The following is a 1130860-nucleotide window of genomic DNA, read 5'->3' as shown; positions in this document are numbered from 1 at the left end:
TGTTACGTAGGTGTTTCGTAGAAACAGCAGTATCAGCTGATATTAACGGTTGCTTATCATTTATGGCAAAACACAACAGTCATAGCAATAAAACAATAAAACTCAATACTCGGTAGTAAGTCATAGAATTGGTTACATTTCGTGAATCGATTAAGAATTTCACAGCGGGTACAGAATTTTTTTTCGTTAATATTCAGTGAAAATTTTTGAATTTTGACTTAGGACAGGTTGTTTCGGAGAACTTGAACAATTCTTCAAATTTCAAAGTTAATTTTCAAGTTCTGTGAAAGATATTTTTAAGTTCTGTTTTTATTTCAGTTCTGTCAAGCAACTAGCCTATACTGATATAATAACAGAATTTGAATTGGACTTTCACAGAACCCGTAAATCAACGTTGAAATTTGATGATTTGTTCAAATTCTCCGAAACAACCCGTCCTTAGGATATTAGTACAATTATTTGAATATCTATTTATGGAACAAGTGCTGCCTTTAAATACTTAAACAAATAAATTTTTTTTATGAACAGTTTAAGCCTACTACGTGCATGATTCAAATAAAATAAAATTTAAAATTATGCTGTATATATATAATCGACAAGCAAATATTTTTTAATGATATGAACTAAATACAGAATTGTAAATATTTGTTATTTCATGTTTGTTTCAGTGGATACAGTCATATCCAAGTCAAACATTAATTGCATCTACCGTTTCTGTTGATACATTCTTCCTACTAAGTGGTCTACTTCTCTCGTACATTTTTTTCCGTAGAACTGACGACAGTAAGTCTTTTTAATGCTTTAATTATTTAGATATAATGAAATTAAATAAAACTTATCAGAAAATACGCGTGCGGCGTTCTATGCTAAATGCTTTCGTGCAAAGAGAAAGAGTGTAATTACTTTATTCAAGAACATACGCGTGCGGCGTTCTATGCCATATGCTTAATCATGTAAAGAGAAAGAGTGTTATTACTTTATTCAAGGCTGATAACCGAAAACTATCAGTGATAATATAAAATATAATACCGAATGATTCCAGAATCACTTAGCAGTATTCCCATGATGTATCTCCACCGCGTGTTGAGGCTGACTCCAGTGTTGGTGATGGTGCTGCTTCTGCAAATTACACTCTTCGCCAAAGTAGGACGAGGTCCATTTTGGAAAACGATGAATTTGCCAACTGACAATTGCAGACCTTACTGGTGGAGTACCATCCTATATGTTCAAATCTACGTCAATCCCGTTAATATGGTTAGTAAAAAAAAACATCAAAAGTATAGCTAATTTTGTTTGTAGTTGTGTAGTTGGAATGAAATGTATTTTGTGTATTTTAGTGTTTGGGGCACACCTGGTACCTGAATGTAGACATGCAGCTCTACATTTTATCACCACTACTTCTCTTTCCCATCCTGAAGAGTGCCAAGTTTGGCTTGATCTGGGTTTGGGCGTGGATTGTGGCTGCTCTCGTCACCGGTTTTACGGTCTCTTATCTCAATGAATGGAGAGCAGCTACTGCAAGGTAATATTGTTTATTTATGCTACCGTTTTCTACAATCCATCTCCTCCTCTTTTGTTGTAGATTTAATGTTTATATGCAATTACACGGACCCCGCACTTTGTGATTATTATTATTTTGTGAGCATTTTGTGAATATAAATACCATAGTTTAGGTAACTGTAACAGTCTGAAAATGTACGTGATTCTCTGAATGTTTTATTATACTTTATTAAAACAAAGGTTCCACCAAATAATAATTGAAAAAATTGATAATTTTACTATTTTATAAATATAATTCGTGGGTATTGTGGAAAAAACTTTAACTCTGAAATCACTGCTTTGAGAAAACAAGTATTAATTTTTCTACTCACTTACGTCTTTTATCAAAATATATTAATAATAATATTAATTTATAAGGCGTCGTTTTTTGGGAAAAATCACTTCAAGGGCGCTGTACAAATATGACTCACATCATAGGAACTATCTGATAATTTACAAACAGACACAGAAAACATACTTATCTGGCAGGTCAATTCAGATACGAGTAAACATACTTATATAAGAAAGTTTAAGCTTGGCAAAGAAACGACTTTACACACAGAGTATGATATTTATTTAGTAATCCTGATAAAAGTTCAGGCTGAAATGAAATCTGCGGTTTACATGTTGTTTACTGCGGTTTCAATAGTGGTATTTAAAAAATATTTTTATTCAAATTACAATTAATTGTAATATATACTTTATTTTTATTTCAGTGATGATCAGTTATCTCGTCAGAGTGGCAACTACTTCCCAATATACATGAGAGCCTCCCCGTGGCTGATAGGAATAGTGGCTGGATACTACCTGCGAATCTGGAACCTTAAGGAAATCAACATTAATAAGGCAATAATAAGTCATTTATTACAAACAATACTTCAACTGGTCCATGAGTGCTTGTATGTGTCGTTGAATCTCCTCATTTGTGGTGTATTATATAATATTGTCGTGGAAAAGAATAGAAGAAGGAACACATTGAGAGACTGATTGGAGGCTGATGGATATAATCACAAATTTGGGATAAAGGAATGGGATTGGATAGGATGTTAAAACAAAACAAAATATGTTATTTAGCCAAGAAACATCTTTCGCACCACAACCATTTAGATGTTGGTAAATATTTAACTAGTCGAGCTTCCACCTAATTAGAAATGGAAAAGTAATAAAATAATGATATTTTAATGATTTGTATGGCCCCTTTTTTGTGCAAAATCTCTTCAAGGCGCTAATATTACAGCTATGTCAAATTCAAATTCATTGTGATGGAAATTACACCACCGCCCCATGAACCATTTATTGGATAACCGACACCCCTGCCATAGGTAACCTCCTAGTAGTCCGCTAAGTTTGGAGACTTAGCAGGGTTGCCCTGGTTCACGAGGTGAGGTTTGTATAATAGATGATATTTTATAATATACATTGTATATGTAATAATATTATAAAAGCATTGAGCGGAACACCGGTCTAGCTGCAGAACTTTGACATGGGTCCTGTTAACTTAAATTGCGCAACTTTTATAAATGAATTATTTTGGCATTCACAGAAACTTTTAAAAAATCTACGTTCAATTTGACGTATTTTTAGCTGAATACTCTCCTCTTGTAATTTTTTCCAGTAAAGTCGCTTTACTTCAAGATTAATATTTATTTCTTAATAATCTATTGTCTTAATGTCCTACAATGTAGCGTGCATGTTACTTTAAAATTTAATATATTTTTTTTTATTACTTTATTTATTTTAATTTCTTTACACATATTATACATATTAATAGATAGTATATAATAACACAATATATAATACCAAATAGTATACACAAGAAATAAGAACCCACTAAGACACTGCCTGAGTGTGGGTAATATAAAATGATTACTATATTTCAAGTACCTAAAGTATAATATACATTAGTAGAAAGGTTTTTTTTGTTTATAGTTATTATAAAAAGTAAAGAGAAAACATTATGTACAATAGTTTATAATGTTTCAGCAAGTGAGTTGTAGAAAGGATCAATAAATTTATAGTAAAAGCGTTTCAATATCTGCCTCATTTAGCCATAATTTTACCTCTTTAATATATTCTATCTTTTTATTTATCATTTGAGTTTGTAGTGGTAGAAGGTTAAATGTACGAGGACCAATGAAACTGCTATGTGTCTGCATTAATTTAGTATTTGTTTGGGGGGTGTAAAATATATTATTTGTTATTTTGCTCATTCTGTTTTCATTTATTTTGAAATTATTTTTGTTTTTAAATAAATATTTCATAGTTTGTAATATAAATACTTTACGAATGTTAAATAATTTAGATTCCTTGTATAATATTATAATTAGTGTTTGTAGTTATTCACTACTTAACATTTATCTTTGTCAATTTCACTAATATAATATATAACATGTATTAATCTTTTAATTAGCATAAAAAAAATGATGCACAAGAGTAATTAAATCCAAAAGTTTTAAAAAATCTTTTTTTTTCTCAGTAGATACTGGCTTACCACGTGGACAAAGAATTTCTAAATTTCTATTTTTCAGATGGTGGTAGCTTTCTTATGGATAGCGAGTTTGGCAGTAATGGCAGCTGTGCTATTTGGCATGAAGCCCCTGCAAGACTTCTCTCACGAATTTTCCCACCTGGAGGATACTACGTACCTGGCCTTCAGCCGGCCAGCCTGGGCCTTGGCTGTGCTTTGGGTCATCTGCGCCTGTGCTTTTGGATATGGAGGTAAGGAAATCATGGTGTTAATGAGACACTATTAAATCAACATTCCTTTAACGTAGATAACTAGAAGTCTACAATCCATCCTAAACTAACCTTACCTAGACCAAACTCACCTCACCTTAACCGTGTCTAACCTGATTAGTCTTTTTTTTTAACTTAGAGAAAAACAAATTGATTGATTTTTAATTTTAACAATATTAATTTTTAAATAATATTGTCTGTAGTATTTGGGTTCCAAATCCGGCAATCAATAATTCTGCGATCCCAGAAAAATTGATATCTTGGATCTGCGGAATCACCCAATTTTATCCCGCAATCCCACAAAATTTTACAAAGTTTGGGGATTTGCAAACCCCACATAGTACATACAACATTTATAAGTAAATGTGCCAAATATATAGATATAGCTAATCTCAAATGCTCTTAACGTCGCACATTTTATCAACTCTGCAAATGGCCTGTATCAAGTTTGACTTGAGCGGATTGTAGTACCTCATCGTAGATTTAGTTGATCAACGTGGTACTTAGGTATTGCACCATCATTAATTTGACTTCCAGGTCCTATCAATTGGATCCTCAGTCTGAGGATATGGGAGTTCCTGGCTCGTCTCTCCTACTCCATGTATCTGATACATTATTCGATTATAACCTATTTTGTGACAACTGCTAAAACAGTTCCCTACTTTGACAGCATATCATTGGTAAGAATTTTTTTTATGTAAGTCATGAAATTTTAGCTGTAAAATTTTGTAGATCATTTGTTTAGGTTTAGTTTTATTGCCGTATAAAACTTTACAAAATGCGTTATTCAATCAAATTTGTTTGAGAATATGACGTAGTGACTCATAAAGAGTTTAAAAAAATTACTAAATAAAACAATCTTTGCTTTATATCAGGCAGTTATTATTAAAAATATCATAGCATTATGCATAGTGCAGTGTATTATGCATAGGATATGCTTACTGTGTTCACATGCTCCACGCATGTGAACACAGTAAGGTGACTTTTCACGAGTCACTCGTTGCATTACATTTTAGTATCGACGATTAACTTACTAACGATAGAATAGATGGCAAGTTGCTTGTCATGTTCTTGATGTTAATGCCAATGTGTATTTTGAGGCTTTCAATTAAAAAGGTATTAATACTTTTCAAGTTAGGTTTCAAATAAAGTAAGGCCAGTCGCGCACGGGTAATTTTTGTCATGGCAACAGTTTCGTCAATGTTTCTAAATCCATAAAAAGTTACCCTAGTGTTACGTTGCCAGTTGCCACGTGGGCTCAACTCAATAATTATTTATTTCAACCGATTTTGAAAAGTCACACGTATGCGCCGGGTTTTCGGCAACGTTTTACAAACAGAACTACATTCTGTTTGTGAACATTTCACATTTCCACAGAAGCTGTCAAATGATTTATCTGTAGTAAAAAATCAAATTGATAATTGATTATTTGTCTAAATCTTTTGCAACCAATTCCTTAAAGTGCAAATTGTGTTTTTATTTTATGAGCAATAGCGATATTTTTTAACTTTTTGTTTCAGGTGCATTTATTCTTCGCTGATTTATTGATTACGACCGTCGTTTCATATTTCATGGTGTTGGCATTTGAATCTCCTATTACAGTTCTAGAAAAGGCTATCTTTAAAACAGGTAATAATCCACAGAAAAAAATAATCATAAACTTTTTTATCCTTAAAATCAACTACTACCTAATATTTTGTTTGTATGTTATGCAGATAAAAAGAAGAACTCTTATCGAGATAAGTTGGTGCTCGATCCAGAAGTGATGAACAGTTCATAAGATCATAACATATATATTTCTTAGACTGGAACTCATTTAACATCAACCGAACCAGATTATTCATCGATGTTATTATAAGACAGGCAACAAAGTACCATCAAATATTATTACACACTTAAATTATCATTTTTTTGTTTGAAACAAGTTTTCTTTAATAACTTTTGAAGGTTAAGCCAACAATATGATATATCATCAAAGAAGAAGATAATACTAACAAATCTAAACGAAACATGAAACAGAACAAGAACCAGACAAAATAAAAAAATCAACGGTTTCAACTGGGAATCAAACTTAGGATTTATATCTTACCAGGACAACGCCTTAAACCGCTCAACTATCTAATTATTCAACGTCATTATTAACGAATTGTGTTTTTAAATTGCAGACCTCGTTACTTAACAAGGTAAATTCGTTTGGAAACAGACAATTTTTTTTTCCCCAAGATATTTGATTTCAGTTGTTAAGGAACTAGATGTTTTAAATAAAACATAGGTTTATCGGTCTCTTTAGCAGCATGCTATTACCGTTTTATAATATGTCATATTATCTGTATACTGTTTAAATTATTTTCAAAATAATTGCAAATATAAAAAAAGAACAAAACAAAAATAAACAAAGAACGTAACAAAACTAATAAAAACAAGAAACAAAAAATATGATTTTTTTGTTCAATAAATTTTGATAATTTAAGATAGTATTAGCGATTTTTAAAAGAAAATTTTGAAAAAAATACAAAAATAAATCAAATTTATAATAGCATATAAGTAGCAAAGGTTATAAAATATCACAGCAGTGTGTAAAATATATGTTTTATTTTTTATTTATTCTATATAACCATGCTTCTAAAAAAACTACTCAAATAATGTGAGCGACCAGGCAGCGTTAGTTGGCGTGTTCAGTAGACGCAATTAGGTACCATCCCAAAATCAGTACGGGTTTGTGAAAACTATGTTTTTTGACGCCCAGTGTTCGCTGTGCCATTGACAATATATTTAATATTAAAAAATATTAATGTTATGTTAATAACAAAAAAAAATATGGTCATTTACAAAAAAAAAATTTCATTTACCAAATAATATTGTTTTGTCATTTACAAAAAATGTTATATTATTTACGAAGAAATTTGTCACAATGTAAAATAATTTGATATATTCTTTGTTTTGTGTTTAATTCATAGAATTTTTTTTTTTTAAACAGTGAAATTAAATTGAATAATATTAAGTTCTGCAAGTATTTTAGTTTTTTATTATTGTTAACAGCTGTTTCAGCTTTTTCAAACTATGGTTCAGTGGTTAGACTAGGTTTCATACTGTGGATGCTTAACCTAACCTAACCACAGTTTGAAAATGGCCTTGATCGCCAAAATAGTTGTCATAAGTGTCATAAATGTAATGTAATAATAAAAAAAATACTTGCAGAATTTAATAAAACCATTATGAAATTTTATTTATAACAAATAACATAAAAAAATTGTTATAAATTTGTATTGTATATTATATAAGTTGTACTCCATGATTAATTATGGGAGTGTGTCATTATTTTACCTAAACTAACCTATATTATTTTAATTATTCGATTTCAGTTCATATTGAACAAAACATTAATGTTATATAAATTTAAAAAAAAAAACCTAAAAAATATTCCATAAAGAAAAGAAAATTGCACGGCGCCCAATTTCTCTCATAAAAGGCGCTATACTATTATACAAACATTTTATAAGTATTATTACTTGATTTCACGCAAAATTGTTCCAACGATTGAAAATAGCACAGCAAACAATGTACCTTAAAATACGTACTGCAAACCCGTTTTAATTTTAGGATGGCGTAGTGCTTGTACTGAACACGCAAAGTAACGCTTTTGGCCGTACAAATTGAATGTACCTTGAATTATTGGCTTTCAATTGGAAACAGTTTCGTCGGGGATAGCGCTACAACATTTTTGTTGATTTAGGGATGGCAGATGCACATCTGTTGCCTGCACTCTTCGAAAGATAACATCAGCTCAAATGAACGATGTATCTATTATTATGTTGGGAGAAATGTACTCACATAGGAACGTTACAAAGGAATATACTGACATCGATCAATCAATGCAACATCTGAAACAAGTCTTATCTTTAAAAAATGCACTAAATAAAACGTTATTTTTATCGGACTACAAGATAATTTTTTTTTATCAAACATATCAATGTAATGAGTACAATACTTGTTATCTCAATTTCGATGGTTGGATTGGTGTGGGAGTGATTCGCAATTCTCATATATTATGATTACATCTTTATGATTTTATTTTTATTTTAACGCAAATTAAATAATGTTATCGTGTTTTATTTTTTTTAATTTTAATTTTAATAAGAGTCCTAAGTTCTCCCAACTGCCCGGAGCCAGTAGGACTATGGCATCCCCAATTGCAGATTTTTTGGCTTTTCAGATCTGGTCACCAAAAACGTCTGATGCCATTTCAGGCAATGTTTTGATTCTTAATTTTGGTATTTTAATAGGTGACGTTGAGAAATTTTACTTTCTGAATATTAATAGAGCTGGGTATGAGCGTAAATTACTAGGAATATAAATGAATAATTAGTTTCGGGCAGAAATAGAAGAGTAATGCCTTTCTGAAGATTTTTTCGAATTCATGTTTTTTATCAGGCAAAAAATGAAAAAAGTCTTTTAAGCCTGTAGTTATCTTAGTGTACAACATAAAAATCTAGTTTATTATTCACAATAAAATGCTAGCGATATTTAGGTCAACTAGACTGGCGGTTTGGAGACGGAATACTAGCGAGTTCCTTCACGCTGCCGCTTTTATAAGTTAAAGCTTCTAGAACAATTTGGTTGCTATGTATAATTTGCCAAACAAAAAATGAAAAATAATAAAAGAACATCCAAGAATCTTGTTTGGAAAATATCGAAACTTCTGGAATTCCGTTCAAATGAAGTAGTGGCGTACCGCTACAGTACTCCCCTTCCAGCGGCATGGTTGAGGGCCGCGATAGAAAGAAAAGCTGAGTCAGATCTTGCTTATTGATGGTCTTAAGAAGGGTTGGTCCTGGGGTTGTTGCATTTATCTTGGGTTCAAGTCCACTTAACGGTTGTTGTAGTATTCTCTCACATTAAAATAAAATGGTTAGAAAAAAAAAAAAGAACATCCAAGAATCTTGTTTGGAAAATATCGAAACTTCTGGAATTCCGTTCAAATGAAGTAGTGGCGTACCGCTACAAGCCTAATAAATCTCCCTTACACGAAGAATAATTAGCAGTTCCAATTATTTAAAAATTTCTTCAAATTTTAGGTAATCCGGTTAAAAACAGGATTTGTAGGCATTTAACGAATGAATTAACAGCATTCCTGATAAATTTTTAGTAAACTGAGAATATATAATCACCATGTCGGAACACGTGTTCAAGCACGTGTTTGAGTATTCTAAATTTACTAAAAGTTTATCAGGAAACATGTTAATTCATTCGATCAAGGCCTGCAATCTCGTTTTTAACCTTTTTACCAATAATATTTAGAGAACATTAATATATTACCCATACTGATTTTTCTCCCTGTATTGCAATTTATTATTCTTATATGCTGCATTTCTACTTTTCACGTTTTAATATCAGTTTTTCACTTAACCTTCAAAGGGGTGAAATAAGTACGCTAAAATAAAATTGTATAAAAAAGTAAAGCTAAGGATCGTAAAAAATGTGTTCTTTCTAGTCTAGATGATATTGAAAAATGACATTGTTAAAAAACCTTTTACTCAAAAAGGCTTAAAAACACCCAAAGTTCAAAAACGGTTACATATCTAAAACTTTACTTTTTTTTTTTTTTTTTTTTATAAATTTAATTTAGATTAAATTTGATAATATTATTATTAAGTTCTGCAAGTGTTTTAGTTTTTTATTATTGTGACAGCTGTTTCGGCTTACAAGGCCATTTTCAAACTGTGGTTAGTCCACATTGAGACGACGTTTTTATACTATTTCAAATGTAAATTTTGAAGGTGCATACATTGATTTATTACTGGTTACACCGATCTATTGTTGGTTAAACCAATCTATGTTTTCCCCTCAGTAAATGGTAATGGGTTCTTAATTATTTACTAATGACTTTATTGCTATGAATTATTTGGGTGCATTATACTGCTTGGGTTTTGTGAAAATACTGAGAAGTGGTGAGTAAATTATTTTCCGTACTTTATTAATTAGTGTTAAATTTGGGTCATTCGTTCGTTTATTGATTTCTAATTGTTCAAGTAAATTTAATCTAATGCCCTTTTTTTCTATATGCAATGGTTTAGGACCCTTGTTGTTAAGTGGGGTATGATTATTCACCAAGAGATGTTCTGCGAATTTTGAGGATGTGTTTTTATTATTATAACATCGTATATGTTCGTTGAATCTAGTTGAGAATGCCCTCCCCGTTTGTCCGATGTAAGTGGCGTTACAATCGGCGTGGTCACATTTTAATTCATATATGCCACTGTTATTGAGTATAGGGATTTTACTTTTAGAGTTTTTAAGGCTTGTTCCTAAATTATTGTTTGTTCGAAAAGCTATATTTAAACCACATTTTTTAATTTCTTTTGCAATTTTTTTGCAATAATTAAGAACCCATTACCATTTACTGAGGGGAAAACATAGATTGGTTTAACCAACAATAGATCGGTGTAACCAGTAATAAATCAATGTATGCACCTTCAAAATTTACATTTGAAATAGTATAAAAACGTCGTCTCAATGTGGACTAACCACAGTTTGAAAATGGCCTTGTAAGCCGAAACAGCTGTCACAATAATAAAAAACTAAAACACTTGCAGAACTTAATAATAATATTATCAAATTTAATCTAAATTAAATTTATAAAAAAATTAAATGGAGTTCTACGAATTAAACACAAAAACAATAAATAAAACTTTACTGTTTTAAAAAAGTATTAACCATATCATTTATTTAGTTTTATCTTTATTTGTATTTCCAATATGGTTTCTATATGCATTTTTATTTTTTTGTTTTACGATAATTTTTTTTCCATTATGTTTTATATTGTTATTCTTACATAATCATGTACGATTACCAAAATACGGGCATGAGCCTAGTATGGTAGTTGAAAAAATCACCAAAAATGTAATGTTTTTAAATTTATAAAATAATTATTAAAAAAGTACTTCTTCAATTCAAACTTCCTATTGCCTCTTCCCAAATGGATTTTTTTTCGTGTAAGGTAGATTTTATTTATTTCTGTATAAGACATAGTCAAGTGTTACAATTAATAATTCAGCCAATAGTTCATTAATAAAATAGATCAACAACAGATCTGTAAGCGCGATAACAAATCTATTGTAAATAATTTCCCTGGTACAAGCAAATAACATAATTGGCGTATTAAAGTGAAAAAAATACTAAATTATTCTGTCTATTTGTTTCATTCTCACATTTTCTCTGGAGAAAATAACTGACCATGATTTTTATAGTGATTTGTTTTTGGGGTATTATGCCAATTATGTTGGTTAAAGAAGGAGGTAGCGCAACACGTCATAATACCCCAAAAACAAATCACTATAATAATTTTGGCCGTAAGAATCTCAAATCATACCTGATTATGATCTGTTGAAAAAGTATCCGATATAGAAATCAATGCACCTCAATGACAAAAAACATGGAGCATTTATTTAAGAATATGTTAGAAATTTATATTAATAAAAAAATTTACGTCACCTAGTTGTAGGCGAAATTTATGCAATTTTGTAAGTGACAACAATTACAAAAACATCAACTGGCTTTGTTAGATTTCATAGCAGACAACGTCAAGCATTTTTACGCTCGACATTCGGTAGCGACCGCTTTCCCCCTAACTATATCCAGTATATCCACTCCCGAAAGACAAAATAACGTAAGCAACAATTTAGTCAAAAATGCGTTAGTGATTAGAATTTAAAAATTTAAGATTATTTTTGTCTGATGAAAATTGTAAATTTATAGCATTTTTGAGTAAATTGTCGCTTAACCTCCTCTGCCTTTCCGGCGTCAAGATTATGCTGCACATTGTTTAAAAATGTAATTTAATACATAGTATCACCGTTATTTGAAAAAATAATGTTTTTTTAACAGTAAGAATTAGATTAGTGCTAAGCTTAATGCTAAATCACTATTTTGATTAATCTTCATAACGAATTGGTGTACCTACATTATGAATACCAAAAAATATAGATAAATTGAAGGTTTTCCTATCGTTTCGCTTAAGGAGAATACAAATAAAAAAATTAACCACTCAATGAAAAATATAAATGTAAACTACTAAAATTTTTTTTGCAATATAAATGTGTGAACGCGTAAATGAAACAACTAAAAAAATACAGAATCATGTCTAAGATTATCTGTGACAGTTTCACTTGATTAACTTTTTTGTTTTCTTATAAAATTATTTACAAAATAAATGAAAACCAGTTTTGTGCTTGAAATCGAACGTTTCTAGACTTAGTTTGTCAAGCGATTTTAATGCCTATTACCTACAATATAAGGTATACCAAGAATAAAAACATTTTGGCTTGTAGTTTCCTCTTAATATAAGGGTATGAAGCCATATTTGAATTAGGAAGAACCCAAAAATGGGACGTGGGCGTGTTTAGTTACAGAACTCCGTTATATCGTAATTATGAAATTGTTTTTTTGATCAAATGGAATTTTTTTTTTCAGATGTTTTATTTATAAAACTTTTGAACATAATATAACATTTCAAGTTTTACATTGTAATAATATTTAATAGGTAGGTACTGCTCTTCCATTAGAAGAGATTTCTTTCCATAGATTTAATTCCGGAGTCAAAGATACTGTCAGCATAGCCCTGGTTTAAGATCACCATTCAGTATTGAAACGTTGTTTGTAATGGCTTTTGCCATATTTGGTTAACAGATCTGAATAGCCAAGTACTTCTCTACCTTCCTCTTCCCCACCTACTTCCTCCGTCCACTACCTTCAGCCTCACAATATACTACTAATGAGTATGCTATAGTCTCAATGGCTCCAGACGGTTGACAGTGGGGAACTCTTGTGTGGTATTCACACAAAAAAATAATATTATGGAATTTTGTTTTAATTAAAGATTTTTAAAATTTAAATTTTTGTTGTATTTTTATTTTTTGGTGATACTATGTCAAACAAATGTAAGAGAGACATGGGCAAGAACTAAAAAGTACTCAGTCAGTGGTGACATTTCTGCGTTCAATTCTACATGAAAGGCATTCCTAGTTAACTATCTATTTTGTGTAGACAATGTATGAATGAATTTTGTGGTCTATTTATGTACTGTCTGATGGATCCCAAATGATTCTGTCACATGATATTGAAGGAACCCGTGGACCACAACAAGATAATATACAATTCTCAAAATCAGTAGATTAAATAAGTGGCGAACTTGGGCTGGTTAAACTGGGTGCGTAGATAAGTTTGAAGGTATTAATATGTTAAATTATGACATATATATAATTAACCTGTAAATAATTCACTCAATAGGCGAAACGGCTGTCATGCGTAAACATGATGACGTCATCGAAAGACACTATATCGCATAAAAAAAAGTTTTATGTCGGGAAATACAACCACTAAGTATACCCATTTAGTTTTTACCCATCTCTTAGCATCATCAGATCTGTCGATTAGCAATACTCGCGAGTAAAGTACCTATATTAATATACGCTACCCATCTAATAAATGTCTGGTGTTTCAGATATCTAAACCTTAAAATGAAATTTACTTGACGAGTCGTCGCCATTATTCTTAATTGTCTACACGACCAATTAGCAAATTGTTTAATCTGCATTTTAAAACTATAAATAAAGTAACAAAATGGATAATTAGTCACTTCAAAAATAGCTGCATCGTTAACATCTACTGTTATGTTTTATTAAAATAAACTTTTACTGTAAAATTAACAATTTTCAAAATGTGAATATCTGAAGTCAGTGAAACTAAGGCATCCCTAATTGGAGAATGTTGTAAGGCTGAAGGTAGTGGGGTGTGAATGAGTTGGGTTGGAGGAAGGTGGGGTTGTTCAGATCTGGTCACCGAACTCGGCTAAAGCCGTCTCAAGCTACCTTTCAATTCTGAATGGTGGTCGATACTGAATGTATCTTCCACGGAGCGTGCCGCAAGCATACTGTATGTATATTATAGGTAGTAGGAGATTTTCAAATATTGTCAGGTTATTCGTAACCCAGGAATGTTTGTCTTTCTTTTTAAAAAAAAATTGTTTTATTTGAATAAATTGTGAAATAAAACAAATAATTAAACAAATAAAATTTACTTGGTCGTTTGGACAAATAAGAACTAGGCAACGGAGTATGAAATTAAATGGTGGCGAAATATCCTCCCCCCCCCCAACTCTTGTAAAATAGTCAACCAACAATATTTTTTCCAATTATTAACAATCATAATTTTTCATAAATTATAAAGTAGGTAAATTGTATGCTAATTAATATCTGTAGAACGTTTTAATAAAACTTATTTAATTCTAATAATGATTTTTTTCTGTCACCCTGTCATACCGACTATGTTTCATTTAGAATTTATGTGCAACACGTGTTATCCGGCCACTTTGGAACTTTTGAAATTCTTTGGTTCATGACTTCTAGTTTCGATGCCGGGGCAAACGCCCCTAGACATTTTCATATTCCCGGTACAACACAATGTATTCCAACGACAAATGCCGAAGCATTTGAAATTAAATATTCCAAGAGGCCTTTGACTTTTCACCAGATGCTCGCGAAGGTTCTTGTTTATTTTTGCACTTTCAAATTTACTCTCTAGGAAAAGGAGTGAAAATTTAACAAACAAACAAATTTTCGTTGTAACTTTTCAACCATTGAACGGTTGGTTTTTTAATTAATTTTTTTATTCTTCATTATAAGCATCCAAAGCAGTTTTTCAGCAGGTTAATTTCACAATATTAAATATAGCACCATTACAAACATATGACGAGATGCGACAATGTAGAAAATAGATGGAGAAGAATAACAATTCTAGTTTTATAATACAAAGGCACAAAATACATAGGCAGATAGTATAACACGGTTTACATAATCATAGGCAGACAATATACTTAAACACCATCATAGGAATATTCATTAATTCACCATCATAGGAATATTCATAAAATAATTAAAAATTCTTTATAACTAATCACTGTCGTAATTTTACTATTAGCCTTGGTTGGTATGTATAAGTCATATTAAAATTTATTTAAAATTTCTGGCACCATTTTTTAGAAATTAATTTGTCCTATTTGTTTGGGGAAAAATATTTTTAATGCGCCTTAGGGGAAAATTTGAATCCCGAATAAAGATGAGTATAAGATTAAATTTAAAATACACGCCTTTGGCGTTAGTATTATTTATAATTTACCTAATGCTTTCAAAATACAATTTATAATCATAATTAAGCACTGAAATTCCATCATGGATGAACACTTCTGAAAACGGTTTCAACAATTTCGAAACGAAAGTCAACTCCCCCCAGTACCATCAAAATACCTAATTGGATAATGTTCTTTCTAATTTTGATTCGTGTTAGACTTCCATTAAAAAAATCAACTTACTTTTTATGCTCAAAAACTATTAATGCAAATAGACAAAAGTTTTCAAGGTTTTTAATCAATAAAAGTAACATGGATAATGTTCCTTGTAGAATAGTAGAGATCTTAGCTAGCAGGTGATTGAACTGTGGGTGGAAACCCGTCGCTTTGGACCACTCGGCCGCTAACTGGTATATCAAATCAACTGTTAATATTTACCACAAATTAATGATTTAAATGTAGGTATATTTTTTCATACACGGAATAATAGTTGTTTTTAATAAAATATTATTTAATTGGAGTTTACCGTTCTTTATTAATTATTTTATAAGCAATAATTATTCGCCTGAAACACTCATTCACATTGAAAAATCTCCTGATTAAAGATACATGACGCCAACGGGACTCAAACCCGTATCCCTTCGATTTCCGGTCGACAGCTCTGACTACTGAGCTATGGCGGCTTATCTCTTATCCGCGAAATAATTCTATATATACTAGTGTTTCATTCAAAAATTACTGCTTGTATCGAACGTCATCAGCATCATCAATATAAAATGTACATCAATTATAAAAAAACACAACAAAATGCCATCATATTTACCACTGTCGAAAACTATGTAAAACCTTCCATAAAACTAATGTTGATAAACCTGCCTTACATATAGGTAACTCATGTTTAAAAACCTGCCCTGCCGTTTAACGGTAAATTTTATCGCTCGGACCTAAAAGGCAGTTGTCTCGCTTCAACTCAAGCAACCATCTTACTCTGGCTAGGCAGCCGCTGATTGGCTAAGCACAAAACCTGCTTGAGCGACCCACGTGTATCCAAGAGATTTGTAAAAAAAATACAAATTTGCAAGCCCTTCCTGTAATAATAGGAAACAATGTTAACTAAATAATTATATACAAAGATACTTATATGTTAATTAAATAAGCTCGAATAGAAATAAAATATGTTACACGTAAGATAATTATGTAATCAGCGAAACTCTGAAAATGTTACAGAGATTTGACCACTTATCTTGTAGAATATGTCTTATTATAACTAAATAAACAATATTGCGACGATGTGGTTTTGGCAGGGCGACAGAGGCAGATAAGGTCTAATATTATAAAATATTCCTATATTTCTGAGATAAACAGATTTAATCCTACAAGCGTGGCGAGCTTCATAGCAAGAAAAAAGCAAGCTCGTTACGGGAATTTCATAATACAATCAAGGGTCGGAGGCGCGGTCCTATAGAATCTTATAAAGGCGCCGCAAAAACCGGTCCCTTCACCATTCCGCCATACGCCCTGGACCGAGCAACATCTACCGCTGTCCGCTCTGCCTGACCCGCTTCGCTACCTGAGACCAACACGCTGTGTTTGATTTCAACCCGGTTCCCCCCCCCGCTCCACTTCTGCTGTCTACTGCAACTGCCTGCTGCTGAGCTCGCTGCTCACCGACAAGCCAACGACGCCCCGACGTCGCGGCGCCTCTGCCTCGGGCTTCACTGAGCCTTCCCAACAGCCAGCCTCGGAGAGGGGATCTGCCATTGCCTACTGAACCAGCCAGCGCCCCGCAGAGCCGTTACCGACTGAGCCTGGAGGGATACAAGAAGTTGCACCCGCAATAAAAACCAACCGCTTTTATAAAAGCGTTCTTTTCAATATGCAAATTACAAATGTCGAATATATCGTCTTTCTCAAGACGCATTCATTTATGCAAACATACAAGAGTCGATATTCCCTGGATCGAGGGGACTGAACGTTGCCGACTGAGACAGCCCGCCTGCCAGCCCGCCTGCCAGCCAGTCCCGGAGAGCCTTCCCTCCAGCGTGCGGTCCTGCTCACTGGCCCCGATGTCACAGAGCCGTTACTGACTGACCTTGGACGAATACAAGGAGTTTTATCCGCAATAAAAACAACCGCCTTTATAAAGGCGTTCTTTTCAAAAGCAAATTACAAATTTCGAATATATCGTCTTTCTCAAGACGCATTCATTGAGGCAAACATATTACAATAGTCGATATTCCCTGCATTTTTATGATATTTTAAATAACTCTGTAATGGTTCAAATGAAATACCTCAAGTGCTTTATTTGAATCATTACACAGGACAAAGGTAAATGTGTGCCGGTGCTTATATTTTATAGTTTTTTCTTGTGCAGGAGAACACGTCCCGTACAAAGTGGTCCATTCGAGCCGGAACCACACATCACGCCTTCAGTCCTGCCCCGGTGGAGATGTCATCACCTTGCAGTGGCTGAGAGACCCGGAAGTCATCTAAGATGCCGGTTTCCCGCCCTGAATGCAGACACACGCCGGCTCCCGACCGCCTTCCCGCCAGCGTGCGGTTCTGCTCGCTGGAACACCAGCCGATGTCAGAGCAGTCCAGGGGCACCCCCCTCCCACCGAGCCCTGAGCCCTCTCGGCTCGGGCTCCCTCATGCCCTGAGCCCTCTTGGCTCGGGCTCCACCGACAGGCCAACGACGCCCTGACGTCGCGGCGCCTCTACCCCCGGGCTTCTCTGAGCTTGCCGGTGACCGACGCCCCAACGTCGCGGCGCCTCTTCACCGGGCTTGCCGGACACCAAGGCCCCGTTGTCGCAGCGCCTCTTCCCCGGGCCCACGTGCTTTCCTGTGCTCGCTGCTCCCGATGTCGCAGCACCTCGGCCCCGGGCCCCACATGGCTCGGGTTTATTTGAGCTTGCTGTCGCTTACCGAGATATATAGAGCAGAGGCCTGCGCAACCAGTGACATCCCGGCGGCGGTGATTACACACAGTCACCGCTCCAGTGAGCAAACAACGCCCACACGGCTTGCCACTGCCTGTCAAACTCTACATTGGACAGCCAGCCAGTATACCAACTCAGCCAATGTATAACGCGCACGAGGCCTGCGCAACCAGTGACGTTGCCGGTGACAACCTGTACAACACCGGTGACGACCAGTGACATTGCCGGTGACATCCCGGATGCAATGTCTTACATACTCAGAGCCACACGATGAGCCACTGCCTGTCAAACTCTACAGTGGACAGCCCAACAGCCAGCCAGTATACAAACTCAGCCAATGTATAATTTACAATTAAACTGATTGATCAGTTTTGTAAGATCTAAGTAAGAGAAAATAATGTACAAATAAAAAAAAAACTGAATAAACACATATAAAAAAAAAAATAAAAAAATAACGCGCACGAGGCCTGCGCAACCAGTGACGCCGCCGGTGACAACCAGTACATCGCCGGTGACAACCAGTGACATTGCCGGTGACATCCCGGATGCAGTGTCTTACATACTCAGAGCGGCACGATGAGCCACTGCCTGTCAAAATCTACATCGGACAGCCAACCAGTATACATAAACAGCCGAGATATAATGCGCACGAGTCCTGCGTAGCCGGTGACAACCATCCATCGCCGGTGACAACCAGTACATCACCAGTGACATTGCCGGTGACATCCCGGATGCGGTGCCTTACATACTAAAACTCTACAGTAGACAGCCCGACAGCCAACCAGTATACCTAAATAGCCGAGCTACAATGCGAACGAGTCCTGTGCGCCGGTGACAAACAGTACATCGCCGGTGACAACCAGTACATCGCCAGTGCCAACCAGTGACATTGCCGGTGATATCCCGGATGCGGTGTCGTACCTACTCAAATTCTACAGTGGACAGCCCGACAGCCAACCAGTATATCTAACCAGCCGCGGTACAATGCGCATGGGTCCTGCGCAACCGGTGACACTGCCGGTGATAATCAGTAACATTGCCGGTGACATTGCCCGGGTGAGCAACCAAACAACGCTCACACTGCATGCACTAGCCCGCAGAGCCGTGAGAGGTGTCAGCCTGCCCGCCAGACAGCCAGAATATCTACTCAGCCGGGGTATAACATGCACCCCGAGCGCGCTGGCGGCCAGAAACCTATGCAACCAGTGACACCGCCTACAGACGGAGTACCCTACTACCTTATACGATGTGCCAGCCGTACAGTGACCCGCACCCCCAGGACTCCGATAAGATGACGACAATACAATTCGAGTACACTGGGGATCATTACGTGCGCTTTGCCGGGGGATGAATGCTAACTGGCACGCAAAACAGATTTCAGACCTATAAAAATAAACATCTCGCCGCCAAGCTGCCGAGTTCGCAGTACCGCAGCCCGCCTTGTTGGATAGGCCCCCTACTACACTGGGCCACCATCACCAGCCAGAGCCCCCTGATGCGCGTATGATGGCTACGTCTACCCACGAGCTTGAAGCGACCGGCCCGACCTCGAATGCCGGCCCCCCGGATACGTAACATCTCGAAAGCCGACACCATCCGGAGCGCAGCCCGATTCGACTGCGGCCAGCCAGTCACCTACGTGTTTGCTGCGACCGTCCCGGCCTCGAATGCCGGTCCCGGATATGCAGCAAACCGCAACTATATAATGGTCACTCACAAGTTTGCGGCGACCGTCCCGGCCTCGAATCGTTGCGGATATGCTGCAAACTGTGACTAAATGTTGGCCATCCTGTCAATCACGTGTTTGCTGCGACCGTCCCGGCCTCGAATGCCGGTCCCGGATATGCAGTGAACCGTGACTACATGATGGCTAGCCTGTCACCCACAAGTTTGTAGTGACCGTACCGGCTTCGAATGCCGGCTCTGGATATGCCGCAAAGTAATCCCCGTGACTACATGATGTCCGGCTTGTCATCAAAATTGTAGCAGCAAGCTAGCCGGATTCAACTCTGGCCCCTTCACAGTTCCAGCGCGCACCTAAGCGCACATCCGGCCTGAAATGCCCCCCTCCCCCGAATACGCAACAACTCAAAAATGCACGACCGATACCCCGACACAAAAGGATACCATTTCACCGCCATTCAAAACCTGCGAGCGCGCCCAAATCCCACGCGCGTCACCCTGCAGCCGCTCCCCGGAACCGAGAACTAACAAGCAAGCCCCAAGAGTAATCACCACTGCCAGATGGGAGGAGTGACCACGCACTCAATCACTGGATTTGGATGCATCAACCACCACCGAAGACTGACACGTTCGAAAAAATAGCTCGGTGCAGCCACTACTGCACGGGAAGGAGTGTATCGAACGTCATCAGCATCATCAATATAAAATGTACATCAATTATAAAAAAACACAACAAAATGCCATCATATTTACCACTGTCGAAAACTATGTAAAACCTTCCATAAAACTAATGTTGATAAACCTGCCTTACATATAGGTAACTCATGTTTAAAAACCTGCCCTGCCGTTTAACGGTAAATTTTATCGCTCGGACCTAAAAGGCAGTTGTCTCGCTTCAACTCAAGCAACCATCTTACTCTGGCTAGGCAGCCGCTGATTGGCTAAGCACAAAACCTGCTTGAGCGACCCACGTGTATCCAAGAGATTTGTAAAAAAAATACAAATTTGCAAGCCCTTCCTGTAATAATAGGAAACAATGTTAACTAAATAATTATATACAAAGATACTTATATGTTAATTAAATAAGCTCGAATAGAAATAAAATATGTTACACGTAAGATAATTATGTAATCAGCGAAACTCTGAAAATGTTACAGAGATTTGACCACTTATCTTGTAGAATATGTCTTATTATAACTAAATAAACAATATTGCGACGATGTGGTTTTAGCAGGGCGACAGAGGCAGATAAGGTCTAATATTATAAAATATTCCTATATTTCTGAGATAAACAGATTTAATCCTACAAGCGTGGCGAGCTTCATAGCAAGAAAAAAGCAAGCTCGTTACGGGAATTTCATAATACAATCAAGGGTCGGAGGCGCGGTCCTATAGAATCTTATAAAGGCGCCGCAAAAACCGGTCCCTTCACCATTCCGCCATAAGCCCTGGACCGAGCAACATCTACCGCTGTCCGCTCTGCCTGACCCGCTTCGCTACCTGAGACCAACACGCTGTGTTTGATTTCAACCCGGTTCCCCCCCCCGCTCCACTTCCGCTGTCTACTGCAACTGCCTGCTGCTGAGCTCGCTGCTCACCGACAAGCCAACGACGCCCCGACGTCGCGGCGCCTCTGCCTCGGGCTTCACTGAGCCTTCCCAACAGCCAGCCTCGGAGAGGGGATCTGCCATTGCCTACTGAACCAGCCAGCGCCCCGCAGAGCCGTTACCGACTGAGCCTGGAGGGATACAAGAAGTTGCACCCGCAATAAAAACCAACCGCTTTTATAAAAGCGTTCTTTTCAATATGCAAATTACAAATGTCGAATATATCGTCTTTCTCAAGACGCATTCATTTATGCAAACATACAAGAGTCGATATTCCCTGGATCGAGGGGACTGAACGTTGCCGACTGAGACAGCCCGCCTGCCAGCCCGCCTGCCAGCCAGTCCCGGAGAGCCTTCCCTCCAGCGTGCGGTCCTGCTCACTGGCCCCGATGTCACAGAGCCGTTACTGACTGACCTTGGACGAATACAAGGAGTTTTATCCGCAATAAAAACAACCGCCTTTATAAAGGCGTTCTTTTCAAAAGCAAATTACAAATTTCGAATATATCGTCTTTCTCAAGACGCATTCATTGAGGCAAACATATTACAATAGTCGATATTCCCTGCATTTTTATGATATTTTAAATAACTCTGTAATGGTTCAAATGAAATACCTCAAGTGCTTTATTTGAATCATTACACAGGACAAAGGTAAATGTGTGCCGGTGCTTATATTTTATAGTTTTTTCTTGTGCAGGAGAACACGTCCCGTACACTGCTTGTTACATTTTTTCACCTGAAAACAACCAACTTTATTTTATATGAGAAAGGCATTGTAAGTGCTAACTCTCTCACTAGATGGCGTCGAGACAAATTGTTTACATTTTTAGGTAAAATACTAGAACTTGTCAAATATTTCTTATTATTTTTTTGGTAAAGTAATGTTTAAGACAAGATTTTTTATGCATAGCACAAAGGGTAACAATTATTTTACAAGCAATAATTATTCGCCTGAAACACATTGAAAAATTTCCTGATAAAAGATACATGACGCCAACGGGACTTGAACCCGTGTCCTTTCGATTTCCGGTCGACAGCTCTGACTACTGAGCTATGGCGGCTTATCTCTTATCCGTTCCTTATTACTACCTCCTTTAATTAATTGCATATATAAAGCGAATCAAATTGCACGACTGAACTGAAAATTATTTAACTGAACAATTTTTTTTATATTGATATTGTTTGTAAATAAATTATTATCCATTGATTGTAGGTATGCATGTAATAGTATAAATTTTCCCATTAGTATGTTATGTACATTGAGTGTGCACGGAGAAAAATGATCCTGTCAAAAATGTGACAGCATGACAATTTCCTGACAAAATATTAGTCATTCAAAATATATCAAGAACACGTGTTTTTTCCTAATAAAACCATTCCGTCCTCTTAAACACATAAAAAAGCTTTAACTGATACTTTATTGGGAACTCAGTCAATCCACTTATTAAAGGCCTGCCTGCCTAAAACAGTATTTATATATCAGTTTTTTTTCTCATTGTATGAGCATATTGACTGTGTTATATCTATCTGTCTTATTATTCTGCATCTATTTTTCTATACCGTGGCTTCTAATTAAATATGTGCTTAGTTTTATGGATAATATTGTAAAATTGACCTGCTTTGGCAGTTTAGCAGGTGCTTATAATAGAGTAATCTGGGAGTATGTTTCCTGTTGTAGGCTGATGATGCGGTGCTGATTTCTAACATGATGGAAGATCTACAGTCTCTCGTGTCTAGGCTGAACGAATTATGTATGAAAAGAGTATTAATGATGAATAAATTCATAAAGTCTGAAGCCATGACAGGGACGCTTAGATGGCTTGGGTATGTAGAGCAAATGAGCGAAGAAAGGAGTGTAAGGAGAATATACGATGCAAATGTGAATGGTAGCAGAAGTCGGGGACGCTCGAGGAAGACATGGTACGACCAAGTGAATCAGATACTTGAGTCGGGCTATGTCAAGAGTAATAGAAGAGTATGTATAAGACGATGTATGAATGTGAATGAGGCAAAGAGTGTGAGCCAAGACTGCCTACCCTGCGGGGAAACGGTGTGATGTTTAGTCAGTTGGTTAGTTATAATAAAGAATTAAAAATATATATCTGTGTGATAGAACCGGTACATGTAATGTGCTACAAAGTCTAGAATTAGGTTTTTGTTAGTGACAACATGTGAAAAGAATTAAGAATTTAGATTTTGATTGAAAAAAGACGTCACTGGAGTGACAATCCACAATTCACAATTCAAATCATAATTCACAGGTTTTACAACTAATAATGAGCTCTAAAATAATGCTGGATTTTTGTCGGGTACATCTTGATACACCCTCGAATGATTCTTTCCTAACTTTAATGGTTGCGGATTTAGATAAGGTAACTCACAAAATATTTTTAATTTATTTTTATCTTTATGTGACATCTCACAAGAGCGCCCTTGTCTGTGCAGTGTACAGACAGGGGAACTATGTCGCTACCCGGTTGGGCAGCGATATTAGGCTGGTTAAGGTAGGGACTCGGGGAAGTGATTTATCAATGCGGGTCTTGAAAAGACCCGGATTATATCAAGGAGGAAATACAAACGCCGCGCCGGTAGTACGTTCCACACACGAGCCGACTTACTTCAAGTTTTACTGAGGATCAATGCTGCTAGGTCCATAGAACAGGTTCCATTAAAATACCCGTAGAAAAGACAAAGCATGCCCACATTGCGTCCATTCATTAGAAATGGCAATCGGTCTGTCAACAATGGTTTGTCAATCAGAAGGACACCCCTTCTTTGCTCAGAATCGAGTAGTTTCATAAATTAATTTGGGGCATTAGCCCAGAGGTGGCTCCCAAAATTCAAATTTTGGGAGAACTAACTATTTACACAGCGTTAGCCGCTGATCACTATTGAAGAATTTGCTAACCCCATAGAATACAATTATTAAACAGCAATTTTTATATAACTTGTTTTTTTTGTGAATACTGCCCAAGAGTCCCAGCTGCTCTCAACCGTATGGAGCCAATGACTATGGCTTTCCCAAATGTGGTATGTTGTGAGGCTGAAGTTAGTGGGGAGTAGAAGAAAATGGATAAGAGGAAGTACCTGGCTATTCAGCTAGGTACTTCCAAATTGATCTGGTCACCAAACACGGCTAAAGCCATTTAGAGCAAAGTTTCAATTCTGAATGGTGGTCTTACACCTGAAAATATCTTCCACTCTGCAAATATAATTAAGAAATTTTTAAATAACATAAACCAAATATATATAGGTAATTTACTTTTGAACACGCGACCTCTGAATTGCTAGTGAAGAACCTTACCCCTTGAGAACGGAGGCTGGCAATGTAATAATTATGTAATGGTTAAAACTGAACCGGTCGGTGGCCGAGTTGACATCGCGTTTGGGTCCCACCAAGGCGTAGTGTGTTCAATTCCTCGGCTGGCTAAGTCCTCCATCACAAAACAAGCAACATTTTCAGCTTACTGTGGTGGTAGTAGGAGCTTTTCAAATATTGTCAGATTATTCGTAACCCGGGAATGTTTGTCTTTCTTTTAAAAAAAATAAATAAATATGAATGTTACCTACCTAATAGAAATTTTGAAGCACATGATTTGTTGATACAACCAACTCGACTTAACTACTAACAACGCTTATGTGCTCCCAAAATCAAAGTGACTGCATTTTACCCAGCTAAGAAAATTCCAATAATTTTCAAAGTTTGGGAATTTATTCCCCGTAAAGTAAAACGGTGTTGGTAAAAAAGAACTGGGAAACGCGACAACGCGGCAGTACGTACAAAGAAAATACCGTATGGTATTGTGTGCTGACATATTATTTGATATATTAAATGTTTTAGAATTCAATTATAACCTTTTGTAGATTATTATGTCATTTATCATTTTCATTTTGTTTGAGGTTGAGTTGTTCCAAACACTCATCACATCACAAGATCAAATGGATAAACCGTTTCAGGTTTTGAACAAGTTTTGATTCGCTGTCAACCTTAACGATCATGATAACTTTAATATTATAAAATGCATTCGGAATCGACGTAAGTTGTTCTTTTTGAACATGTCTTGGAGTGAAAATATTTATCTTCGAAGTTATTTAATTTATTATTTTCAATTTGTCGTGTCTTGCCAAAATGGTTTCAAAAATACATAACAAACAGAATTTTATATTCAAAATTAACTTTCTAAAAAATTAAAAAAACTTTCTACTAAAGTAAATTTCTAATGCATGTTAAGTTATTCCATTTATTTTGCGATATCATTATCGTAAAGATAATTTATGATTGTTAGTACGAACTACTAATACTGAAGATATGATGCACGAACTATTTCATGAAACCTAACTTGTGGCCGACACTTTGGTGTTTTCAAAAATAGTATTTTAATTGAGGAGTATAAAAAACAAAACCACTACTAGCCACTAATACAAAATTATAACCATTTAAAAAAAAACGATTATGGTTTTTTTTTAAGTGCATGTTTTTTAAGAATCGCATTTTCGAATTAATCATTTAAGATTTGTTTCTGCTCTCAAAACAAAAACAAAAAGTATTTTGAATAGTGGGGCTTTTCAACCTAAACATAAGATTACCTATGAATAGTGGAGGTTTTGCTTTTATACCCCTCAATTATTTTAATGAAACATGTTATTTTATTTTAATAATTTCTGTATGCGTATCACATATGGTATATGCTATATGGTATATAGTATATGGTAAATGGTATAATATGGTATATTGTATAAGGTAGAAGGTATAATTATGGTATATGGTACATGGTACACGGTATATGGTATATGGTATAGGGCAGAGGTCGGCAAAGTGCGGCTCCGGAGCCGCATGCGGCTCTTTAGCCTCTTAAGTGCGGCTCCCGCGCTAAAGTTCACGGAAAGGCGCGCAAGACGCGCCGATGGTATCGGCGGGTGACGACTGTGGGGTGCGCGGTGCGAGGGAGACTCTTCTCGCGTTTCAATAAGTCTGGTTGGCGTTGGATAGCAGTCACCTCGCCAGTCGCGTTTGTCGCGCACGTGTTACATGGGTTTTTTTCCATCCAGCTGCACATTCTTCAGGTATTTACATCATTAATCTAATATTTATTTGATATATGTATATGATAATCATTTATATTATAATGTTATTTATTTAGTGTTGGTGTCGGAAAAAAATTATATTATAATATGATAGTTATTTAGTATTGGTGACGGAAAAAAATATTTTTGGGATTTTTTTATAGGTCCCTTATTTCACATGGCTACCAAAAAGAAGCAAAGAAAAACGGAGGATGAAAACCGTGAATTTAGAGTTGAGTGGACCGAGACTTTTGCGTTTATTCAAAACTTAGATGGCCTTCCGACATGTCTTATTTGTAAGGAAAAATTGGCGCATAACAAGAAGTGAAATTTGGAGAGACATTTAAAAATAAACACACTTCATTTAGCAATAAATATCCTGTCGGTAATGCAAGGAAAAAAGCAGTTGAGGAACTCCGGAAGACTCAAGAGACATTAACATCTGTATTCAATAACTGAATGCAATCTTTCAGTAATGTTAATATGGCAAGTTTTGTTGTTAGTCGAGAGATTGCTAAGAGAAGGAAACCGTACACAGACGGCGAATACATTAAAAGTTGTTTTGTAAAGGCATCCGAAGAACTATTTCGGGATTTTAAGAACAAGGCAGAAATTTAAAAAAAAAATTAGAGAGTTACCGTTATCTGCCAAAACAATGAAAGATAAAACACTTAAAATGTCTTCGAATATAACCATCCAGCAAATCGAAGATCTACAATTGGTTTAGGCTTTATCAATAGTAGTTGACGAGTCTTGTGACATAAATGATACAGCGCAAGTTTCGCTTTTTGTAAGATTTATTTCTCATACGGGTCCTAAAGAAGAACTTTTAGGATTATTGCCACTCAAAGGTCAGACGCGTAGAGAGGATATTGCAAACGCTGTAATTGGATGTATGGATAAACATCAAATTTCTCTCGAAAATTTTTTGTCGATTTCAACAGACAGGGCCGTACGACCGGCCACAAAAAGGGGTTTGTTGCTCTTTTGAAATAAAAAAATAATCACCAGATACTTGCTTACCATTACATCATTCATCAAGAAGCGCTTTGTGCGCAGACATTTCCAAAAGAAATTTGTAAAGTTATGGAATTGGGGATTACGATTGTTAACTCCATTTTAGCTAAAGCTCTTAATCACAGCCAATTCAAAGAATTTTTAGTTGAAATGGAGAGTGAGTACGGTGATCTTCTGATTCATAACAAGGTACGTTGGTTATCAAGAGGGAACGTAGCGTTTCGAATTGCTGTTTCTAGAAATCAAAGCATTTCTCCTTGAGAAGGGTGTTAAATATCCAGAACTAACAGACGATAAGTGGATTCAAAACTTTTATTTCATGGTAGACGTTACGTCTCATCTAAATAAACTTAATCATAAACTACAAGGGAAAGGAAATACAATTTTTTCGATGTTAGAAGATTTCGTTTCATTTGAAAACAAATTATCCCTCTTTGCTGAAGATTTTGCAAGGGAAACATTGTTTCACTTTCCGAGTCTGCTGAAGCATCGCCAAGAAAATAATTCTTTCATTGACAAGCACTACTAAATATGGAGCTCTAAATTTGAACGTCTTTGTGTTGATTTATAAATACTGGAGAAGAAAAAATGTGAGCTTAGTTCACAACACAAGTGGTCTACCTTAAAAGACCTTGAGAAGGAAGACATGATCATATTCAACGCTTGGAATAGTATTCCCAACTCTTATGACCAGCTGAAAAAACTCGCTTTTTCTGTACTATCCCTTTTCGGTTCTACATATTGCTAACATATGGTTAAACCGGGAATCGAACCTGGTTATTAAATTGGCTAAGCTCAGATAAAATGGTAGAGCAGGCGACTCGTGTACTATCAGGGGCGGGCAGCTTCTTTGGTCATCAGGCTCGTCCATCGGTTAGGAGGTCAAATGGTTAGGTTTATCACATAATAATAACACATGGGTAGTAAGGCACAAGGTATATTAAATGTCTCGAGAAATACAGGTTGACATAGATCTCCCTACTAACTCTCTCTACTAATTTATGACGACCGGATCAAGCGTGGATTCTACATGAATTTACGAGAATTGAACACAAGAAAAGGGGATAGGTTGAAAGCTTACGATTCGTCTTGAGGAGTGGTATGGGGCATCATGTTGAGCCAGACGTTCCCGCGCTCACAGGCGGCGGGACAGTTGAGGCAGAGATATGCACTCGGGGTTTTACACGGGAACGGGACTCCATTGAGTTAGCTCGAGCCGTAATAGTAAACATGATTGTAAGTCGATTAGCAAAATGCCTCTAGTTTGGAAACTGTTACGAGATCGCGTTCGTTATTGCGTAATTTATGCAAGTCATTGGCGGGTAGATCGTTTCCGCGAGCGACCATGCGGTCAAGGCCGAGGTCGGGGCTAGACTGTCGAAGCGCGGCGAGGCGATTAGCTTGTGCCGCGGCGCTGCGTGTGGTCTGTGCCGGTCACGTATTTTGACCATCTGCTGGCGTGTTCGACACACGCGGTGAGGGGAAGTTGGGGCAACCATGCCCTATTTAACAATAGGGAGACTGTATTACGTAACACATTCCCCCTCCGCCAGTAAAAGGCGACGTGGTAATGAAGCTTTAGGCGCTAAAAATCCTCTTCATCTTGTCGTGAGGTGAGTAGAGAGAGAAAAAAAAGTTGATTTACAAAAAAACAAAGAAGAAAGAGTACATGGTTATGCAATGGTGAAAAGACAACATACAAGGTTATGCAGTGATGAAAAGACAAACATACAAGGTTATGCAGTGATGAAAAGACAAACATACAAGGTTATGCAGTGATGAAAAGACAAACATACAAGGTTATGCAGTGATGAAAAGACAAACATATAAGGTTATGCAGTGATGAAAAGACAACAACCTGACTCTAAAATTTCATTGGTCTGTAAGCTAAGTTTGAAGAGCGTAGTGTTCGTTGATTACCAAGTAGACGTAATTTCACTGAAGTTATTTAAGTTACACTTTCACTGTAACTTGACCCATTTGAGATTGCACTCAAGTATCACTAGGGCCATAGAAATTGAACTGTGCTTCTTGGTTGTGGTTGAGAGATGGTGATGCTGAGGGCCGGAAGTGTCCGGGTTCTGATGTTGTACCAGCGTGAATTCCATTATGCTGATGTGGTGGGGCAGTGGTTGTCAAGGTGAAATGAAGTTGGTAAAGACATGGAGTAATACCAGTAAGTTGATTGATGATTGATGCGTGTGATGGCTATTATGTTGAGTTTGCGCATCGGCAAGTGGTTGATTTGTACAATGGCCCGTAGTTGATTGTACGACGGCAAGTAGTTGATCTGTACAAATGGCAAGTATTTGATTTGTACAAACGGTAGGTAGTTGATTGCACAATGGCAAGTGGTTGATTTGTACAACCGGCAGGTAGTTGATTGCACAATGGCAAGTGGTTGATTGCACAACGGCAAATGGTTGATTGCAGGAACATAGCTAACCTTGAGCTGGCATGCTCTAAGGTTGGTTCTTTTTTTAATGTGTTTTGAATGATGAGACAACTTGATTTGCAACTGCACGTTCGACTTACACCTAATTTGGGTGCGGTCGGGTGTTTTTGGTACGCAGAGATTAGAGAGAAGTGAGTGATGGAAGTGAAGGCGGCAAAGAAGTGAAGCTCAGCTTGCAGGTGATGAGGAGGGCTGCTGGTCTTCTTTTTAATCCGGGAATTGGTTATTATTAGAGCCAAAATTCTTGAAGTTTACCTGCCTGGTAGACCAATGATGAAAAAACGTTTGGAGAGAAACAAATTGTGTTCAAGAGAAAAGACAAAAAGACAAAAAAAACGTTGTTGGTTAGAGAGGAGAGAGTAGAGAGAGATCTATTATGCTGACTATACCATGAGTATCCCGAGATTGGGGAGACAAAAAAACTATCACGACTGGCGTGAGGTTACCTATTTGATTTACAAGGTACAGGTAGGTGGTTGTGCCGTAGTGACACCAAGTTTCTGAAAGAAGTTGGCCTTCCATGGCCGGTGTTAGCGCTTGAGCGATAACAACTTACGACTTTCAAAATTACAAGAAATGTGTTGATTACCTAGGAATGGGGTGAAGAGGAAGTTTTTGAAGCAGATTTCATGGATAAAGATTGTCTTAAAGACAGACGATACGCTATGTGCGTAGGGTACACCTTCCAGATTCATGAAATTAACCTCAAGAATAATGAGGGATGAGGAAAAAATGGCGTTGAGCGAGAAGGTCTGCTGGTGATGGAGCTGATTCTCCGTTCGATCTTTTTCAGAGAACGAAATGTGGTCAACCAGCAGATTTCTTAGCTCTTTACAAATATACATGAGTTTGATGGAAGGGTGAAGGATGGAGGGTTTGAGCAGCGAAAATTGATAGTGACTGAGCTAATTCTCAATTCGATCTCCATGTGAGGACGAAATATATCAACCAGCAAATTTCCTAACTCTTTACACATATACATGAATTTGATGAAAAGGTGAAGGAGAATACACAGTAATAACAATCTAATCTTTCACGTGTATTTGGTGAAAGATGAGGGGTCGTTTTTAATCTTCTACAGTTTGTGAGAACATGACAGACCCTTGCTCAAGCTTCACCAACCTGGGAGTTTTTCTTATTCGTCTCCCAGACAACGAGTAAGGTGGTTTTGTGTCACTGTCTCAATTAACTCCCACGACACGATACCTCATAACCAACAGTGAAGCTGATGGCTAGTCCATGGTCAATGGATAGTGGATGGTTCTTGGGTCCGCTTGACAAGAAGTCCACAGGTATCAGTTAGCGTAAAAAAATTGCTGAATGCACAGCTTCATGTTTGTTTGAAGAGAACAAAAAATTCTCACTACAGTGAAGGACATTTCCCTCAGTGTCATGAGTAATACAAAAGGGTCCCAATTAAGGGCGACAAGTCAGGGTAAAATGATCTACGTCTGGTAGAACAAGTACATAGTGTCAACTTATTTAAAGAAAACAACAACAAGATATTGTATCGTTCGCACGAATCATGGTAAATATTATAACGTTTCCACGTCTCATGTAGAAATTGAACGAATTACGAAAGAACCCTAGTATTGAAAGGACGGTACAACATAGATATTTATAACCATTTATGGAACAAATTATCTCTTTGGCCACAGTGTATGTGAGCCAGTAAAAAAGTAAATATAACGAACTTCTCGTATCACGGTAGATATTATAACATTCTCATGTATAGTGTTAGATTTTATAACGATCCCTCGTCTCATGGTGGATATTGTAACATTCTCATGTATCATGAAAATAACATATCAACGTTCAATAATAAAAAAAGTACCATTTCAATACCGGAAAAAAGATACATACACAATGTCAAAAACAATCAAGTAGTGGCTATTGGTATTATCAAAAAGACGATGGCATAACCTTTGGTTGGGTTTATGCTTTAGTTGGCAATAATACAAGACATATGCCTAAAGATGTCTTACACAAGACACACGGTATAGCAGAAGAGACCTATTTGGTTTTACTAACTCTTTGCTTACAAAAAGGTTTGTAGTGGTTTATTTAAGACCTTTTAGGGTTTTACTTACTTAAAATGACCAAACACAAAACGGGGAACACACTTGGTGTTGCCAAAATTGCCACAAACACGAATGTTGTGAACTTTATGATACAAATTGATACAAGTGGCACCTAGAGACACAGGATGACTTAATATAAGTGACCTGGCTCGGTGTATTTGACAAGGCAAATTAATGTCATTTAAGTCAAAATATAGTACATAATATAACAAATTGGGGTCAGAAAGTTGAGATCTTAAGACTTTACATACTCGATGTGACCGAAAGGTGTTATTGTTATTGATGAGGAGGACAAAACGGCGTTTGTTCTCCTTTACAACAACCTTTTTCAGAATTGACGTGTCAATATCAAATTCTGAAAAAACAACAAATTAGAGCAAATGGGAATATTGAGCGCCATTCAATTTTTTAGACAAAACTGAAAAAACTTTAAAAAAGGTAATTGTAACTTTTATTTGTTACACCTTTGTAAACATGAATCAAATGACGATACCAAACTGGAATTTACACACGCATTATGATTACAAGTTACAGGGGTAGAAAATTCACCTCAATTGGGTGTATGTTGCAAAGGGTCATTGTTTTATGTACGATGGAGCCCAATGGAACAAATGTGACGAACAAATGTGAAAGAACAATGTGAAAAAACAATGTGAATAACAGATAACATGAGAGAATTAAAAAACATTTACATACAATGTTGTACGTGACTTTTTGTGGTAGTTATGACAAAAAATAGTTATGTATTTAGTGTCGTAAGTGTCAGAATGGTGACGACTGACAACTGATGTCCAGGGTCATGACTCCGGGAGCATCAATCGTTTTGGAGGTGGAAAAAGTCTCTTGACTGGAATGATCAGTTCCAGAGAAGAATATGTACAAAATATGAGTACAATTTATATACATTACACGGCGAGGTGTGACAAAGAAACAAAAATAACAAAAGGTTTATACAAAAGAGCATAGTAGTACATGTATGGGTGAGAAATGATTAAAAGCCACAGTTGACACTTCTGTGTTTTTAGAAAAAATGAGAAGGTTACCTTGCAGAGGTCGAAATGCGAGTTTTTATATGAAACTAACGCGATAAGACATGCTGTTTGTCTGCACGAGGGCCAAATCTCGTGGGACAAAGGTAGAGCCAAAAGTTTGTTAGCTATGTGTGTGTGACCTAGTGAAGGTGATGTCCAATGTGTCCACGCTTCCTAGTTTGACAATATCTTTCACGTGGTAGTTACCGATGTGTTTACCAGAGGCGTCCGATAGGGTATACACTACATCTGAGATTTTTCTCAGCACTTTTGCTTTAACAAAGCGAGGAGCCAGTTTTGCAGAGAAGTACAAAGCACCTTGTGAGAGTGTGTTGTTGCGTCTCCAAACTGTGTCGTTTTCCTTAAAGGTAACATGTTTCCTGCGTAGATTGTATCTGTTTGCACTATTTTTGTGGGCAAGTATCAACGCATCTGTGACTTCGCTGTAAATAGCGGAAAGTTCTTCAAGACGGTGAGCGTAGTTCTCTGATGGGTTATCAGTAGAAAGGGAAGATGATGGGAGGCTAGCGTCCCAATGCAAGGATCCATGTACAATTTGTTCCATACCATGTTTCAGGAAGAAAGGGGTGTATCCAGTAGTGAGGTTCACCGTATTGTTTAGTGCAGCTTGAATTTTTTCCAGATTTTTGCACCATGTTCGTTGATCTTTGTCAACCAGGATTGCCAGAGCCGTGTTGATGGTCTGGTTGTAACGCTCTACTGTATTATTTTGAGGCGTGTAAAGTGTATTATAGAAAATATCCTTTATGCCGTATTTGGCCAGAAATTCCTTGAATTCCAGAGCTATGAATTGTTTTCCGTTGTCGCAAATGATGGTGCGCGGAGTGCCGTAGGGGATAAAAATGTTTTTTTCTAACAAGTTTATGATTGCAGATGCTGTGGCTCTTTTTAATGGGAAGATCCAACAGAACTTGGTGAATATATCCACTATGCTAAGTATATGCATGTTTCCGGCGTAGCTTCTGGGGAAGGGGCCGATGAGATCCATAGAGAGTGATTGTAGTGGCCTGTCCGCTCGTTTGGGGTTATTCATGAGACCAGATGGGGGTGCAGTACTATGTTTGTATGCTTTGCAAATGTCGCATTTAGAGATATAGTTGCGAACTTGTTTAAACAGGCCTGGCCAGTAATACCTTAAGGCTATTTTCTTATAGGTTTTGAAAGTTCCTGGGTGTATGGATCCGGGGCCGCTGTGATTGTCGATGATAATTTTTTGTGTGTCCTCTGAGGGAATGACTAGCTTCCAAGCATAGTCTTCGAGTATAGACAGTGGTGGTTTGCAGTTACGATATAACCGACCTTCCTTTATAATAAAGTTGGCAAATTTTTGCGGGTTGTTCCTGCATTCCTCGTAGGTTTTTAAATACCAAGTGTCTTTGGTGGTAGGAGTTGGTGTTGCTTCTTCGGAGGTCAGAGTGGCGAGTTCTATTCTTGAGAGGGCGTCTGGGACAATATTGTCTGCGCCTTTACGATGGATGACATCAAAGGTGTATTGAGATAGGCGAGACGACCAGCGGGCCAATCTGCCAGAAGGGTTGCTTAATGAAATCAACCATTTTAGGCTGCTGTGATCGGTGATGACTGAGAACTTACTGCCTTCGATATAGCCGCGGAAATGGTGGATAGAGTCCATGACTGCGAGAAGTTCTTTTTCCGTTATCCCATAGTTTTTTTCGTGTTTATTTAGACTACGAGAGAAGTATGCCACTGGGTGTTCGCCGTCGGGGAATTCTTGTGTTAGGACTCCGCCGATTCCAACATTGGAGGCGTCTGTATGCAAGGTGAAAGGCAGATTGAAATCTGGACAGTTTAGTACTGGTGCAGATTGCAGTGCTGTTTTTAGAGAGGTGAAAGCCTTTTCAGTTTCAGTAGACCAAACGAAGTTACTGACACCTTTTCGGGTACCGGTAATTTTATTAAGAGGGGCAGCTATTGTGGAGAAATCCCTTATGAATCTTCTGTAGTATCCGGCGAGACCAAGGAAACCTTTAACTTCTTTAGCGTTCTTTGGCCTGGGAAAGTTTGTCATGGCTTCGACTTTGGCAGGGTCGGTCCTTAGACCTTTTTCGTCTATTACAAAGCCGAGGTAGCGTAGGCGTGATTTTCAAAATTCGGATTTCTTAAGGTTGATTGTTAATCCGGCAAACTTGAGTTGTTGGAATACTTTTTCTAGGGTGGTGATGTGTTTTTCAAACGTGTCGCTGATGATTATTAGGTCGTCCAGGTAGCAGAACAAATTATTGTCGGATTCGGGGCCGACCAGTCTGTCCATCAATCTCTGTAGCTCAGCAGGGCTGTTTTTTAAACCGAAGGGGAGTCTCTTAAAGTGGAACATTCCTCTGCCGGGCACTACAAATGCTGTTTTTTCACATGAAACATCATCCAGAGGTATCTGCCAGAATGCTTTGGACAGATCTATTGAAGAGATGAATTTTGCGTTGCGTAGTTTGTCCAGGATTGCGTGTACAAGAGGAAGTGGGTACGCGTCCGCCTCAGTGCAGGCATTAAGTCTTCTACTGTCGAGGCAGAATCGGGCGGAACCGTCTTTTTTGGATACCAGAAGTGTGGGGTTGGTCCAGGCGCTTCTGCTGGGAACCACGATGCCCATATTTAGCATGTCGTCCAGTTCTTTTTCTAACAGTTTTAGTTTCTGGGGAGCCAAATTGTAGTATCTTTGTTTGATAGGAGGTCCATTTGTCTTGATGTGATGTTTGACTAAATTTGTCAAACCAAGTCCACACTTTTCGAACGAGATTGATTCAAATTTCTTGATCATGTCTTCCAGTTGTTCGGCCTGCGGTGGGTGAAGGTTCTCGTACGGAATTATTGTACGGATTTCGTTGATTGAGGTGGTGGGTGTGGTGTTGTTGCAAGGGTTGAAAACCTGAGGTGCAATGTTGAATGCTTTCCAAAAATCCACTCCAAGAATAAATTTCTGGGTGATGGTTGGTACGATTAGGAAATTTATTGGAAATGATTTGCTTCCACACTTGACAGGTAGGACAATAGCTCCTGTGACTTTTTGAGTGTTGTTGTCTGCGGTGGTGACGAAAGCGGGGTGTTTGTTGATTGTGAATCCGTTGTTGACAAAGGGAATGTGGGCGTTACCGCCGAGGCAGCTAACTGAAGCTCCACTATCCAGTAGTCCAGAGAAGACGACGTCATTAACAGAAAAATGCGCGTATGGGCGACCATCTTTAGCTTGAGTGCAGCTCACCGTAGAAAATTGTAAGGCCTCTTTGAAATATGCAACGTGTTTCAACCACTCGGTCCATTCAGTAGGCCTGGATATTGAATGGATTTGCGAGGGGTTGGATCTTAGTTTTTTGGAGTTCTCTTGGACCAATTCGGCGGAGGTTTGGAGAAATCTGTAGGTGGTCTTGCAATTAAGTTGTTGGAAGGATGTATTCTTTCAAGATTGTTTCTTGATCTCTTGAAAATTTCTCTCAAGTTGTCCTGTTGAGGAGAATGGTCACGGGGGCGCTTTTGATGGCCTCTGTTGTCTTGGGTATACGAAAGTTTTGCTTTTTTGTAGCAAGTTGATTGTGAATGTCCGGTTCTTTTGCAAAAGGTGCAAAACTTCTTCTCGTTAAACTCTGGTTTGATTTGATTGGTTGACCGAGAGGCGAGGCTTGGTAGAAGGGGCTCGTTAGAAGGCTTGGTGTTTCTTCTTTTATCTTGGTAGTTTTCCAATAGTAGACAGACATCTTTGAGTTGTTCTACTGAAGATATTTTTTGAGAGGTTATTATGTTCTCGTATCTTGCTAGGAGGCCATCAGTCAAGATAGGAACTAGCTCTGTTTCAGGGACTGGAGTTGTCAGTTTGATGTTTAGAAGATCTGCTCTCTGGGCGTATTGTGCTACCGTTTCGTTGGAGAATTGTTTGATGGAAAACAGAGTAGACTTAATCCTATGCTGTGTTTCTTTTAGTGCGAAACTTTTCAGGAGAGCAGCTTTGAGTTCGGGCCAGGAGTTTACTTTTTTCTTGTGGATTCTATGCCAGGAGAGTAGCTCGTGCGAGATGAGATCTATGAAGTTACGGTGTAGTATCTCAGTAGGAATGTTGCGTATCGCGGCTGTTTCTTCAATTCGGTCGATGAAATCTTCTACGTTAGTATTACCGTTGTACTTAATTTTCCATCCAGTTAGGTCGAAGGGTTTTGTAGTTTCCTTGATGGGTATAACTGGTGGTTTAATTTCTGTGCAAGCAGGTATGTTTGTGTCGGAGATTGTTATACTGCCGGGTTGAAATTGCAGTCTCCTAATATATTTCCTGTTGTAGAATGTTGCGTACTTAATCAGGACGTTTTCGGTTTTGATGAAAGGAGAAATATTCCTGTCTTTTAATTCCTTTTCTAAACTTTGAGTACTTTGAGAGCAGATGTTGGCTATTATGCCTAAGGTGTTGTTTTGAGGATTCATTTTGTGGAAGTTGATTTAGACTTTGTGAGAAGAAAAAGAATTGTCTGAGTGTGTGGCTGGTTGTTTTTCAAAAAAAATACCAGGGGTTTGCTTGTGATGGTTGGTGGAGAATTTTGTGAAATTTTTCAAAGTCCCAGTATGGAAAAAAAATGGCCAGCGGTTTCCTTGTGTTTTTGATGGAAAAGTCCCTGAGATTGTGCGTTTTTGAAAAATTTCCGAAAAATTTCCAAAGTTCCAATTATGGAAAAAAAAATGGCCAGCGGTTTCCCTGTGTTTTTGATGGAAAAGTCCCTGAGATTGTGCGTTTTTGAAAAATTTCCGAAAAATTTTCAGTTTCAATTATGGAAAAAAAATGGCCAGCGGTTTCCTTGTGTTTTTGATGGAAAAGTCCCTGAGATTGTGTGTTTTTGAAAAATTTCCGAAAAATTTCCAAAGTTTCAATTATGGAAAAAAAATTGCCAGCGGTTTCCTTGTGTTTTTGATGGAAAAGTCCCTGAGATGTGTGTTTTTTGAAAAATTTCCGAAAAAATTTTCAAAGTTCCAATTATGGAAAAAAAATGGCCAGCGGTTTCCTTGTGTTTTTGATGGAAAAGTCCCTGAGATGTGTGTTTTTTGAAAAATTTCCGAAAAATTTCAAAGTCCTAGATGAGTGAAGAAAATTTTTGAAAAAAATTTCCGAGTCTTTGATTTGTGAAAAAAAAATGGCCAGGGGTTTCCTTGCAATTTTAGTGGAAAAGTCCCTGAGATTGTGCGTTTTGAAAAATTTCCGAAAAATTTCAAAGTCCTAGATGAGTGAAGAAAATTTTTGAAAAAAATTTCCAAGTCTTTGATTTGTGAAAACAAAGCGGCCAGGGGTTTCCTTGCAATTTTAGTGGAAAAGTCCCTGAGATGTGTGTTTTGAAAAAAATTTCCGAAAAAAAATTCAAAGTCCTAGTGAAGAAAATTTTTGAAAAAAATTTCTTCCGAAAAAAACAAAAATTCAAAGTGCAGATTTCGAGAGAGTATTGTTTGTTTTTTCAACAATTATTGGAGGGTTTGTTTGTGATTCGTGACAAATTGTCTGAATTTAAGCAGAACCAGTGTTTGGTTATTTACTCGTAAAATTCCCTTTCCCTTGGACAATCGACAGGCCATTGCGGAGAAGCGCCGAGAGTCCGGGTTTACGTCAATCGCGAATCTCAATTATATGTAAAGGGTAAGTCGGCTTTCAAGACTTTTCTTTCAAAAAGGATACTCTACCCACCTTTATTACATATAAAGCGGAATTATCAAATGACAGAAGGGCGTTAGTTTTCCTTGTCTATGTATTTTGCAGAACGATGCTGGCTTATGGCTCCACTAACAAGGAATTTATTTTGTATCATGAACAAGATTTGAAACTGTTGAATTGTATTTTTATTGTGGCTCATTCTCTCTAATAGTTGCACTTGGAAAGTAAACCATTGTGGTTTTGGATCACTATGTGATGTTTGTGAAGGAGTACAAGATTATTTCCAATTTGACCTCCCGATGGACGATTAATTACCAAAAAAAACCCACGTTGCGCCAGTGCTAACATATGGTTAAACCGGGAATCGAACCTGGTTATTAAATTGGCTAAGCTCAGATAAAATGGTAGAGCAGGCGACTCGTGTACTATCAGGGGCGGGCAGCTTCTTTGGTCATCAGGCTCGTCCATCGGTTAGGAGGTCAAATGGTTAGGTTTATCACATAATAATAACACATGGGTAGTAAGGCACAAGGTATATTAAATGTCTCGAGAAAAACAGGTTGACATAGATCTCCCTACTAACTCTCTCTACTAATTTATGACGACCGGATCAAGCGTGGATTCTACATGAATTTACGAGAATTGAACACAAGAAAAGGGGATAGGTTGAAAGCTTACGATTCGTCTTGAGGAGTGGTATGGGGCATCATGTTGAGCCAGACGTTCCCGCGCTCACAGGCGGCGGGACAGTTGAGGCAGAGATATGCACTCGGGGTTTTACACGGGAACGGGACTCCATTGAGTTAGCTCGAGCCGTAATAGTAAACATGATTGTAAGTCGATTAGCGAAATGCCTCTAGTTTGGAAACTGTTACGAGATCGCGTTCGTTATTGCGTAATTTATGCAAGTCATTGGCGGGTAGATCGTTTCCGCGAGCGACCATGCGGTCAAGGCCGAGGTCGGGGCTAGACTGTCGGAGCGCGGCGAGGCGATTAGCTTGTGCCGCGGCGCTGCGTGTGGTCTGTGCCGGTCACGTATTTTGACCATCTGCTGGCGTGTTCGACACACGCGGTGAGGGGAAGTTGGGGCAACCATGCCCTATTTAACAATAGGGAGACTGTATTACGTAACAATATTCATGCGAACAATCTTTTCAAGCATGAACTTTATCATGAGTAAACTGAGAAGTCGTCTTATTGATGACAACCTGGAATCGTGCCTAAAATTAGAACAACAACCTGCAAACCTGACTTACTCAAACTTTCAAAAGAGATTCAAGGAAAAGGTTCGCATTAAGTACTTATTATGATTGTCATTGTCGGCTTAATATATAATATTTTTAATTTTTTTTTTTTAAATTTTTCTTTGTTCAATATTTTACGTTACTTAAATCTTACAAAACTGATCAATCAGTTTGATTGTAAGAAATTTCTCATTTTTCCTGTTTATTTGTTTGAAATAAAATAATTATATCTCAACTTAATATTTGAATAGGTAATACATCATAATTACGTAATAGTGTAGTACTTATTATTAAAATACTTAACTGAGTATTATAATGCTTTTATAATTGGCTCTTATTTTTTTTTAAATCGTTGTAATGTACATATTTGGCTCTTTGGCAAATAAGTTTGCCGACCTCTGGTATAGGGTATACGGTATATGATATATGGTATATGGTATATGGTATATGGTATATGGTATATGGTATATGGTATATGGTATATGGTATATGGTATATGGTATATGGTATATGGTATATGGTATATGGTATATGGTATATGGTATATGGTATATGGTATATGGTATATATTAAAATATTCTGGGCATCGCGGTTTTTTTTTCAATACCTTTTATATAGGTTGGGTACCTAGCTTGTAAAAATGATTAATAAAGGAATAGAGAGATGATAAATATATTGTGATATTTTTGTGGAGTATCACGTCAAGGGCCCTAAAAAGCTACAATTATCCCCAAACTGAAAACAAATGAAATACCTGTAGTTAAATTACAAATGATATTTTAACGGGAATATTTAATAAATGCACAATTTTAACGGTGAACATAATTAGTTATTATTTTGGTATTAGTTATTATTTACAAGTATGACACGTATTTATAGCAGTTCATCAATAGTAAGACATGGGGGGAGGGGTACAATAGATGTATTTTTGTGAAATAACACAAATAAAACCAATAAATTCTACTAGTCAAGAGCCTCACTCCTCGATCACGGAGGCTGTGTAATGGAACAGATTATGTATATTGTAATATGGCGGCACATTAGACGGCTTTTTTTGATACCCTGCCAGTTATTGGAGCCCTGCCAGGTTTTGGGTAAGAACATGTATAAATATGTTAAAAAAATATATAAATTTCTTGCATGTTTGTCATCCATAGAAATATGTGAATGATTTATTTTAAATGAAAACTTACCAAAATAGCAAAATAGGTATTATATGTTATAAATTAAAACTTACTGAAATAGGAAAATGGGTACTTATAATACCACGCATAGTTTAAGTTTCTTTTTGCGTGGATGTAAATTTAAGAATTTTTACTATATCATGTTTTAGAACATCGCAAAAAAACATAATTCTACTTCAATTGGGTGTACGAGTGGAAAGTAGTGACATAAGTAAAAGGTTACTTAATTTTTTTATTCAGACGATCAAACTAACTCCAACCAGAAACGGATAGAAAATGCATGGAATAAATAGTGAGTCGAAAAAACTGAATTATTTATTTCATTTTCTCTCTGAATATTAATTTACCTCCTTCACGTTTGTGTATGACTGCGCAAGCGAGAGGCGTGAAATGTTCAGGGTGACATATTTAATGCTATGTAAATAATTTTGCCGTCGGAAATCCCACGAGAAAATGGGAGAGTGAAAACATCCATGTTTCTGGTTATGAGATTCCCGACGAATCAACACGCCTTAATATTAATTCAGCGATTTTAATGTAATTGAAATAGGAATTCAAAACGAATAAGGTATACCTACTCCTCTCAAAACGAAAAAGGTTGTAAACCTTCTCCACTGAAACTCACCCTGATTCCTTGCAACCCTAAGTGTAAGCTTAATATAATGATAACAAATGTTACTTGTAGAATTGTAGGTTTTAGATATAAAATGATAATACAGTATTATACAGCCCTGACGAAGCTGCGGTTGTACCGAAACCCGGTCGGCATTAAGTATAAAAAGTATTTTTACCAAGTTATTGTAATATTTTATATTATAATTTCATATAACAAAGTATCTGCTTCATACGAACAAAAAAAAATATGATTTTTGTGTCCATTTCTGTTTTTAAATGTCTAAGTTATCGAAGCTTTTTTCAAAATACCAGGCCACTTTTATCTTGCGGTAATGGAGCTATGAAATTTTTATTCATCGTTAAATAACATAGCAAAAGCAACTCTTTTAATGTTATAGAACTAAAAATTATTTCTAAGTTCTTCCTTGCTAACCTTTTTGTTCTTCCTAGGTTGTACTTTAGTATAGCCGGATATAAGTGTTCGAACTAATCACTAAATGCCATTTATTTGTGGAGGTCTTGTTTTCTGTTTTCATTCTATACCTTCTGAAAAACAATGGTAAATAAGAAAGGTAAAAAGTTATTTGTCATATAATTTAAAGAATCGAATTCTCACAAAAATGAGTAAATATTAAAATAACAAAATAAGCGCAGCGTCTGTACTACATTTAATTCACTACAGAACGCCGGTACTATATTTAAATCAGTACAGAGTGTCGGTACTATATTTAAATCAGTTCAGAGTGTTGATACTAAATTTAAATAATATTTTAATGCTTTTTGAGATATCACACAAATTACAACTGAAACCATCTCGTATTCCAAGATTCAACCGTAAATTTACTGAACACTTAACTAAAACTGTTCCTTAAAGCGTAACTGCAAATTTGTTGTTGTTTTACATCTCTCCGTGAAAATCCTGACGATGAAGCAAATGAAAAACATTAAATAAATTATGATACGTCACAATTTTGTGGCGGAAATTCCGTGGAATATCCCATTTTCCAGTGAAGGATCTTAAAAAGCGCCGAGCGGAAGACCCTGTCGGAAAAGTTGTGCCGGAAATTACACTTAGCTAATTTGAATTCAAATGTGCATTTAAACCGCTAGAAGGTTTAACCGGATCTTCAAAGCGATGCGCGATGAGAGCTTAATAACTTCAAACCGTCGTTTATTTAATGTGTGTAGACTTGGATCTAAGAGGCTAAATCATCAGGATTCATCACTGGTATGCCATTTTCTTGTCATAACATAATGCTGCGTTTGCGAACCAAAACGCGAACCGAGTAAATGGACAAAACAACCGCAAGCGGCGTTTCGCGCCATTTGCTTTTGCCTCGTTCCTTTCCCATAATTCGTGGGTCAAATTCGAGGGTTTGCAAATTTACACGCAGCAAAATATGGGAATATAACTAACTAACTAATCATCACGCCATTTCCCAGCAGGTGTAGGCAAAGAGGACGGACCAAGACGAACAACTCGGTCTTGGCATATACTCCTTGCCTCATTCAAATTTATACATTGTCTCATACATACTCTTCCATTATTCAGCCTCTTCATATGGCCCGACTTATGTATCTGATTCACTTGGTCGTGCCATGTCTTCCTCGGGCGTCCCCGATTTCTGCTACCATTCACATTTACATCGTATATTCTCCTTACACTCCTTTCTTCGCTCATTCGCTCCATATGCCTAAACCATCTAAGCATCCCTTTCTTGATCTTACACATTACCCTTACATCATCCTTCCACTCTTTGTGGATCTCCACATTTCTCACACGATCATACTTAGTTTTACCACATATACGCCTCAGGGATCTCATTTCAGTTCTTAAGTTCCGAAAAATGTTATTTTTGGAGATAATATCTATACAATTGTAATGCAAAACGTTACTTACATGAAATTTCCTCGATAGAAAAAATCGCAAAGTAAGCTCCGAAAATTATTAAAAACATGTTTTATTCTGTTATTTTATGTTATAAGCATGAAAGTATTCACAGTGCATCTTTAAATGCAACAAATGTATTTATCGAGAGGTTTTTGCTCTATTTCAAACGAGTCATTTTTATCAAACTTTTTCACCATTTTCGCATCATCATTGTCATTTTTTTAATATTAGCGCTCTCCTTGTATTCACATATCTCTCTTTCAAATCATCTTTGAACGCGTTCGATGGGGCCTTAAATCAATAATTTATTTATAATACAGTTCAAACCAGAACTTCCAATTGCTTTAGAAATCTATGCGGGTCTTTTGATTGGGAGCCTATCTAGCGAGAAGGTCTTCATTTCGATTGGGTTTATATCAATAGTCATAAAACAACTTGAATTTTTACGAACAATCAATCTGACTAAGGAGACATGTCGAATGTTTGTCGCAAAACGATGGTACTATTTATCCAATGGTTTATTTAGTGCAGAGTTCACACGAGAATTTCCCATTGCTTCTGACTGGTCGTATAATTGGAATACATCTATAGGATTATCTAGCGAGAAGGTCTTCTTTTTGATTGGGTTTATATTAATATTCATAAAACAACTTGAAATATTACAAACAGTCAACCTGACTAGAGACTAGTATTAATTGATTTCCGATTAAGAATCAATAAAATGTAATAGAAAAAAGCGATTCGGACACTGCTACTGTCTACTCAATTAGAACCTTTTAATTACCAAGTACTTTTTTGTTAAGACGAGAAAATACTCTAAAATAAGGCCAGAATCTTAAAGACGTAAGAGAAGCAGACGTGTACAAAAATATACGACGCACGGCCCTGGTGTATTGGACTGACCTACGGTTGAATTTTCCAAACCAAATCTCTAAAATAAAGTGAGAATCTTAGCCACACAATCATTTATGCTAAATACTCAAACGTGGGCGGACCTACGGTCGACTTTGCCCTGACAGGTCTGGAAAATTGATCTTTCCGTGGGGCTTATTTTAATTATTTGTGATGAACGTACTACCAGAATCTCAAATGTTTCTAAAGGGATCCCTCGGGATGTTACTAATTCATAGTTTAAAAAATGAAATCTGGTGCTTACTGCTGATTTTATAGTTACATAATAAACGTTTTATAAAAATTTCAAACCGTTTTACATAAAATATCTTAATGGTAAGGTTATGTTTTTATTAATCTGAAATATAAATAACGTACATCCGTAGGAATCTCTCTAGAAACATTTGGGGTTTTAGTAATAAGTTATTATTAATTAGTCTTATGTAGCCTAAAATGAAATTAATTGATCAAAATAAAAGGTTTCTCTCTAAGATTAACGAAATCTAGATAAATGTGTAATTTTTTCGAGGTTAGAAATAAAAATAATAATTGTTTCCAATTTATATTTATACTGGATGCCACGAATAAAATTCAAAAAAATTGCCAATGTGCATAATAATTCATGACTTAACATTCGGTTAAACTGTGAAAATTATTTTTTCTTTTTTTATTATAACATGTCAAAAAGTGAAGTTACAGTTTTCTTAAAAATTCCCTAAACATGAATATATTTTCAAAATATCGAGTTCTTTCAATTTTTCTACGTTTTGAGTAAAAAATGTGGTGATCGTTTATATATTTTTCATCAAATCAGTTTGTCAGCAGATAGTTATGTTTATTTTTAAAATACATACCGGAATGATAATATGTATCTTGTTTTTAGAACATATTTTTTAAGTAAAATAAAAAAAAATATAATATTATATTGCACATTTGAAATACGTAGAAAACATTGCTAACTGAACAAAATCGAAAAGAACTGAAGCGAATCTGCAAAAATAAAAATTAAGGTGGAATTTTTGTATTTATTTAAAATTCCTCTTTTAAAAGTTGTCGGAACTTAATAAGAACGTGGAAACCCGAAAACATTTTTATTATATTTCCACAAAAAAATCACAAAAATAAAAAAAGTTCGAAAGAAATCCGAAAAAGACACTGCACATATAATATTTCAGTGCATATTATGGCCCTTGAGGTGATTTCTCACGAAAACGGCGCTATATAAATTAGCCAAATATTATTAAATATTATTATTAGACAAAACACTGCACATATAATAAATACTTCGGTGCATATTATAGTTAGTTGGTTATCTTAATAATTTCTAAGTAATGTTAAATAGAGTGGTAATACTTGATCAACATTGTCTAGGCTAGGCGAGTTGTAGTTAGAGAACTAGATGAGTTGTAGTTAAAATACGTGTAAAAACATATTTACCTTCTACTCTTGTTGCGTTGAGCATTGTGGCTTAGAACAATGATAAATATTATCATAGTGTAGAAGCCTCAAAACAAGAGACATTGAAAATTTTGAGAAGGTCGAGGGTTCTGTGATCTAAAAAAATATAATTTAGAAAAATATTTTACACGCACGCAAAATGATGCGCTTAAACGCTGGCTACTAGAAAACTAAGAAGTATGTTCATGTGGTAATAATATCAACAATCTACCAACGTATTAACTCATCAGTACTACCAAAAATAGGCTGTGTCGGATATCCTTGAAAGTAGACATTTTAAAAGGCTTTCTACCCTAATCCACATTTAAAAAAATGAAAACCGACAACACTTGGAATCAGTGGTAGGAATTATGTAACTATTCAAAAATTGACCTATTCATGTACTTACTAAGGAAAATTACGAAGAAATGAGGTATAAAAAGCAATTCAAGAAAAGAAATAACCAATAAATAATGAAGTTATTTTTTTCATTATTTAACCCTAGAAGCCTAATCTATTTTATAGGAACATAAAGCCTTAACATACGTCTCAGAGGCGTGCACATGTAAATGACAGCCTGTTGGCCAAAATATACTTACTTATGACCTATTCTTTGATGGAAAGTTAAGGTTGGTATATAAACTAATAATAAAACACAGTTTTATCAATGAAAACTACTATCACGGGTATTTAATACAACGAATCAAATCATTATGCTTATATTCAAACAAAAAAATCATCTTCTTAAAAATCAACTTAAACATATGTTTTTTTTTAATAAATTTATATTTTTTTAACATTAATTTCTTATTCACAGGGCAAACATCAAAAGTAATCATGCTTTTAATTACTAGCTTTACTTTTAGAGCAATCTACATAGACATCAACTTTGTGCTCAGAAAATACTGACTTTTTGCACTTACAGCACACTAATTTCGACATTCTATTTTTTTAGCAGCAAAAAACTCAGTATTTATGTTTGTTTGGGCTCTGGTTCTCGTGCCTGAAGTTTATTACCTGAATCAGTAGGTTTTGCGAGAATTTGGCTTATATTTTGTCTTTTGTCTATATAAGTCGGAGTTTCAAGTCTCATCTCCATCCAAGGCTTAACCGAATCTGTGCTGAGTTGTTTAATGAATTCTCTTTTGTTTGATGGTTTATTTGATCATTTTGTAGCAATAAATTACAGCAGAATTGACAAAAGCTATGTTCAAGATGCCATAAAATACAGTCATAGACCATCTATTAGTTTTGCGGCTGCACCACATTGAGGAGCACATTTGATCAAATTTATCTACTCCTCCTTTTGTTTGGTTCTAGAAATAAATCATGTCTGGTTTGCCACTTGAATTATTAATTATTGCATTTTCATCACAAGATAAAAGGTAAATCATATTTGCAGGTGGTTTGTACGATATAAGTGTCAGAGGGCCATCAAAACAAAATGTAGAATTGCCAACAGGTCGAGATATCGAGTTATTTAATTTTTTTGTGAATTTCCCGCTTATTTGATCGAATATTGACCAGTAGATTTAATTTGTAATTTGAGCTGGTCCTCGAGAGGTGCGGACTATATTCATAGCTGAAGTTCTGTGCGATGATTGACCCCTATTTGTTGACCAAACATCCCGCGTCCATTCTTACCGCGAAGAGTATTTCTAGGAACACGATAATTTTGCCCTGAGTTGGCAGATTGCAAAGCATGAGCAGCATCAAATGCTAGGTCAGCTTTTGAAATTTTGAGTCGGCTTCTTCAGTGGGAGCAGATTCTTGTAAAGAGAAAGCTTCTTCAGTTACATAGTTATTCTCATCTTCGCTTTGAATGTCGTCCAAACAGGCTGTCCTCGTCTTCAGGAGCTGATTCTCCCAGAGAAAGACTATCTTCTAAGTGTAAGATTTTCAAAATATTGTTACTGTTTAATATATTAGACCATGACATATTGGTATCTGAAACAATTCCAAAATAAACATAAAATGGATGAAAAATTAACGAAAGTAAAAACATATAATCTTTTTTTTTTTTTTTTTTTTTTTTTATATATTCAATAATATTATTATTGGGTTTATAAAAACAGTTTATTTTTAAACAAGTTCTGCTGTGTAATTATTATTACGCGTGACAGCTGTTTCGCCCTCTGAAGGCATTATCAAACTGTGGGTAGCCCACTTACAGAAGATACATTTATATTATTTCTAGGTAGGTATTTTAATTTCAATTACTGATTTCTTAATTGATTTTTGAGTAAGATATTAGAAATTATTAATGGTTATTACCCCAGCAAAGTTTCCCCAATTAGTGTAATGTTAAAAATTTGACTGAATGTCTTAATGTTAGTTATTCCCAAACGATGACTCATAGGGTTATTTTAATAGCATAATTAAGTACTTCATAGTGCACTCATATTTGAACTAGGTTTGAAGATATCTAGTAGGGGTGAACGAATTATATTTGTTTGTTCATTAATTAGAATAGCTTTCGGATTATTAGAGTTTTTGTTAATTTCTAACTGTTCTAAAAGGTTCAGTTTACGGCCTTTATTTTGTACGTGTAACGGAGTTGGTTTATTATTATCATGAAGTGAGTGATTTTCATCTAGGAGATGTTTGGCAAATTGAGATTGCATTTTATTATTATTTTTAAAAGATCTTATATGTTCTTTGAACCTAGTGTTAAAGGACCGGCCCGTTTGTCCAACATAAACAGCGTTGCATTCGTCACACTGGAGTTTATAAATGCCACTATTTTGTAATTTGAGTACCTTACTTTTTGAGTTTTTAAGAGATGATCCTAAGTTGTTATTTGTGCGGAAGGCAATATCTAAGCCACACTTTTTGAGGACTTTTGCAATTTTATTAGATGTCTGTCCGATGAATTCTAAACACCCGAATTTATTATTCGTCTTATTATTAGTCACTGGGTAAATTAATTTAAGGTTATTTTTGTGTTTGTTATTATTAATTATTTTTTCAATGTCTCTACCCTTGAAGCCATTATTTTTAGCGATAGTTAGGATTGTATTTTTTTCCTTCTCGTATGCTTTCTTGTCGAGTGGGATGTTATTAAGCCTATGTACCATTGAGTGGTAGGCAGATAATTTATGTGACCATGGGTGTAAGGATTTATAATTAATGGTCGTATCTGTAAACGTAGGCTTACGGAAAATTTCAAACGTATGTTTATTATTTTCTCTACCGATTGTTAGGTCTAAAAAATTGATTTTATTATTACACTCTCTTTCAACCGTAAAGCAGATTTTACGGTTGATGGAGTTAGCAAATGTGACAAAAAGATCTAATTGTCTGTTGGTACCTTTCCAACAGACCAAAATGTCGTCAACATAACGAACATAGTAAATGATGTGTTTGTTAAAGATTGAATTTAAAATTTGTTTTTCAATGTAATCCATAAATATTTCTGCAAGAAGTGGACTGAGGGGCGATCCCATTGGTAATCCGTCGTTTTGTTGATAGAATTTATTGTTAAACTCAAAGTAGTTAGTTTCCACGCAAATTTTAAATAAATCGAATAAGTCTTTTTTAGTAACTGGGTTTATATTAGATTCGTCTAAAATATCTTCAATGATTTTAAGGCATTCTTGAATAGGGATATTGCTAAAGAGACTGATCACGTCTAAAGATATGAACTGGCAATTGTGCGGTAGATTTATGTTTTTTATTCTATTTACTAGTTCGAGAGAATTTTTAACGCTATGTATTGGGTAGAATTTAGTATGTTGTTTGAAAAGAAAGTTAAGTTTTTTGGCGAGTATTGTCGTTGGGGCGTTTATAAAAGAAACAACGGGACGTATGGGGATATTATCCTTGTGAATTTTTGGTTGTCCGTATAATGCAGGAGCCCTTGGATTCATCACCATTGCACTTTTTCTAGCGTATTTATTTGGGAATATTGATTGGCAATTATTTATTAGGTTGCGCACGTTTATTGAAATTTTGTCCGTTGGGTCCTTTTTTAAGATTTCAAAGTCTTCTGGCTTTAGGAATGCTTCTACTTTATTTAAGTTATCAATTTTGTTTAATATAACGACGGAATTCCCCTTATCCGCCTTAGTAATTGTGAGGTCGCTATTTTTAATTTTGGCTTTAATATGATTTAAAATTTCCGTTTCTTTTATATTGAATTTATTTTTATTTTTACTGGTTGATTTCAGAGTTTTTCTCAAGATATCCGCTGTTATTTGTTTAGGTAAGCCGTTATTTTTTATTTTAGACAGAGAAATTTCTGTGTCGATTGCCAAACATTCAATTTGTTTTTTAGTGATATCTGAATTTATTTTATATTTGAAGCCTTTATCTAGTAAATTTATTTCATCTTCTTCAAAAGTTTCACCTGATAGGTTAATAGTTTTTATATAAAACTCCGTATTTGTATTACTTTGATATTCATTGACTTTTACATTTTTATTTTTAGATTCGACAAGTTTTTTAAGTTTATTTTCCTGAGTTTTGAATTTATCATATATAATTCCGCTGATGTGTTCACGAGTATCGTAATCTAGGGTATCAAATTCCCATGTATGCAGTTTAAAAGTTAATTCCGAATGCAATACCTTGATGTAGTGAAGTATTGTGTCCCTTTTCCGACAACATTCCTTAGTCTCCTCCTTTAGCCATATCCTCTGCGCTCGATGCACAGTTTTTATGGCTGCCGAGGATTTGCTTTTGGTAGAAATATGCACGTACTTGGGGATCACGTTTAACTTCAAACACTCTTGGTTAAACCAAAGGTTTTGCACTATTTTCCGATGTTTTAATTTTAATCGTCTGTAAAAAATCACTTGGGTAGCTATATCAGCAACCTTCAATTTATTTATTGTTATTAAGTTTAATTTGTAGAACTCCATTTTATTTTTTATTTTTTATATATTCAATAATATTATTATTGGGTTTATAAAAACAGTTTATTTTTAAACAAGTTCTGCTGTGTAATTATTATTACGCGTGACAGCTGTTTCGCCCTCTGAAGGCATTATCAAACTGTGGGTAGCCCACTTACAGACGATACATTTATATTATTTCTAGGTAGGTATTTTAATTTCAATTACTGATTTCTTAATTGATTTTTGAGTAAGATATTAGAAATTATTAATGGTTATTACCCCAGCAAAGTTTCCCCAATTAGTGTAATGTTAAAAATTTGACTGAATGTCTTAATGTTAGTTTTTCCCAAACGATGACTCATAGGGTTATTTTAATAGCATAATTAAGTACTTCATAGTGCACTCATATTTGAACTAGGTTTGAAGATATCTAGTAGGGGTGAACGAATTATATTTATTTGTTCATTAATTAGAATAGCTTTCGGATTATTAGAGTTTTTGTTAATTTCTAACTGTTCTAAAAGGTTCAGTTTACGGCCTTTATTTTGTACGTGTAACGGAGTTGGTTTATTATTATCATTAAGTGAGTGATTTTCATCTAGGAGATGTTTGGCAAATTGAGATTGCATTTTATTATTATTTTTAAAAGATCTTATATGTTCTTTGAACCTAGTGTTAAAGGACCGGCCCGTTTGTCCAACATAAACAGCGTTGCATTCGTCACACTGGAGTTTATAAATGCCACTATTTTGTAATTTGAGTACCTTACTTTTTGAGTTTTTAAGAGATGATCCTAAGTTGTTATTTGTGCGGAAGGCAATATCTAAGCCACACTTTTTGAGGACTTTTGCAATTTTATTAGATGTCTGTCCGATGAATTCTAAACACCCGAATTTATTATTCGTCTTATTATTAGTCACTGGGTAAATTAATTTAAGGTTATTTTTGTGTTTGTTATTATTAATTATTTTTTCAATGTCTCTACCCTTGAAGCCATTATTTTTAGCGATAGTTAGGATTGTATTTTTTTCCTTCTCGTATGCTTTCTTGTCGAGTGGGATGTTATTAAGCCTATGTACCATTGAGTGGTAGGCAGATAATTTATGTGACCATGGATGTAAGGATTTATAATTAATGGTCGTATCTGTAAACGTAGGCTTACGGAAAATTTCAAACGTATGTTTATTATTTTCTCTACCGATTGTTAGGTCTAAAAAATTGATTTTATTATTACACTCTCTTTCAACCGTAAAGCAGATTTTACGGTTGATGGAGTTAGCAAATGTGACAAAAAGATCTAATTGTCTGTTGGTACCTTTCCAACAGACCAAAATGTCGTCAACATAACGAACATAGTAAATGATGTGTTTGTTAAAGATTGAATTTAAAATTTGTTTTTCAATGTAATCCATAAATATTTCTGCAAGAAGTGGACTGAGGGGCGATCCCATTGGTAATCCGTCGTTTTGTTGATAGAATTTATTGTTAAACTCAAAGTAGTTAGTTTCCACGCAAATTTTAAATAAATCGAATAAGTCTTTTTTAGTAACTGGGTTTATATTAGATTCGTCTAAAATATCTTCAATGATTTTAAGGCATTCTTGAATAGGGATATTGCTAAAGAGACTGATCACGTCTAAAGATATGAACTGGCAATTGTGCGGTAGATTTATGTTTTTTATTCTATTTACTAGTTCGAGAGAATTTTTAACGCTATGTATTGGGTAGAATTTAGTATGTTGTTTGAAAAGAAAGTTAAGTTTTTTGGCGAGTATTGTCGTTGGGGCGTTTATAAAAGAAACAACGGGACGTATGGGGATATTATCCTTGTGAATTTTTGGTTGTCCGTATAATGCAGGAGCCCTTGGATTCATCACCATTGCACTTTTTCTAGCGTATTTATTTGGGAATATTGATTGGCAATTATTTATTAGGTTGCGCACGTTTATTGAAATTTTGTCCGTTGGGTCCTTTTTTAAGATTTCAAAGTCTTCTGGCTTTAGGAATGCTTCTACTTTATTTAAGTTATCAATTTTGTTTAATATAACGACGGAATTCCCCTTATCCGCCTTAGTAATTGTGAGGTCGCTATTTTTAATTTTGGCTTTAATATGATTTAAAATTTCCGTTTCTTTTATATTGAATTTATTTTTATTTTTACTGGTTGATTTCAGAGTTTTTCTCAAGATATCCGCTGTTATTTGTTTAGGTAAGCCGTTATTTTTTATTTTAGACAGAGAAATTTCTGTGTCGATTGCCAAACATTCAATTTGTTTTTTAGTGATATCTGAATTTATTTTATATTTGAAGCCTTTATCTAGTAAATTTATTTCATCTTCTTCAAAAGTTTCACCTGATAGGTTAATAGTTTTTATATAAAACTCCGTATTTGTATTACTTTGATATTCATTGACTTTTACATTTTTATTTTTAGATTCGACAAGTTTTTTAAGTTTATTTTCCTGAGTTTTGAATTTATCATATATAATTCCGCTGATGTGTTCACGAGTATCGTAATCTAGGGTATCATATTCCCATGGATGCAGTTTAAAAGTTAATTCCGAATGCAATACCTTGATGTAGTGAAGTATTGTGTCCCTTTTCCGACAACATTCCTTAGTCTCCTCCTTTAGCCATATCCTCTGCGCTCGATGCACAGTTTTTATGGCTGCCGAGGATTTGCTTTTGGTAGAAATATGCACGTACTTGGGGATCACGTTTAACTTCAAACACTCTTGGTTAAACCAAAGGTTTTGCACTATTTTCCGATGTTTTAATTTTAATCGTCTGTAAAAAATCACTTGGGTAGCTATATCAGCAACCTTCAATTTATTTATTGTTATTAAGTTTAATTTGTAGAACTCCATTTTATTTTTTATTTTTTATATATTCAATAATATTATTATTGGGTTTATAAAAACAGTTTATTTTTAAACAAGTTCTGCTGTGTAATTATTATTACGCGTGACAGCTGTTTCGCCCTCTGAAGGCATTATCAAACTGTGGGTAGCCCACTTACAGACGATACATTTATATTATTTCTAGGTAGGTATTTTAATTTCAATTACTGATTTCTTAATTGATTTTTGAGTAAGATATTAGAAATTATTAATGGTTATTACCCCAGCAAAGTTTCCCCAATTAGTGTAATGTTAAAAATTTGACTGAATGTCTTAATGTTAGTTTTTCCCAAACGATGACTCATAGGGTTATTTTAATAGCATAATTAAGTACTTCATAGTGCACTCATATTTGAACTAGGTTTGAAGATATCTAGTAGGGGTGAACGAATTATATTTATTTGTTCATTAATTAGAATAGCTTTCGGATTATTAGAGTTTTTGTTAATTTCTAACTGTTCTAAAAGGTTCAGTTTACGGCCTTTATTTTGTACGTGTAACGGAGTTGGTTTATTATTATCATTAAGTGAGTGATTTTCATCTAGGAGATGTTTGGCAAATTGAGATTGCATTTTATTATTATTTTTAAAAGATCTTATATGTTCTTTGAACCTAGTGTTAAAGGACCGGCCCGTTTGTCCAACATAAACAGCGTTGCATTCGTCACACTGGAGTTTATAAATGCCACTATTTTGTAATTTGAGTACCTTACTTTTTGAGTTTTTAAGAGATGATCCTAAGTTGTTATTTGTGCGGAAGGCAATATCTAAGCCACACTTTTTGAGGACTTTTGCAATTTTATTAGATGTCTGTCCGATGAATTCTAAACACCCGAATTTATTATTCGTCTTATTATTAGTCACTGGGTAAATTAATTTAAGGTTATTTTTGTGTTTGTTATTATTAATTATTTTTTCAATGTCTCTACCCTTGAAGCCATTATTTTTAGCGATAGTTAGGATTGTATTTTTTTCCTTCTCGTATGCTTTCTTGTCGAGTGGGATGTTATTAAGCCTATGTACCATTGAGTGGTAGGCAGATAATTTATGTGACCATGGGTGTAAGGATTTATAATTAATGGTCGTATCTGTAAACGTAGGCTTACGGAAAATTTCAAACGTATGTTTATTATTTTCTCTACCGATTGTTAGGTCTAAAAAATTGATTTTATTATTACACTCTCTTTCAACCGTAAAGCAGATTTTACGGTTGATGGAGTTAGCAAATGTGACAAAAAGATCTAATTGTCTGTTGGTACCTTTCCAACAGACCAAAATGTCGTCAACATAACGAACATAGTAAATGATGTGTTTGTTAAAGATTGAATTTAAAATTTGTTTTTCAATGTAATCCATAAATATTTCTGCAAGAAGTGGACTGAGGGGCGATCCCATTGGTAATCCGTCGTTTTGTTGATAGAATTTATTGTTAAACTCAAAGTAGTTAGTTTCCACGCAAATTTTAAATAAATCGAATAAGTCTTTTTTAGTAACTGGGTTTATATTAGATTCGTCTAAAATATCTTCAATGATTTTAAGGCATTCTTGAATAGGGATATTGCTAAAGAGACTGATCACGTCTAAAGATATGAACTGGCAATTGTGCGGTAGATTTATGTTTTTTATTCTATTTACTAGTTCGAGAGAATTTTTAACGCTATGTATTGGGTAGAATTTAGTATGTTGTTTGAAAAGAAAGTTAAGTTTTTTGGCGAGTATTGTCGTTGGGGCGTTTATAAAAGAAACAACGGGACGTATGGGGATATTATCCTTGTGAATTTTTGGTTGTCCGTATAATGCAGGAGCCCTTGGATTCATCACCATTGCACTTTTTCTAGCGTATTTATTTGGGAATATTGATTGGCAATTATTTATTAGGTTGCGCACGTTTATTGAAATTTTGTCCGTTGGGTCCTTTTTTAAGATTTCAAAGTCTTCTGGCTTTAGGAATGCTTCTACTTTATTTAAGTTATCAATTTTGTTTAATATAACGACGGAATTCCCCTTATCCGCCTTAGTAATTGTGAGGTCGCTATTTTTAATTTTGGCTTTAATATGATTTAAAATTTCCGTTTCTTTATATTGAATTTATTTTTATTTTTACTGGTTGATTTCAGAATTTTTCTCAAGATATCCGCTGTTATTTGTTTAGGTAAGCCGTTATTTTTTATTTTAGACAGAGAAATTTCTGTGTCGATTGCCAAACATTCAATTTGTTTTTTAGTGATATCTGAATTTATTTTATATTTGAAGCCTTTATCTAGTAAATTTATTTCATCTTCTTCAAAAGTTTCACCTGATAGGTTAATAGTTTTTATATAAAACTCCGTATTTGTATTACTTTGATATTCATTGACTTTTACATTTTTATTTTTAGATTCGACAAGTTTTTTAAGTTTATTTTCCTGAGTTTTGAATTTATCATATATAATTCCGCTGATGTGTTCACGAGTATCGTAATCTAGGGTATCATATTCCCATGGATGCAGTTTAAAAGTTAATTCCGAATGCAATACCTTGATGTAGTGAAGTATTGTGTCCCTTTTCCGACAACATTCCTTAGTCTCCTCCTTTAGCCATATCCTCTGCGCTCGATGCACAGTTTTTATGGCTGCCGAGGATTTGCTTTTGGTAGAAATATGCACGTACTTGGGGATCACGTTTAACTTCAAACACTCTTGGTTAAACCAAAGGTTTTGCACTATTTTCCGATGTTTTAATTTTAATCGTCTGTAAAAAATCACTTGGGTAGCTATATCAGCAACCTTCAATTTATTTATTGTTATTAAGTTTAATTTGTAGAACTCCATTTTATTTTTTATTTTTTATATATTCAATAATATTATTATTGGGTTTATAAAAACAGTTTATTTTTAAACAAGTTCTGCTGTGTAATTATTATTACGCGTGACAGCTGTTTCGCCCTCTGAAGGCATTATCAAACTGTGGGTAGCCCACTTACAGACGATACATTTATATTATTTCTAGGTAGGTATTTTAATTTCAATTACTGATTTCTTAATTGATTTTTGAGTAAGATATTAGAAATTATTAATGGTTATTACCCCAGCAAAGTTTCCCCAATTAGTGTAATGTTAAAAATTTGACTGAATGTCTTAATGTTAGTTTTTCCCAAACGATGACTCATAGGGTTATTTTAATAGCATAATTAAGTACTTCATAGTGCACTCATATTTGAACTAGGTTTGAAGATATCTAGTAGGGGTGAACGAATTATATTTATTTGTTCATTAATTAGAATAGCTTTCGGATTATTAGAGTTTTTGTTAATTTCTAACTGTTCTAAAAGGTTCAGTTTACGGCCTTTATTTTGTACGTGTAACGGAGTTGGTTTATTATTATCATTAAGTGAGTGATTTTCATCTAGGAGATGTTTGGCAAATTGAGATTGCATTTTATTATTATTTTTAAAAGATCTTATATGTTCTTTGAACCTAGTGTTAAAGGACCGGCCCGTTTGTCCAACATAAACAGCGTTGCATTCGTCACACTGGAGTTTATAAATGCCACTATTTTGTAATTTGAGTACCTTACTTTTTGAGTTTTTAAGAGATGATCCTAAGTTGTTATTTGTGCGGAAGGCAATATCTAAGCCACACTTTTTGAGGACTTTTGCAATTTTATTAGATGTCTGTCCGATGAATTCTAAACACCCGAATTTATTATTCGTCTTATTATTAGTCACTGGGTAAATTAATTTAAGGTTATTTTTGTGTTTGTTATTATTAATTATTTTTTCAATGTCTCTACCCTTGAAGCCATTATTTTTAGCGATAGTTAGGATTGTATTTTTTTCCTTCTCGTATGCTTTCTTGTCGAGTGGGATGTTATTAAGCCTATGTACCATTGAGTGGTAGGCAGATAATTTATGTGACCATGGATGTAAGGATTTATAATTAATGGTCGTATCTGTAAACGTAGGCTTACGGAAAATTTCAAACGTATGTTTATTATTTTCTCTCCGATTGTTAGGTCTAAAAAATTGATTTTATTATTACACTCTCTTTCAACCGTAAAGCAGATTTTACGGTTGATGGAGTTAGCAAATGTGACAAAAAGATCTAATTGTCTGTTGGTACCTTTCCAACAGACCAAAATGTCGTCAACATAACGAACATAGTAAATGATGTGTTTGTTAAAGATTGAATTTAAAATTTGTTTTTCAATGTAATCCATAAATATTTCTGCAAGAAGTGGACTGAGGGGCGATCCCATTGGTAATCCGTCGTTTTGTTGATAGAATTTATTGTTAAACTCAAAGTAGTTAGTTTCCACGCAAATTTTAAATAAATCGAATAAGTCTTTTTTAGTAACTGGGTTTATATTAGATTCGTCTAAAATATCTTCAATGATTTTAAGGCATTCTTGAATAGGGATATTGCTAAAGAGACTGATCACGTCTAAAGATATGAACTGGCAATTGTGCGGTAGATTTATGTTTTTTATTCTATTTACTAGTTCGAGAGAATTTTTAACGCTATGTATTGGGTAGAATTTAGTATGTTGTTTGAAAAGAAAGTTAAGTTTTTTGGCGAGTATTGTCGTTGGGGCGTTTATAAAAGAAACAACGGGACGTATGGGGATATTATCCTTGTGAATTTTTGGTTGTCCGTATAATGCAGGAGCCCTTGGATTCATCACCATTGCACTTTTTCTAGCGTATTTATTTGGGAATATTGATTGGCAATTATTTATTAGGTTGCGCACGTTTATTGAAATTTTGTCCGTTGGGTCCTTTTTTAAGATTTCAAAGTCTTCTGGCTTTAGGAATGCTTCTACTTTATTTAAGTTATCAATTTTGTTTAATATAACGACGGAATTCCCCTTATCCGCCTTAGTAATTGTGAGGTCGCTATTTTTAATTTTGGCTTTAATATGATTTAAAATTTCCGTTTCTTTTATATTGAATTTATTTTTATTTTTACTGGTTGATTTCAGAGTTTTTCTCAAGATATCCGCTGTTATTTGTTTAGGTAAGCCGTTATTTTTTATTTTAGACAGAGAAATTTCTGTGTCGATTGCCAAACATTCAATTTGTTTTTTAGTGATATCTGAATTTATTTTATATTTGAAGCCTTTATCTAGTAAATTTATTTCATCTTCTTCAAAAGTTTCACCTGATAGGTTAATAGTTTTTATATAAAACTCCGTATTTGTATTACTTTGATATTCATTGACTTTTACATTTTTATTTTTAGATTCGACAAGTTTTTTAAGTTTATTTTCCTGAGTTTTGAATTTATCATATATAATTCCGCTGATGTGTTCACGAGTATCGTAATCTAGGGTATCATATTCCCATGGATGCAGTTTAAAAGTTAATTCCGAATGCAATACCTTGATGTAGTGAAGTATTGTGTCCCTTTTCCGACAACATTCCTTAGTCTCCTCCTTTAGCCATATCCTCTGCGCTCGATGCACAGTTTTTATGGCTGCCGAGGATTTGCTTTTGGTAGAAATATGCACGTACTTGGGGATCACGTTTAACTTCAAACACTCTTGGTTAAACCAAAGGTTTTGCACTATTTTCCGATGTTTTAATTTTAATCGTCTGTAAAAAATCACTTGGGTAGCTATATCAGCAACCTTCAATTTATTTATTGTTATTAAGTTTAATTTGTAGAACTCCATTTTATTTTTTATTTTTTATATATTCAATAATATTATTATTGGGTTTATAAAAACAGTTTATTTTTAAACAAGTTCTGCTGTGTAATTATTATTACGCGTGACAGCTGTTTCGCCCTCTGAAGGCATTATCAAACTGTGGGTAGCCCACTTACAGACGATACATTTATATTATTTCTAGGTAGGTATTTTAATTTCAATTACTGATTTCTTAATTGATTTTTGAGTAAGATATTAGAAATTATTAATGGTTATTACCCCAGCAAAGTTTCCCCAATTAGTGTAATGTTAAAAATTTGACTGAATGTCTTAATGTTAGTTTTTCCCAAACGATGACTCATAGGGTTATTTTAATAGCATAATTAAGTACTTCATAGTGCACTCATATTTGAACTAGGTTTGAAGATATCTAGTAGGGGTGAACGAATTATATTTATTTGTTCATTAATTAGAATAGCTTTCGGATTATTAGAGTTTTTGTTAATTTCTAACTGTTCTAAAAGGTTCAGTTTACGGCCTTTATTTTGTACGTGTAACGGAGTTGGTTTATTATTATCATTAAGTGAGTGATTTTCATCTAGGAGATGTTTGGCAAATTGAGATTGCATTTTATTATTATTTTTAAAAGATCTTATATGTTCTTTGAACCTAGTGTTAAAGGACCGGCCCGTTTGTCCAACATAAACAGCGTTGCATTCGTCACACTGGAGTTTATAAATGCCACTATTTTGTAATTTGAGTACCTTACTTTTTGAGTTTTTAAGAGATGATCCTAAGTTGTTATTTGTGCGGAAGGCAATATCTAAGCCACACTTTTTGAGGACTTTTGCAATTTTATTAGATGTCTGTCCGATGAATTCTAAACACCCGAATTTATTATTCGTCTTATTATTAGTCACTGGGTAAATTAATTTAAGGTTATTTTTGTGTTTGTTATTATTAATTATTTTTTCAATGTCTCTACCCTTGAAGCCATTATTTTTAGCGATAGTTAGGATTGTATTTTTTTCCTTCTCGTATGCTTTCTTGTTGAGTGGGATGTTATTAAGCCTATGTACCATTGAGTGGTAGGCAGATAATTTATGTGACCATGGGTGTAAGGATTTATAATTAATGGTCGTATCTGTAAACGTAGGCTTACGGAAAATTTCAAACGTATGTTTATTATTTTCTCTACCGATTGTTAGGTCTAAAAAATTGATTTTATTATTACACTCTCTTTCAACCGTAAAGCAGATTTTACGGTTGATGGAGTTAGCAAATGTGACAAAAAGATCTAATTGTCTGTTGGTACCTTTCCAACAGACCAAAATGTCGTCAACATAACGAACATAGTAAATGATGTGTTTGTTAAAGATTGAATTTAAAATTTGTTTTTCAATGTAATCCATAAATATTTCTGCAAGAAGTGGACTGAGGGGCGATCCCATTGGTAATCCGTCGTTTTGTTGATAGAATTTATTGTTAAACTCAAAGTAGTTAGTTTCCACGCAAATTTTAAATAAATCGAATAAGTCTTTTTTAGTAACTGGGTTTATATTAGATTCGTCTAAAATATCTTCAATGATTTTAAGGCATTCTTGAATAGGGATATTGCTAAAGAGACTGATCACGTCTAAAGATATGAACTGGCAATTGTGCGGTAGATTTATGTTTTTTATTCTATTTACAAGTTCGAGAGAATTTTTAACGCTATGTATTGGGTAGAATTTAGTATGTTGTTTGAAAAGAAAGTTAAGTTTTTTGGCGAGTATTGTCGTTGGGGCGTTTATAAAAGAAACAACGGGACGTATGGGGATATTATCCTTGTGAATTTTTGGTGGTCCGTATAATGCAGGAGCCCTTGGATTCATCACCATTGCACTTTTTCTAGCGTATTTATTTGGGAATATTGATTGGCAATTATTTATTAGGTTGCGCACGTTTATTGAAATTTTGTCCGTTGGGTCCTTTTTTAAGATTTCAAAGTCTTCTGGCTTTAGGAATGCTTCTACTTTATTTAAGTAATCAATTTTGTTTAATATAACGACGGAATTCCCCTTATCCGCCTTAGTAATTGTGAGGTCGCTATTTTTAATTTTGGCTTTAATATGATTTAAAATTTCCGTTTCTTAATATTGAATTTATTTTTATTTTTACTGGTTGATTTCAGAATTTTTCTCAAGATATCCGCTGTTATTTGTTTAGGTAAGCCGTTATTTTTTATTTTTTTGACAGAGAAATTTCTGTGTCGATTGCCAAACATTCAATTTGTTTTTTAGTGATATCTGAATTTATTTTATATTTGAAGCCTTTATCTAGTAAATTTATTTCATCTTCTTCAAAAGTTTCACCTGATAGGTTAATAGTTTTTATATAAAACTCCGTATTTGTATTACTTTGATATTCATTGACTTTTACATTTTTATTTTTAGATTCGACAAGTTTTTTTAAGTTTATTTTCCTGAGTTTTGAATTTATCATATATAATTCCGCTGATGTGTTCACGAGTATCGTAATCTAGGGTATCAAATTCCCATGGATGCAGTTTAAAAGTTAATTCCAAATTCCTAGATTACGATACTCGTGAACACATCAGCGGAATTATATATGATAAATTCAAAACTCAGGAAAATAAACTTAAAAAACTTGTCGAATCTAAAAATAAAAATGTAAAAGTCAATGAATATCAAAGTAATACAAATACGGAGTTTTATATAAAAACTATTAACCTATCAGGTGAAACTTTTGAAGAAGATGAAATAAATTTACTAGATAAAGGCTTCAAATATAAAATAAATTCAGATATCACTAAAAAACAAATTGAATGTTTGGCAATCGACACAGAAATTTCTCTGTCTAAAATAAAAAATAACGGCTTACCTAAACAAATAACAGCGGATATCTTGAGAAAAACTCTGAAATCAACCAGTAAAAATAAAAATAAATTCATTATAAAAGAAACGGAAATTTTAAATCATATTAAAGCCAAAATTAAAAATAGCGACCTCACAATTACTAAGGCGGATAAGGGGAATTCCGTCGTTATATTAAACAAAATTGATTACTTATATAAAGTAGAAGCATTCCTAAAGCCAGAAGACTTTGAAATCTTAAAAAAGGACCCAACGGACAAAATTTCAATAAACGTGCGCAACCTAATAAATAATTGCCAATCAATATTCCCAAATAAATACGCTAGAAAAAGTGCAATGGTGATGAATCCAAGGGCTCCTGCATTATACGGACAACCAAAAATTCACAAGGATAATATCCCCATACGTCCCGTTGTTTCTTTTATAAACGCCCCAACGACAATACTCGCCAAAAAACTTAACTTTCTTTTCAAACAACATACTAAATTCTACCCAATACATAGCGTTAAAAATTCTCTCGAACTTGTAAATAGAATAAAAAACATAAATCTACCGCACAATTGCCAGTTCATATCTTTAGACGTGATCAGTCTCTTTAGCAATATCCCTATTCAAGAATGCCTTAAAATCATTGAAGATATTTTAGACGAATCTAATATAAACCCAGTTACTAAAAAAGACTTATTCGATTTATTTAAAATTTGCGTGGAAACTAACTACTTTGAGTTTAACAATAAATTCTATCAACAAAACGACGGATTACCAATGGGATCGCCCCTCAGTCCACTTCTTGCAGAAATATTTATGGATTACATTGAAAAACAAATTTTAAATTCAATCTTTAACAAACACATCATTTACTATGTTCGTTATGTTGACGACATTTTGGTCTGTTGGAAAGGTACCAACAGACAATTAGATCTTTTTGTCACATTTGCTAACTCCATCAACCGTAAAATCTGCTTTACGGTTGAAAGAGAGTGTAATAATAAAATCAATTTTTTAGACCTAACAATCGGTAGAGAAAATAATAAACATACGTTTGAAATTTTCCGTAAGCCTACGTTTACAGATACGACCATTAATTATAAATCCTTACACCCATGGTCACATAAATTATCTGCCTACCACTCAATGGTACATAGGCTTAATAACATCCCACTCGACAAGAAAGCATACGAGAAGGAAAAAAATACAATCCTAACTATCGCTAAAAATAATGGCTTCAAGGGTAGAGACATTGAAAAAATAATTAATAATAACAAACACAAAAATAACCTTAAATTAATTTACCCAGTGACTAAAAATAAGACGAATAATAAATTCGGGTGTTTAGAATTCATCGGACAGACATCTAATAAAATTGCAAAAGTCCTCAAAAAGTGTGGCTTAGATATTGCCTTCCGCACAAATAACAACTTAGGATCATCTCTTAAAAACTCAAAAAGTAAGGTACTCAAATTACAAAATAGTGGCATTTATAAACTCCAGTGTGACGAATGCAACGCTGTTTATGTTGGACAAACGGGCCGGTCCTTTAACACTAGGTTCAAAGAACATATAAGATCTTTTAAAAATAATAATAAAATGCAATCTCAATTTGCCAAACATCTCCTAGATGAAAATCACTCACTTCATGATAATAATAAACCAACTCCGTTACACGTACAAAATAAAGGCCGTAAACTGAACCTTTTAGAACAGTTAGAAATTAACAAAAACTCTAATAATCCGAAAGCTATTCTAATTAATGAACAAATAAATATAATTCGTTCACCCCTACTAGATATCTTCAAACCTAGTTCAAATATGAGTGCACTATGAAGTACTTAATTATGCTATTAAAATAACCCTATGAGTCATCGTTTGGGAATAACTAACATTAAGACATTCAGTCAAATTTTTAACATTACACTAATTGGGGAAACTTTGCTGGGGTAATAACCATTAATAATTTCTAATATCTTACTCAAAAATCAATTAAGAAATCAGTAATTGAAATTAAAATACCTACCTAGAAATAATATAAATGTATCGTCTGTAAGTGGGCTACCCACAGTTTGATAATGCCTTCAGAGGGCGAAACAGCTGTCACGCGTAATAATAATTACACAGCAGAACTTGTTTAAAAATAAACTGTTTTTATAAACCCAATAATAATATTATTGAATATATAAAAAATAAAATGGAGTTCTACAAATTAAACTTAATAACAATAAATACATATAATCTTAGTTAAAAGTTACACAAAGCCTAAACATACGTCACGCAGGCGTACTATACCTCAAAAACTCAAAAATGGCTGGACTTACCTTAGTGATGCAGGTACCATCGGCGAGCTTCTGTCGGCCACTGAGTTGGTTAAAGACCACGAGTCGCTAACTTCAACCGTTAGAAAGAGAAATAGAATTTAAGATTGTGTGTACGCCTCGCAGGCGTAGATAAGGCTTCTAGGGTTAAAATGCCAAAAATTTTTTCAAGTTTGCTTTCTTCGATGCTAAAAAATAAATTCGATAATAATAACAATTTTCAATTAGAGAGGTAAACTTGGAAACCGCCGCCCCCGGTACAATTTAACCAATACCTCTGCCATGACTATTGATCAGTTTTCAGATAATAGTTAGCAGAGTAAAAAAATGTTATACTTGATTTTTTTTTTATATTTTTTTTTTATAGTGAATACCTCACAAGAGTCCCAACTGCTCCCGTCTGGAGCCAGTGAGACTATGGCATTCCCAATTGGGGGATGTTGTGAGGCTGAAGGTAAGTGGGGAAGGGAAAGAGGAAGGTGGGGAAGTACCTGGCTATTCAGATCTAGTCACTAAACACGGCTAAAGCCATTTGGAGCAACGTTTCAATTCTGAATGGTGGTCTTACACCAGGGCGATACTGGTAGTATCTTCCACTCTGGAGATTATTTTGGTTGTCAGTGCATGGGAGCGTGATTTGAAATGGGCCGTGTAAGGCGGTCCTCCTGTCATGAATTTGGGTGGGATATCTATGGAATATGTCATTTCGATTCATTTATTTACCGCCCAGACGCATTTTTTGATTGTTGTTTTCTTCTTCAAAAATAAAATGAACAAGAATATAATAATACAGAACCATCTGAAATATTCTTTTCTGAGAAATATTTTACGGCGACACAAAATATTGAGAGGCATTCACAGTGACAATTTTACTGTGCATACTACGAAAAATGTGTCTTAATGTTTTCTGTTTTTTAGTATAATTTTACACTTTTTATTTATACTAGAAGTTCAGTTATGAGAAACTAAAATGTACTAAAAATAACGAATAGTTCCTTTATTCATCGAATTCTATCCCCTTTAAAGTTTGATGAATATCTGATAATATTAATACTCCAGCGTCTGGACGGTGTAGGCCCTCTGATTGGTCAAATTCAAATGGTCTGTTTCGGTTAAATTCCGCTAACTTGAAAATTAAGACACGATTTCATACTAAAATAGGATCGCCTCATAATAATACGAGATTTCTTCAAAAGCAACGTTTCTGCTCATATAATTTTTGGATAATATCGAAGAAAATTATTTTAGAAAGTTCATAATCCATTGGATTAATTACATTACAATGAAAATTATCCACAGTTACGTGATTATGCTTGACGTTTATAAAAAAAATCACGCGTCCCTTCAATGGCCGATACGCACGGCTATAGATGGCCGACAGAGAGCGCACCTCTGGTGGTTTAAAAACGAACCAAATGAATGGCGCGAATATTTAAATATGCAGCTCACAATATTTGACTACTTACGATTAACAAGCGTTTACTAAGAAGATTTCTTCTGGAAGCTTATTACTTTGTAATGGCATTTTTCATTATTATTTATATTTTTTTTGTTCATTAATTATAACTGATTTTATATTGACATGTTTTCTATTTTCTAAAATTTCAAAATTATTTATTTGCGGTGCTTTATATCCTGAGTGAAGTATTTTAAGACCTGATTTTTTTTATCGAAAGTGTGATCATTATTCAAAAGATGATTTGCAAACTCAGATTCACTATTTCAAAGACCGTTTGAAGAGAATATGTTTAATTTTTTTATTTAGTATTTCAACTATCAATTTATTAGAATAACCGTTATTAAATGCTATTTGTCTTATGAATATATTGTTTTATGGTTATATGCTATTTGTTTTTGTCAGGTCTTAAAATACTTCACTATAAATAATTTTGAAATTTAGAAATTAGGAAACATGTTAATATAAAAGCAGATATAATTAACAAGAATTTTTTTATAAACTCTCTTTTAAATATTTTCCCACTCAACTGGTCTTTCCCGTCTAACGATATTGTAATTCCTAATTATTATAAACCCAGCCTACTGTTACCCCTCCCCCTCCTTCCACTGCTTCATTCCCAATTGCAATCTATATTTAATTTTTGACTTCGGTGTATACACAATAAAATGTAAACATTATATTTTTTCATTTATTGGACAATTTGCATAGCGCCGCTTTTGTGAGATATCACCTCAGGGGCGCTATATTGTAATAATCTACCTTTATATATAATTTTTTACTCTCCTGATGATGTTGTATATATAATCTAACTTTAAACTTTATTAGATACAGTAACAGTTGTAGGTAAAGAATTACCACCAGTTGGAGTAAAATTAACACCTTTTAATTAAACCGACTGCTAATCTCATCGCACAGTTACCCTCCTTTTATTCATAAACACGGGTACAATTAATAAATATGTAATAATCTATTATTTAAGTCAACTTTTTTATAACTATCTTTAATGGTGACAAACTAAACGATATTGATTCAACTTATAGACATTGACGGTTGTAACACACATTTAAGCACTGCAAGTCTCCTATGAGCTAATTATATTAGGTACCTAAGATAACAGTTAATATCAGTTGTAGACATGTAGTGAATAATAGTGTTTCATTTGAAATAATCCATCACAAATACGTAAAATTTCATTTATTCAAACAACTGTCATTCTTATTATGCGTAAATTTAGCATGTTATTATTAATTAACTCCTTCCTGTTCCGTGTTTTAACAATATATATACTCACCCTCTCTATGTGAATGTCCTTATATCTATCTATTAAATGTAACTGTTGTTAATATCACTTAAAATGGGCCAATCCCAACCAAGTGCCGCCCGCAGGGCCTAGCAGAAAAAAACCCACGGAGCGAGTTTTTAACTGCTTGTAATCTATTATTTCGCTTTCAAATATTTATCTTTTAACACTTGTCCACTCCCATTTTTAAACTTTGGAACGCTACAAAAAGTTGACAGTATTATTATGATATTAAGAAATTAACTTAAAACTGTAGAAATATGTGTAATCTGACAGTTCTCCGATTCTGATGAGACTGGCTTTCAGATGCTGCCACTTAAAATTAAATGAATTTGCCATGGCAAAAATATTGCGAAAACAACCCATTGTATTCCTACGTAGGAATTGCTTATGATTATTTTGGTTAAATGAACTTTTAACTTCCAAAATTGGAAGAAATATTTTTTGTTTAGTTTAAGTTTTTGACAGTCAAATCAGATGAACACGGTGTTAATAGAATGTTTAGGCATGGAAAAACACTACAAATTGCATGATTTGATTTTTTTCCTCCATTAGATACTATTGGTTTTATTACGTTAATAAGATCTCGGTAATTTTTCAATTAACAAACATTTAATCACAATATAAAGGAAATTCCCATTACCAGATTCCCAAATTCAATGATTATAATTATTATCGGCTCTACGCTAGTTCAATCAATGCCGATTAACTGTGTTGGGGTGGGACTGATGGACACGAGAAGACTTATATTATTTTTTACTTCTAGAAAACACTTTGCGGGTATTTATAATTATAATAATTAAAATAAAATGATTTTGTTTGAATACCACTTTATTATATAAATACATATTTCTAACCAACCGGTTTCAGTTCAACCCGAACCTTCATCAGGGTTTATAAAAACATACTATAATACTGCAAAAACATACTATGCAAATAGTTGGTTAGAAATATATATTATAAAGCGGTATTCAAACAAAATTATTTTATTTTGATTATTATACTAATATTATTATTTTCCACTCAATCACAAAACTTCTAAACTTTTGTGTTCATTTAATTTTTTCTGGCACAGGAATATTTCGCAAATGACCGATAATTAAAAATCAACCATCAATTAAAAAATGTTGTAATTTTTTTTATCTCACTTTGAAAAATTGCAAATAAGGTTTTTAAATATGAAAATAATATAGTAGGTACAATAAAAAGTAATAGTTTGGTAGCATTGTTCTTATAAATTATTAATTAATTTTAAAAGAACTGTACAAATGATGTATGATTTGAGATTTTCACGTCTAAAAGTATTAAAATGATTGATGATGGGTTGGGGTATTACGGCCCTTTTCAAAATCTGGCCTCTTGTCGTACGTCCTCTGCTGTCATCTCTGGAATTTTATAAACTTCCATCATTGTATCTAGGACTGTCTCTACCCCACATACGATTGATTCTACACATCTGCCCTGATTATTGACACTGCAATGCTGTCCGCAAAGTTGGCTAAAAAAAGAGGTAGCGCAAAACGGCATAATACCCCAAAAATAATTCACTATAACTGTAAAAATGATGATGGTAAAAAATGTTTGGTAATAGATGTCTCTATTGTTACTTCGATTTATCATTAGAAAGATGATAGTAGTAACTTCAGGTTTCACTATTGGAAGCATTTTATATTTTTTCTCCATAGAATCAAAGTTTTTCTCTTTTAATTTTTAACTATCGTCGCACAACAGCATGAGACCAAGGGGTCCTTCTGTATTATTAAATTACATAGGGACGAATTATGGAATTGATTGAAATAATAAAGTAATTGACCTATTATTTAAAAAAACATAGTACATTAAAAAATATCTATTAATAAAATCAAAACAATTTTAAGAAATGGTGCTTAGGAGCGATTTTAATTTTAACAATATAAGGAAAACAGAGACTTACTTTTTATCATATTTCCCAAAGACAAGGAAAGTGCTTACTTGTAATAATTAGCGTAATCTTCTCTTATTTACTTTTTAAGCTAAGCGAGTGTGTTCACACCTGCTCCCAACAAGAATACATTATCTGATAACTCAACGCAAACACTTAGCTTAAGTTGTTTTTATTTTATTTAAGATTATTTAAAACGATTAAAAAAACATTTCCGGGTCTTAGAATCTTTAGATGAAAAAAAAATTATGTTGATTTTTGTACGCACAATTCACTGTAGTCTGAACTATCCGGATCCATTCTGATTATGGCATCGACATCAGTCACGTGTTGTGAGGTTGAAGGAGATGAAGAGGATGGAGGTTGGGATACCATAGTGCGCGGTTAAGAATTTTGCGATGTATTCCCATAAAAAAACTGTATATGTGCACGAATTTATTAGGCGATAACATCCTGAAATTCATATAACGTATACCTAGTATTACATATATCTTATATCACCTCCATACTAGGTTACGTACTCAAACTAGGCTTAGTTTTATATTATGTCGTAGTGTAACAATATAATAAAGGCTTTGTTAATTTTATTCCCTAATTGGTTATAAATGCTATGAAAATGTAACTGCAAGTTACTAGTTATATGTTTTACTAATAGGTTAGTTACATTTTTATCTTATTTTACTGAAATTAGTAATCAAAAGAGAAAATATTCCCTTTAAACGATTTTTAGTAATTCATCATCGGGCCATGTCAAGAGTCAGAATAATAGAAGAGTATGTATGAGACGATGTATGAATGTGAATGAGGCAAGAAGTGTGTGCCAAGACCGAGTTGTTTGGCGGTCCGTCCTCTCTGCCTACCCCTGCGGGGAAACGGCGTGATGGTTAGTTAGTTAGTTAGTTATCAAAAGGTGGCAATGCTGTGAAGAGCTTGTCTGTGATTTTATTACAACAACAATGCTGTAAAAACTTTTCAGAATGTACCAAATTATAAAAAAATATTTAAGATCTAACGGTATAAGGGAGGGTTATTTCAACGAATAGAGGTTTATTTTAAACAAAGAATCGATCCAAGATCGATTTCACCTTAGAATATCTCCTCACTGACGTGAAATATGCCGGTGTCAGAATCGATTCTATTCAGCAACAATTTACCCTCCCATAGAAGATCCATTGGCATTGGTTGAATATACAGGCAAGAAGATAAGATAATCTTTGCTGTCGTCGATAGTTTTCGAAACATGGATTTATTCTGCTCGATATCTAAGGTTTCGAAACAATCTCGTAGCAGTCTTAAAAAGATGGTGGTGACAAACCCATCCCTTCTGAGCGCCAGGGAGTGAAAAATGTTAGTTTATATTATTATGAAAACTTTTTTTAAATTTTTTTATTACTTTATTTATTTTCATTTCTTTACCATATTATGCATATTAATAGATAGTATATAATAACACAATATATAATACCAAATAGTATACACAAGAAAAGAAAACCCACTAAGGCACTGCCTGAGTGTGGGTAATATAAAACGATTACTATATTTCAAGTACCTAAATTATAATATACATTAGTAGAAAAAGTTTTTTTTTGTTTATAGTTATTATAAAAAGTAAAGAGAAGACATTATGCACAATAGTTTATAAAGTTTCAGCAAGTGAGTTGTAGAAAGGATCAGTAAATTTATAGTAAAAGCGTTTCAATATCTGCCTCACTTAGCCATAATTTTACCTCTCTATCTTTTTTTTTATCATTTGAGTTTGTAGTGGTAGAAGGTTAAATGTACGAGGACCAATGAAACTGCTATGTGTCTGCCTTAATTAAGTATTGGTTTGGGGGGTGTAAAATATGTTATTTGTTCTTTTGCTCATTCTGTTTTCATTAATTTTGAAATTATTTTTGTTTTTAAATAAATATTTCATAGTTTGTAATATAAATAATTTACGAATGTTAAATAATTTAGATTCCTTGTATAAAAGGTCGGTCGAGAATGTTTTATATTCGTTATATAAGACTTTAATTATGTGTTTTTGAATTATTTGTAGAGGCTTAATAAATTTATCAGATGCACCACCCCATCCTATTATGCCATAAGTGATTGCAGATTGCACCAGAAAGAAGTAGATCATTTTCAATTTTTCAGCGTTTAAAATTTCCTTGAGTCTATAAAATATGTAGGTCAGATATCTTAGTTTAGAAGTGGTTTGATTAATATGTGATTTCCAATAAAGATTAATATCTTTTGATACTCCTAAATATTTTATATTTTGTGACATTAGCGAGTTCGTTGCACAGGAAGCACAATTCTTGATTGCAAGTTGTATTATGGATTCTAATTTTAAGGTTGTCTTTTGGTTTGTTTTTCATGTTTTTATAAAAAGGTAAGTAAAATGTTTTGCTGCAGTTTAAGACAAGTTTGTTGTATTTTAACCATTTTGAAACGAGTGAAATACATACAGTTGCTTTCGAAAAAGTTTCTGTCCAATTATTACCATCCACTATTATTGCCGTGTCATCGGCGTAAGAAACAATTTTACCAGGGATTACAAAATTACATAAATCATTAATATAAATTAAGAATAAAATCGGGCCAAGAACAGTTTCCTGCGGAACTCCGTTTTTTATCTGTGTCTCTGAGCTATAATTATTCCCAATTTTTGTTTTTTGTGTTCTGTCTTTAAGATAGTTTGATAGTAATTTTAGTGTGTCTTTTTTGAAGCCCAGTTGAATTATTTTTTTAATGAGTAAATTATGATTAACGGTGTCGAAAGCTTTTCTTTAATCTAGGAATATGGCAAGACATTTCTTTTTTTTATCGATAGATGTATAAAATTTTTTTTTTCATTTTATATATGGCATCCTCAGTGCTTAGATCTTTACGAAAGCCGTATTGGTTTTTAGATAGAATTTTATATTTTTCTAAGTGTTCAATGACTCTAAATTTAATGCATTTTTCGAATATGTTTGATAGGTTTGAAACAAGGGATATTGGTCTATAATTGTCTAATTTATGCGTATCCCCAGATTTATAAATAGGTATTATAGTGGAGATTTTAAATTGTTCTGGAAAATGACCATCTTTGGGACATATATTAAAAATATGTTGTAATGGCGTTAATACATGTTGTTTTATTTTTTTTAATGTATCACATGATAGTCCATCATTTCCCTTAGAGTTGGATGGTTTTAGGTTATCAATATATTTTTCAATTTCATTAAATGTAATAGGAGAAAAATATTCTATAGAGTTAATTGAATCGTTATTAGAATCTAATTGAGGAGATTTCTCCATATAATCATGATTAACATTAATGCCGGAATATTCAAGTACCTCGTCTACTATATTTGTAAAAAAGTTATTAAAACATTCTGCAATGGTCGATTTGTTAGTTATTATTTCATTATTTATTTTAACCCCATTTACAATATTTGAAGAAATAATTTTTTTGTTGGCAATTTCATTTATAATATTCCAAGTTTTTTTAGTATTATTTTTAGCATTTTCAATTTGTTCACAATAGTATTTCTTTTTGCAGTTTCGTATCAGTCTATTTAGTAAGTTTCGGTACATTAGATATTTTGTTTTCAGAGAAGGCATTGTTCTGAGATTATTATTTAGGCAATCCATTTGATATTTTATAATTTCTCTATATAATTTATCCCTTTGTTTAATTGATATAATTAATCCAACTGTAATCCAAGGTTTAATTTTTTTATATTTTCTGTTAGTGACAACTATTTTACTTTCACTTTTTAGAATTTAATCTTTAAGAGTATTTTAGAAATTCTCTAATGCTAAATGTGGATTTTCTATTGATACAACATTTTCCCAGTTTTCTGACTGAAATAAAGAATTTAAAGTTTTATAATCAATGTCTACTTTTTCTAGAGTTACAGAATTTTGGTTTAAATGTGTATTTTTGAAATGGTGTCCATAAAAGGTCGGGTAATGAATGATCTGTGATATTAGTTTCAAGAATTGAAGAGATGATATTGGTCGCCTTGTGCGACTTGACAAATATGTGGTCTAAACGTTCAGAGTTACTTAAGGTTACTCTAGTTGGTGAGCTAATATATGACATATATCCAGAGCTTGATAAACAATCTAGATATTCATTTTGACAATTTACATTTATATTGTTATCATTTATATTTATATTAATGTCACCTGTCAAAATGGAAAAAGTAAAATTGTCTCTGTCAAGATTTCTAACAAAAAAATTTAATTCTTTTACAAATAAAAAATCATTTAATGATGGGGATCTGTATATGGCTAGTACATGATATTTATAGTTGTTTTGAAAAAAGGTTAATTTTATTGCATTGGCTGACTTAAATTCAATAAATTCAGTGGCAATATTTTTCAGAGTATTATATTACTTACTTGTATGTTTTAGAAAGGTTGATAGTAGATGCCAATTACTAAAGAAAATACCCTAAGAGAGGACTTGGCATACCAATATAAAAATTCTGTCCAAACGGTAGTATTAAAATGTCTGCCCAGGCGGCGGCAACGCCAGACCGATTCCATGGTTATTAGTTATTATTCAGTGGCTTGACACTTTATTGATATTTGGGGTAAACAACAATAATTTCTTACTGCTCATTATCCATTTCATTTAATACTGCATTGAAGTAAAATATTTTTTCTGGCAATCCTAGAACCCTGTCAGGGAAATCATAATAATAAATATTTTTTAAAACGTAGATACATAATTTTTCGCACTATTTATTTTTTTACTCCACAACCTAATAAATATAATTATACCGATATATAATGTTGTAGGTACTGCTTCATCCGTCGAGTTAGATTGAAGGTTCTTTAGACGAAACGTTCTACCAAATATTTTGAACACAGAAAATTTATGAATATCTTCCAACCCTGAAGTCGCTTTGAAGCACCTTTTTTCGATGCTATAGGCTTGAAAAGTTAACTTATGTCACAAATATTTTTTTACATATCACCAACAGTTGGAATAGTGATTTCCTAATGTTCCATTCTTAAAGTGTAACAAAGAAAAGAATATAATTTCCTTTGTGTAGCTTAGGTCTTAAATATTAATTGCCGGTATATGATGAATCATTGAATGGTGCTTTATTAATGTTTCTATGGAAATAAATATCAAGCTTTTTTAATATATAAAAATAAATTGTTAAACCAAAATACATTTCAGGCCGCGCCGCATTTTCGCTGAGCCTCTGTATTTTAACTGTTCACTGCAAATATCTGTATGACGGTTACCTCTTTAATTGATTAAATATAAAATTTGGCCAGTTTTTTTGTCATAAAATAATCAAAGATATTTTTTTCCTCTTTTAAGTGTATTCATAATCATAGTCCGAGTAATGTCTAGGGTAGGGTAGGTGGTTTGAAATAGCAGTGTCAGTGTGTTTGTAATTCATTAATATTTCAGTACTTAGAATATGATGCAATAACACTTCGAATTTAGAATATTTTTTAATTTGATTTGTTTGAAAAATATGTCTTGAAAATATTACTGAATTAATATGAATAAATATAAAACGGAGCACCTGATTTTTAGAATTGTTTAAAGTAATTTATATTGAAAAGAGATTTTGAATCAATGAGGTGAAAAAAGAGCGATACCAAAAAAGGAGTTACGAAAGTAGGTAAGATAGAGTACCTAACGCAAACTATTTAATTAGAGGTAACTTAGATTTGTCTGTGCGTAATTTTGATCAAGGAATTTTTAAAAATATTTAAGGATATTTTATTATTTAATCATATATTGAAGGCCTTTGCATGCATACAAAGTACATAGTACATAATATAATAGGCTGAAAATGAACAATATAAGCAGGTACAAATGGATATCATTGAAAGTTATATGTTACAAAGAAGTTCAATAATTGTATATAATTACTAGAGAAAAAATAAGTACTTAAGTTACTATTAACGTAGTTACAGAGAAATATGTAGTTACTTTGTTGATATTCATAAAAATAAACATGAATTTTTTGAAAAACCTTCTCGTATCCTTTTGGACTGTCCCCCACATCCAGATATCGCCTTTATAAGAAATATAACACAACATATTAATTAATAATTAAATACAGGGTTTTCCAATAAGAGGTGTTATTTTGATCAATCGTAAAAGATCAATGGTTTTGTTGCTTGTGTGGCACGTAGCGCCGTTTTGTTGAAAGTAAACGTTGTCCAGATCAATACCATCTAATTCCGGCTATAAAAAAATATTAATCATCTCTCGATAGTGCAATTCATAGTAAGGTCCAATGACTCCGCCGGACGATAAACCGCACCAAACAGCCACACGTTGAGAATAAAAAGGTTTTTTAACAATAATTCTTGGGTTTTTCGATTCCGAGATGCGACAATTTTGCTTGTTGATGAAGCCACCGAGGTGGAAACGGGCCTCATCACTCAAGATGATTTGCACTTGATTCACTCAAGTGAATTTTAATAATTTCAATGCGTTGTTGAAGCGTGTATCGTTCCATTTTTATTAAAGGTGTAAATTCTACTTGTCAAATGTTAAAAAATGACAGCTTCAAAAGTAACATCTACCGAAATAGCAGGCTATTTAAAATAACACCTCTTATTGGAAAACCCTGTAATATATAATGATTCAAATTAGTGTCATAACATTAAATAGTTCAAAATTTCTCGTATTCAAAGTTTTTAATTAGATAACTCTCATTATTGCAAAAGTTAAAAACATGCCACCATAAAATTTCGAGCAACTAATTTGCATAGTGTGTAAAGTTTCCGTAGCTACTACTAGGTAGAATCACTTTCCCGGAGTACTGAAACTGTTGCGGTAATTATAATTAAAAATGCAACTTTGCAGAGATTTTTTTTGCGTATTCGAGTCACGTTTTTGAAATTGTTGAAACACTTCGGAAGAGGATTAATGTTATGTCACTCGGTTTAAACTAGCGCATGGTTACATCAAAATATTACAGTATATGCTCGCGTTGAAATCTTTTACGTGGTCACATCCTGAAGAGCACGAGGTTCTGAAAAAAAAAACTTTTTTGAATTATAGTTAATTCTTAAAGGAATAAAGGTAATTTGTTTTCACGTAGGCAAATATCAGAGATGGGTAGAAACATAGAGGTTATTTTAAGAGGAACGGCTACCCGGCCTTTTTCGTATAACATATTGATTCGGATTTGAGGACAAAATACTATTTGTATTTATTGTGGAATAATTATTTGAAAAAAACCCTTTTGCCATAACTTATTTGTAAATATAAAAACATGTATTTAATAAAAATATAAATTATTAAATTCGATTCAATTGGCTTAAATTTAACTTCTAAATGAACATTTTAAACCTGGCGGGAAGGACAATTGACTGGAGGTCGAATAGGCCAATGTTGATGCACATTGTACAAAGAGAATTACTGACTTAGTCTATATTTAAGTAGAGTATTGAGTTATTTGAACAAATTAATCAAAATAAATATTGGCTAAGAGCTTCAACTAAATAGTGGAGGATAATAGGTACTTAAAGAAATAATTAATTATGAAGAAAATAATTTCTTTACCGGTCTACGTCATGTTTTGGGATGCTGTGTGGAAGGTTTTTTCAAGACAAGGAAGGAGAGGAAGTTCTGGTAAGGTAAAGGTATGAGGATCAGGTAGGATCTAGGGATTAGTGTGTCCAGGAGTGATAAACATAGGAATATATCCCTTCCACTGTAGTGCAAGATGATAGGTCGAGAGACCAGTTGCATAGATCAAAAGGTCTCCCCAAACCAGCCTCTCCCGATCTGGATCTGGATCCACGAAGCTGGTGGGCAGACGCATTCTGAACACACCTAAACTGATGAACCCGGGCACCCCTGCTAAACCACTAAACGTAGCGAACCACTTGAGGTAACCTATAGCAGAGGTGTTGGTTATCCAATAAATGTTTCCCGGGGCGGCGGTACCAAAACCCGCCTCCCTTATAATAACAACTGATTGTTTTTTTGTATTTTTACATCTGTATGACAATAATTGGAAAATTTTGTATTAAAGTTCTATTTTACAAACTCTCAAAACCTTCTACAAAAAACAATTATTGATCTTTGCCGAAATTCTATAAATTTCTTTGCATGACTTTCCTCATCTAAGAATGACTAGTATCTGTGTTTCCTCACTCCTAAAACATGGGTCTCTTCAAGACCCATGTTCACTCCTTTTCGGCTCAAATAGACCCTCCACACAGCCTACCCAAAGATGACATAGGCTATGAAGAAAATTATTTTTTCTCAATACCTCCTGTTTGGAGTTAAAATAAAATGAAATCCAATATCAAGACATTTCACCGCAGAGTGGTACGCGGACAACGCAGCAAAACTTTCAAACTTACTCTTACTTACATCACTTACTCTAGACATCTACCTACTCAATACTTATAGACAACCAGCCTCAAAATTTTGTTGCTAGGCACTGTGATATTAGGTAGTCCCATATATGTGGAAAAAATATTACAGTTAACGTCCTATATACTTTATTTAACGTTCAACTAAAAGCCCACGTGAATTATTTTAATCATAACTTAAAATTATGTAATTAACATCGACGTAACTTATTGTGATTCAGGTTTGCGTAACGAGAATTTATATTTAAAATTTCTAATCCCACATGAATATCTAGCAATTATTACAAAATTATCTTACAAAGGAGATCGCAGAAGCAAAAAATGGTCTAAAATCGAATACGAAAGTAGCGATTTCACAAAGCCATTTTTTGCTTACATTATTTATTTGCCCATAGTAAATAATATTGGCACATTGGTGAATATTCTGTTAAAGGTGAAATATTATCAAAGCGAATTTTCTTTGAGAGCAATGAACCATACGTACTTACGAAGAAAGTTGTTCATTAAATAATGATTTGTTTACGTTCAATTAATGAAATAAATATCTTATAATAAAAACACATAAATTTGTTTTTGACCACGATAGTTTTATTTTCACTCTACCGGTTTCGGAAGATCCCTTCCTTCGTCAGGAGAATATTTAAAACTGATCTACTACACAAAATATTGACATATAAATACAAAAATGTTAAGTGTTTGAGGGAGATGTGGACAAAGTGGAAGGGGTAATTACGGGAATTCCAGGAAGAACAGAGCGGTTAACTGGAAATATGTCAAGAATAGGACTATAAGACAAATTAATTTGGTTATTTATTATACTGGAGTTATTATTGAGGGATTTTCTGATTTCAAGTGCTTCTAAATTATCTAATTTTTTGCCTTTATTACTACGGTGAAGAATTTTAACCCCTGTATCTTTACTAAAAGTATGATCAGTGGAAATGAGATGATTGGCAAACTCCGAAAAATTATTGTTATTTAAACATCTTAAATGTTCCAAAATGTACAAAAAATTTGCCTACCCACATTAAACCCGCGTTCTATACTGATAACAACTTGGGAAAGTTACTTAAAAATACTAAAGATAAAGATCACAAATTTAGCCACTCAGGCATTTACCAACTATGTTGCAATGATTGTCCATCGTTCTACATAGGTAAGACAACTAGAAATATAAATATTAGAATCACGGAACATTTAAGATGTTTAAATAACAATCATTATAAATATCACCTAAAAGAAACGATATTACTTTGTAAGATACGCCCATAATAGGCTAATGATGAAAATATTTTTGGTACAGACATAATGTAAGTTTTCAATGATACACAAAACGCGATTGTCATCTAGGTAGCATAAATAAAACGATATGAAATTTAAAAAATATATTAATTTTACGTTTTTTTTAAATAGGTCGTATAATACATAATTATATGAATATGATTTTTTATTTGTCAATTTCGTACGTTTTAAGTATAAGTAAATCTAATACCAGATATATTCATGTATGTACTCTAGGAAATATTCGCATGCACGGGCATAGTTGTTGGTCTCCAACTCATTACCTCAAAACAGTAGATACCCATATAATATAAGGTTGAGGCTATAACAGAATCTATAATTGACCCAATTACCAAACTTAATAAAAAGCCGTTTGCGACAAAAATAATAGAGCGTTAATCAACAAACCAAACTACAGTCTTAGCTTAGTAGTATCTACACGAGACGCGGCCGACGAACTTGAAGTGAAAAAAAACAGGGCTAATAATTTTATCATACACGAGGCCCATTTAAGTTATTTTGAGAAATTCGTCTGAAGAAATGAATATTTTCCGTAAAAAACCTTTATTTAACCAACTTCCTTGTCATATATTTTTTAATCAGACACCAAACCAAAGGAAATACGTAAAAAAAACAGTGGAATGTTGGCGTTGGGGAAGTGAAGTTGGGCTAGCAATCAAATTTATCAACAACAAGCCGACAATAGTAATTTCAAGATATGTAGTATGAAATACATTTTTATTATGATGAATTGCTTAACGAAATTTGACTTGAGCAACCTAACAGTATTCGATAATATAATTCGACTAATATTTCGTTGCCAAAGTTAAAATTTATATTATTTTCTGGAATTTCATAGGATTGGATAAATGACATTTACTTACACTTATTTACTATATTTTTATGTACTCGTATCTCCTTCTACAGCTTTTATTCATTTTATTCTTTCTTTCATATTTTTCAAACTTTGTCATTTTACAATCAAATGTCACATTCAATCGTTATTTTTATTTAAATTATTTCTAGTATTTGTTTATGATTCTAAAAAAAACCTTTAAAAAGCATCCCAAATAGGCCATTAGAGGAATTTTTATCCTCGGGGCTTCTGTGTTGAGCTAATGTAAAACAAATTACAAAATTTTTCAGTACTCAAAATTGCTGATTCATCACATTGCATCACATTTTAATCAGGGTTAGAGTTTTATGACGTTTGAGCAACACAACATTTGGATGTACAATGATGGTGAAAAACGCTGGTGTAAATATAAATTACATGTTTGATTTGTTGTTACCAAAAGTCAAAATTATGTGGGTAGTTAAAGACAGCATATAATATCACATTATGGTGTTTTTTTAAATTTGAATCTTTTCTATTTTTATAGTGCTTAATGGTGAAGGACTTCAACCTTACCGCCTACTGAAAGGAAACATCAATAGCTTCGGTCAGTATGACGAGTGTGTTGCCATTAGTTACAAAAAAGAAGACTCCTCCCAAACCATCAACGAAAAGTACTGCCTTGCCTGAATTTTAGTACCTTCGGGGATTATTAGCACCGAAGGTTTCTCTGTCAAACCCAATATTCACGAAGTTCCCAATCAACGGTAAGCTATTAAGCTACTAATTGATATTAATTAGTTAGAGCTTTCTTCCGACTTGTCCAATTTGTGTCATTGTCTTGGACACTCTCTTTGAAGTAGGTACTTCTTAGTTTTCTTATATTTTTTCACGGCCTCGTTATCTTGGTTTATTATTGATCATAATGTTATGAGACTTCAATAATTTGTTACTAATTATTATGAGTGTTTGTCATGTTAATTCTTCTTATGTGTTACACCTTGTTAAAAGCAGAAAATAACCCCGTGGAAGAGTTCAGATTACGAATTTAATGAAAAAAAGCATTTTTTTACAGGCATGATGGCACAAACATCTTGCCAAAGGTAAAAAAATAACACTAATTAACTAAATTGTATTTTTAAACCTATAATATACATTAAATTTGGTCACAAATATTTTTCATTGTTGCCATGGATTTGTGTTATGGTTGTCATTACCTGGTAAAAGACGGCTGGCCTCTTTTTCACTCCCAAAGGAAACAATGCTTCACACTACCTCTTTAACATAATAAGGTGTTGTATAGAGCTATATCTGTACTTGGCAGCAGAAAATAACTGCTTAAGACTTTAAAAAAAATAATTGAGAGTTCTACCGATAGTTGATTCCCCGACAGGTAATCCCCTGGACAGATCTCTTTCAAACGTTATAAGGGCATCGGTTGATGTTAGACAGCCATACATCCACTCTACATACGTTATTAATGATGAAGTACAACTGAAATAATCCTTTGGGGATACAATGTTCAAGGGATCAACCGTCGGGGGATCAAGAGTCGGGTCACCTTAACTTCTACGCCAACTGCTTATAGCTTTGCATTCACTGCTTGAAGCTGTCGATTTAGACTACTCGTAGCGAAGTAGCAAATTCTGTCTCTTATGTTATTGTAGTCCACGGATTTTTAATCTCTCAAACCGGCTTCTCAGCAAGAATTTATTATCGAGGCTTTTGCTGATTCTAATATCAATTCATGTTCCTATCTTTTTTAGGAACATCTTATAATATATAACTATCTTATCTAATGAATGCGACCTCTGGATTCCTAGTGGAGAGTTATATACGTATATTTATTTATATATATGTATAGAGCACATTTAAAAAACCTCGGAAGCATTCCGAAATTTCATGAAATTTCACCGTGCATTAACTAAAATATTTATAAAAATGGAAAGTTAACTGAACATAATGTTTTCAATGGGACGCCAATGTTTCAGACACTAGGAACAAGCATGTTTTCCCATTTATGAGCTTTTCATACAAATTCGTTCTAAATTAATGAATGAAAAATTCATAAGACAACGAAAAAGCCTTTCTGTGTTTCTTTTGCTTTCGTAAAATAAATATTATGCTAGATGGTATGAAGATATGCAAGAAATCTGGCATTTCTTTTAGGCTCAGTTATTTTATCAAAGGTAATTTAGGTGTCTAAAATACCTCCAAAATAACCTGAGAAACATCTTGAAAATTTTCTCAATAAAAAGAAAAAGATTTTTCACCTTTTTAAACAACTCTGAAAACTACCAACATTTTTATATTTTGAGACGGTTGATTACTCGTCAAACAAGCAGATGTAGCATAAAAGTTTTAGTTCGGTGTAAGTGAAGTTACATTAAATAGTTAATTTAAATTAGTATTCACCTTAAGATTCTCCATTCACTTAGAATAACAAGGTTCTATCTGCCATTTGTGGGAAACTGAGATATTGCGGTTCAATGTTTGAATCCCGAATAAAATGTAAGATTTAAATATAAGAACTTTGATAGAATAACTATAAGAAATATAAGAACTATGCAATAAAAACTTGGCGTTTAGCCAAACAACTAAGTTAAAAAATAAAACCTCGTTGCTTTGGTCGCAATAGAACTCTCTCTGGATATTGGAATTTGTTTGATTTTTTTCTAGATGTTTTTATAGATTGTTCTTAACAATATATAGTTGAATTGCAAAGCGTTCTGCGTATTCACGTTTTCATAAATGTCATAATACAATGCTTTTAACAACAGGGTATTTTAATAAGAAATTTGCTGCTGAGACTTACACACACGAAAGACGATATATTTAAAATAGTATTTTCAAGGGAAAAAATTCTAAAAAACCTTGCCCAAAGAAAATCAATTTGGACAAAAATATCAGTTAGAACGTTGTTGTTCCAAAGAAATGACTTATTGGGTTTAGTTAAGGTAAGCAGGTTATTTATTTTTTATTGATTGTTTGTTTTTAAAAAAATGCGCATACTAGCATTTACAGCATAATTACGATGGAGAGACACTGTAAATAAAGAATTTCAACGATTTAAACAACGTAATTTTGTTTACTTTCTCCACCATTTTTATCCATCGAATCCAGTCAAGGAGAGCAAATAACTTAATAATTTTTTTTTTCTCTTGTTTTTCTCAGAATTTTGGTTAGAAGATCAACACCATTTTGGTTTACGTCTTAGTTTTCTCTTTCATGCATTTTTCTTTATTCTGTACAATATACGTTATCTAACCCGACATAATAATGAAATTGAAGACTTCTTCAATAAAAATTTAAGTCATTTTGTAACACATTGTACAAAGACTGTACAATTTTTATTACGAATTTTTAATAATAAATAATGTCTCGTAATATCGCATTTTGTGTGACGCATGTCTCTTTTGTGTGACTGGCACATTTTCCCGGCAATATGAGAAACAATTTTGGTTTGCGGCTTGAGATGTGTGATTCAGTATGTTTTTGTTCATAATTTAGATTATATTGACTAATTCTCCATAACATTTATATAATTCAAAATATTTACAATTATTTGTCAGTTTAATCTACAAATTAAGTCATCTTGTTTATTTAGTTTCAACTAGGTTATTTCGGACATCCTATTTCTAAATTGGAAACCGCGTGAATTTTATAAAAAAATTATGAAAGTGATGTTTTTAATAACATAAATACTTTACGTATTTGTAGGTAAAGATAATTCTAAGAAATTTACCTTTATATTGTTTAAATGTGAATGCACAATGTCATATTTGTGTGGCTATCTTTGGGAATTACTATTGGGAAGAGACATGTTTTTTGCAAATTCTTTAAATAAAAGAACTATGTTTTTTATAAATTTTGATTTCTTTTAAATTTTACGACGTTTTTATCAAAGGTCTTTGTGGTAAGCTTTTTTTCAACTTTTTTCATGTGTGAAATTAAAATTTTGCATTTTTTAAATATTTTATTATTTTTGAAATACAAAATTCTGAAGGGTAATTCTATCTATTTTCGAAAAAAATTCGTTTGCGTCATCTTTGAAATGAAGAAATATATCGAACATTTAGGACGGGTTGTTTCGGAGAATTTGAACAATTCATCAAATTTCAACGTTCGTTTTCCAGTTCTGTGAAAGATTTTTTAAAGTTCTGTTTTAATTTCAGTTTTGTCAAGCAACTAGCCTATAATTATATAATAACAGAACTCGAATTGGACTTTCACAGATCCCAGAAATGAACGTTGAAATTTGATGAATTGTTCAAATACTCCGAAACAACCCGTCCTTAAAATACCTTGGAAAAATTCCGAAATTCGGTGAGAAATTTATTCAACTGAAAACAACCGTTTTTGACTGGATAAGCAATGTAATAAGTGTCTTTCCATAAACTATTTTATGTCAGTTTCTATTTTACGTTCCAATTAGTTATATTTTCACATACATGGTCGTTCATTAATTGAATAAAATTTTACGTTGTTTTTTATTGTGAGACCGATAAATTAAATACAAAATTACGATGATGGACACTGCAATGCTGTCCGAAACGTTGGCTAAAAATAGTTTAATATTTAAGAAAATAGGTTTTCGTGAATTAAAATTTTTGGATAAACCTTTTGGAGCACCGTTTGCAACTCATAATTTAAATAATTACGATATTAGATTAGTTGATTAGTATCTCATCACTTACTGAAATATTAATCAGCTTTGATCAAAATTTCATGATTTCTGTGAATTTTATCAAAGCTATCAATGAATCACAAATCAAGCAATACATGTTAACATGTTAGTTCTTTGTTAACAAAAACTTAAGATAATATATTATATTTATTCTTATAAATGTTAAATAATAATTTATTGATATAATTTTGATGTAGTTAAACATCAACTGATAACATTTTTAATCTCTGTACTAGGTAGTAGGTACTCGTATTATCATGTTTCGTATTTTTTTATGTCGCACTGAAACTCCCCAGCGATAAGTTTTTTTCGTTTTTAAAGATTAAATCATCCCAAGTGTTGCATTATTATTTCCACATGTATAGCATATTTCATTTTGTTTTCAAGAAGACTTATTTTTTCAAAATCAACTTTCGATTAATTCTAAATATTAAAAAATAAAATTAAAATATACCCAATAAATTTTGAAAAAAGAAAAGTTTTGTATGGAGAATCTAGACAAGCAATAAAATACCCACATATAAAATTAGTATTTCTATGAATAGTTTGTAGACCTCTCACCAAAAAAGTATGTGTCTTATTTTTACTTATTTTATAAAGAAAAAAACAAAATTTCTATTGAAATCATAAGATTTGTAGCAGGTAAGTATTTAAATATCCGCCCACTTAATTATAAAGCACAAATATTTTATGTAAAATTTTATGCAAAGAAATGGCATCATCTCAATGCCAATTCTTTTTTAAACTTTTTCCAGGCCGGTAGATACCAAAATATTGATTATTCTGATTTGACAGCTCGTAGTAGGAACTACGATCGTTTAAAATTTGACGGGATATATATGCAGTATCCAGTACGGCCACAGTTTTGAACCGGAAGCGGAACGTAACAAACAAATATAAAGACAGGTAAATATCATATAGTCGAGTTAAAACAGGACTTACTGCCTCGACTGCCGTTTTCAAAATTGGAACTGATTTGACACCGAACGACTCCGAATCCGGTCGCACTGCTACTCGTGTGATAATATTGGAAAACATTTCGATTTTATATTAGTACACAATAGCACCTCTACCACTGACCTGTTTTTTATCACGGGTCTGCGACAGTAGAACTATAATTTTTGTGGTAGTACGTTAGAAAATAATTCATCCGAATGGTCAGTCCAGAGCAGGATTATGTTTGGACAATTTTGGTTAGTATACAAAGGTATTCATCATGGTAATTTATTTGAAGCAAACTGCTTTTGCAATAATTATTCTACGTTTTCGGGATGACACAGGTTACAGCCTCGTATCCGAGGACAGAACACGGCCCAAGACATTATTTAGGGAGACGGTATGACAGAAGGTACAGTAGTAAATTTGTTTCAAGGGTTGTCCTCAATCCTTTTGAATATAATTTCCTTTGCCTGCTCGTAATAACGTTTGTTTTGAGTTATAATTGCCTACGGAAGTAAGCCATATACCAAACCGCGAAATAAACGTAATATAACATAATTCCTCTAGCCAACATGATTGTGAGGTCCTTTAAAAATTCACCCAGTGTAAAAAAGCCTGATTCATTTGTAGGAAAGTGTTTATGAATTAAAGATATGTCATTGGAAGTTCTATTGAATAATAATCCCTTTATTATCTAAGCAAATCCACTTTTTTCTTTATTTAGGTATGTAATAATAATAATAGGATATGTTAGCTAAATAGATTTTCCCAATAAATTTTATATAATAATGTAATTGTTTTTCCCCTATTCCATGGCGATCGTCGACATGTGTTTATGATTAATCGAACATTTTGAGTTGCACAAATCCTACCCTTTCATAACTTTTTGCAGAGTCACATCAACCACCAGGAAATATTTTATGTGTGAAAAACGTTCAATAACTTCTACCTACTTAGGTATAACAATGAGGAAAGATGAGTGTGCGAAAAAAATGGCTAATGTTTTTACCTTCAAAAACACATTCGTATTAATTGTATTTTAGAACTCATCTCTTAGACGGGCAGTGTGCATGCCAGCTTCCTGCAAGTCATCAGACATACAAGGTGCTTTGGAGTACATTTCAAAATCCTTTAACATATCTATCGAACTGCCTTGGGCCTACTGTAACACAAACAAATATATACAATGGAGAGAAGGCTAAATCATTGCATCGATAATCTAACTTGCCCATCTCATTGTACCCTTTTGTTGTTATTGATTTATTTGGGTATGCCTATGAGTATGTTTCAGTATGTATATGCCGATGCTTAAGTATGTTGCCAATGTTGTCTAGCTATAAACAATATAAACATGAGTTATTCTCAATTACGGAAGTCTTAATTCACATCAGGAAATATGAATTATATTATTGTTGTTTGTTTTTGGGGTGTTATGCCGTGTTGCGCTAACTCCTTCTTTAGCTGACGTTTCGGACAGCGTTGCAGTGTCCATCATCAGGGCAGATCCGGTAGATCCGAAGATGTGTAAATTTTAGTTGTCGAGTTTGTGCTTATTTATTTGTGGCCTGGGCCCGTCCAAGTGCGAAATGCCAACGGAAGTGGCGACATCTTGTGGCGAATTCTGAAAGCACAGTATTTATGTTAGCCTGGGGCCCATCCAAGTGCAAAATGCCAACGGAACTGTGCTTTCAGAATTCGCCACAAGATGTCGCCACTTCCGTAAATACTAATTAAGTAAATCGTAAAACTAATTAAGTAAATCGTAAAACTAATTAAGTAAATCGGCATTTATAATGATATATGTGTTTGTGCGTGTTGCGTGTTTTATATATTTTTTTTTGTGTTGCGTGTATATGTTTTATTCTTTTATGTTATAGTATTTTGGTAATATTGTCTTTTTGTTCTTTAATCCATTTTTTTATTTTGTGTTTGAATTTATTTTTATTTTCCTCAATTTTTGTTTCAAGTGGAAGACTGTTGAATGCTTTAATAGCATGGTATTTATGGTGTCTTTGTCCAAAGGTAGTGTTTACCGTCGGAGTTTTTATGTTTTCTTTGTACGCTTGTCTGACCGGTCTATTAGTGATATTTTGTGTTTGTTGGGGTTTGTTTTTTTGGTCGAAAATGTAGTTTATAATAATAACGCATACGTTAAGCACATATAAAATACTATAGAAAACTGACGTCTTTAAAATGAGAAATAAGATTAGCAAGTTAAATTAAATAATGTAAAGTATAAGAAAGATATCAAAAAAACAATATTAAAATAAGAAACATATAAAAAAATACACATTTAATTTGGGGTGGTACACTTATACAATTTGAAAAAGTAATTATGAATGCTGCGCAAGAGTCTCAACTGCCCGTAGTCAGTGGGACACCCCAAGCAGAGGCCAACGGGAACAAGTGTGGTAAAAAGGGTTATTGAAATATGATCTGTATGGGGTTAGAAAGAAAAATATGCACGCTTTATATTCAAATCTAAAAGTTAATCACAGAAAATAATATATAATGTACACCTCTATAAAACCGAAGTTTCCGACCGCAATTTGAATAAAGATGATAAAATTTTGTGAATTTTTAACTAATTACTTTTGCATGAAGTGAGATGAAAGCCACGTTTTTATAATAAATTTGTTTAATAAAATATATAAGTGTAACATAAATTTAATACATGTTTACCTCTGGAACATTTATCCACCAGACTAGGAGAATTGACTGTTTGTTTATCGTTGAAAGGCTAATAATTTATGATCGCTTATTAAAAACGTATTCAAGCATGTGGATTCTTTCATCTTCTGTTGCCGTCGATACCTTTTCTTCTTGGCGTACTGCTCCTCTCATATATTTTTTTCAATAATCCAGAAAAAATTACGACACCGCCTTTATTTTGTTTCCCAGTAAAATACTTTAATTTAAATCTGTTCACAATTTCATTCCATTCCAATAAATTGGATACACCCCTGGTATACGTTTCGTTTGTTTTATCGCATAAAATAATATTTTTTTATAAATAAGTTGAGCTACATATTATTGGTTATTTCTCTATTTTTTATTATTTTGTAAGTTACTTCTGAGGCTGCATGAAATGAATCCCTTGGTACGTCATTTTGGTGGACCTCACTCTAAAAATGAGCATTATCCCTTATCGATGTCTTGATCAAATAAATTGCTTCTAAATTATGCACAACCGAGTACATCATAGATTCAAAGCCTTTGAGAAGTATTTAGGAAACGTATCAAATTCAGCCGGGTGCTCTGTTCCTCCAATTCATGATATCCTTACTAGTTGTGACTAGAGATACAATCTCATGCGCTACGGCGCGGGCGTATTGATATCTCGTCGAAAATTGTTCCGGATTAGATAGTTATAGTTAGAGCATTGGGAGAGTTGGAAGTCAGTTGGAGGTAAAAAAGCGGAATCTATGTTTTCGCTTCATGTCTCATCTAAATATAATACATCAATAACTAGTCCGAACTTCTCTTCATTCGGCCACCTAATTTCAGGCATTCCAACATTCCTTTTGAAATTTTACGCGATGATTGTTTCGTCAAGATTCCATATGGTTAGTATTTTTATGTAGTTTCATGTAGCTTCATGTAGTTTCATGTTGTTTTAAACAGTTTCACATAGTTTCGTGTAGTTTTTAATAGTTTCATGTAGTTTATTGTAGTTTTATATAGCTTTATTTAGTTTCATCTAGTTTCAAATAGTTGCATGCAGTTTCATGTAGTTCCATATAGTTTCGTGTAGTTTAAAATAGTTTTATTTAGTTTCAAGTAGTTTCGTGTAGTTTCAAATAGTTTCTGGATCTAGTTTAGGATAAAAAAAGACGTTTTATATTTTAGAACCAATTTTCATACAGCTTAAAATACAACATTTTTTATATCTGTTGTTATATGTTTGCTTATTAACGATTGCGAAGGTCTATTACTGTTCCGTATTGTGATTTTCTTGTGGATCTTTTAATATTTGTTGAAAGCAACTGTAAATGACAGATGTGGTTATGTTCAAAGTGTTAAAATTTTTTTTACGATTAAATGTCGTCTCAACATGTCTCTTATGGCAACTATCTGTACGAAATCAAAAGTATGAAATTAATTATCGTTTAAACTGGTCCGATAAAGTTAGTTTATGGGGATCGGTATGAAAAAGCATCCTGTAGATACATTCAAGAGAAGCATCTTTTGCTCTACTATTCTCCAATGACCCTTCGAGACATCCCTGTATTCTACGCCAACCGAATCTTACGCTTAACCCATGTAATTGGAGTGATGATCCTCCTGCAAACCAATCTCCTGTGCAGGGTGGGCAGCGACCCACTATGGAGGCAATTATTTGACTGGGTCAGTATTGAGTCTTGAAAAATTAAAATTACTGGTGGCTTACACTTTTTACTGTTTACTGTACGTTCAGAACTTTCGATTATTTGAACGGATTAATAATGGTAAGCTGAGAAATTAATATTTTGAAAGCAAAAAGATTTCCTTCAACGAAATTGAAGTAGTCAAAAAGTCTACTATATATTTATGTGGATAGAACTGAAAATATTTTCCACAGAATTGAACCTGTGCATTTTCAGTTACGACTTCGTGGAAAAAGTTGCTAATTTTTCATTTAATATTGACAACTTTTAACAATTATATATGAACACGTTATACGATAAAAAAACATTGAAGGATATGCTGCATGGCTTTGTTACAGGATATTCCTATTAGATGATATCTACCTATGTGATAAAAAGGGTCACATTCTTATTTTATTTTTTTTCCTTCCTTTTTGTAAATTTATTTATTCAAAAAATAGTTTTTAACATAAAAAAACTTATTTTTGTTATTTGTTTTTGGGGTGTTATGCTGTGTTGCGCTAACTCCTTCTTTAATCAACGTTTCGGACAACATTGCAGTGTCCATCATCAGGGCAGATGTGTTATTTAACACCAAATAACACATCTGCCCTGATGATGGACACTGCAATGTTGTCCGAAACGTTGTCTAAAGAAGGAGTTAGCGCAACACGGCATAACACCCCAAAAACAAATAACAAAAATACTTTTGGCCGTGAAAATCTTAAATCATATAAAAAACTTACTCTGGAAAAATTACATTAATTAAAAAAATTACATTTTTTAAAAATTACATAAATGTAAACTTAATATAATAATAACATTAAATTTAAACCCAAAAAAGAAAATTCTAATTCTTGATTTTTAACTGTATGATGATACTAGCAAGAAAGAATTATTAAGATAACAAAGATTGGTTAAAGGCCAGGCTGTGATGTTTAAGTGGGGGCTGGCCTTGACACTGGACAGGCGCGTGGACCGTGACATCACTCGTGTGGACGTTTATCATATACCAAAAGGATTTGTGCTTCTAAAGTAGTGTTTCCCAAGATGCAGATGCAAATCATAATATTTAACCATCCTTCAAAAAACGAATTGTTAAAAACTTAACCCAAATCATGTTCCTGCCGCATTAAAGATGATGTTAGAAAAAATAAGAAATTAACGAAGAAGAAAAATCGTTTTTATGTTTTCGCAGACCGATATATACTCCTAAGATTTAAATAATTTGAAAGATGTTTCATATATTTAATTTTTTTAAAAACCTTTTAGAACACTTACGGGTTGTTTCGGAGGATTTGAACCATTCATCAAATTACAACGTCGAGAGTTGGACTACCTTTCTCATATTTATTTTTTCTTCTTGTTTTAAAAATTAGAATGCACAAACCTGTATCAATCTATACCATGAAGACACTCATACTAGAGCATCACCCTGACTTATAAGTGTACTTACAGGGTACTTACTGCGCGTTTATAACCTCAAGGACATAACAATGAATAAGGTAATTAGCAAGAGCAGCATTGGTTTGGTGGAGTTAAATTCTGTAATCTTATTTTTATCTGACCTCTGGTTGTAAAACGATGTGTTTTGGAACCCGGTCAGAAGAGCCACGATATTACCAAACATATTCTTCTCCACACAATTCTTTTCCACATTTCTCGCAGACTTAAAACAAAGGGTTGACACTTCTGACCACAATGAGGTGAAAACAAATAAAGTAATTAGTATTCGAAGCAATCTTCACGTAAAGAAATAACGTTATTCCTGCCCGATCTGCGATGTAAGAACGTACTCAAATAACAAGAAGATTAAACACACACTTCCAGGATTATCGCTGGCACTTTACAAAATCACATAATCCAGAAAGAGCACAGTGTTTAGCACTGAATATATAAACCGAGAGAATATTGTTGTGTGCGTTTCGGTGTGACGGAAGTAAGTTCAATTTCATCGAAAAGATAAAAGTTTTTATCAATGATTTTGTTTATAAGTCAACATTTGCTAGCAAAATCCCAGATCGGCAACGATATGTAAAAGTTCACATCGGCTAAAATTAGTTTAATTTGGCTCTGTTTTTTAGTCCCTCGATGAACAAATCAACATGTTAGACAAAAATCCAAAAAAATGCACGAAAGTCAAAATAATTGGCTGCTTTTTAATGAACGGATATTTGAAGGTGGGAAACAGAGAGTTTTTCAGGACATCACGGGTTATGGCAATAATTAACAACTATTCATTAGTCAGCAAATAATTATCAGATTCCTTATATAATTATTACAAGCTTAGCAAAACAAGTAAGTTGAATTCAACGATTAAAAATGGCGAAAACTATGTGTTGAAAAGATTAAGTGTCTGTTTTGCCATATTTTTTCCATAACTGATTAATACTAATAGTTAAATTCCTAATTATAGAGTGGTTTCCCGTGGTTTATTATGCATTATTTAACTAAATATTTCTTATTTACAAGTAACTTTATTTTTTTCCTGTCATTAGATCGGCAATATTAGAAATTAATTTATCGATATACGAGTGAGGCGTGATAGCGAAATTGATAAACTGAAATTGATTTTGTCAATTATTCTATTGATTCTGCTTAGTTATCGATGTGGCTGTATCTACCAGGGCTCCTTTTAAATTGGTATATATAAAGCTTCTACGGTTTAACTATTCAGTGGTATTTAGCCTGTTCTACTTTGATGCCGACCTTTTAGCCGTTGAGCCCCGCCCCAAGAAAAACAACTTTAACCTGTCGCGGCAGAAAGTTTTGAATGAGTTAGGCGGGAGTTTTTCTCGCTAAAAGAATACTTGTAATGTAATAGGGAATCCCACTTTCCCTTGTTACAAGTTAAATTTCTCTCGGAAGCACTTGAATTCTTTGCTAACTTTTACACAAAAGAACCGGCGAAGGACTAAATATCATTATTTGATATGGTTTTCTTTGAACAACAAAAAATAGCAGTAAAAGCGAGAAATAAATTACTGTTAAAAGCTCAAATTATACAATATAAGGCTTTGGATTTTATTACGTTTTCCAATAGTTATTCATTTTGATTTGATTTGGAGTTATTTTATATTTTTTTTCACAACTCTTCCCAACCTTCTAGAGCCAGTGAGATAATGGCATCCCCAATTGGGGTTTTTTGTGTGGCTGATTGTAGTGGGGAAAGGATATGGGGAAGTGGAAGGTAGGGACGTACGTGGATATTCAGATCTCGTCACCAAAGATGGCTAAAGCCATTTCAAGCAACGTTTCAATACTGAATGTTAATCTTACATCAGGGCGATATGGGAGTATCTTCCACTCTGGAACGTGCTGCAAATACATTACATATTATTTAAAATGATCAATTTGTGAAATGACACAAATTGTTCAAATGAAATTCACTTGCGCACGCCGGGATTTGAAACCGCGACCTCCAGCTTGCTAGTCGAGTGCCTTACCCCTCGACCACGAAAGTCTTCAATCGTAAATGATTTGTTTGCGTGAATTCCATTATCATGTGACCAAAATTAATTTGCATTTATATGAGGATCATAACTTTAATTGCATTTCAACACAATAGTGAAATTATTTGAAACTTTTTCTTTTAGTACTAATTATTAAAAGGAAACTCTCATTATTTTTGGTGCTTGGAATTTGGTAATGGACTGAATTCAGTCAAACTTATGTTTTTAGTCAATGTATTTTGAAACTACTGCGTACGAGTATATTATTTACATGCAGATGTTTGAAAAAATGTGAAATATTTTGTTTTTACACAAAACACGTCATTCCCACAAGAAAACCTCTGAAATCATATTTTAGTCTGGGCATGTTCGTTTAGAATTTGCCATTTGAAAATCTCTCAATGTTTTCTGGTTTTTCTTTTTCAAGAAAATGAGAGAAAACTAAATTATTTTTGTTGAATTTACAAACTGATAAACGAAATAGGTATATATTTTTGCGTATTTTTTATTGTTGTTTACTGTACAAGATTTCAAAACTCCTGGAGTCACGCTATTCCACCCTCAAATCCACTATTTTTTATTATTTTTTTTCCATTTTGTAATTAAAAAACCACCAAACATTTTTTTTATTTATCTTATTGCCGAAATTTAAGCCCACAACCTTTTATTACAAATCAAAGACATTGCAGATCTTCCAGTGAACAGGAATAATTTTTTTTTAAATATTCGCTAATATTAAAATTAGAGTGACTAAATAAGAGAAAAAATTATAAAATATATACATATACATTGAAACAATTAGTTTGTGTTAAATTTTGCACTTTCGTAGATGTTTACTAATCTTTCAATTAAATTGAGAATTAAACAGTGTAGTCAGGTAAATGGAATAAAGTTCTTATAAACTGACATATTTGAATAATACTGAATTCTGGTATACCACAGAAAAGCTTATCATCATTATTGATGAATGATTCTCATAAGAACCGTAACGTCATACAGTAAATTAGATTTCAGGTACACCATGTATTTTTGAGATATCTCCAGCTAAGCTTTTTTTACATACTGTCAAAGTTTGCAAAGAAGAATCTATGAAAAAATGTAATAAATTTGAGCATCGATAATAATATTCCAGAAAGACAGATCGTCTTTTGATCGATCGAGTATTTCCTTCCTTCCTTCCTATCAGCATGGCAAAACCCACATGCCTGACATAAAATCGATCGATGAAGTAATTTGAAAAAGTTTGATATCGTTTTATAATATTATAGATGATTAATTATGTACTTTGCACTGATAAATCGGGTTAAACAGACAATATTCAAATTTAATCCCGAGATACCCCCGTGATCTATGCCCTTGGCTGAGAATATATAAATTCAAGAATAAAAGATTTTTGAAAGAAAAAATTTTTTGGAAATAATCCGATCGGTTAGCAGTTGATCAATCATGTGCTAGGTAAGCCCTCTATTATAGAACATCAATATGTTCCACTTGTTATGGTGGCAGTAGGAGAAATTCAAATATTGTATTCGTAACCTGGAAATGTTTGAATTTCGTCAAACAAACAAAAAATATTGTATCAACTTTTCATATTTCTATATTATCCATATCATACAAAGGGGAAGGTAACATTAAACCCGTGTTCTATATTTATAATAACTATAAACATACTGAAGATAGAGATCATAAATTAAGTCACTCACGCATGTTGACCGGTCTCACTCAGGCGTAGTGTGTTCAATTCCTCGGCTGGCTAAGTCCTCCATCACAACACAAGCAACATTTTCAGCTTACTGTGGTGGTAGTAGGATATTTTCAAATATTGTCAGGTTATTCGTAATCCGGGAATGTTTGTCTTTCTTTTAAAAAAAAAAAAAAAATATATAAAAAAAACAAAAAATAATAAAAAAATAAAAAAAATGTGTTGCAATGACTATTCATTTTTCCACATAGGCAAAATAATGAGAAGTGTAAATATTAGAATAACGGAAAAATTAGATGGTTAAATATTAATATTATTCAGTTTGCTAATTTGAGAGGCGGATTTGGGTACAGACGCCCCGTAAACGATTTATTGGATAATCAACACTTCTGCCATAGATCACCCCAAGTGTTACGTTTGGTGACTAAGCAGGGGTTCCCAGGTTTGTTGGTTGAGTTAACGTACTGGATCAAGAGAGGCTGGTTTAAGGAGACCTTTTGACCTCTTCAACTGATCTCTCGACCCATCGCCTTGCGCCGCAGTGGGAGAGATATATTCACATTCACTTCTGGTCACACTGATCCCAAGATTACCGTACTCTCATACTTTTTACCTTCCCAGAACTTCCTCTCATTCTTTTCCTTATAAAACCCTCCACACAGCATCCCAAAAGATAACATAGGACCTAAGTGAAATTAGTTTCCTATAATATGTTTAAGATTTTCACGGCCAAAAGTATTTTTGTTATTTGTTTTTGGGGTTTTATGCCGTGTTGCGCTAACTCCTCCTTTAGACAACGTTTCGGACAGCATTGCAGTGTCCATCATCAGGGCAGATGTGTTGTTTTGATTAAATAACACATCTGCCCTGATGATGGACACTGTAACGTTGTCCAAAACGTTGGCTAAAGAAGGAGTTAGCGCAACACGGCATAACACCCCAAAAACAAATAACAAAAAAAATAAATTAGTTTCCTCTGTTGGAGTTATTCTCCTCTACTGGACCGACACTACTTACCTGGCCTTGGACGTGTGATTTGGATTTCAGAATAAATCTGCTCTTATGTTTCAAAATCAATAACTTTGCGAATATATTGAGGTTTATGTAGATAGTTAAGGGACGCTAGAAAAAACCAATTATTTTGAGATTTCCAATTGTAGTAGATACATTGGTACCATTGGTAATGATAAAATTTAAAAGTTCCCATTTATTTGGTTTTTATTGCGTAGCGGGAAAACACACAAATTCTCTGTCTTTCTGAGAGCATCTTAAAGAAATATAATGGTCAATATGCCAGGGGCTTGAGGGGTAAATAAGAACACATGGAGGCTAAATTAAAACTAAATCAATAATATAAATTATTATTTTTCTGTTTTATGGGGGCTATAACTTACCTTTACAGCGCCGACCATTTAATGTGTGTTGTGTAGATTGTGGTAAAGTAAAAAGATGTAGTCTAATAATTAAAGTTTATTGGAAGTACGTTACACTATAACACGAAATTAATATCAGAAGAATTTTTTAGGAGCCAAAAAATGTCAACTACCAAGTCGGATTCGAGAACCAGGAATGGCGGCCGTAGACCGAAACTTGCGAGACCTCTGTTTTCGGGTGGCGATCCCTAAAAATATGTTTCCATATAAAAATATTATTTAAAGTTGTTTGCCAGTTCTTGACTCCACAGTTTAATCAATTAATCTGGTAGGTAGGTATTCAAATCCCACGTGTTACATCATAATATTAATTGCATTGATAATCAATAGTAGGTACAAAATTAAATAACACATTCGCAAATTTGTTACTAAAAACCTAAATACAAATAAAACGATTATAATTTCGTTTATTGTATTTCCGATATCGGTCAAATGATAAAACACTAATAAAAAATTAAAATGAACAAACGGTGATGCCGTTATTCTGATTCCGGTGATTAAAAACGCAACATTTATTCTAAATTCAAATACATTTCTGCAACAACCTGCTAAAGTAGACTTTATCAAAACGCTATCAAACGATACAATTTGCAATCAAGACTACATGTTGTAGAAAAGCTGGAATTCTACGTGAAAACCGCGATCGTTCCTGTACGAAAATTGCTATTCAACTTCAAGCTTTTCACTGTAAAACATTTTCGCAGAATGCGCATTGAAATTTGTAGATTGAAAATGCAATTTATTTCAGTTTGTTTGTTTTGTGTAAGCAATATTTAATGCGCATCGTTGCTAACTGCAAACCATTCTTGGAAATACGAGTATGTATGTATTTATTATATCGGTTGGAAATAAATGTAATATTGAGAAACTCGGTTTATTAAAGTTTAATAATTGCATGACTGGGTTGAAACCATGTGCATAAACGACTTGTACAAGCTCAAAAAAAACATGTTGAAGTGTTTAAAATTATATTAATATTTGTATTTTTGAAACTGACAATTCATGGTGGAATCCATTTTAATATATTATAGTAAAATAAATATGATACTTTTTTTCCAAACTAATTTTACTGACCGTTACCGGTTTTTCAGCTCGTTAAAGCCATCTGTCTGAAGATCTGTCTTTTTAATAAACGCAGGATTTATAATTTTATATAAAAAACTAGGATTTTTATTATTTCCCGACAGAAGGAAGTATTTTTTTATAAGCTTGAAAAGTATGGAATAAAGAATGAGATTTTTTTAAATTGAACTGGTTCTTGTGCAAAATCGGGTACATAAATGAGAAGCTGGGCAGTGATATAAAAAAGCAGTTTTTTTTGCAGCAATCTATCTTATTCTGTATTCAGTGTGGGTAGTATTCATCTCAGAATTCATATCACTGATAAATTGATTTTCTCTTGTTTTATAATTGTTTACTAATAATACTTATCTGAAGCTGATAGTTCTTTTTATCTTCGGCCACTTCCCATCAGGTTGTAGAAAACCTCAGAATCTTTTACCAAACCATAAACAAAGCTCAAAGATACTTACTCCATTACACTAATAAACGGGTTTTAAAATTTACACAACTGGTAAACAACCTATTATAAGCAATAATAAGTATCCTGAAACACAATATAAATTGAAAAAAATCTTCCGAGATAAAATAAATGCCGCTGACGGGTTTTTTAAAACTTTTAATTTTTCTAAAAAGAAGGACAAACATTCCCAGGTTACAACTTTTAATTTTTAAAATTTTTCTAAAAAGAATCACAAACATTCCGAGCTACAAATAAACTTACAATATTTAAAAATCTCCCACTACCAAAAAAGTAAGCGAAAAATGTTGCTGGTGTTGTGATGGAGGACCCAAACGCGATGTGTCCACATTTAAATTAGACGAATTGGCAAATCATATAAAGATGAACAGAATATAAGTGAATTTTGAATTTTAATAAGAACCTTACAAAGAAACGTGTTTTAATTTTTACACAACTGATTAACTTCCACTTACCATACATAAATGGGCGTTTATCATTTTTTTTATTAAAGGTAAGCATGTTTATAAAACAAGGTTTGATGCAAAGCACAAAGGATAACAAATTATTATAAGCAATAATTATTAGCATTTCGCTTCGATTTCCAGTAAATTTTATTGGAATAACTTTTTTTATAACTTTGAAAGTTATTCCCATCAATGTAATTATAAAATTTAAGAAGAAGATATTACATTTTAATCTAAACGAAACATGAAACAGAACAAGACACGGAAACATAAAAATGTGACGGTTAGAGGCGTTGACCGTCGCCTTTATGTTTTTCCGAGTCTTATTCTGTTTCATGGTACGTTTAAATTTATATGCTTAATGATATATAACATTGATGGATGTAACCTTCAAAAGTTATTCCAATATAATTGAATTATTGTTTCCTTCAATTAATATTATTTAATTTGCAGGCCCTAAACTGTTTCCTTATCTTGATTTTTTGGGAATTTCTGGCTTCTGACGACGATTAATATTTTAATCTCAATCATGAAAACCGTAGGAAATTTAACCAACTCTTTAGTCGTAAGTATTATAAACAAAATTCCTTTATTCACAAAATTCCAAGAAGCTTTCGAAATCCATCTCTTTGCATAGACACCACAACTATGTATAAACTTATTTTGGATATTAAACGATCCATTGTCTGGGCAACACTTCAGAAGCGTGCAGATTAAATTGTTTCCACCTCGATGGGTCGATGACACTCGCCTTGATGTATTGATAGTACCCTTGGCAAGAGCTGTTTTGAGAGAAAGCTGAATTATTTTGGATGCCCTCTACGACAGAGATAACATGTATAATATTGTAGGTTTATTTGAAAATCATTGTGTCTGGATCATTCATTCTTCGCATACACATACAATTATTGTTTAAATAATTATTACATGTATACTTATCTCGGTACATGTTTGCGCGATTTGAAATTGCATTCTTCCGTTATGCGTAAAACGATATAATCATATCAGACAAGCGATGAAGTTTATACCAAAAAATTTTTTTTTTTGAAAATTTTATTTCTTTTGTTTACATGTTGACAGATGCCCAAATGAATAATATTGAAGTGAAAATATGTTACTGATACAACGCGCGTGGTTTCACTACATAGAACTACGTGGGTCTAGTGGACATACTTTAGCGGGCCGTTCATATAGCTATTTCATTCCTACTCACATATTCTTTTCGCAAGCGGAGCTACATTTTTTCTTTGACTAGTAAAACTATAACGTGTTTTGTATTTTTATTATGTAATTAGATAGATGCCGTGGTTTTTCTAGTTTACAAACATTCTGAAGGTATTTTTTTTCTTTTGAAAGGCAATGATGATCCAGATGTAAATATTTTGTTGTAAAACTTCACAAATTCTACAATAATTATAATATTACTATTTTAATTAAAAATATTTATAATTTTTGCAATTAAAAATTGAGTTAAGTTATGTTTTACAGATTTTTAACAAAAAAAACGTTTTACCGCATTCTTTGTTATTTATACTTGTATACCTTATCATAGAAGAATGCTACTAGTGTCTGTTAGGAGAGCCATGATTCTCACTGTATTTCATACATTATATTTCTTTTGCTTCGATTTATGAAAATATTTTTAAGAAAAATTGTCAAATTCGGGTTATATTAAATACACATATTACTAAACATTAAGGTTTTCACAAAAGCATGGCACATGAAATACTAATTTGTTTGCCGTTGTTCGAATGTTGTCTATTGTATGTTCACAATAGGAGAAAGATACAAGACCTTAAAATGTACTGTTATATCACTCAATATTTTCTTAAGGCGATGCCATACGTAGTAATGCAAAATCATGTGTTTTTGGTTTGAAAATTTGGTCGCCTAGAAATGTTTCAGATGCTTTAAATAAATACTGCGAGTAGAATACATCTTGGCTTTTGAAATAATCGAGTATTTTTTAGACAAGTCTTTTTATAAGCCCAGAAAAAAATAATCTAAAGGCCTATGAAAACTGCTTTAAAGTTCAAAATCTCCTACTCACGAACCCATTTTGGGTTATGATTTTATTGTATAATGTGGCAAATTAAGTTATTTATAAAATTATCGAAAAAAATTAAATAATGAACATCCACAAAATAAAATAAAAGGCAATTTTTGGCAATGTTTTTTTCTTGCATAAATCAAAACAGGCGGATGGTGTTAAGCGGGAATTTAAACCTTATCGCCATCTACGTAAGGGTTGTTATTGATAGCGGCTCAATTTAAAATATTAAACGACGTAGTGCATCGCCTTAAGAAAGAATTGCGATATGTGAAAACGTTTGCTCAATTTTAAACGAACACGCCCACAGTACATTAAGATTCAACTGGTTTATCTCTTTAGTAGTGTCATAATATTACTTTTAGAATCTAAACCAGGCATAAACAGACCACAATTTACAATAACGTGCTGACAACTTGATCATTGCTAAATGTACAGGTAATGTGGTTTTTGTTGTAAAAACATTAATAGTGTCATATTAGAAATGGTGTAATACCCAACAACAACAAAAAGCTATTATTAAACTCCATTTACAATTCGTATTAACTAAGTAGCTATCACTTTAATCCACGGCACTAAAACTAAGCGGGTTAGAGCTCCGTATTCGGCTAACGTATATTATTTAGTGCAATCAACTCTCAATCTCAAAGTTGAACAACTAATCCCGGGGGAAAGTTTCCCGAACAAAGTTCCTTCTGCTGTGCGACTAAGGCATCTCAGAAGCTTCAGCAAACACGTACCAAACAACTACCTTTTCCAATAAGGCGTGTTTGTAAACATATACCGTATTCATCGAATCTTCCTTTGATGCTTCAAGACGGAAAAATAACGGTATTCTGAGCTCGTTGGCTGATTCAGGAATAGTTGAAACTCTTTTATATATTATATGATATGCTTCCGTAGGAGCAAAGAGTAATGCAAAATCTTTGCAATTTATTTAGGGATTTGAGTAAACCAACATGGTGTTGGGAAACTAATAAAAATTGATGAATATAAATAAATAATCCTGTAACTGAATACGGAGTGAGGTCTGGAAACTTGTTTAAACAAATCTGCCATAATAATTATTATTTATGTACTATTATTTTATATTATTATTTTTTCCACATCGCTTTTATCTTGAAATTGTCTCCAAAGATACAATGATTTATAAAAACAACAAAAATAGAGCTATTTTAGAGAAAGATTGTTATTTTTTTAATTATTGTAGACGATATTAGCGATTCTTAAACAAAAATCTGAAGCAGAAAAATCATAAAAAGATACGGTCGCATCTTTTTCTGAATTTTAATTAGCTGCTTAAGAATGGAACCTGGATATAGAATAATAATTATTTTTGTTGTTATTGTGTTCCTTCTACTATTACTATAAGTTTTACTACGTACATTTATTGTAATAATATTATTCCCACGTACCTATTTATTTATTTGTAGAAGTTTCCTTAAAACTGTTATTTACCAAAATGTTACGGTGATTAGAAATTCAGAACACATAATGGAAGTCTTCATCTGCGGTTTACATAGAATCCAGCCTTTCAACATGTGATTAGAGAGGGCCGTACAAGTCACTCCTCCGCGCCTCTATCTTTCCCATAGACGTGTTTTATATTATTGTATCATTAATCATTATGGCACCATAGCAAGGGAATTCGCCGGGTTTCATGGGTGTATTTTAAAATTAAAATAATGAAATTTAAATTAATTTTGTTAATTTTGTTTCATAATTGAAAATTATTTTTTTTAGAAATTTTTTTAAATTTATTTTCAATTTCAGCAAATTTCATGGTTTTGGCTTTTGAATCGCCGGTAACAATTTTAAAAAAGATTTAAAATAGGTACCGGTTTGAAATTCTCACACACTGTTATTTTCGTAAATAATGTTAACAAAAACAAACACAAAAAATACTTGTCTTTGCTGTCAGAAAAAAAGAATAATGTTCCTGAAGAAAATTTAGTATTAGACCCACAACACTATAAAGCGTCTTAAGATGGCGTGAGTTGATAACATACACAATCAATGCATCTAAATACTCGTATAATTCATCATTTGTTCATCAATTATATAAATTAATAAAATATAGCTCATGGTTAAGGTATGAGATGGATTATTTTCGAGGATCTTATTTCACTTTACTCTATGCCTTACTATACCGTAGTGCTAAAAGATAGCAGGATTGTAGACATGAATGATGATGGAAAATTGTTTGGTAATTGAATGTTTTTATTCAAAAACTCAAGATGAACGTGCGATATAAAATGATCAGGGGGTGAACGCGGGAAGAAGTTTAGCAGAACCTACGGCTGCTTGGATTGGAATAATCTTCGGGTTCGTTGCGATAGCCCATGGGGGAAACGCATCGCTTCAGTGTGGCAAGCTGATAAATCTTTCTAGTCACCAAATATAAAATAAACGAGAGCAGTTTCCTATACTATTGATAAATCCGACAGTCTTTTTGAATTTCTGATAGTACTGTCATTTAATTTACCGACAGTAAAATTTGCAAGACCTACAACTGTAAATCTTTTGATTTTTTTATTTTTATTATTTTGACGTTTACTTACTTTTAAAGCATAAATAAATCTTGTAGCTACATAAATTATTTAAAGAATTCAGATAAAAGTGCCGTTCGTCATATCCCAATCCATTAATACTTATCCAAAGACGTTAACAAATAACACGATTCACTTAAAAAATACAATGTTAACATTACAACGGGGAGTTACAAGACAGCACTTATAAGCTTGACCAAAAAAGGATTCCTTTTTCGGACAGGGAAAGATGTGTACCTGTGTAGGTAATTAGTTCTGACAGGTTTGGGTGAGAATCATAATGTATGGAAATTAAAAAGCACAAGAAAAATAAACTAACTAACTAACTATCACGTTGTTTCTCGGCAGGGGTAGACAAAGACGACGGACTGCCAAACAACTTGGTCTTGGCCTGTAAACATTGTCTCATTCACTCATACTCATATATTATTCTGACTCTTGACATGGCCCGAATCAAATATCTGATTCACTTGATTGTGCCATGTCTTCTTCGGGCGCCCCCGACGTCTACTACCATTCACATTTGGGCCATATATTCTCCTTACACTCTTTTACTCGATTATTTGCTATACATGCCTAAATCTTTCTCAGTACGCTTGCATTATTTGCGGATCTCCACATTTCTCACACGATCATAAATAGTTTTACTCCTCAGGGATCTCATTTCTATAGCATTCAGTCTACTTTCATCCTTCCTCTGCCAGATCCATGCCTCTCTGCCATACTTTAGGGTAGGTACCAGCACGCCAGTATGGACTACTACCTACGCATCTTTGGGAGTTTTTTGCTAGCGCCAACCGCGTTAATTCCTCCATTAATAGAGTTATTCACATTTACCTTTCTTTAAATATCTCGGTCAGCCTTCTCTCGTAAACATACTTCCCAAATACACAATTTAAAGAATAATATTGAAATTCAAGCTTAATGCAAAAAATACACTGTCGACATTTATTACAATTATGTAATAAATTTGCAAATTGTTTCTGAAACACACTACAGAAGTATATATTTTGTACATTTAAAAATGAATAAATGTTCTTCTACTTGCACGAAACATTCGTTCTGACTTCATTAAAAAGTATTGGATTTTAGTGATCGTTTCAAAAAAGAAAATGTTGTATGGAATGTACAAGGTTTGTATGAGCCTTCCCTTCTCTTAAACTGAATGCTTTGAATGAATGCCTGCTGTACGGGGCTTAGGATACGTGATTTTTCATTGTACTTTTGTTTGTTGAAAACCATTTGAATCCTTTGTTTGTTACAAGGTGCACTCTCTTTTCCATTCAGGGATTATGAGAATAGTCTGGAGCTGCATTTTTCAAATGATATGAAAATAATGTATTTAGACATTGAATAGATAAAACCTAGAAGTCTGATCTACAATTGCATAAGAGTGTACAAGACAATGGAAAATATTTTCTGTTCAGGAAAAAACTTCGAAATTTGAATATTTCTATATATTATAGAATTATGTAAGATAGATTTATTTTTTTAACTCCGGGCATACAAATAGGTCCACAGCTTTTTTCATAAGAATAAATTATTTTCGAACTAATAAAAATACGTGGGTTGGCAATTCTTAATTCTATCTTTGGTATTTTTCATGCTTAAAATTATTTCACTACAAAATAGAATTTTTTTAATCTTGTAATATTCTCAACATGAAATACATTTAAACTATTGTACACCCACCCTTACTTATCTACTATGTACCTCATCTTTATGTTAAGTTAGTTACAAATTATATTATTTTTTATTTATTTACCTATATGCCCATTGGGCTTTAACGTACATAGTTCATAAAAAAATATTCTGAAGATTGTAAGTTCACAATAGTAACAGTAATAATACATATAACCATATCCATTTGACATATTATAAAAGCAAGTAAATAGTAAATGCATACAATAATTATTTGTAGGTATAAAGCTGTTAAATTAGTTAAAAAAAAATGTCAAGTTTATATGTACGTACTAGGTAGTGGCAGCAGTAACATGATATCATAAGACACATAGTGTATGAGGCCTTTGAATTAGAAAGTTAACGAAATAATCATTGGCGGTATTGTTAACAAAAATTATGTAAATATATTTGTATATATTTTTATCATAGCAATTGTAGTATAGGATCTCACTGTTAGTTTTGTAATTATATTTAGTTCATGTTATCGAATACATTTGAAATATGTTTTGTGTGTCCAACTGCGAGAAATTCCTGTTTTAAGGTTAAACGCAACGCTCGTTGTATTCTACGTGTTCACAGATGGCGTTAATTAATTAATTTTGTTTAAATACGCTTTTGCAAGGTATTGCTTTACAATATTAAGACAAATCATTTGTTTGCGCCCGTATATACGCAATATGAATATGAATCAATAGTTTTGTTCGTTTAAAGACTTAATTCTTTCGAGAAAGGCACACAAATACAATATTTTACCGATGATTCAATCCAATATTGTATTTGTATGCCTTTCTCGATAGAATTGAGTTTTTATATGGACAAAACTATTTATTCATATTCATATTGCGTATATGAGGGCGCAAACAAATAATTTGTCTTAATACTGTAAAGCAATACCTTGCAAAAAGCGAATTTTGATCAAATTAATTAATTAACGCCATCTGTGAACACCTAGAATACAACGAGCGTTGCGTGATAGGGAAAATTTAAGTAAGTTTTCTTACATATTTTGTGCAACTAAAGAAAAAAAATAAGAAAAGAAAAGAAATAAAAATAACAGGAGATAAAGAATAAAATAAAAGAAAGAGAGAAAAAATGAGAAATAGTGTTGATGTTTGATTATATACTTATATTATGAACTTATAAATTTACATTTATTATGTTCTTAACTTTCATTTTCTCTCTTTTACTGTTATACAGGCCCATGAGAGCTGTTTATTAATCATTTTCACACGATTCTCATTTAGAAAACTTTTCAATTTGAAATATAGGTACTTATTATGCACCCGTCTGTAAGCATTTTCTGTGTGCCTCATCTTTCTGTTAGTCACATAATATGTTCTTGCATTTCAATATTGTATTATTTAAACAGGATCTCAATTTGCTTTGTTATTTATTCATGTTCTTTACTATCCTTTGATGTTTTACACGTTCAGCTAATTCTAATTTCATATTATAGTTCATGTTTTATGCAAAAGTTATGTTAAAGCCAAAAGGATTTAATTATATAAAGTTAGGTATAAAAAATATTTTTGTCAATAATAAGAAATTTTCGCAATTCAGTGTAAGATATTTATTTATTATTCATTATATACGTATGGATAACGGATGAAACAAATGTTTTAAGTGAAGTGTTCAAAATTTAGAAAAGAACAAATTTTCAAAAACAAAACTTAACTTCAAATTAGGGGGCATTTGTTTCTTAAATCTATTTTGACATTACAGTACAATAATTAAGACGTTGCCTAATTACGTTGAGTATTCTCAGTATTACCAGCGCCCGGTCTTAGTACCTAGTCCCTAGCCCCTACGTATGCCTACGCACGTTACGCAGCACACAACAAACAACACATTACCGTGACAAACATGGCTTGTCTCATTATTTGACATTTCTCATGTGAGACCCAACATTTAGCTGCCACCACATATCTAACTACCCCTATTTTACACGAGAAAGCCTCTGCTTACGACGTTTATAGCGGCATATTGGGAAACTAAGGAAAATTGATTATAGGTATTTAGACTTCCTTACCGAAAAATGTTGTTAACAAGATAATACGTAATGTAAGACTCTTAGGTGCACTAGACTATTTTAAAAATTTTGTAATAAAAAAAACATACTGAAAATTTTTATTGTATTATTATATCTCGAGCAAGTTCATAGGGAAAGCTTCTGTAAATCCCTTTTAATTATTATATTTAAATTTATTAAGTTCTAACTTGATGTGTATTTTTGTACTTACAACGGAATTTAGTAAGTTTTAGCATTTTTAATGAGAATATCTGAATGACAAGGTACTTTTAGAAATTTTTGTGCAAGTAAGAGGCAAATAGTTCATGATCGAAAAATAACAAAAATATTATATGCGATGATGAGACCGGCACAAGAAAAAAACTGCAAATAATAGCACCAGCACAAAGTGACGCCCGACTTTTGTAATGATTTAAATAAAAGAAAGGCTCGAAAAAAGCGATTGTTTAGTTTTATTTAAAAAGGAACGTTTTAAGAAAGGCGATCGGTTTCGAAATGAGTAATATTTAAAAAGGAACGCTTTAAGAAAGGCGATTGATTTTTGCTTGAGTAATATTTCAAAATTAACGCTTTAAGATGAAGCTACAACCCAAAAATGTGTACATTCTTGGCATACCTTATGTATATTATAGGCATTAAAATCGCTTGAAAAACGGAGTCTAGAATCGTTCGATTTTAAGCACAAAACTGGTTTTTATTTATTTTGTAAATAATTTTATAAGAAAGCAAAAAAGTTTATCAAGTAAAACTGTCACAAATAATTTGAGCTATAATATTGAATTTTTTAAAGTTGTTTTCTTTACCCGTTTATATATAAGTATTGAAAAAAAAATTATTAAGTAGTTTACATTTATATTTTTTATTGAGTAATTTATTTTTCAATACGTATTTTACTCAAGCGAAACGATAGGAAAAATGTTTATTTATCTAAAGAATATTTTTTGGTATTCATAATTTACACCAATTATTTATAAAGATTAATCAAAATAGTGATTTAGCATTTAGCTTCGCCTCACGAAAAGCGATTGGTTTCGACACGAGTAATATTTAAAAAGGAAGGCTTTAAGAAAAGCGATTGATTTTGGCTTGAGTAAATATTTAAAAAGGAAAGCTTTAAGAAAAGGGATTTGTTTCGACATGAGTAATATTTAAAAAGGAACGCTTTTAGAAAGGCGATTGGTTTTGACTTGAGTAATATTTAAAAAAGGAACGTTTTAAAAAAGGCGATTGGTTTCGAATTTTGCAATTACTTGGAAGTGCTTTTAGAAATATATTTGGTTTCTCTCTGCGTGGGTGGTCTTGATAGAGAGGTTGACGCTTCGATAGCTGTTGAGTTAAGAAGTGGGGAGCGGAGTAGAAAACAAAATCAAAAAGCAGCAAGTCGAGTCAAAAGGCAAGGTGGTCAGGCAGAACGACACCAGGAGATGGTGTTTACACCAGTACGTGATGCAAAGTACTTACCATTTGGACTTGGATATTATTTATGTTCATAGTTCCTAAAACAATAAGTTTAATTACTCTAACACAATGGCGAAATAAAATAATTTAGTAATACTTTACACTGAAATGTTTATTTTTTATACTATGGGGTTTTGGTAAATAAGACTTAAAATTGTGGGATTATCTTATCCGTCTAGGCCAACAAAGAGTTTCAGAAGAATGTTTGTGTCGTTGTGAACCCTGATCCACTTGATTCATCGCCTCGGGGACTCGTGTTATATCTAGTATGTCTGGCACGTTCAATACGCACATAAAGCCTTATAACGGAAAACGCGAAATAACAAAATAACACAGAAAACTTTGTTTGTGGTATGTGTGTCAAATTTATTATCACTATTTCACTGTTGAAACAAGCAAGATCAGTTCGAAGCCCAAGGCAAATATCACATTCTAGTTACATTTGCCAAGAAAACAGTTGTAGTGAAGTGATTAGCTGAAGTTCTGAAGTTCAGGAATTTCCACCGAAGATTCGCGAGATGATTATATTACCATTATTTGGTTGAAGGTGATACGGCTGCCACTTAAATTCGATATCTTCTTCTTCTCTTCTCTTCTTCTTCGATGGCGCTACAGCCCATATCGAGCTTTGGCCTCCTGCAACAGTCGCCTCCAACTCCTCCTGTCCTCAGCGGCTGACTTCCAGTTTGTCACCTGGAGAAGCTGTGCTGCATCCCCTCTTACCTCATCTTCCCACCTCAGTCTGGGTCTTCCCACTTTTCTCTTTCCACCTGGGTGACCAGTCAGAATTCTTTTTGGGACGCGTGTATCCGGCATTCTCTGTACATGCCCAGCCCATCTCAGCCTGAGGAGTCTCATGTGTGCAGAGATGCTAGGGGCCTTATATATATCGTACAATTCTATATTGTGCCGGATACGCCACTGTTCGCCCTCTTTCACGGGTCCACATATTCTTCTCAGCACCTTTCTTTCAAAAGTATCCAGCATTTCAGCCATCTTTACTGTCTTAAATTCGATATCACTAGTTTGTTATTACAGAACATCACTGTTCCCTATCTACTTACTTAATATTGTATTTATGTCCACAACTGCTTTGTTGAAACACTTTAGGTAGGAAAAATTCTTTGATTGTTTTTGGGCTACTAATAACCAGTCACTATTTGAAAATCTTTTACTACCATCATTGTGGATTGCAATGTGTGAAAATGAAACAATGGAGAACTGGTACCAGCAGAATACTAAACCTGTGACACGCGACGCCTCGGTGGGAACATTGCACTTCGGACCAGTGCATGTATAGTTTAGAGTGTAAGTAATCCCATTTAATATTTCAACGCGCCTATTAACAATTTTTTTCGAAATCTTTTTTCTTACACAATATTATTTAAAAATAAATTGGAGAAAACAATAACGACGTTTTACATCAGATATTTAATAACATGCAATCAATGGGATTTAGAGCTCATAATTGTCAAGTCGACATAGAAATTCCCGACGTAAAAAAAATGAAAATTTCATGACGCCAGAGCTAAATTCATGATGTCCGGCAATTATTAACAAACCCATTGTTTTTTTTAAAGATTGGTCGGTAGGGTACACAGTATGTGTATACAAAGATGTAATAAAACAATTTTTTTAAATATGTTTTCCGTAAAAAAACAAACTGTTTAACTGCTTCAGTAAAATAGTGGTTTGTTTTGGGGTATTATGCCGTGTTGCGCTACCTCCTTCTTTAGCCAACGTTTCCATTCGGGCAGCATTGCAGTATCCATCACCAGGGCAGATGTGTAATCTAAGGTTGACGTGAAATGTGTGTTTATGTATGAAGATGCGATACCTGCCCTGATAATGGACACTGAAATGCCAAAACGTTGGCTAAAGATGGAGGTAGCGCAACACGGCATAATACCCCAAAAACATATCACTATAATCCGTCTTTTGGCCCTGAAAATCTCAAATCATACCTGCTTCAGTAAAAGATCGGCTTGATTTATAACTATGATAAAATGGCATCACAATAAATATTAATCTTTGTTGACGGTAATTAAGATATTTTTAGCGAACAAAAACGAGTTGAGAAAATAAATCTTTATGAGCCTGATTAATTACAATAATCGATATCTTTAATTAAATCAATAATCAGGCAATAAAACAGACTTAATGTTATTTTCATTTCACACCCCTCTGCCTGGGGGTTTTTTTTTTTTTTTTTTTATAGTGAATACCTCACAAGAGTCCCAACTGCTCCCGTCTGGAGCCAGTGAGACTATGGCATCCCCAATTGGGGGATGTTGTGAGGCTGAAGGTAAGTGGGGAAGGGAAAGAGGAAGGTGGGGAAGTACCTGGATATTCAGATCTAGTCACTAAACACGGCTAAAGCCATTTGGAGCAACGTTTCAATTCTGAATGGTGGTCTTACACCAGGGCGATACTGGTAGTATCTTCCACTCTGGAACGTGCCGCAAATATACTATATATTATTTTAATTAATTAATTGTGAAATAACACAAATTAATCAAATAAAATTTATTTGCGCACGCCGGGTTCGAACCCGCGACCTTCGGAATGGCAGTCCAATGCGTTACCACTGGACTATGCCGGCCGTCATAGGGGTAGGGGTAGATATCCATATATCTTTATATATATATATATATATATATATATATATATATATATATATATATATATATATATATATATATATATATATATATATATATATATATATATATATATATATATATATATATATGTGGGAAGCATAGAATGAGGACAGTTTTTCGAGCGCGCCCATACTTCGGGGACATTTGTATAGTTTGGGGACAGGCCCAAAGTATCTGTCCCCAAACTAACACTTTGCATTATATACGCAACGCATAGATTGAAGCCAATTTTAAAATTATGCAGAAGGCATGCTTTGAGCCATACATTACTAAAATATCCATAGATGCCACTATCGTATCGTTCTCAGATTTTTGAAATTTTCTATTGTGAATTTTCGAATTAGCAAAGGCTCGGTACCTATTTACCTAATTTATGTTTGTATTCTTTTTCGCTTGCTTTTGTCGGAGAATGTCGCATTTTTAAACCCGGTGTCCGCATTGTTGGTATTATTTTTTCTCATTAGATAATAATAAAATTAATATGCTCGTACATAATTTGATGGTGTATTAAAAACTGATTTTAAAATAATCTAATAAAAATAATTACACATATTACGTTTGTGCAAACATTAAAAAAAAAAGTTTTTTTTTTGGTTTTAGGCATTCCACCCTGAAAAGAGTGCTTTGTGAAAAAAAAAATACTTCCATAATTTTTAATCATATTACAGATACCTGTATTTTCAAAATAAATTTATTTTCATACTTTGACAATGTGGGCTTCACTACCCGTACTGAGTTTTATACTTTTTATTTTTATAGTTTTTTTTCTTCTAGGTACCTATTCAAAAGTATAAATGTATGAAAAATAATAATGAGAGGTACATACTTCCTACTCTCATGTTACGTGAATAATGCAATAATAATATAACTATAAAAAAAGAATTCAGAAATCGCGGGTTCAAATTACGGCGTGCAATTTGCATAATTTCACAATATTTATTTGTTGAAATAATACGTTAGTACCTACCTATATGGTATAGGTATTTGCGGCAAATTCAAGAATGGTAGATAGGTACTTTCAGTATCGCCATGTTACTTGAATAATGCAATATTTTAAATAACTACAAAATAGTTGTTCATTGTTTCGCCGTTGAGATTGAGATTACGATCCTTGGCTACGAATTCGGAGGTCGCGGGTTCAAATTACGTCGTGCGCAAGTAAATTTTATTTGATAAATTTCTATAATTTCACAATACTTATTAGTTTTAAATAATTCGTTCGTACCTATATGGTATATTTGCGGCAAGTTCAAGAATGGTGGATAGGTACTTTCAGTATCGCTATGTTACGTGAATAATGCAATATTTTAAATAACTACAAAATAGTTGTTCATTGTTTCGCCGTTGAGATTGAGATTACGATCCTTGGCTATGAATTCGGAGGTCGCGGGTACAAATTACGTTGTGCGCAAGTAAATTTTATCTGATAAATTTGTATAATTTCACAATATTTATTTGTTTAAATAATCCGTTAGTACCTACCTACATGGTATATTTGCGGCAATTTCAACAATGGTGGATAGGTACTTTCAGTATCGCCCTGTTACTTGAATAATGCAATATTTTTAATAACTAGAAAATAGTTAATAACTACAAATAACTACAAAATAGTTGTTCATTGTTTCGCCGTTGAGATTGAGATTACGATCCTTGGCTACGAATTCGGAGGTCGCGGGTTCAAATTACGTTGTGCGCAAGTAAATTTTATTTGATGAAATTGTATAATTTCACAATACTTATTAGTTTTAAATAATTCGTTCGTACCTATATGGTATATTTGCGGCAAGTTTAAGAATGGTGGATAGGTACTTTCAGTATCGCTATGTTACGTGAATAATGCAATATTTTAAATAACTACAAAATAGTTGTTCATTGTTTCGCCGTTGAGATTGAGATTACGATCCTTGGCTATGAATTCGGAGGTCGCGGGTTCATATTACGTCGTGCGCAAGTAAATTTTATTTGATAAATTTCTATAATTTCACAATACTTATTAGTTTTAAATAATTCGTTCGTACCTATATGGTATATTTGCGGCAAGTTCAAGAATGGTAGATAGGTACTTTCAGTATCGCCATGTTACGTGAATAATGCAATATTTTAAATAACTACAAAATAGTTGTTAAATTTTTCGCCGTTGAGATTGAGATTACGATCCTTGGCTACGAATTCGCAGGTCGCGGGTTCAAATTACGTTGTGCGCAAGTAAATTTTATCTGATAAATTTGTATAATTTCACAACATTCATTTGTTTAAATAATACGTTAGTACCTACATGGTATATTTGCGGCAATTTCAAGAATGGTGGATGGGTACTTTCAGTATCGCCCTGTTACTTGAATAATGCAATATTTTTAATAACTAGAAAATAGTTAATAACTACAAATAACTACAAAATAGTTGTTCATTGTTTCGCCGTTGAGATTGAGATTACGATCCTTGGCTATGAATTCGGAGGTCGCGGGTTCAAATTACGTCGTGCGCAAGTAAATTTTATTTGATAAATTTGTATAATTTCACAATATTTATTTGTTTAAATAATACGTTACTACCTATATGGTATATTTGCGGCAATTTCAAGAATGGTAGATAGGTACTTTCAGTATCGCCATGTTACGTAAAAAATGCAATATTTTAAATAACTACAAAATAGTTGTTAAATTTTTCGCCGTTGAGATTGAGATGACGATCCTTGACTACGAATTAGGAGGTCGCAGGTTCAAATTAGGGCGTGCGCAAGTAAATTTTATTTGATAAATTATACCAAATAATTCGTTCGTACCTATATGGTATATTTGCGGCAAGTTCAAGAATGGTAGATAGGTACTTTCAGTATCGCCATGTTACGTGAATAATGCAATATTTTAAATAACTAGAAAATAGTTGTTCATTGTTTCGCCGTTGAGATTGAGATTACGATTCTTGGCTATGAATTCGGAGGTCGCGGGTTCAAATTACGGCGTGCGCAAGAAAAAAATATTTATTATTTTTTTGGTAAACTATCTTGTATATCTTATATCTTGCGTCATGTATCTTTTATCAGGAGATTTTTCAATGTGGATGAGTGTTTCAGGCGAATAATTATTGCTTGTAAAATAAAAAAAATATTTGATAAATAGGTGTAATTAACAGTTTATTAAGTTTACTTAATACGTTGGTACCTATACTATAGTATATTTTCGGCACTTTCACTTTGCATTGGCACTTTCGGAACATTTGTAAATGTGTACTTTCACTGTCGCCAGACGGTTAGGAGCAGACTCTTGAGTGATGGTAGTGGTGTTGATGTAATGGTAGATACTGCTACCCGGCTCAGAACATTAAAATCCTAGACCTCTTTAAAATCGAAAAACTTTTAATTTCATTAATTTTGTCTAAATAAATTGATTACATTTTTCAGAAAACTTATTGTTCATAGATATGTACCTAGGTACCTAGGTAACTGGGCTAAATATTGGTCGGTTACAAGATTAATTTTAATTTAATTGAAAAACATCATAGGTAGGTGGTTAATAAGTTCAAAACTTAATTCATAACAAAGTTCTCAAACGATTAGCTACGAATTCACTCCGCGATCACGTGAACATTTTAACACGTGTTACTGACGTGCTCCTGCCACCGCGCAGAAAAGAGACAGCTACCCAACAGTTTGTTCCGTAATTTGATTGAACCCTTTCCACATATTCTCGACCGGATATATCCCAGACAGCTATCGGATTACATTGAACAAATATATTTCTTTTAGGAAAGGGTTGTCACAACCAATGATAATTAAAATACATTTTTAATATTATTTTCAGTTAGTGGCCATATAAGATTATCGGTATTATCATTCTGTGAACCATCATTTCTATTTGTTGTATTTTACGGAAATCAACAGGCATAAACCAGTTTTAAAATGAAAATGTTATCCTTATCAAAACCGTAATAATTACTAGTGTTTAATTTTTTATCAAATCCTGTATTATAAAATTCTAAATAATGGCCGAGACTCGCCAGAGCTTACCAATTTAATAAAAATTCCAATTCCATCAAGATCAACCCGCCAATCCAATTTATTCCATTTGCCCACATGTAGAACAAACATTAGAAAAAAAAATCCCAATTCCTGGAATATGTACGCAATATAACAAAAAAATTCACAGCATAGACATTTTTAAAAAAATCTTCAGAAATATCGAATAGAAGAAACGCGTACGATAAATTAATACGAAAGTATGAAATGTATCGGGAGCATCTTATATCCTTATCCTATATTCCTCTCCTTTTTCTCTAACCAAACATTAATTTTAAGATATAATAAAACTCCATCTCCAAACCAATATTAGCATAAGAAACTTTTTTGGCTTGACTGCAATTCACTTGTGTGAATGGATTGCAGTCGTATTGTAGGTATTTATCTCTGTATTATATATTATGTATACTGTAAGCTGTTTGTTTCTTACAAATAAATACATATTAATTCCTTATCTCACTTATTTAAGTATCGAATAAAATAGTTAATATTTATTCAGTTGTTAGATTTGAAGAGGTTTTAATTAGGACGTTTACACAGTAATTAACTAGGTTTGAACAGCTAGGATTCGATTGTATTCTCTTTACACTCTTTTCTCCATTAATCCGTGCAATATGCCTAATCCATATAAAGCGTCCACTTCTTTATCGTGTTCATTATAATAACTTTAGTCTTGCTTGGTGACCAGATATAAATACCTAGTCAGGAACCTTTACCGCTCCATTTCCTTCTCTTCGTACCTACAGTACCTAGTACGAGTAATCGTTCGTTTCGGGACACCGACTGGATTCTGATTTGGTAGGTACCTAGATAAACAAAATACACCAGAGATTTTTCCGAAAGGCGAAATAGCGAACCTAATTGTATTGTAAGAACTGTGGTAGGTATGCGGTCTATCTTCTTTGATCTTACGAATTCGAATCAATTTACAGAATGCAACATAATTATATTCCTACCTACTTTGTACATATCTTTTCATAAATTATCGTAAAGTCCAAGTAAGTAGTGACCTAGGTAGGTACCTGCCTACCGAAGTCTAAAACATCAAGATTTGATTTAACTATCGATATCAAGCATGAAACTAAATTGTTTGTTTTGTGTAGCCCTTGCCGCTGTATCTTTCTTGTGGCGTGATACATTTTAGCTATCATTGGTTAGTGGTGTTATGTGTTATGTCACACTATCGCGTAGGGATATATAATAGTGCTATTCCATGTGAGTTCGATTTATATGCAACACTTCAAAATTTTCAACACTCCTGATGGAGAAAATTAATAATGTTTGTGGTAAGGTTTGGTCGAGGGGTAAGGCTCTCAACTAGCAATCCGGAGTTGCGAGTAAATTTTATTCAATTAATTTGTCTTATTTCACAATCAATTCATTTAAATAATCTTTTGTGCACTTGCGGCGCATCGCATAGTGAAAGGCGCTCTGAGTAAAACCACCGCTCAAAATTGAAACGTTGCTTTAAATAGTTTTAGCTATATTTAGTAACAAGATCTGAATAGCCAGTTATTTTTTTTTAAGTTTTCTTGAGAAACTGTTTTTTACCTTCCATACAAATTAAATTGGTGTGGCATGGAGTTATCAAAATCACAAATAGTTATCACAAATAAATATATTTTCTTTTAAGCTATAATATAATAAAGCATTTTATTGGGTTTTGGACATTTTGAAGTCCGTTTCTACATTAAAAAATATATTATGTTGCCCTACGAAAAGTTCCGGTTTCGGAATTCGGTTTTGTTACCGAAATATACGAACATTCTTATAATATCATATCGATTGTAACATTTCGATATTTATGATATTGTGATATTTCTACAAACCATAAAAAGTGTTTTAAGGGGCGCCCACATACTTGTCTCGGCTCGGCAAGCGTCCGCAAGCGTTTGGCTTGGCTTGAATAGGCTTGCGATAGCTTGCTGCCGATCAGGCCGGGGTCCGGTTGGTATTCTGTCCACAAGGCGCGGCAAGCGTTGCTAACTTGCGCCTTGTATATGGCAATTAACCCTGAGAAGAGTGCAACTCCGAGCTGTTTAGTAAATATCGTAAAAATGTATAACTGGACAAACGATAATCATTTTTTTTAAATTATATCAAGCAGGGTCCTATGTATGGATTTATTAATTTAAAAACATATATAATTAATTCAAGTAAATTAGTTAATTTTTATATGAAAAGGAACAAGTCACAGAAAAATAAATAAAGTAACGGTTGAAACTGGGTCTCTCGTATATCCGGGACGAATGCATTATACCACTCTTTTTGTGTGTGAATACCGCACAAGAGTCTCAACAGCTCCAAGCCATCTGGAGCCAGTGAGACTATGGCATCCCCAATTGGGGTATGTTGTGATGCTGGAGGTAGTGGAGGAGGGGAAATAAATGAGGAAGAGGAAGGTAGGGAAGTACATAGCTATTTAGATCTGATCACTAATCACGGCTACAGCCATTTCAAGCAACTTTTCTGCTAGCGAGAGCACTTATTTTTAAGTTGTTTCTGACGATTTCAAATTTCAAAATTAACAATATTATCTTCAACTATTTTTTCCCATAGTTTTGGCAGCAATCTTTTTACATTATTTTCAAATTTCTTCTCAAATTATTAATAAAATTAATTTGTCTTTTTTTTGGGCAATTTCTTCGTTTAGCTTTTAAATAGAAATAGGAAAAATGACATCTGACACAGCTGATGTAGTTGCCTCGACGTCCGCCAAGAGCGTAGATGCCAACGTTTGGCTTGCCTACGCTTACCTAGGCTTGCGTTGCCACAAGTGTCAAGTGGCAAGTGTCTGGGCGTAGCATTCACTTTTCGTCGGGACAGTTTTTTTTTCGAGCTTGTTGCCGTGAATTCAAGGTAAAATACTTTATTATTTTAGGTGATTTTTAAATTACTAAGAAAGCGGTGTAAGTGGTGTAAACAAAGTGATTTGTTTTTATTTAATTTGTTATTATTATTAGAAGTGAGTGCATATAATAAAGGCTTCGCATTTATCGTTCTCGATGGTAGTCAACGCGCATGGACTTGGCACGCGTGAATCGAATGTTACCTACAGGCTGTTTCAAAGTTCGTTCGTCGCTCAACAATATTAAAATATTTAGGTACTACTTTTTCGGATTTTCGTCGCTCAACAATATTAAAATATTTAGGTACTACTATTTCGGATTTCTTTCGGAAACTGCTTCCTTGAACCCATTATTAGAACCATTTAGCGCCCTTGAGGTGATCTTTCACAAAAACGGCGCTCTACAAATTATCCAATTATTATTTTTTTTTTTATTTGCCTGTGATTAATTAAGATCGTTAATTAAGCTAGTGTGTGTCGGAGTAATGTAAGCTTAATCGATAAATACTGAAAGCATGTCTTCCGTTCGATGTTTCCTGCTTTAATTAAGACAGTTACTATTGGCAAACTGCGTTAATTGTATCATTTTGTGGAACAATAAAAGGAATCAGTTTTAATCGAATACTAAATGTTGTTTTATTAATTTAAAACCAGGAATATTTCTGTATCATTTATGAAAATGAGATGTAGTATATGCAGTTCTATTATAAAAGGTAAACAAAGTGTTTTTATTTTATTTAATGGTGTTACTAAGGTTAGGTAAAGAGATGCAACTCGGTAAAAAAACTTAAGTATTTAGAAAATAAAATTGGTATAAATAGGTATTCATCAAAATTAAAAAGTAATTATGGGAATAGAGGTAAAATCTTTTTTGTTATTTGTTTTTGGGGTGCTATGCCGTGTTGCGCTAACTCATTCTTTAGCCAACGTTTCGGACAGCATTGCAGTGTCCATCATCAGGGCAGAACCAAGAATCAAGGGCAATGAATAACACATCTGCCCTGATGATGGACACTACAATGCTGTCCGAAACGTTGGCTAAAGAAGGAGTTAGCGCAACACGGCATAACACCCCAAAAGCAAATAACAAAAATACTTTTGGCCGTGAAAATCTTAAATCATATTTGAGGTATAATCTGATTACTATAACATGACGGCCACTTTTGTCTAAATATTGACGTAAATAAACTAACGTGAAGTTGACAACACGCCGAAAATGTTAAATGCTAATGAGTATTGCCACGCTAAAAAAATCGTCACCAATATAATTCGTCAAATCTTCTTGTAAAAAATTTACAATCCGGCAGGATCAGTCCCCTCCCCAGAATAGCTAGTACGATGTTGAAGCGTCGTTTTAGGGAATATTTATGAGTAGGGCCGTAGATATATTTATTTTCAAATGTATTGACTTAATATTTAATAAACGTAATAAGTGTGCAAGGACATTTTGAGAAATAAAGGAAGTGAGAAATTAACTTTATATCTCCTAATGGAGAATTGTGATAAAAATTATTCATCTAAATGTTACACATTTAAAATTTAATGTGTTTTTGTTGCTGAAGGTAAATGCTTAATTTTTTTCTGAATGTTTAGTCGAATTACACATTTTTTGTCGAAATCATAAAAATATATATTTTCAATTCATAAACGTTTCCACTTCTTTAGTAAATCCTTTTTTGGTTTGCGAAGGATTACCACGCACAAGTTTCATCATGAAAAAGATTTACGCAAAAAAATTACTTTGCGAACTCCATATATTATACTTTTGCATCAAATATGCACTCACTCATTCAAGGCTTCGGCCAATAGTGTTATACGAAAGAACTCACACAATCACAGACCAAGTTTTACTCCCCACACAATTGGGGTATGTTTTTATATACATATATGTGACACCTCACAAGAGCGTCCCTGCCTGTGCAGTGTACCGACAGGGGAACTATGTCACCACCCGGTTGGGCGGCGTTGTGAGGCGGATTAAGGTAGGGGCTGTAGGAAGGGATTTATTAATGCAGGCCTTGAAGAGGCTCGGATTATAGGAGGGAGGAAAAACAGATGCCGGTAGCTCAAAATTGCTCGTTGTTAAGCTAAAAGTATTGGAGAGAGGAAGGAGATGTGGAAGAGAAAGGTGGGGAAGTACCTGGTCACCAAACACGGCTAAAGCCATTTCAATCAAATTTTCAATTCTGGATGATGGTATTACACCAGGGCAATACTGAGAGTACCCTCCAATCTGGAACGTATCGCAAATATACCTTATATTATTTTTAAAGATAAATTGTGAAATAATACAATGCCATATCTGCTTTGTTTCTATTATCTATGGGTAAAACCATGTAGGTGCCTACCTAACACAAAAATTTAAATTTGTAACGGAACAAGGAAGATAGGCCATTAATCGTTGTTAGTTTGTGTGTAGTGTCGCCAACATCATTTAACCTAACAATGCCCTGCATCTACACTCCTACATAGTCACCAAACGTACAACCCGTGCAGTATGGTCTAAGCTCGATGACAGTTGGCAAACTTCCATGCCATATCCGCTTTGTTTCTATTATCTATGGGTAAAACCATCTAGGTACCTACCTAACACATAAGTTAAAATGTGTACCGGAACAGGGAAGATAGGCCATTAATTGTTTTTAGTTTGTGTGTAGTGTCGCCAACATCATATAAACTTACAATGCCCTGCATCTACACTCCTACATAGTCACCAAACGTACAACCCGTGCAGTATGGTCTAAGCTCGATGACAGTTGGCACGCTTCCATGCCATATCCGCTTTGTTTCTATTATCTATGGGTAAAAGTTTGTTGGTACCTATAAAAAAGCTAAAATTAACAATAAGTATTAAAAATGTTTTTTTTCGAGATGGATGAAATTTTTCACTCTTACCTTTCGAAAAACTCAACGAAAAAGTTTCATAAAGGATTGGACTTGAAGACGAAACATTACTTTATCATAATGTACCAAATTCACAGCGCGTAAATATCTACATATTTGATATTATTATTTGTGCCATCTGGCGTCAAAAATATTAATAATTACACATTATTCCAATGGAAGTTTCCTACTTACCATAGGTCGAAAGTATGCTTTATGTACACGAAACACCTCTCTGTGAAAAGCATTGTTTGAGACCACGACGGGAAATTATATATAACGCATACATTGAGGACTGTCTTCAAACTATCGTCTGTACAGAATAAAAATATGTCTTCAAAGTATGCTCTAGATGTATGTATCGATATATATATTAAACGGTACATCATAGACGTATATAGCTGTGAGGGGGTAGTTTTTAAGGGTTGATTAAACAAAATGGCATTAAAAAAAAAGTGTATATAATGTGGCTCAAAGTATGCTTTATACAAATATATATATATATATATATATATATATATATTGACCTCTTCCCGTAGTATGTTGATCCAGTAAGAAGTTGTTAGACTATGTTGATCCACCTTTAACACCATATAACTTGGCTATTGTGGAATACATCTGAATGAATTGACAACAGTGGTACAATAATTATCAATGTTGCCAGTTTGCCAGAAAAACCATTTGATATACTGTTCATAAAATTTTCTAAATTTGTATGGAAATCGGATGCATAATTTATGTTGATCTACCTAAATTGGCATACTTATGTTGATCTCATATATATTGATCTATTCCCGTAGTATGTTGATCCAGGTAAGAAGTTATTGGACAAAGTTGATCTGTGTCCCTATATATGGTTTTACTAAATGAACCAATCAAGAGCAATCGGTGGACTGTTCATCACAAGGTTTTATCTGATTCCGTAATCTTTTGTGATATTGAACTCAAAGTATTAGTCTCTAGAGTCGGATATCGCATGAAATGACTGTGAGATGGTACCGTTTCAAATCAAAATGACGTGTTCATTCGACTGTTTGTTGCTTGAATTGTTTATAAGAAATGTATGCGTATTTAGATTGAAACGAAACTTTCGCAAAAATCAAATCCATTAAAAAAATACCTACTGCGTGGCGGGCCGGATCGAAAGAGACTGGTTGAGGGATACCTTTTGACCATCAAAATCCAAAATGGCGGCAAAAGGCATAATGTTATATGGGAAATATTGAACTTGCATCTATTACCATCTCTCCTGATTACGCTTCGTGACTTAGTAGGGGTGGCCGGGTTCTTGGTTATAATGGGTAATTAATGGATGATTGGACGAGGTTGGAGCTAAGAAAAAACTGTCCAAAGAAGCGAAGCTAGCAGTCCACAATGGAGTGCTGGTACCTACCCTAATATATGGAAGTGAGGCATGGAACTGGCAGAAGAAGGCTGAAAGTAGACTGAATACTGTAGAAATGAGATCCCTGAGGCATATGTACGGTAAAATCATGTATGACGAAATGTGCGTATGCTGTGTCTATTCTACAGATATTTTATTAGAGCCTGTTAAAAGGAGCTAGCAGCATTGATCCCCAGTGCACCGTGCACGTGCTTGATACTCGACAACTGCTTGATACTCGACAACTCGACGGACACGAGCGGATTGATGTTATCGATACATATATGAACGGGTCGTTTCTCCGACTCGTTTTATCGTAAGTCGGCTCGTATGTGGAACGAGCTATCGGCATCTGTTTTTCTTCCTCAATATAATCCGGGCCTCTTTAAGACCCGCATTAATAAATTCATTCCTACAGACCCTATCTTAATCCGCCCCATAACGCTGCCCAACTGGGTGGAGACATAGTTTCTATGTATTTAACGTATAAAGACAAGGGCACTCTTGTGAGAGGTGTCACATAAAAAAGTCATACCTCCGAATTTGAATATAGAGACATACAAAATGATCTATATTATAAGCAATGAATCCACCCATCTTTTATCGATTATCACATTATTTTAGAATTTAAAAAAACTCGTAAGCTTAATAATCGCAGAACTCAACTCAACTTCAAATATTAATATTCTGTATAAACGATTGTTACATCTTACCGGAGATGACCAGATAAATCATCAAAATGATAATTCATCACATCTTAAAAAAGTTATGTAAAGTCATGGAAAGTGATGAAACAAAAACATTATTAACTGGGTTAAGTAGGTTAGGTTCGGTTAGGTTTAAATTTTGTATTCATCGTTTCTAATGACTTTACATCACTTTTTAAAGGTGTGTTGAATTGTCACTGTGTTGAGTTATCATGGAACCCTTACCGGAAATGTTTATATTTTAAAGTTCTCTAAATAAAATGAAATGCTCTTAAAAGAAACATCTCATATTTAATATTATACAACAATATGACCGGAAGTCGGCATCTTTCTTTGAAATAAATAAATCATAAACTAAAAAACAGCTGCAACTATATTTAATCAATTTGTTCGATTATATTTTATATGAAGTTTTTTTTACAGTGGGCCAAATGAATTCTATATGTGGCCAATTGAACCAATTCAACCAAAGTTGTCCAATTTTAATAACTTCGACGAGGAAAAGAAGTTTTTTAATTAGTTGAATAATAATTTTTCAAAATTTCAATTATGTTTAACGTAATACACTATCTGGCATCAAGAAAATCAGTCTAGTCACGAACCGTAACTATTTAGTGTAATAAAATAAAAAAATAAAATTATGTTTATATCATAGTTTGCTTTAATCTCAATAAAAAAGAAGGAAAAAAGTTTTTTTTTTATGAATGAGATAAAACTTTCCCCCAAACAACGTGTATATTTAACTAACTAACTAATTAACGATCACGCCGTTTCCCCGCAGGGGTAGACAGAGAGGACGGACCGCCAAACAACTCGGTCTTGGCACACACTTCTTGCCTCATTCACATTCATACATCGTCTCATAATACTCTTCTATTATTCTGACTCTTGACATGACCCGACTCGAGTATCTGATTCACTTGATCGTGCCATGTCTTCCTCGGGCTTCCCCGACTTCTGCTACCATTCACATTTGCATCATATATCCTCTTTACACACTCCTATCTTCGCTCATTCGCTCTACATGCCCAAACCATCTAAGCGTCCCTTTCTTAATCTTAACCACACATACGCCTCAGGGATCTCATTTATGAATTAAAATTAAAATAGCAACTTCACATTAGGAACGAACAAATAAGTACATTGACTAAGTGTTACGGACGGACATGCACTTGAGCAAGACTTGGGAGCTGTATTCACAGAAACTTTAAAAAAATAACTGACGTTTAGTTGTAGTACTGGGTCAATTGTACTGGTATCCCCCGAAAACATAAAAACATAAACAATATAAACTAATTTTTGAAAAGAAAGACAAACATTCCCGGGTTAAGAATAACCTGGAAATATTTGAAAATCTCCTACTACCACCACAGTCAGCTGAAAATGTTGCTTGTGTTGTGATGGGGGACTTAGCCAGCCCAGGAATTGAACACACTATGCCTGGGTGGGACCCAAACGCGATGTCAACTCGGCCACCGACCGGTCTAAAATATGGCAGAAATCGCTCCAGTGGATAAATAATAAAATGTAGTTTATAGGCACTTTATAAAAAAAAATCGTCTAAAGAAACAGAAAATTTTTTAAAACAGTAATAAATAAAATACATTCTGGAATCGTTAATAAGTCGTTATGAAATATTTAGCCGTGTTAAGTAATCAATAGTATCGCGGTGGCAAAACGTGGAATTCCATAGCCGTTTTTAATTTATTAAAAATATTTATGATATCAAAGACAAAACAATTAAATGTATTCTAATCAGGGTGTCGTTATATCCCGGCCGGCGGCTAGAGACGGACGCTTCGAGTCCTTTGACTCGGGCGCATTTACCGACAACAATCGGAAGTCGGGCGACGCGAAGCGAAGATGCCCGAAGCGAAGCGAAGTTCGTGCCCACACTATCGTATTAGGTCAACTTCGATCAATTGTTTATAAGAAATGTATGCGTATTTAGATTGAAACGAAAATTTCGCAAAAACAAAATCCATAAAAAAATCATAACTTAGCAGGGGTACACGGGTTCATATGGTGAGGTTTGTCTAGGTCCTGGCGGCGGATGCGTTTGCCCATCTACTGCGTGGCGGGCCGGATCGAAAGAAACTGGTTGAGGGATACCTTTCGACCATAAAAATCCGAAATGGCGGCAAAAGGAATAATGTTATGTAGGAAATTTTGAACCTGTATCTTTTACCATCTCCCCTGATTACGCTTCGTGACTTAGTAGGGGAGGCCGGGTTCTTGATTATAATGGGTAATTAATGGATGATTGGACGCGGATGGAGCTAACTAAAAACTGTCCAAAGAAGCGAAGCTAGCAGTCCACAATGTAGTGCTGGTACATACCCTAATATATGGAAATGAGGCATGGAATTGGCAGAAGAAGGCTGAAAGTAGACAGAATACTGTAGAAATGAAATCCCTGAGGCATATGTGCAGTAAAATCATGTATGACGAAATGTGCGTATGCTGTGTCTATTCTACAGATATTTTATTAGAGCCTGTTAAAAGGAGCTAGCAGCATTGATCCCCGTTGCACTGTGCACGTGCTTGATACTCGACGGTCCGAGCGGAATACACGTTCACAGTTAAGTTGATGTTATCTATACATATATGAACGGGTCGTTTCTCCGACTCGTTTTACCGTAAGTCGGCTCGCATGTGGAACGAGCTATCAGCATCTGTTTTTCCTCCTCCATATAATTCGCGCCTATTTAAGACCAGCATTAATAAATTCATTCCTACAGCCCCTACCTTAACCCGCCTCATAACGCTGCCCAACCGGTTGGCGACATAGTTTCTCTGTATTTAACGTGTAAAGATAGGGGCGCTCTATCGAGAGGTGTCACATAAAAAAATCATACCGCCGAATTTGAATATGGAATAATTTCCTTTTGCCGCCATTTTAGATTTTTATGGCCAAAAGGTATCCCTCAACCAGTCTCTTTCGATCCGGCCCGCCACGTAGTAGCTGAGCAAACGCAACAGTGTACCCCTGCTAAGTTATGATTTTTTTATGGATTTGATTTTTGCGAATGTTTCGAATAGCTCTAAAGATGATTCTTTTAAAATCATCCCATATTTAATATTATAAAACAATATGACCGGAAATCAGCTGAACTAAAAAAACAGCTACAAGGTGGTTACAAATACTATTATATTAAATCAATTTTGTCATTTAATTCCCAAACAATGTGTATATATATATTCCTTTAAATTAAAATAGCAACTTCACATTAGAAAAGAGAGGACAACGAACAAATAAGTACATTGACTAAGTGTTACGGACGGACATGCACTTGAGTTTATAAAACTTGGGAGCTGTACTCACAGAAACTGGAGTTTAGTTGTAATACGGGGTCAATTGTACCGGTATAATCATCCCCCAAAAACATTAACACAGAAACCATATAAACTACTAAATGCGGTTTAAAGCTAACGAATCCACCTAGATTTAATCAATAATCCCATATTTCTATATTCCATAAGTACCCACTCTATTGTGTACCTAGAGGTAAAACTAAGATATTGCACAATATTGGCAAAATATGGCAGAAATCGCTCCAGTGGATAAGTAATAAAACGAAGTTTATAGGCACTTTATAAAAAAAAATGTCTAAAGAAACAGATAAATTTTTAAAACAATTATGAATAAAGTACATTCTGGAATCGTTAATAAGTCATTTTGAAATATTTCGCCGTGTTTAGTAATCAATAGTATCGGGAAACGCGGTGGCAAGACGTAGAATTCCATAGCCGTTGATTATCAAAGACAAAACAATTAAATATATGAAATTCTCTGTATGAAATTAGTTTTCATACAGAGAATATCCAAATAACCCTTTTTTGTGTATAAAAACATATCGGCTTTTTGGTTAAGATGTGGTGTGATATGATTTGTATTTTTTTATGAAACACTAATATGAGGCATGAAGGAATTACAAAATTTAAATAAAATATATTGAAGTGCTTTTAGTTGGTATTACTATAAACTGCACGTGTTAGTTCATCTTCTGCCATGTTTGTGCTAAAAATACTTTATTCAACTTCTCGAAGCAAGCTGTAGCTTTTTGTAGGAAATATGATATCTGATTATAATATTGTCAATATTTCTTTTTTCATTTTTTACAAATAAAAACTTGTGTGAATACCGCACCAGAGTCATACAGTCCTAACCGCTCCCGTCTGGAGCCAGTGAGACTATGGCATCCTCAAAGGAGACCTCAAAGGAGACCTCAAAGGAGATGACGAGGAGGAAGGTGGGAGAGTACCTAGCTATTCAGATATAACCAAACACTAATTGTAAAATAGTGCAAATTAATTTTAGTAAAATTTATTTGAACCCGCGACCTTCGGATTGCTAGTCGAGAGCCACCTCAAGTAGTTTGATATGTTTGGTGACTTAGCAGGAGTGCCCGGGTTTATGGGGTGAGGTTTGTTCGGTTCTTGGCGGCGGATGCGCTTGCCTACCAAATGCGTGGTGGGCCGGATCGATTAATCCTCTTTCAACGCATCGCCTTGCAACGCAGTAGGAGACTTGGATTCTTATGTTTATCACTCGAACACACTGACCCCCAGATTACTACCCACCCATCATACCTATTTCCTTCCCAGAACTCACTCTCATTCCTTTCTTTCAAAATACCCCCAACACAGCATTCACAAAGATGACATAGGCCTTGAGGGTTACGATTTTCCTTAGGGCCTCCTGTGTGGAGACGATGTAAAAAAATACAAAAAATAAACAACTTTCTCGCTAAATCGTTGGCGGTGACTAATGGTAGGGGTATTGGTTATCTAATAAATGGTTCCCGGGGCGGCGGTACACATAATTGTAATAGTTCTCGAGGGCTCTGATGTACAGACATTATGGCTCCTGTTGATTGACGAATATATACTAAAACATCGTTGGTTGGAATCGGTGCTTGAAATGACTTTAGCCATGTTTAGTAAAAAACAAATTGGAATTAATTTTTCAGCAATTTCAATTTAAAATTTGAAAGATTAAATTCTCACCAATCTAATCGCCGCAATTTTAATAGGCACATATTATGGATATTACGCTTTGTTTCAACTTAATCATTACAAGAAACTTACGTCGGGAGAGATGGTAAAAGATACATTATAATAAAATTTGATTCAATCAATGTTCAAAACTTCTCTTATAAAATGACTTACACAAATCTCACCCCATGAACCCGGGCACCCCTGCTAAGTCACGAAACGTAGTAAATGATGCATTAAAGTTACATTTTTGTTTAATCAAGTTCAAAAGGTTTTTTAAGCATGGATTTGACGTTTGCGAAAGTTCCATTTCAATATAAATACGCGTGAGGCAGTCTATCCTCTTTAAGTACAGAGTCATTTTCATAGAATATGGATGTTCTAACGGAATCTAAAAAGTACCACAACGCGCGCGAAATTGGCGGTTACAAGTTACAACACATACAAGCGGTCAAGTTTGTCTGAAATATATAGATCAACAAAATAAATCGTGTAAAATGTATATGCGACCGAAAAATGGGCGTGGCTTACAGCTAAATCTCGATGACACAAGTTGATCTGTAGGGATTTACATATGTATGCCAGCTTGGGTAATGGATCAACATATCCGGGGTGGATCAACAAATGCAAACGGATCAACATATACCTGGCGTACCGTCGCGCGAGATCAACATAGTACGAGAGGGGATAAATATATATATATATATATATATAAAGATATCCATATATCTTTATATATATATATATATATATATATATATATATATATATATATAGGTCCCACAACATTTATTGCGTCCGTGCGTAAATCCGTCTTCGGGCGTCCAGCACTTCTAGTTCTTTTTTTTAGATTGTTTTTGTGAATATTGCACTATGTTTTACTCACAGTAATCGCTAATATCATATTTTTTTAATATTCATAATAATGCAGGTTTTGATGTTTATTACACTTTCATACATTTCTAGCGTCACGTACATACTCACGTCCGTGTGTATATTTTTTATATATTGAAGGTTCCTTTTAATAAAGGTTTCACGTCCGTTCACTCCAATTCAATTGTTACGTCTTCCGTATATTGCTGACTATTCTAATAAAGGTTTCACGTCCATACTGAATAATTTATTTTGGCGTCCGAGTGTATATTATTTGTTTGTTACATGGCATTTTGAAGGTCGATTTCATTTTTACGTCTTCCGTATATAAGGCCCTTAAGACTCTTGGATTTGTTTTGAGAGTTTCAAAAGGCACATTTAGGCCGTTGTTATGCCCCTTAAAAACCCTTAGAATTGCATGACGTATTCTGATATGGGAGATATATTTCACCTTAAAAATAATCAATATAAATATTGTTTATTTTAATTCTTTTATAAATCGAGACAAATAGACATCTTTAATTTTTGCAATCTTTTGTTTATTTTGAAAATCTACTTATGTGAAACTTCTTATCATTTTTACCGATGTATCTTATTTTATTATACGCTTTTGTTGTAACATTTTTTTTTCATTGTACTTTGTTTTCTCTATTGTTTTAAGTTTGACGAATTTATAATAACTGCAATACTCAACTATTAAACTAGAATGTAAAAGTCTATTAGGTGTAATAAATAAATTAACAAATAAATAAACAACACAAAATATTTCTTACTCTTCAAGTGAAGTTTTCATGTTCATAGTGAATTAATTAATTAATTACAGTATCTGTGGTTGAGAGGTAAGACTCTCGACTCGCAATCCGAAACACGTAATCTGACAGACAGGCAAACCCGACATGCGCAAATAATTTTTTATTTGTTTGTGTTATTTCACAATAAATACATTAAACATAATATAAAGTGTGTTTGCAACACGTTCCAGAGTGAAATATACTCTCAGTATCGCCTGGGTGTGAGACCACCATTCCGAATGGAAACGTTATTTCTAAGCTTTTGCCGTGTTTGGTGACCAGGTACTTTTCTACATTTCTCCATTTTCTTCCCCTCCCCAATACCGTCACCCTAGTACTCAGATTGGGGATGCCACAGTCTCACTGTTCCAGACGGGAGCGGTTGAGACTCTTGTGCGGTATATAAAAAAATATATGTATATATATATGTTTTATTTTTTTGGCATCTAGAAACACACCAGAAATGACAACAAACTGTCTATTGGTAGTAAGAAGTTTGAATGAATAGCTTGTTGCATCTTGTATACTAAAGTACCTACTGGGCGCAGGCGTGCATCATTTTTGCAACGATATCCTTAGTAAAAATGTATCATTTCATAACGCCCCAGTTCGCTTTATTGCAGAGGGCGGTCGGACCTTTTTAGGTCGGGACATCAATTTACCGTCTACTGTAAACTATCTTACAAAAATGTCCACCCGCGCAGGGCGCTTTTTAGTTCTGAGTTCTACGTGGCATCGTTGTAAATGAGCTAAATGTTGCCAAATCTAGCGTTTTGCTTCACCAAGGGCTCAAACAATACATAAAAATGTACAAATTCGCAAACACCCATGGGGACGCAATACTATCGACGTAATGCGTGGACGCAGCACGGCCGTCGTTATGTATACAAAATGATATCTACTCGTGATCGGTCACGAGGATACAATACCATCGACGCAGCACTTCCGTCGTTACGTATTCAATATAATAAATCTGTTTTTATATTTTTATTTTATTTATATTTCTTTACATCTTTAGTGTTACAATATTTACAACATAATATTTCAATCACTTTTCTGATAAATCAGATGCTTGTGCTTAGGAGAAGACAACTATATATTTTACATATATTTATATTGCAAATATTATTACAAAAACTATTAATAACCTTACAAGAAAATACAATAAACGTAATAAAAACAGGTTATTTATACATAATACCTAGGAATGATAAGCAAAAACATAATATGTGGAGTTTATTAAACAGATTTGAAAAGTACCTACACGGCACACACGTTCAAGTAATCTATTTAAAGAAAAGCACTGTTAAACCATTTCAAATAAAAATTATTGTCTTAAAAGAATATGTTCAACATATGTTTAATAACATTCTCTCTGATTCTTTCTTCAATGTAACCAAAATAAATATAAAAACTCAATTAAAATGTATTAAACGTGTACCAAACTGCATAAAATGTAATGACATATATTATGTAGCATTATGTTATAATAATCTTCTGTTTTAATAATCTCCTGTTATAATAATCTCATGTTATAATAATCTCTGGGAAGAGAACTGGGAAACCTTGGAAAAGATGTATTGTTGGATAGTAATATGGCTTGTTTAAGATAATTTTTATTAATATTTTTTGAATTGTCACGAATGGAAGTAGGCATGATTTATATGCATCCCCCCACAAGCCACGATTCCATATATTGTAGTAGTGTAGAATGTGCAAGTGCAAAATAAATATCTTTATGTATTTTTAATGATACAGTATTTCTAAGTCTAAAAAATATAAAGATGAGTTTTGTCATTCTGTCTACTGTGGAGTTTATTTGACTTTACCATTTGATGTTATTATCGATAATTATTCCAAGATGTTCACACCCTAAGCACCCTGATCAAGTTTCTGAAGGAATCGCTTAGGTACCTGCTCACGCATTTAGTTCGAGTTGAATCCTGCAATCATACATAAATATAGCAGCCAATAAAAATATGCGTTAGGAAAATTAAGATTATGTTTTATTTTTATTTTTATAGTGAATTCCTCACAAGAATCCCAACTCCTCCAGTCTGGAGGAGTTGGGACTCATCCCCAATTGGGGTATATTGTGAGACTGTAGGTAAGTGGGGAAGGGGAAGCGATGGGGAAGAGAAAGGTGGTAAAGTACCTGACTATTCAGATATAGTCACTAAACACGGCTAAAGCCACTTGGAGCAAAGTTTCAATTCTGAATGGTGGTCTTACACCAGGGCGATACTGGGAGTAACTTCCACTCTGTTGATAATTCTCAGTCGAAGTATATTACAGTAAATATGACCGAATCGGATAGGGACACATTATCTCAGTTGGTAGAGTCACGGCCTGGAAAACCAAAGGTCCTGGGTTCGAGTCCCAAATGTGACAGTGCCTTTTTCAGATTTTTCCGTTTCAGATGTTCGATTGAGTTTCGCTAGTATTGTTTTCATTAATTAAAAATAATACCTGATCTAGATCGGCCACGGGTACGAGATACTATCGATGTAATTATGTATATATATCGATGTAATGTCGATTTATTACGCCAATCTTTAAAACAACGCAAATGCAAAACCATTATATTTACCAAGCCATAAAAAACTACAATAATCTCCCTTCCGAATTGCGCTGTATTACGAACCAACAAGAACAAATAAATAAAATCAAACTTTTTTTCCAAAAAAACTTATATTAACAAAAAAAAAAAATATATATTATTATACATTTTACACAAAACATAATATTATAACATTGAATCTAAGTAAGAATCGTGGCTCCCTTATCAGGCGCAAGAGCTCCTCTTTTCTGATAAGGTATACATGACCAATTATGATCCTAAATATTATATTTTGCAAAATATGTATGTATTAATGTAACTCATATTATCTATATTAAAATAATAAAAAAAATAAAAAAGTAATGCGGGGATACAGCCCTACCATCGATATGTACCATTACCGATATGGACCATTACTATTTAATATCTATATCAATGATATAGGCCACTGCTTTTTATACTCGCAGACCATTCTATTCATATTATCTATATTAAAATAATAAAAAAAATAAAAAAAGTAATGCGTGTATACAGCACTACCATCAATATGTACCATTACCGATATGGACCATTACTATTTAATATCTATATCAATGATATAGGCCACTGCTTTTTATACTCGCAGACCATTCTATGCAGATGACATGAAAATCTTCTCACCTATAAACTCAATCGAAGACTGTCACAAGCTGCAAAAGGACTTACAACGTTTAAACGCGTATGTTAATGCCCATTCTCTGGAATTAAATATATCCAAATGCTTCATCGTACGCTTTACTATAAACAAAAACATATTTATACACGAATACTCAATTAATCATCAACCTTTATCTACCAAATCAGAAATTAAGGACCTTGGGGTTATACTTGATAGTAAACTGAATTTCAATAAACATATTGACCACGTAGTCACTAACGCATCTTCTATGCTGGGTTTCATAATCCGTTCCTGTAAACAATTCAAAGATATTACTACCTTCAAAACACTGTATTTCTCATACGTTCGTAGTATCCTTGAATACGCATCACAAGTGTGGAACCCAGGCTATGCAATACATAAAAATAGAATTGAAAGTGTTCAAAATAGATTTCTAAGATACCTTAATTTCCGCTCTTTTCGATCTCATATTAGTAATGAAGACTCTGCAAAGTTCTTCAATATGCAGACGTTAACTTTCCGAAGAAATATAGCAGATTCGGTAATGTTATTTAAAATTACACACAATTTAATCGATAGTCCTGATCTTCTTCAACGCCTATTATTCCATGTTCCCAATCGCAACAGCAGACAGTCGCTTACTTTTAATCTCCCTCACTGTAAGACTGATTCCAAACAAAACTCATTTATCTACAGATCCACACATTCATTCAACTTAAATTATTACCATATTGACATTTTTAACTCTACTTTACGCGACATAAAACAAAAACTCAATAATCAACAAAACTCAAACTAGAAGTTCAATTCCTATATATTTCCGTCCTTAATCCTTATCCTATATTTCCTCCTCCTCACCCCTCACCCTACTTTATTTTTATATTTTCTAACTAAAGAAGAAATTAATTTAAGAGAACATCTCTATGACATTGTACACCTTACCATTAACTATTCATCAGTGGAAAGTTCATAATTGGCATAATTAACTATATTATTATTGTATCATTGTATAATTAAAGATTTGCTGTCAACTTTTCCTAAAATGTATAAATAAATAAAAAAAATGTATCAAAAATAATATCTATTCGTTAACGGACGCAATACTACCAACGTAATGCGTAAACGCAGCACGATCGTCGTTATGCATTAAAAACCACGCAGGATGCTTCTTAGTTCTGAGTGTCAAGCGGCATCGTTGTAAATTAACCCAATGTTGCCAAATCTGATGATTTACTCAACCAAACGCTCAAATAATACATAACAATGCACTCGCGAATGGCCACGGGGACGCAGTACTATCGAAGTAATGCGTGGACGCAGCAAAACCGTCGTTATGTATTCGTAATAATATTTCAGCGTGATCGGCTATGGGGACGCAATACTATCGACGTAATGCCTAGACGCAGTACGATCGTCGTTATGTATCGAAAATTATATCGACCGTCGTTGTATATTCAAAATAATATCTACTCGTGATCGTTCACTGGGACGCAATACTATCGACGTGATGCATGGAAGCAGCACGATTGTCATTTTGTGTTAAAAATAGTATATTCTCATGAGCTGCTACGGGGACGCAGTACTATCGACGTAATGCGTGGACGCAATACTATCGACGTAATGTGTGGATGCAGTACGACCGTCGATATGTATATAAAATAATATCTACTCGTAATCGGTCTCGAGGACGCAATACTATCGACGTAATGCGTAGACGCAGCATGATCGTCGTTATGCATCGAAAATTATATTACTTCGTGGACGCGGCAAGATCGTAGAAATGAATAAAAGCATACACTGCTCAATATATACATCGTGTAGCGAACCTGTCGGCAAAATATCAAACGTTCAATATTCGTTTTCAGACATTCTGAGAGATTTTTTGCTTCCACAAAAATTTTTGCCATACGATTCTACATGGGGTAAGCATCGTTCTGGCCAATTTTGACGTCAAAACATTGCAGCGTCCGTATATCGGACGCTGTAAGTCGGTGGACGCTACAATGCTATGGAGTTTTTAGGGGTCGGACGCAACAAATGTAGCGGGATATATATATATATATATATATATATATATATATATATATATATATATGTAGTTAGTAGTCACCCCACTGAACGCAGAATTCCAAGAAATGTGATCAAAACCATTTTAAAAGTACACCTACTGATTTCGTGCGTTTATAGACCAATGATAAACCAATATGTGTCGAAAATTTTTCAAATACATATTATTAAACCTTACTAAATTTTCAAAATTTTATAAAGGTTAAGTTAAGGAAACTCCGGGCACAAAGACACGCTCACAACTCACTTCTATGAATTATCTCTTTAGTGAGTTACCCCAACACAATATAATAATAAATATATGATATGATATGACATTTGAGAATTTTGACTTTTTTCAAGTTCAACGTTTCAGGTGAAAGAAACGTGTGACAAGCATATTTTTGCGCCCCGAGTTTAAACTGTCATATTAATTTATGAAGTTGTCACACGCTACCAGTAACCGTAAGCATTTTCGACAACACGCGTCTCGGTACCTACGTCGGGGTTTTGACACGTACATATAAATAAATAATTTCAGACACAAAGTAAGGTAGTCTCTGACAGCGTGAATGACATACAATTATCCACCAGAGATTTTTATACTAAATTGTCTTCATTTGTCAATGTGGCAAGAAGATAATTCAAGCAGCTCTATTAGTATTTATGGATCATTTTCCTGATGTACGAAAAATATTCTGTTTTCTAGAACTAATTAGTAAGTAAGTCTTCAGTAATTGTACCAAAATATTTCAAATAAATCATTATTTACATTTATTGACATAAATACAAAAACGCATTATGTTTGCGATTCTAGATTGAAATTGAATAACGAAATGCACAATAAAAAAATAGCCACAACGAATATGTGTGAATCAATAAATTGGCTACAATTAACATCATTCATAGCTAAATGGAACGGAACGCATTTCAATGAAAACCTCTCGTTTCTGTACGCGTTCCTCGCGACGTCAGTTGCGGCCCACTGACGGGCGAGCATGTCCGCGGCAAGCATGACGTCACAGGTGAGCGACGGACATTTATATATGAATGTCCACCGAATAAATCACGTGACGTCATGGCTAGACTGCTCGCCTCCTAATCAGTCAGTTACTCCTACTCGATAAACAGACATACCTTAGTCTTACATTAGATCAATATCTTAAGTGGAATACTCATTGCCTACTTATCACGAATAAATTTAGAAAACATATTTATTTCTTCAAAAACATTAGAAACATACTAGACTCTACTATCAGCTATAGATTGATTTTCGAAGGCTCAAAAATTAATTACGAAAGTTATTCTTAAAGTTCCCTTAGAAACAAGTACTGCAGATATTTTCTACAAATTCCATCTATTAGATATTCGACAAATTTACACAAAAAATATCATAACTCATCTGTTTAAAAATAAAACACATACTTTTTATGAAAATACCCAAAATATTGTAAAAACGAGGCACAAAACCAAAGAACTCATTCGAACACCTAAAACAAACACAACATTTCGTCAAAGAAATTTAAAATACATTGCGTCTAAAATATACAATAACCTACCTGAAAAAACAAGAAAATCGAATAATATTAACAAATATAAAATCCTGATCAAATAATGGATCATCGAAAAAGGTTGTGCAATTATTAGTAACCTCACCCAAATATAATCCTCTATCTCATTGTTGTTACCACTACCTACTAACCTGAAAATTTTTGTCAAATATTTTTGCTTCATTGAAAAATGTACTTTTTTTAATATTATAAAATATTTGTAAACTAGTTCGTCTCGGCACAGGATTTCCTAGTAAGACAGGCAAAGCCAACCAAATATATTTCAACCTTTTTATATAGATGCACATAATAAATAAAATAAAACAAACGAGCGAGCACAGTAGAAGAATACGACGTACGTACTGTAGCTTGGTTGACCTTCATGCGCTTATATGTTTCTGCGTGCGCTGTCTCACTTTATTTTATTTAACGTTTAACATTTTCGGGTAGCGAAATGAATTGTGAATAATTGTATTTATTGAAATAATAAGTGTAGTAATTTTGCTACTGGGCCCTGTAGGCGGCTTTTTGATGGATACCGCCCAATTTAATCAAATTCCCTGAAAGTTAGGTTTACAATATTCTTTTATTTAGGAACTTTTCTGCGCAGTTTATGTCGATTGTTTACCAAAATTGTACATTACGACAGCAAAATTTAACCAAATCGGAGCCATAAAATTTCAAGATTACCATTTAAATACTCATCATATTAGATACATTTTTTTGTTCATCGGCACAGCTCAAATTTTAGAATTTTATAAAAGCCGAAAATAACCGGTTCCTTGGACAAATATCTTTATATATATTCCTGTAATTTTTTATCACGAACTTGCTGCCACTGACTGAATCCATATATAGATTCAGTCAGTGGCAGCAAGTTCGTGATAAAAAATTACAGGAATATCGTCGTACGTGAAATTAGGTTTATTAGTTAAATATTTTATTTTGAATATTTATTTTTGACATTTGAAATTTTAAATATTTGCTTGATAAGACATTTATATTTTTTGATTTTTTTTATCAAAAATCTTTCTACGATAATAAGACGGAAAAGAAAATTGGAAAAAAATAGTCGGAAAATGTATGGGTAAATAAATTTTATAAAAACATTTATCTTTTCGATAATGTTACATGTTGTAAATTTTTTTTACTGAAACAAGTTGGTCCGAGAAAATTTGAAATAAATCTGATACGAATGGAAAGAAACTCCAGATTTGGTTTTTTCTCCAGAATGATTTGTGAACATGTCAAATGTTAGCCCAAAAAAGCATTTTTTCACAAAAAAGGACCAAGTGTGATCTAAGCAGCCGGTGACAGCTTGTCTGACCGACTGACTTATTTGCGATACTAAACGCCGTAAATCACAAGTTTGTCCACTGGACGCAGTAAAAACGCGTTGTCTCAGTAACATATCTTCCCTTTTAATTCATCTAAGGTTACATGCCACTAACTTATACAGACGCAATATTCAATGTAAAAGGGCAGTGAAAAATTCATAAAAAAAAGTTTTTTCTGTGAACCACATGCTTGCCTTAATATTGTGTATGGATCTCTTAACGAAAAAGAAGAGGAACGGTGACGTTTTCGGATGAGGTAAAGTAAATTTGAGAAAGGTTTTAGAGTCTGTTTTGACTTCCGTAGTATAATGTGAAAGAGACAAAAGATGATGAAGCACCACAAGGGTTATATACCCAGTGTAGTAGGTGGTTAGGCTCTCTCTGTCCACGGCACGAGTTAGATACTATACTCTGAAAAAAAATCGTTGTTACAATATAACATTATAAGAATCAAACTGTGGACCATTATTACAAATATCTGTGACTCTTGGCTTGAATATTAACAGTAAATATGTATAAATATAAACATTTAAAATGCGATCATAAGCAAGTCGATTCAGACACGCAAAAAAGTTGGAAGTTTAATTTTCGATTGTATTTTAGGTCTCTCTCTTTATTTATCCTCCCTTGTTCTATTCGGGTCGGACAAATCACCTTGAAAAGACGCTTTAAGGCTTCTCCGTACTGGACTACATTAGCGGTCTCCGATCATAGCAGGTTTAGCCCCTCCTAGCATAGAATTTAAAGTTGATTTTTCTTCTTCTGTTCAAAGTAGGTTATTCTATTAAAAAACCTTTTGGAGTTCCCTGTGTTCCATGTTTCATCCAGTTTTGTTCAGCAAAATACGTGAATTATTATTTTACCTTCGCCACGTAAAACTGCTTTGCGGGATGTTTTGGCTAAAATTTTAATTAAAACTTTATTTCAGGTGCGCAGGCTCGTATATTTAAAAATTTGCCCATCACGTGCGACAGCTTTCATAAGAGATATGAAAACAGTTGTTTTAAAACGAACAGAGAAAAATATATGCATTTTATGTGGTCTCAGTATTCAGTTTCTCTTATATTTTAAAACAACCTAATAGTAGGTAAGTTTTTAGATTCTCACGGCCAAAAGCATTTTTGTTGTTTGTTTTTGGGGTGTTATGCCGTGTTGCGCTAACTCCTTCTTTAGCCGACGTTTCGGACAGCGTTGCAGTGTCCATCATCAGGGCAGATCCGGTAGATCCGAAGATGTGTGATCTACCGGATCTGCCCTGATGATGGACACTGCAACGCTGTCCGAAACGTCGGCTAAAGAAGGAGTTAGCGCAACACGGCATAACACCCCAAAAACAAACAACAAAAAAAAACTTAATAGTAGCCATTTTCCATCAAGTTTTCCCCTTTGTCGTTCCTTGTTTTATCATAAAATATAAAAAGCGTACATAAATAAAAACACAAATAAATGATGAATAAAAAGCGTACATAAAAAAACACGACAGTATAATATATACCTACATAATACATAAGCACAATTTTTAGATAAATATACAACAAATAGAAGCATTCAACAATCATACACTCGACACAGAAATGAAGCAAACAAAAAACATTTACAAACAAAATTTAGATATGGATTAAATAACAAAAACTAAATTTTGTTAGAAAACAAAATATGTTTTAAAAGAAGCTATTTTACAAATATGTATATCTTAAAAAAATTTATAAAATAACACAATTTAAATACAGTCCATTTTACTAACATACAAAATTTTAAAATGGAGGCCTCAGCACAGGTAAGCACCCAGTGAGGCTCACATTATCAAATAATATTTTGAAAAAAAAAAACACTTCTTAATGAATCAATAATTTTATTATTTTTAAATGACTATGTTTCGATTATATTTACCATATTTGATAAATATAATAGGACGATAAATGACGAAATTCTGATTATATTTATAATACTATTATTTGACCAAGCACAAATATACTATACCGGATGACCCCTGTTAACCCCTACGGTTTCTACCCATCCATCATAACTTTTTCCTTCACAGATCTTCCTCACTCTTTCCTTTCCCTAAAAAAAATCCTTCACACAGCATCCGTAAAGATTACTGGAGCTAATTAAAAAAAGGGTAAATGATTTTAGGCTACGATTTTAAAAACATTTTTAATTTCATTTCTTACGCCCTAGAAATATCATTGAAAAATGTATGTAAAAACTATTTGCAATGATTTTTTTAAATATTAGGTAAAATGAAAATATTAACGAATGTCGGTATGTCAGACCGCTAAAATACAACCAACCAGCAAACAAGAACTTAAATCCAACCTCATTGGGAAAAATTGTGTTTTCGTAAATAGAGTGATAAATAAAAAATAGACGGTCTCAGATTAGACCGCTTCGTGTATAAGCTTAGCAGGGAGTTAGTTACTTGAGAATACCTCGGACGGTGAGATGGTAGGGCAAAGGACGTCAGTGTAGCTGCTTTAAAAAACCATAGCGGTATTTGAGACCGATGTTCTCCGTTAAGGGTTAATATTCCATGGACCAAAGTTAAGGTCATGGTGGCTGGCAAACTAATGAAATATTTAATGAATCAAGGCTGGACGTTTACCTGCATCACACGTCTGGTATTTTATTAACGGCTCTGCGGTGGCTCTGATTTACTGTATACAGAAATCTTACATAAAATTTCAGAGGAACTCAACCGAGGGACTTTATCATATTTAATGATGTTCGTAATCGATTATTTCAGTATGATGCGATGAATGCGAAATTAAAGGAAGAATGCCTATGCGCTGAGCTAGTCAAATACTCAAAAATTACACTGTAACATGTCAATAATTTGGAATGTGAATAATTTGGTTGAATATTTAATTTTAGAACTGTGTGTAAAAAGGTGAATTTCTTTGGAGTTTCTCAATTGACCAACTGATCAGTAGTTAGGTCTTTTTGGTACATTACTCCGACTGAACTACTCTCTCTCGTTCACATACTTTAGGCCAAATTGCACCTGCTTTGTTACTCGTCCGATCAACTTATTGGATAGTAGAGTAGTTAGGTGATCACATGTAGAAGAGGCAGTGGGCGAGTTAGTTTACTGAGACTAGTGTATCCACTCTCCTTTTGAGGATGGAGGAAAAAGAGCGAAATTAACAGAGTTTTACAACAAAAAACGTCAAACACTTCACTGACGAGTCAGCTGATTGCACTGACCGAGTGGAGACAAAACCTCCTAGATCACAAGGCCGGGACACTGAAACAAATCAGCCTCAAATGAGTGTAACGGCCTTGTGATCTTGAGGTTTTGGTGAAGAGCGAGTGAAGCCCCAAGTAGAACATGCAGGTGGAAGGGGTACATACTCGACTGAGTCATTGGGCTATCCACTGACTCCTCTGTATCACTGGCCCACTATCAGGCCGAGTACTGACTGTACTGATCACATTAGCCGAGTCTCAATGAATCAGGCATTAGTTATTCCTATAAAATATTCTTCAACATTATTTTACAGTGTAATTCATACTAAAAGATAATCCTTTACAGGGGAGCAACGGAATGAAAAAAGCATCGAATAATAGTAGTAAGTTATTCAGATTAGTGCATAGGTACCTACCTACGAATCTAATCAAAAGATTAAAAAAAATGTTAATAGAAAAAGTTTATACGAGTAACTGTGCATTATTTAAAAAAAAAAACACAAAGTAAGGTTCAGAAAAACTAACTAACAAACTAACCATAATGCCGTTCCCCGCAGGGGTAGGCAGAGAGGACGGACCGCTAAACAGCTCGGTCATGGCACACACTCCTTGCCTCATTCAAATTCGTACATACTCTTCTATTATTCTGACTCTTGACATGGCCCGACTCGAGTATCTGATTCACTTGATCGTGCCATGTCTTTCTCGGGCGTCCCCGACTTCTGCTGCCATTCGCATACGCTTCATATATCCTCCTTACACTTCTTTCTTCGCTCATTAGGTCTATATTGCCCAAGCTATCTAAGCGTCCCTTTCTTTGCCTTGCACTCTTTGCGGATCTCCACATTCCTCTCACGATCCTACATGGTTCTACCGCACATACGCCTCAGGGATCTCATTTCAACAGCATTCAATCTACTTTCTTTTCCAGTTCCAAGCCTCACTTCCATACATCAGGGTAGGTACCAGCACTCCATTGTGGACTCCTAATTTCGCTTCTTTGGACAATGTTTTGTTAACGCCAAATGCCTTCAATCTCCATGCATTTACCCTTCTTTCAATATCTCTGTCAGCCTTCCCATCTCTCGTAAAAATACTTCCTAATTATACAAACTTATACACCTGCTCCAAGTATTCCTCACTGACAACTATAAGTTCAGCAGAATGTACAAATAAATCCACTCGGAACATAGTACGTACATAGATTATAGGGTATTCTGTTATAATCTACCCGTAGATGGAGCTAATTTAATTATTTCAGGAATAAACACTTGTTGCAAGTTGTTTGTTTGCGCTTGTGCGCGCACGAATATTTTTTTTAAAACACAATGCTTTCAAAAAAAGAATACTTATACAATATTGGATTAAATCGCAGATTATATGTTGGAAAAACATTTATTTTCCTAAAATAATGAAATTAACGTAACTATAAACGTACAGATTTTAACGTTTGTTCCGTTTTCTCTTAATTATTACCTATTGTTAAATGCTTCGGGTGCAATATAATTGTTGTAACACGTGTGTAATTCATTAATGCATCGTTGCTTTTTGATGTCCGCATCTTGATTGTATCCGTAATTGTTTCGCATTGCAGCTGCGCATAGTGTATATCCTAGATTGTATCTGTGAACGCCTCAATAGACGTAGTTAATTAACAATCGGGAATGATGTGGTGAGTCAAAATGTCAAGAGATGTCTAATTATTCGAGCAAATAGCGTCCATGGTCGGAATAATTAGCGTCATTGAGAAATTGTCTTTTAACATAATGCAGGTACAATGACATTGTCGTTAAAAGCATTTACATTCTGTTTCAAAATTATTATAAAGGGTTTTCCAATAAGAGGTGTTATTTTAAATAGCCCGCTATTTCGGTAGATGTTACTTTTGAAGCTGTAATTTTTTGACATTTGACAAGTTAAAACTACGCCATTATTAAAAATGGAACTATACACGCTTCAACATTGAAATTATTAAAATTCACTTGAGTGAATCAAATGCAAATCATTTTGAGTGATAAGGCCCAATTCTACCTAGGTGGCTTCGTCAACAAGAAAAATTGTCGCATCTGGGGCTCGGAAAACCCAAGAGTTATTGTTGAAAAGCCTTCTTATCCTCAACGTTTGACTAATTCGTGCGGTTTATGGTCCGGCGGAGTCATTGGAAATAACTTTTTCGAAAATGAGGCTGGAGCAACAGTTACGGTGAATGGATTGCGCTATCCAGAGATAATTAATGATTTTTTATGGCCGGAATTGGATGTTATTGATCTAGACAACGTTTACTTTCAACAAGACGGGGCTACGTGCCACACAAACAACGAAACCATTGATCTTTTATGATTGAATATCAAAATAACACCTCTTATTGGAAAACCCTATATATATCACTGAATATATTTTTTATAAAAATTATGACTATTTTGTAAAAAAATGGTCTTGTGGTCAGGTATTATTCAAAAGCTTTGTGAATAAAATGTAAAAAAAATTCTTTTTGTTTTCCGCAGAAAGATTTTTTTTCCTTCCCGCTTCACAATATTATTTTTTTTGCTTTTAAAGGTTTTAGCCACACCCACCTGCAAACATGTCTGCATTATGGTACTGTCTACCTGTGTGACGTTTAAGTGATTGACGATAGTGAAGAATCGAATTCAAACAGATTTATGTGAAACATTTTAATAATAATAATAATAATAATTGGATAATTTGTAGAGCGCCGTTTTTGTGAAAAATCACCTCAAGGGCGCATTTTCATTTTAAACATTAAAAAAAACCAAAAATTCACCAAAAACCAATATTCATAAAAAAGGAAATGAAGTTTTTTTAACTACACCTGTGTTTTTAATAACTAAGGACTGGTTGTTTCAGAAAATTTTTTATATTTTTCAAATTTCAAGGTCAACTTTCAAGTTTTGTGAAAGTTTTTTTCAAGTTCGATGAAAACACAATATATTCGAACGTGTAAGTATACACGCAGTAATTTCAACGCAGAAAATGTGTATTTATTTAGAGAAACAAGAATATTGCATCTTTACCTACCAAGAGAGGTAATATTTGTGATAACATAATAAAAAATATCATATTTTTTGCTACAAAAAACGAAATATTAAAAATCGATTAGGATGGTTTGAAAGAATTTGGGCAATTCTTCAAATTTCAAAGTAAATTTTCAAGTTCTGTGAAAATTCTAATCAGGTTCTGTTATTATTTCAGTTCTGTCAAGTAACCAGCCTATAATGATCTTAAAACAGAACTTCAACAACACTTTCACAGAATCCGAAAATGAACGTTGAAAGTTGATGAATTGTTAAAATTCTATGAAATTACCGATCCTCACTGTTGTTCCACCTAAAAAAATGTTCCATAAATAATAGAATGTTTGCATTGTTTAAGCAAACACAGCTGACAAATGAAAAATACCAGAAAAAAATTATCAGGAATCTCATGGTCGTAATGAAACCACTAGCAAAAGAGTGTTCTAACTCCAAATTTCAACAATAAGACGATTAATTCGATTGAATATCGTTATTTTCAGCATTAGTAAAACAATACATAATTTCAAGGTAATAGTCGAATGTTGTGGTTGTCAAGTAAGAAAAGTCAACTCTTTAACTTTTATAGTACACACCGCTTTCACGTCCTGGTGTAAGTAACAAATGGTTACTCCTTCAGGGCTCTCACAAGGACTCTTTTTTGTAAATGAAGATACACATAATATAAGTACTTCAGATTCTTAGTATCCCTGCACAGCAGAGATAATTTAGAGTAATGAGTTACCAAAGTATACTTATTATCATAAAAGTTATAAAATTAATTAACGAAAGAAAGGCTAGTCTGTTAAATAAAGACAACACAATGAAAACAAAAGATTATTTGCGAATACATAAATCAAAACAAAATAATAGTTAAATGGGGTAAAACAGAAATTCCTGTTCGTACGCAGGGGCAATGGTCTAACCAACCCCAAAGAGGGGAGGTCGACGGCACAATACATATAAGTTCTAAATAAACTGTCACAACCAGGATAACAAAGCCTAAGGATTGCCTAATAACAATTAAAATTTTAAAACCTACATAATACTTAACTATTTATAAGAAAAAGCATAATGACTCTCTTGGATAACTCGATATTTGATAACTCCTACAATGCAAAAGTCTCAAATAAATTCAAAAGAAAGCGAGAGGTGATTCTATTAACGAGTATATTACTGTGCAAGTCTTAAGCGGCTCTCCTCGCATTAGATTATCAGTCAGTTCAGATGTACATATTTAGCAGTATCCGTTTCCTTACATTGCGTGTTCCAATAATTGAGTGTTTTGTTAATCCCTATGAGCGTATCCCTTAATTTAGGTAATAGTAACAAACATTATTAATATTCCAACAGAACTATTCTGGCTGCGCCAGTTCTATTCCAATTCCATTGTTATATTATTGATGCAGCCGGTGGGACAAAATAGTAGTTTACCTTGATTTTTTTGTGGATGCCATTAGAAAAGCATTTCAAAATTATATGCTTATTGCATTGTTTATGGTGATATATCGTTTTTGTGATTGAAAACAGGATATATATTATTTTACACTTATATCATTGGAAAATATGCTTAAAATATATTATAATCAATGGCTCCATACCTCGAAAATCGAGTGGCAGTCTTCTCTTTTTCTGGTTGTCTCCTAAAGCGATAGAAATTGAATTCAATGATAATGTTTATTTCTAAAATGTAATAGTGTTACATGTGTTTATTTTTAAATTCTCTAAGAATGGTTTGTTTATTTATCGAATTTCAACGTTCATTTGCGAGTTCTGTGAATGTCTTATTCAAGTTCTGTTATTATATCATTTTAGGCGAGTTACCTGACAGTACTGAAATAACTAACAGAACTTGAAAAAAACTATCAAAACTTGAAATTTAAATTTTCTTAGAATTGTTCAAATTCTCTGAATCAATCCGTCCTAAAAGTTACTTTAAACAACCAGGTTTTACCTGACACAGCACTGTTTTAATGTGATGAGTTCTTAAGTAGGTCTCTCAAGAACTCATTATTTCAAGAGGCCTTAGTGCTTAGTGAAAACATGTTCTAAAATTCAAAGTAACGTAAATATGTACATAACGCTCATCCAAACACTTAAGTTCTAAGTGATTTGATTCGCTCCCAAAAATAGCCAGACATTTCTTACTTCTTTCCAACACCGTACCTTTTAGGTATATCTCTGAAAGGCTTAGTTTATTAGTATACGTAATTGGAAGAAAATAAACTAATCAAGAAAAATATTAAAAATAAAACTCTGTTTTCATACATTACGATTTCAAAAACTTGTTTTTAAAAGTTTCATTATTGTCTATAACATGGTGAATTGAACAGGTAGGCTCTGTTGAGCAGGACGTGCAGCAAGGATGTATGACAACAGACTACCAAAGAGTCTGCAAACGAATGAGACCTTTAACTAACTAACCAAATAATTAAAGTGCAGACAAATTGTATCTTTAGAACCTAAGGAACCGGAGTGAGGCAGCAGGAGACCGACAGAAATGGTGGCGTTTCGTGGAGATTTTCAAAAGAAACGCCAATAACTTGTAGCGCATTCAAGCGCACTGACTCTTTGTTCTGAATCTATAATTTAACGCCCAATTGACCAGAAATTTTAATCACAAAACACGTCAAAATCTCAATTTTTATGTTTTTTAAACTTAAATTTCGTTATAACCTTGTGATGAACTTGCCCTGGGATAATTTTTTTTCCGTTTATTGTAGGAAATAACTAATTCTGGTTTCTCCAATCAAAACGTGGTCAGAAGTGACATCTAGAATGAAGCTGGGAACTAGAGGGAACCGGGGCGTGTCCTTTTTTTATCTACGCCAAAAGATAAGATGCAACCAATCAGAGAGGCCTAATGAAAGGCAACACCTACTTTATTGATTTATTATGGTGAGAAAGAATTTTTCAGTTGATTTCACGAAATAAATACTTACCAGATGTTGGCGTTAAAGCTATTTAAAAAAACAAGTGCTTGAATTTATGATGATTGGAAGAAAATAGGAACATGCACTGCATTGTCAGAGACCTCCGTGATGGTACTTTGAATTCTCAGACTTATTCCAGTGCAGTAGCAATGAATTTGGCAGGTTGGAGCGTATAGAAAAAAGACCCTAACAAAGCCAATAAGAAACAATTAAACTCCGCTAGGCAATGCTACTAAATGACTTATTAAGTAGAAAATACGCCATTAAATAAAGTTACGTAATTTTTCTAAGGATTTGGACGAATTATAATTATAACGAGCGACGAAAATAACATTTTAACAGGATGAGTTTGGAAGTTTTTTTTCCATTATTTCTGGCTTTCACCCTTCAAGGGTGTTCTTGGCCATCATTTAAAATTATTGAGAAATGAAAGGTGAATTTAAATATTAATTTTATTTAAATTGGCAAATTTCAAAATTATAATGAAAATTGGAGTCGAGTTCAGACTTAGAAGAGATGAGATGTTGAATGGAGGGGAGGCAATTTTAGATAAGACTTGATAGAAGAGAGGATATTTGTTTAGAGAGGGACAGTCAAAAAATATGTGATCTAAAGTTCCCACTTCTAGACCACAGAATGGAAAATCTAGGGAGTCGACGACGTGAATTTTAAAAAGATGGGAAGGAACGGAACAATGTCCGATTCTCATTCGAATGAGTGAAGAAATTTCTTTTTTGGAAAAATGAGGGAATTGCTGAAACCACGGTTTTGATGGGATAGTCCTTTGTATTGAGGCATAGCAGGCTCCCTTGGATTGACTAGCAATGTGCCAATACTCCGACCAAACATTGAGGGATCTATCTTTGATGATGGAAAAAATGTAAGATAGGGGAATGTGGTTTACGAGGGTAACAACAGGGTTGGACGCTCCTTGTTTTGCTAAAGCATCCGCAATATCATTACCCATGATCCAACATGTCCAGGAATTCAAATCAGAGTTACAGTTTTAGCAGAGCTTTGAATGGAGGCTATCATCTCTCAAATAAGGCATACAAAGTGATCATCAGGATGAAGAAGAGGACTGGATTTAAGTTATTGGAGGGAACTGAGAGAGTCAGAGAGAACGAGGGAATGTTCAAAATTATTTTTGATTATATATTTGAGAGATTCTATTATTGCAATGCACTCGGCTGAAAATATTGAAAATTGATTTGAAATTGAATGAAATATTCTGTCATTAGAATTATTATTGTAAACGTTAATACCTATACCACAGTTAGGAGAGTCGGGAGATTTGGATCCATCAGTAAATAAAAGAGAAAAGTTGGGCCATTTAGATAAAATAATGTCATTGATCATATTATTGACAGTTCGGGCCGGTAGATTGGAATGACTTTTAAGGATTCCGATCCCTTCTATTATTGTTGGGGATAGGGTGACGTGACTATATTTTAATTTGTATAAGGGAAGTAAATCATTTTGGATGATGTGGAGCTCTGAGAGAGACTTAAAATTTTTACAGATGTCAGGAATAGGTTTAGTTGAAGCTCTGATTGTAGATGAATGGGTTGAGTCAATGAACAACGAGACGCTGGGGATAACCTGATGACATTTAGAATTTAAACATTTAAGAACAAATTTGTCAGCAAATAGTTGACGCCTTAAATAAAGAGGAGGATCAGAACATTCCACTTGAAGGGAATTGATGGGTGACGATTGCATCGCTCCAGTTATTATTCGCAAAGATTTAGATTGAATTTTGTCTAATTTATCAAGTAAATTTTTTGAGGCAGTACTAAAAAGTGGGCAGGCATAGTCGAGATGGCTTCGAATAAGTGCGTTGTAAAGCAACTTAATGCAAGTAGGGTGAACTCCCCACCAAACGCCCGATAATGATCTGATGATATTTAATTTTTTTTTCGCATTTTGTAACTAAATTATTAATATGGGAAGACCATTAAAGTTTCCTATCAAATATTACTCCCAAAAATTTTACTTCATAAGCGTTGGAGATTGGAGAATTTTTAAATAAAATTTGAACGGGGGGGTTTTTATTGCGGTTTGAGAAGGTGACACACTGAGTCTTTTGGATTGAAAGTTCAAGACTATTTAACGTGAGCCATGTGTAAAGGGCATTCATGGCTTCGTTAAGATATTTGACGGCGAGAGGGATGATTTTGGATGATAAGAAGAAAGCTGTGTCATCTGCGAACTCAATAACTTTTATTTGTGGGGGAATAATGACATACAAATCATATGTGTATATATTATACAGTAAGGGGGACAATACATCGCCTTGTGGTAAACCCTTCCAAATAGACCTACTTTGAGGAAAAATATCTGGAAGTTCAATGAAAATTTTTCTATCTAGAAATAGATTAATAATAGATTGGACAAACATGGGGGGAAGGCCAAGGCCTAGAAGTTTTTTTTTCAAGATTGGGATGGAAAAATTGTCAAAGGCGCCTTCTATATCTATAAAGACGGCAAGACAAACTTCCTGTTTAGAAATTGATAAATTAATATCAGTGCTGATGATGGCAAGGTTATCCTGAGTGGATTTTTTTTCCTAAATCCAAATTGAGATGGAGAAAGAAGCTGTTTACTCTCAACAAAAAATTCTAGTCGGTTTTTAATTAATTTTTCATAAAGTTTACTGAGGGTGGATGAAAGAGCGATTGGCCTGTAGTTGGATCCAGAATTTGGTGATTTGTTTGTTTTTAAAATAGGGATGATTATTTGAGAACTCCAGTCATCAGGCATTATACCAGTCTGGAAGATTTTATTTAAGATGCTTGAGAAGTGGTTTAGAACATTCTCATTACTAATTTTGTTTATTATTTTGTAAGGTATACCATCTCTGCCTGGAGATGAGTCCTTGACTGTTGATAAACAATTTTTTAGCTCAATCAAGGTGAATGGAGAGTCTAGCCAATGATTAGATATAAGAGTATTATAGATAGGCGTTATTTCGTCTAAGTTAGGTACAGAAAGGGGGGCAATTTTGTCCAAGAATTCTTCTATCCATTAAGAATGAGACGCTCGAGGAGATGGTGAACTGAAGGAGGAACGAAATCTTCGGATCATAGATCAAACTTCTGAAATTGGAGTGTTCGGAGATACTGAACTGCAAAAGTTGTACCGTCCGGATCTTTTTATGACCTCAATACCCTTTTGGCATTGGATTCAGCGTTTTTGTATTTAAGATAGTTCTCCACAGTCATATTGTAACGATAGGAAAGAGATTTAGCTTTCCGAATTCTAACTACTTTGGAACATTCCTCATCCCACCAGGGAGTTGGAGGAAGTTTTTTGAGAGATTAAGTTTAAGGGGGAGGATTTGATTTATTTATTGCAGTTATGAGCATTGATTTGAAGTTATTATAATCACTTTTGACGGAAAATGTATCGGTGGCGGGTAAATTGAGTAGGAACTGGTCCATATGAGAGTTAAATTCATCCCATTTGGTTTGTTTTGTTTTAATCTTTGTCGAAATATGAGACTTGTCTGATTGGAAAGAAGTTTGATAAGTAATGGTGAGCGGGAAATGATCACTGGAACAAGGGTCGGGGGACACCACTCACGAGGTGAGAGAAGCTAGACTAGTAGAGCATATCGAGAGATCCACTGCACTGGGGTTTTTGCTGGGGCGTGAGATCCTAGTAAGAGATCCGTTATTCAAAAGGAAAAGGTTGGATTGATCTAGGAAATCTACACTTCAACCATCTTGGTCGGAGAAAGCAGAACCCCAGACGGGGGAATGGGCATTAAAATCGCCTAATATAAAGAAAGGAGGGCTTAGTTGACTTACGATTTGCAATCAAATTTGTTTATTGAAGTGGGCTGTTGGGGAAAGATAGACTGAAATAAAGGATGTATCCTTTATTTTAGCTGCAACCATTTGGAAGTCAGCATTGGGGGGTTTGATATTATTTATTGGGGAAAATGATATTGATTTTTTAATAAAAAGGGCAGCACCGCCGCCCGTACCTTCTGGGTGGTCGTCGCGAAGACAGGAATACCCTTCCACATTAAAGCGGGTGGATGGAGTTAACCAAGTCTCCGAGATAGCAGCCAAATAAATAAAGTTGGAATTTAATAGGTTAAGGAGATCAGATTTTTTAGAAATAGCACTTTGGCTATTCCACTGAAGTATTCTGACATCCTGAAGAGTCATTTTGAATAAATGATTTCAATGTGGAAATAATAGTAGCAGCGTTGGACGGTAGATTAGTTTGAGAAGAAATGAGGTCAATTAGAAGCATAATAAGAGTTTGGATAAATGAAGAATTGTCTTGGGAGAGTTTTTCAGAAAGTTTATGAGAGTTCATTGAGGAGGGGTTATAATTATTTGCACACCCATTTGTGGCATTTGAAAGAGATGAACCATTGGGATTTAAAAGCAGTGAGTTGTGTTGTTGCTGATCATATCCAGGAGCCGGTATAGAGATAGCATTTTTGTATGTGAATTTAGTTGAACGAGAAGAAATGGTTGTAGAGGAGGGAAGAGGGTTGGATTAGGAGTTGCTGGATAAAGCCTCAGCAAATGATTTTTTGACAGGCGGGAATAATTTAGAAGCCTGCAGAAAAGACAAGTTCTGAGAGGCCATAGAAATTTTAATATTTTTTTGGCGAGATTGTTCTGGGCAAGAAGTGTTGATGGCTGTATGTGAGCCTGAGCAGTTAAAATATTTAGGTGGGGAGAAAGAAGGACATTGGTCAGCTGCATGGTTTTTTCCACATTTAAAACATCTGGGTTGAGATCTGCATGCAGCTTTGGTATGACCAAAACGGCAGCAATTGAAGCTTTGAGTGGTGGGATAAGTATACATTTCAACTGGTAATGAGTTGAAGAATAAATATATATGGGAGGGAAGAGATTGACCTTCAAAGGTGATAACGACAGATTGGGAAGGCTTTCAAGAAATTATACCCTCAGAGAAGTCCTTGTAATTTAGCCTCCTGGCTTTTATGGGATTGCCAATGTGTTGGGGGGTTGAAAGTGAAGACAGAATTTCTGCGATGGACAGATCGGTCGAGATACCTCTGACCAGGCCCATGCGAGTGACATTGAAAGTAGGGATATATGCCTTGAACTTTGAATTAGATGAAATGAAAATATTTTTGATGAAACTGTTTGCAGCTGACCCTGAGAGGGATTCGACGGAGATTCGGAAGCGACCCCCGGTTTTTACACCTCCAGGCTTGATTGAAAGATTCTTGCTATTTGATAGGAATTTGCCAAATTCAAGAGGGTGGATGGTTTTTCCTTGCTCAGTTTTTTGGGCGTATACTATGAATGGGCCACGGGAATGAGGAGAATAAAAGTTTGTTGGAGGAAGTTGAGAAAGTGCTGGTGGGGACTGTGAAGTCGAAGGCGAGTCAAGTTTTATTGGGGAAGAAGGAGTAAATTTCCTTTTTTTGGTAGAAGTCAAAATGACAGAATCATTGTCAGAAATTTCTACATTTTCCCCGTCTGGGGGGTCCGGAGAGGGATCTGGGGGCTTTGTAGGGAGTCCAGGAGGGAAATCTTCCTCCATTATTCACAACAGTAAACAACTACAATAATAGTATGAAAAATGACAGAAGTAAAAAAGTTTATAAATATCTGGAAATCAGCAGCGAAAAGTGACTCCTGGAAGATCAGAAAGGAGAAAAAACCTCAAGGCACAACACACTTCACTTTTTTTTTGGCCAGAAAACAAAAAATAATGGTAAAAAATTAATTTAAGATAGAGCAAAACAAAACAACTGATGACAGCCAAATGTTATTGTTGCAAATCCAAGAGTTTGGAAGTTGCTTAATTAAATTAAAATCCTGCAAGAAGATTTAAAAATAAAACTTATAAATAAAAGATATTTTATACATCCTAGACCGTGAAGGTAATTGTAAGCCGGGCTAAGAAACTGGTAGGCCGACACGCCACTGAACTGAAGGGATCAAGTTTCATTCCTTGGGACTAAGAAGTTGACAGGTTATTTAAGAAGCAAAAATTTATTGGTTTTGACACAATTGAAATTAATGTGACGGATTCTTGGACATTCAGTATGTGTGGTCTTTTTAGTGCAATTCTGTCTTTGAACACACGCAATTTTGAGAATTCGGAATCATAAATTAGGGTGATTAGGGCGGGGTTGATTTGGGGTAGGAGACGAGGGGGTGGGGGGAGATGAAGGAAGTCGGGGAGTGTGAGGGTTTGAGAGAGATAGTCTAGATTGGGTAACGAGAGGAGATAGTCTAGATTGAGGAGCGCAAGGAGACGGTCAGATAGTCAGTTTTGTAAGCGTCGGGAGAGGGGCAAATAGAGTCAAGATAGTCAGTTTTTGAAAGCGTTGCGGGACGGTCAAATAAAGTCAAGCAGAATAGAATCAAGGGAGTCAGAGATTCAAGGTTTGGGAGACGGTCGAGGATAATCAGGATCGGTCAGCGTTGTAATATAGTCAAGGCGATTAAAGGTTGGTAGACGCGTCAACAGAGAATTCATTGCCGGAACGCGAACGCGGCTAAAGTCATTTAGTGTAGAAAGGGTGATTTTTCTAACAGCATGGGTATTTTGCTGCTTGTGACTGTGTTTGTTTCTAATAATTATTTGGAATGCACTAAGATGATGAATCGGTAAGTCTTATTATAAACTAATTACTAACCCTTATTTCACTTATTTAAACAAAATAATACAATCGTGTTTTGAAGTAAGGGTATTTAACTTGAATACTATAGGTAATTATGTTGAAATCTTCAACAGAAGGATTTTAAGTCCGGACCCTTCTACAATAAGGGGTCATAAATCACATATTGTGTTGGAGCCGACCGGGTTTCGGCCATTGCAAAAGGGACGACGAGCGGGTTATTTTTAAACACGGTAGATAATTGAACAATAAACATTAGTTGTGTTACGAGTTAGTGTATGTTTTGTAAATTTAATATGATTTAATGATGCTTCAAAAGTAATATTTAACGTCTGAAATTCATAAAATATAAACCATTATATTTATGCGATGTCTAATATGATATGAACAATCGATTCGGGAAGCCGGCTAACGGTTAATTATATGCTTTAGTACCTGTTATTTAAAAATAAGTTCTCGTATTTTTCTTGGATATTCAATATATTTGGTATTACCAAAAATATTCACTGAATTAACACAGCGGATTGAAGGTAGTCGCCGAGAGAATGCATTTGTCTAGCATCCCTATTCTATCAAGTGAGATTTTCATTCACATAAGTTTGGCTTGGGACGAAGTGTAAGACTTTTTCGTAGGCTATCCTATCTTATCAATGCGACAAAAGCAAAGGAATCAAAATTGGTAATTGGCTTGCCTAATAGGAACTTTGGTGTGTTAGCAAATTCGGAACCCTGAATACCAGAATATCGTCTATTTCAGTAGGGCAGCGCCGGCCTTTCCCGTGCTCTTGATGTGGTTGAGTTATCACGTAAAAGTATCGGTTTCTGTCGAAGGTGTTGGAAGACCAGCCTAAGATGGTTACCCTGGATAGACCCCTGTTCTGAGTATTTTCAGCTGGTGAGAGGACGCTTTCACGGAGTTCCAATCGAAGGGAACGAAGATTGCCAATGGGATTTCCTACTTGAGTTATCTTGGTAGACGAAGGAACAAAGCGGATAGTGGCTATGCTATTCTTTTCTGACGTAGGGGGGAGATTTTTTCGTTGACAGAACAAAAGGATCGTGACAAATATGAAGTTGTTTCGACGATCTTCCAACAGCCTTCCTGTCACATCCAATAAATATTTACCCCACTATAGGAGGAAAAGTCATCTAGAATAAGTTGGGAATTGACTTTGACTGAAACCGTTGGGGTGACGGAGATCGGATGATTTCAGATTCACGACCTGATAATTCCTGTATCTCTGATTCTTAGCGCCGGAAGTCAAGCATACCATTCTTTGATATTTGAAGCGGATGGAAGGTAACAAACGATAGAGTGAGTTACCATTACCTGAAAGTGGAGTAAGACCTCCCGTCCCGGAAACATTCGTTATGTCGGATGGGGGCCTTCATCCAAATTAAATATTGATATGACTATTTTGAGTGTGGACGAAAGACTTGAAGTATGTTCTGTATTGCACATATGATAAACATGTGTCATTACCTCTACTGGAACGAGAAGCTGTATGGACTGAAGCCATGAGCTATTTGGAGTAACGTGACTGCAGAGGCGAAGGCGAACAAACTGGAGCTGGATCTAACTTATTCTTACAAGCGCAAACCAGAGGGGTGTTCACGGGACTCCCAAACTCCTGAAGTTGCTGATGCAAACCAATTCAGTATATGTTTATATTTGAGGTTAGTAGAGTGGACTCCTAACTTTCGGCATGCTGGCGGAGCTTAACTCATCATTGATTTGGGGGAGGTTGACGCGACCTAAACCTCGCGCCACCCACGTACCTCGAATGGTTCCTGACACCAGGCTATCATGGCCACTGAACCCAAGCAGCTCCTTGTACCTAACGGTATAAGATGAATCTACATCAATCATCATCATCATCAACATCACCATAAACAATTACCACCAAGGACCCACATATCAGAATTCAAAGAAATCCCACCTTCATCACCCTCCGGCGGGAGGGAAAACATGTCATTATTTCACCTGTCGCTGAGCGATATTCAATTAATTTCTGGAGGAGTTGGGGTTGGACCGGGAACTCGACTGCTCTCGAGCTGGTCACGTTAACGGATGGGATTTGGACGGAGACCAACCGAAAACAACACATGTTTTGTCTCTAGCCATTCCAAAAAAAACCTACTCGTAGAAATAACTCACAAAATTAACAATCCATAGTCAAATCATTAACCTAGAATCTTGTGCATCTTGAATTTAATTTGTCCATAGAGAATTTCATGTACTTGCATTTAATTGTCCCCTTTGTATTAGCACATCATCGACTTCAGCAACCGAAAACGTTTTGGCGAGCAAACAAAGTAGGAAACAGGTAGTTAAAATCAGGTTAGTCGGTCATTGTCTTATTTTAAAACCATACAGAATGTAACACGCCTCATCTAAAAAGAACCAAAGTTACCTCAACCAATTAAAAGGATCCTTCAATGAATTAATCACTGTCGAAACAAAAAATTGACACAACGTGACATATTTGACATAAAGGGTTGATGTACCTCGAGAAGTTGCAAATCAGACGGGAGAAATCATTACTTTTCACGAAGTGAGAAGGTAGAATCAGCGATTCGTTTTGCGCGGGAGAGGAGATTTACCAAAATATATACCCGATAGATACATAGGGAAAACATTAAAATCATTACAACCTACGCGTTCATAGATGGCGTTTTTCAAAATTATTTTAGTAAGAAACCCTTTTTGCAAGTTATGCTTTAAAATATTAAAATAAATCATTTGTTTGCGCCCGTTCATCCGCAATACGAATATGGGTAAAAGGTTTTGTCTATATAAATATTGTATCAATGATTCAATCCAATATTTTATTTGTATGACTTTCTTGAAAGAATTCAATTTTTCTTTTCAGAAATAATTAAATTAGCCCCATCAATGAAAGAGTTGATTATGAATTATTTTAAGTTTAACCTTAATGCTCCGAATTTGCATCTATTTAAAAAAAAACATTTCAACTGGATACAGGAATAGAGGCAAACTTGATGAAACTAGATTATGAGTTAATAGCTGTAGTTAGTCTGAAAATGATTAGCTTTGGTCAAAGACTAAACCATAAAATCAGATAATATATTATATCAATCGGAAGTTCATTCCATTACACAGAGCAATGAATTCTAATAAACGAACATATATTTCACAATCGATTATTTTCACTATCGTTACATCAAGAAAATTAAGAAAAATCTATAAATTATTTAATTAACTTAAGCCTTTAATACATAGTGTCTTGTTGAAAGAATCTTGGATGATTTGTTTGTATAGAATAATAAATATACTTCGATGAAAAAACATTAATGTTTCGGAAATTATGTGGAAATTCGAAACCAAAATTATTTGTCGTTTTATTTTATTTTTATTTTTTTTTTTAAAAAGAAAGACATACATTTTCCGGTTACAAATAACCTGACAATAATTGAAAATCTCCTACTACCACCACAGTAAGCTGAAAATGTTGCTTGTGTTGTGATGGAGGACTTAGCCAGCCGAGGAATTGAACACACTACTCCTGGGTGGGACCCAAACGCGATGTTAACTCGGCCACCAACCGGTCTTTATTTTTACTACATGTAGAATCATTAATCCCAATCCCAAACACTCTGTTAATATATATTACATAACGTACTTTAAAGTGCAACGACATAATGAATAACGAAATTAACTTTTTAAAGTAAACTTTCTTGGAAAAGCTTGATGATTAAAAACTTACGGTGAAGTTTTTTCATTTTTTTTTACTTCACATACATACTTATTTCTTTTTTTCAGTAAATGGGGCCATACCTTGGAGGAGTTCGCTACTTACCTTGGATGTATTGAATTTTATAATTCCGAGAAAGACAGGACCGCATATTTATATTAATAATATATATTATCAGTAGTCTAGTTACAATAATGAGTATATAATAATAATTTGCAACTATTTACCAATTTAAAATGCTTCACAATCAATTAAAAACAATTTCTTAATTCATAGTTTTTATTATATTTGGTTTTTCGTAATATTATATAACTTAACATACAGAAAGGTTAAACTTGGATTATGATATAAATAACATGATTATTATTATACATTGTCCTATAATACAAACAACAAAATTTATCTACACACAATTTAATTACCAAAATGGTATATATTTTAACTTTTTTAATATTTATATTTATATATTTTAACAAAAAATGTTTTTTTACTTAATATACTACTTGTTAATTGGTAATATGTAAATTATAAATATATTAAAAACCATATTAATATACATTTCAATATACATATTATATAACGACATCGTAAGTATCACAAGGGCTCGTTGTGACGCATACAATAATTCTGAACCATAATTAGTATATTTTGTATAAAATAATGTTAAATTTAAAACATAGGTGCTTAATATACATATGGTAGGTATAAGAATGTAATAAATACGAATCTAAATATTTAAAAAAAAAAATTAAGAATAAACAAGGATTATTTAATTTAATAATAAATACTATACATATTAATATTAAAAGAAATAAAATTTAATTTCTTTTTATATGAAATGTTTAAATTTTGGTGAGGTGTACAGATGAGAGGTTATCATTGATACTGCATTATTCAATTAATATTATAATATGATATAAAAAAAGATCTCATTTTTATGTGAGATTCTAAAGATAAAGAATTAATAATACAATAAATTTAAAAAAAAAGAAAAATATCTTTATTCTGAAATATTTTCAATAATTAAGATTAAAATTTTAGATTGAGGATTTCCAGTCATGATATTTAAACGGCGTTAGATTTTTATGGAAAAAAACAAAGGTGAATTAATAAAAACGTAAATTTACTGATATTTAAATTTTATTCGATTTGTCATGAAAAAATTATACATTTACTTATCGATGTTATAATAATATAAATAGATAGGTACATACAGTTTAAAAAAAAATCAGAATGATATCTTAACTATACTTGAAAAAAGTATTGTAATAAACACGAAGAGTGAATTCGTTACATCAATTTATTGAATATTACGTAGATTACAACTATTATGGTTACAGAATAAAGTTATTAATAGTTTATAGTAATCCATTTTAAATTCGTCACAATGAAAAAAATACCTATTGAAAGCCATTTTTACTCAGCTTATTCTTACCCTTAGAGAACTATTTGTTTACGGATATATTTTTATAATTTATTTTATTATTATTTATAAATGAAAACACATAAGATCATAATATATTATGGTAGCATGCATTTAATTCATCTTACGAATAATCTTTCCCTGTATAGTACTTATGGATATCTAAGAATCGGAATATTGTATTTAACAAAGATTAATTTTTTATATAGTGACACATTCAAAAGTATACGACGAGTCTGCATAAAAACATCAACTGTATTAAATGTTTTTTTTTAATATAATTTCACATTCAAAAGTATACGACGAGCTTCATAAAAAACATCAACTTTATTTAATATTTTTTACATGAAATATCAACATGAAACGATGCCACCAATAAACTATCGCATTCATAAATATATCAAGATCACAGACACATAATAAAATTATTAAGATGTAAAATTATTTAAAATTTTCATTATATCACAACAATAAACTACCTACTCTTCAACAAACTCCATAAAATAATTTTAAAAAAACATATTTAAAAGAAAAACTTTCTAAAGACTGCTTTTAACGAGTGCTCCATGAATTCTTTGAGTTAAAGATTAAAAGATTTCATAATAAAGGTGGAAATAGAATAAAATCACCGTAGCCATACCAAAAGTACAGAATAACTACCAATGACAAATATATAATGAAAGAACGATTTAAAAAATCGTTACCTGATTGGGAATAAGTCAAAACATTACATTTTGGTTTGCTATTTCACTACAAAGTTCGTATGACAAAAATAAATCTGATATTGCAATTATTCGTCATTTGTTAATTTATCAAGGTATTTTATTACGTATCAAGGTATCAAAGAGTAATGAACTAAAATAAAATACGTTAATACAGAATTTGTCAACATGTTACTTTATGTATTTTGTGGGATTGGTTAAAATTGTTTTTTTTTTTAACATTTTTTATAGTTCAATCGTTGCTGTATAGGGACGACCGTTTTTCAGAAATATCAACGAGTTTAAACAGTTTAAACAACAACAGGTAATCTCTTTTTAATTTTAGTAGTTAAAGTCTTCGAAGCTTGTGTCGAGTTACTCGTAGCAGTGTTAGTGTTCCCTTTACCAGCGCGCAGCTTCCCGGAGAGACGTGCAGTCTTTTGCTATAACGCAATATCCCTGATCGTGGAGTCTGTTATATTTGTAGGGAGAGCTGGCCCATTAATTATCGTACAAGCGGGGTTAGGTGGGTTGACTAATACATTATTCATGCTATTCCCTAGGACCTGCGGTGAGTTGGGAAAGACAGACGTTTTACTAACTAAATTTTCTGTCTCTATTTGCGATTTGTCGTCTGAATTATTGTTCACTACCGTGTTTGATTTATTTGACAGCATCGTGTCGCATACAGGAGTGGCTTTATATTCCTCGTCGTCCACAAAAGATACAGTTTTCATTGGCTCTGATACATTCCTTTCTCCAAGTATTCTCTTTGTTCCTATTGTATTTCTATCCCCTTGGTTTCTCTTCTCTCCTGGTATTATATTATTCCCTTCGACGGTGTTCCTTTCCCCCGGTATAAGGACGGGAGATGTAAGAGGAGGCGATACTGCAACCGCTTGAGCTACTTTGGTAACAGCTGCACACATATTTCCATTTGTTGTTCTGGAAATCAGAGTCTGCGGTGTAGGAAACTCTGGAGACAGAAAGGAGTTCCTGCGCTGATGTCTCGCTATCGTTTGGAGATCGTTTGAATTAATCAAAGGCAAAGATGTTAGCATCGGTAGATTATTTCCAATTACTTGATTTCCTATATAGTTACTTATTGTATCAGTTTGTGATCCTCTGTCTTCAACTTTGACTTTTTTCTTCTCGAGCTCCAAATCTAAACAAAAAAATAATAATTATTGATTTAATTTTAATATAATAAGATCAATATTCTAACCCAAGTTACGTCTAAGCAAAGTGCTTAAGTAGGTTTTGTACGGTAGTTTTAATTTCCCACCCATTTGTTCGACAAAGGCAAAAGCAGATGTGGTATACGTTGGAAAATTCAAATGCTAATTAGAAACTTCCACAATTTTAATACCTTACCACAATCCGCTCCAAGCTTTGGTATAAAATCATTATGGGATAATTGCATGGAAAATGATTCGATTTGTCGCAAAATTATCAAATGTTTACTCCACATTTTAAAAATGTTAATATAAACAAGTTTAAAGTAGTTCGATTTGAAAAATTTAGGTAAACAGATAAAAAAGAACAGACAAAAAAGAAAATTACAGAATAGGTTAGGTTAGGTGAATTTAGGTTTGTTCTTTTTTTACATTAATAGTCTGTTTGTCACTGTTCTGTGTTGTTCCATATCAAGTGTCAATTTTAATCACCAACTTATTCCAGAGAGTTATGTTATTTTAATAACAAAATCTGAATTCAGGCGATTTGAAAATTACATATATTGGTTTAGAAGCAATGCACACAATTCCAAAACCCAACAAAAAAACAACATCACACCTCACACGTCACTTGTCATACGTCACACGACACACGTCACACATCACAAGTCACACGTCACATGTCACCCTGGTTTGCTTACCGGGGTCGGGCGAGGGCTGCATCTTGTTGCCCAACTTCTCCTTCTGGTTGCAAGTGGCAGCGGTGACCACCACGGCGGCCATCATGCTGCCCACGCCGGAGTTGGCTGTCCCTGACGACTTGTTGATGGCCGAATAGCGCACGGGCATCATGGACTGCCGCACGTTGCGCTCCGGCCGTATCAGTATTATGTAGAGCTACGAACAAAATGAATTAGTTTATTATCAATGTAAGCACCTTAAGTATATCTTATATGTGTGATGCTGTCGATCCAGAATAGTTAACGTTGGTCAAAATGACGAGCATCAAATGAGAGCATAGCCGTCACGTAGCTTAGTGGCTGGAATCATTCGCCATTGCTTTGAAACATGTTAAATATTATGAGTAAGAGGAAAGGAAAATATTGCCAAATAATTTGGTAACTTTCTCTCTGTTGAAACTTAAGAAGCTGCAGAAAAATATCTCAATATAAATTTTAGTTTGAAAACCGAACGTAATATTTCCACTAACAGCATTACTCCACGTTTGGTCGAAAGAGCTGCAACAGAAATGGCAACAGAAAAAGTCACAGGACACGACTTAATACCTTTTGAGCACATTAAGTATGCTAGACCAGCGATTCATATTATCCTAGCAAAACTATTTTCAAATATTGTGCGTTATAGATTCATCCCGAATGAAATGACATAGACGATAATTATTCTAATAATTAAATCAACAAAACTTGATCTATCCATGATCAATAACTACCGACCAATTTCACTTTCGACAGCCGTGTGTCAACATTATTTGAAAAAAAAAATATCGACGGTCGTAACAGACCATCTTAAGACGGGATAACTAGTTCGGATTTAAATCTGCACCGTCAACATCTATGGCAATATATTCCTTAAAAAAACTAACATAAAAGCTATTATAAACTAAGGAAAACTCCAATCTATACCCGCTTTCTAAATCTAAGCAAAGGGTTTGATCGTGTTTGTCACCATAAACTATGGAAAAAACTTAAGAAAAGAGTTGTTTCGGAAGATATAATAGAATTTTTTTCAATTTGAAACTGTTATTAGTTGCCCATATCCTCCATTAATCAAGTATCCCTACGACTACAAATCATAGACGATACACCATCAAATCGATAACGCAATATAGCGTAAAACATGCCTTGGTCACGTGCAATCATACGTCACACGTCACACGTCACACGTCACACGTCACACGTCACACGTCACACGTCACACGTCACACGTCACACGTCACACGTCACACGTCACACTTCACACGTCACACGTCACACGTCACACTTCACACGTCACAAGTCGCACATCACACGTCACACGTTACACGTCACACGTCACACGTCATCCGTCACCTGTCACGCGTCACCTTATATGGTGATCCTTCCCCCTGATGGCCCTCTGAAGACGGGATATGGTCAAATACCCTCCATAAACCGCTGCTTGCATAGGTTTTTGTGTTTAATATTCTTCACTTCTTTTCAGCATTTTTTGTGCCCGTATTGTTATTGTGTCTAATTTGTTTTTCTAATTATTTGTCAGATTGTTTTTGTTATTTCAAAATATGATAACATTCTTGAATAAACTATTGTAATTATTATTGATTAAAAGTGTTGTGTAAAAAGTATTTGACTGTCATATAAATATAATTATCTAATTATTTCATGATATAGTCATCATTGACCACCCGTCATTCAATATAGCCAACTTTCCCTCTTATTTTCATCTTGTATATATTTATAAATATATCATATAAATATTTATACTCTCGTAACTATTTCCTGTAACTGTCTACAACATTTGGAAACCAAACGTCAAATTGTTAGGTACACTGACTGTAAATAATATTATATGATAATAATTTTCGGATGATAAATAATTCATTATTTTTGTATTTGTAACCAAATTCAGCCGTTTGTGAGGTTTACAGTAATTTGAAATAAAAAAATATTTTAATTGCAATTTTTTGTAAACGGTAGGCGAACATGTATTTGGGAACAGACTTCTATTATTGAAATCACAATCCATTATTATTTCAAGAAGACCACAATAACAAAAACCCTAACTATTATAATATTATTATCACATTTTATTACTCGCATGAACAGGGCTAAGAAAAACAACAACAAGATATTCGTAGGATTTATTATTATTATTTACTAAATGTACCCCGCCACGCGTTGCTATGCTCAGTCTGTCTTTACAGATAGAGAAACAATAGCGCGTTTTTCTTTTATATCCAACAGCTGGCGCTGTATTTAAAAAAATGTTTTTAACTGTTACAGGTGACATCTATATAATTTAGATATATACAAATGCGTATTCGAATGTTAAGTTGTGTAAAAAATTCAAAGCAATGGGTGAAAAACTTTCAGAGACTTAAGATTTTGAACGAACGAACATTTACATTTTTATTTATATAGTATTTCCATATTTTTTAGCTATTTCCCAATTTGATAACGTATCAAAAACTGCTTTTAAAAACTAATGCCAGATTGAATAAATCTGGTGAAAATTTTCAAAGAGAAATATTAATACAGACTACAGTGACATCGTTTCCTTAAGTTTACATGATTATTACCATTTCTTAAATTGAAACACGGAATACCAAACTAAAGGCATTAATAACGCGGTGTTACTTAAATCATTTGCTAACGTGAAACAACTTGTTTCGTGCTTATTATGCAAACAGTAATAAAATAAAAACAATTTCCGATTTTGACGGCTGAAACATGAAAGCTGAAAAAAAAAGTTTTGAGAGCGGAAACACCCAACCGCGCGCCGTTTTCAAAGATAAAGTTGATTTTTTATATCACTTAATAATAAGATGCGTGACGAACATACTGTTTCGACAGGCAGTTTATTTTTGACAAAGCGCAAAAGCGTGACATAAATGTGAATAAAAAACAAGGAAAACTGGCAAAAACTACACCTGTTTTATTTTTAAATAACGGGGAGGGAAGAGAAATGATAATACAAGAAATAGCTATTTATTGGACGGGAGACGGTAGAAAATGTATTATAGTTCCATTTTTTTCTCAATGAAAGTTTAGTTTGATTTTAGGAAATGCGCAAAAATTATTAAAATATGCAAAACCCATAAAATGCACACCATAAAAAAATATTTTGTACATGTTTACTTATACCCTGACTTAAATAGTTGTGTTTTGTATTGAAACAGTTTGGGATAATACTAACTATCATTTCCCATCATATACTATCATACCTACTATCCATTTCCTTCCTTAAAAGAATTTTACCCACATTGGAAAGAAGAAGATGATTTTGTGGCACTGTAAATTGTCGCAAGTCAATTACATTCCCATTCGTGTCGTGTCGCAAGCAGGTGCAATCGTTGTGTCGTCGTGAATTGGAGTCGTATATTCACATGCTTTGTGCTCTGTTTGCAAATTATCATCTCGTTTTGGAGGAAATTTTCACCCTATGTACAGTGCCAGTTCGTCGAGAGCCATACTGCAGGGATTCATGGGAATTCGGGATAGGCTGTTTCCATCATTCCACATTTCCCATGATTTTCAAACCCAATTGAATATGCTTCATATTTTCGCATCCTTGTTGATTTGGTTTACAGTCCATTCCGTGTAGGTAATAGAATACGGTACAAATTGTCTCCATTAAATATTTAAGTTCAAATTAATTGTTGTTTTTTTAAAGAGAACCACATTTTTAATGCAACCGAATTCGACAAGTTTACCTATTACCGTGTTGCTTTTAAAGATTTCCACTCAAAATACTAATGTGCCCACTAGGTGAGTGTAATCTCTGGCTTCCACCATTGTAGTAATAATCATGTATTGTTTTATAGTGATATTACACGAACAAAATAATGAATTCCGTAATTCTAAACTTAAGATTTAGGGTGCAAAGTTTACACCCGCGCTGTGCAAGCGGGTTTCCTACAGAGCATCAGACCATCAGATATTATTACATATGTTTACATATTGTTTTTACAGAATCAATTCAAAACATCACATACCGTTTTGATTGAAATTTCAAAGGGGATTGGAGCAGATCGACTTAATAATTTGATTTTATAAAATTTGTTTTCAGTTCATCAGTATTGTGTTTATTTTGTCAAAGAGGTACCTAATTAATTTTTTTGACATTTCACTTAGGTAAACATTTTTTAAAAATTTTATCTAATTTTTATATGCAAAAACGGTTAGTTTACAAAGATTTTTCCATATTTTTTTAAAACGTACTATGCTATTTTGGCCATAACTACAAATATTACTTATTTTCTAACGAGTATATACGTCACTTTATTGAAAAATTTTCAAAGTTAAAAATTCATGCGAAAAGTGAGTTTTAGAAAATGGCAAGCACCCAACTAAAAAAATAATCAAAATTCAATTCGATGTCATGCTATCTTAAGAATTTTGGGTAATTTATTGGAGAACACACGAAAAGTTTTAATTAATGTGATGTTAAGTAAATAGTTTAAGAACTTGTAGACAGCCAAATTATAAATAACTATTTATAAAGCTTAAAAAAATTGACATACATTTATTTTTTATTCCGCTAGAGCAAAGTTCAATTTTCAGAGCAACAGTAACGTTTTTTTCTGTGGACAACTCGCGTGTCGCTTAGTCATAGAGCAGTACATATATTTGAGGCACACTAGTCTTCTTACAACACTTGTTTCTAGTTAGTAAAGAATACTGTAAATTTAAAGTTTCATTTTAATTTAAAAAAAATGAAAAGTAATTTTTTATTTCCATTTATTTTTTACTCATGGCATTTTGATGTGCTTTAAATCATTTGCAAGAGTAACGGAAAATAATTTTATTTTATAATTCTGATATTAAATGTAATCTTGTGAAGTAAATGTAATGCACTTTTTAAAGAATAGCTCATTCTGGACATTAGTTAATTATACAATAGAAAAAATAATAATATATGTACACATAAATTACGTTACATCTTCCCATCTATCAAACAGGCTCATGAAAAAGCATTCACGGAGAAATCCAATTGTATAAATGATAAACAAAAATTTTCTCGGGCAAAAACTGTTTTCATCAGGTCCTAAATTACACAACACTTTACATGTTATTTGAGAAAAATATGGCCAAGCATTTGTCGTAAATTGGTAAGTGATTGTCTTTAAGAATTGTGAAGAAATGAGAGAGAAATATTTCTTTATTATTTAATCAAAATTCTAAAAAATGTCAAATACAATACAAGCAAGTAAACTGCTCTACCTATTTAATTATATCTTGATTGTATGTGTACATTTAGTTCTAAAATAAACAATTTACTTGAATACTAAGATAGATTGATAACATATATTTTTTAATTATTCATAAAACTAACTTTTCTAATATATATTTTTTTAAATACGTATCTGGGTAAACTCTTGGTGTTTTTTTTTGTATTTTTTTTATAATATTGAATATTTAAACATTGTACATACAAAATATGATATTAAGTATTTGTATGGTAAATTGTATTTCTTAGTCCTCTTCACTGGGGTAAGCTGTGCTGAGGCGAACTAATGTGATTGATTTCAGATTTATTAATTTTCTATGACGTTTTTTTTGTCATTAATCTCTTTCAGCCTGAATTTTATTCACGATTTGCAATCATTCAAATTTTCTATTCGCTTTATATCAGGGGGGAGGATGTTGTGGAGTTTCTTCGCAAAATATATATTTTTTTTTGTTCGAATTTGGTTTTATGACCGGGAATATGTTTTGTAATTAAGATTTGACCTTGTTTGATGAATTCGCGGTATTGTAGAGGATTCAGTATATTTGAATAGTTTCCATAGTATATTTTTAGCATATATTTGTTGTACATTTGGTACATCAAAACTATTGAAAATTTCAATCGAAGGCTTTCTTATGGGTACTTTCAGTATGGTCTTCATGATTCCTTTTTGAATTGTTTTCAGGTTACGTATATACTCAGATACAGCAGATTCCCATCCTATAATTCTATATTCAATACGAGAGTGACATAAATCATAATAGATTTTTTTCATGTCCTTTTTATTTACAATTGGTTATAAATTATGTAGGTAGGTACTACGTTTTAACTAAGTAATAAAAATGAATAAAGAGTACCTAAATATGAACAAAACCGTAATATGATCTTTAATTTGTTGATGGGCCTTCGAAACATTTCTCAAAAAAAAATCGACAATAATTTGTGAAACAGAAAAGTCAGAAAAAGATTCGGTCATATCTAGCAACTAAACCTAGGGCCTTACCCTTGCCAGGGATTTGCTCAATCACTGAGCTAATTGGACCCTATCCTTTTCGGTCATATTTAAATGTATCTACTTCAACTAAGAACTAGCTACCAAAATAATCTTCATTTTCTTTAAGAATTTTTTATTGACTGCATTCTATAATGATTAAATATTTCAATTTGAGGTTTTACTGACCAAGTTATTCCAAAAATAAAATGAACTGATAATTTTTAAACCTCGTGTATTAATTTGCCATTGTGTTGGCTTTTTATTGTGGTGTACCTATATTGTAAATTTATTTATTTATTTATTTCTTATTTGACCATAAAAGCTTTAACAAACATTAGATAATATGAACATAAAAATTCAGTGAAACAGTAATCAATATTAAAATTTGCATTTAAACTTATACAGAACCCATACAGAAGAATGGTATTATGCTAAACTTAATTGTTATTATTACTGAGGTATGTTATTATAACCTTCTTGTAACTATATTCTGTGCAGTTTAACACTGCATCTATAATTTCTGAGAAAACATCGCCAACTGCATGATATCTAGGTACAAGCGAGTATCTAAATGACTCAGTCCTGATATTTTTATTGCAATTAAAAAGAGTTTTGGATCGACTTGTTTTATAGGTATATGGAAGGTAATTAGACTTAATAAATCAGGGCTGTCTATAATACCATTAACAATTTTATAAATAAAAATCAAGTTGAAAACAAGTCTTCTATCTGAGAGTTTTAATAAGTTTATTTATGAAGCAATATTGACAATTTTACTGCCATAAAACAATAATTTCCTATTGGGACACTTAAAGTGTTATTTTTCCTACTTATGAACAGAAATAAATAAAAATACACTAGCTTCAGTACTAACTCTTGTAAGGTTTATATTCTCGATACTTTCTGACTATCATTAACTCATGAACGGAACTTACAATCTAGCGTCCGAATGTTAACCATATGATGTATCGGTCATTGATATATTTATGTGTTACAATGTTTGATATAGTAAATAATATTAATGCCAGTGAGAAATATACTTTGCTAATGTAATGTAAACAACAACAGTGAGTATAATTTTCGGTGTGAAGGGCATGTCTGAAGACGTTACCTGAGTTAAAAGAAAGTAATTATCGAACGCTGTACTTAACCGCACTTGGGATAAATTATAAAGTTGCTCTGTAGGTAAAAATCAATTAATTTTACTCTCCTTCCATTGAATTGTAGATATCGTTCAACCATAAACTGAGTGATAGATACATACTACTAACTTATATGTTTTTAACTGAGTTGCTGTAACTGGATAGTTCTCACGTAAGAACATCTGTGAAAACCCAGTATAAATAAATAAATAATATTCCATTCAACCAATAAATAATAGACGCACCGAGTTTCATTGGATTTAGTTGCTAGAAGGCTATAATTACACACCTCATAAATAACAATCAATGCTAGCTTTCATGCAATACTAATTATCATGTAACCGCTATATCTATATTCAATTGTCACAAAATTTAATTTACTTTTATCTATGTTACATAGGCAATCTTCTCATGGAATGTAACTAATAAAAAAAATAAAAATAAAAAAAATAAAAAATAAAAAAATAAATAAAGTATGTATGTAAATATTTAATATACCACCACATAATTGTATCTTTTTGTCTTTTTACATACATATATATATATATTTTTTTTAAATACATACATTTCTTTTGGAACAAATATAATATGTGATTTACCCGCCTCGGAACAGACTTTGTCTAGTGAGGCGGGTAAAAGAAAAGAAAACAATGTAAACAACCATGAAATTAAATAAACGCCCGGGTTGCCGGCACTGAAACTGAACTGAACTGAATTATTCTTTTCGGTGTGTTCAATTTTATAATTTCTTTAACAAATTATACATCTTGAATAATGTTCCACTAAATTATTATACATATAACATGTTTGTAAAAGCTCGTACAAGAGTTCCAACAGCTCCAAATCTGGAGCCAGTGAGACTATGGCATCCCAATTTGAAAAAAAATGTGAGGCTGAAGGTAGTGGGAAGGGGAAAAATATGGGGAAGAGGAAGGTGGGGGAGTACCTGGCTATTCAGATCTGGTCACCAAACATACGAAGCCATTACAAACATCGCTTAATTCTGAATGATGGTCTTACACCAGGGCGATACTTAGAGTGTATTCCACTCGCAACGTGCCGCGAATCAATGATTTTTTTTAAATGAGTAATTTGTGAAATAAAACTAATAAATCAAATAAATTTTACTTGCCACGCCGGTATTTGAACCCTTACAGCTTGATAGTTAAAGTCCTTACCAGTCAATCACGGAGGCCGAAAATGGTTAAAATTTTATTTTCCACCATTATAAGGTATTTATTTGGTCGTTGCGTTATAAATGGTTTATTTGATAAATTAATTATTTTTAATAACAATAATTAAACTAATAGAAACAATCAATGAATGGAAGGAGTTTTAAAATTACGCAATTATAAATTGAAATGTATATATAATAATAATTGTATCGAAATGCTTCGAAATTATTAACGATTTTCAGAAGATACAGAATTTGAGGCACCTTTTTTTATTAAAAAACATGTGTTTCAAATTATGTATGTAATAATAAAGACATTAATAAATAGTATCAGATTCTATATATATTATTCCAAATTCCTGTAATATTAAAAAATCTGCTAATGAAAACATAAGAAAATAGGAAATTTAGGAAATGAAATAAAAAGAATTTGGCATTCTCAGACTATAAAAATATAACCATTTGTTATTTCGGCTACTGGCATTATACCTAGCTCTCATTACAAATTTAGGCGTATTAGATCTATCAAAAAATTTATGTATAAAGATGCAAAAGTCGGTCATTTTGAATACATGTAGGATAACGAAAATTTTTTAAAATATTTATGTTGAGGGATCAGTAGGTTTTATAGGCCCTGTTAGAAGTTCTACCGAACCGAACCCTCTGATATGAAAATATCTGGAGTCGGTGAATTATTTTCCCATTTGATCTCCGGTGACTTGACGGGTTGTTCTTGTATTGTTTTGTATTTATTTTGCTTATATAATGCACTTGCATAGTGTTGATAGACTAGATGATCATTTGTGGAAAAGTGAGAGGAAGGGTTTAATTTTTCCTATGAGGAAAATTTAACCCGGACATAAAATCGGAAGTACCTATAAAAAAATAAAAAAAAGAATTAGTAAATTAATTTTTCTTCTTTTTTTTATTTCGAAAGAGTTAATGAATTTTTGAAAACTGGTACCAAAAGAGTTAAAACTTTATTTTTTTTATTTATTACATTTCATTAGATACATTTTTATAGCAAATATGACAAAATAATAATATTGCAATAACTGTATGAGTATATTAAAATTAAGTACAAGTGTTATTGTGAATTTTAGATCGATATTAGTTTCTAGCTAAGCAGATTGCCCGTTCTAAGGAACCAAAGCTAAAATACTACAAGCTGGGTCATCATGAAAACCTATAAATATTGTCTTCATAAATATAAATATATGTTAAATAAAACAGGTTTTCATGGTGACTCAGAAGGATGGAGTTTATTACCCTCACCTAATTGTAAACACTTTTGATATGAAATTCCCCACTTCCGTGGAATAAAGTTTTTAATCCTACAGTAATATTGGCCGGGCTTGTTAGGTGAAACGAATTTTATTTTTTTCTCCACATATTCTCTTTTTCTGCTCTCGAGTACTTTTTACAATATTTCTAAAGAAGCTTCAACAAAGCCATTTTCCTGTTTGATATGTAAATACAAAGAAGACTTTTCAGGGTGAAAAATGTTACCGCCACGATGTAAGCAAATTGTCTTTACCGTCAATTTCTTTTCATCTCTCCAAAAGCTAAATCTTGCTGATCTTCTACCCAACGACCTTTAAATATTCATACTAAGGACCCAAAATGTTTGAGGGTAAACTATATTCCCGGTGGAAGAGGCTTTATCGCCGATCCGACGGATATTCTTCAAAGAAAATGATCTTATAAGGAAGGTATTAAACATTGTTTGAATTGACGAAACGATAAGTAGATATCCGAATCCCTTTTATGTGGAAAGTGTTTGAAGAACTACACGCACGTGAGTTGCGATAATAAAAGGATTTCTGGATAAAGGATATCTTGGCTCGTTAAGTACATTGACAAACCAATATTTTTCGATAATAATACCTTGCGGTACTCATTTATCATAACAAAGCCATGTAAATAATATAATATTGTTTTTGTCCAATCGAGCGATAGCCATCCAAATATTGTGATTTTTATGAATTAAAATGTATTCATTTTTATCTTCCCGCTAATATCTGCTAATATGTTCAATCACTTGCTTGATAAGCTATCATATTCAAGTGGGTACATTAGAACATTGGCAATGTTCTAAGTGGGTATATTAGAACATTGCCTCCTTCCCGCTCCTCGCAACTTGAATTGCAATGAACAGGAAGGGGGTAATGTTCTAAGTGGGTACATTAGAATATTGCCCCCTTCCCGCTCATCGCAACTTGAATTGCTATGAGCGGGAAAGGGACAATGTTCTAAGTGGGTACATTAGAACATTTCCTCCTTCCCGCTCCTTGCAACTTAAATTGTTCCTCTTTCCCTGATGGGCTAGTCTATCAATTTGGATGTCCATGGCTCGCCTCAACTCTCGTTGATCGACTTATATGTAATACAACTGCGCTTACCTTGGGGGAGATTAAGCAGACAGAGGTTAACTGAACCGGGTAAAAACAGTAAATTAACGGATGTTGTCAAAGTAAAGTGAACGACGAGATGGAATTTACCTTTGGGGAGAAGAGGCAGGCGACGGTGACACTGGCGCTGAGAGAAATGGTGACGGACATGCTGGTGATTCGCAGAGGAACGTGGTTGCCAGTTCCAAAATAGAGAGGAACGAACGCCAACCAAATTACGCAGGTCGTGTACATCGTGAAACCTGTGAAAAAAAAAACAAATCATTAAAAAATCGTATCTGACTGATCAGCAAAAAAATTTTACAGACCGAAGAAAGAAGAAACCCGGCACACTCAACATTGGGGAAAAATAACAGGGCGATACTGAGAGAATAATCTGATTTTATATTTGGAGACAATTTAACGCCGCAGCTTCGTACTTATTATATTTAAATACAATATAATAATAAAGGAATAATTTATAATTATAAGGAACAGAAAATATAAATAACACAACAACAGGTTATCTGTTTATATCCACCAAATCAACGATATAAATAAAAATTAAAAAGGTGTAAAATCATGTGTTTCTGATTTAAATTTTTTATCGCTTAGAAATATTTGAGATGCTTTGAAGATAATTAACCCTTCAGGCCTTTGGCAAATTGACCGTTATTTTTTATAAAGATGCTGAATAAATCCAAATACCTAAATAGGATATTTCTGAATGTATCTGAAAACAACAAAAAAAACTGTTTTTGAAATAAATTAAACACGCTTTTATATTTTACTATTGAAATATTTTATGAGTGAAATCAAACGTCAAAAGTTTTCAAATTGGCTCACCTTACGTTTTTTCGTCTAAAAACTTAACTTAAATTACCGAAAACGAAAAGAAAACACATATTTTACTAGACAAATTTATTAAAAAACATTTTCGCCACCTCTTTTTTGTCGAATAAAAAAATCACAAATTTCATAATTTTTTCTCAATTTGTTGTCGGTACCTTTGGTTTTATAGAGGTGTAAATTTATATAAGTCTGTGGTTAACTTCTACATGTAGTTATTAAGTACTAGCAGTTAAAAACCCGCTCCGCGGGTTTTTTTCTGCTAGGCCCTGCGGGCGGCTCTTCGTTGAGCTTCGCCCATTTTAAGTGATATTAACAACAGTTACATTTAATAGATAGATATTAGGACATTCACAAAGAGAGGGTGAGTATATATTGTTAAAACACGGAACAGGAAGGAGTTAATTAATAATAACATTCTAAATTTACGCATAATAAGAATGACAGTTGTTTGAATAAATGAAATTTTACGTATTTGTGATGGATTATTTCAAATGAAACACTATTATTGACTACATGTCTACAACTGATATTAACTGTTATCGTACCTAATATAATTAGCTCATAGGAGTCTTGCAGTGCTTAAATATGTGTTACAACCGTCAATGTCTATAAGTTGAATCCAAATCGTTTAGTTTGTCACAATTAAAGATAGTTATAACAAATTTGACTTAATAATAGATTATTACATATTGATTAATTGTACCCGTGTTTATGAATAAAAGGAGGGTAATTGTGCGATGAGATTAGCAGTCGGTTTAATTAAAAGGTGTTAATTTTACTCCAATTGGTGGTAATTCTTTACCTACAACTGTTACTGTATCTAATAAAGTTTAAAGTTAGATTATATATACAACATCATCAGGAGAGTAAATATCTATATATAAAGGAAGATTATTACAATAAAGCGCCCCTGAGGGGATATCTCACAAAAGCGGCGCTATGCAAATTGTCCAATAAATAAATAAATTTAATGTTTACATTTTATTGTGTATACACCGAAGTCAAAAATTAAATATAGATTGCAATTGGGAAAGAAGAAGTGGAAGGAGGGGGAGGGGTAAGAGTAGGCTGGGTTTATAATAATTAGGAATTACAATATCGTTAGACGGGAAAGACCAGTTGAGTGGGAAAATATTTATAAGAGAGTTTATAAAAAAATCTTGTTAGTTATATCTGCTTTTATATTAACATGTTTCCTAATTTCTAAATTTCAAAATTATTTATAGTGAAGTATTTTAAGACCTGAAAAAAACAAATAGCATATAACCATAAAACAATATATTCATAAGACAAATAGCATTTAATAACGGTTATTCTAATAAATTGATAGTTGAAATACTAAATAAAAAAATTCTCTTCAAACGGTCTTTCTAAAGATAGAAATAAACAATGGCGTAGAATTCTGTTTGTGGATAACGATACTTCTAAAATTATATATAAAAACAATCCTGGTAGTATTCAACTGGCGTTTTACACTAATAACAATGAAGAAATATATTCTTAATAATAAAGATAGCGAAATTCAAACAAAAAAATCAGGAGTTTAAAAACTCAATTGGGATGATTGTAATTTCTTTTACAAAGGTAGAACCAATAGAAACTTTGAAGTCAGAACTAAAGAATATCGCAGGGCTCTAAATGGAAATAGTGAATCTGAGTTTGCTAATCATCTTTTGAATAATGATCACACTTTCGATAAAAAAAATCAGGTCTTAAAATACTTCACTCAGGATATAAAGCATCGCAAATAAATAATTTAGAAATTTTAGAAATTAGAAAACATGAAAATATAAAATCAGATATAATTAATAAACAAAAACAATATAAATAATAATGAAAAATGCCATTACAAAGTGATAAGTTTCCAGAAGAAATCTTATTATTAAACGCTTGTTAATCGTCAGTAGTCAAATATTGTGAGCTGCATTTTTAAATATTCACGCCATTCATTTGGTTCGTTTTTAAAGCGCCAGAGGTGCGCTCTGTCGGCCATCTATAGCTGTGCGTATCGGCCATTGAAGGAACGCGTGATTTTTTTATAAACGTCAAACATAATCACGTAACTGTGGATAATTTTCATTGTAATTTAATTAATCCAATAGATTATGAACTTTTTAAAACATATTTTCTTCGATATTTTCCAAAAATTATATGAGCAGAAACGATGCTTTTGAAGAAATCTCGTATTATTATGAGGCGATCCTATTTTAGTATGAAATCGTGTCTTAATTTTCAAGTTAGCTGAATTTACCCGAAACAGACAATTTTAATTTGACCAATCAGAGGGCCTACATCGTCCAGACGCTAGGACATTAATAATTATCAGATGGTGTTTTTTTCTTTCTAACACCGTTTGGTAACATCTGTTTGTTCTCAAAACCGAATAAATTAGCCTGAGGAGTAAGGACAATAGACATTTTCTATGGCGTTGGTACCTAGCATCGTAATGCTTTACACCTTTCCTTTTGATTTCCTTGATAAATATTATTGTTGTCCACCTACCTAATTTCCACCTCCCTGTGCCGACTAGAACGTGCGGGCAGTTCAGTTAAAAATCACAAGTGATCCTGTCAACGCCCAAACTCTGTCTGATTACGAAGCCCCTCCCTGTTCGACCGTGTCGATACTGAAATGCTATCATGAGCTCACGAGTTTATGGTGGTAAATAAAGTGCATTTTATTTAAACCAGCGCAATTGAGAAAAGCGGAAAAATAACAGAAACGGTAAGTGGGCATTCCTAATTTCTCTTCTATTCAGATCTAAATATTACAGATCTAAATATTAAGGTAATTCGCAAACTATCTCTACCTCTTCACAATCTCCTTACCCTCCCACTTTCAGTTTCATAACATGCCCAGAGTGCATACGCCATAGTCCCACTGGCTCCGAGTAGTTTGAACTCTTGGACAGTATTCACATAATACACAATCTTTCGTTTGTTAACGGCTTTTGCTTTGTGCGACATCTCAAAAGATCCCTTGTTTGTATTTTGCGAGGCAAAACAAACTATATTGCCATCATAGAGCTACATACGAGTATATATTTACAATTGCCACCTAGCTTAGCGAAAATCTGACCTTGGAGATAGATGTCTAGTTTAAATGAAGGAATACACTATTGCCTTTTACTTTTCCAAGTATACTGCTAAACCTGTATTGATTGTGAATTAATTTATCCAATATTGCGCAGGGTGAGAATGATATATTATTTCATTTTGTCTCGCATGATATGAGCGCAGGTAGTGTGACACGAGGTGAGCATGTTACCATGCGCTTGTTTCACGCCCCAAGGGATCCCATTATTGATGAATGTTGCTTTGTTGCTTAGTGAAGTACAAAGTTAATTTACAGAATCGTATATTAAGAAGAATACAATGTCGCATCTAAATACTGAAATGCTTACTTTCAGGTGCTGTAGAGTTGGATGTTATTACAGGAAACCGCAAAGTATACTTTTTTTCGAAACTAATTTCACATTTTAACTTTTTAATTGTAAAAAGAAATGTGCAACGATCGGACAAATAGAGGTTTTTAAGAAATTAAATTAACTACTCACAACTTAAGATCAGATTTTTTTGCACCAACTGAACAATTTTTCTACGTAAAATGATGATTTCAAGAGTAATTTTTATAACTCTGTAATTTGGTTTCAAGATTTGGATATTTCAAAAATACGTTAAAAAATATCACAATAAAAAGAGAGAATGTGAAGAGAGTGGATTGAAAATTAAAACTCTATTTTTATTTCGTAAAGCAACCAGAAGAGAGATTTTAAATAATAAATAGTGAAGCAAGATAGAAAATGATGTGCACTATGTAAAATCTCCTTATGATTATTTTAGGCGGAGTTAGTACACCACTGTTTGACAAACTAATACAATAAACTAGAAAAAGTACCTACTGCAATTAAACGCTATAGATCTCAGACCTGTCTTATACCGAGGGACGAATATGAACGGAAAGTCCAATTATGTCCTGTGCGTGAGAACCGTATCTTAATTTCTCTAATAAACAATAAACAGTGTAAATCTCAAGTGACCTACCAGGTAAGTAGTATAGTACTGTGTATTATCTGCCTGTACAAAATATAAATAAATAAGAATAATAACATATATATATATATACATTCGAGCATCACGTTCATCAATCAAATGCATTGTACACATGACTTTATAGTAGTGATCGACGAACCGGTAGATGCAGTCTGTTAGCCATGAATTAAATAGTTTGACTAGTCTATAGTTAATAATAACACATATTATTATAGGAATGTATTATACATATATTTGTACAGCGCATTTGAGATGATTTTGCACAAACACGGTGCTATACATCGAAATATTATTAAATACAACATTTTATTTTCGATAATTTTGTCCTCTTTGGTTATGATTATAATATCACTAGCGCCGATCCGCAAAAATCACGGGATAGTTTTAATTCTTGGCAAATTTTTCATTTTCAAATTTAAAAGTATGAAGTATTTATAAAATAATTTTCTTTTCAAATATTATGATATGGAAGGTACCTCCTTTATAACTTGTCTGAATTCTACGGTGACCGGATAAATCATCACAATGATAGTTCATCACATCTTTAAAAAGTTATATAAAGTCATGGAAAGTGATGAAACAAAAATTTTATTAACTTGGCTAAGTAGGTTAGGTTAGGTTAGGTCAAAAAAAAATTTTCATCGTTTCTAATGACTTTATATCATTTTTTAAAAGTGTGTTGAATTGTCACTGTGTTGAGTTATCATGGAACCTTATTAACTGAACGTTGGACTTCGAATATCAATTCGACTTTTTGTGACACGACTGTTTTATTTTCTTTATCGAACAACAACTGAAAACGTGATAAAAGAATTATCATCCTTCGTTCCAAAAAAAAGCAAAATGTTAATTAGATTTAGGCAGGACAGATTCGGAAATATTAAAAAAAATGTCATCTGAAAATTTATTACGCGCGCCAAGTTGTATCTTCGCTTTTAATTATTTTCTGTTAAATTTAATTTTCTTTTCCTTTTTTTCTTTCTCTTCGCCTTTTGTGTATTAGTAATACAAATAAATTAATTTAATATATATACACATTTAAAAAAAAAATTGATTCTACGTATTAAACAACAAAAATTAATGTCATGATTAGTTTCTTCAAACAGGCACTGTCTAGTTAGAAACTAATGTTTAATGTGCCATAATTTATTGACGCTTGTATTGCAGCTCATCCCCGACGTACATTGTATTTGTCATATTACTACATGTCATGCACATATCCAATATCTATGAATACATTATTTGGTCTACAACGTTACTTATATTTTTTATGTTTCAAATATACAATAAAAAATAAATGTCAAATCATATCAAATGCATGACACATCATTTTGAGCACTTGCCTTTCATCGCAAGGAAATTTTTCAGGTGGTTAGAAGATCTAAGTGGCAATAAAATAAAATCAACAACTGGTATTTTATAAATATAATATTGTTAAATTCACAGTGGTAAACACAAGGTTAACTATATAATATCATCGCTGCCGATTGCCACCGAAATGAACTTGTGTTACAAAACCACAATTTTACCAAACTCTCAAATGCACTCTAATGCTGGTTTGTATTATGTCGCTGTAACTACTGACCCGGAACTATAATACAGGAATTTGCATGGTCGGCGGTTAATGCCAGTTCCAAATTCACTACATTATGTGTTATTTTGTGAACTTTATTATTATTGGCAGCTTTGTGCAACCTTTTTCTCACGTTTTTATTTGTCTAAAAGGCATGAAATTCACGTAAGTATTAATTCGCTTTTGGAACAGATCATATAGGTCTGATAAAAATCGTTGTTCCTACCTCCTTTTCCATAATTTTGAGAAATATTATCTAAACAATTTTAGAAAGAGAAAACACTACTTTTGAGAAGTATATATATAATATTAATAATTTTATAATATAATAAATACTACGTAACTAACTAACTAACTAACCATCACGCCGTTTCCCCGCAGGGATAGGCAGAGAGGACGGACCGCCAAACAACTCGGTCAAGGCATACACTCTTAGGCAAAAAGCTCCTCCTAAAAAACTCCTAGGCCTCCTTGGCAAACACTTATTGTTTATTGTTTATTGTTTATTGTGGTATTTTAAGTAGGTACATAGTTATCTATGTCCTAATACAATCCTTATATACATATAATTATGGTAACACATTTAAAATGAATCAATCACATATTTTCTTAATTTAATTTTAAATGTTTTTATGTTTTCTTCTGATTTTATTTCTTCTGGTAGCTCTCCAAATATCTTCAACGCTCCGTACATCAATGACTTTTGACTCTGTGTTTTTTTTCCTGAAGGGGAGTCTCAATTCATTTCTTTTCCTTGTCTCATGTGTGTGTTTGTTCTGCAATTTATCAATTTTTCTCAGGAATTCACTAGACGTATGACCATTGATTATCTTGTAGATTAAAAATATGGTATTAAAGTAAATAATTTGTTTAAATGACAAGATATTTAACTCCTTCAACATGTTCTTAATTTTTGTGTATCTATTTTTCTTCAATATGGTTCTCATTGCTCTATTTTGTAGAATTGTCATTTGTTTCATTAAACCGTCGTTGGATAAGAATAGAATGCTGCTACAGTAATTTATGTGTGGTACAATAATTGCGTTGTACACATTTTTACTGGAAACTGTGTTAAGGAATCTTCTTATTCTTCCCAACAGTGAGATTTTTTTGGCAATCTTTTTAATAATTTGTTTTGTATTTTGAGCAAAAGTTAATTTGGAGTCAATTATTACCCCCAAATATTTCATTTCAAATACTTCTTTCAATACTTCACCGTCTATCAATATGTCTTTTTTTGTTTGCGTTACTCGTTTTCCAATGTTCATGAATTTTGTTTTGTTTACATTCAATTTAAGTTTATTTTTCTTCAGCCATATTGATATATTATGTAGGTCTTCATTGAGATGGTTCATTATGAGTTCATAATCTTCTCCTGTTATATAAATCAGTGCGTCGTCTGCAAATAATCTTATTTTACAATGTTTCAATACTTTCACCATATCATTAATGTACATTATAAAAAGAATAGGTCCGAGAACCGACCCTTGTGGTACTCCTAATGTAATCTTTACTGGTTCGGATATTGTCTCACCCACTTTTGTGGTTTGATATCTATTACTTAAATAATCCTTGAACCATTTCAATGCCTTTCCTTTTATTCCATTTTTAGATAGTTTTTTAATAATTATATCTCTATCTATCGTTTCAAAAGCTCTCTGAAAGTCCAGGAAAACTGCGATCACATATTTATTTTTATCTGAGTCTTGTTTCCAGTCCTCCAGAACTAGATTGAGAGCCATTTTACAAGATTGGTTATTTCTAAATCCACACTGTTCTTCACATAATATATTCCATTTTTCTATAAAATCAACAAGTTGTTTTTTTTATTATATGTTCAAGTATTTGTTCATACTTAGGGAGCGTGTTCACTGGTCTATATTCTTCACATTTTTTTGTATTTTTTATTTTCGGTATTGGGATGACTCTTGATATTTTCCATGATTGAGGGAACTTTCCTAAGGTGATAGATTCATTTATAAAATTAAGTAAGTAATTCTCAATGATTGGTAATGATTGAATTATTAATTGTATTGTTATTCCATCAGGACTGGGTTTTGATTTCATTTGTTTCAGAATTACTTTTAATTCCTCCTTTGTTATTTTTTTAATTTCCAATTCTATATTTCTTTCTTCAATTTCATCATGAACATTATAAACAATTTTCGGAATACTCTCGTTAATATTTTCAATACTTTTTATAAAATAATTGTTGAATTTATTGGCTATATTTAACCCATCTGTTCCAGGGGGGAATATTATGTCTTCATATGCAATACTGTTATTTTCATTTTTCAGTAACGATTTTATTGTTTTCCACATTTTCTTCTGATCTCCCCTTTCTTCCTCTATTTTAATTCTGTAGTATTCATTTTTTACACTTTTTAATTGAGTGGTATACCTGTTTCTATAGATTTTGAAGTTTTCCCAGTTGTCCGAGCTCCTCGTTTTAACACTACGTTTTATATTCAAATCCAAAAAAATTGCCCCTATGAAAGCAAAGTTTCCGATAGCGAATTGAAAAGTATACATGAAGCTTTGTGTATTTTTACACAAAACGAAAAAAAAAACGTTTATAGTACATTTATCTAATAAAAAGTGTGTGCGTTTTTTTTTCTCAGTTTCTTTAATTTTATTTGAAAATATGAGGCGAGCCATTTTTAAAACTTTTTTTATGTTTGAATTAAAACTGTATACATTATTATAAATTTATTTCAAATAGTAAAACTTGATAGCGTATTTTACCACCTTTCAAAAAAAGTTTTCAGTTTTCGGATACGTTCAGAAATGTTTTGTTTATTTGGATTGTATTGCAAAGTGGAAATAGTCTGACCTTCTGAATATGCAATAGGCCTGGGGATAGAATTACGAAACTGACGAAATTAAATAAGGAAGAATTTATATGTGGAGGTAAAACTTTTTACTTTTCATTATAGGTATCGAAAATGTCAAAAAAAATAACCTTACCTTATTTTTCCAAAGTGAAAATTATTTAGCGCTCACTTAAAAACTCATATTACAAACAAAATATTACAATTTTTTTTATGTGTATTGGTAATAATTTTGGTAGGTGTAACTTATTCTCTCTACGTGTAATTTCTTCCAAGTGTAATTCCATCCGTTTTTGTGGTAAGTAAAATTCTCGCCTGTGTAATTTAGCATTGACGCCGGAAAGTTCTACCCTCGTCCCTAATCTGTGGAAAATGGAAATGAAACCACACTTTTTTTCTTCTTCGATTGGATTCTGCGGCAGATGGCCAAATTGTGGACCGGTCTTGAAGATTATGTTTTGCATATCGGGAATGAACGGTTTTCATCACCATTTTTCGTATTTGTTTAGTCAAAAGGGGTTAAATATAGCTTTTCACTAATGTTGTATTTAACAAAACATACAAATTTTTGAAAATAAAAATTTTTAAATAAAAATTGTACAGGGTTTTCCAATAAGAGGTGTTATTTTAAATAGCCCGCTATTTCGGTAGATGTTACTTTTGAAACTGTCATTGTTTGACATTTCACAAGTAGAAACTACGCCATTAATAAAAATGGAACGATACACGCTTCAACAACGCATTGAAATGATTAAAATTCACTTGAGTGAATCAAATGCAAATCATCTTGAGTGATGAGGCCCATTTCCACCTCGGTGGCTTCGTCAACAAGCAAAATTGTCACATTTTGGGCTCGGAAAACCCAAAAATTATTGTTGAAAAGCCTCTCTATCCTCAACGTGTAACTGTTTGGAGTGGTTTATGGTCCAGCAGAGTCATTGGACCTTAATTTTTCGAAAATGAGGCTGGAACAACCGTTACGGTGATTGGATTACGCTGTTGAGAGATTATTAATAATTTTTCATGGCTGGAATTAGATAGTATTGATCTGGACATCGTTTACTTTCAACAAAACGGCGCTACGTGCCACACAAGCAACGAAACCATTGATATTTTACGATTGAATATCAAAATAACACCTCTTATTGGAAAACCCTGTATGTATCTACTGTGTATTGTCGTCACCCATAGAATAAAAAATTATATTACAAGAAGTGACTTGTAGACATGTTTCGTGATGCAAATGTAAGCTTAATCGGGGCCTTTCATTTAAGTACAAAACTTCATTTTAGAAATTCAAATGTAATTAAGTATATTTAATACAATTTATTTTTATGAATTTATTTATTAGTAAGCAATTTGGTAAACGAGACACTTATTATCGTATTATATTCTTTACTACCATTTCTTAACATTTACAGTTAAAAACCTACAAACTAGTACATTAATTATATCAGTTGCGATGAAGCCTCGTGTTAAAAAAATGTTGTAATTAACATCTTGAATTCACTGAGGTTTGACTGAAAAATGTGATTTAAAAGCGTAGTCATTCTCCCAGAGGTATGATCATTGGGGGGTTGGTCCTGCCTCTTGGAAAAATAGAAAGCCTGTAGTACTTAAATCTGGTGAAGTTTTTGGGGACATAAAAGGTATTACGTTCCAGAACATCAAGATTACAAATGTGTCCACTGTGCAGCTTATTTACTACTTAAACTGTGAAATTAATGTGAAAAAAAAACTCAAAATGCAATAATTGTTGAATAAAATACTATTATTTATTGAATTATTTGTCGGTTAAAAATAATCTGACGTAGCACAGTGGTTATGTGCACCTGACCGGCAATCAGAAAGTACGGTTCAATTCCCGTCCACTGCATATTTTCCTCGGAAGATTTTTTCAATTTATATTTCTGTTTCAGGCTAATAATTATTGCTTATTTGTTACCCTTTGTGCTTTGCATAAAAACCTTGTCTTCTAAAAACATAATTTTATCTATAGTAAAAAATTAAATTTTATTCATTTGATAAAGGATCGCATGTGAAACCTTTACTAATATGGAAACTGGCATAAAATAATATATCAGAAATCATCTCACTTTTTCTTGACGGGAAACAGTCCACCAAAAAGCAACGTTGCCAGTTCTTTTGGAGCCCAATTAAAACATTTTTATTAGTATCAAATCGAATATGAGCTTTCCCAGTCTTTATTCAAGGTTTAACGCACCGTTTAACGGTTGGAGAGTATTTTTTTATTAATCAGGCTGTTCATGTTTTTATTTATGTCTCACATTCTTGTAGATATAAATATATTTTTATAGCTTCTTATATTGAAAAAATTAAATGATGTTTTGTTGATAATAATGTTTCATTGTATTACACACGGAGAAAAATGACTAATATTACAACGAATTAATTTATAGGTTTCCCAACAAACTTTTAGTAAAATACGACCATATTATCACGATGTCGGATTACATATTTATTAAATCTTAATATTTCCGCATTTTATCAATGCATATAATCAAGACAGAGGCAGGTGCATGAACACGTGTTCCGATACATTGGGAATTTACTATTTATCAGGAAATGGCCTGAAATCCTGTTTTGAACCAGATTACTAATAATTTAAAGAGGTTATTAATAAATAAGCAGTCCGAATTTTTTTCTAACAAACTAACCAGCACGCCGTCTCTCCGCAGGGATAGGCAGAGAGGATGGACCGCTAAACAACTCGTCTTGACACACACTTCTTGCCTCATTCATATTCATACATCGTCTCGTAAATACTCTTCTATTATTCTGACTCTTGATATGGCCTGACTCAAGTTTCTGATTCATTGATCGTGCCATGTCTTCCTCGGGCGTCCCTGACTTCTGCTACCATTCACATTTGCGTCATATATTTTTCTTACACTCCTTTCTTTGCTCATTCGCTCCACATGCCCAAAAAATCTAAGCGTCCCTTAATCTTACTCATTATGCTTACACCAGCCTAGCATTCTTAGCGGATCGTCACATTTTTCACACGATCATAAATGGTTTTACCACACATACGTCTCAGGGATTTCATTTTCTAGAGTATTTAGTCTCATTTTACAGTAAACTATACGTAAATAATAAGATTTTGGAAAACTATCATTAGTCAAGCTAAACCCGACTTTTTTGTCTAATTGTGTAAATTTGCTTACTTCAAAGTAAATGAAAATCAATGTTTTCAGTATAGACGCAACCTCCAAAACATCATGCCTCGGCAAAAGGCAATTACTGTATGACTGTACAGTGTGTAATTAACTTTTTCTCTTATCAAGTCCTCCGTACTCCGTATCGTGTTCGACAAAAACGCCATTGGGGATTATGAGAACAATTTAATTTACGCCGAATATGAATGAGTTTACTTTTCGAAGTGCCAACCTACCCACTTCACGGTAAAAAAGTAAAGTGAAGGGATCCACGCGAAATTTAAATAAATTATCATTTAATGCAATTATATTAGTTTTAATAAGAGTTTCTCAAGCTTGAATCACTGCCCCCGTCTTAAATGAATCGTCGTTTTGCAAAATCCGCACTGGAAATTTCTGTCGGTTCTGATGCATTCACAAAAATTGCTTAAAATAAATAAGTCATTAATATGTTTCGCTAATGTATAATTATTTTGATATTTAACATAAAAAGTATATTCTTTTTATATTCAAAATGTTTCAAACAGTTTTTTGGTTTTCAAACAGGTTTATGTGCTAGTCAACGACTCAAATAACCCTTACGTTTTTCTTCGAAGTCACCTCCCCCTCTCCTCCTGTTACCGAGAATACTTGATTGCTTCTTCGTCTGATAATTACGAGAACGCGTGAAAAAATATTGATAAGGTATTCGAATCCACTTTTTCCCCCTTTTTTTTCCTTTGCTTTCTTTCTACCACCCATCAATATTCCCTTATATTCCTTTAAACTAGTCTGGGCTTCAACGGTGGGGGTTGGTTAATCACTAGTTCGGTTAAAATGAATCAAAATTTTCACAGAAAACGATAAATTTAGAATAAATGTGCCACTTGCGAAGCCCAGTTTTTTTAGTTCGTGACAAATTATAGGATGTTACAGACTCAAATCATTTCATAAAGATATTAACATTATAAATCTTAGCAGAATTTTATTAATTATTACTGTTCAGCCTTGAACCTGTTCAGGCTATAATTAAAGCCATGTTGGAGGTCTTGTCGCGTTAATGAGGATAGATCCTTTAATGAGTTGATATTATTATGACGACTTACACTGACTTATCTTATAGTGACTCTCGACATGACCGGACTCATGTATTTAACTTAACTGACGGTGTCATGTCATCTACAGTTCAGCGTTTAGATGTTATGTAAATTGGATTATTTTTGGTCTCATCATTATAAGATTATTAAAACTTTCAAAATGGTCGGTATCAAATAAATTAGGTCTAGTCTAAATCAGTCTAGGTTAGAACCCTATATGAATTATAACTACATAAAAACTATGTCTATAAGACATGCGATATAGATATTAGGTATTTTTCTGATCTTTCATCACCACCTCTAGCGTTCCATACTTATTTTTTATATATTATTTTATATATATTTGGACGGCTATCCAATTCGAAAACACTTGCTACACAAAGTGATAAAAATAAAATATACTTAAAAGGAAACTGCACAAAAATTAATAATTAATAATTTAATAAAGCAAAGACAAAATTAGGACAACATATAAACAGGGAGAATGTTCAAGTCAAAGTCTGAACAAGGTTTTGAGTACATGATTATTCCGTAAAGACCTTCACAAATCATTTAGACTGGTACCAAAAATTTCAAGACCCGAAGGTATCCATAATTAATAGCGTATTGATTGAGGAACATCAATCCATTAATAATTTCAATTATCCCATTCAATTCAATTTGGAACTATCAATACAAATTGAACAAATTAATTTAATGAAAACACCGGATTTAACCGACTTATCTTGCAGAAGAACCACGAGCATTTTGATAATCAATCGCACAATGGATGAATCTGACTTAATAAAGCTAATAACGTAACACAAAACTTGAAGAGTTGTTCTTTGTTTATTTTTCGAAGACGAACTGTTTCATTCATTTCCCAGTCCAAACGCTAAATAAATTTAGACATTTGCTTTTATTCTATATGACAAATTGAAATCACATATCCAAATTTTTTTTCATTAATAAAATATATAAGAAAAAATAATTTAAACACTTTTAACCGTAACTTAATTTTAATTTTGGATCTTACCTAAATCTTACGTCTTTTTTTATTTTAAAATTGATTATTTTATAGGCAGTCACCACGCGCGCATTTTGTAGCCATAATTTTATTTTTCCCGTATGGTATCCCCAACGACAGCAGCGTTCTACTTACCCGCTGAACGGAGTTTTGACCGCCGATCATTCACTACTGGGAACTGATTCGGCTACCTGCTTGCAACATGACACCCCAATAGTATGCAACGATGAGGTAAGCGTCGATCTCTACATCCTATACTTTCTATTAATCCTATACTATCTGTATATTTTAATACTTTTTTATTTGTTGTACCTACGAAAAGGTATTACGTTGATTTTGTTTCTTTCTTATATCTTATCTCTTTATAGTTCCAATAAGGATAAATTGAATGGTATATCCTATTCATGTAGCTGGCAATGAAACTAGTTATAATGTATTTTTAATACACTAATGCAATTAAAACTACTTGTTTCATGTAAAAGCACTTGGACGCGAATAAAATGTTTTTGAGTTACGGCAACAAAATTTGAACTGGTTGAGCTGAAAAAAGGTAAAACAATAACTTAAAGTATGAAAATGAGATCAAAGTCTTTCCTAATTTTGTGTAAAGAAAAAATATTTAAATTGTGTTCAATTTCACCTCGTAATCTTCCTATTGTGCGATTCTACGTAGGAAGCGATGTTGTATGAATCCATTATGATAAACATGAATAATAGGTACTCAAAGGCGACCAAATGAATGGCATAATATATTTAAGATTAAAGAAAATTAACGAGAAGTAAAGAGTTTTAAATGTATTTATGTTCTTAGTCAGTGGAAATTGTATTGATGAATATGGATGTGATTTATTTTCAACATTATTAATGTGGTCACGAAAAGAAAGTTTATAGTCTTAAGAGAAACCGAGATATTTAAAAGAGCTGACGGTAGAAAGAGATTCACTATTTATTTAACAATAAAAAATAATCTGTTTACTCTAGAAAAATACATAATTTTGCATTTATTGATATTTCGATCTAAGCAGTGAGTTTTACACGAAGCATTGAATGAGTCAACATCGAATCGATGAAAAAGTGCAAATTTAAGGACTTTTTTATATTAACTCCACACAGGAGACTCCCGAAAAAAATTATTTCTCTCAGGGTCATCTTGTCATCTTTGAAAAGGCTACGAGAAGGATCTTTTTAGGAGAAGAAGGAGTGAACTTGAGTCTTGAAGCGATCCATGTTGTAGGAGGGATGAAACGTGTCATAAAAAACATAAATTATGTCGTCTGGAAAAACATAAGCAGAAAAAGGGCATATCGGAAAAAAAATGTTAATTTCGTTGATAAATTTTGTTTTAAGGAAAGGAGGCAGATGGACACCTAGAGACACCCAGACTATCCTTTTTTCCCTTTTACATCTTTTTAGTCGAATTGCAAGGTGATTTGCCTTGTTAATTCATCACGACGAAATCCAATAATATTCGGATTTTTATGTAGGTACACGTGTTTCGATATCATGATAATAAATTCGTTATGTACTGAAACTTTATAACTAAACCTGCACCTTTATTAGTCAGGCATGCATTCTCTTTTGTAACTGGAATCGCCAATAATTTGATGAGATTCTTAATAAATTATCAATTGTCAATTTACTCCGTGCATTCGTATCATAGCATCATATTCTCTACTGTTGTATCATATTCTCTACTGACACTTCATCACCTTTCCTTAGAAACCTTCCCTTCCCTTAGCATCGCTTTTTAGTATTTTTCACTACGTATATACGTCTCCCATATTCTCTACTGACACTTCATCACCATTCCTTAGAAACCTTCCCTTCCCTAAGCATCGCTTTTTTGTATTTTTCACTACGTATATACGTCTCCCATATTCTCTACTGACACTTCATCACCATTCCTTAGAAACTTTCCCTTCCCTAAGCATCGCTTTTTTGTATTTTTCACTACGTATATACGTCTCCCATATTCTCTATTGACACTTCAACACCTTTCCTTAGAAACCTTCCCTTCCTTCCTTAGCATCCCGTTTTCGCATTTTTCACTAAGCATATACGTCTCCCAATCTCTTCTGAAAATATAAGGTACAGCAGAATGAAGCTAGAAATCCAGTTCATTTTTTGCTTGGTTATTTTGGGTATCTATAGCAACGAGCAGTAGACTTCACCGCATTATTATTTATTACGAGTGTCGCGTCGTTGTGTTGGTAATTCACTTTTCCCGGAAGGGTGGGCTAGTGCGTAATTAGGTTTGTCCCCTCCATCTTCTATATATACGGCCATACTCCGCTCTTTACGTGGCCTGAGACGTAACGAAGGAATAATTCGACACGGCTCTATTACAGTGGTGGCTGGCAATTTTTTCATAAGAGAGAAAAAAACATTGTTTTTAATAACTTTTAACTCTCTCTTTTCGTGAATTTTTGGTCTTAACTTTGTGCAAAAGTAAGCTGCTTTTGCATGGCAAAATAAATCACCGGTTCTTAAAATGATCCATCATAATATAACATACCCATGTGATACTATTCCATTCGAAAATTCATATATAATTTATATTATAAATGTATTATACACATTTTATAAATATCTTTTATTGTTTTTGCAATACAAAAAAATCTGTTGTCTTACACTACCTTATTTGAAAAATTTGAAAAATCACTATCATATAATGCAGAATATCTGCACTTTGCTTTGAAATAATACAATTATCTTTTCACATCCACTATGGAAAAAACAACATTTTTTAATCTCCAGTATCTCGTTTCCAGGACAATACTATTTATTACCTTTTCTATTTTAAAGCAGTGAAAGGGTTTTTTTCTCAAAAGAAGGCTGAGTATAAATAACGTATTTTATGAAATCTCGCAGTACGGCAACCACGAATGGAGGCAGCGAAGCGTTTCTGAGATAAATCCCATAAAGGTTAACGTTAGCCACTCAGGCATTTATTTAAAATTTGTTTGGGCACCAACGGATCGTAAAACGATGTAAGAATAATAAGAGATATGTGTGGTATGTAAAATAGGTTCTCTAAAAACATTTACCATAAAAACATAATACGAAATATGTTTAAAAATGTATTATAAAATAAAGAAACATATAAATACCATAATACGGACTTCGACTGTCATAATACAAATAAGTGTCTAGTGTGGTACTCGAAAAGCATTAAAAAAACTGTATTCAAATATATTTTACGAATAATGGAAAGAAAAAAAAACCCAAACACTTATAAACTTGAAGAGATCGGTATTATAGATAGCAATATATGTAGGTACCTACCTGAAAAGGCAAAACGATGCTGTGTGATGAATAGACAATAAGAAGGCTAAAGAATTATAGAGACAGATTGTTAATATTGTGAGTTTAATTAGGCTCTGAATGAAACAGCTTGCTCGGCTAGGCTGACAAAACCGAAGTTGATTTTATTATTTTCTAATGAAAAACTAATGTTTATAAGACGAGGTTTTTACGCATAGCACAAAGGATAACAAATAATTATAAGCATTAATTAATATCTATAATATATTCTCTATAATAATATAAGATCTAATTATTTGTGCTATGCATAAAAACCTTGTCTTATAAACATTATTTTATCATTAAGAGTCAAAATTTTTCACCAATAAATGTAGATATGAGATATCTAGCCGCTATCTAGTGGGAAATTCAGCACTAACTAAGCCATTCCTACAAACATAAATTTGGTTGTTTGCATGTGGAAAAAATATAATAAGCAGTAATTGTCGATTGAAGTACTTGTACATATTGAATTATTTGGCGGGTTGGGAATAAGCCGACGTAGCTCAGTGGTCCAGAGCACCTGACCACCGGACGGAGTAGGTTCAATTCATTTTATTTTTTAAATAATTTGTAAGATTTTATTACTTTTAATAGACACTACAAGTTTACACCTCTACATTATAGGTGTGTTAGCGACAAGTAAGGACATGGTATTTTGAGATTATTTCAATACCCCCCACTTTCGAAATAGAGATATTTTACTCATTAAAATACTAAAGTTACGATGCTAACCATTTTTACAAACTTATAATGTTTCACTGAAGCTAAATTTTAGTAAGCATGTCTGCTGGCATATCATCAAATGGCAAATAATTAATTTTACCAATTTTATTTCTAATTATTTCTCTACAATAATAATAGCGCACATCAACATGTTTTTTTCGGAATGGAATACGCGATAATTTTAGAGCATTTTGATAATCATTATAATAATAATAATTTATTCCAGGATTTGGGGAGGTTAGATAGATTCCATATCTAATTATTTAGATTTAATGGCGTACATTGCCATAGACAATCCCAAATATTCTATGGCCATATTCATAAGGTATTTTTTTCCGTTGACCCAGCAAGCTATACCGAACCAATGCATTCGTCGTGAAATTTTGAGTCCAGTTCCCGCAAATCTTTGACCAGTTTCCACCAATCGAATAACATAGAATTTCATGGAGATACAATTTTGAAGTCTAATTGAAATGAGGTTTTTCAACAGACTTATCCTTCCGGTAAATTCTTAATCATCATTCAACGATTTTAATTTATCCCATAGTTTCTTTTATGTTTTTACTTGTTTGATATGTACGTAAATAGAGGAATCTATTGTCAATATCAACTAAGCTCTTGGCATGTTCTGCAGCTGCAATTTGTGCTTGACCTTCCTCTGGCTTGATGCATCCCAGCGTTCCTTCGAACACTAAGAAGTTTTCTGCCCCAAAGCAGCACTCACTATAATTTTAGCGCCCGTGAGTTTGGGTACGCTCATGACATAGCTAGAGTTAGACGCCAAAACGTTTTTTCATAGATCAACTGCACAAAAAAAACACAGCGAACTGTTCTTTTACTGAAACTAATTATCGATGTCCATTACTTTTCATAGACATTACAAGTTGACTCCTCCACATTTTAGGTGGCATTAGTGACAAGGAAAGCCATGGTATTTTTAGCATATTACAACACATACAAATACCTAATGACTAATGAACTTGAAGAGATCGGTATTGTAGATTGCAATGTACTTACCTGAAAAGACAACAATTCTTCATGAACGAATAGATAAAGATATATTAAAACCTAATGACCAATGAACTTTAAGATACCGGTATTATAGATTGCAATGTATATAGGTACCTACTTGAAAAAGCAACAATGCTATAAGAACGAATGTATAATAACCACACGAGTGATATTCGGCATACTATGTCAAGTTTGCAAAACGACATGAGTGATCGAACGTCATAATTTGCCATTTTTCTTTACCTCTTGTTAAACATTTAATTGATATTTTTTTTAAATTACCGTATACTACAATTATCATTTGTACAAACCTGATATAAATTCTATTTTATCAAAAGATGTATTAAGCTTAAGATCACCATGAAATTCTGAAGTAAACTGTTCTACATAATTCTTTCTGTACAGATTTTTTTTTCGATTGCGGTGCTGTCAAAATGATGCAAGTGTTTATTTTATTCCATGTTCATGACATATTTACACATCAGTGCATTTGTATTTGAACGAACTATTTAAGGTATTTTTAAATCATTTTAAGTAGTTTTTATTCAATATTTATCTAATCAAAGTGTGAATTCTCTACCACGTGTCTTTTACGGCATCAAATGTCCTTTTAATATTTTTAATTATCTTTATAAAACATTTTTTGAAGTAAATAAAGCCATATTCAAAATTATCCTTATTGATACTTGTATACAGTGAACGCGTGTATTTAAACCAATACAAGTTTTTTGTGATAAAAGTATTTAATATCCTAATTTAGTGAATTCAGTTTTGCCAGTTCGCGAACCCAAATTCACACAAATTCTATAAAATATTGTTTCATTAAAAACTTTCGGAATAGCGGTTTACTATTGAAAATAAAGTTTTGTTATATATCTTTGATTATCAAGTTGACCATAAACAATATACAGAAATAGAAAATAATAACTCTAGACTCAAAGAAGTGTTACGTACGGCGTTTTTAAAAGAACTAAACACACATTATTGATAACACACTCGAGTGAATAAGAAGGCTAAAAACATGGGGAAGATGATATTAAATGAGCCACATCACTAACAATTTGTCACATTATTCAAATAATGCCAGTCATGCCAATGTAGGTACATATATTTTTTTGACAAATGCTTTCATTCTTTTTTTTCAAACTAGAAAAGAAAAAAAAATCGATATGAACAGATTTTATAAATTATATTTGAAGGAAGAGAATAAAAAGGTAGAGAATAATCATAAACTGGAACTGCGGTTATTCGTAATCATAAAACATTTTAAGTACAGCCACTATTATTTTCTCTTTCACTCACAAATGATATAACTTACTTTTTTAGGGGACTTTAAAAGTAAGGTCGGTTCGTTTATCTGTTCTCTATAATCTTTGTCGAAATTAATAGAAAAATGATTGAAAGGAATAAACATATTTTTGGTACAATGATAGTCTTGTCTCGGTGAGCCAAATATTTTAGCAAAGTTCTACATCGTGATCCACCTAAGTTGGAGAAAAAAGTTTGGGAAAATACATGTTGCATAACTTGCTGTTAAAACTTTTTGTTTATTAACGCAATAGCATAAAACATACCTCCACCAGTTCCAACTAAATTGTTTCATTAATTTATAGAAATATTATAGTCAGTTTTCTGGATAAGATCGAATCATTCAATTGGGAGTGTTTGTTGACCAAAGATTTAACGGTAGAAAAGTTCACTTATAAATAATACAGACGTAAAAGACACATTAGTTTGTAGGCTTTAGCACAACAAAAAAATGTTAGTGGTATATATTTCTGCTGATTTTAATCACGTAAAGATGAAAAAGAACAGAAGATGAGCTTATTGGTAAATGTAACAATACTAATGTCGTAAATTGTAATACAGAAGTACAGATTGAATAACTAAATGGATCTCTTAGTTTTTACATTAAATCTTTTGAAGTAAAGGAAGGATAGTTCTGAGAAGAAAACAGATATGAGAGGTTTGTAGGAATCACTGTATCCAGGAATGATTTATGAATCCCATCATCCTACTACTGTGCAATGCGTTGGTTTGAGAGTCTGTTTGGATAGATCTAAGGATTCGTCACAACAGTCAAAACCAGCCTCTTCTGATCCGGTTTGCCATGCAGCTGGTGGATGCTGGTGATCAATCCGTGAATCGATGATCCGCAACCAAAACCTTGACAAACCTCACCCGTAAGCCCGGGAACCCTTGCGACCAACGTGACGATACATTTGGGGTGACATATGGAAGAGGTGTTGGTTATCAAATGAATGTTTTCCAGGGCAGCAGTAACCATACCCGCCTTCCAAATTGGAATATTTAGATTATTAAAATGTTGTATTTTGAATGATTTATTTTACAACCAATTTTAAAATCGCATGATTTTAATAATGCTACATAATATAACTTTTATTGATTTTGCATGAATTGAAAACATCTTATTTGAAAATGATTTTTATTACTAGTTTTTTTGTAATTTGTTTTTGGTATGTTATGCCGTGTTGTGCTAAATCTTTATTTAGCCAACGTTTTGGAAAATGTTACAGAGTCCATCATCAGGGCAGATGTGTGTACACATCTACACATCTGCCCTGTATAACACATCTGCCCTGTATAACACATCTGCCCTGTATCGTCTACACATCTGCTCAGATGATGGACACTGTAACGTTATCCGAAAAGTTGGCTAAAGAAGTAGTTAACGCAACATGGCATAACATCCCAAAAACAAATAAAAATAATTTTGGCCGTGAAAATCTTAAATCATATTTATTACTAGTTATTTCCACCCCAACTTTTGGACGAAAATACCTTTAAATCAGTTGTCAAGTTGTCATAACAAATATTCATATTTTTTTACTGGATCATCAAACTCGTCAGTTTATTTGATATCTCCGAAGACTTCCAGCACTCCATAAACTTGTGATGCTTCTGCTGCGGCCATAGTCGAAACGGCCCTCGGAACTTTTCCCTCGGTGAAATATCATCCCCATTAAATTTATCACCCTATCCGAAATACGTGACAACTTTTGTAATGTCCTTTCCACGTATAACCTGCAAAAAAGGATCACGATCATCGGATTAGGGTTCTATACGACGTGAAGGTAACTGTCGAGTGAGAAAACATACCCTCTGCTCTATTTTAAATTGGCTAAGTGAATTTGAGTGATAAGGCAGAACAAGGGGATGCTTCTCGTAGCTAACAGAATAGAATTTATGCGATTGGTTGATTTTGTCAATAAATCATTACTCTCACCCTCGAATGCTTTCTTATTTTAAAGAAATTGTCCTTTGATGTAAGACTTTTAAACCTAAATAAAAAATCTTAATGATCACAGACTATATAGGTATTTTAGTAGTCTGGGTACGTCAAATTTAGTAGGACTCCGGTATGAGTGGGTGTTTTTAAATAGTATCACACACTTATAGAACTTCTGTAGCAAATTTATTTTGTTTATTTAGGAAAACCAACAGATTTTTTACATTATTAAATAATCAACTTATAAAAAATACATATAATATCTAATGATAGGTTTTCAATAATGTTATTTGTATACGCTTTTGATAAAAATATACTTGTTTTCCCATGTTTCCAATATGTTCCATGTTTTCAAAATAAAGGAAAAAATAATAATTATACTTTAAAAAACATACATTTTGCGCACTTCAAACCAAACACTAAAAAACCACCGACAAAATACGTTTACGTCATGAATCAAAAAAGCCCCGAACGGAGCTATTCAAGAACAATTTAATGCCGCGGGGTGAAAGGGGAGATGGATGAAAAATGTCAAAACCTACTTAATTCATTTCTTATTCCTTGTCTCACAATTTATTATCATAAGCCGTTAAAAAATACACATGAAATTATAATAGTTCATTATGCACCATTTTGCATATAAACAATTTCAAAACTTTGTCTTACAAGATGGCTGCCAATTTACCAGGTAATTTCTCCTCACCCTAGATGCAATGCTGTTCATATAAAATTGCACAAATGTTCTGTCCAGGATTTTTAGGTCCATGGTTTACGTACCTGCATCACATTATTATGAGTACATACAGGTCTACCGAAACATTGTTCTAGCGTAAAGTAAACCCACTTCTATTTTGTCACACAGACTCTCTATTCATTTTTTATCTAAATCATTTGATTTTGAAGAGATTCTTTTAGACACACCCGAATTATGGAAAATATCAAAAAGTCCTTAGGTTTTCCGTTCAATCTGAAATCTGATTTTGTCGAACCCTTTTGCGACAAAAACTGATAAACGTCTAAAATTAAATAGAATTCGTTGAACAAAAATCATTTTATACCTCCCAACCAAATGTGATTATTTACCCAAAGCACGGCCATGAATATGTTTTATATTTACATCAGATATAAAGTAACGCAGAATCTATGCTATTCCCAAATTAGGTAAATCAGAAAAGGTGAACTGTGATTGAATAAAACGGAGGTCCTTCGGTTTGAAGGGAAGATTTCAAAATTGCGTTCCGAATTATTATTCTAGGAAGGTAAACATGCCGAAAGATGGCATTAATAATTTGCCAATTTCAATATCGTCTTGCCAAAAATTTTTGTTGCTATTGAATAAAATCGTATCAATTAATAAAAGCATCACGTACTGTGTGCGTTGTGGGAATCTCGAAAAGCTTTTCGGAGAAAGCTGTTTTTATTGATACAAATTAGGGTTTGCATAAAGCTGCCCTGAAATTTCGGGCACCGCTTTTGTATTGTGTTATTTATCACTTATCCCAGATATCCATTGGAAAGTGGGAGGAGATCACGAGAGGCACACAAGTCACGGATTCTAAACCGGCTGAAGGTGTGAATAGAAACCTAATCGATTTGTGTGGATAAGTCTATTTTAAAACTAGCTATTGTAAAAGCAAATTTTGAATATTATTGTATTAGAAATAAGTTTATTCAAATAGCTTAGTACGAGAGTAGTCAATTACAAAATTTTCATTTTAATCAAATTTAATGGCGATATATCTTTCCGTTCAATTTATTGTACATTGAAGGCATTTCTAGTGTGTATTATATATCAGTGGTTGAAACAGTTACACCATGATTGCAATGAAGGCATGTTACTATTTTTTCTTGTTATGTTGAATTCTTTTTACAGAACTTTGCTTATTTAATAATCACTCGATGGTTTTAGCATTCACTTTTTATACTGAATGAAATGTAAGAAATAGTGTACACAAAAACATCTTCTTGAAGACATAAAATACCCCAAGAATCCTGAATACATACGTCTCATAGAACCATGGCCGACAAGTTTCCATTACAGAAAAATGTCAGTGTAACTTTGTTTTTCCCTAAGGAAGAAGTTTATTTTCGCAATATCAAGTATTCTCCCTACTCGATTTTTCAATTTTTAGGTCAAGAAAATCTATTGGTCAAAGAAAAACATTGGCTTTGGAAAGTTGTACGCCTTTTCAAGAGATGCTAAAGACTGAAATTGGTTTCTGAATGAATGCACGCATATTGTAAAGTTTACATTACATCGGAGTTTCCATTTTTATTAAATCTTTGTTATTCTCGTATAAACATTCACAAACAGCGAAGATTCTGCTACAAAGGGTATTTCTAAAATACATTTAAAATGTGAATTTTAAACATCATGTTTGGACAGAAAAAATGAAAAAAATTGTTATTGTTATTATTGTCCCACATTACAAAATTATGTTTGAAAATACATAATGTTGATCTATCATAATAATAAAAAAAGTTTAGGAGATAACCTCAAAATTTCTATTACATTATTCGTAGTAGTTCCAAATACGATTCTGAAAACTAAAATGGCGGTGAATTAGGAAATTATATGTGAGCGATTGAAAGAAGAATGTGTAGTTTTAAAAAGGAATTAAGGTAATACACATGTCTGCCACTATCATTAACGTTAATTCTGTATGAGTTATCGACCTCGTCCAATCTGTAGTAATTGAATATTATAGGTACTGTATTTGTTTTTTATTAAAAATATGTTTGTAAAAAAAAGTCAAATATTTCACAAATATGTATATTTATGTTTGTAAATTGTTGGCACACACGATGATGATGTGAGCTTACAGATAAATATATAATACACAAATTCTTCAAAAAGTCGGCCTCAACGTAAAATATACTATATTTTGAATGCTCGGTGAAAGAAAAAACTCTCCACGGTAGTCAAAATATATAAAAATATTTTAACTTCAAGAACTCATTTCCATCGTTTCTTGAAATAAACATATTGATTTTTTATATAACTAGAATCCATAATATTTCTAGCTTCACATAAAAAAATTGAATAAAACGATACGTCTAAGACGATAAGTTTAGACGATAAGTCTAAGACGATACGTCTAAGATGATAAGTCTAAGACGATAAGTCTAAGACGATATGACTAAGACGATAATTCTAAGACAATAAGTCTAAGACGATATGACTAAGATGATAATTCTAAGACGATATGACTAAGATGATAATTCTAAGACGATAAGAAGACGATAAGTATAAGACGATAAGTATAAGACGATAAGTATAAGACGATAAGTATAAGACGATAAGTATAAGACGATAAGTATAAGACGATAAGTATAAGACGATAAGTATAAGACGATAAGTATAAGACGATAAGTATAAGACGATAAGTATACGACGATAAGTATAAGACGATAAGTATAAGACGATAAGTCGGAGACTGTTGGGGACGGAAAAGCACCGTCGTCGGACCGCGGAATGCAATAGGAATGGAAACTTCGGATATCCCGACTTACCATTTTTTTCTATCCTTTGCGCTGGTTCATACACAATACACTAATTTTCACCAAAATGCGCGAGCTCACGATGGCTTTTCAAGTTTCGACACGGTCGAAAAATGGGGCTCCATAATCAGACACCGATTATGTGTTGACAGGACGATTTTTTCAACTGAACTAACTTTATACTAAGTCGGCATAGGAGAGGAAGGAATTGGGTTGGTAGGCAACAATAATATTCATAAAGAAGATCAAAAAGAAAGGTGTAGTTAATAAGATGCTAGGTACCAACAGAAACAATAAATCTAAGACGATAAGACGATAAGTCTTACAGTACTAGATAAAGTCCTAAAAACCTGGAATGTGGATTATGTAGAACAAGTGTGAAAAATATTTTTAATCGTTCTCTTTAATGTATGCATGTATTACCACTTTTTTTTACATTTGAAATTCACCCATGTCTGTTCAACAAATTCCAGTTTTATGATCGAGGAGAAAACACACCTGCTTCATTTAATAATTAGGAAATAAACTACGCCATTGTTTGCACATCAAACATGATAAATTTAATGTTTCGTCAAATCTTGTTCAGAACAGGCTACAAAGTGTACAACACTAGCGATAACTCAAACGTTTTCCAGGAAATAGCAAAACAATTAAACTTACATACATTGTATGCTAACTAGTATTTTGTTATTTGGGTCGGATATAGTAAGATTTTGTAATGGAAAAAAATAGAATGGTGAAAGAAAGTGTATGGAGAAAATGTGACACGCAAGTAGATGGAATCATATTGGTGGTTATGCGTTAAGAAGAGTCAGGTTATCTTTTGATAAGTTTAAACATTTGTTTACCGTTTATTTAATATGTCTAAACGAATGTGTTTAGTTCTAATAAACAAAAGTTCTAGCTTTCGGAGCAAAAAAATTTCCCACGATTATAATTTTTAAAATCGTATAAAATAACCTCTTTTAACATTGGTGGATTACGCGTAATTTTGTTTAATCAAAAAATGTTAAGATAAAAAAAAATTAATAAAAATATTTTTTTTCGGGCTTATAAGGAGTTAAAAGCCAGTAATTCTGTAAAGAACAAGGATGGTTATAGGATTTGATAGGAAATTGATAGATGTTTTTAACACTTTTTTCAAGATATCCCATTGTTGCTTTGGGATGAAGATATATTCGATACCACTTGAGTAATCCGTTTTTTAATAATTGTAACATTTTATTATCAGTTAATTAATAAAATGTTACAATTAACAATAATATTCATAGTTAACAGCGTAACCGTTATATATAAAATAATTGTATCATAACATGATCTTAATTTTCATAGAATTTTTTTGTCAACTTTGAAAACACGCCATGGCTCAAATTGTTTTCTAGTAATATATTAAGGAGGTTCTTAAAAAAATATGATACAAAAGGAAAAAAAAACATCGTAAATTTGATTTTACTTGAATAGTATTTTTGACAATTCTAACAAAACAATCAGTGTGAAAATACAAAAAATAATTTATGGTTTCACTCCACATAAATGGTAATTTAAAAATTTATTGATATTTTTTGTGGGTGTTATCTTTACCTGAAAATGATTATTATTAAGTTGTTTTTTATAAGACGAGACGAGTTAATACAATTTTATATCATAAAACTTTTTTCGGATTTTACATTCTTTACAAAGAACAAACTTCGTAGACATATTGGACTATATTAAATCTTATTAATTATTTTCGAAATCACTTTAAATATATTGATCTTAGTACATACCTACTCGAGTACACTTTTCTAAATTCTTTAAAATATTTTAATGAAAATGATTAAATTCGTAATATAATACGTCAATATGTTTATACTTAGTGGAATAACTTATTGAATATAACCTCAAATTGTAATTTGTAATCTTTTAAGATATTATTGAAAACTCCCAAACGAAAAATGTGAAAAAGAAAAGTTTCGGTTGCATCTTATAGTAATAATATTTGGATAATTTATATACCGCCTTTTTGTGAAAAATCACATCATCTAGTATCAGTATTATCTAAGTCATTCCTAGGTGCGACCGAATTATTTTAAATATATATATATATATATATATATATATATATATATATATATATATATATACATATACATTAGGTCCAAGTCCATATATGTCATGTTTGGGGATGCTGGGTTTATCATCAATGAAATAAAGATTTAATATAATATATCAGTTTAATTTGTTGCAAACGTAAGATTTGAAACAAAATCTTAACGACAGCAAGAGACAACATTTTTTCTTACAATAATAATAGTTTTATACCTTTGTATTAAAAGGGCGAAGAAATGCGGACAATCAACACTTCGATATAAACTATTCCGAAGCTTTTCAGAATGAGCAAGAGAGCAAAAAATATAACAATATAAGATACGAACTAGAAAAAAAGAAACAAAGATATATTGAGATTTATTATATAATGTTACAATTTACATTTGAACTTTGTATAATTTGTTACTGATCTTATATTAAGTTTAATTGGAAACCATTTCACTCCAATAGATTTGTAAAATTGGTGAGCTGTGATAGTGTTGTGTTGTGATTGTGCAATGTGAGGTGTTACAGGGTAGTTATAGAGCTAAGAATATTTGGTATATTGCTGTTTGAAAAAAGTGTTAAGTTTTCTTTGTTGAAACAGTCTTTGTACTGGGATAATACCTATCCAAAACTGGTAATAATATCCAAAACGACTTTAAATAAACAATAAATATTAAGGATATGGAGAGATAGAGAAACAAATAAGGATGTCAGTTAGAGAAGGTAAGCAATCAATACGATTTCACTTTTGCAACTCAAAATTCAGTGTTATATAATAGGCAGTATTTACAGTTCAATGTACTAGAACCAGAACCGTGGGTCAAGTATACATATTTATACAGCGTATTGCGCAAAAGCATGAACTATAGATGATATATTATTATTATTAAAATTCTATCGTGAGCTTATTTGGCTCCCGAGATATTGCAGCGCACCGATAAAAAAAATCCAGAAACGACGAGTATTCTTCAACCGTTTGAGAATTTTGTAAATATGCCAATTCAACAGCAATTTTCATAAACATCATGGCTTCTTGTAATTCCTTTTTATAGTCTTCATCCTATGGCTTATATCTGTGGCGTATTGCATAAGTATCCTTGGATATTATCCGGAATTAATTATTCAGACAGTTCGATAAGAAATAATTATAAACTGTCCCTCGCAATGCACAGCTTTCCACCCACTTCAAACCTGCTGCAGGTTTTGATCGTTCATAGTAAAATATTTACGAGATAGAAATTTCTGCTTGGAAAATTATCCTGACAAAAGCAGATAATTTTCCTTTAACGCAATTTTTGTCAACGTAAAGGTCTTAATATTTTATTTTCCGAGAGCGGTTAGTTTTACCGTCTGCTTCTCGCCATTGTGACGTAAGCTCTCTAGTTATGAAAAAATTAAGAAACCCTTTGAGATTTTATCTATATTTATTAGATTCTTTGTCAATGTTTTCAATAATTTCAATAAAAAAATAATTCTATCATTACTTTTTTCCCACTCTTTTAGCAAGCTTTCATATAAACAGAAACAGAATTAGAAAAAATATGTCTAGTCTTATTATCTAATTTCCTATGTCATTTTTACAAGTTTCCTTCTTTATATCCTTAAAAAGTCCGAACGTAAAGCAGACTCCCAATGTAAAGATAAACCTCAGGTCTCCTATATAATATATTATTTTTAAAAAACTTACCAATATGTTTGCTCTCGTTAAACGCCTCCGGTATCTTCCTCGTCAAAACCGCGTACACCGTGCATACAACTATTAGGACAATAGGGTAGCTGAATGCAATCATGTAGGATGCGTCTACGTAGCTATCACAGACGAGGAGATTGTCCTCCCTCGTAGGATAATGATGCATGGCGTGGGCAGGAGATATTATCATCCAAACTCCGTTTATCACCACCTTTAAAAATAGATAATATTAGAAAATATCTGACTAATCTTGAGCAATTACAATAAAATGGAAGCGGTGTATAAAAAATATTCTGTTTAAAATTGGTTAAATATGCGGAGTGTAAAAAACCGTTCATACTACAAAAGTACTTAAATAATTATCAAATAGGAAGGAACGATCAAACAAAACAGAATGGTTTGGTTATGTTTTAAAATAAATTTAAGCATAATTCCAACTTGGTTTTGAAACCTTTAACTCAATCAAAGCTTTTATTTTAATTTATTTTCAATTTGATACATATTTTTAAGAATTCATTGAATTCACATATCTTTTATGATATCAATATGTAAAACTATATTTCTTTATGTTCTCCATAAAACGCTCATGCACCAATATGTTACGGAGAAGATTAAACATCTGAGATAAATCTAAGTATAAAAGGTCACGGGGGGGCAGTTTTACTATTTTGTGACGTGAATCAAAAGTTAGTTGCTGAACTGTCAATGCAGAATCGTTATATGGGACGTGTGGGATTGTACGATGTACTTAACTCCCCACATACTGGAAAACAGATTATTATTATTTCATTTGAGAAGAAGAAAAAAACCAATAAATCTAAATGAAACACGAAACAGAACAAGACACAGAAAAACAAAAAGATAACGGTCTCAACGGGGAATCAAAACTATGATCTCTGTCTTACCGCGACAATGCTTAACTAACTAACTGCAGAATTTTTAAGAATTTTATTTTAATTTTTCTTCACTCCTTTTATTATGTTTAACTCAGTGTCATTTTAAATTCTTTAAAATGTAGCACAATACCCCTTTAATAATTAGGAGACCAAATTTGGTCCCAAACATCATATTAATTTGGTTTCTTAATATTAAATGGGTAATAATAACAACAACTTCTTAGATTAAGAAATCATCACAATTAAACCTCTAACTTAACCCCTTCAGTGTTCTAGAGTCATATATGACCCTAAAACGCTGGAAAATATTATAAAAGTATTTTTTATCTTTTTTTCTATAATGCGCGAAAACGTAATTTTTAACGATTGAAACAAAAATAATAATTCTTTCCAGTTCGCCTCATATATTTACACTGGATGCCATATATAAAATCCTAAAAATAGCCAAAATAAATAATTAATATTTCGCGTTGCTATCATAACAATCGGTAATAATAATATTGGCTGTTATGATAATCGGCAACTTCAAACATTATTTTTTATTAAATGAACGAGATAAAAGTTAAGTTAGAGTTTTCTTAAGAATTCCTCAACAAAACGAATGTATTTTCGAAATATCGAGTTCTCTCTTTTTTTCTACGATTAGAGTAAAATGTGGTTGACGTTATTGACAATTTTTTTATGTTTGCTATTAAAATTTTATTATTTAGAAATAATAATTTTTTTTTAAATTTCTACACCGGAAAGATAATTTAACCTTTTTTCTAAAACAGTATTTGTTTTTTGGCAAAATTAAAATAAGAGATGTATGCTGTGCGTTAGAAATTCACGGAAAACATTGCAAACGGAACAAATGTGTTATAAGTACTGAAGGATATAGAAAATAGATGAGGTGGCTTGGACAATATTGGACTTATCGTACATATAGAGGACCTGTGTACTTCAGCGTAAGATACTAGTGGCAATTATTTCACAGCGAAGATGTCCAGTTAGCAAGTTAACTCTGAAGAGTTTAACTCTGTAAGAGGCAGTAAGAGGAGAGTTTTAATTGGACATAGAACGCTGAAGTAGCATAGGATAGAGACACCAACAGGCACCCCCTGGAAGCGATGGGTCCTCAAACTTGAGTAGAACTTGGAGAATAAGATGAGATGAGAAGATTGTCTTAAATCCAGGGTGGTATTTATGTGTTTACCTGAACCCCGATAAATCCCGAGCAGATAATGAGCTGAGACCTAGGAGAGATGAGGCTGGGTCTCTTGGCGGACTGCTTGCCGGCGTTGAAGATGCGGGAGATCCTGTTCGTCTTGGTTAGTAAGGCAGCATACACCACCGTGAAGCAAAAACCCGCTCCAAACCTGTGGGAGAAAAAACATTTAAAAATAATATTATTTCGGATGTGATGTACAGACATACAAATTGTGACATTTAATAATTATAATTCTAAGATAGAGCTACAATTTATTAGAGGAGCTACTTCGTGTTAATATCTCGTTGAAACTTGTTCCTCTATTAGAACGCGATAAGCGGTGCATGTAGACAGGATCCGGAAGTTTCAGTTAGAGGGTTGGGAGAGTTGGACGACAGTTGTAGGTAAAAAAGCCAAACCTATGTTTTCGCTTCATGTCTCATCTAAATAAAATACATCAATGAATTCTTATCATTTTCAGTAGGTAATAAAATTCAAATTTCAAATAAGCCACCGTTTTTAAAACAACAGGTGTTGCAATAATTGGTTAGCATAGTTTCCTTCAAAGTAGTTTATCGGGATTCGATTCAGTATTGTATAATTTATAATTATTTTTTTAAATTTCCAGTCTTTTGCACGGGTCTGTGCTAGTTGTGTAATAAAAACGGATGCGTTATAAATCACTAATACCTTCATCCTACAGTGATAGTTAACTATCTTCTTAACGGATTTTGTCGAAATTGTATGGAACCTGGGCTCACCCTCAAAAATATTGGGTGAATTTTATTATTAAAAAAAAAAAACTAAATGTTTATTGTTCTTTAAAGTTAACAGGATGTACATGTTCAATTACAATGAAAATATGGATACGTAATATTATTACTAAATAAAAATATACAAAATATTTTTACTCCTCATAAGATATTCAAATTAATATTATTGGCACACATAATCTAAAATAACACTGTAGCTATATGCTAATAAATAACAGCTATTGATTGATAGTGATGACTAGTACGAAGTATTTATATTTTTGAGCCATGTTTTAAACGTACATCTGAATCTATCTGGAAATTTGTTGAACATTTTGGGTACGTAATATTCTAGGGTTAGCTCTCCGTAATTATTGATATATTTTGGAACAAGCATGTCTTCATTTTTTGCGAACCTAGTGATGTGTTGACTTTCCGATTTATTTTTATATTCAGAGTCAGATAAATGCTGAATCAATATTTTGTCCCATAGTAAGGCCTGCACTGGCAAAATATTTAAGTTTCGATACAACAATGAAATATTACGCCTCTGTTAAAAAATAATTTTAGAAATTATAAATTTACTATAGATACTAGATTCATATAGTGGTATTAGTTGATACGCTTCTGGAATGGTTATAAAAAATTTAAAAAAATTGTTATCATTACGACTAATTTTTTCAAAATGTATCTCCGTTCGGAGCATGTAATAAAGAAAAAAATTAGAAGGGCTTTCCGCATAAATTTGAAGGGAAACAAATGTGCCACTAAATAATTACCTTTTGGTTCATGACCATTTTGCACACGGCCCGTCATTATTACACTTGCTTAAAAGTGTGTGTCACAATATCCAAGTACATAAAAGTGTATGTCGCAATTTGAATTTCGTTATCATGATGAAACATAATTTTGTATTGGCCCAAATTGGGCTGATATTTGGTTAAGTTACACGCCCATAAGGCGCTTCATGTGTTATTCGTTATTATATGGCTTGGATTTAAATTGACTTGAAAATGATCTTCATTTTATATCCACTTTCAAAATAATAAGCCATAATAGTGGCATGTTCTTCTTTAAAATAGTTATCCATTAGTTTGTTTGTTTGTTTATTAATTGTATTGAGGCGCGAGTCCTCCCATTCTCCTATTTTGCGATAACTCTTATATTACAAATTAATAATTTGTATAACTCTATTTTACGATAACTCTTATTTTACAAATAAATAATTTGTATAAAAATAGATATCCGTTTCATTTTAAATTTTCATCACAAACACCACAGCGTCCAAGTAGATTCATGCTAACAGTGTTTCATATTTACCACAGCAAATTCAATTAAACCATCGAGTAGTGCAGCAATTCGCAATGCAGATAATAATAACTCACTGTCGATTATTGGCAAACAGAGTAAGTTGAGAGCAGATGCTAATTTAATTGAAGCAATTACTGAACCAATGGCCGAACCCAACCACAACCGAAGTCGGCAACAATCAACGGATCAAGCAGCCATACTAATTTGCATCTTGGTTATGACAGGTTTGCTATCAAAGTTAGAACAACGGACTTGTTTCCTATGGGTGTATGATGTTGTGCAGAATCTTCAAATAATATTAAAAAATAGCGGCTGAAAGTATTAAAAAAGAATTTTTTCACGAAAAAGAAATATATGTATAAATATTGTCATCGATATTCGAGAAAAAAAAGATTTAAGAAAAATCCTCAGCCAATTTATCATCCCAAGCTTGGGTGAACATTTTTGCCAAAAATCTGTAATAAACAAAATATGTAGTTATCTCTTTAACATAATATCATCGTAGTGATTTGTTTTCGGAGTATTATGCCGTGTTGCGATACCTCCTTTTATAGCCTAAGGTTTCTCACCATGGTGGTTCACTAATCTGGTTGGTAGGTATATAAAAAGGTTTTTCTATAAATGATATTTTAAGTATAATATAATAGCTTTAGATATTACCAACAAGTTATGAGTATTTATTATACATTAATAATAAACCTACTGTTATAATTCTCGTCACATTTCCACGTCTTATGAGTTATGCAAAAATATATATGAATATATATATATATTTTTTTTTTTTTTTGCTAGAGCAATCCCGATGAGTTACAAAACTCATTGTAGGACAAAAGTAACTTACAATACATAGATGAGAATTAATGGCTACAATTTTACATTTGTATTTTGATATCAAAATTATAAGTTTCACGTATGAAACAGTACAAAAATTTAAAAAGGGAGGTCAATTGGAACAAACAAGAAGAAACAAAAAAAGGAAACAGACGGGGATAAATAATTCGTTACTTTTTATCGAACGCCACTGGTTATATTGGTACGTAATAAAGGAAGCATTTATTTTAAATGTCCATAAAACAGTACAAAAACAAGGCATATTGATGGCCAAAATTTAACGGTCATAATTTTATTACGTTTCCAATAAGGCTTATTTACTCTTGGGAGAAATTTGGTCATAAAAGAAAAATTTCACACCGCAAGATGACGTTTATCAAATCGTAAAACATTTCCAATTTAGTGCCGAGACACAAGCCACCAAACACTTACGACATGAACTTTTCAAGGATGGTGAAAAGATATTGGATTTTTGAACATGACTCCCGCCGGGTTTCCCTTGTTTTGTGAGAGTACAAGTGTTGTCGTTCAGAGAAATTTGTTCTGGACTATTACGCTCCTTTTCTTTCCACCACAGCCCTCATCCGTGCTGCTGGAGAGGGAATCCTGTAGCGACATGTTACTACGATACTGCAAGCCATCAACAATAGCCTAGAATCTTCGAGACTTGCGGCGTAAACGGACAGCACTGCTGCCACCACACACTCCTGAATTAAACACCGTTTATCTCCACCATCAATGGTGTTTGGAATCAGCCTGGAGAGTTAAGCATTTTACTGGTGTATCAGGAAGATCCGTGATGACCTTCAGCTGACCAAAATATCAGAAGCCTCCACCCACATGGCGTCGAGAACAAATCTGATGTGGCCTACGTGATATGAATCGCATCGTAATACGTAGGTACTCACAATTACCTAAACGTAATAAGTTGCAGTGATACAACATCAACATCTTTCATTGTCTCTACCTACCGTTACCCAAATATGTATTATTATTATTACATTATCTATATCATTGCACATACTCGTATATTACGTTTAGTTCAGTAAAGACACTAACTTTAAAAATACTTAGAGCGTAATACAGCTTCGACTGAATGAGAGTATTGGAAAACTAAAAATAGTGGTTTCTTGTTTTGTATAAAAAAAATTATCTCACGGTGACAGCGAAAATGTTTGCGTTGACCTTATAAATCAGACTTATACGCCTAAAAGGGTTTTTTAGATAAAAGTTATATTTGACGCGGTGTACATAAGAGAATATCTTATTACATAAGAAATAAGAACAGTATGTGAATGTAATGCAATTTAGTAGGTACAAAGTACATCTCAATATTTTAATTTTTTTTATTAAATTAACAACGAAATATGATACAATAATAGTAACACGTAACACTAACATAACGTATAGAAACAAGAACATTACTACATATAAGACAAATAAAAAAACTTCATTACGAACGTTATTTAATAATTTGTATATTCACTACTATACTATTGGTTATGAGTGTGTTTGATAGTTGTTTGTGTATGTATTAGTGAAGTATTTAACATTTTGTCGTGTGTTCCTATTCAGTACATGGAATTTTATAATGGCCACTATGGCAGGGCTGTAAATTAACTTATTAATGACTCTTTGTTATACAACCAGATCTGACATCATTCTCCTATGTGACATATAAAAAGTGCACATTTCATGACCCCAGACCTCACTGTTTCTTAATGACTTTATAAACAGATTGTCTGCTCAATGGTTAAGAAAAAACATTGCTGTTTCGATTATTATTGCGAATATGTAAATAATTTTGAACCTTGCCTATTTGTGTGATTAAGTGAAAAAAAACTTCCAGTGGAAATATAAAAACAGCAAAATATCTTTTAAACCACGTGGGACTGACAGAAATTATTGGTTTAGATGTAAAAAATGGCTCCTTCAATCTTGTATTTCTGCTTTGTAGTAAAGATACACGCTACCCATTACTAACGATTTAAAATATATATTGTTTCCAGGAGTAAAATGTCGATATCAGAGGCAAGGTTATTCAGTGAAACGATCATTCTTTCGACAGGCGTTACCAATAGCCGATTAGTTCTACATTTCCGAACAATGAAAGCCTGCTCCCACGCGGGCGCCCGAACGTAACAGGAATATAAAGGTATTTTTTTCCCCATGTAACTGTTCAATAGGTTGTAGGTGTGAATTAAGAAAGAAATTTTTCGCATGTTGAAGGCTATTATTACACAGTAATCTAGACATAAGGTTGATGGATAAATCCAGGGATGGTTAATGAAGTCAAAGTCTGTAATACGTAACAAGTGTGGTGATTGCTTGTTTTAGAAAATGGTAATCGATAACAGAGATTGAGTCTGGCAATACTGAGTGGTCTATGGACAGTCGAAATTCTCTCACATAGCAAACGTTTTCTAGTAAAGACGTTTCCGCAATCCTTGTATTCGGTCTAGTAAATATGTTACTATCCACATCGGAAAATAATTGGAGCTACCTGATCATCTACATACAGAAAATAATGAAAATGGTAGTAATAATTAAGACTGTGGGTAAATTATAAATTGTAATCGCTAAATAAGTAACAAACTCGGAGCGTTATGTGGTAAAGCCAGGAACATAGCAGTCACAAGTTTATTCATTACAAAGATAAATTATTAATTTATACTGCAACCTATTTAGTTTCATCTTTCCTCTGAAAGTTTAATACCACACTGTCATAAATTAATCAGGGTTGGAACAACAACTCCAAGGTGAATGTCTATGCATGTAAATAATATACATTTTGAAAAACATCATTGGCTTGATATCGTAATTTCCCGAATTTGAACAGCGATGTTCAAACTTTTCAATTACAATAAACAATTAAAAATCATCTTATTTATAATAAAACAGCCTTTATCGTGTCTTTAATTTGTTTTCATATATACTAAGTAGAACTTTTTGAATCGTCATACTAAACTTAGTAAAATAACTAATGTAAAAGTAATTAAATTTATAATTTTCCTGGAGGGACGAGTACACTCTGTGACGATGTAAACCATAATCTTTTCCTAATAAATTTCCTCTCACTAATGTAAATCAGTCATACGTAGAATTCGTTCAATGCAAGAAAAGTGCCTACTTATTTCCTTTATATTATTATTTTTGTCGATTTTTGTAAGCGAGTTCCCTGGCAGATAGTTTAACGGGAACAAAGGATGTTGAAAAATAAAGGAAATTGATGTTTATTGCGGAACGTAAAATAACTATCCCCTTAACGAAAATGGCTACTTAATAATTTAATACGGCATCTTTGGGTACGGTAAAATAATCGACTGGATACCACAGCGTGGGAAGGAAGAAGAGTGCCAGATCGAGTTACCAGAAGAACAAAGCAAAAAGATGACAAACTATTGTTGAGAAATAAGGACGGATGGCACACTGCCAAATTTAATAAGGAGAAAGACATTCAGAAAGCAGAATTATTAAAACATTTTTTAAATTGATTAATTTAATTGGTTTCATTGGCCTCACTGGGTATTTACCCTTGCCGAGGCCCTCAATTATATTATTTCGATATGTTTTTGCACCTTCAATAAGTAACTGCTAAAATGAAAGCATAACATTTTTGAGCGATTAATTCTAGAGAAGAATATTTTCAATATTCCAGTTTCCTAATTCTAAGATTTTCAGAACGTCCGTCAAAACATGGTGAAGGATTTAATTTTTAGTGAAACGTTTTTCTTAATGCATCATAATCATAAAAAAAATCAAAATCTGCAAAAGATTTCAATAATTTAGGAACATTTTTTATGTTATATAAAATTTTTGTCACATGCCAACTTGAGTATAAATCTACTTTATGGTCTCCATTTTTCAATATTCATTCAGATAACATTGAAAAGATTCAACGGAATTTTCTCAGGTTTATAAATTATAACTTGCATATTCCTATACAAAACATAAATAAAAATTACCTCTTGGATAAAATGTCTCTATTGAAACTTTCAGAAAGAAGAATAAGCACAGATTTAATACTGTTACAAAGAATACTACATTTTAAAATTGATTGTCCCGAATTACTTCAATGTATCAATATCCATGTTCCCAAAAAATCATGCTGACATTTCTTACCTTTTTACTTCAATAACACCAGGACATTAGCTTACCAAAATTCTCCGATTCCGAAACTTCACAATCTCGGAAACAAATATTCTGATCTGGGTGATATATTTCATTTGAAAACTAATCAGTATAAATGTTGTATATTCTATCACTTTTATTCTTCTAGACACAAATAGACCTATGTACCCATATAACTTCTCCGCTTCTACTATTTTGTTTTGTTGAATCTTTTAAATTCAATTATATGCATGAGGATTCATTTTTGCCATTATGCTTACATTCTTCTTTAATGCATTAATTTTTAAGTGTTTACTCTGATACAAAATGCTTATTTTAAAAAAAAAGCCCACTAGGGCGTGTAATAAATAAATTTAAAAATTCCGATAGGCAAAATAATAATGATAATATTAATAATAATAATATCTGGAGTCGGTGAATTATTTTCCCATTTGATCTCTGGTGAGTTGACGTGTTGTTCTTGTATTGTTTTGTATTTATTTTGCTTATATAATGCATTTGCATAATGTTGATTGACTAGATCATCATTTGTGGAAAAGTGAGTGGAAGGGTTTAGTTTCTCCTATGGGGAAGATATAACCCGGACAACAAAATCGGAAGCATAAAAAATAATAACAGGTTTCAAAAACAACTACGCAGTATATAAACATAAGAAGATTGGTTTCTGGGAAGAATTTGTAAAACAAATCCAGGAAAACTACAATCACTATACAGAACTAAAACTTCGGGAGGTGATTCTGTATGATGGTAGGAGTCAAAAAGATAAATAAATTTTATCTGAGAGTTTGACGTTTACAATTAAGCTACAATATGGTACGTTTTAAACCGAATTCAAATAGAAATGTACTAAAATTAACAAAATGTAGAAACACTTTTAACGATAACATTAGTTAACATTAATCATTAATGTCATTGCTTTGACTAATTTAACGATTTTTCAAAATGTTCACATGTGTATTTGCATCATGTAGCCCGTAAACCTAATGAATGTCTGCCCATTTTTCGTGGGTGAAGCCAGACATTGTCACAGTAATTAAAACTACGTACCAATGTTCAAAGTAAGTCTTTGGAGAAAACACGCACTGAATAAAGATGTTCTTTTAATTAAGTCTTAATAAATGCACACTGGAAGACATACTGCATAAACAAGTTTTGATTAAAACAATCAAGTTTTTTAATTTAAATACTGCTAGATACATTGAATTATCAGATCATTTGCGAATAAAATGAAAGTTATTGAAACGAAGTGCAGCAATTAATTGAACTGACGGAGATTTGGCAACTCAGCGAAATACTAATGCCAGTCCACACGGTGGACCAATTTAACGTTTTCACCTGAAAAGAATCCCTAAAAGTTGTAATTTCGAAAAAAGTTATTTTTTTTTTATTTGTGATATCACCTAGAATCAACTCCCGAAGTTGGACGGCCTGTAAGCAACTCCATTAATGTTCCACATTTCCAAAATGTGTTTCATACTATCCAAAATAGAGCAGAGAAAATAATTAATAAGAAAATGAACTTTGGCTAAAAAGGAACGCGGCATAATACAACAAAAATAATTAACGATTTAGTTTTTGGTTTAATTTAAAAAGAGGACTTGTTTTCCTTCAGATACCATGTTACGGTCTTGGGCAGTAGGAATGTGTAGGGTAAATTAAAGGGGAGTTTTACATCTCCTGAAAATAATAACAACGTTTACTTTTACCTACATTTAATTTAGCCTCGTATCATTGTAAACTCGCGCGCGATACTTCGCGCGGCAAATATTTAGTTCTCTCTCCAGTGGTTTCAGCCGCCGGTTTAGCCCTAAATTACCTCTAACGTACGCGATCTACTTGTGTTTATTAAATTACTGTAAAGTGAGTTAGTTAAAATAAAATAATGATTTTGCACACCGAGAGTGTAACCACGCAACCTTGGGTTCTGTGGATTGGAGAACCACAGAACATCCAGCCAACAATCCATTTAAATTAGCGATAATTCACAATCCTCCAAAAACGTTTTTATTGATGTAGGCACCCACCAAAGCTTACAAAATTTCTTGCGAGAAGCTATTTCAATGGATGCAATTTTTTCGTCACGAATTGTTGATAAACTTTGAGTCGACGTAAAACCACATTTTATTAGTAATATATTAATTTCGGTTATCTGTGTGTTAGTCCTGCGTTAAATACGGCTCATTAAACTCAAATTTGTTTTGAATTTAATTGTCGTTTTTAGAATTGAAATTGATTTTAAGAATTATTCAGATTAGCGATATTGTAGGTATATATTATATAATATTTTTAACACATTTTCAAAATCGGAACTGATTTGTCAAGATTTCGGAATATCCTCTGATTTTTTCGGGTCTTTGCTAATAATATAATAAGTTGTGACCATATTTCTCTTAGAAAGACCTCCTTTAGAATATTCCAAATAATTTTTTTCATTATTTGAATTAATTTATGAAACCATGTTTTTATTTGTCTTATATTTCCCAGAAGTTTCGATTAATAAATATGTTTTATTTTATTAATTTTATATTTATTTTATGTACCTCTGTTTTAATTATTTTCCTTACATATTTGAAATTAGATATTCTTCAAAATCTTTCACCAATATTACCAAAGCGGCAGGAATTCTTAGAAGATAAAACATTTTTAATTTATGTGAAATAGAACCGTTTTTTTCGTAAAAAGGAATATCGAATATCTTATTAAACTGAATTCTCTGATTGAATAGCCAAATGAAAAATATAATGAACCGTAGTGGTAGAAAAGATAAAAAGTAGATTTCAGAAGATAAAACAGCTGAATGTCAAAACTCTAAACCGCACGGAAAGTGAATATTGATGTAGCAGAAAAACAAATTAGTATAACTGTTTTATGTGACCAAATTCGAACCACATTTATAAGGAAAAATAGAAGCAATTATTGGTTCTAAAAAAAAATATTTTATTTTTATTTTTAAGTGAAACCGCTATAAGGTCACAACTGCTCCCAACGGTCTGTAGCCAGTGAGACTATGGTATCCCAAATTGAAGTATATTGTAATGCTAGGTAGTGGGGAGGGGAAGGATATGGGGAAGATGAAGGTAGGGGAGTGAAGGCACGGCCAAAGCCATTTCATGCAACGTTTCAATTCTGAATGGTGATCTTACACGATGACGTTAATGACAGTATCTTCCACTCCGAAATGTTCCACAAATAAAGTATATATTATGTAAATGAGTAATTAGTGAAATCACACAAATTAATCAAATAAAATTTAAATTATCGAAGGAAGCAAACACTTTGTGGTTTGACATTATTACACAAATGAAAGAATATCTTTGTTTTAAACCACTTTATTTGGTTTAAAACAAAGATATTCTTTCATTTGTGAAATAAAATTTAGTTGCCCAAACCGGGATTTGAACCTAGACTACGAAAGCAGCCAACAAAAAAGTTTTAAGAATAACACAAATAATAATATATAAATGAAGAATCAGTTTTTATGTAATAAATTTTATAAATCTGATTTTGATTTTAACTATTGAAAAATACTTAAAATAGTATGGAGTCTTGCTTCATTTAGAAGTGGAATGGTTATTTTAAAACTCGAGTTGGTATTTATAATAATATAATAATATTTTTGCCGACCAAGGAACCCAAGTGTGTAATTTAAAACAGCTATTTTTATGATGCCAGTATTTTTTTAACATTATCTCCACACGAGGCCACGAAGAAAATGATTCTCCACAGGGCCTAAGACATCTTAAGAGATGTTGTGTCTTTTTAGGAAAGGAAGAAGAGGGAGTTCCGGGAAGGAAAAAGGTATAAGAGATGGGTAGGTAAAATATTAATCTTATTTTGAAACCGGTCCAGTAGGCGCCATCTTAATTTAATCCCCGTTCGCCATTTTGATTTGATTCTTCCTCACCAATGAATCGACGCGCGTCGGAGGACGGACAAAAAGCCTGGTTGTGCTTCTTGCAACAGTATTTATATCACGAGCAGAGAGCCATTTTACCGTCAATGTCAAATCGCAATTCTCTGGGAACATTATTAAAACGTTTACAAACAAGTTCTGAGATTCGTAATAATTATTGAAAGATTGAAGATTCGAAAAGATGGAACAGAAAACTTAAGTTGTGATGGTAGATGAATTTTTGTATCGTCCGGATTCAGATACTTTACTAAACGGAACTCTCAAATAATAAGAATTAATGAATTAAGAAAACTTCACAACTTAGTTCGACTTATTTTATTTTAATCCAAACCGGTTTTACTTACAAGATTCACTACATACGTCTTTAGACTGGTCACATATTTAGTTACTCTAGGTTAAGAAAAAAATGCTATTCATTTTTTCTTATCGATAACAACATAATAAATTAATTAATTTTGACTATAAAATGTACCCTTAAGAAGTTTGTTGCAATCAAAGTGAGATTGACTATATTTATTAAAGTGATGAACTGAAAGGATTTTTTTTTTTAATATTACGAGTATATTTATTATTGCATAATTATATTCATTTATTATTGCATAACTATAAGTAAAATTGATAGTTTAATATTTGTTATTGCATAAATTTAAGTAAGATTGAATAATACTTTTTTGTTTTAAGTGTTATTTATTTAATGAAACAAATATGGTAAGTTCATTTAAAATGGTATTTACGTTAGGTTTCCACAAATTTCGAGATTTTAAAACAGTTGTCCATACAAACGTTAGTTTGTTGTTGGAAGAGGAGTGTACGGTAGTGTGTACAGTATATTATTGTTGTTATATCGGTAATTTAAATTATTATAGGTGTATGTATTATGTGCTGTAGTAAATACATTGTAGTGAGAAAATAAAAAAGAATTATATTGCATGTTTGGTATATGCGATATAATAAAAATAAGATTTGGATGATTTGTACAGCGCCGTTTTGTGCAAAATTACATCAACGACGCAAATGTAAGTAGCGAACTGCCAATTGTTAAAAAATATCTAAAATAATATAGTTTTTTAATAATTTGTCACTTATGAATAATAAATGAGATAAAGCGTTTTTTAGGATCAATTCAAGTGGATACAGTTTTTTTGATAAGATTGTCTTAAAAGGTTTTTTTTTCACAGTGGTTGTTTTTATTGTTTCTAATTTTTCTGAGGGTTGATTAAAAAAAGTTTTTCCTTTGCAAGTATAATAATTTTTTCCAAATGAAGTATTTATTTTTGGTCAAAGAAAAGTCGATTACGGTTTTCAGTTAAAAATTTGGAACTATTTTTTTGCAACTTGGTTGTAATGGGTCATTATTGGCCCTTCAATTTCAGATTTTCATCAATAATTTCTTATAGATATTTGATTGAGTTTGTTGTTTTTAATATTGTGCTGTTTGAGATAGGTTAAAAAAAAAATTATTCGAGTTATGGAATTATTTATTATATCGTCATGATAATGTCCAAATTTTTAAGGGTACCGTTTGTATCGCAAATGAATCTACAAATGTATTTTTCACTATTTAATGATAGTAAATTAATGCCGTAGAAAAAAAAATCTTTTGTCTTATTACGTTTTCTCAAGTATTTTTGTTTACTGTTAGTACTATGTCGTCGTTTATTATTAGTACTTTGAAGTGATTTGTACATGTAAAGATTCATAAAAAAAACGTAGTTAAGATAATATAAAGGGTAAAAAGAAATGGACCAAGCACTGTACCTTAAGGGGTTACAACGTCTGACATTTTTTATCACTATCAACCAACTTTGCCGACGAATTTCACGACTTCGATATGTAAGTTATTGCAACTGTCATTTATTTTATCAATGAAACAAGCTTGCATATTTGCCTGAAAACCTTTATGTGAATTTTGTAAAAGTAAATAAAGATAGTAGGTACCTATACCAGTTTTAGTAAACAGCTGTGGCCGAGTCTCTACTTTTGCTCTTTTTAAAACATAATTCCATATTGAAAAATAAAACAATACGGAAAATAGTATAGGGTTGTTTATTCTTTAATCTCTTTACTATTAATGTATTCCAACTTGCTATCTGCTTATTAACATTATGTTCTTTTCACACAAACTCTAAATATTATTAATGGACATTAAATAGGTGATAAGTGCCCAAACATGCAATAAAAATATACTTACAATATAAAAAATGTTTTATGTGCCACAGCCGATACCCAATTATTTCAAAAAGGTCTTCGAAATTTCATGCTTATCTGAACACTAAAATTGCTATAAACTTTTATTTTTTCTCAGAAAATGATTTATTATTTTGTCCTGTATATTTTCTTTACTATAGAGGCTGAGTTATTTTTTTTTAATAAAGTTTCCCACTATTTTTTTACTAAACTGTAAAATAATGAAAACATCTAATTTAGCAAACACGATATTATTCTTTTTGCGCGTTAAAATAACTGAAATATTTCTAAAATCATTGATTAGAGTTTTTTCAATAAGTTTTACATTTAAAATAAATGTAACTTCTGTAAAGGGAAAATTAAAAACAATGATCAACGATTTTTTAAGAATAGAATACAATAACCTTAAAATTTTTATCGTGAATCAAAGTCGATCTAAATATTATTATTATTGCTCTGATTCAGCACAGAAGTCTCTACAGGCATTCTTTTAGACCAAAAAAAAGGTTGGATATAAATAAAAAAAAATTTCAGACTAAATCGTTTTGTTTTTTAAAGTCGTCAATATTTCCAGTATTGTTCAAAAGTCGGCTAAATTATAATATAACAAAGTAAAATTGATAAAACTACATAGCAAAATGTCAGGTTCGACCATCTACCGACAATTCAAAGAAGGCTAAGTTTTATTTCTAAAGCCGCCCTTACCAAATATTGATAAAGATTTTCTTGTCCTTAATTTAAAGGCAGTTAAATGATTAATGAAGGCTCGCTACTAAAAAACCTTTCAGGAGGTTTCGTGAATATCAACTGACAAGAGGATGCGGCGTTCGACCTTAAACCTCAGCCGCTTTGAGTGAGGAAAGTAAATGCCTACTGGAGTACACGAATTCGATAAAAATTCCTAGAATATTTCAAGTACTTTTAAATCTTTTCAAGGTGTAAAAAGTATGAATAAAAAATAAATAACTCAATAATGGCAATCAATATATTTTTGGCCAAAAATGCTTATTTTTGATTAAGATAACCAAATTTTCCTTGTACAAGCAACATTTTGTTGATTCTATGTGGTGCAAGAACATACGATCAAAATAATTATAATTATCATTTTTATTATTCTATGGAATACGATAAAATCTAATTTTGTTGCTAAAATGGTAATCTTACATACATACATGAATTACATGCCTACTTGAATTACAGACACATATTTAGTAATTAATTGAAGCATATTTAAGTAAGTATGTTCAGGTCGGTTCCATGACAACTCAACACAGTGACAATTCAGCACATCTTGAAAAAGTAATAGGTATAGTCGTTAAAAGCGATGAGAAAAATATATAACTATATCCAACATGATCTACTTTTCGTTTCTTCACTTTTTATGACTTTATATCAATTTTAACAGGTGTGTTCATTTATCACTTTTTGGGTAATCCTGTCACCGTTCAGGTCTGCAGGGAGAAGATTGTCCAGATGATAACCAATCTCAGATAGCAAACCTTCAGAAGAAGTAAAAAGGTTTGTGGAGAATCAATATATTTGAATACTGAAGACCCTAGCGTTATCCTAGCTTTACACAAACAGTTTTTAGAAATCAGATACAGACAGTGGTTTTCATCTTGTTTTAAATGTCAAGTGCGCAAATGTTCATCAACCTCATAAGAAAAAGATTTCGTAAGAAAATTCAGGAAATTTATGATTAAAGCGTTTTTGTTTGCACGCCATCTTGTGATGTTTTGTTGTTTTAATTTAATATTCAATTGGTATACTTCCACTTCACAGCCCTTCTGTGTCTCCTGGGACCTGAAAATTATTTATAAAAGGAAGACTCACCCACGTCAAGGTATTTCCGGTCGGGTAGTACACAACAACCTTGATGAAGAAATCCTACCTAATTAATTGTATTTTTCAACTAATTTCAAAATAAATCTTTTCGACTATTTATTCCTATTTAATATTTTATTCTCGCTTGAATCGTATAAATTAGCTGATATTTAATTTTTCTTCCGAACGAAATCCTAATCCAGAAAACCCGTTGATTTAATAACACCTTTCTAGTTTAGGCTTTTGAATGATAGCTGTTTCAAATTCTTTTTCGAAATGATAGACTGATGATTAAAATTCCGGTTAAAACGACAAACACTTTTAACACTGTCGCTATACGCACGATGGATTTTAATTGAACAATTTATTAATTCTAAATTTCTTTTTATATATTTTTATAAGAAATTTTATTCCGAATTGTGCAAACTTTTAATTAACTTCTTAATAAATTAAATTTTTTTCCTCTTACTATTAATTTTAGAACAAAGGTTTAACGTTTATTATTATCGAATCCTTTTTTTTTGTTTTTGTGTTTCTTTTAACCTAAGATGGAGTATTTACTATTAATAATTTTAAACAAAATTATAATCTATTTTTAAATATCAATTCACGAGCACATCCACTTTAATTTAACGATAACAAACTCTTAAATTTAATTTGAATGTTTTCACTTTGAATGAAATAATTATTTTTAAATTTTAATTAAATTCTTAATTCCGTAATCACTTTCTGCACTTCACTTAACACTTTTAAGCACTGAGTTTAAATTATATTTATTTTCACTGTTTAACCAAATTAAACTGATTTAACAAAACTTCACTGGTGGGGTTTTCAGAATTTAGAAACTGAATTTAAGACTTTTTACAAAACTTTCTAAGTCCAGGTACTTGTTCAGAATTTAACACTTAGATTATTTCACTAGAATTTTACCAATAGACGTAGTACTGCCACGTAACAACTTTTCAAATCCTCGGCGCGACTGTCTCCTGACTGATGTGTTCCATCTTTTATACCCCTCTCAGGTTCCAAAAGACGTATCTGAATTTCTCTTGATGCTTAATTCTATCTCCTATCAACTCGTAAGTCCAAACACCCCTTCCATCAATATCGATTGTGCTTCCATAAGATGTTCTGCTTTCCGGCTCAAGGCGGTGGTCAGTTTCCATCTCACAAATCTAAGTCGATAGGGTCCGAATCGGGTAAGTCTGTGTTAATCGCCCAAGCTCCTTTTGTCCTCTGTTCATACAAAAATGTAGTTAAAATCTCATGATTTTGCGTTCCTTTTTTTTCTCAATTCGCGATAGGTCCGTCCTCAATAACATATATACAGATCTCAATTTTATGCATCTCGTGCGAAATTGTTTAAATCCATGTCGAAATCTTTACTACGCATTTTTGAATTTCGATTTGTTTAAATTCTACTTAATTTTATTGTTACTTATATGAGCTTTTCCATTTCCACCCGTACTTTCTATCTTAATGCCGCAGATTTGAATTTTTCCTTATCTTTTGGATTTTCTTTTATCCGCGACGTTTTCTTGCACAATTTTCTTCTTTATTCTTATGTCATTTCTCATAACTCTTTAACTAGTTATTTTCCAAGTCGTATTTATTTATTTCACGGATAAATTTGAATTGTATCACTTTTCTCCACTTGGATTATTCTTTATCTCCGTTCTTTACCCTTTCTTTTATCTTTTCTCCACTTTTCCCGATGTGTGTGGTCTCCAGGAAAATTTCATACTTCATCTATTATTAATTAATATATAGTTTTCCACACTTCTACGGGAGATATACCTAATTTGACTCTGGGATATCTGTCACTTTTATTGCCTGATCCAATCTCCGCCCCATTCTCCATCCCTCACTTACAAGATTTCACATAAATTATATGTCTGGACACCTGTTTACGTTTAAAATTTTGGTACTAGACTCGTAAATTTAATTTAATTTCAAACCTATTAATTTTAATCTCTTTTGTCTAATCTAAATACTTCCATAAGGTCCACGTTAAAGTTAATCGCTTTTCTAATCGTTTATTACCTTAACGTAAATAAAAATCATGTTCGGATTTTGATTGTTTATCCTTCGAAATATACATGAGACCGCCAACCTTTTATCTTGTTTCGATCCCTCCGTAATATTGGGTAACTCTAATATCTATCTAACCTAATAATCATGTAAAATGTCTACTTTTCCTGAATCTAATCTATCGCTATATGTTTAGTTTTACTGTCTTCTTCTGATACTCGATTTTCACGTCCCTAGGTCCTTCGTAGCAATTCAAAATCTCTGTATTATCCTTCCATTCGATCGCCGCACTTTTCTAAAATGTGTATTTTTTTTGCGAGATTTTTCGTTCAAAATTGATTTACCAATATGTCCGTTTCATCTTAAATTGATAACGATTAATTTCCATTGTTTCCAGCACTCACTCCTCTCTTTAGTACGATTTTTATCAAACATGACACCCTCCTTCTATCATAAATAATTGTACTACAGTTGAAAATTCTGCCAGTGATTTTCCTTCGCTTTTCCCGTCTTTTTTTATACTATCACGTTTATAATTTTTTTCATTGCATTTTTGTGTGTGCGCTTTACAACTTGTAAAACTTCCAAGCACCCGATTTCAATGGTTCGATACCCCATAAACGTCTCAGTTATTGTAAACATTTCCAGGAGTTTGTCACCTTGAAAGTCGATGTTGACCCTAAAGTGCGTTCACCTCTAATTTCTGTGGGAAAGAAGAAGCCATTAATTATCTATTTCATTGCCCGATCCAAAGTTTATTCCTTTGTCCGTCGTAGACACACCCCCCTCCGCTCACTGATTGGTTACTCAAAATTTTATAGCTCTTTGTTCAGATCTATTGGTTGACAAAATTCAATTTTTATTTATAGGCCTAGGAAAGGGGAAGTACCAGTCGTCCTAGACGATTTTACGACCTCTCTGCTTAAGTCCCGGAACCTTGATTTAATTTCAACTATTACAGGTGTCTACTGCAAGCAAGCTGGATCAATTCTTTCTCCGCCAGATGTCGTTAGCATGTCCGTTTTCATAAATAATTTGCATATTTTTTTGCAGCTATGGTTTATCTGTTTTTTTTTTCACTGTGATTTAAAGCCTTTCATCACAGTTCCCCCCTCTGAACTCAATTTGCTGTGGCTAACGTTGTATACTACTTTAGACATCGAAATTGTGTTCAAAATGTAGTCTAGCTTTTCTCCCCCCTTCGTTCTGTTATTCCTTTTCCTACATCACTTCCTGTTATTTCCTTTCTCTACCTCACTCTATCATTCCCTATCTCTCTCTCCATTCTGTTATTTCCTTTCTCCCCCCCCCTCATTCTGTTATTCCCTATCTCTCTTTCCATTCTGTTATTTCCTTTCTCCCCCCCCCCTCATTCTGTTACTCCCTATCTCTCTTTCCATTCTGTTATTTCCTTTCTCCCCCCCCCTCATTCTGCTATTCCCTATCTCTCTTTCCATCCTGTTATTTCCTTTCTCCCCCCCCCTCATTCTGCTATTCCCTATCTCTCTTTCCATCCTGTTATTTCCTATCTCTCTTTCCATTCTGTTATTTCCTATCTCTCCCCCCCTCATTCTGTTTGGATTGTTAGCAACCTTGACTCTGAATCACATTGTATTTTCTATTTTCTTTTCGCGTAGATTTTATTTTATGGAATTTTCTCTAATTTTGATAAACTCAAAATTAGGTGGGACCAGCCTCCCTTTAGTTCTAAGCCCAGCGGGTAATCTCGCTTCCTCGTGTTAGTCGATGGGATTAGAAATAACTATAGGTAATTTACGTTTCTCGAATACCTCTGTATTTATTTTTTATTTTTATTTTAATTTTTATTTTAATTCTTCCAAAATGTTGAGCGCCCCTGTTCTTCGTTTCTAACCTAGCATCTGTTTATTTTTTGGTTCCCGTGATTATCGGCTTGTTCTACTGGTGAGTTTTTTTCCGCCCTCAGCTTTTTCAAGTGGTTTTGTGTCTCTATGGGTAGAAATTCAATATGTCATGTCACACTTGTTTATTTTCGAATTTTAAACTCTGAGTTAATTGTTTAAACAGTGTTGTTTCATCTCAATACGTTATTTGTATTATGTTCGAGTGTTATTTATTTCCATGTTGATTTGTTTTTATTTTGTGTCCTCGGCTGTGATCCGATGGTTTTTTGTCCGTCTGTGTTATTTATGACTTAAACATTCTCTGCCTTTTAGATCTGGAATAAACAATAATTGTTTACAGTTATTCTAATTCTTGTGTTATAATTAATCCGATTTCGATGTTTGTTTATCCTTTGGCTTCGTTGTTTATGAACATTTTAGATGTTTTTTGTCGTCACAATGAATTCAATGTTTTCGGGTCTGTCTGTTTATTCTATTTTGCCTTTGAAGTACGATGTCTCTGTTATCATTTTTGACGATAGGTACCATTTCTTTTGCTGTTAGTGTGAATTAATAAGGTTTATGAAATCCATTTTTCCCTCAACAACAGTAATGAACTCAAGCCAGCTTTTAAATCTATCTCTCCTGGTCAAGGCACCAGATGTAATGATCTGCCCTTTTTACTTCAAACTTTTCCTTCAGTCCCGTAGGTAACTTTTCCATAAGGCTTTGGTTATATATATATCCGGGGTAGGAAGGTCCTCCCTGCCGTCTTTTCTTTATTACACACCCCTTCAAGTGTGTACATCCTAGTTTGTCTACGTGACGTACGACCTTGAACGTACTCATTTCACGTGACGGTTCAGTATAAAAAGGCTTCACCGAACGTTGTGTTGGGTTTTTGTTTCTCGGTTTAGAAACCTAGTTATTTATGTATGTGTGGTATCCCTTGGTTCTTTTGAGATAGAGTGAGTTGAATCCATTACCGCTGTGTTTTAAAACCATTTTATAAACCTTATCTTCTACGTCGCCTGCTCCCCCCCCACTAGCTACTCGATTCTACCTATCGTAGGGTAATGTGAATATAATAAAGTGTTAGATTTTATATATGTGATATACATACGATAAATTTATGGTGTTAGTTGTCGGCGCCATCCATGTATATATTTTGGGAGGGGAAGGAGAGGAAAGGAAATGAATTTTTTTCAAGCTAAGATTGACTCCTCCTCTTACCAAACAAAACTGATGGATGATAATTTAAGCAAGGCGATCGATATCTGCGTGTCTGGATATCACAACCGGTCGGGTCTCCCCTTGTTCCAAATCGGCAACCTTCACGCCAGAATAAAGAAAACCAGGTCTCATCACCAATTTCAGAATTGCCCCAATCTCAAACACCTCCAGGAAAATCTACTTTACTGAGTGTAGAAGGGGAAAACCATGACATCCCTTGTCACGAATCTAGTCGCGAAAATGTGACACGCAAGGTCCTAAGTTACGTGCCACCTCCAGAAAACGTTGTAACTCCCACGCCGTCGGGGATTTACATCCCTTTCTAGGTCAATACATAGATAACACACGACAATCTTGTCGACATTTTGCCTGCTTATTAACGATAGGTTGTGTGCCTACCCATTCAGCCAATTATCATGTGAGATATATGTAAGGTCTACTCGAAATGCCAAATTTGGGATGAGGACTGTCTGTATTTTAATATTTGGTTCCAGTATTTATTTTATGAGGTTACTAGCATCCTCGTGTATTAGGTATGGGTAACTTCTACTGAATACCTATCCTCTCAGGTAAGGTATAAACGGATAATTGGTTTGATTTTTTGCATTTAATTTAAAGAGGCTGCCTACCTCTCGAAAGATACCTGTTGAGAAAAGTTGTTCGGTTGGTAGTTTTATTTCGGAGATTACCATCTCCCTCTTTCGACTTTAGATTTGTTTTTGTGCATCCCAATTCGTAACTTAGAAAGTCAAATAATAGATGAAAAGTATTAAATTAGAAAGTCAAATAACAGAAGAAAAGTTTTCATTTTGTTCCGTCTGGTTGCATCCGATCGCTTTCAATTTGGGACGGCATACGCTAGCAAAACTTCCCCTTTGACTGACTGTACTCCGCGCCTCTCGGCCTATATATGAAAAGGTCGTTGACTCGTCTCTCGCTCACAGCTGATTGACAATGCGTCTAGCGTATCCCTTCTTATGGGAAGATTATTTGGGTTGCAGGCGTTGCAAACTCGGTTCCTGTACCTCGGTTGTATCCTATTATTAAAAGGGTCCTCTGAAATTTAATAAATAATATTAAAAAACTCACCCTGTTAGTCACCTCCAAATCCTCGTGTGAAACTTACCTGGTTACACTATATAGCTAAATCACTTTAATTTTCGACCTCCTCCCTACGCTTATAAAAGGGTAATTAAATATTCCTGTAAATAAAATTGTACCTCCCTAATCTGTTAGGATTCGAACCCACAGTTAATAATCTATTTGATTCTCTGGTTTTCGGTCTCCGTGGATAGAATGCCATCTCGCCAAATCAATAACTTAGCCCGATTAAACACTTCCTGCCTTTAAGTACATTCACTCTTTTTTAAAACGCAATCAATATTTTTATTATTTTCATGTTTTTAAGACAAGCAATCTAGTTCAAACTGTATACGAAATCACGTTTAAATCAACACAACTTTATAACACAATCGCGATTGCACAACACCTGGCGCCCCTGAGGTGGGTTTTTACAAAACGGCGCTCTACAAATTATCCAATTATTATTATTGTCATTATTATTAATTGTTTTCCCACTGAGTCGAACCACTTTCACTTCACACAAACACCGGATCAATAATCTTTCACTTTAATTCAATATTCCGCAATATTCTCTAATACCATTTGAATTCAATAATTAACTGCAATTTCAAACAACACTTCTGATTTGTATCCCTTTCTCGGGGCTGTCAATCCACCCAAGTTCAAAACTCGACTGTCACTCCGGTCTCTCCTTTCCCGTGGGAATCTGTTTACTCCAGGCCTGTCTGTCAATAAATCTTCCGTCGTTGTTTAAACAAAAATTTTTTTGAGCACGTTCGTTTATTATTTATCGTTTATTTTTGTAGATATTCAAAACATCACAATCTTTCGACCATTCCAAAATATTTTCCTCACCTACTTGTATGTACGTTTGTACTTTTTAATGTGATTCTATACAGTCACAATAGAAAGTTTGAAAAATTCATCCTGATATGATATCTTAAAACTTTCTCTTAAAAAATAAAAGTTGAGAGATTTCGGAGTAGATAACTAAGAAGAATTTATATATAAATAATAAAATATATATTCATCCACTGGAGAGATTGATGTCATATATATGCCTTAACGATATTATATAATTTCTCAAAATATTAATATAAAAACATATAAAACTGCTTATTGCGATTTAAAACCAATAAATCCACCTACATTTCGCCGTTTATTCCATATTTAAGGTTCTTTTAGCGATCTCTCAAAACGTTTTAGCAAAATGGCAAAATATGCCAAAAAATCACACTAGTGGATAAATAAATCTCATATAGGTAACTAATCCAGACTCAGTCAAGTGACCGAGCACTTGACTTATAGTAAAGATTCCTAACGGTTAATTTTTTTAAAGTTTTTTGAGACCCCCCACTTCGATTTCCAACTCCATTCCAATTTTCTACGATTAGTGGATATTTTTACTATGTAAAATATTAAAATTTTCGATAGTACTATGAAAATTTTTGCCTTGTAATGCAAATCATAATGTCAGTTTAAAATGTTAAAAAAAATAAAAAATTGTGCTAAAACTAGTAAAACTACTTATAATTTCATAAATCCTGATACGAGATCATAATAATTAATACAAAATAGATGGTAATTTAATTATGACCTAGATATACAAAAGTCTTTTGGACTAGCGAAAGTCTAGAGTCTAGAAAATCTTTTATTCAAAGGTAATTTTTCACTTATTTAATATATAATTTCATAGTGCTTTTACACAAATAATGAAGTATTGAATTCCGAAGTCCAAACTTAAACTTGAACTTTATGAATTGAGGCTTAAATTTATCACCCATTTGAGCAAGAAAGCTGCTGTCAAATAAATTTATAATGGAGTATGTAGATCTCACTATATATTTTCTAAAATATTACAGAGGGAATTCAAAGCCTCCCTTCTTTAAAAGCAAAGAACTTATTTTAAATTGCAATAAATGATAACCTCATTATATTCTTAAGAATGAGAAAATGTTCCCTTTACATGATGTGTGAGCCAACCCATCATCTTTTTACGAGGCCGATCAAAATAAATCTCATCTGAAAATAGATTCAAAAGCTTTCATTTTGAGCTTTCGCTCCAAATTTTATCACGAAAAAGGACTTTATCCATAATGAAGAATGTGTTCACTTTGGTTTTAAGTGTAAAATATTACTGCTTCTCTTATTAGAAACTTAAGCTCAGATAACTTAAACGATTATGTTAAATTTAATATAAATATTATTATAGTTCAGAATTCTAAACATTTTATCTACCTACATAGGTGGGTATAAAAAAATCGTTGTAACAATATTGAAAATATCTTAATGCCGGGTAAAATTTTGAATTGGGCAGCAAAAATTACACTTCTTAAGAAGATGGCAATAAGGTTTAAATTCCCGTAACGCCAGCTGCCTGTTTCAATTTACGCAAGAAAAAAACTTCGCCAAAAAGTGTGTTTTATTTTATTTTGCGAAGTTCGGGCACAAATATTTAAATGTTTGAAGATCATTTTCTAAAGAACTTAATTTTCCATTTAATACAAAAAACCCATAACCGAAAAGCGGTTCAAGTAGGAGATTTTGAACAGCAGTTTTTACAGGCCTAGGGATTTTTATTCTGGGCTTATAAAATTAAAAAAAAATCAACAGTATAAGAAACCAAGATATGTTCTACTCGCAGTATTTAATTGGAACACCTAAAATATTTCTAAGCGATAAAATTTTCAAAGCAAAAACACATGACTTTTCATTAGTTGGAAGTAGGGCTTTGCCTTAACCCCTCCAGCGTTATAGGGCCATATATGACCGGGCGTTCATATTTCATAAATTATTTTTTCTATCATGTGAATTTTTTCCAGAATGCTCCAATTTATACTGGAATCCATTAATAAAATCCCTAAATGAATAATTCATATTTCGCACCGTTGTCGTAACAATCTTTTTTAATTCTAAAAATTATTTCTTTTAACGGGAGTGAAGATACAGTTTTCTTACAAATTTCCCAAACTAAATGAATGTATTTCCAAAATATCGAGTTTTTTAAATTTTTCTATGATTGGAGGAAAAAATTTAGTAAAAATGTGGTTAGCGTTTTTGACAAAATTTTTCACGCTTATATTAAAATTTTACTATTTTGAAATTGAAATGTTTATTTAAATGCATACACCGAACAGATAATTTTATCTAGTTTATTTTTTTCGGAAATAAGATGTATAAAGCACATTTGAATTCCCAACAGGAATTGTCCAGCCTCTATATTGTCAGCATCCGTGGTTAATTCAGTCGGTAGCTAGTAAGAATTGGAAGCCTCTAGGTTATGAGTATCAATGGTTAATTCAGTTGGTAGCTAGGAATAATTGGCCAGCCTATAGATTGTCAGCATCAGTGTCTAATTCAGTTGGTAGCCAGGAATAATTGGCCAGCCTCAAGGTTATCAGAATCAATGGCTAATTCAGTCGGTAGACAGTAATAATTGGCCAGCCTTTAGGTTGTCAGCATCTGTGGCTAATTCAGTTGGTAGCCAGGAAGAATTTGCCGGTCTCTAGGTTTTCAGCATCAATGGCTAATTCAGTTGGTAGCCAGGAAGAATTGGTCAGCTTCTATGTTGTCAGCATCAATGACTTATTTAGTCGACAGCTAGGAAGAATTAGCCCGCCTCTAGGTTGTCAGCATCAGTCGCTAATTCAGTTGGTAGCCAGGAAGAATTAACTGGCCTCTAGGTTGTCAGCATCAATGGCTAATTCAGTCGGTAGCCAGGAAGAATTGGCCAGCATCTAGGTTATTAGCAGCATTGGTTAATTTAGTTGGTAGCCAGCGGGTATTCGTCAGCCTTTAGGTTGTCAGCATCTGTGGCTGGTTCAGTCGCAGGAATTCAGCGGCGGCATGGTCATTTGATTATAAGGGCCACACGGAGACGCCCCATTGTTGTAATGATGACAGATGCGTCTGGCTCGGCTGATAGAGTGCCGGCAGTAAACAGCTCGTTGCATACCTATAGTTGTAATCTTTAAAATGATTGTGCCGTGATGGAGGAATAGAAGCAAATACAGATTTCAGTTGACACTCAGAAATTGCAAGAACAGATCGCGTTGTTACCGACGTTGTCACTACTTCTAGTCTTAAAACTTGAATCCGCCAATATTTTATTTTAATTCGGCTATTTATAATATCTCCTTCAAGCGTTTGTGTGACGTCAGCTTGCAAAGACATGCTTACGTTTTCAAAAAGCAGGTATTGTGGATAATATTTCACCCAACAACTGGCTTTATCAATATTTTAATTTTGTTTTAGAAAATAGGGTTATCGAACTGTTTCATGTTCGATCCTGTCTTTTTGCCGCCTGGTAACAGATTGATGCATTTTTCAACTGGTTAAAATTATGATTTGGAAAAAGGGGTCATCAAACTTGCAGGTGTGCAACTTTAGCCGCAATTGATATTAAATGCAATAAATTAATTGTTCATGTTCGATACAGTATTGATTTATCAAAAAGTCAGAAACTGGAAGGGTTTGAATAATGTACATACATCTTCTCAAATTATTTATAGTATTTACTTAAATGCCTTCTTTGTGATCATTGATAATTCTGTCAGAGCCACCAAACCAGTAGAATTCTAACCGTGCGGATCATTTATTAAATGTCTTTACTCTTGCAAACAGATTAAGTATTCTTGGCAAGTTGTTCATAATTCGGAAGGCTTATGTGATACGGAGGCCCACAGGGGCATCAAGGTGGAACTTCTGACCCCGGTGACGTAGCACTTCTGGGAGAGATACAGGGTGTGTGTTGTATTATAGTATTCAATTTATTTACAACAACCTACTGATATTTAGTGCAAGGTATGAACTATATATTAAAGACGTAACAAGACAATCGGGAGTGTACATGCAAAAATGATTTGAACACCAAAACGAGCCAAAAAACTACTAGAAATGGATCGAAAATAAAATTAGCATTCTTTCATGGCAAAATTCTTTGGATCTTCGCTAAAAAACGGAACTATAAAAATTTAGTTGAATCTGAAACCTGTTTTTGAAAGTTGTTACGGCTACCAGAAGACATAAAAATTGTTTGAAAAATCCCGGCAGGGAAGGGGTCATGGGTTTGATTCCCAGATGCGACCGAATCTTTTTCTTTCCTTTTACGTTTTTCGTTTTAAAGTTGTTATTATTCGGGTTTGGAGAGTTCGGATACTTCTCTCTGTTATATCTTTCGGATTTTTTCGCTGAAATGTTAATACTAGATTGTTTAGACGTTAGAAGAAAAATTGTAATGGTGTTAGTTGCAATCCTGATGTTACATTTATTTTAATACAATATTTAAACATATTGTAATGTTAAAAACCTTTTTTTTAATATTACAGAACCACATATTTAGTATTTTTTTTAACTTTTTGTTTATTAATTGTTTAATTATTGTTGTTAAATTGTTACAATAGTACATAATAAATGCTATAAGAACAAATAGTTAAATATATTTTTTTAAATATTGAATGTAATAATGTAAATATGGTTGCTAATAAAGTTAGTGCACTTTGTAAATGATATTATGAGTATTAACTTTTGACGGAATTTGTATTTCTTGAATAATACAAATTACGTCTTTCTTACTTCTTCGAAAAGACTGTCAATACCTACATTTCATCCCTTTTTAAATGTAAATACCTACTATGAATTTTTTGTGAAGAAAAGATAGACATTTAAATTTTTATGTCTAAATAATGAATTAAGTTTTAATTGAAATTAATAAAATACTTCGTTTTTACCACTTTTATTGTTTATTACCAACATGTTTCATGAGCAACGCTCACTTCTTCAGGGTTTTTAATAAAACTAATTATAAATAATAGACATAAACAATGGTGTCAATAGAAAATAATAGACATACACAATGGTGTCATTAAAAAATATAATCATTAAAAATAATGACACCATTGTCTATGTCTATTATTTTCTATTGACACCATTGTTTATGTCTATTATTTATAATTAGTTTTATTAAAAACCCTGAAGAAGTGAGCGTTGCTCATGAAACATGTTAGTAAAAAACAATAAAAGTGGTAAAAACAAAGTATTTTATTAATTTCAATTAAAATGGTGCCACAAAATAAGTTTGCTGTATTAGAAGAAGTAAGTTTTAATTGTTTTAACTTACTGATGTAACTCTTGTGAAATGTGGTTGTATTTTTCTATTCTTTACAATAAACAAGTACGTAAATAAATGGGCATTGTATTTTTTTTCCGTTAACCTCACATAGGAGGCCTCGAGGAAAATAATTTTGTAATTAGAGTCTATGTGACCTGGGATGCTGTGCGGAGAGTCTTTTTTTAAGAAAGGAAAATAAATTTACCTTTCAAAAAGTTTTTGAAAGGTAAAAGGTATGATGGTTGAGAAGGAATCTAGAGATCATTGTCTCCAGGAGTGACAGATACATAAATTTATGCTTTTTAAGTGGCGTAAGGCGATGGGTCGAAAGACCAGATAGAGAGGTCAAAGAATCTCCCCAAACCAGCCTCTCTTGATCTGACCCGCCACGCAGCTGTTGGGCATGCGCATCCTAAATACACCTCACCCGATGAATCCAGGCACCCCTGCTAGATCACCAAAACGCAGCAAACCACTTGGGGTGACCTGTGGCAGAGGTGTTGGTTATCCAATAAATGGTTTCCAGAGCGGCGGACGCCTTCCAAATTGTAAATTAGTGATTAAATTGATTAATTATTTTGTGTGATGAATGATAATGCAGAAACTTATGTGGTTGTAAAAGAAACGGGTAAAAGGAATATAAAAAGCAGAAGTAATATTTCACCAGATGATACTGATAATAATATATTACCAATATTTGAAATTAGAACTTAAAACTATTTATATCTAATATGATTTAAGATTTTCACGGCCAAAAGTATTTTTGTTACTTGTTTTGGAGTGTTATGCCGTGTTGCGCTAACTCCTTCTTTAGCCAACTATTTATATCTGCTTACCAGTCTCTTAAGCAATAATATTTTTACGTCACCACACGACACGTTTGTATTTTGACAAAGATGATACGTTCCTTTATATATGGTATGTTTCTTTTTGATTCGGTAAGCACTTAACAGCATTCTTCTCAGATCGTATGATGCTTAAACGGCTCTAGACGAAACCGTATGGCGTTTTTCCGATTGTTACGACCTATATAACCTACGTACATACTTATGCAATACATGGAAATTCAAAATAAAACTGTTAAATTTGGTATCGTTATTTACGTGAAATTTGTGTAGTTTAAACCAATAATAAATTTATTAATCTTTTTTGAAATGTAATCAATTTTTTTTATTTCCACTGTTAATTAGTTACAATTGCCTCTTTTATTACAATAATTTCTATCGGGCTCTCCATATACAGTATATTTACACTAAAATAAAAGTAAGTACCTTCCATGCTTAGCAAAAAAATTAAATGTCACACGGACAATTTAAATCCCATTTCAAATGGACGATTGCTGGGGTCGATATCTAATCTAGGAGAATATGGATCGGTTGGTTAAAAGGGTTACCTAAACCAATTGTTGTTTCACAACTGACTGCTGAAAACCAGATTAATAAGCATTAACGACGATATCACGTTATTACATACTTCTACAAAAATAAACACAACTTAACTATGCTCTACCCTAAAGATATACAAAACGTCCCATTACTAGGAAAACTACTCATCGAAAAAATAAAGTTTTTCTTTAAAATTATTCAATGGCTTTGGTAAAACTCAGGTTTTTATAGTTTCAAATAAAATAATTGTCTCGATAAAAGCATCCTGTACGTTAACTCTTTTAGAAATATTTGGTAGTAGGATCACGTCACGACTTTGTGGGGAGAGAGGAAAGAATCCTTCACCCTTCTATAACCTCCGAAGGCAGGTACGGGGTACTCAACACTACCTACCTGTGTAGGCAAACAGAATTTTCTTTGAGCTTCATCCCTTAAATTCCATTTTCCAACTTCGTTGGACGCACAGAAACTCTCCTTGCGTCCTCATTCAATATCAAATTTGCGAAATCGGCAGTTTGTTTGTGAAAATTTGTACGGCTATATTAAATTACCGTTTTTTTATTTAATATGGAGTAACTGAAAAAATCTCAAATTGTGAGCTCTGGGGGCATGAAATTTATACATTTTCTTACAAACTAGAAAATCTGGGTTTTATTTTTAATTGCTTATAAATACATATAATAATGTACACTCTTCTTCCAAACACAAGCTAACGCATCTATAGAAGAGTAGTGTTCAAATCTTATTATTTGTTGAAACCCAATATAAATACTAATTTGTATGTAATATATTCGTATGTAGTTCCCTCTATCATTGCACAAGCAATATTACGCTTGCAACATTGGAATAAGGAGACAATCAAAAGAATTTCCGGTTATTCTTAACTCGATAATGTTTGCGTTTCTTTAAAAAACAAACTAATGATTATGATTTTGTAGTGAGTTATAGTGCATTGAAAGGTATTTTAAAAGCTTGTTTATTAGGTTTAGCGACAAGTATTTTTGCAACCTCATCTTAATAACGATTTTGTACATTTTTAAATTGGAATTGGTCTTAACAGCAATTTGAAAAAACTCAGTAACGATTTTAATTCCAAATTATTATGAAAATAATTGGTAACTTACCGTTGTTCGTGTGGTGAAATTTTTTTACAGTGTTGCCACAGATAGAGGTCAAATTTAAAAAAAAAGTCTATCCATAAGCACCCTTAATTTTTTTATTCTCAAAGTTGAATTCTAGCAGGTTTCCCCGTATAAGAAAATTGCGGAAAAAAGTTTTAGTGCATTTAGGTTAAGAAGTAGTTAAAGTGCTTTATAAAAATTTAAGTGGAAACTTTTTCGCTGAATTAGGGAATAGCAAGTTGGCTGCAGTGTGCTCGATTTTTATTCTGTGAGTTTTTTAAATGAATAATCTGCTTCGGCTTTTGAAATCGTTCTAAGTCAAGCAATGAACACACATACATTTATTTCTAAGGATTCTAACTGCCCGAAGCCAGTGAGACCATATCCCCAAGTGAAATGAGTTGTGAGACTGCAAGTTGTAGGTAGGAAAAAGAGATGAGATAAAAGAAAACACGGGCAAGTTAGAACTGGCCACCAAACATGGCTAAAGTCAACGTATTGATTCAGAATATTAGTATTTTAACAGAGAGTATGTACCACTGTTATCGGTTTTATAATATGAAATGAAAGTATCTAATGAGATAAAGTGACTCGATACTATTTTCAATGACAACTCTTTCTAAACTTTTTAACGAACTTTTCAGAAAAAAGTTAGTTCCCTCTTTATATTTTAATTTTTATTTTAAAATTAAAACAGGGTTGTGCTTTAAGCTTGAGCAAGATAACACAAATTTGTATAATTTTGAAAACCACATTTTACAAATCTTTGTTTGAATTCTTGTCGCAAAACGTATTTCAGATAAACGAAGCTCAGTATTTTTGGTTAGCTAATATTTAAAAAGAGCATAATATTAACCTGTTAGGCCTCAGGCATTTTGACCATTATATTTCAAAGACCCTGTCAGACGGTTGGAGAATTCGATCGTATTTTTACTTTGCAAAACAGTCCAATTAAACGAAATATTTCTTAAAATTTTCGAAAACTAAATATTATTTTGAAAGGTGATAAATTTAGCTTTTAAATTGTTTTGTCAGAAACAAACGTATAATTTTAAAAAATTTAATGGAAATATACAAAAATAGCAGTACTTACGTTTTTCGTTTAAATATTGAACTAAAATTACGAATATGAAAAAACACACACATTTTATTAGACAAATTGATAATAAATATTACTGTTACCTAACTTTGATGTTGTTTTATATTAAAAAAATTGTAAAAAGTTTCAAAATTTGTGGTCGGAATCTTTGATTTCATAGAGGTGAACATTTTAATTCTCCTATAGCTGACTTTAAAATTTTAATAGCGTTCAATGTTTTTCTTTCTAACACAGTATAAATCATAATTTACAAGACTAACGGAAACGCAACGATTATTCTTTGAGACCATATGACCTGTTCTCAAAAGCAAATAAATTGACTCTAAGGTTCAAGCTTTTATGTTCGCAAAATCGAAAAACTTAGCCTAAGGGGCAACGATTGCAAGACTGCAAACAAACTTCTTGAAGAAATAAACTAACTTTAACTAATGCAATTCAAATAACTAAACGGATATCATGGAATCGTGATTCCGTCTCAACTATCGTCAAAACCACAACACAGTTCAGAGAATAAAATGATCGACAAAAGGACACAAAACAAAAAGTTCAGCAAAATCGTACCTAACCTATAAGTGACGAAAACACTTGCATAACCTGTCTTGAATTCAATTGAAATCTTAATTTTAGATTGTTAATATTTATTTTACAAGTTCACAATACCTATCCGGTAACTCAAGATCTTGTAGAGTTGAGTCAATTCCAATTCTATCATAAACGATGTCCCAAAATATTCTCTGGAATATTTCAGATATTTTATTTTTTGTAACCGAATTATATAACTGTCACGATATCGTATTGTCCGGTACAGGAGGAAAGTGGACACGTCCAGTGTCAAGTCCACGCGGCGCTACGAAGCTTGGGGCGCTTTATACTTTTTGGTGTCCGACACCCTTTGTTTGTTCTACGCCACGGGCAGATCTATGCCAAACAGATAATATAATTGAAGTAAAAAATTGAAACACGGCTTTGGTCCGTAGACTTCATTTAGCTCTGAATGGAAAATCAACCGAGATATTATTATCAATTTATAGCAATTTGAAAGAAAACCTTGAAAACGTTAAATTGTATGTGAATACGGTATAAGAGTCGCAATTTCTCCCAACTATCTGGAGCCAGTAAGACTATGGTATCCCCAATTGGGGTATTTTGTAAGGCTAGAGATAGAAGTGAAGGGAAGGAGATGTGAAAGATGATGATTGGGATTACTTGGCTATTTAGATCTGGTCTCCAAGCACGGCTAAATCCATTTCAAGCAACGTTTCAATTCTGATCGGTGGTCTGTGACCTGAGCGATACGGAGAGTATCTTTTCGCCTGGAACGTGCCGGAAATATATCTCATATAATTTTAATGATTAAATTGTGAAATAACACAAATTCTTCAAATAAAATTTACTTGCGCACGCTGAGATTTGAGCCCCCGACCTTCGGATCGCTAGTCGAGAGCCTTACTCCTCGACCATGAGTCCGTCGTTATCAGTTTAAGAAAGTATTTTGGTGTTTGAAAAAGCTTTGTCATTTTTATGCGAATTATGCTAAAATTTCCCATGGATAAAATAATTTCTGGCACGCTGACACACACAAAGCCCACTGAAAGAAGTTTATATATTCAGTCATATTATTTTCCGTCGGTTTAATGTGCGTATACTTATTTCTATGACTGTCCTAAATGTAATTTATTAATTTTAAGACTCTCTTATAACTAATCTATCATTAACAGATTTTTATAATCAACATAATACCTTTATTTAAAGATGTCAAATTCATAATTTCGACAACCGAAGTAACATACACCAAAAAACTGTTTATATTTTTTTGTGAAAAGTCGACAATGTATCCTCAAGTTTAATTAGCTTTAAAAGATCTAGTACTAAGCGAAACTATTTTTTTAGTGTACTCGTGGATACAAAATTATTAACCGTGAAATACAATTTTTAACAAAAGCTTAGTAATTAGACATTCTTTCAGTAGACAAATATTCATCTTTTCAGTAAAAATATATATATATATATATATATATATATATATATTAATAAAGTTGCATTCAGTACATGTACTATCAAGCATAAAATATACTAATTTTAATTTATTGAGCAATAGTCTTGCATGAAATCAATTTAAGTCATTTTCAAAATTGGAACTAATTATGAGAAGAATTCTAGTTCATCGATGAAGTGGGTACCTACCTATAAAATATTATTTTAAAACATCATTGGAATTATAATATCCCTCGATTTTTCATAGGTCTGCGCTAGTCCGTAACTAAAAGTAGAAGCTCGAATTAAAAATAAGGATTTATTCCCTATTAAGGTATGCATTTTTTTTTAAATTTTTTTTTATTACTTTCCTCTCTGTAGAAGAGTAAGAGATATTAATACTAAAAAATACATATTTTCAAGAAATCCAATACATTTTGAATAAATAGCTTTCTGATCTATATTTTGGTTCAAAAGCGTTAGTTAGTTACCTACGATTTGTAAATGTCACTTATCTTCTAATCTGAATTAATTTCGATGCATTTGGAATAATTTTGCTGATGTATTATGGAATTTGACTTCTGTAATGTTGATGACTTTAAGCGACAACGTATTTTATCAGTAAAATAATAATTCATATTACTACGGGAAAATCAAATAGACAGAAAATCTGTTTTCATGACATCGGAGTGAAAAAAAGATCACATACTGTGGTGTAAAAAACCTCAGATGTCATATATCTGAGAATCACTAGATAAAGTACATATAAATAAATTTAAGGAACATGTAGATAACTGTGTAGAAATAATACAAAAAACTCACTTATATATTTCTACGATTACGAAATATTCTAAAACCTTCAAATATTGTTTTGTACAGAAGGTGTTGCAGTATGGTGTAATTCTATGGGAAAGTATATATCAGGCCAACTTTCATTCCATATCCAAAATAAAGAGATTTTCCAACCAGTGAACTCTTCGATAAATTTAAAGTCCTACCGGCTACAGTCCTTTCAAACAATCATGTGTTGTTTTGTAGTGCTTTCACAACAAAGGAAGTATATAATTCCGTAAGTCTAACCTTAAACTTTAGGGCACACTGTTTACATACGCGCTGTGCAAGCTGGTTCCCTACAGAGCATCGGACCATCCCATGATTTTTTAAGTCATGAAACTTTTAGAAAAAAATACCATATTGAAAGTTTTTAAAGAATCCAAACTGTCCTCAACCCGATGTGTGAGGCCTAGAACACCAGGGAATATAAATATATTTGTACCTTACCATTATCGAATACCTTGGCCCAAAGCTATTTAATGATTTACCCGGTGAACTATAACATGAGAAAAGCCATTCCCAATTAAAAAAATAAAATGTTTCTTTTTTGTCGAAAACCTGATTAGATATTTAATCAGTGATTTTCAGAAAAATTCTTTTGCTGTTCTGTAACGATTTTCCATGTATTTTTACTGTTTTATTTACTGTCATATACTTATAATACAAGAAAATTTTACTTTTATACTGTTAAAATAAATAATATTTATTTATTGGTAGAATTTTGATTAAAATGGTAAGAAAGGAAACAAAGGATAAAATATGGGAGGTGCAAGGTGTTTTTTATGAGTGGAAGGGGTGCATAGACCAGATTTTCTCATTGCGTATGCTCACTGAGAAGTTTCTGGCAAAAATCTATAAACTTTTCTGTGCTTTTGAAGATCTACAAAAAACATATGACCGAGTAGACAGGAAAAAAGTTATGGAAGGTGTTGTCCAAGTATGGAGTGAATACGAATCTGACTCGCAATTGCGTCTCTGTATGAGGGAAGCGTTGCATGTGTTAGGGTGAACGGTGGTTTTACGGGTTGGTTTGATATCACAAACGGTGTTTAATAAGGCTGCGTAATGTCACCGTGGTTATTCAATCTATACATGGATAATTGTATGCAAGAATTGAAAGATGTGAGATTGATGAGAGAAATGATGTTGATGATGCGGAGCTGATTGCTAACAGTATGGAAAATCTACAGTCTCTCGTGTCTAGGATGAACGAATTATGCATGAAGAATGAGTAAATGATGAATGTGAGTAAGTCTAAAGTAATGGTGTTTGAAAGAGAGAGTATGAAAACAGTTTGCAATATAGTTGTGATTGAGGAATGTATGGAGCAGGTGGATGAGTTTGGCTGACAGAGATATGTAAATGCAGGTAACTCCATTTAGAGGACTAAACGCAGTCAGTGCTAGCAAAAAAATATCAAAAAAGCAAAGTTAGCAGTCCACAATGGAGTGGTAGTACCTACCCTAATTTATGAAAGTAAGGCATGCAACTGGCAGAGAAAGGATGAAAGTAGATTGAATGCTTTTGAAATGAAATCCCTGAGCCAGATGTGTTGTAAAACGAAGAAATGTGGAGATTCGCAGAGAGTGCAAGGCTGATGTAAGCATAATGAGTAAGATTAAGAAAGGGACGCTTAGTAGGTTTGGGCATGTAGAGCAAATGAGCGAAGAAAGGAGTGTAAGGAGGATATATATATATGCGAATGGTAGCAGAAGTCAAGTACGCCCGAGGAAGACATGGCACGATCAAGTGAATCAGATAATCGAGTCGGGCCATGTCAAGAGTCAGAATAATAGAAGAGTATGAGACGATGTATGAATGTGAATGAAGCAAGAAGTGTGTGCCAAGACCGAGTTTTTTGGCGGTCCGTCCTATCTGCCCATTCCTGCGGGGAAACGGCGTAATAGTTAGTTTAAATAGAATCCCCGGTTCAAAGAGAATACTTCTCTAGTAATTTGGTAAATAGTTAATTGACAATGCAATGAAACATATTATTAATATGTAACTTTTCTTTATAGTAAAAATAGCGGAAATTAATTTTAATACTTTTATTTTTCCTTTTTTAAATATGAAAAAAGAATTGAAATATTTAAATTAATTTTGGCGAAAACGTAATTTTCGATATTTAAAGGTCAATGCAACAATTTGTAATTCATATGTTTTTTTTTCCATTAGAGCTATGGGAAGTTTTAAATTATCAATTTACCTTAATGAGTAGAATATTTATTATAAACTTACAGTTTATAATAAATAGTACCTGTGTTTTATATTCAATTATAAGAAAGATTTCATGTTTTTATCATAACATATTAAAAAATCTAGTTTATAATAATATTATGTTAAAAAAAAGTCTGATCCAGATCGACATTGATTTAGAAGTAGCTTTCAAACATTCAAAGCGATTAGACAGCATTTCTCATAGACTGTTGAGAATTCAATATAAATTGCAAATCTGAAACAAAGTAAATTTAATCTAAAAGTGACTCTCTTCTGAGAATATACAAACAAAACGAGAACGTTGCGAAGTAATTGAAGAAAACAAACGTCAAAAACATATTTTCGTTTGGAAATTTGGGCTGCCAATCGTTCCAAGTCAGTTGTAATTATTTCGAACTAATCTCTTTAATTTCAAGTTCAAAATAATGTAATAAATAAACATACTAATAGTAGTAAGACTTGTATCATTATTTAAAATTTGATTCAAGATTTGTTTCTACGTAGTTTAGAATATACTAATGTATAAATAATTGAGAATTAAGCATGATACTTTACTGATGCGTGATCACCATTATCATTGTATAATATGTACGTAGCAAAACTTAATTTAGTAAGATATAGCGGCAAGCTACTTCTAGTATGTTCTAAATCATCAAAACATGCATCGCGTGTGTCATTTGGAGACTTCGAGATGAGCGGCGTAAGTGCGGCGCACCTACCTTCTCGCGATTTCCAAAATGTTCTCGAACGAGTGTTTTCTATATAAAGCCGAGGAAACATCGCGGTACCAAGTCAGTCTTACGAGTATAAGTGAGTCAATCTATTCAAGTGCCTAACTGCAATGCCACGACCACTCCGCCATCTTTCATATCGGCTTCATATGATGTTGACCATCGACCAGGAGTATTCTCCGTCGACTACATCCTCCGACGCCGTATCGATCTTTGACCTAGGGAATTTGCCACCGATCAAGTCCACCACTTCAGCGTCGGGGAGTATTATCAGTATGGAGGATTATTTATGTGAAACTTGTTCCACTATTAGAACGCGATAAACGGTGCGCGTAGAACGCATTAGGTAGTTTTAATTAGAGTGTTGGGAGAGTTGGAGGCAAGCTTTTGATTCATGTTTTATCTTCATATAATACATCAATGGCTGCAACGAAAATTCTAAGCCTGGTAATAAAATAAAAAAGTACTACAATATTTTTATTCGTAATAAAACTAAGGCTAAAACTAACCTTTCAAAATTAATCCCAATTTCTTTTATTTCAAAATCCTTTCAAAATTAATCCCAATTTCTTTTGTTTATATGACCGCTTTGTTCGTCATTTATTTTATTTGTATTAATGTTAACGATGTTTTTTTTATCTTCGTATGTTTTAATTTAAATAAGAGATATTTTCAGTATCTAGAGTGCGTTTCGGCTAGAGATGATAGTATCGTTGATGTAAAATGTATATATATATACATTTTACATACATATACGCTTTTTTAAGGAAAGGAAGTAGAGAAGGTTCTAGGAATGTAAAAGGTATGGGGGTTGGGTAGGAATCTAGGGATCAGTGAATCCGGGAGTGACGGACACATGAACATATCTCGTCTCCTCAAACTAGCCTCTTCACAGGCGCATCCTGAACACTCCTCACCCGATGAACCCGGGCACCCCTGCTAAATCGCCAAACGTATTTAACCAACGGTCGTGGAAATCATAAGTATGAGTATATATGTAGCTAAATACTAAGGGGAGTTACACACTTGTTCATACCTTTGGCGTGCCAAGATTCAAAACAAAACTTCGGATGCCATTCGGTATGACTCTGTGTCATCTATAATTATCATAAAATTATAGTTACTCTAGTACTGTTACATTGGTAACATGGGATTTTTTAATTGTTAATTGTACATGTTAACAAGAACATAATAATATTAGCAATAGACACCTACTGTAATTAGGTGAAAACTATTAAACTAAGTTATTCCCTAAATAAATAGCAAATGAATCTTAAGAACTGAGGTAATTAGGCCTTTTTAACAATCAAATATTTTGTAAGTTTGTTTGTGAAACACCACAAAGCAACAAAGATGTTAAAATCCTTATAATTATAATAAAATCATTGTACACCGTTCCTATTGATCTCCACCCCTTCACCCAAATGTAATGTATATATTCCATAGTTAAGGAAATAATTACAAGTCTGAAGATGGCTATAATAAGCTGAAACCGGTCACGATCAAAAAATAATATAATTGGAAAAGATTAAATTTATTTCAATATATCATTATAATGGAATTCCACCACGAATTGTCATTCTGGTTCCCTCTCACGTCGGAATTGGGCTATAAACATAGCAATCATCAATATATTTAAGGATATATCTACGTTACCTCTGTATCCCGCAGACCAGGTCACTAGGGCGGATGACCAAGGCGAAGGTAACGCAGTAGCACATAAGGATACCAGCCAGCAGCACATAGCTCAACTCTCTCCCAGAAGCTCGCACCACCGGCGTGTCGTTGTGCCGGAGGAATACCCCCGCCACGAAGCTGAAACAAAATAAACCATCAATTAAAACTAGTAAGAACAAGGCCGGGAGTTGGTAAGCAGAAGATAAATGGGAAATGATTAATCACCAGGGCTTAAAGGACCCTATTATGACCCTAATATTATGTAGGAACATGAAATTTCAGTTTTCAAAGTTTCTCGATTTTCAAATAGCAGGGGCGTGCAATCTATAAAGGCTTTAAAGATGTGCATATACTGCATAACTCCCATAAATGGAAAACTGGATTTCTTTCTATTCTTCTTTTCTAAGGGCTTACTTGGCTTTACAGATTCTAAGGGTTGCACGAATCTGCCGTTGTTGAGAATGAATCAAACAGGCTGAAAGCCTAATAAATATTACCAGATGATCATTGGTTCAATACATTTAATAATCAACCTCACATCTCCCACATTCAAGTCAATGTTATCAAAGTGATTTATTGTTAAGGTATTATGCCGCGTCACGCTACCTCCTTTGGCCAACGTTTTGGACAGCATCAGGGAAGATGAATTCATATGTTTTTGGCCGTGAAAATTTCAAATGTCAAAGTTATGATTACATATATGATTGACACATAAATGCCCTAGTGAGATATTCAGATTATGTGTTTTATGTTAAAAAACCATTTTTTGAATAAATATATACATTATTTTTGAGCCAATCTAGCTCAAAACCTTCCTGTGGTATGAAGGACTTGTTTTTGAAATTTGACAAGAATCATTTTTTAATGAGCATACATACTTTAAATTGCAGGAATACTGGCGATATGAAAATTAGTGAAAAGTATCATAACTTTTTTTTACGATTTTAGTATTATTCTAATGTGTTTTTGTGACATTTAATTAGATTAACTGCTTTCGAAATAAATAAATAAAAAATATAAAAGACATGTATAGCAGTAAAAGGTTTCACGTGCACATGACACGTTTCACAAATCAATATATGACTAAAAGCTCAAATTGACCAAAAAGCCAATTTGTCGAAATTAAAGATAAAAATTTCGGTTGTGAATCTGTCTGTAACTCCGTTTAAATTAACTCTAGAAATTTTGCTTTAAATTGTGACACCAATTCCATATTTTTTAGTCTTGACTTTGGAGAATTTTCGAAGAGTAATATATATATATTATTTTGTAAATGTGTTCAATTGATTTATAAAATATATTTATATTATGGATTATTCATTGATTTTTTTTTAATCTCGGTCCCGAAGCCATTTGATTTGTGTTTTAAAACTGTACGTTATTTATGGATTTGTTAATCGCACTAATAAGTCATTCTTTATTTTCATTATGTACTACCTCAGGCCAGTGAAAAATCACGGATAGTCTGAATGTTCGTGAAATCAGTTCCAAATTTTAAAATGGCAATTAAAATAATTGTCTTTTCAATAACTCTCTCTCTTCGAAAATTCTCCAAAGTCAAGATTAAATATATATTTAATATCTTCATACAATTCATTTTTTAGGAAAAACGATTTTTAACGAAAATATTAAAAGTCATTTTATACGAAATTGGGCCAAAAATATCGCCCTGGTTTAAGACCACCATTTAGAATTGAAAAGTTGCTTAAAATGGCTTTAGCCGTGTTTGTCAGCCAGATCTGTATAGCTAGGTACGTCACCATCTTCCTCTCCCCCATTTCCTCCCGACCCCTACTACATTCAGCTTCAAAACATACCCTTACTGAGGATGGAATTGTTTCACTGGGTCAAGAGAGTTGGGAACCCTTGAGACTCTTGTGCGATATTCACATAAACATAATCGTACAAATAAAAATAGGTTAGAGGTAAATGTTAATCGTAAAAATAACTCGCATCAATGTGGTCTAATCATAGTTTGACAAGCGTTGAACGCCAAAACAGCTATAGATCTGTCGGTGGCTGAGTTGACATCGCGTTTGGATCCCACCCAGGTGTAGTGTGTTCAATTTATCGACTGGCTAATTCCTCCCTCACAACACAAGCAACATTTTCCGCCTATTGCGGTTGTAGTAGGAGGTTTTCAAATATTGTCAGGTTATTCGTAACCCGGGAATTTTTGTCTTTCTTTAAAAAAAAAACACTCATATTTAAAGTTGTCACAATATAAAAACTAAAACATTTGCAGACGAATTAGCTGTATCAGATCACATGGCACAGTTAATGCACACAAAAACAGATCATAATATAAAACAAACATTGTATACAAAAAAACAATTATTTAACAAAGAAAATACTCAAATGTTTGACAATTACTTATCATGTGTATGTTGGGAAACACTGAAATCATTTGAATCCATTGATGACAGTTACGAACACTTCATTAATGAAATAAATGATGGGATGAAACTTTGTTTCCCCTTCAAACAATTTAAACATCCTGAAAAACGCCAAATAAATTGGATAACACAAGGTATTAAAATATCTATTAAACAAAAAAAGCAACTGTACATAAAACAAAAACAAACAAATGACATGTCAATCATAAACCACTACAAACAATACAAAAAAATTCTTAGTAAAGTAAAACATATAGCTAAACGAAATTACAATAGTCAACGTATTCAGAATGCGCGGAATCAAAGTATATGGAACATAATAAAAGAAAACTTAAGCAGTTCAAAATCTAAAATTAAACCAAAAATCTGTCTTAAAATAAATGATAACATGGTATCAAAACCAGAAAACATTGCAAATGAATTTAACACTTTCTTTGCACCACCGCCACCACAGCAAAATACATCACAGCGTCCAAAATCTGCTAAAACAGTCACAAATAAACATTCTTTTTTTATAAAACCGGCACTGACAAAATCCCTATTAAAATTATAAAAACATGTGCAGAAGCTTTAAATTACCCATTAGAAATACTAATAAATAAATCATTTGAATCTGGAACTTTCCCAGAACACTTACAACAATCCGTTATTGTGCCGCTGTATAAAAAGGGCCCTAAACAAGAAATTTCAAACTATAGGCCAATATCCTTATTACAAAATTTTTCTAAAATATTTGAAAGAGCCATGTACAATCGCATTTATAACTACCTCGAAAAATTCGAGATAATTTGTCCACAACAATTTGGATTTCGTTAAGGTCGTTCAACAACACAGGTAGTCTTAAAATTTATAAACAAAATTCTAGATAGTATAAATGTTAGCAAAAAAACCGTAGGCATTTTTCTCGACCTCTCAAAAGCATTTGATAATGTTGACCATAAGCTTCTTCTAATTAAACTTGAACACATCGGTATAAGGGGCTTAGCCTTAAAATGGTTTGAATCATACCTCAAAAATCGTAAGCAGAAAGTTCAAATTTCAAATATTGACGAAAAAATGATGCAACACATGGTAGAATCACAATGGAGAACCATAAACAAGGGCGTGCCACAAGGAAGCATTCTTGGGCCTCTCTTCTTCCTTGTGTACATAAACGAACTTCCAATAATTGCTGGCACAGATTGTTCAATGCTTGCTGATGACACTGCTCTGTTATTTGAATGTACTGGAGATGTTGACGAGTTTAATAAACATGTTAACGAGACTTGTCAATTGATAGCAAACTGGCTGTTATCACGAAATCTGTCGCTTAACACAAACAAAACTGAACTTCTAAAATTTTGTAAATATTAACTGGAAAGAACATGTATCTAAAGTTGTTGCAAAAATCAGTAGCTTTTCTTTTGTTCTAGGCACTCTTAAAAATATCTTCAACATCGATTCAGTAATCACCGCATACTATGGATACGTATAATCAATAATAAAATACGGAATAGTTTTTTGGGGAAACTCAGTAAACGCCAAAGATGTTTTTATTATCCAAAAGAGGTGCCTACTAAAAATTACAAACTCTGATCACCGGGATTCATGTAGACCAATTTTTAAAAATCTTTTACTTCTGACAGTGACGGACATATATATATATAATGGAGTTATGCCTGTTTGTACAATCATCTCCAGAAAAGTTCCCACAAAAAAACTCAACACATAAACACGCTACAAGGTTCATAGAAAACCTATTAATCCCAAAAGCAAACAAAACTATTTTTCAAAAAGGACCACACTACATGGCCATTAAAATATATAACAACCTTCATGTAGCATAAAACAAATAACCGACACACTTAAATTTAAGTCAACACTAAAAACATTTCTTTTAAACAAATGTCACTACACCTTGAATGAAAACTTTACATGAATTAAATACCTCTGTTTTTTTATTTACTGTTATTTATTTGTTAACATGTAATTGTTGGGTTATGTGATATAATGTGTATTTGTTGGGTTAGCTGGAAGAAATAGGATGTAATCTATAAGTTATACCCTTTGTACTCTTTTTGTGCAATAAATATTTTTTTTAATTTTGAATTTTGATTAATATTACTAAATTTCATTTAGGTAAGTACCTAACTGACATTTATTACCGCAAGTAAGTAGAAACTTGAAGATAAAATAATTTTAAAAATCTGAGAATTAAACACAACACCAATAAAAAGAGAATTACATTAAACATATTGTCTATTTTTGACCTGTTCATAAATATATTTTTAATACATTTGATAATTGAATATGCAAAAATAACAATGCCTTTTATCCAATTGTTCCGCTCGTAAACTAGGGCTGCACAAAGTTATGAGGGTAGCGGGTGAATTTTTGTAGAAAAAAAAAATCAGACCAAGGGTTAAATGCTAAATGGATTTCGTGGACACAATGTAACAATGAGAATGGGAACAAAAATACGAATGGTGCCAGATGAAGGGATATTTATAATATTACATATATTTGTACGATTCATTATATTTATAGGACTAATTATTATCATAAATACTGTTATGTTTATGTTATTATTTATTTTTATGTTCAATATTAGCACCGTACGAGTATACATTTAGGCACAATCAAGTTTTAAAAATAATTCACCAAAATTTGGTAATTAAACATAACTTGATTGACTGCCGTAATATAATACCATATTATGAATACAAACCAAAATCATTTTTAGAAAACGAATTTTATAAAATATATTATGATAAAACTATACTAACAGACCGAACGATTAGTCATAATAGACCCGATATAGTTTTACATGACAAAATTAAAAAAAATAACTTATATCATTGATGTCGCTATTCCAAATTCCTGTAAAATTCAAAAATTTGTTCATGAAAAAAGAAGAAAATAGAATTTGGCATTCTCAGACTATAAAAATATTACCATTCGTTATTTCGGCTACTGGCATTATACCTAGCTCTCTCATTAAAAATTTAGGCGTATTAGATCTATCAAAAAATTTATATATAAAGATGCAAAAGTCGGTCATTTTGAATACATGTAGGATAACGAAAGATTTTTTAAATATTTATGTTGAGGGATCAGTAGGATTTATAGGCCCTGTTAGAAGTTCTACCGAGCCGAACCCTCTGATATGAAAATATCTGGAGTCGGTGAATTTTTTTCCTATTTGATATCTGGTGAGTTGACGAGTTGTTGTTCTTGTATTGTTTTGTATTTATTTTACTTATATAATGCACTTGCATAATGTTGATTGACTAGCTGATCATTTGTGGAAAAGTGAGTGGAAGGGTTTAGTTTTTCCTATGGGGAAGATTTAACCCGGACAACAAAATCGAAGCATAAAAAAAAAAGAATTATTCCAAAGCAGTGTTATATTATACTATATACTAACGACACAAAATCAATATATTCATTGAGAAGAGTAGTCCTTTTCTCCATTATTTGTATTCCTCATCGTCTGTGTTTGCCCAAAATAAACAAACCCCTTGTAATATTATTCATTATTCATTCAGCAATTCAGAAATAAGGTTTATGAGGTCAGCTAATATTTTTTGATTTGATTTAGAATCATTGCTTGAAAGAAGGAAATTCAACATTCGAAAAATATTTGAAGGGAAGGAAAATTACTTAGGACGGGTTGTTTCGGAGAATTTGAACAATTCATCAAATTTCAACGTTCATTTTCAAGTTCTGTGAAAGATTTTTTCAAGTTCTGTTTTTATTTCAGTTTTGTCAAGCAACTAGCCTACAATGATATAATAACAGAACTTGAATAAATCTTTCACAGAACCCGAAAATGAACGTTAAAATTTGATGAATTGTTCAAATTCTCAAAAACAACCCGTCCTTAGTGTTCGACGTTCAGTGATAAATAAATAAATATTCAATTGAAAACTGTTCTACGTTCAGCAACGATAGGTAAATAGCAAATTAAACAATATTATATCTCCAGCAACGTAACATTTTTAACTTAATAATATTCTACGTTCAGCAACTAAAGGTCAATAACAAAATAAGGAGTATTCAACGTTTCGCAACATTGTAAAATTATACACTAAATAGTATTATATATTCAGCAAATAAAATAGTATTCTACGTTCAGCAACGTTAGGTCATCAAGAAATTAAACAGTATTCTACATTCCGCGACGTAAAATTATAAACTAAATCGCATTAAAGGTTCAGCAGCGAAAAGTCAATAACAAATTAAATATTTTTCTGCATTCAGCATTGATAGGTCATTACCAAAATAAAGAGTGCTCAGTATTGAGCAACTATGTTTCAAAAACAAATTAAACAGCATTCTATGTTCTTCGCAACTAAAAACCATAAATTTAAAAAGTCGACGATAAATTACAAATTGAATAGGTATTTTAAATAAGAAAGTACATTATTTCTACCTGATCCGCTTGCATAATAATTTTGTTAATTCACACTCACTTCTTATGTCGCGTTTTTTTATTACGACCCGCTACGCAACGAAGGAACATTGTGGACTCTTCACTCCACGTATGAATGATGTAATTCCATGGTGTCATGAGAATTTCTAAATATACTGCTGTTTTAGTAGCGCCAAATATTACATGTTTTTATTTTATTTAGGTTACAAGAATGTAATCTTACTACCAAAATTTAAATAAACCTTTATTTAAACATTATAACAATTTCGACCCGACCAATTTAGGACAATCAACCCGACCATTTTACAAATAAATGTAATTGTCCAAAAGTGAAATATCGTTTTAAAGACTGGTTCTATTTTTTTGTCAATATTCCACTCTCGTTTGGTTCGGTGAATAAACAAAGGCTTTCACATATTTTCCCGTCGGTCATTTAAATAGGCGATTAGTTGCAACCGAGATTTGCTTTACAAGTGAATAATAAATAATAGCCACCCACCCTAATATAAAATACACTTAGTAAATTTTCGCAAAGTAAACGTTATACATATTAGATATTCCTTATTTAAAAAGTTTAACAAAAAAAAACGAAATCACTTGAAAGAAAATCAGTGAAAATTTAAAATCGGGGAACATCTCAGATACCTTTTAACACCCCTGCCCCTAACGCCACCCTCATTCGTCACAGTTAACTGGCAAAGTAGTTAAGTCGGCAATCCCTTCACGAACTTTTCGTCATTTTTTCATCCAAAAACTTTAGCCATTTTGTAAGTCTCTACGCAGGTGTTCAAAATGTATGGAAAACAATATGTCCGCATATAAAATATTATTTTGGTTTGTTTGAACAAGTAACTTTAATTATTTCAATTTTATTTTTTTGGAAGACAAAGGTATTTTTTTCTGATTCGTGTTTTTGAATGTGGATTCAAAAAACCTTTTCAACTTTTTGTATTCATGAAATTGCTTACAAAAAAAAAGCTTTGAATATTTTCAAAAATTGAAATATATGTATTATCAATAGCTTTTAAATTGTTATTAGTGACCCCATAAAACCTTTGATACTGATTCCAATTTGGCATTAATCCAAAACACCGTTCCGAAATATCCAATATCTGCGGAATTTAGAGAGAAACTAAGCACCATTTAAGGCATTGTTTTGTCGAACTTTGCTTAAACTTTGTGACCTTCCTTTAGACCCAAAAAGGGTAATAAATTTTCCTTAAACCAAATATTATCTTGCACCTGACTTCTTCGCAAAGCTGTAAGCGTACGCTTCCCTCGGAACCACTCTTCGTAAAGAGGGAAAATTTTAAATCTTTTGGATCAGGAAAGCTTACTCTTTTTAAAATATGGTGAAAAGCTTTAACGCTTTTTTGTAGGCCGGTATTGTTGGTTTCGATTTCAGTTAAAATATTTTATTTATTTATTTAAGATAAATAAGTGAGTACAGTGATGTTATATAAATTACATATTGTTACAAAATATATTTATAATCGCAATCTCACGAAATAAGAAACTGGTTTTGTACTGGTGAGGGATTACACTAATTATAAGGAAAATAGAACAACATTATGCAATAGGTAAGTATTTTTATAATAGAAACAATTGCAATTTCCTGATATTGAAGATGATACCTTTAATATTCGTACTCGTTAGTAAATGCAAAAAAAAACAGATTTCTCTATGATTATTGCAAATTTATTAAGAAACTCTAAAAATTATTGGAATTCGAATTTAAAACGGGATTGAGGCCCTTAAAAAACGAATTAAAAGGGTTATTGATAAACATTTAGTAAATTACAGTTATATTATCGAGATGTTGGCAATTGCATGTGTTCCGAAATCAAATAACAGGAAATCCGTAAATTCATTTGTTAAGCCCTGTTATCGTAATTTTAGCCGGATTACCGATATTTTAAAGAGATTTTTAATAAATTAGCAATGCTCATAATACTCCGTGTACCTTGGTTGGGTTAGGTAAGGTTAGGTAGAGATTAGTACTTATGCTAGTGTTAGTGAGAAAGCCCGAAGAGAGCCGGAAAAAACCGAAGCAGCCCGAAGCAGTTCACTGTCAAACGCGTCAAACGTAAACAATGGTTTTACGGTTGTTATGAATAAACATCGCAAGAAGCGATTCTTAAATAATCGTGGAACAGGAAGTAATGAAGGAAATTTAAAAATAGCAAACCTTTCAATAGGGCTATATGTATCTCGTTTCGCACTTGAAACAAACACAGAAGATGTAAAATTATTTTGCGAAAATAAAGGTTTAAAAGTAATTAATGTTGAAATCCTAAAACCTTTCAAAGAAACTCCATTCAGGACATTTAAAATCATGATCCAGCAAAGCGACATTAAAACTGTGATGAATCACGATTTCTGGCCCCAAGGCATCGTATTTAGAAGATACAGAGAAGCTATCGAGCGAACCACGAAAGGAACAAAACAAAATGAATAAGTTAAACATCACTTCGATCAATTGCCGATCTGTAAAAAGAGTAGAAAAATTTATTTCTGATCTGTGTATTACAAACGACATCATTCTGTTGCAAGAGACATGGCTTATACCAACTGATTTAGATTTTCTTAGCGAAATTCACCCTGAATTCATGAGCTATGGTACCTCAGCGGTAGACGTCTCTAATGGCCCACTACGAGGACGACCATATGGCGGACTAGCTATACTATGGAGGAAATCATTCAAGGCAGTGACAATCGACTGTGAAACTCCCAGGATAATAGCGATTGATATCACACTTAACACTGGAACATTACTTGTCATGAGTGTATACATGCCAGTGGACAACACTGATAATTTACCGGAATATTTATCCTGTCTATCAAAAATGCACACGATAATTGAGGAAAGAGACAACCCTAATTGTATTATTCTGGGAGACTTTAATGCCGACATGAATTCGCCATTTGGACGTGAGCTTAAATCATTCTGCTCCGAATATAACCTACAAATTGCGGATGTTGACATACTCCCGCTTGACTCCTACACATACGTAAGCGATGCACATAATACCACGAAGTGGCTCGACCACTGTCTAGTGACTCAGGCAGTACTCAATACAATAGAAAATATGTATATTGACTACAAGTCCGACTGGTCTGATCATAGACCAATGCACACCACTCTAAGAACTAATGGGTTACCCACATATACCGCAAGTCACACAAAAGTAGAGGATCCGTGTTGATGGCGGCCCAAAAGTCATGTAGAAGTGCAGTCCTACTCCAGGTATGCCCAATTTGCAATAGGTCAACTTCAGATAATTTATGGAACCAACACAGAAACTTATGACAGCACCACGATGAATGTAGCCCAAATCGATGACCTATACAAAAACATTGTACAAGCATTGAGTAACTCAGCTATATCTGCGTTTAACACAGGGAGAAGGCCAAAAAATGGGAGAAAATGGAAGGCTACAGCGGGTTGGAATGAGCAGGTTGCCTTATATTATGAAGCGTCTAGAAATGCACACATAAATTGGCTGCAGAATGGACGACCTACTGAAGGTCCCATCATGGAAGCTAGAAAAGAAACCAGATTGCTTTTTAAGAAAAAATATAAGAATTGTCAAAGAAGCTTTGAGCAGAACAAAATGGACAAAATAGCGAACAGCTTTGAATGCAAGAATTTTTCATCTTTCTGGAATAAAACCAATGCCGTATTGAAAGCGAAATACACCGCACCGAGCCAGATTGATGGAAAATCTGTAAATAAAGATATTGCTGAAGTTTTCAGAAATACATTCTGCTCCGCACCAGATCAACCGCAAATAATGGTTGAAGAGATTGAGACAAAAACGCATCAACCAGAACAACAGCCGTCCATCGTCATATTACCTGAGATGATCCAGCGAGCAATACGCAACATGGCAGGAGGTAAATCTGCAGGTCACGATGGACTAGTGATAGAACATGTAAAGCATGCGGGGGAGTATTTAACAATACTGCTTGCCTCTCTCTTCACTGCCATGATCGGCCTCGGACACATTCCGAAAGAGCTGTCCAAAACAATAATAATACCGATCCCAAAAAGCCGCCAGTTGAACTTGACATCATCTGTTAATTACAGACCCATATCTCTTGCCACAATAATTGCAAGAATCTTCGAAAAGGTCATCTTAAATTTAACGGAAGACAAGCTCAATACAGAGGACTCTCAAATGGGCTTCAAAGCTGGATGCTCTACTGATACGGCCATATATAGCATGAAACAAACAATCGAATACTATAAAGCCAGAAAAACAACGGTGTACGCATGCTTCCTAGACTTAAGCAAAGCCTTTGACAGGGTTTGTCATAATGCGTTGTGGAAAAAACTGACCGAACGACAAGTTCCACCACAAATTGTTAATATATTGAGAACATGGTACAACCAACAGGAAAACTTTGTCAGATGGAATGAAAGCCTATCAGAAGCAGCCAAATTAAAGTGCGGCGTTAGACAAGGAGGCTCAATGTCCCCAGTGCTTTTCAACGTGTATATGGATGAACTTAGTAAAACACTAAATACGACAAGAATCGGATGCCATATTGCCGGGGTATGTATGAACAATATTAGCTATGCAGACGACATGGTCATACTAGCTCCATCGATAAGAGCGATGAGAAAACTTCTGGCAATATGCGAAGCTTACGTTGACAGTCATGGGCTGATGTACAATGCTAAAAAGTCATCCCTGCTGATATTTAAAGCAAATACTGGTCCCACTGTCATTCCATCCATACGTCTCGGCGGGGCCAACCTGACAATTTGCAGCGAAATCAAATATTTGGGGCATGTCATCACCGATGACCTAAATGATAAAAAAGACATAGAACGTCAAAGAAGAGTACTGAGTGTGAGAGCTAACATGCTTGCCAGGAGATTCAACAAATGCAGTCCTCCGGTGAAGGAGCAACTTTTCCAAACATTTTGTATGAGCTTCTACACTAGCGAGCTATGGACGACATACACACAAGGCGTCATGAACACACTCCGAATACAGTACAACCACGCATACAGAGCCCTATTTGGCCTCCCCTGGCGATGCAGCGCTTCACAGATGTTCACCGAAGGAAGGGTGCATGGGTTCGCTGCTTTGATGCGCCACAGAATAGCCGGGACGAGTCAGCGCTACCAGAGATCGGACAACACTCTTGTCCAGGCCGTTGCCCAGTGGCAGGGAGCGCCTCTACACCGGAGATGGAGAATTTCACTCAAGCCACCATAAAGTCCGAATGTGCACATCAATGTATTGATTTTTTATTTATTATTTTTATTTATATCTTTATTCATTTTATTTTTATGTATTAACTTAAATGTAAACTTTTATGGCAGGCAGAGCATTGCACACACCGCTCTGTCCAGCTGAAATAAACATTATTATTATTATTATTATTATTATTATTAATTCCTCTGGAGAAAGTTTAAATACTAAATAACAAGCCGTTTTGTTGAATAATCTACAAAAATAACACTAGTAAAACGTGCACATCTTTTAAGTTCACTTTAGTGGGGTCTTCATTATAACTAGCATTTATCTGTAATATTTACTTAATACTACTCCTGCATTCCCGGGACAGCGTGCACCAAACCTTTCCTTTACTATGTGACTATTTAGAAGCCTGTTAAAGACGTCTGCCAGACGAAGCCAATATAAAAAATAGGTTTGTTCAATTCAATCAGCCAGGATTAATTTAGGATGTATATTGTGTGACCTTTTGTGTTATTTTATTTATTTATTTATTTGTTTGTTCACGCCTTGACGGCTTTTACATGCAAGGTAAATTATACAGGAGCATTATAACAAGTACCTATATAGCATCATAAGAAGTATAACATAGTATTTATGATAATAAGCTGAGCATGAAAGACAAGTTGGCACAACACAGGTAAGTATTAGTATACGATAAGTAAATTGTATATTGTATAGAGGAGTTCAACCAGCAAATACTTATTTGGGCTCAGGCTACAGTACATTCAGCAATTATAATTGTCACAATATTACACAAAACATAATTACAAACAAACTCGAAACATAACTGTTGGCAGTGGTGCAAAACATTTTCTAGCGATTTATAAAAGTAAGTAATATTCTTGTAATTTAAAATATATATATATATATAGGTCCCACAACATTTATTGCGTCCGTGCGTAAATCCGTCTTTGGGCGTCCAGCACTTCTAGTTCTTTTTTTTAGATTGTTTTTGTGAATATTGCACTATGTTTTACTCACAATAATCGCTAATATCATATTTTTTTAATATTCATAATAATGCAGGTTTTGATGTTTATTACACTTTCATACATTTCTAGCGTCACGTACATACTCACGTCCGGGTGTATATTTTTTATATATTGAAGGTTCCTTTAATATAGGTTTCACGTCCGTTCACTCTAATTCAATTGTTACGTCTTCCGTATATTGCTGACTATTCTAATAAAGGTTTCACGTCCATACTGAATAATTTATTCTAGCGTCCGAGTGTATATTATTTGTTTGTTACATGGCGTTTTGAAGGTCGATTTCATTTTTACGTCTTCCGTATATAAGGCCCTTAAGACTCTTGGATTTGTTTTGAGAGTTTCAAAAGGTACATTTAGGCCGTTGTTATGCCCCTTATATTATAAAACCCCTTAGGATTGCATGACTTATTCTGATATGGGAGATATATTTCACCTTAAAAATAATCAATATAAATATTGTTTATTTTAATTCTTTTATATATCTAGACAAATCGACATCTATATTTTTTGCAATCTTTTGTTCATTTTGAATATCTACATATGTGAGACTTCTTATCGTTTTTACCAATGTATCTTTTTTTATTATACGCTTTTTTGTAACATTTTTTTTTCATTCTATTTTGTTTTCTCTATTGTTTTAATTTTTAAGAATTTATAATAACTGCGATACTCAACTATTAAACTAGAATGTAAAAGTCTATTAGGTGTAATAAATAAATTAACAAATAAATAAACAACACAAAATATTTCTTACTCTTCTAGTGAACTTTTCACGTTCATAGTGAATTAATTAATTAAATACAGCATCTGTGGTTGAGAGGTAAGACTCTCAACTCGCAATCCGAATCCCGTAATCTGACGGTCAAACCCGGCGTGCCCAAATAATTTTTTATTTGTTTGTGTTATTTCACAATTAATACATTAAACATAATATAAAGTGTGTTTGCAGCACGTTCCAGAGTGAAATATACTCTCAGTATCGCCCTGATGTGAGACCACCATTCCGAATGGAAACGTTATTTCTAAGCTTTTGCCGTGTTTGGTGACCAGATATAAATAGCCAGGTACTTTTCTACATTTCTCTTCCCCATCTTCTTCCCCCCCCCCAATACCTTCACCCTAGTACTCAGATTGGGGATGCCACAGTCTCGCTGTTCCAGACGGGAGCGGTTGAGACTCTTGTGCGGTATATAAAAAAATATATGTATATATATATATTTTATTTTTTTGACATCCAGAAACACACCAGACCTGACAAAAAACTGTCTATTGATAGTGAGAATTTTGAATGAATATCTTGTTGCATCTTGTATACAAAAGTATCTACTGGGCGCAGGCGTGCGACAATCATTTTTACAACGATATCCTGAATAAAAATGTATCATTTCATAATTCGCCAGTTCGCTCCATTGCAGAAGGCGGTCGGACCTTTTTAGGTCGGGATATCAATTTACCGTCTACTCTAAACCATTATACAAAAATGTCCACCCGCGCTGGGTGATTTTTAATTCTGAGTGCTACGTGGCATCGTTGTAAATGAACTGAATGTTGCCAAATCTACCGTTTTGCTTCACCAAAGGCTCAAACAATACATAAAAATGTATATATTCGCAAACTGACACGAGGACGCAATACTATCGACGTAATGCGTGGACGCAGCACGGCCGTCGTTATGTATACAAAATAATATCTACTCGTGATCGGTCACGAGGATACAATACCATCGACGAAGCACTTCCACCGTTACGTATTCAATATAATAATATCTGTTTTTTATATCTAACTTAATTAGTTCAACCTCGAATTGTAATATTTTAATTAATGAGTTAAACTTATTACTATCATTAAGTTAAAAATAAAAATATATATATTTTTTAATATCTATTTCTTAACATCTTTAGCGTTAGAATATTTACTACATAATATTATGTAATATTTATGTAAGTGGCATCGTTGTAAATGAACTGAATGTTGCCAAATCTGGCGTTTTGCTTCACCAAGGACTCAAACGATACATAAAAATGTACGAATTCGCCAACGGCCATGGGGACGCAATACTATCGACGTAATGCGTGGACGCAGCACGGCCGTCGTTATGTATACAAAATAATATCTATTCGTGATTGATCACGAGGATACAATACCATCGACGCAGCACTTCTGTCGTTTCGTATTCAATATAATAATATCTGTTTTTATATTTAACTTAATTAGTTCAACCTCAAATTGCAATATTTCAATTAAGGATTTAAACTTATTAATACCATAAAGTTAAAAATAAAAATATATATATTTTTTTATTTCTTAACATCTTTGGTGTTACAATATTAAACAACATAATATTATATAATATTTCAATCACTTTTCTGATAAATCAGATGCTTGTGCTTAGGAGAGGACAACTATATATTTTTACATATATTTATATTGCAAATATTATTACAAAAACTCTTAATAACCTTACAAGAAAATACAATAAAAGTAATAAAAACAGGTTAGATATAAATAATACCAAGAAATGATACGCAGAAATATAATATGTGGAGTTTATTAAGCAGAATTGATTTGAAAGTACCTACACGGCACACATGCTCATGTAATCTATTTAAAGAAAAACACTGTAAAACCAATTCAAATAAAAATGCTTGTCTTAGAAGAATATGTTCAACATATGTATAGTAACATTCTCTCTGATTCTATCTTCAATGTAACCAAAATAAATTAAAAAACTCAATTTAAAATGTATTAAACGTGTACCAAACTGCATAAAATGTAATTATATTATGTAATGACTAATGACATATATTATGTTATAATAAGCTCCCTCTTGAATAACGTTATATTTTTTACAAAATAAAACCGTACTTTGTTTTAAACCACTTTATATTTATTTATCACAATATTTGTGTTCAATCCAAACCGGTCAACGAAATATAAATTAAAATAAAGTCTTTTAAAACAAAGTATTTGTTTCATTTTGTATAATGTCAAGCTACAAAGTGTTTGTTTTCTTCGATAAATTTAGTATTTTTTAGTTCTTGTAAGTATAGTGTTTAAATTTTTAGATACATAATAGAATAGTATATTGAGGAAATCTGTAATTGGTTTCTTAGTTAGGTAAATTACACATGTATTAATGAACCACATTGTAAACTGTTGATTTCCCTGAAATAAAATAAATAATATGAAACAATAAGAAAAATTATGAGGTGGTATTAGAGAATTTTAAGTCGATTTTCTTTGCAATTAAATAATAATTTAACAATAACTTTGTAAACACCACTTTTATTTTTTATATTTTGTTTCGACCGGGTTTCGCTACCACCGAATGTTCTTCAAAAAACAATATTGTTTCGTTCTTCGTTCGATAATGATTTCAATGTAAAATAGTGTGTTTGTGTAAACTCCGCTCATACGAGTTTTGAAAGCATAGTGTAGAGATATAATATAAAATAATAATCATCCTAGACATGAAGAAAAGTCAATAGGTGTTGCATATTAATTAAAAATTGATAAATGTATCCAAGACACTATCCAGATAGCATTTAGTTCGAGTTGAATCCTGCAATGATACATAAAGATAGCAGCCAATAAAAATATGCGTTAAGAAAATTAAGATTAAGTATGTTTTATTTTTATAGTGAATATCTCACAAGAGTCCCAACTGCTCCCGTCTGGAGCTAGTGAGACTATGGCATCCCCAATTGGGGTATATTGAAGGGGAAGAGTTGGGGAAGAGAAAGGTGGGGAAGTACCTGGCTATTCAGATCTAGTTACTAAACACGGCTAAAGCCACTTGGAGCAACGTTTCAATTCTGAATGGTGGTTTTACACCAGGGCGATACTGGGAGTAACTTCCACTCTGTTGGTAATTCTTAGTCGAAGTATATTACAGTAAATATGACCGAATCAGATAGGGACACATTATCTCAGTTGGTAGGGTCACGGCTCGGAAACCCAAAGGTCCTGGGTTCGAGTCCCAAATGTGACAGTGCCTTTTTCAGATTTTTCCGTTTCAGATGTTCGATTGAATTTCGCTAATATTGTCTTCATTAATTAAAAATAATACCTAATCTAGATCGGCCACTGGTACGCAATACTATCGATGTAATGCGTGGATATAGAGCACTACCATCGATATGTATTAAAAATAATATCTATTCGTGAACGGACGCAATACTACCAACGTAATGCGTAGACGCAGCACGATCGTCGTTATGCATTAAAAACCACGCATGATGCTTCTTAGTTCTGAGCATCAAGCGGCATCGTTGTAAATTAACCCAATGTTGCCAAATCTGATGATTTACCCAACCAAACGCTCAAATAATATACAACAATGTACTCGTGAATGGCCACGGGGACGCAGTACTATCGAAGTAATGCGTGGACGCAGCACGATCGTCGTTATGCATTAAAAACCACGCAGGACGCTTCTTAGTTCTGAATGTCAAGCGGCATCGTTGTAAATTAACCCAATGTTGCCAAATCTCATAATCATAATAATATATCAGCGTGATCGGCCATGGGGACGCAATACTATCAAAGTAATGCGTGGATGCAGCACGACCGTCGTTATGTATATTAAATAATATCTACTCGTAATCGGTTTCGAGGACGCAATACTATCGACGTAATGCGTAGACGCAGTACGATCGTCGTTATGTATTGAAAATTATTTCGACCGTCGTCGTATATTCAAAATAATATCTACTCGTGATCGTTCACTGGGACGCAATACTATCGACGTGATGCATGGAAGCAGCACGATTGTCATTATGTGTTAAAAATAGTATATTCTCATGAGCAGCTACGGGGACGCAGTACTATCGACGTAATGCGTGGACGCAGCAAGACTGTCGTAATGTATTCAAAATAATATCTACTCGCGAACGGCCATGGGGACGCAATACTATCGACGTAATGTGTGGATGCAGTACGACCGTCGATATGTATATAAAATAATATCTACTCGTAATCGGTCTCGAGGACGCAATACTATCGACGTAATGCGTAGACGCAGCAAGATCGTCGTTATGTATCGAAAATTATATTACTTCGTGGACGCGGCAAGATCGTAGAAATGAATAAAAACATACACTGCTCGATATATACATTGTGTAGCGAACCTGTCGGCAAAATGTCAAACGTTCAATATTCGTTTTCAGACATTCCGAGAGATTTTTTGCTTCCACAAAAATTTTTGCCATACGATTCTACATGGGGTAAGCATCGTTCTGGCCAATTTTGACGTCAAAACATTGCAGCGTCCGTATATCGGACGCTGTAAGTCGGTGGACGCTACAATGCTATGGAGTTTTTAGGGGTCGGACGCAACAAATGTAGCGGGATATATATATATATATATATATATATATATATATTTTTTTTTTTGCTATTATAAATGTACGTAAGTTTTTTTATTATTATGACAAAAATAAAAGGTACACAACAATTACATACAAAAAGAAGTAGGTATTATGAAAGTAGTTACAGAGTATTAAGTTTATTATTATTAACAATCAACAGGATTTTTGCTTAATATCTGCATACATATACGCTTTTTAAAGGAGGCGATGTTTTTATTAAAAAATATATCAACAGAGCATGTTTCATTCCCCACACGATGCAATCTCTGAAGACAAGAGTTGATCATAAAATTAGTGCGAGAAGCAACTATATTGAATGGAGCATGAAGTCTAGTGTTGTACTTATTGGGAACTTGATAATTTATCAAATTCACTAGTTCGGGGCTGTCCAAATAACCGTTGATAATTTTAAATAATAATAAAGCATCACAGATTTTTCTTCGCTGTGATAATTCAGGTAGTTTAAGCAAGTGCATTAAATAATTATAATTTAAATTTTCTAATGGAATATGTAATTTGTAATTTATATGCCTTAAAAATTTGTGTTGTATTCTTTCAATTTTGTGTGAGTGTACATTGTATAGAGGTGACCAGAGAGAGGAATTATACTCAAGAATGCTTCTGACAAGTGTAATGTACAATGTTTTGAGTGTATTAGTATACATTAGATCTTTGGACGTTCTTAATACAAATCCGAGACATTTAAGTGCTTTATTCGTGATTGCATCGATGTGGGGGACGAATGTCATCTTGTTATCAAAAACGACACCCAGATCTTTTATTAATGTTACTGTAGAAAGATTTACATTGTTAATATGATATTGAAAGAGTATTGGATTTTTATTTCGAGAAAAACTTATAGAATGACATTTATTAATGTTTAAAAATAAATCATTAATGTTACACCAGTTATATAATCGATCCAAGTTTTTTTGCAATACAAGACAGTCCATTAAATTTCTTATAATAGTGTAAATTTTCAGGTCATCAGCAAACAATAGGAAATGGATACCTTCAAATATTGTAACAATGTCATTGATAAATAACAAAAAAAGAATCGGACCTAGATGAGAACCTTGAGGCACCCCACTTGAAGCTTCAATTTCGTGTGAAATATGGTTAGATAGTTTAACGTACAGTTTTCTAGATGTCAAATAGGTCTCAAGCCATTTTAGTAGATTTCCTTTTATCCCATATACTTCTAGTTTTTTTAATAAGATTTTTATAGAAACTTTATCGAACGCTCTGCTGAAATCTGTGTAAACTGCATCCGTTTGCAATTTTGAATTTAGATTATCAGATATATATTTTTCGTATATAATTAAATTTGTAAGTGTAGATCTACCGGATATAAATCCATGTTGGTGAGGGGAAATGATTTTGCGAGCCTGCAACATAAATTTTGATAAAAATACGGATTCAAACAATTTAGGTATTACTGATTGTATGCAAATAGGTCTGTAATTAGAAGCATCCGTTTTGTCGCCTTTTTTATAGATGGGACTAAGGAAACTGGTCTTCCATTTTTGTGGGAAAAGGCCAGATGCTAATGATAGATTAAATATTTTGGTTAGGTGACCTTTTAAGTTAGATACACAGTTTTTTAAATAAATTGCGGGTATGGTGTCCGGGCCAGCGGATTTCTGAGTATCTAATAATGTAATTTTACGCTGAACATCGATTACATCAATAACAAGGTCGTTAAAATCAATAGAAATATTGGAGTTGAATTGAGGTATCTGGTTATTGGATGAGTTTGCTACATATACTTCGCCAAAGCATTCGGCAAATAAGTCAGTAATTCCTTGAGGTGTATCAGCAATTTTACCATTGTAGTATATGATAGACGGAATACCAGATTCATTACTATTAAGATTATTTGCGAATTTGAATAAATTTTGAGGTTTATTTTGTAACGATTGCTCAATATTTTCCAGGTATTCTTTGTAGCAGGAGATCGACATGTTTTTCACCCTGTTGCGTAATTTAGAAAAAAGTAGATAGTCATTTGGAGCTCGAGATATTTTGAATGTTTTATGTGCAAGTTTTTTTGCCTGGATAGTACAAATTAGCTCTTTTTTAAACCATTTGGGGTAATTAGATGTCCTATATTTTGTAATAGGGACGTAAAGTTCAATTGATTTCTTAATTATGCAGTAAAAAGATTCTATTATATCATTAATATTATTACATTTACTAATGAAGTTCCAGTCTGATTTGGCGAGAAACTCGTTTATCTTGGGATAATCGGCTTTATAAAAATTTAATTTCTCTTTATAAGACTCTAAATTTAAAATTTGTGTAGATATATGCTTAACAAAAAGTGGTGGGTGGTATTTATCAATTGTTGAAACGTTATCATTTGCATGTTGTACACTTATGTTGTTGGAGTTGCTAAAAATTAAGTCTAATAGATTATTATTACAGTTATATATAAAGTTCACTTGTCTAAGATTTAGGAAACACGACATTTCTATAAGTTCACGAGAACCATTATTGGACGTGGAATTTGTGCAGGTATTATTGTTGTCAATGTCCCATTGAACAGTGGGTTGATTAAAGTCACCCGTAAGAATAAATTTAGCGTCTGGGTATTTTCTTCGCAATATTTCTACTTCTTGACAGTAACTAGTATAAAGCTGGTCATCAGATGAGGGTGGAATGTACGCACAACCAACTATTATTTTTTCACTTTTGTATGTCACTAAAACAAATAGTTGTTCCACGTTGATATTTGCACATTTGAGTTTTCTTGAGGTTAATTTAGTATTAATAGAAATTAGACAACCACCTCCCCTACTTTTGTTGCTAGTATTATTATCACGGTCCATTCGATAGGTGTTATTAGAGTGAAATCCTAACTCGCCATTTTTAATATCTGGGGTCAACCATGTCTCAGTGAAGCAGTAAACATCATATTCAAGGGTTGGTAGTTTAATTCTTAAATCATTTAGTTTAGTTTTCAGTCCTCTTACATTTTGGTAGTAAATATTGATAGATCGTAATGTGGATTTTTGGTTATGGGTCAGTTTTTTGGAGATAATTTGACAATTGTTGGGATGTTGTTAATATATTTAATTGTGATATCTTGCTCACCTGATGATTGCCTATTTTGGAGTTCCGTTCTTAAATCATTTAACTGAGTCCTTTGCGCAAATGATAGATCCGGGTACATTCGGATGTTATTTTTTAGTGAGTGTTTTTTGCTGAGTAAGATTTTAGGCCATTTTGACTCGGGAAACTCAACTTTGATTCCCCTCGGTTTATTTATATCCTTTTTCCCTATTCTGTATATTTTGAGACCGAGAGAATTTGTAGAGTTGTCCAAGTCAGAAATAATTTTTTTAATGCTGGTGATATCACTATTCATATTCTCTGTTTGAGTTAATGCTTCACTTTCAGGTACATTACAAATTATTATATTTTTTTCTCTATAATTTTGTTCATTTATCTCGGCAATAATTTCACAAACGTTTTTTGTTTGTAATTGTGAGGGAACAGTAGTGGTTGTCGTGGGAGGCATATTTTTATAAACAGACAATTCGCCTTCTAGACTGGCCATTCTCGCTGCCATTTGGCCGATGGAGCTAAGAATGTTATTTGTTTTAGGCATAATTTTTCCAATATGCTCCTTAGTAAATTTATTGTTCGGATCCATTACGATGTTGGTCAATGCATTAATGGCGTCTTTAGCCAGGGAAATGTATGCTTGCGCATCCATAATTACTTCTGGTATTTTGACAAAATAATTTAATTAAATAAATGAATGGTTGGTTGGACTTCCCTGGTTACTGGCTTGCAGTCTGGTATGTCGTTCACTAAGTTGGTAGTGGTGGACGGACACTAGGCGTGTAGAGTGCAAGTTACCTGCGCCGATGGTGCACAACAATAATTTTAAATATGGATATGTGAAATTTGTTTGTCAAATTTAAGCGAGTTCACTGTTTGTTTTCTTGGTACTTAGACTGTGCTGCTATCGTGCAGTCACTAAAGATGCTAGTTGATTAGAAAAAAGCGCCAAAAACAGATTTTAATTGATGTTTATTGTTATTTTACTTTGGACGAAAAAAAGTGCGTGCTCACTGTGTTTACGTATTACTGTATTTATACTATGTGTATGCTTGTTGACCTGTAAATACACTCATTAATCATTCCCATTTAGGTGTTTCATTGGACGAGATAATGGAGTCTTAAATTGTTGAATGTCACCCGTGTAAATGCATTATTTGCCGACCCTATCTGAGTTTATAACTAGAGTCCCATGATTCTACCTCTGAAGCTGTACAGCCGGCTCCAAACCTTACGAGGCTCCGTCCATAACACTGGCGCATAACGTGGGGCTCCAAACCATTTCAATAAGACAAGTTTTTTTTATGCATAACACAAATAATAATAAATTATTATAGGCAATAATTAGTCGCCTATAATATCAATTCAAATTGAAAATATTTCCCGAGTAAAAATAAATGCCGCCGACAGGAATTCAACCCACGCCTCTCAGATGCCCGGTCAGACGCTCTGGACCACTGAGCCACGTCGGCTTATTTCAAACCGGAAAATAATTCAATATGTACTAGTACTTCACTATTCAATATTCTATAATAATAAATAATTCAAAATGTTAATACTAATTCAATAATTTGAATTTAATAATCTATAATCTGACAAAAGTGAATCATAAATTACACAGAAATTTTCTTTTTTTTCTGTGGCATGACATTAAAAGACAATTCTTGAAGAAAATAAGCATTTTATAATGCATATACATATATGTATCTATAGCTGATGGTTGTTTTAAGTTGAAACTTCAAGAATTATTTCTCCGGACAAAAAAACCTTTACCATAAAAAAATTGGCTGAGTATGTATCAATCTACATGTACAGGATCTTAAGGGACGTACTTTACTTACTTTGACCAGTGATTCTTGGTATTATTTGGAATAATAAATTTAAAACATAATTTTGGTCACCAGTGCAATTATTGTTTTTTTTTCCATTTAAAACCTCGAAAAATTGTAGGTTTTCGACAGTTAGGGTCGGGGTAAGGGGTTGAGCCTTTACTCGGCTTAGTAACTAGTGACGACATGTGAATGAAAAAAATGTTTGATTTAAAAAAAAAAACACAACCGATAAAAAGGCATCGGAGACCAAAACTTCATTTAAGGCGATGCCATACGTAGTAATGCAAAATCATGTGTTTTTGGTTTGAAAATTTGGTCGCCTAGAAATGTTTCAGATGCTTTAGTTAAATACTGCGAGTTGAATACATCTTGAAATAATCCAGTATTTTTTGGATAAATCTTTTTATAAGCCCAGAAAAAAATAATGTATAAGGCCTATGAAAACTGCTTTAAAGTTCGAAATCTCCTACTTACTAACCCATTTTCGGTTATGATTTTATTGTATAATGTGGCCAATTAAGTTATTTATAAAATGGTCGAAAAAAAATTAAATATTTATGCCTGAACATCCACAAAATAAAATAAAAGGCACTTTTTGGCTATGTTTTTTTCTTGCATAAATATAAACAGGTGGATGGTGTTAAGCGGGAATTTAAACCTTATCGCCATCTACGTAAGGGTTGTTTTTGATAGCGGTTCAATTTAAAATATTACACGTCGTAGTGCATCGCCTTAAATGTTTTACTCCAAATAATGTCAGGAATCAATTGTTAAAGTAACTCAAGCACGTCCGTTCACACCATGTACATTAAACAATTGTACATGTTAAAATATATATTGTAAGAGTTTTCCGTACGAAAATTTTGATTCACATTACTACTAATAGTCAACATAAACCAATTGTGTTGTTTCTGGTATGTTTATGTGTGTAAATATTATTTAGTATTAGATGGTAAAATATACAGCCCAATGTGATTTTCGATTCATAAATGCACGACGCTCCTTGCGCATCCTTTTCCCCATTTCCTACCCCTCCCCACTCCTCATCAGTCTCACAATATACCCGAGTTGGAGATGCCATAGTCTCACTGGCTCCAGACGGCTGGAAGCAATTGAGGCTCTTGTCACATAAAAAAAATAGAGTAAAAAGAACACGTAGCTATATTAAACGTAAGTTGGACCATTCAAAGCATTCTTCTTCATCCACTCGTTTCGCGCCGGAAATGTATTTATCTTGTTCACGAAACTAGTACCAACCAGCCACCACTACATAGCGCAGCGCACCACCCAGAATTATTATGATTATCCATCTACTGGCTTCAGAGCAAGGTATACCTTTTAAACGAGTAATAATTTTCACAAATAAAAAAAGGAAATTCATATTCCAAATCATTGAGAGTTCAACATTAAAGCGATTCAAAAGAGGAGAGAAAAAAATTTTCTTCGTCGAATATGTTGTCACTTCATTTTAAAAAACTGCATATCTAGAAGACCGTTTTGAAAAGAATCAGCATTATTATTTGCTAATGAAATATCAATTAATAAGTACCTACTACACCAGCGACTTAAAAATACGTCAATTGACTAATACATTTATGGCTTGGGAATATGTATAGTAAGTGGCATTATATAAAGTGATTGTAAATACGAAAATAAAAGTTAATCTATTTAAAATCGCTGCATCCAATAATTGTTGAAATGCAGAAAAAAGTAAATAAAACTTCATCTACTTGATAAAAATAAAGCAAATATAAAAATGTGCGTAGTATTATTGTATGGGTAAATTATCCATCTGCAAAAATATTTGAATCGCCTAAACGCAGAACAGATATTTATGTCACCCGAATGCGTTCGGTACTGTTCGATTCCGAGCCCAACATGGCTATCGCGGCGCACACTAATAACGAATGTTGGGCCTTAGATACCGTCTAGCATCGTTCGAAACAGACTTTATGTTTTATGAAATATACCTACCATTGGATTTTTAGCTTCCTTGTGCGGTCTAGAATCCGCGCTGGGTCAGATTCCTATTTGTGGATTTCTTACCACGGAGTTTTGACGGGATGTTCATTCGTAAGTAGTGGCGCGCACAGTTTAAATTGTGGTGCTATTATAATCCAAGTGAGTCTTTCTTGGTGCAGTTATTCTGTGAGGGTAGGATATATAGTTAGCAGTACTAACGTAGTTGTATCGCCACAAGACAGAGACAACATGTCAGCTATACCAGAATGGTTACGAGTACAGCCGATGCGAGCCGATCTCCAGACCGGCAGCTCAGTACGAGTCCCATACGTCGACAGAACAATGAATCTCCGATAAAACGGACGTATGTCCTGCTAGATATTCATTTTAATTATCTCACAACTATTTATATACATGAATATCAAGTGTATTCCTGTTAAATAAGAGATTTAACTTGTGTTTGTGTTTCTATTGAAATACGCCTGGGTGGGATCCAAACGTGATGTCAATTCAGCCACTGGTTTTTCGCTTAACCATTGAATTGTTGAATATATCAACAAATAAATATATGAAATCATGAAATCAGCGCTGTCTTATTATTAATAATTAAATTTTGATAAAAAATATACTTGTAATTAGATCATATCGCATTTTAACGTTATATTAGCCAAACACTCGTAATTTACACAGCTTAAAATAAAAATAATAATTAATGACTTTTCCTAGATTTTCCTACATTTCCTAGAAAAATATTAGTCATTCAGAATACATCTGAACACGCGTTCATGCGTTCGGTCTTGTCCCGATAAATATAATGGACGAGATGCGAAAATATAATTATTTTTAAAAACACTGTGTTTCGACTTCCTCATAACGTCAATTCATTCGTCCTATAGTCTCCAGTCCCATTTTAAAGAGGAAAACGAATAATTTGACCACAATTCATTTCATAATATGAATTTCAGTGTACCAAATCAGAAAAAAAATACCTAAATTCATTCAAATTAACCGAAATTTATAACCTTTTATTGAACACATGGTAAAAAATGCCTTGCAAATGGGAAAAACTAATCACCCATATTATTCAAAATCCGTTTCACATTACTTAATTCATCTGTCTTTGCGTTCTCATTTATTTTTTTAGTTCATAAATATAGCCTTAAATAAATTGCTTTTGGCGTAAAAAGCGTATTTCAATTTGGCAACCATTCTTCAACATGAATTATTGTAAATGCGGCCCCCAAGTTTAAATGCTTACCCAGACCATTCGCTGGACTAGGGATATATTTTTAAGTTTCTACATATTAAAAAATTATGTATGTACGTTTATGTTAAAAAACGTATCCATTCTCTGCATTTAATTACATTAACGTGTCGAACGGCTTTACAAATGTTCGCGGTCAGGAACTTAGCCTCGGAGACTTTCCCTCCTAGAAAAAAAAAAAAATATTTTAAGCGAATATTACCGACACTCAAACGAAAATTTGAAACAGAAAACTCTGGAAAAGATACGGTATCATCTAAAAAATTATCCCAGAACCTTGCCCTTGGATCCCAGGGCCTTGCCAGAGCGCTGCCTATCTTTCTAGATGCAACCATACCGTATTCTGATTTTTCTGTTTCAAAGTTTATCAACCAGTTTCCTCACTCTGTATACTGTGTGAAACGGAGAGCATAACACTTTGCAAAGTGCCAATCAGTGTAATTGAGGAAAAAAAAATATTTACTGGAAACATAATAAGTCATAATATATTAAAAAAATGCCGTTGTTCAGAACAATTTTTGTTGTTGGTTAATTATTGAGAAAACCTCAATTCTACATTTCTAAAAACATTCAATAGGCTTCCGAAAAGGTTATTTGTTTTTTGGACATAATATCATTTGCGTTTTTAAGTTTAAAATTTTTTGAAATTTCATATGCATTTTGCGAATTCCAAACATTAGTATTTTCAATTTGGTAGGCGAGAATGGGTACCGCCACCCTGGGAACCATTTATTGGATGACCAACACCTCTGCCACAGGTCACCCCAAGTGGTTCGCTACGTTTGGTGACTTAGCAGGGGTGCCCGGGTTCATGGGTTAAGGTTTGTCCGGGTCTTGGTGGCGGGTGCGTCGGCCCACCTTCTGCGTGGCGGGCCGGTTGGGAGATGCTGGTTGAGGGAGACCCTTTACAACCGGTTACCGCTGTCCGGGCCGCTCGATAGTACAGGGGCCCGACCCTCAGGCTCACGACTAAGGGTGGGCTGCCCCATCAGCGAGTGAAAAAACCCCGCCACTGCTGTTGTGCCGGTTCGTGATCGGAGGGGACCCAGCAGCAGCGTTTGGGGCGCATTGGATGCCTTCTCCAGCCGGACTCTCCCAGCCTATCGCCTAGCACCGCAGTGGGTGGGCTGAAACCAAACGCTCATCACTCCTGGACAGCCTGAACACCAGATTCCTACCCACCCCTCATACCTTTCCTTTCCAGACCTTTCCTTTCACCTCCTACCCTTACAAAAAAAAAATTACAATTCATGAACATACAACACAAAAATTATAACATCGTTACAGCGGCGAGTAGCAGGCGTCCCCGGTGCGGGCCAAAACTGTTGGTAAATTTTGCCAACATTCGCGGCCTGCACACAAATTTAAATTCCGTCCATCACCATCTTTTGTCCCAACGTCCCAACCTTCTTTTCCTATCCGAAACTCAGATAGCCGAGCCGCCAGACTCCTCCTATCTGGACTGCCCGGGCTTTAACCACGCAAGCAAATTCCGACTCAAAAGAGGAGTCTGCCTCTATAGTCGAGCTGACGTCAACTGTGTACGACTATTGAGTCTGGAAAACTCCAGATTCGACGTAATGTGGGTGCGCGTCAATTTTGCCAGTACGGCAAGATTCTACGCATGTCTATACCGCTCACCGAACCATAGCGAATCAGACACTTCCGAAATCTTCAAACATTTGAGCGACACTATTGATGATCTCTTGCCTCGCTACCCTTCGGCCGAGTTTGTTGTTCTGGGGGACTTCAATGTTCATAACAAACCATGGTTGAAGTTCTCAGTCCCAACGGACTCGGCTGGCCGACAGGCGGAATCCTTTGCCGTTTGCTACGGATTAGAGCAATTGGTTCAGGAGCCTACAAGGGTTCCTGATGTCCAGACTCACTGCTCCAATCTGTTAGACCTATTCTTAACTACTGTGCCACACGGTTATAAGATTGACGTCACAGCGCCTCTGGGATCATCCGACCACTGCCTAATGACGACATCAATCCCCGTTAGTCTCAGACCAACCAATGAGAGGCTGAGGAGAAAAGTGTGGCACTATAGGTCAGCAGATTGGTTCGGTATGCGGGCCCATTTCAACGCTTTTCCGTGGTCAGCTGTTTGTTTTCGGACTTCGGACCCTTCAAAATGTGCCCAGGAGATTGGTGAAGTCATCAGATCGGCGATGGATGGCTTCATACAATCGACTACTAAAGAAACTGGTGTGGGCTCAAAGCCGTGGTTCAGTCGACAATGCTCCGAAGCAGTTTGACGAAAAAACGCGGCTTACCGAGCCTACAACACATCTCAAACGCCCGAAAGCAGATCAGCATACAACAAATCGGCAAAGGAATGCAAGAGAATCATTAAAAGGTCAAAATTCGAACACGACCTGCAGATCAGCAAAAAGCTGGCTGCCTGCCCGCATGGCAGCAGAATATTTTGGTCGCTTGCGGGCTCAATAGGTCGAAATTTTTGCAAACCCAGTTTGCCACCTCTTACCAGACCTGACGGCTCACTAGCAAACACCGCCACCGAAAAGGCTAACCTATTAGGTAAAATGTTTGCGGAAAACTCGACCCTCGACGACGGAGGTGCTGTTCCGCCGTCGGTTCCTCACTGCGGCTTCTACATGAAAAAGCTGAGGATCCGGCATCGGGATGTACTCCACGTCATACGGGGGCTCGATGTTAACAAAGCTAGTGGACCTGATGGAATACCTGCCCTGGTATTGCAGAGGTGTGCTGCGGAAATAGTTACAGTTTTGACAAAGCTCTTCAAAATGTCCCTAAAGTGTGGCACTGTGCCCTCTAGTTGGAAAAAAGCGGTCATTCACCCTATTCCCAAGAAAGGTGACCGCTCCAACCCGGCCAACTACCGCCCCATAGCGATCACATCAGTTCTGTCCAAAGTGATGGAACGTGTCATCAACGACATCAACTGCTCACATACCTCGAGAAGAACAAAATTATCAACGACCGTCAATATGGATTCCGGCGGAACTGCTCGTGCGGTGATCTTCTCGCGTATGTGACGCATGTTTGGGGACGGTGCCTGGAACGTCACGGTGAGACCCAAACGGTTGCACTAGACATATCCAAGGCCTTTGACCGGGTCTGGCACCGAGGACTTGTCAACAAATTGCATTCTTACGGACTTCTCGCATCCCTGTGTACGTGGATTGCTGACTTTTTAAGGGATAGGTCGATTCAGGCGGTTGCTGACGGTTTCACCTCTTCCTCGCACTCCATAAATGCTGGCGTCCCACAGGGATCGGTTCTGTCTCCGACTTTTTTTTTGTTGCACATCAATGACCTTTTAACATGTGCACCGATTCATTGTTACGCGGATGATAGTACAGTTCATGATAGATTTTTGTTTGACAAGCCCCTAAAGGGCACACAAATTCCAACGGCTCGAAGGGCTTTGAAGCAGAGAATGGACGGTTATCTCGAGAGTATTTCCTCCTGGGGTAAAAATAATCTCGTCGAATAATGTTTCAAAGACCCAATCTTGTCTGATTATGTCTAAAAGGGATCCAAATGATAATCTAGTCTCCTTCAACGGAAGCAATCTTCCGAACAGGCCTTCCATTGATATGCTTGGTATAACTATAAGTGACCAGCTCAGGTACGGGGGCTCCATCGAAGCCAGAGTAAAGTTGGCCTCTCAGAAGCTGGGCGTACTGTACAGGGCCCACAGATACTTTAATAATACACAACTGCTGACCCTGTACAAATCGCAAGTGCGCCCTACTGTCGAATTTGGCAGCTATCTCTGGTCCGGAGCCCCTAAATACCTGAAAAAAACCCTTGAATCTGTGCAAAAACGGGCGGTCCGTTTGATAGATTCCCCAATCTTAACAAACGGACTGCAATCTTTAGAGCACAGGCGTCAGGTAGGTATGCTGTCCTTGTTCTATCGGTATTACAATGGAAGATGCTCTGAGGAACTAGCGTCATTGATCCCTTCGGCACCGGTGAGTAGTCGGGATACACGCCAAACGCGCGCCCAACATTTGTACACAGTTGACACTTGTCACATGAGAACGGGTCGCTTCTACGATTCGTTCTTAAGTTCAACAGCTCGGCTGTGGAACGAACTGCCGGCCTCTGTGTTTTCTCCCTCCTACAACATTGGACTCTTCAAGACCCATGTTCACTCCTTCCTCTCCACAAAAAGACCCTCCACACAGCATCCCCAAAGATGACATAGGCCCTGAGGGAAATTATTTTCTTCAGGGCCTCCTGTGTTGAGTTAATATAAAAAAAATAAAAATAAAACTTTCATATCATTTGATAATTTCACGGTCATTGTTGCGCTTCCTACTTATCTAGCCAACGTTTGCCCTGATGATGAACACTGTAACGCTGTCCGAAACTTTTCTGAACAAGGAAGAAGTGCACCACGGCATAATACAACAAAAATAAATCACGATAATTAGAAAACTTTGGTAAACCTTTATGGGACGTGTAAAATTTCGATTATATCTAAAAGCCAAATATAATATTGAAAATTAGATTTAAAATTCTAGTTAAGGTTCTAATAAATCAACAATTTTACTTTGCAATTTACATGGATAGTAACAAAATGTGTTCAAAACTTCTAAAACCTAGATCTTCACAGTCCATATACTGCACATTTCATACTGCACTGCATATCAATCTAGTCATAATTTCACTGGACTACAAATGCAGTGACAATGGGCATGAGAGTTGAGAGTGTGACTTATGACGGTAGGATATGGAAAACGAGCAAGGAGATGTAAAATCAGCTTACTGTATACTTACCGTCGTACGTGTGATACTGTGTAAATCATGATAAAAATTCCAGAAAGGTTTCAAATTGAATCAAAAGCTCACCACATAAAATTTCACATACATTTCGATACATAAATATCAAGAAATTTACATTAAAGGCTGGCATTTCTATTTTCAAAGGGCTGCCAATTTCAAGTTGTCATCGTGTCAAACAAAAATGTAGAAAGGGGATATTGCAAAAGCCTGGCATCGAGCAACTACTTCTGGTATTTGCACGAATCGATGTTGTGTGCAATACCTTTTGAGAGATGCAATATTAATATCACAGGAAATAGAATTTCATAACCGACAGGACTTTGCGTGATACCCGGAAAATGGAATCATGTTTTATGCATTTAAAAGCAAACATTCTCACGTTGCACATGCATGAGCCTAATGGTAAGAAGTCTTGCTAACTTTCGGAGAAAACTTACTGATATGAAATATTGTTAATGTATTAGAAAATCTGGTCAAATTATTTGTTTTCCTGTTAAACAAAGGGACTGTAGCACTATAACTAATGATTCGACAAATTTCATAACAAACTATCAGTAAAGCACGAATATGTTTAGAAGAAGTCGGAACACTTGTTCTTCATAATAATAACACTGGTCGACATTTATTTTTTTAAATGCAGTCCCTTAAGCATAGCCAATTTTTTATATGTATTTAGTATCCATAAACACGAAATGAAACAAAAAAAAAATTTTATAGGTCAGGTTTTTTTATTATTTAACAATGTTTTTTTGCATAATTCTTCCATAGTATGACGGGTACTTACTTAACAAAATTTCAAAACTAATTCAATTTAATTTTTTTTGCTCCTGATTTGCGCTTGTGAGTATCTTGGGAGTCTCTCTGCAGGGTCCAGCAATAGTCTGCTAGCATAGATGGACTCCACTTTCCTTGGTATCACTTTTCCATAGCCGCAATGTCCTGGTGAAATCGTTCGCCGTGCTCGTCACTGACATCTCCCTTATTTTCGGGGAAAAAAATTAAATGAGAGTGAAGGAAGTGCATTTTTAGTGACATGTTACATCCCATATTTTATAGGCCATGAGCATTTCAGACACAATGCTGATATAGTCTTCACTTTCATGACTTCCAAGAAAGTTCTCGACAACATTCTTGAAGGCTGACCAAGCGGCTAGCTCGACTGTTCTCAACAGTGTTATAAAATTCGGATCAGTCAAGATCTCCCTTATTTGTGATCCCACGAATATTCCTTCTTTAATTTTTGCGTCGCTGATCTTAGGAAACTTTTTCTTTAAGTAAATCATGCCATTTCCATCCTTAGACAAGCCTTTAAAAAAAATTCATCAAACCCAATTTGATGTGTAAGGGTGAAAGTAATATATCTTTATATTTTACTAAGGGAGAATGTTGAACATTCTTCGTGCCAGTTTCAAGGTGCTTTCTAGTAGGCCAGTACTTGGTCTTTCCTGTCAGAAAACAACAATACTTTGTGTATCCCGCTTGCAGTCCTAGTAGGAGCACTATTACTTTTATATCACCACATATTTTCCATTCGTATTTTACATATTTCATTTTTGTTAACAGCAGCTTCATGTTGTCATAGTTCTCTTTCATGTTTGTGATATTCAAATGACATTCGAGCCTAGTGTTGCCATATTATAAAAAAAAATCAATGATAACTCACGAATAAATATGAATTAATACACATTTTAGTAAGACTTAAAACCCATAAAAACCTGACGTGATAGAAAAAACTAATCACATATATGAAATCAGCGTAACATTTCCTGTCAGATTTGGCTACTTTCGTTAAAGGGACAAAAATGTGTTGACCAGTGTAATAGTTGTGCATCTCGTCCATTATATTTATTCCGACAAGGGAACCTGCGTGAACACGTGTTCTGATATATTCTGAATGTCTTATATGAATGGTGAATTGATCGTGCAGTCACTTTTTCAACAGGATCTTGATAAAAAAGGCCGTAATTATTTTTCTTCGTGTAATAACAACATACAAAAAATATTTAACTATAGCAAAATATAATAATTTCACAAAAGTATAATACATTATCAAAACATAATATTTTACTAATGATAGCGAACAAATCCAGATTAATGAAAAGTTTTTTAGTTGCTTATTTTTATGTAGATAGTTATTTTTCATTCATATAGATACATTCCCCGGGGTCAAGAATGTAGTAACATCTGGAGTATAAGTATTATAGCACAAGTGAATAAGATAAATAATGTAATAGTTTAAAAAAATATTAATAGTTTTTTTCCATACAAAAATGTGTCTCTGTATTTACTGAGATTTTTTTGTTATTTTCACTTATCTTGTCTTTTAGATTATATATAAGACTCACCTCCCGAAGCTACAGAACTTGATTTATTGTAGTAGGTAAGGGTTATTCAATAATTAACTTTTCATATTCAGCACTATAAAATAAATACTTCGCGTTTATATGTAACCTTTATTACGTAAGATAAGATCCAAATTAATTTTTAGTATGTCAAGAAAATTCAATTCAATAATTAACAATAAGCTAATTTTATTCTAAATAATTTCAGAGAACTTCCATTCAAATACCAGTAGAACCATATACTCGTAGCATTCTCACCCGATGCCTGTAAACTAATGATTACAATCCGTTGTTTACAACAGAGGAATCGTTTAATAGAGTAAAAAATCATTAAAGTATATAAAAACCTTTCACGTAGCATCAAACAAATAACCGACATACTTAAATTTAAATCATCACCAAAATCGTTTCTTTTAAACAAATGTCACTTCTCCTTAAATGAATACCTTACATAAATTAAATACCTCTGTTTTTTTTATTTTTTATTTACATACATTTGTTAACATGTAATTGTTGGGTTATGTAATATAATGTATATTTGTTGGGTTAGCTGGAAGAAATAGGATGTTACCTATAAGCTATACCATTTTTACTCTTTATTTTTGTGCAGTAAATATTTTTTTGATTTTTTTTTAAATGGTATTCTTGGGCTCCAGACCTGACATGGCTATCAAATTCAACCGTGGGGCGCAATTGCGACTTGTAAAGGGGCAGCAGTTGTGTACCTTCAGGCCCTGTACGAGAGGCTAACTTGATTCTGATTTCAGTGGAGCACCCGTGCCTAAACTAGTCACTTTGACTACACCAAGCATAAAAATGGAAGGCTTGTTGGGAAGATTGCTTCCAACGAAGGAGATTAGATTGTCATTTTTTTTCAAATATTTCCAGAAAAAATTTCCTGTTATGTTAATATTTTCAAACTCCTTGCACAGATTATCATTTTTCCGTCTCCTAACAAAGCTGTGCAGATCATTCATCTAATAATTATAATAAAACAATGAAAACGGATACCGACTAAAAATAAGAAAAGAAAATAATTTCTTTGTTAAGACATTTTTAAGGGACCGATGATTAAGGAAAATTTTGGCGTGGTTTTTTGTTCCCATTGTTCAAAATATATTATCACTAGTACGGGATACTGTTTCAAATATGCATCAACTATTGGAAACTAAAAGCGAGCAGGTAAAAAACTAAAAGGGAGTTTGTGCAAAAAGTATCAGAGATAGGCGGCTCAGTAAAAAAGAGAAAGGTTCAAGCCGGCTGGCGCAGCATTGCCATCAGAGAAATATTATACGACACGATATAAATTATATTGTACCTTTATTTTACGTAAGTAAATTTGAGAAGATTTATAGACTTGGACATGCTATTCTGAAAGCAATAACAGGCCTTATGTTTTTGCTAACTGAGATTTAGTGGCGTTTTATCATCTCTAGCTTACTTTCAAAAGAAACAACATCATTGCGAGTTCTTATACCAACTTACTAACTAGCCGCTTCTCATAGTGGTAGGCATAAAGTACTACACAACTACCAACTAACAAAGTCCTTGCTTTATTCACAACTATATATATAAGAGTTTCCGTGGTCGAGGGGTAAGGATCTCAATTGGATTGATTTGTGTATTTTACATATAATTCGAAGTAATACATAATTCCTAGAGTAGAAGATACTCTCAGTACCGCCACGCTGAAAGACCACCATTCAGAATTGAAACTTTGATTAAAATAACAACCGTGTTTGATGATCACATGAAAAGCCATGCACTTTCTTTCTTAGTATTGTTTTTTTGTTTTTTGTTTTATTTGGAAAACCAAAAGTTATAATATTTATAAAGTGTAGCAGTATAAGTAATATAAAATACAACCAATAATAGGTTTCCACTGATGGATCTTAATTATTAAGTGAATATAAGAGAAAAAAGTTACATTGGCTTATGGGGATGGGATGGGATGGAGGAAGGGAGGGGTATGGGATGGATCTAGTCTATGTTATGAGTAACATGCTAATGTAAATGTTATTTTATGATTTTAGATTTAAAAGATTGAATGTATTTTGTTTTGAATTAGTATAACAATGAGGGATCTTTAGTATGTGGTTTTGTCTGGTTTGTCTGATGGGTACCCTTAATTGATTTTTTTCTAGTAATTCTGGGCAATCTATCACGGAGGTAGTTATTTTTTGTAATAATAGTACATCTGCGGAGTTTCTATGACTTTCTAGTGACGAAATCTTGAAAAACGCGGCTGACTCCTTATGATTCAGACGAGGACGACAGCCATGAAAATCGAGGTATCGTAGAAAACGATTTTGGACTTTCTCAATCCTTTCTATGTGTGATATATACCTGGGATTCCAGACTTGAGAGGTGTACTCCAGAGAACTGCGTACATACGCAAAGTACAGCATTTTTATGGTATTTGTTTGTTAAAATTCTTGCAGGTTCTGAGTACTAAGCCAAGTACCTTGAAAGCTTTTGAAACCACGGATTCGATATGGCGGTCAAAACCTTATTTCGGATCTAACACTACTCCCAAATCTTTGGCCTCCGTCATTTTTATCAGAGTTGTACCGTTAAGGGTATAATTAAAAGAAATGGGGTTTTTATTTCGGGTGAATCAAACATAGTCTTGCCCTCCCCACGTCTGCCAGCCTCACGACATACCTTATACAATAGGGGATGATATAGTATAAATAGTTTCAAACGGTTAGGAGAAGTTGAAGTGAGACTTTGTGCGGAATTCACATAAAAAAAATATATCGTCTCAGACATATTCTTCTTTTAATGAGTTGAAATGGTCAAACCAAAGTATTTAATTCACTTGATAGTTTCATGTGTTTTTCTGGCTTCAAATAAATTTCATAATAGATCTGGCTTTGCTGCGTTAAATATTATCCTTACCTCCTTTTCTTAATCCATCTGTTCTACACGCCCAAATGATCTAATTTATGACTGTTCCTTTCTTAATTTTATTTATTCTTGAATTTTACCTCACATATACTCCACGAATCACATTTCAACAGCATTCCGTGTATTTTTATTCTTCCGTTGCCAGTTCTGTGCCATAATGCATCAAGGCTAGTAAAACTATATAATACAACAATAGCATGCATTGACAGCTGTGGAGTTTAAATATCGATCAGATTTTTTTTAAAAAAGAAAGTCAATAAAATATTTATTTTTGAATCAACTTTCAAATTTTAATATCTTATTGTTGAAGTTGAATACAATATCAGCAATTCTAAGACAAAAATTTTAAACAACAAATCAGAAAAAAAGTACGGTCGCCTCTCTGAACCCAGGACCCTCGTCTTGCCGGGTTAAATGTTGGTATATAACAAGTAATAATAATGACGATACGGACTGCAAATATTGCAGATAATTTTCTCCTCCAATTGCTTGAAAAGAAGTTTGAAAAATTCATAATATAATTTCTCAAAATCGTCACAAAAGAGTACAAAGATGAAATTGACACAGATTTTTTTTTAATCTGGAGAAATAAATTGACACAAAAAAGAATACCCTTGGAAAACCTATAAAGTAAAAATTATATCACAATCAAAAATGAATTTCATAAAAGTTAGATTCCAATGTGCATCCCTGAAAAAACGCTATAGAAACCACTGGAATTCCGAAAAATAAACAAAGACAGTTGACTGACATCAAAAATAAATAGTAAACCCTAAATAAATAGAGTGCGCCACCCCCTAGGGAGAATATTTAAGGAAGAGAACGGAATATTAGGGTGAAACTTAATTGCCGATGGGAAAAACTTGAAAAGTGGTTGCAATCTGAACGAAGGGGGCCTTGCAGATGAAGACTTGAAATGAAAACTTATGGATTTCTAAAAAAAAGCCGCCTTACAGAAAGATCGAAGATTTACTAAATTAAATACATACTTATAATTAAATTTAAGTGATACTTAATGAAAAAAAAACATTTTTGCATAAACTCTCATCTTTTAAAACTAAAGAAATACAATATTTCTATCAACAACGCTTATAACATAATAATGACAACATAATATTTTTAAACGTAGTCGTTATGGTACTATCAGATTTTAAGAGGTCTGAGAACTAAAACGAATACCTTTCTACAAAATGCACTGTTAAATAAATAAAAATAAAACATAAATAGTATAAAATACAGTCGCTATCCGCGGCTGTCTGTTTGGGGGCTTAGTTTTTCTAACCAATGCATCGGATTTCAATAGGTTTTTTAGAATCCTTTAGAAAATTTCTTCCGAAAGGTTTACATATAGAAAACACACAAGAAAGTAGAGAAAAATCGATGTTTTATAATCAGGACGTAAAAATATATTTTCAGGGACTACATTGCTATGGCTGGTAAAACCTCATGAGATATATCAAAATAATGTACTATAGAATTTTATGTATTGAAAAGACCTACAGAAAAGTCCACAATGATATCTCTTAAAGATAACCCCCAGCAACACCGGGTACTCGTCAGCTAGTGACATTATATAATATTTCTCGCTGAAACGTAACCGAACCATTCAATTTGGTGAGAAACTTTTCCATCCACCAAATCATATTTACAAACAAGATACAGATTATTCTAACCTCAATCGCGGTGGAGGAGTTTCATATCGCAAGCAAAAATGAATTAATTTCGAATCAAAAAATAGAATGGCGGTCTGAAGCAGAAAATATATAGGTAAGCATTTCACTTTCTGGAAAAAATAAATATCACATTACACCTTACATTGTGGTTGTTTTATATAATTCTGAATTGAACTTTTAAAGTTATATTTTGTCTTATTTTAATAATATGATATCTTGTCTTAATATGATATCTTGTCTTAATATGATATCTTCAGTTACCCCCATAATAAGTTGCAAAAAAAATAAAGGTTTCTCTTGCTGTTAACGAGTGAAATCACAGTTCTTTGAATAATCCACGATTATTGCTAACTTTGTAGGCACATTATTTAAATCGAACGATAAATTCGTGCGCATTAAGCAAACCGGAAGCACCCGCGAGAACCCGGAAGATATCCGAACCCGGAAGCACGATAGACTCGGAAAACCCGGATTCGGGAAATTTAATGGGGATTAAAGTCATACATTATTTAACAAAGTCATCTCAACTTTTTTAAGGTTATTTTTTATATTTAAGATGCCTTTTGGTTATTGGTTTGCGTTTTGAAACTTTTTTGCAATTAATTTATTTAAGAATGTCTTTTCACTGTTCCATGAATAATATAAATACTTGACATGAATTCACGAGAGTTTTTTGAAGTGAAACTTCTTTAGGCGCGTAATGAATTTTCTGGGACGGAGTAAAACCGAGTCAGGATCGACACGAAAATGCGGGTACCCCCACCACCGCTCACCGTTCACTGTCCCTCTCTCACCATATGCGCTTGTTGAGGTGGGGGAGCCGCTCACGAACGTTCTCTCCCGACACGGGACAACAATCGATGCAGTTTTTGCACGATTCATTTAGGATTTAAGTGCTCATGTATATATCTCGCACTTTAGTTACCATAACCCAATTATCACGACATTAGGAAATGATATTCATGAAATTGACAATGAAAATGGCACATGATTGGTAAATTGTCATTGTAATTTCTTTGTAATTTTTAATTGTAATATTGTTATTTATGTAATATTGTATACTTGTGAATAAATTGAAAATTTTTGGAACTATACATTAATCGAACGTCATTCATCTATAAGAAAATATTAGAAAAAGCAAATCCATGCTTCGTCGTTGAATTATTTAACCTCTAATTTTCAAACTAACCTAAGAGAGAAAATAGAGATGATGAAATGAAAATAGAGAGAGAGGAATACTAGAAGTTTCACTTCTGTCTTGCGTAGGCTTGACACACCCACTTTTTGATTTTATTATAAAACTATTATTATCAGGTCTGTTTTTTGCATTTATTTTGGCACTCCGTTAAATAAATGGCATTAAAAAAGGTAAAATATAATGTTTTTAAATTTATTACGTTTCTGTTGTTTATTTAAAATGCCAACCAATAACTATGGAATATTTCCGATAAATTCAGAGTGTATTGAGTTATTCGCATATTGAGCGCGATTTAATCCAACCATTGAAGAACCAGTCGGTGAATGCAATCTGTTAGCCATACGTTGGTTTGATAGATTATCTAGTTTTTAGTTCTTATTAAGAAGTATTATTTAGGTACCTATTTTTATTTGCAAATTATCTTTTTCCCTTGTTCACCGTTGAGGTGATTTTTCACAAAACGATCATTTGTACAAATCATCCTCATACTATTATTATCACTTTTCATAAATAGGTTTATTATTAAAAAAACACATTATTTTCAGGACGTTCCAGAGAAAATCTATTCCAGAAAGGTGACTAGATCTCAATAGCGTGGTTCTTACAAACCAACATAATTCCCATCTCCTTTCGCACTCCCTCCAGCCTCCGAACATATCCCAATACGGAATGCCAGTGTCCCCGGACTATATTGAGTAGTTAGTACTCGCAGCATTCACTTCAAAAAGTTACACTCGTAATATGAGATTGTTAATTCAGAAAGGATTAAGGAACAGCATTTATTTAAAAAAATAATAGCAATACAAAATGCCAGAATAATGTAGCTCTCTAAAGGTACAAATGCGGAAAAAATCATAAATAATAAAACTGGAGAAATAATTCTTACTGTTCGGAATTCAATTTCATTCATAAACGAATGCAATTTACAAAATACTAACTAATTAACTAAATAACGAAGGTAGGTGTAGAGAAGACGAGCCGCCAAACAACTCGGTCTTGGCACGCACTCCTTGTTTAAGTGACATTCATGCGTCGTCTCATACATACCTTTTATTATTCTGACTATTGATATGATCCGATCAAAGTATTTGATTCACTTGATCGTGCCACCTCCTCCTCGGGCGTTCCTGACTTTTTCCACCATTTACATGTTTTATTTTTACACTTCTTTAATCCATTCTACGTGCCCAGTATATCTAAGCATCATTTTCTTAATCATACTTAGTATAGTCACATCCATCTTGCATTCATTGCGAATCTCCACATTTTGGACACAGTCATGGTGTACATGGTTTTATTGCACAGAGATCTCATTTCTAGAACATTCCATCAAATTGCATCTTTATTCTGTTGCGTGCTTCATAGCCACACACCAGGTTTGGTATGTGCACTCCATTGTTGACTGTTAGCTTCTAAACGTCGGACAATTACTCAACACTATTTTCATCATCGATTCCACGGTGACGAGTCCACGTTTAACTTTCCGAATTAAAAAGCTTTCAGTGAGTGAAATATAGCTTCGGAACGCAACAGGAATGGAGGAAATAATAATAATGTTCAAGCGAGGGCATATAGCAGTACCGTTGCCTGAGAACTACTTTGTATTGGGAGTCATATCAGGCTTTTCCTTCGTATAGTCACGCGAGAACCTGAAAGCTTTCTTACGTTCACTTTTTATCCCTTATTCAAACACGTATTTTATTTGGGTTAACACGTTAAAATGTTGACAATAGTTTTTTCCACATTTCAAAGGCACAGGTTAATATTTTGTAGAAAAAACGGTACCCAGGTGGCGATTTCGTGTATTTTTTCGCTGATAACAATTGTTCGTATATTTTCCATTGAGACTTTCGAGTCTCTAGTCTTCTGAAACTTTAGGAGTAACAGCTAATAATTTCTGTTTTTTCAACTTTTTATAATTCTGGACACTAAAACGAGTTTCTTAATGCAATGCAGACATATACTATATGATTTCTAATTTAACAAATAATTTGTGGTGGAAAACCGTTTTAACAGTGGCGGCTCTACGGATATAGGCGGGGTAGGTCATTTGAAAAAAATGTGGGACTAATCTTAGTTTTGAAATCATGAAAAATGTCCATACATTATTATCTATATCAATTTGTAAGTCCGCGACTGTAAATAAATATTATATTAATATGGTAAATTGGAAATAACTCCACAATCCACGGCAAATTATTCTTAAAAAATACGTTTTAATGTAGTTGTGCACAACATTAAAGTAAATAAAATAAGAGTTTGAAACGCCCATCCGCAGTATCTAAAGATATTGGATGCGAAGTATTTGAAAAACAACCAATGTTCCACATGTGCTTACAAGCGTGTAAAATAAAAAAATATATACGACTTATGTTTATGTCACCATCTCTTTAATACATATAATATTCATCATGCTGTCCCCCTCACGGCCATGACCTAAGCGTCCCTAAGCTCTCTTTGGTACTTCGACGAAAGATATAGTGCCATCTTGTTTATTCTATGGCGCGCATTGGGACAGAAGATGCCAAAAGAGACATTCTTTAAATTGACCCACCGAATCGTGTGGACTTGTGAATGAAAGCTTCTATTAGAGGCAACAAATGTCACTCGCCGCCACTCGTCACTCGCTGCCGCCGCTCGCAGCTTTGCTGTTTCGCGGTACATTTCAAATAAATTAAGAATAATACCAATTTTTTTGATGCACATAATTTTTTATTGTTGTCTTATAATTTTGGAGGGTCAAACACCAATTGTCCCAAGGGAAGAACCGCCACTGCGTTTTAATATGAATTGATGATTAAAAAACCTTTGACTTATAAATCGGTGGTAAAAAGATATAAATTCGTATTATTTAGAATTTTAGATAATACACGACAATAATTATTGGAAGTAATCGGCTATAGAGATCGGCTCATAAAAGCTAATAACCTTCAGAATTGTAGTAATTCATCAAAGCTATATTATAAAAGCACATTTATAATAACAATTAATGGAAAATTTTCTATAAATTATCTTGATTACGATGATTACATTAATTTTAACTTTTTTTCTTTTTAGGTTTTTCTATAAGGTTAGTATTTAACATAATGTTTTTGTTTGATGTGTTTACATCAGCTTAGTATTAAACAGTATATTTGTTGTTTTGAGGTGTTTCCATAAAATTAATATTTAACAGTATATTTTTGTATTTTATCCGGTTCAAGAGTGTTAACTTTATCATTTATTCAACTCTTTATTTACGAGAACAGAGAAAGAGCCTTTAAAAATGTGATATTGCAAAAGTACGTTTCAGCAATTTATTGAGTCAAGAAAATAAAACATAGGTAAACAAAGGGTTCAAATATTGAGTTAAGGATTGATCTAGGTTGGAAAGATAAATTTGTTTGCCTTTTACGATGTTTAGCTAGAAGACCAATTTATAACCATGCAATGCTACGGAACAATCCTGGAGCATATTTAAAATGGTTTGAAACCTTTCTCGACCTCACAAAAACCTATATTTATATAATTTTTAATACGCATCGATTTAAATTTCGAAAACCTTCGTAACGTAACGCTCAATGCATTTATCGCCAAGTCGGGTATTAACAGGTTTAGTTACAAAGAACAGAAAAAAAAACTTCCTCTACCCCACACCACTCCCTTTAGCGCAAAAACATATTTCCTCTGGCGCGGTGCAGTTGGGGTGCAGGGGCATTTGGCTCCAGTGCGGTGTCTAGTAATAGTCTGCTTTATTTCGATCTGAGAAGAAACATGCGGTTTTTAAATTTGATGGAAATTAAAAAAAATGCTGTTGAAGTCAATAAAATGTAAATTGAAAATTGTATGCGATTTTCCCTGTACGAACAACGCATTTATTACATAATATTTCAGTTTATCTTTAAATAGCTTAGATATTTCATGAAATTACGTTTCCAGATAATAAAACATTCTTTCGGTTTATTTCGTTTCAACGCATTCTTGAATCCAATATTTTCGTCCTTTTAAAGCTGTTCCAGAAAAAAAAAAACCTTTTATTTATTATTACGCAGCATTTCTAGCGTATATACAAGTATTAAATGCGTTATTTAAAAATGAAGCTGATTTGTTCAAAAGTAGATTATTATTAATTTAATCTTGAGATAGAACTCAATTTTCACCAATAAATCATTATTATTAAGGCTGTGGTGTTCGGTCTTAAACTTGAACAATATCTATCAGAGAACATCTGCGCCACTAATTTACTTAAAAACAAAATTCCAGTGGTTTAAGTTTGCGGAGAACTTTTAAAAGCTGAGATCAGGCCAATGGGACTATTTAGTAAATTATTAGAATGCTTGTTTAGATCAAAACAGCTTCTTGAACTCGGTTCGAGGAGATAACATGATAACAACAAAACAACTTCTTTAACTAGCTTCAATAATGCTTCCTCTATGAGAAAAAACTTGATAGTATCGAGATGCTTTTTAGATGTAAGGATTCCGAGCTGCAGTGCTATGAAGGTGGCCTTTTGATTTGCACTGTTCTTTACGAATATTATATCATTTTTTTATTGTTTTTAGTTGCTAAGTCATTTTAATATGCTTGGATTATAGAAATACAACACCAATAATGTGTCATGTGTATTTTCATTAAAAAAAATAGTGAAAAAGTTTTTCATTAATGACATAGTATTTTTAAGAAATTGTTTTCTATATTTTACATAATCAACCGATTTTGCTCGTTCCAGAGTGGAAGAAACTATCAGTATCGCTTTGATAAAAGACCACCATTCAAAATAGAAATGTTGTTTGAAATGGCTTTAGTCTTGTTTGGTGATCAAATCTGAATAGCCAGGTAATTTCCCAACTTTATCTTCCCCACAAACTTCCTTTCCCGCTACCCCCAGCCTCAAAACATCTCCCAATTAGGGATACACTACTCAAAACGGTTGGGAGCATTTGGGACAATATTTATATGTTTATATATTTTTTTAATTGCTCCTATTTGAACGGAAAATTTTCGTTGTTTTCGTTCTCATATAACTCGCAATTTCATCCTTTTGGTATACCTACGGTCAGGCGTTTGACAGTTAGTACTACCTACTTAAACATAAAGCGCCCCATCATTAACAACCCATATTTTAAAATTGCGAAAAAACTTAAAAAGAAGTGTTACGTAACACTCTCACTCGTAACAAATAAAATCCATTAAAACCTGTCCCATATCGCCATGAAATAAATCAGCAAACAGCTGTCATATTTCGCCGTCGCCAAACGGTGATTACGCGGCGCCGCGAGCCTCATATTAGCATTCATCACCCGCTGAGCGTTTCGTGTGCAGTCAACGGAAAACGCTAGTCATGTCGGCAATTTTTGCAGAGCGACCTAGTGCCATTACCTTAAGGAATTGAACAAATGGGTGTGAACTCATATTTATTGCTGGGCTGGATAAACAGAAATTATTGCGACAAAATGGTACGGTTATTAATGTATTTAACCTGCTCCTTTCTACGTAAAAATAACTCTGTTAAGTGTAACGGAGTCACTTAGTCTGAAAATTAGCCAACAGGTATTACTAACGATAGGAGTGAACATGTAGTATTTTATTGATGGATTGGATAAACAGAAGCTCATGGAATTAATACAACAAAATATAAAAATAATTCTGTCAAGGGTAACAGAGTTTTTTACCGTGGGATTAAGTGGCAACAAATGAATGTAAGGATGGGTTTATTATATAGAAATAAAAAAGTATTTAAAAATACTAAAACGTATAACAACGAAAAATACATAATAAAAAAGAAATTAATTAGCATCCAACTATTAAATATGTCTGGCAAAGGGCTTGCATAGGTAAAATGAAGGTGTGATACCAGTTCGTTCTTGATGCGAAGTATTCCGGTTCTTCACAGTAACTGTCCCAGTTTATTTTTTATCCAAAAAATAATGCTGTAGTCCATTGCAATAGCCTCGCACTGCTGGTCTCCAAAAAGGTCCCTCTTAAACACTCAGGATCGGCAGATGTCATCCAATTCCATCAATCCAATGGTCAATGCTCCATATGCAAAAGCTGATGCTCACAAAGTTGGCGAACGTGTTCGTTGAACCTCAGCCAAGAGGAATGCTCGCTGCTCTGGGCTGGTGATCAAAAAATACCACTGCTTCCAATGCAAATCACAGATTCTAGCTCCCTCAGGTTTTGCAACTCTCCAAATCAAACTTCCAGGGCTGTCAATTTGACCAATAGCAAAATGTCAATGTTTAGGTCATTTAGCATGCTAGGCATAAAGAGTTTAAGTAAACACCTTCATGTTGTATCAAAATTATACAAAAAAATATATTTATAAATATATACATATTTCTTTCTTAATTTTTTTTTATTTGTTTGACTTGTAATTTTTCATGGCAGTTCATGGAATTACCGAAATAAAATGGCAATGTTGTTATAATATTACATTCAAAACATCTCCGTTAAAATAATTATGGATTTTTGGCAGGTGACACCGCATTTAAATAAACTTAATCAATGGCTATCGATTACTCAACGACGGGTGTGAATTAATGTATTTATTGGTGAACAGAATAAACTGTGTGTGAAATGAATGGGACAAAAATTTCCCAGTTGTCAATGTTTTCGATCATTTTTTAGGAACAAAAACTACATCGCAATTGATTCATCCAGTTGTTTTATTACACGAAAATAACTGTAATTCATGGGTATGATTCAATGACAGGGTGTGATGTAAAATTTAATAGTGGATTAAATAAATAGCACCTGTTAAAGTTTCCGAAGCAAAAATAGCACGGGATAAATTATTATTTATTTTAAAAATCATTTTCCTTTTAGAATTATACGGGTTGTCCGGGAGTAAAGTGCAACCTCGAAAGGTGATTTTACATAATGGTAAAAGTAATAAATAAATATTTGAAAATTTACATTGGTGTTGATTTTTCATTTCACAAATGAGTGCTGCCAGTTGGGATTTTGTGAAATCGACTGATAAATTCATTGGACTTTACAAAAAATGTCCAAAATCTTTTAATAAGTTTATTTTTTTGTTGAATTTCACCTCGACTAAAAGTAAAAATTTAGTGACCGCAGTGGGCTTTATATTATTTTTAAAAAAATATATGAAGAGTACTGAATAAGCAATTTAAAAAAAATATTTTCTCTTTCCTTTGTTCGTAAAATATATTTTTATACAGTTTATTACACGGATTTTGACTACCACACTAGCCACATGTCCGTATTATGGTAGTAGAATATCTTCATGTTTTTAATTATCGTTTGACCTATTTGACCCACAAACGTTTTTGTATTTTTTTTTATATCATAAGCTTCGTATTTGGTGAAACTCCCAGTACCGCCCTAATAAAATACAAAAATTCAGCATATTAAGCGTCAAAACCTTCCCTTTTCCCATCATCTTATTCTCCACACTTCTTTAATAATATAAAAAATTAAGGGTTTGGAAGTTTCACTGGCTTAAGCAGTTGGTCAGTTTGTATTCAATTTGGAAGCGGGTATGGTTACAGCCGCCCCATAAATCATGCATTGTACAATAAACGCCCATGATATAGGTCACCTCAAGTAGTTTGCCACATTTGGTGACTTAGCAGAGGTGCCTGGGTTCGTGAGGTGGGGATTGTCTTGGTCTTGACGGCAGATACATCTGTCCACCCACTTTGTGGCGGCCCGGAATTGGAGAGAGTTTTTGATGAATATCTGTTTACCTCTCCAGCAGAACTCTCTCAATCCGTCGCTTTACACCACAGTGTGGGATTTTGACCCACCCCTAAAACATTTTCCCTTCCCAGAATTTCCTATCATTACTTTCCCTAAAAGACCCTTCACACAGCATCCCTTAAGATTAGATAGGCCTTGAGGGATATATTCTCTAGCACCTCCAGTTTAAAGATAATCTGAAAAAAAAACTCATAAAAACATCAAGTATTTTATGTTAGAAAAGAGACACAAAAGAATGCACAAAAACTGATAAAATTTCCTAAAGACTCCACGATTACATTTTCTTATATCAAACTGTTTTCTGGATTTATCCATCCAGAGAACCAATAGAAAGTAATTACTGGTATTAATATTATTAGCACCTTACAATAATTACCTACAATATTTACTAACCATAATTGATTAAGATTTTTTAACCATAATTAGTTAGGCTACTTTGTCCTAAAGCGTCTTTCGGCAAATTCGACTTGAATGCGGCTCAATTGTGGCGTCAATATTTTATGAATTAATTACACTAAACCGTTGATTTTGATTAATTCCAATTAATTTCGTTTGACGTCAACAAATGTCTGTGCGTATGACAAGAGGTGTAAGGTCTTACTATGGTGTAAATAAATTTATTTAATATACTCGAGGTGTATGTGGTAAAACAAAGGTCATAGACATTTCACATTTACATCAGTTTTTTTTGACGAAACCTAAATTAACAATACAACTAATTTATTCAGATTTAAAAATTATTAACCATTTCAAAAAACATTTCCGAATAAAAAACAATACTTTGCTACATCACCAAGATGCAAAAATATAATCATTTTATCGCGTCGGTTTACTGACTTACCACACGCATGTTATCTTTATTATTAGGTTTAATAGGTTTTTAGGAATATTGAAAATAAAAACAAAAAATTATTATAAATAATTTGAAAAAGAAAAATCACAAAAATGATTGAAAACAGTGTTTAACTTATTCGAAAAAAAATCATCGCAGACTTATAGAAAAGTGAATAGATGTCGCATATTTAAATAAATTCAAAATGTGTATGCTTATCCAAGACACTATCTTGATTGCATTTAATTCGGGAAAAATATTGCAATTATACATAAAGAGAGCAGCCAATAAAAATATGCGTTACGAAAATGAAGATATTGTTGGTAGTTCTTAGAAGAAAAGTATGACACAGTTAAATATGCACTAAGTGGATTGGGTCGTTTTATTTTAGTTGCAGAGCAAAGGCTGAGGTCCTGCTTCTTTTGATGTTTCAAATTTTCATTTAAGAGTCGCTAATGTTGATTTCAATGATTAAAAATTATAATTTGATGTTATGTTTATTAAGTTATTACAAAAAAAAATTAAAAAAAATGGAAACCAAAAATTATCTAATTATTGAAGACAATATTAGCGATTTCTAAACGAAAATCTGAAACAGAAAAATCACCGCTCTACCAACTGAACTAATGGGCTCCTATCCCCCTCGGTCACTTTTAACTGTATCATACTTTGAATAAGAACTACCAACATTGTCTTCATTTTTTCACCGCACATTTTTATTAGCAACTATCTTTATGTATGATGTATGTATGATGTTTATATATGTGTCCCGGAAAGACAAGGGTCCTGGGTTCGAGTCCTAGATGTGACCGTATCCTTTTCTGATTTTTCTGTTTTAGATTATCGTTTAGAAATTGCTAATATTGTCTTCAATAATTAAATATTACAATTTGAGGTTTTACTCAATAAAGTTATTCCGAAAAATAAACAAGAATTATCTATTTTAGCAGATACATGAAGAATGGAGAATGTAAAGTAGATTATGAATTCCCATGCAGGCAACGGGAAGGTTAAATACACTGTTCCTAGATTGACATTTTTTTACAGCTTTTGCACAAAAGTGTGAAAGTGTGTGCTTTTGTGTTGAATGCTATAACAAAAGCTCTTCTTTTATTACAAACAAAAACGTTAAAACGTTTTTGTGGTTATAAGTTATAATTAATAAAGGTTGATGTTTTATGTTTGTATTTATTTTGTGAGTGGGATATGGAAGAAATGCGAGAAATAAAAATACATGAAAAAACCTTTTACGAGGCGAGTGGGGCCTTCTTGGCTACAAAAGTATCCTTTTGTAATGATAAAGTATCACGCTAAAAGGATGCAATATTACTTAGTTTCGTGGATGAATATTTTTGATGAAAATCATAAAAATGTAATATAGATGACATTGGGCCATATATAATATTATTTTAATTAAAAAGTTTTTACTCATTTCATGCCGTTTATTATTTTCATTTCATAATAAAAAATTCTACTGCTTCCTAAAAATGGCACCGGGACGCTGCAAATATTAATCTTGTTTTTTTGTTATAATGGTTCAGATTTTTTCTTTCTTTTTTCCATATTTTTATGCTCCCCACTAAATTTAGACTCACAACATACCCAAATCTATGGTGCCAAAGTCTCACTGGGCTCCACACGGTTAGGAGCAGTTGAAATTCTTGTTCGATTTTGCGTTGAAAACATAATACAATGATTTCACAGAAATTGAAATACATTTTGTCATTTCCGTAAGTACCTAGTAGGTATTGGGTATAATCGAGATATCCATTAAAGATAATTATCTATTTAAATAAAAATGTATATGTTCGAAAGTTATTCATCGATTGCTTTGAAATTTTAATACAATGTTGCATTTGTATACGCGTGTGTTTTTTACATCCTATATGATATAGATGTCAGGTTAAAAACATGCTTTTTTGAAAAACAACGCTGTTGGACGTAAGAGCAACACGAGCTATTGTTTCCCTATATACACAGACAGACTGAATAACAGTAACGCGTGGTGGGATCCAGTAAGTACGAAGAATAAAAATGTTTCAAATAATCAAACAATGGATAAATACTCATTCCAGCAGGTGATGTACCGTAAGAATGAATGTAATTTTTAAATACATTCATTTGAATTTCACTTTTGTTTTCGGTAATGAGTCAATGCTAATTTTAGAAGCGGAAAGGAACCCACTTCCCGACATTTGATCGAGCTCAAACTCGGCAAATAACTCGTATCGATGACAATGCATTATATCAACTTATGGTGGCAATTACGCACACACGAAATAAAAAATTTAAAAGACTTCTTAAAATAGATTAATATTAATAATAAATCTTTGTTTTTACGTGTTTATTTTTTGTTGGCGAAATAATCAAGTCATATTTAAAATTAAATGCTCAAATGCGACATATTTTAGTGGGCAGTTTTCTTACGATTTTTACAAAATTAGTCAAATAAATTATAAAAATATGATCAAAGACAAAATTTTCGGTTTATGAAAAAAAAAATATAGGTAGTGTTCAAACATCTCCATTATATACTTTTTTCGACGTAATTCTTCAGTGGCACTTACATAAATATAAGTATAATTTTTATTATATATTTATTTATAATTTTTTTACATGTTATAGTATTTGTGTTTTCTCGACCACCGTAATAGGCTCACGCCTGTATCGTGGTAGTCGTAGGTACATAGATTATAATATTAAATTATAATACTTACATACCTTATACTTGAACACAGAGAAAAATGAACATTGCTAATTTATTAAGAATCTCTTCAAATTATAGGTAATCCATGTAAAAATGTGATTGAAGGCCGTTTCCTGATAAACTTTTAGTAAATTCTTAACACGTGTTCATGCACCTCCATTAGCTTTGATAATATATTAGGACGAAATGCGAAAATATTATGATGTTTATGAACACGCGTTTCGATATCGTGATAATATACTATTCATATTTTACTAAAAGTTTTTCACGAAACCTACAAATTCATTCGTTAAGGGCCTGCAATCCCGCTTTTAACCAAAAAACGAATAATTTAAAAGTTTCTTAATAAATTAGCAATACTCGTTTTTCTCCGTGCATCATGTACATACTATGCCGTAGAAACAAATCAAAAAAATAATTGTGTAAATAAAAAAAATTAAAAAAATCTCCATAAAAAAAATCGATGAAATAAACTATAATAAAATTTTTAAATGATTAAATATGGTATCCTTGCAGGACTTGCAGAGGATGGACTGGACTTAGCACACACTGCTTGCTTCAGACACATTCATACATCGTCACATAAATACCCTTCTGTTATGCCGACTCTTGGCATGACCCGACTCAATGATATGGTTCACTTTTACCGGAAAAAGAACTTACTAGCATATTTAAAACATCGTCGTAGAAGTTTCTGGAAACCCTTACCCAAAACATGAAGTCGAACCATAGAAGTCGCTGAAAAATTATTCAAAACCTAGTCCCCCTCAGCACAGGATCTCCTAGTGAGGAGGACTATAAAAATCTATATCAATTAATCATATAAATATATATAATTCTTATAAAAATGTTTAAAAAAATGCAATATAGTAACTAAATAAAAAAAAACTTCTTCACCCGACTTCTAAGTAATATTCACCTTATTATTATTCTCTCTTCGTTCTTCCGTTCTACATGTCCAAACCATTTTTTATCTTACTCATTACTCTTACGTCAGTATTGCATTATTTGCGGATCTCAACATTTTTCACACGTTCAGGCGTAGTTTTATCACTCATTCGCCTCATTTCTTCATTCATTCGCTCTACATGCCCAAACCTTATAAGCGTCCCTTTCTAAATCTTACACATTTATTTTTTTATGTGAATATCGCACACGAGTCCCAACTGCTCCCAACCGTCTGGAGCTAGACAATTGTGGTATGTTGTGAGTCTAAAGTTAGTGGTGAGGGAAGTAAATGGGGAAGTTCTGTTATCACACATTTTACGACGCCGAATCCTTTATTAGGCTTATCATGGGACACGTATCATTTGTCAAATGGGATTTAACCGTAGTAATTAAATTTCAGTTATTTTTCTTGGTTCCTTAATGCTCCCATGCTTCCTGTTTAGAGATAATTGCTGCACATTAACACGTGTATAAACAGTTGAATTTTAACTCAATAAATATGCAAACAACTGGCCTAATCAGTCAATTGTCCGACGACATTCGTGAAGTTGTGTTTCAATTGCAAATCCTTCCTTAAGGTATCCCGAGTAGAAACCCGAATTTAATAGACAATGTCACTTGCGTAGGTGTCCAGTATAATCCTCAAATCAGCCTGGATTCTTTGCCAATCTTCACATTTGTCAAAAAATACGTCTCAGGAATCTTATTTCTACAGCATTCAGTCTACTTTAATCCTTTCTCTACCAGATCCATGCCTTAACTGCCATGCATTGGTATCAGCACTCAATTTCGGACTGTTAGCTTCACCCCCCATACACCATACAACCATGTATTCAATTATTTTTAATGTTATTACGCCATCGTAAAAACCCTTGTATATTATGATAATTCGGTGACTTCTTTCGGGGGTTTGTTCATTGTACTGGCCGTTAGAACCGAGATCCCTGTGTTATCTTTGAGCCCCGCGGAGGATTGGTTTAATTCCGTGATGCCCCGAGCAAATAAGGGTGTGTTTGCAATATTATCAAGGGAAGATGTGCCTAACGCAATTTTGTGAAATATCCCTAAATCGCTGAAATAACATTTTATTTAAGTTAACTTGACTTTATTATGTAGTTAATGGCTACTCGTACCCACACGCGTTCTCTATGGGCCGGGTTCATTATCAACAACTCAAACGAAAATGGAATTATCTGGGATGTTTTAATACTGGAAAGATCAGGTACTGATCTAACTAAAAATTATAATGACTGTTTTATTACCTTTTTTGTAACACATAGATAAATCGATATCCTCACAGGGATTTCCCGTGTTCAGGAATTCATTTACATTTTATTAAAATGCAATAGTATGGATAATATAAAGTATATATAAATATATTGAATAGTGTTTTTTCTAGACAAGCGATAAAATAGGAACCAAAATTGTTTCATTAATAATATTTATATATTTGAATTGTTTTTTTCTTTTGTTTAAAGGTTTGGCAGATCTTTTATGGCCTCCATGATTGAGGGGTAACTCTCGACTAGCAAGCTAGAGGTCGCAGGTTCATATCCTGGCGTGCACAAGAAAATTTTATGTGATTAATTTGTGTTATTTTACAATACACTAATTTAAAAAAATATCTTGTATCAATATACTACATGTTGCGGCACGTTCCAGAGCGGAGAAACTGCCCAGGTGTAAGACCACCATTCAGAATTGAAATGTTGCTTGCCATAGCCATGGCCGTGTTTGGAAACTTTCCTCTCCCCATCTCCTTTTTATCCCTACTACTTTCAACTTTACAAGATACCCCAATTAGGGATGTCATAGTCTCACTGGCTCCAGATGATTGGAAGAAGCTGGGATTCTCGCGCGGTTTCACATTAAAATAATTGAAATCTATTAAAAATTGACAGATCTAAATCTGAATCACTGATTTTCTTTATAATTTTCAAAGTATACTTATGATATTCACTCGAAAAACAATTTCTGTTTGTCTCTCTAATTACATGTCAACATAAAATATTTACAGTATTTGCTTCTAATAAGTAATGATCCTGAGGCAAATATTTTATAAATACTTTTAATGTCACAAATCCTACAATGAAACGTTTAATATCCCGTGATTGTTTATCCTCTGTGCAAATTCAAACCATAAAGATGTCTCTACCTCATTCTGGTACATAACGTTTCTAGAGTCAAAACAATTTATCAGAATTCTTCCTTTGTATTTCATTCACATACTGTTCTGAACTAATTTCTACTGCCTCAGTCTTTTTCTTCTCAATTCTGTCTGCCTTAGTCAAACCTTTGCCAATTCCATGCCTCACAGCCATAACTTATCAGTGATGGTATAATCTCTTACTTGTGACTAATATATAATATATTATATTAAGTCCTCCATTAATGGTATTGCTTGCATTCACCCCTATAACTTATAACTACACCCTTTTCAGTTTTCCCGTATCTCACAGATCTAGTAGTTATTGTAATGAACCCCAACACACCATAAATTAAGTTGTACCTATACAGTTATCTACGTCCGTTAAATGTGTCTATTTAAAAATAGTGCTTCGCCTGCTACCAGATTTTCAAGTGAAAAAAACGTTTGAAGTGTTTGTGGAATACATCCCTACATTTTATAAGGCTTTTAACTTCTCATACCATGCTAAGAAAAGAAGTAAAACCAGAACAATCTTACAAAAAAAGACCTGCCGTTAAAAGGTTGTGAAAAAGAAAGAAAATATTTAAAAACTTTATTCACTTTAATACCGCCTTGATTTTTTCCTTTGCACGTGCGGTAGATTTAAGTTCTCTAGAGAACGCCGACACATCCTACAGCAAACGAGTACGCAGAATATCATTACTTGGCTTTGAAGATCTTGGTTTAATCGGCACTCGGTTTGTAGGGTGGGATGAGAAGCGTCGAGCTTTCACGGTATGGAATGAGGTTGTGCGGGGATATGTGGGAATACGCCGGTTTTCAACGGATTCTACTGAACTGCCACTTCTTATGCTTCCGAAGTCTTGCGAGCTTAAGTGTGAGAAAAGCACACGCGAAACAAAGCTAAGCTCCAAACAAATAAAAACACGAAATGTTTGTAAGAGTAATGACTTATTTGAACGGTTTATTTCTGATAGGATGGATTCCGTCAAATATATTGTTATATTTGATTTATGGAAGTGCAATTTAAACTGAAATTATAACTTACATTATTTGGAAAATGATGCCCTGATGATGAACATATTAATGCTGTCTGAAATGTTGGCTGAAGAGGAATGTAGCGCAACACGGCATAATACCCCAATAATAAATTACTATAGTACCGTTAAAATCTCAAATCATATCCAGCGTAAAAATACATAAAAATATACAAATATTAAGTATGTAAAAATATTTTTGTAATCAAAAGTGTGCACTCAAATGTATTAAACTTATTACATCGCACATCATTGGAAAATTAAATTTTATCACAAAAAATAATTTCAATTCCTGCTTTGTTATTATGTCACAACCCAAACCGCAATTCTTTTCAAATGAGTAACTTTCTCTTACTGGAAATCTTTTTCTCATCGCAAGAAAACTGTAAAAAATATATGAACATTGTGTAGGTACACACTATTTTTTTGCATTTATGATACCCATTTTAATCACTTAAATCGAAATATGAACATGCACGAAAAAATGTTTTTTTTCAAATACAAACTTCGCCCTGGAGGTTAATACATTCGAATTATTTTTATAAATTTATCAATAAAAAAATCACTTCATTTGCTAAATGGTATCAAAATATAGTTGTGTGGAGGAATTCCCTATGCAGCACATAAGATAAGAAACGGAAAGTCGAACAAAGCCCATGTAAAAGATAAATGGTGATGTTGGGATAAATTTAGGTCAGTGCCATAAACGCTGGCATGAGCATGTTGGATTTGTGTAAATAAGATTACAGTTGAACGTTCTTGGAGAAGAGATAAATCAAATAAGGATCAAAATAATTATATTATTATTCATGTAGACTTCATAAATTATATTGGGTTGTATTAATATGGGGTGACTTTCATCCATGGGGTAATTTTCAACCATGAAACTTATTTTTGAAGCATTATTATAATATCTATGTTTCCCGAAAAAAACATAAAAAAGACGCTAGTCATCTCGAATGGTTGTGTTTAAAAGTTATTTGGGACTATTCCATATCACAAGGTTTTGTCTAATATTGTCATTTCATTGCCTTTCTTTCCTTTATAGTCTTACCTAATATCAAGAAATAAGAAGAAGATGTCGAAAAACTACCAACTCGGCATCAAGATGGCAAATGTTCAACATTAATTCTCTCGTCCTTGTTAATGATGGTTCATCTTATTTTACTACCTACGGATTATTATTCTCGAAAATTGGGTAAGTATAATCTCCAAATTCAATGTCCACATGTGGTAAAATTAAACATAATCGTTTGTGGAAAAACAAATAGTTCGTGAGATGTAAATTTGAGAACAACATCTGTTGTGATTTTCACCAGAAAGCATTAGCAATGCAAGACACTCCATCTCTCGTCGTTTTCCCCGTTTTAACCAGATCGAATGCTTTCAAATCTCGATAAAAATTTACATTACACTTTTAAATATTGTCTCTAAACCACCACTCGGGAGTAAACTGCTTGTGAGAATTATTCACATATCAGCTATTGTGAAAGTCCCCCCCGATTCAAAAGTAACCCTATATTACGGTACAGAGTTGATAAAATTATCTGCGTTGCTAATTAAAAATGTGAAATTTTGTATGATAGGCGTGTTTTTATTTTAAAAATTGAAAGTTTTAATTTTATATAAAGATTGAATATTCGACGGAAATAAATTTAAGATATAATAAAACCTAGTATCGTATATACATTTGGTGTTTTTTGTCTTCAGAATGTAGAACTTTTCTCAGGTTTTTATTTTTTGGGTTTTTTTTTAGTTTTCTTCAGCAGGTGCAGACTATAAATTTTCTTTTCAAAGATCACCCGTCCCGTGAGATTTTCTATTCAAGAAGAATAAAAATACATTTTTTAGAACATTCGTTATCTTCAACCAAATCAATTAAATTTTAAGCTGGAAGTTTTGCTGGAGAGAACTCATGTTATTGAAATTTTTCTATAACCGAAAAATTAATTTATTTGAGTTCAATACAGAGATTAATAAAAAAAATGTTATACGTACTATATAAGAAGAAAAAATAATTTATTACGTATCATATCAAACATATGTTGAAAGCGATACATTTTCCTTAACATATGTAAATTAAACAAATATTATAATAAAACAATATAATATGCACTGCGTCAATACATAACAGAACACGGTCTGATTGTTTGGGGAAGAGCAACAAACGCAGCTGTCGATCATATGAAAATTGCACATAAAAAATCTTAAGAGAAAAACCTGGAACGACTGACACTGAACAAATATTCAATATGTTTGACGTACTATAAATTCGCAAAATTCACAAAAAACACTACTAAATTACATTTTGATTAAAAATCTAAATTTGCACAACCATGAACTAAAATTAATTAGACCAGTTTGACGAGCGTGTACATGCAACACATAGAAACTCCATTAATTAAACACAAAAACAACAAATAAAAAAAAAGATTGAACCATGTAAAAAAATAAAATAATAATAAATTTATATATCTCGAAAGAATAACCAATATATATATAATACATATTATACACAACCGTATCGATAATTTTATTTGTTTTTCGTTCAAATTTTATTTATTAATAATACTTGGTAGATAATACAGTGTTATGTTTTAATATAATTTTTATCGCTGCCCTTTATATTTTATTTTTATAACATTATTTTATTTATTTTATTTTATTTAAGTTTGTTTAATTTCACTACAGTCCAATGTATTTACATACATATTTTTGACCTTTTACTTGAATTTGTAATGGGGACCTAGTGAGGCTCACAATACCAAATTAATTTTTCAGAAAAAATACTGTTTCTGTATCAATATCGTAAAGAATAGTCAAAATGTACTTATAGAAAGATAAATGTAAATGGCAAACTACGAAAAACGTTAAAAAATCAAAGTTTTTGCAATATTATGACTAACATAGATAAAAACAGCTGGGATATTGAAAGGCGGATAGGCGGCAATCCTTTGCAAAGCTTGATGGAACGGGAGAAAGGGAAAGGAAAGGAAAATATGTCTTGAGTGGTAAAAAAACGATGTGTTGAACGAACAAAATAAAATAATTTCTTTTAAAAATTTATTGGATTGTATTTCAAAGCTCCATGTTCATTTTGGAAATTTATTTGGGCTGAAAATTTAACACGAAAAAAGCTTTGCATATTTCATGACGCAAGACCTCACCATTTGATAGTTTTTTCTTGCCTCATACACAGAGTTTTTCGACTTCACATAATAATTTGATGGATCAATGTTGAAGACAAGAAGAATAGAGAAAATAGTTAAAATGTTCCAATAATACCAATGAAGCAGTTCAAACGTGTTTTGAATAAAAATGAACCAAACATCATAACATATTATTGTGATATGACAAACCTCCTGTTTAAAATTTCGAAATGAACGTATAAAAATAAAAGGTTTTTATCCATAAAAACGTAGCTTTCAAAAGCCCCGATTTCCTCATTGAAATGCTGATTTACTACGAGAAACTGAATTATGCTTTCCGTAGCTCGAGCGCTGATACTTTTTATTACATTTTAATCAATTTCTCGATTTGAATTTTAAACGGTTAAATGTTAGGGATATTAATTGCGGTATTCAACCATTTACTTTGGATACATTTCAATGACTAGATTGTTTGCAATAAGTATCTTTTTATGAAGTTATAGTGATAAAACATATTGCCACTAACAAAATTGTCTCTCAAATTGTTATAACTACTTACCGATTCTAAATAATTTTACTGCTTTTTACTTGCATTATAAACATTCAAGGTATCGTCTCATATACACAAATGCTCTTCTTTTTCAGATTTTAAAAAGGAAGCATTTAATATGATCTCTCATCATATTCGTATTTTATGTGAAATATTGTGCAAAAATATGTTTCATTTTATAAGTTACATAAAAAAATTACTTGAAATAAACGTTATATTATTTTAAGTTTTTTATGCATACCCGTCAACGAAGGATAACAATTTCAATACCCGTCGGCGGCATGTATTTTTTCTCGAAAGATTTTTTGAATTTATAAAGGTGATAAATATTGCTTAAATATAATATTTTTAATTATGTATTCATTTCTCTCATTTTTATTAGGTCTTCATTGTAAATAAGATCATTCTTATTTTTTTCCTCGTTGCATTTGAGAGAATCGGTTAGTAGTTACGTATATAAATATATAATATTTTGTATTGTGTTGCTGTCAGCTACCAGATTGCTTCGGGCTTCGTAGCTCAGAACAGATGTGCCCTCTGGGAAATGTTGGAGTGTAAAATATTAGGCAAAGTGTTCTGCAGTAGCTTATACGCATCACACATTTCAGCATCCACCACCTCGAGGCCCCATTTGCTCATCATGTGCACACAGCTGTCGTGACTTCACCGTACTGTGCTTTCTGTGGACCACGCTTACTAAAAAGAGGAATCTCTGGAAGTACTCAATCGAAACAAATCAGGTATTCTGTATTCAGATCAAAAGACTGCCTGTGGGTTGACTACGAATATTTCAGACTGTTTTCTTATGTACGTTGATTTGGGCCTATATCACATGATAGCTATGTGGATGCAATGTCAAAAGCTCGATAAATTTCAATGTCAATCGCGAATAACAGCTAAAAGCTTTTTAATTGAAAAGTTACAAGCCTGAAGTTCAAAGCCAAAAAACTCCAGAAAACAAAGGATTTTATTTGAAGGGGATTCACTTCACCAAAAATAAAAACACATTTACTTATATATTAATTATAACGTTCGAATGAAATGTGATTTTTTTAAAAGTAGGCTTATGCATAAATTTTTTGAAGGGCTTAAAAATGATTTATTATTTTTAACACATTTTTTCGTGTTAACTATTTAATTGTATAAATTACAATTATTAGATAACTTTTAAGCTTGTATAACCCCCACATAAATGACCTAACGGTTCTCTTGGTACCTTGAAAAAAAATCAAATTATATAATGCGACAGGTTGGTAGCCGAGTTGACATCGCGTTTGGGTCCCACCCAGGCGTAGTGTGTTCTTCTTCTGGCTCGGCTGGCTAAGTTCTCCATCACAACACAAGCAACATTTTCAGCTTACTGTGGTGGTAGTAGAAGATTTTCAAATATTGTCAGGTTATTCGTAACCTGGGAATGTTTGACTTTCTTTTAAAAAAAAAAAAAAATATGGCGATGATTCTTAGCATCATGAAATTTGCTCAGATAAAAAAATAACAAACTAGAACTAAACAATCCACTAAAATATCTACGTGAAAGGAACTTCTCACCTTTTATATATTCAAAAAAATCGTTAAAAAATAAAGCAGGACACAAATTTTCTAAAAAACAGTATTGATTTGAGGCAAAAGTGTAAAATAAAATTAAAAAGGCAGGTATGAACAAAATTTTAAATGCTTTAAAATATATTACAGACGTTGGACGATGTATAAATCTAAATACATTTATACCTACATAAATTCGCAAAATAAACGAGATTTCTTCACAACTTTCCGCATTAGAATTCAATACGCAAGACGTGACGTTCCTCGTTAGTTTTCGGAGGACGAATGTGGAAATGCTGACGAGATTATTTTAAAAATTTAATGAAAAGTTGGCAGGAAGGCTCGGCAATTCGTTAGCGAGATGTCGCAGAACTTGTAGCAAGGAGAGGCAATTGGTTTTCTTGAGGAGATTTTTCACAAAAATCTCTTTGAAATTAAAGAATAACTTAGTTGAATCATTTTTTTTATATTCAAAGTTATTTCATTGTCTGTAAGTCATTATGGTTAAAGCTAAGTCGAAGCTGAAGTAGTAAATGAAGCTGAAGTCCTCGGCGTTACGTTTAGTTTTTCAAAATAAGATAAAGACACTAATTTTCATCTTATTTTGAAGGTCAAGTTGTAAAATTTCATCAATCTGGAATAAATCTGTAAATTTGTATGAAATTCAATTTCATTCAATAATATGCCTACAAAGATTGTAAAAATACAAGTATTAATGTGTTAATTAATGTATAATATATTTTAAAAATTAATAACTATCTAATTAACCATCACACTGGTTCCCCGCAGGCGTAGTCAGAGAGGAAGGACCGCACAAACACACGCTTCTTGCCTCATTCACATTAATACATACTATTCTGTTAGTTTTACTGAAGACGTGGCCCGACTCAAGTATTTGGTTTCCTTGATCATGCAAATTCTTGGTCGGGCGTCCCGGACTTTTTCTGCAATTCACATTCTCGTCATTTATTCTCCATACAATCTTTTCTTATTAAAAGGATTATATGGAGACTCTCCATGTCCAAACCGTCTAAGCGTCCATTTCTTAATCTTACTCCTCAACGCTTATGCATTATTGTGAATATGATTTAAGATTTTCACGGCCAAAAGTATTTTTGTTATTTGTTTTTGGGGTATTATGCCGTGTTGCGCTAACTCCTTCTTTAGCCAACGTTTCGGACAGCATTGCAGTGTCCATCATCAGGGCAGATGTCTTATTTATAATGTCTTATTCTTACTTATAAATAAGACATCTGCCCTGATGATGGACACTGCAATGCTGTCCGAAACGTTGGCTAAAGAAGGAGTTAGCGCAACACGGCAAAATACCCCAAAAACAAATAACAAAAATTATTGTGAATCTTTATATTTCTCACACGATTATGCATGTTTTTTTATCATATAACTATAACAAAATAGGTTTTTGAAATATGGCATAGTGTTTTTGTTTTCTATGTAATTAAATTAATGATCAACCAAGCTAGTATTATTTAATGAAGATGACATATTTAAGATACCTAAATATATTTAAATATTTCGTAATAATATTCAATTTGCCGAAACCCGATAGTATTATTAATTGCGTACTAATTAATGCTGTCTAATTTTCAGCTTACAACCAATCTTCCAACCAAAATCTATATTGGTTATATTGTAAGGATTAACGAAGTTACAGCAAAAACAGGTCGTCTGCTATAATTTTATGTAGTTAATGTATGACAAGTAAAATATAATATTTTACTGATAAATGATGTTAAGTTAAGTGAAATAATAATTTATAATTTTTTTTAAAGATTTATTTATTTATTTTTTGGCTCGCTAACAGAATATATCAAATAATTTTTACATTAATTTACAATTATACATGGTTATAATGATGTTTCTTACTATAGGTTGTGATGGACTCGCCCTGGGATAAATTTTTTTTATTGTTGATTTATTATGGTGGGAAAGAAATTTTCAGTTGGTCTCACGACATAGGAGATTACCAGATGTTGGACAACTGATTTTAAAACAAGTGTTTAGATTTATTAGGGTAGAGAAAAAAAAATAGGAACATGCACTGTATCGGCAGAGACCTCCGTGATGGTGGTTAATAATAGTAAGCCGAGCTAAAATGCTGGTGGGCCAACACGCCACTGGACTGGGGGTAGTCAAGTTTCATCCTTTGAACGAAGAATTAGACATTTTACTGGAGAAGTAACAATTTATTGGTTTTGAAACGATTTAAAATTAATGTGACAGGTTCTAGGGCCATAATTGATGTGTTCCTTTAGTGCATTTCTGTCTTTTGAAAACAAAAAGCATTCAGAATTCAAAAGAACATAAATTAGAAATCGCATATGGTGATTTGGGGGGTTGGTTTGAGAAGGGGGAGTCTGGATTTGAAAGCGCGGGGAGACGGTCAAGGCAGTTAGCGTTGAAGATCGGAAGGAGGAAGTCGATAGTCGTGGTTAGAAAAAGCGGTTCAAGACAGTGAGCGTTGAAGATCGGAAGGAGGAAGTCGATAGTCGTGGTTAGAAAAAGCGGTTCAAGACAGTCAGCGTTGAAGAACGGAAGAAGAAAGTCGATAGTCGAGGGTGAAAAAAGCGGTTCAAGAGAGTCAGGTTTTGAAAACGTTGGGAGGCGGGAAATAAAGTCAAGGGGGTCAGAGTTTCAAGGTCTGGGAGACGGTCAGGAATAATCAGGATCGGTCAGCGTTTTAAGATAGTCGAGTTAGTAAAAACTAGGAAGCGCGTCAACAAGAATTAATCGTCGGGACGCGAACACGGCTAAAATCATTTAGTGTAGAAGGTGCGGTTTTCTAACAGCATGAGTTTTCTGCATGTGACTGTGTTTGTTTTTTTATAATTATTTGGATTGTTGACACTAAGATGTATCGGTAAGTCTATTATAATCTAATTATTAACACTTATTTCCTTAATGTAAACCAAATAATCCAATTGTATTTTGAAGTAAGGGTATTCAACTTGAGCACTATAGGTACCCGTTAGCGAAGGAGGTCATTAATTACGAGACCTGGCCATTAAAAAAGGGACGAAGAACGGTTACCCTGAAACCGCTTTAGATCATCCAACAATAGACATTGTTTATGAGTTTAAAATGATTTAATAATTCTCTAGTAGTTATATTTAGCGCCAAAATTTATAGAACACAAACCATTGTATTTATGCAGTGTTTTTATAGTAACGGATAGAACGGTAAATTAAATGCTTCAATGCCTGTTATTTGAAAATGAGTTGTCGTATCCTCCTTGGGAATTCAACTTATTCTATACGGAATTCATAAAATATATTTAATTAAATATAATTAATTCAAACATCGCTCTTTTAATTCATTTTTGAATCGGAATAACGCAGCGGATCGAGGCTAGTCGCCGAGAGAGTGCATCTGTCTGGCATTCCTATTCTATCAAGCGAGATTTTAATTTTTCATAGGTTTGACGGGGACGAAGTATACGAATTTTCCGTAGGCTGTCCTATCTTACCAAAGCGACAAAAGCGAAGGGAACGAAATTTGTAATTTGGCTTGCCTAATAGGGACTTTTGTGTTAGCAAAGTCGATAACCCTGGATACCGAGATAACGTCTATTTTAGTATAGCAGCGCCGGCTTTTTCCCCTGCTATTGGTGTGGTTGAGTTATTCCCGTAAAAGCACCGGTTTCTGTCGAAGGTGTTGGCGGACCAGCCTTAGATAGTCACCCGGAATAGACCCCTGTTTCGAGTATTTTCAGCTGGTGAGAGGACGCTTTCACTGAGTTCAGATCGAAGGGAACGAAAATTGCTAATGGGCTTTCCTACTTGAGTTAGCTGGTAGACGAAGGAACAAAGCGGATAAGGGCTATGCTATTCTTGGCTGGCGTGTGAGGAGGATTTTCTCGCTGACAGAACGAAGGGATCGTGACGAATATGAAGTTGTTTCGGCGCTTTCTGACGTCCTTCCTGTTAAATTCAATAAGTACTTACCCCACTATAGGAGGAGAAGTTATCCAGAATTAGGTTGGAAATTGGCTCCGACTGAAACCGTTTGAGCTGACGGAGATCGGATGATTTCAGATTCACGACCTGATGATTCCAGTATCCCTGATCCTTAGCGCCGGAAGTCGAGGATATCAATTTCTACCATTCTTTGATATTTGAAGCGAACGGAGGGTAACAAACGATAGAGCGAATGACCATGACTTTGAAGTGGGGTAAAATCTCCCGTCTAGGAAACATTCGTTATGTCGGATGGACGCCCTCATCCAAATTAAATATTGACATGACTATTTTGAGTGTGGACGAAAGACTTGAAGTATGTTCTGTATTGTACATATGATAAATATGTGTCATTACCTCTACTGGAACGAGAAGCTGTATAGACTGGAGCCAGGAGCTATTTGGAGTAGCGTGACTGCAGAGGCGAAGTCGAACAAACTGAAGCTGAATTCATCATTATTTTTACGAGCGTAAACCAGAGGGGTGTTCACGGGACTCCCGAACTCCTGACGTTGCTGATGCAAACCACTTCAGTATATGTTTATGTTTGAGGTTAGTAGAGTGGACTCCTAATTTTCGGCATGCTGGCGAAGCTCAACTCATCATCGATTTGGGGGAGGTTGACGCGACCTAAACCTCGCGCTACCCACGTGACCCAAATGGTTCCTGACACCAGGCTATCATGCCACCGGACCGGAGCAGCCCCTTGTACCTAACGGTATAAGATGAATCTTCATCATTCATCATCAACATCAACATCAACAGTTACCACCAAGGACCCACATTCCACCTTCATCACCCTCCGGCAGGAGGCAAAACATGTCATTATTTCATCTGTCGCTGAGCGATATTCAATTCATTTCTGGAGGTGTTGGGATTGGACCATCAACTTGGCTGCTCTCGAGCTGGTCACGTTGATGGATGGGATTTGGACGGAGACCAATCGAAAGCAACAGATGTTTTGTCTCTAGCTATTCCCGAAAATACCTACTCATAGAAATAACTCACAAAACTAACAATCCATAGTCAAATCATTAACTTAGAATCTTGTGCATCTTGAATCGAATTGTCTATAGTGAATTTCATGTACTTAATTTGTAATTAATTGTCTCATTATATTAGCACATTATCAACTGCAGCAACCGGAAACGTTTGGGCGAGCAAACAAGGTAGGAAAAGGTAGTTAAAATCAGGGTAGTCGGCCATTGTCTTATTTTCAAACCATACAGAATGTAACACGCCTCATCTAAAAAGAACCAAAGTTACCACAACCAATTAAAAGGATCCTTCAATGAATTAATCCCTGTCGAAACAAAAAATTGACACAACGTGACATATTAATTCGTTAAGATTGAAGGGTTGATAAACCGCGAGAAGAGCCAAATCAAACGAACGAAAGATTAATCCGTTAATAAGAAACTTGGGGGAGGCGGAAAACATTACAAGGTGAGCACAAAATCCATCTCAATATTATTTATGTAATAGTAATTGGTAAGTTACAGTAATTATAAATTTAATTACAAGAATGTACATAAAACAAGGAGGATCGAAATCAATTATTAGGAAGAAAGATGCATACATACTTACAAATATATTAAACATATATATATACGCATGCATGCACACATCTAAATACTCATATACGAGTACACACATATATATACACATATATATATATATATATATATATATATATATATGTGTACACTCGGTTTCATGATAACTCAACACAGTGACAATTCAAAACACATTTAAAAAGTGATATAAAGTCATTAGAAACGATGGAACATTTTAAAGATGTGATGAATTATAATTTTGATGATTTATCCGGTCACCGTACACACATACATAGATACATACATACATACAGTCAACCTACCGTCATTGATTACACAGATAGTGAATACGCTCCACATTAAAACTTCCAAAACATTAGAAAATTGCAAGTAAACACAACATAAAGTGTCGAAGTAGTTAAATCACTTCATCTTCGAAATATTCAATCAGTTAGATTTTTAAATTATCGTGTGTGCTGTGCAGTGCTGTGTTTTAAAAATATTAAAATAACAATTTTCAACTGGTAAACATACCAAACGCGCAGGCGCATTATCAGTCCGTCATTACTATCGCCATTGGTCGAAAGTGTCGTCACTTTTGAATAGTGCTAAACAGTTTGCGGGAAACAGGCGTTTGTGTATAAACTAATTACGAATAAAGTTAACATATTTTTAACTCTTTTTAAATAAATTTTAATATGGATTTAAACGAGAACTCTCTTAACTATATGACCAAGGCCAAGGATCTACTCTGTTCGCTGATAAAAATTATTAATGACCCCGGCAACAAATTTACGAAGGAGCAAATGGGTAAAATTACCCCGATAACAACGGATCTGTTAGGAACCACAGGATTGATGGCTGTTCGTATGGGAATGTTGGAAGGAGAATTGTCAACATTAAAAAGTGTAACGGATACTCAGTCTATTGTTACTAACCCGACAAATACTTCATCTTCAATAAATGATTTGCTCGCAGAGGCCGAGGAAAGAAAAACCCGGTCAAAGAACATTATTTTATTTAATGTTCCCGAAAGTATTTCAGAATCAACAACAACAATTATTAAAATGGACAGCGATAAAGTAGTTTCAGCGATTAGTGATATAAATAATGAATTAATACCGAGTGTGGTTAAGTCGTACAGACTTGGTGTAAAAAAGTCCAACAAAATTAGACCGATTAAGGTCGAATTCAATGACTCTGTCTCGGCTCGTGAGGTTTTGACCAGGAACGCAAAACTGAAAAACGGTATAAAGGCCAGTAACGACCAAACACCATTGCAGAGGACTCAACTTCTAGATTTACGCCAACAACTCGAGACGAGGAAGAACAACGGTGAAACCAATATAACTATCAAATATGTGAACTCTGTACCTAAAATTATTGAATGTGCGCCAAAAAACTGAAACAACAAAAAATAAAATGCTACTACCAAAATGTGAGAGGGATCCGCACTAAACTTCCCATGTTGCTGACTTCGGCGGCAACTATCAGCAGTGATATCTTCATTTTAACCGAAACATGGCTCGACTCAGGAATCAATTCCGCCGAATTAGGCTTCCCTAATTTCAACATCTACCGTATGGATAGGAATTCTAAAACAAGTGCCAAAACGAGAGGAGGTGGTGTAGCCATTGCTATCTCAAAAAATCTCAGTTCTTCAAAAATATCCACAAAAAACACATCCATCGAGCAACTATTTGTCAATGTGAACACTTCTAGAGGTAAAATAATAGTGGGATGTGCATACTTACCTCCGAATTCTGATGTCCAAAGCTACAGCAATCACTGCGACGAGGTTGAATCAATTTGTGCTAAATATCCTAATACTAAACTACTTCTAGTTGGTGATTACAATCTGCCACATTATGATTGGTGTAATATGAATTCTGTCAATTCTTGTTCTAATGTTAATATTCGTGTTATTAGAGATATGGCACTGTTCTTAGGTCTAACACAGTGTAATAATGTTCTTAATATAGGAGGTCGTACGTTGGATTTGGCACTGTCAAATGTGTCTGACATCTGTGTTGTGAGAAGTACCGAAATTCTATTACCTGTCGATGTTTACCATCCACCACTAGAAATATGCATGTCCAATCTTAAACCAATTCCTATCGTAAAAAAGGTAGTAGAAACTCGAAATTTCAAAAAAGCTGACTATGTTAAAATTTCAAATTTCCTTAAACAGACTGACTGGTCATTCTTTGATAGCGACGATGATATTAACCTTTCCTCATCTGTGGTGTGTATTTACTACACATTGCTTCTAATATCTTTAATAACTCTATAAATATAATAAATTCTGGGTTCAGATTTTAGGTATTCCTCCGTTATACATTTATGCACTGAATTAAAAAATAATATTTAACATAGTTTTCAAATTCAATTAAAAATCAGAGTTTTTTGTAAGAAATCGGGAGCAAATATACCAATACAATCAACCGTGTGCCATTGCTACGCGAAGAGTGTGCGAGGAAATGACACGCTATTGATGTCCCGCTTTACTTCGCTATGCGTGCACATGAGAAATCCACTTGTCCCCAGTTCTATTTTTCTATTTAGACCATCGATACCTACGGCCGCATTGTGTAGCTTCGTCTCGTGACCAACTTGTGCAGGGGTACTAAAGTGAATAATTATTTCCGTTCGATAATTAAATTAATATTTTTTTGTAAGTACTTTTTCATTTATTTCCGAATACTGTGTTATACTATTACCTTATATTATAGTATTGAAAAGTGTGTATTACGTAAGTATTTATTCGTGCGCTTTCGTCATTTAATCATTGATCTAAGATTTATTTTTGAATATTTATTTCACATTTTAGATTTTTTTCTTATTCGTTATAATATTCAGTTACGCAATACTGCGTTTTACATTATTTACAAAAACCCTTCCATTTTCAGGAAGAATAATGACTGACAGAAATTTAACAGAAGAAAAGATAGCGCAAGAACTTGATTATGATAGTGATATTGAGTTTGAAATGAACAATGACATATCAGATACTGTAGGTTTGGTTGAACATTTAGAAGAATCGGACTCGGAATCGACTAGTGAAAATGAAGACGAGGGAGAAATACTAGTTTCAAAACACGGATTCGAATGGAGTGTATTACCACCATCATCATCGAGACGTCGGCAATTCAATATTGTCAATGAAACTTCCGGCCTGAAAAATTGTAGTTTATTAGCTAACACAATAAGAGAAATGTTTGCTTTATTTATAAACGAAGATATGGTGACAGAAATATGCCAAGAAACGAATCGTCAATTGAGGCGTTTACCCGGGAATATGATTGAGCAATTATCCGAAGATGAATTATATGCTTTCATCGGTATAATGCTTGCTTCCGGCAGAAGCGCACCCGAAAACTAAGTTTGAATGAGTTGTGGACAAGTGAAAGTCCATTTTGTCAGCCGTTTTTCACGGCAGCTATGTCTCGAGACAGGTTCATAAATATTTATAGTCAGATCCGTTTTGATTTATTTAATATAAACGGTATATATATACCATAAACATATATATATTGATAATAGAGATACAAGACGAGAGAGATTTGAAGCTTCTTCAGACAAGCTAGAGCCAATTAAGTCGATTTTCAGTAAATTGGTAGATGCGTGTAAATCAAATTACTCTCCATCGCTTGATATAACCGTGGATGAGCGTTTGGCGGCGTTTAGAGGTAAATGTCCATTTCGGGTATATATGAAGTCAAAGCCAGCCAGGTATGGCTTCAAAATATGGATCGCTGCAGATGCTAAAACCGCATATATATGTAACATGCAAATATACAGCGGTATGATAAATAATAAAAGAGAAATAAATCAAGGCAATCGTGTCGTTATGGAATTGGTGGAAACTCAATATGGCACCAATAGAGGCATAACCACAGATAATTTTTTTACGTCAGTACCACTGGCGGACAATCTTTTGTCTAAAAATCTGACCATAACTGGAACTCTTCGCAAAAATAAGAGGGAAATCCCTAAAGAGTTTTTGCCATCAAAAGAAAGGCCATTGTTTAGTAGCCAGTTTGGTTTTACATCAAATAAAACACTTGTATCATGTGTGCCTCAGCAAAATAAAGCAGTTTTGCTCTTATCAACTCAATTCTTTGGAAATGAAATAAGCCAAACCGATACAAAAAAACCAGATATTATTTTACATTACAATAAAACCAAAGGTGCTGTTGACACAGGGGACAAAATGACCTCCGAGTATTCGTGTGTAAGGTCGACAAGAAGATGGCCGTTTCGCTTGTTCATGGAAATGTTAGACATGGCTGCACTGAACACATATTTATTATGGATTCAAAAGTATCCGGAGTGGAAAAAAAATAATAGAAGTAAAAGGAAATTATTCATAAGACAGCTAGGTTTAGAGTTGGCTAAGCCCAATGTAATGAAAAAAAAAACAGCACGGTCAAATTTCACAAACAACAACAAGATGCTTTCGAGACAGTTTTGTCATATTATCAAGAAACACCACCCGCAACTGCTGTTACGAATGATATTACGAGTGATTCAAGCAATGTACTAGTGTCCCGAGCACCGTCGAAAATTTGCAGATTTTGCCCATACAACACAAAAAAAAAAGTGGGTGTGTCAAGCCTACGCAAGACAGAAGTGAAACTTCTAGTTTCAGCTGATGCTTGGCGTGGCGCAGTTCGCTGGTGTCTGAGAGAGAGGAAAGAAGAGAAGAGAGAGAACGTTCGTGAGCGGCTCCCCCACCTCAACAAGGTTTCACTTCAAAAATGCCACAGCCGAGAATCGAACCTCGCTTAACTGATTGAAAGCCAACCACGCTGAGCACCAACTGTAAGCAAAGCCGCATAAATTGATTATATTATGTAGGTTCTGAAAATATGAGAGCTTGTTATGTTTTATAATGTTACCTACATCACACCCAAAATATAATATATTTTTAAAAATAATGTACAATGTACAGAAATAGAATCCCACACAAGATCGCGTAGTGCGCTCTAGCGAACGGATATTTTATCAGAGGGAGATAGTTTTAATTTTTTTTTCTGTAAATTATTACATATTATCAAAATAAATAAATTAATTAAATAAATGTAATAAAATTATCATAATATACGGATTAGATAATAATTTTAATCCAACACAATAACGCAAAGCGCGCTCTAGCGGAGTAATGTTTTATCACAGTGAGATAAGTGTTTTTATTATTTTGCAATATTATTTTCTTTTAAAAAATGTTCTGACCTACTAAAAAATAAGATATTGAATGAAAAAGGCGTTAAAAACAAAAAAATAATGTGCGATGGCCGAGAATCGAACTCGGATCAACTGCTTGGAAGTCAACTATGCTGACCATTACACCACCAACGCCAGTTGTCGAGATGAGCTAAGAAGCATTTATATGTTACTTCAAAACTTTGACTAGATCAAATGAACTTTAATCGGTGGTGGGGGTACCCGCATTTTCGTTTCGGTCATGAGTCGGTTTTACTCCGGTCCTAGAAATTGCATGACGCGCGTAAAGAAGTTTCACTTCAAAAAGAAGCACCATAGTTTGTCATATTTGTCAAAAATCTGTATGCAAAAGCCACAGAAAAGAAAAAATATATATTTCCTGTCACAATTGCGATGCAATTTAGATTAACAATTTTATATATTTGGTTTTAAATTTTTATTATTTTTAATTTCGCTGTAATGTTTTGTTCTTACATAATTTTGCTGTTATATTTAAATATAATGCATGTGGAATTTTTAATGTTTAGTTTCTCAATATAATATTTCTTTTTACACATTTGTTTATTTCATTTAAAAAAAAAAATTAAGTTTGAAACCCCTGCAAGACTGGCAGCGTAAACACGCAAAGCTGTGTGCGTATAGTCCAGCGCCCATCAGCGGAATCAGCCGCCATTCGGTCACGGACCGTCGTTAGATAAGCACTCCTCGCACGTTTTTTTAGCATCTGCCGATGGTTTTTTCATGTTTTCAGCTATTAAATTACAATTATTATCACTTTTGACATAAAATATAATAAACATAAGCGATTGGCTATGAATATTCATATTTTTCCGATTTAAAATCGCTTATTTTAAGATGTGTATTGACTACACAGCACCGTAACGGGTGTATTTTTTTAGGACAGTAAGGGAAAGGTTAATAATAATAATAATAATAATAATATTTGGCTAATTTATATAGCGCCGTTTTCGTGAGAAATCACCTCAAGGGCGCTGTACAAATATATTTCTTAAATATTTAATACTAGAACTACTGACTTATCTCTAAGACTTATATCTAGTGACTTACGACTAAGGCCTATAACTACTATCTTAACGACATATACACCAGTATTTACATATTTGGCAACTTACAACTAAAATTAAAATTAACAATTTAATCTTACTAACGCCAGAAGAAGAAGGAAGTTCTATTATATTAGGGTGGATTTATTGTTAGCTGGATATATTATATGTTAAATGAATTAAATTAATGAATAAAATCAATCAATCGCCAATCTTAAACGCATTTAGATGATTCATCTGCCAACAATTAAACCGATTAACTTGTTATGTTCCCGCTGATATTGTCCATTGTCCACTGGTAGGCAAGTCAATAGCAAAATTGAATGAACGGAATCGCTAGATAATGTAACAATTACGGTATAAAAAAAAGAAAAAAAAGAAATATTTGGATAGAATGACGGATTTATGGAAATGAGTGTCTGAAAAAGTAAGTTTTTAGTTTGGATCTAAATTCTGTTGGGCTGGTTATACATCTCAATTCCACAGGAAGTTTATTCCAAGCCTTGGGGCCGGATACTCCGAATGCACGATCACCAAACTTAGTGTTCGGATTTCGCTTAGGCTCTTTCAACCTTCCAATTGCAGATGATGTCGCTGATCTAAGAGTTGACTGCCTTAGACCAGTATTTTCCGGAATGCATAGCTCAGTAATATACGGTGGCGCCATTTCGTTGATAGCTTTAAACACCATCCAGCATAGCTTGTACTGGATCCTTTCAGGACACTTCAGCCAGTGAAGATTTCGGAGGTGTTCCGAAATGTGCGAAAACTTGGGTACCCCGGTGATAAGCCTTGCTGCGGCGTTGAACACTGATTGTAGTTTATCAGTTTCGCATTTAGGAAGATTTGCATAAATGCCGTTGCAATAGTCAAGACGTGATACTATATATGAGTTCACAAGTAATTTAGTTGCCTCTGTTGAAAGGTTTCTACGAACTGACTTAAGTTGTCTAAGGTAGAAGAACCCCGTGCTAACGGTCTTATTTACCTGACTTTTTAAAGAAAGGTCTGAATCCAGATAAACTCCCAGAAGTTTGACGGTTGTTTTAGCAGTTACGTCGTTGCCGGAAATAGCGATTGGTGAGTTTTCTATTAAATGTTGGCGTCTATGTGTGGCTGCCCAGAGAAACTCCGTTTTTGAAGGATTTAGCTTAAGTTTATTTGAGGACATCCAGAGATTGATTGCTTCTAGACACTCAGCTGTGCGAATTTTTAGGCCGTCGATCTCATTTGGTGAGCAGTAAAAGTATATTTGCTGATCGTCAGCATAACAGTGAGATAAAAGGCCAAATGACTCGATAATTTTTGCGACGTCATTTGTAAAAAGAATGAAGAGAAGTGGACCCAAAACGGATCCCTGGGGTACCCCTGAAGAGAGTTTTGAGAAGTTGGACTGTTTATTTCCAACCTTTACTGCTTGCGAGCGATTGGATAGATAGGATTCTAGCCAATATTTGATGTTAGAATGTAAGCCAAACGTTACTTCTAGTCTCTTAATGAGAAAGTCGTGGTCAATGGTATCAAATGCAGCGCTCATATCCAAAAGTGAAATAAGTGCTAACTTACCTGACTCTATGGCAAGGGTTATATCTGACAGGACACGAAGTAATCCGGTTTCTGTTGAGTGGAACCTCCTATATGCAGATTGATGATTTGTGATTAATTTATTAAGATTTAAGTGGGAGATTATTTGAGAAGCCACAATTTTTTCTAGTAGTTTAGCTACGAAAGGCAGATTTGATACAGGTCGATAATTACCCAGGTTGTCGGCATCAAGCTGTGGTTTTTTAATAATTGGGGTAACTACAGCAGACTTAAGTGGCTCCGGGAAGTCACCTGTGCTTAGGGACTTATTAAACACGTGAACCAGGAAAGGGGATAACACGTTGCAACATTTCTTGAGAAGCCACGTTGGGATAGGGTCAAGAGTACATTGTTTGTTTGGCGAACTAAGGATCAACTTTCCTACTTCTTCCAGCGTTGTAGGTTCAAAAGATGACAGTATCCTTGTGGAATTGGCTGTAAATCTTGGCGGAGGGGCAGAAGATGTGGAGGCGCGTATGGTTTCTATTTTTTCACAGAAAAACTTAGAAAAGGCCTGCGGTGTAATTTCTGTAGCAGTTGGAACAGTATTACCAGCGATGATAGTTTTGACCGAGTTCCAGAGACGTCGTGGATTTTTTCGCTCAGAGTCAATTTTATTGATCCAATAATCGGATCTTTTGGCACTTATTTTGCTTCTGTACTCATTTTGAGCATTTATCCACTGATCTCGTGTAGTAACATCTGGGTTTCTTCTATATGACCTCTCTAGTTTCCTCATTCGCCTTTTCTGGCTTCGGCACTCTTCGTCGAACCAGCCGTCAGACTTTCGAACTTTCCGCGTTTTCGAGGTGGTTGGAGCATATTTTATTAATAAGTTTGAAAGAGTGGTGTTATACTCCTCGATTAGATCTGTCGTCGTCTTAATTTCCCAGTTGCTTTCTATGCATAGAGAAGAATTTTTGAGATCTTCAAGGAAATTTTCGAAATTAAATTTACGCCATTCCCTCGATTCTATTGTTTTATAGGACACTTTTGGCGGGTTGAAATGAATTTCGGTGCGGACAAGTCGATGATCTGATAAGCCTATATCACAGACTTTAGCGGTCAGTGGTGGGCTACTACACATGGATACAAAAATGTCTATAATTCCACCAGCATCATGAGTTGGTTCGTTGACCCATTGCCGGAGTCCAAAACTATCCAGTAGGTCAATGAATTTGATAGCGTTGGGTGATGTCTCGCGCTCGAGGTGAATATTTATATCACCCGTGATGATGAGAGTTTCGGAAAGACCCACTGCCCATTCCAAAAAACGCAAAAACTCCTTAAAAAATTCTACACAGATCGTTTTCGAACCGGGTCGGTACATGTACACCTTAAAAAATTTTACTTCATCGTTAATTCTGCAATTGAACAATTTGTTCCTTTAACGACTTACAGAGAAACTCTATACCCAAAATGGTTCTCAAAAGACCTGATAGACTTAATTTACCTCAAAAAATTATCTCATAAGAGATTCAAACAAAGTCGCCTGGCCATCGATTATACTGCGTTTCAAAAATTGAGGGCAGAGTGCAATAAGCTCTCCGCAAAATGTTACAAAAATTACATTAGTGATGTCGAAGGCTCTATCATGGACGACTCAAATTTCTTTTGGAAATATGTTAAATCCCAAAAAGAAAATGGTACTTACATACCTAGTAGTGTGTCATTCGATTCTAAATTATCCCAAAATCTTCAGGAAACTGTTAATCTTTTTGCTGATTTTTTTAGCGGCGTTTACATTAATGCAAGTGAAGACAGCAATATTTCGTGCTTTGATTTGGTTGAAACTCTTGATATATCTGACTGTAATGTAACCATAGACGATATTATATCTAAGCTGAAGAGTCTTGATTCCCGAAAATCCGCAGAACCTGATAATGTTCCGCCCAGGTTTTTAGTAAATTGTATGCATACATTGTCATATCCTATTCATAAGTTATTTACAAAGTCACTCTCATCAGGTGTATTCCCGGACGTTTGGAAGTTTAGTCTTTTAACGCCCATTTTCAAAAAAGGTAATAAGAGCGAAGTAACAAATTATAGGCCAATATGTATAATGTCTACTTTACCCAAACTTTTTGAAAGCCTAGTACTAGATAAGTTGATATCCCGAATCAATCGAACCATCTCTCCCCTTCAACATGGATTCATTAAAGGTAGATCTACTCTTACCAATTTGATATTGTACACGAATGATATTGTTAATGCCCTTAATGCATCACATCAAACTGATTCCATATATACTGACTTCAGTAAGGCATTTGATATAGTAAACCACAAAATATTATTACGTAAACTAAAATTGTTGGGAATAAGAGGGAGCATGTTGGAATGGTTTAAGAGTTATCTATTAGGAAGGTACTTAGCAGTCAAGATAGATTCGTTTACTTCTTATACATTTGCTGCCTCGAGCGGAGTACCACAGGGATCTCACTTGGGCCCAATATTATTTTGTTTGTTTATCAATGATATTGTTAATATTTTTACTAATGTTAAAGTCCTGTTATTTGCCGACGATCTGAAGATATACAGAATAATCAAAGACGATGACGATCGCGCAATTTTGCAGTTGAACCTTAATAAACTATGTGCGTGGTGTTCTGTCAATGATTTGCAACTAAATTTAGGTAAATGCCAGATTATCAGTTTTTACAAAGGCAAAAATCCACTTAATTTTTCCTATTTTATGAATGGTGCTAATCTTCTTCGTGTATCACAGATTCGTGATCTTGGTGTTATATTCCACGAGAGTCTACAGTTTAACGAACACATCGATGAAATAACAAGCGATGCGATGAGAATACTAGGTTTTATTTTGAGAATGGGAGCAAATTTTAAAAGTATGTCAACATTAAAACATCTGTATTGCTCGTTAGTACGAAGCAAATTAGAATACAATTCCACCGTATGGTCACCGTACTACAAGGTCCATTCTCAATCATTAGAAAAGGTACAAAATAAATTCCTTCGGTACATTAATTTTAAAATGAAAATTCCAATCGAATTTATAAATTACAATAACTTGCTTGCTGAAACTAAACTTCTTAAATTATCTGATAGAAGAGTGTTAATTGATTTGCTATTTTTATTCAAAATTATTAAATCTTTAATTGACAGCCCTAATTTGTTGGAACTTATTTGCATTAATGTTCCTGCTAGGCAAACTCGCAGTAAAGATACTTTTAAATTTAACAAGAACCTCAACACTAATTATTCTATTTTTTCACCAATTCCTAGAATTCACAACCTTGCGAATAAATACTGTGAACTTATAGATATGTTTGGTTTTGACAATTTTGTGAGCTTTAAAAGGCAACTTATTTCGATTCTATCGGCTAATAATGAACTTTTATAGCTTTAATAATTTTATTACATCTTCTCCCATTCGAAACCTTTCAAGTAAATTATATCCATATTTGTTTGTTTTTTATTTGCTCTACTATACACTTATAATTGTATGCATATACCTACTAACTACTTTTTATACATAACACTATGTTCCATCTCAGATCTTATTATTTCTTATTCATGTCGATATTGCTAAATTCTATTAGTTTTTGCTTTTTACAGGTGCAACTCTTATTTTGTTATTTTTTTTTTTTTTTTTTAAATCTCTGTTATAATGTTCTTTACCTCACGAGTAAGTTACACTCTAATTTATATTGGTTTATCGATTTGTTAAACTCACAATTAATACTGGGTTTAAACACACCCACTTACTTACTTTTTATGTTGAACTTTCTTTTACTTACTATTTCATGCTTGGGTATATTTTATATTGAATCCATCTTATTAGTGTTTTGCTAATTTGCACAAAATTTTATTATATGTGTTGCTTTCTTACAATTAACTCCATTTATCTTCTTATGTTCAATTATTGTAATCAATGTAAATGTATATTTTCATGTAAAAGCCCATTAGGGCGTAAATAAAATAATAAATAAATAAATAAATAATACAAACACATACAAAATTTAATCAAAATTTATTTCAAAAAGAAAATTTATTATGTACAACTTTGTACCATCGGGTGGCGTGTGGTTACCACTGTTACCGGGCGTCTTCTAATAAAGCTATAAACTTCATGTTAGTCACGTCCAATAATTAAATACGTTTCCATTACGTTGCTGCTTCTCTCCATTCAGAAAATTTTTCATAAAATTTTGTACGATTTTTAGGATTTATTACATTTTAGAAATGAATAAAGTTTTCGTCGCACTTTTCTAACATAGTTCACTGCAGCTCTGTAAAAGCTCGGAGTAAAATTGCATGGAACGTCACACGAATTTGAATAGTTTTACCATTTCTAAAATTTTCTAGTCAAATTCACGAAAAGGTGATACAGAAACGTGTTACGATGAAAATATTTTAGAAGATTCTTGTTTCTAGCCATATGAAATATAAGGCCTTCGCTGTTTCGTGCAAAAGTTGTCCCACTTTGTAAATGGCCTTAGGTTTATTTTAAAACACAATAATAAAAAAAGCTGTAAGCTATCCCGATTTTGAAGAAGCCATTTTATATTAAATTAGGTACCGACAAAACTTTTTGACTCCCAGGAACCCGACAATCCAATGAAATTGTTTGTTTTTTTTTCAAAGATTTTTTCGTCCAGACTCCGAGAGATTAGCGACGAATGTTAACCCAATACGAAAAGTATCAAGTAATAGTTGTAAATGTCTGAATATATTTTTAGAGCCATAAAATCCAACTGTTTTTCCTACTCATATAATCCAAATATGGACCCTACCCTAATCCGCCTCACAACGCTGCTCAACCACATGGCGATATAGTTCACTTGACTTTGTCTACACTGTGCAGACAGTGATTTTATTTTGCCCTTCGAACGGTTAACTATGTATTGCTGTTATATTTATGGATTTGAACCAATATTTAAACACTATACATGAAAATGTACGAATATATTTTTACAGTCTCAAATGATTTCATGCGCTTTAGTTTGCCCCTTATACGGCTTAATTATTTATTTACTATAGTGAATACCTCACAAGAGTCTCAACTGCTCCCGTCTAGAGCCAGTTAGACTATGGCATTCCCAATTGGGGGATGTTGTGAGGCTGAAGGTAAGTGGGGAAGGGAAAGAGGAAGGTGGGGAAGTACCTGGCTATTCAGATCTAGTCACTAAACACGGCTAAAGCCATTTGGAGCAACGTTTCAATTCTGAATGGTGGTCTTACACCAGGGCGATACTGGTAGTATCTTCCACTCTGGAAAGGTTTAATTAGTTAAATTTACTAGCTGGGAATGTGCGTTGTAATTTTTCCGAACTATCTAGACGAAGCCAAGTCAAGTGCATGAAATCAATTGTGACTAAACAAATACATCTAGGCCGTTCTATTATCAATGTTCAACTCTTGACTGGTCAGTGGCTGAGTTTGAATTCGTTTGGATCACACCCAGGCGTCATATGTTCAACTCCTCAGCCGACTTAGTTCTACATCATAACACAAGCAACATTTTCCGCTAATCTTGAAGCAGGAGATTTTCAAATATTTTCAGTTTATTCGTTACCCGGGAATGTTTGTCCTTCTTTAAGAAAAAATAATATTTGTAAGTTCGAACTAATTTTGTCTGAAAAAATATATATACATACAGGGTTGTTAAGGGACGTACTTGACTTACTTTAACCAGTGATTCCTCAGATTATTTGAAGTAAAAAATGCAAAGGAAAATTTGGTATCAGGTATAAATTTAAAAAAAAAACTCAACACCCTGCCAATGTGTCCGAACAAAATTTTGTTCCACTTAGTAAGAAATTGATCAAACATTTTCAAAGATCAAAATTTCATCAGAATCGTCCTGACTACCAAAGGCGACGTATGAGCTAGATGAGTGCGAATAAAGATACTTTCATATAAATATATTTATATAAGTTTATTTTATTGAACATACGATGTTCGACGAACATGCTCACAACTTATATTGGCTTATCTCTACACTGACAAAATAAAATTTTGTTGTCAATTGGTTTATTTTCTTATTGGTACCAACTTAACGATTCTACACTGACCATCAACTTTTTCAACGTCTCTTACAAACAGTTTAGAAACTATCTTTTGACGCTTGTCACAAAATATGTCGTAAAACTGCCCTTGTAATGGAAACTCACGACTGTAAATGATGATTTCATTTTGAGGATACCTTGGGTAAAGATTCGCCAATTAAATACAGACTTTACAAATGTCATCGGACAAGTGACTTAATGGGCTAAAATTAAACCAGTGGTAAAGTGCAGTAATTATTATTTTCTCTAAACAGAATGCATGAGAACATTGAGTAAGCAAGAAAATTAATCGAAATTTAATTACTACGGTTAAATCCCATTTGGCATATTATGATACATTTCTGGTGATAAACCTCATAATGGATTTGCCATCTTAAAATGTGTGGTAACAGATAAATATATTCATTTTCTTAGTTGTTTCAACTGTATTTTAGGTACATCCATCTGCTCTCCGATACAGCCCCCATGACATATTGTATAATTTTATGAACCTCAAATATGTTATCTTCCCCATGATAAATTGGTGTATCACAGTTTTATGGAAAGCACAAAAATAAATAAAATACAATTCAGTAATTGGTCAAAAGTGGTTACTGCATAGAGCAAAATCACCACTCGTAGCAATTTGTTGAAAACAATCAAATATCGAGTAATATTATTGAGAGCATGTATGTTTTAAAGTGGTAAAACAAGCATTCTTAATTTATAACATTTCAATTCAAAAATAAAATACTATATTGGAAGTATTTATATCGAACGTTTCATTCTATCAGTGAGTAGATCAAGTAGTCATATTTTCTTTTATTGAAGGAAATGGCAGTAGAATATCCGTAGGAAGGTCCATATAAATATTTAGGTAAGTATAATAAGGTTACAACTCTTATTTTTGCCACAAAAATCATTAAGACCCCGAAGCAAATGTTCAAAAAGAAGAAGGCGGTTTGAAAGGGAGATATTTAGAGATGAATTTTAGAAGGAGCGTGTTAATAAAAAAATAAAAAAAGATGATAAAATAGAGTAAAAATCTTTCCACTATTCTTTTAAGTACCATTTAAATAAATACTGGGAATTTTTCATACCTACATCATTTTTAATAACATTACCAGATTTTTTTTTCTTATTTTCGGAGCATATTTTTCTATAAGGGGAATTTCTTACAATTATTTTTTCAGCTCGGTAAATATATAGAGATTGTTTTAAAAAGAACTTTTTTTAAGTGCGAACTTTTTCTTAGGAAGTATATTATAAAATAATTTGAATTCAGAGTAACATTTTTTCATCGTTTCATAAAACTGAATTATATTATTAAATATTATGTTCTAACAAATGAACAATCAATATAATAAATTTTCAGTGTTGAAAAATCTTAAGAAAATACTTATTTACAATATACTATAAAATCTTCTTTTTATGGCACGTAGTGGTTTATGTAAATTTTAAAATGTATACATTATATACTATAAAGAAATAAAAAAAAAGAAATCTATAACATAAACACAAAACTCGTTTTTTTTATTTATTTTTTTTAAATTTATTTTTTATTTTTTATTAATAAATTTAAAATGAAAGTAATATCTCGTCCAAACTTGTTCCACTATTAAATAATGATTTATTGCATAAACCTACCTACCTAGATAAATAAACATTTAACAACTTAACTATTAGAACGCATTAAACGGTGCGCGCAGACCAGGATTCGTAGTTTTGGCTATAGAGAGGGGATGAAGGTAAAAAAGCGGAACCTATTTTTTTCGCTTCATGTCTCATCTAAATATAATACATCAATGTGAATGCCAGATTAATAGATTTTTAGAGTGATCATCAAAATAATAAAAATAAATCTTGAAGTAATTATATCAGTAACAGAGAAGTAAGTAACCGAATTCTCGGAAACTCTGAAGGCAAGTGGTTTGCTAAGCCCAGGGTAATTTACTATCCCGTCGTTTTTTATTGCGGGCAGAATGCACCACTTCAACAATCACCAGGAACAGGATTACATGGAGATGAATGATGGACTCGCCAAACGTCACAGCAGTGCTGCCAGGGTCTCTGATCTATCTGAGATGTCAGCGCTTTATTAGCAACAGACACATACCTGGACGGATGACGAACCTCGTGCTGGCACTGTTGGTGGATGCGGTGGACTCTTTCGCTGCAGCAGCTGGTCCAGTTTCTTCACCACCAAAGATTCTTGCTGCAGAGTCTCCATTTTCTATCTTCGTCGAACGTCACAGCGGTGCTGCCAAGGTTTGGTATCTGTGAGAGGATATTGTGTCAGCGCTTTGTTAGCAGCAGACACATACCTGAACGGATGACGAACCTCGTGCTGGCACTGTTGTTGGACGCGGTGGACTCTCTCGCTGCAGCAGCTGGACCAGTTTCCTCACCACCTGGGATTCTTGCTGTAGAGTCTCCATCTTCTATCTTCGTGTCACCTGTTTTTGTACTTCATTTTACTTAACTTAAATTCAGTTTATTTTTGTAATATTTATATTTTTGTAATACCTGCATCAACTGTAAAGCGCCCCTGAGGTGATATCTCACAAAAGCAGCGCTATACAAATTGTCCAATAAATAAATAAATATCAGCAGATACAAAATGGAAAGATAATATAATCGAATGAAGGGAAGAAATCAGAGAGTTTACCTTATTCATAATACGTGTGGGGCGTGGGACTAGTTGCTCAATAATTATTCTCCTTTTGACGATAAGCGCCCTTGAGGTAAGTTTTCACGAAAACGCCGCATTATAGATTAGCCAAATATTATTATCAATATTAACTGGAGCTTTCCATTTGGGTGGTATATTATAATTTTAATAAGATTTGTAAAGACACTATACAACCCACTTGAGCCGTTTCTAATTAGCAAGTAAGTCAACAAGTATTTTAACTTTAATGGAAAGGCCAAAATACATTATGACTGTCACAATTGATTTTATATGCTTTATTTTGCCGTTTAAATTGATTAATTAATTAATTAATTAAAAAAAAACTTTATTGACAACCAAAAAAATTGTTTAATTTTTAAGACCGACAGGTTTTGCTTATCATCAGTGTACAAATTATACTAATCAAAAAATAAATTCCATGCGTTTTAAGGAGGATCTGAACGAAACTACTGATTCGTTTGTTGCAATATCCAATTGTTAGCAAAACCAGATAAAATACCTTATTTTACATACAAATATTAAAATATTCAAAATTCTTTACTCAGGCGTATCTGCAAAACATACAATTCCCTTAGAGATATTGATATTTTAAAAATAAATTAACCTAAATCAAAACAATTTTTTTTTATTTTTCGTGTATATTTTTCACCTTTTTTTCTTTCGCTTATAACTTCAAAAATATACTTTCTTCCTATCCTGTAACCATATAAAATATTGTAAATGGAACTTAACTGGTTTATTCTATATACTCAACATCTGAAATGCAAAAATAATTAACTATATGTTTCCTAAATATACTTTAAATTGAACAAATATCCTAAATATTCGTATTTTACTAATATAAAATTAAAATTCTTTAAATGGGACTATATTATATTCTTTGATTCTAAACTAAATTATACGAACTGAATTTAAACAGATCTAGAAAATAATAAACCATTGGTACATGCTTACATAAAACAGCTAGTCATGTCAAATTATGTAGAAATATTTCCGAATCCGCCTTATAGGAATACTCTTCAACCAGAATCTACCATTAAAAATACTATCACGTAAGTAAATTCAATTAAGCAATATGGCAATGAAGCCTCCTGTACAGTTCCTGAGGGAGACTCCCTCGCAGATCGCGTTATATTCTCTGAATGTACAATGTGCTGAGTATCATGTGTTGGATTCTGTTCGCATTCCCATCAGAAAATTCTTGAGAAATTCACTGCCAGGTTTTAAAGTTAATATAATTTCAACAAGAAAAGTCAAAGAGAAACTTCAAGTATTTTTCAGTTTTCAGTACCTTACATTAACCCTCCGATAAGCAATGTGGACACATTCCTAACGCGGGTGGCTTGCATGAACTGAATATTGCTGATTCATTACCGCACCAATCATATTTTTTTCACTTCCGCGAAGATTTTTGAATAATTAATTAGCGCTTAAAATATGTCGTTGATGGAAATTTTATTTCAGATGTTGAAATATCGTGTGGTTATAGTTCGTTTTCTTAAATATTAAATAAATTTGACTCAATTTGGTTAGAGCGGTTTACAATGATGCATCCAAAAATAGACGTAGAAACACAAGCAGAACGTTTTGCAAAGGAAAGATCGAGATATAATTTCACGCGCCTAACGTAGGCAATTAACTCGGTATCGGTGTCAAGGTTGCTGGTACTGTACTGTGTACTGGTCCGCGACGGGTAATACGCGACGGGTATAACTCGGCTGACGACGATGGAAGGTTCGCGAGACTACCGGTAAATCGACGATTCCTCGCATAATCCAGATTGTTCGGCGGCGCTGTAATCATGCATAAGCGATAGACTAGATCCTTCTGGAGAACGCCGCCGAATCCAAACACACGCAGAGTACTAGCATAGGTACTTTGACGGGCGCCGCTGTAAGCAGGTAGGTACTATTCGACACATTGTTATGAATTGGGCATCACATATGTATATATGGAATTAGCGGCCGCCTTAATCCTAACAATCGTAAAAGATTTTTATCGTGTCAAAAAGCAGCCGCGCTGCATAACACACGGTAAGATAGCAACATGTTTTTTTATCCTCCAATGAGCAATATGGCCTAGTCAAGTCATTTTGATTTTCAAAAATTATTTTCTGTTTTTTTTTTTCATTTACTTTTTGGTAAGCGGTATCAATAAACTGTAATTGGCAATTGCCAATAAGTTTGATTTTTGTTTGTAGAGTAAAAAAACGATTAAGACAAAAACTTTAAGGACTGTTCTATATGACCTGGACAGGCCATCGCATTTAGTATCAAGGTCTTCCACTTCTAGATACTGATGGTGAAACAAATATATATTTTTTAATGTCTCTATATTTTTTTGAATGACTTATTTGTGAAACAACACAAATAAATCAATTAAAATTTTCTTGCGCACGCCGGGATTTGAACCTGTGACTACCATCTTACTAGTCGAGAGCCACACCCTTCGACTACAGAGGTCGCCAGTTAATAAGTTTTAAAATATAAAAGTAGAGTAGAACTTGGTTGCATTCGGATAGAAATTCTTGACTGTACAAGCTCACAAATCACAGTGTTTTTTTATGGGACGCACATATTTTTTTTACATACTTAAGGTTATTAATTAAGCAATTAAGTCGTTTATGGAAGAAATCAACGGACCATTACCGTTGTACCAGTTTGATTGTGATTTTGCGGAATTTCATATAATGAATTGATCTCCTGCTCGCTAGGAGGTAAATATAATGTGAACAATTTGAATTAATAATCGATACAGCTTTTCTATATCGAAACCAATTTCATATGTTTTATTTACACAAATTAGTTCAATAAAAAAAATTATCTCAAACTAATGCAGTTATCAATAATAACGGGAACAAACGCACTTCATTTCCATAACTTTCATGTTTTAACGAATTTTTGCATTCACGTTTCAATGCTTGAAGATTTATTTATTTGTTCCAGAGACGAAATAATGTACTATAAAGTGATAAATAGAATCAATAGAAATCACTTTATTGGAAAAATCTGTATTCTGTTCGGTGTCTGGAGGCTTTATAGTGACGCATGCCTCTGAAATAAAATATTGGCTTAAATGTACTTTAGAGATTTTCAGTCAGTGAGAGCTTTGGTTTGATTTTTTCTTACAATAGTGGGGAATTCATTATTTTGAATAAAATATTCAAAATAATAAATTCCCCACGAAGCTACTGTTAGTACTATTTATGTATATCTATAAATTTTTATGTCATTTCCTTGAATATTTAAAATTCACTGTAAAAATATACTCAATGCCAGTATAATATAATATATTGTCTATTTAGCAGAATAAAAAATACGAAATTCTCCGAAAATATTATAAGTAAATAGAAAATATTGCAAGGTAAATAGAAAATATTGCAAAGTAAATATAAAAATAAAACATTTAAAAAAATTATATTAATATTTTGTTTAGTTAAAGGTTATGTTAGCCAATATTACAACCCAACTTTTCTAAATCTCGATATTGGTAACCCTCGGACTGCTAGGGTTAAATGCCAATTGCCTGCCTGTATGTTTTTTTTTTGCAAAATTACATTTTTGTAATTTTTGTAGTCTTAAGTTTCATTATGTTTTCCTCCTAAATAAGCGTTATTCACAGAAGAAATAATAGATGTAAGAATTTCCAGTAAATAAATATAGTACCTACTTATTGAACATCGAAATTATGGTATTTGAAATAAAAATATGAGACGCACTTTTTCACAGAAAAAATAAAAATATTTGAAAGTGACGAAACGACAAGCTAGAACAATATTTAAATAAATTATTTCCTTGCCAAACGAATAAAACATATATTTAAGTACGCTAGGAGCATTTTTCAAGGTTCAAAATACCGTGAAATCGAGGTAATGATTAATTATTGTATCATATGACAAATTAATCATACTTTAACGTAGAAGAATATAACAAGTTTATTGATCTTTCTGTTCGGTTATTTGATAATGAGAGCAAAAAACCATAAAAACTTAAATTTATTATTTAATTACCATTTAGTGATCTAGGCTTCAAAATAAATTTCATAAAAACGTTCAACGTACATGATTATAACTGCTTGTTGATTTTAACTCTACTTTGGCAATGATTTTTTGGTTTTTGGATTTGAGAACAGATTTTTTGATTTTGCAAACATTCCGAAGCAAACAATATAATACTTCACATCTTCGGATCTACCGGATCTGCCCTGATGATGGACACTGCAACGCTGTCCGAAACGTCGGCTAAAGAAGGAGTTAGCGCAACACGGTATAACACACCAAAAACAAACAACAAAAAATATAATACTCGTATGTTAAAAAACGCTAAAATTATGAGTTTTGGCTTCAGGAAACTAATTAGATTTTCCTGTCTGAACGCATAAAATAACGTTATCTCGCAATAACATCTTTACAATAAGCTATGAAGTTTTGCGATTCCCGTTTTACTGTAAACACAAAAACCAGACGTCATATTTTTTATTCCAAATATTTTAATGTATTATAATTTCAAATAAATGTTTTGAAACTGCCGGATATTAAGCCTAGTAGGCATTTGAGTTAAAAATATTTTTTAAGAGTTTTCAAACATTCCTTTTGGTTTTAAGACATAACTCTAATTTAAAAATATGTAAATATATATATATATATAAAATATAAAATCAATGTTTGAATGACAGTAGTGGGATTGCAGACAAAGTACTTTATATAGGTCGCGTTAACTCAATTCAACTCAAAAATAAATTGATTTGGTTGAATTTAAGGGTCGTCTATATTAACAATATCGGATGCTGGGAATGAAATGAAATTGGTTGACGATATAACAAGTGTTTTTGTGCCACTGGACTGTAATGACCGGGGGTGAAATCGCAAAATATTACGACCCTCTCTAACATTTTACTTTACTTCTCCCTATCACGTTTGATCAAGTTAAGTTTTAATTTGAAATCACTGTTTGTTGGCAGCAAATAGTACCAATCGCCAATTTTCGATAATTTCATTTTGTAATCATTACGACACGCAACGACTTTATTTACGTAATAAAGCAGTTTTGTTAATCAACTACGGTGCCAATATATTACCACGTGTTTAATTATCACGAATCGATATTTTTGGTTAGTCATAAATATTAATTATTATTTATGAAAAAACGTATTTTTATATAATTTTTTTACATTAACTCCACACAAGATAGGTCCTGAAGGCCTATATCAGTTTAAGGGATACTGTGTGGAGGGTATTTTCGAGGAAAACAGTGAATCTAAATCTTTCATTTAAATGCCAGTAGAACAAGATTCCCACACGACGCCTATGAGCTGAAAATTGCTATCCGTTAGTTAGGATAGAACGGACCAACGGACAGGCCGTTATGAGCAATGATTCAAGGATTTCTGAGTCAAGGATATTTTCCGGTATTTTGAGGCTCCAGACCAGAGGTGGCTGCCGAATTCAATAGTGGGGTGGACGTTTAAATATTCTTTACAGTACGCCCAGGTCCAGAGAGGTTAACTTAACTCAGGCTTCGATGGAGCTCTCAGAGAGTGCCTGATCTGGTCACATCGTCACTGGTGCTCAATATATCGTCATTTGAAATCACCATAGATTTGTGTTTACCAGATCTAAATAGCCAGGTATGGACCTACTTCCCAATCGTTCTCTTTTTTTATTTTCTCAGTTGCTTATTTTATTTTGGCCTCCTAAGTTTTCTCAAATTGGGGTCTCGATAGATTCACAGGTTCCGAGTAAAGGAAACATTTATTCTATGTTGCACTTAAATAATATTAATGATTTTCTATGGTTTAAATTTTAAGTATCTTAATGAAAAAACCATGTCCGAAAACTATGAAATTCTTAACTTTATTATGGCTGATGAAATTTTTAGAATGGATATCAATTTTAAAGAACTTCACACAAAGCAAATTTTGTTTATTTTAACATTAACTTCGATAAAAAAGCATACTTGAAAAATTCTTTCTCTCTTCGATAAAAAAATTTTCATCATGAATAATAATATTTAAAGAATTTTCTTTTGACAAAAAGAAGATAGAGTTGCCTCGGGAAAAATAATTCCATTTTCTCAAGCTGCAAGAAGGTGATTGTTTCAGCCGCGGGGGTAATTTTATGTAATACATTCCGGATAAGTTGGAATATATTATAATATTCAAGGGAAGATAGCTTCCCGGCTTCCTCGGCTCGATTTGAAAATGATCTTTTCCTTAGATCGATGTGAGGCACTTTTGCATGATGAAATTTGAGCTGAACAATATCAAATTGTTATCGTTTTGTCGAAACCAACGTTGATTAAAAAAAATTTGTGACACTGAAAAATAAAATGTTTTAAATAAAAAAAGAATTTTTTTTCTTCGTTGTATACTTTTTCTTTATGTTTGCATATTTTCCTCGTTGTTCAGTAAATAAAACATGATTATAATACTACATATTACGCAGTTGCTGTAGAGCTTCATCACTGATAAAGTATTTATTTACAACTTAATTCACAACGTGTGTTTGTGGTTTTAACCATATAGTAAAGAAGAAACTGTACAAGCCTCACTTACTTATTTCTTTACTAACAGACAATGTCCAATTTCGACACATTACATATATTACACCAAGTAAATACAAGGAGAAATATTACACTACTGGATACTTAAAAAAAATACTGCTATGACTAAAATAGGTCACATAAACACTAAAAATAATGTCAAGTCGAAACAGGAACAAGGTTTTGATGGAGCTCACGACTTTTGCCACATTTTTATATTAGTATATAAAATATATAAATATATACTATAAATTTTAATGGAAACAAATCCATTTAGACCGAGAACCCAGCATTCCGTTTGACTTACACTCACTTTCAGATCTCCATCCCATTTGAATTTCGTAAACACGGTTTTGTATTGGATATTTAAATAATATCGATTGAGCAAATATTTGATCACAAAATACGCCCACAAGGAACTTAGTTAACTATGTCATTCTTTATTCTCATTGAGGTATACAATATATAGTCAACGTTAATTCTGCGGTTTTTAACAAATTAACTGCAACTGGTAGATGCATATGTCATGGGGCAGCACGTTTGATTTTGGGCAATGGATCAAACATCCAAAGGATTTTTCAGCACTCGGGCAGAGAAATAAATTTTCAAAAATTAAAATGAACATATTCATATATTTAATAAGGTGAGATGAAATATATATTTATATAAACATATCATTACGAGTGAAAGAAAATTTTATGTCTTACGTCGTGTTTTGATATATATATAACCGATAATATAAATTGATATATAACCGTGTAAATTATAACCTTAACATTGAAATGTAAAATAGAAACGGGCATGAAATGGTTCATGGAAAGATATATACGGTAATAAACATTGCATATCCAGTCAAAGGGGGTTGTTTTTCTGTTTTAAAATAGTACTTCAAATAATAGTAACTTTTATCGAATTTTAGAATTTTTCTAAGGTATGTTAATTTATTTTTCTTCATTTTAAAGATGTCCTGTAAACAAATATTATTTTGGAAAAGAGATAAAATTAGCTTTTAGATTTTTGTGTTAGAAATAATTTTAAACATGAAAAAAGTTGAAAAACATAAATATTCAAAGAAATCTGTCCTTTTATTTTTTGCAAGATTACTGTCACTTCACTTTTTATCTGATTAACACAATTAAAAATTATCAAATATTATAATAACATTTACCAGAGAATAACCAAAAAATCTGACATTTCGGATCCATTTTGTCATCAATATAAACGTAGATTTTTTTATTACTTTGTTTTTACCTACGAATGCATAAGACATTTATGTTATTAAACAACACCACTTTCATGGAATTTGTATTAAATTCAAGCGGTAAAAGTCATTAAAAAAATAATAATTTGGAAATAACCTTGCTTTTTTGATAAGATTATTCACAATTTGACATATGAAATGAGGAGAGTAGAAAACATTATTAAAACATGATTTTATTCACACATGTCAAAACCAAAACAGTCATTCGCGGGGAAATTGACGTGCGTGGTGCACATACGCTCAAAGAAGCGCATTCAGGTAGGTCTGAAAATTGCAATCTTTGTACAATGTATAACTAAAACACCGTTTAACGAATGTGAAGTGGTTTTTATTTAGTAAGGTTTTTAGTATATTTAAAAACAAACCTATTCAATGAGAAATCAAGAGGCACTGAGTGGTTTTATCTAACCTACTGTAAATTCAACTTTTTAACATTGGCGCAGGAGGCTAACTTTATTTATGTAAATTATGTTTGGGGATGCTGTGTGGGCAGACTTTTTGGGGAAAGGAAGCAGAAAAGACCCTCGTTGTAGGAGCCAGGAAGTATGGATGCCAAATAATCACTCAACAGCAGAGTTATTGAACTCAATACACCGACACCGAAGGAATCAGAGGCTAGTTCTCTAGACAGAGCACTTCCATTTAAATACTTAAATATACTTGAAGCCTGTAATACATTACCCGATGGATACGAGCTTGTACGTAAAAAGTTCTTCCCCTATCTCCATCCCATCTTTCCTTTCGCTTGTTTACACTCAATTTAGTATTTTGATTACTAGGCATTATAAATATTATGATAAACATTAAATGTTACAATGTTTAAGTTCAAAAAACCTTTTTATTTACCTCGCGATTGTTAACTTTAATGGTGTGGATTCTAAAATAAAAATAATTTCAGCAATAACATCCCTATGATTCCTCATAGCAAAAGAAAATCGTTTTTTTATTTTATTTCAAAAGCCGCTGCTTTTTTAGCAAGGTATCAGATAAGCTGTTAATGTGCACAAATTTTTTGAAAATAACAAAATAACTGGCTTATTAATGAGCAAGTGAACTAACTAAGATCATAGAATTGAAAAAAATTGTTTACACGTTCCTTAGAATTAATTAATTAATCTAAGACGCGATCAATTTTAAATTAATAATGGATATATACATACAACAAACAAACACATTTTTAAAGTTCGTCTTATTTTAATTGTAGATTTATTGAGCATCTGCAGATTTTAAAAACTATATATTATATTCTGAGTACTACGTTACCGACCACTGCCCTGGGCAAACAAAACTTTATAAGAAGTTACATGTTATTCGGAAATAATTTTAACACAACCTTTCGAATAATGAACCAACTGAATACTATAGTACGAAAAATAAATACAGAATAAATAAGAAACAAATCCATTCGCATAAAATTTTATCTGACCTGGAATGGAAAAATATTTATTTTACCATCTTAGTGATAAGAATTACTCATAATCATGCGCATGCATACTATGTATGTATACTGGCCGTAATACCGCATTAGGTACTAGTAGACGACAGATTTTTAAACCACCCGACACCCAGGATTAGGGAGGTATTACTATCGTGTTAAGATGGAGATTGCGGACTTTGTTAACAATCAGGTAGCTTTGATAAATATCGTTCGGTCGCAAAATAAAAATGTTAAAAAACAGTAATACCCATTGGCAGCACTATCAGAGGAATGTTTTAAATTGATTTACCAAAGCAAACATGAAACGCATGATCGAATATCGAAGCAATTCAAAGAAGACCGGGTCAATAAATTCGCAAATGTCATCCGAAGAAAAGTAAAGTTAGCAACTAAACGCGAAGTTCGACCATGACCGTGTTTTTGAGGATTGGAACAAAGTGGTCAGTCTAAAAAAATATTCCTTGAATATTATTATTAGTAAATATTTTAACCCGACCAGTACATGAGCCTCTTCACAGTATAGCTCTACCAGTGCTGCAGCGGAATATTAGAGAATCTTTACAAGTAAGACTAATGTTCGGATATAGTATTACAGTGCAGTCAAATTTACAATGTGTGTTATTTTTCAACTTTTTTTACGATGAAAACCATGAAACAATGATTTTTAGATATTATTTTAATTTTAACGCATAAAGAGCTTTTACATGCAATGCATAACTTTTTTTATTAAATTCAAATGAAAATATTATATACTGTTTTCTTTTTCAATTAGATTAAAATTTATTGATTTAACGATTGGTTTAAAATCAACTGCTCGGAACTAAATTTTGAAAGATGCAAAATTATGTAACTTTATCAAGTGAAAAAACCAATTTTTTTAAATTATATTTTGCGTATCTACTGTGAAGACTATCAAAGACCTTGGTGTCACTGTGGATTACAAGCTGTATTTTCTTGAACACATTAATAACGTGGTTAATAAATCTCCTACTTGGTGTAATCAATAAAATTACCTCTGACTTCAATTATATAATTACCCTAAAAACAATTTACCGTAAAAACATTTCGCCTTAATCTAGAATATTACTGCATTGTTTGGTGTCCATTCTAAGATGTTCACATGAATCAGCATCGTTTCTTAAGGAGGATTGCTTGGAGGTTAGGGCTAAAAGGAGGCGATTACTCATACGAAGAACTTGAAGTAAAAATAATCATTTATTCTCTTAGAAAAACAAAAAAAAGCTTTGGTCTCACACTGTTAATCTTTTAAAAATGACTAACAGCATGATTTACTCATTTACTTTGTTGCAACTCATCCCTTTCAATATCCCTTATTTTTTTTTTTTAAACATTATTTCTGGCTTTCACCCTTCAAGGGTGTTCTTGGCCATCATTCAAAATTATTGAGAAATGAAAGGTGAATTTAAATATTAATTTTATTTAAATAGGCAAATTTCAAAATTATAATGAAAATTGGAGTCGAGTTCAGACTTAGAAGAGACGAGATGTTGAATGGAGGGGAGGCAATTTTAGATAAGGCTTGATAGAAGAGAGGATATTTGTTTAGAGAGGGACAACCAAAAAATATGTGATCTAAAGTTCCCACTTCTAGACCACAGAATGTACAATCTGGGGAGTCAACAACGTGAATTTTAAAAAGATGGGAAGGAACGGAACAATGTCCGATCCTCATTCGAATGAGTGAAGAAATTTCTTTTTTGGAAAAATGAGGGAATTGCTGAAACCACGGTTTTGATGGAATAGTCCTTTGTATTGAGGCATAGCAGGCTCCCTTGGATTGACTAGCAATGTGCCAATACTCCGACCAAACATTGCGGGATCTATCTTTGATGATGGAAAAAATGTCAGATAGGGGAATGTGGTTTACGAGGGTAACAACAGGGTTGGACGCTCCTTGTTTTGCCAAGGCATCCGCAATATCATTACCCATGATACCAACATGTCCAGGAATCCAAATCAGAGTTACAGTTTTACCATAGCTTTGAATGGAGGCTATCATCTCTCGAATAAGGCATACAAAGTGATCATCAGGATGAAGAAGAGGACTGGATTTAAGTTTTTGGAGGGAACTGAGAGAGTCAGAGAGAACGAGGGAATGTTCAAAATTATTTTTGATTATATATTTGAGAGATTCTATTATAGCAATGCACTCGGCTGAAAATATTGAAAATTGATTTGAAATTGAATGAAATATTCTGTCATTAGAATTATTGTGGTAAACGTTAATACCTATACCACAGTTAGGAGAGTCGGGAGATTTGGATCCATCAGTAAATAAAAGAGAAAAGTTGGGCCATTTAGATGAAATAATGTCATTGAACATATTATTGACAGTTCGGGCCGGGAGATTGGAATGACTTTTAAGGATTCCGATCCCTTCTATTATTGTTGGGGATAGGGTGACGTGACTATATTTTAATTTGTATAAGGGTAGTAGATCATTTTGGATGATGTGAAGCTCTGAGAGAGACTTAAAATTTTTACAGATGTCAGGAAGAGGTTTAGTTGAAGCTCTGTTTGTAGATGAATGGGTTGAGTCAATGAACAACGAGACGCTGGGGATAACCTGATGACATTTAGAATTTAAACATTTAAGAACAAATTTGTCAGCAAATAGTTGACGCCTTAAATAAAGAGGAGGATCAGAACATTCTACTTGAAGGGAATTGATGGGTGACGATTGCATCGCTCCAGTTATTATTCGCAAAGATTAAGATTGAATTTTGTCTAATTTATCAAGCACATTTTTTGAGGCAGTACTAAAAAGTGGGCAGGCATAATCGAGATGGCTTCGAATAAGTGCGTTGTAAAGCAACTTAATGCAAGTAGGGTGAGCACCCCACCAAACGCCAGATAATGATCTGATGATATTTAAATTTTTTTCGCATTTAGTAACTAAATTATTAATATGTGAAGACCATTTAAGTTTCCTATCAAATGTTACTCCCAAAAATTTTACTTCAGAAGCGTTGGGGATTGGAGAATTTTTAAATAAAATTTGAACGGGGGGGTTTTTATGGCGGTTTGAGAAGGTGACACACTGAGTCTTTTGGATTGAAAGTTCAAGACCATTTAACGTGAGCCATGTGCAAAGGGCATTCATGGCTTCGTTAAGATATTTGACGGCGAGAGGGATGATTTTGGATGATAAGAAGAAAGCTATGTCATCTGCGAACTCAATAACTTTTACTTGTGGGGGAATAGCGACATGCATATCATATGTGTATATATTATACAGTAAGGGGGACAATACATCGCCTTGTGGTAAACCCTTCCAAATAGACCTACTTTGAGGAAAAATATCTGGAAGTTCAATGAAAATTTTTCTATCTAGAAATAGATTAATAATAGATTGGACAAACATGGGGGGAAGGCCAAGGCCTAGAAGTTTTTTTTTCAAGATTGGGATGGAAACATTGTCAAAGGCGCCTTCTATATCTATAAAGACGGCAAGACAAACTTCCTGTTTAGAAATTGATAAATTAATATCAGTACTGATGATGGCAAGGTTATCTTGAGTGGATTTTTTTTTCCTAAATCCAAATTGAGATGGAGAGAGAAGCTGTTTACTCTCGACAAAAAATTCTAATCGGTTTTTAATTAATTTTTCATAAAGTTTACTGAGGGTGGATGAAAGAGCGATTGGCCTGTAGTTGGATCCAGAATTTGGTGATTTGTTTGTTTTTAAAATAGGGATGATTATTTGACAACTCCAGTCATCAGGCATTATACCAGTCTGGAAGATTTTATTTAAGATGCTTAAGAAGTGGTTTAGAACATTATCATTACTATTTTTGATTATGCTGTAAGGTATACCATCTCTGCCTGGAGATGAGTCCTTGACTGTTGATAAACAATTTTTTAGCTCAATTAAGGTGAACGGAGAGTCTAGCCAATGATTAGACATAGGAGTATTATAGATGGGCGTTATTTCATCTAAGTTAGGTACAGAAGGGGGGGCAATTTTGTCCAAAAATTCATCAATCCATTTAGAATAAGACGCTCGAGGAGATGGTGAACTGAAGGAAGATCTAAATCTTCGGATCATAGACCAAACTTCCGAAATTGGAGTGTTCGGAGATACTGAACTGCAGAAGTTGTACCATCCGGATCTTTTTTTTGACCTCAATACCCTTTTAGCATTGGATTCAGCGTTTTTGTATATAAGATAGTTCTCCATAGTCATATTGTAACGATAGGAAAGAGATTTAGCTTTCCGAATTCTTACTACTTTGGAACATTCCTCATCCCACCAGGGAGTTGGAGGGAGTTTTTTGAGAGATTTAGTTTTAGGGGGAGGATTTGATTTATTTATTGCAGTTATGAGCATTGATTTGAAGTTATTATAATCATCTTTGACGGAAAATATATCGGTGGCGGGTGAATTTAATAGGAACTTGTCCATATGAGAGTTAAATTCATCCCATTTGGTGTGTTTCGTTTTAATTTTTGTCGAAATATGAGACTTGTCTGATTGGAAAGAAGTTTGATAAGTAATGGTGATCGGGAAATGATCACTGGAGCAAGGGTCGGGGGACACCACCCACGAGGAGAGAGAAGCCAGACTAGTAGAACATATCGATAGATCCACTGCACTGGGGTTTGTGCTGGGGCGTGAGATCCTAGTAGGAGATCCGTCATTCAAAAGGAAAAGGTTGGATTGATCTAGGAAATCCATCACACTTCGACCATCTCGGTCGGAGAAAGCAGAACCCCAGACGGGGGAATGGGCATTAAAATCGCCTAATATAAAGAAAGGAGGGCTTAGTTGACTTACAATTTGTAACCAAGTTTGTTTATTGAAGTGGGCTGTTGGGGGAAGATAGACTGAAATAAAGGATGTGTCCTTTATTTTAGCTGCAACCATTTGGAAGTCAGCATTGGGGGGTTTGATATTATTTATTGGGGAAAATGATATGGATTTTTTAATAAAAAGGGCAGCACCGCCGCCCGAACCTTCCGGGCGGTCGTCGCGGAGACAGGAATACCCTCCCACATTAAAGTGGGTGGATGGAGTAAACCAAGTCTCCGAGATAGCAGCCAAAGAAATAATGTTGGAATTTAATAGGATAAGGAGATCAGATTTGTTAGAAATAGCACTTCGGCTATTCCACTGAAGTATTCTGACATCCTGAAGAGTCATTTTGAATAAATGATTTTAATGTGGAAATAATAGTAGCAGCGTTGGACGGTAGATTAGTTTGAGAAGAAATAAGGTCAATTAGAAGCATAATAAGAGTTTGGATAAATGAAGAATTGTCTTGGGAGAGTTTTTCAGAAAGTTTAAGAGAGTTCATTGAGGACGGATTATAATTATTTGCACACCCATTTGTGGCATTTGAAAGAGGTGAACCATTGGGATTTAAGAGCAGTGAGTTGTGTTGTTGCTGATCATATCCAGGAGCCGGTTTAGAAATAGCGTTTTTGTATGTGAATTTAGTTGAACGAGAAGAAGTTGTTGTAGTGGAGGGAAGAGGGTTGGATGAGGAGTTGCTGGATAAAGCCTCAGCAAATGATTTTTTGACAGGCGGGAATAGTTTAGAAGCCTGCAGAAAAGACAAGTTCTGAGAGGCCATAGAAATTTTAATATTTTTTTGGCGAGATTGTTCTGGGCAAGATGTGTTGATAGCTGTATGTGAGCCTGAGCAGTTAAAACATTTAGGTGAGGAGGAAGAAGGACATTGGTCAGCTGCGTGGTTTTCTCCACATTTAAAACATCTGGGTTGAGATCTGCATGCAGCTTTGGTATGACCATAACGGCAGCAATTGAAACACTGAGTGGTGGGATAAGTATACATTTCAACTGGTAATGAGTTGAAGTATAAATATATATGGGAGGGAAGAGATTGACCTTCAAAGGTGATAACGACAGATTGGGAGGGCTTCCAGGAAATTATACCCTCAGAGGAGTCCTTGTAATTTAGCCTCCTGGCTTTTATGGGATTGCCAATGTGTTGGGGGGTTGAAAGTGAAGACAGAATTTCTTGGATGGACAGATCGGTCGAGATACCTCTGACCAGGCCCATGCGAGTGACATTGAAAGTAGGGATATATGCCTTGAACTTTGAATTAGATGAAATGAAGATATTTTTGATGAAACTGTTGGCAGCTGGCCCTGAGAGGAATTCGACGGAGATTCGGAAGCGACCCTCGGCTTTTACACCTCCAGGTTTGATTGAAAGATTCTTGCTATTTGATAGGAATTTGCCAAATTCAAGAGGGTGGATGGTTTTTCCTTGCTCAGTTTTTTGGGCGTATGCTATGAATGGGCCACGGGAATGAAGAGAATAAAAGTTTGTTGGAGGAAGTTGAGAAAGTGCTGGTGGGGACTGTGAAGTCGAAGGCGAGTCAAGTTTTATTGGGGAAGAAGGAGTAAATTTCCTTTTTTTGGTAGAAGTCAAAATGACAGAATCACTGTCAGAAATTTCTACATTTTCCCCGTCTGGGGGGTCCGGAGAGGGATCTGGGGGCTTTGTAGGGGGTCCAGGAGGGAAATCTTCCTCCATTATTCACAACAGTAAACAACTACAATAATAGTATGAAAAATGACAGAAGTAAAAAAGTTTATAAATATCTGGAAATCAGCAGCGAAAAGTGACTCCTGGAAGATCAAAAGGGAGGAGAAACCTCAAGGCACAACACACTACACTTTTTTTTGCCCAGAAAACAAAATAGAATGGAAAAAAATTAATTTTAGATAGAGCAAAACAAAACAACTGATGACAGCCAAATGTTATTGTTGCATATCCCAATATCCCTTCCAATAGACTAAAAAATAATGATTTTCTTTTTTCCTCAATCAACTCTCCACAAATTATGGATAAAATTTTCGGTTCCGTGATAGCTCAACAAAGTAACAATTCAACAAACCTTTAAATGACATAAAGTCAGTATGACATAAAGTCATTTAAAGCGACGACAAAAAACCAACACATACTTATAATCTACGTAACCTATTTAAACTGGTTTTTTTTTCATCACCTTTCATGACTGGTGTGTCGAGTGGTCATTTTTGTGAGTATGTTTTCTAAAGTTATCCGTTTGTTTGCAAATGTACCACGTAATTTATTAAATCTATAACTAAAGAGATATGCGTGGGTCTACTTTGAGCCCCATGGGAATAGCCAGTTGAAACGAAAATCATCTTATTGAGACATACTAGTTATGTTAGGTAACATAAAAAAAATTCGTTAACGTTAAAAACTTAATCTAAAAACTATCTACGTGGTTTCCCGCTTTAAGATTATTAAATTCACATTTTTACACCGACTTTTTAAGACGCAACAAGTGGAAGTCATCAGTCCTTGTCAGTATCATTTTTCGCCTCGATTCGACCTCTTAACTGGTACAAGAAGGAAAAGAGGAGGCGATAATTTTATATATTGGAGAAAATATTATTTATCGGGTGTCAACCGCGGTATGGACTATAGACGGATAGATTGGACTCTTTTGTGGGAGGTGTAAAAGCGAAGGGAGGTTTTCAAAGGGTGATAGAGGAGAAGTGGGGGGGGGTGGTTTTCTAAGACGTAAAGCTATCCCGAGTGAATATCATTTAAGGCAGTACCATGCCCCTGTATTAACATGGTAACTCGATGGTGTTTTTATGCGCAAAATAAATTTTATAAAATGTTAAAAGAGGTAGCGTGAAAGCAATTTTCTTCATAAAAATGTCATAAAATTAACTCTCAAACATGAATTTCTAAATTAATTAAAATAAAGTATCAAAATTGCCGTGACAAAAATAGCGATTGAAATAGTATCTATAATAAAAAAGTGTGTTTCATGAAAATAATAATTATGCAAACTTTCGATAAATGACTAATAATTTTATAAATAAACTTATGTGTTATGCAGTGAACTATTATTGTTTGTAAATATCTTTAAATTTATTCAATTATTGAGTTAGACCATTTTGTTATGATAATATAATTATTGAAATTTGATATTTATTCAATTATTGAGAGTTGCAACAAATATTTTTCCTGCTTTTGATAATGTTCTCGCTTAGAAAGTTATAAGTGAAACCTATACACGTGATAACCAGTCTAAGCCTGCTTGCATCTCTCAATCAGAAAACAGATAGTAGAAGATTAAAAAAAATGTAATTCACTGTCTCCGGAAAAAGAATGTGGTTTTTGGATTTGGAGCGGAAGTTTGAATACACCTCAGTGCCATATCAAAACTTTGGGTCCCCAAAGCTTCTAGGAAACAGGTTAAAATCGTCAAAAAACGTGAATAATTAAATAAAATAGTTTGAATGATAAAATTAAAACTTTTCGTCTCTTGCTTTCAGATTTAAATAGACATTCTTGTATATTATTTGATAAATATTTGAACTCGCAATATACCCACTCTATCGATGTAGACAACATATTGAAACGATGTTCATACTTTTCAGTAGGTACCAAACAAAAGACAACTAGATCAATTAGAAAATTATCTATGAAAAATTTTCCGGATAAATCCTGAAACCGTTAATAATTTAACAATTAAAAAAATACATATTTGTATGTTTATAATAAATTTTTACGAAAAAAATCATCGAAGTTTTGACAATATTTATTTTCACAATATTTGTTTTGAACCGTTGATCTCTGAGATCGCAGAGATCAAAACTCCACACAGCATCCCGAAAATTTAGAAAGTTAATCAAGAAAGAAGTTAATCATTCAACGAAGGAAGTGACCATGTGCTTATGTTTTAATATTTATCCAGTTTCTTTAGTGTTATTTAAAATTTATTTTTATTTTTTTTATATTAAAAGTTTTATTTTATTTGTAAATAGGAAACAAATTGTTTTCTGTTTTTCCAAAAACGTTTTTAACTATTTTTATACGCATATTATATTCTGTTTTAACAATTTGTTACCACCGAAAGTTTCCAGAGAGTTAAAACTAAAGGCAAAATGCAGATTAAAAATAACAAAATTATAATTTAAATAAAGGCAAGGGTAGGACATTTTAACCATAAGCAAAACACTGTGTCTTAATTTACTAAAAACTCTTTTAATCAGAAACGAGTACGTAGGACAGCCTGGAGCCAATCTCATCTCTATATTTACTATAAGTCTGGATTTATTTCTGCACAGAAATCCTGGTACTAGCTTCTATATGTATTCCTCATTGCCCAGAATACTTATGGAGGGAAATAATTATAACGAGTCAGCGGACATATTTAATTGATCACTGAACAAGACAAAATATTGTTACTGAGGCAGTTTAGTTATGTGTAGTAAATAGGTGCTGTATTAATATTTAGTTTTTACTATTTATATGTAAAAAGCCCTAGAAAGAGCGTTAGTAAAGTTGTAAATATAGCTGTCAAATCTCGCTGATCGTCCAAACCACTGAATTTTGGTAACCACCGTGGAGGGGCGATCCTATTCCTATCGGATAACTCTGTAACCTCTACGGTCTAACTACACTAGAGTCATCTATGTCTTTTGGCACAAATTGTTGCTTGTGCAATGATGGATGGTTTATATAACAGAGTTTTGAACCCGCAAAGCCTGGGTGGAAACCATGCACTTTGGAGCGCTCAATCAACAAACCGTTCAATATATTTTTTTTACCTGCTCAAGAAAATGTTTCACTAAATGTAAGGGAAATGAAACAATTCGGACACACGAACACGCCCACAACACATTTAAATCAGTTAATTTATCTCTTCAGTATTCCAATAGCTAACATGGAAAAGTTACCCCTAACGCCGTTATTTCATATCATCGTCGGTAATGTGGGAGGCTGCGTGCGTCATCTCAGAAGAGGTGCCTTCCGATTCATTTCGCGTTGATTGCTTTTTTATCACGCTCTTGCAAGGTTGGGTAGGAGAAGGGACTTAAGTGATGACATTTAAGCCACGGGCGAGATACTCCTCGCTTTATCCTTCTTGCCTCATGCCTCCTTCCTCTTGCCTTGCCGCTCCCCAAGGGCGGATGAAAGAAAATACTAACTGAGACAAAAAACTTGTATTTTTCGTAGCATTCCTGTAAGGGTAAGTTAAAGGTTCTGAAGAAACATAATTCCTTTTATGACCATGTCCATTTGTGTTATTTGCTTCGGAAATTAAACCTTTTATTTTTTAACAATCAATTCATTTAAATGCGTCGCAAAAACTATGATCCAATCGAATATTTAACCAATATTTGGTAAAAATCGTATCAACCAACAAAAATACATTTTTATCGATTTTCATGATCCGTATTTAAATTTTTTACAATAAAACGTAATAAAACATGGGTATGGAACAAATAAAATACCAAACCCAAAAGCATTAATAATTCATAAATATTTAAAAATTATTCATAAAAGAGCGTTGTTTTCGAATTTAATTACATAAGGTTAATAGAAAACTTAATTGTTGATTAATTTTCTTAAAAATATGCTACTGTGCTACTTATCACTAAACATCGAGAGTAGTATTATGAGTTAATCAATTGTTAAATTAAAAATTTAAATAACTGGATAAGATTTTGCTTTCATAGATAGTATAGACAGACACAATCCAGATTCTAATAAATATAATGAAGAAGATCAGCCATGTGGAAAATCCGAGAGATAGCCGCAACGAGAAGGAAATCGGAAATGACGATGAAAATTGCAATGAAGCAGCTAATTGGCAATGAATCGAATATGAAAGAGATTTTGAAGAGTTTTTACTCTAGAATTACTAAAACTGTAAGACCATAATAATTATAAAATTTTTCTAAAGCTTTGAAACCAAGCATCATTGATCATAATACGTTTCAGAGGTGATTAAAATAATTCAATATTTATTAGTACTTAACTCAATAATTATTGCTTATCACATTTTTTCACCTGTAAACAACCAAATTTATTTTTGTAGTACAAGCTTTGTTAGTGCTGAATTTGCCACTAGACTTCCCGTCAGCCGCATTTATGTTTTCTCAATTTTCATAGATATTATCAATTTGTATGAGTATTTGGGGCAAATAATATATACTTTTAATCATTTGTTTTCCTTATTTATTTTAAACATTAATCTTCTTTTATGTGTTCTCTCAATATCTACTATTTCAATCGAAGATACAAGACCTATCTTAGTATGTATATTTCCAAACTAATCCTTCTAAACTTCTGCAAAATCTAACCCACGCAAGATAGCAGCGTGTTTCGTCATTTGCTTTTTTATTAATAATATGCCATCAAATAATTTTTAAAAAATCACGATTTCTTGAACTTGCTACGAACAATTTAGTGGTCACCTAATCATTAATCTTCCTCCGTGCTCGAGGAGTAAGGCTCTCGACTAACGAGCCAAAGGCACATAAAGGTCGGTTCAAATAGCGGGTTGCCCAAGTAAATTTTATTGATTAATTTGTGTTATTTCATAAATTACTCATTTAAAAACAGCGTATAGTATATTTGCGTTACGTTCCTAAATGGACTACTCTCATTATTGCACTGGTGTAAGATCACCATTCAGAATAGAAACGTTGCTTGTAACGGGTTTGGTCATGTTTTGTGACTGGATCTGAATATCCAGGAACTATCCCACATTCCTCTTCTCCATCTCCTTTCTCTCTTCACTACCTTCAGCCTTACAAAATATCTCAATTAGTCTCACTAGTTCTAGACGGTTGGGAGCAGTTGAGGCACTTGTGCGGTTTTGCATTATGTTTTATTTTAATTTTAAAAGATCTACCGATTGTGGTGCCGACGTTATTAACCCAATATAAGAACTTTTCATCCCATTTTTTTCTATTTATTAACAGTTACAATTTGTGGTCAGCGTCCACTCAATAAATTCATTAAAATGACAGAAGGTACCAACAAAACTTTAATCATGGTTTTAAAAAACATCACGAAAATTAATTAATCAACGATAAATTAATGTAAACTAAATGCGTACCTAACGTAAAACGTAAAACATGTAAGAGAGTACGTTTAATCTATTAATTTTGAAAAAGCATGAAAGTTATTGTTGTTGGTAGCAAACATGGAATTAACAATGAAATAATCATCGAAACAATTGAGTTTTCTTAAAATTTTGTAATAAATTTGTTCGGGGTTATAAAGCTTTTAAAGGTGTATAAAAGCTTATTTTACTTTGTAATTATTGACAAATTCTGAACAAAGAATGTTTTTGTATATTATTATTATGTATCCCGTAGAATTAATTTATCATATTTAAATATTTAGGTAAGCTATTCACTTTACCTACATCGGTTAAAAACAGTTACTAACACAAAACACACAGCAGTTGACACTTGCCAAACAAATGCGAAAACAGTGTTGAAATCATGCTCTAACGGAGCATAAAACTTTCAACTCGCCAAATGCGCTAAAATCAATGCTTTTAAAATTTTGCTAAATATTATAACATCCGACAGAATAAAACGGATCGTTCGAAATTGGATGGTTTTCAGATAAAATTGTCCAATTGCATAAAAATAACTGTTCATTTTCGTTAATTAATTTATGTTATTGCATGTCAGGAAGCGTGAATATATTTAATTCAATAAATCCAGGGTCCATCTGTGCTCTCTACGAAATTAATTAACATTTTCAATTGAAATATTTGATGTGTTCATTTCACACAATGTTGTTGACATTTTCGTTTAAAATATCGCCCTTAGTTTAGTTTATTACTTAGTAAAATTAAAATAATAGAAAGGATTACATATCCGTATTAAAAACACAATACTTACAAGGGGTTACACTTCTGTCCACCACACTCAATAAAACAAATGGTTCCATGATAACTCAACACAGTGACGATTCAATACACTTTGTAAAAGTGAAATAAAGTAATTAGAAACGATGAAAAAAAATTTAAACCTAACCTAACCTAACCTACTTAACCCAGTTAATAAAGTTTTTGTTTCATTATTTTCCATGACTTTATATAACTTTTTAAAGATGTGATGATTTATCCGGTCACTGAAACAAATACATACTCATTATGGCATTTACTGACTTGAATGAATAATTCAGTGGGCCAAAGGAACATCGGAATTAGTCGATAAATAATGAGTTGTTCCATTAATATACAATTGAATATGCCTCAGCCTCTCCTTAGATAACTGTGAGGATTAATTATCATTCATGAGAATGGTTTTTCTTCCCCATGGACCTCCTTGCATTATTGAGAATGCATGGAGGTACAATAATTGTTGATTTTTTTTTACTTCCCCATACACAAGGCCTTGTGGAAAATAATATTCTATATCATCTTTAGGGATACTGTGGAGGGCATTAGTTTTTAAGTTACGGAAGGAGAGGACGATCTCGCATGTAAAAGTGTATGAAGGGAAGGTATGAATCTAAGAATCAGTGTGTCCAGAAGTGACGGACGAATGAATATATCACTCTCACTGTGGCGCAGGGCGATGTATCAACATATTCAAATTGGAAAGGTCATAAGGTCTCCCCAACCCAGCCTCTCCTGATCCAGCACGCCACACAGCTGGGGTATCCTGAATACACCTCACCCGATGAACCAGGGCGCCCCTGCTAAATCAACAAACATAGCGAATCACTTGGGGTAACGTATAGCGGAGGTGTTGGTTATCTAATAAATGGACCCGGGGCGGCGGTACCCAAACCCGCCTCCCAATTTAAATACTGTGAACTAGTCAGGCATAACGGTACGTAATTAAAAATGACCTATTATAAATTAAAACTTGTACTCCTAATATTAGGCAATATTCACTTGTATTGTTGTAACTGTTAATACAAACCTAATAGCTTCTTGGATATTATTTTATGTATGACCATAAAAAGCAGTGAGGTATTTTGAAGAATACATGAATTTTGCATTAAATCCATTCAAATGTATAAAATAAACCAACCCGCACAACTACTCGCACCGATGTACTAGTGTAGAGTATTGGCATCAGAATGTATGGGAAACGTCAGAAGTTGGATGTATTATTTACAACTGTATAGTATTTGGTAGAAGTAACAATAGGTATGTTGTTGTTATCTCCATCGGGTCCATATTATTGCACGCAAAGCTATGCATATTAAGGAAAATACACCATAAGTGCGGATTCCGTAGTGTCGAGTTATCTATCTCCCGATAGCCAGCGGAAACCATACTACAAAATTAGGCTTCGTGAGTTTTTGTGCGATAAATGTGATCCCACCCAAAAACTACATATTTTTATAATGTAACCAAGATAACCGTTGATTATAATATTCAAATGATTTTTTTTTATTAATAGTTAGTTCCTACTTTCTGATGGGAGCTGAGAGTTGAGTATTATGTCGTATTTATTAAAAAAAATAGATATTAAATTTGTCACCTACAAAATTTAAAAATTCAGAATTCATACTACATAAAATAATGGCACTAAACACGATATATTTTTCAAATAGCTTTCCAAATTAACAAATTTTATTTAAATGGTAATTATTCCACGGAACAAGAAAATAGTTTTAACATTTTACAGATATTTGAATCAATTTACAAAAAATACGTTTCCCAAAGAACAATATCTTTAACGTTTGTACAGTGACTTTTAATGAAAAATTTGAACAACAATAAACATGTATCATTTTTATTTAATATTTTTCTGACAAATAATGACTGTTTGAAATCAAATTATGTTTATCAATAAAATTAAGGTAGTTTTTGTGTTTTGTAAGCGTATTTGTATTCGATTTGTTATTTTTTGCTGATTGAATATTATTTGTTGTCAATTGAGCATGTTTAGCCATTGAATATGAACATGAAATCATTTAATCGTCAGAATCATGACAATATTATTTGGTTGACGATTCACTGAAAGAAATCATAAAGCTTTTTTTGGTCGATTGACATGCGGCAGCCGTTGTTATTTTTGATGACAGTGATCTGATGTGAAACAAAAAACCCTATTGGGTTCCGAGGCAAAAATATTTTTTTGACATAGGAAAATATAAATTTTGATAAAGGAACAAACTATATTCCGAATAGTTACTGAGCGCTTTACCACATGATTACATTATCAGGGCACAATTCTCTTTAATAAAAATACTGAGAATGTCTTCAATTACGCAACTAATTTATAAAAAAACTGCACTAAAAGTGTTTATGAAAACAAAAAACAAAATTTAAATATAGTTTTTTTATTTGCCCATGCCACTTGAATCACTTTTCGACACTTCGTAATTTTTTTATGGATTTGGAAATTCATAGTTACCCATTTAAAAAAAAATCTCAAAATATCTTTGGATAACAATAGCAGTGTCATTCTGCATCTTTCATAAAGAAATTAATCGACCATCGAATATTTAATTTGTGGAGCGCTAATTACTTCCCTGTCAGAAATCATCGGTGATTGATGACGTTAAATTCATCCGGGAATGTATTGGCCCAGTGTGCAGTGTACTGACAGCCTGGTAAACTGACAGATTGGCATAGATATATATTTATATCGGAAAACACTTAGCTGTCAGTAGATTCTATATATTATCAGTGTTGCAAATACGTAAATGCATGCATAATCCATGACAATCTCTAATAGAAGTTGATGGACAGATATGTGTGCGGCCATTGATGAAATAATGAAATTATCAAAGGGAAACTGGACGCTGAGGTATTAGCGATGTGCTTGTTTATATGATTATGATATAAAATGTCATGTGTGTAAGAGGCGGTGTTTCTGCTATCGTGGTACGAGAACACGCCGTCAGATGGAATGCAGGAAAACACTTCTTCTTCTTGACATATAAATTTATTAAGTCACAATATAATTGCAGAGGATCTTATTTTCCTCTGCTCAAACTTAAACTGAAAGAAATAAAGGTCTAGTTTCCTTTATTTTTCAGTTTTCCCTAGGTTTACATAAACCTAGTAATTATATCACGACTGACTGCGTAGGTACGCATGTACCTACCAGTTATATCAATACTAGCTCCTGCGTAGGTACGCCTGTACCTACCAGTTATATGAATACTATCCTTTTTCTGGGAGGTATCTGTATTTAAACTATATTCTGAAGGACATATTACAAAAATAAAGTTGTTCCACAAAAAACATTCTTAAACATAAAAGATAATGCACTTAACTATCCTAAATGATACAAACGTGACTTAAACAATAAAAATATTTTAAGGGAGATGAAACTTTATTTGGGGTTTTTACTACTATGGGACAGGGGTGGGAAAGATATTGGAAAATATTTTTAGGCATAATGGTTTAACTAGAGTGATCATAAAATAGAGAGCGTACAGCTATGTTTAAAAGCTGTCGCCGCTTGAAGTAAAATGTCACGAATTCTTAAATCATAAATGATACACAAACAAGACAATATTTTTGTAAAAATACCAGGCCATTGAATTGTTTTATTGTAGGGTCGAATCTGCAAATGTGGGAAACTACACTAACTTTGAAAATACGAACTGTGGAAACTGGCTTGAAGGCTAAATTTTATTGAGCAATATGTTATAGTCGCATTCTGGAAGATCCAGGTGGTTAAATTGTAGTTTGCTTTCTTGAAATTAATCAAATAGGTAGTTATCGACTTTTACGTAGAACCTTTCTTTCATTAGTACGAAACAAGCCATTTAATTTACAGTCGTACTATATAATAAATATTCAGAGAAAATATGTGTTAACATATGTTTAAATTAAAATAAAAAAATGTTATTTAATATGGGTACGTTACCATATACGGGTACAGCATTCCACTTTCAATGACATACGAAGAATTTTAATTAGTGAATTTCTAATATTAAATGAAACGCATCTTATTTAACAGTAGTTTCAAAAGTCCAAATAACACCACAACCTCAATTTTAAACTACTAAAAAGTTCTAAAAATGTCAGAAAAGATTACTATTAAAGTAAATACGTTCTAAAGTTGGCAAACACAAGATCTACATAAATAAAAATGTTAATTTTCCTTGGTTCAAAAGTATCCAAAAGTTTTTCACCGATCGCTTTGAAATTTTGACACAAAGTTCATTCGAATACGCGTTTGTTTTTTAAATACCTGTATAACATAGTGACAAAATAGCGTCATCTTTTAGACGTAGAGGCAACACGCGCTATTGTTTCTCTATCGGCACAGATAGACTGAACCATAGCAACGCCTGGCGGGGATGGCTAGTATGTAATAATTATCTTAATTTTAATAACATTTCCAGAAAACTCGCTGGAATTTTTTGTAAGTTTGACGCTTGCTGGGCTTTTGCAATAATATTATAAAAAATATAGCCATTCCATGTTGAAATTAAAAAGAATTGTGTATTGAATAAAAAAATACCAACCTTAAGGTGGGGATACAGCAATACGACAAGAGTATTGCTGTATTTTCTGAATGAGCGCGGTATAAAAAAAATAAATTTTACTTACGTTTCGATTAATTAACTAAACACGTAATTGTTATTTTTTTTAATAACCCAATTTAGTTTTTACCAGTTTCATTAATTTTAAAGACCGAGTTAGCGATAGGAACTTCGGTAGTGACATACGGCAGAAGGACATATTTGCACTTTTTTCGTTTTCAAGATTTCTTCTACAAAAGTTTTATAATGTTCTTATCTTGGATAAATCATTCATCATTAGCCTACAATAAAAGCTCTAACAGATCTAACTGTAATTGACTGAATTATAACTGTGGTACAAAAACCAAGTACAGATTTCAACTTATATCATCGAAATAGATTCTTATTTTTTTCTTATAAAAGTTGATAGGTGCCAGTTGTTCACATGTATATCATAATATTATGCACAATAAATCACATTTAGTATGTCTTACAATTGAAAATACTATGCAGGATAGTTCGGATCTCTAACTATCTTCACATTGTTCAGGATTGTCTATTGTTCTGATTGCCAATGGCAGTAGCAGTAGTTTTTGTCGGGGCTTGTAAGTTTGTTTAAATAATGAACTTTAAATTATTTTCAAAAACACAATTGTTGTTATTTTAGAGTCCAGCTTGCAGCTGAGATCTAAGATCTAATCAATTTATGTTGGAAAACCAACGATTCAAAACACCTATCATCTTTATTCAAAATTAGTTACGTAATAATCCATTGTAAAGGTTGGCGCTGAGGTACAAGTTTGCTGGTAACTTTCGATAGCCACATTTGGTAGGTATTAAAAAGAAAAAGAATAGATTTTGCACAATTACCACATCTGGTATGCGTGGATGGCGTACTCGTGTTATCGTGTTTTATTTGATTTTTTATTTTATCTTAATAATATCGTGTTGTAAAATATAGGACACATTAAATTCTATGTCTTAAGTAAAATAAATATCGCTACACTGATGTGAATAAAACATAATAGTTTATAATGAAAGCCTAATAGACAAAACATTGGGGGCTTTATAGATATTTGTTTAGTTGCCAAATATGTCATATAGAGGTCTTTGCAATATTGCTACCGACATTTTTTGCTGAAAAAGTTGCTTTAAAATATGCAAATATATTCATGAAGGATCGTACTGTTTCAGAACCGAAGATAAATTGACCCATCGCACGAAACGGGCCATCTTGTCGAATCATCTTTAGTTCTTACCCTGTACCCTGTACTCCCCCGATCACTTGTCTTCCTGGCTTAGTCATTGCAAGACTGACTGCGAATGTGTTTTGTATCTTATATTTCATTTTAAAGATTCCTTCACTCTAACAGTGAAAGTCACTGAAAAAATAACACCCTAGTAAAGTGTAAAATATACCTATTTGAAAGAAAATCTTTCGTTCGTAAGCAACAGATAAGCATACGAAATCTTTTCTAAAATGAATTAAAAAAAATTAAAATATTGGATCAATTTCGCAGAAGACCCCATTTGGGAGACTTAGACATCTACACAATACATTTAACGGCCATATTCAAAACGTGATGGAAATGTTATTCAATTGATAAACGACCGTGTATATAAAAACCTAACTAATTAAAGATATTTAAGCAATATTTATTGCTTACCCAGTCAAAGAGGGTTGTTCATCTGTTGTATAAACTTGAGAGAATAATAATTTCTCCTCGAATTTTGGAATTTTTCCGAGGTATTTAAATATTCTATATATTTCTTAATTTTAAAGATACCCTTAAAACATATATTATTTTGGAAAAAAAGATAAAATAAGCTTTTAGATTTTGTATTTGTAATATACTTTAATGTTTAAAAAATGCAATATTTTAAATTCAAACATGAAAAAGTTATGAAAAATTTTACACGAATATTTTTAGAAAAAAAATATGTAAAATTTTCGGAGAATTAAAAATTCAAAGAAAACAGTCCTTTTATTTAAAGATTTTCATCACCATTTTAGAAACAAGACCTTTCAAATTTCAAACACAAAAGTTTAAAAAAAGGTTACTGCAAACATTTCTAATGAAAAACATTGAAAAAAAATTCAAAATTAAAAAAACAAACTCATTTGAAATCTAAAACTTCACACCCGATATCAAAAGTTGAAGTTTTTTATTAGTACCAACTTTACTCTAAACTTACACAAGGTTACAATTTACATAAAGATCAAATAACAGTTGTGGAGTATTTTTTATAAGTAATGCTGTTATTGCCGATTAAAAAGAAAACTAATTCCGCCAATTTACATCTTTAAATGAATTAAAACATTTTTCCTGCCACAAATAATGCGGGCATACAAAATTGTTTATCTTCTCTAAAAAGAATAACGATATTAAAATTTTTTTTTAATCAATTTCGCAGAAATAAGAAAAAACTGAGCTTACTTTAGCTATACGAACAATCCCACAACACAAATAAACCTCGGTTACACGTAGCGATTTTGACGCTGCTGTTTAAATAGTAGCGTTGATATCACATTACACTTCCATTGTTTCATCTCTTCAGTGGTGAAAAGGGTGCAGAATATTATAGAAGGACAGAGAAATGGGTCGCGGGAAGCATAGAAGGCATGATTTAATGGCGTAACGTATATTCATTGTAGTGTTCATCCGTGTTTAATTTAAATAATATAGGCCATTACGTTCATAAACCATAATACAAATTCTACAAATCTACTTTGGAACTTGGCTTTAAGTTAAAAGTTATAATATTGTTTCTAACTCAAATAACATGGAGGAAGGAACGCTATTTGGGCTATGAATTGGATTTGTTCCCCCATTCAGAGAAAATATTATTTGACACAGGGTTTGCAACCGTTGAGTTGAGATTATGCTCCTCAATATCATTATTTTAGATTTGATTGTGTTGTGCAAGTAAAATCAATCATATGCCAGAAGGGCAGAGTATTTACGCTTTGCAATAAAATCCAGACTCTAGACTAGCAAGCTGGAGGTCGCGGGTTCAAAAGTTAATTTTATTTGATTATATTTGTTATTTCACAAATTATTAATTTAATATAATATATAGTGTACTTGTGGCACGTTCCAGAAAGGAAAATACTCTCAGTATCACTCTGGTGTAAAACCATCATTCAGAACTGAAACGTTTTTTGAAATGGCTTGGGCCGTGTTTGGTGACCAGATCTGAATAGTCAGGTACTTCCCCACCGTCTCCTTCCCCATGTTCCGTAATTCACCACTACATTATACCCTCACAACATACCTCAATTGAGGTACGTTGTGAGGGAACAGTTAGAACTCTTGTGCGGTTTCACATTTTAAAAAAAATACAGCTCTGAGAGCGGGAGCACACAGAGAGCGGTCAGGAGTTCCGAGTTCCGCGTTCGGCGTTCATTTAAATGTACTGATACTATAAAGCGGCCGCTACACTACTCGCTTCGACGCTTCGACGAAGTTAGCTGAAATTCGAAGTGCGTGCCCACACACTCGTGCAACTTCGCGAGTAATGCTTCGAGTCCTTTGACTCGGGCGCATTTACCGACAACAATCGGAAGTCGGGCGAAGCGAAGCGAAGTTGCCCGAAGCGAAGTGAAGTTCGTGCCCACACTATCGTATTCGGTCAATTTCGATCAACTTCGCGAGTAGTGTAGCTGAGCTATAACAACAACGCACACAGCGGGCAGTCAGACCGCGGCGGTCAAAACGGAACGTCGCGTTCTAAGAGTTCTTTTCCCGCCGAGGCAGAGAACGCCAGAACGCCGCGATGTCTGAGGTCACAAACACGGAAAAGTTAATTGAATTGGTTAGGAAAAGGAGTTTATTATACGATTTAAGTGATGTAAATTATAAAAATATAGAATCGTTGTTCATCTTTAAGTAAATCCTGAAAAATCCTAGTAAATTCGCCTTGTTCTTCTCGCGTTGTGTTGATTGGGTGCACCCAATACTTTTTAGAAGCTGCTAAGCTCTACAAGAGCAATAATTCTTCATCGGATGATGAACTTTCTAGTGACATGTTGCATATGCAAAGACCCAAACGAAACTAGAACGCGAGAATTTGAATGCCGCTTGTGTGCTTTGAAACTCTTGAGCGGTCAACGGTCACTAGAACGCAGAACTCTGACCGCTCTCTGTGTGCTGCCGCTCTGACTATTGCACGATAAGGCGGTAAAATAAATTTTATTCAGGACAAAACTATGGGATAAAAATAATATTTTATCGTTTCATTGTTCCGAAATGTTTTTGAACGTTTTCGCTGGAATCATATAAACGTCATGACCCTACTGGACGCTTGTGATTCCATTACCAAAGTTATGTTTTATCCGTGCATAAAATATTTCTTTATTTGATTATTTGTGCAGTTAAAAACATGTTGCTGTCTTACTGTTGCCTTCTGACACGCTAAAAAAAAGCTTTTACGATATTAACCAACGTCTGTATGTTTCATTTTTCAAATTTTTCAAAAATTAAATTTCCATCAATTGCATATTTTCAGTTCCGCATGGGAACCACTCTAGTTAGGATTGTGCAGTTGCACATTGTGTGATGTTAACAATCAACAACCAAACTGATGACACCCCCACTTATTCAATAACACTTGTGATTCATTGATAAAAACTCATCTGGGAATAACCAATTGGTAAAGTACGTATAAGTTAAATCATCTAAGCCAATTGTGAATTTTGCCATCCCGCATATTGTATTCGAATATTAATTGCTTGCGTAAAATGTATGATTTTACTTTTAAATGAAGCCACCCCTGGTTCCTGAAATAGAATAAATAATGCTTTGCCACCATTCAGTGAAAATAGAATTTATTGTATTTATAACCTACCAAGAGTCCCGAAACCCCGGAGCTAAAGGGACTATTGCATCCCCTATTTTAGAATATAATATATGTGGTGTGGCTGCGGGGAAGAAAAATGAAGGTAGTGATGAATATCTAAGTAACTGAACATGTCTAAAACCTCCTATACTAAGGTATACTAAGATCCTGAAGATGGCTGGGATGACCTTGTCGAATAATTAGTAAAATCTTTTATAATATTCAATGAAATGGCCGAAAAATTGACGGTCTCCGTAGTCGAGAGGTAAGGCTTTCGACTTGCAAGACGGGGGGCGCAGGTTCAAATTCCAGCGTGCGCAAGTTGACTTTATTTCAAAATAATTTATAGTATATTTGCGGAACGCTCCAGAGTTGGAAGATACTCTCAGTATCGCCCTGGTGTAGGACCACAAATCAGAATTGAAACGTTGCATGAAATGGCTTTAAATAGCCAGGTACTCCCCCACCTTGCTCTGTCCATCTCATTACCATCCCCACTCCCTTCAGTCTCATAACATACCCTAATTGGAGGATGCCATATTCTTACTGGCTCCAGACGGTCGGAAGCAGTTGGGACTCTTGTGGTATACTGAACGTTTTAATAAAGATAATTTTAAAGAACTACAAAAAAAAATCTACATAAAAAGGTACCAAAGAACTTTAAAAATACATTTTTGAACTTATTAGATTTTAGTGCCGTTACTACCTCTAACCATTAATTAAAGAAAGAGACATACTCAATTTTACACAACCGATAAACAACCATGAATGGTAAATAGTTGTATATCAGTTGTGTAAAAAGAAAATCACTCTATTAGTGAAGCGCATAATATTTATGGGCAGTTTCATTTTATCGGGAAAAAGTGTCCTACAGGGACATTACAACATTGGGTAACAAATTAAAGTGTTTTACTACACAAAAAACATATCTATTACATAGCCCTGAGAGCAAAATGATCACTACCGACAAATCCCTTTAACGATCCGGAAAATTGGAAAACCTTCGTCTTATTTTATTCCGTTCTTGGAATTCTAGTAATTATATGTCAATGAAGGGAATTGTGTTCATTAGATACATTTTGTGAATTCGTGCCAGGAATGGGTTCGTATTTTATAATGTAATTTTGTAATCTAATATCGACAAACTCCTTTTACATCTCTGAAATATCAGTTACCTCGATAGCTTTGGCAGTATCCTTTAATCTTGGCCGAGTTGTTAAGGGAATAATTATTCTGACCAAAACTTGTTAGAAACTGTTTTTATCGTGAATTTAGAATTAAGTGAGAAAATCTCGACTGGAAAACTTGACTTCTTTACGTTTTTTTTTTAAATTGACGGTTATTAGGTGGTTACAGGATTTAATTTATTTTTACCGAAGGAAAACAATGTTTTAACAAAATTGCTGTTTTTTAAAAGGTTTTTCATTATTTATGAGAAAACTTTTAAAACTTAAGTCTCTATATTTGGGGCTCGAGAGGATCACTCTTTTTTGTCAAATGCGCTCAAGGGAATGGCAAAGATTTGGCGTTATTTTCTTACAATATTTCTTTTGTGAGGCCGATAGAAGTGTCGCACGAAAGGAATGCCCGTAGGCGCCATGCTGAAACAATGGATTTTATAACCCGACTGGGAGAATAAAGCAAACCTGGTGATGATCAATACATCGACTGCATATCGTCGATTTGGAGTTTACAAAATACATTTTAAAAATGAAACAGTTCTCAAAGATAACAGAAGATTTCAAAAAGTACAACAATATTATGTAATAAGACCCTTAATGTCATGGTAATGATAATGCGAAAATCTGTTTTTGCTATTTGAAGTGAGCTTTGGCGTCATTTTGTCTGAAATGTCACCGTCGTACATAAAGATAGTTGCCAATAAAAATGTGCGGTGAAAAAATGAAGACAACGTTGGTAGTTCTTATTCGAAGTATGATACAGTTAAAAGTGACCGAATAGGATAGGGTCCCATTAGCGCAGTTGGTAGAGCATTGTCCCGGAAAGACAAGGGTCCTGGGTTCGAGTCCCAGATGTGACCGTTTCCTTTTCTGATTTTTCTGTTTCAGATTTTCGTTTGAAAAAATCACTAATATTGTCTTCAGTATTTAAAAAAAGTAAATATTTTCATCGTGCAAAGTCTTCATTATGAGGTATGTAGTATAGATTTCTCACAGACGCAACGCGGTAAGATTCTGTCTCCAGACGGTAGGGAGCAGTTTGGACTCTTGTGCGGTTTCACATAAAAAAATTAAATATGAGTAAAAAAGACTTTAAAAATTAGCAAGATTTACGTTTCAAAAATATAAGTATACAATATTCTTATTTTTTTGTTAGTTCCTTATTGCGAGTTTGATAGTTTTCCATTACTTAGTGTTAAAAAAACGATTTAATTAAAGTTTTTTTTAAATCATTACTGTAATAATTGAAAGATCTAAAACTCTCAACTGAGGACCTCTGTCAACATGAAAATCGACTCTCTTTTTTCTATGCTAACGCAAGTATTTTCACCTAACCTCTTTGTTAAAACAAAATCAAATTATTTGTCACAAGGTTTCTATGATTTCCATTTCTACAAGTCCAAATATATATTTGATAAAGTGTTTAATCAAGCGTTCAATCGGACAGGTAAAATAGCTTTATGAAAACCAAATTAATTAATTAAGTTTGCTTTCAAAAATCGCGTATTATTATGTTTAATAAGAAAATGAGCCATTTATCGCACACTTCATAATATTTTTTTTAGCAAAACGCAGTACAATAAATTTGAAAGCAGTATCTTTTATTTTCTATGGGATATAATAGTAAGTAATTTTCCTCACATAAGTGATATTGATAACTTCAAAAAAGCTACGTAAATATTGGATTTTGGTATTGGTAGCAATATGGAAGCTTTCAAATATTTATATCATGAATGAAAACGTTACAAGTTAAAACAAAAAAATATTACAGATTAAGAACTGCGTTTTAGTTTAAGCATTTCACAAAACAACACGATTTAATGTTGACCGGTCGGTGGCCGAGTTGACAGCGCGCTTGGGTCCCACTCGGGCGTAGTGTGTTCAATTCCTCGGCTGGCTAAGTCCTCCATCACAACACAAGCAACATTTTCAGCTTACTGTGGTGGTAGTAGGAGATTTTTAAATATTGTCAGGTTATTCGTAACCCGGGAATGTTTGTCTTTCTTTAAAAAATAAAAAAATTGTTTATTCAATGTAAGAGTCCGAATACAGACCACTTTAACTTGAAAACTTAAATAAATTATTATCAGATCCTTATTTATCGTCATTTCATCACGATCAATATGATGCCCTTTTAAGTAATAATTATAAAAGTTAAACAATTCGATCAAATTCGTAGACCAATTCACCTATTCTATCGATAATACGAGTCATTTATCCTAATGGTGGCCATCGATCAATTAGTAAAAATAACAAAACTGCTCAAAGTTCGTAAATAGGTACAATTTTTTTTAGATAAGCCTTCAATTCCCAATTCATATTTCAAACTGGTCATATTATATACACACGAGTGTATTGTTATAAATACAGTTTTAAAAGGATTATAAACCTGGAAAAACCAATACAGTAATACAGTTAATTATTACAAATGACGCATGTGATAAATCAAATTAAATAGACTTACAGCGTGACGAGGATGCCCGTTGAGCTGAACGCCATAGCGCCTATGGCCCACGCTGATCCGGGTCTCAGAAACACCTCGGGAATGTCTCTACAGCGCATGCGTGCCTCATCGGGAACTGTACCCCGCGGGCACAGCAGACACTGTGTCTCGTCCGTCGGGTGACGGATCTGGGAAGAGAAAGGGAAACATTAATTATGTGTTCTTACCCGCACACATTTACAATAAATTGACTTGTCATAAGACGTTCAAATGACGAGCTCCAAACTACCTTTTTTTTGTTCTATGACGCACTTCCGAATTATTTTCTCCAGAAAAGAGAAAAGCTGAACTGGAATCTTAATGATGTAAAAATACAAAATCTCGGCCAAAATCTTAAGTTCTACAGTTTTGCACCTATTTAATTCAAAATCAATGTAGGGGTAAGCGGAACTAGAATCATGGTAGTGATCAAATTGAATTTCCAATGAAAATTTTCTGCAACCTTTTTTTTCTGATATAAAATTATAATGCATTAAAACATTCAACATTGAGAACAGGTTACTTCGCAGAATTTAAACTATCCACCAAATTTCAAATAAAAATTCAAGTTCTGTAAAGTGCAAATATCTCTGTAGTAATAATAGCAATAATAATTATAATAATAAGATGATGATGATGATAATAATAATAGTAAAAATAAAATCAATCAATATAAAACATTATACCTAGCTCTGTCATTAAAATTTAGATCTGTCAAAGAATTTACATATAAAATGCAAAAATCAGTCATTTTAAATACATGTACGATTACGAAAGATTTAAAAAATATTTATATTTAGGGATAAGTAGGATTTATAGATCCAGTTAAAAGTTCTACCGAGTCGAACCCTCTGATATAAAAATATCTAGAGTCTATGATTATTTTCCCATTTGATCTCTGTTGAGTTGACGTGTTGTTCTTGTATTGTTTTGTATTTATTATGCTTATATAATGCACTTGCATAATGTGGATTGACTAGTTGATCGTTTATGGAAAAGTGTGTGGAAGGGTTTGAGTTTTTCCTGTGGGGAAGATTTAACCCGGACATAAAGTCGGAAAATTATTAAAAATATTTGTAATCTTACTTTTTTGTAACAAATAGAGTTCTGTTATTATCGTCGGCCGGTTATTTCACAGTTCTTTGATAGTAACAAAACTTGATTATGACTTTCACAGAACTTGTATAATATCTTTTAAAGTTGATGAATTTTTCAAATTCTCTGAAATAACCTGCAAAAAAAGATATATATTGTAACTACTTATTAATTATTTTGGGTTTTTGTTCCGTTAGTTAAATGCAAATACCATTATAAATTGAATTACTAATAAATTATCGTTGGCCAAAGCATCTGAAGGATTCCACGAATTACACTTTATGTACGGGTCCGGAAGGACTGAGACCTCAGTAATATAGCGAATAAGATACCAACTTAAATTAGACCTTTATATTTAATACCAACGGGTACCTTCACAGCTGAACAGATTTGATTGAAACTTGATTGAACCAACTAAGTTATTAACTAAAAACGAAAGTCTATTAGTTCTTGCTGAAATTATTTTATGGGTCAAGATTTTGAATACCAGGTTAAAGTAATCTAGTTTAAATGTAATCCAATAATCTGGATATTGATTTTCTTCAATCAATTATAACGGTATTGGCAAAGTGTTTGAGATAACCTAGACGAATTCTAGGCTTTATATTAAACGCGTTTCAATTACACATTCACCGCAAAACTGTAATTATGAAAAGAATCAATTTTTTTATTTTTTTTTGTTCTAGTTTAATTTGTTTTTTATTTCTTTTATATACTTAATAATATTATTATTCAATTAATAAAAACAGTTTATTTATAAACAAGTTCTGCTATGTAATTATTATTACTTGTGAAAGCTGTTTCGCCCTCTGAAGGTATTATCAAACTGTGGCATTACCACTTACAGACGATGCATTCATATTTATAGTTTTATTTTTAATTATTTTATATTAATTATTAGGGGAAATCAGTAGATAGTTTTTATAGTTTGAATAAAAATATTATTGAGTATATAAAATAAATAAAATGTAAAGAATTTACAAATTCACAAAAAGTTTTTACAAATTCACGAAATAAAAACCAAAAATACGATTCCATACACTCACGTAAAATTGCAATGGAAACAACCAATTATCATAATAGGTACAAATTATTGATTTTAAAATTTCTTTGTCTTTGTTTCGAACACCCAAAATATACCATAATGATGCAATCCATAATGTTATTCAATGAATAGATGAGGTTTTCTTGGCATCTGTCAGCGAACAGTTGTCAAGGTGTGTAGGAGCAGTTTTTTCTAATGGAAGATGCTCTTGATGAACTAGAGGCATTGACTACTTTGACACCGGTACATAGTCATGAAGCGTACCGAACGCCCGCCCAACACTTGTACACGGTTCGCATGTTTTTTCACACTAGAACGGCTCGTTTCTACGACTCTTTTTTTATCTTCAACTGCTGTGGAATCATTTTCCGGCATCTGTGTTTCTCACATTCTACAGCAAGGTTAACTTGAAGATCCAGGATCACTCCTTCTTATCCTTAAAAAGAGTTTCTAGTATGATCCCCGAAGATGACATAGGCAATGACAAAAAAAATTTCCTGTGAACACACTCCTGCATGGAGTTAATTAGTTATTCTAAACTTTGTGAGAGTGATCCAAAGAAAGACAAAGAAAGAGGTGATAGACTTTTTGGACGGAGGTGAAGATAAGAGAGCGTAGTCAGAAGAGACTGTCAGTAAATCTCGCCTCGCGCTATGGCACCTGTACCTGGAAGAGCAGTGTAATTTGAATATCGGTTCTTACTTGGTATTGTGTGCAGTTGAAGCAGTGCCAGCAACAGCTTTCACCTTCGACGTATTGCTTCCCCTGGCCCTGCTCACAAGGGAGGCTACAGACGGACTCTGGTGGCTTTGGCTGGCTCAGCTTGAATTGGATCTCTGTGGGGATAAGCATAGATATTTTAATATTATATAAACATATTCTATGTTCCAGCCAGTCTTATTTTTATTTATTGTTTTGAAAAATTTTCATGGTATTAACGTGATTATATTCGTAATATCCTTGATTTATTAGGATAAAGTAATTATAAACGCAGCTTTATAATATATAATCTAGCTGAATTTCCTGACATTGCCAGAGCTTTACGTAGAGTGTTTTGAGATTTCATTTAGACAGTGTTCTTTCGATTATTTTGAAGGTCAAGTGTGCAAATTTTCATCAAACTAGGATAAAACTGTAGATTTGTATAAATTTAAAATCCACCCCGCCCGCCCGCCACAAATACTCTGGTACTCCTCTTTATATAAATAGATAGATATATAGATTTATGACGAGTCACGTTTCAAAATGTAAGGCTTTGATGAAGGACACACACCATACCTGTCACTCGTAACCCCAGAATACAATGAAGCACGATACTATCTTTACCAACCTTGCAATCACACAAACACATATTTACATACATACACGCACCCATATACATTGGGAAGTGTTAACAATCTAGCTAAACATTTTCATAGAATGCTTAGTATATGGTAGATATCTAAGTACACATATCTTTACTTCAGTTCGAGTATATCTCTATACCACTAGATAGAGGTGTTAAACAATGAAGGTAAATAAATTTATAGTTAATGAATACTACCAACGTTAATATACAAGGTGTCCGGGGATAAAGTACGCTTACTTCAGGAGGTGATTCTATGTGATGGTAAAAGTTAATAACTTTTTCGAAATTCCAATGTTTATTTTCCCAAACTAAAATATTTTCCATAGAAAAATATTTATTTTCCCATGCAAAAAATTCAAATTTCTTGTCTAAAAATTATTTTAAAACGTTGGAATTTCAAATTTTTATTTTTTTTTTAATTGCACTATCATGTTGAATCATCCCAAGTTGGCATACTTTACCCCCGGACACCCTGTAAACAATGAGAAAAATACCGAAACTTTTTGTTTTATTTTTTTTTCAAATAAGAAAGTTCTTGCGCCGCATCCTGTATAAAGCAATGTAGACATTTTCTTTCTAATAACAATACTATACTCCGTTATATGTTAGACTAAGTCTAATTTAATATAAACAATTTGCGAGTCTGTTTGCATAGATGTTTTTAAATATAGTTTGACATTCAAAAGCATTATACAAACGATACATTGTGGACAGGGGATTGAAGAAGGGAATTTTGTCATTCATAATATGACTCGTTAAATTACGTCTATTAGGAACTACGATCTGAATGTTGCTCAGACAATGAGTGGTTTTAAATTATCACAATAATTTGAAATGTAACCGTGGTTAAAATATATCTTGAATTTCCATCGTGTGAATTAAATTGTCAAAACATTACCAAACAACAAAATGTTACATACCGTGATACAAAGCAAATACAAAACCTCTTCAAAATTTCCCTTAAAAGTTAAGATAAATATCTCTAGACAATGGATATTATCAGTTGTGAAGATATTGTGCTTACAAAATATGATCATTGTAAACATTCAAAACAGTCAAAATATTATTATCGACATGTCATGTCACCATTGTAAAGATCGTTAAAATCAACGATAAAATGTTCTCAAAAATTTCTACCGTCGAAATAATTTCAATTTCGTGTTAACAAATGCTTTCTGAAAAAATAAGCCAACAATCCAATTTTATATAATAACGAAATAAGATAACATAAAAAATAACTATTTTTGAAAAAAAATTATTATTACAAACCCTATCTCGATGAACAAACTAGTTTGCATGAGTGGCATGGTTTGGCAAATTTTAATAAACTGCAGAATTAGTGAAGCTGAAAGAATTCATTAAAAAATATTTGCATTAGGATCATGGCCTTTCAAAAAAAGAAAAATTACCCATCGAATGAAACTGAATAAACTATTCAATGAAATTATACAAATGCAAGTTCATCATACATGTTATATGAACTAACAGGAAAATAAAAAGATAATGGTCTCTACGGAGAATCGAATTCAGGATCTTTGTCTTACCGGGACAACGTTTTTAACCACTCGACCATTGAAATACGTCATTTTTGTCGATCTCACATTTTAAATCAAGAATTCTTGCAACATTTTTTTCCCATATTTTTGGCAATTACTTTTTTGAATGATTATAAATTTCTTAACATTAAGTTTGAGTATTTTTTCATTCTTTTATTCCCTGTTGAGACCGTTATTTTTTTTTGTATCTTGTCACATTTCAATTTTTGCTTAGATTAACATTGATGGGCATAAATTTCACACGTTATTAAAGAAAAATTATTAATTCATTGAATAATTTTTGATGGCACTTTTTCGCTTGTCTGATATGATAAGTAATTCTAATTTTGAACCTATAATTAATTGAAATTTAATAATATTACACATTACTCAGACATATTTCACATTACTTATCAACTTAACTATGCACCAACAACCAAAATGAATAATATGTTTAATTATTTATTCACTTCTCACACCCTGGTGGAGGTAGTAGCTAGAATGAATTGTGGTCAGGGAACGTGAACAAGTTTTGCTCCCTGATGGGAGGAACACTTAAAAACCGAACAATTCAGCATTAATGAAGCACTATCACGCGATTTCAGCGTTACGAGTTTTTCAACGTCGAAATAACTGGAAATCCCACGAAGCAATTTCGTACCTTTTTATGTAAATATTTTTCACACCTGAATTTTAGTTGCATTAGGTAGGTAATATTATGAAAGTTTAAACAGGTTAGTATTTAATAACATCCAGTAAATATAATTTTGAAATACTTTTTAAAAGATTTATTGAAAATTAATTTAAATAAAACATCATGTCATAACGAGGCAATGATCACGGTGGCACTTGGAGAGTGATATATCAAGAGGATTCTCATTGACGATATTGAGTGAGAACAAGTTTTTAGTAAAAAATCTTACTTTGTGTAATTATTATTGATACACAGAGAGAAATGAGTATTACTAATTTAGTAAGAATCTCTTCAAATTATTCATAATCGTGCTAAAACGGGATTTCAGGCCCTTAACGAATGAATCGATTGGTTTCCTCATAAACTTTTAGTAAGATACGAATGTTTTATATCACGATGTTGGAACACGTGTTCATAAAAATCCAAATATTTCGCATCGCATTTCGTCACTATACAGGGTGTCCTAGGGTAAAGAGCGCTAACTTCGAAAATCTGACTTCTAAAATCTTTACCATTTAAAGAATTAAGAAAGATGAATATTTATTCCCACACAAAAATTCAATGTTTTTACATATAAACTACCGTTTTTACAGGTTCCATGATAACTTAACACAGTGACAATTCAACACACTTTTAAAAAGTGATATAAAGTCATTAGAAACGATGAAATTTTTTTTTAACCTTACCTAACCTACTTAACGCAGTTAATAAGGTTTTTGTTTCATCACTTTCCGTGACTTTATATAATTTTTTAAAGATGTTATGAATTATCATTGTTATGATTTATCCGGTCATCGTTTTTACTAGTACTAACATATAGAATCACCCCCCGAATTTAGCTTCACTTTACCCTGTATATTACCAATGCAAATGCAGGTGCATGTACACGTGTTCCCATATATTGAGATTTTCTAAAAGTTTATCAGGAAATGGCCGGCTATCCCTTTTTTAGCCTGATTATGAATAATTAGCAATACTCATTTTTCTTGGTGTACAAGTGACGTGATTCTTAAGTTACGTAAAATATGTATATTGTAAGTTTTATCATCAGCAGGTCACTTTTAAAAATTGTGTAAGAATATAATTTAGTATTGAATTTTAAATACCTACTCCACACAGGAGGCTCTGAGAAAAAAAATTCCCTGCAGAACTATTACTGAGTTTTGAAGACATCCAATTTGTTAAAGTGAGGACTCAAGGAGGCCAAGTCATGAAATCAATAAATTGTATTAATAATAATACACTGCATTTTAATCACTTCGTAAAAGCTTTGTGCAGCTGAAAAATAAATTAAATTATTATTATATTATCTAATGAATTGTTTGCAATTCAAATAGGTAGTAATCTTTTTTTAACTACTCGTAATGTAATTGTTGAAGGTAAAATCAGTTTTTGGTCGACGGGTATTGCTGCATCAAGAAATAATAATACTTATTATTTAAAAAACTACATTTTATTATATTTTTATCTAAAATAAAATAAATTTTCTTGCAATAAATAGTTCAGAAGACTATATTAAGAACGTCCAATTAAAAGAAAGCAAATCTTCTGCTTGTCGTTCCCAGATAATCGCATTTATATCAAAGTCGATTATGGCAGAAATTCACAGAATCTTCTGAGAACGTATAAAAATAATGGGCGAATTTCTCCAAGGGCAGAATGTGCGATTGCTCGTATCGGATATCTGATATTAGTATTAGATACGTTTCTTGTAATCTAGCCGTTAGAAGAACGTGCTTAAGGGGTGGCTATCATGCTTAATATGAGATAACACGTCTAGCGATATAAATAATCTTAAGCTGACTGGGAAGGGGTTTATAATACCTACTGATTTTTTATGTGTGCACTGAGAAAACTTAATGCTATAACATACTGTTCATTTGTTAAAAATTTGGTCAAATTATTCGTTTTCCTGTTAAAAATAGGATTGCAGGCCAGTAATGAATGAGTTGAGTTCTTAATAATGTATCAGTCAAAAGCGAAATATTTATGAGAACAGTGGAATACGTTTTCATACAAATATCGATAATGATACAGACACACTGATATTATCGCATTCCGTCATGATATATATTAGGAAAAGAAGACGTGTTCTCGATAAATTCTAATTTTTTATAATTTTTTTTAATACACCTAACTAGGCAAATGCCAGTATCATGGTGATAACATAGAACAAATAAGAACATATCAAATAATTAAATAATAGGCATATATGTAGTGATACTAATACTATAAAAATATATTTTTATTTAAGTATTAAAGCAAAATTAATATAAAAAAAAACAGAAATAACAGATTTGGGTGCCTTTGATGATTGACAAATCCGAAGAAATCATGTCGTATAACAGCAGACTCCAAATCTGGTTCTCCAGTCCTATCCAGTCTAGTCAAGTCTACTTTTATACTCAGTCAGACCATGATTTTAATCAGGAGGTTTTCCGGTTCTGCAACTTTCTATCAGCAATACTGTAATTCAGTTTTTAAGAAGACTTTTTATTGGCTAATAATTTATCAGGAAGTAGGCATGATGTTATTTTTTTGGCATTTTTCTCCGTGTGATACTATATCTAACTCATTAATTAATAAGCACCCAATTTCTCTGAAACATTAACATTCTGAAACAACTCTTTTTTGGATAATGCTCATTATTTCAATCACATACAAAACTTTTTACTTGCTGCATTTTGTTATATTGATTCTTGACATAAGCCTACTGAATAATTTTATGCAACTGATAGCGCCATGTCTACCATTTACTTGTGGGACACAATGTACCTGACCTAAGTACCGGCCTCCGTGGTCGAGTGGTCGAAGTGTAAGACTCTCGACTAGCAAGCATGAGGTCGCGGGTTCGAATCCCGTCGTGCGAAAGTAATTTTTATTAGATTAATTTGATAATTTCACGACTTACTCATTGAAATAATACATAGTATATTTGCGGCACTTTCCAGAGTGGAAGATACTCTAAATATCGCCCTGGTGTAAGGCGACCAATCAGAATTGAAACGTTGCTTGAAATAGCTTTGGCCGTGTTTAGTGACCAGATCTGAATAGCCAGGTACTTCCCCACCCCTCTACCATCAGCCTCACAACATACACTAATGATTGGGACTCTTGTGCGGTTTTCCACAAAAAATTAAATTCCATTCTGATACTCTATATTTAAATCAAAACCTTCGTAGCTTCCATTTCCTCCATTTGATAGATATCAATCTAGTTTTATATGTGTAAGTTTATTTGCTATACCTTATTAAAAAAAACTAATTAATATTATGTGATTTTAAAGTATGTTCCTGCGTTATGCGTAAAATTATTCAAGTCCAATGGACTATTAATTTTAAAAATTCATACTTAATGTAGGAACCAACAATATTTTACTAACTAATAATTCTTCAAATATGATTTAAGATTTTCACGGCCAAAGGTATTTTTGCCATTTGTTTTTGGGGTGTTATGCTGTGTTGCGCTATTTCCTTCTTTAACCAACGTTTCGGACAGCATTGCAGTGTCCATCATCAGCGCAGATGTGTTATTTAAAATAAATAAATAAAATAACATAATTTTAAATAACACATCTGCCCTGATGATGGACACTGCAATGCTGTCCGAAACGTTGGCTAAAGAAGAAGTTAGCGCAACACGGCATAACACCCTAAAAACAAATAACAAAAATAATAATTCTTCATTTGAAATGTTTTCTTTCGTTTAATGTTTGACAGATTTACCTGGCAGGTCAATCAAATCAGATAAAAAAAACTTTTATTAGAAAGTTTAATTTTAGATGAGATACGACTTTGTACGCAGAAGTCACATATTTATAATCACACAAAAATACCGCAAATCGCAATATTTACTGTTTTTATTTATGTAGGTAAATTAAAAATAATTATGGTAAGTTGTAAAAAATATTATTTTAAGATTCTTACAAATTATAATGCAAAGTGGATTATCTGTGAGCTCCTCGGATTAGAATCCCATTGAAGTTATTTTTCACATAATGGCAAGGAAGGAGATGAAGGTAAAAGGTATGAAGGTTGGGTAAGAATCTAGGGATCAGTGGGACCTGAAGTGATGATGGGTCGAGAGACCATATGCAGAGATTAAACAGTATCTCCTAGCTGCTGGTGGGTAAACGCATCCTGTACACACCCCACCCGATGAACCCAGACAACCCTACTAAATCACAAAATGTAGCGAAGCACTTGGGGGGACCAATGGCAGTGGTGTTGGTTATCCAATAAATGGTTCCACAAGCAGAGGTACCCAAACCCGCCTCCTAAATTAAAAACATTTTATACTTAAAATCACTTTTACTACCATTTATTACGGTACTAGAAGTAATTTTCGATATTATTTGTTGGTCGTTTGTGTATTACCATTAATTAAAAAAATCTCTTTTTACTTCGAAAAAATAATCCGCCTTCGAAAGAAAAATGATTTTGAGTTGGAATAATAGTCACCTGTCATATTCAGCTTGAGCTCTCCCTCCAAGTACTCCCCCACTTTGATCCAGCGGTGTTTCCCCGGGGAAACCTGCTTGAAGTGGATGATGTTGTATCTGGCTGGACCGTCCCCGTTCTGGTCGAACTTGAAGTGGTCCCCGCTTAGTCCTAGAAAAAAACATAAAAAATGGGAAAGGCAAGTAAATGTGACATCCTGGACATTACACTAAGCATTATCACATAAAATAGAAGACTCTGAAATGTCTAATTCTAAATAAATAAATAAATAGGTTCGTTCTCGAAATACCCTGAACGGGTCGGCACCCTAATTAATTAATTTTAATTATTGAACACAATATTAGTGATTTGTAAACGTTTTTTCAGAGAACATAAAAATCAGAAAAGGATAGAAATCAAAGATAAAGTCATTTGTTATTCGAAGTATGATGCAGTTTAATATGACCGAAGGAGATAGGGTCCCACCAGCTCAGTTGATAGATCGGTGCCCCGGCAAGGCAAGGCTCCTGGGTTCATGTCCTAGATGTTACCTTATATTTTTGTAAAAAGGTATGTTTATTAACTGGCCATGGAATCATTTCTTTCAAAATAAATTACATGGCTTCCTACAAGACCGATTATTTTTGGAAAATCTGACTCTAAAGTCGACTTGTTTCCTTCAATATTTACGAACATTTTGTATACACTGAGTAGGTATTTAATGTACTGATAATGTCTCTTCTTTATCCACAACGTCAAATTTAACTTTTAAAAATCTTTTACAAAGGGATTTTCTGATGGTATTTTTGTGAACCAAATTTTTAATTCCGCATAAATGGTGCCCCACATAGTTCCGCACACACATGCCCTGGGATCTTATTTCTGCTGCTTTCAACAATTTAATGTTTCAACCCTTTCCCTAGAAGACCCTAACCCTAACGCAATATCTTCTTGGACATAAATTTTCGGTTAGTATTTCAAATCATTATTAATAATAATTTTACTGCTTCACCTCAAATTGCAGATTGAAGCCACGATTGTGGAGTTACTTTACGACACATATAATATTATACATGACACCTGTCACAAAATTATAATTTGTGGAAATATTTTCTTATCGCTTTCGTGCCTTCATTCACACATAATATTCTACTTCTAACTGGATTAAATTATTATTTGGTTAAATAATGACGCGTATGACTGGGTTTCCTACTGTTTTAGAGAAAATACAACGTTTTAGCAGACGGTGTCATTGTGAAGATTGTAACAGATTTTTCTCCATCACAAAATGAGAGTGTCATATTGTTTTGAAAATTACAATTTCAGTATAAATAATGCATGGTTAAATGTCGCATTAGCTTTAATTACGTTATCGGTAATGGCCTTGTTCTTCAAAATTAAAACGAATTCGTAATAAGTGACAGTGTAAGTAAATATTTTTTGTTGTTTGCTGACAATAAAGCATAATAATACCGTCTCAGTTTTTATTTGTTTCAACTCTTTCAAGATTGTTGGAAAATTCTCTGTACCAACTTGAAGACGTTCCGCGTTTTAGATACTTATTTTCGAGAACACATTTTGTTAAATGGCGTATGTTTACTCAACACCACAGACATAGGAATTAATAGACGAGAAGATAATGGCGAGGGGTAAAATCAACTGTTGAAGAACGAAGGGAGTGAAGCTGACTGTGATTCGTCAATAAATCAATCTGGCAGTAAATATGCATCTCGCATTATAATATCACCATTTACTTCTTAAAAGTAAAATCTGCTTTTGAATGAATAGACATTTTTACATGGGAGCGCAAATTACTCGCCACGTTATGAACAAATTTGCGAAGTCCAAATTCGGCAAAAAAATTCGGTTCTATTTTCAGAGTCGAATATTTCGTTTAAGTATTTAGTTAAGACACTTTTATAAATGTTCATAATTTACTTCCCAGCAACCAACCAGCTTTGTGTTTCGCGTCCAGACGTTTCTCGATGTGATAGTAACAACTGATTCATATTATACGATGTGAATATGCTTAAAATAAAGTAAAATAATGCTTATATATGGAATGTAATACGACAGTTGGGTTTATTCTCTTTTTCACATCTATTTTTACAAGTTTTCATAGTACAAATCAACATTTTGCCGTGTTATTTTGTAAAATGAACCGATGATGCCTCGACCATAGTTCGCACAAGAATGATGACGTCACGTTTTCAAATTTCACTTGAGGCCATACGCGAGCACAGCCGGCTCCAATGGAACCGGTATGGGGAGTGGGGATAATACGCTTTTAATCACTTAGGGCAGGTCTACTAATATTCATATGTCTATGCTCAACACATATTCAACAATACGGCACTGAACTGGGGGTTGCGAGTACATCTTCTGCAACGTTTTATTACAATATTGTAATTATTTGATTAATTAATTAAACAAAATTTTAAATTGATTTAATTAATTTTATTGCCACAGCAACCGATCATTATGTATATTTATTGTTTTCAATTAATCCTTTTTTTTAATGACTGCTCTGTTGCGGTATTCCAAATAAGCATTTATTATAAAATAGCGTTCTGCTTTAGATCTTTTGAAACACATGCCATCAACATCCAATACCCAATTAAGATGATTATGATTATGATTGCTAAATGAGTAATAATAATTATTTCTGGAAGGGTAGAAGGGTATTGGAAAACAGAATTATTATTATGAGCATCAGTTCTTCGATGAAAATCAATACTACGGTAGGGTTATATAATCGGGAGAGGCGGACAATACTTGTACGTGTACGCACGTTTCTTGAAGTTTATTATTGTTTGAACGATTCTCCTCTTTGTTACATAATCTATCTATAAATATAAATAAAAATGGTGTTCGTTTATTCAAAATCTTAAATCCTCCCAAAGTTTTACACCGATTGCTTTGAAATTTTGAAAACTTTGTATTTGAATACTCGTGTTATACCTATATTATAAAGATGTCATCTGTCATAGGTAAAAACATGCTTTTTCTTTAAAAAACGCCGTATGTCGGGCAAAAATACTTTTTTGAAAAACAGCGCCATCTGTTGGACTTATAAGCAACATGCGCTTTTGTTTCTCTATCTGTACAGGCAGACTGAGCCACAGCAACGTGTAGCGGGGTACATTTAGTATTATAATATAATATTGTTGTCGCTTATATTTTATTTACGTAATCTATTCAAAAGTGATTTTCATTTGTGTGGAATGCAGTTTGTGTGTACCCTAGGGAGGAACGTATATTTCAAACACCTTTTTGTCGTCAGTTCAGTTGGTGAGATGCTTGACTCTCAGTCAGATGGATCGAGTTCGATGCTCTCAGTTTGTAACAACTTGTTCACTTTTAAGATCAAGCTATGTAGGTATAAATTTTTTCTTACTTTCTACAAATTATGGTTCTATACAAAATTTTTGAAATGTATTCATTTCTTCCTCAAAGCTTATGAATGGAGTTGATAACTAACAAGTATGAAAGGAACGCTGATATAATTCCAACGTTGAGAAGATTGTTTTAGACTTGTTCAGATTATGAGTGAGACGTACTCCCCACGTGACACACAAATATAGTGGTATCACAAGATGTCGTTCCATCTATTTTTGCCAACGTTTTTATGTTTAATTATTATCATTTATTTATTGTTTCTGTTTGTTAATTGCATGTACCAGACAACAACGCTGAAAAAACTGATATTTTGAAATAAGTTGATGTTATTATCCGTGTCGTGTAAATAATATAAATGAATTTTAAGATGTTATCAAATAATTTTAGGCATCATCATTTATCAGTGCTGCAAATGAGCCGCCTTTGGTCATAATATTATTGTGTCAAAAAAAACTTGGCTCTAGCGATTGTCAATATAATCGTCAATAGTTCATAAATACTCTGTCAATACTTTACCAGTACTTCACCAATACTTTGTCAATACTCTACCAATACTTTGTCAATACATTTCTAATTCTTTGTCAATACTTCCCCATCACTTTGTGCATACTTCACCAATACTTTGTCCAGTCGCAATGAACAATCTAGATAAATGTGAAAAAGTATTAAAGAACGGCTAAATACTACAAAAAATATTCATAGTCGCCATAGATGATTTTGGACACTTTATTTAGACCTTTGGACAGCTCAATTATTTATTTGCTAGATGGGAATGTATGTTTTCCAATTGAACGGCCATGAAGAAGTATTGACCATAATATTGAGTGACGTGACCACACTGGCCACAATAAACAATAATAAATTTCTGCTCGCAACTTTTCGTATTTCATTAATCTGTATGTCAATAAAATTTGTATGAATGTGTAGGCCCTAAGGGGATTATGAACGAAAATCCTGCTGATACATTGCGGAAAAAGCAGAGTCACTTTACAATACATTATAATTTGTAGTCACAAAAGTTTGATTTTACGGAATATTGTTCAAAAGGTTTTCTGATGACCTTTTATTGTCAATAACTTACTTAACTATGTTCGAAAATAATACAGGTAGATGTTATTAAAAAAAATAAAAACAAACAAAACAATCATCACCTATGGAAATAGCCTTCAACTCTTTTTTTTAATAAGCCCAAATAAGAAATAAATATGACCACGAATACCATCATGACCCTAGTAAGGTGGTTGATGGATCATAGAGCTCAAAGGTTATTTGATGTGATCAAAAAATCAATGTTTAAAGTGATCTTAAAAATATATTTATAAAAAAGTACGTTAAAACGATTCCAATGAACGACTTTTGTACAGCCGGGAAGCGATGAGTCATTGAAAACTTAATACATTTTGCCGAAATAGATTATGAAATTAAATTTTTCGATGAAAAGGATAATAAATTATTGAAAAAACTCTCAACTCATCTTTATGTCCAGTCCCCTAAAATAACAATTGTCAGAAGTCAGTGGAACTTTGGCACCAATTTTTGATAAATGTCATGAGGAGAAGCGGACTAATGGATAGCCTTTTCAAGCATATTTATTTCCAAAATGATTATATTGCAGTAATTTTGGGTAACATTAGTATTCAACATAACATTGGACCAAACCTGAGTAAGTGTGTTTTATTTTTTTCCTGCTGGCTGGGTAATATGTAACATTATGCTTATTGATGTACATGACACACAAATATATCTCTTTTTGATGGTGAATATAACAAGTTGAATTGAAATGTCATTTTTTTTGTTTTCACAGTACGCCAAAAAGGTGAGTTATCTTCAAAACTAGTATTTTATACTTCAATCTTAGTTTTCAAGCAAAAATATTACCCTGTCTCAAATTATGGGCGAAATCTTGCATTCTTGTAAATAGGGTATGATAAAACCTAATTCAATGTAACTTTGGATATGTACTGTCATCTTATATTAATAGAAATCAATTGATCCACAACCATGATATTATATATAATGAACTTTGACATATTTTTTTCAATTGAACAAAGTTTTTTTTTTACTATTTCTAAAAGTAAAAAGAAACTAGAAATAGTAAAAAGCCGCGGCGTGGCGAAAACCTTTGCACAGAAAATGTGGCGAGTCGGCACCAAAGGGTTTTCGCCCGTTAAGCCCTGCGATTGGGACCCATAGATTGGAAATCCATGCTTTAAAGCACAGGTGTTAGGTGTGAATGCTGCCTTTGTTCCACCAGTATTTAAACGGAAGTTGCTCCGAGAAACAAACGTGATTGATCCTTTCAGACCCGGTACTAGGAAAACACATCAAGCACGCGTATAAAAGTTGTAAACAGTTTAGATTAGTTACATGAATAGAATGGATCGTGTCTACGACTGACCACCAGTCATTAAAGTTATTATCCAATAACTACCGAATCATGCTGGTTTATTTCACAATCTTACATTATATCGGGATTCATATTATCGGTATTCCCCACTAAAGAGTGTATGTATCTGATGTCGTGAAACTTACACTGCATTTCATATGTGACCTTTTTAAAGGATAACGCTTTAAATTGAAGACAAATTAAAATCAAAATGACAATTTGCAATATTGTGTTCATCATTCATATTCAAGAACAACGATTTTATTGAAGTATTGTTGAAACTCGGCAAGACGGTAAAAGTTGCACATAAACATCTTAAAAATCACTAGTTTTATAAAATTATTCTTATACATTTGGCTCTAATATTATTTGGATATTATTTTAAAAAAATATATATATATATTTATTTTAACCGTTGACATACCACATAATATTGATATTTTATTATCAGAATTAAAATAATAATGATGGCAAGATAGCATGTTGACCGTTGCCAAACTACGACTAGTTTGCACGGACCGTAGGTAGAAACAAAGACGGGGTGCCGCTCTGCGCATATCCAATTTGCATTAGAATTGGTGAACGATATTGGTCACACTTTTACTTGAAACTAATAATGGTTAACAACCCTTCACCATTGTTTTTATTACCTGTGATCAGAATCAAACCAATTCGAAATACTAACATTTGACATGAAATAACAAGTTGTCGAAATAATCACAACGTTATAAAAGAGATCTGTAGGTTTAATCGTTTGGTTGCCGACCACGTATAAATAAAAAAACCCCTAAACCACCCTCTGTGGAAAGACATTTTTTATGGAATTCAGCGGAAAATCGAATTTAGCTCATCAAGAAGAGTATAAGCGGTATACTGTTTCCACTCGATGTAGCTCACAGCGTAAAATAAGCTACATAGTTTGTATAAAAAATTGCCCATCTCCATCACTTGTCTAAGCTTCTTGCCTTGGGATTTACTTATTTTTTCTTCTGATATCGCTCAACTTACATTATTTTATGATACCTACAAAGTGATTTTATTAATAAATATCAAAGTCAGCAAATAATAAGCTATCATATATATAAGCAAACTTCATAACGCCAAACATATTTCCTGACTTTAAATTAGTTTCTGACCCAAACAATATATATTTTTTAAATTTATATTGATAAAACAAGCGTGAAATGCATTTTTTAAATGGCCGAAATGTAATAGTAATAATTTTTGCAATTTACAGTAGACAAAAACTAATAAAAGCTTAACAGGTCAATCGTCGTTTTTCCATCTATTTTCAGATCTTTTAAAATATGTTTTGAGCTTTTTCCCTGGGTCGTTTTTTCAGAAGGACTGGTTTGCAGTTAACTACTATTTACGGATTACTTCAGAGTTACTATTGAAAAAAAAAGTATTGAATGCGTGTCACTTCTCATTACCTTGTCGATATTTTGTGTATCCAATTTGTCATGTTGCATGACTGTCAATTTTATCTGTATATAAAGGCGTGACGTGAACCTATCACAGATTTGGATGTAGATACAAAATAATATTTTTTCATAATGTTCGTTGTGAGTGCTTCGAATATATTTGACTTTGTATATAAATTTTAAGTTAATAATTTATTGCATGTTTTAGATTGAATAATTATTCATTGTGAAAATAATAAAAAAATATATTTTGCATGAATGCATTCATTCTTAACGGAGCTAGAAAATAAGTTTAAACTTAAGTAAAATTACTAATATTCATAACCGTTATTAACCCTTTAGACACAATGTGCCTGGCAGGCACTAATTTGAAAATGGCCGTTCTGAACTAATTTTATTAATATCTGCTCTTCAAAAGAAATCACTGATGTTTATAGAAATTTATATTCCAGTATAAATTAAATTTGAATAAAAAAAATCTATTACTCAATGATAAGGAAAATTAAAGTTCAAGTAATATAACAAAAAGTAATCTAATTTGTATCACGCGTAAACATATTCACTTCCAAACATAAGATTTCATGAAAAAAAGTATTATTTCCCATAATCTAACAGCTTTACCCCAAATACTCTCCGTATGCACATTTTTTTAACGATAATTTCTGTCTTATATTAACACGTTTGACTGTGTACCTTTCACCAGATTTTTTTTTCCTATACTATTATTTGTTGAGAGAAATTGTAGATATTTTGGATAGTATTATATCAAAGCGCTTCATTCGACCCGACTGAAATATTGAACATTATGTAAATTTTAGGTATTTGACATAATTCTTAAAACCAACAAAAAAATCTTTGAAGCTTTTAATTAATTATTTTGACATTGACTTGAAGACATTTATTACCAAGGGAAAAATATTTGCTAATCGTTTGATAACATGAATGGGAAGATTGTTTCCTAAAATAATTTGCTTGGAAATATGAAATGGATTTAATGGAATGTTTTTAAGTCGCCGCTCGTACAAAGAAATAATTTTGCTGAAATTAACACTTTAAGTTCAGATTACTCATCTTAAACCATCAACCAGCTCGAGACGTAACTCGTTTATATAAAATCATATATTCAATAATTGATGGCCCTTAACTATTAACTCAATTTCTTTCCATGTACAATACACCTCTGCCATAAGTCACCTCAAGTGGTTTGCTACGTTTGGTCACCAAGCAGGGGTGCCTGGGTAAGGTGTGTTCGGAATGTGCCTAATTTCATTTATTAACATACTATTCCCAACTATTTTTCCATCTTGCACGGTGAGTAATTTGTTTTGTTTTTATGATTTCATGCTTATTAAGATGTTTCTTATCTTTAAAAATAAAACTTTTGAGGCCGAACTGGCGTAAAATTTGGTAAATAGGCCTATTTATTTATTTTATTTTTTTTTTAAATTAGTTTGACCCGAAAATTGCTAATAAAGCATGGTAAATGTATCGTGGCCAGTAGGTAACCTTACCCTGATGTAGTATGTATAGGGTTATTTTATTGTTTTAAAATAAAGAAAAAATATATTTCACACATTTTTCGCAGTCCAAATTCAACCGTGCAGAAAGGAAATGGATGCATGTTCAACCATACGGAATGGAAGTAGATTATCACAATGTGGGTACACATGTTCGAACATCAAGCTTATCAAGAAACCTGTAAATACATTTGGTAAAGGCCTGCATTCCCGTTTTTAACCGGATTACCAATGATTTAAATAAATTCTTAAGCCCTCCCATACCCAATTTCTACCGATTTTCTCTACAGCGACAACTGTTATTGGAGAAGGTTTTTCGCGCAATTAAAAACGAGATACGACGGCGCCAATTTATCTAAAAGATATCGAAATTTCAAGAACTATTATTCTTACCAATGAATGATTTAATATTTTCACGGTCGTTATCAATTTATCTAAAAGAAAAAAAAATCGAAATGTCAAGAACTATTATTCTTACCAATGAATTTTTTTTTTTTTGTTTTTTTTGTTTTTAATTTTTTTTTATTTTTAACAATATGTTTACATGGTACATAATTCATTTTACATCTTGGGTTTTTTTGACTACTCTTCCATGTGATGAATGATTTAATATTTTCACGGTCGTTATCAATTTATCTAAAAGATATCGAAATGTCAAGAACTATTATTCTTACCAATGAATGATTTAATATTTTCACGGTCGTTGTCAATTTATTTAAAAGATATCGAAATGTCAAGAACTATTATTCTTATCAATGAATGATTAAATATTTTCACGGTCGTTATCAATTTGAAAACATTGATTCTACAGGTATAAGTATTCATTGAAGTAGCCTTCACAGTAGCATGTGATGGGAAATTAAATAGATAAATAATTAAGCCTCCGCAAAACCAATTTCTACCGATTTATAACTAGCTCCTCGTTAATTCTTTAAGTTTTTAAGTTCCAAAAAATAAATTCGTTATTTTTGAAGATAAAATGTTATATTTTTTAAGCCAAAACGTTAATTATATGAAATCGTCTCGTCAAAGGCATAAAAAAGGTAGTATGGCTACTACCCGTGGCTCTATCCTACTGAATTTATCTTGGGCATGCTTGGTATGAACCATCTACGGGTCAGAAGAGATGTGCATATTGTATCACACTTCTTCAAACTGATTCGAGGATGGTTTGAAAATCCGATTATCATGGAGAGTATTAGTCTCTATGTTCCTGATGGTTATCTCCGTCACCGACAGCATAGACTGTTTTATCTCCCAGCCTGCAGGACTAACTTGCCAATGGTCATGCCGGTGGGGAGAGCAGTCTTGCTGTTGAACAGAATCAATTCGAATATCGACATGTTTAGCATCGGTGAAGCTGCCTTTAAAAGGCAAGCTCTATTGATGCTGGTACAGTTGATACACCGCTTACTTATTATGTTATACCATTTTACAAAATAAAATTTAATTTTGTAATGTTTTTAAAGAAATAAAGAAATTGAATTGAATTGAAAAAAAAATCACAGTGCGTCTTTAAATGCAACCAAGCATTTGTCAAGAAATTTTTGCTCTATTTCAAATGAGTCGTGTTTTATTAAATATTTTCATCATCTTTGCTGAATTATTTTTGTTTTTTTTTATACAAGCGTGCTCCCTTCAACATTTGTATTTATGTATCTCCCTTTCAAACCATCTTTGAACGCTTACTACGGGGCCTTAACAAATCAGCAAAACTAATTTTTCAGGATGTAAAACATTTATATTTTAAACATTTTTCGCAGTCCAAATATAACCGTATGGAAATGGATGCATGAAAGTACACCCAATACAGATGAAATATATGTTGAGGCGTATGTGAGTATGTAAGATTCCAAAGATAGTTCAATGTCAATCCGAGCAAAACAAAGAAGATTGAAATGGAGAAAGTCCGAGACATTCCAAATAAATAATGAATTGCGCAAACGAGTGAATCGATCCCAATAAACAACCAGATGATGAATTGCGCAAACTAGTTAATCGAATACAGGTTATTTAAAGATCCCAAAAACCGGACAGTTTTTTTTAGACTAAGACTATGTATGAATTTGACTGAAGCAAAGATTGTGTGAAAATATGGAATTTTAATTCCGTTGAGCTTGCCTACTGTTGGATGGAAAAGGCGTAATGGTTAGGTGGTAAGTAAGTAAAATTTAATTAATACTTTAAAACGATGCTATTAATTTACTTCCCGCTTTTTATATAAAAATTCCTTAGCTTTTGTAGAATATCCGTCCTTTAAAATCAGTACGAAGGAAACGAACAATTTAAATTATTGTCGCAATCGGATGTCAGATGGGATTTAAGATGATTTTAGATCTTTAATCTAAAATTTAGACATAATGATTATTTGAAAGGGAAATCTAAACCAATTTCTCAGCTGAAATATTTTTAAATGGTCTGTACAATAAATTTAGTGTGATCGTTATTACATTAAAAAACTTACCTGCGGTTCTTCTAAAATATGGTTAAGTACATTGCTTTGCAAGTTAATTATCAAATTTTGTGGATAATAACAAATTGAATTTAACATTAACTTTAAATTTGGTATCATTAGCTTTTTGGATGTGATCGTATTTTTTACAACAGCTTGTTCTATTAAACATTATAAGGTAGTCTAAAATCGATCAATGTGGTGGAACATGCAATTTTTTGTGGTTTTTTGGAATAAAGGGTTCAATTCGAGTTTATCGGGAAATATATTTGGTCATCAGCTTGATTGCTATTCCCGGTGAGCGTGAAAAACGGATGCAGACAAATATTAGTACTGTTGTTTAAAGTTAAAAAAAAAATAGAAAAAAAATGAAACCAACAGACGGAAATTGAAAATTGCAAAAATATAAGATATTCAGAACACGTCACATGATTTTTTTCATATCAGTAATAGTAATAAATACCTACGCAAGAAAATGAAGTGAGACGACAAAAATGTGAAATAGAGAGGGATGAGGAAATAAGATTCCATGTAACTATTCCTAGAATAAAATTTAATAAAAGCATCTAAGCCAAAATAAAATATTACATGACTAGCTTACGTTTACCGTGTACCCGGCGTTGCTCAGGGTTAAAAATGATTTGGAGTAAAGGATTGTGAATTCCAGATAAACAAAGACTTTTATCTACTTTATATAAATATAATATGCATTTATTACATATAAAAATCTTTCGGAAGAAATTCTCTAAAACACTATAAAAATCAACTGCGTAGTCTAGAAGAACTAAGCGCACAAACAAACAGACGCGGATAGTAACTTTATAACTTTTTAAAGATTTGTATTTTTCAAATAATTTTACTATGGCCATCTTGAAGGAAAGAAAAAAACTAGTAATTGATTTGGATAACGTTTCACATAAATAATGTTAGTTGCTTAAGAGAGGTAAGATAGATCAAGTTTAAAAACTTACTACCTGGTCTACGCGCAAAGTAGACCAGGTAAAGCGTAAAATAATCCAAGTATCCAGATATTAGCTTTTCAGTTTTCCACGAGAAAGTAGATTGTCGACAGGGTGTCACTTAGGCAGTATTGTTTGTTCGCCAACAATACTGTGAAACGGCTTCTTGTGGAAAATTAATACTTAAGTTAATTCATAAATATTTTATCCCCATCTTTTCATAAAAATGCGCAAATGCCAGTAATTTGCGGCCTTTAGAAAAAGTGTAGTTGAATATTTTATAATATTTTTACGTTTCGTATATTCTCCTCGTTTTTAATTGTTCCAGTTTTATTATTCATTATTATTTGTGCGACATGAATACTACCAATTAAAAATGCAATGTTGGAAATCCATAATACTTTTAGCGGTTCAATAAACAAGCCAGTAAACGAAATCTTTACAACCCAACGATAATCGCAATGAAGTATTCCTTTCTTATTGGATTTATTTATAATATATTTTATTCATTTACCGATGAATGAAAAGAAGAAAACAACTTATTTTGACTTTTTATTTTCATACGGTACAAAAATGAATAAAATGTATCATGTGTGTGCTACATTTACCAGGGCTCTCAATAGTTTCGCGTGTCAAAACTAATAAAGATAAAAACACAACAGGAAGTGACAAATAATAATTTAAATTTTGTTTAAAACTCCGTGTCATATTGTATTTAAATTACTTCTATCACAATTATAGCTCCTGAAAGAGCTTTCATGAATTATTTAACTGTAGAAACGAATTAAATTTTTTGGTCACATGCTTAAAGTAAATTCATAATAAATATATTTTAATATTTTTTGCTCTGTAATGTATAATAAGTGTTGATATTTTATATGATTTATTATTTATGTATAAAGTATTTTTCGTGACGTTTACAGATTTCCGAAAAATTTTAGAGAATATTTTGCAGTTAGATGACCCAAATTTTGAATAATCTCTTTAGGTCAAAAAGTTTTTTTTAATCAAAGGTTATATTAATCCAAAATATTTACATATTTTATAAAAGGTCAAACTTTTGGTAATAATTTATTTCACGCAACAGTAAAATTTACCACAACAGATCAGAGTTTCTATGTAAACAGACATGAAAACATGATTTATGGCTAGGTACGTACTACAAAGTGTAATTTGTACAATTGCGTGCTTGACGGTACTTATAAAAATGGCCCGCTATATATTATCTGCATTTATAAAGTCTGAAAAACGGCATTCATTTTTATATTTTATATTTACTATCGTGACAAAATTTACAAATGATTTTTCGATTTCTGACTCACTGAGAAATACCTGTGTCTAGATAAACATTCATTATATTTGTATATTATTCTTTAAATTATTAAAAAATATATAAAAGGCAGCATTTATTCAGATACAAAATAGCAACGTTAAAACATATAAAACACAGCGCCCTTGAGGTGATCTTTCACAAAAACGGCGTCATTTAAATAATTATTATTATTATATTGCGAGAAATTTAGAATGTAGGTTTTCAAAAACCACTTTATCACGATCCCAAAATAACATTTTTAATTCATTGTAACGAAATCCCAACAGTAAAAAATACGTTACACACATTACAGTTTGTAGTTTCTGCGTAAGTACTATTAACACCTTAAATAATTATTTAAAAAAAAATTAAGGTATATTTTTTGTTTGATGTTTTGTTTACTAATTAGATTTTTTTTAAATTTTTTTTTATTTTTTATGCCTCAAGAGTTATTTTTTATTAACACGGAAAATTTCTACGACACAAAAAATTGAGACGGGGTCTATCATTATATTAACAGAATTTGGCGCTGGAATAAAGATTAAGCCTAGCAGTAAAAATAGACACCTATAAAACTCACACACAACCTCTTTAATTTGCGCAAAAACTAATAATTAAAATAATACTAAAGAAATCACTTTCTGTTGTGTATAAAGCTTCGAGCTTTTAGACACAGATGGCAGTGCTCTTAGTTTTAGCCTCCGACGAGAGAGGGCGTCTCAGCTTCAGGTTAGGTTTCATTTGGAATCCCTCTGGCAGACCGAATCTAGCTAGGACCGATAAAGGTTGACCAACGCGGTTATATTGTACACGCGTTATTCTAAATAAACCAGTTAATAACAAGTAACCTATCTTATTATATCTTCCATCCAAGGAGTGTTGGAAGTCTGTGGCAAGAAGTCCCCGGCTGACTACCCTGAAGGGTAGAACATTACACTTTCATTTTCATCTGAACTCATATTCAAAGAATTTAAAGTCAGAAAATTAAATACTCTATTCCTGTATCACTCAACCTTACAACTTTACGAAGAATATATCCTAAACAAAACAGTAACATTCGAAAACACAGCAAATCTCAGGCAAAAATACATGTTACCAATTCCGATTTGTAAAAAAACTTTGGGTCAGCAAAATTACAAATACTTAGGAACAAATTTCTTAAATAAATTGACAGAAAATATAAGATTAATGATAAATCAAAAGAATTCAAAACACAATTAAAAAAATGTACTGAAAACCTTAACTTAAAAATATATTATAATAATAATAAAAAAAAATAATCTAAAAAAACTAAACAAATAATACCTCATCCCATACACACAAGCAATTGCTTATTATGGGAAAACATAATAAAAAAATCATGGTATGAAGTGGTTAAATTTTAATTTTAATCGATTTTTATTCCTACCTTTACATATTAATTAAATATTTTTTGTATTTATACTTACACCTTTTTAGTTATTTTATACTTTTTTATAGTTTTATTTGCATATTAAAACATTGTATATCTAACCAAGTAAAACGCTTCATAATTTTGTCTGTATTATAATATGCGCTATGGTGTAAATAAAATTCAAAAAGCTTTGTAACTGATAAGTATCAGAAATAAGAAAAGGGTAAATTGAAATGTCACGTGAAGTGGAAATATTTCAAATTTAATAAATTAATAAAAAAAAATTAAAAAAAATAAAAAATAAAAAATGACACGTGTTTTATAACTAGGTGCCAATGGTCGAGTGGTTAAAACGCTGTCCCGGTGAGAAAGGAGATCCTGGGTTCGATTCCTAGTCATGATCTTTATCTTTTTCCGTTTCATGTTTCATTTAAATTTGTTAGCATCATTTTCTTCTTTAATGATTTTTACATTATTGGCAGAAAGAGAATCAGTGACGTGTAATTAAGACATAAGCTATGCTATAATTAAAATTTACTAAGTCTTCGTATCTGATACAAACCTTCTGTTTTTCAACTGACTCCTATTGTACATACAGAAATACGATAGCGTAGAAACGTTATTTATATATAGGCGTGTAAGTATAGAAGTAGGTGGTAGTCCTGTTTATTATTATTTAGCATGCCTGAAGAGAATTCGATACCTGAGGCACACCTTGTTACGGTTCAGTGATAAATTAATCCACAATCGCGACACCGATATTCTTGTTGTTAATCTGGTAATTAGTTAATTAAACGTGAAATATAATACGTTAAATTAGAATAAGTACTAGAAGTTTGCAAAATAATAACTACAGCCAAAATAACTCCTGACGCTATAATGATGATTAACATTTTGTCTTTTAGAAAAACACTAAACGCTCATGCGAGAATCAGGATTAGTGTACGTCCGACAAGCAACGCCATCGTCTGGGACAATCAAATAATTTTAAATGCTATATTTTCATTATAAAAATCTTCAAGTCGAGAAAATTGTTCTGATTAGTTGTTGATTGGATTGATTCACCGGAAGGCACACCATTACAATATTGGATTGATTCACCCAAAAGATATTGTATTTGTATCTAATATAATATCTCGATATTTTAAAGCGTAAAATGCAAAAAGCTTATTTTTATAAAATAATTAAAATATCGTCATCTATGAACGCGTAAATTATAACGTTATTTACTTTTATCTACTGTCCATATTTATAGGAATTAGACGCGACTGAATCTTGTCTGTCTTTTCTGTTTTACATCTATCGTTTATTTTCTTCAATGATTAAATTTTTCAATTAGAGATTTTATTTTAAAAAAAAATTTCGCTTTTTATATCGGCAAAATATCGGAGATAATAACACTTTTTCAGAATTTGCAAACCGCCTTATAGAAAAGAATGACTTTTCATTACTTCACACCTCAGGAACTAACATATTCCATTAAAATGGAATAAGTGTTATTAGATTAAACAATTTAAAAGCTCTCAAAATCAAGGAAACCGTTAATAACATAAAATAAAAAAATAATAATGTTTCAATAGGATTAATAAAGATAAACCATTGAAGCCCACTTTTCAGGAAAAATATACATTAATGTATTTAAATCTCTTTTTTACTACTCTTATGAATTTTATAATATAATTAATTTTTGGCCACAGCTTAGATACACAAGTAAATTTATGAATATTAAACAAATAAATGGACTCCGTGTTGTGGCTGTAAGTGAGAGCACGCACTGCGTTTAATTGCAGTGCATACACCCACTCACACATTCACGAAAGACATTTTATTTAGATAAAACACGGTAGTTCATTTAAGCATATTGTATATTTTCTTAAAACCACACATTATTTTAAAATCAAAAAATATTTAATTAATGTAACCCACCAACTTTAAAATGTATAGTCATAGTCATAGCTGAAACTTTTCTCTCTTCCCTTACCTAATAAATTGTCTCTCTCTACTCAACTTCAACTCTCTTTAATTTCATTATTTTCTTATATAATTATAATTTCGTGTTTGTAATTTTACACTAGTTGTAAAAGGCCCGTATTGAGATGAGAGTTTACAGAGTAATTGTTAGCTAGGTTTTTGTTTACACAATATTATGAAACTTAGAGATAAAATAAAAACAGATTTTATTTTTTTATAAATTATATAATTCAAGTATGAATGTTTAAGATTAAAACAAAGCGAGAATTATTTTTGATAATTAAACTTCAGTTCAAAAAAAGGCAAATAATAATAATTACTTGACATATATAATTTCAGACGAAGCGATTTTAATTGAATAAAGTGGTGAACTACAAATTGTGTTTTTAATTTAATACACAGATTATATATTTTTAATTAAACTCATACCCCCGTACTAATAAACGTATTTTAAAAGTTACACAATTGATAAACAACTTTTTAAGATACATTACCTACTGGTTTTCTATTAGTTGTGTAAAAATTAAAACAAGGCCCAGCATGATTTTTCTCGAAAGTGCGATAGTTATTCACTTAAAACTTTGCTAATAAAAAAATATTTCTTAATCATAAAACGGTGTTTTGTTACACATTGGGAAAAGACTGCACAAGCTTATATTCAAAATGGTAATAGAAAAAAATGTCCTCAACTGTGCTCCAAAAAAGCTGGCAACGTCGCATTCGGCAAAATAACATACGAAATTTCTGTCTTAAAAATGTGAGAGAATTTCGGAAATTTTATTTTTTAATCGACTGCGTGAATTTAATAAGAATTCTTTGAAAATGATATTTTTTCATACACTAAAAAATATCTTATGCATTTATAGGTAAATACAAATACTTTAAATCGACGTTTATATTGGGCAAGCAATTATTCAAAAATTTCGTTTCAATTTATTCTCTGTGAATTATTATTATAATCTTGTAGATTTCCTATACATCCTATATAAATACACGCCTTTTATTTTTCGTCATCTTTTTTCATGTTTGAAATTGAAATAATACACGTTAAAATTGTAAAGCTTAATGCATGTATAGATTAATTAATTCTGAGTAAAATGCGAAAACTGCAAATGAATTGGAATAATTAAATAAAATTACCATGTTTGCAATATTCGGTAGTTCTGGTAATTTGATTCTCCTTGTGTCAGGAAGACTAATAATATGTAAAATAAGAATTCATAAAGGGCGAGTAATTTAATATTCCGTTGGTAGGAACATTGAAAACTGACTGAAAACTTTGCAATTAGTTACCTGCCTTGCCATATAATTTATTCATAGACTAGAAGGTATTACCTACATTAAATATAAGACAGAAGTCTGTTTCTATGTATGTTGTTTGCTAAAGCACTTGAAATCTCCAGCGTTGTGAAATTTGTTTTTTTTCCAGTTTTTCTGTCTGCAATGTACAATGCACCTTTTTTCAGCAAACATTTTACTGGTGAGTAAAGAACAAACAATTTTAAGAAAATTCAATAAACTTTTTGGTATGGCAAGATACGAACTGTTAAAAAAAATGAGTGTCTACATGCATTTTAACAATTCATTGTTATTTATTCATAATTTTTTTTTTCAATTATTCTTATGACTTACAATGTAACGCGTGTTTATGAAATAATTATCATAGTATCGTAATTGTTGTAAAAAGCCTCTTCATTCATCGACGAATGTGGCCTACGGCAGATGGCCGGATTGTATTGACTTACTACGTGCATTAGCTCCACACGGGAGGCCATGAGGAAAATTCTAATTAACTGTGTATCAACACTAGCCAAGCCACTATGTGAAATATTTAATCAACCACAGAATTCCGGCTGTTTTCCTGATCTATTGAAAAACTGTTATTGTTACCTGTATTTAAAAAGGGCTATATTTATGATGTCACAAATTATTGACCCATGTGCATGCTCTCTACAATCCCTAAATTGTTTGAAAAAATTATACTTGATAGAATACGTACAGACATATTTATAACATAATTCTATCAAATATAAATCTCTCTTTATACGAACAATTTATGTCATGCTCAATTCAAGTCAACTCGATATATACTGACTCCGTAAAAGCATTGGATAAAGTAAACAATAAAATTCTTCATTATAAACTTAGCAAATTTGAAACAGAGAGTGGATAATTGAATTGGAAAAAGAGCTACCTAGATAAGATACAATTCTTAAAATAACAAATAATTTTTAACTTTTATACAAAATATGCGTACAATAGGTGTACCTCAAGGGACGTATTTAGTACCGATACTCTTTTTACTTTTTATTAACAATATCGTAACTGTATTTGATAATATTGTTAGAGTGTTGTTTTTCGCCAACGATCTAAAGCTCTATAAACTTATAAAGAACTATAAATGATTGTGTATAGTCACCCTCACCTTAGAGAAATTATTTTCGATTCTAAATTGAATTTTGTTTATTACATCAACACGATAACAAAATAAATGGTTAAAAATTCTTGTTTTCATTCTCCGTAATGGCAGAGATTTTATAAACACATCATTTTAAAAAATCTTGTATTCTTCTTTAGTTTGTAGTCAAGACGAATATTATTCTTCTATCTGATCCCCAATTTTTGAGATATATAAACTTTAAACTGGGTCTACTAATAGAAACTATAAATTACGACGACGATGAAACAATTAAAATTCTCAGATAGAAGACTTGTTTCTGGCTTGAATTTATAAGCAGCCCTGATTTATTTTTCACTTGTTTTAATACCGTATAGCCTTACGCAGCTCTGGTCATTAAGATGAAGTAGTAAAATAATGAGATGGTGGCCATCACACACTGTTGGGTGTATGGTTTCAGCTGTGAGTATGGTTCCAGTGCACAATAAATATTACTGTTTGTGACAAGGAATGATACCTAGATAATATTTACAGAATAATTTTTCAGTTTTAATTTAACACTTAACCTATCTGTTCATATATACCTATGTAGGTATTATGGGAATAAAAAAAATACCAACCATAAGGTCACCTTTAAAAATGTATAAAAAGGATAGAATTTTTGGAGATTTTGAATTCTTCTGTCAACAACGGGGAGGTTAAACAAAATAAATTTAAAAATTGCAAAAATTCGAGTAATATGGTTCATACACACTCTAAACCATGCTAGTATAAGAGATCGCACGTAGAATAATTGCACGTAAACTTGTATCTTAATTATCATTTTCATAACTTAAAATTCCATAAATTCCACGGGTAGCTAACAATCGAAACCAGTGTTTCAGTGCTTAGTTCGTGGGCTGCATGTCTTGTGTACATAATATAAGAGTTCACACACGGTATTACACAGGGCTGCTGATTCTGGGAATACAGATATATATTTAAAACGGCCAGCTATGAACATTTTGGGTTCATGTTATTTATTGCCTTTCTCCTCGGAACCGTATTATTTGAAAGGGTTTGAATATGATAATTAATTATATATGCCAGGGGTACAGAAGGTAAGCATAGGCCAATTGACTACGATCGGACAGTATTTTTAGCGTTTAGTTGATACAATATGTAAAAGCTGCAGGGAAAAATTGGGAAATTTTATAAACTCATTACAAAATTTCGATGTCTTTTGTTATCAAAGAAACCGAAAGTAATTATAATAAAAATAAATATTTGTGATCGTTGTTCGTAACAAAAAGGTAAAATGTAAATGAAATCCGTGCTTAGGATTTCATTTACATATGATTAAAATTTAGTTGTACGAACATATAAAGTAATTATAAACTTTTTGAATAGTGTTTTTTCTGCAACAATTATTAATATATTACAAGGTGTTTTTTTATTCAGTGATTGGTTTCGGTTTTAAATCTGTATTTGGTGTCAGTATACTATCTATTTCTGATCTTCCTATGTTTTTTTTCCAGCCTTGTATTTGAGATTTAAATGTCAAAAGCTTGTTGTGAGTTTTGAATGAGAGTGGGATTTTGCTGTAGAGTTAAACATAAAGTTATAGGAAGCTTTGTTGTAAAAATTTTGCATTTGTAGTTGCTTGTTGGAAATTTTTTCGACCCCTGTAGTGTTTCTAATAATAGTATTATTATGTGTGTTTGTTGTTTTTCTTGTGTTTTATAACCGAGTATTGTTTTAGAGTAGAGTTGTTTAAGTAACATGATGTTTGTTGAAGTTTTAGTCAGTGGTAGTTCTTACAGGGACTTTCAGAATAATTTTCACTATGCCTTTTTGAGTTTTAATGAGTGATTTTAGGATATTGTCATTTGCAGTTCCCCATCCGACAGTATCGCATTTCGAGAATAATTGGTAAAGAACCATGTAGTTAAGTATTTTTACTAAGGACATTCCAGATGGTTTTGAAAAAATAATCTAGTTTTTGATTTTATTTATTAAATAGTTAATGTGCTCAGTCTATTTTAAATTTTGATCAATTTTTATACCTAGATTAGTTACATGGTCAACGTTGCTCAATTAGAGACAAATATTACAATGTCCAAGTATTATGTGAGACATCTAATCAGCTTTATTTGTAATTCATTCGATACCAAATCCGAGTTAATTAATTTGCTCTGTTCCGAAAAAAACATTTTATTAATTTATAAAAAATCAAGGAATGCATGAAAATAAAGAAATATAAATTGCCAATGATTTTCAGTAATGAAAAATACTTTTAAAGTATAAAAGGTACTTACATTTTTAATTGGAAAAATAATATCTATTCAACACCTGAATAAGGTTTTGATCGAGTTCATGAGTAAGGACGGGTTGTTTCGGAGAATTTTGTACAATTCTTCAAATTTAAAAGTTAATTTTACAGTTTTGTGAAAGATTTTTTCAAGTTCTGTTATTATTTTAGTTCTTTCATGCAACTAGCCTATAATAATATAATAACAGAACTTGAATAAGACTTTCACATTACCCAGAAATGAACGTTGAAATTTGATGAATTGTTCAAATTCTCCGAAACAACCCGTCCTTGTCACATCAAATCATAGCAAAGAAAGCATCGAAAAAAAATGCTTTGGTGGAAGGTACATTATGTACTTACTAAAGAATAAGTATTTAATATGATTTATATTTAAATTAAAACATCTGTTGACAGTAAAAGTGGAATAGAACTACTGACACGCGTATAGGGTATCGATTCTCCAGTACAGTTCGCTCGCAATCACCGCCGAAAGTACTTTCATTGGTCAGCATTCTTATTCTTGAGTCACTTTGAAGGTAGATACATACACACGCCAAACGTTAAAAGTCATTCCACTTGAAAAAGTAAGGGGTCATGATGTCAAGAATCGAGGCCCTGGCCTTTTACATCCTACGTTCGCGTCGCACATGCATCAGAGACTTTCATAATCATTCATTATAATTCCATAATCTTCGACCCACATTCACTACAAATATGTATTTGGCTTTACCATTTTCAAATAATTTAGGGCTTGCCAAAATTCACACGTTAAAAAAACACACTCAGTTAGAGGAAATACAATTATATCGTAGCTGTATCGGCGCTCTTCATAATTGTCAATTACGTAGAGAGATAAAAAAAACAAATAAACAAAAAACTCTATCTGAAAAAAAGCTATCGTTCATATAGAAATAACACAGGAAAACATATTTAAGATAATACTGACAAAACATATAATGACAAAAACCAAATATTCAACATATTTGTCGTACTAGATACACCAAATACACCAAAAAACTACTAAAATTTTACACAAAAAAAATAAATTTCAACAAACACGAACTATCATTAGAGAAACTATCAGTTAAAGAATCGACAAAAAATATTAATTCACAAAATAATTAAACAAACACGCAATACACAAACAATACCATCACAATACACACATAATATACAACCTCATAATATTTGCCTTTTTTTAAATTACCGCTTTTATCACTGTATTTTATATTATTTCGTTTCATTTTTCTTTATTTTATTTCTAATTAATATTTCACAATATTTATTTTTTGTTTTATTTTATTAAAATTGTAAAGTTGTAAAGCCTCAGCAGAAGCAAAACACTCAGTGAGGTCCACTTATCAAATAGTGTTTGAAAATATATAATGTTATTGTGTCAATAATAAAAAGGCAATAATATTAGTGGTTTGCATTTTCACAATGGATAATTTTCATTTTCTCCCCGGTTTGAGAGATAAAAAATTTCATCTAAGCGGGAATAAATAATAAATTTTATATCACCAAGAAAATATACCTTTATATTCTGGATTAAAAAATATTGAGAGATACTTTTTGCTCAAAGAAATCAAAAAAATTGAAATAAAATTTACGGCATGCTACTGCCATAATAATCTACAATACTAAAATGATGTTTTAAGTGGGATAAAGTTAATTTTGTATTCACCATCATAAATATTAAGTTTACTTCCAGGTTGTGATGCCTGCAACTAGAAGATGCTCTATGTTTATCGCGCTAATGGGAGAGGGAGTGCTTCAAATAAACGGGTTTCAAAGGAAGCACTTTCCGGACAGCAGTGCTTTGATAATACCAGCAAATTACTCTGTACTATTTATTAACTGCTCTGACGTAAACTTTTTTTAGTTTTTGTCTTTATTTTGTCACCGTCAACGTCTAGCTACTTTCGTTGTGCACAATCTAACGAGCAAAAGCTATAACAACAAAACACTGGTTTAAATTTAAATTTTAAATTTTTCTCCTTGTATTGTCATTTTAACAGAAACGCAAATGAAAGAAGTAATTCCCTATAACTTGCCAGGATATATAACTATTTCATCCGAATGTTAACATACTGGTCACGATGGAATCACTTTATTTATAAAAAATTGTCTTATAAAACCTGCCTTCGAAATTCTAGACCTTAAAACAGCTAACGCAATCAAATTAACATTTACCCATAGTAATTGTACGTATTTGCTATTAGCTATCTATAGATCACCTTCCTTAAATGAATCTCTATTCAATAATGAACTTAATTCACTTATAAAAATGACTAACAGAAATAACTTTAACTTTGCAATATTAACTGGTTATATTTATATAAACATTAATGAAAAGAACAAAATGTATAAATGAATACTTAGATTGTTTGTCATATGCAGGATATCAATCATACATAAATTCACCAACAAGAGAAAATCTGAATAATTCCACGACTCTAGATCACATATTTATCAAAACACACAAACACGTTATAACTAAATCTTCAACTCTAAAAACAAACATTACTGACCACTACCCAACATTCTACGGACACAACATCTTAACCACAAATTCAAAAGAATACTCTCACACTGTTGAAATAAATGAAATTAATTACATCACATTAAACAATTTACTTCATTCAGAAAAATGGGACAACATACTATCAATAGCTAACCCAAATTCAGCATTAGAATTATTTTATAAAACTCTAGAAGCTTATATTTCGAAGAGTACAAATAAAATTGTCATCGCCTTTAAGAGAAATTCATCTTTACACTTAGACTCATCTTTACACTTAGTCTCAACTAACGATTCAATTAACTCCTTAGAATATTTTTCACCCATCACAACAGATGAAATTGATAAACACATTGACGGTCTAAAATCAACAAATTCTACAGGAATTGATGGTTTATCAGGTAACACACTAAAAAAAATAAAACATTACATTTTAACTCCATTGCTACATATTTTTAATATATCCTTAAGAGAGAGACATTTTCCCGAACAATTAAAAACCTCTATCATAATACCAATTCACAAATCAGGATAAACGCACATATTAGACAACTACAGACCTATTTCCTTGGTCTCAAACCTCTCAAAAATATTTGAAAAATGTATTAAAAATAGAATAATGAATTACCTAGAACAAAACAAAATTCTGTCCCAAAATCAATATGGCTTCAGAACAAAACTAAGCACTGAAGATGCAATATTCGATCTGACTAAAAAATTATACACATCTGTTGATCAAAATAAAAAGAGTTTAGCTATATTCCTAGACTAAAGAAAAGCTTTTGATACGGTAAATCACAATCTACTTATAAAAAAATGAATCAAATAGGTTTAAAAAATGATACACTAAAAATTCTTACTAGCTATCTCAAAGACAGAAAACAAAAAACAAAAATAGGGGATTTTTATAGTACTGAAACAGGAATAAAAAATAGAGTACCATAGGGAACTGTGCTAGGCCCAATTCTCTTTCTAATATACATAAACAATTTATGTGATGTTATAATCCCTGGTAAAATTGTATCTTACGCAGATGATACAGTAATAATAGTGAATGGAAAATCCTGGCCTGAAACTTTTTTGAAGGCAACAAAATGTATTACATATGTATCATCATGGCTAAAAAGTAATAGACTCTTCTTAAACTATAATAAAACATTTTACCTAACCTTTTCTAAAAATAGTAAAAATAAACCTCCTAATAACCTTAAAATTCGAATAACGTTAACTGTAATCAAGAAATATGCTTATCTTGCTTTGAACTCGGAAAAGTTGAAAAGATTAAATTTTTAGGTATTGTTATTGATACAAAATTAAATTAGCAGTCACAAATTAATAATACCGTCTGTAAATTAAGATATCTTGCATACACATTTTACAGACTAAAATAAGTGCTCAATGTTGAAAAACTGAAAATTATTTATTTTTCTTTGGTGCAATTTTCACTCATATACGGAATAATAGGATGGGGCGGTGCGCTTAATGCACATATCAAACCTTTACAAATAATTCAAAATTATATCATCAAAGTTATGTATAGTCGGAAAAGAACATTTTCAACGGATGAGTTATACAAAAAATCTAAACTATTCTGTCTCCGTAAACTATTTATTTTGCAAACTATGAAATACATCTTTAAAAACAAAAATAAATTCGAAATAAATGAAAACAGAACCAACATTAGAAATAATAATGTATTTCATACTCCCCAAACAAACACAAAACAAATGCAAACACACTGCAGTTTCATTGGACCTCGTACTTTCAATCTTTTACCGAAAAATTATGGCTTTTCGATACAGCAGTTGATACTTTTTTATTTAATTTGTATCAATTTATGTTTCTCATAAAATATTCACCATTTATTACACTAAACACTTATAACTTCACTATACACTATTATAAACACTTTTTATACAAAACGCTTATACAAAATGTAATCTTGTTTTTATTTTATATGCCCACAATTTGTTTATTTCTAGGTACAATAAAATAATAACTTAAATATATAACCCACGCACAGGCTGCGCCTTAATGGGTTCCCATTATTCTTATTGATTTATATAATATTGTATGTAATTAATGTAAAAATTGGGAAAAATAAAGGAATTAAAAATATATATATATATATACTTCTCAGAAAGTTGGTGTATTTTAATTTCACTTCAGATATTATACATTAATCCATTGCAATTTATTTTAACTATTGAGTTGTGAGCAGTGAGAATGCACAAATGAAGTACGCCTAACGAATTTGATAGCTGAAGACTAAAGAGGCTTCTTCGTATATATAATATTGGCTTATGGAACGACAGAATTTCAAAATGCTTTTTGCAGTTAATTGGACTGTGTAGAAGCGAACATCAAAAACTTGGGAAATATTAAGCATCAAAAACTGCAGAGACCGGTAAGAGTTGAGACGTTTTTGAGAGGTCTCTAAGGGATGATGATGATTGATAAATGTATGTTTATTATTGACAACTTATAAGGATTTTTCAACATATGTATCAGATGGAAGGAAAATAGAATGTCCAGAGAATAATAAATGACGCATTAGTGAACAGAAATAATGGTCTGGGATTTCTGATAAAGATAAAGCATGATCGGGTTAATCAATTTTTAGATTCGGACATGTAAAAAGACAGGTGAAATAGAATGTATAAGACAGGGTTAAGAAGATTAATGTGAACGAAGCAAGCGATGTTTGCCAAGAGTTATTTGGCGGCCCAACACAACTGCCCACGCCTTCAGAAACTGGCATTAAGACTAGTTTATTATATGTTGTAACTTATTTTTTTACATTTCTAACTTTGAAAAGGAATATCTGAATTATTGTTCTATAATTAGTTCGTTTAGCCACTGCATGACTGCTTCCAATATAAGTACCAAAAAAAAATTGAATGACAAACATAGATACTTTTGATTGAGTTAAGTACCAAACTGGTAGTACATAATTTTCCATAGAGAGCTCTGGGTAGCAAATTTCAAGTGCCCGGGCACGTAGAATTTCAATGGAATTACTGTCAGAGGGTTGACCGCCTGTGTACAGCGATTAATGTGTACTTTATAATCTACTCACATCCTTTCAACCCTTTAATTACATTTACCTTTTACGCTTTCCCTGGTAACCATGAAAAGATTATTCATCTCTGCCTGGATTCAGCGGCGGCTAGTGCCCTTTAATGCGCTAAAGGGTTAAGCTTAGTTTAAACTTGACTTAACTTTTCTAATCTCTAAATAAAACTGTAGATTGGTATGAAAACAAAGCCACCCACAGTCACCCTTCTTTGTGCATTATAAAATTAAAGGTCTTTCAATGAATATAATCAATTTACACTTGAAAAAAGGCGACATTTTTTCGTGTTGAAATTGTTATTGTTTAAAGAATTTTTTAGACTTTTACGAATAAAATATTTACCCTTGATAAAATCTTAATGACATTTGCTGTCCACTTTTGTATTTTTATTTATTTTACTGTAAATAGTTTTTATCTATCTTGTTTTCTTCTTCTAGTCTTCCACAAAACTCAATCAAATTACTCATGAAAAGTGGACCTTATCATATAATGTTTCCGTAAATAAACAAAATGTTTAAATGAAAACTTTTTTTTAAGTTTTCCAACTGTCCGCAGAGATTTTTTTTAAAGATTTTTTAAAATATTATTGAAGAAGAAGAATAATTCAAATACTAGAAAGTATGTGGTTTTCCCAACATGGTAGTAAACCGAGCCATAGCCATTTAAAGCAATGCTACGTTTTGATTCTGAATTTTGAGCTGTCGGTAAGAGATTTCGCTTATCACGACATTAATCACTCCGAAAAGGAAACAAACGTTATTTCATACCTCGTTGTCGACATAATTTCGGCGGTTGTTGTCATAACTTGTATGTCGCACTCTTTATAACTATTTACGTTGTGATTGTTAAATTTCTCGGGAAAATTTCATGTGCTCCGAATGAACGTACAGCTGATGCTTTTCCGATTGTGTGATAAGTTTTATTTTAAATATATATTTATTTTATTAATTGTTTTATTTACCTAAGAACATCAAAAACAACTTGAAGTTGTCGATTGTACGTTAATGCATGTCTTAATTTACTGGAGACTGAATCGGTGATGTCTTAGTGAGAAGCCAATACAATGCACTCAGCTTCAAAAAGTAAAATTTTTCAAAAAATATATTTGCTTAAGATGTTGAAAATTTGTCGTGGCATTACACTAATGATTTACTAAAACAATTTTAATCTTTTAACCATTTTTATGCTGGTAATATACAAGCAATTGAAAATTCAGTTGTCAAACCAGACATAGCAACAACTAAAATGGGAAAAACCAACAATAAACTCATAATCAATTCTGAATTCACCAAACTCGAATATTATAAGCTCTGTTACTGTGGTTCTAATGTTTGAAATTCGGTTGAATTTCAGTGATGGAAAATAATACGTTCTGTACCACCAGTATTTTCACGTAAATAGGCAGAATAGTTAAGAGAATTTCATCCCGAATTATGATAGGTATACGCCATTTAAAATGAAAATTTCGTTTTACGCTCTAAAATTGTTGTTTAAAAAATATATATTTTTTAAAATTAGCTATTTTAATAACATTCAAGTTGACTTTAAGCTTGAGTGTTCAGTGAGTGATTAATTCAAATAAATATTGCCGATTGTTTAGGCTACTCCGTGGGATTTAGTGAGATTATTGTTGAACAACAAATAATCGTAGTTGATTTTACTTACATCAACATAATATTTCAATAACAGAATGAGGAAATTTATCAAATATTTTAAGCACAGTTTGAAAATGTTCTTATTAGGAGAATCACTTCAAACAATTCGCTAAATAACATAGATTCAGTGTTGTACGCTTCTGGTATTATTTTGATATTATTTTTGTTTCCATAAATAATATTTATTTATATTTTTCTTAAATCTCGTAGAAAAAATTTAACTAACTCTTGTGAATTATTCCAGTTACTTGATGTGGAAAGTTGTGACAGTTGTAAATACCGCACAAGAGTCCCAACTGCTCCCAATCGTTTGGAGCGAGTGAGACTATGGCATCCCCAAATAAAGGATATGTTATGAGACTGAAGGTAGTAGGATGAGGAAAATAATGGAGAAGAGAAATATCGAATACTTAGCTATTCAGACCTGGTGAACAAATACGGCTTAAGCCATTTAAAGAGACGTTTCAATTTTCAACGGTAATTTTTAACCAGGACGAGTCTGAGAGTATCTTTGACTCTGAAAAGTGCCGCACATATAGGTGATCAATATATTAATTTTAGTGAATTAATTTATTTGTGAAAAATTAATTAAATAACATTTTATTTTTGGGCTCGGGCATTATTAATAATAATATTAGCCATAGAAGCTTATCGCCGATTTTATTTAACGTCTATTCGAATGAGTTAAGCGTTAAACTCACCTCGGCAAATGTAGGTTGTTACCTGGGAAAAATTTGCGTAAATAACACTGCGTACGCAGATGACATGGTTATTTTATTTCCAAGCATTAAAGCATTGAAAAAGTTGTCAAAGATGTGCGAAGAACAAACCGCTGAACATAACATGGTCTACAACCCAACTAAATCTGTATTAATAGTATTGAAGTCAGACGCAGGCCCTACTCGTAAGTACTACCCGTCAGCCTAAACGGAACAAAAATAACTTAAAAACTGTAGGTCAAACATACTTAGGACACATCGTAACAGCGGAGTTTAATGATAATATGGATATTGAGCGACAGAGAATATCACTGTGCATCAGAGCAAATATGATTTATCGACGATTTAATAAGTGTAGCCCAAAAGCAAAAAGGCAACTTTTTAACACATACTGCACGAGCCTATATACCTCGGAGCTGTGGACCAACTTCAAGAAAGCATCTCTAAAAATAATGGAAGTACGGTACAACAATTCATACCGAATAAATTTTCAGCTGTCCTCGTACTGTAGTGCCACTGAGATGTTTTTAGAAGGGCGTGCTCCCGGATTCCGAGTACTAATAAAAAAACGGATCACCAGCTTTCAAATGCGACTAGCCACGAACGAAAACGGTTTTGTGATAGCAGCACTGCACTTCTGGCAGGGATCTATTTACAAGCGATGGAGCCAATTCCTGATGTCAAAGTTTTGTCATAATGCCGTAACTTAAATATTGTAACCGTTAAACAGTAAATGGTAATATAAATGAAACTAAAAAACAAACAGATATACTAGAAAACCAAAAAAAAAAGATTTTTTTAGTGTTTCTTTATTCATAAAAATTTAAATGATTATAAGACTTTTGGTGGCTTAAAACACAGTTTATTGTTTAGGTTACACAGATTACAATAGCAAAATAGTCACAGTTTACAATTTACACGAATACACTTTGAAAATAACATTTATCGACTAGGCAAGGATTTATATAGGGTCCTTGCGGGATAGTAATTGGGAACAACAAAATAGAATCGAGTCGCGGCACAACTGTTCGGGACTAGCCTAGGTTTGCTTGGGGCGGATTACTGTCTCTCAAGGGCTGCGCGCAGCACAGGTAGCCAAGAAGAGGAGCGCGCCTTTAGCGAGTCTAGTAGTCTTCAAGTCGGTTGCTTAGCAATGGTAGTAGATAGCTGTCCTCAGAGGGCCGTGCGGAGCACGGGTAGCCAGCTGAGGGAGGGTACTAGCCAAAGCGAGCAGACAGAAGAACTGTACTGCGCTTGGCAATGGTAGTAGATAGCTGTCCTCAGAGGGCCGTGCGGAGCACGGGTAGCCAGCTGAGGGAGGGTACTAGCCAAAGCGAGCAGACAGAAGAACTGTACTGTGCTTGGCAATGGTAGTAGATAGCTGTCCTCAGAGGGCCGTGCGGAGCACGGGTAGCCAGCTGAGGGAGGGTACTAGCCAAAGCGAGCAGACAGAAGAACTGTACTGTGTAAGGGTGAGTTGCTGCTTTTAAGGGCTTCATCCCGTGTCAGCAGCGTAGGGGATGGTCGACCGCGTGGGGGGGGGGATGCGTAGAAAGCATTCTGCGCATCTCGTCGCCGGCGTGCAGCAAGACAGGGACAATGCCATATGGGGAGAGAGAGATGGTGTATTGGCAGTAATATTCCGCGCGCTACATCCTCCCCCTCTGGATCGAGGAGCGTCTCGCTGAAGATCCAGATTTGTAGTAAGCGAGATTTCTTATTTATTCTTCTTAGGGCGGCCCCGTTTGCGCAGGGGAACCACTGGAGCTGGTAGTGGTCTGACAAACCCTTGGTATGGAGTCAGCACCGATGTATGGTAAGTGCCAAGCGAAACATCCGGGGCTGTCATGGCAGCTATTTCGTAGCTTGTTGGTCCATGTTTTTGCAGTACTAGGTATGGGCCATCTCGCCGTGGATTGGCTTTGGCACTAAACCTCCTTGCAGCCTTGCTAAGAGCGTGTGATTGGACAAGGACATGATCCCCGGGCTGGTACTGAGGATCCTCTCTTCTTTGTGACTGCCCATACCACTGCTAGAGCTTCTCTTTCTGTCGTGGAATAATTTCTTTCTGCTTGTAAGAGTAGGCGGTTTGCATACTCTACCGGATGCTCATCGGGGCCCTCCCCCTGGACCAGAACTGCTCCCGATGCGTAGTTACTTGCATCTGTTTGCGTTCGCTTTATTGAGTTCAGGAATTCTGCGAATTGCTCCTGAGTAAAGCTGATGATAGCGCCTTCCCCATTGGCTTGCATCTTGAAGCGAGGGCTGCGGCGCAGACGCGAAATTTTCACTGATTTTAACACTTTTGCACAATGTATCTGGCCACTTAGTTGGGCGCCAGTTTATAAGACTTTTGGTGGCTTAAAACACAGTTTATTGTTTAGGTTACACAGATTACAATAGCAAAATAGTCACAGTTTACAATTTACACGAATACACTTTGAAAATAACATTTATCGACTAGGCAAGGATTTATATAGGGTCCTTGCGGGATAGTAATTGGGAACAACAAAATAGAATCGAGTCGCGGCACAACTGTTCGGGACTAGCCTAGGTTTGCTTGGGGCGGATTACTGTCTCTCAAGGGCTGCGCGCAGCACAGGTAGCCAAGAAGAGGAGCGCGCCTTTAGCGAGTCTAGTAGTCTTCAAGTCGGTTGCTTAGCAATGGTAGTAGATAGCTGTCCTCAGAGGGCCGTGCGGAGCACGGGTAGCCAGCTGAGGGAGGGTACTAGCCAAAGCGAGCAGACAGAAGAACTGTACTGCGCTTGGCAATGGTAGTAGATAGCTGTCCTCAGAGGGCCGTGCGGAGCACGGGTAGCCAGCTGAGGGAGGGTACTAGCCAAAGCGAGCAGACAGAAGAACTGTACTGTGCTTGGCAATGGTAGTAGATAGCTGTCCTCAGAGGGCCGTGCGGAGCACGGGTAGCCAGCTGAGGGAGGGTACTAGCCAAAGCGAGCAGACAGAAGAACTGTACTGTGTAAGGGTGAGTTGCTGCTTTTAAGGGCTTCATCCCGTGTCAGCAGCGTAGGGGATGGTCGACCGCGTGGGGGGGGGGATGCGTAGAAAGCATTCTGCGCATCTCGTCGCCGGCGTGCAGCAAGACAGGGACAATGCCATATGGGGAGAGAGAGATGGTGTATTGGCAGTAATATTCCGCGCGCTACATGATTACATTTTTTTGTTTTCTACAGCCACCATACTAGGCACAAGCCCGTATTATGGTAGCCAAGTGTTGACAAAACATCCCACAAAGCAAAACCTGTGCGTGGGCATAATAATATTTCTAATATACTTCTATATTCTTATGTCTTTTCTTATACCACAGATCAGAAGTAGTAAAAAGGTATCATAAAATAATAAAATCACGGCTACTGGGCGTATTACTTTTTTTATTTGACATGAAACACAACTTCCCATGAACAAAGCTAGTGGGAGTGCGGGATTCCCAATGTTTTACTATAGTGTACATAATATTGTTAAGCAGAAAAGAAGAATATAACTTTTTAGGTAAGAGGAACGTAAGGAAGACTTTTCTTATAGACGTTCCCGACTGTTCAGATCAGGTCAATAAACAAGTCTAATTTTTTTCTTTGAATACAAAAACACAATTTCTTCTCTTAAATCAAATGTATTTTCGGGGAGGACTTATACAATACAAAAAGCTCTAATATACCTAGTCAATATATTTATAACTAAAACGTATTCCCCACAGCTCTCAAAACAGCTTTTGTTGTAAAATATAACAAGGATGTAAAATTGACATAAACAACTATCGAACAATAAGCCTACTCAATACATGTTTTAAAATATTGGAGAGAACAAAACAAAACTTTATATGCTACTTAGAAAGTATTAAAATATTATTTGAATCACAGTATGGTTTTAGGAATAACTTAAGAACTGGTGAAGCCATGAAAACTATTACAGACATGATCACAAAAAGTTTAGACAGTGGAGAAAAAACATTGGAAATCTTCATAGACTCACAAAAGGCTTTTCATTCAACCACAACATCCCTTTTTAAATTGAAAAAACATATCTGAATACTTCACTGCCCAACTACTTAACAAGAGCAATAAGCCAAAATATATTGGTTACTCATAGATTTAAGACATCTTTTGGACAGAGAAACATTAAATTTCATGCTACGAAACAATATACTCGTATAATGCTCCACATAATCAAACAAAATAAAAAATAACGGTTTTGACTAAATTTCAAGTTAATGTAAGAACATGGTTGAAAGAACCTAGTGAAAATCAACTTGCAAACGTTATCAAGACAATTTGAAACTAAATACATAAATAAATGACATTAAAATTAAAACTACAGGCCTCCTCGGAACAGAACCCTAGTGAAGACTGTGAAAACGTTGAATTTGTACTTATATTCTGCTTTATACTTACATCATGTACAAACTTTGCCTAAGAAATAAAATTTAAAAAAATGTTGTTTAACTCTCCAAGCATTTTAGTATTAATTATTGTGACAACTGTTTTGACATTAAAGTAACTATCAAACTGTGGTTAAGCCACATTGAGACAATTAATTTGCCTATTTTTTTCTCTTGATCTATTTTTATTTGTATGATTTTTAAAATTCACTTCAATATTACATACACACATATATATACCGTAACTTCAACATCAATACTTGCCTGTATTTGTAATTTTTTTAAACATTATACCATCAAATAATATGTTTCACTTTTTCACAATAGTATTACGCACATATTCTATATCATACCGTTAACTTCAAAATGTATATCATGTGCTTAATTGTTGGCGTATTTTAGTGAATATTTTATGTTAATTTTTTGGTTTTATTTTTGAATATTTATTCACGAATTCTAAATATAACGTATCTACACATAAATGTGCGTAATTTATGTTTTAACCTAGCTTAATACTCTAAATAAAAAAAATACAAAGATAGATACGAATATTTTAAATTATTTGTGCATTATAACATATAAACATATACAAAATAAAATTACATTAAGGACATTAATTTGGTTATAATACATACAAAATACATAATTTAAAAAAATAGAAACCCAAAATGAACATTTTCACAAGCTCTGCGCAAATACGCACATTTAAACGTTAACGGTGACTCGAGTATTTCCTACATCCTTATTTCTTGCCATAAATTTCTCCGAGTTCCTTTTCCACCGTTAAGTGAACATTTCCTCTGCATTGAATCTAATTTCATCTTTCCCTTGACATTTCCAGTAGGGACCTAGTTGCTTGAATATTTGAGCTTGCGAAGCCACTGATGCGATTTTCCAACTAAGTTTTCCTGGCGGTGACATGATTAAAGAACCATCAGTGTGCAGTTTTCAAAAATCTCATTATATTTAACTTTGTATTTTGTAATGTAGTCACTTTTAATTATGGTGTGTTTTTATATTGCTCAAAAGCGATGAAGTTGGCAGTGCTGCTTGTTATGTTTGCACATAAGCTTGCAAGAGCTTACTGTATAGTTATGTATGTCAATCACGCGCGGCCGGAAATCAAACATGCACCCAGAGCGTGTAAACACACTAATACATACGCAGGAGCTCGCGACATCACCGCCTGATATTGGTCACGTAGGCTTACAAGTACCTATCAACCAATCATATGGCTAAATGCAAAACGTGTCCTTATAAGGGCATGGGACGACACGCCAAAAGGCAGAGAAGAAGGGACAAGCTTCCCCCCGCAAGCCAGCCCACGCCTCAGTTCACCGACAGACGCGTAGCAACCAACATGTTCGAGACGAGTCCGTAATTAGCAGTTTTACCGCCGACCTCGCATGAGCTCCACACGATGTAGAGTTCAAAGTTAACATTACCGCCAAATAAGTGTCGCCATAAATATGGACCTGCGGGCATTCATTTTATAATGTGCCGAGTCTCTAGATTCAGTTTACCAATGTCGGGACAACCTTCCGCCGACTACACCGTCATGGATATGAGTGTGTCATATCCCTGGGCCGCGGCCGTGCACCCGCCGCCGCCCACCGGGTTCAAACCCAGACCGCCCACCCCCGCTCGAGGCCGCTTCTATGCCGCCCTTCGCCATGAGCCGCCCACCACTGCTCCAGGCTGCTTCCGTGCCGCCCTGTAGGAGTCGTATTCCTGCTCTTCATCAGCCTAGGCATTCCGCCTACAGCACCTGCCGACCGTCTCACCGCATCCGCCGTAATCTACACGTGAGCTAATATTATACCTTTGCCAATCAGAGCCCTTAGAGTCCATAGATTGCCTAAGTATCACGTCAGGCCTTAAACAGCTATGTACCTTTTGTAGAACTGTTTGATAACCTGTATTACCTGTACAATAAACACTCATATCAAGAGACTTGTTTCATTTGGGAAATTGACTATATATTAATCCACACCTTGAAGATTGGAGTGCAAGCTCAGCTTGTGTACTCACCTATAGTATATTACTTGGCTTGAATGCTAATGTAACCACTTATAACTATAAGTTACGTTAACAAGCCCTAATGTAACACTGGCGCAAACGTGGGTTTTTGTTATTAACCCGGTTCGATCCCGGTTTTAACCCTAATGTAACACTGGACGCTCAACGTGGATAGTCAATTGCCCGATGGAATGTGTCTTTTCTTGTTATGTGTTACTGTAGTATTCTTGTGTATTAATGTTTTTATCCACAGCTGTGTGTTATAATTCATTTCTGATTCGGGAGTGTTTGTTCCGTCGACCGGTACACATACGTAGTAATACGCGCTTGTCCGCCGGGTTACGCATGTACGTAATGCGCAGTTCCAATTTCTAAATACGCAATAAACCAACGAGAAATTACGGCGTGATAAATGTTAAATGTGGATGTTTCTGAGAGATAGATGTGTTATTTCAATTTTGGAGTGCAATTAATTGTTTCGTTATGGAAATAATTTTTTTTGTCAGGTTAAGCTTTGCTTATCTGTTTCATTATAATAAGTTGAAATAATTCAAATACTATAAAGAACTTCCAAGTGTCAATTTGCGATAGGATTAAATTCAGTTATTGTTTTAATTCACGTTCTTTAATAAATATCGTATTGGTTGTTTTTAAATTAAGATCCATAGACTTTACCGGTCGTTCCCATTATTAAATTATGGATCCTCCAAATATTGGTAGAATTTTAAATTTTGAAAAGGCAACGGCGGTCATTACAATTACAATCACTTTGCTCATCCGGTCTGAGAATAAATATCGTTAACAATGTCACTTAATACGTGTCACTAATCGGGTTGAATGTGTTGTTATATTACAAAAAATAAATCATTGATCAGAATAAAAACTCGCAACAGAAAAATATTACACAGAAAATAAATGTTTGGTCAAAAATAAAACACGCTACGAGCAGTAACTTGATATATCTTAATATTCACGACTATTAAAATACCGACAAGGATCCATTCCCGCGTCGCAACAGACAGTATTTACGCATAATAATAATAAATATGAATTCATCAAAGGTCGCCGCGTTCATGTTGATACGTATATTTGTTTATTCTCGCACACAGTTTAATGCGATATAATATGTAAACTATAATACATATTTCGTGCATTTCTAATAATATTATTTAAATAAACAAGGTGCTATGTGTCATTCAATGTTTATAACTCAAAGACGTCATGAATCTTTGAGTGCATTTATTTTGGCTGACATAGTAGCCACTCTGTTTATTTTATTATGTTTCTGTGAGATTCTGACTAGCTAGCAGACATCTTATAGAAATACAATATATAATTTTTTTTCTCTGTTTTCACCTCTCTCTTCCATAACTATAACTCGTTTTAAAGTAATAATAACAATAAATCAAAACTCAGACACTTTTATCACAATAAGTGAGTATTGTGATATAGAAGATATAAGTTGTAGTTATGAAGTAACTACATAAGTTATATAGAAATATATTAAAAAATATACATTTTTGTATATATTTCGTTACGAAACACGACACGTTACATTGATTGAGGGTTAAATTCAAGAACCTTAAGTTTTAGTGGAATTTTTTTTATTATAGTAAGGAAAAAACCGCCTTAAGCATTCAATATCCTGCCCGGGACCGAAAAATAAACTTAATTTATATTTCGTGGAATTATTGTACTAAGAATATATACCAATTTTTAGTACAAATTAAGGTTATATTTGTATATATAATCTTCTTTTCGTTGACAGGAAACGGCGTAAGAAATGTCCTGTACTTTTGAAGTGATGATTTCGTTCTTCATCACTTAAAGTTATCAGTGGTAGATTAGGAACCAATTTTGTAAATATAACTCAAATATCTTGTGTTATAAATTGTATAGTTCAAATGAGAAACCCCGTATGTGGTTTTTGTTCAGACATTCTCTTGTATAGAAAATTATGTCAAATATTTTTGTATTTAATTGGTTAACTACCAATTATTTATTTTTTCTGGAATTTTTTTTTCTCTCTTCTTGCGTAGTGAATACGTGTCGTTTCTTTAAGGAAGTCAAACTCTAGAAATCGGATTATGTAGTTCTCGGTTATTGAATTAAAAAGACTCGAATAAGTCTTATATAACAGAGATTGAATTATCACACACAGTAGTTGTTGAGTGGTATGTAATATGTTGTAAATTATAATTGTATAAATTGTTCCCTAACTAATTATTAATTAGTTATGGGTTGTGTATTGTAATTTGTTGTAAACACGTAATTGATTGCTTCGGTATCAATATGGAAAAAAAAAACCAGCGTGTAAAGTCCTTCATAAAGTTGAGACGAAATAAAATTGTGTAATTGTATTATATGTTATGCCATGTCAATTATGGTGTTAATTTTTTTTAGTTGTAAACACGTATTTAATTGCCTCGGTATCAATAAAAAGAAATAACGTGTAAAGTCCTTCATAAAGTCGAGACGAAATAAAATTGTGTAATTGTAATATGTGTTACGCCATGTCAAGTGTGGTGTGTATGTTCTCATAGGAAGATGAATTTTAGTATATACCCGGTAAGAAGAAATAGTTTTTGTAAAGATAACGTAATTATGTCTTAGATTTGGAAATCTAAAATTGTTGGTCATTAAGGACAAATGGTGGTTGCATATTTATGTCATTTTGGGACATTATTGAATCTTAACCAAAGAATTGGGTTGATAATTGCACTTAAGGTCATTTTGGGTTTTGTCTGGTCATTTGGTGAGAACACTTTATGAGTGTTCTGAAAATTTTGTCGAACGTTTTCGTTACGACGTGCTGGTGTTTCTTGTTAACACCTGGTACAGCGCTGTACGGTTTATAGGAAATAAATCGTTAAATGTTATAGGATGATATTAGCCTTATAATTAATTACATGGGAGGTCTTGGTAGCGTTGACCTGTATAATCAATATGCGATACGAGAGGATTGGTCTATATGCCTAAGAATTATTAGCAACCAGACAAACCATGACTAAATGAGAATATATTGTTAAAATCTTGAGTAGAATTTTTGTTGTTTTCCGTTTTTCAAAATTATCAATGGATAATAAGAAATAACATAACATGTGTATTGATACTTGTGTTGTATAGTATCAAGAATTTCATTGTTAAAGACGCAAATATGGGTTGATTTCGGTCAATCGCATGATATAATCAGCGTACACATTCCATAACAGGAATTTTGTGTATAAAAAAAAAAACATGTCTAGTTTAAGAATTTCATTGTAAAAAACGCGAAATATGGGTTGATTTTGGTCAATCGCATAAGCGTATAATATTCTCTAACCAGAATATCATTTTGTATAACATTGTACAATTGTGAACATTGTTAATTGTTCTTCTTTTGTGGTTTGATGGAAAGTGTAAGCCTGGTGGTAAATTGTGTACATCCATTCGGAATTACCACATTGTATGCTACATTTGTTGTGTTGGTATGGTCTAAAAAAAAAAAAAAAGGAAGGCCATGTGTAGTCCTTTCTGTTTGGAAAAATCGTATGTATTCTTTTCTGTTTGGAAGGAAGGCCAGGTATATTCTTTTTGTTTGGAAAGAAGGTGATGAGTATTCTTTTCTGTTTGGGAAGAAGGCCATGTGTATTCTTTTGTTTGGAAAAAAGTTGTGTATGTAAATCATAGCGTGTTTTGTATCGCGCCTTGGAGATTATTTCTGCAATTATTTTTGAAAGAGGTTTGGCAACCCTTGTTCAGTGTACTTGTTAGGATTGTTCAACTTGGCTCTCAGGTAGTTAAATTTTTGTTTTGGCTCGTTAGGGAGTGTTTAAATCTTTGTGAAATGAGGTAGCTCTGTACCTCTCTTACGGCAAACAGGAGGACGTTGCCCTGCTTCAGCTACGTTGCCTGGGATCTTCTTTCATCGACAAGGAGGGTAGTGTTATGTTTGCACATAAGCTTGCAAGAGCTTACTGTATAGTTATGTATGTCAATCACGCGCGGCCGGAAATCAAACATGCACCCAGAGCGTGTAAACACACTAATACATACGCAGGAGCTCGCGACATCACCGCCTGATATTGGTCACGTAGGCTTACAAGTACCTATCAACCAATCATATGGCTAAATGCAAAACGTGTCCTTATAAGGGCATGGGACGACATGCCAAAAGGCAGAGAAGAAGGGACAAGCTTCCCCCCGCAAGCCAGCCCACGCCTCAGTTCACCGACAGACGCGTAGCAACCAACATGTTCGAGACGAGTCCGTAATTAGCAGTTTTACCGCCGACCTCGCATGAGCTCCACACGATGTAGAGTTCAAAGTTAACATTACCGCCAAATAAGTGTCGCCATAAATATGGACCTGCGGGCATTCATTTTATAATGTGCCGAGTCTCTAGATTCAGTTTACCAATGTCGGGACAACCTTCCGCCGACTACACCGTCATGGATATGAGTGTGTCATATCCCTGGGCCGCGGCCGTGCACCCGCCGCCGCCCACCGGGTTCAAACCCAGACCGCCCACCCCCGCTCGAGGCCGCTTCTATGCCGCCCTTCGCCATGAGCCGCCCACCACTGCTCCAGGCTGCTTCCGTGCCGCCCTGTAGGAGTCGTATTCCTGCTCTTCATCAGCCTAGGCATTCCGCCTACGGCACCTGCCGACCGTCTCACCGCATCCGCCGTAATCTACACGTGAGCTAATATTATACTTTTGCCAATCAGAGCCCTTAGAGTCCATAGATTGCCTAAGTATCACGTCAGGCCTTAAACAGCTATGTACCTTTTGTAGAACTGTTTGATAACCTGTATTACCTGTACAATAAACACTCATATCAAGAGACTTGTTTCATTTGGGAAATTGACTATATATTAATCCACACCTTGAAGATTGGAGTGCAAGCTCAGCTTGTGTACTCACCTATAGTATATTACTTGGCTTGAATGCTAATGTAACCACTTATAACTATAAGTTACGTTAACAAGCCCTAATGTAACATGCTGAAAGCGACAAGCGAGGGCGGACAAGAAGGAAAGATGGCAAAAGACGTGAATTTACTGACGGGTTGTTGGGAGGTGTTTTTTTTATTTCGATCTTGTTGGAAGTAGCGTTTTGAAAGTTATGTAGCGACAATGTTGAGTTTGATCCGTTCGGTTTGTTTTGGCATTTAGACCTGCGAGGTCTATTTTTTTACGCGCGATGTCATTACGACTGATTGCAATCAGATCCGCTCCGTTTATTTCATGATGGTCGCGGAAGGGAGTCCAAACATAGAAAAACAGAAAGGGACCACGAAATTCATTCCTTGAGAAAATATGCTGTTGGGGGCGCCATGTGGGGATCTCAGAAGGAAGTCGATGCTGCCTACAAATTTGCAGAACGTGCTTTGAAACTCTATTTCACTTGCCTAAGCCTTGCCAAGATATTATGGGTATTTATTATTCACTTTATTTTGTGTTGTGATTGGTACACATCTGAGTAACCAGGATTCCACTTTGGGAATTATTTTTGTTTTTCATGTTTATTATAATTGTTGATTTCTATTAGAATTTTTGATTTTATTTTTATTCTTAGAATACTAAACTTCTGAACATTCTCCATACCACTGTAAGCCTAGAAGAGAGTATCTGGAGACATATGTCGGTTGAGATAAAAAAAAACACCCTCACAGTGTGTCCTGACTTAAAATTAAATTAAATGACTGCGCATTACTAGCAGAATGTTATGCTTCGTACAAACATAAGATTTTGTTAGGAAAGGATTTATGATGAATGACCTGAATTTTAATATTGTTTTACGAGCTTTGAACCTAATATGAACGATTTGGTGCTTGATATTATTCAACATACCATTGATATTAAGTACCTACCAATATTTACCACTCTTAATTAATTGTTTTACTCCTGTTATACTAACCGATATTAATCTATTCAGGTATTTTATATAATTCTCATAAGATTACACCATATCCCCAAAGATTTTGAAATTTTTTTATGTAATTAAAATTTATTAATACATTTTACGATTTTTTTAATACAAATTTTATATAAAACAATTTATTTGTATTGTCTCGATTTCCATTAGGTTCATACCTGTATTATGGTAGTCGTACATGTATTAAAATGATGAATTCATACTTCGCATGTATTTGATGAATATTGTGTACTTGAAGATTGACAGATATTTTTGGAAAGAAAACAATGTTGGGGTTTTTGTGGTTTTTAGGGTATATTATTTTCCTTCCCCTATTGTACCCACCTACTTCAGTCTCTGAGAAATGTTATGTCAAAAACAGAAAAGTGCTGTACATTTTGGTTCTATTTAAAAAGAAACCATAACAGGAACATTTTTTCTTCATATATTCTGAAGGAGTGTTGTTATTTTTATAACATCTTTCAAGATGTTATAAAAAAATCTGCGAAATTACTCTCGGAGATTTACAAGAAGGAACGTAAATTTAAGACTGAAAATTTGAATTTTTAAACAATCTTTGAAGTTTGGCGTTTTCAATATTTCATTTACTTTTGTGTTCCGGATCTTTCATACTTTCATATCGTTGCTGAGGGAAACAAATAAAAAATAATCCTTTGAAGATTGCAGCGAGATTGAAAAGTGGAGGGTGAATACCTACTTCAGTCGTATAGTACCAAACATTTAGAATTCAAATATTATTAATGTTCATTTTAAAGTAATTTGCTGAATGCTGAACTTCTCAAAAATGATGTTGTTATTTTATTACTCAGTGAGATAACTTCATTAAATTGTAGTTTTTTTTAAATACAATAACTTATAACAACCATCAATGAGAAACTATGAAATAAGTGTATTTGTCACATATTCCAATGATGAAATTATTATTCAGATTCAAATCAGAAAAAACACTATGAGCCGTAAAGTGACTAGGTCTTAATAGCCAGGCACTATCCAAACCACCACTTCCTTCTTCTCTCACCTCTTTCCCCTCCTCATTATCTTCAACCTCACAAACATTATCGTTTTTATGTGAAGAGCCTACAAGTATCCCAAGTGCTCCTCACCGTTTGAAGCCAGTGAGGTTATGGCATCCCAAATTGTGGTACGTTGTGACACTGGAAGTAGTGGGAAGGAGATAAAGACGGGAAAGGTGAAGATGAAGTTTTACCCGGCTATTCAGATTTGGACACAAATAAGGCTAAGGCCATTTCAAGCAACTTTTCAGTTCTAAATAGTTGTATTTCACTACAGTGACACTGAAAGTATCTTTCACTATGGAACGTGACGCAAATACAGTAAATGTTATTTTTTAGTACATCTATTTCAATTTCACTTTTGTTTTTGTGAATGAATGAACGGCAATCATTTCTTGACGTCCGATCGTGCTGAATCTCGGGAAAAAGACTCGTTGTCGATGACAATACGTTATTTTCTGGCAATCACGAACTCACTTGCGAACATATACGCATTACTTGAAATAAATGTCAGTCCTACCCGATCGGCATTTGGCGAAGTTGGTAGAGTTGTCGACTACAGTTTCTGGATAGGAAGGTTCAATCCTTATACAAACAAAAATAAAAAAAATAAAAGTTTTAAAAGACATTTTAAAATAGATGCATTATTATTCCTCATACATATTAATTATCTCTGTAACATACCCATAGCCAGAAAACTAATATTTTTTGCAGGGTGACCGGAAAACTCATCAAAATGATAATTAAACACACCTTTAAAGAGTGATATAATGTTATGAAAAATGATTGAACCAAAACTAGGTTAAATAGGTTACGTGGGAAACTATTCAACCAAGTTTTTGTTCTCTACACTTTTAATGGTTTTATATCACTTTTAAAGGTGTGTTGAATTGTCATTGTGTTGAGTTATAATAGAACACTTTTGCAGATGATAATGTGCTTGAAAAGAAAGTTCGACATGGCTCAAAATGACATAGGCCTTGGAAATATATATGCTTGAAAAACTATTTTTTTTACCTTGAGTCTGTCCTCTGCTACCCAACCTGCTAACAAAAAAAATAAAATTCACTCCTGCCCAAGACCTGTAATTGCCCTAACTTGGCACAACTTACCAAATATAAAATATCTGGAGGTGATTGTTCAACATCAACGTTGGGATCAGCACGTAGCAAGCCTATCTCCCCGCATTCGCAAGCTTAGAAATATTCTTACTCATACAACACTTAAATCAGTATACTATGCTTTCTGCAAATCCATATTAGCATACGGCATCATCATTTGGGTGGTTGCTCAAACTATTATTTACTGAAATTAATGAATTTACTGAAATCAAACACAGACTAAAACAGAATCAACTGAACTATACCAAAAAACAGTACCTTACTTATTTTAAAATTACTTAAAAAATATATATATACTACATTATACTTTGTTGTAATATTAATTTCTTATAATTAAATTATAATATGTAAATGACATCCTCAGCACGGGAGATCCCAGTGAGGATATCATTATATCTATGTGTTAATAAGAAAAGAAGACAATAAATCATTATTATTATTATTATTATTATTATTGATCTTCTGCAAAAAGCACAAAAAATGATAATACGTGTTATCAACAAGCGACCGACAAGATATTCATCAATCTAGGTACTACATTTACAATGTATGCTAAGACATTTATAAGATTTAAGAAGTTTATAAGATTAAGACATTTACTCCATTTTATAAGATTCACCAACTAAAAATATAAAGAGTGCGGCGTAAGTTCCTGAGATACATTAATTTTAAATTAGGAATTCCAACCAAAAATCTTGATTATACTATTTTAATGAACTTGCTTAACTTAACCAACTTATCATTAAGGCGCGCAGTGACTAATATGGTATGTCTATTCAAAATATCGAATGGCCGACTGGACGCCATAGATTTAAAAACCGTTATATCGTACATACACGGGACACTCGATTGAATGCCTTGTATAATGCTCCAAAATCTGCTGACAATTATTTCGTAAACTCGCTTATTCAAAGATTACACAAACTTGGTAATAAGTATAGTTCAATCGATTTTTAACGCTGCCAATCAGTATCAAAATGAAATGTGTAACTCAGTTTAATAGAATGTTAACATTGATATAAATGTTTTTTTTTTCTATTAGACCTTTTGACGATTCCTATCCTAATCTTGCCTATTAGAGATTATTAATGTGGAAAAACAATCATTATTTTTTTTAATTGATTTGGAGATATTGGCAGATCATCTATTTTTATTTCATTTACTTAAATTCCATGTTACCTACGTTTCGTAAACTATTATGTTTCATGTTACTTATATTTTGTTAACCTATGCTTTGTAAAATCTTATGTTTTATGTAATCTGTATATTCGTATATTTTATGAAAAAAAAATTTTTTATTGTATTTAAAAAAATGCATTGTATGTAAAAGCCCTACAGGCGTTAAGCTGAGATAAATAAATCTCTTGTACAAATACAAAAAAAAAACTTTTACAATACAATCATAACAGAAATATAGCCAAACGACACTACAATGTACCTGAACTTCATACTACGGCAACACAGAGATAATTCACCTACCTAGCTCCTAAAACCTTCAACCTTCTCCCTGATATCCTTAAAACTGGAAATCAACTCCATACTTTCAAAATACAAATAACTCTATGTATCCTTACATCTGCAATACATTTCAATCACAACACCCATACACTCTATACTTTAACCTCCTGTTCCCCCTTTAAAAATCATTCCCCATGTGTCTTAATTCATATAAAATATTACACTTATTAATCTTTAATTAATTCCTAATTAGTTGTTAGATAAAATATTGACTAAATCAGAATTGCATAATTCACTAACTGTTATTATGCATAATATATGAAAATCTTGGATCTCTAAACTTCACCCTCCGTAACACAGGGGCATCCCTACATACCTAAATGAATGAATGAATGAATAAATTATAAATTGCAAAAAAAAATTAAGTTTGATTTTCAAAGGGAATTTCGCGAATCAACACAACCTAAAGTAAAAATGCCACTGTCCAACTACTACTAGAGGGGATTTTTAAAAAAGAAAACGGCACCGTAAAAATCATTCAAATGTTATTTTTAACTGGCTCCAGTTTTCGGAATTCTTGTACTGTGGTTAAATAAAAATCAATTTTATTTACTACCAACTGATTAAAAAACATTTATTATTTAATAATTAACCTGTATATAACTTTCATCATAAGTTTAAATACTGATACTGCGTTGGTGTAGGTATTAATTAACTTGCATGTTGATTTTCTAAAGATTTGCTTTCGTTGTTTTAACTAGTAAATTTATGTTCCATAAAGCAATTGTTTTTAATCATAACATCTATTATTTATAATCCAAACAAAAGCTTTCCAAAATCCCTTTGTTTCTATACTTATTCATAACACTTTTGCGTAGTTGCTAATTAATTAATACATATTGTTGATAGGTTTCATGCTGATGATGAGTTTACAATGATTTTATTTTAAAATTACTTGGAAAACGTCTTAAAATATGTTTTTCACGTGAGACACAAACATTCTTGTGTCTCACGTGTGTTCACAAAGATTTTACAAAGATTTTTAAACCATAATACGGACAGTACCAAGTTGATAAACGGTAGTTGATATATATCTATATATCAACTACCGTTTATCAACTTGGTACTGTCCGTATTATGGTTTAAAAATCTTTGTAAAATCTTTGTGAACACACGTAAGACACAAGAATGTTTGTGTCTCACGTGAAAAACATATTTTAAGACGTTTTCCAAGTAATTTTAAAATAAATTATATTTATATTATATATATATATCAACTAACATACCTTCCGAAATTTTAGTAAATTAAATAATCTCTGAAATAAGTGCTTTTAAATGTTCTCAACTAAAATCAACACTTTTTTTATAAAAGTTAATATCCGATCGATTCGACCAAAATTCTGTATGTATAGAATTGGGGCGACATCTCTTTTTGTTAGTTTCGGCACCTGTGTTTTGCTGTACCTTGCTGAACCGTCTTAGCCTTATCAAAGTATCAACTGTACTGTTTTTCAGCAATACGTTGAGGTGTATTGCTTCGGTGTTGAATGGTGATATCTCGCATGCTGCATTTATTATCGACGATTAATCTCGATTCTCAGCTATAGCTGATAAAATAAATCTGAAACTGACCGTGTGAAAAGCATGATTCCATCAAATTAATGCCGCAATATTTAAACATTTTTTGTTCTTGATGGTCATGCTACAAGCCAATTTGAATAAAATGGTAGTTCAGAATTAGAGGGAATCTGGTATGAAAGCTGTTTCTTCTTTGTTCTTTCCAGTCATTATTTTCGTCTCTATGATGTTGTTTTGCAATTGTTTCACATATAGTCGTGTACCATTGCATAATTTAAGGGAGTTTAGGTTTCGTAACAGCATGATTGGCGTGCCTACTTTTCAGGCATTTCAGGTACATTCAATGAATTCAGAAACTCCGTTGGAACATATAATGCTTTCGTTTTCATTTTTCATAATGTCGATTGAATTGCAGGTTTTTTCTTGGCCGGGAATCATGTATTTAATCATTTTGTTGATGGGAAGGCTGACAGAGATATCGAAAGAAGGGTAAATGCAGGTAATTCCGTTAATGGAGGACTAAACGCCGTAGGCGCTAACAAAAAATTGTCCAAAGAAGCGAAGTTAGCAGTCCACAACGGAGTGCTGGTACCTACCTTGATGTATGGAAGTGAGGCATGGAACTGGCAAAGAAAGGATGAAAGTAGATTAAATGCTGTTGAAATGAGATCCCTGAGGCGTATGTGTGGTAAAACCATGTTTGATCGTGTGAGGAATGTGGAGATCCGCAAAGAGTGCAAGGCTGATGTAAGCGTAATGAGTAAGATTAAGAAAGGGACGCTTAGATGGTTTGGGCATGTAGAGCGAATGAGCGAAGATAGGAGTGTAAGGAGGATATATGATGCAAATGTGAATGGTAGCAGAAGTCGGGGACGCCCGAGGAAGACATGGCACGATCAAGTGAATCAGATACTCGAGTCGGGCCATGTCAAGAGTCAGAATAATAGAAGAGTATGTATGAGACGATGTATGAATGTGAATGAGGCAAGGAGTGTGTGCCAAGACCGAGTTGTTTGGCGGTCCGTCCTCTCTGCCTACCCCTGCGGGGAAACGGCGTGATGGTTAGTTAGTTAGTTAGTTAGTTTTTTGTTGATGTTGTTGATGATCTCGTTTTTGGTCGCTAATATGGGTAACTCTAAAACCCATTCTGAGCTAATATAATTTTGTATGATTTGAGATTTTCACGGCCAAAAGTATTATAGTGATTTTTTTCCGGATATAATGCCGTGTTGCGCCACCTCCATCTTTAGCCTACGTTTCGGACAGCATTGCAGTGTCCATTATCAGGTCAGATGTGTTATTAATTTCGAGCAACGTTTCAATTCTTAATCGTGGTCATATACCAGACCGATATTTAGAGTATCTTCCACTATGGGACGTGTGTACACTATAAATTATTATTAATTAGTCATTTGTGAAATAACATAAATAAATCAAATAAAATTTACTCGCGCCCTCCGGGATTTGAACTCACGATCTCCAGATAAGACGAGGCTTTGCTAGTCGAAAGTTTTATCCCTCTACCACGGAGGCTGACTGGATGTTCTCAGAACACAATTTTAATTGAAAGTTCTAACGTAATCTTACACTTCATAAAAATTAAAAAAGTTTTTTTACAAACAGCGAGAGATTTTTAAAATGACTCGGTTTCATAATATTACACCACCTTAATACTTTTACGAATTTTTTACTCATTTCCAATTCAAATGGGCAAATCTACAAAAGAATTGCATTCACACCCATAAGCACAATGCAATTGCAAAGTATTACGCAACGAAAAATAATAGGGGTTAAATCTAGAACAAAACCAATAACAAATACCAATTTCAAATCACTCCTTCAAAATATTCAGCGAATCCAGAATTTACTTACATTATAGATTTAAATTGATGGCGTGGTTTTAATCTTTTATATCTTTCAGCACGCTGGCTCTCGAACAAGGAGCCAGAAGGTGGGAGGCGTCGTTATTTAGTTATCCCGGATTCTGAGCTCGGGGGCTCGGGGCTCAGGGCTCGGGGCTCAAAACCTGACCAGACGGAAGGTCCATTCCAAGACAACGCTTCAAAGCCTATCCGAACTTTATCGCCCGGAAAATTCTTGATAAAGCCTTATATATAATGCTGAAAGTTTTCTCGTTCCAAACTGACAGATAAACGCAAGCGGTGGGGCGTAGTACTAATGAAAATAGTGAAGACTTATGAAAATTGGCTGATCGGCAACCAGTCATTTGAAATTCCAGCAGTTTGAATAAAATATTATGGATTAGGTATTTGTCATTAATGTATTCACTTAATTAACAATATGCATAAATGTAAATATAGCAAGGATTATCCCGAGACAAATGGCGGTAAATCATCTCTTCCTTCTCCTGTGGCGGAAACGGTATTATGGTTAGTTTATCACTTCTCCAATAATTGAAATTCATTTTCTTATAGATTGTTTATCGCCTAGTTTAAGATTTGTCTTTTTTATTTTGGAAAGTCTAACCTGAGACATGTTTAATATTGTCATATTTAATTTTCTTTGGCTGCTCCAATCCATTATCAACCTCTTTGTATACTCTACAAACATCAATAAGCAATAGTGCAAATGAAACTAAGTATGTAGTATGTAAGAACACATTTTTCTAAAAGTAACGCAGAAAATCACCATTTTGATAATATCCTTAACCAAACAAACAACAACTTGAACCTTAGAATACGTATTATGTAGAATTCTATGAAGTAATCACGGCTTAAGATCTTCAGCGCATAAACTATGAGAGCCATTTTACACTGTCTATAAATAAACCGAATATTTTGACAAGGAAAGCAATTTAAAAATCTAAACATTGTGATTATAGCTCATTCATACAAAGTTAATAATTAAAACATTTTTTTAACTCAATAATCCAGGGGCATTATTTATCCAGGATAAGCGAGGTGCGCCGAAATTTGTATTCACAGGGTATCATTTCTCATCATGAGTAAATATATCAATATCAGTGATCGTGATCAATATCAGTGATCGTTGTGATCCCAGGTTGATTTCAACGGATCGAAAAAAATGTCAACAAAATTTGTGTTATTGTTAGGAAAACTAAAACCGTTGAAGATTTTAAAGCGATTGCGTTGGCTCAGTAAGAAATTGCTAGTCCTCCCCTGAACGTGTAAATAATGACAGAATACGGTTGAGATATCCTATTGAAATAGTCACAATAGAACATCTATATTAGTACTAAGTGGTCGGGTTGAGGTTGTTCTCAGGGATTGAGCTTTTAGTTCCCGAGAAGCCTTCAGGGTACATCGGAATAGCGAGCAGCATATTTACTCGTGAATCTTGAACCGAGGTTGAAGAAGATGTAAATAACTTGGAAAAACGTTCTTTGAAAAAAAGACTTGAAAAATTATTCTTCAGAAATAACACGAATGTTTTTGAGAAGTCACTTTGGAGTAGGAACTATAAAATAATGTTTTTATTATTTTGAAATTAAAAATATTCTACTCTTAAATATTTCAATAGCCAAACAAACCTTGTATTTGCAAACACGTTGACTAATTCTTGTATTTTTTATGCGGAAACTGCACAAGAATTTCAACTGTTCCCAACCATCTAGAGCCAGAGATTTGATATCGGATTTAACGCATGTACGCACGCTTGTGGTAGAAGAAAATATTTATTCTTAATTTTCATTTAATTCTTTTGGCTTCTTCGTAGTCAGATTTGAGTTCTACCATTGCGAAGAAATTTTTAACAATGTATAGGTTATGTTTTGGTATTATTATTCCATTATTACTCAGAGTTGGCTCAATGGTACCACTAGTGGTGTTATAAGTCATACCAGTACGATTTGAGTTTATTTAGGAAACTTGGGACGGGTTGTTTCGGAGAATTTGAATAATTCTTCAAATTTCAAAGTTAATTTTCAAGTTTTGTAAAATTTTTTAAAGTTATGTTATTATTTCAGTTTTTTTAAGCAATTCGCCAATAATGATATCATAACAAAACTTGAATAGGACATTCATAGAACCTTAAAATTTAATGATCTTTGATATCTTATGAATTGTTGAATGTATATATAGAGTTAAACATGTAAATTAATTTTTGGTTTAAGTTGAATATAAAATAAGCCAGTTAAGTTCAATTTAAAATATTTTTTATGGTAACAGGTTAAAAAGAATGTAGAAACTTAAAGCTATTGGTAAAAATAATGAAAAGAATAGTCAAAAGTAAAAATGAATCGTTTGATTTAGGCACGTAAGGTGAGTTTGTTTTTAATTTTTTTTGGTACAGTAGAAAATATCAATATCTCTTAGGGTATTGTATGTTTTCATATACGTCTAAATAAAGAGTTTTGGGAGTATTTTGATTTGAAATATTATATTTAAAATAAGGTTTTTGATCTGGTGTTGCGTTTACGGCAACCAAATGCAATCTATTCTAATAATATATAATAGCAGGCGAGTAAATAAGGCATATCATGGTCTTATACAAAACAGTATGTTAAAAATGTTCATTCGTTTGTAAAGGGTAATAGGGTTACATTGGTGATTTTCAAAGAAAGATATAAAAAATTTTAGAATACAGATTTCATTTTTTTTTCAATATTTTCTATTTGTTGGGGACTACAGGTGACAGATGCAAATTCGAGAAAAAAATCTTACGCATGTCAGTGTAGAAGGGTAACTGAATTAGTTTATTGAATTTTGAAAGAAGTCCATCTGTTTGTAGGCTTACAATCAAAATAGCTGATGACATGTTTGACGTCATTAAAATACAAAGTAAAGAGTAGGAGCCCAAAATGGGAACCTTGAGGTACCCTACGGGAATGCTAATTATCTGTGATGTGTTACCAGCTTGACTTCAATTTTTGATGTAAGATGAGAACCATCTGACAAGATTATCACACATACAATTTTTTTTTGAGTTTACTTAAGAGTATATCATGATCGACCTTGTCGAAAGCTTTACAAAAACCAGTAAAGATAGAGTCAACCATTTTTTTATTCATGTAATTATAAACAAAATTGGTGAACTGCTCTAAATTCAATTAAACAAATCTGCCTTTAAAAAAATGTTGTTGAGGATTGATAATTGTGTTTTTACATAAATTAAAGAGTTGGTCATAAATGACTTTTTTCAGATACAAAAATTTCGTCGAAAAATGAAAACACACGCCACCTATACGTGGGTAATTACTTCTATAAAACTGGACACAAGGGTGACTGGATCGAGTGCGTGCATTTCCATGGATGGATGCACGAAACTTGCACAAGTAATCCGGATAAATATCATTCATATGGTTCTTAAAAACGTGCAGATTTCCTTGATTTTAAGTTTGAATGATGGTCTAGGTACAATTTAAGTAGAGATGGTACGATTTATCACAACAATTCGTAAAATTGTACTGAAGGACAGGTCATAAAATTTGTAATATATGATGCGTTTCATTTGATTGTAAAATTTGTTTTTATTTGATATTATGTGCCCTTAAACAAGTGTCAAAGCGTAAGGCTCTAGACTTGCAATTTGGAGGTCGCGGGTTATTAGTGGTATTTAAAGATTTTTTGTTTAAAATAATATATACCGCAAGTATATTAAAGAATACTTGCGGTACCTTTCGGTAGAGTAGAAGATACTCTCAGTACAACCCTGGTGTGAGACCACACGCCTCTCAAGTTGAATTAAAATTAAAATATTTGTTCTATTTATTTATAACAATCCTTTATTACGGTGATATGATAAGTCAATAATGACTGCAGCGGTGTAAAATACTAAGCATACCGAGATGGCTGTGGACTAAGGAGCTAAACAAAAACACCCTTCGTGGAAAGGTTATAAATCTCCTCCTAATGGGGGGTATAAATACATATATTTTATTAACAATGGGATCAAAATATTCACACATCGTAAAATGGATATAATATTATTAAGTTCTTCGTCATAATTTTTTTAATTAATCTCACTTCGGGGCCAGTGAGACTATATCATCCAATGTTGTGATGCTGAAGATAGTGGAGAGGGGAAGGAGATTCGAAAGAGAAAGATGGGGGAGTATCTGGCTATTCATAACTGGTCTTAAAACACACGCCCAAAGTCGTTTTTAAGCAACGTTTCAATTTTGAATGGTCATCTTACACCAGGGCGATACTTAGAGTATCTCTGGAAAGTGCCGCAAATTTACTACATATTATTTTTAATTAATAAATTGTGAAATAACACTAAATAATCAAATAAAATATTTCAACCTTCGACTTGCTAGTCGAGAGCATTACCTTTCAACCACAGAGGTCGTGAAAAAAGTTCACATTTTAATTCTTCTGTGGTTAACTTCTGGATTCGAATATATACCGTGCCGTTTTTTTATTCTTTCTATAGCCGTTTAGATAAAATTTTTCACCATTTCAATTAGGGACAAAAAATTCTATTAAACCTTATGAGTTGTTCCCAACTAACTAACTAACTAAATAACCTTCACGCCGTTTCCCCGCAGGGGTAGGCAGAGAGGACGGACCGCTAAACAACTCGGTCTTGGCACACACTTCTTGCCTCATTCACATTCATACATCGTCTCATTCATACAGCATCCCCAAAGATGACATGAACTCTGAAGGATATTATTTCGTGTGGAGTAAAAGTCTGTTTAGGTATATTAAAAAAAATTATAAATATTAATTTAGTAGCTTACCAACCATCATGCCGTTTCCCCGCGGGGGTAGGCAGAGAGGACGGACCGCCAAACAACTCGATCTTGGCACACGCTCCTTATCTCATTCACATTCATACATAGTCTCATAAATACTCTTCTATTATTCTGACTCTTGACATGGCCCGACTCGAGTATCTGATTCACTTGATCGTGCCATGTCTTCTTCGGGCGTCCGCGACTTCTGCTACAATTCACATTTGCATTATTTATCCTCCTTACACCCCTATCTTCGTTCATTCGCTCTACATGCCCAAACCATCTAAGCGTCCCTTTCTTAATCTTACTCATTACGCTTACATCAGCCTTGCGCTCTTTGCGGATCTCCACATTCCTCACACGATCAAACATGGCTTTACCACACATAAGCCTCAGGGATCTCATTTCAACAGCATTCAACCTACTTTCATCGTTTCTTTGCCAGTTCCATGCCTCACTTCCATACATCAAGGTAGGTACCAGCACTCCGTTGTGGACTGCTACCTTCGCTTCTTTGGAGATTTTTTGTTAGAGCCAACTGTGTTTAGTCACTCACTAACGGAATTAGGTACCTGAATTTACCCTTCTTTCAATATTTCTTTCAGCCTTCCCATCTCTCGAAAACATACTTCCTAAATACACAAACTCATCCACCTGCTCCAAGTATTCCTCATTCATAACTATATTGCAAACTGTTTTCGTACTCTCTCTTTCAAACACCATTACTTTAGACTTACTTACATTCATCATTAACTTCTTCGTACATACTTCGTTCATTCTAGACACGAAAGACTGTAGATAGTGTAGATCGTCCATAGTATTAGCAATCAGCACCGTATCATCAGCATACAACTGGCAACATACTTTCAGATTACTCAAATTCTCGCTCAATCCCACCTCTTTCAATTCTTGCATACAATTATCCATGTATAGATTGAATAACCACGGTGACATTGACCTGAGTCAGATTTGTATTCACTCCATACTTGGACAACACCTTCCATAGCTTTTTCCTGTCGACTCGATCGTATGATTTTTATAGATCTACAAAGGCACAGAAAAGTTTCAGGTTTTTTGACAAAAACTTTTCAGTAGTTATTTCCAAAAGCGAAAAAATTATGAGAAAAATGTGAGACAAATACATGGAATGACGAAAAGTGTGCCAAGACCGATTTGTTTGGCGAACCAAAAAAAAACGGCGTGATGGTTAGTTAGTTAATATAATCGGAAGGGTTGTTTGTGCATTTGTGTAATCGTAGCAAACCTAACTAGCAGTGGATTAAACCCCATAAGGCTTTGTGAGGACCCAACGCTTCGGATGGCTCACCTTCAAACGGTTAATGAGAAACAATCGTTGATATCCTGGAGTACTTTTGTCAGCTCCAAACTTCTAAGTCTATTTTTTATTACCTTTCCAACTGATACGTTTTTAATATACGAATCACGACTTCTGACTTTGATAATGAGTTCTTCTCACTGGAGTCAGTGGGTTTATGGAAAAATATTGTAGTGTCACAAGAATTGATAGAAGAAAAGAAAAAGAAAAGACTTAATAAACCTTTTATTAAAATCCTTAAAAAATAGCCCAATAATGCTAGTAGGTATTTTCTGTTCTGGGAAGAGATGAAAAACACAATATATTTTTTTTATAACAAATTCGATGTTGCACAATTTTTTGTATCAACTCAATCCCAAAGCCGGCAAAGCTGAAATTCTTCGATGTTTTCATTAAAAGTGTTTGCAGAACGCTTTTTTTCATTTTCTCATTATTTGAAATAATTTTTTTTAAATTATTAAATATAAAAGTTTATTTCAAAAACAAAAATAAAATAGGTAATTTTATGTCCTTTCTTTAATGGTATTTTTTACGACACATAAAATACAATGGAAAACATCCGAAACTCTATGAGAAATTTTATTAACAGTTTATACAACAAATAAACAACCCTATTTGGCAGGATAAGAAATGCATATATCTTTCGATGAAATATTTTATGTCAGTTTTTATTTAACGTTTCAGTTAGTAAGGTTTTCCATTACACGATAACTAAAATAACACATATTTTTTGTGAGATATTCCGTATTAGTTATTAAATCACCTACTTTAGAATGGGAAACTTATTTATTTATTTATGAATTTATTAATAAATGCCCTTTTTTGGGGCTTTTACGTATGAATATTAAGAGAAATATACATTATTCATTGTAAATAAATGAATTCCTTCATTAAAAACATTTTATATTTGTTTAAACATAAATTGAAGATGTCTACTGACTTGGTATAATTGTTTCCCTCCATTAGTATTCTGGGCAAGGAGGAATACATGGTAGTTAGTCCCAAATTTTTTTCGCTAAAATAAATCCTGACTTCTAGTATTACGTTGTGGAATCCGGAAGCTTATCAATTCTAGAAATACCGGACTATCAACTAAATCATTTAGAAATTTATATAGAAATACCAAGTCAGTGAAAATTCTTCTGTCTGACATTTTGAGCATATTCATATAATTAAACAGAGTGTTGAAGTTCAACATATTATATTAACATATTTAGTATATTTTTTATGCGAATTTTCGCAGAGAGTATTTATGAAATCTCAACATAAAACATCAAACCCATAACGTTCTGTTGTCATGCATGGTACGAACAAAATAAAATTCGACGAACAAAGAAAAAATTAACAATATTTAAAACTTCCAAGGCAAATAAATGAATTTATTAAAAATTTTAATTGCTAGGTTCTTTAATCTAAACATTGCTTTATGCAAAAAAAACTTTATTGAATGTTGCCAGAGGTGGCTATTAAAATGTATAACTCCATTTAATGACCGGACATAAACACGCATAGGCCCTGGGCAATAATTAGAAAAGGACGATAAGCTTTTGGATAGTTACATCTGAAATTTTAATTAAAACATGAACCGGCTTAAAAAACACTCAATCTAAGGAATTTAATTACCACTTTAACACGAGCTATGAGCTGGTTATCGAGTGAGAGAATTTTTATATAATTTTGGGAAGGTAGCCGTAAAACTATTTCACCAATGCGGGTGTATTCCACCCTTAACTATAAAATATTTATAAAAATCATTATTTATTTTAAATTTTTACGGGAATAACTTTTAAATATTATATTTATTTCGTGTAGATTTATTTGTATTATATTCTTCTTAAGTTATACAATATTTAATATTTTCTGGACGTATTCGCGGTTTTATAGACATTATTGACTCATTTTAAAATTTATTTGTGTTCGAAAATGTACTTTTGTGCAATACATGTAATAGGGGTCACATTTATATGAATGGATAATGTGAATGGAGCCCGGTATGTGAACAATTACTCCAAGCATGTCTGGTTCAAATTGACATTATTTTTATGCACTATGATAATCATATTTTAATAATGATAGAAAACAGTTGCATAATACGCTGTTTTAATGATCATGAAATATATGAAATAATGTACAACGATTTGTTTAAAAATGTAGACTAGCATAATCAGATACTGTACAAGGCTAGAATTAGTATAATCAGAGAGTGAACAAGGTGCAAACCAGTATAATCAGATGGTAAACATGGCTGAAACCAGAATAATCAGAAATTAAACAAGGCTGGATACACTATAATCTGGTATTGAATAAGATTAGAACAGGTATTATCAGATGAGTGAACAAAGTTAGAACCAGTATTATCAGATAGTGAACAAGGCTGGAATCAGTATAATCAAGGAGTAAACAACGTTGGAACCAGTATGATCAGATAGTGAACTAGGTATGAACCATTATTATCAGATAGTGAACATGGCTGTAACTTGTATAAACTGATAATGAACAAGATTGTAAACGTTAAAAGTTATTTCATTTGAGTGATTCGAAAACAGAAGTAATTATGTCAATATTTAGCTGCTTATTTGTGGCGAATGAATTAAAATAAGACAACAAATTTCAAATATCTGTAAAATTCTGTGTCGTTTCTTGCGTAAATGCAAAAAACGCGTAGTTTTTTGTATTTTTTTTAAAATTCAAGGTTCTTTATTTTCTTTACTTTAATGTCATCTATTCTTTATTTTCTGTTAAAAAAATGCTTTTGAGATAAATAATGACGAATGAGATGAAAATACGCCTAAAAAAATAAAACTTCAGTGGCATAAAAACTCGATTTAAACGATCTCAACAAAAATCTCACGGAATCCCTTTACGTGCTGCCTACGAACTGAGAGATAAATTAAACAATATCATTGTATCATTATAAAACCGAGATTCTTCTCCATTGTATCTTGAGAGAAGTGGCTTCACCGTAATTTTCTGAACTTTACAATGGCTTTGTTTAAAGAAATTGCCTCGATTGAATTAAACGAAGAGTTACAAAGAAAATCCTCTTAATTCTTCCATGACCAAGTTTTTCGCAAATACCTTCAAAGATTCGATTATTTCACGAACTTCCAAATCTTGGTTATTTTGATTGAAAGTAGACAACCGCTTTTATCGAGCGTGAAAACGCTTCTAAATAAATAACTTCATGAACATTTTCAGATTATTTATGCGTTGTAATGAAATAATTAATTATTCCAAAAGAACAGATAACAGAGAAAGTTTTGATATTCGGGAATTTAATTGATGGCTAACATTATTATAATGATCATTTTTTTAATGTCAAATAACTTAACTTCATATCCTTGGATGCTTTTATAATTGTGAAGAATATTAAATGGGAAAGGCAGTAGAGAAAATCTTATTATGAGAACACACATGCTTATAAGATTTATATGGATAGAGGGAGTACTGATACCAACCCTGATGTATGGCAGTGAGGTATTGAACTAGCATAAAAAGTATGAAAATAGACTGATTGCTGTAAATGAGATCCTTGAAACTTCTATTTGTAAAGCCATGCAAACCGTAGAAAAATAAATTGTTTTGGAAAAGTCTAATAGAAAGTGAATTTAAATCAAATCAATCACGTAAATAAAATTAATCAATTTATGCGAAGGAAAAAGTATGTTCCAAACATATTTGTGTACCAGTCGAAGGGAACGGCACAATGATAAGTTATTAGTTAGTCAAGTTATAGCCTTGTGCCTGGAGGCTAGCCTCCGTGGTTGAGGGATAAAGCTCTCGACTAGCAAGTCGAAGATCGCGGGTTCAAATCCGATGGTAAATTATTTTTGATTATTTTGTGTTATTTCACAATTATTCATTAAAAATGATATACTTGCGTCACGTTCCAAAATGGAAGGTATTGTCATAGATATAAGACCACTATTCAGAAATGTAACTTTTCTTGAAATGGATTTATCCATGTTTGGTGAATAGCCAGGTACTTCCCCACCTATCTCTACTCCTTCCCCTCCGCAAAATCTCCAACCTCACTGTATACTCCAATCGGGGATACCATAGTCTCACTGGTTTCAGATAGTTGGGAGCAGTCGGGACTATTGTACGGTATTCATATAAAAAATGAAGTTTTAATACTTTGGCAAAAAAATAATGAGCACAACGTTATTTCGGATTAAACATTGAAAACGGTAAAGGCCATCAGGATAAAATAAAACATAAAAATACACTTATATATCGCTTCACTTTATACTGATAACAATGATCTTTTTACTAGGTACATATCCAAACATATTTTATATGAATACGCTGTTAAAATATTTACTTTCGTCAGGTATTTATTTACGCAAAAAATATCCCTCCATTTATTTATCTGAAGGACATTCTTTTACCTAGTCTTACTAAAATGTCTAATAATACGGGTGGACAGAGAAATCACAAGATGACATATTGGATAATAATGTGACCTGACGAGGGAATAAAATATGACAAAAATAATGTTTTGCTTTCATCTAAACTTGAACAAGAAAACTATAAAAAAGTAAAAGTAAAAGGAAAAATGCGGGAAAATGTACTACAGGAGAACACAAAAATACTATTATTTTTATCTCTGGAGCATTGGTTAACTTTATCAGATGTAATGCGAATTTATATAAGTTCAGATTATAAAAAAAAAATTAAATAAGGATATTGTTTTGGACTTTATATATATCCACATTTTCTGGGGTCATACATTTCCTTTCATCGAAGATAAATGTGAAAACCAAAATTTGAGCGTCTCAATAAGAAATACGCAGAAGATTAGAAAAAAATTGGAATATCTAATGTTTAGCCTTTGAGTTTATTGGTTTTTGTTTTGATGTAATAAGTTTCTTAAATTTTGAGTTGTTATTGAAATCAGTGCTTTACCAATCTCAATTAATCATGTGCAATATTCCACTTCCCATGTAATATTATTGAAGCAAAATATGAATTATCATTTTACGTGCATTTCAAATACACACGCGCGAAAACGTTATTTCTGCGAACGGTGTTTAAGCTTTGCGATCTAACCTGGTGTCTGCTCTTACCGCCGTGATCATAAAATAAAATGTAGATGTTAACCCTTCGCATGCCTGGCAGGGTCTGACAGGCCCAGGGCATCTTAAAACAGCTGTAACTATTTAAAATTTTGCGTGCAAATGTCAAGCATTTTAATAGCTTCCGCTATTAATGCACGCTAGCATCACATGAAGTGAAGTTTGTACTTCCCACCATTCTCTTGGAAACATGCGTCGTGGAAGTCAGCACGTGTACCCTACCAGGTGTACGCATCTTTTTTTCTCTGTAAGCAGTTGTTTTGTAAGAAGTATCATTTTTTATTTCGTTTTCTTTCAGCAGTCTTTACCGTTTTCTCATTTTTTTTTAATGAATTACAATATCCTCATTGTTTTGGGAACTAACCGCAGAGGAGCGCACAAAACACTATTAATTGAACAAAAACATGATTTCGAATAAAATTGGCTACCATAACACATGCATTAGCCTAGTATGGTAGTTGAAAATTGTAATCTTTAAAAATCTACACATAAAAGAAATTTAAATTTAAAAAACAAAAAATTAATTAAAAAAAGTTTCATCCACTTACATTCCGATATCATTTTTTTGTTCGTTTTTAAATCTTGTCTTGGTGATTGTCAACCACCACCTTGATATAAAGTATTGGTGTAAAACATAGAAAATCAACCTAACTAAATCCTAACATAGAAAATTGCAAGAAAAAGTATATTTGCCACTCTTGCCGTACTCATATTTATTTGGAGCACTTAATTTTTCTCCTGCCAAAAATGTACCATTTTGCAAGCCAAAAATACTAACGAAGCTTAATCACAAATATTATTTTCCAAGTCCAATATCAAAGATGAGAAAAATGCTTCATTTTTTTTCATCGTGATTTTATTGAATTTTAAAATTTACGCAATTACAAAACAAGCGTTACTTTTTTTGTTAGATGAAAATTCGGGGATTTTCTATGGCTATTCAAAGGTATTATATTATTTCTGAAATAATAATTAACACAAATTACATAAATAAATAATCGCCATGTTGCACAGACTCTACCTAGCAAAACAAGTTGAATAATTTGACCAGGCATGCGGGGGTTAAAAAAAAATTACATATTTTCATTTCAGTTGTGGCAAGCCGAGTCAGTTCAGTTTCGAATTTCGTCGTGTTTATCGAAATACTTTCAGTGTATAAGAGTTTCTTTGGTAATACGTAACTATTTGTATTTTCTAATAGTTATCATTATGTTTCTTAAGACCAGCAAAAATGTAAGCCCAAGATTGTCATGCATAATACAGGCTTTTACAAATTATTTTTTATTTTAATACTTTGGACTGAATTTAACTTTGACGGTCCAAAATAACAATCAGAATTTGCGGAGCCAAGTGGTGTAATTAAGTTACCTGACGTATAATATTATTATTTCAAGAACATTAAATTAATTTTAAAAATTTAAAAATCCATTTTTATTGTTCTATCGTAACATACAGAATAAGGAAAAACTCTCTCGTAGAGCTAGCTCGAGTAGGTAGGTACATTTTCATTGTGTTATGGTAACATACAGAATAAGTATATGCTCTCTCGTAGAGCTAGTTCAAGTAGGTAGGTATATTTTCGTGCATGATATGAAAACCGTCACTTCATACTACGTTTTATAATTTTGTAGAAAGGCAGTAGGTATTAATTATTTCAGGAGAAATCCGAAGGACAATCGTGGGGAAACTCAGTTTCCGCTGGTAGGTTAAAAGTGTTTTAGTGCAATCTGAGAAGACTTCCGCTTATTCTATTTAATGCTTAAAAATCATATTTTTAATCAGCAGTGAAAACAGTTTTTAGCACGACTAATTTGGCATTGATTTTTTTAAAGTGAATAACGTACAAAAGTCCCAACTGCTCCCAACCGTCTGCAGCCAGTGAGACCGTGGAATCCCAAATTGGGTTATGTTGTGAGAATAGAGATAGTGTGGAAAAAAAAAAAGATGTATAAGAGGAAGGTGGGAGAGTATCTGGAACTTCTGATCTGGTTACCAAACATGGCTACAGCCATTTAAAGTAACGTTTCAATTCTAAATGTTAGTCTTATACAAGTCGTCAATTAGTCGATACTGAGAGTATTTTCTACACTGGAACGTGCCGCAAGTATTTTGTGTATTATTTTTCAATAATAAATTGTGAAATAAAACAAATTCATCAAATAATACATGCGCACGCCGGGTTTGAACCCGCAATCTTCGGATTGCTAGCCGAGGCTTTCGACTCGACAACCTTACCCCTCAACCATAGCGGCCGAATAATTTCGAGGGGAAGTAGGGGAACACTTCTGGTTTTTTTTTGTCGGTTTTTTTTTGAGTAAGCTCAGTGAAGATTTTCTCCGAAACAGATCTGTCATGCTTTTGCAGTTAGCATTAAAACTTTAACATTTTTTGGACTCTTTTAAATGTTGTACAAATGTCGGAATTATTTTTTCGTTAAATAATAACATGACATATTGATGTATTTATAATGTGATTTACTAAAATATCACGTTACCAAAAAACAACGTCATGATGATAACGATTTGTTCTAAAAAGTAGATGTTTTAAAGGGAGATATGTAAATACGAATGTTGGAGGGAAATAGCTTATATAAAAAAAGTAATGTGATTAATAGGCTCAAGTGAAAATATTTTATTAGACCTGGGCAAATATGTTTTGCAGCGCTTAAAGAAACATTGCCATTTTTTTCATACCTATAAATTGCAAATTAAATTCCGCTTTTAAAATTGTACAAATATGTGATGCTAGACAGCTTGACATTTGGGAGATAATACTGCACCAAAAAAAAAATAATTAAACTGACTGTCATAATTATGCGATGTTGATGACCTAACCATTCGTTACGTTGACAATAAGTTGAGTAAATCAAAAAATAAATAATTGCTAGAATGGCGATACTCTTTACATTATGTTTAAATAAAATAAATGGTCTATGCCACTTCTAACCTGCCAACATATTATGAAGGAGTCAAACGGTTTGTCACAACTTCACAACCAAGTTGAAGAAAGAGAGATGCACGAAAAATGGGATATTAGCACTTCGGCAGTCTTTATTTATGAATATCCAAATATTACACAGTTGACGATTATATTATATAGTTGACGGTCGTTGGTCTCAGCCCAGTTAATATCCGGGATATTTTCTTTGAAATCTTCATATCAAAGGGTATAATATCCCCTTCCCTAATTTTGATTGAATATAATTTGTTTCCCATCTTTTGGTGTGCACATAAAAGATAATTGACTTCATCATTGTGATGAAGATGATATACATACTATCATGTCATTACAAATCACCCGGAGAAAAATGATGTGGTTTTAATTTTTGGTACGGGTCAATTAAGTTGCTAATGACTATCTGTAACACAACCAGGTCTGACATAATTTTCCTGTCAGACAGCGTTATTAGAAACAATTGATGTATCAAAGTGACATTATTAATGTATTCAATTGGAATTTTGAGCTTAAAATTTGTGGTTGTGAACGTATTATGTACGATGTAGAAAATACCTACTTACTTAGAGAGTAAGTTTGAATAACTCAGTGAGGGTTTGTGAAAACAAACCAAGAACAACGGTGGCAGAAGGCATAAATATAAAAAAATAGTGATTAATTGCTCGACAAACGTGTTTTTGTACGTCCTTTGCAAGAATTAATTAGTTTTTTTCCCCAAGGCCCGACAATTCCGAAAAGTTTTTAAGTTTTGCGCATAAGATCCAAAATCTGAAATAATATTTAATAAAAATGGAGTGTAGTCAAAATTTTGCTGGAATACATATATGTAACGTTTAGATAAACACTATTTAACAAAGTAAATTATTATAAGCATTAGTCGCCTTTAATAACGGGTTCAATTCCCGTCGGCGGCATTTATTTTTACTCTGGGGATATTTTCAATTTGTATTGATATTGCAGGCGACTAATTATTGCTTTTAATAATTTATTATCCTTTGTGCTATGCATAAAAACCTTATCTTGTAAACATGAGATAATCATAAAAAAATAATACTATTTACCATGATACTGATTTAAGAAAAGCAGTAAAGCACGAAAACAGCAAGTCTTAATTAAACGAAATGCACACGTCACGCACACTTCCATCGTCTAGGTAAAGGTGAAGCTAAAAAATACAAAATACAGCAAAAATCTTAGGTAGCTTGTAATTAAATGCTTGTATCACAAGGAGAAGGGGTAAGTGTAGGTTGATTGGAAGAAGCAGTGCTATTCACAGTTAAAGTACTAACAATTATTTTCAGTTTTATTGGTTGGTTTTTATTGTTTTTTTTTGATTTGTGGGTTTTTAATTCAGTTAGTTAAAAATAAATTTCAAATTATTTTAATGTCGGTAAAGATACTAATAAAAATCATTGATTTAAAAACAATTTCCGTCATGAAGCATAAATTGTTTAAAAGTTTTAGAATGTTTGAAATGATCCCTACCCAGGTAGAATATTTTCACCCAAAAATGTTTCAATTAATTTTGGTTTTACGTTTATGTGTACAAAACACGAAAAAAACTGTTTTATTGGACAGTAAAGGATTGCTCACTGTTTTCGAGAACATAAAAATGCCGTTAATGGAAATTGTCAAGCAGGTTGCATCATTTATGAAAATGTTTTTGTATTAGTTTTTATATCGAAGTAAAGCAGACTTTCACGATTAGAGAGAGTAGGCACGGGTTATTAATGTCAATTTTTTCATCCATTATAGCTTAATACCTACTTAATGTAAGCCTCTAATCTTGATAACAATGTTTTTTTACACCTACGTCTAACTAATTAGATTCTTATACGCCAGTTCATCCTTAGTATGGTATAGTCGGCCTTCATAATATTCGGAGATAATTAAAAATATATAAATATGTAATTACTTGTCTTGCAATAACTCGTTTACATATTTAAAAAGTATTTACGAAATACAAAAGCACTGCACGTAAAAAACATTTTGTCTAAAATCGTATAAACCCATAAAAATTAAGCCGAAGATCCCATTATCCGTTTTACAACAAAAACCAGCAACCATTTTATTTATTCATACAAGAAATTTTTTGGATTTTCCACCCTTTCCATTTTGTTGTAAATTTGTAATTACTTTAAAATAGAATAATCCTATAAAAATGTTGTACGGTTGCAAAGGACATTTTTGGTTTTTATCATTCTCTGTTATTTCCTGATTGAAAACGATTTCAAATTAAATTTCTCATTTCGCCGGCTTACAGGATTTGGAATTTAAATGCGAGATTTATACTGTCATACGTTTGCATTGTTCAAATGGCAATTTGAATAATAAAATCAATACGACCTACGCTTTTAAAAATATATTTTACGATTTATAAACGTATTGCTGCTATTGAACTATTGAAGATATTACCAAATTGGGCAATGTGTGGGAAACAGAAAGAAGTGGTGGACGGTTAGTAGTTGTAGAGAGGAGAGTAAAGAAGTATCTACGTGGCTTTGCGGATCTGGACACTTAACAAAGCTAAAGCTGTCTCGAACAATGTTTCGATTGCAAATGGACGTCTCTGCTGTAAATAGTTTGACAGTGGCAAACTCAATTATCGTGAATGCTCCGATTACAATAATATAATAATAATAATCCGAATACACTTTTGTTTTTATATTTATATGTTCCTTAATACATATTTAGCTTTCCGCAATCCACAATATTAATTTGAATTTACCTTAATTTAATCAAAAATCATATTTTATTGTAAACTATGTAACACAACTGTATTACTTGTTAACTACTTTTGTAAAAGCCCATTAGGGCGTAAATAAATAAATAAATAAATTACGGAGAAGGACAATTATTTATAAGGGACGTGGAAAGTTTTTTAAGTTGTTGAAGTGGCTATACCCATTTGTTTACTAAACTAAGCTAAAAACATTTATGTTGACATTTTATTTCTGAAAGGTGGTCTCTCTCTAGGACAATCAGACATAGAGTTATAATTGCACATTTTTTAGCAGTGTTATTATTTTTTAATTTATTTAAAAAATATATGTGCAAACCTCATTTATTCAGATGTAAAACCAAAAGCTAAAACTGTGCCACTGATTTTATTTAAAGAAAAATGGTACAGCATATCTATTCATCTCTTTTTATTTTATATCTGATTATCTTTTTAAATGAATAATTTTAACGTGATAGTGATTTCTGTTATTCTCCAAAAAAGAGAGAGAATTAATTCAAAACGATCTTAAACAAATAAAAACAATATTTCGATCATAATGTTTGCATTTCGATGTGTGTGAAGGTCTCACAGTTTGATGATATAAACAACTGTCACAATAAAGAAATAAAAATACTTTAAGAAACTTAAAAGCTTAATCCCACTTCGGTAAAATCAAAGCTTAATCCGCCGTAAGGCTCTGGACTAGCAAGCCGAAGGTCGCGGGTTTATTCGTGCGCAAGTTAATTTTATTTAATCAATCTGTGTTTTTGCACAATTAACTAACTAAAAATAATATTTAGTATATTTGTGGCACATCCCAGAGTGGAAGATACTCTCAGTATCGCCTTGGTGTAAGACCACCAATTAAAATAAAAACGCTGCTTATAAACGATTTGGCCGTGTTTGGTGACCAGATCTGAATAGCCAAGTATTTCACCCCCTTTATTTTTCCAATCTCCATCCCCTCCTTACAGCCTTCAATACTCCAACTGGGGATGCTACGGTCTCCAGATGGTTTGGAGTAATGGGGACTTTTGTGCGGTATCACAAAAAAAGATTTATTTTATACAAGAAAAAAGACAGATGACTTTTTTCTTAGAAATTTAAACATTTTAATGCAGTTTTCAAGTTCCAAAATTGAATTGTTTGTTTGCAGAATATAATGTTCTTCTATGGAAAATGTGTTTGTGTGGGAAAAAAAACCGGAATTTTGAAAAAGTTATTGATATTTTTTACTTCTACCATCATCACCTCCCGAAGTTTGTGCGCTTAATCCCCAGACACCCTGTTTTTAAAAAAATAATTGAATGTAGTTCTAAGCACTATTACACAATAACAATACATAAGTTAAGGATGTTTTTATGATCTAACATAACGGGATTCTAGGAGAACATATTCTAATATAAGTGACAAGTTGATGTAAAAAAATAATGCGAATTATTGACAACTGTTATTCCATGCAAGTTATTCATAATTTCCGAATAGTATATATTTCAGTTTTACCCTATATAATAACAAATTAAATAAAATTATAAAAGGTCCCTCACCGAGTAGTTTCAATTTTGCAGCTTAAAGGTTGAGTTGAGAGGCGATCAAGCGATTTTCGATACCCCTTATCCTTGACGCGGGCGTTTGGCTGCCGTCTACTCAACTAACCTACTACTAAAGTACCCGGGTACCCACCCAACTGCTATGCTACCAAGTACCCAAGTGCCAAATAGGTACCCACATAATCTGTGCTCTTGTTGGAAACCCCATTCACGGTGTCCTTGGACACCTAACCCACCTGAGATGCTGGTGAAGCGGTTTCCATTGACGGAATGAAACGATTATCCCGAGATTGAGGTGAATAATGGCTTTGTTGCGAGCAATAACAATTTCATTTAACAATCTATCATGTTATATTACATTTTTTATGTTTTTCACGTTTCGTTTAGAGACACTTCAAGGGGCAAAGAAATGATAATCTAAGAAAAAAATCCTTGGTTATGTTTTTCGAACAGATCAATACGAGCACGATTGTTTTATGTTGTTAAATTTTGGGTATATCTAACTTTTTATCAGTGTTCACATACCGTAGAATGAGGTGACTCCTGAGTTCAATTCATGAAAACTGGCCATAAATTAACAACGCACAATAACAATTTGGTCTGCAACTACAACACCAACCTACAATTAAAATGAGTTTTGAACAAAGAAATTTGAAAAGTTCTCTAAAAAATTATTAGACGTCCCTCTAACTACAAAAACCATTAAAAAAATAACCCACTTCAAAAAAGTATCAATTTATGGATTATGGACCTGACAAAGAATAACGCTATGTTATGTTTTTCTTCTTGATACTACTTTTTCCTCTTGTAAACAAAAAAACTTTCTGAAGAACTTAATTTTCCACATTATACAATAAAAACATCATCATAAAATATGGGATTTCGAAAGTTGAAGCAGTTTTTATAGATATTTTATTTTTTCTGGGTTTAAAATACTTTAAAATTTTAAAACAAAAACACATAATTTTGCTTAACTACGTTGTTTTCTTCGCTTAGTTAGTTTTTAAGGCTTAGACATCACCTATAGGAGTAAACCCGTTACTTTGCGTATATAAAGGTAAACAATATTCTCAAACTCCAATAAAGTTCAAAGCTCTTGAAAGACAATATCCGACTTTTACCTTGAACAAAAACAGGATAATATTTCTAGCCCACTTATAACACTTCTAATGAAAATCTCTTGTAAAATGTTACATATTGTTGAGGCGATATTTTCTGGCAGATTATGTGTTTCTAACAATTCATGATGTTCGATTGTTGAACGCTTGTCCATTACAAAGAATTTGTTCTATTGAACCTTTTAACACCAGTGTTCTTCCTCAGGAACATAAAGAACAAAATTAATATCTCTTTATATTTATTGTGAAACAAATAGCTCCTATTTTGCGGAATGCTTGTAAGCTATATTCCTCTTGGAGTATTTTTTTCTGCTAGGTTGCAATCTGGGATTTGTTATAATTTTTTTAATGTTTTTATGTTGTATATTTATAAAATTTATGTTGTATATGTATAAAATCATACTACAATTAGACACACTTCCAACTATCATTGCTCCACCAAAAGAAATTTATCGGTATGATAAAGCTGATTATGATTTACTAAACCAACACCTGTCTAAAACTGACTGTTTTTTTACTCACGATAATGCTGATGTTGACGAAGCAATTTATACTTTTTATGACATTTTAAATAACACCATTAACCAGTTTGCCCCTAAACGTTTCATAAAAAAGAAAAATTTTCCCAAATGCTACTCACCTCCCCTAATCAAAATCATAAATGAGAAACAAAGACCACACAAAAAATGTAAATCAAATAATAATCCAGTAGATTACATAGAGTTTTCTATCAAACGCATACAACAAAAACACTTACAGAAACATTGTTACACCCAATATATAAATTCAGTTGAGTCTAGTATTCCAACTAATAATAAAAGTCTCTGGAATTACGCTAAAAAGAAAAATAGGACATATGGCATACCACAAATCATTAACCTAAAAGACGAGTCAGGCACCGGTGCTCATCAAGTGTGCCAACTGTTCTGTAAACACTTTCAATCTACTTACGTAAGCGATGAGAGCAAGGATGATCCCAGTAATATAGATAATTCTACCTGCGTTAATAATAATAACCCGATCGGGAACGTACAAATAAACAATTCATTGGTCAATAAATACTTGAATGAATTGTATGTTACAAAGGGTGCGGGCAGCGATGGTATCTCGCCATATTTTATCTCAAAATGTGCCGAAAATCTTGCATTTTCTTTAACTAACTTATTTAACATGTCCTTAAAAAAAGGAAAATTTCCTACAAAATTCAAAGAAGCCATTATAATCCCCATCCATAAAACTGGTTCAAAAAGTAACATTGCAAACTATCACCCAATTTCAATACTCACAGTATAAAGTAAACTCTTTGAACGTATTGTGTACGATCAAATTTATATAACTATTGTCCACAGCATACAAAATCAACAACATGGTTTTTTACAAAAAAGGTCAGTAATAACAAACTTAGTCAACTTTACTGAATTCTTAACAAGCAATTTGGATAATGGACACCGAGTAGATGCTATCTACACAGATTACTCGAAAGCTTTCGATAAAGTTAACCACTCTATCCTCATTAAAAATTACACCAATTAGGAATCCATGGTGACTTACTTAGGTGGCTAACTTCATATCTGCAGAAAAGACTACAGTGCGTATCAGTTGTGGGAACTAAGTCTAGTTTTTTTATTGTGCCCTCTGGCGTACCGCAAGGTTCTCATCTGGGACCATTATTGTTTAATGTATATATATATATTTGATATTTATAAATGTTTTTTACATGCTAACTACCTTGCATATGCAGATGACAAAAAAATATACTTAGTAATCAAATCTATCAATGACTGCATAAAACTTCAAGAAGACCTAAATCGTCTATTTGACTACTGTAAATTAAACAAATTAATCATAAACATTTCTAAGTGCAAAAAATTATCTTTTACGCGTAACAAAAATAAAATTTCTTTGAATTATAACTTTCATGATACACATATCAATGAAATAGAATTAATCCGTGACCTTGGGGTAGTACTGGATGTAAAACTAAATTTTATCAAACACATTAACAAAGTAATCAACAAAGTCAATAAAATGTTGGGATTTATAATTCTCATATCTAAACCTTTTCGCAATATTAAAACTATGTATTCCCTTTACACCACGTATATCCGCCCCCAATTAGAATACTGCACACTTATTTGGGAATCGTTCTACCAATGCCATATTGACAGAATCGAAAGTGTGCAAAACAAATTTTTTAAACACATAAATTATAAATTCAATTTACTCTTTGCAAATAACACCGAATCCTTAAAATTTCACAACTTTACTCCACTTCAAACACGTAGATTAATATCTGATCAAATATTTTTATTCAAAATTCTGAATAACGGCATGGACTCTCCTGAACTCGTAAATTATTTAAGAATTCACATACCTACAAGGCCAACCAGACAGAACCATTTTTTTCATTTGCCCGCGTGCAGTACCAACCTTAGAAAAAATTCTTCAATCCCCCGTATATGCGCGCAATATAACACGCAATTTAACAATATCGATATTCTTAATAATACTCTTGTGAAATACCGAAACGAAGTCAAGCGTACGACCACAAATGTTAATTAAATTAATGCACAGTTATAGAAAAGGTACAACGTGAGCATCTCCTGTCCCCATCCCATCTTCCTCTGCCTCATGCCCTTTCCTATTCCTTCTTCCTCCTTATATATTTATATGATTTTTTTCTCTTCTTTTTTGTTAATTTAATTTTCAGTTAATGGTTATAACCAATTACAATTTTGTATTATATGATATTAACCAACATTAGCATAAGAAACTATTTTGGCTAACCTCATATTTTACCTCTTGTATAACTCATCCTGTATAAAATTGCTGTTTGTTTCTTACAATAAATAAATAAATAAAAGTATTCATAGCTATGCAAGCTATATGCAAACTTCGTTTGAACGTAGGTTAGTCGTCTTTAGTGATTATATCTGTATTGCCAGATTCTTCACAGGCCATCTCTTCACTACTTTAAACCTTAAACCATTTTCCAATTGGGTTGCCATAGTTCCACTACCTCTGTATGATTGTACAAAATATCTTGTCATATTCCTGAAAGTCGATTTAAGAACATTTATGTACATTTCTCGAATAAGTACCTATACATACTCATCCCAAAATAATGATGAAGTATCAACCAGTTTACAAGCCAAACACAATAAAAATATTATTTCGATGTCAAAAGTCTTCCACACGAATATGTGAATGCAAATCTCTTGGGAGACGACTTCTACATCGAATCCGTGATTTAATTTACTTGGGGAATTATTTGTTCATGTCATGCTGCTTGATCTTTTCGAATTTCTTCACATTTTTCGGAAAATGTTGACATTTTTCAGCAAGATTTTGTTTTTCTTCAGAACCTTGTGTTTCTTCAAATATATTTTATTAAAAAAATGTTTATTTCATTATTTGTCTCTTCGGCGTTTTTTGTTTTTGTTTTTATTTTCGTTCACTCTTAATATTAAAAAAAGTGAGAAGGTATTTTCGGTTTTCAAATCAGCAGTAAGGGAATTTAATAAGGACTATTATTGACACTCTGTCTCTCTTACACTTCCTTACATATTACATAGTATATTACATTCCATTAGATATGACAAGGAAATCTGCTTAGCTAAAAACTAATATAGACCTAAAAAGACATAATAACACTTTTAAACATTTAATTTAAATAAAATACAACTCGTTTTGCACGATGTTGAAAATTGTTGTTTTGAATAGAAAATTTGAAAGATAAATAAATATCTACTTCTGCGTTCTGTTAATATTCATAAAAGCTGGAATAGACTAAAACTGAAAAATCATATCATATTGCATACAAGTTTTTCATAAAAAAAATGTTCAGACGTCATAAAAGTAATGATGTAAGTTTTTAAGCAATTTGTCATTAATTGATTCAGATGAATCTAATTTTTGGCAAGGTTCCTACCAATTTCTTCATTCAATTGTTATGTTTTTCAGTTTGTATTATATGGTCTCTATTGTGTTATTATTGGATTATTATCAGTAAACAAATATTATTAAAAAAGGTAATGTAATGTACAGATAAATAGTACCTAATAGTTTAAGATTTTTTCGATACTCTGTTCAACTGAGTAGATTCCTCCTAATATGCGTTATATTCTGAACTCTTCGGGAATAACAAAATATTATTATAAATAGTGTAACATATTATTTTATTAATTTGAATTTTAGAATAATGCTAAAAATTTGTATAACAAATCTTTTTTTTTAAATTTGTAAGCACTATTATTCTAGAATCATAATATTATTTTCTTGTGTTTATATTGTATTACCAGTGTATCAAACGAGACGGACAGAATACAATATAACCTGACAAAACGCCATTATATTTACCGATTAAAGTTGTGCGAAAATTTCCGTGTATTATTGTAGGTTCCCCGAGGCAATAGTAATTAAATATCACTACTCAACTTCCCACCGACCTGTCAATTTGTTTTTACCCGGCGGCGGCGTTTAGCAAGACGAATATTTGCGTGTGAATTCTAATTTGGCTGTCAAATATATTTGGTTGTCAAATAACTTACCGATGAAATGAGATTTCGCCTTTCTTTAAATTCACATGCGTGCTACGATTTGTGCAAAAAATCACTGAACTACGCGGCATTTTCAAAAAATGCTCCTAGTAAAAATTCAATTTCTCTTAAACCGATTTCCATATATGAAATATGGGCTCCGTTTATGCAAATATTTGGATCAAGAAACACGCCCACTAAACACTTCTTGGGTTATTCTTTATTCTATGATTTAAAATCTGATTGTATTATCTGATAGTATTATTATGCTAGCGTCTGAATGGTTTCGGCCCTCTGATTGGTCGAATTCAAATGTTATGTTTCGGGTAAAATTCACGTAGCCTTCGCGCAAAATAAATAAATCATGTGTCTGCAGGTAAAAAATGACCAGTCTGCCCCTCAATTTTAACCGACCGAGATTTCTTCAAAAACATGGTTTCTTCTCATATCGTTGTTGGATAATGTTGAAGAAAATATGTTTTAGAAAGTTATTAATCAATTAGATCAATTACATTACAGTAAAAACTATTCACAATTACGTTTTAAATATTTGACGTTTTTCAAGAATCACGCATTCTAAGGTTCCTTGAAAATGCCAATCCCTCCTTAACCGGCCGCTGGATTAGTTTCCCTATTGGCCGATTGAGCGCACCTCTGGAGGCATAATAGCGAATAAAAGAGTTTAATTTGAAATTATCCATAGCAAATACGTACAATTTCATTTATTCAAACAACGGTTATTCTTTACGTACAACTATCGTTACGTTATCGTTATCGTTAAAAATAAAACAAACGTTTGATTCAACTTAATGACAATAAAAAACAATTCTCCGTATTTACGATTTTTAAAAATAATGATGTTTAATATTATTTACGTAAATAATAATTACGCACCATTTTGACAGAACACCAATATAAAGTTCGCGCAAAATACGCGTTTGTTTTTAGGAAGTGTGGGCACTGCCAACCCAATAAAAAACATGAAAAACAATCGGAAGCTAGAAACGTTGCGTTGATTTTAAAATTAGCAAACAAGTCTCTAATTTGACGTGTACTTATTTGTATAATAAAACGATTATTTTATAATATATGTATGTTAATTTACCTTACCCATTTAGGAAATTATTTGGGATCTGGCCACCCTTAAATACGATTTTTATTTAGAAAGCGTTTTTTTTATTTTAAGTTAGGTTAGGTTAGGTTATTATAGGTTAGGTTAGGATAAGTTAGGTTACAATACCTTAGGTAAGGAAAGATTAGGTTTCAATATGTTAGGTTAGGTTGGGTTGTTATAGGTTAGGTTATGTTGGGTTATTATAGGTTATATTAGGATAGGTTGGGTTAATATAGGTTACGATAGGTTAGGATAGGTTAGGCTGAGTTATTATAGGTTAGGTTAGGTTAGTTTAGGTCATTATAGGTTAGGTTAGGTTGGGTAAATATAGGTGAGATTAGGATAGGTTAGGATAGGTGTGGTTGGGTTAAGTTAGGATAGGTTATGTTAGGTTAAGTTGGGTTTTTTTTAAATACAAACATATTTTAAAAAACTTGCCTTAATACACTTATTTTAATAAATAACGGGTATCTTAACACATAATATTATTAACGTTAATAATAATTACGCACCATTTTGACAGAACACCAGTACAGTAAAATTAGCCAATAAATCTCTAATCTGACATGTACTTATATGTATAATAAAATGATAGGTGAGGTTAGGTTAGGTATGGTTATTATAGGTTTATTGTTGTTAGTATCAGTTAAATTGGGCGAAGCCCAACTAAGTGCCGCACGCAGGGCTTGAAAGTTAAAAACCCGCGTAGCGGGTTTTTAACTGCTAGTTTTCTTAGTTACTGAACAGCTTAGGATCGTTGTAAATGGAAGTTGCACCCTCTATAATTTTCAAAAAGAACCGTTAACGTTTTCAAAATGCAGCAGCGGGTTTTTATCTGCTGGTTTTAATAAATACTTAAATCACGATCATGACGTAGACTGCAGGCGAAGAGTTTGTATGCAGCACTATAAATTTGCGGACGATGGGCTTTGATAGTTAAGCACATATAGCTTTTTTAGAATGGAAATTGGCAGTCAGATTTTGAGCTAACTATATTATTTCCATCAAAACATGAGACAAGACATTAAGTTATTTGATTACACATTCGATTAAAGATTTCAGAAAAAAATATATTTAAAATGAAGCATTACTACTAGTTAATCAACTTCGTGGTAAGGACACAAGTTTATTACTCAATCATTAATAAATTAGTCTTAAGCATTTAGAAAATATTAAATAATCATTCTTCTTGTTGTATTTCAAATTATACTTGTTTTATCTGCTGTTTGGAATATTGTGCACAAGGCATAACTTTGAACAGAATACAGTATACATGTTTTCATTACGTGTTATTAATATGGATGCCAGTTAAAGCAAATGTGCAAACTTCAACAAAATTTGGTTAAGCTTTAGAATAATTTGTTTGCTGGTATAAATTTACAGCAGTTAACTTGCCAGCAATCCTATTATGGTTGCGCACTTGATTCGAATAATTAAGTACTCAGCTGTGTATCGTCACTAAATAAGTTTGCAATTTAAAGTGGTCTTGTCGTCCCTACAGTCAAACATAAGAAGATAATTGCATAAGCGTCAAAGCCTTACCTTCGAATTGGACTTTCCTCAGGTATCTGAGAAGTTCTGGTCCTTTGGTTGGTTTCATTGCTTCGCAGAGTCCCGCTTTGCCTTTACAAAGCTCCTTATGCATATCCCTGTAGACAGTAATGAAAATTTAAATACTTACAATGCAGTCATACAAATGTTATTTCATTGGACAAATGGTAGCCTTGAACAAAGCTCGGAACTGTTGAAACAATGGGTTCGCAGGCTTAACTTTTGTTATAAGTTGACATTTACAACTGAATAAATGCAAACTAAAATTCACATTTTCACAATTTCATCAATTTTCAAAAAAGAAAAAATGTTTGCCTTTATTAAAGTTTTTTAATTAATGCAAAAAAAAATATAAATGAAATGTTTTACTATAACCACAAAAAAAATAATGAAAATAGAGCAATCATAATTTGGGTAAACTGAATAATACCAAAGAAGTGCTTGGGGTCAAAATAATCATGTTATTTTCTTTTAAATAGTTTGTTTTCCCGCTACCCCCTTTTTCTTATATTTCCTTGTGATATTTTAAACTTTTTTTTTACATTAGCTCCACATAGATGGACTTGAGGAAAAAAATCCCTCAGGGCCTATGTCATCTTTGGGGACGCTGTGAGGAGGGTATTTTTTAGGAAAGTAAGGAGAGAAATTTCTGGGAAGGAAAAACGAATGAATGACTGACGTTTGGACGATGGTTGAGAGAGAGTTTGGCTGGAGAGGTAAAAAGTCTTCCTCAACCAGTCTCTACCGATCCGACTCTCCATGCAGTAGGTGGGCAACGTTTTCGCCGCCAAAACCTAGACAAATCTTACCCCACAAACCCGGGCACCCCTGCTAAGTCACCAAACGTAACGAACCAAATTTCAAACTTTAAAGCATTATGCTTCAATAATTTTTTTTAATGATAAACTGATGTTTATTAGACAAGGTTTTTATGCATAGCACAAAGGATAATAAATTATTACAAGCAATAATTAGTCACCTGTAATATCTTAATCAAGCAGTAATTTATTCAAGATTGAAGTACTAGTAAATATTGAATTATTTGGCGGGTTGGAAATAAGCTGACGTGGCTCAGTGGTCCAGAGCGTCTGACCAAACATCAGATGGCGCGGGTTCAATTCCCGTCGGCATTTATTTTTCCTCGTGAGATATTTTCAATTTGTATTGATTTAAGGGCGACTGATTATTGCTTATAATAATTTATTATGCTTCAAGTTTATTATTTCTTATTTCAATATTAGTTTAACCTTTTTCCCTGACTAAGCAAGAGTTATTACAAAATATACAAGTTTTTACATTCCATAAAAAATGCTTTAGTGACGTTTCAAAATGAATCTAAAATTATAAATAAAAAACTGCCCTTTTCGAGTAAGTCACCAAAATGAATCAATTTACTGATCGCAAAAGATCAGAATTTATTTCGAAATCAGTATGAATTCTATTTATTAGGTTAAGACATATTATTAAAATGATACTTCGTCCACTTGAGGAAACAAATAATCCCAAAAATGATTTGTCTTTGGTTACGAGCATTAGGCTCTAAATGAGATCCAATTATTATCATAAGGCACACATTCTCGATGTGGTCTATATCGAACCCCAGTTGATTTCGACCTGCAGGAGATTCAAATCAATGAAAAAAAAGAGGGTACATGAAATGTAAATGGGGGTTCACGAGATTTGAACTTGCACAGTTGATACCAGTAATCTCAATAGCCAAGTTTGATAAAACTTGTACGACTTGTTTAATTCTATATTTATATATACGAATGTCAGAGATAAACACTATTTCAGTGGTGGGATGAATAAGTTTTTTTTTAATCGGAAATGCATTAAAAAGGATATGAAAATATTGTGGGGAATTATTATTCTCGAAATATCCTAGCCCCTTCCCCCCTCCCCTCTATACAGTACTAAAGATTTTAATATTTTAGGGAATGCAGTATTGGGCAATCAAGAATACTTCATACACCTATTCTTAAATCTAGGGAAATTTGGCAAAAATAGAGAAATAAAAATTTTAGGCATACCATCAATCACAGGGTTCTAACAGAAACAGAAAAAATTGGCAGGAAAAAAAGTCTAGAGACCTCTTTCAACAATTAAATTCAAACAACATTACCCAAAAATATCCTTTGGAGTATGTAGTTAACATAATATAATATTTTTTCTCCTGATTATATAGGTACAAATATAATATTTTACTACAGCTACTTTGTAAAGGAGATTCTCTGGAAGGTAGGAATAGACTTTATGTTTTTTCTGGAACTGAATAAATCATAACAAATGTTTTCGTCGAAATAAAAAAAATCTATTAAATAACAGAATAGTTTATTTTACTCCTCCTACTAAATGTCTACACAGATTTAGAAGTAGTGAAACAAAATTAAAATATGATATAATTAAATTTCATCATATTTTAATTCATAGAAACGTAAAAATTAATTCAGTTAACACTAAGTACAGTATCATAACCAGAGATGTGCTTTATTTCAAATAAATCCATTTCAAATGGAAATGCAAAATGCAAAATGGGTATTTTCCATTTTGCATTTTAAATGCTTTTCTAAATGTCATTTTGCATTTTGAATTTTAAATGCTTTTCTCAGTGCATTTTCCGTTTTAAATGCTTTTTTGCAACATTCTTCCTACTATCTCCACTCATCTTTTTTTCATGAGCCCCAAATATCAGTCGGTCCTCAACCTCGCTATGAGAGATAATTTATATTTATCAAGTTGCTCCATTACAAAAAATACTAATTCAAATAGGTACTGAACATGGGGCCATGACGCTGTAATATTAAATGTTAGATAAAAGTTTCTATGTTTTTACGTTGGCAACCTTAGTCCCGCACAAATTTTTTGTGGTTTCATAATCTGTAGTCGTAGTGTTTTAGGATTTACCATCATGTAATATGTTTGTTCTCCATTGATGTCCATTATTAAATGACAAAATTGTTTAAATATTCTATAATTATTTTAATTTTTTGACCTGAGAAACCATTTTGCATTTTCAATGCATTTTGAAAATAGGTATTTTGCATTTTGCATTTGAAATGCTTTTCTAAAACCCATTTTTCATTTTGCATTTTCAAATGGAAAATTTTTGACCCATTTCCATTTTGCATTTCAAATGGTTTTGGGTACCCATTTTGCACATCTCTGATAATAACGTGTTTTTTTAGGAAAAAAGTAATACATTGGTTAACATGAATTAAGATACCAAGAAAAACATAATTAAGTTTTATCGGATTCATAAAAATAGAGGAACAATATAGTAGGTTTAAAATGACGTTTGTCTTCTTTTTTCTATTTAATGATACTGCATTGAAAATGTTCAGAACTTACAACACCGGTAAGTATTAAAAGATTTGATTTGAGATCTCCTCAGCCATTTTTATATCTGATTTATTCTTATTTATGATTTATTTATTATCTGCCCTGATAATGGACACTGTACCGCTGTTGGGTAGTGAAAAAGTAAGTAAATCACGGCATTATACCCCAAAAATTAAACGTAATGGTTAGTGGAATTATTATTACAATATTTTGGGACAAGTGAAAAATCACATAAAATTAAATAAAAGTACCTTCATAAAAAATTTTAAAAAAATATTTTTTTAAATTACCACGACAGGGAATCGAATCACGGACAACTGCTTAAAAGACAATTACAAAAACCACTACTATACAAATTTAAGAATGGCGGCATAAATCCATCATAATTACTTTAAATAAGAATAGTATATTTTCTAATAAGTACTCTGTTTTTCTATGAATTTTAGAAAGTTCTTACAAACAACAGGATTAATATTGCTTAATCAATAATACTAATATCGGTTGGTTGTGTATCTTGCGTAACTGTAGATAAATGAACTAAAACTTCAAAAAATGCCATGATTTTTCCAAGATAATAATATCCTACCTTGTCACAGATAGATCAATTATAAAACAGAGCTTTCTCCAATCAAAAATACGGAAATGTAATATAAAGAAAATATATTCGTGACTCACCTAATGGCATAAGCAAATGCCATAACCGCATCGGAGACGAATTGGAGCTGATCCTCGAAGTCGGTGTTTTGTTTGGTGAGTTTTTCCCTCCCCGTGCAGGGGGTGGTGTATTTCAGGTTGTAAGGGGTGCGCGAGCTGTTGAGGTACCGACAGTGGAAGTGGTCCTCCCAAAATTCTATGGAAAAATAAAAACAAATTTTAATTACTAGCTCAAAATATAATGAAAGAGCAAAATCTGAATGGGGTAACGAAATGTAAATGGGGTACCAAAATATAAATGGGGTAACAAAATGTAAACAGGGTAGCAAAATTTAAATGGGGTAGCAAAATTTAAATGGTTTAACAAAATATAAATGGGGTAAGAATGTGTAAATGGGTTAGCAAAATATAGAAATGGGTTAATAAAATGTAAATGGGGTTGCAAAATATAAATGGTGTAGTAAATTTTAAATGGGGTAGCAAAATATAAATGAGGTATCAAAATATGTATGTACGAGAAAAAAAAGGATTGTGGTTGTGAATACCTCAGTAATATCATGTTTAAGTTTTACATGATCGTAAGCGGTATGTAAAATACAATATTTTCATTAAATTTAAAACGGTCGTCTACACAAGATTTGTGATTTTACAGTACGGCTGGCTGGTTGTACGTCGCCATATGCTGAATTTGTTTTGTGAATTCATACTAAATATTTTTCTGTGTCATCGTAAATACAACTCTCAAATATGTTTGAATTTTTTTTAAACTTATTCAGCTGTAAAATTAGCAGTGAAAACAAGATTTTATTTTTCCAGATGATGAATTTGTAAATTTTCCAAGAGATTAAGTCAAAAATATCTAACATTTTACGACTACGTTCATCAGAATTAATTAAAATATACCCCGCTAAAACTTATATTGTCTAGGCCTGCTAGGGCTGATTTGACCTTAAGTCCGTCCAATAAACCTTCCTTACTTAGGTCATTAAGATAACGATTTTATTTTATTGTATCATGTAGTCTGTCGTTTGTGTTAATTCAAAGAACGATAATATTTTTTTTATTAATGGAAAATCGTTTATTTTAGGGTAACTGGGCTGTATTTTGAATTTTACAATAAAAACTCCGAGAGTTTACTTTTGCAAGAATTTTGTTACCGTGGTAGTTCCAGATAGAGGTCGTACCTGAGTCGACTAAAAAACTTCATTCTCACACATTTTGCATGAGAACGAAAAACACAGAAGATACATATGACATAACCAACATCGTGTAGACGACTGTTAAGATTAATGAATCTTTAGTTATGGGGCTGACAGATTCCGCTATACGCATCATGGTTTGGCCTATTTCAACATGTCACTCGCCATACAATCCCAAAGGGAATATACGGCCAACGATATGCTAATATAGGCAAAGCCACGAGAATATGACGCGCTTATAGCGTGGTCTATCACAGGCTTAATCTTTCCTCGGCAAGTATATAACTGAGATAAAGAAGACGGGGATTTAATTTACACTACAACTTTAATTTTTGTAATTACGTTTATAAATCGTGAAACAAAGATATATTTTTTTTATATTAGCTCCCCACAAGGGAACCCCACTCATCATTGGGGATGCTGTGTGGAGGGTTTTTTTAGGAAAAGGAAGGAGAGAAAGTTCTGGGAAGGAAAAAGGTATGAGGGGAAGGTAGGAATCTGAGGGTCAGTGTGCCCATGGGTGACGGACGTATGAATCCATCCCTCTTCTGTGGTGCAAGGCGATGGGTCGAGAGAGAGTCCGGCTGGAGAGGTCAAAATGTCTTCCTCCACCAGTCTCTCCCGACCCGACCCGCCACGCATTAGGTGGGAAGATACATCACATGCTATATCCCTAAACCTAGCGAACCACTTGCGGTGACCTATATCAGAGGTGTTGGTTATTCAATAATTGGTTCCCGGGACGGCGGTACCATCACCCACCTGCCAAATAGAAAAAAATCTGTGTTGATTTCAAGAAGTTATGATTCACTAAATTAATTAAAAAAAAAAGAAAAAATTCTAGGACAGAGCAAGCGAAACATTAAATAAAAAAAATATATTTATCCTTTTTCCTATAACAAAAAATACTTAAAAATTAAATACATTTTCCGACAGAATACGTTCAAGGATATGCAAAGTGGCCAACTAAACAGTTTCATCGTGATGATAAGCGATAAAAATACTCCTACAATAATATTTTTTTGAAGAGGTTCTTTAAATTTAATTACATCGTTAAAAGTGCTTCAATCAATTTCATTCTATTTTGAGCAGTGCTGTGCTCGTAAAAGAATTGAAGCAGGACAGCAAAGAGCGCTTTAAAATGTTAAAAAAAATTCACTCTGAATCTATACGCTTTTATTCAAGGCCGTAACGAATCATAAAATAATAATTTTATGGTTGGAATTTGAACCCTTTTAATATTTTGAATACTAATGGTTTTCGTATTTTTAATTCCAATCCATTTATGTCTTATATTTATATGAGTGAATAGCCAAAAAAAATGCCACAACGAAACTTCAACTCTCCCAAAACTCTAACTAAAACGATCGAGTCCGGTCCACGCGCACCGTTTATCGCATTCTGACGGTGGAAGAAGTTTCGACAAGCTATTAGTACGCAGTAGTGTCTCTAATTAAAAGTAAAAGCCCAATGGGCGTATAAATAAATAAATAAATAATTGTATCTCCATGTACCAATCTAGCGTTTTATAATTATTGTTTTTGGGTGAAACCCCACAAAATTCCCGATTGTTCCCAACCGTCTGTTGCCAGTAAAACTATAGCATTCACATTTGGGGTTGGAAGGCTGATTGAAGTGCTAACTTACTGTAAGCTTCTGTTAAGTTCTGCTTACAGTCAACTCCCAAAGATGGGGAGTGTGATCAAATGCGGTGACGCAAGTGGTATATGAAATTTATTTGTATTATCGTTAAAAAGAATTTAATCAAATAAAATGTATGTTTACATCATGAAATATATATTTTACTTAAATATTGAACTAAAATAAATAGTTGCAATACGTGATTTGTTAGATGCTACGTAATTTGTTAGATGCTGTGCGCAGTGTATGTACATTTTGAGCTAACACAAATTAATATTTCACAGGTCTCTGTACGGTTGGATGTAAGCACTTATGCGATTATTTGTTTAAGATATTTGGCACGTACCGTATACATATATTGTTGTGGTTGGTGGCATGGTGGTTGTCTGGTAATGCCAAGTTCACAAATAAAGGTATTGGTACACCTGTGGATCCACTTCTCTTCAAGGAAAAAAAATACTTGGGTCTGTAACCTAATTTTCGGTTTTGATGGTTTTATTCACTTACTTATTCCCAATGATACCATGAAACCATGGGGCAATGAGTAAACTGTCCAGGAAAGGTACATAGTATGTTTGCAGTAAACACAGTTCATATTTTAGTATAATTTTTCTATTAGTTTTCTACTATTTACACCGTAATTTTTGGTTCCAATTTTAAAATAGTTATAAACGAAATAAAAAAATATATAATTTTATGTAAAGATCTAAAATCAATTCAAAATCCAAAAATGTCAGCAAAATAAATAATCACAGAAAATGAACGGTCCATCAAATTTAAAAATCAAAGTTAAAATTCAAGTTCTGTGAAAGTTCTAGTCAATTTATTTTATTATGTACCTAATATCAATCAACCAGCCTATGATGAAATAATAACATAACTTTCACAGTCCTTGCAATTTATCTTTGAAATTTGTTGAATTTAAATTCTTTAAAACAACCCATCCTTATCATTGTTCGTTCAAACATAGATTCTATGCAAGGCGTCCAATTTTTTGGACGGGATTTTTTGAAAAACTCTTCAAAGTTATGTTTTAGTGGTTTCAAAGGAATATGAAGAAAAAATGTTACATTCAACTTTATGTTAATAGTGAATTATCAGTATGTGATGTTAATGATACAAAATAATCGTTTTTATGAAAATATGTAGAGCTTTAGTGATATCGATACGTTTGTATGAAACCTACATTATCAATAAATTTGTGGTTCTTACGAAGTTATGTTTTATTCCACAATTATTTATTTAGAATTTGTGTTTGTTCTTTTTGTATGCGGTAATTTAAAACTGTTCTTAGATTTGTTAAGGATAATTATCATTATTAAATTTTCGAAAAAAAAATTATATTTTTAAAATAATAATCGCGCTGAAACAATATCACACTATCAAAAATCAAAAGTAAGGAGAAAGTTAGGAGAAAACAAGATGTTCATTCCCAACGAAATTTAATGTTTTTTTTATCCACCCAATTTTGTTCAAAAGTATATTATCAAGCGTCGGGAATTTATTATCTGTATGGCTTATCGGATATATTGAAGCTAGCGGTACATCAGATTGAGGCCTGGTATCAATTGAAACAAATACAGATCTCAAAAGACCCTTCTTTTCTCTCTTTTAATATTTGACTACCCTTTTCTAGGAAAACTGAGCCTTTTTGTCTCAAAAGCAAACAGAGAACGCTTAATATAGAAAGAGAAATAGGAATTTGAATTTATACAGCCTATACGGAATAACATTTTCAAAATTTGATAGAATGTTATATTGCACATTTCGAGAAAATTCTTTTCGTTCTTTCGGGATCATAAAAATAGACGTGTGATGAATATGTATTTTATATAATATGGCCCATAATAAATATTCGTGTAATAAATAACATTTTTTTATATAAAACTAAAGTAGACATTCCTGGTATATTAGATAAGAATATCAAAGATAAGCTTAAGTCAATTTGGTTACTGAAATACTATGCTCGACCCACATCATTTTTATAAAGGAGAATTGTAGAACAGAAAAGATTTACTGGGTCGGCTGTTGCGTCATTTTGTAAAAAAAATATTCAATAAACTTCTTTACCTTGTACAATAGAACTGCTTTGAACAACTTTATTGTTGTTTTGGATTTCAAATGATTTTTCTGTTAATTTGACCATCAGATGTTATTCAGTTTTGAAGAAAAATGAGAGAAAACGTAAACAATTTTCAAAACTAATTTTGGTTCTTTATTTACGGGATGAATATCTTATTTATTGTCTTAGTTTTTTGTTGTTGTATTTTTTTAAATATTTTCAATTATAACCTTTTTCTTATTATTCTCTTAAATGCCAATTCAAGTAAAGGAATGTAAAGCATCTCCAACAATGAAACATAAATATCTGAAGTTTTAAAAAGCTTTATCAACATACAATAATACACCCAATACACGCAGAAAATATAAAATTTATGAATAAAATGCCCCAACTATATTTATTTCTAGAATTTATATAAACAATCTAACCTTTCGTATCAAGTATTTCTCTGTTTGTGACACGGATATATAATTGTTTGGTTACCATGAAAAATAGCCAGTGTCAAAAAACGTTACTAAAATACTTATGTTAAACAAAAAATGAGTAGTCAGTTTCAAGTATGATTTTATTTTAAGCAAATTTATGCAAATGAATTAATTAACAACTCCAAAGGAATACGTGGTTTGCCTTTACAAATTCGCCTTTACTAACAAAAATATATTCAAAAATTTAAAAAGAAAGCGTTCCAATGCATTTAAAATGTGTCTACATTGTTTGCCATGTATGTTGAATGGTCAATTTGAATTAAACACAAAAATATGCTTCAGAAAACTAAACTAAAATACTAAAATAATATTCGTGAGAAAATAATCACATTTTGTTGATTGGGTTCAACCATGCATAATTCACACTTGAGAAAAACTAAGCTTAGAAGAGAGTGCTGGAAAAAAAAAAGTATTAATCATTTAATCCCAACTATTTTTAGAGATCCGCTAAGCCATAAAAAATATGATAGAATGTCTTGACCGGTCAGTGGTTGAGTGGGCATAGTGCTTGGGTCTCACCCGAGCGTCGCGTGTTCGATTCATCGGCTGGCTAAGTCCTCCATCACAACACAAGCAACATTTTCGGCTTTCTGTGGTGGTAGTAGGAGATTTTCAAATATTGTTGGGTTATTCGTAACCCGGGAATGTTTGTCTTTCTTTAAAAAAAAAAAATAAAAATAAAATGTTGGAGAATTGCCAGTTATGTACAATACAAGTCAAATTTAATATAATTCACTATTCTTTTTTGGTGGTATTAGAAACAATGTGAAAATATTTTTTATTTTATACACAACGATTTATACAAATAATGTCTACTGTACTTTTACCTAAAATGAATGCATAAGTTGACCCAAACTATGCGTATCCAGGTTTTTTTAAATGTGAAATCTCACAAGAGTCCCAACTGCTCCCAATCATCTGGAGCCAGTGAGACTTTGGCATCCGTATTTGGGGTATGTTGTGAGGCTAATGGTAGTAGGGAGGGAAAGGAGATTGGGAATAGGACGATGGGGAAGTACCTGGATATTCAGATCTGGTCACCATGTCATCAAACATGATCATAGCCATTTCAAGCATGGTTGCAAATCTGAATGATGATATTGCACCTTGAATAGTAAACTTAATATTTTTTTAAATGAGTAAATCGTTAAACAGTACAAATTAATGCAATGAATTTTTTTTGCGCACTCTTGATACCAGCTTGATAGTTGAGAGATTTACCCCGCAACCATGAAGGACGTCATAATCATATTGCGAACATACGATCAAAAGATTTTAATTTACAAAATGTTTTCATTGTTACGGCGATTTCCTTACATTATTTAAAATAAATACTTTTTTTTATTTTCTCGAGAGTTTTATTTAAGTCAAAAACCAAGATCGAAATGAGATGTATGCAAGCAATCGAACAATGTGAGTAAATACGTGTTTTAATCAACTTTGGTTGCCATTCCTGTAGCACTGAAATCGGCAGAAATATCAATATTGGACCCTTTGAAATAAATAAATGGAGGCGGCAATATTTGCTGTGGGCGGGCTCGTATATCCTTCGTGCTGCGGACGACAGTGAGACTTTTCAAATTGTTGTTGCCTTTGTCATAAGATGGCATAAAAAAGGAGTAAGTATCTTGTTATTTCTTTAGCAGGAAAATAACTATAGCCAAATACTAAGTCTTTCTCTTTCAATCCTTTTCCCTTTTCCTTCTCATTCAGCCACACAACATAGAAACCCTAATAATTGGAGATGCCAAAGTCCTACTGACTCTGGAAAAATGGAAGCAGTGGGGATACTAAATGAAGCTACCAAAATGAAGTAACCAAACGCCTTTATTCTAATATAACCAGTTTACTGTAACTTTTCTTTCTGTCTTAATAACTTGTCATTTATCGCTTTCACACTTTCTTTACTAATGAATAATGACTTCCAAGTATTTTCAACTCCTCGGTTCTCCCACTCATCTCAAATGGGAGGTCCCTCATAACGATCGTCAAATTCTTTTTGATTAATGAAATCATTCGGTACCTGAGATGAATTATTACGAACAGTATCAGTTTCAGTGAGCAGAAAGAGGGGCAGGGAGGGAAATATCATAGTTAACTTCCCCTCTTCGTAGGTATTTATAAAAGATACGCGTTGTATTGGAAGAGTGAGATATTCAGGAAACTCGAGCTCACTTGGAAAAATACTGCGATCAATCAAAAATAACGAATTCATTCATCTTAATCAAGGTAGGTATTTTTTTTGTTGAAGTTTGATAAAAAAATTACGCAATTCACTTTTGTTGAAAGTTGCTAGAAAATAACTCACACTTGACGAATCGTTTTTAGGCCTCATTACATTCTGTGAGGTAAAAAATATATTTTAATAAGTACGAGGGTAATCCAAAAAGTAAAGTCTCCAAAGCGCTGCGGTTATTGCGATATCTTTCATGCGGCTATTGGTAACGCTGTTATGTCTGTTGCTTCCCCCACTCCCAAGCAAGCCTACGCGCACCTCCTTGGAAAGATTAGTCTTGGTTGTGATGGGGCTCCCAAAGTTAACGCAGTGATTCACTTTTTTTAATTAAAAGGTATGAAATCGATTTAAATTTACTACCAATTGACGGAAGTGTATGGCAAGTTGTGGGTGGATGCCAAAAACGTTTGAAGTGGTATTGGACATATTGAAATTCACGACAAATTTTAAACACACCATACGTGAATATCATTGGATCATTATCAACAAATCAAACAATACCAATATGATTTAATTCAGTCAAATATTTTTTCTTCGAACTTATTAAGAAAACAAGCTTATTTTTACACAGGATATCTCTAATGATATGAACAAAAAAAAATATTTGTAAAACAATGCATAGATGTACCCAAAAATGAAAGTTTAAAATTATCTCTGAATTTTGGTTCCAGAGTTTCAGTAGCAGCATTATTAGAATTTTGATAAAAAAATTCCAAAATTGAAAGGTGAGCGAAAGATGAAATTCCATTAAGTACTCACAGAAGACTTCAAACCCACATCAGCAACGACGACAAGTTGAAAGATTAGGTTGAACGGTTCATCAATGACATGGCGGCGAGCTGCTATGACATGGATACACAAAAATTGCCACAGCGCTTACAAACCGCATCGACTGACATGGCGAACATGTAGAAAAAAAAATTATCTTTATAAAAAAGTATTTCCAAATTTACACAGAAAAAATGCATTCTATGTAATACTACAGCTTCCCCGAGAATAAGATAGACCCCGAGCGAAAATATTTCTCTCTGAACCTTCTGAATGGAGTTAATATAATATTATATTTAAAAAACATTCATTGAAAATATTTATTATGATAATGATTAAACAATATTTATATTATATTGGTATGCGGTTCAATATTAAATATCTCAATGGAACTAGCTAGCTAACTCAAGAGGTTTTTCTCTTCATTGGTGAAGAAATACTAAAAAACACATTTTTTCACTATTTTGGTTAAATACCATTTACTTATTTTTAAAATATTTATTATGTATTTAAAAAAAGTAGATTTGATAAAAAAATATTTCAACAATTAATTTCACAGTAAAACATTTTAAATTAAATTAAAACCTTCGTCCCACAGGTCGGTAAGTAATCGACATATACCAAATGTTGTAAGACCCTAGGCAGAAAAGTTCCACACTGAACGGCGCTGCAGACCGTTACCGTTACTTTAGCGAACTTAAGAGGAAGCTACAAGCCAAACATGTATATATTCTTGTTATACCTTATATTGTAGGTAATAAGCATTAAAATCGCTTGACAAACAGAGTCAAGAAACGTTCTATTTCAAGCACAAAACTGGTTTTTATTTATTTTGTAAATAATTTTATAAGAAAGCAAAAAAGTTAATCAAATGAAACTGTCACAGATAATCTTAGCTAAAATAATGTATTTTTATAAGTTGTTTCCTTTATGCGTTCATACATTTCTATTGAAAAATATTGTTTTGGTAGTATACATTTTTATTTTTGACTGAGTATTTTTTTTAATTTTATTTGTCTACTCAAGCGAAACGATAGGAAAACCTTAAATTTATCTAAAGCACTTTTATAATGTACACCGATTCGCTATAAAGATTAATCAAAATAGTGACTTAGCATTAAGCTTCGCCTTAAGCGTCTTTCAGCATTCGGATTTTGTTGATTGCTTACCGACTCGCGGACCAACGGGATAAATATTTTTTTTCTATCTAACCCGATTAGCGTTCTTTTTCACTAGGATAGAAAAGATCAACACCATCTCAAGTGACTACCAAATTAAAAGAGAGAAGAAATGGAATTTTTTTCAATTTAAAAATTAAACACACATTTTTTTCGATTTATCAACTTTCCTTATAAACATGAGCTTTCTAGGCAAAGAGATATAACATAAAATGTAACTATCGTATCATTTTATTGAACTTACATTTCCTAGTCAGTTTCGTAGGAATCTCAGGGGAGATTCGATAAAAAGAACGATACGATCTTCGGCGAAAAATATGGAAAACTTTGATTTCACAAAAAGATAAGAAAATATTTGGTATTTCAATATTCTCCTTTCACGAACAGTGTTGATACGTACCTACCATCCACCACTACGTTAATGTTACCTACATTATATACACAGGATAAAGCAAAGCGATATAAATTAAGTCACATTAAAGTAATGTGTGACCGAAAAGCCATATCAACTTTTGAATATTTTAAAAAACATGTTGTGTTTATTTCTAATAAGAAAATTTGAAAGCGTATTTAAAACTTTCTAAAACAATACATTTCGTTTTCGGATACGTTCAAAAATATTACATTTATTTAGATTTTATTGAGATGCGGCTGATGCGACCAAAATATTATAAGGAACATCGTGAAGCCGTCACAGTTAGGAGTATAAAAATTAAGGGAGTTATTATCCATACTGCCAGCAGCCACTGTTGAGCCACCTAGACCAACTGTTGTAACCAGTTCCAACATATTGAGTGCCCGACTTCATGTAAATAGCCACCCAAGAGTAATATTTTTGATCGTGCCGACGTGAACTATCTGTTGAAGGCACTCTCTGGAATCTCTGAAGCTGATGACGTTAAAGAATGTGTTTCCAAGTTCAGATTGAGTCATATGGCTGGAGCACGAACCGGACCTTACCTCACCACAGAGTGTACTCGGTGCCCGCTAACATTTGTCATGTGCTTGTGCAATAAGAAAGGGTATTCGTAGACTGGACCGTTTGTGGTGTGCGTGACTTTGTGGGACTCACCGTGCATCTAAATTGCCAAATAGTTGGATATTCCCATAAGTTCTGTAAAGAAACAAAGAGATCTTCCCTTCAGTTGCTGCAACAGCACCCAATTGTACCACATGAACACGTATCGGAAAGCCCGCAGCTTCCTGTGCCCATCCCACCAGAGACAAGGATTATCCGGCCTACAAGGCTGCTTTACCAAGGGACCTCTGCAATGGAGTCTAATCGTTTTACAAGCAAGGTACTTACTGTCGATTCATTCAGAACATTTTTTTATTTATTTGTACGAAGACCACAAGTGTACGCAATGAAATTGTAATTAATAATTAATTTGTTATTCCGAAACATGGTTGAACTCAACAGTATTTAGAAAGAAACTGTTTTTATGACAGATACGTAATATTTAGAAGTTATCGCGATTCACAAATCTGTGTCAAAATAAGGTGGTGGAGTTCTACGCCGTTTCTAAAACAGTGCTAAAACTTTCTGTGTCAAGAAAAACTGAGTGGGAGAGTGACAATATAGATTTGTGGCTCGTGATCAAGTCAAGTTCTCATTCCATCTCACTCATTTTTATTTGCGTTCTCTATATAACCTCCAAGTGTAACTGTTGAAAATTCAGATACAATTACAGGTTATGTATTTAAAGCAATAAAATTCCAAATCGAAGTTTATTATTATTGGTGATTTTAATTTACCCGAATTTAAATAGTTACCTGAGACTTTATACAAAAACAATCTTCTTTCCCCTTTTAATAAAAGTATAAAATAAATCTTATAAAAGACAGAAAGTCAGAAATTATGTACTGAATACAAATGAAATTTTATTACACTTTCTTTTATCTGATATAGTAACATAAATAAATATATAGCAATAGGCTTCACCAAGTTAGATCATTATCACCCTTCATTCGAAATTAAAGTAAAACAAAAAATAAAAATCAATTTTTAGAAATTTATAAAAATGTTTCAAAATATAACTTCAGGAAGGAAAACTACGTAGAATGTCAACAGGATCTATTGTCCGTTAATTGGATAGTAAAGTTTAAGTTTAGACTTACGGAATGAAATACATCGTTTTTGGAAAGCAATATGAAACAATACATAACTTGTTTAAAAAGTGGGTGTGTCAAGCCTACGCAAGACAGAAGTGAAACTTCTAGTTTCAGCTGATGCTTGGCGTGGCGCAGTTCGCTGGTGTCTGAGAGAGAGGAAAGAAGAGAAGAGAGAGAACGTTCGTGAGCGGCTCCCCCACCTCAACAAGGTTTCACTTCAAAAATGCCACAGCCGAGAATCGAACCTCGCTTAACTGATTGAAAGCCAACCACGCTGAGCACCAACTGTAAGCAAAGCCGCATAAATTGATTATATTATGTAGGTTCTGAAAATATGAGAGCTTGTTATGTTTTATAATGTTACCTACATCACACCCAAAATATAATATATTTTTAAAAATAATGTACAATGTACAGAAATAGAATCCCACACAAGATCGCGTAGTGCGCTCTAGCGAACGGATATTTTATCAGAGGGAGATAGTTTTAATTTTTTTTTCTGTAAATTATTACATATTATCAAAATAAATAAATTAATTAAATAAATGTAATACAATTATCATAATATACGGATTAGATAATAATTTTAATCCAACACAATAACGCAAAGCGCGCTCTAGCGGAGTAATGTTTTATCACAGTGAGATAAGTGTTTTTATTATTTTGCAATATTATTTTCTTTTAAAAAATGTTCTGACCTACTAAAAAATAAGATATTGAATGAAAAAGGCGTTAAAAACAAAAAAATAATGTGCGATGGCCGAGAATCGAACTCGGATCAACTGCTTGGAAGGCAACTATGCTGACCATTACACCACCAACGCCAGTTGTCGGGATGAGCTAAGAAGCATTTATATGTTACTTCAAAACTTTGACTAGATCAAATGAACTTTAATCGGTGGTGGGGGTACCCGCATTTTCGTTTCGGTCATGAGTCGGTTTTACTCCGGTCCTCGAAATTGCATGACGCGCGTAAAGAAGTTTCACTTCAAAAATAGAAATGTAGAGCACGATTGTTTTAGTAAAAAAAATGTTGGAAATAATTATCAAAAATTTAAAAAAATGTTTTACTAAATAATCTTTTTCTTCTGCCACCATGTACAATTATCTTCCGGAATAAGTGCACTTTACCCCCGAATACCCTGTACAATAAGATAGAGTTTGCTAAAGTTGAAATTGAAATTGCTCAAAAATATGTTGCGCTGATTATATTATGTATTATTATTTACTTCTCTATTTGTGTCTTTTTTGTCTCTTAATTTCTGTATTTGTCTTTCGTATAATTTTGTACTTTTATTTATTTATTATTAAACTAACTAAGTAACCATCACGACGTTTTCCCGCAGGGTAGGCAGAGAGGACAAACCGCCAAACAACTCGGTCTTGGCACACATTCCTTGCCTCATTCACATTCGTACATCGTCTCATACATACATATTATTGTTCTGACTCTTGACATGGTCCAACTCAAGTATCTGACTCACTTGATCGTGCTTTAGAAAGGTTATTTGTCATCAGAGAGGTTGGAATATAAAATATTGTCAAGCAAAAACATTTTTAATGGAAATTAAAGCAGTCTTCCTACATTGACATGTCTTCCTCGGGCGTCCCGGCTTCTGCTACCATTGACATTTGCGTAATGTATTCTCCTTATACTCCTTTCTTTGCTCATTCACTAAACATGCCCGAACCATTTAAGCGCCCATTTCTTAATCTTACTCACAGCCTTTATTTTTTTTTCTTTGCGGATCTTCACATTTCTCACACAATCATAAATGGTCTTATCATAAATGGCATCTCATTTATATGGCATTCAGTCCACTTTCATCCTTCCTCCGCATGTTTTCTTCATTCCTCACTGACATACCAGCACTTCATTGTGGACTGCTAGCTTCGCCTCTTTGGATATTTAGTGCTAGCGCCAAGTGCTTCAGTCCTCCATTGATGGAGTAACTTGCATTTACCCTTCTAGTATCCATCAGTCAGCCATCCCATCTCTCGTAAACATACTTCCTAAACACACAAACCCATCCACCTGCTCCAAGCATTACACATTCACAACTATATTGCACACTGTTTTCGTAATCTTTCAAAAACCATGACTTTAGACTTACTTAAATTCATTATTAACTCATTCTACATACATACTTTATTCATCCTAGAGTCTTGCATTCTGTTAGCAATCAGCACCGCATCATCACCATACAACAGGAAATATACTTTCAGATTACTTAAATTCGCGATTCAAGATCATTATTAAGATTATTGTAGAAAGCAATCACTTTGTGGATTGAAATATTCAATAAAAATAAAACAGTTATCTTGTTGAAAACCGCGATTTTTAATAATTTACTGACCGATCGGTTTCGTTTAGCTCAAACACCATCAGGGTGCAAATTAATACTACAGGGTGATTTTTAAGAAACTAGCTGTTTTATTTTTATTCTTTATTTATATGTATGAAAATGTAGTAGATTTTTGTAATTGTTTTACTGTTCACTAAATGAGTTTTTATAACTGGATTGTTCTCACGTAAGTGAAATCGTCTGTTAAAACCCAGTATAAGCAAATAAATCTTTAAGAAATATAACAGTCAATATGTTAGAGGCCTGAAAGGTTAACTTGTATCACCCAGCGAGTGATGGTGGAGGGAATGGGAAGACCTTTGATTGAACCCCTTTGAGAATGACCACGAATAATAATATTTTATTTTCTAGGGTAGCAAGGATGTTCTCTAATCTTCTATTTTTAGACGTTTTGGATACGAAATAACCCAAACAAATATCAATCACCCAGTTTGATCAAAAGTCTCCTGTCAATTTTATTTGAACAGTCCATTCATTATACCGGCCTATCTATTTAATTAAAAACTTACTCATTGACTAATAATTAATAAAGCATCACCGTCCCATTAGCTCTGAGGCTTAAGACTAAAGCCAACTGCATTCAACGTGATTTAAAACCACCGGAAGTTTGACAAAGAATTACAGCAATGGAAAAGGGAGGCTGTTGGTCTGATGGGGACTGATTAATCTATGCAATACCGATAAAATGCACAGGATAAACATAAATAGCCAACAAGTTGTTGAAGATACCATACAATTTTGTGTGGATAATATATGTCATCTTCCATTTCATTTCTCCATCTATAGATCTTTCGTAATTTTATAAAGATAATATATTATTCTTTATTTTAAAATGCTGCATTAAGCCGCGTACAGATATAAATTGTAACAAATTACCTTATATTTCTTGCACAGATCGGACATGAACATTATGGTAATCAGGAACCTTTGTTGAATTGCATGTTTTAATGCTAAAATCTGTATTTTTGGTTCTGTGCAGAGATGCGTGACATTGTCCCAACAGACATACGAGCAAGCTAGTGTCTACAGGACAGTGTCTTACCAAACTTGCCCGGCAACAACAGGGTCCGGAAGCGTTGTCCGCGTGTCAAAGCGTTTTGACCATACAGTATGACAATAGCCATTAAAGTGTGTAAATGGAACACTGTAATAAATCTCGCGCGTCGTCGTGTTGTATTGTTCCATTGCCCTGCTCTGCGCGGTAGAGGATATTCATGGATTGTATTGTCTTAATTATTAATTTTGTATTGTCTTCAGTATTGTCCTCGTGTGATCCGGCATCTGCCCAGTATTTATAGTAAGAACGGTACGGTACATAAAACGTGGTACAAGCGTGGAAATATTGGATTTTATGAGGAGACAAGCAAAAGAAATAAAGATTTTTTATTTATAATTGAAAAAAATTAGAAAGACAAATCCTTTGGGGATTGCTTTGTAAAATCTTTTGATGTACCTTGAAGTGTGTAATACTTTACTGTTCTCAATGTTAAATTAAACAAAAAAGATTAGATAACAGCTTCTAACACCGTCGAGGGAAATCCAGAAAGAGATAATAATGAACAACCAACAAAGGGAATAAAGGAAAAGCCTATTTAAACAGCTATTATGATATATTTTGTAACAAAAGATAATTCTCTATTTAAACACTTTGTGCAAACAGAACATATATCACATAAACGTTCTGAATTCAAATAAAGAATTAATACAGAAATTACTTATGTTTTGAACAAACATGAGTGTTTATTGTAGGAGTACCCAATATCATAAAATATCTTCTAAACTTTTTTACTTTAACAATTTTACACTTTCTGCTTATATAAAAGATTAGTAATAAGGTGTGTGGTTCCTTTAAAATGATTCATATCTATGGTTTCGGAGTATGGAACCTCCAGTATTTATGCAATTAACCATTGTTAATTGGTTAGATTGCCAAGGCTGCAATATTTTTGACACATCGGTTGCTACACCTGCGCTGTGAAGACAACACTTGGGCAGTTCAAAAATCGAGCACGGGCATCCCTTGATCGACAGCCGAGAGCGGGGGGATATTACTCTAGTCGAAAATCGGAACCGTGGAAAGACATGGAAATCTCCTCGTGTCATGCAAGGTAGAATTCGATTGTTCTACCTTATTGATAAATGATTTAAACACTATCTATATTTAATTGTCTTTCTGAAATATAAACGCTTAGCATGTAATTTTGACATGTTTATTTTTAAAATATTTGAGGCTAGTAAAAAGCTCCGAATGAGAATTATTATGTCTATGGTCCCGCAATTTTTTGAGTTTCCTCTATCCTCGTCGATGGTGTGTGACGTAGTATTATCGCATGCATAAAAGTTATCATACTAAACGCCCGAAGATATCGATCTAGTGAGTGGTTTATTTACGGCCGAGAATATTGGACCACCTCTGGACTGACAAACAAATGTATTATTTCTGTTGGAAAAAAAACATCCGTTTTCAGAGCGGTAGTGAAAAATTACACATTTGAGTATATTTTATTTGTTGCCAACTAATTCCGTGGTAACATGCTTCGTAGTGACGTACAAACGACCTCTGATTGGGACCACATCATGAAAACAATTACTCCCGGTTTTCGAATAATCTGGCAATATTTGAATGTCTCCTATTATGTTCCATCATAATAGACGGGAATTGAACGACTATAATGGACTTAGTTAGGAAGAAGATCGAACCGGTGACGTTTTGGATCATTATATCAACTAATCGTTCAACAATTACATGTAAAAATATTAATATTTTTTACCCACAGGCCTTCTAAAAATAGATAGTTAAGCGTCTCTGGCAATTGTTCCGGTTTATTGCTAACGATGCCAACAAATACAGTTTCAGTGAAAAAGTCAATGGGGCATGAAATTATTATCTCTATAATGTTTATTTATTAGAGGAAAGAGGATTGGACTGATTGGCAATGGAAGGTTATATCGATATAAAATATACTAACTTGAAATTTGTATTAGACACTGCATAAATCAGCAGATATAGCTAAACATTATTGACTTTTATTTTATTTTTATTTTTTTTATTTTTTTTTATTTTTTTTATTTAAACGCCCATTGGGCTTTTACATACATTGTTATTAGTTTTATTACATTAACTATGTGACATTTAAAAGTTTACGTACATATATAAATAAAATAGTTATTATATCTGTAGTACATAAATGTTTTACAAATAATACAGAATACCATTATGGAGAACAGTTTTTTTTTTTTTTTTACTTAGAAAAATAAATGGATTGAAATTAATCAGCATTTATAGGGACTTAAAATCATATTCGAACCACAGATGATAGACAGAAGCATATTCACACACTGTTCAATTCCTCGGCTGGCTAAGTCCTTCATCACAACACAAGCAACATTTTCAGCTTACTGTGGTTGTAGTAGGAGATTTTCAAATATTGTCATGTTATTCGTAACCCGGTAATGTTTGTCTTTCTTTAAAAAAAAAAAACTTTTTTCAAACGATTAATTAATTTCAAAGAATATCGTATCCCTGTTGTTTAAAATTTGTCTTAACCCCTCCAGCGTTTTATGGTCACATATGACCGGGCGTCCATATTTTATAAGATTATTTTTATCTTTTTTTCTATCCTGCGGATAAGCTCATATTTTTGACGCTAGAAAGAAATAATAAATAAGAACAAATTTTCTTTCCAGTTTTCTTCAAATATTAATACCTACGACTTTTAAAAGCTGAAATAAATAATTCATATTTTGGGTCGCTGTTGTGACAATCTTAACTTTAAAAATAATTTTCTTTTTTATTACTTATTTCAACTATATATCACCAACAAGTCTAGTGTTGACGTATTTCTATGTCTACATAAAATTATTAAAAATTACCTAACAAAACAATAGTAAACTAAGTTTAAAGTGCTCTTTTCTTCTAAATCGTAGACCGCGCGTTTAACCAGCTAATTCTTATTACGTGGAGTGGCTTGTTTTAGTGTTTTTTTTTACCTACTTTCCAAAACTGCCACAAAGTGTCAAACTCTACCTACTGGAAAAAAAAATCAACATTATTTTTCTCTTATTCCGCTTCACGTGACGCAATAGTGATTACCGATTACTATCTTATCCACTTAAAAATAACTCTTTGTACGTAAAGTTCGCATTAAATAACATAATCATGAATACAAAGTGCATTGTATGCGAAAAAAACATTGACACTCCGTCAGACTTTATATGCTGTAGTGTCTGTGAGATGAACTACCATCTTGGCTGTGCGGATATTACTGAAACCACACGCCGTAGTGCAAGAAGTTTACAATGGAAATGCAAGAAATGTAATAGTAAAAATGCTAAAAATACCAAACCAAAACAGGCTAATAACGACATATTATTGAACAACGAGCAAGAACCGCCATCTATCATCAAACAAGCAAAACAGTCTACTCAACTGCCGAAATCTGCAAACCAACCAAACGACACGGACAACTTAACAACCACAAATATAGATGGCGCTAATGGTCCTTTAACTTCTCAGCTGTTTATTAAAGAGCTGACTGATTTCAAAACATCCATAATGAAATTCGTGGAAGACAAATTTGATTCATATGTACACAAATATGAAGCTCTCATCTCACAAAATAACGAAATAATAAAATCTATCCAATTTATGTCAGATCAGCAAGATGACCTAAGAAAACGTATAAATGTTATCGAAAAAACTCAAGAAATAGCCAATGAGGAATTAATTACACAAAAAAATCATAATAATATACTACTAAGTACTATCTCTAAACAAGATGAAAAAATCGATAAATTGGAGTATTTAAGCCAAATCTGTAATATCGAGATAAGAGGTGTTCCGGAGTCCGACATTGAAAATAATGCAGAAGTACTCAAAAAAATTTCTAAAATTATCAACTACGAAAATACCGGCGTGCATTCTGTATTTACAAAAATCTACAGGCTGGGACCGAAGTTCTCCGACAAAAATCCAAGACCCATCGTAGCGACGTTCAACACCACAACATCGCGGGATGACTTCTTATCCAAATTCAAAACTTACAAAAAATCCACAACCACTATGACAAATAAAATAAATACAAGGGATCTAGGATTATCACAAGCCGCCAAACACATCTACGTATCCGATCAATTAACCCAAAAAGGAAAATTTTTGCTATCTCAAACAAAAAAATTTGCCAGAGACAATAATTACAAACACTCTTGGTCCACTGGAGGGCGAATTCTTTTGAGGCAAACGGATACTTCCAAGATAATTTCTATAAATAATATTGCTGATCTGGACCGTGTTAAACGTCAATTACTGTGACTGACGATACAAGGTACTATGCTGCTATATCACTCCATTATACCAGACATTCATGATTGTATTATAAAATGCTTCTACCCGATATTCTATTATACTCAATGTGTATTCTTACTGTCCCTAATGGATATTAGTATGTTTTCTAATATTATATTACATTGCTTTCGAACATATATATATATCTCATCTATTGCGAAAATACATAAAGAGATTCCAATAGCATTTAAAACTCATAAACAATCTTATTGCAAAATCATATGCATCTTTTCATTCGCATTGTGGTATGTTTCGCTTGTTAATTTAGCTGCATCCTCGATGATAAATTATTTTCCTCACCAAACTAGGTCCAACAAAAACAAAAATATTTACCTTACTATTATTCAGTATATTGTTTATATATATTTTAATATTGTTAATTCTGTAAACATAACTTTTTTCTCTGATTCTTTCATGAGCCATACCACGAATTTCGACAAACTAATACATTCTCAAAATACTGTACTCTCCTTCTTCTTAGTATTATTATTATTTAAATCGATTGTTTTTTGTTTTTGTTTTATGAATCACACCACCACCAGGATACCCTACATGAGATATAATGTATTTTTCTTTAATCTATCAAGCTCATCCATTTTTAACACAATTAGTGAGTTTATATTATGTAATCCCATTCTTACGGAAAAACTATATCTAACCAATATAAAACATGTTATCATCCAGCTTACTTATGTTGTAATTAGTATATATAACATCACTAGTGCTCTACTTATCACCAACAATTTTTTTTTTTTTGTAACTTTTAACAAAAAGAAATTGAAATATATTTACTTTAAATATTTCCATCAATATACTAACTATACTAATTATTGCTCTCCTAGTTCTATCATAAAAACAACTAAAATATGTATTAAATATCTTATCTTACAGCTAAACCATTCTGAAACACACACAATTACTACCATCCTTATTCCAATCTCAAGTCTTTTAATATCTTTTGAGAATCAAGTATATAATCTAATTATCACTACTTTCCTGGCAACTTTTTATATGAGTCATAGCAATAATAATTATATGTGTACTCAAGATAAATTCTTACACTCCGAACTAGATTCCTCTGCTTCTATCATAATAACCTTAAAAAATGTCTTATTTCATATTGTATTGCTCAATATTATCACCATACAAAAAAATAAGAAAACAATTTTTGTCATAAAAAATGAGTGATATTAATATACAAATCGAAAACCATGGTAACATAATAACCTCTGAAACTAATGTTGCATCAAATTGTATAGATATATTAAAGCCATATACACGATTAAAATTACTTTCTACAAACATTCGCAGCATAGATAAAAACTTTAATAATCTACTTATAACGCTTGCCGGTTTGAATAATATGTTTGACATAATAATTTTAACTGAATGTTGGATCAAATCAAATTACACTCACAAACAAATTACAGGATTTACAGTTTCCAATACACTAAATAACAAGACACAGTCGGATGGAGTAATCGTCTATGTTAAAACCGAGTTAGACCCGACTATATCTGAACTATCCATCGAAAATGCCAACTGCCTTAAAATTAAAATAAACCAAACCACCATTCTTGCACTATACAGGTCACCTAAACAACAAAATATTTCAACCTTCCTAAAATCTTTAGACGTGGCCTTATTGAACTGTACATCAAATGAAGAACTAATGGTAATCGGTGACATTAACATAGACTTACTCAAGCCCATGTCAATACAGACACTCGATTATATAAACCTGATGACTCAGCACGGGCTTGTTTCTCACATTAATGCCCCAACTAGAGTAACCGACATGACTAAATCATGTATTGACCACATATTCCTAAGAACAAAAAAAAATGCGAAAGGAATTGTATATCAATCAACCATAACTGACCACTTCTCAATAGTAATTGGCCTCATGAATAAAAAATCCATTTCCATTTCCTCATGTGAAAATATAATAAAGACTAAGATCAATTTCGAGGAATTCACCTCCAAAATTAAATTGGAAAATTGGCTCTCTACCCTTAATTCGTCAGACGTAAATGTTGCATTTAATACATTTTCTGAAACACTATTAAAACATATTGAGGCTGTTACAGTTGAATCCCCTTCGAATAACTTAAATAATAAAAAACTGAAACCATGGATCACAGATGGCCTAATTTTTTGTATTAAAAAACGGGACAAGATCCACAAAAATTTACTTAAAAATCCAGATACACAAGCTCAAATATTTTATAAAAAATACAGAAACATATGTAACAATCTCATTAAAATCACTAAAGAAAACTATTATAAACAAAAATTGTCCAGAGCCGGCAATAACAATAAAAAAATTTGGCAAATTATTAAAGAAATATCTGACACTAACCAATCAATACCACCAATCAATAAATTAAATATCAACGGACTAGACACCTCCCTAAAAGACGACCCTGACACTGTGACCAATCATATAAATGAATATTTTTGTAATATCGGAAAAAATTTAGCATCACAAATCTTAAATAAGACATCAACCGATGAAAATTCTCTTGCCGACAAAATCAAAAACTCTGCTTGTGAAACAAATAATTCACTCACACTTAACCCCACTAACTCTACTGAAATTACGCAAACTATCAAACAATTAAAGCCCTCCCATTCATGTAATCATGACAAAATATCCTCAAACATACTCAAAATTATTGAACCTTTTATAAATCAACCACTAGTACATATCATTAACCTCAGTCTCAATAAAGGCGTATTTCCGAATAAACTCAAATTTGCTCTGGTTCAACCAATTTTTAAGGCTGGAACTCCAACTGATATTTCAAACTATAGACCTATCTCCATTTTATCATCACTGTCCAAAATTATAGAAAAAATTGTAAAAAAAAGACTTATTGACCATCTTACAAAATACAACATTCTCTCGCCAAACCAGCATGGGTTCAGAGAAGGGCTTAGCACAGACTCAGCTATTCTAGAATTAACATCACACATAACACAAGCCCTAGATAAAGGTGATAAATGTCTGGCAATATTTCTGGACTTAGCTAAGGCATTTGACACAGTCTCTCGTCCAATCCTTCTAGCTAAACTACAGAAAATCGGAATAAAGAATAAGGCATTTGAATGGTTTACATCATACCTGACAGACAGAAAGCAATGTATTAAGCTACCATCACAAAAATCGTCTCAACCTACCAGAATTAATTTTGGTGTACCACAGGGCAGCGTACTCGGTCCTATACTTTTTCTCATATACATTAATGACTTATGTAGATTACAAATTGATGGCAATATAATCACTTTTGCCGATGATACTGCCTTAGTAATAAAAAGTAAAACATGGGAAGAAACTTTTCATAGAGCAGAACTAATGTTGAAAATTACTAAACAATGGCTGGATAATAATTTACTCACATTAAATATAAGTAAAACAAAATACCTAACATTTAGCACAAATAATCCAAATCAACCCTCAATTAATCATGTACTAAAAATACATTCCTGTAGGGATATATCTAGCTGTCTATGCAACGCACTGGAACGAGTAAATTCAATTAGATACTTGGGCGTAATAATCGACAATAAACTTCGATGGGAAGATCATGTAATTAATGCCACGAGCCGTATAAGGAAACTGGCATATATTTTCAGAGCATTGCGAAATATACTAAACAAAAACACACTAAAAACAGTATACTTTTCCCTTTGTCAATCAATTTTATCGTACGGTATAATTGTCTGGGGAGGATGCTCTAAAACTGTACTAGATCCACTAATAAAAGCCCAAAAATTGATAATACGGACTATCTACAAAGCACATTATATACAACCCACGAAGGACTTATTTAAAGACTTTAAAGTTCTTAATATAAAATCCTTATATGTAAAAAAAGTTACCTCTTATTTTAAATTCAAATTTACAAAAAAATATATATCCGATTCAAATTATAACACAAGATACTCGAACCAATACAACTATATTATTCCGGCAACAAAAACTTCAATGGCACAGTCCCAGTTTAACTTTCTTGCCCCTAAAATATTTAACAATTTATCAATTGAAATAAAGTCAATAACCAAATATCTCACTTTCAAAAAGGCGCTTGATGACTTTTTGATTAATGATTGTGACAGTGTTAATCACTTGTTTCTCATTCTCAGATAGTGAATAAACAACTATGTACAAGTAGGCATGTGTATATGTGTGTATGTATGTATGCATACATATATATATATATGTGTATGTATGTATGTATACATATATATATTTGTATACTTTGTATGAATATGTATGCATCTATAAATATGAATAAGTGTGTGTGTGGATGTATGCGTGTACACGCGTATTTACGCGCTCATACATGCATGTACACTTACACAACCAGAAAAGAGAGTTATGTATTTGATCTTTTCCTGCATAATAGCATGTCTTAGACTTCAACAAAAATTTTTTTTTGTTTTTCTTTTATTTTTATTTCTTCTTTATTCTTTTTATTTTTCTTTTTGTCTTCTGCTTTCTACTTTAACATTTTTATATTTTCTATTTCCATTATAATTCATTCTAATATAATCTTTCATACTTTAAACATGTATAAATATTTAATTCATATGTTAACACTAGACCTCACATACTAACTATATACCATTGGTCGCCACGAGACAGGCAGTCGCCTAGTGTGGTGATTTAATGTATCACATGTAAGAAAATGTATTATTGTATTATCATGTATTCTATAAATAAAATAAATAAATAAATTTTATGAACGAGACAATAATGAAGTTATAGTTTTCGTGCAAATTCCCCAAACAAAAAAATCACGTGGTTTATTAAAATTCAACTATTTTGAAATAGTAATGTTTATTTTAAATGCGTACACCGAACGAAAGTTTTATCAAGTTGTGTATTTTTTTACGGAAAATTAAAAATTCATATGTATATACACAGAAAACATTGCAAACTGAACAAAAGTTTTGAAAGTACCTTAAGAGTTTTCTCCGTGGAAATCTGTCGACAGATGTCAGCTCTTGGGTATTTAATGTAGGTTGGCTAAAGATTGAAAATAAAAGTGTGGATGGTAGATAATCATAACAACTTTCTTATAATAAAAAAAAATTATAATCCTCAATATTTTTTTATGTTAAAAAGTAAAGATTTTTAGTAGCTATATTACGTTTATTATTTTTGACTACCTTAACATTTAGGTAAAGCAGATTTATTTGATGAAAATATTGACAATGTTTTATTTACGTGATCGGCAGTAAAAAGCCAAATACTACTCAAACCACGCTGTTTTCTGCTAAAAGAAATCGAATGAAAAGTTAGCGCTCAGAGAAAAAGTTTTCAGAAACATCCCTTAAAATCAATTACATCTATATACATTTGCACAAACAATTTGTAATCAGGAAAAATGTAAGAATTGTAACTGAAAAGTTTGTCTTACGTTTTTCAATAAATGGATTGTTTTACAAGCTTTGTAATTTCGAAAAAAACGGTTGAAATTTAATTTTGCCGACTTCGTTTCATTACATTTGATTCTGGTTTATTCAAATAAACGTTTTAACGGAAAAAAATTAGGAAACTTTCATAAGTTTTAATATGTAATATTTCAAAGAGTTTTAAAATAATATATGTTGTGTCGAATATGAGAAAATGACGGAGAACAATCCAAAAGTTCTATTTATTTATATCATTACAATCTCTGGACAACTATATTTATAATATTGACATCTCTGGACAACTTTATTTTTACTAATGCAATCTAAAAACAACTTTATTTATACTATTGCAATCTCAGGACAACGTTATTTTAACTATTGCAATCTCCGGACAACTTTATTTATCGAGTAATACGGATCCAAGACTTAAAAACTACTGGACAGATTTCGCTGAAAATCTTAAAGTTTGTTGTTATTAGTGTCGGGAGTGTTTTGAATAGTAAAAGAAGTCGGGGACGCTTGTGGAAGAATAAACACATTATCTCTGCACTGAGATGAGATATGCAGTCGATTTAAAGTCGAAATAATGTAGTTTTTTGAACAGTAACAATATGGTTTACATTGATGAAAAGAGTCGGAGACGCCCGAAGAAGAGATGAATCAAATAATAATTGTCGTTAAATAAGACGTGAGTAATGTACAAAGAAAGGGGTCTAAGGAGAGTTTGTAACATGCAAGTTATGGTTGAAGAGATCGGGAACGCAACATGCCACGATCGAATGAATCAAACTATGTGTGTAGAATGTGGTGTTTGCGATGAACAAAGAAAGGGGTGTAAGTAAAATTACGTGAAAGCGAATGGAAGGAGAAATCGGGGATGCCCGAGGAAGACATAGCATGTTCAAGTGAAACAAATACTTATTACAATAAAATAATATTATTTCCACACTTGAAATTCCCCAGTTTTCATGTACACTAGATTTCACAACCTCAAAACTTTACTCCAAACTATTCATTACCCCGATCATCGCCGGGAATACATCGACTAGTATTATATATACTCGTACATATAAATGAAAGTTTCTTTGTTTTTCCCCTATAAACTTAAACACTACTCGACCGATTACGCAAAAAAATTCAAAGTTTGTCCTTATTAGTGTCGAGAGTGTTTAGAGAGTGGTAAGAAAAAGTGGAGGGCACCCGAGGAAGACTAAACACATTATTTGTGCACTGTTATAAGATACAGATAAAGTCGATACAATGGAGTTTTTTTTAATAGTTACAATGTGGTATGCAGTAGTGAATGATGGGAAGTCAGGGACACACGAGGAAGACATGGCACGATCAAGTGAAACAAAAACGCAGTAAACTCTTTAATCCTTTAGAATTATTTATTTATTGCATCTCACTATAGGTACATAAAATACTTTTTTTTCACATAAAAATCAACCTCACTTGGACTGAGCCTGTATTGTTCTCACCTTAAAATAGACATAGTTTTCAGCTACACTAGAATTCACAACTTCAAAACTTTATTATTAACCATTCATAACCCCAAGAAACGGTGAAGGGTACACTTCAGATAGTATATAATAATAAAAAGAAGCAAACAGCGCGTTACCGTGAATATTAACTACATTTTCAACAACATAAAAACTTTTTTTTTAAATATTGATAGTCATGGACGCGCGTTACAGAATAAAGAATTAGGCACCATATTTAGTTATTTTTATTCAATACACGCACCAGTTTGCTTTCGCTGTTTTCTCATATAAATATAAAAGTTTTTAAAACTTCGGCAATACTTATGATTAATAGGTGATGGATAGCCCGGTGATTAGAATTCTTGATGAGATTGGGGTTGGAGCATAATAACCGTAGCGGGTACCGAATTGACAGTGGAGTAATTCATTCGTAATAACCTTTAATCTGATTTTTGAAACAGGTGATGGGTTTTTAAAGAACCATTAAAAGAAACAATATAATTTGTATTAGTTCTATGAAAGCTTGAGACATCTTGGAAATCAACATCGCATTTTGTATAATATTTAGCTGAAATATTTTATGACCCGAGTTTTCATTTGAAAAATAATATGGAACAAACAAAATATATTGTGATTCATTTTTAGGGTATTACGTATTGTACTTCCTCCTCCTTTAGCCAACATTTGGACAGCCTCACAGTACCCATTACAATGTTCATCTGTCCTGATGATTGATATTGTAACTGTCTCCGAAATGTTGGCTTAAGGAGGAAGAAACGCAACGCGGCATAATACTCCAAAAAATAATGACTATGAAAATATGACTTGGAGGGTATTATGATTATTTTGCAGCGCCGTTGAACAAATATATTATGATAATGAATGAATCGATCTAAAAATTGCAGGCCGAAAATTGTATGATTATATTGAGTTCATTGAAGAAGAGTTTTTGAAATTTTAGACGAGCAATTTTCCCGCAATGGTAACTAACTAACTGCCAACTTATATAAAATCTAAATATCTGCAATGAAAAACATCTTCAATGGTTTTTTTAACAAGTTTAACGATAGTACAAATAAACCAAGCGGAGTATCACCCATTTCACTTATGGCTTCTCAAAAAAACTTTTACATTTGACCCTTCAGGTCAAACAAAAAAGTTATAATAATTTATTGTGTTTTCTGTAAGTACGGGTAAAGCTGGCAGAACCATAAAACACTTTTGTTATTGTTCAAGCAAAAAAGTAGTGTTATAACAAAACCTCATTTGATAAAGATGTTCGTTCAACAAAACGTGTTTGCGCAAGAGGAAAACCCATTTCCAAATAATGCCGACCTTTTGGGGGCTGGAAAATATCTCCTGACTCCTGTTCAAACTAAGTGTGTGTATAAATCCTTACCAGGCATCCTTACTGGCAATTGGCTTACATGGATACGGTAAGGTATGAAATGTCCTTATTGTAACCGATTTCAGGTAGTTATAATCAGAGGCGGCTCTAGGGATTCAGTCGTGGTAGGTCATTTGAAAAAAATGTGTGACTAATCTTTATTTGATATTGTGAAAAATGCCCATATATTATTAACTATATCAATTTGTTATAGAGTTTTAGAGTCGCGGACTCTAAATAAATATTATGTTAATATAATAAATTGGAAATAAATACACAATCCATGTACTTACGGCAAATTATTTTTAAGATATTAAGTTTTAATGTAGTTGTCCACAACATTAAAATAAATAAAATCAGTGTTTGATTCTATTTGACAATGATTTTTTACGTTTTTTGTTTTGTTTCATTCTAAATCGATAACAACATAAATAATTATTCTAATCCTTTCCCGAACTATGCAATTGAAAAACAACCATTGTTCCACACACTACAAGCGTGTAAAATGAAAAAACGACATTTGTTTATGTCACCATCTCTGTAAAACATATAATATTCACCGTGTTGTCTCCCCCACGGTCATGACCTAAGCGTCCCTAAACTTTCTTCGGAAGCTAATTTTTACTTCGACGAAAAATATAGTGCCATCTCGTTTATTCTATGGCGCGGGTAGGGACAGAAGATGCCAAATTGGACATTCTTTAAATTGACCCAGCGAATCGTGTGGACTTGTGAATGAAAGCTTCTATTAGAGACAACAGATGTCACTGCTAGTCACTCGCCGCCGCCGCTGTTTCGCGTTACATTTTAAATGTTTTGATGCACATAATTGATTATTATATTTATTATTGTTGTCTTATAATTTTGGGGGGTCAAACACCAATTGACCTAAGGGAAGAACCGCCACTGGTTATAATATTATATTGTTATAATAATATAAAACGTGCGCTTTTTTCTTTGAAAGTTCGCGAATAAACGCCACCATTTTATTTATTAAAAAAAACAAGCTTCGATCATGCTCTAGATTAACTAATAAACTAATTATATTTTCTATTTGATTGCTTTTAGATCTTAGACCATTAAAATGTTATGATGGTCACCGCAAAGCCAATGGTGGTACGCGGTCGAACAAAATTTGTTTTGTGTATTTATATAAATACGTATTTAATATGGCGATAATTTTGTTTACAATAAATATATTTTTTTGTCAAATAATGTTAAAACATAATATAAAAGGTTTGTTTGTATTATTTAGTTTTAGAAAATAAAATAAACCACTCTAAAAAAAATCCCTCATTTTTTCACCACCCGCTGACTACCCCTGACCCCATAAGTGAGAATATCTCTAAGAACCTAGTCTAAATAAAAAAAATCAATAGGTCAAACACCGAAAGAATGCCATATAAATAAATGTATGTATTGACTCACCGACAAACCAGGGGTTCCTCTCATTGTTATCCACAGTCAGGCCCAAGAAGTACTCCTGGAAGCCCTTGACTGGGTTGGCTTGCGGCTGCACGGACAGGGTCCCCTCGACTTCGGGCTCGTTCCCGTCGCTGACGAGGTTGCGTGCGCTCCACCCGTCGGATCCAATCCACGAGAAAGCTCCGGTGGCGTTGGAGCGGCGTACGGCTCGCATCACGCCGGCCACTTCTTGGTCCGACCCGAAGATGATCACACCTGGAACAAATACAAAATACGTTAAATAGTGATGTAGTTTTCAAAACCTTGGTTTCCGCAGCCCTCCTTACAGTGCAGCAGGACCGTGAGGAGTAGAGGAGCTCCATGGAGTCTTAGAAATTAGAGTAAGAGGCACATTCCTCAGCAATGAAAACCGACTAAATGATTTTGAGATTTTCACTGCCAAAAAAGCTATCCGTATTTATTTTTTGTGGTACTATTCCGTATTGCTTTACCTCCATATTGAGCAAAGGTTTTGGAGAGCATTACAGTGTCCATCATCAGGGCACATATCTGTTCAAAAATTAATCGATATAAAGTTACAAAAGTTAACTTTTTGTTTTACTTTAAAATGATTTCACTCAAAGCCTTTTTTTCTTATGCAAGTATCGTACGAGAGTCCCAACTGCTCCCAATCGTCTGGAGCTAATGAGACTACGGCATCCCCGATTGGGGTATGTTGTGAAGAATGTCTCTTTTATAGAGAGAGTAAAGACAGTGGGGAGGTTACGGAGATGGGGAATATAATGGTGAGAAGATATTGACCGGTCAGTGGTTGAGTGGGCATAGCGCTTGGGTCTCACCCGAGCGTCGCGTGTTCGATTCCTCGGCTGGCTAAGTCCTCCATCACAACACAAGCAACATTTTCGGCTTTCTGTGGTGGTAGTAGGAGATTTTCAAACATTGTTGGGTTATTCGTAACCTGGGAATGTTTGTCTTTCTTTAAAAAAAAAAAAAAAAAAAAAAAAAAAAAATATAGCTATTCAGATCTGATAACCAAATATGGCTAACGCCATTTCAAGCAAAGTTTCGATTCTGAATGTTGGTCTTTCACGACAATTATACAAAAATGATCTGCCACAATGTCGTGTTTGAGGATGCTCTGTGAAGGGTCTTTTTGAGAAGATAAAGGAGTATTTAGGTCTTGAATAGACTTATGCTGTGGAGGAAGGATACGTATAATTCCACAGCCGAGTTTCTATAAATCAAGAACGAGTTATATAAACGACACGTTATAAGAAAGAAAAAAGGTTTCATATCGTGTACTGTAATTAACTACAGAATAATAGGGGTTACAAAATGGGTTCGACGATCCGAGATGGGCTATCGATGCCTGCTTCAATTCATAGAAATATCACAAATAATGTGGCTAGGTCGATATTTAGAATAAAGAATTCCAACGAGAATACTGAGTGTGATTCAAGAAGAAAGATGTCTAATGGGTCGCCCTAAGCAAAGCTGGGAGAATCAACTCCAAAGATTGTTGCAGGGTTGGTTGGACAGACTTTGGACGAAGGCCGCCGAAGTAGCGCAGGACAGACATGCTTAAAGGCTTTCTATCAAGGATATATATTGATATCCCTGACCCGAATATGTCATAGGGAAAAAGATGAAAGAGATGCAAGTAAATAATTTCACAAATTTTTAATATCTTTTGATACAATTTTCTGAAAAAGGCTGCTTAACATAGTTATTTTGTAGAGGTGGGTTTTAGGCACATGGGCTTGCCTTCTTTTTTTTCTTGCCGGCTTTTCTCGAAAAATCATTCAAGAACGTGTCACGTAGGTACTTACTGAACTCACAATAAGTTCTTGAACTTGCTACCGGTATGTCAGATGACTGGGAATATTTTTATTTCCAAATATGTGTCATTACAAAAAATCAATTCCGAATAATTGTTAAACTTCAAGTTTGATGTTGGTGGGTGACAAATAAAACTCACCATGGCAAAAATTAATTTTACTCAAATTTTTGCTAATAATATTCGAGTAAAAACATGATTTGTTTATCACACGCCTAAGTGGGGTTTTAAATTATATGTTAGAAGTTGTTTGTATACTGAATTATTGTAAATACCTAAAGAATTAAAACAATTAGAAAATATAAACATAAATGAAACAAAGTAAAGAGTTTTAGTTTTCCTCAGGGCCTTCCGTGTAGAATTCATGTAAAAAAATATATTTATAGATATAGAACAATAGTGAACAGAAACTAAGAATAAAAATAAAATCTACTAGTCCAAGCTGAATTATGTCACCTTTGACATAAACATTATCAAATTTAAATTACTCGATAACTCAGCGGTTCTGATGTTAAATCGAATATATTGATAAGTTTTAAGGTAAAATACATCTTCCAGATCAGAATATTTCTTTCCGAGACTGTGAAGTCTCGGAACAGGGTTCTTTGAATTCCGAATTCGAATTTTGATAAGCAAGTGTCCTGGCGTTGTTATAATTATTCTTTTGATCTGAGAGATATATTTAAGGTGAAATATACCACCCAGATCAAAATAATACGGTTCTTCAAAGTCCGAATTCGAATTTTGATAAGCGCCCTGGCGTTGTTATAGGAAAAGGGTAATAAATTTCGATAAAATATTTTGGGAACGTAGAAATGAATTAAATGAAGCAATTGAAGATAAACAATTTTTAAATTCAGTATTTTATTTACTATAAATCTGTGCTTAATCTTCTTTCTGAAAGTTTCAATAGTGACATTATGTCTATGAGGTAATTATGATACATGTTTTGTATAGGAATACTTTTGCAACCTAGAGTGTATATACCGTTGGAACTTATGTTGAATCTTTTCAATGTTGTCGGAATAAATATTGAAAAATGGGGATCATAACGTAGAGTTATACTCTGACGCGTCTGACAAGGTTTTTATAAAATATGATAAATGTGCCTAAATTTCTTTTACTGTTCTTAGAACAAAGTCAATAGTTTTAAGGCCTTGTTAATAATATTAAGCACAAAGGTTGGTTTGCTATCGATTTAAATATGAATGTCAATAATTCAAGTAACGCATTTTTAAAAATAATTTAATGCATTGAAAAATAAAAGAATTATTTATGCTTGAAAAACGAATGAACTGACATTTATTTACGTTCAATGCTAATTTGTTGATAGAGTACCCTTCAAAAAGATAATTCAAGTTAGTTTTTAATGTTATGCAATCATTAATGTGATAAATTTTTTGAAAAGTTTCTTATCAGCAACAAAAAGTAACATGTTTACCTTAATAAATACATCCACAATCTTATTTATAAATACATTAAACAAAATTGGTCCTAGATGGGTGCCTTGCGGCACTCTTCTTGTCTATGCGGATTTATATGAAGTTGTGCCATTTATTTTCACAAAATGACTTATTTTGAACAAATATAACCAACAAACGAATTTAGTAAATTGATAGTTATTTACTTTATCACTTGTTTGAATTTGAGGTGATTTTTCACAAAAAGGCGCTATTTAAATTAGCCAAATATTGTTATTATTATTATATGTTCCAATTTATTTAATTACAATAAAAATAATTTTTATTAATTAATTTCATGACTAAAAACATTGTGACTGTTCTATTTAAAACTATTTTCAATTAAAATACAAAACCACCAACCAGCAACCATCTAAAGAAATAGATTTCTTGGTACTCTAATGTCTGTATGAAAATAAACAGATTGTTTTTCTCGTATATTATATTTCCGAAAGCGTATTGGAAATAAGACGTGACATTTTCGTATGACTTCCCAAATAATGTACTAAGAAAAAAACAATGATATTTTCGCAAAAGTTAAGTAAAACAAATATTCCAAAAACTACTTTTTGAAACATATTTTCATAAATTCTAGTGAAGTCTTTGAAGGGATCAACTAAATAACGTCTAAGATGTTTCCATTTCGGAAATCAAAAATATTAATCTCCGGTATCTTCGAGTTCTCTGCGAATGAGTATATTAAAACTTTTATTTCGGGTTTTCATACAATGTCCAACTCTTCAAATAAAATCGATTGGACCGTCTTTAACCGGGGTATCCGCTTTTATATCTGTTTATCATGTGAGGGTAAGGTATTTTGAAAAAAAAACGTCTCAAGTACTCAACGGAGAAACTAGTTTCTGATCCAGTTTAATAACCAAAGATAACTTTTGTTAATGGCATAGAGGAAAATGTTGAGGTCAGAGAAGTTCAAAACTTTATGATTTATGACGCAAATTGTCCCGTTCAGAGGTTTCGTTTCAGACATTTTGCAAATTAGTTTTAGTAATGGTTTTCTAGGGTTAACAAAAAATGTCAGTAGTTATTACAAAATAATGGCACTCCCAAGTAACAATCCACGTTTTTATTGGGTTAAATCGTTAACATCACAAAAGCTAGGTTGACATAACTGATAATACAAGTTAGAAGTATGTTAATTTTATCTTTCCTTTTGGTTCAGTCCATTTAGCAAGCGCTATGTCTCATTTGCTTGACATTATATAATATCACTATTCCATTTCATCTAAATGAAATTTTATAAGATACCATTCTGCATTTGAAATTTACGCGCATCGCATTTCTCGTGATATTCTATGATTGAAATGTTAATGTTTGATAAAGTAGTATGTACATCGCGTTTATGTTTATAATTAATCATACTAATTTGGATTATCGGTACATGGGTGCATGCATGAAGTGATTCCTGCGTAATGCTTAAAATTTATATGAAAACTTTTAATTTTTCAAAATTGGCATAATTATCAGGCAAGCAATAAAATAATTACGAAAGTTTATTTATGAATAAAATTAATGATTTCAATTTGAAATGTGAATTTATTTTGTAAAAATGTTTGACAGATGTCGTAAGTTTTTAGTATCACTGGCTCCAGGTGGCTGGGAGCATCTGGGATACTTTTTCGGTATTCACATAAAAAAATGACATGACTTAAAAAGCAAATGAATTGATTTCAGGAAAAGTAAATAGATACATATTCTCTTTTAAAAAAAAAACATTCATGAAGATATAAAAAATAAAAACAACACACGCTTTTGAAAAATCCTTTCAAACCTCACATTTTTAACCCTAGAAGCCTTATCTACGCCTGCGAGGCGAACACACAATTTTAAATTCTATTTCTCTTTCTAACGGTTGAAGTTAGCGCCTCGTGCTCTTCAACCAACCCAGTGGCCGACGGGAACTCGCCGATGGTACCTGTATCACTAAGGTAAGTTCAGTCATTTTTGAGTTTTTGAGGTATAGTACGCCTGCGAGACGTATGTTTAGGTTTTTTGTAACTTTTAACCAAGATTATGTGTTTTTACTTTCGTTATTTTTTCGTCCATTTTATGTTTATTTTCGCTTTGTTTCAGATGCCAACATGTCATGGTCTAATAGATTAAACAGTAACGATATTTTGAAAATTTTAGACCAAGAAAATAGTCTTTCTCTGGGAGAATCAGCTTCTGAAGACGAGGACAGACTGTTTGGACGACATTCAAAGCGAAGATGAGAATAACTATGTAACTGAACAGGCTTTCCCTTTACGAGAATCTGCTCCCACTGAATAAGCCGATTCAAAATTTCTAAAGCTGACCTAGTATATTATTCTGCTCATGCTCCGCAATTTGCCAACTCGGGGCGAATTTATCGTGTTCCTGGAAATACTCTACGCGGTAAGAATGGACGGGGGATGTTTGGTCAACAAATAAGGGTCAATCATCTCACAGAACTTCAGCTTTGAATAAAGTCCACACCTCTCGAGGACCAGCTCAAATTACAAATTAAATCTGGTGGGCAGTATTCGATCAAATAAGCGGGAAATGCACGAAAAATTGAAGAACTCGAGATCTCGACCTGTTAGCAGTTCTACGTTTTGTTTTGATGGCCCTCTGACTCTTATCGTACAAACCAAAACCTGCAAATATGGTTTACCTTTTATCTTTTTGTGATGAAAATGGAATAATTAATAATTCAAGTGGCAAACCAGACGTGATTCATTTCTAGAACCAAACAAAAAGATGAGTAGATTCATTTGATCAAATGTGCACCTCAATGTCGTGTCGCCGCAAAACTAATAGATGGTCAATGGCTGTTTTCTATGTCATCTTGAACATGACTTTTGTCAATTCTGCTGTAATTTATGGCCACAACATGATCAAATAATCTCTCAAACAAAAGAGAATTCATTAAACAACGCAGCACAGATTCGGCAAGCCTTGGATTCAGACTTGAAGCTCCGACTTAAATATAAAAGCCAAATTCTCACAAAACCTACTGATTAAGGTAATAAACTTCAGGCAGGAGAACCAGAGCCCAAAAAACGTAAATATTGCGCTTTTTGCTGCTAAAAAAAAGATAATGTCGAAATTAGTGTGCTATAAGTGTAAAAATTCAGTATTTTCTGAGCACAAAGTTGATGTCTGTGTAGATTGCTCTAAAATTATAGCTAGTAATTAAAAGCATGATTAGTTTTAATGTTTGCACTAAGAATAAGAAATTAATCTTAAAAAAATATGTGATTATTTAAAAAAAACATATGTTCAAGTTGATTTTTAAGAAGATGATTTTTTTGTTTGAATATAAGCATAATGTTTTGATTCGTTGTAATAAATACCTGTGATGGTAGTTTTCATTGATAAAACTGTGTTTTATTATTAGTTTATATACCAACCTTAACTTTCCATCGAAAAATAGGACACAAGTAGGTATATTTTGGTCTACTGGCTGTCATTTACATGTGTACGCCTCAGAGACGTATGTTAAGGCTTTATGTACCTATAAAATAGATTAGGCTTCTAGGGTTAAGAACATCATGAACCAAATGAATAAGACATTGGAATTTTAAATACGGCGTTTAACTACCAAATTTATCTAATCTAGTAAAATGATACACTAGTATTTGGAGGTTTAAACCCAAATGTTAAGCTCGCGTCTAAATCTGCCTTTTATTCAAATAAGGGTCCAGCCAAAACGAACCCTTGAATGTACCGTACATTTAAGATAAAATCACAGGGGTGATTAAGTAAATGGGACCATTTTTTGCTGAAGATACATGTGTATGAAACGAAACGAATCGAATTTACTCAGTTCATGTTATTATTAGCAAATTCATTAAACAAACAACAAAATTTATCTTTTTTCTGAAAAAAAAACTCTTATTTCGTGGTATGGGAATTTCCACGTTTTAACCCGTTTTTTGTAAATTAATGACTGACATTCTGGGGTTATGAAAATAACCCTGCAATACTTGTAAAACTCCTACTACAATCATTATAGTGGGAAAATTTTGCTAATGCATTGATACCGTTTGATTGGTTTTTAAATGAGAATATACTTAGTTCCTACCTGGATGTCCTTGATCCAGTTCCTACTTATCCGTAACCATCACCTTACTGGAAAAGTAAAAGAAATTTTGGACAATGGCAAAACCATATTTTATATGCTTTTGAGTGCATTTGTTTTGAAAACCACAGAAGGATTGGGACTACCTTGAAAGCAAGTTGTTGGTGTTTTTTGTGTGCATAATCTCATTGAAAATTAAAAAGAACGAAGTGGACTATCTTGGAAGTGCATAATAACGTTTAAGCACTCATTAGTTTTGTTATGGCGATAATTACCTCGATGTGTCGTGATGGAACTCACTATATTGTGATTGTGTTGTGTGCTTTTTCGCAGAGATACAGTGGTAAATGATTGGTTATCTTGTGTTCCTTCCTTTCATACCTTGTTATTACACATAACACCACCGAATTTCAAAAACCACTATTTCATTTCGTTTAGTTTAAATTATTTACAATTATTTCATGTTCACCTAAAGCTGTAATGCGTAAGCACTTTTAAGCAATTTCAAGCAACGAATGGCGAACTCTAAAAATTATATATTCTGAGAGATTCTATCACGTGACCGAAAATTTTTTTATTCCGTAATCGGGGTTAAAAATCGCGTTCCAGACACCCAGATGTATAACCTGAGGACCATTTAAATTAAGCATCCTCCAATGTAACTTACTGCACTAAAAATAGATTAAAACCTTCCGAAGTGCAAGCTTACATCATTTTTCCTTACAATAACTCCTAAATTGTTTTTACAAAAACCTATTTAGAACGAGACCACCAAGATTGCCGTTAAATTATAAAATGAATAATGCTTCAAAATTAACTGGATACCTTCAAATTTAAACACATCAAATTTGGCTTCGTTGTCTTTCTCCCCTAATTTGACCCTTTTCTTATTAGTCAAATTCTGTAGCCTTGATTGTTGGCGTTCAAGTTTGCTTTGTGTCATAGCTGCTTGCTGATAGTCAGAAAATCATAATTTTCCTTTCACGGCGTTTCGCTACATGGAAAGATTTACTGAGAAACAATACAACCAACTAAGCTCTTTAAAACTTAGGGAATAAGCGAATATAACAATAACAAATCATTTGAATATGACTTTATATTATTTTAAACAACGAAACCATTCACGTCAATAAGATTCAAGAGAAGTGAATAACTTACATTATAAAGTCTGCAAATTTCACGAAGAAGAATGTTATTTGTTATTTAATTAATTATGATTAAATGTGATTAAGTAGAAGTAGATCTACTTATTTTTGCTTCGTTTATAATTATATTAATAAAACCAGAAGACGGAAAGAATACACATTAGGTAATATCGACTATGATCAATGTCAAAATTTGCACTATTTGGAAAACAAATTTGCCCAAAATTATACATTTTACCTTGTCCGGCGACATCAGTACGAATGTTATATTTGATATTTTAAACTGTAATTACATTATTTTCATATCTAAGTAAGTTTTGTTAATCAGCTAGAGAGGTGTGTGGAAAAAGTATGTAAGGTAGGAAGAAAAGTGATGCGTGGTGTGATGGTGAGATTAGTTTCAAAGAAGAAAAATGCATGCTTGTTTATGTCTGATAGCGACTGGCAGAGCTCCAAGCAAAGATAAGAGTCGAGCAAAAGAAGTGTAAAAGAGATTGTTTGCTACGTTTTTTTTACAAGACAAACATTCCCGAGTTTCGAAAATCTCAAAAATATTCAAAAATCTCCTACTATCACCGAAAAAAGTGGAAAATTTTGCTTGTGTCGTGATGGCGGACTTAGGCAGCCGAGGAATTGAACTCACGATGTCTTGGTGGGATCCAAAAGCGATTCTTCAGCCACTGACTGGTCGCCGGTCATACTTCTTCATTCAGGAAAATAATAATAACTATGATAGTTAACAATAAGTAAGTAATTGAGTTTGTAATTGTAGTGTTGTTTGAAGATAAGAAGAGTTGCACCGTAGTGAATTCTGAGATGTTGTCATTTAGAGCAGTGTTCCGCAAACTTTTTATGTTCACGGTACACCTAACTAATCAAGAAATTTTAACGGTACACCAAAGAAAAAAAAACAAGGTAAATTTTGGATAGGATTGGCTAGGCTTATTACGAATAACGGCGAACTTTGAGGTTAAACTACGAAAGCTGCATGACATCATAATTTAAAAAAACATCTCAGGTTTTGAATGGTTTGTTTGGCAAAGCAGGGTTTGTCTAGCCGGGTTTGTGTAATTATGATTCATATTTATCACATAACAGTGACAGAATGACCGCGAACTGTCACCGAATCGGTTCGAGAAGTGAATTTTAATTTTACGCAATTGATAATTAAAATGCATATTTTTCCGCCGCCACCAAGCCAAAAAGTTTCCTTTTATAGTAATTACGGCATATCTAAAGTTATTTTCTAAAAATTATTCGTAATACGCGTGGCCACTCCGAACCAAAATTTACCAAAAAGAATATTTTATTAATATTTATTATTAAAATCAATATAACACGAAAAGATGTTTAATGCGAAATGTGAGCCTGTTTAACTGAACACAGACGATCAAAATTTGGAACAATCGTTGATAACGCTGCTCGCATCTCTTCGTCGATCGTCCTCAGGCGTTCTCTTTTTTTTTACTTTATCGTGAGAGTTGAAAACCCCAATTCGCATAAATAGGTCGTGGCAAATGGTAATAGAATTGCAATAGCTCGCTTTGACAGCAGTGGATACTCATTATTTACGTGGAGCCAAAATGTGCTAACTCTGTTTCAGAAAATTTTAATTTTAGTGTCCGATCAGTTTTAAGCTCCATGAAATCGTAATGTTATGTTGTCACGCGCATGCACCCCGATAGCTCGTGCGCAATCACGTGATAATGTAGCAATAGCACCCCACTTATGTAGTGTAGCACACGTGATAATGTAGCGTAGCGGCGTAGCACACGGCCACTTCGCAGCGATCGAGTCCCACCCACGCCACCTCCCGCCGCCGCGCCGTACAGAAAAGTAAAGACCGATTTACAGAGAACTTTGTGAGAAGTGACGCGGGACTCGCGGCACACTTACGAATGGCCACGGCACACCAGTGTGCCGCGGAGCACACTTTGCGGAACACTGATTTAGAGGAGAAGATCACGAGTATCTCCGGTCGCAACTTGCGAGTCACTCGCTATCTAAGTATCTGAGAGCAAATGTGTGCTAGACTGCTCGGCTGGCGTGGTGTTTTGAAGAACGTTCCTGAAGAGTCCGAGCACTAAAAGGGTGCAGAGTTTTCTCCGCACATTGAAAATATTCAAGTCTGCGTGATTTGATGATAGCACATCTTCTAGTAATTTGTCGTTGATTCACCATGCGGTTGCAGTGTTGCCTTTGAGCTTCGAGTCTGCAACAGGGTAGCCAAAGTATGAATATTACCAAAATCAGCATGGATGAAATAAAAATATCTTTTAAATATATGAAGAATGTTGGTTTCAACAATGTTGCTCTTTCTTTTTCTTCTTTCATATAGCAAGAGGTCAGAGGGGAAAATCTAGGTTAGTAAGCCAGTCTAGGGCATCAGGCGTCGGTCGGCACTGAAGTTTCCAATAATATTGCCGCTGAATATTTTAAAGGAGATAGAGCCTTATAATTCTCACACGTTTGTACAAACTTTTTGACTAGTATTTACAAGAGATCACAAGACTATTAGCCTGAAAATTTGCTGTCTACTAAGTCTATTAGCCTGAAAAGTTGCTATACTGTATTTTTTATTTTATTTTTTTAATTTTTTTTTTTAATTTTTTTATTTAAGTACATAAAACAGGCATGGTGCCCAAAAATTTACATACATGGATGTTTAAATACATAATAATAAGAAAATGATAATAACGAAAATAGTAACAAAATGAATAAGCTAAATATGCAGAAGTAAATAACTAATAAGAATGGGTAAAAGGTAAATGCAAATATATATATTTTTTTTTGTAATTATTTTTTATTTTTAATAATATTTTTACATGTTACATAATTCATTTTACATCTTGGGTCTTTTTACTACTCCTCCATTGAAAGCATTTGCTTGTGTATGGAAGGGGAGTGTACATAAATGTTGTTGTTAGTTAGTACTTAAATAATTCATTGTACATAAATGTACGTTTGCTGTAGTATTTTTTTGATAGTAGTGAAGGATAATATATTAATATAATAAATTTAAAAAAAGAAAGGAAGTTATGGTTAAAATATGTTCATAAACGATTTGTTATTGTCACACCTGTACTGGTGAGACACTGATTAGGTAGGTACAATGTTGTTTCTCTTTAAATAAAGGGTTTCATCACAATATCAGCTTAATATGACTAATAGTAATATATTTTTTTGAAGTGTTTAAATTGGTCATTAAAAATGTCTTTTTCATTATTAGAGCCATGTATAATGTTATAATTTCTTAATGTTCGTGATACAGGGGAAAAATATCCTGTATTTGTGTGGTAGGCTTTAATATAGAAAATGTCGTTCATCCTTCTTGTTGATTTTCTTGATGGAATATTGATGTTGATTTGGGATAAAATGTTTGGTGTATCAACTGGTGCATGTATAATTTTGTGTAGGAGCAGTACGTCAGAAAGTTTACGTCTGACCGTCAGTGAGTGTAGTTTGTAGTGCAAATTTCGGTCATTAAATGTTCCAAATTGACCAAATAAACCTTCACGATAAGCAATTACACGGGTTAGTTTCCTTTGAATGTATTCAATCCTATAATTATGAGTCTCATAATTGGGAGACCAAATTGTTGATGCATATTCGAGAATACTTCGCACAATTGATTTATATAATGTCAAAGTTAATTCTGTACTTCTTGAGCATCTTAGTTGCCTCAATAATAACGGGTTTTCCGAATTCGCAAATCATTTGATCGATAAAGATCATACATTCTGTCATAGCACCGGTGCTAACATCTTACATAAAAACGGGCATGGTAACAGACTAAACAACTTAGAGGCACTAGAAATTAAAAAAGCTGTAAAAACCAAAAGTCAGATACTTAATAATCAATTAGACATATCAAGTAGTCCAATATTAGGTCTGTTTCCAATAAACCCATAAAAAAATCCCAGACCTCCTTACCACCATGCCAGTTGATGCTTTGTTTCTCCCGATTTATTGATATAACCCATTAGTCTACATAATTATCTAGCGGTTTTTCCATTACTTGTGCACTTATGTTAATGTATTTTATGACTCTCTTTGTGTTGCTTATATTTGTATCATGTTGTCTCCCTCTATATTTTGTTATATATATACACACATTATGTACTTCTTGTTTAGTATTAATTTGTACCCTGATGATGCTTAAGTAAAGCGAAACCGGTCGGTTCTTAAATTAATAAATATCGTGGTTTTAAAACAAAAAAGTATTTTATTTTATTAAAATATAAATCATTTAGTGTACACCATTCATGAAGTGATGATAAGTCTTTTAATTTAAAAATAGCAAAGGTCCAAGATGCGAGCCCTGTGGAATTCCCGACGTTGCAGTAAAAAGATCCGCGGAGTACTCTCCTACAACCACTTGCAGTTTTCTTTCTGTAATGTAACTTTCGAACCATTTCAAAGTATTTCCATTTATGCCAAACTTTTCCAGCTTCTTGATGAGTAATGATTGATTTAACTGGTCAAATGCTTTGCAAAAATCCGTGTAGATGGCATCTATTTGTGAACGTTTTTTGATGCTATCGCGGATGTACTGGGAGTATTCGAGAAGGTTAGTTGTTGTGGAACGCCGAGGGAAAAACCCGTGTTGCTCAATGATAATATATTTACTTACATGAGCTAATAGACAGTCATATATTATTGACTCAAACAACTTTCCTATGCAGTCAAGTTTAGAGATAGGTTTATAATTTTTTATATCGCTCTTACAACCTTTCTTAAATAAAGGTGTGAAGAAAGCCGTTTTCCATTTGACTGGAAAAACACCTTCTTGTAATGATTTGTTATAAAGAAGGCTAAGTGGTCTGGCAAGAACATCCCTGCACATTTTAAAAAATATTGGCGGGATACCATCAGGACCTGATCCCTTATTGGTTCTCAAATTCTTACACTTGACTTATATCGTTAAGGGCGAAACAGTGATCATACCAAGGCTTTCGTTACAGAAATCTTCAGATATTTGTGGTGAATAGTTTGCATTGTGAGGTTTATAAACAGATTGAAAGTGCTTAGAAAAAAGCCCGCAGATAACTTGACCTTGGGTAGTTTTTATGTCATTTAGGTGCATCTCTTTTGGAATATCGGTTGTGTTTTTATATTTGCTTTTTGCAAATTTCCAGAAATCATTCGGGTTAGCTTTTAAATTTTGTTTTATTAAGTCTAAATGCTTATTTATTTATATATTTATATATATATACGCCTAAAAAGGCTTTTACATAGAAGTGATACATGATGCAGTACAATAAGAGAATATGTATTATACAGGAAATATTGACAGTAAATAGATGTAATCAATTTTAAAGAAGGAAAAAAATAACATAAAGTAAAAAAGAAATTACAACAACATTACAAATAAAACAAATCATTAAAACTAATTTACCAAAGCTACTCTAATTTGTAGGATTCAACAAAGTGTTGATGTAGATTATGCTTAATTCTATATATGGAGTCAATAAATAAATCAATAACACCCCCATACTTGTTGCCCAGATCATGCATCCTATTGGTCAGTGAGTGTGTCTGATAGTTGGTCGAGTATGTATTACAGAAGAATGTTATATTATGCCTTGTATTCCTAGTCGGCAAATGTAGTTTAATAGTGGCAAGGATGGCAGGACTATCGATTAAGTTGTTAATGACTCTATGTAACACAACCAGGTCTGAAATAATTATCCTGTCAGACAGTGTTATTAGATGCAATTGATTCATCAAACTGACATAATTAATGTAATCAATAGGAATTCCGAACTTAAAATTTACGTACTTAAGAAATTTGTGCTGAACTCTTTCTATATTATTGGAGTGAACTTTATATAAAGGGGACCAAATAGGTGAATTATACTCCAATTGACTTCTGACTAATGAAGTATAGAGGGTTCTCATATAATCTATGGACTTAAAATCGGTTAAAGTTCTGCAAAGGAAGCCAAGCATCTTTAAAGCCTTATTAGTTATATAGTTGATGTGTTCAATGTGTACGAGACAATATACTGTCCGTACAATAACTGTAGATACGAAGGTAGCTGGGTACACCTTTTGGCGTTTTCAGTCTTGGTAGATGTTGTAGAGGTTTTGTGGTAGAGTTTAAAGCCACAATCAGAGAGGAATTTATTTCCAGATCCGAACTGACGAAAAGAATTTAATACTGGCAAAAACTGAATTTACTACTGAATAAAACACTTGAAAATATTTCTTGAGACTTTTGGAGACTTGGAGATGGTTTTTCAGGAGAGAGGATTCCCTCTCAGAGGTAGAGGTTGAAATGCCTTTGTATGGAATTCGGTGCTCTATTTATAGAACGTTTTCAAATCGAACCCTCTCGGAGGTGTTCTATCCTCTTTCGTGAGGAGTAAAGTGGTTAGGTATTTTTCCTCTCTGCAATTATCTTGTTGAGAGGAAAGTTATATTTTAATATGATACCTTTCACCAAGTCAGTTCAATCTACCAAAACCATCTCCCGCAGTCTCGTTTATTTATTTTATAAATAATTATACAAGTTTTCATATTGGGTTTGAAGTTAAATATCTTTGGTTTGAACATTTCCCAAAGGGTAACAAATATAGTTAGATATAATTATTCATGCAAATATATTAGTATATAATCATTTCTTGATGTTGATATTTATTTCGTAGTTATATCTTGCATCTTTTTCCCGTAAATCCAGTCTGATGATATCACAATTAATCACATTTGAATCTGTTATCAGTGTTTGATAAGAAAGTCAAGGCGATATGCTGGGCTGTGATTGGTTGGAGACGGCGGCCATCATGGAATTCCATCCGGGGAGTAGTGGAGGGGGTCCTACGTAAATACTGAGTAGCCTTCCTAGCCGTGGTCACTTCGAGGGTTGGTGTGTCCGAGGGAGGTGCTGGATGATTACTTTCAGATGTGTTTCAGGTTCTGCTATTATATTGTTATGAAATTATCTTGATAAATCACATATAATACATCATTTGATTGAGTTATTTTGATGTAAAGATTTCCAAATGTGTCGGCGACACGGTATCAAGCGGTTTCGGGGTTGAAGTTTTTTTGTGATTTTGGAGTAAATATGAATTCTCTTGAAATATTCTGGAGGTCTGGATACGTATGATACACAATGAATGACAAGTTTTCAACGAATATTACACCCAAGTCACGAATATGTGATACTGGTATTAATTTAATATTATTTAATGTATATTCATGTAATATATTATAACGAGTTTTGGAAAATCGTATTACTTGACATTTCTGAATGTTCGAAAATAAAGCATTTTGTTCACACCATTGATGAAGTTGTTCTAAATTACTCTGTAAAATTTGACAATCGGATACATTTTGTATTCTTTTATATATTTTTAAGTCGTCAGCAAATAGCAGAACTTCTACATCATTAAATTGGTCAACAATGTCATTGATGAATAATAAGAAAAATATTGGGCCGAGGTGGGACCCTTGAGGAACCCTACTTGTGGCCTCGAATATATAAGATTGTACAGAATTAATCTTAACACTAAGCACCCTATGGCTAAGATAACTAACAATCCAACTCAATAATTTACCTTTGATGCCCAACGATCGAAGTTTATGATAACAACCTCTAATCAGATTTTTTGATCTGTTTCTAATCAAGCTGAATGATAAATGATCTAGTTCATTACCATATTTCTTATATTTTTTATAAAATTCGTTTTTTTTCTTTATCAAACGAATGAGATCTTTTGAGTACCACTTAGGAAAGTGATTTTTTTTCGTTTTGAGGGGAACATGAGAACAGATAATCTGGTAGAGTATACTGTATTGTAGATATATATAGATTATTGGTTGATAGGATAAAAATTATTTATTTATTTCTAATTTCACGCGCGGCTGGGCTTTTACAAGTTATTTTTTTATTACAAAGAACATCTAAATAATCACAACAAAATCAAAAAATAAATCAAAGCAAGATCAAAAAAAAGCAAAGCAAATGGAATGATGGAAACAAATGATTAAATATGGGATGTTTGGTGCTTTCATGAGTGGAAAAGTGGTGAGTGAAACAAATATTTTTATGTGCCTATATAGATCTACAAAAGTGAAAAATCAGTGTTTTTAAATTAGTTATAAGTGGTATTGTCCAAATATGGAGTGAATGCAAATCTCACACAGGCAATCGCATCTCAGAATGAGGGATGCATTCCATGTGTTAAGGCGAACATTGGTTTTACTGGGTGACTTGATATAAGAAAAGGTTTAAAATCTATGTACATGATAGGATACAGTCAGAATAGCAGACCGGATATGTATGATGCGATGCATGAATGAGAATGACGCAAAGAGTGTGTGTCAAGACTAAATTATCGGCGGTCCGTCCTCTCTGTCTACCCCTGCGAGGAAACATGAATGTTGGTTGGTTGTAGAGGCGTGAAAACTCATGACATGCCTACATCTATTAGTTGAGATTTACCTACGCCGCAGCCACTTGTTGTAAAATTATGCCACTGGATGAAGGTTAATGCATTCTGAATATAAAAGTATTAACGTCGAACATGTGCTAAATATGAAGATATTATAGATTTTAAAAGATATATTTTAGATTCCCATTGGGCTTGTAAATAGACAGAGAAAAAAACATAATCCACTGGAGGGATCGGCATTGATATATATACATTTTTATTTAATTGCTACCATTCCTCAAAATACTACAATAAAAATATATAGCCAAGCGATCTCTCAAAAACATTTTTGGAAGATGGCAAAATCTACCAAAAATCACTCTAGTGGTTAATTAACCAGTTTTTTAATAAAACATCGAAAAATATGGTAATTAACTTTCTAGTTTTTTTCCTGTTGAGAAATACTCGTATACTGTTAAAAGTGAAGTCTTTCCAATCAAGTATTTCAGAAGTATTAAGTGATTGGAGTGTTTACATTTCCTGTTCAATAAACCAGAACATTTTTCGGGCTATTTTGTAAAAAATCTTGAAATACGGAAACATCTTTGTCTGAGTATAAAGTAGTTAAAAATTATCCTTCTTGAGGAATACGGAAAAAAAATTCAAGTAATTTAGAAGCAGAATTTAAATTTTGTTTTCAATATTTGCTGAACTGGAATGCTCAAATCGTCGAGGATGTGATTGCTTGAGGTATTATCCTACTTTATTAATTTTAAAAAATCCGTAATTTTTATTTACGGATTTCGAAAATAGATCACTTCATTAATATTGTGCACGAATTTCATAAAGCACCCCAAATAATTTTTTTTCGTGTTTATTTGAGCGCGCTCTCAGGATTGCTTTTATTTGAGCGAGCAGGTATACGTTAGCCCAGTTGCTCTGCCCCTTCTTAAGAATCTTTATAAACACAAACAGCATGAACGAGCCAAAGAGATACCAGGCTTGAAGAAAATGAACTATTTGAACAAGTAGAAGGCATCCTGTATGGTGCTGACATCGCTGAATAGCTGATACATTAAAAAAAACATTTTTTTCTCGAAACCACTTTTTTTCTTGCTTCGTTGATTTTTTCTCCGGAACCACTCAACCGATTGTTACATTTACCACATATATGGCTACTGCTGAATCTATAAATATTAGAAAATTTTGATCTTAGATACTTTTTTAAATCGAAATAGGCTTATTTTTGGAGATTTTTTTCAGCAGCCTTTTTTGTAATTTTTACATAAAAATTCAAATCTTTATTTCAACAGTATCCACAATTATTCACTGAACTCAAATCACTTTTATTGTTTTTGTGTTTAAGATAAATCTACTCAGAAATACATCAATGAAACTGACATCGCTTTTTTCGAGGGGCTATACGGATGCTGCTACCAGGGATAGATATGTTAAATAAATGAAAATACAAGCATTTAAAAAAATATTTCATGAAGCCCCAAAAAAATTACATCAATATCTTTTATAGGAGATATACAAAAAATTCCCATAAATAAATCATCTTTCAGCCGTCTAAAGTGGGATAATCTCTTAATAAATCCCTAGTACTTATGTACTTGCTTATTCGACTTACAACCATAAAATAATGTTTGATTGCAGAAAAAGCTGTCTAAACGGCCTACGTGGTTGAGGAATAAGGCTCTCGACTAGCAAGCAGAAGGTTGCAGAATCAAATCGAGGCGTGTGCTAGTAAATTTCATTTGATTAAATGGTTTCATTTCACAATTTACGGATTTAAAATAATATGCAATATATTTGCGGCATCATTTAGAATTGAAACGTTGCTTGAAAATTTAGCCGTTTTTGGTGACCATATATGAATAGCCAGGTACTCCTCAACTTCCCTCTTCCCCGTCTCCTTCCGCATTACCTCCAGTCTGACAACATAACCCAATTGGGAATGCTATAGTCTTACTGGCTCCAGACCGTTGGGAGCAGTTGGGACTCTTGGACAGTTCCCTTAAATAAAACAATACCCTACTATAAGACATATCACAATAAGTTCAACAAATTTTGATATCGCAAGAAAACCATTTATTGTTATTTTATTTTTATTTTTTTCCTGTTCATATAAATGCTTTTGTACAATTTTTTTTAAATGATAGGTTACAAACTAGGCAGGTGGTCGCATTACAGTAGTCAAAATATAAAGAATTGATTTATTTTGTATAACAGTTTTAACAATATGATTTAAATTTGTAGGCACCTACATAAAACATTTCTAAGTATCATGTTCATATGCAATTTAATGAATACCTACATATTATGATGGAGTAAATTCCACTTATCTACACAAGCAACGTTTAAATGAGAAGAATAGTACTGTTACTGAATAAATTATGTTTGCAGTCAATTTCAAATATAATAAAAATAAAATAAAAAAATGCAAAAATTTTGAAAAATGTATAATGTTGGTGAAGAAATATCGTTTATATGAAATTTTAAAATGGAATTTTCCGCTACAAAGGCCAAGAGGATAGATCAATTGCTAGCATATAATTGGCAAACATATCGCTCTGAATTTTGACAAATAATAATGATTGAAATGAATTTCGCGTATTCAGAAATGCTAGGAAATTCCTACAACAAAATAAAATAAAATTTGCACATCATTTTTAAATACAAAATTGAGCCACTATTTCAATGTTTCAAAGAAAATAATAGGATAATATGTATAAAAAAATGTTTTTAGAAAAAAAGTTTATAAAATCATACATAAAATAGGAATATAATAGTGCAATGGATAGGAAATAAAGATTTTGTATGTTACCAAAGTCGTTTGTGTCAATTTTTTAAAAGTTCTTATTTGGCATCAAAAACACAAATTTATTTTTATTGGAGTTCCGTAAAATAAAGACATTGTGGACCAGAAGATTGATTTTGACCATTTTATGAAAATAGTAGTTTATTTATTATTTATATGCAGTTTTCCGAAAGTTCTCATCACTAAACCTGACCTAGAACACAAACGGACTGCTTTCCTAACAAAAGCAGCTAATCAAGAGCTTGACGTGGATGTTATTTCATGTTCGCCCTTATCTCCTAATTTTACTAATCTTGACGGATTGACGTATTTTCCGCTTGCTGTTCAAAAATCTCTGAGTAACCTTATTTGTTTAAGAACAACGCTTTTCAAAAGTCGCCTCCTTTTACCTGTATTTATCCCCAACTATCATATTATTTCAGTCATGAAATAGATCACAGTTGTATGAATACACAGTGAAGACAAGCACTTAGTTTATTTAGGCAATTACTTAGGGTAATGGATAATAATATTAAGTGCTTTCCTCAAAACAGATTCTGCAATATTTTATATGAATATTTTTATAACAAATAAACCCTGACAGCAACGGAAATCTTCTCGTTGTTGCAACCAGTTTTTTGTCATAGAAAATAAGAGGCATCAGAACAAAACAACTCACATGGTGATGCAATAAAGACTGTTTGTAAGACAACAACGATCAGCTTAATATTAGGCTTATGCGCACCCAATTGTAGCATATAATTGTTCTTAAATTCTTAGAAGAAAAATATAGAAATTTATTAAATACTAACTGAAGTGTGTGGCGTTTTCCGGGCTTTTAATCAGATCTAAACAATAATTTTCCTCTCCAAAATTTAATCGATAAGTATCAAAACTTCTGCTTTACCGAGAGTGAAAGGGGGGTGGAAGGAGCTAACCAATAAAGCGCCGCGCTATCGAGATACCTAACGCCGTAATAAAAAAGAAAACAGCCCCAGGGATGCATTAAAAGGTCGTGCTGCAAACTCATTTAACTGTCTCTTTTATTTGTGGCTGCCCAATATCTGGACGAGAAAATTTTTCTCGGACATTAATACGCTTTTATTTCAGAACACCGAGGAAAGCGACCTTTTGCTCAGTCTGTCATGGTTAATTAGAAATAGATCTATAATAAATGCTCTCGTCTGAATCTTTATATTTTATAGGTTATAAAAATAAGTTGTTTTCAATCGGAGTTTTTGCTTTTTTACATTAACTCAGGATACACAGGAGGCCCTGAATAAAATAGTTTTCTAGATTTGTATTTTATAACAAGGGTATTTTAAAGGAAACGGGGGATAGGACATTGTACTTATGAGGAGTGGGTAGAAATCAGGGGGTCAGTAGTGTCATGTTGTTAGGAATCCATCCTTTCCACTGCGGTGCAAGAGGTCTGACGGGAGAGGTCAAAGTGTCTCCCAAAACCGGTCTGTCCCGATCCGGCTCACCACGAAGTTGGCGGACAGACGCATTCGCAACCAGGACCTGAAAAAACCTCACTCCGTGAACCTGGATATACCTGCTAAGTCGTCAAACGTCGCGAACTACTTGGGGTGTCCTGTGGCAGATATGTTGGCTATCCAATTAAATATTTACTTTATTTTCTCAATGATGAATCCTGTTAAAAAAAATTGTCCTTTAAATATATTTCTAAAAAAGGCATACTTTCCTGAGGTAAGGATAAACTGACAATATAATTTGAATTCCCCTTCTTCAGAATAAACTAAAAATTAATGTTGCTCGCTAAATTCTACTTCCAAAGAAAAACTTTCACTATCAAGTTTGTCTGTAACTAGCGAGTCCTCAATGTAAAACTTGATTTGTAGACATATTAAAAGGCGCAGTTGGTTTTTACGTTTCAAATTGGTCGCCCGGGGACCTTTCTTTTTGTAAGTTTATGGTATCCAGTTAAATATACCAAGCATATTATTTGCGAACTAAATCTTGGCCTTACTTTTGAAAATAAAACCCCTAGGGATCAATGATCAGAGGACGAATAGATATTGAGCGTTTTATAACTTGGTAGGTGAATTATTGTGTCAGATATTTTCTGCAGCAAGGAACTTTTCAAATAATATTATATAGTTATAAAAATGCCATGCTGACCTACTTGAAAACTAGATAATAATAATATAGGAAAAAATAGTTGTGATCCTTTCACCGAGCTCAAGGGAAAGTTATTTATTTTTAAATGCTTTCTTACAATTTATAATACTTTGATTTAAAATCCAAAATCATCATTTTAGTCGGACAAGGTCCAAACTGACATTTTTTTCTATAATGACATTTGAACGGATAACAATTTCTTTTCTTATTTCGATAACCAAAATAATTTTCAGACCCATCTGTGTTATATTTCTGTAGATACTGGTATGAAGAAATCCTAACATTAAGTTTTTAAACATTTATTTCACAAGGTTCTAACATCATTTTTAACCTTTTGCAAATGCCACTTTTTTCGTATCTAACAGTCGATCGTTTTCACGAGGCGCGGTGTATTTCGTCACTTTAGTTGAAGAGGGTTCTAACTTCGCCTTACTGTGTTCTGAGGTGTCAAAGTCTGTTTAGACGATTTCTCATAATCTATTTTACATTTTATGATTTTGAGGTTCAATCCTGTATATTAGTTAAGCATATTTCAATGAAAAGTATTTAATTAAAGCGTGGGGCTCATCATGGCATTTGAGAAATATAGTTCGAACCTTAAGAAATGAATTGTTACACCTAATCTGGTTGCATATTATCCACCATTCAGAATTGAAACGTTGCTTGAAATGGCTTTAGCCGTGTTTGGTGACCAGATCTGAATAGCCAGGTACTTCCCCACCTTCCTCTTCCCCATCTCCCTCCCCTCCCCAATACCCTCAGCCTCACGACATACCCCAATTGGGGATGCCATAGTCTCACTGGCTCCAGACGGGAGCAGTTGGGACTCTTGTGCGGTAATACTGTAAAAAAAAAAAAAAAAAAATATGGTTCTATCTGCACGTTTAGGTATGTTCTAAAATGGTAAGTATACGACCTTTTTTAAATATTTTCTTTGAGAATATATTAAACTGAAATTCAACCTGAACATCAGAAATCGGTAAATAGATTAAGAGAAATCTTCTAAACAAACTTTGACAAGCTGTCCAAATAGAGTGAAAGGGAATACGAATAATTTTATATTTTCATAATAATGTTTGTCTAATGTATTTGAAAGGGTTTACATAGGGTATAAATACATGGTGGCAATTCTAATGTGATTAATACTCGAGAGAATATTGTATAAAAGATCTTTTGATATTCGCGTTTATAGTTTCTTACTCTCAGGACTCTGGGGAATAACAGAGCTTGTCACTGGAACATATCTTTTTTCTTTGATATTTATTGTAAGACTATGATTTTTAAACGTAATTTTTGAAGAGATACCTTGTTCTCAACCAAACTGCATATTTTGCATTATTTATTGATACCATGTTCGATTTAGCAAAAATGTCGATAAATTTTAAAAAACCCTATAGCCATCATAATAATATTATGTGTGAAAATATGTGATAGTGTTCATATTATATGGCAAACGCACACATAAAACGTCAACAACGCAACATTCAAAAGAAGGCTTGAGTCCGTCGTATATCTTCTGGGTAGTGTTGTTGGCCGTATAAAGCCTAATAAATATGACGGGGAGGCCAACCGTTCCTGGACTTAACGTCCTCTTCATTTCCTTGCCGCATAAACCCGAATGACCCAACGATAGTGCGTAAAATCTTAATTCGCAAGTACGGGTGTGTAACACACAAATGTAACACCCTCTGGGAAATATGATTTCCCGGGATTCTCCATTATATTTTAAGCCAAATTTGTATGGATTCCAACCAATGCAAGTTCGTAAACCGATTTATTTTGAGGGATTTCGCAAGAGCTTATGGATATTACGCGCTTTCAAGAAAGAAAATAAAATGATTTTAAATTAGGGTCGTGGCTAAAAATGTGCTCCACTACCAAATATATTTTCAGATATGGGTATTTCAGATCAGTTTTAAAAGGTATGTAAGACCATAATAATGTAATTGGCAGATGTTAAATATCATTGTTATATTAAAATCTTATAAAATACCCATCTTTGGGGATGTTGTGTGGAGGATCTTTTGAAGAAAAGAAATAGGTAATATCATATTTTAACACGAAAAATTTCATGAAAAGATGAATTCAAAAAAGGAAATTATTTGAAATCCAACACCAAAACGGATTATAAAAACTACCCGTCTTCATACGATTAATAAAATGTAGCTGTGTACAAATGTTGAGCGCGAGAACGAATCATAAAAACTACCCGTCGTTATACGATTATATCGAGTATATTAACGTTCACTGAATTTGAAGTATAACTTATATACCTTGATAAAAAAATTCAATGAGGCACATCTTGTATAATTTAAACGGATGTAAGGTATTAATGAAAGAAACAACAATAATCATATAAAATTGAAACGTATTGTATTAATATTTTACCTCACAAATAAGTAAACTAACAAAAGGTGACATAGTTACATATTTGAGTATGTCACCTCATTTTACTGATTGTGATTTACTCAGTAAGGCGTTTGTGGGACAGATAAAACGAGGACCAGTTTTTCCGATGACTTATCAAATCAAAAGTAAATGCCATCATTACGTCGCAAAAAATGACAATATCTTACTTTTCACATTTTTTCAAATATTATACCTATTCAGCTGTAAATCCCTGTTACAGCATTACATTAAAAAGCATAATAACGAAGGAATATCAGGAACCAAACAGACAGTTAATCCAATTATTTCGGCGTATTTCTTCCCCTTGTAGCACCTGAAAGATTAAGATCAGAAAGTATGCAGACACTTTTGTGATTTGTAGCGCAAGCATTCCTGTACCAATTTGGGATTTTTAGGTTCCCGGATTCTTTTTTATTATTATTTTTATTTCACCTCCACGAGTTTTCTTTTCTGTGTCAGCCGTTTCGCTTTATCCAATATATTTACTCCCCCGTTGTTTGTTAGATAAATAATGTTTAAAAGTTCTTTTTAACATTTAAAAACATCATTTTTAAGCTCGAGAGGGAATATCACGTTATCACATTGTTTATTATATTATTAAACGTCAGTTGAACGGTGAAAGCTTGACCAGTGCAATGCTTGATAAAAAAATCAACGATAAAACAATAAATAAACATTTTATGTAAGTAGGCTCTTCACTTGCTGCAGAAGTAATACGCAGAAACTGTCTCGTTTCGTACATAAGCACTCGTAAAAAACTTTTTTATGGTTTGCTTTCGTCAAAATTCTACCTTAGTTACTTTTCATGTTTTGTTGAAATTCAGATTGTCGTCGGTTTATTGATTCCTTTGCTTTCCTTGACAACATGACACGTTTTACGATTTTTTTTTGAAAAATATTGCTAGTGGATATCTTTTGCCAATATATGTAGGCACCTGTTACATACTAATATATAAAACAGTTTTTATCTTTTATTTTGTTAGAATTTGTAAAAATGTTTGTCTTTTGATTTTACGAGTAGTTCTGTCTAAATCAAATTAACGTTGTTATTTTTCCAACTCTTGTTCTTAAATATAAACTACTGATTTGATTTTCTTTGGTTGACATTGGAAGAAGTTTTCATAAGATACAATTGAGTCGTATAAAACTATAGGTAGAACTAATTAAAAAAATATATACTAAAAATGCCGTACCATTAAGATCATAATATGCGTAAAAACGTTAAATTTGTTATCTAACTCGTATTTTCGTGGTCTTAAAAATTATTTGAAAATCATTTTTGGTATGAAAACCTTCTACGAAGTTAGAGACAAATGCAGCACTGTTAGATTTTGATCTATTGTGGATAGTTCTGCCTTTGATTCTAAACGACTCATTTCATATATTTACTAAATTTTATATGAACGTCGATTTTATTAAGAATTGTTATGCCTTGTGTAAACAAAATGTGTTTCTTTTAATTTCAGAAATTTTCAAAACTTTTAAGATCTATATACATCTTCAGCCACAACAGGCAAAAAAATAACATATGTACGTGTTGAAATTTATGTTATGTTCGATTTATTGATTGTTGTGGTTTTCGCACCAAATAACGTTTGATATTTATAAATAGTACGGAGCCACGACCTGTAGTCTGACTCATATACGTATTTGAAAAAAATATTTGTAAAAGAAGAATGAAGAAAATCTCATTGAAAAATAACCCCTTATCTTTAATACCACAGCCTCCCTATCGTTGAAGTGAAACACGCAATTGACTTTTATTATTGACGTTTTCGTAAGATTTTCGCAAGTCTTATCTTTAAGCTCGAAAGAACGCCTAAAAGGCGAACAACGATTTTGCTTGGAAAATGTGGCTTTATTTTTCGTGCATTTTTTAAACCTTTATATATTTTCGAATCGGTTTTAAATTAAGGTCTTTCAAGGTTAAAACAGAAAATTTAATAGCCGTTACGGATTTGAATGTATAAAACCACCAGAACCCTAACATACACTGACAATAACTGTGGCACACTCGCTATCTGAGTGTAAACACATCTGCCCAAATGATGAACACTGTTTGAAACGTTGGCTAAGGAAGAGGGAAGTGAAACACGGCATAATACCCCACAAGTAGATCACGATAATATTTTCGGCAGTAAAAATCTTGAATCATATCAGTTACCGAATGATAATTTCAAAATCTAGTACTTATTTGTATCTACGCGTATATTACGAAAGCTAGAGACACAAATCTAACGAGTAAATTAAATTTAGCTCGGTTCAACAGAGCGAAATGTCAATAAAAGTTATTTGGGACATTTGATATTTTCTTTTGAAAGATTTCTGAGAACAATTGGGCAAGTTATGGAAAATTTGATTATTTTTATGAAATGACTTATCTTTTGTTGAAATGGTGATTGAGGTAACACGTTTTTTTCATTATATTCGTGGTACGCGATATTATGGTTGTTAAAGTGTTTACTTTCGGATCTTACTCGTTGACTGTTGATGTCAACGATATTATTGCATTATATTAACCATTCGTCATTGAAATACTCTCACTTATACATGACCATTAAATTCACGGGTATTTACTGTGTTGCACCAGACATTAGAAACTCACACTAACATTATTAGGAAAATATTATTTTATTTTTGTTTTTAGTTTATTACTTATAACAACTTACATACTATAAAATTTGATATTTTTTATGTGGTTCTTAAATCTATTAATCGATATTTTGCATTATAATATTTAATCCCTTTGTAGAATAAACTGTTTTGCTTTATTGCCTTTTTCCTTCTATTATCTTTGAATGTTCTTATATTCTTGTTATAGGCTATTTTTATTTTTATTTTATTTTTTATGTAAATATCACGGCGTTCAATGTCTGCATCTATTTTACAAGCCAATTTAGCTTGTTTAGCATTTTGGTTTTGAAAATCTATTAATATTATTCCCAGTTGTTGTATTTTGTAGAATTTAAAACGTATTTTGTTCCCTGCCGTTACACAAGTAAATAATCATCGAGCTGTAGGTACTTAAAATATGGAGTTAAATTAAAGTTACAAATTATAATGATTCTAGTTTTTCTTAAAGTTTTTTGACGAATTCTTCCTTAAAAATGGATCTTCTTCCCGAATTTCTTGCATTTATACTCGGCATGACAGTTAATTGTGTCTTATATAACTCCGAATTATTTCATATCATTAACATTGTTTTATTAATTCACCATCAGATTTTGCTTTCACTGCATGTTATGTCCAATTATAGTGCATTTTTGTATTTGAGTAATAATATTTATTTTTAAAGATTTTCTAGTTCGTTATTTAAGATATTGACATATTTTTCATAATTTTCTCCAATTACGTAAATTATTTGATACTTTAAAAGTATTATTATTATCAGAAATAGAAAAATACTCTCATAAAATAATAATAATGAGTTTGACGTAAATCTGCGTACCCCAAACTCATTAAAAGTAATGTTGTCATAATACTGTTACATGTTGTGTGCTATAATTAAAATTAAACGAGGACATATTCATGAACCAAAGAATTTAAAACTCAACTTCAAATATTTGAAGAATTTTCATCTTAAAACCTCAACAGTTCCTTACAAGGTCCCTGTAAGGAAGATATTTGACAGGTACTTATGTGTCTAATTAACGAGGTGTCTCGTTACATACATGCATGAACAATGAACAATATTGTGTTTCAGAAACTTCCATACTTGATAATGTGAGAGATTTATTTTGCCAGTGATTACAATATAGTCAGGCTCCCTGATACTGCCAAGTATAATCACTTAAATTCAGACGTAGATATATCAACCTTTACAGATTTGTTTCAAGAAAAAGTTTCAGTTCCTACCCAACGACCACCTACAAACAGTGCAAAGAATTATTGAAAAAACTTTACTTTCTAACAGTCTAACGTTTTCTATGAAATTTTTCTTCGAAATAAGTTTTTCGGAAATCAATTCTTCGAAACTACTGATTCTTCGACTACGTTTTCTTCGACCATGCCGATCTTTGAATATCTCAATTCCTCGAATTTCTCTCATATTTTTTCGGTGCATTTCTAAGTAGCATGTGACAATTCAGGGCTTCGATTTTAGACGAAATCATTCCAGTCAATCAACGAGTGGTTCGACCCACTCGTTGTTAGAGTGGAATGACTATTGAAGTTTGACGTATATAAGTATGTAACTTCGACGAGAATCAGGAATAAGAATGTCGACCAATGTATGTACTTTCCACGGCGATTGCAAGCAGCCTGGATTGGAGAATCGATACCTTGTGCGGATATTTAAAGTATTTAGAGTGTTCATTTTTAAAGCACAAGTAATTTACTACGTTTTATTCTAATAAATAATTTATTTAAAAAAAGCGAAATAGTAAAACTGAATACGATGCATATAATTGACAAATTACTTAAGATAATTAAAATAAAAATGAGACCATACTACTTCTTCTTCTTTCGTATGGTGGGGGGTCAGAGGGGGACATCTAGATCTGCGAGCCATTTTAGGGCCTCAGGCGTCGCCATGTGGACCTCATCAATCCCGCCGGGGAATGAATGGAGCGGGCATTCGTTGACCACATAAATAACTATACTAACCATAACCATAACCATACTACTGAGTATGTAATTCTGTGTGCGACTCCACGCAATAATCACAAATCTCATCATCTTGCATGTCGTCATGTCATTCTTGCACAACGATCAGCAGCCTCTTTGCGCTGTCTTTGTTCTTATTTTTTGGAAGAAGTCGTGTTTGGCCGTTACATATTGCGCAATTCGAACATCGTTTAAGCTATGCTACCTTTTAATTGCCTTGATGAACCAACTGTCAGGATGATGTGCCGAGGCTTGCTGCGTGAAGCCTCTGTGCGACCGTGCCAGTGCGCCACGGCGTTCGGCACAGTCTGAGGACATCACCAAATGTTTAAACAAAAGTGTTTGAAGAATTGTGACTTCGAATAATGTTTACTTCAAAGAACTGCCATTTGAAAAATATATCCTTGGAACAATTGATTTCCGTATATTGATTTTTAAAAAAAATACCTATAATCCATTCTATTTTTCATCAATAGATTTTTAAACGATTTTCGAGAGCAAAGGGATTTGAAACACCGTAGAAATAAAATACCTTAATTGGCTTAATCGATTTCATCTAACGTGCGTCGATGTAACGCGATATCACCAAAATAGTACAAAAAACCCTTATATATGTATCAACTGGATGAATGGAGGACTTAATGTATAAAGATAATTAATTATTATCAATCTACGCCTGCGAAAATCCAATGGCTTTAATTATATCGAGGCTATCAATAAATCGTTTAAAATGTTAGACTCTACCGGTTTTCGAGAAAAAAATGGAATGAATTCTCGCGTAAAAGGTAAACAAGCTGTTGAAAAGTGTATTTTGATAAAACAGTCAAGTGCGCATAGCCAAAAAAAGTTTATAAATGACTAGCTGACGTGCACCGAGTACCCAGCCTTGCTCGGGGGTTATGGACGGTTTGGAATAGAAATAGAAAACTTAGTGAACATTTAAGGTGGATATTATATTATTATCAACAATAAAAAAGGATTTATTTGCTATAAAAAATACTTCTTACGTTACAGAGCGGGGGTGATCACAGTGGAATTACTTAATTAACTTAATTTTGTCATTATTTGTCGATCATGAATTATCCGCTCACTATAACCCGCTCACAAACTACCAATAAGCGATCGGGTTACTTTAAAAAAATATATTCCATCATCAGCATCCGTGTCCCGTGATAGGTACCGAATGATGAGCGACCATGGATGTATGACAGGAAATTTTTAATCTCGTTTTCGCGACAGACAAATAGAGATTGTAGATATCTAATCTGTATTCTAAAATGGGTAATCAGAAACCTACTACTTAACTATGTCAAACAAAAGTAACCGATCAAAGATAAGATGTCGGGTACTCGGGTCTTCAGAACCACTGGTACTTTCGACGGCCGCTGGTGGGCGGCGCGCGCGTCTATCTTTCTTCTCTGCTCTAAGGCATTTTTTTGAAATTTTAAAGTACCCTTTTTTTGCTATTTGTTTTTGGGGTGCTATGCCGTGTTGCGCTAACTCCTTCTTTAGCCAACGTTTCGGACAGCATTTTTTGCCGATTTGTCAGGGTGGCCGAGTTTACAGGCTCTAAAGTGTTCTGAAATCCTTTTGGAGATAGTCCGCTCTGTCTGGCCTACATAGACCTTGTCACATCCGGAACAGGTGAGTTTATATACTCCATCTGTTTCCAGAGGAAACTTAGTCTTTGCAGACTTCAGTAAGTCCTGTATCTTTGTTGTTGTTCCGAAGACAGTCTTGATATTTTCCTTTCTCAATAGCCTGGCAATTCTGTCTGTCACATTCAGTGGCGGATCCAGGGGGGGGATCACGGTGGTCATGACCCCCCCCCCTGGGCCCCAGCCCAGGGGGGTCATGACTACCTAGGTCCTGGGCCCATCCAGGACCTAGGTGGACCACTAATTAAAATTGTTAAACATAATGTTTTTATATATTTTTTGTCACAATATAAATTTTATTTAAGTACTTTCAATATTTAATTAATTTAATATAATACTTTGTTTGACGGCAAACGCATTATTCGGGAACGAACGCATCGAAAATTCGAATGTTACCGCGTCACCGCGCACCGCCACCGGCGCGCGCTTCGGCCGCCACCTTTCATATTATTATGACACATTTCGTGTAACCACGTGTGACGCTTGCGCGCGCTTTGTTTCGACTAACGTCTAGCGTCTAGCAAAACCTAACCTCAATCGGAACGACTAAACTTTATTAATAAAGTGTTTACTTTTATTTGTTTACTAAGTTAAAAAAAATAAGTTCCAATATAAGTAATAGTGTTCTTAAAAATTGTTGCTGCAAATTCAATTCATTACAAGAAATGGTAAGTAATCTAATCAGTTTCTTCATTATGCCAGTGTATATGTGTTTAAACTCAAATGTTATTTGTTAATGTTCTAAGGCTGGGGTTAGACTCGTAAGTTTTTTTCCTGTAAATCGCTCTTGAAGGCGAGTTTGGCCAAATTCCCAATGTAAACGACACCAAAAGTCACTTAACGTAATTTTAGTAAGTTACAGAACTTATTCTTTCGGAAGTTTTTTGACAGGTCTGGACAGGTCTAACGCGCCCGCGCGAATTACCAGCCTTCCTATACTTCCTAAAGCAATTCTTAAGGCGAGACACAACCTCGTTCATCGAGGTTTTGCCCAAGGCTAACATTTTAATTTATTTCGGCGAAATTATAATTGAATTTAAAAAAAAGAAAATTATGCCGCACGAGGGATGCAAGTTATTTATATTTTAGATTAATAAAACAATACCTTACAATTAATATATTTTACGTTCAACGATTTTAAAACTTTATAACCCGTGTATAACTATAACGTTAGCGGACTTAGCGGTAAGTACCAGATTTTATTTTTCTAGATGATGAATTAATAACTTCGGAAGTGGACACATTTTTAATATTTGTAACAAATTTTTCAGAATCAATTAAAATGAAGGCTAAAAGTGTGGATAGATTTTTTTACTAAGATTACGAAAACGTTAGTAATTTTTTTTAGAAATGTATAGTATTATTTTTAATGATGGATTTTGAATGATTTACATAAAAATGTTCCGTCTCCGATTATGTTCCCTTAATTTTGTAAAATTCCACACTGATTATTTTTTTTATACGGCAACACTTTGATATCCGGCGAATTTTTGAATTTGACGTTTAGCGTTCACTAGATTTATTGTTTGTTCTCTGCGAACTTAACCACTTAACCTTTGATTTGACTTTTTGCATGAGTAGGTGGTTTGGTATATTTATGCTTTTTGCTAAAGATGGCGGTGTTTTGACAGATGTTATGAACAGAACTCCGTACAATTTCATGCCATTTTTGTGACATTCGTGTGGAAAACGTTCTTTTTTAAATGACTTTCGGCTAGTTAATTACCGTTTTTTTGCACATATAAAATTATGTCCCGTCTTTCCGGTTTATAAAAAATGGTCTGATTTTTCGAGTTGAAATTTTAAAAAAATCACCAGGGTTTCAAAAATACGATTAAAAAAAAATACGGAACGTCTTAGAATATTTGCCTAAACCGGATTTTTTTTTAAATGTGATGCATGTGGCCTATTATCGGTCCAATCCTTTCTTATCCTAATGTTTCTGTTTTTAACATTTACGTATTTGAAATTTTGAATACGAAGCCGGTTGCCGTCAGTTGATGTCAGGTAGGTAGCTGTCATTCGGATAAAACGAAATTAATTGTCGCCTTTGACGGAACAAAAGCGCATAGATAATTGTTTAATTAAAGCCAAAATCTATTTCAACACTTTATTTGGGCCTTTTTGTCTTTCTTAACAAAGAAATAACGGTCAACAAGCTGTTATTATTTGTCTATTTTGTCGTGACAAGCAAAGTGTTACAATAATAATGTCGAGTCAAATTCTGCAAATGCAGAATGCTACGGATATGGTTGGCGAGTGGAAACGTTTTAAGCAATCATTTCTTTGGTAATTATTTACCTACGACTACCGTTTGAGAAAATATTCCGTACATGTTAGGTTAGGTTGGATTAGGTAGAATTAAATCACAAACCTAGCGTAGCCCACAAACTACTTGAAAACTGGGATATAACTCTAAAGGGGACGCGAGCAGGCGTTATTAAAGGGGCAATTTTTTGTAGTAGTAAAAACGGTAGTCGTAGGTAAATATTTACCCTTTTATATATGATGGCGAATAACTACAACGAGGAAAAGGAAATTCAAAAAGTTGCAAGATTCCTACTTTGTTGAAGACACACCTGACACCATGTTATATTGTGGTGAAATAAGAACACGATTAATAATTGTAATCTGTACTGTATTGGTTGACAATTGACATTACACGAGCCTACGCCGCCCGGGCTTGCGGAGCAAAAGACAATCTTAATGATATACCTAGTGTTACCATATCCAACAATACCTACTTTTTACTTGTATATATTATTATCAAAATTAAATTATAACTTCTTGTAACTGTAACTGACCGGACCTAAGTCCTCCATCACAACACAAGCAAGCATTTTCGGCTTTCTGTGGTGGTGGTAGGAGTTATTGTTGGGTTATTCGTAACCCGGGAATGTTTGTCTTTCTTTAAAAAAAAAAAAAACTTGACCACGACTACGTGACCCCCCCCTGGCGCCAAAGCTGGATCCGCCCTTGGTCACATTGTGCACATAAGGCAGGAAGGCACAGCCTTTCGACTCTTGTTCAATTCTGTCTTCGTTTGGTGCAGATTTGGCTCTTATGATTTGCCTTGTCTGATTTGCTGGGTAGCCGTTACGCAATTGGGCAATTGCCGAGCATTTGATTGACACCGGGCATTACTTTGGATTTGTTCCTGAAATCCTGGGGAGACCCAAAACTTATAGAGCACGGCTGATTACGGAGGCCATTGAAATACATAAAAATCCCGTAAACATTAATAGAGACGATGGAGCTAAGCTCAATAGTTCTTGGTATCCGGTAATTGACGGCTACACCAGAGCTAAACGAAGAAAACCACTTTAAATAAAAATAAAAAAATATATATATAAAAAAAAAAAAATAATAATAATTCGTTAATGTTAGCTCAGAGGGTTGGAGCTGGCAACACGGTATCACAACCTCATACAAAAGCTCACATTTTTACACAACCTCAAATAACACATCTGCCCTGATGATGGACACTGCAATGCTGTCCGAAACGTTGGCTAAAGAAGGAGTTAGCGCAACACGGCATAACACCCCAAAAACAAATAGCAAAAATACTTTTGGCCGTGAAAATCTTAAATCATATTTTAAAGTACCCGATCAAAGAGTGGGTACTCTTGACTTGATCACTTTGCCAATAGGTTGTGAGAGACCCGGGTTATATAAAATGATCATCGAGCCATCTCTAATCCCATCTCATCTTTTACAGATTTTTCTCCCCCGAAATTACGGAATTGTTATGTTTGGCGTACGTTATTGTTTTACGTATTCAGAATAATATTTAAATAAAACGTCTTTATTGGATCATAGAGTGAGGTTTTTGGATGTTTTATCCAACTATTGCTTGAAAAGCTGGATCAGGAAAGGTCGGTTGAGGTAGACTCATTGACCTTTCCACGCATAATCTTGCACCGCAGTGGGAGTTATGGATTCAAACGTCCGTCATTTAAAGGAAACCCTCTTTTCAACAAACACAGACTCTTTTTCCTCTTGGTCAAACACGGACGGGTGTTTCGTTTTTTTCTGATATGGCAAACTATCAATTACAAATTAATGTAATGTTTAGACAAACAAAAATATCACAAAGAAACCGTTTATTTCTTATGACGGCTTATATACATCCTTGCTTTGTAAGGCGGAAGAATAAGTAGTTAAGTACGTCCTAACAAGAACTAGTAACAAAAGCGTACTTTATAATGTATTACCAATTACTATTACAAGTATTTATAGAGTGACGTTTAGTATTTGTTTCTCAAAGAGGGAGTCAGATATTATATAAGTATGATGCCAGATAAGTTGCTTAACTGAATAAAATTACGCAAATTCTAACACGAACTGACGTAACCTGCAAATAAACACAAAAGTAAAATGATTAAATTTACCACTTTACATTATTAACACAGACTCGAGTATTATTCAATATGAGTATCCGGAATATAGAAAACTGAAAGATGATATTTTATCCCTTCTTATACAGGTGGAATGGCCAGGAGTGTTGTTTAACTTTGGCCTCTAATAAACACCACAGTAATTTGAATCCTTCTGACGAACAACATACCCTTTGTAAGGTTCAAGTTTGATTTTACGAATGTTCGTTCGTGTTAACAAACACAAAATATTATTTTATCCGATCGAATACAGATACCAGAAATTCCAATTTATCTGACAATAGATTTATCTAGCACTCACCTTTCCAGAGTTATTTGCTGCTCCAGGAGACTGCTTTATACACGTGTACGTTTATTTTGCTTTTTTCTATTTGATCGCCCTGTTTTGGATCATTACCACAGACATAGGAATTAATAGACGAGAAGATAATGGCGAGGGGTAAAATCAACTGTTGAAGAACGAAGGGAGTGAAGCTGACTGTGATTCGTCAATAAATCAATCTGACAGTAAATAGGCATCTCGCATTATAATATCACCATTTACTTCTTAAAAGTAAAATCTGCTTTTGAATGAATAGACATTTTTACATGGGAGCGCAAATTACTCGCCACATTATGAACAAATTTGCGAAGTCCAAATTCGGCAAAAAAATTCGGTTTTATTTTCAGAGTCGAATATTTCGTTTAAGTATTTAGTTAAGACACTTTTATAAATGATCATAATTTACTTCCCAGCAACCAACCAGCTTTGTGTTTCGCGTCCAGACGTTTCTCGATGTAATAGTATATGTTTCTAAAACTGCTCTATATTATACGATGTGAATATGCTTAAAATAAAGTAAAATAATGCTTATATATGGAATGTAATACGACAATTGGGTTTATTCTCTTTTTCAAATCTATTTTTACAAGTTTTCATAGTACAAGTCAACATTTTGCCGTGTTATTTCGTAAAATGAACCGATGATGCCTCGACCATAGTTCGCACAAGAATGATGACGTCACGTTTTCAAATTTCACTTGAGGCCATACGCGAGCACAGCCGGCTCCAATGGAACCGGTATGGGGAGTGGGGATAATACGCTTTTATTCACTTAGGGCAGGTCTACTAATATTCATATGTCTATGATCATTACAATAAAGAATTAAATAAGGTTTTAAAATTCATTCGCGTGTAAAAATTAAAAAAAGTCTTAGTTTTGTTTGAATTCGTGTGAAATTAATTAGTAAAACGATTACAAACACAAATCTTCAAACCAAACTAATGGGGCAGTGAAAAAATTGCACATCTACCCGTAGATTGTGGCCGTTTAATTCACGTTCAGTTGTTTTGCTTATTGGAGAGAAAGCAATGTTGGATGATGAAGGTTACACTAGTTTGCGACTAGTTGTAGTTTGTAATTGGATGTTTATAGTTTCGAATTGAATTCGAAGTTTATTCTTCAAAAGTCTTCTGTCGTCTAGCTTTGAACATTGACCTCCTTAAAAGTCTCTCAGCAGTCAGTCAAGCAGCCAGTATCTCTCTTAAATTTGTCAACCTATTCCACTTGTGGGTGACATCTATTTAATCAGAAAATATTGGAAATCCAACAGTCATCCATTCGAGTGTCGAGCTTTTGATCGTGGCTAACGTTAACTGCCTTAGATTTGTTTTTGAAATGGACTGTTGTAGATTTAAAGGTATTCATTATTTAGTAAAAAGTTTAAGAATACAAGCAAAAAGATTTATAAAACGAAAAGATTCACTAGGCAAAATATGCATTCAGAAAAATTACATCAAATAAAAAGATACATAAAACCAACAACAAACAAGTTTTCATAACTCGTCTGTTCATACAAACCTGAAAAAGTGGAAACATCCGTAAAAGTTCAATTTAAATTAATTACAATTATACTCACAGAAATTCTTGCATAACTAAACTTAATAATAGCACTATTAAATTATTAAATAAATATTGGAGATCTACGAATTAAACACAATAACAATAATTATAAATATAAACACATATGTATAAAGGGCTGACATAAATTTTTCATGTGTTCAAAAGAAATATTAGTTTTTCGCTGGTAGCGGCGCGTGGCTCTCAAACGAACTCAACGCAATGCATTGTAGAAATAAAGGTTGAAAAGTGGTACATAACAACAATAACAAAATATTCTCCACACAGCATCCCCAAAGTTGACATGAACTCTGAGGGATATTTTATGTGTGGAATTAAAGTCTGTTAAGGTATATTAAAAAATATTATAAATCTTAACTTACTAGCTAACTAACCATCACGACGTTTCGCCGTTTCGTTTTTCGTTTTGCGACGGACCGCCAAACAACTCGGTCTTGGCACACGCTCCTTGTCTCATTCACATTCATACATAGTCTCATAAATACTCTATTATTCTGACTCTTTACATGGCCCGACTCGAATATCTGATTTACTTGATAGTTCTTTTCCAAAACGGTTAAATATACGGCAATATTTTGAAAAACGACAGATATGACTTCACACTGCCGATATATCTTCGATTCGACCCTATATAAAGCGTTAACGAGACGTTATGTGATATAATTCCTTTGCCGTGTTTGAAAAAAAAAAATTGCGCGGGACAAGTCAATTGAGGACTACACGTTGTATACGCGGTTCTCGTCGCGCGAGATACCTCTCCTCGCGGTATAGAGGCAGAGCGTTCGACACTCGTTATGCAGGAACTGGGTTTGAATTCCATATTTATAAAACTTTTAATTTTTTTTATCACATGCTACTTATAAATATGTCAACATTAGGAATCTAGTTAAGCGTTCATTTGTTAACAACACGCCTATAAATAAATTTATGCTTTTTAAAACTATAATGTACAGCATTCTGAATAATAATAATATGAAATGAAAAGAGAGAGAAAGAAGAATACTAAAAGTTTCACTTCCGTCGTGCGTAGTCTTGCCACACACTGTATTTTTTTGTTAGCGCCAACTGCGTTCAGTCCTCCATTAATGGAATTACCTGCATTTGCCCCTATTTCAATAAATCTTAAAATTAAAAAAAGGGAATTTTGTGAAACAATTAATCAAAATTTAATCAAAATAAAAATTTACCGTCCTACCAAGAATCGGTATAGTCTTCGCCCTGTAGAGGCGAGAACCAATAGTTGGACAGTTGGTGGTTGGTTTAAGTGAATTCCCAGGAAATTTAATAAAGACACGTTTCGCGAACAAAGGAGCGTTCAAACAGGAGTACCGCTGGCGCAGCACGAAATAATAATATCAGTGGAGTAAGACTGACTTTCCCAACATGTCAAATAAAGTCAGTTAATAAGGATGTGTAAATTATTTGCACATTTTACAGAACTAATGTACAGTCGAAATGAGTCGTTCACGGGCGAGCCGCACAATTGAGTAAGCTCTTTTTGAAGAGCCGTATTCGTACAACTCCTGCATATATCGTACCACAATCAATTGAACGGTTACCCTTTTTATCAGGAGATATTTTAGAAAAATAGAGCCATTATGACTATTGTATGATTTGTTCCTACCCACTCAGAGACATGAACAGCGTATGACCTAAACCTACTAACTATTAATGTCATATTTTATTTATTTATTGATAAATTTTCTGGAAATCGACAGTTTATATTTATTTAAGTTTGTACATAAGTATTATATAGCCAAAATAAAACCCATTATGGATTTCTTCCTTATGACTATACCTCTACTGAGACAGCATAATAAGGAATAAGTAAACTTAATTTGTAAGAAGGGAATATGATTTCAAAAATTTATACAAAACAAAAGATTATATAAAACGAAAAATTTACAAAACAAAACATTTATCAATACGTAAGTTTTTAGATTCTCACGGCCAAAAGCATTTTTGTTGTTTGTTTTTGGGGTGTTATGCCGTGTTCATCTTCGGATCTACCGGATCTGCCCTGATGATGGACACTGCAACGCTGTCCGAAACGTCGGCTAAAGAAGGAGTTAGCGCAACACGGCAAAACACCCCAAAAACAAACAACAAAAATTTATCAATACATTTATAGCCTTGGAGAGAGGTTGTAGATATAAATCAAATCACATTAGAAATATTGAAAATAGAGACATAAAGTTATTTACAAACAGAGAAATATTATTTTATGGACCTCTTGTATTTGGTAACTTCCCGACTGAAAATATCCACCTTGGATAATACGCTATTGTAATTATTGCATAGTCTGTTCAAGCAAGAATTCTGCTAAGAGTTCGTTTTGCATTGATCCACCCTGCAAAATACAGAAGAGCATGTTGAACGCGCAGGTACATTGAATTGAATCTTATTGAGCAACTACAGGCATTGAATAACTATTTACAGGAATAGTGCATCATATTCGTCCTACCGGTAGAAAGAGTCGTACAATCATTCATACGCTGGGAGCAGTATCGGGGGAGCCGTACCGGGGGTTCGTATCTCGTACAAGCACAGTATTCTCATTGCCCATACGCTTTAAGCTCACGGATCCCGTTCAATTGACTCTTTGAGCTGTAAGAAAATATTGAGCTGGTACCGTGGCTCACACCCTTAATAAAACAGAGAATACGTCTTGTTAACTTGTCGTACTCTGTATGATAATTTTTTAGTCAGGAAATATTTATTCTGCTAAGAAAAGATACTTTAAATTATAATTACGATTACCTATGTAATTATTTTATTTTGGTTCTGTGATTGATGTTGTTGAGCATAAAGAATTTATAAAGCAAACATTTTGTACTTATTTTATTAGTAGTCAATCTTTTGTATATTTGATGGTAGGACCGAACTTTGGACTGTAAAAATATTCGCATTTAGTTTTTTTTTTGTAAGTCAGAGTAAATATCTTGCAGCCAGTACATTGTATTCACGACGCGGAGAGAAACGATTTCTGTGATTCAAAAGAAAAAAAAATAAAGCAATTTTTAAATTTAAGGCAAACAATTTTCGGCTACTTATTTTTATGCATCCGTTTACTGATTTTTGTTGTTTGTTTTTGGGGTGTTATGCCGTGTTGGGCTAACTCCTTCTTTAGCCGACGTTTCGGACAGCGTTGCAGTGTCCATCATCAGGGCAGATCCGAAGATCTACCGGATCTGCCCTGATGATGGACACTGCAACGCTGTCCGAAACGTCGGCTAAAGAAGGAGTTAGCGCAAAACGGCATAACACCCCAAAAACAAACAACAAAAATGCTTTTGGCCGTGAGAATCTAAAAACTTATCCGTTTACTGATTCTATTAGCTCTTCAAAAAATATTTTCCCATCTAAAAATAATTTAATGTAACTTGTCAATTTATTGGAACTCCGATCTCGTCTCGAACAAAGTGAATTTCGAGTGTCTGAGGAAGTATACAAAGATCTGGGTTGAGAGATGGTCTGATCTTAGAGTCGAGTACTAGACTAAAATCGATAGCTTTAACGCCAGGTGTTGCTCCTGGACACAATGGACTACGAGACAATTGTTTTCATGTACATATTTATAACTGTCTTTTTTCTTTTTCTTTCTGTTTATTTACTGTATTAATTAGCATTCTACAAATTTTCTGTTCCTGATTATACTAATGTTTATTATTTGCATCTAATGTTTACTTTCTATCTCTTATTGCAGGTTATTTTGGATATTTTGTAACAGACTGATTCTGCTTATAATTTTTTTAAGATTTTCTTTTATTTTTATACACTGCTTTGTATCTTGTTCTTTCTTTTCTACTATAGAGTGACCTGCTTGCTGGTAGTAGCACTGAACTTATATTTTTCTTGTGTCAGTCCGGCGTACCCCAACTCTGGGGTGACAGAAGACCTCGTCCGTGCATATCAAACTTCAAGATCAAATCACGATGAGGGATCTGTGTCATCGTCTGCTCGCAGCGCCTCCCCTGAGGTCAGGAACTGGACTGAGGATGGGCCGAACGTGGATTGGCGACCTTCCGCCCTGCCTCCAGGTATTCCGACGCTTTCTCCTCATGGTCTTCGGGATATTCCCAACCCCAACTCACACTTCTCGTCGAGGCACAACCGGTTTCCTGGCTTAGGGGCGCGGAACCTGATTCTCGTGAAGCCAATCCAACGCCCAGCTTTCTCTCCCTAGGTCTGCCTGTTAGTGGGTATCGACACCCCCTTCACCACAGAAAGAGGCGCATACTTTACCATTTTTCTTTTTTGTTCTCTTTGTAGGTGGCTGTGTATTATTTTAATTCTTCTCTACCTATTGTTGACATTTTGTAAATGTGTTTTTATTATATTAACCAAGTAGAATAGAACTTACTAAAATTATTAAAACACAGCACTTGCATACTGCGAATAACATCGTATGCATGGACATTTTGGAGGTCTTGTTTTGAAATTTTAAATGTAGATTCGTTTTTTTTTTTAAAATTAGCGTCCTTGCGAGAGCTCTGAAGGGGTACCATCAGTACCTAAAACAGGGCGGGGAAGTGGTGGGCCTCCTCCAAAATTGTCAATTTATTTTCCTTAGCGCGTGTCCCGTACCTTGGACCATCACACGTTACCGTTCTTTGGGCTTACGTAGGTACTCATTTAATTTTAGATAAATTCGGTTTTTATTTTTATTTATTTTTAAAAAAGAAAGACAAACATTCCCGGGTTACGAGTAACCTGACAATATTTGAAAATCTCCTACTACCACCACAGTAAGCTGAAAATGTTGCTTGTTTGTTATGGAGGACTTAGCCAGCCGAGGAGTTGAACACACTACGCCTGGGTGGGACCCAAAACGCGATGTCAACTCGGCCACCGATCGGTCAATTTGTTTCGTAGATACCTCGGTATGTTGTATCCCTTTTGGGTTGTTACGTTTTGGGTGTTAATTTTATGTTATCGATAAATATAACACATATGTTTAATAGAATTTTTCTTACCATGTTAAATATAATTGCATTCAATCATTCATGGAATGCGTGTTTTACAAATATTATCTTTTTCACTTTGCGCAATTTATTTCATTTAATAATACGTATGAACAGTTTTACTGAACAGTTACTTTACATGACTAAGGTGCGATACCATATGGCCCAAGGTTTAAGAAGGTATTAACTGTGTTTTGGGCCAAAATTAGAGGTTTATTAAACTGTCATTCCTTTGTTTACTATCAATCATAAACATCTATCAATTTGTTCATAAATATATTATCTACTCAGTTTGCAATGAAAAATACCCTTCTTGGCGAATTAACAATTTAAGACTATAAGACTTTAAAACAAATACGGCCCATGGTACAAACCTCTCCCTTATGTACTTCAGTATCCATTATACAAAAAAATACCTTTTTTTTTTTTTTTTTTTTTTTTTTTTTTTTTTTTTTTTTTTTTTTTTTTTTTTTTTTTTTTTTCGTAGGAAGCAATCACTTTGTGGTTAGACATATTATATTAAATCAAATAAAACACTTTGTTTATTAACCACGACTTTATTATTATTACATCTACCGGTTTCGCTACGGTCGAAAAATACCACGACAAAAAAATACCAATTACCACTGGAATTTAAAAAGTATTTTTAAGCACTGATTACAAATTTAGTGAAATTTTTGGTTTAATTTTGAGCTTCGTTTCTTTTTAAATCTAAAGACAGTTATATGGTTTCTAATAAAGATATATTTTTAATGTTTTAAGTTTAGGTTTTAAACATCAAAAAAATATCCTTATAACTTAACAGTAAATTTCTGTTCATAAAGTGTGAAAGATTTAAAAGTTCAAGGTTTTGTTCAATGAAAGGATTTTATCGTACGACAAACCAATAAAATTATCTTCACAAAAACTCATAATCTTACCCCCAAATATGAAATTATGTGGCAACTATTTATCAGTGCTGCCATACTGCGGGAAAATAGGAAAAATCCCGGCACTGATCATGTGTGACCGCGAAAATCCAATTTTCCGGGGCACTTTAGCGAAAAATTGTCTCTCGTGCCATAGCCAGCCTTATTTACCATTTTCCGGCCAACGCCGACGTTGGGAAGGGCAATATATTTGGTTTATGAGGCGAACGACAATACTAGACCAGGTGGCCGATTCACTATGTTCTGAAAAGTTAATCTCGCGGCTGCGTAAATCGCGACGAGTCGAACCTAACAACCCCTTGTACTAGTGCGTCGTTCCTGAGTAGATGAATAGTGAACACCCTGAAATTTAATGTTCATTTTTAACCAAGACAGATAATAGTTATAACCGTATTCAATTTACTTCTGTCATGTGTCCTATCATAGAAGTGTTGCTATTGAAATCTATATGATTTGCTTCTCTTAATGAACGACTTCCTGAAATTAATTGAATTCGTTAACACAGAGGTTGGATGGGATTACTGTCTGTTCTACCAATATTTCAATGACAGGTGCTTTGGTATCCCTTCGGAACCGATGAAATATTACAATCGCTTATCTAAGATTTGTACATGGTTGATACATGCCACATAAGAACTGATGCCATCTTCAACAGGTCAAATCTGAAATGACTTAACCTCCTGTTGGCTTGGTCTCTCCAAATTCCAGTTTTCTCTTCCTGGTACCTATGCCGTACTGTGTGGTTGTAATGTGCAACTTATTGTGTACGTGTGTTTTGTGTAACCTGTTTTGTAGTTGTTATATGTAACCTGTTGTGTGGTTATTATGAGAAACCTATTGTGGGTTATTATGTATAACCGGTCGTGTGGTTGGTATGTATAACATATTGTGTGAATAATACATAAGAACTATGACACCATCGATAAACACGATACAAGTAAAGATGAGAAGTTAAAAAAACTCTTCAAATTTAGTAATCAACATAAATTTATGTTAGTAGATAAATCGATTCAAAGCGACATCAAAGCATAAATATGACAAGTATCTTACAACCTTTATAGACTATATATATATATATTCCTATATATAGTGTTAATTGTACTGAGCTGGATTTTTTATTGCGATATTCTTTCAGACGCAAAAATGTCACTGGTATGTTTTAACGAACGTTGGGAACAAATTATTTTGTACTTGTTTTATTTATGGTACATAGCTTATTGTGCAGTTTCTTTTTTATCGTTATTAAATAATCTTCCTACTTATAAAAAATTGCGGCAATTTATGCTCTTCACCTCAACCCTCAACTAAAATTGCGCTTCTTTGTAACGCTTAAATCTCATTCGCAAATGGTTTTTTTTCTTGAGAATGAATCGAGTAAGCTCCTTTTAAGCTATTTCGTCTTAGAGAAGTACATTAGGTACAGTAAAAGCCTTGGTATTGCTTGGAACAACGTTACTAAAAATAGGTTAATTCTCGGCTCTTAGTTGAATTATTATCACGCATCAATCCGACTAAGAGCATTAGTTTCACAATAAGTTATTTACCGTTTAGAATTTAAGCTAGGTTTATTGATAATAAATTATTGTTCTTGTAAGACCATTGACTATAAGTTGTTTTAATCTGTCGCATTAAGTAATTAATGAGGATAATATTTCCTCACCTTAATATAATTTCAAATAATTGAGAAACACTATTAAGATAATTAAATCAATATTAAATTCCTTTCTGCACAAATAAAAACTTAATGAAAACGATAGTTCAAAGGAATTCTAATCAAACAAAAGCAATTAAAATAGTTGTACAATAATTTATAATTTGATGTAGTATAGATTTCACTTGACATTTTCATAGAAAGCAATTACATTGTAGTTTGAAGTAGGTAATTACTAGTACACGGCAAAGCCGTGGCAAATTGAAAAATTTCAGAATCACTCATTATTAAGGGCAAAACAATTAAATCTAAATAATAAATTTAATGGGTTAAATTCGTTTTATATCACAGTTAAATGGTAACAAGAGGCTGGTGTAAAACACGAGAGGTTTGGTCTGATGAAATTATCAATTAACTTTTATTTTTTAACGTAATCGGTTTTTCAGTATTAAGGTTGTGTGACATGAATTGTATTTTTTACGTAAATTAATATCAAATTAATATCAATTGTCCAAAAGTAAAGACAGAACACTACTTCCCGGCGAAGTTTTATATTGACCAAATGGCCAACTACTCTGGTATAACGATTACATATAAAACTTGAGTTTTAATGAAAAGGCTAAGACCATTCTTACTAAAATTTTCTCATTTCGTAAACACTCCCCTTCGTCCTTTTAGTGCTAAAAATACTTCACTCGCCTTGCGAGCTGCAGTTTCCAATGGAAACATGACATGAAATGGTTGTTTATTTCCGATTCTAATTCGTGACTAAACTAGAACTTTCAAAATCCCCCTGTAGGTTTAAATTATAGTATACAGGGTGTCCGGGGGTAAATTACACAAACTTAGGAGGTGATTCTCTATGATAGCAAATGTAAAAGAGTTTAATATTTTTTTGTTTAAATTCGGTTGTTTTTTTTTTCATACAAAATATTTTTGTTCCTAAAACTACTAAAACATTGAAATTTATAAAAAATGTAGATTTATTTTTTACTTATACTATCATGTAGAATCACCTCTCTAAGTTTTTGCCCTTTGCTTTCGGACACCCGTATATTATTTTAAACGTAGACAAACATACCCGGGTTATGAATAACTTGACAATATTTGCATATCTCCTACACTACCACTGTAAGCGGAAAATTTTGCTTCTGTTGTGTTGGAGAATTGAACACATTAAGCCTGGGTGGGGTCCCTTAATCGATGCCAACTCTACCACAGACCGGTCATAAAATTAATCAAAAAATAAAATTTTCGCACACCTGGGATTTGAACCCGCGACCTTCGGATTGCTAGTCGAAAGTCTTACCCCTCGATCACAGAGGCCACCGAGATAAAGTATAGACTTTCCGAGAAAATTTTGCACGTCATTTAGTTTATTAGTCAATAAAATTTTATTGTTGACAACATACTCGACTCCTGGCATGGTAAAAACGGGAAGCGATACGGAAATAAGTGTTTAATAGATATGCGTTCTTTGTCTCTAAAAATTAAATTTATTGTTCTGTCCTGGAGTACGGCACTGGTTCTGCCTCAGATTTACTGTGTCCTAGTAATCACAATCTCTTTGTAAACCACTATTTTAGTTTATTAAAATATTTGATACCCACGGATATCGCTTTCATAAAAGCGTTAACATGGCAGTATTCTATTTATTATAATTATAATTATTATTTTGCACACGAAAGGTGTGGATTTACTTAGTTTAATTTTTTTTAAATAGACACAACTAAAAAAACTATATTTAAAAAAAAAACTATTATGTTGTGTTGATTTTGAGGCTGTGGTGAATTTCCTTTTTCTCGTTTATCCAACGTTTCGAACAGCCTTGTAGATCACGTATTGAGGGCAAATTTGCAGAGTGTAGAGATTATTAGCTTATCTGTTCAGAACTGATACTATCTAATTCTCGTTAAAGTGGGCTCAAACACATATACTCTCAAGAAGTTGAGTGTTGATCCATGATCCCTGATCCCATGATTACGTTGACTGACCGGTTTGTTATCTAGTTATCCAAATCATCCGACCCAGGCAGGCGTTTCGGGTTCAATCATCTGCTTTGTTAGTCCTCCTTCAATATTTACCTACATTTAATATTTTACTACTACAAATCTGCATGATTTATATATAGTACATATTAGCACAGCTAAGTTCGCAGCAGCTGACACGTTTCTCAAAATACACACAATGTATTGCCGAGTGCACTGTGGAAATATTGTACGGGGAATCCAAACCCACCCGCTATTATTTAGGTTCTTCGAGCTAGATAGATGCAGGAATCAAAACATCATGTGTTTATTTAGTTGATTTATTCATCAGTCAACAAAGCTGTATGATAGCTGACTGGTATAGGAAATCTGATGCAAATAGATTGCGAGAGCGGGTATGACGCTGTCATGTGAACTAAATGCTTTATTTCAGCGAATATGTATTTGTGTAAAGCTAATTACACGGTCAAGTGTTTTTTGCTGTGATTTTTTCGATTGGGTAGTATGAAAAAAATATGGTAAAATATTTCTCAAAATGCATTCAGATTTTAAAAAACCCCGCTGATTCTATTATAACAGATACTTTGGAAAAGACATAAAATAAGATATATTTAATTGTGTACTTTTTAATTCATCTACATGATATTCACTTTTGTTTTCGGTAATGAATGAACGCAAATCCTGGAAGCGGAAATTAACCCACTTCATGACCTCCGATTGAGCTGAAACTCAGCAGGTAGACTCGTTGATGATAAAAATACATTCTATTATCTGGTGGCATTCATGTATGAGTACGTATGGCGAACATCGGAAATCAGATTACATTACAGCAGTAAATATACGAAATAAATGTCAGTCCTACATGATCGGTATTTGGCGAAGTTGGCAGAGTTGTTGACTCAAGTTCCTTGGTAGGAAGGTTTTAAAATACATTTTAAAATAGACGTGATGAAGTAAAAAAAATAGCTTTTTTATAAAATAACTTATCATGTTACAATTTTTTTCGATGGCAACTCTCACGTAAAAAGCCGGAGAAACCTAGAAAAACAAAGCTTTAATATTGAAGTTTTCAGAAATTAATTTAAACTCGTGATTGAACAAGAAAGCAAAAAAGGTAGGAAATAATGCGAAGAAGAAAATAAAAATGAAAAAAAATTAATGCTCCAAGTAGAGTAGATCTAATATTATTGATAAATAATATTATCTTATTTTCATATATTATTATTGGAAAGCTTTTATAATATTACTTTGATATTTTCAAATTTTAATAGGATTTGTTTTTAATCTAGTATTAACAGGTAATTGATTTAAAACCATAAACTCGAATACATTTATAAAATTGTTTAAATGTGGTGTTGTTACAGCACGGGATAGTTATTGAGCCAATAATATTTGTAGTAAAAAAATAAAATAATAAAGGTTATTATTTGTATATGAATTTATTTTTAATAACTTACCACCAATTTGTGGTAGAAAATTGTTGAAACAATCAGTTTATTCATTGAAATATAATTTTAAAAAAATTTAAACATTTCACTTTCATTGGTAGTTTGATTATTAACGCCTTCTGGCGTCATCTATTTGTTGATAACGACTTAGACTTAGATACACTAATGTTTTTTAAGGTAAGGTTTTTTATGCACAGAACAAAGGATAACAAATGGATATTTCAGGCGATTAATTATTGCTTATAATAATTTGTTACACTTTAATATAATTTTATATGCGAACTTGGTATACCTGCCATCGTTGAGCGTTCATACGGTTTTATTCCACTTTTCGTCCCACCCCATCTTTCCGCTCCGAGCTCCTTAATCATTCTCCCATTCAAAATCCTCCGCCGCGTCGCTCGCACCGCATCCTCATAATTAATTGTGGTTCCTTTAAAAAATCTTTCTATCTTTCTTTTACATCCGAAAAAAACCTTTAGAAACTTTTCCGCGCCGTCTATTTCTTAATCAATAGACAAAAAGAGACGAAGACACTAAAATAAGTGATCCATTCAATTACCATCGTTGTTTGCCATGTCATCCAATTATCAATCTTGAGGTCTTTCAAAACTTTTATATCAATAATTTGTCATTTTAATTGAATTGAGAAAAAACAGAAGAAGTGCCAAAATAATACAGAGAGAGAAATCAACTTGTTATACAAAGACTAGAATAATTTCATCGCCTACATAAATTTCAATTTAAAATTCATTTTAAAATTCCTATCGTGTGACGCCATTGTTGATATGCAATTTTTTCAAACTGTCAGTCGGCTAGTTAAAAAAATATTGGCGTACAATCAATGTGAAATTTTTTAAATAAACATTTATGCATTAGAGAAGAATATCTTGTTAACCAGTTTCTCTGCTGAACCAAGTGACACTCGATGCCGTCAATTGGTTGATCAATCTCAGTATCTCATTTTACTCTTCACTAACTTTCCATTGCCATACGAAAAAGAAGATAAAATAGATTAAAATATATATTTTAGTTAGTACTATAAAAAATCGATTTATTGAAATATATTCAAACAGTTTGAAAGAAGAGTTTATGCATAAGTAACCATTGAACTTTTGAACCTTGAAAGTCAATATGTTTAAAAAGAAAAGAACTGAGAACATAAACATGGAAGTTTGCTCACAACGTACAAATTGATCCAAACCATTTTCAAATATTTAAAATACCTTACCGTTTTCCTTAATACTTTAAAACAAATCAAAACTGATATTATTCGGTACATTGCAAGAAAAATACCACTAGTAGCGGGTCGTATATCTTGATAACTAGTCGGAAAACCTTCAACGGTTTGGCAATAAACCATCTCAACTGCTAGTTTCCATGAGATATTTGAAAAACGTGTCGTAAACAGTATCAGATGCAGCAGCGATAAAAGGAAGATGCGGAGATCTCATCTCAAACATTAATAATAATTTATTATAGTTTCGTAAAACGTGCAAGGATTTTAGGAATGGGTTGTGCGAGAAATAATCTAAAGATGAGTAAATGTGTATTATAAAATATATTGTTATTATTTCAACTACTAAAAAACATATATTTTTTACGCTAGGTAACCTAATAATAAAGCACCATTGGAACGATTTCGGTCGAAAAATCGACCACTTTTATTTTTCTGCGATTGATATCGGTCCAAAAATGGACCGATTTTTCTACCATTCGTAAAATATTTATTGTAATTATTTAAAACGTTTCCATGGCCAGCTACTTGTTTTATCGAATAGCTGATAATATATTCTCTTTGTCTATGAACTTATTCGTTGTCTTTGAAGTGTTATTTAACGAGTTTTCGCGGTTTTTTTATGGCGTCCTGTCAAAAACAAAATTATAAATTTTCAACATTCACGAAATTTTGGACTCTTCCTAAAATGCCGTAAGTAATTAATTTATTGGGTTTTTAACGCATAATTATATATCTGTGTAATCATGATTGACTTATCTATCTTTGAAATGCGTTTTTAATTCGTTTTTTTGTATTATATTGTTTTGGTTGAAGTTTTTGTGTAAGATTACGTCAACTGAAGACGTCATCTGTTTTTGATTTACAATAATGTCTTAAATACTGCACTCGCGCATTTGAAATATAGATATTCCATCACAGTGATTCAAAACAAAGAGATATATATAAGTTTTATTTGAATTGGTTCATTATTAATACAGATATTTGCTAACCAATTATTTTAAGTCATATGTCAAAAAGTTGACTCTTTTTCACATGTAAAATGGTGTAAAGCCTTCGTCACACAATAAAAATTTAGTAATTTAGTTGTAAAATTAATTAATTTGTTTACTTTTACCAAATTTGTGCAGAAACAGCTGTCGTCCAGGGAAAGGGATCACTACACAACCCAATAATTATTTTCAAATTTTATATTAGTGCAATATTTAACAAAATTTAAACATTTAAGTACTTACATTAAGTGTTTTCAATTTAAAATTTATAGAGCGGTGCTGACTGCAAGAGGAGGCAGAGGAAAAGGGAGACGTGGGGTACGAGCTGGTGCCGGACTACCTGCACGTGGACGTCAACGCAGAGCTGCAATTGCAGCCTCGTCTGGAGTGTTAGTATTTTTTAATGTTTTTTTATGAAAGTACTTTGCTGTGGCCGTTCAACTCATCATATATTTGTATTTATTTAAACAGCGACCCTGCTTTGCTACTGGTGCGAGAAGATCGCGTCAAGGCCCTAAAGGCTGTTAGGGCCCTGCCTGCTTCCATCCGGCTAGAGCTGGAAAGCCGAAAATTCAAGAAGCAGGCGGCGCGCATTTTGCTCCCTACCGCACCTCCAAGAAAAACTAAACAAAAGTAAGTAATCGTATTTAGATGCTTGGTACAATATTATTGTTTTTTCCTGACAGCGTTCCACTCTTACAGTGAGAGTTGGTAAGTTCAGCGCTCTGTGCATTTGGCACATTCAGTGCATATTTTACAGAGTTCTTATTTTATTGTTTATTTACATACTGTACTTACTGTTTCACACGTGAATGAGAACAATTTTCTATGATTTATGTAAATGTTTTCAGAATTCCATCTCCGGAGAGAACAACGTGTCCCTTTTCACAAGGGACGCCTTCACCGTTGCCACGACCCGTACCACCACCGTGGATGTCCACTCCCGCACAGACCCAATCAACGGCTCCCAATGCACCAATTATGCCTATCCGTGCAGCATCTCCCGAGCCGTTACCTGGGACATCGCGGAGTGGGGAACTCTTCTCTCCGGAAGCCGGCTATCACAGCGAGCTGTGGGTGGACGTACCATTCTACGAAGAATTGTCGGCGTTTGGGAACGGTGAGTTTATTTTTTGAAATGTCATACCAGGGGCTCAATATAAAATCAATTATCTATATTTTATATTGATATCCCTAGCACAGTTTCACTGTTGGTATATTGGCAGGAAATAAGCATAGTACTTAAAAATTCCACATAACAAACATACAAAATGTATTGTTGTTATGTCGTGGATGCATCATTACACATCTTTTTTCTGTAACGGGTATTGCAGAGTGAGAAATAAGACATGCCGAACTTCTTTGCGAGGATTACATTTGATTCACCGGCTTCTAAACGGTGTAATACAGCATTTTTTTCTTAAATTGAAAAAACACTTTCGCTTCACGGGACTCATTGTGTTGCGAGGCTGTATTGGTAGGTGGGTTTTGTAACCGGACAAATTATCATTAAAATAGGTCGCTTTACGTAGTTGGTCACTTTAAACGGATACGTTTTCCTACTAAAAGCTATGAAACCTTACTAGAGTTTACATTATCGTCACTTAAAACAGTAGACCGTTAAATGCAAAGTCATTATATCCAAATTCTACTGTAAATTTGTGTTTTCTTTTATTTCAGAGTCAGACATGGGCAGAAAAAGTAACGTGGACGAGGCAGCTGTACTAGAAGAGTCTGTACTTGGAAACCGTGAGTTATAAAACTAACTAACTTACCTTCACGCCATTTCGGTAGGCAGAGAGGATGAACCACCATGCAACTCGATCTTGGCACACACACTCTTTTCTTCATTCCATACCTACCTGACTGTGCTATTCTGACTCCTGACATTGCCCGCCTCAAGTATTTGATTAACTTTTTATATTTTTTTTTATACGAATACCTCACAAGAGCCTCAGCTGGAGCCAGTGAGACTATGGCATCCCCAATTGGGGGATGTTGTGAGGCTGAAGGTAAGTGGGGAAGGGAAAGAGGAAGATGGGGAAGTACCTGGCTATTCAGATCTAGTCACTAAACACGGCTAAAGCCATTTGGAGCAACGTTTCAATTCTGAATGGTGGTCTTACACCAGGGCGATACTGGTAGTATCTTCCACTCTGGAACGTGCCGCAAATATACTATATATTATTTTAATTATTATTTTAATTAATTAATTGTGAAATAACACAAATCAATCAAATAAAATTTATTTGCGCACGCCGGGTTCGAACCGGCGACCTTCGGAATGGCAGTCCAATGCGTTACCACTGGACTATGCCGGCCGTCAAAAGCCATTTCAAGCAACGTTTCAATTCTGAATGGGGTCTTACACCAGGGCGATACTATGGGTATCTTCCACTCTGGAACGTGCCGCAAATATAATATATATTATTTTAAATGAATTTTGTGTGAAAATAACACTAATTATTCAAATATAATTTATTTGATTTGATCCCGCGACCATCGTATTGCGAGTCATAAGCCGTACCAGAGGCAGTGGGTTATCGTAATATAGACACATTAAATTAATTTGGGTTTTCTGTTGTTTCAGAAATGGACAGATCGAGCGACGAGGATGACGAAGCGAGTGACGTCGACCACGAAGAGAGCGATGAGGATACCTTCTGCATGCCGCCAATACCTTATCATAATATTATCAACGTTTCACCTAACTCCGCTATGGCCATAGACTTTAGTAGACAAGACCAGGTAGATAGTGAGGCAATGCGTTTGATTCTGCCGCCTGAAGGTTACTCTTTCGATTGGTCTAATGATATCTTACGTTTTACTGGGATAAGGGAGACTTTCACAGGCACGCCGGGACCAACTTTCAATACCGACGAAATGGGCAAACCTGTGGATGCCTTTCTTAAAATCTTTGATGCAGATTTCGTTGAACTGATCGCGAGAGAGACCAACAGGTATGCAGATCAATGGATTGCGAAAAAACAATTTAAGCGTCATGCGCGTACCAATAAATGGGCTCCCACGAATAAAGAGGAAATGTATGTATTCTTGGCAATTTTAATGTATCAAGGTATTAGTCTTTTCCAGATCTAGTCACTAAACATAACTAAGCCAATTCAAGCAATGTTCAATTCTGAATGGTGGTCCCTCACCAGAGCGATACTCAGAATCTCACTCTATAGCGAGGCACAATGATATTATTATGTATTGATTTTCTTAAATTATGAATAAACCAATAAACTGAATACATTTTTATTATGACAAAGTGTGTAAACAATGTTTAAATCAAAATACTGCTCTTTCATTGTAACCATACAACTGTAATATTGATTTAAAAGGATATTAGGGCTTAATAAATAAATCAATTATTGGTTCCATCAATTATTTTCCCCTCATCCATTTTTTTTCGATACCTTTGCGTTTAGATATAAAATTATCACTATGATTTTATTTGCCATTCTACGGTCATACAAAGGTTTGATATATATATACAAATTTATCATCATTTTACATATTCCGATATACCCTATGTAGATTGACCTTAAAGTAGCTGTCAGTAGTGATTTTTCGTCAAATATTGGTGAATTTCATCAACTTTCAAAGTATCCCCCTGAAATATTGGCAATGTTTATATCTATGATGTATATCTCATTTTAAGCCTTATTTCCTCGTTTTGCACGTTATATAAAAACATGGTTACAAATCTCCAGTTCTAATTTACAATTATTTAAAAAGTAGCACCATGATTTTGACATCGTGAAATAGGCTCTCTGTATAATTCATCAAATGAATAAAATAAAGCCAACACGGCGACTATGCTTATTAATAATTGTAGACAGTTAATGTATCTTCCTAACGTAATACCAGTTTTTGTGGTAAATTTATTATATAGTATAATACAGTGATTTCAATTTTGACACGTCACGCACTCAAATTTTAAAAAATTATTTTCTAACCAAACTTTTGAAGAGAGCATAACGTACAAAAAATTATTTTCCCATTATATTCTTGCATCTGTGGTTATCAAACAGGCCATAGAGAACATAAAAACGTAGAAAATATTCTATAAAGATATTTAAAACTGCCACTGGCGGCAATTTCAAATCACAAAAACGCTAATTTCGCGCATTCATAAAGTTTAAGATTTTTTAATAATTTATCTATCAATTCTAAAAATATAGAATAATTATAAAAATATAGGTGAATTCATTGGCTGTATAGCACTACAATCAGTTTTATGTCTCCGTATTAAAATTCGGAGGTTTGATTTTTTTAATGTTGGCGGAAAATATTCAAATTCGTCGCCAAAAAACCGCGAGCAATCGGAGAAAAAAGTTTTTTGACGCGCGATCGTTCGAGTGGTTAAAAGAGATTTTCTTTTATTTCTCACGTTGAGATATCAACTCCATCACATTTGATGGACATTAAGTCGATAGTTATTTTTAATGTTCAACATTAAAAATAAGTATCAATAACTGAAACCAGGACTGAACCTTGATTCGTACAGCACAACGGTCATATTCTTATGAAGTTTAGAGGGACCGTTCAAATGTCATTAATTGAAAATGGCGCTTATCGTCGGCTTGATGCTTTTCAAATGTGACGGGGTTTAAAATAAAATAACTTGCTTTGGAACAGTGGATTAGCTTATAGTTATTTAATAAAGTACGTAACTAATAATGATTTTTAAGAAAAGTGTTAAATAATTGTGTTTTTTCGTTATTTTATTGTAAATAATTGGTCACGCTATATGTATGGTACTGGTAGGTATGCATTTGCAAAGACTTGGTGGATAGGATATCTCAATATCAAATACTACAATTGTTGTACCTACCCAATGTACCTATCCTAAAATGTCACCAAGACCTTAATAATTGTTTCAAGATGCCAATAAAGGTGACAGTATGCTCATTTGGAGCTCAGCAGAACTCAGTATAAAATATTATCTCACACAGAGATGATTGACGTATAATGAAGCCAAAACCGCGGAATAAAATATTGAGAGTTTATATTTTAACACTCGTATTTTGAGTCAAGCATCAAGAATGTGGCAGACTCTATGGCCGAGTGAGGTCCTATTTATTCTATTCTCCAATCTGGGCTTATCTTATGTTCTAGAATACCAGGTTTAAAATATTAGGGAATACTATCCATCAAGTTTAACGGATGCATACGCATTGATTGTCCCAAATAACATAGTTCTGAGACTGGTCCTTTGGATGTGTTGCATGGGGCTTATTCTAACTACACCTTCTGACACAAAATAATACAGTTGATTTGTAATTTTGCGACACCAACTGGAAATGAATGAAATATTGAATTGAGTGAATTATAATACTTACTGAATTATTAGACTTTCTGTAACGTCTCATGTTCTTACAGAATATTTTCTTCCTCTAAACATCATAAACACGGTATAGAAAAGATAAAGGATATTGGATTGGAACGCAAGTATACAATAATCCTCATACTTCAAAATGAAACCCCGTCCTAACTTTAAATAATATATCAATATAAATGCGAAAGTGTGTTTGTTTGTTTGTCCTTTTTTCATGCCGCAATGGAGCGACCGATCATCAGATTTAAAAAAAATAAAATTCTTTACACAGAATTTTTTCCAAAAGCTGTCCGTAAAAGTTAGTAAATAATATAAATTACTCCTTCGCGAATAGTTGCGATTTTTAATAGCGCTACCAAGACTGGTTTTCGCAAAATGATTAACATCATCGATTTTATTTAGATTCTGTTTCCAATATCATTATTGCTTCAACCTAAAATACAGAGCACAATACTATCTAATGGACCCATCGAGGTTCTCTATTGAAAACAGAAAATATCTATTTTATTATATTCTATTCCGGATTCATTCATGAGTTCAGATAAATTGAACAAAAATTGTGGGTAAAAAAACACAAACATAGATTGTGTTTTGACGAGAAGAATTCATTCTAAGGTTATTCGTGATTATTCTGCTCTTCATCAGCACTAGAAGAGTGTATGAGAGATGCTGCTAATATGGTGTCGAACAAACTTCACATTTCAATTACTTACTTGGAGTCTAGACAAAGACTAAACTGATAATAATAATAATAATAATTGGATGACTTGTATAGCGCCGTTTTTGTGCAAAATCACCTCAAGGGCGCTGTACAAACTTATAATACATTTCTAAAGTGATCTATGTTATTACTTTACTATTTATGGAGAAAATATACAGTACAATACTTACCTGGTAGGTCACTTGAGATTAACACTTAATAAACATTATCTAATTGTTTATTGGCGAAATTTAGATTCAGGATTTAGGACTTAATTGTAAAATTGAATATAACTGGACTTTCTCTTAGGAATGATATATTTAATTTAAGGGTACGACAGCTTAAAAAGGTAAGTTTTTAGTTTAGACCTGAATTCTGTTGGACTTGTTACGGATCTTAGTCCCGGAGGGAGTTTATTCCAAGCCTTCGGCCCAGATACTCCGAGAGCGCGATCACCAAACTTAGTATTTGGTTTGCGCTTAGGTTATATCAGTCTGCCTACAGCTGATGATGTTGCTGATCTAAGAGTTGACTGCCTTAGACCAGTGTTTTCCGGGACGCATAGTTCAGAGATGTAGGGTGAGGCCATTTCATTAATGGATTTAAACACCATCCTGACGGTTTCACCTCATCCTCACACTCTATAAATGCTGGCGTCCACAGGGATCGGTTCTGTCTCCGACTTTGTTTTTGTTGCACATCAATGACCTTTTGACATGTGTACCGATTCATTGCTACGCGGATGACAGTACAGTTCGTGATAGCTTTTTGTTTGACAAGCCCCCAAAGGGCACACAAACTCCAACGGCTCGGAGGGCTTTGAAGCAGAGAATGGACGGTTATCTCGAGAGTATTTCCTCCTGGGGTAAAAATAATCGAATCGAATAAAATAGTCGAATTTAATGTTTCAAAGACCCAATCCTGTCTGATTACGTCTAAAAGGGATCTAAATGATAGTCTAGTCTCCTTCAACGGAAGCAATCTTCCGAACAGGCCTTCCATTGATATGCTTGGTGTAACCATAAGTGACCAGCTCAGGTATGGGGGCTTTATCGAAGCCAGAGTAAAGCTGGCCTCTCAGAAGCTGGGCGTACTGTACAGGGCCCGCAGATACTTTAATAGTACACAACTGCTGACCCTGTATAAATCGCAAGTGCGCCCTAATGTCGAATTTGGCAGCCATCTCTGGTCCGGAGCCCCTAAATACCTGAAAAAACACCCTTGACTCTGTGCAAAAACGGGCGGTCCTTTTGATAGATTCCCCAATCTTAACAAACGGACTGCCATCTTTAGAGCACAGGCGTCAGGTAGGTATGCTGTCCTTGTTCTATCGGTATTACAATAGAAGATGCTCTGAGGAACTAGCGTCATTGATCCCTTTGGCACCGGTGCGTAGTCGGGATACACGCCAAACGCGCGCCCAACATTTGTACACGGTTGACATTTGTCACATGAGAACGGGTCGCTTCTACGATTCGTTCTTAAGTTCAACAGCTCGGCTGTGGAACGAACTGCCGGCCTCTGTGTTTCCTCCCTCCTATAACATGGGACTCTTCAAGACCCATGTTCACTCCTTCCTCTCCACAAAAAAACCCTCCACACAGCATCCCCAAAGATGACATAGGCCCTGAGGGAAATTATTTTCTTCAGGGCCTCCTGTGTGGAGTTAATATAAAAAAAATAAAAATAAAACCATCCAGCACAGTTTGTACTGGATTCTTTCAGGGCACTTGAGCCAGTGAAGGTTACGAAGGTGTTCTGAAATGTGTAAATATTTTGAAACCCCGGTTATGAGCCGTGCTGCTGCATTAAACACTGATTGAAGTTTGTCAATTTGATATTTTGGAAGGCTGGCATAAATGCCGTTGCAGTAATCTATGCTTAACAGTTGTACAGAGTTCATTGATAGATACATTTTGCTTAATTATATTGCTTGGTTGCGATGCACTACGTCGTGCATTATTTTAAATGGAGCCGCTATCAATAACAGCCCTTACGTAGATGGCGATAAGGTTTAAATTCCCGCTTAACACCATCCGCCTGTTTTGATTTATGCACGAAAAGTGCCTTTTATTTTGTTTTGTAGATGTTCAGGCATAAATAACTTAATTTGCTACATTATACAATAAAATTATAACCGAAAATGGGTTCGTAAGTAGGATATTTTGAACTTTAAAGCATTTTTCATATGCCTTATACATATTTTTTTTTTGGGCTTATAAAAAGATTTATCTAAAAAAAAACTCGATTATTTCAAAGGTCAAGTTGTATTCTACTCGCAGTATTTAATTAAAGCATCTGAAACATTTCAAGGTGACCAAATTTTCAAACCAAAAACACATGATTTTGCATTAATACGTAGTGCATCGCCTTAACGACTCTCGATTTATGTTCGTGATTTGGAGACGCCTTGGCAGCATACGCTCTTCTTTTTCTTTCCATCCTCTCGATGTCTATCGGGTCGTCTGTGATAATATATGTCAGATAATTGACGTTATTTTCCTTCCGTCTATCCATACTTGGGATGGGATCTTTTTTATATTTGAAAACCATAACGATTGATTTAGAAGTATTAAAGAGATAAAACATAATTTCAAAAAACACAATTTCATAAAACATATTCTGTGTACAAAATGGTAACCGGATAAAACAGAACGAATAGCAATAATATTTTAGGTTAGTTTAGGTTTGTTTTTTGTGTTTTGTTAATAATTTTATTCCATTTTCTGTTTAGTCCGTTTTCTGTTTACATGGAACCGTACAGTATACTTAATAATACTGAGAAAAACCATTTGGATCAACTGTGTGGAATTAATATCAACTGTACTAACTAAACACGCTGATTCCCCGCAGGGGTAGGAAGAGAGGACAGACCGCCACACAACTGTGTCTTGGCACACACTTATGATAATAATACAAATAACAATATTAATTGTTGACTAATATTCAAAATGCAAATTTTACTATACATATATAGGCCTTTTTAACGGTTTTTATTAAATATCTGTTGTACAACCTCATATTTAATTTCTTTATTACCAACTTTCATTTATGTACAATATATATATTTTTATAGAAATATTGTGTAAATATATTTATATAAATACATATTATACGTATAAGATATATTTGTATAAATTTTATGTATATATAACATAATATAAATCCACAAGCAAATGCTTATAATATAGGAGCTGTATATATTGTAAGATTCAAAATAAATTATTGTTAAACATAATTATTTTGATATGAGGGAAAGTTTTACTAATTAAACGTAAATAAAAAAATAATTCTGCATTTCAGTTGAAATTAAAACGTAAAAATATTTGTTTGGTTGTGACATCGAAAATGTTAGACCCGTATCAAATGTCATGTGCATGCATTTTTGCATGTTGTGTTGTGTTGAATTCAGTTAAAATAGTTAATTTTCAAGTGAATTTTCTCAGCTAGGTATTTGCTAAAAAAGATTCATTATATTTTACTTCTTCAATAATTTCAAAACCACTTTTTGGCGTCTTTTTAATATAAATAAAATAAACAGCTTTGTAAAAACAATTATTGAATCAAAAATGACCGACATGTTTCTGAACCAATGGTTTCTTCATCAGTATAAACATATTATAATATATTTACTTCAATATGTTTGAAATTACTTTGTGGCTTCATTTTGAATATATATAAATTAAATACTTTGTTTTCACCACTTTTAATCAATAATAATTTACTTGTTTCAAAGCCAATGGCTTCGTCGTCAGGATAATTAATTAATTAGTTGATTTCCATTTTTTATTATTTTTAATTTTCATTATCCTGATGATTAATCTATAAGCATTGAAACATATTGATAATTAACGATTAAAAGTGGTATAAACAAAGTATTTCATTTATATAATATAAATATAAGCATATTGTATTCATATCCTGATGAAAAAATGCTTGGTTTTGAAATATGTCGATCCTTTTTGTTTAAATTGTGGTGTTTACAAAGTTACTTATTTTATTTAAATTTACATTATATTTTACTTTACCGAAAATAAGCACCCGTATGACGTTCTTTCTTTCCAGAAGAGAAATAACAGAAAAAAATAACGAGATTTCTAACAGCTAAATTATTTGCAACGGACGTCGGACACGTCAAAACCGAACAAAATGTCTTATAATAAGAATTTTTATATACATTTTTTAACAAATAAAATAACCTAATACTATTGTTTTGCAAGTAAAATAAACGTATAAATAAGTATTTATGAAAAAAAATCGTTTAAAATTCTCAATTGTCATTTCTCTGGATTACTAAAATTACATTTATTTGACAGAATCAGCGGTAACTAATCATTCATCATTATTTTATGTGAAAATTGTTGAAAACTCTTTTTATCATTTTAAAGTTGACAAAAGAATATTTTGCGAAACTTTACATTTATTTTTACTTCATACTACAAAATTTGACCGCTTCTAAAGCAGTTTTTCACAAGTGTTTTTTTCGTAGAGCAATTCGCCCTAAGCATCTCTTTTGAATCATAGACAGTAAAATTTCTGAGCGCTCTTCGATCGGATACGAAGATTTTCCCTGCCAAGTTCACAGTAAAACCGAGAGATTTATGCTTTCTTCGGGAAATTTATGTTTAAACCAACATCGGTTATCGGCAGTATTTTTAAATAAAACTCCAAGGATCCAGAAATATTTCAGCGCTCGCAGTTAGCTGTCTCTTTCGCGTTTGCTTTTACATAAATGTTGTTTTTATGCCACACTCATACTCATGTTTTTTTTTACCGTCTTTGGCATGTGTAATAAATGAAAATTGTGTAAAAATAATCTTTTCGGGCTTCGACCCCCAGATTAGCGTCGAAACTTTTACTCGGTTTCCACTCTCGTTACGACTTATAATTTCGATCTCAATCAGAAAAATAACAAGAAGCAATATTAATAAATAGAAGAATACAGTAAGTTTTATAACAATAATATTATAGTGATCAATTCAAATTATTTGTTGTCATTACGAGTTAATTTACAATTTCGAATCAGAATTTACTTTTTTATTTCCTAAAGTGGGTCAAGACATTCTTAAATGTAATATTTAATAATTTTATAAACAACACAATAAAAGATGCTAAAAAAAAACATTCAACTCTCACTTCACCACGGTTTCGACTAATAAACTAAGAGTATTTTAGTATCGGAGCTGAAGAGTTTTTGTTTTTGGATATTTAAAACTGCAAAAAACTTATTTATTTCTCCACAAAGTCGTTATAGTTACTGTTACTGCTTCTCACAGACAGAAATGTATCTTATATCGCACATAGACTAAATACAACAATGATATTGCACATAAAAAAATTGTGCTTTAGTCATTGTTGTGTTATTCACACTTTGTTCTGTTAAAGGTAGGTGTGATAAAATATTTTAAGGTTTAATACGGTTTGTATGGAAAGCATGTTATAAAATTGTTTTTTTAATAAATCATGTCAGTTTGACGAACCCCTTGAATAGTTTTGAAAACCTAGGCTTGTTTTTATTGAACTCACCCTCTGAATACCGCGATATATCACTATATGGTGATATATTAACATTCCAGAGGCACAGCAGTTATGTGTTATATTCCGGAGTGGTTCCATTAATCAACGTCAACAAATCTGCTTGGAACTGATATCAGTACGAGAAGCGGGTTATGTGGAAGTTTCTGCCTCTGAAGCTTAATCTATTCGTCTTACTACTTTGAATGACTTAAATGCAGAACATGTTGAAAGTCTTATTCAATAATTATATATGAGACATGTATATCCTTCAAACAAGGTTGTTTTTCAATTGTTTTGTGGTGCTGGGTGTTCTTTAAATATTTATATTAAAAATACGAACTATCCCAAAATTATTATTTTTCACCCTTTCAATGATCACGATATTACTTTGTGGCGTCATTTTAAATGTTTTTAAAAACCCCACTTTGTGTAATTCTGATTTGTCTATTTTTACATGACATTTTAATTCTCAGTAAGCTTTGTATCCTGATCCTTTGGTTTTGAAACGTGTTAATAAATGGTGATGTAAACAAAATAGGTTATTTTCATTTTATTATTATGAATTGTACAGTGAAATATTCTGCGAAGTCAAAGTTATGCCTACTGCCTTATTAAAATGTACATCTTATACATAAACATCAATCTCTATAAGTGTGGGTAAATAGTGTTTTTTTAGAAGAGGAATAATTCTTACTACTAAGATTGAAAGGATATATATATATGTAAGTTAAGTTCGGATATAGATGTAGACGTGCCATACGACAAGGTCATGCGCCTTTTGGGGTGGTTTCAAAAGGATACAAGTTCGGATGTAGACAGTTGTGGTGTTTTCAAAATGATATATGTTCGGATATAGACGAAGATGTGCCATACGACAAGGGCATGCAACTATTGCGGTAGTTTCAAAAGGATATATGTCTGGATATAGACCTAGATAAGGGCCTGTTGTGGTGGTTTCAAAATATAAAACACCTGTAATTAGCTCTAATATTACAAATACAGATTTTTGAAAATGCATTATTTCAGAAATTACTATTTAAATCAACGTTTTAATAACATAAGACACAATAATAATTTAAAAATAATAATATTTGGATGATATGTATAGCGCCGTTTTTGTGCAAATCACTTCCATGGCGCTGAACAAATATATGATACATTTCTATAATAATCCATCTAATTAATAATTATAGACGAGTTAAACTATTATCAATTTATGGTTAAACAACACATTGCATCTACCGATTTGTAGATCACAAATACCAAGCCATATGTTCAGTGTATTTGATTGATAAACGTGATGCTAGAATGTACATATGTTATTATTATTATTTATTTATATTGTATATCGGCAAATAATATACAGTACCATATTTACCTGGTAGGTCACTTGAGATTAACAATGAAATGAACGATATGATTTAAGATTTTCAGGGCCAAAAGTATTTTTTTATTTGTTTTTGGGGTGTTATGCCGCGTTACGCTAACTCCTTCTTTAGCCAGGCAGATGTGTTATTAAAATAAATAACATAACGGCATAACACCCCAAAAACAAAAACAAAAATGAGATGAATTACTTTAGTATGTATGGATTTATGATTGCAAGAATGTTTAAACTGAAAGAGATAATCCGTTTCCGTATCATAGAAAAGATAATTATTTTATAAGCAATAATTATTAGCCTGAAACACTCATCCACATTGAAATTTCTCATGATAAAAGATACATGAAGCCAACGGGACTCGAACCCGTGTCCTTTCGATTTCCGGTCGACAGCTCTGACCACTGAGCTATGGCGGCTTATTTCTTATCCGCGAAATAATTCAATATATACTAGTGTTTCATTCAACAATTACTGCTTGTTACATTTTTTTTCACCTGAAACAACCAACTCTTTTTTTATATGAGAATTTTTTATAAAAATAAAGTTGGTTGTTTAAGGTGAAAAAAAAATGTAACAAGCAGTAATTGTTGAGTGAAACACTAGTATTTATTGAATTATTTCGCGGATAAGAGATAAGCATCAGGAGATTTTTCAATGTGGATGAGTGTTTCAGGCTAATAATTATTGCTTATAAAATAATTGTTACCCTTTGTGCTATGCATAAAAAATCTTGTCTTAAACATTAGTTTACCAAAAAAATAATAATAGAGAAGATAATTTCAGATTACCATATCTTTACATAAAATAATATATGTATATTTTTTTATGTAAGTTATGTGTACAACGTTCATTAAATAAAACTACCACAGAAGGGCATCCGTTGTCAAGGCTTTCGACTAGCAAGCTAGAGGAGATTTAATTAAATTGTGTTATTTCTGAATTTTTCAAATGATATTTCGCATATTTGCGGCATGTTCAGAGTAGAAGATACTCTCAGCATCGCCATGGTGTAAGACCACCATTCAGAATTGAAAAGTTTCTTGAAATGGCTTTTGCCGTGTTTGATGACCAGATCTGAATAGTCAGGTATTTCCCCATCTTCCTTTTTCCGATTTCCTTCCCCTCTCATTACCTTCAGCCTCGCGACATACCCCGATTGGGTATGTCATAGTCTCACGGACTCCAGACGGTTGAGAGCAATCGGGACTCTTCTGCGGTTTCACATAAAATAAATTTTTTAAAAAATGCTTCATAAACATTTAACTGGTTACACACATCAAAAAGAGGGCATTTATAGAAACTAAACAAGTCATAATATGTCGCTTTCGTAAAAAACGTAGGAAACCGCTTCTGCAGTTATCCAATAATGCTAGTTAATAATGTATTAAAAGGCACATTTTCAAATGGCACACATAAGTTAAATTAATAAGCACATGTTACGGTAAGAAATGCATAAATTCTCCTGAACATGTCAAGGAAAGTCGACTTTGCTTTGAATACAAATAGCATGCACGTTTTGCACTTTGCAGCTGTACACTTTATCGTACTGTTAATACGCTTTAGTCGTTAAATAAAAACGATTTATAATACAAAAGCTCTAAGTGAGCTAGCGCCATTGTGCCAAAATTTGTTCGCGTTTACTCCGTTAAATTTGCGCTTTGTAGTTTTCCGTATGTTTAGTAATTAAGTAATTGTTCGTATAATATTGTTTCCAATAATTGAGCCTTTGCCTAGAATAATGGTGTATCCAACAAAACCATCAATGTTGGATTATGAAATAATGTTGGGGTTGTTATTATGCATCTTTTGAGGTGGAGACAATGGTAGTGAGAAAAGCTTTATGCTAGTGCAGTATTTTGTGTTGGTTGTCAAAATCACAGAGCGTGGCTTGATAACTTGATTCACGTAAATAAAGGGAGAAAACGGACACTTTATGTTTTAAATAGGAAAAAAAATCAAAGCTAAGGATGCAGGAAAGCAGTAAATGTCCAAGAAAAATTCTATTAAGCCTGCCTTTTACCCGTTAAAACAAGTTTGTAAAATAATTGTATAAGTTTATTTCACGACAATATCTCGAACTCTAATCGATTGATTAAAGCCTTAGACACATAACGCTATATTATGTGCGCATAATTTGGGCGTGGCGTAAACGTTTTATATTTGGGGTGACACATGTTGCTATAATCTTACCAGGAGAAAGGGGGTCAGATCAATTGGGGAACTGCGGCCGAATTTCTTTTTTTAGTATGGGATCTGTCACTTTGACAGATGACAGCCGCGTAATTACAGCGCTCCGAAATTTTTTTTCCTGCCGTAGGTAGGAAAAGGGGTTTTATAATTTTCAGATACAGCCTGGCTAGTAGATCACATATAGATATCTTCGCCAGGCCCACATTTGTAAGACATCCTCTTTTTATGTATGACAGATCTGTATGGGATAGTATGGCGAGCAATATGGAGTTTTATAAAAAGCTTTGAACTTATAGTGTAATCTGTCACCCTCTTTATTCATATTTTTAATTTCTGGTCAGCTCAAATACCCCAAGTATATATATGTGAATTTATGTTATTTTTTGTAGGTAAGAAACTTTTGAATGAGTAGAGTAAAAGAAAATGTGTAATAATGACTTTTATGAAATTTTCATATACAACATATCACTAATTCAGCATACATTCTTGTAATAAATTATAATTTAATTGCATTTTTTACCACTTTTAAATTCACTCAAATCATTATTTTCCATTAAGAAACATCCGTATATCAACTTGTGTGAAATCTTTTCCAATTCTAGCAACTGTACAGGTATTGATGTTTTGCGCTAATTTCATTACCTTTATCGAAGCACGTTCACCTCACTGAACAAAAAAAGCACTTAATTGAAATAAATCTTACATACAAGTTTTGTGAGCTCCCTTGCTTATAATATATTTAAGTGCCGCGGTGGTGATGAAAGAAAGGAGCGAAAAATCAATTTGTATAAAGCTCTGCTTCCAGGTACAATTTAATATAATATGAAGCACAAAATAACGTCTTATCTTTTATTCGGTTTCGTAAAACGTAATTTCATTACACCGTAACTACACGCTTTTTAGTATGTATTCCCAATCCGTTATTGTAATCGTTCAATTGAAAGTAAAATAACGACTACCTGTAAAAAAATTTAATTTTTCATGTAAAACAAGAACTTTTTACATAGTGATATGACAAAGCAAAGGCAATACGTAGGTACATATTTTGTTCTGCATATTTTTAGAAGACTCCAAAGTCTACCGTTATTTTTCTAAATGCAAAACTTAGGGCTAATTTTTTCACACTATTTGAACAATTCATCAAATCTCAAAGTAAATTGTCAAGTTATGTGAAGGTTCTATTCTATCATATGATATAAGTAAAGTAATTATATCATTATACGCCAGTTATTTCACAGAACTTAAAAAGCTTGATCTTAACTTTCAATTGTTTGAATTCTGTGAAATAACCTGTGTCCCTAAGAATCATACATTTGAAAAATGATTTTTTTCTTTATCGTTTGGCTTTCAGTTTGTGATTTTTAGGTGTTACATATGGTGTTGTGAAATATATTCTCAATGATTATGATTGTTTGACTAGTTGCATTTCACAACGGTAAATTTATGTAATAAACATAATACTTAGGTATATAAATGCACAAACACATAAACTTAGCAAAAATAACATGGTGCTACGAAATATAAATTTTATCTGCACTCGATTCTTTTGAAGTTTTTAATTTATTTTATGCAGCAGAGGTAGATTCTTTTCTTTATTCAGTAGATCTTTCTTTGTAAAACTATGAAAATTTCCTTCGTAAATTCAGTAATATATAGTGTCAAACATGTGCTTTACGGCGAAAACTCTGAAGTTGGAGACATGATAATTTTAAATTTTTAAAGCGAAATTTTTCTTCGCATGACACGGGCTGCAAGCACTGTGAGTTGGGTTGAAGGGATTTATTTACAGCGGTGAGAGGTCAGGATTAAATGACGGAGGAAATATAAATATCTGTAGCTCGTTCCACAAAAGTGAGGTCATCACATCGCACAGGGGATAAATAGATACTTATCATTAATCTTCGGATTAAAGGATAAATTTAATTTGTAATTTAAATTATGTTGGCAAGTTTACAAAAAAATATACTTAATGAAACTAATGTGGACCCACAAAGTCTACCTACTAAGATATAAATTTTCAATTCTGCAACTTTTTGAATTAACATGAAACCACCCTTCTGAATAATATAAAAATGGTGTCGTTTTATTTTAAAAGAATTTCACGGTGATTTTTTTACGTATAAAAGCTACCCTTTGTACGAGAACAACCTGTAAAAACGTACCAACGAAGAATAGAAAAAAAGTGAAATTCAATAGTTGGTTCAAATGAAAGCAGAATTTTTAATGCGCACTTTATTATACATTACATAGTAGGAAAGCGCGTGGTTTGTCAGTCAAAGCTTACAAAATATTTTGCATAATTCATTAATAATAATAATAATTATCACATTATTTTCATTAGATGAGTTCGATCCAAATTTTTGAGGTATATTAATTTTAGACATAAAATTTCTATACGAACGATAGATTATGATGTTTTTTTTTAATTACAAGTTAAGTGACAGAAAAAAAATTTGACCTTCCATTTTTATATAAAACTTGTTATGGCTCAGTCTGTCTGTGCCGATAGACAAACAAAAGCGCGTTTTGCTTTCACGTCCAACAGATAGCGCTGTTTTTTTTTTTAAAATGTTTTTACTAGTCACAGGTAACATCATAAAAACATACGCATATCCAAACGCAACTTTGTCTCAAAATTTCAAAGCAATCGGGGAAGAACGATCGGAGATTTAAGATTTTGAACAAACGAACATTGAAATGTTTATTTATATATCCTATAGAATCATGTTAAATGCCATTATTTTAAAACAGCTATTAAAATTTTGCGAATGAATATCATGCAGTTCAGTAGCTGCTGTTAATGAGTCACATCACTATTGCGTGAAGAGAAGTTAGCTCTACGCACTCAGCACTCCGAAGCATACCTCGTCAAATGCATGATTTCAATCACTTCTCTGACATAACGCATAGCTGCACAACGTATCCTAACTCAAAATATTGCAAAGCACAGTATATGTATATCACTCTTGCAGTACTCATTTTTTAAAACTTTTTTTTGTTTAAAACGCCCAATTTTCTCTTACCAAAAAAGTGCGATTTTCAAAGCCAAAAATTCTAATGACGGCTAATGTTATTTTCCAAGCTAAATATTGAAAAATGTTTCTTTACAATATGTGTCATAATGTACCATAATGTTTATATTTTTATTACATGTTATGTTTTACGCCACTATAAAAGAAGCGCTTTATTTTTGTTAGGTAGAAATTAGAATGTTGATTTTTGGCACTTGGTAAAAAAAGGACTCATAATTTCTGAAATATTTTGTATTTATTTGTACGAACATAGATTAAAAAAAATTGAATGAAAAAAATATAAATGTATACAAATAAAAAAATAAAAATTAAGTATCGCTGGGTCTCACAGACCCTACAAGGCATAACTAGTGCTATTATTTTACCAGTTATACGGAGGGTTAAATGATAAATTAGTGATTGTTTAAATTAAATTTTAAATAAAGCCAAGAACAACAAGTCCTAAAATTTGTATGAAAAGAAAAATTAATTTTAATTTTTAAGTAATTTTTTTGTAAATTTGTCTTATTAGTTATGATCAGTTCTTTATATAACGACTTGATTCGGTGACTATCAAACCATTTTCATTCCTGTATCCAGATAGGTGACATAAGTTTCTGAATAAACAATTACGTACGATAATTTTAATACAAGTTTTGTGTGATGTATCTGTTTATATCTGAATTACAATTTGATTGGTATAAATGGATAAAACTTCCACTTAATTTTTTTTTACACAAATGTTAGCTTTTTTTGAAAAAAAAAGTAAATTCCAAAAATACATCGCAGAATAATCGTGACTGTTATAATATAAAATATGTCATTTAAAAAAAACTCCTGCCATAAACATAACAATTTATGATTAAATCTTGTGCGAATAAAGTCCTCGTAATGCGATAAATTGCTTCCAAGAAATTTATTGAATAAACTATAGAGATTATTACGAAACCTATTTTTGTCTAGGCGTCTGCTAAAGTGTAGATTTTTTACTAGGTAATTTCATGTTCATGGAAGAACTCTCTAACTACCTTCCAACTGTACAACTAGATCATTCCCAAGACACGTGATGCGAATTATTCCGAACATTTCAAATAACTCGTTAAAAGATCATCCAACGAAATTTAATGTGTTTATTTCACACCAAAGAATATTTTTTATGTTTTTGAAGAAGTTTAAAAAACGTCCCTTCAAGCAGATATACTTGATAACGTTATCAAAATTATAAAAAAGTGATGTCAAAACATAAATTTTCATATTAATGGTAATTTTAACCATCTGTTGTAATTAAAATTGATCGATTTTGACTTGAATTCTCTCACATGTCCTACTGCAATGAGTTCTCTGTTAATTTAGTCAAAGCCGATTTCTTTAACAAATTTTTATGAAAAGATCTTAGGTTTTGAGTTCGAAAATAACGGATGCCGCATAAAATAATTTTTTTCCCAAAAGGAATTTTCTTTAAATAGATTTAAATCTCATTATTGTATATTTGTACAACATTTTAAAGATAAACTTCAAAACAGCCTGAATGAACTATTGATTTCCTTAGTTAAAAAAATAAAAGCCACCTTTACAGCCTTTTTCTTCTCCATCTTCTAATCTTCCTAAATTTCTCAAGATTCCACAAATTACACAGCGGTACACACACATATTTTAAATAAAACCTTGTGGTGAAAGCTAAATAAACATCTCAACATTATGACTTTATTATTCGAAAAATTTTTTAAGCCACCAATATATTGGAATAAAGTCGTATTTTAAGTACTTAAGTAGGTGAAGCATCATCAAAATATATGTTTCCTCTCATTCGGTTTCATAGCCTCCCTGGAGAAATCTGTTCTAGGTACGGCAATTTTCGAAATATATTGAATACATATTCCGGAAAGACTGGGTTCCATTTTTATTAAAAGTGAAAACTCTGAGCCATTGGTTCAAAGTATTTGAATTGCCGATTACGTTTTTTTCCAGCAATTTAGCGGATGATGGGCTTTTGTAAATGGGTTTCCTTTGTGCAGGGCATTTCTATGAGTAGATAATATGCTATCACATTATTATGTTTTTTTTATAGGCATATTCCCTATGCTGACATCATTTATTCCGGTCTTAGAAAATTGGAGCAAGAGTCAGATATATTTTATCAAAAAAGTCAGTATTCACCTTTCTTAACCAGGGTGAAATAATAAGCATTGACTTTTTTTAAAATTTTAATTAATTTTTTCTTCAAATTTTGCAATTTGCCTTTATGCAATTTAATTAATTGTTCTATTGAGATGTGATTTACAATCAAAGCTTTATATAGTATTTCTTACTATAATTTTTTTGGTGACATCTTCTGTTTTGTTAGGTTACCGAATATCCATTACGAGACATGGTGTGCAAAGTGTGTTTCTTGGTATCACTTTTACTGGTAATTTCACGCGTAAACATTATAATTTCATCATTCATGCTTCAGTTTTATTAAATCAACTTATTTTCGCGTAATTATTAGTTTTGCGTAGTAATTTTTTGGCAACATTAGTGCCATGAAACTAATTTCACCGTGGCAAACGTTATGAAATTAGTTTTGGGAAAACGTTTTTCCTGGGCGTACGCATATTACTATGCATTGCAAAAAAGTTTAAATGTTGGGTACAATTGCAATCGCATTAAGGAGTTCACGATAGTAAACTTTATGCAATTTTCCAACTGTGTGGTGTCGTAGAATTGATACCAACATGCATGAAAGTAGTTTCGCTACGTAATTTCAATTGAAGTGATTTTTTAGTTTTCAGGATAAGAATGTTAGTCAGTCAATATTGAATATCTCACACTATTCTTTTTTCGTAAACTTACTAAACATAAACAGGACACAAAGTCTAAGAAAAAAATTAAATGCATTGATATTTAATATGATCTTGGTTAAAAGGACGTTTTATCCCTAAAAAAATAGAAAGGTTCTCCTTTAGGCATTGATTCAAAATAAATACGTTAACTTCTTACAGGATAAAAATTAATGAAGTATCACTGAAATTAAAATTAAATTTTGCTTACCTCTGGCTCTTGGTTTGGTGAGAAGTTTGATTACAATGCTGTCATATGCAATCTCTTCGGCAACTCCCGAATCTTTAACCAACTTCTCCTTAACGGCAATGCAAATGTTGTGCTTTGACAGAAGTCCTTCCAGTTCCTCGAAAGCCTGTAACAATCGTTAAATAATTTGTTGAAATCCTTTTTGGAAAGAAATTCAGTACAGAAAATACTCAACTTTGAATATTATTATTTTTTATTGTAAGCAAAGAAAAAAGTATATAGTAAGGGAATATATGACGCAAGAGTTAATCTTAGAAGAAGTAAGGTGCCCAAGATATACATGGCATGATCAAGTGAATCAAATATTTGACTTGGGTAGTGCCAAGAGTAGGTAATAACAACAGAATATTTTTTAAATTTTATTTTTATTTAAATAAAAATAAAATACTTTGTACACAACACTATTTGAACTATTACTTTTGAAATATGTCGATCATGAGTGGTATGTACAAAGTATTTTATTTTTATATAATTAAAATTTCACCACAAAGTAATTTTGGAATAAATGATAAATTTATTTTTATTCTTTATTTTTTCTCGGGGAGGGTGGTGTAATACCTTAATACATATATAATTTTTGCTGACGACCTCAACATTTTTAGAACTGGCCTGAGTATTTATCTTTGTAATATTCTTCAAGATAATATAAACAAAATGTTAATTTAGTGCAATGAAAAATGAACTTACTTGAATATCTCAAAATGTCAAATAATCAGATTTTTTTGAAAAAAAATCCATTGATCTAATAACAACATTGAAAACAATACTATTGAGACATTCACACAAATTAAAGACCTAGGTATCACTTTTCAAAAAATGTTTCTTTTGTTAACCCCATAACGGAATATCTAACAAAGGGTTAAAGATCTTGGGATTTATAACTAGGTTTACAAGAAATTTCAACAAATTTAATTTATTTAACTGTATATTTTGCCTTTATTAGAAGTCAACTTGAATACAATTCTCCCGTCAGAAACACGTTTCAATATTCATGTAAAAGCTATTGAAAGAAAAAATATATAATTCTTACGTTTTAAAATGTGCATTTCGGCAGTTTTTTTGAACTACAACACCTTTTTAAATGAAATGAATATGCTTGAATTGTCCGACAGAAAGATTTTTACTGACTTGGTATTTTTATATAAAATTTCAAAGGTGCATTTGATAATCCAAAATGTCTTGCGTTCATAAGCTTTTGGATTCCACTATGTAATAATCTAAATCTTTGTTCTGGACATTAGGCAACTTTATGCCAAAAATTTACTAGCATACCTCTTCAAACACAAAATTGCTTTTGACAATGTCCAAACAGCTCGTGATACTAGAACCAAAGGACATAATCTCTTAATAATCCCTTTCGCTAAAACAACTTTCGGCCATAGAAATTTTAGATATTTTGCAACAAAGCTATACTACAATGCTCTCTCACTAGCCATTAGACTAAACACATTTAAAAAAATATATAAAACAGACTCCAAGTCTTGGATCATCAGCCAAGACAGATCAAAGATAAAAAAATATAAAAACCCCTTTATACGTATATACTCCAAGTAGATGCTGATTGACCTCTAATGTAATGAAATATTGTTATATATGTTATCTTAGGTTATACTGCTTATATTAACATCCATTTATTATTTCATTAACTATTTTATCTTAAATTTATAATATTGTTATGTAGGATAACCTATACTTTCTATTATGTCTTCACGGTTTAAAATATAAACAACTTCATAAATTATATTTTAGGTATAGTTATGCATGCATAAAATTATAAATAAATACTCATGTTTGTATCCAATACGTCTGTCTCCACACAGGTATACCCTTGTCAGAGAGATTGATAGTAAAAAAATACCAGAAGTCGGCATCTATTTCAGTGCAGAAATTCTGGTTCTAACTACCATATGTTTTCGTCATTGCCTAGAATACTTGTGGAGGGAAATAATTATACTGGGTCAGTGGAAATTCCTACTTTATCACTAAACATAAATAATACAAAATATTGTTCCTGAGGCAGTTTAGTTATGTGCAGTAAATATGTACTGTATTAATATACCATTTTAACTATTCATATGTGAAAGCCTATAAAAAGGGCGATAATAAATAAAAAAACGTCGTATAGGTACAAGGATTTTATAAAAATTCAATAAAGTTAGTATATATATCGTATTGCAATAAAATATTGTTAAGTGGCACGAACTTTCCCTCTTCTTGCGTCAACTTGCACGTAGTAAATTGCGCGTCAACCCCTCTTGCATCGAGGTAGAGGTGCATAAACGAGGAGTTGATCTTTTCTGCTCGGTGAGCGGGCTGCCTTTTACTACTGTAGGGCTTTTTTGAACATATAATATTTGTCAATTTTTTTTTTCATGCTTTTATGTAAACCCGCTCACTGCGGTAAGGATTAAAAGTTGGAATTTTAGGCGGATATGGAGAGGGTCGGTGCTGGGGTTCTAGCGGCCTAGGTTGGAGATGGAAGGATTCGGGTATATGTTTTCGTAGTGAAAGAATTTTAAAATTTGTGTTAAAAAAAACAGTTTTAGAAATCTATGACATCAATTGGCTCGATCGCTGATGATCACAGATGGTGACCTATTTTCTCTACCAACCCGTGCCTTTAAAATAGCGTTGTAGTAATTTAGTTAGTTAATTGCAGTATTATCTTAATTTACGCTTTATTTATATTTTTATTGTACCACCTCCAAGGAATCTGAATTAAATAACACAATAAAATTAAAACAGTAATCTATTTTTCCAACACAAATACGAATTAAATATTCTTTAATTAACTAGTAGTTTTTATACCGACAAGTAATATAACTTTTAACCCTTCAGGTCTCTGACATATATTATTTTGTTACACGTTTAGAGTATTTCCGACTGGCAATAAAATCCAATTAAATGGAATGTTTCTGAACGTATCCGAAAAGCTAAAACTGTTTGTGAATGGTGATGATGTAAGCTTTCAAATTTTAATATTAAAAATAAACGTTTAATATTTGAAATATTTATGCAAGAATTTTTTTTTAATATTATTATATAAATATTTCCCTGGTAGGAGACAAATGTCTTGGCTGCGAAATATACGAGAGTGGACCGGCATTAGAAGTGTGGAGAAGCTATTCCGGGCAGCGCAAGACAAAGAGACATTTTCTAGAGTGATCGCCAACGTCGGGGGGACCTGATACGGCACATAAAGTAGAAGAATGCAAACATAAACAAAAGCTTTAAAAATGGCATACCTCACGTCTTTTCTAACTAAATTTACTGATAACAAAAAAAAAACATACAAATTTTTTGAAACAAATATTTTATAAACGTTACTATTCCTTTTTTTTGTTATTTTATATAAAAAAAAAAATAATTAAAAATGCACAAAGCTTTATAACTTTTTTCCAATTTCAATCAGAAACTTTGGTTTCGTAGAGGTGCAGATTTTAATTTTTCGATGTTAACTTCTAGATATGAATATATGTGGTGTTTTCTTTTTCCAACTTCGTTTAGATCATGTTACTGACAATGACAGTAAAAAAAACACAACGATTTCTATGAGACCTATACGATTGTTCCTAAAAGCAAACAATAATCCTGATGGGTTAATATCTATTTAACTGTACGCATAAACAAATAGTGAAAAAAATGCTATTTTATTGAACTCTTTTGAACGAGCCAATAATACTTAATACTGTAGAAAAAAAAAATTCTTAGAAAGACAACATTTCCAGGCGAGCCATGCGAGGAATTGAACACAGTTCGCCGGGGTGTCACCCAAACGAGATATTAACTCAGCGACCGACCGGTCCAAAACCATGTTCAAACTGCCTTGTGGCATAAAAAAACATCGTAAATTGGTACAGTTTCCCCAGTTGGCGGTTCTTCTTACTCGTTTAACCTTCCAAGAAATAGTGGTTTATTTCAGATTAGATTTGTGTAACTAAATATTCAACATTAGTGGAAACAATCCCAAACCGGCTTGAATTTCTTCGCATGAATATTTCGGAATAATTTCCTAAGTTTACTTAATGGATTTGATTTGGGCAAAAGGGAAAATTTATTCAAATCATAAAACAATAAAGATTTTATCAGTTGACGAAACATTAATTTTCTAAAAGTAGAGAAAAAGAAATAAATTAGTCTGGAGTGATGTCGAACTCGAACATTTATGAATATTTTTCCCTAGGGGCTTAAGACGATTTTGATTCTTTGCTTTAAGAAGCATATTATTAATATCAACGTTTGTGAATGCGGTTTCAATCGCAAATCTGTTTGAAATTCTCTGCTATTTGTTAGCAGAGAAGACTTCGATATTTATCAATTGGGAGAAGTGTTTTTAAAAACGCCATCGTTTTCCATAATAAGACACTTGCTTATTATTCGTTATTTCCTAGTATCGTTAAATTAAGTAATGTAGAAAATTTAGCCTTGTCATTAAACTTAAGCAAACAAAACACGGTCTCACCAACTCAGCTAAGCAAAATTTTCACTAAGGTGTACCTAATGTTAAATATAGATTTCGCTTAATTTTATCTAAAACAACCACGGTATTTTCGGTATTTTGGTATTTTCGGCTCTTCCATAGTTAGGAACATCCTACAAACATGGAATTTATAAAAATCTGTTTAATACCTTAAAGGACCGCTTACATAGTACGCCACCGAAAGGTTTCCGTCAAGATTAAAGAAAAAATGCTTTAGATGTGATTTTTAAGAGACCGTTTAATAAAAATTTTAAATTTGAAAAACGTTATTTAATTCGGTCAAAAATTTGGAAATAATTCATTTGATGAAGATTTATCCTGATCATCCATTAATAATTGATTCGTTTTTACATAGAAGTACTAACAGATATTTTTTTTCTAATGATCTCTTACGGTATCCTATAGATACCTACTTTTGAACATCTCACGTTCGTCAAATGAGATCTTCGCTGTCAAAGATAGCTTAGATAGCGAAGATCCATTAGGGAGTTTAATTAAGTTCGGTGCCGTGGTTCAGTGTACTGACAGAATACTGTGTAGTCTGGTACTAATAGGGTTAAGTAATTAAAGTTTAAAAAGCTTTGGATTTCAAAGCGCCGCTTTTTTGTAAAAAAAAAATTAAATATTTATATTCCTTGATATATTTAATTACTTAAGATAATATTACCGATTTTTAAAGGAAAATTTGTAACTGAAAAAGGTCGCATCTAGAATTAATTGGCTGATATTGTGATCAACACTTAAATATTACAATTTAAAGTTATAAGTTATTCCAAAAATAGATTGATTAGATTAATTTTCACGTTGATTTGAGGCCATAATTCAAGAAAAATACGGAGAAGGTGGCGATATGTCAAATATACATAACGTCGTAAATTGGCTTAGCAACATCTTTTTTCCAAACGTCTTTCATTAATAATGCATGTGAATATGTTATGAAAGTGTCTACAGTTAGATTGATTTGAAAAAGCGTGGCTAAATAAATAAGGTCTAAGTTTACATTAGCCGAAAAAAAAATCAGGATATTTTTTTATAGTAAGAACGGTAAAAATGTTTTCTTCTTCTTTTTTCTCTGCTTCGCAGGAAATCCTGTTAGTCTTACTTTTAAAACTTACCCAAGGTAAACAATTCCAGATCTGGCATTACATTTAAAAATCTTCGAGCCTGCGCATCGATTTGATAAATAGAATAACTTATTTTTTTCCTAATCATACATAATTATTGATGAATATGTGTTGAGTAACTGCTGTTTATAATATTTTGTTTGTGGATTATCGGGCATACTTCAAGTAATACTCCTTCAAATTTATTAGACCGAGTACAGGTTTGCGGATACATCTTGACTAGTTAGCAGTTGGGATGTAAGATATATCGATCTACCTACTACGTTACTATATCTACTGTGTTGTATTAGAAATTATCTGTATTGCCAGAGTCAACCTCACTACTCATTATCCATCATTTATAATAAGGGTGAAATTAAAATAATATATTTTATGGGACGGCTGGCGAGTTAAGATTTAGATTTATAAGGTTAAATAAAGGCAAAGATTCAAGAGATTCGATGGTAGCTTGTTCAGCAATAAGTATATTTTAGTAATAATTATCGTTCTTGGCTTAGTTGCTTATTATTATTCTTAGGTTAGCGAAGCTTGAGTAGTTAAATTAATGTTGACGGTTCAGTCGAAGTTGTTGCAGTAATACGAGTAGTTCATTGTTTAGTTTATAAGTGGCTTAAGGTCTTAACTCGGGACTTAAGGGTCGCGCGTTCAAAATACGTATTAAACTAACTGTAATTATTTACTCCTAAATAATATTCAATCATTCTATCATTAATAATTATGATCAATTTTTTACATAATTTGCTTTGTGATCTAATATTTTTTAGAAAACTTAATTAATTTACAAAAAGGAGTATCAAATAAAATCTCCACTTCATAAAAAAATGATACACAAAACAGATATTTGGTTTTCTTTATAATTTATAAATTCAGTCTACACATTCTGCAATAAGAATATATTTTTTTAAATTAACCATTGACTTTAAAATCTTGTTAATCTGATTTAGTAGTTTAGTCAGTAAGTTACATATTGATGGATAAAAAAAATCACGCTCAACTTAAATCAATATTATTTGGCCTCTTTTAAAAACAAGTTTTAATTAATTAATCTTAATTCCTTTATTTTTTTAACAAACAAACAAAATAAGCGAATAATTTCCCTCACGGCCTGTCATCTTGGGGGATGCTGTTTGGAGGGTTCTTTTGAGTACAGGTGGGAGGGAACCTTCTCGTCTCTTTAATATTCATGTTGGAGAAGGGAAGAAATACGGAGACCGGCAAATCATTTACCGAGAGTACAGAACGAGTCGTAGAAGCGACCCATTCTCGCCTGATTAAAAATGTTTACCGTGTACAAATTTTAGGCGCACAGCTATCAAAAGTGTTAGATCCTTGGAGCATCTTCCATTGAAATACCGGTAGATTAAGGACTGCATTCCAGCATGAGATGTGTGCTTCAAATATTGCACTCTATTAAACGGACTGTGTCGGTATGTTTTTAAAATTTTATTACGCGTCATGCATCGACGTAATATACCTACATAAAATAATATTTATTTATTAGGGAGTGAACCTTGCTAGAATGAACATAAGCTGCATAAGTTTTTTTAGTTGTGGTTCAGCGGGAACTTAAGTTGGGCGGGATTGGTTACGCCGCCTCGAGAACCATTTATTGGATAACCAATACCTGTACCATAGGTCACCACAAGTGGTTCGCTACGTTTGGTCACTTAGCAGGGGTGCCCGGGTTCAGGATGTGGCTACCCATTGAGGTTAGTTTGGGTAGATCCTTTGACCTCTCCACCTGATCTCTTGAGCCATCGCCTCAAACATTTACACTCCTTGTATTTTCGTCCAATCTAATTTCTATTGGGATTGTGTGGGATGTAAAAAATATCCTGATGTAAATTTTTTTTTAACTTTATTCGAAAGCAAGGTTTAATTTTTAAATAAACATTTTTTTAAATAATTGCGAAAAACTAGATTTTCTCTTGTAATATGGACACAGAGTTCATGAAAATGCTTTCATTAGATAGATAGGTTCATGATTAAATAAATAGGTCTTCATTAGGTAGATAGGTTCATGATTCTATAAATAGGTTCTTCATTAGATAGATAGGTATGATTAGATAGATAGGTTTATCATTAGACAGATAGGTTCATCATTAAACAGAATAATTAGAAAAAAAAACAAAACGGCATTTTTTTACTAAATATTTTTTTACAGCACTTTTTTAGGTAGGTATTTTTAACAAAAAATTTAAAAAATTAAATATTGAAAGGGTAAATAATTGAACCACATAATTTAATTTTGGTTGCAAATAACCTCCCCTCTAACCCTACTTCCTTTGATCCATAGCTCATGTGGCACCGTGAGCTATGGATCAAACGTATCAAATATACCATGTACATAAGTAGATAGTAACATATTTATAATAAAATTTATGGTTAATGATTCGTAGTAATGGTATGTTTTTTTTAAATGGTAAAAATTTAGACTGGTATTGTGTAAGCCTACGCAAATATTTTGATGATCGCGATAATTGGTACAAGAAAGGTTAATAAAACTATAACCGCCTTACTAAAAAACATGTTCAAAAATTTACACAAACGATAAATAACTGTTAATGTAGCGTAAATTATTTTTTTTCGGTTGTGTAAATTTAAAACATGTTTTTTAGGTTTGTATGAACGTCGGCGATGTGTGATTGTAATTGCCGAGCGCTTTGGCGACAAATGCCCGCTCTCCGGGCAGAACCGATGAGGTCCACAGGGGCACATCTGGGACCCCAGACTGGCTCGGGGTTCTTAATGCCACCATCCGCAAGAAGAAATGGGAATTGTTCACAGTCCGACAGAAGTAGTTTCTCTGTGAAAACGGCCATATCATTCTACTTTTCAATTCTCAACGGTCTCTCGCCAAGTTAATTCTGAGATTTTTCAGACTTTACTTTCCGGGTGGAATCTGAATGAGCACATTTCAAACGTATTGACCTACTTTGTATGTGAAATCAATAGTTCAGAAAACCAAATTATTTAAAAAAGATCTGCCAGAACAGGTCTAAAGTTCACCAAGCGTAAAGTTGCGTTTAACGAAATTACACTTTCCTTTAACTGTTTTATAAAATTAAAATTATTTATAAATAATGTTATAGAGCTTTTAAATTACGTTTAAGAGTTTTACTATTTACCAGCCCAAGTTATTGAGAAATCACGGGAATCAAAATTAAAGTAAAATTGAATAGAAAAAAAATCACCATGAAACAGGAAGTTGCCTAGTATGGTGATTCAGTGCATCAATGTCTTTTAAATGTCAATTATATATCGTGTATTGTGGAAATAAAATAAAAAAATAATAAAAATATATATTTTTTAATGAAAGTAAGTAGAACCCCGATCAGGTAGATACTTGCTTTATCAGTTGTCAGGATAATTATCCTTCGTGCAACTGATTCTAATTTTGAAAATGACAATTGATTCAAAGCAATTTGAGTTAATTGGACGTGAATAATTACGAAAAACGAAATTTGTGTTTTTGATGACACCATTGATGTATAATATTTTTATGAGACATTAAACGAAAAATTTTGTTCCAATTTTGACCTCCTACTGACCTCCAACTGACCTCTAACTCTCCCAACGCTCTGACTAAAACTACCGAATCCGGTCTGCGTGCACCGCTTATCGCGTTCTAGTAGTGAAAGAAGTTTCGACGAGATATAAGTACGCAGTAGCGCCTCCAATTGTAGTTCCATTGATGGTCATATGTGGTCAGTTTTGCGGGAATATAATTGAATAATAATGATTTACAAATAATACGTTGCTGGAAAAGCTATTTAATTAATTTACCTTAATTCCATAGTTGGACTCTTCGTAAATGATGCTCACATAGCTCCAGCCCAGCTCCCCCACTATATCCACCATGGCTTTCACCTGGTAATGGTCCGATGGAATAGTTCGAGTAAAGTACTCGAACCGCTGTTTGTTGGAAAGCTCAGGACTCGTTGAGAAGAATGAAACCTGCAACAAAGAAGGACAGTAGTAAGAAATCATAATATTATTGACGCCTATTACTTTGCCAAATTCATTGAATTCCAGGAAGACCACACGATATTGCAAATTAATATTAAGGTACCTATGTTGATTAACTGCTGCTGACAAAATAATTCACTTTTGAACAACAAAACTTCACAACAGGGAAGAAAAAGATAGGCACCTACTTACTCCTTTGAATTATTATGAACCACGAATGACACTGAATAACTGTAAAATCAAATGTAATTATAACCAATATTTTAGCTCATTTATTTAATAGGAAAAAACTACCCACCAGATGTCGAAATTTGAAAAATAAATAGCATTAATACCTGATTAAAAGTTAAGAGATGAATAATTTAGCATTTAAAGATACGAAATAATATCTAAAAGGTATTTTTTATCAAAGGTACTATTTATTAGCTACCTACAAAAACAACGCTTGTAGCACCGCCTAATCTTTATTAAAACATGTCGTGCTGTAGAAAAAATAAAGATACTTTTTTTCGGACTTTTGGGCTGGGTTAGTATATATAGGTAGATCTACTCTTACCAATTTGATATTGTACACGAATGATATTGTTAATGCCCTTAATGCATCACATCAAACTGATTCCATATATACTGACTTCAGTAAGGCATTTGATAAAGTAAACCACAAAATATTATTACGTAAACTAAAATTGTTGGGAATAAGAGGGAGCATGTTGGAATGGTTTAAGAGTTATCTATTAGGAAGGTACTTAGCAGTCAAGATAGATTCGTTTACTTCTTATACATTTGCTGCCTCGAGCGGAGTACCACAGGGATCTCACTTGGGCCCAATATTATTTTGTTTGTTTATCAATGATATTGTTAATATTTTTACTAATGTTAAAGTCCTGTTATTTGCCGACGATCTGAAGATATACAGAATAATCAAAGACGATGACGATCGCGCAATTTTGCAGTTGAACCTTAATAAACTATGTGCGTGGTGTTCTGTCAATGATTTGCAACTAAATTTAGGTAAATGCCAGATTATCAGTTTTTACAAAGGCAAAAATCCACTTAATTTTTCCTATTTTATGAATGGTGCTAATCTTCTTCGTGTATCACAGATTCGTGATCTTGGTGTTATATTCCACGAGAGTCTACAGTTTAACGAACACATCGATGAAATAACAAGCGATGCGATGAGAATACTAGGTTTTATTTTGAGAATGGGAGCAAATTTTAAAAGTATGTCAACATTAAAACATCTGTATTGCTCGTTAGTACGAAGCAAATTAGAATACAATTCCACCGTATGGTCACCGTACTACAAGGTCCATTCTCAATCATTAGAAAAGGTACAAAATAAATTCCTTCGGTACATTAATTTTAATATGAAAATTCCAATCGAATTTATAAATTACAATAACTTGCTTGCTGAAACTAAACTTCTTAAATTATCTGATAGAAGAGTGTTAATTGATTTGCTATTTTTATTCAAAATTATTAAATCTTTAATTGACAGCCCTAATTTGTTGGAACTTATTTGCATTAATGTTCCTGCTAGGCAAACTCGCAGTAAAGATACTTTTAAATTTAACAAGAACCTCAACACTAATTATTCTATTTTTTCACCAATTCCTAGAATTCACAACCTTGCGAATAAATACTGTGAACTTATAGATATGTTTGGTTTTGACAATTTTGTGAGCTTTAAAAGGCAACTTATTTCGATTCTATCGGCTAATAATTAACTTTTATAGCTTTAATAATTTTATTACATCTTCTCCCATTCGAAACCTTTCAAGTAAATTATATCCATATTTGTTTGTTTTTTATTTGCTCTACTATACACTTATAATTGTATGCATATACCTACTAACTACTTTTTATACATAACACTATGTTCCATCTCAGATCTTATTATTTCTTATTCATGTCGATATTGCTAAATTCTATTAGTTTTTGCTTTTTACAGGTGCAACTCTTATTTTGTTATTTTTTTTTTTTTTTTTTAAATCTCTGTTATAATGTTCTTTACCTCACGAGTAAGTTACACTCTAATTTATATTGGTTTATCGATTTGTTAAACTCACAATTAATACTGGGTTTAAACACACCCACTTACTTACTTTTTATGTTGAACTTTCTTTTACTTACTATTTCATGCTTGGGTATATTTTATATTGAATCCATCTTATTAGTGTTTTGCTAATTTGCACAAAATTTTATTATATGTGTTGCTTTCTTACAATTAACTCCATTTATCTTCTTATGTTCAATTATTGTAATCAATGTAAATGTATATTTTCATGTAAAAGCCCATTAGGGCGTAAATAAAATAATAAATAAATAAATAAATATATATTTAGTAAGTATAGGTTATTAGCAGGGATTAGTACTAAACTCTGCTAAACCCAGTGCAAAAATCAGTTCATTTTCTACACCTCGACCTGTATTAATAAAATATGGTAGTGCTTGTAGATATAAACATATTTAACTTGTATTTATCTGAGAACAGTAATAAATTTCTTATTATGCACTATGCAAGTGAATTTTATTATACCTTGAACAAAGCAAGCGAAGTTCATTAGAAAATGGTTTGAGCGGCTAAGTTTTTTTTAATTTCAAATTGTTTTTGTTTAATTTTTTTAAGATTCTTACTACAAAATAACCATTCCTTGAAGGCGATCGCGAACCCGCAATTACTTTCTTTTCTACATTAAAACTTCGAGATGTTTTATATTGGATAAGCTCTTCTTGCAGTAAGACTCTAAGAGATTAGTCTCGGGAAATACAGCTCTGAGCCAATCCTTTTAAGTCTCTTATCTCGTTACTAAATTGCACTTAATTCTTTGAAAAAACCACTGCAACATTGTTGTTCTTTGAGAATACTGTATTTACTTTGCAATCCTTTAGAAATATCAAGAAACTGACTTGTTGAAGTCTTAAGATTTATTTGAATCTATTATCTTTGTTGTATGGGAAGTAGTTTTATAAAAACAAACAACGGGTATTTTATGTACCTAACCTAACCAACTCCGGAGGTGATATTTTTAAGGGCCGGATGCCTACATGGCGGGTCGGATTGGGAGAGGCCGGTTGAGGTAAATCCTTTCAGAAAATTTGGAGAGATGGATTCATAGGTCACTCCTTGACCCCCAGATTTGTACCCACCCCTCATACACGGAGAAAAATGAATATTAAAAATCTCTTCAAATTATATATATTCCGCTTTAAAATAAAATTGAAGACCTTTAACGAATGAATGGATAGGTTCCCTTATAAAAATTTAGTAAATTTCGAATACATTACCACAATTTCTTAACACGTGTTCTAACACATCATTTTTCTCCGTATACCCCTTTATTTCCCAGAACTTCTTCTCATTAATTTCCCTGGAAGACTCTCCACCCAGTATTCTCAAAGATGACGTAGACTTTGAAGGAAATATTTGATCTCGGGGCTTTTTGTGTGGAGCTCATGTACAAATATTAATTAAGAAGTACACTTAGGGTTAAAATTTAATGAGTTTCCATAATAATCTATGGAAGGTGATGTTCAAGTATGAAGTGAAAATGAAAATGGTTTTACGTGTTGGTTTGATATCACAAAAAGTGTTAAACAAAGCTGCGTAATGTCACCATGGACATTCAATCTATACATGGATAATTGTATGCAAGAACTGAAAGAGGTGGGGTTTGGCTCGAATTTAAGTAATCTGAAAGTATGTTGCCTAAGATCTACAGGATGAACGAAATATTTATGAAGAATGAGTTCATGATGAACGTAAGTCATGGTGTTTCAAAGTGTTTTAAAGTCGTCATATGGCAGTCGTAAATTTTGATTGCAGTTTTAGTACTGACACGTCCCCACCCACGTATTTCCAAAGATACGAACTATTGAAAAATTCCACCGTCAGTTTGAACTTACTATTACCAAAGTCATGAAAAGTGAGTTGAGTTGCAAAGCGAAATATGATTGAAGTTTTTAAATTAACCGTAAAATGAAAGATGGGTAGTTAATTGAAAAAAAAATTAAATATGATTTTAAAAAATGAGGTTTCCATTTCCACTTGCTAAAACCAGAGTACTTGAATAATAATACTATATCCTAAAGTACATTTGCGAAAATACCTCCCGATCATAAAAGACTTACTGTAATAAATTGGTATACCTACGCAATTTTTAAAGACTTTTTTTTCTTTTGCGTATATGTTCAATACTGTTATGATTATATACATTAAAAAAAAAAAAACAGTTTCTTTATGAACTATTTCTTGTTTTCACCGAACCTAAATTTGAAAACTTCACTTTTTGTACAATTGAAGGATTTTGTGAACTAATTTTAAATTTATTTGGAGAACGAATTTTTTAACTCCACTCCAACAAGTCTAAGTCTTCATGCTCAATAACACGTATTTTTAAATCTCACTTTCTTGAAAACTCTGGGAGATAACTTGAAAACTGTAATTCATATATTTTAAAAAGTTAATCAAAAAGCAGTCTGAGAAGACATGGAAAAGTAAAGAATTTTATAAATAGTTTGAAGATAAAAAATTCTCACATAAAACTTTAAAAAATCTTTTTAATAGTTGGAAAATCAATTTTTGGTAGAAATTTTAAACTTTTAATCTTACGTTGGTATCTCAGTGTATCATCAGAAGTGTTAAATGTCAAAGTCTGAATGAAAACACGCAAAAATTCTACCTTTTTTGTTATGTGGAAATTGTGAAAATAGCCCTACAACGCGCTACAGTCATTGGAACAGCGCCAAATGTTATCACCCCAGTGTGGTTAGTTTTTTAATATTTTACACCCTGGTAGTGTTAAATAGATCTGTATCCACTACTTTCACTATGTGAACTCATATACAATAGTTCACGAATCCTCGACTTAACGCAGCCAGAAAAGGGTCATGTTTTTGAAAATAACATAATAGAATATTTCACACCGCAAATAATAATTTGTTTAACCATGTTCAATTCGAAAATTAGAAACTTTTTCCTACAAAAAGCGGGCTCATTGCCTGGTGGTAATTTTGAAATTATCGTCAGTGAATTTTTTTTTTGTAAAAATGCAGGTAACCCTGAAACATTAATTTTTATTTATTCTTTAAAATTAAATTAAAATTTTTTTTTTTTAAGGAACATAAACAGGCTAAATATAAATTTAATATACAAAGGAGGATGGAACAGAAACAGACCAATTATAAATGTTCAAAGCTGGTAGATTTGGTAATATACAACTAAGAATTTGGTGAATGTAGATTAAAATATAAAAAGCAGGACTAAGTAACAAATTTAAAAGCCGAAGTAAAGTATAAAAAAGTATAAAATTTATGTATAACAAATGTAATACACCTATATAATGCACAAGAATATATGTGTTTTTAAGTAGGGATACAGGACAAAAATTTAACAATATAATTATTTTGTATTTTTTGGTATTTGAAATTTTTACAGCTGTTTCGGCTTTCATGGCCATTTTCAAACTGTCCAAATTCTCAAAACTGTCAAAATTAAATGGAGTTTTACGAATAAAACACAAAAACAATAAATAACATACTGAAACCTTAAATTTTGTAGACTGATGATGTGTTTACCTTGCCATTCAGATTAAATCACTAATTATGTGTCAAAGAACACAATTTCGGCAACAAAAAGCTAGCATGAAAAACAAAGTTGTCTGAAAGTACTTTAAATTTAGTGTAACTCTATAACTTGTAACGTAATATGTAACTTAAACCTTAGCGCAAATTATGCACTTCTGTCTACGACGATAGCAACTGAACACAAAATAATTAGTGTACCTATTTACACACATGGGTTTTTGCGAAAAATGCCTGCAGGATATTATTATTTTGCAGCAAATTTAGATTTTAGTTAAGGCCAACATGTTGACAGTACCATATTTGTTAAAGTGACATTTTGATTTTTGTGTTCAACAACCCCAGCAGAAGTAATATCTTTAGTCAAAATTAATTGCAATGCTTCATGGGCACACTTCTTCAACACTGCAAATGTAGGGTCCGGCTCTTCTGAGTTAAAGACCTTTAAAAACAAATTAAAAGATCTCTGCATAAAACACCCAACAAATTAAATGTCAGATTCACCCATCAAAAGCGAAACAAGTTGAGATCATGATGCTTTTTTTGTTGTTGTTGGAACGCGGAAGTGCGATTCTCTATAGCTATTTTTTTGAACAGCGTTTTTGTTTCTGGAAAAAAGTTGTTTATTTGTAGGAGGGTCATCGATGTTGTGAGTGAATGATACTTTATAAATAATATTATGTAGATCTTCAAGTTTATTAAGCAAAGAAAAGTAAATTACTAACTAACTAACTAACCATCATGCCGTTTCTCCGCAGGGGTGTTTAGAGAAGACGGACCGCCAAACAACTTGGTCTTGGCATACACTCCTAGCCTCATTCAAATTCATGCATCTTCTCATAAATACTCTTCTATAATTTTGGCTTATTACATGGCCCGACTCAAGTGTCTGATTAATTTGGTAATGCCATGTCTTTCTCATGTCTTCTGCCACCATTCACATTTGCATCATACATATATTCTCTTTACACTCCTTTCTTCGTTCATTCGCTCTACCCGCCCAAACCATCTAAGCGTCCATTTTTCGATCTTACTCATTACTCTTACATCAGTTTTGCACTCTTTGATGATCTCCACATTTCTCACACCATCTTTTTTACCACACATACGCCTCATAGATCTCATTTCTACAGCGTTCAGTCTACCTTCATCCTTTATCTGCTAGTTCCATGCCTCACTTCCAAACATCCGGGTAGGTAGCAGCAATCCATTGTGTACTGTTAGCTTCGCGTCTTTTGACATTTTTTTGTTAGCGCCAACTGCGTTCAGTCTTCCATTAACAGAGTTTCCAGCATTTAACTTTCTTTCAAAATCTCTGTCAGCCTTTCCATATCTTGTAAACATACTTCCTCAATACACAAACTCATCCACCTGCTCCAAATATTCCTCATTCACAACTATATTACTCACTATTTTCGTACCCTATCTTTCAAACACTATGACTTTAGACTTACATTCATCATGAACTCATTCTGTATACATAATTCGTTCATCTTAGATACGACAGACGGTAGATCTTCCATTCCGTTAGTAATCAGCACCGCATCATCAGCTTACAACAGGCAAAATACTTTCAGATTACTCCAATTTGCGCCTAATCCCACCTCTTTAAATTCGTGCATACAATTATCCATGTATAGATTGAATAACCATTGTGACATTACGCAGCCTTCTTTAACATTGAATATGAAAATTGTGATATGAAAACAACCCGTTAAACCACCGTTCACCCTAATACATGGAACACTTCTCTCATACACTGACGCAATTGCTCGGTCGTATGCTTTTCGTAGATCTTCACAGGCACAGAAAAGTGGCAAAAAACTAGAAATCCTTTTTGGAAAAAAATCGTTTTAAATCATCCGTCGAACCGACGAAGATTCGTCAAGTTTTTTAAAATTACAGTTTAAACGGATTTACATTACAATTGCAGCGCGACTTCATTCCTAAGTTATCGCAATTGATCCAAAGCGCAAGTGCTAACAACGGTGTTCGTTAAAAACCATTTAAAGTATATTTAAACTTCCAAACAAGCATCGGCTCTCGTTTTCTAATGCTTCTTGCACATCGACACATGGTGATGAAGAAGATCGCAAGGACAGACTTCCGATGATTGCGTTCCTGTTCGGAGCACCTTTGTTCGTCGCGCTGAAGGGCCAGGGCCACGTTTTTACGAATACTTTAAGAATGCTAATAACTAGATCCAAGATGAGTGCTATTTATTTCACATGTAATATTTAATTTTTTTTTTGTTTTTTTCGAAACTCCAAAAGTCCAAAATCAAAGTCATGGATTGGTACCCATCTCCGATGATGGAGCTCTACCAAGAGTAAGAGCACGGATTAAATTAAACATATTCTCAGTGGCACCCTGGTTTTAATACCAAAACTAGCCTCGATACCACTATGGGGCCTTAGAGCCTTACACGTCTCACCATTTTAAATATAATGTAGCAGATAGCTATATCACTAACTGCCACTACAATATTGACGCCCACAGCACATTCCACCGTAATATTGCCGCCCACCGTGATTTTTTTTTATAATATGACCTTACTCCTTCTTTAAAAGCTAAAAGGGCTAAATGTCATCAGGATCAGAAAAAATATATACCCCTTACCTACGCTCCCAGAAGCCATAGTTTTCTTAGCACAGATACAGGAGCGAACAACAGTGTAAATAGCATTGAAGATCTAGGTATTGTATTTGATCCCACACTAACGTTCTTTGGCCACATATTATCACGGCTTGCTACAAACTCAGGTCAGGTAGCATACTTTATACAGACGGATCAACCTTGTAACGTAACAATTTTGAACAAAAGTAGAATTCAAATCATGCGCCAAGGCAATTAGTTACGCGAACCAGCCGCAAGGCGCAGTAAACGCAGGCGGTGACCGGCGATCGGCAGACTCTCGCGCGAGTTAGATTTAAAACGGTCGTGCAAAATCCCGTGGTTCCCCACGAATTTCGTCTCGTGCGGCATTGCTGCTGACCATTTGTACAACAATGAATTATCACGCGGAGTTTGGTTCTGATAATTGATAATTCCATCTCCGCTAATCGTTGTTACCGCTGAATTACGAAAGTAGTAAGGCTAGGGCTGGTAAAAAAAAACCGTCGGAGTCATTTGTACTGACGTCATTAACTTACCAATGTCCGTGTGTGTCATTTGTACTGACGTCATTAACTTACCAATGTCCGTGTGTGTTTCCTGTAGAAACGACAACATCACCAGTGAATTACTAACAACACAAACTGTGAGTTTTCACCTGTTTCCTACTCCATAATGGGTCGGTAATTTCTAATTTAAAATAACACAACAGATAGAGAGCAACCATTTCCCGTAGAATCTTGGTTAAAGCCATTAACCAAGCTTTATCCTGATAACACAATTATTTTTAATGTAAACCATGCTTTATTTGAGTAGTTTGAAAAATTCCTGATACGCGACGAAAATTAAAACTACAATCCTGGGGGTTCTAGAGTGCACGCATGCATATTATACCAATTAGAAGTAAGCGCGGCACAGTCACCCTAAAACTCAGGTAGCGATCGGACGAATATCTATAACCCGAGCTAGAACGCCGAGAGGTAAACGCAATGATTACCTTATCTCAAATTGATCTTAATTTACGTAAATAAATCTGTATAAACCTGTGAATCACCCCCACGTGTCAGATAAGTATCACTGAGGACTATGTATCCATGGCGTAACAGTAGCGAATCAATATATTTGTGTATCACAATTTGGAGATGATATTGCAAACTAAAAAGAGTTGCTGTTTCGTGACGCTGAATTTTTTTAATGTTTTTTTCCGTTACAAACAATAAGAAGGCTCGTATTCAAATTTTACTGGTTTGAATCTGCGCAGTGTTGCTTTAAATTGAATCGAGCCGCCCGCGCCGGCGCGAAAACGTCATCTAATGACAGTTGACAAAAACACAATACCGAGAAAATAACCAATGTATCAATTCGATTTTAGCCTTAGTTATAATTAGTTTAATCTTATACGAGTGCCTGTGAATTCCTCCACAATACGAGCGCTACCAAAAGAAACATATCATCGAACATCACAACCAACTCTTCCGTAAGTCACATTTGCGAACCTATCTTTTTGGTTCAGCGAACGGAGCGTTATTTTCCATAGGCACATACCTGCCTAGATTATAACCATTATAATCTAACCCATGTGTCGATAGTCTACGGGATTATCAAACAGTTTTAAAAAAAAATCATTTTATATATTATATAGTATTTTTATAATAACAAAGCTCGCCGTTTGCTATTTTTCAGTGAAGTAAACAAACAGAGTAGGTATTTTGTTGTAGAGTAAAGATAATAGTGTTATCATGACGGCCACGATGTTCTCACTGTACGTGGCTCAAATGGAGTCAGTGATAACATTATGTCAAGAATTTCTAAAGATACCCACAGAGCTTTGTCCTCTCTGGATAATGGCACACCTTACTTAAAGTAAACACATATTACGTGAAATAATAACGTTTCCTTTATTCTCGACGCAGTTTTCCTCCGAACATATTTTACCCAAGTAATAATGAACGGAATTTGGGGAATTGCGAATTACGCTTTACAGGGTGAAGAATACCCAGTTTTATTTTTAACCTTTATTGGGTTCTAGATTTTTATCGCAATTACATTTAACGACCTCTGTGGCGCGGCGGTGAGTTTGAAAATTTCTAAGGTTAAGTACATCACGTATTTTTTTTAATTAATATTTTTCATGTGACACCTCACCGGAGCGCCTCTGTCTATACAGTGTAAAGCAGGGGAAATCCACCTCCAACTCCAACTGGCTAATCCAGGAATCACAGGAGGTAATTTAAAAAAATATATTTTTTAGATGCTTACGCTGTACTGTTTTTTTTTGCGTTTTATTCGAAATTACTTATTACTCAAATTGGTGTACAAGATATTTCAAGAACTACTAGACCGATTTTGTTAAAATTTGAACACATATTTTTTATTATATTATCTAAAATTACGTGAAGGATTTTTTTGATTGGATGGCTCGTTTTTTGTTAATTTTCCTCCACCATCTTAGCTATTTATTACGCTTCTTAAAAATTATTTATTTTTATTTTTCAGACTTTGTCCGACAGTCAAAGACTTGATCAGGCAAATCTGCGTTCTTTTTTTATTGCGTATTATTTTAAATAAAAATATATATTTTTAAAATTTAAAAGCTACGTCAAAATTTATTTTTATTTTTATACCTATTGTTCCTAGCGCCAAGGTGATGTAACCCCTTAAGGCGAAGCTTAAGGCTAAATCACTATTTTAATTAATCTTTATAACAAATTGGTGTACATGATGAATACCAAAAAATATGTTTAGATAAATTGAAGGTTTTCCTCTCGTTTCGTTTGAGTAAATACAAATAAAATAAATTACTCACTAAAAATATAAATGTAAATTACTAAAAAGATTTTTTTCAATAGAAATGTAACAACGCGTATAGGACACCTTTTAAAAAATACAGTATTATATCTAAGATTATCTGTGACGGTCTCACTTGATTAACTTTTTTGTTTTCTTATAAAATTATTTACAAAATAAATAAAAACTAGTTTTTTGCTTGAAATCGAACGTTTCTAGACTCCGTTTGTCAAACGATTTTAATGCCTATTACCTACATTATAAGGTATACCAAGAAAATACACATTTTTGATTTGTAGCTTACTCTTAATTAAGAAAATGTCTTTTATCCTCATTTTATTTTCTTGATGGTCTGCTAACGTTCATTAGGTATAAAATGCTACATATTGTACATGCACTATATTTATTTATTATTTATAATGCCTATGAATTCCATATATTTATATTTTTCCCCGACAAAGATTTGACCTAGCAACCTCTAATTGAAGATTTCTTACCAATCAGTTAAAATAGGATAAATTTCTTACTCTTAAGCCTTCAGGTTAATTTGTTTGCTTTTGGAAACTACTTATATGATCTCCCAGTAATCGTTGTATATCCCTTATTACTTTGGCGAGAAATATGATCTGAATGGTGTTAGAAAGAGACAACACCACGATTTGTATTCAAATGTAGAAGTAAACCACCGTAAAATTTAAATGTGTACCATTATGAAACTAAAGAAGGCAATTTGAAAAAACTTATGAGACTGTATATTTATTATTTTAAATGAAACAACAAAAAATCGAGGTGTCAGTAATGTTTATAATGCACTTGTCTTGTAATTTTAGTAGAAAGTGAACCATTATTTTTTGTTTGTATTAAACATTTTGAAACACATGTTTTTTTTTGTAATCATAAGATTTGAAAGCGTAATGTTAGTGTAACCTTTAAAGGTAAGCTTAAAAATAAATAGTTTTCATTTTTTGGATATGTTTATAAATATTCCATTTATTTTGATTTTATTGCACAGCCGTAATACCTTCCGACAAAATAAGCCTGAGGCCTGAGGAGTTAAAGCTACCAGAAAAAAAAGCTTCCAAAACGATTGGATCTTTCCCAAGAAGACGTCAAACATAATCATATTGTTGTTCTGAAAGGTTAGTTATATCAGACTCTACCCCATTTTTTACATTTCTGGCTAAAAAAATTTTACCCAGAAAAGCATGGTATAAAATACGAAGGCTTTATTTTTGTACCGTCAGATTTTTGTAATCTCTCCGGGGACATTATTTCGTTTCTTTGTATTAAAGAAAGCTACATGCATAATTATTTACTATACGTTATGGAAATGTATTCATGCTCCTTGATTTACGTTCATTCGATTATGTAAATGGGTATCCTAGTGAAAAAAAAGAATATAATTTTATAAAATGTTCTTTAATGTAAATTTTGTTCCGTGAGTTAACTTAAGGTCACTGTCACTGTGTTTTGTTTAAGTAACCTTGTTAGTTGATCTTTAATTAATGGGTGACGAAAATATTCTTTTTAAACGATTTTACTCGATTCTTTTAAGCAACAAGGAGGATAGTGTAATATTATTACTAAGCTATCTGTATGTGGCGGGGTTGCTTGTCATTCGCAAGAACAGTTTTCCATCAGGATTTGTATGGCAAAAAGTGGGTGAATTTTTTATTGAACACTGACAAAGCTTTAAAAGGTAACTATTTATCTCGAAAGCTGAAATCGTAATATCTTTTAAGAAGTGGGAGTAGGGTATATTATGGTACTTCTAATATATATACATACATATTATACTGCTCTCACTTTTATACTATGATAATATACCTAGATATTAGGTAGTTACGTATCATTCCCAGACCAATATTAGAATTAATAGTACGAGCAATATGACAGCATCTGTAGGTCAAGGATTCAAATCCAGGTGTGGGAAAGTATGGCCATTTAATTTTGTTTCACAATAAATTCATTTAAACTTACATGCAGTTTGAAATACACATACGAAAAAATGTAAAAATACATGAAATATAAATAAAAGGTAAGTAATCGGAACACAACACTGAACAAACATTTAATAATATTGAATATGGATAATTTATCGAGAATATCTTATTATTATTATATTATATTATATCTTGTTAAAAATGGGATTGCAGTCCTTTCACGAATTGATTGATAGGTCATCACGATATCGGAAAACGTGTTTATAAAAATCCTATGTTTCAGTATTTCGCCATTGTATATTATCAAGGCACATACAGGTGTATGAACAGTGAACACGTCTTCCAATATATTGTAAATTAACTAAATGTTTATCAGTAAACGGCTTGCAATCCCGTTTTTAACCAGAATAATTAAATTAGCATTTACTCATTTTTCTCTGTGCACTTAGGCTCTACCCGTTTGTGTGTAACTGTTATATAATAGGATCATTTTAAAATAGTTTAAAGTTATAATAAACTTGTTCTAATATACTTTTAAGTAGAGTTCAAAAGCTTAGTTAAAATAGAAAAATGGCGTCAATTTATAAGTACATATTATGTAGAATGCATGACTTAAGGTTTTAAATATATATTTAGTTTTAAAAATAAATACTACGTTAAAATAAAGAGCAAGTAGATAATGTAAATACCACGTTGAATATTATATTTTATTTAGGTACCTGAACCAGTAAAGATACACCTTATGTATTCCGGTAATTACAGGGGTATACCTTATTTAATTAAGAGGTTTAACCAGGTTTTCTCAAAACCGCAACCACAGCCTCTATTCCAGGGCGGGTTACGAAAACTTTAGGCTCAACAAGTGCAACAACTCCAACATTCAAGGAGGATTTTACACAAAAGGATTAATTTAAGAGTATCTTCAATATTTGCACGAATGTTAAATAACAAGCAACGATCATTTATATAAAAAAAAATACTGGGACAACCTCGCTCGACCATTGGTAACTACTTACTAAAAAATCAAATCATTTTTCTATCTCATATTTCAAATTGATAACTAAGAATATTATTTGAAAAATATTTTTTCTAATATTTTTGGCAGCTTTCTTTTTTAATGATTAGAAAATTCTAAAGAATTGGTTGGTAACCTAGATACTATCTAGGATAAACCTTTTTTAGCGCCCTTTAGTTGATTTTTCACGAAAACGGCGCTATATAAATAAGCCAAATATTATTACCCATTGACTTTTCTAAAAATCTAAATGAATAATAATAATATAATAATATTGGAACATCTTATCTTCCACTATTGAAGGGTATTATCCGTCAATATAATATAAAATTTAAGAAAAACACACTACCAAATTCAATCGAAACATGAAACAGACACAGAATATAAAAAGCTAAAGGTCTCAACTGGGAATCGTATGCAAAATCTCTGTTTTACCGGGATAACGTCTTTATCCACACTGCCATTATCATACGTTATATTTGGCGATCTAATATTTCAAATTTAGAATTAACAATATTATATTGCAATTTATTTTCCCCACATACTTTTTCTTATATTCTGATTCATGTTTCATTCAGATTTGTTTGTATTGTCCTTCAATGATATATAACATCGATAGTGTTTACATATTTATATTGTGCTTCTAAAACCGGAAGTCTTCTTAATAGAACTGTCAAAAAAAATTACAACTTAGACTATGTATTGCCTGTACTAAATAGATAAATAAAAAAAGCCTTAAACATTACAGAAAAGTTATACCAATAAAAATTGATCACGTAATATTATAAAAATATTTATTTATAAAAATAATGTACCCAAAAAGTATGGAATAAGTGGGGATACTCTTCTTCACATTTATATATTTAATCGATGCTTACACCACATCCAAAAAAATACCAATTCGGCAGATTTAAATGAAGATTCATTTCATATATTTATTATAGTATCTATTCAAAAAGATATAACTAAATTTGTTCCGTTTTTGTCATTTTAATCACTCGAACGATTTTTTATCACATTATAGCAAGTTTGTGGAAACGTCTTAATGTGCAAAATTTAGAGATTATAAAAATATCCGATAAGTAGTGAAATTAATGGGGACTCGTTTTAAACCACAGTAAGCAGTTTATACACGTTTCCATTTAAACATTTCAATCATTGAGTTTAAGCCATTTGAGCTCGATTTACGATGTTCTAAAACCTTGTTTTTATACATGGTCTTTTAAAAAAATAAATAAAAAAGCCTTGCATGAAAAGTTTGTAAAATTAAAAAGAAAATTATTTAGCTAAAGGAAAAAAATCGAATCATGTATTTGGTTCAAAATAAGTTTCAGGAGATATTGAAAGGTTAATAGTAGTGGATAAGAAAATAGTAATGGATAGTTAAAAAATGCAGTAGATGATAACTTTTGCGTGAAATTATTCCGTCCTCTGAATTGTTGTAGCGCGTGTTTAAACAAGTATAAAATTAAAGACATGGACACATTGTTAGCTGATTGTTACATTCGTTTTACCAATATTTTCTAAAATATTTCCATAAAGTGATAAATATTTTAAGGGTTTTCCTTTACTGTATCTACAGAAAATTGTTTCAATTTTAAAAATACAGGCTAAAAGTTGGTTGGTCAAGCATTATTATTTAATTTTGTAATTTTTGCTACAAGCAAAGATTTTAACCCATAACAGAGATCGTGACATTTATATGTCTCAAGTAGGTTGGAGTCATTTTTACATTTAAATTTCAGTCCTCCTTAAAATACGTTATTTTAATGATTGTTCATCGAACTGAACATTTTTAAGCTTATTTGACTTTTTCGAAGAATTAACATAATCTTGTCAAATTCCTCCAAGATCCAAGCTCCAAAATATGAAATTGTATTTATTTTGAATTCCTAATTTTGAAGGATATTCAAGTATTGTAGATTTAGTTTGATTTTTGCGAAAGACTGAACCAATATGGAACCATGCATTAATATCAAATATTAATATAATAAAATAACTTTGTTTTTGATACCACTTTATTACATATATTCATAAATTATAAATTTGTTCAGTGCCCTTGAGATTTTGCACAAAAACGGCGCTGTACAAATCATCCAAGTATTATTATAATATATAAAACCAACCGGTTTCGATTCACCTCGAACCTTTCAGGTTATTTAAAAATCACAATAAATTTACAATTTATAAATAAATCCTCTTTTAGTAAATCCTCCTACATAAATGTGCTACACAGATAAGACAGGTTAACGTTTTAACAATCTAGAAGCTTTGGAAATAAACAATAAGACTTGTCAAATAGACGCATTTAAAAATTTTGCCCTCTTCTCCATCTACCTCCACCCCTACCTTCCCTCGCTAACAATAAAAATTGATGTTCTCTCTACCTCTTCTATCTTACCTATAAATACACTGTTACTCTGTTATTGATTTAATATGTTTTTATATTACCCTAATGAAGTTTTAGTGTGAACCAAAATCGGTTCTATTTATATTAAAAATATATGCAATAATAATTATTATATAAATGTTTATCCACAAAGTGTTAAATACATGTGAAAAATTAAATATTAATTTGCCAAGTTCGGAACAAAATATTTTTTTCAGTGCAATAAAACATTCAAACACGGACCAAGCTTATAATTTGGACTATTATAATATACTTCCGTGGTAAGTAAATACACAGTAATTCACATGGAAGTCATTCTCCGAATCAGGAGTCAGAGTTTTGCAGTTTTGTTCAACCCTCTAGCATATTTATAATTTAGCATTGGGAAATCAGCGGGTCATGACGGACTGAGTATCGAACACATCAAACATGCTGGAGGACCAATTTCTCTACTGCTGGCAAGTTTGTTTACCGACATCTTGAAAAACAGATACTTACTTACCAACTTATATGACAAGAACCATAATATCACCTATTCTCAAATCTAAATCGTTGGACTCTACCTGTCAGGCCAGCTATAGACCGATCTCAATTGCCACCACCATCGCACGATTATTCGAACGTCTATTACTAAACAGGATCGGAGCCAGTTGGAAACTTATGACAACCAACTGGGATTAAAAAAGCAAATTCATATCGATAATGCTATATTTACGTTAAAAAACCCCTGGAATTCTTCAGGAATAAAAAGACCACCTCATATGCATTTTTCTTAGACCTCTATGGAGAAAGAGGCATATTATTGGAGGTCACATACATATATCCTCGACTCGTGGTACAGATAGCAGGAAAACCTAGTAAGATGGAGGGATGATTTTTCCGAACCATTCCTCTTGAAGAGTGGCGTCCGACAGGGAGGAAGCATGTCGACAATACTGTTTAATTTGTACATGGACGAACTCACCGAAAGGCTAAACAATGCAGGAGTAGGCTGCCACATCGGAGGATAGTGTCTGAATAACGTCAGCTATGTGGACGACATGGTCCTGATGGCACCTTCTTTTTTTAGACTGCGTATTCTTCTGAAAATCTGTGAAGAGTATGCTGAAGAAACAAATATGTTGTATAACCCCGCTAAAACGGCTCTATTGGTCTCTCCAGCAACCCTAAACAGTGTGAACTTGAAGGTGACCGAAGGAACTAAATACCTTGGACACATAATCACGAGTAATCTGATGGACGATGATGATATCGATAGACAAAGACGAAATCTCAGCGTTAAAGCAAACATGCTCTGTAGAAGATTTCGCCTTTACAGTACCGCAGTTAAAAGGACGCTCTTCCTTTCCTTCCCAACGTTGTACACGTGTGAACTATGGGCAAACTACAAAAAGAGTAGTACAGAAAGACTACGGGTCTAATACAATAACGCTTTCCGCACAAAGTTTTGTCTCCACAGATACTGCAGCGCTTCCCGTATGTTCACGGAGGGGCGAGTTCCCAGATATGCAGCCCTTATGAGATCCAGGGTGGCAGGAATAAGCAGCTCTGGAAATATCCTCACGATAGAAGCCCGCCTCACTCCATCCTCCAGCATTGACGCACACTGGAGAAAAATACTAGCACCTAATATAGTCACGGCTCCCTAAAAGCTTCAACTTTCTGTTATTATATTATTTTTTATCATTTTATGTTCAATTCATATGTTTTTTTTTCTTTGTTTTCCTGTTCTATTTTTTGTTTTTCATCAAATTTTTTGAATCTCTGTATGGAATGTGTGGGACTGCACTAACCTCCTCACATTCCGGAATAAACATTTATTATTATTATTATTATACCTGGTCTTATTCGAAAAACTTGTAGGCACATGTTCTATATTATCTGTTTTTAAAAGTTAATAAAATATAATAATATCTGTTGAAAATTCAATTTCTGTTTTTATTTACGAAGTGCCTGTAAGTAAGTGAAAAAACAAAACAGAACTAGTAAGACTATGACATTCCCGATTGAAGTATGTTGTGAGGCGAAAGTAGTGGGAAGGGAAAGGAGATAGGACGACAAATTAAGGAAGTACCTGACTATCCAGACTGACCTAGCCACCAAAAAGGTCTAAAGTAATTTCAAGCAACGTTTAAATTTCGTCTTTTTAATCTACCAGCGTGCCGCAAATACATTTTATGTTATATTATTGTTGTGGTGTTTGTTGTGCAATTTGTGGTGACTATTATTTGGTGGTTGTGGTGGTTGTTGTGGTGTTGTGGTTGTTTGGTGGATATGGTGGTGGTTGTGATGGTGTTTATAGTGATGGTTGTTGTTTGGTGGTTGTGGTGGTCGTTATGGTGGTGGTTATTGCGGAGGTTATTGTGGTAGTTGTTGTGGTGGTGGTTGTTTGTCGGTTGTGGTGGAGGTTGTGGTGGAGGTCGATGTGGCTGTGGTAGTGGTTATTGTGGTAGTTGTTGTTTGGTGGTTGATGAAGTGGTTGTGGTCGTGGTCACCGTGATGGTTATTGTGGTGTTATTTATTTGGTAGTTGTGGTGGTGGTGGTTGTGGTCGTTATTATAAGGGATTTTAAGATGGCAGTTTTTTGGCGGTTGTGGTGGTGGTATTATGGTCGTTTTTGTGGTAGTTATTCTGAAGATTTGGAGAAATTATTTAAGCCGTATAGTAAAAGATAATGCGGTATCAGTATGTATTTCAAATTTTGTAGATAAACCAATAAAATATATATAATAGTATTATTAGGAAAGCTATATTTCTGCAGCGGTCTATGTATCTTTGGGACTAAGTATTGGTAATTATTGTTATAATATAATGTTATGTCTAGCTAAAACGCCCTTCTTAAAGGCAAAAATACTAAAAACAATTAATCATTAATTTAATAAAAAGTGATAATGTAATCATATTTGTAAGAAATGTAAAGACTATTATTTCCAAGCGAACTTGTAAGGAACCTTGGAGGCAATTTTGAATGGAAACTGACACATCACGTTAAGTGACAATTATTGCTTTTGAAACACAAATTTAATTTAAAGGTGCTTTACCTTTCAGTTCTTGTATGCCAGTGGTCTAATATGGTTGGCCTAGAAATTTTAGCACAAAGAAACCAGCCGAGTAATCGTTTGCACAACTTCTTTTCTCATTTTTTGTATCGAAAAATTAATGCCTGGTGATTGGTCCTGTCTATTCCTGGATTTCATTGGACGAATAACATACATACCCACATTTGATGGTTTTTCTTTAGAATTAGTATATTTTTTTCACCTAAGTTATTCATAATTCTGGTTTTATTGTTATGGTAACAAGTTAAAAGAAAATACAAAATTACTTAAAAACGGCTTAGCTTGCTTACATAAAATTATCTTTTTAATGGAAATATTATGCAAACTTCACATTGGCGACATTGCGAAGAGAGATATTATATTTCGAAAAAAGGAAGCCATGAAACTTTGATAAGTAATTAGAAGCAGAAAGAAATCCATAATTGAATTATGAAAACTCGGAAAAAATTGTCAACTCAGAAGAAAGAAACAAATTATTACATTTGAATAACTGTTTGTTGTTATAGGATCCTTCAAATATTAATGAAGATTGTCTTTTATTTAGATATTTAGCTAACACGTATAATGAAATGCCCAAGATTTTTTTTGTAAATCAGGAAAAAAATTCCCGGGCTACTAATAACCTGATAATAATTGATAATCTTTTAATACTACTACAGTATTAGTGAAACGTTGCTTGTGTTGTGCTGGACAACTTAGCCAGCCAAGGAATTGAACTCACGACGCCTGAATGGGACCCTGAGACTATAAAGCCAATAAATGTCTTGGGGGAATCGTGATAATATGTTGTTATCTTTTAACAATTTTGATTTTTACTATTAATGTGATTCTGGTGATGGGCAAAACTGTACGCACATATTGAAATACATGATGAATTGTGATATTACGAATTAATTATTACGACTGTATATATTTTTGGAACAGCTACTATTACTTGGTAAATACGCCATTATGAATTATTATCAAAGTAGAAGCTTGTTAAGTTTAATAAACTAGTTCAAATACATTTAATTTTAATGCTAAGCGTTCAGTATTCAAATGATACAAACACGTAAATCAGGTTAAATAAATTTGTAGCTACTTAATTTTACGTTCAGATGGTTCGCAGGTACTTAAGAATCGTGAACTAATGGTTTCATACAGTGTCTTGTTTGTGAATAATAATATTTTAAGCTCTAGGGAGGAAATAGCGAATATGTAGCTGAATGAACGTAATTTGTATCACTATTACTCAGTGAAAGAAGGACGGGTACAATGATTCGATTTTACGAGTGCTTTACCCAGGAGTGATTCGATGCTCAAAATAACAAAGGAGCTTTCCAAAATACAAACACTAATTTTAAACGATATTCAATCTTCCCTTGAAAGATGCTTTTCAATTATTTAAGCACTGCAAAGCATTAATTAAACTGTAACATCTTAATCATAACAGATAATTCAGAGGGATAAGAATGGGTGTGTGGAAAACGTTACTCATAATCACGAGCGTAATAAGGCAGAATTAGTGGCAGATTTTTAAAGGTTCGTATAGCGGTAGATTTGTTAACAATCTGGTTGGTTGAAATGCTAAAATGTCAGAATTTTTATGACCATGTGTTGCGATACTGTGACAATACATTCGTACTTCACGTAAATTTTATCAGGAAACCTATCAATTCATTCGTCAAGGGACAGCAGTGCCGTTTTTAACCCGATTACGAATAATTTGTGGAGAATCTTAATAAATAAGTTATACTCTTTTTTCTCAATGCCGACGGTTGGAAGAAGTTGGGACTCCTCTGCTGTAATAACATTAAAAAAAAACGATCGTGCATTCCGTTTCACCACGCAAAATTTGTTCTAAAAGTCGACAGCCTTTGTAAGTACAAAACCCAAGCCGTCCGAACTTTTCTTTTGCGAGTTGTACAAAGTTAGTTAAGTTTCATCCTTACAAAGAGAAAATATTCAATATCCTTTAAACACCGCCTCCAATAATCCGAGCCAAAATTAAATCTAATCTAAAGATAAATCCGTCATCACGGACAATGGGGCAAGATTGACATCATGATTGAGATACTGTTTGAAGCTCGATCCATCAAAGCGTATTGATACTAACTTTCCCAGATTCATTTGTAAAATATTCTCGGTCCTCAGTCAAGATAAATCGCAGACTTTCATTATATCACATAAAACTTCAAGACAAATTATTCGAAGTTCAATCCCACCCCGCGTGAAGACACTTTTTTCACCCGCGCGCTTTTCATCAAAAGCAAAGAGTAAACGTGATTTTCAAAGTCAATATTATTCTTAAAAACATTTGAAGTAATTGATGCTTTAATCCAGACGTACTCTAGGTTCACTGTTCTTACAAATTATTCTTGAGTGTTTAATAAATGTCAGGCTATTTGACTAACAATTATTATTTTTGAAACACAAAACTTAATAAACTATCAGTGGAGATAATACTAACAACGAAATATGAAATCGAACAAAACACAGATAAATAAAAAAAGATAATGGTTTCAAATGAAAATAACAGGATCTGTGTCTTACCAAGACAACGCCTCTAACCACTCGGCCATTGGGACCTTATTATTATACATCATTTGTGTCGATATCATGTTTCAAATTTAGAATTAACAATATTATCTTGCAACAATTTTACTATTTGCATGTATTTTTTAAAATGATTACAAAGTTATAAAAAAATGGTTGGTCACCTGGATAGTGTCTGGGATAAATATATCCGATTTTTAAAAATTTATTTCGTACACCTATAAATTGTTTATATACCTTAATACGAGGATTCAAAATATTTCCCCGGTAAAATTTATGTAGCTACTACTGAATTATAATGCTCAATACTAGAGCAGACCTGTAAAAAATCACAGCATTTTACCATCCCAATTCATAAAAAAGTAAAATTATAATAATTTTCTGTTTTAATATAATGTTATAGGTAGGAAACTAATTTAAAGCTTTTCGTGATTATGCTTCACACAAGCTGTTCCAATTTTGAAATTTACACCTAACCCTCCGATGTCCAATGTGGCCTGGCCAGGCCATTTTGATTCTTAAAGGTGATTTTTCTTTTTTTTTCTTTGACTTTTTGCAATTGGTATCAATATATGTGCTATACAATACGGAGAACTGCTTCGAATGGTGCTATTGTCGATGAGTTTTCGTTTATTTGGTAGAAAAAAAAAAAATGAAAAAACTTCAAGGACTGTCTAGTCTGGTGGGTCCGTGATTCGGATATCCGCTCAGAGGTCAAATTTACACCGGAAAACTTCCAGATGCAAGAATCAATATGCACGAGTGGTGTTTGAATGAGTTGACAAGTATTGCAGTACGGTTTACTGCAATAACTTTTTTAACACGCCAGAATTCTGATGCAAAACGGACTTGCCATGGTTGGTACTGTACGCACAAACAGGGTGTTTGTTCTGTTATACCTACGAGGTAAACATTGTGAGGTGCAATGACGCCGTTCTATTTGTATAAATAACAGTAATATTAACTTCAGAAAAATTTCATGAATCACCACTTCATTGCAAATAAGAATCTAGAAAAACAAAAAAAAAATTAGGTAACAAATTTTTCCCTTCCGAGAAAATACGAGACCTCTTAGTCTCTAACAGCCAGCGAACATTTTAAATAACCAACTTATGTTAAAATTATGAGGCGCATATGAAACCGTTCTATTTGAATAAATAACATAAATTTAAAATTCAGTTAATTTAAATGATTCACCACTCATGGAAAAGAAGAACCTAAAACATGAGGGAGCTGCGGTCGTTAAAAATATTGTAAATTATATCGAACTTGAATCATGATGTTGTTGCTTTAATAAATAGCAATTTTTGAAATATCAAATCTTTGTTCTGTATACCAGTGCAAAACATGTAGTTAAAATGTGAATTTTGATCTGAATCGTCTTTCTTTTATGATGGTAGGGATAGAGAACCTCACGGTGTTTTACTTAAAATCATTACCCAGGTTGAGGGCTGATGTGTTCCGGTGTTTATTATTTACACTCTTTTCTTGTACAGGCAAACACGTCCCGTACAGTAAATTGTCGTTTTTCTTATTGTAAATTAAAAAATCACAATTTAGGTGATTTTCTCAACTACAATACTAAGCTCATGCCTGTACTATGGTAGTCTTACATGATTTATGTAAGAACTAACAGAATAATATTATGTAGAACAAATAATAAAACAGAAGGGAAAAAGTCCTAGAACGAGATTTTCGCCTAGACAAAAAATTTTTAAATGTAGATAATAATCGAACTAAATAAAAATACAAAGGGACATATTATGGAAAAAAAATTGTTTGACTGTTTAGAAAAAGACAATTTAGAGATAATATTAATAAAAAAAATAACACAGAGCCTCGGACAACAACTGAACTTAGGAAAAGACCCAGCAAACGAAATAAGGACTTGAAAATAGCTACCTGGAACGCAAGGACGCTGTATAGAAGTGGAGCCCTAGGAGAGATCACTAGGGAGATGACGAAATATAAAATTGACATAATGGCGGTGCAAGAAACCAGATGGATAGGATCTGAGCCATTTGACACAAGAACGCATACGATACTGCATAGTGGAAATGAAAGACATCATAAATTCGGAATGGCCTTCATTGTGGACCGGAAAATGGGAAAATGCATATTAGACTTTAAACCCATTAATGAAAGAATGTGCAGCTTACGCATAAAAACGAAGTTTTTCAACGTAACATTGATCAACGTACATGCTGAAACGGAAGATAAAGAGGACATAATGAAAGATACATACTATCAGAAACTCGAACAGGTCTACGACACATTACCATCGAACGACATTAAGATGGTAATTGGAGACTTTAACGTCAAGATAGGACAGGATCCTCTGCTCCAACACATTGCAGGAATGAACAGTCTACACAAGCACGCTAACAATAATGGAACCCGAGTGATTGATTTCGCAGAATCAAGAAACCTAATCGTGGCCTCGACTCAATTTCCAAGAAAAGACATACACAAACGGACCTGGACGTCGCCAGATGGTAGACACCATAACCAAATTGATCATGTCCTGATAGAAAGAAGGGGGGCAACGAGCATCACAAACGTAAGGACGTATAGGGGTGCCAACTGTGATTCAGACCACTACATGGTGGTGGCCACCTATAGGAGCCGAATTGCAAACAACAGGACACAAAAATCACCAACTATTCCAAAAATCAATACGGAAGCTCTAAAAACACCAGAAGGCAAAGAGCAGTATCACAACGCCCTTGTAAATAGACTACCAGATCAGATCACTGAACAGAACTCCCAAGAATCACTCGAAAAAGATTGGAATGATATAAAAGAAGCAATCGTAAGAGCAGTGGAATCAAGTGTCGGAAACATGCCCAGACAGCCCAGGAACCCGTGGTTTGATGAAGAGTGTGAAAGAAAGATAGCTGAAAAGAATATACTCAGAAAAAAGTACTTGGAAACGTCAACAAGAAACAAAAAACAGGCGTACGAACAAGCGAGAAAAGAAACGAATAAGCTGATACGGGGAAAGAAAAGAAAATTCTTGAATGATATACTGCTAAAAATGGAACAGGACTTTGTCAATAATAATCCTAGAGAAGCATATAGGGGAGTAAACTTCTTCAAGAAGGGTTTCAAACCGAATACAACACTATGCAAAGACGCTGATGGATCAATTATATCAGATAAGGAACAAATAAAAACAGTGTGGAAAAACTACTTCTATAAACTTCTCAACCCTAATAGCGACCTGAGAAGTCACCCTACCAACATCCCCACTGAATCAAGTAATGAAGAATCAGCGAATCCACCAACAATGCAAGAAATAAATGCTGCACTAAAGAAACTTAAAAACAACAAATCACCTGGGAAAGACAACCTCCCGGCAGAGTTGTTCAAATATGGAAATGAGCATCTGAGAAATCTGCTACTCAATTTAATAACTAAAATATGGACACTGGAAAAAATCCCAGAGGAATGGCAAATAAGCATAATATGCCCAATTCACAAGAAAGGTGATAAATTAAAATGCGAAAATCATAGAGGCATATCACTCCTATGCACAGCATATAAAATCTACACCATGATACTGAAACAAAGAATTGATAAATATGCAGAAAACCTACTGGGAGAGTATCAGGCAGGCTTCCGCACCGGTAGATCCACAACAGACCAACTGTTCACCGTCAGACAGATCTTGGCAAAGTGCTGGGAATTTGACATAGACATACACCAACTATTCATTGATTTCAAGCAAGCATATGATAGCATAGATCGGGAGTGTCTATATGACATACTACTACAATTCCAGATTCCACCTAAATTGGTTAGGCTCATAAAAGCCACAATGTCAGACTCAAGATGTCAGGTCAAAATAGACGGAGAATTGTCGGAAGAATTTACAGTATCACAGGGACTTAAACAGGGGGACAGTCTGGCTCCCACTCTCTTCAACATTGTGCTCGAACATGTAATACGAAAAACACTAATAGACACTGGCTCCAATATTTGTTTCAAGAGCAGTCAAGTTGTCGGATATGCGGATGACATCAACATTGTCGGAAGATCAATTTCAGCCATTAAGGAGGTCTTCGACCCTTTAGAAATAGCGGCGCGGGAAGTAGGACTGCGAGTTAATGTTGACAAAACAAAAATGATGGTACAGAGCAGGAACCCTTCGCACAGAAGAAGAAGTAGTGCACTATTTAAAGACAACTACTCATACGAAGTGGTCGATCAATTCACCTACCTGGGCTCCAGCCTGACAGAGAACAATGAGGATCCAGCAGAAATCAGAAGAAGAATCACAGCAGCCAACAAAACATACTTCTCTTTGGTGCCAGCGTTTAAGTCACGTAGTGTCCACAGAAAAACCAAAATAACCATATATAAGACCATTGTAAGAACTGTATTGGCATATGGATGTGAGGCGCTGACACTGACAGTAAAGATGGCTGAAATGCTGGATACTTTTGAAAGAAAGGTGCTGAGAAGAATATGTGGACCGGTGAAAGAGGACGAACAGTGGCGTATCCGGCACAATAGAGAATTGTACGATATATATAAGGCCTCTAGCATCTCTGCACACATGAGACTCCTCAGGCTGAGATGGGCTGGTCATGTACAGAGAATGCCGGATACACGCGTCCCAAAAAGAATTCTGACTGGTCACCCAGGTGGAAAGAGAAAAGTGGGAAGACCCAGACTGAGGTGGGAAGATGAGGTAAGAGGGGATGCAGCACAGCTTCTCCAGGTGACAAACTGGAAGTCAGCCGCTGAGGACAGGAGGAGTTGGAGGCGACTGTTGCAGGAGGCCAAAGCTCGATATGGGCTGTAGCGCCATCGAAGAAGAAGAGAAGAAGATTAATAAAAAAATTACTATACTAATTATTTTATATGAACACGCACAGATATTTTTAGTACCATTTAATCATGTAACGTACTTATCTACAAGTGTATTTATAGAAAAGTATAATTATCGGTCACATTTTCACGTCTGAATTTATTGATATAGCAAAATAAAAATTAATTTTATTATATTTTTTATTTTATTTTATTAACGCCTAGAAGGCTTTTACATATACATGTTATGGGTTTTGTTGTTCAGTAGCATTATAAAATATTTTAATTACATAGCATAATAAATTGAGTATGAACTTACATAACAATGTGTAGGGTTATTGTTATGGTGTTATTATTTTATAAACATAAGCAAGCAAAGTTTATTGTATAAAGTACGTCGGTTGAATATTTTACAGAACATAGGTTAAACTAATACATAAACTTGAGAAAAATATAACAGATATAGGTAGGTAGTTAAGTAGATACAATTCAAGTATATAGTTACGGTGTTATTGGAATTTGGACAATGAGTTCGATAAGTTTATATAAATATAGTGTAGTTACAAGAGTACAATAATGTAAGTAGGTAATACACACAAGACAAGTAAGTTTGTTATTATTATTATAAAGATAAACACTACAGTTTGTTGTAAACCATCTTTGTAATCATCAATCTTTATTTTGCCCGATTGGGAATTTTACAAAACAAAGCTTAGTTAATGAAACAATAAAATATGCGTTTGAAAAAAAATTATGAATCTGTTACAAACATTCTAGTATACTGTATTTTAGTTTGTATACTGATTGGTGATGATAAACATCAATTGAGCTATACTTATTACCGAGTATGTGAAGTCTTTGAATAGGTGAGTTTTGAAAATAATTGTTAGCAGATATGGGAACATTATATAGAGCGGTCTGTCGAGTGTCGCGCGTAGGTACACGGAGCGATATAAGACTCGTCAAATCAATGGCGTCCAGTCTGCCATTCGAAATTTTGAAAAGAGATACTAAGTCGCACACTGTGCGTCTCAATGATAAATCGGTTAAATTTAGTAAGTTCATGAGGAAAGTGTAATTAAGATATTCGTTTGGAATTCCTAATTTATAATTAATAAATCGCAGAAATTTATGTTGCACTCTTTCAATTTTTAACTGGTGAATCTTATAAAATGGAGACCAGATTGTTGAGTTATACTCTAGATTACTTCTAACTAAACCAGTGAATAGCAGTTTGAAGGAATTTATTAATTTAAAATCTTTCGTTGTCCTTAATATAAAACCCAAACATTTCATGGCCTTGTTGGTTATTTCGTTTATATGAGGAACAAATGTTAGTTGCCTGTCAAAAATAATACCAAGATCCTTAATATTCTCAACTCTTTTTAGGAAAATGTTGTTGATGCTATATTGATGCGTAATGGGATTTTTGATTCGGGAAAAAGTTATCGTTTGACATTTATCAATATTGAGAAATAGTTCATTGTGGGTGCACCACTCTTGTAGCCTCACAAGATTAAATTGTAGTACGTAACAGTCATGAATATTTGTAATGGTTTTATAAATTTTGAGATCATCTGCAAATAAGAGAATCATGACTCCATCAAAAACCGTAGTTATATCATTGATAAACAATAAAAATAGTACTGGTCCTAAATGAGACCCCTGTGGGACGCCGGTAAAGACTTCGAACTGGTGTGAATAGTGTGAGTTGAGTTTAACACATATTTTTCTTTTATGCAGATAACTCTCAAACCATCTCAAAATATTCCCTGTTATTCCAAGGGCACTAAGTTTATGTATGAGAATTTTATGTGAGACTTTGTCGAATGCCTTACTAAAGTCAGTATACACTACGTCTGTTTGAAGACGATTTTGCATTGTATTAAATAGGTATTCCTGATAGATCATCAAGTTTGTAAAAGTAGATCTTTTTGCCATGAAACCATGTTGACGATGTGAAATAACTTTGTTAATCTCAGGCGAGAGTTTAGAAAGCAGAGCAGATTCAAATAGTTTAGGGATTGACGATTGGATACATATAGGTCTATAGTTAGAGATATCTGATCTATTTCCTTTCTTAAAGATTGGAAATAGAAAACTGGTTTTCCATTTTTGTGGAAAGGTACCAATTTTTAGAGACAAGTTAAAAAGTTTAGTTAGAGGTAATGTTAAAACTGATAAGCATTTTGATAAGAAAATTGAGGAATGTTATCGGGACCAGCCGATTTATTAATATCAAGGGATTTTAATTTAGTTCTAATATCGCTTTCTTTGAATATACATTGGCTAAAATCGATCTTGTTGTCATTGTTAGCTGTAGTTGTATCGAATAATGGAGAGTTGTTTGCAGTATCATAGACTTTGCTGAAAAATTCAGCAAACAGATTGACGACTTCTTGGAGGGTATCGGCCATTTTATTATCTAAGTACATGTTTGACGGAATACTAGAGTCATTATTATTGAGCATGTTCGCAAATTTATAAATATTCTGAGGATTAGCTGCTGCCAATTCTTCGCAGTTTTCGATACACCTTTTGTAACATAACTTGGACATATTTTTAGTTGTCTTTCTTAGTTCACAAAATTTAACATAATCTTTAGGATCACGTGACGATTTATAAACTTTATGAGCAATTTTTTTGTCTCTAATTATTTTAATAAGGTCGTTGCTAAACCATTTTGGGTAGTTGTGCACAGTGATTTTAGTGACGGGTACAAACAATTCAATTGCATTATTTAAAATTAAGTAAAATTTGTCTACCATTACATTTAGGTTTTCTTCAAAGTCAAGAAAGTTCCAGTCAGTAGACAATAGAAGATTTGTGATTTGCTTAAAATCAGCTTTGAAAAAGTTTAATTTTGTTGATGGAGATGGATTTTTTTCTATTTTTGAACTGTAGCATTCGATTCCTGCACTTGTCGATTGGGAGAATATCTTCAGCAGATGCGGATACTTTTACAGAAGAAGAATTGGAAAACACTAGATCGAGAAGACGAGCGTTAACATTGTAGACATAGTTTAACTGCCGGAGACTTAAAAAATTTGACATCTCGATTATATCATGGGAACCATGATTGATGTTGTCCGTGCATGAAGTTTTATTGTTTTCTGTGTCCCACGTTACATTAGGTAGATTGTAGTCTCCTGTTAATATCAAAGTGGCATCTGGAAATTTTCTTCGTATTGTTTCAGCTTCGAGGTAGTGGTCTTTGTATAATTGAGCATCAGAAGAAGGGGGTATATATAAGCAGCCAACAATAATTTTTTCCTTATTGGTAGACACCATGATGAATAGTTGTTCCAGATGAGTGTAGATGCATTTGAGTTTTCTTGAGTTGAATTTCTTATTTACGGATATTAACACACCACCTCCTCTAGTTTTATTGCTATTGCTTCTATCTTGTCTGTACACTGTGTGTTCAAAGAAACCCAATTCCGTAGTATCAATGTTTTTGTTCAGCCATGTCTCAGTGAAAGCGTAAGAATCGTAATCCAGAGTAGGTAAGGTTGATTTCAGGTCCTGTAATTTTGTTCTTAGTCCACGTACGTTTTGATAAAATATTTTTATTTTAGAATTTAGTTTTTTGGGTTCGATTTGACTATCGACGGATTATTATTTATGTATTTTATCGTGATATCCGTTTCACCAGAAGATTTTCTATTTTCCAATTCTTTTCTTAGGTCACTCAATTGTTTCCGCTGCATAAATGACTGATCTTGGTAAATACGTATATTATTTTTTAATGCGTGTTTCTTGCTTAATAGTATTTTCGGCCACTTAGCTTCCGGAAACTCGATTTTAATTCCTCTTGGTTTATCGGCACGCCTTTGACCCAATCTGTAGATTTTCAAGTCAAGATTTAATGTTGACATATCTAAATCTGAAATTATTTTTTTCACTGACACTATGTCGCTATTTATTGATTCAGTCTGAGATAACGATGAATTCTCCGGAATATTATGAATAATCAAATTTTTATCTCTGTAACTTTGTTCTTTGATTTCGGCGAGGATATCACAGACACTCTGAGTTTGTGAAACTGAGGGGGTGCACACATTAGGGGTTGCAGTTTTAAGAGCTGTTAATTCACCCTCAAGATTCGCCATTTTAACAGCCATTTGGCCAATTGTTCCTAATATGTCATTGGTTCTAGGAATAATTTTAGCGATATGTTCTTTCGTGAATTTATTATTGGGATCCATAATCATGTTGGTCAGTAAGTTCACTGCGTCCTTTGCGAGACAAATATATGCCTGAGCATCCATATTAAGAATGGTTTTTGGAAAGAAAAAGTTATTTTGTTAATTATTTACTTGCAGATGTGGCTAATGGGACAGCCTAGATATCTCAGCGCACTCGGAACCAATATGTTAGTAGGTACTATACTGGCCAATACACTTCTCACTGCGGCTTCGGTATAGGTAGATACCCACAAAGTTAACAATAAAAATACTAAATTGTTTGACACTTGGCGTATTCAAATATTAGTTTTGTATTATTATGAGTTGGTTAAGTGTGAATAAAATAATGTACAATGCAAGCTCTTACACTTCGCCACTTCGAGGTACCAAAATTTTACAGTGAATTTCGGTAAAACTCTTTAAATTTAAATATCTTTGTAATGACAATTTTTTGCGTCTGAACAGCAATAATAAAAACTATATATATATTAATGTTAAGAACTCACGAATTTTTGAAAAAAGCTAGTCCCCTTTCAAATAGTTTAATGTTGAACACGGATAAAAGGGAAATAGAATTATTTGACTACAAATCGGTGTTCAATGCATTGCGTATTTAAGGAACTGAAAGGTTAGAAAGGTTTGATGAAAAGTAGCATAAGCTTGTCAACTGACAATTATCTACGACCCTAATTCTAGCAAATAGTTTGATAATATTAAATTATTGATTATGGATTTGGATTTTATTGAATTCAAAATAAAAGCAACTATAGCCTCCGAGTTGAAACTCCTTTGTTGGTTTGAAGTGGTGCTTAGCATTTTAAACTATAACATGTAATATTTTGTGCTTATGGTGAAGCATAAATACTGATCTGCAGATAAATAATATGTTCTGTTACAACCGGTGTGTTCTATGCAGTCGGCATGCAGTTGCCCGCTGACTGCAGGTATTGTAAAATTTGATTGGACCGGGGATGTGCTCGTTAGTGTCACGGGAGGAATTTTATTTATTATTTATCCTGCACGAGAGATGATAAAAATATTTTGCTGCCTCTCAGCGGGAAACTGCAGCGACCCTTTGCTGAAAATGGCCACCTCTAAAAGCTTTCAGATTACTTACATTTTGAAAAATAATGTGAAAAGATTTCAGACTCGTTCGAAAAATTGGTGCATTGATGTTTGTAAGAACTTATATATAAATACCGCACAAGAGTCCCAACTGCTCCCGGCAACCCGGAGCTAGTGAGACTATAGAATCTCCAATTTGGGTATGTTGTAAGGTTGAAAGTAGGGAACACGGCTAAAACCATTTCTACCATCGTTTCTATTCTCAATGGTATTCTTCCTCCAGGTCGGTACAGAAAATATCTACTATTCTGGAAATATGTATATATTTTTGTTTAAATAAACAACACAATATATTTTTTTTATTTACTTGCGCGACCTTTGGATTTGTGCTGGGAGCCTTACTCGAACGCGGAGGCCATCAAATTAAAATTATATCTAGATTTGGGAAAACAATGTATTGACCAATAATTATAAGCAATTGTAAATATATATTTACAATACCACTTATATTTTACGATTTTTTTAATGTTCAACTAGTAGAAAAAAAAATTAAAAGATATTTCTTTTTTTTTTTAAATGGTAACGAAAAAACCTATCATTCTGTCACTTTTTTAAAAGTTCAATAAAAACATTGTTTCATTTTTTGTTAAACGCTAATTATCAGTAAATAAGACCAGAAGATGTTTTATATATATATCGATAACTTCAGAATAAAAAATATGAAATTGTACAAAATCACATCTGCCCTGATGATGGACAGTGGAATTCTATACGAAACGTTAGCTAAAGAAGGAGGTAGTGGATTACGGCATAATACCCCAAAAAATAAATCACTATAAGCAACTATAAATAATAGTTAGTAATAACATTATCACTGTAGAAATGTATTATAAATTTTAACAGCGCCCTTGAGGTGATTTTGCACAAAAACGGCGCTATACAAGTCATCCAATTATTATTATTATTTATTATTAACTACGTTTCACATTTGTCAATGTATTAAATCTAACTGAATTGCCTACATGAGAAATAATGTTTTTGTACTGTATTTAAGGCAAGTAATGTAATTTCTAATTACGAATGTAATTTAGTTTTTAAAACCTATCCAATGATTTATGTCTCACAAAATAGAGCAATTAAAAGTAAAAATAGCATTTTGAACTACAAAATACCAGCTGGTAAATATTCCACTTCAAATATCGCCGAGCTAAAATCTGGTATCCGATATTTTAAAACTTTCTGAAAAATCTACTTCCAACTTTAACAAAATAATTACGAAAAAAAAAAAAATTTAATTTTCCGTCGACCGGCAAATTTTCATAATTATTTGGGATTATTTATTTGTGTATGTTAACCTAGTACCCGAGCCAGACTATGAAAAAATGTTTTGACCACGGAAAAATAAATACGTTCATTTTGCGGAAAAAATGTGTCTTGCAGCATTTTATGACAACAACAGCGCGGTAAAATCGTTTGTAATCGTGTATTGTACTGCTTGGAATTATTCTGCAATTATTATTCTAGCAAGATAATAATATTTTGGCTATGTGTGCATTGCGCAATATCATGCAGTGCGCAATATCATACATTGCGCAATATCCTGTATTGCGCAATATATATTAGGTTACCGGAGAAGAACATTTTGTACGAACCAAATCCAAATCAATGGACGAAATATTGAACCTTAGGGATTATTAGCTGAACAATTTATTGGTGGAAGACAATCTTTGAAAGGCGAGAGATTATGCATAAGAAGAAGTACATATGCATATATATCCTGATTCGTCCAAGATTTTAAAGTTTACCAATAATTAGTGGGTATTTCAAAGCTTAATAAAACATGATGAAATTGACGATCTTCAGATAACTGTCATGATCTAGAAATTAAAACTGTATCTCCTTCACATCGCCAGATTTATTTATTTATTGCATTGCAATATGCACAAATCATGTTTTTTCTTATAAAAATCAACCTCACTAGTGTGATGGACTTGCCCTGGGATAATTTTTTTTTATTATTGATTTATTATGGTGGGAAAGAAATTTTCAGTTGGTCTCACGACATAGGGAATTACCAGATGTTGGACAACTGATTTTAAAACAAGTGTTTAGATTTATTATGGTACTAGAGAAAAAAATAGGAACATGCACTGTATCGTCAGAGACCTTCGGGGTGGTGCTAAAATTCTCAGATTTAGTCCAGTGCAGTAGCAGATTTGCCAGTATAGGGGGCGGATAGAAAAAAACCCCTAACAAGATCAATTAGAAACAATTCAACTAGGTTGAGCAATGCTACTAAGTGACTTTCTAAGTAGGAAATACGCCGTTAAATATAGTTACGTAATTTTTCTAAGGATTTAGACGAATTATAATTATGAATAGCGAGGAAAATAACATTTTAACAGGACGAGTTTGGAAGTTGCTTAATTAAAATAAAATCCTGCAAGAAGATTTAAAAATAAAACTTATAAATAGAAGATATTTAATACATCCTAGACCGTGTTGATAATTGTAAGCCGAGCTAAAATGCTGGTGGGCCGACACGCCACTGGACTGAGGGGAGTCGTGTTTCATTCTTTTGAAAAGAATTGGACAGTTTACTGGAGAAGTAACAATTTATTGGTTTTGAAACGATTTAAATTAATGTGACGGGTTCTAGAGCTCATAATTGATGGGGTCTTTTAGTGCGTTTCTGTCCTTGAATACACGAAATTTTGAGAATTCAAAAAGACATAAATTAGATATCGCATATGGCGAAAGGCGGGGTTGGTTTGGGAAGGGGGTCTGGATTTGAAAGCGCGGGGAGACGGTCGAGACAGTCATCGTGGAAAAGCGGGGGAAGATAGTCTAGATTGGGGAGAGCTAAGGGGCGGTCGAAGGTGAAAAAAGCGGTTCAAGATAGTCAGTTTGAAAGCGTTGGGAGACGATCAAATAGAGTCAAGGGGGTCAGAATTTCAAGGTCTGGGAGACGGTCAGGAATAATCAGGATCGGTCAGCGTTTTAAGATAGTCGAGTCAGTAAAAACTAGGAAGCGCGTCAACAAGAATTAATCGTTGGGACGCGAACACGGCTAAAGTCATTTAGTGTAGAGGGAGTGATTTTTCTAACAGCATGAGTATTTTACTGCATGTGTGTGTGGTTGTTTCTTATAATTATTTGGATTGTTGACACTAAGATGTATCGGTCAGTCTATTATAATCTAATTATTAACACTTATTTCCCTAATGTAAACCAAATAATTCAATTGTATTTTGAAGTAAGAGTATTTAACATAAAATGTATCGGTAAGTCTATTATAATCTAATTATTAACACTTATTTCCCTAATGTAAACCAAATAATTCAATTGTATTTTGAAGTAAGAGTGTTTAACTTGAATACTATAGGTAATTATGTTAAAATCTTCAACAGAAGAATAGAGTTCGGACCCTTTTAGCAAGAGAGGCTATAAATCACCTATTGTGTTAAAGCCGCCTGGGACTTGGTTAGTTTAACTTTAGATTATCGAACAATGCGCATTTTTTTAGGTTATGAGTTAGACAATTTTTCGCAATTTAAAATGATTTAATAATTCTCCAGTAGTTATATTTAGCGTCAAAATTTATAAAATATAAACCATTGTAATTATGCGATGTTTTTATAACTCGGCGAACGGTTATTAGTCGAAACAATCAGATACCTATAGGCGGAGTGGTAACGAATGGAACGGTTAATTATATGCTTCAATGCCTGTTATTTGACAATGAGTTATCGTATCCTCCTTGGGAATTCAACTTATTCTTCACGGAATTCATAGAATATATTTAATTAAATATAACTTATTCAAACATCACTCTCACTTAGCCGTGTGCCGCGAGCGCACCATTATTTCAACTATTAGAGCCACGTGCGTATACCTACGTACCACTAATACCTACTTCCAAGTTCGTTTTACGAACTTTGTGAAGGATACGGTCTATTGTAGTTATTACAGGGGTTTCTCTGTTAGCATATAATTTTCATTCATTTTTGAATCGGGATAACGCAGTGGATTGAAGCTAGCCGCCGAGAGAATGCATCTGTCTGGCATTCCTATTCTGTCAAGTGAGATTTTCATTTTTCATAAGTTTGGCGGGGACGAAGTGTACGAATTTTCCGTAGGCTGTCCTATCTTATCAAAACGACAAAAGCGAAGGGAACGAAATTTGTGATTGGCTTGCCTAATAGGGACTTTTGTGTTAGCAAAGTCGATAACCCTGGATACCGAGATAAGGTCTATTTCAGTAGAGCAGCGCCGGCTTTTCCCCTGCTCAGGTGTGGTTGAGTTATTCCCGTAAAAGTATCGGTTTCTGTCGAAGGTGTTGGAGGACCAGCCTTAGATAGTCACCCTGGATAGACCCCTGTTTCGAGTATTTTCACCTGGTGAGAGGACGCTTTCACGGAGTTCCAATCGAAGGGAACGAAGATTGCTAATGGGCTTTCCTACTTGAATTAGCTGGTAGACGAAGGAACAAAGCGGGTAAGGGCTATGCTATTCTTGTCTGGCGTACGGGGAGGATTTTCTCGCTGACAGAACGAAGGGATCGTGACGAATATGAAGTTGTTTTGGCGATTTCTGACGTCCTTCCTGTCAAATTCAATAAGTACTTACCCCACTATAGGAGGAAAAGTCATCCAGAATTAGGTTGGAAATTGACTCCGACTGAAACCGTTCGAGCTGACGGAGATCGGATGATTTCAGATTCACGACCTGATGATTCCAGTATCCCTGATCCTTAGCGCCAGAAGTCGAGGATATCATTTTCTACCATTCTTTGATATTTGAAGCGAACGGAGGGTAACAAACGATAGAGCAAATGACCATGACTTTGAAGTGGGGTAAAATCTCCCGTCTCGGAAACATTCTTTATGTCGGATGGACGCCCTCATTCAAATTAAATATTGAAATGACTATTTTGAGTGTGAACGAAAGGCTTGAAGTATGTTCTGTATTGTACATATGATAAATATATGTCATTACCTCTACTGGAACGAGAAGCTGTATAGACTGGAGCCAGGAGCTATTTGGAGTAACGTGACTGCAGAGGCGAACACGAACAAACTGAAGCTGAATTCATCATTATTCTTACGAGCGTAAACCAGAGGGGTGTTCACGGGACTCCTGAACTCCTGACGTTGCTGATGCAAACCACTTCAGTATATGTTTATGTTTGAGGTTAGTAGAGTGGACTCCTAACTTTCGGCATACTGGCGAAGCTTAACTCATCATTGATTTGGGGGAGGTTGACGCGACCTAAACCTCGCGCTACCCACGTGACCCAAATGGTTGCTGACACCAGGCTATCATGCCACCGGACCGGAGCAGCTCCTTATACCTAACGGTATAAAATGAATCTTCTTCAATCATCATCATCATCAACATCATCATTTACCAACAAGGACCCACATCCCACCTTCATCACCCTCCGGCAGGAGGCAAAACATGTCATTATTTCATCTGTCGCTGAGCGATATTCAATTAATTTCTGGAGGTGTTGGGATTGGACCATCAACTTGGCTGCTCTCGAGCTGGTCACGTTGATGGATGGGATTTGGACGGAGATCAATCGAAAACAACACATGTTTTGTCTCTAGCTATTCCCAAAAATACCTACTCATAGAAATAACTCACAAAACTAACAGTCCATAGTCAAATCATTAACCTAGGATCTTGTGCATCTTGAATTGAATTGTCTACAGAGAATTTCATGTACCTAATTGAATTAATTGTCTCATTATATTAGCACATTATCGACTGCAGCAACCGGAAACGTTTGGGCGAGCAAACAAGGTAGGAAAAGGTAGTTAAAATCAGGGTAGTCGGTCATTGTCTTATTTTCAAACCATACAGAATGTAACACGCCTCATCTAAAAAGAACCAAAGTAACCACAACTAATTAAAAGGATCCTTCAATGAATTAATCACTGTCGAAACAAAAAATGACACAACGTGACATATTAATTCGTTAAGATTGAAGGGTTGATGTACCGTGTGAAGTTACAAAAGAGACGGAAGAATTTATATTAATCCAATTTATATTAGTTCAATTTCGAGAAAAAAAACACAAGGGCGGACTTTGAAGACATTACACTAGGACTAAGCCTGTATCGAGGTTAACAATTTATATTTGAGTGAAGCAAACATTGAGTAATCACAAACATAAAGTAATACTACATTCCTACACAAAATATTTCAAAATAAAGAAAAAAAATTGTATTAGATGAGATATCACATGGGTAATTTGACAGTATATTGTAACAATATTTGAACCATAACTATTTATTAATCAATATTCCCAATAAGAAAGAAAGTAGATAATAAAAACGGCTAGGGTGACATTCAGTTTTTAGCAAAATGGACTTATATAATATCTTATTATTTAAGAAAGGACAAGCATAAAAAAATATTTAAGACAATCGTCTGTCCATACAAACATCTTAACTATCTTTTTTAATTTTACTAATAAATTGATAGACTTTATAAAATTTGGAATAATATTGATTGTTTTTACGATTCCAACATGTTTTTTACAAATTTTCAATTGTTTATGCACCCGCATTCCGAATTTCTACCGATTTAAAACATATTTCTATTCAACACTTGAACCAAATGTTGTTTTTGAAGAAAATATCGAAATATTTTTTTATCCGAAACGGCAATTATATGAAATTCTCTTTTTTTCTCTTCGAAAATTATTAAAAACACGTTTTATTATGTCATTGAATGTGTTATGTGTATGAAAAAAATCACAGTGTAACTTTAAATGCAACTCAGGCATTTCTCGGGATATTTTGGCTCTATTTTAAACGAGTCGTGTTTTATTACATATTTTTGCTTAACTATTATGGTGTTTTTTTAATTTTTATTTTAACGCGCTCCCTCTAAGATTTTTAACCTCTTAAAGACCTCGCCCGAGTATACTCGGGCGGCCAGAATTCGGAATTCATACTAAAGAAAAATTTAAATTATTTTTTCACACTATGCACCACAACATTAATAATCAGTCCCATTTTGGGCCCGAAATGGCTTTTATATGAGGATATATATTTTGAGTAAATAAAATTCATTTATAAAAAAAACTATAAAAAAGGTGTTTTTTTTCCATTTTTAATTTTTAAATGATTACTGAAGGGGTTAATACAGATTTACATTACAAATCATCTTCTTCTTTGGTAATGCTTACTATGGAGCCTAATGAGATAATATTTATATAACACGGACCAAAAATCTACCACGTTCAAACGATTTCATGCACAGTGAGTTACGCTTTCTTGAGAAGCATTTCATGGGGTCCAAATTAATCATAGTGGTGTTACGTGCAGTCGGTCCTATAGTCCAGTCAGCCTGTGTTTTTATATGTAACTAAATAGTATAAAGCTAATTTTTTCCCCATCGACTACTATCATCTAGACAAGTGTTTAGCAAAAAGTCCCCGCCCCTACCCCTCTTGCCTCCCCCCCTGTGCCCCCCCAAACATGAAAAGTGTAAGGGTTTCGTAAATCGCGTCTATCTCAATTACTAAACAACATATCGGATTGCAATTTTTTTTATTCTCTTTGCTGTAACGTTTTCTACAAAAAAAGTTCAGTTAACTTTCGTCGTAACTTTTACCGTTTGTTTGAAATTCGTATGATAAGGTAAAAATTTGTATATTTTTTGGCACATAATTTTACATTTTGTCACAGAACTTTTCAGGCCGACATTTTATGAAAAAATATTTCCTACAAAAGTTGTAGTTCCTATTATTACCTTTAAAATGATATAAAATAGTACTTACTTTGTTGGAGATCCAGCGAGATTATCATGGCGGGTTCGGTCGAGGTGGGGCCGGCCGGCGCGGCGTTGCAATGCAGATATTGTTGTATAGTGATAGTGTTTTTTATCTTCAAGGTACACTATTGCATTTTCCATAAATAAAACTAATCGAGTCTCGGTGAAACCTAAATTCCCCACTTTTTAAATTTGTTTCAAATAATAATAAGTCCTTGTATACAGCGAAAATAGGTATTTTAAATAGTTTTTGGTTTGAAAATGCATGTAATATTTTTTAAAGATGTTATTTTAGAACAAAATAATTGCGGTATCTTAATTTGATCATATCCTAAACTTCCATGAGAGGTTCTTCATTTTCCTCGACTTCAACCAAAGTTACATTGCTGCATGATCCACCACAGCTCCCGCACATTTCTGTGCAATCAAGTGATGCTTTAAAGCAGCTACAATTATTTTTGCAAGCCTTTTTGCAGTTGCAGGAAACTAAGTTTATAACGTCTTCAGGTGCCGGTGGTTTTTTTGAGTGCACTGGGTACAGCATGTTGTCTGTTAAAATCTATCCCCAGTTCGTAGCGCTGATTTCCTTATCTCCAATCCATTTTTGAATCTGATAGTATGTTCGATAGGCGTGTTGTTCAGCAGCATCAGATGTTGGAGGGAGGGACGCCATTTTAAATTTGGATTTTAATGACATTTTTGCAACAGCTTTAAGGTACATTGAATATCTACTGTCATTCAGACTTGCAGACCTTGTGCATCCATATAGTTTCAAGACAAAAGCCTCTCCTACCTCTTTGAGAATATTTAGGTCTGCCTGTTTTTCATAAAACTGTAAAACTTTTGTGCGGAGATCATTTGATGAACTTAGCAATTTGTACGCGTTAATTTTGCCTTTGCCGAATAAATAAGATGTGGTATCACATCCTGTGATAGCATGCAAAAATAATACCACATCCTTCATATCACCAATCTCTTCACGAATCTTGCTGATGTCATACGTTGATGGTGTGCCAGAGGGTTTGTGAAAGAATAGTTGCACATTTTGACACTGTGGTAGCCCTAACAATAGAACGAAAAGATCAGTATCCTGTCCGACAACAACTACAGGCCTCCCACTTTGAATCTGGGAGACATCTATTGCTCTTCCGACCACTTTAGTATCTGCATCTTCCTCCGCCACAATGGTTGGAATGTTTGCTTCATTAAGCTTCTGAGAGAGCTGTTTAATAAGCTGGCTTTTGTTTTTTTATTTGCCAAAAATTCATTTTGCTTCACAGAGCATTCCATATTAACGTTGAATTTCATTTCTAGAGATGTTTTTTTACTTCTCCGCATATGTTCGACCCCTTTTGTGGTGGGATAGTCAGGATACCCATCGAACACAACATGACAATCTTTCCCATACCGTTTCATTACAGTATCAACATACTTCTCTATGATGCTGCTATATGTTACTTTGTCAGGCCAAATAACACTGTGCAAAAGATACCCTCCATCTACTACATATATTTTTGGGGGCAAATTTTTAAAAACTTCGTTGCTAACTGTCCACTTTTCAAATATTTTCATAAGACTTGATTTAGTTCCCTTTCTTATCATTTTATTGTTTTCAAATAAAGACAAAGGGTATGGGCTAAGTTCATAGTTGAAGTATTGTTTGAGATTATTTGTTCCTTGAGACATACATATAACCCTATTAAACAGCTGATCAGGATTAATTGGCACTTCTTCAGATCTCACATTTATACCACTTACTACGGAGCCTATAGTTTTAACTTTATTTTTTCTTTTCAATTTAACATCTGCAAAATTATTTCCTTCGATGTCTTTCAAGCATTTCATTCCTACATCATACGCTTCAATTGCAGTTTACACCCGAACTTGTCACTACTAGACCAGAGGATAAAGAAATTAAATCGTTGCTCTGTCGGAAAGGATTATGGATACGCAGCCACCCGAGAAATTTATTAATATCTTGCAAGTCCCTTTCTCTTCTACTGCATCTAAGTTCAGTGTGCTGTTCGTTAAACTGAGTCAAGCAGCCAGAGAACTTCTCGAAAGCCTCACAAATTTGTAGGGATGCAGGAGCGCAAGCAATGAACTTGGTTAGCGTCCTCTCGCTTAATCCTCGTCCATGAGTAAGGCCACCTATGGATTTTGATGATCGCATTAATGTCTGCTCTATGGTCATGTCCGTCCAGATACCGGTAAAAAATCCATCTGTACGCCGAACTGTAAAAAAACCTTTATTGACGAACCTTTCGAAGTCTTCATTTGACATCTTCGATTGTAGACTCAACATTTGTTGTAAGTATATGTGTGCGGATTTGGCGTAGAGCAAATGTCCAGCAGCATGGAAATACGGTATCATTTTCTTGACTGTATTAATGTGCAAATTCCAATCGCCGATTCTCTCTGCCAGAATAAAGTCTAGAGCCAAATTCACCAATTTAAACTCTTGTAGCCACAGTCTGAAGTTCTACTAGTTTTAACCAAATCTCCATACACTTCTTCTAGTCTTGTCATTATTTCATTTGTTTTACACTCTCTCATGGCGTCTTCAACAGTTGTTTGTTTGTTAATTGTTTGGATATGAATATCATTAAAGTCGTTTGTAATCATTTCTTTAAGAGATGAACATTCCTCGAATAGCAGTAACATCAAAGCTGCCTGGGCATGTGAGCTCTATAAGACCTTGCGTAAGCATGTCCTGACATAAGGTGAGGAATCGTTGATTTTCCATAAACAGAGGTCCACATTTCTTCGATTCCACTACCTTCCATAAACTTTCCTAAGCAACCAAGGAAACTCATTAGAAGATGGAATCCGCCTAGTCTGACGATTACTCCAGATATTTCACTTTCTGTAGAAGAACTTGCAACAATGTCTACTGCTTTCAGGAAAAGTGGTTGGTCAAAAGTGACAATACACGGCTGGCCAGCTAATTTGCTCCGTAACTGACCTATTTATGGCCTTGACATCAGTCACTCTGCATGCAACAACCCGAAACCCCCTCCTCAAGGCTCCCCCCAAAAACCCTCAAACCCCCTCCTCAAAAAACTAACCAGGTACATATACTTCTTTAGAAACATTCGCAATATCCTCAATATAAACGATATTAAAAAAGTATACTATGCTTTGTGTCAATCACAAATAGAGTACGGAATAACTGGATGGGGGTCTGCCTTGAGCACTCACACAGAGCGGCTCAATATAGCACAAAAAGGAGTATTAAAGACTATACTGAAAGTTCCGCTTAGAACTCCGACAGAAGAAATATTCAAAAACTTCAATGTTTACAATGTACAGAAACTATATTCAAAAAATATTTTATTTAAACTGAAAAAAAACATATCCGAATACTCCACTGCCCAACATAAATACACAACCAGGGCAAAAAGCGAAAATATCCTGATTACTCCCAGTTTGAACACATCCTTTGGACAGAGAAATAATAAATTCCATGCTATAAAATTGTTCAATGCTCTACCAAATGAAACCAAAAAAATAAACGAAATGAGTATATTTAAAACAAAAGTCAAAACATGGCTTAGAGATCAAAGTAATAATCAACTTACAAACATTATGAAGACAATGTAAAGACAATTCAAAACTAAATACAAAAATTTAAGAAAAACTACAGGCCGCCTCAGAACAGGAAACCCTAGTGAGGAGGACTGTGAAAAAAATACAAAAAATATACTTATATTATACTTTAAACCTACATAATGTACAAATTTTGCTATTGATATTAATAAAAAAAAAAAAAAAAAAAAAAAAAAAAGGCCAGTACACTCTGATGTCACATCCCGACTTTCACGGTTGATATTTGGCGTTTTCTAGTCATAAAGTACACATATCTGCATTGCAACGCCGCGCCGGCCGGCCCCACCTCGACCGAACCCGCCATGATAATCTCGCTGGATCTCCAACAAAGTAAGTACTATTTTATATCATTTTAAAGGTAATAACAGGGGCTACAACTTTTGTAGGAAATATTTTTTCATAAAATGTCGGCCTGAAAAGTTCTGTGACAAAATATAAAATTATGTGCCAAAAAATATACAAATTTTTACCTTATCATACAAATTACAAACAAACGGTAAAAGTTACGACGAAAGTTAACTGAACTTTTTTTGTAGAAAATGTTACAGCAAAGAGAATAAAAAAAAATTCAATCCGATATGTTGTTTAATAATTGAGATAGACGCGATTTACGAAACCCTTACACTTTTCATGTTTGGGGGGGCACAGGGGGGGAAGCAAGGGGGGTAGGGGCGGGGACTTTTTTCTAAACACTTGTCTAAATGGTAGTAGTCGATGGGGAAAAAATTAGCTTTATACTATTTAGTTGGTCTAAATGGTGTTCTACGACACAGGCTGACTGGACTACTAGCCACAAAGCTCCCGTCGTGCATCGTGCTTTAGTAGTACCCACCTAAAGTTCAAAGACGGAGCACGAATGACCACAAGGTAACCGCATAGGTACTGTAGGTACTACTAGGTTGTCATTTACGTTTACATAATTAGACATTTCAAAAGCTCACAATATTCAAATTCCAGTTTAATAGCGAGACCTTAATCATATACAAAATTATCAATAGTTGATATATCAACGTGACAAGAGTAAAAAAAAACTCAAATAAGTCATTCTGTCTACTAATCTAGGCTCGTAATAACGTATTGATTTAATGTGTTTGATATCAGGGGGTTACATTCAAACCACTTTATTTCACAACATTCAAACATTCGTTTTCCAGAACTCGTTGCCATGGTGATTTAAAATGCCACGTCTAAAAGGCGCTAATAACCTCGTTTCTAAACCACCAATGTTTAAGTAACACTGCAAATATTCCTGGGATTTTTCCTTTTGGCTCCAGTTTCCCTTTAACACCAGTTTTAATAATTAATATTTCGTGTAATTACCAACATATTATAAATAAATTGTTTGCAAATGCATTCATAGCCGCTTGACATGACTCTTATTGCAGTAAATTCAAATTTCTCAATTGAAAATGGTCTTTTATCTACGTCACTATTTTCTAGCCAATCAAAAGCTCTATCCCCCAAATGAGCTAACCTTGTTAAATACATTTTCTACAAACCTTGCCTTGCATGGTTTCGGTTATTTTATCAACATTCTTTAAAGTTTTTATTTTCTAGTAAACATCTGTACTTTTTTAACTGAGTTGTTTGTTCCTTTAAAATTTTAAAATAATTTTAATTATTTTGCCAAGATCTTCATAACAATTTGCAGCTTTGAAGCGTTTTCTTAATTTTTTTATTTTACACGAGTGCATTTTCGAGCCGCAGGACAAATGATTCCATGACTAAACAGTTTTGTATACGTTAATGAAAAGTGAAAAAACTTACTTCAAAACGTAACTTAATCTAATCTAACGTTAACCTAGTTTTGACTTAATTTTTCATGACTCCTATAATAATTGTTTTGTTTTGTCACTGTTTTGTTTGGTCCGGTTACTAAAAAAAGATCATAATCAGTTTAAAATCATGATACGCCTCGATAGGAGAGGATACGAATAGAATTACTTTTTCAATATTCATTTTTCGATATTCGAGTTTATTTCGCCCCTATTGAAAACCGTAACCAGATAAAACAGAACAGTGACAAAACAGTACATGATAAAATAATTGATTGGGTTATCCGTTTTTTTCTTCTTTTTTCACATTTCTTCAATGTTCTGTTTTAATATGGTTCCCAAACAAAAATCATAAAACAATAAGTTTTCGTGATTGTAATAATATTTACGTATCTACCCTTGTTCCTACGTGGCCTTAACTACGCTCCAATGTTTTCCAACATTGAAGGCGCATCATCGCATCGTCCCGCCATGAATTCCCTTCGCGCCCATAAAGGGAGATATTCCATTTCCATGCGCACAATGCCTTCACAGAACAATAAAGGAATTCCTCCGAGATGCGTCGTTGTTCTCCATTATATAATCCCACCCCCTCGGATTGTGCATTCTTCTACAGCGTAACCAGAATAACCTGCTATTGTGTTACGGGAAGCTATGCACTCAGAAGCCCTGCACCAGTTTGAATTTACGTCCATGGTTGAGTGACGTTTAGAAAAAGATTGTTCAATAATAATCAGGTGGGTCACATCAATTCATGGTAGGTCGTCAAAAGTGGTTTTACATTTCCAGTATACTTAAAAAAACTCTTAGGTCCGGTTCATGCTGACATTTTAAAGAAATTCTTAAACATTTCTCGATAAGGGTATTGAGAAATGTTTATTGTCAGATAGCTTAAGGTTAAGCGTAACGATCGTTATAATCTAGGCGTTCATTTCATTATTTTATTGAAGTAAACTTTTTTTAATCTTATTACGAATTATTACGTGCGCGAAACTCGACGGACACGAACTGAACACCCGTTCACGGTTGACGTTGGCTTCATGAGAACGGGCCGTTTTTACGACTCGTTTTTGCGTAAGTCGGCTCGTATGTGGAACGAGCTACCGGCATCTGTTTTTCCTCCCTCCTATAATCCGAGCCTCTTCAAGGCCCGCATTAACAAATCCCTTCCCACAGCCCCTACCTTATTCCGCCTCACAACGCCGCCCAACCAGGTGGTGACATAGTTCCCCTGTCTGTACACTGCACAGGCAGGGACAATCTTGTGAGGTGTCACATAAAAAAATAAAAAATAAAATTTGGTTTTATATTAATATATCGTAAAACGCAATATGAAAATGAATAAACAGTTTTGTGTGCATAAAAACTCAATACAAAATTGTATCATTGATTCCATACAATAGGGTATTTATGTGCCTTTCTTGCAAGAATCGAGTTTTTATATGGACAAAAAACTTTTTCTTAATATTCATATTGCGTATGTACTGGGGCAAAAAAATAATTCTTAATAATATTTTAAAACGTAAGTTGCAAAGAGTGATTTTTTATAAAATAATTAAATTTACGCCATATATAAAGGCGTATATAATAACGTACGTGATGTTTGCCCCACATCGCTGTTGTCAAAATTCGTTTCCCGCATAAATCACATGCACACTGTTTTTATTTATTTTTATCAAGTTTTATTTGATGCCTTCAGAAGGCGAAATATCTGTGACGCATCAACATAATTACATTGCAAAACTAACGAATAATAAGCATATTGTAAAATATATATATATATATATATATATATAATAAGGTTTTTGAATGTATAAAAGAAGTATTCAAAATCAAAATAAAATATACGTACATAATCATCTCCAAATATTTTTATAAATTCTTTTGACATGGCCCTACTAAAGTATTAAATTTGTTTCACATTGTGTCGTGTCTCCTTTAGGCGCTACCGAAATATTCTTTCATCCGATTTATTCTTCTTACACTCCTTTCCTTTTCATCTATTTTACGTGTCAAAACAACCCTTTGTAACGGTTGCCATTTAATTTTATTCTTATTATCCGACTATGCCTCCTCCCTTTTTTTATTTGACATATTAAATACTTTTTTATTTGACATATTAAATACATTTTTATTTCAACATTTATTTGCTGGACAGAATTTGAAATAATTTTGAATTAAATTTTCCTCTTTTACTTATGATAAAAAACTTATTGGAAAGTACAACCAAACCCGTCGCCCAACGTTAATTAAAGCTAGGTGAAACGTAAAAGTTTTTCCTTAGAAAAAGCTAGTGGTGGTTCTGAAAAGTTATTGAGATCCCAGGGTTGGAAGCAGATAAAAGTAAGAAGTTTATAAATAAAAGTTATCTTAGGTATTTCTTTTGCATGCAAAACTGCAGAAAAGTTCATTATTTTACGAAATGAGGAAACTTTCTATAAAAATGACGCTAATTACCGATTTTTTAGTTTTTTTTATAAGGTTCATTTCCCATCGGTGGCATTTATTTTATCTCAGGAGATTTTATCAATTTGTTGGGATATTTTAGGCTAATAATTATTGATAATAAAAATTTTATAATCACATAATTGTCAATTTCGCTCATAAATTTGAATATGCCAGCCAGAAACACAAGATCAGTACTACCATTTTATTGTGGTAAAACTACGACCAGGGCGCAGTTCAATATACCACTACACAGAATTCAAAACTTGGGAAATATGTATTCGCACATAGATGTATGCAATATATCACTGATATAATATAAACAAGAAGTAAACAAATCAATTAACCATGAAACAAGTTCTCACTAAAGAAGTTAAATTTATCAAACTACATTTACTAAACATATCTCTACCTTTATCTTAGTAATTAAATGTATGATTCATAGCAGTAATATAAACCATCATAATCTGTTGTATTATTTTGTTATAAATATTTTTTTTTCATCATTACAAATTAACTTGCATAAAATATTAAAATCCCAATCGGACAGTCCCGAACTCCTGCAACTAGCTAATTCCCGGTTTCGTACTATGCGAAACCAATACCAAAACAATAATATTGTAATTCTCTTATCACGATACTTTAAATTTTTGTTGCTGTAATTTTATACAATGTAGGTATGATTTTTTCGTAACTTTATTGTTATTATTTTTCACTGCACGTAATTTAAATTTTATTGCTTTTCTTTTTAATTCACTTATACCTATATGTATACTTCTTTCGCATGTTAAGTTGTAGGTACTATCTTTATGTATATATGTAAAAGCCTCCTGGGCTTAAAATAAAATAAATTTCGTCTCTGGTCTATCCATTCCGATAGAGTCGAGCCGAAGCGTTTAGACTTGTTGTTTATTATGGTTCTCAAAATCGTTTTTTTAATAATTGTATGATTAACAATACAAAATAATTGTTCATGTTTTCAATAAAAAAATCAACGATTATTTGTTCTCTTATCAGAATTTCAACAATTTTTAAAATTTCAAATTTAAAGTTCTGTGAAAGATTTTTTCAAGTTCTGTAATTATTTCAATCATATCAAGCAACTATATTATATCGACATAATAACAGAACTTGAATAAGACTTTCATAAAACCCGAAAATGAACAATGAAATTTTATGGATTGTTCAAGTTCTGTGAAACAACCCATCCTTAGAGATAATATTTTCATATAAAATTCTTCATTATTAAATAAGGAAAATCCTCAACTTTGAAATAAATGCGAGTGTTGACAAGGCATTTCAAGTTTGGCTTAATTTAATTTTCTTGGGCAGATTCTGACAGACCGCTATTTCCAACGGAAGTTTATATTTTAAATAATGGTCATAATATAATTACGATTTTGAAAGCTCCTTAATAATTAAATATTGTTAATTTTCCAACGTCACTCAAGAAAGACAATCTGTTAAGGTTTAACAATAAATTGAAAGACAAAATAATAATGTACATAATTTACAAATAAGCCAGATGATGTTAAGGCGGAAGTAACATGATTTTATGAAAGAAAATCTGTTGAAAATAAATAATTTTGTTCAAAAGAAATGAACATTACACGCTACTTATAATGCCTTACTGAACAACCTTTGCTATTTGTCATCGTAATATTTTCAATTACTTTTAAATATTTTGTCTAACATCAATGTAAATATTTTTATGATGTGAAATACGGCACCAAATGTCTCAGTTTTCATTTTCATCGTCGACTTCATTTTACTTCTCTGAAAAATGTGACACCTTTTTCATTTTTTCGCTCGCTTTTTTGCACCACTCCTTTATGTCAGCATTTTTCAATTTATCATATGCAATTATTTCATTGGTCTACAACTCATGATTAATAAGTACCAAATGTTCTTCATATAAAACTCCACCGTGTATCCTCAAAGCTAGTATGATTGTTGTGCCTCCAAGCGGTGAATGTGTTTTAAGTGTAAAAATAGGAAAAGATCATAGACATATGAATATTAGGTAGACCTGCCCTAAGTGATTAAAAGCGTATTATCCCCACTCCCCATACCGGTTCCATTGAGCCGGCTGGGCTCGCGTACGGCCTCAAGTGATATTTGAAAACGTGACGTCATCATTCTTGTGCGAACTATGGTCGAGGCATCATCGGTTCATTTTACGAAATAACACGGCAAAATGTTTACTTGTACTATGAAAACTGGTAAAAATAGATGCGAAAAAAGAGAATAAACCCAATTTTCGTATTACATTCCATATATAAGCATTATTTTATTTTATTTTAAGCATATTCACATCGTATAATATGAATCAGTTGTTACTATCACATCGAGAAACGTCTGGACGCGAAACACAAAGCTGGTTGGTTGCTGGGAAGTAAATTATGAACATTTATAAAAGTGTCTTAACTAAATACTCTGAAACTAACTACGACTCTGAATATAGAAGCTGCCTTACTTTGCCGAATTTGGACTTCGCAAATTTGTTCATAACGTGGCGAGTAATTTGCGCTCCCATGTAAAAATGTCTATTCATTCAAAGCAGATTTTACTTTTAAGAAGTAAATGGTGATATTATAATGCGAGATGCCTATTTACTGTCAGATTGATTTATTGACGAATCACAGTCATCTTCACTCCCTTCGTTCTTCAACAGTTGATTTTACCCCTCGCCTTTATCTTCTCGTCTATTTATTCCTATGTCTGTGGAAAAGATGAAGGTCTATAAGTAGGTAGATAGGTAACTATTATGAAAGATAGTCCTTCTTAGATTTATATGAAGATTTTACAGCAAACAAAATGTAAGAGTTTGCCCCAAAAATTTTTTCAACAAGTTTGGTTTATATTATTGAAATTTGGGATGCGAGTTTGGACACTGCCGTACCAGGAACCATTTATCGGATAACCAATACCTTTATCAAAGAGTCACCCCAAGTGGTTTGCTACGTTTGGTAATTTAGCAGGGGTACCCGGACTCATCGTAAAAAAAAGTTGCCTTCTTCGGAGCGTACATTTATCGATACAAAACTCAACCCTTTGGCCAATACTAAAAACACATACTATACCGTTATGTGTTTTTAGTATTGACCGGTCGGTGGCCGAGTTGACATCGCATCTGGGTCCCACCCAGGCGTATTGTGTTCAATTCCACGGCTGACTAAGTCCTCCATCACAACACAAGCAACATTTTCAGCTTACTATGGTAGTAGTAGGATATTTTTAAATATTGTCAGGTTATTTCTAACCCGGAAATGTTTGTCTTTCATTTAAAAAAAAAAAATTAAAAAATTACTACCGTATAATAATTTTATCATTTTAATAATAATAATAATAATAATAATATTTTATTCCAGGATGTGGGGAGGTTAGTGCAATCCCACACGTCTCATATAGATATACAATATTTTAAATTATTTGATATTTGCATTTAAAGCACTCCTTTGATTGGCTGTTCACATTGAACTGTGATGAAAAATTTCGATTGAAAACGATACAGATTTTGAAAAGTAAAATTAATCATCTCATTCAATATATAATCGGGGGTCTCACTTGCTCCGGACGGTTGGGAGCAGTTGGGACTCTTGTGCGGTTAAAATGTGAATAAAAGATGCTTCACTAAATACCCGACTGACATCTTACTTGCTTGCTGAAAACATTTGGGAAAGGATCAAGCAAAGGATATCGGACTGTCGAGAGTTAGCGCACTTTAACCTCGGACACCCTGTACACAAAATTTCAATATTTTCTTCCTTGGTTGAGAATATGTTAATCATCGATCCTCCCTGCCTGAGGTATTATTTTACAATGAGCTCTGCAGATCTCCAAATGAGCATAATATCACTTTATTGACATCTTGCAACAATTAAACCGTTTAAATACATTAAGTAGAAAAGATATTTAGAGGATATATTAAGATATTTTACCCTCCAAGTATTTGCAAATGCACACCTATCATTCCCATACATATTGCGTCAGCATAAATATTGCTTATTAGCTTACTGTGTTTATAGGTGAGCTACTTTATTAAACATATTACTACATAAATAAATATAAATATTATTTTTTTATGAATTTTGAAGAAAATTTATTTTAATTTCTGTTAGTGAAATTCCTTACCTGGGGTATTTTGAACAGCCTGAGAAGGTTCGCGACTTGGATACTCGTGACGCTGGAGGCAGCCCCCACCACGCCGGAGATGACTTTCTTCACCTGGGTCTTATTGCAGTGGTACTCAGCGCCATCTATGTTGCTAATGGAACCTGCGAATCAAACAAAATTTGTCTCATTAAATTATTGAAAAGAAATGAATGAAGAGACTATTTTCTCAGGTTCGATACTGTTACGAACCCGTTTCATAATAGACAAGATGGGTGGTAAGTACCTACATACCTACTAATAAAATCTTAGTCGGTACTTAACATAAATTGTGGATGTTGTTAGTATTTTGCCGATAGCTAAAAAGCTTAATTATTTTTTCTCTAATTTATTATTCATTGCATACTTCTTCTACTTTACTTGTCAGTCTGTTTATTTTTAGGTATTTCTTCCCCGTATTGCACATATATCAAACTTTAATACCCGTATCCATGAAAGGATCCTACTGAGGGATATTTCAATGTAATAAAGCCGCTCGGCTAGCAATAAAAATAAATAATAAATGTGCAATATTATTTATTTATTTCAAGGAACATAAACAGTCTTAATATTAATTTAATTTGTAAAGGAGGATAGAAAATAAACAGCCCAATTATAAGTGTTCACCGATGGTTGAATTAGTAATAAACAACTAAGTATTTAGTGAATGTAGACTAAAATATAAAAAGCAGAACTAAGTAACAAGAATAAAAAAGTATTAAAATAGAAGTAGAACAAATGTAATAAACCCGTATAATGTATTATATAAGTAATTAAATGTGTTTATAAATATACAGGACGGAAAGAGTGGGAGACAGGTTTTGGCGTTGTAGCGGGATGGGTGAGGAAAGGGATGACAGAATTTTATCGTTGTTAATCGTTGTTATCGTTAATGTTGAAATATAAAAAAATAAAGAGAAAATATAAAAGTAAAGTTCATTTAATCATCATGATTTTGTGCGATTCATACCTAAACTGTGATACTAAAAATGTTTAAATCGTGCATTTAAATATTATTAATAATTTATTTTTTTAATTTTACCAGTCTGAAGATGCTCGCCATAAGGTGAAACCATTCCGGTTATTAATAAAAAAATGGAAAAGTTTTTTTAAAAAAGCGTAGAGTAAAGAAGAATTTTGGAGGGGTCCCACCACTTTCCTGACGGCGACGGTATAATGAAACTGATTGTTTGCATCGTTCATCTTATACCTCAGACTCTAATTAAAACAAAGTCACATTTAATTTTTATTAATAAGGAAGAGCACTTAAAGTGCCTACATTACAAATTTGAATAGAATAAACACCACAATTCTTTATTTTTTCTATATGAAACCACACAACCGAGTCCTCACTGCTCCTAAACATGGAACCAGTCGACATTAGCCGGGATTTGAATCCGTGACATCCAGTTTGCTAATCAAGAGCCTTACCCTTCGGCCAAGGATGCCGTTATACATACCTTTAGTACCTTAGTACTAGACTGTTTGGCACGCGTTCTGTCTTTTTTGCACTCGACTGAAATTATTTATTCCATTTGAATTAGACAGAGTTTTCCAATAAAAGGTGTTATTTTGAATAGCCCGCTATTTCGGTAGATGTTACTTTTAGAGCTGTCATTTTTTGACATTAGAAACTATGCCATTAATAAAAATGGAACGATACATGCTTCAACGGTTCATATAACGGTTCATATAACGATACATGCTTCAACAAGTTCAACCAAGTACGTAACAGCGAGTAGACGCGATATTTTTGCTCTCACTAAAACCGCTTAAAAACAGTGAATAATCTGAAGATTTATATTCAAGTGAGTGAACTTACTGATTAAAAAAGTTTTCCTTAAAAAGGTGGCTAAACATACTGTCATTCAAGTGCTTTATCACGGTGCATTTTGTAAATTTAACTGTGTTCTATTGGAGTCTATTAGAGCTCAACCAGTGATTGTGACAATAACACACAACTCAACGAAATAAACAACACAGTGTAAATTGGGGTAAACATGACGCACACAAATAACCACCAATTTATGGAATCATGCAAGACGGCAATTCAAGACCTGTTGGAGGCAGTACAAGATCCAACAAAAAAATTTACCAAGGATCAACAATACTTAATTACATTAAAAGTGAATACAATATTGGCACTGATGGGTCACGTCGCCATTGAAATGACTGAAAACAATGTCAAACTTGAGTCGTATGACCAATCAGTAGATAAAAAACGATACTTAAATCGAAAAAACGAATTTTCCCTAATGATTACCCCTAATCAAAATAATAAAGAAACAAATGAAAAACTCCAAAAACGAATCCAAGAAAAAATTAAAAACGGAAAATTAAGGATTAATATTGACAGCATTAAAAAAATTTCTCAAAACAGATTAATCATAAAATGCTTTAAAAAAGAGGACGCACTGATGCTGCAAAAAGAAATTTCCAAAGAATTACAGGATGTAGAAGCAAAAGAACTTATGAAAAAAAAACCTACACTTATATTCAAAGGCATCTTCAATGACTACAACACTGAAGATTTTACTGATGACCTATTTGAACAAAACGAATATCTTAAAGTTTTTACACACACTACAGATATCAAATCATTAATAAATGTGAAAAAGGTTGTTAAAAATAAATACAACGACACGATGAACTTCATTGTAGAGGTAGACAAGGACATCCGAAGAACTATAATACAAAAAGAAAAAATAAATATCGGATATCAAAGAATTTACGCCGAAGATGCAAACCCGCTGGTACAATGTTTCCATTGCTTACGCTTTGGACACACATCAAGTAGATGCCTTGGGAAAGAAAAGGACGCAGCTAGCTGCAGCTATTGTGGAGGCCCTCACACACATACGACTTGTATTAATATAAGCCAAGCACCCAAATGTCTGAACTGTGAACAACATAACCTAAAAAATAAACTGACATTTCCATCAAATCACCGAGCAAATGACAAGATTAATTGTAAGTTTTATAAAAAAATGCTTGAAATTGCACACCAAAAAATCGATTATTAAAAATCGTAATGTTTTAATGTTTTCTTCATCAGGATGTCATAAAATTGACATTTCTAACTACGTTTTACAAATCCATATTCTTGAAGTTTATTTTGTACTCTATAGTAGTATTTTGCACATAACTCTACAGCAGTATTCTCTCGTATTATTATTGAAACATTTCTCTTTTTATATATTCTACTTACACGCCGATATTATTCAAGTTTGTTTTGTATTACTCAATACTAGGTTGTACATAGCTTCTCGGGAAATAGTATCAAATAATACTAAACCCAACAACCATAATATTAAAATATACGAGGATAATACTATTATTACAAACAGTTCGATATTTTTCTTTATAAGATGCACAAAATTAAAATCTATTTTTCAATTGATTTTTTACAAGCCTACAATATTCAAGTATATTTTGTACATCATTATTATTTTGTACATTATTAATAGATGCTATATTTCAACTTCCAACCATTATACTGAATGTTACGAGTATAATATTATATTATATTTTTAAATGGCTTTCAACTATATTGAAAATGATACTGATGTAGAATTTACCCGAGTAAGCAATTTAGAATGTTGGATTCACGCACAAAATATTAATAAAAGCAATACTAACCTAACCTGTGTCCAAATAAATATAAGATCACTAAACAAGTATTGGGATATTCTTCATGCCTATTTGAAAAACTGTTTGAAAGACATAGATGTAATTATGCTTTGCGAAACTGCAATTAACGAGGAACTTATTAAATTATATGATATTCCAGGATATAAATCGTATTATTATTGCAAAAAACATAAACAAGGAGGTGGAATATTGCTGTATATAAGGGAACATTTAAATTTTAAACAAAAAATAGTTGAAACCATTCACTTTGAAAATGTATTTGGAATATTGACATTACCTAATAAATGTAATTTTTATATTTTAGCAATTTATAGACCACCTAACCTCAATAAAAAGGGATTCTTAAATGAAATTTCTTGTTTTTTTTGCAATAATGTAAACTTTAATGATAATATAATATTTTTTGGGGATATTAATCTTAACATACTAAATCAAAGTGATTCAAATATAATAGCTTATGAAAATATACTTACCAGTAATTACTTAACAAAATGTATTAATGATACGACTAGAGAAGCAATCGTTGCTGGTCAAATAACCAAATCCTGTATTGACCACATATATGTTAGATCTAATAAATGTAACTTGTCCGCGTGTGTAATTGATTCGAGAATTGCTGATCATTTTATGACGGGACTAAATTTACAATACCATGACGTCAAAAATATTGAACAAAATGAAAAAATCACAATTCTGTCTCAAAAACGTGTTGATAAAGAAATAAAAAAATATAGTTGGAATATTCTTTTGAAAGAAGTGGATTGCGTTACTCTGTATAATAAAATTAAAAATAAATTTAATGAAATCTATGAAAAAAGTACTGTAGTAAAGTCTTATAAACCTCAAATCAGACCTAATGCCATAAATGAATGGATAAATGAAGATTTATTATCAAAAATCAAATTAAAAGATACACTTTACAAAAGATGGAAAAATAATCCTACAAATAAATTTTATGAAAGAGAGTACAAATGTAATCGAAACAAAGTTACAAAATTAATCAGTACATGCAAATTAAAATTCTTCAACTCAAAATTTATAAATTACTTTGCCGACTCTAAAAAAACGTGGGACGAAATAAACAGATTGTTAGGGAGGAAGAGCAAAAGTAATTGCGACCAAGTAATATCAAACTATTTTTTAAAAAAAGAACAAACGACTGAGCAAACATCTAACAATTTTGCAAACTTTTTTTCTGACAATGTTAAGCAACTATTACATAGATGTGACAAAAAAGCTTTTCATATTCAAACACATAGACTTCCACACAGCATGCTCTTAACACAAGCAAAACTTTGTGATATTGAAAAAGTAGTCAGAAGTTTAAAAAATAGTCAATCGCCGGGGATAGATAAAATTAGAATGTCTGACATTAAAAAACACTTTAATATCTTAGGACCTATTTTAACTCTATTAATTAATATGATTTTATCGGAGGCAATTATACCTGAAGATCTTAAATGTAGCATAATCCGACCTATCTACAAAGGTGGTAAACACAGTGAAATTGAAAACTATAGACCGATCAGTATTTTACCTGCAATTGAAAAGATCCTAGAAAAATATATATCTGTAAAACTAATAAAGTACCTTGAAAAATTTTCTATTATTGATACCCATCAATATGGTTTCCAAAAAAATAAAAGCACAGATCTACTACTTCAAGAATTTTCAAATAAAATTAATAATGATCTTAACAAAAGAAAACATGTACTCGTATTATTTATTGATAATTCAAAGGCTTTTGATACGATTGATCATAGTAAATTACTTAAAACTCTAGAAAACATTGGAATTACAGGAAATCTACATAAATTATTTGTTAACTACTTTCAAAATAGAAAGATTTGTGTAAAAATTTTTGATCATTTTAGCAAAAAAAATATTGTTTTCGCAGGCGTACCACAAGGGTCCATACTAGGCCCTACCTTGTATATAATATATGTTACTGCAATGAAATTTATTTTTTCTCATGTAAAACATTACGTTTATGCTGACGACACTGCATTAGTTATTTCACATGAGGATTTATTAATAGCGAGTAATTTACTTCAAATTGACTTTGTCACTCTTCAAAAATGGTCACATGATGTAGGTTTAATAATCAATGCTAAAAAAACGAAGCTTATGCACATCAAATCTCCTCATAATAACATCACCATAACTCCTAAAATTATTTCTCATGACTTTAATTGCATTCATAACTTTGTAATACAACCATGCTCATGCAAAAATATTGAACTTGTTTCAAAATACGTATATCTAGGCTTAACAATTGATTGTTATTTTAAATGGGATATACATATACAAAAAGTGTGCACACGGCTTAGAGCTATAGTGAGCAAACTTTATAGATTAAAGTTTTTTGTTCCACCAAATACCCTTAAAATAGTATACCTATCATTGGCGGAATCCCTAATAAGATACGGAATAACTTCATGGGGACATTCAACAAAAACAAATCTTCTTTCAGTCCAAAATGTACAATATTCTTTGGTAAAATTATTATTAAACAGAACTAAATACGAACAAAGAAATGACGTACCAAAGTCATTACTATACAACTCTGTAAATGTATTATCTGTTCGTGCTTTATTGTGGCATAAAATTGCGAGTCAGCATACATCTCAATCTGAACATAATAAAATAGTGACACATGTTCATAATACAAGACTAATTGCAAACGATGGACTTGTAGTTCCCAGATACCTGAATAAATATGGTCAAAGAACTCTAGAATACCTCGTTCCAATAATTTACAACATGTTACCAAACTCAATAAAAAGCTATGAATTGACTCACAGAAGGAAATGTATGTTAAAAAAATGGTTATGTGAAAGAATTTTTTTGTATTAATGTAATTTTGTGTATATTTTATGTACTTGTTAAAATTGTATTTAAGAAGTAATTGTTAAAAGAACCCGTTGACAAACTGATATCAATCAGTTTAACGGGACTTAATTGTAAAAAATGTATTTTTGAAAGTTGATAAATAAAAATTAAAAAAAAATAAATAAAAAACAACGCTTTGAAATTATTAAAATTCACTTGAGTGAATCAAATGCAAATCATCTTGAATGATGAGGCCCATTTCCACCTCGGTGGCTTCGTCAACAAGCAAAATTGTCGCATCTGGGGCTCGGAAAACCCAAGAGTTTTTGTTGAAAAGCCTCTCTTTCCTCAACGTGTGACTGTTTGGTGCAGTTTGTGGTCCGGCGGAGTCATTATACCTTATTTTTTCGAAAATGAGGCTGGAGTAACAGTTACGGTGAATGGATTGCGCTATCGAGAGATGATTCATGATATTTTATGGTCGGAATTGGATGGTATTGATCTGGACAACGTTCAATTTCAACAAGACTGCGCTACGTGCCACACAAGCAACGAAACCATTGATATTTTACGATTGAATATCAAAATAACACCTCTTATTCGAAAATCCTGTATATTAATTTTAATCATATCTTCATTCCATTTGAATATCATAATCATGGTGAAATACAGTTTTGTATTGAAAATGTATGTCCCAAATGCTAATGGTTTCATTTTTAGATCCAAAACAAGTATATTTTTATTAAAAGTTATCTTACAGTAAATAAACGTTTACTTACGTTTAAAAGTTATCTTACAGTAAATAACATTTAAATTGAATTTCACCTTTATAATAAAGATTTCGAAATAAATATGAATATATTTTTTTAAATGTTTGAAATATCCCTAAAATAAATTATTACCTATTCGAGATGGTTTCAAAAATCATAAAAGTAATGAATCTCTACTTTTACAGATTGACTACATGTTAATCAAATGCAAAACCTCAAGATGCCTGTATATTACTAGTAGAGTGGTACAATACAATGACAAATATACCAGTTTAAAATTATGTATATTCAATTTGTACTAATTTTATTCCAACCTTATTCAAACCCAGTTAGATATGTGACGCAAACAATCGCGAAAATACAACGCACAATGATTGATGATCACGTGGCATATATACCTACGTCACATGCCTATAAGACGCCATGTGAATGTATTCAAGCACTCAACCAGAATATACACTAATTGATCAAATTTCTCCTCGATCCAAACACTATATTTCTGCGAAGTGACTACTGGGATTACTTTTGTCACCGGTGGTCCCAAGCCGCTGAACGTAAAATTCATAGAAGTGCAATGTTTTTTACAATTGCTGCACATGAGAGGCTCTGAAGAAAATAATTTCCATCAGGGAGTATATTGGGGATGCTGTGTGGAGGATATTTTGAAGTAAAAATAAGAAGACGAAGTTCAGATAAAGAATAAAATATGAGGGGTCGGTATGAATCTGGGGTCAGTGCGGTGCAAGGCAATTGGGTCGAGAGAATCCGGCTGTAGAGGTCAAATGGTTTCCCTCAATAAGTCTCTCCCAATCCGGCTGGCCACGCAGCTGGTGGGCAGACGTATCCGCCGCTAAGACTCGGACAAACCTTACCTCATAAACCACTGCACCCCTGCTAAGTCTCTAACGTAGCAAACCGCTTAGGGTGACATACGCTAGAGGTGTTGGTTATTCTATTTATGTTTCCCGGAGCGGCGTACCCAAAGATATTAGAAGAACGAGATGTGCTATGAGCAGTTCGTACTGAGTGGAATTGTTTTGCCGAGTGTCGCCGGTTTTGTTCACCAATACTACTGCACACCTTCGCTTGCGCTAAGGTATCCGCACTAATACATAGAACAGATTTCTGTGCGTACACGTCCCGATACCGTTTAAAGTACCCTAATTAGGTAGTACTCCGGCTGCGGTCCGGCAGCCAACATAGCATATCTCGTTCTTCTAATATCTTTGGGCGTACCCTAACCCGCATCCAAATGTCTACGGATTTCAAAGAAAACCTATTAAAGCTAATTTGAATAAAATCATTCGATCCCTCAGTCCCAGATTGGTGAATGAAGTCGATTATCTGTCCGGAAATATATTTCGATATTTCACAATGATTTGAGCTCATTTGGGAACACAGACACGCTGACTACATTCTTTTATCGGTTGACTCTTTCAGTTTTCCAAGCCTACTCGATACCGTTTCCAGGTATTCCGATAACCGGTAAATGAAACACTCATACCACTGCGGTTTCAAAACACGATTTCCCTTTTAATTATAATTAAATATCTTCCCTCCAGAGGATTGCGTTAGAAATTTATCAGAGATTTTAGCAGGGAATATTGAGGATTTAATGAATTGCAATTTTATTCTGCTTGCGTAATATTATATTCATTCAGGTACTGCTGACAGAACGGTGACAGTGATTTATAGTCATGATGGATATAAACGAAATATCCGATTGCAAAACACGATGTTTAAAATTTATCGGTCGGATATGGACGACTTTTAGCTGCCGAAAATACCGAGGACGCCGATTAACTCCCCAGGCTAATTTGTTCGGTTATGAGAATAAAAAACTCATATGGTTTCATAGAAATTGTTGTTTCTTCCTTACCGTTATTTATTTATTCATTTTCGGGAAATCGACAGTTTACAATAAATCAGTTTGTACATTAGTATTATGTATTAAACATATGGATGTGAGGCGCTGACACTGACAGTAAAGATGGCTGAAATGCTGGATACTTTTGAAAGAAAGGTGCTGAGAAGAATATGTGGACCGGTGAAAGAGGACGAACAGTGGCGTATCCGGCACAATAGAGAATTGTACGATATATATAAGGCCCCTAGCATCTCTGCACACATGAGACTCCTCAGGCTGAGATGGGCTGGTCATGTACAGAGAATGCCGGATACACGCGTCCCAAAAAGAATTCTGACTGGTCACCCAGGTGGAAAGAGAAAAGTGGGAAGACCCAGACTGAGGTGGGAAGATGAGGTAAGAGGGGATGCAGCACAGCTTCTCCAGGTGACAAACTGGAAGTCAGCCGCTGAGGACAGGAGGAGTTGGAGGCGACTGTTGCAGGAGGCCAAAGCTCGATATGGGCTGTAGCGCCATCGAAGAAGAATTATGTATTAAAATAAAACTAAATATGGATTTCCTCCTTGTGACTTTTACTGAGACAACATAATATGAAATAAGTTATTTTAATTTGTGAGAAAGGAATATGAATTAAAAAAAATATAAAAAACAAAAGATTAAATAAAACGAAAAATTTACAAAACAATACATTTATAGCCATGGAGAGTGGTTGTAGGTGTAGCGGTTACGTCACCGCTCCTAGGGTCACCATATCATAACCAGAATGCACGAGTTAAACAGCTGAGACAGCAAATATGATTTAAGATTTTCACGGCCAAAAGTATTTTTGTTATTTGTTTTTGGGGTGTTATGCCGTGTTGCGCTAACTCCTTCTTTAGCCAACGTTTTGGACAACACATTTCAACACATCTGCCCTGATAATGGACACTGCAATGCTGTCCGAAACGTTGGCTAAAGAATGAGTTAGCGCAACACGGCATAGCACCCCAAAAAGCTGAGACAGCAATCAATCTTACGAAACTTCAATAAAATATCGGTACCGCGATACGTAAAACTGCTGATAAGAGTGTTTGCATACAGGGTGATGCAAATGCTCATACAATGAACCGAGTCAGCGATCCTGCGGGTTCGAGGTCCAGACGCTACTCCAACCCGTGGCAGACAAGAACAAAGGAATCAGCAGCTATATAAGCAGTGGAGAACCTAAGTACATCAATCATTCCACATCGTTCCACTCAACAAGTTTGACGCGACATCATCCCACTCGAGAAGCCCGACTCGGCGTAACGGAGGAATCGGCCATTATGGCCGGTTCCCCCTGTGTCACGCTTTGATCCTTCTTCACCTCAACGCCCTGGCCCAGGCTATCTTTCCTGGCCAGCGCTAACCTCACGCGCCTAGACCCTGCGACCAGCTCATCGCCGTCTGCGCCTCGGTTCCGCGACCATTGTCGCTAGCCTGTACCTCCCGCTCATCTGCCGACCAGGTCCATCGCACCTTCGGCTACCTCGTTCACGCTGAAGTACCCGGAAGATGACCTTCATAGTCCAGTGGATCAGATGAAATTCGGAAATAACTAACTAACCATCACGCTGTTTCTCCAGAGTGGTAGTCAGTGAGAATAGACGCAACACAATTGGAATGATGTTTGTCCAGGTCTTGGCAGAAGATGCGTCCGCCCAATTGCACCGAAGTGGGAGTAATGGATTTATACTTCCGTCACTCCTGGGCACACTGATGCAAGATTCCTACCCAACATGACGAAGTGAAGGTTGCAATATTGCGTTTGTTATTAGTGTGAATTCATCATTTATTTATTTATTTTTATTTATTTATTCATTTTTTAAAAACATGACATATTACATATTACAGTGATCATTGGCTGTCCAACTAGGAGATTACCTGTTTTAGGACAATCAGAAATAGGCAGATTTATTAAATGCGATTCTTGTTTAGTCTAGTGTATTGACTTTTACTTAGTTATTGCACTTTATAAATAATATGAAAAGTTTTCTTGGTTGATATAAGAAGTTGCTAACTATATATTTTAAATAATATAAACGTAGAGAATAGACTAAAAGAATATTCAAATATGATAATTCAAAAATAGCAATAAAGTAAAATATTATTGACATGTGAGTTTATCAAATTGAAATTTTACTTTTTATTTAGATGAAATTAATAAGCTAGAGAATCAAAAATAGATAAAAAAAGAAAGGAGATTAGAAGAAAGTAGAGAATAAAAATTAGCCAAAAATACAAATAGGGAATTAAAAAAATATGCAAAAAGAAAAAAGTATATGTATAAATAAATATAAAAAAAGAAGCATGAAGCATGTAAGCTTTTCAACCATTCCGTGAAATCGTACTTTTAATTTGGTGAAATTAATGCGCCAGAGAATCCAAAATATATAAAAAAGGAAGGAAATTGAAAGGACGAGTAGAAATAGAAAGAAGATTAAAAAATAAGTTAATATTAAATTAATATTAAAAAAAGAAAAAAAAAAGTCTGCTTTTTCTCCATTCCATGAAATTTTGTTGAATGAATGCTCTGAAACAATGAATCACTGGGGTATCTGAACGGTTTTTTAAGTATAACTTTAAGAAGTGATTTCTGAGCTTTTGCTAAGGGATCAAGTATTGTTTTAGTACAACCTCCCCAAAATAAGGAATCATAATCTAATAAGGAATTACACATGGCAAAGTAAATTCTTTTCATATCTTTGATGCAGAGAATATTTCTAATAGCCCTGAAAAGATGTGTAAGTTTCCTGACTTTTGAGGAAGTTAAGTCTATATGTTTATCCCACCTCAGAAATTTTTCTATGATAATTCCTAGATATTTAGTACTGTCCACACATTCTAAGGTACTACATTTACATACATTTATGGCATTGCAATGGTGTACAAAAATGCTATGCATCTCTTTAGGTTGACCCGCTTGAGTTGCGCTTAAGCAGATGAATTTAGTTTTATCCGAGTTTAGAGTGAGGAGATTGCTGTCTAGCCACTTTTTGACTTTGTTAATGCCAATTTCTGCTTTACTGTGAGTTTTTTCCCAGGTTTTTCCTTCAAATAATAATACTGTATCATCTGCAAAGGTAATTACATGGTCTGCAAAGGAACTATTACATAACTCATTTATATAAACACTAAACAAAAGTGGTCCTAGCGTACTTACTTGAGGTACACTGAATTTTATATTTGCTGGATCGCTTAGAGTACCGTTAATTTCCACTCTTTGGCTCCTGTTTTCTAGGTAGCTGACCAACCATTTTAAAAGTTGCCCCTGGATACCGATTCTCTGTAGTTTACTTAGCAGAATTTTGTGTGAAATAGTGTCAAATGCTTTGACTAGATCCAAGAAGAGTGCAATACATTTAATACCTTTGTCTAGATTATTTGAGATGATTTTTGTCAAGTAATATTTAGTATAAGTATAAGTATAAGTAAATAGAGAGTGCATACGTATCCAAAAATCATATTTATATTTTATCAACATAGAGTTCTACATAGGTAGGAGTTTGCACGTGTACAATTCGAAGTAATATTTATACTTATATTGTATGTACGTTGGTGCCATTCATTGCATAACCAACACCTATGCGGTAGGTCACCCAAGAGGTTCGCAACGTTTAGCAGGGATGCCCTAGTTCTTTGCAGCAAATGCGCCTGCCCACCTACTATGTGGTGAGCTGGATTTGGAGAGACTGTTTAAGGGAGATCTTTGTTTTCTCTCTTCAGCAGGATTCTCAACTGATTGCCTTGATAGAGGGATGAATTCAAACATCATCACTCCTGGACACACTGATCCCCAGATTCCACCAACTTTTCATACCTTTTTCCTTCAAAGATCTTTCTCTCCTTTCTTTCCTTTAAAAACTCGCCACACAGCATCCCTAACGATGACATAGGCCCTGAGCGAAATTATTTTCCTCGGAGCCTCCTTTGTGGAACTAATAAAAAATACTCCATTCTATGTCAAACTTAAAGGAATCTTTATATCTAAATAATATTCCTGAAATTTCCTGATTTTTATATCTGAATGACTAATATAAATTATTAAATATAAACTTAACCAACCATGCTTCTGATATTATTTCAGGAGTCATGGAAATATTTTCAATTTAGTTTTCTTGGATGAATAGAAACTTTAAATCTAATTTTACATCGCGAAGGGTTCATTCTAAAATGTCAAGCAAGTAAATTAATTTTGTGTAGGCGTTTTAAATTATTCCCATGCTGAATCATTATTCATAAATAAATTATGTATTTCAAAGTCCAGTCCCGTACCTTATGTGTTATGCTCACTTTCGGTGTTTTCTTTACTATAGAGTGGGAATGGCTTGTGTTGCGCTATACAGCTTTATTAATATTTGTTTTAATACCATGCTTTCTTGATAATATAAAATACACAGGTCAACATTAAATGAAAATTCCTACGATTTCCTTAAGTCTAACAAAAATATCAATTATTTATACCTATCATAATGTGGTATCGACACTTGAAATAGGTGATAAAAAATACTAATGTCGGTTGCTGTATCTGTCCTGCACTTAACTAACTAACATTGATGTATTATACTAGATTGGCCCTGTCTAGTTAAATTCATTTTAAAAATAACACCACGTAGCGTACGTCACAAAAATGGAGATGAAATTAACAACCTTAAACTCCTTGTACAAGCGTTCAAACTCGTAAGCGAAACCATGGAGAATGTTGTCAGAGGTGTTGTAATATGGACATAATTCAAATTTAAATATTTGGAACTGGGTTATTTTTGTGATTGAAAAAATGAACCTGCCCAGCATAGCTGAGAAGCAAAATAGCTTACTCTAGACCAACAAAAGGTAAAACGCAATGCACAGTGCCCATTTCGCATTGCGACACAGTGCGTGGGCCTTTTCATAAATGTGCACGTGAACCAAACCAAAATTGTGTTGGGGTTATTTTTAAATGAATATGCCGTGTCTAGTCTAATTTAGTCTATGCTAACTAACCATCATATTGTTTTCCGCAGGAGTGAGCTGAGAGGATAGCCCGCCAAACAACACGGTCTTGGCACACACTACTTGCCTCATTCATATTCATTCATACTCTTCTATTATTCTGTCTCCTGACATGGCACAAAGTATTTGATTCACTTGATTGTGCAATGTCTTCCTCGGGCGTCTATTTTCTTTGTTCATTCGTTTAACATGACCAAACCATCTGATCGTCCGTTTTTTTACTCTTATGAGACATACAACCGAAAGAATTGTTCGATTACCATAATATGGGCAAGTACCTAGTGTGGTAGTCGACAGAGCAAATCGAATATTTTATAAACAATCTAGATGCTAAAATAATGTTGTTACCTTTTGAAAATTGAATTAATGGATTTTAAAAACTGCGGTTCTCCTGTACTGAAATTTCTATTTGAAAATTCTGTTTTGAACGTTCGTTTAAGAGTTGCCAATGTTCTCTTTTATGATTAAATATTGCAATTTGAAACTTTACTCATTAATTTATTCCATTTTAATAATTTTACGACGAAAGAATTTGCATCATTCACATAAAATTCAAATTACCACAAAATAGCACGTATTTTCTTCGTAATTTAATCGGTTTACTGTTTCTATTTATTCATGAAGGGTGTCCAAATACAATTACAACGGCTTAAATTGTTGAGAGGCTTTTCGCGAGCGTTAACCGAATTATTCAATCTCTAACAAAAATAAACATCTAATAATTGAACTCAAAGGGAGTCATAGAAAAGAATTTAATCTAACATAAAGATTGAATACATTTGGAAATTATATATTTATCAGTTATTGTTATATCTGTATGTGAGCGAACCTATAACTATATATATATATATTTATAATAAAAATGGAATGGTGAGATGGAGAAATGCTTTTATTTTCACAGAATGAGATAAAACACTGTGCAAAAGAAAGAGACAGAATACCAAGGGAGGAAAGGATTAGAGGCAGTGGGAATTTTTGAGGACTCACTGATTCATTTTTTGTTTTTATTTTATTCTTTCCTCCTTTTTACTTATGTATTCATTTATTCAATATATTTTAGTTTATTTTAAATTTTTACCCCGATGAAGCTTAATCCAGCAAAACCGGTTGGTAAACAAATATGTGATTTTCTGTTCAAATATTTGTGTTTTATATTGTGTTTTCACGTCGCTTAAGTTTATTTGTATTGTCCAGAAAAAAATATTTTATTTCTATTAAATAAGATTTGGTTAGAAAAATATTCACCTGACCCATATTTACATCAAATTTCTCTTTTATGCTGAAAAATGATGTTATGCTTAGTAAAATTCCTCATATCCTTCTAACAGTACTATTTTTGAACCCATTCGACATAAAATACAACTGACAGTGGTTCGAACATGAACATTATATGATAAAGCTTGATTAAAATTTGTAGAATTATTTGAAATTGATTCTTTCATTTGAATAAATATAAAAAAAATGTTTAGAATTTAAACAGTAAACAATAAGAGCACCTTAAAAGCATTTTTTTAAAATAAAAAAATGTTTAGAATTTAAACAGTAAACAATAAGAGCACCTTAAAAGCATTTTTTTAAAATAAAAAAAATGTTTAGAATTTAAACAGTAAACAATAAGAGCACCTTAAAAGCATTTTTTTAAAATAAAAAAAAAATCAGTCGAAATTTATCACAAAAAGTGCATTCCAAAATTTTGAAATCACTAATAAACGAGTAGATGGCTAAAATTCATTGAAAAAATGGCGGGTGAATTCTGTAACAGCATTTATTATTATAAAGTGAAAACCGTAATTTTTCATAAAAAGTGTTAAATATTTAGAAATATGTAAGGAGCACTGAGGGGGACTTTTTTAAGAAAATGACTGTTGAATGGACTTGCGAAATCATAATTAGCTTTGGTATTAGCGTAGTGCAAGGTCTCAAAAATGCGTTCTAGAAATGAAATGTTATTTTAATCATATTACAAGTTAAATGAAAGAGATATACCCAAATCTATTTTAAGAATTAAAGAATTGAGAACTTAGCAAATAAAATAAACCTATCATTAAAATCTACCTATGACTTATCAAACTTTCCAAATTAGTAATGCCAATATCATTCTTAATTATGAAAAAAGCTATAAAATCAAATTCAAGAAATAAATACCTACCTTTAAGATCTTCCTATGACTTGCAACATTCCCCAAATTAGTAATGCCATAGACTATAGACTCCGGGCATTTGGCATTATTTCATGAAATACATTTTTAAAAGCATTTCTACAAATTGAGGTATACTTCACTGTCGAATAATTTATTGTTTTTACTAACATCGCAAAACATTAGAACGCCTGGAAATTCTCGGAAAACTGCTTACCACCCACTTTTTGAGTATTTTATTCCACGAAGTGAGTTGGGTGTATAAATAGGGTGGGGTGGTTCTCTTTATGTAGATTATGCGTTCTGAATACCCTTTGGTTTCATCCTTTGAAAGATTTGATTGGATGCTCACTTGGAGGAACATTGCAGATGTTCATTGTAAAAGAATCAATTATAATAAATATGTTTCTACTTGCAGTTATCAAATTGACACGATGGCTAATCGAAGTGTAATTAATTCATTAAATTTCATATTATGAAAATAATTGCATCATTATTTTTTTAAATTATTTTGTGTTGATATACTTACCGTTTTATAAAAAATAGTAACAAAATGGAATCTTCCATTATTTCTTCTAGCAAAAACTGTTATTCGTATCATTTTACGGATACCATAAAAATAGGTGGAATATTCACAATTTCAAAGATACGATTCAGATTCCTTAAAAAATAATAAATTTACTATCTCTTAAAATTTGGATATTTTTGTAAGTGGATACCTAGAGCTGCCAGGAGCCAGTTGAATCACTCCTAGACGGGAATTGTTGAACAGTGAAACCTTACTGACATAAAATAATGTTAAAGTCTCCTTTTAAAAAAAAAAAATTGCTACTTCTATTTCTGATCTGAAGTGGATTCGCACAATGTAAAATGTATTAATACATCAAACGAAAGAAATAACATTTTTTTTTAAATCTGGTCAAAATATTCGTTTTCCTGTTAAAAATAGGATTGCGGGCCTATAAAAAATGAATTGGAATAATTCCTAACAAAGTATCAGTAAAAATATTTTGCGAGGACGGCGGAACACATGTTCATAAAAATATTGTTATTGATACTGACATACGTATATTGTAGTATTCCATCATGATATATATTGGGAAATGAATGAATGAATAATATTTTATTAATGTATGATTATTTTTCTCCGTGTGTGATGTGACAAATACATTTGGAATGAGGTAGTAGAAAATAACCGGATATACTCGTCTATTCTTGTTCCGTTTTCAAACATGGTTCAAACAATTTCAAACCGAACTAAGTAAACAAGCTTAACTCAGAACATTTTCCTAATTTAACTATGTTGGGTTGTTTGTAATAATAATATCAGATCTAAGTAACTCCCTTGTTTTCGGATTGAACTTAATTGGTAATACATGCAGAAGTGGCAGGTGTATTTAATTATTCAAATTCACAACACTGGCTTCATTGGCTTATCTTTGGAATCATTAATAATATACGTCAAATCGATTTAATTAGCATTAAATCTTACCTCTGTACAAATAAGTTTTGTGTTCTAATATTCCTTTTGTTTATTAATCAATTACAACATAATTTAAACCTTTACTTAAAGTAAGTGCTTATTGGGTACGTAATGCTCAAAAGTACCATGATGTCTACTTACATTGTATTTATTAATTTGTAGGTACCATGATGTATAGTTTGCTTTTGTAACATTTCAAAAACAATGACAGTATTACATCGATTTGAACACGTGCTTTCCTTTATTGTTGTATTAAAAAGATGAAAAAATATTCACAAAAATGTGTGATGGGGCTGTCAAACTTGGGCTGTACTCTCGTGGCTTGACCTATTTCAAGCCTTGGCCTATTAGACGAACGATATGTCAAGATATGAAATAAACCAAGCCATTAGAGTATATCGTGATCTGTGATGGGCATAATACATCGCAAGAGCGAAAATATTGTATGAACTGTGTAAAGATAAAAACCTACCTAATAAAAAGTCAACCATAATTTATTTATAATAACTACGAATTTGTACAAAGCCAAAAGGGTGAAAGATGGCGGACTTTTCGTGGCTTAGAAACATCGATCAGTGGACGAGTGTTCATTGTTCAAAGTATGGAAGACTGAAAAAAAGTAGTTCAAATTTTCCTTTTGAATGATATTTTGTACGCAAGGTTTCGTTTTTGAATGGTATTCTTTTAACAAGGTGACACCGACAGAATCTATCAAGCTGGGTTCACGCTTGATTAAAAATTCATTACTGTTATTCAGCACTATTATGAAGCTGAAAACTAAAGACTGTGAATTTATTCTAACAAAAGACACGAATTAACAATAGCTTCAGTGAACGTAAAACATTAAAACTATTGAATTTTATCGGTACCAGTCGGTACAAATGGTAAAATTGTTAAAATTATGTGCTTTTTGGTACTAGACGAATGACATTCAATTATGTTTTTGTATCTCATCAATATGAAGCTATTATTTAGTTTCCGCTTGTAATGGACCTGTTTGGGGTAAAGGAACGTAAAGATTTTTTTTTTATATAAATTAAAATACGTTCAGAGAATAGGGAGAAACGAACAGACTATGGACATCTCTGGGACATACTAGAAGCTTTATTATAGAAACCTACGTCGGTAATAGGTGTTAACCACGTAATAATTGAAAAGAGGCGTGATGGAGCTCAACGAATCAGATCATTCCCAAAATCAATTAAATAATTTTTCGCCAATCACGGAGACTAAGGGCGGTCTAAAGACACGAAACACTCTAGGTTGATTTACTGTTGAGCTAACCTTGGGATCCGGTCTCACGATGCGTGTAAGGGCACTTGGAGAACGACGATAAATTTGCATTCTAAGGTAGAAACGAAGCGATACCCAACCATCGATAACGAAACAGGGGGGTGACGGTTTGGCGAAAGAAGATGGTTTTTTAGAATGTTTTGGTCCAGAAGACATATTACGAGGTGATCCTCATAGAGAGAATTGTTTACGATCGCTGAAGTTCTGAGTGCTATTTCAAGTGTTGACAATGGACACGAATTTTAACTTAAGATGGGATGTTTGGCCGAAATTGCCTAATTATATTAACACGGGGGAGATGCAAGTTGGGTAAAAAAGAAAAGACATAAAAGTTAATGGGTCACGAAGTCTTTGATTAACGATCAAAATTTTACGACCTTTTTTGCGCGTAAACAAAGTTACGAGGATAATATATTGAAATTCCTAGATGAAGCGAGAAAAGAGTATATGGGTTGGGCTAAAACTAGACGCAAAAAACTGTAAAAACAGGGATGTACTGGGCGTAGATCGCCGAAAAGAAAGGACCGGAAATCGAAAAGAAACCCGAAAAGTAGTTTAGCTCATGATGGAAGGGGCTTCAACGACTCGGGTAGTGGACAGCGTTGGGTTACGAAAGATTACCAGAAGATATGCGGCGGATATCACGAAAAGAGTCAAAACAGGTAGGCGAAATTACAAAAACGTGTCGGATCAAATTTTGGAACGAATGCCTACGTATGTCATCACCGAGGGGAAGGTATATGTGTCCTGGGATCACCCACGGATCGTGTAGACACCAATCAAATGCTAGAAGGCAGCACACAAGGAAGGATACTGTATTGCGCAAGCGCTGGACATAATAGGTGAAAAGCTTCCGTTAGTTGGGATAATTTATCGATTATATTATCGATATCAATAGCGAATTTCTCGGAAAGATTTCGAAAACAACGATATAGAAATGAGCTACACCTAGTCTATAGGCCGGAAATCAACCAATATTACGGACACAACACGTGTACGAAAAAAAATAATCAAATAATTTTACGCAATAATCTACATCGCCGTATATCATTAACGGGAGGGCGCCCAAAAGTCAGGTCACCGAGTGCACGCCTGTACCCGTCTCGGCAGAGGGTAGGTGTTTACCTCAACTCGGAAGGCGAGAACAAAAAAAATCTGAAACGGGATTATGCAATTCTAAACTTAACGGGGAGTGAAACCTCGAATTCATAAAGACGAAAGTCGCACAAATTTTAAGTCGATTTATTCGAAAGAAAACATTATTAAATAGCGTTGTTTGGAGGAAATCGGGGCCTTTTCGTTCTAACTTGGTTGGAGTCGGGGCTTCGAGAACTTAACGTCGCGACAGTTTGGTGTGCTATCTTTAAACTAAACTGATAGAGTTTTAAATATAGTGAAGTTGTGGTTTTAATATTAATTGAAATAATTGAAGTGTTTTAAAATTTAATTAGATTCAACCAAAAAAAAAGGGTAAACTCATAATTAGACGATACTAAATTCACGGGTTGGAGTCTCTTGGTTCAGACTAATATAAAACGATGAAACTCGACTGCGGTAATGTTTAATAATAACGCGTGTGCCATTAGAGGAGGAAAAAATAGAGAACCATAATAATTATCAAATGACCTGACGAAAACGGCTAAGACAAAGTTCTAAATTTATTGTGAAATTGAAGAGACAGTGTTTTCCTTGCGAGCACGGGAAGGATTTTAACGGTTTACACGATATAAGAATTGAGTGAAAAAATCGAAGTGAACGTGGCAGATAATATATGAAAGGTTCTAGGGAGGGGAAGGGGGTTTTGGGTAGATCTCGGCAAATACTTACTTAGATACTCTAAAATAGTCGATAGGGAGAGATATCTAGATTAGGTACAGTGGAGGCCAACAGATACCGATGCATGTCAACTATCAATTTACGGTTAGGGAGGAAGAGACCATTCTATTGAAAGAAATGATCCGCTTAAACATTCCGAATTCTAGTATCAGGTAATTTATGTGCTATCTACGGAGCGGCGTATGAAAGTAGAAATTTTAGCTAGAAAAATTAGATACAATATGGTTATAGTTTCTACCGGCGAGTAGACGGGTGACATAGAGAACCGATTTCGAATTTAATACGAACCTTTAACGGCTTAGGGGCTTCTACATCCTACCTACAGCCCCTGGACGTGGATTAATGTACATGTCGTCGATATCCCGACTGGACTGGTAATATAACGATTTTGGGTGAGTGATCTTGCATGAATATATATTTCCAGAACGTTAAAATTGCGACGAAGATGGGGCTGCAACTGATAAAATAGTATCACATTTAGAACTGTTTGCTTGCTTCTAACAGCTGTGTTTAGCGCGAGGCCAATGACCTACTTATTTGTAAGCAGTTAGTGGCGACACACGACCCAAGAGGAAGAAAAGGGACCCCATAAATCACTCGACGTCCGTGCCTGACGACAAAAGTCGTACACTCTACCGAGTTGGCGGCCGCGCAGAGGCACCTCAAATCAACATGGAAGCGACTAGCTGCAACCAACTCATGCTCAAAACAAATAAAAAAATAAAATTAATAATATTTGTATAACCTTATATGTTCACTAACAAATTCCTAAATACCTTTGGCCTCGGCTTAGAACTCACCGTTGGAGTATGTTGTCCGTAAGCTGTCTTGGGAAAGCACACAACTTCCTCGGCTCAGAAGATTTTCTACTTTCCTCATCACGCGATTTCGGGGCGTCAACGTTGTATGGAGAATCACGAAGAGTTCGGAAGGTCATCCCTTTTCGCGGAACCGGGTCGGATGAGAGGACACGAGAGGCAGTATGAAAATTAATGTCAAGTTGGAATGTTTGGGCCTTGGTTCGCTGCGAAGGCGTTTAATTGAACGGGCTCCAAGTCTTTCAAAATCGCGTGGAGGGGACGTCGGCGTGATGAACGAGGGTTCAAAATCGGAGGACGAACACATACTAAAGCGGGGTTTACCCGGAGGTTGATGCAACTCGACTGGAAAACCCTCGAGATCCTTTGCAGCAACCTTCGTGAGGTGGATAGTAGGCCTGGCGGCTAGTGGACGTTGAAAGCCTCACCAGAACAAACCTATTTGAAACATGCACGCGTTTAGCATCATGACAAGGGAAGCAATGAAAATTCCCCTTTTACAGTCAGTAAAGTAGTCCGTCGGAGGAAGCGGGGCGGGGTGATTTGGGATATTCCAACATTTTGGAGGAGGCCCACCACTTCCCCGCCCTGTTTTAGGTACTGATGGTACCCCTTCAGAGCTCTCGCAAGGACGCTAATTTTTTAAAAAACGAATCTACATTTAAAATTTCAAAACAAGACCTCCAAAATGTCCATGCATACGATGTTATTCGCAGTATGCAAGTGCTGTGTTTTAATAATTTTAGTAAGTTCTATTCTACTTGGTTAATATAATAAAAACACATTTACAAAATGTCAACAATAGGTAGAGAAGAATTAAAATAATACACAGCCACCTACAAAGAGAACAAAAAAGAAAAATGGTAAAGTATGCGCCTCTTTCTGTGGTGAAGGGGGTGTCGATACCCACTAACAGGCAGACCTAGGGAGAGAAAGCTGGGCGTTGGATTGGCTTCACGAGAATCAGGTTCCGCGCCCCTAAGCCAGGAAACCGGTTGTGCCTCGACGAGAAGTGTGAGTTGGGGTTGGGAATATCCCGAAGACCATGAGGAGAAAGCGTCGGAATACCTGGAGGCAGGGCGGAAGGTTGCCGATCCACGTTCGGCCCATCCTCAGTACAGTTCCTGACCTCAGGGGAGGCGCTGCGAGCAGACGATGACACAGATCCCTCATCGTGATTTGATCTTGAAGTTTGATATGCACGGACGAGGTCTTCTGTCACCCCAGAGTTGGGGTACGCCGGACTGACACAAGAAAAATATAAGTTCAGTGCTACTACCAGCAAGCAGGTCACTCTATAGTAGAAAAGAAAGAACAAGATACAAAGCAGTGTATAAAAATAAAAGAAAATCTTAAAAAAATTATAAGCAGAATCAGTCTGTTACAAAATATCCAAAGAACCTGCAATAAGAGATAGAAAGTAAACATTAGATGCAAATAATAAACATTAGTATAATCAGGAACAGAAAATTTGTAGAATGCTAATTAATACAGTAAATAAACAGAAAGAAAAAGAAAAAAAAACAGTTATAAATATGTACATGAAAACAATTGTCTCGTAGTCCATTGTGTCCAGGAGCAACACCTGGCGTTAAAGCTATCGATTTTAGTCTAGTACTCGACTCTAAGATCAGACCATCTCTCAACCCAGATCTTTGTATACTTCCTCAGACACTCGAAATTCACTTTGTTCGAGACGAGATCGGAGTTCCAAACCGGTCTCGTTGTTACTTCCAAACCGGCCAATAATTCATCTCTTGCATCCATCATAATCTCACAGTGCCACAAAATGTGCTCAGCGGTTTGATCAGAACTACCACACGCGCAGTTTGGATGTGGGGACAGGGAGAGTCTATGTAGTCTCCCCCTGAACTCACCATGTCCTGACAAAATTTGGGTCATGTGATGATCCAATTTAATGTGGGCTCCTTCCATTCTGATTTTAACTGATGGGAAGAAGGAGAAAGTCCATCTTCCCATATTCGACCTATCCCAGCGAGATTGCCACTCGTTGAGTGACAAATCACTCATTTGTCTAAGCAGTCCAGGAAGAGTCCCGACACCGCCTGGCGTAAGAGTTACGCCGAGATGGGTAGCGGGGAGTCCCCTGGTCAACTTTTTCTTCGTTAAAACCTCCCTAATTTCTAGATCGATTGGCAAAATACCGGCCAACACGGGCAAAGCGTCTGAAGCAACGGTTCTATAAGCACCGGAGAGCGCCAGCAAGGGGGTTCGCTGACCCCTCTTGAGAGCCGAGAGTATAAGCGAATTCCCCAAACGGTGCTCCCACACAGAGGCAGCATACGAGACTTGCGCCACGTATGTACCCCTATAAAGTAGTCGCAGCGCTGGGGATCGCAACCCCCACTCAGCTGTAGAGATTCTTCTCAGTTTCAAGAAGAGGGCCTGGGCCTTGCTAGAGACCTCTTTAACATGAGTTAAAAAGGAAGACGATCGATCTAGTGTTACACCAAGATATTTGACAGAGTCTGCAAATTGAATAGTGGAGGCTCCCATTCTGATGAAAGGATTTCTTCCTCTACTGAGGGTGCCTTTCATCAAGAGTCCCACGGTCTTTTGGGGGGCAAAGTTCAACTTGTTCCTCTCACCCCAACTGAGGATTGCTCGCAAACCTTCTTCAGCCTTTCTTTCCACTTCCCTTCTGCTGTCCCCCGAGACCAGATACAACTTATCATCAGCGTAGTCGACCGATGTGCATCCTTCAGGAAAGGGTAACCTGGAGGAGTCATCAAAATTTATATTCCAATATTTAGGTGCCAATATGGAGCCTTGTGGGCATCCCTTATCAACCTTACGCACTATTTTCTGATCACCATAAACGATCTCTATTGTGCGATCATTTAAGTAATCGCAGTTGATTTTAAAAAGGTCTGGTGGGCAGCCTCTATTTTTAATTTTGGTGATCAACATCGGCCACCACGCGTGATCGAAGGCACCAGTTATATCTAAGAAGATTCCAATGACATACTTCTTTGGACAAACCTTCACCCATTCAAGCGCATACATAATGGCGTGCTCGGTAGATTTCCCAGGGACGAAGCCAAATTGTCGCTCACATGCTGGTGAAAGATATTGCTGCAACCTGTTATTTATTAGTGTTTCCAAAATTTTGCTGAAAACAGGCAAAAGGGTGATTGGACGGTAGGCCTTCACGTCCGTCCTGAGTTTGTCGTTTCCCTTTGGGATAATCTTGAGCACACCTCTCTTCCATTCCGTAGGGAAAACTCCTCTACGCAGACATGTTTCCATAACCTGGAACAACTCTTCCTTGGCATGGATCCAGACGTTCTTCGCTATTATACCATTAAGACGATCGTGCCCTGGTGCCTTCTTCGGACCCAAACCAAATATTCCAACAGGTGCAACAGGTGGATATTCCAACAGGTGCATTGCCTCTCCCTCTGACGTGAGCGGTCCGGAGGTGTCAAGGCGACTATAAGAAGAAGTTAGACCAGACCTCGGGGAAAGCCAGACACGTATTGGTTCTTGGGGTTGTGCATTTGGAAGAATAGCGACCATCTCATTTGGGGCAGTGAGGTGCCGACCCAGTTTGCAAAAAAAAAAAACCTTTTCTCGTCATTCAATCCGTTCCCATCTCCTTTTCTCTCTTGTTTCCACTTTCCATTCGCAACACCCAAAGTTTACTAACCACAGCTAAATCCATCTATCTAGTTTCAGTACACCATTACAGAGGTCGACGAGGGAGTCCCAGTACTTATGCGGAAACAACACCCCACTCAACGAAGGGTTTAGTAGCACGTACACAAAGGGAGGGGGGGGGGGTACGGTCCTATGTCACAATCTAGAGTTTATAAACACGGGGACATTAGGTAAGGGCGGGGATACAAGGAAATTGTAGAGATATGATAGAAACTACTAGGTCAATTAGCAATAGGGTCCAGTATTCGAAAGTTAGGTGAGACACGTACTCGTTTCTTGTAGTACTCGTTGAGGGTCGATGGACGTTTTCCCCACACTTTGGCTAAAAAGAACCGGGAGTTACCACGGAAAGGAGACATTAAATACCTACCACCCCATAGCGGGGGGGCTTCGAATTAACAAATCACACAACGTGAAGTTAAGGGATTTATTGTAGATCAACCCCAAAGCGAAGGCCTTATTTTACTGTGTGCGATATCACAGGGGCGGGGAATATTCAGAGTTAGCTAGGCCCAGCACGATATCGTTTTGCAAAAGCGAAACTGAACGCTGGAGAGAAGGAGGTATAAAAACCTCATTCAAGCGAGTTAGGACAATAAGGAGGTCGAGTCAACACACGCTAAAAAAATGTTTTTTCAACAAATAATTTTTTTTTTTAATATAATGCATAATAATTTTTTAATATTTTCTTCCAAAAAATTAACGTTTACGGATTAAGCAACTATATAATCTTAAAAACCTTCCATAATATTGTTTTCATAAAATAACTTTTTTTTGTAGCAAACACCATAATTGACTTGAAAAGCAAGCAATAAACAATACCATGTAAAAACTTTTTTTGAGAAAACTGAATGAAACAGAGTTCATTATGTGCATGTTTTCAAATATAACCCGAAATGAATAGTAACAACATTTTAAGTAATACTGAAAACATAAAATAATAATACAATTTTTTTTCTTGATCAGCGAAACAAGTCATATTATCACAATTTTAATATTTTCATAAGCCCAAATAAAAGTAATGTAACAGGCCTATCAAAACTGACATAAATTTCAAAATACAATACTTACGAGCCCATTTTTGGCTATGGTTTTACTGTGTAATGTGTCAAATTAAGTTCTGTAGATTTTAAAACATTTCAATATTTGTGCTTGGACTTCGAAATCTATACAAATAAAAATGTAAAAGTTCTTTTATCCAAAACTTCTTTCCCGATTGCTTTGAAATGTTGACACAACGTTGTATTCGAATATGCGTGTGTTTTTATATACTTATACTATATTATGAATAAAGATCAGAACAAACAGCGCCATCTATTGTTTCTCTATAGCTAGTATTAAATAAAACACACTTTTTGGCGTTATTTTTTTCTTCAAAACTCTACGCCCGAGGAAGACATGGCACGACAAAGTGAATCAGATACTTGAGTCGGGCCATGTCAAGAGTCAGAATAATAGAAGAGTATGTATGAGACGATGTATGAATGTGAATGAGGCAAGTAGTGTGTGCCAAGACCGAATTGTTTGGCGGTCCGTCCTCTCTGCCTACCCCTGCGGAGAAACGGCGTGATCGTTGGTTAAATAGTTAGTCAATTGTTTTTTTCTTAAAATCACAACAGACGGCTGGTATTAAACGGGAATTAAAGCCTTGTCTCCATGTACATAAGTAATGTTTTCGCTAGCGTCCAGATTCCTAATATTACGCTCGTGATGCATAAATTGCGGATACTCGTCGTGCATTCTCATGTGTGATTTTTTTCTGTGTTTATTCTAAAATTTAGACTTTTGACCAAAGAAAAGAGAAGATATTATGACGAAAGGAGGTACATGACACATAATTTGATAATGCAGAAGTCGAGAACACCGCAGAAAGACTTGACACAATCAATAGTGATTGTTTCAATTATTTTTCGAGTCGAAACAACAGAAGAGCATATATGATGATGTATGAAGGAATTAAAGCAAGGAGAGGGGTGGGCAACGAGGTTTGGATTGCTTTTTATTGTCTATCTGTGCGGAGAAATGGCGTGATGGTTTGTTCAAACTTTCAAGCCGTTAGCGTAGAGCAAGATTTTGAATCCTCAACCTTTAACTCATTGCTCTTTTATGACTAAAATTATCTCTGCTGCTCGAAACTGATGAAGATTTGAATGCATTCTTAAATCATCATAAAACACTGTAAATTCCCAACACTTTTGAGAAGTTACAACTCTTGTCTCTGCATAAAACAATTTAGAACTCTAACGATAATAAAATAGAAAATGAAAACAAGAGTTTCATAAAGTTACTTTGTTGATTGTTACAAGAAGTTATGACAAGATGAACATGAATGTAAATCGCAAAGTTAGGCCGCTGTGAAATTAATAGTGCCTTAACCAAACTTCGCAAATTGTTACAAATAAACGCTTTGAGTTATGCAAATGTTAATCAAAAGAGATTCGCAAAAGATTATGTTTTTAAATTTCCTTTACATTTGCAATGGTTTCGAGATTTTATAGCCGAGCTAGATTTATGAGAACTCAACTTTAATCTGACTTAAATGAGCTCCTTGGTTGAAAGCTTAAATTCGTAACGGTTTCAAGTTTCCGCTTCCTTCAGAGGTCACTAGTTATACATTTACCGTCAAGTGAACGAGGAAGGTTTTCAAGGAAAATAATTTTAAGTCTTTTTAAGATAATAAGAAAAAACTCATTTCGTAAGATAAATTTCTACAAAAACTCGTAACTTCACAATAATAATGTACGCGATAAAAAATGAGTACCTACTGCTAAATTATTAAAAAATCTCTTAACCTGCCACTAGTGACATGATTTTGACTTACATCCTGTCCTACGCACGGGGTTTTTAAACCTAATATTTTACTAACAAGCAACACTCCATGTTGCTTTAACATGGTCAAATATTTTAAATATATGTTTTTATGAATAAAACAAAGATATATCACAAATAAAATTTCGTTTATTATCTTTTTGATGTTCTCAGAATACTAGAAAACTACGTTTTTTATTATCTTTACATTTATGTTCTCAGAACACAAGAAAACTACGTTTTTTTATTTTAAAATATCAAATCTTTAAGAAAATGAGCCTTTGTCAGTCTTATGACACTATGAACTTCAAAAAACAAACAAAAAAGGTGATCTTTTCAACGGAAAAACATAAAAAAGGTGATCTGTTCAACCGAAAATCAAAAACATTGCCCTCGATAATTACTCTTCTTCAACAATTATGTAGCTGGTGCATTTTGGCAATACATGTTATAGACATTCAAATTTATTTCAAATGGAAGCAAATATATTTTAGCTTTCGGCTTAATAATAATCACAATAATCATAGTATCAAAATAAAACCAAAAATAAATACATAAAAAGTGAAGATTAAAAAAATAACTCTGACTATTTGACTTACGTGGTCTGTGACCCCGGACTCACGCATCGGGTTGGCGCCAAAACTCCAAAAGGTGCGTTCGCATCGCCGGTCAATTGATTGGCGGGTAAAAAAATTATTTCACTTTTTAGAATCACCCGGTCTTTATAGACATTTACATCACCAATGGCAGGTTGAGAAATAATTCGTAATCCGGTTGAAATAGGAATTTCACGCCCTAATTGAATTAATAGGTTTCCAGATAAACTTTCAGCAATGAATACGTGCTCCGATATATTATGAATTCGATAAAAGTTTATCAGAAAACGGCCTTCAATCCCGTTTTTCAACGGATAAAACTTTTTTTAAGAGATTCGCACCACTAATTTTCTCCGTGTAAGTTTAGGGTTTTAGAGAAATAACTATTGGCAGTCATTATTTAAGTTTAGAATAATAAACTGCTGTACTGTAAATTATGAAATAATTAATGATGAAATAATACATTAACCTTTGTTTTATAATATTTATTTACACACACATCTTTAACGGTGTGTTCAACCAATTTTATTACATTGTTATAATTGAAATATTTGTATTTAAATACAGGTAGGCACATATGTATTGAGCAGCATAAAAACTTTCTACCGTTTTATATTAAAAAAAACTGTATTGACTCGTTTAAGCTGATGTTATATTAACTTAACAAAGTTCAAAAATTATATATTTTAACCTAGTTGTATACATTAAATACAAATTGATATTGCTGTAATGTGGACGAGATTTCTTGTAATGAATTGTTATATTCTACAAATAATTCGCAGCAATCGATCATTGATAAATCGCTCTGTGTAATCACTACAATCTCAAGTAATCCTCTTAGAAATGTGTACATTTAAGATACTAAATCTCGAGTAATCTAATATAATCCATGGAAAATAATTACGTCAAATATCTTTCGGTTCGCATTAATATTACTTATTTTAAATCCTAAATTAGCATTGCACAATAATGAGAAACAAAATTATTTTATATGAAAAAACAAAAAGGTAGAAACCTACAGAGTTAAGTTTTAAAATTATATATTTTTTAGTGTGAAACCGCACAAGAGTTTTGACTGCTCCCAACTAGTGAGCCAGTGAGACTATGGCATCCCCAATTGGGGTATGTTAAGAGGCTGAAGGTAGTGGGGAGGGGAATGAGATGGATACTAGGAAGGTGGGGAAGTCTTAACTATTCAGGTCTGGTCACCAAACACGGCAAAAGCAATTTTAAGTAACGTTTTCATTTTACGATACTGAGAGTGTATTCTATAGAGAAAAATGCCGCAAATATGCTATTTATTATTTTAATTGAGTAAATTGTGAAATAACACAAATTAATCAAATGAAATTTACTTGCGCACGCCAGGATTTAAACCCGCTTGCTAGTCGAGGGCTTTACCACTTGATAACGGAGGCCGTCAATAGGAAAGTATGAATTAACCATATTTGAGATTATACTATAATATTAACATAATATAAGTCTTTTTGTTTAAAATATATAAAATTTCACTTGTTTCTTAAATGACGTATTAAGTTGATAACTGCATTTATTTAGGACGGGTTGTTTCGGAGAATTTGAACAATTCATCAAATTTTAACGTTCATTTTCGGGTTCTGTGAAAGTCCTATTCAAGTTCTGTTATTATATCATCATAGGCTAGTTGCTTGACAAAACTGAAATAAAAACAGAACTTGAAAAAATCTTTCGCAGAACTTGAAATTGAACGTTGAAGTTTGATGAATTGTTCAAATTCTCAGAAACAACCCGTCCTTAATCTTTCCAATCAGTCAAGGGGTTTATTTCCGTGTGTTTAAAGAATTACACAACTGAAATTTTCCTCTATTTTAGAATCAAAATACGTACGCGTCATATTGTATATTCATAATAATAGTCATGTCAAAATAAATGTGTCCTAATAAAAACCCATTTGCGTGTAGTCATATTTTTAGAAAATTTTCAATACTCGGTATATTTCATATGTGTTTTTCTTAATAATTTTCAAAAGTTTATTAATCCATTTTTCTGATCAGAAGAAATATTTGAACTGGTAACCTTTGAGCTTACTGTAACAAAAGAATATTGCACTGTAAAAATTATAATATTTATACTCCTCGCATAAAATTTCTAATAAACTGTATAACAAAGTGTAACAGTGCTCAATATCAATATTTAGTTTTTCCCGTGTCTCGAGAACCCAAAGAAGACGTTTAAAATTCAAACATTCTTTCGAAAAAAGATAAACTTCCCGCCATTTGACATGTCACAATTTATCTTAATTTACTTGAACCGTTATAATGTACACGTATACTCTCATATTGTGATTACATTTGTATTCATGTTCAACAATCTAAAAAATACAACGCAGTCTTCGCAGCTCGCTTGAGTTTCAGAAAAGTTTTTTTAGTCAAATACAGTTATTACTCTTTAAAATATGGGAGTGTTTGTGTTTGTTCTAGTAACTCTTTCAGTAGCTGTGGCTACTTATTTGTTAAATAATTATGTGAAAAATAGACGGTTTTGGAGGTTAATAAATAAATTTCCTGGAGCGAAGACTTTACCTTTTATAGGAAATGCCCATCAATTTGGAAATGACTCTGAAGGTATTTTGAAGAATATTTTATTTATATATTTACATTTATATAATTTTATCCTTTATATGAAAAAATCTTTATAGCTAGGCATTATAGGTACATTGGTGGGTAATTTATTGGACAATACCTCGCCGCGCTTTGTAGATATTTTATCACGAACGATAGAAGCACATTTATTATTATCAATTTGTATAATGATATTAATTTGTTTTTTAGAGCCATTTTTTGTAAGCCATCCAAATAATTATGCCTTCTTGAACATGTAACAGGAATTGAACCATACTCATCACAATGAGACTATTTTTGCTCATCGGTTTAGTAAAGAAATTCTATCACCTCAAGGACGCTTACCTAACATTATAATTTTGACGCGTATTTTTTAATTTTCTTTTGTTACTTTATGACAGGTATAAAAGCATCATAATAAAATGGGCCACACAAGTTTTCAATGTCGTATTTATGAAGACATCTTCACATATTTTAATAATAGGTGTAATTTTTATTCACGATAATAGCACAACTACCTAGCGTTGCCCGGGCTTTACCAAAACCTTCTATATAAAACAAGGCCGGGACACTCATTCAAAGCAGCCTTCTAACTTGTATGGGATTTTAATATTTGTTTAGTTTTAAATTATTTACTAAAACATCCTAAAATGTAAACATACATTTAAACGGTTATCATATAAGTTAGGAGGCTGATTTTATTCAGTGTCTCGGCCTTGTGAGTTAGGAGGTTTTGGCTTTACACAAAGTTTTTCTAAATCTGATGTAAAAAGTAATTTTCCTTTTATTTTAAGCGTCAGGTGTGCAAAATTAAAAAAAAGAAGTATCGAAATTCTGCTTGTGGGAAAGGGGGGTAGGGTGGTTCTCATGATAACAGTGACCTTTCTCCGGTTTTGAAGGTTAAGTGTGCAAAATTTCATCAATCTTGGAATAAAGAATTGTATGGAAATCAAATCCACGGCCAACCAACAGACCGCCCGCGTTGTCATAACACGATATTAAACAATGCTGATAGTTAGTAGTAAGCACGGAAATCAATTACCGTCAAAATTGATCAATTAATATCGTACCAGTGTTAACCTTCCATTTGTGCATGTATATTCATTAGAGAAATATCCGATATAATAAAATTCATTCAGGGCGTTGGATAATTTTTTTGTCTTAAAATACTTTCATTTGATAGAAATTAATATTTGAATAACGTATAATATTAGATTTAATTTTAGTATTTTTAGTACCCACCTACCTGCAATTCAGCTCACAATATTTTTTTTATAATATGTGTGCTACTGTTCAATGGAAATATTTATTTTTAGAATTCTATCAAAATGAAGTAAAAATGTACGAGGAATGCGGGAAAACTACTTTCAAAATGATAATGGGGAGTGATGTGTTCATAGGATTATGTGACCCAGAAACCATAGAAGTAAGACTTTCTCTAATATTAGACATTTGGGTAGAATGAAAATAAGCTAGGTAGGTACCTTTTATCCAGTTTCCAATAAGATGAAACGAGTAGGTAAGTATATTATGTTTAATATGCAACAATATAAACATAAATTTGTACCTATTGCTTGTTTTTGAATTTGAATACTCATTGGCACACAAAAACACATTCAATAAAGTTTCTAAAATTGTTTATGTGTAACAAAAAAGGTAAATTAAATCATTTTCAAAAAATGTATTAATATACACATAATATTTTTTTCTGCAATATGATATCTGGTGTATGTTATAATTCAATCACAAGATGCTGGGAATGCTGGATGCATTTCATTTGTTTATTTTATATTATTTATATTATTAGTTTTTTGTTTTTCTTTTAGACATTACTCACGAGTAATATGGAACTCACAAAAATGCAAGACTATGATTTTCTAAGAAATTGGCTCGGCAATGGTTTACTTCTTGCTACAGGTACATATTATATGATTATGTTGCCCTAATCTAGGATCACACCGTTTCTCATACGACCAACACAATCTCATCAAATTGTCTAGGAAATTTAATACATTGTTCAGGGTCACGCTTTTGGAAAGTGATAAGAAGTCATTATCATTGAGAGTGATAAAAAAAAAATTGACCTATAAACCTAAACTTTTGAGCCCAAAGAAGTGATTCATAAACATGATATCTTAATTAACACATTTTTAAGTAAATATGTGACATAATGTTAATAAAGAAATTTTGGTAGTTTGGGTATGGGTACCGCCACTCCGGGATTGCACAACCATTAATTGGATAACCAACACCTCTACCATAAGCCACGTCAAGTGATTTATGAATGGTGTAGGACTATCAACGGTGCAGGACTAATCTCTTGAAGATTGTCTAGGTCTTAGCAGCGGATGTATCTGCCCGCCTACTGTGTGGCAGGCCAGATTTTGAGAGGCTGGTTGAGAGAGATCTTTTTACCTCTCCAGCAGAACTCTCTCAACCTATCGTCTTGCACAGCAGTAAAAGCGATGAATTCAAACGTACGTCACTTCTGGACACACTGACCCCCAGATTCCAACCCACCTCTCACATCTGTTTCCTTCCCAGCTCTTCTACTACTTTCTTTCCTTATAAAACCGTCCACACAGCATCCTTAAAAATGATGTAATATAAACACAATTAAAAATATAATTCAGCAGTATTTATTTAATTATTACACTTTTAAAATTATATAATAATTCTATAAAATAATATTAGATATCATTTTTTCTGCTTTCTTCTTTTTTTCTCTCATCCTTTTTTCTATTATTTTTTACAACAATTGTCTGTAAACTGTATTTTATTTTTCTTTGTTAAAAATAATAACATTGTTAAAATAGTAATTAATTACGTTTCCTCATCTTTCTAACACGAGCGTTTGCTCAAAGAAAAGGTGTGTTACTTTACTCTTTCTGATATTTAAAAAAAACATCTTCGTTATATGTATAGGTACATTATAACTGTACCTATTTAAACCAATAAAGAAAAATAAAAAAAAGTGTTTTGCAAAGAAAATATTCGAATATATTACAAAATCTAATAAACTAAAAAAATCGATAGAATTTTTGAATTAATAATAATTTAATTATTAAGTTGGTATCTTACCAACCACCAAAATCATTTTTACTGGTATCTTTTTTAATTCTTTTAACTTTTATGAAATTTTCTACTTTGAGATATAAATAAAAATTATCCGCTCTCTATTTTCGAGTGCCGTGATAAGTTTAATATTTCGAGGACGGTAATGAATATCGAATAAAACTTAATGCATTTTTCAGGTGGAAAATGGAGGAAGCAAAGAAAAATCATAACGCCAACTTTCCACTTCAAGATTCTTGAACAATTTGTCGATGTTTTCAACGATAAGGGTGAAATTCTTGTAAGAAAATTGGCGTCTCAAACCAAAAAAGTGTTTGACGTCTATCCTTTAATTACGTTATACGCATTGGACGTGATTTGTGGTGAGGAGATTTATTTTCGATTTTTGACGACACAATTTGTTTAGACTAAGGGTGGTCTTATAATTGTGGGGGTAGCAAGCGCTTTTGAACTCAGCTTATGGCTTTTGTGTTAGATGATGCAATTAGTCAAAGATACACGAGAGATTCATCTTGTTAGTTTAGAATTTCGGGGTGCAGTGTTCACAGTGCGTACGAAGTATGCTGCTTCTCGTATACGTTGTTAATATGATTGTTCATAATACGTTGATACATTTAACCTCGTTTTCCTAAGTTTACTTGCATTACAATAGGTAGTATGAGTTTCATCGTGTAACTTATAGTATTTATTTCACAATAATATGATAATTCAGAGAGAGTGATAATTAAATGGAAACTCACGATAAACAATTTATTGAAAAAAATTTAAAAAAAGTTTGGTAATAAGACAATTTTTAACAACTTCCATGCACCTTGTTCTTATTTTCTTATTACGTCTCTCAAAGTCAGCTGTTGAAGATTTGTATATAAATTTTGTGGAATTTTACGACTTGTATTTAGAATTGGGTTTCCTTTAGTCAGGTCAAAAACAATATAATATTTTGTTTCTTGTATGCTATACCATATTATGTACATTTATATTTATTTTACCTACAATGATTTTAGAATGGTTCCTTTCATCATCTTAAATATATGATATTTACGGTATTTCTATATGAATAATACGCACTTAAAATGTAATAACATTGGAATTTGTTATTTTAATGTAATAATTGTTATCTTATATCCGGAATATTTTCATATCTACCTTTATATAAATTATACAAATAATGATTTTAGAATGGTTCTCTTCATCATATTAAATATATGATATTTATAGTATGTCTGTAAGAGTAATGCGCACTTGTGTAATAACACTGGATTTTGATATTTTAAGGCGATGCACTACGTAGTAATGCAAAATCATGTGTTTTTGGTTTGAAAATTTGGTCGCTTAGAAATGTTTCGGGTGCTTTAATTAAATACTGCGAGTGGAATACATTTTGGCGTTAAAATAATCGATTATTTTTTAGATAAGTCATGTAATGTCATCGCCTTAATGTAATGTTTGTCTGGAATACTTTCATATCTACCTCTATTACAAAGAAAAATATCATGAATAAAATTCTCGCAGAAAAGAGAAAAGAATGAAAACAAAAATTATGTTTAATTTAATACATTTTCTGAAGCGAATTTTTATTATTATTGTTCGATGAATTTCGTTTGAGATATTTGACAAGATCAATAAAGTAATCACGGTTGGGCACGTTTTAGACGACTTATCAATTTCATCAACCTTCGTTCTTTGAATGTCGATATCAAATTAGTTTGTCAAAGTTGACTGATAATCCGATAACTTGAATGGGTTCCTTTGGTATATTTCAAGATAAAAATGGAGAAAATATATATATAATAAACTCTGGTGAAATAGTTTATTTTTAATTGTTTAACGGGCGGCTTTACCGAAATGAGTTTAATTTAATTTATTGGGAATAATATATTATAAATATTATGATTATAATTATTTAAATATTTAATTTCTAAAATAAATTATTAAATATTTTATCGTAGACTGAATTTTTTTGTTGTTGTGAGATTTTGGCAACACAAAAATATTTGTAAATATTACAAAATTTAAGGAGAAAGTTGCTACACTGCCAGAAGGATTTTATAATGTAATATGATACCTGTTATAGATACTGCCATGGGGGTAAGCATCAATGCTCAGGAGAACTCATCATCTGAATACGTAAAAGCTGTTTACAGGTAAATCATTTTCATTAAATTATACAAGATTAGTTAGGAGGCCCTGAGAAAAAATAATTTCCCACAGGGCCTATGTAATCTTTGGGAATGATGTGTGCGGGGTCTTTTTGTGGAGAGGAAGGAGTAAACCTATAACTTAAATGACCTATGGAGGGAGGAAACACTAAGGCCGTTAAATTTTTCCACAGGCAAACTGTTGAAATCAAGAACGAGTCACAGAAAAGTTCTCATGTGACAAATGATAACTGTGTAAAAATATTGTTAACGCGCTTCCAGACTGTGCACCGGTACTAAAATAATCAATTACGCTAATCCCTCGGAGCACCTTCCATTGAAATACCAGAAGAATAAGGACAGCATACACACCCGACTTTGTGCTTTTAAGATTGTAATCTGTTTGTTAACATAGGAGAATCTATCAAACAGACCGCCCGTTTCTGGACAGAGTCGAAGTTTTTTTTATGGGTATTTTGAGGCTCGAGACTAGAGATCGCTAACAAATTCAACATGGGCGCACTTGCGATTTGTACTGGGTTACCAGTATGTACTATCAAAGTATCTGCGGGCCCTGTACAATACGCTCAGCTTCTGAGGGGCTAACTTAACTCTGGTTTCGATGGAGACCCCGTACCTGAGCTCGTGACTTAGAGTTACAACTAAGCATATCAAAAGAAGGCTCATTTGAATGCTTGCTTCCATTTAAAGGGACAAGATTTTCTGTTTGATCCCTTTTAGACATGATTAGATCTTTGAAACATTTAATTCGACGAGGTTATTCTTACCCCCTTTCGATACCCTCTGTCCGAAACCGTCGATTCTCTACTTCAAAGCACTCCGAGTTTTTGGAGTTTCTGTGCCCTTTGGGGGGGCTTGTCAAACAAAAAAACTATCATGACTTGTACTATCATACTCGCAACCATTGATTGGTGCACATGTCACAAAGTTCTTGATGTGCACGGAAAACAAAGTCGGAGACAGAACCGACCCCTGTGGGATGCCAGCATTCGTTGAATGCGAGGAAGAGCTCAAACCATCAGCATTCCGACCCTCGAGGGCCGAGTTTTCAGCAAAAAAAAAACTAATAAGTTGTATTTTTTGGTGGTGGGTTTTGCTAGTGAGCCGTCATGTATAGCAAGAGACGGCAAACTGGGTTACAGAGATTGCGACCTATTGAGCCCGCAATGCTCTTCTGCCTTGCTCCCAGTTTTAGAAACAAAACCCAGACAAACAGAATGTCGGAATGTGCTTTGTGATGTATTTGAACCCTCAAAACTTCTTTCTCAACCAAAAATAGTCATACGCTTTCATTACATCCAACTATAATACTATCTCACTCATTCTCAGATGTTTCTCTCTAATACATGACTATACAATTCTTTACAGAGAGCTACTATGATTCTTAGTTTAATGGATAATCATCAGGAGCTAAAATTTTACATTTTTTCCAGAATCTGTGAAATAATAGTCAATCGAGGTTACTCGCCCCTAAAGCGAAACGATTTCCTATACTCTCTCACTAGCGACTATAAAGAACAGATCAAACTACAAGATAGGTTACACAAATTTACTGAAGATGTGGTAAAATCAAGGAGAGAACAACTCAAGGACGATATAGATAAGAGGATGAAAGACAAAACAATTGAACTACATGCGCAGGATGATGTTATTGGAAGAAGAAAGAAAATTGCATTTTTGGACCTGCTTTTGCTGAGCAAGACTGCAGACGGCGAACAGTTGTCTGATCAAATCATAAGAGAGGAGGTTGACACTTTTATGTTTGAGGTTTGTACAAGTTCAATACATAACATTTAATCAATGTTCAGTGCTGTTACCTCTATTTATTACCGATGTCGTTTCAAATTTTCAATTAAAAAAAATTCTGGAAAAATAATTTGTGATTACTGACTTCTTAACGCTGAGCTTCCGTGACAACTGAATAAGATGCCACTAGTTTTGCTGTACTATTTAATTTTGTAGCAATATTTGAAATTAACCTTTTTGAAAACGGCTCCAGGAAAAAATATTGATAATACTCCAAAATTGGGTAATCTTCTGTAAATATTCATTTTCTCTGTCAAAACAATATATTCATTTGGAATAAACTTCCCTCGGCTCTCACTAATCTCCAGAATTTGGCTGAATTTAAACGGACTTTAAAAACAAAATTATTTAAAATATATAAAATTCATAAATCTTAATTTTTTTTTGTTTCGGTTGCCTCCTTATTATACCTTTCGTATATGTCTGCTCAGAAGATTCTCATTTCTGAGCACAAACGACAGTTTTTATAGTATTTAATCTAAAGTTTAGTGTTAGATGAATCAATTTGAGATTTTTTTCCATTTAAAATATCACTTTTATAGAGTCTTGCTGAGGCCCATGATCATTCCTTCCTCTTAAATAACCGTCCACACAACATTTTCAGATATAAGTTAGACACTGACGGAATACGAAAGGTCTGGTCTCCTGAGAGAAGTTTTATAAATGAAAATATAGAAGGCTGTTATTTTTTTGACTTATACAAGATATTTGAGAATATCACGCGTTCGCGAGCTGAATTTTTATTTGGTGGCAGCTGCGTTTGAGAATTTGTGAAATATTTATAACTAGGAAAGGTAGTTAGAAAATATTAACATATCTTTGTACGTAGAATACACCGAAATCCCACTTTACTCTGATTCCTAACTATTCAAAGGTTCTGCAAGTACCCTGTTAAACACGACATGATATTTCACACAGTTTCCACCAAACAAGCTGCAAACGGTGTAAAGGTAATCACAAAATCGATTTAAAGGGAACACCAGATGTTTCTGGTAGATTTTATTCCACGTATTGTTAAATATATATCGGGCTCTATTTTAAATTATAAACAATTGCAATTGACTGACTAACTATGTTACTGGTGGTGATTATTGCAATCGACTTAATAACTATGTTACTGGTGGTGATTATTGCAATCGACTTAATAACTATGTTACTTGTGGTGATTATTGCAATTGACTTAATAACTATGTTACTGGTGGTGATTATTGCAATTGACTTAATAACTATGTTACTGGTGGTGATTATTTATTTACTTAATTTTTCGGAATAACTTTATTGAGTAAAACCTCAAATTGTAATATTTAAATATTGAAGACAATATTAGTGATTTTTAAACGAAAATCTGAAACAGAAAAATCAGAAAAGGAAACGGTCACATCTGGGACTCGAACCCAGGACCCTTGTCTTTCCGTGACAGTGCTCTACCAACTGAGCTAATGGGACCCTATTCCTTTTCTGATTTTTCTGTTTCAGATTTTCGTTTAGAAATCACTAATATTGTCTTCAATATTTAAATATTTGATTATTTATTTATTTACTTGAGAAAGGCGTATTTTTGCAAATAATAATTATACTAATTATGGGTTTGTTTGTAGGGTCACGATACCACTTCTGCTTGCATCAGTTTCGCTTTGTACTCCCTGTCTAACAACCCAGAGGTACAGGCTGCCGCATTTGAAGAGCAAATTGCTGTTATGGGGAACGATCCCCATAAACTTGTTTCCTATAATGATATCCAGAGCATGAAGTATTTGGATCTGGTGATTAAAGAAACATTAAGATTGTATCCATCGGTACCGATGTTTGGAAGAAGATTGAAAAATGATCTTACACTACCAGGTCAAACACAAATTAGTATAAAACGTTACCATTAAATGTCATTAGTCAAAAGACATGCTTTCACAAGAAAAAATCTCTATTTCATAATTCAATAAGCTTTTGGTATTATAAACAAAGTCGCAAAAGGAATATTTTAATATCTCACACTCAAATAATAGAAACCGCTTCTTTGACTCATGCACTAACCGAATTGACGCAAAATCGGACTAATTGGTCAGTGGCTGAGTTGGCATCGCGTTTGGGTCGCACTCAGGCGTAGTGTATTCAATTCCTCGGCTGACACTTCAAGTCCTCCATCACAAAACAAGCCAGTGAAACTATGGCATCCCCAATTGGGGTATATTGTGAGGCTGGAGGTATTGCGGACAGGAAGGAGATGGGAAAGACGAAGGTGGGAGGGTACCGGAATATTTTTATCTGGTCGCCAAACATAGCTAAAGCCATTTAAAAAAAACTTTTCAATTCCATATGGTGGTCTTACACCAGAGCGATACTGAGAGTATCATCTACTCTGGAACTGCCGAAAGTGCACTATATTATTTTAAATTAATAAATTGTGAAATAAAACAAATTAATTAAAAAATTATTAGCCCACGCCGCGAGCTTTACCCCTCGACCACGGAGGCCGTCCAAAAAATTACTAGCTAAACCACTCATGGTTTATCGAGAAATATTTAAATTCATCTAGATGTGATTCGATATAAGTAAAAAACGTGATCGATGATATTCGATAATATTTTTACTTCTAAAGAAGGATTGGAATCCATAAAATATATGTTTCAACTACTAAACTAGGATTGGTGTCCATAGAATATATATTTTTACTAATAATGAAGGATTGATATAAATAGAAAAAATATTTTGAATCCCACAGATCCGAAAAATTACATAATTTTAAGTTTCGAAAAATTAAAGGTAATATTGTCTTTACAAGAATCTCAAAGAACAATGTTTTTATTAACGAGGAGGAACGTGTCGGAAAAATATGGATGTTAAATAATTAATCCGTTACACGTTATTATATTTCAACGATTTTAAAATATGGATGTTTAATAATTAATCCGTTTCACATTATTATATTTCAACGAATTTAAAATATGAGTTTTTAATAACTAATCCGTTTCACGTTATTATATTTCAACGATTTTTAAATATAAGTGTTAAGTAATTAATTCGTTAACGTTATTATATTTCAACGATTGTTAAATATGAGTGTTTAGTAATTAATCCGTTAACGTTAATTTATTTCAACGATTTTAAAAGGGATGTCAGCAATGTCTTTTGATTACGATTTAAAATTTTACAAGCCCGGGAATTTGAAGCCAGCTAAGCCGAACATTATTATGTTTTCATTTGAGTAACTTTGAATAATCAAATACCCTCGGCCTAACTTTGTGGATATACACTACGTTAAGCTTAAATTATTACAAAACCACTTTGTGTCGTCTTTTTATTGACTCATAATAAAACTGCTATTTGTTAATAGATTATATGACGTATGTTAATGTACTCATTCCGCGTCTTATTCGACCAGATAACTTTGAAAAAAAATATCACAGCTCAGCTATATATACACGCAGCGGCCTTTTATTTATATAGCATACTAGCATAAAAAATAATTCAAATAAAATAAGTTTTCAAATTAAATAAAATAATATCACCACTTAGGTCTCTGGCTTATTCTGTAAGAATTTCCGTGTATTCCCGCTTTGCTTTAATTTCCAAATTAATTTTAATATTTTCTGAACGTAATCGAATACTAAAAACTGTTTTTAAAATGAGATGAAATACGTAAATTTTACTATCAAAAATAAACATAGAATTTTTTAAAGTAAATTTTTTTTAAATAAAAACTACTGACAGCATTTTATTTCACAAATGTATTATAAACACTGTTATCTCATTTTTTGTAGTTTTATGCAAAAATAATAATTAAATAAATCAACAAGTTTAATAATTTTTTTTCAAATATTTCCAGTCGGAACCTTTGGTTTCAGTTTCATAGAGGTGTACATTTTAATTATATTTGAATATAAAGCGTGGTGTTTTCTTTTTCCGCGCCGTTCTGTTCATATTTCTCACCATTGCTGTAAAGGAGACTCATATATTATATCATAGAAAGTTTATATGATACAATATATGAGCTGTTTCCAAAAGCGAACAAAGTAGCATTTAATTTAATTGAATACAAAACCACACAATGATTATCACAGGTATTCATAAAATATGACATAAATTTAACAAATGTATTATGATGCTGTGCGGTTGACTATGCAGTCAACAACCATTTGCTCGCTGCATAGCTTCATGAAGCAGTTTGATAAAAATAATAACCAACTTTGATAAATTATTAAATAAATATTAGTATAAGCAAAACCGGTTATTTTATTACATTAAGCGCTTAAATTATTGTCGTTCACAATCAAATTTGGAAAAAATTGTTATTTAGGTACTTATGTGAAATTGAAAAAATCTCTCCAATTTTGTAAAATTTTTGTTATCTAACATACACATTGGTAAATGTACAATTTTTATTTGCAGATGGCAAAATTATTCCTGCAACTACAAACGCCATCGTAATGATGATGTTATTGGGAAGAAATCCCAAGTATTTCAAGGATCCTGAAAAGTTTATGCCTGAAAGATACCTCCCTGAAAATCTGTTCTCCAAACATCCGTTCCTAAATGTCGGCTTCAGCGCTGGACCGAGGAATTGTATCGGTATTAAAATAAACCAATAATACAAATTATATAAGATTTACCAACGAAAATTATTATTCACAACCTGTCAACAGTAAATTTAGTTTTAGATCGATCGCAATCACCACGGATAGTTGGGGCAAAGTTGGTTTGCGAACAAATCTGTGTTTGTTACATGTATTTGTTATAATTTTGTAAAATTATGACTTGTCCTATAAATGCCTACGCGGAGGTAAACTGAAAGCTGTGAAAAAGATTTTACAAGTGTGCATTAGGCCGGAGTGACATTGTTTGGATGTAATGGCAAAAAAGGACGCCTTGTATCATCCATATTCTCCTAAAAATTCTTTTAGTCCTAAAAATTGATAAAAAAACGTGTATTTTTTAGTAAATATAATGAATTAATTAAATTTTAACAATAAATTATTAAACGTTCACACAAGTTTGCTCTAGGTGGAAGCTTTGGCGAAAATAGTTATGAAAAAGCAATCGCACAATGTTTGCCGGTTTGCCTCTCCTGTGCTTGGAAATTATCATTTAATCCAATATTATGCATAGCATATATTATGCAGGCAAATCTTGAAAAAAAAGATTTTCACAAGACGTACAAATGTCCAATCAAGTTACTGAAATTTAATGAAAATAATATTTAGTATTAAGACATAAATGTATTTCTATATAAATTTTTATAGAATTTTTGAGATAAAATGAATGATACGAGACGTCTTTTTTATCCTATTACAATGTCAGTCTAGTATGCATATTCGTGCATCTACAAACACACAGTAAAATATTTTATTTCTCATTTTACACGGTTTTAATCGTTTCTTCTCCTGAGACTTGTTTTGTCTACCAGCAGTATCAGTTGTTTTTGCCAAAGACACCTGAACGTCAGTTTGTTAACATGAATATTTTTCACCCTCATAAAGTTTGTTGTAACCATTTCACATACAATTCAGTCATAGATAGATACCTGTCACAATTGAACGCCGTGTACACTGTATAGTTTTACTATAATCAACGTGAAACGTGGTGTAGTATACGGAAACGTGAACCGATACCCTATTCCAATAACAATTGACCTAGTTTTGACTCTTCTCTTGCCCTTATCACAAAGCGGTACAAAGGACGGAGAATTCCAATCAACGAACGCATTTCGCGGTCGATCTCTTCATTCTGTTGACGATTGTTCGAATATTTAACACGAAAGTACAAGGTGAGGCAAAAGTAATGTCATAAAGTGAAAGCACCATAACTTTTGCAAATAGGGTCAATAGCTTTGACTTCTCAATGTTGTAGACAGAGAGAGAATAAGTAACAACAAGAAATGAGGCGATAGATAGACGATACACATCTGAAGAACGCGGAATTATTGTTACTGCTTATTTGACCAATTTTTCAGTCTGTTGTTTTAACGCAGGTGGGTCAAAAGTTATTTAAAATTGGAATTTGGCTGCCATTTTGTTAGAAATGAAAAAATTGGCTGTTTGACGGAAAGTTTGTTTGTGGGTTCACAAAACGTTCAGCCAAACGTTTAATTTTGCGCGCACATGGTGCAGGATGACGAGGAAAACTACGTCCAAATTCACGCTGCGTTAATACAGCAGACAAGAAAATGTTCAAATTAACAGTAATAATTATTCCACATTCTTCAGATGTGTATCGTTTAATTGCTTGTTGTTATTTAATTTTCTATTTGTCTACAACATAAATGTTAAAACTCAATGACATTTGAAACCATTTGAGAGAATGATGGCCCTTCACATGATCACATTACTTTTGCCCCACCTTGTACAGATAACACGGATTTAACTGTGTCCCATAAGCATAGCCATTGAGATTACGCTGTATTTGGTGCCTTTCAAAGGCACTGTTTAAGTTAGTAACAATTTAGTCAACATATATTATGGGATTTTTATGAATTTCAATGGCCTCCGTAATCAGCCGTGCTCTATAAGTTTTTTTCTTAAGCTTACTGATCAGATCTGTTGAATTCTTAATCCACGATTCGATTGCCGAGCATTCGATTGACACCGGACATTACTTTAGATTTGTTCCTGAAGTCCTGAAATTCATAAAAATCCCGTAAATATTAATAGAGACGATGGAGCTTAGCTCAATAGTTCTTGGTATCCGGTAATTGACGGATACACCCAAAGATATTAGAAGAACGAGATATGCTATGTTGGCCGCCGGACCGTAGGCGGAGTACTACCTAATTAGGGTACTTTGAATACTATCGGGACGTGTACGCACAGAAATCTGTTCTATGTATTAGTGCTGATACCTTAGCGTAAGCGAAGGTGTGCAGTAGTATTGGTGAACAAAACCGGCGACACTGGGCAAAACAATTCCACACAGTATGAACTGCTCATAGCACATCTCGTTCTTCTAATATCTTTGGATACACCAGAGCTAAACGAAGAAAACCACTATAAAAAAATAAATTATACGTTAATGTCAGCTCAGACGGTTGGAGCTGGCAACACGGTATCACATCCTCATACATAAGCTCACATTTCACCACAACCTCAAATAACACATCTGCCCTGATGATGGACACTGCAATGCTTTCCGAAACGTTGGCTAAAGAGGAGCGCAACACGGCATAACACTAAAAAACAAATAACAAAAAAAGATTTTTTATGTGTATACCGCATAAGAGTCCCAACCAGTGGTGGCTTGCGGCTTTTGTGTGTAGTAAAGTGCTATTATTACAAAAATAGCATTATTGATATTTTTGTAGCTGAAATCGATTTTTTTTGAAAATTCGTTTAGGTTGTTTGGAGATTTTTAGGAAATTTCGGTTCGTGCGCCGCACGGATTTCCTGAAAATCTAATTTTCGAAAAAAATCGTTTTAAGCTTCAACAAAATCAAAAATTAAGCAAAGCTATTAAAAAGAACGTTTCAATTTTGAATGGCGGTCTTACTCTAGGGTGATACTGAGAGTATCTTCCACTTTGAATATAAATATATTTATATATAATTAAAATTAATCAGATAAAATTTACAAGCGCATGCCTGAACTCACGACCACCATATTGCTTGTTGAGAGCCTTACCCCTCAACCACGGAGGCTGAATGAAATCTATAATGCTTCTGTAAACATGTTTTTTACTCATTTCTCTTGGAATTTTCAAGGTTCGATGATTATGTTTTTAATTTCTTCAATAATCGCAAATTAACTTTGTGGCATCATTTTAATAATAAAAATAAACAACATTATACATGTACACCAATATTTAATCTGAACGATCAAAATATTTCAAAACTTATTGTTTCTTCGTCAGCATAAACGTACAATGAAAATATTAATAATTATTGGTTTTAGGTCAAAAGTTTGCCATTCTTGAAGTGAAAAGTATACTTTCGAAGATTCTCAGATCGTACGAACTGTATAGTTCTGGAGTGATGTTGAGGCTGGCCCCCGAAATTATTCTTAAATCCAAAAGCGGAATACAGATCCAAATAAGACAGAGGGTAAAGTATCCAAAATGATTTATTCAATAAAAAAATTGACACAATTGAATCTTTTATTATTATTTTGACGAATTTTATAGAGAAAGATATTTTTCCTAAAATAAGCAACAAATTTGCATTTTTGTGATAAACACCTCAAACGAGACTGTAATAATTTTATTACTCTTAAAATTTTCTATACTAGTAGAACAACTCTAAATTTTTTGAGTGTGTCATTAAAGAAAGACTATTGAAATATCTCGAACACAAAAAAAATCTCACCTCAAAACAATACGGTTTCAGACGACGGTCTAACAATAAATGCTTAGCTTTCGATTTTATATCTAACCTAAAGAAACATATTGACTATGGAGATTTTACAGCAACAATATTTGTTGATCTAAAGAAGGCGTTTGACACGGTGGATCATAACGTATTGATCGAAAAACTGAAGCATTTGGGTATTGTTGGAACTCCTCTAGAACTTTTCCGATCATACCTATGAAATCGCTTTTCGGCAGTAGAATTGGGTGCAGAAACGAGTGAATTGGGTAAAATAACATGTGAAGTGCAACAGGGGTCAATTCTGGGACCGTTGTTATTTCTAATATATGGTAATGACATAACAAAGTGGGGCATTAAAGAAACTCTACAACTTTATGCGGACGATACGGTATTTTTTTATAACAAAACAAACCTAGCGGAGCTTAAATTGGAAATTAATGCTGATCTTTCCCTCACTGATCTCACAACCTGCTTGAAAATAAATAAATTTACCCTTAATTTAAAAAAATGCATTATATACTTTTCGGCAACAAGAAAAATTCCAGCCTCAATATGAACATTGGCAACAACTGCTTCGTAAAGAAAACGAGCACAAAATATTTGGGACCACCACGTAAATCATGTAAAGGAGAAAATCACCCCCATAACTGGCGTACTATATAGACTTCAAGGATTACTACCCATTCTTTTACTAACTTCAGTATATTATGCTATGATACATTCATACATTTCCAATCTTTGCTGTGTCTGGGGTTTTGCTTCAAAGAAATTGATTGCTGACCTACTGCTGTTCTTGGACTTCCACGGGACACTCACGTCAGGGACATATATTTAGTTTCTGGTATCCTTCCAATCACAATCCTTTCTTAGCATCAAATTACCAGAACCATCCTACAAATTATCCAACAATCAACTCACACTGACGTCCAGCCACTTTACAATCAAGACATCCACAACCACAATACTTGAAATAACAATAAATTCCATATTCTTCAAACATACATTACAAAATATGGAATAAAATCTTTAAACTACATTGCCTACACACAATTCGCTTCCATAAATGTACAAAACAATTGAGAAAAATAAAAAAAAACTTACAATGATGGTTTAATGAAATATTTAAAAAAAATTAAAAATCAGTAAATCCATATTTGTATATCTTTGATTGTTCCTTTATTTGTTTAGTCTTATTTTTTCTGTTCTACTTAACCTGTCCTTGAAAAATAATTATGCAGTGTTGTATTTTTGTTATTTTGATGCCAATGTAAAATTGTATGTACTGACTTCTGTATGTATTCTTCTTTTGTATTATTTTCCGACCAATGTATTGTAATTTCCTCCCGTCCTAAAATGAGTTTTTTAACTCATCGAGATTGCCCTAGCAAGAAATAAAATAATAAAAAAACAGAAAAAATAATCGAAACCAATGACGTTACAACTATATAAAGACGTGATGTACAAATTTCAAAGTGGCAAGCCAAAAGCAAAACAATTCTATGACTTTTGATTTCGTAGTTTTAATACTATAGTGCCACTTGTCGCGTCAATCAGGTGCTGCCTCTAAGTAAATTGTATTAAAAAAGTGTCAAAACCCCCTCGTGGGTGATGAAAAAATATTTTCATTACTCTGAAAATACTAGTAAAAGCCTTGAAATAAGATGTCATTTATCATGATTTTTTAACTGCCACTTTTTTAAATATTACCACACACAGGAGGCCCGGGAAAAATAATTTACGTTAAGGCCTATATCATCTTTTGGGATGTTTTTTTAAGGAAAATAAAGATAGAAAGCTGGGAAGTTTAAAGGTATGAGGGTTGGGTAGGAGAATATTGGAATCAGTGTGTCCAGGAGTGACGGACGTATGAATATACTCCCACCTGAGAGACCAGTTGGAGAGGTCAAAGGGTCTTCACAAACCATCCTTTCCCGATCTGGCATGCCACGCAGCTGGTGGGCAGGCGCATCCCGATTACGCCCCACCCGATGAACCCAAGCAGCTCTGCTATATCACCAAACGTAACGAAATACTCGGGATGTCCTATGACAGAGGTGTTGGTTATCCAATAAATGGTTCCCGGGGCCCAAAACCGCCACCCAAATTGAAATTCTCACATGCAATCAAAGAAAGTGAGATAGCGAACCTTGCAACATGTAAGCATAAGATGAACAACCTAGGTAGTATAGGTCGTCTCAAATAGTAAGCGAGTAAGGGTATCTTGTTAACTCAGTCACACTCATCTAGAGATGTAGATGTAATATTCAAATACGAAAACACCGCCCGCTATCATTTATTCGGGTCGTACACACATATTCTCTGAACATACATAATAACTATCTTTGCCATACGTGAACAACGAGACAATAGCGAGAGTCTAGATGTATTGTAACGTCGCATCGTTGATCAAAACCTTTACCTTAAATCATAATTGCAGTGGTCACACAATTAAAGATTTTCACTCTTCCGTAAAAATTATCAGTTGGTTGTTACAAGGGATACATCGACATCTTTTTTGTGTTTACGGAATCCTTTTGAAGTTTGGCGCTGTCACCTTTTGGACCCGCCAGTTTTAGTGATCCAATAATATTGTGATACTTAATGTTCACCTGTGAGTGAAACAAAACCTTAGAAGCCCTTTCAACCCATCAAATCGAATTACCAGCACGAAAAATGGGATTCCTGTTTCTTTTTTAACATTAATGTTACCTACCTAAAAATAAACAAAGATTTATGACAATACCATAGCTAGATATATATATACGTTTTTGGTAAAGTTTCAAATTATTTGTGTATTACCGAATGATAATCATCATTTTGTGCTGTTCATTTCAACATAAAACACGACATTAAGTATTCGTGATTCGTGTTTTTACGATTCCGACAAAGAAAGAATATTAAGGTTTTTATTTGTATAATATGAGAGTTACGTAAGTGTGTGTGTGTGTGTGTGTGTAATGTATAATCTGCGTATCAGTGAGTTGGGTATTATGTGCGTTAATATTTTTCTTTCAGCGAAAATACTTTTGTTTCATGTTGAAGATATTAAAATTTCTAACTTTTCATCGCAGACTTAAAACAGGTACTATCGTCTTAGCTCTAGGTACAATACCATTTGTGTCCGAGTTCTCAGACTGTTCTGATTTCATAGGAAACCCGTTATTACTTCCAAAACACAAATTAATTCCATGAATTATTACAGCCCAGTGAATTTGTAACATTTTCAAAGTATTAATTCTCTTTTCCGCTTAATTTGTTCGGATAATTTCAAGCGAAATAGTATCGAATAAGTTAAAATAATGTAGAGTTGGCTCTCGTGTAATTAAAATCAATTTAGGTGTGAAATGGATTTTGTAAATTGTTTTGTTGTGTCTGTTGGTAAAATAATGTTAACATTATTTTCTTGAGCGAAGTTACGAAAAAGATATTCAGGTAAATTAGTATGCAAATTATTCAGTTTAATAAATATATGTACATACTCGTATATATAAATTAAGCATACAAAACTTATTGCACCTATTTGTTTTGAATTTTTTGCAAATAATAGATAACATACTTCCAAATAAAAAACAAAAATCTAATGATGTTTCCGTTACTACCGACTCACGATTGAAAAAGACTATGTTTTATCACATAAATGAAATATTATGCGCTTTTACTTAAAAATGTTTTATGGCCATTCACTTTCCATGTTTGATGACTAAATTAAAAAAAGGGATAGATCCAACTTTTTATATTTCATTTTTTCTTCCTCTTCCTAGTCGGTAGATACTAATTTTTTTGATATTTACAATATAACATGATATTTTTTTAAATTAATTCATGCTAAACATAGATTTTAGAAAGAACTTTAAAAAACATTTTTCAATTAATTAAATTTTATATCTAAGGTCGCGCAAAACATTAATATTTATAATCATAGCTCCACTACGTATTTAATCAATAATCTCTAAGATAATAAATAAACTACTTCCACAAATATATAAACATTATCAATAATTTTCAAAAGAATACTTTCTTCATCAAGATATAAGTATATCAAAGTAAATTATTTTTCCCTCTTTGTGTCAAGTGGTTTAAACATGTTCTGTGAACAAAGTTTGTAATTATATTCTAATAAAATTATGCCACAAAGTGATATTGCTCTTATTGAAGTGGTGATAGCGAGTACAAATCGTAAATTGTTTTTTCATCACCACTACAGTGCTAATATTGATGTCTGATCACCAAAAAAGGTAAAAACTCTTTTATACACACTGGTTCTCATCCATTTACAACAGGTAGCGCTAGTGTGAGCAAGCGCAGAATCCGAATGGTTCCGACGAGTTTTTATTTATTTATTTATTTATTTATTGTAAGAAAAAAACAGCATTTTTTACAGGATTAGTTATACAAGAGGTTACATATGAGGTAAGCCAAAATAGTTTCTTATGCTAATGTTGGTTAATGTGATATAATACAAGATTGTTATTGGTTATAACCATTAACTGAAAATGAAATTAACAAAAAAAATAAAAATCATTTAAATATATTAGAAGGAAGAAGGAATAGGAAAGGGCAAGAGGCAGAGGAAGATGGGATGGGGACAGGAGACGCTCATGTTGTACCTTTTCTATAACTGTGCATTAATTTAATTAATATTTGTGGTCGTGCGCTTGACTTCGTTTCGGTATTTCACAAGAGTATTATTAAGAATATCGATATTATTAAATTGCGTGTTATATTGCGCGCATATACGGGGGATTGGAGATTTTTTTCTAAGGTTGGTTCTGCACGCGGGCAAATGAAAAAAATGGTTTTGTCTGGTTGGCCTTGTAGGTATGTGAATTCTTAAATAATTTACGAGTTCAGGAGAGTCCAGGCCGTTATTCAGAATTTTGTATAAAAATATTTGATCAGATATTAATCTACGTGTTTGAAGTGGAGTAAAGTTGTGAAATTTTAAGGATTCGGTGTTATTTGCAAAGAGTAATTTAAATTTATAATTTATGTGTTTAAAAAATTTTTTTTGCACACTTTCGATTCTGTCAATATGGCATTGGTAGAACGGTGCCCAAATTAGTGTGCAGTATTCTAAGTGGGGGCGGATATACGTGGTGTAAAGGGAATACATGGTTTTAATATTGCGAAAAGGTTTAGATATACGAATTATAAATCCCAACATTTTATTGGCTTTGTTGATTACTTCGTTAATGTGTTTGATAAAATTTAGTTTTACATCCAGTACTACCCCAAGGTCACGGATTGATTCTATTTCATTGATATGTGTATCATGAAAGTTATAATTAAAATAAATTTTATTTTTGTTGCGCGTAAAAGATAATTTGTTGCACTTAGAAATGTTTATGATTAATTTGTTTAATTTACAGTATTCAAAAAGACGATTTAGGTTTTCTTGAAGTTTTATGCAGTCATTGATAGATTTGATTACTAAGTATATTTTTTTGTCATCTGCATATGCAAGGTAGTTAGCATGTAAAAAACATTTATAAATATCAAATATATATACATTAAACAGTAATGGTCCCAGATGGGAACCCTGCGGTACGCCAGAGGGCACAGTTAGGAAACTAGACTTAGTTCCCTCAACTGATACGCACTGTAGTCTTTTCTGCAGATATGAAGTTAGCCACCTAAGTAAGTCGCCATGGATTCCTAATTGGTGTAATTTTTTAATGAGGATAGAGTGGTTAACTTTATCGAAAGCTTTCGAGTAATCTGTGTAGATAACATCTACTTGGTGTCCATTATCCATATTGCTTGTTAAGTATTCAGAAAAGTTGACTAAGTTTGTTATTACTGACCTTTTTTGTAAAAAACCATGTTGTTGATTTTGTATGCTGCGGACAATAGTTATATAAATTTGATCGTACACAATACGCTCAAAGAGTTTACTAAATACTGTGAGTATTGAGATTGGGCGATAGTTTGCAATGTTACTTTTTGAACCCGAACCTAGCCGACTGTAGGTTGACAACGACTCAGGAGCCACTCTCGCCTGAATAACTTAATAAAAAAGGATGCTATTCCTACAATAGTACTTTGTAATTCTTATCCTAAATAAACAACCTTGTAATATTGCGAACCATTTTATTAAATCATTGAAGTCTCCCACAATTCCTTAGAAGTTACAATAAGGAAACATTAAAAAATAATATTATTGCTAGATGTATTTGGGGAAAAGTAAAGTGATTAAAACCAATTTCAAATTATGAATAGTGGTCTCTTACCCGGTGATATTGAGAATCTTAACGTTCACATTGGATTTTTACTGTAAATATTCTATATAATATATTATTTTTTGTGTCTTAATAATTGTGAAACGACACAAATGAATCGAATAAAGTTTACCTGCTTACGATGGGATTTGAACCCGTGACCTATGGATCTGTGATCAAGAACCTTACCCCTCGACACGGAGGCCATCGATATTTCAAGCGACTAAATGGTGGCTTTTTACCAGGGCGATACTAAGGGTATCCACCACTGACTCTAGAATCTAGTACTACGACTCTAGAAATACAACTAATCTTTTGGTCATCTTTAACGATATGTTGAATAGTTCAGAATCAGGATAGTAATTAAAAAATAAGATGAATTTGATGTATTAACATGATTATGAAAAAATAAGTATATAGTACCAATAACGCACATTTTCTGTTAGTAAAATGTTTTAATAACAAGATTTCAACGCTTTGCGAAGCGGTAAAAATATTTCTGCCATGTCCGTCTAACTTTTTAATTCACATCGCATCACAGTCGAATAAAAAATTGACAAAAATACGAGAGAACCTATTATCTACCTATCTTCTGGCTCAAAGTCTAAAGCCTTCAGTTAACCACAAAAGCCGCCGAGCAGCAAGTTATTAAATTTAACAAATCAGTGTCACACGTCACACGGGGTTTGCTTTAATTAAAATAACAGCGCTTTATTATTAAGGCTTTCGCTCTAAGTATTCTGACGAAAATACTGAGAAATTCACCTCTGTGTTCAGTTTTCCTTGGATTTATTTCATCGGAATGTAATTTAAAACTGCTGTCAATGATTTTAATTCCCATAGAACTACAGATTAAGTATTTCGTCACTGAAGCATACTGCTTTAGTAGTTTAAGTGTAGACACAATTCCGTTAACTCTATTTAGATTTTCTAAAAATCTAAGGGATTTGACGACCTCCACACAAAATGATCTCCACCTGCCATTAACAATTCTTATCCACTTATGTGGTCTTTAGACCATCCCATTCTTTTCAACCTGCTTTCTAGCAGCTAGTTAACAATTTCTTTGGTTTGTTACTTTGTTGCTTTCACAAAGTCACAATATGATCATGATTTTTAGTGTCCAATGATTTTACGTTCTTTCCACACAGACAGACCATCAAAGTCTTTGGAACCAACATAAACCAGGGGTTTTTTTCGTGCTCATTTAGATTCACGAGCTTTTTTTGTTTGTTTTCTATGTTCCATTCTCTTCCATTAATTCATTCTCTACCATTCATTCCATTCTTTCGATTTAAGATGCCGGATTGGGTACCGCCGAACCAGAAACCATCTACTGGATTGCCAACACCTCTGCCATAGGTCACCCCAAGTGGCTCGCCAAGTTTGGTAATTTAGCACGGGTGTCTGGATTTACCGGGTCAGGTGTGTTCATGATGTGGCTGCCCGCCAGCTGCGTGGTGTGCCAGATCGGGAGAGGCTGGTTCGGGGAAAGGATGGTTTGGGGAGAGTCTTTGACTTCTCCAACTCTCCAACGCTCGTAGTTCTAGCACCATACGTCGAAGGTCAAAGCGCTATTCATTACATTATAATATAGGAAAAACATTAATTGATCTTTAAAACGAACATGCTTATTAACTCAGCAAAAATATTAAATATACGGATATAAATGCGCACGTACGTCATACGTCGTCTTTTATGATGACATGATGAAACATTTTTACCTAATGACCCTTTTGTACCGTGGGAAAACGGTTATTGTAATAATTTGAATGAGGAAGCGGTTAGTATTACCTAATAAATGGCTACAATGCCTAAATACACTTAAACCTATTCAAAGCAGAGTTTAATGTGTACATTTATTTACAACAACTGTCATAATGTATAATGATTTTGGCATTTAACATAACAACAAAAATCATTACTCCCATATTCTCAATTCATATAAAAATTATATATATTATATATAATGGTATAAAAATTCCTCGAAATATTTGTAGTGGTACGCAACTACTTCATTCGAACGAAATTCTAGAAGTCTCGATTGTTCCAAACAAACTTCTTGGATGTTTTTTTATTTATTTGTTTGGAAAATTCTACATAGCAACCAAATTGTTCCAGAAGCTTCTTCACCTTTTAAAATCGACAGAATGAAGAAGTCAGTCAGTCATCAATCTGCCATCAGTTAACAAGGTGCTCAACGAGTGATAATCCGCGCACCTCACTTGCGCGAAGGACATTCTTCCCGGCTCTCATCATGGACTCCATCGGGACATCATCATAGCGCTTTGGCCCAGATCGCCGTTCCTGGCCAACGCTACATGGATTACAGCGCCCTGGTTCCAGCGTCTCTGACCAGCGCTTCATCCACTCACCATGACCACCACGAGGACACGCAGCATCCTCACTGGTCTGCTCAACTCCCACTCAACCGCCTAACAAGGCCCACCGCACCTTCGGCATTCTCGTCAGCACTGGAGTACTGATTGCCAAGATCGCCAGTGCCTGACAGTCAACGAGTCCGGTCACCAGCGCCCGGCGTCGACTCACAGACCCGCGCTTGACCTGCCATCACAGCCAGCATCCGGAGAATACAACATCAGTCCTACGCCCACTCTCATCACGGCCCTGACTCACAAAATAAACACTCTGACCTTCACAACATCTTTCATTCCGTGCCTCCTCACCAGATCACCAAATATTCGTAAATTTTTGTTCATTTTCCCCAACGTCACTTCAGAATACTACAATGCAATGTATTTTTGGTTGTTTTTTGGTCTACAGCGTTTATCCAGGAACTGCAGTATGTCCGCCCGTAAGCGGCAGAGCGATGAAATATTAGGTATAGTTTGTGTTCCACACGGGCGCAGATTGCTCAAAGGAAAAAGATCCTGTAAAATCTTTTGCAATCATTTTCGACTTCAAGTTCTCGTATATCTTTTCTCGGATACTTTTGTTTTATCACCAATTTTGAAACACGGCATTTTTATCCTTATTGTGATTTGGTGTGGTGTGACAGGGAGGTACCAGTCCTATGGCACCGGCATTGCCATTACATTAGGGTCACGCGTAACCAGTCGGGTATGATCTATGAAAAATATTATTGAGATTAAACAATGCCTTAAATTAACACAAGAATTATAACGACGTCTGTGAAGCAGCCGTGCAAAAAATAAGCGACGCGCGGCCCGGGTGTATTGGACAGACCTGCGGTTGGATTTTCCCTATCAAATCTATCTCTTAAATAAAGATGAAATCTTAACGACATAAGTCATGAAGTCGTGTGAAAACAATAGTCGGCGCGCGGCCCGGCGTAATGGACAAACCTACAGTTGACTTAGTCGTAACAGGCCTAGAAAATCGATCTATCTGTAGGATTTATTTTAATAATTTCCGATGAAAATATTTCCAAAATCTCAAATGTTTTAAAGAAATCTCTCGGAAAGTTACTAATTCATCGCTTATAAAAATAAAATATTTTAATTTTATAGTTGAAAAACGTTTTATAAAATTTCTAAACCGTTTTACATAAAATATTTTAATCGTATTTTCCTACTTTTTCAATCATAAATATACATTATTTATATCCGTAGGGATCTCTCTACAAACATTTTAGATTTTAGAGACACGTTCATCAGAAAAACTTAAAATGAAGCTTTGAAAATTTTATTTATGGAACACAAGATTAAATTATTTATTCATCCGGTTGTATTGAGTATGTTATCTATAGAATAGGGAAGATTGTAAGCTTAGTCACGACCATCACAATGGTAACTTGCATAATTTACGTTAATTTTATGTGTCAATCATCACTTTGCGTTAGCAAAATAATCAGATATAAAAAAAAATCAATCTTGTTATATGCATAAAAACTTTTATAAAAATATTTTTTCTTTAATTTTAAAGACTTTTCATGAGAAAGGAATCTATACATACTTTTTTTTAATAATTTTAATGAAACTTTCTAAAAACTTTTGTAAAATAATATAAGTTTATTTAATTAATATTCTCCAAGACCATCTGAAATTTTTGGCAGTGAATAATACTACGTGTTATTCAATATGATGCGTACGTATAATTAAAACTTTAAAAAGTGAAGGGAAGAAATTTAACTAAGCGATCACAATTTGTTAAAACTTTCACGGGCGGAGCGGAATCCCGAAAAACTTTACGACCTACCTAACAAAATTTAAGACAAAGCAAAAATTATGCTCTCTAATTTTATTCGAATAATGTTAGACTTTAAATCCTTGTATCATTTACATAATTGCCAGAACCTTAACTTTTTGACAAATATATTGAGTTTTGAGCAATTGTAAGTTGTAGCTGTTTCAATTCAACGAAATGGTTTCCTCGTTGTTTTCAGTTAGTTGTGTGGCGATGGGACCCACTTTATTTATAATCTTAATATCAAAAGTAAAAAAAGAGTCCTGATTATTAATTTTGTACTGCGACGCCCTTGACATGGGCATGAGTCTAGTATGGTGATCTTAAGAACTCCATGACATTTTACAGAGTAAAATTTAAAAAAAAAACCTGTGATGCTAGGCGGTAGATCGACAATTGTCTCATTTTTGAATCTTGTTTTAGTGGTGGAAATTCCAAATTCGGGAGAAATTCAAGATTCACTATTCATAAAGGGCGCTTGACAGAGTAAGTTTGGGAAAACTGATCTAAATAATTTCATGAAATAAAGAACAATAATAATGCCTTTAAAGAAAAAAAATAGAATCACTGTACAATATATTAAAATACTTTTTTTTTGAAGAAAAAAAAACTTTCCCTTGTTACAAATAATCTGACAATATTTGAAAAATTTCCACTACCACCACTGTTAAAGGGTATCAAATTAAGGCGGAATGGTAGTCTTAAAAAATAATAACTTTTATTTACGCCTATTTTAATTGCCCTTTCACAAATATTTGCGTTCTCTGAATTTCAAAAATTAAATTAGAATAGCACGCTGTAGTGTTAACAAGTGTTCAAGGGTATTTCGCTTTAAAAATATTATTAATTTGGTGGTTTCCGCCTCGAAGGGGTAATTTGAATTTTTCAGTGGAATAATCCGAATAATAATTTGCTTTTTGTATTTGTGAAAGCCTTTTTGGTTGTTAAATTATTGTAATCTAGATTAAATTATTATTTTTTTCATTTATTCACGAGTTAGGAACGTCAGGTGTTCATCACATGAGAAGTTTGTAGGTAGGTATTACTATATACCTTGTGTATGAATAGTACTTGACGCGGATTTTTTTGGTTAATTTTGACAAAGTGTTTTAAAATATAACTTATTTTTTTGTAAATAAATAATTTTTTAATGCAAAAAACGTGTCTCTATGTCATATAGAAGTAAGAAAAACCCCATCAAATTTGGTCATTGAATCAAAAAAGATATATTGTCACCAGTAAAATAATCCATCAAGGACCTAGGAAACTTTGAGCAAAAACTTATGTTTTCAGACAATATATTACAGATGACATCATCATACTACTGTAAGTAGTATTAAGTTTCTGAGGTTTTGAATAAGATGTTTTGAATAATTTTTTAATCACGAAGCAATGTATAAGCTTATATATAATTGCGTTATAAGGTGCAATATTGAATATGCCTCAGCTGTATGGGTCATACACCAGCAAAAATTTATGGAGAAATTAGAACATTATCAAAAAAGTTTCTTATATACCTGTATATGAAAATGCATGGAGAGTACCCGCGATTAACGCATTACGAATATTTCCAGTATTTAGTATATTTCCATTATATTTCTGAAAGTCTCCAGTCGAGGAGGAGTGGTATCCTTGCAGTAACGGCTTGTAATATTATGAATCATTTAATAGATAGCCCTACCTCCTGGAATGCTATAAGTTATTCTTACTAAACAACCACAGCCAGGAACGGCACCATGATCGGCTATGTATCCCGAAATTCCAGTGCCACCAGCGCACGATCTTTGTCACTGGTATACGAACTGTTTTCGATAGTTTGAAGAGACCTTATTTATTGTATAATTACGAGCTATATGTCACCCATATTGCAAACTAATTATCATACCGTTTCTCCACATGGGCCTTGACACAAATTCTTTACAATATTCACATTCATAATATATATTATCTCACATAATATAAATTTCTGTTTATCTGACTCTTGGCATGGCCGTGTTGAAATATTTGATTCTCTTGATCGTGCAATTTCTATCTTGGGCAGCTCCTACTTCTTCTACCATATTGCATCTTTCTAACATCCTGTAAATTTCTAAATAATTCTCGTATAGTTTTGTCGAAACAAAAGATAATAAGAAAATACAATATGCATCGCAACCATTCGAGCGATAGCCACTCAGATTTAGGTAGGTGATTATTATGAATTATGTAATTGAGAATTAAAAAAAAGAAAAAAAACTTACTAATATGAGAGTGGAATCTAGGTGAATTAATTGGCTTTAAACTGAAGTAGGCAGTTCATATTATTTATTATTTTTTTGGTAAACTAATGTTTTACGACAAGATTTTTATGCATAGCACAAAGGGTAACAATTATTTTACAAGCAATAATTATTCGCCTGAAACACTCATCCACATTGAAAAATCTCCTGATAAATCTCCCGTTGGCGTCATGTATCTTTTATCAGGAGATTTTTCAATGTGGATGAGTGTTTCAGGCGAATAATTATTGCTTGTAAAATAATTGTTACCCTTAGTTCATATTATGTTTTTATATTAATATTTGTAGGTACGATATTAATTAAATCGATTGGCCGAATCAAAAACTGAAAACCCGGAAATCTGTATCGCTCGATTGGCTAGTAATATAATAATATTATTATCCAGGCGCTATGTACGCGTAAACCATTATCTGAAGAATTTTGATCCAAAACCCTGCTATTGTGCCAAAACGATAAATAAAGTACACTCCTGACAGAAGTATTTATTGCCGAAGGAAATCGATACCGCTATACTTACCAGAACCTACGACCATACAGCGTCTAATTTATTTCTTAGTAGAAACATTTCCTTGTCTGGATCTGAAGTTCTAGGAGAACTTTATTATTAGCGGTTTAGAGGTTAAGATGATTTCAAAGTAGTTATTGTTTCTAAAATAGTATTTTCTTTCAATCCTTAACAGAAATTTTGTTTTTTATTTAATTTTCAATGTCATACCCTAAATAAAAACTGGGCGGAGGTAGTTGAACAGTGTTATTTGATTAGAATATTTTGTTAAAAAAATGAGAGAAGATATACAAGATGGTTAGGTGAACTGTTTAATATTAAGATCTTGTCATTCAACGCCATTTCAAGTAGAGTTTTAATATTCGATTCTACGGGATAGTATGTGTAATTAATTAATTGAATTAATATGCTTTTAAACCTTTTCTTCTATTTTGCGTATGCAGCTAAAAGTAGGAAAAAGTATGACTTTTAATTTTTCATCATTAAGGATAATAATTATCCATTATTATTCTCAAATAGGAACTGACTGATTAAAATTAGTAGATATTTAAAGAGTCAATGCCCCGTTCCACATTCAAAATAATTATAACTGCAAACCTTGTATTTTTAAATGTGCATCTCGATGATTATAATAATCACTCGTTAAGAGTCGAATTAACTTGAAATTTTGAACAAATATCGAAGTTAAAAAAAAATTTAGATGAATTATAACTATTCGTGTCACAGCGGTATTGTTCGTATACACTATGAAAAGACGTATCAGCGTTGTATTAACCGATGATTCTTCAAATTATTTTGGTTAAAAGTTGACATTTTGGTCTCAGGTGACATTTTTTCAACTATCAACTTAAAAATGGAGGAATTGGACGGTATGAGTTGGGGTGTGGGATTGGACGGGTTTCGGCTGTAACCAGTGACAAAATGTGAAAGTTTTTTCAAAAATCATTAATAAAAAAACAACATAAAAAAATGTCATGATTCTAATTATCATTTCAAGTTACATCTTATTTATTTACAGGAGAGCCTCCTATATATATCATTATTTTATTTTAAAGAAATATTATTCAGCTTTAAAATAAAGTAAAACTTTATACTTTGTTTTTATACGTTTATTAAATTATGTTTTTACTATTACATCATAGGGTGAAAAAAAAATCCTACAAACATAAGTGGCTATCATGGGAAAAGTACACAGGAAAAAGATATAAAAAAAAACTTATACAAGAAATATTGAGTGTGCAATATAGCTGTGAATGAGGAATACTTGGAGCAGGTGGATGAGTTTGTGTATTTAGGAAGTATGTTTACGAGAGATGGGAAGGCTGACAGAGATATTGAAAGAAGAGTAAATGCAGGTAACTCCATTAATGGAGGACTGAACGCAGTTGGCGTTAACAAAAAAATGTCCAAAGAAGCGAAGTTAGCAGTCCACAATGGAGTGCTGATACCTACCTTGATGTATGGAAGTGAGGCATAGAACTGGCAAAGAAAGGATGGAAGTAGATTGAATGCTGTTGAAATGAGGTCCCTTAGGCGTATGTGTGGTAAAACCATGTATGATCGTGTAAGGAATGTGGAGATCCGCAAAGAGTGCAAGGCTAATGTAAGCGTAATGAGTGTGATCAAGAAAGGGACGCTTAGATGGTTTGGGCATGTAGAGCGAATGAGCGAAGAAAGGAGCGTAAGGAGAATATACGATGCAAATGTGAATGGTAGCAGAAGTTGGGGACGCCCGAGGAAGACATGGCGTGCCATGTGAATCAGATACTTGAGTCGGGCCATGTCAAGAGTCAGAACAATAGAAGAGTATTTATGAGACGATGTATGAATGTGAATGAGGCAGGGAGTGTGTTCCAAGACCGAGTTGTTTGGTGGTCCGTCCTCTCTGCCTACCCCTGCGGGGAAACGGCGTGATGGTTAGTTAGTTAGTTAGTTACAAGAAATATACCTAAACCTAAACACTATTTGGTAAAACGACACAATTTACAAAAACAAGTTATTACGAAAATAGTTTGGGCTGGCGTACGTATTTTACTTTGCGTTCCAAGGGTTAAGAGAGCCGCTCTATCAAAAAACTCCCTAAGAGTTTGTTTCAAATAATTGAGGTTGATGGTGGCATATCAAATGGAGGTATGTTATGAAGCTGAAGAGATTGGTAAAGGGATAGGAGAAGGGGAAGGTTGTACAGTACTTGGCTATTCAGATCTGATCACTAAACACGGCTAGAGCCATTTACAGCAATGTTTAGGTAAGCCTTTCATCATGTTCAATATTATAAAAGTACAAAATAAATTAAAATTATGAAAAAAGAAAATAAGTTACCTTTTTAATTAATTAACAATCAGTATGAATATCTAAAGTAATAAATACCCAAGATAAGAACAAACCTTTGGACTAAACAATTTGAACTCAGTATAATCACTATTACTATCATTATATCTGAATGGTCAAATTAAGAAAAATTTTATTTTGCAATTTTTTTAATTCGTTGATCAAATACAGATAGATCAGTCGCAGTCATTGTGTAGCACTAAACGCGTTTGGTTCACCGAAATTAAAGTTGCCAAAAGATATTATATTTAGTGCCGTATTTAAATATGGGGGTGTTTGCGTATGCGCTTATTACCCTTGTAGTTGGTTTAACAACATATTTGTTTACTAATTATTTGAAAAACAGAAGGTTTTGGAGGTTAATTGATAAGTTTCCAGGTGCTAAAACCATACCGTTTGTAGGAAACGCACATCAGCTTGGAAAAGATGCTGAAGGTAATTTTAAGATTTTTTTATTTATTATAAATGATTTATCTCATGACAATCTTTTTTGGGTTTTAACTAAATCACAAACTGGCACCTCCTTGAGCTGTTAAATATTTACATAAGTCGCTATTCATAATCAGCATGTAAACATGGAAGAGCAAAAACACAGATACTGTTCAATAAAAACCTGTCCAAAATATCAAGTGTATGATAAAGATGATAATCTCGTTTTTTATCAACATTTTATCAATAATTATAAAATGAGGTTTCTTATCTCTTATAATTTTAATTATATGTTTCAGAAGAAAAAAAGAAAACTAAAAAGAAATATATTTAAATTTTAATCCGATGCTTCATAATATTAACTTTCACTTCATTGTGCGGTCATAAAAAACGATACCACAATTGTTACTTTTTCATACAAAATATTGAAGTGTTAATCCATATAAATATATCATAATATTATACTAAGTTGCGTTTATGCAGGTTTCTTCTTGTGAATAATCATTTATTTTTACAATTTGCTTTACGTTTTATTATACAATACTTTCTTAGAATATCCAACTGGCCATTAATAATGTAGTTCACATATTATTATAATGCATTCTCTGTATATCCAACTGGCCATTTGTAATATGGTTCACATATCACTACAATGCATTCTCCCACTAGCCATTTATAATATGGTTCACTTATTATTACAATGCATTCTCAGAATATCCAACTGGCCATTTACAAAATATGAAATATTTTGCTTTATATTCTGTTATAAATAATATATTATTATTTTTATATATTTACATTAACCCCACATAGAAATCCCTGAGGAAAATAATTTCTCTTAGGGGTAATGTTATGTTTTGGGATGCTGTATTTGAGGGTCTTTTTAAAGAAAATGAAGGAACAGAAGTTCTTGTAAGGTAAAATGTATGAAGTTGGGTAGTAATCTATAGATCAATTAAAATAAGCAAAGACTTATTAGAAAATATGGCAAAGCGGCTGGAAATCAATAAGTTGAAATTGAAAGTAAACAAAATAATGTATATGAAAATCGACAATAAAATGCAAAGCGTAGCGTTAAATGTGAAATTTGAAAAAGTAAATGAAATCACATAACACGTGTTATATTGAATTCAAAACTAAAATTCACAGAAAATTTTGAATATGTATTTTTATTTTTATTTATTTATCGTTTCTTTACATTGTATCTTTTTTAAGTTATAATTTTTAACCTCACTAGGACAAGCATGTGTTGATCAGAAATAAATTTAATAAAAACACTACAGAGCTCATTTTGAAAACAATAAATGCTCCATATTTGCTTTATGATATTAAATTTGGCCAATGAAGGAAACCTGAACAAGCTGGAAGTTTTTTAAAATACATAGAGCAATAAGAAGTATGCTAAGAAAATGCAAAAATGCAAAGGTTAATCAAATGAGAGAGGAGCAGAATTGGATTCCAATACAAAAAACTGCTATATAATGTGTCCATTTTTATACATGCAATTATGAATAACCAAATGGATAAGTACTTCAAGAAGAAAATAGTATTTAGTAAAAATATTTATAATTATTATTCCAGATGTGTTAATTTAATTAGTTTGCCGCATATGACACATAAAACCACACACAGACACACATGCACACGTAAACACACACAAACACTCACACACACCTCTCTCCTTCCCCAGCACACTAATTAACTTAACTTAAAAATGTAACTTAACCGTAAAATGTATAATATACCTCATATGTATATATGTCAGCGACATTTCATTGGTACCAATTATTGTACTAACTTTTATAACTTTGTAACTATTGTCATCTATGTAATTATGTACTGTTTGTTTCTGCAATAAACAAAAAATAAATAAAAATAAAATATAAGAAAATATTATTTTACAAACAACGAAATGTAAACCTGTACATTTTTGTTTATATATGTAAAATTTTATATGAACTAAGTCAATATACAGTAAATAAAAAAAATATCCCAATCTCAGCCGGTGTGCACGCTCATCCTGGACACATCTCACCCGATGAACCCGGTCACCCCTGCTAAATCACCAAGCTTAGCGAACCACTTGTGAGGCATGGTAGAGGTGTTGGTTATACAATAAATTGTTCCCGGGACGGCGGCACCCGAACCCGCCACCAAAATTACGCTATTAAATGTAAATTTAAGTTGAATGGTTAAAATTGAAAAATCACAAAAATTGTTTCGTTCTAAAATCAAAATAAAAACGTTTGATAACACTTAGGACGGGTGGTTTCACAGAACTTGATTGATTCATATATTAAAATCTCTCCCGTTCCGGCCCACTGTGCAGTCAGTGGGCATCGTTAAACGCATCCGCCGCCAAGACCTAGACAAACCTCACCCTTAGAAACTGGGCATCCCTGCTAAGTCGCCAATCGTAGAAGCCACCCGGGTTGACCTATGGTAGAGGTGTTGATTATCCAATAAATGGTTCCCGGAACGGCGGAACCTAAACCCGCCTCTTGAATATTGAAGGTCTTGCGTGATATCCAAGCTAACAGTTGCGGTTCACACTCTCATCAGCTCGTATTATCGTCTTGTAAGAGATCTTAACTAAGAATTACTTGCATTGAGTTTCATTTGTAATGACCAGAACTAAATAGCCAGGAAGATACTCCTCTACCTCCAACTTTCCCTATTTACATCCCTCTTTACTTCACCCAGCTTCCCCAAAATACTTCCAAACTGAAGGCACCGTAGTCCGACCAGCTCTCAAAATAGTGACTTTGTGAGCGGAAATCAGGCTATTTTACAGTGCAACAATTTTTTCGCATGTAGATAAAATATTTTGTAATACTTGGGTATTTATTTTCAGATTTATACAAGGCTGTGGTAAAGATGCACAACGAATCCGGTAGATCCACTTTCAGGATTATTTTAGGGAGTGATGTAATCATTTCATTATGTGACCCGGAAACCATAGAAGTAAGTACACAGTTTATCTTCTTAGGTATTAATATTAAGGAATATAGTCATTTTATGTTTTGTACAAAACATTGTATATTTACTGACTGAAATGAATTTTGCAAATTAATAATTTTAAATAACTGCTATTTCTCTTTTTTTCTCGATTCTAGACATTGCTCTCAAGCAATAAAGAACTAACTAAGATGGAGGACTATAAATTTCTACGGGATTGGCTTGGCGATGGTTTACTTATTGCAACAGGTATGAGTACAACAAATAATACCTTATCTTTTGCATGCGTTTTAAACTGCAGACATTTTAAAGAATTTAAAAAATTAAAGCAAAACATCTGTGTGTCAGATCTTCTTCTCCCTCATTATTTATATCTGATGGCCCCCGTGGTCGAGGGGAAAGTCTCTCGACTAGCAAACCAAAGGTGGCGAATTAAAATCCCGGGGTGCGCAAGTAAATACTATTTGATAAATATTTGTTATTTCACAATTTATTTATTTAAAATAACACATAAGTAGTATGCTTGAGGTACGTACCAGAGTGAAATATACTCTCAATATCGCCTTTAAATAGCCCGTTGCTATAAATGGTTTTATACGTGTTTAGTGAACAGATCTGATTGGCCAGGTTTAAAAAATTTCTCCCAAAACATTCATATTCCCCATCTCGCTCTCATCCCCACTACGTTTAGCTTCACAACATGCCCCGATTGGGGATGCCATAGTATCAGTACTAGACGTACTGTACTCAATGTACCAGCAGGTTGGGAGCAGTAGATGTAACAAAAAATATAATATACTGATAACTAGCTGAAGTCCCCGGAGTTGCTCGGACTTTACATAGAGTTTTTAAAAATCAGACTAACACCTTTCATTTGTTTTGAAGGTAAAGTGTGCAAAGTTTCATAAATCTCGCAATAAAACTGTGGATTTGTATAAAAATCAAAGGATTGCCGCCCGCCCGCTGTAGACATTCATCTATAAATAATATTAGAAGAAAGCGACAAGCGGTGCTCCCCGTTTTTGTCCGGGATTGTCGCAGAGTTTTTCGAAATTTCATGCAGACATTGACTCGTATTTGACTCGAAATGTTTTCAAACTAGGAATAAAACTGAATACAAAGAAGAAATCGAGTATTGCTAATTAATTAAGAATCTCTTTAAATTAATGTTAATCCATTTGAAAACGGAATTGCAGGAATTATGAATGTATTATCAGGGTAGTGTTCACGAAATCTGAATATTTTTTCATTTCGTCATGATCTATAATCTACGCAAATGCACGGGTTTCGACATTTGACATCGGAACCCATACATTTGTCTAAAAAATATAGTATGACTAAATGCCAAAATATTCGGATTTTGTGAACACGTGTTTTGACATCGAGTTTTTCAGGAAACTTTTTAATACATTCGTAAGTTTTGCAATCTAGTTTTTAACCGGATTACCAATAATGTAAAGAAATTCTTAATAAATTAGCAATACTCGGTTTTCTCCGTGCACTGGTCACAGACAAATTTTCTTTTTATAAATCAATACATAGATAAGATAATAGGTGCCCACGAGTATACTCAAGAAATTGGTTTCATCAAAATAATAGTTTTTTTAAATGGACAAAAACTCAAGTATCATCATGACTGCATTAAATTTCGTTAATTAAATCAAATGGGTTGCACATTATAATGATGTGCATATTTTACCTAAAAAATATAATATGTTAGCCCAAAACATAACGATAAATAAACATTGTTCTGCCCCTGGAAATTGCTGCTTTCCATATTTTGTGCTATTCTCTTTTGTATTTCCTATTTTTTAGATAACAAGTGGCGAAAGCAACGGAAGATCATAACGCCTACATTCCACTTCAAGATTCTAGAGAAATTTATCGATGTTTTTAACGACAAGGGTGAAATTCTGGTAAAGAAATTGGGGTCCCACACAGGCAAAGTGTTCGACGTCAACCCTTTCGTTACTCTGTACGCTTTGGACGTGATTTGTGGTAAGAAAATTTTTCACACGGGTTTTGACAGAGCAATATGTGAGATTTTTGGAAAGGTTTTACGGGGACTGGAATTGCGGGTGGTTTGAACCAGGCTTACCCTGATTGCTCGCATAAAAATCTAACCTCATGTGTCAAATGTAGCAAATTACTTAAGTTTCATAAGGTACCCATTCGTATTGTTAGTTGGAAGCATAGTTTGTTTATACGTCTCGAGGAACTACGTTTTTATTCATACCTACTAGACATTTTTAGAAATTTATGTTTTCTTACTCTACCTTCAACGTTAAGTGTAAAAACCAAAGCTACTAATTTGTTTTATTGTGTAGTGTTAGTTGTTATCTTCAGAAAATTAGAATACTACTCGTTGATGAAACAAAAAGTTCGACATTTTTGAAATCTCAATATTTACTTCAGGGGTGCAAAATGATACGAATGATTGAAAAATGCATTGTAAAGATTTAGAAAAAAGTGTTATAACATACTTCTGAATCTTGAGAGCTGGAAAATTGTTTTGACAAAAAAAAACATGACAAGTTTTCGTAAATAAATTCTTAAAAGTTATTTCTATGTGAAAGAATTTTATCGTCGGTGAAAGATGACACCAATGTTTTCCAATTGAATTAAAATAACGTGGTTTGTTATTACAGTTTATTCCCTTTTCCAGCTTCGTCTTTGCATATTATCAAAATCAAAGTGGTATTTACATCTCATTATCTGTGATGCTTCGTTTTTTCAGTACATTGTATTATCATTCCGTGCAAAGAGATTATATATCGATCTCTTATCACTGAATTTGAATGAAAAAATAATTGTTTACGAAAATCGTACGCGTACCTAATCTTTATTTTTACCAAAAGGCTTTAAAAATTACTTACAAATAACAAATACTTATTTTGATATTTGTTTTCAATATTTAAGTTTTTTACATTGTTTTCAGAAACTGCGATGGGGGTAAGCATAAATGCTCAGGAGAACGCGACGTCAGAATACGTTACAGCTGTATACCGGTAATGAATTTTTTAAAATTTTACTATAATTTAGAATTTTATAGCATAAAGTTTTTTTTTAACTTTTCCTTTTTAAATTCTTGGCGAGGTTAGGAATGATTTCTAAAAACCTAGACCTGCATAAAAAATATTCGATATAAAAAATATACGATACAATAATATATCCCAAGTACACACACACTTTACACGGCAACACGATAAAATACATTTAAACACCATACATACTCATTATGGCAAGCAATCCATTGGTTACGAGGGAAGCAACATATACAATTGCCTCCCAGACGAAATTAAAAATGAAAAAAGTATGGGTAAATTTTAAAAAAAATTGCTCAGTTTTATGCTCAATCAACAAAACAATGAAAGTGAATAATATCAGTGTGTAATATGTTTATGTGTAATATATATGTTATTTCTAGTTAAATAAGTGAAAAATGTAATTTTCTTTTATCTAGAATAAAAAAAAAAAAAAAAAAAAAAAAAAAAACCCAATTACGCTATATTATACACGCATAATTTGGGCATGGCATATACGTATTTTATGTTGGCGTGATAAACTATGCTATAATCTTCCTTAGGAGAGGGGGTCAGATCAATTGGGAAACTGCCGAATATCATTTTTTTGTATGGGATCTGTCACTTTGACAGAAGACAGCCGCATAATTATGGCGCTCCGTAAACTGTTCTAACCCCTACAAGAGAGGGGGATGCATAATTATCAAATATCGCCTGGCTAGCAGATTACAGCGTATATTGTCTTAACGCCAACACTTATAATACATCATCTTTTTAGGTATGACAGGTCTGTATGGGATTATATGGAGTTATATAAAAGTCTTCGAATTTATAGCGTAATCTTGCAGCCCCTTAAATCATAAAAAATATTGTAACATAAAAAAAATATAAATTTTTCAGGATCTGTGAAATCGCTATGGGACGCGGTTCGGCACCACTCAAGAGAAACAACTTCTTGTATTCCTTTACAAGCGACTATAGAGAGCAAGTGAAGCTGCAGAATAAATTGCACAAGTTTACAATTGACGTGATCAAATCAAGGAAGGAACTTCTTAAGGAAGATATCGCAAAAAGGATGAACGCCGATGAGATTGAACTGAATGCTGAGGATGCTGCGATTGGAAAGAAGAAGAAGATCGCCTTTTTGGATTTGCTCTTGCTAAGCAAGACCGCTGAGGGCGAAGCGCTATCTGACCAAGTCATACGGGAAGAGGTTGATACTTTCATGTTTGAGGTGAGTATGTTATTTATTCTGACCAACATACTTGGAAAAATTACTTGACAAGATTTCTCTATGTTAATAATCGGATTGCAATATTTAGGGCACAAACGTCAGGGCTAAAACCACTCCGAGGAATTAGCGTAATTGATCTCTTCGGCATCGGTGACAATAGGAAAACACGCCAAACGCGCGCACTGCATTTGTGCACTGTTGGCATTTGTAAATACAAGAGAACGTGTCATTTCTCTTGTAACTACGCTCTTTTACAACAAGAGTCTCTTCAAAACCCAAGTTTTTTGTTCTTATACTGAAATGTAGATACTGACATACTTATATTATAGTTTCTCGTCATGATGCCTATTAGTAAAAGAACAAGTGTTCTAGATTTATTCTGAATGACTTAAATTTTATCAGGAATTTTACATTCTGTCACGTTTTTAGCACGATCATTTTTTGCGTATAATAAATTAATAATATAATTTATTTTCATCTTTGTTTCTAGGGTCATGATACTACCTCCGCGTGTATCAGTTTTGCCCTCTATTCTCTGTCCAATTACCCAGAAGTACAGGCCGCGGCCTTTGAGGAGCAGCTGGACATCATGGGGAACCATCCGCATAAACTGGTCTCCTACAACGACCTCCAGAACATGAAGTATTTGGATTTGATTATCAAGGAAACACTAAGAATGTATCCATCGGTACCAATGTACGGAAGGAAATTGACAAATGATATGACACTCCCAGGTAAATGATGTTTTCATTTATTCCATATTACAAACTTCATTTTATTCAAATTCAATAGAAGTATATCAAATTTTGTTATCATCACATTCTGTTGGTTATATTCATATCTATAATAGCGTTGAGTGCCGAATATCTTCTTGAATACATTCACTTGAATAAATTGTTCGTTATTATAAGTAAGTCCTTGAACAACATGATTCTTGTCCCAAAAACTATCAAGTAATTTTGTCTTGTTCCTTGGAACTCTTGACTTAATGTAAAGTTTCGGAAAGGTTGAGAATTCGGCATTGTCGTTTGCAAAACGAAATTGGGAAAAATTCGTAATAAGTCTTCGATATAACTGCATCGGTTACATGCAAAATTAAAAAAAATCATAACATAACGATAATATTAACCGTTAAATTTTATTTTATTTGTAGATGGAAAGATTATTCCAGCTGGAGCCAACGTCACCGTACTTATGATGTTATTAGGAAGAAATCCTAAGTATTTTTCAGAGCCTGACAAATTTATGCCTGAGAGATTTCTTCAAGAAAATTTACAATACAAACATCCGTTCCTAAATGTTGGTTTCAGCGCTGGACCAAGGAATTGCATTGGTAAAAATTAACATTTATTACTCTATTTTTAAATCTCTACAACTTTTTACCGAATAATAATAACTTGTCAACCCATTTTAAAGGAAAAAGTTTGCAGATTTTTTTATTTCAAATATACTTTTACTTTTTATGTTTTTCTGGTTTATAATCCTAACATAAAACATGTTCGTGATGAGCCACAATCTTTATAATTGACTGTACCAATATTTCCATTGTGTTGCTGATAAACTGTTTTGGCAGTTTAGTAGGCGTTTTTATTGAAGAATATAAAATAAATATTTGCAACTTAATACATCACATAAAATAGAAAAATCGATATGAAAAGTCTTGAAAGAATAAAAACCTAACCTAAGGTAAACTATTTAACAGAGTTTTTTCATCACTTTTCTTGACTTTATATTACTTTTCAAATTTTTCTTAATTAGCCATTGTCCTCAGTTGTCCGGTTAGTTCCTCAGTTATGGTGTAATTGAAAGATATATTTTATTTATTTTTTTCTGTCATTCAAACAACCTGAAAACATCAGCTGTTCGTGTATAGTAAAACTTATTTAGATTGTGTGATTTAAAACTTTTGTCACAAATGATTACTATTAAATAAACGATTAGGGTTCCCGCTAAGCGCAATATTTTCCGTTTCAACTTTCGATCAAATCTGCTAATAAGCATAACAAAATGACCGAAATGCTTTGCAGCTATAACAATTTGAGCTTTAATCAAAAACTAAGTATCAACAATCTGTGTTTTAACAAATATTCAAATGGCAAAAATTCTAAATTGATAAACGTAATAGTCACCATAAATGAGGTTGAAACACATTAACCTTAATCAGCCCACATAGTAGAAACAAGCAACTTAAATTATGTTTTGCGGAAACATCTATTTTTTTATAAAATGTGAAAGTAGATGGCCAAGTGGTTATTTTTAATCAATTTTCGACAATAACCCACACTTCATCTTTTAACATTTGTGCCATACTTTTGAAGAAAAAATAAGGTTTGATGAAATGTATAATATTTTTAATTTGTTTCCAGGTCAAAAATTTGCGATACTTGAGATTAAAAGTATTCTATCAAAGGTCCTAAGATCTTACGAACTTTTGAGCTCGGGAGTGGATCTAAGACTGGCCCCTGAAATTATTCTTAAATCCAAAAACGGAATGCACATTAAATTGCGGCAGAGAGTGTACAAAAATTGATTTTTTTCCTAAAAACTGGACAAAATAATTATTGTATGTTTTTGGAATTTTATTATTATCATATTTACCCATATTATTTTAGCAATAAATAATACTTTTGTACCTATATTAATTTGTGCAAATACCCTTGAGATGTATGTCGAAGTTAGCTCAAATTTTCTTTTCTTGAAATTTGTCAATGATTTTCACATTCTTAACACCGATAATTTTTCTTAAACAGATTATCAATTTGATTGACCCATATGGGTTATGGGGTATAAAAACTACTAGACTGATTTCTGAAAATTTCAACGTTTGTGTCTGGAGTGTTAAGATAGTAGTTTGAATCGTCAAAGAAGTTGGGGACAGGAAAATGAGAAACGGAATCGAATAAATGTCGATATAATGCATGTTTTTATTTTAACAATGTGGTACATAGTAGTGCTGTCAGGTAAAAAATCGGAGATGCCCAAGACATAGCACGAGCAAGTTAAACCAAAAATTATAAAAAGATAACTTTTCAATTCCATAAAATAATACAATTTTCAACAAATAATTTTATTTTGAATTCACAACCTCAAAACTTAACCATAACCTCACGAATCATTTATAAACCCTAGCAAAACCGGGTACACTTCAGCTAGCATTCAATATAATATTTTCATGCCATGGGAATGGATGACATGGATACGGCACTAGATGACGGAGTGACTAACGTTATTTTGTCAATATTATTTTTTTATTTTTTATTATTTAATAAATGTTTATATGTTACATTTTTAGACATATTTTTATATTATGGAAACATATTCATGTGTATAAAGAAAATAATTTTTGAGGGGCACTCGATTAGTAATTCGGAGGTAACGGGTTAAAATCCCGGCGTGTGCAAGTAAATGTTATTTGATTAATGTAATCAATTAAAATAATATATAGATATTTGTGGCACGTTCCGGAGTGGAAAATACTCTTCAGTATCGCCCTTGTATAAGACCACAATTCGCAATTGAAACGTTGCTTGAAATAGCTTTAGCCGTGTTTGGTGATCTGAATAAACAGGTACGTTCCTAGTTTTCTCTTCCACAACTTATTCCTCTCCCCATAACCTTCAGTCTCATAAAATAGCCCAATCGGGGATGCCATACTGGCTCTGTAAGGTTGGGATAAGTTGGAACATTTATTCTGTTATAATGGTTGATATGGTTCGCTTAAGGTAAAATGGTTAGCTTTATAATGAAGTTACATCGTTGATGAATAAGTCAAGGTAAACGGTCTCCGCTGTGTTTTATATACGGGGTATAGGTCTAGGTCGGGGATCGGCAGACTTTCAAGTGAAAGGTCTCTGCTGTGTTTTATGTACCAGGTATAGGACCAGGCCGGGGGTCGGCAGACTTTCAAGTGAAAGTTTATTTTTTTTTAATTGCCGGCAACCCGGGCGTTTATTGAAATAACATAATCATAATTACAAACATGAAAGTAACCCGCCACACAAGAAGATTTCTGTTCTGAGGCGGGTACATATACATATATGGTTACACATACACCTACATATATACAAATATATGTATCAATATATACATGGAACATTCCATATATAGTTACATAAAAACAGGAATTTCGTAGGAACTTTAAATTTACATGAATGCTATCTTCTAAATCTCATAATAGTAACATTTAAAAAAAAAGTTTAAACAACAGTATTAGGTATTGATAAACTAAAGTTATCAATATTATCAACTTTATCAATATTATTAGTTATCCGCTCTATTGTATGTACTAGGTATAGGTCTAGGCCGGGAATTGGCAGACTTTTAAGTGAAACGTCTCTGCTGTGTTGTATGTACGAGGTATAGGTCTGGGCCGGGGGTCAGCAGACCTTCAAGTGAAAGATATCTTATTATTTTTCGGAATAACTTTTATTGAGTAAAACCTCAAATTGTAATATTTAAATATTGAAGACAATATTAGTGATTTTTAAACGAAAATCTGAAACAGAAAAATCAGAAAAGGAAACGGTCACATCTGGGACTCGAACCCAGGACCCTTGTCTTTCCGGGACAATGCTCTACCAACTGCGCTAATGGGACCCTATCCTCCTCGGTCACTTTTAACTGTATCATACTTCGAATAAGAACTACCAACATTGTCTTCATTTTTTCACCGCACATTTTTATTGGCAACATTTTTATTTCCTGGGTTCGAGTCCCAGATGTGACCGTTTCCTTTTCTGATTTTTCTGTTTCAGATTTTCGTTTAAAAATCACTAATATTGTCTTCAATATTGAAAGATATCTGCTGTGTTGTATGTACGAGGTACCGGTCTAGGCCGGGGGTCAGCAGACCTTCAAGTGAAAGATATCTGCTGTGTTGTATGTACGAGGTACCGGTCTAGGCCAGGGTCGGCAGACTTTCAAGTGAAAGGTCTCCGCTGTATTGTATGTACGAGGTATAGGTCTAGGCCAGGGTCGGCAGACTTTCAAGTGAAAGGTCTCCGGTGCGTTGTATGTACGAGGCATAAGTCTAGTTTTCAAGGAAACTGGATAACAAAGAGCCATATAATTTGAGGAGTAGAGGGAGGCAGCTAGAGAAATACTGAGAGATAAAAACAAAGATTTCAAAAAAATCGCCATTTAACGTGAATTAGTTCTGTATGAAATAAAGAGCTAGAATATTTCGAAAAGCTAAACCATTTTTGGAGCTGATGATCTAGGTTTAGTTAAACATGTAAGTTATATTCCTATCGAAAATAAAATACCAGTTATATATTCAATTTGTGGTTTTTATTATTATATTTTTTAACACGTAACACCGGAAATTAAACGGGTCACGGTCAACCCGATTACAACTATTCCGAAACTCTGCTATATTCATACACGGAAAAAAATTATCCTGTTAAAAAATTAAAAAGTGACAGAATGCAAATTTCCTGATAAAATATTAGTAATTCTGAATATATCGAGAACACGTGTTCTTTTCCTAATAAATATGAAAAGAAATAAATGTGACAATATCAGTATGTCGATTTCATAATCAATATTTGGATAACCAAGTGTTCCGAAGTTCTTATAAAACATTTAATGATACATGATACTTTGTAAGCAACTCTGTCAATTCATTTGTTAAAGACTTGCAGTCCCGTTTTTAACAAGAAAACGAATCATTTCACCAGATTTCTGATTTTTTTAAATGGTAAACTGATGTTTAAGATACCAGGTTTTTTAGGGCATAGCACAAAGGATAACATATTATTTTTAAGCAATAATTATTAGTCGGAAAAACCGATGTGAATGTTAAAATACATGTCACCGACGTGAATTAATAAGAAATGAATTAATTTTATACGACCGGTCAGTGGCTGAATTGGAATTGTGTTTGGGTCCCACCCAGGCGTAGTGAATTCAATTCGTCAGCTGGCTAAGTCCTCCATCATAACACAAGCAACATTTTCCGATGACTGTGGTGGTAGTAGGAGATTTTTTAAATATTGTCAGGTTATTTGTAACCCGGGACTTGTTGGTCTTTCTTTAAAAAAAAAGCCGACCTAGCGCAATTGGTAGAGCACCTGACCAACAGTCAGAAGGCTGCGGGTTCAATTCCAGACCGCGGCGGCATGATTTTTTTCTCGGGAGATTTTTTAAAAATTTATGTCGGTGTTTCTGGCTAATAATTAACCCTTTAAATAAATATTTTTGATTGAATAACAGTATTTCATATCAGTAAATTTTTTCCGTGTACGGGCGTGTAACACCGTACATAGTCGCCATTATTTCATCATGCAGCAAGCCTAAAACATACTAATTATGCACGATGATTTTGAGAATCGCCCACTTTATATTATTACAATAATATTACACACCACTGCCATGGTAGGACAATACCATGCAAACAAGGTTGCATCGCTTATTTGATTTAATTCCATCCATCCAGATTCACAGATGTTTTAAATATACTTTCCTTGCGTAGATATTCGTGGCGGATGATCCACATAAAACGAAAATACATATCTAGACATCAGGTTTGCAATTTAAATATCAATTACTTTAGTCACTCCTGGTGGTTTGCCACGTGTTGTGTTCGTTTGGTGCCCAGGTTCGTAAGGTGGGCTTTGTTTAGATCTTGGCCGGATCGTGAAAGATGCCTGGTTGAAGGAGACCTTTTGACCTTTCCAGCAGGACTCTCTTTCGATGCATCGCCTTGCACCATAGTGGGAGAAATGGATTTATACGTCTAGACACACTGGCCCCCAGATTTCTACCCACCCTTCTTACATTTTTTCTTCCCTTAATTTTTAAATGCAAAATTAAAAATTCAAAAAAATTTTATGAAAAAAATTATGATTTATCATATTATTATTTATCAAAACTAATTCCAAGAAGAATCTCAAATAATGAAGTATAAATGTATAATTTACTATTCACTTCAAAATATAAAAACGGAAATAAATTTTAAACATTTACTATTGCGCAGTTGAAAATAATTTATTATGAAGTCACACTTCAGTCGCGAATGGAATTCAATGATCCTCATTACATGATGGATTACAAAACCCGTGACAATACAATGAAATACAACATTGAAGTACCACCATGTGATTGATCAAAACTCAAAAGTTTGTTACCGCGGATAAATATTATTTAAAACGACAGTAAGTATCGTTAAATCAATATAATAAATCTTGGATTTATTATTATTAGAATGGTAAAATGCAACAATGAGATTAAAAATTTTATAAAATTATTACGAGGTTAAACATTTATGTAATTAACAAAATTAGTATACAAATTTCGAGCAATTGTTAACAAAATTATTAAATATCTAAAAAACATCCGGGAACAGCACGTTGAGGCGCCATTGTGACAATCAGAAATAATAATTCTAATAAGCCACGTTGGGCCGCCATTGTAACAATCAAAACCGCGCTGGGTCGCCATTGTCACAGCTAAAAAGGATCCAACATCGGGATTGCTACGATTATGAAATAAAACAGAAAAGAATTTCAATTATTACATTTATTTCAACATCGTAAAGAGCAAGAGATCTCTACTTTAAAACAATATTAGTTACATATCAGGGGTGAGCGTCAATACGGAGTACTGAGCGCACAGACAGAATTTTAATTGGTAGCAAAATATTGAGTGTGACATTGTGTTTTGACATAAAATATCTAACCTGTTAACGAGTGAAGGGGTGCCAAACAACACTTAAAGCGTTGTTAAATTTAGAAGCGGTGCAAACCGATGACCATTGAATAAATTTTACTAGCTGATTGCGTCATCGCTTGCCCGGAAGTCTGTCGACTGGAGCGCTCGCTTGTGTCTTCCCTCAAGTCACGTCGTACCCAGCTGGCTGCCCGATTGGTACTGAACTCGCCGCTCTCAAAATTCTGTCTTGAGCTCTCTTCTAGAAGTAGCCATAGAGCATACGTCACATAAATAACTGAGAGGTCTTGTCAGTTGTTTGAAAATTAGTGGCAGGGCAAAATCGAACTGCTACAATGCCCTTTGAGCCAAAAGACTTATGCCTATAAGTCCGAGGTTCCCCTGACACCTCATGACAAATTGTCTTGGAATTCCTCCAGCAGCAGAAACTTGTAGTGGAGTAATGGTGGGTAGCAAGAGAATGATTTTTAAAAGATTGATTCTTATTAAGCGAGCCCACCAAAACGTTTCGTAAATATTTAATAAGAAAGCTCTGAATACCAGTTTGATTGAAAAGTTGAATAAATTATTTCAATAATTAGAATTTAAAAAGGTTCATAAGAACAATTAAAAAATAATTGCAAATAAAATCCATCAAGAAAGTATCACGAAAGTTAAAAGTTATCGCAGAATTATCTAAGATGGCGGTAGTAATATCATAATTATTTGAATTAATTAATTTTAAAACAAAAACAAAAAAAAATCCGCAAAACTACAACCAAATAAAACGCATCATTTAAAACAAGAGCGCGGTTTAAAAACACAAAAAGAGACAAAAATTCAACCATGAAATCCTCTTAAACGAAGTTGTAAAGACGTGTAAAAATTAAGATTTACTGTTTAATGTAGTAGCAGGGCAAAATTGAACAGCTACGACAATTATAGAAATTAATTACAAATAATAAAGAACAATAGAAATTACCTTCATAAATTAACTAAATACTCGTATGAATGTCTAAGTAATTTAATACACAAGATAAGAACACGCTTTTGGACTAAACAATCTGAAAATGGTACAACACTATCACATTTTATCTGACTGTTGAACATTTTAATTTGCCAATTTTTTTACTCTTTGATCAAATAAAGATAAAGCAGTCGCAGTCATCGCGAAGTACTTAGCTCGTTTGGTTGACAGTAGTTTCAGTTGTTAGTATAATATAATATTTAGTGTTTTTCAACATGGGGGTATTTGTATATGCGCTTATTACTTTTGTGGTTGGTCTAACAACATATTTGTTTACTAATTACTTGAAAAACAGAAGATTTTGGAGGTTAATTAATAAGTTTCCCGGTGCTGAAACAAAACCGTTTATAGGAAATGCGCATCAATTTGGAAAAGATGCTGAAGGTAAATTTTTTTTCAAATTTATTATTCAAATGATAGCCATCGTTGTTTTAATTTTTTTGCAGTCATGTCCCACGGTGACATGCAGGATAAGCTTATATTTTATGAATGGTGATTTTTATTATTATCAGTTACTTATATTTTTATAATATGAGGTAGTTCAGAATATAAAAAAACCGACGTTATTTTGTGATTTTAATCTTATATTTCATAATATTTGCAAATCTTATGGTAGCGAATATAACAAACAATTCTACTGTATTCAACTATTTAGTTTTCATACGAATGACTGGACATATATTTATAAATATAATATTAGTTTTTTGCTTGGAGGAACGGCAATTTTTTAACATTCTGAATATTCAACAGTTGTAAAGTACTAGATATACGACAATTATACGTTAAAACTCGACTAAACTACATTTTTGACAAAAAAAAAACAAATTTCATCACACACAAAATATCACTAATAGCCCATTTAGACAAGCGTACAAAGAAAACATAAAAACTCCAACGGTAAATACAAGCCTTGGATAAAGACACCATCAATTTATTTATTTATTTCTATTCATACATTACAGTGTCTACCAAATATTTACATTTGTATATAATACATAAATTTAGAACTGTTATTATTATGGTGTTTTATGCTGGGTGTGAGGTAGGTTTGAGTAGGTGACACTGTGGTGGGTAATGTTATATGTTTCGTGAATACCTCACTGGGAGAACCTGTGCTGAGGTGTTTACGTGGTTATGATTAAATGGTACATGTATTTATGTGTATTGGTTAAATTTTCTTATATAAGTGTAAGTTGGGATTTTAAATTATTTGTTTTTTTAATGGTTATTGTACATTGTTATTTGAAGAAAAAGGAAAAAAATATTTATTTATATGCACATATATACATACACCCATGTATACATACATAAATACACATATATGCATGCATACACACATATAAGTAAACACATGCATACATACATACATACATACACATTCATCCATGATTATGTTTGGTTTGGTGTTATAATGTTTTGTATAAAATGGATATCTTGTTTTTTGATCCAGGCTGTGATCAGTTTTTTGTGAATGTTTGTGTATGTATTTCCCATTAGTAGTAGTTTCAGAGTGGTGGGCATACAATTAAAAAGTTTTGTAGCGTAATACTAGAAGTGTCTTTGTCCGTGTGTGGTGTATGTTATCGGTATATTTAGGGTATTGTTTGTTGTCGACCTTGTTTTTATTATTGTTTGAGGTGGCATTGGAATGTGTAGTTTCTGTTGGAGGAAATTTAGTAGTGCAGATTTGGCATAAAGTTGTCTTATTGACATGACGTCTAATGTTTTGAAAATTTCGCTTGAATTTTTGTAGAATGGTACTTGCAAGATTATTTTAATTATTGCCTTTTGATTTTTTTGTATTGGGTCAATTGCAGTATTTGTAGCGCTTCCCCAAGTCAGTATGCCATATGTAACAATCGATTGACAGAGTGCGAAATATATAGATCTAAGTATTGAATGTGGGAAAATGTTTTTAATTGACTTTATTAGGTGCATGACTCTTTTTAGTTTATTAGTAATGAAAGTTATGTGGTCAGTCCAGCGTAAGTGTGAATCAATAATGACTCCTAGGTATTTTGTTTGGTTTACCCTTTCTATACGCTCGCATTGGCAATTGGGTGAAGTTTGTTCACAGTCATGTAGAAACAGGTCTATGTTAGGTGGAGGTTGACCTCTTTGTGCAATACTATGTGTGATGTATTTTGTTTTTATTGTATTGACGGTAAGAGTATTCCAGTTAAGCCATTTTTTGACAACTGATTTAACGTTTATTATACTTTAATTTTAAATCTGTATTTTTAGTTTAATTTTATCTTAATCTTATGTTTTTTTTTTCTTCATCAACATTTTATATATTTTCTTTAAATGTATTATGAATATTTTTGTTATAAAATGGCGGCCTGAACACGGAAAAGCCACCCAGTGAGGCCAACATTACTACATTGTAATAAGAAATGTAAAATATTGTACCAAAATAAATAAAAATATATAAAAATTCACATATTTATTTTCAGATTTCTACAAAGCTTTGATAAAAATGCACAACGATTGCGGTAAATCGACTTTCAAAATTATTGTAGGGAGTAACGCATCCGTTTCATTATGTGACCCGGAAACCATAGAAGTAAGTGCATAATTAACCGAGGTATTACTAGTCAGGACAATTAGTTGACAGAGTTACAATAGAGTTACAGACCTGAAGAACGCAGAATTATTGTTAATGCTCATTTGACCAATTTCCGGTCTGTTTTCCTCGTCGTCCTGCACCATGTTTGCCAACAATTAAGTGTTTGGCCGAGAGTCTCGTGCAAACCGTTAAAAAATCTTTCAATAAAAACAGAGCCCTATTTTTGTCAATTTTAACAAATTGCCAGCCCCACCTGCGTTAATTCAACGAACCGGAAATTGGTCAAATAAGCAGTAAAAATAATTCCACGTTTTTCAGGTGTGTATCGCTTCATTGCTTGTTTTAAACTATTCTCTATTTGTCTACAACTTAAATGTCAAAGGACAATGACATTTGACATATAATATAAATCAAATATAATAATTTCATATTTTGCATAAAACTTGAAGATTACACTTTAAACAACTGAATTGAATTTAGAATAAAACATAATAATTTTAAATAACCTATCTTTGTTACGATTCTAGACATTGCTTTCAAACAATAAAGAACTAACTAAGATGCAAGACTATGAATTTCTACGAGATTGGCTTGGCGATGGCTTACTTATTGCAACAGGTATGAGTACTAATTATAACAAAATATAACACATCATAACATTTCATTATAAACTCGCTGCCTTAGTTCTTGTATGTTCAATAGACCATTTAGCAAATTTTACAGGAGACGTTTTTTTTTGTTTTTACAGGCAAATTCTAAAAAATTCTCAATTTTGGTCATTTCGTTTAATACACATGTGTAACAGAAAATTATTAAAGATCATTTTTCGAAGATTGAAGCTATAATATGCCCATATTATGACTTTAAAGGTGGACGTTGAACATGGCTTGAAAATGATGAATGATTATTTTGGATATTGAACATATCGTCTTGAGATTGAACAATTCGGCTCCCATAAGTTTGAGGTATTTTTTTGTTCAATTAGTGGTAAATTGCATATACAGGGTGATTTTCAGATTTCAAATACTTTACTTTTATCTTAGTTAGTAGTTGACTTAAAGTATTACTTTAAAATATACAAACAGAGTCCTTGAGTTGATTTTTCACAAAAACAGCTCTATATAAATCATCCAATATTTTGGAAGTTTGAAAAAAATGAACAAGTACAAAGGTACCTACCGCTAATATACTACTATCGGTTGTCGGTGCATGCGTGATGTGAAATATTCTTACATCGTACATATTACGGCCTCCGTGGTCTAAGGGTACTCTTGACTAGAAATCCGGAGGTCGCAGATTCAAATCCCGGCGTGCGCAAGTAAATTTTATTTGACTCATTTATGTTATTTTCACAAATTATTCATTTAAAATAACATATAGTCTATTTGCGGCATGTTTTAGAGAGGAAGATATGGTGTAAAGACCAGCATAAGAATTGAAATGGCTTTAGCTGTGTTTGGTGATCAGATCTAAATAGATACTCACATACCATCTCTCTTCTCCTTCATCATCCTTCCTCTCTTTCTCCTCTCCATCTCCTTCCCCTCCACACTCCCTTCAGTCTCACAATATACTAATATACCCCAATTGGGGATTCCATAGTCTCACTGGCTCCAGATGGTTGGGAGCAGTTGAGACGGTGTGCGGTATTCCATAAAAAAAATCCCGAGTGATGCGTAAAACTATTGAAGTTCAATTTTCAGTTGAAAATTTGTTATATTTTTATTGTTTCGTTACCTACATTTGATAAATGTAATTTTTAAAGTTTACTTACTTTATAAAGTTTTTTTTTTCTTTCGGAAGGTCTTATTTGCCGTGAGCTTATTATTTATGTTGATTATCGTGAGTAAAATAATATTTTTTTAAATAATTTCAGCTCTTAAAATCCTAAAATTATAATATCCCGCGATTTGGGTTATGGGTGTGCGCTATTTAACATTACATTTATTGTTGTTAGTCGTTTGTCTAGTTGGTTTTATTGTAGTTCCTACATAAGAATACGTTTATTGTTTTTTATGTGACTAAAAAAAACAAAAAATCAGAAACTTTTAATTGAATGAATTCAAAATTGAAATATTTGGACTTCGTTTTCATCAGCGATCTCAGCAGTGATAACGGACTAAATATGTGTCGTAGATGTCTTTCAATCAAACTATGAGGACAGTCGACTTTTTGCACATTTCCATGTCCTGGCTCTTTTGTTGTATTTCTTGAATAAAAATAAGTTTTAATGCACTAATATAATTTATTAATACTCATTTTAGGTAAAAGTCCTAAGTTTGTAAATAAATAATTGAATAAATAAAGCATCCTGTATATTTGCCTAGCAAATTCAAGAAGTACATGTAAAATATGGTGAAAAAGCCTTTAAATGACATAATTTTAAGACTTACCTTTCTATTGGAGCTACTGTTCTAAGGTTTATTGATTCTGGAGTCGGTGAAGTCATTTTTTAGTTCAATAACAGTATATATTCGCAATTAAACGTATTTTTAGTGGAACCAATTAGTTGTTAGAAAACAACTAAAAATCAACATGGCCGCACATTTTAACTAGCCGGCTCCTGATTGGTTGACAGTGGAGATTGAACATTCAAGACCTCAACGGTGTTGACGGGATGTTGAACAAATATCTATGAACTTTTTGAAAATATTATATTCATAACTTTGAGTGTTTGAATGTTCAATATCCAGGAGATTGAACAAATAAGAACTGAAACATCATTCCGTGAGGGGATATGGGCACTCGAAAAATGCTTAAAATGTCACTTAAAAACCAAAAAATATGTTTTTTTTGAGCTTCGTTAATGCGCAATAGGCTAATGAACATATTGGCATTCATAACTCAGTTTTGCAAAAAAAGTTCCATTGAACATACAATAACTAGGACAGTGAACTGTAGACATAGTAAAACTCTAAAATGAAATAATTTATTTTATTCACTATTAATATATTTCGTACACTAAGTTACGATGTTAAAAATCTTCTAATTCCCAATGAGTGTTATGTTATGTATAGTAAAAACACAAAATTCATTGGATTACTCACTAATGAAGAGAGCTAACCAATCTTTTCAAGGTTTCTTATCATTACCATTATTTGTGACCTCGCACTCTTTAATGTTGTATTATTCGTAAGATTAGAGCCGCGACTTTATCAAATTAATAATTTTTTACTGACATTGAATGATGTTATGAAACGTGAACCAAACTAACTAAGATTATGTTTCTTATTTTGACAATTATTGGTACACCTAGTACACTCAAGTAATACATCAAAATAATAGGTATTTTTAAATGGCCAAAATCTCAAGTATCATCATGACCGCATTAAAATATGATGATTAAATAAAATGTGTTTTGTAACGTACTGTTTTACTTTTCGTACTTTTGTGCGTACTCTCCAGAATAAAATAATATGTTAGCACAAAACAATAAGATAAATAAACAATTTTCTGCTAGAAATTGATGATGTACATATTTTGATTATTGTAGTTATTTTATGACCTTTTTTATATTTCCTATTTTCTAGATCAAAAATGGCGCAAGCAACGAAAAATCATAACGCCTACATTCCACTTTAAGATTTTAGAGCAATTTGTCGATGTTTTTAACGACCAGGGTGAAATCCTGATAAAGAAATTGGCGTCTCACACAGGCAAAGTGTTTGACGTCAACCCTTTTGTTACTCTGTACGCCTTGGACGTGATTTGTGGTAAGGAGATTTTTTATACGGTTTTTGACTACACAATATGTGTAATTTTAGGATAGGTATTAATGGATTGCGAGTAGTTTGAACCCGGCTTACCCAGATTGCTCGCATTAAAAACTAACCTATTTTATCAGAATGGCCAAATTTTTATATTTTTCATATTACCCGTTAGTTGTGAGCGTAGTTAGTTCATACAGACAATATTTAAAAAAAACTTTTTTTAATTCTACGTTCGTTATATTTATATTATTGTTTCATCGAAATTAGCATATTCTTTTTTCATAAAAAAAAACTGTTAGTAATAAGTAATGCCAACAGTTCTACATTTCGGCAATGTTTATTTCAAGGAAAATAAGATATAATGTAAATATTAAAAAAATATGCTTTTATTGATTTAGACAAAACGTGATATGATTTGTTCACTATTCTGCAGCTCAACACTTCCAAAATCCAACGCACTGTAAATTTCTGAAGCAGGATATTTGTTTAAATATTTGTCCAATATCCAGTTTTCTTCTATGATACCCGATTAATAATCAAAATCTAACATTTTTCTATATTTATTCTTAAATTTAGTGATTTTTATGAAAAATTGAACATAATTAAAAGATGACAACGATTTTAAAAAAAATGAAGTACTAATAATAACATAAAGAATCGCGGTTCTGACGATTTTTTTATGTTTATCTACCTTTGTATTGGCCGATCATTATCGAATTCAGATTCACGTCTTTAATTATTTATCTGAGTTGAGTGATAACCCGTTCATTGAGTTCCTTCGGTACATTGTTGTATCATTCGGTACAAAGAGATTATGTTTCGACCTCTAATCAAAGAAATTAAATTTTTTGCCACTAATCCTTTCTTCCAGTTGGTTGGAATGGGTACTTCGGTTACCATTGAAAAACAAATATTTATAATTATTTTTATTTTTGAATAATTTTGTTTTTATATTATTCTCAGAAACTGCGATGGGGGTAAATATAAATGCACAGGAGAACGCCACGTCAGATTACGTGGCAGCTGTATATCGGTAATGAATTTTGTATTTCTTCAAATTAATTTAACACTTTTTCTGAAATGTAAGGCCTATAGTTTTTTTTGCTGTATTTTTAATTTTTATAAATTTGGCGGAGGTTTAAAATGGTTTCGACGAAAAAATCAGCAATGTTCGGTATTACTTTTACTAATGATATATATTAAGCGGTTTAGAACGGATCGTTCATATCACAAAAATATTGGGATATACCTTTTTAATATATGCGATAGGAAAATGTATGGCTAAATAGCTATCAAGCTTATGTAATACTTAAGTAGAAAAGAGTTTTAAATTGTGTCTTAAAATTAAAATTGTGGAAATGTAAAAGTGTGGTCTTGCAAAATGACGAATAATATTCTTCGACCCAAAACTAAGAAATACGTGGCACATATGTACAATAGTAATAATATATAAAGAGTGTCCGAGGGTAAAGTACACTTACTTCAGAGGAGTGATTTTACATGATATTAGAAATAGAAATAATAAGAAATCTGGTCCGTAAGTAGAGGACATATAAAAATTATAATATTTCTTCATTTCAGAATCTGTGAAATCATAATGGCACGTAGTTGGGTGCCACACAAGAGAAACAACTTCCTGTATTCCTTCACCAGTGATTATAGAGAGCAGGTCAAGCTACAGAATAAACTGCACAAATTTACAAATGACGTGATTAAATCAAGGAAGGAACTTCTTAAGGAAGATATAGCTAAGAGGATGAATGCCGATGAGATTGCACTAAATGCTGAGGATGCTGCGATTGGAAAGAAGAAGAAGATTGCCTTTTTGGATTTGCTCTTGCTAAGCAAGACCGCTGAGGGCGAAGCGCTTTCTGACCAAGTCATAAGGGAAGAGGTTGATACTTTCATGTTTGAGGTGAGCAATTTTTTAACTCTTACCGAAGAATTCGAACAAACTGATAACTTAACAATATCGGTTCAATGGTAGATTAATAAGTAATAAGTATTAATGGTTGCTCAGAGATACCCAAACTGACATTGACACGAAATAAGAAAGAAATCGTTATACAATTGCAATGTTGTCTATGGATTGACATTCCTAAACGTCAAACGTCTACGTAAAGTAAAAATTAGTTTACAATATTGAATTGAAATGCTAACCTAAATTGTGCATTGGCAGTCTGCATAAATAATATACTTTTTGACAGTTAAAGGGTTAATTGTTAATTGCATCCACAACTTAAAAATAATTATTATGTAATATATAACGCAGGTAAGAAAATTGTCACCTTTATTGTTGAAAACAAGTCGTTACTTGATAGGTCGTTAAATATCATTAGAAAGGTATTTCTAATGACGAACGAAGAAATTAAACTTTCAATTATGTTTTAGCAAAAATTAAAACCTTCCTCGCCAATCAGATGTCAGTCCTTGACTTCTTCAACCATCCACACTACCAACATATATTCTCCTGACGCTCCTTTCTTACTCGAGCGTCCCTAACGTCTTCAACGATTTACACTTCCAGCATATATTTTCCCTACACTCCTTTCTTCCTCGGGCGTTCGTGACGTCTTCAACCATTTACACTCCCGTCATATATTTTCTCTACACTCCCTTCTTCCTCCAGCGTTACTGACGTCTTCAATCATTTACACCCCCGTCATATATTTTCCCTACACTCCCATCTTCCTCTAGCGTTACTGACGTCTTCAACCATTTACACCCCCATCATATATTTTCCCTACACTCCCATCTTCCTCTAGCGTTACTGACGTCTTCAACCATTTACACCCCCGTCATATATTTTCTCTACACTCCCTTCTTCCTCAGGCGTTCCTGACGTCTTCAACCATTTACACTCCCGTCATATATTTTCTCTACACTCCCTTCTTCCTCCAGCGTAAATGACGTCTTCAACCATTTACACTCCCGTCATATATTTTCCCTACACTCCCTTCTTCCTCCAGCGTTAATGATGTCTTCAACCATTTACACTCCCGTCATATATTTTCTCTACACTCCCTTCTTCCTCCAGCGTTAATGACGTCTTCAACCATTTACACCCCCATCATATATTTTCCCTACACTCCCTTCTTCCTCAGGCGTTCCTGACGTCTTCAACCATTTACACTCCCGTAAAATATTTCCCATACACTCCTTTCTTCCTTGGGCGTTTCTGACGTCTTTAACCATTTACACTCCCGTCATATATTTTCCCTACACTCCCATCTTCCTCAGGCGTTCCTTACGTCTTCAACCATTTACACTCCCGTAAAATATTTCCCATACACTCCTTTCTTCCTTGGGCGTTTCTGACGTCTTTAACCATTTACACTCCCGTCATATATTTTCCCTACACTCCCATCTTCCTCAGGCGTTCCTTACGTCTTCAACCATTTACACTCCCGTCAAATATTTACCATACACTCCTTTCTTCCTCGAGCGTTCCTGACGTTTTCAATACTGTTCAGATCTTTCCAAATACGGTTAAAGCCTTTTCAAGCAATGTTTCAATTTCAATGAATAGTGGTCTTTCACTACAATGAATCTGAGGCTCTTGACTCAAAATAATTAAACAATTAATATTTTTGTTTGTTTCTAGGGTCATGACACCACCTCCGCGTGTATCAGTTTCGCCCTCTATTGTCTGTCCAACTACCCAGATGTCCAGGCCACGGCCTTTGAGGAACAACTGGACATCATGGGGAACCATCCACATAAACTGGCCTCCTACAACGACCTCCAGAACATGAAGTATTTGGATTTGATAATCAAGGAAACATTGAGAATGTATCCATCGGTACCAATGTATGGAAGAAAATTGATCAATGACATGACACTCCAAGGTAAATATTTAGTACAACCAATAGTTTAATATTTGAAAAATTATTTTTTTAATCGTCAATTACGTTTAATAATGTTAGTGTTCTATAAGGTAAATCCAATTTCATTACGACTTTGAACGTCGATACAACAGTCACAATATTAATATATAATATAAGTAATTAATAAAAAATAAATATAATAATTATTAAAATGCTTGCAGAACTCAATAATTATTAATTTATCAAATTAGATATCGTCTTATTTTTATAAAAAAATTAATTAAATACCATAACATACTTAAACATAATTATATTATCAGATTATTTACCTAATTAAATACCATAATATATATTTAAAAATAAGAAAAAAATAATAAACGAAACGTGAAACATAATCAGACACAGAAAATATAGGATAACGGTCAAAACTAAGAATCGAACAAAGGATCTCTTAAATTTTAAATATGAGATCTTAAAATGTAACGTTTGATAACTAGGTAACAATGATCGAGTGGTTAAGACGTTATCCCGGTAAGACAAGAGATCTTGTGTTCAAAACCTAGTTGTGGCCGTTATCTTTTATTTTCTGTGTCTTGTTCTGTTTCATGCTTCATTTAGATTTTTTAGTATTTTCTTCTCCTTCAATGATTTATTACACTTTCAAAAGTCAAAAAAAGTATTTCAAATAAAAATAGAGACATTTTAATATTAGTTATAGACAGAAATTCTTTAAAACTAAAAATTTGATCAAAATTGTTGGGAGTTTTCGCAAAAAGTACCCTGACGACCTTCCACAACAAATAAAAAATTAAAAGGTACTTACAGCATTAAAATAAAGAAATTTAAATTACTTTTTTCCATCATTAATTCTACCAACTACCAGTGAAACTACTGTATAATAATTTCAGCTCTTCATCGTGATTTGTGTTGGTCCTATGTTAGCCCTTGAACCTTATAATACGTATATTATAAAGTTCAAGTTTTATAATTAAGGTTCGTTTTTCATAAGTTCCCATTTTATTTATTATTTTATTAAAATCATTCCTCAAAATATTAATATTGAAACATGAACTGCGGAATGCGGTTAAAAGCCAATGAATCCACCTAGATTTCGTCGTTTATCCCATATTTTTTGGTTCTATTAATCTAACACATTGTGACAAGCGTTTGCAAACTTGGTATAATATGCCGAAATTCGCTCCAGTGGTTAAGTCGTTATAATTTTATCTGTGGGTATGAGTAAAAATAATATTGAATAAAAAAGTGTGCTTAATAATTGGAATGGACTATTAATACATGCATGACGAAAAATTATGTGATGGTTGTTTTGCATTAATTTTTGTCACGCGAAAAATGTTTTTTTTTGTTGTATGTATGTTAGCAAAGAATCATAAAAAAATGTCGAAGTAAAGTATTTTCACAGTACGTGTATGTTTTGATGACGCGTGGAATTGGAGAGTTATTTTCTGCATTCGGGTTGTTCACTTCTACATTATGAAGTATTCTGGTTCGCCACGTTGAAAATATCAAACCATTGACGGATACCAATTTGGAACTACCTGGTCTTTTTCTTTAGAAAATTTTGTAAAAACCATAGATCTGGCAATGTACTTTTTTTGTTAACATTATATTATTTGTAGTTTTATTAGTTTGGAGGTATGAATGTTTCAATACGTTTGTTTTCTGTATACTTTCTTCTAAATCTGTGCATACCTTATATTTTAAACCTATATGATAATGCACAGATATTATATATTGTGGATTCCATATTATGGAAGCATACCAACACCATTGAACTTCTGATGAATTAACAAAAAAAACCTTGGTATAAATATACATATGTATTCATTAAAAAATAATAATAACGATTAATCCTTATTTTATTTCTAGATGGTAGAATAATTCCTGCAGGAGCCAATGTCAGCGTAATGATTATGTTATTAGGAAGAAATCCTAAGTATTTTTCGGAGCCTGACACGTTTATGCCCGAAAGATTCCTTTCTGAAAATCTAGAATACAAACATCCATTCCTAAATGTTGGTTTCAGCGCTGGACCGAGAAACTGCATCGGTAAAAAACTATCTTTAATGTATATTTTAAATCTCCAAAACATGTAACTAATAATACTTGTATGACAACACATTATCATAGTCATAGATCAGCAGAAAGACTTTCCTAAATAATTAAACATTTTGTTTGAAAATTAATATTTTGAATTATTGAAAGCATTCATTTTTTTAATTTTGCAGGGCTCTTGACTAGCAAGCATGAGGTCGCGGGTTCAAATCCCAGCGTACGCAAATAAATTTACTGTTTTCATAAAAACGTGAGAATGAGTGACGAAGTGATTATTTTTTTATGAATTATTGAAAAAAAGACTTTACAATGTGTACATATTAACAGTTTGTGCAAATTTTTAATGTGAAGTAGATATTGAAGAAAAAAAATATCCAAAGAAAATAAATGATGAAATGTATAATATTTTTAATTTGTTTCCAGGTCAAAAATTTGCGGTTCTCGAGATTAAAAGTGTTCTATCAAAGGTTCTCAGATCTTACGAACTGCACAGCTCAGGAGTGGGTTTAAGACTGGCCCCTGAAATTATTCTCAAATCCAAAAACGGAATGCAGATCAAATTGAGCCAGAGGGTGTACAAAAAATGAACTTTTTGCCTGAAAACAAAATACACATTATTTTAAAAAAAATTGTAGATATAAATATATTTTTTTAAATCTCAGCAATAAATAGTTTCGCTTGAATTAAAATATTTTATTAAAATACCCTTTACCACATAAGATATAAACAAAGAAAGAAGAAGAACAACTACCTGATAAGCTTAATTTGTCCTTCTTGTAAAATTAAAAAAAAATTAGAAACTTTTCTTATCCTGTTTGGGGCCCAAGAGTCAAAATGTTTTAAGTAAACTTTCAAGATGAGCAAATAAAGATGACACTAACTTCCATCGGTTTAATTCTTCACGTTCTTGTTCTTTACGAATTCCACATTCGTTTTGATTGATAAAACAAACTTACAGCGGCGCTTATGACGTCATCCCAAACCCTGTCAAATAATTATTGAATATTACGTTTTCACTAATACGCATCTATAAATCATATTAAAATAATAGATTTCAAATCGAATCTACATATCTGCTAATACTTGTTTTTTTTCTAATATAAAATGGGTTCCCAAATCTTCAGGCCTCCTACTTGGTTCGGTTTTGGGAACAAACAGCAATTACCCCGTAGAGTCAATTTATTCGCTTTTCGGAACAGCTGACATAGTCTCATGGAAATCGTAATGTCTCCCTTACGGTCATAGTTAGATATATAAACTAAACAGTTTTAGAAAAAAAATACAAAAATGTATGTTCAAATACCTATAGAAGTAAACCACATAATAATTAAAACTTACACCTCTATTAAACCAAAGGTTCCGCCCGCAATATGTGAAAAAAATTATTAAACTTTTTGAATTTTTAATAATTAATTATTTTTATACAAAACGACAAAAAGTGAGGTGGCTCTAACGATGATAATGCATTTATTTATTGTTTTTGTGTTTAATTCGTAGAACTCCATTTAATTTTTTTATAAATTTAATTTAGATTAAATTTGATAATATTATTATTAAGTTCTGCAAGTGTTTTAGTTTTTTATTATTGTGACAGCTGTTTCGGCTTACAAGGCCATTTTCAAACTGTGGTTAGTCCACATTGAGACGACGTTTTTATACTATTTCAAATGTAAATTTTGAAGGTGCATACATTGAATTATTACTGGTTACACCGATGACATGATCTATTGTTGGTTAAACCAATCTATGTTTTCCCCTCAGTAAATGGTAATGGGTTCTTAATTATTTACTAATGACTTTATTGCTATGAATTATTTGAAATTTACAAAACCCAAGCAGTATAATGCACCCAAATAATTCATAGCAATAAAGTCATTAGTAAATAATTAAGAACCCAGTTAATACGTTTTAGAATCTTTCGAAAGATTTTTTTTGGTAGCGATCTAAAAAAAATTCAATTTAAATATGATTCGAATGTATTTCGTTCAAAGGGCTTTTTATTTGTTTGTACTTTACAATACACATAGTAATGAACAGCTGTAATTAAATAGAAAATATATTCAGATGATTACAGAATTCAAAATATACATTTATTGAAACAAAAAAATGGCTCTTATTCCATAACTTTTCATTTTCAGGCATGCAGAAATATATTTGAAAAATGTCGAAAAACCTTTTGATTTAGCATTATTGTTGGACTTTCAAAGTGTGTATTTATAAAAAAATATTATTTGATTTCAAAGACTTAAATTCTAGATAAGTTTCCCGAAATTAGCATTATAAAACATATCAATTAGGTACCCAAATAGAATATTTCACGAAGGTTCATAAAAAATGGAGAAAACATTTCCAAGGAATTGAAGATATGCGTGGTTTTCCGATATCTAATTGAAATATCTGCCCGATGAAGATAGCCCTTTTTTATCTCTGAGAATTTCAAAATTAGATTCTTTTCCATAAAATGTATTATTTTATGTTATATATTAATGTGTTTTCGTAAGTTATCCTTAGATTTTATGTCTATATAATACATGATATTTTTAACGTGTGACATCCAATTTGCTTTTAAAAGCATATCCGAGGAGGTAAATTACAGCAAAATAAAGTCAAGAAATTTTTTTCCTATCCACAAGAAAATTGTCTTTCTTGTTATTCCGCTATATAATAATTTAGAATTAAATTCCATGTCACATGATAAGACTCGATATATAATTACGCAGAAAACAGTGAAAAATCTGGCAGCACCGGAAATTATTCAAGCTATTGTGTTCAACACTCCTTTAAATCTTTTCAGACGCACGGTATTTCAATATAAGTTTTTCACGAAAAAGGTTTTCAAGAATAAAATTATATATGTAAAAGAAACATCATTTTGTTCTGGTATTTTGATGTAGGAAACAAAGAATGTAAAGAAAAACTTATTTAGTTGTAAAAGACAAAACAAGTTAGGTTTCCCTTTGTTTAAATATTTTTAGAATTTCAGAACATGTACTAGAGGAATCTGAGAAATTTCGAAGAACTTCAGTAAATAAGAGAACACATTCATAATTATTTGAAATATTACTTAAACATTCTTATAATACGGAATACGAAAATATTATTATCATTTCTAGGTAATGAAAACAATATAAATATACCACCTACCAAGCAGAAGCCTGGTATTATTGATTTACAATACATCAAAAAAATATCATGAAAAAATGCCTAGAAAGTGGTCGTGTCGGGTAAATCGTGTCACGAAGTTTCTATAGAAAAACTACTACACCTGATCTGCGAATGACATTTTTAGTGATGTGGGTTGCCGGGATGTTTTCTTTTCCTAAGCAACCACTCCTCACTCGAGGGGATTTTATAGTGTCTACTTTCCGGTTGTAAGGGAGCATTTTAAAAATACGAACGAGTGGTAAAAGCCGGGATCAGAAAGCGGCTTGTGCCCACATATCTACACCGTTTACAGGCAATTTGTACTGTCTTATTCTTTTCAAGAATAATGAGAAGGAGTTTGGTGACATGTAATGCTGCGTATACACGTATGAACCAAAACACGAGCCGAGTCAAGAATTATGGGTAAGAAATGAAATTATACGCAGCCTAATATACGGAATAATTATTTTAAGATAATTTGAACAAACGTTTTGTCAAACTTAGATCACTAACGTGGAGAAGCTCGTGTTCACTGGGAAAGCAGAATGCAGGATAAGTAAAGAAAGAACACATAATTATTGATCATTTCGAGATGATTATTGTTATTAGTGGATGTCCGTAGCAAAATTTATTAATCTTTGACCTTCACTAAGGTGAAGGCCTGAAAAAGTTTTTTTGTCGCTTATGTAGAGCAAATAAAAAAAAAATGATAATTAAAGATCGAAAACTACAATCAAACAGCTTGCACACCACAAGAATATTAATATATTGTCAAAGTGCTGTAGTCACTTACATTTTTTTTTCTTTATTGTGAATATTTGTTACATGTGTTTTTTAGTGTTATATAAATATTGTAAAATTTACTATCTGACAATTGGCTTTGGCAGTTTTGCTGGTTCTTGTAATGTAGAATAGAAAATAAATATAAATTATAATTATTATTTTTGTCGAACATTATTGGAATATTACATTCATATATCTTATTACCGTACACGATATCTGATTTGAACTCAATTTAAATTAAACCACAAAATGTTTATTTATAATATTTTCGATAAAAGATCGAATTTAAAATAATTATTGCCATTCGATAGAAAAATGTGATACCTTTTTTTTAATTAATCGGTATCATGTTAAAAAAACATTAAAACATATTTCGAACGAAAGCAAAACAAATGTATACTTATAAATAATTTATATTCTGGAAGGAAAGCGCTTCGAGTTTGTTTTTTTTTTTAAATTTCTTATCTTAAATATATATTTAATTGCCTAGAGCCAATACTATTATGGCATCTCCAAACTATGATTGTATGAATTTACTGGTATATATATTTTTAAACTTCACCATTATTTAAATAATAGTGCAAGACTTAATCGGTTATATATTCAACTAGACACTTATTTTGATGAAATTCCAACTGGTTACCCTCGTTTGACTATGTTAAATGGTGGTCCCAAGAATATCAAAGTTAATGAATTCCGAGAGAAGCTGCAACATGCGTTCAGTAAATTTAGAGCAAAATTTTCACCCACCAATAGCCCGACCCTAATTCTTTTTGTGAGTAAATTTGTTCAGGCTTCCATCTAAAGTGTACAGCCCATATTATTTATGATACCCTTCCTAAAAGTGGCCTTGTGTTAATTTAATTATTGCTACTCGTATAAATGTGACCCGTATGATACCACAAATGTGAGACAAAAAAACGTTTCTGAGTCCCACTGCTTTGTCTAGCCTTGAATATCTTTGGAATTGTTAACATATCCTTTTTTGAAAATTTATCCCATTCATGAGGTTGGAAGGTTTATTTCCTATGTCGTCTTTAGGGATGCTGTGTGGAGAATGTGCTTAGGGAATTCAAAGAATAAACAATCGTCTTTCAAGACCCACTTTTTAAGAGAGAAAAAACACTACAGTCCGGTAGTAATTTTTAATTTCACAGCCGAGCTGTTGAACACAAGAATGAGTTGGACAATTAGGGTGGGTTGTTTCGGAGTATCTAAAAAATTCATCAAATTTCAATGTTTATTGTCGGGTTCTGTGAAACTCTTATTCAAGTTATGTTATTATATCATTATAATTTAATTGCTTAACAGAACTGAAATAATAACAAAACTTGAAAAAATCATTCACAAGACTTGGAAATTAACTTTGAAATTTGAAAAGAATTGTTCAAATTCTTCGAAAGAACCCATCTTTAGACACGGACTTGACGTGATTTGTGGGGTAATAATTTTTGGAATACCTTTAATTTAAAGGCCGGTAGAAATGACATAGAATCCCCTAAATATCGTTGATGTTTTCAATATTGTAATTTGTCCGATTTTATTAAGAAATTTGCTCGGTTAACTATAGTACAGATAGTAAAAACTATTTTAACTGCATTATAAAAAACTCAAACTTCAGATTGGTGGAGTTACTCATTTCTTTTTACGATGGACTCCTCGTGCCTGAGTTTGTCACTAAATATTTCATTTAGAATTTTAACGCAAGGCTTATAGGCAAAATTGCTTTCATTGAAGTATACTAGTTTAACACTTCGATTCTCTTCGTAAATGGACACAAAATAGGGCTTTTGAAACATAAACTTTAGGTGGCTTCCGATCCCGTGCCTAAACTGATCACTTATGGTAACACAGAGTATGACAAAGGAAGGCAATTACTGACTGTTAAATGAAAGGCTGGAATTTCGAGTGAGTTTACCCTTTTCCTTCTTTATGAATACAATAATTATCGGCATTAGTATTTCAAAAACGTCCCATTGACCACAAGAGTCCCATCTGCTCCCAACTATCTAGAACCAGTAAAAATATGGCACCCCCAATTAGATGATGTTGTGAGAACTGAAGGTAGTAGAGGAGGGGAAGGAGATGGGGAAGAGCAAAGTGGGGGAGTACCTAGCAATTGAGATTTGGTCACCAAATGCGGCTAAAATCATTTCAAGCAACATTTCAATTCTTAATGTCGGTCTTACACCAGGGCAATACTAAGAGTATCCTCCACTCTGGAACGTGCCGCAAGCATACTATATATTATTTTATATGATAAATTATCACAAATTCTTCAAATAAAATATACTTGCGCACGCGGGGATTTAAACCCACGACCTTCGAATTGTTGGTTGAGAGCCTTACCTTTCGATCACGGAGTCCGTCGAATTAGCATTATACATACGTTGCATCATGTGACTCTAAACACAATGGGAATGGTGTGAATGCATGTCTACGGTTATCTCTGAGTGTAGTTTGAGGGGTAAAGGCTGTAGGGATAGTAGAAAAGTAATTGCATTGTGTTTTAGTTCAGGTACGAGTTTTCAAAGTAAAATCTTCTCGAAACATAACAAAAATATACTTCATTTACCCCACAAAAATGCACAGCGTCAAGTAATTTTACTGTGGTATATATCAATATATTGATATCCAGTGTCTAATGACTTTAAGCAGTCTTAATTACCATACCATGAAAGGGATGAAATAAGACGGAATGTTGTGAAAATGAGATATCTGTGGGGTGCGTGTTTTAAAACCACGTAAGATCGTTGAGATTCACAAAGAATACAAAGTTAATGGCGTAATGATTAATATATTAAGAAATAAACGCTCAGTTTGTTTGGGCACGCAGAGCAAACGATCAAATAAATATGGGGTGGAATATATGACGAAAATGTAAGTCGAATGTCTGGGACGCCTCATGTAGACATGGCACGATCAATTGAACCAAATTCTTGTGTCGGGCCATGTGTCGGGCAATAAAATAAGGGTATGTATGAGACAATGTACGAATGTAAATGAAGCAAAAAGTGTAGGCCAAAACTGAGTTGTTTGGCGATCCATCCTCTCTGCCTTAGTTATTCATTTTTATTTAGACAGATACTTGTTATCTAAGCATTTATTAAAAAAATATTGGATATTGATATGGTTGGTAATAAATTGTGTCCACGATGATTGTTTTAGTAAATATTAAAAGATAAAATCAACAGTATGTACTCAACCCATCTTTTAAAAAGCTGTACATCCGTAATTTACATTTTTTTATGAAGATAAAAGAAATACAATATGTCAAAAATGTTTTTGTTCACTAATATTAAGACAGTTTTTTCTTCAAAATATTTATTCCATTCCCTTTTTCAGGCTATCGGGAAGGAGATTGTATTTGTGTATACCCTCATGACTCATGCTTTTTTTACCACTTTCAGTCTTTACCAAATTAGTGTAAAAATTATTACATTGTCTTGTGTAGTGTACATGTTCTTGTTATGTTTTATAAGTGTTGTTTTCGTGTGTATAAATCCGGTTAGGATTTTACAAATTCGTGTCGTTTTCAAAGTTTAATTTTTTGCTAGTTCAAAAAGAAATTCGTTTTTGGTATAGTTTCTAATAACTTTATATAGTTTTATTTGTTAGCCGTTTAAATACGTCATGCGTGTGTATCCCCAAATTTTTATCTGATGATTTATGTGATACATAATTTTATATAAAGTTGCAAAGCAAATAATATTATTTTGTAAAATATTTTGTACAGTGTGGAACTTGGTAAAATACCTTTTACCAAAAAGTACTTTCAAGTACTTTTTCCTTTGAGTTACCCTAAAAACTACATATCCTTGGAAAGCAATGGAGAAGGCCTAATAAAACAGTCAGAAAAGTTCTCAAGCCTTGAGCTAGCTCGAAGGCACAAATTCTCTGTCACGCCTTGAACGAATCCTTGGTCCTGGACCAAAAGGATTTATTTAAATTCAGTACACATGTAAGACATGGTACATGTAACCACAGCTATTTTCATTGGGTGCAAATGAGTTATTTACAAAAATTGTATTCAATGAATGGCTTCGAGGACAGAGACAGTCATCCAGAGGTAGACCAAAGAACTCCTGGATGACCCAATGCTCCAAAATCCTACAAAGAAACGGCCTAGATGAAAGCGACACTCAGAACCGAAGAAGCTATAACCTGAGAACGAGAAGAGCCGACCCCAACAGCCTACCTAGGCAATGAGTTGGGATAGTGCTAGGAAGAAGAAGAAGAAGAATGAATGGCTTCGAGGATGTTTAAAAGAAAGCGAATTGAGGAGTGATTACTGCATTATATTAATATTGTAAATTGTACGTAGCAACAATGTCTTCAAAATTAAAACCTCTCAAAATGTATTACTTCTAAAAACCTTTTTTGTAAAATACAATTTTTTCTGTGAAGAGGTAAATCTGATGGTTTATTTATTTCCAGCTGTAGTTTAATTAATTTTGTGTAGTTTAATGTAATTTTCACAGCATTTTCTTTTCGGAATTTGTAGGTCGACTCCAGAGGTTCTAGAAGGGACAAAAACGGACCCTTCGAACGGAGCTTTCCAATATTCCACTTTTCATGTTTTTAATGAAAAATTGTTTTTGTTATTTTGCAGGAATTCAGTTCATTCAAAGAAAAGTGATAAGTATTACAGGGGCCGAAACCCAAGAAACTTAAAGGATGCGGGAGGTAAAAGACTGTACTTCTGTTATTTACACTTACACTAATCGATATAATATTTGAAAGAGTATAAAAATGAAAATTGGGTGTTTTGTATACAATTGTATAATAATAGGCACAGGGGTAAGTAGAAACGAATAAAATGAGTGCTCGTTTTAAGAGCTATCTACGGCGAAAGGAAGGTTGGCAAAATGTGTGCAGAATTTTTATTTTAGCGCGGCATTTAACTGCTTATTTTATAGTGGGTTGTTCTGAAAGAATATGAGGTATATTATAGAACAACGGACTGAGAGATTTAATTGTGAGACAAATTTCGTTGGAATAGAAGGTAAAGGGTTTGTTTCACGGCTTGCCTTTTTTTGTCTGGGGAACAATTAATGACGTAACCCAGACGGCCGTTTCACAATAAACATTAAAAAAACTTCCTTTACTTAGAACAACAGTAATTAAATTCACACAGCTCATTGTGTGCAGCTAGTTGTGAACAGGGTGAGCGTTAATGTTATTCTAACAGATGCATAATTCTCAACGGCTAACTGTATTTTAATACAATTATTCATTAGGAACATTACTTATGTCTGTCCAGTAATTTTTTCAACCATTTATTTATCGACCACCTCTCCAAAGTAGGCTGAGCCTGTTCAGAGGTGGCAGTTGAATGGCGGCAGTAACAATAGTAGATTAGGAATACTACAATGTATGATTTTTACTTTTTTGATAAATATTAATTGGATTCATTCTTTGTTGAACTATTTTGGATGCTTTGATTCTTTAACCCTTCAAGCTAATTTGTTCGTTTTTGGGAATAACTTTGGGAATGTTATCTCACAGAAATTTTTGTAACTTCATTTTTATTGCGTAATGAAATATTATCTAATCATATAAACGGTGAAAGAAAGAGAAAACATCATGTTTTATATTCTAATCTAGAAGTTACTACACAAGAAATAAAATTTGCACCTTTTTGAAACAAAAAATACCGACCGCAATTTGAAAACAAAACTTATGAGACTTCGTAAATTTCTTCTTAAATATTTTTATATGAAACAATAAAATGTAATACACTTGTCTAATGAAATAAGTGTGTTGATTTATATTTTTTCACTGTCAGTAATTATAGTTACAAAAACTTCAAGTGAGTCTTATTATTTTATGTTTTTATGTTTGCAGTCAAAATCTTAATGTCTTTATATTTTTAATAATAAAATATGAGAGCATATTTCATCACGTTTATCAGTCTGTTTTAAGTTTTCAGATACATTCAAAAATATTTCATTTGATTGCGATGCGGAAATACTCCTACTTCCGACAGAATATGGCTGATTCTGTGAAATTATAATTACAAAAATGTACAATCTATGAAAATGGCATTAAGTTTGGAATAAAATGATTCTATATTGTGGTTCATATCGTCTACCTTGAGAAATAACCAATATTCTTTGCCGAGATGATAATTAACTCTTTATTTGAAAAAAAAAACAATATCAAATAGGCGGGTTTTCAAATTATTTAATCATTTTGCTCTTTGCGATTTTTCAAATTATATGTAGGTACATTATTTTTCAAAAAAATTACATAAACACAGGAAGCCCTGATGAAAATATTTTTTTTTTGGGGTGCTGTTTGGAGATCTTTTTTAAGTTAAGGGATACATAAATTCACCTTCCCTCTCTCCGTAATTAGAAATAATGGCCTAGAACACCCTTGAAGGGTGAAAGCCAGAAACAATTGGAAAAAAAGGAGAGGAAGTTCTGGCAAGTAAAAAGGTATGAGGGTTGGGTAGGAATATAGAGATCAGTGTGTCATACAAACATGCCCCTCCCACTGCGGCGCAAGGCAATAGGTGGCGAGAAAATTTGGAGAGTTCAAAGGGTCTCCCCAAACCATCTTTTCCCGATCTAGCATGCCACGCGGCTGGTGAGTAGGCACATCTTGAACACACTGCACCCGATGAACACGGGTACCTCTACTAAATTAACAAATGTAGCGAACTACTTGGGGTGACCCATTGCAGAGGTGTTGGTTATTCAAAAAATGGTTCCTGTGGCGGCGGTACCCGGATTTACCTGTCCGGAAGAGTCCAAAGGTCTGATGAAAATCGAAATCAGTTTTCTATCAAATCGAGATTACACCGTGACTTCTTTTCGGTGATAACATCATTTATTTATTTTTTTACTCTCCTATAGAATACATGGTTCCAATTTTTCGCATACAGGTAAGTAATAAAATATACACTGGTTACGACTCCTTTGTGCCATCTGTCCAGTAGAAGGATTATTATGAGTATAATATAAATGCATTTACGATTAAGGCAGATTTATTGTGAGATTGGACAGTTTAATTGTGACAGAAACACAGGACTTATTGTGTCAAAGGTAAAAAGACAGGTTTGTGATATTCTGTTCATACCCTGAGGTCTTGCAATAAAATGGTTGGTATTAGCGTTTATTGACAAACCGAGGAGGTTTTTATAATAATAATATATTACTAGCAGGTTTACCGCATAAGTTTCCCTTTTAGTGAAGTTTTGCCTTGTGTATGTACAACAGCAATAGAATGTGTGCAAAATATTGCTTACACATACCTACCAATTCATTTTTCTGTCCAAATAAAATCCATTTGTAAATGCCTACGTAATATATGAACCTCTTATAACTTCGTTAATTTTAAATTCACTGGACGAATGAAAACTAATTTTTACTATGTAACAACTCCCATTAACTAAGACATTTACTGCCTCTCCCCAATGGCTATAGCCAGACTTGTGAATTCAAGTCAAGGCCTTGCATTTTTTGGTGTAATTTTAATGACTTTACTCAGTCGAAACGCAAGTAATATTTTGTATTGATGTGGCATAACTCGTGAACTCCAGCTGCTGGTGGTGTCTTATCTTGATATTATCTTTACTGTTTTGTGCCATATTTTTGAGAAGATAAGATTTTTTCTATTCATCCTTTATTGTAACATTTTTTCTTGAAAACTTGTTGTAATATGCTTTGTTATTGTACATGGTCTGTTAGTAAATATATAACCTCCCCTATATCAATTTTTGACTAAATCGGTGGGTGAGCTCTAAAATTTCAAGATAACCATTGTAAGATATGTAATAAACTAACATTGGGCCCCACTGTAAAGGTTACGAAGCTTTGAATATAAGTCGATCGACATAGGTTAGAGAGCATAGCATCAGAGGTTCTACCCTTGAGCAGTACCTCAAGCTAGCTGGTATAAATGTATGTGTCTATTCTCTCTTGGGGCGTGGAGTCAGCTATCAGTTCCTGCTACCATCACTCAGAACACGGAGCAAGGTGTTTAGTTCAGTAAAGACCAGGAAGTCAGGTTTCAACATTATATTAAAATATTAAAAAGTCAACGTTGCAACATTCAAAAGATAATCACATGGAACACATTTTATACTCGTGGGGAATTCAAAACATTACGGGTACAAAATACAATCACAACTGAGTTCAATCTCTCTCTCTTTCTCTTTTTCCTTGAATTTAAGTTACAAAATCGGCACTGAGTTTACGAAAGCTCATGGAAAGAGGATAGAATGGTCAAGTTTACATGGTTTTCCAATCGGTGAGCGAAAGTGTAGGCGGCCATCGTCAACGTTCGCGCAGGTTTAAACATGTGAGCACAAATTAATTTCGCTGAGAAGTTCGGATTAATAAGCAAGGATTTTAATCTGATTATCTAGACATTAGTCTAGATATTATTCATTGGAAAGCATCCCCGTGTATTACGCGGATCCAGGTATCCGGATTGAACTTTTGGTGAAAATTCTGACTGTGGGCAAGCCGGAACCGGCATGCGTGGGGAAACGGGAACTTAGTATCCGAAAAGTGTAGCCGCTCTCGGCGATTGCAAGGTCTAGAGTCTAGATTATGGCAAATTCAACTGGACTTTATTATTATCCATTTAGATTTAAAATTGCTACGTAACAACACATACAGTAATTTATATATTTAGGGCTTTTACATGGTTGGTAGTATAATTTTAATTTGAAAGATACTTTGAAACATAAAAAATAAGAATAAAATTACATTTGATAAAAACTATGCAACAAGTCATACAAACACAAGAAACAAAAACAGATAATTCCAGCTATTTGTAGTTTTACATGATGTGTTTAGGAGTATTGTTGAAATAAATGTTTTAAATGATCCACAAAACTTGCCAAATTAGTATTGAATATGTCAACATCACCCAAGTAATGATTTTCCATGGTGTGAAGTCGTTGTATCGGAGAGTGGGCAATGTAGTTACGCTTATGTGTGCTGCTGTAGAATATTGTATTTTGTCGTGTTGTTACTGTGGGTGTATGTATGTTTATAAGTTGCAGGAGTTCACAACAGTCGAATTTAAAATTAAGTATTTTGAATAAGAACGTTAAATCGTTTATTTTACTTCTATCTTCTAATGTATGTATTTTTAGAGTATTTAATATGAGATTATATTTTAAGTCTTCGAATAATAATAATAATACATAATACATTCAGTTGTTATATAATATTTTTATAATACATAACAATTGAAATTTTTGATTTTTGTAATAACCAGTCGCAATAATGGAGTTGATTCCAAAATTAGCCGGTTTCTTAAAAAAATAATATCGGGTAATCCAGTGACAGCAAAGTCACCGGGGAAAAAACTGTTGCACGAAGTTAGGTTCCTTAGTTAAATTTCTTAATTTTTTTATATTTCTTGGGCATTCACTACGTAACAATTTCTAGACATTTTTTGTTTTTTTTTTTGTTTTATAATCCAATGTACTTAAATTTTGCTTACTTTGCTACCGGTTTCGACATCGATAATGACATTTAGTTAATGACATAGCCATGTCATTAACTAGCAATCTTGAAACTTGCTATATTATTTGCTTTAACCCTTTCGACACCGGTGTTTTTCACCAGGATCATGAAGATAAAAAAATCTCTTAATTTTACGAAACAAAGAGTTCCGTATTTTGCGCATCACTTGTAAAATTTATTCTTGATGGTATCTATTTTTTGGTATGTTGCTATACTTAGTCCAGTGATAAATTCCGCAAATATAGCGACGGATCCCGTTTAATTTCAAAGGGGCTAAACAAAGTGTATGAGATCAATTGTGACTATAATACAGTATTCAGGCCTTTCCATCAATGTTCCAATATATTTTACTAGTTTACTTTCTAATGGGAGCCGCTCAAGTGCGTTGTACGGCCAGTACGGAGGCAACTTCGATTATCATACAAATATTTCTGAACACAGGGATGTTCTGGGAGTTGGAACTCTAGCACAGCATCGGATACAAAAACAACAATTTAATTAGTTTACTAGATTACGCATTTAACTTGGACAAGGGGTTACTTCCTTCCAGGTCTGCGTATATAGTTTTATAGCGTATAGTATGTATTGAAATAGACAACATTCTACTTCCTACCCACACACCTTTGTTATTTATCGTAGTAACTTCTTACTAATCACAGGAACCTTACCTCACGTAAATGAACTTATCTAATTAGTTATTCAGCGTATCTATAGTCAAATATTTATAAATTGTACTACGCATTTGGCATTAAACATTCGTTAAACCCTCGTAGTTTAATTCACCCCCTTCATACCTCATTAAGTTTAATTGCAAATACACGCCTTTCCGTCGTAACATTGTTCCTTTCTCATTCAAATTCTAATTTTCTGCCTGCTTCGTGAAACGCAATCATAAAATGTCGATTTAAATAATGGAAACAAATACTTCCTTATTTACAAAATGAAGAATTATTCTGAAACATTAACACCTGTACCTGACACCATAACTCGAGCCTACTTTAATAAATATTTTTAAAGCATAATAAAACGCTTATTTCATTACTGAACGCGTGCACTCTATAGTGTAAAGTACCGATGTTGGGGATAATTTGGATAGACAATCAAGTTTTAAATCAAACTGTACACTCTGACTTTATGTTTAACCCCTCCAGCGTTTTAGGGTCATATATGACCGGGCGTCTTTATTTTAAAAGTATTTTTTATATATTTTTCTCTCAAGCGGAAATACGTTACTTTTTTGACGTTAGAAAGAGAAATAATAATTATTTCCTCTTTGCCTCAAATATTTATACTGGATGCTATTAATAAAACCCTAAAAATAGCAAAATGAAAAATTCATAGTTCGCTTCGCTATCGTAACAATCGGCTTAACTTAACGAGGTAATAGTGAAGTTACAGTTTTCCTTTAAATTTTCCCAAAAAAAAAAGAAAATGTTTTCGAAATATCGAGTTTTCTTAATTTTTCTACGATTGGATTAAAATATTCATTAAAAATGTGGTTCGCGTTTTTGACAAAACTTTTCACGTTTTATATTAAAACTTTATTATTTAGAATAAGTACCTAATGTTTATTTTAAATGCATTCACCGGAAAGATAAATCTTGTTTCTAAAATAGTATTTTTTTTAGGGAAAATTAAAAAATAAGGTATACATAGGGCATTTGAAACACGCAGAAAACATTGCCAACTGAATAAAAGTGACGAAAGTACTGAAGGGAATACAATAAAATAAATTTTACATCTACATGATGTGTGCCATACAACTGGAATATAATGGTACATGCAAATTTTTCGTTTACCTATTTCATTTGAAGTTGGAACACCTGCAACATCTTACCCCTGTCGGTCTACCAATTGACATGGACCTTATTATTCGGTCTAGAGCAATTCTAATTGCATGGCATGAATTACAGACGTCAACCTGGAAGCTTCAGTTTTCGGCGAGACCGGTATATCTCGCCGAGAACGAGAAGAGTTGGTTACGTGTGCAGTACCGTGACATTTCTTTTATCTCAAATTAATTTTTTTTTTTATTTAAAGAAAGCAAGACAAAAATATATATTACACTAAATAATAAAATAAAATACAGAAAAAAACAGAAAAGTTCCAATAAACTATTGATGTGGTAACACGCGCATATTTGTTATTACATTGCGACGATCGAGTTAGATGTAGATATCTATTTTGCATACCCTTATTTAAATGTTGCATATTTGATTCAGATTGATTAATTTTAATTTACAAATTCTCTTAGAGATTTCTTCATACCCATAGATAAAGTACCTACATAATAACATGGAGTAAAAAATCAATTCAAAATAATTCATATTCGTATTGTTTACTTCTTATCATACATTTTATAGCGATTTTTTTATTTGATAAATCTTGGTGAAGGGTTGGTGGATGGAAAAAACGGCACTTCTTTTTTGTACGTCATAAACACGTCCAAATAAGGCGAATTTTCCGAGGTTGAGTCGGTATCCATGAAAATGCTCTTATATTTGAGTGTGAACGAGTATATTTCCTTGAAATTCTTCTTACAAGTACACATACTTTTCAAATCGTTTTCCAAGGCCTTGTTTTTACTTTCCGGTGAGCATTAATAGAAAACCCTTGAGTAAAATTGGGGAAATAAAATAAATTATTATTAGTTTGACAAAAGCTGAACAGTAAGGCTGCGACATTTCTGAAAAAAAGGAAGTTTTTTTCGTTACTTTTGAAATATCGTCTCCAGGGAACTTTACAAACCATAAGAATCTTAAATGCTTAAAACAACAGTAAAAAATTCTGTTAAAATACTTGTAAAATAAAATACAAAATCGGATTTATAAAAAAATATATTGTTTGTGGTATAAGTAAACAAATTATAAATGCTTAATCTTTTATTAAATAGCTTAGAATAGCGGAATAAGCTAGCTGTCAAGATTTAAAACTGTAAAAGAAAGTAGACGGAAAAAAAAAATTATATTTTTTAAGAATCTCTTCAAATATTTGGTAATCCGGTAAAAAAACTGGGTTGCACGCCCTTTTACAAATGAATTGACAGGTTTCTTGATGAACTTTAAGTAAATATCGAATATATTATCGCGATGCCAGAATTCGTGTGACAATGTGGTTACGTGATAAAGTATAGGAAATTAACTCAAAGCTTATCTGAAAACCTGTTAATTCTTTAAATTATTATTAATAACATTCACTTTCTCCGTGTAGTTTTCAAATATCCACAAAATAGTTGCAAATAGGTCCTTATCATTGGTTTATCAAAATTCATTAATATTTTGAAAAATTTGCCTCATTAATGTAATTTTATGATTCAATGTTAAAATATTGTGTAGATTAATTGAAAAACGATAAAATTTATTTTGATGTCCAGTTTAGAGACAGCGAAAATTAAATTGCTTTACGAACTAGAAATTTGCATCTCTCGCGGGCAATCATTAAAAACGAGGCACGCTCTAACTTAAACGCTGCGAGTACAAACAAGGTCAATAAGCAAATTCCGATAAATCATCATAATAATAATCTTATTTCACTAAAAATTAAATAGGATATGACGAAAAACCTTGATCAGAGCATGGCCGGACTTGAGCCAAATACCCTGGCGCTGAATAAGGTGTTATGATTATCAGCTCCATGGCGAGTCGGCACCCGTAGCGGACTGCTCGAATTGCGCCTGCATAGGACCAGCCCTGGATCAGAGTGGCGATTCCGCCGTCTAAATCTCTAGCGTAAGAGTTTGATTCGTCGGACAAATGAGATTTTTATAATGTGCCAAATAAATAGGTCGGCACGCAAGAGGTTTATAAGGAATTGTCCATAACCTTGAAATTAAATACTTTTTCGCTGTCATCCGAGAGGGTTGGAATCGCAGTTAATAATTTGTAAATAATTTTAAGGAAAGCCATTTTATATAACAATAATATTTTGATAATTAGTGTACTGGACAGCTACGCCAGTAACATTGACTGTAAAGTACCGGTTTCCTCTTGGGGGTACTTTGGGGAAGTATTTGCAACGAAACACAACTTCGCGAATGTCATCGGACAACTGACTGATTGGGCCAGTTGTTTGCATATTTATTGGTCTAAAATTCAACAGTTTCTTCACTTATTAATGTGTAGTAATTATTTTTATCTCTAAACAGGATGCATGAGAGCATTAAGGAACCAAGAAAAATAACCGAATTTTAATTACTATGGTTAAATCTTTAACTTTTAATCTTTAAAGAGTTTGGAGGTCAGATATATTTCATTAATTTGTTTTAAATACGTTTTAATTTACCAACGTACAGTAATTATTTGTTCTGTGGGTTCCTAATTGGCGATGAAGTGAATATTTCAATATAATTCTGACTTTTGATGTTTATACTTCTGAAGAAGTGAATATGTCAATATACTTTTGGCTTCTGAAGAAGTGAATATTCCTATTGAATATGCACTTCTGACTAATAAGAAATAGAACAGTTTGATTGAATACTTTACATAAACGTTGTAAGTATCCCGTAGATATATTTCATTAATTTGTTTTAAATACGTTTTAATTTACCAACGTACAGTAATTATTTGTTCTGTGGGTTCCTAATTGGCGATGAAGTGAATATTTCAATATAATTCTGACTTTTGATGTTTATACTTCTGAAGAAGTGAATATTTCAATATACTTTTGGCTTCTGAAGAAGTGAATATTCCTATTGAATATGCACTTCTGACTAATAAGAAATAGAACAGTTTGATTGAATACTTTACATAAACGTTGTAAGTATCCCAGAAACATACAGTGTTGTTTTCGTAAGTAGAAGTTTTTTTTTGTAAAGATATCATTTAGAAGAAGGGAAGCAAAATAATATAACGGATGCAAACAAGCCGATTTACCAACATTTTTTTAAATGTGCGTAAAAATAGCACTGACGCTTTTTCAAGTAAATATTCATTACCTTATTTGATGTATTTTGTTTGTGTTTGAATAATGAATTTGAAACAACACGAGAACAATTTGTTCACAGAAACACAAACGTATTGATTTTGATAAAAGGAAAGTAAAAAACCCCACAAGAAACTCAATCCAAAGGAAGGAAGGACGTTGGTTCTAGATAGGAACCTAATAAATATATTCTCTACAAGAGAATTTCGCAGCCTAAGGATGAATAATTGAATTCAGTGTTTGGATGCCGCAGTATTTTATTGACCTACAAGTTTTTATTTAGTAGAAAATAGTTAATAATCTTTTTTTATTTTGATTTTGGGGTGTTATGCCGTGTTACGCTAACTCCTTCTTTAGCCAACGTTACAGTGTCCATCATCAGGGCAGATGTTGACTCTGTAACGTTGTCCAAAACGTTGGCTAAAGAAGGAGTTAGCGCAACACGGCATAACACCCAAATAAAAAAAAAACTTTTGGCCGTGAAAATCATATTAGTTAGTAATCAATTTATGGTCATAATTTGCTATCAAGTAAACTAACTTAAGAGTTAATTTCAGTGAAAGTCTAAAAATCTTTTAAGTCTAAATGTCTAATGAACTTTTACTACATAGAATACAAAACTATCAACTTCGCGATTGGAAGAAATTTAAAAAAATCCTAGTCAACAATACTAATATTCAGATTCGACGGGTCGGAATATTAATGTTGAAACCGTCAATGTTGATAATTATTTGACTATATAACTTTGTCAACTTTCATGCAAAATTTTGTTGTAACTTTTGGGTTTTCCTCGACTATGATTTCACTTCCAATTGAAAGGCGGGTATGGGTACCGCTGCACCGCGAATCATTTATTGGATAACCAACAACCTTGCAACACCTCAATTGGTCCGCTACGTTTGGTGACTTAGCAGGGTGTAGTTTGTCTAGGACTTGACGGCGGATGCATTTTCCTACCTACTGCGTGGCAGGTCGAATCGAGAGTGACTGGTTGAGGAAGACTTGCACCGTAGATTTCTATCCACACCTCAAACTTTTTCCTTCCTAGATCTTTTTCTCATTTTATACCTTAAAAAAACCCTCCACACTGCATCCCCAAATATGTCATAGGCTCTAAGGGAAATTATTTTACTCAGGTCCTCATTATTTTTGTACTATATGAAGCTTTTAATTATAACAGCATTTCATCCAAAAGTTTAAGTAAATGATGAGGAATGGGTAATGTAATGAATGTATGCCAGAGGAAAAATACGTATAATTTTACTCGAAAGTTTCCATAGTTGAGAGAGGTTCTCAAAAACGGAAATAATCTTTCGTTGGTCTGAAAAGAACACGTTTCTTTTACCTTTTGAATATAAGTTCACTGACTCTTTGGCAATTGCGTGACAGATGTAATAACGCATTCAGAAGTTTTAGGAATTCATTGTTAATATATTGTGTTTGCCAAAGCGTCCAACATTATGTTGTTCCGCCCATGGCCGATCCCCAAATGGGTTAAGTTACAAAATTAAATATTAACTAGGCTTTCGTGGCAAAACGCTGTTAGTGAACCATACTTATTTAGGCTTTCGGTGCATGGGAACATGATTTGAAATTGAATTCCTGCGTATTGCGTTAAATTTTTCAAGTCCGATGATATTTGAATATCCGAAATTAGAAATAATAAAAATTAATCATATCAGACAAGAGATAAAATAGGTACCAACATTGTTTTATAAATTAATAATTCTCTATTTGAAATTTTTGACTACTCTTAAAGGCAATAATCCTGAGTTAAATATTGTTTTATAAATATGTTTTCACGGGTCTGTGCGAGCAATATCATATGAGCCTCAAAATATTTTATTTAATTTTTTATGAACTGTATTAAATTATATTATGGATTACCTACAGTTACATTATATATGTTTCAATTTGGGAGGCGGGTTTGGGTACCACAGCCCAAGGAACCATTTATTGGATAATCAACATCTCTGCCTAGGTAACCACGTGTGTTTCGCTACGTACGATGTTAAAGCAAGGGTGCCCGGGTTAATCGTGTCAGGCGTGCTCAGGATACGCCCACCAGCTGCGTGGCGTGCTAGATTGGAAGAAGGTGGTTTGAAGATACTCTTTGATCACTTCAACTGTTCTCTCGACCCATCGCCACAGCTGCAGGAATAGATTCGTACGTCCGTCACTCCTGGACACACTGATCTTTAGATTTCTACCTACCCCTCATAACTTTTCGTTCTCAGAACTTCCTCTCTTCCCTTTCCTTAAAACGATTCTCCACACAACATCCCCAAAGATGAATTAGGCTCTGTGTGAAATAATTTTTCTAGGGGCCTTTTCTGAGGGGTTAATATAATTCAACATATATATCATTTCAGGACACGTCACCAGGATACACTATCTTCTGATGTCGTCTAATTCACCGTTTTCACCCGAAAATTTGACGGTTCTGGTGGGTTCAGTTATCGCAGCGAATTTTGATACGATACGCACAGATGTGTATCGCTTACAATATCGAACTTTTATTCGACTTCAGAGAAAAAAATTCCCAAGATCTGAAGAGAGTTGGGAAGGGAAGGGGATGGGTAAGAGAAAAGGTTTGGAAGCACCTAACTATTCAGATTTGGTCACCAAACATGGCTAACGCCATTTCAAGCAACGTTGGAGTTCCGGAGTGGGTTTCGTTTTCAGCCAATGATTTTCCGAAACTTCGGCTCGGCCGAAATCTGCATTCGTGGTGTATGTTGGATCATATTCGGCTTTACTTTGGCGCTTGTGTATAACTTAAATATTATTTTTAAAGTAGCAGATATAAATTTGTCTAATAATTCAAACTTCAAAGAGTTTAATTTTATCTATTTTAAAGGATAATGAATTGTTGTATTACTATTATCTAATATTCTAAACCGAATTTTATTAAGACTAGACCGATTTTCTCACATAAGTTGAACTAAATTGTATAGATATTTTGTAGTTTAATTTGTTTAGTAGTATCTATACACTATACATGTCTAGTATATGTTTTCATGATTGATGATCTTATTTTGTATTTTATTTATTAAGCATTTCATTATTTTCATGACCTCTTACAAATTAATTTATATATATACAATCTATTTCGGGGTATCCATTTTTATTACCATATATAACATAATTATTCAAATAAATTACGTTTTCGATTTCAGCCGAAACTAGAACAGAAGCCGAAACCGAATTTCGTTTTTCGGTTTGGATCGAAATTAGAGCAGAAGCCCAAATTCGGTTTCGGCTGAAAATATAGTTTCATCGTATTATTCTAAAACAGTTTTGCAAATTTTTAAAAACCATGATTAATTGGTTCATATAAAAAATAAATGCGTTACTACCGCAAAACAAGCAATATACTTTAAGACATTAAAAAATTCGGTATTAAAATGTTATTTTGTGTTTAATTTTTTTTATTTGGTTATTTTTATCATTATTTAACTTTTTTAAACAATTTATCTATTGTATTTTACACACACAATAAGATAAATGAAAAGTTCTGATGTGTAAAAGATGTTATGTTTTGTTGTTTTACTAGTTCACTTTTCTTAAAGCAAAGGTGATTTGGGTACAAAATCGATATAGTGAGAAAAAAAAAACATAGAATTAAACTGGATTAAACTATGCAATTATTGGAGATTATCGTCCGCATAATCGTGATTATTTTTTTGTTTGTGGGGTATTATGCCCTGTTTTCTCCTCCGTCTTCAGCCAACGTTTCGTTTAGCGTTGCAGTGTATTTACAGTGTAGCGTTATAGTGTTCCAGTAATAGGCGGCTAAACGGCTAAATGCAGTACACCACATTAAGATTATCTTGTATTATTAAATCTTTGGGATTAACACTTGCAATTACTTCTACATATGTATAAGCATACACTTCACCACCATCTACACATTTGTCTTGATAATGGACACTGGATTTTGCTTTGTTTTGTTGCTGGAATTTAATAGCAAAGTACGTACTTCAAAGAAATCCTTTTCCAATATTCTATTCCTTCCTCACTGCTTTTAAGCCACTCAACATTTCTCAAAAATTAAGTATCCCATAGGCCAACATTACTTAAACGGAAAATGTGACGACGAAAAAGTTTTATAAAGTTTTATTTTGCTCTTCTACTTCCTTTTCGCATTTCTTTCCTACTCACTGTAATCTCAAAAAGGCACGGAGAGTATTTGTTATAGTCCCACCGGCTCTTGGCAATAAGAATCAAGAATATAAATTTACTTTGATACGCTGTTATGACGCAAATAATTCAGCGAAGTTTTTTACGACACGGATACATTTCCGGGAGTAAAAATCTTTTGTCTTGCGAAAAAGATGCCACTTTTTTTCGCACACATACCGGAATCATTTTACTACTCAATCCTTACGGATACAAACTAGGGTACAGATACCATAAAATAAGCATTTTTGTCTCATATTATGGGCATTCCATTGAAACCAAGAATCTTAGAAGACGTATTGATTTGCCATAAATCTCCACTAGGGTTACGGTAAGACATAAAACTGTATCTTTTCCTTATTGTATTTGTTATAAAAACATTCTTCGATGAACCTGATATGAAAATCTGAACGTGTATTGACTCATATTCCCCAAATGGCTTTCATTAACTCATACAATTTTGTAAGAAACTCTTAGAAGACACTAAAATATTTATACATTTATAACAATGCTTCTTTTTTTCTGACGAAAATGTTCTTCAATTGGTTATTTTAGGCTTGATATTTATGGTTTGAAGACGGAGTATGTTAAAGCGGGTTCTCTGAGAGCATAATATTAAGTGAACATACATTTTTTTCTGATTTAAAAAAAATAGTGGGACAGGCAGTACAACAGATAAGTAGAACGAATAACTCAAATTATTCTTATTTTCACTAAGCACTGCCAGCTCCACTTTTGACGCTCAGTGAAAATCCGTAGCGATGTGCTATTTTTATGCTGACGCTGTGCTTAAATGAATCAAAATTTGTTGCCCATGCGTGGTTTTTTACAGCGTTCTCTCGTTTTAAAGTTGTAACGTGTTGAATATGGGTGACAAAGCTTTCTAAGTTCACACATTTCATTCACAGATTTCAAAGCCTTGATTGTCCATGTCTGGAACTGAACCTATAACGAGTGGTTTGATCACTTAGAAAAAAGGCTTTTACGCGTTCAGAATGGTATATCAACGGTTTGATAAGAAAAACGCGTTTTTTACTCTGTTATTGAAACTTGGACCGGTCGCCCGTCCTTTGTGGTTCGTCCTCCATAATACTGAATCCGACTGAAAAAATAACTTTTCATATTTATTTTTTACTAATGTTGTAAAGAATATTTCATTGAGGAATTTTGTTTATACTTTACACCCCATACAAACTAATAAAAAAAAAAAATATTTGAAAATATGTTTTTTACAAAATATCATAAAAAACAGGACTTTCGCAATCATTCTTACAATTTTACAACACATTGAAAGAATTGTTTAAAATCGACATTTCACGTGAAATCTTCCGCACAAATTAAAGTCATATATCAGCGCGAGAAAGGTTGTTGTTTCATAATCCTGCCTTTTTGTACAATTGCTCCTCGAAAAGATCTCAGAACACGCGTTTCTCGTGTGTTCTCCTCCTTATACCAGAACACCAAACACTGAGATTAGTACAAGTTGTTTGGTTGAACAATCCGAAAAGTCTAACGCATTACGCCGAGAACCTACACACGCTCCGCCTTACGGAGAAAGCCAACAGTGAGCACTTGAAGGAGAATAGTGGCCCATAGTTCGCATTCGCATTCAGCTAAATTTCGAGCACTCCTTCCTTTGGAATTAACGTATTTTAACCCAGAAACGAGAGAAATCCCCACAAAAGGGGCAAACGACACACTTGAAACTGAATGAGCAAAATACTTTTCAGCATAAATTCTGGCTTCAAAGATAAGAAGCAATGTTCTCTTAGGCTCAATGGTACACGAAAACTCAATTGAAAAATTTTAATTCAATGCAAAATAAAATATTTTTAGCAAGGTACTGCACAAGTTTTCCAACTATTCCGAGCCGGTCGGACTGTTACATATTTAATTTGAGAGATTTTGTGAGGATTACGGATGTGGAGAGGCAAAGACCTGGTATTCAGACCGGGTCGCGTATTTTCAAAACCTAAACCGTTTATCGCGACGGCGACGAGTCATTAAATACGTCTAAGATAAATTAACAAAACGACTGCGACGCGACGTTTCGATTTTTAATGGAGTTATTTCATCAGGGCGATAAGGAGAATATTTTCCACTCTGAATGATGACGCTAATATACTACAAAAATATATTAACGTGATTTATTTGTGGGGTTTTATGCCGTGTTGCCTTTTCTTCTTCATTAGCGAAAGTTTTGGACTGTGTCACAGTGTCCACCACGTTATTGTTATTATAATATTATGTTTCAAGGCAATGCCTTCAAGATATGAATCAAAATGAGCTAAATCACTGAGTCATGATCAAGTATTTAAAATACTCACTGTTTATACAAATAATTCTTCCCCTTTACATTTTATCACTGAAAACGTTTTAAAGAACCGACCATGAACATTGAAGTACTTAATACATATACTTGAATAGTTTTTGACGTGATGTTTTAACTAAAATGATATTTTGTTCTCTTGGACCTCTAAAAGTTTAAATATAGTGAAAACTTCTAAGAGAACTAAGTACAACATGTTAAAGTAGAAGAATATAATTTCTAATTATTGAAGACAATATTAGCGATTCCTAAACGAAACTTTTGAAACAGAAAATTTAGGAAAAAAGATATAGTCCATTCAGGAATTAAACAGATGAAACTTGCCTTTCTGGGACACCTAAAGATAGCTGCCAATAAAAATGTGAGGTGAGAAAAATGAAGACAATGTTGGTACTTCTTATTTGAACTATAATACAGTTAAATATGACCGAAGGATCTATAGGATCCCATTAGCTTAGTTGGTAGAGCGGTGATATTATCTTTAATAATTAAATATTACAATTTGAGGTTTTACTCATTTAGTTATTCTAAAAAATAGAATATAATTTCATTTTTTAATTTTATTTTTGACTAACTTAATGAGTAAAACCTCAAATTTTAATACTTAATCAATGAGTAAAACCTCAAATTGTAATACTTAATCAATGAGTAAAACCTCAAATTGTAATACTCAATCTATGAGTAAAACCTCAAATTGTAATACTTAATCAATGAGTAAAACCTCAAATTGTAATACTTAATCAATGAGTAAAACCTCAAATTGTAATACTTAATCAATGGAGACACTATTGGCGACTCTCAAAAGAAAATTTAGAACAAAAAAAATTTACAGCTACCCAAAAAAGCGATGGAGGTATGTCAGAACTGGTACCCACACATTTACGCTCACATTCGTGCATCCCTCTCCCACTCTATCAAACTCACATATACTACATGTAGCAATATACTTGTATGAAATAATAGTAATCAAATAATAACTACATAACATATTATAGTGTGCTCAAACTCTTCGTGGTATTGAATGATGTGTATAAATTTATATGTGAAAATGCGTAATATAAAAGTGAATTTACGAAATTCTCCTGCGGAGAAGGTGTGTATTATTTCAAGCCATTCATTTTTTTGGGTATTTACTTTATTTAAAGCGGTATTCAACCAAAAGTAATTTAACTTTTCTCACTAAAACTTCACAAATAAAAGATAGAAAAGGGTATTCATGAAATCTACATGGTTCGGATGCAAGGGACGAATTCAATTTAAAATTTGAAGTTGTTATTGACCGGAGTTTCCGAAAAAACTGTTTTTTTGTAGGTATTTTTAAATATATTAAACCCGTCTAGAAAACAATAAAAATAATTATATATTTTGTATATTTTCAATGACATCCTATAATGAAAAACGATGAATTTAATACAGAAGGTATGACAACGACATAATTCGATAAACTTTAAATTCAGTTATTCGTTTTATCTACTATTTAAACGTATAATAAAGTTATTCTAATACAATTATTATACGTTATAGACCGGTCGGTGGCCGAGTTGACATCGCGTTTGGGTCCCACCCAGGCGTAGTGTGTTCAATTCCTCGGCTGGCTAAGTCATCCATCACAACACAAGCAACATTTTCAGCTTACTGTGGTGGTAGTAGGAGATTTTCAAATATTGTCAGGACATGAGTACTCTTATGAGGTAGCACACAAAAAATGAGTTTGTTTAGTAGTTCAAAATTATAAACTTCACTTATTTACGAAATACAATTAATATAAAGTCCGAATTGCCACTTGGCTATCTCCGTGCTTACAGTCCGAATTGCCACTTGGCTATCTCCGTGCTTACAGTAATTATAAAAATATTAAGCTTTATTACCGCAACAAGCAGTCCTATCATTAAAAGCTGTGTAAATATCATAAAAAAGAAAAGAAAAGTTTAGGTTGAAAAATTCACTAAAGTTTTAATAGTATAATTTAGTTGATGAAAAGAAATTGGGAAAGGAAGTGAGGTTGAGATGAAATGGCTAATAACCGCTGCCTCAACGAAGCGATTTCAAAGTTAAACATTGATTAAAAAAGTCATGCCTTATTAGTTACGGTGAAGTGAACTTTAAAAATGTGTTCAAGAAAACTGTGGTAAAATAGACAATGGAGACGTGTCACAATGGAAGCTCGTGATTAATGAACATACCTTCATACTTCATTCCAGGAGCCATCTTGCCCTGGAGGTCTCTGCTATTGAAATTGGGATCAACATGTCAATACCGAAAAGTTAGATAAGCTATACGTTAAGAATGTATTCTTTTTAGGTGCCCTAGAGGGACATCATAAAAAAGATGATAAAAATTAATTCTTTATTAAGTATTTTGTAGACGGACGAGATAAAATTACTGAGCAAATGATGATCAGTTTAGGAACTGCTCTTGCGTAGTTCATTTTTTGCGTATGGCAAGAGCTTGCCATCCTGAAGCGACACGTAGCCCCATGAACTATTGTGGCGGACTTGGAATGATTCCAACACGAGCAACCTTAAAGAGACATCATATCATGATTATATTTTCAAATGTTTATTTGGACTTACTTGCATGAAGAAAGTTTTTTTGAATATTTAAATATTGAAGACAATATTAGTGATTTCTAAACGAAAATCTGAAACAGAAAAATCAGAAAAGGAAACGGTCACATCTGGGACTCGAACCCAGGACCCTTGTCTTTCCGGGACAGTGCTCTACCAACTGAGCTAATGGGACCCTATTCCCCTCGGTCACTTTTAACTGTATCATACTTCGAATAAGAACTACTAAAATTGTCTTCATTTATGTATGTATGATCGCAAGATTCAACCCGAACTAAATGCAATCCAGACAGCGTCTTTTTAGATAAACCTATCTTTATAAATAAATTGCCATTGAGATAGTAGTATCAAGTGCATGAAATATATTCTCATTTTAATTGAGTAGGTAGATATTAAGGTATCTATTTATATTGAGTCTTATGATTTGAAAGTAAATTTTGGTTTTGATTGATTAAATAAGAGGAAAGTTAGAAACATAATTTTTTAGTCAAAATTTCTACTGTTAACAGAACTACTGCTTTATTACTAACATTAACTTGTTACATAATATATTATTTAGCATAATCGTGTTCCATAAAGAGAATAACCTTATTATAATACTTTTTGCTTTCGAAACTTTTTCATGCAGATAATGTACGACCAACAGTGAAATGGTGATTCAATCTTATTTACCCTGTTCCTAAGTAATACATCGATGTGCAAGAGATCAATGATACTACAAGCAAGTCTTATTAAAAACTTATAAAACAGCTTATCATAGTTTCAAGTGTGCATTACAGAAACACTCGATTCGAGCGTGCAAATATACTAATTTAAGTTTGCAGTCCGGAGATTTTCATCATATGCATCCGTTTGGCCGTGTGAGATTAAAACTCAATCAGAGATAAAAAAGGAAGCTCTGTCAGAGTTTTATTATGGTATCATTTGTGTGATTGACCCGATTGGCGTTCATTTCATCTCCCTTCATGATCCGTGACTTCGGTCTTTACATTACTACTTTGACGTGGTGGCCTGGCGGTTTGGTGAGGCGGTGAGGTTGCATAGCTTACTATACCCCCGCAAAGTTTAAACAAGTACGAATCAGGCGTTATTTCTCAAATACATTCATGTTGGTGCACAAAAATAGGTTAAACGAATATAGGTATATTCCCTTCTTAAACACTAGTTACTCTCAACTAGGGGGGTTACAGCTTGGAACATGTTCTATACTATGTACCTACATAATATATTATGAAAATTTTAAATTATAGAAATTAAATCGGAGAAAAAACTATTTCCATCAGATATGATTTAAGATTTTCACGGCCAAAAGTATTTTTGTTATTTGTTTTTGGGGTGTTATGCCGTGTTGCGCTAACTCTTTCTTTAGCCAACTTTTCGGACAGCATTGCAGTGTCCATCATCAGGGCAACTTAACACAACCTCAAATAACACATCTGCCCTGATGATGGACACTGCAATGGTATCCGAAACGTTGGCTAAAGAAGGAGTTAGCGCAACACGGCATAACACCATAAAAACAAATAACGAAAATATTTCCATCAGGGTCAATGTCATATTTGAAGCTGCTTTATTAAGGGTCTTTTTGAGGAGAGGAAGAAGTGAACATGGTTTTTTTTAAGACTGAGGAGGGGGACACAAAACGTCACACGACTGCTTTTTTATTTATTAACTCCACATCGGAGGAGCTGAGGAAAAAAATTCCATCCAGGCCTACCTTTGGGTAGGGTACCTGCGTGAAGGGTCATTTTAGGGAATAGAAAGAGAGAAAGTTCTGGGAAGGAAAGGTATGAGGGGTGGGTAGGAATCTGGGGGTTAATGTGTCCAGGAGTGACCGATGTATAAATTTAATCTCTCCGAACCGCCCCGCCACGCAGCAGCTGGGCAAACGTATCTGCGCCAAGATCTAGACAAACCTACTCCATGAACCCGGAAACCCCTCCTAAATCACCAAACGTAACAAACCACTTAGGGAGACCTTTGTCAGGGTTTGGCGGTACCTATACCCGCTTCTTAAATTACTAAAAGATTAATTGTATTCGTGTATGGAGAAAAATTATCTTTTTAAAAAGAAGACCGCATGCCAACTTTTCGATAAAAGATAAGTCATTCAGAATATATCGAAAACACATGTTCTTTTCCTAATATATACCATGACGGATTGCGACAATATCACTATGTCAATGTCATTGTACGAACACGTATTCCGCCGTCCTCATAAAACATTCGTTTTTGACTGATACTTAGGAACTATTTCAATTCATTCTTTATAGAAATGCATTCCATTTTTCACAGGAAAACGATTAATTGGACAAGATTTTTATAAATGAACAGTATTTCCTATCGGTAAGTTTTCCTCGTGTGGAATACAAAAACTCACCGTATGCCGCGGCTTGTTGCATATGATTGCTAAGTATTATATTAAAATTGTTTGTTTTTAGAATTGTATTAATAAAAAAATACTTCTCAGAAAAAAATCTAGGAGAGAGAACGATGATATTTTGTCAAAAAATATTGAAATCGTTCATTTCAAAATATATAACAAGATTCAGTTTTCACGCAATAACTTCCACATTTGGATAGGTTATCTGAGTTATATATGAGGGTATCTTCTTTAAAATGAATAAAATCTATGTACCCAAATGCATCCCTGGTAAATTGAAGTTAAAAAATCCACTTCCAACTAAGCCATTAAGCAAAGAAGACAATTAAATATACCTGACTTTACTCGGTACTAATTGCCTATTAAATGTCATTAGGACATTCACAGACATATCCTGCCATAGTATGTGAGTCAAAGTACATACATTCTAACCATAAGATAATATATAACGTAATATTAAACATGTTTAGAGAACGTTCCTTGTTATTAGATGTCAACTCACACGTCAAAATTATGCAGAACATTATACTGTTCCGTTTCACCCACCAGAACACATAGAAAGCATTTACGTAGGTAACGTTATGGAGGTGCTTTGTTCACTCGCACCTTTTGTCAGAATATTATTTCAGTTTACATTTCATTTGTTGCAAAATAAAGGGAAAACGTTTCATCAAAGCTTTATTTGAATTTGTGTACCTATTAAAGTTCTCCACTGAAGATGAGGCCAAACATATTTTTCCAATTTAAAAGAATAAGTAGCATTCAACGCAAGTATTTTCCGTAAGGATTTCAAATGCAATGTTTAAAAAATATATATATTTGTATTTATAGCCCAAGGTTTTCATTTGAAAAATGGTGTACCTACTGGCAAACTACAAAACTTGTTCGGCAGAATTTTGATGGTAACTAAATTTCCTTGAAAGTAAACAATAATGAAATAACATACGGTACCTGGAGAAAAATTTTTCTATGCTTCATACTACTTATTTTTCGTCACTCAAAAAATATTTAATATTTCTACATAATTTAGAGATATTCTGTAAAATAAATAAAAAAAGGACTTTATAAAACGACATGGCAAACAACATTATCACTTTCTTGGAAAACCCATTTTATTTAACATTATTTAATATTGTTGTACGTCAGATCTATTTATCCATTTACTTTTAGTGCCGACAATATTTCTATTTTCATCATTCTTAACATTTAGGAAGATATGTATACAACAGAAGTATACGTGATTGAAGTTCTGATAAATAAATATACATAATAGTTACATTTACGAGTCTTAACAGTTTAGATGGACCAAAATGTAAGTAATTATTAATTATCTATTAATTTTGTATTTTTTTGTTCATATCTTATTTCAATGAATAGTTTTGCCATATTGAGTCCAATGTTCTGTTTTTTTAGTATGGCTAGGTCTTCAGACACGTCCCCAAGAAAATTTCCCGAAGTGAAAGCACTGTTGTTAAACACTCAACATTTCCAAAGGGAAAAAGCAGCCATCACAGTTATTTTAAAGGCTGTGGTTAACACGATAAATTATAAAATCAATCAAAACCTGCCCCTTGAAGTGGATCTCAACGGCAAATATGGCAGAAAACGAATCACTACACCTCGACCTTAATGATCACCGAAAAATGTATCGAAGTCTCCCAAAGGACAGTCCACAGGAGAGAGGCTGAGGAGAACCTCATTGGTCATCGGCCAGCTAAAAAACCTCGCTTCACGGTAGATATAAGGAAAAAACTACTGGAATGGGCTAACGCCCACCAAAACATGACTATAGAGAACTGGAATATGGTAATTAACATTTTTGTGGTTTTCAAGCTTTTTAAAATTCCATTTGTTCGATTATGGCCTTTTTTTAGGTGTGTTTCTCTGACGAGTCCATATTCCAAATTTTGGTGGACAAATCATCGTTCGTCTGACAACGCCCAGGAGAGAAATTCCATCCGGACTGCCTTGTAGAGACGATCTATGTGTTCAAGTTGTTATTGCGGCTAAAGGCGTTATTACGAAATATTAACTTTCTGTGCGATAATATTTAAAACTAATTTAAAAAAATAAAATAATTGCAGATTAAGGACAAATGCGGTGTTTAAATTTTCCACATTCAATGTCCTAGTTAATAAATAATAATAACCGCATCTAAAATCATAAACATCTTTGTTTTAAGAACACAAAGTGTGAAAAAGACATTTTACATAGGTGTCCCTATTAATATGGCAACCCACTGTATGTGTGCACACGGGCCTATGTTTTTTTTACCACTTTCAATCTTTATTGTTTGTGTTAAATTTATCCACTGGACCTTAATTCCCAAACATCCGCTAGCTCATGCTGGCCAAAATGTGGGCAATTAGAAGAGATATTTTAAAAAAAAAATTTGAATTATTTCGTAAACTCCAGCATGTTGAAATCTTCGATTAATCATAAAGCTAACTTAGTTACTTTAAATTCTAACAAAAGATGTCTTCTATCTCTTCCGAGTTATTTGTTATTGACATTCCATGAACCGAAATAGTTGAAATATTTTTTCTTACTAATCATTGATCATGATCAATATGATCATATTAAAAAAATACATGTTAAATTTTTAATTTATAGCAGTGCTTATTAACTAGGCCATAAACAACACACAGAAATCATAATATTTGAAATTGCTCTTAGTAGGTAACACAGACGGCAATTTTAAAGTGAATTGAATGCTTGAAGTGAATGAAGCAGAATTCATGCTTTATAAATTTAACGTTTTTTAAATATTTTTTTCATAAATCCTAAAAATATGCAATAAACGATAAAATTTGGGTGCATTTAATTTATTTTTTTTATTTTTTTTATATTTACTCCACACAGGAGGCCCTGAAGAAAATAATTTCCCTCAGGGCCTATGTCATCTTTGGGGATGCTGTGTGGAGGGTCTTTTTGTGGAGAGGAAGGAGTGAACATGGGTCTTGAAGAGTCCCATGTTGTAGGAGGGAGGAAACACAGAGGCCGGCAGTTCGTTCCACAGCCGAGCTGTTGAACTTAAGAACGAATCGTAGAAGCGACCCGTTCTCATGTGACAAGTGTCAACTGTGTACAAATGTTGGGCGCGCGTTTGGCGTGTATCCCGACTACGCACCGGTGCCGAAGGGATCAATGACGCTAGTTCCTCAGATTTAATGGTTCTCTAGAATAAATATTAAAATTTGGAGATAAACATTTATGGAAGAGGGTGGGAAATTTCCAAGCCAAACGCTCTACTGGTTATTATTTTGTCTTGCGTAGTGTTCGTGTACTTGTGATGTAAATATTTTATAAAAGTTATATTCGTGTGTATAAATCCATTTTGGATAATATGCATGTATTATATTCGTATAGTTCAATATGCACTTGTTATATTCGTACAGTTTTCTGATTTTCAGTAAGTTAGTTAGTAGTGGTATCTGTGTTACAGTTAAAAAGCTTTTTTATGACTTTATTCTGTATTATTTGTAGGTCGTGTAAATATGTTACGGACCTGTCTCCCCATATTTCAATTAGATAATTTAGATGGGACTGGGATATTTTTTATACTTCCATGAAATTAATGCGTGCTCGGTTTGGTCTTTGTACCTAATGAATATTATTATATAAAAATTCAAAAATGACTTAAATATTTTCGCAAAGAATATTTAATTACTTCATTGAACGAACTTCAATATCTAATCCTGTTAAAAACAAAATGAACGGCTTTAAGGGTAAATTCAAACCCAAAAAGGTGAAAAGTAATGGTATTTACCACAGGAAGCGCAAATTTATAAATACCAGAGAGTGTTTAATTTTTTCGTGAATATTTTACTAGCAATTTTTTTAAAATTAGCTCCACACAGGAGGCTCTGAGGAAAAAAAATCCCTCAGGGCCTATTTCATCTTTGGGAATCCTATGTGAAGGGTATTTTTATGGAAGGAAAGAGAGGAAGTTCTTGGAACGAAAGGGTGTGAGGGGTGGGTAGGAATCTGGGGTCGATGTGTCCAGAAGTGATGGAACTATGAATCCACCCCTCCTATTGTGGTGCAAAGTGATAAGGCGAAGGAGTCCGACTTTAGAAGTCAAAAGGTCTCCCTCAAACAGTCTCTCCCGATTGGGCCCCTAACGCTCGACTTAGACAAACCTCACCCAATGAACCCGGGCACCCCTGCTTGATCATCAAACGTTGCGAACAACTTGGAGTGACGTATGGCATGACTTTTGGTTATCCAATAAATGATTCCTTGGGCGGCGGTACCCATTCCCGCTCCCTAATATAGGTACACGAAAAAATTACGATGGAAATTTGGATAGCAGTTAATAAAATTATCACGGAGTCCTCTCGTTTTCGCATCTTTGCAATATTTATTACCCACACTTATAGCTCGTTTACGAATGTAGAACTACCAATACAGATCTGATGACACAGAAAAGTGGTTAATTTTGTTCACTGGTAAATTCATTGATCTCCACGGTGGAATTATAAGTGGACTCTGCTTCTAGGCGTGCGCATTTTAAAAATTAAATTTTTAATTTTTTTTAACAAATTAATATAAAATTCTACATAAATATGTGTGAACTACGTTATAATGTATTTTATGCTCTCCTTATCAAAATCAAAAAATTCTTAAAAACGGTAAAAATCGTGTTTAATGACCCAATCTGAATAGCCATTGGTAACGCATTGGACTGCCATTCCGAAGGTCGCGGGTTCGAACCCGGCGTGCGCAAATAAATTTTATTTGATTAATTTGTGTTATTTCACAATTAATTAATTAAAATAATATATAGTATATTTGCGGCACGTTCCAGAGTGGAAGATACTACCAGTATCGCCCTGGTGTAAGACCACCATTCAGAATTGAAACGTTGCTCCAAATGGCTTTAGCCGTGTTTAGTGACTAGATCTGAATAGCCAGGTACTTACCCACCTTCCTCTTTCCCTTCCCCACTTACCTTCAGCCTCACAACATCCCCCAATCGGGGATGCCATAGTCTCACTGGCTCCAGACGGGAGCAGTTGGGACTCTTGTGAGGTATTCACTATAAAAAAAAAAAAGCCAGATATCTTCAAACCGTTTTCTCACTTTCTTCTCCTTACAATCATTGGTCATCCTCACAACATTCTTTTAATTAGGGGTGCAATTTTCTTACCAGATCCGGGCATTTGAGTGTTGTGCTGTGTCATAAAAAAACATCGTTAAAGTGTAAAAAAAAAATTGTTTAACTTTTTGTATTAGTCTCGTACCACCCTGTACAAAAATAAGAATTCAAATTTTGGAAAGCGTATTCAACGTACTGCAATAATAATAATAATAATAATCCCTTGTTTGAAATAGTATAACTTTCAGTCTACGTAAACTAGATTATTCTGTGAACATCAGAATAATTGTCGGGTAGATTTCCGTAGAAGAGCATCCGGGTGTTATTATTTGATAAGTATCCCTTTCAGAGAAACTAAAAAACTTTTATCTTAGGTGGAAATATTTTCCCAAGTCTTGAGTGAGACTCAAACTAAATATAAATATTTGATGATTATTTTAAAAATTGCTGGTATAAAGGAAAAACAGGCTTGTCTATCCCATTGTACTGCGTTTTGGCACTGGCAGGATTCTCGGTAGGTCTTACTTTTGAAATATTTAAAAAAAATAATTTTGCCCAACAAAACAACTTTGTAGATAGTAAAAATGAACCCGTAAATTTTTTTTCTAATTTTTCTTACTTTTCTTCTCTTGTGAAGGCTAGTGGTCAATATCAAAGTATATAGTTTGACTGAGGATTTAAAAATTTTCCCCAGGTACTGGCTCTTAAGCTGCAATGATTTTTTTAAATGTATTTCGAAACAAAACGAAAACTTGGTTAGACTAGAGGATTCAACAGTCCTCCTCAGGGACTGGAGTCAACTGCGCCAAATCCCAATTGGGTGGGACCGACCATGTAATATCATCCAGTATACGTAAACGCTGGCGTTAGAATGCATAGTCATCGAAAACCAGTCTATTCGCTGACTTTCAGCTCGATCTGATATCGGAAAGCGTATTTCCTTTTCTGTGTACAATAAATAGGAGGCAATAAAAGAGTTAAGAAAGAGAATAAGTGTATCAAACCCGTGCTTGTTTCAAGGTAGTACTGCCGTACTGCCGTACTGCCTCCGATTGAACACGGAAAAGGAAATACGCCATCAGGAAGTAGGTTTATATCTGCTTTTAAGATTTGCATTCATTCATTATTACAAAAACAAAATCAAAATTTAAATAGTACCTAAATGTAGTCGTGTAACATGTTTTCAATTATTTCTAACTGAAAGTTTCAATAAAATGGTACACCAAATAACAAGTCCTTTCTTATTTTGGCATGTTATTATTAACAGATAACTATCATAGCTAAATAGATGATCGTATAAATTACATTGCAAGATTCAATTGGATGTTTGACCAGGAAAATCCGCACGGAAAACTGTGTGTATAAATTTTATAGACTAGCTTGGGAGTCCCCAAAGACTAGCACCGAAGATTAAACATTTTAAACCACATACGACGTGATAAAACTTTTTACAAATACTTAATATTTTATAATTTTTGCGTTGGCGATATCCCCGAGTCTCTCAACACAGAACTGTAAAGAAACTTTTACCATTTACAAATCGTGCATAGAATATTATGTTTAAAAACCAGAGGCAAGAATTTTCTAAGACAATATAAATTTTTTCAAACCGCGAGTGTTTAAATCTGCGAAAATACTCGTATCATGATATCATGATAATGAAGTCCAGATCGTTAAAACTTTATCTGTTTCATTCGTGCATTCTATTTCACAATCATTTAACTACACTGAAACTCTGATAAGCCTCTCATAAGCCTCATCGGGAGTTAGTTAATTTGCATAGATTTGTCGTTGTTAAATAGGTATGCCCAACTGAAAAAAACATAATATTATGTAGAAATAATTTGAAACCAAACCATTTCTCACGTTACAAGCCATTAGGCAGACCGAGGATAACCTGAGAGGCTAATGAAAGGGATTTATGGAAGCAAGAGACAATGAATGGTCAGAAGAATCGCATAATAAAGTACAGCTCTTCAAAGCCTGAAATGCTATCAGAAGTCAGTAATTTTATCCGCAGACTCTAAAACATTAATCTTGAATTTCAAGAAAAGTTAATGACAAGACGCTATAGTAAAAGTTATTAGGAATTTTAAGCAAAAAACATTGGAAAAAAAATTAGATAATGTTTCGAGAAATTGTTGTAACTGAAATTAAATAGCTCTTAATAATTATTATGTTGGGTACTACGAATATTCTTAGTTACAACAACAACATCAGTAACCAAATTGTTTCGTCACGCCATTGGTCACCGATAGCTTTGTTTTGTTCCTTTCACTCCAATCTTTTACTTTTAATCCGCGCAATGATTGTACGAATACAATAGTGTGTTGTCTTTGATGTGAGGCAGTGCAATCCTGTATCGGGATCACAGGTTTTCATTCGGCGGAGAGATGACCCATTCCTTTTCTCTGACCCGGCAGTGGCGCAACCAAAGATATTAGAAGAACGAGATGTGCTATGCGCAGTTTGTACTGAGTGGAATTGTTTTGCCGAGTGTCGCCGGTTTTGTTCACCAATACTACTGCACACCTTCGCTTGCGCTAAGGTATCCGCACTAATACATAGAACAGATTTCTGTGCGTACACGTCCCGATACCGTTCAAAGTACCCTAATTAGGTAGTACTCCGGCTACGGTCCGGCGGCCAACATAGCATATCTCGTTCTTCTAATATCTTTGGGCGCAACCTACCGCGTCACCGTACACACATAGTTAACGTAGTTATAATCCCATTCTTAATATATTAGCTGTACATGAGAAAAATCTGGTCAAAAATTAACAAAGGAAAGATTTTTGTTATTTTTATCCAATGAACAATGAATAACTTTTCTAACGATTGTTTTATTTTTTATTTGAGTACTACATATGTTACAGGTAAACAGCTCTATTTTTCTTGAAAACCGTATTCCAATACTAAAAATAATTACCAGATTGTTTTATTTATTTATTGTTTTTGTGTTTAATTCGTAGAACTCCATTTAATTTTTTTATAAATTTAATTTAGATTAAATTTGATAATATTATTATTAAGTTCTGCAAGTGTTTTAGTTTTTTATTATTGTGACAGCTGTTTCGGCTTACAAGGCCATTTTCAAACTGTTTCAAACAGTTTCAAACAGTTTGAAAATGGCCTTGTAATCCGAAACAGCTGTCACAATAATAAAAAACTAAAACACTTGCAGAACTTAATAATAATATTATCAAATTTAATCTAAATTAAATTTATAAAAAAAAAAAAAAAAGTTTTATTTATGTTTTCTATCTCATGAGCAAAAGCATCTGCTTTATTAAAAAAAGTGTATGTAATACAATATGATTTTTGGAGAAATAAAAATAAAAACACAACTATTTAGTTTTACTAATTTTCTGACAAATTAAGTTATTTTTGAAGCTTGTCGAACATTGTAGATGAATAAAGTGGGTGAGAAAAACAATTATTTTCATTTATTATGAACAAACTCTTAAAAAATGATTTTCCCGAAGCAAGTGTGTTTTAATACAAAAATATTACATAAAAAAGATGATTTTCGAAGTCTAAAGTCCATTCAATAAAATCTATAAAACGCCCTTTAATTTACTCATGCCCATTATTATCTGGAGGGACGTAAATCGCAAAATCAATTCCGATCATTTCCATCGTAGGTCGCGTTTTCCATTATCGTGGCACCAAAACACACTTTGATTTAATGTTATGAAATAGCCGGAAGCGGCCATCAGAAAAATGTGTATGTCATCCGGTTATAAGGCTGTTTGGTATGAAAGTCATTTCGGCTCCATGTAATAGCCTCCATTGATCTTCCGCTTCCTGATTTCACCCCTTCCCGTATAACCCTTGCTCGGAGTAAGGGTTGAAATTAAAGGCTTGCATTATTCATTCAACTGCTATGTCTCTGTTTCGTGGTAAACAAAATTATTTAATCTAATAATAGTTGAATGTTTGATTTGCAGAAAATTTACACAAATACATTTACATGATGTAAATATATCCTCGTTTTATCAACTAAGTACAGACAGCGTCGTCTATTTCTGCAACACTGGGATTATGTCATTAAGACTAACTGTCTAAATTACTTGTAATGAGAATGTTAGACCGCTTAAAATGAATAATTTGTGTACAAACCAAATCATACCCATTTTTAAATCAGATAGTTCGGAAGTATCTAGCAGATACGGATGTCAGCGGTTTTTATTTATTCGTGTTTTAAATTATTATATATATGCCATTTAATAATTTGATTTATCATGACTTAAGAGGCATCCTTGGCAATTTATAATTTGTCAGTTAATACATAGTTTAAAAAAAATATCCCCGCTAACTTTGTTAGTAATAAAATTAAACTTCTCAAAAAGGGCGTTTTTTGGTTCGATAATTTGATTTACAAAAATATGTAGGTACGAAAATTTGTATTATAACGAAAATTGGTGGTTTGTAATTATTAAATTTATACCCATTAAAACACTTGTCTTTATCTTACATTAGGGGTTATTATAATAATTATTTGAAACCCAAATAAAGTAACTGGCTCTCATCCATGGTAATTATGTTAGAAATTATTTTATCTTTTATGTAATAAAAAGGCAGAGCACCCCGTTCCTTTTAAATGGTTATGTCTAAATAATTTGCCATGATTAATTCCTAGGGGTGTTTGGCTCCTTATAACTGGTGCTTGGAATAACAAAAATACTAGAAAGCCGAAAGAGGTGTCATATACCCGCAGCTATCTACCAAAGCTTAAAGAAATCGGGAATTTTGAGTTAAGTAATACGCTTTGTATTATCTCCACCAAAGATATTAGAAGAACGAGATATGCTATGTTGGCCGCCGGACCGTAGCCGGAGTACTACCTAATTAGGGTACTTTGAACGGTATCGGGACGTGTACGTACAGAAATCTGTTCTATGTATTAGTGCGGATACCTTAGCGTAAGCGAAGGTTTGCAGTAGTATTGGTGAACAAAACCGGCGACACTCGGCAAAACAATTCCACACAGTATGAACTGCTCATAGCACATCTCGTTCTTCTAATATCTTTGGTTGGATAAGTCTAAAATCTGTAAGACCCATAGACTAAATTAGACTAGACACGGCATATTCATTTAAAAACTAGCAGTTAAAAACCCGCTCCGCGGGTTTTTGCTGCTAGGCCCTGCGGGCGGCACTTGGTTGGGCTGCGCCCAGTTTAAGTGATATTAACAACAGTTACATTTAATAGATAGATATTAGGTCATTCACAGAGAGAGGGTGAGTATATATTGTTAAAACACGGAACAGGAAGGAGTTAATAAATAATAACATGCTCAATTTAGGCATAATAAGAATGACAGTTGTTTGAATAAATGAAATTTTACGTATTTGTGATGGATTATTTCAAATGAAACACTATTATTGACTGCATGTCTACAACTGATATTAACTGTTATGGTACCTAATATAATTTGCTCATAGGAGACTTGCAGTGCTTAAATATGTGTTACAACCGTCAATGTCTATAAGTTGAATCAATATCGTATAGTTTGTCACAACAATTAAAGATAGTTACAACAAAGTTGACTGAAATAATACATTATTACATATTGATTAATTGTACCCGTGTTTATGGATAAAAGGAGGGTAATTGTGCAATGTGATTAGCAGTCGGTTTAATTAAAAGGTGTGAATTTTACTCCAACTGGTGGTAATTCTTTTCCTAAAACTGTTACTGTATCTAATAAAGTTTAAAGTTAGATTATATATACACCTTCATCAGGAGAGTAAAAATCTATATATAAAGGTAGATTATTACAATATAGCGCCCCTGAGGTGATATCTCACAAAAGCGGCGCCATGCAAATTGTCCAATTAATAAATTAATATAATGTTTACATTTTATTATGTACGTATGCATTGATATACAATGGAAATAGATAAAATAATGTTATCCGATTAAACTTTATTTTATTAAAAAACAAATAACTTTTTTAACTTCACTTTATTATATACAACCAATACATGTTTCATGAACGAAGTATACACCGAAGTCAAAAATTAAATATAGATTACAATTGGAAAAAAGAAGTGGAAGGAGGGGGGAGGGCTAAGAGTAGGCTGGGTTTATAAGAATTAGGAATTACAATATGAAAGACCAGTTAAGTGGGAAAATATTTAAAAGAGAGTTTATAAAAAAAATTTCTTGTTAATTACCTACATCTACTTTTATAAACATGTTCTCTTATTTCTAAAATTTCGAAATTATTTATTTGTGATGCTTTATATCCTGTGTGAAGTATTTTAAGACCTGAAATTTTTTTTTGCATATAACCATAAAACAATATATTCATAAGACAAATAACATTTAATAACGGTTATTCTAATAAATTGATAGTTGAAATACTAAATAAAATAATTAAACATATTATCTTCAAACGGTATTTTTACCCTAGTTCTTAAGATATAAATAAACAATGGCGTAGAATTCTGTTTGTGGATAACGACACTTCTAAAATTATATATATATAAACATTCCTGGTACTATTCAACCGGCGTTTTACACTAATAACAGAATGAATAAATATATTCTTAATAATATAGATTGCGAAAATCAAACAAAAAAATCAGGAGTTTATAAACTCAATTGGGCTGGATTGTAATTTATTTTACAAAGGTAGAACCAATAGAAACTTTGAAGTCAGAACTAAAAAACATCTCAGGGTTCTAAATGGAAATAGTGAATATGAGTTTGCAAATCATCTTTTGAATCACACTTTCGATAAAAATTCAGGTCTTAAAATACTTCACTCAGGATTAAAGCATCGCAAATAAATAATTTAGAAATTTTAGAAATTAGAAAACATGTCAATATAAAATCAGATGTAATTAATAAGCAAAAAAAAAATTATAAATAATAATGAAAAATGCCATTGCAAAGTAGAACTAAACTTCCAGAAGAAATCTTATTATTAAACGCTTGATGTTCAAGTAATTTTGCATATTTAAATATACGCGCCAGTCATTTGATTCGTTTCTTCACCGCCAGAGGGGCGCTCTGTCGGCCACCTAGCCGCGATGTGTATCGGGTATCGGCCATATTGAATTAACGCGTGCTTTTTTCGTCAAACGTCAAACGTAATCACGTAATTGTGGATAATTTTCACTGTAATGTAATTAATCCAATGGATTATGAACTTTCTAAGACATATTTTCTTCGATATTATCCAAAAATTGTATGAGCAGAAACGATATTTTTTAAGAAATATCGTAATACATGTGGCGATTCTATTTCAGTATGAAATCGTGTCTTAATCTTTAAAATCTTATTTAAACACAATTTGAATTTGACCAATCACAGGGCCTACGCCGTCCAGACGCTGGAGTAATAATATTATCAGATAATCCCAACACAATTTTGGTTTGGTTCACATGCACATTTATGAAAAGGCCCACGCATTACGTCGCAATGCGAAATGGGCAATGTGCATTGCGTTTTACCCTTTGTTGGTCTATTTTGCTTCTCAGCTATGCTGGGCAAGTTCATTTTTTCAATCACAAAAATAACCGAGTTCCAAATATTTAAATTGTTAAATGTCTATATTACAATACCTCTGACAACAAATTCTCCGTGGTTTCGTTTACGAGTTTGAACGCTTCTACAAAGAGTAACAGAGTTGGGTTGTTAAGTTCATCTCCATATTTGTGACGTACGCTAAGGGGCGTTATTTTAAAAATGAATTTAACAAGACAAGGCTAATCTAGTATAATACATCAATGGTAAGACCTATCTAAACTAGTCTATCACAGTAGTCAAGATGTATAACTTCACAGTCCATCACATCGGCTGATATTTATGTTACCTAAGGTAGTATCGTTGGGGGTGTGCGATATGCGGTATACGTATTTATAAATTGCATCATGTAAATTGTACCTTCAAAACGTTTCAATGCTAATTTTATTATAAAAGCCATCAATAATTTATGACTTCATGTGAAATATTGAATTCCGATTGATAAAATACAAAAAGCAATAAAACCCATTGAATTCCAAATTTTAGGTTTTCGTGAATACGTTCATCATGAATTTGCGATAAAATCAGTAGGGGAGAGAGGAGGAATTCCAAATGGCGTGTAAAGCCGAACAATCACCCAAACATGACATGTCATGTCTTCACACGGCCGTCCCTAAACAAGGGAAGAGCAGTCCATCGACCTAGTGCCCACTTGCAGTACACAATGTGTTATGCTCGCTTGCTTCAAAATGATGTTGGAGCCAAAATGCACGTTTTTCACGATATTCTTCCGATATTTTAAGATTTCAATACTTTGTTCACGTTGTTTCTTCATTTGATTAGTACCAACATTGTACTTCAAGATAGGTAATTAGTTACTGAATGAAAGAAAATATTTTTTTAAGTCGGTTTGGTGAAATTATGATTTTTCATAAAGGTAAATGTTCGGACTTACCCTTCTTGTAATACATTCTTTAAAAAATTATTTTTATTTCAGATTCTAAGAAATTATGTCAGAAAAAATAAAATTTACAGACGAAAACTCTTGAAATAAGCTTCCGCTTGGTAAGTAAGCGCGCCGCGCACACTGGGTAACTACGAATTTAGACATCTTTGCAAATAAAAAAAATTCTTGTGAACTGTGTGAGTTATTGCACGTTATTTAGTAATCTATTTCTTCATCATCATTATATTATACTTTATTTTACAAAAAAATGTTTCATTTATAACAACATCAAAAAAGTTTTTTTTTGCTTAGATGTTCGAAGTTTACCTACTCTCCCCTAAATGGATACCTTTGCAATACTTATATACATACGAAATGAAGTCAAGAATCTAAAAGATGTTATTGAATGGTTACCTTATTTTAAATTCCCGAGATGAAAAGTCTACGGCGGATGAATATAAATTGCTTGCTTTAGGATTAAGTATTTCTTCGTACAACAATAATTATTATATTGATAATATATTTAAAATTCGGCTCGCGTACTTGGGTTGGAGGTTATGCTAAAATCATAAAAGGTTGTCTGAAAGTAAAGCAAAGCTTGGTTCACACGATTAAAATATTGTAAAAACTCTTGAGTGATAGTGGAAGCAAAGAAATTAAAAACGTTTACCGAAAACAAAATACATAATAAAAATAATGCTGAAGTTAACCCATTTAACTGTGAAAATTGAACTGGAGCTAATGTAGCCACTGACTTAGCCTTTTATACTACATACCTCATTGTTCTAGCCCATTTTGTACACCCTCTATCTCTTTTACACTGCCTGACATCGTACAACGCCATTTAATTTTGATCTTATTAAAAAGTTTTTGTGTTGGGAATATAAGCAAATAATGATACAGACTTTTGTATTACAAATCATGACCACGTTGCATTATTCTTCTTAAATCTACGGTCTACATGATATTTACCATCTACCTAGGATATAATATTTTGTTAAATATTCGGGATCACTGGCCACAGCTAATTCGAAATATGTTTTAATAAAACCTTTTGATTCACCTTCATTACAATAAAAGAAAACTGACTGCATTTGGGAAATTTTTAATTTTTAATTACGTAAAATGAAAATTCGCTTTCGTTGTATGGGATGCTAGTCAGAATAATTTCTGTTGACATTTTATTATGTTGGTATTCCTGATACCATATGAGTGGCTAGAATTTTTACCGTTTACTCTATGCAAATTCTAGATAGGTACTATTTTGGCCGTTAAAGATATAAAGGTACCTTTATTTTATTTTTCGAGTTCGGCCAAAATAATAGTGGAACGCCTCTATGAGTATCTTGTGATTTTTCACGGGCCTGCGCTAGTTTTACGTAAATACAAACAACATCGAGGGTTTTTTCGAATGTTTGAATTCGGTACATTGAATCATTACTATTCAAAACATGATGAAAAAATAAATAATATTATGTAGTTTTCTTAAATACTCGTATGTCCAATTATCTCTTTATCTACGCATATTACTACTACGGATATTTGCGAAAAATGGCTCTAACGGGTAACCTTATTCACCCTGTAAAACTCTACTAGAAAAAATAAATTAATTACGTGCAAAAACTGAACCAATATTATCCAGTCGTTATTACTATAAATCCCTTTTCTGTCAATATGACATATCTTAAATGATGCACAAAATTCTTTTTATTTTAATCAAAACGTCAAATTTGATTTATCTGTAAAATAAAACGTCGTTCAGATAAGGTCTCAAACATTAATTTACAAATATAGAAATGTCTGAACCAGGCTTGAAGGATATTCACGTAACGGTGGATTATTATATGGATCTACAGTCACAGTAAGGTTTGCGATTGTGTGTGAGTGGTGATGAATCCATATGAAAATCTCTACCGGCATATTCGAGCTTATATGCCAAAAACTATTAAATTTTAGTATGTAAGTGACCCTTTACTATTAAATTTTAGTATGCAAATGACCCTTTACTAATAAATGTTAGTATGCAAGTGACCCTATACTATTAAATGATAGTAGGCAAGTGACCCTTTACTATTAAATATTAGTATACTAGTGACCCTTTACTATTAAATGTTATTATTCAAGTAACCCTTTACTATTAATTGTTAGTATGCAAGAAAGTTTTCACGATTTTTCGGTGTATACAAGAACTAATTATTTATTTATAGAATCACAGAATGGTCATTTATAACATTACTATCAATTATATAGCCACAATTATATTTTTCATAAATATCAAGTATCGATCAAAAACAAAAAGCGCCATTGGAATTATGAGCTATGGAGATTTCGTTCGGTTTTCGATTCAGCCATTTGATTGAATTAACATCATATCTCCAAATATTAACGCAAAAACTTCAGGCGCTTACTGCGGTTAAAGCAAATAAGTTCACATGGATTTCTATGTTCATCCCACATTGTTACGTATTATGAAACAAAATTTAACAATAAATTCAAAATAACATATTCTTAAATTAGCGTAGCTACCGCTAGAGTGGATAGTATATATTTTTAAATATACTAATAAGTTATTAGTTGTACTTCCATAACCATTGTTCATGGAAAAGAGGGAAGCAAACATTAATAAACTGGGTACTTAACTTAAGTGGTATGTACATAAATTATAGAAAGATTAAAGTGAAGCTCATATTATTAATATGTAAATTTTGTTATCATCCACAAAAGGAGGAAAGCTTAGAATTTTATCGCTTGTTTGGTTCATTTGCACCCCCCTGTGAATGCGTCATAATAATATATATACAACAGCGTTTTAAAATTGCTTACGGGTAATACTTACTGTATCGTTACCGATGGAGGACAGGAAAATGCTGAGTTTTTGATATTTAATATTTACGTGCGTATCATATTTAGTAGGCATGCAAACACAGGCTTATAAATAATAACAAATTTATTATAAATATTTGAAACATACTGTCCGAAACTAGTGATAAAAACGGGATTATTTTAAAATTGCCTTAAAAATTCTAACTTCAAACACATTTTAGTCGACATCGAAAACTCAAATGAAAAAAATTATATCTCAAAATCGACTCTAAACGAAATGTAGATTCACCAGTTTCCCTCTTGAACCACTAGTTTCTGGACTCAATATAAATATTAAAGATGTGTAGATAAATAAGAAGATAGTATGCGGAAGAGCTACTACAGATGGCATACATACGAAACGGGTAAAAATATTATGCTCAGATTTTAAAATTGTTTTTTTAAATTAATTATTATATTTTAATTGTTGTCAATTACTTACAGATTTTCTACATAGAAAATATTTGTCAGGGCATTGCAAAATTTTTCCTTTTTATTTTTACTTTCAATACATAGATAGATAGGTAAAAAATAAATAAAAAAAAAACGTAAAGAGTGTGAGTTTTAAAAGAAATAACTAAGTATATACAAGTATTATAAATAATAAAGAAAAAAATACCCATGGCTAATTTTGTTTGTTCATATGAAGCAAACGATTTGTGATATGAAAATATAATTTAAAATAAAAAATTACGTACTAAACATAACGTTTATATTTTATACTTATTTCATCAATAGCTGTGTAAAACATACTTATTACACAGCCCTGATTACCAGAGTAATTTATTGGTTTTATTGATTATCAAATCTACACGTCGGCGGTTTTGTAATCACTGTTCTACCAATGAAATTTATATCAAAAGATTATATTAGCTATCCAAATAAAAAATTAAAAAAGTTGACATATCACTTAACTCTGAAAAAACAATGTAATTTTTTTCCCGACTCAGTTTACTTGATTAAAGAAACTATAACATTACTTTATGTCTCCAAAACGATGGACATAACTGGTACTTTTAATGATTTTTAACAAAGTGACTTGTTTCATCTTCCTAACTAACTAACTAACCATCACCCCGTTTCACTGCAGGGGTAGGCAGAGAGGACGGACCACCAAACAACTCGGTCTTGGCACACACTCCTTGCTTCATTTACATTCATACATCGTCTCATACATTCTCTTCTATTGTTCTGACTCTTGACATGGCCCGACTCAAGTAAATCTTATATTATCTTCATCTTCCTATACATTATATAAAGCTTTTCACTTTAGTCCCTTCCACAAAAAAGCACTGTTAGTCGAAAATATGACACTGTTTACGTGGAAATTCGACTTACAAAGACGAAGGATTCTGAGTTAAAATAATAAAATTTCTTATCAAGATTGTTGTGAGATAATACTGAATTACCTATATGAAATAATATCATACCTCGAACACAATAAACACTTCTGAAATCACTCACAGCCGTTTGAACTCAGTGGTACGTCGTTAGTGTTTTGTAAGCAAATTTATACACAATCTGTAGGTAGGTAACTTACTGTCAATGGTTAAAACATGACCCGACTATATGAACATTTGTTGATAATCTAATAGAAAAAAATTAAAATTTTCTCACTTAAAACATTTCAAAGAAGAAATAACAGCATAAAGACATTAGGGCAAGCATCACGATTTTACTATTTTAAATGGCGAAAACGATAGAAGCAAGTGTGATTAGCGAATTTGCCTCGAAAAAAGACGATTAAACACTTTTAAAACGTGAAAATACCATAAATTTACTTGGTTCGTATTCTTTTATTATGCTTGAAGAAATTAAACTTTTTCACTTCAGAAATATTCATAAACTCTTAGTTTATTAAAATTGGAAAAAGCTTGTTAATAATGCAAATGGTATCCATTTTCTCGAATTCTTGAGGAAGATCCATTAATTAACAAAGACAATAGAATTACTCGTGTGAAGCCGAAAAATATATATGTAATCTTGAAAAACAAGTTGCTCTATAAGTAAAAGTAGCTAGAACTAACCTTTGATGAAGTCAACTGCCATTTCCAGTCCATAAGTGTCCTTGTCACAATCATCCAATATGTGCGCTCCTATTGTCACATTTGGTACTAGCTTCAGTCTTCTGTTGAATATGTCTAGTGTGTAGAGCATTGCCTCCAGCGCTTGGATCCCTCCCTGTGGCATGATGGGGCCACAAGTCACTCCATCCTCTCGAGAGTGCACCATCATCAGACCTCCAAGGAGGACGTCACCTTCCACTACCGCTTCCTTTTTCACAGGCCAAGGCATATCTACAAATGGAAGTCCAGGAGTCAACATTATCAGTTCTTGGACTGTCGGATCAACAAAGTCCATCATCTTAAATTCATGGGGAACATGGTGCTCAGCATGTTTCCCATTTTTATGATTATGTAACTTGATATGATTGTGATATGCGTGTTTTGTCTTGTTGATATGTTGTCTGACGACGTCGTTTTCTTCTTGCCGAATACTGTCCTTTGTCTTTACGTCTTTGAGAAAGTCTTCAAAGTCTTTTAAAGAGTTTTCTTCAGCGTAATCTTTACTTTCAAGTTTTTCAGTCTCCGAATAATCTTTTAAATCATCTTCGTATAAAAATTCATTATATTCTTCTATGTTGCCAGTCGGTTCGTTCACGGCGAGATTGTTAAAAAAACTCTCAAACGACTGATTCGAATGCTCCTTGGGTTTTTTCTTTCTGTGTCTGTGTTTGTGATGCTTTCTTGTTTTTCTATTAGGCTCGACCGGAGATGGTGTTTCATCACTACCCTTATCGAGAAGTTTTTCTCCATTGACAAAATAACTTTCAAAAACTTCAAGAGGGGAACTCGTAGTGGAGATAACTCTCTTTTGGACTATAAGAGCTATTGGACCATCTTCTTCGATTATGGAATCCTCATTATACTTGGCTATGTCATCTTGGTAAAAGGATGTGTAGTCATATATCTTTACATGATTGTGCCGCAGGCATTCTACCTTGGACGGTTGATTCGAAAGGTCTATCAATAAATCAATAATGATGATAAAAAACACATTGAAAATAAAACTAAAGTCCACCTTTTCACTTAACGTTTTTGTTTTTGTACGTTGGAACACACTCATACTTCGTTTGTGTTGAACAAATCGTAATCATTTAATAACACGTGTTTTGTTAAACCACTGATATTGAACTGTTCAACTATTGTAACAATCTTTCCAATAAATTGCGATATGGGTCGATATGAATTATTTTTGCACTGATATTGTCAAAGTTATTTGTAGGAACGTAAAAATAGATTTTATTTCACTGATATCTTATGAATATTTTTGATATTTCACTTAAATTATGGGATAAGTTGTTAAAACACTAAGCCGCACCTAAAAAAAACAATTACAAAAAACACTTGAGAATGATCCAACGCTTCACTTCAATGTAAATTCAATTTTTAAAGCTGCTTTGAACAACATTTTTTTTCAAAATTCCTTAATAATAATATTGTTCAATTGAATTCAAAACATTTTACAGGCAAGTAATTTCAAAACCCAAATCGTTGGTCTTTAGGGCAGCAATCACTCTAAAGCAATTTGAGCATCTACAAATTTAACGAAAGTTCTGACAAATGCTCTGAATTAAATCGAGTCGAAAAGTCAACGTAATTGAAGAGTAGAAAATCCAGGGCAATTGAACATTGAACAAAGCAATCACCATATATTTTAAAGTTATCGCTTCTCTATAACTCACGCCAAGTGTTTGTTTTCTTGTTCAATGCACGAAGCAAGTGTTCTAGGAAGTTGATTAAATTCCTGCAGCTAACTGCCGTGACGTTGGTTAAGGAAAGTGGGACTTAAAACCAACGTTTGACATGCAAATGCGACGTGAAACTTTGCAGCGCACCCTTGGTTATACTTAAAGAAAATATTATAGGCTTAGGATTATTGAGGGACAACTTCTTTGGGTGAGCGCTAGAATTTTTTAATGTGGACTCAGAGGTCGCAGGTTATAAAATTTTCTAAAAAAAGCATTTCCTTATATTTACAATGTAAATACAGAAATTAGTTTTCAATAACTTTATTTTACATTCCTACCGATCATACATTTAAATTGAAAAAAATGTCCAAAGAGGCTTATCTAGCAGTCCACAATGGAGTCTGATACCAGGATAATATATTATTCGCACTGCAAGGAATTTTAGAGATAACCGGGTGCTTATAGTTTTTAATTATTTAATTCCTTAGTAAGGAGTAGACTTGAAAGTTGGTCGGTGATTTGAAGTACACACCAGGTAAAGTATTCTCTCATGTTGGAGAGAGTTTAGAAGAAATTCTTGAGATTTCTCTACATGAAAGAGTATGGCTACTACCCGTGGCTCTATCCCACTGACTTTCTTTTGGGTATGCTCGGAATGAATCTACGGGTCAGGAAGGATGTGCGCATTGCTACACATTTCTCTAGACTGATTTGTGGATTGTTTGAAAACTCGGTCATCATGGAGAGCATTCGTTTCTATGTTCCCGATGGTTATCTACGTCACCAACAACATAGACTATTTAATCTCCCGGCCTGCAGAACTAACTTGCCGATGGTCATGCCTGTGGGGAGAGGAATCTTGCTGTTAAACAGAATCAATTCGGATACCGACATTTTTAGCATCAATGAAGCTTCCTTTAAAAGACAAGTTCTATCATTACTGATATATTAGTAAACACAACACACTGTTAATATTAATCTAAGAATTTCTGTTACAAATTTGTAATGTTTTTGAAATGAATAAACAGAATTGAATTGAATTGAATAGCATGGGCCGGTTGCATCACAGTACTTGTATAATGACAGAACTGGAATAGAACTTTCAGTTTTATTTTTAAAATTTGGTAAATTTCATCACTGGCCAGTTTTTTCACAGGACTTGGATCATTTTAAAATAATTTTCGCAGATCTTGAAATTTAACTTTGAAAATTGAAGTGTTCAAATTCTGTGAAACAATCCGTCTTTAGGATATTTGTATCTCTTTCCAGAGTGTATTAATGTTCTCTCAGTATCGTTCTACAGACTTGCTTGAATCAGATTTGGCTTTGTCTTGCAACCAAGTCAGCGATTTTCTACATTTCCAAGTACCTACTCCGTTATTTTCTTTAGTCGCACAACAATACACAAACGCGCGAATGCGTAATATCAATATTTAAGCTGAATTATTTTGATAAAGGAAATGCAGATTATATCCTATTTATTTCCTCATAAAAATACATTATTTTAAGAATATCAGGGACCTGTATGTATTATTCGCAAATAATCTTCATATTAATTTTGGGTATCACTAAGAAAGCTTATTGAGTAGGTAGGTACCTGTTTAATCCCTTTACTTAAAATGGTTTTAATTAAAAGGTAACTTTCAAAAGGAAAATTATTAAAAGCTTTCCCCAAATTTTCAAAGATCATTATTATAAGACTTTAAAAACATGCTTTTAAATTCGTGCAGTAAAAAAATAATTTAAATATTTTTGGAAACCGGTTTTTAACGTCAAATGTTTAACAATTTAAGAAAGGCATTATGACACGTTTTAATGAGGCTTCATCGGTGGAACGTTTTTCAAACTAATTTAAAACTATCTGTACTCCGCCATGCTGTATATTTCTGTGGCTCAGTTCATCTGTGCAGGTAGAGGAACAATAGCGCGTGTTGCTTTTACGTCCAACAGATGGCGCCTTTTTTTTTCAAAAGAAAAAGCATATTTTACCTGTCACAGGTGACATCTAATATAGGCGTACAGTCCAAAACTATCCTTTATTTCAAGCTGGAACCAACCATACACATTAAAAAAATGTCATTGCACGACAGTGTACGAACACAGTGACACGTAATTTTTATGTAATAAGATAAGCACACTCGAGTATTTGAATGAAACGTTGTATCATTCACCGGCCTCCCAAATTGAGATTGAAGACATTGGTGAAAATGTGAGACATGAAAAACATTATTGAAGGAAAGCATTGTGAAATTCAAGTTTTAATACGTTCTGTTCATAGACATATGAATATTAGTAGACCTGTGCTAAGTGATTAAAAGCGTATTATCCCCACTCCCCATACCGGTTCCATTGGAGCCGGCTGGGCTCGCGTATGGCCTCAAGTGAAATTTGAAAACGTGACGTCATCATTCTTGTGCGAATTATGGTCGAGGCATCATCGGTTCATTTTACGAAATAACACGGCAAAATGTTGACTTGTGATATGAAAACTTGTAAAAATAGACGTGAAAAAGAGAATAAACCCAATTGTCGTATTACATTCCATAAGTAAGCATTATTTTACTTTATTTTAAGCTTATTCACACCGTATTATATGGATCAGTTTTAGAAACATATACTATCACATCACAATGTAGCGATTCTCAAGTGTGCTCATCGTTGTTTACTGGGGTAAGTAAATTATGAAACATTTGTAAAAGTGTCTTAACTAAATACTCTGAAACTAACTACGACTCTGCAAACAGAAGAAATTTACTTTGCCGAATTTGGACTCCGCAAATTAGTTCATAACGTGGCGAGTAATTTGCGCTCCCATGTAAAAATGTCTATTCATTCAAAAGCAGATTTTACTTTTAAGAACTAAATGGTGATATTATAATGCGAGATGCCTATTTACTGTCAGATTGATTTATTGACGAATCACAGTCAGCTTAACCCCTTTCGTTCTTCAACAGTTGATTTTACCCCTCGCCATTATCTTCTCGTCTATTAATTCCTATGTCTGTGGTTCTGTTGCAGAAACGTGAACAAATAATTGAATTTCCAATGTTAAAAACACACAATCTATACGCATAAAAATGTAAATGTTCGTTGTTCAAAATATTGAATCTCCGAAATATCTTTACTGTTTGCTTTGAAATTCAATTATTTTATCATGTTTCTGCAACAGAACGTATTGATATTTGAATTTCACAACGCTTCATTAATTTTCATTAATTTTTTTTTATTAGATTACCAACACCTTTGCCATCAAGTGATTCTCTAAGTTTGGTGATTTAGCAGGGGTATCTGGGTTCATCGGCCATTGTGTGTTCAGAATAGGCCCGCCCCGTGGCTTCGTAGCGTTCCAGATCGGGAGAGGCTGGTTTGGGGACACCCTTTGACCTCTCCAACTAGATTATCGCCCCATAAGTATAATCTATGGTCATAGTCTTTAACTCCTATACACACTGATCTCTAGATTCATACCCACCCTCATGCATTTTTCCTTCCTTGAACTTCATTTACTTCCTTTTCTTTATAAAAGATTCTACACACAGCATCTCCGAAGATAATATAGGCCCTAATTGATATTTTTTTCCCCAGGGCCTCATTTGTGGGGTTAATGTAAAAAAACTTATAAATCTACTCTAAATTTTTGTGCCAAAAGATAACACTTTTTCAATGGAATTCAAAGCATTTTAGAGTGATTCCGATAAGTGAAATTGTTATTGGAAGCTCGTTAAAAACGTCCTTATAAAATTATGCTAATTCATCACGATCATCCGGCAGAAAATATTCATAAATTCCTCCCTAGTCGTAAACTCCACATCCAATTCCAGCGAAAACCGTCAATTTCCCTTTCGTAAACGTAATTCCGGTGAATATTCCATGCATCTAAAGTCATTGGCATTCGAAGGCTGAGTACAGTTCAGAGGAAAAGCTTCCAGGACGTTGACGTCAAAAGTTCGACGATCCAGCTTTGCAAGTGCGGGCGCCGCTAATGGCAGCTTTGTATAATGGCAGGAACCTTTGACAAAGGACCGCCCTTATTGAATACGCTTATTCAATGCACGCTTTGCTGAGAATCATTTAGGTAAGCCTGCCCTAGATGTATGTTAATAAAGTATCACCTCGTTTTTTATAACGACAAATAATTATGGTCGTTTATACGATGTCAGAACGTTAATACGAAAAATGAATGAAGCAATAGGAAAACTGTAATGATGACAAAATGCATCATCTCTCCACCGCATAGTGTCGGAAAGGTTAAAAAAATCTTATTTATGTTACTTATATTTAACGGATAGTGTCGATTACAATTTTATAGATTTTCCTATCCACATATCTATTAAGACGTAAAAATCCGTACAATTGTAATTAAATCATTGTTAACACCCACCGCTTCCCCAAATGTTTTTTTTATACTAACCATAGTTTAAAGAATGATTGTACCATTCTGAAGAAGACTATAATAAGCTAAAACCGGTAACTGTAAGAAAGTAAAAGAAGCGGAATATAGATTAAAATTGATTCAATAATATATCGCCATATTTTGTTACTTACAACTTTAAACAGGCAAGATTTAAGCTAGGGAGCTCGAGGTAAGAAGCGAATTTATAATACCTCCTTTCAGTCTTACTTCATAATCCAGAATTTTTTTTTTCAATTTTAATGACAAAAAAAAATATGTACATGCTTAATGCTTTCTCCAAAGTACCTTATGTTGTTGGAAACAATACATTGTTTTCATAATATAACAGTAGGTATTTTTTTATTCCCGAATTGATAGTATTCCTGATCAATGTGTAAGTATTTCAGATGAAATTAATTAAATAAGTAAGCATGAAGAGTTTTGAAAGGGGTGTTTAGAAACGGCGTGGTATTTAAATAAACTTTCATCAAGAGTGGTCTGCCTTGATCAGAGTTATTGGTTATAAAACATTTTATTTTTGCTTAAAAACCGTCCCATAGGTAAAGATCTAAATTATCTATTGGATGCTGTGTAGAAGACTTTTTAAGGAAAGAAGGTTCTAGGTAGGAATAAGGTAGGAAAATAAATAATATTTTAAAGGAAAATTACCTTTGTAACTTTGTATTATTGAATAGATATCTTAAAATTAACCATCCTTTACGCAAAAACCTCCAAGCATCAGCAGTTTAAAACTTCAATAAAGTTCCACTGACTTACATTAAAGTAAATAAAAAGTTCGGCTTTATTCAATGGACTTGATAGGCCTTAATAAATTATATTTGTTCTTCATTCAACTTTTAATCATTATCAACTCAATAAATTCCCTGTTATGGGTGGGAGCAGCTGGCCATTTCATAAAACTAGTTGGGGAGAGTTTCAAGTGTTATAGGAATTCTATTTATTCCGACAGATTTGGAAAGCTTCGAGAATTATCATTGCTAATTTATTCGTTATGTAATATAATATTTTATGTAATATAATATTATGGTAATTAGTTAAAAATGTTAATAGTGTCCTTTTCTTGGGCAATCAAACACAAATAAAGATATTGTAAATAATTCAAAATAGAGCTATGCGAGCAGTATTAGATTGATTGTAGTAGGTGTTCTAAGATAATTATTATGTTGAAAAAACTAGAAATTATAAATGTGAGACAGTGAATAATTTACAATACCCTAATATTATATTTAAACTAAAAAATAAGATATTCCCAAAATGCATGTTTGAAAATGTTAATTTTAATGTTGCGATACATGGCTACCCCACGCGAAACTGTGGAGATTTTATACTTCTAAAAACAAATTTGTCGGGAACCCAAAATAATCTAAATTTTAAAGGATTTAAGATTTTTAATGAGTTACCGACACATGTTAAAGAAGCTTAAAGCCTTGCTGCTTTTCGTGGGTTATGCCTAAATACTAAAATAACCTAAATCCGACCATATTGCTTATTTTTGCTCATATATATAAAAATATTAAAGTGGTTATTAATTCCGTCTTTAATATTTTGGTTTATTAATAGTTGCGAGAAACTATAAAAAAAAAAAATAATTCTTATATAGATGCGTAAAAATTGTTAAATTATACTATTTTATGGTAAAATTCACTTTTTATGTATTTGCTATTATTTAATGAACTCACATACACCAACCAACCTAACAATGTTTTTTTGGCATCCTTAAAACGATTAGGAGTGTTGGTTGCTTTTAATTATTACACTCGTAAACTGCAGCACAGGATCTACTTTTTGGGACATTTCTACATGTATTTTTATCAATATTGATCAAAATAAAAATTAGAAAGCTCAAAACACCGCCACCACGTACTAAATAAATTCAATTTGCCGCTATTGAAAGGAATGTAAAAGTCAATATGCTTCACTAGCGCCTCTAACAGCTAGAGTTGTTGATATTGACACTGGAATTGGGACGCATTATTAATATTATTGGGTATTTGGTATTCTTCTTCAAGAAAGAAGTCTATTAATTGTAATGGTATTCATGTTCGTTATGTGGCATTTTAACTGGGCTTTATCAGAAGTTTTAGCTATTATTATGCTCTATGCTAAGGTTTGACTAAGGTTTATGAAGTGACTTACATTTTGAGATTGGACGGTGTGAAAAATTCCCGATCTAACGAGGCAAGAAGCTTAATCAGTTTGTTTAAACCATATAATTAATAGTGAAATAATGTTCCAATCACCGTGGACTTAAGACGAGATTACCGCCTTGTGAAACATTACTATCTCAGAAAGTCTCTATAGGTTTGTAAGTCGGTCAAGCGAATATAATCCTTAGACCTTTGAACACCGATATTCGATGATTAATGCCGCCGCATAATTACTTGGCCGAATGTTCTGGAAGTTCTAACTTTAGTTTGTTTGCATATCTCTTTTGTACTGACTGGTCCAATTAGTTTTCGTGACGTTTCACAGCGGTACTAGTTACTGACTAGTTCTTGCTTTAATACATAGACAGATAGATGAGTCAATAGCAGAATTCTTTGGGATGAATTTTTTTTTTTGTAATTATACATAAACATTTTAGAAATTTGTCAGAAAATAAAGATTTTTCAATAGATCTGAAGAAATAATATTATTCCTTGATATACCTTTGAATACGGTAGGTGGTGATATTTTAAGGAGGACTTCATTTGGCGTGGAAAACAAAACATTTCATAATGCATGTTGCTGTTTCAAGAAAATGCTTTAAATTTACAGCCGTTGTCAAAAATCCTACTTATTTTTCTTGTTTTTTTCTTTTATTCTAAAAAGAAATACAAACATTCCCTGGCCAAAACCTGGCAATATTTAAAAAATATCCTAGTATTCAAAAGACTAACAGATTAAAACCCGCGGTTTGTATAGCTCAATGGTTCTTTTAGAAAATAAAAGACGGTGCCACTTCCGCTTATAACAAACCTAAACCGTAACGTCATTAACTAAATAAGAGTAGGTAGGCATTAAATAAGCGGAAAACAAGCACACACAGCGCAAACACTAAGCTTCAAGCTGCTCTGACAAAAAATAATACAAAAGCGTGAATGAATTATTATTAATTGCTCTCACAACCAACCTAAAATAACTTTATGAATAATAATCTTTTACGAATAACGTTTCTAACGTTTGGACTCCACTGCGGTGGTGGGTGCATAAATGATTATTATGCCATATATATTTTTTTGGGGCTAGTTATTTTCAAAAGTGTAAACTTTTGTCGAATACTTCCCGAGAATTTGAAGTAAAATGAATATAAGTTTCGAGTAAATTATTAACATGATCTTGCATAAAAACGCGCTAAATAGCTCACCATCGCCAGTTTAATTTGGCCAGCCAGCTGTCAAAACAGCGTTTCGCTCGCCATACGCAATCGGATTTTTTTTCAAACTTAACTATTGCTTGCAGGAAATGTATGGAATATATTTAAACAGAGTCGTATTAAAAAAAATATATATTTAAATATAATATTTAAATATAAATATATATATATATATTTTTATATATATATATAGATAAGCACTTTGTATTTTTACACATTGGAACAATTCAATTACAATACTGACGACATGCCGATATTTGACAAATCATTATTAATTATTAATTTCAATTATTCAAAGCAGGTTTTTTTTATAAATAAAAAAATGCCTCAGCACTGAGTGACAGCTAAATTTATTCTGTCAAAATTAAAAGTAACCTCATTGTGAGACACAAATTGTGATATCACACAGACACTCTGCAGATTTGATACGTTTTTTCGAGAATATTAAAATCGACAAAAACGTTACAAAAAAATATGTATTTGAATTTAAGTCAGAATGTCACTATCGATAAAAAAAGTGCTAGAGTTTCTTATTAGATATCACTCCTCCATTAACCATGCCAACACAAAACCATATTATTTTGAGAAAATAATTTACAAAATATACCCTCAGGCATTTGCCGATAAAGAAAAAAGTATTTTCAGCATCAGAATACTTGTTTATAATAAATACTATTCTTTGTCAAAACGATGGTTCATGGCATCTGAAGTATTTAACTACCTACGTAATTTAATTCGCCAAATGATAAAATAAATTCGTGTGTTCTTACAATTAGACCAGATATTTATGTTTACTATTTGAGGAGAAACATTTATAGTCCAATGTTATTACTTTTCATATTTTCAAGCGAAAGCATGTTTTCTGATATCGAATAACTCTCGAACAATCGCGTTATAAAATAGGATTAGCATTATTTCTTTGGGAATTTTTCAAGTCAACATAAATTTTTTCAGCTTCTCATTTCCATCATGTGCAGCTAAGATTCACTGATCTTAAAAATACAAAGGGTTATTGTGAAAACTACATATTTTTCAATTGTTCAAATTGAACTTCAAAGATTCAAAAAAAGCGTGACGCATTAAAATAATGACAAAATTCTGCGGCTACTTCGCTTCGATAAATCAATAAGAGATAATAATAATGTTTTTTGGATGGTTTGTGTAGCGCCGTTTTTGGAAAAAAATACCCCAAGGCGCTGATGTATATTTTCTAACGTTTTTTTACTTTATTGTATTGTTTGTTTAAACATGACCTCATTTATTCTGTAAAATTCATCTAACCTACAAATATTTGTATTCTTTTCTGCGATCTAACGACACCACTTTATCAATGTGAACGTTATTGGACTATTCGGATTATGTTAAAAATAGCACCACCATAGGGAAGAAAATGGCAGTTTATGTGGAAGTAACAAGCTTGAGAGATTAAAAACGGCCTTTCTGATATCGACCATCGAAGGTGGCGTTTGATCGTTTTATCTTGAAGTGTTTCACCTGGAAAGAAAGCATTTTACGATTTGAAGGGTGGTCACATCATTTCTCAGAGAAAAAAAACTTAGCAAAGGGTTTTATTTAAGAGGGTAGTTATCCTGAGTCAAATGTGTGTCTTTTAATGGAAGGCTATGCCAAGGGTATTTAGAGATTCCTCCAAAAATACGTAGGTCAGTCAAATTACTTTCAATTCATATTATATTATTTATTACAAGCTTAAATAATTGATAACTTTGTGAATCTTAATCTGCCCTAGGGCGCAATAATTTGAAATCATTTCTCATGGTAAGTATTTTTTTAATTCACTATAAAGCTAAAGAAATAACATTCAAAGGAAGCAAGTTCTATGATGACGCAAGTAACAGAAAATTTACGATCCTAATATTCAAAATTTTATACATTAGGGCATAATTGACCTTTCTTCATTCTGTCAGCATTTTAATAATTGGATTTTTGTGTTCCAGAAAAAAAACATATTTTTTAAAGTTAAATACATTTACCGACACATACATATACACTACGGGTATAATTATTTTTTGGGCAGATAAACAACTTCACTTGCATGTGGACTAATGGTCGAAAAGTCTTTTACACACTTATTGATTACTCTAGTTTTCTTTAATTGACACGACCTATAGACTAATGGTTGAAAAGTCTAATGTAGATTTATTGACGACCCTAGTTTTTTTGTTGAGCTATGGACTTAAAATCTACGACACTTTTAGGAATCAACATATATATCTATCACGATGTTGATAGAACTCATCACCTCTCAACTCAGACATAACTACATAAACCAAATGCGTAGGGGGCAACTAATTACTAATAAATAACGTTAAATCTTTCATTACTATTCAACTCAATTTATCGTTAAAATTCACACTTATTAACCTTTTCGTAGGCTTAAACCCTTTACGTGAACAACAATGGTAAATTTCGGTTTTGAAAAATAAAGGCACATTTTTTTAGCAAGTAATATGAGGCAGAGTAATTTTCACTTGAAAATTTTGAGTTTAAGCGTTGATTCCACACGGCTGACTCCGTTTGTTGCCCTAAACTCCGGGTGAGGTTGGGTAATGATCAAAGGGTAATTCCCAACCCCTATCATTAGATTGATTGACTTGCTGGTATTTCTCAATCGAGCCTTTTTTGCAAGTGCGAAAATAACGAAACCAATCTATAAAGCTCACTGAAATTCACGCAGATAAATGACGTGCTTTCAGCAAAATTTCGGGGTTTGAATTTTCGGAGAATGATTGCACAAATTGTACAATTTATTAGCTGAATTTGGATTTATCTACATAATTAACTGTACATACCTATCATTATTATGACATACAAATGATTATAAAATCGGGCAAAGTGTCTTATCTAAAATTATACTGATTTTGCTTATTATATAAGCGTCTAGTGAAGGGTTAGCAGATTCTTCAATTGAAATCAGCTGCTAATCATATACAAATCTCAAGTGTGCCCAGCAATTGAATTTGGGAGCCATCTCTGAGCTGGAGTCCCACAAGACTAGCTAAAGATACTATTGATAATCCATTGCTAACCGATTGCCATTTCTAATGAACAGACGCAATGTGGGCGTGCTGAATCTTTTCAAAGATATTTTAATGGAGCCTGCTTAACGGACGTGGCATCATAGATCTCCGGTGCACGGCTCGTATGTGGAACGAGCTACCGGCAACTGTTTTTTTCTTCTTCATATAATCCGGGCCTCTTCAAGACCCGCATTAATAAATCCCCTACCTTAACCCGCCTAGCAACGCTGCCCATCGGGTGACGACATAGCTCTCCTGCCTTTGCACTGTGCAGACGGGGGCATTCTTGTGAGGTGTCATATTAAAAACTAATTATATTTAAGAATTTAATAAATATAATTTTTATTAAAAAAATATATATCATAATTCGTTACGTCACCGAAATCAAGTAGTTAGGTAATGTACATATCCTAATAAAGTAGTTACAAACAAAGTTTAAATAATTATAATGTCAAGCCAAAAGTGATAGCTTTCTTCGATAAACTATTTTTTTTTAAATTTTAGGCTTATTTAGTAATTCATTCTAGGTACCCAACATATGTGTATGGCTTGTGTTAAATATAAGTTCTCAAACCCCTTCATTACGATTATTCCAAAATTTGAATTATGTACTTACCACTTCAAAAAAAAAAAAAAACACATTATTTGATTGTGGTTATTCTATTTCATTTTTCCTCACATGAACAGCTTATTTGGGTAAAGTATAATATGTTTTTTTAGTTAAATTTTTTTCTTTCTCTGAAAAGTATAACGGGAAACAGATACTGAATATTTTGAGGCGTCTCGTAGTAGCAATATGATCACTAATCCACAAGAAAAGGTGAAGATAAAGTCTAATTTTATGGATTTCAATTATTAAAGTTGTTTTATCATTATTTTCAAGGCCAATGAAAGCTTTCTGTATGTCAGTAACACCTTCAGTTTCCTTTTAGCTAAACCAATATTAATATAGAACTTGAAAAGTGAACACCTTTCAGGTTGTGGCAGAATTTTTGCCACCGTTACTTGTACACGAAAATTATATTGCCGCATGGAAACACAGCGTACCGAGGAAATTTTCTAAATGAGAGAGTTTCTCTCCACACGTCGCGTCAAATTATCTCGTGAGCTCATTCTCGAGCGGTGGTTTTTAGATCAGGAAACATCGTTTGTCTTAGAAATGTATGAATAATGTTTTATTTATTTTTATTATGTTTTGGATCAAACAGTTATTATTAATTTATTTTATTTTTTGAATAACTTAATTAGTGAAATCTCTAATTGTAATACTTAATCATTGAAGAAAATATTAGCGATTCTTAAACGAAAATTTTGTATTTTATATAAGAGTCTAACGTTACATTGAAACGTCATGCATAAGGAAGGTCTAAATTTTCTATTTAAACGTGTTTCTCTTGGTTTGAAAACTCTAGATTTGTAAAACAAAAGCCACGCAGAGAATTTTCTTTAAATATGTAAAATTGATATCAATAGACAATATAAAGCTGATCTCCCATGTGTTGACCGGGCTTTATACAGTGTTTTAAATTAGACAGAAATAGTAATTTTCCTCGTATTTTAAACATCAAAGGTGCAAAATTTTATAAAAAGTATCAATATACTGCTCTTAGGGCTGGGAAAAGGGGATGGGAATGATTTTTACAAATCACGAAAACATGAACTTTTTCTTGTTTTGAATGTTAAGTGTAAAACAAATTACCTAGGAATAAATTGTAGCTTTGTATACAAATCAAATCCAAGCAGCCTGCTCGCTCAAAACAAACAAACAATTAACTTATGTATATTTGAAAACTTATGACAAATATTCTTAATGTTGTTTTATAGATTTTATAGAGTTTATCATAAGATTGAATGAAACCTGAAAACACGGTATTATCTTTTTGAACAATATATCTTAACATAGTACAAAATGAGATAGCATAACTTTTATGAGACTAAATTAAATATATGTACCTGTCTAAATTTCATAATAATATTTCATTATATTATAGTACATCACTTATGGATGGCATAATTAAAAACATGTATATAGTTTATTATTATATTAACATTTAATTAGTTTAGATTTTGTATTTAAAGTGCGCCGGTCACAACTTTAGAAAGTTTTGTTTATTGCTAAATAAATAATGATAAAAGAAAGCGTAGATAATAGATACGCTTGAACGAAAATACTTTCGTAAGAATGAAAACAATAAAACTGGAAATGAGAATTCGGATAAACATTTTTCCATTGTCTCAAAGAAAGATTTTAATTTCCGAAACAAAGTAAGAAGATTTGTGTACAACAATTTATATTACTCTTCGTTTACATATTTTATTTATTCATCTGATGGAGATAATACCTACTGGCAAAATTAAAATTCCGAAGTGGAAATTAAAAAAAATTAAATCATATAGTAGATTTCCTTTAACGAGTCTATGAAATGCAAAAATATAGCAAAAATTCTAAATGAAGTAGTGTTTTAAGATCGAGTTGTATAATAAATGTATTTGAGAGAGTTCAGAGCAGCTCTGCTAGGAAAGGACTGAAACTTCTAGTTCTGATGACCTGTCAACATGCCACAACATGCCATCATCCTTTGAAACAATGAATTTGTAATTTTCGAAGTTCTGCCAATAAATACTTTGCTCCTGCGGTTTCCGCTTATTTCGTTTGGTGCTATCTATTTGGTATAGACATCATTCAATACACAGAATGATTAAAAAAATTTCATCGATCCTTTCTCATTGGTATAGTTTATAAACAATTAGGAATGATGTTAGGTATTCGTTGAGCTGTAGTTCTTTTAGTTTGACACAATATTTTTATTATTTATTTATTACGTAAAACATTTTTTTTGTGTAAAATGTGATACTGAAATATTGTAATTTTGCTCATATTTTTATTTCTTAAAAACAGTGTACCCAATTACATTTTACCAATGTATTATCAATAACATAAGATTAAATACGTCGGTTAAAAAATAAATTTATTGCATTATTGTAGAAAGCAATCACTTTGTGGTTTGACATATTTAATAAAATAAAATACTTTTTTGTTTTAAAACCACGATATTTATTAATTTAAGAACCGACCGGTTTCGCTTTACTTAAGCATCATCAGGGTACAAATTAATACTAAACAAGAAGTACATAATGTGTGTATATATATAACAAAATACAGAGGGAGACAACATGATACAAATATAAGCAACACAAAGACGGTCATAAAATACATTAACATAAGTGCACAAGTAATGGAAAAACCGCTAGATAATTATGTAGACTAATGGGTTACATCAATAAATCGGGAGAAACAAAGCATCAACTGGCATGGTGGTAAGGAGGTAAGGAGAACTGGGAATTATTTTTATTTTTTATGGGTTTATTGGAAACAGACCTAATATTGGACTACTACAGTAGTCCAATATTAGGTCTGTTTCCAATAAACCCATAAAAAATAAAAATAATTCCCAGTTCTCCTTACCTCCTTACCACCATGCCAGTTGATGCTTTGTTTCTCCCGATTTATTGATGTAACCCATTAGTCTACATAATTATCTAGCGGTTTTTCCATTACTTGTGCACTTATGTTAATGTATTTTATGACCGTCTTTGTGTTGCTTATATTTGTATCATGTTGTCTCCCTCTATATTTTGTTATATATATACACACATTATGTACTTCTTGTTTAGTATTAATTTGTACCCTGATGATGCTTAAGTAAAGCGAAACCGGTCGGTTCTTAAATTAATAAATATCGTGGTTTTAAAACAAAAAAGTATTTTATTTTATTAAATTTATTGCAATCTAAAGTCAGTGAAGTAATACTAAAAAATGTCTACCTCAGAAGAAAGATGGTTTAAAAGTGTAGTTATTCTTCAAGGCATGGATAAATAGGTTGATCCTGGTGAAGTTATTGGGGACACAAACGACTAGATGAGCAAGTTCCAGCATTCAGGTGAAAAAATCCGAGGATAGGCTGTACCAAAACTATCACATGTAAAGGTATTGAATAAAGTTTTTTGCACCTTTTCTACATCATTTGAGCAAAAATCAATATCAGGTCTACATTTTACCGAGCCACTCCCGAGAAACTGCAAACCAGAGTAAAAGACAAACGTTTTTATGTCTGCCGTATTAGAAAAAGATTAAGCAAAACGCATGGCAGAGTTATACACCAAATCGACGCTAGATCAAACAGTAATAAGATCATCAATCACTAACACTAGTTTTCGATCAAGTCGTATGAAAATAAATCATTTTTACACATTTTTCTTTCACTAAGAATATTTCTTACAACATTATTCGGTCACTTACTCTTTAAAAGCAAAATGCGTTTATTTTGCTAAATTTTTGAGCTCCTTTCAAAACATTGAAAACACGTTTTTATAATTGAATTGCTTTTAAAATGATTTAACGTTTTTTTTTGCTGTTTTTCACCAAATCTTTCAAATGCTGCGTTTGCTGAATGTTTATATGAAATTTTATTATGTCCAAATGGTGCTTCTGAATTAAAGCAATTTATAGTTCAAATACAAGCCGTTAAAAGAAAAAAAATATTTTTTCACTTTTCTTGTGTAAACTATTATTAGATAGTTGTTTTGAGGCTATCACGAAATTCGTAAGTGTATTCAAATAAACATTTAGACCTCATCGGAACTAAATATTAAAAAAAAACTATTTTTCGATTCTTGTGTGTTTTTTTGTAAGTAGAACATCCAATTTTTTTTTTATTTTAAGTACTTAATTGAGATAATTATATAATATAATTATACTAGAAAGTCCCATTCAAGTTTTTTTACTATGTATTTGTAGGCCAGTTTCTCAACAGAACTTGAAAATTAACTTTCAAATTCGATGAATTGGTCAAACTCTATGAAACAACTCACCGTAATATATTATAGAGTGAACACAAACTTCTGACAAATAAGAATGTGCTTTGGCATGAAACTAGCAGTAAAAGGAAAAAAGTAGGTATGGTGATTGTAAACGAAATTAAATTCCTATGAGATAGAAGAGGGCAATAATGCATTACACATAAAACGAAATGAATAACGTATATCCGATGTTAGCAGAATTTACAAAATTAGGAAATGAAACTTAGAAGAAAATTGTAGATCGGTTGGGTTTAGCAAAAGAGTGTCAAGAGAATATAATAATATGACGTTCAGCTAGATGGAATCAATAGAATCGACATACCAGGAAGACTCATGGCATGATCAAGTAAAAAATATTGTAAGAAAATTAATGGATCAAGGTAATGTGTCAAGAAGACTGATTTATGTAGCCTTCTATCTCCCCACCCCTGCCAACCCCCGCAGTAAAATGGCGTGACTTTATGTTAGTAATTTCAATACGTTTATAAATTCATAAAAAACTCAATAAATTACACTGTTGATGTAAATACAAAGATAGCTTAATTTTTACAGGCTTATAATGGAAAATTTTGTTCAAGCAACCGTTAAACCGTGTTTGCATGCAGAAAAATATTTACCTCTGAAATATGACTGAAAATAGTAATTGATAATAGTTTTCCTTGAGCGCTATGTCGTGTTTGCACACTGTCGGGGTTTGCCATTATTTGCAAGTGCATGTAAGCTCTGTCATTAGTATGTTTCATGACTTGATGTTTATCTTTACGAAAACCTTTTCGTACGCTCGGTCGGTGAAAAACTTTCGAGCTCTTACTTTAGTGCAGGGGTTGGGAACCTTTTTCCTATCAGGAGGCTGCAGTAGCACCCGCGAGCCACAATTAAAATATTATTATGGCTTCATTTTACCAAATACTGATTCTTTCATACCACGTCTGACCAGATCTCATCGATTAAAAAATGATAAATTGTGACCAGACGTTACCATGTTCAAAATTGTTGAAACCGAAAATTTAAGAATGCACAGTAACACCGAGAATGTTTTTTCTTGAATTGTATCAGCCTAGAAGTTTGCATCTCTAATTTTTACGTTGCGTTTAGAACACACTACTGGTCCACAAGGTTAAATAATAGTTACACACGGAACAAGCAAATGGTTTTCCCTCGAATTTCGCATCACGTGGTGTGAAACTTAAAAATTTTGAAAAAAAAGTAGGAATATGCTTACCATTTTTTTATAATGCATATAATAGATTTATATAATACAGATGACATAGTTAACATAAATTTTAACTTTCAACATTTAATTTAATATTGTTTTTGTGTTTAATTCATAGAACTCCATTTATTATTTTTTTCAATATAATTAAATTCATATTTATCAATATAATTATATTATTAAATTTTATTTTTTTTTATTTTTGTATAATTATTAATTTGTAAATTAATAATTATATTGATTTTAATTAAATAAAAATAAAAATAAATAAAAAACAAGAAAAACATTTAACATTAATTTATTTTAGAGTCCTTACATAAAATGACTTTTTTAAGCCATAGAGGATTAGCCTCTGCTGCAAATTTTAAGAGACCTAGAGATTTCATTTATCAGCCTCAAACCTCTTGTCATGCTATGCTAGACCAGAACTTCCGTTCTGCCATCTGGAATATAGAACAAATCGCAATGTCGACCCTGGCAGTATTTGTTCGGTACGAACAATTCATAGCATTCCAGGATCAGGCTGTCAATAAATAATTATAAAAAACCGTACAAGATTATACACCACCGTACATTACACCACGCATTATTAAATATTATAACTCTTACTTTTCCCAATAAATAAAATAATAATGGTTCCCTTTGACGAATTCATTATTAGTAATATATTGTTTAATTTTTAATTTAACACCTCGACTAAGGTGATGGGTCTGATTTGACCCAGTGTTTTTTAAATAAAAGATTTTGCCGCAAATATCTCGTTTAGGCTAATTTCCTTTTGTCTATTCTTTCATCAAATATTTACCCACATTTCAAATCAAAAATAATTAAAATCGGACTTGTTTTAAAAAAGTTATTAGAATAATTGTGTATAAAAACACGCAAAAACTCCATTTCTTCTCAGTTGAATTCGAGCAGCCGACGAAACAGCATATCTCTTGCTCTGTCCTTCCGTCTTTGTCTCTCACAGTCCCGCGCAGATGTTGTCAACCATTCGGGCACATTCTAGTATTGTGATTTTTGTTTGTGACTTTGTTTAAAAAGCCTTTTAATTTCATCATTTCAGCCGGGTCAATCTGGACCCACCATCGCCGCATGTGTTTTATTTTGAACCTCCGGGTATTACGTGTTAAGAGAGAAACTGCACGCAGGGACTCGTTCAATTTAAAACTACACTCAGAATATGATAATTTTGATGCATTTCCTTCGAAACGCATCAAAATATTAATCTGGATCCGGAAATATTTTCTTGCATTCTGAAGACAAGACAGGTTTTATCTTATGAATGAGTCTGTTTACCCGTTCACCCACTAAAATTATATTTGTTTTTATTTTTTTGATTGTGTTAGGAACACACAGATCATTTTATATTTAAAAAAGTCTCGAGGGGTGCAGTTTCCTCACCCCTGCGTCGGTGGATGAAAAAAAAGTGTATTAGGGATAAGTCATTTTGGTAATTGCTCGTTTATTATGCCAAGTAAATTTATCTTGTGCTTGAAGTCAAATAATGCTCCTGTCTGTAGAATATTTAATTTGGTTATTATTCAAGTGATACAAGTTACTATCTCAGAAGGAAATGATTAAAATACTAAAGACAAAGCAGACATGCTTATTTATACAATCTGCCGATAATTTATACACTACGTCATTCATAGACTTATTTCTCTGTCATACCTATAGACACACGTTCATTACACTTATTGAGTTTTAATCTTCTTCTAACATTGAATAAAAGACATTTATATTCTGGTTAAGACTAGACATTCTAGATTCGATTCTCACTTGCGACCGTTACATTTTTCTGTATTTATTTGTTGCATCTTTTTATTGATGGTTTTTGATATTATGATAATTATGTCGGTGATTTTTTGTAGAATGCTTAACTCCTACTTGTCAAATTTTACAGGAGGCACAAATTTTTTTATCGTGTTCTTTGTATTATTATTAAATGGTAAAAAGTTTACGAGTAGCTTACAGTTTAGAAGTACAATAAATTTAAGCGAATTTATTTTTAAAGAAAGAAGGTTCCGGAGGAATCCGGAATCCGGAGGTTGTGGGTTCAATTCCTGGAATGCGCTAGCCTTTAAATTTGACCTGCTTTACCATTATTTTATTTTAAAGAATATAAAGTATGTTTGCATGAAGTTCCCGAATGAAGGATTGTCTCAGTGTCACCCTAGTGAGAGACCACCATTTAGATTTGAAACATTGCTTGAAATATATATTTTTTTTTGTTTGTTTTTGGGGTGTTATGCCGTGCCATTGCTTGAAATAGCTTTGGCGTGTTTGATGACTGGATCTAAATAGCTAGGTACTTCCTCACCTTCCTCTTCTATATCTCTTTCACTTCTCCACATCTTAAACCTCAAAACTCATATCAAATGCCATAGTCTCACTGACTTCCGAAGGTTGGGAATAGTTTTCCTGTGCGAAGGTACGAACTAACAAAAATTAAAAAAAATAAACTCCCTACTATTAAGAAAATTGTAATACATAGATGAAATTAAGTTAAATATAGAAAACACAATATTGTTATTATTATATATATCCTATTTGTATGAAGTTATTGTTAAAATGTAAGACTTCGTTTGGAAACTAATTTAGTCTAGAATCGCCTGTACAAGTCCCGTTTGTGCACTACTAAAGTGAGCTGAATATCTCCTTTGTTTTAAGTCGTCTGACAAAAATACTCAATAGATTCAAGGAAAATTTAGGATGTTTTATACCTCAGGTTAATGATCCTGTTCTATATTTAAACGTCAATGTTCCAGGGTTACAGATTCAATAACATTAACACTATTGAAAAGGCTTAATTTTTTCTGTGAACTGTTATTTTATTTCTTTTATATTAAAAACTACGATACACGTGATTAATACCTTGCTAACAAAGGCTTCACGATTTATCACCCCCATGTATTTGCTGTCGAGTTCAACAATATTAAGCCACGCGATTATCAAATTAGGTGAAGCAAAAACAAATGGACGAAATTTCTCATTAACCCTATGAGACCCTATTTAATTATAAAAGAAAACGTATTTGAATCGTTACTTAAAGTGCGTTTGTTGACAAAACTAGAGTAACTGGGAAACTTTATACGATATAAAAATCATCTTAAAACTGTAAAACAATTAAAAGAAAAAAAAGAAAAATAAAACAGATATCCAATAGCAAATATTAATAACAAGATTTAAAACACAAAAAAATGACTGTGACGAGGTACTGCCATTCTCAATAAGGCTGAACGTTTATTATTCCTCTTATTTGCTTGGTCATAAGATAAAATACTCGTAGGTTTAAAAGTACCTATTTGCATTTGTTAGGTAATTACCTAAGAAACATTTCAATAAGAATCTCGACTGTAACCGAGTCTGCCGCCACTTGTTTTCACCTGTAACAGCATAAAACAAATTGTAGAAGTAGTTTTATGAGACCCTTGGGCCTCTGGGCTATGTCTCACCATTTAATATACTAGTAATACCTTACGACCGATACCAAATAATATTTTTTTCATTATAATAACCTTTTTGACAGAATGATGTTATGATTTGAGAATGATAAAAAACCTAAAATGCTATGTACATGGAACGGTAAACATTATTATTGGATTATTCTATTTTGAAGTTATCACAAATTTACAACAAAATAGGAAGGGTGGAAAATCCAAAAGATTTGTTGTTTGAATAAATAAAATAGTTACTGGGTTTTGTTTTAAAACGTCAAGTGAAATCTTTGGCTCAATTTTTATGGGCTTAAATTATTTTGACAATATTTTTTTGCCGTACAGTGCTTGTAAATTTCGCAATGTAGTTTAAAATATGCAATCGAGTTATTATGAATTATCAAATTTAGACGGCTTTCTCTGTACTTTGTTTCCAGTTCGACAAGTAACAATTTTTTTAAGTTTCTCTTTCATATAATCAATTATATTTTTATTGAATTTATGAAAAAAAGTTTATTAAAAAGCAAGTTCTACCGTGTTTTTATTATGACACGTGATATCTCTTTTGCCTTTTGAAGTCATTTTATAAGATAGTTTAATAATGCCTTTAGAAGGCGAAACAGTTGTTACGCGTAAAAATAACTACACAACAGAACTTGTTAATAAATAAATTGATTCTTCATAAATTGAGTAATAATATTATTTAATGTGGGTGCGGCGCGGGAATTCCTTTATTTGAAAAAAATCATGAAAAAAAATTATTAATTTTCCTTTACATAGAGATACATTTAAAGTTTATGTTTTATTACTTTTTGAGTGCAGCGCGGGAACTTCCTTATTTGAAACTCGCGGCACACAGCGGCCATTAGTGAGGGAATGGAAATGTGCGCATTTAAAAAGGCGCAAGCCAACGTTTTTTGTACGGTTAGTTTAGAAAGTGAGTGGTTTATTTACGGTAACGACCATGCACTGGACGAAAGAGGAGCGCGCGTTCGCTGTGACGACTTACTTTTCCAACAGCCGGAAAAAGAAAAAAATATTACTCCAATACTTTTTATTTTATAATTTTTGATAAAGGATGTTCCCCGATACACACATCGTAATATTTATCGTAATATCGCTGAAGATGAGGATAATACAAAATGTAAGCGAAACATGAAACAGAACAAAACGCAGAAAATAAAAAGGTTACGGTCTTAACTAGAAATCAATAAATTATTATATTAGTATTATTCTGCACTGACAAAGCTATGTGAAACCCAGTTGGCATTGAATAAACAAAAAATATTTTTTTTATTTTAAATTTATCATTTTTTCAATAATTGAATTTCACTCTGTGGCATCAAGTGACATCAAATCTTGTTACATAGCTTTTATCAAATGTAATTTTATTCTTATTTTTTATGTTTGAAAGTATTTGTCAAATTAAAATTATACTACCAACCATGTAAAAGCCCTCTGGGCGTTAAATAAATAAATAAATAAATAAAATCATTATAATTGAATTTAAAAAAATAACTGTGTTAACACCACTATTTTAATTAATAACTTTATCTTGTTCTACAACCTAAGGTTTTTTAATCAAGATACAGAGTACATTTTTTTAATTAAATTAATTATTTTTTTAAATGTGAATTCATGGTTCCGTTTATTCACCCAGTTTATTCTTTCATATAAAAAATATATAAATCCCCAAATAAAACATTTTACAACCATATTTGCATGTCATTCACCCAATCAAAAAAAGAAAGACCTACGTTGAAAGGTTTTGCTAATAGCCTTTATTTGCAAATTTCTCAATAATTAAGGTGCTACATAAACCAAGAATTCCTTTAAACGAATCCTTCAAATGAAAGTATTATACTATCCATGAACGTGATTAACAATTTTAAATGAATACGAAATGCGTAGGTTTATCGAAATTCAAAGATACGTCATGAAAAGGAGATTTCTTTATTTTCGCTTTATTATACATTTTTATTTAATTTATTTGCAAAAGTAAAATACGTAAAAAACACAAATTCATTTCCGACTTCTAAACAAAAAAGATTTTTTTCCACTTTTTTTATTGCTTCCGTCCATTTAAAATTTACCAATAAAATTTGCGCTGTATTAAGTTTAAAAGAGTCTAAAACAAGGACAGAAATTTGTTTGAATCAAATCAAATGAAAGCAAATTTAATTTCCAAAACACGTAGAATATCAGATCGGTCTTAAAGGGGTGAGGTGAGTTGAAGGCAACGGGTTGAGTGACACACTAACGCGTAAATTCTCTCTAAAATTGGAGTGAACAAAGTTTCTCAGATATGTTTAATTATTATTAAACTCAGTACGACTAGAATCACGTTCAAAGTTGTAATCAGTTAGTTTCTAACCTTAACTTATAATTTGATACTATTTTTGAACCCGATTTTTAAGTATGACACGTTTTTTTTCTATCAAATAATTTTAAATTCATTTATATTAAGGAAGTTTATGACGTCTAATCAGCAAGTTCAAGAGATCTAATATATTTTTTATTATAGAATGAGTTAGTAAACCGAATTGTTACTAAGAGATTTTTTTATTTAAATTTTCTTGAATCAGTTTATTTATGTTATGTTTTGTAATGGGTTTATTATTTATAAACATTTCTTTTCTCACTAGTAGGTTGCTCTTGTCTCCAGGCATCGCCCAAGGGGCACAAGGGTCTAGAGAACTCAAATAAATAAGATCGTTTAACGAAGATTAAAAATAATAATATGACAAATTTGAATTATGTTTAAGTTTGCATTGATCAACATATAAGGAAATAAAAAAGCACCAAACATAAACATTTTTGAAAATTGTTATTACAAATTCCGATTTGACTTAAACATTTTGTATTAAATATCCTGTAATAATGGCTTAAAGTGCGAGGGAATACACCTGCTTCCCATTCTACCTCTGGACAGGCAGAAGTACCTACCAACGAACCTAATTCTGCTCTTTTTTAAATGATAAGTGCAGTAAAAAGTCTTTTGTTAAACCAAAAATTGTATTGAGACACATTTTATGAAAGTATTGTTTGAGTTTATATCGTTTCTTTCTTTCCTAAAACTGTCACATAATAATACCCATGTCATCAATTTAATGCAGCGTCAATTTTCTCAATATTTGTAATACATTTATCAGCAATATTTTCATCAGTGTTTTGGTATTTAATTCGTTTATCTCCATCTAATTTTTAATATATTTTTAATTAATAGTTTGAAAATGGCTTTGAACGCAGAAACAGTTGTCACAATAAAAAAAACTCAAATACTTGCAGAATTTAATAATACCTTATTAAAAATGATTTACATTAAATTATAGAGAATAAAAAAAAGCAATCTGTAAGTTATATCAGTGTCTTACGACGTTTTAGCTCGGTGTAAATAATTTTCGAAGCGAAAATCAGTATTTTTATATTAATTTTACCTATTAGAGATAATATATTGCGTTTTATTTTTAGACTCTTATTTTACCCAATGGCAGAAAACTCTTGGTGGAAAAACGGATTTTTTTTCTAGCGATTCTAAAAAATAAATTTAGTACGTTAATTCGACTGGCAAAATATACGAGTTTGTAATTATTTAACGTCAAGCCAGTCATCTATGTTAAAACAAATTAAAACAACACTTTTAAACAAAGTTCTGGTCAAAAAGGTTAAACAAATAAATGCGAAAATGTTGTTTGATTTTCAGCAAACTGGGGAAAACAATTTCATTAAAATATTTTAAACTTTATGATTTTCCTGATATTGGTCGAAAAATTGAATTTGTATTTGTTAAAGTGAATATCTAACAGTTTTTCGCGTGTAAAATATAATTTTTTTATGTTGTTTGTAACCCTTTACTAAAACATGATGTATACATTTTAAAACAAGGTTTTTATAAATTGTTGATTGATTTTTAATTTGTTTATGGGACATGTTCTCTCTCCTGAATAGTAAATTATAATGTACGAAATATATTTCTCATAATTGGTAATAAATTCATAAGCGATCTAATTGAAATGAAATTAAAATGTCAAGGAAATTAAACATATTCCACGTTTTACATTTTTACTTCAAATAAATGTCGTGCTTTTTGTGATTTTTTGTGAGATGTTTATTTAAATCGCCCATTTAAACGCTGATTTCATTTTAAGTCCCCATTTTTGCATACTTTAACCAGAAATTTATGGTTATCCAGGTTTTCTCTCAGTGCGTAGCCAAATGCGGTGTAATTTATTTTTCTGGATTACGATTAGATGTGGTAATTTGTTGAAAATCTTATTTTGTTTAAAATTCATGTGTTTTAATAGGATATCATCATCAATTAAAAAAGGTTAAACAAATATAAAATTTATTATTATTTTTTTGGTTTAATTATTATTGGTTTGGATTTTATAAGTTTTTAAGACAAGGTTTTTTATGCATAGCACAAAGGGTAACAATTATTTTACAAGCAATAATTATTCGCCTGAAACACTCATCCACATTGAAAAATCTCCTGATAAAAGATACATGACACCAACGGGAGTTCGAGTCCCGTTGGCGTCATGTATCTTTTATCAGGAGATTTTTCAATGTGGATGAGTGTTTCAGGCAAATAATTATTGCTTGTAAAATAATAAATATAAAATTCCTTAAAAAATTTCGCCAAATTGTCCAAAAAATTCGATAAAAATATTTATTGTAGAATATTAATGGGATAAATAAATTTAATCTTTTAGTATATTCAGTAGTTAGTGGTCAATTATTTTACATTAACCCCACAATCTTCGGGGAGGCTGTTAGGGACAATCTTTTTGATGAAAGGAAGGAGTGAAAATGGGTCTTTAAGGTACCCATTTTGTAGGAGGGAGGAAACACAGAGGCCGGCAAGTCGTTCCTCAGCCGAGATGTTGAACTAAAGAACGAGTAGTAGAATCGACGTTCTCATGATAACCGTACATATGTATTTGGCGCGCGTTTAGCATGTTTCCCGACTATTTACCGGTGACGACGGGATCAATGACGCTAGTTACTCGGAGCATCTCCCATTGATATACCGGTAGAATAAGGACAGCATACCTATCTGACTCCTGTGAACTTCTTACTGCAATCGATTTGTCCAAGATAGGGGAATATATTAAATTGAACACCCGTTTTTGCACAAAATCAACGGTTTTTTTCAGGCATTTTTGGGCTCCAGATCAAAGGTGGCTGCCAGATTCTTGAGTGGGGCGCACTTGCAATTTGTACAAATTCAACAATTGTGTATTGTTGATTCGATGTCTCATGCAAAATGATATCATCTATTTTATCAATTATCCATATACGAGAGTACTAAAAAGATTGTCTTTGTTTATAAAGGCTCTGTGAATTTTAATAACGCAGACCAATAAATTTATTTAAAAGAAAATATTTTTGCTGATTACTATTCGGCAATAAAAATGATGCCACTAAAACCTACAATAATTATTATTTGCCACAGGTATAAATAAGCCGGAAAGGTGTAGCTATAGGATTAGAAAATCTTTAATTCGCTGTTGGTTTTAAGCTCATTTAAAGCGTAATGTCACTTTGGGATTTCGAGAAATAAAATTCGAAATATTTGCTAATATCTGAAAACGAAATTTTTCAATTGGCCTGAAACATAACTTCTACGAATTTTAATTAATTCCCTTTAAATTGTAGCTGTTGCTTTTTAGAAAATACGCATGGATTTTACGTTTCGTTGCAAACTTTTTAGTAATGATGAATTTACTTTTCAATAAATCTTTTGTTTTATTTAACGTATATAGGTGGGTTACAATTTATAAGGCGGGTATGGGTACCGCCGCCCTGCAAATCATTTATTGGATAACCATCTCCTCTTCCACAGGTAACTCCGAGTAGTTCGCTACGTTTGGTTACTTAGCAGGGATACCCGGTTTTATGGGCTGATGTTTGTACGGGTCTCGGCAACACATGGCAGGCCGGATCGGGAGAGACTAGTTGAGAGAGGAGCGAAGGATTTATATGTCCATCACTCCTGGAAAACTGACCCTCAGATCTCTACCCTAATTTCTAAAAAGACCATCTACAGAGCATCCCCAAATATGAAATACTCCCTGAGAGGAATTATTTTCCTCAGGGTATCTTTTGTAGAGATAATGTGAAAAAACTGCTCCCCTTGATAATCTTTTGTTGAACAGTAAACTTTTAAATTTTTTATCCCAGTTAAAATCGGAGAATAAGTCTTTTCAGACCTATCCGTGAGAAGAGGGTTCCTTTTGTGACTTCTGGAGCCGCCAAATGTACTTTTACCAGGTTTTATATTCCAGCCACCATACTACAGATGAATTCATGGACCGCGCGCGTGTGATTTGGTGAAATGCAGATAGAATCCCCGTGAAACCTCACGAATTTTGAACTCTAAAAACGGGGTATGCCCGACGCTCACATTTTAATTATTTCTGACGGTTTTTTAAGTTTATCTACGGAGGTAAGTTATTTATATTTAAGATTTATCATTTTCCAGGACTTTACCGTAAGCAGTTTGAAAATTTTACATAATGTTTTTCTTTTTGTTATATGTTTTTGTTATTATTTAATGTTATATCTTATTTTCAAAGTCCCACAAAAAAAGATTTGAAATTCGATAGAAACTTCTAGATTTGAGGGGAAAACTTTAGGAGCTTTGCAGACTTAATTATGACATTAATAATGAAAAAAACAAATTGATACAAATGTCTACATATTATCAGCGTTATTAAAAAAGTTGCTCCCGAGTTGGTTTATTTATATTTCTATAAAAAAAAAACGCTATTCACTCTCACATTAATCGTTACCTTGCTTGCACAAGGTTCTAACTTTGAAAATGTAGGCAACTTATTCGTATAATCAATGAATTGAGTTTTCCTAAAAAACTATCAGTGAAACAGGAATGTATTATGTGGATATCGGAGTAAGTGTTCATATAAAATAAAATGATTTCGCATTTCTTCGTTATATTTATGATTATAGGCACAGCTGCAAGAACACGTGTTATACACGTGAACCGATATATTTCAAATTTAATGTTATTTTGTTGGGAAATGGCATTTTTAACGGTATTTTAATAAATCCTGATTCGATTTTCTGTGGTCTAGAAGGGGAAACTGAAGATCACATATTTTTTGGCTGACCCTCTCTAAAAAAATTATCTTTTCTTTTATCAAGACTTTGAATAAACTTCTAAAATTTCAACTCTTCTATGTCTGAACTAAACTGCAATCTTTTATATTATTATTTTGAAATTTATCCATTTAAACAAAATAAATTTCATAAATTCACTCTCCCTGCTTTGTAATTTGAAGTAATGCACTAGAAAACCCTTTATGGATAAATGCCAGAATCATATGAGAATTAAAATTTTTAAAATTATTTCTTCATATGAAGCGATTACTTTGTGATGTGACATTATAATTTTAAATTAAACAATAACTTTGTAAACATCACTTATAGGTAAATGCTTAATACCGACCGGGTTTCGCTACAACCGTAGCTTCATCAGGGCAGTATAATACTAGTATATATAAATACTTAATACCGACCGGGTTTTGCTACAACTGCATACTGCCCTGATAAAGCTAAAATTAAAAAATTATTATCATAAAACCTAGTTAAATGTATTGTATTGACTAGTCAAGTAACGTACCGATGTTTTTAAAAAAATGGCAATTTTAGTTTTGCCAAGTGTTGCAAAACTTCTCTACAAATAGTTTTCATATAAACGTAAACGATTTCTTTCTCTCCACAAGATTCAGATTATAAAATTATTTGTTTGCACTCAATGCGGTTAATTAGAAAATTGCTTATATATTTTTCCTGGTAGCCTATCGTGTATACCGCAGCGTAATAAAACATGTTCACGATACTTTAAACCGCAAAAAGACTGAAGGAATAACGTTACATAATTTGTCTTTATAATATTGTTTATAAATTTCACAGAGTAAAGATTGAATGTATACCTTCATAGTTAAATAACAAATTTGTCGTGTCAAGCATTTTTTTGTTTATACAATATTAACATATTTAAAACATTATAAGATAATATGGGCCTCACTATGTGCTTTACCCGTGCTGAGCCTCCCATTTTACAAATTAATAAAATTTAATAAACAGATAATATGAAATAAAATAAAATATAGGTAGTAAGAAGTATCTGAAATGTTTTTTTGTTGAAATGATTTATATGGTGTCTTTGTCAACTCCGATGCTTGTGTTAACTTTTAAGAAAAAGTACTAACAAGAAGATTTAATAATTAATCGATATCATCACAACCGATGCATGTTTGATATAAATATTATTTTTTTATCACTTCTTTGTTTTTTCTAAATTATTTTTTTGTAATTTTAATTCAATATTTCACTTTAACTGGTACTTGATGTCAAAAACGAATATAAGTTGAAATATTCATTTGGCTGAATTTTTTTCTACATAAGTAAATTCTTTTAAAGTTCGCAGAACCAAACACCGATTAAATCCAAAATCCAATTAAAAACTCACGATTAAATGACTCAATGAAGGTGTTTAGTAAATCGGACATCTAGGTCGCTTTTTGGAATTAAAAATGTTGACACAATGAAAAAGAGCTCATCAAGATGATTTTGTAATCAACTGTTATAAAATATATGGACTTTTTATGTTAAAATGTGAAAGATTTTTTTGCTGATAAAATTGAAAACAGATTTTTCAATAAAATCAATAACAATGGCCAAGTAAAATTGTTATTGTTTTTGTTTTATTAAAATTGTTGTATTTTCTTTAATTTTGCTGGGTATTGTAAAAACTAAGTATTTTTTAAATTTTTTTTACATTGATTCATCACTTTTACGTAAATACTGCAAAGTATGAAATTAGAGCGACCTCATTTTCAATATAATTAAATGGTTTCTAGTAGTTAATTGGAATGGTTTTAAATATGCAGTAGTAAACACTCACAACACGCAAGTGCAAAAAACATGTTGTGTGCTTTAGGTTAGAGTATGTACAAATAGAATAACTAAACAAATAGTTCTACGATATTAAGTAAATTTGTTTTGGTTGAAATAACCGGCTGTTATAGCAAAGCAACGGCTGGAATAGAAGAATTATAATACTTAACAGCATTTTTTCTCTTTGTTTTATCTTATTTCCATTTTTATAATTTTTTACTTTATTTTATTGCATCCCTGTTTAACTGCATTTCATGTAATATGGCAGACTGGGATTGCACTATCCTCCCAGTCCTGCTGGATTAAAACTTAAATAAATAAATAAAAATAAATTACACATTGCGTCAGATGATTTTTAACTGTTGACTAAAAATTGATTCCGCAAATTTATACTTAATTTTAAAGTTAGTGGTACAGAAATCAGGAAAGAGAGAAAACAATGTAGGTTTGTAAGAGTGTGCAACATGTCTTTTCTCTATCACCTGTCATCCGAGATTATAAAATTGTGTTAATTGAAGTATTTTGGCTATTATTCTGCCTCACCTAATATTATTTTCATAAAAAAAACTTTAATTTTTATTGTGAAAAGCCATTTTACAAAATGGATATAAATAATATATTGTAGTAGGAAACTGACATAAACAATTTACAAAAATAATCGCGTCCAATCTTATCTTTCGTGAATATATTGATTTCTTAAAATATCACCCCAATGTTAATTTAGTCTGTAATAATATTTGCTTTCAAATATGTGGTTTGCTTAAGCAATGATTAATAATTAAAAAAAATATTTGTTTTTACATGCCTTTGAAGGTGTATATGTCGGATTGTATCCATTGTTATAATCGCCAATATATGAAATGTTTTGGTTTGTGAAAAGATTTTTATTTTTTTTTTTACAATTAAAAATGCTGCTCGTAGTAAGAGTACCGTGAAAATTGATAAGAAAATAAATTATTCATTTTATTAAATTTACAAACACGAACTTGGGTGACGACACGTAAGTAATTTCAGAACAAACACCTTAATAAAATTGTGGAAGGATTGAAAAGCGTGCGTGACCGCATAAATTAACTACACCAATAATAATTGGTGTTAATATTACTTGTAGAAAAATAAACCGCATTAAACAACCGTTACAGATAAATTTTGATTTGTTTGTTTGTTCATTAATGTTGGGAAGGTTTTACTGGCTTTAAAAGAGATCATCAGGAAGTGATATAAAATAAAGGTAATTGCCTTTAATTATCTGAAAAAATCGTAACTTTTTTAAGAATAATTTCTTATCGGAAAATGTTGGAAAAACGCCACCTAATGAAAAGAATTTTATTGGTGATCCAATACTAACCATTAATCAACACATTTTACAAATGGACTCTAGAGAACAAAAAGAGAACACATCAGCCAAACAGATTTGTTCTCTTTTTTGCTTTCCACGAGACATTGCAACGTCAGCGAGCATCACCTTAAAGGTTTTTCGGAGTACTCAGTGACGTATTTAAACTTTTAAGTTTACGTGGTACCTCAGAAGGTAGTTTCAGTTGTGTCCTGGTGAGAAATAATGGTTTAGTACCAGGACAAAGACGTGTAACATGAAATAAAGAGAATTAAATGTGTGTAACCAAAATAATACAAAAGATTACTGCGTATTTCAGTGAGTTTTCTAATAATTTAAATAGTAATATTTAACATCTGAGCAGATTTTATTCATGTATAACATAAAATATATGCGAAAAAGGTAGAAGGTTTCAAATATGAAGTTTCTAAAGTAAAAAAAAATATCTCTGTGCTTTTTTGGTTTTTCGTAACCATTTCGAAAGATTAAAAAAATCTACTGTTTTTATGGTTTGTTCCTATTAAGGGTGTCTGGAGGAAAAGTTTTGGAGGTGATTCTATATGATGGTAAAAATGTAAAAAAACAAACTTTTTCGATATTTCGATGTTTATTTTCCAATACCTTAATATTTTTTCACAAAAGAATATTTATTTTTCCTTAAAAAGAATTCAATTTTTTAACCTGAAAACTGCATTAAAACGTTTGAATTTCAAAAAAAGAGTACAATCTTTTTGATGTGTACTTTCATGTAGTTTCACCACCCAAAGTTAACGCACTTTATCCTCGGACACATAATACTCGAATGCAAAAATTTTATCACAACGAAAGTTAATGCAAGTGCTGGCAACTGAGTTCACTACGCAATTAGTTGTATGCAGCATGTAAGGGCCTTACTAAATAACGTGTTTTAAATTTTACAGAACTGATAAACAACCATTAATGTATCGTAAATGGTTGTTAATCAGTAATTTTAAAACATTTATTTCTAAATGGGTAGAAGCGATGTATTATATTAACTTTCAATAACAGTCATTTGAAGATAGGTACTTTACCCTAATAACCTAAAATGAACTAGATTAAAAAAATCAGAAAGCTTATTACATCGTTAAAAAAGCTTAATGCGGCCTTACATTTAGGCAATTATTGCTGTAATTTGTCAAGCCTTACATAATACCGCGGGACAAAAACCACATGTGCGTAAACATTAAATTTATTTAATCGTCTGGCATAAATTCCACTTTATTACTGACTTTGCTAAATAAGAAAAAGTTCAGTTTCTGTGATTAAAAATTTTCCAATCGAGCCTAATGCGAAACAATCTTAATATTGTTTTGATGAAAACATGTACAAAAAACTGTTTTAAGGTACAATGTTTAAATTGTTTATTGTTATCAAGTTTAATTTGGAGAACAACATTTTAAGTATTCAATTTTCTCTTAGTATTATTTTTCAGTAGTACTCGTATTATTATTAAATTTACGAAAAAACAAGTCCTGCTGTGTAATTATTATAACGCGTGCAGCTTTTTCGCCCTCTGAAAGCAGTTTGATGATACCTTCAGAGGGCGAAACAGCAGGGCGAAACAGCTGTCACGCTTAGTAATAATTACACAGCAAGACTTGTTCAATAATAAACAAGTGTTTGTAATTTTAATAATAATTATTTATTTCTTTCAATTTTTGAAATGGTTATTAAAATCACTAGGAATGTTTAGACCACCAAGCTAGGCACATGCACGTGGTGTGGTGGTTAATTATGTATGCAGTTTATTAAAAGAATATATCAAGTATGAAATATAAAAGAAATACAAAAAGTATATAATTTAAAAAATATATATATAAATAACAAAATACATAACAATTCAATTTACGAAATCAATGTATGTACTAATAAAAAAAATGATAAAATACCTAAAAGAAAAACCAAAAAAGTTTAAATTGTTTACAAAAGCTGCAAAAAGTGGATGGTATCATTTTCATAAGAGCAAAACTTAACTTATATTTTTAGCAAAAACTACTTTACTATAGGAAAAAAGATTATCGGATCTTAAAAATAAATATTATATTAGTACATAACTGTACACAGATAATTACAAGGACTTTTATATTTATGAAAAGCCAAGAAGTTGGATGAGATAATGTGTTTTTAAGTACCTACGAGAGATGGCCATCATATCATTACGATATTTGCTGTCGTCTCCGAAAAGAAGACAGAACAATGCGGCAGTGATCCCGAAGGAGCAGTTAAACCGTCAACATTTTATTACATATTTCCAAAAAATTGAAACGAAATGTTCAACAGAGGAATTCTCATTTTCCATCAACGCACTCCCAAGCCACATAATTCCGCGGGTGTTTATTTTTATTACTTTTTTTTCACTATAGTTTTGCGTTAAACTTTATTCCTCGTTTTAAAAGTAGGTAGATTGCAAAAATACTCAAGTTGTTTAAGCGGTGTAACACGTCATTCAATTTAACTGAAAACAGAAATAGTAATAATACGTTTATCCTTACGAAGAAACCGTTGGTTTTGAAACATGTTGATCTTTTTTGATTAAATAGTGGAGTATACAAAGTGTTTGATTTTCGTAAAAGAAATAGTAAAACTTAAGAACACATTTTTATGTTGAAAGCAAAAAACAGCTAATCTGTCCATTTGTTTATTTCTCTTGCAGTGAAAACGATATTTTTTCCACAAATTGCAAATTTATAATTTTTCTGGCATATTTATAACATTCTTATGTTAAATTTTTCCATGTTTGTCCTTTTCCTAATGTGTAATTTATTTCATGTCTAAGGGTGCATATAAAAACGCAAGCCGACCTCTCGAGCTGAACAACGACTTATGGAAAAGGGGCGAAGTAACAGCAAGAAGCGCGAAATGCCGCTTACGGTTGCTTCGTTCCTTTTTCTTTGCTCAGATCGCGCATTTTCAAGTAATAAGTAAATATAACCGCAGTGATTATTACGAGATACGTTGAAAGAGGTTATATTATGTGTGCCTAACAAGTGTGCCTATACTGCCTTGAGACTCTCAAGGAAGACATTGTGTTTTTACTTACCGTGATAATATACTCGTTGGAGATCTCCTGCACTTTTTTATGCTCCAAAAGCAATGCCTTCTTTATTTAAAGTTTTTTTCTTATACATTCTTTAATACTATTATTCAATATTATTAAAAAAGAAAATTGATATCCAGTTCTTCAAATTAAACTTGTTAACAATATGTGACAAAATAGTGGGGACTTCTTATTTTTAAAATAATATTTCATTAAACTATAAAATTTTACACTTTATAATATCTAGTGTAAATCTGACTATTAGAATGAGCCAATCAACAGAGCGACTTAACTGCTTAACAATTCCGCATTGATCATCGATATTTTCAATTTCACTTTCGCTTACATACAGTTCAACAACTATCTTTCAACGCATTTAAAAAAATAGTATAAATTACCTTTTTATACTCATATATACCTCGAATTTGTTAGCTTTTCCGTAATGTATTGGTACAAACAGCTACATTACTAAATAAACAAATAATACCCCACAGCATTACTGTGTATAATAAATGTGTTTGTGATTATTTCACTAAACAACTCCACGAAAACACACCGTGCGTCAACGTAAATATACCACCGTGTGTTAAAAAAAATATAAAATAATTTCGATTCTCTAGCTTATTTACCGAGAGACGATGTATTTTTCAAGGTTGACAAGTCGTGGTTTATGACGGGCTAATTAAATTTTATCTTCCGTCAACATTGATTAGGCTGAAATTTAGGTAGGCAGCGTTAATTAATTTTATTAGAACTCTGCGCGAATTTGCCGGATAAGTAATTACCATCATAAACAAGCCCTGGGGTTATTATTTGTTAAGTGTTACCTAAACATAGATTACATAAGATGTTTTTGAATGGAGTAATATATATGTCATGTAATTAGCTTCCTTACAAACATATATTTTACTCCATTGAAAAACATCTAAACTAATTTATAATAACATTAGGGTGGGCAGCAAATATGAGAATCTGCAAAACATTCCTGGCATACACTCAATGCATTATTCATATTCAAACGCGACTCTTAACAAGACTCGAATAAAGTATTTGATCCGCTTCCCTCTCTTCCTGAAATATTCAAGTTGCAAATAATATATTTTCATGACGCTCTTTTCTCCCTTCGTCCATTCAAACAATTAACCATCTAAGCCAGGGATGAGCAACCCTCGGCCCACGAGCCCATTTCGTGTGCCTCGCGACCCCTTTTGTACTGCCCACGTGGCTTAATAAAATATTTCGAAAAATGCCGGTAAAGAATATTCAACGGTTTTTGTTCTGTTTGGCGAAAGTGAGCCTGGGAAAACTTCTGTCTTTCTTCAAAGTTCTGAATCAGCCTCTCAAAATATTAAGATTTTTCTTACATCTTTAAAAGACAAAATTTCATGGTGTACTTCGTTCGACCTTAAGAAACAATTTCACCTTCGCAGCGCAGCGCATTTATATGAAGATGTATGTAAAAGTTATCATTTTACAAAATATCAAAAGTTTTCTTCACTAAATTTGGTTTAACTTTCCGAAAGATGAAAAATCATCAGTTGCTCAAAGTTACAAGTAGGTATTTTTCTTTAATATTTCTGAATGCTGAAAATTAACGGATTTTATTGATTTAGTGCAGGAGGTATAAAATTTTCGACAGCGGCACATTATTTTTTTGCGTTCTGTAATTGTTTTATCAAAAAGTGAAAGTGCAAAAAGGTTTGCCATATCACCGACTGCAAATTAAAGAATGTCAAGCTGGTGGTCAGTACCCTAAGAACACGGATCGCAAAATATTGAAGATGGTTAAATTGGCTATCCGGCTAAACAGGTTGGTCATCACTGATCTAAAAGTTCCGTAACCCCCTAATTAGCTTACAGAGACTGTGAATTATTTTCGGAACTCCTCATTTGTAAATCGGTCAAACGTGGTTTAATCTCTTACTATTCATGGATTTTCTGCTTCTACTGAACACACATATTATGTAGACTAGTGCTTGTCGAATACACATTCTTGCAAGAGGTATGAAATTGATATCAAAGTTCAAAAGGTAAAAATATTATTATTTCAAAGTTTAATTATAACCATCATTGAGAAATCACAGCAGGGGATAGCGATTATATGCTGACAATCCAAAAAGGAATTAGGTAAATAGTCCCGAAGACTATAGTTTCATTTGCGTGTATTTAAAAGTCTGCATTTAACAAATAGTTATTAAATAATAAGAATTCAGGGAAATCTCAGGGTTTGCAGAATCTAATTCATAAATTTTTGATTAACATGACTAATCCTCTTATGACATTTTCTTTCCGACATCTGATCGAGCTAAAACTCAGAGAGACTCGCTGTTGATGACAATACATTATTTCAACTGTTGGTGGCAATAGTGCTTAAACACGCGAACATAAACGCAATTCTCAGAAATTTTATGATAGTACAGCAGTTAATACATTAAATAAAAATCGGATTTTTATTTTTATTTTTTTTATTTTTTATAATTACTCCACACAGGAGGCCCTGAAGAAAATAATTTCCCTCGGGGCCTATGTCATCTTTGGGGATGCTGTGTGGAGGGTCTTTTTTTGGAGAGGAAGGAGTGAACATGGGTCTTGAAGAGTCCCATGTTGTAGGAGGGAGGAAACACAGAGGCCGGCAGTTCGTTCCACAGCCGAGCTGTTGAACTCAAGAACGAATCGTAGAAGCGACCCGTTCTCATGTGACAAGTGTCAACTGTGTACAAATGTTGGGCGCGCGTTTGGCGTGTATCCCGACTACGCACCGGTGCCGAAGGGATCAATGACGCTAGTTCCTCAGAGCATCTTCCATTGTAATACCGATAGAACAAGGACAGCATACCTACCTGACGCCTGTGCTCTAAAGATTGCAGTCCGTTTGTTAAGATTGGAGAATCTATCAAACGGACCGCCCGTTTCTGCACAGAGTCAAGGGTTTTTTTCAGGTATTTTGGGGCTCCAGACCAGAGATGGCTGCCAAATTCGACAGTAGGGCGCACTATAAGATTTAGCTCAGTTGTCCTTTTTTATTATTGTTTATTTATTTATTTGGTTTTTTGCCCAGCCGGACTTTTACATGGATTTTTAGAGCAGAATATAAATGTGAGCTATCGAGAATTATAAACAAAAATTTCAAAACATAAAATAACAGTAAACTGAATATGAAACAATATGGTTAACAAAGTTGTTAGCTCTGTTGACTCCAGTCTCTGGGGAGGAAAATTGAAACCTCATACAAACAAAATAAACGTTTATTTTTGATTACATGTATTAATGTACGATTGTAAAATACTTTTTATTTTAACGAGTTGTTTTTTCATTTATTATTTATTTAATAATTTATCTGAACTTCGGCCTCATACGTCATCTTTGGGGTTGTTGCGGAGGATCTTTTTAACGGAGGTAAGAAGAGGAATTACTGGAAAGGGAAAAGGTATGATGGGTGGAGGAATCTGGGGGTCAGTGCATCCAGGACTGACACATAAATATATCACTCTCACTGAGGTGTTGGTGTAGACCAGGGGTCTCCAAACTTTTCAGCCGGAGGGCCACATTGACTACTCCAGTGAGTTCAGAGGGCCGTTTCAGTGATGAAAATATAACTTTAGATAATGTAGCTCTGAAGATAATTTTTGATACTCGTTTCTCAGACCCTGATATCATTGCGAATCAAATAAAGATTTAAAAAAAAAATCCTCTCGATATATTCGCGCGATACTTGTGGACGCAATGTATTGGTGCCAAGTACCTCGCCAACGAGCATATTTATTTATTCGCACGAAAAAATTCGCGGAGTTTTCGCCCCTTCTGAGCAAGGTCTTAGCCATTAGCTGTCGCGGGTCCTTGATGACACTGGTCATAAGATGTCGCGGGCCGGATGGAAGACACTGGCGGGCCGGATACGGCCCGCGGGCCGTAGTTTGGAGACCCCTGGTGTAGACAATTGCCCGAATGTAAGACCACCATTCAGAATTAAAACGTTGTTTGTAATGGCTTTAGCCGTGTTTGGCGACCCGATCCTAATATTTAGGTACATTCCTAATTTTTTCTTCATATTTCCTTCCCCTTTTTATTACCTCCAGCCTCACAATAAACTCCAATTGGGGATGCCATAGTCTCACTGGCTCCAAGCGGTTGAAAGCAGTTGCGACTCTTGTACGGTATCACAAAAATTTATCTTTTTAAATACAGGCGGCAGAGTTCAAAGGTTCTCCCTATCCGGCCTCTCCATATCCGGTCCGTCGCTCAGCTAGTGGGCAGACGGATCCGCCACCAAGACCTGAACAAACCTCACCTCATGAACCCGGGTACCCCTGCTACATAACTAAACGTAGCAAACCACGTAGTGTGACCTACGAAAGAGTTGTTGATTGTCAAATGAATCGTTTCCGTGGCAGCGGTGAACATGCCCGCCTCCCAAATTGAAACCGTTATTAAAATTATTGTAATTATAATTACAATTATTCTAAAGATTATTACACATATAAAAATAAATATTTCAATTATTGAAATGATATTTACAATTATTCTAATGATTATAACATTTATCACAATGATAAGTACAATAATTAAGGGAAATTACAATTATTACAATGATTATTATAATTATTGAAATGATTATTATAATAATTGAAATGATTATTGCAATTATTATTGAGGTTAATTTTATATTTGAGTAAACACGAAACAATATATCAGTAAAATTTTAAATAGGGCTTAAAAGGTATTTATTGAAAATATAAACCTATTCACAGTCAATATTACAAGATTCATAATCGTTTTCGGGGTGCAATATGAACTATTAGTTAGTTTATTTGCAATATAATTTTCTTACTAGATACCGGTTCCTACCAAATGAGTCATGGACATATGTGAGAAGATTCCGTAACGGTTTAAATATATTAATTTTAAAGTTTTAATTGTTTCTATAAAAACAAAGAAAGTACGTTTTAATTTTTAAAGACTACTTCTGGGGCAATGAATTCATTCGTCTCACCCTGATAATTAAAGTAGAATTACTGAATGAATCAATACTTAATATGGGCCATTAGTGACCTCAGGGTGTATACATCAAGTGATTTATCGTTTCACTTAGGCCTCGGTTCCCGAAGGATATTTCACGAACTAAAAGTATCGTCCGAAAAAATGTACGGAGAGGGATTTTGTGAACCGGGAATTAGACAGCTCATTTGCCAACCGTTGAATAATTTGAAACTTTGTTGCGTACATAACATAGTACAACGGGCTGGAAGGTCACTGTCAAAAGATTATTTTGTAATTTATATTGGCTACGCCAATACACATTAATTTACACATACATCTCATGCACACATGTATACATACCTGCGACCACTGTACTGAGATAGTATTGTTGTTCCTTTGTCCTACCTACTTCGATTCCTACACCTTTCTGTGCACATTTCAATCAGTCTGTTTCAATATCCCGAATAGTTCACTATAAAAAACCACATCAGCGCATTTATATCAGCGCCAATGTCGTGCAAACAGTTACGTATACCGTGCCATTGCTGTGAGAAGAACAAAACAGGAAGAAACGAGTGCCAATATTTCTAATGGTGAGTCCTTCCTTCCATTCAACATAGGTCTCATGTGCAGTGGTAATTTCACTAAATTTAAGGTCCTTCGACAAAAATTTTTTACACTCCTAAAACTACATAACATAACACCTTTTAAACACCATGTATTCTCTCAGTGGTACAAAAGGTAAATATAAATTACTCTACAGATCGGGGGTGCTTAAACGGTCGATTGGAGAGAGGTTTCAAAGACGATCGCGGATATAATTTCGTTTCTATAACTTTATTTTTTTATTCTTTGAATAAATTAAGTGGTAATAAATTCACGAAAATTAGCATAACATTCAAGTAATTCTTTCATATCAAGTATATTTTAACTTTATCTTACATCTTGCAGCATTTTATATTTATTTTTTAAGTTACCTCTCTTCATAATTTTGCTAGTGCTAATAGGTACATTGTCCAAAATAATTATTGTTGTATCACATTCTTTAATATTTTTTATATCCTGTTTTTGTCTATTACACCGTCATAAGTAAAAAGGCTATTGGCAGCTTTCAAAGTTCTTTTTCTGATATACGAGACTTTTTATCTATTATAATAAAAATGTATATCAGAATGTGACTTTTTCAAATTCTCAGCCGCCTTTTTACTTATGTGTTGTGATACATAATATGTATTTACTGATGTTACAATGTACCTTATTTTTTTTAAATAAGCTAACATCGCATCCTATCTTCCCAAAAGTTACTTTGAAAATTTGCCTAAAAAATATAAAAATAAACTTAGGTCAAGGTATTTACTGGTAATCTTAAGAATAAGTCCGGGAGTAGAGCCTACCGCACTTTAAAATACCTATTTGAGGTAATATGTTGATTCTATAATGCCTTACTAAATCAAACAAAAATAAAATAATATATATTTAAAATTAAAGTCAAAATGAAGCTGAGAGAATTTATTGATAATCAACTTTCAAATATTTTTAATGCAATATAAAGACAACAAAATCGCTTACATGATAACTCAACACAGTGAAAATTCAACACACTTTTATAAAGTGATATAAAGTCATTAAAAACGATATTTTTTTTTAACTTAACCTAACCTACTTAACCCATTTAATAAAGTTTTTGTTTCATCCCTTTCCATGACTTCATATAACTTTTTAAAGATGTGATTAATTATCATTGTGATGATTTATCCGGTCACCGTTTTATGCATATCTTTTGAGAACGATATTTCTAATATTTTCAAAGATGTCAACGTACTTATGTTTGCAGATGATGTGAAACTTTTTTAAGTAATTAGAAGCCCGGACAAATTATATACTATGTCAGAAAACTGGTTAAAATTATATGAGTGGTGTAGCGAAAGCAAGCTCTACCTTAATAATAATAAATTCAGAAACATGAGATTATAAAAATTAAAAAATACAGTTTTTTCAATCAAACAATCGATAACATCAACCACTATTCTGTTTCCGAAATTATTGATTTAGGTGTAACTTTAAAATACTTAAAAATAGCTTAATAACATAAAAATGATATACCCATAAACTAAATATACCGAAAGAACAACCTAGTTACATTTCAATTAATGTATTTAATATCAGTGACAGAAGCATTGTTTTCGTTCTGGTATTTTTTTATTTAAAATTTTGCATTTTTATTTAAACTGACAGCCTTGATTTGCTGCAGCTCATAAACTAAATACCGGCAAGAAATACAAGATCATAACTACCGTATTATTGCCATAACACTGCGACGGCCACACAATTCAACACTCCACTGAATAGAATCCATAATTTACATAATACGTATGCACACATAACAGATGCATGGAATATACTGCTGACATAATACAGATATGTACCCATGAACTCATTTATCTACGGCTGATATTGGTACTCCCTGAGGAATTTTTTTTGTAAATTTACTACATCGACAAAAATACCGTCCATAACTCTACACGCTGTGAGTAAATGTAGTTTATTTATTACATTCGTGATTTAAAAAAAATAAACCTTACAACCTTTTAAAATTATAAATGTATTATTTTTTTCATGAGCACAAATAGGTAACATTAATATAGGTACCATTCTTAGAAACTATTCTTGCTTTGCTATTTACAGATATTCTTAATTTTATTTTTACGTGTAATTCATTTTTTGAAGCATTATTATATAACTAGATCTTCTGACAAAAGATAGCTACGCTATTTAAAGCACCTAAAATTTAATAATCATTTAGGTTATTTATTCATTTGTACTGATCGGCATTATCTGCAAATAATTCTAGTTTGGATAATTATTTTACAGATTATTATATTTTTCACAATAAATACGTCATTATTCATAAAAAAATTCTTGCCTTTTGGTTTTTATACTTTTATTTACATACTTTATAATTTTTGTCTTTAAATTTCGTATTTATGTTTTATATTCACATTTGTATTTATGCACATGATGTGACGTTTTCATTTAAATAAATATAACTTATTGTAATTATTATCACTTGGCCATAATAATGAACAAATTTTGCTTAAATTTATGTAAGAAAAAAAAATTAACAACATATTCTATTTGTTATCGTTATCATTGAAACGAGAAAAAAACACGTATGGACCTTTCACTTTTTGAGGATATTTGACCATTAACAAAAAAAAATCGCCTGTGGCGCCTGATTTCTATGAAAATATTTTTTGTTTTACTATTATAGGTAGTTGATTTAATAAATAATAATAATATTTTGATGATTAATTGTATAGCGCCGTTTTAGTGCAAAATCACCTCAAGGGCGTTACTTACTTTTAGCTTTTAAACTGCCTTCCTTTGAACGTGGTTGTTCAAAAATGTCATAAACTATTAAAATTTTTGAATGTTTTCAAGATATTGCGTGCGTTAGCCATTTTCCACAAAACTTTCTTTATCCGTCTAATATTGTTCCAGAGAACAAAACCTATTGTGTGGACAACTTTAACTTCTTTGGTTTTTACTAAATTTTAATACTCAAAATACTTGCGGCAAATCCAGAGAGAGAGAGAGAGAGGAAACTTTCAGTCAGTTCATCTCACATAAAGCTAGGAATACCAATTCTAGGAGCTGTGCCACGAGAGGGGAGGTCTTTATGGCCCTTGAAGTGGAACGGGACAATGTACCTACTTCTGAAGACTGGGGACGCCTTGTCGAAGCGTCAAAGACACTTACTATAGGAAAACAACTTTTGACTTTAACCCCTGATAAAGAATTTTATTGTTTATTTCAATATATTTACATAAAAGGTGGAGAAAAATATGTTTTTTTATAATAATTGAAAACTCACAAATAATTGCTAAAGTTGCCTCTAAAACCGTGAAAAATATATTTGTTTAAAGACCCATATTTTAGAATTTGAAACCCAATTAAATATAGTGCCACATTTTCATATAAGAAATGGTTCAACTTTTGCTTGAAAAATAATATTCAGTTTGGTTCAGTTTTTAGGCCTTGAATCCAAATTTAAGTTTGATATAAAAAGGCCGGGGCAACCTTTCCTCTTAAGTAGAAAAGCGTATTTTATAATATCAGTGTTAAAATACGAAACTTTTGAGACCTCTGACGTATCCAAATAATAAAACAATTTTGGATAGGCCAGCATAATATGTAAAGAAAAAACCTTAAAAAAACCCCTACAAATTCCTAAAATATCTCAACATTGTAATTTCAAATTAGGAGCCAAAGTAACATTACGAATTTAGTAATAGAATTATTTCATTTTTCCAGCTTCGTATATTTTTTATCAAGCCCTGAGTTAAAAATATATGAGCAGTATTAATCACCTGAACGTTTTTAATTTCCCTCGGCGGTTATTTATTTGCGATTGTGCCTTATTTGAGGGGAAAAAACGCAAGGCGTTATGAAATAACAATAATTAATTAAGGGTCTGAATTATTCATCCATTTTTTAATCAACCATAAATGCTTGAATTTTATCTTGTCATATAAAAAGAAAAACAATACTGGATTACGAATAACTTTACAAAATCGAAAAAATTTCTGATACCTGTTTATTTAGTTCGTATCGCCCTTCAGTTAAAGTTAAAATAACACGATTTTATTTATTCCATACCTGTGTTTACAATTCATTGCCAAAAAACGCGTTTAAACGCGTAGAAGTAAAAACCAAATTATATATTTTTAAAAAATTCTTCTTCGACATGAACTTAAAATATTAAATAAATATTAAAAACTGCACATGAGTTCCAACTGCCCGTAGCCAGTGGGACTATAGCAACCCAATGGGGATCGATCGTAATTTTAAACGGAGGTGAATGAGAGGTGGAAGAAAAAGATTATAAAATAAAGTGGCTGCAAATATCTGGTAATTTATTATGGGTGAAGCCATGCGGTCACGGTTCTGAATCTAAATACTGGTATTTCACCAAGTAGGTACTTACTGAGATTATCTACCAGACTGGAAATTGCCGTATTTATGCTTTACATTATTTCATATATTACAATAAAAAACAAATGTTAAATAAATTAAATTTAATTGCATACGCCGATTATCAAACCTGCTACCTTTTTTAAGATTTTAATATTTCAAATAGAACCGAGAACGTAAGAATATTTACTTAAAATTAACACCTAATCCTTTCAATACCACCGCACTTTGGTTTTCACTCAAAAACCATATTTTATGCTTGATAACACTTTAAATTTTGATTGAACTGATTCATTATTCTTAAATATTATTTTTATTGTTCTTAGGCGTCAAACTTTTGTTTAATTTTACACAATATTAATTTACACTTTACCACATATATAAGGAAATTATTTATTTATTTTATGTTTTCATTATATAAAGAAAACATAAAATAAATAATCGATCCCATTCCAGGCAAAACGGCATCGTGGGATCTGTTATTATATTGACGATATTTGTCACTGGAATAAAGATTGCAACCTAGCAGAAAAACAGGCGCCATGGGAAATATCCTTCACAATCGATTCGCAAAATACGTAGCTATTTGTTTCTCAAAATCATGAGATATTATTTTATCCTTCATGTTCCTCAGGAAGAACTCTGGTATTGAAAGGGTTAACACAATAAAATAGCTTTCCGCGTGATATCGAACAAAGACTAGTCGCATTGTAATACAGCGTAATTTCGAATACATATTTTTACGACCCTAAAATAAAATTGTGCTTCTTCGTATCGGTGACAGTATAAATTATACAACAAATGTTTGCATTTTACTGCCTTGGCTCTTTTAAATCAAGACTTATTCCCAAGCTATAAAACCATTCCAATGCAACCTTTTCCACATTCTCGCTCCAGCAAGCATTTTTCAGCATTTTTGTAGTTGTTGTTTTTTTTACGTTGTGTTGATTCAACGAAACCGTCCACCCAAAACTTTGATCGGAAATAAATTTTAAAAACCGTTTTTTTCAATGAAAAAAATCAGCAAGGTAAATGTAAAAATTCAACATTACGGTTTTGTAATTTTTTTAGATACAATAGTTGTAATTTTTATCCTTAGTGTAGTATGGGTATCAACTTATAAAATACTGGAATCGCCACAAGTGCAACATTAATTTGTAATGATAAAAATTAACTTTTTAGTTGTGAATAACGAACATGATTCCCACTGGTGGGACTGTGGAATCTCAAATAATAGTGGTGTTTGAATGATGCTTAAGGGAGTGGTGAATACGATGGAGAAGAGGAATTTCAGAAAGTATCTGGCTATTAAGATCTGGTCATCAAACCAGCCAAATTCATTTCAAGCAACGTTTTGATTCTGAGAGGTACCAGGGCGATATTAAGTTTCTTATGAAAGAGGACCACTATCACTGCCATCTATCCTCACCGTACACAATATTTTTAACTAAAGTATTTTAGTTTGATCTCATCGTATACTGTATTTCAAGGATGTCAATCAATTTGGCAACCATATTTTCCTGAACCCCCTTTCCGAGTTTATCCACTCTGCACGACCCAACCTTTTCAGTATTATCGCTAACAACGGTTTCACATTATTTTTGAAACTCCTCGTTCGTTCTTAGCAACACATTGTTAAACCACCTGTTCAATTTTCGTCACATGCTTTGTGATACGCAAAATATCATCCTTGTAAAAGGAATTAAGCATGGAAATAAAGCAACAAAGAAAACGAATATAAACCATTCATATTTATTTTAATGTACATATAAATATTATGGCAAGGTAAAAACAGGTAGGTATTTACGTAAACGATCTTCAAAAATATGTTATTTTTAATATCAATTCCAGTTATTTTTTAACTAAACATGTTTGTGCTAAACAAGAGAACGTATAATGTCATCTACGCTAGGAGTTCACCTAGGTATATTGTGAAAGAAATTTCCCAAGAGTAAATTGATTAATTTTATAGGTAAACTTAAAGTATTATTATTCTAACGTTCTTTTTTTCAGATGACAATATAATACGCTGAATTTACCACCTAAATTTTAAATATTTTTTCTCCAATGTTCAACACAAAGTCAACATGGCAGTTACTTATTTGAAAACAACGACGTTCTCTGGCTGGGAAATTCGGGAGTTGGGATAGACCCTTCTGCCTTTTATAAAAGATGTGAGTGTAAAAAAGTACGAAAGGATAGAAGATTGGCTGAAAATATACGAATAAGGGGAAATTTTATAGATCTTCGAATCACCAGAGGATAGGAATTTATCTATGGAAGTTTGACCCTTCTAAGAAAAGATGTTGAAAAGCAATTTAAATAGTATCAAGCAATAGTGGTTTTTAATAATGTAATACGATCCTTTTTGCATTTCATATGAGATATGTCCAGAAAAATATAAAACAAATTTTAATTCTTGCACATAATTCGACTTTTTTTTACAAACCCCACACAAAAGGCACTGAGGAAAATAATTTCCCTGGAGGTTTATGTTATCTTTTGGGATGCTGTCTGGATGTCTTTTTTAAGAAAAGGAAGAAGAAAAAGTTATGTTAAGTTAAAATGTATGAAGGTTGGTAGGTATCTAGGGATAGTGTGTCCAGGATTGACGGACATATGAATATATTTCTCCCACTGCGGTGCAAGGCGATGTGTCGAGAAAATAGTTGGAGAGGTCGAAGGATCTCCCCAAACCAGCTTTTTCCGATTTGGCACGTTACGCAGCTGGTGGGCAGGTGCATCCTGAACTTACTTCACACGAACCAATTGGGGTGACCTATGGCAGAGATGTTGGTTATCCAATAAATGGTTGCCGAAGAGTCGGTATCTAAACCCGCCTCCCAAATCAAAAATAACTAATGCAAACTTTTTGGTAAATATAGGCACTTATGTAGGTTGAGGTATTCTATTACAGCAACTTATTCACATTTGATTGTCAATAATAATGTTTATGGATTTTTAAAATATTCACTTCAGAACATAGACGAAAGGTAAACGATCTAACCATTGCATGAAATTACAGAATTTTATGAATTTACTCGTATCTAGAGTAGATGGAGTAGGGTCATGCCATTTTCAGTCGTTACCATGGCTCCACCGTCCGCAAGTTTCTTGAAAATTGCTATTCTTTGAGCTGTTTGAGAATTCTTCCTGTGGGGCTACCCGAAAGAAAATGTTTTTCAACATCGGCCTCGCACCATGCAAGAACTCAACTATCAAATTCTGAAGTAAATAAAACTTCAGATATCACCTTCATCAATGTATGGTTGTTGGGGGGCATCATCTTTCTAATGTCATTTTCAGGACTTGATGCATTAAACGACATGATGTACTGAATAAAATAAAATAAACCCCATTTCTGTAAGTTGGGTCGTTTTTTTTTAAATATTTTATTTTTGAGCTTTATATACTGTTTTTCCGCACCCTGTATAACGTTTACGCAGTCACACAGTAACAAATATGAAGACGATTTGAATTTATTTAGCAATAACTGACTAAGCATGACGAAGTCCTGTTTTAAATCCGCCATTTAGCATTTCGTATGTCCGTAAATTTGTTCGTTACGTTCCGGTTCCGGTTCACGATGGTGGCATTGTTTGATATTACATTTTTACCCCTCCAGATTTTTATGATCGTAGACCCTGCTACGAGCTGTCAAATCGGAATAATCAATATTATGATACCGATTAGCCTAAAGAAAGTTTGATTAATAGAATTGTTATTGAGATGGTGACATTTATTTGAACAGTAGGAATAATTCCTTATTTGAAAAAAAAAATTATTCGTAAAATATAATTTATGGTTTATAATTAAGAAGGTGAGTATTTAAGTATCTAGCTACAAATCCTTTTATTTTGATTTTTATTTATTATAGGAGAGAAAATTAGAAACAATTTTTTTTAAATGCGACAACGTTTTTATACATTTATATTTTTTTATTAAAGCTGAATTGGTGAAAAATTGGCAGATTTTCTTCTCATGTGTTGTTAATATTTTCTGGTTATTGTATTTTTTTGTAATAGTAACTTAGTTGTTTCTCTGTAACATCAGCATTGTTTTATTTATTTCTCAAAAAGAATGTATTTCTTATATAATTATGTAAAAAATAAACCCCATTGAATTTCATGGAGTCATCATTATTAAATATCATTGCCGTTATGCTTGAATGTTTATCATGAACTGAAACGGACGGAAAAAATGGCCTTTAACGGGACCATATAAATTAGAAAAAATCGACACTGCGCTGATGGTTACCAAACGTAATTGGAACATCGTAACAATTTTTTGATGTATTAAATTAATATGATTTGATTATTGGACAGAAATATTTTCACTGCCTTCGCATTTTTAAATGATGATTTTGGTAGTCTAGAATTGCTTGCATCGATTATCTTTCAGATTCCACTACATAATACTAAGGACGGGTTGTTTCGGAGAATTTGAACAATTCATCAAATTTAAACGTTCATTTTCAAGTTCTGTGAAAGACTTATTCAAGTTCTGTTTTTATATCATTGTAGGCTAGTTGCTTGAAAAAACTGAAATAAAAACAGAACTTGAAAAGTCTTTCACAGAACTTGAAAATGAACGTTGAAATTTGATGAATTGTTCAGATTCTCCGAAACAACCCGTCCTAAAAGTCAGGATTTAGTTCTGGGACTAACTACCATTTGTATTCCTCATTGCCCAGAACAATTATGGAGGGAAATAATTATACCGAGTCAGTGGACGCCATTCATTTATCACTTAATAAATACAAATTTTTATTGCGGCAGTTTAGTTTTATAAAATAAATATTTTATAATTACATATTTATTTTCTTTTTACAATTCATCTGTAAAAGCCCCTAAAAAGGCGTTATTAAAAAAATAAATATGTTTTTGAAAATAAGATTGTTACTTTCAATTTCAATTACATATTTAATGTTCTGGAAAAAATTCTCTTTGTGAAAATAATAAAAAGATGAAAAAAAAGTTCAGCACTGAGTTCAAATGCAAATATCTTCCATGCTATATGTCAATATGTCAATAAGGCAAAATTTCAAATAATGATACGGAATTTTACTGCTAAGCCTAAATGACATTTGACACTATGCAGTATTAAGAGGCAAGGGCAAAAGGTTGCTATATTTGTAAATCTTATTTAAACTCATTTTGTAACTCCTTTTATTCAGAAAGCTACGTTAATATTTTTCATCGCTTTAGTGGATATTATGCAAATGAAAGCGCCCTCTGGCAAACTATAAAATCTTTATTCTCGTTTTGCGTGGAATCAACCTTTGTTCCCATATACTGATGAAAACTGTTTATTTTATTGAAAAGATTTTTAATCACTGTATTATGAAACAATGTTATTTTTCCTCATTATTATAATATAGTAAAAATTATTTTATTATCGTCCTTTTTTGTAACAAATATGTCCTCTCCGGAATCTCCCGTGATGACGATTTAATTCATATATTATTTAAATTTGGTAGCATGGATATTATGAAGTAAGCATAAATATATTTTTATGTATTTATTCTGAAATAATCATAAATATAATTAAAAGGGGTTGTTTAGTTCAGTTGAGTGGTTAAGGTTTCAGTCATTTGGAGTCAGTATGTTGTCTATTTTTGATATTCCTACGTTTTGTATCCAGATTTTTACTTGTGATTCTAAAATTATAATATTGTTGTGAGTTTTGAATGAATAATTACAACCTTTATTCACATAAAGTTATCTCCGTAAGAGAGCCCTGAAGTTTCCCTTGGGTTAAGTTCATGTTTGGGAATGTCGTATTGAAGATCTTTTTAACCAACCGACGCGGCGGGAGCGCGGCCGCATTTCGTAGGAATTCCAAGTTTTTTTGCAATGTGCGAGGTAAAACAATAAACAAAATGTATCGAGAGCTTAATGTTATCCTAGTTCATTATATTTCCACTCTGTGCACACTACCTTCGCTCATTTAGTCATCGCATGTCAGTCACAATCGTGTGGAAAGGTCGTGAATTGCCACTCTGAGAAAGGCGCGCGCCCGGCCCAGTTACTCTCGGTATCTTCAACTATTGCACAAAGTGAGAAATCCCACCCATAATAATATTATTATCTTATCTCATTATCTTATTATTATTGGAGTCGGTGAATTAATTTCCTATTTGATATCTCTTGGGTTGACGTGTTGTCCTTGTATTGTTTTGTATTTATTATGCTTATATAATGCACTTGCATAATGTGGATTGTGGAAGAGTTTAGTTTTTACTGTGAGGAAGATTTAAGCCTGACATAGCGTAGGAAATAAATAAAAAAAGTTCCTAACATGTAAATAAAATTCTTATTACATTTCACTTTCTACTCTTTGTTTTGATTTTAGTCAACCTCTTTCTCGTGTATAAAAAACTTTTTATACACTAGGTTTTTGATAAACATATTTTTCGACTTTTGATAAACAAATTTTTATTTAATATGAATACAACTTTACTTGTTTATTTTTGCAGGGAACCTTTTGTAACTGAAGATGACATCTTCACTTACAAAACGTATCTTTTATGAGCTGTCGGAAATGTATCTAGCATTTTTGCGAAAATCACTCTGTTTGGGAAATAGTGTGCCAAACCAGCATTGCCACATCGAGTTCTGATGAACATGAGGATGAAAAATGAGCAGAGAAAATCTACGAATTTCAATTTTATTTCATTACTGCTGTTAGAGTATCCAATATATTTCTATCCATGATTTTTTTTTCATTATAGAAGTGTGTGCATTCTGTATTTCGTTGTTTTGTTACTCTCGAAATAAATTTGAATTATTCAGAAAAACTTTATCTATCTTAAACTATATTTTTTTACATATAAATTTTTATGAAAATATTGGATTTTAAAAATATCGCATACTATGCGGCGCGCTTTCGGTCGTGTGATTCACAAAGGCGCAAATTAAAAAAAGGAATGAGTCACCTGGGTCTTGAAGAATTGCATGGTGTAAGATAAAAGAACACTCACAACAGCCTGTAATTCATTAACTAGCTGAAAAAACCATCCTTCTAAACAAAATAAAGGTGCTTGTTATAGTAAGAAACTTTTGAATTACCGGTTTGAGAAACATCCACCATCTGCCGCCTTGTAAAAATTGCAATCCGTTAGAACAGCCCTCTTTTTTATTCGAATACAGCTAAAAGTTCTCAACTGCTCTCCACTGTCCAGAGTTAGTGGGAGGATGGCATTCTCGTTTGGGGTATGCTATGAGACCGGAGGGAGTGAGAAAGATGAGATGGAGAAGACGTATGTGATGAAGTTCATGGCTAAACACAGAGAAATTCATTTCAATCAAATGTTTCTTTTCTGAGTTGTGGTATTTTACAAGGGCGATATGAGATTATGTATCACTCTAGGAATTTGCCTATCAATAAATCAATATTAAATTTTCAAATTGTTAACTTTGAAAATACGTTTTCAATACGTATCTTTACTGTATCTTATGCACGACGATATTATATTTGAAAAGTACAATTATTAAGTAATTTTCTGCACATAGATAATAAAATATTACGAAACACAGGTCAATTCACGCCATTTACATATTTTATACCGCTTTGAACTCCCTCACGTGAATATGTTTAGAACCGTCCGGAACAAAGGCTGAACAACGGGCGAATGGGTAAAGCTTCTCTCCTTTATATAAGCAGGATTCAGAATCAATTAAGAGCAACTATTAACTGTTCACTGAATAACATCTACTTCGCTTACGACGGTTGGCTATGAGACTTGCAAAGAGATTGGTGGATACTACATATATTTACAGCGTCTTCGAATTAGAACATCAGATCTGATTTTTGAATTAAAGCACATTATTTATTCGAAAGGGGAACTATTTTTTTTCGTTTAAAGCTCAAAAATTTTCTGATTACCCATGGAAAAAAGGGAGATAAAAAACGCATCACGGCTATTATTACAAACCATTGCGCTTTTTGTTAAATTGGACATAGTTGCATAATCATTCATAATCATAATCATGGTTCGATTGTGGCATGGTGGATCTACATTAATTGTAAGTGGTTAACTAATCTTACAAGTGAGCTTAAGACGAGGAGAGAGCAGTAAGAGAACAGTATGCTTATTTGCATACAAATACTACCTAAAAAAAACTTCCAGTGAGAAGAAAAAGAATTCCGTAAGAAAATTCTGCTTAATGAGATTTCTGTCTGACGTAGGGGTAACTTTTCACTGTCAATTGTTTGCAGTTTTAGATCAAGTTTGAAGACCTCTGCTTTAAATACATTGTAAGTACTGACTTCGACAAAAATACCAACTTTAAACCACATCGGCCACAAATGGTCTTTATTCAATATATCAAGGGACTTACTTGACTCTTTTGATGATTCAATTTTTTTTTTGAAAACGATTTTTTTTTCAATTTCTTCCACATGTCGTTACTCAGCCAACAACATATCATAAACATATTTTACTCCAAATAATGTCAGGAATCACTGAAAGTGCACTCCTTAATACCCTGTATAAATAATCGCTACTTACTACACAAGACACATAAAATACGGGAAACGAATCTTACAATCAATTTATTAATCGAATATTAAATTTCAAAGATATTCAATAATTTGCATAAAAGTTTTCTATTTAATTTATCCACTTTTTCACAATAAACTTTGATGTGACTTTGTACAAGAATGGCGCTATACAAATCATCCAAATATTATTATTTTTAACAAAAAAAAATTTGAGTAGCAATAGACAATACCTACTAATTTAAAAAAATACCATATCTGAAGACATGATTATTTACAATAATTAAAATAATATAATTTTGTTTAGATACCATTTTACTGTATATATTTATAACCAACCGGTTTCAGTTTAACCCGAACCTTCGTCAGGGTTAATAAAAACATAAGTTAAAAATTAACATGATCATTTATTCTGTCGTGTTACGAATATACTAAAAGATTTTGTCTGATGTTACTAATGCCATAGTGTTTTCAACTACAAAAGGAAAAAAAACTTAATTTCGCATAAAAAAGACCTTACAAAAAGAAAACAATAATGTTCATAGCTTTTTTACTCGGTTTTCACAAATAAAGTTTGCTAATTATAAGCTTTACAGATAGGCATATAAACCTTTGTTTTTCCCGGGTATTAAACCGTTAAATATAACTGGAGTGGTGAATCTAACAAAAGAAAAAATATTCGTGCAAATGATTTAATTTAATAAGCGAGAATTCTAATTAAGAATTCAACGCTTTTCTTAGAAAATATTCCTCAACAACAAACTAAAAAGTTATTTTTTTCATCATAAAATGTTTGCGGTTTTTCATTTGTTACACTGCTTCGAACCATTTTTTTTAAATTGCCTAAACAAATTTTGAGGAAATAAAAGAAAATCGTTGAATTACAAGAGTAAAACGTATAACGGGTCGACAAATTAAAACAATTCAATTTACGTAAATGGTTTTTGAATGATTTAGCTACGCATCTGTAGATCTTGTACAAAACCTGTATTCATGACTATACCTAATGTACACATAAATATAAATTATTTGCCATCCTAGGACAAAATTTGAAAGGTTTATTCAATTGGTTTGTCGGCTTTACACTACTGATATTCAGAACATTTTCCTTGGCCAGTTCGGTATGAAGGTATAATATAATTCCCTGACTAAGAGGGTGTATTTACTGCCCGATCCAAAATTTGATATTAATGATAGCTAGCATTACAAAGAGATACAAATATTATATATTATTGACGAATTCCGTGGTCGAGCGGAGAGGCTTTTGACTAGCTGAAGGTCGCGAGTTCAAATCGCAAGTAGTTTGTTTTTATTAATATGTTTTATTATAATATATTTGTTTGTATATTTACGGAAAGGCACGGTGGAAAACAGTATTTGTATCGCCCTGGTGTAAGACCACCATTCAAAATTGAAACTTAGCTTAAAATGGCTTTGGTACTTTCTCACCTTCTTCTTCCCTATGTCCTTCCATGTCCCACCACTTTCAGCCTCACAACATACCCCGATTTGAAATGCCGTAGTCTCATTGGCTCCAGACGGTTGGTAGCAGTTGGGACTCTTGTGTTGTTTCACATAAATATTAAAAATAAATTTGTTTGGTACCTTTGTCTTAAAACACAATATTATTATATAAAACGACACCTACACAACATTATGTAATGTAATGAGTTACTTCCACCAGTTAAGTTCTACTGAGTGGTTCCGAGCTGCATTCTGCGCAGATCGTCGTCGATATGATTATTGACAGCCTTCCATAGAATAGTATACTAAAGGAATAGAAATATTTTTTATAAATATATATTTATAGTATATAGTAAGTGTTAAATTCTGTCTAATACCGTAAGAAACAAAATATACCAATCCAGACAATTTATTCCACAAAAGAGTCCAATCAAACCACACGAAAGATAAAAATGAGGAATAAAACAGAAGGAAAACTTCGCAAATACCAGGAATTTTGTATATATTCCTGTATAAACCGAAGAAATCAAGTTTTCAAACAATACAGCAAAAAATATTGACTCTCCCGGAGTTAACAAAAATACTTTTCCTTTTCCGGGACTTGAAAAGTATGGCCTGGTAGTTATTTATCAAAGTCTAAACTACATACATAATTTATTATCACGATTGCTACAGCCTTCTTTCATCTCAAAAAGTTTTAGAAATATCGCTTTTCAGCTTTGACTATTTAAAAGTTTAAATCAAAGAATGTAAATACAGATTAAACGTTTAAAACATAAAATAATCGTTCATTTCCAAAATGGTTAGTTTGAATTACTAAACGGTAAAATTAATTTTAATTAAAAAAAATTTGAGTTAAAAAAAATCGTCAAGTGCCTGCGAGCTATTTGTAAAAAGTTTTTTTTTAAATTTTCGCAAAATCGGAATTTTTCTAAAGAACGCTTTTAACGTATAAGTTTTTTAAAGTAACGAACAATTTTGAGTAATCAATAAACAAACAAAATAAAGCAATAGTGGTAAAGCAAAGTACCAAAAGATTTAAGAATAATTATACTGTTGAGTGTAGTTATCATTTTTAGCTCTCCTTCATAATTAAACGAAACAATGATTTTGACGAAGCTACTTTATTTAAATAACTTGATTTTTCATATTTTTCGTTTTTAGTATGTATCTTTATTAAGAAACAATTGTTTCGGTTACCATATCAGGCATAACATAGTCAAAATTAGTGTTAAGGAACTCAAATAATACCTTGCAATTTTTTTAAACAATTTCATACGGGTTACTTAATTGTTTTCAAAAAAATTTCATGTTTTGTTGTTTAGTGTGATATTTTCAATATTTCGGGGTTTTGGAGAGAGTAGTATATTTTAGCTACAATGGAGATGATAGGATTCATGACACGTTTTTACAAGAAGCTGGAGATGTTTTCCATTTCCATGTTGATTTATTTGGAAGTAATGAGAGCGTTGAATACATCGTCTTGATCGATCGTGCTAGTTTTTATTTATTTTGATGGTTTTAATTGTCCAATCATTTTCTTCGACTTCTGACTAGTACAGATAATGATTTCATAGTTCTGATAGATCGTCAAGGTCATCTTAACTTTCCAAAGGATTGTTCAAAAGATCAATTGATATAGACAGAGCTGTCACAGCTCTGTCAAGATTGTCATTCTTTAATTGATGGAATACTTTCTATTGCATATCACAAGTTACTAATTACTCTAAAATGGTCAGACTAAAATGAGTTTCTTCCAAATCTTAAACCAGTCAGCGTTTAAAAAAATTAAAGGTTTGAATAAAGTTTTATTTTTTCGAGTAACTAAAAAAGTTAATAATATAAAAATATTAAAAATTTTTGTAGCCGATGCAGAAACATGTTGGTAGACATGACTAATTCCTCACATAAAAATATAGAATTGATGAAAATCAAACGTGAGAATTTTTCCATGTGATGTTAACAAATAACCTGTTGAAAAGCGTCTGAACTTGTAAGATTTCTCTTTGATCATAATATGAATGAAGAAAAAAAATATTATCCCATTTAAACGTAGATGCGATGCGATGCGCTGAAGTGAAACCATTGTATCTACATGAAAAACGATATGTATTCAATGAGTTTCTATTAAAAAGAGCCTTTTCACGAAACGCGGTTCAAACGATAAGTAGGTACCACTTATGTAACCAATATTATACGATGGAAATGCAAAGTTTTCTAAAGTGCTTTCGTTGCACATACATCACATATTCGTAATATATTGAAAGGATAGGTTAGGTTTCGTTTGAGCATCACCTCTTCACCCTTATCCTTACATCGCATCGTGCCTATTATTTCCGCTTTTCTATTCTGTGCACAAAATGTTTATTACTCTATTGCATAGTTGAAATAAATATAATAAATCTATTGCATAGTTGCATAAATGAAAAATCACTGGTACATAGTAATATTTTTTCAAAGAAGTTATATATTATACGAGCTGAAGTTCCCAGCATTGTCCGAGTTTTACCCAGAAGTTTTTGAAATCAGATGCAGACAGTAATTATTCCGTTTATTTTGAACATCGAGTGTGCAAAATGTCATCAAAAATTATCATAACTCCACTCTAACCCTTTACAGTAGGTAACTGCTTAGAATATTTCCTTGTCTATCGAATTCCATAATAATTGTGCCAAATCATGGAATGAGGTGGGAAAGCGAGTTAGGGTTGTTTGTAAAAATCTCATAACAACCGCGACTTTTTTTACTGATTTGAAGGACAAGTGTGCAAAAATTAATGAATCTTGGAATACCTTTACCCAGACTTGTTTAAAAAACAAACCCGTACCGGAACATTGTTCTTAAAAAATTAACTAAAATCTGACACTATTCGGGCTTTACCTAGGGTTTTTCAAAATCATGTGTAAACAATTATTTTATCTCTTGTTTTGTACCTCAAGTATGCAAAATTCTATCAAGAAGTATCTAAATTCTGCTGCAAAGGATGGAAAATGGGGATGATGGATTTAAGAAATTTCACGTGGACATTAAAATTCTTCTTGTATTGACGGTAAAGCGTGCAAAAAAATTAAAAATCTGGGAATAAAACCGTAATATTATACCCAAAAATAAAATAAAAAACCACGCTGCCGCCACAGAGACTCCACATACACAATTTGTTTCAATATAATAGCTGAAGTCCCTGGCGTTGATTGGCCTTAACACAAAGCGCATAGTGACAGTCTTCTTCTTTTGAAGGTCAAGTGTTCGAAATTTCATCAATATTGGAATGAAACTACATTTACATGAAAATCCTATCCATGACTCCCGCCCGGTGTCAGCCTGCCTCAGACACTCGTTAATTTAATGAACCATTAATAATTCACGGTATATCATCATTTAAAAATAAACCACTCCTATGGTTTTAATTTTATAATAACCTTTGTTAGCGACTTGACATGAATAACCAGGAATATTCCCCCCCCTCTTCTCCTTTCTCTACTAAATTCAGCAAAAAATGCTACACATAAGAATGTTTTTTTAAAATTATTTTTAAATTACAATTTTGGTGATTTTCTTAACAACCATAGTTGTTCATGCCCGTATTATGGTTGTTGTACAATGTACATGGTTTATATAAGAATAACAAAATAATATTTTGCAGAACAAATAATAAAACATAAGGGTAAAGGACTTGTTAATAACATAATATTGTAAAAATAAAATTAAAATTGCATACTATTATAGAAACCATATCAGAAATAAAAATAAAGATCTACCTGAAAAAATATACCTCATAGAAAATCATTATACCCTTAACTGCATAGTGTAACACAGTGCTCCGCAACCGGTGTGCCGTGGCACACTGGTGTGCCGTGAGCCGGACCCAGGTGTGCCGCGGTCAAATTCAATGTATTTGACATTTTACAATATTTGATTATGTATTTAATACACAATGACAAAATATTTTTCGTAATATTGTCTATTTTTCATTGTCTTCAGATACTGTTAAAAGACGTATTCACAATATATTAGAAACACCGATTAGAAAACTGTTATTGGCTGAAAAATTTGCACTTTATATGTATGTATACTTTTCAATTAAAAAACAAGAAATTATTGTAAAATTTGTGTATCAATTTAATATCTATATATTTTAGCTTTTGGTGTGCCGCGGAATTCTAGGAGGAAATTTGGTGTGTCGTAGGTGAGAAAAGGTTGCGGAGCACTGGTGTAACACATCTGATATAATTAACTTTTTTTTAATTTCTTATTCATTTTGACATCTGTTGGTGGGTTTTGGTATTACAGTATTGTTTTTACATTATTTCTGCATAATAATGTTGTCGAAAATTACAATAGATGATACACAATTATTTGAAATTTTGATTTTAAACTTGACAGTTGGAGTTTACAGATTGTGTGCATTTTGATGTACAGTATTAAATCAAAATATAGTGTTTTTTCGACGAGTTGGATCGTAATTATATGATTTCACAAATAATAAGGTATTTTTTTGTGTTTTAAATATAAATTTAATGTGTATTATGTATTTCGACAGTCTAAATATGACAAAACGTTATTATATCATATATGTAACACTATGCACTGAGACCATATTTTGACATTTGTATTTAGTCATTACTAATTATAGCATAACGTTGTTTCAAAATGGCAAAGAGGGGTTTATCCGAAAAGGAGTTGGACGAAATAATTAATCGCTTATCTGACAGTGAAGGTGGAATGGATTTTACGGATGATGACAGTATAGCTCAGTGTTCCGCAAAGTGTGCTCCGCGGCACACTGGTGTGCCGTGGCCATTTGTAAGTGTGCCGCGAGTCCCGCGGAAAAAAGAAGAATGGGTAGCAAAACTTGCATATCTGGCGGACATATTCGCTCAATTAAATGAGCTGAACAAAAAAATGCAAGGAAGAAATCGTAACATTTTAACGTCTTCGGACAAGATTGAAAGCTTTCGCGCTAAGTTGGTGCTATGGATCAGCCACGCTACCAATGGTAGTAACGAAATGTTTCCAAATGTCATGGCTGCCGATTCAGAAAAAAAGTGCAGGCTTTGATAGTGAAACACTTGGAGCTGTTAGCAGAAAAAATGAACTCATATTTTCCTAAGTGTGACCTGCAACCTATGGACTGGGTATGAAATCCATTTTCGGAAAGCATTTCCTTTGGACATTTACCAATAAACGAGCAGGAAGAATTCATGGAGCTTAAAACTGATCGGACACTAAAATTAAAGTTTACTGAAACAGAGTTAGCACATTTTTGGCTCCACGTAAAAAATGAGTATCCACTGCTGTCAAAGCGAGCTATTGCAATTCTATTACCATTTGCCACGACCTATTTATGCGAATTGGGATTTTCAACTCTCACAACGATCAAGTCAAAAAAAAGAGAACGCCTGAGGACGATCGACGAAGAGATGCGAGCAGCGTTATCAACGATTGTTCCAAATTTTGATCGTCTGTGTTCAGTTAAACAGGCTCACATTTCGCATTAAACATCTTTTCATGTTATATTGATTTTAATAATAAATATTAATAAAATATTGTTTTTGGTAAATTTTGGTTTGGAGTGGCCAGGCTTATTACGAATATTTTTTAGAAAAAAACTTTAGATATGCCGTAATTACTATAAAAGAAAACTTTTTGGCTTGGTGGCGGCGGAAAAAGATGCATTTTAATTATCAATTGCGTAAAATTAAAATTCACTTCTCGAACAGATTCGGTGACAGTTCGCGGTCATTCTGTCACTGTTATGTGATAAATATCAATCATAATTATACAAACCCGGCTAGACAAACCCTGCTTTGCCAAACAAACCATTCAAAACCTGGGATGTTTTTTTAAATTATGATGACATGCAGCTTTCGTAGTTTAACCTCAAAGTTCGCCGTTATTCGTAATAAGCCTAGCCAATCCTATCCAAAATTTACCTTGTTTTTTTTTCTTTGGTGTACCGTTAAAATTTCTTGATTAGTTAGGTGTACCGTGAACATAAAAAGTTTGCGGAACACTGGTATAGCTGATGAAAATTATTGCGCCGTAGAAAATTACGATTCAGATGATCAAAGTGAACCTGAAGATATCCGGTTGAGAATCATCTACCAAATAATGTTGACGGTGATAATCTACCTAATGTTTTATCTAGTGGTCGAACTGATATAACAACGACAATGCCCGTTTTGTCTACTTCAAAAGTTGTGAAATCGTCAATTTTGTGGAGAAAAAAAAACCAGCAGCTTGAAGACTCCGACATGGAATTTACAGGAAACAGGCAATTGCCCTCGAATGTGATGGAATTGGAAACCCCATTCGATTTTTTAAAATATTTTTTTACAGATGCTATTATCAATAAAATACTAGAACAGTCAAATTTCTACGCTCTGCAAAAAGATGCTTCAAGACCTGCAAATATTACTGCCGCTGATTTGCATCTCTTGGGACAGTTAGGAGGAATAGAATCCCTGAATGTAAGCTACCAGATGAAAAAATAATGAAAAATGCTCCACGAGGAACAAGCTCGGAATTTAATGGATCGTATCAAGGCGTTGAAATGTCTAATGTTGTTTGGAAGGATAACAAAGTGGTCACATTACTATCGTCTTTTGCAGGGGAACTTCCAATGAAAACTGTTATGACAAAAAAAAGAAAACTATGTCACAGTTAACTACCTATTTGCTATAATAGAGTACAACAGACATATGGGAGGAGTTGACTTACTAGACAGTGTCATGGGAAGACATAAAATTGCGATGAGAAGCAATAGATGGTATATGAGGGTGCTATACCACTTAGTTGATATGACTATAGTAAATTCTTGGTTTCTATATAGAAGAGTACAAGATCAAAAAAATGCCAATACAAAAAATATTATGCGTCTCGCTTAATTTAAAACCCTAATTGCTCGATCTTTATGCACCGTTGACTCTAAGTTTACCAACAAACGAACTGGTCGGCCAAGTGGAAGTTTAGAGCCCGTTTTACAAAAGAAGAAAAAAGGCCCAAAATTAAATGTCCCACCAAAAGACATAAGAAGCGATGAGGTATCTCATTGGTCAACATGGCACGAAAAGAGACAGAGGTGTCGACTTCCTACCTACAATGGTCTGACGTACTGCCACTGCAAAAAGTACAAAGTCCCTCTATGTTTTAATAAGAACAAAAACTGTTTTACGGCATTTCATTTAAATTAATACTTTCCCATGTTTTTATTTGTCTTCTTTTTTTTAAGTATAAGTCATAAATTAGTTCGCTTTATTCAATGATAATTATTTTTGTAACATTAGGTAAGAGCATTTTTTAAGACATGGATGCATAGTGTTTCACATATGATATAATAATGTTTTCCTCAAAATAAACAAAATTTATTGATAAATACTTTTTTAATTATTTTTCCCTATTTTTAATTAATAAAATTAATGCAAAAATAAATATTTCTTTTAAATAAAAAAATTCATGCATTTAAGGGTAAAAAGTAAGATTAAAATACCTATACGCAAAATTAAACCAAGCATTATAATCACTTCACCATGTCACTGACTTCATTGGCTCCTGGCACTTGCAATTCCTACATAACATAATTTTGCTGTTAAATTTAAAAAACCTAAATTATTTTTATCAGAAATTGTTAGACACAATTAATTATTTAATGGTACAGAATAACACAATATACACTCTACATCAAATATTAAAAAAAATATGACAAGGCAGGGGTCTCAAAGATTCCACGCGATCCGGAACAAAGGAATTCTTTTTAAGTTTGGATCATTAGCGAAATTGCTTTAAATTCAGCACAGCGAATTATTCTCGTCCACGACAAACTGTCATTAAGAGTTTTCAGCTTTGCAGGATGCCGAATTGTAGGAAAAAGCTCAGAATATCCGGACGGAAGTGAAAACGGGGGCTCGGACGTTAAATACTCGTATATATTAATTTTCATTCAATCTTCCGTACTTTGACGTCCGAATATTTCTATCGCAAATGAAGAAATTCTTATTCTAATTATATTTGAATTAATTTTAAATGCGTGTTCGCAGAATTCATTGGATTTTCTGTGCATGACAACTGCTTGTTTCGATCACAAAATAGCACTACAAAATTATTCTCGCTTTTGAAGTGCCATTATATTAAATCAAAACTGCAAAGGAATCTGAACATTTGTCAGCAGGACAGGTTTGGTACTTGGCAAATAGAAATATTACCTACAACAAATCCGTGAAATTCTACCCTAATTACTTTTGGAAATAGGTATATTACGAATAAATACATATAATAATTATAAAAATTCTTCCTCCTATAAGGTAGTTAATAAGTTCTTCGATGTTTTAAGATACTTAAAGTTTATGCTAATTTCCAGCCGAAGTTGGTTGAAAAACAATTAATTAGTGTTTATTGATTTAGAATCAACTCATTTGGACTTTACTGTTTGGAATTAAAACACATAATATTGCCAGCATCAAATTTTATAGTTTATATGATATAATTAGTAGTTTGTATATTTCGATATGTAGTGAATTTATATAAACAGGAATTTTGAAATCGCACGCGCATTTTTTTCAACGCGACTGCGCAGACGCGGTTGAGTTGCGCAAACGGACGACGCGCGTGGCGGAAACTATCGCTGGCCGCAACCAACGCAAGGTCAACCTACAAGCTCCGTGTTTTTTTGCTCGGAAGATGAGTTTGTTATTTTAAAAGGTCGAAATTCAATAACAAGAATGTGTCGTCTATCACGGTTTAAGGGAGTAGGGTAGCCTGGTTGTGAAAACCTCCTTTCTGCCACGGAATAGCTGATTTTTAAACCAAGCCGGCGGACATAACCTAGTTCATGTGCCCCTGTAAGGCTCTGTACTAGCAATCTGGAGGTCGTGAGTTGAAATCTCGGCGTGGGGTTAAATTTATTTGATTAATTTGTGTTATTTCATTAATAAAAAATAATATTTACTATATTTGCGGCACGTTTCAGAGTGAAAATACTCTCAGTATCGCCCTGTTGTAAGACCACTATTGAGATTTGAAACGCTGCTTCAAATGGCTTTAGTCGTATTTGGTGACCATATGTGAATAGCCTGGTACTTCTCCACCTTTCGTATCCCCACCTCCTTCCTCTCCCTACATTTTCAGTCTCAAAACATTCTCCAACTGGGAATGCCGAAGCCTAATTGGTCGCAGAATGTTGGGAACAGTTCGGGCTCTTGTGCAGAATTCTTATTAAAAAAAACTTGAAATAGCCGTAAATGAAATTATTATTTTTTTTATATTACCTGAACAAAGGAGATACTGAGATGCTCTCTGGAACATTTTCTCCAAGAAAAGAGAGGAGAAAAAGTTATGAGAAGGAAAAAGGTTTTTGGGCTGGGTGGGAATCTGGGGGTCCATCTGAATTCAACTCTCCCACTGCGGGGAAGGCGATGTATCGGGAGAGAGTCCTGTCAAACCGTCTCTCGTGATCCGGCCCGCCACTCAGTAGCTGGTCAGAGGCATCCACCGCCAATACCTAGACAAACCTCATCCCATAGACCCAACACCCCTGTAACCACATGGGGTTACCTATGGCAGAGATGTTGGTTATCCAAAATATGGTTTCCGAGGCGGTAGTACCCATACCCGCTTCCCAAGATAATAAAATAGCATAAAATATCAGCTATTTACCAACACCATGACCCCTAATTTTAAAACAAATTTTGAGAGGCAGACAACGCCATGTCCGTTAAAAAAAATTTGGATAGTTTAATAAATGTTATTTTCGTCAGTAAGTTTGTTCTTCTCAAAGCAACAATAATAAATTAAATAGGCGTTAAAAATATTTATGATTAACAAAATATTCCGTTACAAAAAACTTATTTCTACTCTCCTGTAAAATTATGAAAACTGTATATTTATGTTTGTTCATAATATAAAGCAGATACTGTGTGATGTGACATTATAATTTATGTATTGTTACTATTTTAATTCTTTAAAAAAAATTCAAAATTACTTTTTTTAAATTAAAGGTACTTAAATTAAATTTAATGATACTTTTGATAAATTCTACAAGAATTTAATATTTTATTATTGACAACTGTTTTGGCGTTTAAGGCCGTTATCGAATTGTGGTTAAGTTAGGTTTATCTTTAAAGCATGGTTACAGTTGTGTATAATATTTACATACTTTTTATGAGTATCAGTCGTAAGTCACTAGAAATACGTTTAAATCCTCAGTTATTATAGAATCCTAATCGTACGCCAGCTGATATTATTAATAGTATTGTTACTATTATTATAGCAATATTAGATAGCAATTTACTTACTCGCTCATATCTAAATTCATATCAAATTCATTAAATAATAGTAATTGAGTTCTTTTAAATTTTAAAATAATTTATTTCTTTCTTCTCTCCAAATAAGAACCAAATCGAACTTTAAATTGGTTTACATTAGTAGCACCGATGGCATGTTAATTCCAGAAGTTTGGTCAATGCTTATATGCGAGGATGTGTTTCCTAGGAATGGACGCAATGAGTGTTTTGTAAATATTTTGGTTGTGTACACGGAGATATTTTTTTTTTTTGGTTGTTAGTAAGTTGTGTATCTACATTGGTTATCCATTCTACTAAGTTATTGACAGATGAGCTGGTGGATGCAATCTATTTGCATTAATAGATTGTTTTTTTCACAAAACGGGGCTATACAAATCGTCCAAACATATTTATTATTATTATGGCGACGCGTTTTTTTTCACAGCAGCGCTGAATGTAAATAGCGATCAATCCTTCAAATGCTGTAAATATACTCGCCTTAATTTGCTTTCAATGGATGAGCGTGATCGATTTTACACGATCTAGCCAAAGTGGTTTGCTGAAAACCAATCACTCTCCTCGCCGGATGCTTAAATTAAATAATATTTAGTCTCCTAATATCTTCAGAAAAAAAGCATGCCGCCGTGCGTGCGGTTTATCTAAATGTGATTGAAATTTTCCCTGTAAAAAATATCTTGCATTTTAATAGTATGTAGGTAATTCAGCACCCTTAAGGTGATTGTTCACACAAACGGGGCTGCATATGTCAGTAAAATATTATTGTTAGGTATCAAGGTTTTATTTTTTACCAATGCTATTCGAAATATAAAAATTCTCCGAATATTTTTTTGCAAACATAAAATTAAAAAATCAATTTATCCGAATGTTTCCATTCGATATGAATTTGTTCTTCAATATATATGTGCTCAAAAACAGTATTACAAAGTATATCGAGATAATTCTGTTTTCGTAATTTTTTTAATTATTGTCGACTTATCGTTCATTCAAATCAGAAATCTGATTGATGAAATCTTAAGCAGTAAAAACTACCAAAAATGTGAAATGTGAAATATTATTATCCTAAGCTATTATAATGTCAGTTTTATACTGAGCAGATTTCAAGTACATATATATTTAATTGTAATAATGAACGTAACATACTTTGAAATTCTTCAATAATTAATTATTTGTTTAAATAATTCATTACAATAATATTTTTTTTATATTATTTTTCATGAAGCGGTTATCTAAACAATATAAAATTATTATTAAATCCCGAAAATGGTCAAAAAACGGGCATCTATCATTAATTTTACAGCTTCCTGGAGTTAATTTTTCATAAAAACGGCGCAATAAAAATTAACTAATAGTTGTTGTTATTTTATTATTATTATTAAATTTTCAATTACGTTTTACCATCTCTTACCCCCCACACGGAACGAAAATTAAATGACTGTTACAAATAAGTTCATCCCATTTTTTGTGAAAAAAACAAAAAAAAAACTCCTTTGTTCCTTGGTGACTAATTAACAGCATTTATCTTACTTTTTCGTCCAGTTAAATATTCAAGTTGCACGTAAATAACGGCCCGTGAAATGGGAACGATAAGGTAAGGGACACAGAAGACGAATGTTTTTTTCAGGCTGTCACCGCTATCGGTAAATAGGGGCACAGGTGTTGCTGGCAAAGTGGGTGTGATACAGCCTTCATGGGAAGGGTGATGGAAACCGGCTTACATTATTTTAATGGGGTGTTTAGTCGGGGTGAAATCTCAGCACCGTATATGGGAGCTAATTGGAATAATAAAAGGTGTTTGTTCAATTTTAACGAATGTGATGATATTATATTTGAGCGTTCATAGATTACTTTGTAGGATTAAGTGGCAATTTTGGAAAGGTTGCTAAGTGGTAATTGAAAAGGTTAATTGTTCATTTGTAGTTAACTGGTGAAAGACTAAATAATTACATCCATGATTGAAATATTGAAGTAGCTAGTAGATGGATAACTGTACAACTGTACAGTGTACATACCACCAACAGGTTAAATAATATTTATGGACTTTTTTTATGAATTAAAACACCTTTTTTACTTTCTTGTACTTTTTTATCAAGTACATAAAGAAAGATTAATATTGCTAATGAATTCAAAATCTCATCAAGTTATTTGTAATCTAGTTAAAAACGGGATTGCTGGTTCTTAATGAATGAATTAACGAGATTATATATTTTTAATTTACTAAACGTTATTTGCAAACCCCGTATTTAACCGGATTACCAATAATGTGAAGTGATTTTTAGTAAATTAAAAATTACTTTTTTCCGTGTAACGACCGGTATTTTAAAATATTACAAACATACGTACATTATCATCGGTAAAAAGTCATATTCAGATAGAGTTCTACCATGAATTTTAAGGTTTTAAAATCTCGAATCTCTAAATAGTATTAAATAAAGTCGCTATCCCCGTCTGTCTGCTTGTGTGCCTAGTTTTTATAAACTAAGCAACTAAGTTTGATAGGGTTTTCATTATCATTCAGAGAATTTCTTCCGGAAGGTTTATATATAATTTAAAATACATGCATATTATTTTTTAGAAAGAATAGAAAAATCAATGTTTTGTTATCAAGTCGTAAAAAATATTTTCGGGCACTGGCAAAACTTAATAAGGTACTTGGAAATAATTTACTACCGAATTGAATTTATTAAAAAGGCCTACAGACAAATCTGTTAAAGTATGTTTATGCAGTTTGTTTCTTTCTAGGTACAATAATATGATGTATTTAACTATAATATTACCCACGCACAGGCTCCGCCTTAGTGGGTTCCAATTATTCTTATTGATTTATATAATATTGTATGTAATTAATGTAAAAATTGGGAAAAATAAAGGTATTAAAAATAAAAATGCCGGGTACACGTCAGCTTGTTAAAAATAAAATGTTATATTTGAGATCCTAAAGAAATCAAAAATATAAATGTATTTCAAAGTTGGATTAATAATTCATTATCGAACATTGATATAATCACACGAATAGAGTTTGTTTAAATAGGTTATAGAAAGAGTAAAATGAAAGTTTCAGCGACAAGTATACTTCAACGCAGATTTCAACGCAGTTTCGATCAGAACTGTATCAGAACCGTATTTATTACAGACAGCATTGCAATTTGTTAGTGACAGAAGGACGATAAAACTGTTTTATTATTTTTAAACCATAAATAAATGACTGTTCAAATATGGTATTTGCATTTAAGTTGCACTTGTGACTTTTGTAAGTTGCACTCTATAGACTGTTAAAAATCGACTTACATAAAATAAGAATTGATTATTCTTGTTTTCCAATACTTCATAAAATCGGTAACAAATTTGGACATAATGATATTTGCAACTAATATTTTGAAGTCAGCTCTTTCTAAAATATGAACCGGGAATTAAATAATAATTAGTTATAAATGATAATAATAACCAAATGTTAATGAAAAAAGAAGAAAATACACAGATTTAGAAAATGAGATAAAAAGAATTTGGCATTCTCAGGCTATAAAAATATTACCTTTCGTTATTTCGGCTACTGGCATTATACCTAGCTCTCTCATTAAAAATTTAGCCGTATTAGATATATCAAAAAATTTATATATAAAGATGCAAAAGTCGGTCATTTTGAATACATGTAGGATAACGAAAGATTTTTTAAATATTTATGTTGAGGGATCAGTATCCACTGGAGCCGAACCCTCTGATATGAAAATATCTGGAGTCGGTGAATTATTTTCCGATTTGATCTCTGGTGAGTTGACGTTTTGTTCTTGTATTGTTTTGTATTTATTTTACTTATATAATGCACTTGCATAATGTTGATTGACTAGATGATCATTTGTGGAAAAGTGTGGAGAAGAGAGATTGCAGGTCTTAAATTGTAAGCTTTTGTGATTCTTTTTTCGTAATTCACTAAAAGTTAATCAGGAAATCTGTTAATTTATCCAACAAGGCCTGTAATCCCGTTGTAACCGGATTACCAATAAATGAAGAGATTCAATATTATAAAAATTAACTAAATTAATTACCTACCTGTATTATATTATGAAGAAAATGTCAATTTTAATTCATAAACATCGTATTGAATGTGAAAAAAAGAAAACACAAATAATGATCAAGTGGGCTTTGTACTAGAATCGTAAAAAAATCTCTAACATATATCTTGTCATAGGAGATATACATTATTTGATATTAAGCGAAATTTCCTTTGAAACGTATGTGAAAATTTTCACATTATATTTATATTTTAACTTTTTGTAGCCATGGGATAATTATTATACTACCTTTAAAAAATAAACCTGACTGGGCGTAACCCGAAAATTATTCTACCTCAAAGTCTATTGTTGTCACAATATTGTAAAAAAATATCATGCCTTTGTAACGAAACGTAGGCGGTTTCCAAAACAAACCCAAAATTATTTTGCACGTTAGCCATAATCAAATTAATATTTGCGAATTTGTTTTTTTGTTGACATAATTAATTATTTTGCTGTGTTTAAAACATTGTTTTCCGTTTAAATTTCATTATTGCAAATGATTTGTGATTGAATTTTGATATCTGAAAACAAAAAGGAGCGTTTTAAATGAAAATGTGTGCATACATACATTATACCCTTCGATGTATCTATTGCAAATCATGACATACGCAAACATGATAATTTTATTGACATTGCACCTTTGTATTATTTTTCGTCAATCGTTTAAAGACCAATTCCCAGTAGACTTTCACAGCGATATGGAAATTTTACGTCGTTGTAGATTGTCAACACTAAGAATAAACGCGTACCTTTTTTAAGGTTGGGCCAATGTCACGAGATCAATTTCCATCAAAGGGTTGGCTATAATTTATTCCGGCCCATTTCAATTATGCCTTTCCAACATAAATTAAATTGTTCCTATATTATAACAACAATAAATGAAATTAATGCATACCTTGTTTTAAAAAAAAAAATCCAAACACATTTTGATTTGTTTTAAACCCTTTTACGGCCTTTATTATGCTTTTATAGGATAAGAGAGCTGAGGTTTCACTGTACATTTTTATTGTTTTTATTCTGATAATTCATTCATTTTTATTTTTGTCGACTCAACATTAAATGATTTAAAACCAAAAACTAATGATTGTCAAACAGTAAAAAATATATTTTTTACATTATTCGTTTGTATTTACTTGCCATGATATATGATTGTTCAAATTATTTTAACCTGTGCTGGGGCTTATATTATCTTCTGTTAAAAATATTAATTTTTGTAGAAAAACTGATTTTTTATGAATTACATGTCCGTGAGTGTTGAATGATCATTCAAAAGAATTAAAAACTTTTGTAAACATACCTGAATAAATCTTTAAAACAAAAACAAAAAACTTCATCAAATAAAATTTAAGAGTTCATCACTTTTGATTTAAAAAATATTTCAAAATAAAAATTTCATTGCACCAACTTTTCGAGTAGTTTCGTTACGATATCCGTTAGATTCGTTACAGAACCTTAACCGCGTTACGTTGTGCCTTTCTGAAGGTTCGAAAGCATACTAACGGATTCTCGCCAACTTTCCGTGCCAGGCTGTCTGCGCGGGCCCGCGCTTCCATTGGCTTAACTTACACGAGAGTCTAGAGGGGGGGCTGGCAATTTAATCACCCTTACATGGGAACAGGGGATGAACCCACAGCACGATTAAAATTCAATTCAGTTCTATTGAAAAGCACCGTTGTGCTCGGTGACGAATCTGGAAGAATTTTTGCTTTCAATGGCTTGTGGGAAAGCCTTGGCGACGCTAGATTGCTTGACGCCTGTGGACTATTTATCTCATGTCTGACATTAAGTAATTTTAGTTACGAGTGAGAGTTATTTTAAAATACCGAATCTGATGTCTGATCTGAAGTTTTATTTTTAGATTTATAATCATTTATTAATAACTTCGTTATCTTTTTTTTAAGTTACAACAACAAGTTATAAGATTTTTAGAGATATTTTTTTGTTTAATTGAAATCTAATCAGCCTAACAAATTTCAGAGAATGTATTATTTATTTCCCTGTACTTTACACGTGTTTTTCGTATGTTTTTATATGAATACCGCACAAGAGTCCTAACCGCCTAGATCTAGTGGTATAGATCTTATGGTATTAATTGGGGTAGGTATGTTGTGAATTCGAAAGTATTAGGAGGGAGAAGACGATTGTCAAAAAGAAGGTGGGGAAGTACCTGGCTATTTAAATCTAGTCACCAAAGACAATTTAAGCCATTTTAAGTAACGAATTTTCAGTTTCGAAGTTCAGTTTTCGATGGTTTTTTCCACCAGGGCGATGATAAAAGTATTATATTCTTCTGTGAATTGTATCGTAAAAGCTCAGCTGTTATTTGAACCCAGATTTGTAGTCCAGAGCCTTACCACTCGACCACGGAGGACATCGATGTAATTGTCTTATCTTTCGAGTTTCTAAATAATTAAATACTTTTTTTAAATATTTCATAAATAATTAAAGGTTTTTTGATAAAAATAACACTGTTTTAACCTTGGAAAAATGTCAACCTTTTCAGTTTTATTTATTTTATTTTTATATTTGAACGCATTGCATTCTCAAAAAACTTTGTTCAATTTTACTTTTACACTATAGATTTATTTCGTAGGATCTTTATGTAAGATCATTACAACAACGGACAATGTCACAAAGTAAGACAATGATGTAAAACTATACGGTAGCTTATTTTTTTTTAAATTTATGGTTTAGATCAGTCATTCCCAAAGTGGTCCTGCGGGTCCAGTGGTTCCTGCGGGTCCGTGACCGAGAGAAAAAATGGGGGTGCCTGAGATGTATATGGGATTCCATGAGAGTGGATCCAATTAAGGCAGACTGTCACCTAAATGTTGGCTTTCTGTAAATCTATTAATCGACCTAACACAGATAGTACCTATGTATTAGGTATTTACGTAAGAATTTTTTATATTAGAAATATACATTTCTGAATTATAATATGAGTATTTCATAAAATTGTGTAAGCAGGCTATTCGCTTTGTGATCGCAGCACCTACCTGTAAAAAATTACACAATAGACTCCAGTAGCTACGCGCCTGTAAGATCAATAGCAACGCTTGTCCAAACTTTTACCGAAGCGAGGCTACTTGTGTCGGCCATTTAAGTTGATGAATTTGTAAAAAAAAATCAGAAAAGTAGGGGCTCTACGCGGAAAAAATGTTAAGGGACCTCTGGTTTATATTGTAGACAGATTCCTACCATATAAATCAAAGTTTACTAACCTAACCAATTAAAACCTCTCGAACAATCATAAAATGAAAAATAACATTATTGGTGAATGTTCAAGATAAAAGTGATTCCATTTTATAGCACTCGAATAAGTCAAATCAAATAATTACTATGCAGGTACTCGTGTTAGTCAGACATAAAACACGAGCAATATCCGATAATATTTAGCATAGATTATCGTAACCTTCGTGAAATGATTTTCTGGAAAATTGTAGAAAATAAATTGAGTTGGTTGTTTGCTCACTTTGCATGTTTCGTTTCTGATAATTTAAGTACTGAAGCGGACAATGTGTTTGTTCAAGCGAAAATATTTTGTTTATGTTTATAATTAATTGGAAGATCAATATTCCAACTATTTTCAGTACCAAAAATCAATTTCATCATGACCTGAGTACTGAAAAATTTTTTGAAAAAACTTCCATAATAGTACGTTTTTTATTAGTATTTAAATTTAATTTTTTATAATGGTTAAACTTAATAAGTTAACCTCAAAATATAATATTTAATAGATAAAAACAATATTAAAAACTCTCAAACGATAATGTGAAACAGAAAACGAATCAGTCGTTTTCTAGAAATTAAACTCAGAACCTTTTTATTGCAGGGAAATGCTCTGACCACGTATCTATCTAAACCATGTATATATTAAAACTGAGAGCTTCCAATAAAATGTACATTTTTCTTAAAGCATATTTTTTAGCTGCTATCTTTATCTATAAATGCAAGATTATTCCCGAACTAAATGCGATCTTGATAGTGTCTTGGATAAATATATTACTTTTTTTACTTTATTTTTTTTTTTAACATACAACAAACGATGTTGTATTCCCATGAGTTATTAAACTCATTAAGGGATCGCCAATTGGTAGTTTAGTTATAAATAACCAACCCAACCCAATGTGCAGACACAATGTATGAAGAAAACATTTACAAAACATTTCACAGAAGCAACATACAGACATAACATATGAAGAATCACTTTACAGATATGTCACAAAAAAAAATTGTCTTATAAGACTTTATGAATTATTATAATCACTTATTTGATTTATGTACTGTTGGTGTCAAAAAGTTGAAAAAGTATCCTCAATGATGGACTATATAAATGCATAAAAAACAAAATCAGGAAAATACATTAAAAAGTACGGGGTCAAAAATAAACAGACCTAATACAAGATGTTTTACATTCAAAATACATGAGAAGATTAAAAACGCTCATCATCTCTGGATGTACAAAGTTTGGTATTTGGAGATAATTAGGACGGCTATCAGAACAGAGTTTGTATCTACTTATTACTCGTTTTCCAAATAACATTTGAAAAAATAGGATTTCAATATATCGTTTCAAGATTTGTTAAAGGCATATACCTGTCTTAATTCTTCAGGCAATTTGTTATAGTTAGTGTAGGCTATATATTCTAATGATTTCAGTCCGAACTTTAGTGTATTTTTGATATATGTAGTTTGTTGTGTTGTCGTGTATTATATTGGTGAACATCGTCGTTATAGTTCAGTTTTATATTTGTGTGGGTGTTACACTGAATAATATTTAAAATGGTGTTTGTTATCTCAAAGCTAGGAACCATCTTAAATGGCAAAACAAGTGCGTGACGGTAAATATCTTTAACAGGTATATCCCAAGGCAAGCCAAAAGTGTTACGCATGGCTCTATTTTGGATTATTTGCACAACCGATATCATTTTTTTGGTAGCAAAGCCCCAGATACTCGAAAGATATGCCAAGTGGGAGTGAATCATAGCATAGTACAATGATCGCAGTATGGCTGTGGGAAGCAATCTACATAGTCTGTACATTACACCGGTCACCGGAGCAATCTTTGATTTAACATGGTCAAAATGGTTTTTCCATGTAAGCCGTGAGTCAATTAAAAGTCCTAGATACTTCGCGACATCTGTTTTTTCCAGTTTGTTTATTCCCAGGGAAGTGTTTAGGCGCTATCCTTTCCTATTCCCGAATAGCACATAGTGAGTCTTTTTAATGTTAAGGCTAAGTTTATTGATTCTCAACCACTCGGCTAGATGACCCAAATCCCTTTCCATGTCTTTTTCCATTTCGTTTAAATTAGTATTATGATAGAATAATATTGTGTCATCAGCATAAAGTTAAAGGGTACCTTTCAATCCCCATTTTGCAATATCATTTATTTAAATCAAGAATAATAAAGGCCCGAGAATCGAGCCCTGTGGTACACCACATGTTATATTTCTATGATCACTTGATTCTTTTCCAATAACAACCGAAGAGCACCTACCCGTAAGATAACTAAATAAAAGTTTTAGATTTTTGCCCACGATGCCCAGATATTCAAGCTTTTCTAACAGAATCTTATGATCAACCGTATCGAACGCTTTTTTGAGGTCTATGAAAATGCCCGCTGCATATTTTCCTTGATCTAAGTGTTTTTGAAGAGTTAGTATAAAATCAAAGACAGCACATTTCGTGTTGGAGAATTTTCTGAACCCATATTGTTGAGGCGTGAGAATATTATTAGTTGTGAGATATTTTGTTAGTCTATTTTTGATTACATGTTCAAATACTTTAGAAAAGACTGGGAGTATTGATATTGGACGATAATTAGATGGATTTTTTTTGCAGTCTTCTTTGTGAATTGGAACGATTTTTGCTAGCTTTAATTGATCCGGAAACAGTCCACTCGCTAATGATTGATTAACTCTTAAGCCCTACCACTCTGGGAATGTAATTATTCCTACCACGGGGTACTGAAGTACCCCGCGCAAAAAAAATGAATAAAATAAAAGTCTTTGATATTTTTTTAAATATTATTTTTACTATGGCAAAGTAATAAGAAAAGACAGTAAAATTTATTAATAAAAACTAATAGACAATTTTGTCGTTACATGAAGGACAGATTTTGTATTGAAGGTCAAGACAAATATGGCGGCGACAAGTGTTACAGACAGACCGAGATTTTGTGATGGACTCGCCCTGGGATAAATTTTTTTATTGTTGATTTATTATGGTGGGAAAGAAATTTTCAGTTGGTCTCACGACATAGGGGATTACCAGATGTTGGACAACTGATTTTAAAACAAGTGCTTAGATTTATTAGGGTAGAGAAAAAATAGGAACATGCACTGTATCGTCACAGACCTCCGTGATGGTCGTTTGAATTCTTAGATTTTATTCAGTGGGGTAGTAATGGATTTGCCAGAGTAGGGGGGGGATAGGAAAAAAAAACCTAACGAGATCGATAAGAAACAATTCAACTAGGTTGAGCAATGCTACTAAGTGGCTTTCTAAGTATGAAATACGTCGTTAAATATAGTTACGTAATTTTCTAAGGATTCAGACGAATTATAATTATGAATAGCGAGGTAAATAACATTTTAACAGGACGAGTTTGGAATTTGCCTAATTAAATTAAAATCTCGCAAGAAGATTTAAAAAATAAAACTATCACATCATAATTATTTACTACATTCTAGAATTAGGTTGGTAATTTGAAAAGAGGCTAAAAACTGGTGGGCCAACACGCCACTGGACTGGAAGAGTCTTGTTACATTCTTTTGAACAAAGAATTGGACATTTTACTTGAGAAGTAACAATTTATTGGTTTTGAAACGATTTAAATTAATGTGACGGGTCCTAGGGCATATAATTGATGTGTTCTTTTAGTGCATTTCTGTCTTGTGAATACAAAAAGCATTCAGAATTCAAAAGAACATAAATTAGAAATCGCATATGGCGATTTGGGGGGGTTGGTTTGGGGAGGGGGAGTCTGGATTTGAAAGCGCGGGGAGACGGTCGTGACAGTCAGCGTTGAAGAACGGAAGAAGAAAGTCGATAGTCGAGGGTGAAAAAAGCGGTTCAAGAGAGGCAGGTTTTGAAAACGTTGGGAGGCCTGAAATAGAGTCAAGGGGGTCAGAGTTTCAAGGTCTGGGAGACGGTCAGGAATAATCAGGATCGGTCAGCGTTTTAGGATAGTCGAGTCGGTAAAAACTAGGAAGCGCGTCAACAAGAATTAATCGTCGGGACGCGAACGCAGCTAAAGTCATTTAGTGTAGAAGGTATGGTTTTCTAACAGCATGAGTATTTTACTGCATGTGACTGTGTTTGTTTTTTTTATAATTATTTGGATTGTTGACACTAAGATGTATCGGTAAGTCTATTATAATCTAATTATTAACACTTATTTCCCTAATGTAAACCAAATAATTCAATTGTATTTTGAAGTAGGGGTATTTAACTTGAGTACTATAGGTCCGGACCTGTTAGCAAGGGAGGCCATAAATCACCTATTGCATTGAAGCGACCGGGTCTTGGCTATTAAAAAAAGGACGAAGAGCGGTTACCCTGAAGCCGCTTTAGATCATTCGACAATAGACATTGTTTATGAGTTAGACAATTTTTTTCTTCAATTTAAAATGATTTAATAATTCTCCAGTAATAATATTTAACGATTAGGTTATACGGAATTCATAAAATATATTTAATTAAATATAACTTATTCAAACATCACTCTTTTCATTCATTTTTGAATCGGGATAACGCAGCGGGTTGAAGCTAGCCGCCGAGAGAATTCATCTGTCTGGCATTCCTATTCTATCAAGTGAGATTTTCATTTTTCATAAGTTTGGCGGGGACGAGGTGTACGAATTTTCCGTAGGCTGTCCTATCTTATCAAAGCGACAAAAGCGAAGGGAACGAAATTTGTGATTGGCTTGCCTAATAGGGGCTTTTGTGTTAGCAAAGTCGATAACCCTGGATACCGAGATAAAGTCTATTTTCAGTAGAGTAGCGCCGGTTTTTACCCTGCTCAGGTGTGGTTGAGTTATTCCCGTAAAAAGCACCGGTTTCTGTCGAAGGTGTTGGCGGACCAGCCTTAGATAGTCACCCTGAATAGACCCCTGTTTCGAGTATTTTCAGCTGGTGAGAAGACGCTTTCACGGAGTTTAAATCAAAGGGAACGAAAATTGCTAATGGGCTTTCCTACTTGAGTTAGCTGGTAGACGAAGGAACAAAGCGGATAAGGGCTATGCTATTCTTGTCTGGCGTGTGGGAGGGATTTTCTCGCTGACAGAACGAAGGGATCGTGACGAATATGAAGTTGTCTCGGCGCTTTCTGACGTCCTTCCTGTCAAATTCAATAAGTACTTACCCCACTATAGGAGGAGAAGTCATCCAGAATTAGGTTGGAAATTGACTCCGACTGAAACCGTTTGAGCTGACGGAGATCGGATGATTTCAGATTCACGACCTGATGATTCCAGTATCCCTGATCCTCAGCGCCGGAAGTCGAGGATATCACTTTCTACCATTCTTTGATATTTGAAGCGAGCGGAGGGTGACAAACGATAGAGCGAGTGACCATGACTTTGAAGTGGGGTAAAATCTCCCGTCTCGGAAACACTCGTTATGTCGGATGGACGCCCCATTCAAATTAAATATTGACATGACTATTTTGAGTGTGGACGAAAGACTTGAAGTATGTTCTGTATTGTACATATGATAAATATGTGTCATTACTTCTACTGGAACGAGAAGCTGTATAGACTGGAGCCAGGAGCTATTTGGAGTAGCGTGACTGCAGAGGCGAAGTCGAACAAACTGAAGCTGAATTCATCATTATTCTTACGAGCGTAAACCAGAGGGGTGTTCACGGGACTCCCGAACTCCTGACGTTGCTGATGCAAACCACTTCAGTATATGTTTGAGGTTAGTAGAGTGGACTCCTAATTTTCGGCATGCTGACGAAGCTTAACTCATCATCGATTTGGGGGAGGTTGACGCGACCTAGACCTCGCGCTACCCACGTGACCCAAATGGTTCCTGACACCAGGCTATCATGCCACCGGACCGGAGCAGCCCCTTGTACCTAACGGTATAAGATGAATCTTCATCATTCATCATCAACATCAACATCAACAGTTACCACCAAGGACCCACATTCCACCTTCATCACCCTCCGGCAGGAGGCAAAACATGTCATTATTTCATCTGTCGCTGAGCGATATTCAATTCATTTCTGGAGGTGTTGGGATTGGACCATCAACTTGGCTGCTCTCGAGCTGGTCACGTTGATGGATGAGATTTGGACGGAGACCAATCGAAAGCAACACATGTTTTGTCTCTAGCTATTCCCGAAAATACCTACTCATAGAAATAACTCACAAACTAACAATCCCTAGTCAAATCATTAACTTAGAATTTTGTGCATCTTGAATTGAATTGTCTATAGCGAATTTCATGTACTTGTAATTAATTGTCTCATTATATTAGCACTTTATCGACTGCAGCAACCGGAAACGTTTGGACGAGCAAACAAGGTAGGAAAAGGTAGTTAAAATCAGGGTAGTCGGTCATTGTCTTATTTTCAAACCATAGAGAATGTAACACGCCTCATCTTAAAAGAACCAAAGTTACCACAACCAATTAAAAGGATCCTTCAATGAATTAATCCCTGTCGAAACAAAAAATTGACACAACGTGACATATTAATTCGTTAAGATTGAAGGGTTGATAAACCGCGAGAAGTTGCAAATAAAACGTAACAAAATATTAATTCGTCAAGAACCTAGGTGAGACGTTAAAAACATTACAATTTTCTGTCCTTTGTGCGCGGACAAAAGCAGCAGCGACCAGGTTTGAGATCATCAGGGACCGGCCTATGATCTTCAATATGAATATTCAAGACTGCTCGTATAGTTTCTGTGATATCCCGGGGTAAACTTGGCTATTGTAATTTTGCTCTCATATGAGGCTTTATGAGTGCCATTGACAAACTCTTAAGAAATTCACGCCGCTTGGTTATTTTCTCTTTATCAATGTTAGTTTACAGCTTGAATCAGACCCAAGAGTTGACACTAACGGCATTTAGCAACCAGTAGAAGAGACACACGGGCCACCTTTTGGTCTTCCTGGACGCCGAGTACTTCTACATCCACCCTGCATTTAGTTTTATTATAGAAATGTATTATTTTTGGAAGGTACACTTCATTATCCTTGTCAGGGCTATCATGCATGGTGGACAGCATGATTACAAGTTTCTTCTTAACTGACTTCGTAGGCAAACATTGATGTGCATTGTGCATCTCTCTCGATTTTTAGTGTCCTAGAAAACAGGAGGAATTTCTCGTTTATTCTTCTTTACAGTTCCAACTAATGTTTTACGTTTTTCCAGTAACTTCTTGGCTGTGGGTATAGACTTTAACCAATTGTCATATGTCAGGTTTCTGTTAAGACGTTATCAGGTGGGTGCAACAAAATATTGCGGCGAGGCATTCTTTGGCGAGAAAACTTAACACCAGTCCACTAATGTCGATTATTATGACATTTTCCGTACAGAACTTCCGTACGGAGATTCTAGCACACGAACCAAGCGCCTACCTTCTTCATTTATACCATCCCCGTCATTGTCAGGCACTAAATACTCTTCATCTCCTTCCACACTATCTTGATCACCGTCTTTACGAGGTGCGACTTCAGAATGGTCCCGGAAATCTTCGATAACACCGTCGGGCTCATCTTCTAAATCTTCTCCTCGGTTTAGCTCTTCGTTATCAGATACCAACAAAGCAACTACAATTTAACCCCTCCCCCCCCCCCAAGACTTCGAGTCTGGGATGCCATATCTGAAAACAATACAGACATATCATTACACTGCATACACATTCACAACACATTATTAGTCCATGAATGTCTCGTTATTGGGCGCAGGCCCTCCCTATCAACATTGTACTCTAACCATTATCACAAAGTAAAGTAAATCATAAATAATGTGTAAACTTACCAGAGAGATGTCGAAAAACAACTTCAGTAATTCAAGTATAACTGGAAGGAAGAACTAACACTATTCCTACCACGGGGTACTGGGGTACCCCGGAATACCTGTGGACGCGACTACACTTGCCGGGCGGTTACGGCTTCTTGACGTACTTACGCGCCAATTATCGAGAGTAGATTAGCTATAGCGATTTTTGCAACAGTGCAATATTGTTAAAATTGTTGATATTTTAAACACCAGGGGGGTACTCCAGTACCCCAGGTAGGGTTTAAGAGTTAATGAGAATAACAAGATGATCCGCCAATTTTTCTTTACAGAATCCGAGTAAGTTAGTTGTCATACCATCGACCCCTGGAGATGCATTAGTTTTTAGTTTTGATATAATTTTTAAAACTTCTAGTTTGTTTGTATTGGCCATGTAGAGGGACTGTAATGGCTTTGGTTCCATGTTTATTGTATTTACGTCATCTGAATGAGATGGGATGCTTGCAGCTAGATTTTCACCAACCGATGTAAAGAACTCATTAAACGCTGTACATATCTGCTTCGGGTCATTTATGTCTATATTATTGATGGTAAGAGTTTCAATTTTATTTGACAAGTTCTTTGGACTGTTAGTTATGATTGAATTTATTGTTTTCCAAGTTTGTCTTGGATTATGTATGTTTTCTTTAAAAATATCTGTGTAATATTTTGTTCTGGCGAAACGTCTGTAATTAGTTACCGAATTTCTCGACTTATTTAAGTGATATAAGAAGATATTACGAAAATACTCTGGGTTCAATTCATAGATGCGACTAAAATTTTTTCTGTCTTTAGTGATAAAACCATATTTTTTATTTCAACTCTTTGGCCGGGCAAGTCATATTTAAATAAAACAACTCAAGTTGCCATATTAATTGAAACACGTTCCTTTATAGTTGGAAAAGCAAATTTTTGACAAACACTATTGTTGAAACACGGTAAGCAAGTCTTGTAATTATTATCAGGTAACGCTCAAAGGAAACTTTACATAAATTCGTATAACTATGTTTAGTTAATACGATATCTGCACAATCTCAAGTGGCATCACTAATATTGTGTACACATTGTGGACGCCGAGCGACAAACAACGAGCGCTTCACATCAAGCCCCGCCTTAATGTCAACATGTCGATAGTGTCGTGAATTGCTACAAATGAATAATACAGTGGAAGCAAACATAAATAACGTTTATTTGCCGTACTGCTTTGGGGCTTGCCCACTGAAAAGTGAATCTTTCAATAAAAAAAAATATTTTTGTCTACTGAAGTTATTTTTCTAAAAGAAAAAGAAATGTGAAAAGAAAATTTCAAAGCAATTTACCAATGTTAAAATCTATAACTTATATCTAAAAATATATTTTCCTTTGATTAAATTTCCTTATTTCCTGATTCCTTCTGATTAAATGGTTGTATTTACAAAGTTATTATTTTTTTTTTGTAAATGGTATTTTTTCATCCGGTTAATACATCCATTAGAGTCCAAACCAAATAAATGAAAATTGGATAATTTGCATAGCGCCGTATAGTGAAAAATTACATCAAGGGCCCTGTACAAATTATACTACGTATTGTAATACGATGGAGTAATTTATTTCTTTGTAGGAACAATTAAAATTATTTTTGACAATGGCAACGAAAGTATTGTTCAAATATAAGATTTATTTTGATAATATGTATTTCATAATTCTCATTCTTGGTATTCTTTAAGAACTTTTCATTGAACATTGAATGAAATGAAATGTTACCATTCCAAGCTTTGGCATTTCGTAACAATTAAATTAATTCAGAAAGGATTATTAATACCTTCAATCCATTGTTTAACAGATGAAACATTACTTAGGGTTAACAACACTCTTTTCATTTAAAATAACAATAAATAAAAGGTAATATTAAAATCGCTTTCAACCGAAACAATAAACAACGTCCCATTCAACCCTTGCTTCCTGCGCATAATCTCTTTCACGTTTTGTATAATCATTTACCCACAGCCTGCAGCTTCCGTGAATCTTCCTTAACTGCACGCTTTAGTAAAGAGTTAGTTAATTAGGACAAATGGTGTGAAGTTAACCGGCCAAAGTTTTAAAATAATTAGAATGGAGCTGAACTCCCGCTCCGAGACCCCGCGACTGAGAGGCTGCAACTCCGCGCGGTGGAAGCCAACAACTTTTCGTTTCGATTTCCAGTTTTCAAATTCAGTTGGAAACTAAGTTTCAAAGAAGGGAAATTGCACGTTGTTTGTTTACCGAGAAATGGTACGGATAAATTCTTGACGTTGGGAAGCAACAGTTATTACGTCATATTTAATAATTGCAATTCAGACTCCTCAGATTGTACTTTATGTGGAAAGTGGGAAATTTAGATTTTTTTTTTTGCTCTCCCTCTCTAAACAAATATCCTCTATTCTATTAAACCTAATATAAAATAAGGAAGTTGAGTCGATTTTTTTTATCAATGTTCGCATTCATACTTAAATATGGGTATTTTTTTTTAAAGTTTATTTTCATAATTAAATTAATTCTCAAAGTTTAAATTTTACTAAGCCCGCCAAAACGAGCGGAATCCGAGCGGTAAGAGGCGGGGTGTGGTGTGACGTCATTCGAACTGTGAAAACCACGTCGCTTAAGCATTTTGTATGGAAAAAATTTTAATTCTTCAACAAGGAATTCCAGTAATTTTTTTACCAATGTTAACCGTCTATTAGAATCATTCTTTTATTTTGTATATTAACGACCATCTCTCATGTAATAGAAAGAAATGCACCATAGGTGATCCGTTGTACGTACAAGTCACGACACATGTGACGTCAGAATTCTTTCGACCAATCGTGGAGCGTATACTATACAGTCTATTGCTATTGAATGCTTTTTCAAGAACGTTTAACTGATTCTAAGAATAATAATATAGAAATATATTTATGTATTTAGAATCGATATTTTTTGATCTACATGAACATATTTTTTTTAAGTCAAAATATTTTTCACTCAACTTCCTTATTGTTTCTCTTATATTCAGAATATTATTTCTTCTTTGCTGAATTCTATTCCAACCATCCATATTATTTTAAAATTTAAACCAAATAGATTCATAAATTCTCCTTCCCTCTCTCCATAATTTGAAATGATGGCCTACAACACCCCTGAAGGGTGACCAGAAAAATTAGAACAAATTATGACAAGAAAAAACAATAATAAAACAAAATTACGCGTTTTATTTGTCATGGATGTACGAGTATGCTTTTAAATTTTTGCTTGCATGCCTGTAAATCGTAAAATTCATAAAACGTATTAAGAAAGCAGATTCCTTGAAAAAAAAGATTTTTCAATATTGTATATTAAGAACAAAGACATGAAAGGTAAGATCATACAAAAATATTATGTTTTTTTCATTATTAGGTATTAACAAAACGATTTTATTTTTAACGTTCTCAGGGGATTTATGAATCATCTTCATACAAACATCGTAAGAGGCCTTATGTGACACGTGGGGGTTATAAAAAAATATTAATAACACATTCTCAACGAAGCAAAAATATTCAGAAAGAAGGCAAATTTATTTTTTGGTAACGGGTACATTATTTTATTTTGTATATTAAGTTTTCATAGAGGGTAGGGATGAATAAAAACAACTGGTAGATACGTATATCCTTACATTATTTTTTTATATTTCAATTTTTAACCTTACTAGGGCTAGCCTGTTATTAATTTAATAAAATATTTAAATTATACAAAAATGATATATTACATTGGCGTTAACTCCTAACCATCTGGATCCAATGAGACTATGGCATCCCCAATTGGGGTATGTTTCAAGGCTAAAGGTAATGGAGAGTGGAAATAGATAGATAATTGTGAAATAAACGAATTCGTCAAATAAAATTGACTTGCGCATTCCGAGATTTGAACTCGCGACTTTCGAATTGCTAGTTGAGAGCTTTACCCCTTTACCACAGAGGCCTGTATACAATATATTATTTTATTAATTTAAAAAGGACAAAGATGGAAAAAAAAACATTTTTAAAAATTTGTTACGATGGATTAAAATGAAAGGGTTTTCTCATGGTCGAAGAGAAAATGCGAAAAGTTTTCTTATTAAAATTTTCTTGATAAACTTTGGTGAAGGTAATATCGGTGATAATTTAAAATACTCGTGGTAGGGATAGTTTTCATGGTCTATAAAATACTGTTCACCACGTACATAGCCGTAAGGAGACACGGTTTTGTAATTTTCGGTATATACAAATAACTTGCCATACAACGTTACGACCGATTAACAGATTACCTGGCCTCGTGAGAGTAATTATTGTGGTAAATAAGTATCCAGAATTAGCATAAATACAATTTTATCTTAAAATCTTAATTAGTATGTATTACGTGTACTTGACGTATAATCACAATTTTAATATACAACATTGGGAACCTACGCATTTGAAAAGTAAAACTTATACATTGTTTAATATGTTATATTTATAAAATTTCATATTAATTGAATTCGATATATATATATATATATATACTAACTGAGTTTTGTTTGCTTTTTTGTAATTAACTCTTCAGCGTAATTTGTTTTGCTTTAGGAACAGACAGTTATTACTCGTAGAATCGATTTATTCGCTTTTCGGAAAAGCTCATATGATCTCATAGGAGTCGTTGTGTTTCTCTTACAGCCATAGTTCTAAATAAGAATTTGGTGTTCAATTCAAAAAAAGAAGTAAACCACAGAATAATTAAAATTGACACCTATAGGAAACCAAAATTAACACTTCTAGAAAACCAAAACTGACCGCCATTTGAGAAATATTTTCAAAACCTTGTGATTTTTTTATAAATTATTTTTATATGAAATAACAAAAAAATGAGGCATAATACATATTATATCACACGTATAATGTTTGTAACACATTTATGTCGAGTGAAAATGTTAATTTTAATACCGGCAACTTTATTTCAATAACCAAAAAATGCAAGCTGAGCAATTTTTCAATCTTTTTTTTATATTTGAATTCAAAATTTTAATATTTCAAAAATTGTTTATATTTCTAAAAACAAAAATTGAACGCGTATTTTATATTTCAAAAACATTTTTTAGTTTTCGGATACGATCAGAAATATCACATTTATTTGGATTTTATTGTGAAGCGAAAACACACACACAAGTAATCCGACTTTCTGGTAGCATTTTTAAGAAATATTCCGTCCAATATGCCAGAGGCATGAAGGGCTTATGGGTTTTTTTGTTGTTCCCAATTTGCACAAAAACACTTATTTATAAAATTTGTAAAACGTGTATTTCAGGTATTTCACGAAATATTAGGAGTCAAGTCGAGTTTTGTGCCGTCTTCATGAACTTCACAAATTTTTATACAAAAAATTGTACAACATGATGGAAAGAAAACATTGGGTTGATTTTTAGTGATTCAGAATCCTTCTTTTCTACCTTGAACGGTTGAAGAATATAAGGCACATAATATATTTGCCTGAGGGATAAAATTTTTCTACAAAAAAATAAATTGGTATCACAAACAGTTTTTTTATATTTTTCACACTTTTTTAGAAATGTAAATTTGTCTGACAGTCCGGATCGCATTCCACGTTCCGCCGCTAATGGGTTCCAGAAAAGTAGAAAAGTTGTTTTCAATTTCACACGTAGCCTCGGGCGTCTACAGTTTCTAAGCGTGCTGCCAATTCTCAGTTCTTAAGATCTATTCAGCACAATTTCTGAAAGAAGCTCGGATCGGCTGAAACTTCATGATACCTACCCTACCCACATTACCTACATACCTACCAGCGTCAACATTCAGCCCCTGTGAGGAGGGTGAAATACCAACTATATTTTTACCGCCATTCCAATTTCATTTGGCCATAAGATCTGGCAAAACACCTGTCAATTGCATGGAAAAAAGATGGATTGACATATTATAAGCCAAAAATATTAATATTACTAAATAAATTCCTCTTAACGCATGCATATTTTTAAGACATACCTACAGTTTCGAGGCAGATAAAATAATTAAGAAAATTATAGTTTACTTTTTTTATAAAATCAACGGTGTGTGTTAAAAATGTGCGAATTACATTTATTTATTTTTATTCGAATTAACATCCAACTTACTGAGATTTAAGATTTTTAATAAATGAACATACATTTATATTTATATAGAATAATATAATATCTAGAGAATTACATTTTTATTTACATAAAATAATAGAATAACAAGTGGGCCCTGGCAGACGTTGTCCTGCCACAGACCATATTCTATGTAGACCGCTTTTTTATCTCTTGTAGGATATTTTATGCATTTGACATACATTGAATACATGCAAAAGTCACATCCATTGTAAATATTGTTTTGACGATATCGATAATTTCAGCGGATGGTGATTATTATTCAGTACGATAAAAAATAAGTAAAAATGCGACCGGTACCTATATTTACTCTTAAAACTGCCATGGGTATGTATTTCTTAGTGTGACAGATTACCGTACGAAAACGATCCATAGAAAAAACTTTTGGCATTCATTTGTTATTTAATTTTTTTTCCATCTCATATTCAACTGTTGTTTTAAATTGTAGTCATTAATTTAAATTTATTGTAGTTCAATTTGGTATAAACTATTTTCTGTTCAATCCGTATTTTGCCAATATGAATAGATAGAGCTTAAACAACCTTAAAATTAATTACCAAACTTTATCTTTAAAAAAATCCTTAAAATCTCCTTAAAAAATATTAAGGGTGTAGAGAAATTAAAATTTGTGGTCGTATGTTGTATGGTTGAAATCGACAACAGCGCCACCTATCGGCTCAACAACTAACTATGTTAGCTGGAACCATCCATACTCATTCGTTGGGCGGTTTCGGAGATTAGCGTGTACGAACACAGTGACAAGAGATGTATGATGAACTACTCAATAAAAATGCTATTTCTATGAAAATAAACAAATTAATGCAACAGAAAACCTCCATTACCCTACTTCTCAAAGTTATACACCTAATTGATATAATGATGTTATTAAAACTTCAGCCCCCCAAGTTTTCTCATTATAAGAAAACTCCGTATTGCAATAATTACCTGCTTCCTACTGGAAGCTAATCTATCTTCAAAGATTTTCTTGATACAAGGTCAGACCTTTTCTATTTTAATTAAATACATCATGGGTCAAATTACGAGGAGATAATTATTGATGTAATATCAAAAACTGATATAAAATTTACTGAAGGAATTCCATAAAATTTTATTAGAAACGCCTTGCGGCCATCGGCTTGTTTGAATCGTTTCAGAAAATAATGCGAGGTATTTTATGAGGGTGAGTTGCTTCTTTTGGCAATTGAAAATATTTTAAGTATTTTATTTGAATAAATTATAACAAGATTCCTTCTTATATCAAAAGTTACTGGCATTAAAAATGAAGTTCGTTAAATGCATTTAATTTACAGGAAGAATCTCAAATGAATAGGTACATAAAATATACGATGCTAAGGAAATAACGTTTTTTTTCGAAGAAATTACTTTTATTGATCATATTTCACAGTGAGCTTATTTGGTTAAGCTATAAATAGACATTTTTCTGGACCTTATTTTGTCTACCGCGTAAATTTCTTGCTATTGAAAATGTAGGTCTTAAAAATTTATTATTTTTTTGAAAATATTTTGGTATTTTTTTTTTACATTAGCTCCACACAGGAGGAATAGTTTACCTTAAGGCCTATATTATCTTTGGATATGCTGTGTGGGAGATTTTTTTATGGAAAGGAAGAAGAGGATGATCTGGGAAGGAAAAGGGTATGATGAGGGGTGGGTTGGAATCTGGGAGGTCAGTGCGTCCAGGAGTGACGGACGTTTGAATTCATCCCTCTCACTGTGGTGCAAGACGATGGTTATAAAGAGTCCTTCTAGAGAAGTAAAAAGATCTGCCTCAACCAGTTAATTAAGTAAGTGGTTATAAATATTGTTAATATGAAACTGATTTGATGAGGTAACGCTGTGTGATGCAGAGTGTACAAAAACGATCATAGCAACAAATTACATAATTTAGAAGCCTTCGAAATAAAGAAAGTAGTTAAAATCAAAATTCATTTATTACGGATACACTTTATTTACGAGTAATGTCTATAAATAACATAATTTTACAATATAATAAAAATATACAGCGTACTGCTTGATTGCAACGTGTTCATGTATTTACTATTTTTTTTTATTTTTTTTTATTTATTTATTTCGTCAAAAAATTACAGAATATGTAATATATCATTAGTAAGTTGTATAATTATATCTCAGTTAGAAACAATGAAATTGTTGAAAGAATAATGTTACAATAATACAGCAGTTTCTAATATAAGAAAAAGTAGATATGAATGTAAGAGTGTTATATAGAAATGGCATAATATACTATATTTTAGGTTGTGAATAATCTGCCTCACTAAGCGAACCTGTATTGAGTATTACTGTATTATATAGTACTGTATTTTTTATATGATAATAACTAATTACATGTTAACTACCCGCTTCAGAACAGACATTGTCTAGTCAGGCGGTAAACAAGAAAACCTAATAATTAAAATAAAATAAACGCTGTCACTAAAACTGAAGCTGAATATTTGTTTAACGCAACGTACGCTATAATCTGCACGATTATAGGTAGCGTTAATTTATTAAAATTAACTTATGCAAGTAGTGCTTTAAAATTTTAAGACGCATTATATATTTGCTCCCGTAAATGCACAATATGAATAGTTTTGTCCGTAAAATAACTCAATTCTTTCTTTAAAAAAAAAAAAAAAATCAATTCTTTCAATAGAAGCTTACAAGTACAATATTTGATTGAATCACCCATAAAGTGATACAGTACTGTATTTTTATGCTTTTCTTGAAAAAAATGAATTTTATACGGACAAAACGAATAATTCATATTGCCTTTGTACAGGTGCTAACAAATATTTAGTCATAATATTTTAAAGCATACATAACTTGTAAAAATGAATTTTGATCAAAATAATTAAATAAACGCCAATTAAGAAAGCGTAGATCATAACGTATTTTGGGTTTGACCTATGTATCCAATAACCCAATATTAGGCATTTTTCCCATAAACACGTAATATTTTCTATTTTTCCTTAATCACATATGCAGTTGACGCTTTGTCTCTTGTAATATAATGTGGTAGCTTAATAATAATATGTACTTACCCATTATTTGACTCTTTCTCTCTGTTACAATGGTTTATTTTAATTTCATGCTGTCTCACTGTTCCTTTATTCTAATTTATATTTTACTTCAATCTCAATGTCTATGTATAAGTACACACAGTGTATTTTTAATTAGTTTTTTTCCCTGATGATGCTTGTGTTAAGGTTGGTATTATTAAATTGAACCAAATTTCCTGTTTATTGTTTAAAGGTTATTGTTTTATTTTATTAAAATTTACCTATGGTTTGTGTAAAACTGTACCAGTTGTAGGTTTGTATTTTTCAGAATATTACACATACTTATGAGAAAGTTCGTCTACTTTCAGCCTGAATCAACAGTATAAAACAACAATAACTAAAAAATTAAAATTTCGTATTGTTTTGAAATAATTTATTATTATTTGTATTTATACTGACAATTCGCTGTGGAATTCCTTTATTATGATATATCAAAACAATTTAACACATTTCCATTTCTTTAGTTACATAAAAAGATTAAATAATAATTTCTTACCTCTTCTCTTTTTTTATTATTTCTCCCCGTGCTTTACTCATTCGACATATTGTTGTTTTAGTTCTCGAAAAATAGTTAAAAATATTTTTTTTTAAATTGTCAGTGTTACTGAAAAAAATGTTTTCTACTTTATGTCTGGAACATGTCAACGCTTCTCTTTTAAAAATGTAATATTATTTCAGACTGTGAACAAGATCTAAAGGAAATATATAACCGCTCTAAAACTTTGGCAGCATGCCGACATCGTAGGGGTAGTGGTACGGTGTAGTGCATTATTTTGTGAAAATCAACTAACACGTGTTTTGATGGTTTTTGCAATAAACGGCTCCCTTTACTCCATTTGTTTATTTGTATTTAATACCGCAAGCCAGCGGCAGAAGTATGTAGTAAGTATTAAAATTAGGACTGTGAAATATTCTTTGGAAGTTTTCCAATTCCCGGACCAATTGAGTGGCGTAAAGCAGTATCACGTTTCTGGTGCAGCTGCAAATGAGATTGTGATCTGATTCTCAATTGAATGTACGTCCGTGCCTTTGATATGTATCGTATTTGCGGAAAAAGAGAGAAATAATTATTCTTCCAACTTAATAAAAATTGTTTGGATTAACCTCTCGGGTTCAGATCAAAAAAAATCATGTCGTCAAACATTCCCGCTTTTAATTTCAAATAGATTCAGTGTTAAGAATGCACCTAAAAATGAGTGACTGTTTTTGAAAAACGTTTAAAAAACTTCTAAGCTTTTTAATATAACGACGGACGTCTTCAATTAAAAATATAAAAATTTGAACTAAATAAAACCTAAGTTTAAAGAAAACTGTTAAAAATTCCATTAACTGAAAAAAAAATTCTATCCGTGCTGTGCTTTGATTTTTGTGGCATTCTTCCGCCTACTATGTTTTTAGCATTCTTCCTTTTATTTGTTAGCATTCTTCCGCCAGTATTTTGTAGCGTTATTCCGCCTATTATTTTTTTAGCATTCTTCCGCCTATTATTTTTGTAGAATTCTTCCGCCAATTATTTTTGTAGGGTTCTTCCGCCTATTATTTTTTATAGCATTCTTCCTCCTATTATTGTTGTAGCATTATTCCACATATTATTTTTGTAGCATTTTTCCTCCTATTATTTTTGTAGCATTCTTCCGTCTATTATTTTTGTAGAATTCTTCCGCCAATTATTTTTGAAGGGTTCTCCCTCCTATTATTTTTTATAGCATTCTTCCGCCTATTATTTTTGCAGCATTCTTCCGCCTATTATTGTTGTAGCATTATTCCGCCTATTATTTTTGTAGCATTTTTCAGCCTATTATTTTTGTAGCATTCTTCCGCCTATCATTTTTGTAGCATTTTTCCGCCTATTAATTTTTGAAGTTTCAGCAAACTGGCAAGCTTTTTCTACATCACTATTATGAATATTTGAAATTTTATTTTGTTCAAAGTCCCAGTATTATAAATGTTTTTTTTTATTTATGCCTCGGGAACCATTTATTAAATAACCAACTCCTCTGCCATAGTAGGCCACCTAAGTGGTTCGCTACGTTTGGCGAATTAGCAGGAGTATCCGGGTTTATGGAGTGAGGCTTGTACCTATAGGTCTTGGCGTTCGGTGAATCTATCCACGAACTGAATTGTGGTTTATCGTTACTTAAAAAAAAAATCCGACTTCTGTGCTTTTTGTCGCTTCGATATTCTTTCAAAAGTTTTCCTACGCTGGTTCACCGACAAAATTTTATATTTTAGCATTAAAGGTGAATTTCAAAGGGAAAAACCCTTAAGCCTTTTCTTGACAGATGTATTTGAATACAACCGCTCGTCTTTGCATCGAAGCGGATTCTTCCTCAGGGTCTGAAGTTTGAAAGCAATTTAAAAAACACGACTTCGTCTGAGCACTTTTTGTTAGTGGCGTCAGACAACGAGTTTCTGAAAAATTCCAATTCCAATATTGGTCAGATATTTTTTATTATGTAAGAGACGCTATAAAATATATTTAATAAATAATAATTAACAGCCGCAAGGGTTGATCTAAGCCTTTAATTTAAAAAAATACCGTATTCATAACTACATAACTAAACAAACCGGTTCCAATCGAGGTTTAAGAATTATTTTTAAACGTTTTTCTTTTCATCAAAATAAATGTACTAAATGTGGAATCTTGTCTAGATTTTAATCACATTAATTGAAATTTATTAGCCACATATTTATTTTATGATTTTTTTTTTGCTAAGGGACAATAATAGTAACAACTCTTAAACAAATAATTATTACGACATTTTCTAATTGAATTATGTAAAAGAAGACAAAAAAAGACAAAATGCGCAAATTGTTCCTTGCTACTTCACAACAAAAAAATTTAAGAAGTAAGTTTATCATTACTACTAATAATTTTCATTCTGATTCTCTTTCTAAACTCTAGTACTGCCTCCTATTGAACACGGAAAAAGAAATACGCTTTCCGTTACTTTTCCTCGTGATACGGCGCGACGTGGCACACGGAGTGTGTCTACCATGGGGTATTTTGCATTTTCTTCATCTTCTTGAAAAATAGGGGAGAATATTTTTACGATATCTATAACGTCTTATTTAGTAAAAATGCTAATTTTCGGTAACAAAATGAAATTTACAATTAACAACTATGCGACAGACATTTTGTCGTCATTATATGAAAAAATCGGGAACAAATTAACACGCAGACAATTGCCAGGGTAAATTTAAAATTAAAGAGTTTATGCAGGTACCTATCCGAAGATCCCATTGTATGTTTGTACCTTAGTTATTAGTCCTTTATATGTAAACATAAAAGTACATTTCGTAAAAGTTTATTGTCTCGTTGCACTTTTGCTTTGTTCACGTAGAAAGAGAATTGTCATAAAACTGGTGATGCTTTTATATTTTACGACCTTGCACTGAAATTGGGGAGCTGGATGGAAGAGATACTTAAGTCAATGAGGGAGTTATTTAATATCAAAACTTTATACCGGTTTTTATGCCTTCTTTTGCACGTAATTGTACAAGACAAAAACAGACTTCTGAAATTTACGTAGGTAGTTAGGTATAGAGTTAGTTGAGTAAACAAATATTCTCCTACCACTCTCTATTATTCTAATAAATAAGGGGCGAAAGAGCAAGAAAATACAACGAAACTACATAAAATAATAAATAAAATGCAACGAAAATACATGCCAAGTATGGCAATGAAAAATAAAGTAATTATCTTTTAACGAATGTAGGTATTTATGATGCCATTTAAATAACACAAATCTTCAAGAAGAACAAAGTGAAAATAAATTCATAGACGTAGATAATCAAACATTGATTTATTTATTGAATATCAAAGGTATACCTATTATATATATATATATATATAGGTATACATATTATATATAAAGTACCAGACATCATAATTTATGTCACAGAATAAAAAAATTCTGAGGCATTTGATCATAAAATGACGACAGAAAGTATAAAATTAATACTAGAAGGAGATACAAGTACAAACAAAATATAATCAACAAGTATGAGTAGACTTACATCCTATATATCTGCGTACCTATTTGACCTCAGTCTTGGAATTGTTAGAATTAACCAGGGTTTTAGAACGAGTATCACTAATGGGTACATACAATTCAATGAGGTTAATAAATCAAGGATGTTTGTACTACCATTTACAATTTTGAACATAAATATTAAGTCGGATATAATTCTTTGATCTTAGAGTTTTAGTAAATTTAATTTTTTCATGAAGTAATTATAGTTTATACTTTCAATAGGAATACCGAGTTTAAAATTAATGTGTCTTTTGTGTTGATTTTTTTCTATTAAATCTGAATGTATTTTATAATGGGGGGACCAGATCGAGGAGTTATTGATACAAAACTCGTCTGATAGTTTTGTGAAAAAAATCCAAACACCTACTGACTTTAAAAAAAATCGAATTAAGGCGATGCACTACGTAGTTATTTAAAATCATGTGTTTTTGATTTGAAAAATTGGTCGCCTAGAAATGTTTCAGATGCTTTAATTAAATATTGCGAGTATAATACATCTTGGCCTTTGAAATAATCGAGTATTTTTTAGATAAATCTTTTTATAAGCCCAGAAAAAATAATGTATAAGGTCTATGAAAACTCCTAAAAAAAAAAGTTCAAAATCTTCTACTACGAACCCATTTTCGGTTATGATTTTATTGTATCATGTAGCAAATTAAGTAATTTATAAAATGATCGAAAAAAATTAAATGTTTATGCCTGAAAATCCACAAAATAAAATAAAAGGCACTTTTTGGCCATGTTTTTTTATTGCATAAATCAAAACAGGCGGAAGGTGTGATTTTAAACTTTAACGCTATCTACGTAAGGGGTTTTGTTGATAGCGGCTCGATTTAAAATATGAAACTACGTAGTGCATCGCCTTACAGAAAATTCTGAATTATTGGTTCAAAAGGTTTTCAAAAATTCGCTTCAGTGGAAAACAGGTATGCAAATATTATACGAGCAACCCATCATAAAGCGTGAAAAGAATTTAACACTGTTATGAAGAAGTTAGTATTGCTATTATTTATCCTCGGGCGGACATGAAGGAGCATTTTGCATTTTTGAAGGTGCCCACGCGCTGTACTTTGATTACAAAGCTTATTTGGCAGATTAGTTTTTATGAAGTTTTAGGTTATACACTAATTAATTAGAATACATATCTATCAAGCACTTTTCTAGTGCTTGGCTTAACGGGCTCACGGGCTTAAAGATTTTTTTTTACTTGCATTATGCAAGTAGTATAAAAACTCGCGAATCATCGGCTTGCTGTGCATGGAAAAAGATGAGTACCTACGTTTTTTTTTATTAAGATACTGTTAATGTGAATAACCATTTAATTGTAATATGTAAGTCATTCAGTATCATTTATATCTGAATGCATGTTCACGCAGGTGCCCTAACCCAAATAAGTATAATAACGAGATACTAAAATATTATTATTTTGAAGAACACGTTTTCCGACTTCCTCGTAACATGTTCGTGCTTTACTGATACGTTGTTATGAAATTTGTCAAATCATTATTTATAGGCTTCCAGTCCAATTTTTAATAGGAAAATGAATAATTGGTGTAGTTTTTAATAAATTAGCAATATTTTATATCAGTAAGTTTTCTCCAGTGAAATGATTTTTTTTTTCAGGGAGTACGCGACCACTAAGAGATCTCTCATCATTGTAAAGACTTTGCAGAACTGCAGCTATGAAATTCACATCCTTTGTCTCCAGAGAGTATCATCCGGCCTTTCACACAGATGAAAGATGAAAATTATGTACTCTTAGCCATGAAAGCCCAAGGCATCAAATTTACAATATCCCTTCAAAGAATATAATCAACAAAAACAGAACCCAGAGAAAAGGCTCTCTTAAATACTAAAAAGAAAAGTTTTTTCGTGAAAAAGAATGAAAATTTCGAGAAAAGGGTTGAAGTGTTTTCTAACTTTTTAACCAAACTCTTCGAGAAAGTCTGGCAGAATATTAATTTTGTTTTCAAATCTCGTGAAAAGAGGTTTGTTGGTAAATAATCAGAACGGCAACACACCTGTAACGCTCGTTTATTAAACAAGTAAAATAGTAGAAGCATGTTGGCAAGAAATAAAAGCTTTTCTGTTTCATTTTTACCACATGGAAGACTGTTTAATGTAGGTAACAACATGGCTGAAATAAAAATGTCTAGGTTATTATTATTATATATTATTATTAATACTTGCACGTTGATATCTGTAAACCACATTTACAGATATCAACGAAAACTTACATTAAACAAGGGATGCTCAGATCTTCTGAAAGTGGACGAACAATGAAATTGATGTTTCGTATATTATATTAAAATTTATTTGTTTTTTCCACAGTTTATAAAAAAATGGGTCATGGGGAAACTGGAGTACCCCTTTTTCACTTAAAAATCATTTTATTTAGTAGGCATAAGTGAGATCGAATGCGTAATGTTGGAGGCATATCCTCGTACAACCTGTTGTAAAAAACGTGTCAACCTAACAAATTCATTTAACAAAACAAACAGAATTGGAACACTTGAGACTCTTGTGTGGTTTAACATTAAAAACAACATACATTAAAAAATCAATTTTTCGATGATTTTTAGTGGATCCGATAGTTGACCATAGATAATGTCTTTTTTATAGTTGCACAATTTGGAAACATAGAAAAGAGTGTCAGGAAAATACAAACACGCAAGTGGATTGAACATGAATTTGGGGTCTCCCAGGAGCATTTGAGCCCGAATCAAATCTTTGAGTCGGGGCGTGTCATGTCAAAATTAAAGGACAGTGTCAGAAGCGCGGAGTATGTGTTAAGACAGAATTTTGAAGCACTCAGTCAACTTTCCAACCCCTCCGATGAAAAGTCGCGATGGATAGTTAGTGAGTTAGTCGAATAGACAAAATAGTTTGTATTAGATAGTAAAAGTAATAAAATTCTAATCTCTTTTCTTTTCTTCTTTTGATGAAAAATCATGTTGGGTTGCCTATGACCTAGTTTTATTGTAATACTGGGATGGCGAAACAATTAACTATAAAATTAACACATTTTTAATCTTGGATGACACGAACAACAATTTTAAGGGTCGGGAAGCATTCATTGCATAACCAACACCACTGCCATAGGTCACTCAAAATTGTTTGCTACTTTTGGTGTCTTAGAAGGATGCTTCTGCACACCAGTTGCGTGGTGGGCCAGTTAAGGAAAACCCCATGACCTCTCCAGCCAGAATCTTTTAACCTAAATTCGAGGGAGTGGGAGAGATGGATTCAAACTTCACTTCTATATAGACTGATCACCAGATTCCTACACATCACTCGTACCTTTTCCTTCCCAACTTCCTCGCCATCATCTTCTTAAAAATACCCTATACTCAGCATCCCCAAAGATTACATTGACACCGAAGGAAATTATTTTACACAGTACTTTCGGTATGGAGTGGACTCAAACTAAACTATACAAAACTTGAGTCGCACTTAAGTAACATTATGTTAGAAGTTTTGTAAAAATTGCACAATTTTCTAATTGTATTCTGATTTTTAATAAACTAAAAAATCGACATAATAATAAATTTAACGTTCGAATTGACAAATCTGACTGAGTTTTTCTCGCGTTGGAATTTGAACATCCCATTATAAATAGCCGTAGTACTTACCTATAGAACACTAAACAGGATAGCGTTGGAGAAACACGTTTCCTTGCCCGCTCCTAGACATAAGAGTGTCGGCAGTAAACATTCTATTGACAGCGACGATGGAATAATGGTGTAAACCTCTTAGTGATGTAGAACTCACACTGAAATATATTGCTATGGGTATACGATAGTATTATTTGTTTATCAATTAGATTTTTTTATATTTTTTATAAGATTTTTGTATATTTTTTCTTGATTTTTTTATGGTATTTGTTTATATTTATTTCATAATGGTGTTTTTAAAAAAAATAATGCTTCTAATTTTGGAAAAATCTGTTCTTTTAAATAACAAAAAACGCCCACTACTATTGCGCACAGGTTCCTATTTTTATAATTTAGTAATTACCTATTATAACCAGCTCTGTATTGTTTTTGTTAAGTTATGTTTATGTTATGTTTATGTTTATGATATGTTATGTTCATGTTATGTGTATGTTATGTTATGATATGTTTATGATATGTTCATGATATGTTTGTGTTATGTTTATCTTTATGTTTTATAATCACATTTCTTTACTCCCTTATGTTATGTTTGTTTGTAAGATTGCCAATTTCATAGTTTTGTTTAAAAAAAACGCTACAAATTTTAGAAAAATATTTGGTTAAATAACAAAAAGCCCCCACTTATATTGTACACAGGTTCCTATTTTTATAATTTTGTGATAACCTACTATTACCAGCTCTGTATCGTTTTTGTTAAGTATGTTATGTTATGTTTATGTTATGTTGTGTTTATGTTATGTTTGGTTTATTTATGTTACGTTATGTTATGTTTATGATGTGTAATAAATGTTATTCTATAATTTGTTTTATTTGTTAATAAGAAAAATGTTAATTGTGTATGGCCAAGATTACCCCTAATGGGTGAAAGCCAAAATAAAGAAAAAAAAATTAATACATCTAAACACATACAGAGTATTTGTTCGTTTATTTCACTTAATACACTCTCAGTAAGCGGTGAGCTTTTGTACAAATGATATTAATGTCTTAAAAAAATCAAGGTAAACTAAAATAATTTAAGATTTCAATTCCATTTGCATCATGAGCTAAATAATTAATATCAACCATACTAATCCTAATTACTTTTTTTATTTTTTGATGCCTTTTAATAAATTTTACAAATCGATGTCTTAGAGTTAAAATGATTTGTCTCCATAACACACAATATTTAGAAAACTGTGTTTGAAGATTTGCAAACTTGATAACATTATTTTATGTGATATGAAAACATTATTTTTGTAACATTTTACAGTAACTGTAAAAAAAATATTTTGGTTTAGCATAAACTATATTTTTTTCATAAAAATATGTGTTTATATATAGTGGAGATACAATATATAGATATTAGACTATTTGAAAAAATTCTATTCACGCTAGTTAAAGACAAGCTATTTACCCTAGATAACCAATTTGGCTTGAAAAGCGCCTCATCAAACGATATGTCCATCTATGGAGTTAAAAAAACAATAGAATACTACAAAAAAGAAAAACCGCCGTTTATGGGTGTTTTCTCGACCTAAGCAAGGCCTTTGACCGTGTATCTCATAAATTTTTATGGGAAAAACTCATAAAACAAGATGTCCCAGCAGCAGTGGTTAATATGTTGGCTATTTGGTACGGACAGCAGAAAAATTACGTTCAATGGGCAGGAGTTTCTTCAAGACCCTTATTCCTAAAAAGCGGAGTCAGGCAAGGGGGTAATATGTCTCCTATTCTATTTAATGTGTACATTAATGACCTCTTACAAGAACTGAATGATACACGAATTGGTTGTCATATCTGCGGTCAAGGCAGTAACAACATCAATTACGCAGATGACATGGTGCTGTTGGCGTCTTCGATTAAAGCGATGAGACCACTTGTGCAAATATGCGAAGAGTATGGAATCTCACATAACCTGCTGTACACTGCAAAAAAGTCACTAATCGTGGTTTTTAAATACAACAAGGAGCCAATAAATATTCCTCCAATCTGTTAAGACGGAAAAAAACTACTTGTAGCCTCGCAGGTTAAATATCTGGGACATATCCCAACCGAAGATATGAAGGATATAGAAGATATGAAACGACAAAGAATAGCATTCAATATACGGGCCGGAATGCTCTCAAGGCGTTTCTACCACTGTAGCGATGATGTCAGAAAATTACTTTTCAAGTCATTCTTCACTGCACTGTACTGTAGGTACACATCTGAGCTGTGGACACAATACCTAGCAGCGCAATGGGACAAGTTGAGGGTGTCCTACAATAATGCATACAGGCAGCTCATGCAACTACCGAGGTTCTGCAGTACCTCAACAATGTTTACTGAAGGGAGGGTGCACTCATTCCCCGCCTTACTTCGCCACCGACTAGCCAGCTTCTGGGGTAGGACTCGGAAGTCAACCAACATCTTCGTTGTGGCTGCATCCGAGTGGCTCAGTTCCCCACTCAATGAGCGATGGATGCAGATGATGCAGCGACCTCCCTGATGGACGGTTTAATTTAATTTAATCTAATTGTTTTTATTGTATTAACTATTTATATGACTATTTTATTTTTGATTTATATTTTAATTTTATGTTTGGGTACCTGCCTAATATTGTTTTTCTCTTTGTTTTACCTTATTTCCATTTTTATAATTTTTTACTTATTTTATTGTTTCCCTGTTTTAATGCATTTCATGTAATATGGCAGATTGAGATTTCACTATATTTACTATGGGCTATATTTTGTTAATATCATTACTTAACCAATTTTCAACCAAAGTTTTATGCCCAATATTTTAACTCTAAGCCATCGACATTACAATTTATTGTTTAGTCATACAAAGGTTATATTATAGCGTAACCACTAGAATAATAACATAACGTAAAAAAATAAACAAAATCAAAATTAAAATATTTGGCATTCTCAAACTATAAAAATATTACCATTCGTTATTTCGGCTACTGGCATTATACCTAGCTCTCTCATTAAAAATTTAAGCGTATTAGATCTATCAAAAAATGTACATATAAAGATGCAAAAGTCGGTCATTTTGAATACATGTAGGACAACAAAAGATTTTTTAAATATTTATGTTCAGGGATCGGTAGGATTTATAGGCCCTGAAAGAAGTTCTACCGAGCCGAACCCTCTAATATGAAAATATCTGGAGTCGGTGAATTATTTTCCCATTTGACCTCTGGTGAGTTGACGTGTTGTTCTTGCATTGTTTTGTATTTATTATGCTTATATAATGCACTTACATATATAGTGTTGATTGACTAGATGATCATTTGTGGAAAAATGAGTAAAAGGGTTTAGTTTTTCCTATGGGGAAGATTTAACCCGGACAATAAAATCGGAAGTTAAAAAAATTAAAATTAAAATTAAAATTAAAATTAAAATTAAAATTAAAATTAAAATTAAAATTAAAATTAAAATTAAAATTAAAATTAAAATTAAAATTAAAATTAAAATTAAAATTAAAATTAAAATTAAAATTAAAATTAAAATTAAAATTAAAATTAAAATTAAAATTAAAATTAAAATTAAAATTAAAATTAAAATTAAAATTAAAATTAAAATTAAAATTAAAATTAAAATTAAAATTAAAATTAAAATTAAAATTAAAATTAAAATTAAAGTTAAAATTAATCAAAAATGGAAATTAAAATTAAAATTAAAATTAAAATTAAAATTAAAATTATAATTAAAATTAAAATTTAAATTTAAATTTAAATTTAAATTTAAATTTAAATTAAAATTAAAATTAAAATTAAAATTAAAATTAAAATTAAAATTAAAATTAAAATTAAAATTAAAATTAAAATTAAAATTAAAATTAAAATTAAAATTAAAATTAAAATTAAAATTTTAAAAATATTTTAATAATTTATCAAGTTTTAAAAATAATTCACCAAAATTTGGTAATTAAACATAACTTGATTGACTGCCGTAATGTAGTACCATATTATGAATACGAACCAAATTCATTTTTAGAAAACGAATTTTATAAAATATATTATGATAAAACTATACTAACAGACCGAGCGATTAGTCATAATAGACCCGATATAGTTTTACATGACAAAATTAAAAAAATAACTTATATCATTGATGTTGCTATTCCAAATTCCTGTAATATTCAAAAATCTGTTAGTGAAAAAATAAGAAAATACACAGATTTAGGAAATGAAATAAAAAGAATTTGGCATTCTCAGACTATAAAAATATTACCATTCGTTATTTCGGCTACTGGCATTATACCTAGCTCTCTAATTAAAAATTTAGGCGTATTAGATCTATCAAAAAATTTATATATAAAGATGCAAAAGTCTGTCATTTTGAATACATGTAGGATAACAAAAGATTTTTTAAATATTTATGTTGAGGGATCAGTAGGATTTATAGGCCCTGTTAGAAGTTCTACCGAGCCGAACCCTCTGATATGAAAATATCTGGAGACGGTGAATTTTTTTTCCCATTTGATATCTGGTGATTTGACGTGTTGTTGTTCTTGTATTGTTTTGTATTTATTTTACTTATATAATGCACTTACATAGTGTTGATTGACTAGCTGATCATTTGTGGAAAAGTGAGTGGAAGGGTTAAGTTTTTCCTTTGGGGAAGACTTAACCCGGACAACTAAATCGGAAGTTTAAAAAAATTAAATTTAAATTTAAATTTAAAATTAAAATTAAAATTAAAATTAAAATTAAAATTAAAATTAAAATTAAAATTAAAATTAAAATTAAAATTAAAATTAAAATTAATAGTAAAAAAATTTAAAATTATAATTAAAATTTAACCACATAAATTACAAAAATAAAGTTTAAAAATGACAATAAAAATTTAAATGCTCTCCCCTACATTATTAACTATCACACAATTGAGTTTACCTATATAATAATTTTGTATTGTTTTGAATAATATAATATTTTGTAAAATAGCATTTCTTTATTAAATAAAATTATAAACAATTGTTTGATAAAATAAGGTTAGTGTTATTTGTATAGATTTTCATTTTGGTGTCCAAATATAAAAAAAAGAACATTTTCAAGGAGATCTGTTCATAAAATTTGATGTGATTTTTTTATTCAATTTAATAATAACACGATAGTTAATACATATTATGAATTAAAAAGAGGTTGTCCAGTATGACATGGCGGCTTGCCTGCCGGTTCTACCTTCACATTATGTCTTAATTAATAAGAATAAGGAGCAGAATTGTGCCTAAACTATACTGTTAAAAAAGTAACTGCGTGAGTAAATTAACAATTAGTCATTCAGAATATATCTGAGCACCTGTTTATGCAACAGTCCTTGTCCAAATAAATATAATGGATGTGATGCGAAAATATTATTGTTTTGAAGAACACGTGTTCCGACTTCCCCATAACATATTCGTGCTTTACATTGATTGTTTTTTATGAAATTTGTGAAATCATTAGTTATAGGCCCCTGTTCCCGTTTTTAACAGGAAAACGAAAAATTAGACAGGATTTTTTAATAAAATAACAATATTTCACATTATGTAGTTTTCTCCGTGTATTTTTGTGGATTGATAATTAATTAAAAATTAAATACATTGAATTTCTTTTTTATTATCCACTTTTTTATTTAGTCTTAGGTTTCTAATTTGACTCAATTGCAAAGTTATTTTTTAGTTTATTAAAAATAACTGGTAAACAATATTCTAGCGTTCAGCCTCAATTGACAATTAACACATTATATGAATGAACTCAATAAAAAGAAATATAGCTAAGCATAAATAGCCACTACTGAATGACCTTTTCCTGTTTTCCATAAGTTTTGACCATAAATAAACTTTTTGTAATGGAATAATCTTGGCAATCTAATTGATGGTAACTACTGTTTTAATAATTTGTATAGTCTAAATCTCACCGTAATATTTGTAATTTGATTAACGGCGACAACATTTTCTACGTAACCAATTTACTATTGAGTAATAGATTATGACATTATATTCCCCAGAGGCTAATATCTAGAGATGTAAATAACATCACTAACATACTCCGTCATTGTATTCAAATGCTAAGATACAATTTATTGATGATTACAGATGACATTAGACAGTCCACAGTGATTGATAGTATTGTTTGCCGTGTACTCTGGCAATCACGTTATATTAACCGTGGTGAGTAGTTGTAATATCAGTTACATAGGGATTATAATATTACGTGAATTCACTATAATATTATTTTATAAATTTGGCAAGATTAACCTATATACTAGATAAGCCCAACTAAGTGTGTTGCATTCGAAACTTGAAAGTGGAAAATAAACAATTTAAACGAAATGGTTCTTAATGTAAATGGAAACTCCATTAATGGAGGACTGAGTGCGGTTGGCGCTAGCGAAAACATGTTCAAAGAAGCGAAGCTATCAGTCTACAATGGAGTGTTGGTACCTACCCTGATGTGTGACAGTGAGGCACGGAAGGTATTTTTGAGGTTGTCAAATTTTCGAAAAAACTTGTTTTTCAGTGTTCGTGAGAAATTCTGTTCATATTATTATCATAACAAGGTAAGCACTATTACGTGTAAACATAGTGTGGGCTACGAAGCCGCCTGTTTTTTCTCGTGAAAAAAGAAAACATAAATAGATACCTCCCTAGCCAGCCGCAGCCGGCGTAAATTAGATTGCATGTCAATTCGACGCTTTTATTTACTTGTTAGCGAGATGAAAATCAGAGTGAACACCTTGCGGGACCAAATCGAATTACAATGTCATTATCCTCGCCATCTGCGACCCGTCTCGCGGGGCGGGGAGCGAGGGTACGGGCGAGCGATTCGTAATTCACCCGCCCACGAAATAATGGTCACTTGTATTAAGTATGCCACGTGTAAAGTTATTTAGTCACTCAGAACAGAATCTTCATTAGATTGTAGCTTAATGATGCATATTGACATGTCTTCAAATAAATTGATGGCAGATGTGACTTTGAGATTTTCACGGCCAAAAGTATTACCGTGATTAATTTTAAGGTTATTTGCATTGATACGCTTTCTCCTTTGGCTAACGTTTCCGACACCATTAAACTTTCCCTTCATTAGCGAGAAGGAAAGAAGAATAAGGAAGGGGGAAGTTTGACAAGGCATAATAAAGCAAAAATTATTGATGATGATCTCATGAATGACAGATTACTGCGGAGAAACAGATATTATTTTCGTTTATTAAATAATAATAATTTGACAATTTTTAAGTCAACGATGCTGATTGAGGCGACCAATTGGTTGGTTAACGTGGAAATTGAAGCTTTTAGTGTATGATGTATCTTTTTGAAGGCTTATTATAAATGTCCACAATAAATTATATTATTTTGCATATTATGCAAAGTTTGCAAAAATGTTTTGAGCTATCGCTTGCCATAATGTGCCAAATTTATAGAACGTAAGAATATATAAAGGATAAACGGTGAAATCTAGATATATTTGCTGGCTTTAAATAGCAGTAAGCAGTTTTATTTGTTTCAATATTAATATTTTGAGGAACAGTACTAATTAAATAATATAGTAAAAGTACATAACACCACTTACTTTGGTGGTTAAATCACTTTAGAATAAAATTGAACTTATAAATAAAAATGGCATTTGTATAGGTATTAAAAATAGAATAAAGAATTGAACACTAAAATTGCCTTCCATTCAAATTTGAATAGAAACAAATTTTCCATTTAGCCCATCCACCCAGAGTTTTTTCTCACTTACACTCGCCTGAAATCGTAGATCTTCATCCCATTTGAATTTAGAAAACAAAGTGTAGAAATATAGACCTAAATTGGGCAAAAATTCTCGAAAGACCACCACAAGGCACTTCTTGTTCTATTCTTTATTTGAACGAATAATTATTTATATGAACGAGATAAAAGAAAAGTTGCAGTTTTCACATAAACTCCCCAAACAAAACGAATGTGCTTTCGAAATATCGAATTCCCTCAATTTTTATACGATTGGAGTAAAAAATTAAGTAAAAATGTGGTTAGCGCTTTGACAACATTTTTCACGTTTGATATTAATATTTTATCATAAAATAATCGTATTTATTTTAAATGCATACACAAGAAAGATAATTTTCATTTAAAATATATATACGAGCATATGTGTACAGAATAACAGATGTCTATAGGCTAAATATTGCAAAAATAAAAAAAATATTTTGTACAGAAAACATTTTTTTAATCTGTGTGAATGCGTACAAATATTTATATCACTGTTTTTTTTTACAATAATCAACAAAACAACAAAATTAGTCTGAACTAATGTGTATTTTAAGCATTTTTTTGATAGATTCTGTTTAATTTTAAATTTTTGGAATAATACACGAGTCGAATAATCAAACGGTTTTTTTTTAAATTATTTTAATGAGTCTTCTTTGGAATACTTCCAGATAGTTTTATATGCTCCTCCCTATCATTCCGTGTTGGAGAATTGATCGGGCTAGCGCATAGTAACCCTTATGTAACATTGGTTTTTGAAGGATATTTCTAAGTTTGATGAAAATGTAGTAAAGTTTACGTATTCTTCATAGTTCATCTATTAGTAGGTACGCCTAAGTATTTAATTCTTCTTTGTCAATATTGAGCATTTTGGTAAGTTGCAATTGTCATAATAAATTTTTGATGCATTATGAATAGTAATTTTCGAATTTATTAAGTTTTTGTTTGTCAGTGTAAATTTTATGCAATAAGTTTTGTCCGAGATTAAGGATGGGTAATTGTCACCCATCCATTGTGTTAACCAGTTTTATTTCTATATTTGCGCTTCGATATGTTTCTTCCCAAGTTTATTTTGTACAATTAAGACTGTGTCGTCGAAAAAAGATATTATTTTTCCAGTTTTTTGGAATCAATAGCATTTCATTTACATAAATGATAAATTATATTGGACCTAGGACTGTTCCTTGAAGAATTCCAAATTCTGAATGTGTGGGTTCGCTCAATACTTTTATCTTGTTTCTAAAACAGTATTTGTTTTTACTAATAATTTAAAAATAAGATGTATATAGAACATTTGAAATACACAGAAAACATTGCAAACAAAACAAAAGTGTTGAAAAGACTGAAGGGTTCATTACTCTTATCTCGTTTTATGTATATTGTTTTGGATTTTATATATTAAAGTATTAATAATTATGCAGACATATTAGAAAATCCTTTTATATTAAATTATTTTTCTCCTGAATACTTATGTGTAATGTATGTATACGATATAACCGTACCGTTCCCTAGCGACGCGCGCGTCGTAAATAACTCCGACGTTAGACGGACTTTTTCGTAATATTTTGATGTTAAAACACCGTAGTAAGCGTTCAAAGATGGTCTAAAAGAGATATATGTAAATGCGAATGTTAGAAGGAGTCTTCTTATATTATAAAACGAAAATATATTATAAAAAAGGACTCTTTTGAAACAGCTTCAAAATCTCTGGAAACATGCTTTATTTGCATTTAAAGATACACTGTGAATTTTTTCATGGCAATAATATATTAAATAAAACAAAAAAAAATGTTTTTAATAATTATCGGATCTTAATTTGCGATTTTTTTCTAACGAGGGAATTTCATATAGTTAACGTTTCGGCGTAACACATGTATAGACAGTATCTTCAAGAAAAAAACGTACCTATATATTTTTGGAACTTAAAAACTTTAAGAGTTTACGAGAAACTTGTTGTAAATCCGTAAAAGATTGGGTATGCGGAGGCTTAAATCTCACATCACTTAACGTCGGATCAGATAATAATTATGCATTGTGGCAATGATTGCTTTTTTTTTCTTTATTCATAAAATATATTTGAATACAGTTTTTTACATGCTTTTCGACTACCACACTAGACACATGTCCGTATTATGGTAGTCTAAATTTGTGTATAATTATACAAACGTAATACATGTTCATGTTTTAATAGATATTTTTTGAAATGAAATGTATTTTTAAAATATGTAATACCTACTTTAACTGAAAATAAAGATAAATTAAATAATTATTTGAAAAAGAAATTTTAAACAGATTTTTATGAAAAAAAAAGAATAATAAAGTAAATGAACTTAATTTAATGATGTCCGGCATTTTTTAAAATAGTTCCTTCCCTTCATAAATAACCAATTTTGAATATTTAATATTAGGTAGATGATCACATACAGGAAAGGAGTTGAAGTAGGTGAATCTTGTAAAAATAAAAATAAGCTAGGATCATAGACATATGAATATTAGTAGACCTGCCCTAAGTGATTAAAAGCGTATTATTCCCCACTTTCCATACCGGTTCCATTGGAGCCGGGTGGGCTCGCGTATGGCTTCCCGTGAATCTTGAGAATGTGACGTCATAATTCTTGTTCGAACTAGCGTCGAGCTATGGTCGAGGCATTTTATGAAATAACACGGCAAAATAGTGGCTTGTGATATGAAAAATTGTAAAAATAGATGTGAAAAAGAGAATAAACCGAATTGTCGTATTACATTCCATATGTAAGCATCATTTTAAGCTTATTCACGTCGTATAATATGAATCAGTTGTAGAAACATACACTATCACATCGAGCCAACATTGGTCGAATGTAGCGATTCTCAAGTGTGCGCATCGTTGTTACTGGGAAGTAAATTATGAACACTTATAAAAGTGTATTAACTAAATACGTAAACAAAATATTCGACTCTGAAAATAGAAGAAATTTTTTTTTGCCGAATTTGGACTTCGCAAATTTGTTCATAACGTGGCTAGTAATTTGCGCTCCCATGTAAAAATGTCTATTCATTCAAAAGCAGATTTTACTTTTAAGAACTAAATGGTGATATTATAATGCGAGATGCCTATATACTGTCAGATTGATTTATTGACGAATCACAGTCAGCTTTACCCCCTTCGTTCTTCAACAGTTGATTTTACCCCTCACCTTTAATTTCTAGTCTATATATTCATATGTCTGTGGCTAGGATACAAATAAAAATAATAGATATTGTTAAGTTAGTTAGGTTAAGGTTTAGGTTAGTGCTTATATTGTCGTTATTTTTTCAATTTTCTTGTGCAAATCCATAACACAGTTCAATAAAATTTAAAAATTTTGAATCTCTTAAATTCCTCAAGACTGGACAAAATAATATCATGCCATCAACATATTTCAGTTTGATATCCAATTTCAAATAGATTTTCTCTTTTTGAAGGCAGATTAAAGACTTTTTTTCTTTTTACGAACCGACAATAAAATTAAAGACAACAGCTAAAGTTTTTAAAATCGCTCAATCATGGAGTTTTTTTAATAAACTGTATTATTTAACGCTTTGTGGGAAATAAAGACTTACATATTTCATATTAGAGAGTCTAGTTAAAAGACGAAACATAAATGACCTCTTAATGCTTTACAAAATTGTGAATAATCAAGTAGATAGTAACTTAGTCTTGCTAAAACACATACTAGCATAGATATTTTCTAAAATAATTTAACTTGTTTTGATAGATGTCTCCACGATTTCTGTACCTAAAAAAAAAACTTTTTTTTTTGACTTCTGATGGTTTGATACTTTCTATTATATAACTAATTTAAACATATTTTTAAAATTATGATACCTTTTAATTTTTGTTATTTTAAATACTGATTTTGTTGTGTTTGCTTCTGAGAATGTGCAAATGTGATTGCTGCAGACATATTAGTCTGGGGACATTTATGTTTGTTTATTAATTTATTTTATACTACCCACAAGAATATACTTCAAATTTCTTGTTTGTGTCTCAAATAAAATACATACATTTTTAAATCACGTTTTATTATACACACATATAACGACGGCAATTATTGTTTTATTTTTGGTTCCATATAAAATAATTATTTTAAAAATTGGGATGGAGTGAAATATTAGGCGTTTTTTTAACGCTATTCAAAAATTACAATATCCGCAACTTATAAACCTGCCTAAGCAAAATTATCTTTAATATCATTTCATCCATGTAACACAGTTACTATGTCATTTAGAAATACAGATATTGCAAACAAAGACCATCTTTCTCATAAGATGTAAAACGGGTGAATAATAACAGGTCAGTAGAAAATGGTCCTCATAATCACGTGCATGCGTACTGCATATATCGGCCGGTATACGATAGAATTTATAGTAAACAGATTTTTAAACGGCCCTAAACCCCGGAATATTAACGTATTATGATCGTAGCAAGACGGACTTTGTTAACAATCTGGTTTATTTGACAAATGTCGAATGAAAATATATTAAAAAAAATAAAAATACCCATATGCATCACTATAAGAAAAATATTTTAAATCGAAATATCGATTTACCAAACAAACACAGGACGCACAGTCGAATTGGCCAGATTTTTATATAATTCAATGCAGACTTTATAAATCTGAAGAGACGTAAAATTAGCAACAAACCATGAAATACGAAAATGGCCGCGTTTTGAGGTTTGGAACAATGTGCCAGTGTAAAAAAATCTCGCATGAATATTATTATGAGGAAAGAATAGGGATTTCTCTTCACACCAAAAAATCACTTATTATTAATTATTCACATGTAGAAACACTTCAGACACAAGAATACATAGTTTTTATAATTTTCAAAAATCATTTATTAAAGTTATAATGACTTTAAATACAGGCGCGAACGAAATATTTCAATGCAGCTAAAAACGCCCGGTGATTGATCAAGCGTTCAAGGGCGAACGATGACGTCACTGTTGACCGGCCCGAGTAGATCCTGCAAACCGATGGCGGCGGCAGCGGCAAACGTGTGACGTAGCACTTGTGATGTAGCGGTCAAAATGGCGCATGACCGTTTTCAGAGCCGAAATAGCACGCAATTTTTAAAACACTTCAAAAAATTGAAAATGCAATTAAAAAAAAAAAGAAAAAAAAACGCACATAATAAAATAATTATCTTTATTGAAATAAATTATTTACAAAATGCACGAGAATTCCCTATTTAACCCGAGCAATAAACAGCCCTCATCGTCGTATAGCTGCAGCGGCTATCAGGTATTTTTTTTTTTATAATTAACTCTGAAAAATTTTAGCACTAAACAGGGTTCACAGAAAAAAATTATTTTATTGGAAGCAAACAAATCTACAGTACAGTGACAGTAACGAAAGTTTCAAAATATTTCTCGAACTTATTTTGAACACTTGGTAGCAGTCTCACCTTTCTCCGAAAATGTACAAAGATACACTTAGCGACGCATTATACACTTATAGACACTTACGGCCGCTGTTCCCAACTTTTTAATCGTTATCTAAGTTCAAATCTTTGTTTTTGCTCAGCCAAGCGATTTTTAAGCATTTTGTAGGAAACGTTCGATTTGCGTTGTTCCCAATCATTTTATCTTTGAAAATCTTAAGTAGCCCCACACACTATCGCACATTACCATAGACAATAAAATGACATCAAATTAAAAACTTTCTACGTTAAATTAATATTAAAGAGTTAATTATTGTAGCTCTTATTAATACACATTACTTCTTTTAAATAACGTTATTCATAAACTGGTTTTTCATTTTTTTTAAACTAACGTATATAATATATTAAAAATAAAGTGACAACTTGAACGTGATGCCACAATCGGGACTCCCCATTTGATTTGGCAGATCGACGTAAGTTTTTTCTCCGTGCGACAGCAAAACAAACCCAAACAAAGCGTGCGAAGAATAACATTAAATTGATAGAATAGAAAGGTTTTCAGATCTGACATGAGGTAAGGGCAAAATATTTCGCACATTCATCGCAAAAATGACACTTGCCTAAATAAAAACTTACCTTTCGCTTGCATAAGTTAAATTCTCCTCAATTAGGTTCAAAATATACAAAAAACACGTTTTCGTCATACGAAAACGGTCAAAAAATTCTTTGTCATTTAATTCATTTGTAGTTATTTTCTATATGTACTTTTTCTATTTTACATTGTCTTTGCCCTTCACATACATGTACTCTCCATTCACTGTCATCTATGTTTTCTTATTCGTGTCAATATTATGGTTTTAATGGACATATTGTCCGTAAATTAATAAATAAATAAATAGTTCGATGTAATTGACATCCACACCCTGTCGCCGCCTGTATAACCCGATGTTTTAATCAATTACTTCGGCCCATTCCGCAATATCTAGAATATCTAAAATGTCTAAAACTTCTCTATCCATTTTAAAACGATAATGACAAATGCAACACAAAAAACTGAAAGGAGCGCGACTGTCGATTGTCAGAGTAACATTTGATCATTGATTCGCGGTATTTTTTCACTCTGTCGACACTTTTTGTAACTAACTTTTTCCTTACATATTGCTTATATAGCTAATCCAGCTGTCCGGCTGGCTTAGACTAAGCGGCTTGCTTAAGCAATTATTGTGTGTTGGAATTACGTAGTGCAGTGGTGATTCGCTTAGAATTTGATTATTAGGATTGGGAACAGCGGCCGTTAGCGACGCGCGACGTTTATCAATTCCGCTAAAATTAGAGTTGTGATTCACTTCTAAAAAAAAAAAACATTTTTTTTTTCCATTTTTCACCTTCCTAACAAAATAATTATTGCGTAAAATTATTTTTCGATCTATCTAGCACACCACTACATAAGTCTCCTTAAAATGATTTTTCTGTTACTAATATCTAGAACGTTTAAAAGTATAATGTTTTTTTGAACACCAATATCATACCTTCGCCATCTTCAGCTGAAAAGCAAAATTAACAGGAACCCTTTTCTTAACATCCCATTTCTTCGTGAAAACGAAGCAAAGACGCAAACCGTATTATATATTCAATAAGGCAAGGACTTTAGTTTCCATTTCCACCAGAAGGGACAAATTTCCACAGTTGGGAAACCTTTTCCGAGCACATCACCAATGCGTTCCAGTTTGTTTGTGGCTTTCACGATAGATGGCAGGCAGCGAACATTATTATGGTTATCATAATACAAAATTAATATTTTTAAATGTCTTAATTATTCGTGCTGCATTTAATTATACTTTGAATTTATTTCAGCAAAAGAAAAAAAAACCATAGAAAATTAAGAAAAACAAATTCAAGAAAAATGTTTAATGCCATCTATGCATCACGTGGGGAAGCTTTAACGGGTAGTTTTTACGATACACTTTGAAAATATTATCAATGCCAAAATTAACAAAAGAGATTGTTTCCTTGTTCGAAAGCTCTCGTTAAAAACTCATTAAGTGCTTTATCTCAACGCCATTGGTGATATACGACATTAATAAGCATGTAAATGAGCCTTCAGCACTTTTCCACATTGTTAGAAGCAACCGGCTTTCATCTCATCTCTCCAGTATGAATTATATATTCTCATGGTTCGTTATCTAGTCTCGCTAATGAAAATAATGGGTAGAAACTTCGGAAATTGCCAAGTTAGATGCGGGTTCTCTGTCTTCTTTGTAATCAGATTAAAACTTGACTCAACTCCTAGATAACAAATCATTATTATTCGTAATATTAGATGTTGCAAGAAGTTTTGATCGCGAATTCCAGCATGAATCTTTATATTAGCTAATTTCCTTCAAGATTGGGATATTTGTTTATCAACACAGTGTTTGTCCATTTGTTAGCAAAGTTTTATCCAAATAAGACATATTATGCAAATAGATTTGTTAGAAAGTTCTTCTTATCCGTCCGGATTAGTCCGGTTCTACAAACACGATTTGTAGTCGTTTGAATCATTTATTAGGTATGTCTTTTTCAAATAAGCTACGTATTTGCAGAAACAAAAACACTTAATTATCGTGCTTTATAATGATAATATATGTTTGTTTGGATAGACGACTAATACACAGTGCCAATTGCTTTGACGAATTAAAATTATTTAACAGCGATAACAATATTATAAATCGACGTGCTCTAGAAAATGATTTGCATTTATTTAATAAGTCGCCGGCCTTGCCCTGGCTTCAAGACAGACAAAGACAGAACCTTATTATTTAAAGTATAACACTGTTGATTTTTTATAAAAAACAAACACACACAGTCATCTTTAAGGACATTTAATTCTGTGTTACACACCCCATAAAATCACTCTGGAATGAATACGCATTCATCAAACTAATAGTACACGAATTTTTAGCGTAAATTTGTTGATGTCAACTTTAATGTTTTCAAATAAACGTACTTTCACCGCAAAATTCACACCAATTCGAAATAATAAATTCTGTAGAGAATAAAATCCACTCACCCTTGATAAAGTCCACCGCCATCTCCAGTCCATAAGTGTCCTTGTCGCAGTCGTCCAGAATATGAGCGCCCAGGGTCACATTCGGCATGAAGCCTGGGTCAGAGTTGAGGCGGTCCAGCGTGTACAACATGGCCTCCAGGGCCTGGATGCCTCCTTGGGGCATGATGGGGCCGCAGGTCACCGTGTCTTCGCGGGAGTGGACCTTAAAGTAGGGAACGGGATCACATTACAATTAAAAAGACCTGACCAACAAATTGGAAAAAAAGAATATGTTTTTTTAATACAATTATTTCTGATACGGGTATGCCTACCGCCGCCCCGATAACCATTTATTGGATTAACCAACCACCCCTGTCATAGTTTCAGCCTATCACGGCCATCTTAAGATCGGTACAGTTTGTCCTTGAAATAAGTTATTCAAGTAAAGTTACTCAATTCCTCGGAGAGCGAATCGGGGGTAGTAAATAACGTTGGTGGATAGTCCTGATAGACTGAAACCGATAACGGTCAAAAAATAAAAATAAAGTGGAAAAAAAAAAGAATTGTTTCCTCCCCCAAACCAGAAATAATTGGATGGATTTTAAAGAAAGAATTTTTTTCATAAGAATTTTAACGAATAAAAAGAAATTATTTTTTTCTTTTAAGTACTGAAATTTACATTTGTTTTGCCAAAATACAATTGAATTCTATAAATTGTGGTGTGAGTTGAAGTTGTCATAATGTTTTGTGGGTCGATATTAAGTCCTTGCTTGTAGTTAAACGTAACGTACGTTTTAATCTACGCGTCTATAGTTGGCGCTTCTTCAATTATTTTATGAAAATACATTTTTGCAATCAAGGCTTTAAAATATTAATACCAACTATTTGTTTGCGCCCGTGAATACGTAATATGAAAACATACATAGTTTAGTCAATATAAAAACTTATTTTTTTCAAGAAATCATACAAATACAATATCGTTTAGGTGATTCAATCCAATATTGTATTTGTATACTTCTCTTAAAAGAATTGAGTTTTTATGTGTTCTCATTGGGACTGAACATTTAATTCAAAATCTTCCTTTAAACAATTAAATCTATGCAATCTATGAACGCGTAGATAATAACGTACATTACCTAAACCTTTAATATATCGCTTCTACCAAGAACGAAGATTTATGATTTAATAAAAAGAAATTTTGATATTTTACTTAAAATTATTCGTAAAATGCTAGTGCATAATATATACGGTGCTTATTTAATTATTTTAGGAAAATTTACTTTATGTAAGATACGCTCTAAAATATTAAGAAGATTTTTTGTTCGTTTGCGCACGTGTATAGAATAGAATACGAATATGAATAAATTGTGCGCAAACAAACAATTAATCTTGATATTTGAAAGCATAACTTGCAAAAAAAAATATTTCGCCATAGTAATAATAATAATATTTGGATAATTTATGTAGCGCTGTTTTTGTGAAATAGCGCCCCAAGGGCAGTGTATGAACGGGCATTTTATAAATAATTTAAGTACGAAACCCGCTGAAGCATACAATCGGTTCCGGTAAAAATGATTATTTGCAATGTCTGCAAATATTGTTGTAGTATTTTAAATCATAATATTAATATTCTAAACAACTGTAATTGTGTCAAATTGTCATTGAAAAATGTCAATATTAGGATTAAGGAGCATCTTTTCTGTGTCAATAATAACGGTTTCTCTGAATTTGCCAATCGTCTGATTAGTACAGGTCATACTTTCTGTCATAGCATCGGCGCTAATATTTTACATACAAACGGGCATGGTAACAGACTCAATAAATTAGAAGCACTAGAAATAAAAAAGCTGTGAAAATCAAAAGTCCTATTCTCAATAAACATTTAGACATATCAAGTAGTCCAATATTAGGTTTGTTTCTAATACACCCCTAAAAAGTTCTCCTTATCACCATGTCAGTTTATGCTTTGTTTCTCCAGATATATTATTATAATCCATTAGTCTATATAATTATCCTTTGGTTTTTTCCATGTCTTTTATACTTGTGTAAATGTATTGTATGCTTTTTCTGTGTTTGTTATATTTATATCATGTTTTCTCCCTCTAAATTTGGACTTCTTGTTTAGTAATAATTTGTACCCTGAAGATGCTTGAGTAAAGCGAAACCGGTCGGTTCTAAAAATTATTAAAAACTCGTGGTTTTAAAACAAAAGTATTTTATTTTATTAAATATGTCAAACCACAAAGTGATTGCTTTGTACAATAATTTTAATAGAGGTACATATAAGGCGAAAGCTTGGTTCGAGTGCTTTTAGACGATAAAGCATGATATTTTAGTTACATAACGTTGTGTGTGAAAAGAGGATTTTTTACTAAACATACGAGAATGGATGCGAGATAAAAAATGCAAAAGAGGTTCAGAAATTGAAAGCACCTAAATTGGAACGGAAAGATGTTGAAAATATAAGGAAAATAACGCAAGCGATATAATTAGTATTTGACATAATTGAATAAGCGATAAATGCAAAGAGAAACGCCCATAACAGATTACTCGAAAAGTGACCAAACAATTGACTAATTTTGCCCATAAGACTCGATTATATAAGTTGTTGCAAATAATTTTGTCCAAGACAAACCAAGAGGGCTAAAGAAACCTATAAACTAAAGGAACCAATATGGGTAAAGGAACCGAGAGAACTTATGGAATCAAGAGGGCTAAAGGTACCAAGAGGGCTGAAGGAATCAAGAAGGCTAAAGTTCCCAAGACTGCCAAAGAAACAAGAACGGCTTAAAAAACCTATAGACTAAAGGAACCATATATTGGTAAAGGAACCGAGAGAACTTATGAAATCGAGAGGGCTAAAGGTACCAACAGGGCTAAAAGAATCAAGTAGGCTAAAGTTACCAAGACTGCTAAAGGAACAAGAACAAGGAACAACGTAGGCTAAAGGAAATAAGAGCGCTGAAGGAACTAATAAGGAGAGTAGAATTAGCTTGGGAAAGGCTGAATTTAGGTACCCCAGAGACCGACAAAGAAATTTATTTATATCTCTCAAATAAAAGAAAAACTTTAATCACGGAGAATATTACTGTTCGTGTTATTAAAGAAACAAGAGTTAGAATTAAGTTGAAGCCAAAGAGCTATTTGCAACCCGTTTGTCCTGATGAAGTCAGTTCAGAATAATATACTATTTTAATTGTCTGACGAATTATGTTCCTTGGTCCCTTGGGGCCCCTACTTTTAATTGTACGATATAATAAGGACGCAGGGGATTTATTTATTATCGTTTCGAAGAATGAAATTTGCCACATTTTTCATATAATATGAATTTCATGTGTTGAGTCTGGCCTAAAAGAGTAGTTATAATTAAGTTTAAGAAACTAAAGTAATTAAAAAAACAGATTAAATCAAGGAGACTGTAAAAATGACAATAAATGTTTATATATTATAAGACAGCAATATTTTTAAAATCTAACTTTCGTAAAAAAAATATATGACAATAAGAGTTTACCTTGTCGAATGACATTAAATTTGTCAAAAGTGTAAAGTTCAGGGTTTCAACTGTACTGTAAATTAAAAATTGAAATTTCCATTACGATTACATGGCTTTTGAAATATCAAACTATTAAAAAACAACTTTCACCTGCTGATTACATGTTCATTTTCAATTGAACTTTGGAATAACAAAATTGGAATTTGGAATTTGCTCAGATAAGTTTACATATTATGTACCTACATTTTTTCAAAATACAAGGAAACTATTAATTTATTTAATATTAAACACGTTATAAAATGGTCTGTTTATAATATTATAACGTTTCAATATATGAAACGTATCGGTAGCGAAGGTTTTGATAGTTTCACGTAAACGTGCATTTTCAAAATTCATATTTGCCTACTATTATTCTGTAGGTGCATAATATTTTATCTTGTAGGTAAATTATTAAAAGCATTTGTATGTTAAATGTGTTTGCCTTTTGTCAGGAGATACTCAAATAAAAAATGAACTCATTATCCGCGATACATTGTATTTTATGGCCAATATTGTGAAAAAAAATTTAAGATTAACGTATTTGAGAATGTTGTTTGTTAACCTATCAAAGATGGGCACAAAAGTTTCGGCAGACAATAAATATTCGTTTACACTATGTGACTCATTTTAATCTTAAAAAAGAAAGCCGTTGGGGATGAGCCAAAAGGCGAATAAGTAAGTTTAAGTAATTTATAATTAAATTTACCCTTGTCGTAAGTAATAACATTGTTTCGAAAAAGTTTTTTTTGCAATTCATTTAGCTGGGTTGGCAGCTATGACAGTGTGATAGAATGTAATTTTTCCCTTTAGCCGTAAAGTTAATAAAGTTTTTTTCAGGTTCAAACTCAAGGGAGTTATTTTATCTTGGTAATTGAATGTTTTTTCTTTTTTATGGATGCTAATATATTATGTATTTACGAGCTCGGAGGTTTTTACGCGACCGTTAGCCTAACACAATAAAGATTGTTTATGGATTTTAGTAACCTTGTGATGTGACATTATTAATAAAACCACGTAACTGTGTATAAATATACAACACTGTCGTTTGGTAATAAAATACGCGAGTTCTATATCAAATCATAATTAAGGTGTATTTAGTGTTTATTCCAGTGGCAACAGAATAACAGACAAATCAGAGACAAAATAATGGGTGGTTCACAGGATTTTATCGGCAGTAAGTAGGCAATCATAGGTTAATAAGTCAAGTTCGATCTTTAATAATAATGATGTGTTCGTTAAAATGATAATTTTCATTAATTTTCTTACAGAGCGTCAAAACATCTGGCATTTTTCTTTACGTAAACTTATATTTTTGCCCGATTTGCAAATTCAGAGATACTATCATTACTCAGATCGTTCGTATGTTCTTTAATTTTAAATTAAATTGAAATAAAATAAAATATTAAAAAATATAACATTTTTTAAATTTTTACTTACCATCATAAGTCCTCCAAGAATTATGTCTCCTTCAACGACTGAAGCTAATTTAACAGGCCAAATAGCGTCTTCCGTGGAATTAATAGAGGCCATAGAGGAACTAACACTAGATGTAATAGGTTGCGAACTTATATTAAACACTTGATTAAACCATTGAATGTCACTTTTATTTAAGTCCATGGACCCCTCGGTGGATTGCAGGGGCCCGTTAGTTACACTCGGAAGGGTTGTTAGAGTATAATTAGAAACTAGAGTAAAGGGCGCATTTGACGTATGCTCGCTAAGCGTCACGCTTTCTTCAACTTCACTTACGTTTCTGAACGAACCCATGGTTTCGTTAACGATAACTTTCACATGAGGCACGTTTTCAATTATAGGCGCCTCGGACTCGGTCTGGATTAATGTTGTGTAAATTGTAAACGGGGAATTTATTTCAGTTTGGGTAGAAGCATTATCCGAAGACTCGTAAGTAAATAAAAAGCCTTCGACGGAAGCTTCGTAGGTTCCATTTATTTCGAAGTTGGTCTGTGTATCTAAATTATTCAGCTCAGTTGAATACTGATACGGATCACTTGATTCAGAATTATATGTAACTTTCTCAGTTGAAGAATTTTCGGAAACTGGTTGATTATTAAAAATAACTGACGCCGATGCTGCAAAGGTAATTAGGTCCGTATCAATTACTTTACTCGTAGTCGCTGGCTTAATTGGAACGGTGTATTTATCTGTACTATTACTCTCGCTCTGATTGTCTAACTTAAATAAATAATTTAATGATGATAATGTTTTGTTAGATTCAACGATATGAGAAGTGATGACTGAACCGTTGCAACCCGAATGCAAAGCACTTTGATTTTTATCACAGTCGATCAAGTTTTTATCATGCTTAAAGTTCTCGGCTTTTAACGGTCGATTCTGTAATAATCTATCGGATGGGTACGCTTCCAATTGATTACGCTGAGGAATATCCGTAACGAGATCACGACCGCTAACGCCATTGAAATTTTCGGTTGATTTAATTCCATTAGTCCTAGTAAGGACCTCCACCATAGGTCCAGTACCGTACTTATCCTCCCTTATACCGTGTAAGTGTTCTGAAGTTTTTGGCTTAACACTAGCCCCTGAAACTATGTTAGAAGCTCCAGTCGAGCGCGGTACTTGTATTGTTGTTACAAATGTTTCAGTAACTAATTGTGTCGACGGGTCTCGGGTAATTGGAAGATGGGTATTACCTTTAGTTGTGTACTTAGGTATCTCTGATTCTTGTGCTTGTCTGTTGAAGGCTTTGTTTTCCTTTTCTCTCTTTTTATCGAGTTCCTTGTTTTTGTTCTTTTTGAGAAGTGGCGTGATGTCCAATGGACTGAGCAAAGTGCTAACACTTTTATCGGACTTAATTCCACTGCTTCGAATTCCGTAATTATCATCATCGCTAAAGTTTGCTTCGTCATCTTTTAAATTAGTTATATCTTGAGGCCTTATATTTCTCCGTTTGACCTTTGCCGAGCTTAATTTTCGATACCGCTCCTTTGATGTTTTTGCTAGATTCGTACCGATCGTTTCTCCCGGCTTAAGAATTTCATCAACTTCAAATTTAGTAAAAACTAAATAAGAATCTTCCGTAACTGTTTGAAGACCCGCATTGTCCATTGATTTGAATCTCAAATCTCCTTCTACATTTAAGGATTTTTCAATTTTGAACTTTTCTCTCAAGTCGTCGATTTTTTTAAGCAGGTTAACTGATGAAATTTCGTTAATATTCGTTATTAATTCGTAAGTATTTCGTGTAATCATGCTTTCATTGTTGGTTTTGTTTGATGAGGTCTGTGGGCCCGATAAATGTTTACAATTCTTATCCGAACAACTTAAATTCTTTGGTAAAAAGGGAAATAGTTCCGTTGAAGTTGCCCGTGACGGCTTTGATTCTTGTTCATTGGTATCTCTATGGATTTTATCCTTTGAGTTTTCCGTAATCACCGTATTAGCTTTCTCAGAGATTTTTCGCGATTCATCACAAAGTTTTTCATTTTCATTCGAACAATTTACAGCATCTGCTTCGCGGAAGAAATAAGCCTTTTTTCTTGCTGTTTTAGTTTTGTCTTCGACGAAAACTGAAGAATTTGTAGACATGTTTGAACCAAAAATATTTTTGGAAATGAAAAATTTTGCCACATTTTCTGTGACACTAAAATCATTTGATATATTCCTTTTTCCCAGTAAAAATAAGTGAACATTATTTAAATAAGACTTCTCATTTTTTGTAGAATTATTTATCTCATTAATTGATTTGTTACTGTAAACGTATTTCCACGGTTGATAAAGTTTTGAATCGTCAGTTTCAGAAATGTTATTTACGAAAGATTTGTTATTATTGATTCCTAAGGTATAATTATTTTCATGAAAACGGATATTATTCACTAAACTTAGGGCAGTTGTTTTGTGGTTGTGAATTAATGCAAAAAATACTGCGCATATAATACAAGATGATAAATTTGTTATTTTTAAATAAAAATCCTGTATAAAAGTTCTAGGCGGGCGCTTTAGCGGGAAAAAATCCGAACTTAGGATCATTTTACGACCTTGTTACGCCGAGGAGAGTATTACGAATGTAAGCGATTTTTTCATTTTATTTCTATCGGCTCAGGTATTAATGATTATTAGCACTTGTGTATTAAATATGTATTCACTTTTCCCACACAAAAGTAAATCTTCCATGTTTGATGAGAAGCACTCGATTCGTGATGTAGTTCCAATATCAGCATTCCTGGAAAAAGAAAAATAAATTTGTAATAAGTTGTATTTTTTAAAAAACCTTTCAATTTATCTTCACTTACTGAAGGAATGAAAATCACATATTTCAAAAGACCCTTAAGATAAACCTGAACCGTGAAATAATATAATATTTTGACTCACATTTTATGTGAGTCTCATTTTGTTCATATGAAAAAAATAAGTACCTTCTAAATGATTTGCTTGATTTTCGTAAAAAAAATTAATAGCGCATACCCGTGATAAATCACGGCATATTCTGAATTCTAAAAAAAATCAGTAAAAATTATCGAAAAAATTTTTTCCAATAAAACCTCAAATCGTAATTAGGTGCCTAAATTATCACATGTCTGAAACTTTGAAAATGGCACTTATTTTCAAAACAAATTTGGGTTTGTACCAGATTTCACCGTGACACAGGACTAACGCACAGATAACCGAAATGATTTTTTTGATGATATTTTCTTTTATGTAGCCCAGTCAGTTTATTAAGAAATATATTTAATTTTAAGTCACAATTTTACTTCATTATTATTTGCCAAGCCACTGTACATAACAAAAGTTTCTAATAATTTCAGTTTTGTAATAAGTACATCCGTGAAAATGTTTTTTTTTTCAGATATTTATTTTATTAGAGCTTTCATAGAAATCTAAAATTTCAATGTTTGGTGGGCGGCACAGGGGGGAAGGGAAGCAAAGGGGGAGGAGCAGGGACTTTTTTGAATATACTAACTGTAGCAAACACTATCCACCTACAAAAATTCAACTTCTTTTCTAGTTTGTTCCAGTTCAATTCTGGGCTAAAACGTGGCATTTTGAATTTTCTATGTTATTCTGAAAATTAAAAAAAAAAAAAAAGTTTTCAGTTAATGAAATGCATTTACTATTTATTTATTTATTTATTTATTTATTTATTTATTTATTTAAACGCCCATTGGGCTTTTACATACATTGTTATTAGTGTTATTACATTAACTATGTGACATTGAAAAGTTTACGTACATATATAAATAAAATAGTTATTATATCTGTAGTACATAAATGTTTTACAAATAATACAGAATACCATTATGGAGAACAGTTTTTTTTTTCTTTTTTTACTTACTTAGAAAAATAAATGGATTGAAATTAATCAGTATTTATAGGGACTTAAAATCATATTCGAATTGTTAATGTTACTATAATTGCTTTCCAAGTATAAGTTGATCGGGGTTTGATTCTCAGTAGTGAATTATTTATAAAATTAATAATTTTAAATCTTTTGTTTTATTTTGATTTTGAAAAATACATGTTATGTTATTCTTATCTTATATTACATGATTTTCCATAACTTTTGCTATCTATATATAAACGAATGTATTTTGTTGGTTCCGTACGCGTTCCTATACCATTCACCCAATTGCGATGAACATTTTAAAATTTGTTCTTATTAGTGCCAGATTATTAGTAGTTTAAATGTTAGAAAAATTCGGGACGCCCAAGAAGGAATTAACGCATTTTCTCTGCACTGGAATGAGAAATGGAGTCAATTTAAAGTCGTCATAATGTAGTTTTTTGACAATGTGGATTTCATAATACTGCATGATGTGGATAAATTATATATGATAGAAATAATTGGAGAGCCCCGACGAAGATATGAAACGAATTTGAAAAAGTTATTTTTTTTCAATTGTTTGCAGTAATATTATTTTCATTTTAAAATTGCACCCAATTTTCAATTACATTAGAATTAACAACCTAAAAACTTTGTCTCAAGCCATTAATAACATTCAACTAATGCACCTCAGCCAGTTTTAAGTAAAGCGAAAATAATTAATTTAATAATTTTAGATGTGATAATATTATATGCTTAGAATTTTCTTATGTGAAACAGACACAAACACTTCTCGGATCACTGACTATCTTGAGAGATCACTATTAGAAACTAAAAAGGTTGATAAAAAATGGCTACAGCTATACATAGGATATGTAAATGTGGGTACTATATATTCTACTTATATTCTAAATGCCAAGTTTGTACGTGAACATAATACATGAACTTAATTAGGTACCTTTTATCCATCCCATCTCCTGTTACTTTCCGGCTAACAACATTTACTAAGTAGGGTCGTCAAACTACCCATGACTTGGCCCCGGAAAACGATATTTTGGCTTGTTAAAAGTTGCTTAGCAAAATCCGGGAAGAAAACTTGGAATTAATATTTTCTTATCAAATCAAACACAGGAGAATGGCGTCAATATTAAAAATACTTCAATATTGTATTACGCTGACTTTTTTTAATGGCTAAATTAAAAAAAATCTAGTTTAGGAAATGGGTCGCATAGATATTTTCCGATGATACTTAAAATAATAAAAAATAATGACTTTTTTCATCTGTTTTCGGCTTCCTGTTTGTGTGGAAAACATAGAAAATATCTTTCCTACTTCCGTCTGAAAGGAAGTTCGGTTGCCGGAGGAATTCATTGGAGACTTGCCAGTAGCGGAGTGAAGACTTTTGTTTTATTCTGACTTAACCCTTCATACTAATTTGTTCGCTTTTGGGAACAACTCGTATGGCCTCACATAAATCGTTGAGTCTTCCTTACTTGTAGTTGGAAATATGATCTTAAAGGTGTTAGAAAGAAAAAAACACCACGCTTTATATAACAAACCAAAAACTAACCACAGAAGACATAAAATATGTGTACCTGTACGAAACAAAAGGTACCGACCGCAATTTAAAAAAAAATTGTGAGAATTTTTTTAGTAATTATGATTAAAAAAACTGAGGAGAAGGTTAAGTCTGTTTTAAATTTTTTCCAATAAAATAAGCACGTATTTTTAATTTTTATAGTTATCAGTAAATTTAGTTACAAAAATCGTAAAGTGAGCAAATTTTATTTTGCATTTTTGCATTCGAAATTTGAATATTTTTTAAAAATATATGTATTTTTATAATAATCAAATATGAAAGAGTTATTCATTACCTTTCAAAAGTCTTTTTATTTATTTTCAGATACGTTTAGTAATATTTATTCTATTTATTTGGATTTTATTTCAAAGTGAAAATAATCCGACCGTCTGACAGAATAGGGCCTGGAGAGTTAAAGTCACTGGTCCTTGGGGGTTGACAATAAATATAAAGGATATTCGCAAGAATTAAGTAGATACGATATACTAGTATTACAACGTGTTCTGTTCGAGACGAACAGCACATACCTACTAACAATCGTGTGTGTCGGTGCGTGTATATATTATACATATAGTATTCACATCTGACAGCCTTTTTTCCTGCTGAAGCTTAGGTACCTTTATATTCTTGGAAGTGAGAAAAGCACAAGTACGATCAACAAATTTAAATGTTCGAAAACTTTTTACAGTTATTCGAAAAGTTTTGCGATCCCTAAAACTTATTTTTTAACATTAAATTCACACACGAGGATGAGGAAAATAATTTCTCTCAGTTAAGACAAAATACCGTTTGGTTGTGCACAAGGCACGTAGGAGATATTTTAATTGAAACCAAATGTTAATCGAAATAAAATAGAGAAATTTATGTTTATACATATTTGAATACTTGCTTGGGTAACTACTACAAGCTCCTATTAGACTTTACAAAAACGACATTGGGATTACACAATTAGATTGTATAATGGCCTTCTAAACCCAATCAACATACAAACTTCGGTCGTGTGTCTGTCATGTGGTTTAATGAACTCTCGAATTCGGATTTGCTTTGAATTTAAGCGTTATTTTCAAAATTGGAAATGGGTATCTATCACGGACGATCGATAAAGGTTTTATAGATGATGTCGGTATCTTTTCATCGTTTCCGAACACGACTGCAGATCACCAAAGAACAAACAACAAATACCCAAAATGCTAAATACCCAGATTGTCTGAAGAATTCAAACAAGCGACAGAGTACCTACCTATAAAATTAAGGTACCTATAATACTTTTAGAGAAAATGATTATAATTGCCATTTTCAAAATTTGTTTAGTCGTTTATTGTTTCTTTACATTGTATTATGGTTTACAATAGAATTTTTAACCTCACTGTTTTGAGGATAGTAATAAAAATAATACAACTAATATATATTGAAAGAACAATATTGGACTTGAAATGTCAAGAATTCAGACAAGCCATTATGTAATTTAAATATTGAAGACAATATTAGTGATTCTTAAACGCAAATCTGAAACAGAAAAATCAGAAAAGGAAACGGTCACATCTGGGACTCGAACCCAGGACCCTTGTCTTTCCGGGACAATGCTCTACCAACTGCGCTAATGGGAGGGTTCGAGTCCCAGATGTGACCGTTTCCTTTTCTGATTTTTCTGTTTCAGATTTGCGTTTAAGAATCACTAATATTGTCTTCAATATTTAAATATTATAATTTGAGGTTTTACTCAATAAGTTATTCCGAAAAATAATCATTATGTAATTACTTATAAATTACTACATTTTTGTGATTTTTTTTTCTTGATCATTCTGCAGCGATTGTGATGGTTGTGATGTGTTCTCCGAAAAAGCTTTCAGCTTCATAAATCCAATCATTATTATAATATCCCTTTATTTTTCATGGATGTACGCTACATTAAATAATATATTATTCTATTTTTGTAAAGTATTTTGATAATATATAAAATTCCATCTCTGATGGTACGAGTAAAATCAAAAATGTAATTTCACTCCAGTATGTAATGTATGTAATGTAGATAGATACATAAAAACGTTTTACTTTAGAAGTTCTAGATTTAAATAGTTCCCCCCTGCGCGACGCTTAGAAATCTTAGTAATTTTACAACTAATAATGATGCCACTATGCGTTTCCGCATTTTTAGTGGCATACAGTCTGCTACGAAACAGAACTTCACCGTTCGTCAGTTCCTTCGTTTCTACGGTTCACGCACACCAAACGATGCCTCACGAGTTTGAAATGAGCTTTGAAATTACGTATTTTGTCTGGACAAGTCCGCCGGGCACAACCTTACTGAAGAAGCTTACTGAAGCAACTTGTCAAATAGACAGTTTGTTGTGGAAAGTTTCTCTAGAGAGCAATGGAAGCGAGCAGTAAAGTTTATCTGTACAGCAATTTGAATTAGTGCTGTGATTATCAAATCAGTGCAGTATTCCTACTAGGATTCCGATGCTACCGATTGTATAATGTTTCTAACTTTAAGATTTTAGTTTCATTTGAAATCCAGCTTTATATCCGAATGGGTTAAGAAGTTCTTGTGGAATTGGTATTTACCATATCGTATTGTAAAATATAGAGAAGGGATAATAAAACGTATCCTGTTTTCAATGAATGACAAAACCACTGACAAAATATTCACATGGAGCGTGATTTATACCAATTAAAAACAATAAACTGGACTCCGGACAGACTATTGAAAGAGATATTCAGTTAGTAAAAAAGTTGATATTTGATAATAATAAAACGTATCGTATAAATGTTGTATCTATTTCGGCAAAAGTATAATACATAATGAAAGAATTGAGCTTACTTTGGGAACACATATACTCCAACAACAATTCTGTACGTTTATCTATTCAGTGCATTGAACAAAAAACTTAATAAATTTTCAGTCGAAAGGAACTAATAATAGTCGGGACTATTTTTTATTTTATCACTTCAAAAGCCACCCACGACGTAATTTTATTCCTCTTTAACAGCCGCGATTTTGAAGAGCGCTTTCATTATAAGATTAATAGAAAAATAACTATTATAGTGTCAGATGTAATTGCTTTTATAAATGTAAGATGATTTAATATATTTTGAGGATAATATTAAAAAAATATATTATGTTTTTTTTTAAAATAATTATTTAAAAAGGGTCTGCAAGAGGTTTCATTTAACGAAAAATGTATAAGAAAATATTTTTACATAATTGCTTAGAAAATATTTGAAAAAGTACATTGCTTTGGTTAAAGTAAGTACATTTTCCACGAAGAAAACACTTTTTTCCTTCCAAGATGTTTCCACAGTTAATATTTTATTAAACAACTTAATTAAGCGGAAAAGCGAGTTTTGTCCATACAAAGGTATTTCCCTATTTATCTGAATTTTGACACTAGTGCAAATGTTTTTTTTATGTTATATAGATATCTACTGGCATGTCTCTACGTGTATTTAAAAAAAATTAACTTTGTATAGGAGGACCCTCCAAAAATCCTGTAAATTGCCTAGCTTGACCACCGTCAACCGACATTCAGTATGCACATTAAGAGCCTCCCATCCCGTTTTTAGAGATTTTTTTTATAAATTTTGCAAAACTCATTTCTCTACGTGTTAAAAACACTTTAATTATCAATTATTTTACAAGCAATAATTATTCGCCTGAAACACTCATCCACATTGAAAAATCTCCTGATAAAAGATACATGACGCCAACGGGACTCGAACCCGTGTCCCTTCGATTTCCGGTCGACAGCTCTGACCACTGAGCTATGGCGGCTTATCTCTTACCCGCGAAATTATTCAATATATACTAGTGTTTCATTCAACAATTACTGCTTGTTACATTTTTTTCACCTGAAATTTTATATGAGAAAGGCATTGTAAGTGCTAACTCTCTCACTAGATGGCGTCGAGACAAATTGTTTACATTTAAAAAAAAAAAAAAAAAATAGTTTACCAAAAAAATAATAACTTTAATTATCAATTGAGTTTTGGGGGGGCATACAGAAATTCGATGTTAACAATTTTATTTAGGTTTCTATCAGCCAGAGGTGTAGTTGTTATTTTCACTCAATTTTCACATCATCAGTTTTGTTAAAAAACCTGCTATTCATAATTTTTGGCGAACGCGTTACCTCATAATTTTTTTTTGGTTTTTAAAACTCATGAAAGTTATCAATTAGTGAAAATATTTTTTTAATTACGCCTTACCAGGTCGATATTAGTTCCTAGTTAGGCAGATTGCATGCTCCAGTTGCTCTATGTGTACAAATTATCCCGTAAGTAAGTACTGGAGGTTTTTCACCGCTTACCCGCGTTGGTAAAAGTAACATAATATGGTTTCTCCTCAGGGCTCTAAGTAAGTACTGTCTTTCTTCAAACTATCTACTAGGTACCTACGTAAAATTTTAAGTGACATTATTTAACAATTTTTCAGACTCCCCTCTATCCATCCCAAAACCACTTAGTTATTATTAGATGGACGTTTAATGTTTATTTGTGTGGGTTTTTTTTATTATATATGATCTTTTACCCATAATGATTGCATCTGAATAAGAAAGTACAAATAAATGTGGTGATTTCACATTTAAAAAAATAATCTTTTCTGAATCGTAGAAACTGTCATAATCTTGAAACGGAAACGGAGAGTGCAAACAAATTTGCAGACAGACGAAATGCAAAACGGCCTTTTTAACCGTTTGATTGACAATCGTCGACTTTCGCTGATTCGTGTTTTAACGAAGATTGCCGAACGTCGATTTCCGTCGATTGCGTCAGTCGTGTTCTGATTCGCGCGTACGTCGGGTGTGGTGCTGCGGCGTTGGTAAATATTATTCTAATATTATCTTAATAGTTGTAAGATCGTAGTAAACCTTTTAAATTTAAGATTCATATATTATTTTTTTATTTTAGTTAATTGAAAAAATATAACGTCGAGGGCGTCCTCTGAAATGTCTGACAGCGGGAGCGACGATTTCCACTCCTTTAATTCAAGTTCGAGTAAGAGTAGCTCTGATGAGAGTGATGTCAGTGATGTCATACCTGTGTTTCCCAACCGCAGGATGCGAATTTCCAGTAATTCTTCGGATCGTGACCAAGAAATGGAGAGTAACACAGGAAATTACTCATTTTCAAATGTACCTCCCGGAACCAATTTTTCTTCCGAAAATTCTCATTTTTTCGAAAGGCCTGGACTTCGGGATTCTCCTCCTTTTGATGTATCGAAATCCTTGAAAATTCAAAGAATTTATGGGGTTTTAAAAAAATATATAGTTTCCTTAAAAATAATGTTTTTTTGGTGGCATTTTACAAGCAAATGTATGAATTTTTTGGCACTCAAACGGTTTGTAGGATTTTGCTACGCTCAGTCGACAACATGGCCGTTATGAACATATAGTGACTAAAATTTTATCATAAGCTAAAAAGAGCAGGGAGGCCTCTATCAAGGACCGTTCTAATATTAGAAATTCAATGTGTTGATGAGTGTTAAATTGACGCTCATCAAATGTGATGGACCTTGAGGCACCCTAATTTAATAATTAGTTCACAAATTACATTCAATTATTCCATAGTTATCTACATAACATACCAAAAACACAAAACTATTCTAGGTAGACTCATTATCGTTTTTTTAATTTTATTTAAAAAAAAAAAATCTGGTTAATTTTTTTTTTTGCAAATCCAAATAAAGATGTCGATCAAACTTTCTGCTTTAAATATATGAATAGGTCATTACTTAAATAAAAAAAAGGTTTAGTGACAAAACTTCCCATTTGATATTTAAAACTCATATTTTATCTCATGAAGAAAGCCCTGAAAACAGAAAGTTTTATCGGAAATTCAGAACTGTAGTCTGCACAGTCGTAAATAAAATACAATGGGTCGTATGGGGAATAAAATACGACATAAGTGTTGTACACATACACATAACATAACCACACATGCATATGAAATAATGTATTGTAATCTTGGACTACAAAAAATAGTTGAATATCCTTACGTAATAATATATTACAATATATTTTACACAACGCATCGATAAAAAGGTCTACGAAAAGAGTTGAATACCCGTTAACAGTTGATATCGGCATCACGAGAAAGATTTTTTCTCTCTTATTTACTCTGCTTCTTTTCAAAAGTTGCATTTATAAATCCCTTCCTCAATCCACCTCGTAATTTCGGTCAACCTGGTGACTATAATAATAAAGTTTCCCTGATATATATTGTGATGGACTCGCCCTGGGATAAATTTTTTTTATTGTTGATTTATTATGGTGGGAAAGAAATTTTCAGTTGGTCTCACGACATAGGAGATTACCAGATGTTGGACAACTGATTTTAAAACAAGTGTTTAGATTTATTAGGGTAGAGAAAAAAAATAGGAACATGCACTGTATCGGCAGAGACCTCCGTGATGGTGGTTGATAATAGTAAGCCGAGCTAAAATGCTGGTGGGCCAACACGCCACTGGACTGGGGGTAGTCAAGTTTCATCCTTTGAACAAAAAATTAGACATTTTACTGGAGAAGTAACAATTTATTGGTTTTGAAACGATTTAAAATTAATGTGACAGGTTTTAGGGCCATAATTGATGTGTTCCTTTAGTGCATTTCTGTCTTTTGAAAACAAAAAGCATTCACAATTCAAAAGAACATAAATTAGAAATCGCATATGGTGATTTGGGGGGTTGGTTTGGGGATGGGGAGTCTGGATTTGAAAGCGCGGGGAGACGGTCGAGACAGTCAGCGTTGAAGGTCGGAAGAAGCAAGTCGATAGTCGTGGTTAAGGAGCGCGGGCGGGTAGTCAGTTTTTGGGAGTCTGGATTTGAAAGTGCGGGGAGACGGTCAAGACAGTTAGCGTTGAAAATCGGAAGGAGGAAGTCGATAGTCGTGGTTAGAAAAAGCGGTTCAAGACAGTCAGCGTTGAAGAACGGAAGAAGGAAGTCGATAGTCGGTGGTTAGAAAAAGCGGTTCAAGACAGTCAGCGTTGAAGAACGGAAGAAGGAAGTCGATAGTCGGTGGTTAGAAAAAGCGGTTCAAGACAGTTAGCGTTGAAAATCGGAAGGAGGAAGTCGATAGTCGTGGTTAGAAAAAGCGGTTCAAGACAGTCAGCGTTGAAGAACGGAAGAAGGAAGTCGATAGTCGGTGGTTAGAAAAAGCGGTTCAAGACAGTCAGCGTTGAAGAACGGAAGAAGGAAGTCGATAGTCGTGGTTAGAAAAAGCGGTTCAAGAGAGTTAGCGTTGAAGATCGGAAGGAGGAAGTCGATAGTCGTGGTTAGAAAAAGCGGTTCAAGACAGTTAGCGTTGAAGAACGGAAGAAGAAAGTCGATAGTCGAGGGTGAAAAAAGCGGTTCAAGAGAGTCAGGTTTTGAAAACGTTGGGAGGCGGGAAATAAAGTCAAGGGGGTCAGAGTTTCAAGGTCTGGGAGACGGTCAGGAATAATCAGGATCGGTCAGCGTTTTAAGATAGTCGAGTTAGTAAAAACTAGGAAGCGCGTCAACAAGAATTAATCGTCGGGACGCGAACACGGCTAAAATCATTTAGTGTAGAAGGTGCGGTTTTCTAACAGCATGAGTTTTTTCTGCATGTGACTGTGTTTGTTTTTTTTATAATTATTTGGATTGTTGACACTAAGATGTATCGGTAAGTCTATTATAATCTAATTATTAACACTTATTTCCTTAATGTAAACCAAATAATCCAATTGTATTTTGAAGTAAGGGTATTTAACTTGAGCACTATAGGTACCCGTTAGCGAAGGAGGCCATAAATTACGAGACCTGGCCATTAAAAAAGGGACGAAGAACGGTTACCCTGAAACCGCTTTAGATCATCCAACAATAGACATTGTTTATGAGCTAGACAATTTTTTTTCTGCAATTTAGAATGATTTAATGATTCTCCAGTAATAATATTTAACGATTAGGTTATACGGAATTCATAAAATATATTTAATTAAATATAACTTATTCAAACATCACTCTTTTCATTCATTTTGAATCGGGATAACGCAGCGGGTTACAGCTAGCCGCCGGGAGAATTCATCTGTCTGGCATTCCTATTCTATGAAGTGAGATTTTCATTTTTCATAAGTTTGGCGGGGACGGAGTGTACGAATTTTCCGTAGGCTGTCCTATCTTACCAAAGCGACAAAAGCGAAGGGAACGAAATTTGTGATTGGCTTGCCTAATAGGGACTCTTGTGTTAGCAAAGTCGATAACCCTGGATACCGATATAACGTCTATTTTAGTATAGCAGCGCCGGCTTTTTCCCCTGCTATTGGTGTGGTTGAGTTATTCCCGTAAAAGCACCGGTTTCTGTCGAAGGTGTTGGCGGACCAGCCTTAGATAGTCACCCGGAATAGACCCCTGTTTCGAGTATTTTCAGCTGGTGAGAGGACGCTTTCACTGAGTTCAGATCGAAGGGAACGAAAATTGCTAATGGGCTTTCCTACTTGAGTTAGCTGGTAGACGAAGGAACAAAGCGGATAAGGGCTATGCTATTCTTGTCTGGCGTATGGTGAGGATTTTCTCGCTGACAGAACGAAGGGATCGTGACGAATATGAAGTTGTCTCGGCGATTTCTGACGTCCTTCCTGTTAAATTCAATAAGTACTTACCCCACTATAGGAGGAGAAGTCATCCAGAATTAGGTTGGAAATTGACTCCGACTGAAACCGTTTGAGCTGACGGAGATCGGATGATTTCAGATTCACGACCTGATGATTCCAGTATCCCTGATCCTTAGCGCCGGAAGTCGAGGATATCAATTTCTACCATTCTTTGATATTTGAAGCGAACGGAGGGTAACAAACGATAGAGCGAATGACCATGACTTTGAAGTGGGGTAAAATCTCCCGTCTAGGAAACATTCGTTATGTCGGATGGACGCCCTCATCCAAATTAAATATTGACATGACTATTTTGAGTGTGGACGAAAGACTTGAAGTATGTTCTGTATTGTACATATGATAAATATGTGTCATTACCTCTACTGGAACGAGAAGCTGTATAGACTGGAGCCAGGAGCTATTTGGAGTAGCGTGACTGCAGAGGCGAAGTCGAACAAACTGAAGCTGAATTCATCATTATCCTTACGAGCGTAAACCAGAGGGGTGTTCACGGGACTCCCGAACTCCTGACGTTGCTGATGCAAACCACTTCAGTATATGTTTATGTTTGAGGTTAGTAGAGTGGACTCCTAATTTTCGGCATGCTGGCGAAGCTCAACTCATCATCGATTTGGGGGAGGTTGACGCGACCTAAACCTCGCGCTACCCACGTGGCCCGGATGGTTCCTGACACCAGGCTATCATGCCACCGGACCAGAGCAGCTCCTTGTACCTAACGGTATAAGATGAATCTTCATCATTCATCATCAACATCAACATCAACGGCTACCACCAAGGACCCACATTCCACCTTCATCACCCTCCGGCAGGAGGCAAAACATGTCATTATCTCATCTGTCGCTGAGCGATATTCAATTCATTTCTGGAGGTGTTGGGATTGGACCATCAACTTGGCTGCTCTCGAGCTGGTCACGTTGATGGATGGGATTTGGACGGAGACCAATCGAAAGCAACACATGTTTTGTCTCTAGCTATTCCCGAAAATACCTACTCATAGAAATAACTCACAAAACTAACAATCCATAGTCAAATCATTAACTTAGAATCTTGTGCATCTTGAATTGAATTGTCTATAGTGAATTTCATGTACTTAATTTGTAATTAATTGTCTCATTATATTAGCACATTATCAACTGCAGCAACCGGAAACGTTTGGGCGAGCAAACAAGGTAGGAAAAGGTAGTTAAAATCAGGGTAGTCGGTCATTGTCTTATTTTCAAACCATACAGAATGTAACACGCCTCATCTAAAAAGAACCAAAGTTACCACAACCAATTAAAAGGATCCTTCAATGAATTAATCCCTGTCGAAACAAAAAAATCGACACAACGTGACACATTAATTCGTTAAGATTGAAGGGTTGATAAACCGCGAGAAGTTGCAAATCAAACGAACAAAATATTAATCCGTTAGTAAGAACTTAGGGGAGACGGGAAAACATTACAGTGATGCCGTTGGACCAGGAGGTGGGGTTTTAAAATGTTTTACATTCTGTTTGGTTCAAGACGATCGAAGATTTTGAGAGAGATTTCCTCGCCAATTATTGGGGAGAAGTGTGCCAGAATAAACTCAAACGGAAGTTGTCAGATGCGGCTTGGGACCCAAACGGTGACAAGACGATGCTTACGCACTTTGCCGGATACTGGGAGCTGGCGAAGGCCTTAAAAATAACTGATTCCCCGGCCGGGGTAATCAATGAAATTATGAGGCATTACCCGAAGGAAACGCAAGCGTTGTGGTTCTCTCGAGAACAGGGAGATGAACTTGACGCTGCCGAGTTCCTGAGGAAGATGGACAATATGGTTAGTCCGCCCATCGCCGGCAACATCCAGAAGGGAGGACGGAGAGAGGAACCGAGGGAAAAGGAGCGAGTACACGAAAGGCGCCGATTCCAGAGGGGGAACATAAACACTTTCGTAAGGGAAAGTTCAAAACGCCAGCCGGCTGGAATGAACGCCAATAGCAGGACATCTGAGGGCCCCAACGCAGAGCAGGAGCCGATAGAAGCTGAGCACGCGGGAAACGCCGTCGAGTCGGATCCGATGCCCTGAGGACATCGACTCAACCAGCAGAGAGCGGGGCACCGGAGGCGAGAACAAACATAGCTGTAAGGATAATGTTACGACAAAATTAGAATTTAGGAAAAGGGTTAGGGAAGGGAGAGAATGGAAGGGTTGAGCCTGTAAAAGCGAGGAGAATAAAAGAAGGCGAGACATTGAGAGGCAGAGCTTGGAAAAGGGAGTATGTGGGTATGGACGTCGGCTCATGTGTGAAAAGACTACAACATGTGAGCGACATTTGGAACGAGTGTGAGGTAGGAGAGCGTGAGAAAGGAAAAAGATACGCGGGTTTTAACACGATTTTTGAGGAAGGGGTGTACGATGAAGTAGAAAGGGGTAGTACCTTGTCCCAACTACCCGAAGTGGAAGCCGACGTTGACGGGATTAAGGTGTGGTGCCTAATAGATAGCGGTAGTCAGATAACGTGCGTGGCGGAAGAATTGTGGCAATGTAAACTGCGCGACCATAGACGATATCCCGTAATACCGGTGACGGCTATGCAGCTACGGGGTGCCGTAGGTCAGAAGAGTCAACGCATATCTAGCTTAGTACTAATTCCTTTACGTTTCGGTGACGCATTGTTTAACTCTCAAACCCTACCTGGGGTACTGGAGTACCCCACTGGTGTTTAAAATATCAACAATTTTAACAATATTGCACTGTTGCAAAAATTGCTCTAGCTAATCTACTCTCGATAATTGGCGCGTAAGTTTATCTGTAAGCCGTGACCGCCCGGCAAGTGCAGTCGCGTCCACAGGTGTTCCGGGGTACCCCAGTACCCCGTGGTAGGAATAGTGTTAGTGTGAAATCGAGGATTTCCGGGACCATTCTGAAGTCGCATCTCACGAAGACGGTGATCAAGATAGTGTGAAAGGAGATGAAGAGTATTTAGGTAGGCGCTTGTTTCGTGTGCTAGATTCTCTATTAGTTCTGTACTGAAAAAGTCATAATAATCGACGTAAGTGGACTGGTGTTAAGCCTTCTCGCTCAAGAATGCCTCGCCGCAATATTTTTTTGCACCCACCTGGTAACGTCTTAACAGAAACCTGACATGTGACAATTGGTTCACGTCTATACCCACAGCCATGAAGTTACTGGAAAAAGGTATAACATTAGTTGGAACTGTAAAGAAGAATAATCGACAAATTCCTTCTGTTTTCATGACAATAAAAATAGAGAGAGATGCACATCACACTTTTGTCGTTTTGTCCTCTGAAGTCAGCTACGAAGAAAGTTGTAACCATGCTGTCCACCATGCATGACAGCCCTGATAAGGATAATGAAGTGTACCTTCCAGAAATAATACATTTCTATAATAAAACCAAATGCGGGGTGGATGTGTTTGACCAACTTTGTAAGAAGTACTCTTCGTCCAGGAAGACCAAAAGGTAGCCCATGTGTCTCTTCTACGGGTTGCTAAATGCCGTTGATGTCAACTCTTGGGTCTTATTCAAGCTGTCAACTAACATTTATAAAGAGAAAATAACCAACCGGCGTGAATTTATTAAGAGTTTGTCAATGGCACTCATAAAGCCTCATATGAGAGCAAAATTACAATGACCAAGTTTACCCCGGGATATCAGAGAAACTATACGTGCAGTCTTGAATATTCATAGTGAAGATCATAGGCCGGTTCCTGATAATCCCAAACCTGGTCGCTGCTGCTTTTTTCCGCGCACAAAGGACAGAAAATCTCGATCTGTCTGTAACACTTGTCGCCGCCATATTTGTGGTGACCATCAATACAAAATCTGTCCTTAATGTAACGACAAAAATGTCTATTACTTTTTATTAATAAATTTTATTGTCTTTTCTTATTACTTTGTCATAATAAAATAATATTTTAAAAAATATCAAAGACTTTTATTTTATTCAATTTTTTTGCGCGGGGTACTTCAGTACCCCGTGGTAGGAATAATTACATTCCCAGAGTGGTAGGGTTTAAGAGTTAATACCCCTTGTCTTATAGTTCCGAAGCTAATAAAATCTATAATTTTAGGAATTAATTGGCTTGACGATTATAGCGCAGAATTAAAGCGTGGACGGAAACGTAGTTTGGTACTGTCATCGGAATTAGGCACATTTGAAGTGGAATTAAGGTTATCAGGAATAATCCGTACTGAGCCGCAAGCAGATAATATCAATCAATATCCCGGCAGGGGCGAGCACAGGTGCCATGTGCACACCATCGATGTTGACAACGAAGCAGATATGATACAGAGAGTGTCGGCTAAGATCAACGACTTTGTAGGTGAACTGGAACTAGAGGTAGCTATTAAGGATAAACTTGCGGAAGTATTGTTAAAAAATCGGGAAGTGTTTGTTGAAAACCCGGGCCTTACGAATGCATACACCCATGTAATTAGAATGATAGATGAGACGCCGTTCGTGAAACGTTCTTATCCAGTGCCATTCGCGTATAGGGATAAGGTAGATGCTAAGATTGCTGAGTTGGAGAGCCTGAATATAATTAGCCGAGAAGCGACACAGTTTTCGAGCCCACTCACATTTACATTAAAAAAGGACGGTACCGTTAGAATTTTGCTAGATGCGAGGGAGCTTAATACGCGAATGCAGTCCGAAGTGGAGAAGCCGCCTCTAACTTCAGAGATCATACAGAGATTTCACGGCGTAAAGCATATAACAACGCTAGATTTAAATAATGCTTATTTTCAAATCCCCCTCAGTATAGAAAGTCGCAAGTTCACAGGGTTTGTTTACAATGGTAAATCATTCGTGTACAGAGTACTGCCACAAGGGTTGAAAACATCTGTAGGTAGTTTTAGCCGAGCGATGGACCTTATTTTGGGCCCGGGCGTCCGCGAATTTTGCGCAAATTATTTAGACGACCTAGTAGTATTTACCTGCGGTGGACTTGACGAACATTTAGGGCACATAGACGCGGTTTTGAAGAGGCTGAAGGATGCTAACATGACATGTCGACTGATGAAATGCCAGTTTTTATACACGGAAATCATGTTAGGTCACATTATTACTCCCTTTGGTATCCAGATGGATCCGGAAAAGGTGGAGGCGATACAAAAATTTCCTGTGCCAAAAAAAGTTAAACAAGTTCGGGCATTTTTAGGCTTGTGCAACTACTACCGGCGATTCGTGAAAATGTACGGGGAGGCGACAAAGGGATTATGCAGTTTATTACAAAAAAATCAACCATGGCGTTGGACGGACAAGGAACAGCGGGTGTTCGACAATGTAAAAGAGTTATTTTTATCTTCGGTTATTTTACACCATCATAATCCGCAGAATACCTACTATTTGCAAACAGACAGCTCTGGATACGCAATTGGCGGAGAGCTCTACCAATTAGATGAAGATAGCAACCACCACGTTATAGGGTTCGTTAGTAAGGGGTTAACGGGGCCAGAACTGAGGTGGACCGTTTCCGAACAAGAATTATTTGCCATCATATACTGTTTACATAAGTTTCAAACGTACCTGCGCGGCGTCAGGTTGATCATTAGAACGGATCACCAGGCTTTGTCATTCCTGAAAAGTTGGAAAATGTATAGCGGTAGGATAACTAGGTGGATTCTGTACCTAAACCAGTTCGATTTCAAAGTAGAATACGTAAAAGGGAAGGATAACATAGGCCCGGACATATTATCTCGATATTCGCACGATGCTTTGGAAGTGCAAGAGGATAGAACGGAGTGCCCAGATATAGCGGCATTTATCGTCAGAGACAAAGGAAAGCTTAAAGAGGGGTTGCGTAACATAGGTGTGCTACAGGGAAGAGATGAATTTTTGATAAAGGTGCGAGAGTTTGTAGACAAGGGGCTACAGGGAACACCGAGTAGGAGCCTGAGTAAATACGGAAAGAATTATAATTTGAAGAACGGAGTATTGTACTATCTCAGCGGAGAACAGCGGAGTGTACTTGCAGTCCCACAAGAGATGGCGAGTGAGCTAATTAGATACGTACACCTGGAAATCGGCCACGGAGGCGGATATAAAACCATAGCTGCTTTAAAAGACAGGTACTTCTGGCCAGGAATGAGTAAGCAGGCGAAAATATTAGTGCGGGAGTGTGAACTCTGTCAGCTGTCGAAACAAGAGATAAGGCCGACAGTGGGACCGGGAAAGTCGATCATCACCCGAGAAGTAGGCGAGCTGATAATGGCAGACCTCTACGGGCCACTACCTCGAAGTTTACTTGGAGTTAAGTATATATTCGTCATTCAAGACTCTTTCAGCAGATATATAAATTTGTTTAGTTTAAGGGTTGCGAACACAACAACAGTTTTAAGGTGTCTGGAAAAGTTCCTGCAGGTTATTAAGGCAACGGCCATCTTGACGGATAACGGTACACAGTTTACTCCAAAAAAGTGGAACCTTTGTTTAAGTAGGTTAGGTATTAGAATACTGCATTCCTCGGTGCATAACCCGGGGCCCAACATAACCGAACGCGTCAACAAAGAATTAGGGCGTATATTTAGAATCTATTGTCACGACAAACACACCAGATGGACGACGCTGTTGCCCAATATTGAAGATACTTATAATAACAGCATACATTGTAGCACAGGGTTTTCTCCGAATGAGAAAGTATTTGGAAATGGGCCTAGGTACAGTCTGGATAAGTATTTGGACAATAGTGTGGTACCTATCGTGGATTTAGCAAAAGTAAAAGCGAAGGCCTACGAGAATCTGCAAGCTAATGCTACGAAAAGGCAACATTACTTTAACATGAAGAAGAGACTAGCCGTTTATGAGATCGGTGCAATAGTAAAGCTGAGGCGTTTCACACAGTCGGACCTTTTGAAAAAGAAGACAAAAAAATTCTCATTGTTATTTGAGGGGCCTTACGTCATCGGGGCCACCCCCTATAGCAATACTTATACACTGGTAGACCCAAAAACTAGGAAGATTAGGGGTAATTACAGTGCCATACATCTAGCGAGGTATTACGTTAACAAAGGCGAGACACAGACTAGCGGGAACAAGTGCGACTAAGAGAAAGAAAGGGGAGAGCGTATGAATGGATCAGTTAGGAGTCAAAAGGGCAGAGTAATGGCTTTGATAGTTTATGACAGTAGGACGGTAGTAGTATTAATAATTGTGTTTCCTTGAAAAAAATTGGATTTAACAAAGTAAGGGCAGTTTACACAAGGTTAAGATTTTATTGTGCAAGGTTATATAAGGCAGGATGTTCCGTTAGAACAAATAGGCGAGACTCTTTATTGAAAGCCTTTCATAAATGCACTTGAGAATAAATGTTGTTGTAATTATGATTATCTTAAGAAATGCTGATAAGCAGTAATTATTTGGAAAAGATGCTAGAGAAAAATAAAATACTTTGTTTTGTAGGCACTAGTTTGTCATTAAAGAAAAAAAAAAAACATTAATTTTAAGTCTTTCTTAAGTCAACGATAAATGAATGTTAACAGTTTCAATGTGTTAGTTAAGCAACAGATATTTCAATTGTCTTATTTTTTTTTGCCAAGTTGTACACCGGTCGTTAGAGAACAGCGAATTCAAACTAATATTGACAGAGAAAAAAATATGAAAATAAAAATAACGAAAAAAAAAACACACAAGGGTTACAAATAGCCATGAGGGCACGCGTGACTGGCGACCGCTGAACACTAAATTATACTCGCGAGATTGTGGCACGATCTTTGTTAAAACATTGTACGAGAGGCTTTGGTCAAAAGGTAGAAAGCCATCGGGTTAGCGCGGGCGGGTGCGCACCCAAAAAGAAAAAAAAAAATTTTATACATTCTTGCATATATTGTAATTACCCAGGTGTGGCCTTGTGTTCCATTGGGAGTATGTGCAAACATGCACTCCAGACGCGATAGTTATTGTGATTACAATGTTTTGCAAAGATCGAGCACGGTCAACAAAAAAAAAAAAAAAAAAAAAACGAAAAGAATTAATAGAAAAAAAAAAATCTAAACAGATTACCCAACGCTAAAAAAAAATGCGAAATAACTCTCAAGATCTCGGTTACTGTATGCTCAGTCATAAAACAATTAACAACGGCGCTAACACAAAAAAGGTAGCGAGGGCCCCATGACGGACCTACCAGAGGTTTAACTGATAGCGTGCGGCCAAGAAAAAAAAAATAAGAACGTCGAGCGAGACAGGGGCGGATTGGGAAATCTTTCGTAGAAAAAAAATATATATAAAAAAAAAAAAAAAGGTAAAAGGGATTAGGAGTTTTAACAATTTTAGCGACAAGAACAGGGCAGTGGGGAGCGAGTGAAACCTAGGAAGGGTTGAGAAAAAAAAAATATTATTGGCGAGTTCAAACGTGTTCTGCTGCTAGGGTGATGGAACAATAATAGCTGACAATAGCTTATCTCCGTATCTACTCCCACTATTATTTTTCCAGAAGGGAGCTGTGATGGACTCGCCCTGGGATAAATTTTTTTTATTGTTGATTTATTATGGTGGGAAAGAAATTTTCAGTTGGTCTCACGACATAGGAGATTACCAGATGTTGGACAACTGATTTTAAAACAAGTGTTTAGATTTATTAGGGTAGAGAAAAAAAATAGGAACATGCACTGTATCGGCAGAGACCTCCGTGATGGTGGTTGATAATAGTAAGCCGAGCTAAAATGCTGGTGGGCCAACACGCCACTGGACTGGGGGTAGTCAAGTTTCATCCTTTGAACAAAAAATTAGACATTTTACTGGAGAAGTAACAATTTATTGGTTTTGAAACGATTTAAAATTAATGTGACAGGTTTTAGGGCCATAATTGATGTGTTCCTTTAGTGCATTTCTGTCTTTTGAAAACAAAAAGCATTCACAATTCAAAAGAACATAAATTAGAAATCGCATATGGTGATTTGGGGGGTTGGTTTGGGGATGGGGAGTCTGGATTTGAAAGCGCGGGGAGACGGTCGAGACAGTCAGCGTTGAAGGTCGGAAGAAGCAAGTCGATAGTCGTGGTTAAGGAGCGCGGGCGGGTAGTCAGTTTTTGGGAGTCTGGATTTGAAAGTGCGGGGAGACGGTCAAGACAGTTAGCGTTGAAAATCGGAAGGAGGAAGTCGATAGTCGTGGTTAGAAAAAGCGGTTCAAGACAGTCAGCGTTGAAGAACGGAAGAAGGAAGTCGATAGTCGGTGGTTAGAAAAAGCGGTTCAAGACAGTCAGCGTTGAAGAACGGAAGAAGGAAGTCGATAGTCGGTGGTTAGAAAAAGCGGTTCAAGACAGTTAGCGTTGAAAATCGGAAGGAGGAAGTCGATAGTCGTGGTTAGAAAAAGCGGTTCAAGACAGTCAGCGTTGAAGAACGGAAGAAGGAAGTCGATAGTCGGTGGTTAGAAAAAGCGGTTCAAGACAGTCAGCGTTGAAGAACGGAAGAAGGAAGTCGATAGTCGTGGTTAGAAAAAGCGGTTCAAGAGAGTTAGCGTTGAAGATCGGAAGGAGGAAGTCGATAGTCGTGGTTAGAAAAAGCGGTTCAAGACAGTTAGCGTTGAAGAACGGAAGAAGAAAGTCGATAGTCGAGGGTGAAAAAAGCGGTTCAAGAGAGTCAGGTTTTGAAAACGTTAGGAGGCGGGAAATAAAGTCAAGGGGGTCAGAGTTTCAAGGTCTGGGAGACGGTCAGGAATAATCAGGATCGGTCAGCGTTTTAAGATAGTCGAGTTAGTAAAAACTAGGAAGCGCGTCAACAAGAATTAATCGTCGGGACGCGAACACGGCTAAAATCATTTAGTGTAGAAGGTGCGGTTTTCTAACAGCATGAGTTTTTTCTGCATGTGACTGTGTTTGTTTTTTTTATAATTATTTGGATTGTTGACACTAAGATGTATCGGTAAGTCTATTATAATCTAATTATTAACACTTATTTCCTTAATGTAAACCAAATAATCCAATTGTATTTTGAAGTAAGGGTATTTAACTTGAGCACTATAGGTACCCGTTAGCGAAGGAGGCCATAAATTACGAGACCTGGCCATTAAAAAAGGGACGAAGAACGGTTACCCTGAAACCGCTTTAGATCATCCAACAATAGACATTGTTTATGAGCTAGACAATTTTTTTTCTGCAATTTAGAATGATTTAATGATTCTCCAGTAATAATATTTAACGATTAGGTTATACGGAATTCATAAAATATATTTAATTAAATATAACTTATTCAAACATCACTCTTTTCATTCATTTTGAATCGGGATAACGCAGCGGGTTACAGCTAGCCGCCGGGAGAATTCATCTGTCTGGCATTCCTATTCTATGAAGTGAGATTTTCATTTTTCATAAGTTTGGCGGGGACGGAGTGTACGAATTTTCCGTAGGCTGTCCTATCTTACCAAAGCGACAAAAGCGAAGGGAACGAAATTTGTGATTGGCTTGCCTAATAGGGACTCTTGTGTTAGCAAAGTCGATAACCCTGGATACCGATATAACGTCTATTTTAGTATAGCAGCGCCGGCTTTTTCCCCTGCTATTGGTGTGGTTGAGTTATTCCCGTAAAAGCACCGGTTTCTGTCGAAGGTGTTGGCGGACCAGCCTTAGATAGTCACCCGGAATAGACCCCTGTTTCGAGTATTTTCAGCTGGTGAGAGGACGCTTTCACTGAGTTCAGATCGAAGGGAACGAAAATTGCTAATGGGCTTTCCTACTTGAGTTAGCTGGTAGACGAAGGAACAAAGCGGATAAGGGCTATGCTATTCTTGTCTGGCGTATGGTGAGGATTTTCTCGCTGACAGAACGAAGGGATCGTGACGAATATGAAGTTGTCTCGGCGATTTCTGACGTCCTTCCTGTTAAATTCAATAAGTACTTACCCCACTATAGGAGGAGAAGTCATCCAGAATTAGGTTGGAAATTGACTCCGACTGAAACCGTTTGAGCTGACGGAGATCGGATGATTTCAGATTCACGACCTGATGATTCCAGTATCCCTGATCCTTAGCGCCGGAAGTCGAGGATATCAATTTCTACCATTCTTTGATATTTGAAGCGAACGGAGGGTAACAAACGATAGAGCGAATGACCATGACTTTGAAGTGGGGTAAAATCTCCCGTCTAGGAAACATTCGTTATGTCGGATGGACGCCCTCATCCAAATTAAATATTGACATGACTATTTTGAGTGTGGACGAAAGACTTGAAGTATGTTCTGTATTGTACATATGATAAATATGTGTCATTACCTCTACTGGAACGAGAAGCTGTATAGACTGGAGCCAGGAGCTATTTGGAGTAGCGTGACTGCAGAGGCGAAGTCGAACAAACTGAAGCTGAATTCATCATTATCCTTACGAGCGTAAACCAGAGGGGTGTTCACGGGACTCCCGAACTCCTGACGTTGCTGATGCAAACCACTTCAGTATATGTTTATGTTTGAGGTTAGTAGAGTGGACTCCTAATTTTCGGCATGCTGGCGAAGCTCAACTCATCATCGATTTGGGGCAGGTTGACGCGACCTAAACCTCGCGCTACCCACGTGGCCCGGATGGTTCCTGACACCAGGCTATCATGCCACCGGACCAGAGCAGCTCCTTGTACCTAACGGTATAAGATGAATCTTCATCATTCATCATCAACATCAACATCAACGGCTACCACCAAGGACCCACATTCCACCTTCATCACCCTCCGGCAGGAGGCAAAACATGTCATTATCTCATCTGTCGCTGAGCGATATTCAATTCATTTCTGGAGGTGTTGGGATTGGACCATCAACTTGGCTGCTCTCGAGCTGGTCACGTTGATGGATGGGATTTGGACGGAGACCAATCGAAAGCAACACATGTTTTGTCTCTAGCTATTCCCGAAAATACCTACTCATAGAAATAACTCACAAAACTAACAATCCATAGTCAAATCATTAACTTAGAATCTTGTGCATCTTGAATTGAATTGTCTATAGTGAATTTCATGTACTTAATTTGTAATTAATTGTCTCATTATATTAGCACATTATCAACTGCAGCAACCGGAAACGTTTGGGCGAGCAAACAAGGTAGGAAAAGGTAGTTAAAATCAGGGTAGTCGGTCATTGTCTTATTTTCAAACCATACAGAATGTAACACGCCTCATCTAAAAAGAACCAAAGTTACCACAACCAATTAAAAGGATCCTTCAATGAATTAATCCCTGTCGAAACAAAAAAATCGACACAACGTGACACATTAATTCGTTAAGATTGAAGGGTTGATAAACCGCGAGAAGTTGCAAATCAAACGAACAAAATATTAATCCGTTAGTAAGAACTTAGGGGAGACGGGAAAACATTACAATATACATACACATTAACAGATAGGGTGCTCATGTTGGACGGCAGTTAAAAAAAATCGTTTTTTTATCCGATTAATTAATAAGTTATAATATTTGGCTAATTTATATAGCGCCGTTTTCGTGAGAAATCACCTCAAGGGCGCTGAAATTAATATATAGCGCATGAAATTGAAATATTATAGCGCACATAAAAGTCCGAAATTGATACTAAAAACTGAATAAATTCCCTTAATTGCTACCAAAAATTATGTATCTGACTAAAGTAATGAAAATAATACACTCGTTTAAATACCGCAATGTGAAAGTTTGAAACTAAATTACCAACAAATCATGTTGTTAAATTAAACCCTACATTTCATAAATATAACCTGCTTTGAAGGCAAACAAATTTCAAAGGTCCATGAAACGTGTTAGCCCACACGTAGAAGTTTTAATCGGTAGGTCGTAGGTATGTATGTGGAGTTGATTATAATATATACATATCCTGCAATTTAGATAAAATTTAGATAAATTTGATTTATTAAATTAATATATGTTAATTTAATAATTTAAAAACCCTACTCATAAAAAGAGACGTAATTATATATATAAATATATATAATCATAAAAAGAGACGTAGTTATAGATAAATATATATAATTACGTCTCTTTTTATGAGTAAGGTCGCACAAAATTTTTATGAGTTTTAAAAAAAAAAAATTATTTAATTTAATTATTAGATAATAGAAAACACATGATTTGCAGAAAAAAGTGTCGCACAAAGCTGCACATGGCTGTTTGCTTGCAGGTAAAATTTTGAATATATTTTTATGACTGACAACTGTCATTGAAAAACAATGCAAGTAACTTTGACTCAGCAAAGTCCCTTAAAACGACTCATGCTAGTCTATTTAATTCTGAATATTAAATATTATTGTAGTTGGTACATACAACAGTATTGTGAAATTTCATCATCACTAGTTAAACAAACAGAGAATATAATGTACTAGTGGATCCCACGCAATGCTTCGCTATTGCTAATGTCTTTCTCGGGCGCCTATACCACAGTGTTAATGTCTTTCTCGGGCGCCTATACCACAGTGTTAATGTCTTTCTCGGGCGCCTATACCACAGTGTTAATGTCTTTCTCGGGCGCCTATACCACAGTGTTAATGTCTTTCTCGGGCGCCTATACCACAGTGTTAATGTCTTTCTCGGGCGCCTATACCACAGTGTTAATATTAAAAAACTAAATTTCGTCGACTATAATTGGACTCTGTATTTCAATACTGAGCAGAGATGTTGCGTTGTTTTTATTTGCGTTTAGAAGTATTTCTTGGGCGTCCTCGACTTATTCTTCCATTAAAATATTTCTAAATACTCCTGGCACTAATAAAAACAAACTTTGAAATTAACAGCGATATCGTTTTATTACTTTTCGAGTTTTGAGAGCACAAACATACGTAGGCCGAATTTGTAAATACTAAGATTAGAAATCAGTTAGAATTGAAATCAACCATTTAGAATGCATTTAATAATATAAGACATAGTCCTGTCACAGACCGCTTCCTATGTAGGGAAGATTTTGGTTGTATGTATTTTTGGATGAGAAACTGAACAAAATATAAAAAAAATCGTTGAAATTTTTTGTTTTCACAATTATCCTATATTTGAAGCTGGAACCAACAATATAAATTCACAAAATTTCATTAAAATCGGTTGGGCAGTTTCGACGAATACAGTAACACGTGATTTTTATATAATATTAAGATTATGTACTTTTAACATCAAATCTCCACCATGACATTACTACGGAACAGTATTGTAATCCAATGAATTAATCAGTACACAGTGGTTACAATTAATACCTATATAATATTAAATATTAAAAAAAAAAACATTTTCTAAAAATTGTAATATATAATTATAAAAACCTATTTCAACGGTAAGTGTCATTTAAACTTCAAACACTTTTTTTTGCAAATTTAAAATTGCGTAGTCTGGTTTATTTGTGTTTTTTCACTACTATTGGAAGACAATGGGGGTCATAATGCAAGTCACACATGCACTAAAATTTGGGATATTTCAATAATTTATACGCATTTCTGAACGTGATAACGTAACTTTGATTGATAAAAAATGAAAAATTATTTCATCTTTTATTTATTTATTTATTAACTCACGAACTAGGTCCAATTAAAATACAAGTATTACACAGCATAAGTTAATACAAGGAGAAATGTTACAATAAAATATGATATGACAAAAATAAAATACAAAACAATAGAGCTAATGTCAAGTCAAGAAAGGAACAAGGTTTTGATGGAGTTCACAATTTCTGTAATAACAATACAAAATAATACTTTGCGTAAAAATTGTAAAAATTGTGTGACTTGAGTTGACAAGTCTGGCCATTCTGAACATTGGTGAAGGCTATCCATAATTTGTGGAGTGTTGATTGAGAAAAAGCAAATAATTGTTTCTGATTCTACGGGAAGGAATATTGAAAAGGATGAGTTGCAACAAAGTAGTTGAGTCAATCATACTGTTAATAATTTTCAAAATGCAGATCAGATCCTACGTTTTTCTTAAAAAGAAACATTTAATTTTATTTCAAGTTCATCGAATGAGTAATTGCTCCTTTCCTCCTTAACTTCCAAGCAATTCCCCATTTACGATTGACCATCTTTGACGACATAAATAGTTATTTCTTGCAGTAATTCAGTTGAAACCTAGTGCTATTTTGAATTTTTTGTGCACTACGCACTAGGCACTACGCACTACTGCACTATGCGCAGCGGAATTCTACAAGTGTATCGAAAATGAGACTGCTGATGCTGATTATGTATACTGCAAGAAGCAGCGATGAGAGTTGAAAAACACACATGAATACATTATTTTTGTAAGAAAAGGTGGGTTATATTTATAAATACTCGGGTTTTAAATGCTCATGTACTAATACAAGGTTGATTCGTTAGTGAAGAGTCGCTAGTAATAGTATGAACTCGAACAGAATTCTGCCTTAGAGTAATATTAAATTAAATTACGCCAGAGTTCTGTCGATTGAATATTTTGAGAAGATACTCGAGAAATGTCATTTGCAAAGTTCTTATTTGGCTTCTTTTGTCATTGTAAAATATTGCACACAAAGGTGTGTTAAGAGAGAATTACTTGTTTTCGACAAATAAAATATGCGTAGTTAAGTGTTTCAATTTTTTTTAAAACGCACCAGCGTTTTTATAATACCAATTTGAAAAAAATATTAAATTATTTGTCAGGTCCTCCCATGGAAAGCTTATCCTAAACGAAAAAAATATAGTTTAAGATTTTCACGGCCAAAATTATTTTTGTTATTTGTTTTTGGGGTATTATGCCGTGTTGCGCTAACTCCTTCTTTAGCCAACGTTTTGGACAGCATTGCAGTGTCCATCATCATCACAAATTTTAAAAAATAAAAAAAAATAAAATGACACGTTAATATTAGCTCAGAGGGTTGGAGCTGGCAACACGGTATCACAACCTCATACATAAGCTCACATTTTAACACAACCTCAAATAACACATCTGCCCTGATGATGGACACTGCAATGCTGTCCGAAACGTTGGGTAAAGAAGGAGTTAGCGCAACACGGCATAATACCCCAAAAACAAATAAAAAAAAAAAAAATATACCTATAGTTTATTTTTCTGCAGCACTGAAAACACTCTTGCTAGGTGTTAAGGCACCTACGTACTTGACTTACCCAGTGATTCCTTACATTATTTAGAGTAAAGAATGTGAATGAAACTTTGGTCTCCGGTGACTTTGTTGATGTTTTTAAGCAAAAATTTTTGTTTTTTTTTTTTATTTTTAAAAAAATTCTTCCACATATCATCACTGATAACATTACATTGACCTCAGTTGTCCATTTATGGTTTTTGTGTTTTTTGTAGAAATGAAACCCAAATCCAAAAGTTAATTTAAATTTTTACCCCAAACAATGTCAGCAATCCCTGGAAAGTAATGCAAGTTTGTCCCCTAACACCTTGTATAGAAGATGCTTCCCGCTACTTTCTCGGCAACGACGTGACAATATTTTCAAATATGATTTTCGTGAAGTTATTACGTGTCCCATCCGTTATCAAAAACATCGATTATAAAATGACCGGATAAAATATTACAAATGGATACTGGCTGCGACAAAATGAATAATACATGGTTTGTCTGTAGGCTGTTTTCAGCAAGGAAAGATATTCTTTCAAACACCGTCATTGTACATTTGGAATATTTCATTCGGACCGGACTTTCAAAAACTTTTAGCACCCAATTAATTAATATCTATGGGAATGCCTATTTTGTCTAACTACACAAAAAATCTTAATTTTAATTGATACAAACTTTCAAAGACCTTCCACACGGCACCCCCAAATGTGACATGGGCCCCTTAAATGATTTCCATAGGAAATAGGGACCTTCTCCGTGGAACCAAAGAGAAAACAAAGATTATCTTTTGAAGAAAGAAATTCGATAATTATGTTAACCTTCACGAATAGCCTAATTCTGGAACCCAGAATAACAAGCAATCCACTTCTATCGGTTTATATCATCAGTGCTTTTAAGTGCTTTTTGGTCGAGAGGTGTGCCAGAGGTCGCAGGTTCAAATTCTGGCGGGCGTAAGTAAATTTTATTTGATTATTTTGTCTTTATTCACAACTAATTAATTAAATAAAAATATAAATATATATTTGCAGCACTTCCAAAGTAGAAAAAAATTGATTATAACCCTTGTGTAGATCACCATTCAGAATTGAAACATTGATTGAAATTTCTCCCCATTTTTACAACATACTCCAATCGGAGATGCCATAGTCTCACTGGTTCCAGACGGTTGGGAGCAGTTGAGACTGTTATGCGGTTTCAAATGAACAAAATAAAAGTTATGTTTCTCCAATAAAAATATTAATAATATCTCGAATCTAAAACGGACTTAAGTTTGTGCGGTTGCATTTGCCATTACTCAATGAAAAACTAATTAATTTCGCAAAATTGCCAAAGTTTGGTCAAATTTGAAAATTCCAATATCATGACAAAATCATCAATGTCAAAAACAAGAATCTGCAAATTTGATTTTGGCTTAACCCTTTATTCAAAATGATTACCCATCAAATTACGAAGTTTAACCAAGTGTTCAAGGATATGCCAGAGGAAATGCGTTACATAATAATATGCATTATACATTATATATTAATAGAATGTTTTGTTTTTGTGGGAAAACTAACAATAAAATGTATGAAAAGTAATAAACAAAATCTAAATAAATAAAAATGTAAATTTTCTTTTGTTTAAAACATAAATCTCCAAAATTTCTTCACCGATTGCTTTGAATTTTTGAGACAACGTTGCATTTGAATACGCGTATGATTTTATATACTTATATTATATAGATGTCACTTGTGACAAGAAAAAAAAACTTGTTTATTTATTAAACAATGTCATTTGTTGGACGTAAAAGCAAAACGCTATATTGTTTCTCAATCTGCACAGACAGACTGAGGCACAGCAATGTATGGCGGGGTACAGCTAGTATAATAATAAAAATAGTAAAGCATTAGAAAATACATATATATGAAGTCATGGGTAGTGCTGCAGACGAAATTATCTATTATATAAATTTAACACTAATTTAAAATAAACGCCTTTACTTGACTTTTGCTGATGTGTCGAAAAACGTACGGGAAAATGTATATTTAGTGGATGCATTATTATCATATAGATATTTAAATGTATGTGTATAGTATTCAAGACAATTGCGGACCTATCCAAGAAATGCGGGTACCTAAATTAACAATACAGTAAACGAGAAAAAATAAGCACTGCTATGTATGCACTGATTATAACAGGACTATTATTATGATTATTTTGTTCGTTTCCTCTTAATATATATGTAAACATGTAATACGGACTGTGTTAAACTAAAACATAAATCTAGTGTAAAATATTGTAGAATTTTAGTATTTAAAAATGTTAAATTAATTTCGCTGTGGAAAGCAGAAGTAAACTTATCTATGTCTTCATACGCAGTATATATGTAATCAATAAAACTAGTAAAATTGTCTATTACGCATTAATCCAGTCCCTATTGCAGAATAGAATTATAAGGTAAGGAGGAGCTTTTAAAACTTTCTTACAGCCCACAATTACAACTCAAATAATAATTGTTAAATTATCCCTATGAAACAATACGACTTTCCTAGTTAAGAGATATTTTAGGAATTTAAAGTACCATCTATCACAGAATTATATAAAAAAGTAACATATTTTATTAAGAAGAATCATGATGAATTTATGAATAGTCAATAAAATTTACCTCTTAGATAGCATTAGCAATGGATTCAAAACAAATGGCTTAAAAAAGCCATCCGAATGATTAAAACGACCGCGGCTCAATATCACTACTTGTATATAGGTGTGGGATGGTACAATATATTATTGTGCAAAAACAAAATTAATGTTACTGTAATCTTGAAATTTGAACAATTCAAAAAGCAAGTTAACTTAGAACGGGTTGTTCCACAGAAGCTGATTTTCAAGTTGTACGAACGTTATGTTCAAGTTCTTTTATCTTTACAGTTTTCTGAGACAACTCGCCAATAATGATATATTAACAGAACTTTAATAGAGCCTTTACAGAACTTGAAAATCAATTTTTAAATCTGATGAATTGTTCAAATTGTGCAGAACAACTAGTTCTTAATGTACGGTTACTTAATCTATACTATCTAGCATTTAAAACGAAAAACTTTGTCTTTTGTTGTTATCTTTCTAAAAATAATTATCTAAAATTGATAAATTGAATTCCTGTGAATATTGTTTGCACATAGCTTTTTCAGCATAATTTTCTGTTTGTATGTAAAACTCATCCCCTCTGGAGCTCGTCTTATGAAAAAGTAGAATAATTACGAAAAAAACATTATATAATTTTACATTCTGTTATAATTTGAAATTTTATATTATTTTATAATAAATAAAAAATATTTCGAAAGCATTCAGCTTCTCTGAATATTAACGTTGAAAAACTGGAATCAGTCGTGGATATGTTTTAATTGCACACAACCTTTAAAGGCTTCATTTTCTTTGTACAACACTGGAAATGAGAGAAGCTTTCTGAAAAGCACCACAGACCAAATCTTTGTGGTTCGTTATTTTGAACCTTTGAAAATAATCATTATTTACTGTTTATTAGGAACACCTAACATAGTGATAACCAAAAAAACATTTTCATAAAAGAAAATAAATGTGAGGTCATAGATCCATTTACAGTATGTTCTTATCATGCATTGAGTATTGGATACAAAAGAAACAACCATATTATTATTCTGCAATGTGAAGAAAAACATACCTACATATTAACAAGTATAAAATCAAGAATCATGATATAAAAAAAGTGAATAAAAACGTACGGTACCTTCAGTTTGTTTATGTTCAGATAATTTAAAAATAAATTACACATTCACGCATGGCGTTTTGAGTTGATTAATATTATCTTACAAAAACACAAAATTTTCTAACTGAATGAGAAATACGAGTAATTAAAGTGAAAATATTTGGCTTTGAAAATAATTTTAATGCTGTTAAGAAAGTTGTTCATAATATTTATATGTGCCTCATTTTACCCATGCCCCTTCGACATAATTAACATCGTCAACTAATCTCTTCCTCCAGCCCCTACCTTAACCCACCTCACAATGCCACCCAAGCTGGTGCCAGTGTAGAATAGTTTACCTTATTGCGTTTGACCCAAATGAAAGTGCTATTGCGAGGTATTACTAAATATCGCCCTCAGTATCGCCCTGGTGTAAGACCACCATCCACAAATGAAAAGTTTCTTGAAATGGCTTTGGCCGTGTTTGGTGACAAGATCTGAATAACCCGGTACTTCCTCACCTTCCTCCACACCATATATTTTCCCTCCACACTACTGTCAGCCTCACAACATACCCCGATTGGGGATGCCGTAGTCTCACTGGTTTCAGAAGGTTGGGAGCAGTAGGGACTCGTTGCATTTGGTTGTGCGGTTACACATACAAAAAAAAATTAAAAAAACGTAGATCGTGGGCTCTCTAACGTTAAACAAATTTACTTAAAATAACACCATGATTTATTTTAACCTATCAAAGTCAGAGTTGGATGTCATATCAAATCGTCCAGCTTGATAAAATGTCACTTCATTATAAGTTGAAGATGAAAGATCTTTTGAGCATGGAAAAGTTTTGTGGTCTGATAATTAATTTTAACTCCACGACGCTCTGTGTGCCGCCCTTTGGAACCTTTGAACGATGACGTCCTGGGAGTATTACCGCTTGGATACTGGACAGTAGGGTGTATCGATTTCTAACTTTTTTTTTGTTTTCAAATTCCAAGTTGAAAAAAAGTTGCTACTAGGTACCACAACTTACCACAAAAAGTTTTCGATTTTTTTAAAAATGTTTAGGTCTCCCGCACAAGGCCCAAAGTTTTAATTTTTTTCAAAAAAATTTAAAAAAAATTTTAAATTAAAAAAAATAAAATCGTAACTTTTGTGTTTATTCCAAGTTAAAAAAACAGTAATATTAGGGAATAAAAATAAATAGGTAGTTTAAACTTTAAAAAAACATGGTTTTTATATGTACACAAAATTACAAAATTTCATCAAAATTAACAAACTTTAGGGCTTGTGCGGGAGACCTAAAATCCATTTTTTTACAAAAAAAAATCGTTTCTTACTTATTTTTATGCCCTAATATTACTGTTTTTTAACTTGGAATAAACAAAAAAGTAACGATTTTATTTTTTTAAATTTTGTAAAATTGATATTTTTTGAAAAAAAATTAAAACTTTAGGCCTTGTGCGGGAGACCTAAACATTTTTTTAAAAATCCAAAACTTTTTGTGGTAAGTTGTGGTACCTAGTAGCAACTTTTTTTCAACTTGGAATTTGAAAACAAAAAAAAAGTTAAAAATCGATACACCCTACTAGACAGTGTGACAAATACATTCTTAATGTAGGTGATTATTGCACGGGTAGATTAATACAAGAGTCCTAAAGTATGATTATTGCACGGGTAGATTTGATACCAGATTCCTAAAGTATGATTATTGCACGAGTAGATTAATACAAAAGTCCTAAAGTATGATGGTTGCACGGGTAGATTAATACAAGAGTCCTAAAATATGATAATTGCACGGGTAGATGAAAAAAAGTGTCCTAAAATATGATAATTGCACGGGTAGATTAATACAAAAGTCCCAAAGTATGATTATTAGTTTATAAATTATTCAGATATATGTATTCGTTTCTAGCGGCGAGGTTTGCTATTGAGTTCAAGTCCCATATTTCGGTTCTGAAAAATATGAAGCATACTTTGAAAAATATTTAGTAAAGATTTTTGTCAATATCGGTAAATTTTTTTAGACTTATTTGAAAATTATGCATGTTTTTGTGTTGTTTTTGAAATTTATTTTGAACAGTGTATCTCAATCGTAGGATATATATATATATATATATATATATATATTTTTAAATAGATCAACTAATTTTCTATTTAAATCACATTTGATATTATGCATGAAGTTTATTTGTTATTTTACTGATTATAAGATTTCCAGACAGAAATTTTTCGTAATACGGAGGAGTTTGCCCAAGAAATAATGGCTTCAGAAAATGTGTAATGATATTTTAAGTACCAATGTTTGAACTTGAAAAGCTAAAAGTACATAAATGGTGGAAAACATATGAAAAGAAAAGTTGGGATTATTTTAATCTAAAAATATGTAGTTTTTTTGATAACTTGAAAATACTGTATATGACGAAACATGCGCAGAAGTGAAATTGTACAAAAGTTAATTTATATTTATGCGTGTTATAAAACATTTTTTTTAAACTCCACACAGGAAGCCCTGAAGAAAAACACCCTCTTTGTCTGAAAAAGCCTGTGTCACATTTGGCGATGCTGTGCGGAGAGTCTTTTTACAGAAATGAAGGAGAAAAAATTCTAGGAAGAAATTGGTATGAGGGCTGGATAGGAATCTAGGAGTCAATGTGTCCAGGAGTTACAGACATATGAATCCATCCCTCCCACCACGATGCAAGGCGATGGGTTGAGAGAGAGTTCTGCTGGAGAGGTCAAAAGGTTTCCCTTTAACTAGTTTCTCCCAATCCGACCCGTCATGCAGTAGGTGAACAAACGCATCCGCTACCAAGACCTACATAGACAAAACCTCACCCTATGAACACGGACATCTCTGCCAAGTTACCAAACGTAGCAAACAACTTGGGGTTACCTATTGCGGGGGTGTTGGTTATCCAATAAAAGGTTTCCGCGGTGGCGGTATCCAAACCTACCTCGTGCATGAAATTACGTTATTGTTTTACATGACACTCTTCACAGGTGGGTTAAAAGTACTTTATTGATGTGTTAGAATTTTTACCATCTAGCTTGTATGAAACGAAACATTGTGCGGCGCGATGTGCGAAAGCTTTCTTAAGAAATACTTACTGACGGTACTGAAATATTTAAATTAGAATTTATCTTCAGAGTAAAACTGATACAACGCATGTGAACTATTTTACGACCCAAACAGAAAGCTCGAATTTCTCTTTTATTAGCAAAATATTGCATGATATACGATATTTTTACTATCTGCGCACTACCACTGGAGTAGCAATCCTGCTGGTTATACCTTTGTTAGTATTTTTCCAGAAGGGAGTCTTGACTAGCCGTAATAAAATCGTAAACCAAATTCTTTTATATTATTTTTGCTACTAATGGTCTAAAACACAATGAAAAAAACCTTTCAGAGGTGTTGAGCTTTGATTTAGACTTTTGTATCGTAGCTTTTTTAAAGAGTTAACGATCTATAAAAAAGTACCCTTATTTTTTATATTCCGCAATCTCGTATTGTTCTTCCGCCTCAGAAAATTTCTTCACTTTAGTAGTATAATCACTTCCTTTGGACGCTAAGATTTTAAGCTTTGCTAAAAAAAAAAATTTTCCGCGCTTTATGTTTAGGTAGGTATACTTAATTGATAATGTTTTGTTGAATAATGCAATTGTGACCTACAATATTTTGTAGCTTTGTTAAATAAAGAACACTGTCTTAATCTGGAAAAATAAGTATTTAAATATACAATTTTAAAAATTTACGTTACTTAAAATCAATTATACTCGCGTAAAATGCATGTTCAATTACAATATGAATTTCTAAGTACCCTTTAACTCGTCCCTTTTATTAGTCCATAATATCTCTAACTCCAATTAAAAATAAAATTTTATACAATTTGTTGCTATTTTATATCCGTACAAAATGATGTAAATGTTCAAATATGTTTTTTGGTGTAAAAAATATTTAAATTATAACGTAAAACTTACTCGAGAATAAAACAATAAAATGTAAATTTCTCGCCAAAAGACTTGTTCAAATATAAATTCGTACAAAAGCTCTCTACGCTTTTTTGACGAGTGACCAGCGAACAAAATTATTCACAAAAAAGCCAGTTTCTGATTGTTCGCGAACGGAATATTGTGACGTGCATCAAAACAGAAACGGGTATTTTGATATATTTTATGTGACTTAAGCTACGATTTTCATATTTTCTAGCTGCCGCCACTCATTTATGATTGGCTTTTGCCAAATTACAAATAATAAAATATGCATACTAATTGGAATTTCGAATTGTATATAGCTGTAAAGGGTCCCTTCTGTATTATAGTGAATGCCCTGAGTGGAATTTGAAAATGATCTTGGCCAAAGACCTTAATATTCTGAATACCCGCTGAAAGTCATTCAATTGGTAAAACATTAACCTGTGCTTTTAATAAATTAATATTCGTATATGAATCAATGATATAAACATCATCACAGTTAGATGTATCAAATTTAAATAATTATTAACTGTGATTTCTTCTGTTCTTATGGAAAACTAGCACAGACCCGTGAAGCCTTACGTATTATTACCGTTAATAAACATGACAAACAACCTAATCTGTCCACAAAACTATTTTTTGCAAAAGCAATAGATAAACGTTTCACATTCCGAATTATTTATTATTAAATTTAATTTATTAATTTCATCAAAAAAATTATTGAATTTATCATTAGTAAGTAAAATACCTATTTGTAAGTTAGTAACAATGACACTCTATACTAATGTTTAAGAGACAAGGTCTTGTTTAATGCATAGCACAAAGGATAAAATATTATTTTTAAGCAAAAAATATTAGCCCGAAATACCTACATAAAATGAAAATATCTTCAGAAGAAAAAATTCATGTCACCGACGGGAATTGAACCCGCATACTTCTGATTGCCGGTCAGGTGCTCTACCAATTTTTCTTCGTAACATATTTTAATTTTTTACAGGTATTTTACGTTTTTAATGTTTGCTCAAAAATAATATTTTTTTAATTAAATATACTATAATAAAATTAATTAATTATTGTTGGTTAGTACTTAAATTATCGCTTTTCAGAATTGTTTCCAATATTAGTGTGCACTAGTTATGTAAATTACATTAAATTCAAAGCAAATTTAAGTTCATTGAACGTAAATAATTTCACGCAGAAATAACTAACGCACATCGGTGAAACATGGTGTTTTCTTCACGTTAAGGTAAAAAATTCACGAATCCCATTCAACATCTGGGATAGTGATAATATTATTAATAATTATTAATAATAATTATATAATATTATTGTGTGTATTAATCTATCTAATCCATTAGACTTATCGAAGACGTATGCAAGTGACCGATCATAATATTATATTTGTATTAAAATATTTTCTTGATTCTAGACAGTAAAATAATATTTGAACTACCAACAAAGCAAAGTAAGATAGCTGCGTGCTAATATGCTCCACGTCCTGAGGCGATTTGTCACAGAAATTGTAAGAGATTCAACCCGTTTTTCTTTGACACATTCATTCTCCTGAAAATTACCTTTCAAAATATGATTCAAGTGATCTCACAGTAATTAATCTTAGACGACAAACTTGGTTTGTATAATAGTACTTTATCCTTATATCCTGCAGAACATGGATTTGAGCAGGAAACTTGAAGCTATTACTAAACCTGTTCAGTTCATTTCCTCTCATATCTTTCGCCAAACGACATCTTACATTGACGACTATTTCACCAATAAAAATGATCGACCATATACCTAGTTAAAATTTGCTAAAGCGTAATCTTCGTGTCACCAATTATTATTCTTCTGGGCGGTAGTAGTGAAAACAACACTGAGCAATTATAACGAAGTTGAAAAAAACTTGTTAAAATTTCCATTTTCCAATTACTTGTTAATAGGTACAAATTATTTTAACAAGTAGTTCTGTGAAAAAAGCGGTATTATAAAACACTGCTACCATTTTGACAGAATTGACCGAACACGGAACGCACAAACAAATTTTCAGACAGACTATATGCAAAGTGTTTGAGTTAAAACAGGATTTTGCTACGCCCAGTCAAAAACAATTCATTTCAGCTTAATTACAAGATCAAATAACTATTTACGTTGGGGTAGATGGAAAAAGATTTAAGAAAATTTTAATTTAAAATTTTTTCCCTAATTTAACTAGTGTTTACGCCACGTTTGATTTTGTTAGTATGATTTGATGTTTTCCAATGCTCCGTTTTATTTTAATTTTTATTTAAAGATTCTAATAGTTTATTTTGGATGTGTTTTTTCATCTCCCGACATCAAACCATCGAAACAATTTTTGATGGTTTGAATCACATGCATTAGAAAAAAATTCCAAAACCGACATTCACACACATGGCACAAAACACACGTTTTACTATATTATATCATCGTATTTTCAGGTCTGTCAAACACCTAAACCTTAAAAACATCCGGTTAACAGGGGAAAAACGTCAACATTAAAATAAAAGTCAAATAAAATCATTTTCGTACTACTCAACACAACTATCTATTGATTAAACAAGATTATTCTTATGAAACCAGATAGTGAGATTTTTGCGATATTGGTGTCAACAATATTTGATATTCTGTGCCCAATGGGAAAGTATTTTTGACACAACCACTCAATGTCGTCTTTACTATATACTCGTATTTTTTTACGACAGAGAAAAATTAATCAAAACAAACTCTTCGATTCATAATTAGATAAATACCTAGACTACCTACCCTATGACAAAGAAGAATATGTAAAATAACAAAAATGATTTTCGTCAAATCTAGAAATTTCTTTTGCCAATAAAGTTTAGCCAGGAATCCTAATAATTAAAAAAATGTTAAAACCGTGAAAAAGTCCCTACAGCTTAAATCTAGTACGACCATGGCATCCCCATTGACCCATGTTGTGAGGCTGAAGGCAGAGAAAGGGGGAATGCGATGGGAAGAGAATAGAATAAAAAAAATTACTTCACCATTTGGATCTTGTCACCAAACACTGCTGATCCCCTTTAAACAGTGGTCTTTCACCGAGGCAATACTCACTGAACAGTATCTTAAACTTTGAAACATGCGGCAAATATACTAATAATACATATTCATCTATGTTTTATACGTGAAATAACAATCTAAAACTATTAACATTCATCTGCAGATGCCGGAATGAATTAACAACCTTTGGGTCGTTTAATTTAAAGATACGATTAAGATATTTCAACAAACGTTTAGTTTTTTTTTCTGTTCGGTAGTCTCTCACATGGGCGATATTATAGTACAACTAAATCATCACGTTGTTTCCCGCAGGGGTAAACTAAAAAGACGAACTGCCAAGCAAATGTTTCTAGGCACTCACTCCTTGGTTCATTTATAATCATGCATCGTCTTTATAGTCAAAGTCTTCATCGGGTTTCCTGATTTCTTCTGTTATTAATTTTCACGGCATAAAATCTCCTTAAATTCCTCTCTTCGTTCACCTAGATGTCCTAGATGTGACCGTATCCTTTTCTGTTTGAAATATTCGCTTAGGAATTGCTTACCTATATTGTCTTAAATTAAATTAACTTAAATATTACTTTTTTTTTTCTTTCAAGCGTATAAAAAGAAAATCATTTCTCCAAACGTTAACTAAAAAAAATTTGTTACCATTATTTATATTTTCCCAAATGTATATTCCTGCGCCACTTATTTTATAGCCACGGCAAGGTTTATCTTCTACTCCCCATACACATTTTATCTTCCCGCTTCACTTACTTATTCTGCTGGGCAAATTACTCCCGACATTAAACCATTTACCAATGACCTAATTACACCCCGCACCGGCAGTATCACTGGTTCTACCGGATTTCACACCACCCAAAAGGACAATTACGACAATCTATTGAAAGAACTTCTCTTGCTAACTCGAGTACCCACTCAAAAGGCTTTTATGTGACTGGGACAAATGCTCGTAAAATGAAAACGATGTATTTATTTTTTACGTAACTCGAGTTATTTTTGAAAATCAGTACATGCCTATTGTGTAAATTTTAAATTGTCGAATGGTTTTTACTGTTGATGCTAACGCAGACCGTTGAAAAATCACTGGGTTTTATACAATACACTACCAGCAACGCTTAGACAAATGATAAAAAATGCTGACTAACAGTGAAAATACTGATAGTAAAAATCTCAAATTAAATCTAAAAATAAAGTAATTTATGTTTATATTTATATATATATATAAATATATACATATATATATTTCTTTTTAAAAATTACACATATATATATATATATATATATATATATATATATATATATATATATATATATATATATATATATATATATAATATATATAATATAATAATGTGTAATTTTTAAAAAGAAGCAAAATATATAAGGCGCAAAATCTGCACGACCAGATGGAATTCCACCAATAATTGTAAAAAATTGTAGCATTGTATAAATTTTATCCATTTTTATAAATTGTAATAACTCATTGTCTTCTGGCTATTTTATAACTAACTAACCAAATAAACATCACGCCGTTTCCCCGCAGGGGTAGGCAGAAAGGACGGACCGCCAAACTCGATCTTGGCATACGCTTCTTGCCTCATTCACATTCATACATCGTCTCATACATACTCTTCTATTATTCTGACTCTTGACATGGCCCAACTCGCGTATCGGAGTCACTTGATCGTGCCATGTCATCGTAGGGCGTCCCCGACTTCTGCTACCATTCGCATTTGCAGCATATATCCTCCTTACACTCGCTCTACATGCCTAAATTCTGAGCGTCCCTTTCTTAATCTAACTCATTACGCTGACATCAGCCTTGCACTATTTGCGGATCTTGACATTCCTCACAAGATTATGCATGGTTTTACCATACATACGCCTCAGGGATTTCATTTCAAGAGCATTTAATCAACTTTCATCGTTTTTCTGCCAGTTCCATGCCTCACTTCCAAACATCAGGGTAGGTACCAGCACTCCATTGTGGACTGCTTACTTCGCTTCTTTGGACATTTTTTTTGTCAGCGCCAACTTTGTTCAGCCCTACATTAATGGAGTTACCTGCATTTACACTTCTTTCAATATCTATGTCAGCCTTTCCATCTGTCGTAAACATACTTCCTAAATACACAAACTCATCCACTTGCTACATTTTATTCATTCACAACACTATATTGCACACTGTTTTCGTACTCTCTCTTTCAAACGCCATTACTTTAGAGTTACATTCATCATTAACTCATTCTTCGTACATACTTCGTTAATCCTAGACAAGAGAGACTGCAGATCATCCATACTATTAGCAATCACCACCGCATCATCAGCATACAACAGGCAACATACTTTCAGATTACTCAAATTCGCGCCCAACTCCACTTCTTTATATTCTTGCATACAATTATCCGTGTAAATTGAATAACCACGGTAATATTACGGAGCCTTCTTTAACACCTTTTGTGATATCAAACCACCCCGTAAAACCACCGTTCACCCTAACATATGCAATGCTTCCCTCATATAGATACGCAATTGCCTGAGTCAGATTTGTATTCACTTCATACAACACCTTCCATAGCTTTTTAGTCGTATGCTTTTTGGAGATCTACAAAGGCATAGAAAAGTTTCTGGTTTTTTGACAGAAACTTTTCAGTAAGCATACGCAATGAGAATATCTGGTCTATGCACCCCACTCCACTCTTAAAATCACCTCGCATATCCTATAGTGTATCCTTTGTTTCCTTTCTTACCCTTTCAATATTCTACCATACAGCTTGCCAACTGAACTTAGCAGGCTAACAGCCCTATGAGTACCACATTTCATACGTGACCCTTTTCCTTTGTATTATGGAATGATCACAGCCCTTCTCCAATTTTTAGGCGTGTAATTCTCCTTTAAACATTTGTTACAAAGATTGCATAACCATGTGAGAATTATACGGCGATCTCCTTTTAAATGTTCAACAGCAATATTGTCGAAACCGACAGCCTTATACATTTAAACAATATTTTTATTTCATCTATGCTAATTTTGGTAACATTTATACCATCATCATTCTCCTCGAAATAATTCAACCATCTCTCGTTTATTTTTTCCTCATTCTTCTACATTTTTCGTTTTTCGTTTTTATCACTTTCTTACTTACGTTTTTTGATCCACTCCGGTACTTTTTGACCTCCTTCCAAAAAAACTTGTTGATTGTTTTCTTAAAAATGGTTTATCATTTTGTTCCTTTTTCCTCTTCCAGGCGTTTTTTTGCTGATCTGAGAGTTGACTGCCTTAGACCAGTATTTTCCAAAATGCATAGCTCAGAAATATACGGTGGCGCCATTTCGTTGATAGCTTTAAACACCATCCAGCATAGCTTGTACTGGATCCTTTCCGGACACTTCAGTCAGTGAAGATTTTGGAGGTGTTCCGAATTTTGCGAAAACTTGGGTACCCCGGTGATTTGCAGCGTTGGACACTGATTGTATTGATTTAGAACAATATGCAGAAGTATGAGTTTGAGTGAGCAGAAGTAGGAGGAACAGATTTCATATGTTTTTTTTTTAAATAGTCGTGTTATCATATTAGTATGTGTACACTGTACACTGTATTGTAAACATTTTTTTTTGTTCTGTGTTAAGGTTTTTTTTACGAAATGCATGTTATTTATCAGTAGGAACACACTTTTTCTAATTTTTCAAAAATTAAGGTTTGTTTATCAACATTATACACACCACTAATATAATAAATAAAATAAAACTAGAAATGTGCCATTGACTTAGTACCTTTTGATTCTAATATACAGTCTGTCTCTTTTATACGTGCCTTGTACATCGCCATTCCATTTGCCGCATATTTAAAAATAATGAATTTCAAAGATTTACTGACCTAATAATATTTCAAGTAGATATTGCCTGGCAGTGAGTAAGTGGATTGCCGATATATTTACACGGAAAACGTTTTTCTCTATTGAATTGGGTAGTAAAATAAAACAGTTTTATTGTAATTAGTTTTTTAGTATAACATATTTATGTAAAAAATAAAATTATTTTTATTATTTTTTTTTTTACATACTTAAATAAGATGCATGGTGTTATATTATGGGACATACTTGACTTACCTAAACCAATTATTCCTAGCATTACTTTTGAGTAACAAATGAAAACAAAATTTTGGTCTCCGATGGAATATTTGATCATTTTAAAAATCAGTATAATTATTCAAAATCAGTAAGTTTGGACAGTTAGGGGCGGAGTATTGGGTTGAGGGGTTACTTGATATGTAGAAGAAAAAAACATATTTTTGAAAAACCTAATGAATAAAACCTCAAATTGTGACATTGAATCATTGAAGACAATATTAACGACTTTTCAAAGAAAGATGTGAAACAGAAAAATCAGAAAATGGTTCGGTGGTATCTAGGAATTGAAAACCTAGTCCTCAGCTTTGCCGGAGCTTTTCTATACCACTTATCTAATTTGATCCTATCCCCTTCTGTCACATTTAATTGTATCATACTTTGACTTAAGGTGTACTAACATTATCTTCATATTTTTTACTGGCTGCTTTCTTTATGAATGATTTCAATGAGTTTAATTTGTAGAGGAAATTGATTTTTTTTTCTGTTGCACACTTTTCGTTTGAGAGGCGTTGATATTGTCTTCTATGATAATTTAAAAAAAATGTTGCTTATTTATGCGAAAAAAGACGTTAAAAAAGTCACGGGATACCAAAATTTCACAATTTCACAAATAATGTCAGAAATTATCGGTTAACTCCCTTTATGTAGAATTTATTATTCTGTGCAAGTAAAACGTGAGCGACTTATCCACCTATCTATCGACGACTAAAAATTTTTGTTTTCATAATTTTTTTTTTTTTTTTTAATTTTAAAAAAGAAAGACAAACATTCCCGGATTACGAATAACCTGACAATATTTGAAAATCTCCTACTACCACCACAGAAAGCGGAAAAGGTTGCTTGTGTTGTGATGGAGGACTTAGCCAGCCGAGGAATTGAACAACTGGGTGGGACCCAAGCGCGATGTCAACTCGGCCACCGACCGGTCATACTTTTTTTATTACCAGACTTTGCACAGTAATTGGTTTTTCATATTTACTCCAAGATTCATATTTACTCTAATACCCAAGAAACTGTTTAAAAATGCTTTCTGATATAATAAGTTTGAACCAACATTATTTTTCTCGGTACAAAGTTAATAGAGTCAAATATCCAAATATAGGAATAAAACCAATAAATCTTTTAAATATAACAATCGAGATGACACACAAAAGCAACTCTTACAGCTGAAAGGAACATTAAGTTAACTACAGTTAAATCTTCTTTTACTATCAAACAGCTACGTAAAATCTTGTGGAATAAATTTTTGTGACCGTGTATTATAACTGGGTTAACGATTTTCGATGAAAACCCAATTCAATTGAAGATTCCTAAGTTGTGAATATCAAACCCATTCGACAGGTTTAGGTACCTTTTAACAGTAAAAAGTTTTTCGTTAGAAGTACTTACGCAGCTCCTTGTCGAAATAAACCGGTTCAATAATAATAATTGCTATGCATATTAAAATACAGCTGAGAACATATTATAATATTTCACATGAAATATTATTGAGCCCGCATTTCGAGCAAAATCAATCAGTTTCTTATATAAAGGCAAATATTATTTTTAGCTGTTTCATGCATTATAATTTCAATAGATTATCTACCAATAGTATATTTTACCATACAACTATTGATGTGCATGTGAAAACAAAACTTCAAAATTAGTCGATTAATTTAATTTGAAAAACGACAACCAATTCTGCTGTTGTAAATGAAAACATAGTGTCTTCCTAGAGAGTCTCAGGGAAGACAACGTATTTTTAGTCACCTCGGCAGAAATAGTGTCATAATATTAAAAACTCTTTTTACACAGCGCCTGCTTAGTGATTTTCTCCGTTCCACCCATTTTTTATTCAGAAATGGGTAATAAAAATACATTAAACTTTTCCAAACAATGTTCAAACAACATGAGAAGGCATTTTTTATGAATACCCCGCCAGGGTCTCAACTGCCGGGAGCCAGTGTATGAGTGTACGGTTAAAGCAATCTCAAGCAACGCAACGTCACGCAACGCCGGATAACCAATACCTCTGCCACTGAGTGTGGTTTGTCCAGATCTTGGCAGTGGATGCGTCAGCCCACCAACTGCATCACAGTGGAAGGGATGGATTCAAACATCACTCCTGATCAAACTGACTCCAGATGACTGACTCAAACTGACCCACCATACAACCGTACCTTTTTCCTTCTCATAACTTTCTCTCATTCCTTTCCAAAGACCCTCCACACAGCACAAGCCTTGAGAGGAATAGTTTTTCAAAAAGTGTAAAAAAAAGTTCCTTGTTAAAACCCCAGTTGATTATACACTGAGTTTTCTAACTGGTATGAGAAAATGGTAATGGATTAATTACTTATTTCTCTCGCAAGAACATGTCAGATTTCATTTATTTCTATCCAAACCATCTTCTGGGAAGAGAAACTAGTTTTTTTGGGAACTCAGCGAGTATAGTACTTGCGTACATCCTATCTTCGAGATAATAAAATCACGGCCTGTCAAAGGCAGAAAAAATATTGTTTGCTTGTGTTCATGAAAAGAAAACTTATATCAGGATATTTATGTATATACTATCTAACAGTTGATACACAATGAAAGCCGTATATTTTGGGTATGTGCATTATAACTAGCATGATAACAGAATATTATAATTGGAGGATTTGTTAAGTTAAAAGTATTTAAAAAAATAAAGATTTGTCTTAGGATCAACAAAATATGTGGCACCGCTTACATAAATCGCAATAAGTCTCTATTGATTCATTTAAGTGAATTTAAAACATATGAACAACACAATTTCACATTCCAAATACCTGCTAAATTATTAATTAAAACCATAATAATGGTACCTACTTTATGTCCTCTAGTTAGCTCAACTTTAATGATTTTACGCATTACGCGAAATGCGTCGGAATATATTTCAAATCACGCATGCATCGACTACCGAAAACAGTAGGTATTTTTTATATACAAGAGCCTAAACTGCTCCCAACCTTCTGTAGTCAGTGTTATATTATATTGTGAGGCTGAATGTAGTAGGAAGGGGAAGGATATGAGGAAGAGAAAGGTGGGGAGTACCTGGCTCTTCAGATATAGTAACCGAACAAAGCCAAAGCCATTTTAAACAACGTTTCAATTCTCAATGGTGGTCTTTCTGAGAATATCTTTCACCCTGGAACGTACTGAAAGAATACTAAATATTATTTTAAATGAATAAATTGTTAAATTGCTCAAATTAATCAAATAAAAATACGTTGATTTGAACCCGCAACCCTCTACCACGGAGACCATCCAAAGGTATGTTTTATATTATTTTTTCTAATGAGTGAAAGCCAAAATAAAGAATAAAAAAAATAAATTATAATTGATAGACTTTGTTACGAATTAGAGTGTGTATAAATGTAATTTAGATACATACTCATACGTACGATACAAAACAGTGCAACCTAATTCATGATATTGTTTTGAACTAACAAATTTACACCGGGCTTTATGTTTTCGACTTCAAGCAATTTCAGATATTGGTTTATAAAGTATATTGCACAATGTACATCGATTTCACTTTTACCGACGGAGTAAATATAGATTGGGGATTGAAATTGAAACCCTTACCATTTGAGTAAATAGAAAAATTTTCTGCATTTTCTAAGTAAATATTTTGTTAAATTTCTAATCAAGTTCAAAAATTGTGAGAGCACATTGTGGAAACATTTTTAAAAATTTCTTATTGGTTTTAGTATTAAAATTATCGTTTTATTCATGCAAGTACAGCAATTTTTTCGCACAGTATGTGTTATTTATATCAAACCTATTCTTATTACAATTTCTGGCTTTAGCCGATCAAACAGAGTGACAGCTAAGTCAAAATATCAAAATACAGAAAAAGTGATTTCTTTTTAGAATATATAATATTTTGATCATCCCATCATTTGAATTTAATGCACACCTTAGTACAACAAAATACAATAATTATATGGAATCATTTCAGATAATATTTAACTCTCAAACAAAAAATGTGCAACAGATAAATCGGTCGTATGTAGGAACAATAATTCCTAAATGCGATAGAATATTTTTATAATTGTTCTATTTCACACTTTTCGTTTCAGAGTTGCTTATGTTACTTTCAATGAATTAAATATTACAATTTGAATTTCTATTCAATAAGTGATTCCACTCTTAAAATATTGAATATTATTAAGTAAATACGATTAAGTACAATCTTTTAGAGAGATTTCCGAACAGACAAATACTTTGAAGTTTTTTAATACGCGGTGAGAATACTCCAATTGAATTCAAACTATAATTAAATGAATGGCATTGACATAACTTTCTATATTCTTAATTTTGAATAACTGAAAAAAAATATTTGTTTATCGGAAACGTTAATTGGCCAAAACTTTACTCACGAATAATAACGCTATTTTCCTACACAGCAGTCCGATATAATTACAATATCAGTATATTATACTTGAATGTTACTCTGTTTTTGCACAAACTCCTGGTTTCATTGAAATTCATTTTAACTAATTGGAATATCATCTATCAATTACTTAACTAGTAATATTCAGATTCCATTTGCGAAGTGTATTATCAATGACTTATAGACGGTTTATCTAGATGAACTTGTTATTTATTTACGATAAAGAATTACAAAGTATTCTTACTGATCTAACGCTCCTTCTTGTTGAGTCTATAAGTTATTTTGGCGAAGCAGTTTTAACACTTCGCTGTGCTGCCAGTCAGCTAGGATTCGGGAATCTTCTTCGGAACCGTTTGGAATCATTCCGAAGAAGATTCGCGTGCAAAAGAGTTCGCCCACCTCGCTCTGTGATTAGTTGCTAAAATTAACTTTACCATTTTACCGACACAATACTCATTGTCACAGTTTTAATCTCACCTGCAAATCTAATGTAGTAACTGTTTGCACAATATTTTATGTATATCCGTATCTTCACACAAGACGCGGCATTCCGTCTTGTCTTTTGAATTGTAAATGGGCAACGGCCTCCTCTTTAAGTTTTCACAGGGTTCGTATAGAATTACTTTGCTAAATCTGTTGAAAATAATAGAAAACATTGAAAATTTTTTATCAAAGACAACAACCAATAAGTCTCCATTATTTAAAATTCAAGTAATTTTCAAACTGTGGGACTTTTTTTAAAATATTATATATAAATGTTATTCATTTACATATACGTATACTCTTATTTTATACTTTTATCAAATGGATGCATATTTAAAAATTTAATTCGAATTTTAATGATGTTTCTCTTATAAAGTTAAAACCATTTTTTATCGAAATGTATCAAGGTTTTACTTGTAAGATTATCAGTACAATATTTTATCCTATATATTATAATATCTACTTTCGTGCATTTATATAAATTATATACCCGTATATTATGTATATTTAAATTTTAAAAAAAAATTATGAATATAATTTATAACAACACGAATATAATTTATATTGTTTTAAGCTTTTTCTCTATAAAAAGGATTTGAACCCTAGGTACAGCAAAACAGACAGTGCAGTTTGAAGGATTACTGTTTAAGACCCTGCACACCTAAATGGATTTATAATTTTATAAACGCCCATCGCCAATAACATCGATAAGTGGGCACAGGAGTTCCATAGTCGTGCAAAGATAAGAAATCATAATGTTACAACTTTTGGATTACCGCATCTTTTGAATTTATATGCTTTTATAAAATGATATTAAAAACATTTTTCGAATTAAAATAAAATTTTCTCCCTTGAAGGTTTCTTTTATAAGATTATCCATACACGATGTCCGTGTGTAAAGTGCACTGACTTAGGAACTACATGATGGTAAAAGTAAAAAAGATACATTATTTTTTAGAAAATCCATTATTTTTTTTCCCATAGAACAATATTTTTCCATAGAAGAATATTTATTTTTCCTTTACCTTATTGACTTATTTAACCGAAAACGACTTTAAAACGATGGAATTTCGAAAAAGTTATATTTTCTTTTTTACTAGTATAATCTCGCAAAATCACCTGCATCCTATGTGGAGTTACGTAATAAAAACATAATCATCATTTGATGGCTAATACAAAACAAACTTACTCAGATTTTCCAGTTATCAATGCATTAAATATGTCTTTAAATGGAGGCATTCTTAAATAAATAAAAAATATTTAAAATAATAAAAACAGCTTGAAAAAGTTGAATATGTTTTTTAATACAGACTTGTCTCTTAGAGATAATTTCTAGTACTCTTGTTTGTTGATTTATTCGTTATGACTTTTTTTTTAATTAAAGTAAAAATTTAATTTTATAAAGATATATGTAAAAGTGTACGTGAAATATATTTTTTAATTAAATTTATAATTAATATTTAAAAGAACTGCGTTATTCATTAAAGAAATAATCTCAGAATTTTAGAACAATCAGATTCCAATGTTTTGTAGCAAACAAATTGTTAGCGAATCGTAAAAAACAGTAGCCCGTTTTATACGGTTTCCGAAATTTTGTTTTAAAGTGGATATTTCTGTATAAGTTAATTCCTACGATTAAAAAACTGAAGGTGGTATTTAAGAATTGGTATTGGTACAGCGGCAGATAATATTTATCGAAACTTCACATTTCTTTCACAAAAAATTGTTTTTGTTGGAAAAAATATCAATCATGACCTAAAATGTACTAATGCAGGCCATTCTATCTCATTATAAGAATATGACCATGAACAGTAAATTACCGTTTTTAAGTTTACTATAGCAAATGGCACTTTAAGTGAAATGTAACAACTGCGCTATATACATGCTATGTTATTATTATTATTCCAAATCATGGTACTGAAAATCGGACAACAATGTTTGCAAATAAAACTTTCGTTTTACAATTTTAAAAAAAGTATTTATTTTGAGTAAAAAACGTATGGTAACATAATATAAGAAAATAAGGTATTGTTTATACCTAATATATAAATATACTGGGACTTTTCAAAATGGGCTTATTCGCCCTCAGTAGCAAGAATTTAATGCCCCGATCGCGGCATGTGTGCCTTTGGATATTTAATTTATGTTTTCATCTCTCATTCATCTCTCATTTTTGAAATACAATATTTGTACTGGACGGGAGTCCGCACAAGACTGTAGATTTAGGCGCCGGGTCCAAACCGTGTCTTCAACCGATGAGAATGCTCCTTTACGGCCGATGATGATGATAGTAGTATATTTGATGATGAAATCTGCCTCCCGCACCCAGGCTTGGTGAATGTTGGGCACTGGGTGTGCTGTTGTCTCTGCTCGCTTCTGGTGTTGGCGGTTTTCCAAAGGAGGGCCGGCTGGTCTCGAAGAGGTAACACCAGAAGATCTTGGAGCAGAAGACTCGGCGAGGTGAGGCAGATGTTGAGCAGGAGTCACTTGTTGATAAATAAAACGCTTGGTTTTGGTGGTAAAGATGAACTGATTTATTTTGAATTATGTGGCTGCTTATATTTAATTAGCCTGACTCGCGCCCGACATTGGGCTAGGAGCCCAAAAGTGGTGGGGGGTTGTACCCGCGCCAACAATGAGTTTATAGCCTCTGACAAACTGTTGCATATTCATTTTGTCGGCAGCAATGGTGATAGTGGTCGCTTAAATTTGCGAGTTAGAAAAGATTTTGAGCGCTTACATGAATGACAATTACATAGTTTAAAGGTATAGTAGTTATGAGAATGTGTATCTTGACAACTAGATTTTTTGTTTGCCAAGATACGACAAAAAATAAGAAATGTTTGTAAAATAAATGTGTAAAAATGATCTCAAGCGATCAAATTTGTAAAACATGTTAAGTTAGTATTTTTCCGAGGTCCCCCGTAACATAGCGCTCAGAAAGAGATAAGATTCACTATGCTACGAGGTTCCTGGATTTTTGTACACGCAAAAAGGGTAAAAAATATTGTTCAAAAATGGGTTTACATATGGGTGAAAAACAGCTTTTTTAATATCTCCTCAGCGGTAGTATATCGAAAATAGTGTTTATTTGACTACCGCCGAGGGGATGAACAAGTAAAATATACATATTTGCAATGTTTAAAAATTGATTTTTCTATGTAAAATTTACATAGAAAAAATGCTGGACATTGATCCACGCGGCAGGTAAGCCGGCGATGTGGTATCGAAGCCATTCGGAGTCAAAGTTTTCAAGCCGCTTGGGCCGAAAATTGGACAAAATGACCAGTGGCGGGGAGTGGTGATTTTGCCAGTGGCGTGGAGTAGGGACATTTTATAAAAGTAAACAATTTTTATGAAATTAAATAATATGGTCAACTACGTCCGTTACACTCCCCCCGTTTAGCTATGCTGAACTAAAAAATAGGACGTTTGTTGGTACGGCACAGTCCGCGGCGGCCAGTCCCTCTGGGATGGTGCTGGGCTGGTGGTACTGTTGAGGCTGCATCGGTAGGTGGGGCCGGCAAGATTACAGCGAGCTTCACAGCGGGGCGGACGTAAATTCCGGTGCTCGTCTGGATCCTGGCGGTCCTCACTTGGCCGTCTGCAGCAGGGGTGGCATCAAGGACTCGACCGCGTGGCCAGCTGTTGCGGGGCATAGCGGGGTCCATGATGATCACGAGGTCATCCTTCTTGATGGGGATGACTGGCTGTTGCCATTTTTGGCGAGCAGCCAGGGTGGGGAGATATTCGCGGAGCCACCGTCTCCAGAACATATCAGCAAGTTGTTGGCTGATACGCCACTGGCGACGGAGGCATACCTCCTCATCCTGCCTGTCGTATAGTGACAGATGAGGTCGGTTTCCGGCTCTTCCCAGTAAAAAGTGGTTGGGGGTGAGGGGCTCTTCGTCCCTGGGATCCACCGAGACGTGTGTGAGGGGGCGGTTGTTTACAGTCCACTCGGCCTCGGCAAACGCTGTCCTCAAGGTCTCTTCGCGTGGAGCTCGTTCCAGCAAGATGACCTTCAGGGCGGTTTTTACAGAACGCACCAGGCGCTCCCAAGCTCCCCCCATATGAGGAGACATTGGAGGGATGAAGTTCCATTCGATCCCCTTTGTTGACAAATGATCCCTCATCCGGGTATCATTTTTGAGTGATTCGATGGCATCCTTCAGCTCGTTGTCGGCACCATGGAAGTTCGTACCATTGTCTGAGAACAGAGCTTTTGGTTGGCCTCGGCGCGCCGTTATGCGTTGTAAAGCCATGATGGCGGAGTCCGTGGTCAGTGAAGTTGTCAGCTCAAGGTGAATGGCACGAGTAGATAGGCATGTGAAGATTGCACCATATCTTTTCTCCCGATGTCTGCATACGGTGACTTCCATCGGCCCAAAGTAATCTAGTCCACAGTTTGTGAATGGAGGAACATAGTGGGCTAGCCTTGATGGCGGCAAGGGCCCCATAAGTGGGGGGGCTGGCTTGCTCCTGCGCATCTTGCAGGTGGGGCAGTTGTGGGCGATCATCCGAATATTTGTTCGCAGTCGCAGCACAAGGTAGCTGCCTCGCACCTCAGCCATGGTTCTCTCCGTACTTGGGTGATCGGCTTCCTGGTGATGATGTCTCACCAGAAGTCTTGTATAGGCGTGATCACCATCTAATATGATCGGTGTCCGCACTGCTTGAGGCACTTTACTGAGGGCTTGTAATCTGGAATTCATCCTCAGTAGGCCATCAGGTCCAAGGAAGGGGCTCAAGGCTTTGAGCCGGCTGTCACTTGGTAGTGGATCTCCTTTCTGGAGCGCATTTATGTCATGATAAAATGTCTCTTCTTGACATATTTTTGCCCATCGGGCCTCTGCTTCTTTGATTTCATCGGTTCTTAAATGATTATCAGGTTGTTCGTGGTGTTTTCCACGACACCTTTTAATAAAACGGTGTATCCAGCAGGTAGTTCGAATAAGTCGACGCCATGAAGAGAATCTGTTGATTTCGGGCAGTGTCTCTGCCACAGTTGTTGTGATGCCGACGTATTGAGGCCTCACTTCTAGGGTGCCATCATCAGGCTGAGGCAGTTTGCACCGTTCGCGCGGCCATTCTGCCTCGTCTGAGGTCAGGAAGGCTGGTCCACTGAACCATCGTCCAGAGTGCGAGAGGTCAGGAGTGTTGACGTCTCGGGTGCCGATGTCTGCCGGGTTTAGTTTGGTAGGGACCCTTCTCCAATCTGCAATGCGGGTGAGCTCGTCGATTTCGCCGAGTCTGTTGGCCACAAAGGCGGAGTATGTGCGTGGATCTGTGCGCAGCCAGCACAACACTGTTGTCGAGTCTGTCCAGAACACTGTTCGCGCAATGTTGCTGCGACATTCTTTCTTCAGGGTTGCTGCCAGTCTGGCCGCCATGAGCGCTGATTGTAGCTCAAGGCGGGGTATTGAAAGAGGTTTCAGAGGAGCCACTTTGCACTTGCTGGCCAAGAAGGTGGCTGTGGTGTTCCCATCTATCTCCTCGGTATGGTAGGCGACCGCACAGCATGCCTGCTCTGAGGCATCACAGAAGAGGTGGAGGGTGACGAAGCTCTCTTTGTTTTGCAAGCAGCGCCGAGGTATGGCAACTTTGCAGTCTTGCAGAAGTCCCAGCCAGTCCATCCACCTTTCGTTGTGTTCAGGTGTGATGATGTCGTCCCATCCGATGTTGGATCGCCAGACAGCTTGTAGTAGTATCTTCGATCGGACTGTGAGGCAAGCGACGAAGCCCACAGGGTCGAAGATTTTCATGACAATGCTGAGCAGCTGGCGTTTGGTAGGCCTGCTGATCAGTTCAGGATCGGCAGCATCGCGAAATGCATATAAAAATCGATCTGTGACAGGATCCCACAGAAGTCCGAGGATTCTCTCGGTATCTGCTTCTCCGCTGTTTATGGTGATGGCTGACCTGGCTCGGTCTATAAGCGGGATAGTAGCCATCACTGAAGTGTCGTTAGAGGCCCAGTTTGTTAGGTGGAATCCTCCAGTTGACAGCACTTTGGCAACAGTAGTGATGAGTGCTGTCGCTTCAGTTTTAGTATCGACCGCATCTAAATAGTCATCCATATAAAACTTTGTTTGGATGGCGGCTGCGGCAGCAGGGAATAGTGCAGAATTCTCCTGGGCCACTTTGTTTCGCACGTACTGGGCGCTGCTTGGTGAACAGGTAGCGCCAAACATCATTGATGACATCATGTAAGTACGTGGTTCTTGTTGAGGTGTTGGTCTCCATAAAAACAATTGTGACTGTTGATCTTCACTTTTGATTTTCACTTGTAAAAACATCTCCTTGATGTCGGCGGCGAGAGCTATTTTTCCCTCTCGAAACCGGAGTATATTTCCTAACAATGAAGTCAGCAGGTCAGGCCCAGTCAGCAACTGATCATTGAGGGAGGTCCCTCGGCAGCGGCTGGCAGCATCAAACACCACACGGATCTTGTTTGGTTTGTTTTGGTTCACTACGGCAAAATGCGGTAGGTACCATTTGCGGGCAGAGGGTTTTTCTACCTCTCGATCCGTAAGTTCACGTGCGTGGCCTTGTGTTATAAGTCCGTTGATTTTAGCTGCATAGGCGGTTGCCAAGTCCTTTTCCTTCGATAATTTTCTCTCCAGAGACCACAGTCGTTTTAATGCACATTGCCGATTGTCAGGCAGTGTGATATTATTCTCCTTCCACAGAAGGCCGGTTTCCCATCGGCCAGATGTCAGTTGATGGGTTGTATCTTCCATCAGCTGATTTGCACGTACTATGTGCGCAGTTACACGAGAGGCGGACGTGATCCCCAATGAGTCAATCGCAAAATTGTGTTTGATGAGATCACTCATGAGGTCGTCTTTGTGGCTCTCCTCGCGCAGGGCCTGTGTTGTAGCCTCAGCTTCGTGTTCAGGGGGCCCTCCGCCATGGGTGATCCACCCCAACGCCGTCCGTGACAATATTCGCGTAGAGTCACGAACGTCGCGCACTTCCCTCGAGACAATAAGGTGTACATTGTCTTGCCCGATGAGAAGTGTGGGGGTGATGAAGCGGCCGTGGACCCTCTGTTCAGGAAGGCTGAGCTGCTGGACGGTGTTGGCCTTGATGACGTACTCATCAGAGATTCCGGCGCCGCGTAGAGTAATTGGCACGCGGCGGGACGTCAAGTCTGTTGAGCACATGTTTTTTGCTCCGTGTAGTCGTAGCTCACGGGTAGGTCCGGTTGTGCCGATTTTCTGTGCTGTGGTGGCATCAATAAGGGTGACAGTTGAGCCCTCGTCCAGAAGCGCAAAGGTTTTAATCTGTCGCTTGGGGCCCGACAATATGACCCCCACCACTTTTAACACGGCACTTTCGGTGTGGCGTCACATATTGTGAACGTTTGCCACTGTATTGTTATTTTCACGATAGTTCGGGTTGTGAAGAAGTCGGTGGTGGGGGTATCTGCACTCCCCCACTCCGCACCAGTCACTAACTTTGCAGAATTTGGTAAAATGTTTGCCATTGAGGCATACTCGGCACAATCCGGCACTTTTAACTGTCACAAAACGGGTTTTTATGTCTTTCGCGGCGAAAGTACGACATTCGCTAAGTTGGTGGCCATTTTCACCGCACTGAACACACCCGGCGCGGTTGTCGAACTCGCGAACTTCATCGTAACTGTTTTGCACTTTTTCCCCGCTTCGATTATTTTCTCGATTATTACCAGACAAAATTTGGGGCATTCGATTATTACCAGACAAAATTTGGGGCTTTCGATTATTTTTCGCGAACTGTTGTTTTTCACTAGAATTGTTGTTGTAAACATTGTTTTCCCGCGATAAAAACCGTTCTGACGCGGCAGACGTGTTTAAACTGTTGTCACAAGTGTCACTTTTGTTCGAATTGTTTTTTCGCGAAAACTTTTCTGACGCGGCAGACATATTTAAGAAACTTTCACAGGTATCACGTTTTTTAGCACCGTTTTTGCGCGAAAACTGTTCCGTTGTCGCGAGCGTGTGTTCACGGCGTGGGCGGGACCTCGCGGGGTCAACCAAACCGGACTTTGGGATGGCGTTCGCGACGGTTTTCAGGAAGGCGGCAAACTGGCAGATGGTAGCGGAGGCCTCGTAGTGCCGCACTTCCATCAGCCACGCCAACCGCAAGGTGGGCGGCATCTTCCCCGCGATGTCACTGAGCAGCGCTGGATTCGTCAGATAGCCATCATTGTTGAGGGAGCGGAGTGATGCCACCAGGTTTTGAACTGTGCCAGAGAAGTCTGCGATGTCCTCCAGAGAGGCCTCAATTGTGAGGTGGGGCAGCTTCTTCACTTTGTCCAGCATCAGAGCAGCGAGTGAAGTAGTCCCTCCAAATCTCTGCTCCAGGACTGCCAGGATCTCCGGAACCTGGGCAGGGTCCATCAGAAGGGGGCCGACGGCTTCTCGGGCTTTCCCCTTGAGGGCCCGCTGTAGGCGGATCAAGTTTTCGCTGGAGGTCATCCGACATGTGGAGGTAGACTGGTTGAACTGAGCCCTCCAGGTGGGCCACTCCAGTGGATCTCCAGAGAATGGAGGCAGGTCCTTGGCCATAGATTGTCTGGCAATAAGGGCCGCCATTCGTGGATCGTCCTCGATTGTGGGACGGGGGCTGTCCTGAGCCCTTGAAGCTCTGATGGCTTCTGTCAGGGCGGAGGCCAGCTGAGCCATGGGACTGCCATCATGCTGAACCCAGGCTCTGGTATGTTGGGCCGTCTCATCCGCCGTAGGTTGGGGCGGGAATCTCGGCATGGAGCTGGTACTGGCTGTGGGCGGGCCATCTGGCCGTGCCGGCACGCCATACTCCTGTTCGCGCAGTGGTACGGGCGGCACATGTCCAGATGGTCCAGATGGTCCAGAGGGTCCAGGTGGTCCAGGCTGTGTCCATGGCACGTCCCACTGCTCCAGCAGTCCGGCAGGTGATCCTGGCGTCGGCGCTGGGTACCCCGGGTGGGGCAGAGGTACGGGCAGCACAGGGCCATGAGGTCCAGGCTGCACCAGTACTGGGCATCCCTGAATGGTCCAAGGTGCTGGTTGCGCAGGGCCTGCTGGCTCTTGCTGCGCTCGTGATGCGTACCTCTGGTCCACCAGAGGTACAGGTCCGGCTGGCACTTCAGGTACGGCTTGCCTCTGTTCTATCAGAGGGGCGGGCGGTACGGGGCCAGAGGGTCCAGGCTGCATCATGTTTGGCCACCCTGCATTGGGCCAGGGTGACGAGGGCGGGGGACCGGCTGGCCTTGGCTGCGCCGCTGCTGAGTACCTCTGGTCCACCAGAGGCACCGGGCTTGGTTGGCCGGGCTGCACCCATCCAGGGCTGTACCCTTGGAAGCGCCAGGGTCCTCCTTGGGCAGGATACCCTTCCAGGAGTACGGGTCCAGATCGGGCAGGCACTGCTGCTGCTGGTTCCTCGTACCTCTGGTCCACCAGAGGCACCGGGCTCGATTGGCCGGGCTGCGTCCATGATGGTGGTGACCTCTCCAGGAGCTTCGAAGGTCCAGGAGGGGCAGGGGCTGCTGCTGTTGGAGCTGATTGAAGAGCTGCTTTAAGTCTCTCAATGTGCTCGGTTTGACTGCGAAGCTGTTGTCGCAATGACTCCATCGCATCCTCTTGAGATGTGGAGGGCGGTGAGTCATGATGTGCAGGTGGTGCCATGTCAGGAGTAGTGCTGGGCGTGGGCATGGGGGTTACGTCAGGCGTGACGTGAACCGCAGCCGTGGCCTGAGACCCAGCGTCCAGGGTATCTGCAGATGGTGTTGAGGATCCATCGTCTTGGATCCGGCTCGACCGTAAAGTTGGAGACATCCTGGTTGAAGGCGTGTGAGAATCCGGCTCGGAGGACCACTTGTACTGGACGGGAGTCCGCACAAGACTGTAGATTTAGGCGCCGGGTCCAAACCGTGTCTTCAACCGATGAGAATGCTCCTTTACGGCCGATGATGATGATAGTAGTATATTTGATGATGAAATCTGCCTCCCGCACCCAGGCTTGGTGAATGTTGGGCACTGGGTGTGCTGTTGTCTCTGCTCGCTTCTGGTGTTGGCGGTTTTCCAAAGGAGGGCCGGCTGGTCTCGAAGAGGTAACACCAGAAGATCTTGGAGCAGATGACTCGGCGAGGTGAGGCAGATGTTGAGCAGGAGTCACTTGTTGATAAATAAAACGCTTGGTTTTGGTGGTAAAGATGAACTGATTTATTTTGAATTATGTGGCTGCTTATATTTAATTAGCCTGACTCGCGCCCGACATTGGGCTAGGAGCCCAAAAGTGGTGGGGGGTTGTACCCGCGCCAACAATGAGTTTATAGCCTCTGACAAACTGTTGCATATTCATTTTGTCGGCAGCAATGGTGATAGTGGTCGCTTAAATTTGCGAGTTAGAAAAGATTTTGAGCGCTTACATGAATGACAATTACATAGTTTAAAGGTATAGTAGTTATGAGAATGTGTATCTTGACAACTAGATTTTTTGTTTGCCAAGATACGACAAAAAATAAGAAATGTTTGTAAAATAAATGTGTAAAAATGATCTCAAGCGATCAAATTTGTAAAACATGTTAAGTTAGTATTTTTCCGAGGTCCCCCGTAACATAGCGCTCAGAAAGAGATAAGATTCACTATGCTACGAGGTTCCTGGATTTTTGTACACGCAAAAAGGGTAAAAAATATTGTTCAAAAATGGGTTTACATATGGGTGAAAAACAGCTTTTTTAATATCTCCTCAGCGGTAGTATATCGAAAATAGTGTTTATTTGACTACCGCCGAGGGGATGAACAAGTAAAATATACATATTTGCAATGTTTAAAAATTGATTTTTCTATGTAAAATTTACATAGAAAAAATGCTGGACATTGATCCACGCGGCAGGTAAGCCGGCGATGTGGTATCGAAGCCATTCGGAGTCAAAGTTTTCAAGCCGCTTGGGCCGAATAGATAGATAGATAGATAGATAGATAGATATTGAGATAGAGAGTTTTGTGGTTTGTGACACAACCACAGAATCGTTTTTGTCTGGCTTGAGTACTCAGCCAGGCCCCGCTACTTTTGCCGGCCGGAGGAATCCCGCCGGCCCACTGAGCAGGCGCTCGCGCCCCCCAACTGCCTTTCTCAAGGCAACACTTTTCACGCAAAGTATTACTCAACATAAAAATCCACGCTGGCCCCTACAAACCGCCCGCAAGCACCCGAGACGTGCTCTCTTTTTAAGAGGAGACACAGACTTCCGCATGTCAAGATGTTCCCGACGAGGATGCTACCTGAAGACCACGAGGACTCCCCGGTCGTGGTACCGCCCGGCGCTCACCAAATCGCGCTGCGTAAGAAGACCGGGACCGTGCGCTATACGGTCCCCGCACCACAGCCCCGCCCCGAGGACCCAAGGACCCGGAGACCATCCACCACCACGGCTCCCACGACGCCCGACGCCACCGAGATGACGGAGCCCGTAGCAGGCCCATCCTGGGCAGCAGGACCCAGTCCTGCCCCCACGCGCCCCCCGATAGGCCCAGCGTCGGCCTACGTGGCGCCCCCGAGACCGCAGCAGCCGATGGAGACGGCTGCCCCCCAGGATGGAGGCTGGACGAGGCCGTCCAACCCCGTGAAGAGGCCCATGTCCCCACGGGGACCACAACCGCTCCAGTGTGGCAACCGATTTGATGAGTTGCCCGAGGTAAGCGAAGGCGCCGGCGCGCCGCGTATAAAGCGTGCCAATACTAATAATAATTTCTCTCCCGCAGGTACCGGCAGGAGAGACCGCGTTCCCCCGGTTGTGATGACCCTGGGGAACATGACGCACGCGCAGATCACAGCTGCGGTGCAAGGACACCTGGGAGCTGGTAAGCATTTTACTTTCAGGTATAACAGGGGCGGCACGGCCAACATCTTCGTGCGCACGATGGAGGACCATCGCGCCCTCACCAATGGACTGCGGGCGGAGGCTCGCGGCTTCCATACATTCACGGCCGAAGCAGAAAAGACGAAAAAGGCCGTCATCAAGGGCCTGCCGCTCGTAGAAGTGGAAGATATCAAGGCAGACCTGGAATCGCAGGGATTCCCAGCAGTGAAGGTGGTCAAGATGACCGCCTCAATAGAATATCCCATATACTTAGCGCACTTCAATAAGGAAGTCAACATGGGACAGCTGCGCGCGGCCGTCAAATACCTGTGCCACTGCCGAATTCGACTCCAGAAGCACAGGAGCAACCACCTTCAACACGGCACTCAGTGCTACAGATGTCAAGACTTCGGGCATGGGTCCCGAAACTGCTCGCACACAGCAAGGTGCGTAAAATGCTTACTGGAGCATGCTTCGGCAGAATGCCCCAAGAAGACGAGAGATGAGCCCGCCGCATGCTGCAACTGCTCAGGCCCGCATCCCGCCAATTACCGAGGCTGCCCCAAGCGGGTAGCGTACGTCGCCTCAATACAGCAGCGACCTGCCAGAAGGGCCCAACGCCCGCCGGCAGAACAGAACCCGAGCAGGCCACCTCCTCAGCCGAGGACGGATGGACGCACATGGGCCAACGTAGCCGGAGGCACCGCCCCCGCCCAAGAGCAGCGCGAGACCGCGCCGCCCCCACAGCCACGCCCACAGCAGGAGCCCGTGCGCGCGCCCACCTCTTCAGATGACAACCTGGACCTGATGGCCCTGCTCCAAGGCCTCCTGAGGATGCGATCACAGCTCGCCCGCTGCGCAACAAGAGCAGACAAGCTCGTCATCCTGATTGAGCTCCTAGACACCCTCGATGCCTAATACCGAGACGGTGAAAGTCCTCGTATGGAACGCATTTAGCGTGCGCAACAAGACAGACGAACTGCTCGCTTTGGCAAACGAATTACACACCGACATTATTCTCCTATCAGAATCTCACTTGAATCCAAGCGTACCGCTGAGAGTGCAAGGTTTCGAGATTTATCGTGACGATCGACAAGGAAGATCAGGCGGAGGAACCGCAATATTCGTTCGGCAATCTATGACGTCCACAAGAATACCTACTCCGAAGTTGAAGCACGCTGAAGCCACGATTATCGAAGTCACCATAGAGGGTAGAGCGCATACCATCATCTCCGTATACTGCACCCAACACAACCTAGTGAGAGAAGATCTCAATAAATTGCTCAATCTGGGACCGATTGTTGTGATGGGAGGCGACTTGAACGCCAAACACAACTATTGGAATAACTACAGAGGAAATGCGAACGGAAATACGCTCTTTACACACATGCAGACAAATACCTATTCGATAATGGCGCCCGACAGACCTACGTACTACTCGCAACGATCTAGATATCCGAGTACACTGGACATAGTACTCGAGAAAAATGTCAAGACAATATCTCCACTGCGCACACTAGACGAACTGTCTTCGGACCACCTGCCCGTGAGCTTTACTATAGGCGGCACAACTTCAAGGACCCCCAGAAAACAGCGAAATTACAAGGATGCGAACTGGGAAGGATTCAAAAAAGAAGTCAACGAACGAATTCATCTCACTTCGGGAACTCTGCGCTCGCCACAAGAAATCGACGAAGCTACAAGCACTCTCACAGAGATTCTTCAAACAGCACAAGACACACACATTCCTCTCAAAGAAATACATTCATACACGATCAAGCTTCCCGAACACGTTTTATCGCTCATCAAGGACAAAAATCGCCTGCGACGCATGTACCACCGCACGCGTGACGAATACTTCAAGACAGCGTACAACTGCCTGCAGAGGGAAATCAAGACCGAAATCGCAGAACTCAAGCGCGAACTTTGGGACAAAAAAGTTGCGTCGCTCACGCCGAAGGATAATTCCCTATGGAAAATGGCGAGCGCGCTGAGACATAAAGATTACACAATTCCCCCGCTACAGAAATTGAACGGCCCCGGGACGGCGCTTTCGCTACAAGAAAAAGCTGAAACACTCGCCGACGGGTTCGAGAGAGCTTACGCCGCTACAGACGGCCTTTCCGACCCGGCTACGGACCGGATCGTAGCTGACTCTCTACGAGATTTGAACGAAGCGGAGCAGACAAACGCTGAAGATATTCATTTCACAACGCCGAGCGAGATTGCGGTCACAATCAAGCGACTCAGAACGAACAAGGCGCCGGGAAGCGATCAAATACACAACATTCTACTCAAACATCTTCCTCAAAAAGCCATCATCTACACAACAAAATTGTTCAATGCCTGCCTCATGACCGGGCATTTCCCCCAGATTTGGAAATCGGCGACCGTGCTGCCTTTCGCAAAGCCGAATAAAGATAGAACGCAACCGACAAGTTACCGGCCGATTAGCCTATTATCTACGCTGAGCAAGGTATTTGAACAAATTATACTCAACAGGCTTGTACCACACCACGACGACAACAAGACTTTGCCAGACGAGCAGTTCGGCTTCAGAAAGAGGCACTCCACGACCCATCAACTCACCAGAGTAGCGGAATTTATCGCAAGAAAATTTAACGAACATCGCTTCACCGCCGCTGCGCTCATCGACCTAGAGAAGGCATTCGACACCGTATGGATTGACGGGCTCGTGCATAAGCTGCACCGCACTAACACGCCCATATACCTAACGAGACTGATACAGGAATACCTAAAGAATAGATCGTTCAGAGTGTTCATAAGGAACGTGCTATCTTCAATGCGTGAGATTCCAAAAGGCGTGCCGCAAGGAAGTTTACTGGGACCATTTCTCTTCATTCTATTCACCTACGACATCCCCCGAGACGAGAGATGCAATCTGTCTATCTACGCAGATGACGTCAAACTATACGTTTCTTCGCTGAAAGCGAACATGGCCGCGATTTACCTACAGAGAGCGCTCGACGCGCTCGTAGAGTATTACAAGAAATGGCGCCTGAAACTGAACGAGGCGAAAACCGAAGCCATCATGTTTACGAGAAAACGTATAAATAGAAAACCTGACTTCAACATCGAAATGGGAGGACACAGCATTGAATGGAAAGATGAAGTTACATATCTCGGCCTGACCATGGACTCCCGCCTCAACTGGAAATCTCACCAAGCGAAAATGCACGCGCGCACGCGACAAGCGATCGGCATGATGAAGCCAATTTTCAATAGACGGAGTCCGCTACTTCCCAAAACCAAACTCCTCATCTACTACTCGCTCATTCGTCCGGTACTCTCTTATGCGATTCCCGTATGGAGCAGCATCTCACACACAGACCACAAGAATCTACAGACACTTCAAAATCTCTGCATTAAAATCACATACAACACGAGACTCAGAACAAACTTGAAGAGATTACACGAACGAGAACAAATTCCAACTCTATACGAATTCACACACAGACTGACTGAACGCTTTTACAAATCACTCACACTTAGTAAAAATCAACTAATACGAGACATAGGACAATACAATGCTCCGAGCGACCTGACATTCAGATACACACATAGACTACCAAAACACATCCTCATGGACCATGACCACATATGGCACATACCAGAACTAGACGCGGACGAATAGCGAGCAGTAGGTATTTCCTAAACTCCCGACCTTCTTCCCAAATATATAATGTTTATATATCTATTTATATATTTATATAATATTTTATAATTTGTATGTATATGTATGTTTATTTTCTATCTTCCCATAAGTATATATTAACATAAAAACAGACACACACACACACATCTCAAAAATGCAGGACATCATATACCGATGTTACTGAAGGCCGCAAACGTTTCAAGTTGACGTTCGGCCGCTCCTTCCTGGGTAAGGTTTTCTGCGATTTTCCTTACTCCCAACGGCAAATGCGGAAGGACTCCAACAAAAGGGCGCAGCCAAAATTTCCCTCCCATTCCCAACACAACACAAACAGACACGTATGTAGTATATGGCCGCTGTAGGTCGCCGCTGGTGCTGATGCTGGATGATGATACATGCAATTTTAGTAGGGTTTTTAGGTAACAAATTTTTTCCCTACCGAGAAAATACAAAGTCTATAAAAGCCAGGTAATATTTGAATAAACCCATATGAGGTAAAAATTGTGAGGCGCATATGACGCCGTTCTATTTGTATAAAGAACATTAACTTTAAATTCAGTAAATTTAAATGATTCACCACTTCATGGAATATAAGAATCTAGAAAATGAAAAAAAAAATGAAAATGCTTGGGCCGAAAATTGGACAAAATGACCAGTGGCGGGGAGTGGTGATTTTGCCAGTGGCGTGGAGTAGGGACATTTTATAAAAGTAAACAATTTTTATGAAATTAAATAATATGGTCAACTACGTCCGTTACAATATTATTTAACCGATAAATGCTATATACATGTAAAAAAAGTTATTCATATATTTGAAATTAAATATTATTTACAATAAATCATGTAATTTTAGACGCCGAAAATACTAGCATAGGTCCAATAAGCATGCCGTCTGCGCGACTAATGACGATTGTTTGAAATGGACTTATGTAAATCCGAATGTTGGAGAGAGCGGGCTAATATTTAAAACGATTGGAATGAACAGACGTAAGCGACTGCTGTGAAAATATTTAATAAGACACGACTCATTTGAAATAGAGCAAATTCAAATGAGTCTATCTAATAATAAATCTCTCGAAATTTTTTTTAGTTGCATTTAAACATATACTCTGAATTTGTTCATGCCTATGACATAAATAACAAAACAAAACGTGTTTTTAATAATTTTTGCTGCTTACTTTGCGATTTTTTTCTATCTAGGGAATTTCAAATAATTGACGCTTCGGCAAAACAAATGTATAGATATTATCTTCAAAAATAACTTTTTTTGGGACTTCAACACTTAAGGAGTTAGCTAGAAACTTATTATAAATCGGTGGAAATTGAGAATACCGGGGCTAAAAAAAACGTATTAAATTATGGAATACAATATTAGCGATTCATAAACGAAAATCTGAAACAGACAAACCAGCAAAGAATACGGTCACATCTTGGACTCGAACCCAGGACCCTTGCTTTGTAGGGGAACCGCTCTACCACTGAGCTAATGGGACCATATCTCCTTCGGTCATATTTAACTGTATCATTCTTCGAATAAGAACTACCATTGGGGTTTTACTCACTAAGTTATTCCAAAAACTAAAAAATATATTTACTCCAGAGCACCAACGGCAGCCATATCATCTCCGTTTAGTTTAAAAATGAAGGGAGCGAGGATGGGAAGAAGAAAATCTAAAGTAAGGCATTTAAGTACCTGGTTTTTCAGATCTAGTCACTTAACAAACACGGCTGAAGCCATTTCAAGCAACTTTTTTATTAAATCATTCACTAGGGCGGTACTGAATGAATAAATATAGCAATGATTGAGTTAGTTGTTTTCTTACAATTTTAAAATTATAGTATTAGGTACATACTTACCTACTCTGTTAGTTTAAATATGAAAAAAATATTCTATTAAAAAAAACTTTTTCTTAAAATAAAAAGAATGAAGGAATTACGAGTAACATCAACTCAGATTTTAGTATTAATTTCAAGTGGTCAGGTTGCTGAAGGCATAAAATCCACCGCCGCTGTAACAATAAAACAAAGAGGGATGCTCGCTGCATGAAAACTGCAATTTTGGGTAACAATGTGCATTGTGCATTTAGATTTACTGGACAAACGGACAAGCGCTATTCTGAGTGCGCTGTGTCACAAATAACGCGATATTCAGAGAAAACGAGGTACCGATTATTCACGGCGGAATTACCTCTGCTGTAAGGACTGGGCTTGGCGCAGGGCCATCAAATTTAAGTTTTTATTACGAATGTTTGAAAATTTTCCTCGTTAATGTAATTGGATTGTTAGCAAAATACGTCTGCCTGATTCTCTGTTGTTGTCCTGTATTTGAGATAAAAAAATCTAAATTTTTGTAAAAACCAAGCTGGACGTAAACCAAATAAAAAACATTCATTTAATAAAGCAATTTATTCCAAGGTAGCTGCAGTGTATTAAGGAAGGCACTTAATCAGTGATTTCTGATATTATTTGGAGTAAAAAAATTAAATGAAATCATTCAGCATGTTGTCGTGAGCCCAATCTAACCTAACCTAACCTATCTGTCCAATACCTACAAATTTTCTAAATATTTATTTAAAAAATAAAAACATCAAAAATGTCTACAAGTGATATCAGGAATCACAGGTCACAAGCCAAGTAGTCCCTTAACACTCTGTATATAAGAATTTACGGGTAGCGTGCAGGTGAATTATCTTTAAATATCTAAAGGTTTATCTGTACATTTACTAAAATCAGAAGTAAAAATTCACAGTACTGATCAATGTAGACTTAAACTCTTTAGTATTATTTATTGCTTTCACTGTATTATTATGTAGAGCAGTATTATCGTGCAAGCTTTGTCATTATTTCTAGATAATCCACATTGTAATGATAAAATATGTGAAAACTCTATTTTTTTAATACGTCCCACTTCAGAAGGCCGATAAACTCTTTGACTCTGGACCTATGGGATCAAAATTGAAAAAAGACAATTAAAACATCTAGTCTAAGGATTTTTCAAAATAATTTCAAATTGGATCGATTTATATTGAAAACATTAACAATCACTTCCGCATTATGTCATTAACGTTGTGTTTGTCTGTAATAAGTGATAGTATCAACCATGTTAAATGTAATTGTATTTGCGAGAGTTTTGGTTTGAATCACTGTTGACAAAACTAATTAAATAAATTAAAAAATAAAATAAAATCTTGCACTCCGAGTGGGTATATATTCCTTTTACGACTTTGTTCGGATACATAAGTTTTCAACGGGGAGGACTTCTCTGCAATTAAACGAATCAACTTGAATGAAACTAGAACGAATCGTCATAATCTAAGAAAACAAATCTTCTTGTGAATGTGATAACTTGAATTTATGTTTAAGTTTCGCATTATGATCATCCATGATCAACTGAAAGCAATCCCTTTAGTTAACTTTCTCAATCAAATCATAAAACGACTTGTACAAGTTGTAAATAATATTATCAACTTTGGCCACGATTTCTAGATTTAAACATATAGCTGACAATTGAAATAATTATATGGAAGGACATAATCTAAAGTCAACTTGATTTCGATTCTTGACATGTTAGTAATAATATTCAAAGCTTTTAAATAATTCAAGGAGTCGTGTTTGTAGAATATTCATAACATATCACCAAAATTTAATGTGATACAATTAACGTATTTAGCTTGTACCTAAAGAAGCTGAATCAGTTTGTGGTTGGGCGTCTAAATAATTACTGATATATTTTGAAAACGAATCCAACAAAGATATAATCTGATTATGCAATGGGTGTATCCGTATATTTTCTAAAATTTTTTAAAATTTTTTTAAAAATATTTTCAATATATTTTTTTTCATGAATAAATTAAACAAGTCCATTGTCCTGACTGGGACTGGATTCGAAAGGTCTTGTTTAAATTAGAGACATACAAATCGGAATAGATTATATTTTTAGTGATTATTTTAGTGTGAATCACAAAACCTTTATAAGCAAACTTTCTAATTAAACTGTGTGTTACCTGAACTGACTCTGCCAGGTAAGTAGGTGGGTATGTTTTCTGTATCTGTTTGTGCATAGTTATATAGAGCCTAGGAAGTCACGTCAAGAGATGATTTTTCAGAAAAACGGCACTGTACAAAGAATCCAATAATTATTATAATTAAAAAAAATATATATTCATAGTTGCATGGCGTTGAGTTATTTCAACAATTTATTTTTTGTGGTTTTTTAAATCGGCAAAGAGAACCATTTCACATTTCATCCAAATTAAGAAAATAATTATTTTCTAATCAACGGCTTGTTAGTCATGAGATGATTTCTGTTGCTCAATGGATGTTGCCTGTAACACGCCTCAGTTTTCCCTTAAGTAGTATAATATTATAATATTTAGTAATGGAGAGAGGTAGTTTAACAAAATTCCCTTATGGCGGCCTCTCGATAGCAGCAACGGTAACAATTCGAGTTTCTGGATAGCCGGGAGAGGACTGGTATTGTTGTAATTTTCTTTGAAACATGTACATTTAATTGTGATAATGTTCGCCGGTCTATGTGAATCTTCTACGAAATGACTTCGTATCATACGACTATTTGCATTGAGGATCTGTCACTGTACCGTGAAACAGTGTGTGTATGCTTGAAATTATTACTCTTACTGTTCGTCATACATAAAGCAAGACTACTTATTAGTAGGTATGCTGATTCCATCTGTGTTATGCATCAACCGTGCTGCCTAAGTTACTCTTTCTTACTGTCCGTCATACATAAAGCAAGACTACTTACTAGTAGGTATGCTGATTCCATCTGTGTTGCGGATCAACCGTACTACCTGAGTTACTCTTTCTTACTGTTCGTCATACATAAAGCAAGACTACTTATTAGTAGGTATGCTGATTCCATCTGTGTTATGCATCAACCGTGCTGCCTAAGTTACTCTTTCTTACTGTCCGTCATACATAAAGCAAGACTACTTACTAGTAGGTATGCTGATTCCATCTGTGTTGTGGATCAACCGTAATACCTGAGTTTCTTTTTCTTACTGTTCGTCATACATAAAGCAAGACTACTTATTAGTAGGTATGCTGATTCCATCTGTGTTATGCATCAACCGTGCTGCCTAAGTTACTCTTTCTTACTGTCCGTCATACATAAAGCAAGACTACTTACTAGTAGGTATGCTGATTCCATCTGTGTTGTGGATCAACCGTACTACCTGAGTTACTCTTTCTTACTGTTCGTCATACATAAAGCAAGACTACTTATTAGTAGGTATGCTGATTCCATCTGTGTTATGCATCAACCGTGCTGCCTAAGTTACTCTTTCTTACTGTCCGTCATACATAAAGCAAGACTACTTACTAGTAGGTATGCTGATTCCTTCTGTGTTGTGGATCAACGTGCTGCCTGAATTACCGTTTCTTAATGTCCGTTATACATAAAGCAAGATTACTTAAAAAACATATGTGCCTTAAAGCTTATTCAATGGCCGTTTTGTTTTAAACAAATTATTCATATGCATCGTGCAATAATTGTGCACGTATTGACCAAAAGTGTTCTAGTTAGAGGAAAACCAATATTTTTCTGAATTAAGTATTTTTCAAGATAGTTAATATTTGGATATTAACTTGATATAATAATGATGTAGCTGATCTAGTTGGAAAGCCATAAAAACGTAATAAATAACCGTCGTTTAGCAAATTGATTTTTGTAATTTTATTCACGTTTTAACAAGTAGCACTAATACAAACCTAGTACAACAAACTATGGTTAATTAATTAAAAAAAAACGGAAAAAACTTTCATAATATTTTATTGATTTCGTAAATCATTCGTTTTTTTATACGGTTACTTTAAGGACGGGTTGTTTCGGAGAATTTGAACAATTTATCAAATTTCAACGTTCGTTTTCGGGTTCTGTGAAAGTTCTATTTAATGATAGAACGTCCAAACCCTTGTCCTGCCGGAAGGAGCTTCCGGAAGGACAATTCGACGAGTGTGCGTCCTGCCAGCAGTACGCAATTTTTTGCGGTTTTTGTATGAATATAAGAGGCTGTCCTTCTAGCAGTACTCGACTTTTATGCATGTTAAAAATAGGCAGAGGTGACAAACTTTCTGTATTTTATTTAATAAAATTAGATATGGGCGCTTATTAACATAACAGGGTAGAAAATAAACAAGAAAATGAAAAAAAAAACGAAAGTGAAAATTGTATTTATTTTGAGAAAATTAAAAAAAGGTATAATAAAATAAGACATGGGCGCTTATTAATATAACAGGGTAGAAAATAAACAAGAAAATGAAGAAAAAAAAACGTAAGTGAAAATTGTATTTACTTTGAGAAAATTAAAAAAAGGATTATGCTGGAATTCCATTCGCGATATGGTAGGTGAAGCAGTTTCTTCCTGTCTGTGGAGAGCATAAAACACATCGCGGACCACATGTCTTGCAAAAAAAGCTCGCCTTCTGCTGTTTTTTGTTGACTCTGGAGCAAACTATACATTTGCGTTGAACTCTCTTTCTGTCATCTGATTTTGACAGGGCCTCAAGAATGTGTTCTCCGCTGTGAGCGATGTTCTCGTGTGGTGGCGGCTCATTCTCTTGTAGGTTATCATCGTCATTAATAGTTAGAGCTAATACCAGGTTGGTAGTAAACCACCTGTGAGACACCTGATCATGTTCGGAGCGAAAGAAATTATTAAAAACCAAATACGCATTCGTTTCTATAATGCCCAGAACTGAGGCATATATTCTATGTTCCCATTTTTGTGTGCCCCAAGCTTTCTCCAATGCCAATCCATCCTGCCTAATGTGATTGTGAATATCGATAGCCGCAGCCCCGTCAAAATATTGCTGGACTAATTTAGGCCGATCGACTTCTCGGTAAAATAAATTTCCTTCATCGTCCCACCTTCTTTTGCGTGATGGCAGGCCAGGCAGTGTCGTTTCGCAAGTGGCTACAAATGTATGAATCTTTTTGTCTCTCCAGGCACAGGCAGTGAGCTGCACAGAGTCTTTTTCTGCTGTACTCACAACAGATGCCCCCTTATGCGTAGGACACTGAGCTGCCATCTCAGACACAGGATAGAAACTATGTGCTGTCTTTACCAGTCCAATAAAATACAATCCAACTTTGAATAACTCCACAGCTGTTTTGACTGAAGCAAACCAAGAGTCACCAACTATAACTCTGCCAGAACCATACCATGGCTCTGTCAATCTCAAAGTAGTTGCAGTTCCTGCGCCAAATTCTCTTTGCCATTTCTTCGTACTCATTGCTTCTTTGCCCTCATTAATTTCCATTCTGATCATAATGTTTGTGTCACTATCACACGCTGTTTTTACTTCACAACCGACTCCTTTTGGTTTTCTTTTAATCTTCATAACTGCTGGCATTCCGTTTTTGAAGTACGCACCCCTTCCATACCAGGCGAACATGGATTCATCTACAGTTATTTTTGACCCAGGATGGATGGTATCTTTTAGTTTATCATTCACCATCGTTACTAATGTTCTAGTGTTACGCCATTTATCAGAAAAATCAAGGTCTGAGGATTGTGTGAAGCGCAATGCCATGAGAATGATCTCAAATCTTTGGCGGCTCATACCAAATCTTTGTCCAAAATTTGCAGGGGGATATATTCCATCAGAGGTGGTATTCCAATAGGATCGTCGATCTGGAAGTTCTTGAAGAGTCATAGCATATAATATGCCAAAAACAGTTAATAATTCCTTCTCGTTCAACAGTTTTTGTCTTGCTGGAAACGAATAGTTGGTGCAATGGACTATGTAACTAAGCTTCTCTCTCGGAAATATCATGAAAAATGCATCCTTGATACTTCGTGCGGGCCCCAATGGTACTAGCAAGGTAGCTTTGAAATAGCCTTGTTGTCGTTGATCGACACGTATTGCTTCATGAAAAGTCCAGGTAACACCCTTTGCAACTGTTGTATTTCGAGCAGAATTTACGTTGCTTGTACTTGAATTCGGATGTACTGAAATACTTGTCTCGTCATCTTCGCTCGAAGAAGAAGAACCCGATTCAGACGATGCTGAAAAAAAATCCATTATTAGTGATCAACAGACGCAAAGGGGTGTAGGTACTCAATATATTTAAACTTAAAATTATTTTCCAAATAAATATAAGCAATAATTATTAGCCAGAAACACCCATACAAATTGAAAAAATCTTCCGAGAAGAAATAATAACCGCCGACGCGTCGCGACGGTACTCACACCCTCCTGATTTCCGGTCAGGTGATCGATCCATTGAGCTACGCCGGCCTATCTCCTGTCCCGTCAAATTATTCAATATGTATTAGAAATATTTCGTTCAACAACTATTGCTTATTTTATTATTTCACCTAAGAACAACATACTTTATTATAGTAGGGAAGGCAATTTTACTTGCTAAATTCCCCACTAGATAGCGTCGCGACAAATTATGTCTACATTTTATTGGTGAATACTTAGAATTGTCAAATATTATTATTTTTCGTCGTCGGCAGTTATTATATCTTCTCGGAAGATTTTTTCAATTTGTATGGGTGTTTCTGGCTAATAATTATTGCTTATAATAATTTGTAATCCTTTGTGATATGCATAAAAACCTTGTCTTATAAACATTAATAAAGTTTATCAGTTAAAAAATAATAAAAATATTTTTAATACACACACACCCAGGCACAGACACACAGGCAAGCACGCGCCCACACACACAGACACGCAAATACATACGCATACATACCCATACAAGTCAAACTTAGCAAAGTTAATTTATGTTGTGCCTGTCAAAAAAAAATTGTCAATCACGTAAATAATGGAAACGAACAAGCAACCTCCAAGTACTATTTTTTCTATGGGAATATACTAGGCTTACTATAAACGTAAGCCTATGAATAAAATAAGAAAGTTTGTACTTACAATGTTCTTCATTTGTATTTGCTTCCACTAAATTGTCATTTTCGGTTTCAGCAATTAGAACTCCAACGGGCACGGTTGATATTTTTTTGTCAATTTCCCAATATACCCTTGCATAATTGTTTTCTAACTTTTTTACAGTGCCCCAACAATAACTAATGTCGTAATTATCACCAAAATGTTTGCGACTCCATGTGTTTAGGCCATCATTTTCGTCGAAATACGTGGCTTTGACGCGAACGCGGACCCCACGTCTTATACTCGCCGCCATTTTGGCCAGACTGATCGCAGAAATACGATTCAAAAACTCGCTGAATCAGAAAGAGACGCACTATGCAATGCAGTTAACGGCATCCTGCTAGCAGGCCTACAAAGCCGCATATAAACAAAAAACTTACGTCCTACCGGTAGTACGTAAAGTCCTGCTGGCAGGACGCTGGACGTTCTATCATTAAGTTCTGTTATTATATCATTGTAGGCTAGTTGCTTGACAAAACTGAAATGAAAACAGAATTTTAAAAAATCTTTCACAAAACTTGAAAATGAACGTTGAAATTGGATAAATTGTTCAAATTCTCCGAAACAACCCATCCTAAGTATCACAAATATGTGTGTAAAGCACCATGATTTTATGAATTACCATAAAATAATAGTTTCAGTTAACCTTAGATGAATTAAAAGAGAAGATACTGACACAATGCGCGTGGATTCATTGAACTAGGTCCAGTGGACATACTTGAGATTTAGTGCGTTTAGGATCGCACATTAGTTTGTTCGTCAGACACGCTGTGACCGGCTGCCACGAACACTTAGATCTAGGCTCTTTTTTGTGAAAAAAATGCCTTTCTGTGCTTTTGAGAGGTGCATAAACTGTTCTCGAGCAAGAAACAAATCTGATGGAATTTATTTCCATTCGTATGTGCTCAAAAATCACTTATTATTTCAATATTTACAATTATTCGCCTCGATTTTTTTTACATGCTTGCCCGTCAATGCAATGCATACAGAAACGACGGGCGTTCATAATAATATAACTGTTTACCCGTACACACATCATTAGAATGGCTATCCCTTCCTAAGGCATTCCGTAATACGCTAGGCAGACTGTTTATAGGCTGGCAGGCTATATGTAGATTCGTTATCTACTCACGCATCGTTATTGGCTATTCTTTTCTTACGCGTTTCGTTATATCGCCTTTCATCTAGAAACTGGAATGTACCTACGATATTTTTTGTTCGATTAGTATGAAAATAACGCGTTTTTGTATTTATGTCAAGCTAACACAGTATTTAAGTACAAATTATTAACAAATAATTGTACGATTTTAAGTACCAGGTGGCGCAAAAGTCATCACCCTGTCGGAAGATGTTCTTATTTTTGCAAATAGTCTCATCTCATCCCGACTTTGACATTTGTGAAGTAAATAGAAGGATAATATACCTTGATATTCTATGGATCACAACGTGTTTCAAGAACGCGAAATAATGTTACAATAATTATTCTTATTCACAAACAAAATTACCGCCTTACGAAATCGAGACAGGACTTTTGCGCCACCTTGTATTTGAAAACATTTATTTTGAAAAAAAAAATTGTTAATTATTAATCGCAGCGCAGATCAAGAAACTAATTTCGTGGTTACTTAAAGATCGTTGTACCTATATTGATAACTATCTCAAATTTGATGAAATGCGGGTACGACCCCTATTCGAGATAATTATAGAAACAGATAACATAACATGACGCCAATAGATAATGCAGGGTAAGATAGTTGTCAATAAATGGGGACCATTGAGCCATGTTTCATTTAAGGATAGTAACTTACTATCCTATGGAGGGCCATTTGTTCCCTGTTTGAAAGGCTTGAAACATGCGAAAGCATCTTTTTTTGTATCCCATAATTAATTTCGCTCCTTCACAGTGAATCAGTGAACTGTGACTTCCTTTGGGCAGATATCCGTAACCTTCACAAACAAGCTTTTATCAGTGAAAGGAGGTTCTTGAATTTGTGAAAACGAGGTGAAAAGAATGTCTCATGTGCAAACTAATGAGATTTTCCAAGAAAGCAACTCGTTCGGGCTATTTCAGTAGAATAAATCAGCAATTAAACTCATCCTTAAAGAACCGAGTGTGCATCACGGAGAAAATCAATTTCAGAGCACTCTAAAAGTTCAGTTGAAACGACTTGTAAAGGGTTTATGTTATGAGACTGAAATGCAGCTGACTTTATTTCATATGAACTGAAATGGCACTGACATAAACTGATATGCACCAGAAATGAGACAGTTGAAAATATAAAATAATAGAAAGAAAATGAAGTTGCATTTTAACTATACCGAAAATTAACGGGAATGACACCGACATGGTATTAAATGGGCAGTAATATCATTATAATATCGATTTAAAATATTTAAACCCTCCTCACAAAGATCGCGAAATGGTGAAAAATACTTACAAGGGTAATATAATTATGCGTGCCAGGTGATAAAAATACAGAGTAACCGTAAACTTATTACGTCAGATATATAAAATAGGAAAAATAACGTTATAATAGCTTAAGACATGAGATACATTATAGACATGTTGTTTTCCGTAAACACGTTGAGTGTGGGAAGTAAACGTTCAGGTGAATTTATTAATTATCATTTACTCACTTCCAACAACCCCCACATCAATTTAAATGGAAAGTTTTTTTTATTATAATATCTTCGTCAATGGTTCAACCATATCAACTTTACTCATCATAATATATGTGTTTATAGGTACCTTCATATTATATATTTAATATTTGCCTTTCCTAATACGAAGCAGAACCGATAGATACTCTTTAATTACTTTAAAACGTATATAAAACAAGGGATACGCGGACCGCCACACGGAGTCGATTTCGAGAGCTTCAAGCAATGATTGCATAGCGATCTGCAGTTCTACATAATTGTCAAAAACAATCAAAAACCAAAGGGATATTCTGTATTGTATTTTGAATATCATATGCGTGTAGCGGTTTTGTTTCGTGCTTTGTCATCCTTAAGCGACAACATATTTGCTACCGTATTATTATTGCGATTGGTGTGCTATACTTTAGTTCAGCAGAAAGCGGCTCAATAATATGGGGACCAGTGAATTTTACTTACTCTCTAATGGTAGAGAAAGTACAATAGAAGTTTCTGAGATATTTATATCTTAGAGACTTTGGGTATTATCCCTTGTATATCCATCAGCATTTTTGTCCGGTATGTTGGGCATAAATAGCCTCGCCGATAGAAGGAAACTGCTTTTCTCTTGAACATTTATATCTGTATTCCTGATATTGTACAAAAAATTTAGATTTATTTTCCCCACAACTTCACAAGAGCTCGTAGGCGCAGGTCTTTTGTTGTTCCGAGATGCAGAACTAATCTACCATTGGTAATGCCGATCGGAAAAATGATTCTGATTTTTAATAATTTGTCCCCTGACGTCAATTTTTTTCAACTGAAAATTCAAAAATATAAAATCTTTTTATTATTTAACACATAATGCGTTTTTATTATTGCTTATATCGACTGTTAATTACATTTAAAATGAAGTAAATAAACAAATAAAATACAATTATTAAAACATACAATCGTTTTATTTCCGCATACGTCCTGTTAAGTCAGTGGCATTCTCATAAATCCCACAAACAAAAAAATGCCCACAACAATTCGCAATTTCCATAAAACTTTACGGACTCGTCAAAATTTTAAGTACCTCGTTTACAGCCTATTCATTTCATTTCACTTGATTTCTTACGCTACCGAAACGTATATAAAATAATAATATTATAGAAGACTGTTCTTTATGATCAACTTAAAGCTATGTTGACAATTTGGTTTTGTTTTATGAAGAAAATAAAAAGAGCAGATTTATGAAACATTAAGTCTTAATGGCTCATTAAATAATACCATCTTAGGAAGTGGCAGAGTGATTTATGTTTAGCAAAATGCTAGCGACTCCAAACCATTATTATTAATTACTATTCCTACATCGTCAGTCAGAGCAAAATAGAATAATCAATCAATTTGGATTTGAAAGTTGTTTTCACTTGAATTTACCTACGAGTAAATTAAAATAATAATACTTATAATTATAATTAATTTGTGGTTATTAACCGCCCCTTACATGAGTTTGAACATTATTTTTGAAAAATATGTTTTAAAAAATCAAACCGTAAAAAACAGAGACTTTACAATTTATTTATTTATTTTTTAACGGACATCGTCCAAATTACAAAATAATAACACGAATAAAGTAAAATGAAAAATATAGGAGTAGACAAAGGTACATGAAAGCAAAGACATATGGCAGATATAATATAAGAAAATAAAGTGACAAGTCGAATCAAGTCAAGAATACGCCGTGGGTTAGGACCACAGGACACTTATAATATTCCGTCACTTGTTTAGCGACTGGCAAAGATCATTTAGACTTATCCAAAAAAAGTTAAGGTTTTGACTTGAGTTGACCAGTCTACACATTCTGGACAGTGGTGAATAATATCCATAATTTGTCGAATGATGGTTGAGGAAGAGCAGTTCATTATTTCTGAGTCTTCGCGAGGGGATATTGAAAGGAATGAGTTGCAGTAGAGTAGGTGAATCAATAACACCATTTATAATTTTGAAGAAGCAAATGAGGTCATTTCTATCCCGACGGACTTCCAAAGAAGAGAGGTTTAGAGTTAGTTCAATTTCATTATATGAGTATTTGCCTTTTTCTAAACCTAGCCTCCTAGCAATCCCTCTTAAGAACCGATGTTGAACAGATTCAATGCGTCGAATGTGGACAGAATAAAAAGGAGACCAAATAACACAAGCATATTCAAGATGTGGGCGAACCAAGGAGCAGTAAAGAGTTCTAAGGGTATTTACGTTTTTGAAGTCCAAAGTGATTCTAGTGATGAAACCAAGTAGTTTGAGGGATTTATTAACGATTGCAGTTATGTGATCCCAAAAAGAAAGCTTGCTATCAAGAGAGACACCAAGGTCTTTAATATGTAGCGTCGAGAAAAATCTAGATTAACTAATTAATAATAAACCGCTCGACCTACTTAGTACCTACTCCCGAATTATGTACCTGCAGTCCAATCGCATCGTAAACAAAGTAATCTACGTACTACAAGACCTACTTGTCTAACGACAACAATAATATCGCAAGTCGGTCTTACACATTACGAGAACTCGCCAGAAGGTTCGAGTCTACGGCCTATGCATAATTGCCGCGCTATCGAAGGTTCCTGAAACATACAGTCTATGCGAGTGCCTAGGATTTAGTTGCCATCCATCTACCTACTGCTGCCGTCGGCCGTGTAGTATAAATATGCCCGACGCAGCGAGTCAGTCAGTCAGTCATCTATCAGCCGTCAGTTTACAAATCTCACGAGTGACAACTGGTGCGCCCCGCGCCCCTCCGCGAAGGACATATACCCGGCTTCGCCCGTACCATCATGGAATCTATCGGGACATCATCATAGCGCCTTGTCCAGATCGCCGTTCCTGGCAAGCGCTACTCGGACTACAAGCGCCCTGGTTCCAGTGTCTCTGACCAGCGCTTCTTCCACGTCATCATGACCATCACGAGGACACGCAGCATCCTCACTGGTCTACGCTCCCGTTCAACCGCCTACAAGGTCCGCCGCACCTTCGGCCGTCTCGTCAGCACTGGAGTGCCTGAAGACCTACGTTCTTCGCCAGTGCCTGACCTTCATCGAGTTCCGGTCACCAGCGCCCGGCGTCGACTCACCGACCCGCGCTTGACCTTCCATCACAGCCAGCATCCGGTGTATTCTTCTGTCCAGCGTCAACTCTCGTTACGGCTACACTGACTCACCAATAAACACAGTGAACTTCACGACACGCCTTTTATTTCGTGCCTCACCACTGATCCCCAAAAATAGATGTAACAGTTGTTAAGCAAATATTATTAAGTTTGTATTCGAAGACAATCGGTTTTTTGATCTATAGAAGGACATAATTTTGCATTTATCGACATTTAGTTTCAAACAATTAATTTTACACCAATCATTGAAAGAGTCGATATTCGATTGGAAAAGAAGGCAGTCATCGTGATTTTTTATTATCTTTAGATTCTTATTGTCGTCCGCAAAAAGCCAAAAGCGTGTGTGAGAAAAAATACTAATAATGTCGTTTATAAACAAGTTAAAAAGAAGCGGTGCTAGATGTGCTCCTTGAGGTACGCCGGACGTTACTTCAATAATAGTAGACACAAAGTTGTTTAATGTAACTCTTTGTTCTCTATTGCTTAAATAAGAATTAAAGAATGATAGCAAGGGGTTTCTAATACCGATAGTTTGGCTATAAGGATTGAGTGGTTTACTTTGTCGAAAGCTTTAGAGAAGTCAGTATATAGAGTATATATCTATTTGTGAGTTATCTTCTAGGCCATTGACGATGGAATTGGTAAAGGATAGTAAGTTAGTAGTAGTAGATTTATCAGATCTAAATCCATGCTGTTCCTCGATCAGTACATTTTTAAAGATAGGTGTGATTTTCTTCGTGATTATTGACTCAAATATTTTAGGAATATGGGATAATATCGATATGGGTCTATAGTTTTCTACGTTCGACTTATTGCCTGATTTGAAAATAGGTCTGATATAAGAAACTTTCCAGGAGTCTGGAAAAATGGCAGATGAAATTGACAAGTTATATAACAAACAAATTGGCTTAGATATAGTAAATTTACATTCCTTCAGTAATATTTCTGGAATATCATCAGGACCAGTGCTTGTTTTGCTGGGGAGATTTTTTAAGGAGTTAAAGACATCTATAAGTGTGATTTGGCAATTATTTAAATCAATAGTATTAGTATAGTTGAGTGGAGGGATAGTACACGAGGTATCAGAGTAGACGGAGTAGAAGTGTTCAGCGAATAGGTTAGCAATGTCGAGACCGTTGGTCGCATGATTTTCATGAAAGAACATACTTGGAGGGAGATCATTATCATTAGTACTTTTTTGTTTAACAAATTTCCAGAATTTGTTAGGGTTAAGATTTAATTGTGTCTCAGTGAGTTCGATGTAGGGTTTGTAGCACCTAACAGATTCGATTTTGGATAGTTCTCTTAGCTGAGAAAATTTATGGTAATGCGCCAAGTTGTTCGTACATTTGAATAATTTGTGTATTTTCTTTTTCTCGATTATCAACTTCTTTAGTGTCATGCTGAACCAAATGGGGAACTTAGGCTGGGAATAAGTTTCCTTAGGTACAAATAAGTCTATGGCATGAGTTGTACATTCGTTGAATTTAAATGTAGCATCGTTAATATTGATGTTCGATTCAAGAAATGTTCAGTCAGTTTGGGCGAGATATCTGTTCATGCTAGTATAGTCACCTTTATTAAATTTGTAGTGGTATGTAACTGTAGTTTTAAGGTAACATTTTTAAAAGGATTAGTGAAGTTGATATCGAGTGGAGGGTGATATTTATCTATTGGTAGTAATGAGTCAGAAGCTTCACTAACACAAACGCTAGGCGTGATAGTAAAGATTAGGTCAAGACAGTAACCTTGACAGTTATGGATTGAGTTTAGTTGGAACATGTTCAAGTAGGCAAATAGATTCATTATTATAGAAGCTTGAAGTGAAATATTACTAGGAGTTTTCACACCATGATTGTCATTGAGCCATATTACTTTTGGTAGATTATAATCACCGCAAATAAATAACAATAACCTACATGTACTTTAACATGTCTTTAAACTTGTTTTTTTTGTTTGACTGAGGATTGTACCTTCTTTTCCAGGAACTGGAGTCAATCGCGCTAACAACCTCGCCAAATGCCGATGGGGTAGGACCGATATTTATTTCGTATTTTAACTGGTGTTATGTCATCAAATTTGCGTGTGTGTACGTAATTGCAACTGAAAGTTGACAGAAAAGCTGACGGCCTCCGTGGTCGAGGGGTAAAGTTCTCTCGACTAGCAAGAGAAAGGTCGCGAGTTTGAATCCGGCGTGCGCAAATAAATTTTATTTGATTAATTTGTGACATTTCACAAATTACTCATTTAAATTAATATATATTATATTTGCGGCACGTCCCAGAGTAAAAGATTCTCTCAGTATCGCCTTGTTATAAGACAACCATTCAGAATTGAAATGTGGCTTGAAATGACTTTGGCCGTGTTTGGTGACCAGATCTGAATATCAAGGTACATTACCACCTTTTTCGTCTCCATCTCCTTCCCCTCCCACATTGGGGATGCCATAGTCTCATTGGCTCCAGACGGTTGGGAGCAGTTGGGTCTTATGTGCGGTTTCACTAAAAACAGTTTTCATTAAACAAAAACATGCATTGTCATCGACAACGAGTCTACCTGTTGAGTTTCAGCTCGATTGAATGTCGGGAAGGGGGTAATTTGCGCTTTCAAGATTTTTATTAATTCAATTAGATGTATTTAGTTAAAATTTGTGGTTTTAATGTTTAGATATCAAAAAAATGAACATAACATAAAATGATAATAAAATGTAGATTCATAAACAGATTCTTGGAAAACACAATTTTTTTGTTTGTTGTTAAATTTTTTTTAATTCTCATTTCTTTACACATATAATACATAATAACAAATAGTATTTAATACCATAATATATAATAACAAATAGAATAAACAAGACATAAAAACCCACTAAGGCAATGCCTAAATGTGGGTAGTATAAAAACGATTAATATATTTACAAGTACCTAAAGTATAAAATACATAATTAGATTAAGTGAAAAAGTTTTTTTTTGTTTTTAGTTATTATAAAAAGTAAAAAGAAAACATAATGTACTACAGTTTAGAAAGTAACACCAAGTGAGTTGTAGAATGACGGATAAATTTATAGAAAAAGTTTTTCAATATGCGTCATTCAGCCATAAATTTACCTCTTTTACATATTTTATCATTTTATTTATCATTTAAGTTTATAGTGGTAGAAAGTTAAATGTACGAGGACCAATGAAACTGCTATGTGTCTGCATTAATTTAGTATTTTTTTGGGGGGTGTAAAATATATTATTTGTTTTTTTGCTCATTCTGTTTCCATTTATTGTGATTTTTTTTTGTATTTCAAAACATTTTTCGTAGTTTGTAATATAAATAATAAACGAATATAAATAATTTATATATTTATAATTTAATCGGCTACTAATATTACCATTCGTTATTTCGGCTACTGGCATTATACCTAGCTCTCTCATTAAAAATTTAGGCGTATTAGATCTATCAAAAAATTTATATATAAAGATGCAAAAGTCGGTCATTTTGAATACATGTAGGATAACAAAAGATTTTTAAAATATTTATGTTGAGGGATCAGTAGGATTTATAGGCCCTGTTAGGAGTTCTGACGAGCCGATCCCTGTGATATGAAAATATCTGGAGTCGGTGAATTATTTTCCCATTTGATCTCTGGTGAGTTGACGTGTTGTTCTCGTATTGTTTTGTATTTATTTTGCTTATATAATGCACTTGCATAATGTTCATTGACTAGATGATCATTTGTGGAAAAGTGTGTGGAAGGGTTTAGTTTTTCCTATGGGGAAGATTTAACCCGGACATAAAATCGGAAGTTATAAAAAAAACTTTGTATAATAATTCGGTCGATAATGTTTTATTTTTGTTATATATGACTTTAATTATGTGTTTTTGAATTATTTGTAAAGGCTTCATAAATGTATCATGTGCACCACCTTATCCTATTATGCCATAAGTGAATGCAGATTGCACCAGGGAAAAGTAGATCAATTTCAATTTTTCTATGCTTAGAACTTCCTCAAGAATATAAAAAATGTTGTTAAAGATATCTTTGTTTAAAAGTGGTTTGATTAATATGTGATTTCCATTTAAGATTTGTATCTATTGATACTCCTAAATATTTTATATTATATATATTATATGTATTATATATAAACACAACAAAAGAGACGCCTTCACCAACCATGGTAGCCATTTTTTTTCTAATTTCGGTAGACAATGAGCGCAGAAGAACACGCCATCAATGGTAGGTGTACTGGACGGGAGTCCGCACAAGACTGTAGATTTAGGCGCCGGGTCCAAACCGTGTCTTCAACCGATGAGAATGCTCCTTTACGGCCGATGATGATGATGATAGTAGTATATTTGATGAAATCTGCATCCCGCACCCAGGCTTGGTGAATAGTGGGCACTGGGTGTGCTGTCGTCTCTGCTCACTTCTGGTGTTGGCGGTTTTCCAGAGGAGGGCCGGCTTGTCTTGAAGAGGTAACACCAGAAGATCTTGGAGCAGAAGACTTGGCGAGGTGACGCAGATGTTGGGCAGGAGTCACTTGTAGATAATAAAACGCTTGGTTTTGGTGGTAAAGATGAACTGATTTATTTTTAATTATGTGGCTGCTTATATTTAATTAGCCTGACTCGCGCCCGACATTGGGCTAGGAGCCCAAAAGTGGTGGGGGGTTGTACCCGCGCCAACAATGAGTTTATAGGCTCCGACAAAATGTTGCATATTCATTTTGTCGGCAGCACTGGTGATAGTAGTCGCTTAAATTTGCGAGTTAGAAAAGATTTTGAACGCTTACATGAATAAAAATTACATAGTTTAAATGCATAGTAGTTATAGGAATGTGTATCTTGACAACTAGATTTTTTGTTTGTCAAGATACGACAAAAAATAAGAAATGTTTGTAAATAAATGTGTAAAAATTATCTCAAAGCGATCAAATTTGTAAAATATGTTAAGTTAGTATTTTTCCCAGTTCCCCCGTAACATAGCGCTCAGAAAGAGATAAGATTCACTATGCTACGAGGTTCCTGGATTTTTGTACACGCAAAAAAGGTAAAAAATATTGTTCAAAATTGGTTGTACATATGTGTGAAAAACAGCTTTTTTAATATCTCCTCAGCGGTAGTATATCGAAAATAGTGTTTATTTGACTACCGCCGAGGGGATGAACAAGTAAAATACATACATTTGCAACATTTAAAAATTGATTTTTCCTAGTAATTTTTACATAGAAAAAATGTTGGACATCGATCCACGCGGCAGGTATGCGGGCGGTACGGTATCGATGCCATTCGGAGTCAAAGTTTTCAAGCCGCTTGGGCCGAAAATTGGACAAAATGGCCAGTGGCGGGGAGTGGTGATTTTGCCAGTGGCGTGGGGTAGGCACATTTTATAAAAGTAAAACAATTTTTATGAAATAAAATAATGTGGTCAACTACGTCCGTTACAGTAGGAACGACGAACTCGTTTGAAAACTCTTTTAAATTCCATCACTAGGCCTTAATAAAAACACTCCTTTTAAAACTGCGCCATCCCGAAAAAAAATAATCCACGTCCATCGCCCTCGTGCCTCCCTTCCGCTATCTCCACTTCGCCGATCAACTTGCCATTGCACAAAAACAATGTGCATCCACATTTCTTGAAGTAACTCGTTACAATATAATTAATGGAAGATTCTCTCACGTTTTTTTTAATCCGAGCTATTTACCTAACATTTTGAATTAATTACTAACCCATGATGTTCATTCTGAACATTACGTGAACAAAATATATTCGACGGATTATTTGTTCTAACACTTACGAATGAATAATTTGGATCACCGAAAAGGTTTGGTTCTAGATATTTCTATTAAATTTTGTATCTACCTCATCAGTGTCTCATCAGTATAGGTGACAATAATAAATTGTTTATGGATATTTTTGTATTTTAACTTGAACCTGTTATTCTTTATCATTTACTTTTGCATACATAACTAATTATTTAAATTAATATATATGTTATTACTGTGTTTTAAAACATCCATGTACGCAAATTTTTGGGCTGCACGCTTGTTGTATGTACTTAATTTAAATAAATGCCAACCTATTTAAAAGTGATGTATATAATTAATACTTTTTTTTTTTTGTAATTATTTTTTATTTTTAATAATATGTTTACATGGTACATAATTCATTTTACATCTTGTATTTTTTTACTACTCTTCCATTGAAAGCATTTGCTTGTGTATGGAAGGGGAGTGTACATAAATGTTGTTGTTAGTCAGTACTTAAATAATTCTTTTTACATAAATGTATGTTTGCTGTAGTATTTTTTTTGATAGTAGTGAAGGATTATATATTAATTTATTAAATTTAAAAAGGAAAGGAAGTTATGGAAAACTAAGGATATTTGTGAGATTAATTAAGTGACAGTAGTTTTTTTTTTCAGAATATTTTTAAAATGTCTCTTGACAGAGAGCAGTATTCGGGTTTTATGTACCAGACCACTACAGCTGAAGTCGATACCATGACTTATTTAGAGTACCAAAAGGCAAAACCGACGTCCTGGCAAAGCATAGCATGACGAGGGGAGTGGTGCTGTTAAACGAACTAGCAAAGAATTTGGATGTAAATGACTGTTCTTTAAACGACCTAAAACAATTATTGAAGAGTCACTTACCCAAATGCTGATATGATGTAAAATTATACTGTTTGTAAAATTGTACTGTAACTGGAACGAATGTTCTGTTGTACAATAAAAAAAAAAAAAATAAAAAAAAAAATGCTTCTGATTTCTTCTGGTAGACGATTGAAAAAAGTTCTTCCCTGGTAAGTATAATGATGTTGTGCAAAAGACGTATTTAGTTTTGGGCATAGAAAAACATGTCTAAGTCGCGTTATACATACCTAGATATTTTTTTTCTGAATTATGACATCTTAATAATAACAATAATAATGTTTGTTTATTTCAGCTGAACAGAGCGGTGAGTGCAATACTCTGTCTGCCATTTAAAAGCGTACATATAAATAAATTATATGATGTAGAGTTAAAAATAAAATAAAACATTTATTTACATTACTGCGTGGCTTGAAAGAAATTCTCCATCTATGGAGTAGGGGCGCGCCCTGCCACTGGGCGACGGCCTGGACGAAAGTGTTTTCCGATCTCCGGTAGCCCGACTCGTCCCGGCTACTGGGGTTTTAGGGCACGTGGAGAGTGTCTACGCAATACGACCAGGGTATAAATTTTAATTGAATCTTCAACTTAAAAAAACAGGTAAATAAAAATATAATTTAAAGCTTTCCTCGTGTTACTTTTAATTTTCACCACCAACTGACCCTGATATTATTAATTATTTGTATTCATTTCTTTTTTTTCATTACATGTATTTTATTGATAGTAAAACCAAAAGCTCCAGATTTATTTAACGGTTTACGCATTATAAACCTTTTCGGTCATTCTTAAGTTTTTCACATAAATAAAGTCTTGTTTCGGATGGTTTTTGCAGATAAAAATTTATTATTGCCGAATAAGCGTACAAGCATTAAAGTATTGCGGAGGAAGGTTTTTTTAAGCCGTACTAACCACGGGTTTATGTAGTACCGACATGAGTAAATAATATGTAATTTGGCTTTAAGATGGGTAATGTAAGTTATACTATCCGGATTTGCCATAAAGGAGGATATAAAAATATGTAACAAACAATATAACGACTGATTTTCCTGTGTGTTTAGTGTTTATTTAACACACTTTTATACAAAGTCCCTGGCATTCAAGACTGGTATTTATCTTTATATTAGTAATATATTACCTTTTCAAATATTCTTGGTTAGTTTTGGGTATGAAAAATATCATCACTCAATTACGTAAAAACTAATGATAAAGACGCCATTACAAAATATTTTGTTTCAATAATAAGATAAAATTTAATGTTTTTATGTTTATTTCGTAGAACTCCATTTAATTTTTTTTCAATTTAATTAATATCAAATTAAATAATGAAAGTAGTTTTTGTTTTTTTTTATTTGTTTTTGGCTTTCAAGGCAATTTTCAACTGTAACAATAACAAAAACCAAAAAATACTGAGAATAGAACTTGAAAATTATATTATTATATTTAATTTTAATTAAATATAAAAAATAAAATAATACAGTTCTTAAATAATTTGCTAATAAAGTTTAAAGATCAATATCAAGTTGATAGGTACACCCAAAGATATTAGAATTCTTCTAATATCTTTGGGTACACCAGACTTTATTCTATAATAATAATTTTAAAAAAATAATGACACTCCATTATGTATGCAATGCAATACATTCCATATTGAGAAATAACCGACAAATAAAAATAAATTATACAAATTAACAATACTTATATAGGTACGTATAATAAAAAAAGAAAAATAATATAAATGAATAAAAAAAATAAAAATGAGAAGAAAAAGTGAAAAATGTTAAAAAATTGTTGCCGTCTCCCGTTTACAAAAGGCCATCAAGGGAAATTCCAACAAGGCAACGATTGCAGTTTTTTCTACTATCGTGGTATGAAAACACTCAAAGGTAGTCAGGAAAACACTTCTTCAATTTACCTTCACATCAGTTTATTTTAATACAGTATAACATAAAGGGTAATAACTATTAGCTCTACCATACTCTTCAGAATAAGGGTCGATTTTCCCTTAGTCATCTTAAGTATTCCACTATCTACCACTTCTGATAGACTACTGTCCCAGACTACTCTCAGAGCCTGCCTCACTCTCCGATACTGACTCTCGATACTCGGAGTATCTGATCTTTTAAATTAAAAATAGAAAGAAACACATAAAAAAGTTGACCTTCCTAAAACTATTTTCTCCCACGCCTTAGTTGGCGTGTGAAATACATTTTTCTCAAACTAAAAATAATTTCAAATGGACGCGACATGAATAAGATCAATATATTATCAGTATATCCTAGGAATGCATTTGAAATTTGCAATTTTAATTTTATTATTTATTATAGATTACAATATTAGAGTTGCATTGTTCAAAGGCATCCTTGCAATTATTACACCCCAGTGGGCCATAAAGTCGGACCTTTTCTTTGGAGCTAAATGTGATAATTTTTTGGGAGATTTAAAAATAAAACAAATAATAATCAAGGGCTTCAGAAAAAAGGTACTTAATAAGTATTGGTCAATGCAAACGAACCGACACTTAAATATACATTTACAGTGAGAAATAATTTTTAATCCTAGAATTCGTGACATCATTGAAGGACTTGTGTTTATAAAATACCCAGCTGCTAGATAAATTATTTTATTGGTGATTTTACATTGCAGATGTTAGGACAAAATTTTGTGTTATGATGATGTCAAAAATTAAATTAGAAAAATTAATCTTATGACTAAATTATGTACAATAGGTATTGTCGCATTCATTCTGGAATGAACAACAGTGATGATTGAATTATTTGATTGGTGTTGTCTGCGCCATAAACTTCCCATGTTGTGGCAGTGAAATGCTCTACAAGAGTTCACTCGTTCCTTCAGGAATATTTCCGTAGCGCTGAAGTATCTCAGTAGGCGGAATAGTTGGCGATAAGCATTATTGTAAGCGACTTTTAGCTTATGCCATTAGGATGCAGTGTAATCTTGATTTCATCAGTTCTGACCTGTTGTACAGCAAAGTGCAGAGTGCAATGAACAGTATCCTTTTGACGTTTGTACTGCAAAAGAGAAAACGTCTTGACAGCATACCTGCTCTAACGGATATCGCTTTTCTTTGTTTTTTCCATATCCTCAATGTCTTTCAGGTCGTCTGTGATAATATGTTCCAGGTATTTGACGCTACCACTAACATCCATTTTCCTTCCGTCTTGCCATACTGTGTTCGTTTTTACATTTGAAAAATATAACGATTGATTTAGACATATTATATACAGAGTTATAATTTTTTTGCAAAATCTTCACAATTTTGGAGTTGTTTATTTAGTGCGCTAAATGAGGGTGCTAGAAGAACCATAATATCATCTGCGTAATTAATATTATTTCACATACTCCTTGAACATGGCAACCTATTATAAGATATTGAGTATTTGAATTAGTTCATGATTTTATATATTGAAGAAAGCTGGAGACATGTTTCTTCCTTGCTATACGCCACTTTTCAAATAAAATGAGTTAGGAAACTCGCAAGACCATTTCACCACATTTCCTTGCTGCGTGTACCAAATTGAAAGAACATATCTTCCGAAACGGCTCGTTTCCTATTTTTTCCCCAGAGTGTATTGTGACAATCATAATTAAACGCTTTGCTTAAATTCAGAAATCAGGTAAAGATTGGCGTTTTCCTTAATTTATAATAGCTGATTCTTTTTTTTAAGGAATGTATTTATAGATGTTGACGGTGCAGATTGAAACCCGAATTGTATTTAAATGGTTTTTTACGGCCGTCGATAGTGTTTGCAAAGATAGTTAGTGTGAAATTGGTTGGTAGTTATTGATCAGAGATGGATCAAGTTTTGTTGAATCAATTATGGAAATAATTACAGTCTTCATCATTTCATTCGGGATGTAATTATAACGCACAATGTTTGAAAATATTTTTGCTAGGATAATGTGAAGCGTTGGTCTAGCATACCTAATTTGCTAAAGATCTTTTGAGTTATGTCCTGTGGCTTTTCCTGTTGCCATTTCTCTTCCAGCTCTTTCTACCCTTTGACAAGTAACGCTGATAGTGGTCTAGTTTTCAAAATAAATTTTACATTCAGAAATTTTTCTGCTGCTTTCTGCACTTTCACCTGCCATAGAGAGAAGGTTACAAAATTCACTGGCGATATTTTCCTTTTATCTTACACCATTGACACAGGGAAGAGTTTTCAATTATGAAGAAATTTTTTGCCAGAATTTGTGGAAGTCTCTATTCATTAGTGATGTGGCAATACCATCCATTCGCTATTGAATTTCTCTTCGTTGACATTTTTTCACAGCTACTTTGAAAATTGTTTGGTATTTCTTGCTATAGTCGGCAACCGGCCACGAGAGCGGTTTTCCAGCCTCGGGCCATGAAAGAAATGTGCCTCTAGATTCTGCTTGTTTGGCTGCAGCCATATGACTTTATCCCGGAATTTTTATATATTTTCGATTTGTGTTCTTAAATTTGATAAAGGCAACACTTTGCAGCGCGTCTTTAACATTTTTTATACACTGATGTTACTTAATTTTCCTGTGATTTTTACAATAACAATAACACATTCTATCAACTTCATCATCATAACCTATAGCATCAAAATCTTGGAACGAGAAACCAAACGAGAAGTTCGTTTGATAGACCCCATTTATTAAGATATCAATTGCCATTTGGCGAAAAAGTTAGGCCATTAACTTTAACTATACCTATATATCTTCGTATTTCAATCAATAACAAACATCATATCTTTCACACTGGTGTACTTGCAGGAGATCTTTAAATGGATTTTTTTCAAATAGAGCGGTGTTTCATAGATTTTTTTAAAAATGTAAAAAATATACACACAGCATACCTAAGTATCTTCATCTACCAAATAAATTATCACATTTTTTAATATATTTTTCAAGTGAAAATGTTTTTCTTTTGAGAGTGTAGTCAATTTTGCTAAACTTGAAACAAATTTACCCTAGTCACAAAGGTCTGTCAGTAAACCATTTGCACAAATACACAATTCCAGAAAACCAGAAGGAATGAAAATATAGTGGCCCTTTAATTAAGCTTATATCAGTGGCGCGTTCATTAATCGTGATGTTCCGACTTACTTAGTATCTGCTGTGAGGAATCCTGGCTTTGTGAATGAGTAATTGCTAGCAGGTTTGTCAAATCCCACACTTTACAAACAAATACAGTATTCTATGCATATACTTACACACTGCGAATAGCTATTCATCTTTTGTCATTCGAGGCACACATCTGTGTTCGGGGACCTTTCGACAGAAGCCCTATCAACAAACGGATTAATCCGGAGAGGTTTTTCAGAACAAGTAGGTCTGTTCTTAACCTTTATTCAGCGGCATAGGTACAATAATTGTAACTTAAGCGCTTTTAAAGTTCAATAAACCATTTTTGCAGAAATAGTGGAAACTTAAAACTGCGTGACCTCTTTACTTGTTTAGATAAAGTAGTCGAAATAGAAGAAAAAAAAATTATCCGTTTTCGAGGTGAGAATTCAAGCAATTTTTAAATCCATAAGGGATGTCATAAGCAAATACGTACATTCATTCATGGGAAAAAATATCTTTTCAATTTTTATTTACCAATACAACACTATTTTACTATAAATGTACATAATTTTACATAAGGGTACCGAATATTTTAACTTTTTTTTTTCAATTTTATAATTTTCATAACAAACATATTAAGTTACAGTTGTATCTATGTCGCCTGTCACCGTTGTAATTGTATCCCGCCGAATGCAGGTTAATACCCCCGCGTTACAGGTTTTTTACTCTCATTATCTATCAAGATCTAAAATAATTCCGTAAAATGTGGTTTAACCCTCCCATTGCTAACAGAGGTACCCAGCATGTCTAAATTTACTATTCTACGTGCATAATTTTAAATAGAGATATTCCAGATCTGGTATTTTCTGTATTCTTACAAAACCTATATGCACATAATCTACCATTAAAAAAAAGTACTAGATGAAAGCCAAATAAATATTTTGTGAATATGTAGGTATTATTCCTCGCCGGAAATACTATTTCTTTTTCGTTAAAACCACAATCGATGCAGAATAAACACCAGAAAAATTAGTTCTCTTATGGGCACGTCTCATCCATTCCACTCGCAGACTGACTCTTTTCTGCCGTCTCACTTGCTCACGTTGTTACCGAGGCTACGCGAGCGGGTAAGAACATTACATGGGGCGACGGTTGCGTGCTGGCTTGACACTTGACCAGCCAATATTGGGATCTAAAATGTAATTTTTTCATTATCCGTATATACTATATATGATGACGAAAATGGGTCTGATGAAGAACTAATAAAAATCCTCGTTGGAAGTGATAATGATGTGGATTTTCAAATCATTTCGATTTAAAATAAATATAATATATGTAGGTATGTCACATTATGATAATTAATTTTCAAATAATCTGTAAAAATTATACGTAATACGATTAAAAACGGAATTGCAGGCTTTTAACAAATGAATTGATAGGTTTCATAATAATTTTTCAGTAAACGTCGGAAGACGTGTTCATGGAAATTCGAATATTTTCGCATTTAATCATTGTTTACTGTCAGGACAAACGCAGGTGCATGAACACGTGTTCCAACTCATTTTTCTTTATGCAGGGTTTTGCAGACCATCATTAAGTTTATTAGAAAACGGCCTGCAATCCCGTTTTTACAGGATTTTAATAAATCGTCAATTCTCATTTTTGTAGATGTAGGGTTATGCAGAACATCATTATTTACATCTTTTGTCGTCCGTCATTACAAATAGTGTTTGAAAAGCTTATACATTATGGAATATGGGATACTTATCCAGATATTACAGGTTTATTCTTTCATAAGTCTGTTTTTCTGGTATCTTTACGATCAACAAATAAACAAAAAAGTACGTTAATTTTCACATCAAACTTTAGAATAATATATATTATTAGCCTGAAGGAAAAAAAAAATTCTTAAAAATCGCCTCCTTAATTTTCCAGCCACCAGTAAAAAGCTGTGAATAGCTAGGACTCCTTTATTTAATAAATGAATGTTATTTTTAAACTTTAAACCACTTTATTGAGTTAAATTGGTCGACCGGTTTCGGTTGAAATCAATCTTCTTCAGGATAATGGAAAGATAAATTCAATAGGTATAATTTTTTATTCAACCCTCATCTTTGATAATTACTCATATACTCATAGTTACATATAATAATTTTGATAACCTTTTTTGTAGGAAAATGTAATAATTATATTTCAAAAAACGAAAAAAAAGTTTGGAGGATTGGTTTTCATTGCCAGTTTAAATGGATTGATGGCTAAATGATTCTGCGGTTCTAAAAATCCGCAAAATCCGAGGTTGCGTGATTAATTTTTGTATGAAATAACGAGAATTTGGATAATTCTAATTTAGTTTTTAATTTTAACAAAACTTACTTATAATAATTTACGAACAAATAATCGCGTACGCTAGAGGAGGTTTAGGGTCAACCCGATGGCAGTAGACTGCTGAAGACAGAATGATCTTATTTACCGCGTGGGATATCGCGAGCAGGTTTACAATGATACCAGCCTCACAAAAATGTGAGTAAAAATAATATTGTATATATTTTCGGGAGATGCAAACTCCCAATAATTTACCCCACAAAAGTTTATATTTCTATTTTCCTAAAGAAGGTTGAGTGCAACCGAAACCTTTCAACCTAAATGATTCAATGAAGTGGTTTAAAACAAAGTTTAAAAAAAAATCATTTACATAATTTCAAGCCACAAAGTGTTTGCTTTCTTCGAAAATTCCTCTATTTTAAATATTATTTCAAGCCACAAAGTGTTTGCTTTCTTCAATAATTCCTCTATTTTGAATATTATTTGAATGGCATACATAAGGTAAAATATTGGAAGGTGATTATTATTCCAAATCAAACAAATTATTCAAAAATATCACGTTTAATTAATTCCACATCTAATTAGAAGGATCACTTTGTTTATTTGCTCAAATTATTAACACCTTTGAGATTATTCCTGTGCTTTAACTAATCAAAATCCAAACCCATTGATCTTACCCCATGTATATATATATATATATATATATACATGGATGTGGGGTAAGATATATATTTATATTAATTACGCTGTTTGTCTTTCTTACTAAGCCACCTTTATTTTATTCCATCTACGGAAAATAACTACTACGTGATTCTTGAGAGTAGTTGAAAATTATTTAATAAAGATATCATTCCGATTTTAGCATATTTTGAAAACCTATTTGATTTTAAACAGTAGACGCAATATGCTAGTAATTCTATTTAATATTTGACGACTCATCCATATTATTCTAAATTTAATAAAAAGTAATCACACTCCTACTTATTTGTACCCAAAACTGTACAGATCTTTGAAATTGGTTCTGGAATAAATTCTCATTATTATTATTATATATGTCATATAAAAAAAAACGTAAAAGTGAAATGGAATTCTACAAATTAAACAAAACGTAACAAAAAAATTTAATGACATGTAATTCGTGAACAACTCAGGAAGAGATGGCACGACCAAGTAAATGAAATACTTCAGGCGAGGAACAATAAATCGGGCTACACAAGAACAGAAGAGTATCTATTAGAGTTATTAGACAATGATGAACGTAAAAAAAGCAAAGAGAACTCGCCAAGATAAAGTAGTGTTTCGGTCTTACCTCTCTGCCTACCGCTTCTGATATAGTGGCATAATGGTAATTAGTTTTATAAAGTAGGTAAATGTATGAGATTTCCTCTTAACAAAATATTGTGGCGCCTCGTATGAGTACTTAGTTGCACGGATTGTATTTTCCCTGTGTTATAAACCTTCTAATATATATTAAAAAAACCTTAAAACATTGCGAACAAACTTAAAATGGTGAAAAATCTGTAAAATGTGGAATGGGACACAGATGTGGTGTATACTACCTAATAAAAAAATTAACCGCGTTTTGTCACTCTCAAGTTCTCTAACAGGCCCAATCTCACCATCCAATTCCACCGAGATTATTCCGTTTTAGTTATCAAATATGTTTATGGTAAAAAATGTACTTATTACATTAGTTTGGTAGAATTCAAAAGCTCAACATTTAATAACAACATGACTCTTATAACAGCAAGGTACAAGTCAGCCAGCACTATTAATAAATAGATACTTAAAACAATGAACTTCAACCCCAATCAATCCTGAGGGTTGATTGGTTTCTACAGAACTCCTAATTTTTTCGCGTAGAGTAAGATAATGTTCAATTGTTCAATAGAAAAACATATCAAGCTTTTTTCCATTGAATTGGGATAAATACATATCATTATAATTTAATATATTCAAACATATAACAAGTTTCTATATTGAATATACGTAAACATCTAACTTGTTTTTCTATTGAATTGTGATGGCTACATATCATTAGTTTAATATACGCAAACATCTAACATGATTCTCTTTTGAATGCGATGGATAGAAATCATTAATATAATGTACGTGAACATGTTCAATTGTTCAATAGAGAAACATATCAAGTGTTTCTCTATTAAATTAAGATGGATAAATATCATTGGTTTTATACACAAACATATAACATGCTTCTTAATTTTTTAAGGAATGCAATCCCGTTTTAAACTGGATTACCAATAATTTGAAGAGATTCTTAGTAAATCAGCACTACTCATTTTTCTCCCTATAGTAATTCTTAAGTAGATACAAACGACAGGCAAATATTTTCTTAAAATAAGTACGTATAATATTTATTCATAGATTTTTTTTGCAAATTATTCATTGTGCAGAAATCATCTGCGCATAATTAGTATTACTTTTTGCAAAACAGAGCAGCATATAGTTGAAATTCGTACACAATCGCAAAGTAAACTCTCATATTACCTCACATTTTTAATTCCAGCTCGCAGGCAAAATGTTCCAAAATATATTGTTAGGTCGGTTACAGCGGTGGCAAATGAAGCTTTTGAAATCGAAAAAAAACTTTTCTTAACCCATTTGCTGTAAAAATTTGAAAGCACAAAATAAAACACTTGAAACCGGAAATTTCAATTCGAAATAATAGACAGTACCTATGTAACATTTGAAACATGATGTATTTGATTTGCTGAATGAAAAACCAATTTCCGCCATTCTGTTTCCACTTAACAAATATTTTTTTTTCATAATTCCAATCACATTATTCCACAATAGGTTTCGGAAATGCCGTTATTAACACAAAATGGTCTTTATTCGCCAAAAACGTTCATAGAAAATATTTGTTCTTGTTTAATTTTATAGCGAACTTGCAAAGCTGATATGAATGCTTATAATACGTTTTTTAAGATAAAAAAATACCAGTGATTTAATATTTTTTTAATTATTTATGGTGTTTAGTTTAAGCGAGTATATTTTTTCTCGAAATTAAATGTTATGTTCTTTGCTGAATAAATTTTATGTCTTCTGAGGGTAAAAGAGAGTGTAAAAAGGTGTTACGTGTTAAGTTTCCATTCCAAACGAATTGCCAATAAGTAAAACATGGATCTGGCAGGGGGAGAAAAAAATTAGTAAAAATGAGAGCATCTAAGGAAGCATATAAAAGCAAAAATGAAGCATGGAGTTAAATAACAAAAAACTGCGCTATGGGTACAAATGTAATGTTTTTATCATTATTGGTGTTCAAAGACATTGATTTTAGTTTTAATCATATTATCTCTGTCTACACATGTGAGTCTGTAAGTGAATTCGATCACATTCGAAAAATCAATGGTTCCTTCCACCTGAAACACGCACAACACGCTGAGGCGCTCCCAACTATCAAGGAGGTTAATAAATACTTAGAAATTGATCTAAAAGCCCGTACACTTAATTTTCCGACAGGACGGAACCAGTGTTTTTTTTTTTGTATTGAAGTCCAAAAACACGTTTCTCCCCGTTCAGGGTAAAAACTACATAATATTGCAATTTATTTTTTCGTTCGTCGTTATAGAAGTCCCAGAGAGCGGTCGCACGTGGCATCATCAAAGATCCTCAAATGCTCATGTAAAAATGTTCCTTCTCACGCGTTATGTATTAACATTAAAAACACAAAAGTCACTAGAATGATTTCTTCACGTACGACCACTCGCTAGGACTGCTATAGTTAGTCACTCCTAATAGGTCATTTTATGTATTACAAATAAATATACATTTATTAACAATATCAACATCCACTGTTGACTTCTACACTATGCTTTTTGGCTTGCACTCGCAGCTTCGAAAAGGAAATTAATCTTGCTTCAAAATACATTAGCTAGCAGAACGCAGAATCCACTCACCCAGGCATAACATGGTTTTTCTCACAAAAAAACAAAGCACTGTACTTTCTACAGAAAGAAAGCATTATTACATTTATTCTCACCCATATACTCGCAAAGCAGTGCATATTTCTTATCGCAGAATCGAAACCGAAGTAAAATAAGCAGTTACATCAAAGTAAAATGCATTGTTCTCGTACTATAAAGATCTTTAAAACAATGAGATGTAATAATGATATTAATCTATATACATCAACTAAATGGGTAAATATAAGAATGTAAAAATAATCGTACGAGACGCTGTATGAATGTGAAAGATGCAAGGGGTGTGTGCCAATACAGAGTTGTGTGACAGTCTATCCTCTCTGTCTACGTCTTGTCGTGATAGTTGTGATGGACCAAGGTTTTATCCACATAAGGTGGCGCAAACCAGCATGACAGGGACATCTATCGGAAAAGCCACGTATGAATCGAAGGGAACTGCATATTTGACTAAGGATATTTCTACCAGGGATAATCAGATGAATTGAATTGCCCAATCGGAGGACAGAAAGAGAGAAAGTAGGGCGACGTCTGACAGAACAAGGAAGATTCCAGAAGATGGGTGGAGTTATGTTTTGATTTATACGACGTCGACCTTGAAAATATTCCCATAGAATTTTGGGTGAATAAACTGCTTAGGGCCACTCAAAAATCATGGTTGGTTAACTTGACATTTTGAGGGATTCACAACTCTTTAAACGCCAAGTGTAGGAGTGTACGACGCGAAAGAGGGTTGCAACACAATTGGTAATCGAGAAAAAGGTTTAAATCAAATGTATTTCGTGATGATTGTAATGCCTACTTAGTAAATTTACTTTCATTGCTCAACAAAAATCTTGTTTTAGATGTTTACCATAATACGAGTAGATGTAGGTAATTTATTTTATTATTTAAACAAGAAAAATGCATTTCACGTAAGTGGGCATAATGCATCCAGGATTCCTGGAAACACTGTTTTGATCAAAGGAGGATTATCCTTCCGTCGAAATCGATTTACCGCTCCAATGGTATACAACTTTTTTATATCTGCAAACGATTTTACGCTAACCGATGGAAAGTTTCATCAGCGACAGTGATAGATTGACGTTTTACATTCCCATTCGATAAACTATAAGGAGTGAGTGTTTTCACTTAACGTTATTCAGGGAGGTTCGTGCAGTTGATCCGGGAAATTTCCACCATCAAATAAACTACAAATTTTCCCCGTCAAATATGCTGAAAAAGGAAATATCTCGTTCTTCTTAGGAGTTCATGCTTCCTTGAGATCTGACAAAATGCTTCCGTGGTTGAATGAATTGCCCTTAAGGTCAATCTTTCACAATCAGAAAAAAGGTTACCTTTACTAGAAAGTGGATTTTCGTATTTTAACTCTAAGATTCAGACTGTTTCACTGATTAACCTTTTAAGAAGGCTTGAATGTGTTTGAAAAAAGTTGGTTTTCAGATATTATTAACATAATTCATTAAGTCAAGTGAAATAGATTTTTTTGTGATAATTGGTGTATATTTATTTTTTATAAGAAGATTATTAATTACAAAAAAAATTATACAAGGCGTTGTGACGATCTAAAAAAATACATTTTCATATTGTATTTTTAATGTCATTATCGTTTGGCCAATAAAATTTTTATTCATCGGATTTCCTTCACTTCACACGAGTATGAGTGGAATCGGGTGAAAAACAATTAGTATAGCCGTGGTGAAAGATACGTTGCTTGAAATGGATTTTGCAGTGTTTTATATTCTGTTTTAAAGAGTCAAATATGTAATTCTCAACGTTTCTCTTTATCATCTTCTTTTACTTCCCACTTCCTTAAATCGAGGATGTTAAAAAATTTGTATCTTGAGGTAATAATAAAAACGTATGCTATCGAAATGCAATATGAAAGCAATTTTAAAATGTTCACAAAGGTACCTTCAACCTACATCATTTAAAAATATCAGCGAGCACATTCATAACAAGCATCGTTAGATGGTATGCTTCCCCCCGCACGTGTTATTTTCTTCCGTTTTTTTACAAAAGCTCGCAAAAGATAGGAGTCACCTTCATCCGGTCTTAAACGCCTCCGGTTGTTCGTCAAGTTGGAGTGACTTTCATATCAAATACACTAATAGTAGACGCTGTTCTCCATGGATTTGGGTTCTGTGCAACACCTTGCACTTTAGGGATGGTGCAATAAATTACCGTTAAAAAAAATGGTGAATCATAAAGTAAAATGAGGTCACATAAATTATCTTTATTTAACATTTGGTCCTTCAACCGGATAATCGACACAGCACAAAGGAAAAAAACAGGTTGGACAACAAACAAACTTTGATTTTGTGTAAAATTTGCTCTTAACTGATATATAATTCATACTTTATTACATATGTTGACCGACAAGTCGTAGATCAGCATTATTTTAAATTTTTGATACGTGAACGGTAATCTCAAACGCCGATTCAGGGAACCAGTTTTCGCTCTTGATCAAATTTTTTTCGACCGTTAAAAATTAAAACGGTTACATTATTGTATTTGTATGAAAACCCCTAATGTCAGTGTCAAGAATTTGAAGAAAAACATTATTTTATTTACCCGCAATAATTGGAAAAATAATCGTTTTGTTTTCAAGGGGTTGTAACTTGTTATGAGTAAATTCCGCAAATACTTTAAACAGATGAATTTTTTGAAATTTAAAAAAAAAAATCTGAACATTATTTAAAAGAATATATTTTTTAATCATTGCCAACCTTGCCAATGACGTGGAATCTTGCACATCAATATATTTTTTTAAATAATTGACAACCTTACCAATGCCGTGGAATCTTGTATATCAATATTTTTTTAATAATTGCCAATCTTACGAACGACGTGTAATATTTATAAATTATCAATAGTTTTTTTTCCTCAAAAATAGCATGAAAATTCTCCCATCAAATATCAAACCATAGTTTTATACGAACAACTGTATAGGAAAAAATTTAATAATCGCGAAGGATAAAGAAAGTAGTTTAAGCCATTCAGGTACTAACTCACTCCAATACAGCGATTGAAGCGTTTTATAAAGGCAAAACATCGCGTAGTATTAATATACGGGTCAAAGAGCATCTAGGATGCGTAAATAACGATTTTTCCCAATTTGCCAACAATCTCATTGAAACAGATCATAAACCTAATAAAAACCCAAGGGTCAGGTTACTTCATAAGAATGGAATAGGGATCATACTGGATAACTTGGAGGCACTAGAGATACGGAAAACCAAAAAAATTTATGGCCAAGTGATCAACAATCAAATCAGCTCAAAAAATGCTAAAACAGTGGTTAATGGATCAAGGTTTTCTATATTGATATTGTTTTCAAATACACTAGTATCCATTGATTGTATGCATGTTATTGTATAAATATACAAATGAGAGTATTTTAAGTATGCTGTGTGCATTGGGTGTGTGTATGCTTATGAGTATGTAAACTGTCTTATGTATTATATGTCTATGTATTGTATGTCTATGTATTGTATGTCTTTGTATTGTAGTCCCTTAAAATGTTATTCTTCTGTATCTATTTGATTGTGGCTTCTTGTTATATGTGTCTCATTATATAATTAATATTGTGAAGATGACCAGCTGATGAGTTCACTTTGTAGTTACTTTGCCAGTTTAGCGGGTGTTTTTATTGAAGAGTGAAAAAAATTAAAAATAAATAAATAGAAGCCTAATACTTACGTTGTTCCCTGTTTACAAAGACCAGTATCTTCCCAACCCCCTACCTACTTCTACGACTTCTTTCACTGGAACTTAATTTCTCGCAACCAATATAAGCTTAATAATCTTAATTGATAACACATATTGCTGGTATATTGATAGTGAATTTTAAGGTTTAATACAGTATTATAAAGCCTTGAAAAGGTACGGTTGTAGCGTAACTCAGTCGGCATTTAGTTTAAAAAATAAAAGTGGTGTTGAATTAAAATTAATTTTAATAAACAAAAAAATATTTATCTTAGTCAAAAATAATTACAAAATATTCTTGAGAAATTATTAATTAGGCATGTATTAAAAAAATCAATAACCTCGTCGTCACTTGGTGACTATATTTAATTTAACCAAAAACCTTTTATTCTAACCTGGACTCAAACATTAAAACTCCAAACATTTTTTTAGATTTAAAGAAAGCCTTTGACACAGTCAACCATAGAACTCTCTTAAAGAAAATATCCAACATTGGAATTAAACATAAATGTTTCATGCTGTTAAAAAATTATGTTTTGAATCGCCAACAATGCACAAAAATTGGAACATATTTGAGCAATTTTGATTTAGTAAAACATGATGTACCACAAGGAACTGTAATGGGGCCGCTACTCTTTCTAATATATATAAATGACTTATGTAATACTAATATACCTTGTAAAGTTTTCTAATTTGCTGACGACACTGCAATAACAGTCCAAGAAAAATCATGGGAAGATACAAAGAGTGGCTAGATACATAGAAACCTACTTACCCTAAATTATGATAAAATTATTTGTATTCCTGTCTATAACACACAGAAGTCGGCTCCTAAAATCAATCTTAATTTGAAGTTTCATATAGTAAATTCATTATATAGCTGTGAGAAGATGAAATCTGGAAAACTTATTATGTATTTAACTAAAATGGACCAGCCATATTGAAAAAACTGTTATCAAATTGAGATACCTAAAATATATTTTTAAAAGAATGAGTTATGTGGTAAATATAAAAACTATGAAACTAGTGCAACTAGTGAAAGTCGGAACTTTCAACAATCATGTAAAACCACTAGAAATTTCCCAAAAATCAATTATTAAAATAATGTATCAAAAAACTAAATCCTATCCATCTAAACAATTGTTCCAAAAAACTGAAATTTTGGACCTTAAGCCGACTTAAAGTGTTCAATGTCTTAAATTTATTTACACGCGACCAAACAACTTTATTAAAAATTCAAATCTTGCTAGCCAACGACATGGCGCTTGTGAATATGCCATGCCTCACTGCAAAACCAGGTTGGCCCAAAGGCATATTAGTTTTATTGCTCCAAAAATGTATAATTCATTATGTACAACCTTTAAAAGGGCCACATGTTTAAACCTTCAATCTTTTAAAAACTACATCAAATCTTGGCTAAAAAACACTGAACTAGATATTTTTCTTATAAGTTTTAGCAAAGCTATCTGTAACATTTATATCCATAGACAGATTATTTTAAATTATTTCAGATACATACAAAACAGCGGATATATTTTATTGTTTGTAATGCTTTGTTTGCTAATTCACTTTTTAAGATATCTTCTTTAAAAACTAGTATTTACCTTGTTTTTTGGGTTATTTTAAAACTCTAACATATTTAATGCTTTAGTTTCTTGTATTGCATCATTACAATAACTCTTTTAAAATAACTTAAATTTATATTTTATATTGTATCCACTTAAACCATGGAAATAAGATAAAATATTTATAATACCCACACTCAGGCTTCGCCTTCGTGGGGTTTTTTTTTAATTACGTACATTTATTACAATATTTTTAGTACAGTTTTCAATTTTTTATGTAACTATCCACGTATGTATAAAAAAAAAATCAATAATAAATTTTAAAAAAACATTTTAAAAATTCACAGTCGCTTGTCATTGTTTACACTTCATTTGTCCGTCTTTTTACTAACATTGTATTTATTTATTAAGTTTTAATTGAGAAAAAATGGATACAGACAATGAAAAACATTTATTGGAAAGTTAACAATCCCAACATTTTCTCACACATTAACTTAGCAACCGTTAAAAAAAATTTAAGGCCTTTACAAAGGTTTTTTTACATAAATTTAAGAGAAAAAATATTTATATTTGCATTATAACATTTTCCAACATGGAAAAATGTAAGAAAGTGCACAATTTCTATTAATAATTTTTTTATACAATACAATACAAATATTTTTTTAGAGAATAATGAAAAAAATTCAATTATTAAATTCGAAAATGTTGTTAAACAGAAAAATAAGAAAGTACGTAATGTGTGATAGAAGTATACTCAGATTTTAAATTTTACAGTTAAAGTTATACATGTATCAACAAACATGTCGAAATCCTTCAGGTATTTAATTTGATTAAACATTTCCCACGTTCTTCTGATTGGATCCCTGAGACAAGCATCTGTGCGCGACCGGCTAATGTGGAATAAGTCGTGAAACCTAGTTGTTATAGGTGGTATTTTAAAGTTTATTGGTTTGACAGGCCTTAGGACAGCCGATAACGTTATTGCAGACATTATACAGGACCATGATGTTAAGGTATGTTCGCCAGGTAGAGAGAGTGGAGACGTTTTGTATATGTAGTTGTGTGTGATATTTTGATAGCATATTTATGTACCCCCGTTTAGGTGCGATCATTCTGAAATTTAGGCACTGTAATGCTTTCAAAATTGTCTTAATGTGTACTTTAAAGTGAAGTTCATACCATGCAGCAATATTAAAGCTGAGAACGAACCAGCCTATAGTAAAGGTGAAGCTAGATTTCAGGATTTCAAAATAATGCATTTTACTGACAAAAAAGCCAAGCATGCAGTATGCTTTATTTAAAATATTCTCAATGTTGCGCATCAAAATGAAGTTTGAAATTAAAATTTATACAGAATTACAGTCTTATACATAATACGCGTTCGAGTAAATGGTTTTCCTATATAATAATTGTACATGACAGCGTTGTGATTTTAAAAAAGGTTCTTTGTTTACATTTGTTGTAACTTAAATAAACTTTGTTTTCATCGCAAAATGCTTCAAACCTTACTAAATCTCTTTAGATGATTAGACAATAATCATTTTGTCAGTCATCTGTCATTATTGCACAATCTCCAATCAATAATGTAGATTTTTTGGAGACTTCAAACTGAATATAATAATAGTAGTACTAGTAAATAATAAGAGTACCCGATGCGAGTCTGAATTAAATTTTGACAGATGACATTAGCTTGACGCCGGTAACGGTAAGTAAACTGCAATACCGACAACAGAAATTTGCAGTTCACTGAGCCACAAGCTACATAACTTTTCTGCCGTGTGTAGAGGTCAGGCAACTTTTCCTGCGTCGGTTTTTGTCGATTCTTTACCGACCCATGGGACCAAATACCCAACGTTCTCTCTAAATTTCGCTGTTTCGAGAATATTTTAAACTTCATGAGTGAGTTGGAACATGCAAACGTCGAAGAAGGTCAAAACAAAGACCTTATTATGGGGATGAAAAGAGAGATGGGGTGAAATGTGACGATCAGAACGGGTAGCTAATATCATTAGAGAAGTAAAAGGATATAAATGTGTTGTGGGAGTGCATGTTTATGAATATTCCTGAAGCAAACTCATTTTTATATTATCTTCAGTGAAATCCATCAAATATTTAAACACAAACTCAATTTCGTTTGCCCTTCCGAGGCCTAGAAGTGGAAAAGTATTTATCAGTTTTTATAAATATGTAGGAAAACATCGCACTCTTTGGGGTTTTTTTTTGTCTGCTTTTATTATTTATTAGTTTTACACACGAGGCTACAAGGAAAATAATTTACGTCAGGGATTGCGTCATATTTGGGGATGCTTTGTAAATGGTAATTCTTACGAAAGAATAAGGAGTCTCTGGGAAGGAAAAGTATATAATATATAGGTACATTTTTTATGTGAAACCGCACAATAGTCCAAACTCCTCACAACCTTCTGGAGCCTGTAAAACTATGGCAACTCCAATTGGTGTATGTTATAAGGCTGAAAATAGTGGGGATGGGAAGGAGATGGGAAAGTGGAAGCTGGGAAAATACGTGGCCATTCAGATCTTGTCACCAAACATGGCGAAAGCCATTTCAAGCAATGTTTCAATTCTGAATGTTGGTCTTACACCAGGGAGATACACGATAAAAAGACAAATTAATCAGTTAAAATTTTGTGATTTGAACCTACGATCTCCGGCTTGCAAATCAAGAGCCTTACCCCTCGACCACGGAGGCAGTCAGAATATAAGGGATGGGTAGGAATCTTGAGGTCAGTGTGTCCAGGGGTGACGGAATTATGAATCCAACTCAACCCATTGAGGTGCATAGGGATATGGGTTGAGAGAGTCCTGCTAGAGAGGACTCCAAAAGGAATCCCTCAACTGGTCTCTCTCGCTCCAACCCGATATGGGTAGACGCATCCGCCTCAAAGACAAACCTCACCACGTGAATTTGCTAATCAGTTAGTCATACAATTAATAGTTTCGTTACCAAATTGACTAGTTAGCAAATTACAGACAAATTGAGTTTACATTCAATTTTTACCACTATGAAAAGTACCGTGAATGATATTATTTATTTCTTAAATTAAATTCAGCAGTTCAAATAAACAACAATTTGCAAAAAAAATCTTTCCGCTCTCCCAGTAAAATAAAATATGTATTGGGATAAAATTCGTTATTCAGATCTGATGAATAAATGCTTCTTCATAGTATGTCTTCAAATAAACTCCTTAAGGTACGTTCGTTAATATCAGTTTTGCAACGTTTGGTGTTCTAGTTCTGCGGAGGAAAAGGATTTATTCTCGATATCCCATTCCAATGGATAGCCCCATCATGTGTGGGGGAGGAGATTTACTATTGACAGGTGAAATCCATATTCATTCTTCCTTTGATGGGGGGTAGAATTGTTGAAAGGATAAGAATATGTAGATTTACTCTATGATATTTGATGTATGTAAGTTGGCAGTAATACCGTCGATAGAAGTTTAATATTTATTTAAAGTCTTCCCTGGATTTTTTTTTTTATTGAACATCATAATTTTGTCAAACCATTGTTCTTATGGTTATAGTACGTTGTAAATAATACTTACCTTGACGTCAGTTCAAATTTACATAATATGAAGTTACAAGCACGGACTCGCGAAAAATCACGGGATACTCTGAATTCAAATACAATCTTTTTTTTTTTTTAAAAGACTTCAGGTTGGTTTTTTATCGCTTTTCTGGAATCATCACCCATTCAGTTCCAATTTTCAAAATGATGGATAAATTTTGAAGAAATTTTGAGTTCATTGAACAAGAGTTATTTGTATTTTTGAAAGCTTCTTGCCCACAGTGCACATCTACGTGGAGAAAAGCCACTATTATATAATAAAACCACTCTATTATATAGCCACTCTTAATGAATGGTCATATAAAATTTTTTGTAGCTTTAATTAAAGAAAAAAATGCTTTTATAAGTGGCACAGCATGAGGGACCCATACGATAAGCATACGGAAAAGATATTTAGTAAATCTGCTATTGAAACGTTATATTTTTTATTGTGAAACCGCATAAGAGTCCCAACTGCTCCCAAACGTCTGGATACAGTGAGACCATGGAATCCTACGGGGTATGTTTTTGATGCTGAAGGTAATGGGGATGGGAAAAGGAGGGTGGGGAAGTACCTGCCTATTCAGATCTGGTCACCAAACACGGCCAAAGCCATTTCAAGCATCGTTTCAATTCTGAATGGTGTTCCTTCACAGGATTAAATAAAGTTTACGTGAGCACGCCGAGATTTGAACCCGCGTCCTCAGGCTTGCGTTTCGAGAGCCTTACCCTTGGACCACGGAGACCGTCTTAAAAAATATATTTTACACACTGATTATTTTGATTTATCAATGGTTAATGACAAATAAATTATAATATTACTGTAGCAACACACTACTAGAAAGTCCTAAAATATCAGTACGGGCAGCGCGCATCACACATGAAACCTATCAGAAGTTGGCAAAGACCTACCATTCTACCTGTGACGCATGGAATGTTTCAAGCTTTATAAAACGCACGCGGCTCTATATAATCAGTTGCAGCGCTGCAGTTCAGTCTCAGTCACTCGATCTGTCCGACTTGAAATTTGGTTTACTGCGGAAACTCGCCTAGGCCTTGCTAACACTTCGCCGGCCTGAGCTGCCCGCGCTGCGAGCCCACCACGCTGACATCAACTGCCGTCGAGGTCTACCACACCTTCGGCACTCGTTTCACTGGAGTATGTATAAGAAAGACTCTTGGTCTTCACCACTAGTGATGAACATTAACACTCAGTCTGGTCTCCGCCCGCAGTGCGTCGAGCTACTGACTTTGTCGCCGTGTCCACACTCCACAATAATCTCTACTTATACGGTGTCGATCATCGGCCTAGTGAATTAACCATCGATTATGTCCACCGCCGCGGTGTCATGCAGTCGGCCTAGAGGATTCACCGCCAATCATCTCCACTACACCGTCAAGCATTAGTCCAGAGGTGACCATCGTCAGCAAAAAACTACTACATTGACTAACTTAGTCTCTGCATACCTTCTTTCATATTACTTTATGAGGCATGCCGGGTCATGTTACGAATCAGAATAACATAAGAATATGAGTGATACGATGTACGAATGTGACTTAAACAAGTACATATATTGACAGAGTTAGGCAACCATTCCTCTTTGGAGTGTTAATAATTAGTGAAATATGCAAATAAACTATTCTTAATTCTCTTCAAATACTCAAATACAGAAGCGAGTTTTCGTCATAATCTAATAAATAATTAATACCATCATCGTCAAACGTACACAAACTTTGAGGACAACTTAATTAAATGCTGAGTATTAATCTTCAGTAATAGAGTATTAATTTTGCATTTCTTTAGACTGGTTATGGTTTACGACGTTTTAATTACAAATTTTAGAGACGTATTTTTTATAAAATTAATTTTATGTCGTTGTAAAAACTACAGGTATGAATTTCACATGCTAGTACAAGACACAAAGGTAATACACACAATATATACAAAAGGTCAGAATAACACAAAAAGGGAATTGTACATACACATCGACGAAATCGTCGACAGAATTACACGTACATAAATTATTACACATACTGGAATCACAGACGTCGAACACGTTGGTTATTTAATAGAATTAAATTTTAGCGCGTGCTTAACCTTTTCTTATCTGTGGTGTGTATTTACTACACTTTGCTTCTAATAACTTCAATAACTCTATAAATATAATAAATTCTGGGTTCAGATTTTAGGTATTTCTCCGTTATACATTTATGCACTGAATTAAAAAAATAATATTTTACATAATTTTCAAATTCAACGGGAAAAAATTCACCAATACAATCAACCGTGTGACACTGCTACGCTATGAGAAATCCACACGTTCACAGTTGTATTTTGATTTAGTCCATCGATACCTACGACCGCATAGCTGTGTGTGTGCCAGCCGAGTGGTTTATTTATGCGCCAGCCAGTCGGTCGCGGACCGTCGTTAGATGTGGACTTCTCGCACGTTTTTTTAGCATCTGCCGATGGTTTTTTCATGTTTTATCAAATTACAATAATTATCACTTTTGATATAATATATAATAAACATAAGCGATTAACTATGAATATTCATTTATTATTCGATATTAAGTCGCTTATTTTTAAATGTGTATTGACTACACAGCACCGGAACACGTGGATTTTTTTAGCACACTGAGGGAAAGGTTAATAAATTTCCTAGTCGAAAAAAAAATCGAAATTTCAGTAAGGTTATATTTTATTTTACGTAATTTCATTAGTTGCATTTTAAGTGGGTGTAATTATACCGATGTATATTTTCGACTGTTTGTAATTACGTCCGAGTGTAATTCTGGCAATGTAATTTTTTGATTTGTACATATAACTCACGCATTTATAATGTCGTCACCTTTTAAGTCAGTTTATTTGATATTTCAATTATATGTACCTATTTTTGGTTTTATACGTGTAAGCGTTTGGTATTTCACGTTACTAGGTAGCAGGTGAAATTTTCCTGGCACTCGGAGAAAACTTACTGACAAACAATATCGATCATTTGAATCTCTTGAAATTATTCATAATCCGGTTATAAATGGAATTGCAGGCCTTTAATACTTTTATATTATCGCGATGTCGCAACATGTGTTTATAAAAATTTTAATATTTTCGCACTTCGTCATTGTATAATATCAGTATAAGTGCAGGTGCATTATAACATGTTCCGATATATTAGGAATTTATTAAAAGTTTAATAGGAATCAACCTGGAAACCCGTTTCTAAACAAATTTTAATAAATCAGCAATACTATTTTTTTCTCCGTGTAGAGCAGAGTCGGCCAAACGCTTTAACTGCACGCCTCACTTTTCGATTTTTCTGAGATAACAATTCCTTAAAATATTTTATTATAATTTATCAACCTAAACATAAGAGTAATAATTATAAATAAGGATGGAAATGATTTTTAAAAAAAAAATCACTCAAAACAAGCTAAATTAGATAAAAAACAAATAACTTCTTATCTACCATCTGTAACCGCTCTCGTTTTTTTGATGTAATTTCTAAAGATAAGATTATCCAACTGCCAATCGTGATTTAATTGCTGTTGTAACGATGTCCAAAATGATGATAACTCATAGGCTTAGAAAAATGAGGCTTTTTGCCAAAGTCGTTTTTTAGATCCATTTAAATTTCCTCCTCTGTTAGTGTCATTTGTTAGGGTATTTGATTGGATATTTATTTGTTTAAATAGATGATATAGAATTTATTTTTAATTAAAGAAATGAGGCTTGTTCCTTAGCGGCACACCTTAAAACATCTTGCGATACACTAGAGTGTCGCGGCACACCGCTTGGCTGACACTTGTAGGGGTTATGGGGCAAACTACGGTTCCCAGCTATTCATCAGATATTTTCAATCACAATAACTATGCAAGGTAGACCGGTCGCCAACCTACTGCCTCACAACCTTAAGCGTATTATTCACTACCGCTTTGTACTTCTAATACCTTCGGTCAATAGAATTATGGCCAATTATTACAATGGTGGCTGATGTAATGAAATATCACGGTAGTCTGACGACCTCCATATTTGAAGGGTAAGTCGCTCGACTAGCATGCTGGAAGTTGCGGGTTCGAATACCGATGTGGCAAGTAAATGTTGTTTGATTAATTTATTTCATTTCACAAATTAGTGTTAGTTAAAATTATATATAGTATACTCGTTTTAGCGGCACGTTCCAGAGTGAAACATACCCTTCAGTATCGTCCTGGTATAAGACCAAAATTCAATCGTTCCTTGAAATGGCTTTGGCCACCTTTGATGACCAGATCTGAATAGTGCTCCCCCACCTTCTTTATTCACAACTCCTTCCCCTACCCATTAACATCAGCCTCAAAAAATACTCCAATTGGGGATGCCATAGTCTCACTGGCTTCAGACTGTTGGGAGCATTTGGGATAAAAAAATATATCTTTCAATTTGGTAGGCGGGAATGGGTACCGCCGCCCTGGGAACCATTTATTGGAAGACCAACACCTCTGCCACAGGTCATCCCAAGTGGTTCGTTACGTTTGGTGACTTAGCAGGGGTGCCCGGGTTCATGGGTTAAGGTTTGCCCAGGTCTTGGTGGCGGGTGCGTCGGCCAACCTTCTGCGTGGCGGGCCGGTTGGGAGATGCTGGTTGAGGGAGACCCTTTACAACCGGTTACCGCTGTCCGGGCCGCTTGATAGTACAGGGGCCCGACCCTCAGGCTCACGACTAAGGGTGGGCTGCCCCATCAGCAAGTGAAAAAACCCCGCCACTGTTGTTGTGCCGGTTCGTGACCGGAGGGGACCCAGCAGCAGCGTTTGGGGCGCATTGGATGCCCTCTCCAGCCAGACTCTCCCAGCCTATCGCCTAGCACCGCAGTGGGTGGGCTGGAACCAAACGCTCATCATTCCTGGACAGCCTGAACCCCAGATTCCTACCCACCCCTCATACCTTTCCATTCCAGACCTTCCTTTCCCCTCATACCCTTTAAAAAGAAAAAATTAAAATCATGAATATACAAAAAAACAAACTTAACATCATTACAGCGGCAAGTAGCAGGCGTCCCCGGTGCGGGCCAAAACTGTTGGTAAATTTTGCAAACATTCGCGGTCTGCACACTTATTTAAATTCTGTTCATCACCATCTTTTGTCCCAACGTCCCAACCTTCTTTTCCTATCCGAAACTCAGATAGCCGAGCCGCCAGACTCCTCCTATCTGGACTGCCCGGGCTTTACCCTCGCAAGCAAGTTCCGTCTCAAAGGAGGAGTCTGCCTCTACAGTCGAGCTGACGTCAACTGTGTACGACTATTGAGTCTGGAAAACTCCAGATTCGACGTAATGTGGGTGCGCGTCAATCTTGCCAGTACGGCAAGATTCTACGCATGTCTATACCGCTCACCGAACCATAGCGAATCAGACACTTCCGAGCTCTTCAAACATTTGAGAGATACTATTGATGATCTCTTGCCCCGCTACCCTTCGGCCGAGTTTATTGTTCTGGGGGACTTCAATGTTCATAACGAACCATGGTTGAAGTTTTCAGGCCCAACGGACTCGGCTGGCCGACAGGCGGAATCCTTTGCCATTTGCTACGGATTAGAGCAACTGGTTCAGGAGCCTACAAGGGTTCCTGATGTCCAGACTCACCGTTCCAATCTGTTAGACCTATTCTTAACTACTGTGACACACGGTTATAAGATTGACGTCACAGCGCCTCTGGGATCATCTGACCACTGCCTAGTGACGACATCAATCCCCGTTAGCCTCAGACCAACCAATGAGAGGCTGAGGAGAAAAGTGTGGCACTACAGGTCAGCAGATTGGTTCGGTATGCGGGCCCATTTCAACGCTTTTCCGTGGTCAGCTGTTTGTTTTCGGACTTCGGACCCTTCAAGATGTGCCCAGGAGATTGGTGAAGTCATCAAATCGGCGATGGATGGCTTCATACAATCGACTACTAAAGAAACTGGTATGGGCTCAAAGCCGTGGTTCAGTCGACAATGCTCCGAAGCAATTCGACGAAAAAACGCGGCTTACGCGGTCCGTTTGATAGATTCCCCAATCTTAACAAACGGACTGCAATCTTTAGAGCACAGGCGTCAGGTAGGTATGATGTCCTTGTTCTATCGGTATTACAATGGAAGATGCTCTGAGGAACTAGCGTCATTGATCCCTTCCGCACCGGTGCGTAGTCGGGATACACGCCAAACGCGCGCCCAACATTTGTACACGGTTGACATTTGTCACATGAGAACGGGTCGCTTCTACGATTCGTTCTTAAGTTCGACAGCTCGGCTGTGGAACGAACTGCCGGCCTCTGTGTTTCCTCCCTCCTACAACATGGGACTCTTCAAGACCCATGTTCACTCCTTCCTCTCCATAAAAAGACCCTCCACACAGCATCCCCAAAGATGACATAGGCCCTGAGGGAAATTATTTTCTTCAGGGCCTTGTGTGTGGAGTTAATATAAAAAAATATATATATATATATATTTTTAAATTGTCTCCCTGCGATATCAAGCAGCGATTTTGTTTGAAAATTAAAATATTTAATAATATCCAATTCATTTTGATTTTTAAGATACTCCTACCTGAGATGGGGAATTTCCCTGATATTTTTGTACGGTGTGGAAATATTAAAACAAACACAGTTATGGTCTAAAAAACAATTTGTATCCAATCATCAATACCCAAGATTTTTGAAAAATTAACTCTTCTTAAGATAAACCCCAGCGTGAAATCCATCATTACAACTTGCCAACATGGTTTTGTTTCAAACAGATCAACCTTAACCAATCTATCCCTGTACGAAAATTATATAACAAATGCACTTGCTAATAGACAACAATTCGATTCTATATATACTGATTTAAGCAAAGCGTTTGATAAGGTTTGCCATAAAATTCTTGTTAGCAAGCTGGCGAAAATTGGCATAACCGGTAACGTACTATCCTGGTTTAAGAATTATCTGTCTAATCGAGAGCTTACTGTCTGCATTAAAGGTCAACTGTCTTACACTTTTACAGCTACAAGCGGCGTGCCCCAGGGGTCACATCTAGGACCTATTCTTTTCAACATATTTATAAATGACGTTACAAATGTATTTAAAGATGTCTTTATTTTGATGTTCGCAGATGATATGAAAATTTACCGAATTATTGACAATATTAATGACTGCTTATTATTACAATCAAATCTCATTAGCTTTTCTGATTGGTGTATCCTAAATAAATTAACCCTTAATGTAAAAAAGTGTCAAGTCATGAAATTTTATAGGAAGAAAAACCCATTGATTTTCACATTCTGTATGAATAATGAAGTCTAAGGACGGGTTGTTTCGGAGAATCTGAACAATTCATCAAATTTCAACGTTCATTTTCAAGTTCTGTGAAAGACTTTTTCAAGTTCTGTTTTTATTTCAGTTTTATCAAGCAACTAGCCTACAATGATATAAAAACAGAACTTGAATAAGTCTTTCACAGAACCCGAAAGTTGAAATTTGATGAATTGTTCAGATTCTACGAAACAACCCGTCCTTAGTATCTGTACCCGAAATAAAAGACCTGGGGATAATATTTGACACCAAATTTTCATTTATCTCCCACATTAACAATATAACCACTAAAGCGATGCAAATGTTGGGTTTCATATTAAGAAATTCAAAAGATTTCAAAAATTTAAAAACTTTAAAAATATTGTATTCATCCATTGTCAGAAGCCATTTAGAATTCAACTCAACCATTTGGAATCCATTTTACAATATTCATGAAAAATCTATCGAGCGAATCCAACATAAATTTTTACGAAACATAAATTATAGATTAGGTATTCCTATTGAAAACATTAACTACACCTCACTGTTGAAAGTCATGGGCCTTGCCACATTAAAAGAAGGAAGAATATGTTCCGATCTATTTTTTCTTTATAAAATTGTTAATAATATGTTTGACTCCCCTAAACTCCTTAGGTTGATCGACTTTCATGTGCCTAGTAGAACGGTTCGTCAGAAGGTACCTTACCATTGTAACATTGCAGGTACCAAAGCAGAAATAAATTCAGTAATGAACCGACTACACAGTGCAGGAAATAAATATTGCGTGAACACTAACGGTACTGAATGTCTATCAGCCTATAAACACATTATTGTTAAAAAAAGTATGTCAAATATGAACTTGACAAACATTAAACGGGGTATGTGCGAACTATTTCTACTACTCTGCAAACTATTTTTATACTTTCCTATAATCATTACCATTGATTTGGAGGATTTTGGCAGATTCTCTATTTTTAATCTCAATTATTTGTACCTATATTTTGTTAACTCGGATATTTTTTTAAATATTATTTTGTATAACATATATTTATCATATAAGATATAAGATCTGTATAATTAAAAAAATATATAAATAAATAAAGATGTACATCATTATCTGTAAAAGCCCTATGGGCGTTTAAATAAATAAATAAAGGAGGAGTATGGTCTCTAAAGGAGGTTGTAAGACAAAAGTGAAAAGAAGGATTTGCATGACAAAAAATGCCATGGACAAAATGCAAAGGACATGCAGTGACACGAGGCATAAAGAAGATCATTCAGACTAGACTCGTCCGTGCTTTGATTTCCCCCATATTTCTGTACGGTGTGGAAACATTTATACGAATACAGTTAGTTATATGGACTCATTTAACAAATAGCGACTCTTGAACAGCAAAAGAAAGTGGATAGACGTTTTTGGAATGTGGTTTTGGAGAAAAAATACTTGGAATTCGATGGAGAGCCAGATGCAGAAGTTTCTCAAATCTGGAAGAGCTAGGCATCTACAGCAGGTTTTTAACTGTTTGCCTACAATACATTTTGTTAAGATACTTCTGACTCGTTGATCGCTACACTGAGAACTCCAACTTGGAGAAACTCACAAATGTTTAGCAGGAAAAGCAGAGGAAGGTCACCGATACGCCTCAATGATCAAATATCACTGACGTCCGGTACAAGCGTGTCCTTGGCTCACAATGTGTGCTCCAAAACAATCACAGCTGAGTTCAACATATGCGGGTATTCACAAGATGACACGAATGTTCGCGGACCAAGATGCAACGATAAGAATGCTACTTGTCGTTTGGCCGGGTCAAGGAAAGGGGACAAGGGGCAAAGGGGGGGTGAAGGGTACACATTTTAAGTCTATTCAATTTTAAAACCTCACGCGCAACTAATAAGTCTGCACTCAACCGAAATTAAATTCAAATTAAAGTGTTGCAGGCCATTCATCAACAAGCAGTCACAAGTAATAAATATTCCCGGCGGTGAAGACGTAGGTGTATATATGTGCATGGAATCTAATATGGAAAAAATTATTACAATGTCACTAAAAAAAAATCAGAAAATTAAAATAACAGTCTTCGTTAGTAATTTAATTTCAGTTAGGTACTCAAAAACAGACTAATCGTGCACGTTTGAACTTATAATAATATTAAGAATGCATAACTTTGGGCACAAATAAGAGTCCTGTATGTGCCTCTAAAAATATTCTTTTTTTTAAATAATAAATCTCTAATTGAAAATAACTATTATTCAGTTTAAATTTAAAATAAATATTTATTATATAATAGGAATTAAATCTCGGTTTCTTGATTAGCTTTATTTATCTGAAATACGTCATATTTACTCAACGTTTATACGTTGTACGAACCCAGTAAGATTTTTCAATTTCCATTATTGTTACATCCCAACAAACTGTCCACAGTGGGTAATTAAATATTTTGCCATGAGCTTTACTAAAAGCTTTGTTACCTACTTAGAAATCGTATTTCCCCTATTTAGTATAAACAAAGAATTTTCTACTCGTGTTTTTTTATATCCTATGATCCTGATTTTTCTTTAAAATGTTTGCAACTATCTTCTTCTATCTTTTAAAATAATCTGAGAAACTCTTTCCCTTTATTATCGCAGGCGGCCTTGGTAATAATATTAAAGATGATTTTTAATCTGCATTATTATATTCGTATACAGCAAAAAGGTTCTAATCAGCGAGCTAGGTTTAATTAAAAATAATAAGACGTAAAGAAGAAATGCAAATTTTATGGAATAAATATAATAAAAAGAAGGACGTGGAAAAAGATAAGTTAAAAATCTCGAAAAAAGCATAAAAAAATTTGCATTGTTTAGACGATTAGTTGATAATTAAACGTACTTGTTTTTCGACCTTCAGACAATCATTTTACTCATTATACATTTTTTTCTAAACAAATTAATAATAAATGTTAATTCGTCTTAAAAGCAGAAATTTTTACTGTGTCATTATAATTTTTCTTGCAGGGCAGTTTTGAAAAGCGTTAGCGCGTCCTTGTTTTTTATACGTTAACTCCACAATGAAGGCCCAGAGGAAAATAATTTCCTTGAGGGCCGGAATTTCTCTCAGGATTTGGGAAGTTCGGGGAAGGAAAAGGGAATGAAAGGTGGATAAAAATTTGCAGGCCAGAGTGTCGAAGAGTAACGTAGAAATCCTTCTCTGAGGTGCAAAGCGTTGTACGTTAGGTTGAGAGAATCCACCCGGAGAGGTCAAAGACTTTACCTCGTCGGCCCCTCCTTATTTTGCTCACAACACATCCACCCACGACCCGCCACACCACCGGTGCGTGTGTCTTCACGTTTTTATCATACTGATCTATCAAAATAATAAATTGGTTTAAGATTTTTCATTTCCGATGAAGTTACCGAGACGTATATTTTGCTGGAAGTAATTACCATAGCTACTCGGATGTAAAAACGTACCTTTACTACGTAATCGTTGAATAGATCGTTTTATGTTTTATGATAAATGGAAATTACAAACAAACCACCTACATGCCCAAATCGATAAGTTGCACTGCAACTAAAAAAACACAATTACTCGAATTATTGATAATTACATCATAATATTACGATGTAAGTAACGAACGCATCCGCCGCCAAGGCCTAGACAAAACTGACCCCACGAACCCGGGAACCCCTACTAAGTCACAAAACGTAGCGAACCACATAAGCAGTGTAGCCTAAAGGCAGGGATTTTGAATTACAATAGTATCAATAATAATATGAACTCCGGCAGTTGAGGCATCATACGTTATTGCAATGGCATAAAGTGAAAATCACGCAATACTATGAAACCTTGAAAAATCAGTCCAAATTTTGAAAAATGACATTTAAAATATTTTTCTTTTCCTTACACTATATTTTTGATTGAATATCGCTTTTCTGAATTCTTTACGGTTCCAATTTTGAAAATGACGCTTAAATTCAAAGCATACTTCATACAATTTAAGTTATTTGAATTACATTTCATGTCCAACGCACTAACTTTCAGAACTAACGCATTTACAACCAAAATTAGGATCTTCGATGACTAACACTAACCCGTGAAAAATCACGGGATGTTTTTAATTCTCGACAAATTAGTTCCAATTTTGAAAATGGGAATTATTAAAATAATTTTCTGTTAAATATACTGTACCATATATTAATGGAGTTATAATTAGATAAATGAAGTTATAAGATTATAACCTCAAATTGTAATATTAATCATTGAACATAACATTAACAAGTCTAAAACGAAAAGTTTATATGTGACCGAATCTTTATACTGATTTTTCTGTTTCACGTTTTTCGTTTGAGATTTGTTGACATTATCTTCAGTGTGATTTTATTATATGCAAATAATTATTTTTTTAAATGACACTTAAATCGACAAAACAAATTTGAGTTTGAGCAGTACTATAGTACCTACATATGTTCGATTAAAGATTAATGTCACAGTCGGGCAGTCACAAAGGGATGGTTTACAATGATATTTAGCGATCGAGTAATGGAGGAGATTTATATAGAAGGATGATATTTAAAAGATCGCAATCTGCAGATGACAACTGACAGCAATCGATTTTGAATTCAATATTATTCCAGCCTTTTAAGAAATGATGTATTTGGAATGAAGAAATTTCAGCCCGAGATATTCAATATATTATATTTTTTTCCCTTCAAGTAAATCGCCTTTAAGATTATATCATTTAATTTGTCAAATAAACTTCGATTTTCATCGTCATTGAATATTTTTCATTCATATTATTCCTCTTGAGATAAAAATCATTTCAAATCATCTTTTGATCGGATTCAATCGATTTTTCTTATCTAAAAATAATTCTTTTGAATAATATATCTTTACTATTGACATACATGACTATAATATCCCCTTCTTTACTACATAAAAAGATGGAGTATTGTTAGAAACTTGCCAAAAATTGTTAGGGGTGACGGGTTTTTCAAATTCAATTTGCATTATGGCATTGAAATTGGTAGGCGATACATAATTTCCTTAAGTTTTTGGTGTATTTTAAAAAACTGGCTCCATTATTTGTATGAGCTTTGTTATTTTATAAAATCAGTAAAGCTTTTTTTACATTAAAAAATGAGGCCCTGAGAAAAATAGTTTCCATCAGGACCTGTGTCATCTTAGGAGATACTGTGTGGGGGGTCTTTTTTAAGGAAAGGAATGAGAAGAAATTCTGGGTAGGAAAAACGTACGAGAGGTGGCTAGGAATCTAGGGACCAGTGTCTCCAGCAGTGTCGTATTAACATTTCCATCCCACTGCGGCGCAAGGCAATGGATCGTGAGACCAGTTAGAGAGGTCAAAGGGTCGCCTAAACTCTTTCCCGATCTGGCACGCCACGCGGCTGGCGGGCAGGCGCATCTTGATCATCTCATACGATGAACCCCGGCTCCTGTGCTAAATCATAAAGTATCCAAGATGTATAATTGAATCACAGTAAAAGCAGATTTTGAAAACCTGAAATCATTATAAAAATAAAAATTAAACCTATATACAAATAATGTACTTACCGATGCTTACCAACTTCTAACGGGTGGTTATTATTTTGGCAATAACGGGTTAATATTCTACGAGTAATATTAATTAATCGTAATGTTTTAATAAATAACTTTCGTTTAACGAAATAATGAAATTATTACTACTCATTAGGATCATTATATATATATTATGTAAAGTAATAAGGAGCATTGTGTGTTAAGTGCCTTAAAAAATTATTTTATCATTTCCGTTTGTGTATGTTGTTTACTATTTGACTCTTGCTCGGTGGTGACGGGAAATATTGCATAATATTCAACCAAATCGACATAATATGATTCTCTGGTTCGATTCCCATACAATTAATTCTTAATTGCTGTATTTTTTTCTTGTACCTCATAAATCTCAGTTTATTCACGGAATTATTATTTATTTTTAGATTCACTTGTATTTTCTGAAAAATGTTTTTTTTTTTTTTTTTTTTTTTCCATTATTTCTGGCTTTCACCCTTCAAGGGTGTTCTTGGCCATCATTTAAAATTATTGAGAAAGGTGTATTGAAAGTTGAATTTAAATATTAATTTTATTTAAATAGGCAAATTTCAAAATTATAATGAAAATTGGAGTCGAGTTCAGACTTAAAAGAGATGAAATGTTGAATGGAGGGGAGGCAATTTTAGTTAAGGCTTGATAGAAGAGAGGATATTTGTTTAGAGAGGGACAGCCAAAAAATATGTGATCTAAAGTTCCCACTTCTAGACCACAGAATGTACAATCTGGGGAGTCAAGGACGTGAATTTTAAAAAGATGGGAAGGAACGGAACAATGACCGATCCTCATTCGAATGAGTGAAGAAATTTCTTTTTTGGAAAAATGAGGGAATTGCTGAAACCACGGTTTTGATGGAATAGTCCTTTGTATTGAGGCATAGCAGGCTCCCTTGGATTGACTAGCAATGTGCCAATACTCTGACCAAACATTGCGGGATCTTTCTTTGATGATGGAAAAAATGTCAGATAAGGGAATGTGGTTTACGAGGTTAACAACAGGGTTGGACGCTCCTTGTTTTGCCAAGGCATCCGCAATATCATTACCCATGATACCAACATGTCCAGGAATCCAAATCAGAGTTACAGATTTACCAGAGCTTTGAATGGATGCTATCATCTCTCGAATAAGGCATACAAAATGATCATCAGGATGAAGAAGAGGACTGGATTTAAGTTTTTGGAGGGAACTGAGAGAGTCAGAGAGAACGAGGGAATGTTCAAAATTATTTTTGATTATATATTTGAGAGATTCTATTATTGCAATGCACTCAGCTGAAAATATTGAAAATTGATTTGAAATTGAATGAAATATTCTATCATTAGAATTATTGTGGTAAACGTTAATACCTATACCACAGTTAGGAGAGTCGGGAGATTTGGATCCATCAGTAAATAAAAGAGAAAAGTTGGGCCATTTAGATAAAATAATGTCATTGAACATATTATTGACAGTTCGGGCCGGGAGATTGGAATGACTTTTAAAGATTCCGATCCCTTCTAATATTGTTGGGGATAGGGTGACGTGACTATATTTTAGTTTGTATAAGGGAAGTAGATCATTTTGGATGATGTGGAGCTCTGAGAGAGACTTAAAATTTTTACAGATGTCAGGAAGAGGTTTAGTTGAAGCTCTGATTGTAGATGAATGGGTTGAGTCAATGAACAACGAGACGCTGGGGATAACCTGATGACATTTAGAATTTAAACATTTAAGAACAAATTTGTCAGCAAATAGTTGACGCCTTAAATAAAGAGGAGGATCAGAACATTCTACTTGAAGGGAATTGATGGGTGACGATTGCATCGCTCCAGTTATTATTCGCAAAGATTTAGATTGAATTTTGTCTAATTTATTAAGTACATTTTTTGAGGCGGTACTAAAAAGTGGGCAGGCATAGTCGAGATGGCTTCGAATAAGTGCATTGTAAAGCAACTTAATGCAAGTAGGGTGAGCTCCCCACCAAACGCCAGATAATGATCTGATGATATTTAAATTTTTTTCGCATTTAGTAACTAAATTATTAATATGGGAAGACCATTTAAGTTTCCTATCAAATGTTACTCCCAAAAATTTTACTTCAGAAGCGTTGGAGATTGGAGAATTTTTAAATAAAATTTGAACGGGGGGGTTTTTATGGCGGTTTGAGAAGGTGACACACTGAGTCTTTTGGATTGAAAGTTCAAGACCATGTAACGTGAGCCATGTGCAAAGGGCATTCATGGCTTCGTTAAGATATTTGACGGCGAGAGGGATGATTTTGGATGATAAGAAGAAAGCTATGTCATCTGCGAACTCGATAATTTTTATTTGTGGGGGAATAGTGACATGCATATCATATGTGTATATATTATACAGTAAGGGGGACAATACATCGCCTTGTGGTAAACCCTTCCAAATAGACCTACTTTGAGGAGAAATATCTGGAAGTTCAATGAAAATTTTTCTATCTAGAAATAGATTAATAATTGATTGGACAAACATGGGGGAAAGGCCAAGGCCTAGAAGTTTTTTTTTCAGGATTGGGATGGAAACATTGTCAAAGGCGCCTTCTATATCTATAAAGACGGCAAGACAAACTTCCTGTTTAGAAATTGATAAATTAATATCAGTGCTGATGATGGCAAGGTTATCCTGAGTGGATTTTTTTTTCCTAAATCCAAATTGAGATGGAGAGAGAAGCTGTTTACTCTCGACAAAAAATTCTAATCGGTTTTTAATTAATTTTTCATAAAGTTTACTGAGGGTGGATGAAAGAGCGATTGGCCTGTAGTTGGATCCAAAATTTGGAGATTTGTTTGTTTTTAAAATAGGGATGATTATTTGAGAACTCCAGTCATCAGGCATTATACCAGTCTGGAAGATTTTATTTAAGATGCTTAAGAAGTGGTTTAGAACATTATCATTACTATTTTTGATTATGCTGTAAGGTATACCATCTCTGCCTGGAGATGAGTCCATGACTGTTGATAAACAATTTTTTAGCTCAATTAAGGTGAATGGAGAGTCTAGCCAATGATTAGACATGGGAGTATTATAGATGGGCGTTATTTCATCTAAGTTAGGAACAGAAGGGGGGGCAATTTGGTCCAAGAATTCATCTATCCATTTAGAATGGGACGCTCGAGGAGATGGTGAACTGAAGGAGGATCGAAATCTTCGGATCATAGACCAAACTTCCGAAATTGGAGTGTTCGGAGATACTGAACTGCAAAAGTTGTACCACCCGGATCTTTTTTTTGACCTCAATACCCTTTTGACATTGGATTCAGCGTTTTTGTATATAACATAGTTCTCCATAGTCATATTGTAACGATAGGAAAGAGATTTAGCTTTCCGAATTCTTACTACTTTGGAACATTCCTCATCCCACCAGGGAGTTGGAGGGAGTTTTTTGAGAGATTTAGTTTTAGGGGGAGGATTTGATTTATTTATTGCAGTTATGAGCATTGATTTGAAGTTATTATAATCATCTTTGACGGAAAATATATCGGTGGCGGGTGAATTTAGTAGGAACTTGTCCATATGAGAGTTAAATTCATCCCATTTGGTGTGTTTCGTTTTAATCTTTGTCGAAATATGAGACTTGTCCGATTGGAAAGAAGTTTGATAAGTAATGATGATCGGGAAATGATCACTGGATCAAGGGTCGGGGGACACCACCCACGAGGAGAGAGAAGCCAGACTAGTAGAACATATCGAGAGATCCACTGCACTGGGGTTTGTGCTGGGGCGTGAGATCCTAGTAGGAGATCCGTCATTCAAAAGGAAAAGGTTGGATTGATCTAGGAAATCCATCACACTTCGACCATCTCGGTCGGAGAAAGCAGAACCCCAGACGGGGGAATGGGCATTAAAATCGCCTAATATAAAGAAAGGAGGGCTTAGTTGACTTACAATTTGCAACCAAGTTTGTTTATTGAAGTGGGCTGTTGGGGGAAGATAGACTGAAATAAAGGATGTGTCCTTTATTTTAGCTGCAACCATTTGGAAGTCAGCATTGGGGGGTTTGATATTATTTATTGGGGAAAATGATATGGATTTTTTAATAAAAAGGGCAGCACCGCCGCCCGAACCTTCCGGGCGATCGTCGCGGAGACAGGAATACCCTCCCACATTAAAGTGGGTGGATGGAGTAAACCAAGTCTCCGAGATAGCAGCCAAAGAAATAAAGTTGGAATTTAATAGGTTAAGGAGATCAGATTTGTTAGAAATAGCACTTCGGCTATTCCACTGAAGTATTCTGACATCTTGAAGAGCCATTTTGAATAAATGATTTTAATGTGGAAATAATAGTAGCAGCGTTGGACGGTAGATTAGTTTGAGAAGAAATAAGGTCAATTAGAAGCATAATAAGAGTTTGGATAAATGAAGAATTGTCTTGGGAGAGTTTTTCAGAAAGTTTAAGAGAGTTCATTGAGGACGGATTATAATTATTTGCACACCCATTTGTGGCATTTGAAAGAGGTGAACCATTGGGATTTAAGAGCAGTGAGTTGTGTTGTTGCTGATCGTATCCAGGAGCCGGTTTAGAGATAGCGTTTTTGTATGTGAATTTAGTTGAACGAGAAGAAGTTGTTGTAGTGGAGGGAAGAGGGTTGGATGAGGAGTTGCTGGATAAAGCCTCAGCAAATGATTTTTTGACAGGCGGGAATAATTTAGAAGCCTGCAGAAAAGACAAGTTCTGAGAGGCCATTGAAATTTTAATATTTTTTTGGCGAGATTGTTCTGGGCAAGATGTGTTGATATCTGTATGTGAGCCTGAGCAGTTAAAACATTTAGGTGAGGAGGAAGAAGGACATTGGTCAGCTGCGTGGTTTTCTCCACATTTAAAACATCTGGGTTGAGATCTGCATGCAGCTTTGGTATGACCAAAACGGCAGCAATTGAAACATTGAGTGGTGGGATATGTATACATTTCAACTGGTAATGAGTTGAAGAATAAATATATATGGGAGGGAAGAGATTGACCTTCAAAGGTGATAACAACAGATTGGGAGGGCTTCCAGGTAATTATACCCTCAGAGGAGTCCTTGTAATTTAGCCTCCTGGCTTTTATGGGATTGCCAATATGTTGGGGGGTTGAAAGTGAAGACAGAATTTCTTCGATGGACAGATCGGTCGAGATACCTCTGACCAGGCCCATGCGAGTGACATTAAAAGTAGGGATATATGCCTTGAACTTTGAATTAGATGAAATGAAGATATTTTTGATGAAACTGTTGGCAGCTGGCCCTGAGAGGAATTCGACGGAGATTCGGAAGCGACCCTCGGCTTTTACACCTCCAGGTTTGATTGAAAGATTCTTGCTATTTGATAGGAATTTGCCAAATTCAAGAGGGTGGATGGTTTTTCCTTGCTCAGTTTTTTGGGCGTATGCTATGAATGGGCCACGGGAATGAGGAGAATAAAAGTTTGTTGGAGGAAGTTGAGAAAGTGCTGGTGGGGACAGTGAAGTCGAAGGCAAGTCAAGTTTTATTGGGGAAGAAGGAGTAAATTTCCTTTTTTTGGTAGAAGTCAAGATGACAGAATCACTGTCAGAAATTTCTACATTTTCCCTGTCTGGGGGGTCTGGAGAGGGATCTGGGGGCTTTGTAGGGGCTCCAGGGGGGAAATCTTCCTCCATTATTCACAACAGTAAACAACTACAATAATAGTATGAAAAATGACAGAAGTAAAAAAGTTTATAAATATCTGGAAATCAGCAGCGAAAAGTGACTCCTGGAAGATCAGGAGGGAGAAGAAACCTCAAGGCACAACACACTACACTTTTTTTTTGCCAGAAAACAAAAAAGAATGGTAAAAAATTAATTTTAGATAGAGCAAAACAAAACAACTGATGACAGCCAAATGTTATTGTTGCCGAAAAATGTTTTATTCGTATAATTAATGTATATGTTTATGAATTTTCAGACTTACTATATCTTTAAAAAAAATATTATATAATATTATGAATGTGAAATTGTACTTAACTCCCCACATCCTGGAATAAAAACTATTATTAAATGGTATCTAAATAAAACGCTAACCCGTAACGTGATAAAAGTTCCTACCCGCAACCGCCCTGCCACCTTATATTATTTTATAATTTATACAAAGGAGCATTTTTCGAACGTCGCAACACAAATGTTTGTCTAAATTTAAGATTTACTCAGCTTCAAGAGAAGTCATTAGTTTTTTTTGCAATTTTAATGTCATAAACTATATCACCGGGAGGGCGCTGAACAGAGCTAAAAGAAATTATAGAAAATATAAGGGCGCGGCCTCGGGCTCGATATAATCAAGGATTAACCTAAATTCGCAAAAAAATAATGATAATGTATAACTCTGCCTTTCTTATAAAAATATATGTTTCAATCGATGTCTTATATTCTAATAGCTTCATATTTTTTTCTAATATCAAATATACCAATGTTGGTTTTCTTTAATGTGCTTTGAACTCAAATTTGCTTTAAAACCGGAAAATAATGTTTAAAATGGGAACTGTTTCTGTGAAGAATAAATTAAACAATCCACTCAATATGTATCTCGCCATATAATAACTCAAATTCTATATTGGCTGAATAATTCGAAAAAAAAAATTTGGCAACACTTTCACGATCAAAATAACTAAAAAACGTAAGTAAAATACTTTACTTACCACGGAATAGCATGAAAAAGTCTTAACATTATTATTTATCTCTTGAGAGATGACTTTTGGGAATCGCCTTGAACACTTTATCCAACTTCGTTCACGTAGGAATTTATTTCATGTTTTGTGAACTGATTTCTACTTCAAAAGCGTGATCTTAGAACTGGATCAGGAACAGGATCTGAATTTTGAATTGTTTTCTCCCACCTTCTAAGCTGATGAATTTGCTTCTCTGAACGTAGATTTTGGAAAATGAGAAGACATTTCCTTTGAAGCTTAAAGAAAATATTGTAAGTAAACAAAATTGTGAAATGTTTTCGTTCCAATACCGTAAACAGTATTATCGAATTTCAGCTACTCTTCATGAAAGAAGCGCAGATTGTTGCCATGTCCTGTCATGTTGACAGGTATTTAAGATATCAGGAGACAGACTTTCACATAAAATACTGCTGAATATTGCAAAAAAATACTTTTAGTTGATCGTCCAAGACAAAGAAGTGGAAAATAACTCCAGTGGCAGTGTAAAGAGGCTGTGTGTATGGACGGACGCCGCTGAAGTAATCTAGGACGGGGCCGCCTGGAGGTGGATTCAACAATAATGGATTTTATATTTGAATACCTTAAACGGATATTTTTGTCTTCGATTTTCTAAAACTTATCACATTTCAAATTTCTAAGATATCAACCTTATTGAAATTCATACGCTCTCCAGAACCAAATTGCACAATAAAGTTAATTGGTTCCATTGTAACTCAATACAATAACAATTCAACACACCTATAAAAAGTGATGTAAAGTAATTAAAAGCGATTAAAAAAACTAACATGTAACCCTTACCTAAGTTTTCACACTAAAAAAACCTATCCCAGGTTATCTTTTAATCTAGTTTTTGTTTCATATCTTTCACAACCCTTTTTAAAGGTGTTTATATTGACGTTTGGCGATTTATATCATCACTTATTTAATTAATACACACGGAAAGGCAAGATTATCACTGTTTGTATTGGATGCTTACATATATGACGAGTTGTGCACGAAGTGCAATTTTTCAAGGCCGACTAACTGTAGTCGGTCTTGCAATTTGTAGTATGACGTCACACACCAGTCGAATGTCCTATTAGGGACCTCTTCAAATATCAAGCACCAAGCACCAAGCACCAGCAGTTATGTTGATAATCAACGATATGCTGTAAATTATCAAACTGTGTCATATCTGAAAGAGCCAAAAGGGGTTGGTAACAAGGAAACTAAAACGTAACAATTCACGTAATGAGCTTTTGTATGCAATTCTGTCGAAAAAGTGAAGACGTAATAAAATTTTGTATGTTTCATAAGTTTTATTTGTTAAAGAAAATAGGATTTCGATATAACAATGTTCAACAAATGCTGACGCCACTAGCTGCTCTTATTACCCGGTGAAATATGAGTATTGCTTATTTATTAAATTTGCAAGCCGTTTATTATTAACCTTTCAGTACAGTCCTAATACAGAGAAACATGTTATCATACAATGACAAAGGGTGAAAATATTTAAATACATAAAGTTTATAAGAAAATCAGTTCATTTGTTATAGGCCTACAATCCTATTTTACACCGAATTGTGAATAATTTAAAGAGATTCTTAAAAAATTATTAATATTAATATCAGTAAGTTTGCTCTGTGTACGCATGTTTCAAAATGTTAATCAATCTCATCAATCAATCAATGCATCAATCACATCAAGCTACCAATGCATCGATCGCATCGATCTATCAATGCATCAATCAAATCAATCAAGCAATGCATAAATCACATCAAGCTATCAATACATCAATCTAATCAATCAATCAATGCATCAATCTAATCAATCAATCAATGCATCAATCACATCAAGCTACCAATGCATCGATCGCATCAATCTATCAATGCATCAATCTAATCAATCAATCAATGCATCAATCACATCAAGCTATCGATGCATCAATCTAATCAATCAATCAATGCATCAATCACATCAAGCTATCAATGCATCAATCAATGCTTCAATCTCCAGCCTTAGTTTTATTTTCAAACGGTTACCATTCAATTATGAAACCAGCGCAGTCTCGTTAGAAATCACGGAATATTATGAATTGTCGGATTTGTGAAGAAAGTATTTATAAAATATATTTACCATGTGATCATTGCCTTACAAATATTGTTAATTTCCTTGGTGTATATAAATCTCCTATGTACACCTCATAATAGGTATACCTAGTGAGGCCTATCTAGCAAAAAAATATAAACATAAATAAAAAATTATATCAAATATATTTTTACTGAAAAATTAGAGAGAAGACTATCGGAAATTTACCCTTCAAACGAAAACCACTAGTCAATTTGAAACATTATTTTTAGTTTATGGCTCATCTTAATTATTCTTCACATAACTGATTTGAAATTTAGAAAATGCCTCTTAAATTTAAAGTAAATTTGAGTTCATTGAAATAAAATAATTTCACACAGTATTGATTCACATGGAAATAACCAACGTACATTATCGCAGAAAACCAAAATTTTATGTTTGTTCGATGGCACTGTTTTTTCTTCAGTATTACTTTTACTGTGGCTTCATTGAGCGTATGTATACTATGCACATTAAATAAACAAATTAAATGAAATAATAACTACTGGCGTTATCTCCAGGCAATTTTCCATGTACAAAATGACATGCCAATAAAAACCAACAATCAAACTTAATGGTCCTATCAATTCTTATAGTTACACAGCAAAACAAACATCGCCACAACATCTTATACCGACGGCTGAACATGAAATAGGTATTTGATATGCCAATTTCATGTATTCTCTCTGCCGTTCTTTATCCATTAGTTTAATTTTCTTTACTCTATACAAGTAAAATAAATGGTAAGTTAGATAAGCTAAGTTAGCTAATTATGATGTTGTGGTATGAAAATTGTATTGAAATAATACAAACAACTTATCATTTTGCTTTCAATAACTTTTCAATAATATTTCTTGGGTTCTTGAGTCTTGATATATTAATAGTTGCCCCAGAAGTGCCGCACAGCTTACGTGAGCCTTTTCATTGCATAATTGCCTGATGGCATCTGTGGTTGAGGGATAAGGCTCTCTACTAGCAAGCCAAAGTTTGCGGGTTCAAATTCTGGCGTGCGGATGATTTTATTTGAGTAATTTGTGTTATTTCTCAATTTATTACTTTGAAATAATCGATAGTATATTTGCGGCCCGTTAAAGAGTGGAAGATACTCTCAGTATCGCCTTGGTGTTAAGACCACCATTCAAAGTTGAAACGTTGCTTGAATGGCTTAAGCCGTGTTTGTTTACCAGATATGAATAGCCAGGTACTCCCCTACCTTTCCCTTCCCCATCTTCTTCCTCTCCCCACTACCTTCAGCCTCACAACATTCCCCAATTGGGGATTCCATAATCTCTCTGGCTCCAGACGTTTGGGAGCTGTTAGGACTCTTGTATTTAAATAAAAATAAATATTAAAAAGATGTTTACTATAAAATATTCGAGCACCAGAATAAACATGTAATTATTGACTAAGTCCTGATATAACTCTGCCATTTTGGTCTATCTGTAAAATTAATTGTTCGTTCTGTTTCCGTTTCAGTCCGTTTTAATGTTTCAGTAAAGATTCTTTTTTCAAATGTGAAATCGTCTTGTTTATTTGAACATTCGTATTCGACTTTTATTTTCAATATTAAGGTGCCTCGATGCCTGAATAATGTTTGAAAGAAGAGCTGTCATTGAGACAGTGTTGTTTATTTTGACAAACTGTATACTTCATTATTGATATTTTTTTTAAATGTTGTAATTAACTAACTAACTTTCACGCCATTTTCTCGCAGGGGTAGGCAGATAAGACGGACCACCAAACGACTCGGTCTTGACATACACCCCTTGCCTCATTGACATTCATACACCGCCTCATACATACTCTTCTATTATTCTGAGTCTTGACATGGCCCAACTAGAGTATCTGATTCACTTGATCGTGCTTTATCTTCCTCGGGCATCTCCGACTTCTGCTACCATTCAAATTTACGTAATATATTCTCCTTACACTCTTTTCTTCGCTCATTTGCTCTACACGTCCAAAATATTTAAGCCTTTCTTTCTTAATCTTATTCATTACGCTTACATCATTCTTTACATTCTTCGGATTTCCACATTTCTCACACGATCATACATGGTTTTACCACATATACGCCTCAGAGATCTCATTTCTACAGCATTCAGTCTCCTTTCATTCTTTCTCTGCAAGTTCTAGGTCTCACAGACATACATCAGGGTAGGTATCATTACGCGCGTACGCAGGTATGCCATTGTGAACTGTTAGTTTCGCATCGGTGACCAAAACTAGAACCTCTTATAACTCGCCGAGAAATTTCACCGTAATTATATTTCCAAGCGCCAGGTTCCCCAGTAAAAAAAGTAAGTTTTGAGTTTTACGTTTTTAAAAAACATATTTAAAAATCTCCTCATTTAATACGAGATTTCTTCAAAAACATCGTTTAAGCTCATATAATTTTTGGATAATATCAAAGAAAATATGTTTCAGAAAGTTAATAATCCATTGGATTAATAACATTACAATTAAAATTACCACAGTTACGTGTTAAATATTTGACGTTTGTAAAGAATCACGCGTTCTGAAGTTCCTTGAAAATTAAAAAATATACCAAGCCAGTTAGAAGCAAATTACGGTAGGTACCGGCGCCGCTATGGAGCACCATGGTGTCAGTAAGCTGTCAATATACTGTTAGCAATAATAAAACGCTAAGTAAATGGTTATGATGAAATATAATATTGTCTTCACGGTCTATGACAATAATAATATTCAATATTCAGTAAGGTTATATCGCGCATTGCGCAGATCAAAATCCCAGCCGTTGGCTGTTGACTGTTGGGTTCCAGGGACTGCCTCTTCCTGGATGTCCAGTCAATCCCTCCTTTACCGGTTGATATGCACGGCAGCTGGAGTAACTTCACTGTAACGCCAATATTTAAATACGCAGCAAACGATACACATATTTTTTAATAATATCGTTCATTATGCAATATTACTTGACCATTAACAAGCTCTTAGAAAGATGACATTATTTTATCTATTTCTGTTTATTTATTTATTTATTTCACATATACGGCACAAAATGTGCCATCCCCATACTAATCTACAGAGAATAGTACAGCAACATAAGGAATGCAACAATATAAATGTAAGTATAATGGTATAATCACTAAAAAATAAGTAAGGTTAAAAGTATGAAAAAACAAAGAGATATAAATATAATATAAGTAGCAATCTGTAGTATAGTAATAAGTCAAAGTAAGACAATATATGTAATAATATACAATAAAGTAGTATAAGGAAGAATGAAGAGTTTGTAAAAAATAAAATAAAAGATATTAGAAAGGTATATACTATTAGAAAATGAAAGGAATAAAATATATACTATTATAATATGAAAAGGAAACAAAAGTAATAAATTACGTAAATCTACCGGGAGCATCGCATGTATAATAATAATGTGCGACACAGCTTGACAGTCTGATAAAGTTTCACACAGAACCTATGATGACTATGATATACAATGCACTGATATCAGCTTCTACCTATTGAGTACTAGTAGTTTTTAATCTGAATTACATAATCGTTATGATAGTATGGTATTAATCGACAATTTTTGTTGTATATTAATGCATATGTACGCAACAAAACGTCAAAATTATATTGCAATAATCTATTATTTCAGTCTAATTTGTTGTAACTTTCAATTTTATTAGATACAGCAATAGTGGATATTAGTTGGAGTAAAATTAACGCCTTTAAATTAAACCGACATCTAATCTCATCGTACAATTACGCTCCTTTTATTCATAAACACGGCTACAATAAATCAATGTGTAATAATCTATAATTTCAGTCAATTTTGTAATAACTATCTTTAATTGTTGTGACAAACTATACGATATTGAATTACCTTAAAGACATTGACGGTTGTAACACATATTTAAGCACTGAAAGTCTCCTATGAGAGCAGATTATATTAGATACAGTAACATTTAATATCAGTTGTAGACATGTAGGGAATAATAGTGTTTTGTTTGAAAGAATCCATAACTAATACGAATAATTTAATATATTCAAACAACTGTCATTCTTATTATGCCTAAATTGAATATGTTATTATTCATTAACTCCGCCCTGTTCCGTATTGTAACAATATATAACGGCTTGTCTCTGTAAATGACCTAATATCTAAATATTAAATGCAACTGTTGTTAGTATCACTTAAACTGGACGAAGCTTATCTAAGTGCCGCCTGCAGGGCCTAGAACCAAAAAACCCGCGGAGCGGTTTTTTAACTGCTAGTTGTTTATAAATACTTTAATATCCATTGATTGTTTTCATGTAATAGTAAAAATATGCCCATGAGTGTGTTTAATTATGTTGTGTGCCTTGGAGTGTGTCTTTAAATCTATCTCTCTATGTATTTTGTCCCTTTGTATTGTAGTTACATGAAATTTTATTCTTCTTAAACTATTTTCTATATTGTTATTTTTTGAAAAAGGTGTGTTTTAGTTTTATAGCTAATTTTATGAAATTTACCTGCTTGACAAACATAATAAAAAAAAATTTAAAACTCAAAACTCATCTAAATGCTATAGAATTTGACTTCTATTATTTATATATGTTTTTAAAAAAATTATTTCTTCCAAATTGTGGGGACGTTGATGCAATTTTTTTTTATTGTTTATTTCAAATCTTGGGGAAGGTGGTGCAATTACACAAAACCCATAATTATGATACATAGGTACCTACATAAAAATTCTAGTGAAAATGTTAAAAAATAGTAACAGTAAACCAAATGCAATAAAAAAAAATTAACAACCCTTACAACACTTCCACATGTTTTTACGGTCCTGATGAACTTATTTTCACCTTTTAAAGAAAAAAGTGGAGAGGAAATTCTGGTAAGAAAAAATCACAACCACCGACTGCTACTTTTATTAGAGTATTTTGTGAATTTAATAGTTAGCATCGGGAGTTGGCATTGAGACTATTTACTCTCCTGATGTTAATATTTTACTGGCACTGCAAGACCTTAGTTGTCTATAAGCTTTGTTGTATGGAACTTTTATGGCATTCCAATGTGCAAATGCTCTATGAAAATAAATTAACAAAAGTTCCGATAAATGCCAGTCCAATTTTTCTACTAACTAAGATAAAGCTTTATATTTTTATGGACTATATAACCATTCCTGAATTTAAACTTAAACCTGATAAAATTTCAGACTAATAGATATTAAAATTAAATTGCTGTACTTCATTTGTCGATAAACTTTTCAAATACCTTTCACAACCATTACGGTTTGCATTAAGCTTTTGGATAAGAGAATCGCTGTGCTTTGAACGCCAGTATATTTGAATGAGTCATTGTAGTCGAGGGCTTAATATCGGTCTTACGGTGGAATATTATCAAGTTGCGGTTAGTACAATCTATTGAAAATATATTTAACGTTTTCGAAGAAATTTATTCCCACCGCATTCTATCAATGAAAATGTCAGCCGTTTGATCAACACAAAAATATTCATCCAAAGGTGAAAAAGCTTTTAAAATCCGTTCAAAATAGATTAAATAATTTTCCATTAGCAATACTTTACACGATACTTTTGTTATTATTAGTTAACTTTCGCTTTCAACTAAACAAAAAATGTACCTATCGAAATCAACCTTAAAAATAACTTTGAAGAAGGAGATAATACTTACACTTCTAAACGAAACATGTAACAGAAGAAAAAGGTAAATAAGATAAAGGTCTCAGCTGGGAATCAAACCAAGGATCTTTGTCTTACCGGGACAACACATCTAGCTATTGTGAGTTTGAGAGCAGATATTAAATGATTGGTTATTGATTCAGTTCAATTTCCTAATTATTTATTGAAAGTCAACATTTTTGAAAGTCGATAATGACCCATTTATATTGTGTTCATATAGACATTACGTATGTAAAGATTAAAAATAAATCTATTGTCACGTAGGGTAGACCGAGGCTATTCGGATCAGGTGAGTTATTCGGATCAAGCTAAGCAATATGGATATATCTCGGCTATTGTAACCAAATGACAGTGAAAGAAGTTAGACATGGCTTCCCCATCTACCGGACGCCATAATAGTAAAATTACCGATATTACAGATTGCGTGGATTGACTGCTAAAAATCGATATGTGTGAAGATCGTACAAGTTACGTCTCAAATAAATGCCTGATGTAATATTGTTCTCTGAGTTCTTAGTGTTTTTTCTGAAAAGGTAAGCTATTTAGTCATGTTCATATGTTATATATTTATCAAAAAATGCACAGTAAACAAAATTAAAGTGCAATAAATTGCATTTTGTATGTTTTTGTACTTTATTTTGAGTAAATATCATATTAATAAATGTGAGGTTAAACGGACCGACTGTGGGGGGGCTATTTGGATCATATTTTAATGCTTTTAAAATTCGATGCGTTAATTGTTTTAAATTTTTATTTGAAACAGATGGTGCGCAATTATGTGAAAAAGACAACTAATCAATCATGGTCGAAAATTGCAATGGATGAAGCCGTTAGGAAAGTAAAATCCGGTGAAATGGGATTAAGCAGTGCTGTTGTGAGCTACGGAATCCCATACATGACATTACAAAGACATACGACTTCAACCACCGGAATCATCTCTAATCCAGAAGCAAAACCTGCAATAGATATTGAATCTGAAAAATAGTTTACGGAAAGGTTACTTTATTTATCTAAACGTGGATTCGACATTACTCCAAAAATTGTCAGAAAATACGCTTTTGATTATTGTAATCGTATTGGTAATCAAGCTCAACGAAGATTTAATTCAGAAGTTGGAACGGCAGGTCAAGATTAGTTTCATCGTTTTCTTACGCGTCATCCATACCTCTCCATAAGAAAAACAGAAGGTCTATCTCGAGCAAAGATTAACGGAATGGATCGAGACAAAATTTCAAATTTTTATGACACCCTGGAAAAGGTAATAAGAGACTGTCAATTACAAGGAAGGCCAGAATGCATTTATAATATGGACAAAACCGGCATGCCCCTAAATAATCGTCCCGTATCAATGACAAGTGTCGAGCGAGGTCAAAATGTAACTGTTTTGGCTTATATGAATGCAGTTGGATCATTCATACCTCCATTTGTCTTGTGTAAGGGTAAACGTAAGAAGGATGAATTTATGATTAGAATGCTACCAAAAACCGCCCAAAATTACAATTCAAAGGAAAAGGTACCCCGGGACTTAAAGTTAAAAAATCTTCCATAACAGCTTCTTCATCGGCTGGGGCTTCAAGAAAGTGGTTTTGCATTTATTGCAATGAAGCTTTTGTACGTCCTCCAAAGAAAGATTGGATTCAATGTTCTTCTTGCGAAGAATGGAGCCACAAAAATGTTACGACAAGAAAGTGTTTAATAAAGTTTTTATTTGTGCGGTGTGTAAGCCAATAAGAGTGTAATAAGTGTCATGATACTTTCATATAAGTTATGGGTTCTAAACCTATTTTTGGTTTTTGTTTTTTTTTCGAACTTAACTATTTTTTCGGGTTTGATCCGAGTAGCCCCACCACTGATCCGAATCACCACATATATATGGGGTGATTCGGATCGGTGGAGAGGTCTACAGTAATAGTCATATGTTTTTTTAAAGTTAATTATTTATATGATTATTAAAATTAAAACATATAAAAATGTCAAAAGCTTAAGATCAAATAATTTTTTTTTTCGAAAATGCATAAGTTTTAATTTTTTTCAAGAAAACATAAAAAATGATCCGAATAGCCTCGGTCTACCCTATGTCATTATGACGTATAATAATATCACTACCTTTTTCCATGTGATTTAAATCTAATGAGAGCAATGAGAAAATTAAATTCAGGATTCGTGGAACAAGACGATATTTTTTTCCACCAAAGAGAAAATCAGAACAAAATGCTTCTAACAATCCATATATTTGGCATATAAAGTCAAAGAGAGAGAAGAAGAGTGGAATTTTACGATCGCGAGTTCTTCTGGATTGCAGGTAGAACTCTCTTCCAGTGCTCTTACAGGACCTATTCTGGAATCTGAAATCTGGAATCATGGCAACGAGGTACAACGTGATTCTTTACAAACGTCAAATATTTAACACGTAATTGTGGATAATTTCAATTGTAATGTAATTAATCCAATGGATTATTTACTTTCTAAAACATATTTTCTTCGATATTATCCAAAAATTATTTGAGCTTTTACGATGTTTTTGAAGAAATCTCGTATTAAATGATGCGATTTTTAAATATGTTTTTGGCGCAAAAGTTTCCTTGCCAAAACTTACTTTTTTTACTGGTGAACCTGTCGCTTGGAAATATAATTACGGCGAAATTTCCTCAGCGAGTTATAAAAGGTTCCAGTTTTGGTCATCGTGGGGTCGCAGCTAAATTTTGCAAAGGTATTTCAGTACGAAATCGGGTCTTAATCTTCAAGTCCTAATTTTTTGGGTCCGGTCAACTGCAAAAAAGAGTGACCTTACGGTCGGTTAAAATTGAGGGGCAGAGTGGTCGTTTTTTGCCTGCAGACCCTCGATTTATTTTTTTTGCGCGAAGGCTATGCAGAAATTACCCAAAACATAACATTTGAATTCTAGCAATCAGAGTACCGAAAACGTCCCGACGAAAGCATAATAATACTATCGGATGTCAATATAAAAAATCTTGACCTATTAACCATTTTTAAGCTTTTTTAGTTCAGTGATCATGTTGATTCGCTTTTTTTTTTTTTTTTTTTTTATTTATTTATTTATTAAACGCCATAAAAGGCTTTTACAGTAATGTGAAACATGGGATTATAAGTACACAGTTCAGGGCTGTCAGAGACTTGACAATTAGAAATAGCATTTTTGATTAAAATAATACATCCACAAGCAGTTTTTATTGATGCTATACATATACATTTCACATATATGTATATATGTGGAATGTATATGTATAGAACACCATATATATGTTACACATAAAGAAGAACACAACAGTCAGTATGATGCAGTACAAACAGACATTTAACATTTCACAAACATATCAATTACATTCATAACCAAGTATTTTTGCCTTGATGCAAGACGGTGAGGTTTTGAAAATATCAAAAAGGTCTGTATACGTGTTGGCAGTGCGGTGAAAACGCGCCAACGGTGAATGATACAAATAGTTAGTGCTATGATTGTCACTGTGGAAAAGATGGTGGAGTCGAGTTGATTTAACAGGGACACGAAAATTTATAACACTTAACATTTGAGGGCAGTCTATGAGATTGTTCAGTAATTTAAAAAGTATAAGAATGTCATTAATAGTTCGCCGGGTAGAAAGAAGTGGTAGATTTAGACCAGACATTAATGTATTATAGCAGATATCAATTACAGGCTGTCTCAATTTGAATTGAACGTATCGAAGAAATTTTCTTTGTACTTTCTCCAAGCGGTGTAAGTTACAGGTATAAATCGGAGACCATACAGGAGATGCATATTCTAGGTGCGATCTCACAAGAGAGCAGTAGAGTAATTTAATTGACTCAATGTTTTGAAAAGTCCTTGTGTTACGCATTACAAAACCTAGAATTTGCATGGCCTTATTGGAAATTGTTTCACAGTGACGATCAAAGGTAAGTTTTCTGTCAAAAATAACACCAAGGTCTTTGATAAATGGTACTAATGCAATTTCATTATTGTTAATTGAATACGATATGGTTATTGGAGTCCGTGAACGGTAAAAACACATGTGGAAACACTTTTTTACGTTTAGGAATAATTTGTTTATTTCACACTAGCTAGCAAGTCTATCTATATTATGCTGAAGGATAAGTGCATCATTTAAACATTTTATAATCTTAAAAAGCTTTAGGTCATCTGCAATAATTTTTACATCCATTTGCATATAAAATCTTAATTTTATAAAACTGTTAAAGATACAAGATAAGCGAATGTTCGTTGGCCATATTTACTAGTAATTTTTTTAATGGAAATACGTTCATTTTTACTGAATCTTGCGTTTTGTGTGTGGTTTAATTATTCTTTATGGTTCCATGTTAACTCAACACAGTAAGAATTCAACATACTTTTAAAAAGTAATATAAAGTCATCAGAGGCGATGAAAAAAAATTGAACATAACTTAACTTAACCTAACTAACCTAGTTAATAAAGTTTTTGTTTCATCACTTTTCATGACATTTCTATCACTTTTTAAAGATGTGATGAACTATCATTGTGATGATTTATTCGGTCACCATTCATTTTATATGGAATCCAATAAAAGGTTTCGACATACAATTTACAATGGAAGGTGCTCCAAGGAATTGGCGCATTGATCCATTCGGCACCGGTGCATAATTGGGAAACGCGCGCCCAACATGTACACTGTTGATATGATATACAGGCATCTGTCTTTCCTCCCTCCTACAATATGGGTCTCTTCAAGACCCGTATCCTCACCTTCCTCTCCTTAAAAAGACCCCCCACACGGCATCATCAGATATGACATAAGGCCTGAGGGATTTATTTTCCTCAAAAAAAAAATGTATATATATATAAAACTCTCCGATTTATTTATATTGATTTAACAGTCAAAAAATTCCTTAAAATCAGAAACTCAGATCTAACTGTATTATCTTATTTTTCCGTAAAACTGATCTTTCTAGATCGGACCAGATAGTACCTTCATTGTTAATAAATAATATGCCCGAGGGAAAATCTTCACGGAAAAGATCGTAAAAATTATATTTTCTCTCAATTTCTGGTTGGAGTTTTAAGGAGGATATTACTTCAAAATTAAGCCAATCCACCAAATTAATGTCCTGAAGGTAACAACGAAGGGGCTGAGAAATTCAATGATAGGGTGATAGGAAATTAATAAGACAATCATTCCACCCTAAATATGGAACAGCTGGCTGAACTTCAAGGTTTGCAGTAGGTATGAATTTAATTAGAGTCCTGGTATCTGCTAATGAGAAAACGCTAGAATATTTTCACTTTCATGAATAATACTCGAAAATTAAGTAATCGATTTTATGGTTTCTATGAAAAGCTTCTTGAAAGGGAATGAAAAAAAAATCCATTGAATTTTGATTATTTCTTCACACAAAAAAACATTTGAAATAACAACCGGAATAGGATGATGAAAATTAAAACACGACTAATTCATTTGTTTTTCCTTGTAAATAAATATCGGCTCGATGTTGGCTTAGTGTTGGTCGTAGGCATCGAGTTTAATTCCTCGGCTGGCCAGTCCAAGTTCTCCATCACGACACCCCGGTGGTTGAAGGAGATGTTTCTCGTAGTATATTGCACGCCCACGTGAAATTAATTATAACAGCTTATCGTAGATTATTAAATAGTTATTTTACTTTGCTTAACTACCTTCACGCCGGTTCTCAGAAGGGGCACACAGATATAGTGGACTACCACACAACTACCGCAGATGTACTATTATTACAAAAAAATAGCCACCTCCGTGATAGATTGCCCAGAATTACTTGAAAGAATTCAATTTAGAGTACCCATCAGACAAACCAGACAAAACCACATACTAAACATCCCTCATTGTAATACTAATTCAAAACAAAATATATTCATTCACTGGGCTTCCCATACTTTCAACAATTTGTACAACACATTTGACTTATTTAACACAACGCCTTGCATTTTTAAATCTAAAATCATAATATAACATTTACATTAGCATGTTACTCATTACATAGACTAGATCCATCCCATACCCCTCCATTCCTCCATCCCATCCCATCCTCCTGGGGTAAAAATAATATCGTCGAATTTAATGTTTCGAAGACCCAATCCTGTCTGATTACGTCTAAAAGGGATCCAAATGATAATCTAGTCTCCTTCAACGGAAGCAATCTTCCGAACAGGCCTTCCATTGATATGCTTGGTGTAACTATAAGTGACCAGCTCAGGTACGGGGGCTCCATCGAAGCCACAGTAAAGTTGGTCTCTCAGAAGCTGGGCGTACTGTACAGGGCCCGCAGATACTTTAATAGTACACAACTGCTGACCCTGTACAAATCGCACGTGCGCCCTACTGTCGAATTTGGCAGCCATCTCTGGTCCGGAGCCCCTAAATACCTGAAAAAAAACCTTGACTCTGTGCAAAAACAGGCGGTCCGTTTGATAGATTCCCCAATCTTAACAAACGGACTGCAATCTTTAGAGCACAGGCGTCAGGTAGGTATGCTGTCCTTGTTCTATCGGTATTACAATGGAAGATGCTCTGAGGAGCTAGCGTCATTGATCCCTTCGACGCCAAACGCGCGCCCAACATTTGTACACGGTTGACATTTGTCACATGAGAACGGGTCGCTTCCACGATTCGTTCTTAAGTTCAACAGCTCGGCTGTGGAACGAACTGCCGGCCTCTGTGTTTCCTCCCTCCTACAACATGGGACTCTTCAAGACCCATGTTCACTCCTTCCTCTCCACAAAAAGACCCTCCACACAGCATCCCCAAAGATGACATAGGCCCTGAGGGAAATTATTTTCTTCTGGGCCTCCTGTGTGGAGTTAATATAAAAAATCCCCATAGGCCAAAGTAATTTTTTGTCTTATGTTCACTAAATAATTAAGATCCATCAGTGGAAACCTAATATTGGTTGTATTTTATATTACTTATACTGCTACACTTAAAATATTATAACTGTTGGTTTTCCAAATAAAACAAAAAAAAAATAAAAAAAAAATAAAAACTCTATCTTGGCATACGCTCTGTGTTTCTTTCACACACATTCGCGAAACAATTGTGAACCTTCCAATATTGTGCTACAAAGAGTATTCCCGCAGCGAGATAAGTATTTTTACTTTGAATCCAATGGTCAGGTTCAAAAGCCGGTTGGTGAAATTTAAACTATGAATTACCTTTTTTAACTTATTTTCGAAGGTTACTCTCGGCATCAGAAATTCTCTCATCGCCCTTATTATCAGCTTCTTTTCCTCTACCTACTTCCCCTATCTATTTCCCCTATCCTATTGCTTTTGTCGTGTGAGACACGCGTTTGAACCTTTACAAAGAAAATTGTTTTTGATGTTATATACGCCTCCAGAACCATTAAGGTGAAAATGTTCAGTGTACAAGATTTTTATTTCAAATATTTTATTTGCAAAATATGTTAATTCTTATAATATTTTCCAAAACGAGAAAGCTCCTGGCTCCTCTGAATAGTTTACACTGTTGTTCTTCAGTATATGAAAACTGAGTATTGAATTCTATGAGTACTATAACTATAGATTTTAAATTTATCAAACAGTAGGATAGTAAAATTATTGCATAATTTTAATAATATTCCGACGCAACAACCGTTTCAATCAATTTTTTCAGTCTATTATAGTAAACAAACACATGGAAAAGGAAAACGATAAATTGAATTCAGTTTTGCAGAAAAAATTTATGCCACAAACACCAAAATAGTTTTCAATATTATCTACTTCACCAAAAACGTTATTTTTTAGGAAAAACAAAACACGACTAGTGATTTTGGCGGCCGAAATGTTCTTTGCAAACGTAAAATTTTAGGACGGGTTGTTTCGGAGAATGTGAACAATTCATCAAATTTCAACGTTCATTTGCGAGTTCTGTGAAAGTCTTAATCAAGTTCTGATATTATATCATTATAGGCTAGTTGCTTGACAAAACTGAAATAATAATAGAACTATAAAATATCTTTCACAGAACTCGCAAATTAACGTTGAAATTTGATGAATTGTTCAAATTCTCCGAAAAACCCCATCCTTAGTATTTTTTGGAAAGTTTCGCTTAATTTTTTATGGTGCTTTCACTAAAAAATAAACAAAAATAAGTGAAAATTCAACATAACACGTTTTTGAAGTTGGAAACTAAAGAAATGCAAATTTTTCAAAATTTCGTTTCTATAATGGAAATCGACTTTTTTACAGGTTTTAATATTCCAGTTTATTTTGACTGTCAAAATTTAAACGAAAGTGAAAATATTTATGTTTACAATGCTGCTGTTGTATAAATTTAGTCTGCAGAACGACGCATCGCGCTTCGTTTCCAATTTCAATTGCCTCTCTAAAATTGATTTATCTTTGTTTACTGTTGGGGTGTAAAAATATCTAATAAACTCTGTACGGAAATCTTTATAGAATCTGAAGGGAAAAAAGGCAAAGTTAATTCAAAATCCCAAACTCGGTTTAGATGCGAGATAAACGAGGAAACGAAAATACGGTCTTTCCACTGAGAGCTCCGTTGTAATGTCTCTATCTTTTACCTCGCATCGTTTACCTGAAAAGGGAGATATCACGATTTATATATCATGGACTTGCATATCACTACCACTGTCGAGATAATCTTTTATCGGAGGTCTACGTAGCATGGTGGTTTTCTCATAAGGTTTTCAACATCACCGTCTGTACAATGGCTCAGACTCTTGACAGCCAACATGGCCGCCTGCTCAAACATAATTTCTTACACGGTGATGTTTATTTATTTACGCAAGCTCTTACCACTTATAACATAGCGGCCAAATACGAAAAATGGGGGAAAAGAGTTTTTAGATTTGAAATACGAAACAGAATCCGGAAATTGAAATCACATACTTTTTTTTACATTCGCTTCAAACACGAAACCCTGACCAAATTAATTTCCCTCAGGGGCCTATGTTATCTTTGGGAATGCTGTATGGTGAGTTTTTATGAGGAAATTAAGGAGAGAAAGGAGAGGAAAATATGGGAAAGAAAAGGGTATGAGAGGTGTAGGAATCTGGGTGTCAGTGTGTTCAGAAGTGACGGACGTTTGGATCCATCCCTCCCACTGCAGTGCAAAGCGATAGGTCTAAAGCGTCCTGCTGTAGAGGTAAAAAGATCTACCTTTACCAGTCTCTCCAAATCGCAGACAATCCTCACTTTATGAACCGGGGCAACCCTGCAAGTCACCAAACGTAGCGAACCACTTGATACAGAGGTGTTGTTTATCCAATAAATGGTTCCAAGGGCGGCCGTACCGATACCCGCCTTCCGATACCCTGCGAAAATAATTGAAGAATATGACATGTATAGTGTATGTATAAGACGATACATCAAACTGAGTGAAAAAGTGTGTGCAAAGAAAGCATAACTATTAAATACAATGGTTTGAGAGACATTATATGGAGGAAAAATTATTCCACTAAAACACAGTTTTTTAAAGTAACTTCTTGGAATATTTTACGTTTGCTTTCTGTTAATGAACAACATTTGATTCTAAACAAATGTTTATCAGTAAAATTCTTCTGACACACAAACTCTTGCAATTAAATTTAACCCATTTTTACTTGAAATAGTGCAGACAGGTCAACGATGTCAACATATCAGTTATTCAAACTGTTATTAAAATACTAAAAAAAGTTTCAGTATGATTTTTTTTTTAAACTTTAAAATCAAGCTAGAGGCCTTTAGTAAATTAACCACCCTTAAGGCCTGTATCTTCTATGGGGATGGTGTGACTATGATGGATAATTTGAGAGGTCAAAGAGTCTCTCTCAACTGGCCACTCAGCTGGTGGTCCTCAAGACCAGAACAAATACAGACCTGAAGGGCACACTTTCTCCTTCAACAATCGTAACCAACCATTTGGGGTGAACTATGAATGGCAGAGGTGTTGGTTATCCAATAAATGATTCCTGCCTCTCAAACTGAAATAATAACATTCGGAATATCAGCAAATTCACGTTAACGCCATCATTCAAAGTTACTGAGCTGTCGTATTCAGGTAAGGAGAGTGATTTTTTGTTTCCAAAATAATATTTGGTGTTGAAAAACCTGAAATGCTAAATATAATATTTCAATGATATATATGTATTTATTTTGGTATTCTTAATATGATAATATATTTTTTTGCTTCTGTTAAGTGTGCATAGATACTAAACTCAACAGTTAACTAACAACTAACGGCTTATTCTAGGCTAAACTTGAACAAACAGTAACAGTTAGTTTGCCATCCCCGTGTAGGAAGAAATACACCAAAACACTATGTTTCCGCTAAATAATAATACGATAATAACAAGAGATGGGTACATTATACCTTTGCGGATAGTTTGCTTGAAGGATTTTTTGTGTTTTTGTACGATTTTTTGGTAAAATGTCGTAATGTTATATAACAAAAGAGATAAAAAGTTTTTTGCGAACGTATTGTAGTAATAGATTGTGTGGAAAAACGCGTAATTCTTGTAATTCATAATTAAGTTCTAAATTAAAATGAGCTTTCGTGAGATAGATTTCACAGCTTCGGCCTCTATTCTCGACGACTTCATTCCACTCAAACAACGAGTGGTTCGACCCACTCGTTGTTCGAGTGGAATGACTTTTGACGTTTTTCGTTTGTAAGTATGTAACTTCGAAGATACACAAGAACATGAATGTCGACCAATGTTTGTATTTGCGTAGGCGATTGTGGGCGGCCTGGATCTGAAAATCGATACCCTGGTCAACAACGATAGTGCAATTTAGGAAGAGAGAAAATCTTTTCAAAACACCTTTGTATGTTTAAGAAACACTGAGGTATCTTAAAATCGCTTCAGTTAAAAGTAGACAGCTTCCGTGGTCGAGGGTTGTGGCTCTCAACTAGCAAGCTGGAGGTCGTGGGTTGTAATTCCTAGAATTCTAGAAACTAAATTTTCATTGATTGATTTACGTTATTTCACAAATTACTCATTTAAAATAATTAATATTATGTTTGCGGCACACAGGAAAAACATCCTGATAAAAAGATATCTAATTTAATTAAAATTTCTTTTAAATTATTCGTATTCTTGATAAAAACGGGATTGTAATCCATTGACGAATAAATTAATAGATGTCCTAAAAAATTAAGTTAAATAAGTTTTGTCACGATGTCCGAACACGTGTTCATAAAAGTATTTTTATTTTTTTGAATTTTTTGCATTTCGTCCTGATATATTATTATACCAACGCAGGTTTAAGAACCGATATTATTACAAATTACCAACACTTTTTGAGCAAGCCGCTTACAGTCCCGTTTTTAACAAGATGACTAATAATTGTGAAGAGATTTAAAAAAAAATCAGCATCACTTATTTTTCTCCGTGCACGTTCCTGAGTGGAAAATACTCTCAGAATTGCCCTGGTGTAATGTAATGTTGCTTGAAATGGCTTTAGTCGGGTTTGGTGACCAGATCTGACTGACCAGGTACTTCTCAGAATTCCTCTTCCCCATCTCCATTTCCCCACCCCTTCAAACTCACAGAAAACCCAAATGAGGAAGCAGTACTTCCCCACCTAGCTTTTCCTTCTCCTTCGCCTTCCCACTACCTTCAGCCTTACAATATACCCTAATTGGGGATGTAATAATCTCACTGGGTCTAGATGGTTTTGAGCACTTGCGACCTTGAACGGTTTCATACATAAAAAGTAGAAAAAAATAATGTTTGACTAATTATTCAGCTTGAAACAAAATGTTACAAAGCACCGGGCTTACAGTAATGTGTCGTGGGCTGAATTCTCCGCAAGCTTTGTTATCCATTATGGAAAAAAATTCGATTATTTGGTGACCAGATCTGAATTGCCATGTATCTCCCCACCTTTTTCTTTTCCATCGCCTCCATGCTATCTTTAGTCTCACAACGTGTCCAATTAAGGGGCGCCTTAGTCTCATTGGCTGCAGACAATTGGTAGTTGAGCAGTTGTGAGTGGGGGTATTTAAAAAAAAATTAAACAAAAAACTACGATTGAACTTAAGGTGATATCACATCTTTTGGAATAGCAATATTCGGAATACTTATTTTCGTTTGTTCTTGTTGATATCAAATATTTTTAATATCTATGAAAACAATTGTGCCGTAATTTCATTCACAAAGAACATTAATAAATTATCAAACACATATCACATTAACAATATCCCTTTACTAAACACAACTTCAATCAAAGACTTAGGCGTGACATTTGACTCGTCACTTAGCTTCAATAAACATGTAGATACAATTTCAAAAAGTGCATCACAAGTATTAGGATTAACGCTAAGAATCACAAATTGTTTTAAAAGTACAGAATTAACTTTGACATTATATAAATCAATCGTGCGAAGTATTCTCGAATACGCATCAACAATTTGGTCTCCCAATTATGAGATTCATAATTATAGGATTGAATCCATACAAAGGAAACTAACCCGTGTAATTGCTTATCGTGAAGGTTTTTCTGGTCAATTTGGAACATATAATGACCGAATTTTGCACTATAAACTACACTCACTGACGGTCAGACGTAAACTTTCTAACTTACTGCTTCTACACAAAATTATACATGCATCAGTTGATTTTTAATGAGCAATTTAAACACTTAAAAAAAACGTATTACCTTTAATCATATTAAGCTGATATTGTGATGAAGCTCTTTTATTTAAAGGGAAGTAACATTGTACCTAACTAATCAGTGTCTCACCAGTACAGGTGTGACAATAACAAATCGTTTATGAACATATTTGTATTTACCTTTTACCCATTCTTATTTGTTATTTGCTTCTGCATATTTAGCTTACTCATTTTGTTACTATTTTTGTTATTATTATGTATTTAAACATCCATGTATGTAAATTTTTGGGCACCATGCCTGTTTTATGTACTTAAATAAAAATAAATAAATTTACCCTAAGCCTTGGAAGTCGAGCGCCGGAGTAAGCTCCTTATTATTTAAGTAAAAAAATTCAAAAGGCCTTTCAATGTTTTTACTTTGAAGAAAAATATTAAGTTCATTTTCCTGAATCAAAACATATTTAGGTATAAATATGATAAACATTACTTAAGTATGTAATAACATCTCGGTTTCTTTCAAGAATTTTATAATACAAAAATAAATTATGTCAACAGTTTTATCTCCTAGTGGTTTTACCTATATATTCCGCAATCAAAAAACATTAGTTACAGTACAAACACAACATGATTGGGCGGCCCCATGAATTTGTGTGGTCATCGGGAATTATTTAACGTTTGGTAAATAATAGACAAATGAAATTATGTTCCGCTGTGTAGCGGCAGATGGTAGATATTGAACGTCGTTCTAAATATTGAATCTTGTCATCAAATTGTTACTACAATAACTAATCGTATTTAGTGTAATATATCAAACTACTTTGATAAAAATCGGTAACCCTTCTATGTTATGTTGTACCATTTCTAATGTTTCCTAAAAATTTGATGGAAAAAAACTTTCCTTTCGGTAAAAGTCATGAAATTCATGAATCACATCATGCCATTAAAATCCAGTTCAATCCAACCACTCTTCAAGTCCCTTTTATTATTCCCTTTTTCAATATTTCTGGGGAAAAAATATTCCCCGCAGTACATATGGAAAAGAACCACTGAGAGTCTTTTATTAATCTCCAAATAAAACTAAGATGAAGCCCGAAAAAAGTTCAGTCGCTTTTTGCTTTTATTTAACATAGTCTATTTAGTTTAATCTCTCCAGATTTATGTGGATAAAACTGATGTCAACTAAACAAGAGTAAAAATGTCTTGGTATGAAAAAAATACTAGCAGTCAAAAACCCGTTCCGCAGGTTTTTTGCTGCTAGGCCCTGCGGGCGGCACTTGGTTGGGCTTCGCCCAGTTTAAGTGATACTAAGAAGAGTTACATTTAATAGGTAGATATTAGGTCATTCACAGAGAGAGGGTGGGTATATATTTTTAAAACACGGAACAGGAAAGAGTTAATTAATAATAACATTTAGGCATAATAAGAATGACAGTTGTTTGAGTAAATGAAATTTTACGTATCTATAATGGATTATTTCAAATAAAACACTATCATTCAGTAAATGTCTACAACTGATATTTTCTGTTACCGTATCTAATATAATTAGCTCATAGGAGACTTGCAGTGCTTAAATATGTGTTACAACCGTCAATTTCTAAAAGGTAAATCAATAACGTATAGTTTGTCACAACAATTAAAGATAGTTAAAACAAAGTTGACTGAAATATTACATATTGATTAATTGTACCCGTAATTGTGCGATGAGATTAGCAGTCGTTTAATTAAAAGGTGTTTATTTTACTCCAACTGATGATAATTCTTTACTGTTACTGTATCTAATAAAGTTTAAAGTTATAACAAAGAAGAATGAAATAATAGATTATTAAAATATAATGTTAACATTAGAAATAGATAAAATAATGTAATTTAATCTTACTAAACTTTATTTTATTAAAACACAAATAACTTAGTTTACATCACTTTATTATATGCAACCACTACATGTTTCATAAACGAAGTTCATCTCATCAGGAGAAAGTATAAACCGAAGTCAAATATTAAATATAGATTACAATTTCAAAGAAGAAGGGGAAGGAGGGGGGAGGGGTAAGAGTGGGCGGAGTTCATCAGAATTAGGAATTATAATGTATGATCGGATTATCTTAAATCAAGAAATACTTTTCAAAAGTTTTCCACATAATAGTAATCTGACTGAGTCAGCATTATTTTATGAAGATTAGCGCAGACCCGTGAAAAATTACGGGATATTAGAATTGTAGGATTTGTGAAGCTTATAAAATATTTGCCTAAGCATCATCACATTTCAAGAATAAAAATTGTCCATTTTTTATCGTATATATATATGTTTTTTTCTTGAAAAATTAGAGAGAAGACAAAAATTAATCTCTCTATTTTATCGATTAAAACTAACTATAATAATTATAAAATATATACTGACATTAGTAAGAAGGTCATTATCGTCAAGATTATAAATTTAAAAAATGGACTGGAGTTCCTTATTCCGAGAAGTTCGTTTATTTATTTGTTACAAAACTATGAAGGTAAGTTTTTTTTCTTCAGAGTAGTTCAAGCAATGGAAAGCTTTTCAAATGCTTGACGAATATAATACAACTTTTATATCCGACACTCGACTTCTTAGGCTTTTGTTAGGTATTTTGCGAAAATTTTTCAAAACTCTCGATATTCTATGAATATTCATGATTTTGATTAAAATTTTGGTGAAATTGTTTGTCAATTGGAATTAAATATTCATGACCGACTTAATTTGTTTGGGGGTCAAACACGAGTGCAATATTTTTATGGGAAAATATAACGTTCTGTTGCGTCAATAATTTTTAATATTGCTTTTTAATCAAACTGTGTTGTGAAAACTGTTCTTCTTCATAATACTACACAAATTAAGCACGACAAAATTCATGGGTTCGTTATTGAAACGGTCTGTAAAAATAAAATTATGAGGTTTTATCACATCTTGTTTTTCAGATGGGGATTGTGCTAGGGATGAAGATGGTATGTACATATACCTTCGAAACTGATGATGATGAGTGGTTTTCCATTTGTTAATCACAACCCTTATTAATGGGATCATAAATCTGAGCTTTATTTATATTTATGACCAGACACCAGTTCACCTCATAAAAAAACGGCAACTTCAGACTAGTACAGTTTTAACTAAACCTTTGCTATAATTATATAGCATCCGCGTCAGGAAGGAGCGTTCTTTTCTCTTTATAAAATTGCTCATTTATTACTTATCTTGTTTAACAATCTTAATGGAACACCTCTGAAAGCAGTAACGTTTCAATAAGACCTAGGCGTTACCATATCACGAAACTTTAAATATGAAACGCATATCGCTGGGATTATAAAAAGAGGAAATTCAATAACATTTTTAATCAGGAAAACCTTCCTTGACCTAACATTGGATGTGGTGTTAAAAATATATAAAACATAATCGATCTTTTGCCAAATAGTTACACATTAAAAAAAATCGATCTGATTAATAATACACAAATATTAGTTAATGTATGTATTTCCTAATATCAAACCAGGAAATCCTAAACCTCACCACCAGGTCGTGCTAAAACCGTCCTTACATTATACATTTCGCCGGCTTTGTTCAACATTGATTTATTTCTACAAAGCAGTCATATTTCGTGTATGACAATATTGCGAATGGAACTACTAGGTTAATAATTTTATTTTGTCAGTAATAAGATATTATTTCAAAAAGATGTCGTTGTTCTTGATTATGTTGAATGTGTATCTCAGTTTCAAAAACTTTTTCAAAATTTTCCAATTTTTCCGGAAGAATTTTTTGAGATAAAATTGAAATTTTTTCATTTATTTAGTAATACAAAAACATTTTTTTATAACACTACTCTTATGAAATATTTTGGCATTTCATTAACTTTAGTTTTAATAGCAATTTAGAATTGATCATAAACTATTGTGTATTTCTGTAATATTGGCACAGTAAGTAATGCATCCAGAAATTTAGGAAGATTTCACTGTTTTACTAACAATGATGTCATATTTTCAAGTCTTACTTAAAAAAATTATTGACAAGAGTGTCACGAGATAAAATTAAAGTTGATTTAGGGTGAAGGGGGTTACTGATAATATGAAGTTGATATTTTTGTAAGGTCTGTGATCTAATAGAAGGAGAGTACAAAGATGATTTACAAAAATACCAAGACCTTTGAATGATCGCCAATGTGAAAAACGACTCAATGAACTAAGATTACCAACGTAAAAATAAAGAAAAAAGAGTGACTCGATTGAGCAATTTAAAATTTTATCTTAACATTAGACTTGCCCTGGCATCTAAGAAATCTTCATCACCAACAAAATATATGTCTCTATGGAAACAATAAAAAAACAGCTTTTTCATCCAATCCTAGTAACTTTCTTACAAACAGAGTAGTTAAATCTTGGAATAAACTTCTTCTGCATATATATCATCGATGCTAACGATATACACCAATTAAAAGCTTGATTGCCTTATTATTTGAAGAGAAGAAAAGATTAACTTTTAAAACAACTCAATTTCTGTTAAACTTATTTTAAAACCAGATCAATATGAGCGCATTACCAGATGTTGCTGCTTGTTCATTGCATAATCTTTCAAGAGAACCTTAACAACCTTTTCAAATGGTGTTGTAGTAACAAACTGCAACTAAATACTAACAAATGCCAAGTTATGAGGTTCTACAAAATCAAACACCCAATAATGTATATTAATTAATTGTGTGATATTGATTTAATCTCTGTAATAGAAATACTTGACCTTCGCTAAATGTTTGATCAGAAACTCTGCTTTGTATCTCACATAACTTCTATCGCTAACAGGGCTATTAAAATTTTAGGTTTTATTGTAAGAATTTTCAAGGATTTTATCTAGAATACAACTCTACAATTTGGTTACCTGTAATTAATAATAAAATTAATTCCATTGAAAGGGTCCAACGCAAACTTTTGAGGTGTATTAATTTTAGACTTGGAATCTCTTTAGAAAAACTAGATTATGATTTTTTATTACACTCGTTGAAATTGCTTAAGTTAACTGATAGAAGAAATTTTTTTGATAATTTATTTTATTTCATTTTATTGATACATGAATTAGAGAGTACATGCGTTTTTGTGATATTTCACCCTCCATGCTGGGGATAACCCTGTGTTATGGCGGGTGAATTATACAGTTTGCGGACGAAAAATAAGGAAAATGAAGTATGGCTAGTTTGGGTTGCAAGAATAGAATAGAGAAGTTAGAGAATTATAAGATCGTACCTATAATCATTCATATAATCACACTAATTAATTATGTACATACTTTACCGCTAAGTTAGGAAATAAGGATATATTATGTTTTGTCTGAAAGGTGATTCAATTGATAGAGTTTAGAATGAATGGGAATTTTAGTTGTAATGTATTCCGTGTGTAAGGATCCATTTCGTATTTTGTTTTTTAAAGGAATGGGGTTGATTCACGGTTTTTAGATTTTCATGGATAAGGTTAAAGATTAATTTCACATACCTACCATTTGATCAAGGTCCCCTAGTATGTATTATTGTGACAACTATACCACAGTCTCAGGATAATTATAAATAGATTGCACATACTTTGAACTTTTATGCTAAAATCGCAGATACTCTTAATATTCCCCATGTGAAGCATAAAGCTGTAATATTAACACATTTTAACGCCACTTATTTTAATGAGGTGACTACATAACAAGTTTATGTTATTGCTTCTTTCCTTTCTGTTATTTTATTTGTTATGTTTTAATTTAGTTCTCTAATTTTTCACTAATCAAAAAAATTAATATATAAATGACACTGGTGCCATAAATTCTAAATAAACAATAATAACACCTTCATGAAAAAATGAACTTACTCGCTTATATTGTTTGCAAATAAATGTTGTCATCAAAACCACCATTACTTATTTATAGGTTTTACTAACCTGGACCATGATTTAGTAACTGCCCTGTTTCCCATTACATAGACTGACCTTCATCCCTTCCTAATAACAGTCATTCGAGAACAAAGTGCTTAATATTGTCAAGGGGTGAATTTATGCCCCGGCGAGGGGTCGGCCCCGTGATATAAAGTGGGGAACAATAAAATTGGTCCCAGAACCGTCCCAGGTATATTATAGTACTCCAAAATTGGAAATTCATATTCTTCCGACGAAGTTATACCTAGGTAGGTATACTATATTATGTACTAATTTTGTGGAAATTTTCCACCTAACTTGCAAGAAAGCGATCTTTCAATGTTAGCACAGGTAGGAGTTATTCATCCTTAGAAAATTGATCGTGATCTATTGCCTTGCAACGCACTTTTAAGACAAAAGATTTTCTAACTGATGTGATATTGCAATGTTGTAATTTTATTTACATGTTTTCGCCTGAGATTCACACGTCTTTTTTTTCATTTTGATCAAATGGAAAATGTATTAGGCTATATTTTATTGACAATTTAATGTTTATTTCAAAGATTCGGATAGCCGGCTTTTTAAGTTTATTTATTACCAGCCGACATGTACCCGGCGTTACTCGGGGTTATTAATGGTTTGGAGTAAACTTTTGAGGTTATGAATTCTAGTGTAACTGAAAACTGGGTCTATTTTTAAGGTGGAAATAATATTATTCTAAAGAATTAAAAAGTGTGGTTTTGTTTCAGTTGATCATGCCGCGTCTTCCTCTGGAATGCCCGACTTCCATCATTACCACATGTATACTACATTGGTCCATTAAAGAAACCGAATTAAATCAACCACTATTCGACTCCGTATCTCATCCCGTTTTCTACCATTCACTACTGTATACTGTATATCACATTGTTAGTATTAAAAAAACTATATATTATGATATCGAGATTTTAGTAAAAAAAATAGATAAAATTTGTAGTACAATATAATTGATATATTTTGTTACCAGAAGTATAAAATATCGGTATCATAAATTGTTTTTAAAGGAGTTATCGTATAAAACTTATATTGTTTTGAAGTTTTTGTTAAATCTATTACCTCCCCAGTTAGTCCAGAAAATATTTCTGTGCTGTGTAATATCTAATTATTTGTTTTACTTAAAATATATTATTTATTTGTATATTTGCTTTATAATTTCAATGTAAAAAAAAAAAAATATTTCTTATGTTACTCAGTTTTTTTAGTAATTATAATTGTTTTACATGAAGGCCTTTGTTGAAAGGGAATTTAATAAAGTTGTCCTAAAATATCCACAAAAATGATCTATGCTGATTAAATGATGCGAAAACAAATAAATTTTACTGACAATAGTAGGTATACTATAAAACTATATGTACTAATCCCAGCGAGAGATCTTACGTTACGTCATCGTTCTAGTATATTCCATCTCTTTCGTTTTCACACAAGACGCGTCGATGACGTCTGAACGAGCCTTCGCTGGGACTGGTTTAATAATGTATAATGCTGTATAAGTATACTATGAATGTATAGTATCATATATTATGATTGTTCTATATTTGCATTTTGAAGAATATCTTCACATTCTAAAACCTTAAAAATATCCGCGCTGGCGTAGACAGCTTCACATTACCTGAAAAAGTAGCAAACAGTTTGTTTACTAAAATTACAGTTGTATATGCGCATAACTTACTAACGAGTCTATTATATCATGGGAAGATGCAAAGTAATGTTCGTATTCCAAATGTAGCGTGGAGCAATGGTACGTCTTATTTTAAATTGAAAAATTTATTTTCAACTGGAATCTTTTACGCAATACCTATAATACTGGGTGTGCGGAGTAAATTGCGCCAACTTCGGGAGGTGATTATACATGATGGTAGAATTAAAAAAGATAAAATTCCATATTTTCTCATTTTTTATTACGTTATATGCTTTATAAAACTACTTTAAAACATTTTAATTTCTAAAAAAGTTATAAATGTAAATAAAATCGTGTAGAATCATCCCCCAAGTATGCGCACTTTACCCCAAACACTCTGTATGATAGAAGTCACGAAGTCAGAAAAAACTATTACGAATAAAATTTTCATAAGCACTTCCATAAATATTGTGTTAGGTATAATAACATAATGGCAGATATTATGATACGTGTATTCTTTCACAATGATAAGCTTTCGCTGTTATTTTAGTACCAAAGTCAATAGTGTAATATCTGGGATAACTTAAGCATAAGTATTGTAATACGTTAAGGAATATTACGTAAAGTTTTTTTATCGGATTTGCAAGGAACGTCTGACAAGAAATAACTGGGGGATAGTCATTCTGCGAATAACATAAAACCACGCAGGGCGGCATAAATGAGCTTTTTTTAGATGTTATGATGCCATGGGGTGTGTTATATCTGACAGGAATGTTCCTTTTCTAAAAATGTGATGTTTGCTATAAAATCGAGAAAGCACTTTATAGTCAAAGGGGCAATGAAGAATATAATTATGTGTACGTTTCATATGAAAAAAATCTATAATTTCAAAATGTTAAGTAGCAGCAATATAGATTTATAAGGCGGTGTATTTGATTGTATAAAGTTAAATGAATAAATTAATTTTATGATCAAAATATGTGTTTTATAATTCAACCGGTTAAAATTTGACTTTCTAATCCATATACCTGTTTTAGAACGACATAGAGGATGAGAGGAAGAGCAGGAGACAAAAAAATTAAACAAAAAGTTAAACAGTTTAATCAATGATGACTGACCAATTAATTTCATGAGAAACGTGCGTGAGATTATTTACAGATATTTGAATAGTTTAGTACCTACCTAGGATACAAAACAAGCGTAATCCTTTCAGAACTGAAAATTTCTTTCCACATTTAGACCATGTTTTATGCTTGAAAACAGGGAAAACAATTATTTTTAAACAATTGGTGTGCAACTTTTTTTTTTTAAATTTATTTTTTTATAGTTTGATTTTCATTACTTTTAGGCCTGGAGGAGGCCCAACCCTTCCCCGCCTTGTTTTAAGTACTGATGGTACCCCTTCAGAGATCTCGCAAAAACGCTAATTTTAGTGATATTACGAGTTTACATTTAAAATTTCAAAACAACTTCTTTTTTTTTTACTTCATTGCTAGGCCTTAAAGAATAATTTTTTAACAAATAATATTTATTCGCCTGAAATACTCATAAAACTTTAAAAATCTCTAGAGTAAAAATAAATGCCGCCGACGGGAATTGAACCCGCCGCCTTCTGATTGCCAGTCGTGTGTTTATAATTATTAATTACAATAATTTGTTATCCTTCGTGCAATACATAAAAAACCTTGCCCTGTAAACAATACTTTATCTAATAATTATTAGATAAACTAATATCTTATTATAATAAGAGTTATACTTTTGGCCTAAAACAGGATTCATTCCTAGTTGGCTAGTCAAAGTTACCGCATGTTTTATGGAATATTTTTTTGTGAAATATATATAATTATTATTAGCATAAGGAAAAAAGCCATTAATAACTAAGAGTGTAACATATAAAGATAACATAAAAAAGTAATAATTTATCCTAGTCCAAGCAAAACAGCCGAAACGGGGTCTGTCATTATATTTACGGTATTTGGCGCTGGAATAAAGATTGTAACCTAGCAGAAAGATAGACACCATGAGGAATATCCTAGAGGGACCCGCAAAATACGGGTGATTTGGTTAATAAAATCAAAAGATTTTTTTTCTTCATATTCCTGAAGGAGATATCTGGTATTCAAAAGGCCTAATAAAGTTTCGCGAGGACGAGGAGAACAAAGTCCTCCACAACACAGGTGAACTCCTAGCGTGGAGGGCAATATATCATACCCCTGACGAATATACACATTACTAACGTGTTTGAATCAGCTCCTGCTAAAATATTAAAAAAATAACGAATTTAAATAGATCCTGATCATAAGTAATACGTTACTCTAGTGCTAATTTAGTAACAGTGCAGTGAAAGTAGTGCATCACTCCACATACGTGTTGTGTCAACTCAAAACCCAAGTTTATTAAAAATAATCCGCCATTACCGCTATTAGGTACCTAATTCCACCGAGCGCGACTTACTACTCTAGTGTGACTGTGTGCGTGTCCGTACTAGCCGCTCAGCGCAAGTACTCACTCCTTCCCGCCGATACAAGTCAGGGCAGCTAAACCTATCTCGCCAGCTACTTTATCATGGACTCCTGCGATACATATGCATTCATCACATTAGCAAACAATATTATACGTGATTTAAATACGACCATCATGGATCCCACTAATAAATTTACTAAAGAACAAATGGGTAAATTAACGCCTCAACTCTCAGTGCTACTAGGCAATATTAGTTTGGTTTCCACAAAAGTTGGTTTTCTTGAAGGTGAATTGAATGCCTACAGGAACATTTCACCTAATCATTCCAAAAATTTATCAACTACCAACATCGAAACGGAACAACTAACAGGAATTTGCGAAACTTTGAATGAAATGGACGAGAGAAAATCGCGATCTAAAAATGTAATAATGTTCAATGTTCCTGAAAGCTCGGGTAATTCTCAAACTGCAACAATGAGTGAAGATCTGAATAATGTCAAGAATATTCTTAACAATGTTGATAATGTAGATACCTCGCTAATTAAAGTGTATCGATTGGGTAAGAAGGACACTAATAAAACACGCCCCATCAAGGTCGAACTGTCCGATAAATATCAAGCCAGAACTGTTCTACAGAAAAAAGGAATACCGTATGGAAATGTAATTATCAAGACCAAGAACGACTTAACAATGCTTCAACGGCAAGAAGTACAAAACTTGTGGAAGGAGCTGGAAGATCGAAAAAGCAAGGGAGAAAATAATTTAATTATCAAATATATAAACAATAGACCCAAAATTATAATAAATATACCAAAAAACTTATAACCGCGCCACGTTACATCTTCTACCAGAACGTCAGGGGACTTCGGACTAAACTCAGTGACTTTAGAACTAATGCACCCACCATCACACAGGACATCATTATACTCTCTGAGACCTGGCTGGAACCATCGATATACTCAGCGGAGCTCGGTCTACCTAACCACAGTATCTACCGAGTTGACCGAAATCGGAACACCAGCTCCAAATCAAGAGGAGGAGGCGTCCTGATAGCAGTAAATAAAAAAATTTCATCGAAATTATTAAAAAACAAAAACAATGATGTTGAGCAAATTTTTGTAATGTTAAACGATAAATCCAAAAAAACTATCATCGGATGTGTATATATTCCACCAAATTCTAATATAATAATGTATAAAAATCACTGTGAAGATGTCGAGCTACTCAAATCTAACCACCCTAATCACAATATTATAATTTGCGGTGATTATAACCTACCTAATTGTAAATTTAATGATTTGGATTACTTACCATTAACGGCGTGCGAGAGAGAAATCTTAGACATGTCGAACTATTTAGGTCTATTTCAATGTAACAATGTGCTGAATTGTAGTAATCGGACACTTGATTTAATTTTTTCTACTGATGAGGGTATAAAAGTCTATGAGTCAGCCGAATCCTTTGACCCAATTGATAGTCACCAACCTCCACTTACAATACTAGTACCTATTACAATAGAGTGTGACCCTCTAATTAAAAATTGTAGTCGTAATTTCATTAATGCTAATTACCAGGACATTAATCATGCACTTAACAAAGTAAATTGGTCTGTTCTCAAGGAAGGTGATCTCAACTATAGCGTAGAACTATTTTACTCTCAACTGAATAGTATCATTTCCGACACAATTCCTCTAATTCATCATAAAGTACGAAAGTATCCGATATGGTTCAGCAAAGAATTAATTCAGTTAATTGTTATTAAAAAAGAAACACATAAAAAATATAAAGAACACAGAACAATTCCCAACTATACGGCATTCAACAATATTAGAAGAGATTGCAAAAAAATGACAAAAAGATGTTATAAAAATTACATTAATTCGGTTGAGAACACGATACTTCATGATGTAAAATACTTTTGGAAATACACAAAATCAATGAAAAACAATGATGCTGGTATTTCTGGTAATATACGTTACAGACAAAATAGCTCCAGTAAAATTTATGAAATTGTTAACATGTTTGCTGATTACTTTAAGGACGTGTATGAACCTGATATTCCAGATGACTTAATTCCTTACTTCAATTCGGATATAAATTTACACTTATCGCAAATACACATTGATATTGAAGACATTATAGTCTGTATTAAATCACTTGAACCCAAAACGAGCTCGGGACCTGATAAGATTCCTTCCATCTTACTTAAGAATTGTGTCCAAAGTTTATCTGTTCCGCTTAATATACTGTTCAACAAGTCACTCTCCACAGGACACTTTCCACAAATATGGAAACTTAGCTACCTAACTCCTGTATTTAAAAGTGGTGATAAATCCTTTGTTGAAAATTATCGGCCTATCTGTATTCAATCGTCTATACCTAAACTTTTTGAGAAATTGATTCTTAAGAAAATCAGCTTCTTTGTAAACTCTTGTATCGCAACTTGTCAACACGGCTTTATCTCCGGCAGATCAACTTTGACTAACCTAACATTATATGAAAAATTTATTTCCAATGCACTTGCCAACAAACAACAAGTTGATTCTATATATACCGACTTCAGTAAGGCGTTTGATAAGGTCTGTCATAAAATCCTCATTAATAAACTTTTGAAACTCGGCATTAATGGAAACCTTTTATCTTGGTTTAAGAGTTACCTACTTAGGCGTCAGTTAACTGTCTGTATTAATGATCACTTATCCTACATGTTCGAAGCTACCAGTGGCGTACCCCAGGGTTCGCATCTTGGTCCTTTACTTTTTAATTTATTCATTAACGACGTAACAAACATATTCACCCGTGTTCTCATTCTAATGTTCGCTGATGATATGAAGATATATAGAATTATTGACAATATCGAGGACTGTCTAACACTTCAATCTAATATTAATAGCTTTTACGATTGGTGTCTTAAAAACAAATTAACTCTTAATGTAAAAAAATGTCAACTTATGAGATTCCACAGAAAAAAAAACCCATTTTTGTTCACCTACTTTCTCAATAATCACACCTTATTATCTGTGGATGAAATAAGAGACCTTGGTATAACATTTGACACTAAATTAACATTCATTAAACACATTAATAATATAACCAGTAAAGCAATGCAAATGTTAGGATTTGTCTTACGGATTTCAAAGGATTTTAAAAATTTAAAAACTGTCAAATTACTTTACACTTCACTTGTTAGAAGCCAACTAGAATTTAACACCACCATTTGGAGTCCTTACTACAGTGTACATGAGAATTCCCTTGAGCGAGTCCAACATAAATTTTTACGTTATATTAATTTTAAATTGGGAATATTCGTCGAAAACATTAATTACCCCTCTCTGTTACAATTATTGGGACTCGATACATTAAAAGAAAGAAGAATTTGTTTTGACCTATTTTATTTATTTAAAATCGTTACCAACCTGTTGAACTCCCCTGAACTTCTTTCGTTAATATGTTTCCATGTACCTAGTCGATCAGTTCGTTTCAAATTACCCTATCATTGCAACAATACAGGATCTAACGCTGAACTCAATTCCATAATAAATCGCCTACATGTACTTGGTAATAAATATGTTTTGGATGAATCTATAAACATTACTAGCTTAACCTCATACAAACACTATTTAATTAAAACTGTATGTCAGCGCTTCTCAGATTGATTATAATCAAATATAGTTTTAAAGTATTAATTTATCCGGGATTTATTGTATGTGAATTGTTTATATATTTATATATATATATAAATATATAAACAATTGTTGTATTGTATTTATAATAACTATTTCTATTGTTCTCTTTTATGTATTTTATATTTATATTTTTTTTATCTATGTATATTCTGTATTAATATGTATAACAAATGTTATTTTTTTGTAAAAGCCGCTATAATCGGCGTTAATAAATAAATAATAATAATAATAATACAAATATATTTAAGAATAAATTAAAAAAAAAAAAAAATAACAGTATACTCAAAAAAGAAAATTTCAATGATTATAATATCTTTGTTAAAATAAACAGGATAATTTGACGATGTAATTATGATATTTTGTCAGCTTGTATAATAATTTACATGTAATTCCACCTATTTTAACAAACCGTGAAAAGTTTTCCCAAATTGGACTATGCACTTCATATTTTGGTAATTAAGAGTGGGTTATAGGGCATAATGGTGATTTGCTGGAAAACAGCTCCCTAAAACGGCTTAATACTACCTTTCGTATGTCATTCTCAGACTTCATATTTTTTTATACCAATTAATGGACTATTATTTTTCAGTCTGCCTATTTTTTTTGTAGTTGTTATAGGCATTCGACTATAAAAAATAAAAACATTGATACACCATACAACCCACTTTTAAAACTTCGATCCATGATTATCGCATTAAAAACGCTTTTACACAATATTTTTAATTTAAAATATGTATATAATACACACATCTGTAGAAGTACGGCCTCTTATTATCGTTATGATATCTGTGGATATTAACAATTAAATAAATACTTCATCTTGCACCAAATTTTCAAGACATTTCACAGTATTTTACTTATTACGGGTGAGAAGCCCCCGTGAACGGTACTGAAGCTATCGCTCCCTGTTTCACGGCGTATATATTTCGAAAATGCCATCAAAATGTTTCATTAATGGGTCTAAAAGTAGAATACCGACTCACTTGAAGCATTGCAATAATCTAATGAAGCTACAAAAACAGTAATTACTCACAAATTCTCTTTTTTCATGTAAATTTGACGTATTGTATTTTTTCAAGTGTCATATTTTAAAACTCAACATTTAATATGCGTTCCTTTTCCTAACGGTTAGCACTAACGTCATGTTGTTTACTGGCGGCATCTTTATGCAAGTGTGTGTGAGAGAATTCATTGTCTTTACGCGCTCTGACCAAGTGGGAGAGTGAACGTTTTATCATAGGGCACGTTTGGTAATTGAACCAAAAATTACCAATATTATTTTTCTCTTTGTAGATCAATATTATGATTTATCCATGGCAGCCGGAAAAAATACTCCAAACAAGGTATGCTTCAAGTAACGAATAAATGAAAAAAGATTATTGTTTAGTTGTACTAAATAACACAGAATAATTTAACAAATAGGTATATAAATAAAAAAATAAAATTTCTTTCATTTCTCGAGGTCAATTTATTGATGATGGTATTAATATGTATAGATATTCTATCAAATATAAAATTAAGAAATTTACCAAATAAATCCACCTTCGATTTTCTCGAAAACGAAAGCTCAAATAAAAAAAGTCATAACCCAAAATTGACAATAAATGAATAACTGCTTTGATAATTTTATAGAGAAACTGACCAGGACGCGATTTTCGTAAATTTACTCAACATGTGAGAACTTTGGGCGGTTGGTTCGATTCAAGACCTCTGTGCGTTACCTCAGAATGATTACAACCCAAGGGCTTATAACTTGTAAACATAAAGAAATATAAACCTTAATGTTGCAGGTTTCAAAACTATCCGTTTTTAGCTTATGACCTATAAAGGGTTTTACCGTTTATACCACGAGTTTCCGAACACCGTGTAAAACAAACTATATGTATCGGAAATGTTCCTCAACACTAATGACAACAGCAAGTGAATGATGAAACATTTATAAAAAATGTCAAATTAAATGCTTTACCAAAATAGTAGGTTCTGCAAATAAGTCATACTTTTTTACTAAGTTGTTTGTTTTACTTAATATTTCACATTCATATTATACGTTCATTGCTTTGCGACAAACGCACGTGTGACGTTATATTTTAACAAGTTCATTAATGTACAACTACCGCCCTCTAGTGACATAAAAATGAAGACATTTTGACAGTTTGCGAAATTTCGCTATCATATAACAAGCGCTTAACGGAATCTATTATAGAATATCAACAATAATATTATAGATATCAAATGACCAAACAAAAATACAAACAGGCGAAATTGTGGTTATGTTGTATATATTGATGTATTATATTTAGATGAATCCGGTCCACGCGCCACGCTTATTGCGTCCTAATAGTCGTATAACAAGTTTCGACGAGATACATTAGTGCGCAGTAGTGCCTCTAATTGTAGGTCTACAGTTGCAAAGTGGATATGTATACACGGTTTTTGTTTGGAATATCGGTTATGCATTTAACCTTGTGGGTAAATTTAAATTTTGGTTGAAGAATCCAACTTTTTGCCAAGGTAATATCGTTTGTACGTCATGTAGTTAACGGAAAAAAGTGGTTTGTAAGTTTTAGAAGCATGTTTTCATTTTGGTTAGAATTTTTAATACCTCTATTTATTTATGTATTAAATTAATTAAAAAAAAGTAAATTACAATAACATCATAAGCCGCTTATCTCAATATGGAATTTCCTGTGCTGAGATGTGTAGCCTTACAATTGTCGTAAATAATAAAAAAATATTACAAAAATAATTTTTTTATGTGAATACCGCATAAGTCCCAAACTGAGCTTCCCAACCGTTCTTAAACGTCTTGGGCCAGTGAGATTATAATGTCCCGAATATTTGGGGTACGTTGTGAGGCTGCAGGTAATGGGGAGGGGAAAGAGGTAGGAAAAAGGAAGTTGGAGAAGTACCTGGCTATTCAGATCTAATCACCAAATACGACTACAGCCATTTCAAGCAACGCTTCAATTCTGAATGGTTGTTTTACGCCAGGGCTATACTGAAAGTATCTTCCATCCTGGAACGTGAGACCATATTCCACTCCGGAACACTCCCGAATTGTGAAATAATAAAATTTTATTTGTTCATAATTTACTTGTTCTACAGTTATTCAAACTAAAATAACAACTGGACAGCGCATTAAAAATCGCCAGCAATAACATTCTACTGACTAAATAAGTATCATCAGTACCAGTTGTTAAAAAAAATAGAATACATAATTTAAAAAACGCTAGCCATATGTATAACTATCTAGAGTGATAATTAGAACTCTAGAGAGGGATCTAGAGTTCGGGCCATCTCTCAAGGAACCAAAAAAATTAAAACAATTTGTTAAGTTATACTGATATTCCATTTATTTGGCAACAACCCTTGACTCTGTGCAGAAACGGGCGGTCCGTTTGATAGATTCCCCAATCTTAACAAACGGACTGCAATCTTTAGAGCACAGGCGTCAGGTAGGTATGCTGTCCTTGTTCTATCGGTATTACAATGGAAGATGCTCTGAGGAACTAGCGTCATTGATCCCTTCGGCACCGGTGCGTAGTCGGGATACACGCCAAACGCGCGCCCAACATTTGTACACAGTTGACACCTGTCACATGAGAACGGGTCGCTTCTACGATTCGTTCTTAATTTCAACAGCTCGGCTGTGGAACGAACTGCCGGCCTCTGTGTTTCCTCCCTCCTACAACATGGGACTCTTCAAGACCCATGTTCACTCCTTCCTCTCCACAAAAAGACCCTCCACACAGCATCCCCAAAGATGACATAGGCCCTGAGGGAAATTATTTTCTTCAGGGCCTCCTGTGTGGAGTAAATATAAAAAAAAAAAAAAAAAAAACAAAGTTATGTTTATTATTGCAAAATTATCATTTATTTCATGAAACAATTGTACACTGGAAGTTACTGGCTCTGTTTCTTTACGTTTGTTACAGGTACTCTTTTGTGACGCTGAATTGTTTTAACGCTTTTTCCGCTCCAACCAATAAAGAGTCTAGGATTCAAATTTTACAGGTTTGAATCTGCCCAGTGTTGCTTTGAGTTGAATCGAGCCGCCCGCGCCGGCGCCGTAGCGAAAATGTCATCTAATGACAGTTGACAAACCCACCGCCCGTACCGAGAAAACAACCAATGTGTCAAATCGATTGTTAGCGTTATAATTAGTTCAATCTTATACGAGTGCCTGTGAATTCCTTCACCATATGAGCGCTACCAAAAGAACCATATCATCGAACATCACAACCAACTCTTCCGTAAGTCACATTTGCGAATACCTTTATCTTGGTTCAGCGACCGGAGAGTTAATTTACATAAGCACATACCTGCCTAGTTTATAACCATTACAATCTAACCCATGTGTCGATAGTCTTCGCGATTATTGCACAGTTACCATATATTTAAAAGCATTTACTGCTGTGCACCTATGTGGGACGATTGGGTTAATTCTCTGCTCTTTATCGCGTGGTTCAACCATCCAAAGCTTAGAATAAAACAGCGTTTGGCCTTGCCGCTATGTGTGGATAATAATGGGTCGTCTTCCGACTCTCTGTGCTGAAGTGACGAATTTTCGCAACTCAAGTGCAGTCCCGCTGCGTGTTTCTGATTCCCCTCCTGTTTTGTCTGTCCCCCTCTTATATCCCCCTCATTAGTATACTACCTGCGTTAGAAAAAAGTTTCGATAAATTTTTATCAAATAAATTAAATAATTACATTGAAAAATTCGCTATCATAGATCCAAATCAATATGGCTTTCAAAGAAAAAAAAATACTGAAAAATTACTGCAAGATTTTTCCAATTACATAAATAATCAATTAAAAAATAAATTTCATATTATTGTGTTATTTATCGATAACTCTAAAGCTTTTGACACAATTAACTCTAAAAAACTGCTAGAAACCTTAGAAAAAATTGGAATAAGAGGAAATGTGTTAAATTTATTCAAAGATTATCTTAGAAATAGAAAAATATGTACCAAAATAAATAATACTTTTAGTAAAACAAAGAATGTATCTGCAGGAGTTCCACAAGGTTCCATATTGGGACCTACACTATATATAATTTATGTAACTATAATGAAAAAACTTTTCTCTTTTGTCAAACATTTTGTATTAGCAGATGATACGGCATTGGTCATATCACATAAAGATCTAAAAATTGCAATTGAACTCATGCAAATTGACTTTAATCAACTTTGTAAATGGTCACATGATGCAGGACTATTAATAAATGCTAAAAAACCAAAGTTATGCATATAAGATCACCGAATGCCAGATTTCAATTTAATCCTTATATTATTTCTCATAGTTTTAATTGCATCCATAAAAATATCCCGACTAATTGTAAATGTGAAAGCTTAGAATTAGTTACAGAATATGTCTATCTTGGTGTTACAGTAGATTGCTTTTTCAAATGGGACAAACATATTAAAAAAACCTGTAAAAGACTCAGATCAATTGCTGGCAGAATGTACCCATTAATTTTTTTCCTATCAATTGAAACACTTAAAATAATTTATATGTCAATGGCAGAACCTATTATAAGATATTGATTAACCATATGGGTAAATACTAGTAAAACCAATCTGAAACAAGTCCAAGTTGTACAAAACGCAATTGTAAAATGACTAGTCGTCCCTAATATTTTTAAACAGAGACATAATACACCTTTGCTGTTTCAGAGTGCCAAAATTTTACCTGTTAAGGCTATTCTATGGCAAAAAATCATAATTCAGTATATATTTACCCCGCGCATAAAAAAAAATTAGAACATAAATACAGTACTAGATTCACGTGCAATGACGGGTTAACAGTTCCGAAATTTAATAATAAATACGGACAGAGAACGTTTGAATACAACATACCGAAGATATTTAATTTATTACCTGACACTATAAAACAATGTAAATCTATGAATAAGGTTAAATATATGGTGAAAAATTGGCCATCGGAAAAAAAATATTTACTTTAATATGTATGAAAAATTGTATGAAAAAATTGTTGATTCTGTAGATATAAGATGTAAATTATAACTTATAAAAATGTATATGAAACTTAACTTTAAGCACCTGTTGACAAGCCAATTCAATTGGCTTAGCAGGACTTGTTTGTTGATATGTATTAACTATTTATTCAATAAAAAAATAATAAAAAAATCCGTAGTTAATCATTCATTTTATGGTCATGATTTTTGCATAATGCTTGTTGCCATCATCAATCACCATTTAAGGTGATCCTTCTGATTGCAAGTGACCAAGGCATGTTTTATACTATATTGCTGCGTGATCGATGTGGTGGTGTATACTCTATGATTTTGATTTGATATACACAACTCAAAACACAGTGTTGACTTATTAGCCACGATCATAGGATGACCATACTGATAATATCAAGAGGGATAACAACAAGTAAATGAAAATATATAATACAGAAACAGTTAAATAAAATTAAGCAAATAATAGTTAGCGAATTAATTACAAAATAATTATTAAATAAAGTACATAATGGTAAGAAATTAAGTATTAATAAATAACAATACATTACAGTGTTTAAAATTTACAGAGAGTCTGTTTTATATATAACTGCCTTAGTATCATATTTTTAATTTCACTGTATGACGAATACAAAAAACTTTACATTTATAAATTAATACTCTTAAATTTAATTATTATTTTTTTGATAAATTAATGTTTTTAAAGACAAGATTTTATTTATGCATAGCACAAAGGATAACAATTATTTTTATAAGCAATAATTGTTCGCCTGAAACACTCATCCACATTGAAAAAATCTCCTGATAAAAAATACATGACGCCAACGGGAAAATATAATATAATAATATATAATATAATATATAATATAATACAGGCGAACAATTATTGCTTATAAAAATAATTGTTATCCTTTGTGCTATGCATAAATAAAATCTTGTCTTTAAAAACATTAATTTATCAAAAAAATAATAATTAATATTTGACAAGTCCAAGTATTTCACCTAAAAAATGTATACAATTTGTATCAACGCCATCTAGTGAGAGATTTAGCACTTACAATGCCTTTCTCATATAAAAATAAAGTTGGTTGTTCTCAGGTGAAAAAATGTAAAAAGCAGTAATTGTTGAATGAAACACTAGCATATATTGAATATTTTCTCGGGTAAGAAATAAGCCCCCATAGCTCAGTGGTCAGAGCTTTCGACCGGAAATCGAATGGACACGGGTTCGAGTCCCGTTGGCGTCATGTATTTTTTATCAGGAGATTTTTTCAATGTGGATGAGTGTTTCAGGCGAACAATTATTGCTTATAAAAATAATTGTTACTCTTAAATTTATTTTTTGATTAGTTCTAGGGTAGTTTTGTGACAAAAACCCCATCAGACACATTGATTCTAGAGTATTATTTACAGTTTTTTTTTATTGTAACTATGTCGTATTTAGTCTTGAATATGTAAGCTAGCTTTCTTATTTTGTTTTTTTAATTGAGTAATGTGATTGTTCTATATTAATTTGTTAATCAATTATTAAAATATTGTATATTGTCTACTCTTTCCACAGATTGACAATTTCACTCCTGTACGCAACAACGTGGATCTACGCATCTATGGATGGATCATTCTTTCCATATTACAGTGACCTTACGTGAAACTAGCTCCGTATACTTTATTCAGTTATTTACTTCAACGAGGACGATTTGGAGCAATCCACACACTTCGCGCATCCGGGGGTATACGACGTATCACCATTACTTCCTATCTCTGTGAGGATTAAATAATGTACGCCATAAAGCATGTTTTCTTGCAGCTTTTTTTCGAATCACACGAGCACAGTCTTATCGTAAATGTATTATTATCTCTGGGTTTCGAGGAGTCTTATGAGGAATTATGCTTCCAGAGAACACGCCAAACATCAATTTCTTTTGTTAAATATAACTATAAAATGTGAAGTAAATAATATTTTTCTCAGATATGATTCATTATATTAGATAATGATACTTTAATTTGAAACCAACGAAATTCGTTGAGGAGCAAAGATTCTTATAAAAAATTAGAAAATACGTGTATTAATGAAAAAATCAATAACTAAATACGCCAGAAAAACAAATTAACACAAGTAAATTAGTGTTAGTTTTGCGATAAATATATAGTTTTAACGTTATGATAATTCTTCGATTTTTCCGCCAAGAGGCAGCAAAAAGTAGAAAGATTTGTAAACTTATAAATTTATTGGTTATTGACATGTTATATAATGTTATTGGGTTTTGTGCAAATCGGGAACATTTACAACATACCGGCAAGTTGTAGGTTTAATCTACATAATAATCATAGTAGTTGAAAACCATTTTTTCCAACATAAGAAATTTCTTTTGCCGACGGCTTTCAATTCGGTATGTATCATTTTTACCAAAAGCATCAAATTCACTGCTTTATATTAGAACAATTGAGATATTATAGGCGTGCTTCTATGTTTCTAAAAGTAAATATAATGTGGGAACCAAACCAATATAGCGTAAAACATTCTCCGAAATAGAAGTAATTAATTGACTATTAAAATGTCGAATCTTATGTAAGCACCAAGGTACCTATCCTGGCTTTAAATTTATTATCTCCCAACAATGACGATGTACTAGAATAATCCGAATATATTTCAAAGGACCCTGTCAATAAAGATAATGACCGCACGGTTAACAGAATTTCCAACATTGACTACGGTCCTTGGTACAATAGACCCTTTGGAGACCCTAAGCAGACCCAAGAAGGTATTTAGTATTCATAAATATTTTACAGAATACTTACATAAATATTTTATCAGAATAAATTTGTGAAACTTTTCCGAGCACAAGTTTTTGGATAATTATAAAAGATTCTTCTAAAAATTAGTAGATAATTTGAAAATAAGTTTGTAAAACCCATAATACGGTGCACACGAAGGAATTCTTTGTACCACGAAAAGACTTATTTTTAAAACAACCGTGGGTTAACTTAGTTCTTTAGAAACGGATTTGAAACCAATTTTTTTTTAGTATGAACCTATAAAAGTGTTTTTAGAAAGAAAAAAAATGTACAAGCAAACGAATACATAAAAAGGATGGGAGAGTATGCAATATTTAAAAAAAACTATAGTAATAATACTTTAACCTAAGGCAATTTCGATTTCTCATCATGTCCATAGTAATTTAAAATTGTCTTTGCGATAAAAAAGTTCTTTATTATATTTTACCGAAGGTATTTTGGCCTAGAAAGTTTTTTATTACTATTTTACGATAGATGCCAAAATCTATAAACCATTGATTGCAGGTATTTACGGCATTCCAAGCAATTATTTCGCTCGAGGGGAAATATCACTAAATGTTACGTTATTGTTATTATTCAAAACTATCGAACTAAACAAAACTTTCAGCGGAAGGTTCAATGAAAATAGGCCATTCGAAGTTCTAGCGATAAAATTTGATGTTGAGTACTGATGCATACATGTGTAAATATAATAACATTTTTTTTGTTATTACAGTCAGATCCTATTAAATTATTGGAGACATTATTAGGGCTTACCAAACAAAAATTAGAAACATATAAATCAGAAATGCAATCTAGATAGTGTCTGATTATTGATAAAGATAGCAGCCAATACAAATGTACGTGAGAAAATGATGTTGAGTCTAAAATTGAGGAAAAAGTCTAAAAATTTTAAAAACGTACGTTTTACTTCAAGTAGTAACCACCTCAAACCCAAAAATCACATCTTAATGTTCTCGTATTACTCATTCACACCATTTTCCGCATGTGAGTAGTTAATTCCTTTCTTACAATGTGTAAAATTTCAAAGCAGATCCTTGTGAAACGATTATAACCATTCCTATTGTATGAAACTGTTTTATTGTACTCGTACCTAACGATAAGACGATTAATAGCAGAGATATGTGGTGAATAATTACGTATTTATATACTATTTCGCTATTCACAATAAGAATATAAGTGTCAAGAGTATGTTCATTCTTAACTAAACAAATGACCGGTCGGTGGCTGAGTTGACATCGTGTTTGGGTCCCACCAAGCGTAGTATTCAATTACTCGGCTGGCTAAGTCCTCAAACTCAACACAAGCAACATTTTCCGCTTACTGTTGGGGTATTAGGAGATTTTCAAATTCCACGCTGATCTTGGTACTGAGGCTGTTGCGATAATAGATGTGACATGATAGAAGCAATACAATAAACAAATTGTCATGTGACAGATATAACACATATTAAAACGACAGAATTGTCACCGCTGTAGAAATATTAAGGCGCGCGATAAAGGTGTCATGGTAGCAGATGTGTTATGGTAACAGAGGTATAACGGGAACAATGAAGAATTGCGTTAGCCATCACAAACTCAAACAGAAATATTATAAGTAATTTGGTTTTTATCAAATGTCTTGATAATCATGTGAATTTATCAATCTAGGTTGTATAAGGCTAGCAGATTCGTCATTAGTGTACAGCTGCTAAACCTGTATATCTCTAGGAATTACCAACAATTGAATGGATATGGCTGGAGCCCAACAATGCTTGACAAACCTACTTAATTCAGTGCAGAGGAGGGCGATCCGTCTGATTTACAATCCGTTATTAACAGACCGATTGGCCATCCATAATGCACAGACGCAATATGGACATACTGAGTCGTAAATATGCTAGTATTTTAATAGAGCCTGATCCAAGTACCTAGCAGAAGTGATTCCTGTTGCACCGGTGCACGTACGTGAAACTCGACGTACACAAGTAGAACACCCGTTCACGATAGATGTTGGCTTCATGAGAACGGGTCGCTTCTTTGACTTGTTTTTGTGTTAGACATACATAACAACTTAACAACGAAGTTGACGCGATTATAATATAAACCTTGAAAAGTAATCATAGCGATATTTTAAACATTTTTTTTAAATATAAGAGAAAATTTTAAAATCTAAAAGTAATTAACCAAGTTATGACAATTTAAAAGAAAAACATGTTTATGTTCATGAACATTAATTACTCTCCTTAAACAAGGGTTTCAAGAACTCCTTGATAAAGCTTACAAAATAAAATATTATATTCATTGAATAATATTACGTACCATGACAATATGACATATAGGTTTATTTGATTTAACAATTTTATTCCGCTAATTCCCAAATACTTGCTCAGCCATGTAAATTGGTTTTCCCGTGGTATTTTAAAGCACTCATCCACAGATTCTCTTTTTTTCAATTGGACGCTTTAGACTAAAAATGGATTTCAGCAGTGGACCCAATACATTATATTTTAACAATTAATTATTTATTAATTCTGAACAATAAAAATTTCATGAAAGCACTCACTTGAATAGTAAAAAGATGGTAAAGGAACCTGCTGAGGAAGTTTAGAAAAAAAAATCTATTTTACTCGTGGAATTTAGTCACAAGCAGTTTTTCGCCACTTTACCTAAGGATACAATTTAAAAATAATTTCTCGGAATATAACAAGTAATCCTGATTAAAATACTCATGATAGATTATAAAATTTTGTATAAATATATAAACACTTTATCTATTAAAAGTTATTGCGAAAATCGCTACGAAAATTTTGCTTAGGGAAAGAGAAAGAGGCAAGCAATGAACTTATTATTTTTATAATATAGGTACTAGAGCAAACCTACTAACAAGATATACTATAGTCGTATATCTTGTTAGTAGGTAAATACCGATTACTTGAAAATGGAAAAATCGCACTCGAGAAATCACGACATCTAAGTCTAGTTGTAAATATTAAATCCATGAAATTAAATTTAAATTGAGTAATTTGAAAGTATGTTGCCTGTTGTATGCTGATGATGCGGTGCTGATTGCTAATAGTATGGATGATCTGCAGTCTCTCGTGTCTAGGATGAACAAAGTATGCATGAAGAATGTGTTAATGATGAATGTTAGTAAGTCTAAAGTAATGGTGTTTGAAAGAGAGAGTACGAAAACAGTGTGCAAGAGCTATATACAATAGCTGTGAATGAGGAATACTTGGAGCAGGTGGATGAGTTTGTGTATTTAGGAAGCATGTTTACGAGAGATGGGAAGGCTGACAGAGATATTGAAAGGAGAGTAAATGCAGGTAACTCCATTAATGGAGGACTGAACGCAGTTGGCGATAACAAAAAATTGCCCAAAGAAGCGAAGTTAGCAGTCCACAATGGAGTGCTGGTACCTACCCTGATGTATGGAAGTGAAGCATGGAACTGGCAAAGAAAGGACGAAAGTAGATTGAATGCTGTTGAAATGAGATCCGTGAGGCGTATGTGTGGTAAAACCATGTATGATCGTGTGAGGAATGTGGAGATCCGCAAAGAGTGCAAGGCTGATGTAAGCGTAATGAGTAAGATCAAGAAAGGGACGCTCAGATGGTTTGGGCATGTAGAGCGAATGAGCGAAGAAAGGAGTGTGAGGAGAATATACGATGCAAATGTGAATGGTAGCAGAAGTCGGGGACGCCCGAGGAAGACATGGCACGACCAAGTGAATCAGATACTTGAGTCGGGCCATATCAAGAGTCAGAACAATAGAAGAGTATGTATGAATGTAAATGAGGCAAGGAGTGTGTGCCAAGACCGATTTGTTTGGTGGTCCGTTCTCTTTGCCTACCCCTGCGGGGAAACGGCGTGATGGTTAGTTTTTTTTTTTTAATTATGAAATTAAAACAAAAGAAAAATCAAATTTCAAATATGAAATTAAAATATTTTTTCAGTTTAAAATACTTATGTGAGAGGTGGGAACTTCAACGCTTTTCTGAATTCTTGACACTTCAGTTTCAATTGTGAAAATGGCAATTAAAATAATTTTCGAATAAAATATTATATTTATGGCAGGTACTTTATCGTCAGTCCTGAATCTTGACACAATCTGTTTCAAAATTGAAAATGACATTTTAACTCAATATCACAGACAGATCTACAACCGAAAATAGTATGTGCGTGACCTTTTTCGATTGGAAAGACAACTGATGTCAACAATAAACCATGTAATAAGGCCTTAAGACTCAAGTTCAAGGAAAAAATCGATAAAAGGTCAATACAAGAGTATTGGTGCACGTGCATTGTTGCTACCTTATTTGTAGCTGTACTGAATTCAACGAACTTAGCCAATGTGCACCAATAAGCCGATTTTTAATATTCATTTGGTGACGACCGGCGGCTTCCTGTCACCAGGATGAAGGAATTTCCAAATACTGTTGTTAAAACGGTCGAGTTCATAAGGGGGCGATGGTGTTTGGAATTTATTATATGATACAATATTGAAGTTCAACGGAGGTAGGACTAGTCAGCATTGTCAGTGGGATTAGGAAGTGTTTAATGACATCGTGTCCTACGTGTTTCTTCGGTTTCAAAATGAGGTTACTTTGGGCATGTGGACCAGCCACATCACAATAGTAGTATCTCTTCAACAATTATAAGACAAAATAGCTCTTCAATATGGCAAGGAGTTTTCTACCGTTATATTAATAGTTAGTTACCTACCTAGCTGCTCATCAAGGAGGAATTTTATTACCATTTTGTAGAGATAGATTTTAAAGCGATAATCTTGACTCTCCTCCAGGAACGAAATGCTTTATCTCCGAAATAATATTTACCCCTGTCAACCTTCACTCTAGGTGCTACGCAGATGTAATTAAATTAATTTCGGTGTTACAGAACATTAGTAACTTGTGCGCGAAATTCTATCAAGAAAATTACTCCTTTGTATCCGAGTCTGCAATGATCTCGCTTGAAATTCACTAAGCCACAGGGCTTTAGCAATAAATCTAATAATATAAGACGAAATTTATGTGGTTGGCTGTACTCACGCTCTAAGAGGGCCTTGGCAAATAAGGTGCATGATTGAAGGAATATAAAATACCATCCGGGATTTTGATTTGATTTAAGGAAAAAAAAAAAAATTTTGTATATTATTGATAACCATAACAGATAAAAAAGGTGTTTTTGTGAAGATAACAAACATGTGATCCAATTTAAAACACATGAGGAAAATGATTTCCGTCGTGGCCTTTGTCATCTTTTAGGATGCTACGGGGAGGTTCTTTTTTAAGGAAAGGCAGGAGAGGAAGTTCTGTGAAGGTAAAGAGTAAGAGGGTTCGGTAGGAATCTACGGATCAGTGTATCCAGGAATGACGGACATATGAATATATTCTTCCTACTGCTGCGCAAGTTGGAAAGATCAAAGGGTCTCCCCAAACCAGACTTTCTCGACCTGGCACGCCCCGCAGCTGATGGGCAGGCACCTCACCCGATGAACCCGGGCACCCCTGCTAAATCATAAATCGTTGCGAACCACTTGGGGTGGCCTATGGCAGAGGTTTTGGCTATCCAATAAATGGTTTACGAGGCGGCGGTACCCAAATCCATTTCCCAAATTGATTAAATGTTGTTGTTTTTTTTTAATTAGTGAAAATATAAATCTACCACACCAATAGTGTTTCAAGAAATCCATTTTATAGTGATGTTGTCAATGTTCAGGGAACATATTTTTAATTCTTCAAGAAAGTTTTTTTCTTTTAAATTTAAGTTATATTGGAAAAAATACCAACTCCATGTTTACCTGTTACATGAATATATTCGGTATAACTAAAAAACGAAGTGAAAATTTTATTCAATTGATAAACGATCGTGCATATGAAAATCTTACTAATTGAAACGTAAGATAGAAACTGACATTTTTTTATATGTATACCCCACAAGAGTCCCAACTGCTCCCAACCGTATGGAGCCAGTGCAGGTTGTAGGGAGGGGAATGAGATGGAAAAGAGGAATGTGGGGGAGTACAAGGCTATTTATAGTCACCAGACACGGTGTTATGTAGCCGTTTGAATCGAAATTAATAATAATTAATATTGCCACACGCTGTCGGCGCCCTGGTGGTCACTTTCGGAACTAACCACGCACTGCCCGCTGCTCCTTCACCTGCCCCTTTTTAATCCCGCGCTCAGACCAACAACACTTGCCCCGAGCGTGTCTCGTGCGGTCTTCGGAAGCTAAAACCGAATTCAAATTAATGTCCAGACTGACGTCTGGATAATCACCCTAAAATCATTATCTTTCGACAAGGAAAATAGTATAAACTCCTGACTGGATTTCTCAGCGAACCTAATCATGCTGATTCATGTTACAACGTGCTCCCAGCACGTGGTAAAATGGTGGCCTCACCTTGCATCACCGATAGAAAAAATCCATGTAAGCTTGATCCTTTTAACCCCTATTCATGTGCTATGATAAGCTCAATGCCGATTTCGTAATATAAATTTAGAGAGAGAGAGAGAGATATCGCAATTAGGTGTGAGTATACCATGTACCCGTGATGTTTACTCTTTAATACTCTGTGTTGTTCTCCTCTGTGTTAATGCACGTAGCCCTGCCATAATTATTATATCATTGTAAACTATCACTCTATTTTCATGATTGAACCACTATCACTATTAATAGCAGAAAATTATAGCTGACCTCTTGGTTTGAGTAAAAGTCGATATCGTGCCTTGAATGAGCTAGACCGAGGTTGATGTCAGTTAACTGGTACTCAAACCCTAAATCTCAACACGGGGGCCCACTTATAATATACCACTGGCTTCCAACGTAGGAAAGCGTTACCATCATATATCACTATCGCCCAACGCCACATCTCTAATTATATGGCAAAGGCTAAAGCCATTTTAAGCAACGTCTCTATCCTGAATGGTTTTCTTACACCAGGGTGATGCTGAAAATATATTCCACTCTGGAACAGGCCGCAAGTATACTTTATATTATTTTTAATGAACATATTGTGATATTACACAAATTAATCAAATAAAATTGACATGTGTCCGCTGGGATGTAAACCCGTGACCTTCGAGAGCTTTACCCCTCGACCACGGAGGCCATCATGGAAATATACTTTAAGTATATATTTAGGTATATACTCATACATTGCTTATTAAGTCAGGGGAGGTTGTTTTTCTGTTGTATAAACTTGAAATAATAATAATATCTCATCGACTTTTCACTTACAATCTCATTGAATTGCTCTATTTTTTTTTAATTCGGAGTTGGGAGTATTGACTTTTCTCTGACTAATCTATTGTTTTTAAAAGGTGCATTTTTTTAGAACATTATCTTTGAAAATTTGTAATGTTGCATGATTGAAGCATAATGAATTATATTTTTTTACAAAAGTACTGATGTGAATGGTATAATATGAATATGTAAATGGTTTACATAAATAGAATTGTTTATAACATTTATTTTAGTGCTATGTAAAGCGGTTGTTTATGTTTTTTATAAGTTCCACCCCATTCTATATTTCCAGACTGTATTAGTGATTGGCAAAAAGCAAAGTATGTCATTCAGAGTAAATCTTTATTTAGTATGTGTTTTAGACATCTAAAGATGTATGTTAGGAGTTTCCACACTCTATCTTTGAGTATGTTTATGTTTGTTGACCATTTTGGGCATTGATAATACTAGTATAACACTAATAATGGAGGCTACTGTAATACCTAGGTATTTTATTATAGTTATGTTGTTAAGTATTTGTCCTAGAGTAGATTATAAATTGTATTTCTCTAGGTGGTTCTCATTTTTTTATCCTAAATAGTATATTAACAGTTTTTTGGAATTTGGTGTCAATAAATTTATATCAAACCATTTTTTTAGTTTGTTCATATCTGCGTTAGTCATTTTGCTGACAAACATCCAAGTATTAGATTTTATTAACAATACTGTATTATACTGTATACATATTATTCATATTGCCGTGAAAATGCGCCAGTCTGTGCATGCCTCACTCTAACAAAATGCAATGTTTATATTTTTTATTACTAATAATTCCAAATAAAAGTTGTACAAGCTTTGAATAGTGTGTAAAAAACACAGCTTAACAATTGTGAAGTGGTTTTTTTTATTAGTAAGGCTGAGAATGTTAAGAATATTCCGATTTCAAAGATTTTACATAGAAAAAAATGCTAACGTAGCAAAATATATTTCAAAAATTCTCCAATAAAATACTTTTCCGATATACTGAAAAATGCCTTTGATAACAAAGACATAAAGGAGAAAAATATCCCTCTATTGTTCTCGTGGGAATCTATTGTCACAAGACGTCCTTTCCCAAGCCTTTTTTTAATGGCTCGGATATTATGTTCATCCATAATATTTGAGTAAAGATACCAATATCTAGGACCTTAAAAAATTTCAAGGTAGTGAATAAATGTTATTTCATGATCTTATCCTATCATCTCGTTGTCTTTGAAACCGGGAGTCATTGCGCCGTCCACAGCCTATAGGTTCATTAATGTATTTATAAACTTATTGGTTATTTTATAGCTCATTTAATTAATTCAATAATAAAAATATATTCATTATTTGAATTGAACAAATTGTAGTGTTTTCAGCAAAAGTGAATCCGATGCAAAGTAATTTCATCTTATTTATATACCGTGTTCCACGATCATACCGCAAAACTTTGGGGGCTGATTATTAGAAAATTGTTCGGATAACATCCGAGAGGCCATTATGCTGCGTTCAAACGTGTATTATGGAACGTGCAATACATCATGCACTGTACGGTGTATATACATAATTCAAAAAGTTTTAATATTGATAAAATTTAATTCCGTTAAATATAATGTTCAACCACTTTATCAACTGCTTAATAATTAAGAAAATAATTTTGTGGGCAGTCAAAACAGTCAATTTCAGAAATTTCAACATTCTTTTTTCTAATTGAAAGATTGATACTGTCAAATTTTTTCACAAAAATATAAGCAATGGCGTCTGTTTCTGGGGTTTCTGTAGTTTTTGTCACTTATTATAGCCTCCATAACCTGTATCCTAGTTGCGAAGAAACATGATATTTTTATTGTTATACTTAAAGAAAAGACCCATGAATAATCACGGGATATTATAATGATTGCAGAATTTTTGAAACTGAAAGTATTTATCATTGCCCATCATAAAAATAATTAGAGACTTTTCAGAAATTTACCATTGGAACGAATACCGTTAGTTAGCTTTAAAACTAATTATTCAGATTTAAATCTGTCATTTAATTTGATAGAATTGCTTATCTATTACCTATACAAGTAAGAGAGACTTATAATTTAGCTTAATCTAGGTCCACTTAAATTATGTGATAGAAACATGGAGAAACACACACATTACAAGCTTAAATGATTTAAAAATAATACAAAATAAACTTATAAAAAACTCATCAATTACAACCCAGATACCCCCACGAGAAACTATACCAAGAAATGAACTTACTGAAAATTGTAAAATTTTAAGAATTCTACATACCTATGCCTTTTAATTTATAAAATACAAAATGGACACACGAATATAACATTTATAAAAACGTCACAAGAACACGAAAACTATTAGGACAACATAACGAATAGTACATAAACAACATCATTTATCATCAAATAGATAAATAATATGATTTAAGATTTTCACGGCCAAAAGCATTTTTGTGATTTGTTTTTGGGGTGTTATGCCGTGTTGCGCTAACTCCTTCTTTAGCCAACGTTTCGGACAGCATTGCAGTGTCCATCATCGTCCATGTCCATCATCATCAACACATCTGCCCTGATGATGGACACTGCAATGCTGTCCGAAACGTTGGCTAAAGAAGGAGTTAGCGCAACACGGCATAACACCCCAAAAACAAATCACAAAAAAAAAAATAGAAAAATACATCAAAAATTGAAAGTGGTAAGAGAAGCATAGGCCATGAGGGTTTCCACAGTCTCCTTCCTGATTGCGGCTGCCTCTAATGTAGAATAACTTTAAGGGTTGTATTGTTTTTCTATTATGTTAAATTATTTTTGCCATGTGTGTTTATATTAAATAGCTGTATGTATGTAATTAGAAAGTGATTTTTTTATTTCTTTAACCAGTCGACTGCGGATGGGAAACCAGTTTCCTCCATACTAAAATGTGTGAATTTTTTTAGAGCGCTCTTAACTCTTGTACAAAAGAACTGTGTTTATAATAAGTTCGAATCACTTGCTCAAAATACTGTTTTAGAATGCGCAGTATCCTTTGGAATAAATTATCTACGATTTTTCAGTGTGTCATGTTTTCTCAGGTAAAATTTAATTTACATTTTTTACTTTTTTATATCTAATATTAAAAAAAAGTTAAGCATTTGAATAATATATTTTTTTATCAAGAAGTGTGGAACGTGGAAAAAACAGAAAAGTTTTCACACGTCTTTGGAAGTGTTCCGCTGTTTTGGCTCTTACTACGTGACAAGTTTTGAAAACTGCGCTGTTCAGAAAACCATTATATTTTGTACGACCAGTCATATCACTGAAAAACGTCACAAACCCAGGTGTTTCCTGAACCGAAGATTAAGTGCGTTTACATTGGAAAACCCTTTGGGTAAAATAGTACCTATAGAACGTGTATTACGTTTCACTACTGCTGTATGAATGTGTTAAGTATTATTTTGTAACCACTCACTGAAAACTATGCGTTTACCGGTACTAAGGTACATACTTTACAATGTAAGAGTAGGTTACTACTATAGTATGGGTAATGCGAAATACGTACTTACTTTATGCAAGAGTCAATTTGTATAAAGTTCCCAAACTTTTAAAATGTACATCAACACTGAACACATAAAATTGTCACGCAGTCTAGATTTTTCTTGACGCTACACATTTAAAATTTTAAAGTAACAAAGGGATCATCCTGGCCAACAGTAGTTGTTACTATTCTATTCAGAGAATTTGAATTACGGGAACATACAAAATCTCAATAAAATTTTCATCAGCACAGCGCTTAACTAAAACTCAGAGTGATGGAAGTTCTCACAAAGAATAGCGAGTGGGAATTAAATATGTTTTTTACTTAAATTCTTAGAAAAATGGTTACCACAATAATACTTTAGATATAAACATTTGCAAAGAGCTGTCAGAAACAAGAATTCTAAAACTGGAGCGACGTTCTAGGTAGTACATACATTATTGTACTCGTAGTAAGCACTTACTTTGTCCGGCTACCAAATTGGTTTCATGTAAATAAACCTGCTGGATTTGAGGCATATTATTGGAAGGCTGATTTAGAAGTGTAACATTGGAACTGTCATCATAATAAACTATATGGAGATGTCAGGATGATAGCAGGAGTAATGGCTATTGCTAGGTAATGTGAGTATAAGTGGACAGTACATAAATTAGTTACCACCCAACGCAAAAAACATGCCTTCTTATAGTTGAAAAAACTTATTTGAAAGAATAGCAGCATGAAACAGAAAACAGATTCTAAATATAAAGTCAAAAGTATACTGAAGTTGCCAGGTGAAAGGAAAAATAAACGTGGATGACTTACGTAAGAACTTGATTAACTAATACAAAATAATATTGAATTACGTGGGAGGAACATAAACAATAAGAATTTTTTTAAACCTAGTCCGCTTCATCAGCACAGGAACTCCCAGTAAGGAAGTCTAAGGGCCAGTTGTTTCACAGAACTCGAACAATTCATCAAATATCGAAGTTAATTTTCAATTTCTCTGAAAGTTCTATTCAATGTATGTTAATATTTTAGTTTTTTGAAGCGACTCGCCCATAGTAATATAATACCTGTACTTGAATAGAACTTGAAAATTAACATCAACATTTGATGAATAACTTAAATTCCGCCGGTCCTAAGAAAAAAATGATGAATTTTCTCTTAACCTTATAATTTGTAATACAATTTTTTTTACTGAAACTAAATTGAAAACCATGATGAATATCCCTTCAGCCAGGAGTTTTAGTGCGGTACACCTGGTGTAAGGGGTGGAGGAAATGTGACGGAGGTTGGGTCTTAGATTGGATAAATAATATGGCCAACATAAGATTGTAGACATGTAGGATGTTGAGAGTTAGCAGAGATCAATGAAATAATAAGCATTTGGTTTGAAGTCCTTACTAAAATTGCTTAATAAATACGTCATATTTACGTTAATAATTATGACGATAGTTGCTGTAGTTAGTTGGATAGTTTTTTTGTATACTTTCTAAAAGTTCGCTGATTTTTAGTCCATTTGTTTCATACATTAAATTTAATGATGATTTTAGGTCTTAATTAGATAATTATGTTATTATATACTGAGTATTTTTGTTAAGTGTGGTGATTTATTTGAGCCACGCATGTAAGTACTTTATATTTTTAATTTTAGACATGTTTAAAACAATATTATTGTGCACCACGTTGGATTATATAAACTTAACCTTAATCTAATTCAGCGATTTTGAGTAAGTAGTTTGAAGTTTTTGGAAACCAATTTATAAATTGGTATATCGCTTTTGGTAGAAGATTAAAGCGAGTATAAAAAGAGCTGATTTAATTTGATTGGAAATACTGGATAGGTAATGGTGATTCAAAAGAAATTATTATTTGCTTTAAATGGTACGAAAACTCATTTCGTTATTTTGTATTACCAGGTACTTCCCCAACTCCTTTTTTTCAACCTTGCCTCGCCATCCCACTTCCCTCGATATCAAACATACCCTAATCGGGGATGCCAAAATTTCACTGGATCCAAGCAGTTGGGAGTAGTTGGGGCTTTTGTGCTGTTCTCATGTAAAATGTTTCTCTGTAATCAGCTATTTGTTTCAAATTACGTTTATTTTAAAGAATAATAACTATACAGGTAGTGAAATAGTTAATACAGAAAAGGCAAAAACTAGAGACAGATGCAATTTAAAATACCGAATCGTATCAATTGCAAGATAGCCATTTTGAAAATTCTACCCTCATTTATCTACCAAATATTCAAAAAAACGCTGACCCTAAGTCTAATCTAAGATTCATCAAACTTAAATATTGATTTTCACGTTCTGTGAAGGTTCTATCCAAATTTTGTGAAGCAACTGGCCAGTAAGCATATTATAATAGAACACGAATAGAACCTTCACAGATTTTGAAAATCAATTTTGAAGTTTGATGAATTGTTCAAATTCTATGAAACAACCCGTGTTTTTTTCCTTCTGAAAAACCACCAACGAAAGGACACCACAGTTTTTAACAATACCTGGCAAAATGTTTCAGAAACACTGGTTTTTTCATATCAGCATAATAAGTATACTTTGAACCTTGATAAAGGAACCATGTATTGTTTTCTTTAACATTTTTTTTATGTATTAATAAAAACAGTAGATAAAACTAAGGACGGGCTGTAACAATTCATCAAATTTCAAAGTTAATTTTCAAGTTCTCTTCAAGTCATGTTATTATTTCAGTTCTGTGAAGCAACTGGCCCATAGTGATAAAATAACAGAACTGAAATAGGACTTTCACAGAACACGAAAATTAATTTTGAAATTCGCTGAATTGTTCGAATTCTGTAGAACAACTCGTCCTAAGTGTTTAATTATTATTCAACCAAAAATGGTTCCACGATTTTTTTTTACAATTATGAGGAAATGAGTAAACTTTTATGGGTTATTACTTTTCATGAACGCAAACTTTTTTTTGGTGGTTAAACTAATGAAAATAAAATGGCTTTGAGGTTGACTAACTAAATAATTATTAAAAAAATGTAATCCTTTCAATAAAATTAAATATGTTTCTATACTGTGAATTCCAGGAAAAATAATATTACCCATTACAGAGAGTAGAATAATATACATCCATTATATAGCTTTTAAAAAATTAATATATATTAAATAATCAGGAGTTTTCAGATTATTTTAAATCTACAAAGTATGTTACTTTGAATCAACGACGAGCGCGTTCTGGTGATATAAAAATTGCAACTAAAATCCTACCCACAATATAAAAATCTTTTATTTAATAATTTTTAAAGGTACCAAAATAATTTCTCACAACTTTGTCAAATTCTAGGTACTTAGGATTTCTATTTTCATAACCTTTCATTTGATTTTTTATTCCGAGAAGAGAAAGAAAAGAAACGTTTCGTGTTTACATGATATAAAATCGATAAAAAGTTTTGGTTTCTTCAAAGACAACAAAAAAAGCTGTTCGTTTGAAATACCCGAGGCCGCTTATCGAAAATTCCAACAAAATTATTTAAAATTTATTTAATTTGTCTAGTATTTTCGAAAAATATGTATATCTTGTTTGAAATAAACTCTTCGATTTGGGAGGCGGATTTGGAACCAACAGCTCTGTCAGAGGTCACCCCAAGTGGATCGCCGCGTTTGGTGATTTAGCAGGGGTATCCGGGTTCATGAGGTGAGGTGTGTTCAGGAATCGCCTGCTCACCAGCTGCGTGGCACACCAGATCGGGTGAGGCTAGTTTGGTAGCTCCAACAGGTTTCTAGACCCATCGCCTTGCGCCGCAGTAGGAGGGATATATTAATATCCTGCCATTCCTGGACACACTAGTCCTCAGATTCCCACTCAACCCTCGTACCCTTTACCTTACCTTTACTTCCTCTCCTACCTTTCTTTAATAAAGACCTACTATACAGCATACCAAAGATGACATAGGTCATGAGGCAAATTATATTCGTTTGAGCCTTCTGTGTAATGTAACAAAAATGGCCTGGGAAAAAGAAGAGGTTGAGCAAAGCCATGTATATTTTCAAGTATTGTTAAATCTTCTTGAGTGCTTTACAAATCATTACTTTTTTGCATAAAATAGTACTAAAATAACCAATCTAATTATGCAAAAAATGGTCAGATCGAATAGTGAATCTATAAAATGTTATTACTTTTCAATGATCTCGGGGGAATTCAGACGGCATTTACAGCTGAATAAAATTTTGATGAACTTGTACTAAGCTGATGGCAACGGAAATAAAACTTTACTTTTGTATCAAAACCTCACTAGATAAGCTGATTCAATTTTAAATCGTCTTGTTCGATCTGAAATAAATGTTTGCCGAACGGAATGTCGTGTTGTCTTCCCGAACATCATGTTTCCTTCCTGAAATTCAATAGATCCTAAATTATTGTTACAGTTTAAGCAGTGATGTTCCACATAGTTTTTTATGGGTGTTATCAATCATGGAAATATTGAAGTTTCCCTTGAAAGCTAGAATATCATGGCTTACTGGTAGAAAATTGATCGATTAACAAAAAAATAAGGTACAATCTTAACGTTTCATCTTATTTATTTCATGAAAGACCAGGATCTTTGGTAATCAAGTATAATGTTATTATCTTTATTATGTAAATAAGTTGATAATAATGTAAATAACAAAGTTCAAAATCATGCAGAGTAGAAGTTTTCAAAGGATTTCAACAATTATGTAAGAAATAACGAGTTATTCCAACTGAAGAATGCATTTACTAAACATATAAAGATAGTTAGTTATAATAGCAAAATTTTGGTTTGTTTCAATGTCAAAGATAATTGTTTTAAATCCGTACTCAAACGTATTTTTTTTAAATGCACTATAACATTTAAATTAATTTAAAGTGTTGAGCTTTTAAAGTTATATTTTTTTTTTAAATAAGTGGATATTATAGGTAAAATAAATTATTGATTTGTCAACAATTTTATTAATTAATTCAGTCTCTTTTCTGGATTTTTCTTAACTATTCTCAGAGAACATATTGATCTTACGAACATAATTATATCATTTTCTATATTTAGACTGACCCGTAAAGTATTTTAGGTATGTATTTAATCTCAATATTGTAAGATTACCAGTTAACTTCATTTTGGAATCAATAAAAATCAGTTCACGAACAACTCATTCGTGGTGATTTTACTATTAAATTACTTTACAGCACTATTAGTCAGATGAATAGTCGAAACGTTTTAAATCATGGACCATGTCGACGTAAAGCCGTGTGTGCCGAGGAGATGAAATTTTGCAGGCAGAGGAAATAATAAAAGACATTGCACATTGTATGATTTTACTGTTGCTATTTTATTTGCCTTTACTATTGATATTACACTTATTTGAAGATCAGTGGCAAAAGAAGGAACTTTAATATTTTTGTTGTTCAATTTTAGAAATGGAGATTGTTTTATAAAATGGATTTTGCGGACTATGGAAATGAAAGGTTTCTGATTTTATGGATACGATTGTTTCAAAAGATGATTTTTAAGCTAAACGCTGAATCCTGCCGAGGCTGTGATCATTTTAAATCATGTGGCAGTTTATTCCAGGCGTTAGGTCCTGACACTCCGAAAGCACGCTCTTCGAATAAGAACCTGGTATGCGCTTTGGTTCCTTTAAACTTTCGATAGCTGATGTCGCTGCTGACCTAAAGGTTGACTGTCGTGAATAGGCATCTTCAGGAATGCACAGTTCCGATAAATCAGTATATATATCATCCAGCGAAGCTTGAACTGGATTCTTCGTTATAGGTAAGCGCACGTGCCGATGGGAGATTTGTAATGGGATTTGATGAAACCGTTGGTGATGGATTAAATTTTTCCGAAATATGTTTAACAAAATGAGTTAACAATAGTCACGTGTATTCAATCGTTTAGCTACGTTTACATTATCCACAAAACCCTGACTTGCGCTTTTTTCAAATTCTCTTCGAATCCAAAATTAAATAAAAAGAAATTAAATTAACTTTGCGTACACCACTATTTAATCCAAATATTCGACAAGTTTAAAAACCAATGGTTTCTTCGTGAGGTTAAACGTATAGTGAAAATTGAAAAATTTAAAAATAGGAAAACTGATAGGTATAGACAAATAAGTATCTATAGACAAAAATATTACAATGAGTGGAGATTTATTAGTTATTATTATGAAAAATAGATATATAAAATTAATGTAAAGTGGGTAATTTTTGCATTTATCTATGTAAAAATTAAAAACTTTTGTATATTAAAATAAAATAATCAAAGACTAACTAAGATATCTAAAAAATCAACAAATAAAATATTTTTAATGTTAGGACAAAAATGATTAATAATTGAAGAGATTAAAAAAAAATTTAAGATTAAATTATATTTAGTTTTTTTATTATTACTTAAAAATAAGAATTGTACTCTTTTAAACTTATTTTATTTATTTATCGAGTGTTGTAAATATCAACCAAACCCTGCGTCACTTGACAGTAAAAAAAAAATCGATTCTACAATGAAATAGACTATAAATTTTGAGGTTATATCGGTTATATCGTCGAGGCGTTCGGTAGTTTCGACTTAACGGTTCTACCGATTTTACGGCTTCCGTTCATCGGTTGTAACATTGGAAAGTTTCATAAAAGTAACAGAGATTCCTAGCTACGCGTTACGACCCGAATGATAGCGACTTATGTGTTGGGGGTCGTTAGTCTACATTTTTTAGGGTACAATTTCGTGATTACGCGAGGCGGGTGACATTGCTTAATACTTTTACGGCGGGAATCTTGAGAGCGATATAAATGCCTAAGATCTAAATTAAATCATAATGACCAATAAAACACTGCTGGGATCATTATCTTCCAACGTGATTATTATATTAATTTTCTCATTATTTGACTTTAGTTCTTGTTTATCTTGCTGAATATTTCCTCTATCACGGAAGCTTTACTGAACGAGCTTAGAAATCATCGTGATTTTATTTTTTTCTACGTAAAAGAATTTCTGTAGTACGGTAAAACGGCAATATTCGCACAAAGACTAAATAAATACATAGACAGGTTATAGTCATACTAATTGACCAAAAAATATGGCACGTTCTCGTTTTCTCTTTCATAGCCAAAACGAAAAGGATGGCATTTCAAAGAATATGTGTATGTATGTGTGTGGATGAAGTAGCAATACAACGGCGTGCGTATCTCTCGGTGTTAGCATCAAGCGAGAAACGAAACGCATGAGAAAGGGATAGCTTTTCAAAGAATTTTTGCGTGTGGATGAAAAAGCTGTAGTTATTATCAACACCCAACCACTCGCAAGCCGACAACGAGCAGCTTACACTTATGTGTTTCTGCGTTCCATATCTCACTTTATTTACTTCAACACACCGATTTTGGGTAGCCAATAGAGAAAAGGTGGGTAAAAAAAATAAGAACGATTTTTATACCTCTTAAAAGCACAGGAACGCATTTTTTTCACAAAAAAGAGCCCAGAGCGATGTGTTTGTGGCAGCTGGTGATGCCTTTTCTGACGAAATGAGCGATACTAAACCCAGTAAATCTCAAGTGTGTCCACTGGACCTAGTTCGGTGCAACCACGCGAGTTGTCTCGGTAACCTCCCTTCTCTTTTAATTTGTCTAAGAATTCGCAACTATCCAGTATATACTATTCGTATAGTTGAAGAGTACAACATATTCTTAATCGAGATCAGTCATTCAGTAACAGCCAACATCGCATCCTGTAGTATCAATGTACTCCCGGCAGAACTGAAGGATATTATTCCACTGAATCAACATTTTATTATAACTTGGAATAACTATCTTGAAACTTGTAACAACTTGTGGCAATTTTTAGCAATGTTTTAAATTTTGTAGCAACTTGTAGTAACTTGAAGCAAATTCTATCAACCTTTAGAAACTTGTTGCAACTTGTAGTAACTTGCAGCAACGTGCAGCAACTTGTTACGAAATGAAGCAATATTCAGTAACTTGTAGAAACTTGTTACGACTTACGCAACACGAACGACTTAATTTTTAACGCAATTTACTTGGTGAGGTTGTAGGATTGATTTTTTCCACCAGTAATAAATATACGTCCACCTTGGTCGAGGGGTAAGGTTCTCGACTAGGTCGCGTGTTCAAATCCCGGTATGCGCAAGTTAATTTTATTTGATTAATTTAAGTTATCACAATTTATTCATTAAAAATAATGTTTAGTACACTTGCGGTACGTTCCAGAGTGGGAGATACTATCAGTATCGTCCCGGTGTAAGACCACCGTTTACAATTGCAAAGTTGCGTGAATTGATTTTGGCCGTTTTTATTGTTTGTTTTTGGGGTGTTATGCCGTGTTGCGCCTTCTTTAGCCGGAGTTAGCGCAACACGGCATAACACCCCAAAAACAAACAACAAAAATGCTTTTGGCCGTGAGAATCTAAAAACTTACCTGATTTTGGCCGTGTTTGGTGGCAAGATCTAAATAGCTAGGTAATTCTCCGCATTCCTTATCCCTATATTCATTACCTCCCCACTTCCTTTGACCTCACAACACATACCTCAATTGGGGATGCCATAGTTTCACTCAAAGATATTAGAAGAACGAGATATGCTATGTTGGCCGGGGGACCGTAGGCGGAGTACTACCTAATTAGGGTACTTTAAATACTATCGGGACGTGTACGCACAGAAATCTGTTCTATGTATTAGTGCGGATACCTTAGCGTAAGCGAAGGTGTGCAGTAGTATTGGTGAACAAAACCGGCGACACTGGGCAAAACAATTCCACACAGTATGAACTGCTCATAGCACATCTGGTTCTTCTAATATCTTTGGTTTCACTGGTTCCAGACGGTTGGCAGCAGTTGAAACTATTGTGCGGTATTTACATAAAAAAGTAAATGTATATATACGTTTTTAAAGGAACATTTACTGCCTCAATTCATAGTTGTACAAAAAATTACTACTATTAATTTAGTCAGACAGGATTCACAAAGCTTCTACCTGAAGTTTGTCTATTGTTTACAAACCCAATGTCCTATTTTCAATATTTTGCATTACTCCCTCGACAGCAACCATCGGATAAATTTCACCAACGTTCTCATTGGCAGTCTAGTGATTCTTGTTCGATAACACGTTCCCTCAGGTATCTCAGTCTGTTTTGCATCAAGCCTTTAACTTCCTCAAGCCTTTGATTTCCAAGAATTATTTGTGCTTCCCATTTCCAACAATTCCCTGATTGTGAAAATTATGCATTATATTTTTAAATTCATGAAAAGATAACAAAGGTTAGTGATACAACGTTCGTGGTTTCTCTGAAGTAGGTAACAGTGGGCATATGTGCGTTAAGTATCGTACACAAGTTAGTTGGTCAGACCAGCTGCCACCCGCCTCCACGAATAATGAATATGTCACCTGGACTTTTTTTGTGAAAAAAAAAAGCCTTCCTGTGCTTTTTAGATGTGCACAATAGCGGTGTGTAACTTCACCGGAATGAATTCTTCAACTACTATCAGAGAATTCGGACCCGGACTCGAACCCGAATGCCTCTTCGTATGTACCAAGCGCTCGGCAGGGTGGCTTCCCGGCACCCCCGCCCCTACGCATTTGCCACACTCGCCCGTGTCACCACTCACCGAGAACACGGTCCGGACCCGTACCTGAACCCCCACTGGTGCGAGACCGGTCCGGGTCCGGGACCGAGTTAGGGGTTGGAACCGTGCGATTCAGATCGTATGCAATAACTCAGAACCCGGACCCACTCAAACTCACAGAACTCGATTTTTTTAAAGAAAGCACTTCTCGAAGGCCACCGGCCTACTCACTTCTAATGCACAAATTATTTTCGAGCAAAAAACAAATCTGATTGAATCTCTTTTAATCCGTATGTGCTAAAAATTTAGCTATTATTTTAATAAATAAAATTACTCACATGGATTTTTGTTACATGCTCGCCCGTCAGTAAAATATAAGGATTTTTATGATTTCCTAAAAGGGACGAATTGTAACTGATACATTGTAACGTGCATGGATTCACTTAAATAGGTCAATTGGACATATTTGAGATTTACTATGTTTAGTATCTAACAAAAGGTCGTTGGTCACACGAGTTGTCAGCAGCTGCGACCAATACGTAGTTCTAGCTTATTTTTATGAAAAAATGCTTTACTTTGGTTTTGACAGGTGCACAAATTATTCTCGAGCAAAAACCAAATCTGATGAAATTTATTTCCATTCGTATGTGCTCAAAAATCACTTATTATTTCAATTCACATGGATATTTGTTACATACTCGCCCGTCAGTGGGCTGCCGCATACAGAAACGATGGGCGTTCATTATAATATTGCCCTTTCACACGAACACACATAAACTTTGAATGGCTATACCTTTTTAATGCGTTACGTTTCATACTTTGCAGGCTGTTATGTGTAGATTTTTTTAATTTTTTTTTATTTATTTATTAACCAATATACATATAATACATAATTAAACAATATATATAATATATAATATTAGTGGTAACAATACCTCCCTAATTGAGAAATTCTCGTGTTTAGGGAGGGAGCACTATCAAATTGACAGTACTATACATACTTATCAGTTGTTACAATTTGGATGCATGAAGGACTACTTTTTTTATATATAATAAAAATATAAGTAGAAATTGTTTTTTTTTTTGTACATAATGAAAAATTATTTTTATACATAATGAAAATTATAAGATGGCATTTATTTTGTACATAATGGAAATATAGGTTGGCACATCGTAACACATACTTAAAAATTATTTAATAGTAAAATGTTTTTTGAGTTTTTGTTTAAAAATTTCATAATTCCTCTCGGATTGTATTTCTATAGGGAGTTCGTTAAAGCATTTTATTGCCGAGTATGTTTAATGATGTTGGGCTGTTGTAGTATTAAGTTTAGGGATTATTATTTGTCCTAAGGTTCTCGGTCTGGTGCTAAATGACTTTATTGTTAGTTTGTCTTTATGGATTTGTAGTAATGCGTTTTTTTGATAAATTTTATTTATTGGTAATACTTTGAATTCATCGAATAATTTTTGGGTTGAATAGTCTAATTGTTTCTTAAGAATTATTTTGATGAGTTTTCTATGTACTATTTCAAGTGGGGTTAAGTTGGTTTTATACGCTCCTCCCCATCTTATTATTCCGTATTGCAGAACTGATTGGGCTAATGCATATTAAACCTTTAGTAGCAAAGATTTATGTAATATATTTCTTAGTTTGAGGAATACGTAATATAGTTTACGTATTCTATTTACAGTTTGCGCAATATGTTCAGTCCATTAAATATTTTGGTCTATAATTATGCCTAAATATTTAATATTACTTTTTTTGAGATTTTTGAGCATTTAGGTGAATAGCAGTTATCAGTATAATTATTACAAGAGTTATGGATAGTTATATTGGAATTTATTGTTGGGTGCATTTTGTCTGATAATGTGAAAGTCAAGAAATAGGTTTTGTCAGAGTTTAAGGAGAGGTAGTTGTCATCCAACCATTGTTTTAAGTTGTTTATTTCTACGTTCGCAGTTTGATAGGCTTCTTACCAAGTTTTTTTTCTATGATTAAAACTGTGTCGTCGGCGAAAGATATGATTTTTCCATTTTTTGGTACTGTAAGCATTTCATTCACGTAAATGTATGATTTTGTATTGTTTGTTTTATACTGTTGATAAAAATGAAATTTTTAATTTTTATGTACTTAAAAGCCCAATAGGGCATCAATAAATAAATAAATGATAAACAATATTGGGCCTAGAACTGTCCCTTGAGGAATTCCAAATTCGGAATAGGTGGGTTCACTCAATATATTGTTAATTTTTACGTGTTGGTGTCTTTTATGAAGGTAACTTTTAAACCATTCTTTAACTGTTCCTTTAATTCCAACATTTTCTAATTTTTTTATTAGCTTCTTGTGGCTTATACTGTCAAAGGCTTTTCTTAGATCGATGAATATACTTAAACATTTATTTCCCGAGTCAAGAGCATTATATATTATAGAGGTTATTTTTGCGATTACATCTTGCGTACCTAAATTTTCTCTGAAGCCGAATTGGTTATCATTAATGATTTTATTTGAAGTGATATGTTTAGTTAATTGTGACTTTACGACTTTTTCAAATATTTTTGCTAAGTTAGATACAATAGATATGGGACGGTAGTTCGAGACTTCAAATGTAATTCCTGATTTGAAGATCGGGGTTATTATTGTATTTTTATATAATTTTGGGTAAATTCCTTGCTGTATGCTGTTATTAATGATATGTGCAATTGGTTTGGATATTAATTGTCTCATTTGTTTTAATACATTTACTGTGATATTATCAAAACCAGGGCTCGCGGACACTCGTAGGTTCATTATAATTTTTTCTATTTCTATTTGGGTGCATTTTTCAAATTTTTCAAAAATATTTTGGCAAGTTTGTGTGGATGTATTGGTAGTATTTTTAGGTTGGAACGAGTCGATTTTTTTGGCAAGTTTCTCTCCGACTTTAGCGAAGTAGTTGTTGAAAATATTTGCAATTTTAGTTTGTTCTTTTATTGAGTCTATTGTTTCGTTGTCATATGTTTTTATTTATTTGTTTATTTTTATTACCGTTGCCGATAATGTTGTTAATTGTAGCCCAGAATTTTTTGTTATCTTTACCACTATCTTCAATTTTTACCTTGAAGTAATTTTCTTTTGTTTTTTTAATTAAATTTGTAAGATTGTTTCTGTATTTTTTTATATAATTCTAATAAAGTTAAGTCATTAGGTGGTTTTCGGGTTTGATAAAATAGTTTTTCTTTATTCCTAATTGAGGTAACTATTCCATGGGTGATCCAGGGCTTAATTTTTCTATGTTTTGATTTAGGTTTAACGTTTTTATTTGTAGTTGCATTTATTATGTGTTCGCGAAGTGTTTTTTCGAATATATTGAAGATTTTTCGGCATCTTCGGTGTTTAATGTTTCTTCCCATTTTTCCAATTTCAATTTTTGTTCAAGAAGTTGTATGTTTAAGGTTTTTATGTTATACTGTTTTAATGCAGTTTCAGAAAAGGACTTTTTTTTTTAAATGAAGAATTAAAAAACACGTGTAGTGATCGGTAATGTTTGTTTTCCAAATTACAGGTGTTAATTGTGTAGTTGTGTCAGCCTTAGTCAAGATATGATCAATACATGATGGGTTTTGTAGGGGCACAACTCTAGTGTAATCGTTTATACATGAAATGAAGTTAAGCTCAGCCATCGTATTAAGTAAATCATTTTTTTCAACGCTGTTTGAATTTAGACCTATATTTATACTGAAGTCACCCGTCACTACAGTATTTTGACATTTTGTTTTGTTTATTACATCTTTGAGGTTCTCTATAAATTGTTGAATTTTTGATCCGTGGGTTCGGTAAACAGCAATAACTTGATAAATCTGATTATTTACTTATTGTAATGCTACACAGTTCGTGAGGGTCATGTTTATTTCTTTATAAGATATATCTTGGTGTTTTTGGTTAACGTAAATAACAATGCCACTATTTAATATATTTATACATTTATATTATTTGGCTATTATTTTCTTACGCGTTTTGTTATTTCGCTTTTCATCTAGAAACTGGAACATGCCAAATAGTTTTTTTACATAAACCCCACACAGGAGGCCCTGCGTAAAATAATTTCCCTCAGAATCTGAGAATGTTCTGCGAAGGTTAAAGGTTGGTCAGGAATCTAGGGATCAGCGTGTCCACGAATGATGAATGTATGAATATATCATTTCCACAACGGCGCAAGGCGATGGATCGAAATACCAGTTGGAGAGGTCAAAGGGTCTCCCTAAACCAGTCTCTCCTGATCTGACACGCCACGTAGCTGGTGGGCAGAAACATCCTAAACACACCTCACCCGATGAAGTCGGATACCCCTGCTTACTCACCAAATGTAGCTTACCACTATTATTTATGCATTAAATGTTTTCGTAATTCGTACTATATAGTCAACCACGCCTAAATACAATTATATAATGACTGATTTATAGTAATTAAAAAAAATAAATTTAAAACATATTGTAGTTGTTTTAGGTATATTAAATCAGTTTTGGTACTATTCTATATCCCAAGGTTCTGTTCAAATTATCATGTCCTTTGTTCCTCTCCTTTTTACCTGGGAAGAAAGAAGACAAAACTGTAAGCTTACGCCAGTGATGTTCAATTTTTATTTTTCATTATTTGATAATACAGAAAAAAACACGAGTTTTAGTGATGAAACCATTTAAAGATATTTAATATTTCATGTTGGGTACCTATGATATGTTTCCTTGTTACTGAATTACCTAAATTACCAGGTTTTTATATTAATTTACATTAATACATATCGTACACTTATAAAATGTTTTTAAAGTTGAAATTGGAATTCGCGTTTCAGGACAGTAAAAATTTGGAAGAATTATAAATTATTAAAACATAAAGGTAGGTAAATGGTGTTTGCATCGCATTATTTGGTTTTTCATTTCTGTTTATTTTTTTTTGTATTTTTTTGTTTTTGTTTGAGTGTTTTGTTTTTTAAATTTTTAAAAAATTATTATTTTTTATTTCTATTTTCTTAATTAGAGTTCACTCTCCTATACGAAGAACACCTATGTTTTCCTTTTTCTAAGCATCAGTTATAAAGTTGTATAGTTATTGAAACATACATATCATATAAGACATTGCGGATTAGTAATATTGTCCTTGTTAATGGCGTGTCTTATGTCCTGCTCGGATCATTATTCTCTTAAAAAAAACATTAAATTTTTTAAATTGGATCCCCAAATTCAATATGTCCGGGGTTTAAGTGCGCCAACTAAAGGAGGTGATTTTGATAAATAATTAAATAAATGTGAAAATAGTAAATAACTTTTTCCGAAGTTCCAATGTTTATTTTCCGATAAAAAAATTTTTTACAGAAAAATATTTATTTTTCCATGCAAACAATTCAACTTTTTTTGTACCTAAAACCTACACTAAAATATTAGAATTTCGAAGAAAAAATTATACATATTTTACTTCTAAATTTATGTAGAATCATCCCGCCGAAGTAAGCGCTCTATACCCCCGGACACCCTGTATAATCACTCATATTACGAGATGTACACCAAGTCCTATTAATTTAAGTGATCGATTTGATGGGATTTTTCAAGAAACCTACAGCTCTAAAGGTATGGCTTTTTCCATCCCTCTTCATTTTCCCAGTTATCTTTACCCGATTGAATGAACTTTTTTTATTTATAAGTATATTTTTATCCGCCATTCGGGCATTAAACTATAATCGATAAAAAATTTCCTTCAGATTCAAATTTGCGAAAACCAATTGGCCAAAATAAAAATTTATATAATTAAGTAACTACATATCTATATGGATTAGGATCCGGCAGGTCAAGTCAAGTTAAAGTTATGTAACCCCGCAGATCCTAAACCAAATAGAGACAGATGTAGATACTTTGTATAATTGAAATTTTTTTTATTTTGGCCAAGCGGTTTTCACAATTTTGAATCTGAAGGATTGTGTTCATCGTGACATTTTTAGGTTAAAAAATAGTCTAAGTGGATAGTAAAAATCCTTGCTTCATAGTATTTGTTACAAGAGCGTATCAAACGTAACGGTACTAAACCCTATTAACGATCTCTTTATTGATGGGACTGAAAGGAAGTCTAACAGATTCCATAATAGGCTATTTACGAGAGTAACACTTAAGATTAACCTTCTGACATTGGCTCGTTTTGCAGGGCACTCAACAGAAACCCCTGTGCGGCCTTTTTCGTACAAATCTCAAATTTGGATTTGAGACCAAAACGCGCAACCAAAATAAATAATTGTTTTTTTTTTATCAACAGGTCCGACAAATGATATCTAGTTTGGCTATATGCTACTATCTTAATTAAAGTTTTAACTTGTTTCATATAAATTATGCAACCTTGTAGGGGTACCCTCATGCACAGTATTAAATTTTCTTTGTGCTTTTACGCACTGGTATTACAAGTTTATATATGGAGATGTAAGTGAGAAAAAAAACGAAAGGTCATTCTTTGACAAGACACAAGACGGTTTTACGTGGAGCGAGCCGGCTCGTGTGTTGCTTACGGATCAATCCAGTACGAGATGTAATTTTGGAAGGACAAATATAATCCGAAGTAATTGAAGTATTTTATAGCCTGGCGAGGTAAATTCTACCCGGAATAATTGGATAATCATCAATCCATAATACAAAGGTCGTATTTTTATTTCCTTTTCAACATTTTGGGAAAAGTGGGACTTCAAGAATGCCATGCTGTTTTGGGATGTGCAGCATTCTTGTATGAATATTCAGGCCTGAACAAAGGTCATTTCTTCGCCTTGATCTTAGATGAAAAATCGCCAAGGTCATATGTTAAAAGCCTGAAATAACGACTATTACATCACCACATGTTCGTGAACATGTAACATTCGAGAAGAATCGATTGGATCTCGAAGGATCATAGGACCGATCCTGCTACAAGTGTCAAGAACAGCCCCCTTTGGTAATGTTACAGAATTAGGATATAGCGTCTTCTAAGTGTAACATGTTTGTCTTTTATTATAACTTTTTTATTGCTATTGAAAATATTGCTTTTGAATTTGTAACACCTTCATTCCCAAATTGCCCGTACCTTGGATACACGACCTGAGGTAAGCATTTATCATTGTTTTATGTATATAGTTTGTGCTGAAATAGGCAGGATGGCGCCCAAATATTTAAAACCAGTCACACAAGTTGCCCGTAACAAAATTATAAAATACAGGCCATTAAAAAAATCAATTTTTCACGATTTTAAAGTCAAATTTGTTCACAATTTTTAAGTCAAATTTGTCAAATTTAAATCACTCTGGTGTAAGACCACCATTTAGAATTGAAAAGTTGCTTGAAATGGCTTTAGTCGGGTTTGGTGACCAGATCTGATTGATCAGTTACTTCTCAACATTTCTCTTCCCCATCTCCACTTCCTCACCTGTTCAGACTCACAGCATATCCGAATGAGGAAGCCATAATCCCAATGACATAAAAACAGTTGGGACTCTTATATATTCACTAAACAACATTGTTCATTGTTTATTTCGATACAAATCCGTTATTTTAATCAATTTAAAACTTTCTATAAGCGTGATTGCAAGTAACGCAATTTTTGTCACATGCTGAAAATCAAATAAATCACGTTATTTTAATCGATATGAAACTTACCATAACCACGATTGTACGTAACGCAATTATTGTCACTTGCTGAAAATCAAATAAAGCACACGTCGCTACAGAATGTTTTGTTTGACGTTTGACGAAGCATTACAATTTATATCCGCGACCGACACGACGCATGACGCATATTTCTAAAAAACCTGTCATATTTTGAAATCTGTCAGATAGAATGTTTGCGCAAACACTATTTACCTCAGTTTGTTCCCACACCCTATCCTGGGATCAACGTGTTTTTTTAATAAAAAGTCAATTAGAAAAATTGTGATTATTTTATTTTGAAAATTCACAATGCACATTGTAACATACTTGATTAAATAAAAACAAATTGAAAACTTACTTTGTAGGTATAACTAAATACCAATGATTTGATTTTGCCTGCGAATTTTTAGCAAACGAAGATTATGAGTAACTAGATATCATTCATCAGCCGTCAGTCGATTCTCTTCTAATATGAAACTCCATTAATAGAGGAAGCGAAATTGAACTGAAACTAGCAGTTTACAATGAAGCACTGGTACCTACCCTGATGTATGGCAATGAGACATTGAACTAGCAGAGGAAGAACGAAAGCAGACTAAATGCTATAGAAACAAGATCCCTGGGGTGTATGTGTGGTAAAACCTTGAATTAGATGGTTTGGGCATGTAGAGCGAATGAACAAAGAAAGGGGTGTAAGGAGAATAAATGACGCAAAAAATGGTAGAAGAAGTAGAAGACGCCCGAGGAAGACATGGTACGATCAAGTGAAGCAGATACTCGAGTCAGGCCATGTCAAGAATCAGAATAATAGAAGAGTAAGTACGAGATGGTGCGTGAATGTGAACGAGGCAAGGAGTGTGTTGGCGTTGATTAGCGGTCCGCCCTCTTTGCCTACGCCTGCGTGGAAACGTGATGATTACTTACATAGATATTTAGTTAGTTAGTTTAGGTACTATTCAGAAAATTTGTAAAAGATTTCGCGAAACCCTCACTCCATTTCGTGGAGGACTCCCTTAGAAAATCGAAAAAGGACTTGCGTCACCTTGAATTAGGGTTGGTTTTAAGCTCGGAATGTCATTTATATTGCGAAATATTATCTACGTAGCTTTAAACGTTCAATTAACTGTGAAAAATTAACTGGCAGTTTTTAATCTGAGAAGTTTTTAAAAAAAAGTTTTTTAAAGTTCAAAACGTTTTCTGCCGCGGGTTTTCACAATTGTTTTTTATTAATTGCGATTGACTTGTTAGATAAGAACGGAGTGTTCCAAAGTTGAGTACATACATTTTGAAAATATATTTCCATCTACAAGAGTAAGCAAGGTTTTCAATTTGGGAGGCGGGTATGGGTACCGCCGCCCCGGGAACCTAAGGTCATCCCAAGTGGTTCGCTATGTTTGGTGACTTAGCAGGTGTCCATGTTTATGGGGCGAGGATTGTTTAGATTTTTAGATTGTTAACGTCTTGGCAGCGGATGCGTCTGCCCACCTACTGTGTGGCGACCTAGATTTGAAGAGACTGGTGCAGTCTCCAGCAGGACTCACCCACTACCTTGACCATAGTGGGAGGGATGAATTTATACGTCCGTCACTCCTGAAAACTGGCTCCTAGATTTCAACCTACTATTTCCTAAAAAAACCTTCAAACAGTATCCCCGAAGATGACACAGGCCCCGAGGGAAATTATTTTTCAATGCCCTCTGTTTGGAGTATGGAACTAATGAAAAAACAAAAAAAAAGTAGACAACAAAACATCTAACCTGGCCCAACATTCGTAATTCATACCTAACCGAAGTGACCATTTGAAGATGCGAACCGACCAGGTAGTTTATAGATGGGACCGATCGTAATACCGATTGCTCGATCAGTTAGAAAATATCCATTTGAATTTATTCTTCTAATAAATCTACAGCCCTTCGGCTATCTGCGGGCTGGGCTTTTGGTAATGGCGTAATGATTTACAATGCGATAGAAAACACCCACACCAGGTACAAATCTCTCCGTAGTCATAATAAATATTATAGATCGAGAATTATCTGTCAGTAAATTTGTTGATTAGGTTTTGGTTACGGTTTAAGATGGTAGTCTTGTTGAATAACTCTTTTTTATCCCGTAAGAATTCACATATTCGTACTATGAGCTGTCAAACCGGATTAATCAATATAATGGTATTTTGTGGCATTTTTTGGAAAAATTATGTTCTTTCTTATTTAAATAAAAAAGTAACATTGATAGTTTATGTTTTAAAATTAAGTAGGTAGGTGTTTAAGTACGCTCTAACAAATCTTATGATGTCAGAGGAAACTTTGGTTTTGATTTATTCAATTTAGCAACATACTTTTTTGGACGAAAGGTTTACTGTTCCCAGAACTAATTGTAGAAGTGGGGAGGGGTAAGAGTGGGCGGAGTTTTTCAGAATTAGGAATCACAATATTGTCAGACGGGAAAGACCAGTTTTGTGGGAGAATATTTAAAGTAGGTTTATAATTTTTTTTTGCTTATTAATTAGGTCTTCTTTTTTATTTAAGTACATGTTTTCTAATTTCTAAATTATTTATTTGCGAAGCTTTATATCCTGTGTGCAGTATTTTAAGACCTATTTTTTTTCAAATGTGTGATCGTTATTTAAAAGATGATTTGCAAACTCAGATTAACAATTTATAATTAAATATTTAATTAAACGATTTTCGTTTTAGAGCTCTGAGATGTTCTTTAGTTCTAACTTCAAAGTTTCTATTGGTCCTACCTATGTAAAAAAATTGCAATCATTGCAATTGAGTTTATAGTTAGATTATCGCTATCTTTATTATTAAGAATATAATTCTTCATTTTGTTATTGGTGTAAAATGCCGGTTGAATAGTGTCAGGAATGTTTTTATTTATAATTTTGGAAGTATCATCATCAACAAATAGAATTCTACGCCATTGTTTGTTTCTATCTTAAGAAGTATGGTAAATATACCGTTTGAATAAATGTTGTTCGGTTTGATGAGGGTAAATGCAGGTAACTCCATTAATGGAGGACTGAACGCAGTTGGCGCTAACATAAAATTGTCCGAAAAAACGAAGTTATTAGTCCACAATGGAGTGCTGGTACCTATGTATGAAAGTGAGGCATCAAACTGGCAGAGAAAAGATGAAAGAAGATTAAATGCTGTTGAAATGAGATCCCTGAGGCGTATGTGTTTTAAAACCGTGTATGATCGTGTGAAAAAATGTGGAGATCCGCAAAGAGTGCAAAAGAGGTGTAAGCGTAATAATTAAGATTAATAAAAAATCGTAAATAAATAAATTGTATATTTATTTATTTTCGATTGATAAATTGTAAAAAAAAATTATTTTAAATTACTAAATTACCTCGCCCCATAAATTACTAAAGGGACACTTAGATGTTTGGGCATGTACAGCAAATGAGCAAAGAAAGAAGTCTAAATATAAATATATGATGCAAATGAGAATGGTAGCATGAAGACATGGCACGATCGAGTGAATCAGATACTAAAGTCGGGCCAGGTCAAGAGTTAAAATAATAGAAAAGTATGTATGAGACGATGTATTAATGTTAATAAGGCAAGAAGTGTGTGCCAAGACTGAGTTGTTTGGTGATCCGTCCTCTCTGTCTGCCCCTGCGGGGAAACGTTATGATGGTTAGTTATTTAGTTTACATTAATATTTTCAAAGTAATTACTGCTGTGTTCCGCAATGTGTTAAAATAACCCTATGTAATAACATTATGTAATATGTTAGTAACGTCATTCAAAATAATTATGTCGGTGGAGTTTCTACGTCTATATGTAACTCGGGATCTATAAACAGGCTATGATTTAAATAATTGATTGTGGGAACGATTCAGACCAACATAAAGAAGATACCAATATTATTTAATTTATAAAATTAATTAATGATACTTCTTCATTTTAAAATAGGGATTTCTTTTGATAATTTTTTTATCGGTTGATAAGTTTTCATGTTTTCATATTTCCAGATTCACAAAACTCACAATTAAAATATCCCATAATTTTTAACGGGAAACAGAAAACAAAGCAAATCTCATATACTAAATTGTGTAAACACGCTTTTAAGATCATGTCAGGCCCTATCGAGTGAAGCCTAAAAAAATTTTCTTGATTTATTTGATAAAAAGTTAAAAACCATTCTGTTCACTTTGGACGTTATGGAGTTTAAATAAAATCATCGGGCCTCTGCACTATATCACAGTGATGACAAATATAAGCCGTGAGAGAAACTATACGCTAACTATTGTTACGAAATAGCCGCCTTTACTAAACTTAACTAATACCGTTTAATAGCTTTTATCGCCTTCTTGACACATTGAGTTATCATTAATAATATTCGGAAATTTTGATCTAATAAACACCCTAACTTCCAAAATTGACTGCCACCAAATTCTTAGAATAGATTTACTATGACCCAAGGTGTAATTAAACATGAAATCGATCGCAGTTTGAAAACTTCGGGAAAATGTGTTTTGATTTTCAAAGTTAAGAACGCTTCTTTGCTTTTATCGAATCATTAAAAATGAATTATCATGATTGATTGATTGCTGATGGGTGATGGATATTACGGAAAACAAAGATATTTTCATCCATGATTGACATCCATGAAAGTTAAGATTTCAAAAATCAAATTATTGTAAGTTGTTAGAGCAATAAGTTTCAGAAAATTGAAGATTGAAGCGTGGACTGTTGTGTGAATGTGATTAAAGCAAGGAGTGTATGCCAGGACCGAGATGTTTGGTGGTCCATCTTCTGTGGAGATGCCTATCCGTGTGGAGAATATGTCGAGACAGTAATGGTTATTAATGAAGGTAAAGTATTTTTACGATAATTTTCAAACACTGTAGATGAACAATATTTTATTATTTTTTTATCTTAAAATAAGTTGATTCAATTATTTTATTTTCTTATTCGTGTCATATCTTTTTCGGACGTCGCCTATTTCTTCTACTATTTTTTTTTTCGATTCTTACATTCTCCTGACACTCTATATGTTGTACGAATTTAATTACAACAAAATAATTTCACTTCCAAAAAATATTAAAGAAACCTTTTAAAATAATGCTATTGTTTTTTAGGGTGTTGAGAAGGAAAAATATAAGAGAAGTGGGTAGGAATCTGTGTGGTCAGTGCGCCCAGTGCGCCCCTCTCCTACTGCGGTGCAAGGCGATGGTTCGAGAGAGTCCGTCTGGAGAGATCAAGAGGTCTCCCTCAACCAGTATTTCCCGATTCGGCCCATCACGTAGTAGGTGGCAAAAGCATCCAAACCCAAGACTTAGAAAAACCTCACCCCTTGAACCCAGGCACCCCTGCTAAGTCACCAAACTTAGTGAACCACTTGGAGTGACCTATTGCAGGGGTGTTGAGGAATACTTTTAAAGATAAGTCGCTTGTATAAAGAAGATTTTTTTAAAAATTAGGTAGTTACTAACTAAACTGGCTGTTATATCTCCACTATAAATAAACTTTTTTGTAAAAAAAAATTACTTGTTTCTTATTATTAATTAATTCCGGTTGACATCCGTTGTTGACGGCTTTTTTTTATAAAGTTAATTTCATTATTATAATTCTCAATATTTGAAGGGACATTAATAACTAATATTCAAGTCTAAAAAGTTAAAATTGTTTTTCAATGTACGTTAAAAAATAAAACTCTGTAAAACAAAAAATGTCTAGAAATTATTACATTGTTCATTCTCAAGGATTACATAAAAAATAATGGATATCTCTAAATGATTCCAAAACATTTAAACCCATTTTAACTTATATAAAATTTTGAATAAATAAAGTGGACACAATATTTAAGAAGAGACTAAAACAGACGGGCCTCAGTAAATTAATCTTTACTAATATTTTTTTTTTTTAAACTGATTTATTTTACATTTCAAAAGTTGATGTCATTTTCATGTTTACATGAGTTTACCTTCCAAATCGTAAAATGCTTGAAATTAAGTACGCAACCTTACTGAGAACCTCACGTCAGTTAAGCACATTTTAATTTATTTTCTAGTTTAAACTTTAAGTGAACGTTATTTAAGTTTCTCACTTTTTTGCCAAGTCTTGTGTAGCTTTTTAAATGGCACAATTTTTCAGAAGACTTCGCCGTCCTAATATTAAGTACTATACTTCCTTAGAAAACACTTGTGTGCACAAAAGAATAAAAGGCGTCTAAAATATAAAGAAGAATCATTTGTGATCCTGTCTTATTTATTTCACTTCTTGTATTGTGAGATTTTGAAATTTGATGTCAAATTTTTCATGTCTAAATTTTCAAAGGCAAGTATTCAAAATTTTATTCATTTCGTAAGCTTTAAATATTTGAATGATATGTCTATTTACGAAAATTTCAAATAGAGATAAAATAATTTTTCATAACGTTTCCGTTTTTTTAACCGATTTGAAAAATAAAACTTATGTCAACAATATAACTACTGACGACCTCATTAGTCGAGGGGTAAGACTGTCGACTTGCAAAAAAGTTGTCGCGGATTCATGTAAATTTGTCCCGGCGTGCGCATGTTAATTTTATGTGATTAATTTGTGTTATTTCACAATTTACTCATTGAAAATAATATATTGTATTTTCGCGGTACGTTCGAGAGTGGAAGTTGCTCTCGATTTTGCCCTGGTGTAAGAGTACCATTCAGAATTAAAACGTTGCTTGAAATAGCTTAAGCCATGTTTGGTGACCAGATCTGAATAGCCAGGTAGTTCCCCAACATGTACATTCCATTTAAGGAGATTGTCTATTTGAATACCAAGATATTTAATAGTATCAACTCTACTTATAGAAGGACAAGTACATGGGGTTATTACGGGGTTGCAGCTGTGCAGTTTGAGGCTTTGTTGAGACGGTAAGAGCTTATTTGATATTCGAAATGTTAAAAAATTTGTTTTGTCTGTATTCAGGGTTAATAAGTGAGCATCAAGCCAATTTTTAACAGTACGAAGACCATTTTCTGCCGTTTTACAGACTTCATCCCAAGATTTAGCGTAAAATATCAAAACAGTATCATCGGCAAAAGTTGTATATAATAAATATGTAACAAATAGAAATGTATACGTTGAGGTTTTGTATAAACCGCCTCACTAGGCTAGCCTGTGTTGAGGAAGTCATTTTACAAGTTAATTTATAATACCTATAGGCCAGTGCAATGAGAGATTGGCGATTGTAATCATTCCGGTAATAATAATTTTTTATATGTTTTATTGATTGGTCCCCTGATGTAAAATCGCACTTGTGCTAACGCCGCCATTTTGAAAAAACCAGCCGATATCACGTCAAAGTCTAGTTTTTCCCAAATACCTCGTTTCCAAATAAAATTTTGGCTAAAATAGATGAATAAATTAGTTTTTCCCAAATACCTCATTTCCAATGAAAATTTTGGGTAAAAAAGATGAATAAATTTAGTAGAAAATAAAATTACGTACAACTTTTGAATGGATATTTTTCTTCTAACTTTAATAAGTATCGTGATATAAAGTTGTAAAAATGTGTTTTTAATTTACAAAAAACATGTAAATTGAACGACTAGGTTTGTTTTTTTAAGTTTCTCGTGTAAATTTGATTGCACTAGAGATTACCGTTTAGGAGTTTTGGTTATTTCTGCTATTTACGTGCAGTTGTAAAGTAACCGTAATATCATTAAATAAACTGTTAATAGTAAGACAATGCACAATAGTTCTCAAAGCAATTGGAGTGTTCAATAATTATTTATTGCAGTGTTCATTCATTATTTATTGGAGTGCTTAATCATTCTGTGATACTCATCCATTCACTATATTCGGTGAAACAAAGAATTATTAAACATTGATTCTTTTATTTGAGGAAAATTTATCCGGTGATATAAAAAAATAATGAGCCGACTCTCGGGCGGTATTCACTTAAAGAAGTTTGAAAATTAAGTTTTTTTTTTAATTTAGGTACTACGTAATACACATTTTAATAATACTTTTTAACAGTAAAGTTAATTAATATATTTTATTTATTTTAGGAGGGCGGGTGTGGCTGAAAACTGGTGATTTTGATTTATACATCGGAAAGTAGGTACGCCCTACCTATGTATGGGTAGTGATTTTTTTTTCATAATATTTCTTGAGTTTTTTTACCCACTCTACCCATCTATTCAAACAAAATACGTTCAATTTTTTAGACATAAAAAATGTGTAATTTCCTGGGATTACTTTTTTATAAATTAATATTGGCTTAATATTATTTTATCTGTATAAACATTGTAATTATTATAATAAAACAAATAATATTATATAAACATTGTAATTAAATAAATGTGGTTAGCTGGAAGAAATGGGGTATACCCATAAGCTACACCTTTTGTAATTTTGATTTGATTTGATTTAAGATATCTAATCCCTTGATTGACAATGCACAAGTGTATCCTAGTTGAATTAAGCCAATTTAAATTTTGTGCCAACAAATATTAATTTTCTTTACGTGAAAGGATTTTTGTCGATAAATTTAAGAATTCAATTTGTTTAGGGCCAATAATTCTATGAAAGCGTTTATACATATGCTGATTGAATCAGAGAAGCGAGGAGAACTTCTCAAATTCAACGTAGGTTATTTATTTAGTTAGGAAATACTTTTCGAGCTGGGTAGGTACTTAATCTTGTTTTTGTCCGATTTTCGATAAGGCTGTATTCAAAAAGGTTTGGTAGATGGACCGGAATATCTGATAACCAACCAAAAAAACCAAACATTCTAAACTTCATTTGGATTAATTTGTAATAAAGGACCTTTGTGGAATCATAGCCAACATAAAACAAGATACCTATCGGATTTTAATAATGCGGTATTCAGAATAATGTTTTTTTACTGATATGAATTATTTAAATCACAAAAATAAGCTTGCTTATTCCATGTTTTTGTCGATATATCCTGATATGAATGAGGATAACTTATAATATGGTTTCATATCTGATAGAATTAATACTTCAGCGTCTGGACGGTGTAGGCCCTCTGATTGGTCAAATTTAAATTGTCTGTTTCGGTTAAATTCCGCCAACTTGAAAATGACACGATTTCATACTAAAATAGGATCGCCTCATAATAATACGAGATTTCTTCAAAAGCATCGTTTCTCCTCATATAATTTTTGGATAATATCAAAGAAAATATGTTTTAGAAAGTTCATAATCCATTGGATTAATTACATTACAGTGAAAATTATCCACAGTTACGTAATTATGTTTGACGTTTATAAAAAAATCACGCGATCCTTCAATGGCCGATACGCACGGCTTTAGATTAGATCGCCGACAGAGCGCACCTCTGGCGGTCTAAAAACGAACCAAATGAATGGCGCGAATATTTAAATATGCAGCTCACAATATTTGAGTACTTACGATTAACAAGCAGATTTCTTCTGGAAGTTTATCACTTTGTAATGGCATTTTTCATTATTATTTATATTTTTTTTGTTTATTAATTATATCTGATTTTATATTGACATGTTTTCTAATTTCAAAATTATTTATTTGCGATGCTTTATATCCTGAGTGAAGTATTTTAAGACCTGAATTTTTTATCGAAAGTGTGATCATTATTCAAAAGATGATTTGCAAACTCAGATTCACTATTTCCATTTAGAGCCGTGCGATATTCTTTAGTTCTGACTTCAAAATTTCTATTGGTTCTACCTTTGTAAAAGAAATTACAGTCATCCCAGTTGAGTTTTAAAACTCCTGATTTTTTTGTTCAACTGTCATTCTTATTAAGAATATATTTCTTCATTGTTATTAGTGTAAAACGCCAGTTGAATAGTATCAGGATTGTTTTTATATATAATTTTAGAAGTATCGTTATCCACAAACAGAATTCTACGCCATTGTTTATTTCTATCTTTAGAAAGACCGTTTGAAGAGAATATGTTTAATTTTTTTATTTAGTATTTCAACTATCAATTTATTAGAATAACCGTTATTAAATGCTATTTGTCTTATGGATATATTGTTTTAAGGTTGTATGCTATTTGTTTTTTTCAGGTCTTAAAATACTTCACTATAAATAATATATAAATTTTGGAAACGAGGAAACATGTTAATATAAAAGCAGATATAATTAACAAGAATTTTTTTATAAACTCTCTTTTAAATATTTTCCCACTCAACTGGTCTTTCCCGTCTAACGATATTGAAATTCCTAATTATTATAAACCCAGCCTACTCTTACCCCTCCCCCCTCCCTCCTTCCACTTCTTCTTTCCCAATTGCAATCTATATTTAATTTTTGACTTCGGTGTATACACAATAAAATGTAAACATTATATTTATTTATTTATTGGACAATTTGCATAGCGCCGCTTTTGTGAGATATCACCTCAGGGGCGCTATATTGTAATAATCTACCTTTATATATAGATTTTTACTCTCCTGATGATGTTGTATATATAATCTAACTTTAAACTTTATTAGATACAGTAACAGTTGTAGGTAAAGAATTACCACCAGTTGGAGTAAAATTAACACCTTTTAATTAAACCGACTTCTAATCTCATCGCACAATTACCCTCCTTTTATTCATAAACACGGGTACAATTAATCAATATGTAATAATCTATTATTTAAGTCAACTTTGTTATAACTATCTTTAATTGTGACAAACTAAACGATATTGATTCAACTTATAGACATTGACGGTTGTAACACATATTTAAGCACTGCAAGTCTCCTATGAGCTAATTATATTAGGTACCTAAGATAACAGTTAATATCAGTTGTAGACATGTAGTCAATAATAGTGTTTCATTTGAAATAATCCATCACAAATACGTAAAATTTAATTTATTCAAACAACTGTCATTCTTATTATGCGTAAATTTAGCATGTTATTATTAATTAACTCCTTTCTGTTCCGTGTTTTAACAATATATATACTCACCCTCTCTCTGTGAATGTCCTAATATCTATCTATTAAATGTAACTGTTGTTAATATCACTTAAAATGGGCGAAGCCCAACGAAGAGCCGCCCGCAGGGCCTAGCAGAAAAAAACCCTTGGAGCGGGTTTTTAACTGCTAGTTTTAATTATTGTGACTATTAATAATACACAAGTTTATTGAAATTTAAATAAACACAACTATATTACAAAAAAACAAAGGCAAAATATAAAATACAAACATATAACCCTGATGAAGTTTCAGGGTGAACCGAAACCGGTTGGTTTTATATATTTAAAATATATACAAAAAAATGGTATTAGAAACAAAATTATTTTATTCTTATAATTGTAATTATTTTTTATCACAAAGTGTTTGCCACTTGTGAAAATTTTATTTATTTGAAAAACGACCTCGTGTGTGAAAACATTACTAATAAAGAAACTGATATAATATAGTTCATGGAACGTTGCAAACTTTTTCTACACAGCTTTAGAGGGTTGTTTATCTGTTGTATAATAATAATAATTCTGAAATTTTCCAAGGTTTTTAAAATGTTCAATATATATTTCTTCTTTTTGAAGAAATATATTGAATATTTTAAATAATTAAATAATGGTATTAATAATTTTTTCTAGTTTCTTAAATATCATTTAAGAAACTAAATAAAATTAAATTTTAGATTTTCATATTTGATTTTTTTTTTGATATTTGTAAATTAAAATATTTTAATTTCAAACAGGAAAAAGTTTGAAAAAAAATGCACGCATTTTTACTCAAAATGGAACGAGAAATTTTGAAAACACATTCCTTCTATTTGAAGAATCTGCAAGAAAACTATCACTTCACTTTTTCTAGTTTAAATAATAAAAAATATACAACCAAAAAATTATTACTAAACCCCGGAGAACAAAGACCAAAAAACGTCGATTTTTATGATTTATATTTACCAACACTTGCAAAAAATATTTATGTTATTGATAAAAAATTTTTATTGAATTACAGTCAATTATAAAAATTATATGTCTGAAATAATCTCTACTTTTCAAGATAGGAATATCACTTTCGGAGCCCAGTCAAAGATATTTTTACTAGTACTAACTCGAATTTAAAATTATACAGTCTTTTTAAAATGTGCAACAAAAATACCGTTTAACAGTTGTTGAGTTATTTTTTGAAATTCTGGTTTTATTATGGCAATATCAATATGTTGAATCTACTTGAGTTCAATAATTGTTTGTGGCTTATTGGCGTACATATTACACACGACATGTGACTACGAAAAACCCAAACCACGATGCGAAATTCAAATTCGGCAACTCTATAATGTTGTAATTTCGCTGCGAAATTCCATGGAAACATACCAACAATAATTCTTAAATGTAATAAAACAATGTTTTTCATCCTTAACCCATATGTTTTAAATTTAATATCAATGTGATATTTTTAGATTACTAATCTGCTCACGGATGGGTAAAAGAGGTCCAGTCTTCAGTAAACAGCTGTTATGTTTTATATATTGAATATATGCAAAATATTATCTCGCTTCCCTATTATGGCAACCTATCCTATGGAACCTATCCTAGGTTCATGCACCATATTGACTTATTTGAGGAAACTAATTCTGTGAGTCTGAAAACTAGGCGGAAAGCAAGTCTAACTATTATGTCTTTCAAAATTTGGAACAATTTTATTGATAGCCAATTCTTCTTGGGATGCTATAATTTATATGTACCAGACCACTACAGCCGAAGTCGAAACCATGACTTATTCAGAGTACCAAAAGGAAAAACCGACGTCCTTGCAAAGCATAGCATGACGAGGGGAGTGGTGCTGTTGAACGAACTAGCAAAGAATTTGGATGTAAGTGCCTATTCTCTAAATGACCTAAAACAATTATTGAAGAGTCTTTTACCTAAATGCTGATATGATGTAAAGTCGTACTTTAACTGAAATGAATGTTCTGTTGCACAGCAAAAAAAAAAAAAACTTTCTCAGAATTTAGGGAGAGTTACAAAACTGATTCTGTTGAATAGAATCATCAATAGTTGATTTTATATTCCATCCATTTCCGGGGTCCTTGAGAATTCTTCAGATTTTCTATTTAAACACCGCCCCTTCGTAACTTATTACGTCTTTGACAGCCAAAATATTTTCGACAGAAGGATAAATTGAAAAACATCTCTGACGGAGAATATTGCATTTAACCCATGAATCGGAAAATGCATCTATGCCATTTTCATGTACAATAATCGGTTGGCTGCTTATTCTCGTATGTTAGTCGACTCGTCTTAAAGTTAAGCCAGATTTATCGTAAATTTAAGTTCAAGGACCGACGTATAGTAAAAAACCTCGTATGAGTATCTTGAGAAGTATCACATTTTTTTTTACAGTTTTATCAAGTTCTTTTTAATTTTTTTTTTAATCAAAGAAATAAAGTTATCACATATTATATCGTATTTACATTAAGTTTTTACAGATGAAGAGATTTCAATACTACTCTTCCATAGAAACGTTAGCTTGTGTTTGGCGGAGGAGTGAACAGTACATTATTCTAGTTATATATAAGTAATCAATAATATAATAGGTGTTACATGTTGTAGTAAGTACATTACAGTGAGAAAGTAAAATACAGTTACATTATATGTTTGGTATCTACCAAAGTGATATAGTGATATAAGTGTAAATAGTCAAAGTAGATGATTGATATACTTTATACAGAAAATAGGTGATATGGATTATTTTTAAGAGTAATTCTCTTGGAAAGAGTTTTTTTGTTGATAATTTTGTCTTTAAAATATTTTTTCACAATGTTCAATGTTTGGATTTTGTCAATAAACCGTCTAGTTTCCTCCTGTAATCAATTGAAGAAAACTTTTCCATGGTAAGTATAATAATTTTGGGCAGATGAAGTATTTAATTTTGTGCACGGAAAATAATGTTATTTCTTCTACCACATCAATACATAAAATTACTTGCATCCTTAAGGCTTACACCAACAAATTCAAGGCCCTGACTTGAGTTGACAAGTCTGGCCATTTTGGATATTGGCAAATGATCTCCATAATTTGTAGAGTGTTGATTGAAGATACGCAATTCATTTTCGCTCAGTCTATGAGAAGGCATATTAAAAGGGATGAGTTGCAATAAAGTCGATGAGTCGATCACACTGTTAATCATTTTGAAAATACAGATTATACCAAAGTCTTACTATGTTTTTTCTAAAAGACGAAACGTTTATTTTACTTCAAGTTCTTCGTATGAGTTATCGCCTCTTTTGAGCCCTAACCTCCAAACAATTCCCCTTAAGAAATATGCTGTACAGATTCGATATGATTGATGTGAATATCGTAGAATGGATATCAAATAACGCAGACATATTTTAGAGTAGGGCAAACCAATGAACAGTATCGCGTTTTTAGGGTAATTATATTATTATATTAAGTCATAAGTAATTTTATTGATGAATCCCAGTAGTTTAAGAGATTTATTAAGGACGTTATAAATATGTTCATGAAAATAAAGCTTGCAATATTAAGTGACACCATTTTAATCAAGGCCATATACATTTTTTAAATTATCCTGTTATGTAACATTTCGCCTTGTATTAACTTCGGGTAGTATGTAATGTGATGTAATTGAACATGGTGCATTAATAAATAAATCTATCCCATCAATTATTTCCTGGATTACCATTTAGGATTTCTCATAATTTAATTTATCGCTCCTCATTATGTCATAAATGTTTTGGTTGTCTTGTAAACATTTTCACATTTCGCTTTCTCTCCTGTTTATTTTCTTCAATTTAACGCTTAAAACATTCTTTTCACAATACATTTCCCCCAATCAATCTCAAACCGATCTAAAACTTAACTAGTTTCCCATCCTGTAAGTTTACTTCAATAATCAATCTGTCAAAACCAACTGTTTTCGTTTACTGTTTAGTAAACCTCGAAAATTAGTACCTACTTAATGAAGGAAACCAATATTTTGCTCAATACCATTATACGAGTACATACCAAGGAAAATGTTTTCATGATAAATTACCGGAATCAATCAGTAGCATTAATGATAAAATACATATTGAATTCCATCAAGAAATATTTTAGAGAATTCTAAAACTGCTTCCACTATTTCCACCTAAACATCATTCAAACAATCCTATAATTCTATTCTCATAGGAAAATCATCATAAAGGAAATGTATACTATTTTACAAAATTATACATTTACCATAATTCTTCAAAGCCATCATTTTTTTACAAATATACTCTCATCTTCCATTCACAAGCAAATACATCTAATAGAAGAGTAGTATAAATCTCTTACTAATTGTAAAACCAGAATTCTTGAGAATACCGATTATTAAAAAATTATAATATCAAAAACAAGAATCAATTTACCTACAAACAACTCATTTCAATTTCTTATATTTTTTTTATTTCTGTCCAATACTTCCCATGAGTGGATTAGTTATCGTTTAGAATACTTATGGAAATTTACTTTTTACAGTTTTTTATGGTATTGGTGTGGTATTTATAAATTACAAGAGATTTAAAGAAATAAAAAATATTTACAAAACACCTAAACCGTAGCAGACCGGTAAGCTCCTCGGAGTCTCCGGTTCGAAATATACTATGATATAGTAAAAAAAGTTTTTTTTTCTTACTAATAAAATTATAATTCAAAGAATAACATAGTAGGAACCCACAAAAGCGGTGCTTATGTGTGGATAATTTTAAAGGGGGCATTAAGATACGTACCTGACTTCATTTAACCTATGATTTCTAACATTCTTTGGAGTAAAAATAGAAAATAAAATTTTGATCTTAAGTGATATTTTTTATGGATGTTTTTTGCTAGGAATCAATGGTTAAAGTTTTGCCAGATATGTATCTTATCACAATGTAAAGAAAAACAATCAACTTACATGTAGTAACACAAAACATTTTTTTATTAATAAGAGACGTTTTACGTTGGAGACATACTATAATATGATTTTTATTTATTTATTAATTTATATATAAAAGTGATATATGATTCAGTGTATATAGGAGAATATCTGTATTATACAGAAGATAATGACAGTAAATAGATGTAATCCACTGTAAAGTAAGTACAAAACACAATTATAAAATTGTGATTACAAGTATAGTGAGAAATTATAAAGAAAATTTAAAAAAAAAAGAAAACTAAATTTAAAAATAACTAAATATGAAGCAATAATAGTAACACGTAAGAGTAACAAAAGAAAAAAGAAATTACAACAACACTACATATAAGACAAAACATTAAAACTAATTTACCAACGCTACTCTGATTTGTAGGATTCGACAAAGTTTTGGTATAGATTATGCTTAATTCTATAAATGGAGTCAATAAATAAATCAATAGCACCCTATACTTGTTGCCCAGATCATGCATCCTATTGGTCTGTGAGTGTGTCTGATAGTTGGTCGTGTATGTATTATAGAAGAATGTAATATTTTGTCTAGTATTCCTAGTCGGCACATGGAGTTTAATAGTGGCAACTATGCCAGGACTATCAATTAACTTGTTAATAATTCTCCTGCCAGACAGTGTTATTAGATGCAATTGATTAATCAAACTGACATTTATTTATTTTGTAAGAAACAAACAGCTTTTATATAATATACAATGATAGATATAAATATACAAGTTAACTGAAGTCCAGCAACAGAAGTTTCTTATAAAGTTCATTAGAAATTAAGTTTTACTATCTTAAAATTAATTTGGTGTTAAAGGAAGGGGAGAGGAAGAGGAAAATTGGAAGAGGATAGGAGATGCTCCCGATACTTTCCATACTCTCATATTAATAATCGATAGTACGCATTACTTCATATCGATATTTATTTAGGTTATTACCAAAAATGTCAATGCTGTAAAATTTTGTATTATATTGTGCACATATACGAGGAATTGGGGAATTTTTTCAAATATTTGTTTTACACGAGGGTATATAAAATAAATCAGATTGTCGGGTTGATCTAGACGGAATATGAAGATTTATTAAATTGGTAAGTTCTGGTGTGTCTAGACCATTATTTAGGATTTTAAATAATAAGATTTGATCAAAAATTAGACGTCGTGTTTGGAGGGAGTAAAAATTATGAAATTTAATGGATTCGGTATAATTTAAGAAATGTAAGTTTAGTTTATAATTTATGTGTTATTTGTGCAAAATTTTTTTTTAATTCTTTCTATTCTTCCGATATAGGCTTGGTATAAAGGAGTTCAGATCGGTGTACAGTGTTCCAGGTGCAGGCGAATATATGAGGTGTAAAGGAAATATAGATTGTTTATGTTTTGGAAGGATTTTGCTATGCGAAGTATAAATCACAGCATTTTATTGGCTTTGTTAATGGTGTCATCAGTGTGTTTGATAAAATTTAATTTAACATTCGGTGTTACCTCAAAGTCCCTGATATATTTTACTTCATTGATGTGTGTGCCAGCGTGTATACAAACGATATTTTATTTTTATTACGTAAAAATGTTAATTTATTACATTTTGCGATGTTAGTAACAAATTTGTTTAATTCGCAATAGACAAAGATACGATTGAGGTCCTCTTGAAGTTTAATGCAGTCGTTGATTGATTTAATAATATAATAAAAATAAAAATGTTTATTCCGGTATGTGGGGAGGTTAGTGCAGTCCCACATATTCCATATAGAGATACAAAAAAACCTATAAGATCAAAAACAAAAAGATAGAACAGAAAAAAACAGAATATATGGAAAATAAAATAGAATAAAATGATAAAATTCATAGAATAATAGAAAGTTGAGGCCTTTAGGAAGCCGTGACTATATTAGGCGCTAGTATTTTTTTCTAGTGTGCGTCAATGCTGGAGGATGGAATGAGGCGGGCTTCCATAGTGAGGATATTTCCAGAGCTTCTTATCCTTTCCCTCATTCCTGCAACCCTGGATCTCATAAGGGCTGCATACCCGGGAACTCGCCCCTCCGTGAACATACGGGAAGCGCTCCAGTATCCGGAGAGGTCAGAGAAGAGGTAGCGAAGTGTTCTGAAAAAATGTTAGCAATAGCTTTAGGGTTCGTTTCTACATTTATATTGCACGGAAGTTTACATCGTATGTTGCAGTGTTTATTTGTCTTATTCCAAAACTTTTTGAAGTCACGGCTATGTAAAGCTCCAGCTATTTTATCCATTTGAATTTGTTCGGAGTCGTTTTGACATTTTTTCAATTCTAGTTTGAACGTTGCACGCTTAAACTTTCTTTCCACCGCGATGGAGCCCACATGGGGCCTACCATTTTCAATCCAGATCATCATAGCGCGTCTCAATTTTTCATATTTTTGCGCGACGAAGTCATTCCAACCACATATTTGTTTATGCCGTTGTGATCTTTGTTTACGACTCTCAAATGCTTCAATCGCAGCGCGTCGTAGTGCGTCCACTATGTGGGTGTATAGTGCCTCAATGTTCGCAATACCAGGGTTGCCAATTCTTTCGTTCGATATAAAATCTTGTTGAATATTTTGTAGAAAAACTTGTGAAGTTATATTATAACTCTGAATGTCGCGTTCATTCTTTGGATTCCAATTTGCTCGGTCAGTTTTCATACTTGTATATATTTCGGTAGTTGGTATTCCTTCCGTATGTAGGGTAAGTTCGAGAGGCCTATGGTCTGTCCAGTCCAAGTCGTAATATATTTTCATGTCTAGAATCTGCTTGAAGATATTTTTTGTCACTAAACAGTGTTCCAGCCACCTAGTGGTGTGATGTGCATCACTAATATATGTATATGAATTTTCTGGTAACATTTCGGTATCAGCACATATAAGATCATATTCTTGACAGAAGGATTTAAGTTCTATTCCGAAAATAAATCTGGATTTGCATTAAAATCTTCGATAATTATGGAGTTGGTGTAATCTTTTTCGTTAATAGTTGCTTGCAAGGTGACGAGACAATCAACGTATTCTTCGAAGTGATTTTCTTTGCAAGTCGGCATGTACAAGGTGAAGATGCATAAAATTTAGGAAGTTAGGCTTACCTCGATACCTGCCAGTCGGCAGTTACTCAACGAGATCATGACAGCCCTGAGATTTTGCCTGTACAGCACCCCCACTCCTTCGTGCGGCCTGCCCAACACTGGCAATATCGATGTATTGACGGCAAACGTTTCCAAGCTGTTGTATTCAGGGTGAATGTGGGATAAGAATTCTAAGTCCGACGAGAGTAGCCACGTTTCCTGAATTAGAACAATATCATGTGTATCAAACAGATCATGGATGAATTTTTCTGAGCTGCGGACGGATCTGCAGTTCACCGATACGATTTTTAAAATTTGTGGTGATTGTTATGATTGTGGTGAAATTGAATTGTGGTTAAAATTGTGGTGATTGTTATGTACGCGTGATTCTTTATATCTTCTGAAAACAATTCCCTCCGGCCACAGTTCCTCTTCCAGATATTTATTTGATTTCATTTGATTTCACCGCAAGTTTGAATGAATTAAATGGAGTTGTGTGAAAGGGCTTTATTAGTTCTACCCTGACCCCATCTAGGCCATTGTCTTTTAGGTAAGTTGTTACGTCATTTTCTGTCGTATCAATCGCAAACCTTGATACGTGTACTGATGCGGTTATATCCGCAGATTTTAATGCAATTTATTGCGCCTTCTCTCATATTTTATATAAGTTTCTTCTTACGCATGACTAATTTGAACCCATTGTGGTCGGCAGAGCCTGTTTGCGGCCCTTGCATGTTACCCGCCTGCTTGTTTTCGGCGTTCGCTGCACCGGCGGTAGGTGAGATTGTGTGCGCAGCTCGCTTGTTGTGTGTGTACGGATTATTCACGTCGTTTTTTGTGTTAGTCGGCGCTTGTGAATTACTTTTGCAAGCATCTACATAATATGATCTCGATGCTGCATTTGTGTGGGTATTGTTTATTTTGGAATATCCCACATGTTTGTACCACTCAATTTTAATTGAATCGGAGTTTTCGTCTTGCACTCATTGTGAATATTCATTTCCTTAATTTTATCACGTAGCGAAGTAAGTTCTTGCATTATTTTGGCTGTATTTGTGCTCGATGAATCCCTTAGGTCGCTTTTAATTTGCAAAATTTTGGACTTCGTGGCATGGAAATCTTTAAATAAACGGGAAACGTCCACAATTTGTGTAACTGTCTTGCGATGAATATCGGTAGTTTGTCAGGATCTGTCTCTTTTAGAGCCCTCAGAATATCCTAAAAATCGCGGCTGATCCTGCCATCCCTTCTGCAGTACGCTTCTCCGGAAGCTTATCGAATAAGATGTTCTTGGCCAGTTTTATATCCTCCTCGGTGAAGGCGGAAGTGCACAGTTGTATGATCGAAACTTCATCTAGAGTGTCCGTTTTATTTTGCATAAACGCAAGACACTCGTTTATTATTAAATTGCATGCGCTTCAAGTCATCGCGCTACGGTACGTCCTACTGTCACGCCGGTTACAGAAAGTCCTTAATTTAATAACTCAGTATATTTTTTTATCATCTGCATATGCTAGGTAATTAGCATGTAAAAACATTGGTGAATGTTCATCCCAAATGTTCAACTTCCACCCTTTCATCCAAAGGAATCGGTCCACATTCCCGCTTTACATATAAATGTTCCTGATGTTATACGCAAAATAAAAACACTCGACTTAAAGAAAAAAGCGGGTCCTGACAAAATTAGTCCTGCCTTTCTAATTAACTGTGCATCAATAATAGCCAATCCACTATGTCATATATTTAACCAATCATTAAATTCTGGCTGCTTCCTCGACCTATGGAAAAACTGCTATCTAACACCTGTATTTAAAAAAGGCGATATTTATGATGTCACTAATTACCGACCCATCTGCATGCTCTCAACTATCCCCAAACTGTTTGAAATACTTATCCTCGATAAAATCTCCATACATATTAACAACATCATTGTAACTAATCAACATGGATTTATGCCAGGCAGATCCACACTAACAAATCTCTCCTTATATGAAAATTTTATAGCATGTTCACTCGAAAACAAAAACCAAGTCGACTCAATATATACAGACTTTGTAAAAGCGTTTGACAAAGTTAACCATAAAATTCCTCTCAATAAACTTAGTCAAATCGGAATTGAGGGTAAACTATTGGAATGGATAAAAAGCTACTTAACAAATAGAAATCTACAAGTAAAAAATAATTCTAACCTTTCACACAAATTCATAGATACTAGCGGTGTACCCCAAGGGTCACATTTAGGCCCAATACTGTTTCTCCTTTTCATAAACGATATTGTTACTGTATTTGATAAAAATGTTGAAGTGCTACTTTTTGCCGATGACCTTAAACTATTTAAAATTATAAAAACAATAAATGACTGCATTCAAATTCAATTAAATTTAAATAAACTTCAAGATTGGTGCAAAACTAACAAACTTTATCTCAATATTAGTAAATGCCACATTATAAGATTTTTTAGAACCACACAACCCCTTAACTATCAATACAAAATTAATAATGTTTCTCTCGCCTCTGTAAATGAAATTAACGATCTCGGCATTATTTTCGATTCAAAATTTAACTTTCTTTCACATGTAGAAACAGTCACCAACAAAGGATTAAAAATGCTCGGCTTCATTCTCCGAAATGGCAGAGACTTTAAAAATATTTCAACACTAAAAATCTTATATTCCTCACTTGTTCGAAGTCAAATCGAATATAATTCTCCTATTTGGTGTCCTTACTTTAAAATCCACTCCGACTCTATTGAAAAAATTCAGCATAAATTCCTAAGATACATTAACTATAAACTCGGTCTACCTATAGAATCAATAAATTACAATCACTTGATGAAAGAATTAAACTTACTTAAACTCTCAGATAGAAGACTTATTTCCGATTTGACTTTTATTTTTAAAATTGTCAATGGTATTATAGACAGCCCTGATATATGAAGCCTAATTACCTTCCATATACCCACTAGAACCACTCGATCCAAAATTCTTTTTAATTTCAATAACAATATCAGGACTGAGTCATTTAGAAACTCGCTTATACCTAGATTGCATGCAGTTGGCAATGCTTTCTCAGAAGAAGTAGATGTGTTTAACTGCACGGAATATAGTTATAAGAAGGCTATAATAACATACCTCTGTCGTAATTATCAATGTTATTAGGCATAATACCATTCTATTCATAAGTTATCACAGAACCTAAACTATGCACTTACATCAGATATCAGACAGAAGAGTGTTATCTAATAATTTTATATACTTAATCAAAACTATAATTTTTCCCAAAATTGTTATGTGTCTTACTGACAGCCCTGTTTCAATAGAGCTAACTCTTAGTTCTCAGCAAATTCAACCAAATTCAATATTGAAGGTAACAATAACCTCAATACTAAACTACTGTACGGATTGAAAATAAAAATGCTATTGTACCTATGTATACCAGATGTTATTCTTGTTTAATTTTCAACATAATTTCTCAGTAATTATTCTGTTTAACATAATACTGTTTCGCTCCTGTGAACCACTGTAAACATAAATCATGTATATTGTAAAAGCCTTTTACGGCGTCTAAATAAATAAATAAATAAATAAATATCGTATATATACACATTAAATAATAATGGGCCTAAATGAGAACCTTGAGGTACACCGGAGGGCACAAAGAAGAAGCTGGAAGCTGGCTAAGACACTTTGAAGTCTACTCCAAAGGTATGAAGTGAGCCACCGTAGTAAGTCACCATGGATGCCTAATTGTTTTAATTTTTGAAATAGAATGAAATGGTTTACCTTATCGAAGGCCTTAGAGTAATCAGTGTAGATTACATCTACTTGGTTTCTATTGTCCATATTGCACGTTAAATATTCCGTAAAATTTAACAAGTTTGTTAGTACTGATCTTTTTTGAAGAAATCCGTGTTGTTGGTTTTGTATATGACGAACAATTGTTGTGTAAATTTGACCGTAGACAATGCGCCCAAAAAGTTTACTAAATACCGTGAGTATTGAGATTGGGCGGTAATTTTCAATGTTAATTTTTGACCCTGTTTTATGAATAGGGATTATAATAGCTTCTTTAAACTTTGTGGGAAATTTATTTTCTTTTAGTGACATTATAAATATGTTAGTTAAAGGGTAAGAACGATTTTTGGCACATTTTTTGATGAAATATGGTGAGATACCGTCACTACCAGTACCCTTACTAACATCTAAACTTTTCAGGTATTTATTGATCATTAGATTGTCAATATTTATGTAACCAATCGAAGAATCATTATTTACATAAGTAGAACTATCGATTGTGCTGATATTGTTCGTAGCCATATCGCTTACGTAGGTGGACTGAAAGTGTTTAGAGAATAATTGATATACTTGATGAGCGCCGGTGACTGACTCGTCTTTAAGGTGCATGATTTGTGGGATGCCAGTTGTTTTACTTTTGATTTTAGCGTAATTGCAGAGTTGTTTATTATTATTCTGAATATCAGATTCAACTGAACGTATATATTTACTGAAGCAATTCTTCTGTAGGTGTTTTTGTTGTGTACGTTTGAAAGCGAACTCTATGTTATCTATTGGCTTATTATAGGATTTCCATTTTTTATGAAGTTTTTGTTTTTCTTTGATGATTTTGATTAGAGGAGTGAAAAACCAGTTTGATTTTTTTTTCTTTTTCACGTGGCGTTTGGGAACAAATTGGTTGATGGTATTATTTAAGATGTTATAAAAGGAATCAACTACTTCGTCAACGTTTGCATTTTCCTGAGTAAATGACCAGTCTATCATCGACAGATGTTGGTTGATTAACTCATAGTCGGCTTTTTCAAACAGGCAAAGTACTTTAGGAGGAGCGTTGATAATTGGGAGTGTATCGATTTGTAATATAATTTTAAGCGATGGGTGGTGTGAGTCTTCACTGACAAGAGGAATGTATGCACGAGATACATGGCATTCCTCATTATAGATGATTAAATCTAGAATTCGGTTATTGGATTTTTTTATGTGATCGTATTGTTTTAATTCGGAGTAATAAATTGTGTCAGTAAGTGAGGAACTAAGAGTATTTAATTTTTCAGGTGTAAAGTGTGAATCATGCATTTCCCATATTATGGTGGGCATATTAAAGTCTCCAATTACGAGTAAAATTTCGTCGGGATATTGATCTTTTACATTAGCGAGTAAGCAAAGGAATGAACTGAGAGCGGTTTCATATCCATGACCTTGTGAGAGATATACAAAAGCTACATGGATAGTACGTTTGGATGAATAGTTGGAGGGAGGAATAGTGACCCAAATGCATTCACATTGCACACTAAGTCTTCACGAGGGTATGCGTTTAGATTGTTATGTGTGTTATGATCATCACTCCACCGCCTCGACGAGAATTTTTTTGGTTATTAATGCTATTCATTGAAATGTTATTTGATCTATCTCGTCTGAAAATGCTATCAAATTCCATTGGTGCTAGTTCAGGATCGAAAATAGAATTATTAAGCCAAGTTTCAGAAATAGCGAATATGTAACAATCGTCATTCAATAAAATATTATTGTGAAATATTTCTGTCTTAGTACGTAATCCTCGACAGTTTTGATAAAAAATAGTTATCATTGTAAATTATAAAAGTTTTTTATATGTATTGTTATTTTGATAGATATATAAGGTAAAAAATGTAGAGGTTTATGAATGACGTATTCAATGTAATCAATAGGAATTCTGAGTTTAAAATTTACGTACTTAAGAAATGTGTGATGAACTCTTCCTATATTATTGGAGTTAACTTTATATAAAGGGGACCAAATAGGTGAATTATACTCCAATTGACTTCTGACTAATGAAATATAGAGGGTTCTCATATAATCTATGGACTTAAAATCAGTCAAAGTTCTGCAAAGGAAGCTAAGCATCTTTAAAACCTATATGTATAGTTGATGTGTGCAATGAATGACAAGTTTTCATCGAATTTTAATATGTAATATCCTTGATAAAAGTTGATGAGCTTACCTATTTATGGCACTAGATTAGTATATAATTTAACCGAAGATAGCGTTGTCAAAAATAATTGGAGAGTAAAACCGAAAATGGCAACCTCAAGTTTGGGATCCAGATTATTCCAACCGACTGCTATTAAAGATATCAGAACCCTCTGTAAATCTATCACAATAAAATCCAAAGTGTTTCGTTGAACCGAAGTTTTTTTGTATTAAGAATTGACATAATCCCGGATATACAACCGAATATAATACCATTTCAGTTATTTTTTCAATTTTAAAGCCACATAAAAGGTAGGTAATTAAAAGTGACACTAATGGGACACACGTAGATTTTTGGACCTAAATACTTTTTCACGGGGCTAAGCTGAATAGTACCTACTTGGTGCACGGTACTTAACGACTATACCAACACTAAATGTCAAAAACCACATTTGTAAAACTAATTACACTGAAACACGAGGATTGACGACCGCAAAACCGTGTTGCTTCTACTTATATAAACACAAATCTTTCCACAATCTACACATCTGTAACGGTGTAAAAGATCTGGAAAAGTTCGTTATTTTTATCACATCTTAGAAAAGCAATATTTAACCAGAAAATCTTTACGCCCCATGAAAGATTCTAACAAACTTCCAATATTGTTCACTTTGTTCAGGTGTGAAATATTTCTCACGTCGCCTTAAACAGAACCGGTCGCAACGAGATGTTTCCGTTGCAGAATAAGCACAGGATTTGCTTGTTCCGCAAAGTGTCAAAGGACCGAGTGTTAACAAGTGAACGTAAACACAAACAATGTACGTGTAGGTACACTGAATAACGTGTTTGTCAGCGGGTATAACTTTAGATAGTCATTTGACTTGCTCCAAAGCCACTTCAACATAATTTAACCATGATTATTTGCTTTACGGAATTGCCATAATTCTTATAGTATTTACTGAGAACACCAATCTTAATTGTTTATTTAGACTAGTAGTTCTGTGAATAAGAGAACTCGCGTAAAAAGCATGTTTCAATTTTTTTCTTATTAATACCCAACTGAAACCAAACTGAAATTTTATAATAATAAAAGCACCATCTTCAATGGAATTATATTAGTATAATTTTCATTTTGTCCAAAGAAAAGTCACTATCTCAGCGAAAACTCTTTATCCAAACTTTCTTTAGGCATGTAGATAACACAATATCGAAAAATTGCGAATAAGAAAGTCCAAATAAACACGACAGTGAAAATGTTTCAATAAACCTATAAAACGGCCACAACATTGAAACGTATTGAACCACATTGTAACGCGCAAAAAATTTACAGACAGACAAAATACAAGACGTTCGAGTTAAAATAGGACTTCGCAGTCGAAAATAAGTTTTTTTTCATTTGAAACAAAAATTTTGTGATGTAAGACTGAAATTTATAATGAATCAATATCTTAGTGAACACCTCGTAAGTTTTTTTCTTAAGTTTAATTAACCCTTGAAATGCCATCCTCTCACGATCTAGCACCCCTTAGTGTGACAGGGGTAAAATGCCGATCGGCCACCGTACGCCGTCGGACATTGTATTTGTGATAACTTAAGTGTCTTAATTAACACTTGGAATGCCATCCTCCTACGTTCTAGTACTTCTAGTGAATGTAGTGCGGTGCAGACCACCAAACATGTGGTCCACGAATGCCCGCTCCATTCATTCCCCGGCGGGATTGATGAGGTCCACATGGCAACGCCCAAAGCCGTAGACTGGCTCGCAGACCTAGATGTCCCCCTCTGACCCCCACATCATACGAAAGAAGAAGAGAAGAAGAAGTATATTCAGAGAAGTGTTTTTTTAATGTTTGAAAAACAAGTAGTACTATATCTAAGCTACTAAATATCGTGAGTTTTGTTATAATTTCTTGCTAAATAAGCGTTATTTACAATAAAAATAGTATTATAACAGGAATTAGTTGAAAAAAAAATACTGTACTTTGATTTTACACGGAAAAAATAAATATATTTTTTTACAAGTGACGAAAAGACCTGTAAGAGTAATATAAAGATTCATAATTTCGTTGCCAAGTGCATGAAATACATTTTTGGATTGTGGGAGCATTTTTCAGGATCAAAATATCATAAACTCGAGGCAAGTGCGTTGAGCTACCAACAAATCCACGGTGAATTTGCCGGCACATGACGGTTACACTAAAGGTTAAGTTACAGAATTATTATTTATAACTATCTAACCACTACGCCGTTTCCCTGCAGAGGTTGGCCAAAGGACGGACAGTTAAATAACTCTGTCGTGGTACTCACTCCTTGCCTCATTCTCATTAATACATCGTCTCATAGATACTCTTCTATTATTCTGAATCTTGTCACGGCTCTATTACAGTATTTGATTCACTTAATCGTGCCATGCCTTCCTCGGGCGTCTCCAACTTCTTCTACCATTTACACTTCATATACTATCGTTACACGTCTTTCTTCGTTCATTCGTTCTACATGCCGAAACCATTACGCTTACGACCTTCTTGCTTTTGTTAATATTTTACGAATATAAATATGTATATCTATTGAGTTTTAAATCCACCTCTCGTGTGTACCCTACAAAACAACAAGAAAACTCAACTACGTTTAAAATACGTTTCTCTCATCGTCGATAATAATAATCGATCGATAATAATTGCAATCTTTCATTGTATATTTCCATAACAAAAGAATCAAAGTTCCAGCGGTTTGGATCCGTTTAGCACCGGGGCTCAACCTAGAGATACACCAAACACGTACTCAACATTGTACATGTCGTACACTGTTTACGTATTCTTCACGAGAAGAGATTTTTCTTATTACTCATTCATAATGCTTAACTGCTCATTTAATTTAATCTTTTGTACAATCTCGTCTATATTAAAACTTAGTAGATACCTTCAAAAATTAATTTAGCTCTATCTTTTCATTATAAATAACAAAATTTCCCGGATATTTGTCTTGAGATACCTAAGTCCTTCTGTTTAAAGATAATTTTATAATGAAATTCCCGTTGGCAGAATTTATTTTTACTCGGGAGATATTTTCAATTTGTATTGATATTTCAGGCGACTAATTATTGCTTATAATTATTTGTTATCCTTAATGCTATGCATAAAACCTTGTCTTATAAACATTACTTTATTATTCAAAAGTAATAATATTTGACAATTCTAAAATAGTTCGCCTATAAATGAAGATATTATATGTCTCGACGTCATCTAGTGAGAAATTTAGCACTAACAAAGCCTTTCCTATAAAAATTAAGTTGCTTGTTTGCAGGTGAAAAAAATATAATAATCAGTAATTGTTGATTGAGGTACTAGTACATATTGAATCATTTGGCGTGTTGGAAATAAGCCGACATAGCTCAGTGGTTTCAGAGCACCTGACCGGACATCAGAAGGCACGGGTTCATTTCCCGTTGGCGGCATTAATTTTTTCTCGGGAGATATTTTCAATTTGTATTGATATTTCAGGCGACTAATTATTGCTTATAATTATTTTTTAAATATTTTTATGAAAATTTAACGTATTCCACTAATTAATCAAAATAAGCTTCATAGGTATTCCTAGGTTCTATATTGAAAAATAAACCATAAATTTTATGTAAAAACAAATTTTATTTTAGTTATTTGTACATCATAAATTATTAATTTATTATAATTGTAAAATTTTTTCATGTGACTCTTACAATACACCTGGAATTTACCAATTGGTGCAGACTATTCCGGCAGCGCAATTATTATATTGAATACACTACTATATTATATACCCTATTATATTCCGGCAGCGCAATATAATATGTCATACCTTTGTGAAGTAAACTGTTTTGCGAATATTCATTATTTTGTAATTAATTTTTCATTTTCTTTTGAGCCCTATTTATTAGGAATGCGTTGATAATTATAGTATGTTTTTAGCTCTTACTACTACGTTAATCATTTTTTAACATATTTTTCTCCATTATGAATGGTCAATGTGTTGTTGATCACAACTTATTTTCTATGTGTGTTATTCGCCTTTTTACTATGTTACTAATACCTTGGTTTATGATTAAGTTGCCGTACTGAACACCATCGAACTGTATTGTTCATTTCCCTATTACGGGTGCGGCCGTCCCACGAACCATGCGTGCCTCCCCGGTCTGAGCCCGATCATGAGCGGGCCTGGGGAATGTTTGCGCGAGCCCGGTCCCGTTCCGTCCTAGCTCCGGTGACCTGAGGCTCACTTCATTCCCTAGGGTCTTTAGGAGTATCTCCCCCCCTCATTAACATTTCTTCGAGGGTACTCTCGGGGAACCGGCTAAGGGACGCGGGTGCTTAGGCTCGTTGTGGCCAGGCCACTCGCCACGCTTATTCTTGCCGGGACTGCCCCGTGATGGTGGGGTAAACTGCCCACAATACGCGGCTTGTATATTTTCACGTTTTAATCACACTTACACCAGTAAATACTGTTTTCTTTCTTTATTCTTTCAATTTAATAGCTCAGTAATAAAGACACATCTCTGATATGTCTTTGTTTTCATTTACTATTAATGTAAGTAGGTATGCATATATTTCGTACTTACAGTCATTGGAGGGTCTAGAATCGTTTTAAAAATAAATTTAACTTCTTTTTACAAAAAAATAGATTCCTGACGTGTGCGGCTAAGAAGGTTAAACAATCAGATTCCTCACATATCCGTTGAGAAAGGGTGGGTCCCCTTCAATGCTTTGAGTATTGTATTTGTCCTTTTTTGGTAGTCAGGTTTTCACTGCACGTTCTCGTGTCATTTATGTGAATATCTTGTAGGTTGTAATTTTTAGTAATAATGTCTAACTGGACTGCAAAAGAGCTGACAGCGTCACATTTTGGCAGACAGACGCATGAGATTCCAGTCTTGAGTAATGCAATTTCTCACATTATTTATTGTATTTCACTCTAACCGCTTGCATTTTATAAAAAACTCCATGAAAGTGATGTTTTTAATAATATAAATGCCTTACGCATCTGCACAAAAATATAAATCGGAGAAATCAACGTTTATATTACGCATATAATGAATCCAAAATGTAATTTTTTTGTTATTATTATATTTAAATGTGACAGTTTTCTTGCAGATTCCCCAAATAGAAGGAATGTGTTGTCTAAATTTCACATTATATACAATTTATCGATATAGTTGGGGGCAGTTGGGACCCCTTTTGCGATATTCACAAAAAAGTAAGGATTATTCGATGTAATTTTTCATGTAATGAGCGTACCTTGGTATTTTATGATTAAGGCTAAGAATTTTTAGTTACAGGTTAAAGGCTGAATAAATCTGAGTTAAATCCAATGGTGTCCTTGATTAAAGAGAGACGGAAAGGGTTTCCCACAAATAATTTAATGGTCTTCCGAGACTGGAAATTAACTGCTGGTCTCGGATGGGTTGCCAAGGATTGACCAAACTGGAGACACTTAAGGGTAAACTGGAGCAAGGAAGGCTTATGGTATTAAAGGATAATGTATAATAAGGTTGAAGGGTAGGTCCACCATCGTATGGAAGGTAAATAATAACAGGACAAACAAATATGCACACTTAGGCTCTTCTCCCACAGGAATTTGCAAGTATCCGATACTAATGTTGTGTATTCACGTCATAAACATCTTTTCGCTCTTGGTCCATACACATTGCTACTGTTATCACAAGATTATTCATATTTATTATTATTTATTATTATTTATTCATTATTCATTTATTATCGCTACCACTTCTAGAAATGTCAAAATTTACTTTCATAATCTCACACACAACTACTGTAGCTGTCATTTGTTGTTGAGTGTTTTGTTCCAAGCGGGGATCTAAATCACACGCATTGTTACCAAAATGTTTGACACAAGTGACGATGAAACTATCACATTTACTAAAATAGGTAGATATCATAGTTATTATTTATTCCCTCATATTTAAAGTCTTGATAAAGTGAATCGTAACGACTTTGACTTGCTAGTACCGGGAGAACGCCGTCACCAGCGATTTCACAAAATATCGGCAACGTGTACCAACCTACTTAAATCGGGAAGTATCAGATACTTTCATACAATTTTAGGTTGTTACTATCATTTCAAGGACGTGTGAGTGTTTTTATAAAATTTTGTAAAAACACGGAGTTTTAAGGGGTGTTTTTTTATGAAATTAAAATCAAGTCAAGGAAATTCATAAAATAATTACCATCGATAATATTTGAAATTATATTCATATATTTATAGAAAGCACTCAAGAAATGTAAGTGAATTGTGGGCGTGCTGAAAGCTTAAGGTAAAGAAAATAAATTTCTTATTTTGGAAGAAATTGATCGAACCTTTCTAAATGTTTGATTTTTTTGTTTAAAAGATAATTTCATTGACCATTTTGAGAACTGGTTAAAGCAGATTGATATAAATTCGTTGACATTCATTAATATAATATCACAAATATGAATAACATTTTTTTTTTAAATTTGGTTTCGAATACCATTATTCTCACGGTAATACGGTTCCATTTTATTATTTTTAATTTTATTAATTATAAACGCCGGCGGTGATTTTATAATTTAAATTATTTACTGCTTTTTTATACTGAGACAATATGAGTTTATAATGTAAATAAAACAACAAATTAAATTTTAAAAAACTATTCTTAAATCCTATGTGGATATAAAGTTGCATTTAAATGTATTTATATAATATTTTAAAAAATTAGTTTAAATTTGCAGATTCCATAAAAATAATGATAACTTACTTGTCAACAATAAGAAAAATACGCGGCTTGGGTACCGTCGCACAGTGGGCTGAAAATCGCCTTTCATAGACATAGAGACTTGAATTTTCAATGGTATTTTTTTGGCTAGAAATGGATTCTGCTGATCGTTACTATGCTATAACATTTCGTACGAAGCAATTGCGTGTACAAATGAAGGAGTTATCATTTTTTTAAGAAAAAAATGTATGGCACTGACATTAAAAATGAGTTTATCTCTGGAATCATAAGGTTGACCATTTTGTCCTTACACACAGATATACTACTATGTATTTGTATTTTTTTGACATACTTTGTATTGTGGCGCAACTTGTGCCTTTTTTTTTTTAAATCCTCAAAGTTGAAAAAAAAACTTTTTTATGTTGATGATTCATTTTAATGCTTAAATGCTTTACATATGAGTATGCTTTGTCTGGTTTACAATATTTTATTTACACTGCAAGCCTAAGAGAATTTAAGCATTAAAATGAATCATCAACATTAAAAAGATGTGCCACAATACGAAGTATGTCAAAAAAATACAAATAAATAGTAGTATATCTGTGTGTAAGGATAGAATGGTCAACCTTATGATTCCAGAGATAGCCTCATTCTTAATGTCAGTGCCATACAATTTTTTCTTTAAAAAATAATAACTCCTTCATTTGTACACGCAATTGCTTCGTACGAAATTTTATAGCATAGTAATGATCAGAAGAATCCATTTCTAGCCAAAAAAAATACCCTTGAAAATTCAAGTCTCTATGTCTATGAAAGGCGATTTTCAGCCCACTGTGCGCCGCCATCACTCAGAGTGGTTTGTTACGTTTGGTGATTCAGCAGGGGTGCCTGGGCTCATAGGGTGAGGGGTATTCAAAATGCGCCTGCCCATAGATCAGGAGATGCTAGTTTGGGGAGACCATTTGACGTCTCCAACTGGTCTCACTAGTCACTCCTGGATACACTGATACCAAGATTCCCACCCAACCCTCATACCTTTCACCTTCCCAGAACTTCCTTTCCTGCATTTTCTTAAAAAAGACCCTCCACACGGCATCTCAAAAGATTCTTTAGGGCCTCCTATGTGGGGTTAATGTAAACGAATCTGTAATAAATGGGGTACGCAAAATATAATACAAAATAATTTTCTGAAAAATCGATCCCTTTGTATTTTAATTTATCTATTCAACAACTTAATATCTTAATATGAATCTTTAAAACTTTTGGAGTTATTTGCCTGAGTATTTACTGGGTATTTAAACTTTCGGAACTCTGCGGTATGAATATTTACTTACGAGGATTTAAGTGAGATCACGTTTTAGTTGAGAAATTAATATTCAAACATTCATACGAATATGGTTAGCCCCAAGTTTATCCGAAAAGCATTTCAATTCCACATTACTTAAGGCTTGATGTTCTTACAAAATATTTTCTTCATTAACTAAATATCATAAAGTTCTTTTGAAATTTAACATTTCTCAAATTTCATGAGGTCCACAAAGGAGGCCCTGAGGAAAATTATTTTCATGTCATCTTTGGCCAGTTGTTTTTTAAGGAAACGAAGGAGAGGAGATTCTCCGTAGGAAATTTTTTTCAAATGGGTAGAAATCTGAAGTTAAATATGTCCAAAAGAGATATACGTATGAAGCCATCCTTCCCACTGCAATGCAAGGTGATTGGTTGAGAGAGTCCGACTGGAGAGGGGAAATGGTCTCCTTAACCGGTCCTTCCCAACCCGGCCGCCACGCAGTTCGACAATCCGCACGACCACGATAAATGAACTTTTTCACCTCTGCTAAGTCACCAAACGTAGCGACCCACTTTGGGTGACCTATGGCATATCCAATGAATGGTTTTACTGTCTTCGCAAATGTCAAGAATGTGAAAATAAGAATTCTTGTAAGTAAAAGGCTAAGTAATCTGCGGTATAATAAATAAAATATAATTAAAATAAATAATTGTCCACTCAGTTATATAATATATAACTCCAACATCATCATATCGTACAAAATAAAAGAGTACTTGAGAAAACCGAGAATTTTATATTTCTAAACATTCGTAAGGTTTGGCACTTACACACATTATAATTAAAAGAAATCAGAGCAACGAGATAAAATAAATCTCATAAAGTTCTTGAATCTATGCAATGAAGTATAAAATCACTGCTCAGTTAGAGAAGCCATTCCCCGGGTTGCAGAAAACGGAAGAGTTCCTCTTTAATCTCGCTTGCAAACGACGGGTTCGGCGTCCAATGAACCGAACACCAAACCGACCCAGCTTTGATCGTGAGTTGTTGGCGGCATGGTTCTGATAAACGTGCCCTAATTTTGTGTTTTGCCATTGTGTTTGTTTACCTTTTCATGTATATACCTACAAGAAATTAAACTCACAACCGGAACAGGAGTACCTACAGTGGAAATCTTCGAGTACAGTTTTCGGTGATTTATTTATGGTGTTAAGTTTGTATTTCACTTCTTCACAATAATAATAATGGTTTATTAAAAAATGTATGCAGGTGTAGAACAATGCAATGCATTCTATATTTCTAAATAATATAAAAACAATTTAGACGAAATAACAATATGTAAATAGAAAAATTACCAAAAAAAAAATTGAAAAAATTTTATTCAAGAATTTATGCAAATAGCCATTCATGTTTGACCGCCTCCCGTCTTCCAATCTCCAGAAGGCCATCATGGGGATTCCATCCAGGCAACCTTGGCAGTAATGATTGTATTCTTCGATTGGCGTAGTGTGCGCCATAAGCTTCCCATGCGGAGGCGGATAAGTGCTCTGAAAAAGTGCAGTCGTCCCTCCAGGAACATTTCAGTGGCGCTGCAGTATCTCGGTAGGTGGAATAGTTAAAGATATGTATTTTTGTAGGTAACTTTCAGCTTATGCCGTTGGTATGCAGTGTAATCTACCCACATCCCGACGCATACACGAAGTGCAGAAGGCATCGAATAGTATCCTTTTGACGTTTGTATTGAAAAAGTGAAAACGTAGTGACAACATAAATGCTCTAAAGTCTAAAGGATGTTGCCTTTCTTTGCGTTAAGTAAGATAATTTGATATGAGATGATTTTATTCATTTATGTAAGAGTTAGTAAATGTTCAAAGTAAGAGTTAGTAAATGTTCCTGAAAATATTTTTGTCCATTTTCGATCATTACGGAGATGATTTTAAATTAGATTATTTTTCAAGGAGAATAGCGAAGCGCTGTTGAAATCAATATTACTCAATTCAGTAGATAAACTTAATATTCTTAAGTAACCTGGTCCGCCATCAATAGGTTAAGGTGCTCCCATAGCCGCTGTGCCCACATGATGCACAGATGGGGCCTTAAAGAGTCGGCGATGTGTGAATGTGGTGCGGTGCAGACTACCGAACATGTGGTCAACGAATGCCCGCTCCATTCATTCCCCGGCGGGATTGATGAGGTTCACATGGCGACGTCTGAGGCCCTAAAATGGCTCGCAGATCTAGATGTCCCCCTCTGACCCTCCACCATACGAAAGAAGAAGAATATTCTTAAGTGTGTATATGTGTGACCGTTTAAAGGAACTTTAGTTTTTATATTTTTTTGTAGGTATTAACAAAGTGAACAAGATACATTTAAAATAAATATAATACCACTTGAAAAGTTTACTACATAATGACATTATTTTTTTTTTAAATCATGAATTAAAAAAACATAGACACAGGCTATCATTTTATCGCACACACTTTAAATATAATATTTTATACGTCAGCCAGTTTCAGCTCTCATACAAAATGTACAAAAAATCGCATAATTTAATATATTTCGCGATACTACCTTCATATAAGTATCAAAACTGTGTTTCTTTGGTGGCACGACTCATTTTAATATTCTGAAAAAGAAACACGGTATCGCATTCAGGAAATTAAAATATCGCAAGAAACTGTCCTCATATCGCCTTTGCATAACTTTTAGCTTCCTGGCGAGGTAACAACCTCTCGATTTTCTCGCAAATTATATTAGAAAAAATATTTTATTTGATATTTGTGAAACCCTTGTATCTATGTTTTGAATTAAATCTCTACCTTACTCACACTTTTTATTCTCATAGTGTTAAAAATAACAAACTACAAAAGGAACCGTACTTTAACAAAGAAAATGTGTTATTTCTAAAAATAAAAATAAAATTGTTTCAGTAAAATACAATGGCCTTCGTTGGGAATTTTCTCGTTATATTAACACTACTTGGTAACGCGTGGATGTGAGGTGTTAATGGTGGTATAGTTGAATGTACCTAAGTTAGTATAAAGTATCCATGGTACAATAAACAGAACACGAATATTGTGCGATACGAGGTACGTCTTGGCAGAAAAATGACGCCATTAGGTGGAAGGAACTTGGGAAAGTATGCGAAGAAAATTCCACGGGCGACAAAACACACTTATTTATTATTTCTTCCTTTGACAAACGTTTTCAATGAGCAAACCCATATGTATTATAAACAACGGGGAAAGTAACTCGTCTTGTCTAAACTGTTTTAACTTATATACATCAATAAATTTCATTTTAGTCTTTTTTGTTGTTTTTGAACGTATGTTGGCTAGAATATATTAGAAACGAAAATTAATTATATTCTCCATTTGTTTCTTACGTTATGTCACGGCAACTTTTTTAATAAAAAAAAAAAATTTAAAGAGTGTGATAACCTGTTTTTTCATAATATTTTTTTCCTGATTTCATTCATTCACTGTTTTATTTGGCATTGTTAATATTATTATGTATTTTAAAAACTAAGTCAATTTGAGAGCAATAAATAAATAGCATATCATATCTGGTCAAAGTCCATGATTGTCCATTCCAATCCTTTTCAAAGTACAATACACCAACCGTGAAAAGGACATCTCCCATATTTTAGGAACTCAGCCTTAACTCAGAATTCAAATGAATTTCGTGACTTCCACTAACGTGCGCTTCATTATATAGGCGCCCGGGTGCATCGAGAACTTTCAGAACTGTATGTAGGAACACCGAAACTCACATTGCGACTAGAGTGTTCCAGCTACGAAGCATTTTGATAAAAAGCGTTCTAGATAAATTTCGTAGCATCGCTACAGATTCAATGAGAGGATGTAATAGGGAATATTGCGCTCCGAGTACAGCATATCCACACATACAGAACCCCATTCGGCCTCCCTTGGCAATCTAGCGCCTCGCAGGTTTACACAGGGAAAGGAGCCTGGGTTCGTTGTTTTGATGCACAAGCCGGGACGAGTCAGTGCTTCCGGAAATCGGAAAACACTCTCGTCCAGGCCATTGCCCAGTGGCAGGACGAGTTTTTACACCATATATGAAGAATTTTCCTCAAGCCACTATAGTACAAGTGTTAAATATGTTAAAATTTATGTGCATTTTATATCCCATATTCAATTTCATATCTTAAATTGTGTATGCTCTTATATACAGAGTACAAACTGGTTGACAGAGTATAAATTAACTTAATTATTTTTATTCTAATACAAGGTGTATAAAAACAACATTCAGCTTTTGTAATACAGCCTGATTTCGCAATTTAAAGCATCAAGAAGAAAGTGTCCTCGTCGCACCGTCAATATTTTTGTTATTCTTCGAAGAATACTAGCGACCATCTCTTGTCAAGTTTCTTCCGGTCCTCAGTTAACCGAAAAAGTTTCCTTTCACCTTAAATACACGTTGAAAGACAAAAATGATTCTTGGTCTCGAAAGTCTATATATCATTTTTCAACCGGGCATCCACTCTATCTTTCAAGACTAATTCTGCTTGTACTCGTAGCGCTAAACTTGTTGCTGATCCTCAGAATGCAATGTTTCTTTCCTATCTATTTTTCAAGAGCTCTTTTCTTGCTGAGATCGCTTAGCACCTGTTCGGTCTGTGCTCTCAGTAGTATCGTCGGTAATCTTCAATACGGACATATTTCAAAAGATTGGATCTTGTTCACTGAGCTTGCTGTCACCGTGCCGAAGTGTCATGTGAGTGCAGGAAAATTGGTTCTGTGTTCGGTCTCATAGAAAGGGGGTAACTTGGAAATAGCTTATTTGATAATTTTTGATTTTTTCCAACTCTCAAAAAGAGCTAAAAATGTGTTTGCCAAAAATTTACATGGATTGGGTGTGAAACATTTTACCATGAGAAACGAAAGGGAAATGTGTTATATTAGATTTCTAATTTTGTAAATCAATTTTTATTGGAACAACTTTTCTTTTAATAACTTTTGAAGGTAATACCCATCATTGTAATAAAACATTGAAGGAGAAAATAATACTGATAAATTTAAACGAAACATTAAACAGAACAAGATACATAAAATAATCGAACCCACGATTAAACAATGTGTTTAACCACTTGACCATTGGATTGTCATATTTTTATGTGTCATGTGACGTTTATATGTACGATAGTACTATCTTCTTCTTTAGTGATAATTTTAATATTGATTGAAAACGTTTTAAATCAACTCGTGAACAAATGACAAAAGTTATCATTTTGCATGATTTTCCTATATATTCGTTTTTTTTTTAAATAACACCGCCTTATGATAGTATAATTGAATTAACACCAAAATATGTTTTATTTTCTCTTCTATATTTGTATGCCATGTTGCAAAACTGATACTTTGGTTCCATATTTGTGCCAGTGTCATCTGAAATATGTAAAAGCGATAAAAAGAAAAAAAAATATGGCTTAGGCAGTAAATGTGAGAAACTACCTGACAAGTCATGAAGGTACTATTCTAAAAATGGCCCCTGTGTCCCATTATTTGACAGCCTAGATGGAACGTTTTTCTTTACTTCGTATAAAATGTGTTGTAAGGGACAAATACGAGAGTCCACGTTTATTGCTTAAAATAAAATAAAATTGCAAGGTCTTAAAAAAAAGGGTGTAGCAACACATCGAGCATAGCCTCACACGGAAAATTTATCTATTTGTGTGTAAGTTGATAACTCACAAACAATAAAACATGAAGCTTTCTAATTCTAAAAGAAAATTTTTGGTATACCTACTGATCATACTAATTTCTATTGGAAAATAGGGTGTCCTTGCATTGGATCTTAATTTTAACAAGTTTTTTTTTATCAACAGTGTTTCAATAATTTTTTACACACTGATAAAAGGAAGTTAAAAAATAAATAAATCAACAATTATTAACCTACTTACTCTCATGAGCTCTTTATACTAAAATTCTTTTTTTACTTTTAATAGTTTTGAAAGATGCATACAAATGGAGGAGCTAAAAACAGATGTATGGTTGAAGAATATTATATTAAGGTATAAATCTGCATTCTAACTATAAATTCTACAAAAAAACGAATATGAAATACATAACTTTGTATGGACTATAACTTAGCATACACTAGCATTAAAATATATATATTTTTTTTAATTTTTTTTATTTCTATACATACATTACAGTGTCTACCAAATATTTACATTTGTATATAATACATAAATTTAGAACTGTTGTTAATTTGGTGTTTTATGCTGGGTGTGAGGTAGGTTTGAGTAGGTGACACTGTGGTGGGTAATGTTATATGTTTCGTGAACACCTCACTAGGAGAACCTGTGCTGTATGTATATATATATTTTAATGTTAGTGTATGCTAAGTTATTTTGCATTTTTTGAAAAAGAAATCAATTGTATTTTAAACTTTAGTTATTAATTTATTTACTCTTTTATTACCTTTTGTACAGAGGGGTCTATTAATCTCACAAGTATAATAAATCATGTGTTTCACAGACAAAAATAATTTCTTGTCGTGATAATTAACAAGTTTTAATAAGAAACACAAATATGTATTTTCATTACAGATTCTTATTTCCTCACAACGTCACGCTTGTTCAGTGAATCATAAGAACACAAAAACCCAATTTTTTATTGGATACTTATTTGATTCATTGAACATAAATAGTGGTGTAACGAAATAATATACTCCATTAAAGATACATGTTTGTGTTTCTAAAACATGAAACGAATATTATTAAAAATTAACTCAACTAACTATCACAAAAATTTATTTTATTTGACTTTTCAATAAATTATGCTTGTATGTGATATTTTCGGGTCATTAAGTGAAGGCTAGATAAATGAAACTATTTAGGAAAAACTTTTTATACTCATTTTGAAGGTTTTACTCATTAATATAATATATATAATTGGGGAAGATGATAATACTTTATAAATGTGGTAAGAAGGCAAATGAAAGATGCTGTGAGGTCACAGCGTTTATTGGGTCAGTTTATTGCAGTAGCGAGAGATGACTCCTGACCGATGCTCGCGCAGTTGGTGGATGTAGATCGGCGGTGAATTCACTAGGCTGAAAATTGACACCGCGTCGGTGGATATTATCAGCAGCAAATCCTCCATGTCGAAGAGTGGTCTAGGTGGTAAAGTAGGTAACTCGACACCGCGTTGGTGGAGACCGGACTTGTAGATGCGTTCAGTACTGGGGTTGACGTTAATTCTTTCTGGTAGTTTAGTGTGAAGCAAGATAGTCGAAGGTATAATTGACCTTATCGGCAGATGCGCGGGAGATGCAGGACGAGAATATGTCTCAGGGCTTAGGCGCGAGGGGAACGCAGGCCAGGGATGATATCCAAGGCCAAGGCGCTAATGTAATCCCGTGGAGTTGATGATTATCCGTAGTCTCTCCTTTAAGGTTCGTGCTAAGCCGGATGTAGTGGGTCCGTAGCTCATGGTGGCACGGTGAGGAAATGGCGGGGCGTAACGCAGGGGGCCGGCCGAAAAGGCCACCCGATCCAGTTAGCGATGAGCGTTTGAATTGGGCACCCGTTTGTTAAAGGTTAATTATTGACTGAGCGTCCAAATACCTAGACGCTGCTGTTTATATAGACACGAATGCATTGTAGAATAATCCGTGCAATCGCAAGTAGGTAGAAGGGCAGTTCCTACGATATTTTGCTAATAGGTTCTAAGACGATGAGGATTAGGTAGATAAACGTTCCCAAATATTATAGTAGCATACCGCTACAAAACTAACACGAAACATCAAATAGAACAAAATATAAAAAAAAGGTTACGGTCACATCTAGGCATCAAACCGAGGATCTTGTGACCGTTACCTTTTTTATATTGTTTGGTGTCTTATTATATTTCATGTTTCATTTAGATCAATCAGTTTTATCAATTATCAATAAAACATAAAAATCTATTGAAAGAACGATGAACGTAGAAAAAATGCAAAAAAATTGACTAAAAATAGAGAGAAATCTCAACAACCGAAATACGGGCATGATAGGTAGGTACGCCAAAATAAGTTTATTTGTGTAGTTAGTAACGTGCTTTAGGTACATGGAAATCCGCTCTTAAAAGCTTTAAAAAAGTAGAGACTAAACTGACCAGGGTGGATCCGTCACTAACGGAACAAAAAGCGAGTTTCCCAAATAGAAAATGGCATTCCCCCATTGTGCCGCGGAACTGTAAGCTGGGGTTGTTTTTATTTCTGCTCAGTTAACGAGCAGATTTGTATTTCTAAACTCACCGTCTCCAACCAAGTAAATAGATATACCGACACTTTGTTGTTGGCGTGTTTGTTTGTGAAAATATAACTCAATTTTTCTTACTTCTGTTGAAATTGATGAAATATTATCAAACACCAAAATTCTTTTTTGATCCAACACGGATAAAACATAAGGATTAAAAATATTGCCAAATTATTAACAATCTCTTCGAATTATTCATATTCCTGTTAAAACGGGATTGAAGGCCTTAATCAAATGAATTGATATTTTTCCTAATAAACTTTCAGTAAAATACAAATTATTTTATAGCGATATAGGAAAGCGCGTTAAAAAAAAGACAAAAATTTCATTGTATATTATGAAGATAATTGCAGCTGCATTAAAACAAATTCCACATTTTATGAATATACTCAAAATTTATCAGGAAGCTTATCTGCTATGACGTTTTTATCAGGATTTTAATAATTCAGCATACTCATTTTTCTCTGTTTGGTGGGGCATTGGAACCGAATTATCTTTTGTAAAATGGGCAAGTGAGTTTTATTCACAATTGTTTTGATCACACTTCTAGGGATCATTTATCCAGTGACACAAAGGTTTTAACTTTGAAAAAGAAAGTGTTTCAGAATGTTTATAGATGTAATGAATGAAACCATTTCTTTGTTTTTCTAGGTCCTACATAGGCAGGTAGAATTGTTTATCTTTTTAATTTTTTTTATGTAAAGAGTCCAAACTGTTTCCAACCGTCTGGAACCAGTAAGACTATATCCCCAATACGGTTCTAAAAATGATGTATGCAATTACAGACCTATTTGTATTCTATTCGGTATACCTAAGCTCTTTGGAAAAACCATTCTAAGCAAAATATCCTCTAATATTAAACATGTTATTACCAATTTTAAACATGGGTTTGTCTCATCTAGATCTAATCTCACAAAACTTACAGTATATGTAAACTACACAAATACAGCATTGACTAACAAAAAACAGGTAGATTCAGTAAATATTGATTTTTCAAATGCGTTCGATAAGGTTTGCCACAAAATACTTATCAATAAAATTGAAAAATTGGAGATAAGGGGCAATTTACGTGCATGGTTGATCAGTTACTTATCTGGTTTACTTTTTGTAAATATTAATGACTGTCTATCCTATGAATTTATTGCTACCAGCGGAGTCCCACAAGGCTTATACCTGGGACCTTTATTATTTATCTTATTCACCAATGACGTAAGCAGCATTTTCTAAAATGTCTTTTTGCTGACGATATAAAGTTGTTTAAGGTTATTAATGATGCGTGTGACTTCAAAATCTTGCAAGAGAACCTCAACAACTTTTTTGAATGATGTTCTTGTAATAAACTGCAACTTAATATTAACAAATGCTAAGTAATGAGGTTCCACAAAATCAAACACCCAATAACATATTATTATTATATGTCTAATGTTGACTTAATCTCTGTTTTCGAAATAATTGACCTGGGCATAATGTTTGATTAGAAACTCTGCTTTGTATCTTACATGACTTCTATCGCTAACAGGGCTATGAACATGGTATGTTTTAAAGTAAGAATTTTCAAGGATTTTAAAAATATCAACACATTAAAAATTCTGTTCACATTTCTCGTCAGAAGTATTCTAAAATACAACTCTTCAATTTGGTCACCTGTCTTTAATAATCATATTAATACCATTGAAAGAGTCCTACGCAAATTTTTGATGTGTATAAATTTTAGGGCTTGGAATTCCTTTAGAAATAATAGATTATGATTTTTTATTACATTTATTGAAATTGTTAAGTTAAATGATAGCAGTAAATTTTGTTGATCTTATATAAATATAAGAATAAAAAATAAACAAACTTATAAAATATCAGTTAGATAGACCTGATATATTAATGTGGATTCAATATCATGTATCTACCATTAGATCATGGTCCTCTAGTATATATTATTGTGACAAATTTACCAGTCTCAGGATATAACTCAGTTATAAATAGTGACGATTGCTCGTCCAATTTGTCTAAAAATATCATTTTCATAACACATTACCTGAAAAATCCATTACCTCTTACTTCACTAAGTTCCCGGTTGTTTGCCCTCCAAAAATGTATTTTCCTTCCAAAAATCGTCCTGTTCTGGTTGTTCCATTTTAGATTTAAAAAATTTTTAAAAATGCAACACATTTAAAGGTGAAGCAAAATGTTGTGAAATATTGGAATCACCGTATTTCACAAATAAACAAAAAATCATGACATAATTAGGAACGTAGCCCAACGTGCTCGCAACGTCCGCCGTCGAGGTCTCAGCATCTCCGGCTCTTTCATCTCACTGGAGCATCAGGAAGACCCGTGTTCTTCACCACAAGTGATGAAAATTACCGCTCAGTCTGGCCTCTGCCCGCTGTTCGTCGAGCCACCAACTAGATCGCCGTGACTACACTCCACCACCGTACATCTCCGCTTCTGTGGTGTTGAGAATCTGCCTGGTCAATTCGCCATCGATTATCTACACCACCACAGAGTCGAACAGTTGGCCTAGAGGGTTTTTCACTGATCATCTCCACTACAGAGGTGAGAATCAGTTTGGAGGAATTCATTATAAGCCACAAACAACAACCACACTGACTACTCTGTGAAATTGTGATGGTTTGAACACATACATAAATAAACGAGACGAACGTGATCCAAATTTTTTTTGTTTAGATTAACAACATTAAATACATTACAGGCAGGCCCTTAAGTAAACACGTTCCCACGGGAATGGAGAAAGAGGAGATCGCAGGACGGGGGCAGTCGGGATTTAAACTTCAATAGAGAGGAAGCTCGGTAAATCAACTAAAATCAGTGATGTTTAAAAGAATATGTGAAGTTACGCTTAGTTAGTGAATTCAGATGGTGTTAAAAATTATTGTTAAGTATTAAATTAAAGTGAAATATTATTGAACCGGTGAAGTGAAAATGATTGGACTCAGTGAGGATTCAATCAAGTGTTGCAATAGCAAATTATATTATAAAATGTGTTAATTTAAACGTGATTTCGTAAACAGTTCAAACTAAATTACTTATCTTAAAAACATAGAAATAATAATAACAATAATAATTGCGTTTTAAAAAAAGTGAACGTATTTAGCAGCAAGAAGTGTTTACCATATTGGTAAATCAAGCTAGGGAGGAATTAATAATTAGCGAGATGGCGTTCTATCCACAGAGACCGTAAACCAAAGAATCAAACAAATCATAAGACTGCGGGTTCGAACCCTGACAGAGGTTTAGGGAAGTACAATTTTATTTACAGAATTATTTAATTAACCTTCTATGGACGTAGAGAGGAGACCATGGAACTGAGCGAATTGCAGGGACTTCGCTGAAAGGAGGAAGGAATGCCGAGAGAGAAGTTAAACTAAACTGATTTAGCTATGTAAGGTGGAACCAGAAGACCCTTTAAAGGACGGATGCAACCGTGGAACAGGAACAAGGTTTATAATACCTGTCCTACGGCCGGGGCCAAAGGCGCAAAGTACAGTCAGTCGAATAGGGAGGAAGTTTTGCTAGCGTATGACCGCCCGAATAGAAAGTGATCGGATGCAACCAGACAGAACAAAAATGAATACTTATCATCTGTTATTTGACTTTCTAATTTACAAATTGGGATACACAAGAACAAATCTAAAGTCAAAAAGGGGAGATGGTAATCTTCAAAATAAAACTACCAACCGAACAACTTTTCTCAACAGGTCCCTTTCGAGAGGTAAGCAGCCTCATAAAGTTAAATGCCAAAATCAAACCAATTATCCGTTTATACCTACCTGAGAGGATAGGTATTTAATAGAAGTTACCCATACCTAATACACGAGGGAGCTGGTAACCTCATAAAATAATTACTGGAACTAAATATCAAAATACAGACAGTCCTCATCCTAAAATTTGACATTTCGAGTAAACCTTACATATATCTCACATGATAATTGGCTGAATGGGTAAGCACACTACTTATCGATAGAAGCAGACTAAATGTCGACAAGATCGTCGTATGTTATCTGTGTTATTGACCTAGAAAGGGATGTAAGTTCCCGACGACGTGGAATTTACAGCGTTTTCTGGAGGTGGCATGTAACTTGAGACCTTACGTATCACATTTTAGTGACTAGATTCGTGACAAGGGATGTCATGGTTTTCCCCTTCTACATTCAGTAAAGTAGATTTTCCTGCAGGTGTAATGAAGTTAAGGCATTTCTGAAATTGGTGAGAAGACCTGGTTTTCTTTATTCTGGCGTGAAGGTTGCCAATTTGGAACAAGGGGAGACCCCGCGAAAGCCCGTCAGACCCGGCCGGTTCGGATATCCAGACACGCAGATATCGATTGCCTTGTTCTAATTATCATCCATCAGATTTGTTTGGTAAAGCGGAGGAGCCAACTTAGCTTGAACAAATTCATTTAAGTTCCTCTCCTTTCCCTCCCAAAATAAACATATGGATGGCGCCGACAACTAACACCATAAATTTATCGTATGTATATCACATATATAAAATCTAACACTTTATCATACTCACATTACCCTACGACAGGTAGAATCACGTAGCTAGTTGGAGAGCAGGCGAGACAGAAAATAAGGTTTATAAAATGGCTTTAAAACACAGCGGTAATGGATTCAACTCACTCTATCTCAAAAGAACCGAGGAATACCACATAAATACATAGATAATTAGGTTTCTTTACCAAAAAACAAAAAACCAGCACAACGTTCGGTGAGACCTTTTTATACTGAGCCGTCACGTGAAATAGTTACGTTCAAGGTCGTAAAACACGTAGACAAACTAGGGTGCACACACTTATTTTATTTTATTTTATCTATTTATTCGAGACACAAACACGATATTTATAAAAACATTAATTATGGATTACAAAATCAAGAAAATACAATTATAAATATCCCTAGACTAATGTATCACATTTGCACATTCACATAAGAAAACATGTAAAACAATGACAGTATTTATATACAAAACTTAAAACTTAATTACAAAGATTGAAGCACATAATAAGGAGAAAAATTTAAAGAGTACATATTAAAAAAAATTCTAAACCACCAAACAATTATTTTTTATTTATTTATTTTTCTTTTTATTTTATTTATTTATTTAATTTTTTTTATCTAAGTACAGAAATCGTGGAGATATTTCTTGAAACAAGTTATATTATTTGAAAAAATATCTACGACAGTGTGTGTTTTAGCAAAATCATTGTATGATCGAGACATTCTAGACATAGGATTAAAATATCCAGTGTTATTGGCAAAGATTTCGGTCCAAAATATGTTCATATTTCTGGTATATTTGGGCCTGGAGTAAAAATTGATTTGATTGACTAAGTTACTATTTACACGATTATTCACAATTTTGTAAAGCATTAAGAGGTCATTTATATTTCGTCTTTTAACTAAACTCTCTAGTTTGAAATATGTAAGTCTTTGTTCATACCCATTTAGAAGATGGTAGACACCTGATCGATAGGACAAAATCCGTGTAAATTTTCTTTGGACAGATTCAAGTCTGGATACCTGTGTAATGTAATGTGGATTCCAGACTGTTGACCCGTACTCAAGAACACTACGGATTAACGAATTGAATAGAATTATTAGGCTATTAGAGTTCTTGAACAGTTAAGTTGATCTTACAATAAAACCTAGTACTTTATTTGATTTATTTACAATGTATTCTATGTGTTGGTTGAACGTTAGTTTGTTGTCGAATATAATTCCTAAATCTTTGATCGATTCAACTGTTTCCAGATTGTGACCACATATGCTATATGAGTATAAAGTTTTGTTGGTGTTCTTGGTGAAATTTATAAATTTACACTTAGCTATATTCAATTCCATTTCATTGTCAATACACCAGGCAGATAATGTGTTAAGGTCTTGTTGTAAAAGTTCACAATCTTCCATAGATTTAATTGCTTTATATATCTTGAGGTCGTCAGCGTAGAGAGAAAAATTACATTGGAGTTTACATGTAAGGTCGTTAATGAAGATTAAGAAAAGCAAGGGTCCAAGGTGTGATTCTTGTGGAACGCCCAACGTGACTAATATTGGGGAAGAGTTAAAACCGTTAACAGTAACTAATTGACTTCTATTTGATAAATATGATTCTAACCAACGAAGCAGATTTCCGTGTATGCCGATTTTATCCAGTTTATTCATTAAGATAGGGTGACTAACATTGTCGAAAGCCTTACTGAAATCGGTGTATACGGCATCTACTTGTGTTTTTTTATTCATTGATTTACACAGAAAGTCCATATACTCGATTAAATTAGTGTTTGTGGATCGTTTAGCTACAAAGCTATGTTGGAAAGGGCTAAGTATGTGTGTTACATGATTAAATATGTCTTTATATACAATGGACTCAAATATTTTGCCAAATTAAGATAAAAGGGTGATAGAACGGTAGTTCTTTACATCGTTTTTACTGCCAGACTTATGGATTGGAATGACGTGGGCAACTTTCCACAGATCTGGAAATACCCCTTCGTTCAGACTTTTGACGAATAATTTGTGTAAAGGTGCTGCAAGTTGATCTGCACAATTTCGAATGAATAGTGGAGGAATACCATCTGGACCGGAACCTTTATTGATATCGAGAGTGTTCAACTTCACCTTGACCTCGTCTAAGGTTATTTTGATATGAGATAGTGGATAATTATAGAGTGGGAAAGAAAGTTTAGAGTCACTTTTAGAATTAGATGGTGAGATAAAGGAGTGTGTAATCAAGAGAGAAAAGCAAAGGCTTGTACAGACGGCAGGGAGGATATTCCTACCCCGGATATATACATAATCAAAGCCTTATGGAAAAGTTACTTATGGGACTTAAAGAAAATTCATCGCAGAAGGAAAAGTTTAAAAGTGCAGACCATTACAAAATCATAAACATCTTTCATTCGTCTCTGCCTACCGTCGCCTACACGTTATTGATCCTGATGATATTCACTAAAATGGTAGATAAATCGGTGGGTAGGATGCTCGGCTGGCAGTTAATCTTAATGAAGTTAGATATATCGCTTTAAAAAAAAAAATACTCTTAAAACCAAAATAAAGTTTAATTGTTTACAATATTAATATAACAATACTGATAAACTTTATTCATTACTATTCACGGGTATGGTAAGAAAAATATAATGGCCAATTTCAATCTAATTTAAATAAAAAATATTCATTTATTGTTATCAATTTTTATTTTAAGAACTCCCCTAAAATACCCCCTACACAGCATACCTGAAGATGACAGGTCTTGAAGGAAGTTATAAAGAACAAAAAACGATATTTTAAACTGATTTATTAAAAAATAAAATTAACTTTAATGGAGTCCAAAATAGTCAAATTTATTTTTATTGAGCACATTTTTTAAAATATAACTTTAAAACAAGAGTTTGTATAAGAGTACGTATGTAAATAAGTGCCAGTTTTGGCGCTGCAGATCCATACCTTTTTGATTGAAAATAAATTGAATACTTTAATTGTTTTATTATAAAACATTAAATGATGTTACAAAAAAAAAATAGACACGCAACCTTGCAACACGACACTTTGTATGTAGGTTCTATTAATTTTCAAAAATGTATTAAAAAAATACCGACAACGTTCCAAAACTCAGATATAATCAGAAATTTTACCTATAAAGAAAAAAATTGATTTCTCTTATTAAATTAAAATGAATAATATCTCCTTTTTAAGAAATATTAAGATTTTAGCGTTATCATTATTTATTGATGTCGGAATGAGTTAGGCGACACATTACGCTGCACGCATCGTAGATTGGCGTAGATTGCTTACCCAGCACCAATTAGTAATTTACACACAATATCAATTGGGAATTATGGCGAGCGATACGTTGAAATAGACCAAGCCACGAAAATATATTGCGCTTATTGCCTGGTCTATCACAGGTATGAAGTGCACCAACTAAAACTATAATTATAACGAGTGACAAAGGCATATTTGAGTTAATGATAAGTTTTCTTGGAGGGGGCGCCATCATACTTTTCGCATTGCAAAATATTATGGTAGATCGTGTCCTACTTTTTTTATGTACCGCACACACGAACGCAAAAATTACTTTTTTATGTGAATAGAGTCCCAACTGCTCCCAACCGTCTGGAACCACTGAGTTTGTGGCATTTCCAATTGGGGTATGTGGCGAGGCCGAAGGTAGTGTGGAGGCAAAGGAGATAGAGAAGAGGAAGGTGGGGAAGTGCCTGGCTGTTCAGATATGGTCACTAAACACGGCTAAACCCTTTCAAAGCAACGCTTCAATACTGAATGGTGGTCTTACATCAAGGCGGTAATGAGAGTATCTTTTACCCTGAAACATGCCGCATATTTTCCTTTATATTATTTAAATAATTTCATCGTGAAATAACAAATACTACTGCGATCTACGGATTGCCAGTCTAGAGCCTTACCCCTCCACTACGGAAGCCATATGGAAGGTTTTTTAACCCTTTCTATACAGTACACCCTTTCGTACGCAATCCAAAATATTCTTCCAACTCTAAAATCCACTCCTCCGTATTATATATTTGGAAAGTAGCATGAGAATTCTCTAAGTAGTCTACAGAACAAAAAACTGACAAAAGAAAGATTTTAAATAATTTCACTGAGTGGAAATTTAGCCCGCTGCCTGTGTAAAATGATATTTCTCTCTTCCAATCAATTACCCACCCCAGAAGTAACTTTTCAATTTGTTTATAATGTAATTGCCTGCAAATAATGATCAAACGTTTAGCTTCCCAGGCCTTTGGCCATTCTGTTTGAAGGTCGGACTATTTCCGTTTTGCAATAAAATCCAAATAAATGGAATATTTCTGAACGTATGTGAAAACTGAAAATTGTTTATGAAAGATTTATCAAATTTTATTATTAGAAATTAATTAACACATTTTTTTAATGTTAAAATTTCGAATGCAATTAAATTTAATTTGACGAGTAAAACCTCAAATTGTAATGTTTAAATATTGAAGACAATATTAGCGATTTTTAAAAGATAATTTGAAACAGATAAACCGGAAAAAGGTCGCATCTAGAACGTGAACCCAAGACCTTCGCCTTGCCGGTGCGCTGCTGTACCAACGGAGCTAATGGGTCCCTGTTTTCTTCGGACATATTAAACTGTATATTTCGAATAAGAACCACCAACATGATCTTAATTTTCTTACCGCTATTAAAAAAATAAAAATATTTATTTATTGAAGATATTATCTAGATTGCATTTAGTTCCAGTTGAATCTTGCAATCATACATAAAGATTTAAGGACAACAAAAATTTGGTGTTTGAAAATCAAGATAATGTTAGAAGTTCTTATTCGAAGTATGACACATTGAGATCATATGAGTAAAAGCAAACAAATTTGACTGAAGGGTTTGAAATGGAATACTTTTTTCACTTACATTTAAATAATTAGACTTATTGTTACGAACCCCGTCATCATGTAAATAATCTATTTTAGGACGTTTCCTTTAATTTCTCACCAACTGCTTTTTGTAGAAGTTGGAAACATTTATAAATCGGAAGAGTAGTTTCCTATTCCGGTGGCAGCACTTTTTGGACGGGCACTTTTTGGGCGAGAGTGTGCGCTCAACTTTTCAGATGTAAAATGTTTAAAAAGGATGATTCGATGTTAATCGGAACATCAATGGTGCATATAGAAATTAAGTTGCATATTGAGGTGTACGGTTTTAAGTTATTGGCATGTTGATAAAATCAGTGGTTTTTAGCCGCAAGTCTGCGGTTGTGTCGTGATTGGAATGGCGCACGAAAAACGCCATTATTGATGGCCCAGTTAATTGCTGTAGCAAGGTTTACCTCATTCATCCGGAACTTACTTGCTGTAACCGTGAGTTGATCGCCACTCCCGTCTTTATGAGGTTACCTTTATGGATTCTGGAGCATATCTTTAGAAACTACCCAAACCTTATGCATTGCGATGCCTAGTAGCTGACTTGTTTCGGCAGTCGTATGACTCATTTATGACAACGGGTTCCCTGTCCTTCCATCGTCAGTGAGAGCTTCGCTGTGAGGAGCGGCCCCTGACACTTTATCACCATACCGGTTTTCCTGACGGGTCTGATCCGTGCGAAGGCCATCCAGCTTCGCACGCTGCAATCTAGTACTTATGCAGTGCTAGATTAGAACATTACATGTAAATGACCGTCTGATGAGCAGTACTATTATATTTTTAGTGATGTATTTTTATTTCTACAATATACTTATAACTGGATAAATGTCGATCTGTCTTCTTATTGGACTTTGCAATGATCTGCACTTTTCAAAATTTTCCTTCTCTTCTTAAGTCCCATAGGTAACTTTTCCATAAGGCTTTGGTTATGTATATATCCGGGGTAGGAATATCCTCCTTGCCGTCTTTACAAGCCTTGGCTCCCCTATTTATTACACACCCCTTCAAGAGTGTACATCCTAGTTTGTCTACGTGTTTTACGACCTTGAAAGTAATTATTTCACGTGACGGTTCAGTATAAAAAGGTTTCACCGAACGTTGTGTTGGTTTTTCGTTTCTCGGTATAGAAACCTAGTTATCTTTGTATGTGTGTGGTACCCTCGGTTATTTTGAGATAGAGTGAATTGAATCCATTACCGCTGTGTTTTAAAGCCATTTCATCAACCTCATTTTCTTAGTCGCCTGCTCCCCAACTAGCTACGTGATTCTTTATGTCGTAGGGTAATGTGAGTATAATAAAGTGTTAGATTTTATATATGTACATACGATAAATTTATGGTGTTAGTTGTCGGCGCCATCCATGTATATATTTTTGGAGGGAAAGGAGAGGAACGGGAATGAATTTTTTTTCAAATTAAGTTGGCTCCTCCTCTTTACCAAACAAATCTGATGGATGATAATTTGAACAAGGCGATCGATATCTGCGTGTCTAGATATCCGAACCGGCCGGGTCTCCCCTTGTTCCAAATTGGCAACCGTCACGCCAGGATAAAGAAAACCAGGTCTCCTCACCAATTTCAGAAATGCCCCAACCTCATTGCACCTCCAGGAAAATCTACTTTACTGGGTGTAGAAGGGGAAAACCACGACATCCCTTGTCACGAATCTAGTCGCGAAAATGTGACACGTAAAGTCCTAAGTTACTTGCCACCTCCAGAAAACGCTGTAAATTCCTCGTCGTCGGGAATTTACATCCCTTTCTAGGTCAATAACATAGATAACACACGACGATCTTGTCGACATTTAATCTGCTTCTATCGATAGGTTGTGTGCCTATCCATTCATCCAATTATCGTGTGAGATATATGTAAGGTTTACTCGAAATGCCAAATTTAGGATGAGGACTGTCTGTATTTTAATATTTGGTTCCAGTAATTATTTTATGAGATTACTAGCATCCTCGTGTATTAGGTATGGGTAACTTCTATTGAATACCTATCCTCTCAGGTAGGTATAAACGGAAAATTGGTTTGATTTTGGCATTTAATTTTATGAGGCTGCCTACCTCTCGAAAGGGACCTGTTGAGAAAAGTTGTTCGGTTGGTAGTTTTATTTCGGAGATTACCATCTCTCTCTTTTGACTCTAGATTTGTTTTTGTGCATCCCAATTTGTAAATTAGGAAGTCAAACAATAGATGAAAAGTATAAAATTAGAAAGTCAAATAACAGAAGAAAAGTATTCATTTTTGTTCTGTCTGGTTGCATCCGATCGCTTTCTATTTGGGCGGTCATACGCTAGCAAAACTTCCCCTTCGACTGACTGTACCTGCGTCTTGTCCCGGCTGGTGGTGATCGCCGTTTTAAATGGTACGCCAGTGTTTTGGTGGGTACTTTGTAGATAGGTGTTTTTTATACTGCGAGTTTATATTGCTTGGCCTAATTTGTAATAAGTACCTATTTAATGCTTTCGTCGGCTATTCAATACCTATCGCAGGGACAACGCCACAATTTGATTCGTTAAGTTTTTTTTTTCAAAGAATAACAGATTGGCGGTAGGTAAATTCTCAATATGACCCTCGGTCCGGAGCATTCCCCTAAACAAACGTTATCGGCCTACATATAAAAAGGTCGTTGGCCCGTTCCCCGCTCACAGCTGATAGATAATATTGTTGGACACATTCCTTTTTGAAACATTAATTTGAGTGCCAGGAATTGTAAACTTGGTTTCTGTTGTTCAGATGAATCCGTCCTCTGGAATTAATAAATAATATAAAAACTCACCCAGTTAGACATCTTCCAATCTCAGCGTGAAGTTTACCTGGTTACACACTAAATAGCTAAATCAGTTTAGTTTTACGGTCTCCTCCCTACCGGCATTCCATAACATTAATCATTTTCTCCTTTTAGCGAAATCCTTGCAATTTGTTCAATTTTTGATCCCCTCCCTAAACCTATAAAAGGGTAATTAACTAATTCTGTAAATAAAATTGTACCTCCCTAATCTCTGTCAGGATTCGAACCCGCAGTTTATGATTTGTTTGATTCTCTGGTTTACGGTCTCCGTAGATAGAACGCCATCTCGCCAATCTTTAATTCCTCCCTAATCCGATCAAACACTTCCTGCCTTTAAATACGTTCACTCTGTTTTAAACGCAATCATTATCATTATTATTTCCATGTTTTTAAGACAAGTAATTTAATCCGAACCGTATACAAAATGACGCTTAAATCAACACAATTTTATAACACAATCGCGATCGCACAACACCCAGCGCCCATGAGGTGATTTTTCACAAAACGGCGCTCTACAAATTATCCAATCGTTATCACTGTTATTAGTATCATTTTTAATCCTCACTGAGTACAACCACTTTCACTTCACACAAACACCGGTTCAATAATATTTCACTTTAATTCAATATTCACCAATACTTCCTAACACCATTTGAATTCACTAATTAACTGTCATCTCACACATCACTTCTGATTTGTATTGATTTCTCGGAGTTGTCAACGTATCCAAGTTCAAAAACCGACTGTCTGCCCTGCGATCTCTGCTCCCTTCCCGTGGAAACGTGTTTACTTAAAAAAAAACCTGCGTGTCATCTATCCCATGTTTTCAGTCTAGACAAAAAATCTCTTGGAACACGTTTGTTCATTATTTATCGTTTATTTATGTGAGTATTCAAATCATCACAACTTCAATCACCTTCCTAGAAATATGATGCAACAGTGCCCTCACCTTGACGTGGAATATCATGCTTTACTACTAAAGTCAATCAGGATCAGGATCTTTATGAGGATTGGTGAAGCCGAATTTCACTACCTTAAATTTTAACTAACCGAGCATTCAGACTTGTTCAGTTATTAGAGCATATAAGATATGATACGACACAAGTCTCAAATAACTAATATTAACTTAACCCACCACTTAATAAGTAGCCTCCAACCACAATTCTACTTATCAGATTAAATACTAACTCGTCACTAGAAGTACTTACTCGATAAATTAAGAAATAAGTTTCACTGATAAATAATCTCAACAAAGAAGACAGATGTTAGTGTACAGTAATTAATTGTGTTATTTTAATATTCAGATAGCTGTGAAAACAAAAAAAAGCTTTCAAGACTGCTAATGTTATATTTGTTTTTAATGTGAAATGTGAGTACAGCCTGAAACCAGTAAGGAAAGGAGATGACAAATGAAGGTTAGAGAGAAGGTACACAGTTATTCAAAACGCAATGCTCAGATTTTTAATGGTGACCTCTCTCCTATTATATTGAATATTATAGCTAGAATACTGAGAGATCTAAAACAGATATATTTACGAAGGCATTTTCGTTCATATTATTATCTCTGGAGTGGTTTTTCATGACAGTAAATAATTAAAAATTTCGTAGATTTTATTATTTGTATCACTGTACAGTTTAGGCTTGTCGTGAACAGAAGTGGCGCCCTCTGTTATTTTCAAAAGGAACCGTTGAGATCTATGTTGAGTGTTCCTCTTTTTTTCCACTCTGTTTATATAGGTACAGAATGTCTACGATTATATATCTACATGTTAAATGCAAGTGTTTTGTAGTTCTTTGTTCACTATTGCTATTTTTCAGAAGGTCGATGCCCTATATATTGTCACCAATACCAACACCGCAAAAAGAACCCGCTCAGAGGGTTACTAGCAGTTAGTTTTTATTATTATTTGTATACTTTTTGTATATGAGCGCAGAGGTTAATTGAACTTTACATAATTTAACAAAAGCTTTCATATCGGAATGAACCCTTTTTAATTTAAAAATAAAAATACTGCACGAAACGCGTAAGATCTTATAACACCACTAAAATATACAATTTAGCATATTTATTACCAGGGTTTCAACAATCTTAAAAATAACCTTTTATATAATATGTGCATCGTCATTTATTTTAACAGTTAATTTAATCAATAATTTACTTAAAGCATCTTTAAAAAACTTAATTTTATTGGATAAAATATAGACGAAACACTCTGCAAAATTCATACGATTCACAAAAACCGATTTTCTGCTTCATAGATAATAATAAATTCTTATGTTCAAAACAAAGAAAAAAACTAGAAATGCCTTCCATACAAATTTGAATGGGAACAAACATTTTTTTCCACTAAGCCGACGGTATGTCTCAATTACGGTGACCGGATAAATCATCAAAATAATAATTCATCACTTCTTCAAAAAGTTATATAAAGTCATGGAAAGTGATGAAACAAAAACTTTACTAACTGGGTTAAGTAGGTTAGGTTAGGTTAAATTTTTTTTCACTGTCTAATGACTTTATATCACTTTTTAAAGGTGTGTTGTATTGTCGATGTGTTGATTTATCATGGAACCCCCAATTACACTCACTTGCCATCGTAGATCTATAATCTACATTCTTCTCATTTAAATTTTGTAAACACAGTTATTTCTAGGAAATTTAAGGCCCGATTGGACAAATACTTGGACTAAGAAACACGTTGGCAAGGCATTTCTTGTGTTCTTCTTTATTCTGTGGTTCAAAGAAAAAAAAAAACATTTGAGGCCTTGAGGTCATCCATTTTTCTTTTCTTCCAAGTCAATGGATGTTCAATCTTCCGAAACAATTCAATAGGAAGATTGTTTTTCAAATTTCCTGTTGAAAAATAATAAATACACAATAATACTCAAACAAAAGATATAAAAAGAATTTTGAATTACGAATTTCTTATTATGTTTACGGATATCAGTTACCGGGAGCATTGTTATGGTTTTTCTTTCGATGAAATGTATACTTATTATTTGATGGGTAAAGAAATACAGTTACCTTATTGAAAATACATACACGGTTGTTTTTAATTACTTATAAGAATTTATTGTTAAAGTCAATTATTAAATGAAAAATATTTTCAGTCGAACCGGTTTCACAGTGATGGATAATTGTGTGGTTCTTATAAAGAATGAGCTAGGGAATGTGTAGAAATATACAGTTACCTAATTGAAAACACGACAATTATTTATCTAAACATATGCATGTCAAATATAATTCATGACAAAAAAACTTTTATTTTCACTTGTTTATTTTAAATTAATACATTCATGGATAATTGTGTGGTTCTTATAAAGAATGAGCTAGGGAATGTGTAGAAATATACAGTTACCTAATTGAAAACACGACAATGATTTATCTAAACGTATGCATCTTAAATATAATTAATTACAAAAAACTTTTATTTTAACTTGTTTATTTTAAATTAATACATTCATGGATAATTGTGTGGTTCTTCGAAAGAAGCTTAAAAAGTATTTCAGATTATTTGCAATCTCTATATACATGTTAGTTACTTGCGAAAATATTAGAATTAAAGAAAAATATGACTCTTGAATTATGCGTTGAAGGTACTCAACGGTAGAATTAGAAAATATTATTTAATAATTATTATGGGAATGACAAATCTATACAAATATCTAAGCAATTTCTTCGGCATCGTATTAGGCAAATATAAAGTTTCTATAATTTTAGAGCTTATTTTTAAATTGTCCCTTTTTTAGGGAATAAGAAAAATAACTTCACTACCTTTCAAAACATAGCAATCGACAATTTCTAATGTTCAACTAACTTCATGTACTTACAGGCAGTAATCTATTACGCTTTATTAGCTTACCACAACATCAGTAAACCATTCGAGTCGAGTAAAAATTTTCGAGCCATTACACTAGTTCACTATACACTATTCCATATCATTAGCGACAAACTAAAAAAAAATCTGCACCCTCGCCTTGTCCTAGAGAGACCGTAAACAGCACCCGTTTTTAAGCCAGCCTCTAAACGCGTGTAAATTTTCGAAATGTACAAATTGGTTCCTTTGCGATCCCCAAATAAGAATTTGTTACAAAGAGAAAACGTTTTGTGCACTTTTTATTTAGCTCAAAACTGTTAGAGCGAAAGTCATTAAAATACTGTGATAGGATTGGAACATTAAACTAAAAGAACCGGAGGCTTGAAATATCCGAAAGAGAAAATTGGAGGGACAGGAAGGAAGGATCTATCCAGCAACGGATGTAATAAAGTTAACAGTGGGGAGTAAAATTCGTAAAGAGGTTGACGTTAAGGAAGTATTATTGATCATTTTGTACCAATATAAAATAGCGTTACAGTCTCCATTATTCCCTGCAAGTGATGCTTTACTTGATTTGTGAGAGCTAGGCTTGAGATGAGGCGGTCAATTACTGGTGATCCTACCATTTCTTACTAATACTAAATCAAATTCTATTCATTGCTTAAAATTTTTTACGCTTTTGAATGGGACTTTTTCATCTTTTGGGATGCCGTGTGGAGGGTATTTTTAAGTAAAGGAAGGTTATAATGTTCTGGGAAGGAAAAAGGTATGAGGGATTGGTAGGAATCTAGGGATCAGTATGTCTCGCTGCGGGGCAAGGCGATGGGTCAAGAGTCTCTTCTGATCTGGCACGCCACGCAGCTGATGGGCAGGAGCATCCTGAACACACCTCACCTGATGAGCCCTGGGACCCCTGCTAAATCACCAAACTTAGCAAACCACTTGGGGTGACATATGGCTGGGGTGTTGGTTATCCAATAAATGGTTCCTGGGGCGGCGGTAACCAAACCCTTCTCTCAAATTGACATTGAGGGACTATTTATTTCAAAATAATCCAACCAGTTTTTTTGTGTGGGAGTTATTGTGATATGATAGTCTTTACAATATCAGAAGGAGCCTATCAGTTTTTGTGTTGTTTCCTAGTAGAATTGTTATTAAAAGATTATTATTATAATTTTTTTTTCTTGTTATTATGAAAATATGAAATGTGTGTTGTAAGTGAAATTTTATTGTAACTAAATCTATCAAACGGACCGCCCGTTTCTGCACCGAATCGAAGGTTTTTAAGTACCTTGGGGCTTCAGACCAGAAAGTGCTGTCAAATTCAACAGTGGGGCGCACTTGTGATTTGTATAGGGTAGTTGTGTACTTTATTATGTTACATCATCTGTAATGAAATAATATTTTTTTATAATATAATATTATCTATGATAAATCTACATAAATAAGCTGAGCTTGCATGGGGGGTGCGTAATCACTTTTTTATTTTTTATTAAAGTGATTACATATTTAAAAATAATACCTAATTTAATAAAACTCATTTCGAAATGCATAAAATAATATTAATTTATTTTGATATAAGAATACGCATTTTGAAAGGGAGGAGTGTACATTTATTTGTCTTAAAACAGACTAGAAAGACTCAGTAAAATATTAATTGACAAATATTTATTTTAATTTATCAGTTAATTGAAAAATATTTCATAAATACTTTAAGATTGATTCATACACCAATGTTATTGTTTATTTATGTTCTCAAGTATTCAGTTTATATTTTTTAAGGCGAAATTTAAAATATTTTAAAAAGCCAACCCTCGCAGAATTTGGACAGTTTTCGAAAATTATAGAAAAATGGAAAAAATTGATGAAAAACCATTAAATTTGATAAAGTGGGTCTAACTGTGCCCAGAGTTCCTTGTTTGAGTGTTTTTTTTGACCCACCTTGCTTGGATTTAGGTTTGATCTCGTTAGTAGCTTTTTATTAGATATTTCTATATTTATCAAAAAGCTAGGTACTAAACTGTGAACCCAAAATTATCCATGAAAAGAAAATACTACTCTAAAAACAAGTAGATATTTTAGTTTTTATTATTGTCACAGCTGTTTCTGCATTCAAAGTCATTATACGCTAGGGTCACATTGAGACTTATTTATATGATTTTATTTACCCTACCCTATTTTTTGTAATGATTATTTGCTAAATTAATATTTTCGGTAATATTGCTCATAATATCATTATTCTTATTTCATGAAGTCTGTTAATTAAAATCTGTTGATTTCATAATTTTCTTATAAGTAAGTTTTAAGTTTGTAAGTTTTTCTAAACTTTATTTTTTTTTTAAAGAAAGACTTCCCTGATTACGAATGACAATATTTTAAAATATCCTACTACCACCACAGCAAACGTAAAATATTACTTGTGTTATGATGGAGGATTTTGCCAGCCGAGGAATTGAAGACACCACGCCTGTGTTGGACCCAAACGAGATGTCAATTTAGCTACCAACCGGTCCTAAATAGTATCAAATGTTTAATACTATTTAAATTCATTGTTAGTCGCTACTACCCCGGTTATGAAAAATAGATTTTTAAACCTTTTTTAGTATAAAAGACTAGCTGACAGCATTTAAATATAATATACGCCGTACCTACCACTACTTTTGATTATATGTTTCATTGTATCATACAGCTTCAAACACGATACAAGGAATCTTGAATAAGTGCTTTAGAACGTGTTTGAGATAAGTTTCACTTATCGCTTGGAGAACTATATTGTGAAGCCGTAGTAACCTGATCGTATCACTCTTCGTATTACGCAATATGGTTTTTCGAAGTGTTTATTCGCTTGTCATGTGAAATTCGTGAATTAAAAAAAATGCATATATAAAATATAGTGAAACGATACGCCATTCAACGACAAGATACTTCTGAAGAAAATTAACCAAAAAAACATAATCAATTGAAAAGGTGATAATTTCAAAAAAAGGTATGTATTAGTTTTAAAGAATAGTTAATTTCATAAAATACAGGGTGCGGCAAAACAGTGTAAAAACAGACAGTGTTGTTTTGAAGGCCTATTAAAAAAACTGTGCAACTTAAACAAATAAGAGTTATTTTATTTAGTACATCATGCTGTTTTATGCATCAATTCCCGAAGATGTCATCAGAAATATGATAGCCCCAGCAGCGAAATATTGATGAAAACGATTTTGCATATCTCGACGGGTAGAGCATCGATTTCCTTCAGATTTCGAATTTTCAGTTCTTTCAAAGTAGAGTAGTAGTGTGAGGCTGATCTACACTGGAAAAATTCTCAAATGACAGCCGGAAGAATAACTAGGTGGCGACGAAATAATCACTATTTTCAAGAAACGTGCGGAGCGCAAAAAGCCGGTGTTATCTGAAACGACTGAAAACGGCATGACCCTCCCGATACAATGAGACCCCTCCCAGGTTCCTACTCCCACCACACGGGATGTAATGGCCCTTCAATTCCAATCTGTATTGCTGCATCCTGTACTAACTATGTTTCAATAAATGGGCATATTAATATTTTTGCATTTGACTTTGACCACTGTAGGCTACGTAAATTTGTAACTAATTTAGCAATTAAGTGAACCAAAAATCGTTTGGACCTTTTTGTTACTGTCTATAATATTTAATATATGTTTCAACATGATTCAGGAGAATCAATAAACCCTTTTTTAAAAATAATCAATTCATAAATCTGTGAAGAATTAGAGATCTAGGATTGCTCGTATGATTGTCAAAAAGAGTGCCGCGTACGAGTGATATTTTATGTAGGTAAAATTTTAACTTCCTTTTTGTCAAAAGGAAAACTAAAATAAAAATAAAAAAAAACACACACTGACAGTTAATAAAAAAAATCATTTTTAATATTCCACTTAATAATAACTGTAATGAATTAAGAGGTGAATGAATATTGTCAAAATATGTTATACTAATAGAAGAGTTTTAATCCAGCTGATCTTTTCTAAATGAACTGCGGAATGTTCAGATTTTATGTGACGATGTAGGTGTAAAACCAATTATATTACCTAGTGGATGAATGATAATTTTATCTTTAAAGTGATTACATCCCCTTGCAGTCAATTTGAATGTGAAATTCTTAGTATATTATGGGTATTTTAATCAAATTTCTCCTATTCTTATTGCAAACACGTCCGTACCTACGTTAAGTTGAGATAATCCCGTTGAAAATTCGTCCGGCAGGTCACGTAAAATATGGTTACAAAATATGGAGTTAGATGGAAGATAAAACTCAAATAAACTATATTTGATCCTGTGACGGAATCCTGACGAGAATCACAATTCCCATCGGATAAAATGCTTTTCCTCTGTCTGTGGAAAGAAAAAAATAACAAAGCGTTATACGAAATTTTTTTGGAAGTGTTGCAATAATGATTTTTAGATGTAAATGAAATCCAAATCAAAAAATTAATCACTTCTGCAAAAGCACATGTTGAGTTTTATGCACTAATAGGTCTGAATCAACAAGTACATTTTTACTTCATTGTTGTAATACTTTTACTTGAGAAGTCAATTTATGTAATATTTTGGGTTTCATATAAATTATCATAAAAGAAGAAGAAAAAATGGTGAAATTGCGAAATATATTCACGCAAATAAATGTTTGTTTTTTGTGATATAGCCTTAGCTTAGAGTCTCAACAATTTGAAACCGGACTGTGAAATCCCCTATTTTGTGAGGCTGGTATAAATAGGGGTGGGAAGAAAACGATGAAAATGTAGATTGGAAAGATTCTGGGTATATTTTGATGCATATTTTAAAACTTATACGAAAAAAAGGTTATTCTCAAGTTGAGTTTAAAGTAATTTTACTTTAATGCATCTGTCATTTCTTTTAATACAAGTTGTTTTAGAAGGAATTTTAAAAGAAACAATTTATCTGTTAGCGGTAAGCGCGAAAATTCTATTGCTGTTTTTAACAATAAACCGTTAAAGTATTGTTTTAGTCAGGAACAACTTTCTCTTTTCAACTTATTTTGAAGGTTAAATATCATTTGAAATATCAGATTGACAAATATGACGCTTAATAAATATGTGCCAATGGTCGAGTGGTTTAAGACGCCTGATTCTTAGTTGTGACCGTTATATTTTAATCTGTATCATATTTATTTTAGATTTATCATTATGTCCTTCATCAATGATATGTTGTTTTAGTGTTTAAAAGTATATTCTTGTTTGATCGATCACTTATGCCGTAAAAAATAAGCCGTTTTATTTATTTATTTATACTGGGTTTTTACAGATGATCACACTTACGTGAGAACAATCCACTTATAAAAACTCAGTTATTGTACAATTATATAAAAACTTTATTAAATAAACTTATTAAATAATTAAATAAACCCATTAATAATCCGTCATAAAAGTTACGGTTTGAATACCAAAATGTTTTCATCATAATTTTTTCTGAAATTTATGAAAAGAAATGTTAGTAAAAGTAGGATTAAATAGGAGAATTTTTACCGAGCATAATAAAAGCAAGGCAAACCGGGAACGTTGCTCTGATAAACTACATCGTATTTCGAAAGCTTAATGCTCCCGTGTAGGATGAAGCTCAAAAGCTTGGGTTTAATATCGTAATGCAGCACAACATGATGATTGTTTCAATGCACAGAGAGTTGAGCAAAATCTTTTTAATATCTACAGTCGCTGTAAAAAAGATGAACAAGACAAAAACAAGTGTGATTGTGTCATTTTAGCGTTAAATAGCTAAAAATTATATACCTACATAACGAATGCATTTGCAGCAAATATAATTTAATTTTTTAATCATATTCATTTCAATGTTTTTTATTAGAATTTTCAGAAACGAGGACTCGTGTTCAATGTAACATTAAAATATCCACCTAAAAGAAATCAACATAAAACAAATACCAAGAATATTCTAAAGGAAAACAGTAACATAAATAAAATATGGTAATTTTTTTTATCATGCTTAATTTGGTACTTTATTTATATTATCGTCATAACACAGTAGTGGCGAAACAATTTAAAGATATTAAATATTTCACAGTGCTTTCTTGTGATGCTTTTTATTCGTAGTACGTTTGCTTTTGGGTGTGCTTATATGTTTGATAAGTGGTGATTTGTGAAGAGATAATATGTATGTGCATTGAATAAATTATATAAATATCTGAAAAAATATCTTAAAATTATTGGTAATCTTATTAAAAACGGGACTGCAAGCCTCTTCCTGATAAATTGTTTGTAAATTCATATTCATATCGGAAATTATTTTCGTAATATATCATTATAAGCAGTATATATCATAGTCATCATAGGTACTATGTAAAACTTTATCGGACTGTCAAGCAGTGTCGCACATTATTATTATACAAGCGATTCTCCCAGTAGATTTACGTAATTTATTACTTTTGTTTCCTTTTCAAATTATAATAGTATATATTTTATTCCTTTCATTTTCTAATAGTATACACCTTTTTAATATCTTTTACTTTATTTTTTACAAACTCTTAATGCCTTTTATTTTATAAGCACTTCATTCTTCCTTATACTACTTTATTGTATATTATTACATATAATTTATTACTTTGACTTATTACTATACTACAGATTGCTACTTATATTATATTTATATCTCTTTGTTTTTTCATACTTTTAACTTTACTTACTATTTACTGATTATACCATTATACTTACATTTATATTGTTGCATTCCTTATGTTGCTGTACTATTCTCTGTAAATTAGTATGTGAATGGCACATGTTGTGCCGTATATGTGAAATAAATACATAAATGACAAAATACAACACATGGATTCGTATGTACATGTGTTCGGACATCCTAACAAAGCGTTGGTATTTTACTTAAAGTTTATCACGATACCTACCAATTTAGTTGTTAATATCCTACAATTCCGCTTATAACAGCAATGCGAATAATTTTAAGAGATTCTCAATAAATTAGCAATGTTTTTTTTTCGTTATGACGTTTTTTATTATTCTGGCATTATCAGCTTTGTTCTGCTCCCTCCAATCATAGAGCAGGAATTCAAACCGCGCGCTTGATTTTGTACATGCAACGGCACGCACCTAGGAAAAAATACGGCAAGTAACAATTCAACCGTCATCGACTAAAGACTAAAGAAAAAACCTTCGATAAATATCGTTATTTGGAGCACATGCTCGCCGATTGTGTGCATTAGTGACTTGTGATTCATCGAACGTTTTTCTAAAGTGCGATTCCCACTGGACATCAAATAAAAGAATCACCAAACCTGGTAAGTGCAGAAATATAGCGATTACTTTATGTATTGCAATTTCTTTTAAGTCACCTGGAACAAAGAAAGGACGTAACGCTTTTCTCTGCCCCAAATTACGGTGATGCAATTACAGCGTCATCGCACAGTTTTTTATCAGGAAATTTTCTTTGTGTACATTAGATAATGTTAATATTTAAAATTCTATGTAAAATTAATTAATATATTTATGTTTTAATGTTGTTGTTAATTGAATGTATAATTTTATTGTAAAAGTCCAAAAAGGATGCTAATAAATCAGCTACTGTGTTCGCTTTTATTGCAAAGATTGGTACGTAATAATGTAAAACATATTGCAAATACAGTGATTTTTTTCTATCATTAATAACCAACTAGGGAAACTGAATAAATCTCTCTTACATAAATACTAACTAACCAAGAAACATTTAATATTAAATTTTGAATTTATGTTTCGCAATTCGTAAAACCTCTAGATTAACTTTGGACGTAAAAAATTGAATTGAAACACAGCAACCGACAAAATACAATGAAACGAAAACAAGAAAATCATAATATTTAATGAAATTCAACCTCCGTCGCTCTTCATTTGCCGTAGTCACAAGCAATCCGCTCAGGGGATTTACATATCATGTTGGCTCACATCAAGTAATACAAATCTTGCTGTAAGTACTTTATTTATTCAAGTAAAATGCATTGCTTCTCCAGCGAAAGT

General features: G+C 33.3%; 6 protein-coding genes and 1 non-coding gene across 9 annotated transcripts in view; 6 read left to right on the top strand and 1 right to left on the bottom strand.

Annotated features, from left to right (window-relative positions):
• Window positions 1-6073, top strand: part of LOC149420260 (nose resistant to fluoxetine protein 6-like) — a 74829-nt gene extending 68756 nt beyond the window's left edge. The window contains exons 5-11 of the mRNA XM_089636328.1: window positions 1043-1254; window positions 1338-1522; window positions 2256-2385; window positions 4068-4257; window positions 4813-4944; window positions 5764-5904; window positions 5991-6073. Coding sequence (XP_089492454.1) covers window positions 1043-1254; window positions 1338-1522; window positions 2256-2385; window positions 4068-4257; window positions 4813-4944; window positions 5764-5904; window positions 5991-6055 — 1055 coding nt within the window. The 3' untranslated portion in view covers window positions 6056-6073. The remainder of the gene's footprint in view (window positions 1-1042; window positions 1255-1337; window positions 1523-2255; window positions 2386-4067; window positions 4258-4812; window positions 4945-5763; window positions 5905-5990) is intronic.
• A 153075-nt stretch (window positions 6074-159148) lies between these two features.
• LOC149420254 (metabotropic glutamate receptor 2-like) lies at window positions 159149-869354 on the bottom strand. Of its 2 annotated transcripts, XM_089636555.1 has the most exons (17): window positions 868633-869354; window positions 863685-863886; window positions 611035-611177; window positions 559107-559277; window positions 549678-549822; window positions 478495-478746; window positions 449402-449576; window positions 445379-445485; window positions 369809-369958; window positions 362474-362607; window positions 359614-359780; window positions 242445-242603; window positions 204167-204329; window positions 202073-202286; window positions 172064-172215; window positions 161008-161203; window positions 159149-160296 (listed from the first exon to the last, which is right to left on the bottom strand). In XM_089636555.1, exons 1-17 carry the CDS (start codon window positions 868960-868962, stop codon window positions 159575-159577), a joined length of 3582 nt encoding a protein of 1193 aa, XP_089492681.1. In that variant the 5' UTR covers window positions 868963-869354; the 3' UTR covers window positions 159149-159574. The 2 variants fall into 2 exon arrangements, with proteins under 2 accessions (XP_089492681.1, XP_089492680.1); XM_089636554.1 differs by lacking the exons at window positions 863685-863886; window positions 868633-869354 and adding an exon at window positions 749976-751150.
• On the top strand, window positions 446451-446520 carry TRNAF-AAA (transfer RNA phenylalanine (anticodon AAA)). Its single transcript has one exon. It is a non-coding gene; the product is annotated as a tRNA-Phe (tRNA).
• Window positions 528060-540243, top strand: LOC149420258 (uncharacterized). The gene is made up of 7 exons (XM_089636291.1): window positions 528060-528202; window positions 528774-528890; window positions 528973-529134; window positions 529353-529621; window positions 530182-530250; window positions 531092-531289; window positions 540122-540243. The coding sequence occupies exons 1-7, from the start codon at window positions 528132-528134 to the stop codon at window positions 540241-540243; spliced, it is 1008 nt and encodes a 335-aa protein (XP_089492417.1). The 5' UTR covers window positions 528060-528131.
• Window positions 642180-657541, top strand: LOC149420257 (cytochrome P450 4c3-like). Of its 2 annotated transcripts, XM_089636556.1 has the most exons (9): window positions 642180-642437; window positions 643751-643860; window positions 644261-644351; window positions 645689-645871; window positions 647584-647653; window positions 649102-649435; window positions 651073-651316; window positions 653858-654037; window positions 657349-657541. In XM_089636556.1, the coding sequence occupies exons 1-9, from the start codon at window positions 642269-642271 to the stop codon at window positions 657513-657515; spliced, it is 1548 nt and encodes a 515-aa protein (XP_089492682.1). In that variant the 5' UTR covers window positions 642180-642268; the 3' UTR covers window positions 657516-657541. The 2 variants fall into 2 exon arrangements, with proteins under 2 accessions (XP_089492682.1, XP_089492683.1); XM_089636557.1 differs by lacking the exon at window positions 643751-643860 and having other exon boundaries at window positions 642266-642437.
• LOC149420256 (cytochrome P450 4c3-like) lies at window positions 673461-683498 on the top strand. The gene is made up of 9 exons (XM_089636290.1): window positions 673461-673696; window positions 676545-676654; window positions 676807-676897; window positions 678464-678646; window positions 679587-679656; window positions 680572-680905; window positions 681396-681639; window positions 682059-682238; window positions 683272-683498. The coding sequence occupies exons 1-9, from the start codon at window positions 673528-673530 to the stop codon at window positions 683433-683435; spliced, it is 1545 nt and encodes a 514-aa protein (XP_089492416.1). The 5' UTR covers window positions 673461-673527; the 3' UTR covers window positions 683436-683498.
• LOC149420255 (cytochrome P450 4c3-like) lies at window positions 689701-702364 on the top strand. Its single transcript, XM_089636558.1, has 9 exons — window positions 689701-689963; window positions 692036-692145; window positions 692676-692766; window positions 695679-695861; window positions 696822-696891; window positions 697440-697773; window positions 699463-699706; window positions 701576-701755; window positions 702185-702364. Exons 1-9 carry the CDS (start codon window positions 689795-689797, stop codon window positions 702346-702348), a joined length of 1545 nt encoding a protein of 514 aa, XP_089492684.1. The 5' UTR covers window positions 689701-689794; the 3' UTR covers window positions 702349-702364.
• Window positions 869355-1130860: the final 261506 nt, after the last annotated feature.

Source organism: Hesperophylax consimilis, chromosome 10 (genome assembly GCF_061612785.1).
Source record: "Hesperophylax consimilis isolate HC1 chromosome 10, BYU_Hcon_1.0, whole genome shotgun sequence".
NCBI lineage: Eukaryota > Metazoa > Arthropoda > Insecta > Trichoptera > Limnephilidae > Hesperophylax > Hesperophylax consimilis.
Note: the sequence above shows the minus strand (reverse complement) of the source record. Positions and strands in the feature narration are given on the sequence as shown.

Coding starts and splice junctions, on each gene's coding strand:
- LOC149420258 (XM_089636291.1), top strand. CDS start 528,132: ATGGCGTCCTGTCAAAAACAAAATTATAAATTTTCAACATTCACGAAA. Junction 528,203..528,773: donor TGGACTCTTCCTAAAATGCC/GTAAGTAATTAA, acceptor TAAAATTTATAG/AGCGGTGCTGACTGCAAGAG. Junction 529,622..530,181: donor ATTGTCGGCGTTTGGGAACG/GTGAGTTTATTT, acceptor CTTTTATTTCAG/AGTCAGACATGGGCAGAAAA.
- LOC149420257 (XM_089636556.1), top strand. CDS start 642,269: ATGGGAGTGTTTGTGTTTGTTCTAGTAACTCTTTCAGTAGCTGTGGCT. Junction 643,861..644,260: donor GTGACCCAGAAACCATAGAA/GTAAGACTTTCT, acceptor TTTTTCTTTTAG/ACATTACTCACGAGTAATAT. Junction 649,436..651,072: donor TTGACACTTTTATGTTTGAG/GTTTGTACAAGT, acceptor GTTTGTTTGTAG/GGTCACGATACCACTTCTGC.
- LOC149420256 (XM_089636290.1), top strand. CDS start 673,528: ATGGGGGTGTTTGCGTATGCGCTTATTACCCTTGTAGTTGGTTTAACA. Junction 678,647..679,586: donor CGCTTTGGACGTGATTTGTG/GTAAGAAAATTT, acceptor CATTGTTTTCAG/AAACTGCGATGGGGGTAAGC. Junction 682,239..683,271: donor TGGACCAAGGAATTGCATTG/GTAAAAATTAAC, acceptor ATTTGTTTCCAG/GTCAAAAATTTGCGATACTT.
- LOC149420255 (XM_089636558.1), top strand. CDS start 689,795: ATGGGGGTATTTGTATATGCGCTTATTACTTTTGTGGTTGGTCTAACA. Junction 689,964..692,035: donor ATTTGGAAAAGATGCTGAAG/GTAAATTTTTTT, acceptor ATTTATTTTCAG/ATTTCTACAAAGCTTTGATA. Junction 697,774..699,462: donor TTGATACTTTCATGTTTGAG/GTGAGCAATTTT, acceptor GTTTGTTTCTAG/GGTCATGACACCACCTCCGC.
- LOC149420254 (XM_089636554.1), bottom strand. CDS start 751,074: ATGAGTGTGTTCCAACGTACAAAAACAAAAACGTTAAGTGAAAAGGTG. Junction 559,278..611,034: donor GGCTGTTCAAAATACCCCAG/GTAAGGAATTTC, acceptor TCTTTGTTGCAG/GTTTCATTCTTCTCAACGAG. Junction 369,959..445,378: donor GAGGAAAGTCCAATTCGAAG/GTAAGGCTTTGA, acceptor GTTTTTTTCTAG/GACTAAGCGGGGACCACTTC.